Genomic DNA, 1,153,433 nt, shown 5'->3' with positions numbered 1-1,153,433 from the left:
ATTTCAATATGCATAATAATAGTATTAGTTTATTTTGTTATTATCATGCGAATGTAGCATATTAGGAATAAACAAGGCACCTCTTGCGTACAACGACCGGCTGAAGCTTAATTATCGTTTGGGAAATGAGTGTAACACGGGATTTATAATATAGAAGTACACTCGGGTAGAAAAGTGGATTAATAAATTAATAACAAAAAAAATTGTGGTTGAAACTTCGTATCAATGATTCATTTTGTTTTATCTTCTGCCAATGTTACACTCTAAGATTAAAAAGGACGTGCATTTCTTTGTGAATCTTAGGCTACTGCTACAGGCTAGCACTGGGGTACTTATTCCTATCTGTTTCTGCTGGGTATGATGATGACATGTGTCTTCGATGGATTGGACACTCCTTGGGACGGTTATTTATTTTATAGGCCAGAACGTGGGTAAACTTTTTTACTGTCTCAGAGTCACTACCTGTGTGTATCATAGATGGATCTCGAAACTTTTTCAAATTGATTGAGGCATATAAAATCCACACTTGTCTTAAATTTCAATTAACAGTAGGCAGCGGCTCGGCTCTGCCCCTGGCATCGCTGATGTCCATGAGCGGCAGTAACCACTCACCATCAGGTGGGCCGTAAGTTCGTCAGCCTAAAAGGAAAATATTTTATTTTATTAAATTAGCTGTGTGCTAAAATTAATTTGTTTTAAATTTGGAAGATATAAGATAATAATCACTGCACTATTTAAATACGAACTCGGTAATAAAATATTAACTAATTAATATTGGTCTATTTCTTTCGGAATCGTAGCTAGTCGAATACATATGGTAAGAAAGTATTTATTATTTTATTATGCTAGTCAATTTGAAACGTTATAGTTTTATACAGTTGGTTTTATTTATCCGGTTGAATATAAGTTCACGAAGCTCGAATTATATTTCTAGATTCAGATTTAACGAAAAATTAAACGGTTGTCTGGAAGAGATAGCTTTTAGCGATAAGACCGCCTATTGTACAAATGTATCTGCTTTTTGACTGTTTTTCGAGTGTAAATTGTGTTTTGGTGTGCAATAAAGTGTATTCTCTTTCTCTCTAAATGTGCTGTGAACTAATTGCCTATCCAAGCTAATAGAAATATTTCAAAAGCACATTTATATCAATATGACTGAAAAAAAATTCAAGTTCAATTATAAACTTTTTTTCAAAATGTTTGTGGAACGAATTGTACTTACAATTATTCCGACATCCCTAATGAGGAGTTCTGGTATTACGTACGACGTAGCGTTGCTGCTTTCTAACAACAATGGTATTTTTAAATTCACTTTTGGAATAAGAACTGTTTCATAATTTTTTTGTTAGAAATTATTCGTTCTAATAAAATAAAAGTGTGTAAAGTCGTCAGTATTTTGTCGGTTGATATTCTTTTTATTTTTGAAGCTAGACAACTCTACGGTTACGCTGACGGCGAGTAGCTATCAGTGGCCATGGACATCAGCCATGTCTGGCATACGATTAAGATACTATCGACTGGCGGGAGTGCTTTATAATTTTTCAGTTTAATTAATCAATATTATAGTTAATTGAAATCAGTTGCCTCTTCGACATTTAATTAAAATCTATTACATTGTAATGCAGCTGATATTTCGATGCTTCAATTGTGGTGAGCGAGGGCGTTCACCTTGAACTGTCCAGGGGCTCCAGCTAGAGGTAAAATCTTACGTTGAAATCGACTACATTTATCTACAAGTAAACTCTATAGGTAAATACATAAGACTTATATTCCCCGAACCTACGATACGTCGTTTATACGATCGTTTGGAACCTTTGGGTCTGCGGAGGGACTTCGGTTCCCTCTGTATATTGTACCGAATGTTCCATGGGGAGTGCTCTGAGGAATTGTTCGAGATGATACCGGCATCTCGTTTTTACCATCGCACCGCCCGCCACCGGAGTAGAGTTCATCCATACTACCTGGAGCCAATGCGGTCATCCACAGTGCGTTTCCAGAGGTCTTTTTTGCCACGTACTATCCGGCTATGGAACGAGCTCCCCTCCACGGTATTTCCCGAGCGCTATGACATGTCCTTCTTTAAAAGAGGCTTGTGGAGAGTATTAAGCGATAGGCAGCGGCTTGGCTCTGCCCCTGGCATTGCTGAAGTCCATTGGCGACGGTAACCACTCACCATCAGGTGGGCCGTATGCTCGTCTGCCTACAAGGGCAATAAAAAAAAAATTTTAAAAATTCACTAATTTTTTTTTTTATTGCTTAGATGGGTGGGCTGTGCCCACCTGGTGTTAAGTGGTTACGAGGGCCCATGGACATCTACAACGTAAATGCGCCACCCACCTTGAGATATAAGTTCTAAGATTACAGTATAGTTACAACGGCTGCCCCACCCTTCAAACCGAAACGCATTACTGCTTCACGGCAGAAATAGGCAGGGCGGTGGTACCTACCCGCGCGGACTCACAAGAGGTCCTACCACCAGAAAAAACTACTAACTAAAGAACTTCCAATACACAAGCGAAGCTCTACTCTATTCGTGCCGTAATCTTATTATTTATCGTCATAATGGAAGCGTCCGTGGCAATTAAACGCATCCAGCGCCTCTCCATGCATCACGCCGCGTAATCCGGGGGACAGAATCATAATAACAAAAAACAATAAAAATAACGAATTACCCTGTGAACTCCACTCGAATCGGAGCAGAGGACTTCGAATAAGGAAAACCGAGGAGACTTCATTGAAATATAATTTTAATACGTTTTTATTAGGTTCAGACGTATGTGTGTTAGTATGTAACAGAATCTTTGAACATGATTTTGACTCCCTTCAAAACGTCGGATTAACTCAAAATTTGGTATACTTATTAAGGACCGATGACGATTCAACATTAAAAAAAATTGAAAAAAGTTATTGAAAAAAATGAAATTAAACTAAAAAATGAAAAATAAATAATAGTTTAAAAGCTTTTCAGGATATTATCAAATGCACCCCACGCTTTTTTTACAATAAAATCATTTTTTCTTACACTATTTTTAATTCAAATTTATTAAAATTTATTTGCTATTTTTTAGTGGGATTTTCTATAAAAGCGTATTTTGTTAGTTTTTTGAAACTATTATTTATTTTCGAGGTCAATTACTTTTCTTTCAGGTGATCTCATAGAGTAGTTAGTTACATAATTTATGAGAATTACTCCAATATTCTTTTGGTTCTCTTACAGATACTCGTTCAACCTATCTTCAAATACAATAAAATATTGCATTAACTTTATACCATTTTATTATTAGGTAATTTTATCATCCCTATATTCCTGCTAGTTAAGCTCGAACGACGCCCAAAATTACTCTTAAGCAGAGTTAGGGTTGGATTAGCGATGAAAACAAAGGTTCTGCAAAGGTTCTGCAGTAAGCAGCGACTTGGCTCTGCCCCTGGTATTGCTGAAGTCCATGGGCGACGGTAACTACTCACAATTAAGTGGGCGGTATGCTCCTCTGCTTACAAGGGCAATAAAAAAAAATCAAAAGGAATGTTTGATCTATTGCCTAACAAAACTGATAAAGAATTGCTTATTAAAATAACTCACCCATAAATTTCTCATACATCATGAGGCTGCCTAGCCGAGACTTAGGAAAGCTCATATAAAAAAAAAAAACTAAATAGGAACAATAGCGACTCATCGTTAAAGCCGTAACCCTATTCCGAATCCACATTCTGTTTGTGCTCGTTCTTAATATGGGCCAAAACTGTTGGAAGAACAACAGTTTTTGTTGTATATTTTATGTTCTGTGACGCCATATTTCAGGCGGTGTGACAAGCCACCCCAAGCTTGATATACAGTCTATGTATCCCAAGTATTTGGACATTATTTAGTATAAGGCAGTTATTTTTATTTATATACATGTTTTATTGGTTTATAGCGTCACGGACTGTTGGCCCTCCTTTGTTTAAGTGGCTTCGTTACTTCGTTAAGTTTTTATTTGTTACATGATCTGAAAAAGTTGCTTTGTAAATCATGTTGTGCTATATTTTTCGGTTGAAGAGGTTCAGGGTTTTTAACAAGCTTCTCATCGGTAATGCGGATCTAATATGATGTATACATGCATATTTACTGGACTACTCTGACAAGAGTGCAAACAACTATGAATAAGAGTGACGACGTCTGGTAGGCAGCGGCTTGGCTTTGCCCCTAGCATTGCTGACGTCCATGAGCGACGGTGACCACTTACCATCAGGTGGGCCGTATGCTCGTCTGCCTACAAGGGCAATAAAAAAAAACCCTTATGAAGCGCAATACCATCCGAAATGATGACCACGACCACTATGCCAAGAGTGCAAACATCTGAGAATGAGTACTATTTGAGGCTTGAGTTTTAACGCGATCTTACGAATGATTAAATAGCATATAGAACACGAACAAACAAATATTGATTTTTTCAGTTAGATTAAAATCTTTGGGGTTTAAATAGAATTTCTATATTATTTAAAGTAAATTTAAGAATATGAGAATATTAAGTCATCGTCTATTATATAATTGAATAATTAAAACCACTTTTACAGTAATAGGTAACTCTCTTATATCTTCTTACATATATCTCACTCATTTTTTTATTATCACGCTATTATTTCCGAAGTTTCGAATAGTTTACACTTTTAAAGTTCAAGATTTACCCGTAAAAACATGATTCAACGATTCACAAAATCGTAACAAAATCATAATTGTAGTTTAAATTACAAATAATTAAAATTTCCGAATACTGCCCAAATATCAGAATAATATATTTCACGAACCAATGATCTGGTTCTTCGGTTCAAAAAACCGCTGAACCTTTAATTTAAAAAAAAATGTATCAAAGGCATCATTCAAATCATAATTACATTTTAATAATTCGAAATACGGCTAATTATAGAGATTTATTGTACCGAATCCTTTATCGGGACATTATCATAAATTAATTAGTACAAAATAATGCGCCTCCATTACCTCAATGCGGCGGTGTCATCGCTCCCTATGTATAGGATGATTTTAAATCGTCTAACATATTTTAGTGACGTTATTATTTTTCCGTTTCTTATCATAGCTAATTTTTATTTCTCAGGATTGTTAATTATAATTATAGTTTGTTAATTATAATTATAGGATGGTTAACAATAATTATAGGTATAATTCTAATTTGCTAAATGACTAATGTATTTAGTGAGTCTATGGTATTGAATTCGGTCGGTTTCCGATCCGGTGGTAGATTCTGTGAATCACTGCTCTTGCTAGGGTCAGTGTTAGCAACTGTCCGGTTTGAGCCCCGTGAGCTCAGCTACAAACGTTAGGGTGAAGCTGAAATAGCCTCTCAAGACTATCAGCATAGGTAGAAAAAAAAAGAAAAAAGGCAGGACTGTGAGCGTCTTTACCAGATCAGACCAGTGGTAAGGTGAGCGTCCGCGTGATCTTCTCCCGTCAACCTGACCAACTACCGTCAGCTTCTCTAAGTTATCGGGGCCTTTACAAGCGATGTGGCTGAAGTACGTGAGAATACGTTGGAAGCAGATAGCGGGCAACCTAGTGGCAATACCGAACTCTTTCAGAATGGATAGGCTGGTCCGACGTACTGTCCATGGAATTCGAAACATCCGTCTATTATCTTTATCCTCCTCCTTGCGTCGTTTTCCTCATTACTGAGGGTCGTGACTCTCCCGCTGCATCAGTTTCTTACGTACGATTTCCCTCCATCTTCTACGATCCTTAGCTTTGTGGAAGGCATTGTGGAAGTTGATGTCCAGAGAAGATCGTATTTGGTTCGACCATCTCGTAGGACTGCGTCCTCTGGGACGTTTGCCTACCTACCTTTCCTGTCACCATCAGCTGTCCGAAGAATTCCAGCTATTATCTTTATAGTCTTTATCTATCAGGTTTATTGTTATTAACATCAACAACTTACGTCGGTATTGTGAGCGGTTTTTTTCGTTTAATATAATATACTACTTATTGTAAAAGCATCATCCTGTGAACGTTCCCGGTGCGGTGATAGCATTGACTGCTATTATTTCGAGTCATTAAATCAAAGCAGCGACAATCGCGTACTCATTATGCCGGCACTACCATTTTCCAAACGAGTTTTGATCGGTAAAGTTATATGTACGAGTATTATGTGAAAGGCAACGGTTGCCGGATACATGACACGTTTTGTTAGCTTGTTGTCTGATTTTTATCATTTGTGTCACCGAGATATTTTACCTAAGATATAGAGTTTAGCAGAAAAAGTAAGAAAAAAAATAAAACATTGATATTGAAATGAGCAGATTTCATTTTTTTTATTAGAATATAGACGAGTCTCGCGGCCTACCTGTTGTTAAGTGGAGTCCATAGATATAACAACATAGATACCTAAGTCTAAGTCAGCTATATAGGAACACATTATTGCTTCGCGCCCAAAATAACCAAAATATTAAGTAATACTCACCCATAAGGGCTTACAAGATTCGTTACAATCAATATATTCCCAAAAATTATATTATTATTATTTTTTCCTATTGTTTACCTAAACACGTTTATTCATAGACATCCAAAGCGATTCATCTAATTATTCCAACTGCATTCAAATGTAAAATTTTACAGCTTTATAATATTAGAATACCAATACTCGATACTGATAAGCAACTAGCTCGGTGCCGTAGCGTATTGTTTGATGCATAATAACCCTTGAAATCAAATGTTAAGGTTCGAATTTAATCAGTAAGCCCGTAACGTAATATCTGATTTATGTCATTTACATGCTAGATTTTGAACTGATTCTGTTATTATGTATTTAGTTTTGCCAACAAAATCGTGTAATGGCGTGAATAGTTCAATTTAAAATTTCTAAAGCATTCCATGTTATAAAGCGACGTTCGAAAAATGTAATTCTTTTATTTCTTCCCGAAATGATACCTTAATAAAAATATATACTTATACTTATACTTATATATTACGAGTATATAATAGTTTTTTTTTTTTTTAGTTTTTCCATAAGTAGGATGAATAGTGATCATATTTTATGATATTCTTAATTGGAAGCACTTTTAAAGATGTTTCGAACACAATTTTTGCGACTGCAAGGAGGTCATTTGTGGCAATCGGTCGGGAATATATACTAATATATAATCTACAGTGGTTTTTACGGATGTTCCGTTATAACTACTGAACCATGCATCCGATTGACTTGAAACTTGGTATCCATGTAGAAAATACAATGTAAAAAGTACTTTAATGGATAGGCTAATATTTATATGAGTGTTGGACTCCCTAAACCAGTTGCGGGGGCGTTAATTATGAGAACTAGATGATGATCGTTTTTTTTTTATAACGCCATCTTGTTGTCTTTAAAGCAGTTAGTTGCCCTCAATTAAGAAAAATAGTATTATTATTCGCCAATAGATGTTGGGAAGAGTTGATTATTGAAAACCCGAATAAAACAATATTTTCTGAAAATAAATCGTAGCTAGATCGATTTACCGCCCCCGAAATCTCCTGTATACTAAATTTTATGAAAATCGTTGGAGCCGTTTCCGAGATTCAGATTATATATATTAATATACAAGAATTGCTCGTTTAAAGGTATAAGATCTTTGTGGGGGTGACAAATAATAAAGTTAATTTTAAATGCCCAGCGAAGCGGACGGGTACAGCTAGTACGTTTATAAATCTGAATTTACAATACGTATTAAGCAGTAAACAACATTGCGACATTCATATAGCAGCAGTATTCGATGCGTCGCGGGCGCGCCTCTATCGCAACACGTTGACGCCGCTGACGGTTTTACGAGCGTATTAGTGTTAATTTCGAAGCGATATCGATGTCGAACCGATCGTAACGTCGTCGCTTCGTGTAGCTCAGTTGGCTCATTTTTTAGTGAATGGACTGTAGAATGTTTTAAGCGATTTTTTGTATTTCGTATATTATTTTGCATTCTGTAACTTTTTTTTATCTTAATTTTGACGGAAGTACAAAAATTTTGGACGGTCACATTACACATTGTCACTCACATTACCTTCAATGTACCTTGTCGTTAAGTTATCAACTAATGGCGTTCGTTACTGTTGTCTAGTTACGAACAAACGATCTTTTATTTTAGAAATAAACGTATCTTTTACGAAAAAAAAATCCAACCAATTAGCTGTTTGTTAGAATTAAGTCATCCATCGTGTGACTGAACCACAAGTAAATTTTAATAGCACTTCAATGATTGTTTTTCTGTTTCAGTGTACATTGTTACAAATCTCAGGCAGTAGTTGAAAACAGTCATATTAAAATCTATTTGGAATGATTTTTTGTCAAGGACCGAATTATCGGTGACAATAATAACATTGAAATCATGATAATAGTCTCAAGACAAAATTCTATGACCAGTGTTTGTTGTCTATATCAGTGAGACGTGGTCGCTGAATAAGGGGTTTATCAGAAGGCTCAAAGTCACTAGAAAAGCAGTGCAAAGGGCTATGCCCGGTGTTTTCCTGCGAAATGTAATCAGGAATGAGGAGATTCGCAAAAGAACCAAGGTAATTGACATAGCCCGAAGGATTGCAAGATTGAAGTGGCAGTGGACAGCCAATTTACAGTATAGTCTTTTTAAATTTGTATTTTTAATCCTTATTGCTTAATGAATCATATTTTTCATTAAAATGTTATATATAATAAGAATTTTCAAACTGGGATTCCAGACGGTTATATATTCTCATATTTATTTAATACATTTAAAAATATTAAACGCTTACAATATAACTCTCAAGCAAATCTTTTGTAGAATCGAATTTACGACCCTCGATCTAGCGACCTAGTCAAGGGCGCTAATTACCGCGCCACCGATGTAATCAGATTCCCAGAACTGTTTAACAATTTACATTAAAGATTCCTAAGTAAACAAATAAATAAAACATTTCATATGTAACCAGAGATGGGTAATCACATTTTCTGTGTATTTTTAATTAGTTTACAATGAAATTACTTAAATGAGGATAGTGGAAGTGATTTATAAAGGTAAATTGGCTATACCAAATTCCACAAACATGACTTTCGTCACATCTCAGACATCGCACCAGCATATAACAAAAAACGGGTGCTTAAAAAAGTTTTAATTTCTCTAATTATGAAAAAAAAAAAATTATTGCTCACATCACTCACAGACCTCTGTTATAAAGAATAATAATAAATGAGAACAAATTACGCACGATCATTCGATCGCCATTTAGGATACCCTGTATTATGGAGACCAGAGATTGGTAAAAATGATTTTAATATTAATCATATATTTTATCGTTACAACTCTTATAGGTACAACAAGGTAAGATGATTTAAATTAAATAAAATTAAAAATTTTGTGCAGCGACCGGCGCGTGCGCCTTATTCAATTTTTCTTTATCGACCCTCCGTATTTTTTTTTACGAATCTTGCGCAGGCATCGCCTCTGTCGCACGGCGTTGTTCGACACTTTAGGGTTCCGCTTAACGTGCGAGGATTAATTATTTTACTTCGGTTCCGCACGTTACATGCTTATTTAAATACTTAGTCTGGCCATAAATACTGTTACAATTAAAAATAAACAAAATATTACATTTGAATTTGGAATCTGTCATTTTTATATGATTGCTCATTGAGTTTTCTCATTTTGGCGCCAATACATTGTACAATATTTTGCGATATTAAAATGGAGTGGGGTGATAAAGAGAACCGAATCGCTGTGATTGCACTACACCACGGTCGAACCCACGATCCTCGGCCCAACAGTCAGGGCCGTTAACTAATGCGCCACCGAGTCAGTCTTATACTGACATGATGCTTGTAGCTAGCTACTGAAACCTAAAGACATGGATACCCACTGAAAGACAACATTGTTTAATTTTTTTTAAAAAAAATCTCTATAGTCATGATTTATTTGTAGCAGATATATAATTGTATAACAGTACCAACCTGCGCTGGTCTCATGGGAGAACAAAAAGCTTTACTATCGATCTGCTTTCGCTGGTACTCTTCCAATTAAGCAGCCACACAAGAAGGAAATGTTTGAATGATGACGATTCTTACCTAATAGACCATGAGCGTTTCATTGAAACATTTCTACCATATCGAAATTACACTAATACCACATCTCGAAAAGTATTTTTCGGTTCGTATGCCTCAATACAAAAGATCATGACACCATTTTGCAAATACTTTGCTGAAGTTATTTTCTTTCCTTCATATTGGAGGAGGCATAGGGTCTACGGGGAGTGGCCTATGCACTTCATCAATACCAGAGGCATAGCCGTAGTCCAACGCTTAGAGTTCATTTCAAACCTTAAAGAACCAAATATCGCATGCAGATTTGAGTTACCATGAGACTGATCTGATGTTTGGATTAATTAGTTGGAGAAATATATGGAAATCTATGCTCTTATGCTAGGTCTTTTCTTTATTGGTAGTTGGTATTTTTCAAAGTACCCTCTGTGCGTTTGAAATATTAAGAAAAATCCACAAACTTTTGAGAATCATGCTCAGTGATAGCCTCAGTATAACCAATGATACGCGAAGCAACCTTCTCCCGCACCATATTTCAAAAGCCCCAATACGCGAGTGGTCGGCCATAAACACACTAAAATGTTTATGAAATCTCACCGGCACAGCTATCATTTACCGGACGCACTCAATAATAACGAGCAAAGCCGATAATGACTGTACTAAACATGATTTAGTGATTATAATCAAAGGATGCAATGCTGCGGTAAAATAGCGTGATTAATAATCGCATCATTATTTAGAGCGTCGAAAATTTTGGCTTTGTTGGTTAGCGCATTGATTTAAGCGCTTTTTTGTTTATGATCGATATCAGTTGAGCTTAGAGCAACTGCTTGCTACCGAGCTTGTCTTCAAAGATGTCTCAAAGTGAATTGTCTTTATATGACGTAATTGAAGCCTTTGCAGTATTGACTTTCGGTTGTTCTACCCCGGGAACAGAACGTAGGAGTTTATCGCGGTTGAAAAAAATTTGATAGTGGTATCAGCCTTTGTGGGTTTTGAAAGGAAGAGGCGATTAAGGAAAGGATGAGTTCAGGGAATGCAATATTAATAACTGAGGTTGGCCAGAGTCGCGTATCTGGCGGAGAGGAAAATTTTTACAAAAACACACCCCAGCCCATATCGAAAAGAAGGCGTAGTCGTAAAGATTCAGTCTAAAGGCAAATTCAAACATCCCGACCGTTGTAAATTGGCCGAGGGCTGTGCAATACCCGTTCAGTTATTGCCGATGCACGGTTGCACAGATTTAAGATGGCCGACCTAGACTTGCCTTGTTTTAATTGGCTGGATTGTTCCGGAATTGTATAGAGCTGTTTATAGAATTTATCAAAAAAAAAGTACTTTGAAGTTGTTGGGTTTAAACGCTGGTGTGTAGTCGCGTAAGGTGATGGGACTATCTTCTTCTTCTTCGTCGCTTTCTTCATTGCTGAAGGTCGTGTCTCTGAAGCTTGAGCGTTGCCTGTCTCGTGAGCTGTTTCCATCTCGTCCGGTCCTCAGCTGCTCGAATGGCGGTTGCGACTGGCAACCCAGTTAGAGCGGTTACTTGATCACACCAACGGCTAGGTAATCGGCCGCGGGGTCTCTTTCCTTCTACTTTGCCCGTCCCAATCACTTTGTCCAAGCTATCAGACTGTCGGCGGGCAATATGACCGAAGTAGCTGTAGATCCTTTGGTAACAGATTGTTGATGGGACTATACTGATTTTCAAATCACGCAGGCAGGCTCTAATTTTTACAAAGAAATATTTACATAGCATATTTATCCTACCTATTCATTAATAGCCTAAGAGGCTATTCCAGCTACGCCCGAACGAGTAGGTGAGCTCTAGAGTTCAATCTGAGAGAATTTGCAAACAATAGCTCTAGCAAGAGCAGTGCTTCGCAGATTCTACCACCGAATAGAAATCGCAACCCACTGAGAAAATCCGGCGTGAAACTCAGTATACGAATAAATTCCGTGATTAAGGAATAAACATTATTCAATAAGCAGAACTCGTATCAATTTTTACGTAATTGCTAATTAGTGGTACAAGTGTTAGGGTGATTTCTAAGACCGCATTGATAGGTACCGCCTCCCTTTTTTTTTGTACCTGCTTATTATTGATGCGAAGCAGTCATACATTCCGATAAGGGCTGAGACAGACTTAGATCGGGCTTCTTCTTCTTCACTGGTGGTAGGACCTCTTGTGAGTCCGCACGGATAGGCACCACCACACCGCCTATTTCTGCCGTGAAGCAGTAATGCGTTTCGTTTTAAAGGGTAGCCGTTGTAACTATACTGAGACCTTAGAACTTATATCTCAAGGTGGGTGGCGCATTTACATTGTAGATGTCTATGGGCTCCAGTAACCACTTAACACCAGGTAGGCTGTGAGATCATCCACCCACCTAAGCAATAAAAAAAAAGTTAAGATATCCAGTAAGATAGTCGTATTTCTAATATAACTCAGATTTCGCTTTACACAGTCATGATAAATAAGTAATAACAAAACCTCACAAAACAAATAATAACAAAAAAGTCAAATCTGTTACATCGAAGATCTTGAAGTAATGTGAGCGTTTTTTTTTTATTGCCTTTGTAGGCAGACGGGCATACGGCCCACCTGATGGTGAGTGGTTACCGTCGCCCATGGACTTCAGCAATGCCAGGGGCAGAGCCAAGCCGCTGCCTACCGAAAAGCGTCACAAATAAGTGCCTTTGCGCAACATCACAGTCTCACCATATATCAAGTTCTTAAATACTTCTTCTTCCTAGCCTTTTCTCGGTCTAATCCCGGGGTCCGCTTTCCTACTTAAGCTTCTCCATTTTGCTTTAATTTCGTAAAGAAAAAAAAAGTTTAAAAAATTGCTATCATCATCTCTATATAAATACGTAGGTTTCGTTTGTGACCGCACCACGTCGGACTTACGTTGCGGCGCGTGCACGGCTCCGCATTGCAACGCACTTTATTGCATCGATACTGTTTGACAATGCAGCCGAGTCCCGACTGTATTGTATGGGACGTGTGACATAACATAGACAATACAAATATTATATATGTACTATACTAATATATAAATCTACAGTGCTTTTATGGATGTTCCGTTATAACTACTAAACCATGCATCCGATTGAAACTTGGTATCCATGTAGAAAATACATGTACTTAATGGATAGGCTAATATTTATATAAGTATTGGACTCCCAACACCAGCTACGGGCGTTAATGATGAGAATCTTTGTGGGGGTGAGAAATAATAATGTTAATTTTAAATGCCCAGCGAAGCGGACGGGTATAGCTAGTACTATATATTAGCAATTACCTATTGAGTAGGGGGATGCGTCTATGCCCCGGTTTTAATTCTGTAATAGGTACCATTTTTATCTAAGCAAATATGTATGATGTTTTGAAGAGTAGGGCAGTCGTTGTACCGTAAAAACTGAGACCTTAGAACTTACTTCTCGAGGTAGGTGGCGGTATTTACGTCGTAGATTTCTATGGGCTCCGGTAACCACTTAACACCAGGTGGCCGTGAGATCGTTCAATCCACTAAGCAATAAAAAAAAGACTTAGGGACCCTGATTACTGTACTCGTCGAACTCGGCAAAGAGTTCGACATGCAACTTAACCCATATATCAGCCCGCTGAGTTTCTCGCTGGATCTTCTCAGCGGCTTGCGATTCCGATCCGGTAGTAGATTCATTCGCGAAGCAGTTGCCCTTGAGTTGGTAGGTCTCCTCCGGAGTCGCTCGGGCAGCTGAAAGCAAATCCCACCTCTCCTGGCTGAACCTGTGCTCGACCACCTGTCCTGGTCAAACTCGAAAGGCCCCCGGGACTGCAGTAACATTTCCGACAAAAAAATATGAATTTCACACACAACCAAATGAGTGCTGTCGCCCAGTCTCACGAGGTTACATGTTAATTGCATTTAAGAACATTCAGCACTCAATATCAGCATAGTTTCATTACGTTATTAGAATTTGCGTAATACAAGATACAAGACTTCACAACGAATAAGAATTAATTATAATTCAATTGTTTTAATTGGATCGTCACCGTTTCAACTGTTTGCCAATCTTGCGGGATTGAGTGCATTTGGTCTGTCAGTCAAAACTGAAATAGTCGTAGTTCAATTAAAGGTATAATACTTTTATGATTTAATCTGTGGCGGGTAGCCATCACAGAACACTGGATATTTGACAGATGCCCGAATCTCGCTTACGACATTTTCAAGATAAGCTTGCATATATACAAGTTCTGAACAATAACATTCAGACTGTCAGACTGAGTGAGACCTTAGAACTCATATCTCAAGGTGGGTGGCGGCATTTATGTTGTAGATGTCTATGGTCTCCAGTAACCACTTAACACCAGGTGGGCTGTGAGCTCGTCCGCCTATGTAAGCAATAAAAATAAAAGATTCTTCCCTTTGTCGTATATCCTACAAATCTCGCATTTTTTTATGTCATTGTATGTTGTGCTGATATTTATGCTTAATAGTCGATGAATAACACCTTAGTCATCCGCCGCTACGAAGGGTAAAGTATTCGAAAAGACGGAAAAAACGAGATTAAACCGGTACAAAATAATTTTAACTATATACAGAATAAGGACTGTCATGTTTTTTCAGTGTTCTCATAAATTTGTGCGGTTGAAGGGTTGATAAATGATTACATTAGATCAATTGATTAATTTTAAATTAAATAGCATAGCAATAATAATGGAAACAGTAAAAAATTCTTTTGACATAACTTTTCCTAAAAATTGGCATTATTGCAAAGAAAGACACAAGAAAAAAAGTCGGTTTAAACAAAAACAAAGGACGTTGGTTGATTGTAGAGTTTCTCCAATATCTGGATCTTTTTAATATCTTTCTCCTATGACTACGATTCGCGAAAACCGAAGAAAATACTATAGCATTAGATGATGGGTGCGGTGCTGGCGTTTTCGGCATCCAAAAACCAGCGCGGCATTGCTGACCTGGTAAAGGATTCCGAGCAGTAACTATACTTAGAACTCATATCTCAAGGTGAGTGGCGCATTTACGTTGTAGATGTCTATGGGCTCCAGTAACCACTTAACACCAGGTAGGCTGTGAGTTCGTCCACCCATTTAAGCAAAAAAAAAAACTCTCTTTGCTGTTTTTTTTTTTTATAATTAATATTAAGTTTATATTGTGCTTCAAGTAAATATTATAAGTAATTATTATTGCCAAATCATTCAAGATTTCTTTTTTTTTTTTTAAAACCTATAAATAACACTCACAGCCAACAGCTCTTTGAAAAAAAACGTTTTGAATGAATATCTTCGAGGCTTATATATTATTATAGAGTATTTAGTTCACAGTATACCTTGAGTACTCGGTCCAAGTACGATTTACGATTTACGTCGAATATTTAAAATAATAATAAAAAGGTTCGTTCACACTGACCGAACTCGTTCTAATTGTACACTCGTATAATGACGGGCGGCGCCGGATGCAGTTTTAATTCCGTCGTAAAGTGCAGTAACGTGAACCAATGACCATTAATGATCGTTTTTTGATAATGTTCATTGAAATGTATCGTGTTTACTGTTTGCGTGAGCTTTGAACTAATTCGCTATGATTAATGTGGAGCAGGGCTGCAACATTAGTATCACACGGGATTAAGATCGTTTTTAATAACCACTAATACTTATCAAGTGTACAGAGCCACCAGATCTTCTCTTGCCACGCGGTTACCACTCAAAAGCGATCGATGTGGATCTGTGGAGAGCGAGATGAGGACCGACAGCCTGACCTGAAGCAATGTTAAGAAGCAAGCGCAAGACAGGGTGAAGTGGAGACAATGTATGAGGACCCTATGTACCAGCGGGCTACCCTAGGACTACTGCTACTGCTAATACTCATCAATAATGCGTTTCGAGACAATAAAGGGGATGGCCCACTCTCCATAGTGTGCTAGGCCCAAGATGGACATCAAATATTACTATAAAAATGTACTGATTCAAATTCTTAAATGTATTGGATATCTAAAAAAAATATTGAAATTGACGCCACTATTATAAAAAATATAATAAAAATAAAAACTCGTTTTGAGGTTAATTTTCTACATAAATAAGTGTCGGATTGTGAGATACTTCAAGAACTATTCTTTTCTTAATGTTTAAGATGTTCCTAATGTATTTTTATCCAATAGGGTATAAAAACACACTTAATTCTTTAAATATCTATATTTTCTTCATCTTCATACACAATTAGTATCATCTAAAAATAGCAAAGGAGAGCATATACACGGTTTTAAATCTCGGTCAGGGTAAAACCACAATTCACACAATGTTTTTTAGTCGTAGTATGAAACGTTATTGATAAAAGTAAAATAAATCGAAGAAAAATCAAAACACATCCATTTTGTACGCAAGCACAACACCACAAGCAGCAAGCGAAGTATCAGTCAGTCAGATTAAATTCAGTGTTGTCAGTATAAAGAAAAATAATTACATGAAATTCATATATCGATTTTTTTTTTAAATAACCGATAATTGATTTATATCTTAATCTTTTTTTTACGAGTACACATTATTTTTTATGTTTTTGTTTTAGTTGTACATATTTAAATAACAATACTAGTAAAGTTTTTTTTATTGCTTAGATGGGTGGGCGAGCTCACAGCCACCCTGGTGTTGCTAAGTGGTTACTCGAGCCCACATACATCTACAACGTAAATGCTCCACCCACCTTGAGATATAAGTTCTAAGGTCTCAAGTATAGTTACAAGTTAAAGTCCAATGGGTATGTCTTCGATGTTATTTTATGTGCATAAAATCCATTAAAATCGCTTGATTAATGATAATACTTAAAATGATTTATTTATATGTTTTATTTATATACTCAAAATATTTACTTCATACGTAAAAGGATTTGAAGCTGGCAATATTTTTCCCGCAAAAATAAAAATCCTTGTTTTTTCAATAGAGTTACTTTTTTTAAACTACTTATTGTAAACTATAGTGGCGCTTATTTGCAAGAAAGTAAATGCATATTTATTTATGACAAAATTAATGAACTAAGTATTTTTTCTATAATCTATTGTCCGCTTTGGGCCTAAAATGGGCCATCCCCTTTGATGGCACATCTTAAACGTGTAGAGATAATAATTATCTTAGTTCGCAGTGTCAGAGATACCAAACATGCTATTGGCTAATCTTTATTTTAGACGTTCTAAAAATTTTCAAAGTTTTTCGAAATCATTTGTTTGTAATATGTCATGTAACACATCATGAATGTCCTAAAAGTTTGTAATAGTGCTGGTCCAAAAATTCCCGAACTCAGTAGTAGAATTAAATTTTGAAGTCGTCCGGTGCATTTGTGTTGAGCGATGCACCGGTGTTCGAATTTCAGGCGGGTACCAATTTTTCTAATGAAATACGTACTCAACAAATGTTCACGATTGACTTTCACGGTGAAGCAATAACATCGTCTAATAAAAATTAAGCCCGCAAAATTATAATTTGCGTAATACTGGTAGTAGGACCTCTTGTCAGTCCCCGCGGGTGGCTACGACCACTGTCTACTGTCTATTTCTGCCGTGAAGCAGTAATGCGTTTCGGTTGAAGGATGGGGCAGCCGTTGTGGATGTCTATGGGCTCCAGTAACCACTTAACACCAGGTAGGCTCTGAGCTCATCCACCCACCTAAGCCATAAAAATAATAAATAGAAAAACGATATATTTTTTTAAATCGAGCATCGTTGTGTTGTTGCTCTTTAAAATGTTCATAAAATTGAGTGGCGTATAATCAAATATACCGTGCGATATTATAAACAATAGCCGCCGTCGGAATCACAACATTAAAGCAAGTTTATTGTCGGCCGGCCAGTGGTTCACTCAGTCTAGGTACGTTCATATTGTACGGAGATTAAAGGGAAACTTCAAACTTGATTCTGAATTAAATTGATTCAGCTAATTGTTTAATAGTGTCGAAGCAGAAGTTGGTTAAGTTGGTATTTACGCTAGTTCCATTTCAAAGGTAATATAGAAAAATTTAGAATCCATTTTAATTTATATATTCGTCATTGTACTTTAAGGTAGGTGCTCGATATTTCTTCTTCACTCATATTAATTGAGTCGACTATTATCAAAGCCGGCAATGTGACTTTTGGACAATTATTGGTAAATCAGAAAAAACGAATTATTGACTTGGTATTCCATTGGCAGTCACAAAACTCTTCTGAACGACATCTTAGATAAATAACAGGTTAAGTATTAACCTTTATTTAATGCAGGTTTTGAACCGCATTCTTTGAAGGAGACAATTATATTCAAATCAATCTGTATTGACATATCAATAACATTTTTTTGTCCAAATGCACAGATTGCCACCTTTAATAGACGACTCAATTACTAGATCCTAGTTACTTCAGTGTAATTTGTATTATATTTGTGATATTAAAATATAAAGAAAAATCATAAGCGACACGTTGGTTGGGTACATTTTTAAATTCGCCCTACTGCATGTTTTTTTTTTATTGCTTAGATGGGTGGACGAGCTCACAGCCCACTTGGTGTTAAGAGGTTACTGGAACCCATAGACATCTACAACGTAAACGCGCCACCCACCTTGAGATATAAGTTCTAAGGTCTCAAGTATAGTTACAACGGCTGCTCCACCCTTCAAACCGAAACGCATTACTGCTCGACGGAAGAAATAAGCAGGGCGGTGGTACCTACCCGCGCGGATTTATAAGAGGTCCTACCACCAGTAACAATGGAGTAACAACAAATTTGAATGGAGCTCGATCAAGATCACGATCAAAAGCCAAATTTTTCAAATTTTACTTTTTATTTTCCAAATTTGTTAACACAGAAAGAGTCTACGTCCAATGTGAACGCACCTTAATATCGTTCCGATCGACGATATACGGTGGAATTAAAAATACATAAACATGTAACATTTTACGATAATTACGCTACCAACTATACGTTGCAGGGTTATAATGGCTGAAATAAATACGTTTCTGATTTTAAACATCGAACGTTCGACTTTAAAACGCTCCGCTGTTTTGATTGCATTATTATGTTTTGTTTTAATTGAGTTTTACGAATTTGTTTATATTTTATTTGTTTATTTAAGGTGCATGCAGTTTTGGGATTGGACTGTTGCATATTTTCCCATGAGCTTCATAAAAGAGAATAAGGAACTTTTACTAGTTACAGTTACTTCTATCTTTTACCAACGTTAGCATTCCCAAGTAGGATGGACGTCACTGGTGGTAGGACGTCTTGTGAGTCCGCACGGGTAATTACTACCAAATTCAAATTCAAATTCAAAATCATTTATTTCAACTTAGATGTCAGTTTATCACACTTGTTGAATGTCAAAATATAAATAACCAGGTTAACTCTACCACCATCCTGTCAGTTTCTTCCGTGACGCAGAAATGCCTTTCGGTTTGAAGGGTGGGGCAGCCGTTGTACTGTTAAAACTAATTCCTTAAAACTCACATCTCATGGTTGGTGGCGTAATTTACCTTATAGATATCTATGGACTCCGGTTACCATTTAACAACAGGTGGGCTGTGAGCTGGTCTACCTATCCATACACAAAAAGCAAAACAAATAAATTCAAAACACATACTGTGACAGCCCTAAATAAGTCTAACAATCAAATAAACATGAAGAACTGTACAGTACATCAGCCCATGGCTGCGACGGACCGATACCGGTCAATCCGACCGCCGGCCCGTCAATTGACGACATCTCGTAAACTAGGGTTAGGTGTAGTGGAAACCGATACTTGAATTGGAATCGATTTTCAATGAAATGTTATTCAACCGGTATTGAAATCGATTTTTTGATGGCGTTAAGATATATGAACTGTATTATTATTATTTCATAAAGTAATATGTAAAGTTTATGAGTGTTGGACTCCCTACACCAGTTGCGGGGGAGTTAATGATGAGAATCTTTGTGGAGGTGAGAAATAATAATGTTAATTTTAAATGTCCAGCGAAGCGGACGGGTACAGTTAGTGATAATATAAAGTCTAATATTGCTTTTAAAACTCGAAATGTTTCATGTTAAAAAATCGATTATTTGTTTCAACCCTATTAAAGTGGTCGGATTTGTTCCCATTCGATCGATCGAGTTGTTTAGGATGGGTCGCGGTATCGATTTGATGGTTTCATGCCAAAATCGTTGGATGCGTCGAGTCTGTTTCTGAGTGACTATTATAATTTATTATTATAGTTTTCAATGGAATTTTCAATTGGGGCATCGAACTTCCGATTAGATTTTCCAGATTCTTTTTGCCACATTCCAATCGGCTCTGGTATGAACTCCCTTTCACCGTGTTTCCCGAGCGCTAACAAATCCCTTGGTATTGTTGTCCACCAGCAACACCACTCACCATCAGATGGGTCGTACACTCAACTTTATAGACAGTTAAAATTTGTCTATCGAATGAAGTCTCCATACATTTCCTAAACTTTCTTCAATTAGCAAAAACCTTACAAAATCAGTTCAGCCACTTATGAGATTCGCTATGACGAAAGTATATACTATTATTTACTAAATTGGATATCGGGCGCGTCGACAATTCAATCCCGCAGCGAGTTAAAAGTTTGATAACCGTTCGCTAAGTATTATTTAAGTATATTTCTGTTATTACGCAGTTAACAAGCGCGGCGGTATCGCGGCGGCCTGCGCGCAGTTGCTCAGAATTTATTCTTTCGATTACGCCGGGCGGTGGATGAATAAAAAACAAATGAGCCGAGAATTTGTTGGTAAGGCTTCTGTTGCCGCTGCGGGTAGAGCTAACGTGGATAGTCTCTCTCATCTAACACCCGTATTGTAAACAGATGAAACAGACTAGTTGAATTAAGCGATTTTTCCAAAAACTAAGCCTTAATGTAGCTGTGTCGCAAGTACCCATCAAAGTTGCCCTTTTTAGATTTCGCAACTATTTTCATCTTATCATTATTTATTTTTTATGTAAATTTTTTTAACTGCCAAACTATTCCTAATCACGACAATCGTACTGTCCAATACATAAGCCTTAATGTAGCTATGCCATAAGTATCCATCAAAGTTGCCCTTTTAATTTTCGTAACTATTTTCAACTTATCATTGTAATTTTTTTCTTGTGAAATTTTTTTAACTGCCAAAGTGTTCCTAATCACTACAATTATACTATACAATATAACTATTTTAGCCGATTTCGTCTATTGTAATTTTACACACAGCGATAGCATCGTAACCTCTGAAAATTAATTAAAGGAACCAAACTCGCTTGTTTTGTACTAAGACTATGGCTTCAGTTTGCGCGTGAACATACTTCTTTAATTTAGGTACTATAATGTAGTCTGACTTCACTATTTCCCAACTGTTCTACAGAAAAAAAAGAAGTCTTATCCGCAATAATCTTTCGTCGTCATCTCAAGGCGCAGAGCTCAGCTATTATATTTAATGTGTATGCTAGCTTCATTTGAACGTAGTATCAAACTCAGCGCATTCTTTGTCTCTTATTATTACTAATTTGTCCGGTTTTCTCCGTTTTATCAACAAAAATTACATTTTACGATTTTGATTCTAACCGTAGATTGTGAGCTACGGCGCTACGTTGCTACGCTGTAGGGCGCTACAAGGCTACGAGAGCCCTACGAAGTATTTATTTGGGTTTTCCCTACAGACAGCTTTTATATTTCTTATTTGTGATTTGTTTGGTATTTAGGTCAATAATTAAATTTAACTTTGCAATTCTGTTTATATCAGCGTATTTGAATCATCAGGCATATTTTTATTATAATAAGATTTATGAAATACTTCACTAAAATAAATTTAATTGTATTAATATTACATAACATAAATACATATCAATGCTGTAGTAAATCACAAATACAACACAATTATTTATCTGAAATAACAACACAAAACTAACGTAAATATGCAAAATCTAATTTAATGCTAATTTTGAAAGTATGTAATGGCAATTAATTACACTAATTACTTTGTAATCAACGTTAATGTGTTACCAACGTAAGCTGTATAATCATATTGCAAATAACTTCCGGCATTGAATAATAGATGGCGCTACCACTAGTGTTTGATAAGTTTATTTTTTTATTAGAATAATGTAAATGAGTATTTTCTTGTGAAAAACACAAGTGCGATAAGTTTGAAAAGAAAAACAATGTCACCTCAATTTGTTTTAGAAAAAATACAGAGTATCTTAAATGCGAAAGTATGTTTGTTTTTCTTGTATTAATTATTTTAATGCAATTTGAATTATTAGATCACAAATACTTCGCCAAAATTAATTTTAAGATAAACAAAAAATTGAAACATTATTAGTATCCCTAATTGTTACAAAAAAATGCTAACAATGATTAAAAATGAACACTTTAAACAACTAGTATTAGTCTTCAATGACCACGAAAATTATGAAGTATTCAAAATAATTTAAAAAATTAAAAAGTTTTTTTATCTCACAAGATAAATCGTTAAAAATGTTTTTAATTATATTTACGACCCGCAGAAAATAGAAAAAATATACCAAATATATAATTTACTATACATATTATTATGTATAAATATATTTGCCAATTTTTTTACAAAACTCAGTAAATAAACTTACTTCTTGCAAAACAATAAAATTGGAGTCCTTAATACGAAAAAACAATAAAACATCGAGCCGCTAAGCTCGGAAATCCTCTAAAAACTAATTAAAATCAAATTAATCGTTAAAAAAAGGCATCACATCAAATTGACCGTAAAATTTCAAGAAAGAAAAACAATGGGGTTCCGGCGATAACGGCGCTGGACTTAAATTAAATCGGAGTCGTTTCGACGAACCCTTCACTTCTGTAAACATACAGTACCGAACTATGTCTATGACCGCGCTGTAGACGCTCAAAGCCATGAATAATAAACAGTATATTTTTTGGTATTAAACACGAATTTATATTTACTGTTCTAGATACGCACTTCTTTGCTATATTATTTATAAGCTATTTATTACAGAGAACCATAATTTTTATTGTCTTTTGTTTATTTCACTTTTACACTAAACACAATATTGCAAATTACCCGAGCACAACAATTTCGGAGAATTTTAGATGCGCGAGAGCAGACGTAGACACTAACGCGCATGCGCACTTGTCAGTACCCAGGGAGGAAAATTTACACTTTCTTCCCTGTACAGCGGGAGAAAAACTGAACTTTCGGCGTAGGTAGGACAAAAAATTTATTAAGAAAACTTTCATTCAATCAAAAAAAATTATTCAACATAAATGAAAGTACACACTTGTTGAACGTCAAAAAGAACTACCGCCTAATTTAATATGTTAATTAAGATTTATTGAGACGAAATACCCTTTATCCTTATGTCATCTTACAAATTTATCGTGTGGGTAATCGCGGAAAACACACATTTACAAACGCAGCTTTTTATTACGTCAAAAAAGGCTGCGTGTTTTTCACAGTAGCCGAGTTAACTCCAAACTCCGCCAAGGTATGAATATTTACGAAAGCATTAATTATTTTTTAACTTTCTTCCGGCCTTAAGAGGCTTTCCTTAGCTAGCAAGCCCGGAGAAAGAACACTAAACGACTCACTTTATTTATAGTTTGCGGGAATCTCTTGTTTTTCTTCTTAGAATACATTACTGGTTAGAGTTTTAATTATATTTGAATTTATTTTTGATTATTGGAACCATATTTGAAATTTAGGTGAAGGAGTTATTAAGGAGATAACGAGGCGAGATAATTAAACTAAAAAAGAATACAATATTACTGTAGGTAGTGTATTGTATAATATTGTAATACCTTAAGGAATAAAGCCATAAAACTCCCTGTCATTTGTAGTCAATGTCATTACACCTCATTCTATGAATCTAGTTTTACTCTTTGAGGTTACTATACTCCTAGGTACGTAGTCCCTTTTGACACTTCTTAGAACATAACTCTTCACGCTTCGCATTATTTGAAATAATAACCATTTTTTGTTCATGGTCATAAATCATCATTTAATAATACACAATCAATCTAAATCATTATACAATTAATTCACACACACAATAACATAATAACAACATCTGTCAATAGGACTTCGTAATTGGAATAGAGTATAGAATAGGTAGGGAAAAAAGTCATTAAATGCGCCGGAAAGTTACTGCCCTGCCACATAATCTTTTAGCCATATCTTGAAACAAATACCTACACTACTTCATGTCTAAGCTGTTTTAGAATTTACAATCTTTGAAAGAGGTAATGCAGACGAAGGTTCTACTTTCCAACGTCGTCGCTGGGCGCTTCGGAATGTGAGTGTTATTTATGACATTTGCATTAAGACTTGTTTATCTGTTATCATAAAACAATCCTTTCGCCGTCTTAACCGCCTTTTGTCCTATTTCCTATTCCTATTAATTTATTTAATTGGTTTGCAAAACCGGGTATTAATTGTTACTTGTATAAGCTGTAACACTTTTCTATTCGTTCAAACACAAAATGGGTTTGTTTGTTTGTTTGTTACGCTATGAACTGATCATCATGACATTTGCACGTTGTCAAGGGCACAAAAAAGACCACAAACCTTTTATCCAGAAAAAATATTATTCCCGAAGGACATCATTCTATTTCTACATGAATGTGAGTATAAAAGTTAATAGTTTACATTTGAGAAAATTTTATTGTAAGTTTTAATTTTATTTATAATGTAATACAGGTCCCATGGATGCAGACAGCGGATGACTAGTCGTTGTGGTGCGGCTTGAGGGGCTTTCAGCACTAATCCCGAAAGTATCGAAATTTAATTCGACGTTGATCTGAAAGAAAAAAAAAAACGTAAATCCCCAAATGAAATATTACGTGAAACAGAAAGCAATCGCGCGGAGCGACATTAAGAATAAGACGTGTAGACGACGAGCAGGAGCAGTGCAAGTTCGAAAAAAGGCCCCGAGGCCGCGATATTGGCGCTCGTTGACATATTTACGGCCTCCTCGACTATTAAGTGGTGATTTACTATACGCATATCTGGATGGATACGTTTTTATCGGCGGCTATATATCCAGTTGGCTTCTCGGTCTATTATGGGTTTTGTGCTCAGCTCGGGGCGCGCGTGATACGTTTGTCTGCTTTATGTACTGACTTTAGGAAGTTGATTTTTTTTAAATCTTGTATTATTGCTTATTATTACGCTTTCAGTCGGTTTTATGGAGAAAAAACAAATTAAAAAAAAATACCTGGTGTTAAGCGGTTACTGGAGTCGTAAACATCTACAACCCACCTTGAGACATAAGTTTTAAGGTCTCAAGTATAGTTACAACGGCTGCCCCACCCTTCAAACCGAAACGCATTACTGCTTCACGGCAGAAATAGGCAGGGTGGTGGTACCTACCCGCGCGGACTCACAAGAGGTCCTACCATCAATAAAACTATGCAAATTCGCTTTGAAAGGTGTTTCGAAAGTCGATTAACGGAGAACATAACCACAGTTCTTCCATAATGCACCAACATTAGTCAGTTCATTTAATTCAAGACCTCCTTATAAATTGCATACAATAAAATTGTGTTGAAAATTGTATGGTAGATCGGTAGCAAGTTTTTAGCTCTTTACGTTATTGTGAACGCTTGGACCAGCCGGGCACGACTTTTTTGGATGAGGGGCGAATCTTCTCTCAGTGGGCTGTGTCTACGGATTAAGTTACTCGTCGAGCCCTTCGTCGCAAGGACGGTGACCGGTGCTTGTGGTACCTAAAAGCACCGTTAATGGATCGAGAGGATCCGTAATGACGTGTTTAGGGTAAAGCAATCCCGGAGTCATTACGATTTCACCGCGTGCCTACCGGTCTCCGCAATCTGATAGAAGATTATCTCTCAGGGCTGGCTGTAATCTTCCCCGAGCGGAGTGGGTGGGGACGGAAAACAGTGTCGCAGGGGGTTCCACAGGGGTCGGTACTGGGTCCGCTCCTGTGGGATATAGGCTTCGACTGGGTCCTCCGTGGGGCTAACCTGCGTGGCGTCGAAGTGGTTTGCTACGCTGACGACACGATGGTGACGGCCCGCGGAGACGACTACCGGTCAGCGGCCATCCTGGCTGTAGCAGGTGTAGCGACTGTGGTGAGTCGAATAAAGAGACTCGGCCTCGAGGTGGCCCTTCATAAATCCGAAGCAGTGTGCTTCCACTCGGCTCGGGAGGGGCCGCCTCAAGGCGCGAATCTCGTAGTCGGGGGTGTCATCATTGCTGTCCAGCCGAAGCTCAAGTATTTGGGCCTTGTGTTGGACAGCAAATGGAGATTCGACCACTATTTCAAAATGGTGGTTCCAAGGCTGATGGGGACGGCGGTTGCGCTGACCAGTCTTCTCCCCAACACCGGCGGATGCAGCGCCGGTATCCGGCGACTGTAACTGGGGGTGGTGCGTAGTATGGCCCTGTACGGTGCTCCCGTGTGGTCGCCCTCACTTACCGCGCGAAACGCGGCTCTGTGCTCAGAGCTCAGCGGGCGCTCGCGGTGAGGGTCATCCGGGGGTACAGCATCATCTCTCAGGATGTGGCCTGTGCCTTCACCGGATCCTTACCGTGGGACCTCTAGGCTGAAATCTTGGCCGCGACATACCGACGAAAAACACAGTCCTCGACTCGGGAACGGACACCCGGCCCGTCGGTTGTCGATCGGTGGAGGCGTGTTGCGCGTAGTCTGGCGTATACCAAATGAAGAGAGCGCTTACTGGAGGAGCTCGGCCGAACTTCGGCCACTCGTCAGCGCACGCTCGAGGCACTGGTGCCTGTGCTGGAGGCATGGTCGGACCGGCGACACGGTGAGCTCTCCTTTCGTCTCACCCAGGTCCTTTCGGGGGATGGATGCTTCGGGAGGTATCTGTGGAGAGTCTGTGGAAGGGAGCCACATCCGGGCTGCCACCAGTGCGGGCACCCGAACGATGATGCTCAGCACGCGCTAGAAGCGTGCCCACGGTGGGAGCACCCGCGGCGAAACCTCGTCGCGGTGTTGGGGCAGGACCTCTCTTTGCGGGCTGTCGTCGCCCGTATGGTAGAGGACCGGAGTTCGTGGGAGGCCATGGCTGGGTTCTGTGACTTGGTCATGGCGCTTCGTGAGGCTGAGGAGCGCGAAAGGGAATGGGATCCCTCTTCGGCTCCTCAGCGCAGAAGGCGGGCTGGACGGCGCGTGCGAGAGGCCGCCGCTCAGCCCTCGTAGGGACTATCAAGTACCAGGTGCGGGGGCGCCCGGCACTTGACTGTTGGTCCGGTGGTGAAGCGGTGCAAGGTGGCTCCTGTGCGCCGCTCACGGTGTGTCTCCCGAGACGAGGTTCTACGGGATTTTCCCGGGGATGAGATCCCGTCTTAACATTAGTACGGGTGCCGCCTAAGGCGAGACTTTCGGCGCGCACCGCGGTACCGTAAGTTTCGTGTAGTCGGTGTGGTGGAGCTCGATGGGGTTTAGTCGGTAGTCGTTCTGCGGGGCAAGTGCTTCGCGCGCCTTTTTCAAGGCGTAGTCTCCTGTGAGAAATTGGGGGAGGTGAAGGACCTCGGCCCTTCTCTTCTCCCCTTCTTTCTCTCAGGAGGCACCGGAATCCGACCCGGTTCGTTACCCCCCTCGACCGGGTATCCGTAAATAGATTCCCCAGCGTTAAAAGAAAAAAAAGGGTAAAGCCATCCTGGACAAGTTTTATAGTAGCCGTAGTTGATAATTGTATTGAATGTTTATTTCACAAACATTCCTATAGTATGGTAAACTTAGTTTCATCGCATAGCGTGAAGTTCTAGTTTTCATCGCGTCGTCCTCAAGTTTGAAGAACATAGCTAATGATAATATGTTTCAACGTGGACGGCCCTCGTCACCTTTTGTTTTAAGTGCGCTGAGCCGCTTAAGATCGTAAACTATACGTGAGCAATTGTAACAATGAAGTATAAAATAGCAGAAAATTTCTGACTATTCTGATCCTTATAATAATAATCCCAAATCATTTACTAACGATTTATGTATGACGCAGAATGGTGTTTGAGCCCATTAACACGTTGACTGCAGGATCATTTTTGAGGGACTTTCAGCCAGTGCGCATGAGGTCTTTTCGAGGAAAGACTGGACTTCTTCACAGTGCGTATAAGAGCTGATAGGTCTCACGAAGGGTCGATATTGATAGAAATGTGGCACATACTGATAGAAATGTGGATATAGTAGCCTCTTGCATGCGATTTTTGACTGCAACACTAGTAGATAGTCGCGCATGGGGCTTTTTAGACAGCATAACGCAGTCATCGTGTTATGTGAACAAAGAAACTGTGACCAGTAAAATAGTTAAAAAATATCACTTTTTCAAACATTTACATAAAAATTTACGGGACACCAATTCTTACCTTCTGACGCAACTAAATCCACAGTCAAAGGTAGTGTAAACCGACAAAGGGAGCGTCTGCGAAGGGTTAATTCTTCAGCTCCTAATCTTAGGATATTTGCTGGTCGTGACGAGGTAATCACGGGTATCAATTTAATGCCGGGGCGAATTTTGGGTTAAGGGCGTCTCTAGAAACGTGTAGTTTTGAATTTATATTTTAGTAAAATTCATTGACTTTTCATTCGATTTTCTAAGAACGACTATGATAAGATTAAATATATTTCACTCGCACGATCGGTAAATCTAAACACCTTTAAAATTTGAATCTCCGACTTACAGTTAAATACAATAACGAGGTTGACACTCATAACATTTTTCAAAATGGCGTATTACAATTAGACTTCTTTTGGTAAACATGTCTAGTGCTATAAGGATTTACCAGCTAGTTACATGTGAATATTACCGTCAGAAGTAATATATTGCTATTATTATTATTGCGATACCCAAATTTTCACGTCACACTCAGTCGGCAATTTTAAACACTTTAAAACGTGAAGATTTTCGCAATCTACTAATTCAATGGCATTACTGTTTTATTCTAATTAATACGCTAAATCTTCCTGATCCTTTTTCTGTAAGGACAGGTTAAAAATTGTCAAATTGTAAAGCCTTCTACCTATTTAAAACAAATTGACTAGGTAACTAACTCATTTAACAAAATTTAAAAAGTAAAGCTAATTTGATTATTTCTCAAAGCGTTATCGTGTCTACCGCGTGCAAAATATAAAGGTAGCAAAGATTGGCTGTATGAAATCAGAAGCAAGGCATAACAACAATATTGAAGGCCCGTTCCATTGTCGAGAACACAAGCCATGTAACGGTTAATGCCTTAATCTTTTGATGGTGGACGACAAATAAATGATAGCATAACGTGGATAAGACGATTATTAGAATTTAATCAACAGTATTTATATTGACAGACGAATATACGGCCGACCTGATGGTCAGTGCACACTATTGCTAACAAACACCGCCAATGATAGATATACAGCATACTGACTGCCACTGCTGAGGACTATTTCAAATCTCGTTTGAAGATGAACATTTCATAGTGTTTTATTTGTTTCATGTCCGCCAAACATCTGTTTCAGTTTCATTTGACTCACAGCTCAATTGTTGCCTTGATGTCCCCTGTTTAATGATTATTGCAATGTAATTGACATTTGGAACTCATGTCGCATTCACGATGTGTCTTGGGCTAAGGTAAGCGTGCTTAGAATTGAATAGGCCGTTAGATACCGTACCGAAGTACACCGTTTTAATCTATGATCGTGTTAAATCTTAAAAATTAGGTCGGAGAAATTTAAGCATCTTTCGAAACTTGCAATTTCATTATTATTTGAGGAATATATCATTTTTTGTAATTCTTTACCTAATAAAAATTTGAGTTAATTTTATTGTCAAACTCTGCCGCAGCCTTAATATAATAATTTTATTTATATAGAATTGGTTCCAGTCTTTTAGATGCATGGTCACATATATTTTTCGTGGAATAAAGTTAGGCAAGCTTGTCTTATGGCAATCCAAAAAGTTGAATCGCAGAATAAAACTCAATATCTTCGGATCAAATGTGAAATCTGTCTTGCTGTATGAGTGCGAAGTAAGGAAGGTAACCAAAATGATTATACAGATGATCTAAGTTTTCATGAACATCCGCTTGCGACAAACACTTGGTATTTTCTGGCATGAGAAGATCTTCACGGGCGTCTGTAGGAGATGTGTCGGCAAATGACAATTGCCAAGCGGATCATGCCTCGCAAATAAATACAGATAAGGCATGCTCTCAGGAGAGAGCTCACGCATATCCCGAGGACAGCCCCAGAGTGCTCCCTCCACAAGAAAGCAGAACGTAGGCGCTGCTAAGCAAATCTGGCGACGCACTGTGACAGAGGAGATTTTTTTAATTTTTTTTATTGCTTCGATGGGTGGACGAGCTGACAGCCCACCTGGCGTTAAGTGGTTACTGGAGCCCATAGACATCTACAACGTAAATGCGCCACCCACCTTGAGATATAAGTTCTAAGGTCTCAGTATAGTCACAACGGCTGTCCCATCCTTCAAACCGAAACGCATTACTGCTTCACGGCAGAAATAGGCAGAGATAAAGACAGAATATGAAGACAGCCCGGTTCGAATTAAAGCGCGTAGCCCAGCAATGATCATGATTTTCAAGCACTTTGAAGACCTTAAACTAACAAACCTTGTCTTATCCACATTAACCCGACGTTCGGAGACATCACCTTGAAGGTGTCTCCCCGAGCTATAACTCTTAACGACGAAGGCGCCCCCGACGACGCGTTGAGGAATTATTATTATGCGAATAAATACTCCAAATGCCAGGACTAAATGTCTCCTGGGTGTCCGTGTAATCCTCCCGGGGAGGCAGGGGGGGCAAATGTTGTTCAATGCCGTGGAATGTCTCCTTAATAGTTTTAAACTGGAATAATTTTGATAGATTTTCAATCTGGTCCACTTTATTTTTATAATTTTAAACTTTACCATGTATTTTGAGGCTTTTCATGGTCTTTTTTGCTGTATTGATAGCATTATAATACGATACCTTTATTTAGATCAATGTTTGTTTAACTTCATGAAATGAATGAATGAAATTATAGCAGTTTTAAATTTTATTTATTTTGACAGATTTTATAATAATAATGAATTTTATTTTCAAAACATTACTTTTGACTAAAATTCACGTAGGTATTTTAAGTTCATTTGAAAAAAATATACACAGAAATATGTTAGCTTAATGTTCTTATTTGAAATATAAGGTATGTTTGTTTCGTCTAACAAATTTTAAGCGCAAGATTAAGCCGTAAAGCTAGTTTCAATTTTCTTTCAAAATGTCTGCGCACGTCACGTCATATGAAAGAAAGCAAGCGAGATAAGAATTACTTTTTCATGGAATACAATGAAATCCTTTCCATGCATCTCGACATAGTATCTTGATAAAGGGCAGCGCGAGTTATCGCTTATCAAGCCTTCACGCCTCGAAAGCTGTAACGTCTTGTTTAAATCAAGCGCAGAATGATGGTAATAACAGTTAGCAGCGAGTTACGACCGTCGAGATAACGCTGGTGGTGGAACGCGACTAAGTAATTGCTAATTTCGACCTCGGCGGGAACTCTTAATTGTTTGTTTCTATGTTCGACGGCTTGTGATCGTTTGGAATGTTGTATGAGTGATATAGTTTGTTAAATATAGCCTGATACGGGAGAAAAAATCGAAATCAATTTTTAATCTTTTTTTTTCCAAAATAATCCTACTTTAGAACTGTTATCACACTGAAATAATCTATAAACAGTCTCATGCGTTATGCTTTGTTTAACAAACTATATACGAATATGGGTTTTAGTGACTTTATAAATAAAGTTCAGCTTTGGTATGTATGCTGATGTGAATGCATGATAGTAACCTTTGCACTCTGAGACTGGATGAGTTCACAGTTCGCTAGCTGCGTTGTTACTGGAGTCCACAAACAACAAGGAATGAAGTTGGAGTTTCAATAGTTTTGTATTACTTAATGCTCCATACAACAAAAAATTCGGACGAGAACTAGTGACCTCTATTGAATAAATCACAAAACTGCAAGTTCCTCTAAATTTACATAGATGGCGTAAATACATTGAAAATAGTCTTTTTTCATCATCCATCACAGTTATTTTACTGGACAAAATTAAACTTGTAGTAATAGCGTAGCTAGGCAGCAATCAATATACATAATACGAAAGCATCCCTTCATTCTTGGGAAGCATTCCTTGAAAAATATAATAGAAATCTAAAAGCTAGGGTGCTTACCTGCATCTATTGTGTAATTGTGTAAATACTTGTATGTAATCTTTGAGCCATTGTGTAGCCTATTATTCCATATTTGTGTGCTTTTATAACGATTACACTCAATCGTTTTAAAACATAAAAACGCAAACACGTCTTCTTCTTAATCTTGCCTTTATCCTTATCCCACTATGTGCAGTCGCCGCAGTTAGTACGTCCACTTTTTCCATTTAGATCTATCTTTTTTTATTGCTAAAATGAATGGACAAGGTTATGGCCCATCTAGTATTGAATAGTCACCGGACCTCATAGGTATCTGCCATGTTATTAATGCCGCCGCCCATCTTGAGCCATGAGTTTAGAACTCTCCATTTTTACACTACCAACGGATACTCCACCATTTAAACTGAAACTCATTACTGTTTAAGGCTGAAATAGGCAGAGTCGTGGTACCTACACGTGTGGGCTCACAAGATGTCTTGTCACCAATAATGATGCAAATTATAATTTTGGCGGGTTTGATTTTTATTACACGATGTTATTCCTTCACCGTGGAAGTCATTCATGAATTAAATACGTACTTCATTAGAAAAATTTCAGCGAGATTTGAACATCGGTACAGTTGCATCACAATTTTTTTTTTTTGATTGAGGGATTACTGGTAGCCCGTCGGCCTTTCCAGTTTCACCAGGACAGATGGGCGAGCAGAGGCTCAGCCAGGACGGGTGGGATTGGCTAATAGCTGCCCGAGCGCCTCCGAAGGAGACCTAACAACTCAAGAGCAACTGCTTCGCGAATGAATCTACTACCAGATCCAAAAAGCGAGTCGCTAAGAAATTCTGGCGAGAAACTCAGCGAGCTGGCTTAGGTTGCACGTTGACCTCTTTGTCAAGTTTGACGAGTACGGTTACCGGGGCTCCTAAGCCTGCTCCTAGTATTAGAGTTGAAGGTGTCTAATGCAAAGGTTACTGGATCTGATGAATCCGTAAGGACGTAAACATCACTAGTACGAATGTACCGTCTTCTCTTTTAGGCCACGATGACTTCCATCATACGTTATCTCTGGACTCAAACCCTTCTCTCGTATATCCTCTTTCATACAGCATTTTATATCCATCCATCCAAGTATTTTCAGGACGCCTCCTCTTCATATCACCGTTTACTTTCAGCTACTTTGTTTTCTTTCATAACGATAATACGTCATCAAGCAAAAATATGCACTAAAGTTGTGTGATTTATGTTCTTCAAAACAGCCTGTTTTATTACCTTTGAATACAACCTACACTGACGGTGTGTGGTCAGATTTAGGACTATATTTCATTCGGTGCCTACAGCCTCACTACTGCTGTTCACGTCTGACTCATTTCTAACCTTTTCTTGAAAAAGGATATGCACATAATGGAGGAAAACTATTCCAGAGCCAGATAGCACGTGCATATAGAAAAGTGCAATGAAAATCGATATGTACTTTTACAATCATTGCGATTCACCCTCATAAAGCCGTGTCTCAAAAACAAACAGGGTTTTTTTCAAACATTGGGCACTTAAAAAAACTACTATCGAGTTCACACGTCGGGTGCATAAAAGGCTGACACAGCTGAAACTTATCCGGGGCACTTTTCGTCCCAGACACCTTGAGGCCATTAAGGCCCCTAATGACTGCCTGTAAATTGGCCATAACTCAAGCCTGCCCGTAAATAACCGGCCGCCTTGATAAGGGCCCGCTGAGTTGTCGCAAAATGTCCCGGCGTGTCTGTCTTAGTTTAGCATGTGCGATTTATAGTCGACAGAGCGTTTATATAGAAGGATTTCGGGTGCGGGCCCGATGGCGTATCGGGCGACGCGAAAATTAATTGTCTTCTGACTGTATTACTGTTTGTCTTTTGTCGGATTCTTTCGAAGTGTTGCCTTGTTTTGTTTTCCGTCTTTTTTCGACTACAATTTATTATTGTAGCGCAATTTTGTCGTAGGATTGTTTGGCATAGCACGCAATATATAAATAAACACGAACGCTAAATTAGAGAAGCGTATGCAAAAAAATATATTGATGTACCGGCTGCCTTCATAAAAACAAATGAATGCAAATAAAATTGACTTCCATTACGTGAAACATTCGTTTACACGTGGTTCGAACGTAATACGGCCGCGACCATAGCCCGGACGGACAATTGCGAAATTCATTACAAAAGGCTCTGCAAATGATAACCTCATTTGGCGAGTATGAATCAAACGTGCAGCATTGTCATACGGGAGAATTATTGTGACATCTCTCGTTGCTAGCACACTTCGACGCGGCTGCCGTCCGCGAATACATGTTCGTAGAGTGGTTAATGTTTGTCAATGATGTGGCTCTGATCCCAAACGATTGGTAGAGCTCAACGGTTGCTCAACTTTTTACGGTAGACAGCGGCTTGGCTCTGCCCCTGGCATTGCTGGAGTCCTTGGGCGACGGTAACCACTCACTATCAGGGCCCTATGCTAACAAGTTTGCCTACAAGGGCAATAAAAAAAAGCTTGACTGAAACTACAATAAACCCTTATAGTTGTTTTTTTTTTGATCCTACCTAAGCTGGTAGCCTAGAGAGGCTATTCCAGCGTAACCGTAACTAGTAGGTGAGCTCACGGGGCTCAAACCTCACGACGATGCTAACAGGAACCCTAGCAAGAGTAGTGCTTCGCAGAATCTACCACCGGATCGGAATCGCGACCCACTGAGAAGATCCGGCAAGAAACTCAGTGGGCTGTGTCTGAGAGTTAATTTACTTGTCGAGCCCTTCGTCGCAAGCGACGGGTTCGACGAGAACGGTGACCGGTGCTTGAAGTACCTAGAAGCGCCGTTAGTGGATCGGGAGGATCCGAGATGACGTGTTTTGGGCGACGTCGACTGCTTTCCATTCTGTCCGCAGGATCGGGAATGTTATAGTTGGAGTTTTTTCTCTTTAAACCGGAACACATGCTTGCTTCGTGATAGAAACGAGTTGATTTTTGGACTTAAAATATGTCCCATAAACAATAATTAACGTATAAAGTCGGAAATTGGGAATTAGAAAATGATGAAGGTGAATCAGGGTTTAGTATTTGGAAATTTTTTCAGTGAAGTCGATCTTAGATGGGCAGGTTTTTATTTACTTTTCTGTTTTATAACAGCAATTTTAAGTAAAATTTCTCATATTCATTATATTAAATGTCCTATTTGGTTAAATGTCCTTCAGGCCAGTAGACAATCATCAACGAATCAATAAAGACTGTGACATTTTGTTTTTCTCCAAGTATAACCGGCTTAAGTCAGATTATGTTAAAAACCCCGAAATCAACATAAAGGCAAAGACAGATACATTAAGAGAAAAATTTGAGCTTAACTAAGCGCTTAATTTTTTTTTAAATATTTAAAGTAGGTAGCGACTCTAGTATTTTTTGTTCCGAAAATTTTGCATTATCGCCCGGCGCGACAAGCCTGTGATATATATCGGGACGTATTATAAAAGCAATAAATAAATGAATTTGTTTTAGAATACCAACGATTTTATTGTGCGCGATAATAATTATAATGAACGGTGTGTCAGGGTGCTGTTTGTTCAATGCCTATTTACGATCGGTAAGGGTATTTCAGCTGTTTTTGCTATGGATTATTGCGGGAAAAGTATGTTAGGTTTTTTGTAAATTAGTAGTACCTAGTAAAAGAAAACTAATTATTATTTTTTATTTTATGTCTTTCGATTTTTGATAATAAGATTATTTGAGGTTTGCATGGGAATCGTATGCAGGTGAGGTTTGAGGCTTATACGACAAAAAACTTTCCCAACTTTTCCAATCATAAAATCAACTTATATATGCACCAGTTCGATATAACAGTTCTCTTAAAATAATAATAGTTATTTACCTATGAAGTTGACGTTTTACAATACTGGCCATTTGGAACGTAATTGTAGCGTATGCAGACGTATGATTAGCAGTAAATTATAAATACAAATGAATTTTGAAAATGAGAAATAAAAAAACACTTCATTCTATTTTCGAATTCAGTAATTCGTTTATTGATTAGTGTTTTATTTTCGTTAACATCTCAATCTTTTTTATCAATATGGACATAATAAAAATAAGGTAAGAGATCTTTGAGTGCATTGTCACTTGTGATAGACAATTAATACTTTTTGATAATTCTAAACGATCATCGTGTTTGTTAGACAAACATTTTAATAATCATAAGCAATCATCATGTTATTTAGACACTGGTTCAGGCCTAGACAATGCCCCAAATGAAAACTTATCCCTAAAATGTCCTGGTTACTGTTTGGTGGTCTGATGCTGGTATAATTCACCATAGCTTCTTACCAAATGACACCAGGTGTCATGATGTGTAGAGACTGGACACAATGATGGGGAGGATCGCGAATCTTCGGCCAGCCTTAGTTGGTTTAATTGCTCCTCCCCACTGCCCCTACACAACAACGCTCGACCTCATGCGACACAACAGACGATCTTTAAGTTAGGCTTGGAAGTCTTGAGTCATCCACCGTACTCATTAGATATTGCACCGACTGAGTTCTACTTCTTGGCATGGAAAAAATTTAATAGCGCAGAGGCAATACAAAATGTCTTTGAAGAGCTTGTTGTCTCTCGATTACTCGACTTCTTCAAGGAGATCATTAAAAATGATCCATTGGTGCATATTTTGAATGATATAAATAAAAAATATTGTTAAAAACTGCTTTGAATTTTTGTGTAATTAACGGCAACATCATAAGCAAAAACCCAATAGGTAAATATTTCTCCCGGTCGTGGACGGGCTTGCGGTGCGCACTCTGCGTGCTGTGGGTCTCGTCTGCGGGGGAGTTGCTGGACTTCGACCGGGCGCGTCCGTAGGTGGCGGATCACGGGCCTCTGGGCAATAGTCACAGGGGCATCGCTCCTTCTCTCCCGTTGTGTTACGGCGGGAGAGATTGAGCGACGCGGACCAAAACCAGCACCGGGGGCTACACGCTCTCCTCCCCCTTCACCTGCTGAAGGGTGGTTCTTCTGGAGATGCGTGGGCCTCCACTTTTTTCCCTTTTCTTTGTTACTTTATTGTTTTGTTTTTACTGTCCCTTGGTTATTTTTATTTATCTTAAGTTTTACCCTGTCTCTTTCTCTTCTTTTGTTTCCGTTCATTGTTTTATTTTACACGCCTTTCTATTCTTCTTCGCCTGTGGTTTTATTTTGTTTTATTTGGTTTTATTTTCATCTTCTTTCCCTCTCATACCCAATTCTAAGCTCTGACACCCGGCGAGAGAATGAATGGCTGGTGGGGGACCAGTCGTTAGGGTGTCCCAGGGAACCGTACCCCGGGTTAAAAAAATAAATAAAAATTTATGTAATGGCCAGTTTAAAAAAGTTATTACCCCAGGAGGGTACCTCCCGCTCAGCGGGAGGAGAATCCCTCCGTGTGGCCGACTCGTCGGACGCACGCTGCCCCGCGTACTCTGGGGGGGGCAAAAACTGCCTAGACGTCAGGTCCGGGAAGGACGGAGTTCAAAAGAAGAAAATTATGTCCGAGAAGGACCCTGAAGTAAGCTCCTTAAGAGCCGATGTCGTGTCGGACAACGATATGGCCACAGTTGGTTCGGCCCAGTCGTCGACCCATTCGTCGCCGACACGACGACGGCGGAAAAGGGTGCTCAATATAAGCTCGGACGGGCTGAGTAGCAGCTCCGGCTCGGAGGCTCAGGATCCGACAGGTGTGAAGCCCAGAGCAGTCACGCCGTCAAAGCGTGGACGGGGACGCCCTGCGACCACAGGGCAGTACGTTGGCATGGCCGCTGCCAGGCAAGCGTACCTCAAGGCACAAAAAGAGGAGAAGGAGCTCACTGAGAGCGCGCGCACCACACGCCACAAGAGGAGAGCGGCTGAAGGGTCTGTCCCTAAGCCCGATGCCGAGCGTAGGCTCCATCAAAGTGCAGAGGTGGCCCTGATGGTCGCCGCCAAATCCAGCAGCCCGAAGGGCACGTACGTGCGTGCACTGAAGGAGTTGGCAGTCACTGTCAAGGAGGCCACGGAGGACCTTGTGGGCTACACCGCAGCCGAAGAGGCTAAGAGACTGCGAGCGGTCAACGTCAAGCAGGAGCAGGAGATCCTGCAACTGCGTAAGGAGCTCGATGAAGTTAGAAGGGAGTTGGCGAGGGTTTCGCAGGTGCTAGCGTTGCCCACATCGACTGCGACCCCGGCCCCGAACACTAAGGAGGAAGAGGAAGAGTTGCGCCTACAGCGCATTATGCGAGCTGTCGGCACTATGCTCGACGCTCGCTTTGAAGGGCTGGAGGCACGGCTTCTACCGGAGCCCCGAATGCGACCACCGCTAGCGGCGGACAAGCAGAGGAGCCGGGAAAAATCGTCTAATCCCCCTGTCGTCGTTGACGCTGCACCGGATGCGGCACCGTCATCAGTGCCACCGATGACATTGGCGAAAAAGAGGATGCGTGGCCCCAAGAGAAGTGTCACCGCGCAAGCGGCTTCATTCGAAACGCACACCTTCCTCCCGGCTCCAGCTTCCATGATCGAGAGCTGGTCAACGGTCACCCGTAGGGGTGCTCGACCGAGGGAGGAAGCAGTGAGGACGGTTCCAGCGGCAGCTATCGCTGAAGCGGAAAGGAAAGACCGGTCTTCTGTAAAGAGGAAAGAGAAGAAGCTGCGCCCTCCACGCACTCAGGCCGTTGTCCTCAAGCTGCAACCAGAGGCCGTGGAAAGAGGACTCACGTACCGCACTGTACTCGCCGAAGCGAGGGCCAAGGTAGATCCTGGGGCACTTGGAATACCCATCCAGCGCATCCGGTCTGCAGTGACTGGGTCTAAGGTGCTGGTAGTGGAAGGTGCAGACCAGAGCGCCAAGGCCGATCTCCTGGCCCAAAAGCTTCGTGAGGTTCTGCCCGCAGAAGGGGTCATAGTGACCAGGCCAGTAACGACTGCAGCCATCCGCATCAGCGGACTGGACGACTCCCTGATGCCGGAGGAACTTACCGCGGAGCTTGCCCGGATTGGCGAATGCGCTCCTGATGCGGTGAAGATCGGAGACATCAAGTATGGCCCAGGCGGGATGGGTCAAGTATTGGTCCGGTTGCCCGTCGTTGCCACGATGAAGGTTCTCGCCGTTCCAAAACTGAGGGTTGGTTGGAGCGTGCTCCGCGCTTGTTTGTTAGAGGCTAAGAAGCTACAGTGCTTCCGATGCCATGAGCTAGGGCACGTGAGCGCCCGATGTCCTTCGTCGGTCGACCGCAGCCGGGATTGTTATCGGTGCGGCCAGACCGGCCACGTAGCGGCCGGCTGCTCTCTTGCACCACACTGCGCTGTATGTACCGCTGCCGGCAGACCGGCGGACCATGTCTCCGGGAGCAAGGCTTGTGCCAAGTCCCCGAGACCGAGACTTAGAAGAGGAACTTCCGCTGCACTTGAAAATGCACGGAGGCAGCCCGATACGGCTATGGAGACATCGAATGGCGTCCTGCTATGACAGGCGTCCTTCGATTCCTGCAGGGGAATCTCAACCATTGCGCCAGAGCTCAGGACCTTTTGTTCCAGAGCATGGCGGAGGGGTTGACCCATCTTGCGGTGGTCGCCGAGCCGTATCGGGTCCCTTCGATTTGGAGGGCCGAGTGGCAATCATCCGGCGTTGTTGTGTGGGTGCTCCGCCTACGTTTGCTGTTGTTGAAAGAGGTCGCGGCTTCGTTGCCGTCCTCTGGGCCGAGATATTCGTGTTGGGAGTGTACTTTTCCCCAAACAGGACGCTCGCCGAGTTTGAGGTTTTCCTCAGCGAACTCAGCCGCGTCGTTGGAAGGTCGCACTTCCGACGGATTCTCGTTCTAGGTGACCTAAATGCCAAGTCATTGTCTTGGGGTTCCTCTAGGACGTGCCCCAGAGGTAGAGCGGTGGAGGAGTGGCTGGTCGGAAGCGGTCTCCTCATCCTCAATCGCGGTACGGAACTCACATGCGTGCGACGTTTGGGCGGGTCCGTGGTGGACGTTACATTCGCCACGCCTGACGTCGCATATCGCGTACGCGGTTGGGCGGTGATGGTTGGCGAGGAGACCCTCTCCGACCACCGTTACATCCGATTCAGTGTCGCCGCGACCCCGGTGGGTTCTGTTCGGGGCTTTTCCTTGCCCATCAGTGGCAGCGCTAGGGGTCCTCGTTGGGCCCAGAAGCGCCTCAACATCGAGCGGTTGCGTGAGGCGGCCATAGTGCAGGCGTGGCGTCTTGACTCGCTTGGCGAGCCAGCAGACGTGTGCGAGGGGGTGGAGCGTCTGCGCGAGGCAATGTCACGGGTGTGTGACGCTGCTATGCCTCGCGTGAGAGCTCTCGCTCCTAAGCGCCAAGTTCATTGGTGGACCGAGGAGATCGCCAGCCAGCGCCGGCTATGCGATATTAGTCGTCGCACATACCAGCGATATCGACGACGAAGAACGCGCCGGGACCCCGACGAGGAGGACCGCCTGTACGAAGTGTACAGGACGGCGATAAGAACCCTGCGCTTGGCTATCGGGGAGGCGAAGGAGGCCGCCTGGAACGACCTACTGGCCTCGCTGGACCGTGACCCGTGGGGGCGGCCCTACAGGCTGGCGCGTAATGCGCTTCGCCGTTGGGCTCCTCCCGCAACCAGCACCCTGCCGCCGGAAACATTGCAGCGGGTAGTCGGGGGTCTGTTTCCCGATTTATCCGGGACGGCCTTCGTCCCCCCTGTGATGACAATGGCGCGGATTGCTGATAGCGAAGAGCTTGAGGACGTCTCCCAGGTGGGGTTCGATTTGGCTGTGCAGAGGATGCGGGCTAAGCGCACGGCACCCGGTCCCGATGGGATCTCGTCCCAAGCGTGGGCGCTCGCCTTGACAGGTGACGGCTTGGGGCCTGCCCTCCAAGGGCTATTCAGCAGGTGCCTCCGTGAGGGCAGGTTCCCAGAGCCATGGAAGACTGGTCGGCTTGTCCTTATTCCTAAGGAAGGCCGGCCACGTGACGAGCCAAGCGGGTATCGCCCAATCGTCGTGCTGGACGAGGCTGGTAAGCTCCTCGAGCGCATCGTCGCCAGTCGCCTCGTCCAGCACCTCGAAAGCGTTGGGCCTGACCTGGCTCCTAACCAATATGGTTTCCGGAGAGGTCGCTCCACCATGGACGCGGTCTTGCGCGTCCGCCACCTCTCCGATCGTGCGTGCTCCGAGGGGGGCGTGTTGTTGGCTGTGTCGATTGATATCGCCAACGCCTTCAACACGATCCCTTGGAGCACGATCGTGGAATCGCTCCGGTTTCACCGCGTCCCCCCTAGTCTCCGCACCCTGATAGAGGATTACCTCTCAGGGCGAAATGTAGTCTTCCCCGAGAGGAGGGGGTGGGGACGGAAAGCGTTGTCGTGCGGGGTCCCGCAGGGGTCGGTACTGGGACCACTCCTGTGGGACATCGGTTTCGACTGGGTCCTGCGCGGTGCTAGCCTGCGTGGCGTCGACGTAGTGTGCTATGCCGACGACACGCTGGTGACGGCCCGCGGAGCTGACTACAGAGCCGCAGCGATCCTTGCGACGGCGGCGGTCTCCACCGTCGTTAGTCGCATTCGGAGATTAGGTCTTGAGGTGGCCCTCCGCAAGTCCGAAGCGGTGTGCTTTCACCCAGTCCGGAGGGGACCTCCTCCGGGAGCGAATCTCATAGTCGGCGGAGTATCGATCGCTGTCCAGCCTAAGCTCAAATATTTGGGCCTTGTGCTGGACAGTCGATGGCGCTTCGACCACCACTTTGGCGAGTTAGTCCCGAAGCTGCTGGGGATGGCGGGCGCACTAGCCCGTCTTCTCCCCAACGTCGGTGGTTGCAGCGCCGGCGTCCGGCGTCTGTACCTGGGGGTCGTGCGCAGTATGGCTTTGTACGGCGCTCCCGTGTGGTCGCCCGCACTCTCTGCGCGCAATGCAGCTTTGCTGCTACGAGCGCAGCGGGTGCTCGCGGTGAGAGTTATCAGGGGGTACCGTACGATCTCCCGGGAGGTCGCCTGCGCCCTCGCCGGTTCCCTTCCTTGGGATCTCGAGGCTGAGGTAGCAGCTGCGGTATACCGGCGCAGAACACAGTCCCTGAGTCGGGGACGGACGCCCGGCCCGTCGGCTGTCGGTCGGTGGAGGCGTGCTGCGCGTCATCTGGCGTACGCCAAGTGGAGGGAGCGGTTGCTGGAGGAGCTTGGCCAAACTTCAGTCACTCGCCGACGCACCCTCGAGGCCCTGGTGCCCGTGCTGGAGGCATGGTCAGATAGACGACACGGCGTGCTCTCCTTCCACTTAACGCAGGTCCTCTCGGGGCATGGTTGCTTCGGGAGGTACCTGTGGAAGGTCTGCAGGAGAGAGCCACATCCGGGTTGCCACCAGTGCGGGCATCCGGACGATGACGCTCAGCACGCACTCGAAGCGTGCCCGCGTTGGGAGCGCTCGCGGCGAGACCTCATCGCGGTGCTGGGGAGAGACCTCTCCTTGCGGGCTGTCATCGCCCGCATGCTAGAGGACCAGAATTCTTGGGAGGCCATGACCAGGTTTTGCGACCTGGTCATGGCGTTCCGTGAGGCTGAGGAGCGCGAAAGGGAGTGGGATCCCTCTTCGGCTTCACAGCGAAGAAGGCGGAGTGGGCGGCACGGGCGCGAAGCTCCCGTTCATCTCCCGTAGGGGCTGTCAGTGCACACTATTGCTAACAAACACCGCCAATGATAGATATACAGCATACTGACTGCCACTGCTGAGGACTATTTCAAATCTCGTTTGAAGATGAACATTTCATAGTGTTTTATTTGTTTCATGTCCGCCAAACATCTGTTTCAGTTTCATTTGACTCACAGCTCAATTGTTGCCTTGATGTCCCCTGTTTAATGATTATTGCAATGTAATTGACATTTGGAACTCATGTCGCATTCACGATGTGTCTTGGGCTAAGGTAAGCGTGCTTAGAATTGAATAGGCCGTTAGATACCGTACCGAAGTACACCGTTTTAATCTATGATCGTGTTAAATCTTAAAAATTAGGTCGGAGAAATTTAAGCATCTTTCGAAACTTGCAATTTCATTATTATTTGAGGAATATATCATTTTTTGTAATTCTTTACCTAATAAAAATTTGAGTTAATTTTATTGTCAAACTCTGCCGCAGCCTTAATATAATAATTTTATTTATATAGAATTGGTTCCAGTCTTTTAGATGCATGGTCACATATATTTTTCGTGGAATAAAGTTAGGCAAGCTTGTCTTATGGCAATCCAAAAAGTTGAATCGCAGAATAAAACTCAATATCTTCGGATCAAATGTGAAATCTGTCTTGCTGTATGAGTGCGAAGTAAGGAAGGTAACCAAAATGATTATACAGATGATCTAAGTTTTCATGAACATCCGCTTGCGACAAACACTTGGTATTTTCTGGCATGAGAAGATCTTCACGGGCGTCTGTAGGAGATGTGTCGGCAAATGACAATTGCCAAGCGGATCATGCCTCGCAAATAAATACAGATAAGGCATGCTCTCAGGAGAGAGCTCACGCATATCCCGAGGACAGCCCCAGAGTGCTCCCTCCACAAGAAAGCAGAACGTAGGCGCTGCTAAGCAAATCTGGCGACGCACTGTGACAGAGGAGATTTTTTTAATTTTTTTTATTGCTTCGATGGGTGGACGAGCTGACAGCCCACCTGGCGTTAAGTGGTTACTGGAGCCCATAGACATCTACAACGTAAATGCGCCACCCACCTTGAGATATAAGTTCTAAGGTCTCAGTATAGTCACAACGGCTGTCCCATCCTTCAAACCGAAACGCATTACTGCTTCACGGCAGAAATAGGCAGAGATAAAGACAGAATATGAAGACAGCCCGGTTCGAATTAAAGCGCGTAGCCCAGCAATGATCATGATTTTCAAGCACTTTGAAGACCTTAAACTAACAAACCTTGTCTTATCCACATTAACCCGACGTTCGGAGACATCACCTTGAAGGTGTCTCCCCGAGCTATAACTCTTAACGACGAAGGCGCCCCCGACGACGCGTTGAGGAATTATTATTATGCGAATAAATACTCCAAATGCCAGGACTAAATGTCTCCTGGGTGTCCGTGTAATCCTCCCGGGGAGGCAGGGGGGGCAAATGTTGTTCAATGCCGTGGAATGTCTCCTTAATAGTTTTAAACTGGAATAATTTTGATAGATTTTCAATCTGGTCCACTTTATTTTTATAATTTTAAACTTTACCATGTATTTTGAGGCTTTTCATGGTCTTTTTTGCTGTATTGATAGCATTATAATACGATACCTTTATTTAGATCAATGTTTGTTTAACTTCATGAAATGAATGAATGAAATTATAGCAGTTTTAAATTTTATTTATTTTGACAGATTTTATAATAATAATGAATTTTATTTTCAAAACATTACTTTTGACTAAAATTCACGTAGGTATTTTAAGTTCATTTGAAAAAAATATACACAGAAATATGTTAGCTTAATGTTCTTATTTGAAATATAAGGTATGTTTGTTTCGTCTAACAAATTTTAAGCGCAAGATTAAGCCGTAAAGCTAGTTTCAATTTTCTTTCAAAATGTCTGCGCACGTCACGTCATATGAAAGAAAGCAAGCGAGATAAGAATTACTTTTTCATGGAATACAATGAAATCCTTTCCATGCATCTCGACATAGTATCTTGATAAAGGGCAGCGCGAGTTATCGCTTATCAAGCCTTCACGCCTCGAAAGCTGTAACGTCTTGTTTAAATCAAGCGCAGAATGATGGTAATAACAGTTAGCAGCGAGTTACGACCGTCGAGATAACGCTGGTGGTGGAACGCGACTAAGTAATTGCTAATTTCGACCTCGGCGGGAACTCTTAATTGTTTGTTTCTATGTTCGACGGCTTGTGATCGTTTGGAATGTTGTATGAGTGATATAGTTTGTTAAATATAGCCTGATACGGGAGAAAAAATCGAAATCAATTTTTAATCTTTTTTTTTCCAAAATAATCCTACTTTAGAACTGTTATCACACTGAAATAATCTATAAACAGTCTCATGCGTTATGCTTTGTTTAACAAACTATATACGAATATGGGTTTTAGTGACTTTATAAATAAAGTTCAGCTTTGGTATGTATGCTGATGTGAATGCATGATAGTAACCTTTGCACTCTGAGACTGGATGAGTTCACAGTTCGCTAGCTGCGTTGTTACTGGAGTCCACAAACAACAAGGAATGAAGTTGGAGTTTCAATAGTTTTGTATTACTTAATGCTCCATACAACAAAAAATTCGGACGAGAACTAGTGACCTCTATTGAATAAATCACAAAACTGCAAGTTCCTCTAAATTTACATAGATGGCGTAAATACATTAAAAATAGTCTTTTTTCATCATCCATCACAGTTATTTTACTGGACAAAATTAAACTTGTAGTAATAGCGTAGCTAGGCAGCAATCAATATACATAATACGAAAGCATCCCTTCATTCTTGGGAAGCATTCCTTGAAAAATATAATAGAAATCTAAAAGCTAGGGTGCTTACCTGCATCTATTGTGTAATTGTGTAAATACTTGTATGTAATCTTTGAGCCATTGTGTAGCCTATTATTCCATATTTGTGTGCTTTTATAACGATTACACTCAATCGTTTTAAAACATAAAAACGCAAACACGTCTTCTTCTTAATCTTGCCTTTATCCTTATCCCACTATGTGCAGTCGCCGCAGTTAGTACGTCCACTTTTTCCATTTAGATCTATCTTTTTTTATTGCTAAAATGAATGGACAAGGTTATGGCCCATCTAGTATTGAATAGTCACCGGACCTCATAGGTATCTGCCATGTTATTAATGCCGCCGCCCATCTTGAGCCATGAGTTTAGAACTCTCCATTTTTACACTACCAACGGATACTCCACCATTTAAACTGAAACTCATTACTGTTTAAGGCTGAAATAGGCAGAGTCGTGGTACCTACACGTGTGGGCTCACAAGATGTCTTGTCACCAATAATGATGCAAATTATAATTTTGGCGGGTTTGATTTTTATTACACGATGTTATTCCTTCACCGTGGAAGTCATTCATGAATTAAATACGTACTTCATTAGAAAAATTTCAGCGAGATTTGAACATCGGTACAGTTGCATCACAATTATTTTTTTTTGATTGAGGGATTACTGGTAGCCCGTCGGCCTTTCCAGTTTCACCAGGACAGATGGGCGAGCAGAGGCTCAGCCAGGACGGGTGGGATTGGCTAATAGCTGCCCGAGCGCCTCCGAAGGAGACCTAACAACTCAAGAGCAACTGCTTCGCGAATGAATCTACTACCAGATCCAAAAAGCGAGTCGCTAAGAAATTCTGGCGAGAAACTCAGCGAGCTGGCTTAGGTTGCACGTTGACCTCTTTGTCAAGTTTGACGAGTACGGTTACCGGGGCTCCTAAGCCTGCTCCTAGTATTAGAGTTGAAGGTGTCTAATGCAAAGGTTACTGGATCTGATGAATCCGTAAGGACGTAAACATCACTAGTACGAATGTACCGTCTTCTCTTTTAGGCCACGATGACTTCCATCATACGTTATCTCTGGACTCAAACCCTTCTCTCGTATATCCTCTTTCATACAGCATTTTATATCCATCCATCCAAGTATTTTCAGGACGCCTCCTCTTCATATCACCGTTTACTTTCAGCTACTTTGTTTTCTTTCATAACGATAATACGTCATCAAGCAAAAATATGCACTAAAGTTGTGTGATTTATGTTCTTCAAAACAGCCTGTTTTATTACCTTTGAATACAACCTACACTGACGGTGTGTGGTCAGATTTAGGACTATATTTCATTCGGTGCCTACAGCCTCACTACTGCTGTTCACGTCTGACTCATTTCTAACCTTTTCTTGAAAAAGGATATGCACATAATGGAGGAAAACTATTCCAGAGCCAGATAGCACGTGCATATAGAAAAGTGCAATGAAAATCGATATGTACTTTTACAATCATTGCGATTCACCCTCATAAAGCCGTGTCTCAAAAACAAACAGGGTTTTTTTCAAACATTGGGCACTTAAAAAAACTACTATCGAGTTCACACGTCGGGTGCATAAAAGGCTGACACAGCTGAAACTTATCCGGGGCACTTTTCGTCCCAGACACCTTGAGGCCATTAAGGCCCCTAATGACTGCCTGTAAATTGGCCATAACTCAAGCCTGCCCGTAAATAACCGGCCGCCTTGATAAGGGCCCGCTGAGTTGTCGCAAAATGTCCCGGCGTGTCTGTCTTAGTTTAGCATGTGCGATTTATAGTCGACAGAGCGTTTATATAGAAGGATTTCGGGTGCGGGCCCGATGGCGTATCGGGCGACGCGAAAATTAATTGTCTTCTGACTGTATTACTGTTTGTCTTTTGTCGGATTCTTTCGAAGTGTTGCCTTGTTTTGTTTTCCGTCTTTTTTCGACTACAATTTATTATTGTAGCGCAATTTTGTCGTAGGATTGTTTGGCATAGCACGCAATATATAAATAAACACGAACGCTAAATTAGAGAAGCGTATGCAAAAAAATATATTGATGTACCGGCTGCCTTCATAAAAACAAATGAATGCAAATAAAATTGACTTCCATTACGTGAAACATTCGTTTACACGTGGTTCGAACGTAATACGGCCGCGACCATAGCCCGGACGGACAATTGCGAAATTCATTACAAAAGGCTCTGCAAATGATAACCTCATTTGGCGAGTATGAATCAAACGTGCAGCATTGTCATACGGGAGAATTATTGTGACATCTCTCGTTGCTAGCACACTTCGACGCGGCTGCCGTCCGCGAATACATGTTCGTAGAGTGGTTAATGTTTGTCAATGATGTGGCTCTGATCCCAAACGATTGGTAGAGCTCAACGGTTGCTCAACTTTTTACGGTAGACAGCGGCTTGGCTCTGCCCCTGGCATTGCTGGAGTCCTTGGGCGACGGTAACCACTCACTATCAGGGCCCTATGCTAACAAGTTTGCCTACAAGGGCAATAAAAAAAAGCTTGACTGAAACTACAATAAACCCTTATAGTTGTTTTTTTTTTGATCCTACCTAAGCTGGTAGCCTAGAGAGGCTATTCCAGCGTAACCGTAACTAGTAGGTGAGCTCACGGGGCTCAAACCTCACGACGATGCTAACAGGAACCCTAGCAAGAGTAGTGCTTCGCAGAATCTACCACCGGATCGGAATCGCGACCCACTGAGAAGATCCGGCAAGAAACTCAGTGGGCTGTGTCTGAGAGTTAATTTACTTGTCGAGCCCTTCGTCGCAAGCGACGGGTTCGACGAGAACGGTGACCGGTGCTTGAAGTACCTAGAAGCGCCGTTAGTGGATCGGGAGGATCCGAGATGACGTGTTTTGGGCGACGTCGACTGCTTTCCATTCTGTCCGCAGGATCGGGAATGTTATAGTTGGAGTTTTTTCTCTTTAAACCGGAACACATGCTTGCTTCGTGATAGAAACGAGTTGATTTTTGGACTTAAAATATGTCCCATAAACAATAATTAACGTATAAAGTCGGAAATTGGGAATTAGAAAATGATGAAGGTGAATCAGGGTTTAGTATTTGGAAATTTTTTCAGTGAAGTCGATCTTAGATGGGCAGGTTTTTATTTACTTTTCTGTTATAAAAGCAATTTTAAGTAAAATTTCTCATATTCATTATATTAAATGTCCTATTTGGTTAAATGTCCTTCAGGCCAGTAGACAATCATCAACGAATCAATAAAGACTGTGACATTTTGTTTTTCTCCAAGTATAACCGGCTTAAGTCAGATTATGTTAAAAACCCCGAAATCAACATAAAGGCAAAGACAGATACATTAAGAGAAAAATTTGAGCTTAACTAAGCGCTTAATTTTTTTTTAAATATTTAAAGTAGGTAGCGACTCTAGTATTTTTTGTTCCGAAAATTTTGCATTATCGCCCGGCGCGACAAGCCTGTGATATAATAATATATCGGGACGTATTATAAAAGCAATAAATAAATGAATTTGTTTTAGAATACCAACGATTTTATTGTGCGCGATAATAATTATAATGAACGGTGTGTCAGGGTGCTGTTTGTTCAATGCCTATTTACGATCGGTAAGGGTATTTCAGCTGTTTTTGCTATGGATTATTGCGGGAAAAGTATGTTAGGTTTTTTGTAAATTAGTAGTACCTAGTAAAAGAAAACTAATTATTATTTTTTATTTTATGTCTTTCGATTTTTGATAATAAGATTATTTGAGGTTTGCATGGGAATCGTATGCAGGTGAGGTTTGAGGCTTATACGACAAAAAACTTTCCCAACTTTTCCAATCATAAAATCAACTTATATATGCACCAGTTCGATATAACAGTTCTCTTAAAATAATAATAGTTATTTACCTATGAAGTTGACGTTTTACAATACTGGCCATTTGGAACGTAATTGTAGCGTATGCAGACGTATGATTAGCAGTAAATTATAAATACAAATGAATTTTGAAAATGAGAAATAAAAAAACACTTCATTCTATTTTCGAATTCAGTAATTCGTTTATTGATTAGTGTTTTATTTTCGTTAACATCTCAATCTTTTTTATCAATATGGACATAATAAAAATAAGGTAAGAGATCTTTGAGTGCATTGTCACTTGTGATAGACAATTAATACTTTTTGATAATTCTAAACGATCATCGTGTTTGTTAGACAAACATTTTAATAATCATAAGCAATCATCATGTTATTTAGACACTGGTTCAGGCCTAGACAATGCCCCAAATGAAAACTTATCCCTAAAATGTCCTGGTTACTGTTTGGTGGTCTGATGCTGGTATAATTCACCATAGAAGAAGGACCCTGAAGTAAGCTCCTTAAGAGCCGATGTCGTGTCGGACAACGATATGGCCACAGTTGGTTCGGCCCAGTCGTCGACCCATTCGTCGCCGACACGACGACGGCGGAAAAGGGTGCTCAATATAAGCTCGGACGGGCTGAGTAGCAGCTCCGGCTCGGAGGCTCAGGATCCGACAGGTGTGAAGCCCAGAGCAGTCACGCCGTCAAAGCGTGGACGGGGACGCCCTGCGACCACAGGGCAGTACGTTGGCATGGCCGCTGCCAGGCAAGCGTACCTCAAGGCACAAAAAGAGGAGAAGGAGCTCACTGAGAGCGCGCGCACCACACGCCACAAGAGGAGAGCGGCTGAAGGGTCTGTCCCTAAGCCCGATGCCGAGCGTAGGCTCCATCAAAGTGCAGAGGTGGCCCTGATGGTCGCCGCCAAATCCAGCAGCCCGAAGGGCACGTACGTGCGTGCACTGAAGGAGTTGGCAGTCACTGTCAAGGAGGCCACGGAGGACCTTGTGGGCTACACCGCAGCCGAAGAGGCTAAGAGACTGCGAGCGGTCAACGTCAAGCAGGAGCAGGAGATCCTGCAACTGCGTAAGGAGCTCGATGAAGTTAGAAGGGAGTTGGCGAGGGTTTCGCAGGTGCTAGCGTTGCCCACATCGACTGCGACCCCGGCCCCGAACACTAAGGAGGAAGAGGAAGAGTTGCGCCTACAGCGCATTATGCGAGCTGTCGGCACTATGCTCGACGCTCGCTTTGAAGGGCTGGAGGCACGGCTTCTACCGGAGCCCCGAATGCGACCACCGCTAGCGGCGGACAAGCAGAGGAGCCGGGAAAAATCGTCTAATCCCCCTGTCGTCGTTGACGCTGCACCGGATGCGGCACCGTCATCAGTGCCACCGATGACATTGGCGAAAAAGAGGATGCGTGGCCCCAAGAGAAGTGTCACCGCGCAAGCGGCTTCATTCGAAACGCACACCTTCCTCCCGGCTCCAGCTTCCATGATCGAGAGCTGGTCAACGGTCACCCGTAGGGGTGCTCGACCGAGGGAGGAAGCAGTGAGGACGGTTCCAGCGGCAGCTATCGCTGAAGCGGAAAGGAAAGACCGGTCTTCTGTAAAGAGGAAAGAGAAGAAGCTGCGCCCTCCACGCACTCAGGCCGTTGTCCTCAAGCTGCAACCAGAGGCCGTGGAAAGAGGACTCACGTACCGCACTGTACTCGCCGAAGCGAGGGCCAAGGTAGATCCTGGGGCACTTGGAATACCCATCCAGCGCATCCGGTCTGCAGTGACTGGGTCTAAGGTGCTGGTAGTGGAAGGTGCAGACCAGAGCGCCAAGGCCGATCTCCTGGCCCAAAAGCTTCGTGAGGTTCTGCCCGCAGAAGGGGTCATAGTGACCAGGCCAGTAACGACTGCAGCCATCCGCATCAGCGGACTGGACGACTCCCTGATGCCGGAGGAACTTACCGCGGAGCTTGCCCGGATTGGCGAATGCGCTCCTGATGCGGTGAAGATCGGAGACATCAAGTATGGCCCAGGCGGGATGGGTCAAGTATTGGTCCGGTTGCCCGTCGTTGCCACGATGAAGGTTCTCGCCGTTCCAAAACTGAGGGTTGGTTGGAGCGTGCTCCGCGCTTGTTTGTTAGAGGCTAAGAAGCTACAGTGCTTCCGATGCCATGAGCTAGGGCACGTGAGCGCCCGATGTCCTTCGTCGGTCGACCGCAGCCGGGATTGTTATCGGTGCGGCCAGACCGGCCACGTAGCGGCCGGCTGCTCTCTTGCACCACACTGCGCTGTATGTACCGCTGCCGGCAGACCGGCGGACCATGTCTCCGGGAGCAAGGCTTGTGCCAAGTCCCCGAGACCGAGACTTAGAAGAGGAACTTCCGCTGCACTTGAAAATGCACGGATGCAGCCCGATACGGCTATGGAGACATCGAATGGCGTCCTGCTATGACAGGCGTCCTTCGATTCCTGCAGGGGAATCTCAACCATTGCGCCAGAGCTCAGGACCTTTTGTTCCAGAGCATGGCGGAGGGGTTGACCCATCTTGCGGTGGTCGCCGAGCCGTATCGGGTCCCTTCGAGCCCCGATTGGGCGGCCGATTTGGAGGGCCGAGTGGCAATCATCCGGCGTTGTTGTGTGGGTGCTCCGCCTACGTTTGCTGTTGTTGAAAGAGGTCGCGGCTTCGTTGCCGTCCTCTGGGCCGAGATATTCGTGTTGGGAGTGTACTTTTCCCCAAACAGGACGCTCGCCGAGTTTGAGGTTTTCCTCAGCGAACTCAGCCGCGTCGTTGGAAGGTCGCACTTCCGACGGATTCTCGTTCTAGGTGACCTAAATGCCAAGTCATTGTCTTGGGGTTCCTCTAGGACGTGCCCCAGAGGTAGAGCGGTGGAGGAGTGGCTGGTCGGAAGCGGTCTCCTCATCCTCAATCGCGGTACGGAACTCACATGCGTGCGACGTTTGGGCGGGTCCGTGGTGGACGTTACATTCGCCACGCCTGACGTCGCATATCGCGTACGCGGTTGGGCGGTGATGGTTGGCGAGGAGACCCTCTCCGACCACCGTTACATCCGATTCAGTGTCGCCGCGACCCCGGTGGGTTCTGTTCGGGGCTTTTCCTTGCCCATCAGTGGCAGCGCTAGGGGTCCTCGTTGGGCCCAGAAGCGCCTCAACATCGAGCGGTTGCGTGAGGCGGCCATAGTGCAGGCGTGGCGTCTTGACTCGCTTGGCGAGCCAGCAGACGTGTGCGAGGGGGTGGAGCGTCTGCGCGAGGCAATGTCACGGGTGTGTGACGCTGCTATGCCTCGCGTGAGAGCTCTCGCTCCTAAGCGCCAAGTTCATTGGTGGACCGAGGAGATCGCCAGCCAGCGCCGGCTATGCGATATTAGTCGTCGCACATACCAGCGATATCGACGACGAAGAACGCGCCGGGACCCCGACGAGGAGGACCGCCTGTACGAAGTGTACAGGACGGCGATAAGAACCCTGCGCTTGGCTATCGGGGAGGCGAAGGAGGCCGCCTGGAACGACCTACTGGCCTCGCTGGACCGTGACCCGTGGGGGCGGCCCTACAGGCTGGCGCGTAATGCGCTTCGCCGTTGGGCTCCTCCCGCAACCAGCACCCTGCCGCCGGAAACATTGCAGCGGGTAGTCGGGGGTCTGTTTCCCGATTTATCCGGGACGGCCTTCGTCCCCCCTGTGATGACAATGGCGCGGATTGCTGATAGCGAAGAGCTTGAGGACGTCTCCCAGGTGGAGTTCGATTTGGCTGTGCAGAGGATGCGGGCTAAGCGCACGGCACCCGGTCCCGATGGGATCTCGTCCCAAGCGTGGGCGCTCGCCTTGACAGGTGACGGCTTGGGGCCTGCCCTCCAAGGGCTATTCAGCAGGTGCCTCCGTGAGGGCAGGTTCCCAGAGCCATGGAAGACTGGTCGGCTTGTCCTTATTCCTAAGGAAGGCCGGCCACGTGACGAGCCAAGCGGGTATCGCCCAATCGTCGTGCTGGACGAGGCTGGTAAGCTCCTCGAGCGCATCGTCGCCAGTCGCCTCGTCCAGCACCTCGAAAGCGTTGGGCCTGACCTGGCTCCTAACCAATATGGTTTCCGGAGAGGTCGCTCCACCATGGACGCGGTCTTGCGCGTCCGCCACCTCTCCGATCGTGCGTGCTCCGAGGGGGGCGTGTTGTTGGCTGTGTCGATTGATATCGCCAACGCCTTCAACACGATCCCTTGGAGCACGATCGTGGAATCGCTCCGGTTTCACCGCGTCCCCCCTAGTCTCCGCACCCTGATAGAGGATTACCTCTCAGGGCGAAATGTAGTCTTCCCCGAGAGGAGGGGGTGGGGACGGAAAGCGTTGTCGTGCGGGGTCCCGCAGGGGTCGGTACTGGGACCACTCCTGTGGGACATCGGTTTCGACTGGGTCCTGCGCGGTGCTAGCCTGCGTGGCGTCGACGTAGTGTGCTATGCCGACGACACGCTGGTGACGGCCCGCGGAGCTGACTACAGAGCCGCAGCGATCCTTGCGACGGCGGCGGTCTCCACCGTCGTTAGTCGCATTCGGAGATTAGGTCTTGAGGTGGCCCTCCGCAAGTCCGAAGCGGTGTGCTTTCACCCAGTCCGGAGGGGACCTCCTCCGGGAGCGAATCTCATAGTCGGCGGAGTATCGATCGCTGTCCAGCCTAAGCTCAAATATTAGGGCCTTGTGCTGGACAGTCGATGGCGCTTCGACCACCACTTTGGCGAGTTAGTCCCGAAGCTGCTGGGGATGGCGGGCGCACTAGCCCGTCTTCTCCCCAACGTCGGTGGTTGCAGCGCCGGCGTCCGGCGTCTGTACCTGGGGGTCGTGCGCAGTATGGCTTTGTACGGCGCTCCCGTGTGGTCGCCCGCACTCTCTGCGCGCAATGCAGCTTTGCTGCTACGAGCGCAGCGGGTGCTCGCGGTGAGAGTTATCAGGGGGTACCGTACGATCTCCCGGGAGGTCGCCTGCGCCCTCGCCGGTTCCCTTCCTTGGGATCTCGAGGCTGAGGTAGCAGCTGCGGTATACCGGCGCAGAACACAGTCCCTGAGTCGGGGACGGACGCCCGGCCCGTCGGCTGTCGGTCGGTGGAGGCGTGCTGCGCGTCATCTGGCGTACGCCAAGTGGAGGGAGCGGTTGCTGGAGGAGCTTGGCCAAACTTCAGTCACTCGCCGACGCACCCTCGAGGCCCTGGTGCCCGTGCTGGAGGCATGGTCAGATAGACGACACGGCGTGCTCTCCTTCCACTTAACGCAGGTCCTCTCGGGGCATGGTTGCTTCGGGAGGTACCTGTGGAAGGTCTGCAGGAGAGAGCCACATCCGGGTTGCCACCAGTGCGGGCATCCGGACGATGACGCTCAGCACGCACTCGAAGCGTGCCCGCGTTGGGAGCGCTCGCGGCGAGACCTCATCGCGGTGCTGGGGAGAGACCTCTCCTTGCGGGCTGTCATCGCCCGCATGCTAGAGGACCAGAATTCTTGGGAGGCCATGACCAGGTTTTGCGACCTGGTCATGGCGTTCCGTGAGGCTGAGGAGCGCGAAAGGGAGTGGGATCCCTCTTCGGCTTCACAGCGAAGAAGGCGGAGTGGGCGGCACGGGCGCGAAGCTCCCGTTCATCTCCCGTAGGGGCTGTCAGTGCACACTATTGCTAACAAACACCGCCAATGATAGATATACAGCATACTGACTGCCACTGCTGAGGACTATTTCAAATCTCGTTTGAAGATGAACATTTCATAGTGTTTTATTTGTTTCATGTCCGCCAAACATCTGTTTCAGTTTCATTTGACTCACAGCTCAATTGTTGCCTTGATGTCCCCTGTTTAATGATTATTGCAATGTAATTGACATTTGGAACTCATGTCGCATTCACGATGTGTCTTGGGCTAAGGTAAGCGTGCTTAGAATTGAATAGGCCGTTAGATACCGTACCGAAGTACACCGTTTTAATCTATGATCGTGTTAAATCTTAAAAATTAGGTCGGAGAAATTTAAGCATCTTTCGAAACTTGCAATTTCATTATTATTTGAGGAATATATCATTTTTTGTAATTCTTTACCTAATAAAAATTTGAGTTAATTTTATTGTCAAACTCTGCCGCAGCCTTAATATAATAATTTTATTTATATAGAATTGGTTCCAGTCTTTTAGATGCATGGTCACATATATTTTTCGTGGAATAAAGTTAGGCAAGCTTGTCTTATGGCAATCCAAAAAGTTGAATCGCAGAATAAAACTCAATATCTTCGGATCAAATGTGAAATCTGTCTTGCTGTATGAGTGCGAAGTAAGGAAGGTAACCAAAATGATTATACAGATGATCTAAGTTTTCATGAACATCCGCTTGCGACAAACACTTGGTATTTTCTGGCATGAGAAGATCTTCACGGGCGTCTGTAGGAGATGTGTCGGCAAATGACAATTGCCAAGCGGATCATGCCTCGCAAATAAATACAGATAAGGCATGCTCTCAGGAGAGAGCTCACGCATATCCCGAGGACAGCCCCAGAGTGCTCCCTCCACAAGAAAGCAGAACGTAGGCGCTGCTAAGCAAATCTGGCGACGCACTGTGACAGAGGAGATTTTTTTAATTTTTTTTATTGCTTCGATGGGTGGACGAGCTGACAGCCCACCTGGCGTTAAGTGGTTACTGGAGCCCATAGACATCTACAACGTAAATGCGCCACCCACCTTGAGATATAAGTTCTAAGGTCTCAGTATAGTCACAACGGCTGTCCCATCCTTCAAACCGAAACGCATTACTGCTTCACGGCAGAAATAGGCAGAGATAAAGACAGAATATGAAGACAGCCCGGTTCGAATTAAAGCGCGTAGCCCAGCAATGATCATGATTTTCAAGCACTTTGAAGACCTTAAACTAACAAACCTTGTCTTATCCACATTAACCCGACGTTCGGAGACATCACCTTGAAGGTGTCTCCCCGAGCTATAACTCTTAACGACGAAGGCGCCCCCGACGACGCGTTGAGGAATTATTATTATGCGAATAAATACTCCAAATGCCAGGACTAAATGTCTCCTGGGTGTCCGTGTAATCCTCCCGGGGAGGCAGGGGGGGCAAATGTTGTTCAATGCCGTGGAATGTCTCCTTAATAGTTTTAAACTGGAATAATTTTGATAGATTTTCAATCTGGTCCACTTTATTTTTATAATTTTAAACTTTACCATGTATTTTGAGGCTTTTCATGGTCTTTTTTGCTGTATTGATAGCATTATAATACGATACCTTTATTTAGATCAATGTTTGTTTAACTTCATGAAATGAATGAATGAAATTATAGCAGTTTTAAATTTTATTTATTTTGACAGATTTTATAATAATAATGAATTTTATTTTCAAAACATTACTTTTGACTAAAATTCACGTAGGTATTTTAAGTTCATTTGAAAAAAATATACACAGAAATATGTTAGCTTAATGTTCTTATTTGAAATATAAGGTATGTTTGTTTCGTCTAACAAATTTTAAGCGCAAGATTAAGCCGTAAAGCTAGTTTCAATTTTCTTTCAAAATGTCTGCGCACGTCACGTCATATGAAAGAAAGCAAGCGAGATAAGAATTACTTTTTCATGGAATACAATGAAATCCTTTCCATGCATCTCGACATAGTATCTTGATAAAGGGCAGCGCGAGTTATCGCTTATCAAGCCTTCACGCCTCGAAAGCTGTAACGTCTTGTTTAAATCAAGCGCAGAATGATGGTAATAACAGTTAGCAGCGAGTTACGACCGTCGAGATAACGCTGGTGGTGGAACGCGACTAAGTAATTGCTAATTTCGACCTCGGCGGGAACTCTTAATTGTTTGTTTCTATGTTCGACGGCTTGTGATCGTTTGGAATGTTGTATGAGTGATATAGTTTGTTAAATATAGCCTGATACGGGAGAAAAAATCGAAATCAATTTTTAATCTTTTTTTTTCCAAAATAATCCTACTTTAGAACTGTTATCACACTGAAATAATCTATAAACAGTCTCATGCGTTATGCTTTGTTTAACAAACTATATACGAATATGGGTTTTAGTGACTTTATAAATAAAGTTCAGCTTTGGTATGTATGCTGATGTGAATGCATGATAGTAACCTTTGCACTCTGAGACTGGATGAGTTCACAGTTCGCTAGCTGCGTTGTTACTGGAGTCCACAAACAACAAGGAATGAAGTTGGAGTTTCAATAGTTTTGTATTACTTAATGCTCCATACAACAAAAAATTCGGACGAGAACTAGTGACCTCTATTGAATAAATCACAAAACTGCAAGTTCCTCTAAATTTACATAGATGGCGTAAATACATTAAAAATAGTCTTTTTTCATCATCCATCACAGTTATTTTACTGGACAAAATTAAACTTGTAGTAATAGCGTAGCTAGGCAGCAATCAATATACATAATACGAAAGCATCCCTTCATTCTTGGGAAGCATTCCTTGAAAAATATAATAGAAATCTAAAAGCTAGGGTGCTTACCTGCATCTATTGTGTAATTGTGTAAATACTTGTATGTAATCTTTGAGCCATTGTGTAGCCTATTATTCCATATTTGTGTGCTTTTATAACGATTACACTCAATCGTTTTAAAACATAAAAACGCAAACACGTCTTCTTCTTAATCTTGCCTTTATCCTTATCCCACTATGTGCAGTCGCCGCAGTTAGTACGTCCACTTTTTCCATTTAGATCTATCTTTTTTTATTGCTAAAATGAATGGACAAGGTTATGGCCCATCTAGTATTGAATAGTCACCGGACCTCATAGGTATCTGCCATGTTATTAATGCCGCCGCCCATCTTGAGCCATGAGTTTAGAACTCTCCATTTTTACACTACCAACGGATACTCCACCATTTAAACTGAAACTCATTACTGTTTAAGGCTGAAATAGGCAGAGTCGTGGTACCTACACGTGTGGGCTCACAAGATGTCTTGTCACCAATAATGATGCAAATTATAATTTTGGCGGGTTTGATTTTTATTACACGATGTTATTCCTTCACCGTGGAAGTCATTCATGAATTAAATACGTACTTCATTAGAAAAATTTCAGCGAGATTTGAACATCGGTACAGTTGCATCACAATTTTTTTTTTTTGATTGAGGGATTACTGGTAGCCCGTCGGCCTTTCCAGTTTCACCAGGACAGATGGGCGAGCAGAGGCTCAGCCAGGACGGGTGGGATTGGCTAATAGCTGCCCGAGCGCCTCCGAAGGAGACCTAACAACTCAAGAGCAACTGCTTCGCGAATGAATCTACTACCAGATCCAAAAAGCGAGTCGCTAAGAAATTCTGGCGAGAAACTCAGCGAGCTGGCTTAGGTTGCACGTTGACCTCTTTGTCAAGTTTGACGAGTACGGTTACCGGGGCTCCTAAGCCTGCTCCTAGTATTAGAGTTGAAGGTGTCTAATGCAAAGGTTACTGGATCTGATGAATCCGTAAGGACGTAAACATCACTAGTACGAATGTACCGTCTTCTCTTTTAGGCCACGATGACTTCCATCATACGTTATCTCTGGACTCAAACCCTTCTCTCGTATATCCTCTTTCATACAGCATTTTATATCCATCCATCCAAGTATTTTCAGGACGCCTCCTCTTCATATCACCGTTTACTTTCAGCTACTTTGTTTTCTTTCATAACGATAATACGTCATCAAGCAAAAATATGCACTAAAGTTGTGTGATTTATGTTCTTCAAAACAGCCTGTTTTATTACCTTTGAATACAACCTACACTGACGGTGTGTGGTCAGATTTAGGACTATATTTCATTCGGTGCCTACAGCCTCACTACTGCTGTTCACGTCTGACTCATTTCTAACCTTTTCTTGAAAAAGGATATGCACATAATGGAGGAAAACTATTCCAGAGCCAGATAGCACGTGCATATAGAAAAGTGCAATGAAAATCGATATGTACTTTTACAATCATTGCGATTCACCCTCATAAAGCCGTGTCTCAAAAACAAACAGGGTTTTTTTCAAACATTGGGCACTTAAAAAAACTACTATCGAGTTCACACGTCGGGTGCATAAAAGGCTGACACAGCTGAAACTTATCCGGGGCACTTTTCGTCCCAGACACCTTGAGGCCATTAAGGCCCCTAATGACTGCCTGTAAATTGGCCATAACTCAAGCCTGCCCGTAAATAACCGGCCGCCTTGATAAGGGCCCGCTGAGTTGTCGCAAAATGTCCCGGCGTGTCTGTCTTAGTTTAGCATGTGCGATTTATAGTCGACAGAGCGTTTATATAGAAGGATTTCGGGTGCGGGCCCGATGGCGTATCGGGCGACGCGAAAATTAATTGTCTTCTGACTGTATTACTGTTTGTCTTTTGTCGGATTCTTTCGAAGTGTTGCCTTGTTTTGTTTTCCGTCTTTTTTCGACTACAATTTATTATTGTAGCGCAATTTTGTCGTAGGATTGTTTGGCATAGCACGCAATATATAAATAAACACGAACGCTAAATTAGAGAAGCGTATGCAAAAAAATATATTGATGTACCGGCTGCCTTCATAAAAACAAATGAATGCAAATAAAATTGACTTCCATTACGTGAAACATTCGTTTACACGTGGTTCGAACGTAATACGGCCGCGACCATAGCCCGGACGGACAATTGCGAAATTCATTACAAAAGGCTCTGCAAATGATAACCTCATTTGGCGAGTATGAATCAAACGTGCAGCATTGTCATACGGGAGAATTATTGTGACATCTCTCGTTGCTAGCACACTTCGACGCGGCTGCCGTCCGCGAATACATGTTCGTAGAGTGGTTAATGTTTGTCAATGATGTGGCTCTGATCCCAAACGATTGGTAGAGCTCAACGGTTGCTCAACTTTTTACGGTAGACAGCGGCTTGGCTCTGCCCCTGGCATTGCTGGAGTCCTTGGGCGACGGTAACCACTCACTATCAGGGCCCTATGCTAACAAGTTTGCCTACAAGGGCAATAAAAAAAAGCTTGACTGAAACTACAATAAACCCTTATAGTTGTTTTTTTTTTGATCCTACCTAAGCTGGTAGCCTAGAGAGGCTATTCCAGCGTAACCGTAACTAGTAGGTGAGCTCACGGGGCTCAAACCTCACGACGATGCTAACAGGAACCCTAGCAAGAGTAGTGCTTCGCAGAATCTACCACCGGATCGGAATCGCGACCCACTGAGAAGATCCGGCAAGAAACTCAGTGGGCTGTGTCTGAGAGTTAATTTACTTGTCGAGCCCTTCGTCGCAAGCGACGGGTTCGACGAGAACGGTGACCGGTGCTTGAAGTACCTAGAAGCGCCGTTAGTGGATCGGGAGGATCCGAGATGACGTGTTTTGGGCGACGTCGACTGCTTTCCATTCTGTCCGCAGGATCGGGAATGTTATAGTTGGAGTTTTTTCTCTTTAAACCGGAACACATGCTTGCTTCGTGATAGAAACGAGTTGATTTTTGGACTTAAAATATGTCCCATAAACAATAATTAACGTATAAAGTCGGAAATTGGGAATTAGAAAATGATGAAGGTGAATCAGGGTTTAGTATTTGGAAATTTTTTCAGTGAAGTCGATCTTAGATGGGCAGGTTTTTATTTACTTTTCTGTTTTATAACAGCAATTTTAAGTAAAATTTCTCATATTCATTATATTAAATGTCCTATTTGGTTAAATGTCCTTCAGGCCAGTAGACAATCATCAACGAATCAATAAAGACTGTGACATTTTGTTTTTCTCCAAGTATAACCGGCTTAAGTCAGATTATGTTAAAAACCCCGAAATCAACATAAAGGCAAAGACAGATACATTAAGAGAAAAATTTGAGCTTAACTAAGCGCTTAATTTTTTTTTAAATATTTAAAGTAGGTAGCGACTCTAGTATTTTTTGTTCCGAAAATTTTGCATTATCGCCCGGCGCGACAAGCCTGTGATATATATCGGGACGTATTATAAAAGCAATAAATAAATGAATTTGTTTTAGAATACCAACGATTTTATTGTGCGCGATAATAATTATAATGAACGGTGTGTCAGGGTGCTGTTTGTTCAATGCCTATTTACGATCGGTAAGGGTATTTCAGCTGTTTTTGCTATGGATTATTGCGGGAAAAGTATGTTAGGTTTTTTGTAAATTAGTAGTACCTAGTAAAAGAAAACTAATTATTATTTTTTATTTTATGTCTTTCGATTTTTGATAATAAGATTATTTGAGGTTTGCATGGGAATCGTATGCAGGTGAGGTTTGAGGCTTATACGACAAAAAACTTTCCCAACTTTTCCAATCATAAAATCAACTTATATATGCACCAGTTCGATATAACAGTTCTCTTAAAATAATAATAGTTATTTACCTATGAAGTTGACGTTTTACAATACTGGCCATTTGGAACGTAATTGTAGCGTATGCAGACGTATGATTAGCAGTAAATTATAAATACAAATGAATTTTGAAAATGAGAAATAAAAAAACACTTCATTCTATTTTCGAATTCAGTAATTCGTTTATTGATTAGTGTTTTATTTTCGTTAACATCTCAATCTTTTTTATCAATATGGACATAATAAAAATAAGGTAAGAGATCTTTGAGTGCATTGTCACTTGTGATAGACAATTAATACTTTTTGATAATTCTAAACGATCATCGTGTTTGTTAGACAAACATTTTAATAATCATAAGCAATCATCATGTTATTTAGACACTGGTTCAGGCCTAGACAATGCCCCAAATGAAAACTTATCCCTAAAATGTCCTGGTTACTGTTTGGTGGTCTGATGCTGGTATAATTCACCATAGCTTCTTACCAAATGACACCAGGTGTCATGATGTGTAGAGACTGGACACAATGATGGGGAGGATCGCGAATCTTCGGCCAGCCTTAGTTGGTTTAATTGCTCCTCCCCACTGCCCCTACACAACAACGCTCGACCTCATGCGACACAACAGACGATCTTTAAGTTAGGCTTGGAAGTCTTGAGTCATCCACCGTACTCATTAGATATTGCACCGACTGAGTTCTACTTCTTGGCATGGAAAAAATTTAATAGCGCAGAGGCAATACAAAATGTCTTTGAAGAGCTTGTTGTCTCTCGATTACTCGACTTCTTCAAGGAGATCATTAAAAATGATCCATTGGTGCATATTTTGAATGATATAAATAAAAAATATTGTTAAAAACTGCTTTGAATTTTTGTGTAATTAACGGCAACATCATAAGCAAAAACCCAATAGGTAAATATTTCTCCCGGTCGTGGACGGGCTTGCGGTGCGCACTCTGCGTGCTGTGGGTCTCGTCTGCGGGGGAGTTGCTGGACTTCGACCGGGCGCGTCCGTAGGTGGCGGATCACGGGCCTCTGGGCAATAGTCACAGGGGCATCGCTCCTTCTCTCCCGTTGTGTTACGGCGGGAGAGATTGAGCGACGCGGACCAAAACCAGCACCGGGGGCTACACGCTCTCCTCCCCCTTCACCTGCTGAAGGGTGGTTCTTCTGGAGATGCGTGGGCCTCCACTTTTTTCCCTTTTCTTTGTTACTTTATTGTTTTGTTTTTACTGTCCCTTGGTTATTTTTATTTATCTTAAGTTTTACCCTGTCTCTTTCTCTTCTTTTGTTTCCGTTCATTGTTTTATTTTACACGCCTTTCTATTCTTCTTCGCCTGTGGTTTTATTTTGTTTTATTTGGTTTTATTTTCATCTTCTTTCCCTCTCATACCCAATTCTAAGCTCTGACACCCGGCGAGAGAATGAATGGCTGGTGGGGGACCAGTCGTTAGGGTGTCCCAGGGAACCGTACCCCGGGTTAAAAAAATAAATAAAAATTTATGTAATGGCCAGTTTAAAAAAGTTATTACCCCAGGAGGGTACCTCCCGCTCAGCGGGAGGAGAATCCCTCCGTGTGGCCGACTCGTCGGACGCACGCTGCCCCGCGTACTCTGGGGGGGGCAAAAACTGCCTAGACGTCAGGTCCGGGAAGGACGGAGTTCAAAAGAAGAAAATTATGTCCGAGAAGGACCCTGAAGTAAGCTCCTTAAGAGCCGATGTCGTGTCGGACAACGATATGGCCACAGTTGGTTCGGCCCAGTCGTCGACCCATTCGTCGCCGACACGACGACGGCGGAAAAGGGTGCTCAATATAAGCTCGGACGGGCTGAGTAGCAGCTCCGGCTCGGAGGCTCAGGATCCGACAGGTGTGAAGCCCAGAGCAGTCACGCCGTCAAAGCGTGGACGGGGACGCCCTGCGACCACAGGGCAGTACGTTGGCATGGCCGCTGCCAGGCAAGCGTACCTCAAGGCACAAAAAGAGGAGAAGGAGCTCACTGAGAGCGCGCGCACCACACGCCACAAGAGGAGAGCGGCTGAAGGGTCTGTCCCTAAGCCCGATGCCGAGCGTAGGCTCCATCAAAGTGCAGAGGTGGCCCTGATGGTCGCCGCCAAATCCAGCAGCCCGAAGGGCACGTACGTGCGTGCACTGAAGGAGTTGGCAGTCACTGTCAAGGAGGCCACGGAGGACCTTGTGGGCTACACCGCAGCCGAAGAGGCTAAGAGACTGCGAGCGGTCAACGTCAAGCAGGAGCAGGAGATCCTGCAACTGCGTAAGGAGCTCGATGAAGTTAGAAGGGAGTTGGCGAGGGTTTCGCAGGTGCTAGCGTTGCCCACATCGACTGCGACCCCGGCCCCGAACACTAAGGAGGAAGAGGAAGAGTTGCGCCTACAGCGCATTATGCGAGCTGTCGGCACTATGCTCGACGCTCGCTTTGAAGGGCTGGAGGCACGGCTTCTACCGGAGCCCCGAATGCGACCACCGCTAGCGGCGGACAAGCAGAGGAGCCGGGAAAAATCGTCTAATCCCCCTGTCGTCGTTGACGCTGCACCGGATGCGGCACCGTCATCAGTGCCACCGATGACATTGGCGAAAAAGAGGATGCGTGGCCCCAAGAGAAGTGTCACCGCGCAAGCGGCTTCATTCGAAACGCACACCTTCCTCCCGGCTCCAGCTTCCATGATCGAGAGCTGGTCAACGGTCACCCGTAGGGGTGCTCGACCGAGGGAGGAAGCAGTGAGGACGGTTCCAGCGGCAGCTATCGCTGAAGCGGAAAGGAAAGACCGGTCTTCTGTAAAGAGGAAAGAGAAGAAGCTGCGCCCTCCACGCACTCAGGCCGTTGTCCTCAAGCTGCAACCAGAGGCCGTGGAAAGAGGACTCACGTACCGCACTGTACTCGCCGAAGCGAGGGCCAAGGTAGATCCTGGGGCACTTGGAATACCCATCCAGCGCATCCGGTCTGCAGTGACTGGGTCTAAGGTGCTGGTAGTGGAAGGTGCAGACCAGAGCGCCAAGGCCGATCTCCTGGCCCAAAAGCTTCGTGAGGTTCTGCCCGCAGAAGGGGTCATAGTGACCAGGCCAGTAACGACTGCAGCCATCCGCATCAGCGGACTGGACGACTCCCTGATGCCGGAGGAACTTACCGCGGAGCTTGCCCGGATTGGCGAATGCGCTCCTGATGCGGTGAAGATCGGAGACATCAAGTATGGCCCAGGCGGGATGGGTCAAGTATTGGTCCGGTTGCCCGTCGTTGCCACGATGAAGGTTCTCGCCGTTCCAAAACTGAGGGTTGGTTGGAGCGTGCTCCGCGCTTGTTTGTTAGAGGCTAAGAAGCTACAGTGCTTCCGATGCCATGAGCTAGGGCACGTGAGCGCCCGATGTCCTTCGTCGGTCGACCGCAGCCGGGATTGTTATCGGTGCGGCCAGACCGGCCACGTAGCGGCCGGCTGCTCTCTTGCACCACACTGCGCTGTATGTACCGCTGCCGGCAGACCGGCGGACCATGTCTCCGGGAGCAAGGCTTGTGCCAAGTCCCCGAGACCGAGACTTAGAAGAGGAACTTCCGCTGCACTTGAAAATGCACGGATGCAGCCCGATACGGCTATGGAGACATCGAATGGCGTCCTGCTATGACAGGCGTCCTTCGATTCCTGCAGGGGAATCTCAACCATTGCGCCAGAGCTCAGGACCTTTTGTTCCAGAGCATGGCGGAGGGGTTGACCCATCTTGCGGTGGTCGCCGAGCCGTATCGGGTCCCTTCGAGCCCCGATTGGGCGGCCGATTTGGAGGGCCGAGTGGCAATCATCCGGCGTTGTTGTGTGGGTGCTCCGCCTACGTTTGCTGTTGTTGAAAGAGGTCGCGGCTTCGTTGCCGTCCTCTGGGCCGAGATATTCGTGTTGGGAGTGTACTTTTCCCCAAACAGGACGCTCGCCGAGTTTGAGGTTTTCCTCAGCGAACTCAGCCGCGTCGTTGGAAGGTCGCACTTCCGACGGATTCTCGTTCTAGGTGACCTAAATGCCAAGTCATTGTCTTGGGGTTCCTCTAGGACGTGCCCCAGAGGTAGAGCGGTGGAGGAGTGGCTGGTCGGAAGCGGTCTCCTCATCCTCAATCGCGGTACGGAACTCACATGCGTGCGACGTTTGGGCGGGTCCGTGGTGGACGTTACATTCGCCACGCCTGACGTCGCATATCGCGTACGCGGTTGGGCGGTGATGGTTGGCGAGGAGACCCTCTCCGACCACCGTTACATCCGATTCAGTGTCGCCGCGACCCCGGTGGGTTCTGTTCGGGGCTTTTCCTTGCCCATCAGTGGCAGCGCTAGGGGTCCTCGTTGGGCCCAGAAGCGCCTCAACATCGAGCGGTTGCGTGAGGCGGCCATAGTGCAGGCGTGGCGTCTTGACTCGCTTGGCGAGCCAGCAGACGTGTGCGAGGGGGTGGAGCGTCTGCGCGAGGCAATGTCACGGGTGTGTGACGCTGCTATGCCTCGCGTGAGAGCTCTCGCTCCTAAGCGCCAAGTTCATTGGTGGACCGAGGAGATCGCCAGCCAGCGCCGGCTATGCGATATTAGTCGTCGCACATACCAGCGATATCGACGACGAAGAACGCGCCGGGACCCCGACGAGGAGGACCGCCTGTACGAAGTGTACAGGACGGCGATAAGAACCCTGCGCTTGGCTATCGGGGAGGCGAAGGAGGCCGCCTGGAACGACCTACTGGCCTCGCTGGACCGTGACCCGTGGGGGCGGCCCTACAGGCTGGCGCGTAATGCGCTTCGCCGTTGGGCTCCTCCCGCAACCAGCACCCTGCCGCCGGAAACATTGCAGCGGGTAGTCGGGGGTCTGTTTCCCGATTTATCCGGGACGGCCTTCGTCCCCCCTGTGATGACAATGGCGCGGATTGCTGATAGCGAAGAGCTTGAGGACGTCTCCCAGGTGGAGTTCGATTTGGCTGTGCAGAGGATGCGGGCTAAGCGCACGGCACCCGGTCCCGATGGGATCTCGTCCCAAGCGTGGGCGCTCGCCTTGACAGGTGACGGCTTGGGGCCTGCCCTCCAAGGGCTATTCAGCAGGTGCCTCCGTGAGGGCAGGTTCCCAGAGCCATGGAAGACTGGTCGGCTTGTCCTTATTCCTAAGGAAGGCCGGCCACGTGACGAGCCAAGCGGGTATCGCCCAATCGTCGTGCTGGACGAGGCTGGTAAGCTCCTCGAGCGCATCGTCGCCAGTCGCCTCGTCCAGCACCTCGAAAGCGTTGGGCCTGACCTGGCTCCTAACCAATATGGTTTCCGGAGAGGTCGCTCCACCATGGACGCGGTCTTGCGCGTCCGCCACCTCTCCGATCGTGCGTGCTCCGAGGGGGGCGTGTTGTTGGCTGTGTCGATTGATATCGCCAACGCCTTCAACACGATCCCTTGGAGCACGATCGTGGAATCGCTCCGGTTTCACCGCGTCCCCCCTAGTCTCCGCACCCTGATAGAGGATTACCTCTCAGGGCGAAATGTAGTCTTCCCCGAGAGGAGGGGGTGGGGACGGAAAGCGTTGTCGTGCGGGGTCCCGCAGGGGTCGGTACTGGGACCACTCCTGTGGGACATCGGTTTCGACTGGGTCCTGCGCGGTGCTAGCCTGCGTGGCGTCGACGTAGTGTGCTATGCCGACGACACGCTGGTGACGGCCCGCGGAGCTGACTACAGAGCCGCAGCGATCCTTGCGACGGCGGCGGTCTCCACCGTCGTTAGTCGCATTCGGAGATTAGGTCTTGAGGTGGCCCTCCGCAAGTCCGAAGCGGTGTGCTTTCACCCAGTCCGGAGGGGACCTCCTCCGGGAGCGAATCTCATAGTCGGCGGAGTATCGATCGCTGTCCAGCCTAAGCTCAAATATTTGGGCCTTGTGCTGGACAGTCGATGGCGCTTCGACCACCACTTTGGCGAGTTAGTCCCGAAGCTGCTGGGGATGGCGGGCGCACTAGCCCGTCTTCTCCCCAACGTCGGTGGTTGCAGCGCCGGCGTCCGGCGTCTGTACCTGGGGGTCGTGCGCAGTATGGCTTTGTACGGCGCTCCCGTGTGGTCGCCCGCACTCTCTGCGCGCAATGCAGCTTTGCTGCTACGAGCGCAGCGGGTGCTCGCGGTGAGAGTTATCAGGGGGTACCGTACGATCTCCCGGGAGGTCGCCTGCGCCCTCGCCGGTTCCCTTCCTTGGGATCTCGAGGCTGAGGTAGCAGCTGCGGTATACCGGCGCAGAACACAGTCCCTGAGTCGGGGACGGACGCCCGGCCCGTCGGCTGTCGGTCGGTGGAGGCGTGCTGCGCGTCATCTGGCGTACGCCAAGTGGAGGGAGCGGTTGCTGGAGGAGCTTGGCCAAACTTCAGTCACTCGCCGACGCACCCTCGAGGCCCTGGTGCCCGTGCTGGAGGCATGGTCAGATAGACGACACGGCGTGCTCTCCTTCCACTTAACGCAGGTCCTCTCGGGGCATGGTTGCTTCGGGAGGTACCTGTGGAAGGTCTGCAGGAGAGAGCCACATCCGGGTTGCCACCAGTGCGGGCATCCGGACGATGACGCTCAGCACGCACTCGAAGCGTGCCCGCGTTGGGAGCGCTCGCGGCGAGACCTCATCGCGGTGCTGGGGAGAGACCTCTCCTTGCGGGCTGTCATCGCCCGCATGCTAGAGGACCAGAATTCTTGGGAGGCCATGACCAGGTTTTGCGACCTGGTCATGGCGTTCCGTGAGGCTGAGGAGCGCGAAAGGGAGTGGGATCCCTCTTCGGCTTCACAGCGAAGAAGGCGGAGTGGGCGGCACGGGCGCGAAGCTCCCGTTCATCTCCCGTAGGGGCTGTCGGGTGCCGGGTGCGGGGGTGCCCGGTACTCGGCTGTTGGTCCGGTGGTGAGGCGGCGCAAGGTGGCTCCTGTGCACCGCTCACGGTGTGTCTCCGAGACGACGTCCTGCGGGATTTTCCCGGGGATGGAGTGCCGTCCTATTAACAGGATGGGTACCGGCGACGGCGAGCCTTCGGCGCGCACTGTGCGGTACCGTGGGTTTCGTGGAGTCGGAGTGGTGGGGCTCGATGGGGTTTAGTCGGTAGTCGTTCTGCGGGCAAGTGCTTCGCGCGCCTTTTTCAAGGCGTAGTCTCCTGTGAGAAATTGGGGGAGGTGAAGGACCTCGGCTCTTCTCTTCTCCCCTTCTTCCTCTCAGGAGGCGCCGGAGTCCGACATAACCCGGTCCGTTACCCCCCTCGACCGGGTATCCGTAAATCCGTAAATGGATTCCCCAGCGTTAAAAAAAAAAAAAAAAAAAAAGGTAAATATTTCTGATTACAAACATCTGAGTGCAGTTTCATGTAGCAATGCTTAATGCAGCTCTTAAGCTACAATCATACTTAACGATATTGTAACTTGAAGTAAATTAGTAGACTTTGAAGAAATACAAGAAGTTGTCATATTCCGACATGACATAAATACTTTTGTATTTCTAAACTCCTTTTAATATGCAATTTAATATGTTTACTGGTGGTAGGACCTCTTGTGAGTCCGCGCGGGTAGGTACCACCGCCTTGCCTATTTCTGCCGTGAAGCAGTAATGCGTTTCGGTTTGAAGGGTGGGGTAACCGTTGTAACTATAGTGAGACCTTACAACTTACATCTCAAGGTGGGTGGCGCATTTACGTTGTAGATGTCTATGGGCTCCAGTAACCGCTTAACACCAGGTGGGCTGTGAGCTCGTCCACACATCTAAGCAATAAAAAAAAATGCAATCATCGTTTATGTGAAGTTAAATTAAATTTATCCGCAGTAAACAAAACATTCAATTATTCCTCTTTGTAATTATTAACGGATGTAATGAAATGACGGGCCGCGGTCATATTGGAGGTTTTAATCTGTTTTATCTAGTTTTTGTGGTAAATGACAGCGCCGCGGACGGGAGCGCAGTCGTATTGTTTTGACGTTTGTGGCTGTATGCGCTCGGAGGTAGGGAAGATTTTGCATATTGTTTAAAAAAAAAAAAACTTGAAACATACTGCCAATCTGCTTTGCAGAATACAGAGCTTACTTTTGCTATTAACATCGGTTGTCTAGAAATTAAAAAAAAACACCAAACACACAAACTGCTGTTGATAAAATAATGTAATGTTGTTGTGTTGTTGTCCAAAATGATTTTAAATCCAATTTCTGGTTTCTTTTAGTGAGGACACAAAAAAAGCTTTTATTACCAAAACACTAAAGTTCAATATCGTGCTCATCCATTTCATAGTTCAGCTTTTGATGTATACAAAGTTTGGAAAATACCACCACCCTACTACCTATTTCTGCCGTGAAGCACTAATGCGTTTCGGTTTGAAGAGCCGAGCTATCGTACTGAAAAACTGAGACTTAGAATTCATGTCTCAAGGTGAGTAACGGTATTCACGTTGTAGATGTCTATGGGCTCCGGTGACCACTTAAGACCAGGTCCGCTGTGAACTCGTCCCATCTTAGCAAGAAAAAAATTATATCAAATTTATAGTATATCATTTCTGGCTCCTAAACAATACCCGTACCAAGTATAAAATAATAAAGTCATTTTTGTTGATAATGAATTGGGTTTAATTGTGTTTAATGTGCAATTGTGTTTCGTTGCGGCCGTTTTACGTTTTGCGATTATTATTTTCAATCGACCACGTTTGAAGGTAATGTTCACTTTGAATGATATTCTCTACTAACTATCTAACGGTAAATGTCTATGTTACAATAACCGGGAACTACAGTCAGTAATATGAGACTCAAAAATTAAATACAATTTCTCAGGGCGCCAATAAAAAAATCATAATTACCTATTTCTACCGTGAAGCAGTAATGCGTTTCGGTTTGAAGGGTAGGGCAGCCGTTGTACTGTTAAAACGGAGACTTAGAACTTATGCCTTGAGGTAGGTGGCGACATTTACGTCGTAGGTGTCCATGGGCTCCGGTAACCACCTAAAAACAAGTGGGCCGTGAGCACGTCCATCCACCTAAGCAATAAAAAAAGTGTATCAACTTTATTATACGACAAATTTATTATAGCACACACATAAATAAAAAGTTAAATTAAGATAAAAAAAAAAGTTTATAAAATTAACGTAACTAGCGTTTAGGGTGCTCGTGGTGCTGCCCCGCTTTTGTAGCGCATCAGGGATGTTTGCAGACGCGCACATAGATTGTTTTTACGCTACCATGCGTAAGAGGTGTGCATCTCTGGTAAACAGAGTGAGGGCCAGCTCCAACAGTATCCTGAGCATGAACGCAAGCAGGCTGGACTGTATATACATGGGTCGCTGTGGTGCCATCTCCCATGGGATGTTACCACAGTAATTCATTGTGATGTAAATATAACTACTAACATAGGTCTAAGTCTTATTAACAATTTATATGAGTCATGGTTACTTGAAATAAAAACATTATTATTATTATTATTATTATTATTATTATTATTACAGTTAGCTGAATTGAAAGTAGCAGTAAGATGTCAGTGAATATGTTACGTATTCAATAAGATAAAAATTATACATAACTTTAGGAATTGTGATTCTGAAGCACACTGCCTTTGAGTCCTGGGATCCAATGAGGATATTCCAGCTCCTTGGCGTGAAGTACCAAATACTAGGTACAAAGTCCACATAGTTTGATATTATAATTCCAATAAAATCTGTTACAAACCAATTTTGATTTACGGTTTGAAGGAAACAATGCTTAAACAATAGAAGATAAACTTCGATTTCCAATGACACCTTAATAGGCACGTGAGCAACAGCAAAAAAGTAGGTTTTTTTAGGAAAATTTGCCTTATTTAATGAGTACAATTTGTTTTTATACGAAGGGGTACATCATCACATAGATCGATCATCACACATTAATGTTTGGCATGTGAATGTGTTGAAAACCTCCTGGGGATGGCCGTTCCGAGTCATTGTATAGATCGCGTCATGTTGCCACCCGTCTTGGTTTGACGGGATAAAGTAGTAGACCTACTCATATTTAGACATGGCGCTTTTGTGGTTAGTTAATTGTTCTCCGTATTCGCGAAAAATTTTCACTCGGAATATACAAAACTCAAACACACTATTTCAATAATATTTATGATGTTCAGATATATTATGTGTACAATATTATAATGTAAACTAAAAAAAGATTAAGCGACGTTAGGCTCTAGACCAGGGGTGGGCAAATATTTTGATAGTCGGGCCACATTGCAGATGAAAATTTGACCTCGGGCCAAACAGTTTTTTCTATATATGCTTTTATTTCGTTTAATTTTCCGCGAATTTATTGTGGAAAGATATTTCTCCAAATTTAAAAGTAATATAAAATAACTTGCGCTCTACTATATCGCTGAAGAAAATGGCGGCCTTAGATTTAAGTTATTTTGTTTATTTATGCAATAATGTGATATAATAAGTATAATAATAACTACTGTGTGGGTTGAGTTATGTTAAATTATTTTGATTTGACTTTTTGTTAATAAACGAGATATAAAAAAAAAATTACATTGTTTTTTTAGGAAGAATAAATAGAATTTGAATTTTCTTATATTATTGTTGAAAAATAAACTAATAAAATTGTGCGACTATTATACATACTGTAATTGTTCAATTATCATAATTATGTTTTCGAATAGAAGGCGCTGAAAAGAGCGGTTGTCCGGGAGAAAATTTTGACTCCCGCCGGCCCTGATAATGTGTATAAGTATTGCTTAATATTTTATCTAAAAAAATTTATGCATCAATTTATGTTAGACAAAAACTAATATTTGTGTTTTTAATAATCTAAACAATGCTTCACGGGCCAGACAAAATTGTACCCAGGCCTGCTCTAGACGATACCAATAAAACTAAAATTTCGATTTCATATTGAATTTAAATCGGCGTGCGAATCTTGTTGTCATGGCGTCACCTGCGCGTTCGGGAATTCCGATCACGCCCGATGACTCCCGAGTGTGACCCGATATGCCAATGTTGCACGCTACAAGTTTTTATTTTAGGTGACTTCCTACGGGCCCTACGGCGCACGGTGGAAGTAGTTATCATTACTCGTACACATCGGTATTGCGAAGGGAATAGTAAGTTAAGGTATTATTTTTGTTATAATCATACCGTGCATTGGATCCGTATAAGAAACTTGGTACTGTAAGCTGTCGATCGTTAAATATTTATCGATTAATCAGACACTTAAAAGCAAAAAAAGTCTCATAAATAATAAATACTAAAGACATGTTTGTGAGTGATTTAATGCTTCTGTTGATTTCTTTTTTTTATCTGATATTGTAATGTGGGGTAGGGTGGTGCTGGGCAGGATCTGGAAGGTACCATGGCTGGCGAAAAGCCACTTATCCGATGAGCAGGTCTGGTTAATTACATGGTGAAGCCCCACTGTTTTAATCCACCAGAACTATTGCCGAGCCAAGGCATGGTGAGAATTCATTCATTCATCAGATCATTGGGTGTTATCATTTAAGTAGGTCATTATGCGTGTGCGTATACGTATGTGTGTGTGTGTGTGTGCGCACACGTGTTGTATTGTGTGTGTGTGTGGGTAAATGTATGTGTGTCATATATGTGTGTACATACATACTTGATATAGAAGAACATAGTACTAAATAGTAGAATATATGTATTGTCTCGTCATTTAAACATCATGTACTCCCATGAATCAGATATTAAATGCAGCGACAGTCACTTCTAAATCATTACAAGTGCTACAATTGTATCGGTGTTGATAGATTCATTCTCCCGATGACGAATTATCCGGAGATCTCTCGCGGTCGGAACGTAAACAGTGGAACAACTGCTTCGGGCGTACGTGTACCATGATTTTAGGATTTGCGAAGACTATCGGTATTCATTGTTTTTTTCAGGAAAGTCTTACCTATCGGATCACGCTTGTGTTGTCACGAGTTTGAAGCAGGCATGGTGCATGGAAGCTGATTCTTTAGAAGTGTTGTTGGCTGCGATTACAAAATACCTACATAAAAATTATAAAATTACCTATTTCAATTTTCACATAACCCACTTAAAGAAGTTTATGCGGAGGATCTTGTGTTCGCGGATTTAACTGTAGAGTATTTGGAATTGATTAAAAGTTTTAATTTATACAAAGTATTTTTATTTATTGCATAGATGGATGGATAAGCTCACAGCCCACCCGGTGTTTAGTGGTTACCAGAGCCCATAGATATCTACAACGTAAATGCCGCCACCCACCTTGAGTTCTACCGCCAGTAAAAAGTGACAGCATCGTGCATATGAAGGGACCTACACTCAGCATTTGGTGGATACATATTGAAGAAGAATGCAATTACGACTTCAACCTTTGGACCTTGTATCTCAAACGGGGAATTAACTTTGGGTTATACTATGTCTGTCTAATCTCTACTCTATTAACAGCAAATAAGTCGCAATTTAATCTGCAAATGAAAGCCAAAAAGCGTCTCAAAATCTACAAATTTGTAAACCTACTTAGTATACCTATCTAATTTGCGTCGATTTTTGTTGTCATTGCTGTGATGGATCTCGCATGCACCATCCCAGTTTCTTCAGGAAGTCAGTCAGTCACTTCATCTCGGAATGGATAGTATAGATTAAGAATCTGTTGCTCTAGTATCTGAGCCCCGATGGACCAGAGCATCAGTCTCGTCATTACATTTTGACCTTAATCCACTTATCGTTTTATCATACACACGCTAATGTAAAATTTTTTTTGGAACTACCTCCTAATAATGTGAATCGTTTTTCCGACTTCATGGTCACCCCAGAATCTCAGTTTCTTTATCTAAATCCATCCACGAAATATGTACTGTTTTTACGTTTAACCAACGATGGATTTATTTGTCTAAAACGGTCTGATTCACGGCATTGTTGGCCCGTAACTCTTGGACGTGTAAATATTTGTGTCGGTGTTATGCGCCGGCGCAACTAACGCTACGTGCGTACTATATGGGTAACTGAAGGAACAGTACTGCAACTTATTTACCTATAAATGGTTGAGTTCATTAACCGAATTCTGGAAAGGAACAATGAGTTACCATGTTTTATTTTTTCCAGGTTAACGCAGTTATAATATAGTTTTTGTTGTTCTAAAATTATTTTAAAAAGCGGCGAAAGACTGAAAATTAACGTAGGTAGCACTATCGAGCTTAATTTATTAGATGAGCAAAAAAAAGGGAATAAATTTTGTTCAATTAGAAAACCCTCGTTCGTAATACAAGCATGATACAACCGGTTGCAGAGTTCAAATATATTGTCATACTGTAGATTTACTACACTATGTAACATTTCTATATTGCTTTAGAATTTTGTGGGAATTTATGGAGCACTAGTTATTTTATGGACGAGTTGAAATGAAAATGAATTATAGAACTCGGCACCGTTGCTTACCGCCAATTTAATTCCATCTACATATTTTATCTATATATACGTGAAGTAAAAACTTTGTATCCCTTTTTACGAAAATTGCGCGGACGGAGGAGTATGAAATTTCCACACTTATAGAGAATATAGAGAAGAAGTGCACAATGCTAATATTTTTTTTAAATAATGCATAAAAGATACATTAAATCAATAAAGAAAACAGTACACACACTACATACCATGTATTTGACGCACACACGCATGCATACTATTTATTGTCAAACTTTTGTTCTTGACGTCTGTTGTCAAATTGAGAATAGATTAAATATTGTTTGTCTTTGTCAATATTTTTATAGTTTAGTCTTGGCGAAATTTGTGATTATAGAAGTATAAAATACAATCATAATAGTATACAAACTTACAATTACAATTAATTACAGTCGAATTTCGACTACTGCGGGACCTCTAGTATAATAATATGTTTATATGTGAGTCGTCTATTATCAAAGGTGGCAATCTGTCCATTTGGACCAAAAAAAATTATTGATATTTCAATACAGATTGATTTGAATATAATCGTCTCCTTCAAAGAATACGGTTCAAAACCTGCATTAAATAAAGGTTAATACTTAACCTGTTATTTATCTAAGATGTCGTTCAGAAGAGTTTTGTGACTGCCAATGGAATACAAATTCAATAATTCGTTTTTCTGATTTACCAATAATTATCCAAAAGTCACATTGCCGGCTTTGATAATAGTCGACTCATGTTGAGTACGAGAGAGCAATTGCCGAAAACGAAATAAAATGATAGCGATGGTGATGTAATGGTGACATGAGTTATCTTTACAAATGTGTTTGATTTGTGATGTTTGAGTACGCGCCGATAGGTGCCACTCTTCAAATCGGAACGCATTACTGCTTCGCGGCAGAAATAGGCAGGGTGGTGGTACCTGCCCGTGCGTACTCACAAGGCACCCTACCACGGGGATAGTGGTATTCTTATCGCGATGTCTATAGCAGCTCACCAGATCAGCCGGTTAAGTGCCATTACTGAACCCATTGAGTTTCTCGTCGGATCTTCTCAGTGAGTCGCGATTCCAATTCTGCCATTCCAGTAATCCAGTTCCAGATTCCAGTAAATTCTGCAAAGCACTGCTCTTGCTAGGGCTGGTTTTAGGAAATTATCTCAGGTTGAGCCTGTGAGCTTACCTACCCGTCCACACGTAGCTAAATAGCCCCTTAGGCTACCAGCGATAGGGAATATAAAAAATGAGGTTGACATTGACTTCCTTAAGCCAAATATTTATCAAGGGCAAGCCTGAACACTTCTTCGACTGCCTCGTTTGAGGATTCATGACACATGGACTGACTAAAACGATAAGTATTTGTGGTACTTACCAATACAGTTACTCCTGTCCATGACCTTCGTTTTTTTGAAGTGAAAACTTCTTTAGAATCGTTGTGATTTCAAACCGGATGCAACGGAAAAAACGACAGGTAAGAGACACAAATACAAAAACGTGTAGGATGAAGCCAGCAAAGAATGAGACAGAAATATACATACTATTTAATACAGCGCCATCTGTGAGATTTTTTAATACTAACGTGTGTATGAAAGCTCTAGTAGTGAATTTTAATTTAGGATTATACGTGAAATTAAAATATCAATTCACAGAGGGCGCTACCTTACAATTATTTACTAATGACAAAATTTTACATATACTTAAGACGTTTAGGATAATTGTATTTTAATTTTGGAGGGTTTCACTTCTACCACGTGTGAATTGCACACATGTATTTTTTTTTAATACGTAGTCTTTTAGTTCTCCCAATTATTAGTAAGCATCTAGCTTATCCACCAGTATGTGCGGGCAGGCCCTCGAAAATGAAAAACTTGTGCGAAATATGACCACCAATAATAAGCTGTTTAAAACAGAAAATTCAAATCAAGCGATTCCTAAACCCATTGAAAATGCCCTGCCTCGAGCCACATTGTGTGGACTCGCATAATATCATCGTAAAGATCGGGAGCCGCTCTCTTGTACATCTGCCTATAAATACTGAGCTAAATACCTCGCACCAGAGATTAAGGGGAAGGAAGATTCATTATGAATTTGTTTTTGTTGCCTAGAGTGAGGAAGATTCATTTTTCTAATGAAATATGTACTTATGAATTCTTCACGATTGGCTTCCACGGTGAAGGAATAACATCGTGTAATAAAAATCAAACCCGCAAAATTATAATTTGCGTAATTACTGGTGATAAGACCTCTTGTAGGTACCACCACCCTGCGTATTTCTGCCGTGAAGCAGTAATGCGTTTCGGTTTGAAGGATAGGGCAGCCGTTGTAACTATACTTGAGACCTTAGAACTTATATATCAAGGTTGGTGGCGCATTTACGGTCTATGGGCTCCAGTGACCACTTAACACCAGGTAGGCTTTGAGCTCGTCCACCCATCTAAGCAATAAAAAAAAGTCTAACGATTTATACGCAACAACGCCATTCTGTCCTTGGGGACAGAAAGGATATACCAATAATTTTATCACACCGCCAACATATCAAGCGCATAACTGCTTCGTGGCAGAGATAGGCGAATCCAGCAAACATGCTAGTCAATAGATTCTTCAAATGAATATGAATAGATGAAAAAACTTTCTTCATTGTGAAAGTAATTCGTGAATTTGTTAGGTTTAAAAGGATTTTTGTGAGCGCAGTGGTTTTAAAATGATTTTTTTCTACGGTAACGGGTATAATGGTAAAATGAAACGTAAGGATTGTCTTAAATAATAGCTCGGAGTACTGCGGAATAGCGTGGCAACAACAAAAGGATCCTTGTCGACGCCGATGCTGTTGAACAAGCGATGGTTTCATTGAAGAAGACGCTATGATTCAGGTCAACGCTGAGGATTTCGCCTTTTTTTCCTACCTAAGCTGATAGCCTTGAAAGGCTATTTCAGCGTAACCTTAGCTAGTAGGTGAGCTCACGGAGCGCAAGCCGGAGTGATGCTAACACTGACCCTAGCAAGAGCAGTGCTTCGCAGAATCTACGACCGGATCGGAAACGCGACCCACTGAGAAGATCCGGCGAGAAACTCAGTGGACGAATTACGCCTACTGACCGTCTTTACAAAAAGTTAGTGCATTTTTCCGAGGCTCCGAGTACCAAAAAGTAACAAAATCCGGCCGCCAGTCACTGGGAGGTTACGAGCCGTTAATTAGATCAGGATTATCGACAACCACGTCTCTAGGTGGGCGTTTTCGTTGCAATTGGTATGGACGAATACGTGTGCATATTCATTTATATGTTATTAAAATAAAAGATTTAAAAAGCCACCTTCCCCTTAACATTGCGGTGACCACGAGTCCTTTACACAAAAACTGCAAGTGTGCGGCCGTCCGGCTGAATTACAGTAGCTTTGCAACGCGCTAAACACATATTAAATTTTCCACCTGTAAAGACGCGGTATCCCTGTTTTGTGCTGAATAAGACTTAGATAATGAGGCTGCCCGTTGGTTATACAAAGTTAAAATGTTAATGAGGCGTTGGTCTGCTTTCAACTTTAATGTTTCCTCCGGGTTAGTAATGTAGAAAAATTTATCTTTCGGGTTTTCGACAGAGCTAAGTCGATTGTTCTGATTAATGAAATGTTGATTTATATCAGAGATTTGTTTGTTTGGCTAACTATCAATCTTTCTCAAAAGCTGTTCACAATTTTACTTATTTTAAACAAAAATTTCATCAACTATTTTAGCATCTAAAACAATGCACAACTGTAAACCCCGCTGTGACCTCGGTCTCTCCAACGACGAGAAGGCGCCAATTCACGAGACAAGGTATAATTACAAAACATCGAGCATTACATTGAAACTCCCCACTTTGGCCTCCACTTCGCCCCCCAGTGGAGGTATCCGCGAGCGCTGTCACAGAATGATAGACCGCTTCGCATAAAACTGACGAGACGAGTACACCCGCTCGGAATAGCTCTACGGAGCCCACTATATCACTTTTATTACATGCCATCTTCATTTTCATATTTCATATTTGCATTTCTGTGGCCCCCTGGCCCCCCCTACGGCACCCGACGCCCCCTTTCGGACGATTTTTTCCACATAATCGCCGCTTTGTGCCCGGGTCACTCGTCAAAGGAGTTTTTATGTTGCTATTAGCAAAACGGCCGATGTGCTGGTGAGGGTTTTAATTTTTGTGGGTTCTGTTGATTTAAATGAAAGAATTTAATTGAGGGATTTTTTCGTAAATAAAGAATTTCGTTGTGCAGAACTCCCAAGCATTATCAGTCTTCAAAAACTGTAGCGTTAAAAACGGTTTGTGCAAAATAATGTTTTTCAGATTTCCCGAATATTTAATACTGTATATTTCTTATGATTATATTCTAAAAGTAAATATACTAACTTAACCCTAAATGGTACAATATAATTGAGCGATTATTGGTTTTTTAAATGAAATACACAACTATGTATATATTTCATCTTTATAATCTAATATTACAAATATAAAGATTTTGACATTTTTCAGTTGAAAAACTGAAAGTCTATCAGTGCAGGCTCATTGAAATCTCTTTATAATCGTGTTTAAAACTCGTAAATACCTAATAAAACGCTTTAGAATGCTTGTCAAGAACATGCCTTTCAAAAGTTGCCCCCGGAACCCTGAAAAAGAAGTCAAAGAAGGCTATAAAGTTGCTACCTTGTTGTGACATGCTCGCAAGCCTTGCAACGCGAACGAAATCGCGTTCAACTTTTGTTTATAACATTTTTTACTGTACTTTATAAATGTTGAAAGGATTTTTACAATCAGCTCTTTATAAAGGGTATGTCTAGGGAGAACACTTTTTCAGTGCGAGAATTTTGTAAAGGGAAATTTTATATGCTTTAGATTATCTTATGGACAAGCTCCAACGGATCGGTTTCACTGTCCAATGTTAATGTTTTTTCCGAACGAATGACGCGTTTCAGTTTGATAGGATTCTGACTCAATTGAGTTTGTGTCATTACTTATTTAGATGACGGCGACATTCGTATAGTTATCTTTACCAAGTTTATAAACCGTTTAACGCTAGATGGCCCATAAGATCGTCTAGTTTTACCAATAAAAGATAGTGTAGGTGTTATATAGAAAAAAAATGGTAACTGAAAAATCCACCACGCAAGATCGGGATGCGATTGAAAAAGGTGTATTATACATTATTGTTGTTAATTACAAGAATTTCATATTAACTTATAATTGATTCAAGTAAAATGTTCGTCGATATTGCACAATCAATATATTAATACGTGAAGCAAAAACTTTGTATCCCTTTTTACGAAAATGCGTGAACGGAGGAGCATGAACATTCCCACACTTATAGAGAATGAGTGCCGAATGCTAATTTTATTTTTTTAATTTTGCATAAAAGATATATTAAATCAATAAAAAAAAGCATTACACACACTACCATGTATTTGACACAGCACACATATATAAATACCTACCCTTCGTTTATTGTCAAACTTCTGTTATTGTTTAAAGTCTGTGGTCAAATTGAGAAAAGATGAATATTGTTTGTCTATTATTATCTGTCTATAGTGTAGTCTTGGCGAAATCTGTGATTATAGCAGTAGAATATTCTTTGAAAATAGAACCATAATAATGTTCAAACCTATAATTTCAGTTAATTGTAGTCGAATTTTGACTACCGGGGGAACACTAGTTACAATAATTAAGCATTGCGCGACAATTCGGCAAAGTTACGTCCTAATATTCTTCATCACCATGGCAACGAATATAAACGCAATTAAAACGATACTCCGACTGTAAATCCTTCAAACCCTTGCTTGTTCTTCACACTCGTGTGTACGGGGAGCCAACGAAATTATAAAAGGGTAAATAAAACAGAAAGCTTACACAAGTCATAAATTTGATTTATAGAGATTAAAAAAGGCGCTTTAGAAACGGCTCGAACGAAAATTTTCGGTGGGACGAATCGGGAGACGAATGTAATGGTAACAGAAAAAGCATTAATTAAATTACATTTTAGTAAGTAACCAATTTTTTTACTGATTTAGATTACATACTACAAAAGCCTTTAACTGAATTAATTATGAACAATGAGAGTCGTCCCTTAAAATCTATCTTTACAAAAAGAGTTGTTGACACTAAAGATACGCGATCAAAGTAGTTTCTAAATAATCGCCTCGATTGTCATTATTGTGAAGAAATTTAGTACACCTACAAAGCATTTATATTATTTTATTGCTTACAAGACACCGTACAACAAGGATAAAGACAAAGACGAGTGATATTCGTAATTTTTTTATTATTTTTGGATGTTTTTGCAGTCCATACTCATGTCAGCACAGTGTCGATGTAGCGGGCGTCAGTGGGGGCGCGTAAGAAAATTTACAGGCACTGCCGTATTTCACCCCCGCTTTTTCTGTTAATCTACCCTCCTAATGCGACGCTTTGTTTACCTGCTGACCGTACGGTCATTCTCATCCTGGCTGTTTTGTTCGTAGTATTTTAAGGATACTTTTTATTTGAGCTTCTTAACTTGTGTTTTAGTTTAGAAAAGCTATGGTTTTTTTTTATTTGTTTAATTTTTCTTTATGAATATGTTGGTTATATCAATTTTATATGTATAAGGCAATTAATATAGTTATTTACTGTAAAACTCTTGGTAGATGACAATTTTTATTTACAAGACCTTTTTTTTATTTATTTTTATTGCCCGTGTAGGAAGTCGAGCATACGGCCCACATGATAGTGAGTGGTTACCGTCGCCCATGGACTTCAGCAATGCCTAGGGCAGCGTCAAGCCGCTTTATTAACGAAGACGATAAGGAAGTAGTCGATGAGTAACATTGTATTGTTTAAAAATACAAAGTTTTTTTTTGTATTTCAAATAAAGAAGCTTATGTCGCTTTCCCAGTTTTCGATTTGGCAAACATCCCAACTATGCTTTTGTAGATGCGTTCACGAACTCTTCTAATACAGACTCACTTACTGTCGATATTGGAGGTAAAACAGTCCAATAGAAAGATAGACAGAATTAAAGTATAATTTTCATTCTCAATTTTTTTATTGCTTAGATGGTTGAACGAGCTCACAGCCCGCCTGGTGTTAAGTGGTTACTGAAGCCCATAGCAATCTACAACGTAAATGCGCCCATCCACCTTGAGATATAAGTTCTCAAGGTCTCAGTATAGTTATAACGGCTGCCCCACTCTTCAAACTGAAAGGCATTATTGCTTCACGGCTGAAATAGGCAGGGTGGTGGTATCTACCCGCGCGGACTCACAAGTGGTCCTACCACCAGTAATAGTTATATATGTGCTGGTTCATTAGTCGATGTATGTAGTACCGGGTATCTGTTAAAGGGAAACATCTGATCCCTTCGCGGTTGTTTATAGTAGCAAGGAGGTACATTACCGTGCTGATTCATAATATGCTATAATACAAATTAGTAGGTATAAAGTTATCTAAGTATATATTAATACGTGAAGAAAAAAACTTTGTAACCCTTTTTACGAAAATTGCCCGGACGGAGGAGTATGAAACTTCCCACCCTCATAGAGAATATAGAGAAGGAGTGCAGAATGTTATTATCTATTTAAATTATGCATAAAAAATACATTAAATCAATAAATAAATAAATTACACACACTACCATGTATTTGACACACACACGGATGCATACTATTTGTTTATTGTCAAACTTTTCTTATTGCTCATAGTCTGTGGTCTAATTGAGAATACATTAAATAGGACTTTTTGGCGGGAACGCGAGGAGTGAAGTTGTGTGATTTGTTTTATTTTGTCTATTTAGTGTTTCTTCGGGTTTAAATGTGTAATAATGGTGGTTTATTAACTGTTTAATATCTGTGAAAGTGCACAAATGTGGGAAAATGAAACAAAGCCGCTGGAGTAACTTCTAAGGATCCTCCAAAAAGTCCATTGAAAAAATCTTAGTAAATGACCACCATTTTACTGAGATTATATTTCATCTCATATCATCTCATTTATTTCATCCCAGTTGATTAATGTCTCAAATTATTCATCTTCATTTCATTTCACTCCATAATATCATTTTTCATAAAAATATGAATATACATTAAAATAAGACATGACTTAAAGGTCTCAGTTACCAGGTCATAAAATCCCTTAAAAAAAATACATTAAATATTGTTTGTCTCTATTAATATTTTTCTAAAGCGTAGTCTTGGCGAAATCTGTGATTATAGAAGTATAATAGTCTTACTTATAATTTTAAATAAATTTACTCGAATTTCGACTACCGGGGGACCACTAGTTCAGTTTTGGTTTGTGTTTATGTATGTCTTTCGACAACGTTAGATTCGTTTACCCGTAGCGTCTTACTAAATTTATAGAGGTTATAAAAACCGGCAAACCCAAGTCAATCTTCTAGAAAAATATCGTGTCTCGACACAGTTACTACTTGCGAGTCGAAACTAATTTTCATATTTCCGAGTATCTGACCGTTTCGTAGCAAACAAATCCACAACTCAACCCCGGCAGTTACGTGCACTCCTATTGCATTAATGCTGAAACAGTGCTCCTAGAAGAATGGAAGAGACAACTGGAATTGTATGACTTTTTTTTTAAAGCTTAGGTATATGGTCTAGCTCACGGCCTACCTGGTGTTACGTGATAACCGGAGCTCATAGACATTTACAACGTAAATTCAGCCACCCACCTCGAGACATGAGTTGTAAGGTCTCAGTTTTAATAGTAGGTACAATGGCTGCCCCACCCTTCAAACCGAAACACATTACTGCTTCACGGCAGAAATAGGTGAGGTGGTGGTACCTACCCGTGTGGACTCACAAGACGTCCTACCTCCAGTAATTAAGCAAATTATAATTTTGCGGGTTTGATTTTTATTACACGATGTTATTCCTTCACCGTGGAAGTCAATCATAAATAGTTTTTCATTCATAAGTGGCTAAAAGAGCTCATGGCCAATTATAATTACTGGTTACCGGAACACACGGCATCACAACGTCAATGCTACTATCCACATTGTGACATAGGGTCTAATTCTCAATTGTATGGTATAACGGCTGTCCCACTCTTCAGAGTGGTACGATTACTGCTTCGAAGCAGTAATAGGCAGAGTCCGCGCGGGCCCCCATGATGGCCTCTCATCAATAAATTCCGGTTGGGGACGGCAGCTTATTATTATTGAAAAACAGAAATACCCCAAGATCATTAAATTGAAGAAAATGTAGCCTATCATTTCTCGTGAGTTTGTCTGTTTTACGGTGTGAACGGTGCTGTCACCATATATTTAAGATTATTGACATGCCAGTTTGGACTAGTGTTTGAATAATTTATGCATACTATACAAATCCTCTGACCTCTCACCAGGTTGCGTGGCACCAGCGAACAGCTACGTGATGTATAAAATTTACCTTTTTTAAAATGTGACTGTCGTTTCTAGCGCTTTATATCGGTGTGCGTATTTACGACCTCTGCTTACCGCTTCGAGTCGAGGTCTCGTAAAATTCTATCGCCGGGATTGTACAGTTGATCCGTCTGCAGTCGGCTACAGAGTTGTACTAGTGCAATCTATTGAGAGCTGCATCAGGACTTGCTTAGGGTCTAGACCCAGTTGCCTTAGGCAGAACTACAAAGAATTTGTTAGTCCAAATTTTATCATTAAGAAAAAAAAGAGAAATAATAATTCGGATATTCTTATTTCGATTTAGGCCTAATTTAGATTTTCTGGTAAAAACGTAACGGGTGAATGATAAGCAATATGGTAGTCGCCATCCAAAACTCAGTCATGTATCTGGAACAGCCATGAAATTCAAACAATAATGTTCTGAAAACGACAGTAAAATTACTACCCCAGCGCTGACGACAATCAATAATAATTTTACAAAGTAGATATTATTCGTCACGATCAGTTCGTACTTCTTGAACCCGTTTGATAGATGGGATGCAATACAGATGAGACTCTCAAAGTGCATCGCGACATTTATATTGTGATTTCAATGGAACCAGGTAGCTACTTAACACCTGGTGGACTGTAGCCCCATCTAAGCAATAAAAAAGAAGCTAAATGGACACTTAACAATTATTAAGTCGTCGTAGCCTAAAGGATAAGACATCCGGTGCAATCTTATCTAGCGATACAACGGTGTTCGAATCTCGCAGACGGGTACCAATTTTCCTAATGAAAAATGTACTTACTTAACAAATGTTCACGATTGACTTCCACGGTGAAGGAATTACATCTTGGAATAAAAGTCAAACCCGCAAAATTATAATTTGCGTAATTACTGGTAGTAGGAGGACATTCCACATTTCCCAAAATTTCGATTTGTCTACTTTCTATTTGTCTTCAAACGATAGTGTACAATCATAAAAATGAAAAGACAAAGTTTTGAAAGCGAATTAAATAACATAGGAGCCATGAAGGGAGGTAAGTCATGACAGAACAAGATGAAATATAAGAAGTATTGAGTGAGAAGCGGGAGGGTTACGTGAGACGGACAAAGGTGGCAGATTGCACTCACCACCCACTGGGTTAAGGGTAAGGCTAACGCATTTTTAAATATTACCTGAATTTTGATATCAGCTGTCTTTCCCATTTATTTAACGCTCTAATGCAATAAAATTGGGCCTATGATATTTGTGTGTATTCAATTTGGAATAAAATAGAGTTTGCTTTGTTGTATAAGAAAGTAATTTCGCTTAGATTTAAGTGTTCGTTAAGTTTAAGATTTATTATTTACATTGTATTCGTCTGTAGTTAGCGTAATTTCCTAATAAAAAAACTTTCTTCGTTGGTTATTAAATTCTTGAGATAGGTATATAATTTCGGAACTGCGATCTATTTAATAATTGTTAAGTATAAATATCCTTTTGGCGTTTAAGGCTTAGTGTATTAATCGCACGGCATGAAATTCATGTAATTCTTGCTCCAGTGAATGATGAATGATGACATGCTTGCTGTATGGTCTTGCGAGGATGCGGCTGTTATACAAATTGAATGAAGAATTCAATTATCTGCTTTAAGATGGGCGTTCAAATTTTTCTGTCATGGTCTACAGTGACTGATCAACACAGCGTGAGCAATAAGCTGACCTACTCTATGTATCTATCTATATTTTAGTCCACTGCGGGACATGGGCCTGCCCAAGCCTTTAAGAGCAATCTACCCTGCCCACGGCCACTTTAACCTCGCAATTCTTTGGGTTATGTTGGTGTAGGGACCACAAATGTCCCCATAGCAACTTATAATTATATGTATGTGTTAGCGGTTATTATATTGCAATGATGCTACGTCAGTCTCGGGATTGTCGGGCTGTCGATAGCACATTAGGTTGTAATCCCAATATACGTTAGTCACTTAACTGAACACGTGTCTTATTAATCCTTGCCCGATATAGAGACTCAACATTGGTTATCATGGCTTGAGCTCACGGACTTATCAAGGCCCAAAATATACAAGAAACCACATTGAATAGAACACTTCCCCTTAAGTGAGCTGCAGCGGATTTCAAGACGGACGGACGGACAGTGGGGGCAGGTATAGGGGTCAAACGTCATCGATCGACACCCGGCAGGGGGCGCGACCACTCGTCTCTAAGGCGTTCTGCACGTGGCGCGTTTAAAACGCTTTGATCATAAACAGTGCGATTGACAATGAATTAAGTGTTTTACGCCCTTAGCCAGTTCGTCGTAGACGCCAGTACGAGAATGCTACCGTTTTGAAAAAAGTCGTACTGTCATTTGTAACTATTACAACAGCTACATTTCAAAACTGAACGCGTTATAGCTTCGAGGCGGCTGTGTTGGCTAAGCAGGACCTTCCAGTGACGAATCAAGATAGGATCCAAGGGTGAAACAGACGGAAATAATGGAAGGTGGAGATTGCCAGGTTTGCATCTCTTCAGCTAATGGTTGTTTTTGTTGTTCGGAAAAACGGTGATTTACGATACAATTACCTATCTATTCAAATTTAGAACTCTATTAGTAGCACGCGAAGTAACATTGTTAGAACTGAATTGTAAATTAGATGGTGTCCGGGATTCACGCCACATTAAGAAGCTGAAAGCTGTCAATTAGAAATTGCAAAAAAGATATGTATTCATTAGTCTATTAAAGTTATTTTCCATTTACGTAAGACTGTTTCGATTTTGGTGACGGTTTTTTGATAGACACTGTACAGGAAATTTTCAAATCATCTTCTTTTCACTGATACTACTTATACAAGTAAATTACCGGCAGTGTAATTTATAAAAACAAAAACGCTTGGTCAGTGAGATCCTTATGTCCGTACAGTAATCGCAAGCTTGTTTATTTCATATTGGGAATGTCGACGGAGACAGCTCACGTGCCGATGTGAGCCTAGACTTCGGGAAAGCTGTGCATGTGTGTGTAAAATGAGTGACTGAAATCAGATTTTTCTATTGTCCTCACAGTATATCATTTTAGTACGGACTGCAATTTAATGAATTTCGTTTTTTGATAAGGTGAAGACTATGCACAAATTGGTAATTGGTGCCTACATTTTGCCTGTTTCTGCTCTGTAGCCGACTTGCGTTTCGATTTGTATGGTTATAGAAGTAATACATGGACCTCATTGGTCATTTGAAGAAGGGCATTCACGTTGTTACGTCTATGAGTTCTCAATAATCCTTTTTTAATGTTGAGAAATTACTGGTGGCCGGGAGGCCTTTCCAGTTTTACCAGGGCTGGTGGGCGAGCAAGGGCTCAGCCAGGAGAGGTGGTAATTGCTAACAGCTACCCGAGCGCCTCCAAAAGACACATAACAACTCAAGAGCAGCTGCTTCGCGAATGAATCTACTACCGCATTGGAATCGCGACCCGTTGAGAAGATCCGGCGAGACACTCCGCGGGCTGATGTTAAGGTTAGGCTCTCAATACTCATTTTCTCAACTGAACATAAATACTTGAAGTTTTTGTGAGTTAATCTGTCTGTTGACTAGCTTACGACTCACTGGACGGTAAAGGTTAGAGGCCTTAGACGCCACACTGTGAATATCGCTGTCTGAGCAGAGAGAGAGAAAATTAATATTAGTAGATTTCGATAGACTTAGTAGAGTAAGCACTTTTGATTAGAACTACTTACTGTTTGATTTTAATGAAAAATTATACTTACACTGTAGAGCCTCTTTATCTTTTGAACTGTTTCATAATACATTAGATTATTACTACATTCTCTATTTTACAGAAGCACGTAGTGTTTATCAAAGCCAGCTGGGGTTCAAGTTAATTTTGAGTGTAACGCGCAGTCAAAGAGAGCGTCGGCAACTTAACACCTAGCTTAAGCAGCAATGTATGTTTAATGGCGGTCACTTTGGCGCGACATTCCCGCAGGACGATGCTATCCTAGAGCCACTGGTGTTTGTTTCCAAATTCAATATCATTTATGTTTATTACATAGATGTAATTTCCATCAAATTGCTTTAGTGCTTTTTTAAATCAATGAAATTATGTTGATCTAAAATCAACCAGTCTAATAACTTTCTTAAAAGTAATTTGAGATAATATATCACTATATCCAAGTGGCTAAGAGCGGAAAACTTCGTTCTGATAGACTTTGAGCTTGGAGTGCACTATTGAACCATATTGTCACACAGTTATAGGAAAAAATAGCGGATTTAACCTACTAAAAGACTTTGGCTTGTCAAGGTCCTCAAATTCTGAATTAAAACGAACATCTAAAGCTGGACTAGATCCCTCTTAAATTTGGTTAGGAAGGGAGAGGAATGCGCCGAATCGAGGTGACCGTAATGCGCATTGAGACGGCATACGCCAAATTCCTCTCACAGCAATACGTCAGACCCGGAACCGGTACGGTGGATCCCTAGATTGTTAAAATATTCGTCTCAATCATGTAAATAAGGATAGAATAACAACTAGAAGCTGGCTATCAGATATGATATTAATCAAGTCTATCGGTTCACGGCAGTATCCTAATTCACGTACCGCATTAAGCCGTGTTAACGTTCACAAAACTAGCAGGCAGTGTCGCATCCACACGAACTGTCTTACCCCTTTATAGAGGTCTCCTCAATACCTCCTCTACATATTTCAAACGACAGACCACTGCTTTACTATCTACCAAATACCGTCCTAATACCGCTTAATAGCTCCACAAAAGTGAACCTTACAGCATTCGGTTTAAGTGCTCGGTAAACTTTGGCAGCGGTAGAATGAAATTGGTAAAGATGCAAAGGTTAGTCTGCGGTGTCATTTGAGATATAACCAGGTGTGGGTATCCAGATGTGTGCATTACGTGCTGGTCCTCGACTGAGATATTACAAGTTCGATGGTCTTTGAGATATTGGCCATCGAACGTGTTTTGATTTTCAGACTTATTTTCTGTATTTGGGTGCAATGTTTATACCGGTGTTAGCTATAGCATATTTAATCGTTGTCAATAGGTTGGCGTAGTATAATAACATATTGTCTCGCCGCCTGGCGGACCCCGCCTACGGGCGACGGACTGTCGAGGCGATCCGCCCGGTCCTCTCGGACTGGGTGAATCGCGACCGAGGACGTCTCACCTTCCGAGCGACGCAGGTGCTCACGGGACACGGCTGTTTCGGTCGCTACCTGCACCTCGTCGCCCGGAGGGAGCCGACGCCGAAGTGCCACCACTGCAGTGGCTGCAACGAGGACACGGCGGAGCACACGCTCGCGTACTGCACCGCTTTCGCGGAGCAGCGCCGCGTCCTCGTTGCAAAAATAGGACCGGACTTGTCGCTTCCGACCGTCGTGGCTACGATGCTCGGCAGCGACGAGTCCTGGCAGGCGATGCTCGACTTCTGCGAGTCCACCATCTCGCAGAAGGAGGCGGCGGAACGGGAGAGGGAGAGCTCTTCTTCCCTCTCGGCGCCGTGCCGCCGCCGTCGAGCCGGGGTTCGGAGGAGGGCGTTTGTCCAGCTCCAGCCCCTATGAGGAGGCAGTCTCCTCCCGGTGATGGTCACGGGGCGACCTAAGGGGGTTGAGGCTGCGCCGCACGCTACCGTCACTCTAGCGCGCTGGCACCAGGAGGACGGGACGGCGCGTCGGCGGCTGCGGACTGCGATGCGGTCCGCATTTTCGTCGTCGCTGTCGTCGCCGAACATACTGTTGAAGAGCAACCCGGTCGGCGGTGTATCGCGTTCCGACCCGGCAGGCTGGTTCTGGCCCAGCGGGGTATCCCGGAACACCAGCGGCACCGCCCGGGCGGCCTGGTAGGGCCGCCGTACCGCGGAGACCGACGTCGTTGGTCGTCGACTATCGCCTCGACGACCCGTCGGTCGGGCGTCCTCGGGGTGGCGCCGCGTGTCTGGTTGTAGTGTTGACCGCGGGAACCCCCCTACTCTGAACGGGTTCTGACCCCGGACGGAGATCGGACGTTGGGTGTAAGAGTGCAGGGGAGTCGTTTAGTGGGTGGGCCCTAAAATCCTTGGGCCCGCGATCTGCTCTCAACACCTGCAGATCGTTGAGTCTCACATACCCCGCGCGCCCCCTAGGCGCGGGGACCTCGTAGGAGGTTCGGCCCCCGGCCCGAAAAAAAAAAAAAAAAAAAAAGTATAATAACATATTATTATATGATCAGCTATTCGTATTCTTATAGTTCAAAGTTGACAGGCAAGCTTACGAACCTGATGCTTAGTGATAATCAAAACCTAAGTCTCACTATTTTATGCCAGAAATAAGCATGCTGGTTATTTCTTACTGGTGGTAGGACCTCTTGTGAGTCCGCGCGGGTAGGTACCACCACCCTGCCTATTTCTGCTGTGAAGCAGTAATGTGTTTCGGTTCGAAGGGTGGGGCAGCCGTTGTAACTATACTGAGACCTTAGAACTTATCTCAAGGTGGGTGGCGCATTTACGTTGTAGATGTCTATGGGTTCCAGTAACCACTTAACATCAAGTGGGCTGTGAGCTCATCCAGCCACCTAAGCAATAAAAAAATTTAAAATGCTGGTAATTTCCACTCAAATAGTTTCACAAATCACAATATGTCTTATGACCAATCACAAAATGTGAATTACGAAAACATTTTTCTTCAAATCTCTCTCGACAAAAGCTTCAGTTGGAAACTTCCACAAAACTACAAAATTACGACATACTGGTAACATGTGGAAGCCCATTGTTTTCGTGTGACACGTCTGATGAGCTTGCAGCCAGCAAGAGACGGGCTCTCCGTGCTCGTGACGTCACATTTTTGTCAACTACCCCTGAAAAATAAGCTCTCGTGAAAATTATGACGTGTTCTCACAGCATTTTAATTATCGGTCTATGCCGTTTTAATTTTACAGTTATCAGGTTAATTAATTAATAAATAGAAGGCTTTTAATTCATGTCCGATTTTGATGTCCACTCAGTTGAGATAGGGTAGCTGGCTTGATATTTTTATATGAAATTTAAAATACAGAGTTGGGTGCTAGGGTCGCATATTTATAAAGTAGTGACACTGGAAAGAACTGTAGGTTTCTTATAAGATGGGTCGACTGGTGATGGCCGTGTGGATCCATTGGATGCAAGCAAACTATAGTTGATGTGTGTGGTGAGTTTTGGGGGAGGCCTATGAGCATTTGTGAATGGATTTTACCTGAAATTATTGTAGTTTGTATATTGACGCCGATAATAGTTTAAGCTCTTACGAGCAATAGGACCATTTGCCTTTTGTTCAGTTGAAACTGATGTAAGCCGGAATGTATGGAGAAGCCGCAATTCATCAGTTATATATTTTAGGACTTATTTTATTAGGATCAATCATGTATTTTATATGTATTTAACAGAAGCCATAGTGTTAAACGGTAGTTCATGATTGTCAGCAACTTATTAATAACATTTTCAATTACATTAGCATCGGTTGTATTTAAGTCATTTCTTCCTTTACCAACTGAGGCTAAATAAAAGAAAGATATTTATCAAAGTTATTGAGTTTTCTGTTATAATTTAAACTAAGAAAACAACATACTGTAGATCTTTCTTAGTTTGAGAGTCAGTGTTGCTCCACGCGAAAAAATTAAAATAAACAATGGCAACACCCGTCCCACACCCCGAGGGCTGCTATAATAAAGCTTTTGTCCTAAGATTAGCTCTCAAGGAACCGTAATACGGGTTGTGTCTGCCTCTCTGACTATGACTGTTGCTAAATTAGTGCAGTTTTTGTATGAACGAGGCTTTGTTTTGAGGAGATATTTGTTTTTCGTTGCCTCCGACACTACGTTTAATAATTTAGTATGTAAAGAATATTAAGATGAAAAACGACTTTTTTGGATTGGATTAATTGGATTATTAATTGTAACAGAATTCATCGCTTCATTTTAATGATAAGTTAATGCTTAACTAAGTGCTCATGTAAACAATAGTAGGTGCATGATCGAAGTTCCAAAATTTTTATATTTCAATGGATAACCTCACGGCTGAACTAGTTTTATATAAATACTAAAGCCCATAAACAATAGTGCCACCCACCTTGAAACAGAAGATCGAAATATTAACTGTATTGTATAAAGTCATCGTCAGATCGAAGCGCAAGATCTCTTCTCGTCAGATATGGGCAGTTAAGCTTAATATGGTTAAAAAACTTTAAAATGCCGGCCAAAATCTGAAATGAAGAGTTTCTGTTCTTTCTTTGAGATGGGGGTACTATAATGAAAATAATATGGACAGAATTGGATGCGTAAAGCCCAAGATCCTAAGTTGTGAAAATTAACAAAAATGTCATTACAACCATCCTTTATTTAACATTAACTAGCTAAGAATTTAAATACTTGAAGAACAGGAAGAAAAAAATACCATAAAAAGGTTAGGTTTCAGTTTTATTAAAATCTACGAGGACTAAAAAACCTAAAAATATTCGACAGAGCTTTGTGCGAGAGAAAAAAAAGCGCCACATTTCCTCGGATACGGAAAGGAACAGCGAAAAGGAATTAATGCAAAACAAAAGTCCCGTTATCTGGATGGCTGGGGGGCGGAACGAAGGCACTAAATTACTGGATGGGCGTCAACCCACCGCCATGTATCAATCAGGGCCTCACAGATTTATGGGACAGTTCACTTCGCAATCGTTAGCCTTGCGACGAAAATGTGTTACACTTCTCGATTCTTTGCAGGCTTTTTTCCTTCATGTTGTCTGCCTGCTTTAGATTCATTATGCTAGTGGACTCGAGATTATGTCGGGGCTCTTTTTGAGGGATCTTTTGCGGTGCATTAAGCTAATTTCATTCTTTAGATTGTTTTATTTTGTAACCAGAGAAACTTGGAGTGATATCGTTAGGAAACTGCTATCAGTTTGACTGGCTACGGAAAATCCGACGAGACTGGTACGCACCACAACTTCACCAAAATTACATCGAGACACTATTTCTTTTTTTTAGTTTTTTCACTTATTCTCATTTGAGAATATTTAGAACGTAATGTGAGTCTGAATCGTTTATTTTGGGGGACCTTTGACTTGAACCGTGAGATTAAAAATGAATTCTTTAGTCATGTCCTTTGCTTTGCATACAATTTAAATTATTAAAAGAGTACGTACGAGATAAACAGCTTGAAGGGAAGGCGTCGTGAATGTTAGGAGGTTTTTCTATTTGGGAACTTACTTATGAACTTATGAACTTTATTATACATTTAGAATCGAATAGTATCTTTGAGATACGTGGTATTCTGTGACTTTGGAAACAATCATCTTTCTAGAGAAGTTAGTTTTAGTTCCTAATACACTAATAATAAGAGTACTAGTGTTAAATTAATGATTTAAGACAAATGAAAGTTACATGAAACGATAGACAATTACGACGCCCAATTCTAACGTGAAACCCAAACCGTGCTGTCGGAACTTTACATAATTCCACAGTCGATCACCGAAAACAGATATGTTTTTGCATAAAACGCGCGACAAAGACTTAAATGGCCATAGTAAATGTTTTCCAATTGCACGAGTAAATGATAGGATGCGTTGGCGCCAGGACTCTGTCCTTTGTGGCGTCTGCACGGTCGTGACGTTGACATAAATGGAAAAATGCGACTGAACAGAACAGTCAGGCTAATTTCCTTTTCAGTTTTCAGTGGCCGTCAGTCTGATTTGACGCGCGTCGTAACGCAACTGTTTTGTTGTTGATCGCATTAATTTAACATTTCGTTCATATCGTTAATGTTTTCTTTTGAACTCGATTTTGTTGTTGAACTCTTAAAGAAGTTTTGGTGTATGATGTTTTCATATTAAGATGTTTCTATTATTCATGTAGTTCAGTGCCCTTATCTACCGTAAGGTCTCAAAGTATTTATCGACTGTCTCATAAGATCGTAGAGTATTTTTTCAGGGATTGTTATGACCTGGTAACTAAGACCTTTAAGTCACGTCTTATTTTAATTTATATTCTTATTTTTATATGAAGATGATTAATTTGAGACATTAATCTAAACTGGGTTGAAATTAAATGAAATGAGATGAAATGATATAGGATGAAATATAATCTCAATGAAATGGTGGTCATTTACTGAGATTTTTTTCAGTGGACTTTTTGGAGGATCCCGAGAAGTACTCGAGTCCTCGCGTTCCCGCCAAAAAGTCAGATCGTAGAGTATCGTACAATGTAGAGTAGAAAGTGTAATTTAAACATGAGTTAAACTGGTGTCTGTTAGCGTAGCTTATTAAAATGCTAATATTCGTTCAACCAGTGATTGAGATTAGGCATCTTGACTACAGTTAAGCGGATAAGCGTGAGGTACAGTCGTCGAGATAAGCGTTCGCTACGGAGCGACGAGCGAAGACGAACGCGACGGGTTGAGTTATATACGTTCAGTGTTAATTATGTATATGTATTTTATGTAGTGAAGAATTAATTAGATAGACGACCCGGTTTGTATGAATAAAGTTATCCGTTTCCTGCGACATCGCCTCTAAATACTACCCCACCCATCTTGAAATATGGTTGTATAATGCTTCATCTCTAAACCTTTTTTTTATTCCTTAGAAGGGTGGACGAGATCACAGCCCACCTAGTGTTAAGTGGTTACTGGAACCCATAGACATCTACAGCGTAAATGCGCCTAACCCTAACCCACCTTGAGATATAAGTTCCAAAGTCTCGGTATAGTTTCAACGGCTGCGGCACCCTTCAAACCGAAACGCATTACTGCTTCACGGCAGAAATAAGCGGTGTTTTTTTTTTTTTTTTTATTGCTTAGATGAGTGGACGAGCTCACAGCCCACCTGGTGTTAAGTGGTTACTGGAGCCCATAGACATCTACAACGTAAATGCGCCACCCATCTTGAGATATAAGTTCTAAGGTCTCAATTATAGTTACAACGGCTGCCCCGCCCTTCAAACCGAAACGCATTACTGCTTCACGGCAGAAATAGGCAGGGTGGTGGTACCTACCCGTGCGGACTCACAAGAGGTCCTACCACCAGTAATTACGCAAATTATAATTTTGCGGGTTTCATTTTTATTACACGATGTTATTCCTTCACCGTGGAAATCAATCGTGAACATCTGTTGAGTACGTATTTCATTAGAAAAATTGGTACCCGCCTGCGGGATTCGAACACCGGTGCATCGCTAGATACGAATGCACCGGACGTCTTATCCGTTAGGCCACGACGACGTGGTGGTATTTACCCGTACGGACTCGCAAGAGCTCCTACCACCAGTAAAGTCTATATATACTATAAGTCCATAGGTTTCTTCATAACATTGGAATCTCTACTGAGCTGAACGTTTATGACCAAAGATAACAAAAAAAACAACTTTCGATTTTAATAAAAATAAAAAATTAAAGGCATTTGAGGATTTACTTCCGTGTCCAGATCACCCAGACCCCTATAACGAAATATATTTGTAAATTAACCGCAACTGGAGCCAGGCTCGCTAGCCACGACACCAAAAAACGCGATCAAAGTAAATTAATATTACCAAGAAATCACGTTAATGGCCGGCTCGAATAGCCATAAAATTGTTTTATGCGCTGAAACGTGCGTTCTGAGCGATGTATCGAAGCGTAAATGATGCTTTGAAAGCGGCCCGCCACTCGCAAGCTATAAGTAAACTAAGTCTGCATTTTATATCGCTTACTTTACGATACAGGTAACATAAACTATGTGGGTGCGGCCTTAGAACGTTTCCTGCCATGTTTCGAGTTTTAATGAATAAGTTTTTATGTAGTGGTATTTTGAAGTCGTCGCGGCCTAAAGACTAAGACGTCGTCCGGTGCATTCGTATCGAGCGATGCAACGGTGTTCGAATCCCGCAGGCGAGTACCAATTTTCTAATGAAATACGTACTTAACAAGTGTTCACGATTGAATTCCCCGCTGACTACTCCCCGAATCCTGATCACGCAGGAGCCAGTCACCGTCGACGCCCTAGACACGTCCTTACGGATCCATCAGATCCAATAACCTTTGCATTAGACGCCTTCAGCTCTAACACTAGGAGCAGGCTTAGGGACCTCGGTAACCGTACTCGTCGAACTCGACAAAGAGTTCGCCGTGCAACCTAACCCATGAATCAGCTCGCTGAGTTTCTCGCCGGATCTTCTCAGCGGGTCGCGATTCCGATCCAGTAGTAGATTCATTCGCGAAGCAGCTACTCTTGAGCTGTTAGGTCTCCTTCGGAGGCGCTCGGTTAGCTGTTAGCAAATCCCACTTCTCCTGGCTGAGCCTTTGCTCGCCCACGTGTCCTGGTGAAACTGGAAAGGCCTCCGGGCCACCAGTAATCTTTCAATCATAATAAAAAAAATAATTCAAAAAAAAAAAAAAGATTGAATTCCACGGTGAAGGAATAGCATCGTGTAATAAAAATCAAACCCGCAAAATTATAATTTGCGTAATTACTGTTGCTAGGGCCTCTTGTGAGTCCGCGCGGGTAGGTACCACCACCTAGCCTATTTCTGCCGTGAAGCAGTAATGCGTTTCGGTTTGAAGGGTAGGGCAGCCGTTGTAAATATAGTGAGACCTTAGAACTTATATCTCAAAGTGGGTGGCGTATTTACGTTGTAGATGTCCATGGACTCCAGTAACCACTTAACACCAGGTGGGCTGTGAGCTCGTCCACCCATGTAAGCAATAAAAAAAAAGTTTTTATATGGTATAGGGGTGTCTTTGTAGGGCAGCCTGACTGGGTACATGTGGCTACAAGAGCAGCAAGCACAGCGTCAATGTTGACATCTGCCTTGAAACAGAATGTTGAAGTATCAACTGGATTTCATAATACCTCTCTAACCCTTTATAGATTTAACGACGGAGGGGAAATCTTCCACCGAGCGGGTGATATTGCTCGGTAGACCGACGGTCCGAATGTTTTTTTTTTTTTTTTTTTTCCTACCTAAGCTGATAGCCCTAGCGGCTATGTCAGCGTAACCCTAACTTTAGTAGGTGAGCTCACGGGGCTCAAACCTGGTGACGTTGCTAACACGAACCCTAGCAAGAGCCGTGCTTCGCAGAATCTACCACCGGATCGGAAACGCGACCCACTGAGAAGATCCGGCGAGAAACTCAGTGGGCTGTGTCTGAGAGTTAATTTACTCGTCGAGCCCTTCGTCGCAAGCGACGGGTTCGACGAGAACGGTGACCGGTGCTTGAAGTACCTAAAAGCACCGTTAGTGGATCGGGAGGATCCGAGATGACGTGTTTTGGGCGACGTCGACTGCTTTCCATTATGTCCGCAGGATCGGGAATGTAGTTACCGGCGGCCACGATGAGAGGGTTCTCGTGTCGTGCCGCTTTATCGAAGTGGCACATGGACGCCGACTGAAGATACTTACTGATGGACTCTAAGTCCAGGTCGTCATGGAGGTCGACGTTCCTGACGAACCACGGGGCTCCGACGGCTATCCTGCAAAAACGGGATTGAATGATTTGGAATGATTTTAAGTGTATGCGGGCCGCGTGAGCGAACACTACACATGCATAGGTCATGACGGGGCGTATGCAAGTTTTGTAGAGTGTCACCTTATTTCTAAGGGACATTTTACTTCGCCTACATATCATCGGGTAGAGACGTCCTAGAATGAAGGCGGCACGGTCGCGTACCGTCTTAATGTCGGGGCGGAATGTCATCCTACTGTCGAGGGTGACGCCTAAATATTTGACCTTCAGGGCCCACGGTATGGGCTGGTCGAACATCGTGATTGGGCGAGTGACGGGGGCGGAGGTGTTGACGCGCCTAGTCGGGAGGGGGATGCTCAGCGTGGTGTTCGGAGGGCGACCCCTTTTGAAGAGCACCGCTGTGCTTTTCGTGGGGTTGATGTCGATGCGCCACTTCCGGAACCACTGTCCCATGGTGGTAGCTGCGGTCTGAAGTCGTCGATGAAGCAACGCCTTCTTCCTACACGAGTAGTAGATGGCGGTGTCATCGGCGAAGAGCGCCAGATGGGTCTCCGGAGACCGGGGTATATCATTGATATACAAACTAAATAGTAACGGGGAGAGGGCGGAGCCTTGCGGGACTCCGGCTGTGACGTGCCGGGGCCGGGAACGCGTTCCCTCGACTCGATATCGGAACGAACGGTTCGACAAGTAGTCTCGTATGATGAGCACGAGTCTGTCTGGCACGCCCATGTTATACAGTTTGTATATCAAACCGTTGTGCCAGACTTTGTCGAACGCCTTCGCTATATCGAAGAAGAGGGCTCCTGTCGGGATGGGTTTCCGCCTATTCAGCCCTAGTAAGATGTGCTCCGTGAGGCGGTGCACTTGGTGGACGCACGAGTGTCTGGCGCGGAATCCAAACTGCTCGTCTATAAGAATTTTGTTCGCGGATACGAAGTCCCAGAGGCGTTTACGAAGGAGCCGTTCGTATAGTTTGTCTATCGCCGGGAGGAGACTGATGGGGCGGTAACTCGCGGTTTCGTTCTTCGGTTTGCCCGGTCCGAATGTTGTTCGGAACTTGTATATATGCAAGCTTATCTTGAAAATGTCGGAAGCGAGATTCAGGCATCTGTCAAATATCTTGTGTTGTATGATAGCCACCACCACACCTTCAAACAGAATTGCAGGACTCCTACGTAACAGAAATGTACTGGATAGGCGCACATATCCGTAATCACAGCTCATGGACACATATTTCAGTGCTGCAATATTTACGGTTTTTCGAATGAGTGGAGGCATAGCTTCCTTGTCATACAATTCTACTTTGCGACTAAAGATAAAAGAAACGTAAATACTAGCCTTATATAATTTTTTTTATCAAATTTAATCATGAAACATTAAAACGGCTGTTTAGAATTCGAAATAAATATGTTATCAAGACTTAAAGTTCTATTCCTGAAACCAATTCCATAAAACAGATTATTAACTTTTCATAATTATCGTTTGTATTATTTATAGCAAACAGTACGGTACGGTAGGCAGCGGCTTGGCTCACGATAGAGTTGTCTAGCTAGTAGTCAAGCTGATGAGCTTTGTTTAAGCTATGCAGCGGCTTGGCTCTGCCCCTGGCATTGCTGACGTCCATGGGCGACGGTAACCACTCACCATCCGGTTGACCGTACACTCGATTGCCTTCAAGAGCAATAAAAAATACTGTATGTATGAAACTAATTCTGTATCTCTCACAAATTTACGTCCTAAATCTGAATCCGTGTTTATTTTGACAAAATAGCCGATACACAATTGGCGCCAAGTAAACGTACAACAATTTATTGTCGTTTAATCTATCAAATTGGTTAAAACCGAGACATTGTGTGATGATGAGGTCAATTAAATACGTGTTGTTAATAGTGCAAGGCTTGATTGAGCATAGAGACCGCATGGCAGATCAGTGTTACCGCGTAAAGACCGCGTGGGTAGGTACCACCTCCCTGCCTATTTAAGCCGTGAAGGAGTAATGCGTTTCGGTTTGAAGTGCGGGGCAGCCGTTGTAACTATACTGAGACCTTACAACTTATATCTCAAAGTAGGTGGCGGCATTTACGTTGTAGATGTCTATAGGCTCCAGTAACCACTTAACACCAGGTGGGCTGTGAACTCGTCCACATTGAGATATAAGTTCTATGGTCTCAGTATAGTTACAACAGCTACCCCACCCTTCAAACCGAAACGCATTATTGCTTCAAGGCAGAAATAGACGGAATCTGTTACCACTTAACACCGTATGGGCCGTGAGATCGTCTACCCCATGTTGTAATAAAAGATCACGAATTAAAAACTGTATAGCTTCACATCCACTGACCCAATTGCACGTCGGCATGTAACGTCAATAAAGAAACCTAATCCATTTTATTGAAATACGTAACAACGTAAAGTTTTTATTGCGATAACAATGGAACATTTTGATGGATATTTTCGTTTCGTTGATGGTATTATTACACGTGTTATTGTTCCCGCTTTGATTGATGTCCAATTATACTAGTTTTTTAATGGCCGATTTTGAAATTTAAACACATTGTTTTGTTTGTGAGAAAGTTTTTTTCATCGTTTCTGAACGCAGGTGATACTCTGACCGGAAGTCCATTCCATTCCATTGAAGTCATCGTGCCGTTTGTCTCAATATTTCATATATCCTGCTTATTTCTGCCATGAAGCAGTAATGCGTTTCGGTTTGAAGGGTGGGGCAGCCGTTGTAACTATACCTGAGACCTTAGAACTTATGTCTCAAGGTGGGTGGCGCATTTACGTTGTAGATGTCTATGGGCTCCAGTAACCACTTAACACCAGGTGAGCTGTGAGCTCGTCCACCCATCTAAGCAATAAAAAAATACGCAGTTTGGTGTGGAAGTTACCTTTAGAAATGTGGTCGAAACTTTAATTGTACGAACTGTCGAACCCTTCAAGCTAGAAAGTAAGCCTTCGTACAACAGAAGCAATACGAGGGAACCTCCTCATGCGACAGAAATAGTCAAGGTGATGTATGGACATGTGCGGACTCACAAAATGTTCTACCACCAGTAAAAACACTACATAAGAATGTACGATACTTGCAAAATATTTAAATGCACTTCATATTTTACCTCTTTGAGTCCTATTACTTTTTGGTAGAGGCTATTGCTACAATTTAAACAAAACTAGTCGTTGCTTTAGTTAAGTTTGTAATTGGTTAAGAATTACTCTATAAAAATACCTTGTTTAATAAAAGATATGATTTTATAACATCAGACATATTTTTAGGTTTCACATTTTTTTGATTTTCTGTGAATACACAAGTCAGTTCTTTAAAGCAATTCCAAAATAATTAGAATTCAAAGGGCTTTCGCGTTAATCGAATAACGATTCACAACCTAGAGGTCTGGCCACATGTGAGTATACGTGTATACACATATAAAAAAAAATAGGACATTGCTTTATAAAAATGTTATCTTACAACGAACCATAATCCTAGCAAGAGCCGTGCTTCGCAGAATCTACCATCGGATGGAAACGCGACCCACTGAGAAGATCCAGCGAGAAGCTCAGTGGGCTGTGTCTGCGGGTTAATTTACTCGTCGAGCCCTTCGTCGCAAGCGACGGGTTCGACGAGAAAGATGACCGGTGCTTGAGATACCTAAAAGCACCCTTAGTGGATCGGGAGGATCCGAAATGACGTGTAAAGTGACTAGTTTTTATATGGATAGTTCTCAAAGACAACCTTTATACCACAGTTCCTATTTAACCTATTCAATCGCTTTGAAGCAAACCGAATTATCTGGTCACATGAATAATTTCAATAATATAACTAACTAATTGACTCGATGGTAAAGAAGTTAGTGACCTTGACTATTGCGCCGAGGGTCGTGAGTCCGATTTCCACATCGGGCAAATATTCGTGTGCTGAACAGTTTTGTTTACTCTTTGTCTGGATGTTTATTATCTATATATGTATATTTAAACTTACATAAGTATGTATGTCAGCTCTGCTACCATTAATACAGGGAATCATAATTAATAAATCTGAAATAAATAAATCATTCAATCATCATTCATTCATTCATAATTCGGGGTCGGATGACCGTGCGCGATTTGTTCCCAGTTACTTATTTATTTATTTATTTAATAATAGGATCTTCTAGAGTACCTGTAAGACGAGAAAGAAAGAAACTTGAAGGTAAAGTATTTAATGCTCGGGCACTATATTATCCAACCTGCAAACGCTGCATCAAAATTACATTATCCCATGATTGACCCAACAACTTAGCTTGTACAGCTATATGATCCGGGCCCGACCCAGCTCATATTTATTACTGGCCACTCTCAGAAAACACGGCAAAGTGCAAGCTGGCAGAACGCCGGTCCCAGCTTAATTTAGTGACCGATAATTAAACCACCCCCTAAGGCTCTCCTCCGCACGCCGAGACGTGTTTCCGTCTGGCCAGTCTACGTCAATATGACCTAATCATTTTATTAAGTTTCGAAGCTGAAGCCGTTTAAAATTGCCCAGATACTTGTTTATTTCTCGAAATTTTATTTTCATTTATCAGCAAGGAAATGGAGCGACCATTTGATAGTTCGCCAGATGTTTTAAAATTACCAGACTTCATTGTGAATAATAATTACATACACTCTTTATGTTTTTATATTAAATCAGTGCTATAGCCTGAAGTCGTCGTGGCCTGGATAGAAGATATAAAAGCGATAGCAGAAAGCGATTGGAAAAAGAAAGCCATAGACAAAGTGGTTTGGAAGAAGCTGGAGGAAGCCTTTCCCCGAAAAGGGGTTCTGATCAATGGTATTGAAGAAAGTGACGATAGCGAGTAAAATAAAATAAAAGAAATTACTTTTTATATATTAAATCTCATTCAATAACGATTATTATTAGGTATGGATTGGAAATAAACGGGCTTTATTTATATTATTATTATTATAGTCTGTATATCGTGTCATGCTGAATGAAGTAGAGTATACTTTTGCAAAGCTGGTACCATCTGCATTTTGATATTCAGTCAGTTCCTACGACATTGAACAGAGATAAAACTTTCATCCGACATAAAATCCTTTTTGTTTTTCCTACCTATGCTGATAGCATGTGAGCTCACGGGGCTCAAACCTGAGGTGTTGCTAACACTGGTCCTAGCTAGAGCAGTGCTTCGCAGAATCTACCCCCGGATCGGAAACGCGACCCACTGAGAAGATCCGACGAGAAACTCAGTGGGCTGTGTCTATGGGTTAATTTACTCGCTGAGCCCTTCGTCGCAAGCCACGGGTTCGGCGAGGACTGTGACCGGTGCTTGAGGTACCTAAAAGCACCGTTAATGGATCCGTAATCATAATATTCGTTTACCTCTCTAAGCAAACAAAAACAATTTACCAACAAACCGAATGGTAACATTCAAAGATTTATTTATATTGTCGGAGCTATGTAGTAGGCATGGTATTTAGAGAATATAAAATACGTTTTGTTTCAGGTTGACGTACAGTGTTTTGGCATCGGAATGGCGTGAATTGTCACTTTTATTGCATCGGAATGTCACACCGTAGGCAGCGGAAGCAAAAAATATTCGCATTTCCGTTGTGTTTGTCTCAGCAATGGTAATGGTTCATTGTGACGTCAGCAGTGATAACGTCACGTCATTTTTAAACATCTAAGAGCATCTCCCGTCATTATGATTATTTGCTCTACTTTTTAAAGCTTTGAATTGTAGATCCAAGAAATTTCAAAAAACAACGGAATAAAAAAAATGTTTATTATTTCTCTAGGGGATAGTCTTCCAGTAGTTTTCTCTTGTCTACTTGTATTGTCGTTTTAGCTTCGACAATATTTTTTTCCAAGATTGAACAGATCTTCTAACAGCCCATCAAGTAACCCAAGGTTTTATTGTTCTTTAAATCAACAAATGGAGCCCATTGACATCAAATTGTGGCTTCCCCTAATACATTGACGTTTCATCATTATCATCAGCCCACAACTGTCCGATGCTGATGTGCAGCATCGCATAGTCCTCCCCTAGGTACAAGTCTCATCAGTATCAAAATGCCTTTTTTTTATTGCTTAGATGGGTGGACGAGCTCACAGCCCACCTGGTGTTAAGTGGTTACTGGAGCCCATAGACATCCACAACGTAAATGCGCCACCCACCTTGAGATATAAGTTCTAAGGTCTCAAGTAATTTACAACGGCTGCCCCACCCTTCAAACCGAAACGCATTACTGCTTCACGGCAGAAATAGGCAGGGCGGTGGTACCTACCCGCGCGGACTCACAAGTGGTCCTACCACCAGTAAATATATATATATCAATGCGCGAATTCCCAGCTGTAGAAATTGATGTCAGGAGATCGTATCACACTCTGTGTTCAGTAAAATAAGGCGTTGGAAAGTTTTCGGAGGGAGTAGGCATTTACGAAGAAAGGGATTTATCATAATCGGTGTGATGCAAGGAAATCGTTACCAGAAAAAGCTGCGGCTGTCCAGTTTTTAGAGTCGAAATAAATAAAAGCTCTCCCGTCAGTTAAAGCTTAACATGACACTTTTGATACTCGGATCGAAGAGTTTTTTTTAAAGTTTTATGAAATATTGACGGCAACGAAACGCGATTGGACACTGAAAGCACTTTGTATTAAAATAGTGAAGTTGCGATGCGTTATTAATTCCATTTTTAGGATTCCTTTTTTAGCTGATGAATTTTAAAATTCGTTCGGTGGGCTATCTGAAGTCTATTTAGACCCCTCCATAAATATATCGGAAGATACCGGCTCGATTAACGACAGGGCATTCTAGAAGTGCTGCCTCCACAAGCAATAACCAATTTTGAAAAAATGATAACGCGCCAAATACTAAGCACATGACTTGTTTTGTCTGAAGGCAAACCCTGGGCATTATGAATAGTTTTGCTTTATTCAACCCCAAAACTCACTCTGAGGGAATTTAGTCCGGCGCTGCTGGTAGATATTAGCAGCCTATACATATATATAGGATCTCTTGTGAGTCCGCACAGGTAGTTACTGTCCTGCCTATTTCTGCCGTAAAGCAGTAATGCGTTTCGGTTTGAAGGGTGGGGGAGCCGCTGCAACTATACTTGAGACCTTAGAACTTATATCTCAAGGTGGGTGGCGCATTTACGTTGTAGATGTCTCTGGGCTCCGGTAACCACTTAACACCAGGTGAGCTATGAGCTCGTCCAACCATCTAAGCATTAAATATTATGATAAATTCATTAGTATTTGGCATTCATATTAGTTTTATTTCATTTTAGAATCTGCACATTTGAAAGTAACTGTATTCTGTAAATAATATTTTACAATACAATCTCATATCCATAATGAGTTCGAACCCGAGGTTTGTCATTGACAGTCGCCCGCGGCAGCCAGCTCAATGCGAACCGAACGAGATGCTGCCTCAAGGGCGGGTCCGAGGTTTGAATGAAAAAGGGACAAAACGGTTTTGAGCAATTTAGAGTCAATATAATAAAACTATCGACTAAATAATCACGTTTGGTATAAAGTTTGAGAAGCAATGAACAAAACTATACTGACATCACCGTGCTCATTGAAGTCCGTAAAATTATCAGAGATTAATTTAAGATTTATATTATAAATTAGCTGTCCCGGCAGCCTTCGTAGTGCCTCAATCGATAAATAATAGACCTAAACTTTTGTATAAAATAAACTTAAAGCTTTATTTAATTCCAAGCATTTTCATATTTATCTACCTTTTATGCCGGCCACTCACATGCGCGCGAACATTTGTACATTGTACGAATGTTCGCGCGCATGTGAAGGGCCGTCAGACATTCATTCGCAAACTTAGCGGCTGTGCAAATGGGTTCGGTACTCAATTTGCGAACCCGTTTGCGCTTCCTCCTAAACTTGTTTACGAATATCTCACGAATTTCTCTTCTTTTTTAATTCGTTAATAGAACATTGAAGAGAAAAAGAGTTTTTAATTCTTTCCTAGGCGTCATTTACGGCCATTCTGTTGTTATGGGATTTCTTTTGAGGGTCCCATATGGTCGATTCATTTTGCAGGAGTTCAATGAACTCCATCACCTTGGTGTTATTCTAATCCATGATGAAGGTACTCTACACAGTAGACGTCACGGACTATGAAAATGGCGAAACGTCCGTCACCTTCGCAATCGTGGGCGCAACTGGTCACACGAATGTGTGGGAGACTAGGCGAAGGATCGTGGTTCGCGCGCTTTGATGTCCGTTAAAAAATCGACACAACTTGGAAAACCGCGACTGCAGCTAAAACTTTTCATTTGCAAACGTTGTCCTACACTTGTGGGTTTGCGTATTCGTGCGAATGTGAGTGACCGGTATTTAACCTTCTCTGGACTTCTACAAATAATTCAAGACCAAAATTTGCCAAATCAGTCCAGCCGTTCTCGAGTTTTAGCGAGACTAACGAACAGCAATTCATTTTTATTCATTTAATGCTTGGCGTTACAGTGCACAAGGTATTGAATGAATGAAAATGATTTATTTGAGACAACAAGTCCGTATGTGTACATAGCATCATTGAAATACATATATTTAAAATTACCAAAATAAATAAAAGATATGCGATTTAAAATGTTTATCAGTTGAAAACGTTTAAATATTCCATTCAACTGATACTCATTTAGAATCAATCATTATTATTATTATTATTTAGTCCGCTAGTAAGCCATGGTATTTCAAGTACTGAGAGTCAAAACGGTCTGGTAATGCCTTCAGGATGCTGTTAGGGCTGACCCGGACCCGGCGAATCAGGGATGTCACCATTTCCGCATGGTCGTATAGAAACAATCGACTCGTGCTTCCCATCCAGTGAACATCCCAGACGCCCGATCCCCAGTATTGAGGACATATTCTATCCCCTCCTGGCTGAGCAGTTGCTCGCCCACCTGTCCTGGTGTAACTGGAAAGGCCTCCGGGCCACCAGTAATCCTTCAATCATAAAAAAATTTATTCTTCAACATATCTGTTTAAATATAAATATTAATGATATTGAGAAGAATTATATCGTGTACTTAAGATTATATCACTTTAAACAATCATGAAAAAGCGGTTTTCGCAAAAAAAACCGGTATGATCTTCTTGTATTTTTATTTATTTAATTTACTTCAGATTTTACATCCATATTACACGTCTTAATTACATTGCATTAACATTTCATTTATACTAAAATTAAATAAAAATAATAACTAATCTCGGACTAAAACAAAAACAATAATAATAATAATAAAAAACAAAAAATCAAATAATAATAATAATAAAACAAAAACTCTAAATTAACATGAAAACTACCTTAACCTAAAGGCTGGTTTGGATCCAGAGTGCTCAACATGCACACGTGTCCAGTGTTGCATTATTGGGCAGTCCAGATCCATCCGTGAGGCGAACAGCCGTAGGTAGCGGTTGCGACTGACCCGCACACGGCGAATTAGGGAAGCAATTCGCTTACGAATGATTGCTGCGAAGCTATCTATTCGCGCATCCGCAAACATCCCCGACGCACCGCAGTGACGCGGCAGCCACATCAGCGCTCTGAAAGCGTTATTATACTGGACACGCAGGGTGCTGTAAGATTTCTTGGTATACTTAACCCATAGGCTGCACGTGTAGAAAGACTGGCAGTATGCTCTAAAAAGAGTAGCTTTCACCTCTGCAGTACACCGCGCGAACCTACGGGCCAGCATATTACCCCTGATTGACAACGCCCTGCGCTCCCTGTCCATGTCTACATCGTCTGCAAGCGTCTCAGTGACCCAGTGACCCAGATACTTGAATTGTGATACTTGTTTAAGGACACTGCCGTTGAGTATGACTGATGGGACAGTTTCGTAGGTTTTTCTGCCTGATTTAAATACCATCAGTTCGCTTTTAACGGCATTATATCTGAGCCCATGTTCCTCCGCATAACACTCGCATATCCTAATCAGCTTTCTGAGAGCCCTGATCGATGGGCTCAGCAACACCATGTCGTCTGCATAACTGATATTATTAACACACACACCATCAATGGAACATCCGACATTGGAATTGCTGAGCCCACGAATCAGGCGGTCAATGTATAGGTTAAAAAGGCTTGGCGATGACAAGCCACCCTGTCTTACCCCACAATCCAGCCTATACATATCCGACTGCGACCCCGACCACTTCACAAAGTTGCTCTGATTACCATACCAGTATCTCAAGAGAGAAACAAACTCATGCGGCAAGTCTGTATCATTCGACAACTTATGCCACAACCTGTCATACGCCACCAGATCGAACGCTTTGGATAAGTCTAAAAAACAGGCGTATACAGGAGTGCCTCTGTCTGTGTAGTACTGGACGGTATGCTTGAGATTCAGTATAGCCGTTTCAGTCGAGAGTCCAGGTCGAAAGCCGAACTGGGCATCATGCAGCTTTACGTGTCTTCGTAACTGAATATCAATTATACCATCCAGCACTTTAGCGATGACTGTTGCGAGTGATATAGGTCTGTAGTTACCTAAACTGGATACATCCCCGGTTTTATTCTTAACTATCGGAACAACTACGGTCTTCATCATCGCTTTAGGCAAATATGAATGGCCTACACAGAAAGTGAACAACATGGCAAGCACTCTGGGCAAGTGAACACCTGCGTATTGTAGATGCTCAATACTCAATGAGTCATGACCAGGCGATTTTCCTCGCTTCATGTCACTCACCACCCGTGCAACCTGTTTCGCCGTGATTCGCGTAATTGGTTCCCCAAGCCGAATATCACTCGCACCAGCATTCGCTGTTACCAATGGAGACTTAACTCTAAAATGTTCCCTAAATGCATTGGCAATCTGACCGGAGTCGCTTATACCCTCAACGCTCACTGGGACACTCGGCTTCGGATTCAACTTATTTGTTTCCTTCCAAAATTTCGAAAAATCTTTTGCTGAATGTTGTGTAGCAAGTATATCCATTTTAATTTGAGTCTGGTTCTTTTTGCACCACTTTACTTTGTCTTTAAAAGTTCTCCGTGCTTCCCGCATTTGCTGATACGCGTGACCAGATTTCGGTTTTCCAAGAGCGATCCAATTATGAAATCGAAGCCGAGCCTCCCTATGTGCATCTTTACAATGTTTGTTCCAACCCATAACATACATATTTCTCTTACGTCTGCGCTTCAAATTATAACTTGTGGAACATTCCGCAGCAGCACTACGAAGTGTGCTTACTATTTTATCGTACATTTTATCGATAATCAGTCTATGTTCTAAGTTATTACAAGCTATATCTCCACACTTTTGCATATCGTTTGGAAAATCTATATCTCGCAAATTAGCCGAACAAACTTCCCAATATTGATTAATCTGGGCCCTATCTCTGTCACCCCAAGTAGCACTATCAGGCACATAGCCTTGTTGTGCTAACTTGGGCACTAAAACTTGAAGATCACAGACCAATTCGACCGCGAAATGATCAGACCACGATACTTCGTATCTTATATTTACGCTGCTAACGCTTTTTGTAGCGACCTCAGTCGTGATTATGTGGTCTAACCATGACGTAGTTCCCCACGCGTCACTCAAATAAGTGTATGACTTTGAAAGTACACCCAAACGTTCCACGTCAACGCATGTCCATTTTTGTTCAACACAAAAGTCAAGAAGTTCCGTACCAAACAGTGAACCCGGGTGTGCGTTAAAATCACCCAGTATATACGCAGAATCTACACTACAAGTTTCTATAACAGCATTTATCTCTGCAAGGCAGTCTATGAACTCGTCTAGATTATTCGCGCTGTCCGTCGGCATATAAACAGAAAAAACAAGAAACTCACGTTCATCAAGAGCCACTTTAACTGCCGCAATACGTGAGTTTACACAGTCAATCACCGATACCGCGTGAAAAATATTTCTACGCCATAAAATTCCAAGTCCACCGTGGCTACGACCCTTCAGTGGTCCGGCTGTAACGTCCACTGAAGATTTTCCGATGTATGCGAAATCCTGATGAATATTTCCAAGATACGGGACTTCATCCGGAAGCAACCATGTCTCTTGCAGTGCTAAGAAGTCCGCCGTTTGACACAGTGTTCTCACGTAGTCAACGGCGCTTATTAGTGAGTGACAGTTAAAACTAACAAATTTAATTTTATTTATTTTTCTGTGTGTGTTCAGATTCATAATTGTGTTTAAAGTTAACAAATTTTCTCACAGCCACTTCTTCTGGCCATAAGGCGTTGTCTAGAAACAGCGTTAATTTCGCATTAGGTACAAGCATTTTATATGCGCTGTACTGCCTCGGTACTTTAGATTTTATTTTGTGTAACATGACACGAACTTGCGTTTTGTTATAAATATAATCTACAATGTCATTTTCTGATGTAGTCTTGTCCACATTATTGACAAACAAAGGCACGCGAATATCTGCCGCTTTAAATTTCTGATCTGCACTATTACGCGCCTTGCCCTCCACAGTACTAAATCGGTTTCTATATCTCTTTCGCTGTGCCAAAATCCACTGTTCGTTCGGTTCCTCAGCCTTCCATTCTCCTTCTGCAGTTACAACCTTCGCCAACAACTTATTTGTATTGTATTACAAATAATGTTGGTACTTGTGACATTTGTATTGATGTCTCTTCTTGCATTATAACTCTAACTCGCAATTATATGTGCTGTTGGTAGAGCATGTTGCAAAGCTAAATAAGTTCAACCATCTTGTCAATTCCTTCCGCGAAGTAAATGATCCTCTCGCATCGAAAAACCTCTGTATCTTGTTGTTTTCTTTGTATTTTGTGCTCTATGTTGTTGCATGAGGAGACGTCTGAGAAATTGTTCAGGTAATACGATTAAAAACATGATTATTTTTACAGATTCGCTAACTTTACTTTACAAAGTTTTTAACATTTAATATTTGGATTTCAAACCTGAACCTTTACAGACAGCCGTAGCGTCGGTCAAGTCTATTTCAGTCGAGTTTTAACTTTTTATATTTATTTATTATACCTAATCTAAATATTTGTACTTTTTAACAATTTTACATTTCTGCCAGCCCTAAATACAAAATGACGATTGAAAAACACTAAAAGACCATATCCCTAATTGGGATCAACAAAAGAAAGCGTAATATACCAAAACAAAGAGGGCAATTCAAAGTGAAACAATAATTAAGCCGACCGCCCTCGGGCAAAGCGAGATAACCTCAGAACGGACGGTATTACAAAGATAAAACGAAAAAAATATGAAATTCACATTTTATTCAATTAGTCATATAAAGAACTAAGATCTGTGATACGGACAGTTTCTTTTGAGATGTTAAAATGGATTTATATTATTTTAATTCGGTATCAGAAACAAATTTTCTGAAAGTGGCATTTCGGTTTGGTACGTTTTTGATATTTGTGTGATAAATTGTTTGGTATTTTTCAGGATTTTTGGTATATTAATACGTGAAGCAAAAACTTTGTACCCCTTTTTACGAAAATTGCGTGGACGGAGGAGTATGAAGTCGTCGCGGCCTAAAGGATAAGACGTCCGGTGCATTCGTATGTAGCGATGCAACGGTGTTCGAATCCCGCAGGCGGGTACGAATTTTTTTAATGAAATACGTACTCAAGAAATGTTCACGATTGACTTCCACGGTGAAGGAATAAAACATTGTGTATAAAAATCAAACCCGCAAAATTATAATTTGCGTAATTACTGGTGGTAGGACCTCTTGTGAGTCCGCACGGGTAGGTATCACCAACCTACCTATTTCTGCCGTGAAGCAGTAATGCGTTTCGGTTTGAAGGATGGGGCAGCCGTTGTAACTATACTGAGACCTTAGACCTTATATCTCAAGGTGGGTGGCGCACTTACGTTGTAGGTATCTATGGGCTCCAGTAACCACTTCACACCAGATGGGCTGTGAGTTCGTCCACGCATCTAACGTCATTCGACTACCAGGGCATCACTAGTTTCAATAGCAAGACCCACGTTCCACAGTGGCCATGGCTAGTAGCATTATCCGTCTACATCAGACTTGGAGGCATATCATAGCACTCAGAAAACAAAATATTTCTAAATACTAAACTCGAGTAAGTGTTTTCAGTGAAGTGAAGTAAGTGCTCTTACCCTGATTATATCGAATTAACTTGCTGATTTTGACGACAAGAAATCCTTGTGAAATGACGTGAAATCATTCCTAATTTTCTCGACTGAAGATGAAGATACTAGTTTCGTGTTATAAAAACATTGCGCTACATTCAACATTCACAAATTCAGATAAAGTTCGTTGTATTTAATTTAATTAGCAGCCTTGCATCATGACCCTTTAACATGAATTGCTGTTTATAATTTCACCATTGACGATATATGTACATACATAAATAAATTGTTTCAGTAATATATTTATTTATTTTAGTAACATATTTTTATTTATTAAATTAGGTTCTATTGTCAAGGAGACGCACATCTTTGTTTGTTATGTTGTCTTTGTCATTTTTCTAGGGAGTTTTTATTTGTTTAAGTTTGGTGCAGTGATATGACATTGTTATCAATTGCCGACAACATGTATGCGATTTAATTTACAAAAAATTTACTTATCTGTTTTTAATGCTACTATTATTGTAACTTTTATTGTGTAGGTATGCTAATGGATCGGCGAATGTACTGACTGTTCGATGTTGGGGATACTGTATTTAAATGAAATAGCACGTGAAGGATTCGCATTTATAGCTGAGTCGCAGATTTATTCGAGAGATTTTCCGTTTTGAGGACAGTTATTAGTGTGTGTAAGCTTAAATTTTTTTAAGCTTTCGCGGCTGCCAAAGTTCATAAGCAACTGATTGAATGTGAAGATATTGTAGGAACCGTTAAATAACTGTGTTAACAATGTGCATATGAGATTTGAGTGTTTTATGGTAGGTAGTGGTGTAGTGTAGTACATATAAGTCATGTAATCTATATATATAAAAATGAAACCCGTTTGCCGTTGTCACGACATAACATGAAAACGGCTTGACCGATTTGGCAAATTTTGGTCTTGAATTATTTGTTGAAGTCCAGAGAAGGTTTAAAAGGTTAGATAAATATAAAAATATTCGGAATTAAATAAAAATAACAATTTTCTTTTTCCTTTGATGTGTCCCCGTCGGACGGATTCCTTTTGTTTGTTTTAAGTTTATCTTAAACAAAAGTTTAGGTCTTTTATTTATCGATTGAGGCACTACGAAGTCTGCCGGGTCAGCTAGTTTGTAATAATAAGGTATTGGTAATAGTAATAAGTAATAGGTAATAGTAATAAGGTAGTAGTGTAGTATATGACTATTATTGGCCCTATATAGTGTAGGGCCACTCAATTGTATTGCATTTTTCCGGCGATGGCCACTATCGTCTATAAAAGCAATTAATAGTGGACGCCAACTTGCCGGTTAATCATGTACAATGGTGCTGTGAGCGAGGCTTACGTTAAAATTGAATGTTTGTGTCGGGAAGCGTGTTCAATTAAATCTGTAGTCGCCAGCGCATTATAACGTCCATAGCCCGATCAGTCACCGCACGTAACCTTGCTTTACCTTCACTTAACAGTTGATTTCCACCGAACCGGCCTTAAAATATGTCACTTTTCATTCTCCATTTTACTTCGGTACAAGTATATTGTAATTTCAACTTGAAATGATATAAAGAGAGCAAACCTGTTTTGTTTTATTTGGTGTCAAAGTCGATTGGAGTTGGATTTTAAATTAAACAATAAAATATAATGTTTTTATTCTATTTACTGTTTTGAAATAGAGTTTGTGAAATATTATACAAAATTAATTTAATTGATTTAATCTTTGGTGCCATTGTATTTATTCTTGTGCCGTAAATCGAATACAACTGCGATTTCAATCTTTTGTCTCAAGGTGCGTTCGTTCTATTCGTTAAAATTTTTGCAATTGCATCAGACTGGACTTTGCAATTGGATCAGATTTTAATGTTATCAGAAATATAAAATCAGTCTCCTGGACTATGAGCAAAACATGGAAATAGTTTTTTATTTATTTGGTTGATACATAATTATAAAGAAGTGACATTTCATTTTGATAATTAAAATTAATTTAATTTAATTCGGTAATGTCAGAATGTTCACTACGCTTTCACATTTATTTAAGTATTACGTACTATACAAAAAAAAAATCATAAAAATTGTGAAATATAAACGGAGAGCCATCATAATTACAAGCAATTTCATTTAAACACATAAACAATTTTCACTTCTTGAGAATTTAAACAAAACGGACATAACTGTTGGGGACTACCAATAATTACGCCAAAAGAATGAATGTTGTTGAAACCTTGTGCTAATTTAATTCAGTATTAAATATTTCGCGATTTCGTTCTCACAGGCGTTCGTCTTGAATTAATTAATAGCTGTATTAAAAGACGGGCGAAATGAAAGGCCAAAAACCTCATCCGTGTAAGGTTAAAGCACAAATGATTGTACTGACATCTCATTAGCTTAGCGGGAGCAATACGCCGCGGGCACTATTCATGGATGCTCCAAGTGAAAAGCGATCGGAAATACTCAGATTAGAGCCCCGTGAACTCACTTACTATTTCTGCGAATCTAGTATAGCCCTTCGAGGTTACTAAAATATGTAGGAAAAAAAAAGATCGGAAATTTCGTAAATTTTGTTTTGCAAATATATTAATACTTGTAGAAATTTGTTACTGTGCACTGACTTTTTTAAGCATTAAATCATCATACTATACTACGAGCAATTTTTTTTTTATTTACCTAAATTTCTTTACAATTATTTTCAAAATGTATCTTAGAAAGATTTAAAGAAATGATAATATTGACTGGATGTGTTTCTTTTGATATAATCCAGCGCTTCCCAAAGTGGCCGATAACGCCCCCTTGTGGGCGCTGCAAGCCTAAAGAGGGGCGGTAAGAGACCCAGGAAAAAAATGGGGGTATTGTGTAGAGGCCTGAGAGATGATTTGTAATTTCATCTCGGAGGACTCTTAGACACCGACTGAGCTCTCGCTATACCGAGTTGTTTTTAAGCTGGTGAAAACATGGGGACGCTAAAAAATAACTTATTCTCAAAGTGGGCAGTAGACAAAATAAGTTTGGTAGCCCCTGATGTAATCAAACCGCCGTAAATTGTGAATTTTACCACAACCTAACTCAGAGCACACCACACATCTGTATTTTTGCCGGATCAAAGGAGAGTTGCGTATGACGGCCGTTTGAACCGGTAATCAAATTAGCAATGCTTCCTTTTTGTTAGAAAAACGTGTCTATCAGTTGCTCTGTGGTTTGTTTTGCGAATAGAAAAATTAAATTTGATTTTAAAAATTAGAAGAGTGTATGAACGAGTACATTACCAGATGCTTTTTTTGTAGAACTAAGGCGATTTTCGAAAGATTGGTAATGATTTTCCACGGATATTATTACACGAAATCGCTAAGATTATATCCACATTCCAAAAAACATTTATTATGTACATAATATTGTTTTTTCATTAAAGCATGACAGACGAATCCAAATTTTTCATTTGTTTAGGGTTTTATTTATTTATTTGCAACGCCTACTAGTAAAACTAAGCTTTTTGCGGTTAGATTATTGATTTGAGTTAGTTAATGAGCTGTTAGTCTCTTATTCCAGACCTCAAAGTGTGCGTGCCCAACTAACAACAAATAAAGTTATATATGTACGACGTAGGTAACAAAAGAAAATAATGAAGATCTGCTGAGTAAATTACACGACCCTCCTAATATACCCTTAAATACAAAATACATGTACACGTTGCACAACTGCGCCCGATCGTAAGCCCTTTAAGCGCTAAATTTTGTTGCTTCGCTGATTTAATGACGTCACATGACGCCCTCTATCGAATGTCAACTCAGTAGGTTTAGAAAACTGAGAGGAACAGCATCGTAACCACACTAAGCTTCATAGAGAAGTCGTATTTCGGAACAGAGGATTAAGTCCTAAAGTCGCGTGAGCAGAATTTTGAGGTTGCGTCTTCCAGTTGCGAAGTACATTTCATAGGTTAGATATTTGAGTCACGAATCCATTTTATGACTAATTCCATAACTTTGTATGTGAATTTCGGGGATCAGGTACGGCGGGCCGTGTTTACATTGGAGTATCTGAGATGGGTGTGCGACTATCTCGCATAGAACGGCCCTCGGGTCTGATTTAATGGCCCGATCCTAGGGTTTTGATGTGTGAGCGAAATATTATTTTAGATTGTATCGCGTTAATATATAGCTTTCGTTTTAGATATACATATTTTTAAAAGCTGCACTGTCGATACGCATGTCCAGTACATATCACCGACGTATCTTTTTTCGTTTGATTTTAGGTGAGTCATGATAAATGTAGACTTTTTTTTCGGTCCGAGGGCCGAACGAACCTCCTTCAATATCTGTTGTGGATGTGGAACTGTTCCGCGACTGCGAACCGCGGGGCCAAAGATATTTTTAGGGACCGTGCTAAACAACTTCCTTGCACTCTTACACCCGACGTCCGATCTCCCCACGGGGTCAGAATCCAGTCCGAGTGGGGGGTTCCCGCGGTCACAACTGGACTCGCAGTGACGCCCCTAGGACGCCCGACCGACGAGTCGTCGAGGCGATGGTCAACGATCAACGACGCCGGTCTCCGCAGTACGATGGCCCTATCAGCCCGCCCGGGCGATGCCGCTGGTGTTCTGTAATACCCGGCTGGGCCAGAACCAGCCTGCCGGGTTGGAACGCGATACACCGTCGACCGGGTTACTCTTCCACAATATACTTGGTAACGACGGCAATCCGGACCATAGCGACGACGCTCCGTCCCATCCTCCTGGTGCCAGCGCGCTAGAGAAACGGTAGCTTGTGGGGCAGCCTCGACCCCCTCAAGTCACCCCGTGACCGTCACCAGGAAGAAACTGCCTCCTCACAGAGGGCGGAGCTGGACGAACGCCCTCCTCTGACTCCCAATGACAGATTTAGACTGACTTAAGCCCGTTATCTATTTATGTTTAAGCCTCGGATGTGCTAGAACTTACCCGAAGTAGGCTGAGACCAAGGTAAGATTTACCGCGGAGAGCATGTCTCCTTGCTCCCACTGGACGCCGAATTGGCAGTCGCTGTCGCCACAATCAAATGGCTTCTCCATTTCATATCATATATCCAAATCATAGTCGGCTGTTGTTTTGAAAGTTTTTTTTTTATTGCTTAGATGGGTGGACGAGCTCACATCCCACCTAATGTTAGGTGGTTACTGGAGCCCATAGACATCTACGACGTAAATGTGCCACCTACCTTGAGATATAAGTTCTAAGGTCTCAAGTATAGTTACAACGACTGCTCCACCCTTCAAACCGAAACGCAGTACTGCTTCACGGCAGAAATAGGCATGGTGGTACCTACCCGCGCGGATTCACAAGAGGTCCTATCAGCAGTAATACTCGCATAAGTCAAAACGGTTCCGATTTTTGCGACGAGGACACGGCGCCCTCCGTCCCATGCTAGACACTCCACGTCCGTGTATACCGCCGTGCCCATATCCACAATGACGGCAATCCGACGGCTCGAAACCTCACCAGAGACGTCAGACGCCAGACGCCCAATCTACTTATCATATGTTGACACAAATAGCAATTATAACTTTTCAGCAAATAGCAATGACACAATATGCTTAACATCAGCCATAAAGTCGAAACAATTGAGATTTTAAAAATTAAATTCGATTCTTTCGTTCTCTCCGATTATGATTAAATAACTTTCTAGAGTTTCTAGGTACATCCATATTTTGTTTTATTTTTATTATAGAATCTAAACTTTTCACTAATTTATAATTAATTCACTTAATTCCTTCGGCTACTGGTGGGTATTTTTACGTCAAGCCGTTAAAAATACATTAAAGAAATTTGTGTGTGTGAACTCAGATTGTGCTTAACATCAGATAAGCTGTGACTTCGTATGCTACTCATGAAGTGTGAATGACCGAACCGTAGGTATGTATCTGTCCACTTCAGTATATAGAAAATAGTGTATATGAAAGTTAAAGAAACACAGTTATGTTGTTAAATTAAATATTGGCAGGGAAAGTTACATAACAATATTCTCAGCATCCAGTTATTTTGATAGTAAATTCTCATAGTTGTTACATTTTATTAAAATAATATTTTATTTTACTTTCACTATGTTTACGACGCGTGAGATTTATAAGGAGCTGATACAACGTTATTTGACAAAAAAAAATGTGTTTTACATTCCTAACTCTTTTTTTCAACTGTCCTTGTAGGCAAACGGGCATACAACCCACCTGATGGTGAGTGGTTATCGTTGCCCATGGACGTCAGCAATGCCAGGGGCAGAGCCAACCTTCTGCCTATAGCTCTTAAGGCTCTCTTATAATTTATTTTAAATACTGTAATAATAGGTATATCTCCATAACATTTTACAACACTAAGAGGGTGAGGCATGTACTTCTTTTTAAATACTTTAATACAAGAAGACTATTATGATGAGATTGTTTACACTTACAGTGTTTTTAATGTTTATATTTATCGCATTGATCGAAGAATAAGCTCAGGATCGACCTGATGCTAAAGGTTTTCTGGCGGATGTGACAATGTCCGTGTCGCCCCTGACCTTCAGACGTGAGGTCAAAAACTCGATTATCGGTCTGTTTGTATGATGGCTGCCCCATGCTTCAATTCCAAAGTTGACGGTAGGTATTCATGCGGACACACAAGGTGGCCTCTTACGCAAAAATACGATGTTTTTCGGTGATGATTTTTATTACACGATTATATTCTTTCATCGTGGAAGTCATTCGTGAAATTGTAAAAGAAATACTTCATTTGAAAAAAATAGTAGTTTTGAATACTAGCATAATTGCATTGATTAATACGAGTACTCTAAATGTCTTACTTATCCTTTAAATCAAGACAACTATGGAAATTTACGGTAGACAGCGGCTTGGCTCTGCCCTTGGCATTGCTCGTTTGCCTAAAAGGGCAATAAAAAAAAAATAAAAAAAAAACATAATTAACCTTTTTACTATTATTAAGCATAACTCTACTACATTTTTTGTTGGAATATTAAAGAAAAAAATCACCGCTGCTATTTAATAAAAAACGTACCAACAAAATTACCAAGTCGCAAACAAAATATGCACTCGACAATTGTAAATTAGGCAAGGGTATCCTCGTATAGAAAATATCAATGATAACTAAGCCTCAAAGATGTATTATTTAATTTTTCAAATTAAAATGACGGAAGTGTACGTAACATCTCCATACCAGATTTACAGCACAGACCCGTCACTCAAACTTGCGCAGGCGCAAACTAGTTTGAACGTATTCCGTCCTTACCTTCTAAGTGCTCACCTATGACATATGACGTCACACTCCACTTTCTACGATCACCTGCGCTGTCGATCAGCTGCGTAATCCAATGTCGATGGATTAAAATTTTCAGCAGGTACTTTTACTGTTCAAAAAAGTATATTGATTGGTATAAGAATACCTAGTGTTATATATTGACAACAAAAAAAGAAAAAAATCACCGCTGCACTAAAATTACTTATAATTACAATTTACATAAATATATCACATCGTTACACTCATTATCATTACTCATCTAGATCTAAAGTTAGACTTTTTTATTTATTGCTTAGATGGGTGGACGAGCTCACAGCCCACCTGGTGCTAAGTGGTTACTGGAGCCCATAGACATCTACAACTACAGCAGAAATAGGCAAGGTGGTGGTGGTACCTACCCGTGCGGACTCACAAGAGGTCCTACCACCAGTACCTCAAAGCAATAATAAAACAAGATACAAGTGGTGAATTTGTAAAAAAAAGTAAAAAAATAAATAAAACAGTTACCGCTTACAACAACATCATTCCAAATTGTACCTCTCTAATTCAGAAAGATTGCATAAAATATGTATCTGTATATAATTATAATAATATGTCGCTAACGAACGGTATTTAATTAGAATATTATGCAAAAACATATCCGTGATATCCTAATGTGAACGACAAATTATTTTCTAACACAATTCACTAATGTGTTTATCGAGGATGTCTTTATTCCGACGGACTGAGGGAAACGCAGTATCACACGCCTCCTTCTCCGCAATTTGCGTCTGACTTCGAGACCTGAAGTTTTAGATTAGAGACAAATCTATATATATATAAACGAATTGCTGTTCGTTAGTCTCGCTAAAACTCGAGAACGGCTAGACCGATTTGGCTAATTTTGATTTTGAATTATTTATGGAAATTCAGAGAAGGTTTAAAAGGTAGATAAATATGAAAATGTTCGCAATTAAATAAAAATAACAATTTTTTCCTTTGATGTGTCCCCCGTCGCATGGATTCCTTTTGTTTGTTTTAAGTTTATTTTATACCAAAGTTTAGGTCTTTTATTTATCGATTGAGGCACTACAAAGTCTGCCGGGTCAGCTAGTCGATAATAAATTACAGTTCAATTAATAATACACTTAAGTAAGAAAAGAGTTCATTGCGTTTACCTGAACTGGCCTAAAGTAATAACTAAGGTGAAAACAAAATAAAAATTCAGAGATAAACAAAGTGAACATCAATCAGTCACAATTTCGACATAATAAAACCCCGCGTCCCTCGGAATTGTAGATCAGCTGATTTTAATTTGTCTTACATTGCTCGCTACTTTTTTTCTAATAGCAACTGGCAACATATCACGCACAGTCCCTATATTATAGGTACCAGAGATCGACAAACATACTTATATGTCGGAGACACGGTCATTAGTTTGATAGCTTTTTTTTTTATTGCTTAGATGTGTGGACGAGCTCACAGCCCACTTGGTGTTAAGTGGTTACTGGAGCCCATAGAAATCTACAACGTAAATGCGCCACACACCTTTAGATATATGTAGTTCTAAGGTCTCAGTATAGTCACAACGGCTGCCCCACCCTTCAAACCGAAACGCATTACTGCTTCACGGCAGAAATAGGCGGGGCGGTGGTACCTACCCGTGCGGACTCTCAAGAGGTCCTACCACCAGTAATAGCTAAACGAAATGCAGCACGATTCCCGAGAGATGGCAGCACGATCGCGGTATCGTCGGAACTCGGCTAACTTCGTGCTAGACAAAGCCTAGCCGATGGAGGCGCGTAGACGCCATCACACTCACTCACCAACCAGCCTTCATGAAGAGCGGTGCGTCCGTCCTAAGAAATGTCATTTGTTATCGTTTGCTAACGTCAAGAGAAGATTTCTAAATTGTTCTAAGACAACAAACGTGATTGGTGTACTCAATTATACATATATAATTTAGCTCGATCACCCTGTTCGCCCCTAGGATGTCTGACGATGGTGTTAATAATTGTGGTTTCTCCAACACATCTATGTTTAAATAAATACACATATCGTCTTTTCGCATTAAAAGTGTACAATTTCCAAAAATATTCGAAACTGAGTTAATATGCGGAATCATTTGGTATCACCGGTATTTTTCTCATAAATACTGTCAAAAGAGTGTAGTTTGATTTTAGTATTTTTTTTAGTTTACCTATGTTTTGAAAACTATTAACAAAATTAATACATACTTTTATCTTACTTTAAAAGACAGATAATGTAACTGGTAAAAAATACAAAATCAATGATGCAAAGATGGTTAATATTAAAAATATCACATGTTCAACCTTTAAAACACTCTCCTGAAGAACATATATAGACAATGAGCAAAGAAATCTGTTCATCACACAATGTTTGCCCGATGTGGGAATCGAACACACGACCCACGGCGCAATAGTCAAAGCCGCTAATTACTGCACCATCGAGTCAGTTCAAAATAATACTTTCATTTTCCTTTATACGAAAAGTGTAGGTATCACAACACATATGTATCTTTTATTTAGCTATAAAAGGCTAAAACCATGTTTGTTTTATGAGAAGCGAAATGATCCGGGAAGAAATGAAGTTGATAAATCTGAAATCGGTTATGCATAGGATAAAACGAAATGAGATGAAATGAAATGCACTAACTAACGATCCCGAAGCGGAAATCTCACTCAAACGTTACTGCAAATAAGTACTGGATTTAAACAAATTGCCGTAATCACAAACATCATTATGATCTAACTCTATGTTGTTACGCGAATGGGTATCATACATAGTTTCACAGCAATCTGTGATGTTAATATAATCTTGACAACATCATAGTAATTTTCGTCTTTAAATAATTCATACCAGCTTGATTTACATTAACCTTTGTTAATGAATAAATTTGATGATGTTAAAATTTGTTACAACACACCCATTACCTTTTAGATAAGTAAACGAGCTCAGGGCCCATCTTGTATAAAGTGGTCATTATTGACATGAGGTCGAAATCTCAAATTTTTTTATTGGCTTTTTAGGCAGACGAGCATACGGTCCACCTGATGGAAAGTGGTCACCGTCGCTCATAGACGTCAGCAATAACAGAGCCATGTCGCTGCCTACCATTAAGTACTTTAGTATTATTATTATTAAGTAATAAGAAGTTTGAAGTATTGTATGGTATAATAACTGTGCCACACTTCAAAGATGACAATTTCGAACCTGGAAAGGATTAGCAGGCTGTACCTACCCGTACGGTCTGGGGATTACCTTGCCGTTAGTGAATTAGGACTGCCGATCGCAGTATGCCGTGATACTGAGATACTGCTGCCTATTTTGAGCTCATCAGTGGTCTTTCAAATGCACGAGAAGAGCGCGAGAAAAATGGCGAGTTGGCCAGACGAAATCAGACAAGTGCAAGATATTGTCTTGTGTTGACAGTACCGTAGAGTAGTTAAGAGAAGCACACATCTGAGAACTTCTTACTGGTGGTAGGACCTCTTGTGAGTCCGCGCTGGTAGGTACCACCGCCCTGCCTGTTTCTGCCGTGAAGCAGTAATGCGTTTCGGTCTGAAAGGTAGGGCTCGTCCACCCATCTAAGCAATAAAAAAATAAAAAAAGAACCTGGTGCTTGTGCATAGTAGGGACAGAGCTTTGTTACTGCCTATCGCAAAAGAGGATTTGTTCATAATTGACTTCGACGGTGAAGGAATAACCTCGTGTAATAAAAATTAAACTCGCAAAATTATTATTTGCGTAATTACTGATGGCAGGATCTCTTGTGAGTACGCACGGGTACGTACCACCGCCCTGCCTATTTCTCCCGTGAAACAGTAACGCGTTTCGGTTTGAAGGGTGGGGCAGCCGTTGTAACGATACTGAGACCTTACAACTTATATTTCAAGGTAAGTTGCGTATTTACGGCCTATGGGCTCCGGTAACCACTTAACACCAGGTGGGCTGTGAGCTCGTCCAACCATCTAAGCAATAAAAAAAAACGAGTTTAAGTGACAGTTTCTAACCGTCGTTTGAAAAAAAAAACTTGTTGAAGCGCTCAGTAAATGATGCTAGTGATTCATAGCACAATAGGAAAATGAAGATATTATATACATAAAAAAATAATGCATTTCAGTATGTACACGTAAGGATTTATTCTCTCTCAGAATCTACCGAACACCCTATTTTGTAAGTGACCGCCGCATTTGCTTTCGCAATAAACCAATATTTATCTGAATGTCGTATCAATTTTAGTGAAGTGTTTTGCGTAACTTTTAATAAAGCTGTTGTCTTAGGATATTTTACATTAAGTACATTTATATCTAGTTCATTGAAAGTGATTTGGCTTAAGTAATCTATATAGACGAATTAGATTTAACTTGGAAGCATGGGTTGAGTGTATAGGTCGATCAATGTTATCAATGAACACCGATAATTGACCGATAATAACAGCCATAACTAAAGCACAAAATAATAATACAAAAAAAATAAAATAATTGGTATATTGGGGTATTATGAGCCCACACGCGTGTGTTTCACCATCCTGTCTATATCTATGTCTGCCTGTATACGAAGCAATCATGCGTTTTGATTTGAAGGGAGAGACCATTTTTTTCTCAACACCATTACAACTAGGGCCACAGTTCTCAAGGTTGGTGATGTCATTAATGTTGTGATGACCACAGGCTCTGCTGATCGCTTAAGACCTTAAGGTGGGCTGTGGTCAATAGTTCATCTATCTAAAACGTTGAAAATAAATTGATTAAACTGTATAATCGACCATTATCTGATCACTTAACGGACGGTTTCATCATTCAAGTTACATTCCTCTGATTTCAAACTGCATGGACGCCTAAATTCTTGGTACAATCACATATTTGTCAATCGTAAACATGTTTAGAACGGAATACAATTTGTACATTTACCGACTGATGACCTAAAGACAGATACAGATTTATGGTAGGCAGCGGCTTGGCTCTGCCCCTGGCTTTGCTGAAGTCCATGGGCGACGGTAACCACTCACCATCCGGGGGGCCGTATGCTCGTCTGCCTACAAGGGCAATAAAAAAAAGAAGATAGGTGGTTATTTTGACTTATATAAGTTAGTGTCGATTTTATCTGACCGTGGAAAAACTATCTCTTCATCACTTCTGCAGTACATAAATTGAAAATATGTTCCTTCCCTTTTTTTATTGTATAAATTGGTGGACAAGCGCACATCTACACGTAAATGCCACCACCCACCTTGAGATATGAGATATGTCTCAGTATAGTTACAACGGCTGTCCCACCCTTCAAACCGAAACGCATTACTGCTTCACGGCTGAAACTGGCAGGGTGGTGGTACTTACCCGTGGCGACTCACAAGAGGTCCTACCACCAGTCCCTAGAGGTAGCTTAGAGAAAATTTTGCTTAAACTGCTTTCTGACCTAAAGAACCTTATATTACTAGTAGTGTCGGCAGATTAATTGCGCGGGGATCAATATTACACTGTGTATCTCCGGCGTAGCAGCCGCGGAATCACAACTGATGCAAGTACCAATAAGCAACAGATTCTAATCGTATGTTTCAAGATGATAAACTTCACATTCGCAAAACCGCTTAATATTAAATCAAATGTGAACTCGTGTGGGTGTTTTAGCTAATCTAATTAATATTTGATAATGCATTCTGGCTTTAAAATTTCAAAACAATTGTCCTTGAATATCTATTGGGTAATCTATGTACACAAACGAAATTGTCGTAACTTTCTGTAACATCCATTACTCTAGATTATCATAAAAGTACTATAAAGAATTCCGTGAACCAATGTTTATCGACCTACAATAGGTAAGGGGGCCAATGGCACTAGTCGCCATGCGTACATACGACACACTCGCTCTTCGTGTATGGTACAAGTGAAATCGATAGGGCGGGTTTTGATTTTGAAAGTCTACTGAAAGATACTATTATACATACATACAGCTTAGGTACATTTAGACTACGCTAAATCTATTCGCCTTTGAAATTGTGAATGACAAATTCAAATTTAAATTTGCCGTCTTGCGTGTTTTTCCCTGTAACATGTTAATATATCAACAAAGAAATATGAAGATATTATATAATCTGTAACTAACAAACCAATGGAAGTGTGCAAGTGTTTATTTATTTCCATCATGATGTGCTTAAAAGGTTAACCTAAGTCTCTGCTGTGATGTAAAGGAGAGCACGTCTATGCTTTGTAGATTTATTCTCTTCAATTGTAGCTGTTAAGATCTGGCAAAACATATTGTATAAATTAAAACAACTTCAAACTTATAGCGACAGTGTATCCGTCATACGAAGATGTTTTTATAACCAATTAAATATGGAGTTAATATGAAAATCAATTCAATAAACTTACAAAATTCTAGTACAATTTCCATTTGAACCACTTTCACAAATGAAATACGATTTTGGTAAAAACTACTCGCGCGCATTTCGGTAGTCCAGTATAACAAAAAGCATCCTCAAAGGATAAACATAACAACAACTAACAAACAAGCAGACAGATATTCGACAAAATGTTAGATTCGTGCATTCAAACCGCTAACGCTTGTCTGTCCGCTCTCCGCTCGTCACTCACGCTAGTTCCAAATGTTTTATGATAAATTTTAAATTACATAATTAAGCATTCCGGTTAACAGTACACGTATCTACCTAACACATGTTGTATGTCACCTAACATCTGATTGTTGCGTCGAACTAAATATTACGAAAATCTCTTGCAATATCTTAAAATAAGGCTTCATTTGAATATTTTGTATGCAAATTAAAAGAATTTAGTATAATATGATTTTTTTATTTCACAATCATTAAGAATATTAGTTGTATCAATAATTATTATAGTGAATGTGTTAATTGTGTGATGTAAAAACATTTTTTTTTATTTTATAGATAACGTTTTAGAAGTTTTGTTAGCTCTTTAGGTGTTCTACAATTGATTTTATTATTAACAAAGCAGTGTTTGTTGTAATCACAAATAAGCACTATCGTAGTAAGGTTGATAAGGAGAAATCAGTTTTGTTAATTCGGCTAGCCGGTAAAGCCGGTAGCCTTATGGTAGGTAACGGCTTGGCTTGACCCCTGGCATTAATTAAATCCATGAACGACCGTAACAGCTTACCATCAGGTGGGCTGTATGGTCGTCTGCCAGTAAAGGCAACAAAAAAATAGCTCGCAAAGACCCGCTTACTTTTGCCGCCGCGAAGCAATCATGCTTATCGAAAAAGATAACAAGTTATTTCCATGGATGGCGCGAGATGCCATTGAAATAACAAAACTAACCCAACTTTAATAGAGAAGATGGTTGGCGCATAACACCTGGCCTCCTCTGATTATGATTACGAAAACCGAAATCAAACGAAGTTAGTAAATAAGAGATTAAACTTAAGATTAGGAAAACTGATAATTTCGATATCCATATCCACCGACCTACTCTCTGTATGTTGTTAGTAGTTCAGATAACTCATTCATGTTCAAGACCTCATACATAATTAGTACGTATCATTACACGTACACATTGATTAGATTCCAACTAGCTATTAAAAGGTGCACGCAACGACCGTAATAAACTCTGCACCATTGGCAGTCCGTGAACTCAGCGCGCTCAGCTAATCTCCGAGTGCTGCTTGTCGCAAGTCAATTACAGGATTTCGAAAGGCATAATACGTTTTGCAGCAGAACACACGAGTCCGCGGACATGCACTGAATATTTTTGGTTGCAACATTAAATATAATACACAGTATTGCTTAATTAGTATATAATCGTGTTAAGAGCCGGACAGTGAAGAATTTTATGATTTCTTTTTGAAGTGAAACTTCTTTAGGCGCGTTGAGGGTAAAATTGAACTCGTGACAGATTCGTTACGGATAGAGAGAAAAGATACAGTTTAAGAAGAGCCAGAATGAGAAAATAGACTGAGTTTCTCGCAAACCACTCGACCATGGAGTGAGGGAAAGCATAAAGCGAGCTAGGTCGTTTCTCTTTTATATAATAATAATATGATAATAATATAATAATAGTATTCTCTATTACAAGAGAAATTTAATTTAAGGATGAAAAATAAAGCAAACCTTAATACTACACCGCAAAAGAAGTCTCACTTCTTTCACGTGTACCAAGTTGGACGCGCCCTAATTTTTTTGGGATTTTGAACCAATTTCGTGGTGTCTGTGTTCGTAAGTGTTCAAACTTATGTGGCCGCAGCATGGTACAACTATATAGAAAAAAAGGTTCATCAGTACAAAATCAAAATGTAATTTTAGTATGAATAATGTTTACGTGGTCAGCTGCACTCAAATTTAAAAGAATTGCATTTTTGATGCCTCCAATGAACACTACTCTAACTCAAAATTTTGAAATTTTCGTTTTTCACGCAAATCGCTTCACTATTTTAAAAGTATTACAAATTATTATTGATGGGGTTCGAAGCAAGAGTAAATCAGCTAGTTAGATTACAAGAAAAAACCATAAATATATCTGCAATAACAAAGATTTTTTCAACTTTTTTCATTTAAACGCTCCTCCTGTAAACCTACGAATTTGGAGTTAGCGCAGTGTTCATTGGAGGCATCATTTTGAGATTTACAATTAGACTACACTATTGATATTTATGAGAAATTGAATATTACCAAAACTGCAGCCTTACGTAGTGCATAATGGATCGATCCTTCTATGTATAGGCGTCCAGTACGTTAAATTAATTGAGTAAGGTATTTATTTATTAAAATTGTTCGTTTGCTGTATGACTATATTCATATGTATCATTTGGGGTAAGTCGTATGGCCACATCGATAAGTACCACAATCCTACCTATTTAGCAACTAAGCCATTGAAATCGTGTTGAGCTTGTAATTTCTACGGCCTATAGTAAGTATTTAAAGAATGAATGTATTAATGAATGATTTCTTTTATTTCAGACAAAACAACAACAAGCCCATGTGTGTGCATAGTATCATTGAAAGTTAAAACATACTTAAAGTTACCAAAACAAATCAAATAAAAATGCATTATTAAGAATAATTATCAGTTGAATACATTTAAAATATTCCATTCAATTGATACTTATTTCGAACCAGCCATTAATATTATTATTATTTTTTATTTATTATTAAAGCCACTCGGCTAACTTTCAAAGTCGCGGCCTGACGAATAATACAGTTGAAACGATAGACCTCAAGTATCATGGCGTGTAGTGGCATTCAAGTGGTGATGTCCATGGACTATAAGCACTCCGGCGGTCCGTGAGCTTGTTAATTCCTCTACGCAATAAACAATATCTATCTATATATATAAAAATGAATTGCTGTTCGTTAGTCTCGCTAAAACTCGAGAACGGCTGGACCGATTTGGATAACTTTGGTCTTGAATTATTTGTGGAAGTCCAGAGAAGGTTTAAAAGGTAAATAAATATGAAAATGCTCGGAATTAAATAAAAATAACAATTTTGTTTTCCCTTTGATGTGTCCCCCGTCGGACGGATTCCTTTTGTTTATTTTATACAAAAGTTTAGGTATTTTATTTGTCGATTGAGGCACTGCGAAGTCTGCCGGGTCAGCTAGTAACCAATAATAATCGATTCGAGCCACCTTCACTACGTTGCTAACAGAGAAGGATAATAATATCGAGAAGCGAGTATTGCAATAATCTATTCTGATGTGGCTTCCGATGACAATAAAATTATTTTATTACATCACAATATTACGTAAGCTTTTATCGCAAAAGTCTCGTAAGGAAATTTCTAAATTAAAACACAATCTTTTAAGCTTTATTTATTACTAAAACTTTTAATTTGCATAATGAATTTTAGAGAGATCTTTATAAACTAAATTACAAGGATACATTAAAAATTGGTATATAGTTTTTGTTTTATTTACTTTGTAGCTAACACGCAGTAAGCTTCGAAGGGTAGGTCTGATTGTGTGATAAAATATCCTCCATTTTGTTTTTTCCCTACGCTGTGACTTAGCTTTTCTCAAGCCAGGTTTGAAAAGAATTTTCCCAAAAAAAGCCGTCGAGCCTATTAGCAATGTGGTATATTAACCATTGCCTATATTTATTCTGTTCCCAAGCGTGATTAGTCATCATTTCGACATGGAGTCAAAAGTCAATCAGTATGTGAACCCACGCGATATTATGAATTAGAAGGTGCGGCTAAGTAATTTTCGAAAAAAAAATTACAAAATGATTTCGAAATCAATATGAGAGCCGAGAGGTACTATTGAACTTTAAAGGCAACCTTTCTGACATGCCAGTTAGGTCACTTATGAAATAAACACTGAAAAATATTAGCTTCAATAAGCCGATACCGAGTGAATGTTGTTATAGCAATTTCATAAAAGACACACACCTTTTATTCAGCTGCAGTATTTTTGACCTTGGCTAGTCAATGGAAATTTTGCTGTCTATTATTTCTGGTGACCATTTATTGTTGTCTTTTCTGCAGACTTCAATGACCAGGAAACACGAATTGGTGAGGATATGATGCTCACTTTATTAATTGTTAAGTCAAGTTTGCGCGGGATGTATGTAATAATAATATGATCTGCGTCAACCCTGTCCCGCCGTCTCAATAGCCCCGACTGGGCTCCGGCCCGGTCTGAGGTAGGGCGCCGGTTGTGAGCTGGAGGAGTTTTAGTGAAGTTCAATTCCCACATACCCCAACTGCCGCGCGGGTGGGGAACCGGCGATTTTCTCCGGTGGAAAAAAGTCAAATTTGCGACCAATCTGATGGTTTAGTCTAACATGTCTAAGTCTGTCTTGCCTACTTCTGAAGCCTCATTTCTGTTTACCAAAGCATGTAATGAATTTAATAAAATCGACACTTGACAGTTGTCACAGAAAATATCCCATATCTGAATATCGCTCAATATCATCAGTCTGTTGACATCCACAACTGGAAACCTCCCCCGCCAAGTTTCACCACAATATGCGGTCTTGGACTACGTTTTATGTTCTGTTATTTCAAACGTCTTTACAATATAACTCATCTAATAATTTAAAAGATACAGAGTATTAACACGACGAGATGTTTACATTCCTTGACATCTCGCAAGTATTGAGCGCATATATTTTTCATATTTTGCTTCACCACTTTCTAGCCAATTACATAATATCGTCATCATCATCAGCCCACAGTCGTCTGCTGCTGGACACAGGCCTCTCCCAATGCACACCACTGAGCCCGGTCTTTGGCTTTCCTCATCCATTTCTTGCTGGCCACTTTTACGTAATATACCAGAGCATAAAGACAAGAAGGAACCCGTGAATTTATTGGTACCGTCATATACCTTCATTTATTGTACTTTAAAGAGATTCTTTGGCGAAGACTGTGTTTGGGAGCTTTTAGTTTTTACAATCTGTTCTTGCTTTGTTTTTTTCCCTACCTATGCTGATAGCCTTGAGAGGCTATTTCAGCTTCTCCTTGACGTGTAGGTAAACTCACGGGGCTCAAACCGGGAGGGTTGCTTACACTGGCCCTAGCAAGAGCAGTGCTTTACCGAATTTACCATCGGATCGGAAACGCGACCCACGGATTCGAATTCGGCAAGGACGGTGACCGGGGCACCTGTAATGGGTATATGGTGATTACAACAAAGAAATAAAAATAAAAATTTCCCGATTCGTATTTTTACGGCGGGAGAATTCGGCTATTAATGAGAAAATTACAATAACGCCGCTTCATGTCTTGCTATGCGTGTCATGAGATATTCATCAGGGAATGTGCAACGATGTTAATTGATTCGAACCGTAAGTAGTATTAGACGCTAGGCTCTTAAGGTCTATTACTTGTTTAAGCTACATTAAACTGAAAGTAGGTAATGTAACTAAAACCAAGATGACTGGAACAAACGGTTTCATAATCTGCATGCATACAGTATAAGTTAAGGAAGTGGTCAGTGCAGTAGCTCTGGTTGCGTAAATCGTTTCAACACAACGATTCGAAAGGGCATCGCGACGAAACTGGATCGGTACTGTTTTTCTTATTGTTTGAATGATATTTAAAGGATTATTGCAGGTCGCGTGTTCCTCCAGCGTGCCTACTCTTAATAAAAAAAAGATGCTTGGTGTCGTGGGACACCGGATAGGAACGAAGTTCCTTATTATAAAAACATTAATTTTAAGTTCTATTCGAGGTAGATCCCGGGATAAGGAACTTCGTTCCAATAATAAAGACAACTTCTTTCAAACCACTTTGTTCATGGCTTTCTTTTTCCAATCGCTTCTTGGTATCGATTTTATATCTTCTGTCCACCTTTTTCTAGAGCGCCCTCTCCTTCTTTTACCTCTTGTTCCTTTCCACATAGTTATCTGTAATATACATCTTTTGTCTGTGCGTATTGCTTTAAATATGTTCTGCCCACTGCCACTTCTGTTTTAAGGCATCTACAACTTTAGTTTTTTGTCTAATTTTTTCTCTTTTAACTTTTTGTATTTTTCTTATTTTTAGCGTGCCTACTCTTAGTGCGAACCAATCATTCGTTTTGACTAAAGTAGTGAATCCCAAAGGGGTCGATATCGACTAAATACACACACACGATAACTTAACCAGTAGCAAATTTTTACAAATGGGTAAGTATTTCGCATCAATAGGAAAAAACTAAATATATGTTTAAAGTAGTTTAGTTTTAGGAGTCTGAGGTATCATTGAATTTTGGAAAAAGGGTCTGTTGCACAAAATATTTTGGGAATATCTATTCTAAAGGGTAGTACGATTTTGATTACCACTTATCACGAAGAAAACCTTTCGTCCTCCCGTCAAATATATAGTGAAGACGTTGAGGAATGTTTCGTATTTTTGATACGAAGATAAAAACAAATATTATATATACATACATAATACAACCTAAAGCGTTGTAAATGTATATTTTTCGAGATGATACCATCATCTCGTTTTTACCATCGCACCGCCCGCCACCGGAGTAGAGTTCATCCATACTACCTGGAGCCACTGCGGTAATCCGCAGTGCGTTTCCAGAGAGCTTTTTTGCCACGTACCATCCGGCTATGGAATGAGGTCCCCTCCACGTTGTTCCCGAGCGCTATGACATGCCCTTCTTCAACGAGGCTTGTGGAGATTATTAAGCGGTAGACAGCGGCTTGGCTCTGCCCTTGGCATTGCTGAAGTCCATGGGCGACGGTAACTACTCACCATCAGGTGGGCCGTATACTCGTTTGCTTACAAGGGCAATAAAAAAAACCTTATTTGCAGATATGAAGTGAAAGTGAAAAAGATAAGTAAAATAATTTAGTTAATAAATATTCAAATAAAGTCCACTATTATTAAAAATATATACGATAATTAAACTTGATAATTTCTATTTTGGATGCTGTTCCTTTGAGCAGTGTATACTCATTCAATTTTAGATCTCAACTGCTATACTGCTTAAACCAAGTTTGCTATATTTATCTTGTAAGCCCCTCTTAGGAATCATTAACACATCAGACTATCACTTCAGATGCAATGATGATTTTAATCCAATTTTTTTCCTTAACGCATTACGACATGTGAACAGGAATCAAACCGCGAAGGCTTGATATTATCCAACGAAATTGGACAAAAGCAAAATCTGTTTCGAAAGATTTTTGTGACGATATCGGGGTTTCTATAACCGTCATGCACGCGGCTTTGGCTGTCTGATTTGGTATCGAATATTTTTGTATATATGAGGCAAACAAGCAGACCAAGGGCTCCCAAATATTACTTACACGTACAAGCAACACATTTGGTGTGCTTCTTACTGTTATGCAAAGGGTCGAGATTTTGTCTCTAAAATATTTTGGGGTAATCTTATTAGGAAATATTCTTCTAACCCCGATCCGACACTAGGCTGTGTAAGCACAGTATTCCCTCTTATTATTCTCTCTGTGTAAGCACAGTATTCCTGCTGCACGGAAATTTGCCATGACTTTTACGAACTGCCTGTCGGACGTCAACCCATCACGAATAAGAAGTCCCTAAGACATGCACTTTAAGATTTGAATCGGTCCAATTCTAAGCCAAAATAGTGTTTTAGTGAAGATACAAAAAACTTAGTATATAATAAAGAACGCATTGTACTTAAACCTCATGGTGAGGCGTATTGGGAACCCATTCGATTGGTACCATTAATCGACCCATATCTACTGTTAAGCTATCATGGATTTTAGTTTAAAAATTGTACTAATGTTTTAAGATGGATGGCAGCATAGACGTTTAATATTCTTATCAATGTGATATTCTCAATTAATTTTCTTCTATCCGTCGCTTATTGCCACCACATAAATTTATTACAGTATCTTGGTAGGTAGTGGTGGTAGGATCTCATGTGAGTCCGCACGGGTAGGTACCACCACCCGCCTATTTCTGCCGTGAAGCAGTAATGCGTTTCGGCTTGAAGGGTGGGGCAGCCGCTATAACTTTACTGAGACTTTAGAACTTATATCTCAAGATGGGTGGCGCATTTACGTTGTAAACGTCTATGGGCTCCAGTAACCACTTAACACCGGCTCGTCCACCCATCTAAGCAATAAAAAAAGGAGGTAGTTGAAAATAATTCTTGAAATATAAATTCGAAAATTTTATTCAAACAGAAATAAATCTATATATGATTTTCTGTGTTAGTGATCCAAGGTAGAACGTTTGAAAGGTGAATTAGTTAATGATTAACTTTAACAATCGCCCGATCACATGATTTTACGATATGACGTAATGTTGCCGTATTCATAAGTAGCTACTTAGATTCTTAACGTAATTATGATATTTTATTGTATGTACTGTGTGCACTATTTAATTGTCAAGGACATTTTTATTTATTACAATTAATTGTTGAACATCAGATCTGTAAATGTTAACAAATGATCTATGGCAATCGTTATAAGTCAAAGTGAAAGTATAATTCTAGTATTTTAATACCATAATTTCTTTACTGCACTAATTTCGAATTGAGCCATAAATTAAAATTGATATTCTAGGTATTTCTGATTAAGTTTAAGACTTAATTTACCTTGTTTCTTAGTTTTTCATTTCATTTCGAGATGGCATAATTAATGATGCAGAGTCCTTGAATGCGAATCACATGTACCCTCACTGACGTAGCACTGACTACGGCTTGCAAATTAACAATATTTAAAATTCAAAATTTGTTATTATGTTTCGGCTCAGAATACGCCCTTCAACTAGTAAAATTCTAGGGATGCTTAAAGAAGTAAAAGTAGGATTCAAATTAACCTAAAAGATGCTCTGGATTGCGACTATTTCACAAACTCTGCCTGTGTCAGCCCTGGCCAATCATTCGAATCATCTTGAAATACCTCACCTCGGTTTGCACTAGCACACATTACCTTAATTAGCGATGTGACCCTGAGACTTCTTGCCATCCGTAGACTTGTCTGCTAACAGGATCGGCAACATTTGAAACTGCATATTTGTAATGAGAGCGTAATGCAGCTATTCAACGCAATTCAACAAAATGAATCGGTTGTATTTTCTTAAGTTTTGTCAAGTCTTCAAAGAAACAATATGTTACTGTTTTGAAACATCCGTGTTCACGAAATCTGTAAAATTTTCGAAATGTCATATTGAGTATTAAATATATATTAGTACTGATTATATTTATTTCTGGTGCCTATATCTATCGTAACGCATTCATACGATCCGATGTGAAGGGTTCTATATTATCAAAATAATCCTAAAGACTCCATTTATAGATTCTGCTTACGTCCTAATAACGTTTGCTTATCATCCTAATAATACTAAACATACAGTGAACAGAGCTTTTTTCTAGATTTGCGGTCGAGCCCACGGGCCACTTGGTATTGAGGACCTGGAGGTCATGGACATGACAACTTGAATGCCACCTTCAACTTTTAAACATAAGGTCGATGTTTCAATTGCTCAGTACAACTGTACCTCCACCGTTGAAACCCTTAAAAAAATTGCTTCGCACCACGTACTTTTCGTCGGGGGGCTCCAGTAATCGCTTTGTATCAGGTGGGCAGTTAAGTCGTCCTCCCATACAAATTAATAAATAAAAAATATATAAAAAAATGGTGCGCGTGCAAATTAAATTGGTGCACGTGAAAGAAGTGAAACTTCTTTTGCGGTATGTAGTATTGCGGTTTTCCTCATTTTTCATCCTTAAATTGCTGAATGCTGTATATAAGAGAAACGACCTAGATCGCTTTGTCCTTTCCCTCTCTCCACGGTCGAGCGGTCCGCGAGACGCTCTATCTATTTTCTCACTCTCGCTCTTCTTGAATTCTATCTTTCCTCTCTACCCGTAACGAATCTGTCGCGAGTTAAATTTTACTTCCAACGCGCCTAAACAAGTTTAACTTCAATAATATTATACCCAAAACAATTAATTCCATCATAAATAAAGTAAAACAATTCATACAGCCAAAGTGCAGTGTTATAATAGCAATGAGTACCGCCTCATACATTAATACATCATATGTTACGAGATGACCGTATAAAGATAAAAAACACAAACGTTTTACATAATGAGAGGTGATCGGTGAACGGCGCGAGCGCAGATCTTGTACGAACATTCGTTAATCTTGGGTCTGTTTCCAATGTCAAATTTCAATTCCGACGTTTTTTTTTGCTGCCGTTGTAGGCAGTCGAGCATACGGCCCACCTGATGGTGAGTGGTTACCGTCGCCCATGAACTTCAGCAATGCCAGGGGTAGAGCCAAGTCGCTGCCTACCGAAATCTTAATTAAAAAAAACACATTTAATTAAAAAAACACATTTTCTTTTATCTATATAAAAACGCCTATTTTAAATAAAGAACGTTCGGTCTTTGGGTGTTTGTTACGCGAATACTACGCTGAATCAAACAATTTGTGAGTCTCACATCAATTTCAATTTAGGTCGCATTTTTATTTAGCTAATATAAGCTGTTTCGTTTCCATATTTTGTCACTTAATTTGTTTTCAAGTACTTTATTAACAACGTCTTAATCATTAGAAACGATAAAACGAAATCATTTGATTTACTTATCTCGAATGAATGAAGATTGGCTATTCGATTGGCTTGGATTGGATGGATCGATTGGATTGGAAGATTGGTTCGTGTTTGGTGTTTATAGGGTTCATATTCACTGTAACCTGAATACCGCTCTTTCGCTGTTTACCTTGAGACAGACGTAAGGTCGAAATTAAGTCGCAGAAGTAGTTTTAATATATTATTTAAATTTTATTTGCACTTCACAACTCTAACGATCTCACGACATACCATAATAACCTTTAAAATTAAATAACGAAATTAAACTTTTTTAATTTTTATTGGTTAGATGGGTGGACGAGCTCACAGCCCACCTGGTGTTAAGTGGTTACTGGAGCCCATAGATATCTACAACGTAAATGCGCCACCCACCTTGAGATAAAATTTCTAAGATCTCAGTATAGTTACAACGGCTACCCTACGCTTCAAACCGAAAAGCATTACTGCTTCTACTAAATAATATTTAATTACAAACTAAATATTTTTTTTGTGTTTTAAATGTAATAAAACAAAAAACCTACATATTAGAGTTTAAAACAAACAACTTTTATATTTTCAACAACGATTTTATAAACGTGTCGTACAAAACAACGTGATCATACATTTAAAGCATGCATCCATTCTGTAATGCTGATTCCTTTCGCTATCGATGAACGATGAGCTTACATCCAGCATGTGCATGGTACGTAAGGCGGTACATTCACTTGCGAATTATTTACGAGAGACAAATCTATAAATGCATCAGCGATCGCGTCGCAAAAAATTATCTCATTTTTTAAAATGAACCTTTTTAATTGTATGCCAGTACCAGCTGCAGAAAACTTGGATTACACGGATATTACTTAATTATATTATATTACATATCTTGCAATACGAATTCCGATCTTATCTATTATTATCGTTGAATATCCGACAATTCTTTACTACCTGATGGTTGTTTTTTTTTTGTATTTAATGTTTCGCATTGTTTCTTTTGTTGGTGTACAATAAAGAATACTCTCTCTCTCTCTCTCTCTCTTTCTCTCTCTCTCTCTCTCTCTCTCAAATGAAAACCCCTATTTGATAGTTCTTCACCGTGTTATAATAACGCCTAATAAAGCTGATCGTATTTTACATAGAAGGCTTTATTTAATATTTTTGAATGGTCAAAATAATGGCTGGGTGTGTAGGTTACATGATAGATATTCGTAATTATTACAACATAAAAAATTCAAATTATTTCGGTTTGTCCATCCTTCGTTTTTTCGTATCATAAATGTTGCGCAATTGTTTTAATCGCAAAATTTTCTGACCAAAACTAAACTATTGCATTTAGTTGTGATGAGTTTGATAATAAATTTTGTTATGAAACATATAAAAGGTTCATCATCATTGACCTGCCCATCTCCCAGTCACCTAGGGTCGGCGCACATATTCTCTCCTTCCATACTCCTCTATCATATACCATTTATTCGCTCACTCCCCTCTTACACATATCGTCTTTTATACAATCCATCCATTTTTTCTTAGGTCTACCTTTTCCTCTAAACACATAACAGGTTAAGGGTTGGTAATTCATTTCCGTGACCTTAATTAGGAAAAGCGTTTTTTTTATTTCCCTTCTAGGCAGACGAGCATACGGCCCACTTGATGGTGAGTGGTTACCGTCGCCCATGGACTTCAGCAATGCCAGGGGCAGAGCCAAGCCGCTGCCTACCGTCTTTGTCAATGTGCTTTTGAAGCCATGACATCCGGCATTTTCATTTTTCAGAAGCATTACTGCACAACTCCGTAACGTGCTAAGCGCCCAAGCTATAATTAAGCCGTACCTTAATCTACATCGTCCCGATTAGCATGTGATGTCGTAGGCTTCACTTAATCTGCTACCTTGGTAAAGGTGTTGATTATCAACTGTGTAACATCTCGTCACTGCGATTCAGGAATTGTTCAATTTACGTGCACCGACATCTGTGGATAAAAAACTAAATAGAAAAAATCTTACGTTACGGACGTTTTTTCCCGGTTAGGGTACCCCTCCGCAACGTCCCGTAAGGAACTTCGTTCCAAAAACAAAAACTCATTTTTTTTATAATATTTTAAAACTTAGTTTGCTTTTAAAACAGTGCCTATTATCCTTACCATCCTTTTACCGAATAACTCTTCAAATGCTGTTTTAGTAAGCGGAAAGATCGAACAGAACTGATTGAATTTGAATTGTATGTTCCAATGATATTTGCACTACCGTAAGACGCGTGTCAATGACCTTTTGACATTGATGTACAGTGGATTACATCACACATGCAGTGCTCATTGTATGGCTTATACGGATGTGACAAGGTCTCTGTCAACTGTCATTAGTCTAATGACATTATGTCATAGGTCGCGAAATTTACTAGGCGTGTTTTATTTGTATTGAGCGTCAGGTGAGCTTCGTTCTATTTGATGATAAACATCATTAATCATGCTCACTATAATAAACTAGCGGCCCGCCCCGACTTCGCTTGGGAAGTAAGTAGCGCACGCGATGTAAAGAATATTAGGTAATTTTTTTACACATTGGGTTGTATTATTAGAGTTTCAGTGAGGATCCCTAATTTTTTTTTAAATATATTAAATATAGCCTATGTCACCCGGAGATAGCGTAGCTTCCCAACAGTGAAAGAATTTTTTAAATCGGTTCAGTAGTTTCGGAGCCTATTCAATACAAACAAACAAACAAATTTTTGCTCTTTATAATATTAGTATAGATACAGATTAGAGTTGAGACGAATGAATGTCATGACGAAGAAACGATTAAGGCAACTTATTTTTCGTCTTGAATTACAGTCTAGTACTAATTAAAAGGAAAAGTTAGAGAATTAAACAAAAGTCATTGCTCCTAATTAACGTTATGAAATAGTGAGAAACACAAGGTTTAATCGTGATTATTATAACGCAAACTGTAATGAGTTGTCAGTCCATTTAGTAGCAAAATTCCGTGAGCTATAAACACAAAGAACTTCGTAATGTGCTTAGAGTTTGAATCAAGCTCGAACCAATATAATGAATCGAAAAAAGTCAACTATTCAATAGTTTTCGGTAATCTCATATAAACAAATTTCGATCGATTTCAAATTTCAATTATGATAAATATTATTTAGTATTATTTTTTTCTATAAAGAGACTTTAATATCGAAGAAAACAAAAATCAGAATATCCAAAAAAATTGATACGACAATAATATAAATTCATTTGGCAATTCCTACATCCCTATCGATTCCACTTGACCAACGAGGTATGTAATGTCAAAGTGAAAAGTATTTTTTTTAATTGCTCTGGGCAGAGGAGTTCACGGCCAATCTGACATCTAATAATAGAAGTCACAACATTAGCCCCGCGATCCACTTCGAAACATGAGTGCGAAGTTTGCCCTGTATTATGTTTAGCTATCCGAAACTTCAGACCGTATCGCTTAATTGCGGCAGATATGGGCAGAATGGTAGTAACCAATAAAGCTAATCGAGCAATTTCAAATTTGTAACTCTATGTGACACGTAGATTTTATTTTTTATTTATTGCATAGATGGGTGGACGGGCTTACAGCCCACCTGGTGTTAAGTGGTTACCGGAGCCCATAGACATCTACAAAGTAAATCCCGCCACCCACCTTGAGATGTGAGTTCTAAGGTTTCACTTTTAACAGTGAAACGGCTGCCCCGCCCTTCAAACCGAATGGCATTACTGCTTCACGGCAGAAATAGGCAGGGTGGTGGGTACCTACTATTGCGGACTTACAAGACGTCCTACCACCAGTAAAAAAATCAGTAAAAAATCAAAATCAGTAGACTCAGTCTATTTCTGCCATGAAGCTGTAATGCGTGCCGGTTTGACAATAGTTGTCCCTTAGTCTCAAAATTATTAGTGTCATTCACGTTGTAATGTCTATGACTCCGGGTGATCACTTATTATAACAACAGGTTGACCGTGAGCTCGTTCAACCCTCTACCATAAAAAAGCCTGTCATTTCAAATAAAAGTTATGAAGTACTTATTCTTCCATTCAAACAATCTGTTTTCTGGTCTAGTCTATGCTATTGATTCTGTCAACACTTTGTCCTCTAAAAACTCACTGTGCTGTTTGCTAAGATTTGTTTTCAAAAGTTTTGAGGAATTTCGATCTGAGAATATCATTAAATAAATTTAAACATTAATACTAAATATACATACTTAATGCCTGTTATGTATTTAATGTTTATCATGCATACATGTAAATTCGTAAAAATCTGAAAGTCGAATCGGAATTATTTTACAAAACATTTAATAAATGGCTTTCAAAAAATGTGATGTCATGCAGTCGGTTTTTTTTTTGACAATTTGAGTTGAAAATTTTTGTTACATCAAAACATATATAATAAAAATAAACATATAATATCACTGTATTAAATCTTCTCAGTGGGTCGCGTTTCCGATCCGGTGGTAGATTCTGCAAAGCACTGCTCTTGCTAGGGCCAGTATTAGCAACACCTCCGGTTGAGCCCTGAGAGCTCTATTAGAGGTCAAGGCGAAGCTGAAATAGCCTTTCAAGGCTTTGAGCATAGGAAAAAAAAGCCGCGAAATTTATTATTGATGTTTTCATCATGAGCTCAATATATATAATTATATTTTATTACAGGCCGGCGAGCATACGGCCCACCTGATGGTGAGTGGTTACCGTCGCTGATGAACGTCAGCAATGCCAGGGGCAGAACTAATCCGCTGCATACCATGTATATAATGTCACATAATCTACTAATGCTAGCTAATGGTACACATTATTTAAAATCGGCATAGGGTCCTTCCGGCATAGCCAAGGGTCAGACTGTCAAATCCATCCGAATTGTATATGTATATCGTTTCCTAAAAAATGAAAACGGTAAGATATAACGAAAGTTTCGTGATAGACATAGGCCTATCGGTAATTGCATACCGCCCTACAAGGACTTAGGTATAAATCAAAAGAATAAGTAAATACGAAACTACAATAAAGTTATTGTGCTTAATGGATTGAGAATGGGAATCTGAATTGAAGATTAGACAGACAAACCTGTTAATGACGTTTAAGTTTCAAATTGAAATTATCATCACAAACAGAACAGAAACTGACAGACACGCAAACAAATTACCAAAGTAATTACGTAACTCTGTTACCAAAAAAAAAAAAAAAATGTACGACATACGTGCTTGTCTTTTTTTTTACCAAATAAAGTTTGAAGTCTAAACAAAATAAATCACCCGACCTCTTGCAGTCTTCAAAAAAAAACGCGACTATTTGTACGCCAAGCTCGTCCTCGGTACTCGCCCGGATGGACCGAGCCCCGAAGTAAAAGTCGCTCGGCAGAATCCCCATGTATAAAAGCGGCCGGCACCACTCACAGCATCATACCTCCTCGAACCATCCAACGGTTAACAACAGCAATGGCCAAGTTGATAGTAAGTTCATATGTGCTATTGGAGTGCAGTGATACGTGTAGTGTTGTGTTACATACGGAGCCCGAGTGAAAATCGATATCGAATTTTAACGTGATCTCCAGACGAATTATCTCACAAATATATCCTTCGAAAATTTTGTATTTGGAAATCGATGCGAAATCGTTTAGGATTGTGACCGGTCGATTAGCATATGATTATTCTAATATGCTCGATTGGATGTTACGACACTAATTTGAATGTTTGTTGTGCAGGTCGCCCTCGCTTTGATCGGCTGCGTGGCCGCCGAGCCTCCGGTCGGGTACAGCTACTCCGCTCCTTCGTCCATCGTCATCGGAGGACACTCTTCCCTCAGCAGCGGGGGACACTACACCCCGGTGCCTGTCGGACACCAGGAAACCGAGGGCTACAGTGTAGACCCCCATCTGCTCGAGAAGATCAAGACCATCATCCTTAAGGACGAGATCCAGAACCAGGCCTACCAATCCGTCTCTTCTTCCCATGGTCACGGACACGGCGTCTCTTCCCACTACGGGCCCCCCGCTCCTGTCTACGGCGTACCCCACGACAGAATCGTCGGCATCGAACTGGAGCATCTCCAGCAAGCTATCCAGGTCGCCCAGTATCACCAGGCTGAAGAAGGCTACGCTGGTGGCTATGCCGGTGGTTACTCTGGCTACTCTGGCATCTCTGGTTACTCCAGCGGCGGTCATGGTGGTTACTCCAGCGGCGGTCACTCCTACTCCGCTCCCTCCATCAGCTACAGCACCATCGGAGTCCCGTCAGGATCGTACGGAGTCCCTTCCCCATCATCGTCCTACGGCGCTCCCCATCATTAAACGAACTCAGTCATAGTCATATCTTATCATTACATAACAATTTATGTAATGAAACATCATGTGATCGCATCTTAGAGTAATATGTATTATATTAATATAAGTTTCTGTAAATAAAATCCTATTTTTGTATATGCTTCGTTAATTTCGTCGACTTTCTCGTGTGGCACTGGACGCACGATCTCCTTGGCCACCCAAGAACCCAAAAGCATATTAGCATAAGGTCACGTTTGAGCGTTCTCGAAAGTACAAGTCGTGGATGATGTCAGCGCTCGAGTTTTCGGCCCGTCAGCGGCTGAAGGCGAAATTATTCCACTAATATGAGATTTTGTTTGTCCAGTGAACCTGGCGTTCGCTTTGTTTCACTCGCTTGGCCACTTTTACTTTTAAACTGCCGGCATACGATAAATGAATCAGGTTTGTCGTTGCGAAATTGCCGGCCATCCAGCCGAGAGCTCGCCTAACCACAGACGTAATAAGATTGGCAGCATCAGATTACACACCCACGAATTAGCGTATTACGTTAATAGCCTCATATTTAATTATTCATATTTATCACACGTTTCGCGGTGAGTGGAGCATTGTGATGAAATCCTCGGACTAAATATTAGAAGGTTCTACCTCAGCATTTCGTAACGCCGGTCAATTAGCTGTTAGGTGAATCGGTGCGAGGAGGTAACACTATCACATTCTTTACATAACACTGCTCTGTATAACGTCTGACTTCACTAGTATTAAATTTAAGGAAAAACTGTTCTGTTCTGAATTATAGTTCTATTAGTGAATGCCAAATTTTAAGATTGCACAAGATTAAGAGATAATTGTAAGATAGAAATAAATAAACATAATTAAAAAAGAAGATCAGCGTCCTATTTTATGAAAAAATCGTAGTAGATACATCACTTTCAATAGCTACAAGTTTCACCTGTGCAAATTGAATGGACAACCCATTCTCTAAGTTAACAGCCGAAAGCTCATTTGTCAATAGAGTCTGAGGTCCAAGGCCCCGGCTATTTCTCAATTCGAATCCAAAATCAGTTTATTGCTCAGTAGTTAAGCCCACGTGTCCTGGCTTTATGTAATGTTTTGGAATTGATTTGAACTGGATTCGCGGATGTGAGCGCTTCACGGCGATAATAATGCGCTTTCTCCTTCAAGATTTGCTCCGATTTGCAGAAACATTTATATTTATGTATCACGCTTTAATTTAGTAGTAATTTTGTTACAATAATTAGGTTAATTTTTTTAAAAGTTTAATAAATGATTGATACATTATTATTGATTAATTTTTTATTACAAATAACAAATTAAAACAATTTAACATAAATCAAATTCCAATACGCTTGAGGGAGGCACAGTTCCCAAGATACTTACTGGTTATATTATAATGCAGTATTTGTTCCGACGTAGGAATTTCGCGGTATGCAAATAGGTATCACATAGTTAGTTAATACTTTTTGTTCTTGTATAATATTTACTAGTTCAAAGTGGTATTTAAAATCAAATCGTAACACTTACTCATAACTTGTTTCTCCTTACTCTCCTCATTATCATGTCACAAGTTCACATAGGTTCTTCCCACTGATGTATTTATTCTTGCGACGTCCAGTTTAATAGATATACATATTTTCAAGTACTTGTAACTTCAAACCCTCGTCTTAGGTACATGATGATATTGGCTCCAAAGACAACTAAACATCAGGTGGGTTAGTAGCTCGTTGACATATCTTCGGCAATAAAAAATACAATACTTTACAAACTTTGTGTGCTACATAGGTTTTTGCTAGCTTATGCCAAAGATTCATTACATTTTTTATTCTTAATATGAGATAAGGTTATTATTGGCCTACTAATTTACAGCTGTGCCTTAGACATTAAAATTAACCCGCACATTCACTGCTCCAATAACTATAGGATATCTGTCCAAGGAAAGTTAGTTCACACAGGACTTAGACCCGGAATGTACATTGGTATGGTCAAAACAGATCCGGGTGACTCTTCATATCAATAAAAATAAATGGAATAAGATAAGTATTTTGATCAGATGAATGATGAATGATATTGAAATATATGCTACGAAAATTAGTGCTAAATAAAGTGCTCTATCTGAGAGAATTATTATAAACAACGATCATTGCATTGTACTCATATATCAAGCGTTCTAATTACGAATATTATGTTTTTAGCTAAACAGCGACATTTACAACCAATCACTATGAACTTAGAAAAATAATAGATACTATTAATAATAGAAACTAATAATAGAAACTATTAATTTGTGAGTCGTTAAAACCAATCAGATGTAACGTAAGTATTACCTTTTAGATTACCGGCGATTAAATCGAAATATGATTGACTCATAAAATTGAATAGTTTCAAATTTTATGGGTTATTCATTAGCTTCGTATATGTTGTTGCAATGACAGACAAACTACCCTAGCAATCCCAATATCATAAAGACGTGCAAACTTAGACGAAGTCGAACATCATTTATCAATGTCAGTTGTAATAAATTTTTACAATTTGTTTGTTATCTCTGTATTAAGAGCAGTTTTTTTATAATTTTTGGATTATATTTATTCTGCATTTTATATATTATTTAATATTATTATTTTCTTGTATTCAATTCTTCTTATTTTTTCATTACAAGATGTTGTCAACTATTGCACTGTCGTACTTAATAATGTTTTTTTTCTTCCTTAGTTGGGTGGACAATCTCACAGCTCACCTGGAGTCAAGTGGTTATTGGAGCTCATAGACATCTACCACGTAAATGCGCCACCACCTTGAGATATAATTTCTAAGGTCTCAAGTATAGTTACAACGGCTACCCCACCCTTCAAACCGAAACGCGTTACTGCTTCACGGCAGAAATAGACAGGGTGGTGGTACCTACCCGCGCGGATTCACAAGAAGTCCTACCACCAGTTTGTCTTGTACTTCTTGTCAATTCATCGATGCTTTGCATTGATTGTTGATACACCTAATTAAATAAATAAACAATTAACTATTAGCACGTGGAATCAATATAAAAAAGATGTGTGGTGTCGTGGGACATCGGATAGGAACGAAGTTCCTTATTATAAAAATATCAATTTTAAGTTCTATTCGAGGTATAAAGATAATAATAATTCGGGTATACATTTTTTATTACATTTTTTTTATTGATAAAAATAAAATAAAACTACTATACAAAGTTATCAACTTTATTTTATTCACAATGATTTATAAAAAATATATAATAAAAATATGTTATTTTTTGTGCGTTACTACAAAGTTAAGTCGTACACTATGTGCATTACTAATAAAAGTCTTACGTTACAGACGTTTTTTTCCGGTCAGGGTACCCCTCCGCATCATCCCATAAGGAACTTCGTTCCAATAATATGACCCGCTATTACGCTAAGCTGCAGCCCCACGCTCTATAAAATGCAATCTCAACATTTTGGGTCAATTCGTGCACGCTTATCATAGCGATTCCAACGATTTGGCATACAGGTGATCTTCCTGTTGCTTCCACCACGATCCATACTTAGGGATTAGAGTCGTTACCAGACATTGAGTACAAGTAGATTGAGCGGCTCACCTGAAAACGTTGGTACAACGAGTCCGGACTGTCCACGAGGTCTCCTCTTTGGACCTTGGACGACAAGTTTCTCCAGGTACTTCTCATGTTTTCTGCCGGCTTTTTAATAACCTCGATCAGTTTAAGCTGTGTACTTGATTCTAAACGAACTTCTTGATAAGGTTAGAGCCTTGATATTTTGAACACAGCTTAAATTCTCAAAGAAAAAGTTAGGTTTAACATTGTCTACATTCGGCAGCTAGTACCTATTAATTTACATAGGTTTTAAAATTATATTTCCTTGTTCACTTTAGAATTAGCTAGACACTATTTGTATTGGGATATTGGATTGTGGTGTGCGATTTTTTAGTGTCCAATGAGAGCTACTCTAAAAAGGCTACCTATTTCTATCATATGAGAAATATTCGAGTCATCTAATTGTACGAATATTTCGCCTCCAAATATTAGTTCAAGTTTGTTTGATTTTTTGTTTAAACCGATTTTCGGTTGTTAAGTGACCGCAAAGTTACATTAACTTAGTTGCGAAAAACACTTAAGCCTTCGAACGTAAAAACACAAGTGTTAATGCGATGTGCTAATTCACTTACATTCGTTTTTTCTTTTGGAAAACCGAAGGTATTCACTCAGTCATCGTCCAGTAGTCAAAGACAACTTCTAGAAATGTGAACGTCGACAAAAAGTTTACGAATGCTCACAGTAACTCATTATAATTCGTGATATCTAATATCTAAGCCTCTAAGTGTCTATACTCGAAATATCGCATTTCTATTGTGATTCTACCAGTGAAATTAGGATGATAACACGTGTTTTTTTTAAAATATTAATAGACCTAATTAGTTTTTGGCCCGTACACACCACGACGTTGCTACCTTCTTGAAGTCGTTTTTCTGTCCACATAAATTACTAACATCAGCTTTTCGATGTTGTCAGGATTTTTACGAACAATGTATCCAAAGTGGCGTATCAAATACGTTGATAATAGCCACAATGCCAAAACAATGTCGGCCGTCTGGTGGTAAGTGACATGGTCACTACACAAGGGGGTCGCGGGTTCGAATCCCGCCAAGGGAAGATATTTGTATGATAAATATAAATGTCTTTTCCAGGGTTATGGATGTCTATTAAATATATGTATGTGTATAATTAAAATATTACATTTATTTCCGTTATCTGGTACCTGTAACACAAGTTCTTTACGAACTTACCACGTGAGCTGTTAACGTGGCGTGATTGTTAGTAAATATTTATTTATTTATAAAAAAAAAAAGAAAAAAAAAGAAAAAAAAAATGCTAAATTCACAGCAAAATAATTTTGAATTGTTATATAAATATTTTTTTATTATTCAAAACGTTACACATGTGCCCGCCATGATACGTTCGTATAGATCAATACATAATACCTATAATTAAACTGCGCAATAGTCGGTATTCCGACGCTCCGCACTTTATACATATTAACAGAGAGTCAATCAATCGACGTTTCGCGCTCAATGGGTTAACTACAGTATTCTCTTAGGTTTTCGTGAGCTGTAATCATAACACAGATATATGATATTTTTTTTTTTTTTTTGAAAGTTTACTGGTGGCCCGAAGGCCTTTCCAGTTTCACCAGGACAGATGGGCGAGCAAAGGCTCAGCCAAGAGGGGTGGGATTTGCTAACAACTGCCCGAGCGCCTCCGAAGGAGACCTAACAACTCAAGAGCAATTGTTTCGCGAATGAATCTACTACCGGATCGGAATCGCGACCCGCTGAGAAGATCCGGCGAGAAACTCAGCGGGCTGATGCATGGGTTAGGTTGCACGTCGACCTCTTTGTCGAGTTCGACGAGTACGGTTACCGGGGTCCCTAAGCCTGCCCCTAGTATTAGAGCTGAAGGCATCTAATGCAAAGGTTATTGGATCTGATGGATCCGTAAGGACGTGTCTAGGGCGTCGACGGTGACTGGCTCCTGCATGATCAGGATTCGGGGAGTAGTCAGCGGCGGCAACGATAAGGCGATTATCATGACGCATAGCCTTATCGAAGTATCGTTCCGACGCTGACTTCATGTATTTCCGAATTGATTCGAGGCCCAGGTCGTCGTGTAGGTCAACGTTCCTCACGAACCACGGAGCCCCGACAGCTAACCTGCAAAAGCGGGATTGTAGGGATTGGAGGGTGTCTATGTGTGTGCGGGCCGCGTGAGCGAACACCACACTCGCGTAAGTCATGACGGGCCTTATGCAAGTTTTGTAAAGTGTGACCTTGTTCCGAAGGGACATTTTACTCCGCTTACAGATCATGGGGTAGAGTCTACCGAGAATAAACGCGGCACGGTCACGGACTGATTTTATATGCGGGCGGAATGTCATCGATGCATCCAGGGTAACGCCCAGGTACTTGACCTTCCTGGCCCAGGGTATGGGTTGTCTAAAGAGAGTAATCGGGGGTGTGAGATTCCTCCTCCTAATCCGGGAGGAAATCCGTGTGGAGCTTCCCCTCTGAAATAGCACCGCAGTACTTTTCGCTGGGTTGATGTCTATGCGCCATTTTCGGAACCACTGTCCTAGGGCTAGGGCTGCGCTCTGAAGCTTCTTCGCGATTAGGGACTTATTTCTACTAGAATAGTAAACAGTCGTGTCGTCGGCGAATAAAGCTAAATGGGTCGGCGGCGACCGGGGAATATCGTTGACGAATAAGCTAAATAGGAGGGGTGAGAGGACAGAGCCTTGCGGGACTCCAGCTGTGAGAGTTCGTGGGGAGGAGCGGCTTCCCTCGACTCGATATCGAAAAGAGCGGTTCGACAAGAAGTCCCGTATGATGAGCACGAGACTATCCGGCACGCCCATGTTGAATAGTTTGAAAATCAAACCATTGTGCCAGACTTTGTCGAACGCTTTTGCGACGTCGAAGAAGAGAGCTCCCGTGTATAACGGTTTTGGTCGATTAAGCCCCACAAGAATGTGCTCCGTGAGGCGGTGCACCTGTTGAACGCATGAGTGATTTGTACGGAATCCGAATTGTTCATCGATGAGAATGCCCTTGGATGAGACGAAGTCTCTGAGGCGTTTGTAGAGCAGACGCTCATACAGTTTGCCTAGAGACATGAGGAGGCTAATCGGGCGGTAGCTCGTTGGATGATTTTTTGGTTTACCGGGTTTATGTATGCCGATAACGTCCGCTTCTTTCCACACCGCGGGAAAGATACAGTTCGCCATAGCGGCATTGAAAATAGATGCCAACATCACGATGAGTTGGACGGGTAGAAGTTTAATAACGCGGTTAGATATACCGTCGGAACCGGGAGCCTTGCGAGGACGTAGGTCTTTGATCAAGTCTTTAACTTCTATCGGGGTGACGGGTGGTAACGCATCCGATGGTGGCAAGGAGGCTCTGCGTTCTATCTCACTGTCTACTAATTCTACATGAACAGGGTCCACGGATTGAGTGCTGGGCGTGCACTGGGTTTGCAATGTATCGGCCAGCAGCTCTGCTTTTTCGTCATCATCGAACGCCGCGAGTCGGCCTGAGGGGCCTACGAGGGGGGGCATAGTTACTACCGTATCCGATTTGAGAGTACGAGTTAAGCGGTAGTAGGACCTTTGGGAGGGCGCGAGTCCTTCTAAGAAATCAGACCATCTGGCATCTCGGACTTCGGCGATGCGAGACTTTACGTCGCGTTGTAGGGCACGCATTCGAATACGATTTTCCGCGGTAGGATACCTGTCGTAGGCGCGTATCGAGGCGTTCTTAGCTCTAAGGAGTTCCCTAATATCGTCGGACAATTTGAAGCGGTGAAGGAAGTCCTCCGCTACAACTTGTTTCGATGACCTATCTAATGTCAAGGTGATGTGTGACGTTAAGATGCCTATGGCTTCAGCGGTATCCTGAGGAGACGGGATAGAGTCCGGGTTAAACGGGAGCGATGGTGGATCAGATTCAGCCAGGCTGATGCCCAGCGTGCGCCAATCCACCACAGTCCTCGTGACGGGAACGGAATCGGGAGCGCGACCGAGCTTCATAACGACGGGACGGTGGTCTGAATCTAACTCTGAAACTACTTCGATCGAGTGTAAGCGCAGAGTTACGTTTTTTAATAACGCTATGTCGAGTATATCCGGGCGATGCGCGATATTTAGCGGGTAGTGAGTCGGGGTTAGCGGAGCGACGATATCGAAGGCGAGATCATCGACTAACGCGTCAAGTCGCCTGCCATTCGGGGTTGTGGTGTGTGAGTTCCACCTGATGTGTTTACAATTTAGGTCGCCCGCCAGAATGACAGAGCTTCCCATACCGAGCAGCGCCTCGATATCACTGCTTAGAACGATCTTATCCGGTGGAAGATAAACGGACGCGATAACGATCGGCGCGTGTCCCGTCAGTGAGATTCGGCACACTGATGCTTCGATATTGGCGAGCGCGGGAGGATCGAGCGGGACGCAATGCAGGGCTCTTCTATAGTAAATGACGGTACCACCACCACGGGCAGAGAGCCTGTCGTTCCTGACCATGTTATAGTTCGCGATTTTAGGGTCACGGCGCGCGGGCTTAAGTAGAGTCTCCTGCACTAAAAAGATATCAATTTGATGGTCACGCAAAAAGTCAGAAACCTGATCACGTTGATTTGCGAGACCGTAAGCGTTAAAAAAACCTATCGTTACGGATAGGGGCTTTATTCTACTTATATACGCCATTGATTACCGGCGGAGTGAGGGGAGGACGTACGTATTTAATGACGCGTATACGTCGGCGTATTCCTGCACAACGGCGATAAAGTGTTGTGCAGTGGAGGCAGCGCGAATGGCGTCGCCCAAAGCGTTAACGCGCTCAAAGTTGATCGACTGAAAGAAGTCGATCGCTAAAGCGAGATTTTCGGACGCGGTCGGAGGGCAAGTCGCGGGAGAGGGACGAGTCGCGGGGGCCGGACGAATCGCGGAGGAGGGAGTTGTAGCCGTGTTCGTGTACGGCAGCGGTTTTGCCCAGGCCGAGACACTGGGCACCGCCGCCGGAACGAACGCTGGCTTAGCCTGCGACGCAGAGGGTGCCGAGGCTTTGATGACTGGACCGGAAGCTCGGAGGCGGTTTTGGCGGGCGTTGCGACGATTTATTTTAGGGGCTCGGGGGCAACCACGGTAATTCGCGGGGTGTCCCTGTGTTCGACACAGGACGCAGCTAGGCGGTTCCGTCGCGGTTTTTTGGTCGCGAGCGCAGAGGGCCGTGGCGTGATCGCCCAAACACTTAACACATCGGGGGCGCGCGTGACAGTTACGTGAAGAGTGCCCGTACAATTGACAGTTATGGCACTGGCTAGGAGTGCCTTTTTTATGGGGGGCTTCGATGGCGATACCGGAGAGCCTACAGACGGTCTGTGTGTTGAAGATTTTCTTACCCTCGGGGGTAGGCTGGAGGGTGACTAGAACCATATTATATGGCTCCCTACCGCGACCGGTGTGCATACGGTGCACAGAATTCACTGGAAATCCCTGTTCTAACAGATCGGCCTTGACGAGCTCTACATCTAACTCTTTAGGGATTCCGCGTATTACAACGCGGAGTTCGCGCTCCTCCTGGAGCGTATAAGTATGGAAACTTATACGTTCCTTACGGAGGTAAGAAGAGAGGGCCCTATGGTCGTCGGGTGTTTGAACCTTAATTTGAATGCCGTTCGCGAGGTTACGGGCATTCGTGAAATTTATATTTTTGGCCTTAAGGGCCAGGCAAACTCGATCCCAAGCTGCCTTCTCCTGAAGGATAACCGGGGGAGGGGTCTGGGTTTTATTTTGTGCCACCGGACGCGGCGACGGAGTGGCACGGGCTGGGGGCGCAACGGGAGTCTGAGGGCGGGGGCGCGACGCGTTCACGGCTTTGCTAATTTTAGCGGCCGCGGGAGCTCGGGACTCCGCGGCACGCTTCTTACCCTTCTGTACCAGGGTGAATCCATCCGTCGATGAGGCGGGGGCGAGGTCGACCTCCATGTCCGAGTCAGAGTCGGAGCACGAGGAGGCGGGTGCAGGCGACCTACGAGTAAGTGTAGGTGTTTTAGAGGGCGCGACGGAGGCCGCGGATGATCGCTCAGCTGAAACGATGGTCACGGCGGACGACGCAGCAGCTTTTCTCGCCAGTATAGGCGACACGGGAGCGGCAGGCACGACAGAGGCTGCGGTGCTCAATGCAGAAGCTCTGCACGCAGGTACAGGCGACGCAGGAGCAGCGAGCGCGGCGGAGTCCTCGAGAGGGCTCGCAGTGTGATTGGCCTTGAAGGCCAGAAACTCTGAGGCGAGCTGTGGGTGGCGAAGTCGGAGGAATTCCGCGAATACAGCGTCCATGATCGCTGAGTACCCAGGTGGGGCGGCCCCGGGTCTTGAAGACACTCGCCTTGCGGCGAGGCCCCAACTTCTCGGACCTGAGCGGTTCTATTGAACACAGGTGGCAATGCGGCGCGATTACTACAGGACAAAGAAAAAGCACAACAAAACAGAAATTACAAAAAGAAACGAAACAAATAAATACTTGCAGGAAAACACTTTGTCGGCAAATGTTCCACGAACACAAAAATAACTAAAACAAAACAAATAAAAGCTTCCAGGAAACACACTTGGTCGGCAGATGTATCACGAACACAGGCCGCGCGAACAATGAGATATATGATATACAGCGTGTCAAATGTATACTTTAAAGTTTACGTGGATGCGGACAGCACTCATAAATAATGAAATAAAAAAACCCGAAATGAAATCGTATAAGTAATTTTAATTATGTTATTTTTTTTATTGCTTAGATGGGTGGGCGATCTCACAGTCCACCTGGCGTTAAGTGGTTACTGGAGCCCATAGAAATCTACAACGTAAATGCGCCACCCAACTAGAGACATAAGTTCTAAAGTCTCAAATATAGTTACAACGGTTGCCCCACCCTTCAAACCGAAACGCATTACTGCTTCACGGCAGAAATAAGCGGGGCGGTGGTACCAACCCGTGCAGCCTCACAAGAGGTCCTACCACCAGTAAAAGTTTATAGCCTATTCATTAAGTTATGTAAATAGTCTATTTATTACGTGAAGCCTTTGAGAACGGACTAGTTTGTTGTGCTAGCGGTCCATGGGATACGTAACATACGTCTCCAAACACCACATCTCAAATGCTTCTAGGATCTATCTCTCTTTAGTATCGTCCAGAATTCAACCCCATAGAGGAAGATTTAAAAAACCAGTGTGCATACTAGCCTCGCCAGCCTTTTGTGTTACAAGATATTTTATGATCTTCCTAAAGTTCCGTGGGCTTAGTAAATTAAGAACCACTAAATACATACATCTAATTACATATTGCCCGTTTGAGCTATTCAATAATTAGCAATATTCTTTGTGGTCTTTCTATGAAAATTAAGTTTTAATTGTCTCTATCAATCTAGATAATGGTGCAATCCATTTATTTTTGAATACGAATAAAATTTTAGTAGCAATAACATGAGGTATTATGTGGCGGACTAAGCTGATCAATGTTATTTTCAGGTTCGTTAAAACTTTTATGACTACTACGGATAATCAGTAGTTGTTAGTAGAAGTAGTTAGTAGTTATATATAGAAATAAAATAAACGACTTAGAAATATGGAAATAATGGATCAATTTAAAAAAAAAAACACTTAAACACATGGGCTATCTTTACTACCATCAAATTCTATTCTAGTTTTAAAGTAATGATTTCATATTTAAAGTGTCATACTGTTTATACATACAGGAAAGAACCAAATGAGTTTTATTAGAAAATACTCCTATCTAATCACAAAGATCTATATATTCAGGGCATCCGTAAATCAAGTAAAATTCAAATCCAAGAGCATTTTATTAAAATAGATCTTTCAGGAAATATTCTCGTGGTAATCTAGAGTATCAGCAGCAGTAGTAGTCGTAGTATTAGTAATAGTTGTAGTATTTATTGTTGTTGTACTAGCGGTAGTCTTGGTAAGTTAGTAGTCTTTACAACTGATTTTAAATCCAGTACTACTACTCAGAAGGATAGACAAAAATACAGGACTCTTTTCCAATTGAATGTAATATGCTGCAGCAGTTAATTTTTATATTCTTAAACAATTTGAAATCGGTTATTAAATTAATAAGATTTAATGTTAAGAAATAATAATCAAGTTAAGGTGGGTTTTGCAATAAAGCCTTAAAAAGTGGCTAAATTAACATACGATGCCAACCCGTGAGCTCTTACATCAGTTATTAATTTAACTTCGCAAAAACATACACAAAACGTTCTTCAAATTGGATTACCATATGAACAGTTCAAATATTTAAAAAACATGTGATTCGTAACGTAACCAAACAGCAATAAAAAAATCCAATTAAATCATCAATTTGTGGTTTTCCTTTGCTAAATTGAAACTAATTTAATGTTTCTTTACCGCCTAACATCACCCGGAAGTGTTTTTACCAATGCAAAAAAGAGCACATTATAATACCTACGGTTGTTTCCAATAAGTACATATTATTGTCGTCATGCCTAGCGACGGTACACCAGTGTGAGTTTTTAAACGTTCTCGATAGCGTAAAAGTTAACTCAAATTTGTATGCAGTTCAAACAGCGCTGCTCCTAGCGGCAAACGTAGGCAAACGTTCTAACTGCATACATATTTGAGTTAACTTTTACGCTATGGAGACGTTAAAAAACTCGCACTAAGCACACTGATGTCAATCCGTCAGCGCTGACATAGAACATAATAATTATATACCAGGGACGGGACGGCCACCATAGGACATAAATATGTACCAGGAACGGGACGGGACGGCGTTATCCAACAGGAGAACAGGAAAACATTCTGCATTACTCTCGTTAAATGGTTGTCATTTGAAATTACCGCTAGAATACAAAAGTGAGATGGTAAATGTATGTATATATTTTGGCTAAGCCCGTGTCCGCCCGTATGTCATGGGAAACGCCTTTGAGTCACCAGTAATCCATTCTTCACAAAAAAGTATATATTTCAATTTATTAATATTTAAGTCTTAAATAGATATTCATGAGGTATATTAACACTGTTTAGGGATTTTGATAATCGCTTAACACTGAGTGGGCCGTGAGCTCGTCTGCTTACTGTAAAATAATAGACATAAAATGTAATCGGTGATGACAAAAAAAATATGACAATGACCTAAATAATATAACTGCCACAAAAATTGAGTTTAATCTTAAATCATGTACTCGAAGTATTTGGTAATAATTAATTATAAGGCAACTTTAGATAGTAGAGATACGGGTTCGTGATCGAAATTGTACGAGATGCGATCTCCGTTCACGTCTATATAAAAACGTGGCGCTCGCGATTAGCTTGTCATTTTGCTCTGTGACGCGTCTCTGATCCAAGAAATCGTCCGTGCTTATATCTCGATATATGCATAAAGACGATCCTTAATTTGAACTATTCGAATCGAGCATTCTTAATTTAAATCGATTCTAATGTACTATCATAATTTTTTTTATTTTTTTTGATGTGTGGACGAGCTCACAGCCCACCTGGTGTTAAGTGGTTACTGGAGCCCATAGACATCTACAACGTAAATGCGCCACACACCTTGAGATATAGTTCTAAGGTCTCAGTATAGTCACAACGGCTGCCCCACCCTTCAAACCGAAACGCATTACTGCTTCACGGCAGAAATAGGCGGGGCGGTGGTACCTACCCGTGCGGACTCACAAGAGGTCCTACCACCAGTAATATCGGCACGTGTAAGGAATAACATTATAGATCATATTTAGCTAAAACTGAGTAACAAACAGTGTCGCAGGAGGACGCAGTCCCAGGAGATGGTCAGACCAAATTCGGTCTTGTCTGGACATTAAGCTCCTCCACGAGGCCCAGGATCGCAGCAGATATAAGACGATCGTACAAGAAAGGTTGATGCTACGGGGGAGTCACGACCCTCACTAATGAGGAGAACGACGCAAGGAGGAGAAGGAGTAACAATGTTATTCCTTGCACCTGTCCATTTATCTATGCAACTATTTTAGATGAAGCTAAATAAAATAACAATAACAACACAAAGTCATCTAAAAATTTTTTTTATGCAAAATTGGACGTTGTGTTTTCGAACTTAAAGGTGTTCGCGAAACAGATTAGGAATGCATAAACTTTGTATGTATATAATACATAAACTGTAGCAGTGGATAATATTGTACGCGGGTGTATAGGCACTAAACCTATTCATGCTACTACAGCTGTTAAACTAAGCTAAACAAAAAAATAAAGCACAGGCGAGCAATACCCCTAAAATTCATTCTCCTTTACGAGCTTAAAATAGCTTAAAAAACAATCTAATAAATACATCAGAATAAATTATCCAATTTATTATCCAACTTGAATTTAAATTTCAAATATAATTCGGTATTAGTTATCGAAATTGTCTTTCAACTTTATTCTTTATTAACGATTACTCAACGAATCGACTTATGAGCTTACCCGTGTGTTTCAGTTTTCGTTTCATTTATCAGTATAATAATTATTTAAGTAGAGACAATTAATTCACCAATTAATTTTATCATCACGTAATTCAGTCAACTTGACTAATGTTTCTAAAATCGTACAGAATTAGATATTTTTTCATTTCATTGGTTTATTTAGTGAATCACATCTATCTCGCTATCCCATTGCTGGTCACAAGATATAGATTTGTGAAAGCTTTGTGAAAGCGTAAAGGTTTTAAAGCTTTATATTTGCGATGTGAACTTTATCTCTGGGTTTAATAGTGTTTACATATGTAATGTAACTATACTTGAGACCTTAGAACTTATATCTGTGTGGCGCATTTACGTTGTAAATGTCTATGTGCTCCAGTAATCACTTAATACCAGGTGGGCTGTGAGCTCGTCCACCCATCTAAGCAATAAAAACAAATTTAAATCCATGGAACTCTGATTGTCCTTTTTACCATCAACCCACCCGCTACAGGAGTAGAGAGTGTTCTTAACACATCAAACTCCTACGTTAATTACCTTTCCTTATTTGAAGTGAACTAGCTCCTCCGCTCAGTGCTCTTGGTATGGAGGCTCGATAGTTCAAATTTTTATTAAATATGATTCCTTTTTTGCTAAAAATATCTTTCGTAATCTGGTATTACCAAAATAATAAAATTAGACATTAAGTCAACATTGTCTTGGGACGACTTCCTTTTTCCGTTTCATATTAATTACCATTGTTATGTAATTGAGTATAGAATGTTGTAAGTGGTTACCGTCGGCTACTGTCGTCACTCAAATTCGCCTTTCTTTAAAAAAAAATGAGGCTTACCTTGGCAGACGAGCTTTTAACCCACTTTTTAACATTGGAACCCAGTAAACCAAATACTCCGTCTTTAATGGCTATTATGTAAAATCCCGGGTGAATTATGACATTTAGAAACTGCTTTAGCCGATATATATGCCATATATGCCGTAGGACTGACCGCGCAGTGGAAGACGTAACGTGGGACGCCCCTTGGCTAGGTGGTGCGATGATCTCCGCACGTTGACCGGCAAGAAGTGGATGAGGAGAGCCGCAGACCGGGCTCAGTGGTGTGGATTGGGAGAAGCCTATGTCCAGCAGTGGACGACTGTGTGCTGTTGATGATGATGATGATGATGTAGCCAATATATATCACAATGTGAATTCCATTAGGTTAAAATCTCATTTTTATCATTCAACTGCTCCAATCTCTGCAGGAACGAATGAGAATTTCAGGCCGCTGGTAGCTAGTGCATACAAGAACGCCCCGCCTTTTTCTGTCTTAAGACGGCATCATTTACGTTGCCCATGGGCTCCAAATCGATAATGATCAAGCCGTCACCTTTATCGTTTAGGCTAATAAAGAAAATAGTACACAGAAGAGTATCTTCCATCATACCTTTGATTGAAAATGATATGTATCTTTATTTTTTAAGGTTATGGTTATTTTAGTAAGTGCATATGAGTTATTTAGAAATACTTATTTAAGACGTTTGTTTGAGTTAAGAATGTTTCTATTTAATCTTACACAATAGTCAGCAAAATAAACTAGTGAATATTAAATAAAATAACTGAATTGATTCATTACAAACAGAATAACGTCACGTATTAACATTTATAATCCATTAACTTAAGCGCGACGTATAAATATACGATCGGCGTCAAAGCGTTTCCACATTTTTAATTAAAAAAGTTTAGTGATTTTTAATGAAAGGAACAACTTACAATCGCGCACGCCTAATTATAATTTTAAAGTAGCACATGAGTTGTTTTAATAAACATTTAACATATTTTAATTATTCATTTAAATTATAATTTTTAACATTATTATGGTTCTATTGTCAAAGATTTTACTTCTATAATCACAGATTTCGCTAAGGCTACATACACTATAGACAAATAATATTAAAGAAAAACAATATTAATCTATTCTCAACTTGACCAGAGACTTTAACAATAAACAAAATTGTATTTATGCGTGTGTGTCAAATACAACATGTGTTTGACACACAGTTTGTGTAGTGTTTTCTTTATTGGTTTAATGTATTTTTTAGGTATTATTTTAAAAAAAAAATAGTATTGTCTATGTTCTCTATAAGTCATTTTTTTATAATTAGCAACCGTGTAATCTTAGTTTTCGTGAGCAGTATACATAATTCGGTTCCAATACTTCACAGTTTTCGTGCTCACATTTGACTAAGGTATTATGCATCGACATTTGAACATTGCAACTACCGTCTTATATTTTAATTTTTTTTTTATCAGTGGCCATCTGTAATGGCTTGGATTACTTATAACGTAATTGTAGTGAAGAGAAAGCTTAGAACAGTGGCAGAATTCACGATGGCCGCTTCCCACAGTTAAATGACTTGAATCAAGAGAGTTTTGAAGTTTGATTGTTTTTGAAGAATTCAAATAAACACAACACATCGGAGCCTTTAGATGAGGACTGACACGGCACACGCAAACACTCTAATTTTGATCGTCACGCTAGTTTATGAAACTGTACTTATAATCTACCACCAACCGGTGGTGATATCTTTTAATGATATCGGAAACTAAAGTCTGATAGTACTGACTCATTGTTTTGGGTGTGTCTGGTTCCAACGTCCACAACACTAATTTTGAAGTTTTTGATGGAAGCAACTATTGTGGAGGTGCCGATACAAATCACTTAATCACTCAATTCTTCATTATTAGTAACAAGTGTACGAGAGCTGTAAAGTCTAGGCTAATATATATATATATATATATAATATTCTAAAAGGTAAATGTTTTAAAGAAGTTTTATTATTATTATTATATCCACCTGATAGTGAGTCGTTACCGTCGCCCATGGACTCCAGCAATCCCAGGGCCAGAGCCAAGCCGCTGCCTACCGTTAAGTGCTCTCCACAAGCCTCGTTTGAAGAAGGACATGTCATAGCGCTCGGAAAATACCGTGGAGGGGAGCTCATTCCAAAGCCGAATGGTACGTGGCAAAAAAGATCTCTGGAAACGCACTGTGGATAGACGCAGTGGCTCCAGGTAGTATGGATGAACTTTACTCCGGTGGGAGGCGGTGCGATGGTAAAATCGAGATGATGGTGTCATCTCAAACAATTCCTCAGAGGAACTGAAGTCCCTCCAAAGACCCAGATTAATTATTAATAAATAAATAAAAACATTTGATTCTTTCGCTCGATAAAAGTTTGAAATCAGACAAGCGTCGCAGTATACATAACATAATTAGATGGTGCTCACGTAATGACATTTTATAATTAGACATCAAGAATATTTCCTAAGCAGACACAGTAGATAGAGTAAAAAAATTTTCACGTATACTTTCAGATCATGTGATCTTGTGTTGTGATATTTAATATGTTTCTATCCCCAGTGGAGGGCGGGAGTCCGGCGATTTCCTCCTGACAAAAAAAAAGGCACAAATATAATACGATCTAGATTATAGTATAATAATATGTAGAATATTACATATATATAAAAAACATAACAGTGATCATTTTATCCGCTATTTTACATTATTTTTTTGTTTTAGTTTTATTTTTATTGCTTAATTTGACGGACGAGCTCACGGCCCATCTGATGTTGGGTGGTTATTAGAGTCCATAGACATCTACGACGTAAATGTGCCACCAACCTTGAGATATAAATTCTAAGGTCTCAAGTATAATTACAACAGCTGCCCCACCCTTCAAACCGAAACGCATTACTGCTTCACGGCAGAAATAGGCAGGGCGGTGGTACCTACTCGCGCGGACTCACAAGAGGTCCTACCACCAGTAAAAGCTATAGTACTTATTAGTAAAGACTATTACTATTCTCATACCCTACAACATTCCGTTACACCCCACGACCTAAATATACTAAAATTAATAAAAGCGAATTTATTAAATTATTATTACCTATTATATTATTTACTTTACATAATTATTTCAAAGAAGTTTCACGGGGCAAATTTAAAAGAGACTAACTTCAAGGTGTATTTATTGGTTTCCATATTTAATATAACAGATAATATCGCTTGGAAAGTGAATTGACTTGCGTATGTATGTAAAGTGATTTCTCGAATGCATCTAGATCTCCGACGCGTGGGACGCATTAGTCGAAGCAATCTCTTGTGTAATAGGACGATTGCTTTCAAGACGAAATTAGTTTGAAACAATGTAATAAAATAACTTAAAACTTATTTCCGCAACTAAGCGTAGACGCGCAATGGATTTTGCAAATGAATATAATCTTAATAAAAAAATGTAATGAACACAAAAACTGAGTTTCTTGCCGGATCTTCTCGGTGGGTCACGTTTCGGATCTGATGGTAGATTCTGCGAAGCACTGTAGGGCTAGTGCTAGCATCGTTCCAGGCTTGAACCCGTGAGCTCATCTATTCGTTAGGTGAACATAGGATGACCCCTCGAGGTCACTAGAATATGTAGGAGGAAAAAAACAAAAAAAATTTTTTTTATTGCTTACATGGGTGGACGAGCTCACAGCCCACCTGGTGCTAAGTGGTTACTGGAGCCCATAGACATCTACAACGTAAATGCGCCACCCACCTCGAAATATAAGTTCTAAGGTCTCAGTATAGTTACAACGGCTGCCCCACCCTTCAAACCGAAACGCATTACAGCTTCACGGCAGAAATAGGCAGGGCGGTGGTACCTACCCGTGCGGACTCACAAGAGGTCCTACCACCAGTAAGAATAAGCAAATTTGTAGCTGAATGTTAATGTTCGCCGAAACTAAGAAGTCACATGTCTTCCGTACATATACTTTAATCCGATGCGTTGCGTGAATAAAATACAATCGTTGGATTCGCAACGCGTCCAGTGTTTACGTGTCAGCGTTATAAACCCAGTTTCGCACGGACGTGACGGCCGGCTGTACTAAGGCGATTCACACGGTACGGTATTGTGCATACCACATTACTATGCTATGCAGCTATATATGCGATAATTATGTGTAATATAAAAATACCTACCTTTTGCTACCAGAAGATTCTTGGATTCTTGGACAACCTTGAAAAATTGACTGTGGTGGGCAATGTAGAAGGGAAAAAACCCGCCGGCCGGCCGCCAAACCGTTGGTCAGATCAGGTAACTGCGCTCACCGGACTCTCGGTTGCGACCGCCCTGAGAGAAGCCGAAAACCGAAGGAAGTGGTGGTACAAAGAACCACGAACGGCTTTCAGGGACACGACCTTCAGCAATGAAGTATACGACTAAGAAAAAGAAGAAAAATCCATACATCAGCCCGCTGAGTTTCTCGTCGGATCTTCTCAGCGGGTCGCGATTCCGATCCGATAGTAAAAGCATTCGCAAAACAGCTGCCCTTGTGCTGTTAGGTGCCTTTCGGAGGTGCTTCGACAGCTGTTAGCAATTCCCAATCTCCTGGCTGAGCATTTGCTCGCCTACCTGTCCTGGTGAAACTGGAAAGGCATCCGGGCCGCGACTAATCCTTTCTTCATAAAAGAAAAGATTTTTATTTATTTATTTATTGCGTAAATGGATGAACGAGCTGACAGCCCGCTTGTTGTTAACATTTACAGACAGTTTGAAAAATACATATAACGTAATCTGTCTAGTAATGAAACAGCCTACAAACCATTCGATATTAAGCCAATAGAACTACAGAAATATAAAATAATAAAAATATATATAAATATAAAATAGAGGGAAAAAGGCCTAGGATAGAGGTCCCAAACGATGGTCGGACCAAATAGCGGAGGAACTGGGGATACCTATCAGCGACGCACTCCACCGGGCTGCAGGGCGGGATCGATGGAGACAGTTGGTTGACGAAATCGGACGGAGTCACGATCCTCAGCAGTGAGGAACCGATCGAAGAGAGAGAGAGAACTATAGGGTATCTTGAGCATTGTGGTTGAAATCTTAATTATTAATTTTATTGTATTTTTTTTTTATATTATTGTCACTGCTGAGAGCTTCGTAATTATTTTCCAACACCGATGTAGATAGGCTAAGCTAGTCAAATTAAATGTGCAATTTTTTAGGAGATCAAAAATGTTTGTAAATATATCTTAGCTTTCACTGTGGACAATCACGACTCCCTTACGCAACGATGACTCAATAAGGAAACTGGACGGTGGACATAATATCCTTCTATGCATTGAGGACGCGTGGTAGACGGTAGGTGACGGTGAAAATGTTTAGGTCATTCTAAATTAATTCTAAAAATGTTGAGGGCAAACCTCGATAAGCCATTATTTGATTAAATTAATAAGTAGTTAATTAAGTAATATTTGAATATTAATATTAAAGTGTTGCCTTGCTTACTGCTGTTTTCATTTTACGAATTGGTGATCAGCCAATTTACAACAAAAGGACACTTCGATTTTAAATCCTCAGTAACTCTTATCAGCAAGTGGACGGTAAGTTTGTCGACCGTTCTATTTACTCAATTTTCTATGCATCTAAACCATCCTTAAAAAGAAGCTTGTCATTTATATCGACTTTTAATAAAATTATCGTTAAGAGTTAAAGAGTACTTTTGATACAAAATTTTGCTTTTTTTTTTATTGCTCCTGTAGTCATACGAGCATACGGCCTACCTGATAGTGAATGGTTAGCGTCGGTCATGGACGTCAGCAATGCCAGAGGCAGAGCCAAGCCACTGCCTACCGTTGAATACTCTCCACAAGCCTCATTTGAAGAAGGACATTTCATAGCGCTCGGGAAACAACGTGGAATGAAGCTCATTCCAAAGCCGGATAGTACGTGGCAAAAAAGATCTCTGGAAACACACTGTGGATAAACGCAGCGGTTCCAGATAGTATGAACGAACTCTACTCCGGTGGTTGGATGTGCGATGGTAAAAACGAGGTGATGGTATCGTCTCAAACAATTCCTCAGAGCACTTGGACATGACTTTGTACATGAAAATAGCTAAAACAAGTTATCTATCTAGTTATCAAGTTGTTGTTATTACGAGTATAAAACTTAACGATTGGAAAAGTCAATGAATCGCACATTTGTACTGTAGACCTTTGACATTCGGACATAACACAGTGTTGTGCACTATTTCGTTTTCGTCACTAATCTATATATATATAAATGAATTGCTGTTCGTTAGTCTCGCTAAAACTCGAGAACGGCTGGACCGATTTGGCTAATTTTGGTCTTGAATTATTTGTGAAAGTCTAGAGAAGGTTTAAAAGGTGAAAAAATATGAAAATGCTCGGAATTAAATAAAAATAACAATTTTGTTTTTCCTTTGATGTCCCCCCCGTTGGACGGATTCCTTTTGTTTGTTTTAAGTTTATTTTATACAAAAGTTTAGGTCTTTTATTTGTCACTACGAAGTCTGCCGGGTCAGCTAGTTTTGGATAATATTCACATCACACATATCAGACGATATTACTGTTGTATTTTTTAAAAGGCAGCGTTCATTCCACATCTGATTGCATAACGAGAGCTCTGTAGAGAGGATTGTAGTCCAAGAATAAATTTATCCAACACGATCATGCGTTTTGTTAATGTCTCTAATCGCAATATCGATAACAAATCATCGTTTTGAAATCAGTTGAATATCAAAGCCCGAATAGGGATTGACTATTTTCAACAACAGTGAGTGAGTTACGATTAGGAGAATAAATGCAAATTGTTTTGTTTGTATACATTTTTTAACATACAATTCTACTAAGATAAGTCGTTGTGGCTGTCGCACTCTTCATACCAGATCGCATGACTGGTTCGCGGCAGAAATAGAAGAGATAGTGACATCCACCCTTGCGATCACACAAATATTCCCTACCACCATTAAGTGTCAGTTATCGTAATTAATACGCTAAAATGATACTTAGAGAATGCTACTGCGATGTAACGATGGAAAGATGGAGCGATGCAGCCTTTGCGAGTCCGCAAGGGTAGGTATCACCGCCCTGCCTGTTTCTGCCGTGAAGCAGTAATGCGTTTCGGTTTGAAGGGTGGGGTAGCCGTTGTAATTATACTGAGATCTTTGAACTCATATCTCAAGGTCGGTTTACGTTATAGATGTCTATGGGCTTAACATAACCACTTAAAACCAGGCGGACTGTGATCTTGTCCACCCATTTATGCAATAAAAAAGAAAAACCTACTCTACGTAGTTGTTGTAAAGTGTCATATTTTTAAAATCAGTACACCTCAGCACTAGTTCAGTATTTTATTATAAAATTCGGCTTCATCCACCGACCGAATTCGCATTCGCCTAGCACATCACTACAGACAAGTTTATGCATAGTGCGTTCATACTATCACTGTTAACATCGTAGGCGTTACGTATCTGCGTGTGTTATGTAAAGATTGCTGACACGATCACTGAGCTGATTATCTGTGTACATTGCTCGGTGAGGTTGGGGTCAGGTACCTTGAGGTCATAATAATAAGGTCAGGAGTAAGGTCTTCTCGAATTCGATTGCAATACGATTAAAACAATTTTGCGTTTACTTAACAGATTTCGCAATTGTAAAACAAAAATTATCAATTCGAAAAACGAATAGTTTTCCTATACACATTTCGACTTTTCTAGAAATATAACTATACTAGCGACCCGCCCTCGCTTCGCTTCGGAAACATTAAAATACACATGAAACAAAAAAAAATAAAAAAAAAAATAAAAAAAGTAGCCTATGTTCATCAGGGACAATGTCGGCTTCTAATAGAAAATGAATTTTTCAAATCGGTCCAGTAGTTTCGGAGCCTATTCGAAACAAACAAACAAACAAATCTTTCCTCTTTATAATATTAGTATAGACAAATGTAACTATACGTGAGACCTTAGAACTTATATCTCAAGGTGGGTGGCTGGTTTACGTTGTAGGTAGGTAGGTAGGTACCACCGCCGTTCCTATTTCTGCCGCGAAGCAGTAATGCGTTTCGGTTTGAAGGGTGGGGCAGCCCTTGTAACTATACTTGAAACCTTAGAACTGGGTGACGCATTCACGTTCAACACGAATGCACCGGACGTCTTATCCTTTAGGCCACGACGACTATGACACTTTCTGCTTAGATGTTACACACTATAGACTTACATAAAATGTTAATTTATACTTCAACTTAAAAGTTTCTTTCTTTGGATGATGTTTCACCATCTTCCTCTGATCTCGGCGGCGTGTATATCGTCGTAGACAGTGGTATCCTACGAACCGAATAATCACGCGATACGCTAACCAGTACTTAAGCGATGCAGGATTGAGTCAATATACAAAAAAACATAATATTCAAACACGTATTTTTTCTCATTTTTGCACCAAATTTATAGAGGTGAACACCTTGTAACATGCCCGCGAGTGAGGTTTTAGAAAGTAGTCACAGACGCAATCAGTCGCTCACTGGCCCTACGCATTATTGCAACATACTCCAGCTTAATGCTGTGATAAAATGTTTATTTATTGATCTAAGGTACCAAGTACTTGATGCAAGGCATCATGGCATCATCCAAAAATAAAATCGACAGACGCCTGATAAATTTTCCGTCTCGGGTAGATTTTTATGCACTATGCCCTAAACGCGTTGCATTGTTGAGCTCTGCCTCTTGCGAAGATCAAATTTGGGTTGTTAAACGACAAGGGGCTTTAGTCGTTAGCACCCAACGGATTTGCGTAAAAGCCCCGAATTCATTCCACCTGAATAAAAAACTGGCGCTCGTGATATGGTAGTCAGTCTCATTAACGAGTGATTGGGTACTACTGGAATATTAAATTATCTCAAGGAATTCTAAAAAACTATTTTCGTCAATAAAAGACTCAGATCTATTATCATACCCATTGAGGTTCTTCTAGTATTACATTAACGTTACATTTCCTAGCGCAATTAAAATATCATTAACTAAGCGTGCAGTAAATTTGTAATTCAAAAAGAACGAAACAAGTTGCTTGCGTCATCTTATCTGGTCGATAAAATCGATTTGCAGATCCACTTGTATGTAAAAATACAAATCAGCGAACACTTTGTAGTATTTATGTTAGGAGACATATTAGGCAGTATCCTATGTGTTAATTCAGGTCATAACTAATTGAGCATGAGCAATATTCACCTTTTTACTTTGTAATAAGTATTAAATTACCATACATAATTCCAAATAATGGTAATCAACACTCTGAAAACATAGATCTTAATAAAGCAATATTTAAATGTGCTTAAAGCTTAAATGAAATCTTCACAATTTCTTTCAACGAAGGCGCAGCTCAGTTTATAAATGCGGTATCGAATTTTCATATTGAAAATATTAGCAGTAATCAGATCAGAGCAGTAATCAATATAAACGAACCAAAAACATTGAATTACAATAATATTTAAATGTTGGTAAGCATTTTCACGAAGACAATATTAGCGGAGAATGTAATAACAATAAATAGCAATAAATAAAAGGATTCAGACGCTGCTTGTATTGTATGATACTAATCCCATTGCTAGAAAAGCCGTGGCGTTGTCATTGGTTCTACAATAAATTAAAGACGCTTAAGAATGTGGTGTGGGAGGTAAAAAAGGTAAAAAGCTAAACCATATATGTAATTGGAGCATGGCGTAAATGTTGCGAAGTGACACGTTAGGGAATACTTTTGGGAGCACAATGAACACAGCCCAAATACAAACTCGTGACTGGACTGGACTCTTAGCCCTCTTTTTCTCTAATCAAGATGTCCTGAATAGAATTTCGACTTCACAATATATATTTTTTTACATTGCCATGTTTCTTTAAGAATATTTGTAAGTTACCGTTACTGATTGCAAAGGAGATACAAAGGTGCGTGTGCGCTAATGTGTATAATCAATGGTTCTAAGTGTAACAGTATTTATTTATAATAAAAGACGTATGTTTTTCTTTCAAGTTAGAAAAAGTATCTTTTTAAAACGTGAAAAGTAAACTTGGAGTCTTTAATTCCAAAAGCTCAATGTATGTATTCCTTAGGTAGAAGACCTAAGAAAATTGATTGCGTGAAAGACGATAAGTGTAAGATGGAGTGAGCGAAGAAATGGTATATGATAGAGGAGTATCGAAGGAGATGACATGTTGTGCCAACCCTAGGTGACTGAGAGAAGAGCAGGAGAAGGTATGTACAGAATTACGTTAACAGTATAGGTGTGTACTTTCAAATCATCTCTTAAAATTTTCTCAACACAATTTCGACTCCATTCACCGCAATTCCCGCAGAACTAATCCAAGGCAACGCCGACTGCTACGACGATTACTTTAATTGGCTCAATCTCCATTCAAAACCACCTCGTGGGGCGAGGGGGTCAGCACTAGATTTATAGCGGAAGGGTTACCCGCTAGAGCCCTGTTTATGAAGGAACAGGGAAAAATACTTGAGTTTTGGGACTTCGCGTTTAGTTGCCTTGCGATTGTGCATACGACATTTTTCTCTTTTGGATGATCCTGTGGAAAATTCCTCCCATCACGTAAATATGATTTAATTATATCACATATTAGAATATAAGATATACCTTATTATGCATCCAGCTTATTTATGCCGCGAGACAGTTATGTAGACATCAGACCTCACTGTAATATTTTAATATAGAATTCTAGGCAATTCTCGAAACTCAGTTGTTATTTTTTGGTTCGTGCCTCGTAATGTAAATCTTATTAGCCGGTCTTTGAAAAGGCATTTGGTGTGTTTGTTCACTATGGTTTATTATAAACGATTACCAATTAAATTGTATTGATGATGATTACAGCAATGGTGTTTAAGTTGTTCGATGCTCAGAAGCCTTAAGAGGCCTCAAAGAGAACAAGCCTAGATTCGACAGCATAGTATACAACCTGCAGGTCAGTTTAGACTCAATAATAAATGCTTACTTGAAGTATCGTCCGGGTTATTCCCAGCGGTGGAGGCGAGACAAGTTGTCGGGCCCGAGATCTCTTCATCAACATGTTTTCATTAGGTCTCGGTAACGTATGACGCGACGTGGGACTAAATCTTCATTTTTGATGTCCCACGGGTGTTTTACGTGATCAAGAACGAATAGATGTAATATTTGGACGTTTTTTAGTAATTTTTTTTTTGTTTCATTAAACATGTACCTATGATACGATATAGCTTTCTTTTTGAAGAAATGCATTAATTTTCCTTAAACTATAAAATCTAATTGAATATGCAATTTCGAAAAGGGCACATCTCTGAAAATGTAAAATGTTCAGAAAATGAAAAAAACTGAATATTTTCTAAAGCAGCGTAAAATTTAAAATATTAACTTTTGAGATATATTTTAGTGTTAGTTAGCAATTGAAAATTACTGGAATTATTATAAAATGGGTGTAGGTAAGCCTCAAAACTACATGTATATGAAAAAACGTATTTGACAAAATATGCGACTTGAATGCTTTTCGAAATTGCATATTCAATTGAAATGTTTCACACATGTCACGCAGTGGACGCTAACCACCTTGGCACAAGGCTTCGCACCTTCAAACCTAACCGCACGGATACTTCGTGATTATAATAAATAAATAAAACACTGGTATCCGTGTGTGTGGGTTTAATAGTCATTATTATTAATAAGAAAAAATGAGATGGAAATTCTGAAAAAAAACAACAATGACAATATTACCTATAACCTCTTAATTTTTAAAAATCTAAAAACACCCCAAGTCATTTTAATATTTACTGTGTTTCTTCATTTTATATTGAAAATAATATAATAATAATAAAAACTTAACAAAAATAGTTACCACGTATGTTAGACGTTTAGCGTAGAATTAATTAAATGAACATAAAAAATAAAAAACCACTCATTTGTATGTGCCAATTTGAAGAGGTTACGATGATCAAATAAAAAGTGGCTATTAGTGACCTCGCGTACCCAAGACACTAATATCAAAATTAAAGAGTCTTATTATCTTTTATGTCTCTTCTAGTCAAGTCATAGTTCACTGTAATTCGTCGAGTCGGCCGTCGGAGGGCCGCTAATGTTGATATATCGGCCGAGTTCGGACGGACATACTTCGCGACATGTTCTCTCTCTGTACATATTCATTTGTTTTAAGAGGATGTATTTTTTAGTGTACGTTGTCGTATTACTAATGCAATGTACACTAAAATACTAGAAAATATGAAAATACTAGAAGAATGTACGCTAAAATACTAACGTAGAAGATGGTAAATGTTAGCAAGCGAAAGCAGCTCCAATATGTTTCTAGTAATGTGCTTTAGTAACGAATAAACTAGAGAAATAGGAATTTTGAAATGAAATCTCATCGAAAATAACTACATTTCCTTAAAAAAAATTATAATAATAATATTAATAAATAATAGTTTAAAAAAACTAACACAATACGCTTTTATAGAAAATCCAACTAAAAAAAGAGGTGCTTTTCAGGATATTATCAAAATAACCCTTCTTCTCATATCTGTTCATAAAATTTAACTACTGATACCACCATGCACCCCACGCTTTTTTACAATAAAATGATTTTTTCTTACATTATTTTTAAATCAAGTTTATTGGAGTTTATTGGAGTTTACTCCTTTAGAATCGATTTACATATATAGGCCCGGGGTATGAAAATTATGGGGACCAAAATCGTACTAGCATGTCACACGAAATGCGTTATGCGCCTGATTGCGCATGTCACACGAAATGCGTTATCGCAGGTGACGCCGGGCTGCTGCGCCGGCAGTCCGCCACAAAGCCTCGTACTGATCGCGCGTTTCTCTCATTATTGTATTTTCATATATTTGTTAGTCGTTTGTTTTGTGTCTCGTTAATTTGTTAATAATCTGTAGTGTATCGTGTTGTCGTAATATAGAACTATTTCTCGTATTGTTTCGTTTAATTTTTTATATCCAGTAAACTCCAGTCGTGCGTCGGAGCGGACACACACACTTTTTTTAAAATTTATTTTCAATTTTTTAGTTGGTTTTCAATTTTTTCAACTTTTTTTTAATAATTTTTTTTAATCTTGAATTGTCATCGGTCCTTAATAAGTATACCAAATTTCGAGTTAATCCGACGTTTTGAAAGGGGTGAAATTCAAAGATTCTGTTACAAACATAGATACGTCTGAAGCTAATAAAAGCATATTAAAAAGGAATGATTATAAATCGAGAAATCTCTTATTAAATAAAATAACTATTTCATATCAAAGGTCCCTGAATATTGATGTGGGATCCCCCCTACTGCTGGGCAATTACTAGAGTCACGAAATACCACAGACATGAAGGCCATTGCATTGTAATATCAGATATCGAACCTGAAATCATTTCTTTTGCAGCCGAAAAAACTTAAATGGGGTCAAACAAATGCGAACTCTCAAAATGCCCTTTTCTTAAGGCCAGGGGCCCGAACCTCACACAAATTGCCCGCGCCTAGAGAGCGTGCGGCGTTATTGGACCGCGGACTCAAGGTGAGAACCCTATCCACCAAACGACTGCTCTTGTAGCCACGTCCGATCTCTACCCGAGGTCAGAACTCGAGCAGAGTAGGAGATTCCCGCGGTCAATACTATAACCAGACTTGCATCGCCACCCCTTCGACGCCCAACCAAAAGGACGTCGAGGATCACCTGACGATCAACGACGCTGATCTCTATGGTACGGTTGCCAGTCAGTCCGCCCTGTCGAATTCCAAGGACACCAGCAAAGCCACCCAGCCCCGGTCGACAGCTAGGCTAAAGAGAGACTAACGCTACGATGGCAGAGCGGCCCTTTCTAAAGCCGTGCTGCTCTGCCGAAAGATTGAGACCAGCATCAGTCAGGACCGGACGATGCCGGTAACGACAACTCACTCGAGGATCTTATCTACCGCAAAAAAAAGCTCTACCTCTACTAATCCAACTGCTCTTGTTTATCTATTTCGATGTTCGTCTTGTTTCAATGCTACGAGCTTCCAGAGGCTGGACTGAAAGACCCTACTGAAAGACCCTACCCCTTTGGTTTCAACCAAAAATACGGCATCCTATGTATGTGTTTACGTACGTTTCGCAGAACCGAAAGATCACATCGGTATCGTTCAAGAACTCGGATACCCCTCGAAAATTATCGAGAGCTTAACTTCGGTAATGGTTACGATTTGATAATTACTCTACTTAACAAAATAAACAACATTTTATTGGTATTGCATTTGGCGCAATGTGTTCTAGTGCTTTCTAAAAAACAGTGATGCAAATCGGAGGTATTTTCCGCTTTTTATTTACTTGTGTAATAAACTAAACTAGAGGTCCCGCAGTAGTCGAAATTCGACTATAATTAATTGGAATTGTAAGCTTGTACACTATTATGATTGTATTTGATACTTCTATAATCACAAATCTCGCCAAGACTACACTATAAAAAATAACAAAGACAAACCATATTCTATTCTCAATTTGACAACAGACGTCAAGAACAAAAGTTTGACAATAAATAGTATGCATGCGTGTGTGCGTCAAATACATGGTATGTAGTTGTGTAATGTTTTCTTTATTGATTTAATCTATCTTATATGCATTATTTTAAAAAAATATTAGCATTGTGCACTCCTTCTCTATATTCTCTATAAGTGTGGAAAATTTCATACTCCTCCGTTCGCGCAATTTTCTTAAAAAGGGATACAAAGTTTTTGCTTCACGTATTAATATATAGATATCAAAAGTGCGCCACTATAAACTGTCCGTTTTTACTTCATTGATATTGCATTCATTTACCTCATTTTTACTTCACTGGTAAACAGCGGCTTGGCTCTGCCCCTACCAATGCTGAAATTCATGGGCGACGGTAACCACTCAGAGTGCTCGTTTGCCTACGGGATCAAACAAAAAAGAAACTTCATATTATGAAATTCAAATGAGCCAAATAATGTATTTCACTTATTATATAAGTAAAGAGTGATTAGTTAATGCGATTCTTAAAATTGGGATTCGGTCCTTTGTCATTGCAGTAACTGCAATAATTATCTCTTAAATTAAACTCCAATACCGTAACCCAATGTCTCTTAAAATATCTGTAACGTGCCAACTCGTACTAGGTGCCAAAGATATAACATTCCTATACACATACAATGTAACGTCTGAATAAATATAAATAATCAAACTAAAGTAGAGCAACTTTCAATTTATAACAGATCCAATGAACCAATCTCACAGAAGACGTAATTTATATCCCAAAATCACGATAGATCCCGCTACACGTCCCTATTAGTTCATATTTTCCTTCGTCGGACGGGTTGCCCAATTTTTTATTTTACCTAAAGCATACCGATAGCTGTAATATCATCTGATATTTAAAATAGTTGGGTGGACGAGCTCACAGCCCACCTGGTGTTAAGTGGTTACTGGAGCCCATAGACATCTGCAACGTAAAATGGGCCACCCGCCTTGAGATATAAGTTTTAAGGTCTCAGTATAGTTACAACGGCTGCTCCACCCTTCAAACCGAAACGCATTACTGCTTCACGACAGAAATAGGCGGGGTGGTGGTACCTACCCGTACGAACTCACAAGAGGTCCTACCACCAGTAATTCTCGCGCGTAAAAGTCGCGTTTCTGTTTATGAAACTTTTTACAGTTTTTCTTGGCGCTTCAGGGGATTTTTGTCATACCGTCATCAAGCTTCACGGGTAGTGTTAATCTATCTATATTTCACGCATTCAGCACTAGCCTAATCTTAATATGACCAGATGCAATAGTAACTTATGAAATTACAACCCACAGACCACTGAATTTCTCGCCGGATTTTCTCAGTGGGTCGCGTTTCCGATCCGGCGGTGGATTCAGCGAAGCACTGCTCTTGCTAGGGCTAGTGTTAGCAACGTCATCAGGTTAGAGCCCCGTGAGCTTAGGTAGGAACAAACAAGAAGCCGTTAATTGTATTGTCTCTTTTCAATTGTCGCCAGCAGCATCTGCCGTGTCTCGATAGCGCGTTTAACTGCTTCTGTATAATGGACATCAAGAAATTTAAGATATCTCTTTTTCGATCGTACACCATTCAATACAGGTACCTATATAAAAGATCTTGGCATTTATATCGAATAATACGTTTTGTAAACGCAATCACAATAAATGTAATTAACTTAAAAATACCTTGTACAAACGGCTTGCGGAGGGTTCGTCAGTGAATTCTCGTGTCGGCGGCGGCGTGAGTGATTAGGGAAAGCCCTCGGGACCCTTTCGTCACGACCTCGTCTGGATCACGGCACCACTGAATCGCGGAAAATCTGTTCTTAAAAAATAACTAAAGCATTTTTTTTTGTACTAATATTTTTTATTGAAATATCTGATTAACTTGCGACAAAAAAAATTTTCGTGTTTTAAGTATTGTTAAATAGAATTGGGGGTGGGTTTTGATCTCAAAAAAAAAGGTTCAAAAGGTCATGAAAAGGCTCAACGGTTTGTCTGTTCCCCCTGTTTCGATTTCCCCCCGAATGTGAACAAGTGACTGCAACCAACTTACGATCGCGTGAGTCAAGTGACCTTATGCTAATGAAATCAGTTAAAATGATGCAATTAACAATTATTATTTTTACAAATTAAATTTTGTTGGTCGGACAGTTCTTCATTACCAACGTCCTGGCAATTCGTCAATAGTCACATACGTCTTATAACAGATAAAGTCATTCAATTTAATGCCTTTACTTCAAATCAATACCGATACCTTTATTATACAACACAAACAAAAAGGTAAATCAAAATCGAAACATTGCGCACGCGCTTCTCTGCACACTAACGCCATCTGTCAATCAACACAGCGCATTATACCTTTGCGCGTTTCCCACTGGTATTGATAGATGGCAGCACATGTTGATAGATTTATCGATTCGACGACGGTTTTATACTCCGTTTGATCTGTTGTAATAACATTTTGGGCTTTTCACGGGTAATGTGTTGTTTTTTATTTATTCGTTAGTACGAGGGCAGGTGAAAATGTTCTCGAAATCCGGCCTTGATTGATTGATTTGTACGTTATTTGAACGGCTTGAGAACGCGTCCGTGATCTTTGATTGATTAGGATCGGGTTGAGATAAACGATAAAATTTGTTACGGAAATATAAATACAAAGAGATTTAAGTGGAGTTCAACGAATTTAATACGAATTATATTCAGTATTTGTCGGAGCTATATTCAAATGTGATTTTGGAAACGAAGAGAGATATCAACATCACTGGAGATAACTGATTAAGCATAGTCAGATATACATAAAGTAATCTAATGAAAAAATGGTCAGAAAATTATATAGATTCACAAATCTTACATAAATTCACTACACATATTTAAATACATACAGTACAGACGCTAAATAATCGCGATTTCCACCTGGAAAAAAGCAAAGGCAATGTTTCAATAATTTGCTACTGATATTATTAATAATGAACTAATCATCATTCTCCTGCCCTTCTCCTAGTCACTTGGGGTCGGCGCAACATGTTTTCTCTTTCGATACTTTTCTATCATATACCATTTCTTTGCTCACTCCCCTCTTACACATATCGTCATTCACGCAATCCATCAATTTCTTCTTAGGTCTACCTCTTCTTCTATATCCTTCCACATTCATAGCTAACACTCTCTTACCAATTCGTCTCATCACATGTCCATACCATCCCAAACGCGCACTTCTCAGCTTCTCTATCACAGGTGCCACTTTCAGACTTCTTCTAACATATTCATTGCAATGACTTAATTAAAATTAGTTTCAGAGTTAGATCTTGCGTTTATTATTTTCCTCGTATCGATTCAAATTTTCGTGATCGCACAGGACTAAAAAGTTATCGACATTAAAATTTTAAAATTGTGCCGCCTTTTGTTATTGAATGTCATACCAAAGACACAATTTGTATTCACAATCGGGTGTTTGACTTATCCAAAAGTAACAATTGCGAAAATCGGAAAATCCGTCGTGAATCGAACGAATAGAATCAATCACTAATCAAACTAGCTTCTGTAGAGAGAGACGTAGCATCATTCAAAAATCAATACAGCGAGCATAGAAAGCAGCGAAGTTGGAGGCGGTACAACAAAATTGCTCCCTTATTAGATTTATCGGCGGAGGACGTAACATCGCAACAAAGGCAGTGCCTCATCTGATGACAGCTTTATTATCCCAACAGTTTTTGCTAACAGCCACCTCCATCCACCCTGGCCTTATTTATAGCTCAAGTTTTATTAATTAGCAGTTTTCGAACGATACGGTCGTGTGTCAAAGGACAATAGATGATTCTTAACTGGTTGATCGTTTGTTTTAAGCATTTTTGTCGGAAAATTTATTGGAAAATTAAAATTACAGCAATAAAGTTTATTAAAAGTCGTTGGCTTATATCTGATGTTATCTGAGAGCAATCAAACCTTAATTTTTCGACTGCTTTCTGTCCATAAGGTATAATCTTGTTTATTAATCACATAAAGTCAACTTATATAATAAATTGCTTTTTAAGGGTGTCAAATGTGGATATAAATATATAATTCTTTGTTAATTGTAAATGAAACTATACGTACCTAGTTTAAAGCAAAACAAAAAACATAAAAACAAATATACGTAGACCAAGAATTCTAATAAGTACTGTTAAATAAAAATTGGTCAAAGTCAAAACAAAATAGTCGCGAAGTAACACACAGGACGAAAAAAATAAAGTTCATAAATACACAGCCGATACGAAATGGAATGACAATACGCTACCATAAATGACAATCGACAATCTTTTTGCCAAAAACACATCTTGCTCAGGCCCGGCACACACCATGGGGAAAAAACGCCCCGGGGAGCACCGATCCGGGCAATAAATAATAAACACGGGCACACCGCGTCTACAGATAATGGTAATTTACGATTCGGTACAGTCCGCGTCAAATCTTTGGCAGCCGCTCGGCAAGATCGACATTCAAACGGTTTCGGATACGTTCGCGCGCGTTCGGGAGAGTTCGACTTCTAAAATATGACGTACTAATTAAACGTGAAAATATTATTAGACGGCTGTGATCCTGAAAAATGCATAGATTTGTTTTTTTTTTGTTTAGTAAACAGACCGACAAATGTATTATTAATACTTAACAAACAAACAAAATGTGTGTGTCATGAATTTCTTCCTGAACACGTAAATATTAGGTAGGCAATAATTCGAGAAAAATCTGAATGGCCATCCATTGTACCATGGTTCACTTGCAGACTAAATAATAATAATGATGGTTGGTTCGAAGTAAGTATCCGTTGAATGGAATATTTTAAATGTATTCAACCATCGAGATATAATGTACTACTATAATCTCGATGCATTCAACTGATAATTAATTTTAATAAATGTATCTTTTTTATTTGATTGGTTTTGTTAATTTTGAGTATGTTTCAATGATACTATGTACACATATGGACTTGTTGTTATTGTCTGAAATAAAATAAATCATTCATCATTCATCATTATAAAAAAAGCTCCGGTTCTCTTCGTAATCGTAAATGAAGTGTCATATTTTTCCCCCCACCTATTCGCTGGTACTATAGTCTAAGAGGTTATTCCAGCTGAACTGTCATAACGCAACTTCTCGTCATCTGTTCCAGCATTAAATGAGCAATTCAACAAAATTTGTACAAATACTTATTATATAGGTACGTAACGCGCAGAGTGCGCAGCACAATCGACGTCTCTCCACGTAGAATCAAATAAATTACAAAGATATATTATTATTAAAATTTGGGCGCGAACTTTGGGACATTAACTTCGGGCTGTTATCGGGATTGTGGTACAACGAGACGAAATATTATTATTATCTGCTTTTTATTCGCACTGTATCATTCTGTAACCCTGAATTGATGTGTTTGTTGATCTTGTAGTTTGATTTCATTAACGTAATATCTTTGTATTTGCATATTCTCCCCGCCTATTAGATTTAGTGGAAGAAGACAAAATATAATAGTTACGGAATTTAATACTTCGGGTGGAAGATGAATGAGTGCTCTCTGAATACATTAAATGCTATAAATGAGGCCGTCAGCGCAAAAGTGGCCTAAGTTTACCATAGTTATTATAGAGATAATGAAGTTTAAGTTTTCATGAATTTGAATAGGCATAAAAACAATACGCGCAAAAATAATGTTTACAAAGTCATCTATCTATTATCTATCATTTATCTATGGGTGAAACTATGGATAGGCCGGCCGGTTTTGCATCAAAATTTAATATATTTTAAATAAATTGCAATATACATAATTATAAGCATGACTATGAAAAATTGTGGGCTAGGCCACTTTTGCGCTGACAGCTTAAAATAAAACTGGCCAAATGATTGGAACATTTTAAACAGTGCTAATAATTTTTAATCGCTAAGTTTATTTTTTCATTCTCGGTGTGCCTTCAGCCGTTTCCTCCGAATCGTGGTTTGTGACATCCAGCGAAATTAACGAGTTAGCAGAGACGTGCGATCGGTACGATAAAGGCCCTTCCGCGCCCGGCACGGATCCGATCCGGGACGATACCGGGCGACGGATGCGGCGCGCCGTAAATCAGCGCCTTAAGTTGTTTACTGATCAATTTTAATCATCGCGATCTGATTAGGCCGTATTTACGTCGTGAATGTGTTATTGTTAAGGCGTATTTAGCACATAAAGCTGTAGACATGGATTTAAATAAATAATTACATATATTATTCTAACATGAAACATTGTTTATTAATAAGCTTTTATTAGCTATGTTAGTATGTAACGGAATCTTTGAACATGATTTTGACCCCCTTCAGAATGTCGGATTAACTCGAAATTTGGTATACTTATTATGGACTGATAATAATTCAACATTGAAAAAAATATTGATAAAATTTAAATTCAACTAAAAAATCAAAAATAAATAATAGTTTGAAAAACTAACAAAATACGCTTTTATAGAAAATCCAACTAAAACATAGAAAATAAATTTTAATAAATTTGAATTGAAAATAGTGTAAGAAAAAATAATTATATTGTGAAAAAACGTGGGGTGCTTTTCAGGATATTAACAATATAACCCTTCTACTCATATCTGTTCATAAAATATTTATAACTACTTCTTCTATTTTTTAGTTGGATTTTCTATAAAAGCGTCTTTTGTTAGTTTTTTTAAACTTTTTTTTTTAATAGATGTGATTACGTTTGAAACAAATATTGAATGAACTCACGGTTTATGAGCTCATAGATATCGATCGATCTGTATGAACGTATTCTAATAAGTAGAAGTACTATTAGAATACGTTCATACAGAGAGATACGTTGAAGCGTTTCTAATAAATTAATAAAATTTATAAAAAACCATTTAAAATTATTTTACTGTTAATTTAGCATAGATATTTGTAAGTCAAAGTTTCTATAAGGTGCTTTTTTTCTCAAAAATACTTAAGTAATTTTTGCTAAATATGTTAAAATAAGCTCAGCACTAAAAGGGTTAGGACCATCAAATCTTTTGTAGCCGTAAAATAATCGCGTAGTACAGTGTATAGAGTAGTCAACATAATGTAAAAGCGACTTTTTTTTTCTTTCTACCTATTCTAGTAACCTTGAGGGGTTTTATAGATTCACCGAGCTAGTAGGTGAGCTCACGGCACTCAAACCGGGAGTGTTGCTAACACTAGCCCTAGCAAGAGCAGTGCTTCGCAGAATCTACCACTAGATCAGAAACGCGACCCACTGAGAAGATCCGGCGAGGACGGTGACTGGGATATTTGCATCGATGAGTGCGGGATATTAAATTACTAATAATGAGTGCGTCATTGGAAATTACTGCTATCTAACGGATAAAGGACGAATCACGCAGCCACACAACACGTGTATGGTCATTGACCATAAACAGCGCCATCTTTGATGTTGTATTAGAACTATTTTTAAAAATCAATAAACTTGTTTCATTTCACGCAATTAGTTTGTGGATTCGTTTTCGTTTCAATAATATCGAAATTAAAAAAAAACTGTTAAGCTATTACAATTTACAACTGAATAAATACAGTAGAAACTACTGTCATTAATAATCTAGGATGATAATTGATCAATGACCTTGCTATTATTGCCATCTATAGTTTAAATAATACACTAATACAAACAGCTGTTAAACATTACTTGATTAACGTAAATTTCATTAACAAACAGTTGTTTTAAACATTAATTCCTTTATCCGTTAGATAAATTATCACACATTCATTCGTAAAATTCAAAAATCCTAAAAAGGAAAAAATACATTGTTTCTGTTCTAAAACAAAATTCTATCGAGTTTCCTGATGAAAAAAAGCTTTATACTGAAAATAAAAATATATTTCGACAGGTTAAAGTATGAGCTCTGTAGTACCGTGTCATAGTAAAATAATGAATGATGTTTTATTATTAAGATTTATTGTTGTTTTATTTGCCCGCCCGTCGCTAGATGGCAGTGGTCGGCTAAGTGCCACCATTTTATAGTTTGGCGATGTTAGTGTTACATGTGTTGCTAATGTTGTCAGCAAATTAATAGTTCTGAGTTTTTCGGACTCAGACAAGATAATTATGTTAGGAAGTTCAAATAAATCTTTTTATGTTAATTAAAAAGGAATTTGAATAGTACATATAATTAAGATAACAGAATATTGTGTTATAATTCTTATTCACTTTTTTGCACTAATTCTTTTTAATATTATTTTTATTTTATAACAATTTATCAAACTGATATCTCTTTGCATTTTTATTTCTACAAAAATCCACTGAACTAGAAATGAAGACAGGTCACTGTTTTATTGGATAATAACAAAAACAAAACATTAATTAGAGATATTTCAAAAGAATGATTTTGTTTATTTTCAGATAATGATGAGACAAAAACCTCAAGCATGATACCAAAAACATGAAACGCAAAAAAACCCGCAAATTTAAAAACAATGACATTTTCCTGGGAAACTTACGAACATGTCTGGTAGCACTGGATATGACCGCGTTATTTATCGCGCCATTACTGCACGAAGCCTTAAATCATCACGTGACGTCTTAGGAGTACGGGCGCTTAATGAATGGTGGGACGGTACCCAAAACTTTTTTTTTTCTTATGAAATTGTTGAGAGCACTTAGTACAAGATCTATATGACAGCTCTATAAGAATGAATATGATGTATTTTCCCATAGACACAGCCCACTGAGTTTCTCGACGGATTATTTCAGTGGGTCGCGATTCCGATCTGGTGGTAGATTCAGCGAAGTACTGCTCTTGCTAGCTAGATTTAAATTCTCTCAGGTTGAGCCCGTGAGCTCATCTACCGTTCCGCGTGAAGTTGGAATAACCCCTTAGGCCACTGGCGAATAGCTAGGAAAAATTTTTTTCTCTGATTTAAAACCAACTCAACTTTTTAGTTGGGAACAAATCACACACGGTCGTTTGGCTCCAAGCTAGCATTACCTGAAATATGAGAACCAAAAATTGAGGTACATAATTTTTATGCTTCAATATATACATACATATTGTACACACAGACAAGAGCAAACAAGCCTGTTCGTCAAACGAATGTGTGTGTGCCCGATGTGAGAATGAGATGTGAGAATGTGAGAACCCACGAAATAAGCAAAACATATTGTTAAAATTGTTTCCAAACAAGAATATTTGGTAACTAAAACATAATTAAAACTATCTACCGTTCCGAGCCCTACACTGATAGGCGAGAAGTTATCAAGAAGAGAGGCCATCAAATTATAAGTTGCCCAATAAATACGTAAAGGTCTCAGCGCTAAAACTAACAGGAAACGGATATCGAACGTCCCATCTCTGACTTTGAGAATGTTTTGTCGAAACCCGATAAAATTTGTGGTGTTTGTGATTTCAGGTACAGCTTATTGTGAGCCAATGGGAGTCATCTGGTGGCGACTAGCTACTACACCCGCGCTGACAAGTACAGGAATAGTATTAGGACGTTTGCGTCTAAATTCCACGTCTAAACGTCTGAACCCTCGGTCCATTTTGTGTTAAGTGATTACAACATAACTCAACGTCACTGACCTTGAGACCTGGTCCGAAGTTTCCGTTGTATTGTGCTAATGAAGGCAGAAACAGGCTGGATTCTGGTACATACCCTACCTAAAACTGGTGGCAGGACCTCTTGTGAGTCCGCGCGGGTAGGTATCACCGCACTACCTATTTCTGCCGTGAAGCAGTAATGCGTTTCGACCTGAAGGGTAGGGCAGCCGTTGTAACTACGTATACTGAGATCTTAGAAATATCTCAGGGTGGGTGGCGCATTTACGTTGTGGATGTCTATGGGCTCCAGTAACCACTTAACACCAGGTGGGCTGTGAGCTCGTCCATTCATCTAAGCAATAAAAATTTTAAAAAAAAACCTACCCACATCGTACTAAAATTCCTTTCACCTACTGAGTTTCTCGCCGGATCTTCTCAGCGGGTCACGACTCCGATCCGGTAGTAGATTCATTCGCGAAGCAGCTGCTCTTGAGCTGTTAGGTCTCCTTCGGAGGCGTTCGGGCGGCTATTAGCAAATCCTACCCCTCCTGGCTGACCACTTACTCGCCCATCTGTCCTGGTGAAACTGGAAAGGCCTCCGGGCTACCAGTAATACTTCAATCATAAAAAAAACCCAAAATTCCTTCTGGAGGTGGGTAAGATAATCAGCTTGGGCCGATATTTAAGTTCCAGCAGTTTATCTAAAAATTGAAATTTATGAGCCGCTGTTTCCCATAGTACAGGAATCTTAGTTAATACTAATCATACCAACACTTACTGGTGCCTATTTCTACAATAGCAGGTAGATAACGGTTTAAGATAAGTCTTACTCAAAATAAACAAAACAAAATAAAAAAAGCTAAGCTGTAGATTAATTGTTAAGAAAAAGTCATGAAGTCAAATGTGCAAAAGATACGTTCATTTTCAATGCAAAAGTTCAAATTGGCTGATTTGACCCCTTATGGTAAGTTTATTGTTAAGATTCATATGACCGTGTGATTTATTCCCGATTATTAATATATAAAGCAGTTTTAGTTTAAAGAATTACCGATAGCCTGTTAACACTTGTAGCGGTTTTTTCCAGGAGCAGTTTGAATTAAGTCGCTACCAGAGCCATTACGAATTTTACCGTTTGGACTATAAAAACTAAACCTTTTATATCAAAAATAATCAAGCCAACACTTCGGAAGGAATTATTAAGTTGCGATACTAAGAATCTGACCAATATTAGATACTATTGTAGTAAGCACACACCACTACCACACGGCCTGTCACTAGTAATCCCATTTATTCGGGTGAAAGAATCGCGGATGGTCCAAAGACCTTGCCACTTAAGGACGGTAGGCCCACTCAAGGGCTCAGCTAGGAGGAGAAGGTTTAATTATTGTCCGAGCTCCCCCAGAGGAGGCCTACATCTCAAAAACAGCTATTTCGCGAGTGCATTTACCACCGGATTGGAATCGCAATCCACTGAGAAGATCCGACGAGATACTTAGCGGACTGATACTATTGGCTAAGGTCGATATCGAGATCTTCGACGACACGACGCGTACAAGTAATTGCGCATTGTCTTCGACATATTTGATTTTTAATGTAGAAATAAGTACTTAATGTGGTAACATTTACGGTTTAAATGGCTTTACAAAATCCAACGACAATTCTTTATACAAGATATAACAAAATTCCAGTCACGAAATTCAAAAATCAATTCTCGTGTACTAGTTAAGTAATTTTCTAAATGTTACAATAAAATTAACAAACATTTTAACAAAAGATAACATTTAACAATATGGGCACAACAATACTGCCTTGGAAATGTGACAAACGCAAAAATACGCCAACATAGGGAATGCATTATCGCGTCTTGCCCAACAAAAGGGCTGAAAAGTCGCGGTACGTATACATAACGCTATCATATCGTTTGGTCTCTTCAAACCCTTACGTTCAAGGGAAAGTTGTGTGTGGTCCAAAGAGCAAGAGAATGGAAACTGAATGCGTGAAAGATTCAATTTTGAAATTTTCGGGCCTTGCATTAATTTAAATCTAAGGTAGACACCAAAATGTCATCGCTTTATTATTATGTCACTACTGACCGAAATGTGGTTTTTCTAAAGATATATTTATCAGAACAAATACTCTGATGCTGGTTAATGAGAATACCTTAAAATATAGTTTTTTTTTGTGATGTCATTCAAGAGTTGAAGGCAATGCCTAGACTTAGGATTGTTGGCTGTGGAGTATGAGTTTCGGTTTAAAGTTAGCCATTGTTGTTTATTAAACTGATAAATAACAACAAGTATTAACAACAAGTGAGATTAAATCTATTTATATAAATATGAATTGCTGTTCGTAAGTCTCGTTAATACTCGAGAACGGCTGGACCGATTTGGCTAACTTTGGTCTTGAATTATTTGTGAAAGTCCAGAGAAGGTTTAAAAGGCAGAAAGGTAGAAGTAAATATGAATTTTAAAAATTAAATATGAAAAAAATATGAAATCGGAATTAAATAAAAATAACAATTTGTTTTTCCTTTGATGTGTCCCCCGTCGGACGGATTTCTTTTGTTTGTTTTAAGTTTATTTTATACAATAGTTTAGGTCTTTTATTTATCGATTGAGGCACTACGAAGTCTGCCGGGTCAGCTAGTAGAGAATAAAAACAAACGATCGTCACAAATTTGTCCTCAGCCATTCGATTGAGTAAGAGATTTATATTCGATTGAGAGTAAAGTATGAAGTATGAAGTTTGAACTTACGATTGTCTTCAGTCTTGCAATCGTAATCCAATAAAAGCCCCATTGACCCAACGCTTGTAACTTACACCGACAATTCGAATCGCAAAGCGAATTATCAGAAGTCGTTCAAATGATTTATGTACACAATTATTGGGTTATTCAGGTACGATGTTTTGCGCCGATCGGATAGAACTTTCGAGACAATGATACTCAATTTAATGGTGTTTTGAAAGATGTGACGTGTGCGCCAATTTAACTAGGCTCTTAAAATATAAGTTTGCGGTATCTTGATCGTACGCACTGTCGTTAAGGGTACATTGGTTGAGTTGTGTTTCAAAGCCGCTTGTGATTCAATGGTATCATCTCTGCTTTGCTTGCTGATTGTGTGTTTGAAGCTCAAAATGTCAATAAATATTACTTCGATTTTCTGTATTCGTTAATCCATGCAGTGGCTGCAACACAAATATCCAACAGGTAACATCAAGTTAATTCCGAACATTAATAGTATATGCGAGACGCGATGATTTCTAACCAAATTTTTTCAGTGGACTACAGTCTGAATGAGCTTAGGGTCATAGCGAAGGTCCTAATCATCAGAACAGTGCCGCCAACGAATGAACGAAGTCAAGGTTACAATTGTGTTGTATAAAGTCGGTCCTACCCTCAAAATCAGAACGCATGATGCCTTTTAGTGCAGCAAGATGGCGGCGATTTTTTTTTATAAGGGATTTTTTGACCTGGTAACTAAGACCTTTAGGTCAAGTCTTATTTTAATTTATATTCTTATTTTTATAAAAAATGATAATATGAAGTGAAATGAAATGAGATGAGATGATATGGTATGAAATTGAATTTAAATCAAAATACCCCCTACTAACAGTTAAAAATAAATTGTCATTTTATTATGTAACAGCTTTATTTGCATATGAAAACTGCACAAAATCGAAACGATTTAATCTGTATTGGAGTCACATGGGATGATGTTTGATTCCAATCCGGTTAGATCACGGGCCGCATCGCTCTGAACTAGTCAGAACGAATCCCACAAGTAAAACGCTATTCTGACATATCATTGATCTATCCCAGCCGAAGATCCCGTCAACAGCTCCTTGTCTCAGGGGAGACGTCAAAAGCGAATGGAACTCGCAAACTCGTTTTGTTGTATCAAATACATAGCGCGATAGACTTTTGATATGAACGAAATTTTTGAAAGAAAACTAGCAATGGAAATTATCCGAATATTAAGCGTCAAACGAACAAATATTTGCCTACATCTAAGCAAAGTTCCTTCCGAAAGCAAAATAACTTATGTAAAAATTCGATTGTAAACGATAGTCACACTTCACCACTACACACTAGGAAGAAATTTGAGGGAACACTGAATGTCGTGGACGTTATTCTGGCCACATCACACTGTAGATAGTTTGAGAGACAAGTCCTATCAACGTGTGACAACTACATATTGTTACTTGTGTTTTATTATTCGGTAGGTGAGATCTCTGGTACGGCGATACTCTGTATTGACGACATTATTCAAATGTCAAAAACAAAATGGCGTCCTTTTCTTTTACAACTGTCACCTCGGTTTCATAAGTTTTATTTCTTTTTATGGATTTCGCGTACATACGCAATACGATTAAATTTGAATACTGTTCACGAGAAATTATAAATTAACAGGATTTTAAAGCAGTTGTAGTCTAATGGGTAAGACTTCCGGTGTATTTATGTCGAATGTGGCGACTATATCGGAACTAAAATTCTTCAGGCAGTTCAACTTGTTTTTATCTCGCTCACGGCTGGCTCTTTCTGTGTGGGGTATTGTTGGCTTGAGATGTGTACATAAAGGTACAAATTAGTAGGAAAAAAAAAAGAAAAAAAATAATAGTAGGACAGATAAATTAACTTCATAGACCGAAAATGAGCAAGCAAGAGTCCTAATTTAGCCAGCTCCGCAAACTATTACCACGCTCCACCACGCTTTTCTCAATGACAGACTATCACATCCAAATCTTAATTCAGCGTGAACATTTATATTTATGTTTCAACCATTACAAGCATTATATATATTACAAGCATATTTCAATCAAAATACAGTGATAAAAAGTCTCTGGCATTCAAAGCATAATGAAGGTTTCCAGATCGAAGCCTTGTATTTAACGTAAAAAATATATCCCTTGGAAACCGATAAATAAATTTTATCAAGATTTGGGCGGGAATTCGTATATAAATAATCCTTTGGTTCCATCATTTTGTGTTTTTTTTTTCAAATATTAATAATAATAAATAAATCAATAAATGAATCGAACCGCTGGCTTCGGGTGAATGATTTGTAGTAATGTGTGCGCGGTCCCGTCTGTACGTCGAGACTTAGTGCGATGAATCGATTTTGATGCTTTTATCGTTTTGTAGAAATGTAATATATTTTTATTTGTTTTTATTGCCATAGCAGCCAAACGAGCACACGGCCCAACTGATGGTGAGTGGTTACCGTCGCTCATGGACATCAGCAATGCCAGAAGCAGAGCCAAGCCGCTGCCTACCGCTATTACAATTATTTAATGTTTGTTAATATGAGGTATTTTTTTATTTTTATTATTAAATTAAGTGATTACAACACTTCCCCTTTTCGGGAGACCTTCAACCTGGTGATCGAACTAGATATACATATGTGTATTTTTTGTAAAAAAATCGATCGCATGACAGCTTTCCTTTCGAATGAAATCTTTTGTCTGTAAGTCATTATTTTTATTCTAGATTTTTTTATATGTGAAAAATTTATCCGTTTAACTCAGTTTGGGCAATGTCGTTTGGATTTAGAAGATCTCAATGGACTTCAGTTTTCGTACAAGACAAGTAAGACCCATTCAAAGCCCGTTTGGTGTAATAGTAACAGCAGCAATATAATAACATTTAGAAAAAGGATACAAGCGCATCCTGACCACGCTTCCCTGTCACTCTAGATTATGTGATATCAAGCCTTCTTCCGCTGTCGTTTGTCGATGGCATCAAACGTGAATCCTTTCAATTTTCTTTATGGCCAATGTACGCAGGCGAGCTTACGGCCTATTTGATGATCAGTTGTCACCGTGGCACATAGACGTCCTCAATACCAGAGGCAAAGCCAAGCCGCTGGTTACTAAGTAATTATTATTTTTTCCTAACTATTCTAGTAAACTTGAGGGGTTATTCTAGATTGGCCGAATTGGTAGGCGAGCTTTGCAGAATCTACCACCGGATCGGAAACGCGACCCACTGAGAAGATCCAGCATGAAACTCAGAGGGATACTGAGTTAAAGATTGCATTAATACAACGAATGTCTTACTGCACAAACCAGAACATGTAATTGTTTAATTGTGATTGTCTAATGATAAGGACATCATCATCAAGATACATTTCTACTTAATCTAGCCCTTATTAAGTTTATAATCAGCTTTCAACTTTATTTATCAGTAAAGAAAACCTAATCTCAATTTTACGACTACAAAATTGTAAATTCCAAACGTATCAAGACTGTTCGATCCTCGTAAACCAAAGGCTAGTCCTCCGTCAGTGGATATCGTAACTCTATAGATCTGTGCTCCTCCTTCCAATAACTGCGGCCATCGGTTCTATAGCAAAAACAAATCACAAACCTTATACTTAATTAACTATTACGATTCTTATGATTGATTGGGTTTGTATACGTTTTATGGTTCGGAACGGTTCGATACTGACGTAAGGTCGAGTATCCATTATATCTATTTTTCAAATGGAACAATTCGAATTTTAATTGATAGTAAATTATTTAAAGACGTCTACACGACGATGTTGATAGGGTTTTTATGTTTATAACTAATCAAAGTCGAAGCAGCTGAGTACAAAAATTATTATTTGTTTGACGAGCTTCATGAAAAAATTTAATTAAGCCGTTTTTTGTACAAGGTCAAAACAAAAGAGAAAATTAACTTCAATCCTAATGTATCAGTCATTCAATTTCAATCATTGGGCGATCACGAGCTTATTTCGATAATCGATCTTAAATTAATGTACCTATGAAGGTCGTAATGCTGGTTACGACCTTTTTTTTTGTTAACAGTGGAAGTATGAAATTTTCCACAATTATAGAGAATATAGAGAAGGAATGAAGGAAGGAGTGCAGTGATAATATTTTTTAAATTATGAATAAAAAATATATTAAATTAATTTTAAAAAAACATTACACACCATGTATTTGACACGCCCTCGCATGCTCACTAATATATTTGCTTATTGTCAAACTTTTCTTATTGCTTTTAGTCTGTGGTCTAATTGAGAATAGATTAAATATTGTTTGTCTTTATTAATATTTGTCTAAAGTGTAGTCTTGGCGAAATCTGTGATTATAGTAGTATAATAGACCTTGACAATAGAATCATAATATTGTACAAACTTATAATTTCAATTAATTATAGTCGAATTTCGATTACCGGGGAACAACTAGTTATAATTATTACGAAAAAAAGAGTAATCATACAGTTTGACATAAGTAAGTTTAATTTGAAAAACTGAATCCTTTGAAATTTAAAACCCTCATTTAATTTAAAAATCGCGTGTCATCATCTCGACGCGCTCAGAATACTTTCAGAAATATGTCCTTTTATTAAAATAAAACTAATTTTACAGATTCCGTGGTATCGTTACAGTCGTGCGTGATAAGGTAAGCTGTAAAGTAATGTCGGAATAAATGTAATGACAAAAAAAATATCGTAAAAGTATCTTTAATTATGCCTACGACTCGCATAATCGGAAGAAAATAGAGAGAGAGAGAGAGAGAGAATACACTTACTTTATTCCATACTAAAACACAATTTACATTCAAAAACAATCAAAAAGCTGATAGATAGATAGATATATAGATACGGTAGGCAGCGGCTTGGCTCTGGCCCCTGGCATTGCTGAAGTCCATGGGCGACGGTAACCACTCACCATCAGGTGGGCCGTATGCTCGTCTGCATACACGGACAATAAAAAAGGTAGAAAATATCCTTCTATTTCCAAATATTGCGAAACATATCTCGTACTTAATTACAAAAAAAAAACCAGCCTAATTGCAATAAATTTTGGAACTCGAATACCTCAGCCGCTTTCCGTCATAAGGGCAGGCACGTTTGCTTATTCTAAAAAAACAAAAAAGAAACTCAAAATGTAATAGCATCAGCCAGGAATCCGCATAGTGTCAGAATAGAATTAACATAAATCACTTGAGATGTAGACGTCACTGCAACCTGTACACTGATCAAAATTCAAACATCCCCACCGGATGCTCCCGAGTGCCCCTATGTCATCGCAACCCAATGACTACAACTTAGAACAGAAGACAGTTACACGATACGATTTGTCGTTACGGTTTTAATTAAATTTACACAAATTTTGTACAGTAAAATCGTCTTAAGTAAAAGGTCAAATGCTGTGGCACGAGTTTATGTCTGTACGTTGGCACTTACATAGTGGCGTCTATGGGGTCCAGTATCCGGTATCCGCGGTAACCTTCCTCCTATCATTACCGTCCGTTCACTTGATACTGACTGTACACTTTAGCGGGATCGATTTGAAAGTTTACGACCCACCACACAATTACCAACTTACTAATTTACTGGTGAGAAAGTGTATTCAGAGGCCGCACGGGTGGGTACCAAAATCCTGCTCGCTTATTTTACGTTTGTGTGTACGCGTGCTCAAGGCTCACCTGGTGTAATGGTCATCGAATGGTTAGACATCACAATTTAAATACCACAATCCATCTTTAGATATATTTTTATTTTTTATTGCCCTTGTAGGCAGACGAGCATACGGCCCACCTTATGGTGAGTGGTTACCGTCGCTCATGGACTTCAGCAATGCCAGGGGCAGAGCCAAGCCGCTGCCTACCGCTTAATACTCTCCATAAGCCTCGTTTGAAGAAGGACATGTCATAGCGCTCGGGAAACACCGTGGAGGGGAAGCTCATTCCATAGCCGGATGGTGCGTGGCAAAAAAGATCTTTGGAAGCGCACTGTGGATGACCGCAGTAGCTCCAGGTAGTATGGATGAACTCTACTCCGGTGGCGGGCGGTGCGGTGGTAAAAACGAGATGCCGGTATCATCTCGATATGAGGTCGAAAATTCAATAGACTGGTATAATACGCAGAGAACGCTGCCACGCATTCTCCGATATTCTTCTTAGTCGCCCTTTGAGACAATCACAAGAAGAGATGGGTGGGTGTTGAGATATGAGGGTGTTATTCTAAGCCGAGGCCCACAGACAAGGTTGTAGGTCGATTGTAACATTTATGTGTATATCTGTATAAGTGGATAATATTTTTATAATTTCAATATATATCAAAACTTTTACAAGTATATTTTTTCCTCTAATTGATCCATTACCAGGGGAAAAGTTCACGAAAAATAAATTCGCTCTAAGTAAGTATAGCTTAATTTAACAAGTCGCGTTTCAACAAAAACAACACAGTATTTAGAGTATTTTTCCGTAGTTTGTTAATTAATTTTAATTTTAACTGTAAAAAACTACGGAACTACGAATATAGTCTGATGAAGGTAAGCCCAAAAGAACTTAATTTTATTTAACCTGTATCAGAGAACTTACATCTTATTTATAACTAACACTGATAGCTGAATGTCCTGTATGCTGTAATTCAAGTATAAATAATTTGTGTTATATCACCACTTCAAACATGATGATATTGAAAAATGAAATTCCACTAAAAAATGAAATTTAAAAAAACTAACAAAATACGCTTTTATAGAAAATCCAATTAAAAAATAGAAAATAAATTTTAATAAATTTGAATTAAAATAAGTGTAAGAAAAAATGATTTTATTGTAAAAAAAGCGTGGGGTGCATGGTATCAGCAGTTATAAATATTTTATGAACAGATATGAGTAAAATTTTGATAATATCCTGAAAAGCACCTCACGCTTTTTTACAATAAAGGCTGTTAGCTGTGATTTACCTATAATTAAGTGAGCACATGTCATGTTTTGATAATTTTGTACCCTATGTTTAAGCCAGTGTTTCATTTGTTGGTGATCCATTAAATAAATAAATAAATAGATAAAATCATTTTTTCTTACACTATTTTTAATTCAAATTTATTAAAATTTATTTAGTATACCCCAAAATATATTCGGATTACAATAAATTTTGAAATAACGTAATAATAAATAACAGATCGATGGCCACAATAATACCGCTCGTTTATAATCAGACACAAACACGAGCATTGACCATTTAGAATTTATAATAACAAGATAATATCTCCTAAGGGAATATGAAACGAACGGAGCGCACGAAGAATTATAAGGAAGCGTTGCACTAATGCAGATTGTTATATGAGGCCATCAAAAGTGGGCTAACCCACAGTTTTTTATATTCAAGCTTATATGACGTATATTGGAATTTATTTAAAATGTAGTAAATTTTGATGCAAAACCGGCCTATCCATAGTTTCACCCGTAGATAACAGATAGCTTTGTAAACATTATTTTTACGCGTATTGTTTTTTTACCTACTCAAATTCAAATTCATGAAAATTCAAACCTAATTGCCTTCATACGAACTATGGTAAGCTTATGCCATGTCCTTCTTTAAAAGAGGCTTGAAGAGAGTATTAAGCGGTAGGCAGCGGCTTGGCTCTGCCCCTGGCATTGCTGAAGTCCATGGGCGACGGTAACCACTCACCATCAGGTGGGCCGTATGCTCGTCTGCCTACAAGGGCAATAGAAAAAAAATGCCACTTTTGCGCTGACGGCCTCATATGGTTGGTTTTCTGTAATGTATTATGGATTTTTTCTTCGCAATTCATGGTAGCCACTAGCCTATTCAATGCCACATGAAACTCTAATTCAAGACACCCATAACATAGTCACGTCAGTCACATCAGTCACGTTCTTAACTATAGATGATGATATCAAATACTGTCGATGTCTTATACTACAGCAGTAGATGAACTGGTTTTCTTTTTTCCTACTAAGGGGCTATTCCAACTTCGTGCTGACCGGTATGTGAACTCACGGACTCAGAATTGCTAACAATAGCCCTAGCAAGAGCGGTGCTTCGCTAAATCTACTACCGGATCGAAGTGCGACCCACTTAGAAGATCCGGTGAGAAACTCGGTGAGTGAGATGAACTGTTTATGTGACGTGACACATTCTTTATGCATGCAAAAACATTTTTTTTTTAATTCATTTGAAACTGTTGAATAGAAAAGAAAGCATTATTAGAAGTGGTTCAATGATGATAATTCAGTGGATTGTCTGTCGTGCGTTCAAAATTAAAACCATAAATCAAGGAAATTAGATTTACGATTAGTCGGATTAGTGGAAAAGTGCATTGCGGTGCAGCCCGGCCAACAGCTAACTCTCATTCAGAACTGGGCAGTGCCATGTCAGAATTGATTTGTGATTGATACTGCTTTATATCAAAGCGATTGTTTCTGATCTTTTGTTTGAAAATACGTTACGCGATGTTTTATAATATAAGTTTTTATTTATTTATTTTTATTGCATAGATGGGCGAACGAGCTGACAGCCTACCTGATGTTAAGTGGTACCATATACATATACCATATACATATATAACGTAAATGCCTGAGAAATGTAAATGAAACGTAAATGAGTTTAAACCGAAACGTATTACTGCTTCATGGCAGTAATAGGCGGGGTGGTGGTACCTACCTGTGCGGATCCACAAGACGTCGTACCAGCAGTAAAAAGAAGAAGAATTAGTATTACGTTTTGTGTTAATAGAACGGAGAGTCTGGCATGATTTTTAAGTATAAGCGAATGTGAATTAATAAATCTTCCTTTAATTAACATAACTCTCCCGACTATCACAGATCCAAATTTTTGCAGTGTCACGGTTGGCGTATAAGGACGTATAGCCCGATCGCTTAACGTCATTGGAAATGTCATCAGCAAAATTACCTTTTTTATTATTGCTTAGAGGGGTGGACGAGCTCACAGCCCACCTGGTGTTAAGTAGTTACTGGAGCCCATAGACATCTACAACGTAAATGCACCACCCACCTTGAGATGTAAGCTCTAAGGTCTCAAGTATAGATACAACGGCTGCCCCGCCCTTCAAACCGAAACGCATTACTGCTTCACGACAGAAATAGGCAGGGCGGTGGTGGTACCTACCCGTACGGACTCACTAGAGGTCCTACCACTAGTAATTACCTATGCCTGCCTAATCCTACGTACTCCTACATATCTTTCTAATAACAATATATGGTATCTATAAAGATAGAACGTCTATTTTTGTAATATACCCGAAAATGCTCAATGTAATGCCCCAAACTTATTGGTAGCGATGCCCGACAAACATAACTTAAAAATGTTTTTCATGTTGAGCGACAAAATACGAATTTATATTTTAGTAATCGCCAAGGAATCGAAGTATTGAAATACTTTTATGAAACACTTTCAAATAACTAGTTGAGTATAGTAAATATATACCTAGCTTCAGTTACTCTTATGCATCACTCCCACCGCAACGATTCACATAATATTAAACCTCATTAAAAGTCAACTTTTTTGGCAATCAATACTAATTCTTAACCGCTTACGATAAAGTTTAAATACCTACGCTAGTTCTATAGGTATATTTCACACAATGCCTTAAGCGATATAACAGTTTTTTTGTTCACAAGTAAAGATGGATTGGTGGCTGTAATTGTGGGTTCAGACGACGTATGGATGATTAGAACCGAAAATTATTGTTTGTAGGCGTTATGATAATAAATAGACGATTTAGATAACATTATTTATGGTTAATTATCGTTATGTTCCGTTTTGTACAATATTACAAGCACACACATTGTTATGTAGTTTAGTGGAATCGCACCTTTGTAGTTGACCTTTTCAACAAGCAGAACAGATAATTGTTTACTGCAGAATATGCCTCGAATTAAAAATCTTTCGTACAAGCTTTTTATTCAACTGTCGCACAAAGAGGGAGAGGAAAGAGGGAGGTTTTTATAGTACTACGTGTATATAAATTAAGGTCATTCCGAGGAATAGGCTACCTGACCACAGAAAAGCATTTTAATTTATTTAAAAATCTTTAATTTAAATTTAATTTTAATTTGTGAGTCGTTATGGCCTAAAGGATAAGACGTCCGATGCATTCGTGATGAGCGATGCACCGGTGTTCGAATCCCAGGCGGGTAAAAATTTTCTAATGAAACACGTACTCAACAAATGACTTTCACAGTGAAGGAATAACATCGTGTAATAAAAATCAAACCCGCAAAATTATAATTTGCGTAATTACACCTCTTGTGAGTCCGCGCGGGTAGGTACCACCACCCTACCTATTTCTGCCCTGAAGCAGGAATGCGTTTCGGTTTGAAAGGTGGGGCAGTCGCTTCGTCGCAAGCGACGGGTTCGGCGAGGACGGTGACCGGTGCTTAAGGTACCTAAAAGCACCGTTAGTAGATCGGGAGGATCCGCAATGACGTGTTTAGGGCTATTTTTAATAAACACCCATTCTATATTGCCAGTTTGACTAAGTCAATAGGAAGATTTTTGTTTGTTTCATCACAATTACACATCAACGGTAATTTGTCATGGTCATTGTGAGTCTACACGGCTTGCATCATCCTGTTAGACTTTCAATGGGCTCCTGCGTCTGCAGTCATAAAAAACGATTTAACGCTTTCAAAATTCAAACCCTACAATCACAATAACTCATTTCACAACACTATTTCTGTATTCTGAATGAACTATAAATATCTCTTATCTATCAAAATTATAGATAAGTCAAGACAATAGAATTTCGAACGTAGGTATTTCATTGAAAAATGAAATAGTGAAACCTCTGACGAGCTGATTAGTTTTTACTTTATCTAAAACATTTTTATACATGTTTCTTTATATTAGTAGATACTTTAATGGTATTGTTTTTGTAGAGAATTCGATACGTCGGAAATAATTTAATGACAGTATAAATAATAAAAATAACTGGGTAAAAATCACGCACGATCATCCTGGTCCCAATTAAGGATTCTCCGTGTTATGGGTACCAGAGAATGACATACATACTAATATACGTTTAAATATATACATATATAAATAATAAACACTCCGAGAAAGAGCAAACAAATCTGTTCATCACATAATGTTTGCCCGATGTGGGAATCGAACCCACAACCCTCGGCGCAATAGTCAGACTCGCTAACTACTGCACCAGCGGATCAGTCATTAATTACGATATTAATGATTTTTGTGGTTTTGATGCTCTAAAATAACTTGTCTCACTGGGGTCTAAATAGACCGTATTACCTTTGCGACTTTGCTCACTCTACCATGGGTGAAGTCAATAGAGATTGCCCGGTCACTGTCCTCGTCGAACCCGTCCCTTGCGACGAAGGGCTCGACCAGTGAATTAACCCATAGACACAGCCCACTGAGTTACTCGCCGGATCTTCTCAGTGGGTCGCGTTTCCGATCCGGTTGTAGATTCTGCGAAGCACTGCTCCTGCTACGGCCAGTATTAGCAACACTTCCGGTTTGAGCCCCATGATCTCATCTACATGTGAAGCTGAAATTACCTCTCAAGGCTATCAGCATAGGTAGGAAAGAGAAAAAAAAAAAAAGAGATTGATTTCAATAGAGTTCAAAGATATTTGGTGGCCGGTGTAAATTCTAATTTTGGGTCGGTGAATGTTGATATTTTTTATTGTCAATTGCGTAATTCCTCCAATACTACATTCCCTTTGTGTGAGAAACGGCACGTTTTGCAACTGTCACAGTTCGAAACACTTTCAGAAATGTAAACACTTATTTTTTTTACGACGAACACAACTGACTATAATGTTCGCAAATGAACGTTTTTAATTAACAATTTCGAATATTTCTCAGCTCCGATGTCGTTACGACTAACCTATATTGCATCGATTGGCTTTATCGAATCGAGAATCGATTTTAAAATCATTCGATTAAGCTCATTACATTCCGATATCGTTTCGCGTTCATACGTTTTGTTGTATTTGGATGTTTTTCGCGAATAATAAATTTTTTATGATTTCGAAATCGTTATTCTGAGGTGACGGGATCCATCCTTTCGAACTTTTGACACGTTTCGCCCCGATGATTGCGCGTTTCCGTTTTACGACGATTTTTCAATGGTCAATTTTTTGAGGTGACTATTCACTTTACGCCTGTATTTACTAAAAACCACTAGAATATTTTCATTATATCGCACATGGGGCGGTGGCCATCATACAACGCAAGATAATTGACAGATGCCTGAATCTCGCTTACGACATTTTCAAGATAAAGCGCATATATACAAGTTCCGAACAACAACATTCGGACCGTCGGTCTACCGAGCAAATATCATCCGCTCGGTGGAAGATTTTCCCTTTGTCGTATACGACACATACGATGCTATAAAGTCACTTATGCAATTTTTTTTAAGTTACTAGTTATAGTGAGATGAGAGAGATGTTTGCTTTTACTGATGAAGCTTGTGGTTCAAATATTATCATTTTATTTCTATAGCCTAGTAGAACTCTATATCAGAAGTATATAGTAAGATGTTGAAATTTCCAACGTTTCTCCTGAAAAATTACATAATTTGCATAAGTGACGTTATCGCACCGTATGTGCGATATGTTTCTCTATAAGTACGGTCGATCTTATACTAACAATGTTCGCATAGTTATCTAGGTTTAACAGTGTTTAAACACTACCAAAAGTTCTAATGCAAAGCTTATTTTCTGCCACTGTAACCTATTAAATATGAATTATTGCTAAACAAAAAAAATATTCAACATCATTCTAAAATGGAGCCTCTGGGTCTGCGGAGGGACTTCGGTTCCCTCTGTATTTTGTACCGTATGTTCCATGGGGAGTGCTCTGAGGAATTGTTCGAGATGATACCAGCATCTCGTTTTTACCATCGCACCGCCCGCCATCGGAGTAGAGTTCATCCATACTACCTGGAGCCACTGCGTTCATCCACAGTGCGTTTCCAGAGATATTTTTTGCCACGTACCATCCGGCTATGGAATGAGCTCCCCTCCACGGTGTTTCCCGAGCGCTATGACATGTCCTTCTTCAAACGAGGCTTGTGGAGAGTATTAATGCGGTAGGCAGCGGCTTGGCTCTGCCCCTGGCATTGCTGAAGTCCATGGGCGACGGTAACCACTCACCATCAGGTGGGCCGTATGCCCGTCTGCCTACAAAGGCAATAAAAAAATTATGGAATTTTCTAGACAAAATCTCAACCTATAAATATTATTGGCGACTGCCTCTCGTATCTATCCGTACATAACAAATGGTGATTGATTTTTCCAAAATTAATTAATGCAGAACCTCTCTTCCTTTTTTTAAGAACTTAAAAATCCAAAATATTAAACCTCAAACAATAATCTAAATGGAAACAGTGAAGTCGTCACATAAAATACAGGTTAATTAACGTATTACGGAAACAAAAAACCTACGGCGATATAATCGGTGTAAAATGAAGGACATTTTGTAAATTACTTAGCGATTCTTGAATGGCGCCCAATGAGAGTTGAAAATAAATGTTTATTTGGACAATTTATTGGAAGGGCGTCTTGTGAGTTTGGACTTGTGGGTGCCACCACTCAGCCTATTTTTGTCGCGAAGTTTCGCTTCGAAGGGCGGTGTAGCTGTTATACAGAAGATAGACCGTGGGCCCATTCATGCTTCTCAAAAATATTGAAAAATAACTTAAATTGCTGCTGATTTTTACTGATACAGTGCCGCAATGTTTTACAAAGACCCTCACTCCGAAGTTGAATTGAACCTGGTACCCCTTGTAACTGTATCAAGTTTGACTACCGAGTCAGTATCGGTAGCACTAGCTCAACCAAACCATGGATAGTGACTAGAAGAAGCTTGTAGTTGTCGATGTTAACAAGACAATTTATTAAGACAATGTGACATCAATGCTGCTATCCGACTTGAATATAAAATTGAACTACCATTTCATTGCAACTACCACTATTTCCTCTGCACTATCTTTGGTTGACTGGTAGAGAATGCCTTAGGCGTTAAGTCCACTCACTCTAACCGGGGCCATCTAGGCGGGCTTCGGATAGCCTGCCGACCGAGAAGGCTGGTGGTCGTGGCACCGACGATCGCCGATCCGGGGTCTCGAGGGGGAGGGTGATGGCAGAGATGTGCTCCGCACTAAACGCTTCACCCTTTGCCTTTTCATGAGTTCTGTCTCATGCGAGGTTCGGACGTGGGTTGTTGAGCGACAGGAGGTTTTAGTTAGTTTGACTCCGACATGTCCTGTCCTCCATCCCCAGCAGAAGGCGGAAGTCCGGCGATTTCCTGCTGATCAAGAAAAAAAAAGGCGTTAAGTCCGCCAATGTAAAATTTACATTAAGTGTAATAAATAAAGAAATAAACTACTAATAAATAAATAAGTCCAACGACTGACCGACTCTGAAATTGTTAAGCTCGGTTATTAAATAAATAAAATAATAATTGTTGTTGCAACATAGCTGCTATATCTTTTGACTGCTGGCCGAGGGTTCGATTCTTACACCAGACAAATTGTCGCATGACGACCAGTTTGATTGCTAATTATCTAAAGGACATTTGAAATGAAATTTTGCATATTTTAATGTCATCAGTAACAATAGTAGTACACGTGACACTAGTTTAGGGCCAGTTGACTGAGTGTGATTTATCCCGATTATAAATTATTTATTTTTGTTGTTTATTTACAACTGCGGATTCGCAATACGCTTTAATTATTGAACATGCCAAACATGCGAGCAATGGAATGTCAAAAATAATTTACATATTTTACTCGTCCTAAAATTTGGACCCAGGATTAGGTAGGGGTCATTATAATTAAGCAGTCGACATCTTTTTTTTTAAATGCCCTTGTAGGCAGACGAGCGTACGTACGGCCCACCTGATGGTGAGTGGTTACCGTCGCCCATGGACTTCAGCAGTGCCAGGGGCAGAGCCAAGCCGCTGCCTACCGTTAAGTACTCTCCACAAGACTCGTTTGAAGAAGGACATGTCATAGCGCTCGGGAAACACCGTGGAGGGGAGCTCATTCCAAAGCCGGATTGTACGTGGCAAAAAATATCTCTGGAAACGCAGTGTGAACATCTACGGCTTTCATACGAAAAGCTGAATGTATTTTATCGCATCGTCACGATAATAATATGCATATATATATCACACTCTGCAACAAAAGTAGGTTACATGTTAATCACAAGAAATCACCACTTTTACTTATACCGTTTTAAAATTTACGAGGATAACTGATTTAATTCTGATACGATTTATAACGTAACTGATCGTAATTCTGATTCTGGTTACTTGTATTAGGGTTGTCACTTTCAAATATTGTCAGGAAAAATGAAAAATTATCTGCCCGTTCATCTGTCTTATATAATGACGTTTTTTATTTTTATTGCTTAGATGGATGGACGAGCTCACAGCCCACCTGGTGTTAAGTGGTTACTGGAGCCCATAGACATCTACAACGTAAATGCGCCACCCACCTCGAGATATAAGTTCTAAGGTCTCAGTATAGTTACAACGGCTACCCCACCCTTCGAACCGAAACGCATTATTATTGCGAAACTATCTACTTGTGTCAGCTTCCACACAATTTTAGTCAAATGCTTGGCTATATCTAGCTTTGTCCAACCATGTCCCCATGATTGTTTGAGATGGCTCTTCTACTTGAAGTCGTCGTGGCCTAACGGATAAGACGACGAAGAAGGAATAACATCGTGTAATAAAAATCAAACCCGCAAAATTATAATTTGCATAATTACTGGTGGTAGGACCGTCTGTGAGTCCGCACGGGCAGGTACCATCACCCTACCTATTTCTGCCGTGATGCAGTAATGTGTTTGTGTTTGAAGGGTGGGGCAGCCGTTGTAACTATACTTGAGACCTTAGAACTTATATATCAAGGTGGGTAGCGCATTTATGTTGTAGGTGTCTATGGGCTCCAGTAACCACTTAACACCAGGTGGGCTGTGAGCACGTCCACCCATCTAAGCAATAAAGAAAAAGATTAGCAAAATAACAGCGAGTTGTTATCGGAGATAAAGGACATCACAAAGTAGATACCGCAGCCCCAATGGCACCTTAAGCAAAAAAAACGTGGCAAAAGTAAACATAACACTACTATAGTATATTTATCTAGAACAGGTAAGTAGTAGTTGAGATTAGATAAATATATAAACGAGAAAGATCGATTGTAAAAAAAAGTGATTGCTACTACTACGGGTGATAGAGGGTAAATAATGTGTATTTTTGCAGAATATATCTTATTCTTGATTATATCCTTAAGAGTCCGTTTTAACACACCGAGTTTCTCATCGGATCTTCTCAGTGGGTCGCGATTCTGATCCTGCGAAAATTCCTAGCCTATATTCTTCGAACCACTGCTCTTGCTAGGACTAGTGTTCTTTCTAGCTAGCACGTTCTGTCTATAGCTGGAACAGCCTTAGGCTATCAGCGATAAGGCAGCGTCTAAATGATCTGATCGCGTTTTTTTTTCCTACCTAAGCTGATAGCCTTGAGAGACTATATCAGCGTCGCCTTAACTAGTAGGTGAGCTCACGGGGCTCAAACCTGATGACGTTGCTAACACGAACCCTAGCAAGATCCGTGCTTTGCAGAATCTACCACCGGATCAGAAACGTGACCCACTGAGATGATCCGGCGAGAAACTCAGTGGGCTAAGGCAGCGTCTAAATGATCGGCTCGCGTTTTTTTCCCCACCTAAGCTGATAGCCTTGAGAGACTATATCAGCGTCGCCTTAACTAGTAGCTGAGCTCACGGGGCTCAAACCTGATGACGTTGCTAACACGAACCCTAGCAAGAACCATGCTTCGCAGAATCTACCATCGGATCGGAAACGCGACCCATTGAGATGATCCGGCGAGAAACTCAGCGGGCTAAGGCAGCGTCTGCCTTAATCGAATATTTAATGCAAATTCTCACAAAATACCTAACAACCCTCATTACTGATTAATATGAAGTGATATTTCTTTCAAATAAAAACCAATCCGCGTCTTTACGGCGCCACGTACAGTGAGGTTTATGTTAACAATATAAGCATGTTAAGTTTCAGATTATTCTCATCGGGGTAGAGTGACAGTTTCGTTTACGATCGCAGAATTAACAACAATAAAAGGCTCTCGGCGCATCGCAATTTAGGAATAACGATATCGACCGGTCGTACGATCATACGTGGACGTCCGAACCTAAAGACACTTGTTTACGATTCATAAAAAATGAATGTAATGACACAAACTCGCCCGTCTGATAAGTGGTTCTGATAAAACACCGTTCATTTATATGGAAAAATCGACTCGCAAATTATAGTACCTATTTCGGTCTTAATAAATATTTGAAGTGGTCGTTGTCCAAAAATTCAAATGCCCGATTTACTCGTACGGAATGGTGGGACGATGCCGTGGCCTGAATCCTGGGGCTGCTGCCAATTGTTTAAGCATGAAAAATTTCAATGTGCTCACTGCCACTATAAAAAGATTCGAACTGGAAAAAATGATCATTTTCCCTATGTAGCTCTACTTGATAAGACTTTTTTTCCCTACCTGTGCTGATAGCCTTAAGAGGCTATTTTAGCTTCACCTTGACATGTAGGTGAGCTCACGGGGCTCAAACCGGAGTGTTGCTAACACTGGCCCTAGCAAGAGCAGTGCTTCGCAGAATCTACCATCGGATCGGAAACGCGACCCACTGAGAAGATCCGGCGAGAAACTCAGTGGGCTATGGGTTAATTCGCTCGACGAGGACGGTGACCGGTGCTTGTGGTACCTAAAAGCACCTTGATAAGACAAAGCTATAACAAATCCGTTATTTGAAGTCACTCCTGAACCTGATGTCTTAAAATGGAGGTATGCACTCACAATATCGTGTTACAGATTTCAGTAACTTTAGACCTCTGTGATCTATTAATTTTCGCTTACAAATGAATTTTCAATGAAAAATGATTGTACAGTATAAGTCGTTTTTAATTATTTCTTTCAACTTTATTCATATTTTGGTACAGCTATGTATATTTAGGTATGTTAATGATCGACTATAATGACTCGGAAAATAAGTGGTTTTAATAATTTCGAAAGTTTTGATGTTAGCAACTTTTAATAAAGTCTATGCTTGCTACTAAAAAAAAGGTGTTACGTTTTGATTACAGGGAAATATTTTTATTATTTAAAACGTTGCCCTACTTGTAAAATTTCAAATATTTTAACTCTTTGGCCTGATATATTAAATAAGCTTTAATAACAAACAGACGCCCAAAAACCCCTATTTTAAAATTAATGCTATAAATTTTTCAACATACGAAACCACACACATTAAGTTCTATAAAGCATGATAACGTCTCGGGCCCGTATCAACAACCTGTCGCACGTCACGAGTTCAGATCAAAATTAGTGCCGCGTCATAGAATATATTAAATGTAGAAAGTGCATTTTTATACCGCACTATACTATACTGAGACCTTAGAACTTATATTTCAAAGTGGGTGGCGCATTTACGTGGTAGATGTCTATGGGCTCCAGTAACTACTTAACATCAGGTGGGCTGTGAGCTCGTCCAGCCACCTAAGCAATAAAAAAAAAACTTGGGTATCTAGTGACAAGTCGTGAAAGTGAGAATTATCGAACATCTATTAATATGTTTTTAAGCATCCTGCCAATTTCTACCATGCAGCAATCTTGCGGTCTGGCTTAAAGGGTCGGAAAGCCGTTATACTAACTTCAACCTCATGTCTTAATGTGGGTGGCTGTGTTTCTTCCATTGTCATGTCTATGGGTTATGATAACCACTAAATAATAGCTAGGTTGTGAGCTTGCTCATACATATGTGCAATATTGGAAGCGTTCAGTGGTAATTAAAATCGTCTTGTTTTTTATTCTTTAGGTTTTTATGTCCCCTATATAATACATATATGTACAACTATCAGTATATATTTTTTTATTATTGAAGGATTACTGGTGGCCCGGAGGCCTTTCCAGTTTCACCACGACAGATGGGCGAGCAAAGGCTCAGCCAGGAAGGGAATCAGTATTGTATGTAATTGAGTTGAAAATGTATAGCGGTTCCTATTAATTGAAAGAAAACTTTTGAACTTACCTTCAACTTACGAAAGTTCGCTCAAGAATAGCTTCCACGCATCTCACGATTATGAAAGAGAAGCATGTCTGGCACTCAATAAACTACACATTATTTTTTTACTGGTTATTTAACTGATCTTACGTATTGTATTAATCGGTCAGAATTCTACATCGTAATTCATATGCAATGCCTTCTTAGAAACAAAACAATATTGGGCATTAAATCATAACGCTAAATACATGACCGTTCACGCTTATCGATTCTATAGTTTATCTCGGCTTATCACTTCAGTATTTCTATCGCACGACACTAAACTTGTTTGCGTTGGACTTAGAACGCGATACGGGGGAACGTTTACCGTCTTCTGAGCTTTTGTTATTCAACTGTTTACCTTGTCAATCATGAATATTTACGATCTCGAGTCGTGGCTCAGTACACGTCTTGTAACAAATTGTTATCGGTGTTAGTTCATAATTCAGACAAAAATATCGTAAGATCGCGAGTATCCGCTAACGATAATTTCATATAACTCGATTATTATTGACTAAAAGAAATTTGATATTCAATCGGGTATCTCAACAGGCGGCAATGTTCATATGTGATGTAAAGGACACGTAACCATGTGCCTTAGAGCTGGTGGCTCACAGCTCATTTCCCCTTTAAGAGCTTTAAAGCACAACCCTATCTCATCCCGCGGGTGTCGTAAAATGCGACTAAAGGATTCCCTTAAGAATGGTCGGCAGTATTAAGCAAGAGTTACTTACACGAATAAAATCACCATACCACACCATAAATCACTTACTAATGGTAGGGCGTCTTGTGAAGAACTGTCTAGAACTGATACCTCGAGGTGGGGAGTGTCATTCAGTTTTTGTAGGATTCTAGGGACCACTTAATACCAGATTAACCGTGAGCTTGACCGAACTTATGGATAAAGTGAATACTGGATCCCGCAAAAATTACCAGGCGCCCCCCACCTTGAATTGTACTGATTTAAAACAAACAAAAAAGTTTAGGCAGTTTTTCTTTTATCTACATATAGGTACTTCATCATTAAAAAAATATTAGAAACTTGGCGCTTTATGCTGAATCCCATCCAACAGGATGCAACGCACTCACGGATCAAATTGGCATTGAATACGGTCATTACAACACTTTTTAATTGAAGCATAATTAAAACAATTATCAAGTATACAGGTCCGGTAATTTTGTTTTACAAATTCAACATTAAAAAATTCAGTTCATTATATGCGTGGTGCAAAACATTAAAACTCTACAATCTTCATTACAATTAACATTTCGTATTTATTTTGTTGATAAAATTGATCATTATACCAGCTATTATTTTTTATTTTATTTTTATTGCTTAGATGGTTGGACTAGCTCACAGCCCACCTGGTGTTAAGTGGTTACTGGAGCCCGTAGACATCCACAACGCAAATGCGCCACCCACCTCGACATATAAGTTCTAAGGTCTCAAGTTTTAGTTACAACAGCTGCCCCACCCTTCAAACCGAAACGCATTACTGCTTCACGGCAGAAATAGGCAGAGTGGTGGTACCTACCCGTGCGGACTCACAAGAGGTCCTACCACCAGTAATTACGCAAATTATAATTTTGCGGGTTTCATTTCATATTACACGTGTTATTCCTTCACCGTGGAAGACAATCGTGAACGGACGTCTTATCCGTTAGGCCACGACGACTTCAAAAGTCTTTAGTTTGTTAACATCTGCCCTAACAAGAGCAGTGCTTCGCTGAATCTACCACCGGATCGGAATAGCGACCCATTGAGAAGAACAGGCGAGAAACTGAGTAGGTTATGTCTATGGATGATAGGTGCAGTCAGGCAACCACGCAACCGATCTAATTAGTTGATTATTTTTTACTAATGTATTTCTATTTAGATGCTTACAGCCTCCTGTACACACCGTATCTACATAGGTACTATAGGCATCACTGCATTAGTTTTGCAACTCACTTTTTATTTATTTATTAAATAGATGGTTGGACGAGCTCACAGCCCACCTGGTGTTAAATGGTCACTGGAGCCCATAGACATCTACAAAGTAAATGTTGCCACCTGCCTTGAAATACGAGTTCTAAGGTCTCAATATAGTTACAAGGCTGCCCCACCCTTCTAAGCGAAACGCATTACTGATTCACGGCAGAAATAGGCAGGGTGGTGGTACCCACCCACGCGGACTCACATGATGTCCTACCGCTACCTCACTTTGACATATGACTTCAAAAATTGAATTGTATTGCTTAACATCTGTTTTCACCTTTCAAACCTGAATTCGTGATTGCTTCCCTGAAGAAATAAGCCGGACGTCGGTAACTCCCCTTGTAGCCCTAAAAACGCATATAAAATATATTATAGTCGATCATCATGTTACATCATTTCCACTGTTGAAAAGCTATTTGGTTCAAGCGAAATTTTTCCAAGCTTGGCAAAAATATCATAACAAAAGAATTTCATTAGCTATTTCAATGGAGAAAATCTAATTAAAGAGCAATTAAAAACAACGAACCATTGATGCTAATATCAAAAAAATGTGTGCGTGTACTAGTGTACACACGTAAGAAGTGAAACTTCTTTATGGCCTTATTTTTCGAAAAATGATCTACATGCAACTTTCTAGAAATTGGTTAAATAAAGTTAAATTAGATAAAGTTTAAACAAAAGGATTTTATTATCATAGACATGAATACAAAAAAGATGGCGCGTAACGGAAAAATGTGACGCGTAACCGAAAAATGTGACGGTAAATTTTTTTCCAACGCCGATAAAGAAGTTTCACTTCAAAAATATCAGACCTTTATTTACAAGTATAGATGTTGCGTATCAACCAAAATGTCGCTTAAAACAAATAGCCTGTGGCCCCTCGATTTGAATCATTGACATACAAATACTTGTAATAATAATTGTAAATAGACATGCTTTAACAAAAACCGACTTCAAATAGAAAAAAAAGATATTCCAAAACAAATTAATATACCTATATTAAAAATAATAATCATCGAAATCTGTTGACGTGATATTAAGTTATTGAGTCATCTATTTGTCGCGCACGTACTTAACGCAAATTTAAGACTTATATGGTTTTCTCATGGATACCATTATTAGAACTGGACTAAACCGAAATGGGACCACACGGGAAGCGTTAGCTTTCTAATAAAAAAAGAATCATCAAAATCGATTCACCCAGTCAAAAGTTATGAGGTAACAAACATAAAAAAAATATACAGTCGAACTGAGGTACCTTTTTTGAAGCTGGTTAAAAAGTAAGATTCTTTGTCCAACTACATTTCCTACATGGAAAATTCCTGCAAATACTAAAAAAAAACTGTTTTGGCGATAAAACGGCGATTGTCCGAATCTCGTAGTGTTTTTTATCGCGTTATTACGTATTTTTATTACAATAAATATATGCTTTTATTATAATAATGTATAATTTTATTATTCGGATGTATGTTTTTATTGGGGCTGGAGCGGTCATCACTGCGTCAGGGGTGGCCGAAAGAAAGCTCTGGCGATACGATCAAAATATTTTTGTGGATGAACAAAATTTATGATGTGGTAGTTTTAGAATTTTCTCTGCAACGAATTTTATGGTAGGCAGCGGCTTGGCTCTGCCCCTGGCATTGCTGACGTCCATGAGCGACGGTAACCACTCACCATCAGGTGGGCCGTATGCTCGTCTACCCACAAAGGCAATAAAAAAAAAGAACTCCCATCCACATAGCCCGGCGGATAGACTCGCGATTTGATTCAGTTACATTCATTTACGATTCAGTTACTTCCAAATCAGTTTCTGCAATTGTAGAAGTCATTGGTGAACCTAAATTTTTTTTTTATTGTTTTTTATTGCTTAGATGGGTGGACTAGCTCACAGGTGTTAAGTGGTTACTGGAGCCCATAGACATCCACAACGTAAATGCGCCACCCATCTTGAGATATAAGTTCTAAGGTCTCAAGTATAGTTACAACGGCGGCCCCACCCTTCAAACCGAAACACATTACTGCTTGGTACTTGCTGTGGTACCCACCCGCGCGTACTCACAAGAGGTTCTACCACCAGTAATTACGCTAATTATTTTTATTACATGATGTTACTCCTTCACCGTGGAAGTCAATCGTGAACATTTGTCGAATACGTATTTCATTAGAAAAATTGGTATCCGCCTGCGATTCGAACACCGGAGCATCGCTCAACACGAATACACCGGACGTCTTATCCGTTAGGCCACGACGACTTCAAATGTTGTTGAGTACTACCATGTTGTTGTTGTTGAGTACCATGTTCAGTAGTACAGCTATTTATGTGTACAATAACCTATAAGACTTAGATTTCGTTCATACTTTCAAAAACACCTTACCCTGTTTTAAATTTGTAACATCGAACCCGATGATATAAACAGGAACTACGCCGTATCCAAACATTCACAATTCAATGTATTTACACAACAAATAGGAAATAGCGACATTGTGCGCTCGAAAGGATGCTCTACAATAAGACGAATATGACATCAAAGATTGTCTTCGTTATATTCTTATGGGAGACTAAATCGTATTTACAAATATGAATGCCGACCGACATGTTCACATTGCCTCATCAAATCTAATCTTAAATAATACTACTGGTGGTAGGACCTCTTGTGAGTCCGCACGGATAGGTACCACCACCCTGTCTATTTCTGCCGTAAAGCAGTAATGCGTTTCGGCTTGAAGGGTGGAACAGCCGTTGTAACTATACTGTGACCTTAGAACTTATATCTCAAGGTGGGTGGCGGCATTTACGTTGTAGATGTCTATGGGCTGCGGTAACCGCTTAACACCAGGTAGGCCATGGGCTCCATCAACCTAAGCAACACAAAAAAATAACAACTAAAACGGAAATATAATTCTATCTAGAAATAAGGAGGCTGTTATCGTTTCTAGTTTATGCTCAACGAAGAGCACGCTACGTTGTATAGAAATTTCACATTCAAGACAATTTTTCAAATTGAAACTCGGTTTGTGGAAAAAGGACAGAGCATCTCCTGTCAATCCCCACCAATGAATCTTAAACGTTTATAGCATTCTTTCTATTATGATTCCATCCACTCGTAAGACTTTGTAACATGTTATTCCACCTACATTAAGTCTTAGAACTTGGGACTCTCTCTCTCACTCTTCCTACATTGTATCTTTTCTCTCTTGCCGTAACGAATCTGTCGCGTGTTAAATTTTACTCTCAACGCGCTTAAAAAAGTTTCACTTCAAAAATGAAGAAGTTGAATAGACTATTATGGCAATCTAAATCTCAGGGAGTTTACCAATCATTAAGCAATATAACTGACACCGGAAGTTGCGATGAAAACTTCTGAAGAAATGGCAATGTCCAATGCGTTACGTCTTTAGAACAATGAACCATAAGAAAGGCTTAAGGATGGGTGGACGCCACAAATCACTGAAAGTGCGCCCTCAAACAAATACTTGATATATGAACAGCCGTGGTTTATCGCGGACGCCCGAAATATATACATTTTTCTTATGGTACAAGTCACTATGAGCATATAAAAGGAATTTTGTTTTAAACGATAACAGTCCTGGATTTAACAGTACGCCTTAACAGTGGTCAATTGTGTCATTACTTCACTTAGTGCAGCGGTGTTACTCACTCACTACTACAGCTAATCATCGAACGCTAATAATTAAACTAGTGGTCCCGCAGTAGTCGAAATTCGACTATAATTAATTGTAATTATAAGTATGAACAATATTATGGTTATATTGTCAAAGACTATTATTTCTATAATCACAGATTTCGCCAAGACAAGATATACAAATAATATTAAAGATAAACAATATTAACCTATTCTCAATTTGCCCAAAGACTTTAAATAATAACAAAAGTTTGACAATAAACAAAGAATACATTATATATGTGTGTGTTTATGATGTTTACAAAGATCCTAACATCATAACAACTATAAAGATTGGACGCCTACGATGGGCAGGACATGTGGTTCGAATGGAGAGTACCAGAATGCCAAGACAATTGCTCTATGGCAAACCAGAGGGCCGCAGAAGTCGTGGCAGACCCAAACTTCGATGGTTGGATGGCGTGGAGCGCGACCTCAAAAATATCGGCGTCAAGAACTGGAAGGAGAAAGCCCTGAACAGAGCAGTCTGGAGAGACATACTGGACCAGGCTAAGGCCCACCCTGGGCTGTAAGGCCTAAGATGATGATGATGATGATGTGTCTAATACATGGTAGTGTGTGCAATGTTTTTATTATTAATGTAACGTATTTTTAATGCACTATTTAGAAAAAAAAATAGCATTCTGCACTCCTTCTCTATGACTGTGGGAAATTTCATATACCTCCATCCGCGCGCAATTTTCTTAAAAAGGGGTACAAAGTTTTTGCTTCACGTATTAATATATAGATAATGAAAAACATTATGACGATGATCATTGTTTGTAGACTTCACAAATCAGTCAGATCGGAATCGCTTTAATGTTATGTTTGGCGCCGCAGTCACGGGTTCACGTAAGACGTTATTTATAGGCAAGAGGCGGCCGTGTCCAAAAAGCTTAGTTGTGTCAAAAGTTGAGCGTTAAATCATCGGACACTATCTGGACAACGCAGGCCGGCCAGTGGCCACTAGTGTTGGGTACGAGTCCATTGTCGTACGAGATCGTAGCACAGGCAGATACAGTCATTATTGGTAATAGACTCCATGGTCAGAGGAACTTCATAATGGTAGCTTATTCAGCTGTGAATAAGCAGAAATGCGTATAAGAACACAGCGCAATTCTTAGAACCACATTTCTATCACATATACCAGTGGTAGCTTATATCACCGGCCCGCAAGGATGGGACCACAGTTTTATGCCCATGATTGTATAATTTGAAGGTCAAATAGCAATGCAGCATAAGGCCTCAATCTTACGTCATAGGTGGGTAATGGTATTCACACTGTTGCATCGATTGGTGACCTGGCGATCATATAACATCAGATTCAGCCATTTTTATTTTTTATTACTACCTATTCTAGTAACTTCGAGGCGTTATTCTAGATTCACCGAACTAGTAGATGAGATCACGGGCTTAAACCTGTCGTTGCTAACACTAACTCTAGCAACAGCAGTGTTTCGCAGAATCTACTATTGGATCGGAAACGCGACCCACTCAGAAGCGTAAAACTTAGTGGGCTGTGTCTTTGGGTTAATTTACTCGCCGAGCCCTTCATCGCAAGTGATGGGTTCGATGAGGACGATGACCGGTGCTTGGAGTACCTAAAAGCACCGTTAGTGGATCGGAAGGGAAATGACGTGATTCAGTCATGAGCTTTCGATGCCTATTAAAATAATAATAGGGAGAATTCACTTTGAAGCGTATATTTAATAGATAAATATAAATGTAATAGGTTTATAAATAAATAAATTTATCGGACATATAAGTTGAAACTTTGACCACGATATTACACCGTGGAACATTGGAAACAGCGCTGAGCTAAGTGATCCGGCACAAAATGAAATACGATGACACTTTCACGCATTACAATACAAAAAAAATGTGTAAATGAAAAAAGCAAAGGCCCTTCATGTGTTTGCTGAAGATATTTTGAGAATCGAGGATCTTTCTCGATTACGGGTAGATGCAAAATCCGTATAAAACTATATTAGGAACTATTTATTTAATTGAGCTATAATCAAATAGACAATTGCTATTCAAGCGACTATTATTGATGGTAGGACGTCTTGTGAGTCCGTACGGGTAGGAACCACCGCCCTGCCTATTTTTACCGTGAAGCAGTAATGCGTTTCGATTTGAAGAGCAGGGCAGCCGCTGTACTGTTAAAACTGAGACCTTACAACTCATATTTCGAGGTGGGTGGCGGGATTTACGTAGATTTCTATGGGCTGCGGTAATCACATAACACCAGGTGAGCCGTAAGCTCGTCAATACATCTAAGGATTAAAAACAATTTAAATTTTTTTACGGAAATATTAAAGCGTGCTGCTGCTACTTTCATTGATGTTTGAATCTTTCACGAATTAAAATAAAAAATAAATAATCGTTTAAAAAAAATACGCTTTTATAGAAAATCCAACTAAAAAATAGAAAATAAATTTTAATAAATTGAAATTAAAAATACTGTAAGAAATAATGATTTTATTTAAAAAATGCGTGGGGTGCTTTTCAGGATATTATCAAAATATTTATAACTATTGATACACCCCATGCTTTCAATTCAAATTTATTAAAATTAATTTTTTATTTTTTAGTTGGATTTTCTATAAAAGCGTATTTTTTTAGTTTTTTAAAACTATTATTTGTTTTTCATTTTTTAGTTGAATTTAATTATTTTTTTTCAATTTTTCAATTTTTGAATCATCTGAATCAGGCGGTAAATTATCCGAGAAATAGGTAATCGACGCGCCTGGTAGTTTCCCTTCTTGGTCTTGACGCAGACACTTCGAGTCTAAAGAAAACAAAAAATCGTTAATCTTGATTATCCTAGTAAGGATAACGGATCAAACTGCTTAAAATATTGAATTGTTATCAGTCCTTAATAAGTATGCCAAATTTTGAGTTAATCCGACGTTTTGAAAGGGGTCAAAATCATGTTCAAAGATTCCGTTACATACTAACATACATACGTATGAAGATAATAAAAGCTTATTAATAACGTACTTTTATCATTATAATTTTTTCAAATTCGGATGTTTAATTTCTTTTATGTTTCTAAGAAACCTGTTATATTTTTTAAAAAGTATTTTCAATTAACTAGGTACTGGATGCTTTGGCTCGTAGCTCTGATAGGTAGATTGGCTAAGCGAGAGGTAATTAAAATAGTCGTTGATGTTTCAGAGCAGGACTGTTTAAGCCACCGCCCGCAGATAAGTGCGGAAGTCATTCGTGAACATATAGTCTATTAAGTATATACGCTTTTATTAGTTAAAATTCATACCTGGCTACGTAATTAAAACATGGTCATTGTCTCCTCGTTTATTACAAGTACACCGGTCGTCTTATCCATAAGACTTTGACTTATATGCGTGCGGTCAGAACCATCTTCTAACTGCTGATTCCTGAACCATTTAGTTGATGTAAAGCCGGTAATAATAATTTGGGCAACGCTGTCACTGTCGGAATAATTATGGCATGGTGCGATGGCGATGCATGCAGCAGGGATGCGAATGTTGCGATGGATGTGTGGAGTAACGAGAATGGATAGAATACGGAATGAATATGTTAGAGGAAGTCTGAAAATGGCACCTGTGACAGAGAAGCTGAGAAGTGCGCGTTTGGGATGATATGGACATGTGATGAGACGAAATGAAAATGAGGTTGGTAAAAGAATGTTAACTATGAATGTGGAAGGATATAGAGGAAGAGGTAGACCTAAGAAGAAATGGATGGATTGCGTGAAAGATGATACGTGTAAGAGGGGAGTGAGCTAAGAAATGGTATATGATAGAAGAGTATGGAAGGAGAAAACATGTTGCCTGCCAGATGACTGGGAGAAGGGCAGGAATAAATTATTTGAACTATATTTTGCGTATAATTTACATTTCAATTTCTTCAATTAGTACTATTATTGTACATTTTATTAGACTTCACGAGCGTGTGAACTCTAAATACAAAACTCCGTTGAAGATAAAGGAAGCGCTTATCCAACTACCCAGACTATTTGTAGAGAGAAAACAATCAAACTTCGCGGTTTTCATTTTTAATCAATGAACCTGTTACAAATTCGACATTTAACCCATTTTAAATAAGCTATGCCAATATTAATTAACTACGAACAATTATGAATAGCTCAAAATATCTCAAAAGTAATTACGTCCGTGTTCTCATAACACATCAGATCATAAATAATACAATCTCATTAACCCATGCTTGTACTCTCTAGTTAATGGATTGTTAATTGAAAGTACCCAGCCACAAGGCGGATCCGCGACCCGGTGAAGGCTTAGGAGTCCTGTCGTTTCGTCATGGTGTATTATGGCGAGAAGTAACCATATTTTTTTACGTGCATACTACACGTACAATACTTTTTCTGAAAAATTCGGCAGTAAAAACTTTCAGCTAGAAATGATGAGCCACAAGTTGAATCGAACATTTTCCTAAGATTAGAAAATAACAGCTCATACTCGCATAGTAGTTGATCACCATTCAGACATTCACAGTCCTAACATGCGCGCTGATATGTATGAACTCTTGGAACAGACTGAAAATATATCAACAATTAAATTGTCTCAAATTAGTCAACAAATATGTATGTATATTGTTTACAAAAGTTAATCAAATGAAATGGCAATTTTTTGTGAATTCTATTATATTTGAAATTATTTTTAACAGATTTTTTTTTTTATTTAAGTTGATGATGTTGCCAACTTTTTCGTTGTTATTCCTGCTACATTTAACACACATCTTAGTGTTTTTTCTCGATGAATTAGTGATAATTTTATTGTCAAAACTAATCAAATAACTAAGTAAACGCTCAACACATTTGTACAGTCATATAAACAACAAAAATATTATTATTATTATAATATATTTATTTTTAACAGATTTTTTTTTTTTATTTAAGTTGATGATGTTGCCAACTTTTTCGTTGTTATTCCTGCTACATTTAACACACATCTTAGTGTTTTTTCTCGATGAATTAGTGATAATTTTAATATAGTGTTGTACATTTATTATTATTATTATTATATTATTAAAACGAAAACTGTCTTCCGTTCTAATTAATAAAAGAGGAACACTAATATTACCTTTGAATACGAATAAAAAATACGTCACATCTACGCCAATTATAATATTATCTACGGCATCTATACATCATCTATTCCTGTAGGCGTTGTAAATAAATCAGTTTAGTCTCGTCGAATGTGGCACTTCTGACATCAAAGAGCTATCCCTTGACTCTACGTGCCGTTACATATGAATAATTGTTTGCGATATAACAAAGATGGATTAGGTTTGTTTTAAACTGACAGGACTCTAGCATAGGCTATCTTCCATTAAAAGATATTAAGAGTGCCTTATTAAAAACTACTAATGAATAACACAAGGAACTGAGCCGGTTAGATCTGTCAAGTAAAACAGCTCTGTAGGATCTTCGCGACTATTCTAACCAAAAGACACGTTGCGAGACATCATCAGATGATGCTGCGACACTAGAATTCAAGTCCTGACGGCATGTACCAGTTATTATATGAATATCTTTCGTCTTGAATATCCGTGAATGTTCTAAATCTAAAGGTATTGTGTGAATTGTAGTCGATTACAACTGCGGTTACTATGTAATATGTCAAGGCTTCCGACAGCATTCACTGTACGTTGCCGTGAGCTGCGGGAACTGATTAACATCAGGTGAGCTGAGCGCTTGTCGGACGTTTTTTAATGATGTAATAAAACGATTCTTACTGGTGGTAGGACCTCTTGTGAGTCCGCACGGGTAGGTACCACCAGCCTGCCTATTTCTGCCGTGAAGCAGTAATGCGTTTCGGTTTGAAGGGTGGGGCAGCCGTTGTAACTATACCTGAGACCTTACAACTTATATCTCAAGGTGGGTGGCGCATTTACGTTATAGATGTCTATGGGCACCAGTAACCACTTAACACCAGGTGGGCTGTGAGCTCGTCCACTCATCTAAGCAATAAAAAATAAATAAAAAAATATTCGTCGGGAATTGAAGACAGTTTATAAAAAAATCGACGTTTTGTTTGTTTTGTTTGCTGACCGTACCTTTTTTTTTTCAAATGGTTACTGTGGCGGTAGCCGTTACAAAACACAAGATATTTGATAGATGCCTGAATCTCGTTTACGAAATTTTCAAGATAAGCTTGCATATATATGACGGCGTTAACAATATTTCTAATAAACATCACGTGCAACAGGCGTGACTCACACAAGCCGGGTGCGCCGGCCGTGTCGTTCCACTCGTGCAACAGAAGTGACTCATAAGCCAGCTGCGCCGGCTAGTATAAAAAGGCGGTGCGTGCCTTGCGAGAAAAAAAAACCCCGGAGGCCAAGAAAAAGATCGCATGTCTCGCGACAGTATGTGGCCTATCCGGGGTTACCATTGAAGCCCCCCATAGACGTGGCACTCCCGGACAGTGCCACAGATGCCAACTATATGGCCACTCGGCTCGGAATTGCCACGCGCGCCCCCGCTGCGTGAAGTGTCTCGGCGATCACGCCACGGTAGATTGCTCGCGAGTTAGGGAAACCGCGACCGAACCCCCAAGCTGTGTCCTATGCCTTAAGCAAGGGCACCCCGCGAATTACCGTGGATGTCCTAGGGCTCCGCGAAAACGTCCGACCCACCCAGCCCCCCGTACCGTCGGCCCAAAGACTTCGGTGCCTTCAGCACCGAAACCCGCCTTCGTACCGGCTGCGGTTCCCACCGTCTCGGCGTGGAATAAACCGCTGCCGTATACGAGGTCGGGAACACAAACCGCACCCCAGCCCCCGCTCGCGACACGTCCCGCGCCGCAGCCCCTGCTCGCACCTCCCCCCGCGCCCGCGTACCGTCCCCCGCAACCCTCAGCCGTCAACGACTTCACGCTCGTGCGCGACTTCGTCACGGCGGTCAACTTCGACCGTCTGCGATCGTTCGCAGACGCGTTGCGAAGGGCGGTAAACCCCGAACAACGGCTCGCGGCCGCGTTCGATTACATGGACGTTTACGAGTCCGTGGCCCGTACTTTCTAAAATCACCGGTAATCAATGGCGCAAAACGCTAGAGAGAAACCATATTCCCTTACGTTAGCATTCTACAATGCTAACGGACTCGCGCGACAACGCGATCAAATTTACGAATTCCTCCGCGACAATCTTGTAGATATTCTGCTAGTGCAGGAGACCTGCCTGAAGCCCTCGCGTCGTGACCCGAAAGTCGCGAATTACGTCATGGTTAGGAATGACAGACTCACCGCCTCCAAAGGCGGGACTGCCATTTACTATAGGCGGGCCCTGCACGTTGTCCCTCTCGATACCCCCTCGCTCTCACATATCGAGGCGTCAGTGTGCCGTATCTCGCTGACGGGACACCAGCCGATCGTCATCGCATCCGTCTATCTCCCCCCGGACAAGCCCCTTCTGAGCAGTGACATCGAGTCACTGTTCGGCATGGGAGACTCCGTCATCCTGGCAGGCGATTTAAATTGCCACCACACTAGGTGGAACTGCCACAGTTCAAACATAAATGGTAGGCGTCTCGACGCGTTTATAGACGACCTTACCTTTGAAGTAGTCGGTCCCCCAACTCCAACATGTTATCCGTATAACATCGCGCTCCGTCCGAGCACTATAGACCTGGCACTGCTGAGGAACGTAACTCTGCGCTTGCGTTCCATCGAAGCAATGTCAGAGCTCGACTCAGACCACCGACCTGTCGTTATGCAGCTCGGTCGCCCCCACAACCCAGTCACAGCTACGAGGACCATGGTGGACTGGAAGAAGCTGGGCAAATGCTTAGCCGATGCCGCTCCACCAATCCTCCCCTGCGGCCCGGATTCAACTCCCTCCCCCGAGGACACAGTCGAATCCATAAACATCATCACGGATCACATCTCTTCCGCGATCATAAGATCCTCAAAAGAAGTCGATGTGGAGGATAGCTTCCACCGCATCAGACTGTCCCCCGAACTTAGGAACCTCCTAAGAGTTAGAAACGCGGCAATCCGGGCCTACGATCAACTTCCCACGCACTCAAACCGGATTCGGATGCGTCGTCTACAGCGGGATGTAAAATCTCGCCTAAGCGACGCCCGAAATGAGAATTGGGATAGTTACTTAGAAGGACTCGCGCCCTCTCATCAAGCATACTGGCGACTAGCAAGGACTCTCAAGTCCGAAACTACCGCTACTATGCCTCCTCTCGTACGCCCTTCAGGCCAACCACCGGCTTTCGATGACGATGACAAGGCAGAGTTGCTGGCCGATGCACTGCAAGAGCAGTGCACCACCAGCACTCAATACGCGGACCCCGAACACACCGAGGCAGTCGACAGGGAGGTCGAGCGCAGAGCTTCCCTGCCACCCTCGGACGCGTTACCCCCCATTACCTCTGACGAAGTTAGAGAAGTAATAGACAACCTTCAACCTAAGAAGGCACCCGGCTCCGACGGCATCCGCAACCGCGCGTTAAAACTCTTACCAGTCCAACTGATAACAATGTTGGCTACCATCTTAAATGCTGCTATGACGCACTGCATCTTTCCGGCGGTATGGAAAGAAGCAGACGTTATCGGTATACACAAGCCGGGCAAACCGAATAATGAAACCGCTAGTTACCGACCGATTAGTCTCCTCCCAGCGATAGGCAAAATTTACGAACGGCTCCTTCGGAAACGCCTCTGGGACTTCGTTACCGCGAATAAAATTCTAATAGACGAGCAGTTTGGATTCCGCGCCAAACACTCGTGCGTACAACAAGTGCACCGCCTCACGGAGCACATCTTAATAGGGCTAAATAGGCGTAAACAAATCCCGACCGGCGCCCTCTTCTTCGATGTAGCGAAGGCGTTCGACAAAGTCTGGCACAACGGTTTGATCTACAAACTGTACAACATGGGAGTGCCAGACAGACTCGTGCTCATCATACGAGACTTCTTGTCGAACCGTTCGTTTCGATATCGAGTAGAGGGAACTCGTTCTCGTCCCCGTCATCTGACTGCCGGAGTCCCGCAAGGCTCCGCACTCTCCCCGTTACTATTTAGTTTGTATATCAACGATATACCCCGGTCTCCGGAGACCCATCTAGCGCTCTTCGCCGATGACACGGCTATCTACTACTCGTGTAGGAAGATGTCGTTGCTTCATCGGCGACTCCAGACCGCAGTAACCACCATGGGACAGTGGTTCCGGAAGTGGCGAATAGACATTAACCCCACGAAAAGCACAGCGGTGCTATTCAAAAGGGGTCGCCCTCCGAATACCACTTCGAGCACCCCACTCCCCAGTAGGCGCGTAAACACCTCCGCCGTTAGCCCCATCACTCTCTTTGACCAGCCCATACCGTGGGCCCCGAAGGTCAAATACCTAGGCGTCACCCTCGACAGAGGGATGACATTCCGCCCCCACGTAAAAACGGTACGCGATCGCGCCGCGTTTATACTAGGACGACTCTACCCAATGCTTTGTAGACGAAGCAAACTGTCCCTCCGTAACAAGGTAACCCTCTACAAAACTTGCATACGCCCCGTCATGACGTATGCAAGCGTAGTGTTCGCTCACGCGGCCCGCACCAACTTGAAACCCCTTCAGGTAATACAATCCCGATTCTGCAGGATAGCCGTCGGAGCACCATGGTTCCAGAGGAACGTGGACCTCCACGATGACCTGGAGCTCGACCCCGTCAGTAAGTATCTACAGTCGGCATCGCTGCGCCACTTTGAGAAGGCGGCACGACATGAGAACCCTCTTGTCGTGGCCGCCGGAAACTACATACCCGATCCTGTAGACCGTTTGGTAAACCGTCGACGTCGCCCAAAGCACGTCATCACGGATCCTCCTGATCCACTAACGGTGCTTTTAGGCAATACAAGCACCGGTCACCGTCCTCGCCGAACCCGTCGCTTGCGACGAAGGGCTCGACGAGCGAATTAACCCACAGACACAGCCCACTGAGTTTCTCGCCGGATCTTCTCAGTGGGTCGCGCTTCCGATCCGGTGGTAGATTCTGCGAAGCACTGCTCTTGCTAGGGCGGTGTTAGCAATTCTCCGGTTTGAGCCCCGCGAGCTCACCTACACAAGCTAGGGTAAGCTGAAATAGCCTCTCAAGGCTATCAGCATAGGTAGGAAAAAAAATGCGAGAAAAACATTCGTTGGACTGCGTTTGCCTGGTGCACTTACTATATTCTTGTTACGTTGTGTGATTCAGTGACTGTTGTACGTACTGGTTAAAGTTGGACAAGTGTTAAAGTGAATTGTTAAGATAACATATTGTTGATTAAATCAGAAATCAAAGGTGACTTCGTTTAACTTGGTGTTCAACAAAATAATGTCTACCCTCAAGCTTACATCAGAAGTGAGATCAGGACTCTACTCTCACTGGCGTGACGTGTTTGAACATGTTCGAAGTACAGCAAAGAAAAACATGATGCAGATCAGAATACTAGTAGTGGTACGCCACAAGAGCGTGAATGCAGCATACGTAAGTCGTGTAATAACGTCTCTGTTACCTCGATGGAAGATCTGAGCCACGAAGAAATTGTCACATCTTACGTTCTGGCTCATGTTGCCCAGTTTGACTGTCGACTTCATCACATGGCATTTACTAACGGAAATACAACACGTAACAAGCTATTGCAAGAAATTAAGGCAAGTGCAAATCTCAAGTGAAACTTCGATCGCAATAATGGATCTGTCATGACGAGTGGGTAGTTCCGACACGAATCGTTTTTAAGCCAATGACTACTGCTAGAGTTACATGGCACTAGTACAGTAAACCAGGACATGAGACTGTGAATTGTCGCTGAAATTTTAGAATCTACTCGATTCCATACCAATAACACTACACGTTCGATGACTTCGGGCTCCAGCAAGCAAGCAAACAAGAAAGCAAGCAAGTTTCCGTGGGAAAGAAAAATTTACACATCTGAAGTCGTCGTGACCTGTAAGATAAGACGTCCGGTGCGTTCGTGCCTGGCGATGCGGCGGTGTTCGGGTTCCGCTGGCGGATGCAGGTTTTTCCGGTGAAGTGCGTGCTTGTGCGTGCTTGACAAGTGTTCGCGGTTGGCTTCCTCAGTGTGGGAGTAACATCGTGTAAGAGAGGTGGAACCCGTAAAATTGTAGTTTGCGTGGTGGCTGGTAAGATTTGTTGCGGTAAGAAGTTTGCATGGTGGTAAAATGTCTTGTGAGTCTGCACAGGTAGCCGGAGGTGAGACTTCCGCGGTCGCGGCCCACCCAGTCCGCGAGAACCGGGCAGATCGCCTCGACGGTACGGAGGCCGGCCGACAGGTCCGCCAAACGACGAGATCACGCCTCCAGCACGGACTGCCGATATTGGAGCCCCCGCGCTCCAGCTGCACTTGCGCTAGGGCGCGCCGCCTCGTAAGAGACTGTGAGGTATCATTGAATAACTCTGACTGCGATCGCGCGCTGCCGGCGTCGCAGCGCGGCGACGTTCTCGTGGGTAAGGACGTGACACCAGACGGGTGCTCCGTATAGTGCCATCGACCGCACAGGTACCATCACCCTGCCTATTTCTGCCGTGAAGCAGTGGTGTATTTCGGTTTGAAGGGTGGGGCAGCGGTTGTAACTATACTGAGACCTTAGAACTTCTATCTCAAGGTGTGTGGTGCGTTTACGCTGTGGATGTCTATGGGTTCCAGTAACCACTTAACACAAGGTGGGCTGTGAGCTCGTCCACACATTAATACGAAGAGCCATAATCAAACGAAATTAGATACGAAGTTTAAAGGGCCGTTTAAAGTAGTTGAAGTATTGGATGGTGTCGATTTAATTTTGACTCTCACACATTCGCTTAAGGCTCGAGCTACTACTTGCCTCACAAAAATACAGCCTGCAAAACCTGAACAACCTCCTCATCCGTGGGCGCCCGGCTCTCGCCTGCAAGTCGGCTGTTACGTGTGCGGTGATGCGAGCCATGTAGCTTCTGGGTGTTCCATGCGCTACAAGAAGAAAAACGACACAGCTCCAGGTGCTGTGGCAGGTCCAACCAGAGACGTCAACGTGTGTTCCAGAGCTTCAGTGTGTTACAGATAAGTGGTTTTGGCTTCCCCTTTATGTTCCATTCAGGGTCAGAATGTAGTCTTATAAAACAAAGTCATAGTAATTTATTCAATGGTAAGCGGTTTCATGAACAAGTCACTCTTTGATCTGAAAGTAACCTAGACCAATCATGATGGCAAGAGCACTTAGGGGATATTCAACTCGCCCTTAATAGTGCACGTTGTCGAGTAACAGGGTTTACTCCAATAGAATAGACGTTTGCCGTTCAGGGTAGTTCACTTGAAATATCTTAAAGTTTCAACAGAGTGATAATCCCTCTAGATTAGATCTTGATTTAGCACGGTCGAAGACCGGCGAAAACATAAAAAAGGGCACAAACAGAAGCTTGGTTTAGTCGAGGCAAAGCTAAAGTCAAACTCTTTTCCGCTGGGGATTTTGTTTTCGTAAGTTGACCGAAAATGTAAAGGTCCCTTCAACATTACTGCAGTTTTGGAAAACGATAGGTATAAATTGAGACATGTAAATAGTTCTAATAGAGTGTACAAATTTCCCCATGAAAACTTACGTGAAATACCTCGAGGCCCGTCAGGCCTACTAGAAATTTCTAAAAATTATAGTGACGATGACGTGACGGCGTACACAGATGGGTTAATTAATCTTGTTCATGAAACTGATCTTAATGATGACGACTCTATCACTGACAATAGAAGCGACATTTTTGTCCGCAAATAGCGATACAGCAAACATAGTCTGTGGGTAGTGATACAATGTCTGTAAGCTCAGGCACCTCAGGTGCAGGTGTTGGAAATGTAGAAAACGATGGTCGGTCTCGCACTATTTCTGAAGAAATTCCGTATAAATGTTCTGGTTTAAGAGATGTTTTAACAAACGCTACCGTACACGCAGATTAAAAAAAAAAAAAAGAGAGAATTGTATGTGGCTAGAGAGATGTTAATCCGGACTAGCAAAAAAAAAAAAAAAAAAGAGAAAAAAAAAAAGAAAAAAAAAAGTGTGAAGTCATTGAAGGGTCTGTCCGGTCCAATGGCTTGGCTATAGGGATTTTCATCCGGACTAGCCACAACAATTAGCTACAGGGATTGCGATCCGGTCTAGCATTATCCGGTCCAGTTCGAAAAACTGAAGGGATAACAATTCCGATTTAAGTTAAAAGGGACATACTTACATACCTGAAGAGATTTAAATGAACTGGCCCAGGTATGTAAGCAGTCAGTATTTATAGCCAGTATAGGATTTTCTGAAGAATTATGCGAACCGAACCGTATTAGATTGTTAATATCATAGACCACGTTTTAAGTTGCATCCGTTAATGTCAGGATGAACGAATACGCTTATTGTCTACAGAACAACCATAAAAAGGCGCACGAGGACGAGCGCATGTCAGTATGGCCGTGACGGCGTTAACAATATTTCTAATAAACATCACGTGCAACAGGCGTGACTCACACAAGCCGGGTGCGCCGGCCGTGTCGTTCCACTCGTGCAACAGAAGTGACTCATAAGCCAGCTGCGCCGGCTAGTATAAAAAGGCGGTGCGTGCCTTGCGAGAAAAACATTCGTTGGACTGCGTTTGCCTGGTGCACTTACTATATTCTTGTTACGTTGTGTGATTCAGTGACTGTTGTACGTACTGGTTAAAGTTGGACAAGTGTTAAAGTGAATTGTTAAGATAACATATTGTTGATTAAATCAGAAATCAAAGGTGACTTCGTTTAACTTGGTGTTCAACAAAATAATGTCTACCCTCAAGCTTACATATACAAGATCCGAACAACAGCATTCGGACCGTCGGTCTGCCGAGCAATATCAGCCGCACGGTGGAAGATCTTCCCTTTGTCGTAAACCTACAGTGACTAATCAAAACACATTTAAGATTTACAAACAGTATTCTAAGACTGTCGCAGTTTTATTCGATTACTGCCACGCCGACCATGATTCTGTAGACGTAATAGTTGTAAAATAAACAATTTGGAATATAGCTAAATGTATGGAATACGCGCATATATAAAATCTCCTCTCGCGTCATCTGTTCACTTCGATAAAGGGGCAAGACATGAGAATCCTCACATCGTGGCCGCCGGAAACTATATAGTCGATCCTGCGAACCAAACGGTAAACAGTCGATGTCGCCCAAAACACGTCATTTCGGATCCTCCCGATCCACTAACGGTGCTTTTAGGTATTCCAAGCCCCGGTCATCGTTCTCGTCGAACCTGTCGCTTGCGACGAAGGGCTCTGCGAGTAAATTAACCCGCATACATAGCCCACCAAGTTTCTCGCCGGATCTTCTCAGTAGGTTGAAGTCGTTGTGGCCTAAAGGATAAGACTTCCGGTGCATTCATATATAGCGATCGACCGGTGTTCGAATCCCGCAGGCGGGTACCAATTTTTCTAATAAAATAATTAACATCGGAAGTCAATCGTGAACAATTGTTAATTGTTCATGATTTACTTCCACGGTGAAGGAATAACATCGTGTAATAAAAATCAAACCCGCAAAATTATAATTTGCGTAATTACTGGTGGTAGGACCTCTTGTGAGTCCGCATGGGTAGGTACCACCGCCCCGCCTATTTCTGCCGTGAAGCAGTAATGCGTTTCGGTTAGAAGGGTGGAGCAGCCGTTGTAACTATACTGAGACCTTAGAACTTATATCTCAAGGTGTGTGGCGCATTTACGTCGTAGATGTCTATGGGTTCCAGTAACCACTTAACACCAGGTGGGCTGTGAGCTCGTCAAGACATCTAGGCAATATAAAAAAAAGGTCGCGTTTCCGATCCGGTGGTAGATTCTGCGAAGCACGGCTCTTGCTAGGGTTCGCGTTAGCAACATCGTCAGGTTTGAGCTCCGTGAGCTGACCTACTAGTTAAGGTTACGCTGATATGGTCTCCCTAGACCATCAGCATAGGTAGGAAAAAAAAGAAAAAAGTCATCAATCCCAAACGGATGCTACTGTCGCAAAAACCTTCCCTAAAGCCACAACGACGGCTGTGTAACAAGTTCTAGCTTAATCGACTAGATTTTTTAATGCTTGGCGGACAAACGGACCAACCGATGTTCCGTTTTTCTCTTCTGTTACTGCACTTACTCTATGAGGTCTGATCTGCTATTTATAATACTATAAAAAATTTAAGATTCATTCATTTCAGCAGATAGATGGCTTAAATAGGTATGACGTTAAAAATAATCTGAAGTCTTGGCTCTTAAACTTAGACTATTTTGAAACAGAACAAGTCGTGTTGTAAAAATGTATAATGATGTATAATATACAAAATATATATTATATAGTATGATATACTGTTGATTTATTGTAGCTAATTTTAACTTAATATTTTATTATACTTTATTGTATGACACACACACACACACACACACACACACGCACGCACGCACACGCGCACGCACACGCACACGCACGCACGCACGCACACGCACACGCACGCACGCACACGCACACGCACACGCACACGCACACGCACACGCACACGCACGCACGCACACGCACACGCACACGCACACGCACACGCACACGCACACGCACACGCGCGCACACACACGCACACACACGCACACACACGCACACACACGCACGCACACACACGCACACACACGCACACACACACACACACACACACACACACACACGTACGTACTATATTCTTACAGATCGTTCTTCCTGGTTAACTTTCTTTACCTGGTGACCTAGCACTGAACCACTGACTTTTGTAACACAGGTTTTCCTAGCATAAAAGTCAGGGAATATTGTTATTGTATACCTCATAAAACATTATTATACTAGTGTTAAGAATTTTTGTACGTGTTTGTATTTTAAGAGGCTTGAATAAATATTATTATTATTATTATTATTTGTCTTCAAACAACTTCTAGACCTCAAACTAGTTTATCACGCTAATAACGAAACACTTTTGTAAACGCATAATAAGAACTTCGAGTGGATTGTTAAAGATATTGAAATTCGCAATAATTTTGTTGATTTTACGTTTAATTCCTGTGTTTATATATACGAGAGCAGTAAATATTATAAAGGGTGTGTCAATGTAAGATATGGTATTTTTGTGTATCAAAATGATTCAGGGAGTTCGGTTATTGGTAATCAAAGAGCATGTTTCCAAGTATGGAATACACTATTGTATTTTCATATGCATTTAGAAGCATAAATGGAATTGACTACGATTTTTCTTATGCATTTACAAGCACATATTAGTTAAAGGAGATGATATCCGAAAAATTACATTATCAAATTATTGTATTTTTATTTTATTTTTATAGGTACTATCAATTTAGGATTAACAAAGAGGCCTTTAGACGATTACGTATGTAGTTTCATTATTTAATTTTTTATTTCTAAGTGGGTCGACGAGCTTACGGCCCACCTGGTGTTAAGTGGTTACCGGAGCTCATAGACATCTAGAGCGTAAATGCCGCTACCCACCTGGGGATATGAATTCTAAGGTCTCGGTATAGTTACAACGGCTGCCCTACCCTTCAAACAGAAACGCATTACTGCTTCACGGCAGCAATAGCCAGAGTGGTGGTGAGGACTCACAAGAGGTTCTACCACCAGGAATTACGCAAATTATAATTTTTCGGGTTTGATTTTATTACACGATGCTATTCCTTCACCGCAGAAGTCAATCGTGAGCATTTGTTAAGTATGTCGTATTTCATTAGAAAAATTGGTACCCGCCTGTGCATCGCTAGATATGAATGCACTGGACGTCTTATCCTTTAGGCCACGACAACTTTTTAATTTACTCCGTCATAGCTCCTAAATTATATATTATAGTACTCTTATCATTTTTTTTTTATTGCTTAACTCTAAGCCCACCTGGTGTTAGATGATTACTAAGCCGATAGACATCAAGAACGGCAAATATCGCCTCCCAACTTGAAGCATGAAATCTACATCTCAATTACATAATGCAAACCCCCCCCCTCTTTCAAACCGGAAGTGTGGTAGTATTTACTGGTGTGAGCTTACATGCCCTTAATTTTATTTATATATATGATTTAGGGGCGACGCAGTCGATACACGAATTCATAGTTTAAGAATGCATGTTGTGATATCCGTGGGCTTTGATAACCACTTATAGCCAGTTGGTTTGTCAGCCCGTATTCTAGTTCAGTGAAAATATAAAAGGACCAAATTAAAAATTTTAAGAAAGCCTTTTCCGCACTCATCTCGCATCGTATAAAACTTTATAAAGCTCCTAAATAGTGATGTTTATTTGATACTAAACGTCAAATCTTTAAAAAACCAACCAATAAATATATCAAAATTTAAAATGTTCTAATGACACTAGTTTACTTTGTGGATACGCTTGCTTTATATAAAAATATATTTTTTGTCATTAGCAACTGTTTCATATAGTGTATAGTAATCGGCTTACTGATTTAGTGTTAGACTTTTTAGCGGGAACGCGAGACATAAAGTTTTATGAATTATTTAATGAATATAGATTTTCATATACTCGACACTGGCAACAATAGTGTCACAAAAAGTCCTACTTAAAATTAATTCGTGTTTTCAAAACGAACAGTTTAAGGGATTTCATTTGACACAAATGTACAAATAATAATTTAGTATCCGTGAAAGAATTACTCTCCGGTAGGAATTGCAATCCAGTAAGTCCACACCAAAATATTAAATACCACGTAATATATAGAGAAGAGACTAGAGGTGAAAAATACGGAGAACGTCTGGAAAAGAAAGAGATTGAGAAAAAACGAAGAATAATTTAATTACTTAAAGTTCAATAAATTTTATATTTCAATAAACAGACAAGGCACAAAACATTTCATAAGTGTTAATATAGATGGTTTATTCAAAATTCAATCACTATGCGGTGAGACCGATCACGAACGCTCATGAGAACTCATTTCATTTTTATGAGTCGTAAATATCGTCCGCCCTGTCACGTGGGTGATCCCAAGTTGAACGCTCAATGAGATAAATATATTATGTTTCCTGTTTTATTCGCTTACAAAACTATCGGAAATGATGGTCACCGTCAAGAGCTGTATTTTTTTAAACAAAATAATTTTACTGGTTAGGACCTCTTGTGAGTCCGCACAGGTAGGTACCACCGCCCTCCTTATTTCTGCCGTGAAGCAGTAATGCGTTTCTTGCGACAGCCTTGAGAGGCTATTTCAGCTTCTCCTTGAAGTGTCTTAAACCAGAGTGTTGCAAACACTGGCCTTAGCAAGGGCAATGCTTCGTAGAATCTACCACCGGATCGGAAACGCGACCCATTGAGAAGATCCGACGGGTTCGACGAGGACGGTGACCAGTGCTTATGGTACCTAAAAGCACCGTTAATGGTTTGGGAATTTTATTTAATTGATCTTAATAGGTAGATAGACGCACAGTCCATCTGATGCTAAGTGGTTAACGAAGCGCATAGACATAAAGTCGAAATCACAAATAGTATAGCATATTACCTAATTCGTTATTAAAATTGTGTAAAAATAAAAAAATATATACAGTGTTACGAATTTAAATATAATAAATAACTAGCTGTCCAAATAAAGTAACCTCTTGAAATCAGATAAAAATACAAATCGAAAGGGTACTTATCCACGTGCCACGGCTTGGAATACCTACTCAAAATGCCAATCCCGATAGACCTTATACTTAAAATATTTCAAGACTATTATCATAACTTTTATAGCTCTTACAACCGCTAGATGTCACTACTAACCATGTTAAAAGACTATTCAATCAAACTTTATTTAAGTTTCGGAGCTTTTTTGAATGTTAACAATATAAATTAGAATGAAAGCTGAATATTTAAGTGACTTGTATACGACAGAACATCTCTCTAAATGTATAGCATAAATTCCGGCAAGTAAAAAGTTGTCAACTCCCACCGCGTTAGCTTAGCGTGGATATGGTTTTTCCAGTATGATATTCTGGATCTATTGAAATAAATTATTGTAAATATTTTTAGTTTATTTACAAAAAAAAAGACCTAGTTTGTACGATTCGTTATTATTTTCTCTCTGATAATAACCATTACGATTTACTTGAGATTGTTTAGCGGTCGAACAAGGATGGCGTCACTCACCTATGTAGGCCTGAAAAATACCCAAGCATAATAAATAACTTTTGCTCCATACGGTACATCAAAGAGTAGATTTAGAGGAAGAGATAGACCGAAGAAAAAATAGATAGAAATAGATTGCGTGAAAGACAATATGTGTAAGATGAAGTTAGCGAAGAAATGGTATATGATAGAGGAGTATCAAAGAAGAAAACATGCTCCGCCGACCCCAAGTGACTGGGAGAAGGACAGGAGAATGATTATGGTTCATCAAAGAGTAATCCTTTGCTAAGGCTGTATTTTGGCTCCAAGGATAGAATACCGGTGATCATAGCGCAAGTATTTCTTAATATCGTCAACTTGTGGGGTCCAAATCACATATTTTAGTTGTTTACTCTTTTGCTATACAAAAGAACATCACCGTCTACACAATAACAACAAAAAAACAGTAACCGAATATCCACACAAAGCCAACGTAAACGTTGCCATTAAACGCAATAGTTACGGGTACGAAATTTATTGTTTTTCATCTTTGAAATCTTAGCGGAGTCAAGTTGTATAAATCATGCGTTAATGCTTCGAGCATTATACAAATTCAAATTTATAACTCGATAAAATTACGGGCAGGTCGCTATGGGGTGTCCAACCCCTCGCAGGGGGATGATAGTCCAACTAAATGATTTAATTCATTAGCTGTTTACGACCTTTCTTGTTGAAAACTTGTAAAGTAAGAATGCCGGTCTTTTTTTGGTTTGAGTAGTCTATTCAAATGCTGTGCTATATATGTATGAAGGTATATGTTACGTTAATATTTCGTAACAATAAAAATCCTATTAACTTCCAACCAATCCAACCAATACATTTCTCTTTATTGCTTCTTCTAAGAAAGTATGTTATAATCATATTGTCATGCGTTATCTTAATACTACGTAATTATTTAAAAAAAAATATGTAAATACACATAAATTTAAATTTAGACACGATAAAGAATATTTCCACACACGTGCACAGCGTAAAAACTTAATAAATTCATTTCTCTCGAGCCAGCCATCAATAATCGAATAATCATTCGATTCTAAAATCGATGACGATCTCGATCAAAAAAGGCCGCCGAGCAATTATTATCAGTATGATTTATAAGGATTGGATGGTTCTAAACCTCTTTTCTCTATTCACGTTTAATTGAATGATCAAATCGTGGAACGATTTTTGGTATTGTCTTCGCTTTGCCTTGAAACAATGGGCGTGAAATGCTCGATCCTATGATGCATGCGGCTCTGTTAATCGATTCGAAGATCGTTTGAGGGTGGAGGTTTTTTTTAAAATGATTTCACTTTTTTCTTGGGATAAGCAAAGGGTTTTCACTCAATAAAATCAGTCGTTGCCCAAGACATTTAGGTTCCCACTAACCCACATTAGATACAAAGGCTCTCACATGACGAGCGTTTTGCAATACATTGTTTTTAAATGGACAGATGAATCGCGAAAGCCATCGAGAGTGTGGGTATACGACAAAGAGAATATCTTCCACCGAGCGGGTGATATTGCTCAGTAGACCGACGATCCAAACGCTGTTGTTCGAAACTTGTTTAAATGCGAGCTTATCTTGAAAATTTCTTAAGCGAGATTCAGGCATCTGTCAAAGATCTTGTGTTCTGTGATGGCTACCGCCATAAGAGAATTACTTGAATAAGCAAATGAGAGTTCACTAGGAATCTGGTAATTATATCGACGGATTACAAAGAAATAAACAATTCACGTAGTTCAAAAATAAGTGCTTACTGATTCATTATGGGACAGACTTACTTACTTGGAGCAGAAAGAAATCGAAACGTCATACTAGACTCATTTAAAAATATAGTAACTTTAAAATAGGAATAAAATATTACTTGTAAGTAAAACAAATCAGTAGTACCAACTTGTGCGACTAATGCGTAAGCCAAATTGAAAATATTTACCAGCTCATTCACGCATTTCGTAAGAGTTAGCGCGAAGATAACACTTACTTTTGCACCAACGGAGATAACGCCGAACCGAGACCATACAAACTCCGCATAAGTAGTGCTTTTTGATTACCCGCCACTGTACAGTCGGACGGAAAAGCGTTATTTAAATATACCGAATTAACGTGTAGTGGTCACACGAATACATACCGCCATCGCATCCATGTCTAACATAAACTGTTACTTCGTGTTGCGAATAATAAATCTCTTTCACGATGACCGAAAAACATATTTTTTTCCCTTTTTCGCTAGCATAAGCTACTAAAAGGCTATTCCAGGAACACCCGGACGGGTAAGTGTGCTCACGAGATCAACCTGAGAGAATTTGCTACCACTAGCCCCAGCAAGAGCAATGCTTGACGGAATCTACAACCGGTACGGAATTGCGACCCACTGAGAAGATCCGGCGAGAAACTTAATTGACTTTGTCTATGGGTTACTTCACTCGTCGAACTCTTCGTCGTAATCGACGAGTTTGACGAAGACGGTAACCGGTGCTTAGGGATCCTAAAAGCACCGAGAGTAAAGTCGAGGGATCCAACAAGACATATTCCGGGCGACGGCGGCCTTGCGTTGCCCCGTCGCGGTCGGATGATGCGAAAAACATCGTAAAATAAGAATCCTACTAGATAATTTTATACGCCATGCGACCGAACGAGTATGTACTGTGTCTTCACCATCATGCTTTTTTCTGCTGTGGATCAGTTATTCATTGCAATGCGAAGGACGGGGCCGTTGTTGTACAATGTAACGGAGACTCGATGCTATATCCCAAGGTTAATGGCATCATTCACTTTGTGCTATCCATGCAAATAACCATTTGAGATTTACTAGGTTACCTAGTAAAGTCATGCAAAGAGCCATGGAACGGGCTATGTTATATTAGGCATATCTCTACGGGATAGAGTGCGCAATACCGAAATCCGCAGAAGAACTGGTTTGAGTGACATAGTGAAAGTAATTGCTCGGAAAAAGTGGAAATGGGCCGGTCATATATGTCGTCGCACTGACAATCGGTGGGGCACAAAAATACTGGAGTGGAAACCTCATACTGGACGTCGTAACGTGGGCAGACAGACAACGAGGTGGACCGATGACCTGGTCAAAATGGTTGGTAGGGATTAGATGCCAAAGACAAGAGACCGAAGAGAATGTGGTGCATTCGAAGAGACCTAAACTCAGCTTTGGCGGACACGGGTTGAATAAAAGGCTACCTAAAAGCTCGATTGCCTTTCCACATCAAATAAACGCATTAGATTACTTATATCCAATAAACCATTTCCAGCTCGCAATTTCCAGCATTTCGTTAGGAAGCGGCTTGGCTCTGCCCCTGCTATTGCTGAAGTCCATGGAGGACGGTAACCACTCACCATCAGGTGGGACGTATGCCTACAAGAGCAATAAAAAAAAAGCTCTGCGTCGTATAAATAAATAAACAGTAATTCTGTTTATAAACAACAGAGCACTTTTCTACGCGTCTGTCACTTTAACCCGCCGACTCCCAGTATCGGTCTTTGATTAAGTCAATAGGTACACTGTTTCAAACGTGGCCCATTATTTACACACTTCTTCTGTATGTTTATTTTAGCACATACTCGACTTGATAATACATGAATCGTATTGTTTCAAACAGTACATATTATGAGGATCAAATAAATACATTTATCGACATTTTAAAGGATGTTAATCGTCTAGTATTTGTGTTTACCGTAGTCCTTAGTATCAAAGCAGTCCCAATTGAAACAGCGCAACGGCTGTCGCAACCTTGAAATCGTAAATATATAATTGATTCGTAGTAAAAGCTCAAACGATGGTGGTATTCACTTGTACGAGCTTGCTATGAGCCCTACTACAAGCACTATTATTTCAAAATATTATGCTGTGCTGAATCAAAATTGCATGTTGCATTTAGATATTATTATATAGTTTATTAGCGACCCGCCCTCGCTTCGCTTCGGAAACTGTAATTTATTATTGATTTCTCCACTATTTAATGGATGTTATTATACATATATTATAAACCTTCTTCTTCAATCACTCTATCTATTAAAAAAAAACCGCATCAAAATCCGTTGCGTAGTTTTAAAGATTTAAGCATACATAGGGGACAGACAGATATAGGGACAAGAAAGCGACTTTATTTTATACTATGTCGGGATTAGATTAGGTTGTGTGGCAGTACGCAAAATGTGCGCAAAGGACACTGCACCTGGCCCGGACGGCGTCCATGGCCGGGTTTGGGCCTTGGCTCTTGGTGCCCTAGGGGACCGACTCTTGAGGCTTTATAACTCCTGCCTCGAGTCGGGACGGTTTCCTTCATCGTGGAGGACGGGCAGACTTGTGCTATTGAGAAAGGAGGGGCGCCCGGCGGATACTGCCGCCGGGTACCGTCCCATCGTGTTGTTGGATGAGGTGGGCAAACTGCTGGAACGCATTCTGGCAGCCCGCATCATCCAGCATCTGATCGGGGTGGGACCCGATCTGTCGGCGGAGCAGTATGGCTTCCGAGAGGGTCGCTCAACAGTGGACGCGATCCTTCGCGTGCGGGCCCTCTCGGAGGAGGCCGTCTGTGGGGGTGGGGTGGCCTTGGCGGTGTCGCTCGACATCGCCAATGCGTTTAACACCCTGCCCTGGTCCGTGATAGGGGGGGCGCTGGAAAGACACGGAGTGCCCCTCTACCTTCGCCGGCTGGTCGGCTCCTACTTGGAGGACAGATCGGTCACGTGTACCGGACACGATGGGGTCGTACATCGGTTCCCGGTCGTGCGCGGTGTTCCACAGGGGTCGGTACTCGGCCCTCTTTTGTGGAATATCGGGTATGACTGGGTGCTGAGGGGTGCCCTCCTCCCGGGCCTAAGCGTAATATGTTACGCAGACGACACGCTGGTCGTGGCCCGGGGAGGGAGCTTTGCTGAGTCTGCTCGTCTTGCCACCGCTGGGGTAGCGCATGTCGTCGGCAAAATCAGGAGATTGGGCCTCGACGTGGCGCTCAGTAAATCCGAGGCCATGTGGTTCCACAGGCCCCGGAGAGTGCCACCTGTCGATGCCCATATCGTGGTTGGAGGCGTCCGGATCGGGGTCGGGGTGCAGTTAAAGTACCTCGGCCTCATTCTGGACAGTCGTTGGACCTTCCGTGCTCACTTTCAGCACCTGGTCCCTCGTTTGTTGGGGGTGGCCGGCGCGTTAAGCCGGCTTCTGCCCAACGTCGGGGGGCCTGACCAGGTGACGCGCCGTCTCTATACGGGGGTGGTGCGATCAATGGCCCTATACGGGGCACCCGTGTGGGGCCAGTCCCTGGCCGTGGGGGTAGCGAAGTTGCTGCAACGGCCGCAACGCACCATCGCGGTCAGGGTCATCCGTGGTTATCGCACCATCTCTTTTGAGGCGGCGTGTGTACTGGCTGGGACGCCGCCTTGGGTCCTGGAGGCGGAGGCGCTCGCCGCTGACTATCAGTGGCGAGCTAACCTTCGTGCCCGGGGCGTGGCGCGTCCCAGCCCCAGTGTGGTCAGAGCGCGGAGGGCCCAATCTCGGCGGTCCGTGCTGGAGGCATGGTCCAGGCGGCTGGCCGATCCTTCGGCTGGTCGTAGGACCGTCGAGGCGATTCGCCCTATTCTTGTGGATTGGGTGAATCGTGACAGAGGACGCCTCACTTTCCGGCTCACGCAGGTGCTCACTGGGCATGGTTGCTTCGGTGAGTTCCTGCACCGGATCGGAGCCGAGCCGACGGCAGAGTGCTACCATTGTGGTTGCGACTTGGACACGGCGGAGCACACGCTCGTTGCCTGCCCCGCATGGGAGGGGTGGCGCCGTGTCCTCGTCGCAAAAATAGGAAACGACTTGTCGTTGCCGAGTGTTGTGGCATCGATGCTCGGCAGCGACGAGTCGTGGAAGGCGATGCTCGACTTCTGCGAGTGCACCATCTCGCAGAAGGAGGCGGCGGGGCGCGTGAGAGACGCACAAGCCCGCCGCCGTCGAGCGGGGGCCAGGGAGGCGGATCTCGCCCTAGCCCTGGCCCTCTAAGTGTTTCGGGTCCCCCTCATATGTCGGTCTGGGGCCCGGCGAAGGGGGCCTAAGAAGACGACGTGCAAGCTGCTCTGCACGCGTTTTACGCAAGAGCATCCGGGTGATGGAAGGCCGGCTATCCTCAACCCACGCTGGTTCTGACCCAGCGGGGTATTCCGTAGGATAGACCATTCTAACCGGCGCCATGTAGGCGGGCTTCGGATAGCCTGCCGACCGAGAGGGCTGGTGGTCGTGGCGCCGACGACCGCCAGTCCGGCGTCCCGAGGGGGAGGGTGATGGGAGAGATGTGCTCCGCACTAAACGCTTCACTCTCCTCCCCTTGCCTTTCATGAGTTCTGTCTCATGCGAGGGTTGGACGTTGGTTGTTGAGCGACAGGAGGTTTTAGTCGGTTCGACTCCGACATGCCCCACCCTCCATCCCCAGTGGAGGGTGGGAGTCCGGCGATTTCCTCCTGACAAAAAAAAAAAAAAAAAAAAAAAAAAAAAAAAAAAAAAAAAAAAAAAAAAAAAAAAAAAAAAAAAAAAAAAAAAAAAAAAAAAAGGTTGTACATTGATCGATAAAAAAGTATGCATGATTTTTTTTTCATCATCATCCATTCCATACTCCTCTATCATATACCATTTCTTCGCTCACTCCCCTCTTACACATATCGTCTTTCACGCAATCCATACATTTTTTCTTCGGTCTACCTCTTCCTCTAAAGCCTTCCACATTCATATTTAAACCTCACTTACCAATCCCATTGTCATTTCGTCTCATCACATATCCATACCACCCCAAACGCGCACTTCTCAACTTCTCTGTCACAGGTGTAATGTGTAAATAAAATTATTTATTCATGCTTACGTAATAACTAGTCTTTGTCATTACCTCGTATTTTGTCTGCACGGGAGGTATAACCAACCTGCCTATTTCTATAGCCTAGTCATGCATTTCTCCTCAGCCATAGTTGGGGTTAGAATTTAAGTTTTGACCTTGGATGCATAGTAGCTATGGGATGGACAGTGGCTGGGGGTTGACAGTAGTTGCGAATTCATTCGTCTACCTAAGAAGGCCAAAAAATAATCTTAATTCACCCAACACTAATGCAACGTGAGAGGTGGTAATAAGAGAAAATACCCAACTTCTACACTGTTACATTTTTATATCAACCCTAACAGGGAAATTAGAAAATATACCCAAAACAGTTTCTTTAAAAAATTCACATGTCATAAAGAATCAAACATCTTTTCGGGGCAATTACTCACATTCTCCAACGAGCCGGCTCGCACGCCAATTATAAAGCCGCATGCACACTCGCACGCACGACGCTCGCATTTGGCCCGTATTATTGCATTGCGTTAATCCCGCGTGGAGGAAGACATAAATCACGGTGTTAAGGCGAAAAAACGTCTCGCGGGTGACGCGGCGATGGCGCTTGTCTGAGCGCTTCTTAACGCTTTTCACTCTTTTATAATATAAAATAATTTATAGGCTAATTTTCCCAGATTGTTTAAATAAAGTAGGTAACAACTAAACTGGTGTTGGCAAATTGGAACTATGATATATGCCGAAATGTGAATGTTAAATTGTCTTGTAATATGATAAATTCTCTTAAAATAACGAAAATCAAAAAGAACACGTTCGAAATTGATATTCAACTTTTTTAATTGTTTCGATGGGTGAACAAGCTCACTGTACACACGGTGATAAGCGGTTAACGGAGCCTTTACATTATCACGTAAATGCGTCCATAAGATATAAGATCGAAATCTCGTTTGTATTATATAAGGACTGTCCCACCCCTCGAGTCTGAGTACATAGCTCATTCTCTTCCAATTTTGACCCAAATTTTATGACCTTTACAAAATAGAGATACTTCACACGAAAACATAACTCAGTCTCGAACCTGTAACCTAACGTTAGGCACGTACCTTTAAGATACCATAGGGCCAACATCTTGATGGTAACTACAAGACACGGCCTTGAAACTCCGACTTCCTTGAGTAAGCTACTGCTTTGACTGCATCGGCGAGTGCAATAATCAACTGTAACGTAAATAGGCCAGAGGTAATCACGTAGTCTACAGGCTGGTTCATACCAATTGATGTCCCTTGAGATTTTGTCGAGCCACTATCGTGCGTTTATGCTCTCCAAGCACATGCACCATTCTCGTCGAATTCGTCGAATGCGACGAAAAGTTCGATATGCAACTGAATTCAAAGACACAATTCAATTTCTTGCTTGTTTTCAGTGGGTTACGATTCCGATTTGGTAGTAGATTCCGCGAAGCACTGCTCTTCGTTCTTTTTCCCTTCATCAAGTCACCTGGTGTGGGCGCAACTTGTTTTCTCCTTCGATATTCCTCTATCATATACCGTTTCTTCGCTCACTCCCCTCTTACACATATCGTCTTTCACACAATCCATCAATTTCTTCTTAGATCTACGTCTTCCTCTCTATTCGTCCACATTGATAGTTAACACTCTCTTACCAACCTCATTTTCATTTCGTCTCAACACAAGTCCATACCATCCCAAACGCGCACTTCTCAACTTCTCTGTCACAGGTACCACTTTCAGACTTCCTCTAACATATTCATTCCGTATTCTATCCATTCTCGTTACTCCACACATCCATCGTAACATTCGCATCTCTGCTGCATACAATCTTCTTTCATCCGCCAATTATTAGGACTTATTAGGTCAAATATTAGCTAACTTTTTCGGGTTGGATTCCGCTAGCTCGGTCACCAGTCATAGTTCAATTAGAATAGCCCGTCAACATTACTGACAGATAAATAGCCAAAAAAATATGTCAAAATTCATAATCAATTCAACACTCTTTAACTGTAACAACGGAGGAACCTCAACGTTTTTTTTTGTTTCGTTTCTTCAATGCCGTAACAACATTAACGTGTTTACGTTATGTAGTTAATAAATCGAGCGGCGCCATTAGTCTCGAGTTCGAGTCCGGCCCGGAAAGCATGCGTCTTGTTGATTTGTGACGCGACCAGATGGATTGCCCCTCGCTCGGGGAATGTTTTTGATATGCGGTTCTCGATAGCGTGTGGAAAGGTTTATTTGATGCTTTTTCGAGATGTTTTTATTTTTATTTTAGGTTTTAGTGTTGTTATACTTACAGCGATTCGCATATTGGGATCCGTGAGGGGGGACGTGATCTCTTGTGAGTCCGCACGGGTAGGTACCACCACCCCGCCTATTTCTGCTGTGAAGCAGTAATGCGTTGTAACTATACTTGAGACCTAAGAACTTATATCTCAAGGTGAGTGGCGCATTTACGTTGTAGATGTCTATGAGCTCCAGTAACCACTTAACACCAGGTGGGCTGTAACCTCGTCCACCCATCAAAGCAATAAAAAAATAGACGGGGAAAACTTTTCGGGAGACGTCACCTTCAGACAATGATCGTGCCCCTCTTAATACTAGAACGTATTACTGATTCGCGGGAGTATTTGTTGAAAGGCATGTTGTGGATCTTACCACCTCACTAACCACAAGTAAAGCGGTAGTATTTAGCTCGAACCTCACGTAGCCCCTACTGCAGTATTTATTAATTAGTAGTAGTAGTATTTACAATCGGATGGGATCGGAAACCACATCAGAATAGATTATTGCAATACTCGCTTCTCGATATCCTTCTCTGTTAGCAATATAATGAAGGTGGCTCGAACGGATTATTAAATATGTTATTCTGTTTATTGCGTATACGGCTTAACTATAACAAGACCGTGGAAATATGTCCATGGACATCACTATTAGAATAGTGGTATTCTACGTGAGTCACGAGGCCGATTATCTCAACTGTATAGACAAAGAGAGTTCTGGTGGATTTTATTTTTATTACACGATGTTGTTTCTTCATAGTGGAAGCCATATGTGAATTAAATACTAATTTCATTGTAAAATTCGATACCAGCGTGCGGGATTTGTACATCAGCATAACCGCTGGATATGAGTACACCGGGCGTCCTATGCTTTAGGTTTTAATACGACTTCCGTATACCGATGAAGACTGTACCAGTATTGCAATTCCTCGGTCATCCTTAAAAAAAAACATAGAGCACAACACGCGAGAGATATTATTTAAAAAAAAATGATTTAGATAAGTGTTTATGACAGCTTCGCTCGTGTATACGTATGTTTGTACATAAGGCGACGTGTCTGGTCTGTTAAATAGTGCACTTGTCATGTGCGCGGATCATTATCGTGATTTAGTGGTTATTCAGCATCTGCGGTCCACATTAAAACTAGCTAACGTACTTAACGGCTTATTGTTTTTGATATAATACGTGTTATAAACGCGACTTTACTCTATAAAAATACTGGTGGGCAGAATGTTTTGTAAATTCGTACGGGTGGTTACGAACTTGCCTAGGAGATGTATGGAAATGGTAGTGCAAGGTAGAGGGGGAAGAGGACGACCGAAGAAGACATGGATGGAGTGTGTGAATGACGATATGAGAGAGAGAGGAGTGAGTGTTGAGATGACGGCTGATAGAAGAGAATGGAAGAGAAAAATTAGCTGTGCCGACCCCACCTAGTGGGATAAGGTGGAGAAAAAGAAGAAGGTTACAAACTTGCCGTTTCTACCGCGCGACAAGAAGGAGCTCGATTTCTGGTCTCGAGATGGGTGTCAGAATTCATTTTGTCTTCAGCTAAAGGACGCGGTCGTACACAAACCTAGTACGGTGTAAAAAAATAATTCGCATAGACGAATTGATGGCTGTGATGGGATATGGCACTGAGGCATGGTCGCTCACAATGGGCGTTATCAGAAGCCTCAAGGTCACCCAAAGAGCAATGGCCATATGCTCGGAGTTTCCTGCAAAATAAAATCAGTAATCAGGAGATTTGCAGGAAACCATGGTAAACGAAATAGTCCAAAGGATTGCGACAATCTGCTTTTAGAACACATGGCCGCTGGAGTGGAAAAGTCCTCGAGTGGCGTTCGCGTACCGGGAGACGTAGCTTGGGTAGGCTTTCCACAAGGTGGACCTATGACCTATTGAGATTCGCAGGAATCAACTGGATTTTCTTTATTGCCCTTGTAGGCAGACGAGCATACGGCCCACCTGAAGGTGAGTGGTTACCGTCACTCATGGACTTCAATAATGCCAGGGGCAGAGCCAAGCCGCTGCCTACCGCTTAATACTCTCCACAAGCCTCGTTTGAAGAAGGACATATCATAGCGCTCGGGAAACACCGTGGAGGGGAGCTCATTCCTTAGCCGGACGGTACGTGGCAAAAAAGACCTCTGGAAACGTACTGTCGATGAACGCAGCGGTTCCAGATAATGATAAGATAAGGATGCAGGCAACACAGGACTGGTCGCCGTGGCGATGTTTGGAAAATGCCTTTGTTCACCAGTTTGCGTCTGTGGGCTGAAGATAGATAGACGAATTAGATTTTGGTTCAGCTGGTGTTCCTCATTTCGTCCGCGTGATATTTTTAGTGGGTTTAATATAAAATTATGTGATATAATCGTAGCGCGATTGCTTATAAACTTTACATTAAAGGAATATATCCTGATAACTGCTTAGTGAAGGATAACGTGTCATAAAAGTAAAACAAAAAAAAAACACAACATGATCAAAATCTATCCAATACTTTTTATAACTACGTTCAAAATAAATACGAAAATCAGTAGGTACAATGGTTTCGCCAAAAATAAACCGAATTAAATTTTTGTCTGTTAATTTTGTTAACTGTAGTTAGTATGATTCTGTTGACAGATTTGTTATCTTGAACAATATAATTTATGCATTCTGTTTTTAGTAGAGTGTATACAATAATGGGCGGGTGGTATTTATCAGACTTCGACATTTTATAGTTAAATTTAAAGTCCTTTTTTTTTAAAGTGCTAATTATAGTTCTAATATTCACGGTGTTATGTTATGCCCCTCACACTAGCCCCGCACACCTAAGTCATATATCAATTCTCATAAACTCTCTTAGTTCTTAAGTTCTAAATCATTGTTGCTATATAACATACTTATTTCCTCATGTTACTAAATCATATGTATATTGTTTACTTTACATCAAATCTTCATTTGTAATTACAACATTAGTTAATATTGTATTACTTTCACATTAGTAATATCCTGTCATTTAATAATTATTATTGTGTCGTTATGGATTCTAAATGATGCATTTACTAATTGTTTAGTAAATACTATTCATGTATAAATTCTCTTTCTCCTTGTAACTTAAGAGTTCGATATCAAACATCAATCAAATCTAACTCTGTCAGGTCTGCCAGGTTCACACGAAGATACGAAGATAGTATAAAAAATAAATGAACTTATAAAATTTTCATTCCATTGCGTGATGCTTTCGTTATGAAGTGCTACAACACCGCATTATTTTACCATAGTTGCACCTATTTCTAGCACGAAGAAATAATGCAATTTGGACTCTGATCTTACTTTGACTGTTCCATTTGCTTCGGAAAGATGAAAGGATTTTTTCATGAAAGCGACCTCATGAAAGTGCCTCCACAAATCTTGTGACAATAACCGAGCAGACACCGCCACTTCAGAGTAAACAAGACTGTTTAAAAGCGCCGCTGCGCAATATGTTGGTCGTATTTGAAACGCAGTAACTGATTCAAAGCTTTAAAGTATTGAATATTTTGTAGCATTTTCTATACTAGTATAGAATAATAATAGTATAATAGTATACATACATAATTTCTATAGTATAGTATAGTATATAGTATAATAATACATACTAGAGTATAATTATAAATGTGGTATCGTGGGACACCAGGTAGGAACGAAGTTCCTTCGGCTAATGTAGAATCGACACAATTTGCAAAAAAAATCGTGTTCAATTTTATGTAGGTTTTCTTGATTTTTCTCCTAAATTTTGCTGATTAGTTTTTATTTAAGTATAGGAAAGTATTTTAGGAAATCATAAATTACGTAAAATAGAAAGAGAATTGATGAGAGAACGAAAAAAAGAGGGAGAAAGAGAAAGGTATTATACACTACTCGCTTGTGTATGTGACTGTCGCGCCTGCGCACGTCTTATTTCTGGAACGTTGACCTACACGGCGACCTGGGCCTCGAATCAATTCGGAAATACATGAAGTCAGCGTCGGAACGATACTTCGATAAGGCTATGCGTCATGATAATCGCCTTATCGTTGCCGCCGCTGACTACTCCCCGAATCCTGATCATGCAGGAGCCAGTCACCGTCGACGCCCTAGACACGTCCTTACGGATCCATCAGATCCAATAACCTTTGCATTAGATGCCTTCAGCTCTAATACTAGGGGCAGGCTTAGGGACCCCGGTAACCGTACTCGTCGAACTCGACAAAGAGGTCGACGTGCAACCTAACCCATGCATCAGCCCGCTGAGTTTCTCGCCGGATCTTCTCAGCGGGTCGCGATTCCGATCCGGTAGTAGATTCATTCGCGAAACAATTGCTCTTGAGTTGTTAGGTCTCCTTCGGAGGCGCTCGGGCAGTTGTTAGCAAATCCCACCCCTCTTGGCTGAGCCTTTGCTCGCCCACCTGTCCTGGTGAAACTGGAAAGGCCTTCGGGCCACCAGTAAACTTTCAATCATAAAAAAAAAAAAAACGTCTTATTTAACGGTTTTAATCCACGCACTTTTTTCCACGGATTTTTTCCACGGATTCAAAATCCCTATCCCCTCCAAGCCTGCCGTAAGGAACTTCGTTCCAATAATATACATAATTTCTTTATTTTTAACTGTCTGAATTATTTCAAGTCATACGAGTGTTACAACGAGGAATTATGTAACAGTAATTTAAAGTTTGAGCCGGTTTTTCTTTATTGCTTACATGGGTGGACGAGCTCACAGCCCATCTGTTGTTAAGTGGTTATCGGAGCCCATAGACATCTAAGACGTAAATGCGCCACGCACCTTGAGATATAAGCTCTGAGTCTCAAGTATAGTCACAACGGCTGTCCCGCCCTTCGAACTGAAACGCATTGCTGCTTCACGGCAGAAATAGGCAGGGCGGTGGTACCTACCCGTGCGGACTCACAAGAGGCTCTACCACCAGTAAAAAGGTTTCAATGTTTCCAATTACGGACTGAAAGGGATGCTAAGTAAATTGATTTACGTCCAGTGCTGCAAAGTTCCTTCCCCGCTGATCGCGTCCACCAGATTCCTAACTATAACCAATCTTGGATAGTAAGTATCCGCATTAAAATTTTAATAGCAAATAAATGGTTGTTGAGTGGTTTTTATTTATTTCATGGTTGCGCGCCCGTTAGCATACAACGTTGTAATGCTTGTCAGTGCCGTTTGAAGATTGCAGCGAGCGGCGTTTTTGAAGAGTGTCTGTCAACTTGAGCGTCCCTTTTTTTAGATCCTAATGCAAACATCTTAAAGCGAAGACTTAATTAAACCTCAATCGTTTTTTGTTTATTTAAAAAACAGGAATCTTAGACCTATTATAACATAAGAGTGGTTTGTAGATATCTAAACTCAGAAAGATATTTAATAATGTCGCGAAACAAAGCATAATTTCAAAACTAAACTAGCTGACCCGGCAGACTTCGTAGTGCCTCAATGGTTAAATAAAGAAAATAAAAGGAAAAACAAAATTCCTATTTTTATTTAATTCCGAGCATTTTCATATTTATCTACCTTTTAAACCCTCTCTACAGTAGTACAGTGTACAGCGCGCTGCATGACGCCGTGGACATGGGAAAGTGGAAAAAGATCCTAAAATTGAAGCTCATGGGTGATGGTGGTCACGACCCTCAGACATGAGGAACGCGACTCGAGGAGGAGGAAACCCTCTCTGGACTTCGACAAATAATTCAAGACCAAAATTAGCCAAATCTGTCCAGCCGTTCTCGAGTTTTAGCGAGACTAACGAACAGCAATTCATTTATATATGTATAGATTTCCTTATCGCATTAAGATTCACTGTGAAGGTTATCCATAAAAACAGTTTTTCTTTTCAGAGTTACAGACAATATCGCGGTCCGTCTAGTGTTGGATGGCTATCGAAGTATATCAGAGTCTCAATTGGCAAACAAACACCAGAGGGACCCAAAAATGTAGTGACAAGCCTCGAATGCCTATTTCATAATTACATCGATCCACATTTTGCAATTCTTCTTCTACCAGAGGTTGCATTAGAGCACTATCGACACGGGAGGCGTTATTTCCCAAAATAATTGAGGAATAACCCAATTCGTTTGACAACATCTCTGTAGTAAAATGAATGAGGAACACCTCGCAATCAGACAAATTAACTAAGCCTTTTTCTTAATTTAAAGGCAAATCTCAGATGGTGGTTACTCATTTGCATTCAGGGACCAATTAATCTTTTTAGAGGACATGAAAATCTTCTTAGGCGTATAGCTTTTTTTTTTTTTAACATTCGGTTGAACCAAACGTTAGAAAAAGGCAAAATTTTGCGTAGGACGTCAAACTTTGGGGCGGCCACCTGTACCGAATTGGAGCCTGAGGTAGCAGATAGAATAGGCGCGTGAGCCTTAATCTGACTAGTCATATCGACTAGTAAAACTTATCGTTATAGTTTCTAGTTTCTCGAACCTCAAGTGGCTACCGTTTTCTACCACTCTCACTTGTGTCTCATTGATTATCTTTAACAAAAAGTACGATTATAATGAATAGCATCGCATCGAACCCGTGTCAACCTACGATATGCGCATCACTCATTTAGCCCAAATTGAGTTTCAACCCTCAAAAACCCAACTTGTCCCAGGTTCGTCGTTGTGTCCGCGCCTGAAGAAGTAACTGGAAAACGCCTTAACCCCACTCTCATATTCGTCAATGGGTCATTCATAAATATGTAGGAACTCAAAAACCGGGCCGCACTCGGGACCCCGCGTGAAGTTTTCTACACATGGTAGTGGTGGATGGAACTGGTGGTAGGACCTCTTGTGAGTCCACACGTGTAGGTACCACCACCCTGTCTATTTCTGCCGTGAATCAGTAAAGCGTTTCGGTTTGAAGGGTGGGTGGCGGCATTTACTTTGTAGATGTCTATGGGTTCCAGTAACCACTTAACACCAGGTGGGCTGTGAGCTGGTCCACCAACCTATGCAATAAAAAAATTAAAAAATCAATTTGATTCTAGCACATAGTTTTCAAAAATTTTAACACTACTGGAATAATTAAAAATGGTCCTTTTACGACTTAATCTCGTCTTTTCGGCATTTCTACGTTGACATTTGAACTTTGTACTCACTGACCGCGTTAATACCTTAGTCGTCCGTGACTACGAAAATCGTAAAATATTCCAGAAATAGGAACTAATATTATTTAAAGACAATAAAAATTATCGCTATATATCCAATGATAAGCTTTTTGAAAACAGCGTTTCCTGAAATTTTCGGAAGCGAAAACGTATTTAGATGGAATCTTAGTTCAGTTTTAAGGCATTTTTGTGGGAGAAATCACCCCCAAACTATATCCCTAAATACATACCGAAAAACTGAGAGTAACGTGGACACAACTCCGTCCCGCCCCTTGATTGTACTTAAATAATAAATTCAATTTGCTCTGGGCCCCATCAAATATTTTGCTCGTGATAACGTTTCTGTATTTGCCGAGGATCTTCGGAATAATGGTGTTATTTATAGAGTTGCAATATGCTAAGACAGGAGCCTGCCGGCATTAAGAAGTCAGGAGATGTCTGCGCCCGGCCACGGACAAAGACGACTGTTGAGACGGTATGCAGTTAAAAATATTATAATGATTAAGAAAGGAACTTAATAAAATAAGATTTACTTATATTATCCTTATTAAATATATAATAATATAATATATTATCCTTATTAAAATTAATGTATTTCGCGCTTGATCCTTATCGCTTTATATTAAAAACATGTAATTTAATTATCGATAACTTGTCTACTCTCATGCGCCAGGTATTCGATGTTGTGTATAGCGTGATACAACATTGTGATATATACCACCTGCTTCGATACCACTGGGCATAGATAATACACATAAATTAGTTATAGATAAGTAGCTCAAGCACTCAACAAAAATGTTTACGGGCGTCGACCACTAGATGGCTTCGCTTCGTTTAGTTTCTCATTGCTTCTGTAACATATTACTTATTCTATATTTTATTTTTAATGAAGGATTTTGTAAATTTTCCGAAACCACAAATTGATAAAATTTAATCAAGTTGCCTTATAACAAATAAAGACTTTTATAAATATATATTTTTTATTTTCTATGTTTAGTCATACAATAATTAAATGCCTTAACTTTAACAACATACATATAAGTTTAGGGGCATCCGCTACAAGATGTCGATAGTTTCCATACAAAAAAATATTTGTCTTAAAGTATGGCAGTTTCAAGGCCCTAATCATAGGAGCTATAAGCCCGTCTGTTCTTCTGCAACCAAAACAAAAATCGGTTGTCTGTAAAGTCGGTTTACTGACGATATTTGAACGTGACAATGTCATAAGAAAACACTGATGGAATGGTTTCATTTTTCAAAAGAAAATTTTAATATTATTTGTTTGATAGATATTTCCGAGCGCTGTACTTTCACTTTTCAGTGAACTTCATACTTGACGAAAACATGTAAATGCATTATTGTATAGCAGCTGTCCACGCGGATGCATCGCTCACTTAAGTAGGAGAGAGACAGATGTCGAACGCTGCAGAACGCGGAGGCCGATTGTGCCTCTTTGTCGCTCGTTGCGCGCTCTCGCTTGCACTTCAAGCCTTAAATGGAACACCTCAGAGCGAGGTAACGCCGCATGAGTCATGTTTTTTCGTGCTTGCAGCCGGCTCAATCGAGTTATAAGACGTTGTCACGTCAAAATCTTTGTTATTAGAACGGTACCGATTTTCTTTTGTAGAATCTACGAGCTCTAATACTAAGTAACATGAAGGACGGTGTGCATGTGTGGTAAGCGACGCTAATTAAAAAGTTCAACCTTCAACACTACTCCACTGAAGTTTTCAGAACAAATTTTTACGACATCTCATAGTCGGTGCGCTTGGCTTCAATTGCGTGAGGCTCGGCCTGTTAAAAACACAATGAATAATTATGGGGATGGTTTGTTTTCAATGTCCTTTCATACTCTTAATGTTTGAGCGTCCTTAAGTTTTTGACTCTTTATAAAAGAATTTATCATGCTCGTGGCTAGATCGTTGAAAGGACATAGCAGTTAAATTTATCGTATCTAATGTTCTGACGGTAGACTGTTTCCCAGTGATGAGCCGTGGGCCTGAAATGAGACGCGTAATTTTACAAGTTTAATTTATATATTCAAGGCCTAAAGGCTAAAGGATAAGACGTCCAGTCCATTCGTAACGATGCACCGGTGTTCGAATCCCGCAGGCGGGTATCAATTTTTCTAATGAAATACGTACTTGTCAAATGTTCACGATTGACTTCCACGATGAAGGAATAACATCGTGTAATAAAAATCAAATGCGCAAAATTATAATTTGCGTAATTACTGGTGGTAGGACCTCTTGAGAGTCCGCACGGGTATGTACCACAACCCTGCCTATTTCTGCCGTAAAGCAATAGTGCGTTTCGGTTTGAAGGGTGGGGGAACCGTTGTAACTATACTGAGACCATAGAACTTATATCTCAAGGTGGGTGGCACATTTACGTTGTAGATGTCTAAGAGCTCCGGTAACCACTTAACACCAGGTGGGCTGTGGGATCGTCCACCCATCTAAGCAATAAAAAAATAAAAAAGGTGCATTTGATTTTCTATTTTCCGATTCAAATCCGATTTTCTATCCTAAAATAGTTATGTGACTCTTGTTTAATTTACGACACACCAGATGACATTTTAGTGAGTCACTCGTGGACACAGCATTGTCAGGGATACAGTCAAGCCACTGTCCACTATTGGGGAGTCTTCTCATTTAAAATGAACATGCGTAACGCCACGGAAAACCCATGAAAGCCTCATGGTACATGGCAAAAGTTAGGCAACGCATTATCCATGAACTCTACTCCAATGTTGGGTGTTGGAATCTTAAAAGGAAATTACGGAACTCAAATAATTCGCGATACTCTTGTCTGAAGCTTTTGAGACAAGAGTATCGCGAAATGTAATTAAATTAATTTAATGTGCTTTGACCGGACGAATTAAGGTCAGTAACTGCATTTTCAGTCAAATATTTAATTCCTTAGCTAACCACCTCCGGATATACCGTAAGCTCTTCTACCCGTCTTTTATCTTCTATCTTCTATATAATATATAAAAATGAATTGCTGTTCGTTAGTCTCGCTAAAACTCGAGAATGGCTGGACCGATTTGGCTAATGTTGGTCTTGAATTATTTGTGAAAGTCCAGAGAAGGCTTAAAAGGAAGATAAATATGAAAATGCTCGGAATTAAATAAAAATAAACAATTTTGTTTTTTCTTTGATGTCCCCCCCCGTTGGACAGATTCCTTTTGTTTGTTTTGAGTTTTATTATACAAACGTTTTTATCGATTGAGGCACTAGGAAGTCTGCCGGGTCAGCTAGTCATCAATAAAATAAACTTTACAAACTAAGCTTAACTCTTATAATAGCTTTATTTAATACTAACAACGCGAAAAGTTCACAAAGGATCGCTAATCAGCACATATTTTTTTAATTCTCTCCCTCCGTCACATCAACTTGATTTACTATAGGAGTAAGTTTTAGATTTATAGACCATTACGGGGACTCAGTACTGAACGACGTTACAATTTGGTATTTTAGCCGACGTTCGGAAAGCTTTCCATTTGTATTTGTATATTATGTTGATTTCATGAAACATCAGTTATGTAATGTTCTAATGAAACAAACTTAAATTCTTATAGAAAGGAGTTTGTGGGATCGCTCTTGAAGAGAAATATATCATTCGGTCCGAACTACGATGCAAGTGCAAATTTCCTAGACTCCTTCCTAGATGGACTTTTTGTTTGGTCAGTTGGAAATCGCCGGACTCCCACCCCTACACTGGAGATGGCGGGCGGGGTATGTCGGAGTCGAACTGACTAAAACCTCCTATCGCTCAACAACCCACGTCCGAGCCTCGTATGAGATAGAACTCATGAAAAGGCAAAGGGGGGAGAGCGAAGCGTTTAGTGCCGAGCACCTCTCTCCCATCACCCTCCCCCCTTCCTAGATGGACTCGCCATCAGTACTGCGACACCTTAGTAGTTAGACCACTACGCCCAAATAGTTCCACATCTATATAAATGAATTGCTGTTCGTTAGTCTCGCTAAAACTCGAGAACGGCTGGACCGATTTGGCTAATTTTGGTCTTGAATTATTTGTAGAAGTCCAGAGAAGGTCTAAAAGGTAGATAAATATGAAAATGCTCGGAATTAAATAAAAATAACAATTTTGTTTTTCCTTTGATGTGTCCCCCGTCGGACGGATTCCTTTTGTTTGTTTTAAGTTTATTTTATAGAAAACTTTAGGTCTTTTATTTATCGATTGAGGCACTACGATGTCTGCCGGGTCAGCTAATAATATTATAAATATTATTTTTACGGATTATTTTATGCAACGTATTAAATCCAACATATTATTTTTTTAAATCAATTCATATCTCCGTTTCACCAGTCACATCCCTCTGTGTCTCTCTCTCTCTGTGTAGCTCGGACATCTTCTATTAAAGTGATAGCTGCGTTTTGTCTAGATGGGCACTTCGTAAATCCTTTTTGAAAAACACATTTTATCTCGTCTGTTAAACTTTAATAAGAACGATACATATAAGAACAATTGGATTTAACTTACTCAGTGAGTATTGATCTACTTGACTAATGATTTGTTTAGTTTTTATGTAAGCTTCAAAGCGTTGGGCTTTAAAACTTGTGCTGAATTTTGCCAATACTTTGGTCTCATGAGACCTCATGAGCAGACCAAGCCTGGCACCTCATTTGAGACGCTTGAGCGTACGCATGCACTGTTTATGAACAGAAATACAAGGCATTAAATGCGAAATTCAAACTTTCAATTACCCATAAGTCAATGCAATTTTTATGATTTCTATTGAAATGACTTTGGCCGCTGGTGAACTTAACAACAAAAGAGCCATTTTCTCATCGTGGTAATTAATTACCTAGTCTTTGGGCCTCTTCTGTAGAACATCAGATATGACTGAATGCTAAGAAGTCCCTCACTTCCGGATTTCCGCGTTATATGTCGCGAAGACGATACGCTGGTCGTAGCTTGAGTTGATAACTTTTACAAGTAGCTTGTCTTGCTATTGCTGGATTGGCACTCCGTCAGCAGGATTAGAATATTGAATATCGATTACCAGTTGCCAGCCAGCCGCGTGTAGCCGCCACCTTCGAGTAGAGGGCCGGCATAGGAATTTCGCTCGTAACCTAGCCATCTAAGTGTTTTGAGTCCCCTCCATATGTCATTTTGCAGACTGACGAAGATGGCCAAAAAAACGAAGTGTAAGATGCTCTACACGCGTCTTTCGAAAGAGCAACACTATTTCTTAACCCAGCGAGGAATCCTGGGAGTAAGGTCGCGGGTTGATGAACGACTGAGGATTTTAATACCTAATTCTAATACCTACAGCCTCCAGCGCATAGGCGGAAGTTAGGGGATTTCCTCGGAACCAAAAAAAAAAAAGAAAATTACATTAGATGCTATAAAGATCTTACAGCTTAAGATAATTCTACCAAATTTTATGACTGAAACACACTTTATGCTGCTGTCACTTGCTTAATATGTTTTCATAATCAATTGATGGATTATTTAGCGAAAATAAAAATTGTCGTAATCGCCGCCATATTTTTCGAAGAAAATTGCTATTTTTAGGTCTAATCATTCATTCATAAAGATAATACACCGGACTTTAGTATTTAAAAGCGATAACACTGCTATTTCTATTCACATTAAATATTATTGTGCATGTTGTATTCTACATTCATCGGAAAATTCCCTTAATTCGATAATGAATAGAGCGATAAGTCGTTTGATAAAATAACATACGTTAAAAAAAATCGTTTCGCCCAATTAATAAGCTTTGTAACAATGACGCTGTAAATCAACACTAGAAATTCTCGCGTTACAGTCAAACCCTCTTAACCGGCATAACAGGAAACGGCCGGCATAAATCAGACAACTGTCAACTGACGAATAGAGCGACTGACGAAACAAACAAAAAAACGTTGTATCTTGCACAAAATTTTCGCAAAAAGAATTACAAGCAATAACATGCAGTAGTGTGATGTGTACAAAATTAAAGGATTCATTGATGAGCTATTTTGATGCTTATGTAGTTGTTACACGGGCGTTGTTGAAGGATCGAGTTTGTGTGGCAGTGATTTAGTCCCTATCGGCCGTCAACCTGATTAATGTCGCTAGTAAATCAGCGGATTACGACAATGCGAGAAATGACGAGTCGTAGCCGGATCGCAAGCGATGCTCGGCGTGACTCAAGTCACGACAAGCACGCGTTTTGTTGGCGTCGACAAAGTACCTACTACTTTTTATTGTTTGTACAATCAAAGCAGTACGTAATCAGATGCATGTATTTTTTTTATTGCTTAGACCGGCGGACGAGCTCACAGCCCACCTGGTGTTAAGTGGTTACTGGAGCTCAAAGACATCTACAACGTAAATGTGCCACCCACCTTGAGATATAAGTTCTAAGGTCTCAGTATAGTTACAACGGCTGCCCCCCCCTTCAAAACGAAACACATTACTGCTTCATGGCAGAAATAGGCAGGGTACTTACCCGTGCGGACTCACAAGAGGTACTACTACCAGTAATTATAATTTTGTATACGCAAATTATAATTTTGTGGATTTGATTTTTATTACACGATGTTATTCCTTCACCGTGGAAATCAACTGTGAATATTTGTTAAGTATTTCAGTAGAAAAATTGGTACCCGCCTGCGGGATTCGGACACCGTTGCATCGCTAGATACGAATGCACCGGACGTCTTATCCTTTAGGCCACGACGACCTCAACTTCTGGTGTTGGTGTCACCACTCCTTAACACATGATATCGTAACCTAAATTTTTTTGTATCATAACGACTCCAGAACCCAGAAGGTTGTACATTTTTGAATTTCTGATTTCAAACCGAAAGCCAAAAGTCATTCGACCTTACAAAGCCCGCTGCCACTTATGATATTGCACCAAGAAGCACGTCGTATCGAATTATTGAGTAAACACGTACAGTAATCGGACGATCGTTTCATTTACAATCCCGTTGTAAGGGTATCGAAGAATTATTGCCACAAATATTTCTAATAAACGGCGTTATGTACGGACAGAATTTTTCACGGTTTCGTGTTTGTACAGATGTATCAGCGTATTGTGTTAGATGAGATTTTTTGCCAAAGTAACAAATTATTACCACTAACTGCTACAGGCTAGCGGTCCTGGATTTACCCTCACTTGTGAGATTCGGAAATGTATAGGTATCACTCAACGACGCCTTGCAAACAATTTAATCAAACACAACGAGATATTACAACCAAGCGGTCTAACAGAATTACTGGTGATAAAGCGTCTCGTGAGTCCGCACGGGTAGGTACCACCGCCTTGCCATCTGTCGCGAAGCCGTAATGAGTTTCGATTTAAAAAGTGGGGCCACTGGGATGAGCTACTATAAAAACGGAGACTTAGACCTCACGTCTTAAAGTGAGTGGCGGCATTCACGTTGCTAACAAAAATCTACAGTCGATATTTTTAAGATTCGAACACAAAATTGGATACTCAATGGAAGATCCTAAGAGAAAAGTTACATACGAATAAGTACGTGCATTAGCCACGCTTAATCTATCGAAATCTATATAACATTCATAATGTTTTATAGCATCAAATGCGATCGTTAACTATGTCACGTTCTTTGAAATGCTACTTTTTTGCATAAAAAAAAACAAGAAAGATCAAGATATTTTCCATTACCTTTATTGGCAAGTAAATGACAGGTAGCACTAAAAATTAATGAGTTTTTAAAAATAGTGGTATTGGATAATGAATAATCATTCACCCTCCAATTCGGGAGACAAGTTTCCTTCGCATTAGAATTAGGCAAGACGCAAAAGGAAACATGTAAAGCACCATTATCGGCTATCAAAACAAAATCTATCAAAGATTTAGCTCCGACGAAATGGTCAATAACGCACTGTTCTGTTGTGTGTTACACAATTTCCAACTGTCGTCGCTCATAATATTTATTACGAGCATTAATCAATAGTCTGATAATACCGAAAACAAAATAAATTATGTGTTTCGTCATTACGTTGTTTTTTTTTTTTTTTTGATAATTTATTTGGACAGCACGAATTTATTTGACGGCTAGTCGTTGATGGAAATATTTTACTATTCGTTGATTTGCGTTTCTGTAGGCGATTGTATTTCTTGTCCACTTTTAGATTTAGCCTCTTCTATAAACTCGCTATTCTTTGACACGTCAATGCTACGTTGTACTCCATTTACTTCAAGTTCTTCAAGTACTGCGGCATATGACTCAATCGTTTGTCGTTCTAATCAACACAGATAAAGAATGGTTTTATTTCTTGATTTAGATTGAGGTCTACTTAAAATTAAATGAGTGTGTGTCTGATTGTTATTATAAGATACTAGTACTTGTAATACTACTGAAACTTTTGAAGTCGTCATGGCCTAAAGGATAAGACGTCCGGTGCATTCGTGTGTAATGATGCACCGGTGTTCGAATCCCGCAGGCGGGTACCAATTTTTCTAATGAAATACGTACTCAACAAATGTTCACGATTGACTTCCACGGTGAAGGAATAACATCGTGTAATAAAAATCAAACCCGCAAAATTGTCATTTGCGTAATTACTGGTGGTAGGACCTCTTGTGAGTCCGCACGGGTACTTACCACCACCCCACCTATTTCTCCCGTGAAGCAGTAATGCGTTTCGGTTTGAAGGGTGAGGCAGCCGTTGTAACTAGACTGAGACCTTAGAACTTATCTCTCGGTTGGTGGCGCATTTACGTTATAGATGTCTATGGGTTCCAGTAACCACTTAACACCAGGTGGGCTGTGAGCTCGTCAACTCAACTAAGCAAGAACAAAAAAAATGGAAAATAACAGAAAACTATTTCATTTTACTAAAACAATTGAGACCTAATGCTAGATCTTCACGTTATGGTCTTCACTGTCTGCTTGTACCAGCTAACAGCGGACGGAGCTACTCTAGTAAAGTAGCATTTTTCGCAAACGACTACATTAGCCGAAGTAGTCCAACGTACCAACTCAGGCAACTAAGTTTTTAAAATTAACTAAGATAGATGTGTATTTTTCATTACCAATAAAATACGAATCAATTCCAGCCATACAAATGCCATTAACAAACGCCATTAAATCTACATAAAGGAACCATTGAAGAATGATACAGTCTGAATGATTAAGCGTAAGTTTTGCATTTGCATGCGTGATATTTCATATATACATACCTACGTTGAATGATTTTTTTGACTATTATTACAAAATCGTCAATACAACTAGATGTACTTTTATTTAATTTTTACAGCTCCTTACATCTATACTACTATTATAAAGAGGAAAGATTTGTTTGTTTGTTTGTATTGAATAGGCTCCGAAACTACTGAACTGATTTGAAAAATTCTTTCACTGTTTGGAAGCTACACTATTCCCGAGTGACATAGGCTATAATCTATTTTGAAAAAAATTATGACTGAAAATTATACTAAGACTCCAATAATGTACTCCAAGGTGTAAAAAAAATACCTAAAATATTCTTTACATCGCGCGCCTTGCGAAAACTATTGATGATAGAATAAAATAATGTACTGCGACTTTGTAAAACATATTATTATTTACAAAAAATGTCGCAACAGCATATGACTGACTATTATAGTTCTGCCGCAAAACAACGTGAAATATCGTTGAAGCTTTTGTTAGACCCGAGCGAAGCCGGAGCGGGCCGCTAGTAGAAAAATAAAAACCAACCCACAACCATATTTTTATACATATTTTCACCCATGTCCAAAGAGTTTCGAGTAAAAATCACAAACTTTCAATCACTTCATGAGTTGGTGTCATCTAATGGTAAAGTCGCCGAGATATTTTTTTTATTGCTTAGGTTTGTGGACGAGCTCGCGGCCCACCTGGTGTTAAGTGGTTATCGGAGCCCATAGACATCTGCAGCGTAAGTGCGCTACCCACCTTGAGATATAAGTTCTAAGGTATCAGTATAGTTACCAAACAAAAAACTAGTCTCAAGAGTCAATGGAATAGGACTATCATTATCCTTTTACAGGACGTGCATCAACCGCGCCAAGTCAAGAAAAACTTAAAAATTAAATTTAGAAACACATATACTTTTAAATTTACATTAACACACACACAAACACAAATACAACATCACATTACACGTGCTATAAGACATATAAACACAGAAACGCATATTGTGCACGTGTGCAAGTCTCACGTCACGTCATTGACAAATTGATTTATGTAGGTGAGGGGACGCCTTGCTCCCCGGGAACTTTGCGAAACGAACAACTTCGCATGTTGTACGCAGCATTCTTGTGTTTTAATGTTTCGTTCTGTTGTGTAATAAGAAAGATGCGAAATCAAGCTAAGCAGTTCTCGGTGCCTCTATGCATCTATTCCATGTTAAGTCAAGCACCATTAGACATCATTTTGAAATATATACACCGTTATGTAAACTACAGGTGTTTTCACGTACTCCCGATTGGCAGCATGGTGGCAGCTGGCATTGCTAATGTCCTTAATTTTGTTTGAATTAAATCCGCCAGTTTATTTATCAGATTTAATAAAAAACCACTTTAGTTGAAATTCTTTCGAATCTCGTTTTTATAAGAGTTCACCGCACCGGCCTTGACTTAAAGTTGAAATTCGCACATCAAATTTGATGGTGTAGCATGAAAAGTTATTAATTTGAGGTTTTTATTGAATCAATCGAAATATAAATGTCAATTGAATAATTAACTGGTTCAAATCGTAAAAGTTGAGTGCCAAATTATTCTTTAAAATACAAATTAAATTTTAATATAAATGATATTTTTAAATTGCATCGACTGAAATGATTGAATCTTTTTTTTTTAAATAAAGAGCTAAATACTTTTCGAAAATCATTTCGATTTAAAATATATTTGCACTTAGCAATCGACACAAATAACAACTAGTTTTTATTAATTTTATTATAAGGCAGCGTCCTAACAATTTATATTACTGGCTTTGACCATCCGAACGATTGACACCTCTATGTTTTACTACCGGAGTACGTCGTAAAATGGACAGACAATAATATAAAAGGTTTAATGCAAGTCGTCCAATCGTGAGACCGTCGCTTTATGACGCTACAGACGAAATATCGTGTCACCAATCGTAGTCAATCGTAAAATGGTATAAAATACTTTCAAGCTACAGCGGTGCGTCTGATTTATTCGTTACAAGCGTTTTTTTTCGGGATCACTCTACGATTAAAAGCTACAAGCGTGACACGCCCATGTTTATAAGTTTATATGCTTTTTGTTTACGAGAACCGAGCAGCACACGGACAAACTTGTATCATAAACACTAAATAGACTATTTAAGGATAATACTGAGACTCAATTTTACTACAAAGTAATGCAAATTTAGTTTGTGAATTGTTTGAGGGAGGCAGTATTGTCGCTGTGGTTTTTTTTTTACTGTTTATATAGTTAGACGAACTCACAGCCCACCTGGTGTTAATTGGTTACTGGAGCCCATAGACATCTACAACGTAAATGCGCCACCCACCTTGAGATATCAGTTCTAAGGTCTCAGTACAGTTACAACGGCTGCCCCACCCTTCAAACCGAAACGCATTACTGCTTCACGGCAGAAATAGGCAGGATGGTGGTACCTACCCGTGCGGATTCACAAGAGGTCCTACCACTAGTAAATATTTTTTGATTTAAATTGATTGATTTGAATTTGCGATTTAAAACCAGCGCGGTACAATTTTCGCTGTTTAAATTACCTTGACTGCAAGCTCATCAGCCTACAGCTCTAACCTTGAATCAATCAAATGAAGACTATGAATGATCACCCTGCAGTTCCTAACCATAGGATGGCGATGAATAGAAAGGGCGGAATTACAAATCGACACCTACTGAATTAAAGAAATACATTTTGTAATTGTGTTTCTGTACAGAATCACAACTTGGAAGCTACAGTAAAATTATAGAACACCAATATTCAAAAACAATGGTTTGACCAACAACAACACACGAGCATTCAACTTTCGACTCTGTCCACGCTAACGTAAAGTCTAAATCGATCATTTTTCTAAACTTGCAACTGTATAATTTTTTTCCATAGGAAACGTTATAAGTTCAACCTACTTATGCAGGATTGTTTAAGTTCTAAGTGGTTTTATTTAAAGTCGTTTATTGCGTGACTTAATTTGCAGTTACGTATCTGCGTAGCCGGGTAAGTTATCCACGAAAATGTTAATATAATAGTTCTGTAGGGGGTTTTGTTGGCGTGAAAACATAAATCAATTTTATGGAGGATTCTAAATCAAAAGCGTTTTAATGGGAGGCCCGCGTCATATCATGGCGTAGTATGATAATTTAGTGGCACTATGTGACGAATGTTAAGGGTTCTTGTCCCTTCTATCCTCACGCAGGGATTAAGTTAAAGTCTTGAATTGTCGTAAATATGTCAGTCGTATCTCGTTCGAGATAATTTTAGGATTTACGTCCATGTTTTGTTTGCTTTTTTTTTAAAGAGTTTGTTTTGTTTTCCCGTTGATGGGACATCGTGAAAATAGATGGCTCGGTTGCGACGTGCACGTAGTGTAAATAAGATTACTTTGGAGATGAAGACAAAAAAAAAAGTTGAAGACTTCCCTGCATCCTGAATGGCTTCAGAAATATTATTTTATGGTATAGCCCAAAATTAAAGACCAATTGCACATTGTGAACTAGCAAAGAGGTGGTACGGTCTACATAACAACAAAAAAAATAATCTGATGAAATTAACTAAAAAATGCTTATCTTTTCATTATTTTCAAATAATAGTTTGTCTCTTTATTGCCTTCGTAGCCGCAGGAGCTTTAGGCTCACGTGTTACTGATGCCCATACAGATCGACAACGCACAACAACACATTTTCTTTTTATACTTGAAGACGAACTTAATAATATCATCTATCACTGACAGCATCTATATATTAATACGTGAAGCAAAAACTTTGTATCCCTTTTTACGAAAATTGCGCGGACGGAGGAGAATGAAATTTTCCACACTTATAGAGAATATAGAGAAGAAGTGCACAATGCTAATATTTTTTTAGAATAATGCATAAAAGATACATTAAATCAATAAAGAAAACATTACGCACACTACATACCATGTATTTGACGCACACACGCATGCATACTATTTATTGACAAACTTTTGTTCTTGACGTCTGTGGTTAAATTGAGAATAGATTAAATATTGTTTGTCTTTATTAATATATTTTTATAGGGTAGCCTTGGCGAAATTTGTGATTATAGAAGTATAAAATACAATCATAATAGTGTACAAACTTACAATACCAATTAATTATAGTCGAATTTCGACTAATGCGGGACCTCTAGTAATTATTTATTGTTCTACCGTCAGCAAATCAAAACAGGAAACTGTATACACGCATAGTGTAACATAAAATGTGTGTTTTTTTTTGTCGATGCGGTACCCAAAAAGGCGACCTCATTCGTTCAGTTTTCGTACATCACATAATATTATGGCACACAAATAAAATTTATGTGGGCACATAAATTTCATTAATTACGTTCTGACTCATGATTTATGGGCACACTACAGCACAACAATCACACGCTGCTACTCTGTTTTAATAAAAACTATATCAATAATAAACAAGCTATTTAATAATAATTGGTGGCTGGACATTTTGTATCTTATTACTACATATATGTACTTAATATAGAACGGTGTTTAAACAAAGATCCTTGTATTTAAACAGCAGGGCCAACATCTGTAGAAAAAACGGCTTGGCTCTGCCCCTGGCATTGCTGAAGTCCATGGGCGACGGTAACCACTCAACATCAGGTGGGCCGTATGCTCGTCTACCTACAAGGGCAATAAAAAAAATCGATGAGAATAGTTTTGAAAAATGTAGCATTTGACCTCAAAAAATCCTCAAGGTTACGTGAATAAGGGTAGCTATTCCTGTAACGACAGCCTTAAGAAAATTTTAAGCGGACCATTCAATCGCTTCTTAGCGTATAAGTAGACTTTCAGGATTCGACTTTTCACCATCGGTAGATGACGAACAACAAAATATTTTGATCCAAAAAACAATCGTATTGCTTACATCCTACATAACCTATATTTAGTAATTAATTAATTTATTATACCACTTTTTTATTGCTTTTATTTATTCAAGCGGATGATGATGTCATGTCCTGGTTAACTTGGTGTTAAGTATTTACCGGGGCTCACAGACGTTAGCAACGTTAATACCATCAGACAACTTGAGACACGAGTTTTGTTGTCTCAGTTCAATAGTACAAGGACTGCCCCACCCTTGGAACGCAAACGCATTACTGCTTCACGGTAGAAACAGGGGGGGGGGGTATCTACCTGTGCGGGCTTATAAGACGCCCTACCACCAAATCCAAAGTCTGTGAATATATTGAGCATTGTTATCATCGCATTATTAGGTACACGAAGTTGAATCGAACCGACGGTGACCAGTGGCGTGTGAAATCTACGTAGCGAAATTAACACGCGCATAGATTTGAGCCTTTTTAAGGTATATACTTTATTGCAATACTTTTCAGGTGTAATTCAAACTAAATAGTTTTGCGTGTTAATCTTGCCTATATTATTTTGGACGTTTCTAATAATTTACGGTTTTCCTAGTTAGGGACGACCACGATGTTTTTCGTCGACATTTCAATATTGTGTTAACTAACTTTTAATTTTATTTAATAAAACCATAAGAGCAATATTAAACCGTCAATATAGTTTTAATTAAGTCTACGTAACGACTTGTTCAAACTAAAGGAAGCAATTGGAAGCAACGTCGTCCTTTTTTGACAGCTATTGTGCAACCTACAGACATAATTTTTATTTTTATTGCTTAGATCTGTGGACGAGCTTACAGCGCACTTGGTGCTAAGTGGTTAAAGGAGCCCATAGACCGTTAATGCTCACCCACCTTGAAATATAAGTTATAAGGTCTCAGTATAGTTACAACGGCTGCCCCAGCCTTCAAACCGAAACGCATTATTGCTTCACGGCAGAAATAGGCGGGGCGGTGGTATCTACCCGTGCGGACTCACAAGAGGTCCTACCACCAGTAAATACGCAAATTATAATTTTGCGGGTTTTTCATATAATTCATAATCCACTGAATTCGCAGGATCTTCTCAGGGGTCGCGATTCCGATCCCGTGGTAGATTTAACGAAGCACTGCCCTTGCTTTGCTGCTTAGCAGTCTTTCGGACTGAGCCCTATGAGCTCACTTAGCAATTTGGCAAAACCAGACTAAACGAGGCTACCGGATATTAGGTAGGAGAAAAAAGTAAACCTGAGTACCACTACTACAAGATGACGGACTCTCCGAATCTTTCCATCCTTTATTTTTTTTTTTTCCTACCTATGCTGATAGCCTTGAGAGGCTATTTCAGATACGCCCTAACATGTAGGTGAGCTCACGGGGCTCAAACCGGAGTGTTGCTCACTGGCCCTAGCAAGAGCAGTGCTTCGAATCGGAAACGCGACCCACTGAGAAGATCCGGCGAGAAACTCAGTGGGCTGTGTCTGTGGTTAATACAACTACTACTAATACTCTTTAATAATCCATCTTTCAATGTGGGGCATGTGATAGCTTACCAAGCAGCACGTAGAGCATTCGCGAACGCATCCATAGATCATGGTTACATGACGTTGTGTCGCACTGTTTTAAAATGAATAATTTTCGAATGTCGATTGTTGGACGGTTTTATGCAGCGATAAAAAACGCAACTGCCATAAATTGGTGTTCGTATTATCGATTTACTAGTTTCCAAAGGTAGCCCCGATATTTATTTCTTCCCTACCTAATCGCTGGGAGCTTAAGAGGCTATTCTAGCTACGCCTGGAGGGGTAGATGAGCTCACGGACTCAAGGTGAGAGAATTTGCTAACGCTAGCCCTAGTAAGAGCAGTGCGGAATCTACCACCAGATCGGAATCGCGAACCACTGAGAAGATCCGGTGAGTAACTCAGTGGACAACTCCGATAAATATTTCATCGACAAACAAAATGTAAACAGTATGTGTATATTATTACGCTAATTATGTTAAAACTTATTTGATTAGATTGAACATTTTAAAAGGTCGACAGTAAATGGAGTGACTTAAAAAACAAAATAACCATTAATAATATATTTTTCAGAATACTTAAACAAATAATCAGTTTGCGATATCTAAATCTATCAGAAGACGGTAGGCGCGTTATTAGCCACAAACGCGTATGACGTAACAAGCCAATCAAATTCAATCTCAACTGCATAAAACGATCCCAGCAGGTACAAAATAAATCATGACTTCGTTTCATTTCATTTTATTATGGTGTACGCCAGTCAGCCTCGGCTCTGTATGCTGCGGGGACCATAAAAATGCTATTTTATAGCTTTAATAACTTTACAACATCGCTGCTCTAAATATTTAGGTTTAGGACGCTTGTATGCATTACTGGGAGTGATCATATGAATGGAGATATGATATATTATGATTTATATCAACTTATTGGTTTTTTTCTCCCTTACTAATCATTGCTAGCCTCCAAGGACTGGTCCAGCTACGCATGGCTTGGTAAGTGATCTCACGGAGCTCAACTTGGGAGAAGCTGTTAACACTAGCCCTAGCAAGAGCAGTGCTTCGCTGAATCTACCACCAGATCGGGATCGCGACCCACCGAGAAGACCCGGAGAGAAAGTCAGTGAATTTTACCAATTTGGGGGCTATTGGCGTAGAAGGCCAAACCGACGACTTACAGCTAGCCTACTATTTATTGGTGGTAGGTCTTATGAGCCCGCATGGCTAAGTACCATCATCTTGTCAATTTCTGCTATGAAACAGTAAAAGCTTGAAGGGTGGGGCAAACGTGTACTATAAAATTAAGACTTAGAATTCATGTCTGAAGGTGAGTGGCGGCTTTTACGTTTTTTATTTCTATAGGCTTTGGTTACTACTGTACTGTACTGTACCAAGTGGACTGTAAGCCGGGCTGTCTATCCAGGTCTAAAAAAACGGATTACCGAAGCTCACGTACACCACGCTACCACATTGAGGCATGGTCAAAAAATAATTCCAAGTTTTTATTATTTGTTACATTACGGTTTTCGTTTATTTTGCAAATCACCTTCGCCGGGCAATATGGGACAATGGTACGAGTTCCAACTACGTCCACACTTGTCATTTGAATGCGTTCTTAATTCTACAGCAGCAATGAAATCAAAGGCCAGACCAGCCGGAGAGGACAGACACTCCACGTGTTGCCTCGATACCATAGAACCTGGAACTGAACCCTATATTTCAAACGTGAAATCTGGATGTTATCGTGTTATAAATTTAAAACGCTAGTCATTACACCTGTATAACCAGCCAGCCTGTATTAAGTGATTACAGGAGTCGATTGTATATATCATCCCTTACTTTGAGACATGAGTTCTAAGTTAGTAAAATTGATTAAAATAATCCATAATAATGGAAGAGGATGGATGGTTGTGCCCACATTATATGCAAGCTAACAATACAATACTACCAAGGAAAAAAAAACTGTATAAAATAGTACCTATAAAAAAACTCTTTTGAACGATTCCATCGCATCGCTTCGTCTACTTAAGACACTGGCCACGTTCGGATGCTCAACTTTTCTATACTGAATTAATTGCTTTATTCCAAAATTTAGATTGGCCCTTTCTATTTTTATTGTATTTTTATGTCATAATTTGAATACGGCATTAACAGTTCTGCCTACACGCATTGAAAAGTAAATATGTTTTATTAGATACGAAACCATTTATTATTGAAAGCTTGTGTAGGCATAAGAGCGCCGTGTGTGACGGCCTATATTAGCAAGATGGTATTGCTTATTGCTGGTATGCCTTCGTCTGTATCATAATGAGGGCAGCTGGTTTATGGATCTCTGTGCTTTATTCTCATAAGAAAAGAAAAGCTGACATTTTCTAGGTTCTAAATATCTTTTTTTTATGATTGAAGGATTACTGGTGGCCCTGAGACATTTCTAGCTTCACCAAGACAGGTGGGCGAGCAAAGGCTCAGTCAGGAGGGGTAATATTAGCTAACAGCTGCCCGAGCGCCTCCGAAGGAGACCTAACATCTCGAGAGAAGCTTCTTCGAGGATGAATCTACTACAGGATCGGAATCGCGACCCGCTGAAAATATCCGGCGAGAAACTGAGCGGGCTGATGTATGGGTTAGGTTTCACGACGAACCCCTTGCCAAGTTCAACGAATATAATTACCGGGGTCTCTAAGCCGGCTCATAGTCTTAGAGCTGAAGGCGAATGTACGGGTTATTGGATCTGACGGATCCGTAAGGACGTGCTCTTATGCATCCTTGTTAACAGTGCACATAGTCAACTGAGAGAAGATTGCCATTAATATTGGTATAATGAGTTAAGCGAATTATATATAAATTTTAATGTGGCTTTGGTTCCCGTGTGGATCCCGGCATGCATCAACAGACTTTCTCAGCTATAAAAACAGGGTAAAAATGTTTTTGAAATTATTGTCATATGTTATTTTCTATGTTTTTAAAATTTTTAATTACTTTTCCATTAATTTTGCAGTGTGATGTCTTAACTTAGAAAATAGGCAATGAAATTTAGACCATACTCTGTTCAAAAAAAAATATGTTTAACAAAAATTGTTTATTACAAATTTTACATTACAAAATTTTTAATTACATGTACATAGTAAATAGGTGACATAATTTCACTACGGTAAGAAGAAACAGGTCTGGATTAGTGAGAAATGTTAAGTACTGTTACTGCGTAAAGCACAATTTCCAACCCACGTACGTGTCTTGGATATCCCCATAGTCGTTGCCTAGATAACAAGCTCTTGCTACAAGAGTGCTTTTAGTTGTGTTTTTAAAACCGTTAAAGCTCAGATTCAAAATTCGTCAAGCGCTGTATAAATTAGTAAATATGTTTATGGATAGGTACCTACCTATTACTAAACACGGTTAGTGGCGTGGTCACAGAAATATTGATATTATGTCTGTGGGCGTGGTAGTGTAAAACTAAGACAAGAGGCTCTTGGTACGGTAGGCAATAAAATTGCACAAAATTCAAGAGCAAAGAATGTGAACCACTTATTTTTTACTTTTTTAGTAGCACTCCTTGTCTATCTGTGATTAGTTTTATAAATATAGGTAAATTATCCGGGAAAGTTTTAATACAATTTAATTATTTTGTTAAGGTTTTATGGCTTGGTTATGGGACCTTCAATATAATTCCAATAGCTGCGTAATTCTCTCAAGCTTCTTTTTCGTCGCTTCCTCCTTACTAAAGGTCGTGACCACCTTGATCTAGTTTCTACACCAGCTTCCTCCAATGTTGCCTGCATTCGGCCTGCTTAATGGCGCCCGGGACGCTGGTGTTTGTGGCCTCCCTTACAATGTTCGTTCACCTGGTTGGCGATCTTCCTCGGCCTCTCTTTCCTTACACGTGACCTACAACTATTCGTTTTTCCAAGTTGTCAGGATTTCGTCGCGCCACGTGTCCGAGGTACTTGAGGAGACGCTGCATACAGATTGTTGGTAGACGGGTCTTGACGTTTAGCTCCGAGAGAATTGATACATTTGTACGAAGCTCCGTCCATGATATGCCCAACATTTTGCGCCAACACCACATTCCAAATGCGTCAATTCTCGATCGGGCACGGGCCTTGAGGGTCCACGTCTCAGAAGCGTACAAGAATATGGAGAAGATAAGGGTTCGCATGAGCTTTATCTTAGTTTTTTTTCTTTATGCTGCGATTTCTCCAAATCTTCTCCAATCGCTTCACGGCTGATTTTGACATCTGGGCCCTCCTGATTAACTCTCTTTCCCAATCACCGTCACTGGATATTAATGACCCCAATTACACAAATTCCTGCACCACGTCCAAATCACGCAGTTCGTGAGTGCGTGTCGTTGTACCAGCTCTATCTCTCAAACACAAGATGGTTCTTGAACTTTACTGTCTTTCGTCGTCCACCGTCTTTAACCGAAAACAAGTAAACAATATAATAACAAGTCTTAATAATAACATCAAATAAAATAAGTTTAAAAATTAACCAGCCGTAAATGAAATCAATGAGATAAATTATTGAGAATTGAAACAAAATCGTATCTCTGGAAGCGTCTATCAAGCGCCAAAACCCGGTATCAGCGATTGTCGATCGGTGATCCTTCGTCAATTGTCAGTCGTGACGTTATCACTGACAGCTGTCACTCAAACGACGGCAGCCTATTCAATGAAATGTCAATTTCGTACGCCTTTATTATTGAAAAATCGTTTTTGTTGTCTTCATTATTTGTTAATGGAAGTTTTTTTTAATATACTTTAAGTCTTGTTAATAGTCTTTTTTACGGGTTCTCAAGTATTGACAGCTACTTTTTGGCTTCATCTCAGTAATGTGTGTGTAACATAACGTTATCAGATACCGGTGTCAGAGCGTACTTGTGCGTAGGAACGGGCCGGCAACACGGTTCCGTGTGTTTGATGATCACAATCCGCCGCGCGGTCCGTACTTTCGAAGAAGAACAGAGAAGATGAACAATATTAGTTTACTTTAAATATGCTTTTAACCAAGATTAACTTATTGAAGTGAAACTTCTAATGTGGCTTCCAACAAGGTTGCGTTAGAAGTTTAACGCTACCATGGAATAGACAGAGACAGGGCGAGAGTATGCGCTTAGTATACCTATTACAGGTCAGCGCGAACGTTAGCAACGAGTAGCGTCCAATATTTTAATGAAATACTTAAAAAGATTTTTTTTTCTGTCTATAATTTAAAATATAGGTATATAATATAAATGTTGAAGATGTCGCATATCTTATACACAGCATTCCCTATTACAAAAGCAATCTGATGTAAGGATGAAAAATGAAGAAAACCACAATACTAGACATCGAAAAAGAAGTTTTATTTCATTCACGTGCAGCCAGTTGCACGCGCACCGTTTTTTTATTTTTGTAACTTTTTTTTTATTGCTTGGGTGGGTGGATGAGCTCACAGCTCACCTGGTGTTAAGTGGTTACTGGAACCCATGGACATCTATAACGTAAATGCACCACCCACCTTGAGATATAAGTTCTAAGGTCTCAAGTATAGTTACAACGGCTGCCCCACCCTTCAAACCGAAACGTATTACTGTTTCACGGCAGAAATAGGCAGGGTGGTGGTACCTACCCGCGCGGATTCATAAGAATGTAAGGACGAGGTAACCCAACATATAGATCCTGACTGAGTCATTGAGATCACCTATCTGACCTAACCAACAGATAGTTTTCCATCTCAAATAAAAATAATGCACCGTATAAAATTAGATATCTGAAATCAGTGTTACGAGAATACCGTTATCCGCCTGGAGATATTATGCTGAAGACGCACCAATCAGCGGTTTTACTATCACGAAATGAAATAAGAACATTTGTGCTGTTTCGCAGCAGGGTTATGTCCCGTGTTGGATCGCATCTACTGTATAAGACGGGCTCACGCGGTTTACGTGGTGATGAGATGCTAGACATGTCTTACTGGTGGTAGAACATCTTGTGAGTCCGCACGGATAGGTACCACCACCCCGCCTATTTCTGCCGTGAAGCAGTAATGCGTTTCGGTTTGAAGGGTTGCCGTTGTAACTATACTGAGACCTTAGAACTTATATCTCAAGAGGGTGGCGCATTTACGTTGTAGATGTCTATGGACCCCAGTAACCGCTGAACACCAGGTGGGCTGTGAGCTCGTCCAGCCATATAAGCAATAAATTAAAAAAAACTCTACAGTATTGTAGGTGGTTGTCTTATCGCTCTAAGTGGAACGCACGAATAGCTCGTCACAGAAATTGATAGGATTGAGGTAACCAGCCACGTGGGTCTGCAACACGCTCTCAGTCCTATTTGAGTTATGATCAACTTCTTTTAAATTCATTCATCAATTAAATTTTAAATTAATCGCAAACACTACACAATTTAGCGCAAACGTATTCTTCATGATGATCGAAAAAACTTTAGTCTATTAAAAACCACGCGTACATACAATATTTGGCCTATTACTACATCCAAGGTCCATTGATTTATTGGTAATGAATCACCCCCCAAAGCCATTACCCTGCCATGATATATCGAGCTGATAATGAAAGAAAGGCAGTTGTATTTTGCTGGTAACGTGTGATGGAAATATGAAGGTTGGGGGATGAGGGTGAATTATAGGCTCTTGCCCGTGGCGGATGTTATTTACTGTTACGCTGAGGGTAGGTCGATAATTTTGTTTTTAATTTTTTTGGATGTTTTATTTTTACTCGAGTAACGGAGCCATAGTTGCTTATTGAAGATAAATAGAATCAAGCTGCAATTTTGTATGATTTAACTGCTAAAATTTGTACATTATAATAATGGTAATCTACTTAATTCTAAAGGGTCTGAAGTTAGAATTAAAATATATACAAGAAATTCCAGTTATTACGGCTAATATTTTCCAAAAAATGACAAGTCGATAAAAGGTGCTAAAGCTATTTATTAAAACCACATCTTGTATTTGTAACTAAAAAATATTTGCGTGGGACCAAGTACCTAAATATTAAAGAAAAACTTAACTGAAAACAATGGAACGTCTTAACTTCGATTTTTCACACTTCATTATTTAACCTCAGATCATTTATAGTCGTCATAATACACATTTTAAATTAATCAAATATTTGCTGAAAAATACTGTAAGTTAAAAGAATAATCATGAATAATTTGTTTTCTTGTAAGAAGTATTTTTCAAGAAATAGATATGGCTTGTCTATTGAAAACAAACCGTCGAGTTAGTCTCGTCACCTCTGTTAAGGACTGGGTGTCTATGAGGATGGTACAAGTAACTTTAACATTTATAAAGTTGAAATAAACGTTTTTATTTAAATAATATGTCCTTTGAAAGCAAAATAAATGGTTTAATGACAGTGAACCAATACAGATTATGAGTTACTGAAGTCGGTGACCAACTTCTAATGTTGTGCATAATAGAACCCAAAGATTCGCTAAATAAAAAAACTTTAACGCCCATAGTCGCTCAAAATCACAGAGCTCACTACAAAAGTAACGATAAATCACTACATACAATAAAAACGACCGTACGTCCGTGTTCGTAACGTGAAGATTTGCATTAGTGATTGCATTAATCATGTCCACACAATCCCGTGGCAATAAAACTTTCTATGAGACGTCATTAATTGTCATTGACAGCTGACAGCCGGGGGTTGATTGACAAATGTCATTTCGCCCGTGAAAGCGCGCCATTTGTGTCGTTGTTTTTTTTTTTAATGCGTTAACGTGACTGGCGCGTTTCGAGATATGAATTGCAGTTTTATTTTTGAATTCAATGTTAATTGCTTGCACTTTTTTGTAGCTATCGAGCAGTGGTGATGCACTATAGTGTAATAAGTATGATAACGTATGCTTGTAAACGAATACAATGCTTAAACGATACTTAGACTATGTAGTAACAAATTAAATAAGATGGCAATGTAGGAAATAATGAAACGTGGCGCCTTCTATCGTTCCTTCCTATTGAGTAAAATTTCTAGTATACCCGGATATTACGATTAAGCTGGGTTCTAATTATGTTTCAAATTCCAATTTGGCAGTTTTTAGCTATGTTCGAAGATGTTTTCAAACGACTTCCAAAATTAAGGCTTACATTATATAATAAAAAATAAAACCCGGTAGAATATTTTGGGAGCCAACACGGTTACTATCCTGTATATTCTCTACAGCGAAGCATTTTTGCGTTGTTTGAAGAGTGTTAAACAATACAATCTCCGATATTCGCGTAACCGTCTAACACCAGATGAGCCGTGACATGGTGCACTCATTGAGAGCAAAAAAACAATCTGTCAACAATGAGCAATAATAAGCACACTTACGAACGTACCACTTTGATTCAAGACGATCATAAGCAGAATGATCAAAATAAACTATGCGTTATGCGCCCTATCACCAGCAATGGGTTTTTTTACCGAGTGGACAGTTGGCATAAATATATTTTCACTTTTTTACTGCCTTATTATGATGTCCTTTATTATTTATTTACGGGATCGAGCACAAATATTCGAGACAATAACAAGTCAAAAAAAAAATATCTATATCTATACTTCTATACTAAACTATATCTATACTAATATTATAAAGAGGCAAGATTTGTTTGTTTGTTTGTATTGAATAGGCTCCGAAACTACTGAACCGATTTGAAAAATTCTTTCAGTGTTTCAAAGCTACACTATTCCCGAGTGACACAGGCTATAATCTTTTAAAAAAAAATTAAGAATCCTTACTAAAACTCCAATAATGTAACTCAAGGTGTAAAAAAATTACCTAAAATATTCTTTACTTCGCATGCCCTGCGAAAACTATTGATGGTAGAATAAAATAATGAGTTACGACTATGTAGAACACATTATTATTTACAAAGTGTGCCGCGACAGCATATGTCTAACTATTACAGTTATGCCGCAATAAGTGTTCTTTAATTTAAATAATAAAAAACGTCATATATCGTTGAAAATTTTGTTAAAGACCCGAGCGGAGCCGGAGCGAGCTGCTTGTCACAAATAAATTGCCCTCGACCGGACTCTACACCTGAAGTCTAGCGTAGACTACCACACATTACTAACAATTACCAAGCACTTGACCAAAGAAACGGTTAATCTTAAAAACAAAACAAAAAAAAACTACCAAAATCATAATTTCCGAACCGCAGAAATTAGTAACCGCGTGTCAATTTTGTCTGACGTTTCGCGACTGACAGATGACAGTTGTCGGCGGGCAGCAGCCGGACTGACAGCCGACAAATGCCCGCAAAGCTGCAGGGCTCAACTGAAAAATTGCGCAATTAATTAAGCTTTCGCCTGTAAATTAACGTAGGATTGGTTCCCGGGAGGTTTTTATTTAATTTTCAAGGTGTTCTGAATCACGTGAAAATGGATTCACTCGCTGCTTTTGCTAATAAATCAGGACTTTTGATTTGTTGTGTTATCCCTAATTCAACCTCAACATAGGTAAGATTGAGTTTTTAAATAATTAGAATATTAAGCCCTGGTAATAATTTATTATTATTTACATTAGTCACTAAATCATTAGTCATATTTATAAATTTTAATATTTAAAAATATATACATATGAGCATGTCTGGATTCATTAAAATAAGATGTGCAATAAAAACTGTCTCTTGATAATAATAAGCTTTGGGTGCTTTGAATTACCATAAGTATTGCCGATACTATTACCATAGTACCGGCAGGTGAGTCCGGTTGGTCGTGAAGATTACCATATGACGTGAAGAGTAAAAGGTCTTAGTTGCATTCAACGAACTATTAAGTTGTGAATGATGGTACTTAAATTCCATCATAACGATCCCTCAAATTTATGATATGTCTTTTTCCAAATAAAGTTTTATGGAAAGCTCTATACGACAACAGCACCCTCGCTGTATTCTAGAACTGCTCAAGCTTTTGGGTAGTGGTGTTTTTTTTTGACGGACTTACCCTCGAAGCTGCATTCGTATCTAGCGATGCATTGGTGTTCGAATCCCGCAGGCAAGTACCAATTGTTCTAATGAAATACGTACTTAACAAATTTTCAAGATTGACTTTGACGGTGAAGTAATAACGTCGTGTAATAAAAATAAAACCTGCAAAATTATAATTTGCGTAATTAGGTACTGGTGGTAGGACCTCTTGTGAGTCCGCATGGGTGGGTACCACCGCCCTGCCTATTTCTGCCGTGAAGCAGTAATGCGTTTCGGTTTGAAGGGTGGGGCAGCCGTTGTAGATGTCTATGGGCTCCAGTAAACATTAACACCAGGTGGGCTGTGAGCTAAACCACCCATCTAAGCAATAAAAAAAAATTATACCAAGTGGGCTCATTCTCCTGTCTGCACAATGAAACAATTCTTCAATTACCGCTTCGGTCTTGCTTATACTAATATTATATGGAGTAGTTTACGATTCGCATTCAGTACTTTTACTCCATCATCGATTTTTTTGTGAATCATAAGACTGCCAATTGTTTTTTTTTTCCCTGCCTATTCTCTGGTAGCCTATTACAGCTATGCCCGGACGGGTAGGTGAGCTCACGGGCTCAACTTGAGAGAATTTGCTAACACTAGACCTAGCAAGAAATTTTTGTCTTTTTGGCGAGGCTTGGGGGAGACCTTTGTCCAGCAGTGGACGTCTATGGGCTGATAAGAAGAAGAAGAAGACCTAGCAAGAGCAGTGCTTCGCAGAATCTACTCGCTGAGAAGATCCAGCGAGAAACGCAGTGGGCAGTGCCATTTGTACTTACAGCGTCTCAATCATCCTTTTACATAGCTGGTTTATCGCGACTTGTGTGCTATGAAGTATAATTGAATAAATAAATACTCTTGTATACGCATCACTCAATACCGACACATTGAGTAGGTGCATATCTTGTGTGGATTTCTATATCAATATGGGAAATGGTCCCATAGCACAGAAAATCCTTGTTACGGACCAGATGACCACTTTTTATTTTAATCAGCTGATTTTTGTAAAACAGTCGTCTTCGAGTGGGTGTCTCTGGGTATTCCAACTTCGAGAAAAAAATACTATCACTAAATTTCATAAAACCTTACTAACGAATATATTGACGATACTCATCGCACATCAGTGTCACAGACCGTTAGAAATGTCTTATTAGAAACCCAATACACAATGAGCTGAGAAATCTAGCAGACAAATTTCGCCTTAGGACCACACTGCTAAAGCCCGAAATAACATAAACTTAGAAATGGAGTTACGTTCTTATTCTTTTGTACAGGAGCACTATTCAATTACGACAAAGATCATCTTGTCAAGTGTTCCGTCACTGTCAGTCAGGTATCACTGTTGTTGGATTATTAATGATATTGTGAAATAATACGCTCACATTTTGTTGGTGGCCCGGTGGTAGCGAATTTTCTTTTTGATATTGAAGATTCGGAGGTTTGCTTAGAACAGAACTATCCCACTTGTTTGGTTGTAGGGGTATTAGAAAAAAAATAGAAGAGAAGAATAGATAGTAATCCTTTAGACTGTTGAGAAGAACACACTTGTTTGAATATCATATTCGGCTTTATAATAAAACTAATGCACCAGCTTATCTGTTTGGTTACTGGTGGCCACTGGTGTCCATAAATTTTATGAGTTCCGCAACCCATCACGAGAGATGAGGTCTCGGCTGAACCTAGCGTTGGAACCATGCGAATGATTTTTTTTATGATTGAGGGATTACTTGTGGCCTGGAGGCTTTTCCAGTTTCACCAGGACAGGTGGGCGAGCAAAGGCTCAGCCAGGAAGGGTGGGATTTGCTAACAGCTACCCGTGTGCCTTCAAAGGACACCTAACAACTCAAGAGTAGCTGCTTCGTGAATGAATCTACTGCCGGATCGAAATCACGACCCGCTGAAAAGATCCGGCGAGAAACTCAATGGGCAGATGTGTAGGTTAGGTTGCACGTGGAATTCTTTGCCACGGTTACCGGGGTCCCTAAGCCTGCTCCTAGTGTTAAGGCTAAAGACGTTTAATGCAAGGGTAACTGGATCTGATGAATCCGTAAGGACGTGCGAATGTATAACAGCCTTAAAGACAGACGGTGGTACTTACCAGCAGTATTCGCTCGCTCACAGCACTATTACCAATACCTAATATAGGTAATGGCGCCTGTTCCTCTCTACAAACCAGAACACATGAATGCTTAACGGTATAATTAGCCAAGTCGGCAGTACGTACCCTTGACACGCGCCGATAAGCATGAATCACGAGTCATGAAAAAAAAAAACAAAAAAAAACTATAAATCGCTGTAAGCTTATGCTACGTGGGCTGAAAAACTAATAAATATTAAATTCCATGTCAGTTGAATTGGTATTTCAGGAAACCACCACCCGACGCAATTTAGATAATTATTTGTACCCTATGCTTTAAATGATGTACCCACTGTTTGAAAGATAGAAGGACATAAGTCGAACTATTGCTTCAATCTTATGACTCTTGTCGGGCAGAAGCAACCGAGCCGTAGTGTCTATCGGGACATTATCGCTAAATAACTCAAAAACGCTCATGATTAGTATCAGCAACAAAATTTCTACAATGTGGGTGGATGTTTGGTACTTCTGTCGAATACTCTACACAGTCGTATAGGTTCACAATATGTTAAACCACCACTAATTGTGAAAATTAATAAATGTTGCGAATTTAATTTTTAATATACGATGTCCTTCGCGGAATCCGTTCGTCGACACATACGTTAAGTAGAAACATACGGTACCTGCCTCTGGAATTTGTGCCCCGGAATCTACGGGGCCCGCTTATCTCATTCTTTTGACCTAATTTCACTGTACTCTACTAGAAACCCTCGATCAGGAAGTAACAAAGTACACAAAACACATGCGTACGAATTAAAATTAAGTTAATTCGGAAAAAAATCGTCATAAATCGCTCAAACACCGTGCCTTGTACGCCAAGAACTCGTCAGCGTCACAATATCATTACGCGCGCGAACGTCGCGTCACTGTCACGTCTCGTCACGTCATCTGTCACCTGTCAACTGTCAACCCGTCGAGTGACAGTCCGTTAATTATATTGTAACGTGTATTTTTAGGTGTTTTGTTTACATTCTCGCTTTGTTCATAATCATTAACTGTTAATTCGTAATGTAAAATTGATGTTTCAATGATTGAAATGTTTTATGAAGCTTAAATTGTTTTTGATAATATTTTTACAGATATGAGTACATAATATGGTCACATGACTGTTATAAACTGAAACCTGCATGGATATGACAACGCATTTCACCGTTAGGCATAAATTAAGTAGTAAGTAAGTAAAATTACATCTATCTTAAGGAAATAAAAAATGTCTTTGCGGCGGATTAAGTAGGAGCATAGTGCCAAAATATGCGGAAACACCTTTCTTAACCACCATCTGCCTTCAAGACAAGGTTATATCTACTATCTGAAACCACAGAGCCCATCCACAGTGCGCGCCTAGAAAAATTTTTGCGCGTCGCTCGGTTAATAAATGAAATAAGTATTGAATGTAGTCCTCGGTGGTAAGCGCAACATGGATGTAGCACTGCTATTGTCAATGTCCACTCGGACAGCGGACCATTCACTATCAGGTACTGATTATAAAGTTGAAGGCCACTGTTCGCCGTAAAAGTCGCAATTATTTCGCAGTTGGGGAGGGTGAACACGAGACCTTAACCAGAGGGGGAAGGCTTGCTGGTAATTACTGTCCGAACGCTCCTGAAGGAGGCCTAACATCTCGAGGGCAGTTAGTTGAATCAATCTACCAGCAGATCGAAAACACGACCAGCAGAGAAGATCCAGTAAAAAACTCGGCGGAATGATGCTCTGGGCGGTATCTATCTATTTGTGCGGTCATCAAACACATTAGATTTACATATCAACTAATGGTTTAACTCGAGAAAATAGTTACATTTATTTCGAATGAGCCTTTTTAGTTAGTCGCCTCTTAACAAACTTTTATACAGCATCATAATACGTCAACAATTAAGATCTATTTACAAGGATCATGTCAAAGTTAAAGTAAACGACAGATGTTACCAATACTAATAATAATGAATATAAAATATCACGTATTTTCGCTGCATACGCTCCCGCGAACACGCCGCGTCTATTTACAGTTTGTAATGATTTATAATTTCGCTTCAAAAGCTTCAAGCTTAGTTGTCACAGAGTATCCGAACAGAACGGTCGTTGGGCAGTGGGAATCTGTGGAGAGGTACGTGCTAAAGACACGCAAAGAGGCACTACAATCTTGCCTATATAGAAGTATAGCAGAATACTCTCACCGGTAACCGCATGTTGCCGGGTGACTGTACATCTAATCTATTAAACACTTTCAAGGTAAAATACAAAGTAAAGAACGTACTTTACCATAACTTTGACAATTAATCATGAATATCGTGCAATTGATATAATATAAATACTAATATGTCAACAATATTTTGTAACGTTTAAATTTTTTTTTTTTTCTTTCTTTTGGCGTCTATAGAATTCAATATTGTTTTTAACGGCTCTGTATCCTTCAAACAGGAATGTAAGGCTGCTATATGCGAGAATGGATAGAATGAAAAGAAAATATAAGTAACGGGAGATCGTACTACCTATCGATGTGCTACCAGTGATGACTTACGGTTCCGAGCCGTGGTGCTTCACAAGGGATCTTTTTAGGAAGCTTAGTGTCGCGCAGCGAGCTATGGAGAGGGCTATGCTTGGTATTTCTCTACGAGACCAAATCAGAAATGAGGAGATCCGTAGAAGAACCAAAGTTGCTGACATAGCCCATAGGATTAGCACGCTGAAGTGGCAGTGGGCAGGCCACATAGCGCGAAGATCGGACGGCCGATGGGTCAGTTACTGGGTCACGTTGGATGCAAGTGACAACGGACCGGCCGCACTGGAAATCACTTGGAGAGGCCTATGTTCAGCAATGGACAGTGGACAGGCTGAGATGATGGGAGATCGTGCTCCTATTTTTTAATAAAAAACATACATTTATATTTATTTTAATAAAACGTCTAGTGGTACTCGCAGTCGCGATTAGATCCTGATGACTAACCGAGCAGAAATATTATATTTTGTCTATAAATCTACAATTTTTTGTTACATTATCTAACGACGTAATAGTATACTTTTGTCTACGAATCAAAAGATAAGAAAATTAGCGACATACGTAATTTATAATACAAGTTTTTGCGCGTGTGAAGCCGCGGCCACGAATTCATATCAATAATGAAACGAAATACCAACACCGACACGTACTATCAGTCATAGTGACATTCCATTACGTTGATAAGCGAATTATCATTGAAACATCCTTAGCAATTACACGAATCAATCACACAGCGAGGCCATTAATCTATCAAGCACAAAACGATACGTATTTATTAAACGTATTTAACTGATTACAATAATTACTGCACGCGATAAGAGGTGACGCAGTGCCAGTGTTTATTTTTTTAAAATTTTTATTATTTTGACAAGCTTCATTTAACTGGTCATATATGTTTCTTTGTTTTTGGGTGGACGAACTTACAGCCCACCGGGTGTTAAGTGGTCACTGGAGCTCATAGACATCTACAACGTAAATGCGCCACCCATCTTGAGATATAAGTTGTAAGGTCACAGTATAGTTACAACGGCTGCCCCACCCTTCAAACCGAAACGCATTACTGCTTCACGGCAGAAACAGGCGGGGTGGTGGTACCTATCCGCGCGGACTCACAAGCGGTCCTACCACCAGTAATTACGCAAATTATAATTTTGCGTGTTTGATTTTAAGCTATTGCATAGATTTTATCGCGGGCCTTGAGCGCGGCTTGAGAGCGGAACCATGAAATTCCGTAACGAAAAAAACCTTCCACCCCTCACTACGCCTACTATGTAGCTCGCGTTCAACACATTCACACGTTGCGCTTGTGTAGTGTTTAAAGTAAGAAGTCTATACACCAATTTATGTACAATCAAAATATGTGATATAATTTCATGGGTAACACAACGATAGCGCGATTCAGCTTTTGCGTCAAGCGCTATCTATCGGCGACAAACGGAATTGTAAAATAGAAAATGATATCACATTACAATGCGTTGGACAAGCCGTTTTCTATCGCTTAGTCGAAGAATTTTATTACTACTCCTACTACTCATTCAGTGATTGGAGTGGCATTAAAAATAAACTAGCTAAACCGTTGATTCTGGGCGAATGAGAGTTAGAACTAGCATCCAAAGGCGTGTCTCTATCCCATGTGCCACACGTCTTTTTTTATTACACGATGTTATTCCTTCGCCATGGAAATCAATCGTGAACATTTGTTGAGTACGTATATCATTAGAAAAGATTTCATTAGAAAAGTCGGTACCCACCTGGGATTCGAACACCGGTGCATCGCTCAACACGAATGCACTGGATGTCTTATCCTTTAGACCACGACGACTTAAATGATATGGTATAGAATGATATAGAAATAAAGGTCACCATGTTTACTTTAGTAAATAAACAATAACACGATATATAGTATGAAAACAATAATAATTCAAAGAAAGCTTATGTCATTTTATACAATAGGAACTTCTACTGTTTATAATCTTTGGCCGCGAGTAGTTGAGTCGCACAGATGCGCCCGCGCCGCCCTGACGAGACGTGACGGACATAAATCAATTGTCAAAGCACCGGCTCAGTAATCTCGCGAGAGTAATGCCTTAGAGTTGACTTAACATGGATCTCTTTTAACAATATATATATATATATTCTGTTAAAACTAAAAAGTTTCTATTCTGTTATATATTTTCTATTATATTTCTATTCTGTTATATTATGTTCTATATTATATTCTGTTAACACTAACAAGTTGTTAAAACTAAAAACTTCATTCATCCCAGAATCTTGTACATAACAATAGTAGTTAATACAAAACTTTTTGTAATAATTTGTGTTATGTAAATGTTTTTTAAAACTAAAATATACTGCTTATTATGTAAGGTGCTTAATACTCCTGTCAAACTAGAAATTGAATAATTGTCTCCATAATAGTTCAGGGATTCGAATCAAAATTACTAAGCCTCTGGCATGAAATTGAAAATTTTATCTCCGACTCCATCCATATTTTACCTCGCACAATGAATCTATTCAAACAATAGTTGAGTGCGTGTTTGGGATTCGTGGTGAAAGTGAAAGCTTCTACTTCAAGTACACTCTGTACTTTTGTTTTTCGTAAGCTATTTTCTATTAAACACAACTGATTTGTCGAATAAATCGTAGATGTGTTTCGGCTGTGACAAATAAGACATCGGAAGTTCGTTATTCATTGCTTACGTACGAGAATGTCGTTTAAATTACTGTAGTATAGTGAATACTACAATATCTATTATAGATATAGATACAGATATAGATTTTACGTGTCATTGCACTCAACATTATAATATATGTCCTCATTATGATACTATTTATCGTTTGGTATACATATAGCTATAGCTTTGATGTGACGTCTAGTTTTCTGGTGTTAATCTTTTTTTGAAATGCCGTTTGGTATTGGCATGTTGGAACGTAGTGGAATGTTTAAATTAGGAAATAACCTGAGAATATTATTAGTAATAGTGGTAGCTCGATTTGCATTGGGTCGACTTTACTCCTGATTAACCGTTAGATTAGACATGTTAAAGCATTCCACCTTGGGTAAGGGGATGACCTATAAAATGATAAGGGCATATCCATACTAACTCTGACTTAACTAGTGCGTAATCAAACAAACGCCGCTTAATAAGTCCAAGTGGCTGACGTCGCGACACTGTCGTGGGATCCTCCCGACTCTCATACACCACACGTGAAGGTTACCAAACTAATACGAACAGTAAATGATACGTTTAAGTGCTTGTTATCTTGGAAATGTGTTTTCGAGAGTTCGGGGTGCGTATTAATTTTAATTTCACTTTCAGCAATGGTCGACGAACAGTACTGAGAGACCATCAAGAATATTATTGGTTTTCATTGTTCCACATTATGGATGCCTCACTGAGTGAAAAACTAATCAACCATTTTCTATCCCTTTCTATCTTGAGCAATCTTTTACGTTGAATTGATGAATCTATCATTCGATTATGTTAATTGTTGCATTATTTTATTATATTTACGATACCTCTCTGACTGGTCACCGGTCTTGATATTATCTCATATTTTCTTGATAGCCCTAAGCTACATATGATAGAGGACAAGACTACTTTTATTCTAAGCCTACAAAATTGACGATTACCTTTCCTTTTTGAAAAACAAAACTTCTAGAATGAGTAGACGTAACGAATTTTGAATGAACATCAATATTTGCCCAGCGCTATGATGTCTTTGTTCAAGCGAAGTATAAACAGAGTCCTTAGCTGATAGCCAGTGGCCTTGCTACGTGCCTTTATGGACAACGGTAACCACTTACGAGGTCATTACACCTCGCAGGGCACTCAAAGAACATCGGGCAATGTCTTCTAGCCTTATTATCGAATTGTAGTTGTTTGTATGTTAATTGATAAGCCTAATATTGTAAGTAGAATTACAGGGCGACATCGTGACCATTAATTAAGCCCCCAAAGATTAAAACATTTAAATCATATATATGCTGGAAGAATCTGATGCATAACCACTTACCTAAAATGCCTTAAACGCACATCTAAAACTAAACATGGACATATCTGGACATCAGCATCATTGCAATGACCTCGCTTCTCTTTTCCGGGTCAATAAAGTTCGACGTAACACTAGAATGACCATTAACATTGTCACTGCTAAAAAATATTCAATTAAGCTTCGTTAAATGAAACTAAAGCCACGTCAAATAAAGGGAAATCGATACTGGTTCGAAAATTGAAACTAAAAGAGTCCAGGTCACCGCGGTAATGGCCGCGCTTACTTTCCTATAACTACCCTTAATGTATAAGAAACATTCACGAGAGGAAGCGATTTGAATATTTTTTTAATTAGCCTTTAACATTTCGTTTTGTAGTTCTTAACTGTATAAAATAATGTAAAAATACTTCTTATTAAAGCAAAACAAATTACCATCGAACGACGGACTTGTATTTACTATACCGGAAAACCTATAGTTCACATACCTAACCCATAACATTCTAGATAGTAAAAGATTATCTTATCGCAACCTATAACGAAGGCGATTCAATAAAACATACACCGACAATTTATTGTTAATTATATACAATAAACGCTGCCGCTTATGACTCAGCTCTGTGCCGATAACGCCGCACCCCACTTTCGTGCACACGTCAGTCAGCGGACATCAATCACTGTTGGCGGTGACTGTACCACTCATATTTCAGGGACAATGTACAGGGACGCACTCGAACTTATTTTAAAGGGGACAAGTTTTATTTTTGCACTTTCACTCCGAGTCCGTAGATAAATTTGAGAAGCTATATTTATTTGTATATTATTCGTCCAAACCTGTGACTGATAAATTTAAAACAACGGAGAAATTAGTTATGTTTTCGTGTACGGGGTACAACACATATATATGTGTCGTATATTTCATTCCTTTCTCATGTGGAAAATATGAAAGTAAATAATTATATATGGATTTTTCCTTTGTGTTTATTATACATTGGCGTATAATAAAGCGTACTTTATATAATTCTTTAACGCCAAAGCCAATCGATCAACGGTCATTTGAATAAGGCTATAAACATTTAATATTACATTAAAAAACTGAAATTGAAAGATTTCGGAATTGACTTATTGATAGATTTAGTTTGTAATTAAGCAGGCAAGTACGAAGCCAGCTTGATTGTATATAGTTGGCATCGGAAGGATAATAACAGCAATGGCAAGGACATAGCCGACCCGTCGCCTACCGCTTCAAACCTTGTTTAAAAACGACGTGTGACAACAAGGAACAATTTGGATTGCTACTCTGTGGAAAGATACTTGACAAAAGTTATACCTTAAATGCCACTGTCGAAAACCATAGTAATTGTGGGTGGTAGAAATAAACTTTTCTCCGTTGGATGGTGGTCTGGTGGTAGAAAAGAGAAACGACATTCTAAAAAACAGAGACCCTAAAAATTCCGTGAGTTAATTAAAAGTACCCAACTAATTATTTAAAGTTTTCACATAATTAATTTATTTATTATAAAAAAAGAACACAATATTCCTAACCTAAAAGTACATGTTATTATCCGCAACATGCTTCGTCAGATTACAGAAATAAAGTTATCAGCAACATGCTTCGTCAAAAAGTACAATACTTACTTTCAGCTGCAAGCGTCGTCATATTATTTAAAGTTGAATTGAACTTTTAACTCAGTCGATAGGAGAGGCAAGTACTGCCCTTGAACAACAAGCGCATTTGAATATGACAGGAAATACTAATCAAATATGCTCTTTTTAAATCGAATTGAACTTAATTGAATCGTCAATCACATTAGTAGTTAATAGTTTAATGTACTTAACATTAAAAGAAAAATAATGTTTTTATTAAAGCTCTTTCACTATTTTCTTGCATGCAATGTAGTCGTAACATAATTGTAAGAACAGATGACACGCGAAAGCGACTGAGACAGCTGACTTGTGATTACGGACTCACGGAATATAAACAATAGAGCGAATCTTGATGCTTATCTTATCTCAGATTAAAGGGTCCGACCAAACAATTGCCGGAAACTATGACCTTTGAAACCATTGATGTCATTCCTCATCTTTTTTGTTATTGCCCTTGTAGGCAGACGAGCATACGGCCCACCTGATGGTGAGTGGTTACAGTCACCCATGGACTTCAGCAACGCCAGAGGCAAAGCCAAACCGCTGCCTACCATTAAGTACTCTCCACAAGCCTCGTTTGAAAGACATGGCAAAGTGTCACCCTAAACACGTCATTACGGATCCTCCCGATCCATTAATAGTGCTTTTAGGTACCACAAGCACCGGTCACCGTCCTCACCGAACCCGTCGCTTGCGACGAAGGGCTCGACGAGCGAATTAACCCAAAGACACAGCCCACTGAGTTTCTCACCGGATCTTCTCAGTGGGTCGCGTTTCCGATGCGGTGGTATATTCTGCGAAGCACTGCTCTGGCTAGGGCCAGTGTTAGTAACACTCCCGGTTTGAGCCCCGTGAGCTCGCCTACACGTCAAGGAGAAGCTAAAATAGCCTCTCAAGGCTATCAGCATAGGCAGGAGAAAAAAATCTATACACTAGATTCGGTGTAGCATTGCACAAAATACTCACTCTCATCCTCACTAGATGATCACACCCACAAAGTATTTGATTTATAGCTTCGTTACTATTTATTATTTTCTAATTACATCCGGCTAGTTGTGTGTGCAGCCGCTGCGTCTTCCAGAACTATCCTCTTGCACGCTGTCTTACGTGACCATCTGTGATATAAAACAGATTTAAGACGAAAAATTAAATATGTACAAGATGAACAAAAACATATCATTTTGCTTCGAGTACATGTGTATGTGTAATAATCGTGGTGATGCGAATAGGAGTCGGCAGGTATCATAATCCTTCCTAATTCTTCTTCCTAGTTCCATTTTAAATAACCATTATGTAGTATTTTATAAGCTTCTGCTAGGTATATCTGTGGGATTTTATAATACTTATTTGAGTAAAAACGAGTGAACAAAGTTTAAAATGTTTTTTAATTCAATTCCAAGAGTATAAAAGCTTAAAAATATGTATTATGATGTGATTGGGAAGGTAAACTTTGTTTCAAATTATATAAATACAATAATTATTCGTAAATATTTTTTAAATGACAATCAATGCAGAGACTCTTAGGTTTTTTTTTTTATAAATATTTCTCAAAAATGGATGTAGTATATAACTGAGTCATTTAATTGTAATTGTTTCAAAAGCAGCCTTTCCTTTGTTTTCCTATATAATATTGTACACTAATACCAACTATTATCGCATTAGTTCAATAGCCTTAGATATTAGCGGTGCGTCCGTGAGCTAAATCAAAACCAATTGACCTTCACTTCTATTCTGGATAAAATTTTATTAACTCATAGAAAATTTTATGGCGAATTCGAAATGGTTGTCTACTTCTATCTTAAAATAAGATAACAAGTATCAAACATATTACGCTGCGCAGTTATTTACGCTCCTAAGAGGGTATCTTACATTAACCAGCAGTGCCATAGCATTCGAAGCAGCAATTAACAGGAGGATGGCGCCTATCCGGGCTCACAATACTACGAACAGAAACTAAGTACGACCAGTAAGTTTGGTGGCGTGAACCAATCAATATTCCCGAGCTTTTCATTTTGAATAAATAGCGGGAGGGTCGCGTTGTGTCAGCCATCAATCAACACTCAGACAGGCCTCAACCTGCCTCAATGCCTATTGACGTAAAATCAATATCGTGAAATTCGATGTAATATTTTATAAAACTATTAGACGTGCTATTTCACTGGTGTTTATTTGTTAATCAGAAAAAAAAGAGAACGTGGAGTTTACCCGAGATAAAGGATCGATTATGTCACTCTCTGTGTCCATAAAGTACCAATCGATTGGTTATTACTGGTGGTAGGACCTCTTGTGAGTCCGCACGGGTAGGTAGCACCGCCCCGCCTATTTCTGCCGTGAAGCAGTAATGCATTTCGGTTTGAAGGGTGGGGCAGCCGTTGTAACTATATTGAGACCTTAGAACTTATATCTCAAAGTGTGTGGTGCATTTACGTTGTAGATGTCTATGGGTTCCAGTAACCACTTAACACCAGGGTGGGCTGTGAGCTCGTCCATACGCCGAGGCAATAAAATAAAAAGATATATTAGTAAATGAAACCAAGAACCAAACTATCGTATTATAGCAGATATACTTGGCGTTTCCCGGGTCATGTTCCATAACAAAAAGTAACCTATGTGTCCATTCCCAATCACAAAATATCTTTGTGCAAAATTACCCAAAAATTCCCTTCAGACGTCTTTGCGTAATTGAGAAACAAAAATACGAGCGTTCACATTTACAATGTTACATTACATTCTGTTGTTTTGCTACTAAGTTCTATGACTATCTCTCTCTCTCTCTTCAATGGGTCCCTCATTGAGGATCGTGACTCCGTCAGATTCCGTCAACTAGCTGTCTCCATCGATCCCATTCTGTAGCTTAGTGGAGTGCGTCGCGGATAAGTATTTTCAGTTCCTCCGCTATTTGGTCCGACCATCGTTCGGGACCTCTACCCCTAGGTCTTTTCCCCGATTTTACCGGTCACTACAAGGCGTTCCAAAGTGCCGGTATCCCTGCGTGCAACATGACCAAAATACCGCAATATTCTTTATAGGCAGGTTGTGGACAGACGTTGAGTCTTTTCTATTTTTAACTGCTATGACTATCACTCATACGTTTTTATATGACTAAATGGGTATTTGAGCTCGTATATGTAATTCACATAAGCAATTACAGCTTCCCACGAGACATGACTGCCGGTCCCTAATGCATTCAAATACCCTCCCGCCTGTCAGTAATAAGCAGTATAGTGTGATACGTACGGCAGTAGTGGGCAGTAAAAACAAAACATTTGGATTTAGCTTAGGTTTAACCTAGAATTATTGTCATAATCTTAATTCTGGCCTGTCAGCTTAGACATTCAAACCTTGGCTTCAGACGTAAATGTCCTAAATCTGTATACATCAATTATTGTTATTTATTGACTCATTTGTATTTACAAGTGTTCGCGCGATAAACGTTAAGCCTTAAGAATTAATTAATAATTTGATTTTTTTTATGTATGACTAATGGACTACCGTCATTGTGTCACTTGTGTCTGTCATTGTTTTTACTTATTCCAATTATTACACTCTTTATGAAAAACGCAAGCGTATTTTAATTTACTCGATCTATTAAAGAAAATTAATAAGGAAATGAAACCCATTTGCCGAAACAATAAGATCAGATTTGTGATAAATTATTAAGTTTATAACTTTGTTTTGTTAACGACGGTATCGCTCACCGTCAGTTGTTATTTATGCTCATCAGCTTTGAAGGGCTAAAAAGAGATCCCTACTCACAAATTCTGAGTAAACAATGCTACGTTTTACTTAACGCAAGACGACATTGCACTGCAATAATATATTTCTAATAAGCCCTAACCCTTCAAAACAGAACTAAAACGATCGGTCGAAAATACCCAAGACGTTCTGTGCAACCCGTCACTGTCACTTCGGATTGATGGAGAGGAATATATTCGACGCACCTCCCCCCTCCCCCCACGGCCCGGCGCGCGTCCGACTGATCTGTCAACTGTCTTCCATCACCGTCAAGTGTTACGAGTTGAAGTCGAAGAGACGGAAAGTTTTTTTTGTGGGATTTTATTTAAATATCATGTTACGGACCGTCTTCCGCAAACGTCGAATGTTCCTAGAGAACATAGGATATTTTAAAGTAAGTAATGTCGCAGCCCGACTTGTGATGTGAGGTCGTATTATTCTTTTGGTCAATTATATAATTGGCATAATTGGGCGTTTGGAGCGTCAATGGGCCATTAGTCAAGACGCCCGTTGTGTTTATATAAGTGTAATGCGATTAGGGGACTATGCTGGCGTTGAAAAGACGGCAGAGCATTTTTTATCAGAAAAAAGCTATTTGCAATTAGTATTATTCTACGGCGAAGGAGTTTTTCTTCTATTGATGCGTTGGATGGACGAGCTCACGGCCCACCTGGTGTTATGTGGTCACCGGAGCCTATAGACATCAAAAATGTCAATGCCATCGCCCACCTTGAGACATGAGTTCTAAGTCTCGGTTCTTCAGTAAAATTGCTGCCCTACCCTTCAAACCGGAACACATTACGGCAGAAAAAGGCAATGGTGGGTGGTACCTACCCGTGCGGGCCTACAAGTCGCCCTACCAATTACGCAAAATAAGTTATTGACAGGTTTTGATTTTTATTATACAATTTTATTCCTTATTTTAAAATTAAAACTGCAAAATTGTAGTAATTAACGTAATTGGCGATGTTAGGGAGGATTTTGAGTCACTTCGCATCCTACTTCTGTCGGCCTACAAGCAGTCTACCATACAATTAAGACTTCGTCCTAACTCGATCTAATGAGGTGGACGGCGGTATTGACGTCATGATGCGTGATTGCACCAGGTTTGCCCACTTTTGGCAGGACAGTATTGTGCCACGACCCAAGCTAACAGTAACACTACCACAAAGTCGTCTTGACCTAAAGGATAAGACGTCCGATGCATTCGTATCTTACAATACACCGCTGTTCGAATCCCGCAGGTGGGTACCAATTTTTCTAATGAAATACTTAATAAAGTTCACGATTGACTTCTATGGTGAAGGAATAACATCGTGTAATAAAAATCAAACCCGCAAAATTATAATTTGCGTCATTACTGGTGGTAGGACGTCTTGTGAGTCCGCACGGATAGGTACCACCACCCTGCCTGCCTATTTTAGCTGTGAGGCAGATACCTTAGAACTCATGTCTCAAGGTGGGTGGCGGCATTTACGTTGTGGTTGGTGGTGGTTACCAGAGCCCATAGGCATGTAGATGTCTATGGACTCCGGTAGCAACTTAACACCAGGGGGGCCGTGAGCTCACCCAACCACTTAAGTAATAAAAAAAATTAAAAAGTAGGTATTCTTTCTTTGTATTGTAAAAAGTCTTCGAACACCTCTGAGACGAGTTTTTTGCGTGTAATAACTGATAAAGGGTTTTTAATTATACTAGTGGTCCCACGCTAGTCGAAATTCGACTGTAATTAATTGAAATTATAAGTTTGTACACTATCATTGTTCTATTGTCAAAGACTATTAAACTTCTATAATCACAGACTTTGCCAAGACTACACTACAGACAAATATTAATACAGACAAAACAATATTTAATCTATTCTCAATTTGACCACAGACTTTAGTCAATAAGAAAAGTTTGACAATAAACAAATATGTAGTATGCATGCGTGTGTGTGTCAAATACATGATAGTGTGTGTAATGATTGTTTTTTATTGATTTAATGTCTTTTTTATGCATAATTTAAAAAAATATTAAAATTCTTCTCTATATTGTCTATAAGTGTGGGAAATTTAATACTGCTCCGTCCGCGCGATTTTCGTAAAAGGGGTTCAAAGTTTTTGCTTCACGTATTAATATATAGATTAGATTAAACAATACAGATCAAAGTACTGAAATGCTTTGACCTGTCAACGTCACGTTGATTGACGGGTTTATATCTGTCGCTGTCCCGCGCAGAGCTCACTAGATGTCCGCTTGCGATCTGTCATCATCAGGTATGTCAAGCGGATTGTTTTTTTTTTTATAATTTTTAAGCTTATCAATCTTACCGACCGTTCTCCTTATTTATTTACTGCGAACTCAGCGAAAAAAAAACTATTTTTTAATAATAATTCTCCAACTTAGTCTAAAGCCACTCGCCAACCTGCCCTGGTGAAATCAGAAAGGCCCCCGGACCACTAGTGATCTTTCATTCTTAAAAAAGTGTGAATTATTAGTATATTTATATTCAATATCGATTGACATATCCTTCTTCAAACGAGGCTTGTGGAGAGTACTTAAGGGAAGGCAGCGTTAAAAAAAAAAAAAAAGGCAGCGGCTTGGCTCTGCCCCTGGCATTGCTGAAGTCCATAGGCGATGGTAACCACTAACCAGGTGCGCCGTATGCTCGTCTGCCTACAAATGCAATAAAAAAAATCGAAGCCCAGTACATAGTTGTCTTTAATTCCGTTCTCATTTCGGCTACCCGCAAACTAATGACATCCTAAGGTCTCTGATGACCGCGTACGATCAAGTGAGCCGCGGACGCGGACTCGCTCGTACATCTACGCTTTAACAAAAAAACTACCCCCAAAACTACGACACCATTAAGCCAAAAATCGCATAAAATTTGATTAATGATCCTATTAACAAGTTGGCGTTCTTTGTGTAGTGCACCCGGGCTTTGTAATGGACATATGCCCCGACATCCATCAGACTTCAGACACGACAGATGCCGAATGAACAGATTTATCGATCAGACTTCAATATATGAAAGTTGAAGATGTCTTTCATACGCTCCCTTTGGTATGTTAACTTTGAAAACATAATTTTATAAAAATAAAGACTGATTCATAAAGTGAGTTTTCTTTTTTATTGCTTAGATGGGTGGACGAGCTAAGCTGCGGCTGTCCCACCTTTCAAACGGAAACGCATTACTGCTTCACGGCAGAAATAGGTAGGGTGGTTGTACCTACCCGTGCGGACTCACAAGAGGTCCTACCACCAGTAATTACGCAAATTATAATTTTGCGTGTTTGATTTTTATTACACGATTCCTTCACCGTGGAAGTCAATCGTGAACATTTGTTAAGTACGTATTTCATTAGAAAAATTGGTACCCGCCTGCGAGATTCGAACACCGGTGCATCCTGAGTATGTTATGTAATGAAACTAAAATTTCAGTGATTATTACTAACTATGTATAACTTACTCGGATTATTTGTAACAGCCAAGGACAACAATGTGAAACTAATGTAAAAGTTAAAAAGGGGTCGAAAAATTTAGATTAGTAATATTGTGGTTTTTTTTATTGCCTCTACAGAATAACTTACGGCCAACTTGATGGGGTTCGTCGCCGATAGTTAAGTAAGTAAGTTGGTGATGGTATTCACGCAGTGACGTGTATCGGATTATTTATTTTTTAAACTACCTAACCCCCAGTAGCCTCAAGTGGCTATTCTGGCTTCATCCTGACTTGAGAGCGAGCACGGTGATCACCCTGAAAGAATTTACTAACTGCTTTAGCAAGAACAGTGCTTTGCTTAATCTACTACTACTACTGGATCGAAATCGCGAGTGACTTAGTGAGCATGAGCTCCAGTAACGGCTTAGAACCCGGTAAGCCATTAGCTCCTCTCTAAGTGTTCAGTGTATTCCGAATATCTGTTTTCAATCTATGTCATTTAATTACTAATTGTATTAACAAAAGTCTGAGTATTAATTATTGTTACCAAATTCAATTGAAATATTAACATATTACGACAATACTGAACTAAGTGTTTCTAGTACTAAAGCTATTGTAGCACACAACATTAAAATTACAAATTATTTAGTTGTAGTAAAATAAGAAGCTTGTTGGTTTGTCCTTATATCACTCAGCAACTGGGAAACGAATCGACGCGATTGAGAGGAGAGCTTACAAGACGAAGACTGATATACTTTTACTTTTATCGCGATAAAGCGACTCTTGTTACACATTAATCGTAAGTTTGAATACTAAGTTTCAATAAATTTTATAAAACTTACATTTTTAAGTATTGTTAATAATAATAAATGGATTACAGTGCTACGTATTAAACCTCATAGAAAGAGCACGATAATGTTTTTCTTTTAATCAAAATGAAGTTTTGATCTATCAAAGATACCTAATTTTCTAACGCAAAACAAAAATCTAACCAATTGTAACAATCTAAACATTAACCAAAGATTTCCGACCCCACTTGTTACGTTCGCGTTCCTGAAAGAAAAACGAAAAAACGAAAAAGAAAAAACATCTGTTCAACCCTCCACAGCCGAGTGGGAGACAAATGACCAGGCGTCGACTCGACATCACTCTACTTATTACAGCGACCTGAAAGTAAATCATTTATTGTGTGATCCGGATCTGGCTATTTACTCAACGGCGGGGTCGGTGGGGCCCATCACTCAGCCCGATAGCGGGACACTTTTGTTCAGTAATGCTGACGGCTCGACTCTTGAGTGCACCGTCAATTGTCGACTTAAAATCGCCGAGTTTATATTTATTCTCAATAGATGATACTACTGTTTATTTGCTTTCATAATTCAATTGTTTTTTGAAAGAAGCACGTGCCAATGCATTAAAATTCAGCCAATTCAAATCAAACGACCGTCTGGTGTAGTGGTAAGTGACATGGTCACTACACAAGGGTGTCGCGGATTCGAATCCCGCCAAGGGAAGATATTTGTATGATAAATATTAAATGATTTTTCCAGGGTTATGGATGTATATTAAATATATGTATGTGTATAATAAAAATCTTTCATTTATTTCCGTTATCTGGTACCTGTAACACAAGTTCTTTATGAACTTAGCACAGGACCAGTTAACGCGACGTGATTGTAGTTTTAAAAACCTTAAGAAATCTATTATACTCTACGAGTACATCTAATAGTGACTCCTTTAAAAAGGTCTGAAGCGAATTCAAACTTAAATAGACAAATATTCAGAGCGTAGACGAAGATATTATGTTTTCAGAACGTCAGAGAATCGATTGGCGTCGAGACAATAATTGTTCAGCTGCTCAAACTCGTTCTGACCAAGCAATAATTTAAGGGGCTGACTGTCAGCCATCACTGCGACGACACTCAGCCTTCGAACAATTGTATAATGTTTTATTATCCTCAGACGAATAAATTATAAAGTGATAATAATACAACACGTATAGGTAGTAATTAAATGTTCATATGTTTTAAAATGTAATTAAATGTCACGAATTTACTAATTAATTACATTATGTTAATATTGGTATTGAACAGCGTAATAAATATTTCATGTTAAGTCGCAGCGTTCTATCGTTAAGCGGCTCAAATAATTTACTTAAATGTATGTACCTGTTAAAAATACTTTTCAGTAAGACCCCATTGTAAAAGAGTTAACGGCAATTGAAATGTAAACTCATGCAAGAATACATAAAAAATGCTTAAATGTTTAAATCACATTTTTCATACGATTTTCTATTCACTTCATATGATAAACAGCCCAATGGCTCACTGATTTAGACGTGTGGTCAAGCATTCTTATCGTAAGTTAATATAGGTAGGCATTCATCAATCAATACCCTCTTACCTCATTCGCGAAGCAGTTGCTCTTGAGTTGTTAGGTCTCTTTCGGCTGAGCGTCCTTGGGGTGAGCCGCGCCGTCTGGTTGTAGTGTTGACCGCGGTAGCCCCCCTACCTCATCCGGGTTCTGCTCTCGAAGGGGATCGGACGTCGGGTGTAAGAGTGCAGGGGAGTCGTTTAGTGGGTGGGCCCTAAAATCCTTGGGCCCGCGGTCTGCTTACAACACCATGCAGATCGTTGAGTCTCACATACCCCGCGCGCCCCTTCAGCGCGGGGACCTCGTAGGAGGTTCGGACCCCGGCCCGAAAAAAAAAGGTCTCTTTCGGAGGTGCTCGGGCAGCTGTTAGCAAATCCCACCCCTACTGGCTGAGCCTTTGCTCGCCCACCTGTCCTGGTGAAACTGAAAAGGTCTCTGCACCTCCAGTAATGCCTATTAATAAAAAAACCCCTCTTACAACTATGTTGATATCTGAAACTTTTGTTTCGTCGATTACAATTACACGAATAAAAATTATTACATTTGAAGACATAAAATATGATAAACGGATTGTAAATCAAACTATCAATCTTGGGTCTGGTAAGGCCCGGTCGTAAATCGCGGGAACAGCCCCCTCCCCTAACAGGGGGTTGTGGTCCTCATTAATTTGATGATATAAAACAAAACGTCATTTTAATTAGTCGCCATTATTATAGGTGGAGTGACAGACAGCGTTGGGTGGGTTTGGATGTATAGCCTGTGGAGGCGCGACTGGAAAACATACGGGACAATTTTCATTTTATGTTTTCAAAGTAGAAAAATTACTGAATACCTGGTAGGACCTCTTGTGAGTTTGGTGGTAGGACCTCTTGTGGATCCGCACGGGTAGGTACCACCATCCTGCCTATTTCTGCCGTGAAGCAGTAATGCGTTTCGGTTTGAAGGGCGGGGCAGCCGTTGTAACTGTACTGAGACCTTAGAACTCATATCTCAAGGTGGATGGCGGCATTTAGTAGATGTCTATGGACTCCCGTAACCATTTAACACCAGGTGGGCTGTGAGCTCGTCCACCCATATAAGCAATAAAAAAAATTGTTACCGCTTTATATTTTCATACCCGTGTTAGATTCAATACACACATACGCAAAGATGTGAATGTGTTTGAAATACATTATGTTTAGTTGTATCGAATGATGCGTCATTGATGGAATTCCAACTTTGAGGTAAACTACCACTTTTTTTTTTTGTAAACAAGTTTATAGCAAGATATCAATCAATAAATAAATATAAACCTAAAATTCTATTTGTCAGTACGTGCCTAATTTGAAAATTTTGTATCTTAGTTTTAATTTAATTATAGTTTGCTTGTATTTTTTAGTATGTACGTTCTATCTTTAATAAAAATGGCATCCAACATGTCATTGTGACAAACAAATTTCACTTTTTTTATAAATATTTCCTACTGTTATATCTGACTTTTAATAACTAAATCGTGAGTATTGACAAACGCTGCTACGATGAAAGAATATTCTAAAGCCTGCATGAATAGATTCGGGTAACTGCTTAACGCGAAAACATTGTGCAATTTCTGATTAAGGGTATTTGTCTTATTGCGTTCAACGATAGATGGCGCTCGCGTCAGTGTTTTTTGCATTAAAACGCTCAATTGGTAACCAACTATGTCCACTTCAAAACATTCTTTTTAGAATACTCTGCAAGTTCTTACTAGAAGAAATACAGAAACTAGAGAGTGCGATAGACAGATAAAACTCTTCTTTCTCCTCGTCGACCTCTCACCGTCGAGCGAAGGGTAGAGTTTAAAATCAGTCGATTTCTAAGTATTTCAGATCTTCTTACATGCCGACTTGTAGGCTGCCTCCAAAAGACCACAATGCTCCACCATGTGCTAGAACAATGCAATTCAATGGCGGAGTGTTACGGGAACTGTTAGTAAAGTCCGTGATTTCATTTAAAGTATTTGTAATAACTCTTATTGCAAAATATACATATTCGACTTTATTACTAGATGACGACAAGCCAATGTTAAGGCTATCTTTTGTTCTTTGATTGAAGGGTCACTGGTAGACTGTATGCTTATCCAGTTTCACTAGGACAGGTGGACGAGCAAACACTCAGCCAGAAGCAGTGTGATTAGACACAGCTACCCGAAGGAGACCTAACAACTCGAGAGCAGCTACTTCGCGAATGAATCTGCTACCGGATCGGAGCTAAGACTATCACGAAAGCTAGTAAATTTCTATAAATAAATTCAAAAATAAAGTACACGACATTTTTCGTTCCCGTGTGTTCTCATACCTGGGAGCGACAATGGTTTAGGCTACTGACGGCCCGTCAGTCAAGATCAGTAGCTGTTTAATACTGCACGCTATACATTACTGGCTTTCAAATAAGTTCTTTAAGCACATAATTATAAAGTCGTTTTGTGTGATCGGATGATCTACCCTCCGATCTAGTTCTATCGCGTAACAGAAATCTCTTCTGGTTTGTAAAGAAAGACAGTCTTGTAAAACCGCAAGAGCATTATCCCAGCACTCTGTCTAGTTCTGTGAAGCAGTAACGCATTCTCATTTAAAAGGCGGGACTGCTGTTATACTATGCAGTTGGGTCTTAGACCTTATCTCTCAAGCTGGATGGCGGTATCCACGTTGTGATGTTATCACTCAGTTAACCTCTTACCACCAGACGCGCCTTGAGCTCATGGATCTACATCGTAGACGCAATAAAAAAAAAAAAAAACTGAAATTTCAATATCGTCTTCCAAAGTGGAATTTTTCACATGGAAATCACGCATTCATGCCTATGGACTTCGGTAGCCACCTTAATATCAAATAGGTCGTAAATAATCTGTGCACTTTTCATTAAAATCTGGTTGTATCTTCACTATTAATTAGTTTTAAATTGCTTATATGTTGACGCTTGCATCGCATCGGGTTTTTTAAATATAAGGCGGGCTAGAGTAAGAACAGCCTGAAGATCTATAAATTCGGCCATGGCTCGATTATTTCTCGAGCTCGAATGCTTCCGGGCAATTTAATAATTTGAGTTGTCAATTTGTGATTCCTGTTCAAATAAGTTTGCTCCAGATTCGATCACCTAATTCTAGGAGTCCTCATTAACGTTTGACCGCCACATAGGTAAGTTGTTGAGGTTTATCTCAATCGAACCCAGCTTTGAACTGGTTCGGCCATTATAGAGATCAACATATTTGTATTGCATAAGAGGGGAACGAGTGCACGGATCACACAACGTTAAGTAGTTACTGAATTTGTATTTCATGCATTAATAACATCAAGACGTGAATATCATCCATCTTAAGACATGAAGTAGAAATTCTAATTTAATCTTATATCCACCCTTAAAACCAGATAGCACGAGGTGACGCCTTAAAATTTGTACATAATATCACCGAGAATTTTATCCTTTAAGTCTGGTTTTATTGCACAATATTATTTCATTGTGGAGACATTTGTAATACACGTGCCAACGATCGCACCAATAAAATGACATAAATTATTTTAAATTATAAAATAACCAGCAATGTACAGCGTTCAACGCGACACTATCATGTCGTGAAGTAGGTAAATTGTAGGAAAAGTGTGCGAACGGCGATGAATGATGTCGTTATAATGATTAACGCGAGGTTGCGTAGAGTTGAGACGTTCCACTGACTGATGTGCGGGTCCATGTGATTGTAAGGGGGCCCTTCGCTTGTCTAGTTCACCTTTGTAAAGCTTATTAGTCCTCGACACGACCGGCCCTTACTAGGGCTTCTCGAATAATTTACCAATACCATAAATTTAAATCTGTTCCGACGTCGAATATGTTAATTAGATATGTAAATATAATCAAAATGTTTTTTATTCAAATAGGCCTTTACGGACTCTTTTAAATTCGTAGTAAATTTACTACATAGGTACGTTCCCTTTTTATAAATAGTATTATTTTTTTTAATTCAGGATCGTAAATTTCCATATTACAGTTACAAAAAAAAGAAGCACTTTGTTAACAACTTTTCTCCGCGACAAAGCTGTGTTCCCGCGGCTGTAGGCACCGCTTCTCGGAATATTTCTGACGCGAATCGTTGCAGCGCTTAGATTTGATGCCTGGGACGAACAGACGTTGTCGGCTACAATTCCGGTCACCGTGCTCGTCGAATCCGTCGCTTGCGACGAAGGGCTCGACGAGCGAATTAACCCATAGACACAGCCCACTGAGTTTCTCGCCGGATCTTCTCAGTGGGTCGGGTTTCCGGTGGTAGATTCGCGTTTCCGGTCGTAGATTCTGCGAAGTACTGCTCTTGCTAGGGCCAGTGTTAGCAACACTCCGGTTTGAGCCCCATGAGCTCACCTACACGTTAGGGTGAAGCTGAAATAGCCTCTCAAGGCTATCAGATAGGTAGGAAAAAAAAAGGCTACAATTGCTACTTCGATCGTACATCATAATATGTCTACGGTGGCAGCTATCAATGGGCCATTTAGAACAATTTCATAACAGCATTTGTACGATTCCGAACGACACCTGAATGTAGATGCTACGTTTTGACCGTGAAGTTGTTGTCTTAATTGCGTTAGTGTCTCTTCAAACCAGACTCCGTCAGGTGAATGATGCAGAAACACCCAGAACAACAGTACTAACCCTTGCGGACTCAAGTCGTCTAATGAAAACAAATTAATATCCTTCCATGCAAAAATGAACCCAGTGTCCCAATCGTTTGAGGTCACTTTTTGTCAGCCACAGATTTAACTATAGTCATTAAATGAATTAATCGGATCGTGACCAGTAAGTGTATACTATATTCTGAGTCAGTGTTTAATTTTGAAGTGAAACTTCTTTAGGCGCGTTGTGAGTAAAATTTAACACGCGCCAGATTCGTTACGGCTAGAGAGAAAAGATACAATTTAGGAAGAGCGAGAGTGAGAAAATAGACAGAGCGTCTCGCGAACCGCTCGACCGTGGAGAGAGGGAAAGGACAAAGGGAGTTAGGTCGTTTTTCTTATACACAGGATTCCTTTTATAAAAAGAGAATTTTCATTTAAGGATGAAAAATGAAGTAAACCACAATACTACAAACCTTAAAAGTAGTTTCACTTTTTCATGTGCACCATTTTTTTTTAGTTCTGAAATGTCCGCATAATATCTACTAAACCATTATTATGCGACATGTTTAATTTATTTAAGTTTAAACTGAATATTATGTTTAAAAAATTAATAAGGTGCTAACTTTCACTCGACAGTCGAAAATCTACCTTAAAGACAGACATTTAAGATTTAGATTAATTTCAATAAATTTCATTCATTCGTATGAGGTTTATTACGTTTTACTTTTATTGACATTTTGAAAAAAACATTGTCTAATAAAACTTAACATTATAAGATTACTTACTTACTTAATGTTATTACTGGTGGTAGGACCACTTGTGAGTCCGCGCGGATAGGTACCACCGCCCTGCCTATTTCTGCCGTGAAGCAGTAATGCGTTTCGGTTTGAAGGGTAAGACAGCCGTTGTAACTATACCGAGACTTTATAACTTGTATCTCAAGGTGGGTGGCGCGTCTACGTTGTAGATGTCTATGGGCTCCAGTAACCACTTAACACCAGGTGGGCTGTGAGCTCATCCACCCATCTAAGCAATAAAAAAATTAAAAAAAAAACTACTTGACAACAAAAAAAAGAAAATCGGTGTTTTACACACAGGGGAATATTGTATATCTGTTTTATTTTTGCCTATTGGATATATACCTATATATTTTTTACTTCTTTATAATTTTGTTGACATTTCGGCATCGAAGGCAAATTAATTTACAGGATATGTGGTGCTCGCTAGTGGTCCTCAACTGTGTCAGAGACTGAAGTCACAACCCACCGGTAGATCCTTTCAAACCTCGGCTATCAATGAGCTTGTATTTGCTCAAGACTAAGCTTGCAGAAAATAAACTGTGACTGGCCTTATTGTTAGACTACTGTGCCTTAGGGCTTGTACTCAGTATTTGTAAAAATGAAAACAGTAGTCGTGGTAGATATATTATTATATATATTATTATGTACATATATATTTGATCTTGTCTTGTGTCTGTCAGTTTCTCACACTCACGTGTTACACAGGAGTCAATCCTAGCTCACGGGCGTTTAACTTTCCTTTTTTTTCCTAATTAGATGAATAAACGGGCTTACGGTACACCAGATGTTACTGGTTATCGGAGACCATGGACAATCACTACGTAAATGCCGCCACTTGACAGTACATTTTTAGTGAACCACCATAAACGGCCGTCTGGTGTAGTGGTAAGTGACATGGTCACTACACAAGGGGGTCGCGGGTACGAATCCCGCCAAGGGAAGATATTTGTATGATAAATATAAATGCCTTTCCAGGGTTATGGGTGTATATTAAATATATGTATGTGTATAATAAAAATATTATATTTATTTCCGTTATCTGGTACTTGTAACACAAGTTCTTTACGAACTTAGCACGGGACCAGTTAACGTGGCGTGATTGTTAGTAAATATTTATATTTATTTATTATTTATTTATTTATTTCAAAGAGGTTCTGTATATTGTGTTTGTGTGTTAGTAGAGGTCCGTGCGTCGATTGAGGGTAATCGAGAAATAAAAAAATAATTTTAAAGTATTTAACATATATATTTCTTTGAGCTTTTAATTGCATTTTGAAATACAACATAAAATATTAAATAAGATTATTAAATTTGGTAAATCATTTTTTTTTATTTATTTATTTCAACACCATTTTTAAGAATGAGCAAAAAGTCTCTTCGTCAGAGCTAGCGTATACATATTTTTTCGTATGATTCCATTGTTAAGGTTAAAATGATTATCAGTTTTTTATTTCATTTTCATTCATTGCCATTAATTCAATTTTCGTAACGTCATTTAAAATTAAAATTAGACTTGGACAGGTGAAAATTTGTTCAGCAAGAAAACAAAATTTAAAATTCGAAATTCTGAATTAAAAATAAATAAATGTCTTTCGAACACAAAATAATTTTAAAAATAAATGATATTACAAAAATTGATTTAATTTTAATTAGTTCCAGTTACTGATATCTCTGAAACTTACATAATAGACAGTTTACATTATTTATTATTAATATTATTATTATTAAATATAAAAGAGTTTTGTTTCACTCAAAATTACCGTATATACATAATCGTATAGCTTTTCGTTATATTGGAAGATATTTCTCAGTACATCTGAACGTATACATGATTTGTAGTCGCTTCTTTACAAAGAAAAATGACTGTATAACGAATATTATCACCTTTTTTTTTAAATATACGGTTGGAAATACAACCGTGCGCTGATATAATGGTATACAAGTGTTCACAGACGAAGTCGCCTTATATTATACTTAACACTACGTAATAAATAGCATCTTCGCAGTGACAGCGAACTACAGCAAAATTTACACTAAGGAGATTTATAATGTATATTGCAACCTATATTGTATACTGTATATAGTATGTACATCGTAACTGAATGATGAGATTGGATCTCCGAGATTATAGGCAGCGCGGGAATCCCTTATTCACAATCAAACATTAGAAAATTACCAAAAAAAAAAACATATCAAAATATACATAAACTAAGAGACGCATTAAAACTATAATCAGATTTACATAAAACATAATTAAGTAACACGAAATAAAATTATATTGCAACGTTTTTTTTTTCTCCATTAAAATACTGAAATTCAATGCCGCCACGTCCTGTAGAGTCCTCGATCGATCACACGCAAGGCGATTCGCAATCAAAATTACAAAAGTAATTATTTTTACCACGTTTTTTGTTTAGAGTTATTAGCAAAAAATATACATTTACAAAGAGATCGAATCGAACATTTAATGACTTACCGTGACTTATATTTACAATTATCGAAATGGAATTACAAGTAGTGTGGAAGAGAAGCCGCGGGCGCTGGGGCCGGCGACCGATCACCTAAAGGCAATATTTTGAAAATATCATCTTAAAATCTAATACGAACGTAACACGTTTGGCGTATACTTAGTCGCTAGTCTTTAATTACACTAACCGAACGCTGCGGTGATCTAAAGATAATTACCTAAATAATTAAATTGGCAAAGAGTTTCGAAACACTCGGCGACCTAACCCTAGCAAGGTTTAACGTAGCAAGATATGGTACGAACGGGGGGAGGGACGCGGCGGCCTCACACGTACTTGCTGGAGAGCTGCTTGGCCAGTTCCGTGTACTTGAGGAACTTGGAGTGCGGGCTCTCGTCGAAGGTCTGCGCGGGGCTGCGGGGGTCCTGCGGGGAGCCAGCCGCCGAGCCAGGCTTGTGCGGCGCCGGCGACCCCGCCTTCAGAGGCACCGGCTCCGGCAAGGCACCGTCCTTCACAAAGTGCATTTTCGATAAGTGGTGGCGATATGCACCCTTCGAAATGAATGGAGTATCGCACAGCGCACACTTCATAACGGAATCTGTGACGACGGCATCGTTGCAGGCCCAGCTGAAGGTGAGGATGCTGGGCGGCCCGGCCGGAGATTGCGCCGGCGCAGATGCACGTGCCGGTGTGTTCTCGGTCTTGTCGCACAGCTTTTGTAGTGCGGCCAGAGGATGGCTGCCACCGCGCCGGGAAGAACTTGGCTCATTAGACGGTCCGCCTCCCGCAAGATTATCGAACATAGAGGAAAGAGCCCCTAAACTAGAAGCCGGTTTCCTATCAGCACCCGGAGTGTTGCCTGAGCGATCACTGGACGGACTGCGGGGGCTAGCGGCTGGGCTGGGACCCTCGCTCTCGCGTTTGGGTACGACTGGTTTGATATCTTCTTCCGTAGAGCTCCTTGGTCGTAGAGGTTCCTCTTCTTCTTCCATCTCAGTCTTCACCCGCACTGGTTGATTACTCAAATCTACGCCGTTTTCTCGTTGATCCTCTTCGTCTACTTCTTTTTTTATCCGTATTTCATGTCGATCTTCGGAAGCTGGAGTCTGTGAGCCGCGAGTATCAGGAGTGGTGCGTGGTGTCATGTGATATGAATCTAGCTTTCTATCGGGTGTGAGAGACTCAACCCTGCTGCCACCTCTTTCAGACATAGAACTAGATTCGCTACCGCTGCGCTCTCGCCGTCCATAACCGGACTGCTGGTGATAGTTTCTGAGCATGTTCATTGTTTGAGCATCAACCAAAGGTTTTGTATAATCAACGCTTTCGTCTATGCCCAAGCGCTTAAGGATACTTGATCCTATCGGAGCGTGAGATGCGCCTCCGGGCATTCCCGGTACTGAATGTCGTGATCGAGTGTCAAAACTCTTCTCAATCAGCTGTTCTATGGCGTTAAGTACCGATGGTGATGAGCTCTTGTCCATGTTCACATTGGGATCTTTGGAACAGGGAGATGAATCATTAACCGACGAAGGAGATCGGTGGTGTGCGGACCCAGGGGAAGGCAGTTCTTCGTTGATGCTTTTGCGTCCATCACGGCTGGTGGGGGTAATGTGTCCCGGCACGTCTGGAGGAATTATGTTGTTCGACATTAATGCGCTCTTCAGAAAATTCCTTTGACTGTTAGAAACCGGTGCTCCGATACACTGCCTAATGTGCTCCACAAATACTGCGGTCTCGATTTTGTCCCCACATTTCTCACACGTGATGCGGCTTCCGGTGCCATAATCACGAATTGGTTTACCCATAGGCACGCCGTTACCGTCTCCGTTTTTAAATTCATGCTGGGCTCTTTCTAATTCAAGGAGTTTCCTGACTGGCAATGATTTCTTTCGCTTCTCACGAGTCTGGCGTCGTCTACCTCCACTTTCGGTAATCGATCGCATTATGTGTTCCTTGTAATGAGAGTTCTTGACCATGTGATTACTTAGTTCTTTCAATGAACTGAATGCTTGATCGCAAACTTTACAAGTGAGAACGGCGCTGACGTGACTACTGGTGCCCGTAGTAGGTGGAACTGAATTATTAGTACCCGGACCGCTTGCGTTGGAGCCCTTTCCGTCTTCAGATGATTTCCATGAAATAATTTGCTCTTGAGAAATAATATTCGTATAATGCTGAGTGCGTTGCATGTGACTCGTCATCTCAGCTAAAGAACGAAAACTTTCTGCACACCACATACATTTCAATATTTGCCTAGTTTGCTCAGCGCCTTTACCTAACCAAACGTCCTGACCCCTAACTAGCTTTCTAGGAATCGGCATGTTTTCTTTAATTAACATATTTAAATCGCTTTGTGACGGTTTCGAAGAACCGCTAGAAGAAGATGAATTGTGCGATGGAGTCGATGGTGAACTAGTGGGAGTTTGTAAGGATGGTGGGATCGGTGCACCTGTAGATGGTGGCACTGGCACATTTACACCACAATGCTTGGCCTCTTTCATGTGAACTGTAAGATCTGCTAGAGAATTGAAGCTCTTCTTACACCACACACATTTAAGTACATCTTTCGTTTGATCCGCTCCTTTGTTGAGCCAATGAGATTGCCAAGCCGAATGTCTGGCGGCTGCGTTCGGAGCCAAGCCGGCACCTAAAGCAGCTGTTTGTACTGATCGGAAGAGTTCTTCCCCACCGAGTCTGCTAAGTTCACTCATTTTTTCTAATGCTTTAGTTGCGTCGTTCGGTGTAGGGCCGCCGTGCTTCAGTTTACCATTCCAGTCAGCAGGAACACCTCCTTTAGGCGACAGACTGGCAGCAGCAACTGCAGCGGCAAAATAAGGTAAATGAGGGGCGACAGGCGTAGACCACGGAGACGGGGTTGGTTTGTACTCTGCAGGTCTAGAACTTTTTCTAATGGGAACAGGTGAAGGCGAGTCTTCTGGTCCCCTTTTTCTCGTCCCAACCGAAAGGTCCAGAGGACCGTTTTCGTTTTTGCTGAGGTTGACGGCATCCTCTATATCCTCGTCGTCGTGGGGCGAGTCGCTACGTTTTGTGCTAAAGTCAAGTACGGCATCTGCACGTTCGGGGTCAGTGAGGTCCTCGTGGCAGGACATGAGCAAACGTTGCTGGGCGGCGGCTGCGGCTGCTGCGCCGAGGTACGCGGCGACCGCTGCTGAGTGAGGTGGAAGCAGTGCGGCTGGTAGAGCGGCGGTGAGCGCGGCGGGCAGAGGAAGGCCAGCCCCGCTACGTCCGGAGTACACCGAGTCATTGGAGGGACATCGCGGCGCACCCGACGACTCCCGCGAAAGACATCTCGGGCTCTCCCTGGCAACAAAAAAACATCAAACGTTAGTTTTAATTGACAAAACTCAACAGAAACCGGTTACATTACAAGCTAACCGAGACAGCACTAAAATGCTTTACGTTGTTTATTTAGAAGTAACGTGTCCTTCTTGAATAGTAGTGTACTCATAGTAGTACTTCTTGAATAATAGTTTAAATTTCGATGCAAAAACAATGTGTTATTTTTGTATGACAACGCGGTGGTCTGTATATTATTTTGGTGTCTAAAATAGAAGAGTAAAAAACGTTTTACGATAAAAATAAACACCCTGTAGGCACCTCAATGACTACTCAATGACGAGGCTAATAATCGGCAATAAATCTTAGGCGACTGTAGGTCCAAATGAAAATCAGAAACACGATGGAGTGAGTTCACAGAAATTACAACAATAATGGCAATAACATTCATCTGTAAACGATTTATGGCCGTAGTAAGGACAGCTTAAAACATTTAACAATTTATAATATGATACAGTAATATAGAGAAAGAATCATGATAATCCACTTCAGAGCATCAGCTGAACCATCTATATTCTTTTGCTTTTTCCTTTATAATTTTTTATTTGCCTATAAACATTTAAGTTTTTCTTGGTGAAAGGCAAAAAATAATATTGTTATTATTATTGCGATTATAATAGAAGATAATGACAAAGATAGAATGGCCGAAAAAGGATTGTTTATCAGTGATTTACAACAAAATAAAATGCACACAAAGTGTTTCAGAACTGGTTTGATTAGCACGAAAAAAGTGAAAGAGTAGGTTTAGCGTTTCTAAAACGATATATTTTGTTGAATTTCGGTTAGGTTCATAATCGGAAAACGATGAATTACCATTTAGGGATCTGTGTCAAAAGAACCATTAAGGTTGGTAAAGTAGACTTTTGAGCATTTAATTAGTTTATTTTTCGCATAATTTTCGTACAAACATTTTAATAAGGTGATTAGTATTCGTATTCAGCTCTGATGGTTGTTTGAAAAATACTAAATTACACTTTCTGTCTAACACCGCGTTATTTATTACACTGTCGACGTTTTCGAAACTGATACACACACTGGGGACATCACGTATTCGAATTGGAGACAGGATCCGAATCACGAACTCCGAATATCAAATTTCAAACTTTGACAACTTTAACATTTTATTTTTGAATTAAGACATGTCGATGTATCAATAAATAACAGATAATAGAAAATAATTAGTATTTACGGAAACAATGGCAAAGTTGATACGTTACGCGAAAATAACTAAACAACTGAACAAATAAAACGTACCTCACGTGGTCGGGCTCGACAATCATTCTAGACGAAATGTTTTCAATGTATCTTGAACGTAGAACGTCAAAAAACTATTGGATCCATCAAAACGAACACCAGAATCGACTTAACACTTCAACAAATATAACAAAACTGGCTTTCAGTAAAATATTGTAAACGTAAACACGTCGCGAAAGACGCACCGCGATCTCAGCGGTCGGAAAGGAAGTGCGCGGTGCCTGCGGCAGCAACGACGGTCCCGCGTGGAATGAGATGCCGCGTGATTTACGACCCGCCTGCAGCGCCCCCGCCCCGCACGCCCCTCGTTAGAGCGAGACAGGTGCTCCCGCGATCAACGAATCGACAGCGAAGACAGAGACGACTATCGGTACGATAGTTCGAGGGGTGGTGCTGCGTAATGCAAGCGTGCGTGCGATGCGCGAGGTGGACGTGCAGTGACGGGCGATCGTGCCGATGACAGCCGTCTGACACGACCAGCCGTTCAGCACGGCCGACTCAGACTCGTAACGCCAATGAAAAATGTACCGAGCATCCATGACGGCCAATGAGCGCGGCACCGCTCTAACGAGACGTTCACCTATTCGGTCTATATGTTCACTCCGCTAGAGCGAAGAAGTCCCGAGGCTTAGTGGAGATTAGCCTGACGTGGCTGACGGCGTTGACAAGGAAATGGCGCGTTAACAAAATGCCGAGACGAGTCCTTTTAACGTCTCCGGGACAGACAGGGGACGCGGACGGATTTACGCGTATCATGAACAGATTTCCTGCTTTGACAAAGGAAAATATTTCTTTCGGGTTTATTTAGTTTCACTGGAAATGCAGGACGATGTCTGTCGTTGACAATATGTTAGTCAGGCGAAACGAATTCTATTGTGCTCACGATACGCGGAAAACATGAAAATGTCATCAATGTAATCTACTTTTTTTTTTGATCTTCCGTTTCTAATTAATATTTCGTTCAAGTTATCCTTCAACTAATTTTATATATATCCTACATGTTAATTGAAATATACAAAAGAATATCAAACAAAATTATTAACACGTTTTGATCAGAACATCTGTGACCACGATTTGGCAATAAGCGTTCCAAAGATCCAATTCCGACCTTTGTGTTTGGGGCTCCAACTGTCGATGGTTTTTATCACCATTAGTGAAGTGCGGGTCCATCAATCACTCGTGTTTACGTGACAACTATGCTTGTCTCTTTCTACAGTTAAACAAAAACAAAAACTTTCAAGTTTGACGAATCTTTAATCTTAGTTCGAATTCGAAGTAATGTTCGCAACAACGGAATCTGACCACATGTCGAATTATTTCACACATTTTATTTAAGTCTAAGGCATATGATGAAAGTTTCAAAGCAATAGTTTCTGTGCTATAATCGTTTTGTGATGTGACAGCTCAGAATTGGAACGCCGTTGGCATTTGCACATCAACCGTCAGTTGTGCATCGTGCGGGCACTTTACGACCATTAACATGTGCTGTTATCAGAAAGGTTAAAAATTAATGTGCGTTTCAGCAAAATTTATTGCCGGGGAAATTTTTTATTAGTTTTTTTTTTTTATTAGCAGACAAACAAGCTACCCAACTTGTCCTTAATGCTAATAATATGCGGGATCACAAGTTTGAATACTTGCGACTGAAGTGGGTACATAAATTGCAAGTGACATTGTTATCGAAACTTTGAACTCATGATTTAGGTTACAACCTAACATCTGGTAGATTGTAGATTTATTTGTTTTGGTATAGATGGGTAGGGAAGCTGACGGTTCACCCAGTGTTAAGTAGTAACCCGAAACCAACAGCGTCACAAGGAAAAAAACTCGGTAGTGTCGATGGACGCACGCAAAAAATCATTGCAGACGAAGGTAGACAAGGTTTCTTACAAAGTGACCGTGCAAAGTTGAATTCTGTCCAATTGTGATATTTATAATAATCATCGACCTAAATTAATTAATCATAGCAACAGTATTGCAAATTGATTTATCGTTCAAAAACCGCCTTGGCGACACATATCAGCAACAATGATTTTGATTGCATTAATCTTTATCAAGTATTATATTTGCAGGCTCTATTGTCGAATTTTCAATAGTTGCTATAGTTTAATATTTTTTTTAAAATGTTTGGCGACTCTTTTTGGGATGTAGAATTGTGGCGGTTATGAAGCTTGTTGGTACCATTGTCTGTTTGTGTTATGTAAGGTAAATGTAAGCACACACTCTGATTTTCTTGGTTCCATATGATTCAAATCAATTAAGCTTCTAGTCTTAAGGCGGTGATGCCAATGGCCTTTGGTAATACTATTATATATCATATTTCTGAGTGAAGCAGTCATCGTACCTGTGACTCAGTAGACGGGACGCTAGTTACAAAATATCTACACCTTAAAAAGCTATTTTACCATTATCATCATCATTATCATACTATTGATAGTCCTCTCTAAATTCGCGTCAATAATCACGGTTTTCTCTTATTAAATATTTCCCAGAATTGAATTAAACCAATATTCAGGTAATTACAAGCTGATACAATATAATACCTAGTTGATAGATTGGTGCTGGGCTAAAGCTAAAAGATAAGCAACGGAATAAGACAATGTTGCACGTGTTTTCAATTTGTGTGTAATCGCCGTAACCACTGCTATAAGGACGGACCCTTTTCTGATAATTCAGGGAATATCATTGTTACCAGGCACGATAGAAAGATTGAAGATTATTACTATCCTAGTTGCGAATATTGGTTTATGTTAACCTTGCATTAAGTCGCAATCCAATTGATAATGAGTTGGTCATGCATCGTAAAAACGTATCGTAGCCTTTCAACCTCTGTACTGTTACTTTCTGTGATAACTTCCTCCTAAACCTTACCACTTTAAGCTCTGTGCAAATGTAATGTTAACGAAAAGAAAACGAAAATAATAATTTTAAATGCGAATTTCGAATCTCAAAAACACAAAAGATTGTTGAAACGAAGCTCTCGGAGTCGGTTTTATGATTGATCGCGTCTCAACGTTGTAGCTAATTGACACTGATGGAATATTCTGGGCTGCTGAGCAAGTTATCGCTGAAAACATTTGGGAACCGTATAACTGTGGCCATAAAGTCGGGAATGCAATGAAAAATGCATTCAGAGACGATATTAATGTTAGAAAGGCACCTGATGCACCGGACCTTAGATAAGAATTAGGAACATATATTTTGAAAGTAACATTATACATAAAAAATATTGTGGCTTTAATTTTAAATTCTTATATTATCTCAAAAATCTCGTCAAATTGTAAAATAAAATAAATTAATCAATATTTTTTAATTTAGTGTAATACCGGTAATTATATATATGTAATGTATACTAGCAACTACACTCATTGATTCTATAACGTCCTCTTCCTTTATTTTATGTCCGTATTAACGAATCAAATGAAGCTGACCTTCTTGTATGACCTCTTCATCTTATTTACCTAATTAACACTCTCTCTCCCTTTAATTTTCCCCCTCACCAGCAGACGACCCATCATAACCCATCATAACTAGCAGTGTACGGTACGATCAGTGTGTGTGCGTGTGTGTATGTTTTCTCTCTGGAGTTATCAATAGCTTCCCTATGTACTTTTGATTAAAATACTTTAATTATTTTATATAGCGTTTATTATTTTCGTTGTTTCACAGTTTTCGTGGTCAGCTACGACTTTATTGTTTTAACTGTGTTAGTATCACCAGATAATTTATTCGTTCACGAACATAATTTAATGATCATTAATTTATCATTCCGTATAACGGCTCGGCTTCTGTTTGCTTATGTAAAACACAATCAAACAATTCTTGCTAATGTTGACACAATTTGCGAGAAATGATTATAAATATGTATATTTTTTTTGTTGTCATAAATTAACTAAAATTTCCAAGTTATTGCGTGTTACATACATAATTAAATATTAACGGAGTACATTATTAAATTTTCAAAATCCATTTATAAATTAAATAGGTTTTAAATTTTTTTTCTAATCTACTCCTAAACAGGTACTACGTGTACATTTTTGGGCAAACACTAGACTAAAACTAAAACAGGCATTGCAACGCAAATTGCGCTTTCCATCTTGAGAGATATGGTTGAAGTCTGTTTAACGACTATTACACCCTTCAAACCCAGACGCATGGCGACAGAGATAGGCAAACTTATCGACATTATAAATAAGGTGTAAAATACTTTAAACAAATAACAAATCCGAAAAAATCGCAACCCGGAACCGCCAACCGGCAACAGTTCAATCACTAAAACATCAATCATAGTGCTGATATCATAACACAGTGATTAATTAAGTAAAGATTCGTATCATATTATCAATAAATGAATTCGATCTGGTTTTTCCAGAATCGATTGCAAGTATCTACCTATCTAACTCCGACGTAGTCGTGGTCTAAAGGTTAAGACGTCCGGTGCATCCGTATCTAGCGATGCAACGGTGTTCGAATCCCGCACGCGCTAACCAATTTTTCTATTGAAATACCACATAACAAATGTTTACGATTGACTTCCACGATAATGCGAATAATAGCATCGTGTAATGAAAATCAAACCCGCAAAATTATAATTTGCGTAATTACTGGTGGTAGGACCTCTTGTGAGTCCGCGCGGGTGGGCACCACCACCCTACCTATTTCTGCCGTGAAGCATGCGTTTCGGTTTGAAGAGTGGGGCAGCCATTGTACTGTAAAAACTGAGACCTTACAACCATTATCTCAAGGTAGGTGCCGGCATTTACGTTGTAGATGTCTATGAGCTCCAGTAACCACTTAACATCAGGTGGGCCGTGATCTCGTCCACCTATCTAAGCAATAAAAAAAATGAAAAACATAACTGTGGCGGGTAGCCATCATACAACGCAAGATATTTGACAGATGCCTGAATCTCGCTTACGACATTTTCAAGATAAGCTCGCATATATACAAGTTCCCAACAACAACATTTGGACCGCGTCATGATAATCGCCTTATCGTTGCCGCCGCTGACTACTCCCCGAATCCTGATCACGCAGGAGCCAGTCACCGTCGACGCCCTAGACACGTCCTTACGGATCCATCAGATCCAATAACCTTTGCATTAGACGCCTTCAGCTCTAACACTAGGAGCAGGCTTAGGGACCTCGATAACCGTACCCGTCGAACTCGACAAAGAGTTCGCCCTGCAACCTAACCCATGAATCAGCTCGCTGAGTTTCTCGCCGGATCTTCTCAGCGGGTCGCGATTCCGATCCGGTAGTAGATTCATTTGCGAAGCAATTGCTCTTGAGTTGTTAGGTCTCCTTCGGAGGCGCTCGGGCAGTTGTTAGCAAATCCCACCCCTCCTGGCTGAGCCTTTGCTCGCCCACCTGTCCTGGTGAAACTGGAAAGGCCTCCGGGCCACCAGTAATCCTTCAATCATTTGGACCGTCGGTCTACCGAGCAATATGTTAGGGCGGAGTCCTATACAGTAGTTATTCGGCAGGGTTTTTGCCGCGCGAACAAAAATATAAAACGCAACGTTTTGGTGGTTTTGGCCAGTAGTTATTCAGATACCGCACAAGTGGGTACGGCCGTCTTGCCTATTTCTGGCACGAAGTAGTAGTGGCCTGGTTATACTCTGATATTTCGACAGGAACTTAACCGTGCCTTGTCTGTTATTGATGACCAGGAGAAACGGTAGCTACTGAGATCGGGTGAATCGCAATCGCATCAGCCTTGCATTGCGATACTTTAGAAATTATCTAAGAAAATACTCACTCACAAGATGCACAGACGACGTAGAAATCTCTAGAATTTGTTCCAATTTGTTTCAAATTTCAATGATATAAGGAGAGGTGAAAGGCTATTTCGTTTAAGCGACATTTCGCTATATTTATCTATATATTAATACGTGAAGCAAAAACTTGGTATCCCTTTTTACGAAAATTGCGTGGACGGAGGAGTATGAAATTTTCTAGACTTATACAGAATATAGAAAAGAAGTGCACAATGCTAAATTTTTTTTTAAATAATGCATAAAGGATACATTAAATCAATAAAGAAAACATTACACACACTACACACGTATTTGACGCACACACGCATGCATACTATTTATTGTCAAACTTTTGTTCTTGACGTCTGTGGTCAACTTGAGAATAGATTAAATATTGTTTGTCTTTATTAATATTTTTTTATAGTGTATCCTTGGTGAAATTTGTGATTATAGAAGTATAAAATACAATCATAATAGTGTACAAACTTACAATTCCAATTATAGTCGAATTTCCACTACTGTGGGACCTCTAGTCTTTGTAATTAAAGGTGCGTTTTATTTGGTATTAGCATCAACAGTTCGATGTTTCTAATTGAACTTCAATTAAGTTTACTCCATTTAAATAGCTGAAGAAGTTTCTTGGTTTTGATATTATTTCCAAATTTTAAGCTTTAAATGGCTCTCCTGTAATGTTGCAAAAATGTCGCTTAATCCAAATAGCCTTTCTTTCAATAAAATAATTAACACACATATTATGAAAACAATGTGTGAAACGCATGGCAATATTTTTTTCCCTACCTAAGCTTGATGGTCTTGAGAGACAATTTCAGCGTAGCCTTAACTAGTAGGTGAGCTCACGGGGCTCAAATCCGACGTCGTTGCTAACACCAACCCTAGCAAGAGCTGTGCTTCGCAGAATCTACCACCGGATCGGAAATACGACCCACTGAGAAGATCCGGCGAGAAACTCAGCGGGCTGCGTCTGTTGGTCGCAAGCGACTGGTCGACGAGAACGATGACCGGGCATGGCGATCGTTGTAAACATGTTTGATTGTGTGTAACGAAATAATTGAACATCGTTTTTACTGACTTTAAGACACCCGCTTAGGTTCATAATTTGCAAACGCATCAAGTTCCGAACACAATACAATATAACTTCAAAGTATTAAAAGGATAAAAAACATGAAATCAATAGTTAGTTCAGTTTGTTATTAAAGCACGTATTTTAATTCTTAAAATTTATATTTTCAGTCATCTTCTTATCTTGAAAATTTAGGCACATATCAAGTATGGAAGACAACCCAACAATTTTACTTCTTATTCTTAAAAGCCTGACAATCATCACCAGGGGAAAGAAAACTAGGAACGCAAGGCACAATAATGATTTGATTGTTAGTACAGCTTCAATTTAAGTGAGATTTTTTTTTGTTTTTAAACTACATAATAATATATTTATTTCACTTTCATTGTATTGTCAATGTTTAATCTCTCTACACCCATGACTTATATGGTATACTATAAGTAATGACATGTAAAACACAGTATACAGTCCATCATTAAGGCCTAAAAGTCACACAAAACCAGCTGTCGTAACTGAAGATAAATTCATTTTTCTTTTACATCTTAAAATTAAAGTACACATTACAAAATAAGCCTTAAGACTTGCTGCAAAAGCACAGTTTGACTTGCACCACTGTAAAGGTTTATGCCAGTTGACAATCGTGTAGGGTAAACAATGGTATCGTTAAGTTGACGGTATAAAGCACAGACCACCGTCAAAGCCTTTGACAGTACTGCATCAGTCTTAGACGGTTGTTATGTCAAAGATTTTTCTACTATATATTGATCATATTTTTTTTCTTTCATCTTATCACCATGTTTCTGATAGTTTATAATCAATGGTCGGATCGGATATGACAATTAGCACATTATATTTTTTTAATTACACACGTATAAAAATATAATTTAAATATCTATCATGAACTATACTGAGACCTTACAACTCATATCTCAGGGTGGGTGGCGGCGTTTACGTTGTAGATGTCTATGGGCTCCGGTAACCACTTAACACCAGGTGGGCTGTGAGCTCATCCATTCATATATGCAAAAAAAATGCTCCGTGATACACAAACGGATAGATAGAAATATCAGCGACTTAGTTTACGTGTTCTCTGTGTGCCTTGATTTATTTTTAAATGTTTGTCTATATGTTTATAGACAATTAATTTAGTTTTTAATTAAATTAGGTAAATAATCTGTAAATACCAACCTCTCAACATTGGGATCCTGTATCAGGGTTGCCGGGATGCTGTGCTCAATGTCGTCTCTGTCGTCCGGCGCGGGAGAGGCCCTGGATTCCGGCGACGCTGACCTGGATGCGTCACCTTCACGGTCGGGCCCCTCCCCGCCCTCGCTACGATCCTTCACACCGCCTTCTGCACTGTTCTCCTCCTCTGTAGACAAAGAGACACTAAAATCAGATGGAGAATCATAAATTAGCTAAGGGTGATTTGATTTGAGGGTCCTTTGATTAGTTGTAGCTTGCAGATATTTTTTGGAACGAAGTTCCTTATGGGACGATGCGGAGGGGTATCCTAACCGGGAAAAAACGTCCGTAACGTAAGATTTTTATTAGTAATGCACACAGTGTACGACTTAACTTTGTAATTACGTACAAATCAGTAATGCACACAGTCTACGACTTAACTTTGTAATAACGTACAAAAAATAACATATTTTTTTATCATTCATTGACCATGATCTCAGAGCGTTCGATTCTCAGGGCTATACTAGATTCACCGAGCCAGTAGGTGAACTCACGGGGCTCTAAGCTGTGGACGGATGAGATCTCAACGCCCTGACGAGCCCATAGAGATCATTGTGAATGTCACTCCGCACTTTGACATCAAAGTCCCGACTGATACAAATGGCGGTTAATACTAATCATACCAACACTTACTGGTGCCTATTTCTACCATAGCATGTAGATAAGTAGACAAGTATTACTCAAAATAAACAAATCCAAAAAAAGTATAATAACTGTAGATTTATTGTTAAGAAAAACTCATGAGGTCAAATATGCAAGAACAATAAGATGATACGTGCATTTTCAATGCAATAATTCAAAATGGTTCATTTGACCCGTTATGATATGTTTGGTGTTAATACAAAGGCTATCGTAAGCTTCCAATCAGAAACACGATCACATCCCGACAAAACCTGGTGGTTTACTGGTGGTAGGACCTCTTGTGAGTCCGCGCGGGTAGGTACCACCACCCTGCCTATTTCTGCCGTGAAGCAGTAATGCGTTTCGGTTTAAAGGGTGGAGCAGCCGATGTAACTATACTTGAGACCTTAGAACTTACATCTCAACGTGGGTGGCGCATTTACGTTGTAGATGTCTATGGGCTCCAGTAACCACTTAACACAGGTGGGCTGTGAGCTCGTCCACCCATCAAAGCAATAAAAAAACAGTCTGTGTCCTACAGATCTACTTGTTCTAAGATCTGGTACAGCGTTCACCTTCTTTTAGCATTTAGAATGTCTTCTCTACTTCTACTACTGGCTAAATCAGTAAAGTATTTTCTTCGCTTTTCGCGATTCGTAGATATTTATCTACCTTTACTATTATCAATGTTTATCTCGCCTTTAATGTTTTCATTTCATTATTTAATATTATCATTATTTTATTGTTTTATATTACTAATTATCACCGCCGTAATGTGCTAAATTATGATTTTTCATTGTTTTGTTTATTATCAGTGGTCAGATATAAATAGTATACTATTATTCTTAGCAATCAGTCAACTACAACAATAGATCTGAATAAACTTGTAAAATATAACATCTCAAAAACACACCTAGCCCGGTGACGTTGATATGGTCTGTCTAGACAATCAGCTTAGGTAGGAAAATAATACTCTTAATGACACAAATTCTCATGTTACCAAATTATTTATTAAATTAGTACAAGTTTTTAGTTTCGATTCAATATCATTGAAAAATAAGTGCAGAAAAAATGCTATGCAAATGATCTTCTGTACTCATGTTTTTATTACTGGACCTCATGTGAGTCCGCACGGGTAGGTACCACCACCCCGCCTATTTCTGCCGTGAAGCAGTAATGCGTTTCGTCTTGAAGGGGCAGTCGTTGTAACTATACTGAGACCTTAGAACTTATATCTCAAGGTGGGTGGCGCATTCACGTTGTAGATGTCTATGGGCTCCAGTAACCACTTAACACCAGGTGGGCTGCGAGCTCGTCCACCCATCTAAGTAATAAAAAAAATTATAATATTGTATCTTTTGCTGATAATAATTTTCTTGTCTTTTAAGTTGAGAGAACGGAATAGATTACGAGGACATGTAAACAAAAAAATTAACACAATAAGTATACTGCAGAGATAGCTTCTTACGCCAAATGTGTCACGTGGAAAATGTGTTTTCACACGGCAACACTATCCACCATCAGGCGCCCACAAGTGCCATCATAAGTACCCGTTACTAATATTTTTGTAAATTTCTACTAATAAACATTTTTAGAAGAATAAGCCGCGATTAACCGACAAATGTTTGTTTGTCAACGATGAAGGTTACAGTTAAGATTGGGTGAAAATGTATTTAAAAATTTTTATAACTAAAACCAATTTTAGGGTTGTTTTTTTGCCATCATATTACTTTCGCTATTTCGAATATCACAGTCTTCGTGTCACGGGCGACAAAGGCGTTATTCGTTGTCATTTCAAAAATTATGAAGAACTAGTGGTCCCGCAGTAGTCGAAATTCGACTATAATTAATTGGAATTGTAAGTTTGTACACTATTATGATTGTTTAATCACAAATTTCGCCAAAACTACACTATAAAAAATATTAACAAAGACAAACAATATTTAATCTCAATTTGACAACAGACGTCAAGAACAAAAGTTTGACAATAAATAGAATGCATGCCTGTGTGCGTCAAATACATGGTATTTAGTGTGTGTAATGTTTTATTTATTGATTTAAAGTATCTTTTATGCTTTATTTTAAAAAAATATTGGCATTGTGCACTTCTTTTCTATATTCTCTATAAGTGTGGAAAATTTCATACTCCTCCGTCCGCGCAATTTTCGTAAAAAGGGATACAAAGTTTTTGCTTCACATATTAATATATAGATTTTATTACATTTAAATTAATAAAAGAAGTTGATAATACTTTTCTAATTTTAAGTTATGTAGAAAGCGTATAAAAAATATAAATAGCGAAAACGAAATCTTTAGAAAACAACAAAATAATACGCAACACGATTAAAATATTTAGATTGTCCGTGCATTCATTTAAATATGTAAAAAACGCGTCTGTCAACTCAATAATGAAACTAGGCTAGGTCGGTCTAATCTACCGCTAAATGAAATCTATGGGCCCTAATTTATTTATCGATTAAACGCTGTCTGAGAATGATAAAATTATCAATAAAAATACAATATCTAATAAATGATTGACAATAATTAATGGATCGATACACATCTACAAAAAACATGTTCTTATAAATAATAATGGAAAATTTCCAGTAGATTTTTAATGAAACAGACGTAAGCTGCAATTATTGTTGGCGTCGTATCGCTTGGTGCTAAGCGGTAGTTAACAGCACTGTAGCGTTTTCTTTTTTTTATTGCTTAGATGGGTGGACGAGCTCACAGCCCACCTGGTGTTAAGTGGTTACTGGAGCCCATAGACGTCTACGATGTAAATGCGCCACCCACCTTGAGATATAAGTTCTAAAGTCTCAGTATAGTTATAACGGCTGCCCCACCCTTAGAAACCGAAACCCATTACTGCTTCACGGCAGAAATAGGCGGGGCGGTGGTACCTACCCGTGCGGACTTACAAGAGGTCCTACCACCAGGAAAATTCATATGATAGAGCGAGTGATTGGCAGGGTATCTTGTCCGATCTAGTAGACTGGTCTTGGTCCAGCGGGGTATCCCGGAACACCAGCGGACCTTTCTATTTCAGTAGTGGATAAGTCATGCGCCCCGGTTTGGCAAGAGGGATCATCATAGTGGTCATGTGAAATTCTTGCTTATGAAAACCTTGACAGATGATTTCCATAGTTTGCGAACCGAGGCCCGGCGCCCGCACTCGTTAAGTGGGGTTTCAGTAAGGTCTTTCACCTGATCAGTCCAGCGCGTGGGGATTCGTCCACGAGATCTCTTACCATTGACCCTACCCTGAACAACAAGTTTCTCGATAGAATCTGCTGGCCGTCGCGATACGTGTACAAAATAGACTGGATTGCACTGTTGACAACAGCCTTTGAGAGATATTTAGTTCTTTTAGGATCGAGGCGTTTTTGCGATGCTCAGTCCAAGATATAAGGAGCATCCTTCTCCAGCACCACATTTCTAATGCATCGATCCTTCTTCTCTCTCTCAGGAGAAATAAGAAGTAGGAGGGATAGTCATTGTAACAATACAAGTGAGACTTCAATATTTCAAGATTAACATTGTAAGCATCTCGTTCGATTCATGTCCCGGCGCTCATAATGTGATATCTATGGGCTCCAAGAATTACTTCACATCATGTCGACTGTAAACTTCTGTGTATATGCACGTGTATGCGTTATATATTAAATTCGCACTAGATTTCTTTGTAAGATATCTAAAGAAATCATTTAATTATCAATAATATGGATGTCGTTCGAGTTATAAAGCAATTCATCATGATAGTGAGGATTGTACTTTGTATTGAGGTTGGTACGAAGGAAATTACGGATTATCAAACATAACAACTATTATCATTTTATTGCGATTCTCGGTACTATTTGTTTCTATAGAACTGATAATACCTGTACAAATTCCGACTAATCATTATATATTTTTTTTGAAATGGCGCCATGCTAACTCGGCAATCCCATATTACGATTACGGTCCTAATCATTTATGTTTTTATTGTGTAGACTCCGCCTCCACCGGGACATAAATAGGTCTAGCGGTGTTTTGTAATGTTCGTGGCCTAAAGAAGAAGGCGCCTGATGTAGGCTGTTATCATTTCTCCAAAAAAATGCATAATTAACGCGTGTTCAGCGACTTCTATGAAGGAGAATCAAATCTGCAAAATTCTTGTGAAAAATGTACATTGGCTCTGACTAGGAAAGGTTCTAGGGCCTTTTGCCAACGATAACAATAAAACAACGTAACATTATTATATACGTCCTTAATTAAAAAGCAGCAGGAAAATTTTCGTTGCCGATAATAGTTACAACAATAAATAAATAGGGAGCATGAATTTTATAATTAAATAGCGAAAGAACGCCACGGAAAAATACAGATAATAAGTCCAATATAATGTACACACATGCTCCACTAGTGTGTCGTGCAAATAAAGCGATTGATTGATTTGAAACCCACCAACCGCAGCAGATCAATTATTCAAAGTTTAGCTATCGACTGACATAATTCCTGGCGATAAATCGAACTAACACCGGCCAACTTATCGCCTTATCGGAGATCACCTAATTAGATGATAGTCAAAGTTGTGTCATTGTTTGTTTTTGTACTTTGCTCTTTAGGAATTGTTTTTTAAATGTTATTTCATCACTTGGTTGCTAACCCTACTGTCCTGCGTGCTCAAGAGATTCTCCGTGGAAGTTGGTATGATATTTGGGGAATCCCTGGATATAATTCTAGAGGTAATTGCAGATTGGGAGTGTTGAACATGAAATAATTATTTATACATTTTCTTTATTCGGGATAAACGATTCTGGTAATCTTCTTATTTAGTAACACAGCCAGTCATAAAATATACTTGTAAACACTAATACAGCTTTCGCGTCTTGAAAACTGTAAATTCTGGTGTTAATCGTCCTATTATCAATTGATTTAATTTTTATTTGATGATGATATGGTTGCTATATATATTTTATCAGATAGTAAATATAGTTTGTTTTATGATAGATTTTTTACGTAGAAGACATCCCCGTTGATATTATTATAATTATCATCTTTTATCGAATTATATAATTTGAAATATGTACAATCGACATCGTATGTACCTACATTTGTTGATAACCACTTTACTAATACCTATGAAGTAAAACTCCAAGGTCCCTCGGGAGAATTTGAGTAAAAAATTCTATACGTTTTCTGTACTATTATATTTTACTATGATAACTTGAATGATGGTTTTAATCTTATTTTATTTATTTCAAATTACACTGAAAGCTTTTAGCCAAAATATCTGCAAATGAAAGGTAAAATATGAAGAGAATTAAAGATAGAGTGAATTTCCAAATCTACCCAACTTAAATGTGAATATAATTCACACGAACATATAAAGTTGGTGACAGTATCCACGTTTTATTACTAAATAGAATTAGCTATAAATTGGACGCTCAATGGACTTTTATAACAAAGTTTTTTTTTTTACACAATACATATTAGAAGCTGCTAAAATCACCCTTCACTAAGGTCTCTAAAACAAAAAGTTCTCTCGCAAAAAGACGAGCAACTTTCGTCTCGATTATAAAGTTATCGAGCGAAAACCGAAAAAAAAAAAAGGTTTTGAAATCGGATATTGCCGAAAACCGCGCCGCGGTGGGCCGGCTTATCCACTGTCACTGTCCACTGGTCTGTGAACCGGTGAACCGAGCGCTGTTCACTAATTGATTAATACCCCGTTTCCACTGACGGCGAATTGCCCCGCGAACCCCGCGACCATTCGGCTCTAATCTAAGCCTTTAGATGGCGTTGTTTTACTGAAAATCTACTTACACTGTCGAACTCCTGGTCATTACACCTCCTAGATCTAAGAACGGATATTGCGTAATAACTGGTGAGACCTCTTGTGAGTCCGCACGGGTAAGTACCACCATCCTGTATATTTCTGTCGTGAAGCAAAAATGCGTTTCGGTTTGAAGGGTGGGGTAGCCGTTGTAACTATACTGCGACCTTAGAACTCATATCTCAAGGTGGGTGGCGGCATTTACATTGTAGATGTCTATGGGCTCCGGTAACCATTTAACATTAGGTAGGCCGTGAGCTCGTCAACCCATCTAAGCAATAACAAAAAAAAATAATGAAAACTTGTATAAAGAAACATATTATACAACAAACGGAAAGAGTTTATAAAAATAAATCGCCACTAACTGGCCCAATGTAATCCTAAAAGAAAAATTTATTCATACAAATTTTCAAACTTTTTTTTGTTGTGAAGCTAGTGTTTGTCCCTACACGTTAGATAAAAATGTAATTCGCTCGGCATTTTGAACTTTTCTTTGAATATTCTTAAAGCTCGAATTAACAATAATTTCGGTTAGTAACTACATTTAGATTATTTGCACTGCAACGTCGCCAGCTCATCGCGTCGTGATATCAGAATGATATTTTATTGATTATGATGAATTAATTGATCGATGGAGGCGGTTACTCTGCCACGTGGACTGCACTTATCGACGATTTTTCGATTTAAATACTTTAAACAGATAAACGTAAATTTAAATGATTTTGTTTATTGCTTAGCTCACACCACCTGGTGTTAAGTGGTCACTGGAGCCCATAGACATCTACAACGTAAATGCCGCCACCCACCTTGATATACTAGTTCTAAGGTCTCAGTATAGTTACAACGGCTGCCCTACCCTTCAAACCGAAACGCTGCTTCACGGCAGAAATAGGCAGGGCGGTGGTACATACCCGTGCGGACTCACAAGAGATCCTATCACTAGTAATTACGCAAATTTAATTTTTATTACACGATGTTATTCCTTCACTGTGGAAGTCAGTCCTGAACATTTGGTACGTATTTCATTAGAAAAATTGCTACCCGCATGCGGGATTCGAACACCGGTGCATCGCTCGATACGAATGCACCGGACGTCTGATCCTTTCGGCCACGACGACTTCAAAAGAAGAAGACGAAGAAATGTCGACTTCACTCGACATTGAGAAGCGACTAATTGTTGATAGTGAAATCGTTCCCTGAAAATGCAATACATCAATCGGTTTGTGTATGGAAAGACGCAGTCTGGATGCGGCCCCGGGCGTCGCAGTAACGTTCTTTGTGCTACCCCTTTGTTGTTGCCCCTTGCCACTGACGTTTCATAACGCTTGCACATAGATCGTAATTGGGACGAGTAGAAACATATCGTACATCTAGTCATCGTGGCCTAAAGGACAAGACCCGTCCGGTGCAATCGTTTTTTTTTTTTATGATTGAAGGATTACTGGTGGCCTTAAGACCTTTCCAGTTTCACCAAGACAGGTGGGCGAGGAAAGGCTCAGCCAGGAGCGGTGTGATTAGCTAACAGCTGCCCGAGCACCTCCGAAGGAGACCTAAGGTGCATTCGTAGCTAGCGATGCACCGGTGTTCGAATCCCGCAGGCGGGTACCAATTTTTCTAATGAAATACGCACTTGACAATTGTTCACGAGTGACTTCCACGGTGAAGGAATAACATCGTGTAATAAAAAACAAACCCGCACAATTATTATTTGCGTAATTACTGGTGGTAGGACATCTTCTGAGTCCGCACGAGTAGATACCACCAACCTGCCTATTTCGGCCGTGAAGCAGTAATGCGTTTCGGTTTGAAGGGTGGGGCGGCCGTTGTACTGTAGAAACTGAGGCCTAAGAACTCATGTCTCGAGGTGGGTGGCCGCATTTACGTCGTAGAGGTCTATGGGCTCCTTAACCACTTAACACCAGATGGGCCGACAACTCGTCAAACCATGAGAAAAATAAAAAAAATAAAAACACTAAAAATATGTTATGAAACAAGCCAAGGGCATCCAACACCATAGATACATTGGTGTTCAAATAACAAGGTAACACTTTAGATAAAACTCTGTAGGTACATATTTGTTAGTGTGGAAGGTACCGAGAGAATTTTGGTGTATGTGAAATTATGCATTTTAACGATAATCTTATGAGCACTGCGAGAAAATTTTGAATTCTAAGTTAATTTGCTAACTCCCGTACCTGTTTTCGTCTTCTATACTAATATTATAAAGAAGAAAGATTTGTTTGTTTGTTTGTATTGAATAGGCTCCGAAACTACTGAACCGATTTGAAAAATTCTTTCACTGTTTGTAAGTTACACTATTCCCGAGTGACATAGGCTATAATCTGTTTTGAAAAAAATTAGGTATCCTTACTAAAACTCCAATAATGTAACCCAAGGTGTAAAAAATTACCTAAAATATTCTTTATATCGCGTGCCCTGCGAAAACTATTGATGATAGAATAAAATAATGTACTACGACTTTGTAGAACACATTATTATTTACAAAAAGTGTCGCACAGTATATGTCTATCTATTATAGTTATGCCGCAATAAGTGTTCTTTTATTTTTTTAAATAAAACAATGTCAAATATCGTTGATTTTTTTTAAAGGCCCGTGCGAAGCCTGCCGCTAGTAGGGAATATAGTAACCACATCTGAATATCTGCATTATATGTATAAATAGTTGAAGTATTAATCCACCATTTTGATACTTATAGAATAGCAGGTTGAGTAGATGTTAGTATTGTACATGTGCCCTTTGATATTAGGATGCATTTTCCTGTCCCACATGACGTCTGTCTACTTCACACATACTGTTGTCGGTCTTTAAGTAATTACGTCATCTCTCAGTACTGTGGCGTAATAAATAAAATTTACATCACTAGTTAATCCATATTTATTAATTTTGTCTTTTATTAAGTAATAAAATGGACAATATACTTTTTTTTTGTAAATAATCATAATTCGTTTCAATATAATAAATAAATAAATAAATATTTACTAACAATCACGCCACGTTAACTGGTCCCGTGATAAGTTCGTAAAGAACTTGTGTTACAGGTACCAGATAACGGATATAAATGTAAGATTTTTATTATACACATACATACATTTAATATACATCCATAACCCTGGAAAAGACATTTGTATTTATCATACAAATATCTTCCCTTGGCGGGATTCGAACCCGCGACACCCTTGTGTAGTGACCATGTCACTTACCACTACTCCAGACGGCCGTTGATATGAATATGAAGTCACATATGTTATGACTCATCCCACTTATGACACTACGTTCGGTGGTTGTAATCAGGTAAAATATACAAGTGCAATAAAGGCGCCGTCAAAATTCCCCGATAAATAAAGAGCTTTCGAAAAATCAAATTCTTAATTTTTATCAAAAATTAATCAAAGTTAAAATTATCGAACAATCCACGAATGAATGGTCAATGATTTTACCGAAAAATCGCCGTGACATCGACATTAAATCGATTTATCGATTACAGAACTATTGTTAGAGTTGACAAGTCAAATCGATTCGACTCGTTTCGTCCGTTATCGATGTTATTGTATCGAAGCTTAGATTGTGAATTTGATTATTTTGTTTCGATTAATGAAAGTGGATTTTGAGTGCAAATCACAAAATTACAGATCTAAATTTACTTTTTTTATGAAATTATCGGCAACATAAAATGTAATTTTTTATTTTCATAATCTTATATACTTTTTAATTGAAATTGAATATGCCATTTCGAAAAGGGCACATGTAGCATATTTTGTCAAATACGTTTTTTCATATACATTAATTTTGAGGCTTACCTACACCCATTTTATAATAATTCCAGTAATTTTCAATTGTTAATTAACACTAAAATATATCTCAAAAGTTAATATTTTAAATTTTACACTGCTTTAGAAAATAAGCAGTTTTTTTTTATTTCCTGAAAATTGTACATTTTCAGAGATGTGCCCTTTTCGAAATTGCATATTCAATTAGATTTTTTAGTTAAGATTGGAAACCGAGTCTTGGCCCTTGGGTACAATAGTTAGGATCACCAAATATTTCGCCAATAGAATATATGCTTCGATTTTGAGCTATACTATGTTATGAATGGCTTGAACGATTTTGTGTTAAGCTTAATTGATATGAACGCATATAACTACAAATGGCTTATCAGCCCTTATCAGGATTAGAGCTACCATCTGCCCGGTGATGGATGACTTGATAATGTTACTGTTATTGAACCGATAACGATACCTGTCGAATACTAACGTTTTGTTAGTTATATTTAACTGCGGCTCATTTCGAGGGCCGTTAGTTCTGGTGGGATTAATATTTTTTCAAGTCGTTATGATTAGGATTTCTCAATTTATTTATTTTCGTTAGAGATAAGTTTGAGATATAAAGTTATTAGGTTTCCATTGAACGCACTCTATCCAATAAACCATAGGGTTGCTTTGTTTTTTTAATTTGTTTTTATTGCTTAGATGGGTGGACGAGCTCACAGCCCACCTGGTGTTAAATGGTTACTGGAGCTAATAGACATCTACAACTTAAAATTCGCCACCCACCTTGAGATATAAGTTCTAAGGTCTCAAATATAGTTAACCAAAGTGTAACCAAAATAGATGAGTTGTTAAAGGTTATCTCATCATAGTGTCACTAGATGATTACTGCTGAAATCCAGTTTTTTTTGCCTACCTATGCTGCTAATCTCGAGGGCCTATGCCATCTTCATCGAGCAACTAGACGAACTCACAGATCTCAACCTGGCGAATTTGCTAACACTAACAAGCCTAGCAAGAGCAGTGCTTCTCAGAATCTACCACCAGATCGAAATCGCGACCCACCGACACTCCATTAGAAACTCAGCCCTACCTGATTGACAATTATTTTATTGATTTATCTACAATCCACAAATCCTGTTCGTAAATAAAGCGTGGGCTACCATCGAATTACGCAGCATTTAGGGTTTATTTAAACGTCATTGCGTGTGACCATTCATGCCTCTCCATTCTACAAACATTAGATCAACTGAACGTCAAGCCCGCGACGAGCGTTCGGGAGAAACTTGTTGCACGTTAACAGGGTGGCTGCATATTGAAAATTGAAATCGCTTTAGGGAAATAAAAAAAAAAGTGCTCGATCTTTGGTAATTTAATTTAGTAAAGCAGACAATAAAACACAAAAATCAGATTAATGTTTGTAAGCTGTTGCATAGCTTTTATCGCGGGCTTTGAGCGCGGCGACCGAATCAAGAAATTCCGTAACAAAAATAAAACCTAACACCCCCTACTCCGCCTACCATGTAGCTCGCGTTGAACACATTTACACGTTGCGCTTGTGTAGTGTTTTTGTGTAGTCTTTTGTTAATGTTTATAAATATAGCGTGGTATTATTGTTTTAATATTAAATTATTATTGTCTAATTATAATTGCATAAGTTGATAAAAATGCTATGCAATAGCTTTACCGCGGCAGTCCCCGCGTGCCACACGTGTTTTTTTTTACAGCGATACAAAGTACTCTGTGTCCGTGATAAGTGTCAAGAGCAGTCCCGATGACAATCAATAATATGATAATAGTCAAAAAGTGTAACAACCGTAAGTCGATTTTATATTTTCAGAAGCAACTTTTCAAACCTGGCAGCCCAGTGCGCGTCGACCTCTCTTCGCTGACAAGTCACAAGATAATGAACAAGCTCGTTAAATCTATTCGAATGAAGTACGATCGCGTAGCTCTCAATAATAACTAGTAATGTCTATACCTAGTATTGGACTTGACGGAGTATTTTCAAAGCACTATTATGTTTTATTTTTCAAAATCGTCAAATTCAGTTTAGATCTGTTTTAATAACATTATGTAAGCATCTAAGTACTTCTTTTTTTTTCTTTTTTTTATTGATTGATGGTTACAAGAGCCCGTAGACGTCTACGACGTAAATGCGCCACCCACCTTGAGATAAAGTTCTAAGGTCTCAAGTGGCTGCTCCACCCTTCAAACCGCAACGCATTACTGCTTCACGGCAGAAATAGGCAGGGTGGTGGTACTCACCCGCGCGGACTCACAAGAGGTCCTACTACCAGTAATTACACAAATTATAATTTTGCGGGTTTCATTTATAATACACGATGTTATTCCTTCACCATGGAAATCAATCGTGAACATTTGTGGAGTACGTATTTCATTAGAAAAATTGGTACCCGCCTGGGATTCGAACATCGATGCATCGCTCAACACGAATGCACCGGACGTCTTATCCGATAGGCCACGACGACTTCAAAAAAAATTACTAGCTAATATAAATATTTCTGTGATTATTTTCAAACAAAGCTTATTAACATTCACTTAACAAAATACGTGCTTAAATTAAATTCGTTATTCTCCTTCATCATGATAGATGCCGTCTACACTTGGAAGGTACTACATCAGCAATCTATCAAATTCTCGAGTTGATTGATCTGAAGCGACACGACTCATCGGAATATTAATTTAACTTCGCCCCGTGACGTTGATTGATATTTATGATATTAGAATCAATAATTATATATGACCTTTCGTTGTTTGGAAGTTTGGAAGGTCATATTTCGTACGTGGCGGTTGTGTTTTAAAAAAAATATCCTTACCGATAATTTTTCTTTGGCAGATATGGTCAAAAGAGTAATGCCAAATTATCAATTAGGTTATGTTTTTTTCCGAAATGACGCACTTTCCAACGAACTGCATTTCTTATTATGGTTATCACAAACATTTTTTTATAATTATACAATGATAATGAATTGTGTTCTATGTTAACTTTTTTTGGTATCAAACGCAATATTAAATTGAAATCACTTTTTATTTATTCCAAAAAACACCTCACTAGAAGTTTTAGGTAGGTATTATTGGTTCTAATCTTAGAGAATACACTTTATTGCACACCAAACACAATTAACATTAAAAACAGTCAACACGGAGATATATTTGTACAATAGGCTGTCTTATCGCTAAAAGCGATCTCTTCCAGACACCCGTTTAATTTACAGAAATTTTAGAAAAGATAAAGAAATAACAGGCATGTTGCGGGGTACTATTGGCAATATTATTGTTATATTTGCCAAAATATGCATCTATTAATGTTTATTACAAACATTCTAACATTCTCCAGTATCCTTTAGAACTTGTAGACGAATTTGAAGCGTATGGGTTCAATCACAGCTACAGTGTGCAACCGTCCTGCCTGTTCTGCTGAGACATAAGAGAGTAATACTTTGCAATAACTGTCTCGTATCGAATAAATCTACCAACGACATTATAGTAGCTAGCGCCATTACATCGTCACGCTCTGGGACATACAGAACGATTGCCGCGACGACTGCTCACGATTGATAGTCACAGCACACTGAGTTTCTCGCCGCAACTTCTCTGTGGGCCGCGTTTCCTATCCGGTGGTAGACTCTGCGAAGAAAAAGCAACATGCGTTTGCACGGGCAGCCGTTGTAACTATACTTGAGACCTTAGAACTTATATCTCAAGGTGGGTGGCGCATTTACGTTGTAGATATCTATGGGCTACAGTAACCAATTAACATCAGGTGGGCTGTGGGCTCGTCCACTCATCTAAGCAATAAAAAAAAAACACCAAGAAAAAAAAAGTCAAATTCAGAACTACCTCCTTTTTCTAAGAGGGTACAAATTATTACATGTAGTGACGTTTTATAGTAGTGCCAAAGATCTGATGTCGTATTCATCCACAGCAAAACCTTCAGTAAGTAACATGATTATGTTTCATAGACGCTTTAAAGAAATAATTGAAGTCGGCTACTAAAGGTATGAGATACGAGCTCTTAATATGGTTTGGTGGAAGTCGAGGGGAGATGCTATACTGCTTTTGCTATGGCCGATGCTAGCAACACTCCCGGCTTGAGCCCCGTGAGCTCACCTACACATCAAAGAGAAGCTGAAATAGCCTCTCAAGGCTATCAAGGCATAGGTAGGAAAAAAATATTTGATAGTTAATTATTGACATTTGTTAATAAGACGCGAGGTTTTTACGTCACATCATTTTATCTGTCCACAGAAAAACGGCCCTCATCAATAAACAAAATACAAACATACCTATGAATGACATTTGCGGTGTGCCGCAACTGATATTTTAGTTTATTTGTCAATGATTCACGGAATGTCAATCGAAGGTCCCCTCTTAAGACTTATTAAGTGGTTTTGGCTATTTATCAAACATTTTTTTAGTCTCATTGTTTTACAAATGATGTATTTGCATAAGTTATAGGCAAGGACGAAGTTGAAAGATTATTACATTTATATATTAACACTGCTTGTATTATTTAGATTTATGGATTAAGACGTAAAAGACGTATTCGTTTAATGAATAGATGATGCAAATTAATGGTAATAACATTGTTATGAACACCCTTCAGTTCCTTAAGGAGATATTCTTTCGGTTCCTATCGATTACCAAATAGAAGATAGTGGAATACCAACGGCAACTGACATAAATTACTTTGCTCCAATCATGTTCACTGAAGAACATGTTAAATATAGACCTTGAAAATATTCTTATTTTCAAAGAGAATAGACAGAAAAACAGAATACAGGAGCATTCTGTATCTTTTGGCAACGAAGCGTTCCTGAGTCCGGTTTGATGAGCAGATCAATCGTGATTACCGACCCCATTAATAGACCTCTTTTCTCAATGTAGGCGATGGCATTCACGTGTGCTCTCCACGACTTAACACAAGGTAAGCCGTGAGCTCGTCTCTACGGTAATGAAACTTACTATTAAGTATTTTAAACAATATTTTAAAGTTGGGAATTCGAGAAATAAACTGGTGAAATTTAAAAAATGAACAAGCGCTGCCAATCTTCATAAGGCTGAGCCCTTCGGACGCGCGAATCTATCGGGATGGGCCGATCCGACCCCGGTAATCCCTCGGAATGCGTGAAAAATCCCGGGACAGACCTCGTCGATCCGTATTTGTCGCAGCGTCGACGTACGGACATCATTTTCATTAACCACCGACGTATGTCGATTTGTACTAATGTCGACTAGAAGGTCTGAGCCTCGATTTTCAGGAGACTCTATTTAGTCAATTTAGTATCAACATTATATCGTCTTCTCGCATTAAAACTGTTTAATGTCGGAACTTACTAATTTTACAGGAGAGTGTTTTAAAGGTTTAACATGTGGTATTTTTAATATCTTCTATCTATCTTTGCAAATCTTTTTTTTTTATTTTGTACCAGTTAAATTATTTGTCTTTTAAAGTAAGATAAAAGTTATGTATTAATTTTGTTAATAGTAGTCAAAACATAGGTAAACTAAAAAAAAAAAAACTAAAACTAAACTACGCTCTTTTGACAGTATTTATTAGAAAAATGCTGATGACACCAAATGGTTCCGCATATTAACTCAATTTCGAATATTTTTGGAAATTGTACACTTTTAATGCGAAAAGACGATATATTGCAGAGAGAGTATAATGTTGCAGAGAAGCGGATGAACGATTAACTTTACAAAAATCCTAACCTACCCCAGGTTCCATATCGCTCGACAATAACATACCAAACGCCTCAACTATTGAACTGTGAGCTTGTTATTCAATTAAAAAAGAACATAATATTAACATAATCACTTTAAAAACAGTTAATCTTTTATTGACACCACATGAACCGGTTCCGTGAAACTGGAACAGAACGGCTTTGTATTTGTAATTTAATATCAAAAGTTATTGATTTAGCTAATTAATTAATATGAATATAAGCAACCTATATAATAGAATTATCATTTCTAATAAATAATAAGAACATTAAATAATCAACTGCCGATTGTAAATTATGATAATGTTTTCGTTAATCTTTAATAAATTCGTAATTTATTTTCATATTTTTTTACGTTGTTATTATATACATGTGTATAATCTTGGATACTGGAGGCTCGAACATATTCGATCTAACGATGTCTTGGTCAAAAGAAAAACAACTAAAGTTCCGTTGAGTTTAGCACTACCAATTTTAATTTTTATTTTATTACATCCTGATTTTTTTTTATAAAATCCTTTTATATATATTACAGAAAGTCTGAAAGTGGCACCTGTGACAGAGAATTTGAGAAGTGCGCGTTTGGGATGGTATGGACATGTGATGAGACGAAATGAAAATGAGGTTGGTAAGAGAGTGTTAACTATGAATGTGGAAGGATATAGAGGAAGAGGTAGACCTAAGGAGAAATGGATGAATTCCGTGAATGACGATATGTGTAAGAAGGGAGTGAGCTAAGAAATGTTATATGATAGAGAAGTATGGAAGGAGATGAAGAAGGGCAGGAGAATGATGAATGATGATTTTATTAAATCCTGTTTTAAATACATCTTTGAATGAGTAAATCGTTTAGGAGCAGTTACGTAACGTCTCTCTTGTTGTGATAGGTTCGTTATTAAGCGCTTATGACCTTATAAGGAAGTCGGTCGTTTTGGTTTTGAAATTAGGATATGGATCTTTTCGAGGACAATTCTTCACTCGTTAATCATACAACCTTGTTGGAATTGAAAAGAAAATTGTATTATTCAAAGTGTTTTGAGGAGCTCTGATCGAGTTAGGCTTTGACGGATAATTTACAGATGATGCTGCCTTACTCACAGACTAGAACGAAGCCTCAAGTGCATCTAAACCACAGTTGTACCGCCTTATATACCACGCTATGGTTTCGCGGCAGAAGTAGACGAATGACAATAGAGACATTACACAGCCAGCATCAACGAGTCGTAGGGTATGCTGAATGCTCCTAATCCCTGTCTCAAAAGCGCTCAACGGAAGAACAGATGAAGCCGAGTAAAATAAATTGAAGACACTACGTTAGTATACTCAGGGTTACGATTAATAACAAATTACTAAAATACTTCTCAACTCACCTACTTGTATATATTACTGGTGGTAGGACCTCTTGTGAGTCTTCACCTATTTCTGCCGTGAAGCAGTAATGCGTGTCGGTTTGAAAGGTGGGGCGGCCGTTGAGACCTTAAAACCCAAATCTCAAGGTGGGTGGCGGCATTTACGTTGTAGATGTCTATGGGCTCCGGTAACCACTTAACATCAAGTGGGCCGTGAGCTCGTCCACCCATCTAAGCAATAAAAAATAAAATAAATAAATAAACCTTTACTGTGTTTCTTGATCATTATCACATTTCGTTCTATAAATGAGGATTGAAAAGGAAGCTCACTGGTACAAGTTGTAGTAACTTAAAGTTTTGTCTATTTCTATATTTTGTTCTGTTACCATCTATATATTAATACGTGAAGCAAAAACTTTGTATCCCTTTTTACGAAAATTGCGCGGACGGAGGAGTATGAAATTTTCCACACTTATACAGAACATAGAGAAGAAGTGCACAATGCTATTTTTTTTTTTTTTTAATAATGCTTAGAAGATACATTAAATCAATAAAGAAAACATTACACACACAACATACCATGTATTTGATGCACACACGCATGCATACTATTTATTGTCAAACTTTTGTTCTTGACGTCTGTTGTCAAATTGAGAATAGATTAAAGATTGTTTGTCCTTATTAATATTTTTTATAGTGTAGCCTTGGCGAAATTTGTGAAATTTATAGAAGTATAAATTACAATCATAATAGTGTAAAAACTTAGAATTCCAATTAATTATAGTCGAATTTCGACTACTGCGGGACCTCTAATTTATATAGATTGTTAAGATTTAGTAGTAGCAGTTCGCAACTGGTCAGGATTCCAGTGTATTAACTGATAAATAACCGAAGACAGTATTACCGTGTTAGCCCCTATCATCTCTATCTATGACCTCTGAACTGACAACACAAACATAATTAAAGTAATCTTAAATAACGCAATAAATTTTAAAAACCATTATTTTGATATATACAAGATAAAAATCAATGTAATTCTCATTGCGGTAGTCGTGTTCGATACAATTCAACTCTAGCGCACGCATGGGCGGGACCAGCCGAACTGTTTTGACCAATGATTCAACTCCGTCTGAGCTAAACTAATTATACTGATTTATGCTTCCATTGTTCATTGTTTTATGTCTTTCTCTTACTCACAGTATTTTGCATACACGAGTGTAGATAAGAGGACCTTGCAGCAAGCTCTGTGCGTGAGCAGATTTTAGATTATTAGATTTTTATTGCGAGAGACTGCCTTTAAATATATATTATTTTTCATGTATCTGTCTTTAGATGTTTTACTGAAATTTTATCAATGCTTTGGTTTTTATAGTAAAAGTAACAGACAGCATGTCATATGTATTGGTGAAAAGCGAATTTAAAAATTAATTAGCGAATACAAAAATATATAATCTGTGACTGTGATTCAACAATACAAAAAATACACATCACTTTATGATATAATAAATGCCGTGTCAAACATACCATGTGTTGTCACGCCACTACGCGAAGACACATTAGAGAGTTGTGATTTATAACACCGTCATATTGTGGGCAACGTTTACTGTATGTGGGTATTTTTATTTAAAATATAAAATATACAAATATTCAATACATACAAGATAAATTGTCATTGATCTAATTGTCTAATTACACCGCTTTTGTGTTGTCCAGCGGTAAGCTCATATTGCACGAATTACCTGGACTTCGAATCTACCACAGCAAATCAATACACAGAAGTTACGCACTTTTAATCAAAATACATAATTATAAATTCAGTTATGAACGAAACAAACATTTAAAATAAAACAACAGACGTTCGAAACACGTTAAAGATATCGTGCACGCTTTGACATCTCGCCTATTGTATATCAATGCTGAATATATTTGTGGTATTGAAAAGAAAACAGCAAATCAGAGATGGCAGCTACCTCGATTCACCTGTCTTCTGCGCGTGCTCACGTGGGAGGGGCTAAGAGGACACCGTGTTTTCTTTTTCGAAACGTCAACAGCGGAATTCGGGTGCGATATTTTGTTGGCGTGGAATCCGAATGCCTTACCGGGACTAACGCATGCCAAATTCGTTGCTTTTTTTTTTTGCTTCGAAGTTCAGTGGAGTGATGTCATTTTGGATTTTTAAGGTATTGTTTAGGGATGACCTTAGGTTATTTATACTGTTGTTTGTTTTGTTTTATTAACCTAGAGCGGAAGATGAATTTATGTGTGTTTGAAACTGGAATTATTGTTGAATGTGGAAATCGTCTATGCGATTAATAATGTATGTAATAAGTTGCTAATAAATTGTCAGCTAACATTTTATGTAAGAAAATAATGTGGAAATACCATAGCTATTCCCTCATAGCTTGTAAAGTACTTACAGTATCTTGTCAAATGCATTGTTATTCGAAGCGTCTTCACATGTCGCAAGTATATAAGTATATAGTTGTACTATTATATAAGTGTATAACAACTATTCTGTTATTATATGTAAGGTTTCATCAATATATTATTTAACTGAATTAATTAATATTCTGGATCAATAATAATATTTTTTTATTCTTTACTTGCCGCTGATAATAACTAACAAGCTACATTTTACATGATATTTAACGGTAATTTATTGGCAGACAGACAACCATATGAAACTTTAAGATATCTATAAGTGATAATTATCACTTATGGATATCAGCAATGCCTATTATGTTAATATTTAGTGAAATATTCTTGATTCTTTGTTAAATGTTTCTTAATTTGCATTGAGATTGCATTGAGAGGTAGAGGACTTAATTGATCATTTGATGATAAGTTATTGTATGTAGAAATTGATATTCTGCTACACTTATGCTTCGGAGATTTCAGGAGGAATTAACAAAACCGGGATGTTACAAAAATCCGGGGTCGCCTATTAGTGTTTTCCAGAATATTCGGTATCAAGTGACGTCTACATTCTCAAGCCTATATGAAAGTGCTTTTCACTAGTAATCATCTTTTTTATTTTTATATTTCATATTTAACCGATCCAGGAACCAAAATGCAACGTCTGAAATCATCCTGTAAAATCAGATTAGAAAACTTTGCGAGTCAAACATTCGATGTAGTTAGTTACAGCCCTCCCAAATTCGTCCCCAATGTCTAAATAGGTTGGCCAAAAAAATAAAAGTAAGTTTGTGGAAACGTAGTGTTATCGAGCAACTCTTCCGGCCTCACATAATAAATTATTTACGAACTTAGGAAATATATAGAACTTATTATTCTTATAATATAATTAGTAATTTCATAATCAAGTAAATAGTTCATTCATATTTTCTTTATACTTATAATATTTTATTGGCGCCTTCCGCTTGACAGCTTCCGGCGCAATAAGCCTTAATGTTATTTGTTACATAATTCGATATTATTAAATAATAATTGTACGTAAATATTACCTACTCAGTTTGTATTAAAATAGGTCAAGATGATTGTATAAATACCGACGGTTAGCATATCTCTGTTGCATTCGTATTCTACCCACCATAACGTGTACTAAAGAGAATATATTATTTCGTGTGGATGTAAATTGTCTCAATTGTCGCCGCCACCCTGAGGATCCGTTTATACTTCAGAAGCGGGATTATGCCAGGCCCATGCATTGACGGATTTGAGACCGCTGAGAAACACAGGCGATACAAAATGCGACGTGTCACCCAAACCGATGCGGAGGTTATTCCAACGTTCCGGCCGGATGAAAAATCTAGCAACGTCAAGGGATGGCTGCACAAGATCGACCAGTTGGATCACGTATATGGATAGGACAACAAAGACTGCCAGTTCATCATGCAGATATGTCTTCGTGGGTCGGCTAGGGATTGTGCGATACACCACCGCAACTATACTACACATCCGCGAATGGCTACCACATGGAGAAGAGAAGGTGCTGATGCTCCATTTGCAAGAGGGACCATTTGCAAGAGGGGAGGGCATATGCTGATAAGTTAAAAAATTAAAGATTGTCTTCCGTGGTTACAATGAGAGGTTTTGGAGGCTCATACTCGTCGACCTCTTTAGGAACATCCCCGTGAATGTTCATATAGACAACATTATTGTGGCTTTGTGGAAATAACGAATTACGACATCGCTGATATAGATTTAATAATCGGAGAATCAATGATTAATATCAATATCACAAAATTCTGTTAAATTCGTGGGTAGTAGTGAAACTTTTAATAGTACTCTTAGTGAAATAAAATTACAGACAGACTTGTCCGATGTATTTAGGACACAGCTGTATAATATCACAGTAAAGTGCTGCTTTGGTACAAGTTTCTCAATATTAACACTAATGAAACATTTCTTATGAATTCTGTATATTTTGAGCTGGGCTGCATGTCCTATGTACTTTTGGGTGGACATGTAAGGTCGAAAGATTGCTTTTTAAAAATAATTAATATCTGAGACAAAATCATTGAATGGAAACATAATTGATTAATAAGCACGCGTGGAAATTATTACTAATAAAAATGAGTCTACAAAGTAGTATGAACGTTATGATACTTGACCAATCTACTGACTCAGAATTGCAAGTATCTGATAAAACAAAATCAAACTATTTCAGGATAGAGGCTGCATCAGTTAACAATAAAAGCTGTGTGATGTACAAAAAATAAAAGCTGTGTGATGTACAAAAAATAAAAGCTGTGTTATATACAAAAAATAAAAGCTGTGTTATATACAACAAATAAAAGCTGTGTTATATACAACAAATAAAAGCTGTGTTATATACAACAAATAAAAGCTGTGTTATATACAACAAATAAAAGCTGTGTGATATACAACAAATAAAATCTGTGTGATGTACAACAAATAAAATCTGTGTGATGTACAACAAATAAAATCTGTGTGATGTACAACAAATAAAAGCTGTGTGATGTACAACAAATAAAAGCTGTGTGATGTACAACAAATAAAAGCTGTGTGATGTACAACAAATAAAAGCTGTGTGATGTACAACAAATAAAAGCTGTGTGATGTACAACAAATAAAAGCTGTGTGATGTACAACAAATAAAAGCTGTGTGATGTACAACAAATAAAAGCTGTGTGATGTACAACAAATAAAAGCTGTGTGATGTACAACAAATAAAAGCTGTGTGATGTACAACAAATAAAAGCTGTGTGATGTACAACAAATAAAAGCTGTGTGATGTACAACAAATAAAAGCTGTGTGATGTACAACAAATAAAAGGTGTATGATGTACTACAAATAAAAGGTGTGTGATGTACTACAAATAAAAGGTGTATGATGTACTACAAATAAAAGGTGTATGATGTACTACAAATAAAAGGTGTATGATGTACAACAAATAAAAGGTGTATGATGTACAACAAATAAAAGGTGTATGATGTACAACAAATAAAAGGTGTATGATGTACAACAAATAAAAGGTGTATGATGTACAACAAATAAAAGGTGTATGATGTACAACAAATAAAAGGTGTATGATCTATGATAAATAAAAGGTGTGTCGTATGAATTAGATAATACAAGATATAATTACTGCTTAAACATGTCAATTTCAGGTGCCATACACCAGCGACAAACCAGGCTCCAATAGCAGCGCTGATCGCCGTGGGACACGGCATACACAGGATGGCCGAATGTTATCGAGCAACTCTTCCGGCCTCACATAATAAATTATTTACGAACTTAGGAAATATATAGAACTTATTATTCTTATAATATAATTAGTAATTTCATAATCAAGTAAATAGTTCATTCATATTTTCTTTATACTTATAATATTTTATTGGCGCCTTCCGCTTGACAGCTTCCGGCGCAATAAGCCTTAATGTTATTTGTTACATAATTCGATATTATTAAATAATAATTGTACGTAAATATTACCTACTCAGTTTGTATTAAAATAGGTCAAGATGATTGTATAAATACCGACGGTTAGCATATCTCTGTTGCATTCGTATTCTACCCACCATAACGTGTACTAAAGAGAATATATTATTTCGTGTGGATGTAAATTGTCTCAATTGTCGCCGCCACCCTGAGGATCCGTTTATAGTAGTCATTCACGACAAAACTTTTATATTATGAGGAGCTAATTATGTTTTTTTTTTGGTAATTAAAGCACCTATACCAAGCAAAAGCGAACTCTCATAACACCGGTGAATGTTTCAAAGTTGTACCACGGTAAATTACAATACATGAGTCCGTCTAATCGCGTGCCGTAGCGATATGGGTCAGGTGACTCGAATCTATGGTAGCTATCAGTCAAAAATAAACAACAATAATAGCCGAAACGTAAGGGGAACCGAGCTTGAGTGGCTTCCGACGAAGGAAGATTGATCGGCGCGTTGCAATTTAGAAAAATGATTCCGTGATCGCTTCGGGTTTATGTTGTAGGCAGCAGCGGAATCCTTAGACGTCGCCGTGCTCATTGCTACGGCGAAACAATATTGCGTTTCCTACTTGCAGTACATTCGGTAGTTCAACCTCACGGGTCAAGACGGGTGACGACACTCTTGATCTCCATGGACTCCGGTAGCTTTTTGGCTTTCCCACATTCACAGAAATAATTAAATACTACTTTTATGATTTAATCTTAGGTATTATCGTTATGTTATAACTGACGTTGAATATAGTATCCGGACGACGGTGGTCGTGTAAAAAAAACCTCAAGATTTAACCGTAAAAGTAATTTTAATTAAGAATTCAACTGATAAATCTATATATATATATATATAAAATGAATTGCTGTTCGCTAGTCTCGCTAAAACTCGAGAACGGCTGGACCGATTAGGCTAATTTTGGTCTTGAATGATTTATGGAAGTCCAGAGAAGGTTTAAAAGGTATATAAATATGAAAATGCTCGGAATTAAATAAAAATAACAATTTTGCTTTCCCTTTGATGTGTCCCCCGTCGGACGGATTCCTTTTGTTTGTTTTAAGTTTGTTTTATACAAAAGTTTAGGTCTTTTATTTGTCGATTGAGGCACTACGAAGTCTGCCGGGTCAGCTAGTACGATAATAAAGATCAAGTGGCGTTCATGTTTCGTCTAATCTCCAGAAACGACAATAAAAAGACCTTCAAAGTGCATTAAGCCCGTGACTTGGGCCACAGGGTAATCCGTGACTCGGTAGCGGATTGTTAAAGCTTTTGACGGCGACCTCCACCTTCCAATGTATGAGCTTCAGGCTCATTCAGCAGTGTTACATATAATATTCTCATAACTACTAGATATGCACAAACTGGACAGCTTTTCAGAATATTTCCGCTCTAAATAGCTTAAAAATTATTTTTCTTATAGTAAGCGTACAGTTTCACTGAAGTAATTTTAAGTTGATATCGGCAAATGAGCAAATTAACCTACTTTTGCCGTCATTCGATGGTATGAGAGGGTTGTTGTATATGTATGAGCCTTTTTTTAATGATAGGAACGGCCAGTTCCTAAAAATCGTTTGATATAAAAATACCCTCAAGATAACCGGACGATAAAGTGGCAACGGTGTTTCACCTGTTATACCCCGAACGCATCTAGCTCCTGACTATTTCATAATTAAAAAAATCTGTCAATAATCTAAAGTATACATAATGAATACAGACGATTGTAGAATGTAAATCAGATGGCGAGTGGACGTGTGGTCACACTGCGTCCAATTCGAATTCGATCTCATTACCATAACGCGAGTGCGCCTGCGAATGCTGCTATGCAATACGACGCTCGACACACACGGCTCGTTAGAAGGACGAGTACTGAAATGAAGTCTTTTTTTTTTTATTGCTTAGATGGGTAGACGAGCTCACAGCCTACTTGGTGTTAAGTGGTTACTGGAGCCCATAGACATCTACGACGTAAATGCGTCACCCACCTTGAGGTATAGGTTCTAAGGTCTCAAGTATAGTTACAACGGCTGCCCCACCTATCAAATCGAAACGCATTACTGCTTCACGGCAGAAATAAGTAGGGTGGTGGTAGTAATACATGAATCATCATCTTTTTTTTCCCTACCTATTCGACGGGACATTTAATTCTAGACAAAACAGAAAAATGGACCAAAAAAGAGACTGAATGGTGTCCAAGATATAAAAAGCTAAACAGACAAAGACAATGTAGACGGGAAAATGACATCAAAAAACTGTTAGGAACGACTTGGATGAGAAAAACGCGGGATAGAACATTATGGAGAACCCTTGGGGAGGCCTATGCTGTACAACGAGACGATCAAGAAACCGGTGTCGAATAATAAAACTAGATAATAAGTGTATGCTTACATATTGAAAATTTTAAATACATACTTTTATCGCTCTGGTGACCAAATTATTAAAATAAATAAAAATGTAACATAAATTAGATTGTTACAAAGGCTATTTAAAAAAATATCGCTGGAGGCTTAGAGGCTATTCCAAATACGCCTGTATGGGAGAATAATCATTAGCTTCTCGGCATAAACCTGGATTTCGAACATTCGATATTCTTTATTCAATTTTTGAAAACGAAAACTATTCGAATTAATTTCGTTATCTTTTTTAGTAGTACCTACCGTGAAAAATATATCAGTACCACAGTGTACATAATGATAACTCCGGAAGCCGAAACGGTATTAACGAGAAGTAATATTCATTTAATAAGCATAAGTACTTGTCATTTATCATTATCATTAAAATTTATGAGCGCTGCTCATTCAAAGTGAAGATCGCAGCACCTAGTGGACCACCTTTTGCATCACGCGAGACCATTTCCAGACAATGTCAACGCGCGGGGTATTTGGTAAATTCTTTTTTTTATAGCTTAGATGGGTGGACAAGCTCACGGCCCACCTGGTGTTAAGTGGTTACCGCAGCCCATAGACATCTACAATGTAAATGCCGCCACCCACCTTGAAATAAGAGTTCTAAGGTCTCAGTATAGTTACAACGGCTGCCCCACTCTTCAAACCGAAAAGCATTACTGCTTCACGGCAGAAACAGGCAGGGTGGTGGTACCCACCCATGCAGACTCACAAAAGGTCCAGTAACTGGTTACCACCAGTAAAAAAATTATTTTATTATGTAAATTTCATACAACAACTTCATGCAATTATCGTATTACGAATCACTAGCTAGTGCTTTTCTTTGTATTAATAGTTTTACATAATCTATAGCAATTTAATTGTTAGTAAAGTTTGATATTATATTATATTCGGAAGTATTATATTTTATCAAATATAATACTTATATTTGATAATGAATTGAAAAATTAATATCGAAACCCATCACTTTAGACAATACCAGCAAATCATCTAACATGTTTGCCGATTTTATCGCGCGTCCCATCTGATCGTATGTCCGAACCAGTTCACCAATACGTCGACTATTTTATATAGTATTTAGATGCACATTAAAAGTCATCTTTAAGCAGGGAATGTGGTGATCGGGTTTCATTACCATACCGCTTGTCGAGTGCACTTCGCTACAGACGCCCGGACTATACGTTTTATATAAATATTTGCATACGTTGGAGTGAATTTTCGTAGTACGTAAGTTATTTATCGGACGCTTCCCGCAACGTCTAGGAATATAGATTATTATAATTTCAGATTATCTACAAGTGATTTGAAGATAGCATCTTGCCTTCGTTTTCAATGCTGTTTTCAACAATTAGAGCGTTAAATGATTGTCAAAGTCAGTTTTATAACAAGTTACAAGGTAGCAGTTTGATTATGTATCAGTTTTAAGAGCATTATTAAATAGCGCGTTTACTGTCACTACCGCTAACTGTGACATCTTATCGTTTCTAAAACTTTAAAGCATTCGTAGTTTAAAGCCCATTCTCTCTTCACCTGTAATGAAGATTAAAAACAAAATTATTCATGCCTTCAAAATTAAAAGGGATCTTGAAATTCTAATTACACTTTTATCGAGAAAAATCTCCAAAAGGCTCCGAGACGAGATAGTCGCGTATAGAGCACATCAATTAGCATACACCGTTGATACTGCTGGGCTGGTCTTTGATCTTTACACGTAGGAATAATTTAACTAGGAGAAGACTTTTGAGTTTAGAAAGTCTTAGGAAAATGAAATCAGGAATTTTACTAGCGAAGACGGACAGATGATGTCACGGCTTGCCCAAAGTTACCAGTGCAGACGGCTATCGAAGCGCGTCTACACCGCGACCTTCTATTGATGCCGTTGACCACTCACTCATCGGTCGTCCAGCGTACCAGGACGGATAGGTACCACAACCCTAAATATTTCCGCCGCAAAGCAATCACGCGTTTCAGTTTGACAGCCGTTATACAGTACAATAGAGGTTTAAACCTCATGTCTCAAAAATATCTAGCGCAATTAACGCTCTGTTATCTATGGGCTTCATCACTTATCACCAGATGAACAGTAAGGTAATTCACCTACATATGAACCACATTTCACCACAAACATTTCAAGGTGAGCCATACGCTTGTCGAAAACCAAGAAAATCTCTTATAAATGTAATCCAATAACTTGAAAGGACAAACTAATGAGCAAATTCCTTCACAATGAAAGGATATTCACCACATTTTATCACCGACTAATGATCGGGGAGACGGTAATGAGTACGGCGGCCGGCCCTGTTCGCGACCAATAAAATATTTATGAAACCATCGCTGGCTTAATGGAAGGCGTCACTTGCCGTTAGAACGGTCGGCGGGCATTAGAGACGGAACAAACGAACATTGTCATTACCGCAAGGGGCGCTACGACATGAGTCTATTGAAGTGGTCATTCACTTCGTGTGTAGGAAATGAATTTAATAACGTGCGTTGGCATCTATGGAGTATGAAATTAAAGTAGTGTATTATCGTATAAGGTAATTGTTTGTTTGAAATAAGAGGAGCATAAATACTCTAATAACAAAAGGTTGCTGCGTATCATATAACTATAAATTTCACGATCACTTGATCGCCTAAATGGTAAAGGACAATGCCAATCGCCATACGCAGAGGACTCGTTAAGTCGCTCCGGTTGTAAGATGGCTTCTAAACGTCCAAGGGCAGAGTGCGCGTGCGTCCACAGATCTATATCGCACAATACAGGCCGTCACGACGACCCCAGAAATATGGACGCGGCCAACCTTGTTTTATGTTAATGTACCGCACGTAAGCGACCGGTAAAAATATCGGAGACGCACCTCGGCGCGACGTGATGGAATACCAGATACCACGTCTCCCAGAGTCCCCGGCCGCGGACACCATTGTCCCTGACACGAGGAAGCTCTAATTAAAACTCGACTCGTCCGTCGACGCATTTTGCGCCACTATCTCCCCTGTCGATCTGCGCCGAGCGAAATTCCGAAACCTAATAAGTCCGACCCGAGCCTCATTTGTGTAAGGAGTTTAAAAAAGGAGCAACACCGACTCCGATAAAGGAGACGCTCCAATAATTTAGGGTCATTGTTTCGCTTAATTTATGGGGTGCGGGAGCGCGATTGATTTGTAGGTTCGGCGGGGATTCCTCCGGGAAAAAGTGTCCGGTTTTAAATCGGCCGGATTAACCTCGGAGTCGTTCATGACGGCACGTCAAGAACTCAATTTATTCAGTCCCGTCCTCGATATACATACAATGAGCTGTGGCATTTAAAATTCGCGATAGGATTGGTCGTCGGCGGGCGGGCGGTTGCCGCGGACCATATATGCGCGGTCGTGATGCACATATTAAGGTAGGGCTGTACATGGCGGTGTGCGATAGCGCGCGGATGATGATCGTGCACCGGCCGGGGGCACAATGGGAACGGACCCGAGTTAGTTAACGCGCCCGCGGCCGAGTGTTACATTAAATTGCGGGTGGCGGCCGCTCACATTAAATTATTGGACGATACCAACGTACGGACCTGCGAACAGTAATTCACGTTCCTGGATAATTTTCATGTGTTCAGCGTCATTATTGCGAGATTTAATAACAAGATGCGCGCTGCTGTGCCGCCTGCGACCTTTGTTCTCTAGATTTATTTGAACAGCCCAATGTTTTATTAGATTGTAACAATCATTTTTATTTGAGTTTCAGTACAGTGTAACACAAATAGTTTATTTGCACGTGCGATTCACGAATTCAACTAAACAAAGTATACCGTGTATTAAACAACGAAGCTTCACGGCGGAACGTAGCTCACCCCCCTAGCTAGATCCATGAAGGTGCGTGTACACGAAATTTATAGAGAGACGTCGCGTCGCTTCGTATCAGATGTCCGGCGCACGCATTAATTGGTCCGGCCGATCAGAGGCTTGCAGATTTCACTTCTATAAATGGAACGAGGCTTTATGGTATCTCGCGGTGCGTTGTTGCCGTCAGGGCTGCGCGTGCGCCGCCTTGTAATTGGTCGGCCCTCGGTTGACGTGTACACAGTGCCGCGAAGCCCGCGCGACGCGATACGACGAGTAATTGACAAATAGTCGGTCGAGTTTCGGTCGAGTAATTGGATTTGCGTGAGACGTTTCGAGATCTCGAGCTCGTTAGTTTTGGTCGCAGCCAGGATGGCACATGACAAATTGATTTTAATTAAGATTTTAGTCGGCCATTGTTGACAACCTTAATGTCAACAGCAACTAAACGAAAAGTTTTAAAAATAGTTCGTGCTCTATGCGTAGTATCGTGGGACTAACTCTGCATTATCAGAACTAAATCAATCTCTATACAGTTATTCATGAAATCAGAAACTTATTTATGTTTGAGATCAGTGCACGCAAATTTCCATATTGCACAAACCAGTACAAATCTTGTCTCAGGTGGAGTATGGGCTTAGCGAAACAACATTAGACTAATTAAAATTGGTCAAAAATAAAAATCAATCTATACTAATATTATAAAGCTGAAGAGTTTGTTTGTTTGATCGCGCTAATCTCAGGAACTACTGATCCGATTTCAAAAATTATTTCAGTGTTAGATAGCCCATTTATTGAGGAAGGCTATATGCTATATATAACATTACGGTAAGGCCAATACAAGTGGAGCACCAATAAAGAATGTTTCAAAATAGGGGTTTAAATAGCTCCTTAACATTCTATAATTCAAAAATATTTTCACTTTCTACGTAAATGAAGTGGGGGTAAAATTTAGCGTTATGTCAAAGTAATTATTCTACGCGGACGGAGTCGCGGGCAAAAGCTAGTGTATAATCAAAATAATGAAATACACGATCACGTCCGTTAACTGGTAGGTATAAATTAATGAAGCAAAATAAAAATTAAAAATAAATCGATAACATTATCGAAGAGCTCGCAAAAAATCTAACATCACACGGCGCTTACAAAAAGCGTGACGTTCATAATGAATGACATCGAACATAATTTGTACGTTAAAAGGGCTGTGATCGATGGAGACGTGACGCGACTGTCCGGCGCGCGGTGACGGATGCGCCGAGCCGGACAATCGCGCGATCAATCACACGCGCGCCGGTGTGGTCTTGCCTTTAGATGCTCTATTGTCTTTTATTCGAAATTTGATTTTGATGTAGCGCTAATACGAGTGATATTAATCATATCTGGTGGAAGGACGTCTTGTGAGTCCGCACGGGTAGATACCACCGCCTATTTCCTGCCTATTTCTGCCGTGAAGCAGTAATGCGTTTCGGTTTGAAGGGCACGGCAGCCGTTGTAACTATACTGAGACCTTAGAACTTATATCTCAAGGTGGATGGCGCATTTACGTCGTAGATGTCTATGAGCTCCGGTAATCACTTAACACCAGGTGGGCCGTGAGGTCGTCCACCCATCTAAGCAATAAATAAAAAAAACTGCATTGGTATAACGGCTGTTCTAACCTTCATATCAGGAGGCATGTTTACGAACGTAATGAAAACATCATATTTATATGACTTCGTGCACATGAAAATTCAAACGAATCAACGATATATGATTGAAATGCTATTGTTAGGGTGACAACAATTTTTTTTATCCAAAAATATTAATTGGAATAAATACAAGCAACGTTGATGTATTTACCTACCATTGGATTTATATCGTTAACCTTTGTTGTCTATCTATCTATGTTTTAGCACAAAGAGGTTCACTGCTGGACATAGGTCTCCCCAAGCCTCGCTACAACGACCGGTCCTGCGCTGCTTGGATCCAGTGGATTCCCGTGAATCGCAATAAGTCGTCGGATCACCTGAGAGACCTTTCTTGTTATATTTTCCGATGCTGCTCGATTTACAAAATTCAATTTAAATATATTACGACCTAATGGTCAAATTTAACCAGCCCACTGAGTTTCTCGCCGGATCTTCTCAGCGGGTCGCGTTTCCGATCCGGTAGTAGATTCTAAAGCACTGCTTTTGCTAGGGTCAGTGTTAGCATCACTCCGGTTTGAGCCCCGTGAGCTCACCTACTAATTAAGGTTAGGTAGGAAAAAAAAAACAAAAAAAATTAACGACATCTCATACTATGTTAGAATTGAGTCGACTATTATCAAAGGCGGCAATCTGACTTTTGGACAATGATTGGTAAATCAGAAAAACGAATTATTGACTTTGTATTCCATTGGCAGTCACAAAACTCTTCGGAACGACATCTTAGATAAATAACAGGTTAACTATTAACCTTTATTTAATGCAGGTTTTGAACCGTATTCTTTGAAGGAGACGATTATATTCAAATAAATCTGTATTGACATATCAATAAAATTTTTTTGTCCAAATGTACAGATTGCCACCTTTGATAATAGACGACTCAATTATACTAGCCATTTAAGTTACAAGGGCGTGACAGAAACAGGTCTAACTGATACCTAAACCCAAAACACGGCAACCTCATTCTTAGGCTGTCGGGCAAAAATCAGGTGCGATACAAATCGGCGCGTAGGCCTATCGAGTAGAGTGACAAACAGTCGCATGTCATGAGACAATGTGGCCCTTACACACGGACACGCTGTTCACACGATCAGATTGCGTTGCTTTATGGCGCACCACGGACGCCATTAGCGCTCGTACGGATTGCCTAATTAGAATTACACGATGGAACCGTCTGGTCCTTTGCGTTGCTAAACACGAAAGTCGGACAGGGATGGCGACGCTAAACATTACTACGGATCCCGTCAATATGTACTGATTGGACGAATTTGTATATATGTACTTCAAATTAGGAACGTAGTAGGGTTGGTATGACCTCAATATTGCGGACGTCCTTGGCACTAGAAACAAAAGAATCATGCTGGTCGGAGGCTGCGTTCCATACAGTCTCACGATTAGCCCTACTCTCCTACTCCTTCTCGCGTCGTTTGCTCACTGCTGAAGGTCGTAACCATCATGTTTCAACAAGGTTTTATTCCTTGTAACGTCCCTCCAGCGCCTCCGATCATCGGCCGCATTAAGGGCTTGGTACAACGCATAACATTAAAAAAATATGAAAGCTATCACGCCGTTATTTTCTTTGAAATAAACACGGATTTCCCAGCCCTGTTCTAGGCACATTGAGCGAAGGAACGTAAACAGTACTTGTTGTGAGTGTAATCACTTTAAATGCTTGTTGCGATTTTGCGAAAGATATTGTAACTCAGTTTTGTGCGGTAAAGAGTTTGCTTATTTTATTTCAAGTGTAAAATAAATTAGTTATTGCTTAAAATCTGGATAAGCGTGTTTTGAATTTATCAAAGGTTCCTTGCGCCCCATGCGCTGGACTGATCAGGTGAAAGACCTTACTAAAAAACCCCACTTAACGAGTGCGTGCGCCAAGCCTCAGTTCACAAACTATGGAGAACATCTGTCAAGGCTTTGATAGACATGAATTCTACATGACCACGACTGCTCTGCCAAGAGCAACCGACTATGATGATGATGAAGGTTCCTCTACATGCGAATAACTTTCATATATATTTACGGTTAGTTTTTTTTCTTGAATAACGGAGCATATTCACCAAAATCAAGTCAGGATTTTTCTCCGATTACCAGAAAAGCATATACGACACACGTTCTACCAAAACCAGACTTCCAAGTAGGTACCTTCGAGAAAACCAAGAACACATCTGGTCACTAAGCAAACGTGGTGACGATCACATTTTTTGGGGTTATTTGCATTTGTCCAACAGTAAGTAAAAGCTGATTTAATATCAAATATTGTACGTAACCTAAACATCTGTGCTTTGATCAATTCGAACGTCCAATAAATTTAAGAATACGTCTTCGAAGCACAACAAAACAAACTTTTCCACTCGACCCAAGAAAGACGAAATTTACGATGACCGACCCATTTAATAACTTATCATGGAACATTTACGATAACACCTTCTCCAGAGTCTCCGACTTATCAAGGCCACATCGATAAGGTATCCATGATATATGTAATGTAAAGTGTCCGAGTCCTGTTTGCTGTATATTTATGCGTGTACGCAGCACTGGCCTGTCGTAAAGTTGAGGATGTTATGCCCGCAGATAGTCGCCGTCGTCCGGGAATGTCCGTTTTGACAGTTTTATCGTGGACGTCCCACAAACGACTGCGAAAAAGTATTAGGTGGCTTTCGTTTGGATTTTCATTATATTGTTATTTTCTATATGCAAATTCTGTGGTGAGTTGGATATCTGTGAGGTGGATATTTTAGTTTAAATTTTATTTCGAGCTCATAATTGCTTTGTGGTATGTATAAACAGTGATAAACTGAGTTTTTTTAACAAAACAATTATTCGAGACGAAAATATCACAAACATTATGATGACGACATTAAAACATTTTTAACTTGTTTGAATCTCAAAGCGAATAGTTGCGATTAATGATTATAAATGTACTATGAAACATTTATTAATTCGTACCTGAACTAAAGCCCGATCTAAACATAGTTCAGAGTTTGGTTTAGTGAAAAAAACGGCGTCGCCTCCATTAGTTTATCACGACCGTTGACATATCGGGTTTCGTATTGACAAGTCATCAATCAAACGGTACACGCACCAATCAATCATATGCCCTAATTAATTTACTCGATTTTATATTTACGAATATATGCTTTACGACGAGGAGGTTAGCGATGAAATTCGAGTATCAAAACTTTGCAAAGTGTAGTGTATAAAAAAAAAAGATTGTTATGAGGGCCAAGCTCGATTTTGGAATTCGGATTCTACTTTTGTTGCCATCGACTTTGAATGATCTGTGATGTGTTAAGCTAACACAGAATATTTTGAGTCAAAGCTGTTACGTCGGATAGTTCGATTCGTAGCACGAAAAAACAGTTTAAAAAAAACACAGTTAAATCGTTTTTCATTATATCTGTAAAATATACAATATGTCTAACAACTCCCTAATAACTCCCTACATTCCAACTAAGAATAAAAGATATTAGGCGAAAGGCTAAAAGATGAAATCGAGATAATTCATGTATTTATCTTTAATTTCCAACACCGACACACACACACACACACACACACACACACACAGACACAAATTCACACGAGCGAATGATACGTATACATTGACGTAAAAACATTGGATGCGGCATTGACGGACGGATATCAAATGTTTTAAAGATAAGCCATTGGCGTTGACGTATTATTATTGGACGTCGAAATGCCATATCCATTTGTTTATCGAGTCCTCGACGTCTGATCGTTGGGCTCGGTGAGTGTAGGTGTATACAAAATCATTTCAATCGTAAAGTTTTATTGTTTGCTGTTGATCTGATCGGTGATTTTAATGTTATGATGCCGTGTGTACACAACTGGGTACAGGAAAAACGACCTACGATATTCGTGCTTAAGGCTCTTAGGTGATACACATAACGAACAGATTGATTGCACTCAATTTACGTACACAATTCTTCATAGAATAACGTAAATTTATATAAATTACAAAATCGATTAAAGGGTTCAAATTGTTGTCACCGCCTATGAGTTCCGAGAACCACTTAATACACAATAGTCTGTGAACTGTCTGCTTATCTACTGCTATGTATTTCATGCTTCTACAGAACAAATATCATTAGTGTGACAAAAGTCATAAGGAAGCCATGGTTCGGCAAGAAGTAAATAATAATTTCTACGCAACATAATAATATACCAAGCACAGGTATTTATACAAAAAGAAAGCCCTCTGCTTTATTTATCGTTCGAAAGAAAAAGAAAGAAAAAAACGACAGAATCTGTCAAATAAACAAAAAAAAGTTTCGGACCAAGGATGTGATAAATTAGTTGGCAGTCGGACGCGGCAACGTGTACACGGGCGACGCATACTGATGGATGCGTTCGAAACGACGCAACGCGACGTACCGATAGCGATACGCCGACGACGTATTGTTATTGAGAACCGTGCCGATTCTATTCGCAAACGTGCTTAAGACAAAAATATACGCACGCGTGTTGCAGAGTGAGCGACAGACTTCACTTTGTAACAATAATGAGTTACAATTATTTCGAAATTACCTATGAGACAAATAATAAATCGATCTAAATTGTGAATTTAATTGATCAATTTATTGATGGTTATTGATGTTACAATTCATTTTTTTGGAGTTATACTTCTTTAAGCGCGTTATGAATAATTGATGAGAGTGAAATTTTACGATGCGCGCGCACCGTGACACAAAATTAACAGGATGAAGTTGCCCACTAAATCGCTCATTACAATACGACCGACGTAACTTGGCGAGCCTGAATATAGCCGCAGGTGAACTTTCGCGCATGTACATCGTAAAAAAAAAGTGTTATTAGCATTCATTTTTTAGTACTATAAATGACAAAATTATTATTTAATATAATTCATACTAAATATTATTAAATTATTAACGTTAAATATTTATTATTAATTATTTCATATTTAAAAAAAATTAATAAAAATAAAGTATAACTTCTTACTCGCGTACACGCACCCTTTTTTTAAACTGTTGAAACTGAAACATTATTAATGTCTGCGATATGGACTATTGATGTAATGCACACAGATAATTGTAATTTTCAAAATAAAACATTCAAAGTATTGAAAGAGTAGTTTGAGATTAAACGTTCAAAAAAAGTCACTGCCTAAAGTTAATAGTGGCCTGCAACTTGTTGCAATGAGGATAAGAAAATAGTTGGCTTCATTTAACATCGGTCCAGAGTCCACAGAATGAACCTGTGCGGACTCTACCACGAGACTAGTACATAAAAACACTACCATTCGTTACATTCTATACTTCGAAACTTGTATAATGGGAATGAAATACGAGATAGCGAAATACAAGGAATTTGTTACATGTCTAACTGAAAACTCCATATCAGCCAATCAAACCAAAAATCAACGCTTTAAATCAGTCCTTTTACATCCATAAAAAAATCTGTCAACAAACATTTAATATGTTATAAAAAAAATAAGGAATTTAACACTCGAAAACACGTTAAAAAGCATTTAACTTTAATTTCAATGAAAACTAATACAATCATAAAACTAAGACCTTTAAAATTCACTTCAAAGAACGTTAAAAAAGACGTACTATCGGATTACTGATCGTAAAAGAGGTAATGAAAAATATAATTTGAATTGTATACACAATCGAATTATAATCAGGGAAATCAATCTCTGAAGATGTTACTGTGGTCACTTAACTCATGACCGACCCGGTGGCCTAGTGATTAGCACCCTTGCCAAGCCGAGGTTCATGGGTTCGATTCCAACAAAGAGCAAATATTTTCTTGTGATGAACAGTTTTTTTTGCTCTGTCTCGATGTACACGTACGTAAATTTCTGAGCCCAAATTGTTATTTATTTATTAACACAAATTACTACAAATACTTTCAGTCGATATTATCTTTAAAATTTAGTAATTAATCAATCTGTTTAATTAATAGTCAATCATATGTTTATTTTATTTTTATATAATTATATACATAGTGTTTTAAAGTTTTTCGAATGGTGGTCTCTTTTTTAAATAAAGTTGTCCCCAACCCCGAAACCGCTTAGGAAATGTCGGAAATCGTAAAAAATAAACGTAAGACTAATCCATAAAAGTGTTATTAATCACTCCATTACGATTGATACATCGCGTATCGGACGCCACCGTCCGGTTTCGTTACGACACGATTTTTTGTCTTTACTTCAAAAGAAAGTTTTTTTTTCGTTGTGAACGGCGCCGGCCGAATATATAATATAATTTAGTTTGATTGAACGCTTGTATCGCGCTTCCGTTTAATTTGGGCTGATTTTTTGACGGCTCTATAAATTTATCTTCAGTCTTGAGTTATTTTGAAGGATCTATCTTCTCAGATGATTTAATAAAAAAGGTGATATTTTTTTTTGTTTTTAACTATTGCATCTAAAATTGTTTGAGGGCATTTTTAAATCTTAAATCTTGATATCTACAATTTAAATGTATTAAAAATAAGAAGATCACAAGGACATCAGACTTAGTGCAGATAATGCGAATTTACGAACCAAACTCTTGTCTGAAACGTATTCATTAACCCGAACCTAACACACACATGTCCAAGGAAAGACGATTCGACAAAAATCACCCGCCCCTCCCCCGAGCGGTCTAATTGATAATTAGTATGCCGCCGCCGAGGTCCGAGCCTCCCCTTAGTGGGGGCTGATGCAGCTATTGACGGCCAAGACACCGTCCGTTGGGATGAAAACGTGATTTGGGATCTTAGGCCGTGAGGGGACATGAAATCATTTCGGACTCGGACTGTCTCAGGAAAGGGAGAAGGGCGCGTTCTAATTATACAAGCCGATGACAGTTGTTTCTCGGATTGTGGCTAGAAATGTTTAAACACTTTTATGATTTGATATTATTATATCTAACTAGTGGTCCCAGTGTAGTCGAAATTCTACTATAATTAATTGAAATTATTAGTTTGTACACTACTATGATTCTCTTGTCAGAGACTATTTATTATACTTCTTTAATGACAGATTTCGCCAAGACTACACTTTAGACAAATATTAATAAAAAGATACACAATATTCAATATATTCTCAATTTGATCACAGACTTTAAACAATTAGAAAAGTTTGACAATAAACAAATAGTATGCATGCGTATGTGCGTTAAATACATGGTAGTGTGTGTAATGTTTTCTTTACTGATTTAATGATTTTTTTATGCATAATTTAAAAAAATACTATCATTCTGCACTCCTTCTCTATACGAGTATTCTCTATAAGTGTGAGAAATTTCATACTCGTCCGGTCGCGCAATTTTCGTAAAAAGGGGTACAAAGTTTTTGCTTCACGTATTAATATATAGATTTGTCAAGTGGTAGTCTAATGAGTAAGACGACCGGTTTATTTGTGTCGAGTGATGTTATTGAATCGGGCTCAGAACTTACAAACAAGTACTAAGTTTTTCGATATGTATCAACTATAAGCGAGTTATCAAATCACTGAAAAATAGACCCGCATTGTATCCAAGTTTGATTGAAAAAGTTTTTGTACAATTGGATTGAGACTTTCGACCTCATACCACAGAGGAGATATTTATTAGTAGTATAATAGGTAATCACATAACAGATGCACCGTTAACTTCGTCATTCAGTTCAATGAAAATACTTTTTTTGGTTTTTCTGTTTTTGGTGTTCAATTATGTATTTTTGTATTAAATTATTATTTCCGAAGTTGTCGGTACTTTCGTAGATACCAAAGTTGTGTAGTCTGAGAACAATGAGCCATACTTTAATTTCAGGAGTGTGTGTATTAGTAATGATTAAAATAAATGTATATAGCAGTCACTGCTTGCTACAGGACATCGAGCCCTATTAAGTTCGGGTGTAAAATTTTCCTGATTATTTATTAAAAATTGTCAATATTTTATCCTGGTTACCTTGGCTGGAATTTAAGGTCAGAGTAATGTCATTGTCATTACCCTTGGTGCGTATGTGTGCTTTTTATTTATTTAAACATACACCTTTTAATTGGTGGAGATTAAGTTGAAAAATTCTTACTACAGTCAAAAATACAATAAACACTTGTTTAAAATAATCTCTTGGCATCGAGCTATAAACGAACAGTTTGAATAATTTGAAAAAATGTAGCCGAAGCAAAGTCGTTCGAGTGCAGCTAAAGTCTGAAGTAATTGAATCGAGACGAAGCAATAAGCATATAGGAAGTTTTAACGCGGACTCGGCGATTTAATCAGACGATTCGTGACGTGAATATTAGAAACTCGTAGATGAAACTTCTACACGATAAAAGATACAGTCTATTGTGACTGAAATGAAGCATTTTGTTTAAATTAAGAGGTAGATTTTTAAAAAGGAGGTTTGTTTTCATTCCGTCGCATTTTTTTCCTACCTATGCTGATAGCCTTGAGAGGCTATTTCAGCTTCGCCCTAACATGTGTAAGTGAGCTCACGGGGCTCAAACCGGAGTGTTGCTAACACTGACCCTAGCAAGAGCAGTGCTTCGCAGAATCTACCACCGGATCGGAAACACGACCCACTGAGAAGATCCGGCGAGAAACTCAGTAGGCTATTATCTCAGTATGTTTTTGTGCATTGATGAGCAGATGTCCTTACAGACTGCTAAAGGCCTTCTTGATGTGAAACGAATACCGAAATCCATCGAAATCTCTTCGCCAATTTAAATTATTACTATGCTAACTGTACGCATGACTGCTACACGTCAATTATTGTTAGCCGAGCGATCAATTATTTTTTTCTAACGATACCAAATTATATTTTTTGTTTAAGCATCGGTATTTGGAACAATGTGTTGTATCTTTAAGTTCTAATCAATAATACTTGATTTCATTAAATAAATAAATAGTTTCTCACTTTCGTTAGCCGCGAACTTCGACAGAGAAAAATCAACGTAGCGAGGAGCATTTAACAAAAACAAACAACCGTCGTAACATCAACAAGCTAAATAAGGTCGGTCGCAAACCAGCTACCGGTCGCGCACGATCTACTAAATATCCCCGATACTTTCGTCGCACCCGATGCATGCAGCAGATAGCCGGTCGCCGTCCGACGGTGATCGTCCGACGCAGATATGGTAATCGGAAAAAGTCGCATCGCCAAACCGGTCGCCTCTATTGGCGTTGCGCTCAGGGCGTGGTGAGGTAGGTCAATATGTATGAATAATTTATTCCGAATTATGGTAATAAGGATTGTTGCAAGTCTCTTTGAAGTGCTGAATACTGATTCCTGCGGTTCAAATGTTTCCATTTTATTAGCGTTGTGCGTCCTGATTGGTTATCTAATCGGACGCGACTCGTTACATAAATTTCAGATTTAATGCAGAGTTAAATTACGCTTTATTCAATACAATTTTATTGAGTTTAATAAAATTAAAACTTTAAAGTAACCTGTAATAAACAATCTAAACGCTAGAAACAATCAAACCACGCTGTACAATCAAGGCACACTAGAATAACCCCCCTTCATTTGCAGTCGAGACTACGTTAAAATCAATTATGCTTGCGATTGTTTCGTTAGTGGAAGCAAATGTTTTTTGTACCCCCGAGCATTGGCTCCCGACTGCCCCCGCGGCCCCCACAATCTTTGTATTCAGGAGACGAGATGTCTCCTGTCGTTCTTTTGATGAAGTTCGGTTCGTTTGTAATGCATTTTCTTTATTCTTTTTTAAGTTTTTACATCGTTGTGACTATACTGAGACTGTCTGAGACCTTAGAAGGGGTGTGGCGCATTTTACATTGTAGATGTCTATGGGCTCCAGTAACCACTTAATACCAGGTGGGCTGTGAGCTCGTCCACGCAACTAAGCAATAAAAAAATAAAAATAAAACTCCTTTTATATAATTTGTACGGTTGCTGATGGGGTGTAAACTGCCCTTTATTAATAAAACAAGTTAGTTCCAATTTTACTCCGTATGTTGTCACAAGTGTCTGACGTGTCGGGTGAGCTATGTACGACTGGCTAATGCAAGCGATGTACAAACTGCACACGCTACTAAGCTGCGTCCATACATAATTCTTCTTCAAATAATTTTAAATTTAATAAGAAGATTAATTATGGAGTAATACGCCACAGTAATTACTCATTATGGTTATAATTTATTTTTGTTCAATAACAACTTAAATTCGCCATTGTTGCATACTTTTAAATGTTCTTCCGTTATATCTGTTACTCGTGGTAGGACATCTTGTGAGTCCACACGGGTACCACCACCCTGCCTATTTTTGCCGTGAAGCAGTAATGCTTTTCGGTTCGAAGGGCGGGGAAGCAATTAACTATTAAGTAAATATACTGAGACCTTAGAACTCATATCTCAAGGTGGGTGGCGACATTTACGTTGTAGACACCTATGAACTCCAGTAACCACTTAACACCAGGCGGAATGTGAGCTCTACACATCTAAGCAATAAAAATATTTAAAAAACGGTTACCTAAAGGCAATCTCATTTTAAGAAGTTAATAATGTACACACATTGTCAACAGGGGATACTTAGCACTCGTGAACATACTTCACGCTAGGGCTATCCACATACTGGTTTTCGAGACCCCAGTTTGAAGAGAACGATAGTCGTAAATACGGTGCAGTCGAGACTCTAATCTCATGCATCAAGATGGGAACGTGATGTCTACTGATCTACGGCAGTAGGAAATGTTTACTGCTGGAAGTTCTGATAAAGTTTCGGAACATCTATCTGCAAGACAAATTTTTACAAAAATAAAAGAGCAGTCTTCTTCAAAATAAAATGAGTGTATCTTCAAAACGTGTATCAATTAAATATGCACTATTAAGGTTAACTCGAAAACTGTATGGTCAGATTTTGAGAAAACTTAAATGGTATCACATGAGAAGCATTCAAATAAAATACAATAACTCATCAAAATCGTTCACCTAGAAAAAAGTTCTAATGTAACAAGGTAAAGAAAAAAAATAGACAAATTGAGAACTACCTCCTTTTTTTAAGTGGGTACAAATTATTACATGTAGTGACGTTTTATAGAAGTGCCAAAGATCTGATGTCGTATTCATCAACGCCAAAACCTTCAGTAAGTAACATGATTATGTTTCATAGACGCTATAAAGAAATAATTGAAGTCCGCTACTAAAGCTATGAGATACGAGCTCTTAATATAGTTTGGTGGAAGTCGAGGGGAGATGCTATGCTGCTCTTGCTAGGGCCGGTGTAAGCAACACTTCCGGCTTGAGCCCCGTGAGCTCACGTACACATCAAGGAGAAGTTGAAATAGCCTCTCAAGACTATCAGCATAGGTAGGAAAAAAAAAGACTCGTAATGACCCGTATCATTAAAAACGCGAATTACTAGCTAAGTCACCAAGATCGACGTGAAGCCAACATTATATTTAAAACATGGAACCCGTTTTCTCGATGACTCATTTTTTTTTTACCAACCTATCGAGGAAACTGTGTCCACCGTGTGAGCTGAGCTTACCTGAAAACAAATAAAAAACAAAATTAGAAGATGCATCGAGAAAATTCAATTATTAATAAGTACTAGAGGTCCCGCAGCAATCGAAATTCGACTATAATTAATTGAAATTGTAAATTTGTACACTATTATGATTGTATTTATACTTCTATAATCACAAATTTGGCCAAGGCTACTCTATAAAAAATATTAATAAAGACAAACAATATTTAATCTATTCTCAAGTTGACCACAGACGTCAAGAACAAAAGTTTGACAATAAATAGTATGCATGCGTGTGTGCGTCAAATACATGGTATGTAGTGTGTGTAATGTTTTCTTTATTGATTTAACGTATCTTTTACGCATTATTTAAAAAAAATATTAGCATTGTGCACTTCTTCTCTATATTCTCTATAAGTGTGGAAAATTTCATACTCCTTCGTCCGCGCAATTTTCGTAAAAAGGGATACAAAGTTTTTGTTCCACGTATCAATATATAGATTTAATATGCGTATTTCAAGTCTTTGACGCGGTGTAGGGTGATCTGCGTATATTTAAGACCAAGATACGGCCAGAGAATATGTAAGATCTTAAGATATTTCGTGTGCTCTTTTCAAAAGTCAAATACAACTTTGGGTCGCTCAACAAGAGTAGTACGGATAAATCTTTGGTTAATTAATTTGAGATAGTGAACTTCCTTTATAGGCGTATTATTTAAAAATATTTATATGTACTCCGAGAATATTTCTGTCTAGAAAGTTTGTGATTATTGTCGATGGGTTGTTCTCCAACTAAACGCATTTGTCCAGATTTTCTCAAAGATCAAAAATATCCGAAATACTATAAATAGCTTCGTGATTAGAAACGCAGACGCTCCTTAAAACAGCACTGTAATTTTAGTACACACATCTACAGTGCAATTTATTATAATGCAATTTCCAATAACAATGTCCAACCCTTCTTTTATGGGCAAAAGGTAGGCAAATTTACAAAGCGTGACGTCACCGATTCCAGAGTCCCACAACATTACAGGCCCTTCAACGGGAGAACGCCAAAGGGACAGTTCCCTAATCCATTTACGATATAAACATTATAAATCAAGCTTAATATTAGCTACATGTGTTGATAAGAGCTTCGTTTTGTACACGCACGCACACACGCGAAAGAATCAAGATGGCGGAGCTCGTTACTCGCTACACTCGTGAATGTGTGAGTTAACTTTTTTGTTGTTGCTGTAAATATTGGTAAACACGTGATTTGATCTAACCGGTTAGCGTTTGTCAATTAAACAAAGACGAGTGTTCTGTTGTCAGCTCGTGGCGAAGGTGGAGGCAAAGGTCGTTTTAATTATAATAGTTGTCGTGTTAAAGATGTTTCATTTATATGTAGACCCGAATTTGATAATAATCTGCATTATCTGACAGTTTTTTTTATCAGTTGCAAAAGCTATATAAGACCACAGGAATCGGTAGCAAGAACTATCGCTCCCAATATTAACGAAGATAATCTCATAATCCAAAATAAATCTTAGGTAATGCACCGCAAATAAAACAACGCATTACAATTTTACAATCATACAAAAACAAAAATAATCCAATAACACCCACACATCACAGATGAAGCGCAAATGTGTGCAAGGTGGCATGAAAATGGAATTAAAGGGGGGAAAGGAGGAGAATGCAAAGGAATCGAGTGGGGGAGGACTCGGGCGAAAATGTCCCAGACCGGACACTTTGAACGAATTATGACGGTCATTATTAGAACGTGGACAGAATTAAATTGCCTCCCCCTGCCTCCCCTGCCCCCCGTTGCCACCTTACCTTCCGGCTAAGTATGCCCGCATAATGATACCTGTCCGATACTAGCAACACTTATCCGAGTCGAGTGGATGTATATGAGATTCGAGTTGTGCTCTGCATCTGCGTGTCTTGTTAATTGAACTCCGTTGTGTCTATCGCTGATGTTTGATTTATTGTTATTGATGATGCGCGAGAACTTTAGGCATTTTTTGGACGAAAATAGGTATTATTTATTCGCTTTGAAATAATCAGCAAACACTTATTGGGTTGGTGAAATTATAATGTTAGCAAAAATATAAATAAATGTGTAAGTACCCCAGAGCGCACAATCAATAACATTAAATCTATTTCATTTTAATTTTTAATATTTTACTAGTCGTTCACCGCGGTTTCGCCTGCGTTAAATTTGTAATTTAGAAAGAATGAAACACATTGCATTTACCCGGGATAAAGAGTTAGATAAGTCATTGTCTTTTTTTTTATTGCTTAGATGGGTGGACGAGCTCACAGCCCACCTGGTGTTAAGTGGTTACTGGAGTCCATAGACATCTACAACGTAAATGCGCCACCCATCTTGAGATGTAAGTTCTAAGGTCTCAAGTATAGTTATATAAACTGTCTAATATATAAACTAACAGTTTTTTTAGTAGATTAACGAATACATGAAATCACGAATAAACGAACATCCAGTCGTGTTTATTATAGCAGATTCAAGGCGTTGCCCGGGTCATCTTATACATAAATAAACCTATTTGTAAATCCAATTCATAATACCTTATCTCTGTGAGAAATTTTAATCAAATCGCTTAGATAGAACCAAACATACAAAATTTCATATAAAATTTTCATGGTCTAAGTAAATATAACTAAAGAAAACGAAAACTACAAAATAAATCACTAAACATAAATACAATTAATATAATTATAACGAGTCTAAAATGCTTGAGGAATATTCTTTTGATGTTCAAAGCAAGCGATGTTAATTAAAACATGTAGACGACTTTTTTGTTCGGATTCAATTTTAGGTACATTTTTTTTATTAAAATTAGGTGCTTGTTGTAATTTTCTTATATTTTCTCGATATTCATTACTATTATCGTACCACCAGAGACGACCACAGCTACAATAGTTGCACCAGACCGTTTCCTCCGTCTTGCTCTTTGAGATATCATTTCCCAATTAAATATAAATTAATCTTAAACAATCAATCAAATGTAATCAAATCTTAGTTATATAATCTTTTTTATTTTTGTTGTTAATGCATTGTCGATTGCACCTATATTGAAGTGACATCTGCCATGAACTTTTGTCAGTTTGTCAATGTTTTGTATTGATGATCACTTTGTTGGTGCAACAACACTAACAACTAAAAAAATATTAGGTAGCAACTTGAATTGTGTTGCAAGAATATACCTAAAATCGAACCAGCTGTAACTGACTTGTATTGTATTTAGTTCTGAATCTTTTTATTAATTTTATAGTTTAACTAGATTAGATTGTGTTAGTATCTATCAACCGTGAATTGTTCTTAAGTAAAAGAAATTTATTTTATCTTACTAATATTATAAAGCTGAAGAGTTTGTTTGTTTGTTTGAACGCGCTAATCTCAGGAACTACTGGTCCAATTTGAAAAATTCTTTCAGTGTTAGATATCCCATTTATTGAGGAAGGCTATATAACATTACGGTAAGGCCAACCACAAGTGGAGCACCAATAAAGAATGTTTCAAAATAGGGGTTTAAATAGCTCCCTAACATTCTATAATTCAAAAATATTTTCACTTTCTTCGTAAATGAAGTGGAGGGGTAAAATTTAGTGTTATGCCAAAGTAACTATTCCACGTGGACGGAGTCGCGGGCAAAAGCTAGGATATTTTATGCCAAAAGACTCAGTATTTTTAACAAAAATGATGTTCACGAAAAGATTAATTTAGTTTTTTTTTTTAATATAAAAAAATCAGCAACACCTAACGTGCATGTAGTCTTCTGTGTGTCCATTTACGCTTTTTTTGTAAATTAACCTACCAATGCAAAGAGCATTAAGAGCGTGATCTAAAACAATAAAACAGCTGTAGCGGTGCGTAAATTCTTCAATAAACAATCTATGAAGAACTAGATAAACAGGACGGGCTCCGTAAACAGGAGATCGCACACTCGCAGCCGCGATAACAGTCGGCGGAGGTAAATTTACAAAAACAAAGGCAACGCGGCCGGCAGATTACAGGGCTAATGCCTGTATCAATGGTTTCAGGCCGCAATCAGTAGATTTGCAGCAATCTCTGTAAACGCACTGGAAGATAACGAGTGAGGTTGCGATGCGGTGCAAGCGGTGAGTAGTAGCGTTTTTTAAATCGAATCTAGAAACACACACAAAGTGAAACATCTAATAAATAATAGTTTAAAAAACTAACAAAATACGCTTAATATATAATATATAATAAAAATCATGTTCAAAGATTCCGTTACATACATACGTCTGAAGCTAATAAAAGCGTATTAAAAATAAAACAATAACATGACGTTTTTAGAAAAATATGATTTTATCTCATTATCTTAGGCTGAGTTCATACGGCATTGTCCTGCACGTTTATTTGCAGTATACGTCTTATCGAATGAATAGTGGCTCATATACATTGTTTATAGAAACATTCACGCGTCGTTTGTACTGCAAAAAATTGTACACGGCTTATGCTTTAAAACGAATACTCAACGGACTTGTCAAGCAAATCGAATGAACTTTAACGTTGCAGTGGCGCATGGTATAGCTCTTTCTCACTCACACGTTCGTTTTTACACGAATGAAAGTGTATCGTATAAACACCCGGGCGATTGTAAGTTAAAATAACGAATACAATGAAAACGTGTAGGACAATACCGTGTGAACTTGACCTTAGGGCTTCAATTTTAGCGGTATGCAGCGACTTGATTAGCTTTACTCACTGTCAGGTCTACGGAATTACGTATACAACACGTTATTCGTCATAAATAAAATCGATTCAGCGTTATCTAACTAAAACATAAATGCCATATACACGCATTCTATATGGCACTTCCTGTCTGCGTGTAGTTGGAATAGCCCCTTAGGCTACCAACGATTAGGCAGGAAAAACAAAAATATGACACTGCAACAAAAAAGACGCAAACAAAAAAAAAGTGCCTAATAAAAATATCAACATGAAATCGCCATCAGTTTCTCACTCAGTCCAACTCTGAAACCCTGCAATATTGATATAAGCGCCACATAAACCAGCCAAGTTAAGACTTCGCACACTCCGCGTCCCACGTGACCACTTCCAAGCTGAGATATGGTAAATATTAAAACACGTATGTACACTCAAACAATGGTCGGATTACAGCGCATATCGCTATATTTGATTACCCCTATTTGCTTTTTTATTGGATGGTTTAGTGCGACGAATAACGATTACCATCTACGATCCTTCTAGCCGTAAATCCTTTTGTGTGTTTATGTATGAAATGCGTGACTTTACCGTTTTTTTCTCGATACTGTTCGGATCATAACGCACCTTTAGAATTGAAGTGGCATAACTAAACTTTTTTAGGAAATGCGTTTTATACTGTGGCGGTAGCCAACATACAACGCAAGATATTTGACAGATGCCTGAATCTCGCTTACGACATTTTCAAGATAAGCTTGCATATATACAAGTTCCGAACAACAACATTCGGACCGTCGGTCTACCGAGCTATATCACTCGCTCGGTGGAAGATCTTCCCTTCGTCGTTTAAACATCCCAAAATACTTTGAACGACTTATTATAAACATATATTCTATTAGTTTATGTAATGTAAATGTATTTATTTATTTTATTATTAAAAATGAAATTTAAATTTTGTTTAGAAAAGGACAAAGTACACTTTCCGTCATTTTTAAAATCAATCGCTTTAAGGCTTAAAGTATTAAGATCAAAACTGAAAAATTACAATTCTTCAAATACATTTTTGGTGTTTACGAAAAAACAATAATTTTGGATTAAGCCACTTTAATTCTGAAGGTGCGATAAGTTTTATAGGAAATCTACGAATATGGAAAAGTTTTCTTAGAACAAATTGAGCTTTTGATTTGGCACAGAATTTAAGTGAAAATGTTACCCAAGTCCATACACTAATTCCAGCATAGTTCCAATAGAGAGAGTGAATAGTAAATGATGATTAAGTGATATATCGCAGTTTCAAGCTTGCGATTTGTTAAGTTCATTTTTTAAGTAAACAGTGAGAAGATGTCACTTAGCAAAACAAGTAACGGAAACAATCCATCCCTTTTTGTTATATTATTACTTGTACGCACGTAATACCACAACGTAATATTATAACGAAATATAACAGATTAATATACCTACCATAATAACGAACTGAATACCATATAAAATAGCAGAATAGCTGATTACCGGTGCTATACGGTGCTATTTCCCGGCATATTTTCGTGCCCACACAAATAATAACCATTAACAGTTATTAGCATACATAACGTTGTTTAGAGATGGAAAACGTTCGCAAGAATATATCGTTAAAGTGTAAACAGGGGTGAGAGTGTCGGAATTTTATTGACGCGCCGGCGAATACGGGTGCAGGGTTGCCGCGAAGGCCTCCGATGCAACGAGAAAACTAAAATTCCGTATTTTATAAAATTATACATACATATTTATATCTATATTATTGCATTGATAGGTGGACGAGCTCACGGCGATGTTAAGTGGTTACTGAAGCCCATAGACATCTACAACGTAAATGCCGACACCCACCTTGAGATATTAGTTCTAAGGTCTCAGTATAGTTACACTGGCTGCCCCACCCTTCAAACTGAAACGCATTAGTGCTTCAGGGCAGAAATAGGCGTATTCATTTTAGGCCCTATAATATACACAATATACACATAAAAGAAAAAACAAAATTGTTATTTTTATTTAACTCCGAGCATTTTCATATTTAGCTACCTTTTAAACCTTCTCTGGACGTCTTAAAAATAATTCAAGACCAAAATTAGCCAAATCGGTCCAGCCGTTCTCGAGTTTTAGCGAGACTAACGAACAGTAATTCATTTTTTTATATACAGAAGATTATTGTTACAACGATATCTTTTTTCTTATGTTATTTGTAACGCATATTACATTCTGTTAGGCCGGTACTGTCTTCGAACCGTTGATGGCGATTTAAATTCTGAACATTTGTAATTTCTGTAACAGAAGCGTAAACTGAGTGCAGAATTTAATTAAGGCAAACTGTTCGGTCCCTCGCCTCGGTCCGCGCGCGGTGCGTGCTCTGCAAAGGAACCTTATTAAAACAACGAACTAAACAGCGACAACGGGCTATTACAATATTTGCTACGCTACCGTTATTTTTAAGTATCTCACCGACGGTGCTCCTCAAATGTTCGGGAGAGATGCCTTTTATTATTGCCTTTGTAGGCAGACGGGCATACGGCCCACCTGATGATAAGTGGTCATCGTCGTTCACGGACGTCAGCAATGCCAGGGGCAGAGCCAAGCCGCTGCCTACTATTAGGTACTCTCCGCAAGCATCGTTTGAACAAAGACATGTAAATAATAAAATATAAAAAACGAATTTATATAAAAAACGAATTATTATTTTTGGATGCCTTTTCGTTATGTTTTTTAATATATTCGAATATAAACACGCCAAACCCTGTTTTGAAACGTTAATTGACATACGCTTTTCAAGTTTCGAAAATTTTCAAAAATTTAAATGATAAACTCCTTTTTTGAAATGTGGTTACAACAAAATAAATTAATTAAAATTAGTGAACCAAAATAATAAGAGCTATTAATAATTGCCATTGCCAATATACTTATTTTTAAAGTGATTAAAAGTCGTTTTAATATGTACGTTGTATGCACTAGTTTTTCAATACACGTAATTACAAAAATCTTCAAAAAATTCTATTATTCTCGCTATTATTATCTAAATTATCGGCGAACGTGTAATTTTAATATTTCTCAAATTCTAAACAAACTCTAAATTTATATGCACCTTTAAAATATTCGAAAATTGTAAATTATCGAGGCACCAAACTTTGGGAAACTCAGCCCTCCGAGCTGAGCATCATAGAAGAGCGACAGAGCGCTGTAAATTATAATGTTTTATGGTTTAATACTGCAGATAAGGCGGGCGAGGGTAAGGCGCCTATTATTAACCGTGTTAACCAGCCGCAGGGGGTGAGGGGTGACTGACTTGGGGATGCAGTCTTTTCACGCTACAATGTTGGCAGTACTGAATTTTTTAGGTTACATTGGCAGATCTGCGATTATTTTACTTCATCTTAAATACGTTCGCGGTCATTGTTAACATACAAACATTCTATTAAGGGTAAACCCAAATAAATATCTAATGTACATATTTTCGGGGCATTTGATATTCACCGATGTTCTTTGGAAAATGTTAATATTAAAGCAGCACGTTTGCCAATATATTGGCTGATAGCTCAAAATTTTAAACCGTTTGATGTACCTCATCATCTTGCTGAAGTCAATGGGTGACAGTAACCACTCACCACCAAGTGGGCCGTATGCTTGTCTGCCTACAAGGGCAATAAAAAAAAGATAAGCTAAGCAGCTAACCGTAGCCAGCCCACTGAGTTTCTCGCCGGATCTCATCATCATCTCATCTCAGTGGGTCGCGTTTCCGATCCGGTGGTAGATTCTGCGAAGTACTGCTCTTGCTAGGGCTAGTGTTAGCAACGCTGATAGCTCACCGACTCGCTCGGATACGCTGGCATAGCCTCTCAAGGCTACCAGCTTAGGTAGGAAAAAGCTGTAGCCTTATCGAAGTTGTTCTCCGAGTGGACGTCTGTTACTGATGCAACTAGTCAAGTTTGCTTCGAAATTAAATGACTTTTTAGTGTTAATAATAGCATACTACCGCTACGTCGATAGAAAATGTTAGTAGCTCAAGGTATTCGCATACTGCGATGTCGGGACCTAGATCAGCGCCACTCCATCTGCTCCTGTGAGTATCGTGAGATGCACTAAGGTATGCACCGGAGACAGCAGTAGCCTTCCCTCAGCTCATTGACCCGTATGGACAACAAATAAATAAAATGCAAATAAATTCTAATTCATGGCCCAAATAACCGACAGTGATATATCTGCATCCAAAACTAATCGATAAAATCACATAAATATTGGAATTATAAAATTCACGCGCACACTTAAGCTCGTAAAGCACGTTTATCTCGTGACCCAGGCAACGTTCACACCCGCCGAGTTAACGACATTGATAAAACAATAAAAATATAATACAGCGCCCTCCCTCGCAGTGCTGGTTTCCATAAACAATAATTATGTACATAGAAAAATACTGACAAGCTTGTGAACTTAGGATATGGTACCAATCATCCTGTTAACTCTTATACATATATATCTTCTTTTTTATTGCTTGTATGGGTGGACGAGCTCACAGCCCACCAGGTGCTAAGTGGTTACTGGAGTCTATAGACATCTACAACGTAAATGCGCCACCCACCCTGAGATAAAAGTTCTAAGGTCTCAAGTATAATTACAACGGCAGAAATAGGCAGGGTGGTGGTCCTACCACCGTTAATTACGCAAATTAAAATTTGCGAGTTTGATTTTTATTACACGATGTTATTCCTTCACCGTGGAAGTCAATCGTGAACATTTGTTCAGTACGTATTTCATTAGAATAATTGGTACCCGCCTGGGATTCGAGCACCGGTGCATCGCTCAACACGAATGCACCGGACGTCTTATCCTTTAGACCATGACAACTTCATATTGTCGTGAAAATCATAATTCTTTAGGACCAGAATATTTTACATTAGCATTTAGCATGTGACATCAAAACGTAGACAATTTACTTGAATTTGAAACTCTCAAAAACAGGTTTCGTTTGGGATAAAGAAATGTCGCAAACCGAAACTAATGACATATATCTTCGAAGCAAATACTTTTCAGTCAGCTCGCTTGGTGTTCAGAGCATCATTCAGCATAAGTACTCTCAAAGAATGATTTTCTAAATTAAATCAATTCGGAAATAGCAACGATTTATTTAAATAGCACAATTCGATATTCGAAAATCGCCACACAGACATAATGGAACTGTAAATCCGTTGTCTACGTGCAGTAGTGGGTTACAAATTAGCGGGCCGCGGTTTGGCGCCGCCGCTCGTTTCGTTGGCCGACATTTTTGCGGGCCGCTTCAATCATGCGTTTTGCAGCCGCTGTACTGAAACGTGCCGGTGTCATATTTATAATGTGGTTTACATATTATTATAAAATTTTAAATAGTTTAAAAAAAACATAAACATATATATACCTACTCTTGTGAAAATTGAGTTCTTAATAGTAAAAAACAAACTAGTATTTATACCGTGGTCACAAATTTTGATGAATTATGATTTTATACGTGAAGATTAACTTTTAAAATTTGATATTTGTTGTATGTATCTCAATCGACTTTAAATGTAATTAGAACAACCGATAAGTGTAGAAACGCAAAATGCCATGGACACGAAATATCAGAGAAGAAACGGGCATCAACAGGATCGATATAGCGCTCTAAGGATACATTTCAAAAAGTTGCAAATGACCAGTTACGTAATACCACGTAAGTGAAAAGAAGTAAATAATGTAAAGACATACAATAAATGTATCACCTACACTGCCTACCACTGTTAAAAGTTTGTGTGAAGACATCAGCAATGAACCAAACCCGTTCATGATATGAACACACGTTTAAAGAATAATCAGTAAACACCTAAAAACAATTATATTTCAAAATTATAATTCTACAAAATATAATTTTAATAGGAGCTCAATTTATAATAAATATTCCCAAAGCGTTACCAAAGTAACCGTACAATAATATTCAATATAAAATCCAAGATACTTCAACGACACAATACCTTCGAAAACCAATAACGCTACGCCCAAAAACACCGCAGTAAATTGAAACGCCAAAAACGTTTAAAAATAAAACCCCACGGTAGATTTATTAACTGACCACTAACACACTTCACCGTGTCGATGGTTTCGAGTAAAAGCTGGAAAAAAAAAGAAAAAATAATGTCTATGCTTGCTACATGCATCTTTTTCGCTCGGCTGACAAATGGTTAAAAAATAGCCGATGAGGCGCGGTGTTACAAGCGCCGAAAAAATCATTCACGAATTCTGACGGCCGCTTAGCCGGTCAGATAGCGAGCCCAGGGTTGCCACACTGAAAGCCTTTTTTTTCTTTACTGTCTCACTTGAAGTTATTGAAAATGTCGATATTGTTGACAAACAAAAAAAGGTTTTAACGAAATTTGGATTTCGTAAATAATTTTCATTTATCATTCGTCATGGCATTATATTATCAAATTGGTGACTTACAACAAAGATTAAGTAAATATTACTGTATTATGTTTTGGTAATTCATGTGATTATTGTGACAATCTATACTAATATTATAAAGAGGAAAGATTTGTTTGTTTGTTTGTTTCGAATAGGCTCCGAAACTACTGGACCGATTTGAAAAATTATTTTTCCATTAGAAGCCGACATTGTCCCTGATGAACATAGGCTACTTTTTTTTATTATTTTTTTTTGGTTTCATGTGTGTTTTAATGTTTCCGAAGCGAAGCGAGGGCGGGTCGCTAGTTGATTATAAATAAACAAACTAGCGAGATTTTAAAATGCTAAAATATCAAGTTGCTTTCAAAAAATTTCTGAGCCGATTATTTATTGTGAATGGTCACCACTGCTCACGGATGGCAGCTATGCGACCGAATTTGCGTAGTATTGTGTATACACAACATATTCAAAATTAATACTACGGTAGGGTTCTTATAACAAAAACTGGTTAATTTAAAAAAAATGTAATAACATCATTTTGAGTAGGCATGAGTAATGAGTATTAAGCGGTAGGCAGCGGCTTGGCTCTGCCCCTGGCATTGCTGAAGTCCATGGGCGACGGCAACCACTCACCATCAGGTGGGCCGTGTGCTCGTCTGCCTACAAGGGCAATAAAAAAAAAAACAGTCTTCAACTTTTTCTTGTTTTTTTATACTTGTTAAAACTACACTTTTATCCCAAAACTTTATTAAAAAGAAAAAACAGCGAACGAACAAATTTTCTTAATCGCTAACTTCAAATCTGATTGATTTTAATTTTTATCCATCCTCCTTTTACGGTTATTACTAAAAAAAGAGTTGTAAGTCCATATTACTAGTTGATTGAATGTTTTTTTTTTTTTTTTTTTTTTTTTTTTATTGCCTTTGTAGGCAGACGGGCATACGGCCCACCTGATGGTGAGTGGTTACCGTCGCCCATGGACTTCAGCAATGCCAGGGGCAGAGCCAAGCCGCTGCCTAAAAATGTATGTAATGTAACCAGATTTGAAGATTTTTACATTAAACAATACTAAATAACAATGCGTTGTATTGTTACAGTGTAAAACTTACATAAAGATAATATCGGGCATATGTTTAGGTACTTTATTTACGAAAAAAGAAATGATCTACAAAAATGCACATTTTCTTAATGTAAGAACATTTTCTATGGTATGCGGATGTCCAATATGGAATTCTGGCTCGTAAATCTAATCAGGGAAATCTAAACTGGAAAAGATACATAATATTCTCAAATTATCAATGAATCAAAAGTGACAAAAAGTGCAAAAGAACTGACATTTACTATGACAATGACACTCGTCTAACGGTAGTGTCGAAAATATTCATAACCCAGTAACCCTATCCGGTTCAGTTTTATCGGAGCACCATCAATAAAAAAGCCATTAAAAACACAAAAACCCGTGACGTCACGAGGTACGTTCTCGCCGACAACGAAGCGAAATAAATCAACGGCTCTGCTAGCATGGAGAGAGCTTTTGAAAACTCTGTATGCAAGTGATTTACAACTATTAATGTTTTTTTTTATTGCTCAAAAATGTAAATGAATTGTTGTTACAATAAAATCAAGGTGCCCTCTTGTTATATCTAAAAAACAAGATAAGCAATCTCTATAATAATCATAACGATCAACAAGATCGTAAGAAAATTACTTTTCTCATGTGTCATTTTATTTCGAAGATGTTTAAATGGTGTAATGCCTTACCTTCTAAATAATTTTATATAATCCAAACGACATGTGAAGCGTTAAGACTCGTCGAATAGTATCTTTTTTTATTAATTACGAGAAAATACGATGAAATTAATGAACATAAACACAAACTATAGGTATTCTTCTTTGTCTCCACCTTATCCCACTAGGCGGAGTCGGCACAACAAATTTTTTCATTCTCTTCTATCAGCCGTCATCTCAACACTCTCTCCTCTCCCTCTAATATCGTCATTCACACACTCCATCCTTCATTCTTCGGTCGACCTCTTCCTTCTTTACCTTGCACTACCGTTTCCATACAACTCCTAGTCACACGCATCTCGTCTCTACGCATCACATGTCCATACCACGCTAACCGACCGCTCTTTAATAAACACAAACTATAAGTAAAATAAAATTCTAACCCTCTTTGCCTTAAAGCTGACTCCATATTAACAAGCCCCATAGCTTTGAAGGATGCGTCGCATCAAAACGATGCCGCTGTCCCGCGCCGACCACTCATTCATTCGCTCGTTCCATTCACTTCGTCCGTCTCGAGTGATCGGTGATCACCTTACGCCTTTTCGTGTCCAAAAATGAAAACCACTTTTGTTTGTTCGGTTTTGAGCCTGTCAGGTGACATTGTTTTCGGTTGATTTATATTTCGTACTTGCGTTTACTCAACGATCAGAGACACAATCGATCATCATCATTGCATGTCATTATCACTGCGATTTCACATCAATGCTGGACTTACAATGGTCCCAGTGTGTGCCATTAAACTATATAAATTTTCTTAACCTATAAAATATAATTATTGTATTACGTATTTAGACTAAGATTTGGCAAAATAAACATTACGTTAAGCTCTAACTAAAATAAATTCAATAACTATTTCACAAAACATTAAAATCTCAAAGTTCACAATGATCCGCTACAGCTTTTGTAAGTCCGAACACCCTTTCGTCGGTACGTCACATAGAGCTCTCGAAGCTCGTCAACACCCGCCGTCCGGTTTGACAGTTCGGGTGACAGACGTCAAAGTGACAGCTATTGTCGTTACCACTCGAGAGCGTATTGTGAAATTGTAACGTTTTGAAAGACGTTTCTTTTTTAACTCGCTTTTCTTACCTCTCTACCTGTGACTATCTGTTGTTTATATCAACCGAATTTTCAGTAATTTCAAAACGCCCGATTAACATGACAATTTGCACCCGTATTAAGGTCTCACAGCAATACAATTTTTGGAGTTTACTCCTTTAGAATCGATTTACATATATAGGCCCGGGGTATGAAAATTATGGGGACCAAAATCGTACTAGCATGTCACACGAAATGCGTTATGCGCCTGATTGGCTCCTGATTGCGTGATGCGTGCGCGCGCCAATCAAAATCGTACTAGCATGTCACACGAAATGCGTTATGCGCCTGATTGGCTCCTGATTGCGTGATGCGTGCGCGCGCCAATCAGGAGCCAACGCGCGGCCGCGTTATTGCAGGTGACGCCGGGCTGCTGCGCCGGCAGTCCGCCACAAAGCCTCGTACTGATCGCGCGTTTCTCTCATTATTGTATTTTCATATATTTGTTAGTCGTTTGTTTTGTGTCTCGTTAATTTGTTAATAATCTGTAGTGTATCGTGTTGTCGTAATATAGAACTATTTCTCGTATTGTTTCGTTTAATTTTTTATATCCAGTAAACTCCAGTCGTGCGTCGGAGCGGACACACACACTTTTTTTTATTATAATTTTTGGCTTATTACACTTGACTCCACTGACTGACTCGGTGGTCTACTCGGTGGTAGTTATTTGAAGTCGTCATGGCCTAAGGGATAAGACGTCCGGCAGACGGGTACTAATTTTTTGGAGTTTACTCCTTAAGAATCGATTTACATATATAGGCCCGGGGTATGAAAATTATGGGGACCAAAATCGTACTAGAGAGTATAGCATGTCACACGAAATGCGTTATGCGCCTGATTGGCTCCTGATTGCGTGATGCGTGCGCGCGCCAATCAGGAGCCAACGCGCGGCCGCGTTATCGCAGGTGACGCCGGGCTGCTGCGCCGGCAGTCCGCCACAAAGCCTCGTACTGATCGCGCGTTTCTCTCATTATTGTATTTTCATATATTTGTTAGTCGTTTGTTTTGTGTCTCGTTAATTTGTTAATAATCTGTAGTGTATCGTGTTGTCGTAATATAGAACTATTTCTCGTATTGTTTCGTTTAATTTACCGACATCGTTTTGCTTGTGGCCGGACGCCGTTCGGGTTCGATTCCTGAACGTATCAACTGTTAGTGGGTTGATACCCGAATATAACCCGCTACAAATCATTTATTAATAAAGCTTATTAAATATAAACAATTCCTTCTATCAGTGAATGGACAACTTATATATTAATTGTAAAAGTGAATTATATAGACTTACTTAATTACCGCATCCACGTGTTCCGCAACTCCCGGATCATTCTCACTAGAATACGTAACTTCCATATTTTACTGTATTCAACTGACACAAATTTATATTTATATCCAGTAAACTCCAGTCGTGCGCCGGAGCGGACACACACACTTTTTTTTTTAATGAATAATTTACTTAACAAATGTTCACGATTGACGGAGAAGGAATAACATCGTGTAATAAAAATCAAACCCGCGAAATTATAATTTGCGTAATTACTGGTGGTAGGAACTCTTGTGAGTCCGCACGGGTAGGTACCACCGCCCTGCCTATTTCTGCCGTGAAGCAGTAATGCGTTTCGGTTTGAAGGACGGGGCAGCCGTTGCACTGTTATAAGTGAGACCTCAGAAGTCATGTCTCAACGTGGGTGGCGGCATTTATGTTGTAGATGTCTATGGGCTCCGGTAACCATGACTATTGCGCCGAGGGCGTTTCGATTCTTACATCGGGCAAACATTCGTGTCATAAACAGTTTTGTTTGCTTTTTGTCTGGGTGTTTACTATCCATATACATAGGTATATAATTACACGTATATAAACATGTATGTCAAGTACCCATAACACAGGGAATCCTAACTTGAGGCCGAATGACCGTGTGTGTTTTGTTCAGTTATTTATTATTATTTACCCTGATCAGGATTAGCACTATAAAAAAAGTTATTTTAGTTTTTTTGTCGAGATTGCTGTTTTTTATTTGTTAAGTTTTTAAATATATTTTATTTATACTATGTATAATTAATTTTGATGATCTGTCGACAATGGTAAGATTTACTTCTGAAGGCTTAGTTTGAAATGTTTTTATGTACCATTAAATCAAACAGCCTTATTTTTTACGATACCATTAAAAAAAAATATTGTTATTGTTAGCGCCACCAGTAGTAGCATAACATTAAAACAGGCGTTACAATCTGCGATGCGTGCATTCAAATGACGAGACCATGAATATTTCTAAAATATTCCAAAGACGATATTGGAACTGGTGCTCTCTCAACCGGGCCACTTCGATCCCTAATTACGGACCAGCTTACGTTTTTCAACGACGCCGGGAAGGACGCGTCATTCCATCTCCACCTCGCTCGTCAACCCGACATGTCAGTACTCACGACAGACCGATGACATATGCTGATAATTGATCTTGTCAGTCAAGATTTAGTGTGAAGTTTTGTTGATAAGACGAATACCACATTTTTTTGTTCTTCACATTATTTGGATATAGAGACAAGAAAAAAACGAAAATCCTTTTTTAGCAGGCATACTAAAGTACACATGTTTATTGTTTAACGAAATGTCTGCAATTTTAGAAATTAGTTGAAGCATGTAAATGTATTTCTTGTAATTTTTTTTAAATGTATGTATTTAAAAAAGGGGGGGCTTATGTAGGGACACATTTAGCAGCGTATGCAGTTTTGTGCATCGCCTGCATTTGGTCAGTCGTACATAGCCCACCCGACACGGCAGACACTGGTGAATATACGGAGTTAAAATTGCAATCAACTTGTTTCATTAGTAAAGGGCAGTTTACTCTTTACCCTTGCTAAAGCAACTGTACACTGTGGGTCTCAAACGAAATCACAGTATATAGATATGGCACTGGCTGAATCTTTAATGGCTAATAAAAATTTAGCTCATTTCTATAACAGACTAATAAGAAATAACTATCTTAATATGTCCTTCGCTTCAGAGACAGCGACCGAACCGCTCAATATCTCGATCCTCAGGGATATCTTTTATCAGGGTCAAGTTGTCTGATGGTCTGAATAGAAATATTTTAAAAGTTAAATTATCTTCAAAAATAAACCTGGCATATGCAAAGTAGGTATGCGAATAACCGGATATAGTATTAGAAAAAAAACGTCAGAAAAGTTGTATTGAAACCTATGTTTTTTTTTATTGCTTAGATGGGTGGACGAGCTCACAGCCCACCTGGTGTTAAGTGGTTACTGGAGCCCATGGATATCTACAACGTAAATGCGCCACCCACCTTGAGATATAAGTTCTAAGATCTCAGTATAGTTACAACGGTTGCCCCACCCTTCAAACCGAAACTCATTACTGCTTAACAGCAGAAATATGCAGGGCGGTGGTACCTACCCGCGCGGACTCAAAAGAGGTCCTACCTCTAGTATATATCTACGACATGCGACAAATACAATGGAAACGCAAAAATAATACATCCCAACACAAAGCAGTTGTGTACATAATGTTTCCTGAACGTAACTGGACATTCGCGTCACGTCTAGCGAACTGATTGACGGGACGTCCGCGCCTTCAAGTCAACCCCCGGGGGTGGAAACTGTCTTCAGGGCTGGGAGGCATAACATTATTTTGTATTGAATTAAAAATATTGGATGTGTGGCGGTAGCCATCACAGAACACAAGATATTTAACTATACTTGAGACCTTAGAACTTATATCTCAAGGAGGATGGCGCATTGACGTCGTAGATGTCTATGGGCTCCGGTAACCACTTAACACCAGGTGGGCTGTGAGCTCGTCCCATCTAAGCAAAAAAAAAATAAAAAAAAATTGACAGATGCCTGAATCTGGCTTCCGACATTTTCGAGATACGCTAGCATATACACAAGTTCCGAACAACATTCGGACCGTCGGTCTACCGAGCTATATCACTCGCTCGGTGGAAGATCTTCCCTTCTTCGTATATCTACAGATGATTTTATTCTGTTTCATATATGAATCTAATTTGCTTGAGGTTCAAACCAATAAACCACAGCGTATAACAAGATCGGCTAAATAGGGACTTCCCGTTTTGGAAGTTCGAGAAGTTTTATGGAAAAATTGAGTATTTCTTTGAAACCCAAAGCATCTAAAATGTCAATTGGATTGGAACAATGGCTCTCTGTTCTTCAGATCAAAACATACGGATAGTTCGTGGTAGGAATAGGTAGGACGACGGTAGAGATGCGTTCAGTCTCTCTCGATGATTGTATCTTAATATTGCGACTTGTACCACACTGGACTTGTTGACTTAGGTGATCATCAAAATAAATAAAAATTATAAAGAAAACATATGAAAATTGGTTCAGCCCTAGGCTTTCCGTCACCCCGAGCTACACCGTCTTGACCTGCGACCCGGGAAACATGTGAAAAATGTCATTAATGCACTGCCCGGGACCGTTATGGAGTCCAGGGATAAACGTACTCAATTACTGATGCCTTTGTTGTTGCCTTATGCTTTTCGAAAACTGTCCTTGAGGTGTTATTGTATGGATTGTTTTTTTTTTTAATAAATAAAGCAAGGGGTACAGGATAGTTTTTATAATAGTGCTTTTCTATACTTTAATTTTTTTTGTTAGTGCCTTTGTAGGCAGACAAGCATACGGCCCACCTGATGGTGAGTGGTTACCGTCGCTCATGGACTTCACCAATTCTAGGGGTAGAACCAAGCCGCTGCCTACCAATAAGTGCTCTCAACAAGCCTGTTTGAAAAAGGACAAGAAAGACATCACACCCTACCTGCAGAGGTCAATAAAAAACCGGGTGTTTGATTTTGAATAACGATTTACTTCTTCTATGGCTAAAGCTTCCCGTGATGACACGAAAACAGCTGAACTAAACTTAGTGCTAAGACAATTTTTTATATTGCTGTGCCTTGCGCCTGTAGTATTTTTACCAATAATAACAATTCAATCGAGAAATCGATGTATTTTCTCAAAATGAATGTACCTATTATCTCCTTTATAATTTGTATGTATATTGAAGCCGTATTGGTGTAAACGAACATTAATATTAATATTCTGTCGTGGTTGCGGTAACACTAATTATCAGTTTTGGAGTGAGTTCCTTCCTTCCTTCCTATATCACGTAATAAATAAATAAAACATAATCAAAGAAACAAAACTCTACTGTAAGAACTAATAACAGAGCAAAAAAAATCCCAGAAATAGCGCAATAACGCAAAAACTAACAATAGACATTAATAAGTCGCGCCGCTGCCGGTGCCGTGCCGGATACGTAACGGCCTCGTCCCGGGGATGCGCTTATTAAAACATTTCGCCGTTCGGACCAATATGAGACGTGCGCAATGTGTGCCGCTAACTCTGTACATGTGACGACCTGTGGGAATCGCGCCGAGAGAGAAAACTTCATTAACCCCCAACGATCGGTATCTGTAGGGCTGATGCTTTACAGACGCATGGAAAAATCTAGAATTTTCGAATTTTTGTTGACTTAAGCTCCGCGGTTTTCATTGAGGTTGAAGATTTGATTTTACTGAGGCAACGGCAATCCTATAGCATGACTTAGATATGTATGTGCGTGAAGAATTCGTAGGACAATGGTGCCCTATATATGTGGCAGCTCATAGCAGGTCCTTCCATCTATAATTATAATATCAAGCGTTAAGACTCACAAGCAATTTCAGCGAGATTTATACGTCATCCGAACCGTGAACAGATTATTACAAACTACAATACTGATTCAAAATTATTGTAACGATTCTATATTTTCGATAGAACATGGCAAAACTTTTAGTATTTATGCATTCTGATTCTTTATTTACATATTTGGTTTTTTCTATTTAACTAAACAAATGCGTTAGCAACCCACCTGCTGTTCAATGGAATTGGAGCCGATTCTGATACATCTCACTTTGAGAGATTCGAGTGAAGTAAGTCTGTCTACCTTGCATTGAAACAATATCTAGTCCAATGGCGGTAATTTTACAACACAACGAATTCAAATTTTTCAATCATCACCTACCAATCATAATGACCGTGTTAAATTTAGAACTTAACTAACTTAGATAAATTTACGTGGATATTATTTAATGTCCTAAGCCCTAAGCGGAGAACATACAAAGACGTAGCCGAGTACATTAACCCCGCACCCCCGACGGGTGACAGACAAGCCGGACCCGCTTATTGCGTCCACGACGTGCCGCGAAAACCGAACAAACTCTTTAATACGCTGGTAAAACTATCGTTACGGCTGATCGAATCTTGCCTTTGTGATCACCGCGCCGTTACTTTCGATCTGTATCGTATTATTTCGTTTTTAAAACGCGTATTATATCGATGATACGATGATGGGCCGGCACGAAACGCGATTCGATGCTCCGATAATGCGAGTGTTGATGATTTGGTTCTGGCCTATTTTCGTTTTATCTTGATTTCGGTGTTTTACGCTAAATCATATATTTTTTCGTTTCGGAATGTTGAGCTCAATCTTTTCTACGGCGCGTCTTAAAAATTTTGGACCTTTAGCGCGCCTATCGTGTTGCTCAGCTGTTGAGGTCAGCCTTCGCATTGGACCAGCTTCTTCCCATCACGCGGATGAAGGGTAAAAGGGGTGCTGAACTGATAAAGCAAATCTTATTTATACAGGGGGTAATGCGCTGGGTCTCGTTGGATGCAGGTGGCAATGGACCGGTCGCACAGAAAATCTATTGGAGAGGCCTATGTTCAGCAGTGGACGGCGATAGGCTGAAATGATGATGAATGTGATCGCCACCCAAGCCATGCCGATCCACATGTTGATCTGCAATTCATTGAAATAAAAATTACTAATCAATCCTCAAACTCACGCCAGTGTACACAAGTGACAATTCCGTGACGTTTTTCTAAGAAATCTCATAGTTCTAGGAAGACCACACGTCGTTGTTGACACACAAGCGACCGCCAGCGTGTTTGAGTGACAATCGATATATTTGAATAGTAATTAACTCACTACAAATAGAACTTCTTACAACGTCAGTGTTTCATTTCGCATCTACGTAAGTTCTTAGTGCATATATTTATTTTTGTAATGTAATTGTAAAGCCAAGCGTGCCTATTTCTCTGACGTTAGAATTAAAATTTTTGTTTTATTGGAGATGTCATAACAGAGATCTTTTTTGCCACGTACCATCCGGCTATGGAATGAGCTCCCCTCCACGGTGTTTCCCGAGCGCTATGACATGTCCTTCTTCAAACGAGGCTTGTGGAGAGTATTAAGCGGTAGGCAGCGGCTTGGCTCTGCCCCTGGCATTGCTGAAGTCCATGGGCAACGGTAACCACTCACCATCAGGTGGGCCGTATGCTCGTCTGCCTACAAGGGCAATAAAAAAATAAAAAAAAAGTTAAAAAAATGTTGTTTCATACGTTTCGCCTTTAATTCCTCTAGAGTATTTGGTGTAGCTGTGTCACCGTTTTAGTGTTTTTTGTAGGCCAGATATTCAACACCGTTTTAGTGTTTTATCTATGTTAGCTAGATATTTAATCGTAGGAGTGTCAACCCTCACTTCGGACCGTTGTATGATATGTCCTTTTTGTTTAAATCAGACGTACACACTCGCGGACATCAGCACCGCCAAAGGTAAATCGAAGTCGCTGCTTAACAATAAAATAAACATCTCAGTTTATTATATTTTATTTATTTTTTTCTAAATCGAGCACTATAGATTAAGCCGTCAACTCGGCCTCGCGAAGGCGACAGCGACCCATCTGTCAATCAAACGTCACCGGATTTCTGTCAGGGCGACAGCACAGATAACTTTGGGAATTTTAATCTGTATTGACTTTTTTACGTCCGTAAAAACGTTAATATGGGTAGGATGTTTGTTTTTAATACATATTTATAGTTTATTATAACTACATCAAGATTTCGTTTGATAATTGAATTCGGTCGGAGGTATCGTGCGGATTTGGGTTCCGTGGGTGGGCTAAGGAGCTTGAGACCCAAGCAGCATCAATCGACTACCGCTGCAAGAGACATTGATTTGGCTGCCTCGTTGGTATAGTAAGTAATTCGCGATGTGAGTAATGGTGCACATCGAGACATTAGGAAATTTGTCTGTGCATACTTATTTAAGCCTTTCACGTAGAAGAAAATCCTGGTTACTTAAATATTATTTAAAGAAACAATGACCCTTGAGGGGACCGCGTGATTGCGTACTGCAAGACAACCGACCTAATTCATAGAGATTTTTAGTTAAATTTTACATATAAAACGACAAATTACCTACTTCTAATAATTCACGTACAATTGTACTTAGTGTGGTTATCTAGATAGATATAATCTGTGATTTTCACAAACAACTATGTTCCACATGACGAGCCGACGATATCGTTTCACAGTGGAGTGATGACGGAGGAGAGGGCGCGGGAATGCTACACACTTTGTGTTTTGATAGTCGAACATTTCAACGGCTTGCTGTATGACCAGGGCTTTTGCTTTAAGCTGTATTCGATAGACTTATGTGGATAATACTTTTGTCTCATACCAGTAATTTTTTGTGGAATCAACGTATCGTAGTTTTAATTCTTTTATTATTTCTTTATGTTATATTATGAACATAATTAATAAAATGTAAAATTAAGAAAACAATTTCGATCAAGTATTAAATTCTATTATAGAAATCATTTAATTTCAGGTTGTTATTTTTACGTTTTGCGAATATGTCATGAGGTTGGTATAGCTTTTCTTAAAATCGACATCGGGAATTATTCTCTGAAACTCGGTAGTTTAAAATGTTTTTACGCCTACATATTTTGTTACATAATAATAACTTTCCTGTACCCTTTTAACTTTACGACACATAATCAATAAGTGTTTCAATACTTAATTTGTGATTTTAGTTTCAGCAAATGTAATAACTTAATAATGAATAAACATAATAAAGGACTATCCACATATACTCTGTCTCGGCATCACACTTTTTTGCCTTGACTCTAAACACATCTTCACAATTGATTGATAGGTGTTTATACAAGCGGTCTACCTTACGCTTATTTGTGCCTTTATTTACATTTGAATACGCCTCTACCTGTAATATTGGTTTGTCTGTGCGGTTGCTGTATGAAGTTAAAATTTAAGAATTTTCTTGTTACCGTAAATATATTTTAATCAAATTTCCCGGTATTTTCGTGTCTGACATAATATTGATATAACATATTAAACAATAATTATTTGCCATTTTAGTTTGTTCCAGATGTCAAATGCATGGGCACATAGAAAAAACTTTTTCTTTAGAAACCGATTTAATCGAAGCAAACTTACTTAACCACCGTGAAGATATACAGGATAACATAACATTAACATTATTAATGTTGCAACAATGATCCCAATTCAATTAAAAAAAACATAAAAACACAATTAATATTTTTAAACAATATTATCCAAGCGGATCCACGTTAAAAAGATTAGTTCGTCCGTCTCATTCGTAATTACGATATTATTCATCCTAACGCGATGGAATTATTGAATATGAACACACGTCAATCAACCCATGAGATCTCTCAACTGTTTTGTATGTAGATATGTGTGCGTGTTTGATATTGTTACGTAAAGGTTAATAGGTAGCCGGAAACTAACATCTTAACAAACCATTTATACGGGATACTAAATAGAGTAATAAATACGTTAAATGTAATTCAAATCATGTTAATTTATTTAGATAATAATATTTATAAACAAATTATTAATTCTGTCATCCCATCTAACGTGAAGTTAAACAGGACAATGGTTAAGGTCATATGTGGCGAGTCTTTGCATATTAAATGTCTGCGCAGTGGTTAACTTGTGGTATATTTTAGCACTAATACAATATGAAGCTTCGATTAGCAATTTTTTTAAATGTAGTTTGCGAATTTGGTCAAACTATCTGGTTCTAACCAAAGCTTTATAATTTTCTTATTAATATAAAGTCTACTTTTACAAACGGTCACTTTTTGGTCTGGGGGTCTGGTAATGTGAAGCCGCCTTCCTGACAACAAGCCCAGACAGATGACGAGATCGCTAGAATGCCGGTAAGGAATGTTATGTATGCTACTTGTTAATTATCCATTCTAGGTATACGACAAAGGGAAGATCTTCCACCGAGCGGCTGATATTGCTCGGTAGACCGACGGTCCGAATGTTGTTTTTAGGAACTTGTGTATATGCAAGCTTATCTTGAAAATATAGTAAGCGAGATTCAGACATCTGTCAAATATCTTGTGTTATGTGATGCCACATCCATAGATGCTATAGTTGTTGCAAAGTACGAGCGCACGTGGCCTTTATTTGTAGTTGTAATCGTAAATACACATTATTGTTAGTGTGTGTACCCAACGGAGCGATCAGTAGCTACATTATTTAGCTACATATAGTCTACATTGACGCTTATACAGATTGGCCACTCACACATTTAAGAGCAGCGCGCAGTCGTTCTTTACAACAACTACAATAAGCAGTGATTATTGCCGAAGTCCAGCTATGGCGCTGACTACATATAGTCATATACGGCCTTTGGTCGACCACCTATTTAGTTTGTGGAAAAATTAAAAGCATGGTGGTGTGTGTCACGACAATAATCGACATTGCGAATACCACTGAAATATGAACGCTATTTTTGTCTCCATACAAAAATCACCAACAGAACATCAATAAGACGTACTGATGAATTTATATCTGCATTTATAGACTACCTAGACTGGACTACGATTCTATTACCTAGGGAGCAATAACCATTGTCTGAAGAGCCTCATTTGCATTTCCACTCCATCCTGACTAAGATCTAGATTGCTTTGTCTACTCTGAGTTTTGCCTTTGTGTTGGATTTTAAGTTTAAAAGATAGTATAAAGAAGATTTACTCAAGACTAAAAAACTCCTGGTTGTATGAAGCAGTAACAAAATTAGATTTACATTAATTTTGAAGTTGGTGATAATCAGAGTAGTGTTCGAATAGTGAACTGGACGATGTTGCTGACACTTAAATGGTCAGTTTTCTTGGATAACTTCTTCGCTGTAACTAAAAGCTTTGGATGAATAAATGGGACAAGTGACTGGCAGGCTTAGGTCGATCGCATAACTTCTGATCAAGTTCTTTTTTTTCCTACCTAAGCTGATACCCTTGAGAGGCTATTTTAGCGTAACCCTATCTAGTAGGTGAGCTCACGGGGCTCAAAACTGACGGCGTTGCTAACACGAACCCTTTTTTTTTTTTTTTCGGGCCGGGGCCCAACCTCCTACGAGGTCCCCGCGCATACGGTGCGCGCGGGGTATGTGAGACTCAACAATCTGCAGGTGTTGAGCGCAGATCGCGGGCCCAAGGATTTTAGGGCCCACCCACTAAACGACTCCCCTGCACTCTTACACCCGACGTCCGATCCTCTCCGAGGTCAGAACCCGGATGAGGTAGGGGGGTTACCGCGGTCATGCTAACACGAACCCTAGCAAGAGGCGTGCTTCGCAGAATCTACTGATCACAAGCACTCGACACGCGCGAAGACAATCCGCGCATACCATTCGTACTAGATCCCACGAATTATCTGGAATTAGACGGGCGGTGTACCCACTCTAATTCTATCGTTAATAGAGGACCTTGCGAAACCCTGTCAGCAGCCACCGCATCGATGTAAATATCTCGATCATTACTTTGACCAACACTAATAAATGGCAAAGAAACTACAACTATATTTATGTCGTTTAAAATTCAAATCAAATCACACAAAGTTTTAATTAAGAAATCTGTAGGCGTCCTTGTCCAAGCTTTAAGACCCAGTGTTACTTGTCAATCACTACTAATGATTAGTATACACGGCCTTTACTATTGACTGACGTTTCTGAGATAATAAGTACATGAAGTGGCAGGTTTTATTTTTAAATCAAGATTTAATTGAGTCGCTCTTGAAGTTTAAATGTTTAAAACGCAATTTAAAAAAAATATTGACGTACACTGCGTTGATTATACGTCTGTATTTTAACTAAGCTGATCAACTTTTAGCAGTCGCAGTTATTACGAGAACTATGAATTGATTTTTATACAAAATTGACTTTTAGTAAAAATCAAGCAAAATTTACTGGTGACAGCAGTTTTTTTAATTGCTATAGTTGGGTGGACGAGCTCACGGCCCACCTGGCGTTAAGTGGTTATAGGAGCCCATGGACATCTACAACGTAAGGTCTTACTTTTAACAGTGCAAGGGCTCCCCCTCCTTCAAACCGAAACGCATTACTGCTTCTCGGCAGAAATAGGCAGGGTGGTGGTACCTATCCGTGCTAACTCACAAAACGTCCTACCACCAGCATACTGAAACGTGGATCATGGACTGGGACATCCAACGAGAGTTTGACCTCAAATTTCAAGATGAGTGGCGACATTCCCTTTATAATGAATATGAGCTCCAGTACCAAGTTAACGCAAAGTAAACTGTCAACTTGATAACCTATCTGGGTAACAAAGGTAATGTGAAGCAATTATGCATTCACGTGCGAAGAATACTGCAGTCGATATTCTCAAAGAACTGAAACCTCGGCCGATCAGAAAAAGTCAGAATTCCTGTTGAAAAAACCCTGAATTCTAATATTTACAGAAGTCTCATAGGAGCTCAAGAGCCACTGATAAACTCAATAATTATTCGCATCAAGTGCATCAACGGACATCACAAATCCTTCATGAGCCAGTGTACGTATGACTAAACTCACACAGATGCCGTCAAGTGACAGACTTATCGACCCGTCAGCTCGTGATAGGAGCAAAACGACGCTAGCGAGACGTCTGTTGAGAAAGTCTGCGATTTCGGAAACAAACGGAAGCGTGTTTGGTACGTAAACGCGACGATTAGATTTCAAATGCACATTATATTTAATTTTGTATTTGAGTGTTACGACATTACATAATTTTTGGCCTAGAACGAAATAAGTGATCACACTTTTTCTGATGTGAAGCTATATTCTCTTTATTTAAATTTTATAATTCCTTCAAATACAGACAAAATATCTAAGCACCGTCTTCTTTTCCATTTTTCGTTTTTATGCCAGGATTACGTGGCGGGTAGCCATCATACAACGCAAGATATTTGACAGATGCCTGAATCTCGCTTACGACATTTTCAAGATAAGCTTGCATATTAAAGTTCCGAACATTTGGACCGTCGGTCTACCGAGCAATATCACCCGCTCGGTGGAAGATCTTCCCTTTGTCGTATATCTCTCCAAAATTATAACATGCATCCCTTTTAATGTTTACAATTCAATTGGCATTTTATTTATAATTTATTAATATTGTTAAATTTGTTGGAACTATTAGTCAATTTTTTTTGGTGCAACCGAACAGAGTTCCGTAATGGCATACATAAGTGACAAACAAATTAACCTATACTTAAACTGCCATTCAAGTCCTATTTTTATTCACGAATTAAATTGTTACATACCAAACCTTTTTTCACATAAATTTAAATATTTGTCGCATCAAAGTCTCAATTATAAATCCGTATATTTCATTCAATTTTTTTTTCTTTTCCAAAGCCCGTCGAGTTTCCTGTTTCGAATTTGTAATTGATTGAATGACGTAATCAATTACGTCACTTTGACGAAATCAATTAAACAGAATTATCGCTTGATTGATTGGAGCGTGACGCGGGCGACGTGAACGTTCTTATGGGTTGTTCGAATGTTTTTATGATTGTGATTGTATTCGTAATAAAGATATCGATCGTTCTAGATTAGCGTGTTGGTAAATTGTGAGACTTTCAGAAAATCGTGGGTCCTATTTTACTTTACGCTCTCATGACTCAGCGCTACCGGTCGCAGGTTCGAGACTGTTCACGGATGAGCATGTTTACACATTTATTAGTCTTTTTTTATTCCTTAGGCGGGTGGATGAGCTCACGGACCACCTGGTGTTAAGTGGTTACCGGTGCCCATGCCCCGGACATCGACAACGTAAATGCCGCTACGTACCTTGAGATATGATTTCAAAGGTCTCAATTTTTACAGTATAACGGGAGAAATAAGAAGGGTGATGGTACCCACCCGTGCGGACACATCATACATTCTACTATCCTTCACCGTAGAAGTCAATCGTGAACATTTGTATGTAGGTACGTATTTCATGAGAAAAATTGGTATCCGCATGCGGGATTCGAGCACTGGTGCATCGCAAGATACGATTGCACCGGACGTTTTATCCTTTAGGCCATGACGACTTCAAAAGTCTATATTAATCATTTCTATTGAAACATTTAGAAGGAAAATGCCGATCTATCTTATGTCCCTTCAATGCGATCCTAAAGGTATGTTATTAACATTGTTCTTGCCTTATCCTCATTCGCAACGCACATTCAAGCGTCAAACGGGACACGGCATAAAGCGAGACATTCAACGCCTAGCAAAATGTTGAACAAGTCCGAACGCAATCACAGGCTTTCCCTTCAAAAGATACACGGGATGTATTTCCTAAGATCTCTAACACAAATTGTACCTACGCGTTATTCGTACGTTATTCTCAATAAATATACGTGAATAGAATGCGTACAAGTGGTGAAAGAGATGCAACATATATTTCCATTGTTTACCCTTTTGTTCTCTGTTTCTCAACTGTTTTTTTTCTTTTTGTTTAGTAGCTATTGACATATGTACTTCAATATTATTATTATTACTATTTATTCTCAAATCATCAAAAATAAAAGAAAAAATCGGATGTAAATCTTGAAGCTTATGGTCGAACATGAATCATTAGGTGGAGGAATTATATTAACGTAAAATTAAGTTACCATCTTATTTGTTAGTTGAGCAGAACTATTTTTAGTTAACAAGAAGGTGTACATTGAAGTTTTTAGATAGGGTCAGTCAGTAATCAGTTTTAGAATCTCATCAAAGACCGAACCGGTGCCATCAATCAGCGCGGTGCTCGCGGGCTCGCTGAGATTCAATGGATAATACTAAACATTTTCGAATCGATTATTCGCGCCAACATTACAAAGCGCACATACGTATTCCCTGAGTGTTCATTTAATGAGATTACAATTTAAAAGTTGGGGTTATAAAAACATAGCATCAACTATATCAACCTGTGAAGCATTTGATGTAATTTGGACTGTTTTTTGGTTGCTTTCTAGTCAATTATGTATGAATGAAATCTATCAATAAGAAACGCGAGGAAGTGAGGAGTAATATTAGCTATCCCTAGTTGGATTTTGTCCTGGTCAAACTATTAAATTATTTCATAGCATAATACAGACAACAAAACAAATTTGTTTTGTAATCAATAATAACGTAAATTAAAAGATTTTGGAACATAATATTTTAAGTCAGTCCGTGAACAGCTAGCTTTAAGAAGGAGTGCAGTCGGCGGAGTTTAAACCATCAATCTGGATACCTCAGGGCATCCAACACCACCATATTGCGAGGAACTGATCTTAAGATTATCTTGATTCTAATAATATTTTATGCTCATGGTACATTGATCATTTTGCAGCCAATAAAATATATTTTATGGTGTTTTAAAGCCTCTTTTGGAAAACCTGTTTCGCTCATTACAAAGGTTTCTCTTTTTTGTACATTTTTATTAAGTTAATAGATATGTGTTTTAAACCTAATTACATTTCTTTTTGCCCAAAAATTATGTATAAAAATTACAACAGTATCAAATCGTGAAAATAAAGAAAAAATATGAACTTCCCTTTTCATAATCATGAACACTCGTCTTGCGCCATGTACTTTTTTACTGGTGGTAAGACCTCTTGTGAGTCCGCACGAGTAGGTACCACCATCCTGTCTATTTCTGCCGTGAAGCAGTAATGCGTTTCGGTTTGAAGGGTGGGGCAGCCGTTGTAGCTATACTGAGACCTTAGAACGTATATCTCAAGGTGGGTGGCGGCGTTTACGTTGTAGATGTCTATGGGCTCCAGTAACCACTTAACATCAGGTGGGCTGTGACCTCATCCACACATGTAAGCAATAAAAAAAATCTACTGATCTACTGAATTAAACGTAAGATTAATTAAAAACCGTACTTTGTAAACACTTTTATAATTACTTTTTCGGCTTGGTCGCGTTTTCAATGGCCAGCTTTATTACGCTGCATCCGGTAAGTCGGAATAAAAGCCATCCATCAGCTTAGAGCTCAGGGCACCCAACATCACTAAATAATATTATTTATTTAATGTTGCATGCACTGATCCTATCTAAGATCCCATAGAATATAATAAATAGAAACTACATGCTTAGTTTAAGGGTTTTTTTCATATTGGTTGTAACGAATGAGGCCTTACTAACAAAACTGCAAAAAGCATGTACGTATATTAATTTTTATCAAAAATTCTTCATTTATTTATAATTATCTATACTAATACTAATAATAATAATATTATAAAGAGGAAACATTTGTTTGCTTGTTTGTATTGAATAGGCTACGAAACTACTGAACCGATTTGAAAAATTCTTTCAATGTTTGGAAGCTACACTATTCCCAAGTGACATAGGCTATAATCTTTTTTGAAAAAATTAGGGATCCTTACTACAACTCCAATAATGTAACCCAAGGTGTAAAAAAATTACCTAAAACATTCTTTACATCGCGTGTCCTGCGAAAATTATCCATGATAGAATAAAATAATGTACTACGACTTTGTAGAACACATTATTATTTACAAAAAGTGTCGCGACAGCATATGTCGTAATATTATAGTTATGCCGCAATAAATGTTCTTTTATTTAAAAAAATAAAACAACGTCAAATATCGTTGAAATTTTTGTTAAAGACCCGAGCGGAGCCGGAGCGGGCCGCTAGTTCTCAATATTCTTGTTTTGTTATTCTCGAGGACCAGAAAATGTTTATTCTTTTAAAATACCACGCGAAAATAAGTCGTCAATTCGTTAATCGTATAAATATGACGTGATATAACTGAGTGACATCCCGGTTGATGTTAATCGCGTGTCTCAATAAGAACTCGGGTTGTCTCCACTCAATGAGACGCCCCTCGCCCCTATCCCGCCGGCTGTCATTCCTTTGAACAGATAAACGTCAGTCGGACTTAGTTTTGCTAGACTTAAAAATAAATGTTCATCGTTGAGTTTTAAATTTTTTTCTATAAAACTCTGAGGCTTGATTGTGATTCTTATTTTTTAATTAATTCATAATTAAACTTGCATGAGAATATATATCTGAAACGTAAATTGTGTGTGTCTTGGATAGCATTTTTAAAATGGCGCAATTAATAATATGGTGGGATATTTGAATCAAAATGTTTTATTGTTTATTAATAATTTGTAGGAGTGTTTCACTAATTGCTCTCGCTTCCCAAAAACGATGTTGTATTGGTGAATCATTATATCATACAGTCAAACTGTTCTATCGAAAAATACTCTAAGGAGACGGAAGAAAACTAGGATGGTGGTATCAAGCCATAGAGGCTTAAAATACGATCTACCACCAATAATGCTGGTTAAAGATGGCAGTACGCTGATTGCACTCACGGAATGATGCTGTCCATTTTCCGGTGAATTCCTTCGTATCCTTTACGACGCCCACCGGAAAAGCTGGTGCTTTAGTTCGATCCCCCAGTTAGAGTTGTGTAAAATATAGTCCGATCATACTTTATTAATCCATAATGATTAATAGCATGATCGTTCTTACCTGAAACAAAAAAAAATAGCATAAGAATTCAAAGTCAGTTTTGTTGTTTTTATTTTTAATAGAACCAATACAAAAATCTCCCCGTAAAAGTCATTTGGAATCCTTTTGAACAGCGTATTTGTCGAGATACCCACGCTTACTCATTACCGCCTGGCTGTTTGTCATTTGCGTACTGCGAGTCAGAGTAAAATCCTCGGTCAGCTACATGGCGTGACTTTTCAAATAGGCCATGACTTAAAAATATTTATAAGGCAAGTTCCTTTTATACAGTTCATCAATTCATTTAGTTCTATTGTAGTTTCTCTGTATGCTGCTGAAGAATGAAATTACTGGCGAACTATCAACCGAAAGGTGTTTGTTATATGGAGGTCATGCTTTTCGTCACTAAGGACAACACTACAAGGAAGAATAGGATATTTTGAAACACTACTGTTTTAGTAGCATGGCTTTGGTAGACGATGAACTCTGAGAGACATGAAAATAATTAGAGCAGGCGGAAACTTAACTTCTCAGGTAGTTTTCTTCCATATATGGAAGGTTGCAAATAATAGTTTAATTACCGTTGGTCAACGCCCGCCTGCCGCTCCGCTTATGACCTTAGACGCGGTTCGCTAAGTGCAACGCCCACCTGTCTCTACAAATCAAACCTGTCACACACAACTGTAGAGCTACGTTAACTTCTTTGTTAGATATACATTGTAGAGCCACAAAGTTCACGAAATCACCAATTAGCTTTAAGCCCAGTAGTGTTGAGCTTGACAAGTGAGCATATAGCAGTGGGTCAGTGATTTTATTTGAGTTGTTTCAGTCTTAATCGTACTTATTTGTATAAACCTTATATATATATATATATAAGTCTACTTAAATATGGTTGTATTAATCGTGGTTAAATAGACACTTAATTTATAAGAAAAGCATTTATAAGAAAAAAATCTAAGCCTTCTAACACAGAGACGACTGCGAAATTTTAAGATATTCTATAACTTTTTAATAATTATAAACAAACATTCGATTTACAATAGTTGATATTATTACTAATCTAATTTATTAATGAGTCCCATATTTATTAGGTTTCATTAAAAAAATTGTAGCAGTCTAACGCTAGTGGATGACGTCACGATCACCTACATCCAATTATTCTATCCAATGGAATTGTGACGTGTGCAGATATGACGTCAGACAACAGCTATGCGAGTTTTGAGGCATTTTTTTATCTACCTATTTTCTAATACATTTCTTTAATTTTAAAATATATAGAGGCAAATTTAGATTAATCTTGAAGTACAGTAATTTGCAATGGTTTTTTTGTGGTGAGTATGAAGGGTAGAGCATCCATTAGTATGTACCATTTAAGTGTTGGGATATCTTCAGCCAATCATTTTATTAGCAGGAAGCAACACAAAACATCGTACATATAATTTTATCATTCTCCAACTAAGTACTGAATTATTGGACATTCGATACGTTTTATTACTTACCACACATGAAGTGAGAGGAACACGTAAGACTCGAACCCGCATCCACCTACTCATGTTTACAATCGCACAGAACTATATATTCAGAATCAAATTGTCCCAACGAATCATCGTGTAACACACCTACGCCAAACAATGTTATTAACAAAATTGGAAACGATCATTTTAAATCTTATGCATATTGAAATAAGAGCGTCATTCAATGAACGATTTATGTTGGCGTTAGTCGAATAATTTGCGACCTTTTAGTGCTCATGTGTTCCTGGTACTTTAATACGATGTCGTTTGAATAAATTTATTGTAAAATTATTGTTTTATTGTCGTAATTCAAATCTATTTATTAAATTCATTTTGCGATATTTCGAGTAAATAATATTGGAGTATTGTCGAATTCTCTCAGTTGCCATAGGAGACGGAAACGGCTCTTTTAAAATTAAACACTTGGCTCATACAACTGTGACCATGAATACTATAAATTATAGGGAATTTAAGGAATTGTGAAAAGAACATTAATCGCCAGATTAAATCACAAATTCGTCGTCAGGTATTTTGCAAGTCGACCATAAATGATTAGCCTGGTTAAGATTTTAAGGCATTAATAACACCATAGTGAAAACACTATAATTATATCAAAGGGAAATATAAGAATTACATGAGGGCTGATGCTCTTGTCGCTTACGATTGCCTGTCCGTCTGCCTGTCAGTCTCGACTGACGTATGTATTAACGTTGCGTGTGGGCGAGGCATTTGTTTTGCGACTAGATGAATGCCGCGATTTTTCCTTACAAAATGGGACTGGGTCATTTTTATTGTTAAAACAATATTGATCGTGTTGAAATATAGGAACATTATATTGTTTATTTAAAAAGTAAAGCAATCGTCTATAAACAATATATCCATTTAATACACTTTACTAATTTATTAAACACATTATTATCACAAGATTAAAATTATTATGCCGTCTGTATGTACGTATGAAAACACGTACATCGTTGATTATACCGTTGATTTCACAGACATTTCATGAGCGCTTTGTTAAATCATTCCCGAGGCCGTTCACCCGGTCTGCATAAATTAATTCCCGACGATCCGGGCGTCCCATCCATCACAGATCAACATCGCAACGCTAATTATGAATACACCTCGCACATCAAAACGATGCAACGTATATTTTAATTTATAATATTAAATGCATGCGAAATTATCAGACATCACGTAGTTATAACAGATTATTTCAACGCAAACGAATTTCAGACTTAACGAGTTTACCATAGAGCGAATTATGAGGGAACGCGGCACGGCGATTGTGACATTTTGCCGCTTTGTATTACCTCGCCTGCGCGCATTAAGTCTCCAGTCACTCTCAATCACTCAAACTGTCCAGCCGTCACTCATAAGCAAGACGAACGGGGGAGAGTGGCCTCCTTTGAACAGAAAACCTCCAACCCCACCTCCCCCCCGTGTAGGTGAAAGGGGGGATTGGTCAGCTCTTGAAGACAATTTACTGAACAAGTCGAGTCCGCCGTCCGGCTGGGATTCGTGCGCTGATGAAATTTATTTCAAGCGAGTTGCATTCTGCTTGTTTTATGAGATTTTCATGGATGTTGCTCGTATTTTAAGGAGTTTTGTGTACGAATTGGAATACGACTATGTATTTTATTGTATCTTGTAATGCTCCGATTTTGTGTCGCTTCATGTGAAGTTTGTATTATTCTTGTTTTGTAACTTACTTTGGTGTCGGAGAGCAAGCTTTGTTGGGTAAGACAAAGTAGCTTATCTATAAAGAGAGTTGTTATTAATAGTAGGATTAGCCCAAATGACCATCGAACCAACCCTAACTAAAAATCCACAAAGACTGTCCTTTATCAAAGGCGTTTACAGTCTCCACATTTTAATCCAGTATACGCGTTCATAATATTAAAAGAACAAAATCACACGACAAAAAAGTAAGTCTTCACGCCCAGGCTCTCAGCAGCACACACGACACGAGACAAAACGACCACACGGTCTCGAACTCTCAAAAAACGCAACAAAGCGGGCCGGTCTCAAACGGTGAGTTAACATCATTATCGGCGGCGGACCACCCCCTCCCCGGCTCTCTGGGTGGGGCCGAGGGGGGCGAAGGGGCGACACACGTCGCTCAGATGTCGCGCGCAGACGGACGTCTTTGTCGACCGTCGCTTTATTTACTCGTCGACTTGGCGAGCGCTAGAAGTGACAGCAGCAAAATACTTTTTTCTACGACCCGCTAATTAGATGTTGGGGCGTGATGTTTTCTTCTATGAAAGTGAAATTAATTTTGAATGAGTCTACGCCGAATTATTTTTGCGGTCTTAAGATTGCTTTCATAGAAAAAGTTTCATGAATTTAATGGAACTTTTATTGGAGGACTACTAGGGTTAGGATATAACAATAAAATTGAATTGTCTTATATTTGATAAGGCAGGTTGCTACGTTTTTAAGCTAGGTGTGGTCGTTATGTTTCTTGATCAACAGAGTCCAATAATTAATACAAATGACTGTGTGAGTAGGATAATTGAAGTTTAGTTTTTGATCATATGACGGAATTTATTCACACAATAAAAACAGCGATGAAAATATGTCATTTAAGATTAATGCCAGTTCTGTAAACAATTTAGTCTACATTCGGTTGATTCAATCAAACCTGACAGCTCAAAGTCGATGTGGGTCGGACAGTGTACTGACGATCGATTTTTTGCTCCCCCTGTATAGTATTATGATTAAACAATCTTTGTATCGTGCAAGTTGCTTTATGGAGATTTCACCAAGATCCAACTATCACAGTGATTCAGACCTCATGTCTCGGAGCAGAGTGTGCTCAATATTTTCCGTAAATAAATTGCCTAGTGATGAACAATTATAACAAGCATAAGCATATCACTTGCATGTTACAATGTCTACGCGTGGTTACCAATTGCCATGCGATCTATAGTAGGGGCAGCAACAATAATAAATGCCGGAGCTGAGATTGTTTTCCAAAGTATTTCATATTAAGTTTGTTTACATACTAATTATGAGGGTTCCGTAATAAAATTGCAAAGAAAAACGATCTTATTCTTCCGATCTGCCTGGGTGGTATACAATCATTTTAGGAATACATAATTATTGACACTGCCTCCATGAAATTTCATAGATAAGCATACACTATGGTTTGGTGGATAGAAAGTACAATAGATCATTTAATGCGCTGTCGAGAATCCAATTTGGAATTTTAGGATACATCATTACTATGATACTATTGAATTTTTTATTGCTCTGCATGAACTAACGAGCTCGCAGGCTACGTAGTATTAAGTGAAATTCGTAGCTCATGGACGTGATTGCTGCCACTCACTTGTAAAACACGAGTTAAAATCTCAGTTGCATTGTGTAATGACCACCCCACCCTACTAACCGTTTCGCCGGATTGCTTCGCGGCAGAAGTCACTAGTCTATTGAACGTGTTCAGGGCGCAGTGTAACAACTTTTTTTTTGTTTTTTCTACCTAATCTGATTGCCTTGAGAGGCTATATCAGCGGAACCTTAACAAGTAGGTGAGCGCACGGGGCTCAAACCTGACGACGTTGCTAACACGAACCCTAGCAAGAGCCGTGCTTCGCAGAATCTATCACCGGATCGGAAACGCGACCCACTGAGAAGATCCGGCGAGAAGCTCAGTGGGCTATGTCTGAAGGTTAATTTACGGTGACCGGTAAAATGTAACAACAACAGCGGATCAATGTTAGAGCGCACTAAAGATTAAGTTATGAATCTGGCGGATCGAAGTGTAATCGCGCAACAGTCTCGCAACTTAGCGACAGACCTCCCACTCCTCCGACATCTGTTAGCTATTTGTCAAACATCGTTTACTATTTTCGTCGGCGCCGCGGAACACTCGTTTTGTCAGCCGGTGCAGTGGGTTAGGCTTTGATTGTAGTAGCGAAGTTATAGCGATTTTATTAAAAGAAATGTTCATTGAAGTTAGTTAGGTTAGATGCACGATGGAACGAAGCGTGGGTATGCCCCTCACAATGTTGACCAACAAGCTGATGAAGATCGCAGGAATACGATAACATAGGGCCGGTCATGGTGTCCAACTTTGGAGAAGGCTTGTTTCCAATGGACAGCTATATGAGGATAATAAAGTAAAACATGTGAGAAAAGTGTATAGGAACTATTCATGGAAAAAAATCTCTCAACTACTTCATTTGTTGCGGTGAACTGTAAACTACTTGTAACTAACTATACCTGAGACCTTAGAACTTATGTCTATGGGCTCCAGTAGCCACTTGGCACTAGATGGGCTGTGAGCTCGTCCACACATTTAAGAAAAAAAAAAGCTATTAAAATGATATCATTCACTGCTTTCCCAAGTGATGCCATACCAACCGTCGTTATTACAGATTTTTTTTCTTAATTTGCAGGAAAGGTGCTTATTGCATGAAATGATTAGGATTTTTTCAGGATTCAAATGAATCGCACATAAAAAAAAAATGTGTGCGTGTACTAGTGTACACACGTAAGAAGTGAAACTTGTTTATGGCCTTATTTTTCGAAAAATGATCTACATGCAACTTTCTAGAAATTGGTTAAATAAAGTTAAATTAGATAAAGTTTAAACAAAAGGATTTTATTATCATAGACATGAATACAAAAAAGTTAAATTAGATAAAGTTTAAACAAAAGGATTTTATTATCATAGACATGAATACAAAACAGATGGCGCGTAACGGAAAAAAGTGACGCGTAACCGAAAAATGTGACGGTAAATTTTTTTCCAACGCCGATAAGGAAGTTTCACTTCAATAATGTTTTAAAAAAATAAGAAATTAAAGTCCCTTTTTCTGTTACTTAAAAGTGCGTTGTAAGCTTAAAATGTTAACAAAAATATTTACAATATTTTGATCGCTCTTTATCCTACTAAGTAACAACCTTGAATATTTTTCTTCTATAAACGCACACAACAAGATATAAGAACGTCTTTCCTTTGACACGTTCACGGCGACATGTGACGTTCGTTGACAGCCAACACGGTACGCAGACCGGTAAACTATCAGCACCTTATTCGATCCGAATAAAGATCAAATTTACGTGACAAATTCGCAGAGTCCTAACACAAACTTGCAAACTTAATTTACGTTCTTTATAATGCTTCTGCTTGTTAGTTTAAGGTTGAGCTTCGGTTGTTTTAAAGTTATTTTGTTTTGTAGTTCTGTTTAAGGTTCTTTTGATGGAGCGGTCTGTCAATTAAATGAAGCAGGGTTCAGTAGGTAGTGCTCGATGTGATTGAGTGCATTCATGCAAATTTAAAGGTGGAAATAAATGTTTTTAATTCAAGTGGGTCTCTAAATAAACTATATGTGTAATATAATATATATGTCCAACAATCGTTCAGTAGTTCGAACAATCTGACCAGAAAAATAACTGAATGGTAATGCGTACAAAAAAATAGGTCAATGAAGTCAAAAGGAACACTGATTATGAGCTGAGCATTTACTAGATCAAATGTGGTGATAGGACCTTTTGTTACTGGTGGTAGGACCTCTTTCACTGGTGGTAGGACCTCTTGTGAGTCTGCGCGGGTGGCTACCACCACCCTGTCCATTTCTGCCGTGACACACTAATGCGTTTCGGTTTGAAGGGTGGGATAGCCGCTGTAATTATACTTGAGACCTTAGAACTTATATCTCAAGGTGGGTGGCGCATTTACGTTGTAGATGTCTATGGGCTCCAGTAACCACTTAGCACTAGGGCTGTGAGCTCATCCATCCATCTAAGCAATAAATAAAAAAAGGCTCATATCTCATGTTTTACATATTGTAGTATTTGTACTGAATTATAAACACAGTATACCAAGTGAGTAATAGATTATATGATTCTCTAATCTTTAATAAGTACTAACTAATTAGTACATAATTATTCACAGATCTTAAATTATTCATAGTAGTCTTAATTATGTTTTTTTTTTAATTGACGATATTCGATCTATTTCCACGCAACGTAATCTACATATTATAGTCAAAATAGGGTGACCGTACCACGAAAAACTTCACAATGTAAAATGAATGTATAAATGCAAGATGAATCCTTAGATTTTAAACTATGTTTACCATACTGAAACTACGAGATTAAATATATGATTATAAAATATAAATAGACAAGAAGATAACGAAAACAAAAATACCGCAAGTCCTTAGTAGTATCGTCTGGGGTGCGCCTTCAATCCGTCAATCAATAGATCGCGCTAAAGATTGAGATATTCCGTAGGGGTGGGGGGGTGACGAGGGAGGCTGGCCGTGACGGATATATCCCTCGTAGACACCCGTCAATCACTCGAGATATGATGAGAATTATTTCACGACGACCATAATGGGACCGCATAGTCTTGATCCTTATTTTTACTACCAAGAATCGGACCAGTTGTTGAGATCGCGTATGTACTTTAGTAAGTCCCGCAGTCAAGCTACTCCTGTCCACTAATAATTATTTGCAACTCAATTCGAGTAAGAAATTATATAGGCAACTTCAATAATATGTTTAAAAAGTTTTTTTTTATTCCTTAGCTGGATGGACGAGCTCACAGATCACCTGGTGTTATTTAATTACTGGAGCCCAAAGACATCTATAACGTAAAGTTGCCACCCACCTTGAGATATAAGTTCTAAGGTCTCAAGTATAGTTACAACAGCTGCCCCACCCTTCAAACCGAAACGCATTACTGCTTCATAAGTTCATAAGTCGTTCATAAGTTACTTTGTTGGTGACAGAAAGAAGATTAGTGATTCAGCACTCTTAATGCACAAACAATCGACCGGTAAACACGTTCAAACAAATACACAAAATATATTTTTTTATATTAGATTATATCATTGTGCTATAATAGAATGGATTACGCCATTAACAGTTTACAATACTTTAAGTTTAAGTAAATTAAAATTTCAAGTATCAAAAACGCAAGTCCACTCTCTCAACAAATACGTGCAGACGCGAATACGAAATCAATCAAGTCCAGGCCCCCTCCCCCTACCCCTCCGAGCAGGCGGGACGCCTTGACCTGTCACGTGTTTACCGAAGTCACTGACGACTGATTGATGTCAATATAGACCGACCGTGTTACATAACGGTTAGGTACTCTTATAAAATGAAGATGCCTGCTTTTATTCCAGTAGTAGGATTACGTTAAATATTACGCAGTGGTACTGAATTGATTTAATCTGTTAACCTACTAATTTTATTTTTATTATTATTTGTGGCCATAGGTTAACAAAGTCTAACCTATAATACATAAAAACATTAATCTTAAATTATAATTGTTTAACTCTATTCTACTTTATCATCTAAATTATCTAATGTTATTGTTTAAATATTCTGACATAGTACAATAGGCCTTATCTAATAAAAATACTTGCAATTTTTTCTTAAAATCTTGTAAATCTACTTACTGTCTTCAAAAATTTTATAGGTAGTTAAATTCTTGTTGACATACTAAAAAAAATCTTGTCAAAAAGGGCAGTTCTATGAGGTAGCGAAGAAATCTTTAAAGCATTCCTAACAGACTAAATTGAAGACTTAGACCTCAACTAATTTATAAGCTAAGTCACGCTTATCCGACTCGTCCTGCTCGTTCAAGAGTAAAGGGTGGTCCTCAAGGTATCCCGAGTTGTTAACCAGTATTGCCATATTATTCAATTTTGTATTTTTAGTCCAACACTAATTACTGTAGTGTTTAGTCTAAATATGATACTGTGATAATACGGTACTATATTATAATCCTCCTCCTTGCTTCGTTATCCTCATTACTGAGGGTCGTGACTCCCCGCTGCATAATTTTTTTCTTTTTTTTTGCGTTAGATGGGTCGACTAGCCCATACAGCCCACCTGGTGTTAAGTGGTTACTGGCCCATAGACATCTGCAACGTAAATGCGCCACCCACCTTGAGATATAAGTTCTAAGGTCTCAGTATAGTTACAACGGCTGCCCCACCGAAACGCATTACTGCTTCACGGCAGAAATAGGCAAGGCGGTGTTACCTACCGGTGCCGACTCACAAGAGGTCCTTACCACCAGTCAAATTGTACGATCTCTTGTACGATTGTTCTCCATCTGCTGCGATGCTTGGCCTCGTGGAGTACATCGTGGAGGTTGATGTCCAGACAAGACCGAATTATATCCTTTGCGTCCTCTGGGTCGTTTGCCCTCTATCCTGCCCGTCACCATCAGGTGCTCAAGATTGTGCTCTTTCGAGAAATGTGTCCAAAGAACTCCAATGCTCTACGAAGGCATATTGTGGAGAGTCTAGTCCTTTAGCATTGACACATTGGTGCGAATTATAACACCCATGGTGATTTACCGCTCACGAGCTCACATCCCACCTGTGTGGTGTTACTGTGGTCACTGGAGCCCATGGACATCGACAACGTAAATGCCGCCACAAACGCCTTGAGACAGGAGTTCTAAGTCTCAGTTTTACAGTACAACTGCTACCCTACCCTTAAACCGAAACCCATTACTACTTCACGGCAGAAACAGGCGGGGTGGTGGTACCTACCCGTGCGGACTCACAAGACGCCCTACCACCATTAATTACGCAAGCTATAATTTTTCCGGATTTGATTTTTATAACACGATATTAATCCTTCAGCGTGGAAGTCAATCGTGAACATTTGTTAGGTACGCATTTCATTAGAAAAATTTGTACCGGCCTGCGGGATTCGAACACCGAGACAGTCGCATCGCTATGTAAAAAGGCACCCGGCGTCTTATCCCGTAGGCCACGACGACTTTAAATAGGTAGGTCGCTAGTGCTAGCTTTTTTAGTCCTAGGTTAACAAATAATATTATAGCAATAATCTTTCAAAACATACAAACGAGAAGAAACACACTCAGACCTCAAATGCCATATACGTTTTATAAGAATATTGCTTCCTATTAGGAATCTGACCTGAACCACTATGATAAAGTTCACTACACACTAGACGAGATTTTTTTGTTGTATAGACGGGTGGACGAGCTCACGGACCACCTGGTTTTAAGTGATTAAATTAGTGAGTAAATATCTACTTACTATGAAACCATGTATTGTCGCTTCGACATTAGTAATGAATAATTAATAAGGCTATCTCACTGTTCTTATTATTGCGAAATATTTTCGTATTAATCTCATTTAAATCACTAATGATTCTTACGTCAGAAATACAAATTAAGAAATAGTCTATAAAAATATTATTACGGTAATTAAATATTATTTACAACATTGGAACTCATGTTAAGATTGTAATATTGCAAAACTATAATGAGTTCGGTGAAGTATTCCATATAGAGGCTCGTCACCTTGATCGGCTCGTAAACGTTCAATCATTGTTGATTAACGATGTTATTGGTACTGTCGTGAGGAAAACGGTTTACGACAAAGATGAACTATAACACAGATCGTCTTAAAACGACTGGGACCAGTGATATTGTGTTTCTGTAATGATTTGTCCTAAGCTTTTGTCCTAACTTCTCTACTGAGTTCAGACTGGAGGACAGTATATCGTTCTTTAGTGACTATCTACATGCAATAAAGGTCAAAGTTCACCTGATTACCTGACATTCATCGACGCAACATTCGCTTCAAAGACCTCTTCTCATCGGTTCCAGAAGCAAAATTTAGGAACTAAGCGAACTGACACTTCTACATTTGTACTTAATCTGTACAGGTCTCAATCACGTTCGTATTGACTGACCGACTGCACTTGACATTATTAAGGGGTGATGTATAGCGCGACCGGTTCGATTTCAACGCTTACTTTTATAAATAATCTGTAATTTTTAAGCGCCTTCCCTAACAGCTTTTTTTTTTTTTCTCCTACCTATGCTGATAGCCTTGAGAGGCTATTTCAGCTTCGCCCTAACGTGTAGGTGAACTCACGGGACTCAAACCGGAGTGTTGCTAACACTGGCCCTAGCAAGAGCAGTGCTTCGCAGAATCTACCACCGGATCGGAAACGCGACCCACTGAGAAGATCCGGCGAGAAACTCAGTGGGCTGTGTCTATGGGTTAATTCGCTCGTCGAGCCCTTCGTCGCAAGCGACGGGTTCGACAAGAACGATGACCGGACTAACAGCTGTCAATTGGTTGGCAAAAGAAAAGTTCTTAAAAAACCTTAAAACACTTACAGAGTATTAATCACGAATTTTCTTCATTATCTTTTCCTGACTGGCATTTTTTACATAGCTCATCCGATATTACAATTAAATTGTAATTTGATGATAGAAACATGTCAATTACTAGCATAATTAAATGAACCTTTTAAAATCAAAGAACAAACCTTCTGTAGTGAACTTGAATCAAGTTGTCAATCTATAATTTGAATAGATCGAGTGTCAATCACTCAATTAAAATACGGTTGTCAATTATAAAGCGAATGCGTCAGTCAAACTAAAGGCAAACGTGAGTCAACGGGTTTATCTCGAGTAACAATCGGGTCTAGATCATGCGGGAACAAAAACAATCTTAGATGTTGTTATGAGTTGTAAGGAACAGTTTCTAAGGTTGTTTGTTAATTGATTGTTAGTGAAAACTCCAAGTTTTTAACTCGGTAAAACAGACCACGCCGTGGCCTCCGAAGTGAGCGCTCTTAGTTTCTCCTCATCTATGAGTAGAGTCGTATCTAACCATTGGCATAAAAGTTCCGCAGATCTAACGGGCATTGGAAGATTGTGGGCTCCAAAGTATAATGGTAGAATTTCCATCAAAATTTCGAGGGAAACGATGCTTCTCGAGTGATTTGTGAGTACGTTTTCTATCAACACCGACAATAATATTTTCATTTATTTGCCGTTGCCATCTAGAGGGAATTAGTTCATTTGCCTTAGTATGCTAACTAAACGGTTAGTCTATGTAGACACACAGCCTAGCTAGCAGCTTAATATCAGGTGGGCTGTGAGCTCGTCCACCCATCTAAGCAATAAAAAAAAAAAGTGTGTGTGTCCGCTCCGACGCACGACTGGAGTTTACTGGATATAAATATAAATTTGTGTCAGTTGAATACAGTAAAATATGGAAGTTACGTATTCTAGTGAGAATGATCCGGGAGTTGCGGAACACGTGGATGCGGTAATTAAGTAAGTCTATATAATTCACTTTTACAATTAATATATAAGTTGTCCATTCACTGATAGAAGGAATTGTTTATATTTAATAAGCTTTATTAATAAATGATTTGTAGCGGGTTATATTCGGGTATCAACCCACTAACAGTTGATACGTTCAGGAATCGAACCCGAACGGCGTCCGGCCACAAGCAAAACGATGTCGGTATATTAAACGAAACAATACGAGAAATAGTTCTATATTACGACAACACGATACACTACAGATTATTAACAAATTAACGAGACACAAAACAAACGACTAACAAATATATGAAAATACAATAATGAGAGAAACGCGCGATCAGTACGAGGCTTTGTGACGGACTGCCGGCGCAGCAGCCCGGCGTCACCTGCGATAACGCGGCCGCGCGTTGGCTCCTGATTGGCGCGCGCACGCATCACCTGGCCAATCAGGCGCATAACGCATTTCGTGTGACATGCTATACTCTCTAGTACGATTTTGGTCCCCATAATTTTCATACCCCGGGCCTATATATGTAAATCGATTCTGAAGGAGTAAACTCCAAAAAAAAAAAGCTCGACTGTAACTCGATCAACGTGACTATGTATGCTTCTATTTTTGGAGTGATTCCTTAAGAATGATTGTTAAAGCCCCCAGTACAACCTCTTGATGAGCAGTAAAGTCAAGCGTTTCCAAAATACCCTTAAGTTTTACATTAAAGTAGGATAATAGAAATTATATAGTGTTCAATCGTCTAGTTTAGTAAAATCTTTACTTGACATTTCTTTATTTTCGTACATATTGTGTTAGTGTATCATAATGTGGCTTAGATAGCAGCGATTTAAAGTACGTAATGTTAATTTTAACACAATCAATTTATTCTCTTAGAGCTTTAACTTATGGTGCCTACCTTAATAGCTATTTAGAAATAAAAACTTTGAGAATGAAACAATATATTTGTCCGACAATAAATGGCAACACTATTTTCATATATTTTATATAATCAATTTAATAAACATAAATATGAATTACAGGAGATGCGTTTGTTTAACCCCTTTTGCCTATCGTGTATTCAATGACAACCACACAGTCGGCTTCTTCTTTTTTTTAACTATGGTGACGCGATTTTTTCCCAGTTTCGAATTATACTCTAGTCGTACATTTGAGCTCACTTTTTTTTTTTTTCTCGAAAATAACTTTGGCACTTTTCAAAAACGATCAAAATAACAAGTTTACTATTCACGAAGCCGCACATTAGATTGATCATGACAATTGTACCTGAACAAAAACAAGTTCCTTTAATGAGACACATCTTTGTATCTCTCCTTATAATAAACTATCGACAGCATAGGTACCTACTTACTCTTAATTTACCTATGTCTTCTAGTCTGTGAAAATTGTTATCAATAAAATAAAACGTCGTAATTGTATTCAAACTCATTCTATATTCTGTTTTATGTTACAACGTTAAGATCGAATATCGCTCGAAATAGGATTAGGTCGAAAAGTTTGAATTTGGAAATCGAACGCGCCAGCCACCGCGACGTTTAAATTGTAATCGGAGACTGCGAGAAATTACAGCAAGTTTGGAGGGAAAAATATCGAGTAGCGTTTGAATAAATATGGAAGATATTCGTTTTAGTAGCTTGACTGCATTATGCAGGCCGATCCTGCCATGTGTGCCTACAATAAAATTTTAGTGCCCTCGCATTGTTCTAGGCGTGTGTCGGTACGAGTGCGAAAGGGATGGAATACGCCATTTTGTGAGGCCAATAAAGGCGCGGCGCAAAATACTGTAAGTTGAAGCTGTTTCGGTATTGTGTTTTTTTTATACGACGCCGTAGATTCTGTTAGGAATATTCTTGAGTTTTAGATTCTCGTTTCGCGTCTATTTTAAATTTACTACAAAATCCTTATAAATGCACTGTGAATTTCGTAGATCCAAACTTAAGATTTCGGTATACCAAAATATGCGACAAAATTCACAAGTCATTTTTTTTTTCGGAATGCGAATCCTATTTATATTTTCACAAAAAAAACATTGGTCTTGACTCTTGGATATATTTAAGAATCTGGGTTTATCGACCCATTAAACGCGAGTTTTAAATTATTATAACGTCCAGACAAAAAATGATGAAATTATAAAAAAATTCGTTAAAATATTATGCATTAGAATACAGAAAGGAATAACAAAACTATAAATTAATGACATGATAACTGTCGTCGACCGATGACATATTGTAGAAAAACACGTAAACTGTGACAGAATGTCAGAAGATCGAACAGGGTCGGACTCGGACTACCGGCCGAGGGTGTGGTGCCCGCTATTGACGTCAAAATTATTTAATTGCACAAAATAGTTTAATCTTCAATAATATATAGTAGATTATTAACGTTTTTAATTTCGAGTGTATATTTCATTACGTCTCTTAAGCCTTTGATAGTGTTTTAATCAGTGTTCACAAACGCTTTAGATAAACAATAAATCATCTCATAAAATGTACACGGCAATTTACAGTATAACAGAACCTAACCCCGATCTTCAAGCACCACCTCGGGACGAACATTTTAGTTACAAAGTTACATCATTGATTAACTTTTAGTTGACTCATAACTATGTTGGATATCCCATAATAACGTAATAATGTGGTAATGAGGTCCGGCGACAGATTAAATACAATATATGGACATGAAATAAAAACGAATGAGTTTTATGGGTCCGAGTAATAAATCATTTAAATGAAATTGGTCATTATGATTCGAATATTAAAATTTTTAAAAGGTTTTTGATCCGCGCTCGAATATTTTAAACACGTCTTGGAATGATGCTATAGTTGGAATTTTAAAAAAAATTGTTCCATATGTATTAACTAAATCCTCAAAACAATATTATGCACTAGATCTGTTATCATGTTCATCGCTAATAGGATCAAAAGAATAAATAAATAAATTAAGAAAACTCAACAGATATTGGTAACGTTACCAATCGAATATAAATTTATCGCATTTTAATGAACACGTAATAATTACGATAGATATTCGTTCGGCAAATACGAAGCACGCCTACCGTACCGAAGTTTGATTTAAACAGACCACTAATAAAAAATGATCGTAAATATATATAAAAATCATTAACGTTCACATAAAACGTTACCGAATAAAAATTCAAAACTTGTATTAAATTAGCTTTATCAATATTTAAAATGCATAAAATTCATAAAGTTAAATGGCATGACAAATAGCCAAGCGCGTGTTTTTATTTATCCGGTTTATAAAAACGGAATATACAAATGATTCACATACATTCAGGTTAATTAATGTTTTAATAACCAACCGAATTTATTTGGATCATAAAATTTGGAAAGATCGAAAGTGATTCAAATCAGTGATTCACAGTAGCACCATTGAATAGTTTTATAGTTTTCTGATTCGATAATAGCATAGCAGTCGAGATTTAAAAAAAACCCAGAAAAATCTACATCTGAAGCTCAGTCACAGTCGAGCTCTGAAATTGCCCATTTCTTCTCATGGATAAAACGTAGTCTGCCCGCAGTCATTGACTTGAACCTTTCGTCCAAATTCAGAGTGACCAACCAAATACATCCAAAAAAGTTCTTCTATAGATAAGCAGCATTAATGAAGGAAATTAGTGAATCTTTCTACAGTAACACTGATCGGACGTGACCTTTAATAAATTACTATGATCACTTTTCGATTAGGTCATCTCCTTGGCAAAATGTAGTATGTAAAAATAGCACGAATAGTACGAATCAAATCGAAAAGGAAAACATAATGGCCTTAGAAAGATAAGGGTAAGTGAAACAAGAGGATTGAATTGAGGACACTCAAACAATGATTCGGTTCAGTTACCAAACAACTATGTAATTTGGACATGGTTGACCGGCCCAACGATATATTGATAAATGACAACTTTTCAACAACAGCTGCCCTTCAAACCGAAACGGATTAGTGATTCCCGGCAGAAATAGGTAGGGCGGTGGTACCTAACCGTGCAGGCTCATAATACGCCCTACTACCAGTAATTACGCAAAGTATATTTTTTTGAGATAAAATAAAAGCAACCCTTTCCATTATACGTTACTTTGATACTCAAATAACAATGGGTAGAATTCAGCAGAATCAAATTTGATGCTAACATTATACATACATATTTCAATACAAATTGATAAGAGAGTGTTAAGTATGAATGTGGAAGGATATAGAGGAAGAGGTAGACCTAAAAAGAAATGGATGGATTGCGTGAAAGACGATATGTGTAAGAGGGGAGTGAGCGAAGAAATAGTATATGATAGAGGAGTATGGAAGGAGAAAATATGATGCGTCGACCTCAGGTAACTGGGAGAAGGGCAGGAGAATGACGATGACTTCAATACAAAATACCACCAAATCTGAGTACACGAACTAATGACAATCTGACCTTTCGAGCATCACAGAGTGAAGTTTTGTACTGAAAATGTCAGAAAGGAAAATACCAAAATTTTATGATCAAACGTCGGGAACGTGGCATCACTAAGTAGCCATTATCCCATCTCTATCGTTACACGTCATTAGAGTGTTTGATTTGGCAGGTCCACTGTTGCGAACTTCTGAAGCGACACGTTTTTATTAACGTAATTTATATGACATCTACGGAACACGTGAATGATCGGTGCAATGTTTCACTGTCACACTGTAAAACGTTACTTCGTTCAAGAATTTTTATCGTTAGGAAATATTTGTATTACGTTAGCCGATGTTTTTTTTCTTGTATTATTTTGTCTGATTCTCGTTGTTTTATTGGTGTTTTATTATGAGATTCACACTTTTGTTACATTAGTAGCGTAATCACTGTGTTTTTCAAATTGTGATTTTGTTCTCAGAATTCAAATACTTGTCAACAGAAATAGATAAGGCGTATCGACGAATTAAAAAGACAAATTAATAAAACAAGTATATTATGTTCGATGTTCCGTTTATATTATACATATTTATTTTAAAGTTTAGACGTCTAAAGTAAAAACTGTCCAGTATTTGGGGTCGCTGAACTGACCGTATAGTATTTGTAATTAGGTCTACGACTCGCGGAGACCGTGATGAACATTGAAATATATAACTTGTATTGTAATGTAATTTATTAATACAATAAAATAAAGAATGTGACAAATTCAGTGCCTGAATTTTTTAGTCCTGACACTTATTTAGTGATACTTTTCTTCTACAATTTACAATACAGAGTTAAGATCATCAAGAAATCGAACAAGTTTTAAGACCGCAAAACAAGAAAACGTAGGCGTCCGTCCGAGAACGAACCAACATAATAATTATTTATGAACATAAATGTGATTCTGTCATAAAACAGGAAAAATACCGAGTTATTCATAATATTTTACGATTTTCTAGTTGTGGGCGGAGGACAATGTATGCCACCGTGCTGACACGGCATATTATGAGTCTGAATTATATGTTTAATTGCTTCGCATTATTATTATGTAAGACGCAAGCTTCCAAATGACATCGGCTCAAGATCAATAGCATCATTAGCGACCAGTGCAAAATTTTAAATGAACCATTTATAATCAATCAGCGAAATACCTATCTAATGTGCGATATAAATAGAAAAGTACTACGAAAACGAGTCTTATTTATTAAGATATAAAACCGAGAACCGAGAAATTAATTTTAATAGATCTATTACGCTTTCGAGAAACTAGGAGCGATACGAAAATACATCTTGTCTCAGCAAGTTTTTTTATTTTATTTTCTAAGAGGCCAAAGTAATATTTTACGATATTTAATGTCACAACTTGACTATTAACATCCAAATTAATATGAATATCAAATAAAAGATATCGTTTGATTGATGTACGTGTGAAACTGAGAGCAGTGCCCTGTTTAGATGGTAATAAATCCAAAACAAATCGCGTGGGAGATGTAATAGAATTGAAACTGTGTTCACGAGTGTTTCTATAATTTGAACGAATAGATTATGTTCATTATTATGATCGATTATGACGCGTTTGCGTTGTGAATGTAGTATCAGAGACTTTACATTTTTTCCAATAAGAAAAATCACATATTTAGTCTTGCATCTGCTACGAACTACTTAAATAAATTAGCAGTCCGTTAAATCATTGACTTCCATAAAACCACAAAAACCGTTTAAACTTAAGGATCAAAGTGCAAAAAAAAATCTCATACACACCATAATAATAATATGGTAAACTTATAAACATCCCTGCTGACCTCGATAAAGCTCGCGGATTGACGTGGAAGCTTTCTCGCGGCCCACGGCTCGGTCCGGTGCAGCTTGCATATCATCGCAGGGAAGGACTAAGTCTTGATGCGATTATTTAAGATTATCTGAGTTTCTGTAATTTTTGTCGGAAGTTCTGTAAAGACTAATATCGACAGTGGCACTTTCTAACTGTAATTCTTGGAGGGTAATTGATTTGTTTCCGCTGCATTGAACAAATACACAGGAGCATCGTTTTGCTTGTGATAATTTTATTTATTCCGAATATAGACTGTTCTTTGGATTTTTCTCATCCCTAATTCCTTGTAAGTGCTATTTGAAGTTTCAAAGTCTCCTGTTTCGTGGGGAGGGAAGTCGGGATCTAAATTCCTGCGCCTCATATTATCGTTATGTACGCTGCGGGTTTCAAGAGAAATTACTTTTCTCTCAGGTAGTATGAACCCTTGCAGTGGATTATAGAGGATTTTCAGTGCTGGAAGAAGGGATACCGGTATACGACTTTGATTACCACGTGCTACCTTTACTAATAGTAGTATCTACAGTTTTGTCCCTCTGACTTTCACGACACCTCCCCCAAATTTCTATTCTGCACTGCACTCGTTATATGATACAAAGACAATAACGAGGTGATGGATGCCGTGGAGAACTTTTTGCAGGACCAAGACAAAAATTTTTTTTGAAAGGGATTGAAGCCTTGGAAAAGCTTTGGACTCGGTGTGTAGAGAGACTCGGAGACTATGTAGAAAAATAAATTATTAAGTTAACAATAGTCATTATATTCTATGTCATTCTCACTACTTTTTGATTCTCCTAGTACCAAGTCCGCGAGTGAACCATTGTGGCATGTTTCACTTGCGGACTAACAAAAACAATGATAAGCTGTTAGGTAAATAAATATAAGGTAGAATTTGTATGTAACACTTCGAAATAATATCTTAGTTGAGAAGGCATACTTGTCTGTTATTATTCTTTATCTATTTTACTTTCATTTCATCCATGGATTATTATTATTATTATTATCTGATAAATAAATGGATTATTTTTATTAATAATATTTTAAAAATGATCAGTAATTTTTGTGCAACATTATGCTCTAAAAGTTTTTTTTGGCCCCCAAATTCATAAACGAGTACGTCCCTGTTCGACACACGCGAATGAAACTAAGCAGGTGGCATAAAATTATAGCTCCGCTGATATATGCATGGTGCAGTGAAAATCTGCAGTATTTACGTTTGTGAGTACGCGAAATGCTCCGTCAATCAACACTGTGCGAGCGCCTGGCCACTGTTGTACATGAATTATTATAAATAATACACAAAACGTGTGGACGTTTGAGTTATGGCCGATGTTCTTGTTGTTACTTGTTTACGTCCATAATGTTAGGCCTTTAATATGAAGGGACTTTGTTGCTAACTATAAAGCATGAATCATCATCATCATCATTATCCTGCCCTTCTCCCAGTCACCTGGGGTCGGCGCAACATGTTTTCTCCTTCCATACTCTTCTATACAATTTCTTCGCTCACTCCCCTCTTACCCATATCGTATTTTACGCAATCCATCCATTTCTTCTTAGGTGTACCTCTTCCTCTATATCCTTCCACATTCATAGTTAACATTCTCTTATCAACCTCACTTTCATTTCGTCTCATCACATGTCCATACCATCCCAAACGCGCACTTCTCAGCTTCTCTGTCACAGGTTCCACTTTCACACTTCCTCTAACATATTTATTCCGTATTCTATCCATTCTCGTAAGAGAGACACACATCCATTGCAACATCTCTGCTGCATGCAATCGCCTTTCATCACTGTAAAGCATGAATCGTCGTCAGAAAAAACCTCTGCCGCCATATACTATAACTATTCAATTTCTTCTGGTCGTAAAGATCATACCCCCCACTGCCGACACCAAAGTTCCACAAAACTGTAATAACAAGTAATTACTATTTTAGATTTATCAAACTTAAATATCAAATCACGCTGTCAACTAAACGGCTAACATACGATATTTCCTGCTGAAGACTTGAATCTTGGACCGATGCCAATCACCTCTGACATTACGAGCCGATTGCGAACTGATAGATTTAAGTGGCGCCCCGTTTGATTGTATGTTAAGAAAATATTTAGGTCTTGGAACGTCGAACGGAAGGTTAGAAGCTTCAACTATGTTTTCAGGATAGTTTTATTTGTAACTAGCTTTTGCCCGCGACTCCGTCCGCGTGGGATAGTTACTTTGGCGTAACGCAAAATATTACCACCCCCCACTTCATTTACGTAGAAAATGAAAATATTTTTGAATTATAGAATGTTAAGGAGTCATTTAAACCCCTATTTGGAAACATTCTTTATTGGTGCTCCACTTGTATTGGTCTTACCGTGATGTTATAGCCTATAGCTTTCCTCAATAAATGGGCTGGCTACCAGACACTGAAAGAATTTTTCAAATCGGACCGGTTCCTGAGATTAGCGCGTTCAAACAAAGAAACTCTTTAGCTTTATGATATTATAAAGTATAGATAGAAGATAATCCCGCAGTCTCCATAAATTAATTTTATAATTATTTATTCCGTAGATAAATGAACGCCTTCACGACCCACGTAATGTTGAGTGGTCAGTCTCTAGCATGAATGTTTCAGTGAAGTTTAATGGCTGTCTCACTTTTCAGACTAGAACACATAGCTTATGTGCGGTAGAAATAGGTAGGATGGTGCTACTTTCCCGTGAGCTTACATTAAACACTATCTATAGTTACGCACATTTAATTTTTTGTGGATATGGTTCGTAAGCACTTGTTCAGTACGTAAAAACTGGTACCTGAATGCGACGTTTTAACAATGACAAAGTCGCATTACTTGATTTCTTTAGTCACAATTATGTTATCAATTACTTGAGAGGTTTTCGACCTGGAATTGTCGATGTCCATGAGAAAAGCAGCCATCTCTTTTACAGAACGTGATGTCATAATGATTTTAACGGACTAAGTTTCTCTTTTTTTTTATTGCTTAGATGGGTGGACGAGCTCACATCCCACCTGGTGTTAAGTGGTTACTGGAGCCCATAGACATCTAAAACGTAAATGCGCCACCCACCTTGAGATATAAGTTCTAAGGTCTCAAGTATAGTTACAACGGCTGCCCCACCCTTCAAACCGACACGCATTACTGCTTCACGGCAAGAATAGGCAGGGTGGTGGTATCTCACCGGATTTTCTCAGTGGCTTGCGATTGTAGATCCGGCGGTAGATTTTGCGAAGCACTGCTCTTGCAGTGTTAGAGCCAGTGTTAGTAAATTCTCTCAGGTTTGTGAGGTCACCCCCCGGTCCGGCCCGGTAGTTGGAATAACCGCTTAGGCTACCAACGATTGCCTAATCTAAAGGAGAAAAAATATGATTTGATTCTAGAGCAATAAAAATAAATAACGTAGCCGAGGTAGGCTCTGGCGGTCACGGCAGTAAAATTGACTTCAGTAGGAGAGGAGACTATTTTCTGAAACAATTCTAAAGAACTTTACATAATGAGCACAAAATAAACCCAAAATACATACGAACTAATACCGTTTGTTGTTGGCCAAAAGTGTCCATGTTCATGAGACCTTGTAGTTCGTTGTCTGCTGGGAATGTATTTACTTCCATCATTCCAAGGATAAGTGACTTCAATTCGCTATCTCCTCTACTAAAAGAGCTATTGGGTATAAGAATTTCACAAAAAGTTTCGGAATTTCACATATTTGGACCTAAAAAAAACATAACTGCCTTCAGGTTTTCATCCTGCATAGGACCACCGGACTGCTAATAGTGTTCCACTTAGCTATACATATTTGGTAGACATTATGCCAATGCAATCGAAACCTTAACCATATATCCTCTCAAAGAGACTGGCGATCTGAGGAGGTTTATTGAGGTTTCTATGAGCTCTGGTAGCCGGTTTGCACCAGGTGGTAGACAAGATTAACCTCCCTGCACGTTTAAACCAATAATTAGACTTCATTCTCTATAATAAGACTTACAGATAATCTAAGAAATTCAATTATAATACTAACACAATAACCCAGCGAAAGCTTACCTCAATATACGTTTTAAATTGTTGGCTGTTTATCTAGCACGCCGCGGTAATGCTTTCCAGTGTTATTTCGGCCTATTTAGCCCTCAGCAGATAAACCGATTCACGCACTCGCAATAAAGTACATAACAAGTTTCACAAACATGTCCGCGCCACTTCAAGACAAGCCTGTACACAGTTTGTGCAAGGTCAGTCGGTTCAGTCTGCAATGAGCGTGTATTAAAAATTATCACGTTTGTAATAATAATGCGTAACATTGTAATGCGACGTATTGACAATATGAAACGTCATTACATACTTCTAAAACATTTTTAATGGTTAGTGTTTCGTGTTGACAACTGCAATACACAAGTCTCATATTTCAGTTTATGCACAGTGGTCCATGCAACAAAACAATGTACAGTTAACGGTAGGCAGTGGCTTGGCTCTGCCCCTGGCATTGCTGACTTCCATGGGCGACGATAACAACTCACCATCAGGTGGGTCATATGCTCGTCTGCCTACAAGGGCAATAAATAAAATATTAAAAAAAAAATGTTTACAATTCTAGGTTCAATCGCGTAGGTCATTTTCTCGAATTTATCACTATTATTAGTATAGTAATAATATAACTAATTTAAGCCATTCACATAGGCACTTCTCTAGATTTCCATAGAGATCGCGGACTACACAACAATTACCTCTTAATTGACATCATCTCAAAAGATTGGTGTGCTTGTTACTCTAAGAACTGTGGTCATGATATCTACCTATGATCGAGGAGACGTCAGTGATTGCGCCGCCTACTTTTGTTCCGCGTATGTTCCGCCGATTGCTTTGAAATTTTACTATCCTGTCACTAACCGCGACAGTTCAAAAGGGATTTAAATTTAGTCAGAAATATATTCTGTTTGTATATTCGTGTTTATAGTAAAATAATTTATATAATGAAGCAGTGACATGATAAAGTGAGATTTTCGTATGTGTGCGTTTTGTTGTATTAGCGTATTACAAGTACGGATGTAGTTAGCTGTATGAGTTTGACAGTGTGCGTGCATGTTTACACATACGGTTTTACTGACAACTGATAATATTTCGTTATAATTTAACATAACAATGAAACATATTGCGAGCGATGTTCGGTCTCGTAGTGAAGTTGGCTTTTAAAACCTTGGGAGTTCTAACAGAGCGAAGATTTCAGTCCTGAATAAAGCCTTTGGTTTTCTCCCAAGCAACAGATTCTTTCGACTCCATCCATGTTTTTTTTATTTTTTTTTATTGCTTAGATGAGTAGACGAGCTCACAACTCACCTTTTATTAAGTGGTTACCGGAGCTCATAGACATCTACAACGTAAATGCGCCACCCACCTTGAGATATAAGTTCTAAGGTCTCAGTATAGTTACAACGGCTGCCCCACCCTTCAAACCGAAATGCATTACTGCTTCAGAAGAAGGCCATCCACATTATATGCGGATTTTTATTTTCTCCGTTTCATGCCGCGTGTTCTAGTTCTCTTGGTAATTGTATGAGATTATTCCGTATACTGTAAAGTCCGCGTCCACAGTAACTATTACGTGAAAATTCCGTGTTCCTTGTGGCCTACAACACAGCATGGTACTGGCATGGTGGTAAGACGTCTTGTAAGTCCGCACGGGTAGGTACTACCGCCCTGCTTATTTCTGCCGTGAAGCAGTAATGCGTTTCGGTTTAAAGGGTTGGGCAGCCGTTGTAACTATAATGAGGCCTTAGGATACCTCAAGGTGGGTGGCAGTATTTGCGTTGTAGATGGGCTGTGAGCTATTCCAAACTTCAAAGCAATAAAAAAAAAGTTATCAGGTGACCTGCTTCGGAGAACCAAACCTCGACCCTGTGATATAGTAACGTAGCCCACAACTAGAACACACTAAAGCAACGACGCGATTGATGCGTTTAACTCCTCTACTCTCCTAACTCACACAATATTTTCAAGAATCACATGAAATTTGAATAAAACATATCCAATCGAGAACCCTTAATAACTTTTGAAGTTGGTTAACATTTATCGTACCTTTTTTTAACTTAATCCTGGTCTATTTAAAAGGATTCAACGTGTCGAGATAAAGTTTAGATAAATTAAAAAAAAACAAAAAAAAAACAATCTAATCATGAGCAGGTTAGCATTAACAACGTAATGACTTCTATTTATCGTTAAAGTTAATACCGACCGTAAAGATGGTCGAAGATATATGGGAGGTACCCGCCACTGTATTTCTATTACAATTAGGTACTGATAGAATTTGCCAGAGTAATGGTCTATTAAATTATTCATATTTCAGCAGTAGGCAGCGTTTTCGCTTTGTTGACAATAGCAGCAGATGGTGCCATAATAATCGGCCTACAGTGACAATAACTAAAAAAGAAATATTTGAGAACTACTGGTAATAGAACGGTTTGGGAGCCAAGGTCTTCAACATTTCTCACGCATAGCCATCTGCATGATAGCTAGCTGCTGATTTAAAGGCAGGAGACCCATTAATCCGACCTCATATCTCGAGGTGGACGGTAGCCTTTTTTATTTTATTGCGTAGATGGGTGGATGAGCTCACAGCTCACCTGGTGTTAAGTGATTGCTGGAGCCCATAGACATCTATAACGTAAATGCCGTCACCCACTTCTGCTCCACGCTTCAAACTGAAATGCAATACTGCTTCACGGCAGAAACAGGCAGGGCGGTAGTACCTACCCGTGCGGACTCACAAGAGGACCGTTAGTTGTTGCTTCGCAGCTACAGGCTCCTCAACGCAGACCAGACCAACGTAGTAGACCACGAGCTTGTCTGCATGTACAAATATAGATACCAATAAAACTAAACGTAATTAAGTGAACAAGGCGGGTCGCAGGTAGTGTGCACATTAAAATTGGTAGTCGAATACATGAGAAGTCAATTAGTAAGGCGCGTGGGGCGAATGCCTCTTTAATTATTGTAAGCGACAACGACAGCTGCGCAAGCGCACCGCACACAGGGCTGCCACAGTCACTATTTACATTACATTGCTGACTGATCACACGTGCGAACCAATGATACCTCTCACATAACGAGGTTTTGCAAGTTCAAATCTGCGTCGCACTTATATAGATACGTCGCGTAATCAATTATACTACGATTTCCAGAATAAGTAAATAAAATAAGCGCATTTACTATAATATTCTTATACAACACATTTGTCAGTAAAAGAGGCATTGTTTAAAAGTAAAATTTAATGCGTTATGAATATTTAGCAAATCACGATTAACATCGATGTCAGTTAATCATAGACTTCTAAAATTAGACTTTTTAAATATATTTTTCTTCCGTGATGTGACGACCCTATCCCAAGAATCCTTAAGGTGGGTGTCCTTATAACAAAGGGTTGTCGTCGCTGTTTTAATTATGTTTTGATTGGGTGCGAGTGAGGCAACTGTATGTTTTGATGTTTCCATTCACATGTCTTTAGTTTTGTAGAGTTTATTCAAATATTGATTAGATTAAAGCAGAAAATGGGTTTTTTTCCATTTCCTAGAAGGCTAGAGAACCGTTATCCTTTTTTTTTTAACGCAGAGGGATCCATTTACGGATACCCGGAAGAGGGGGGCAGCGGACTGAGTTAAAAAAAAAAGTGCTCACTACAGAATACACCGCTTTTCTCCGCCGTTTTTCCAACTACCTCCTTCGTTAATAGGCCTCGTCCCCACTACTGCCATGACTCCCACCAACAGTGTTGCCATATTTAATGGTGGTAGGACCTCTTGTGAGTCCACACGAGTAGGTACCACCACCCTGACTATTTATGCCGTGAAGCAGTAATGCGTTTCGGTTTGAAGTGTGTGGCAGCCGTTGTAGCTATACTGAAACTTTAGGGCTTATATCTCAAGATGGGTGGCGGCATGTACGTCGTAATTTTTTTTAATTATTTTTTTTGCAGATGTCTGGCCTCCAGTACCCGCTTAACACCAAGTGGGCCTTGAGCTCGTCCACCGACCTAAGCAATAAAAAAATTATGGCAACACGATAATTATCGTAAACTAGCCGTACTTGCCCGCTTCACTGAGCATTTAAAATTAACATTATTATTTATTGTCATTACTATTAGGGAGTCCAAAACTCATTTTTATATTAGCCTATCCATTAAGTACATGTATTTTCTACATGGATACCAAGTTTCAAGTCAATCGGATGCATGATTCAATATTTATAACGGAACATCCGTAAAAACCACTGTAGATTTATATATTAGTATAGATTTAACATGATAATTTTTTATATTATAGTTGTAACAAGAAACCTTATACAATGAATACTTATCAAACACAAAACGTTTAAGGAAACTTGTGTTTCGTACTCAATGATTCCAGACACATCGAAAAACACGTCGTAATTCAGATCGGAACAATAGTGTGTAATTCGACATGTGTAGGTGCTCGGTTCAATCAGTCTTTTTGTGTCGTCAAAATTTATTATGTTTATTATGAATATTTGCTCATTAATATTGTAAAATTCGTAATTATTGTTGCGGAACACTTGCGTACTCGAAAAAGTTTGCCGTGTTCGTGGTAATGCATTTAAGATGTCTTTCATTATTATTTTTTATTAACTTTTCTGAATTGTCAAGTACTAAAAAACAATGTACTTAACAAATGTTCACGATTGATTTCCACGGTGAAGGAATAACATCGTATAATAAAAATCAAACCCGCAAAATTGCGTAATTACTGGTGGTAGGACCTCTTGCGAGTCCGCACGGGTATATACCACCACCCCGCCTATTTCTGCCGTGAAGCAGTAATGCGTTTCGGCTTGAAAGGTGAGGCGGCCGTTGTGACTATACTTAAGACCTTAGAACTTATTTATATCTTAAGATGGGAGGCGCATTTACGTTGTAGTTGTCTATGGGCTCCAGTAACCACTTAACACCAGAGGAGCTGTGAGCTCGTCCACCCATCTAAGCAATAAAAAAAATCTTCTCAATGACCTTCTCCTTCCTAAATCCTTTCCAGCGTCTCATTAGCTTTTCCCGGGAAACATTTGTGTTTGTGAAGGGTAGTATTGCCATATACTACCGTGATTTACCACACCCACGTCTAGGTATTGGCGTATTTCCTATCGTCTTTGGCAACTACTTCACACCAGGTGAACTGGCCAGTGATCTAATGCAATAACAAACACTAATATCGATAGAACTGTTTAGTGATCTAATGCAATAACAATGTGGATAGAAGCATCCGCGACATAATCCACCAGATAAGCACTTATTGGCCATGCAGTTTGGCGTCGCTCAAATTCTATATTATAATTATTTTATTATGTTCAAGTTCAAGACCTGTTCGACAGGTAGTGTGCGCGGCTAGATGTATCCCGCGATGTACAATAACAAATGTCTGAACTAACAGCTGCCTTCATGAAAAATTTCCCATAGACACAGCCCACTGGGTTTCTCGTCGGATTCTGTGAAGCACTGCTCTTACTTGGGCCATTGTTGGCAACACACCCGGTTTGAACCCCGTGAATTCACCTACACGTCAAGAAGCTGAAATAGCCTCTCAAGGCTATCAGCATAGCTAGGGAAAAAAATAGAAAATTAAAACTCAGCTATGAACTTGAGAAGCAGTGTCATCTATATTTACGTCAGACTTAGACCGGAATATGAAAATAAGGCAACAAGACTTGGTTGGCTATATGTTACGTTGCGCACGAGTTCAAAACAATCGGTTTGGTACCCCTAATTTGAATATTCCCCCCAGAGGCGGGAGATGCCCAAAGAAGACGTATCTCACCGCAAGCCATTGTCCATTGTTTTTGTCCGCTGTTATTTATGACGGCAGTCGATCACCCGTCCCTGTTTTACGCGCCGAAACTTGTATACGTTTCTCGCTCGTTCATGGCTTCCGTCCGGTAATACTGTAGCTAATAAATTACGATTCAAAAGATTATTTATGACATTATTCAAGGAAACCTCGTGGCGTATTGGTCTTGGAACGTGGAGTACTGTTGACAAGGCCTACTTTTGTTCTTCTAAAAATCTAAACGTGACCTGGTTGTACCGTGCGTGCTACCTAATTACAACTTTTACCGTTTCAATATTGAATATCTTTAAATTAATACGTAAAGCAAAAACTTTGTACCCCTTTTTCTGAAAATTGCGTGGACGGAAAACTATGAAATTTTCCAGACTTATAGATTATAGAGAAGGAGAACAGAATGTTAATATTTTTGTAAACTATGCATAAAAAATACATTAAATCAATAAATACAAACATTACACACACTACCATGTATTTGACACACACGCGGATGCATACTATTTGTTTATTGTCAAACTTTTCTTATTGCCTGAAGTCTGTGGTCAAATTGAGAATCGATTAAATATTGTTTGTCTTTATTAATATTTGTTTAAAGTGTAGTCTTGGCGAAATCTGTGATTATAGTAGTATATTCTATGACAATTGAATCATAATAGTGTACTAACTTATAATTTCAATTAATTATAGTCGTATTTCGACTACTGGGGGAATTAGTTAACATAACTCAACTTCATTTTTTTTTCCGCAACTTAATAACAAAAATATACGGATTTTAAATTTAGTTGATTTCCCGACCCGAAAAGACAGCGACGGGTATAGAAATATTTTGGAGGTCGTGTAGATTTTAGTCACCAGTGCCGGGCGGCACAATAAGGAGTCCGTAATAGGGTAGACAATTTATTCCCAATTCACGCACGGTATATTTAGCAGAAGGAGAAAGTATAGAGAACAGAAGGCACAGATAATGCCGTAGGAAGTCAAAGTACAATAGTAAAAAATAGGCGCAAGCAATAGATCGCGACAAAGCAAAAGAGTATGCGTAAGTCTAGGAATGACACAGGCTTATCAAACGGACCCTATTACGGTCTCCTTATTGTGTCGCCCGGCACTGATGACCCTACAACCAACGACCCCAAAATATCAAGTCGTCGGACGGTCCTACCTACCTATTGCTAGTAACCTCGAGGGGTTATGCTAGCTTCACCGTACGTGTAGGCGAGCTCACGGTGCTTAGCCTTGAAGACTTGCTAACATCTGCCCTAGCAAGAGCAGTGCTTCGCTGAACCTACCACGGGATCGGAATCGCGACCCACTGAGAAGATCCGACGAGATACTCACAGGATTGTGTCTGTGAGGTGAGTAAACTCTAGTAAAATGTATATTTATAGAAAACGATCGTTGTCCTTGGATGGTATAACAGTTACTCTGCCTACTTTTGAAATTAACAAAAATATGACCTTATTACAAAACAGTATAAGGTACAATTTAAAATTATACATCGAAATAACAGAACACAACTCAGAAGTACACCTTTATGGAATGTCTCATACGGGATATCCGATCTTAATTCATAGTTGAGTGATCGGGCGCTTAGAATCTGTGCTGACATGGTATAAAGTGGAGATAGAAGCATCAACATATCTTGCTCATTTATAAATCACATTTTATAGAGCTGCAGACATAGCGATAGATGAAAGCAAATAAGTTATGTTAATTATTGCGAAGGGTATGAATGACACAAATTTCATCTCCAAATTTTGAGAGGAAACCGAGAATAGGTCATCGTTTTGAGACTGAATATTTACTGACGTTTCTTATATTCGACAAAAAAACCAACAATGTCTACGTAACATCTGAGTAAATCGATTTAATTTTATAAATTAAATAAATAAAAATTATTTCAGTGTTCAAGAGTAAATTTTGTTCAGCATTTCCTGTCGTCATTTCGGTCGTCTTTCCATGAGAACATTTTAAAGTCAGTGACATCCAAGCCGTGGCGTTTTCAACCCCATAAATAATAGAAACAAAACCGTCTCCCCTCGCCCCCCACCCCACGCCCCACGCCGGGATAAGTGTCCGAAAATTTTCACAATCCGGTAATAAAAAGATAATTTATTAGATCACCTCTTATTGTTTTCGTTATTTATGTGTATGAAGTAATGTAATCTAGCCTGGTGGGCCCTAAATAAATAATTTTATGTTTAGGATAGCGTTACAACGCGCTTTAAAATACGAGAAATCTTAAGAAAATAAACAAGCTTTATTAAAAACTTTAATAATTGGATTTAAATTGTAAGTTATTTTCACAATGTTAATACGCAACGGACGTCTTATGAGTCCGCACGGATAGGTACCACCGCCCTGCCTATTTCTGCCGTAAAGCAGTAATGCGTTTTGGTCTGTGGAGCGGGACAGCCGTTATACTGTAAAAACTGAGACTTAGAATTCATGTCTCAAGGTGGGTGTGTATGCAATCGACGCAATAGTTGTGCATGCAATCGATACGACGGCCTCATATATGTATCACTTTGAGTTTCAACAAAACGTTAGGGCTAGTTAGGGTTAGTTCGCATACCTCAAGAACCACTTAGCATTGAGTGAGCCAGACTAGCCAGACAGCTACTTCATACTAAGAAAAATATTACTTCATCTAATCTAAGAAAAATATAATTAATTATAGATTCGGATATTATCTCTCGTTGTGACACGACCCTCGGTCGCTCCTTGCTTAATCTCCAGCGCGACCGAGTTCGGCGCGTTTTGTCCGCGGTAATGGCCGACTGAGGTATTTTTAGGTATAAATAAACATGATTTGTTGTTGCTACTGTGACAGAATTTAATTTCATACCGCTGAGGTCGCTCCCTCGGCGGATCTTTGAATTATTTTAATGAGCCCTTAATGTTAACGTCGATTTTGCTTCGTGTGCGTTTATTATTACTATTCCCTGTTTTTTTTTTGTATAATTTACTTTATTATAGCTTATAAACGTAAATTGAACGTGGTCTACTGAATCTATGGATCTAGAGTCTGGATGAAATAGTTAATTAATTTTCAGTATGAAATAAATGATACGTATAATGTATTTTTAATAAAGAATTTGAAGGCTTATAAAAATAGCACCTGCCTAGTTTAGAATTTGAGTTATATCAAGTATGTTAGAATACCAACAAAAATATGTAGTATATAAGATTCAATTTATTATTACATAACATCATTTTTAACTTATATTATCTGACCGAACGATCTAGCACTAAACAATTATATGGGTGCTAGATCATGAGTTCATGTGTCATCATGATCATTGAGTTCACGTGTTCGTGCTAAAAGGGTGAAAAAATGATTCGCACTAACCGACACATTGTTTTGAAGCCGACATCCACGCTCATTGAGAAGTGCATCTGTAAAACTTGCGCAAATTTTTGGTATACGTGATTACAATAAATTATTTAGGTATAGTTAGAATAAATAACTCCGCACCACACTGGATACCACAGTCTACGACGCCATACACATCGCTGAAAACAGAAGATGATGGCGAAACATCATCCAGAGAAGGATAATGGGAGGAGATGGTCACCACCATCAGATATGAGGAATGCGACTCAATAAGGAGGAGAATAAACTATAGACCATAATAGTTGTGGAGTATTTTCTTAGTCACTCAGTTTAACATGTATCCTTTATTGATGAGTGAAAACTGTTTATCTGTTATTATATAATATTTTTTTGCTATTGTTTTTTTTTTTCCTACCTAAGCTGAGAGCCTTGGGCTCTATTTATTTTCTTAATAAAAAAAAAATTAAGACTCGGCTTAGCAACTTCCATTATTATGTGCTGGGTTTCGGGTCATTCATAACATTAACCTAATGTTCACTTACTAAGTTAAGCAACTTATCATGATGCTAGTATTAATGTGTCGTGAACTCCCCAACATAAAGCAAAGATATCCGTTACAGCAGACAGTCCTGTCAGCTGATTAGCGAACAATTAGCTCAACAGTTTTTTTTTACTACCTATGCCGATAGCCTTGAGAGGCTATTGCAACGTTATTCTAGCGTAGGTGATCATTCGGAGCTCAAACAGGAGGTATGCTAACACTGGCCTTAGCAAGAGCCGTGCTTCGCAGAATCTACACCCGGATCGCAAACGCGACCCACTGAGAAAATCCGGCGAGAAACTCAGTGTGCTAACTCGACAGGACGGTGGACGCGCTCTTCCGCAAACAAGCTAAATTATTATTCTATTACCAATCTTAATTTATTTTTCCCAATGGATTTTTATGAACTGCGATCTCTTTTGAGGATACACACGATAAAAGCATAGTTTTCACTTCAAGTCGTGTATTATTACAGCTGATGATGAACCTATTGACCATGATAAAAATCGAGTTTATAAGACTAGTGTATATCAAACAAACCCGAACGTAACAAAAAAAAATCATCTCAAAAGCTGATCCAAATAACTCGTAGACGGTCTAAGCTTCAGTGGCCATTCCTGAAAATTAGTGGACGTGTGGAGGTACGGGCGCACAGGGCGGGTGTGGGGGCGGGGGTCGGCCCCCCTATGATTTACACCACTCCCGTATTATGTTTTGACTTTAATAAACACGACGTTTGTCACGAAAATGAAAACTTTACTCGTGAAAAAATAATAATTCGGCAAGCGAACGAACTGTAATCTATTCTTTAATAGTTTTTAAAAGATTACGTTTGAATTGCATTTCGAAATACACTGCGAATCTATAATATAATGATTTTTATTTTTAACGAATATGAGTTTTTTTTTTTAAATCCTCTTTGATAAAGATTATTGGAACGTTTATTTTACAATATTTGAAGGAAAATATAAATATAGGTTATTTTATTTTCTATAAAGCGAGAGAATATAACACTTCATAAATTTAAATCAATGTAGTGTTGAGGCTGTGGTTTAATTGTTTCTAAACTTGTGCATATATGTATGTTTATTTTATAGGCAACATCTCTACCTAATATCTACCTTTTTTTTATAACCTTTTGAACTTTGGCAAAAATTTTCGAATACATACAATAATTAGATTGTAATTTAACAATATTTGATGAGATCGATATGTATTCTTGTTCGGTCAAAACATTAAAAAAAAAACATCATACCAAAACCCAATGCGATGAAAACAATATAACAATGACTGGTAATAGCAGTATCTTTATCGACCAGTGTGACAAACAGGACTGTTCAAATTTAAATCAACTAACATTTGACTGAACGTGAGTATATTATACAAGTTTCATAAATTATTATACCAACCATATGAGTAAACCATAATTTCTTTATAAATTATTACAGTCGGCGCGAATCGAACTGGTATCCTTCAAAGGCGGCGCTAGGGTGGGGGGCGGCGACTAGGGACGTACGCCGTGATTTATTGAGCTATAAAGTATTATAATTAAAAGCTGGAAACGAGGGTTGAAACTACGAAACTATGGCTGGGATACGTACAGCATTGGTGCGGTCACGACCTTTTTGAAGACTGGTCTTTCTTTTATGTCTTTTTTTCTATTGCATAGATGGTTGGACGAGCTCACAGCCCACCTGGTGTTAAGTGGTTACCGGAGCCTATTAACATCTACGACGTAAATGCCGCCACCTATGAGATATGAGTTCTAAGGTCTCAGTATAGTTACAACGGCAGCCCCACCCTTCAAACCGAAACGCATTACTGCTTCACGGCAGAAATAGGCAGGGGAAATAGGTACCTACCCGTGCGGACTCACAAGAGGTCCTACCACCGGTCTGTAAATGTTCAGCCCACTAACAAACAGAGCTGTGTGATGAGAGGAGTGACGATTCAGACTCTGTTGATTGGCCAGCCGCGTAATATAAATATAAAATATTTATCTAAAAGTAATTCTAAGTACCATGTAGTAATCTGATAGTACAAATTAGTTACCCTACTAATCAGGGACACAGTCAAGTAGCTACAATGACTACTTTTGAAGAAGCATATCGACGCTTGAAAGGCAAACGTGACTAAGCAACAATGCGTGAACTTTACAGTAGACTAATTTAAAGTCGAAATACCTGAAACAAAAATCTATTTTAACGAATCTAGCTGTAGGATTGAAATGATTTTAATAGACCTAGAAATTTTATTTTTTTTGAACATCAAATTTGCTTATTGCCTATAATTAATGTACAAAGCAGTTATTGTCGCTTAGTCACGTTTGCCTTTCAAGCGTCGATATGTTTGTGATAAATATAATCCTTAACGCAGTGTAGATAAGCACCGCGAGTCCAGGCTGTAAGGATGAACTCTATTCCGGTGGCAAGTGGTGGGATGGTGGAAAGATAACGTACTTTACCTTCTTATCTTAAGACATTAAGCGGTAGAGACATCATGACCCTTTTGTGTCATAATCTCTATTCTTCTTCGTCACAATTGCCTAAGTTTAGAGGCTACGGTTGACAATAGAAGCCTGGATACGCCTTTGACTTATTCCAATGACTTACCTGTAACAGAAAAGAATGATTCATTTTAAAACGTTTCACTTAATACTAATGCTCAAATCTTTTTGAAGTAGTTTTTATTTGTTCTCTAAAACTCGGGACGTGAGGTGGCCTCGCGTGGAATTGTTGTTCATTTTTACCGTACTACGAGTAGGCCCGGGGAGGGTTCTGATTTCAGAAAGATATGTACATATGTTTGAAATGGACATAATTTTTAATGATTGAATATTTTCAATTTTATGCCACTTGGGCTGTGCTCCCTGACTAATGTATGGGAATGGTGTATTCCATGGTCGTAGCCACTTAAACAAAGTACTCGATTAAATCAAGAATATGCCAAAGAGTAATTTATTATCATTAAGTAACAAATTGTTATGTAGTAACATCAATAATAATAAACTCTAAGAGTTTGTGGAAAGAATCAAACGTTATAATTGGATTCATTCACGATAGCACTTGCTAGACGGCGTTCAATGAACTGAAAAGAAAAAATAAACTTCTAGAACTTTGTTAATACCAATCTTCATCTTTTAACTGTACGTATTTTTTTTTTATAATTTTAAGTCGATATTATGTTTTAAATTTTATTACACAATAACATTGCCGATTGTTGATCATGTAATTTCAGTCACAAATCAAAATGGAACCTACTTTCCATGCCAATAAATTCCCATTTATCTCCAAAATTTAGACTAACTATTGACACCATTTGTATCAAAGATTACGTCTAATTCACGAGAATCATGTCACATCTTAACGTAATTTGGTAATTTCGTATTAACAATCAAAGACATCTAAGATTCCTTCGCCGCGCACATCGGCATACGAATGCCCAGCGTCACAACCATCAACCCGTTTGCCGCGGCTTAAAACTTGGCACGCTCATCGCCAAAAAGGGTGGGGGGGTGCGTGCAAATATGACAAATTTATGTAAAACGGAGCCTCTTTGTGCGCGGGCAAGGCAGCCACCGGGAAATTAGTGCTCATTCCGTGCGATGTTTACGATTGTCGGAGCCGTGTGCTCGCTTCAAAAATATGGTAATGGCCGCGCGGTTACGTCTAGCGATGTCTATGGTATCGACTGCGGATGTTCGAACGAGTGCACGGCGTACGACGGTGAATGCGACGCTTTATGTCCTTTACAAGTTTGGCGTATTTATGGTTAATTTATTTTACAAGTCTATAAGGGTTTAGACTTTTTAAATTGAGGTTAGAAGTTTGAATGTATGCGAAAAATAGTGTGTTCTTATTTAGATACTTATTTTAACTCATGGCAATCTCTTCTGTCAATTATAAAGCGCGTCAAGAGAAGGATACACAGCCCACTGAGTTTCTCGCCGGATCTTCTCAGTGGGTCGCGTTTCCGATCCGGTGGTAGATTCCGCGAAGCATTGCTCTTGCTAGGGTCAGTGTTAGCAACACTCCGGTTTGAGCCCCGTGAGCTAGGGTGAACCTGAAATAGCCTCTCAAGGCTATAAGCATAGGTTAAAAAAAAGACGAAGGATACCAAAATACGGCTTAGTTCTTTTCTTCATTAAGTAGATGTCGACTTGGGGAGGTAAACATTTCATATATATTTTAATTTAGGTTTTCAAAATTAAGAAATAATTAAAAACATTTCTACGGTTTGTTCTTAAGTTTTTTTCATAATAACCTTGTGGAGCATTTCATGCGTTGCGAAGTTTATTGTACAATATTCTTTTCCTCAATTCAGTCGAAATAGGATAACTTCTTAACTCACACACCAACAAACAAACCAATAAATATCTGTTGTTGATAATGTACTTAAAAATTCGTATTTCTGTTTTCGTACCTATTTGCTGGTAGCCTGAGAGGTGGTACTAAGGTAGCCTATTCCAGTTACACCCGGACGGGTGTGTGCTTCAGTCAATGCAAAGCTAACTGATAATCTTAAATCATATCAAAACAGGCTCTGATGGTACCGGTGCCTGATGAGGCAGGGTATGGGTCCGCCCGCACATTCTACCGCGACATTGAACTCTAGTCTAAAGTTTTTTTTTATTGCTCTTGTAGGCATACGAGCATACGGCCCACCTAATGGTGAGTGTTTACCGTCGCCCATGGACTTCAGCAATGCCAGGGGCAGAGCCAAGCCGCTGCCTACCTTAAGTAGTGTGGCAGTAAGTATTGTGGCAGCATTCACATCAGGTGTGCTGTGAGTTTGTTTGGGCAAAAAACTTGTTTCAAACATAAACTGTAGCATTCGCTGTTCGCTCTGACAGATGGAAGTCAGATTTATGTGTTTACAGTATGAATCAAGGCGGGAACCTCAACGCCGATACGAAGACGTCTTTTTTCGTCTGCAACTTGTCCGCCATTTATCACAGAATACTGATCTTATGTCTTTAGCGGTTGTTTTTTTTTTATTTTTTTTAAATATCCACGATACTACATTTCATTGTAGGTTTGCAGCTTTTTTGTTACGTCAACAATCATCAGTGGCGAACGCATTCAAAGTCGAGCAATTCGTATGAAAATATCTATGCGATAATGTGTACATATATATTTCAAATTATAACATTTTATTTACGTTCTTTTAATTCGGGATGTAGGTACCACTTCGAATTGAATCGTTTCGAATAATCGATTAAATAATCGACAATCGAGACGATAGTTTTAGTTTAAGGAAAACAAAAGTTTCGATAAACAACAAATGTATACAACTGAAGTCACTTTCTAGTAGATGAGACATCCGCATGTCCATGAAAAACAATTCAAACCATATAATTTATTCTGCATGTTCTGAGTTTCTGAGTGTATTAATTCTGAAAATTAATTAGTTTTTATAAGGCAACACTAATATATTTGGTTACTATCATTTATTATTTTTCATTCATACATTTTATAGTAACATAGGTACTTCGTTTGTACATCTGGGTATTATTTCTTAAAAATATCTATCCATAGGGATTGCTTGCACGAGAGCTGAAACCGAGCATATACATAGTTATTAACACTAAATATTCGTTGCGCCTGAAGTGCATTTTGCGTGATAGTGATTTATATTTAATGATACACAATTGAGATAAATGGAAAGCCGGCCGGAAGGAACACATAAATAGTTATGATTTTATTATTTTCTGAACTAGCTGCCAAGCAGTGATTATAACTGTTACTACAGTTTTCTCTATAATTTATTCTAAGCTAGGCTTAGATCTTTTGAAGGTGATTAACTAAATTTTCTCATGATAGAATATCTGCTAACTGTTTCTATGTTACCCCGTCCGGTATTGACATTACGTGTAGTTATGTTATTATTATTCGACTTAAATGGGATAAAACAGGATGAATTGAGTCACTCAATAAAAGTATATTTTTCGTCACGAATTAATACGACACTGCTTGATTACCATAAACCTATTAATGACAATTTTAATTGATGTAACAGGCCGCAGCAGTGTTTTTTTTCATCTGCGCAATCCATTAAAATAACACAACATTTTTTCATTAATATTAAAAAAACATAGAAAAACAAATAACGAACCAAAGTGGAAAAACAAAACACACAAAATTTAGATCAAAGATTCCATCACATCATTTCGTAAGCTCAGAAGCGTCGCCCGCGATAATAAAACAGAAGCGAACACCTAAAAACCAAAAACATTCTTAAACTAAACGACTGCTCTTATTTAAATAGATTTAATGTTAGTGATGCGTGTCACATACGCAAAAATCCAACACTAAAAAAATATAATAATAGACTGTAATAAATAGTGTTAAATCTACACGGACACGTTGACACTTGTAGGGATGGGACCGAGCGACTCGTGATTTGATCATATGGAATCGTAGGGAGCAGTTCACTGAAACAAACTCAGGTAGTTCTTACTACGATACCATAAAAAAATATCTTTTTTTTATTCTCTTAGTTGGGTGGACGAGCTCACAGCCCACCTGGTGTTAAGTGGTTACCGGAGGCCATAGACATCTACAATGTAAATGCGCCACCCACCTTGAGATATAAGTTCTAAGGTCTCAGTATAGGTACAACGGCTGCCCCACCCTTCAAGCCGAAACGCATTACTGATTCAGGGCAGAAAATAGGCAGGGTGGTGGTACCTACCCGCGCGTACTTACAAGAGGTCCTACAACCAGTATAATTAAGTTCAATCGAATTGCATCAAAATTATCTTTGAATCAATTAGTCATTAATTCAGGTTTGACTTGACTTTATCATGAAAATGAACTCAACAATAATTTCACACCTCTTACGTGTAACGAGATAAAATCTAACTACAATCTCAATTTCATTTGTATTTTAACTACTGTAGAAACTTTACTTTGGAAACCAGCTCCTAGGATTTGAGCCCCGATATAGTGCCAGTATAAAGTCATTGGGCTCCTCGAATTTTTAATAATCCGAACCAGGAAATTGTTTTTTAACTATGCTGACGGCTTACGAGAACTTAAGAACGATCAAAAGATCTGAACAGAATAAAAACGTTCTCGAATGAACCCCAACACTATCACTCAGTTCGAGCATCGTCTGATCAATCATCGTCCCCTTAACGAGACTCCCAGCTGTTGTCCAAGCGATTGATAGACCTATAAACTATATTTATAGCTAGACGAAATATATTCTTGATGTGTGTCGTTCAAGACAGTAGGATTAGTACTACGAGTCGTGAATTTATGGATGCGGTATGCAAATGGCATACGTTAACGTTTATAATTGTTTGTTTTCAGTCATTATTATAATAATAGAATGATAATCACTTTGATGATGGTGTTGGGATTTAATGGTGATGGTAATGTAAGAGTTAGCTAGATACAGAGTTATGGGTTTTGCAGTTGTAACGTACTATTGATATTTCAGTATGTGATGTATTTTCGTAAAACTGAATTAGTTTCGGTTGTTTTGGTGTGTGCCTACTTATGTATTTCGATGTGTTTACATCTTGTGTCTAAAATACGCATATTATATATACATATTATTATTATTTGTATAATACTTATTGTATATCAATAAAGTGGCAACTTTTAATGACCAACGCTGACACACAGGTTAACAACTGGTATGTGATTTTGGTTGATTGATATAAGGCATTGGGCCGTTAATACTTATAGGCAAGTAAAGACTCAACCTCATAATCTATTTATAACTCGAAATCAATGCAAAAGTGCAAAAAAAAAAACACAGAACTGAGTGCCACATCCAAATGTTCCAAGCTCGTGTGACTTCATAAGCAGCGATAATGTCGCAAAGTGTGGCCGCCCACGACACTCGGCTCACGATAAAACAGCATATTGTCACAGAAGAAGTCGTACATCTGACGCTGGTCGCGATTCAGTCACATCTCTTTTACGTGAGATCGTAAAATGTTAAAATTGGATTCGCTTTGCAAGACTAGGTAGCGTTAATAGGTTCAGAATCCTAGGTGTATTTTCATCAGTGTATCGCGTCAGATTCCATAAGATTTACGTAATTTCAGATGGTGTATTTATTGGGAAATTGAACGGGTTACGCACACTTTGCACTTTACACAGACGTGAAAAGACTTAATTTTAATTAAACTATAATAAATAAACTTCAAAGCTGGATATCTACCACGGTTTCCTACTACGCTCTTGTTAGCCGCTTTGAGAGGGAATTAATTTTACTGCAATAACAGCCTATGGATAAAATACACGGTATGTTTGTTGGTCAAGCTAAAGCCCAGATATCACAAAAATATTATAACATCTACATAAGTTGAATTTAAAGTAGCAACTTCAGAAAACAAAATAATGTAATTGCTCAAAAGAACGAATTTACGTAGCGAGATTCTTTCAAAACACTGCAAGTTTCTACGTCTGATGCACTCCTTGACAATCGATTGACGGGCGCCGGGAGTCAGGCGGGCCTCCCAGCGTCTCCCTCAGCCACCACCACCCCCTCCTCTGACCCACATCGGGTTCATATTTATAATAATTGAACTAGCGACTGCAATTTTATAACTTCAATCTTCATATGTAGCTTAATGTATCTTTGTTTCGAAGTCATTGTTAGAGAAATTAATGTAATGCGATTTTTGCTACACGAGATATAGAACAAAAGTTATATACAGAGCTTGTGTAACTAGGTAAGTGGCAATTGACTGGATTGACGGACGAAACTCGGTCATCCGCCGGGTGGTGGCGCTTATGTGGCGGTTATGGTTGTGAACTCCAATAACCACCATGAATTCTGATCTCATCCACAGATACAATGCGAAAACAACTTATGTCTAAGAATCTCAAGGTTTTATAGTATTTAGATACATAGATGCATGTTTGCTTCGTCATAGAAATAGCCAGTAGTGTTTTCTAATGCAGGCTCACCTACCTCACATCAATAGTCATGGACTACCAAAATATGCCACAGTCTTATGATATAACATGCGACCGAATGGCTGCGAGGCATGCACATTAATAATGTAAGCAGTTAGATCTAAAATGATATCTCAAAAATATATAAACATTATGAATACGTTCCGCGGTCAAACTGCAATCCTTAGCATCAAAAACTTCCAACAGCACTAGGCCACAAGGGGTTTTATTTTTGGTTTGGAATACAGAATCGTTTTATATTAAGATCGCAATAATATGAAATGACGTCATACATCAGAAAGATTTCGTCGCCACGCTGACACTAATGCGACTGTATCAAGCACTGTCGTCTCGTTTGATGAATTCTGTCGAAAATAGTACCTGTTGGAGATCTCTAGGACGGCTTTGTATTTACAAAATTATTTATCTTTTACAATGTTTTAAATTTTTTTGTTTCTTATTGGGTGGACGAACTCACAACCCACCTGGTGTTCAATGGTTAGTGGAGCCCATAGACATCTACGACGTAAATGCGCCACCCACCTTAAGATATAAGTTCTAAGGTCTCAAGTATAGTTACAACCGCTGCCCCATCCTTCAAAACGAAACTCATTACTACTGCTTCACGGCAGAAATAACCAGGGTGGTGGTATCTGCCCGCACGAACTCACAAGAGTTCCTACCACCAGTTATTACGCAAATTATAATTTTGCGGGCTTGACTTTTATTACACGATGTTATTCCTTCGCCGTAGAAGTCAATCGTGAACATTTGTCGAGTACATATTTCATTAGAAAAATTGGTACCCGCCTGGGATTCGAAAACCGGTGCATCGCTCAACACGAATGCACCGGGCGTCTTATCCCTTAGGCCACGACGACTTCTTTGGTATTACGGTTCCAGATCATTTATACCAGCTAAACATTGAAATTACTTAATTTAGTTTGCTAATTTCCGTCCGATTAATTATTTACTTATATGCTATAAATTAAAAGTCTAATAGGAAATTTGCAGTTTCTCCACGCCTTCCTCTCTACCTTACCTCCATTATAGCCTAATAATTGAATGACTTAGCCCTATTATTCCTAGACGAGATGTTCAGTGTATTTTTCAGTTTAAACACGCCTTGTAAATAATTAGTTTGACATTCGTGTTTGATAGATGATATTTACAATTTCGCCAATTTTTTATTTTTAAGTCGTAGTACAGACTTGAAAATAGACTGTATGAGTACTATTCGATCTACACTATTATGCCAATGGCATCAGTCAGTGTTTTAAGATGGAAATGACTTCTTCCCATTCCGCCGCGGGCTCACAGTATTTTTATCAATCAATGCTATTAAATTTAGCACTGCGTAGAGAGCTCGTTTGATCAACGCACACAAACAGAATTTCGATTTTAATCACAATTACATCAACAAATAGAACGGCACTCAACGACAAGCACGCACACACATGCATTGCTCACATAGCGGCATGTAACTTACTCGCCCACCTACCCCCCCGGTTCCGAGTTCGTTATCACGTCCCGGACATAATTTAAGACGGGGTACGTCTGTGTTCCGGCTCCGATACGTCAAAGAAACGACACCGTGAAACGAATGCGGTACCTGAAAGTTGTGCGCCTGGAAATATTGGTGGACGGCGAAGATGTTTTTGAAGGACGGATTTTATCTAATATTATAGTTTAATAATCCTTTTTTTTTTGTTTCACGCTTCATTGTTTTTTTTTTTGTTAAAAGAAAGGTAATTTTATCAAACTTCGTAACGTGACAGACGAACGGACAGCTCGTAATTGTTGCAGATAACTTTTTTCGCGCCGGAACTCAACCCTTTCTGACGTTATCTGCGCGTCATGGGACGTCTTGTCCGGGAAATATTGTGAGAGTTAACAAAGATGGCTGACTTTTTTGCTATAATTTTTGAGTTTTTTTTTTTTCACTGTCGTACTGTTATGGTTATCTTTAATTCCTGAAAAGATTCAATTTCGTTTGCCTTTTGAATTACATTTCTTTTTGTTACTAAGAGCGCACGCATCAACTCAATTCAATTGAACGCTACAAAAAATACTAAATTTAGCCCACTGAGTTTCTCGCCGGATCTGCTCAGTGGGTCGCGATTCCGATATGGTGGTAGATTCAACGAAGCACTGCTCTTGTGTGATCGAGCTTGTGATCTTACCTATCCGTCCGCGTGAAACTGGAATATCCCCTATCTAATAGGTCATGAGAGACTAGGTAGAGAAAAATCTAAACCCCTCCTTAAATTTTATTTGAAGTCTACTAAAAATCTATGATTCTCAGCGGACGCACAAATCGCTTGCAGTCACGTGGAACTGCCACATTCAGGTACATAACTTTAGAAGTTCTATATAACCTCAAAACCCTTTTACCGCTCAACGTAACTCCTTAAACCAATCAGGGATTGTCAAAAAACTGTTTTCCCTGGACTTCGCACACGTCACAGTTGGTCAACTAGTTAAAACCCTTTCAATTTATCCGTCCCAGTAGTGAGAAGTGGTGTCGTGCAGAGAGAACAGTAAGGTAACAATTTATTTTCCGGCCAAAAGCAATTAACGCTATTTTTTTAAACACAGAAACGGTAAAGCTTAAAATATATAAATGGATAAGTTGTGGAAAATATACTTTTCATAAAAACAAATTGCTTACTTTTGATTCATATTTCGAATGACTTTAAACTATCCACCTCCACGCTATTGCTACGCTTCATTTGCTACGCTTCAGTCATAATGCGGCAATTTCGTTTCTATAATCTTATCTTTATCATCCTAACGTTCTTATTAATTCTGTTAAACTTTTACAAGTTGATGACTACTTCATCGTGTTAATTATTCTATTTGTATTTAATATTGTATTCATATATAAAAATACTGAGGGAGTTAAAAAAATTAGACAGAATAACCTAGCAATTCGTCAATTTATGCAATGTCGACCGCGTACCGGAAGACGTGGCGTAGGTAGGTCTCCCACAAGATGGACCGACGATCTATTGAGGTTCGTGGGGATCCGCTGGATGTAGACAGAGCAGGACTGACCTTTGTGGCGAGGCTTAGGGTACGCCTATGTCCAACAGTGGACATAGGCCTCCCACAAGCAAAGTCGGTCATAGGCAGAAGACGTCCACAGATATCCAATGCGGACTGTCTCACTACTGGCTTAAAAACAACTCATATAACTGACTTGGAAACTGATATTCATGCCTTGTTGAACCTTGTTGTTTAAGACTGTTGAGTAAATTAAGATTCGAAGGGTTATATTAAAATACGTACTGGATTCAGCTACTGTTGGTGACGTCACACTTGTCAACACGGCCGGAACAAAAGGAGCGGATTAGAGGGACGCAAAGTTGTAAGGTTTCCGTGATAAAGTCCGTAATTGATACCTTGAACGTTGCTTTGTTTGGGGACCAGTTGTTTGTCCGAAACTCTTTTGTTTTAACGATTTTAGGTGAATATTCAGGAAAAGAGATGGTTTTGAACAAAGTAAACTTTTAAAATTAAAATAAAGAATTAGAAATTTTAAGCGTAACTTGATATGTCGTTCAACCTGCGCCCCTAGAAGTTGTATGCGAAATGCAATACCCACAGATTTTTTTCCGTAGATTATTATTGCAAGAACCATTCGGGGCTGGTAGGTATTATTCTCTATTTTAGAGGCGAATCGATCACGTTTTAGAAATAATTGAAAAACACAAGCCCTCAATCATACATGCAACTCGTCAAACATCTTGAAAACAAAGGCGAGTGCACACAGGCGACCGACGAGCGTCCAATCTCTTGAATTAAAACTGCAGGTGGGGAAGTCCGGCATTGATCCGGACGCCCCCCTCCACAGAGACGAGTGGACATGTTTAGCGATGTCGGATTTATAATGTGAACGATGGCTCTGTTTTTATAACATAGCGTGGTGTAGAAACTATAAAATTTAAATTAATTTATTTAATTTTAACTAAATTTAAGCAAGTGATAAATACTCATGCTTGTATACTTGAAATTTTGAACGTTTATTTCCCAAAATACTGTTTTGTACTTATACAAGAGGAGATGTATGGAAATGGTAGTGCAAGGTAGAGGAGGAAAAGGTCGACCGAACAAGACAAGGATGGAGTGTGTGAATGACGATATGAGAGAGAGAGGAGTGAGTGTTGAGATGACGGCTGATAGAAGAGAATGGAAGAGACAAATTAGCTGTGCCGACCCCACCTAGTGGAATAAGGTGGAGAAAAAGAAGACAAGCACTATGTCATACTAAACGAATCGCCTAAAAAAACTAAATGAGAAACGGGAATTAACCAATGGACCAAAGTCATTTACATTTTGCAAACTAAATTAGATGAACGGAGCTTTCAAAACGGCGGAAGATAAGTTCGAAAGGCCCAGAGCGATATAATGAAACAATGTAACGTAATGAAGTTCAGAAAACGACTATCAACTGTGAATCAGTCGGTCCAACTATTCGCAAATTAGTCGCAGACTCAACTCGTTCACACTCGGACGTTGCCACATCCGCGACCGTCAGGGGCGCCACGGCTCATCAACCCCATAAATATGTAAATATATATTATTAGTATTGTTTTCTTAACTGATATCATACCGTTATAGTATTGTAATTATTATATTAAGACTAATCTATCTATCTATATATATAAAAATGAATTGCTGTTCGTTAGTCTCGCTAAAACTCGAGAACGGCTGGACCGATTTGGTTAATTTTGGTCTTGAATTATTTGTGAAAGTCCCTTTTCCCTTTGATGTGTCCCCCGTCGGACGGATTCCTTTTGTTTGTTTTAAGTTTATTTTAAACAAAAGGTTAGGTATTTTATTTATCGATTGAGGCACTACGAAGTCTGCCGGGTCATCTAGTTATAGGATAATAATTTCCTAAAAATACTACGAACAGACTAGTTAGCAATGCCGGGGGAGGACCAAGTCACTGTGTACCGCTTTTTTTTCTACCTAAGCTGCCTTGAGAGGCTATTTCAGCGTAACCCTTACTAGTAGGTGAGCTCACGGGGTTTAAGCCTGACGACGTTGCCAACACGAACCCTAGCAAGAGCCGTGCTTCGCAGAATCTACCACCGGATCGGAAACGCGACCCACTGAGAAGATCCGACGAGAAACTCAGTGGGCTGAGTACTTTCCGCTTCGTTTGAGCTTCAGCTTTCAGCTTTCAGCTTTCAGCTTCGTTTGAGAAGGTACGCGTCATATTTATCTACAATTATGTCACCTTATTAATTCTACCGAAAATTCACGAGTTTACTATGAAATTTGAAATAGGTAATGTTGTATTACGATCAATAACAGATAACGTCCAAATAATAAAACTAAAAGATTCTACGGAGCCCATTTTGTGAGCCTTAGTATCGGCAGCCCTGCGCCCGTACCTCGTCTTGCAGCGTTTGACTGAGCGAAATCACTCAAAAGTTTTAATGCCGCTTCCGTGGGGACGGACGTTCCGGTCCGGCGAGTCGGGGACTAGTGTGCGTAAGCCTTTATGTTGCATGCCGCATTACTTCCTATGTGTGCACACCTTTATATTAAGTTTCTAGCAGTGAAATGTTTTATTTATTTACTACTACATTTGTTATGTTGTTTACATGTGTGTATGTAAATATTATTCGGGTTGAAGAATATAGAAGGAATCAGTTATGTTCTGCTGTGGCTTAATTAGAAAATAATCCAAAAAACTACAAACTAACTAATAAAATAATTATGGTTGTTGATGTTTCGTTATCGATGTTAGACAAAGATTAGGGCTTGTCGGCCTATTTATACCGTCACAATTTAAAATAAAAATTATTACAGTGATATTGTTTTACATTGGAAACCATCGACGAACGCAAAAAAAATTAAAATACAGATTCACCGTCAAACACGATTCACCGTCAGCAGAACAATTCAAACAGCATCCGTTTCGCTCAACGCGAATTGGAGCCCGGCTCATCTCGTGTGAGGACTAATACGAAAAATTAATTGAAATCATTCAATTTTCTAACCGCGCGACTGTCCACTGACAGATTCTATCTGTTAATACCCAATTGTATCCCCCTTCACCACCTCCTCCCTTGACACCTGTCGGGAGTAGATAGGGTTGATACATTTTTTTAATAAAATAATGTTTTTTTTTAACTCTTATTTCTTTAACTTTAAATCGTGAGCTCACCTACTCATTATTTGAATTTAGTATAACCCCTCGAGCCTACTACAATAGGTAGAAAAATGCCCTAAATAAGTAAAATTTACGTTTTTCAATGTGATGTTATTCCTTTATCGTGGAACTTACCAGTGGGAATTGAACCCTAAGTTGACAGCATCGTGGCCGACTTTTATATTACAACGAATCATCACTCTCCCAGTCACCTGGGGCCGGCGCAACATTCTTTCCATACTCCTCTATCATCCTCCTCTGTCCACATATCTTCTTTCACGCAATCCATCAATTTTTTCTTAGGTCTACCTTTTCTCTTAAAGCTTTATTACAACAAATATATTGTTTAAATGTCGCGGTTCGTGACATCCTTGCTCCACCCTCGAAACGAGACACAACGTAGCCTTAAACCATATACATAATTGAATGTATAGAGCCTTCGGTCAGACGGTGACGAGACGTCTCTTCTGCAGTTTTTTTTACTTTAGTCGACGAACTCTTAGACATCACAACGTGAATGCTACAATCTACCTTGAGGCATGAGGACGAAATTTCAGTTATAAGGTAATTAGACTCTCTTATAAGCCGTCTCCCTTTCAAAACGTAAAAAGCCTTCATTGAAATGTATATAGACGCCGGAAAGTATTGACCGTCAGGTAGGCCGCTAGCTCTGTTTTTTTTTATTGAGGCACACGAGCATACGGCTCATCTGAGGGTGAGTTGTTACCGTCGCCCATGGACTTCCGCAATGCCAGGGGCAGAGCCAAGCCGCTGTCTACCTGCACTCCTACTGTAATAAAAACCAGAATTCATCAAGCACTCCTCAACTAATTGGTACTCGTAAATTCACGATACGGAAAATTTTCAATTACAATAAAAGTAATCGAACGGAATCCGAATATTCAATGCACTTATTACATTTCACCAGTAGGGCACAGTGTAAAAACAATGTAGTCAGTCAGATATTACAAATGCGAAAATGAAAAATAAATACTGTTATATTGCTTATTTGATATATCGTATCCAGGGGTGAAAGGCTATTTGGTTTAAACGACATTTCCTTTAATACGCGACATTTATCTTTGTAATTAAATGTCTGTTTTATTTGGTATTAGCATCAACAGTTCGATGTGTTTAATTGAACCTCAATTATGTGTACCATATTCAAATAGCTGAGGAAGTTTTATTGGAACGAAGTTCCTTACGGCAGGCTTGGAGGGGATAGGGATTTTGCTGCGCGAACGAACTGAAAAAAATGTGATAGTAAAACCGTAAGAAAAAATCCGTGGAAAAAAGTGCGTGGAATAAAACCGTTAAATGAGACGTGCGCAGGCGCGACAGTCGCATACACAAGCGAGTAGTGTATAATACCTTTCTCTTTCTCCCTCTTTCTTTTCGTTCTCTCATCCATTCTCTTTCTATTTTACGTAATTTATTATTTCCTAAAATACTGAGAATTTCCTAAATACTTTCCTATACTTAAATAAAAACTAATCAGCAAAATTTAAGAGAAAAATCAAGAAAACCTACATAAAATTGAGCACGATTTTTTTTTTGCAAATTGTGTCGATTCTACATTAGCCGAAGGAACTTCGTTCCTACCTGGTGTCCCACGACACCACATCTTTTTTATCATGATATTTCATTCCAAATTATAAACTTTAAATGGCTTCGATATCTTTAAATGGCGTCGATATCTAATTAATATATTTTTGGATGTTAATAAATCGATTATTCTTTCATTTAAACCAGAAAACAAGCCATCTTAACCTAATAGGTGTATGGCTCTAATAAAGAATAAAAAAAAAACGGAAAACAGCTGCTTCGCTGCAAAAGCCGACGTGTAGGTAAGATACTACTCGTGCGAGCCCATTCCATGCCCTACTGTCTATATTAGAGAATTGAGAACCGAGGATAAAATTCAAAGTTGTTGAAACGTAAAATAACGTTTTTGAATTGAATGTTCAATACTCTGTGGTGACGAAGATCAAGCCGGTATCCCGGTATGATTGCTGTGCCCGGGAAGGGATTTGGAAATTTTAATGGATTTCAATAAGATTACCAATAGCTCAATGCTAGAACGCGTGCTCCTAAAGTATGGGGTGTCTTAAAAATGGCATTTTTATTAGCTATATTACTATGTAAAGTGTCTTTTGATAGCCTTTACTTAGCTAGATTTTAACCCTTTTAAATGTCATTGATGGTCGCTAAAATCTCGCCGCGATGTTCTCAAATAATCCATTACAGGCGAGTCTAACATATTATTCGTTGCCTTTGACGCCAGGCAAGCGTGTCGCCTACAGTTAAGTGTAATTTTGCTCATGTCGATTAGCAATACCAGGGACAAAGACACTTAAAGAGCTCTTTTTCAACCTCCTTTAAAAAAGGGCATGGCAGCGAGGAAACACCAGGTTTTTTTTTATTGCCCTTGTAGGCAGACGGGCATATGGCCCAGCTGATGGTGAGTGGTTACCGTCACCCATGGACTACAGCAATGCCTGGGGCAGAGCCAAGCTGCTCTGCCTACCGCTAATAGGTAGATATTTAAGAGTTTGATGGAACGCTCCGAGAATGCATGAAAGGTCCTGTGAAACAATTATTTTATATAATAGCAATAAATGGTCTATGAAGGGTTATTTTTGCTCACTGAGAAGAAAGGGTGACATTTCATAGAACACTCGCAAACTGTTCAATTTGCTTCATAAATTTTACGGTTAATGAAATATAGAAGTTATTGAACTCCGTAATGCCATTGTCAAAGAAAATATACAAAGCTTTCAATCAACGCGATCGATAAATTTTAGTATCAGTATTTGCAATGAACTAAAATAAAGTTACAATAATAAGCCACGTACTACAGAGTTATGCACTTCAATTGCGAAAGGAAGAAAATATACAAACCTTTCAATCAACGCGATCAATAAATATTAGCATCAATATGTGCAATGAATATATATTAGGTAATACGTGAAGCAAAAACTTTGTACCGCTTTTTACGAAAATTGCGCGGACGGAGGAGTATAAAATTTCCCACAAATATAGAGAATGTAGAGAAGGAGCGCAGAATGTTAATATTTTATTAATTATGCATTAAAAATACATAAAATCCATTAAAAAAAGCATTACGCACACTACCATGTATTTGACACACACGCATATATACTTTTTGTTTATTGTCAAATTTTTCTTACTGCTTATACGAGGTGGTCAAATTGACAATAGACTAAAAGATTAAATATTGTTTGTCTCTATTAACATTTCTTTAAAGCGTAGTCTTAGCGGAATCTGTGATTATACTCGTAAAAGTATAACAGTCTTTGACAATAGAAACGGCCGTCTGGTGTAGTGGTAAGTGACATGGTCACTACACAAGGGGGTCGCGGGTTCGAATCCCGCCAAGGGAAGATATTTGTATGATAAATATAATGTCTTTTACAGGGTTATGGATGTAAATTAAATATATGTATGTGTATAATAAAAATCTTACATTTATTTCCGTTATCCGGTACCTGTAACAAAAGTTCTTTACGAACTTATCACGGGACCAGTTAACGTGGCGTGATTGTTAGTAAATATTAATTTATTTATTTATTAAAACATGATAGTGTACAAACTTATAATTTCATTTAATTATAGTCGAATTTCAATTACCGTGGGAGCACTAGTTAAAATAAATTCACAATAATAAGCCACTTAAAGAGTTAAGAACTTCAATTGCAAAAGGATACTTCACACCGTTACAGTTTGTCATCTGATTTTATTTCACCGATTCCTTTCGCAGTCCGGTCGCCGGGTACCACTATCGTTTCGTATTTATGTATTATTTAACGTCCGTACAGTGGATTTGCGTGGATTTGATAACCCTTTTACGTCCGCTAGTGGATTCGGGGACCCTTCCTCGTGATGTTTTATAACGTCGAAGCTTTAAATTTTTATTACGCCTTCGATGTATGAAGTGACCGAGGAAAAGGTCCGTTTGTAAAATTCGAATGTATTAAACGCACAGTTTATGAGACGCCGTTCTGATGAAATTTATTGAAAATTACAAAAATGTATATCTCGATTTTGATAACGATCAATTAAATAAATGTTTTAGATGTATGTATTACAAACTTTGGCATTAGTGTTGAATTTATATACACAAACTTATTTAGGACCTCTTGTGAGTCCGCGCGGGTGGGTACCACCACCCTGCCTATTTCTACCGTGAAGCAGTAATGCGGTTCGGTTTGAAGGGTGGGGCAACCGTTGTAACTATACTACCTTAGAACTTATATCTCAAGGTGGGTGGCGCATTTATGTTGTGGATATCTTTGGGCTAGTAAACCACTTAACACCAGGTGGGCTGTGAGCTCGTCCACCCATCTAAGCAATAAAAACGATCTAATTTTTTTTACCTGTGTATGCAAACGAGCATACGGCTCACCTGATGGTGAGTGGTTACCGTCGCTCATGGACATCAACAATAACAGGGGTAGACCCAAGCCGCTGTCTACCGTTTAATACTGTCCACAAGCCTCGTTTGAAGAAGGACATGTCATACCGCAATTTATATTATAAAGTCATAAATTTATTAATTCATATTTTATATGTATGTATTTCAAAATAGGCATGGTGAGTACATTATAACGAAGAATTTAAATCCATATCTGTTTATTCAAATTCAATGAACCGAAGGCGAAACCATTCCGACATTTGTAGCTTATTAAATCTATTGAAGAGCAGAAAAAAAAAAACAAAACAAATAGGCTATCCACATCACGGCTTGAGACAGACACTGCAATATCGTGTGACCCCACCGCAATCTCGTATCAACTGGCCAAATAGCTAGGATGCTTATGTAAATCCGGCCACTATCCCGCTTATTGTGTATCTAATTTGATTTCTTTTGCAATACCGTGATGGGATTCAACGAATATTGGTCCTACCTGCCCATCTAATATCGGCCCGGGCCGGGGAAATGTTCGCCGCATTTTTAGGGTTAAGGATCAACGATAGAGTCAGACTTTTTTTAAATATTTACGAGGGACTTCTCGTTCACGTTTGTATAGTAATCCAATTTCCTTTTATGCGTTCTGTAGGTTAGTTTTTTTTTTTTTCGGTAGCCCCGCAGAAGGGTCGCTCTGTTATAAGTGTTAATTAAAGTATATTATATTCATGGGGTTTCGTTGGTGCTGTCCGCAGATGGTTTTTATGGATGTTTCAAGAAAACTCAGCAACTTGACTTTTATTTAAATATTTATAGGTAAAGTTTCGTAATAATCAGTCTTTTAAACAAGATATAAAATACAGCAGCTAAATATGTGATTTTAATGACAATAAATCTGTTTTTTGAATATCTGTATGTCAATCAACATAACAAAATAAACTGACAAAAAAGAAACCTTAAATAATTCTTCATAAATTGGACATAGGTACATCGTAATAAAGTCTTGAAGTCTTCCAAATGAGATCGTTCAGAAATAACAAATCATCAGTTGTAGCTAGAACGTCGATTTAATTAAAACTACTGAAACTTACCGATTTAAAATCAGGGACATTGTATTCAGCTTCAATTTGAAAGTTTTAGCGTTTAATGGTTTAAATGTAATAAAATATAAGTATATTTCATTTTTTTATTTTTTTTTATTGCCCTTGTAGACAGACGAGCATACGGCCCACCTGATGGTGAGTGGTTACCGTCGCCCATGGACTTCAGCAATGCCAGGGGCACAGTCCGCCGCTGCCTACCGTTTAATACTCTCCACAAGCCACATTTGAAGAAGGACATGTCGTAGCGCTCGGGAAACACCGCGGAGGGGAGCTCATTCCATAGCCGGATGTTACGTGGCAAAAAGAACTCTGGAAACGCTGTGGATGACCGCAGTGGCTCCAGGTAGTATGGATGAACTCTACTTCGGTGGCGGGCGGTGCGTTGGTAAAAACGAGATGATTGTATCATCTCGAACATATTTATGAAGTGGAACAGTAAAACACAAGACAGAGCAGGGTGGTCTAAGATTAAGTCATTCAAAGAGTTCACTTTCAAAAAACGATTTCATTCCAGAAACTGAGTCAAACATAAAAATAAATTACGATAATGATTAAAAATAAAGACATAGCGTGATATTGTGATGAGCATGTTTTAGCCGGTCATAGTTAACATTAGACACGAACTATAAATTTCAATTAAGTTACAATTACTGACAACCCCGAATGCATATTGTTTGATGAAAGTTATTGCGACAATCATAGTGATATTAAATTAAACAGAATTCGTTCGGATTAAATAAATGTAAATCAAAATATTGTTAAAGTACATTTCGATAATTTTAGTATAGTATCAGTACCTATTAAGAAAATAAAAATCAACATTAGTTAGGTTATCAAGCCCATATCGGGCCTAGTCCATATCGGGCTCACTGCAGTGAGCGTTCATGATGTTTTTGAAAGTTGGACGAATGATCCACTGAGATCAAGAAAACGTAACCAAGTTAAAAAACAATTTTTAAAATATTTGATTCCGTGTGATTCCGCAAGTCGCTTGTACCTTGCACCGCGGCTCAACCACCGCCGCACGCCAAACTATCGAATCGAAAGAAACACAAGCGAAATATGGTAACTAACAGCTTATTAACTGTTCCAGCTGGAAAACGGAAATTCATTTATATTACCAAAAGTTTTAATGCAGTCTGCTAAATTGCTTTTACAAATCATTTGGGGTAATTCTGTATTGGTCTGCGAGCGATTCAGAAACCGAACTACGGGGTCACCTGAAGCCCTGAAGTCATAGGCATCAATGAAAATGCAATCACTCATCATGACACATGAGATCAAAGTGTAATCTATACTTAATATTACAAAGCTGAAGAGTTTGTTTGTTTGAACGCACTAATCTCACGAACTACTGATCCCATTTGAAAAATTCTTTCAGTGTCAGATAGCCCATTTATCGAGGAAGGCTATAGGCTATATAGCATCACATTAAGACCAATGCAAGCGGAGCACCAATAAAGAATGTTTCAAAATCGGAGCTTTAATCCCTTTTAAGAGCTTCCACTGCGTGCGCTGCGGAAACGGTTAAAGTTACGCTAAAGTAACGTATGACAGAATTGCTCCCCGTTAATATGTATATCTAAAAAAAAGTCCGCGACAGCATATGTCTATATGTTAAGGTTGGCTCACTATAACGTTTTTTATGCTAACCAAATTTGTTTTAAAATAAAGCATTATTTGTGAACTATTCCACGGGGACGAAATCGCGGGCAAAAGCTAGTGTTGAAAATAACGGTTACCTCATTCTTCAAATTGGAACTTATCGCAGCAGAAATATGCAGCAATAGATAAAATAATTGGTGTCTCTAAAACTATTTTAAAACAACAACAACATTGCGTGTCCTATCACCATATTTTCAAGTTTTGGATGAATATATTTCCTACGGAACCAGTTCGAAGCGTGTTTGTGTATGAATTCAGTAGAGTATTTTAAAAACTCTGGTCAAAGGAAACTAAAACAGCAATATGAAAAATGTAATGTTAATTACGACATTAACAAAATCAATTCCGCCTCCCCCCCCCCCCGGCATCGCAACCAAAAGCCAACTTTAATTTGAAAAGTTCGGTATTACGAGCGTTCGTTCGGTGACGTGCGACTGGTTTTCTTGTCGTCCGCCTGTCTCGGACGTAATAAGCTGCATTTCCGTTTATTTTTGTTCATGGTGCAGCGACAAATCGGAACTTGTCATTTTTACAGGGCTAACACAAAACATTCGTAACCATTTTTTTTTAATAATTATTCATCAATTATCATTTGCTGAATGATTAATGCAGTTTTACTTGCAACCTACAAAATTAATCTTGTGCATTATTAACAATTTTTTAATTTTCAGTTTTCAACCTCGTTCTTACCTCGAATTTCACACATAGCTGTCATTATATTATATTTAACATTTATATAGATGTAGGGATGTTTAAATTGAGAACTAAATTAATAATAATATCTTAAAGTGTGACAGTTTGCTTGTTTTAGGGATTCTGTTCTGTCTGACCTTCAAGATGATAAAAATAGTTCATATAGCAAGGCCGCCATTACAGCTGTATCGCGATATAACAATACGAAATCAATCAATCAATCAACCAATCAATGAGCCCTTTGTCCTAAATTTTTAAGACTGTTGACTAAATATTTGGATTTTATAGAATGTCAGTTCAGTGTGCCTATTGGCATAGGTCTCCCCTATCATTTTCCATTGTTCTCTATCTTTAGTAGCCCTCTATGCATCTTTAAAAGCACGTCTGTTACTCTAATTTTGATCTTATGAAGATGGTTCTTTTTCTGTCCACTAGTGATAGCTGGTCCCTCACTAAATGTCACAGAGACAGATTAGTACACTGCCAAAGAGCCATGGAGAGGAGCAATGGATGAACATGGAGGCAATACAAAATACTTTATGCATGTTATTTTCATTAGTTATGAATCCTGTCAGCCCTAAGTCAGTCTTGTCTCCTGCTAAAAACGCTTGTTAAGAGCGGAGTCCACATTTTTGTCCTCGAAACGACATGTTAATTAAGAAGCTTTCAAAGCTTTAATTCAAGTTGGCGTTTTGTTTAGGAAAGCGCAATCCGTTCGGTCACTTCGCAATGTAAACCTTAGAACTTTTGCAGTTTTAGTTAGTGCTTTTATTAAATGACGTCCAATTCCAGATACTTGTTAAATTTTTTTTGGCGATCGAAACGAGGTCCCGAAATTGTTTATGTATAAGTATGCTGTGTATAATGTGCTTAGTATTAAAAAACTCATGCTACAATAAGAATATGATGCCGTAGGATTCAAGTACTACTTTCGCGACTTCAAAATAATTGTTAACGTCTATTCTATTTATTTTAGAACTTCAGCGACGGGTAGGGGTCAACGTCCGGTGTAATTCTGTTGCGAAACATTCTTTTGTTTTGGGACGAAAACTGTCGCAATTTATTATTAAAGTATCTGTCTACCTAAGACTCGTCCTCTCATTGTAGTTTCTCAAAACAGTCAACAGTAAACAGGCGCTCTCAAAAGAAATCGTCTTTGACGAGCTCTTATCAATACGTGAAGGTGACGAAAAATAACCAGACTTGTATTACTGAACTCGCGTGCGCTTCGCCTATAACGGAGTACCGACTGACAAAACAATACAGTTGTTTTTTTTAAAAATCCGAATAGTTATTTTTAATAGTTATATTTATCTTATTGATTTTATATGCGTGGATAGTAACTGGATAAAAAAAAACCTTAAGCTTTAATAATAAATATCCATATCGTCTAATATTGTATTCATGGTTTAGCGCTGCAATGTTATCGTGAATGCATCATTTGAAGAGTCACAAGATCGGACTGTTGGGGTCCAAGGGGAAGCTTGTATAGTTCCAAAAGAGTATGTTTTTTGAGCACCTTTATTATGTTGGTTAAGTACAGATGGTAGCGTGTTAACGAGTACGTGTTATATATCCTTCACTAAAATTTACATACACACTGTAGTTGGTTTTCTTTAAATTTGTTCAAAATAGATAACTTAAATAAATTTTAGAATATCAATCAGGCAATCACGTCCTAAGCGCGTTTTAGTAGTAAACTTTGTATTCCTGTACCGATAGACTAAAAGTCTACATATTGAAATGTTAAATAAAATTTTAAAATATTTTCTCTGGTGACGGTACGAGCGCATGCAAGCACGATGGACGAGCGACCGGGGACGTATTGGCCTGTCCCAGAGACGCCGCCACCTCGCTCTGTTTAAACCTTTCTTCTCCCTCTCCCCCTTTCACACTTGATGGTCGTCATATAAGGAGATATAGTTCAGTTATAATTAAAATACATTCGTAACTATTTAATTGGATTTTAAAGAGACAAAAAAGTGAGGGTGTTTATTTTTAAATATTAAATATTATTGAATTTCAAAAGACTCAAATGTATATGGTATTCTTTTGAAAACCTACATAGCTATGAAGCGTAGAGTTTCGAACTACTTCGACACTTCGATGAAGGTATCGGCAGATAAACCGTACCTTGTTATAAAATAAATCTGTTGCTTAAATGAAAAATAACTGATAGTTATGTTGTGAAAAAATATATAAATTTCATTTTTCGGCTCTTTTGGGATTGTAGTCGGTTGAAATAGATTTGTATAGTTTGTCACAAGGCTCGCATGCTCAGAACAACACTACCTACGCCTGTTAACCATACACCTTATGGACGTGGAGGTCCGTCGTGGAGACTGTTTTTAAACCTTTCTTCCACCCGCCCCCTTTGTCTCCCTAATGCCCCCCACAATCGATGGGCATCACGTTAGCGCCGCCCGATCAAGTGCATACGTGAGGACTTTCTTTGATGCGTCCTTGTGGGGGCAACAGGCGGGGCGTTGGGGTAATTGTACAGTTCCCTTTTTTGATTCCGTTTGTAAGATTGCGCGAATACGTACGGGTTATGTTCGATACGATGAAGACTTGCAAACTTTAGAAACATTTATATTTTTACTTGTTATTTTGATAGATTTGCTTCTAATTTTTTTTTAACCTTATGTAATACGCTAGTGTTTTTTTCAGAGTAATTGAAAAATTTGTAACTTGCGTTATTAATACTAGAATTCCCGTGATTTATTTAATAGTTTGCAGCGGCTCCGGGCGCGCCGACAAACAACCCTGAACCCTCAGCATACGATTTAACGATCACGATTGAATACGCTTCAGTTGCCGAGGCGCGGAAGTCTTCCGCAGTGACTGGTTAAGTCTGTTTTGAAACAGTTCTCCGTGACGGGAGGAACAACTGAATTTCTTGTGCAGCGCGCTCCGTTTCGCGTTTATAGCGGAGTGACGTGACACCGTGTCAGGGACAGGCCGCGCCGCCGCCACACCGAGCCCGGCTTCGCATTTTACGTAATTCTCTTTATTATAATTGAAAATTGCATTGGTTTTGTTGATGAGAAAAGTATGTGGCAGTGAATATCAAACTAGATAAATTTTTTGGAACGAAGTTCCTTATGGGACGATGCGGAGGGGTACCCTAACCGGAAAAAACGTCCGTAACGTAAGATTTTTATTAGTAATGCACATGGTGTACGACTTAACTTTGTAATAACGTACAAATTAGTAATGCACACAGTGTACGACTTAACTTTGTAATAAAGTACAAAAAATAACATATTTTTTTATCATTCATTGACCACGATCTCAGAGCGTTCGTTTGCGCAATACACTATCTCTTATGCAAACAACCGTGAATGAAGTGTACCACAATAAGTTCGCACGTTACCGAATGACCGTGGGTTGTTGCGAAACCTCCAGTTTTATTTACTTTATACCTCGAATAGAACTTTAAATTAATATTTTTATAATAAGGAGCTTCGTTCCTATCCGGTGTCACACCACACATCTTTTTTTTTTTTTGTTTAATTATATGTATGTATAGACCAAATTCAAGATTCATTCGGTATTTATTACCTATAAACAGCGTGAATATCGTCACCCATTTCGAGATCTGAAGACTTGTATAGTAAGATAACTGTCGCAGTCTTCAAACTGGAATGTACACCTGCTTCACGGCAGAAATAAGTAGGATAGTGAGTCCGCGCGGAATTATAATGCACCCTATCAGTGAGTCGCGCGATATCTGTAAAATTAATGGATTAGACACTTTCTATTAAGTGTTTTATTATAATTATTGCACTTTCAGACGACTATTATACTATTTACCCAAAAATTATATAAACTCTATACTAGGTACGTATACACAAAATGCTTGTAGCATTTGCCTAACGTTGATGACGTCACCCTTTTTGTCAATTTATATGTTTCAAATAATATGAGAGTGAGGAAGAAAGTGAGAGGGTAAGAGGCAGAGAAGTGATCATTATTAAGTTAAAGTGGTCAACATAAGAAAAGCGCTTCACGTGTTGTGGCGGGCAATTCAAAAAACATTTTAAAACACCAAACCGACGCCGGGTGAAAGTGTAACATTATAAAAAATATTATAACAAAAAAAAACTCTTTCACCTATTTGAATAAAGTAAACTTAATTGAAGTTCAAATAAAACTATCGAATTGTTGATACTAATACCGAATAAACGGACCTTTAATTACAAAGATAAATGTCGCGTATTAGGCGTACCCCTCGAAATGTTTCTATGACCTTAAACTATAGTTCGCAATTCAAACTACATTATTTTCTTTTTGTTATTCAAAATTGAATATCTATAAATTAAGATGTTTAAACTGTCTCATTATTGCTATTAATATGATTTCTAGAAACGTCTACAATAAACGGTAACTCTAATCTAAGCATTATGATAAATATTGCCATTTACAAAAATCTTAATATTTTGTTCGAATCTAATCATATTTCACGTATTTTAAGTAGATTATTATGGATGTCTGGTATACTTACGAGATATTTTTGATTGAAAATAACAATTTTCTATGGGTATTTATTGCTAATGTATGAGAAGGTATGCAGACGGAATAACGTCTAATTTGACATATCACCTTTATGTCGATAGCCACATTAAGGCGTCGTTGAAAACACGGCGTGCCATTAGGAAAGGTCAATATTTAGATTTGCATTTTATTTCTGATTGATCTGAAAGCCGAAAGAAAACGTAATCATGAACTATGGCATGATTTTGAAATGAGGCTGTATGCATCTTAAGTCTTTGACATATTAGGTTCAGTTCTGAAATTGAGTAAGTGTGATATTTCAATTTCTAAACGGATTAAATTTACTTAAGTATTATGGAGTGCTACTTATTTTTAAAAAAAAATATAGCATAAGATAAATTTTAGTTCGCAATAACACAAGCGGGTATCTAAGTAGTGACGTCACAGGAGAGCCGCGGCACAATTCAGTCGCGGGCTGTCACCGCCGCCGGGACAGTTCGGCGGAATGACGTGACTGACTTCACTAGACTGTGCAAGCCATAAGCGGTTGGTTGATAAACGGATTTCTGGGATCTGGTTGTAGCATAATTTAATTGAAGTTTTATAAGGTTCTATCAAGTTATTTCTCTGTGATGTATATTGTTTGAAAATCTTAAATAAACTTATCATTAAACGAGCACAATTTTTAAGTTGGCGACTAGTATACTAACGTGACCATTGAAAGCGACATAAACTTAATTTTTAAAGTCTTCAACATTTTCATTGTATTATTAATAATCGCGTTCGTAAGTCAGCAGCCCTAATTATACTGGTTCTCGCCCGCAATTTCTAAATTCAGTTTTTCAATCTTATAACGAGAGATGATGATTATAATTAAATCATAACAATGAACTGCCTCTAGGCTTAGGAACAACTTAAGACCAGGACGGTGGTAAGCTCACCGCAAAAAAAAAAAATTAGGCACAAAATAACATTCGAAGTCGCCATGACTCACCTAACCTAATTAGTTTACCTATGACGACTGCTGTATTCATATCCAAATACCAATATCCGTTCTATAATGAAATACATACTTTAATATTTTTCACGATGAAGGAATATTACCGGGTATTTAAATGAACATAATACAAATGCACAAAGTTTATAAATGGGCGTAATTGCTAATTGTATGGCGTATTTGTTAATGTTTATATGGCGTCTTGCCGCATTTACAGGTACCCCCCCCCGCATACCGCCTATTTCTGCCGCGTAGTGTGCGTTCTGATTTGCAGGGTGAGACCGGCGTTACACAATATAATTCAGATTTATACCTCATGTTAGAAGATGGGTGGCGGTATTAATGATAACCTCCTAATACCGGATCGGCCGAGAGCTCATCTACACATCAAAGCAATACAAAATTATATAGTTAGTAGATAGTCTCTACCAGCGCAGGATAGACTTTGAAAATTGACTTCACCCGCGGCATCCCACATATTGTACCACACTAAAGCAAGTCTGGAGTGAAATTTCCAAGGGAGGCGAGTAAACTTGGGGACGTGGCACAGACAGCGCGTCATCTCGCTGCAAGTTAGAATGCAGCCGAGTGTTCCCGCGGACGTCTCGCCATTTTGACATGCTGTTCTATACAGTCACTTTTGAATTAACGAGTATTTTTTTCCGCGTCTTCGTTGATGAGGGAATTTGTTTGAGAGATGAGAGGTTGTATAGGTGCCTGTTTCAGTGCAACTGTTACAGAAAAAGACAAAGTGAGTGAGAGAGAGTGACAGAGAGAGAGAAGATATCACATATTAAAATGAAATACACAAAATTATGAAATGTAAAAAAAAAACTTAAAAGAAAGTTTTTCAAATACCTGAATCCGATTTCCACTCAATCAAATGATTTGCGCTGGTACCACAACTATTAATATATATCAATATCACTATTGCGATGCTAGAATTATTTCTTCATTGATTGCTTCTGACGCTAAGGATATAGGTCCACTCGAGAGGGATTGTAACATAACAGCCACCAGGACTTAAGATAGGGGTTGAGTAGGCTTTTGCCTAACAGGGGTTTACCAGAGGGCAATATTTATATAGAAATATCTATAACAGCATATTCTACAGCAACATTACTATTATACCCCACATGCACAAACAAAGATTCCAAACAAAATACACATAAAAGATAATAAGAAATAAAGACGTGATATCAAAACGGGAGTGGTATTGTGAGGAAGTCCGTCTGCGTTCTTCACGCCAGCTCTAGTGCTACCAGTGCACCCGTGACAGTCATTTAAGACATGACGCGGTCACCCCCCACCCCGGCGCATCACCCTCCCCACACCCCGCCCGTCAGATGGATTGATATTGCCGCACGGGGCGGACGTAAGACGAGCGAGATGCATACGGATAATAAAAAACAACTATAAAGCTTCAGATTAAAGGATATTGCATTTTAAAGTCAGCCTTTGTTCTGTTCTTTCTTTTAAATATAGTTAGATGAAATTGATGATATATTTTATATATCTGGAATACTTGGACATTATAGTATGTTGAAAAATACAAATGGGTTACTCTAACGTACTAACTCAGAATAAATAAGACAGCATCCTTTGTCGCAATACCAAGAAAGCATCTCACTAATTACATTAATAATAATCAACTATCTATACTTGATATTATAAGACTGAAGAGTTTGTTTGTTTTTTTGGGTTGAACGCGCTAATCTCAGGAACTACTGATAGCCCATTTATCGAAGAAGGTCATAGTCTATATAACATCACGCTAAGACTAAGACTAATAACCTCATCTTGTTAAATTTGTTAAAAAGCATGATTTTGGTATCTTAAATAGCTCCTTAACATTCTGTTATTCTAAAATATTTTCACCTTCTACGTAAATGAAGTCGTGGGTAAAATATAGCGTTATACCAAAGTAACTATTCCACACGGACGTAATCGCGGGCAAAACCTAGTATTAATAATGAACCCAAAAGTCGGAAAGCATCCAATTCGAAAGGATTCCAATTAAGCAGGTAAACCGCATTCTAAATACCACTCTGATGCATAAACTATTCAATGGTAGAAAACCATTTTCTATTTCACAAGACGTCAACTTGAAAACTGCCCGATGGACACAAACGAGATGCCGTAGTCGACAGTGACGTGACGCGATGCACCCCCTTCCCCCTAACCCCCAGCCAGCGGGGGGCTTGACCCCACCCCACCTCGGATAATAAGGAGGGTTATGGACCGAAGAGCAGGTCGTGGCTTCCTTGAAACTACGATTTTAAAACTTAATGCATGTTTTTGAAATGCGATTTTGTTTTGTGTTTGTATTTGAATTAATTTGATTAGGTTACGTGTTTAAGGCGAGGTTTTGTTTATCTCGTTGGAATTCAAAACGAGACAGGTCGATACAGAATGAAGTTTTTGGTTATCATCTGACAGCTGCACTGTTTTGGGGACTTCAAACATTGATTTGGCATTATTTTTCAACACCAGTAGCGACGTCAAAAGGTTGAAAATGTATGATTGTATGATGATGGTTGATTGCTGATGTTTTGATTGTCTTTTCCGGTGGTCAGACATTTTTTAATAAATTAATGACATTAATACATATAACGGAAGTATTATTATTTTTTTTTAAAAACAGTCTCAACGACATCAACATCAATAACACTGGTTTCTTAAGCCGGGGTGGTGAGCTCATGGGATCGAGCTAAGAGTATTTGCTAACACTAGGCCTAGCAAGAGCGGTGCTTCACTGGATCTACCGTTGGAATCGGAATCACGACCCACTGAGAAGATCCGGCGAGAAAATCAGTGGGTGGTGTCTATAGGCTAGGTTGCATGTCGAATTCTTCATCGTATTCGACGAGTTCGACGAGAACGGTGACCGAAATTGGGAAATTTTTCAAGTCCTTAATCTTAAAATTTTCAAAACCCTTCAGGGAGTGTACGTATAACAAAAAAAAAACCGTCAAACGTCAAACCGGTACCCGCGTCAGGGACGTCACGTCATTTGCACAAAATTAAATACCCTTCAAAGACCGAGATCGCCCCCTCGGCCTCGAACTGTTCCCTCACCACCCCCGGACACAGCAGATGGATTGATATTGCCTCACGACTGCAGGTGGACAAGACAATCTTGGAACAATGGTGATTGTGTTTCATATTCCTCAGTTGCGATGTTATAGATATGTTGATTGTGGATTAAGATAAACGTAAAGAGAACGAACCAGTGATTTTAATTTGTAAATATGTTTAAGGCAACTGCTTAATCCAATATTGTACACCAAAAAAGTTATTTTGTTTATAAATTCTTAAGTGTTTACAATATTTCCACCACCTTTCTTAAACGAATTGTCAAGTACTTTGGTCATATTGCCACGCAAGACGACAACCTTGAGGGATTAATGGTCCCTGTCAAGGTCGATGGTGGAAGGCCACGAGGTCACAAGCCGATAAGTTTGCCTATATTTTTACATACTCTGAACTCTCAAAGAATGAAGGTAGTCATAACTTAACACTTTTAAGAGTTATCTATCAGTGCGGTGTGTATAACAATCCGAACATGTTTGCAAAGATATTGTACTTAGATCGCAGTAAAAATAGAAACTATTTATTAAATGAACGGGCGACATTGATAGTAGGACAAAAGAAAGTACTATGTCATAGGTTTTATGGAGACAACGGCTCAAACCTTGAAAAGCGATGATAATTTCAGTTATTTATTAAAAAAATAGCTACAGTGAATATTAATATTTGGTAGGCAGCGGCTTGGCTCCACTCCTGACATTACTGAAGTCCATGGGCGACGGTAACCACTGACCACCAGGTGGGCCGTATGCTCGTCTGCCTACAAAGGCAATAAAAAATATATCTTAATTAGTGTCTTAAATTGGTTTACATTTGATAATGGTAAAATTTAATTACGACTAATTAGCGTTAAATCAATGGCAATTCGACTTGCGAAGGAGTAGTAAATCACACAACGTAAATAAGTCATAAGTGTATTCAGATAAGTATAAGCATTCATTCATCGACGCCTTAAAATCCATATACTCTAATCACAGCGTTTCGATGTGCTATCATGATTGATATGGACACGGCCAACATAAAATGACAAAATACGTAGTTAATCACTGAAAGGTTGCTCAATACTCATTAATAGAGTGGGGTAGACATTATCAATGATGCAGAGCAGATGCGAGAGCATCGGTATCGCAGGATCCGACTGATGCATGACCACGACCACTCTGTCAAGAGTGTACGAATAGGAAGACATTATCAAATGCATTGTGTTTGACCTACAATCATTTGCTTTACATTTTCAACTGTAGTGATTGTGCCCACGGTGTAATTCATCTAAATATCGTATACATATTTACATATATACCGGTATTTATAAACGTAATTAGAAATGATTTATAATTGCATTCGTAATACCAATTGATGTATGCGACACTGATCGATGTCGGTAATAAAGTACGATTTATTCGTTAAAAAATAACGTCTTAATTAATGTTATTTATTTGTTGTTTATCGCTAACGATAACGAACATTCGTTAGTTTTAAAGATGCTTGCTTGTATTTTATCATATATTTTCTATGCAGATAATATTTACAAAGAAAGAGAATTTATTGTACGTGCGTAAAAACATTGAAGAATTCCCCAGAGTCTGCGATTTGCACAATGTGAACACTAGGAACAAACATAGGCTTGCGTTGCCGGCGGCTCGAATTAAGAAAATAAGCAACTCTTTTAGGGGGCTGGGTGTACAGCTTTTCAACAAGATCCCACTAAACGTTCAACTACTACCTGTTCATAGATTTAAGAAAACTGTTAAGGAACGTTTGTGCAACAAGGCATATTATAAAGTTAAGGATTATTTACTAGATGGCACTACGTGGGAATGAGGCGCTCGCTCCTGGCCTTTTCATTTTTCATATTTTTTTTTTTTTTTTTTTAATTGTATTTTTTTGACTTGTTTTTTCTTTTATTGTGAATATTTCTATTTATTTAAAAAAAAGAAAATATTTGAGAAAAAACAAAAAAAAAAAGTGTGTGTGTCCGCTCCGACGCACGACTGGAGTTTACTGGATATAAAAAATTAAACGAAACAATACGAGAAATAGTTCTATATTACGACAACACGATACACTACAGATTATTAACAAATTAACGAGACACAAAACAAACGACTAACAAATATATGAAAATACAATAATGAGAGAAACGCGCGATCAGTACGAGGCTTTGTGGCGGACTGCCGGCGCAGCAGCCCGGCGTCACCTGCGATAACGCATTTCGTGTGACATGCGCAATCAGGCGCATAACGCATTTCGTGTGACATGCTAGTACGATTTTGGTCCCCATAATTTTCATACCCCGGGCCTATATATGTAAATCGATTCTAAAGGAGTAAACTCCAAAAAAAAGCCCGCTGAGTTTGTTTCGCCGGTTCTTCTCAGGACTGTGGCTTTTTTTTGGAACCGGTGGTAGAGTTAACATTGTTATTTGTATTTTGACATTCAACAAGTGTGTCATACTGACATCTAAGTTGAAATAAATGATTTTGAATTTGAATTTTGAATTTTGAAAGAGTTTACAGAGATGAAACAGCGTACGTTCTAGTAATTTTGTTTTATTTTAATTGAGATATAAACTGCTCGCTACGTGAAGTTGAGTGCCAAACTTGAATGAGTGCAAAATTTCACTATCAAAAAGTTATTGTAATAAACACATTTTTCATGATTATATTGCTCCAACTAGTTAAATTTCACATAACGTTTTTTTCTTCGTATCTAAAATAGTTTTGTTATGAACAATATTTATAGATTATAGAACAATAGTCAAAGCCGAATGTCCAAACTTTCAAACTGGACTTGAAAAGTACATCCCTCTCTTACACTCCATAAAAACACGACAAAGACACATGTCTCCCCTTATTATCTTCAATTAAGACACAGATAACGTACCGTGACATACGTTCGAAACAACCAAAGTGGCGACCTCTCATTTCTTTATTCCATCATCAAATCACAGATCAAGCCTGACTGGTGCTCTAAATTTGGTAGACATAGAGGCGCGATGGCTTCATGGAAACTTAAGCCGTATCGCGAAGCAGTTTAAGATTATTTTTGTTGGTTCAGTTTGCTGTACGTCACTTCGGTGAGCGATGCCAAAGTGACATTGACAGATGGGTGACAGTTACTCGTGATTAGTGGATATGATTCGTTTCCTTGATCCGAAAGAATAATGAGTCTTGATTGATATAATCTTTTCTGTTTGAGACGCGGAGTGGTGAGTGACACACATCATTTGTTCCACGAAATATATTTTCAGCGATTTTCATAGTTGTTTTTGGATGACAAAAAGAAAAATGACATGAAAATTCCGTGGTAATTTCATCACTGAGAGCTATTAATCTTGACCTGCAAGTCGCTCTAAAGTCACTGGTCTATTACTCAACGTAATAAGCAAACATCACAGTAAAAGACTGGTCTATTACTGTGTTGTTTTAGGCAATGAAACATTAAAATGAAAAATACATTTTTTGGTTACCATTTGGTTACCATATACGTTTTATTCCAATTGAGTTTTAGCTGTGTACATTTGCTTTGGACTTTGGTCCTGATATTACTGATATCCTTGAGCGTCGGTGGTCACAGCTGGGCCGTATGTTCGTTTGCCTATAATGGCAGTATGTTTACAGAATAAACGAATAACTATATCACTATTAAAGATTCTCAACTCGCTCCCGCTCCCGCTCCCGTTGTCTTACATCCCTAACATCACCCCGAACCACTATGTCCGCAGCTTAAGCGAATTAACCACACCTCAAAGTAAGTCTTCGTAAAGAAACGTTAGCACACACGTTAGCGTTTTATTTTGTACTATTAATAGGCAGGCTTTGTACCTTGCCCCTCACTAAAAGGAAAAAAGAGCTTAGAGCAGATATAAGGACTTGAAGACCGTGTTTTTTACTGGCTTGTGTGTTATGCGGGTCATTAATTTTGATGGCTTCGTTTTAAATAAAACGTTTGTAATTAACAATTATATCCGGTCTGAGCATCTTGATCATAACAATGTGTATATTAATTAGCACACCCTCCTTTTCTTAAGCATGACTGAAGATGGACAGTCATCACTGCGCGGTCACTAGTGTAGCTTATTGTGCAGATTCAGTTCTCGGTCGTGGCACAAGGGACAATATGGAACCATGCTGACGGTCATGAACTATACGCTATAAATACGATCTAATACGACCGAAGTCTTTAAGCTTAAATAGTATTGTTAAAATTCAATTCTCGATCTACTTAAGAGCAGCCTTCGGGCGATTCATTAGATTTGTCTCTTGCACTCTCGTCATATAATTAGGTTATATTCCTAATTCACGGCGACTGAAATTTAATTACGATCTCGACTTAATACACTAACTGCAAAATACCGTGCGACTATATTATTTTCATTGGAAATAATTGTGTTCGACGGGTCCTTACCGTCATTCGTACGCTAATTTATTGAATTATGTTTCGTGCGATTTGAACACGATGTTATAGTGGCGAAGATATCAGCTCAAACCTAACTTTCTTAAGCCGTTTACCGGTCACCGTTCTCGTCGAACCCGTCACTTGCGACGAAGGGCTCGACGAGTGAATTAACCCATAGACACAGCCCACTGAGTTTCTCGCCGGATCTTCTCAGTGGGTCGCGTTTCCGATCCGGTGGTAGATTCTGCAAAGCACTACTCTTGCTGAAGCCAGTGTTAGCAGCACTCCGGTTTGAGCCCCATGAGCTCACCTACACGTCAAGGAGAAGCTGAATAGACTTTCAAGGCATAAGTAGGAAAAAAAGCCGTTAGTGTTGAGTAGCCTTCGTTTATTCAGTAGTGAATTGTTACGTATCGCTAAGTAGGTGCAAGATGGTTGCAAGATGGTATGAACATGTGATGAGACGAAATGACAATGAGGTTGATAAGAGAGGGCTAACTGTGAATGTGGAATGTGGCTATAGAGGAAGAGGTAGACCTAAGAAGAAATGGATGTGTTGCGTGAAAGACGATATGTGTAAGAGGGGAGAATAAGCGAAGAATAGGTATATTATAAAGGAGTATGGAAGGAGAAAACATGTTGCGCAGACCCTAGAAGACTGGGAGAAGGGCCAGAGAATGATGAGTTTAGTTTATTGTAAGATGTTTTTGGAAGTCATTCGGGTACATGTTAAGTACGAATTTCATTCGAAAAATGGGTAAATGTCTGCAAGATTAGGAGTAGAAGTCGTATCACTCGATATGAGTAATCCGAGTGCCTTATCCTTTAGGCCACGACCAGTTCAATAGTAATTACGCAAATTCTGCGGGTTCGATATTTATTACAGGTTGTTCCAATCCACCGGGTACCTTACCGGTTCGACCAGGGACACTCTTTATATTAATTTACATATTCGCTGGTTTCTTCTGTTCTCTTATAAATTCACTATCAACTTTCATCAACTATAAAACGAATCCATTTCTAATTTATTAGAAAAAAAAAGGTCGGAAATAAACAAACCTAAAGACTCAACAGCCTACATCTGTGTGTCTCCCCCAGCCCTGAGCTCATGCTTACAAACTGTCCTATTACCGACTCATAACCACCAACTCCAATAACGTCAAGCGAAAACCGACCTTATTCAGAGCTTTTAAAGACTACAGAAACGCATAAATATTTCCTCAAGACAACTGTTGTGTTATCAAAGGAAATAAGTATTTACGTGTCATTGTTAAGGTGCAGTTTTGCTTGTTAATGAAAGAGCGGGGTAATGATAATTCTAAGCTAATGCCATACGGAAATGAAAACGATTCTCCCTTTTAGAATTGTTTACTATTTGTGATGAGAAAAATACGGCGTTCGGGAATTATTTATGAACACCTGTATAGTACATAAGCCTGGCCTATATGTAGATAATTTATTAAGTTACTAAATGTATAATGTGTAAACACGGCTTGCATTGGTACCTTAACTTGGAAAGGTCATTAAATGAAAATCCCCCAATTTTTAAACGTGAATATATAACTAAAACGTGTTCACGAACTGTTTCCCAATGGAGGAATGACATTGTGTTACAAAAATGAAACCTTCACAGCATGTTACTAATATGTTACTAATAATACATTGATGATTAAACGCTCTGTTGTGATTAAGAAATCTATTAAGGACAACTGGACCATTTAATGGTGGTAGGGCCTCTTGTAAGTCTGCGCGGGTAGGGACCACCACCCTGCCTATTTCTGCCGTGAAGCAGTAATGCGTTTCGGTTTGAAGGGTGGGGCAACCGTTGTAACTATACTTGAGACCTTAGAACTTATGACTTATGACATTTCCTTCTTCAAACGAGGCTTGTGGAGAGTTTTAAACGGTAGGCAGCGGCTTGGCTCTGCCCCTGGCATTGCTGAAGTCCATGGGCGACGGTAAGCACTCACCATCAGGTGGGCCGTATGCTCGTCTGCCTACAAGGGCAATAAAAAAAATATATATCTCAAGGTGGGTGGTGCATTTACGTTGTAGATGTCTATGGGCTCCATTAACCAATTAACACCAAGCGGGCTGTGAGCTCGTCCACCCATCTAAGAAAAAAAAACAACATTGTCCGAGCTACCTCCTTTTACCTTCTTATCGCATTTCTCCTTCTATTGTTTTTAAATATTATACTCGATAATAGATTCGCAGAGGGCAATAAACTTCTAATAATACTATTTATAATGTACAAATTTAATTTATCGTGCTGATAGTTTCGAAGATCTGGTCAGGATGGAGTGGTATTTCGCTTTTATAAACATAGATATGTATGATAAGCCTGGGTGCCAGTACTATATCCACTGCAGTTATCTGTAAGTACACGCACACAACGTCATAATACACTTTACGTTACGTAAAAATGCTCGGAGGAATTTCAAAGCACATCTGTGAGAGTGACAATAAGGAAATCAAAGTTTCTCGAGTACCTGACAGAGTAAATGGTTCAATTCCAAAGATTTAACGCTAAGTGCAATACTCCAGAGCTACTACAATACAAGACATTGCACTGCCATCAGGCGTTTCCTGTACGCCAATCGTGCTGAGTGAAAACTGCCATAAATGGCGGAGAATGACCATAGAGTTAGGTTTCACAGACATGCAGGTTTTTGTGGTTTAACGCTTACTTCTCAGAGACAATGTCTTTAAGTAAAGGAGTAAATTAAACAGCTGATTCCTAGAAACAATTGCTGTTTATTACACACATTAGTACATTTGTCTCGTTTTATTTATTTCTTGACAGGACGTTTCGAAATATTATTGTACATAGATTAAGCCGTGAATCTTTATTTAAGTCACGTTTCATAAAAACATTATAACAACTCTATTATGATATTTCATCTAATAAGGTTTCACTCGTGACTACAATGTATAAATATAGATATAATTAACCACACCCTAAAACGTATTTTATATTATTTGATTTAATGCTTGAACGTATTTGATTTCATTCTAATTGGATATATTTCATTGTGTAAAACTATTATAAGAAACTAACTTACCATTCAAGACGAAATTCCAATAAGAAATAACTATAATCGGATTCAGTTATTTCTTTTAAAAGCAATTCAAACAAATTCGTTGAGAAAACGGGACAAACATCAAAATTTAAAACCTGCTTTCGCTGAAATCGAGGGTTAAGACTACAATTCGAACATTAGCAGTAAATTATTATAGACAATTTCCTATTTCAGAACGCGACCAATCGCACTGAGTGAGAATCGCCATAAACGAACCGGTCTCGAGCGGTTAATTCTACGAACAGATTACGTAACGGGAAAAGCGAGCGAATTAAATGGCGAGGCACGTAGGCAAAATAGGGACGTAGACATATCTGCGTTTTTACTCTATGATCGTTAGAATTTACGGGCTATTGTTTGGCGTGTTTAGGTATTGTTTCCGAGGGGTCAATGACATCTTTATGATGCTATGTTGTTGATTAAGCGTTTTAGAACTTGCTGATTTTGTTATTGTACTTTATGTTCAGAAAAAGAAAAACACTAGCACTTATCGAATACCCCACAAAGCATTGCATTTGGCTGCAGTACTTTTTTATTGCCGGTGTAGGTGCAATCGATAGTGTGCCGTTACTGTTGTACCCCAGCTAAGGTGCCTATCGATGCACTAATCGCGCGATTATGGTTCCATTTAAAAAGCCGTGTGAATGAATAGGATCCATTAATTATCTGTAATAAGTTAAAGTGGCTAAAGCTCACAACAAACGCTACTGTACAAATTGTCAGAAAAGCAATAGAGTGAAGTCGTCATGGCTTAGATATAGATAAGACGCCCGGTGCACTTGTATCGAGCGATGCAACTATGCGGGGGCTCACATCCTGCAGGTGTTCACGGACGAACGCTCACGGTGAAGGAACAACGCCGTGCTATCGAAAATCAAACCTTCAGAAATATTCAGGAGAGGGCCTCTGGTGAGCCAGCATCCGTAGGTACCACCGTCCTATTTCTGCTGCGAAGCAATCATGGTCTCCGATTTGAAGGGTGGACAGCCGTCCCACAGTATAATGGAGAACCGACCTCAACTCTTAAGTGATTCATTCATGTTGATTTCTACGGTTTTCGGTAAGCTGTCAACCCTTTTTTTCCTCGGGCTGGAGGCCGAACCTCCTACGAGGTCCCCGCGCCTAGGGAGCGCGTGTGGTATGTGGGACTTGACGGTCTGCAGATGTTGAGAGCAGACCGCGGGCTCAACGATATTTTAGGGCCCTACCCACCAAACGAATCCCCTTGCAATATCTCACCCGACGTCCGATCTCCACCCGGGGACAGAACCCAGGCAGAGTAGGGGGTTCCGAGATCGACACTACAACCAGACTCAACCCTGTGTGAGCTTGTCTACCGATCTAAGACTACAAAAGTAAAAAGATTTTCTTCCTATTCAACATACATAATAATATGTAAATACTTAAGCACACAAATATTTACAAAGTGTATAAAAAATCCTTTTAAACATATTCCAGCGGCGGACGTTACAACACCAGTTCCACAGATTCAATATCAATAATGACAGTTTAAAAATTTCCGAGTATTCATTCAAGATACAAAAATGATTCTTGAAAAAACCCACCGAACGAGTAATACTGACGGAACAGCATTTTTAAATAAAATTTGTATTTATAAAACTTGAAATGAATCAAAAAATCAACTCTACGTCAAATATGTATAAAATGTTCAATGTATTGATATTAATATTCGAAGAAGGCAAGATAATAGCTATTAAGATATCAATCAACCACCTCGCGAGATCTCTGTTGTTATTCTAAATGTCCCTGTACTATTAAATTAGCATTGAAATGGTCGCGTCACATTCTCCGAAGATCACCGTGGCTGTCGTTAATGTGTGGTTTAAAGAAAAATAAATAAACGAATACATTTTTCTAGGTATTCACGTTTTTCCACAAACATGAATTCTGCTGGTCAGATGTGAGATCGAAGTGTCATTGGTATCGAAAGAACACAGTAAATAACTAACGTCATGCAAAAGGCTGCAAGGTTCAAGATTCGGCGCACTACCACTATAGTTTTAAGTCGTGTCATTGTACATAAAGTAAAATGCGTCCGGGGAAAAAAGAAGAGACCTTCCCCTTCACCTTACCCAAGTTTATCCCGGGCGAAAATTTTACGTGTGTGCAAAATTACTTTATACACCTGTGACGGGTAGCCATTATACAACGCAAGATATTTGACAGATGCCTGAATCTCGCTTACGACATTTTCAAGACAAGCTTGCATATACACAAGATCCGAACAACAATATTCGGACCGTCGGTCTACCGAGCAAATTCTCAATTTCACGCGTTTGGCTACATCTAGTACTATTGTCACTTGTATACTTATAGTACCTGATATTACACTCCGGAATCACGCTTGAGATGAATGGACGTATAATGACACAATGTGCGCCCTTAGTGAGACACATAATCCACTGAGTTTCTCGCCTGATCTGCTCAGTGGGTCGCGATTCTGATACGGTGGTAAAATTTTGGTAATCACTGCTCTTGCTAGGGGTGGTGCTAGTAAATTCTCTCAGTTTAAGCCCGTCAATTCACCTACCCGTCCGAGGCTGGAATAGCCCCTTAGGCTACTAACGAATAGCAAGGAAAAAAGGCACATTCACCCGACAGCATTAATATAAATAAAATATACAAATATTATAAATCGCTTCCGACCATAAATTGAGCCATACTATGTAACCGATTCGTCTGTGAACCACTCTAAGATAACTGCGTATAGTTAACTTTACAGTCACCATTCGGAATGCTACTGGTCATTATATAACGATCCCTGCAGTATACTGTCATAGTTACTGACATATTAGTGTTTAGTATTCCTTACAGGAACTCGGTTAGGTATTGCGTAGGGTGCACCTCGTGGTAGGGTAGCTTGTGAGTCCGCACGGGTAGGTATCACCACCCTGCCTATTTCTGCCGTAAAGCAGTAACGCGTTACGGTTTGAAGGGTTGGGCAGCCGTTGTAACCATAATGTACAATTGAAACTTAGAACTCACGTCTCAACGTGGATGGCGGCATTTATCGATGTCAATAGGCTCCGGTAACCACTTAACACCAGGAGGATTGTAAGCTCGTCAACCCAATTAGCAATTAAAAAAACCTGTTGAGTTTTGATGAGCTCATTATTTTTTACTGTAGTCATTAGATTTATTACCACATCTCGAGATGTTAAAACTTCATTTCTCATTACTGATCATCGTCGTCTCTTTTGTTCTCAAAATGGTATATCATCTGTAGTCATTAAGAGAGGATCGCAGACGATGGAATCGAGTTTGGTCTGGTCTGATTTGGTCTGATCTGATCTGGTCTGCTACAGTTAAAAAAGCTTCGTTTGTTTATGCGTCTATCCAGTGAATAAGTTAGCTATTTATTGATTTTTGATAAAGCTTCGCCGATGTGTCTTAACGTAAAGCTGTTCCCACGAAATCTCAGATTGTCCGTCTGCAGCTCAGACACTATCTAGATCTCCGTCTGGAACGATCGTAGATTGAAGATACCATAATCTAGGTCTTCAATAAATCTAGTGTCGAAGTCTGGATATTGTTACAGTGGCGTGCGTTCGTATATGGGTGAGTTGTTTGTTACCGAGATCATTGTCATTGCTTGATCCACAACGAAAATGGCCTTCCTATTTTTAGCAAGCATATCAGTGTTTTGTCAGGTTATTAACTAAAATCACATTTGTATGCAACGCGCACATTGCCAAAAATATTCCAACCTTGTATTTTATGGTGACGACCTACAAATGTTTATTTAGTGTTCATTTCATGAAACAGTCATTTAATTTATCGGTAGTTATTATCCAAAAATAAAAAGCGGTGAAAACAAAATTTAATGAAAATATTGCCAAGACGAAATAATGTAACCTCAGTATAAATAATATCAGTAGATACTAAATTATTGTCATTTCATCATCGTTTCATCATCATTTTGTTATTGCTTAGTTGGGTGGACGAGCTCACAGCCCAACTGGTGTTAAGTAGTTACCGGACCCCATAGACATGTACAACGTAAATGCTATCACCCACCTTAAGATGTAAGTTTTAAGGTCTCAGTATAGTTACAACGGCCCTACCCTTCAAACCGAAAAACATTACTGCTTCACGGCAGAAATAGGCAGGGTGGTGGTACCTACCTACCCGGGCGGACTCACGAGAGGTCCTACCACCAGTAAATTATTTATTTAATTTAATTAAATTATTCCATTAATTTACTATATTGATAATATAGAGTTAGATTTTTGTATTTAATTAGTTTTTCCAGTGGAAGTGAGCTCTTATAGTTCAAGGTGAGCACCGCCATTCTCGCTCTGGCCTCCAATAATCGCCTACGATAGACCTTTGCCCCATTCGCGTAACTCTGCCAATAAAAAACCGATCCCTCGTCTAACTTAAACAATAAAACGGTAATATACTAGGCCATTACAGCATCAACTTTCCAAATTTGAAATTATAATGCAAAACGTGTAAAACTGTAACAAAACACCACAGTGTAAATGACAAATAGAATTAAAAAAACTATTTTTAATCTCCATTTGCATTCTCGCCCACGCTGAATAGCCTAGACGATGTATTAGAAGCGATCACGTTTTAATCACGGAAACTCACAAACACTCAATAAAATGGATTTAATATAAATAAAAATTTAAAGTATTCTACCATTGAAGCAAAACGATACCGAACAGAATAGATTAGATGACTTATTTTCTAGCTAACTAGTTAGATGAGCAGACGAGTTTTACAGCTCAGTAGTTGGTGTTGCCAGTCATCGGAGTCTGTGGACATCATTGTTTTTTGTAGACCGTTGCCACATTCGCACAAGGTAAAACTATTAATTGCTTTGAAATAACGGTTCTCCAGCCTTTGCCGCAATGTATGATAGCTTTGCAGCAGAATCACTCACTATGTGTGAAGATAGATGAGTTTAAGATTCACTTTTCTTACTACGACCACTTGTAGATGGAATATTAATTTACAAAAAACTGCTCGCTTGCACATAGCGCATACCGTGTCTACGGATTAAGAGCCGGACTCACTGCCGTAATATCTCGTGAGTGACAATATAAACTTTAACAATCTTACAAAAATTCAAAGGCACCGTGTTTTATTTTAATTTATTCCGATAACTTTTTAATACGTAGCGATGTAATGAATGTAAACAACAGTGTGTGGATACAACTTAGTGGACGTTTCACTTGAGCGGTGTCTCAATCTTTGAATAAATTCTAAGCTCTGTTATCACAAATCATGGAGGTTTCCCGTTCGCTACACGCATAGGAAGGACAGTTGTCCGTAACATTTTTAACGCAACACAATTTATTCAATAATTTATGCTTAATGAAAGAATTTCACTGATGGCAGGAGGAGTGAGGGCTGTGAGCAAGTACGGATAGGTACACTGTCATCCTGCCTATTGCTGATAGCTGTTATTTCAAGTGAGACTACGGTCTCATGTCTCCAGGTATGGGTAGACTTTGTGCTGTCGATAAATCATCATTATCATAGCAGTCCACTGCTGAACATAAACCTCTCCAATTGCTCGCTCGATAAACTTACCACTAGATAAGCCGTGAATTCCACTTTACGTTTTATGAAATAATAAATAAATAATAAAAATAAAAAACTTTTATTTCAAGACAAAGGTCTCATATTGTGTTAGTATTACAAATAACTTACGAACTATGTTAGTATTTAAATAAATCAATCAACTCCATCCCTGGCAGCCCCATCAAGCAGCATGTAGAACATGCAACTTGATGAACCTACCCAGGGTCGGGGTCGAAATAGCCTGAAAACAAAATCTGCGCCCTATCGATAGGGCCCGCATTAATTACAAACTTGTCAGTCAATTCACTGCAGTGAAATTTCTTCTTTAGAGACATCAAATAATTTCATTCATTGTTTTTAATAAAGCTTGCTAGTTTCGAAAACTTCTTTCATTCCCAGCCAGAAGCCATTTCCATTTACTTGTTTGTTTTATTTTATGTATAACTAAAACATTAAAAACACGCGTACATAAACAGTTGACTTTTTAAATCTTAACGAGATAAACATAGAATTTAAAAAAAAGAACACAACCATCAATATCACTTCGAACTATATCCCCATAAATCGTTCGATTCGTTCTTAATTACGACAAAATATAAAAAAAAAGTTTCTAAAATGAAAATGTTGTCCGCCCCTGCTTTAAGATCGAGATGTGTGCGTTACCGTGCGCCCGCGCGTCCCGACGACAGATTTATGTGTGACCGACGCAATCACGCGCCGAGCCCATGGCCACAGGGAACCGATTTTTTCGGTATTGATACCAAGACGTATTAATGAAGAATAAAATAATAATAGGATTTTCTCAAGTATCTTCTTCGGATTAAACTTTAAATTAAATTGTAAGCTCATTTTATAACTCCTAGGAAAACTCGAAAAATGTAGATAAATAAAAAGAAAACGTATTATTTTATATATATTTGCGTTTGCCTTTGAATTCAAATAAAATTATAGAACACCTACATATTATATACACCTCGGCGTTCCCGCGTAGTAAGCAGGTATTTATCGAAAACTATATTTTCGGTATGCATACCACATTATTTTACTGACCAATACCTACATCTCTAGAAATAAGATTGCGTGCACGATTAGATAATTAGTTCTCCTTAATGTTTTGTGGTCCGGCCTTTAGTATTATTTTGATCTTTCGATCACATCATGAAATGTGTGATTAACTGGTATTTTAGAACAAAGCCAATGATGTCAGAGATTATAAATAAATAGCTGGTACATTAGTAGGACATTTTATTAAGTTCAGTGGCATTTTTATTGACTCATGCTTTTAAAGAACAATCGTTTTGCGACCTTGGGGCGATAAATAAATATTGGAATATCATTGAAATATCTATAATTATCCTACCTATTACCTGCTGTTTTGTGTACATGTCTTTAGTGATATATTATAACGGACTGATTTTTTGAAAGTCTGCGCGTGGCGAGCAACCGTACAATTGTACATGCTGTCACAATAGCTACTTCTTAAAGTTAGATTTTTATTAAACAAAATACACGAATATTAAATCTAGTAGTACATTTTCTCAGTAAACCTATTGTATTATAAACGTTAAAAAAGTTAGCACCTTCAGGTACTTTTTTTTTATGGTGATTGACATTTTGTTTGAGCAAACGTGCTCACATGAAATTTGTTATGTTTTGATAATCTTTGGAGAAAAGGTTTTGAGTGACGTCTATTAGTCAGAACAATGAAGAGAAACAGGATAAAGGTACCAATTATCAACACGTGAAGAATAAAAATTGGGCACCAATTATAGCTTAAATATAATAAAATACGATATTATACCATAGAGAATACAATATCGGTTGTAAAATTTTAAAAATACGTTATATAAAAAATTAGCTTATAGCGACCACAGTCAAAACGGAATGCAGCAACTCAGGTCCGTTCCCACAACGATCGCGAGACCTCATTGCATCGACACGACACATCAACGAACGAAACTACTTTACATATTTATCGAATTACACAGTAATAAAATATGGCCGTCATGTGTCATTGTAGAACGATTTCCAACATGCAATCGTATATCAAGCTTTACTGTGACAGCTCGGACTGAAGCAAAAGGGAGGCAGTGAATCACGAAAACATTTCAACTTCGACAAAAACTTACTTATGAATCACTTTTGGCACGAAAAGTAGTTTTTGATCAAATTCAACAGTCATTAATCCCCTTAAATCATTCCTAGAATGTTAATTTATTGGAAGTCGTCAAACCAACAATGTAATTAAAAAATATCATAATACAGATTAAAATGATTTATTTATGATACAAATGTTATTTACGTCCATACATCCGTTGGAAATATTATTCACAAATCTCATTATTAATATGAATCCGGAGTCATATTAATAGGAGAGCGATTCAACGACTAATAAATTCTTTAGTACTGACCGGCGACAGTTGGTAATGTACGCTGTTTCTTACTTACAAATCATTCAAAGTCGTTTCACAGTCGATCGTAAATATGTCCGTATGGCGCATTAATCATTCAGAATAGGGAATAAGAAGCGCCGCGAGCGCACGCTATTGGTCGTGGAACGTCGAACAATTATTCAAATGGTGCGCCGTGATTGGCGGACAGCGGATTCGTTTTTTAAGCGACGTTGGAATGATTGATTCAGCCCTTCGACTCTTGCGCAGGTTTCGCCGTTTCCATTGTGGTTTTAACTGTACATAGTTATTAAATGGTTGAGCTATCAAACTTGATCGACTGATGTGAGTTTTTGTGTTCGAAATTCGGAGTTACGGTACAGTGAAGTTATATTATTGAGGGGTAAAAAAGCTTCGTTTTAAGCGGCATTTCGCTTAATATCGACATTTATCTTTGTAATTAAAGGTGCGTTTAATTTGGTATTAGCATCAAGAGTTCGATGTTTTTAATTAAACTTCAATTAAGTTTACTCCATTCAAATAGCTGAAGAAGTTTTTTGTTATGATATTTTTTTAAAGTTTAAACATTAAATTGCCCTTTTATAAAGTTGCAAAATTTCGGTTATGCCAAATAGCTTTTCAACCCTCGATATGTGTCTCTCAGGTGATCCTCGTTACAATGATTTGTAATGTACTTTTGATAAACGTGAGCAGTACATTTTAGCATACTTTGTTTTTTGATTTCGCATTAAGAAATATATTTGCCTAAAATAGTATGGAAATATTTTACATTCGGAGTGGCTGCAGCTAACGTACCTATATTTCACACTGGAACATCGGATCGCTTAGCGGCAAAAACAAATTTTATACTAAACGTAATTTATTGAAATTCAATTCAATCTTTATCTACGATCTGACGAAATAAGCTAGTATAGACACTTGGACATTTACCGCTCCGTGTACCGGGCCTATTCAAAACGGTCGCTTTCAATCCAGTCCTAACTTAATAAGAGTCGAATGCGCGATAAGTTACAAGTTACACAGATTTATCGACATACAGTATCGATACTAAACAAGGAAGTCGACACCACTAGTTACTTGATACAGTGTAAGTGAATGCAGACACTTAACTTGGTCTAGTCACTAAATTATAGTTTTTTGAAGAGTATTAACACTATTTTCAACTGTTGAAATGAATATGATCTTAATATAGATGAGAGAGGTATATTTTATTGAAAAGACTGGTGAAAGAGCTCACGACCCATCTGGCGTTAAGTGTTCACCGGAGTCCATAGATAAAGCTTGAACGCCGCCCCCCTCCTTGAGACTTAAAAGGATGCGTCTCAATTGTCGGAATGTTATCCTTAAGACCACGACAACTAGAAATTGTGATCTTGGCCATCTCATGCGACGACTACCGTTACTGTTTCCCTAACATTCGCCCCTACCAGTAACCTCCTCCATATTTCCACATATTATTTTTAATACTTAAGTTAACTTTCATCGGATGACTATCATCATTTTGCTCATCGTTGCTACGAAGCGATCAGTCGATGTTTGGAAATGTCAATACTTTGTTATGCCGGTTTCACTCTTGTAGTGTGTGTGGCCCCAAGTTAGATAAAATGCCGAGTTACGTTTGATTTTATGACTAATTGATATGTATTTGATTGGTATCGCCGTTCCACTTATGCGTCGCGCAACAATTACCGTATTGGTCTGAAGTGATGACTATTGTTGGTGAGGAATTGTAATTTTCACGCAGCGAGCACACAGGGTTTTGTGTTTCCAATATGGGTCTTAAACCAAGTAATACCATGAGTCATTCTCCCTTGTTTGCAAGACAAAACAACGATCAATATTCGGTTGTTATATTCCACCTCACGTGATCTGACAATGAAAGATAAGTAAGCTTTAAGTTCGCTAGGTCATGATGGTACCAATCAACGAAATATAAAGAGTTTAAATTTAGTAAAGTTCCCGCGATTCTGGAAAATGGCGTATCCATTCCAAAGCCACGATTGGCCCACAGCACTGCGGCCGCGCACCTAACATCTGTCACCCACCTATTAACATTTTACGACCTACTTTATAACCTCACGACGCCCATAGACGAGCGGTGAAAATATTTAGATCCTATAACTTTTTATGGCACAAAAAATAAAATGATAATAGTTTAATGGGGACAGTGTGTGATGCTACTTTACATCTGTGACGTCAGACTTTTAACTCAAGCGGCGCCTTTTAAGTTTTAATGCAGTTTTAATTGACGGTAAAGCAGCGGGGACTTGGCATAAAAATTATGATAATATATTGCTTTACTTATAGATAATAAAGTTTGATGTTTATTTGCGTCAATAGGTTTATCTGATCCTGTTCAAGATCAGAATAACGAATTTTAATGTGGCTACATTGTTAAAGTACTTTCACATTGTATTATAAATTTAAAGAGTTTGATATTCATTTAAATGATGATTATTTAATCTTTATTTATATTTATTATACCTGACTATGGTATTTATCAGTCGAGAACGTGATATCTGTTTAACCGTGATAATAGTTGATGCCCATAAGCGATGGTTACTACTCACCTAAAGAGTTTAATCGAATATTATCAAAAACTTAGATACGCTTCTATCCGCCCACTTAAAAGTAGTGAATAACTTATAATAAAATTTTCATTTCATTAATAGCTCATACTTATTTTGTGTGTACCTTTGTTTCCTTACCGCTGCGTATTTGCACTGCTCTATTCGGTACAGTAATGGAGTTTAGAATACAGTATTTTCGAAAGACATACCTGAAACAAACAAAAACAATTGAATGTTAAACATCGGATTAGATTATTTTTTTATTGCTTAGATGGTTGGACGAGCTCACAGCCCACCTGGTGCGAAGTTGTTACCGGAGCCCATAGACATCTACAACGTAAATGCGCCACCCACCTTGAGATATAAGTTCTATGGTCTCAAGTATAGTTACAACGGCTGCCCTATCCTTCAAACCGAAAAGCATTACTGCTTCACGGCAGAAATAGGCAGGGTGGTGGTACCTACCCGCGCGGACTCACAAGAGGTCCTACCACTAGTAATTACGCAAATTATAATTTTGCGGGTTTCATTTTTATTACACGATGTTATTCCTTCACCGTGAAAGTCAATCGTGAACATTTGTTGAGTACGTATTTCATTAGAAAAATTGGTACCCGCCTGAGATTCGAACACCGGTGCATCGCTTCAACACGAATGCACCGGACGTCTTATCCTTTAGGCCACGACGACTAATCAAGGTACTAATTAAAGAGCAAAAATCCAGCTATGTTAGTAATCATGTTATTGCAGACTGGAACAAACAAAGAAATAAAATATATTTGTGTGTAACTTATACGATTCCATTTAAGAACCATCAAATGAACAAACAGTTTTCTCCATAACATTTTGACGACGATAAGTAAAAGGAAAACAGGTCAAAATCTACGATAATAATTAAAAAAAAAACAAGTATCAAAATATTCACACTCAATTACATAACGACCGACGCTATTAAAACCAGTGACCCCCGAAAAACAAAATGGCTGTCCAGAACACCGTAAACAATTAAATTTATGCTAATAACCATTAATGTGCACTAATACTAATTAATTAACGTTTTAAAACTCGTGGACAACATTGTAAAACGCCCACGTCTTTTATTTGAGATGAAATAAAAAGAATGTATTTTTAATAAGAACACGATTAATATACGGAACTTATCTTATATACCTGATACATGTTTTCGAATGACTACCATCATGATAGAACAGCATCTATTAACAAAATATATTGAATTAAAAAAATATCCAGTTTAAAATTTATTTCATCACTGTTGAGAGCACGTATGTGTGTACTGTAAGGCTGTAGGGAAGGTACCGTCGTCCATGTGTTCGGGTTTATACGCTGGAATGGCCTTTAAGAATAATTGTTTTTAGTATTTTGACTAAGTTTCGACAAATTCCTTTATTTATTGCACTGATGGATGGAGGATCAGAGAGCAAGCCGGATAGCTAGATTTATACTGGTGGTAGGATCTCTTGTGAGTCCGCGTGGGTGGGTACCACCACCCTGCCTATTTCTGCCGTGAAGCAGTAATGCGTTTCGGTTTGAAGGGTGGGGCAGCCGTTGTAACTGTACTTGAGACCTTAGAACTTATATCTCAAGATGGGTGGCGCATTTAGGTTGTGGATGTCTATGGGCTCCAGTAACCGCTTAACACCAAGTGGGCTGAGGGCTCGTCCACCCATCTAAGCAATAAAAAAAAATAGCCACAAGGATCCATCTGGAGGAAGATGCTACGAATCCCGTGGACAGCATATCGAACTAATGCATCCATATCAAGACAGCTCAATATCCAAACCAGGCTCTATACTATCTGCGTCAAAAGGATAGTTCTTCGGTCACATTGCCAGAAAGATCGGTGACAATCTTGAAAAATTGATAGTAACTGGCAAGATTGCAGGCAAAAGATCTCGTAGCCGTAATCCAATGCGATGGTCCGACTAAATCCGCAATACACTGGATGCCATAGTCAGCCATACACACCACCGAGAACAAAGGAAGATGGCGAAACATCATCCAGAGAAGGAGATGGCCACAACCTCAGACATGCAGACATGAGGAATGCGATTCAGGGAGGAGGAGGATGGAGAATCCCATGGAGGAGCCCATGGTCCATCTTAGTTTTCAGAGCATGAATTCGGCCGGCCGGTTGGAGAATATCGAAGACTAAATTGTATTATATAACAGCTGCGATACCATACCGGAGCGCGGAACGGATTCACGTAAACTAATTCTTACACAATATATCGTCTTTCACGCAATCCATCCATTTCTTCTTAGGTCTACCTCTTCCTCTATATCCTTCCACATTCATAGTTAACACTCTCTTACCATTTTTTTTTTTTTTTTTTTTTTTTTTTTCGGGCCGGGGGCCGAACCTCCTACGAGGTCCCCGCGCCTAGGGGGCGCGCGGGGTATGTGAGACTCAACGATCTGCAGGTGTTGAGAGCAGATCGCGGGCCCAAGGATTTTAGGGCCCACCCACTAAACGACTCCCCTGCACTCTTACACCCGACGTCCGATCTCCGTCCGGGGTCAGAACCCGTTCAGAGTAGGGGGGTTCCCGCGGTCAACACTACAACCAGACACGCGGCGCCACCCCGAGGACGCCCGACCGACGGGTCGTCGAGGCGATAGTCGACGACCAACGACGTCGGTCTCCGCGGTACGGCGGCCCTACCAGGCCGCCCGGGCGGTGCCGCTGGTGTTCCGGGATACCCCGCTGGGCCAGAACCAGCCTGCCGGGTCGGAACGCGATACACCGCCGACCGGGTTGCTCTTCAACAGTATGTTCGGCGACGACAGCGACGACGAAAATGCGGACCGCATCGCAGTCCGCAGCCGCCGACGCGCCGTCCCGTCCTCCTGGTGCCAGCGCGCTAGAGTGACGGTAGCGTGCGGCGCAGCCTCAACCCCCTTAGGTCGCCCCGTGACCATCACCGGGAGGAGACTGCCTCCTCATAGGGGCTGGAGCTGGACAAACGCCCTCCTCCGAACCCCGGCTCGACGGCGGCGGCACGGCGCCGAGAGGGAAGAAGAGCTCTCCCTCTCCCGTTCCGCCGCCTCCTTCTGCGAGATGGTGGACTCGCAGAAGTCGAGCATCGCCTGCCAGGACTCGTCGCTGCCGAGCATCGTAGCCACGACGGTCGGAAGCGACAAGTCCGGTCCTATTTTTGCAACGAGGACGCGGCGCTGCTCCGCGAAAGCGGTGCAGTACGCGAGCGTGTGCTCCGCCGTGTCCTCGTTGCAGCCACTGCAGTGGTGACACTTCGGCGTCGGCTCCCTCCGGGCGACGAGGTGCAGGTAGCGACCGAAACAGCCGTGTCCCGTGAGCACCTGCGTCGCTCGGAAGGTGAGACGTCCTCGGTCGCGATTCACCCAGTCCGAGAGGACCGGGCGGATCGCCTCGACAGTCCGTCGCCCGTAGGTGGGGTCCGCCAGGCGGCGAGACCACGCCTCGAGCACGGCACGCCGAGATTGAAGTTTCCGCGCTCGAACTTCCGCCGCGCCGGGACGCGGCTCCCCCCTGGAGCGGAGATCGCATCGCCACGCGTAATCCGCAGCGAGCGCCTCCGCTTCTAGGTCCCAGGGAGGCGTCCCAGCTAGCACGCACGCCGCCTCAAACGAGACGGTGCGGTATCCACGAACCGCCCTGACCGCAATCGCGCGCTGCGGACGTCGCAACGCCGCAACGTTGTCACGGGTCAGGGCGTGGCACCACACGGGAGCCCCGTACAGTGCCATCGACCGCACCACCCCCGTGTAGAGGCGACGCACTACCACGTCAGGCCCCCCGACGTTCGGCAACAGCCGACTCAGCGAGCCGGCAGCCGCCATCAGTCGGGGACCTAATCTTTCAAAGTGAGCGCGGAAGCTCCAACGACCGTCCAGTACGAGACCGAGGTACCGCAACCCGGTTGCCTCGATCTCGACGCGAACGCCTCCGATCACGAGGTGGGCCCCCTGAGGCGGCGCTCTCCGGGCCCCGTGAAACAACAGGGCCTGGGATTTATCAAGCGCCACCTCCAGACCCAACCGTCGGATCCTGCCGATGACGAAGGCCACCCCCGCGCAGGAAAGACGGGCAGACTCTCGCAAGTCCCTCCCCCGGGCCACGACCAAAGTGTCGTCCGCGTAGCAAACTACGCTCAGACCCGGGAGAGGAGTGCTTAGGGTGCCACGCAAGACCCAGTCGTAGCCGATGTTCCACAAGAGAGGGCCAAGGACCGACCCCTGTGGAACACCGCGCTGGACGGGGAAGCGGAGCACCGTCCCACCGTGCCCGGTGCACACGACCGACCTATCCTCGAGGTAGGACCCGATCAGCCGACGGAGATACGCAGGGACGCCGTGATACTGCAGCGCCCCCGCGATCACCGACCAGGGCAGGGTGTTGAACGCATTGGCGATGTCCAGGGACACCGCCAGTGCAACCCCGCCCCGGCTGACAGCCTCATCAGAGAGGGCGCGCACGCGCATCACCGCGTCAATGGTCGAGCGGCCCTCCCTGAATCCGAACTGCTCCGCTGACAGATCAGGACCCACTCCCGTCAGGTGCTGGACGATGCGGGCGGCCACCACTCGCTCGAGCAGTTTTCCCGCCTCGTCCAGCAACACGATGGGACGATACCCCGCAGGTGAGTCCGCAGGGCGTCCCTCCTTCCTTAGCAGAACAAGTCTGCCCGTCTTCCACTGCTTTGGAAACCGCCCCGACTCGAGGCAGGCTTCAAAGAGCCGCACGAGCCGGTCCCCAAGGGCACCGAAGGCCAAATCCCAAACCCGACCGTGAACACCGTCAGGGCCGGGGGCCGCGTCTTTCCTCCGCATCCTCGACACGGCCGCACGCATCTCCTGCTCCGATATGCTCGGAGGGACCACCTCAGCAGGGGCATCACCGCTCGCGTCAAGGCGTGGCGGCACGCCCATGAAGGGGGGCTCAAAGTCCCTCTCCATCCGCGGGAATAGCCCGGAGACAATATCCCGCAGCTGCTGAGGCTGGAGACGCTCCGTCACCGGGAGCGCCCACGGTCGCAATTTCTTGCGTACCGTCTGGTACGGGCGCCCCCAGGGATCCTGATCGAGCGTCTCCAGGAGCGTCTTCATGCTCTGAGACTTGGCCTCGCCGATGGCCCGCCGCAGAGCCTCCTGCTTCTCACGGCAGTCGGCATGTAAGCGGGCCGCCACCTCCGCGAAATCCATACCGCGAAGACGGCGACGGCGGTGGCGGGCGTTTCGGCGGCGTGCCCGCACGCACTCCTCTCTGAGGAGTGCGATCTCGGGCGTCCACCAATACGCACCGCCACGTGGGGCGCGGCCACTGACCCGGGGCATCGCAGCATCGCAGACGCGACGCATCGTACCCCGGAACCAATCGGCCTCCGACTCCACGTCCACTAGACGCGCGGGCATCGGCGCCCACGCGGCCACTGTGGCCGCCTCCACCGCGAGGACACTCTCTTACCAACCTCAACCTACCAAACGCGCACTTCTCAGCTTCTCTGTGACAGGTGCCACTTTCAGACTTCCTCTAACATATTAATTCCGTATTCTATCCATTCTCGGTACTCCACACATCCATCGCAACGTTCGCATCTCTGCTGCATGCGAATGTTGCGATCACTTTCATCACGTAAACTAATCCAAAAGTCTAAATTATTCGGACGAGTCTAAAAATACCTCATAAACCTGTTAAGTTCCATCAAGCTGTTCAACCTACTGAAAGATAACTTAATCAAAAGAATAACTATCCTAATCAGTTATTATCCTCTAAGTCAAGGGTGTGAATTTCTTACAATCACACAATAAATGTACATTATAAATAATAATATGTAAGCATACATACATTTCAATAGTGATATTATGTAAATCATAGAACAAGCGGGGGTGTACGGATGCATAGTTTTAGTATAACTATCAAAATATTAATTACCCGTACGTTGTTTATGGATACAAAAAGTCAAAGATCAGAATGTCAATGATAATTTAAAAGCATATTAAGAATATTTTTACATAATTATATTAAAAATCGTAAATATATATATTTTTTTTGTTTGTGGACATTAATTTCGTGAAATCGTCTTTTTGTTTAATTCCGATGTGAGTATAATGAACTAAATTCTATTAACTAAGCTACTTAGCTATGTCGTTTTGGACTGCAAAATTTTGAGGACATATGTTGCTTAATTAGGATCTCTGCATTTTTAAGCTATGTTCTTATCCATAGCGAAGTTTGAAAGGATTCCTCACTAATATGTTTGTGGGGGTCCCTAGCATAGCCCATATCTGTAAGCAGCCAGGATGAAATAGGCGATTACATTTGATAGTTGACAAAAATATTTATACTCATAGATTAGGATTCATAGGACTGAAATGCTCTCCGAGGAACCTAAATGATTGTCTTAGCTGAGTTCTACAAATATTTGTAGAATTTATCACTGAGATAATTAAAATTAAAAACGCATTAATAGTAATACTATAGTCAAAGATATAACTTTATTTCAAACGAGTAATTATTAAAAAAAAACCTTTGTCTCAAAGCAAACCTTAATGAATCTGTGAAGAATCTATGAAGAAATCGTCACTCAGCTTTACAATATTCATAAGCTAAAACAACAATCTAAACTACAAATAAATGTGACTATAATTTATTATGTTAAAATGTGACTTAAATAAAAAAGAAAAACGTAATATTTACTTTAAATTTTAAAATTAGAAACACGGACACAGCAGTAGTGCCAATAACGTTCCTTCCATTAATACCAACAGTAACAGTTACATCAACAAAGTCACAGAGTAAGATGAACACACATTAGCTTTCAGACTTGACCGTCCGCCATTATTTATTGACGGCGAAGACAAAAATATACCAACCAACACGATACATCCGCAAGAATCACCTAATATAGAGAGAATGTTACTTCGAAACGTGGAATGGATGATTATATATAGTTGTTTCATATAGTTTACAGGTTTGTTTTCGTATTTCGACTTTATATTGAAAATGCTGTGGATCATAATAAGTTGAGAAAACTAATAGTACCGTGTTTCTTCCAGACATTAGCCGAAATTTTAACTGAGCTCCAGTTAGACGTCCTGTATACTAAATTATTGTACATTAAAGTTCTTCAATGGGAACTGGGATATAGTTAATTGCCATCTGCTTTTATAAATTTAAACAAAAAAATGAATTTTCAAGACTACATCGATAATCGACATTGAGTAGTCGCGAAAATCGAAAATGTTATCTTTTTATTTAGGTAGATGAGCAGAGGAGATCACGCCTTAGTATTTCGTTTATTTTTCTTTAACGGGTAACATTGCCCCTACGGCCACGACTGAACATTAGACAGCGGCTTGGCTGTACTCCGGCCATTGCTGACGTCCACGAATTACGGTAATCAATCACCATCAGATGAGCTGTATGCTCAACCAATAAAGGCAACCAAAAAAAACCTACCTGGTGATCAGTGGTTACAGAAGTCCCGGTCACCGTCTTCGCCGAGCTTGCGACCAAGGGCTCGACAAGTAAAATAACCCATAGACACAGCCCACTGAGTTTCTCGACGGATCTTGTCAGTGGGTCGCGTTTCCGACCCGGTGGTAGATTCTGCGAGGCACTGCTCTTGCTAGGGCCAGCGTTAGCAACACACCCGGTTTGAGCCCCGTGAGCTCACCTACTAGCTCGGTGAATCTAAAATAACCCCTCGAGGTTACTAGAATAGGTAGGATAAAATAAAATAAATAAGGAGAAGTCACAACCAGAATGGCGTGGATCACCGTGAGTCTCCTCGTCGAAGTCCTAATACCATGGATTTATTTATTTATTTATTAAGTTGCACCAACAAAATGATCATCAATACAAAATATTGAACAATTGACAAAAGTTCATGGCAAATGTCACCTCAATTATAGGTGCAATCGACAGTGCATTAACTTCAAAAATAAAAAAAATATACAGCTAAGATTTGATTACATTTCATTCATTAACAGATACCCCCTTTTAAAAACACGAACGCATCACTTTATCGCAGCTAATAATATATGTACTGATAGGACAGTATTGTCGACCCGTGTGGGCTCACAAAAAAAAACACTAATGTTGCTTTAATAAAATTGCGCATACTTTAGTTGTTTTTTAAAATAAAAATAACTTCGAATTATAAGTACTGTCAGTACGAAAATTTTAAACAGTCTCAAGCGAGAATGGGACGAGTTGATAAATATAAATAGGCACAATTAGCGTTGATTTATAACCGGGCGGACGGATTAAAGTCGCCGATTAATACCGACATCTGCGGCGATCGATCCACGACGACCTTTAACTTCACTGCGTGACTGTACTTATTGGAGTGAGCGCTTGTAATACTGGACATTTGTAAACTCCTACTGACAGATTAAGGAAAATCTATTTTGGCAATAATACCTTGATATGGCAATTGATAAATAAGCTAGTTGGTGTTATTGGGCGCTTAACAATACTGAATGGCTTACCACTGTGGCTGACAAGCGAGCCTCGTAAACACACTACTTATAAGCGTTAATACGAATTAATAAATTAATAAAAATACACCATTATTATAATACTAATATTAAACACGATAATCAAAATGACAATGATCAGTTTTCGAAATAACAAACACTTTTGACTGAGTCTCGAATTCGAAATAATAAAGTTGCCATAAAAATATTGAGCTTACAAGACAACAAAATAACATAAAAAAAACATTTGATTAAAATCGTTACTTTTATTTGCTATTTTGAAAGAAGCTTTTTATTTTTAGCACTAATAAAATAAAAAGGATATCATTGTACTTAACGTTCAAAATCGAGTTAAATATCAGGTCAAAATAACAGTAGCGTAGGTAAGTCGATTTTATTATTGATATTAGTCAATTATTTTGGTTTTTATGAATTTTTAAACTGTATATTGATACGATAATCGTTGATTGAACATATCTTCAAGGTATTTAATGGCTGTGAAGAAGCGTATGACGTCACGAAATTACTAAAAACACTTAGTCAACAAATTTTGTGAACAAATTTGTATCAGTTGTGTAAATGGAATGAAATACACTTTCTCATTTAACTAACTTTCACATTTAATATAAGAATATTCAATCTTTAAATCGTTTTTTATTTGTTCGTTGATAAATTAACATTTATTGATTTCTGGCGTTTATACAAAATTATATGAGCACACATCATCTTTTTTTTCCCTACCTATGCTGATGATAGCCTTAAGAGGCTATTTCAGCTTCTCTTTGACGTGTAGATGAGCTCACGAGACTTAAACCGGGAGTGTCGCTAGCACTGGCCTTAGTAAGAGCAGTGCTTTGCAGAATCTACTACCGGATCGGAAACGCGACCGGTGGTAGATTCGCAAAATTTGTAGTAAAACATTCTAATCCAATAGTATCCAACCAATTTACAAGTAACTAAATTTGCTTATGAATAAAACCGTGCTTCTGTGACTTAATAATCAAGGTCCCCGGGATCCTTGAATGTAGTTCCTCTGTCGTTCCAAAAGTCAGGTACTCTGATGTGTCCTTTCACGTCAGGTGGGCCGGGGACTCGTCTTCCAATCGACGCCAATAAAACTAAGGATTCACAAGTGGTAGAAGGTTGGAACGACATTCTTAATATTCCATTATCAAAGTAAAATTAACTTCGAACATCAATCGTTGTTTAATACGCGATCCTCATTGTACCTACTCGTAATAAACTATATGTTATATTAATAAAAACTTGTTATATAAAGCTAAGTTATGATTATACAGGGACTTTTATGATCGTTTTTGACATATTTGTGACGGTCTCGGGACTGGGACGTGTAGAGTGACTGTCGTCGCACTACAAGCCAGGACAGTCCCGAGGACATTCAGAATTCTGCTGTTTTGTTGGTTGTTCTTATGAAATTGCTGTGTTTTCAGTTTTATCTGGTAATCATGGTATGTGGATTATGTTCACCAGTGCTCACGATTGGCAGCCTGACAATAATGTATTCGCATTATAGAAAGTAGTTATTAATAAATAGTCATCATTATCCTGCCCTTCTCCCAGTCACCTGGGGTCGGCGCAACATGTTTTCTCTTTCAATACTCTTCTATCATATACCATTTCTTCGCTCACTCCCTCTTACACATATCGTATTTCACGCAATCCATCCATTTCTTCTTAGGTCTACCTCTTCCTCTATGTCCTTCCACATTCATAGTCAATACTCTCTTACCAACCTCATTTTCATTTCGTCTCATCACATGTCCATACCATCCCAAACGCGCACTTCTCAGCTTCTCTGTCACAGGTGCCACTTAACTTAATATTTAATAAATAGTATGTCAAATAAATAATCGCTCTATTATAATTTAAAGTACAATCAGATTATATTTGTGTGTGACAAAGACCTCTTTAAGATTTGTCCTTATTATGATTAAAGGCAAGGGCACAGCACATTCGCTAGCGACCATGGATTTATAGATTCCTTACATTCTGTACGGAGTCGCGGTCACTCTTTGTCTCTTTTTTTGTTTTCTTTTCATATATTTATGATTTACTATTATGTTACGTAGCGCTTTTTGTTTATTAATGTTTATGAGCATGTGAGTTAGGGTGAGTTTCGTGATGTGAGATTATTGTACGCGGTCTTTGAATCGAAATCAGATATTTTTCCAATGTACGCATAATCACAGACAAAATGACGGAAAATCGCCTTAGATGGTATGGCCATATCATGACGGAACGGAGAATATCTAGTGTAAAACGCATTAAGCTTGCCAGAACAAAAGAAAGGTAGAGGCCGCCCATCATCGACCTGGTGGTCAAACATCGAAAGAGACCTAAGAAAGCCCAATTGCCAAAACCGACAACCCAGGATAGATCAGTCTGGCGCCGTAGAGTGAGGAGACCCGACCCCAGATAACGGGAACAGGGACGGATAGTAGTAGTACGCAACTGCGCATCGATGAATTCATCGACCTGATAGTATCTCAAGGCGGGGACGGAATTCACTTTTTTTTAATGTACATAGCCCGGAAACATCTTCAATAGTCACAATTTGAACCAGTTATAGGATGCCTTTGAACTCAAACAAATAACGTGTAATCGTAAAACTAAAATGAATGAAATGATATTAACTTAAATAAGGTTTTTTCACTCGAAAGGTAGACACCGGCATATTCATGAAAAATGTTGACTCCCTGAAAATGTTGGTTTGCGCATCGCTGAGTTTAATTCCAGTGGCGCGCATTTACGTTATTTATACGAATATCGTGATAATAACGTACTAAAGTAATTTGGTTTGCAAAGTAATGTTTGTCTTAATCTTTTAGGGTTCCGTTATGTAGAAAAATGTTTTAGGAACGTGGATTTTACTAACAAAATTAGGTTTATTTTGAGGAAAGATGAATAAAAACACATGGCCAAAAATTAAACTCAAAATATTAATTTCTCTGTATCAAAACTTTTAGTGCATGCCGGAATTATGTTTGTGATTGTCACAATTTAAGTAGAATGTCGTTATAGTCAAAATATACGTGATAGTGTGATAATCGTGTTCATCACAGAGTATTGGCGGCCTGACGAACAGACCGCCCACTCGCTTACATTAAATCGTCCGTTTTACCAAAGAATAAAAATAATAATATAGAAGGAATTCTGTTTTTATGACAACAATTTATTATTTTTGTCGTGATCGAAATATGGTGAATACATAAAATACAGATAAAATATTATTGTTTTCATATTGAGGTTTGAATAATTTAGTTTAATTTCGTATTATATTAAAAAAACAAGCGCATTTGAATAAACAATTAATTAAAATTCTTTGATGATGACTTGACAACACGCAAACAAGACACACGGCTTTCTATTAGCCTACACAGGGCTACTGTACGTCGGATTTATTGAAGGAAAAAATGGGGACAAACTGGTAAAACTAATCATTGCCGGGAAAGATCGTTGACAAAAGATCCAACGGCCGAATTCCGAAACATTGGCTAGACCTGGTGCCTCAATATAAATACCGATCAATGCCGTGTTCCACTAAACAAATGTTTTGTTATTAGATTCAATTCTTTTTCGTCCCGGCATGGGAGAAGAATAGAATATAAAGCCTTATGCAGACACGTTTAATATTGAATCATTAAGTTCAAAAAATTATCCAGGGTGCCAATGCAATTAAACTAAAGTGAGAACAACATTTTGGCAATCATAACCAGCGGTTTACGTCTACAACTTCCGAACACGTCTTCTGAGAAGACACCAAACGTATTACCTATCAACAGTCATACGTCAAATTAGTCTATGACACGTTTGAGGAACGGCGGGCTTCACACGCGGCGACAAGTCGCGACAGCTGCGACTAAAAATAGTCGCCGGACGCGCGCTTTGCGTTTTTCACTGTCCAATCTTACATCAATTCCTGTCCACGTTTGTTAACCAATGATCGATGTAATACGCCTCCGGATGCAGAACAAACTATTCATAGAACTGTAAACTCTATCGCTATAACCCTGAAGAATATAATCGTTTATAAGTTCAGAGTCAAAAGCGTGAGGACTTGGGATTGTCGCCTCAATGACAGCTGTGTTTAGTGGATTTATGTTGCCCTTTGAAGGGTTTTGATGTTACGTTTTATTTACTAAAATAGCCTTGCCTTAATGAAATGTAGAGTGGATTATTTAAAAGGCTAAATAAATAAGAGATAGTTAAGGATAGACCTCGGTCATGTCGTTAACTTGTGATTAGTCTAATTCGTCAACGAAGGCGGAGACCTGTCATTGATGGCGTACTAAATGTAGACAGGAGTTGGAAACAATTAGGCTTTGGAGTCGAACAATCAACGTCGTGAACAGTTTAGCGACAATGGAACTAAATTTAAGACTAAGGACATACAAATTACATATAATTCAGACGTACGGAAATTAACAAAAGCATGATGAAACAATTAGGTAGGTACTTCTTCTTAGTCGCATACTTCATTGGTGAAGGCCATGTCTTTGAAAGGCCTTCGTGGGTTTTTGTACCATCATCTTCCATTTCCTTCGTTTCCCGCTCCGGTCGTAATAGAATCCGGCGCAGTTACCAGATCTGACCATTGCATCGGCTTGGTGAACGGCCGAGGGGTCTTTTTCCTTCTACCTTGCTCACAACAACCATTTTTCAAGGTTGTTTGGTTGCCGTCGAGCTATGTGACCAAAGTAGCCAAGATTTTTTTGGTAACAGATCGTAGACAGTCTCATTTTTACGCGAAGTTTCTCGAGGATAGACCGGTTTGGTCTCTTGGCGCTCCTCGGTTAGGTATATATTCGATTGTAAACAAAAGATGGCACCCATCATTTTCTCCAAAGTGCAATCTGCCACTTGGTTAGTAGTTATCGCCACCTGAAGATAAGACTAGTAGCACAGCCAGACCTCATCCATCGCAAAGTACGAGTAGCTTCCTTAAGTCTCGTTCGAAGTCATGTCATAGTGCTCAGAGCCACACATGGGTCTTTATCCCAGATTCAAAAGTAAGGGGATAAAATGACCTTTAGAAACGAACAGTACTATATATAGTTGTTACTGTTAAGTAGTATGACTGTTTTTCTATTTTAATTATCTGTCTGGTCGCATGTCCCACTTGCCCTTTTTATCCGCTATGGTTCAGCTTTTTAACGTTACACGATGTTGTGTCAACGGTAGCCATCCACCAGCTGAACCGTTGTCCGAGTGAACAGGATGTCCACCTGACATCCTGGACAGGACTACCTGAATCACTAAACTCGGCAGGTGCTAAATTAAACGAACAAATTAATTAGCCAATATTTCCGCTTATCTTCAGTTTCTTGAATGACAAGCGCAACTGTTGACACGTCGAGTGGCAGGCTTGCCGGCGACGTTGACAGGAATGTGAAGATGACATTATTCGTCTGTCAACGGACAGCTGCATCTGTCAAACGTGCTCGTGCGACGGTGCTAATTTCGTAATTGACACAGGACCGCGGCCTGAAGATATATGTATTTAGTCTGAATCTCGCCTGTTACTTAGGAATGTGTATGCGATGTGACGTTGCACGGTTTGGAAACATCAGATCACTTACTTTGTATCTGGGCGGGTTGATATTTTGCACTATCAAAGAGTTCATGCGTTTCGGTATACGTGCTGCTAACAACCGCTATTCATGAATCCATCGTTTCTGTTTGTATTATTTGAAGAATTTTACCATAAGATTTTTACATATCTATAATAATAGCCTAACGTTTAAATATTTGCATGGTTATGAGAGAATATCGAAAAAAATCAAACCAAATATAGAATTTATCACCCGAAGGGCAAAATAACAATATAACAACACTATAAATAGGCTTTTACAGTATACTTCAAATATGGCAGCAGCATTCACTTTGTTGCGTGTGGACTGCGGCAAGCACATCACATCAGGAGGACTACGATCTCGTCTGTTTGTCAATCTTGTCCATCTAAAGGAATAAAACATAATAAATAAATGAAGTATATTAAAATTAAAATGTCAGATACAGGAAACAATAATTGCTCAGGCTAAATGGCTCCTAACTTCAACGTGTGGGGCAAAAAAGGGCTTATGTATCCAGCACCGAAATAACACAAGCCCGAGACTGACAATACATCACCTAAAACGCTTTCATCAAAACCGCCCATCCTAAACGTGTATATAAATTTAAAAAAAAACCATATCAATATCGAAGTAGATAAATAGACGCTATGTTACTTCGCTCCAAATATCTAATTTAATTTTATGTCTTTCTGACGTACCTGTCGTTGACCGTCATCCGTTTCGCTGTCGGGACGATAGAATTTATTACTTACTATATCATCTGAACTTATGTCCGGCAGGGGACGTATGGGGGAACGTTTCGGGGGGTCGTTTTGAGATATACTTCTTTGAGCAAAAGATCTTTTTTTTAATTTTTGTTATTTCAGATGGTCAAACGATTTCATGGTCCAACTGACGATAACTGATTACAAGCGTCCATAGACATCACAATATCAGTGCCAGGGCCCACTTTGAGATACTGGGCCGAAAGCTTTATTATAAATATTAAATCCATGACTGATTCGTGGCAGAAATAACCAGAATGACTCATCTCTGTATAGGCTTTACACCAGGAGGAGTAGTAAGGTCGACCACCCATATTAGCTGATCGTATAAATCTAAGTAAGTAGTTTTAATCATGTCTACAAATCGCATAAATGTGGTGTTAAAAAAATGTTTAACTTTTGCTTATAGTCTTCGTTTCACTGTCTAAATTCGGTTCTGCGCTGGACATAAGAAGGTTCTACGATGCTAAGTTGAATTTATTGTTTATAGGTAAGTCAGTGGGAGGATATGGACCGTGTCATTCTCATCTGAAAACACAGGATGCTCCAAACTGCAGAATTTAATAATATTTGTATTTATTTCAAGATTAGTTTTTATTAAATAAATTTAGAATGGACATATTGGTAGCGTCCGTGTCCCCACAGAACTATTTATTTACACTTTTAGAGACAAGATTAGAATCAATACGGAATGGATATGGAAGTCTGAAAGTGGCACCTGTGACAGAGAAGTTGAGAAGTGCGCGTTTGGGATGGTATGGACATGTGATGAGATGAAATGAAAATGAGGTTGGTAAGAGAGCGTTAACTGTGAATGTGGAAGGTAGGGCAGCAGAATGATGATTAGAGACAAGATTAGCTGTAGAAGTAAAGCTAAGTAGTTTATGTTCTAAAACTAATGTTGGATAGCTTTTTTTAAGCTACTGCATAGCTTTTATCGCGGGCCTTGAGCGCGGCGACCGAATCATGAAATTCCGTAACGAAAAAAACCTTACACCCCTCACTCCGCTACCATGTAGCTCTCAACACATTCACACGTTGCGCTTGTGTAGTGTTTGTGAATAAGCGCGTGGCGTGACGTCACACTGCATGCGCATCATGAAAAGTCTGCCCATCTCTCTCTCTCGCGGTCTAGTTTATGAGTGCGAAGGGGACAGTTAAGGTTTTGCTTTTATTAATGTTTGATATAGCGTGGTCTTGTTTTATTATTGTTTTAATATTAAATTATCATTATCTAATTATAATGCATAAGTTGATAAAAAATGCTATGCCATAGCTTTACCGCGGCAGTTCCCGAGTGCCACACGTTTTTTTCCCTACACATTTCTACATAAAGTCCTCCCAACTCCCACGTTTCACGTCTTAAACTAAATAACTATGATATTCGCTATTCAATAGTATGCATACGAAGTAATACGAACCATCGGAACCCTAATCATTCTAGCACGATTACAGGGCTCCTGTGTTGTGCTATCGAAATTCTTAATCAACTCGAATTACTCCAGCCTCATGATATGACCTACAAGCACACGAGGTTGGCAATTTACGGTGGATAGGGCTCTAATTGTTCACTTGGCATTTCCAGAGTTCATAGACAGCGATTAGTAGGTACGTGTAGTCATCTTGTCTAATTTCTACATAAAAACACTAATCAAATTATAGGGTTGCCTTAATACTTAATTATTAAAAAATTCGTATATGTAATGCATCATCCTGTACCTAAATCTATCAAGAATTAGTTAACACAAATCTTACTTAAGTTCCCACAACTCATTTTAGGTTCAAATTCGAATATCAGCAGTGAACGAATAAGCGGCGTAATACACACTTATGTTAAACTATGAAATGAGTTGAGGATTTGTTGGATATTTAACATTCTGACTGTCAATAAAGTCCCCAGGGGGCGGCTCGCATGAGCTGCAGCGTGATAAAGAGTACAAGGAGATGATGATAGGCTCGCATGTTAAGTTGGCTTATTAACTTTACTGAAAGTGAAATAGTCTTAATATGAAGTGTATTGACATTTTAAATGACACGCAGATAACTATTTCGTTAACGGCAGTTAGTCGTCGGCTGCCCTAACAAACCAAATCTGCGATAAACGGTAGCGAAAATCCCTAATTATACAAGATATAATGGCGCAAATAACGCGATATTCGAATGCACTTACTAAACGGTGACGTACATATGTATCCTCGGATCGTCCGCCAGAACCAAACAAAAGCATCTTGTGCTTTACCACGCTCGAGATTTATCCCATAGATATCATTGAATCCGGCCGCAGGTGTAGGGTTACCAGAAAAGGAAATATTTCAGTGAATCGCATAATTAAATTTTGGTTCCTTATGTTAAGTACCTTGCGGTATATTATAATACTTACAACTACATCAATTAGTTCATTTGTTTGACGAAACTATTGGTTTTTAAGGCAGAAACTTGACCAGTGACCTGCTAGCCCTATCCGCTAGTGCGACCACAAATCGCGACCGACAACCAACAGGTAGCAGGTCGCACGCATTGTTTCCCGGAACGAAACTAAGAGACGCTATCGAAGCGATTGATATACGATCAGGGGACTGGGAATGTTTTAGTAAAATGCACCAGCTTTCCATTTTAACCTCTGAATATCTAATGCGAACCCGATTTAGAATAATTTATGGGGACGGACCGAGACAAAAACAGAACATTATGGGATCCGCTGGTTCCGCAAGCCACCTCTCGGGCCCGTCAAGCTACACAGCTGTGACGTATCAAGGTTTCGAAAGGCGGAATCCAAACGCGGTTTTGTAAGTTTTAAGTCATAATGGCCGCAAGGAATTGGCTATTGAGGGCGACCGTTAATTACGTGCGCCTAACAAGCGGCGAGCTGGAGACGTTGCCGATTTATCCGCGCGATCGACTTGTTATTTAGATCGGGTGAGAGACGATAGATGGCGCGCGGCGGCCTGGCTCTCTATCTGATGCACGACCGCAGCCTCCTGTCACATGAGTTAGTATCACTTGTGGTGGAGCGAGCTTCATATATACGACACTTTGGGCTCGATAAGTACTAGAAAAACAATATTAAGCTCGGCGCATTGTTAGTAGCAAGTTTTCTAAAGATTTAACCTGAGGTATTCCCGAGATAAAATGAAACTGCCCCCCCCCCTATTATACAAACCAGTCATTTATCACTAGTCGTCGATATTTTAGAATTCAGCGATATTTATTCGTTTGAATGTTTTCGCTTTGGGTGTTGTAATTCCTAACAAATAAGTCGTCGTGGCCTAAAGGATAAGACGTCCGGTGCATTCGTGTTGAGCGATGTACCGGTGTTCGAATCCCGGAGGCGAGTACCAATTTTTCTAATGAAATACTTACTTAACACAGTTCACGATTGACACGGTGAAGGAATAACGTTTTGTAATAAAAATCAAAGGTCTAGTAGATAGGTGATAGGACCCCTTGTGAATCCGCAAGGGTAGGCACTACCACCTATTTTTGCCTATTTCTGCCGTGAAGCAGTAATGCGTTTCGGTTTGAAGGGTATGGCAGCCGTTGTAACTATATTGAGATCTTAGAACTCATATCTCAAGATGGGTGGCAGCATTTACGTCGTAGACGTGCTGTAAGCTCGTCCGCCCATCTAAGCAATTAAAAAAACTTAATAGAGTCTAAAGTAACTCATTAATCCGAATAGATGCACCATTAAATCTCAAACGAAATAAAGTATTTATCAGTTGACCAAATAAGGTGGCTCATTACTTAAAACAAAGGAACAAGCTGCTTAGCACCACGACGCGCGAATAAGGCCGGAGTCACACGCACTGCACGTCAGCGCGACCGCGAAACAAACGCCGCAACGCGCGTTATTTGTTTTAATTACACCAAAATTCCACAGATGGCGCTCATTAGCCGCAACACGATTAGAAGCGAAAGTGAGCGTAGGTGCACTAGCCCTGTTGATTAATTAAGAAAGGGTATATGCAGAATTTAAGTGCGCTTTAAGTAACGTTCGATCTAATTAAACGACAGCCGGAGTTGTTAATGTGAACAGCGCTTGCTGCGGTTGCGAAGTCGGTAAATGCCAGCGGCATTACAGATTTATGCCGCATTCAAATGCTTACTGATGAGAACGTGCTTAAATGGATTTGTATCGGTGATATACCTAGTTGCGACTTCATGTGTACAGTAAGAGTGATTCCTAAGTTTTAATGGTTTGACAAAATAGGAACAAATTTCAATTCAATTTGTTTCTTAAACGTAATCAGTCTTATTTATACTAATATATAAATCTACAGTGGTTTTTACGGATGTTCCGTTATAACTACTGAACCATGCATCCGATTGACTTGAAACTTGGTATCCATGTAGAAAATACATGTACTTAATGGATAGGTTAATATTTATACGAGTGTTGGACTCCTTACACCAGTTGCGGGAGCGTTAATGATGAGAATCTTTGTGGGGGTGAAAAACAAGAATGTTAATTTTAAATGCCCAGCGAAGCGGACGATAGAGATAGTTATTAATAAACATATAGTCAAATGTAATTTGTATTTTAAATAAGGTTTCAGTTGAATTTTAGCTATGCTATTATGTTAAAGCTTAACAGTGCAAAGGACAAATTAACCACGCCTCTCCTTTAGCTTAGAATTGATTTGGACAAATAAATAACATGAGCATACTATTATTGGGTAATAGTAGAGGAGTCCGAAATAGCATCCCCGTTTTCTGACTAACAACGGTCGGTATAGACTATAACAATGAACGATCCTCTGATCTAAGACTACGCGCCTATATTTACCGCTCGATTGCTATTGAGAACCGTTCGCTACACATCAATCTAGATGATTGATAGCGAGCTTGGTAGATAGACGTACTGTACGAACCCAGAGATGAAAGCAAATTGCATCGCCACTTACTTGCAGCGAACATTGAAGAATAACGACCATTACTCCCGAGATAATATGAAAGTTGTTCCATGTAACTTTCATTTTGTAAATTCATCTTTGGCGAATAGGGCTTAGAAATTTCTACGTAACTGCACATTCATTTGAACGGTTATCTGGGGTTTCTAATTGAAAAATGGCGATCAAAATTGTTCAATTTTTTTTTCTCTTTTTCATCAATTAATAATTATCATATGCACTACAATAAGCACCGTCTTAGTTTTCAGCAATGATGAAGCCCAGTATAGCTATTAGTATATTTTCGTGTTTATTTAAGATTCTAAACTTATTTGATGGACACTGACGTAAATATTTCAGTACTAAGGAGCTAACTTTCTTTGCTTACAAGAAGAGTTCCCGTTTTAACTATATCTGTATCATTTATTTATAAAGGTGAGTACAGTTACAGACTTATGTATTTTATTTCTAAATGTCAAGTTACTTTGTCAATTTTTCTTAATTATGAACCTTAAATACCGTATTTCATTCTTTCATTAATATCTATTTAAAATCAGAATGAACATAATTTAGAAACAAATCGAGTAATGAAATATTTAACGTACATACCATTCGTTGTATATGATAGGTTGGGGAAAAAGTATTTTCGCATTCTTTCGTTGCATTTTTACCTTATTTGTAGTAAAATTTTAAAATAAACAAAAATCACACATTTTCCTAATTTGAATTTGGAATTATCTTTTTTTAAAATTCAAACTTTTAATGATTCCAAAACCAGCCAGATACAAATAGTATATCGACGCTTGAAAGGCAAACGTGACTAAGCGACAATGCGTGAACTTTACAGTAGACTAATTTAAAGTTGAAATACCTGAAAACAATTTTTATTTTAAAGAATCTAGCTGTAGTAGAATCTAGCTAGTAGCTGTAGGATTGAAATGATTTTAGTAGACCTAGAACTATATTGTTTTTGCGCATCGAATATGGTCATTGCCTATAATTTATGTACAAAGCAGTTATTGTCGCTTAGTCATGTTTGCCTTTCAAGCGTCGATATATAGCCAAAGAGATTTTATTACAAGCTCATACATACTATAATGCGAAAAGACTTTTTCCTCAACCTATTATAAATTTTAAAATATTAAGATAATTACAATTACATACAACTTTCTCTTATGAATAACTGAGCTGTACTCCGTCACGTGACAGTAGCGACGTGACGCGCGAGTGACGCGACTCGGACGTGACACGACGCGCGATCGTGTGCGACGGCCCTTATTACGTCCACATCCACCATTTTAATCACGGTAGTGGACTAATATTACAGTGAGTTAGAGCGTTGGTGACACGACAACAATATGCCGGCACGGATATAGAATTCGAGAAGCTATTAGACACTAACCGGTTAAGTGTCTATACATTCTGTCAATTGAATAGTGAAGTCAAACCGGCGGAGGTGTCATACAATATTTGAGGGTCTAGTATAGGCCGGTACTTATTTTCATTCATCCTTAAAAAACCGCGTGCACATGAGCGCACGTAAGAAGTTTGGCGTAACTGCTTTAGAACAGACAATGTATGTCAAATTTAATTTTACTCATAAATACATATATTTACAGGTGGTAGGACCTCTTGTGAGTCCGCGCGGGTAGGTACCACCGCCCCGCTTATTTCTGCCGTGAAGCAGTAATGCGTTTCGGTTTGAAGGGTGGGGCAGCCGTTGTAACTATAATTGAGACCTTAGAACTTATATCTCAAGATGGGTGGCGCATTTACGTTGTAGATGTCTATGGGCTCCGGTAACCACTTAACACCAGGTGGCCTGTGAGCTCGTCCACCCATCTAAGCAATAAAAAAGTGTGTGTGTCCGCTCCGACGCACGACTGGAGTTTACTGGATATAAAAAATTAAACGAAACAATACGAGAAATAGTTCTATATTACGACAACACGATACACTACAGATTATTAACAAATTAACGAGACACAAAACAAACGACTAACAAATATATGAAAATACAATAATGAGAGAAACGCGCGATCAGTACGAGGCTTTGTGGCGGACTGCCGGCGCAGCAGCCCGGCGTCACCTGCGATAACGCATTTCGTGTGACATGCGCAATCAGGCGCATAACGCATTTCGTGTGACATGCTAGTACGATTTTGGTCCCCATAATTTTCATACCCCGGGCCTATATATGTAAATCGATTCTAAAGGAGTAAACTCCAAAAAACATGCAGTCGAATTGAGAACTTCCTCCTTTTTTGAAGTCGGTAAAAATATACGTATCAGCATACTGTTATTAATATAGACTTTGATCCATACAAATCTAACAGTCTATGAACCTCTACAGATACAGAATCCTCCACATTATCGCCCCAACGTAAATATGAAGCCAGCACCCAGCCCAGCTTTTATCTTTATTATTAGTCTGCCACTAGAAATTATGACGACTGCAAAACGTCTTTTGTTTTATCTCTCTCTATCTGCATGTCGTTAGTATAGCTCCATCCTATTCTGGCCCGATGCAAGGATTGCAGTGATTCTACGTGACGGCCGCCCCGGGACTGACTGTTTACGACGGTAAGAAGTAACTTTTGTATTTAGCCCGGCTTCATCCCGGTTTATTCGTCCGGAAGGGGGTGAAAGTTTAGAATCAAGGAATCTTGTGTTGAAAATGAAATAGTTTTGAATAAATTACTAAGGGTGCCGTTGGAAGAAAAGCTGTATTATTTTCTTTGGCGTCTGTTTTTTTGGCATTCGTGTTCATTTGGACGCTTAAATTTGTTAATGCTGTTGATATTTCGTTATGAAACAATACAGTTAAGAGTTCAACCTCATGTCTCAAAGATGAGTTAGCCTTTAGTCCAGTCCCACATACCCAGCGTGTCCCCTAGGCGCGGGGACCTTATAGGAGGTTCGGCCAGAGAGAAAAAAAATCCTTTATTCCTATGCAGTTAAAAATACAATTCATGACTAATTCTGAGTTCCAGTCGGAGATTACATGGAACGAATTTCATTAGGACCAGACTAGGTTCTGTGTAGCTTTCATATCGGTAAGTAGTTCATAAGTCACCGGTGCGGAGAGATTTTAAATCAAGTCTGATTAAACGTCCAAGTGTGGAATGCGATCGTTATTCGATAACATGAATGACAAAGAACGACCATAGATTTCAGCAGCGTAGGTCTTGTGCATGATCACCATAGTCATCTGCTTAGTGCTGTTTGTTTGCATCATCATTTATTATTTCCATACTGTTGATGTATTACTTATGTGTATTTAAGTATATTAGTATGTATTATATGTAAGTATGTATTTTTTTTTTATTGCTTAGATGTGTGGACGAGCTCACAGCCCACCTGGTGTTAAGTGGTTACTGGAGCCCATAGACATCTACAACGTAAATGCGCCACACACCTTGAGATATAGTTCTAAGGTCTCAGTATAGTCACAACGGCTGCCCCACCCTTCAAACCGAAACGCATTACTGCTTCACGGCAGAAATAGGCGGGGCGGTGGCACCTACCCGTGCGGACTCACAAGAGGTCCTACCACCAGTGATTACGCAAATTATAATTTTGCGGGTTTGACTTTTATTACACGATGTTATTCCTTCACCGTGGAAGTCAACCGTGAACATTTGTTGAGTACGTATTTCATTAGAAAAATTGGTACCCGCCTGCGGGATTCGAACACCGGTGCATCGCAACAACGAATGCACCGGACGTCTTATCCTTTAGGCCACGACGACTTCAATTGTACAAATGTATCGTGATTGTTTTTTGAATGTAAATTGTGTTTTGGTGTGCAAAAAGTGTATTCTCTCTCTCTCTCATATTTAGCTCATAATCTCTAGTTATTATATTTTGGTAAATGTTAATATTCATTATGATTTTGTAGTTTACGAAGACACTAGTTTAACACTGATCTAACCGATTACGTACAGCATACAAAATAGCTATTCGTCGATCTTGAAGCCGATAAGGAACAAGAAACTTAAATAGGCGACAACAGCATTTATTTGCAACGCGAAAGCACTAATACCGGTCGTTGTAGTTTTATGAACTCGCGATCGAGAGGCAGCTGACACACATCCCCGCATCGCACGTCCATTGACCCTTTTGAGTTTTAGTTACATTGCGTGCAATGCTTTGGTAATAAAACAAAATAATTCCTTTTTTTACCGATGTTAAATCCGAAGTCACTCAACTTTTTATATATTTTTGTTTTCAAAGGCGATTCCCGATACACACACTGCATATTTATTCATAACCGTAAGGACGTAAGTTATATCGCTATAAAGTTATTTGTAGATATTATGGAACATAGCAGCGGCTCAGTTTGACCGGCGGGCGAGGCTCGTGATTTGTGGTTACTTGCGAAAGCGACCTCTGCCGGTGACGTGCCAATTGTCTCCGACTTAAACCACAGTCGAAGGAGTAAGCGCTAGCGTTTTCATTTTGCAATATCGCATATCTTTAATTATTTTAAAGCCGTTTTTTTTCTATTACTGCATTAGAATTTCTCTATGAAAAGTAATGAGTACTTTTTCAAACACGTCATTTCGGATCCTCCCGATCCACTAACGGTGCTTTTAGGTATCCCAAACACCGGTCATCGTTATCGTCGAACCTGTCGCTTGCGACGAAGGGCTCGGCCAGTAAATTAACCCACAGACACAGACAACTGAGTTTCTCGCCGGATCTTCTCAGTGGTTCGCGTTTCCGATCCGGTGGTACATTCTGCGAAGCACGGCTCTTGCTAGAGTTCCTGTTAGCAATATCGTCAGGTTTGAGCCCCATGAGCTCACCTACTAGTTAAGGTTACGCTGATATGGTCTCTCTAGACCATAAGCTTAGGTAGAAAAAAAAACTTTTTTAGTAGAAAATCGCTTGGGCTTTTGGCTACGCGTTAGTGAAGGTAGGTTGTGTTAGTCGGAGTTCAAACAAGTAAAACCCTCCTTGATCAACAACCTCCGAACTTCTCGGTCAACAGACTATCAGAAGGCCGCATAGACGGTCCCCGCCTGCTCTTACCTCTGAAATAGCTGTTTGGGTTAGAGCGTGCGGATATCCGTCATCCTGTTGTTCTTTTGCCAAACAGATCAGCTCAAGCGTGGTATTCTTGGCTATCATTTAGTCGCTTTACTCTTATGCTTTGTGCTATACAACCGCGAAGTCCTCTGTCACGGGCAGCGCTCTGCGAATGTTCCGAATGTTCCTTGACACCGTAGGCCTGCACGTCGTTATGTACGACGTCTCCTCTGGTGTACATTAGTCTGCTATCTTGGAAAGTTTAGGAGATAAGTTCACACAGTATGTTAATTGTTGATTATTAAAAATTAACAGGTTTCTACTCACTTGTCACATCTTATTTATGTAGTTTATATTTTCATTTAATAAACAAGTGGGTATCGTTCAGGGTCGCATTCTCACTTTCTTCGGGCATGTGTCGCGGCGAGGTGACGACTCAGTTGAGCGCCTTGTGGTGCAGGGCATGATAGAGGGTACAAGACCGCGCGGCAGATCACCGTTACGATGGACCGACCAAATAAAGGCAGCTCTAAACGGTCCCGTTAACGAGTGCACAAGAAGGGCCGCGGTACGCGAGGAATGGCGACGTCTGGTGAAGCGCACCACCAACCGAAGTGATGACCACGACCACTCTGCCAAGAGTGCATACGACTGAGAAGAAAAACAAGTGGACCGAGGGACCGTTTTTGAGTTTTTTAAAAGGGCCTCAAAAAGTGACAAGTGTATATTGGGTGAAGGGAACATTGACACATGGTAACAAAAGCTTTGTTGCATAGAAGCCGTCCCTTTAAACTAGAACGCACCATTGCTTCGCGGCTGACATAGATAATATTACGGTGCAGGTCTGAGCGAACTGTCGCTATAGCTTTATATATTTATGTTGTAAAAATAACCATTTCCTTCAAACCGGAACGCGTGATTGCCTCTCGCTGCCTGCCAAGTTTATTACATGGCCTAGAATGTCCTAATCCCATCTGGGTATCTCCGAGAGCTGTCAACATCCTGTAATAACCAAGATGGCGGCTTAATGAGATTTAGCGTGCTGTAATTAGACGGTATCCATTGCCGTCCGCAGAGAACGTTTGACGGCCGCATTAACTTGTCAACCGGTAATCGATAGCTGTGCCAGTGATACTGTCGCTTGAGTGTTGATGAGTATTGTTGTGGATAAGTGGTTTTTATTTAATTTAGCACTGAGATGCTTTTGTGTGCGCCGTAGAATTTGTTCGTCTATTTGAGCATAATATTTCGCTTATAAAAAACCCTAAGGATATATGACATTATATATTTCTTTAGTTCAATTTAATTTCTACTGAACGTTTTCGTCATAATTTCAATTTAGTGTTTAACATATTTGATTTTTTTATTTTTTTTATTACATAGATGAGTGTGCAAACTCACGGCCCACCTAGTGTTAAGTGGTTACCAAAGACCATAGACATCTACTAAGACATCTCAGTATAGTACGTACTGTACGTACGACGGCTGCCCCACCTTTCAAACCGAAACACATTACTGCTTCACGGCAGAAATAGGCTGGGTGGTGGTACCTACCCTTGTGGTCTCACAAGACATCCTATCACTAGTAAATACACTGGCTAACATCACAAGCCCAGGTTTATTTCGGAAGTATTAGACAACCATAATCACTTTCTTGTTAAAATTTAGATTCAATTTATCTACTTTTTCTCTCTTTTGTTGTGCTATTGACAATTTTCTTGAAAATAGAAAATGGGAAAAACCTGTCTCCTAATTTCTGAATTAAAATGATCGATTGAACGATTTGAAAACTTATAAAACGGAAAGCCACACTAATAAACAAACAAATATATGTATTTAGGCTGCAAACAAAATACATAGTAATTAAGACTAGTCCAATGGTTTTCCAACTAAAACCGGGGTTATAAAGTAACATGTAAGTCAATAATTAAAACGCATCAATCAACGTTTATCTCAATCCATTTACTATAATAATACGTCACGATACAAAACTGACAGATGACAGCTATTGGTTTATGTCAATGTCACATGAAGCTTATCTGCGTCTGCTGAATGACATATACATACACGGTCACAAATAAGGATACTGTATTTGGTCGTGTTATATCGAATGTAATATTTAAAACTGAGCTTTTTCCCGTGTTTTCGTGCGCGTTAGTATCTAATAATGTCATCCATAAATGTAGTAACAATCGTTTTTTATTTGTCAATCGATTTAAATTCAACAACCATGATTTCCGTTACTTTTTAATGGTTTGTCTTGTGTTAATTGTGTCTAAAACATATCGCTAAGACTTAATAAATTTTTAGGGATCGTAGGGTTTAAACATATATGCTTATCATAGAGTAGAAGCTATTTCACAGATGCTTAAATCACGCTAATGACATTTTCAAGGTTAGTTTGTGTTATTTTTTTTTTATTGCTTAGATGGTTGGACGAGCTCACAGCCCACCTGGTGTTAAGTGGTTACTGGTACAACGTAAATGCGCCACCCACCTTGAGATATAAGTTCTAAGGTCTCAAATATAGTTACAACGGCTGCCCCACCCTTCAAACCGAAACGCATTACTGCTTCACGGCAGAAATAGGCAGGGTGGTGGTACCCACCCGCGCGGACTCACAAGAGGTCCTACCACCAGTAATCAAATTAATACACCAAATTAATACAAGTTCTTAACAATAACATTGTCACTGTCGATGTACCGAATGTTGAAATCTATTTAGTGAAAGATCTTCCTTTGTCGATTCTTTCAAACTGTGTTACCTTTACGAACGTAGCCGCTTATCACCTGGTGGACCGCCTGCACACATAGAGTAACAAAAATTTTGATAAACCTCGATAACCGTATATGTTATTTCTGACTTGATGGTTACTTAGTGCAGGTGCTATAAGCCACAAGAGTAGTACTAACACCGTTCGTCCATGTTTAATGCATAGAAAATGCGTTCTGATCTGACAGACGTATTTGTATCTATAAATACTATATATGTTATATATGTTTAAGTACCTAATATCACTATAACACTACACCTACCAAGGTTCATCTCTGCACTCCCCCAAGGTAGACTGTCAGAGAATGCCTATAGCATTTAGTCCGCCTTTATACTGTCAACTATAGAAAATTGTAAATAAATAAATAAAATAACCTTACATTCCTATAAATCGGAGTCTTGGACTTAATTATAACGGCATTCACGATGTTGTCTACAGATGGTAATTGTTAACCATGCAGAGGCAGATCCTTCTAAGATCCCAGATTATCCCATAATCACAAAACATTAACTGTTTGAACTCATTTTAATGTTTATTACTTGAAACTTTAACATTGTTAATGTCAAGTCCAATACTTTTACGTTTCAAAATTAAATGGTCATACTGAGATTCAATAATAACTAACTACACAGTCAAAATACAAATTCTAAGTTTTCATTTTACACACTTTCATTTCAATGACATGTAGATTACAGTCAAAAATTTAATATCAAATATATTATACATGAAAACGTGACATACACAAACATAATGCGTAATAAAAATACAAATTTGTAATTGAGTTTCTTCTTGAATGAAAAATGTTTTAAATTATCTCTTATGTCAACATATTTCGTTCATAGCACGTTATTATAAAATTGGTCTCTAAATTAAAAGCTTAAAGCATTTTTGTATACGAAAGCAGACGAGCACACAGCCCACCGGATGGTAAATGGTCATCGATGCTTTCTACAACCGAAGACTCGCATCAGACATCTCTTGAAGGACTGAGTATCTAAGGCCTATGAGCCAGCTACTCACACGAGTTCGGGCTCAGGGCTCACCTGATGTGAAGTGGTTAGTAAATTTGAAGTTTACGGATAATATTTTTTTTATTGCCCTTGTAGGCAGACGAGCATACGGCCCACCTGATGGTGAGTGTTTACCGTCGCCCATGGACTTCATCAATGCCAGGGGCAGAGCCAAGCCGCTGCCTACCGCAAAATCCCTTGTTATTAATATTAATCCCTTGTTATTACTAAATAATTATTATTATATAAAATATGATTCACGACAGTATGCTTTACGTTGTAGTTCATTAATCGTTCGTACTGATTATATTAAATACGGATCCGTAAGAATGATTATTTAAATAAAAACTTATTAAACCATGATGTTTTTGTAATGAGACAATCATTACCTTAACTGTCATAATACACCATCAATTCAATACTATATTACACATTGAATTAACATCGAACACAAACTAGTTCCAGGAATCGGCTCCGTGGAATAGACATCGCTCTGTAATGAACCCTATAAAAATATATTGAGGTTGTGTGGTCCCAGATATCGCGGTGCTTTACGATTATTATTACTCTGTTTACATTCCCAATAGTTTTCGATGTGTTAATGAATTAAAGTATATAACTTCAAATGACGTAGTTTATAATCTACTTCAGATTGGTCAGAATGACATGAGGTTTTTTTTCCAATCCCTTTGCGCATTTCGTGCAATATCTTAAATTAATTCGTACAATGACTAGGGATCTAAATTAAAATATCCTTCAAATTGATGAATCTTATTTGGTTTTGAATAAATATAACAATTCTGAAGGTATGTGCTACGGTATTTGCAGCCTTATTTTTAACTTAATTTCCCAATCTCTAGCTTACTATTTCAAATCAGGTTTGACGTCAGTCAGGCGGACGATCATAAAAAATTGAAAGAAAAAATTATCTTCATAGTGTGTGAATTTCACCCAGAAAAATAAGAAGAGAAGTAAGCGACACGCGCTTGCGATTTGTAGCTAAATAAATAAATAAGTGCTCACAGTCAATATCGTCAATGCTAGAAGCACAAATAAGTTTCTGGGATTGTGTTGACTAATATTCGAAATAGGTGTACTGGCGAAGAGAGAGAAGAATCTCGGAATATCTCTCTCGTCAAAGGTTGAGGTCTCTGGGTTGAGATCTTTGTGGGTTGCCAAGTTGTAAGTAAGTAAAAGTTTGCGTAAAGGCTGTGTAACGAACAATACATTTTCTCAGAAATCTAGGTTAGTTAACGATAAGTCCGTTTTTTTCTGTTTACTGTATTTAACTATCTAACATAACCATAGCGATGGCCTGTATGCAATGCCTATAGATATATTTACTGCTAAATGGATTTAAATGCAAATTCAGAATGTATATTTACAATAAAATCTAAGTCGAAGAAGTGAGTTACTTCCTTAGAACATAAAGTTGAATTAAAAAAATTACAATATTTCGTAAAACGCTAACACTCGCACCCCGACCGGTCCGAATAGGCGCTGACTACACGATACTATCCCGATACAGCGATCGTTAAGCGACCGTACACTGCTTCCGACGATTCTAAGCGCGCGCCCACGCAGCTCGCAATGTACAAATTCCTTCTGAAACAATCTACACAGAACCAAGACGGCGGTCTAACTCAGGTACATAATGTCGTCAGTGACTACACTTCATTCATGACGAAAGGTGCTTTGAAACATGCTAACGAGCTACTAGTAAATTATAGGGATTTATTTTCAGATTGAAGCTTGTGTAATAAAAATCAAACCCACAAAAATTTCATATCATTATTTGCATAATTACTGGTGGTAGGTATTTTGTGAGCATAAACTACTACAAATATGTATTTTTCTGCCGCGAAACAGTAAGTAATGCGTTCTGGTTTAAAGAGTGAGACATTTAATGTCAGGTGGACTGTCAGCTCGTTCACCTGTCTACCCAATACAAAAAAAAACAGAACATACAACTTTCTTCTTCTTGGTTAGTGTTGGTCGTTTACGACCTTTCAAAAGTACACTGATCGTTTCGTTGGACGATGTAATAATAATAATAATAGAGAGTTGTCGTAAAATGGATTTCAACAGTATGCTTATTTTTATTGTTGTGTCGCGTTGTATGGGTTAACAAACAAATTTGATGATCAGATCATTGCGTCTGATGATTTTATTAAGTTTCTAAATAGCCTTGAGCGGTCCCTGGTGTTGGATTTCAGTGTTTCTTGATGTGCTGTAGACGCACAGTGCGGTTGTACTTTGTTTTGAATGGTTTCATGTTATTTTGGAACGATGTGGCTTTGAAATGGTTCTTCTTGGATAGTTTAGGTGTTTATTGCCTCAATAGGAAAACTGGTATATAGAATGGCCGACATTGAAAGCATCGGATACTTTCCTCGAATTGAAGAAAAATATATTAGAATTGTGAAGAAATACCACATATTTTATCTCAAAGGGGTTCACACTGGAGATTCGTTGTATGGAGGTATGATACTGGTCCCATATTAAACAGATAGCTTCTGCGACGCTCCAAAATGTTCCAAAACGAGTATACATACATATTTTATTTATATACCTCGCTCCTATTACGAACATGACGTATCCATGTGATAAAACATGAACACCCGCAGTTTGTTTTTAAATTGAGATGTTCATTTTTATGCAATCTGTTTCTGCCATAAAGTAATCATTTGTTGAGATCACTCCTTGGTACAGTAATTATATCACCGACCTCTTGTGCCAAGATGAATGGCGGACCGGTATAAGGGTTATGCTGTATTCTCCGGTAATCAGTGATAATTACTTTGACTTACTTCTTAGTTTCTGTCCCTATAAATTGTGACCTTACCTGAAACAAACGAAAAGACATATATATTCAGTTTTGTTTTGAACAATTAAGTACACTAGATGATGATGATTTTTTTTTGATAACGCCATCTTCTTGTGTCTTTAAGGCGGTTAGTTGCTCTCAATTAAGAAAAATAGTATCATTATTCGCCAATAGATGTCGGGAAGAGTTGATTATTGAAAACACGAATAAAACAACATTTGCTGAAAATAAATCGTAGCTAGATCGATTTATCGCTCCCGAAATCCCCTGTATACTAAATTTTATGAAAATCGTTGGAGCCGTTTTCGAGATTCAGATTATAGACATATTAATATACAAGAATTGCTCGTTTAAAGGTATAAGATTTTATAATCGATATCGATAAAGTACATCCTGTATATCTCGCCACGAAAACACCACTTTAAGCCCCCAAGCACTCTTAATTATTTCCAATTCGATTTAGTAATTCAAAAGGCGCGTTCAAAGGGCACATCAATACCCATCTAGACAGAAAAACAGGAACGTCTCAAACGAAAAAAAAACATATCCCTTTTAGCCCTTAATCACTTCAACCCTTCTGAAAAATCAATAGCACCTTCCGAAGGTGGATAACTTACACGAGCTTTTAATTAAAGCTCTCAGCCGGCGGCCATTTTTGTCCACTTCCGGAGTGAGTAGAATGACAGAGTGAAAAAGGAAGACTTGGTGGAGACATGTCTGGACAGAGGAGGGAAAGGAGTAAAGTTAGTACTAATACTTTTGGTACCGATATTCTAATACGTACGACAAATAAGTACTTGGAGAGATAATTATTGGAAGTAGTTGTTGACCAGCAATGTTTGTTTTATTCTCAATTAAAAAAAAAAGGTGGTATGATAGAAATGTAATTAAAGTCCAGTATTTATGCATTTCGCTTTGGAGAATTTTTTCTATATTCGACGAGTCGTATGATCTGGAATATAAGTTCACCAAAATACGAATACCTTTAAACTAAAGCTCTAATTTAAAGTCGTCACACATAATTAACATTAAATCAGGATTAGACGATAAATGAAATACCTACCTCTGATTCAGTTCTGATTAATGACGGCGAGCCGCTACCGGACTTTATTTAATTATCATCTCTTTGCGCTTTACTTGAAGCTAATCATTAGGTTTGGGACTCACTTGCGATCATACTACGATTTTTTCACAGTCGCAATTGTTAGATACTTATGTATGAATCGCAATTTGACATTATTATGAAAATACAGAATAACGAACAAAATGTGATCATTTTATCTTCCTGGGATTGGAAAATTTTATTTTTAGTATTACCATGTACACATATAAGAGAATCAAAAACTGATGAAGTAAAAGATAAATATGAAAAGAAGAAATCAGAAGAAGTTCGGTAGGCAGCGGCTTGGCTCTGCCCTTGGCATTGCTGAAGTCCATGGGCGACGGTAACCACTCACCATCAGGTGGGCCGTATGCTCGTCTGCCTAAAAAGGCAATAAAAAAAAAAGAGTTCCTCCCACTGGCACGTTGCAATGGATGTTACTACTCGATATATAAGCCAAGGAGGATTGAAGACGTAGGCCTCTTCCAATTCACTCCACTGAGTTCGATCTTCGGCTGCCCTCATTAATTTCGTGTAAACCATTAAAAAAAAGAGTTGTATCTATGCGATCTCCTAAAAGGGTAGGAAGATGAAGAATTGTTTTATACCATTCCTAGGCGATTTAGGAAACATTTTTACGTTGTAGATGTCTATGGGCTCCAGTAACCACTTAACACCAGGTGGGCTGTGAGCTCGTCCACACATCTAAGCAATAAAAGATTATGGTTTATTTACTTAGATTATTTGTCTTTTCGGCAGTTGCATATTTTGCAATTAATTTAAGATAAAATCCTTATAATAGCTACCAGTTGAGATTTGGAACGTAATCAAAGCTATGAAAATTTAACCTTATTTCCCAAAAGGTTTTTCAATTGACTATGAACTATTTACTAAGTATTATTAAGTTGATGCATTTATCATTTAAAATGCTGGCTGTCGGTGGGAACGGATTAATGTAATATAGTTGTATTAAAATTTATTTTAAAATATACAAGTTTTGGTTTGATTTTATAAGATTTTAATGAAGAGTTGCTTACGCCATGCTCTGGTCCATAAACTATGAGTCGACTTGTAGACATATAATTGGTTGTATCAGTGTTGTGAGTTTATACAAGCGGGTGTCATCTGTCATCACAATCTTGTACAGTTTTGCCAATTGGTAGCCTGGCGTTCGGAACGTAGATTGAACAATGCGATTATAATATTGTGATTTGAACAGATTCCCACCGCCAGATTTACCACCACTCATATACATCAATAACGGCAGTATCGCGGTAACGCGGATGCCTACGATTCGGCCTCTTTTCGAACTTTTATGAACACCTAATATTAAGCCTTTGAAAAATCTTTGATGAAGATAGCTTTTAATAATAAAATACCTTCTAATTTTTAATAATAAAATACTTATAACCAGTGAAAACGACCGACTACTCCGTATAGGTTCCACCCAGTCGCTCGTTTGCACGCGCCCGCTTGTCACCAAGACATGTAGGTGGTCTTTACGACTTTTTTTAAATCTTGAATTGTTAATTTGCAGGTGGGGACGTGAGATACCTTTTTTATTTTACCTTTAATTAATGGACTTTAAGCTCCGATAAAGAATGATTAGCTTTGTTTTATTTTAAAGGCTTTGAAACTTTCTCTAAGTACGTGCCGTATTTTGTTTTGTATGATAGCCGATCTTTTGGTTTATCGAATTGTAATTTATTAGAACTTCATCAACATAACAACATGAACGCCACTACAGATCATGACCCATGAGGTCTAATGATCACTTGTAGAACAGCTATTCCCGAGAAATGTCCGACTCTCAAGCTGGAACTCACGATTGCTATATACGAATCACTTCCAAGACGAAGGAATATCAACGAATAACAATGATGCAAGGCATATTGCAAATGTGAAGCCAGCAAGACAATGTCTGGAGTTTGAAGGGTGGATATCCGTTATTATAGATTTCAATCTTAAGTTGTTTCATTACATTAGATAGGTAAACGAGCTGGCGGCTCAGCTGGTATTAAACGGTTCCTAGAGTCCATAGACCTCACAACATGAACGCCGTGTTGCACCGTGAGACACGGGATCGACGTCAAATGTATTGTGCAATGGCAGCCCCTTCCTTCAAGGCGGAACGCTTGCGTGCTTCTTGATAAGAACAGGCAGGATAGCGGTGCTTCCATGCCATCAAAATTTATAAAGTACTATTCAATAAAGATTTATTATGTGTGCAGAAAAAAAATCAGTCAATTTCCACTGAAATTGGAACATTGATGGGTTCCTAACATCAGATGGAATGTCAGCTCATTTGCCATTGACGCGACAAAATGTTATACTTTGATATAAAACTTTTAACAAAATCTCTAACGAAATGCTGATGCATCTTATTGCGCATAGGTCAACGACCTCTTAACGTGAACTCGTAAAGTGGAAGTTAACATCACGATTGTTCAAGTGGTCGGTAAGAACCCATTTAAAAACTAACAGGAAAACGTAAAGAAATCCTAGCACGGCGATAAAGTGTGTTTTGTGGTACATTTGTTAAGAATACAGACACAAAAAAACATTAAGTTTGACTGTAGGTATGTGTGTATGTAGCTTTATTTTGGGTTTAGAACGAACGAACTGTTAGAAATTTGTTGTCTGTTTTTTTTTTGCTCTTGTACGAAGACGAGCTTACGGCCCACATGATGGTGAGCGGTTACCGCCGTTCATGGACCAAGCCAAGTTAATAATTTTATCTTATTTTATAAAGTTTTGTAATTCTGTTACTTATTCTCTTGGTTTTTATTATTCAATGATATTTTACGCATGAATATAGAATATTATTATATATTTCTTGGTAGTGTCCATATCTGGTGGTGGAAAAGTGACCACGTTAACTGTGTTATTATTGTCATTAAATGGTCAATGGAAATTACCACTAAGCCACTTTATCCTACTTCGTTAGAAAAAAGTATTTGTCTTCGCTGGAAAACCGCTGAGGAAGAAGAATAATTCGACTACATGAAGATGGGAAAAGCTTCCGGAAATTCAATGCGTGAGTGTGTGTGTGTGTGTGTGTGCGCGTGTGTGTGGACACCGCAAGGGGCAAGTGAGTTGCCATTAGTGCTTCGTTAGCGCACGGCGTGATAGTGGAATGGAAAAGCTTGCTGGGTCCTCGTGTCCCCTCACGGAGAACGGTTCCGGAATCGGGGAGATCCCCTCTAAATGGAGACGATCGGCACTAATTTCATTTATAGATGTGTCGTGGGTATCAGTGTTTCGTCACACACATCCGGTGTCGCCCACGTGACTACGAAAAAGGCGACTCGGACGCATATAACGGCTTAACTGCCATTCGGTTAGCTGACGTGATCCCTGGTGTAAATCTTTGTTCGTGGTCATCGACCTTAGACCTAAAGAGATTCACAACTAAAAATCACAGGAAATACATTTTTTTTTATTGCTTAGATTGGTGGATGAGCTCACAGCCCACCTGGTGTTAAGTGGTTACTGGAGCCCATAGACATGCACAACGTAAATGCGCCACCCACCTTGAGATATAAGTTTCTAAGGTCTCAAGTATAGTTGCAACGGCTGCCCCACCCTTCAAACCGAAACGCATTACTGCTTCACGGCAGAAATAGGCAGGGTACCACCACCCACCCGCGCGGACTCTCAAGAGGTCCTACCACCAGTAACATTCGGAGTTTAAGTCCATTCCCAGATTGGGTGGATTGGGTAAAATTAAGTAATTCGTTCCTTTGAGAATTAATAATCTGTTTTTATTTTATAACAAAAACTTTTGCGTGATCGTTGCTTGGCAAAAGTTTTGTTTCATTGTACAACTGAAGTGAATCACAGACGATAGTGTTATCTAAACAGTTAAATGGAAATCACATACTCTGCTAAAACCTTGAAAATCACATCATTCCTCCCAAAGCCACAGCCTCGACAAACAGAATACCTCGTTTGTACTATTTACGACGGAATACCGCAGAAAGAGACAGGCAATAAACATCGTTTAATCATTTACATTGTGTGTGAGAAGAAAAGAGACATGTCATGTTTATGAGTTACGCCCACATTGCGCACGCGCTGCCTGATAGATACTGACTTCAATGAATATGTCCACCCTTGTTATTTCGTATTCGTGTAGGCAGTGACAGGCGTTCGCTTTTGTGCATCAATATGTATGTTACAATGGTCCCTCACAGAAACTACTTTCTTTTAAGATCTGCGGGCGAACATTTCGTTCTCGCCTTATTAGGAAATTTTAGAATCTTGAATATATAAGATTCAAAACGAAAATTTTGCACAGCTCTCGAAAATGATAGATAACTAGCGACCCGCCCTCGCTTCGCTTCGGAAGCTGTAATTTATTATTGATTTATCCACTATTTAATGGATGTTATTATACATATAAACCTTCCTCTTCAATCACTCTATCTATTAAAATAACAGCATCAAAATCCGTTGCGTAGTTTTAAAGATTTAAGCATACATAGGGATATAGGGACAGAGAAAGCTACTTTGTTTTATACTATGTAGTGATGATTCATACGACCTTCAACCGGCAGATGTTAGTTTAGAATACTCTAGAATACTCTAGATGATAATTTGAAACAGGAACGATCTGAACTTAGAAAGTAAAATGATGGGTCGTCCGTCCCGTACCTCTGTTGTATCACTGTCACGTTGGTTCTGATTTTTAAGCATTGTAAACAACTAGCGTACTAAAATTTTGTGACTACTTTAATACTATCTTAGGGCTTTAGTAGAAATTCCATCCTTTGTGGATTAGCCAAGCCGTTGCCCAATTCCAGTTCATAAAAAAGCTATTTCGTAAAATTACAGAGAAAGAGATAGACCTAAGAAGAACTGAATGGATTTCGTGAAAGACGATATGTGTAAGAGGGGAAGAGATGGTATATGATAGAGGAGTAGGGAAGGAGAACACATGTTGCGCCGACCCCAGGTGAGTGGGAGAAGAACGATGATTTCATTTACGAAATTTTAACTACAATAACAATAGCTGTTGTTCATTATTCATTAGGAGTAATGTCTTGGTACTAGGTAGTCAGGAATTTCTTACCAGGTTTACTAACATAAGATCGAAGTGAGAAAATATAATAAATAGTTAGAAGTGTCTAAAGACGCGCAGAAAAAAACCACCGAACCCAAAATGAAGCACACTTCGATACCGACGCAGATCGACGATGATTACATTACTATTAATTAATTACAGTTTTGTGCGTAATATTTAAAGATATTGTTTGCCATAGATATGGTGACTTGCTCATTTCCTATTAAGTGGCCGGTTCAAACACCATTAATATGAAATGAAATTTTACCGCTGAAAAATACTGACCAAATAGTCAAAATATGTATGTGCATTGCGACACAGATATTTACGCTACATTTTAAATCAATAAGTATAACTCGTAAAACTATATGAAACAGGAGTTAACATTACTGGCTAAAGATCGGTACTGTTTCCTTATTACAAGAATTACAAGACTGAAGTTAGTTTGTGATGTTTGTACGTAATTATAATCGTAATTGTAAGCTAATCGATACCAACATTCTGCTTGTGGCTGCCACGAAATAATATTGAAAGTATAATAGAGTACTAGATATTACAGAGGGTGGCAACTCTTAATGGTGTCTTTTGGCTTAAGCTCAGTCGCCCATAAAAGTTAATAAATACATACAGAACATTTATCTATCAAAACTAAGTAGAACGGAGATAATTCGACAGTGCGGTCAAGCGTCTCCATTCATCAGACAATAGGGGCTTTATACTCGAATTTCGGCTTCTCATCAATAGAACTGAGTGGAAGACGATTGGCTTTAGATTGCTTTTGTTTGTAATCGCGGATGATTAAAATTTCTTTGATCGCGATAATAATGGCGGTCGGTTTGTGGATTGTTCGGGTTTGAGAAAAGGAATTCTTTTTTTTTTTTTCGTTAACTTTTCGAAAGACTTACAGACTGTCAATCGTTTTTGTTTTTATATTACTTTTGTCCTATAATTTTACAGATGTTTTTATAAAGTCTATCTAATCTAGTATTAAGCAGTAACTGGCCCGTGCGCACTAACAAGCAATTACCAATTTACGGATTTTATTTGGTTGCACTGTGTAGTGACGTAACTGAAATTAGTCTTTAAGAAATTTTGTAGTTGATAAATTCAAAACTTAATTCACTGGGCATATTAATTAGAATTTCGCAGAATTCCGCATAGAAACCACATTTTTTTGTAACGGACTGATGTCGTCACAAACTAATCAAACAACTTTATATTTTGCAATAGTATATATATGATACAAAATATTCGTACCGATAAATCAAGAAGGCTAATACCGTTACCGTTTACGTACTGGGCGGTAAATCAAAATATATAATCGTTAAGCCCGCAACACTAACCGATAATTAACGATACGACTCACGTAATGCAACATTACCGAGTGTCTGTAATAAGGGTGTGCTTAAAGCTGGGAGTACAATGAGAGAGACTTTTGTGCAGGATTCGGTCATATATTAAGCGAATGGCCAAGTAAGGTAAAAAAATCATGTAATTCACCATTGTCATTCACCGGATCGAAGCTATCTGTTTTTTCTAAAAATATAATATGAATATGAAATACTAATCCATAATCTGGCATACAATACCTATATTTATTTACATATTATAGATAATGACATCAGCAACAACTACTTTTATTTTTAAAATACTTGTTGTTCTGTAAAATTATAGTTTTCTTTTTTAATATGTTTTTGCGGTAGGCAGCGGCTTGGCTCTGCCCCTGGCATTGCTGAAGTCCATGGGCGACGGTAACCACTCACAATCAGTTGGGCCGTATGTTCGTCTGCGTACAGGTGCAATATTTTTTTTAATGAAATGTTAACTAATTGAAATTCTGTTGCCTCAAACTACATCTTCATCCACATCACATAACAATGTTCTTACATTGTTCCTTTCAAGATTCTGTAGACTTCAACTTTTCTCACTTTGGATAAACACATTTGTGTTGTCACGGCTAAAGTTGATTGAATCGACATCTTTGTTTGATTTTTCCTCGGAATTCGCAACGAATCCGTTCAGTTTTAATTCATTGCCTTTGCAGATACATAACAATCACTAAACGACGTCCCTATAAGAGAACATCTCATTGATGATCAGTTCAAAAATGCTTTTTGTGCCTAAATTAAAGTCGTATATGGATTCTTGATAGATTTATTTAGAGGCAAACAGCAGTATTGGTAGTCACGAACATCATTGAAATTATATTGAAATGAAAGCGCCTATACCAGCCACCAAATCTGAAACTCAATTAATAAATCAATGCTCTAACAGCATAGGTGTGCAACCAGCTCGTCTTGAGATAATAGCAAGTTTAATCTGCGCGTACGCGTCCATGCCTCGCGATAAATAACATCGAGAACCTTCGATAATCATCTACCTGTATTCAATTACGTTACCGTGTTCCTATTAAGCGTTACCCATCAGTGTGCAACGAACTTTACGAGAATACATCGTGTTAAAATCAGACTAATTAAATTAGAAACAAGTGTTAGAAATGATTTTATTGTGTTGTTTCTGTATGTGATAGCTACGCCTTAACAGACGAAGTCTCAATGGTATTGTAAATAATGGTCCCACCCTTGAAGCCGGAATGAATAACTGCTACCGCACAAATACGCAGTCATTACGGATCCTCCCGATCTATTAACAGTGCCGGATCTCTCACCGGATCTTCTCAGTGGATCACGACTGCGGTCCGGTGGTAGATTCTGCGAAGCACTGCTCTTGCTAGGATCAGTGTTAGCACCACTCCGGTTTGAGCCCCGTGAGCTCACCTCCTAGTTAAGGCTACGCTGAAATAGCCTCTCAAGGCTATCAGCTTGGGTAGGAAAAAAAAGCTACCTGACCATGCGGGCTACCAATGCGCCAAGCCACCAGCATTTTCCTAAATTAAACGGATTGAATTTTTGATTACACGATTTGATTATTTTCTATATACGTTATATCCTTACAGAAATGGTTCCCACCATCGGAATTTGAACACTTGATGCAGTGCCATTGATTATACTAATGACAATAGTTTAGAAAATCGAGATCAAGTAAAAACAACTACACAGGAATTCTCGTAAATACATTTTTTTGTAAAACAGATCTGATGTTATAATTTTGAAGTGCTATGAGCCCCGGGCCGTCTTGTGCGATTACCGCGGAGCGCGACTAATAAGACGAGGCGCCGAAGACACCTGTAGCGGACAACTTGTTGCGTTACTGATTGGACATCTGCACTGTGGATAATCTTAAATCATTATTCTGAAAATACTCATATTTTTGGGTTTTTTTAAGGTCTTCAGCATCCTACGAAGTATCTGCTGCTTTCACACATACTTACTTCTCGATTATTATTAAAATACATTTGAAACGTCAACCTCAATATAGTAAAAATTTAAATATTACAGTATAAATATGGCACTTTTGTAATTTTAGCTTCTCAAACGGCGCTGAAATATCGGGAATTCAATATAATTTAAAAACGTAGTAAAGATTCCGCCAAAGTTTTAAATTTAATTGACACAGTTGAAATTATTTTTATACTAAAACTAGATGAAGAAGCCGTGAAAAATAATAATTCAATGTTGATGTTGAACAAATTTTTTGAGTCTTTGTTTGCGCGATCATTATCAATATTATTTAAACGTTAATCAGTTTAGATATTAGTCTCTACTTCCAATATTACAGGCAATCCTGACTCAGTCAGGCTCAGGTCAGACTGATCTGATAGTGTCTGATTTATCTCGGATTATTTATTTATTCCACCGGTGCTCCCGGTCATCCATCCTTAGTAGTGGATTAATTTTACAGACTTGCCCCTAGCGACATTGCTACTATCAGACCTAATATTCCTTATTTGGTTGACGTATTAAATCAACTTTGACGAATCCTAAGGTAGACGATCACATAATACGCCCCGTGTCACTTATGGACATGGACAATACCAGGATTGTGTCGTTGCCAATTGCAATGACAACACATCGCAGAGTCGGGTCTGAGATATAACCCTGTATACACCAAGAAAGATCAATAAATAAATCGTCGCGGATCTTAAATAACTCTTCACTGTGCTGTTTTCAGTACTTAGATATTTCTACCAATAAATAATAGAGTGGAAGCAGTAAGTTACCGCGATATACGAGATGGTCGGTGTCTGTACAAGACGCATCTGACTCGGTCAAGCTAGGGCTGTCGAAAGCCTGATGTGGTAATACGGAAATCGATTCCAGATTTTTACTATTATGGACTATAATTTTATTGTAATGGGGCTCAATCCTACACCCCGTACCAAGTTATCCAAATGAAAAATGTACTTATCATAATATGTTTACTGGATACTTTAACGATCATGGAATAACATCTTACAATTAACCCGCTTGAATACGTAGCATCATGCTGACTATTTTTCGCGACAAGTTTTTTTTATTGCCTAGATGAGTGCGATCTCACAAGAGGTCCTACCACCAGTAATTACGCAAATTATAATTTTGCGGGTTTTGATTTTTATTACACGATGTTATTCCTTCACCGTGGAAGTCAATAGAGAACATTTGTTAAGTACGTATTTCATTAGAATAATTTCTTAGCAATGAGCAATCATACTTTCGTTGTTTATAGACAAACAGCCATTGAACAATTCAACTGAGATTTTGATCTCCTCTAGACTGAATGCGCCAATTAGTATATGCTCGTAGTGGTATCCGTAGACTCTGATAGCAGTTACAACACAAGCGGATCGTGAATCAGTCTGCCCGCAACTACATTCATAAAACCTTTGTTGTGTAACCAAGCATCCCTACAGCTAACCAAGTGCCGAGGTCGTGAGCGCTCCTACTCGCAGGTGTACTTACAAAGTTTCTGTGACGTCAACCGGTTGTTTATAATGATTGGTCTACAGGAGAACTGTACCAAGCAAAGCTGACAGTATATGGGGTCGAAACACTGACCTTGCGGCTGATTTTTTCGATTCAACCTCAGTAAACGGGTATTATATTAAATAAACGACCCAAGCAATTAATCAACGCATTATAAACATATTAATTCAAAACGCCTAATGTGAAAGTGTCGATTCTGGCCCTGATTCTTTAAAATTCGTCATCTGGTGTTTCATTGGATTGTGAAAGTTCGCGTTTAGCTAAAACCAGTTCTGAGGGCCCTTAGGTTCTGGTCAATACAAGAATTTGCCTTTAATCGTACTGTATGAAAACAAAGGTAAAGTGTTATTGACGATTCGTAATTAATTATACTGAATGACATGGAAGAATCAATATGTGAATTTAATTACTATAATAATATTTTGAAATGAAAAAAATCTTTTTTCCTACGTGTTCACGAATGATTGCCACCATCAAGGAAAACATTGTGTAATGAAAAATGTGGGATTGTGTATATTTATGCGTCCTTTCACGAAGCACTAGAACAACTGATCGTCATCTTTTGCAAATATATATATAGTTGATGGATCGAGGAGTGAATCATAGGTCTTATCCGCAGAAATCCGAAACGCATTTAATGATAGCAGAATTACAATCACAACGCAAGTGAATTGCGTTGTCCTTAAATGTTAGAAGGACGAGATCAAAAGCTGATACGCAATCACAAAAGACATGGCTTTTCATTTACAAATCAGCGACATCTGCGGCGGTAGCTTTCTGCCGATCCCTGTATCTGGTCGTTTATATTATTATAATTCGAATGTCAAAACAGGCACTCCTCATGAACCGCCATGTATTATATGAACTATCACGAACACTCTGTTAGTTATCGACAGTGAACGAGTGACATTTCGTTCGATTTCGAGATTCTGGCCGCGCCTGTCGACCCCTTGAGTGTAGTTCGAGTTAGGTCTCCTAAAACAACAGCTGAGTTTTGAACGACTTATTTGATTCATTAGTTGAATAGTGCCGGTAGTAAAAGCTGGAATCCTGTGTTGTAAATTACAAAATTCCTTTTTTGCCTATGTTTAAAATTGAAATATAATATTACTACCAAAACTACACATGGGTACTCTGCACCTGAGTTATGAAGTTAAGAGCGTGTGACGTCATTGTAAGTGTTAAACTGCAGTACTGGTAAACAGTATTGAAGGGAGCCGACGTCTGGCGTCGCTGTTATTGATAGAATTTATCAACTTCTCGACTCACGTGGACCAAACAACAGGCGTGAGCGTTTTCTTTGTTGCGATAGATAACGAGCCAGTGTTATAAACTGAATGATTATCAGCCATTAAAGTGTGTTCAGGGGTTTTCGCGGTACAAAATATTAAGATATAATAAGATATACATCACGTCATGTAGTAATACTTAGTTCCGAAATCAATTCAAATCCAAACTATGTCTTACATTAAAATTGCAGTAAAAGAGTTGACTAATTTATTACAAAATTTTGTACATATAATGACGTATAGTCAAATATTAGTATATTAAAGGTATTCCCTACAGTGGCTATACTCACTTTGCACACCAATAAGGTTAAAAACAGTTCTCCTGTAAGCTAATATAAGTTATTAAATTAATTATATAGTCAATCTTTAAGTTTGTGTTTTGTACCACAGATGAAGTTAGTCATCCCGGTACCATCACGGCGCGTTACGATCAGGGTGAACAGAGACACCTGCCGGCGAGAGTTGCGGCTCAGTTTAATATGTTAGCTAATCCGATAGTCGTGGCAAATTGGAAGCGAAACTTCAGCGATAGACTAAAATTAGAATTTAGTTAGTTTCGTTATTGTACGGATATTATGGTTAACTTTGTCAGGTTAATAAAACTATGGTTTATCAATCGATTTGTAGAAGAGACTACTTTGGCCACGTTGCCCGCAGAGGTGACAACTTGGAACGTCTGATGGTCACTGGAAAAGTAGAAGGAAAACATCGTAGAGGCCGGAGCCCCAAACGTTGGTCCGACCAGATCTCCGAGCAAACCAGCGGACCACTTAGCGCTGCACTACACCAGGCAACTGACCGGAACCGATGGCGGCTGGCAGTCGACAAGCTGAAACGGAGTCACGATCCTCAGCAATGAGGGAGCGATAGAGAAGAAGAAGAAGAAGAGAGGAACGCTCTCGTGTTATTTTATAAGCAGCAAATGTAACGAATTATTTTTGTGAAAAAAACAAATCGAAATCAGCTGTACAAAGATGTTTCATTATTATGAAGATACAAAGAAGCGTAGGTGCATAGTACTAACACATGCATCTTGTTATCTCTCTCACACCAGCATTTAAATACCAATGACTCTGTTCTATGTCGGCCGTTATTTCATTATAACGGCAAAGCTTTTTTTGGAAAAGAGAACTATATACAAAGCACCAATTAAAATAATCAGAAATTATGTTAATTTAAAATTGACGTGACAAAATCCGTTAAAATGACGAAACATTAAAAACAAAAGTCTAAAATTTCCCATTAATACTATTTTATTTCCTTTAAAATTGAATCTATTAGGATCTTCAGCTCGTAACTCATCAGATGTGGTCTGGAGATAAGCGACACGTCAATATTAATGTGCTTGCGTGTTTGTGTGCGTGAACCGACACGCACACACAGACGAACGAATTATATGAAAACGGTACTTTTTGTTCAGGGTTGACATGCTGTTGATTCTGATTTGGATTTTTGTTTTAGTTTTTTTTTTTTATTATTCTGAAACTATCGTTATTAGTATTCGTGGAACTGGGCGGGCCGAGGATGACAATTAACTAAAACCATTTCCGCCATTTAACCTGCTAAATTTTTAAGCTCCCCCGCTTTGGCAACCAATGAACAACAGAAGAGAAATTCTAAAAAGGTATGCACTCCACAAAGGTATATTCAATATTTGTTTTAAGGGTCATCAATGGTATTATGCCAGTGCTGACCATGCGGCGTCTATGGAGTCCTTAGCACCAAGTGAGCCGTTAGCTCAACCGCCCACTTTAAGACAAACCTCGTATACATATGATCTAGAACTTGCGACATCACGTTTGATATGAAAGCCCGATATACTGTGCTATAGTATATCACATTTAGAATACTCATTATGAATATTCAATGGTATTTTTGAAAACACACAAGTGGTTACCGAGCCAAACTAAAATATTAAATTATAACATAAATTTTGATTGTATTTACATAATTATATACCGAGAACTGGCCCTCATAATTATATACCGAATTCCATTACACTACTTAATAAGTTTAATTACCTAAGAACATAAATATAAATTCTACGATACGATAGCTTTATGAAGCATTTAAAAAAAAATTATTATTATTTTCTATTTAACAACCCTAATAAATCGATATATTTAAAAATGAATTTAAATATCACGCATACGATGGTTCTTATATCAATTGGAAATAGGTCGCTATTTAAATATTTTGTTATAAATCAAATATTTACATCGAATTTATATGATACATTAGTATAACTAATAAACATGTCGCCGTTGTGTGTCAACAATGCGAAACGATTGTAAATCTATTCGAATTATAATCATTTCAGTCAAATAATTAATCGATTCTCGTAATGAATGACGTTATCGTTATTTGGTTTAGTAAATGCGTTGTTAAAATTATCGTACCTGTATCAGTAGCGACAGATATCACGTAATAATACTTCTTCCTACTGATTTTCGTGATCTTTTCTTGATGTTTTTCCTTTCCACAATGAACTTACAAATGGACTAATTCTGCAGCTATTTCTGTGCATATATAGGATAGCAACACTTCATATAATTTAAAATAGTTGTGTGAAATAACACAGGCATATTACAGTTTATTTTTCAATGCTACTTTAATTTTTAACAATGTCATTTTAATCACGATGTTTTAACATTCTTAAAAGCCATGTATATTATTATACTAGTGTTAAGAATTCTTGTACGTCTGTATTGTAAGAGGCTTGAGTAAATAATATTATTATTGTTATATTATTCTTAGAATTCTCCAAATTTACTTCGTTCCGATTTATTACACAATTGGTATTTAGCTGACATCTTACGATAGCTACGCTTGGTTTTCGCTCGTGAAGATCAGCAAGGTCGGTGCTATAGCCAAACTGTTTCCAACCGATAAGTATTTTACTTTCATCTTTTTAAATGAAATTTGAGAAGAACACGTCATAGCTATCAAAAATCCCTCTGCAGGGGAGTTAGTTTTTGAGCCGGATGTTACGTAGCAAAAATAATCCCTGGAAATTACTGGAAATGCACAAGCAGTAAACATGAACTCTATCATCTAATCCTCAAAGTGCTACCCAAAAACATACGGCACGAGAGTGTATTTAGATTATTTGCTACCAATTTAGATTTACAAACGCCATTACTTAATATATTAGTCTATGCAAATGACAACAGTACCAAATTTAAAAAAACATCTAAAAATTAAGTATACTAACATTTTACAAATTGACACTTTCTCAAAGTTGGCTTCGAGAAAGTGTCAATGGTAGTAGTGATAATTAAAAAAAAACTACCAACTAATAAATATATCTTGAATGTATAATGATATTTCCCTCCCGTTATGCGCACGGTGTGTTCATCAGTATACATGCTACACATATGAATGTGTCTAAAATCCGGACACCAAACGTGTAATTTATAGATTAGTATATTAAATCAGTGATTTTACATTAAATTTTGTCGTATTATAAATCAATTTGTAACCGTCACTAATTTGCATACAGTAGACCGAAAGGAAGACAGGAATTATTTTTCTTTTACATATTCTTTAAAAATTATGTAATGGTTTAGTTGTCAAGTAACTACGCCATCATCCAAAACTTCTACGAAGCAGTCAACAAGTATACAAAGTTGCATGTCAAGAAGGATTTGGAACGCCCAGAAGACGAACTTCTTCTTCTAATATTATTTTTGATACCCTAAAACGAATCTCTTACAAAGATGCCCCTAGTCTTTACAGGATAATTTTAGTGTCAAAAATTCCTTGTTCGTAATCTAATGTGTTAAATAGATAAGTCACGGTCTGAGTCTTAGGCAACCTGGGCATAAACAAGCAAAATACCTGTTAGCAAGTGTTCCTAAATTTTTCCCTACATTTCCCTACACTTTTCATTCGCACAGTTTGCGTGATAACTATAAACATAAGAGTTCCTGTCATCGAATACGATGAAGACAACATTCTACGGGACCTAAATAGCTAAACTAAAACATTGCTGTCACCCTACTATTTATTATCATTGTTTTTGAGGTTATCCCGTTATTAACAGAACAAAAACAGCATTAGTTTGATGAATGAATTATTACTGAATTTTAAAGCTTTTTTTCGATCGATTTAGTGTGATTTTAATCTGGGTTTTTTGTTGTGTGAAATATTTTTTGCGAGATCTCTGAATTAAATAAACCTAATCATGGACGAAGTAGTTTTTGTTACCTACGGTCAAAGAAATCGGACATTTCCATAATTTTTTTTATTGCTTAAATGGGTGGACAAGCTCACAGCCCACTTGATGTAAAGTGGTTATCCGAGCCCCTAGACATCTGCAACGTAATCACAACGGCCGCCCTGCCCTTCAAACCGAAACGCATTACTGCTTCACGGCAGAAATAGGCAGGGTAATTACCATCAGTAATTACGCAAATTATAATTTTGCGGGTTTAATTTTTATTAGACGATGTTATTCCTTTACCGTGGAAGTCAATCGTAAGCATTTTTAAGTACGTATTTCATTGGAAACATTGGTACCTGCCGGCGAGATTCGAACCCCGACGCATCGCTACATACGAAATTCCCGGACGTCTTATCCTTTAGACCACGACGACTTCCGACATATTCATGAATGTTATTCGTTACCTTATTTTTGTTCATTAATTTATACTAATTGTGCTGGTAAAAAGTATAGTAGGGCACAAAGGTGACGGCATAGCCCAATATCATGAGAATTCGAAGAACATAAAATCTGATCTGAATGACTGAAGTACAAAATAATGGAACCCTAAGTTTGAAAAACTGGCAAATCTGAGCGTATATTTAAATTTCAAGGAGCAAATAAATGTAATATTAAAAAATAATTTAAAAAATACATCAACTGGTCCAATTATTAAATAAACATTTTTTTCTATAATTAACACGTATTATATTAGTATTCATAATGACTTTAACAAGTTGCAAAACGCGAGCAGGAAATACGAAGATTTTTTTTGTTACAAAACCATTTACATTTTAAAGTTTATTTTTCACAATCAAGTTTTATTTGGCATCACGCAATGGGTAGACTTATTTATTTAAGTAATATTAATAAACTAACAATTATGATCAGGCAACTCGTGGTCAGAAGGATCGATTGATTAGCAAGCGAGAAGAAATTAGTAAATCTGCATTAATTCTTTAAGAAGAAATTTTTAACAACTATGTAACCAAAGCGTATTCTGAACACAACCAAATTACAACATTCTTATCTTGCGTTCAGCTGATGGACAGATAACACATTTACGATCAATAAAACATAAGTGATTTACTGGCAGTTAAAATTTTGACTGCCTAATTAAGTTTGAAGGTATACATACGAGCTATCGACGTGGCACGGGCCAAAATGAAAGTGAATTTCTCAATTTTATGGTTCGAATATGTTATTATTGACGTGGATTGCAAATCGAGCTCTTGGCTTAGTTTTGACCACGGTTTTTAATCCACTAATGAATGACACTGACGGCATCGGCGCATCAATATTTACAAAAATTGACTTCGTTCGGGCCTATAACCAAATTCCTGGGGCTCCGAAAGACATCGCAAAGACCGCTATCACAACTCCATTTGGATTGATAGAATTCCCATTTAAGTCTTTTGGACTTAGGAACCCAGTTCAAACTTCCCAGAAGTTCCTTGATGAAGTTTTGCGAGGCCTGGACTGCCGTTTTTCGTATATTGACGACATTTTAGTCTTTTCTAGAAGCAGATCCGAACACACCTCGAGCAAGTTTCGAGCGCCTGCAAGACTATGGCCTCGTCATCGGCATCAACAAAGGGAAGATCTTCCACTGAGCAGGTGATACTGCTCGGTAGACCGACGGTCCGAATGATGTTGTTTGGAGCTTGTATATATGCAAGCTTATCTTGAAAATGTCGTACGCGAGATTCAGGCATTTTTCTAATATCTTGTGTTGTATGATGGCTACCGCTACAGTGTTAATCGGTTACCGGAGCCCATAGATGTGAATACTTTCACACGTCTTAAAACATAAGGTCTATGTGTCTATTATATGGAAAATTACGCAAATTATAATTAATATGGGTTTTATCTCTATTACACAGTGTTATTAATTCATCGTGGTGTCATTTATCATAAAGCAAGTACGGATATCTTAATAGCACCTACCTGTGGCGTTGAACACCAGCATAGTCGCATCACTCGAGTACACTAGTTAATTTGGCCTAACGACGATTTTACTATACAAGTTGATCTTGATATTATCGTTGGCAGTATTCAATTATTATTTTCTCCTACCTATCCGCTGGTAGCATATGGGACTATTTCAGCTACGTCCGGACGGGAGGTGAGCTCACGGGCTCAACCTGAGAGAATTTACTAGCACTAGCCCTAGCAAGAGCGGTGCTTCGCTGAATCTACCACCGGATCGAAGTCGCGACTCACTGAAAAAAGATCCGGCGAGAAACTGAGTGGGCTGTGTCTATGGGTCGGATTTCTCATAGTCTATGACAGGTACTGCTGCGTATTTCTTTTGAAGAAATAAGTACAGAAATGCCGGGGAGAGAAGAAATAAATTGATTATGTGGTTGGAAAAAGTACAGATATCCTGAAACGTGCACACTTCTGGGAGATGAATGGTCCCAAGTTAAAAGTGTAGACTCCGGTAGTGAAGTAATTAATCGATACAAATTAAAAACATATAATATATTATCATACGACTGGGAGCTCGTTAGAACTACGCACAGTATACGGCCACACACAAAGCGTTTTACGATCGTGGACCGACCGTTCAGTTCGTTCGCTCGTTTTTATTGACTAACGAATGCACTTTACGCCTCTAATGCGCTACTAAAATCTATTTGTTAATGATTTACATTTAATCGCCGGTTTTATGGCCCTTTACAGCGAAAATGACATTTAGAATATGCTGAAACTTCGTTTAAATTCGTTCGCAAGGTAATAATGCATTTTCTTTTGAGAAGCAGGTTAGCTGTCATTCCAATATACATGGTTTCGAATGATCGACCTCATGTCTCAAGTTAAGATGCCGAGAGGTCAAGTGCCATCTACGTTAAGCGTGTTATAATTTTAGGTAGGTATGTATCAAGAGTTTGCAGTTGCAACAAGATTACGTTTCGGACAATATTTCAATTGTAAAAATCTACGGATATTCAATAAAAGCACTGCATGTTAGAAATAATATCCATAGTAAAAGTTCTAAAAAAATTACATAAACAAAATGGAAATCGTATGGTTTAATTGTTTAATTAATTTTACAACTAATGTCGTTACAATCGTGATTGGCAACGGTGCGGTGTCCGGAAAGTCGGGAATGCGTTATTTAAGCACGCCCGCGGCTCGTGAAAACCTCACGACAATTCACGAATTAATGAACATCAATCGGGGGTTGTAAAATTTAACGACAAAAATAAAAATCAAGTTTGAATACCGTATAAAGTAGTAAATCGAGCGAACGTTTCCCCGAGACGTCGACCGTTACGTAGTTCATAAATTAGCGTTCGAGAATATTCGGGAGCAGATCGTAAAGGCCGACCGAATTGTGTTTGTAAACACCGCTATTATGCTGGATCGACACATTTTTTCACGTTTAATGTTACGTTTTATTGTTACAGTATGCTAGTTCGGATCGTAAAGTTCTTTCTCCGCGTAGTTTCGTGAGATTCCGCGACGATTCTCTGTTTGTGACGGCTTCCTTTATTATTTAGTGCGGGTTGACGACTCACCGAAAACCTTCAGCTGTGTGACGTCAACAATAAATTTGGTCATATAGTTATTGCGATTATTTTCTACAATCAATTCTACAACATGTTTACATTTATTTATTTGATTTGATATTATTTTATTTATTAGGTACTAACATGCTATACATCAGTACATTGATTTCACTAAATGCTAACACTATTACAGGTAACGACTGCATTGCATTGATAAAAAAAGTGGTTCGTTGTATAAAAAAAAAACTATATGTGACATTACATGAAAACCTTGCATTATTACAAATTTACTACCAAATACGCTATTACTTAATTGAAAAAGCTCATTGAGCAAGGTTGTTGCCTTCTCGTCTGAAACTGTCAAAAAAGCCAGCAAAAACGTCCAGAGAAAACTTGCTATGTAAATTGTTTAATTCCCCAACTAGTCTGCTGAGAGGCACGTTCTTACCGAGGTTGGTATGGTATCTGGGAACCCTGAACACCATCAACTTCGAAGCCCTTGTCGACGTCAGCGGCACATTAAAGCTCAGAAGAGATAAGAGATATTTATTTCCGGATACTCTTTTTGAGTTTGCGCGTATTGTTGTCATGAATTGAAATTGAATGTTTCAGAGCCTTCGATCTATGTTCAACAATACGTGTAATTCGATAGGCGTTCAATTGTGCACTAATGTCAGTCTCGCATTAGTCGGCACCTACCCTACATAACTAGTGATCCCAGTTAAGATAACTACACCGAAACTCCTGATTAGACGGTTAAACGGCAAAAAATAGTTGTTACCGTATCACGACGGGCCACTCAAACTCACAAGGGTTGCCAATAAATCTGACTGTGAGTCGGTAGTTTGTCGTAAAACGACAAAAGCCCTGCGATCGTCTTGTTTATTGTGCATCGACAGTTTGTGGCCTAACAATTGTTTTCTCACGTACATAAAACCGGTAATAAAAACCTGTGTCGGTCGTATTATAACCTGTGTGAAGAAAAGGACACAAAACAGTTCACTATATTTTACAGTTAATGTGAATTTTTGAAGATCTGTAAGCATTTAAAATGTTATACAAAGTTGCTTTAAATTGGAAATATATTGACTGTCTGCAACTGTGGAAATATTATCAGAATGGCTGCGAACAGGATCGAAAATATTAAATCCATGTATTAAGTTAAATTGTTGCAGATCACATTAAGCCGATTAAGTTTATTAACCGAAAGCCAACTTCTTGCCGTCAAAAGGAATGAGCCAAAACGCAAGATATTAAGCACACAATTGGAATGTAACCCAATCGTTGTGCGATAACATTGATTTCAAAGGTAGTTTATATTGTTAGCATAAAGTACAAAAAAGTAAAAAAGGCGCATGTCACCAAACCTTTATCACCATAAAAACGCAAATATTTAGATTTGGCCTTTGTGTAAAATTGTGTAAGCTTTTTATAAAATCTTTTCGGTACCTATTGCAAATGAAACTACTTCTCAGAATACACATTTTCTTTAAATATTTTATACAACATCCTAAAAAAACAACTTTAAAATTTTATATAAGATTTTTCGATTACAAGATGCTGATCTCCTAATTCACGATAGTGTTTCCGAATATAACAAAATCAATGGTGGTCAGTTACGCCAAAACAAAACCACCCAAAAGAAATCCATTATTATTGGCGAATTATTTAACTAACATGCACTCTAACTTGAGGGTTGTATCTTTTGAATGATTCAATGACAACACCACTTCTTAATCTTTTTGATTCACAAGCCACATTCAAAAACCAAATCATCAAGCAGTAAAAATCAGCGAACACTACATAAAGAGAGTGTTAATTTCCTAAAAAGACCGAAACCAAAATTTGTTGTAGCATCAGTCTTTTAGCGTCACAAAAGGCGGGAGAGAAAGGACCGGAGCCAGTAAATCAGGACTGGAATGGCCCATAAATTTACTTAAACTATGCGCAGTTTTTATTATTTTACATTGAGCCGGCTGTGGGACACGCTGATTTTGACGGAGTACGTTTCGCATCTCAGTATTGTCATCAATGCTGTGTGTGGTCACTTTAAGCTGAAATAGCCTCTGAATGCTATCAGCATATGTAGGACAAAAAAAAGTGGTCGCTTTATGAAATTTTTGGTTGCGCGTTGAAAACAGTTGTACTTAGCTATTAGTTTTTTATTTATTTATTGATTAGGAGGGTGAACCAGCTCGCGGCCCACCTGATGTTAAGTGGTTACCAGAGCACATCTACAAAATAAATTCCACCATACCTTGAGACATGAGTTCTAAGGTCTCAGTTCTTACCGTACAATGGCTGCAGGGCGGTGGTACCTTTTTTTTTTTTTTTTTTTTTTTTTTTTAACGCTGGGGAATCCATTTACGGATACCCGGTCCGGGGGGTAACGAACCGGGTTATGTCGGACTCCGGCGCCTCCTGAGAGGAAGAGGGGGACGAGAAGGTCCTCCACCTCCCCGAATCCCTCGCAAGAGACTACGCCTTGAAAAAGGCGCGCGAAGCACTTGCCCCGCAGAACGACTACCGACTAAACCCCATCGAGCTCCACCACACCGGCTACACCAGACCTACGGTACCGCAGTGCGCGCCGAAAGTCCGCCTTCGCCGGTACCCGTCCTGATGATAAGACGGGATTTCATCTCCGGGAAAATCCCGAAGGACGTCATTTCGGGAGATACACCGTGAGCGGCGCGCAGGAGCCACCTTGCACCGCCCCACCACCGGACCGACAGTCGAGTACCGGGCGCCCCCGCACCCGCCACCTGACAGTCCCTACGGGGGCTGAGCGGGAGCTTCACGCCCGCGCCGGCCATCCCGCCTTCTGCGCTGAGGTGCTGAAGAGGGATCCCACTCCCTTTCACGCTCCTCAGCCTCACGGGACGCCATTACCAGGTCACAAAACCTGGCCATGGCCTCCCACGAGCCCTGATCCTCTAACATGCGGGCGACGACAGCCCGCAGGGAGAGGTTTCTCCCCAGCACCGCGACGAGATCTCGCCGCGAGTGCTCCCAACGCGGGCACGTTTCGAGCGCGTGCTGCGCGTCATCGTCCGGGTGCCCGCACTGGTGGCAGCCCGGATGTGGCTCTCTCCTGCAGACCTTCCACAGGTACCTCCCGAAACAGCCATGTCCCGAGAGGACCTGCGCAAGGTGAAAGGAGAGTACGCCGTGACGCCGATCCGACCATGCCTCCAGCACGGGCACCAGGGCCTCGAGGGTGCGACGGCGGGTGGCTGAAGTTTGGCCAAGTTCCTTCAGCAATCGCTCTCTCCACTTAGCGTATGCTACATGACGCGCAGCACGCTTCCACCGACCGACAGCCGACGGGCCGGGCGACCGTCCCCGACTCAAGGCCTGCGCCTTACGCCGATATACCGCAGCCAAGATTTCGGCCTCGAGGTCCCAGGGTAGGGATCCGGCGAGAGCGCAGGCCACATCTTGAGAGATGGTGCGGTACCCCCTGATGACCCTCACCGCGAGCGCCCGCTGAGCTCTGAGCAGCAGAGACGCGTTTCTCGCGGAGAGTGCGGGCGACCACACGGGAGCACCGTACAGGGCCATACTGCGCACCACCCCAAGGTACAGTCGCCGAGTACCGGCGCTGCATCCTCCGACGTTGGGAAGAAGACGGGTCAGCGCACCTGCCGCCCCCATGAGCCTCGGAACCAGCGCTTTAAAATGGTGGTCGAATCTCCATTTGCTGTCCAGCACGAGGCCCAAATACTTGAGCTTCGGCTGGACAGCAATGGTGACACCCCCGACTACGAGATTCGCGCCTTGAGGTGGCCCTTTCCGAGCTGAGTGGAAGCACACTGCTTCGGATTTTTGGAGGGCCACCTCGAGGCCGAGTCTCTTTATTCGTCTTACCACAGTTGCCACTGCAGCCACAACCAGGACGGCTGCTGACCGGTAGTCGTCTCCGCAAGCCGTCACCAGCGTGTCGTCAGCGTAGCAAACCACTTCGACGCCAGGCAGGATAGCCCCGCGGAGGACCCAGTCAAAGCCTATATTCCAAAGGAGTGGACCCAGTACCGACCCTTGTGGAACCCCACGCGACACCGTTTTTCGTCCCCACCCACTCCGCTCGGGGAAGATCACCGCCCGCCCTGAGAGATAATCCTCAATCAGATTACGGAGACCGGTGGGGACGCGGTGAAACCGTAATGACTCCACAATCGCGCTCCAGGGGATCGTGTTGAAGGCGTTGGCAATATCAATCGACACAGCCAACAGTACACCTCCCCCAGAGCACGCCTGGTCGGAAAGATCGCGGACCCGTAAGACCGCGTCCACGGTCGACCGACCTCTCCGAGGGCGGTGGTACCTACGTGCGGACTCACAAGACGTCGGCGACCTCGTCAAAACATACATATTTAGAGATTTTTACAGCATAATGTGGTGATCGCTAATTTTTAACACGTCATTTCGGATCCTCCCGTTCCACTAACGGTGCTTCTAGATACCTCAAGCACCGGTCATCGTCTTCGTCGAACCCGTCGCTTGCGACGAAGGGCTCGACGAGTAAATTAACCGTCAGACACAGCCCACTGATTTTCTCAGTGGGTCGCGTTTCCGATCCGGTGGTAGATTCTGCGAAGCACGGCTGTTATCAACGTCATCAGGTTTGAGCCCTGTGAGCTCACCTACTAGTTAAGGCTAGTATAGCCTCCCAAGGCTAACAGCTTAGGTAGGAAAAAAAAAGATATTTTTTCACTTGCAGACTTCGATTTGATGGGCTGCTGTAATCACTTATCATTAGATAGTTCTCGAACTCGTTCACTAGTATACAGATACCTAAATTTCTGTATCTACCACCTACTATTTTATTATCATATCAGTATTTATAAACAATAGTAATGTGGTAAATTAAACGTGCGGCCCTATCTATATAATTTAATCAATCGGATAATATATTTTTAAATAACCTTAAAGTCGGACTGTTGAGATAGGCCGCGGTGTCTCTCCGAGCTGAATGACTTATAATAAAATGTATCTTATTATCAAACAGATAAACATATATTATTTACATATAGTAAACCTTCCCGATAGCCTTCAAGGAGTTGTATATACCGTGGCATAGTTATTTGTAGCGTGAAGCAAACATACATTTTAAAGAGTTGAAGCTCCAACCTCAGATTTTTTTTGCTTCAGGAGAAGAGTTCCCGACCCACTTAGCATTTAATTTAATTAAAATTACTTTTACGATTTATAGAAAAAAAAACGACGGTAGATCGTAAACGTTAACGAATAACACCTTAGTCGTCCACGACGCTGACAATTATAAAGTACTAGCTACTAGCTACTACTAAATTAACATTATTATTTATTGTCATTATTATTAGGGAGTCCAATACTCATATAAATATTAGCCTATCCATTAAGTACATGTATTTTCTACATGGATACCAAGTTTCCAGTAAATCGGATGCACGGTTCAGTAGTTATAACGGAACATCCGTAAAAACCACTGTAGATTTATATATTAGTATAGATTCGAAACGCCGGAAACAATTTAATGAAAATAATAAACTTAACTAAATTAAGCTGTAAAATTAGTTTTAATTATATCTGAGGCTCGCGAAATCCGAAGAAAATACTATGGCATTAAAAGGCTAACCGAGCCAGCATCAATATCGCGAAGCATGCAAAAGACGCTCCTATAAAAAGTTGAAGTCTCAGCTCTACAGCATTGAATGGTCACCTCCATACCCGATCCTGTTGACCGAATGGTAAACAGTCGACGTCGCCCAAAACACGTCATTACGGATCCTCCCGATCCATTAACGGTGCTTTTAGGTACCACAAGCACCGGTCACCGTCCTCGTCGAACCCGTCACTTACGACGAAGGGCTCGACGAGCGAATTAACCCACAGACACAGCCCACTGAGTTTCTGTCCGGATCTTCTCAGTGGGTCGTGTTTCCAATCCGGTGGTAGATTCTACGAAGCACTGCCAGTTTGAGCCTCGTGAGCTCACCTACACGCTAGGACGAAGCTGAAATAGTCCCTCAAGGCTATCAGCATAGGTATGAAAAAAACGGTCACCTACCCGCGCAGTTATTAGTTAGCCTTTTATACCAATATTATACACTTATATGTAGATTTTAGCTTGTACTGGCAGCAGAGTTAAGGTTTTTTCGCCGAAAACATTAGCCATCAGGTTGTCGACGTGATCAGAATACACACAATACGCAATAATTTAAATTATTCAAAATCCTCTAGTTTGAATATATAATGCCTTAAGCGAGTATAAAACTTGCTCATCTTATAGCCCCACAGGCCATAGCTTTACAATCATTATATCTGACAACGGACTGGTATAATAGAGAAAATAAATAATATTTATAGCTTCACGGTGGCTTAGTGCAATACAAAAAATTCGTGTATGAATTATTGTTGCGATTTGCGTGCACATCGGTTTTAGTGGCCCCCGATTTTTAGTGCGCCTGTGATTGGTCGTTACGATGCTTCAAAAAGAAATTGTGAAATTTTGTTTTTATGTATCCCTATAGTACAATTGGGCACTAAATCTATTAAAGACAAAGGTTTTTTATTATAAAATAGTCGTGCCCTAAACGATAAGACGTCCGGTGCATTGGTATCTAGCGATGCATCGGTGTTCGAATCCCGCTGGCAAGTACCAATTTTTCTAATGAAATACCTACTTAACAAATACTTCCACGGTAAAGGAATAACATCGTATAGTAAAAATCAAGCCCGCCAAATTATAATTTGCGTAATTACTGGTGGTATAAGGACGTCTTGTGAAACCGCACGGGTAGATAGCATCATCGTGCCTATTTCTGCTGTGAAGCAGTAATGCGTTTCGGTTTGAAGAATGGGGCAGCCGTTGTACTATTAAAAGTGAAACGTTACAACTCAACTCAGGTAGGTGGCGGCATTTACGTTGTAGATGTCTATGGACTTCGATAACCACTTAACATTAGGTGGGCTGTGAGCTCATCGAACCATCTAAGCAATAAAAAAAAAGAAAATATAGATTGATGTCACTTGCTTAAAAAAAATATTTTCATAACGTATCTTTAATTCTTAAAATATCTTTAAAATATTTTTTAAATATCCCGTAATAATGCGGTCGGGTTATTTTTTTCGTTGAACCTTTGCAACGAATGTAAATACTTAACAATGATGGCTGTGTTCATCCAAATGCAGATTTATGAGCGTAAAGATACCGATTATTTACAATTGAAACTCTTAACAAACCGGTTCTCCATAGAGAAAGATCCGTTGGGGTTAAATTCTACAAGCACATTGATAACCTGCTAAATAACATTAACGTTTCAATTAAAAGCGTAACGATATAAATAACGTTTATAATTACGTTATAGTGTTGCTGTATAGCAGTTTAGGAGAACCGGTTACGAATTTCCAATTCATAATTCTACATAACATTTTTGTTAGTTTATATTAGGTATAGTAATCGGCAAACTTCTTGAGCAAATGACCTTGACTGCGCAGAACCGAATTTTAGGTCACTTTGGTGGTGAGGGTGAGGCGCGACGGCAGGGGAAATCGTATCGAGCGCGTTATTGGTAGATCAGTCGAACCTTTCGTCCCGCACCGCGCCTTCATTCCGCTTGCTCCCAAAAGTACGCTTGCGTACAGTGGAAAGTCTATCGTTATTAATCATTAAGTTATTTGTTATAATTGCTTGTGGACTTTGTTGCCATTGCTATTTGTTGAGTGTTTGTTGATTTTTTATAAAACATACACTATGCCGTGACAAACTGGTGTAGTACTTAAAAGAAAGGGTAGAAAATTTGTGTACGACGTATATTGCTTCATTATAAAACAGGGGAAGAATGATATGGAAAAATTAAAACAGACTTCGGAAGCAACAAAAGCATCAGTGAGTACTGTTAGGTGCATTATTAACGAAGCTAAAGGCTCTGGCTTGCTCGCCGTGTTTCGGACTCCGGGTAAGAAAAGATCAGGGAAGAAGAAAGTTACCGGAATGGATAGTTTCGTTCAATCTGTAATAAAAATATGTAATCATAATAACTACATAACAAGCAGCGAAACTCCGTACCGTAGAAAGGCTTCGAAGAATTTAAAGAAGATATAAATTTTAATGGCTCGGAATGAAGCTTACGACGAATTATGAAAGAGCTAGGCTTCAGATGGAAAAAAAGAACAGAAAATAATCGGAAGCTGGTAAATGAAAAAAGTAACATTCGATTACTACGAATCGAATATCTTCAAAAAATAATTAATTATAGACAAAAAAGAAGACCGAATCGACCGAGTTGTAAACTACGCCGATGAGCCCTATGTCGACTCATCACGATGATAGCGACTCGGGTGATGAAAACAGTGATGATGATGATGGTCAAGATTATGATAACGAAAAAAAAATTACATATACCAGCTTCGCTTTAACTGAACCAAGACCTGGCAACAGCTCTAGTTTTGACTTAATAGAAGGAATATCTATTCTACCCCAAGATTAAATTATTACAATTATTAACCTATATGTTTTGTTGATGTTCTAATAAATATATAAATAAATACATATGTTGATTTTAATAATTTAATAGCATTATGACGCAGAGTAAGTAATGTTTTTGCACGTGAGTGTACCATGCGCAAACTTACCCCCACTACGTCAACAAATGCTCAAGAAGTTTGCCGGTTATTATATCACGTGGCTTGAAACTCGCCGGCGTCACACTATTAACATTGATAATGACAGCCCTAGTCTAATTCAAGATACATGTACTTGGTTTTTATTTTAGCATGGACGGGAAAACGAATTCCTGTCTCGTCTGATGTGAAGCGATCATCGGAACGTGTAGCATGAGATCTTAGTCTTATTGGTTTGCAATTGTAGTCAAGTGTACATATAAAATATTATTGACCATGATCTTGTAACGTCATCCGTCATGCATGTATTTACTATTATTGGGCAAACAAGTTCGTAGCTTCCCTAATGTGAAGTAGTTATTTGAGATCAGAGATATCAGACCATGAGTCCCGACACCCACTGGAATAATATACATGAGGTCGTAATTGTTACAACGGTTGTCCTTGCGTCGATTATCCTCAATGCTGAGGGTCGTGGCCTTTTCTAACAACTTTCTCCTGGATTATCCTCGGCTGTGTGGATAACAACGTGGACTGAAGTATTGAGAGTGGAGCGTCTCTGGTCCGACCAGCACATTGGACTTGTGCCTCTGGGCCTCTGGTTCTTCAATATATCATAGATTAACTTACCGTTCTCATTAGAGTTGAGCCAGCGGTAGGCGGGTCGCGGCTGCTGCTTGGAGCGCATCTCTATTCGCTCCACCCAACACCACTCTTACTCCCTCTCATCTGTAGACAACAAAAATAAATCAATTCAAATGGTGTGATTTTTAACAAACATAGGCTTGCAGGCACAGCACCCGTGTATTTAATTCAAAGCGGTTATTATACTGGGGATATGCGACACAATGAATACTCGGAATTGAATACAAGGAATACTACAAAAACTGTAATAATAACTCTTATTTTAAAACAAAACTTAGAAAACAAAAGAGTAAATAAAATAGAAAATGTTGTATTAACAAATAAAATAATAATTTAGTAGACAAACACACGAAGGCGGCGCCTAAACATATTTAAACTATCATATACAAATACCTGTGCCACTTCCAGATTGAGCCTCCGACAGGAGGTCACTAAAACTTATTTAATTGACACTTAAATTTATCTTGATCGAAACCAATCAGTTCAAGAAAACCAGTGACTAAGAAATCCTTAATACTAAAACATACTTTAGAATTTATTTATAAAAAAAAAAAATATCATTAATATGAGCCAAGACGCGGCGAGATATCCGTTGACTAAAACATTTCAAATCGATATCATTCAGTTTTCAACCCTAACGCAATGCAATAAGGCTGTATTGTAAGTAAAACTAAAAGATGCACGTAAAGAAAAATCTCAGAACTCGAACGATATGTCACAGAATTTATGAGAGCTGGCCGAAGTCGAATGACGTGTTCCGAGTGATTCGAATAAGTCCTCTGTAATAAATTCTATATCAGACAGGCGCGCAGTAATGCGATACATTGATGCTGCGATACAGAGACCGATTTATGACGAGCTCCCGATAACTATTGTTGTTTGTTTTTTGATTAATTCGAATTCAAGAAATGTGGGCCTGATGCGTTCAACTCAAATGGATGTAGGAGAACCCACACGGTGCTCCCAAAACATCAGATTCGAACAAAACAACTCATCATAACAGATAGATATATATGTGGATTCTCCCTTATTTCTTTTTTATGGCTTAGATGGGTGGACGAGCTTACAGCCCACCTGGTGTTAAGTTGTTACTGGATCCCATAGACATCTACGACGTAAATGCGCCACCCACCTTGAGATATAAGTTCTAAGGTCTCAAGTGTAGTTACAACGGCTGCCCCATCCTTCAAACCGAAACGGATTACTGCTTCACGGCAGAAATAGGCGGAAATGATAATATATATGTATAATCAAACATCAAGTATTCTGCTTAGCTTTCTTGCCACTAAGTTTTCGTTCTTAAGATTTAAAGCAAACAACGAACTCGCTCTGAACTATAAACCAATTTAAATTAAATAAATAATGTGGGGTATGTAAAGTATTAAAGAATTAACGCGTCTTGTCTTAACGATTATTGAGTCCACAGTGGTCGGACACATCAAACAGCCCTCGGCGATGTAACGCGGCGACTTGTAAATCAGTCGGGCTAATAGCCGCAACACACGGGCAGGTGTTGTGAGCGGTAACGTAGCGAACGATTCAATAATTGAATAAAAGCAATTTTATGTAAGATTTCTTCAATCCTTAGATTTCTTTTTGAACTTCCCAAAAATAATAATGTGGTCTCTGTTTGGTTGAAAGAACTTCGCATATTTATTGACTTAAAGGTTTTTTTTATACAATTAATATGAAGACTCTTTTATATTAATAAAACAAATAAACTAGTGATTTATTGTGACTTTCAAACATAATTTAAATTTCAACTAACATCTTTTCTAAATATTCACTGTACAGCAACTCCTTTAAAAAATATATTTTAAACGGTTTTCCAAGACAAATTGACCTTTGACTGAACTAGGCACTAGGCTATCTGTTGTCGTTTTGTGCTAAGTGCATAATGATTAATGGCGGTAATTTCCTCATTGTGAATAATCACTATTACTTTATCATGACGACGGTCCTATAGAACTTTTGATGTACCTGCATTCTTAAACTTATGTGCAACGTTAAAGGTGAGCTTAAACGTCTCATATGTGAACGATAATAAGTTTCCTCGCCCATAAATAAAACGGCATTCGATTTGTTACATTAAAATTATATTTTTATATGTAGGTTTGTTTAGCTCTGGTGCTAAAAATAACTTGTAAAATTCAACTGAATAGTATATAGCAGTGTGTAATCTAAGTGCATTTTTTTTTAATTTAGCTGTAGTAATGTTCAGATTATTTTAAAACTATGAGTTGTTTCAAACTTTCGCGATTACCAACATTGTAAATGCAATATATTATTTAACTGGTTAAATAACAGTTATTATATTGTTTTTAAAAGTAAACTGCAATGGACGCCCTCTTCGCTGATCGATCATTACCAGGCACACGTAAACAAATTATGTTTGTTTGATTTGTTCTTACGGCTGAACAATGCGTTGTTACAATTTAAAATAGGTACTTGACATTATGTTTGATCGATTGGATTTATAATATAAAACAGAGAGCTCGAACATAATAAATTATCTATCAACCTGTTATTGAAATTACGATCTTCGTGTTTTTGACGATCCCTTCCCTTTTTTTTTTTTTTTTTTTTTCGGGTAGAGGGCCGAACCTCCTACGAGGTCCCCGCGCAAAAAGGGCGCGCGGGGTATGTGAGACTCAACGATCTGCATGGTGTTGTGAGCAGACCGCGGGCCCAAGGATTTTAGGACCCACCCACTAAACGACTCCCCTGCACTCTTACACCCGACGTCCGATCCCCTCCGAGGTCAGAACCCGGATGAGGTAGGGGGGCTACCGCGGTCAACACTACAACCAGACGGCGCGGCTCACCCCAAGGACGCCCAGCCGACGGAGCCTTCGAGGCGAATCGAAGGCTCTGAAACGTCGGCCGTCTCGGTACGGCAGCCCGTCGGGCCGCCCAGACGGTGCCGCTGGTGTCCCGGAATACCCCGCTGGACCAGAACCAGCCTGCCGGGTCGGGACGCGATACACCGTCGACCGGTCGCTCTATTCACTCCACGGCAGCGCGCTAGAGTGCTGGTAGCGCGCCGCGCGGCCTCACCCCCTCAGGTCGCCCCTTGACCTTCACCGGGGGGAGGCCGCCACCTACAGGGGCCGGGACGTACGGGCGTATTCCCGCCTCCGACCCCCGACGATCCCTTCCCTCTCTTATGTCTTTTTTAATTTTTTTTATTGCTTAGATGTGTAGAGGAGCTCACAGCCCACCTGGTGTTAAGTGGTTACTGGAGCCCATAGACACCTACAACGTAAATGCGCCAGTTACAACGGCTGCCCCACCCCTCAAACCAAAACGCATTACTGCTTCACGGCAGAAATAGACAGAGCGGTGGTACCTACCCGTGCAGACTCACAAGAGGTCCTACCACCAGTAAAACTGTATTAGCACTTATTTCCTAGTCCTGCAAGCATTCATATCTAAGGGCAGAGCAGTCGTGGTATTAAAGCTGTTGAAAACGCAAGGCATTACAGTAAACTATGACCTACACAAGATCCAATTTTCTAGAGCTTCAATTTGCAGCGTCTTCTGCAATATTATGGGCATGAGACAATTTTTATGTAAAAATGATAATTGTTACTCATTGATCAACTCCAATAAATTATTTATAAATTAATAGGTAAAGACGTACATCATTACATTCTGGACAAGTTTGATGAGACCCGCGCGATATTATAAGAAAACTGATTAAAAACATCTAAATACGTTAAAACTCGTAAAGTGACTTTAGCAAACTAAAATTATTGAAGTCGTCCACAAAGAAGCTGTGACCGCGTCAACGACCGCGCGTCGGCGCTCACAAAACACGCCCGTGTGCCCCAGCATTTATAGTGTCAATAAAGAATCGTGGTCCCGATAACACTTCAAGGGCATCACCATAAACTCCGTACTATACTGTTATTGGTCGTTCATTTTTTTTTTTCGTTCCATACACGCCGCAGACAATTTATTAACTGGTCCAACGTAGGTCTTTACTTTTTACATTCGTTTTAGTTGATTCGACTCCGAGTAGGTATTAATTAGTATTATAAGTCGGTTGTGCTATTGCTTATTTTTCAGTGGTTATTGCGGCTTTTTTACTCGTGTGGACGCTCATATATTTTTATGGCGTCCGAATGACGCGCAATAAAATATTATTGAGCGTTACGGTTCGTGAAGTCGCAAATGGATCTCGACGTTAATAACGTCTTTGAATGTGATTATGTATAATTAAATATATATATATATATATATATATATATATATCTGTATTTTTTGCGTGGGATCAACGATTTAAGTTTACGGTTGACAATTTATTGTTATTTCCTAAATTCAGTTTATTTTTATCAAAATTTTCAAAAGTTAAATGCGTTTCGATCGTTGCTTAAGTAATATATGACTTTTTCTGATCAAATATCCGAATTTATAATGTAAATTTGCAAATTAATTAACATAGTTTAGGTACAAACAAATGTATCGTCAGTCGAGTTAGTAGAGAAGCGTTCGTAGTTTTCACTCAAAACCCAGTCAGTCCACCGGAGAAATGCGATTATGATACATCTCCTTCCATCTCCCAAGCAATCCTTTTAATTAACCAACGGCAGACAAGCTTGCGGCGCGCCGGATGTGAAGCGGTTACCGGGACCACAGCCGTAAACGACATAAACGCCACCAAGCAACTTGAGGCATAAATTAATATTTAATGATCAATTGTTTTGGTATAACATTAATAATTCGACAAAAAACTAAAGCAACTACGTGTATGAGACTAAGTAAACGCATAGTCTTGTTCGACTGCTTATCATAGACATAATTTACTGGTGGTAGGACCTCTTGTGAGTCCGCGCGGGTAGGTACCAACACCTCGCCTATTTCTGCCGTGAAGCAGTAATGCGTTTCGGCTTGAAGGGTGGAGCAGCCGTTGTAACTATACTTAAGACCTTACAACTTATATCTCAAGGTGGCTGGCGCATTTACGTTGTAGATGTCTATAGGCTCCATTAATCACTTAACACTAGGTGGGCTGTGAGCTCGTCCACCCATCTAAGCAATTAAAAACAAAATCGTAGTACATACATATGTGGTGTTTATACTGATCTTGGATCACGATAAACAAAATATGACACATATGTACGCAATAAATAATGTAACAAATAATAAGTCGAATTGAGAATCTCCCTCAATTTTTCGAAATCAGTTAAAGAAACGAAGGCAGAAGGGTGGGAAAACGTAATCTAGACGCGGGCCCGGCATCTGTCCGCATAAATCTAATATGAAAAGAATTAAAACGCACCCATTGTGGACGACTTGTATAAATCTTTGAGATATCTTTGTGAGACGCCCGCGGCTGCCACCACACCGACTATATTTTACAAGTTTTTGACAGCCGATATGGCTTCGTACGGCACCTGCCCACGGAGACTGATCGGCCGGATCGGGCGGGACTTGTGGGCGATGAATCTAATCTACCCTTTTAATGATTATATGTTTACATCTTTTTTATTTGTATATTGAAATTTTTATATTTATTTTTTATGAAAAAATAATCTTGGGCGTTTAGACAGTCGAAATATCATTCAGTCGATCCATATTTGATAAAAATCGATTTTTAGTTTTGAGTTCGCGATTATTGAGAAGTTATCGACGGCAAATATTTTAAAGGTTCTCTCCTATAGCGCTGGAAATACGACGTAATTCTAAATAATTATATGGGTATATATTTGTACAGTTCATAATTTCTAAATACTAAGCATAATTTCTACTTAACGTAATTTATAATAAAATTGAAATATAATTTTTTTTTTTTTAATTATTTTTTTTACTACCCACGTACTTAATGTTTGATTCTAGATCGCCGTTCATCATCGGTTGTTCGACCATAAAAAATAAAGTTTGTATCACGATTTATTTGATAAAATTCTGTTTCTCTTCTTTTTACAGTTCCACTTATAATAAATGTAGGTGTTGCATAGTACTAGCAGAAGGCACTTTGACTGTATCCCTGGCAATGCTGATGTCCACGAGTCCCGGTGACTACTTACCATTAAGTGGGTCGTTCGCTTATCTCAGCAAGTGATCATCAAATAATCGATACAAAAAATGATCGTGCGAATAAGTACCATAATTCTGCCGCGAACCACTCGCGGATTCCAATCTGAAGAACGATAGCTGGTATGTCGACGACACCTGAACTAATAAGTATGAATTCATTTCGACACATTATTCTCCCGCTATTATAACCAGAACTGTACCTATTCTTACTAAATATATAATAAAAAGATGTGTGGTGTCGTGGGACACCGGACACGAACGAAGTTCCATATTACGAAAATATTAATTTTAAGTTCTATTCGAGGTATAAAGAAAATAATTATTCGGGTATACATTTTTTATTAATGATTTTTTATTGGTAAAAATAATCGCAAGGGTCAACCACTCCGCAGTGCAATGGAGCAGCTTCGCCCCGGGGGAACCGCCTGCATGATTGCGGTATCCCTCTACGCCAGGTAAGTATGATTTAGCAAGAGAAATACGAGAACGTCTATCAACTGTGTAACATCTCGTCACCGCGATTGAGGATTTGTTGAATTTACGTGCAGCGACATCTGTTAATAACAAACTAAATAGAAAAAATCTTACGTTACGGACTTTTTTCCGGCTAGGGTACCCCTACGCATCGTCTCATAAGGAACTTCGATCCAATAAAATTGTCACAAGATTATTAGTTAAAAAATTATCTCAAATTCAGTAGTAAACAAAAGCCAAACTTTCACCACCGAAATGACACATCGATAACTTCGAATGGCGGGCATGACAAACTAGAAAAGAACTCTGTCGAAAAAAATATAAGCAATTCTTATGAAAATCACTAGAACATTTCGGGTACAGAAGTTGGCCAATAAATTGTATGAATGGGTCCTATTGTCCCTTTTAATACCATCCGGAACTCGTACTGAGCCAGCGGAATATATTTTATACGTGTTTTTGTTTCAATTTGTGCAAATTGCGAAGCGCATAAACAAAAAACTATTGTTGCACGTTCCGTAAGTGATTGTTGGACGGGATGCTTTATGTGAATTTTGACGGCTCTAGATTTATTTGTTTGAATTTTAATACATCTGTATTTTAAATGAATTTGGATTATTTTTCTGTGATGATGTTTGTTTTTTGGCGTAGGTGAAGGCGCCGCTCATTACAAATAAACGGGTATCCAGCTACTATCTCAGTTAATACACTCGAGGTAAATAACCTCTTCGTCAATTTAGACGTCCCCAGTGACTTGAATTGTAGAATCGCAATTATTAGTTTAGCTTCACCAGTGGCATCGACAGGCCTTTTGCGCATTCTAAGCTAAGACATTATTTATTACATCTAAGTATTTTAAGAAATTTAGCCCCAACAAAAAATGATAAATCCACATTATCATATTCACACATAACTTCCCGTAAGATCATGTGACGGTTTAGACAGCGCGACCGAGCGCAACATACGTCGCAGTGCGCGACATATTTTAAATACACCGGAATATGAAACGAATCCGCGGGGAATGCATAGTGTAGTTGAGTTGCAGTCGCCTAAGCAAAAAATTTCATGAGATAATAAACGCTCAAACTTTGTACCCTCTTTTGAATTTGATCTAATAGAACTATTTAATTGAATTGATGCAATAATCATGCAATGCCGCATCCTCACGTGTCCTGATAATCCTCAGCAATATCAAATTAAATAAGCCACCTAAATTACGCTTCACCAAAAAATGTTTTTGTACTAATTGTACTGTAAAAATACTAATGAAGGAGATCAATATTGCAAATGTATTGTGAGTATTCACCGTTTCCCTTAGTATACCTTATTTTGGTATCCCTATATTATTTTAATGTTGCACGATTTGATACTAAAACTGTATACCATAAGTCCAAAACAGCATGAGGATCAATTGTATAAGAATACTTTTTGTATGTACCTACACGTGACAACTAAAAATAAACTATAAGAAAGCGACTACAAGTACTTTAATAGTTACTTATCTAGTTACGTATGACCTTTTGCGTGGCGGCAGCAGATCACTAATGCTAAATGTCTTGCCGTACACTTACTTCAAATAGAAATTAAAGTTCAATGAACGCAAGTTGTTCAAAAAGTAAATCAGAAATCTAAGTCGATAATACGATACCCCTTTATTTTGAATAATAAAGATCGGTTTATTTCAAAACTTCGAGTTACCGTTCATAATGCAAACTGTTTTTTATATGATTACCCGGTCACCGTCCTCGCCGAGCCCGTCGCTTGCGACGAAGGGCTCGACGAGTAAATTAACCCATAGACACAGCCCACTGAGTTTCTCGCCGGATCTTCTCAGTGGGTCGCGTTTCCGATCCGGTGGTAGATTCTGCGAAGCACTGCTCTTGCTAGGGCCAGTGTTAGCAAAACTCCGGTTTGAGCCCCGTAAGCTCACCTACACTTCAAGGCCGAAGCGAAGCGAAGTTAGGTAAGAAAAAAAAATTGTTGAGTAAAGTTGTGTGACTGCGTTTTACCTGCTCTACGGCCGGTAAGGGCGGGTGCCACGCGAAAAGAGTCCCATGACTGACATATTTATTGGCCCATAAATCCACCTCGTCATACATTTAATTATTATCTACTATTTTTGTGTGATTTACGAGCGAAGGGAGAATTGTATCGGGGTTCATTGCTAATTAACATTTATGTGTACTTATTTTTATTTGTAATTAAAAATTCTACGAATGCTTTATGAAGGTTAGATAAAAGTTGATTACAGTACCTTTTGTCAGTGTGTTCGTTTCTTTCATTCGTGTGTTGTACAATTGTCGAATTCATTAGTAAATATTTTTTGTGTACATGTTTTTGCTCAAAATTGCTGCATTTATTATATCATACGAACGATAAATTTCCTAAATTAATAATATGTTAATAAATCTAGTCATACGATTTATTGATTTCTTAGAATATATTTTTATGTGATCGACAACCTTGTTTTTAACATAATAATATGCATTACGTATATACTAAATTACTGGTAGTAATAAATTATATGAAGTAGAGGCATCATGCCACAATCGAATCTTGGGTCTGATCCGATGCTCTTAAACTTGACTAAATAGCACACAGTTCGTTGTTAAGTTACGTTCGTAAGTATATAACTAGTTAGTTGCGAGACAGTTTTTGCAATTATCACGGTTAGCCTGCAGTGCCTAATCCACAATTAATTCTCATTGGGACACCAAGTCTGTTTAAATCTAACAAATCAGAATTTTAGAAGTGCAAAATACGCAAAACGTTTTACGTTTTATTACATATTTAGAACACGAATTAATTTGCAGTTGATATTTGAATTCTGGTCAATGTAGATAAAAACGTGCAGAAATCGTTTAGTCATGGGTACGTAATGGCCTGCCTATTTCCGTGGCATCCGTTCCGGTTTTGAGGATAGGCAGCTGCTACTCCAATCTAATCAAGACTGAAGGTCTGGTTACGGGCCCTTGTAGCGGCTTAACATCAAAAGGGATATGAGCTGCGTCTGCGACTTGCCGACATGTTGAGAATAAATCATATAATTTCAGCTAAGATTAGCCGTGTATAAGTACAAGAGAATACCGACTAAGCTTCGCGGCTTCTGAAGGCCGACCAACGTCAGCTCGCCTCCACGATGCTGGAATTGTGAAGAAATGTCATAAATCTGTCAAATTTGACGTTTTGCGCTTAAATTATGAACGTTACCCTGAGTGATTTGTGTAAAGGACGCCTTATTCACGGAGCAAAAAATAATGTCAGTGAAATAGAGAGAGGGGAACCCTGTAGGAGCGCTCAGATATTATTATAACGTTTTTATATTTATGTGACAGATGTGCTAGATGAGTGAATTCGTCGAATTGGCGCGTGGTTGAGAGAACCAGCTAACAGGGCACTAGGTGCGAATTGGTTATGTTGATATTGGAGGGTTTTTTTATTGCCTAGATGGTTGGACGAGCTCACAGCCCACCTAGTGTTAAGTGGTTGCCGGAGCCCATAGACATATATAACGTAAATGCCGCCACCCACCTTGAGGTATGAGTTCCAAGGTCTCAGTATAGTTACAACGGCTGCCCCATCCTTCAAACTGAAACGCATTACTGCTTCACGACAGAAATAGGCAGGGTGGTGGTACCTACCCGCGCAGACTCACAAGAGGTCCTACTACCGGTAAATATGTCTGCAATGTACTGGAAAATCGGACTCGTTGCTTAATGCTGAGTGTTTACAAATTATTTATTTGTTTATTTAACTTTATCTTAATGCCTGAGGCATTCTCTACCAGTCAGCCATGGGTGGTGTAGAGTCCTGTGCAGGTGCATTCCTTTTGCGAAAATAAGAAAATTAATAATAATATTATTATATATATACATATATAAACCCACACACTGTATACATATATACATAACAAAACATACAACAACGTAAACAATATTATATCATGATAATCTTTGAAATTATCAATGAAATTATATTTGTATTAAAATTAAAACTTCTTTAGTACCCTTGTGATTTTAAGCTTTATCAGGTTAAAAAAAGATAAAAACACATACTATTGATTTATATCTTACGGCTAAGACAGAAAGTATGATAGAATACTTACCTGTCTATCTTTACCGTGAAGCAGTAATGAACATCGGTTTGAAGGTGTGACAGCAGTTTTATTATACAATCGGGACTTAAGCTACCCCAAGGTAGGTAACGGCATTCATGATAAGATATCTATGGAATACTTTTTATTTATTTATTGCTCTTGTAGGCGAACGAGCGTCCGGCCCACTTGATGGTGAGTGGTTACCGTCGCCCATGGACTTCAGATTGCAGCTGCTGTATATCGATAATCACTTAACATCAGGTGAGCCGTGAGCTCGTTCATTCGCTTCTTCAACAAAAAATCAAGGTGTCACTCCCACCACATGTGCACTGCCACATAATGTGTTTGTGAAGGTATTATTTTGCTAAAAAAACAGCGCGTTAACACTACTAACATGAATCGTTTTGCTTTCAATATTTACGATAACAATAGATACGCGTATGGGAAATTAACACGACTTTAGCACGTGTGCCACAATACCCAGACAATATCAACACGCTCATTTGGAATAAAAGTGTCAAAAATAAATAATTCTAAAGTATTAATTACTAAACGGAATTATTAAAAACTGCACAAACATTTTCCTTTATAGAGTAAATTGTGTGATGACGTCATGGGCCGCCATTTTGAATATAATTTGACGCGGCGAAGGCTTTGACAGACGACATTTAATTACCGACCTCTCATTACCTGGATATTGGCGGATATTGATATCGTAAACTTTATAGTGTACGATACGATTTTTTATTTTAAATTATGCAATTTTATCGCAGGATCTGAGGATAAGTAGAGCGTGCTTTTTATAGTGCTTATTTATAAAAAGAACCATAATACAAAAAAAAATCCGATAGTTTCTAAACATGTAGGTTTTTTTGAATATTTATTCAATAGATTACATCTTATAATTTGAATTTAAAGTCGATTCAAATAAATACTATAGCATTGTATAGCCATTACAAATAGAGCTTAACAATCACAGGAAAAAGCTCACAATTTGAGCGGTGTTTTCTATACTTTTACTTTCACAGCTTCTATTGTCAATCAATAGTTCTTTGAGGTCGCTTGTGACTAACCTTAAACACCCTTTATTCTTTTGTCATCTAATTTTCTGCTTTCATATTTGATTTTGTTTTAAGTTTAAATTGGTATAAGTTATTTCAAAATGTCGTGTGCTGTAAACGCCCAAAAATTTAAACGTATCATTTAAAAACGTGCAGTACGTTCGCCGAACGAAGCTTATTAATAAAAACGTTAATTAAGATGTCGCGTGTCCTCTCTGATTAATTTGAATGATCGTCGGATAATTTGGTTCATTAAAAATGTAAGGTTCGGTAATTTTCTATGAAATTGATGTGATGACGCACGGACGACCGAACGGATCACTTTATGTTAAGTAGCTACCGGAGTTCAACCACATTCCATGGTGAAGCACTATGACATATTACAAACTCGTATACAATACTGAGTCGAAGGCCTTAACCCCAAAAGAAAATTGAGAAGTAGGATTAGTCCCGTTTCGCTAGGATTGCATAATATCTTTATTAGTGATGTTTGGTAATCGCGATATTGAGTTAGAATAGGGTAAATTTGTCATTTTATTGTACTAAGGGCATTTTTCTGAAACATTGATTGAATAAGGAGATCAGAACGCTGTGAAACGTCCTTAGAACATTATGTAGCAAAAATATTAGCTGGACCGTGCTTATATGTCTTTGAGAATACTTTTTTTTTATATTGCATAAATTGGTGGACTAGCTCACAGCCCATATAATAAGTTTACTTAAAATAGCTGAAGTATAATAGTTTTGTTGTTATGATATTTTTTCCATATTTTAAACTTTAAATGGCTCTCCTGTAAGGTTTTTATTTTGATTTTTTTGGTTGCATAGATGAATGGACGAGCTCACAGCCCACCTGATGTTAAGTGGTTACCGAAGCCCATAGACATCTACAACGTAAATGCCGCCACCCACCTTGAGATATGAGTTCTAAGGTCTCAGTATAGTTACAACAACCGAAACGCATTACTGCTTCACGGTAGAAATAGGCAGGGTGGTATCCAAACGTGCGGACTCATAAAGAGGTCCTACCTACTACTAAAGCATACTGTCTGTGTGAGACCACCGCTCCTCTCCATTCAGGACCCCAGTGCGAGGCTGGGGTGCCGGCCACGTCCCGAAATATTCGTCTGTCCACCGAAGCTCAATGGAATGTAATAAGTTAACAATGCACTAAAAACAAACTTCTTTTATCGACGATCACTCAACCGAAACGAAGAAGGGATATAAATCGTGTTTAGTGGCAGATTTTCTACGGCAAAGAAAAATGTGTTTGCCCCAGTTTTCGTTTCATAGATCGTTCGATCGTAAAACATAATGGTGTCCCGTAAATATAAGAGGCAATGGACTCGGAACATTGAGGGACGGTCGGTCAGAAAATAATAGGGAATTATGAACGCCCAGTGTCGGGACTCGAGATATTCTGAAACTTTCTGAATCATTTGTTTGCTTGAATTATCCTAGTAGCTTTGAAATAGATACAGATAGTAAGCTTCTGAAATATTTCAGTACCCAATTCCGTAATTGATCAAATATAGCTTTTTTTCATTTTTATGTTATTATGTTTTTTATACACGCACGGGTTTTTGGTCAAATGAAAATGGAGGTAAGTGTAACCAACAACAACAAAAAGCATGATTTGTTTTTGTCTTTTTCAATGTTCCGAGGTTTTTATTTCAGTTAATTATACGATAGTTTTATATGAGGCTTTTGTCATTTTAGAATTCAAATTACTTGATAAATTTAAATATGTCCAGCAGTGGACGTCTATGGGCTGATAAGAAGAAGAAGAAAAAAAAGATAAATTTTATGGTGTTTCACGTAAAACGTTTAACGGGTGCAAACTCTTTTTATTCTGTGGAATGCGTGCCATAAATTATATTTAAGACAAGAGCTGGTGGGAGCAACCCCGAGCTTCAACACCAAGTCGAACCTGGAATACGTGGTACAGTAACCAGTCACTAACCACCGCTGCACTAGTAAATGGTTCTGTACGATTTTCTCTTCCATTTGTCAAACAATTATCTTCTGTTTTATTTGTTTAGTAGCCATAAACAAATTGGAAACAATTTTTTTTATCTACACAAGAATAAATCTATACTTTAATGTTAAAAATCTGAAGAGTTTGTTTGTTTGAACGCGCTAATCTCAGGAACTTCTGGTCCGATTTGAAAAATTCTTTCAGTGTTAGATAGCTCATTTATTGAGGAAGGCTATAAGCTATAATTATAACATTGCGCTTAGACCAATACAAATGGAGCACCAATAAAGAATTTTTCAAAATCGGGTATTTTGTTTCTCTCTACGTAAATGAAGTCGCAAGTAAAATTTTGCGTTATGCTCAAGTAACTTTTCCACGCGGACGAAGTCGCGGGCAAGAACTAGTAATCAAATAAAACAGAACACATATTTCATAAAAGGAATCTTAATCACGAGGTTGAGTGATTGCGATCGATCACTGGGCGAACGTTTGTCAAGAGAAAACAAAGTTTATTAATTGCTGAGCTAAGCTTCGTACTTCGTGTCTTGTGTACTTACAGCATAAAACGGTGGCCATTGACCCACAAGCTTGATTTTTAAGGATGGGACATTACGAGCAGGGCTTAAGGCATTTGTAACCACGACTTGGTAAATATTATTACCGTTTAACCACAGGAGCGACCATTTGTCTTCGAATTCAGGTAAGAGGTCAGGTAAAGAATAATACGTCCTCTGTATTCGTGTTCAGACGGGTACCAATTTTCTTAATGAAATACGTACTCAACAAATGCTCACGATTGACTTCCACGGTGAAGGAATAACATCGTGTAATAAAAATCAAACCCGCAAAATTATAATTACTGGTGGTAGGACCTCTTGAGAGTCAGCGCGGGTAGGTACCACCACCCTGCCTATTTCTGCCGTGAAGCAGTAATGCGTTTCGGTTTCAAGAGTGGGGCAGCCGTTGTAACTATACTTGAGACCTTAGAACTTATATCTCATGGTGGGTGGCGCATTAAGTTGTAGATGTCTATGGGCTTCAGTAACCACTTAACACCAGGTCGGCTGTGAGCTCGTCCACACATCTAAGCAGTAAAATAAATAAAAACGAAGCCTACATCGTGCATAATATTTAGTGTAAATGATTGTATGCTTTGAAATACCAACTGCGATTTGAAATATAGTCCAATTCAACTACGATTTGGAAAACTAAAACTCGTTCCGCGATGGCCTCTCGAATTAACCTGCGGGTGACGGGTCATGAGCATGTTGTGTGATGAAGAACACTTCACAGGTATGAAATTTAGTTTTGTTCAAAAATTATGTCTCTTTTATTTTGTACTAGCTGACCCGGCAGACTTCGTAGTGCCTCAATCGATAAATAAAAGACCTAAACTTTTGTATAAAATAAACAAAAGGAATCCGTCCGACGGGGACACATCAAAGGAAAAACAAAATTGTTATTTTTATTTATTTCCGAGCATTTTCATATTTATCTACCTTTAAAACCTTCTCTGGACTTCCACAAATAATTCAAGTCCAACATTAGTCAAGTCGGTCCAGCTGTTCTCGAGTTTTAGTGAGACTAACGAACAGCAATTCTCTTTTATATATATAGATAGATGTAAGTATTTATTTGTATTTGTTTTGTGAGCCCGCACGTTGAGGTGCCACAACCTGCCCCCCTGTTTTTGTTGAAAGACTGCTTTCAAACGCAATAATAAATCAAACAAGACCTGACTATATGCACATTTGTTTGTTCGTGAGTTACAGAGAGTGGCGTCGTAGGAAAGGTCGACCCTGTCTAGGTGGAAGGACGCCTAGTGCAGTGCGAGTTGATCTGCCGAACAGGTCCATCCTATTGTACTCTTACGTAATTCTACTAAAGCTAAATATCGTTTCAATTTGAAAAGACACTCTTAAACTATAAATAATGTCATACGGCAGTTTGAGATGGTAGTTCGAAGTTGACTTAATAGACTATTTTTCTTACGTGCGCCGAAGCCGCCTGACAAACCTAACTTAGCCTGAGTTTATTTGAACGAAAATCATTTTGATTCAGTTTATAGAATACTAGCTTTTCCCCGCGACTCCGTCCACGTGGAATACTTTGGCATAACGCAAATTTTTTCCCCCACTTCATTTACGTAAACAGAAAATATTTTTGAATTTTAGAATGCTAAGGAGCTGCTTAAACCTGGATTTTGAAAAATTCTTTATTGGTGCTCTTATCTTAGCGTGATGTTGTATAGCCTATAGTCTTCCTCAATAAATGGGCTATCTAACACTGAAATAATTTTTCAAATCGAACCAGTAGTTCCTGAGATTAGCGCGTAACTCTTCAGCTTTATAATATTATTAGTATAGAAGTATAGATTAGCGCGTCATACCTTCATATTTTATCAAGTAATTTCGAAATTGTGCAGGTAATAAAACGAGTCAAACGATATAAAGATAAACGTAAACGTAAAAAGTTTTTTTTTTTTTTATTGCTTAGATGGGTGGACGAGCTCACAGCCCACCTGGTGTTAAGTGGTTACTGGAGCCCATAGACATCCACAACGTAAATACGCCACCCACCTTGAGATACAAGTTCTAAGGTCTCAAGTATAGTTACAACGGCTGCCCCACCCTTGAAACCGAAACGCATCACTGCTTCACGGCAGAAATAGGCAGGGTGGTGGTACCCACCCGCGCGGACTCACAAGAGGTCCTACCACCAGTAATTACGCAAATTATAATTTTGCGGGTTTCATTTTTATTACACGATGTTATTCCTTTACCGTGGAAGTCAATCGTGAACATTTGTTGAGTACGTATTTCATTAGAAAAATTGGTACCCGCCTGCGGGATTCGAACACCGGTGCATTGCTTCAACACGAATGCACCGGACGTCTTATCCGTTAGGTCACGACGACTAAAATTATTAAAAAAAATTAAATAAGAATTAAAAAAAGAATTAAAGAAATTAAAAGAAGAATTAAAAAAATCTGCATTCTCAACAGCCGCAATCACGACGTCTCACATTCGAAATAATTAATTCAATGAACTAAAACATTTGCATACAAACAAACATATTATAATATGTATTTGAAGCTACCGTTGAACTAAGAAATTAATTTCACACGGTGAAACTCAAACGGATTGCACGAGTGGTATTCCTGTGTGTCCCGGCATTAGCTTTCACGTCATTCAACAACCAGCGCGACCCGTACTGTGTGTTGTATAGAATAAATTCATATAGAACCGCTCACAGTTAGGTAACATCCAACGCTTTTTATCTTAATCAATTCTGTGATCTGCTTGAAAATCCCATACTGCTTTTTTTTTGAGGTCGTCCACCCATTTAAGCAACAAAAAAATAAAAATAAAATTATTACCATCGCTCATAGACATCAGCAATGCCAGAGGCACAGTCGAGCCGCTGCCACAAACTCCACGTTGCTACCAGCAAGGTTCAATAGGAATTACGTTGGAGGAAGAGCTAGGTTACGGATAGAGTTCGTAAATCATAAGTATAAAGTTATGAATTCCAGAGAGGGGAGAATGATGAGGGCATTAACTGAAACCTCTTGAAATGTATTGGCATGTCAATGATCGGTCGTGTTTAATATATTTGTTCATCTACCCTGCGCGGTTAAAAAATTAATCTGAACTCGCGCCGCTGGATTTTAAATTATTTATCTTTGCCACAAATTAAAAACTAGATAGCTATCAAACAGGACACTTCACTTCAGATTTCTTTACGATCATTTCATGACATGTCCCTTCTGCATGCTATTTGCGATGCCTACGCATTGGCCACACAATGCAAACTCACCGACCGGCACTCGCATTTGAACTTTATTTCTTTGCGACAAGTGTTATTGCGAGCGCAAATGTTTAAGTTGCAAATACCGCATCTCTGGTTGCATTACGGAATGAAGCGGAATTATGATGGATACTGATGCGCTGTTTCTCGGTTAATAAGACTTAATTTTATACATAGAAGTGATGGGAGAGAGTCGGTGTTGGTATCGATGCTCCAGGTATTTAAGTTTTTTTTTTAAATTTTTTTACTGCACGTGGATGAATGAGGTTGCTGCCCGTCTGGTGTTATGTGGTTGTCGCAGCCTACACATCCAATTGTATGGCAATTACGGATATTGTAGTTTTTGCGTTTTTGATGTCTATTACAAGATGTTATTCCTTTACCGTGAAATTCATTCGTGACCATGAGTTAATATATATTTCATTAAACAAATTGCTACATGCCTACAAAAAAAGAATGACCTAAGTTTAGTTACCTCGGAAAACTATTCTAACGAAGCCGGCTTCATTGTAAATGCAGAAAATACTGCGTTTATGCTCGGGTCATAAAATAGCAAAACACCATCGGAAAAACATTCAGGCTTGTTGATTTTTTTTATATCTGGGCTCTCTAATTACAAAAAAGTATGACATTTCCGCAGACATAAAGAGAAAATTTCCTACAGCCAGGTCATTATAGTCTAATTAGTGAAGTACATAGTTTATAGGATAAGAGTTTCTTATTTTAAGCAACACTTATTTACTTAATGGGTAATGCAACATATTTCTTTAAAAATTTCAAAGTATACCTAACGCAGGAAGCCACGGAGCACGCCTCTCTAATATTTAATAAGGCAAACGGGAAATTTCTCTTAGAACTCGTCAAACTATTACCTGAATATGTCATCATGGTGTAAGAAATACACAGAGCGATGTCGCGACCGAAATAACCAGAATAGTGGTCACCAGTGCGAGTTCAAAGTACGCACTACCGCGCCTTCAAAACTAACCGGCTCATGTAAACATGATTTGCATATTATTAAATTATAGATAGACTATTTCCACATGGAACAACTTTCCAAATCGGTCACCAATAAATGATTCAACTACTACACTATTAGTACTGCGTCATGAATGCACATCTCTATTTACGCTTACAGACCAAAATATCCTTCATGGCTCTCTGCTTAAAGATGATTTTCGTTTGAAATCGTGTAATCTGTGTGCAATTTGATTCCCCGCAGCGCAAGTAATGCTTTACTTCATTAGGATAAGAAAATTGAAAACATTCGGTGTACTCGGAACGGACTTACTGGTAAACACATAAACTGTGTAGTTGGCGGTCTGTGTCAAATCGTGACGATTCTATGAAGGCTTCGTATTGTCTATGTTCTGTAAATTCATTTTAATAACGTTGATGGGAAGACGGCGCTTCGACAAAGCGGTACGACACGAGAAACCCCTCATCGTGGCCGCCGGTAACTACATTCTAGATCCTGCGTTCAGAATGGAAAGCAGTCGACGCGGCGACGTCGCCCAAAACACGTCATTTCGGATCCTCCCGATCCACTAACGGTGCTTTTAGGTGCTCCAAGCACCGGTCATCGTTCTCGTCGAACCCGTCGCTTGCGACGAAGGGCTCGACGAGTAAATAAACCCACAGACACAGCCCACTAAGTTCTAAGTGGGTCACGTTTCCGATCCGGTGGTAGATTTTGCGAAGCACGACTCTTGCTAGGGTTCGTGTTAACAACGTCGTCAGGTTTGAGCCCCGTGAGCTCACCTACTAGTTAAGGTTACGATGAAATAGCCTCTCAAGGCTATCAGCTTAGGTGAGAAAAAAAAGGGAAGACGGGCACAGCGCTCACCTGTTGTTAAGCGCACGACCTTTGGTTTGGAACGATTGGAATACATAATCGCTTTATAGCTACATATACGTGCCGGTTTGATGCACAAAGACGCGAGGACTTTCGCTCTGCGACCACTACACAAAAATACAGCAATTACAAAAATATAGCGGAAGTCTGAGAAGGATTTGACTTCTATCCTCTGGGCTTAATCTCTGCCTCGTATGAACTGTAAAGCGAATGTCGTTAATTGACTTTAGTGCTCGACACGAGCCATAAATGCAAGATTTAAACAATGACTGTAAAATTGTGACTTGACTGACCTACTCCATAGATATATTTATTATTCGTATTTAATACACGCATAAATAAGACGGTAATCCTATCTGTTGATTAACTGTTCTTTGACAAGGGCTACCACAGTCGAATAATTAAGAAAATTCCACATTATTTTAGCTCAAGTCATTATACGACCTGTTTTGAATATTAACAATGTCAACTTTCCCGATTTCCAATCTGAGTTACATATTTCCATAAGATACCAAATAGTATTTGTGCAGTTCTTATCTATACATATCTGATACAAATTTCTACATAATTAGTGAGGAATTGAAGTGAATCTAATTTCAAGCACAGATTAGAGAAACTTGGTAACATGGTAAGAAAGCCTTCTATTGAATAAATTTACTTTTAATAATATTGTTGCACTGGTAAAAGAAACGCCATCTATAGCCGAATAGCCGAACGAATATTGAAGGATCTAGTAACATCTAGAGCACTCGAGAAGTACAACGCCATCTATTATCATACAGCGGAAACTCGACGAATACTCGACTTCTGTGGAATATTCTCGATAATTCTAGGGATGCGGTATCGGCTGTGAACGCGTTGCAGAGATGGCACGCAGTCAGTTAGTAATCGGAACTACTCGAAGCGAAACAGCCAACGGATCACCTGAAGCGAAGCGGTAGAAGCGAATTGAGAATTTTAAAGTGTTTGTGAGTGTTTTAAGTGTTCTAAGTGCTAATACAGTGTAAACTTATAATTCGGTAGAATTTTTATTTATCCCAAACCCCAGCGCGTAACCATATTTTGTTCCCGTGGACGTATTCACATATGTTTTCGATGTATGTATGTATGTGGGCATGAGATTCCCTACATTTTTTTGACCAATTTACCTATCTCGACTCTCTCCTTAACCGTGAAGCGAAAGGGAAATAAACAGAAGAATCTGGATGTGAAAATCGACTAAGACTAAACTCACGAAACTACACAAAGATCGCAACATATCCCGTAACGCCAAAGTGAGGCAGATGCGCACAATGGTTTTTTCAATCTTCCTCTAGAGAGTTGAATCTTGGACGATATAAAGAGACATAGAAACAGAATCGATGAATGTGAGATATAGCATTGGAAACGAACTATCTTATGCATGGGATGCATATGCAGACCGCTTCCCAAACAAACTTGTCCATTCTCGAAGAGCTCCACATAATAACTAGGCCGTCGTCTACAATATTTTATTAGCGCACACTAAACTACTTTGGACATATTGCTTGCAAGTTGCAGAAATCCATCACCTACCAATGTGTTAAAACTGATAGCATCACTTACCGGCATGCAAATATCTGAACCACTGCTGAAGATAAACATACGTGGAGAGGAATTGTGCAATGGGTGATTAGAGAACAATTATCAAACTAGACACGACCTTCGGAAATAAAGATGCCGACTGAGAAGAAAAAGTGATAGGCATCATTGAACACCCTTTTTATATGTTTATGAACTACGAGTAAACCTTTATATTGTTAGTAAAATTTTAAAGCTGGATACATATAATGCGGACTAATGTGCAGCATTATTTTTAGATTGAGAGGCATCAGTTTTGGGCAGCCCTATACCCGAGCGTGCCAATTACATACCTACGCTAGTTACAAATCATACAGGCAAACGGACAAATTGCCTGCGACGCTGACACTTGGCACCGCGTGACGACCAACTTATACGATATTTATGTTTGCCTGATTCATCGCACACACCAACACGCCGTGCTGTCGCCGTGGTTTAGCATCAACAGGCTGGACAGTAGTTTGCACAAATACATTCATGTTATCATGGTTTTTTTTATTGCTTAGATGGGTGGACGAACTCATAGGCCACCTGGTGTTACGTGGTTACGGGATAGACATCTACAACGTAAATGCGCCACCCACCTCGAGATATAAAGTTCTAAGGTCTCAGGTACAGTTACAACGGCTGCCCCACCCTTCAATCCGAAACGCATTACTGCTTCACGGCAGAAATAAGCAGGGTGATGGTACCTACCCGCGCGGACTCACAAGAGCACCACCAGTAAATCATGTTTTAGAATGTTACTTTCATTACCTTGCTATTTTTATCATTATGTTATTTTGTAGGCGCGATGAAGTATCTCACTGTTAACCTCAAGATAAATATGCACTGAAACCTATAAGCCCTAGAATTGAGATAGCTAGTCCCAATGAACAATATTTCAACTCAATTGACCTCGATATCTTAGGGCGGGCAAGAAAGTAAAAAAGTTATTAAATTCACTTTACACGATTATTGTATATTTGTGTTTATGTAATGTGAATGTAGAGTATTGGTATATTGAATAATTATCGATAGTTTGCAAGTAGACATAGGAACAAATTTCATACGATGCGTCTTATTTTCTTTGTATTGGTACGCCGGTAAGAGTAACGCCATTTATCGCCGAATAGTCGAACGAATGTCGAAGGATCTAGAAGCTCCTAGTACGCTCGAAAAGTACAACGCCATCTATTGACAGATAGCGGAAACTACTACTAGAGATGTGTGGAATATTCTCGATAATTCTAGGGATGAGGTATCGGCTATAAAAGCGTTGTAGGGATGGCACGCAGTCAGTCAGTAATCAACTACTCGAAGCGAAACAGCGAACGGATCATCTGAAGCGAAACGGAAGAAGCGAGTTGAGAGTTTTAAAGTTTTTGTTGAGTGTTTTAAAATGCTTGTAAAGTATTTAAGTGTTCTAAGTGTTGAATACAGTTTTTAGTTGTACTTTGGTGAAATTTTATTTATCTCGAACCCTCAGCGCTTAACAGTATTAAAAGTAAAAAAGGTATTGAGAAAACTGAAAAGATACAAAAAAATCGTGATCATCAGATATTCGTTCAGAAGTGCCACTTCCAATACTCTGAGTCGGATTGTATCTTAAATTTTAAATAGCTGAAAATTGTAATGCCTCAGTACGGTCATAGCCCTGCCGCCAATCTATCGGAGTCAAAAAGCCCATCAATACAAATATGACAAGCAAACGGCGCGAGCAACGTTTATTAGTAGGGACATGAATCAGTCGAGTTGTATGACAGTCATGAATCTCAATTGCGTTCAGTGGCCGATGACAGAAACCGCTCTTTTCGGTACCGTTTTGTATTGTTCGAGATTGCAAAATGTCGTGTAGTGTGAAATAGAAAGTGATTATGAACGTAGTATCCCAACTCGTTGACGTGATCAAGAATACATCGCACTAATGGTTAATCATTTACTTTGGATATCCAATTAGTTATTGCAGCAAGGGAATATGAGCAACGTGTCAATTAAATTTAAATATATTTTGTAAATCAATAAAATTTTTCGTGCTTTTGTTTATTGCCGAAGAAGACAGACGGGTGTGCGACCTCCTCGACTAGTCACTGTAGCTGATTGCCATCCGAAATACCAGGAACAGAGCTGAGACTCCTATCAGAATGGATCCTCGAAAAAGAGGCGATGGAATGAATCTGAAATCTTTGAGCCGGAATGTCGAAGTATGAAACTTGAACGTCAAATCTCATTTTGATTCAAGTTCAACTTCTTCAGGATCGTTGCGATTTGAAACTCGACGAAACAAAAAGCAATACATACCAATAAATAATAGATTAAAAAAACTAAAAAAAAACGCTTTTGTAGAAAATAGAAATCAGATATTAATAAATTTGAATAAAAAACAGTGTAAGAAAAAAATATTTTATTCTAAAAAAATAGCTAGTGGTACCTTCTCGGCTTTGCTCGCTTTCTCGTTTGTTTTCATCTATAAATTGTGCAAAGAAATCATTTTGTCATTTTTCATCGGCCACCGCAAACTATTACGAAGTTCACAAAAAAAAAAAACTCAAAGATCAAACAACAACAAAACATCTGCTTTACTAAAAACATTTTCCAATTCGCTGTAATTAAAAAAAAATGATAAAATTAATCGTTAAGCTTGTGACTCGCAAATGTCATTATATTGTAGCATTTCCAATGATGTTTTTTATCTATGTAACCATGTTGTTTACATGTTTATCGTTGTTTAACACATGCCGGTCGTGTACAAATGTTTTTGACCCCTGATTAAATGGAAGTGCTGGACTCAATTGTTTTTTTTTCTATTGAAACACCTTGTTACTGGTAATGAATTTATGTTGTTCAGTGGTTACTTGGATTGGAGTAATGGATTATATTTATAACGTTTTATCACCAGCAACCGCTCAGACACAGCGTGTCAGAACCATGCCGCTGATTAACGTTGTATAGAAGCCTTTTTTTTTTCTTTTTTTTTTTGCTTTGTTTCATGGACGAGCTCACGGCCCACCAATATGTTAAGTGTTTACCGGAGCCCGTAGACATAAAAACCAGTTAACAAACAGACGAGAAAAAGGTACTAAACTGACTTTGCCTATTTAGTATATTGTTAGCGGTATTTATTGCGGGTATTTGAGTTTATAGTTGGTAATTACCTACAGATTCCTATAAAAACAAGCTGAATGGATTGCTAAGTGATTGTCAGTCTTTGCTATGCCGTCCGGTGGTAAGGATCAGAGCCTGCATCACTATGACTACGTCACTCTGTACACACTTATCTATTTTAAGTTTTTGTTGTGGTTATTATTTTGATTATCACCTGTTGTCGTGACCTTTAATTTTGTCAAATTATTGTTGAAATCAAGTTTATTTTTAATAAAATTAAAATTAGTTGCTTTGAAGTTATTTTTTATTATTCACATCAGGTTAATACAAACATAGAAAGATATTCTTGCGGTCGTTGTTTTGTGATTAATTAGAAGCAATCCTCGTCATGTTCTAAAGAAAGTGTGCCACTGGTTTATATTGTCAAGGTGGGTCATCGAAATCCTGTGGTAGCACTTAAAAAGAGGGTAGACAGATTTATCTGCAACGAGTGTCCTATCCGCAGTCTTCAGTCTACCCCCCATCAATGCGCCTGTAACAGCGCACTCATCAAAACTAATAATCGCAGTAAGAAACAGTTAAAATATGATACTGTTTATAAGGTAGATAAACACGCAGGTTCAAAACAATTCATAATCCATAAACCAACATTACTGAACAACATCAGAGAATACGAAATAAAACGTATTATTTTAGTACCTAGTACAATAACTACATGCTAAACTTTAGTATTTTAAGAGCAGTTCAGTTTATAATATTGCTATGAGAGATTTTATCTTGTTCGATGCCTAAGGGCGGATTCGACCAAACTTAAATTTAAACTCGAGTAACTATACGAGGAATAACCTATTCCATGATTTTAATCTCGAGTAAATTCATAGTCGTTTTTCCACGTATACTTGCGCTAGGAATAACAATACGCGAATAGCAGAGTGAATGGTGAACAAAAATAAAATCCGGCAAATAAATGTTGTTGTTCAACGGCATAGTGTAAGAGCATACAATTCGTCAACTCGATTTTGCCGTATTTTAGTGTGAAAAAGTAGCTGTTGTGTAAGATATCCAGCTGTCAAACGTATTATTTTTATTTCTTGTTTGTTTGAGGGAATTGTCAAGTTTTGTCGTGTGGTTTTATCTTTTTTCGTTTAAACGTTGCATTCAGACTATTAATAATCATTTAGTGCATTGCGTTGACTTGAAATTAAAACAGAATAAATATTTATGAAATGACAGAAATCAGATGTTGGACTGACAGACGCCATTAATTTATTCTAGGAATAGCTCCGTTATTCCGTGCGAAACGGCGGTATAGTAACAATTCCCGAATAGGCCCACTATTCTTAGAATTGTAGTTGGTAAAACGTAAAATTGATTTACTCTCGATTAACTGACGAGTTATTCTAAGAATAAGATTTACTCTTGTTTGGTCGAATCGACCCTAAATGTGAGAATATTTAGTGCTTAATCTCAATCATAACTTGGCTTGGAATCACATGGACCTATTACAAGAAACAAAAATCGTTTTCCAAGACTAACATTGAGCCTTTAAGGATTAGTGTACTGTCGGGCCTATCGATTGTTTTCACACCATTTGGATAGATTCGTAGGTTTTGTTATAGCCTTCAGTAAATTGTAGATGAGCCAACGCTTCAGGTAGAATCTTGGACCTTGGTATTAATTGCGATCATGTTGTGAAACTCATATTTACAAACAACAAAATTCTGTAATAAAAATAATGTCCAATTCTAGATGGCGCTCTAGATGGCGCTCAATTGTAAACGTACAAACAAACTTCACATTACGCGCATAGAATACATGTACACAAAATATTATTATATGCGTAAGTAAGAAAAAGATTTGCAGTTTTAAGTCGTGCTTATTTATACGCACTTAATGTTCGCTCCGTAATCCAAATTCCAATAAGCACTGACGCCTCAATGCGGAATATTCACATTGTTCTCAAAAACAATTATTGATCTCACCAAACTCGTAAATAGCTTTTACCGAAAAACAATAACAAAAGGAAAAGGAGTTGAGATTGAAAGGAGAAAATGATACTGAACAGTTTTGCTTTGACCATATTTTTTTATATAAATATTACTACTGTTAGTATCGCGATATTCCCGCGTTAAAATTTAAATTATTATAGAACAAAATACGAGTTAATTATTCGTATTCGCGTTAGAGGAAATCGTATCGATTCGTTGTTCTGAATTTTTAGCTTGACAGCGGTACTCTTGCCGCTCAGTAGCATAAATCAATTACTGGACAACTAGCGTTAATCATTACTAATAAAAATATAAACCAGCTCATCTCAACGGTCCAAAGTTAATAAAAACGTATTTATATATGGTCCATGCGAACTGACAAGTCGGCTGATTGCCTCAACTCAAATTATGCGACAGTAAAATTTTTTATAGCGATTTCAGCAGATAATGTTCAAAGTTGACAAGTGTAGGATAAGTTTATTGTGATAAGGGGCTAAGCGAACTTGAGTAAGGCGTGTTATAAGCTCGCACGAATTAATCCAGCTTCTATCAGCTTCTATCGCAAAATAGGCAGGCTAATGAGACTCATGTCCCACGGCAAACCACGGCATGCACGTTACGGTCTCTATGAGTCGATGACTATATAAACAACAAGATTAGTTCGCTCATCTGAGCGAATGATTCCAAAACATTAGTTCAACGGGTGCGGTAGAATTAACAAGTCTATATGCATTGAGTTCAAAACTTTTTTAAAGCAGACATCCGTGCGGATCTGTGAGCATCGTCCTGTCAAGACTGCGCTGTCTTCAGATAAAGACAACAACAGAAATACGGACAGAGCCCGCATTACGTTAGACATTGTCTAAGAGCTTGGAATGTTTGATTGCAAGATATTTTGTTTGTGTATAAGGCGACATTTCTCTTTCTCTCTTTATTGTTGTTTTGTAATTTATACGCATTGAAGTTATTTTTTTTAATAATTCTTTTGGTGTTTATTTAACTCTATTTTTCAAAATCCTTCAAGTAAAATAACTTATAGGTATTTGTTATAAGTAATGGAAACAGCAGTAAGTATGTAAATGTACGAACCAGTTTTTCAGTGAACATTGTTGAAAAGTACAGTTTTACGCGAAATAACAAATAAAATTACACTTTTTCTTTGTACCTACGTTCGAATGGACATGGCAGACAAGAGGCTGAACCAGGAATGACTATTTCCTTAAATCAGAAATAAATGCGAGTACCAAATGATATAATGATCCAACAATTAGAACTACATTATTTTTTATTAGAAGATTTATGTTATATTCACATGTGTGTAGGTTTGACAAGTTTAAATTTTGAAGCCTTCAAAATTATTCACAATCAACTTCAATTTAAACCTGATCTTGAACCGTAACCAAATAACTGAAGTGAAAATCTCCGAGCTCTCGTCCTACACGAGCCAGACTCCGCGAGTTTTTCCACAGCCGGATATGAAGATAGCGTTCGGAAAAACGAGCAAGCCCTCTCTCACGTGTCGAGCCTGCGTTTTATTTGTCGCGAGCGTTTTTTTGCATCAGTAGAACGGCGCCTTATTGATTCGAACTCCAGATGTTTGTCGGAATCCCGATTCACGGTACATTTGTGAAATGTTGATGAAAACTGTTCAGGGTTTATAACAAAACGTACATATTCGTGAGATGGATGAGATCGATACTGTCTTCGACTTCAGATCTCATGGTGAACAAAATTCGTGATGAACTTTCTGTTGTTGAATGAATCAAGCGATCATATAGTGTAGACTGGTTTTTTTTTCCTACCTAAGCTGGTAGCCTTGAGAGGCTATTCCAGCGTAACCATAACTAGTAGGTGAGCTCACGGGGCTCAAACCTGACGACGTTTCTCGCCGGATCTTCTCAGCGGGTCGCGATTCAGATCCGGTAGTAAATTTATTCGCGAAGCAGCGGCTCTTGAGCTGTTAAGTCCCCCCTGGCTGAACCTTTGCTCGTCCACCTGTTTTGGAGAAAGCCCGGAGGGGGCTACAAGTAATGCTTCAATCATAAAAAAAACATTTATATAGTACAGCAGCTACTCCACTCTTCGTATCGAAATGCATTAGTGTTTTGTGAACAGAACTAAGCGAAGTCGTGGTACCTACCCTAGTCGGCTCAGAAGACGCCCTACGACCAGTAATTACACCAATTATAATTTTGCGGAATTGATTTTTATTAGACTCCGTTATTCCTTTCACGTGGAAGTCATTCGTGAACATTTGTTAAGTAAATATTTCATTACAAAAATTGATACCCCCCTGTAGGATTCGAATACCGGCACACTCGCATCGATCGATACGAGTATACTGAACGTCTTATCCTTTAGGCCACGACGAATTCATACGAAGGGATAGTGATGACTTTCTTCGTTCGACTGACTGACTATAAGGACATAATATTTTAAAAGGAAGCTTTGACAAATACCGTGATTATACATATGTTTCTCATTGATTCTATCCCCAATGAGTCTATAAAAATCTTCAGATAATACGTCTGGAGCACCGAAATAACGTTTTCCGAAGAGGCTTTTAGAGAATAACGCGAACTGTCGCTATTAATGTCCATACATTTTTCAGTTGTAAGCAACAGGTCGCGTCGGCCGGTCCGCGTTAGAAAAAACTCGTCATATATTTCTCTGGTTTCGTTTTATTAACTCACGCAATAGACGAACAAAATTAATCTCGACTTTAAAAAATGTACTTTTTTTGTTTATGTCGCTTGGTTGTTTCGATTTAAAGTGATACCATCGTATCCACCCTGTTTTTAATAGAGAGTAGAAAAATACCTACACAAATTATAGCTTTTTTAACCGACTTCAAAAAGAGGAGGTTCTCAATTGGACTGTATGTTTTTTTTTTATGTTTGTTACTTCATAACTTTTGACCGGGTGAATCGATTTTGATGATTCTTTTTTTATTAGAAAGTTTCATTTCAAATTTCAATTTAGTCCAGTTCTGATAACGGTATACATGAGAAAACCATATAAGTCTTGAATTTGCATTAAGTACGTGCGCGACAAATAGATAAATAACTCAATAACTCAATATCACGCCAACCGATTTCGATGATTATTATTTTTAGTGTACATTAATTTGTTTTTTTTCTCTTTGAAGTCAGTTTTTGTTAAAGAATGTCTATTTACAATTATTCTAATCTTCTTCTGAGTCGGTCTCTTCATTGCTGGTGGTCGTGTCTAGTTTGAAATGTTGACCACTCGATGCACAATGCTTCCCCACGTCTTCCTCTCTTTGGCGGTCTTTATAGCCTCGGTTATTGGCAGGTCGGTGAGCGTCTTTACCAGATCAGACCAGCGGGTAGGTGAGCGCGTGATCTTCTCCCGTCAACCTGACCAACTACCATCAGCTTCTCTAAGTTGTCGGGGCCTCTACGAGCGATGTGACCGGAGTACATGAGAATACGTTGGAAACAGATAGCGGACAGCCTTGTGGCAATACCGATCTCCTTCAGAATGGATAAGTTTTTTCTAATAAGCTTTACTAATTGTATGGACTCATATTAATGTGAAGACGACCATCTACTAACCAACATTCCATCAGAAATTAAGGTTGCGTGATATTTATCAGTATAAAACACATAGGGTAAAGCCGAGATAGATGCCCCACTTTTTGAAATAGTCATGTAATTTTGAAAATATTAATTTTATACGAATAATTTCTATTAATGTAGTTAGCTCAATCCTTTATGTTTAATTAGTATTAATTTTTTTAAATCTATAAAATACAGATTTTACAGAAATTCGTTTTTCGTAGAACCTTTTTTTGGAGGATAGATGCCTACCTGTATGGATACTTGCCCCACCAAGAAAATACTGAGTAGGATAGATGCCTGTAGATGCAGTGTAGGATAGATGCCCTTTATACCGTGTAAACGAAAAAACCAATCCAAATATTAAGAAGTTCTATTCCTAACAGAGCAATTGTCTCCAAGAAACATGGGTCATAATAATAAAAAATATTTTGTATTTTTTAGTCTTTGAATGTTTATAATTAAAAGATAATTCTCATATCACACAAATGATCATAATTAAATTTTTAAAGCGTTAAGTAAGCGTAAGCTAAACTACATTTTTTTAGTTTCAACATGCGTTATCCTATTTTTTTATTAAATTAAATTTTACAAATATTTATTCAACAAAACTATAAATTCTTAATTATTTATAAAATATTCACATTAAGTGTCAATGTGTACATTGCAAAATCATATTTTTTTATATTAAATTAACACAATAAAGATATCTTTATTATTTTGTCAAATTAAAGTTTTACTGGATAGTGCTTTCAATTTTCCACATCTTCTACATCATTTCTGAAAAACACGTTTCATGTAGCTAGTTCTGAAACATTAAACATTGAATCCAGTCGGATTGCGACTTCGTATTTTTATAGTTTTCAAAACATTCAATCCAGATATATTTACATGCGTTTTAGGTTTATCCCTTAGATTTCTTTAGGGGCAAATCTATTGTTTTATTTCCTTTCATTTTATAGTTAAGTGGATTGTCTTCATATTCGCTGCTTGAACTGTAATTCATTTATTTGTGTTTTATGTTTTCGTGCCATATTTCAGCTATATTCTGAAATGGCAGAGTATGGAGGGATAGATGCCCCTAAAGGCACCTATACCCCAAAAAATCAGGGCAACTATCCTTTGTGATAAGGATAGATACCCAATTTTTTTGTAAATAAATTATAAACTTAATAGCATTTATTTACACCTAGAAGTCGTCGTGGCCTAACGGATAAGACGTCCGGTGCATTCGTGTTGAGCGCGATGCACCGGTGTTCGAATCTCAGGCTGGTACCAATTTTTCTAATGAAATATGTACTAAACAAATGTTCACGATTGACTGCCACGGTGAAGGAATAACATCGTGTAATAAAAATGAAAACCCGCAAAATTATAATTTGCGTAATTACTGGTGGTAGGACCTCTTGTGAGTCCGCGCGGGTGGGTACCACCACCCTACCTATTTCTGCCGTGAAGCAGTAATGCGTTTCGGTTTGAAGGGTGGGGCAGCCGTTGTAACTAAACTTGAGACCTTAGAACTTATATCTCAAGGTGGGTGGCGCATTTACGTTGTGGATGTCTATGGGCTCCAGTAACCACTTAACATCAGGTGGGCTGTGAGCTCGTCCACCCACCTAAGCAATAAAAAAAAAAAAAAAAAAAAACCTAGATGCAGCCTCAATGAACCAATATATTCACGTAGTAAAAAATATAATGGAATTTTACACTAATTATAAAGTTATACCACGCTAAATATTAACCTTTAAATCTTTGACGTGTTCGTGAAATTCCGCGCGGAGAAAATTACATGCACGAGGAAAACACTTCGTCACCACGCGATTGTCAAATGGTACATAAGGTTTATGGTGACTGTGGTTCCTACTTATTCAATAATTTTTTTGTCATGAGTGCGGGAAGTTAGGTTTTTAGAACATGAGGCATCTATCCCGCTGCGTCATCTATCCAGGTTTTACCCTATACTGTTTAGCAGATCCACAGATGAATCAAAAACCTTCTTTTTTGAAGTCGGTTTAAACTTATCAAAACAAATACATTAAAAGTCCGATCACACACATAAAACAAACGTTCAAAAACATTTACAATCCAACTAAAGGGTTGGTCGTATCAGTCTCGGATCGCTGCGATTATTTCACGATGACAAGTGCAGAGACTGGCGAGTTATCGTATGTCGATACTCGATATGTCGAGATGTCGCTACATCGATACATCGATACAGGTATCGAGTTGTCGATATAAAACTTGCGATAACGTCCAAATGCAATTTTATACTTTTAGATTCGGATTGGGTTTTGTGTTTATTATTTTTGTAAATCTAGTGACGAGGTCGCTGATGTCTCTCTGGCTGGCCTGAAGTCCATGGGAACCATTTTCTATAAAGTTGTCCTGTGCAAAAGGCTTCGTATTTACGAACACAGTTACCGAGGTCGGAATTCAATGAACTCCGTAAACCACTTAACACCAAGGTTTATTTGGCCATCAATGTGTAGAAACTCGCAATTTGAATTGTTGCTATATTGCGATTACAGCTATATTCCGAATTCAACAATTTAGATGGCAACTCAGAGATATTCCCTTTAAACAGTTTTCTTCTCAGTGACTCAGGCCGGTCAGTTCGGTCGACTCTTAAAGTAAAGCCTAATCAATAAGCAATGAACGACACAAAAGCGCCGCGTGCGTAGGCGCAATTTGCATAGCTTCATTAAGGCGGTACACACTCGCTATCTGCCGCTGCGATACCACCGCCCGCGTTTTTATCGCTAATTAACCGCGTGTGAGGTCCGACGCCTTAATTATAATTGAGTTCGGATAACGAATTAGTGACATGAGGTCGTTTAATTGTGCACCGTTTATTGGCAAGGTGCATGCAAGGAAAAATGTAGGTAAATTAATTAGGTAATTGGTGGGGATGCTATCGTCCTATTTTTATCTCAAAGCCGTTGCGCTTTCTGGTTTGAAGGGTAAGATAATTATTATTGGCGACCTGGAGCAGACCAAAACACCGGAATTAAACGGACTATTTCTGGAGTATCTCATTCGAATAAGTATGTCTTCGACGTAAATAAATTTGAAGTCGTCGTGGCCTAAAGGATAAGAAGCACGGTGCATTCGTATCTACTAGCAATACACCGGTGTTCGAATCCCGCAGGCGGTTACCAATTTTTGTAATGAAATACGTACTGAAGAAATGCTCACAATTGACTTGCACAGTGAAAGAGTAGCATCGTGTAATAAAAATCAAACCCACAAAACTATAATTTGCATAATTATTGTTGGTAGGACGTCTCGTGGGTCCGCACGGGTAGATACCACTACCCTACCTATTTCAGCCGTGAAGCAGTACTGCGCTTTGGTTTGAAGGATGGGGCAGCCATTGTAATTTTACTGAGTACCTTAGAACTCATATCTCAAGGTGGGTGGCGGCACCTACGCAATAAAATAAAAAAAATATGGGACACTACAAGATGTTTCATTAGTGAGGTTTTTACGTGATCGAGGTTTTTACATGAAGTCTCCGCTTGATAGATAAGTGATATTGAGTGATGTGACTATGCCGAGGTCCACAGCTCCTAGCCTATACCAAAATCATGGAATCAAATACTAACTTCTTTTTTTTTTTATTGCCTTTGTAGGCAGACGGTCATACGGCCCACCTGATGGTGAGTGGTTACCGTCGCCCATGGACTTCAGCAATGCCAGGGGCAGAGCCAAGCCGCTGCCTACCACCTAATACTCTCCACAAGCCTCGTTTGAAGAAGGACAAAAAAAATTTCGTGAAATGCAAAATAATTTGCGTGATTAGTCTTGTTAGGTATTGTATTATTGTGCACATAATTTTGCCGCAAATCAGTCCTGTGATTGTCGTTTTGAAGACTGGAACATTCATTACAAAAGAATTATGCAATTCGGCAACTCAACTTACATTCACGATGACGATCATAAAATCTATGGGCTCCGGTAACACCAGGGGGTAATATATGCTAATTAGCTAAAATTAAAAAAAGCTTTTGATTTGCCGTTTTACAAACAAGTGCATGAAGAGATAAAGTTCGCGTGCATCGACATGCAAATGATGATCGACCTCCACCGAGATATCATTTAATTCAACATATCTTAAGGCGACACGGTATTTCCAAATGCGAGGTCGTGTGTATTCTATAATAAGATCGACTGTCTGTTTGATTTTGTTAGTGTCGAGTAGTCGAGCTACCTTCATAAGCCTCTGTTGGACTTAATTTCAAATCATGTGACGTCATTTGAGGCCAAAACGATTCTAACATCATTTCGTACCGAAGGCTGCCATCTACTACTGTGTTTGATTTTTTTCTTAATTGTTTATAATAATTATTAAATATACAGCCTAGTCATTTTTATTTAATTTTATTTATTATGAATCCGTCAATATATCTGAATATGTCTATTTCTATCTCTCTCTATAACAACATGAAAATTAAATAGAACTTTTTCATTATATTTCACCGTTCTCTTACACACAGGTGATAATTAAAAATTGTTTTTCTGTCATTTAATACGCATTACATAGCCATTGTTCCAACGATCTAGCATTATTATACGATACAAGTTAGTGGTGTTACGGTGTTACCTAGCAAAGGTCTTTTCTAAATTTGCTATGGTTCTTGACGACCAAAAGTTTGTTTATGTTTGAGAGAGATATTTAGATAATAGAGAATATTATTAGTAGAATTTAATTTATAAACACACGTACACGTACACGCGTTGGGAGGATGACATTAGAAAGGTTGCTGGACCACACTGGATTTATGTCGCCAGAGACAAAGCAGAGTGGAAATCTTTGGAGGAGGCCTTTACCTGAGAGGGGTCCATACATATATTATATAAACTAAATGTACAAAAAAAAATGTAATTGCATGGAATAAAAGGCTTAATAAATAAATAAATAAATTTATAAATAAACCATCTCCGTCGGCGCTAGGCAAACACCTAACTTTGTTCATAGAATAAAATGGTTGATAGAAGTGGCATACATCCATTATCTAATGGTAAATGGTTATGAAACTTTTTATTTATATTGTAGGTAGTTGTGAGTTGTTCACTGAATCAAGTGGCGGATGTAAGCTGTATCACCAAATTTCGTCCAATCTCAAAACATAATTTAGTAATGCATAAACCGACCTATGACACACTCCCAGCGGGGCTCACTATATATTCTACAAAATATAATCGTAAAACTAGAATGATGTTATTAAAACAGTAGGCTTAGTTGTTATTGTAAGGTTCGTAAAATAGCAATAAAATATTTTTATCAAACAATGTTTGAACGTAACGGGATGTTCCGAAGCGTTATTATGGTCATACGTTTTATTAGTATACAGGTTTTTGAATTTACGGTCGTTCGACTTGGCTTTCGGCTTTCGGCATTATCTTCGAGCAGTAACTAATAACAATACAACTGGTAATAATCAAGCTGGTCCGGAAATGTTAGAAATACGCAAAGAAGGCGATCTAGTGAAATTTGTATTATCTAAGAGGATCCATCTTCAGAAACCGTAACAACCTGAAACGCTAACCAAGACAGCGAGGAGAGGCAAATAATAGGAACATTCAAAAGGAGAATAACTAACAACAATGTACTGGCAGATAAAGTCCATAAGCAGTTTGTGAAACACAGGACTACGCATAGGTACGCATTTACGGTAGGCAGCGGCTTGGCTCTGACCCTGGCATTGCTGAAGTCCATCGGCAACGGTTATCATTCAGCTGGGCCGTATGCTCGTCTGCTTACACGGGCAATAAAAAAAGGTACTTGAATGAAACATTTTACGTGCACCCGATATGTTGATAGATCGAATCCAGAATATTTTAGAAGAGCTAGACGGTTTCGTGGCTGCACCTCTGGCATTGCTGACGTCCGTGAGCTACGGTGACCACTCACGATCAGGTGGGGTGTGTAAATAGATGTACGAGCGTACATCTTTTTTTTAATTATGATTGAACATTTAGTGGTGGCCCGGAGGCCTTTCCAGTTTCACCAGGACAGGTGGGCGAGCAAAGGCTCAGCCAGGAGTGGTGGAATTTGCTAGCAGCTGCCCGAGCGCCTCTGAAGGAGACCTAACATCTCAAGAGCAACTGCTTCGCAAATGAATCTACTACCGGATCGGAATCATGACCCGCTGAGAAGATCCGCCGAGAAACTCAGCTAGCTGATGCATGGCTTAGGTTTCACGTCGACCTCTTTGTCGAGTTCGACGAGTAGGGTTACCGGGGTTCCTCGTCGAACTCGTCGTACATCTACAGAGGCAATAAAAAATCGCAACTTGTACCTACTTACTTCAACTAACTTGAATCCACGGCAAGCAACGTGTGCTCCTTTTTTTTCGGGCCGGGGGCCGAACCTCCTACGAGGTCCCCGCGCCTAGGTGGCGCGCGGGGTATGTGGGACTCAACGATCTGCAAGGTGTTGGGAGCAGACCGCCGGCCCAAGGAATTTTAGGGCCCTACCCACTAAACGACCAACGTGTGTCCCTAAAGCCTTGTTCGGACTAGGCGAGTATTTTAGTCGAGTACCGAGTAATTTAGTGGCTAAACTACTCGCTACTCGCCCGATAAAATAGAACAAAATGGATTGACTTGACTAAATTATTTACTAACCTACTCGACTAAATTTTTGGTGCTCAGACACATTTAGCTACTAAATTACTCGGTACTCGCCTAGTCCGAACAAGGCTTAACTCAACCTATTAAGTTAATTATTATTATTGTATTTTGGGAAACACTCTGCGTGTTATCTCAATAATTGTTAATCTAGATAATTTTCTGTAAACTTTATCGTGATCAGCGATTAAGCAATCTCATATTTAAATAATAAACCTAATCTACCGAAGTTCGGTTCCGTCAAAGCCGAACGATCGTTTTCGACGCATCACTATCACATTTATTTCCATATTATATTATGTTTGTATTATAATTTCCAGATTATAATATTCCTAGACGACATTTTTTGAATATTAAAAAGGCGCCGTTTTCTATTTTAATGTTTTAGCATTTGTTAAATAAAAAAAAATTATAAGTATTTTATGTTAGATTGAGTTATAAAAGGTAGTGTTTAAAATAATAAATGTCAACAGTTCGATAGATTAGCTTTATCTCGTTTAATCTAGAATAAATTTGACTTTTTATAGTCATAGTGCTGTTTATTTTCAGAGCGAACACATGCAGAACTATATCAGCACTGGTTTCTCAGAAATACTGATATAGTTATATATGAAGAACAAAAACAGAACCTATTCAGCAACTGAAGATTGGCTCCACTGCAGTGCGTGAGTGGAAGTCCTGCAGGTTGCTCCAGTTCGAAAAGGCGTTCCTGCCATCGCCAATTTCTTGCAAAACTTTAAAAATATTGCAGACTAGCTGACCCGGCAGACTTCGTACTGCCTCAATCGATAAATAAAAACCTAAACTTTTGTATAAAATAAACTTAAAACAAAAAAACGAATCCGTCCGACGGGACACACATCAAAGGGAAAACAAAATTGTTATTTTTATTTAATTCAGAGCATTTTCATATTTATTTACCCTTTAAACCTCTCCGGACTTCCACAAATAATTCAAGACCAAAATTAGCCAAACCCGTCCAGCCGTTCTCGAGTTTTAGCGAGACTAACGAACAGCAATTCATTTTTATTTAAATAGAAGATAGAAGATTAATCTCGCTGTGGTGACAAAAGCTGTAGTTATCATATAAATTATTTTAATAATTAGAAAACTCAAAGGAAATAAATACCCTTCCTGGCACATTGATATTATTTATAACGAAGGCACAACCACGGGACACAAAATTTTGTACATTATCGATTCTCCATATTGTATAATATAGTAATACGAATCCCTGCTGGACCACCACAAACGCCCACTCACTCTATGAAGACGTTACGCTCGTGTCATGACTTAATATCGGCCGACCGCGTGCGCTTGTGTTGCAGGCTGACCGGCTTGCAAGGAGCGAATAATAAGCTGAAGCGGATTATAAAAGCTGTTTTAATTAGAGGTAATTGTCGTTCCAATATATTTCAACCGGTACTAGATCCCATTGATAAAAGGAAGCGATTTCATTGTATTGAAATAGCGCTATCCTTTCCTTGCAATCGGTACATTTCGTTGTTTCGCAGCAAAACCAAAGGACTGACATAGTCTCGGAACAGAATTCGTTATTGTTTTAATCGCACGTACACTCTGTATATAAATCGGTCAAACATATTAAATTCTCTGAGTGATGGATATTGCTTTAATTGCTTAACATTTTTAAATACATTTCAAATACTGGTGGTAGGAGCTCTTGTGAGTCCACACGGGTAGCTACCACCACCCCGCCTATTTCTGCCGTGAAGCAGTAATGCGTTTCAGTTTGAAGGGTGGGGCAGCCATTGTAACTATACTGAGACCTTAGAACTCTTATCTCAAGGTGGGTGGCGGCATTTACGTACGCATTACATAAGCAATAAAAAATAAATAAATAAAATGCTTAAGAAGACACCGTTTCGCAATCATTTTGTTTATGTGATGATTAAATAAGTAAGCTACAATCTCTTGTAGCTTGTACCACACCAGGCGCTCATAAGTGGCCTCCGTACAAACGGAGCAGTAATAAACTACGTGATATTACATGACAAGTGTACGTGTAATCCGTTGTATTGTTTATCATAACGATCGTACGGACAGAACATATTTTATTTATATATATTCATGACTTTTTATCTATTTCACTTAGATTTTTCTGTATTTATAACTCAAGTTGCAGATGAAAGTAAGACAAAAACATAGAGAAAAGCGACTTATTATTTACTGTAATGTGGTAGGGCTAGAAATAGAATAGTATAGTAGACAGAAAAGACCCATCCATTAAATTATGTTGCTTAGGTTATTATTATTCTTTTATAATATGAGAATGATTAATATCGGCCCTATGTTTCAAATAAAGTTCGAAGCGAATTTAAGTCTCTATCTCTTTTGCCAATTAAGTATCGTGCGGCGGGTTCATAGGCTAATTCAAGAATAACATTGTCAAGCTGACCTCAACTATGTGAGTGACGTATATTGGTCACGTAATGACCAATTTAGCTGTTCCAGATCACCGCTAATATAAAATTTTCTAAATCAAACCTGACATAAATAAACTGAATGATTTCAGCTTAATAATTCTGTAATTTCGATCGCCTCTTTTATCGATAGTAGTTTGTAATAGTTGAGTGTCAAATTCAATTCTTTTTTATGGGATACTAGCGACCCCCCTCGCTTCACTTCGGAAACATAAATTTTATTATTGATAGCTGAGTCCCGCGATGTTACCCGCGGTGATTGTCGTACCGCGAGTGACGCCGCGGGGCGAAGCTAGTCTAAAAAGCCTAAGTTACTCCTTATATCATCAGCTACCTATCAGTGAAAATCTCGTCGAAATCGGTCCAGCCGTTCCAGAGATAAGCCGGAACAAACAGACAGACAGACAAAAATTGTAAAAAATGTTATTTTGGTGTATGTATTATGTATCGTATATCTATTCATACGCTTGTAGTAAAAAGCGGTTATTTCAATATTACAAACAGACACTCCAATTTTATTTATATGAATAGATTAAAAGTATGTAGGAAAAATTTAAGCGTCTGTGGAGGGTAGGATACCCGGTGTATTCGTTTCAAGCAATGTGACAGTACCGAGATGTACTGTGTTATCCAATACATGTTTACCACGTGTTTACTAAGAACTTGCGGGATTTAACCCACAAAAAATACCCTACCCTACCTAATGTTTACTGGTGGTAGGACCTCTTGTGAGGTAGGACCTACCCGTACAGGTAGGTACCACCACCCTGCCTATTTCTGCCGTGAAGCAGTAATGCGTTTCGGTTTTAAGGGTGGGGCAGCCGTTGTAACTATACTGAGACTTTAGAACTTATACCTCAAGGTGGGTGGCGCATTTACGTTGTAGATGTCTATGGGCTCCAGTAACCAATTAACAACAAATGAATCATATGCTCAATCTAAGTGGCGCGAGAAAAATATTGAAGTGATGCATTTAATAATCATAAACATAATTGATAAAAAAGATAAAGTTAAAACAAGCGTTATGTAATGATGAACAGATTTCATTTCCGTGAACACGAAAAGCCTCAAAAACAAACAGTACGACGCCCGCAAATCTCTATTATCCTTCAAGAATTGCTCGAAAAAAAATTATTCATTTCCAATCAAACGAAAATCAATCAGAATGTTCAATAAACAAAATTGGAAAACCGATCTGACCTGTCCATTGTTGAGGGACAAAGAACGATAATAGTCTACGAGGGTTCTAAGAACCAGGACCATTGTCCCGGACGAAGTGGAACTCTGAACTCATTACCGGGATAACCGTTCGGTTTGTTTAAGAATCGATTATCAGTGAGCTGTCTTAGGTGCCAATGTTGATATCAAATTTCGAAGAATTTCATGAAATGCTTTAATTAAAATGACTATCTACATACTGGGTATATTTAGAGCCATTGCGATTGCTGCGGGTTGTTTAGTATTTGTTACTAGTTGTTTAATGTAAAAATCTTCAAATCTGGTTACATTTATTCAACTAGTAATATGGACTTAACAACTCGTTTTTAGTAATAACTGTAAAAGGAGGTTGGATAAAAATTTAAAAAAATCTATTAAATCTTTCAAGCAAAATTGTTCGCTCATTGTTTTTCTTTAATAATTTTTTGGGTTAAAAGTGTATTTTTAACACTAGTTCTATTCTAGGAATGGTAGAAAAAAAATGTGGCCAAAGAGGTGGTAGGCTGACTTATCCACGGGATGGCGAAACTCGTGCTCTGGAAGATCTTTGTATAAATCACGTAATTGCAAAAAAAACGCAGCGAATAAAGACTTTATTATTATACTCGTAAGTTCTACTCGATTTACAATAACGACTTCCTCCTGCTTTCGTCCTAATGTCAAATGTCAAAACTTAGCCATTGATTTACGGTCGGTTTTACTTGTATTGTAAAAGTCAGTACGCGAGTAATGGTTTTATTTTCGTATGACGTTTCTGTCTATGCTCAAATTATTGTTAGGGTTGTTGAACTCTTACTGTTTAGGTTAAATTTTACATGTCACATTAACTAATGTGTAGCTTGTATAATTATTGTATTTTTACCCGCCCGCTGAATAAGGGTAATGTTTTTGTACCATTTATATTAATATATTGTGTCTAATTCTTTAGCACGTTCTACAATCTGAACCTTTTCACGAATTTCAACTTAATATGAGGTGTCATTACATTTGTATCGGTTGTGGAAACAACACAGGAAACATTACCTATTTCAATTTGTTGTCCGCAAAAAAATATTGAAATAATACGATTTAATATCAGTTGTCCCGTGTTATTGCCGTTATTTATTATTGTTTGTTAAATAAATTAAATTATTAATTGGAACAAAAAAACTGAGTGCAATGAAATAAAATGTATGGGTGTGTGTGTGTGTGTTTTAATTGTCCCCGTCGGCAATACCTTTACTAATAATGAAGTTATAGTTATATTTTCATGTATAATAAAATCAACTGGTTTTTTTTATTTTTTTTTATTTCGTTTTTAAAATACAGTCTGGTTCTTGTGTCACTAATTCCTGAGTACATTTAGGTTAACATTAAATTAGTTTTACGTTTTTTTTTTATTGCGTTTTTTAAATATATTGTTTTTGAATATTTTTGAAAACTAAAATGTACATTTTGAAGTTTATACAATGCTTTCTTTTAACTGAGAAGCTGGTTAAACCATCATTATCGAAGGCAACAGATATATATTTTTGAAAATTACATCGATATTTAATTGCGAATTACAACCCTACTTTCATCATGAACATAACAGGCCCGAAACGACGTATCTCACATCATTTAACTGAGAAAACAACGTCGTAAGGCTCAGCAATAAAGCCCGAATTTCCGTATCAGGACTAATGATTGACATTCAAAAGTGCCAATTGTCTTAACGGCGAAGATTAAATTGATTTACAGCCCACGGAGCCGCTCCGTCGCCGAGACGGGATCGTAAAGTGTCCGGTTCGTGATCTAAATGCCTACCTTTTGATGTGCGATTACGTTTGACTATTTGCGAATTCGTATTGTTTTAGAAGGCAATAAAAATATTGATGTGTGATTCAAAATACTGATAGTGTTTTACTTGACTGCTTCAAAAGCAGGACCGGTCACTGTCTTCGTCGACCCCGCCGCTTGCGACGAAGGGCTAGACCAGTGAATTAACCCATAAACACATCCCACCGAGTTTCTCCCCGGATCTTTTCAATGGTTCGCGTTTCCGATCCGGTGGTAGATTCTGCGAAGCACTGCTCTTGTTAGGGCCACTGTTAGCAACACACTCCGGTTTGAGCCCCGTGAGCTCACCTACACGTAAAGGTGAAGCTGATATTATAAAATCTCAAGGCAATCAGCATAGGTAGGGTAAAAAAATCAAGTTTTGGAGTGTTTGTTTAATCTAATCTTAAAAATATGATGGAATTGAATGGAAATTTCTTTTTCTATCCTCTTACTTTTAACAACTAAACTAAAGTATTAGTCCACGCGTTTCACAACCGTTGGTACAGACACTAGTCTTAGTGAATATATTTAAAAATATTTAGTTCTGAATTATGACAGACGAGCTCTCGGCTAACTTAGTGTTATGTGGTCACTAGGGCCCGTGGAGTCCTTACATATTGGGGCTTTATAACAAAACAACTGCTGAACTGGTGGTAGGACCTCTTGTGAGTCCGCACGGGTAGGTACCACCACCCGGCCTATTTCTGCCGTGAAACAGTAATGCGTTTCGGTTTGAAGGGTGGAGCGGCCGTCGTAACTATACTGAGACCTTAGAACTTATATCTCAAAGTGGGTTTTTTTAATTTTTTTTATTGCCTTTGTAGGCAGACGAGCATACGGCCCGCCTGATGGTAAGTGGTTACCGTCGCCCATGGACTTCAGCAATGCCAGGGGCAGAGCCAAGCCGCTGCCTACCGCTTAATACTCTCCACAAGCCTCGTTTGAAGAAGGACATGTCACAGGGTGGCGCATTTACGTTGTAGATGTCTATGGGCTCCAGTAACCACTTAACACCAGATGGGCTGTGAGCTCGTCCGCTCATCTAAGCAATAAAAAAATTCATCCTTTAGCTAGAGCTACTATGGCGCGACATAAAATATCTGTGTGAGCTCAAAATATTCGCCGCCAACGTTCAACATGGAAATCCCGGAGAGGACGTTGGGTATTTAAACAAGGCAAGGATACTGCGAACGGATAGTGGGAATCAATGTAGTTCTGCTAAACAAAACCTATAATACAACATCGATAATAAATCTTGCTTTCAAACAATAAACATTATGATTTATCTGGCGGAGTCTCGTTGCGAACCTCGAGTGCCTTGTCGATGTCCCGTAACTAACAAATAAGCGAATTTGTTCGGTGCCATTATTGTCCGTAACGTATTTCAAAGGAACTATAGCTGAACTGTGTTGACGCAAACGAGATATCCGGAGCGACTGTCGTTCGGTCGTCGGGGACCTACGCTCGCTTCGGATCTCGAGCGGTATTCGGTTCAAGGGACGCTGGTTACAACCGATACTGATAATAACATGTTGAACATTCTGTCTTACAGTTTCGTGGATATTAGCGAAAGTTGAATTAGACCTCGTGAAATTTACGTATAAAATTACATATATACCAAATAGTGGCGTTACTAACTCTGCCAAAGCCGGTCCCAAGCCCGGAAGAGAAAAGAGGAGGGTTCAGTTGGAGTTCGACCTTTCGACCGTAAGCCAGTCAGCGCCAAATGTCTGGCGGCGGTTAATTCGCAGGAGCGAAGTAAGGCTTCAGTGGCCTCGAAGAACTAAATCTCTTCCAAAAGCACTGCCGTGGAAGGACACGCGACCCCACCATGTGTATTTCCAAAAACAGCCTAATGAGGCCATGATCCCAAGTGGATTATCGACGCAAGAAAAGATGTGTTTTCTAGATGTCTACGATAAACTCTTAACACACGTTGGAGTCCAACGCAATGGCGACCTGGACATCACGTCTCAAGGTACGCGGCGGTATACCCGTTGAGCATCCATGAGCCCTAATTACCACTAAAACTAACACCGGATACATCATGAGTTCGTCTGCCCAAATACAGAAAGAAAGCCGTGTATTATAATCATAACTTCTCAGTTCTCACTAAGCCTACCGCTTTTTTTTTTTTTTTTCCACAGGAGAAAATCGCCGGATCCCCACCCGCACAGCAGGTGGGGTATGTGGGAGTCGAACCTCACTAAAAACTCCTGCCGCTCACAGCCGGCGCCCTACCCCGGACCGGGTGGGAACCCAGTCGGAGCAATTGAGACGGCGGGACAGGGTTTACGCAGTGCACATTACATCCATCCCGCCGTCCCCCAGACGCCGGACCGGCGGCCGCCAGCAACACGACCGCCGGTTCCCTCGGTCGACGGGCCAAGAGCCCGATTGATAGCGCCGCGCTACACCTTCCCCCGGAGCGGTCGGGGGAACGCGACCTACCACGCCGCCCCACGCCTAGGTTGCTCCCCGCACAAAGCGGGTGGAGCTCGAAGCCCTTAGGGGGCCGGGTCACGGACGGGACCCCGGTCCCGACCCCCTGCTCGGCGGCGGCGGGTTTCTGCGTAGTGAGGAGAGCTTTGCCTCACTCGCCCCGCCGCCTCCTTCTGCGAGATGGTGCACTCGCAGAAGTCGAGCATAGCCTTCCAAGACTCGTCGCCGCCAAGCATCGACGCCACGACGCCAGGCAGCGACAAGTCTGGTCCTATCTTTGCGACAAGGACACGGCGCTGCACCTCCCATGCGGGGCAGACAGCGAGCGTATGCTCCGCCGTGTCCAGGTCGTGTCCACAATGGTGGCACCTCGTCGTCGGCTCAGCTCCTATCCGGTGCAGGTACTTTCCGAAGCATCCGTGCCCAGTCAGCACCTGCACCAGACGGAAGGTGAGGCGTCCTCGGCCACGATTCACCCAGTCATAAAAGACTGGGTAAACCGCCTCGACGGTCCGTAGACCCCACGTGGGGTTGGCCAACCGCCTCGAAAGCCTACCGCTAGATTTAATTCGGCTTATATTAGGCTCCAGTGTTTAAGCATAATTCTGTCTACCCATACAAGCCCTGAACAATCTCGCAGACAAGGTGACAGGAATAGCCTGGTATTGCTTGTACTCCTCAATACGTGATGAGGTCGTGTCGACCTACGAGCCGTCATGTCAACGGTCTATTACTGGATGCGTATACTGGTGAAAGCTTAATGTCCTAGGCTATGTATAGTAAGGATTTGAACATCCATTATTCTAGTGCTTTGTTGTTATAATATCTATCGAAGTTTTGTGCTGTATTTACTCCGGAAAGTTGTCCCTAGTTTGTCACAGAACAGTCAAAATAACGAAGATTTTTTGTAAAACGTAGAATGAAACAGGGAACAGTATCCGGACTTCAGGCTGCAACAGCCAGGTTCGATATAGAAAAGAAATACTTTCATACATCTATACTCTATACTAATATTATAAAGCTGAAGAGTTTGTTTGTTTGAACGCGCTAATCTAAGGAACTACTGGTCGGATTTGAAAAATTCTTTCAATGTTAGATAGCCCATTTATCGAGTAAGGCTATAAGCTATATACCATCACGCTAAGACCAATACAAGCGGAGCACCAATAAAGAATGTTTCAAAATCGGGTTTTTTTCCCCTTTTGAGAGTTTCCGCTGATTGCGCTACAGAAACGGTTAAAGTTTCGTTAAAATAATGTATGACAGAATTTTTCCCCTTTAAAAGATCTAAAAAAAAAGTCCGCGACAGTCTATACGTTAAGGTTGGCTCACTATAACGTATTTTATGCTAACCAAATTTGTTCTAAAATAAAGCATTATTTGTGAACTATTCCACGCGGAGGAAGTCGCGGCCAAAAGCTAGTAAATAATAATATATAATGTTGTTTTTTCCCTACCTATTCACTGGTAGCCTAAAGGGCTATTCCAACTATGACTATGGCTGGTAGGTGAGCTCAACCTGAGAAATATTGCTAACATTAGAATCTACCACCGGATCGAAATCGCGATTCACTAAGAAGATCCGGTGAGAAACTCAATGGGTTGTGTCTATGGGTTAGTTCGCTCGTGAACTCTTCAACGAAGACTGTGGCCAGCGCTTGGAGACCCTAAAAGCACCGTGTTTGTTGAGTAAGTAAGTACGTTCAGGCTTCGTAAAATAAATTAATTAAGCTACGTTTTGGTTCGTTTTAAATTAGTGTGATTACATCATTACACTTACGTTGCTCCAAATACTACGCCATAATTATCACAGAACCTGAAACAATAATTTTAAATTATTAATATATTCGTTCAATTCATAATATCACACATAAATGCGTCAGAGTTTGATTGGTACGCACGACTCAACCACACAACCGATCATACGTAAAACGAGCAAAGTCGCGTGTAAATGTTATTAAATAAATAAATCAACTTTTCAACGGTCCTAAGCTACGGTTTTATGCTGTTGAATGTAGCGCAGCAATATATGCGTGGCATGAACCTAATATGGTTCTAAGTGAAGTCGTGGTGACCTAAAAGATAAGACGTCCGGTGCATTCGTATGTAGCGACGTACCGGTGTTCGAATCCCGCAGACGGGTACCAATTTTTCTAATGAAAAACGTACTCAACAAATGTTCACGATTGACTTCCACGGTGAAGGAATGACATCGTGTAATCAAACCCGCAAAAAATATTTTTGGGATTTCTATGGGCTCCGGTAAGCGCTTAAAAAAAAGGCCAAATTGTTATTTGTGTTATTATGAATGTTTATTTATTTATTAACATATTTAATTAATTAACGATCATCAATTCAAAACTTCGACAAATTGACAAAAAGGCGCGTGATAAATTTCACCTCAGTTACAAGTCTATTGATTATATCTTGAAATGAAAAAAAATATATAATTTATAAAATCCATAATTACACATTTTCACTTACGAAGTTATAAATCGTACAGTTAAATAGAGGGAAAAGTTTAAATAAAACTTTATTACATTCGATTATATTAATTATGATTAGATTTCATAGAAATAGTGGGGAAATAATCCACGCTACATTTTTCCTATACATAATTATACAATCAAGAAAAACATCTATTTCTTGACTTATAATTACGTTTTAGGGTATATTATAAGTACGCACGGGCAGGTACCACTGCCCTGCCTATTTCTGCAGCGAAGCAATCATTAGTTCTAGTTCCAAGGGCAATGTTTCCATCACCCAATCGAGACTTGAACTTCATGGGTCACGGTGGTGTGCAGCATTCACGTGGGAGACGTCTATTTATATATAATTACTAGCTGACCGGGCAAACGTTGTTTTGCCATATATAAGATTTCTAGGAAATTTCTAGTATGGAAAAAAAAACTCACTTATTGTAAGTGTGTAAGGATGTGGTAAATGAGTGAAAGAGGTATGTAGCGCTGTGAATGATGAGGGAATATAAAAATAACAAAACCTCATTCAACCACATAATACCTCATACAACAAAAAAAATTTGTCCAAAAAATAAATGTTAAGGGTGGACAACCCTTATCACTTAGGGGTATAAAAAATACTTAGTAGCCGATTTTCAGACCTAGTGAACATGCATATAAACTTTCATAAAAATCGGTCAAACCGTTTCAGAGGAGTATGGTAACTAACATTGTGACTCGAGAATTTTATATATAAGATATCTATATATTAATACGTGAAGCAAAAACTTTGTATCCCTTTTTACGAAATTTGCGCGGACGGAGGAGTATTTTTTTTTTATTTTTTTTTTATTGCCTTTTTAGGCAGACGGGCATACGGCCCACCTGATGGTGAGTGGTTACCGTCGCCCATGGACTTCAGCAATGCCAGGGGCAGAGCCAAGCCGCTGCCTACCGCTTAATACTCTCCACAAGCCTCGTTTGAAGAAGGACATGTCATAGCGCTCGGGAAACACCGCGGAGGGGAGCTCATTCCATAGCCGGATGGTACGTGGCAAAAAAGATCTCTGGAAACGCACTGTGGATGACCGCAGTGGCTCCAGGTAGTATGGATGAACTCTACTCCGGTGGCGGGCGGTGCGATGGTAAAAACGAGATGCTGGTATCATCTCGAACAATTCCTCAGAGCACTCCCCATGGAACATACGGTATAAAATACAGAGGGAACCGAAGTCCCTCCGCAAACCCAGAGGCTCCAAACGATCCGAGAGAATGGGATTATCGACAATCCGAACGGCCCTCCTCTGTATGGAGTCAAATGGAAGAAGCTGGTATTTGGGAGCCCCGGCCCAGAGATGGGAGCAGTACTCCATGCGAGGCCGGACTTGTGCTTTATAAAGCAAAAGTCTTTGTCCAGGCGTGAAGTACCGCTTCGCTCTGTTGAGGACTCCCAGCATTTTGGACGCCAACTTGGCTTTGCCTTCCAAATGACTCCGAAACTGGACATCGCTCGAAATGTCGACCCCAAGTATTCCGATACTCTCGGAAGGTTGCAGGGATACTCCTTGGAATTGCGGCGCCATGACAAAGGGGTCCTTCTTCGCAGTGAACGCGCAAACTTGTGTCTTTATCGGGTTGAATTGAACCAAGTTCAATTCACCCCATTCGGAGACTCGCCCCAGAGAGTTCTCCACTTCAGACACAAGTTTTGATCGTCTCTCTTGCACCACGCTCCGAGAGAGACTCTGATGGCCGATATATCGCGCATCCCCCGTGCTATCATCTGCATAGCAATGCATGCCATCAATAGACAGCATGTCATTGATATACAGGATGAAAAGCGTGGGGGAGAGCACCGAACCTTGTGGAACGCCAGCGTTAATGGTCATGGTATCAGAACAGTCACCGTCTACAACGACCGTGATGCTCCGCCCATCCAAAAAGCTAGCGATCCACTTGCAGAGACCCTCGGGGATTCCGTAAGATGGTAACTTCGATAGAAGTGCCCTATGCCAGACCCTGTCGAAGGCCTTCGCGATATCAAGGCTCACAGCAAGAGCCTCGCTCTTGCTCTCCAAGGCTTCAGCCCACCTGTGAGTAAGGTATACAAGAAGATCGCCAGCTGAGCGACCGTGACGGAAACCGTACTGTCGGTCACTGATCAGCTGGCGATCTTCAAGATACTTCAGGAGTTGTGTATTTATAATTCGCTCCATCACCTTGGAAAGCAAGGGAGTTATCGCGATAGGCCTGTAGCTCGATGGGTCCGACCGGTCACCCTTCTTGGGGATAGGGTGGACATGAGCAGTCTTCCATGAAAACGGAACCTTGTTAGTGCAATAAGAGAGGCGATACAAACGCGTTAGCGCAGGTGTCAGCTCAGGGGCGCACGTTTTCAAAACCACTGCGGGGATGCCGTCTGGCCCACTCGACTTGTGAACGTCCAGGAGTCGGAGCTCCCGCCTGACTGCACACTGTGTGAAGCAGATATCCGGCAGGGAGCTATCACACCGGGGGATGTTCGGTGGTGTGGCACCCCCGTCGTCCACAGTCGAGTTCGAGGCGAAGAGTTTGACCAGAAGGTCAGCCTTCTCTTTCGCGCTGTGGGCCAGATTGTCATCGGATTTGCGCAGTGGTGGGAGACTAGACCTGCAAAAGTTTCCTTCTGCAGCTTTGGCGAGCGACCAAAAAGCACGGCTCCCGGAGGGATAGCTCTTCAATCGCTCGCCAACTCTAGCAACGTGCTCCGACTTCGCCTTGGCAATTACCTTCTTGTAGGACCTGGAAGCGGCGTTATATTTCCGCCTTTCCCCTGGGATGTTAGGATCCCGACGTCTCCTGGCATTATCCCATGCCACGTATGCGGACCGCTTGAGGTGTGCAGCATCCCTGCTGGCATTGTTATACCAGGGTCTGCTGCGACCCCCAACGGGCACTTCAGAAGAGGGAATAAACAATTCCATCCCCTGGAGCACCACGTCTTTAAGTCGATCCGCACAGACGTCAGGATCAGCAGAGGAAAAGCAGAACCGCCCCCATGGGTAGGATGCGTAAAATTCACGCAATCCATCCCAATCTGCTGACATATACTGCCAAACTCTTCGATACCCGGTCGTCGTTCGACGATCAGGACGAGAGAGTGGTACGGCAGCACGAATAAGGCAGTGATCAGACGATCCAAGCGGAGCGTCGACCACCACACTGTATCCGGCCGGATCTGTGGTCAGCAGAAGGTCCAACAAAGAAGGCTCGTGCCCCTCGATATCTGGGACACGGGTGGGCTATGTCACCAGCTGGGAGAAGCCGTAGGCCAAGGCGAAATCGTAGGCAGTCCGACCCGGGAGGTCAGTGGTTCTGGACCCCAACCACTCTTGGTGGTGAGCGTTAAAGTCTCCAAGAACCACCACCTCCGCAGATGGGTACTGCTCAAGCACGCGGTTAGTCCCCTCTTGCACATGCTCAAACAGAGCTGAACCTGCATCACTGCTGTGGGACCTGTACAGGCACGCGTAGATTCGGCTACGGCCCCCGTGATCTACGCGCAGCCACAAGAGGGACAGGTCCCGTTGTTCGAGGCCCCGAAGACGGCGACAACAGACATCAGCCCGGACGAATACGCATACCCCGGCTTTACGCAGGAAGTTGTGCTCCAATACGTAGCCGGGATACTCAAGGTATGAGGTATCATCCGGAGCAGATATCTGCGTCTCCGTTAAAAAAAGCAGGGCAGGCTGCGCCGTCTCAAGGTGGTGGTGTACGGCGTCAAGGTTGCTATGTAGGCCCCTGACATTGCTGAAATCCACATTAAATGTGGAATGGGGAACCGCCTGTGAAACCCTTTTCTTTTTTTTTGTCGACTTCATAGTTGTAAAATTTTCGGAGAGTAGGATTAGGAGAGGTAGGATGTTGGAGGTGAGATCGAGGCAACACCTGAATGAAGCGCGGAACATAGTACGTGCTCGACCACGGATTGCGTGAGAGATTGACGCAGGGCATGGAAGGGCCCCCAGTCCACTCTGCGTGCGATCGCCGGAATCCACTCCGGTCTCCGACTCCGGCACGACGACCGCACGACAGGATTTTACACCGGTTGGCGGGACAGCTTCCCGGGGCGGAGTTTAGTAGAGACACCCGGGTTCAGGTCCCCTACTGACCGGCGGGCGGCAGCGGGTACCGTTTCACTGGGTCTCCCTATACCCCCGTCAAACAATCACGCCCCGCGAGTTCGCACGCACGTCTGCTCCGCAAGTTCCAGGCGTCACCAAGACTCACCCCCAACAAGGAAGGGGAAAAGGAAGGGATAGAACTGGCTCTCCAACCCACACGCCGGAACACAGCTAGGCTATTTGGCGGCGGACTCTAGTTGGAGGGTGGTCGCCAGCCAGTCGGACTAGGTCCTACCACCGGTTATGTTTTCGGCTCCCGTTTAGCACCACCCAGGGGTCACTTGTAGGGAATCGCGGGTTAAACCTACGGAAGCGGGAAGCACCAACCCCCAAGAAAATGAAATGAAATTTTCCACACTTATAGAGAATATAGAGAAGAAGTGCACAATGCTAATATGTTTTTAAAATAATGCATAAAAGATACATTAAATCCATAAAGAAAACATTACACACACTACATACCATGTATTTGACGCACACACGCATGCATACTATTTATTGTCAAACTTTTGTTCTTGACGTCTGTTGTCAAATTGAGATTAAATATTGTTTGTCTTTGCTAATATTTTAATAGTGTAGTCTTGGCGAAATTTGTGATTATAGAAGTATATAATACAATCATAATAGTGTACAAACTTACAATTCCAATTAATTATAGTCGAATTTCGACTACTGCGGGACCTCTAGTAATTATAAATTTGACTATCAAACCCAGGACCACTTAGGAAAGTGGCTTTACTGTTCTTGATGTTTTCATTCCGTTTTTTTTTTCACTATATTAGTTCACAGTATAAGGAAATTAAAAATATAATTATATTCCTACTTTCAAAAGCTGCATAATGAATTGCAAGCTACCCAATAAACAATAAGTCATCTTTCGACGTGTACACGTGACTAATTAACCCGGGGCTTGATTGCATACTCGTTGGGTTTCATTAATACTTAGACGTTACCACGACACTGGTCGATCGTAAACCTTCGCATAAAACCGATCATTTAACTTGACCTATAATTCATCTTGCGTTTATAAATTAATGTTCGCTTGTCCCTTTGTTCGTTCTCGTATCCGCGAATAAAACTTTAGGCAGTTGTTGAAGCTTACATTAAATATTTTTACAAAGCGTCAGTGACGTAAAAGTGATATGCGAATTTATTGTTTTAAATGGGCGGACAAACGCACGTAAGAGTGAATCTATTTTAAAGAAAAAGACGCGATGCATATTAACCAAGATTATCAATATAAGAACTTTCACCAGTGAGGATAACATAGCATATGACGACAGTCTCCGAGCAGACTCACGCGCTTGAAGGAAAATCCTTATCTGCAGCAAAAAAAGGTTAACATAGAGTTAGAATCCTTTCAAACAAATGCTGATATTTTGGTTAGCAAAATTTAATTATAATTGAACTAATGTAACGTTTCCTAATCTAAAGAAAGTACAAACAATAATCTGCTCTTGATGAACATAAAATCAAACATAAAATCGTAATTAAAATTATCGTACACAAACGATCGCCGATACCGTGGCAACGTAAACGATTTATTGGAAACAAATCAGAATACGTTCCATTTGGTTCTATTTAATTAGTCTCGTTTTGAAATCGTGAAACAGACGGATCGGCTTTACAATGGATTTAAAAAAAAAAAGTTGTTTTGTCCATCGATTATTACTGATAGATAGAGATTTCACTGAGTCCGACAATGGTTTTCGTATCAAATCACACAATTAGAAGTGATCGGTCGTATTGGTTGCCGGCCGCTTTGTCGGCTAGCTTGTCATTGCACTCGCTTAGTTACACTTGGGGCTCGGGGATTTCGACCTAATTCGAATTTTAACAAACACGATTTAATATTTTTACTGTTTCGAATGATTTCAAACAAGTGAATGCGAATTATTGTTTTATTAGATAACTTCAACGATGTGTTAGGATTTTGAATTTAAAAATTCCTTAATAAACCAATTGTACCTAATCAATTGAAATCACATATTAGAAAAACGAAGCTGCACTGCTAAATAAATATGTTTTACATATGTATAAAGAATGAAGTAATAATAGCTGCAATTTTTGCAGAATATAATTCACAAATAGAAAACAAGCAAATGAATTATAAATATTATATAATTTTCAATATTAATATGATTTTCACCGTAAAAGTCTCCAAATGGAACCAAACAATTGTGTTTGCCGTCACATCGTACGGACAAGGGCTGTCATCTCAAAAGAATTAGAATGATGGACGCGTCATGACACAGCGTTTCTGCTCTCCCCGTCTGTCGATAGCGCAATGATACTCGCACACGATTAGTAATTAAACGATTAGCATAATCTTTGAATGTTTTATAGATAATCTCTGATTTCTGGCATTTGATAAGGAGGTCATGAGGTGTGATAGAGGCCGCAATTACAACTCTTATGTCCATGTTGTTTTTTTTTATTAGAACGTTTTAATAAGCATGGTATATAAAATGGAATATTGTCTCTAGGTCTATTATAAGTTCGTGTAAGTACGTAGCTAACTTGAATACAATTTGAAAATTGCTTCAAAATTTTCAAATTTTCCTTTTTTAAACACAAAAGAACGATTCTGGAATAAAGGGTAGCTCGGAGGTATTGCGCCATGCCACAATTACCGTCAACGATGTTAACTGTGAGTCTGAAGATCGCGTCCATTCTTTAGTTTGGAATATCGTTACATCCTCAAGACAATGCCACCATACCCTTTCTATTATTGCACCATCCGCCACCACCACACTGTAACTATTAATATGTTTTATCACAAACATTTTTAACAGCTTCCATAGATGCGTTGAAAATGTCACGACATATTCCAACTGCTGACACCCTTTCTGTACTATATGGTCTGATATTTCATGGGACCATTTAATTTTATATCAGGTTCAAACTAGATGAGTATTTTAGCATCGTAAATTAGTCTCTGATGAGTTAATTTCCGATCCAGCATTTAACGATTACTTCTAGAACTCAAATTAAATGCCGTTGACCATCTGAAGACTTGACCTATGTGTGTCAATTTAATTTCGAACCGAATCTACAGCTGTGATGTACCGAGAGGACGACAATATTAATCTTGAAGGATACATAAAAAACACGGTGGAGAGGAATTCATTAGAGCTCGTACAATCACCAACAAACCACACGCATCCGTCATCGATCCTTTCCGCTGTAATCGTATTCGTCAATCATTCGAATGATTCGTCTCGATTCCCCGTTGCTTTTAATTGCTATCATTCAATTTTTTTTCTTCAAATGTCAATTAATACTTTTGTATTTGAATGTACCGCGACCCTTGTGATGAGTTGCAAATACGAGAAGGTCTTCGTTGTTTCGAATATTTTACCAAACCAAAATAGGTTGCTTTTTTGTTTATTAAAATTTGATTTAGAATAGGTTGTCTTTAAAGATTACAAGACAAAGACGACTAGGTAAGACCTCTTGTGAGTCCGCACGGGTAACTACCACCGCCCTGCCTATTTCTACCGTGAAGCAATAATGCGTTTCGGTTTGAAGGGTGGGGCAGCCGTTGTAACTATACTGAGACCTTAGTACTTATATCTAAAGGTGAGTGGCGCATTTACGTTGTAGATGTTTATGGGCTCCAGTAACCACTTAACACCAGGTGGGCTGTGAGCTCGTCCACCCATCTAAGCAATAAAAAAAAGGTAGACTTGTATGTATTGCATCTTTTCATTAAAGGCCATCGACCCAATGACAGTCATAGTACAGAGTGCGAAACGACAGTCAGAGCAAAACTTTCTGCCTCAAATTTTAATATTCTAGAAGTTTCCAAACGAAATAAAATAAATCATTGAACATATATTTATAAAAAAATCTTAGAAACTGTTTAATATTATTTAAGCCGTTATATATAAGATTCGTAACCCGGCATATATGTATAGGTCTCTGTAATCCGGATAACAATACTATAATTTAGGTGATTAAGAAACCCTGACGTACAAAAGAGATCGCTCTGGGCCTGGAGCGCTTTCATTTGTTTTCACTATTCCGCATGACCAGAAGCTCTTGAAGGCATAAAAATATATACTGCTAAAAAATACACTTGGCCCACTAGACTACCTCTATCTGGCGTGTCAACAATCGTCATTGCGAATATCAGTTTATAGTTTGATGGCCAAAAACTTTGATCAACACCTAAGAAGTTCACCATCGAACCTCGTTAAGGACCAAGTACGGAAAGCAGTCATTGTTGACAGGGCGCGTACCGGAAGAGCATTTCTAACTCTGAAGTCCTAATTACTGGTTTATTGGGTCGTCGATATCGCCCAAACAGAACTCTGTTCAGTCCATTTTCAATTGTATTTTCATTCCTTATAAAACATATTATGTTATACTGAAAAAGTTGTCACATATGAACGGAAAGAATTATAATTTAATTTAAAATTTATTTTTTCATATAAATACACATATATAATATAGAAACAAGGCGTAAGTTTGTTTCTTGGTGCACAGTGACTTGCGGCGCGGACCCTGTTGAACGCTATTAACACCATTTTTTTCCTCGTTTAGGGGATATTTTTCTTTCTGTATTATTTCATAGACAATAATAGTCACGGGTATTCTTTTCTTGTTTCATTCATATTGACACCCGATTTTTTTAAAAACTTCTTTTTGTGGTTAGGCTATCGTGACGTAAAGAATAAGATGCTCCTATAAGGCAATGCGCCAATGTCGACATGCAAATTTCGGGGGACGGTACTAATTGTTCTAAGGAAATATCAAATCAATTGTGCATAATTACTAGTGTACGACATCATTGGTCCTAGTTGGAATGGTGGCATAGCCGTTATATAACCGACCTCATGTCTCAAAGTGGATGGCGACAATCACGTTGAGGTGTACAACTGATTAGCACCAGTTGACTTGTGACCTGGTCCAACCATCTTGTATAACAATAAAAAATAATTTGAACAAAGAATAAGACGAGGTTGTAACTTAAAACGAATGCTACTAAATATGTATTCATTTTGTTTTAAAATATAATGAAAACTGATAGTAAACTACTTTGTTACTCCGTAATGACGATACTCAAATGTCAAATTGTGGTAATCCTAAAGCTAAAGTAGTAAATATCAGTACCGACCGGACCTCGTGAGAAAATCACGGTCACCCGACAATCGTTAAGTGACGATGATCAACAAAAAGTATGAAGTGCGATTTTATTAACATGAACCTTTCATCGATTCAGCGAAAAAACACATTGAATGCCCTATAACAAATGATTTTGTTTGCCATCAAAAAGGTTCGCCAGTCTGGAAAATGGGTCTATAGATTTCAAGCGGTGATCTATCGATGGTGCACACCCATCTTATCCAGACCTTCGCCGTTCAATATTTACAAGGCGATGAGAGTTCTAGTGTAGTCGGACGTCAACCGATCTCGAGCTGTCATTTGTGAAAGATCCCCGGAACGTATCAGTCGTTTGGTAGGCAGAGAGGTCTTTCTAAAATTGGCGTTTTAATCTATTGACGTGACATGATGGTGCAGTTTTGTTTGATGTTATTTCGCGATGCGCCTTTCGGTTTGTTTGGGGGACAAATAGTACTTATTGTACTGTAGCTCGGAATAAGAACGTAATTAAACCTATATTTTTCTCAAAATATTTTCATAAGTAGCGTTGTTGTTTTTCAATTGTGCAATGCAACTTTATGGACCTTTTTATTAAATTGAAAATTATACTTTTTTTTCATATTTCATTACCTACAGTATATTCTGTGTGGGTAGACTCATACGCGGATCCCATAGAATGCGGTCACTGGACCAACAAAGCAACCAAGAGGTCATACATTCCGATTTATTGGGTATGTATTCATTATTTCATTGCAATGCGGTTTCCACGTTGTTTTTCCAGGAAGGCGAATTTTCGCTTTCTCGTTGTCAACAAGACATCGGGGCTATTACGAAAAACGCGACAAACATCTTTCAATGGAACCGGGTGTTGAAGCAGAGACGAGTACAGACGAAAGGAATGCGCTGAGTCACCGCACCGGTAACAACACCCTCCTGCAGACCGTTGCGTTAGGGTGGGAAGTAACTGATCTGAAGTGTAGAGGCTTATTGTTCATTATGAATGGAAATATTAGTGTTAACTTGTTTTTCGAGGTATTTTTTTTATTGCTTAGATGGGTGGACGAGCTCACGGCCCACCTGGTGTTAGGTGGTTACTGGAGCCCATAGACATCCACAACGTAAATGCGTCACTCATCTTGAGATATAAGTTCTAAGGTCTCAAGTATAGTTACAACGACTGCCCCACCTTTCAAACCGAAATGCATTACTGCTTCACGACAGAAATAGGCAGGGTGGTGGTACCCACCCGCGCGGACCCACAAGAAGTCCTACCACCAGTAATTACGCAAATTATAATTTTGCGGATTTCATTTTTATTACACGATGTTATTTCTTCACCGTGGAAGTCAATCGTGAACATTTGTTGAGTACGTATTTCATTAGGAAAATTGGTACCCGCCTGAGATTCGAACACCGGTGCATCGCTCAACACGAATGCACCGGACGTCTTATCCGTTAGGCCACGACGACGTCATAAAATAACGGTATAAATCGATTTTGAGATAATTTCCTTGTCAGATAGATTATCGAAATGTTTTCTTTTACCTGCGGGTAGGCACCGCTAACTTGCACGTTTTACGCTGATACCAGCTTTGATATTTTGCATTTGCATTAAGAATGGGATTGGTCATTTAATTATTCGAGACTTTACAGCATACGACTATATTAGGATATAATATTTTATTGAAAGTCGTATTGATTGGAAAGTTTAGATAGGAATTTTTAAAAGCTTTTTAATTTCTACTAACATATTTTGCGTAGATTTATGGTTAATCAGCTTTCCGCCTGCGATTTCTCCTTCTTTTTTTCGCGTAGGCGAAGTTCAGTGCTCAGCAGTACTTTAAAAGGTCATCTACATACATTATTTGCCAGGGCTCAAACTGTTTCCATACCGAATTTCGTCACAGTTTCATTCAGTAGCTTGGCGCTAAAAACGTACAAACATCAAGAGTTACTTTGGTGTTTTATTAATAATGTATATTTATTATATACCTACATGTCATTGGAAATAGCTGTGATATATTAGATTGGAAACGTCAGGTTAATTGCCTGGGTGGAATCGAAGATGGCGCTGCGATCATAATTGTTTATGGGTAGACTTGTTATTGACTCGTTCAATAGACAATGACGTATGGCAAGTGTCAGTGGATCTGTGGGTGGATGACGTGTAACATTTGAAGAGTTAGTCTATGACGATGGGATGACTAGACAGTCATTTTGAGAGAGAAGGATTCTGTTTGGAGGCACCATTGCAATCGCACGCAACTCTGAGATCACCGCATTTCTAGTCTGCTTTTATTTGTATTCTTATTTCGAGTCTAACCTACAAATGACTGACCACGAGGACACAGGTGATATAGGTATAACATTTGCTTTATGTATAAATTCAACAATATATTTTATACTTCAAATTAATCTATCTCCCTGTAAAAACTGCATGAAAATCAGTATGTAGTTCAGGAGATTTGCGCCAACAAAGTAACTGAAAGACAGACACGAATTTTAAAAATGGCTGGTTTATATCCTATTACTGTTCTTTGGTTACATCTTTTATATTTTATTATATTCCTTCAATGTGTTATTTTACTACCTTCGTCGATGTATAAATTATACTTCTATTTTATATTTATATTATAGTTTTTTTTCATCCATGAAGTTTATAGCTTTTTAACTTCTTAATCAAAGTTAAGATGGTGTCTTCGAAAGATAATAATAATTTTTCGTTTTCAAATAAAGTGCATCCCACTCTTTTACTGTGTTATCCACGTATAGCATAAGGGTAATTATTCAATTATTCCAGCTGCCCAGAAACATACACCTTTGATAAACCGTTTACTAAAATTAAAATAAATACGACATAACATTATATTATATTTAATTAAGTATACACTAATGTATAAAGAGTATCCACTAATATCCTAAATATTTTCAATGCAGATGTCCTATAAATTCTGCTTGTTTAACCGGTATACATAATATTAAGATTATTTTCGCCGTCAAGTTAAGGTATGTGCATACTTAATTTTGAATAAACTGTTACAGAACGAATAAATCTAAGTAAAACAAATCTTTAACATTCTAGTTTTACACAAAAATAGCCAGTTTGGTTCTGAATTATATTCGCCTCTAAAAACGCTTTTACGGTTGAATCCCGTATTTATCGCGTCCATTATAATCTCCGAAAACGAAATATTTTCATTTCGTACTGTATTTTATCTTATTATGTCTACGACCCGTGAAGACTAAAACCATTATAATAATATGTGAATATATATATATCGCTGCCTGAGGCTACTACTCCTAGATCCGTAAATGAATTAACATAGACTCGATACGATAATGTCGTTAGGACTAAATATACCTTCAAATCCAGATTATTGGTAATTGCTCAAGTAACACCGTTCAATAATATAATTTATTTGAACGTTTAACACCGTGTTAGACTGTGTTCAATAATGCTTAATATTTATTGGCAAATGTTATTTGCAATAATTTTATTAGTCCTCGCAGACATGAAAGGCCGTACTAAACACAGGCTTTATAGTGGGGTAGAGGCATTCATGTTGATGCCCGTGGACTTCATCGGAGGGACCGTGAGCTCGTCTGCCCATATTCGCCAGTAAAATTAGAGGTGTCTACTAAGCCTCTCAACATATTGTACTAGAACGTATGACTTTTACATATATGCAGATATAAGCAATATCTACTTCTAGTAAATGCCTGTTTGGAAGTAGGGGCAGTTAGTTAGTTTACATAGACATATGAACTTATGGACCACTTGTTGCATAGCTGTTACTAGAATCTACAGATATCCCGCCATAGCCACCAGGTAAGCAGTGAACTCACCTGCAAAAATTAATAACAATAATGGCTATTACACATTTTAAGCGGACATCGATGATTCCTTGCTGGAAGAATAGATATCGACTGGTAAAGTTCTCCAACAATCACCAGAAAACTCATTGTTAGAGAGGAGTTAGAAAGGAGAATAAGTTGAAGGTATATTGCCATTGCGCAGAAAAAACATAAATTGAAATTGGCATTTGGAAAAAATTTGCAGTCTGATGGGGTGAGGTCGCATTGCCATTGCTGTTTTCATAACCGAACGCGCTAATATTAATAATAATTAATTAATAAGATCAATTAACGAAAACGAACTGGTAATTGATCCTGTCTCAAACCTAGATCAACGACATCAAGATCTAGAGCATTGCTGAGTTGCCAATAACTAAAAACAAATTTAAGCCGCATTACATCATTGTTATGTCTACGATCGAAAAAATAATTATTATCAAATGAATATGACCCATTTTTTGCGTTCGATATCACACCGAGATCTATAGATTGGTATAGATCGAATTCCAGCCGTCTGTCTGGTTGTGATTGACGAACAGACAGACATTGATTGGACGTAATTACGATGCATGTTTTATTATTAGATATTTTTTTTTATTGTTTAGTCATTAAGATAATGTTTTGGGTTCAGGTTTCGCGTCTTCTGGTTCTTTGAATTCCGTATCAGCATGGCGATAAATAGGCTTTGTAATTCCGTCATGTCCGTCACTCTATGTCACTCATTTTACTTACTTGGACTCTATTGACCATACAAAAATTATGGTAGGCTATTTTTTTTTTTTGGTAGCCGATTCTTTCGACTTCGCTACGTATTAGGGGACTACCGCTTGAAGTTAACTCAATGTCTCAATCTTAAAGAACGCGTGGCCTGCAGAAGAAGTTTGCATCATGGTGGCACCGACCCCTAAGATAACGCTTTCGGCTAACGTATAATTAACCTCAATGAACACATACACGATTCACAGTTCTTGCCAAAAATAATTACGGTAGGAGTGTCGAAGGATAGTAATCAATATTTCGAAATATGTTTTTTCAAATAAATTTGGAAGAAATCTAGAAGACTATCATACATTTCAACTGTCATATGTACTACTAGCTTTTGCCCGCGACTCCGTCCGCGTGGGATAGTTACTTTGGCATAACGCTAAATTTTACCCCCCACTTCATTTACGTAGAAAGTGAAAATATTTTTGAATTATAAAATATTAAGGAGCTATTTAAACCCCTATTTTGAAACATTCTCTATTGGTGCTCCACTTGTATTGGCCTTACCGTGATTTTATATAGCCTATATATGAGCTATCTAACACTGAAAGAATTTTTCAAATCGGACCAGTAGTTCCTGAGATTAGCGCGTTCAAACAAACAAACTCTACAGCTTTATAATATTAGTATAGATGATAGCGTAAAAGTCTATAATTAGTATCAATATAGCTAAGTTCCAAAATTACTTTTTGCCAAACTTCTGCAACATCAAAACAGCCTAGTGCCGCACCATTCCTCCGAAACGAAATCATTCGTATAATTGATGGAATGATTGATTGACGCGTGACTCGAACACTCACCAACAGTAATTGTGTGTGAAATAACTCCGTGCGACGTGTAATTACGGTGGCTTCGGGACGAATCAATAATAATTAATTTCAAAACTTATTGAGAATAGCACGGGAAATTTAAAGAAATTTAGTATTCTTACAAAGTAACGTGACTTTAACATACAGTTGGATTTTTGGTAATAAAATATTGTAATTGGGAAAAATAAATACGAATAATTAGATGGAGCGCTATTGAGAATAAATAACTTAAAACAAAATTCTTCTAACTTTGTTTTCAGAACATTACGACGTTTTGTCCTAACGCGTAAGTTATCTATTGAATAAATAATTTATATTCTGACTGTGTGCTATAATCTCCACGTTTATCAATGTTTACTCGCGTAATGGCGCAGACCTCTTTCGAGTCTCGCCACTGAATGGTCGATTCCGTTTCAAAATCTTGTTTGCGAGCCTATAAAAGGAATGACATGTTTGCTACCTCATTTCACATTGGTCGCGGTTGACTGTGCCTATTCTGATAGGGGTCTCGCGCGCTCTATAGTGAACGATGGTCCTTTGCAAACTGTTGAATAAGCTCTTGGATGAAATCAAATGTGTTTAAAATGATCACTAAAGGCTCGCGGCTCGCAAAACGACCGATGGCAGTTTTTTTTCTACCTATGCTGATGGCCTTGAGAGGCTATATCAGCGTTACCGGATGACAAGAGCAGTGCTTCACAGAATCTACCACTGGATCGGAAACGTGACCCAATGAGAAGATCCGGCGAAAAGGTTGGCAACAGTGTTGACGCGAAGCTGTCCTCTGCAAATTACAAATACAATATACATTCTAAATGTCATTGAGCATTGACATAAAGCATGTATAACGACAATAGACGTACGTGCAGAAGGCAACTAGCAACATTCGCAACAGAATCTTTACAAGTCATTAGACGCGTCACCCCCACCCTCGGGAGCGGGACGCAGCGCCCGCTTGTAATTAACCAAGAGCCATAAATTGACCGTAACTGTCATATCATATTGATTTAGTCCCGTGACTCCGACGTGCGCCTTCGGAGTTTTGCGCCCCACGGACTACGAAGGGGGAAAAATTAAAATTGGATTCCATGTACATACTCTAAATGATTCTTGGGAAATGATTATCGATGTTACTTTTTAGAATATACGTTTTAAATTTATTATGTTGTAACAGCACTAATTTTACTTCAGGAAAGCAATGCAACTATCGAACGTAATTACATTCGAAGCGCTCGAATGATTAAACAATAAACCGATTGAATCGCTCTTTCGGTCGTTCATTCCTACAAATCTTTCGTCCACGTCGTTAATTCGAACGTGGAATTTTGACAGGATCAAACAAACAGCACAGAATTATCATTCACGTTAGGAACGATTTAAAAAAATTAATGAGTCACGCTTTAAGATCCGAATCATTTTCCCACCGACGTTCGTTCACATGTTTAAGTAGTTGCAATGATCGAATTCGGCCCACGCGTACGTACATACATGCTCCCATGAATGAAGTGAAGATAGAATTATTGCCGCCGTGCAACGATAGAGACTGTCAAAACAACGCTAACTAGCGAAATCGAACAACATTCGGCCGGCGGATGATAGAAAACAAACATTTACATGCCATTCTTGAACAGATGATCCGATCAAACAAACTTCAATGAACGAATTTACGATACAACGAGATCAAAGTTAACAAAAATATCTTTTGCAGCTTCAAGAATTATGGTGGCGGCTATTTGTATCACTGTAAGGATCAAATTAGCATGTCTGGTTGTGTGGTGCCGATGAGCGTATGTTGCGTTTGGCATCACGTTTTTTGGCGGCAAAATATGTATGTGTTGCCATATTGAAAACCTTTTCTGTTCTTCCGCCGATTTTGAAACGTAGGAACTAATTTTGATTGAGAATGAATGTTTGAATAGCGCAATATTTATAAAACTTGTCGATATAATTCGTTTGATTGTTAACAGCCGATCAAAGAATGGATATGATTTGAATGTTGGGGCCGATGTGCGATGGATTAATTGAATATTACTGAAATGTTTCTTTTGTTCCGTTTTATTTTTTAAATAACGCAATTTTAAGAATAGCAAACAAGTCATCTATTCGTGATGTTTATAAAATTGATTCATAAACAATGTTTTAATTTCATCATATTTTATTATTGCACTGGATAGCCGAGAGAGTTTATGGATCATCTGGTATAAAATTACAGACATCAAGTCCAGATTAGGACGTGAAGTCTCAATTGTATTGTCAAAAGGCTTCCCTATCCATATTTAACTTATACACGAACATAGTACATCTTCAAGGCTATATGTATATAGTTATATAGCGAGAGAACATACACATACAGAGAATATTCACTACGCCTTACAATTAGTAAATATTAATTTACTCAATATGAATAATATACGTTCAACAACCATCTCTACAAACCTTCAAAATGTTTATCAAACAACCAACTTACACGGTTAATTTAGACGCTCGACTGTCACACATGAGGTTTCGGTATTAGTTATCCGAAATCTTATATTTATCACCTTTCATGCATACCGGCATCGGTCAGAAATCGAAAAGGAAAACCTAATTCGGAAAGACACTCGAAAACAGAAAACACGACAGCCAACACTTTTCATAGTTGACAAGACATTTTAAAAAGCTATAACAGAGCCGCCACACATTAATTATATATAAAAGGATTTTATGAGGTTTCTGCGACTCGGAGAAACGTTGAAAAAAACAAATGTTAAGTATTCGAATTGAATCTCTTAACGATAATCGCCGACTGTAAAACCTAATGTGTTTTTAATTTTAATAAAAATTTTTAAAGTCGTAGAGCAGGCAAATCTAGCATCTAGACTTTAATATGATCTCTGACAGTGGATGAGGTAAATCCGTGAATCCTAGCGAAGGTATTTCACGTTGTGGTAGTACGAACCTGTCTAGTTTCAATATAAATCAATGTTCACTGAGATTAGGACTAAATGGCATTCCTTTTAAATGTTAAGGATCTAAAACTGATTCATATATTCTAACAATAATGTGTGACCGAGAAAGAAGTGAATCGTAACCGATCAACCAATAAATTTTGGAATAGACTAAACCTGTTTCGCTTTGTATATGATTTTTATACTATCCGATACGATATTGGATAATCGTATAGAGATCGTGAAACAGGATTTTAAAAAAACTTTCAGTCATATTTTGTCATTTCAAATAAAACATTCACAAATAACCAAAAGAGATTTACTTATTAGGTATTTAAAGGTTAATGAATGAAGCCTAATGTGGTTTTAAACAACTTACGATATAATTCATTCTACTTACTTTACAAGAAGACCCTGGATAGAGACCCAGATAAAAAACCTGGTTGCGATAGCGCGTATATCTTCAAATCTCACTTTGGAATCACAATCTGCAGGTCTCCTCAATTCCAGTTCAAAAAAAGTTCACACCGTGAGGATGGAGCGCATGCTAAAACGGTCCACGTCTACATAAATCATATGAAGAAAACGTTAATTTCGGATGGCATCATTATACATACGATATAAAGGATCTGACATAATGTATCTATTTATAAAGTAATAGATTCCCAGATATACTTACACGTAGATATTTGAATGTATCGTGATCGCGCAACCCTTTATGTAATCGGAGAACTTTCAACTTCTTTTTTACAAATAACATTATTCGATAAGTTCATGTTCAATATGCACTTGTTGAAATGCTTAAACCAAATAAAAAATACTCCTTCTGATCTATATGATGAACCACATTGAATTTATTAGGATTGTAACTACTGTAATATTGTTTGACAATGGTTACAAGTGTTTTAATTGTTACTACGTAAAACTTCTAGAATTTGCTCACTTCAAACTGAGTTTGAACCAGAAATGAGATATTCAGAAAGAGTGGCAATTTTGAAGACCCCAACATCAACGCATTACATATATAAAAAAAATGACCGAAAAATCAGTGCAGCGGGCCTTAGTTTGATCACCAATAGTGTTACCGTTTAAGAAAATACATAAAACAATTAAATGAATTTAAAAAAAGAAAGTACATTTAATGAGAATCGTGTCGTACAAACTAAGAACCATCTAACAGGCATCACGAAAACTCCCAATGACTTCACCTCTGCGTCGTTTTAAATAAATCTTCAAATCTGTCAATTAACTCAAACGTAATGTTGTATTTATGTAAATAAGAAATATACTGATGGACAATTCGTGTGACCGAAAATAGATAAGTGACAGTCCTGTCGTATCATTTATCGGACATTCTAAATGTCAAAATGTTTTTTAATTAACCTCTAAACAAAATAAAAGCTAAAACACTAAAACCCGACTGTGAACTGTATTTACTTTATTTTGGAATTTATTGAGACATATAATGGACCCAATGACAGTTGCTCAGGTGGAGTACGCGAGCCCCCGTTCGACAGATGATGTTACGGGGTTCGCGATAAAGTTTACGACATAATGTCTTCTATATTGCCTTCGTCGGTAGACGAACCCACAGCCCACCTGATCGTAGGTTTCATAAGTGATTGCCATACTCATGGACCTCTTTTTGACAATCAACTTGATGTTTTTCTATTACAGTCATTGGCGGTAAGCTTTCTTCTCACTACCGTGACTGTTCTTGACACGACGACTTCTGTGGAAGTACGTGGTATGCGCGTCATTACTGACCTTTGAAAAGAATATAGCATTTAGTACCCGTTGAAAATATTTACTAGCTTATTTCATTTTCACTTATGACATTAACTAGTCTCGTATAGATTCTCACAAAGTAATAGGGGATATAAATAGAACAGTTCTACTTTGATATCCTTTTAAGTTGAAACTTTGTACAGTCCTATTACATAATGTAGTTACTGGCTTCCGAGATAGTTTCCATCATAGTACAATCAGTCTGCGATAGGGAAGCGCGATCGTTTCAACAAATTGGGATTAAATATATTCATTTTGTAAATTCAGACAGGACCTTTGAACACATCTCACGTTGGGTGCTGAATACATTATAGTACGTGCCTGTCTCCAGCATTCCACCTCAGTATTGAGAGGTATGGTATCTCATGGTATCGCATGGTTGGCTGCGTGGTGGCGGCTTAGAATGGCACCAGGAGTTCATTCCAATTTGGGATGTTGAGTCACGGACATGATCTGTTGATTCAAACTGTCATCAGGTATATAATAATGTGTGTGTGTGATAAGCAGGTAGTCAAAGGCAGGGTCGTGTAGCAACACATATCCCCTAACTAAGAGTCGTTAAAATTATCTGTAAGGTAGTACTGTGAGACACCGTCTATTCTATGTATTTATAAAGCATATCATTTATTGCCTTCCGATAGTGATGACAAGATTCTGCTGATGAGTGGTCAACGTTATTGTTTGACTTTAGCAATGTTAACCCTGACGAAAACTGCTTGCTGAATCTATTGTACTTTAATGCCATTTGATTTTAAATTAGGTTGTCAATTTATAATACAAAATATATGCTTATAAGACATTTCAATTGAATTATTAGCTACTCAACAATCGCCAAGAGCGTGTTTTGACTCTAAACAATTTTAAGCCATTCATAATTCATAAATATAAACAGGAAATTCGAAACTATTAAATTGAGCATCACGGAGCCAATACGACTAATACGAACATGCCGGGACTGCATAGATGACACAAATGACAGGTCTCATAAAAATATTAATAACGTCATAGAAATGCGTTTTAACGTAAACACATCGTCTAGAACGTAACATTACCATAAACAAAATGTTTATTTTTATTACGTTTTATAGTTTTTACTATTTTTATTTGTAATTTTAGAATTTGGTAACTGCAATATTATTAAGGTGCTCTGATCACCTCGATAATGAGACGCTACTAGAGTGGAATTCACCGGTTTCGTTAATGAATCAGTTTTGAATGGAATGAGGATTGTGTAGATATTCAGCTTTTTAATTCTAGCTGATATTCATATTGCAGACCTTCGTAGCCCAAATAAAAAATATGGTGGTGGCTCTGAGAGACGTTGTGATATGATTTGTTCCCCTCTTTCCTTCCTTTAGCTACTGGAACTATTTCTTCATGATCTAATCACACTAGTCTTAGTAGTAGTATACTGACACTAACAATCGACCCCGACTTGGCATGAGTTTGTTAAAAGTATATTACAGTAATTGTGTATAAAACTTTATATAGCAAAATTATACCTGTTGCTTCCAAAGAAACTCTCAACCTCTAATTCACCTTCTTAGATCTCTTACAAAAATGTCAATGTCATTTATGTAAAAGCAACTATTTCAACTTGAAAATGACGGACTTCCATACAATGGTTCATGACTTATTTTATCCCTTCATTTCAAAAAATCCTTCCTGTGATGGATACATACATATATATCATCTATAAAAAACTTTCAAGTTTGTAGCCCCAGTGGTTTAGGCTTAGCATTGACAAATAGTCTAACTAAGTATGTACACTAAACTTCTAACTTTTTTACTGGGCCTAACCACTGCTGCTTATCCTGATCAACAATGTTAAACTGGACGCCGATCTAAGCCGTCGACTGAGCTGAATTAAATTACATCATAATGCGAGAAAACTACGGTGTGGCAGTGTAATTTTAAGTGGGCAGAAAATTACAATCATGACAAAAACATATATGTTTAATAAAACGCATTGTTTCATGGTCGAATTCAAACGAGCGTTACTGGTATTATTAATTACAATTATAAATAAACATGGCGGGTGATTTACGTCGTTGTATTGGCGGGTGCGTGCGCGTCCGCCATCTTGCCTCTAATCGCTTTTCTGTCATTACATCACTCACGACTCAACGTTTGCCGAAAATTGGAATATTTTATTGCTTTCAACAAAAACATTTACGAGTATATTTGTATTGCGCTAGACGCTACTGGTCCACTCCGTTGTGGCTTAATATCGCAAAGCAGTCATGTGTACCGGTTTGAAAGGTGGGACAGCCGCTATTTTAATACTATTGAGACTTTAACCTCATGTCTCAAGGTTCATGTTGTTACTGGGATAGCTGTTTACCCCGGTGGGCTGTGAGCTCGATCGTTCTAGCCCAATAAAACAATACTAACGGTTGGCAGCGGCTTGGCTCTGCCCCTGGCTTTGCTGAAGTCCAAAGGTGTCGGTAACCACTCACCATCAGGTGGGTCGTATGCTGGTCTGCCTACAAGGGGAAAAAAAATACCTGTTCGTCTGGGGGTCACAATACGGTCTACCGTAAGAAATTAAACAATTTTGCAAGTTTGATTTTTATGACCCAATGTTGTTTTTTCATCAGGGAAGTTGTTACTGGACACATAAGTTCTAAGGAAACACCTTCCTTCTTCCTGGCGTGCACGCCGTGCATCGTTTGATACGAATACATTAAACCTAGAGAGACCTAATCTCTTATGCTAGGCTTAAGCTAAGAAGAAAAATCATTACAATAGGGTACATTTGCAATAGATTTAAAACAATATATTTAAATATACATTTTATGAAAACGAAGACTAGTTTGCTAGCTGACCAAACGAGTAATTCATTGAACCTCGCGTTCTGGTCCACAGAAATTTACAAAAAAATAACCGAACCATTAAGAAAACCAGACATAAATCTGTCAAAATTCCAACAAAAATTTCCAGCACATTAAAAAAATTAATATCAAGAAAAAAAGCTATCTTAGAAACCCAAAAAGGATGATCAGAAAACAAGGTAACATAATAAATATGTCACAGAATTATTTAACAAACAACCACTGAGCAGATGTCGCGACATGTGGCGTCGATAAATTGTCGATCGTCGACATATCGTGTCGCATACGACGTTTTACTTTGTATTCTGTGTCATAAATAAAATATTATGGAGTAATATTTGTTAATTAATATACTGGACCACGAGTGAAATAAATATACTTAGGTACTATCATCTTCAGCCCACAGTTACTGCAGTTGTAATGTGCACCACAGAAGTCAATATTCTTTAGAAGAACTATTTTATGGTGGAGTGTACCCCTGTCGCCACCTATTTGTCAACGTTGTGATTGTCACATTCTCTCTCTTCTTTACACTATTCTTCATAATCCATCTCTCAAACTTCATGAACAGCTTAATTATCTGATCCCCTGAGGCACAGACAGCCGATTTGGCACTTGTGTCCTTCTTAAACTTCCCAAACATAGGTAGTACGTGTGGATTTTTTTTTTATTGCCCTTGTAGGCAGACGAGCATACGGCCCACCTGATGGTGAGTGGTTACCGTCGCCCATGGACTTCAGCAATGCCAGGGGCAGAGCCAAACCGCTGCCTACCGCTAAATAGTGGTACATATGTTATATGCGAGACAGACTGTGCGTCTATGAGATCCTCTTCTCCACTACACGCGCACAAGCTGCTCTTCTGATGCTTTTAAGAAGGCAACGAAGGATTATTTCCTTTCACTTAGCTGACATGTTGTGATTCTAAGACATACGTACGTGTATACTATGCTTTTAAAACATATTTTATTACATAAATATCTATTTTTGTCGAATTTTGTAATTGTTTGCGTTGTCACTTTTCCACCTTCTGTAATCTTTGTTCCGTCGATTTTTGTTTGTTTTGGAAATAATATCATATCTGAGTCCAACTCGCCTTACTTAATACCATTTATTTTGTGCCTTTTGTTATAATATTCCTGTGTATGATAAACGGAATGGTAACTTGTTTGATCTAACGATTATCTTAAACTGAGCTTAGTCGGAACTTTCGAATTTAACTTCGTTGACGAAACAAAGAACACAATCAGGATATGTGATTTTCAGAAGCCGATATAAAATGTCGTCTATAGAATGTAGTTAGATCCACAGTGTGGAATCTAGATGCGTTTATTTGAACTGGCTCGATCTCATCTCGGGAGCAATCTCTGGGGTTTCCCACGCCGCTGATGATAGTGATGCTTAGAAGTAGTTAGATCGGGATACATATTCGTCGCGCTCTTAGTATTGAGTTGGCTTTGTTTAACCTAACGCTTGAGCGATCTAGCGTTAGGTTTTGCATGAGTCAAACTAGTTTGAGTTGAGACAACACATTAAGGCAACAGTTTAAAAAGAATAAGAATAATTTTTAAGACTTTATAACCCATTACCGTCAACCCAATATAGTGTAGACTTCGCTTTCAACGGCCAGGAAATAAATACACAGATTGCAATAGTTCACTTAATTCTGTATTGCTTTATTTGTAACTCCACTTGTACAATATTTAGATATGTGCTTACTACAGAATACACTGCTTTTTCTCCCTTTTTTTGGACTACTGCCTTTTTATTATGTCACGTCTCCACTACTGCCATTGCTCCCACCAACGGTGTTGCTACTTGGCAATCCGAAAATTGTCTTAATTTTAACATGATAAATTTTATAATAACAAACCTTACAATAGTATGCTAGTAGCAGCTTAATTCTAGTATATCAATGGCTACATACAGAACATAGTTCTTGTTGGTTAAAGACAAAGTTCTTTTTCTCAGGAATATCAGTTCTCATGTATAGCGACTGATAGCGTTACTCTTAGAGACAGCTATCATTGACACTCTTCTAAATCTAAAAACTGGTATAAAAACTGCACTGAAATAAAGAAAATTTAAATAATCGGGGAAAAATGCTGGGCACGAACTCTGTGCATTATGGAACCAAAGGCTCTTCAAAAATATACACATAAAGATATTAAGCAGATTAAGAGCAAATCTGTTCGTCAGACGAAGTGAATCGAACCCGCGATTCTCGGCCCAGCTGTCAGGGGCGCTAATTATTGTTTTTTTTGCTTAGATGGGTGCACGAGCTCACAGGCCACCTGTTAAGTGGTTACTGGAGCCCATAGACATCTACAACGTAAATGCGCCACCAATCTTGAGATATAAGTTCTAAGGTCTCAAGTATAGTTGCAACGGCTGCCCTACCCTTCAAACCGAAACGCATTACTGCTTCACGGCAGAAATAGGCAGGGCGGTGGTACCTACCCGCGCGGACTCACAAGAGGTCCTACCACCAGTAAAGTATTGTGCCACCAATTCAAGTCAACTAATGTGCCACTTTGTAAGTAAGTGGCACATTTTAAGGCCGATTCGATGGATCTCAAAGTTCAGTTTGAATTTCATTAAGTAACTGAACCGGCACGACGGTGAATTCAAAGTATTTTATGAATCGTAATATTAAATATAATAAACGCGAGGAACATTCTAAAGCGTTTTAGTAAAGACAAACGACACACCATCAGCAACAACCATCAATAACAAACAATGCCATCTCTGAACAAAGCAAACAAGACCAAGCCTTTTAGTTATTTCATGAAATTATGAATTTCAGAAGAGACCACTACAATCTTTACATTTCTCTCTACGAATTCGTAGTCGTATATTATTTACTATACAAAAAATTAGGTATTTTTGATAATAACACTTCTAACGCTCGTTAAGCTTCTGTATCTGTGAGCACCAATATGAGCGCATTTTGTGTTATTTTTTTTATCTTCAAAAAAAATTTAAGTTAACGATAAACAGTTGCTTGCGTCATTTTGTAACTCTGTAAAATTAAGTGACAAACGTACATACTGCCTTTTTTTCCAGTCGTTACGTTGACCGTGATGAGTTGCGTTAATCCAGGTTTATTATAAACTATATTTATGCAAAACTGTATCCAAAACCGCTCAGCCATATTTGTGTAATTGTGCAGCCAATGCAAACTTACAGACTCAGAACATCAGAGTTAGTTAAAATTCAACTAGCATGACATAAGTCTATTCATATGATGCAATTTTGAAACACAGTTCAGATAGTTCAAATATTTTCTTGACATTGCAACGAATGGCGGCCGGGCTCACATCCCACTTGATGTTAAGCGTTAACGACACCGTTTGATTTTTAGAAATTCAAATAATTATAATAATCAAGAAATTCGACTATGGCGGCGTTTAAACCCCACTGGCAGGTACCAATTATTATTTTTGGATTGATAGCGTCCTTCACGTTAACCACTTAACACTGGCTGGGCCTCGAGCTCGTTAACCAATAATACAAATAATTATTAAAGAATTCTAAGTTTAACACAAAAGTACAGAGGTGTCATTATAGTAAGTACATATGTAAAGATTGCTAAGACAAATAATTATTGTTTGTATAATTATTGTTAACTATTATTACGTTCCATTACATTACCTAACCTTTTAACCTACACATATGATTGAATCTAATTTAGTCTCTCAATAAAATTGGCGGCGTACTTACCAATGGATCTGAAGTCTCAAGAAGATTTTTGATTATTTTCTCTAATCATAAATAATAATAATAAATATTAAATAATTTCATTTTCATTTTCATCAAAAATCATTAATTCACACTTTTAGTTCGCGACCTAATTAATCTAAAACACTGATATTATTATTATTATATTATTATTATAACAAATATGTGCACTATTAATTGTGAGCACTCGTAAACAAATTTTTAACAAGTTTGTAGTGTCTTACTTCCTTGTGTTCGGCCATCGATCGATTTAAGACCATATTTACAAAAGATTCGGTTTTTGTATTACCTACATTTTCGCTTTGGTTTGTTTTAAATATTTACAAAACGCTAAATAAATTTACACTATGATAACAAACACGAAATCTCATCCATGACAGAAAATCTATTGATAAACAAAATGGTACTTAGTTAGATAAATAGGCAAAACAAGCTGTGTCTTTGTGTATTTATATAACTAGATAAATAGATTTAGCTTGTCTACAGGCTGAGATAGTAATTTAATCAATTTTATATTTATGAAAATTTATTAAGTGACCGGTGGCAGGACCTCTTGTAAGTCCGCACGGGTAGGTATCACCACCCTGCTTAATTTTGCCGTGAAGCAGTAATGCGTTTCGGTTTGAAGGGTAGAGCAACCGTTGTAATTATACTGAGACCTTAGAACTCATATCTCAAGGTGGGTGTCGGTATCTACGTTGTAGATGTCTATGGGCTCCGGTAACCACTTAACACCAGGTGGGCTGTGAGCTAGTCCACACACCTAAGCAATAAATACTATTATACTATTTAAATACTATTTACCTCGGTACACATTTATTTTAATTTGACATACTCTTAAAAGCAATTTGAAAATTTATCCACACATTAGGCAATAATTAAGCCATAGCCTTAGAAATGCATGTCTCAGAGAAAAAATCTACGTAATCATTTATTAATGGAATTATCGTTTTACCAAACAGCACTACAATTTATGAAACTAATTGTTACGTTCTAACAGACACTACACTGCTTGAAAGAAAACTTTTATTTTTTTGGCGATTCAAATAAAAACAGATTATTATTTTTCAAAATGTCTCCTGTATTTATTAGTGTGTCCTTCTCTATTGTCGCCCCGCCCCGTGCCTCCCCACCCCCGGCGGCATAGACCCGCTGCAGACGGGGGCCCGCGACATGAGGCCGTTCGAATGACAACTGTGTGTGCAACGCTTTACAAAAATAAAGATGGCGGGACGAAACTGAAAACCGGCACGCTCATGGCGAAAAAAGAGTTTTTTTTTGATTCGTAATATTTTATTTAATACATTAATTAGTTAGGTTATTAATTATTAAAAATTTTTATGCTTTAACGTTTATACGGGCAATGGTATCTTGGATGAAGTGTTTATTTAAATTCATTCACTTATTGCCTATCTCTCTCTAGTTCCTTGAAAACTATATCTATGTTTACTATGCGTAATTGATTTGATCATTTCTTATGTTAAAGAAAAAAAAAAAGGAAAAATCAACAGAACAAAGACTAATAAAATATAATGCTCACTCAGTATTCCATTCATGTTGATATGACGATAATTAGCACCTACAATGCAGCATACTTAGTATTCCTAATTTTTCGTTTAAGTTTGTATGTAATAAAGATAATAATTTAATGACTTTCCGCGTAACGTCCCGCAATTTCTGGTACATTCCGATAACTTCTTTTGTTTTTGCTATTTCGTACTGAATAAAGTAAATTACAGTTATCGTGTGACGTTAATACGATTTCGTGCGTAAAATGAGCACAGGACCGTCACCGGCCGCCGCCGCATCGCTACTGCCTGAAATTTACCATCCCCGAACTTTTCAGAGCACAACACGCAATGCGAAACTTAACTCAAAACATCCCGAACTCACTTCGAGTCACGGTCGAACTTCATAAAAATGGTACGATTTGAGCATTATACTAATATGAGTATTAAATTGTTTAAAAGTGACATAAAAATTCAGTTGACACAGCATCGGAGGCATGGTTTTGTCACGTAGCTTGATAAAATATGCTCACCGTCTTTTCCTATGAATATTCTAATACGTTGACAGACAATGTCCACCTGCCACGGGCGGCACCTGAGCAAGCAGTGGGTGCCACTCGAGCGCTTCTCGTATGGCCTTTGTTTTCTGACTTCTATTTGTTTTCTGCATACGTGAAACGAATTCTTTTACACATCAAACACAGGACTAGAAGTCGTTGAACCTTTTTCCAATCCATCAATAGGAAACTTAAACAAATCAACCGTATTTGAACAGATGGGCCGCGACGGTGTCGGACGTTTGGGCAAATAAGTCGTACGTGCGCGGGTCGTGTTCACTTCACTCATAAACTGGCACTAAGTTGACTGGACACTGAATTTTGGCACTTGTCGTGATCGTGCGCGGCCGGGAAGGGTTTCGACGCGTGTTTCGTGGTTTGTTTACGCGAGATAAAAACGCGGGGCGCATGCGGTCGCGTCGCGGGCCGCGGCCGGAGTGACGCGCCGACTGCCGCTTGCCGACACTAGCGCCGCGCGGACCCGACACGTACTAATGCAGTCAATCAAACGTCCCGCAACTTGATAACGAACTTTTACACGATGCAACTAAATACTTCTCATAATTAGACCCGCACTTCAGGAATCTTCCTCTGACGCTGGGCTTAAACTAAAAATAATACAAAATTTAAATTATTAAATTAATTAAACATTGAAATTAAAACAATACGTATAAATCTAAAAGTGTTTTTAACGTACGTAAAGCACCCAGCTGACTGTGCTGTAAGTTGAAGTTCCAGCAGATCTGATGGAAATGTTGAGGCATACGTCGTGTGTCCCAAAGCGATTGTCATGTAGTTGTCAGTTGTCAAAACATTGCAAGTGCGGCGAGGTGACCTTGCAGCCGCGCGCCGTCTCGGTCGCACGCAGGGCGGCGTCACGCGGCACGCCCCCCGCCCACACCCGCCTTCCGCCCGCGCCCTATGTACGAGCGCGCTTCGCCTTACGATTATCGTTTCTTACCTATCTCGTGTTTTGTTTGTAAATCATTTTCATTAAATTGAATGTGTATCTATATATTTTTAAATATACATTTATTATGTATGATTGAGTATTTTTTATTTTATAACCAAAACTTTTTGAAGCTTGGCCACCATTTTTTTTATAGGTAATTAAAGTCATAGAATAAATTTTAATAAAATTAATTTTCAAATATTGAATTATTTTCTTTTAGAATTTCAATCAGGCACGGTACGTTCAAAATGTGTACACCAAACACACAATGATTCACCATGACAATTTGTGTTTGGAAATAATTATATGGTAATATTAAATTAAGTATCTATTATTGTGTTTGTAGAGTTAGCTATTTCTCTAAGCAGATGTTTCTACTTTCATTATTTCTTTTTTTTTATGATTGAAGGATTACTGGTGGCCCGGAGGCCTTTCCAGTTTCACCAGGACAGGTGGGAATTGCTAACAGCTGCCTGAGCGCCGCCGAAGGAGACCTATCAACTCAAGAGCAACTGCTTCGCAAATGTGTCTACTACTGGATCGGAATCGCGACCCGCTGAGAAGATCCGGCGAGAAACTCAGCGAGCCGATGCATGGGTTAGGTTGCACTTCGACCTCTTTGTCGAGTTCGACGAGTTCATTATTTCTACCAAGGCAATTGATTAATACCTTTCTTTGTAATACCATGAGATGAGATGATGAGAGTACCCGGTAGTTATCCAACGCAAGTTATTTTTTTTTTATTGCTTAGATAGGTGGACGATCTCACAGCCCACCTGGTGTTAAGTGGTTACTGGAACCCATAAACATTTACAACGTAAATGCACCACCCTCCTTGAGATATGAGTTCTAAGGTCTCAGTATAGTTACAACGGCCGCCCTACCCTTCAAGCCGAAACGCATTACTGCTTCACGGCAAAAATAGACAGGGAGGTTGTACCTACCTACCCGTGCGGACTCACAAGAAGTCCTACCACCAGTAAATCTGGGATCCTATGCGCCCTGCGCGTCTACATCCAGCTGTAAGCACCACCACTTTTCGATCGTGACAGCCACTGATCCTGTGCCTCAAAACTCACATCAAATCACAATACCTAAAAATAAAAACCGGACCGTTCTTTAAAAAGGAAAAACGAAACTACAGATCCGCAATAATGTCAAGCCAATAACAGTTTACAGGTCTTCAACCTTAGAGCTTTTACGACGTTCCCACAAAACCTCCGGCAGTGCAACATATTATTAGTGAGCTTCTGATCGCTCGATGACGTGACAAATTTGTGCTTTCAGTTTAGACAGAAGCTTTTATAAACTTGCCAATAATGTGAGCCTTTATAAGTTGGTCTTTCATTAAAAAGTGAGCACTCGGGTGACGTTCAGGGAAATCTTTAAAAGTTCAGCGTCTCGTGTCGAATCTGCAACTTCGTGCACCGAAGTAACACGAAATACTGCTGTGCTACGAGAGATAACACAGTATTAATTTTTCGTTAAAAAAAAATGGTTTTCTCATTAACTGACAAAAACTGGTTCATTCACCCTAAAGCGAGGTCAAACTTGCATACCCTCCGTGATAATAGTTCATCAACAAAATTATAATTGAACTTACTGCTTTATTAAATAATGAGAAAATTCAAAACGTAGTTATTGCAAGCTAAAATTTCATTTCATACAAAAAAAAAATTATTGTGTACGCGTGTGATCGTGCTCACAGCCCACCTGGTGTTGAGTGGTTACCGGAGCCCATGGACATCTACAACGTAAATGCCGCCACCCACCTTGCTACCCTACCCTTCAAACCGAAACGCATTACTGCTTCACGGCAGAAATAGACGGGGTGGTGGTACCTACCCGTGCGGACTCACGCGTTGTAAAGTGGAGTTGAATGTATATAATCGCTCTGTTTATTCATGCTTGTGTCATCGTATACGTCATGTACCCGTCGTCATACAAGCACAGTTCTTATCTTTTGATGTGTAAATCGTACGGATTTTCGAAGGATCAGTCCAGCTGTTGATCAGCTGCTTATAACGGGGCACTTATCCCTTTTATTCTCAGTCTGATTCCTTTTCTCGATTCTCTCAATTCTCCCTGATTGCTCGTGGAAGGGCGCGATTCGGTCGTATGGGTTTTAAGCAGGGCTCTATTGTCTGCCTTGAAACAAAACTTCGTACAAGGTCAGGCCGCCTAGATGGCAAGCGCGCCGTGGGCAAAACACTAGCCAGATAGTCAGATCTAGTAAAAGAAGACTTGGTGGTAGTCTGTACCATGCGGTCCTTGAACCACTATGATCGAACACAGTGGAAGAACGTCACATGTGGTCGCGACCCTCAGCAGTGAGGAAACCATATAGAAAAAATAAGGTATTCCCTATTTAAATGAAATAGAGATTTCAAGTTCATGGGCGCCGCTGACATTCAATCTAACGTGTCAGGGATCTGCTTAGAGGAGCTCATCTTGTCTCACTCAGAGGCCGACGCTAAAGCAAACAAAAATCCCTCAAGAACTTATTTAATTCAATGAAAAAAATTTACATTATTTACCCCGAATCTACCTGCTAGACGTCTTAAGCGTAAAGAAGGATATTTATGCTCCACCCCCGCTCCGGCGCACTCTCGTCTAAATTTATCCGCTTATTACGATCGTAAATTTAAATACGTATTATAAGGGTATTTTTCAAATCCGCGTCGCTCTGTTATAACGATTCTACTCGATGAGCTATTTCTGGGATTTGTTTGTGTCGATCATTGTTAGTGCGGTTGAGACCGGGTAATCCACCTGTGGTATTTCCTTTTGAGTAAACGGCCTTGAATCGTGGACCTCAGACGCACAGGCACGAACAAATCTATGGGAGTGAATTGTGGAACCTAGGGGCTATAAAGCACCAAAATATTATCATCAAAAGCTCAGCATGACAGCAGATTTAGTTGCTTTGCCCCACCAGACCTAAACATTCACTGGAAAGCTTCTTTAGCGGTCGATTACCGAAAGGATAATATACGAGTATGTAATATATATCTATTATATATCTAATATTAGACAATGAAGCATATGTTTTTTGTCTGAGGCAATCCACCTTGAGGCTGTGATGCCTATTTTATTCAAAGGCAAATACTATCGATTTGGACTCTATTGTTTCGCTAAGTATTAATTGCATTAAAGTTGATGGCTCTTTAAGCTTCAAGCACTACCTTATGTTATTATCGGCCTAGTTTCAATCAATGTTAACATCAAAATACCTACACAAAATAACAATACACTAGTTTTATTGGAACTTAACAAGATCAAGTTAAAGCTACACGAGTCGCAGCCGCACGATTTATTATTATTTAAGAATCCGCAACTCTCGACACGATCCATCAACGATCACTCACGATCAACACATCACAAATTTTAATCAGCATTATCTAAAACGAGCGTGCACCTTAACTGATTGGAATACGACACAATATACCGTATCACCCAAATCTGAAATGCATCATAAGCTAAAAACTTAACAAAATTTTCTGATGCACTGATTTCGCATATATTTAGGTCTTAACACAATGCTATAAAGTCGATTTTTTTCTCGAAAAAAACTTTTTAAGTGATTCGTTCTCTTAATGTTTCATCTGTAATTTGAGGTCATAAAAATGGGTAATTTTCGCAAAACGTAAAAGGGATATGTCATCATCATATGATTTCTCTTTATGATCGTAAATTATATGGTGGAATTAAAGGATTGCAGAGCGCACGAGAACCTATTGTATTGCAGTCGACGAGAGATCAAATAATTACTTCGGAAAGCGGATGGACATCTGCTCTCACGTAGATAGGGTGTATTGGATGTTTGTAATGACGGCGCAAAGGCAGATATGTATATTTTTTTGGGCATGCATGAGGTCGCCCCGCCTAGAGGGCGCGCAGTGTATGTAGGTCTTGACGGTCCGCAGATGTTGTGAACTCCCCTTGCACTCTCACACCCAACGTGCGATCTCCGGAGTGGGGTGATTCCTGCGGTTAACCAAAAACCAGACTAGCGCCGCCAACCCGAAGACGCCCGACGGGTCGACGACCAATGACGCCGGTCTCTGTGGAGGTCATGGTACACAGCCGAGGCCTTTTTTCCTAAAATCGTTGTAGGTACAACATCTCAAAATGTTAGTTAACCCACTGAGTTTCCCGCCGGATTTTCTCATTCTGATCCGGTGATAGATTTTTTACTTTTTTTTATTGCTTAGATGGGTGGACGAGCTCACAGCCCATCTGATGTTAAGTAGTTACTGGAGCCCATAAACATCTAAAATGTAAATGCGCCACCCACCTTGAGATATAAGTTCTAAGGTCTCAAGTATAGTTACAAAGGCTGCCCCACCCTTCAAACTGAAACGCATTACTGCTTCACGGCAGAAATAGTCGGAGTGGTGGTACCTACTCGTGCGGACTCACAAGAGGTCCTTCCACCAGTAAAAAGGGTCGGATAAGTAATTAGCAGCGGCCACGATAAGATAAAAGAAAAGATTTGAATGAATCTTCCAAAACTGCTGTATATGGAATAAAAAAAATTACAAAAAACAATTACATAAGTCGCTTTCGGAAGATAATGTGACCATATTACTTATTACTATTATTACTTCGACGGTGATGGGATTTAATAATATTCATCGTTCTTGAAGTCGTCGTGGCCTAAGGGATAAGACGTCCGGTGCATTCGTGTTGAGCGATGCGCCGGTGTTCGAATCTCAGGCGGGTACCAATTTTTCTAATGAAATATGTACTCGGCAAATGTTCACGATTGACTTCCACGGTGAAGGAATAACATCGTGTAATAAAATTGAAACCCGCAAAATTATAATTTGCGTAATTACTGGTGGTAGGACCTCTTGTGAGTCCGCACGGGTAGGTACCACCGCCCTGCCTATTTCTGCCGTGAAGCAGTAATGCGTTTCGGTTTGAAGGGTGGGGCAGCCGTTGTAACTATACTGAGACCTTACAACTTATATCTCAAGATGGGTGGCGCATTTACGTTGTAGATGTCTATGGGCTCCAGTAACCACTTAACAACGGTGGGCTGTGAGCTCGTCCACCCATCTAAGCAATAAAAAAAATAAAAAAAATCATCTGTATATTTAATAATTCTGTTTTTTGTACCATATGTTCCATGGAGAGTACTCTGAGGAATTGTTTGAGATGATTCCATCATCTCACTTTTACCATCGCAAGGCCAACCATCAGAGTAGAGTTTATCCATATTATCTGGAACCGTTCCATTCATCCACAGTGCGTATCCAGAGATTTTTTCTGCCACGTACATACTATCCAGCTCTGAAATGAACTCCCCTTCACGTTTTCCTAGCTCCATGATATGTCTTTCTCCAAACGAGATTTGTGGAGAGTAACCACTCACTATCGCGTGGGCCATATGCTTGTACGCTTAGAAGGGCAATGAACAAAAAAAAATACCAACGGGGAATTTCACAAGATATAAAACCTGTATGATCGTTAGGGCGTTACATTTGGGAGAGTACACTCTGGTTTTTAGAAATACATTAGTGAAAACCGTGATTTTGTTTTCATTATATACAAACTTCATTTCGCCTTAAACCAACACCAAAAGATCTAATCGAACATAAACATTTGCAATTCAAAAAAACCATCGCTTCCCAAACTTCTCAAGTAAAGCACCGCAGTCGCACTCGCTTGTCCCCCGTTTCCTCTCGCCCCTATAAATAATAAATAAAACGTTTGTACACGGCCGAGCTGTCAGATTGCCTCAACTTCCCCATAAAAGGAAGCGATGTCGGAAGGGTGACCGCAAAGTTGCATGCAACCCGGTTTTAATTACCCCAGCTCACCCCCGCCCCTCGACTGTAATGTAAAATATAATAAATACACTCCAGACACGCACTCGTGCAGCGAACGTTCGTAAATGATCGTTTAGTTGAGTGATGCTCAAAGTTACGTTGAATATGGTCATAATGATTAATTATAATTTAAAAGAAGCGCAGGTTTTTTTCACATAAAAAGTAGTAGAACGCTAGCGTTACTAGCGATAACCTGTAAGTTTTCTATGATTTCATATGGTGCTAAAATCTTGAAATCTTGAGTAATTTTGGCAAATCAATGGCTCTGATGGCATTGCTGACGTCAATTAGCGACGGTAACCACTCACCATCAGGTGGTCATATGCTCGTCTGCCTACGGGACAATAAAAAAGAAAATTACAACAACCATTTCTAAATAATTCATAAGGCATTTTGAAAGCGATCATTTATATTCAATAGTTCTATTCTTTTCATTTTCATACGGTGTAGTTAAATGCGGAGAACATCAATCTATCTATCAGAAAGTAAAAATAATATCGAAAACCTTGCAAACAAGAGCTAATTAAAATTTTAAACCCATACAATTACTGATAAACGCAATTACTGTATTAACGACGAAAAAAAAACCGAAACAAACATAATTATTTGAAATACAACATATTCAAACGACAAAAACAATTAAACTGCTCGTATTTTATTTAAATTATTATCGAAGCATCACGTATTTATGATTCTCAGCATTATATTACATTATTGGCGCTATACTAGCAATGATAGTCGGTCGAGACTCCGCCTTGGCGTGAAGAAAGTAGCCCCCGCATCGCATAAAACAGCTGGGTATTATTGTGTTTAAAAATTTTAATGGACTTCAGTATAGATTTACTATAGAATTCCTCTTAATTAGGGGATACAATTTGAATAAATTACAATAAACAAAGCACAAGAAAGTCATTAATTAATGATTTTAGTGGTTTTCCGTGATACTGTAAGATAAACAATAGGATTTCTTTTCGTTTTTTTTTGTGCCGGAACATTAAGCAGAGTCTTGAGAAATACCGTGTCACGTTTCGTGCGGTTAAAAGTATTTTAATATGTACAAAATAGCCGTTGTATTCAAATTAGGAAGATCTATTGTGTAATCTACAGACCGGTGGCTGTGATCATATCGCATATTTACACATGTTATAGCCACGATAAAAATAGTAAATTAAATTTTAATACCTATATGGAATCCAATTAACTGTTTATATCTAAAACAATATTAAAATTAAAAAGAAAAGTTGCTACAAACCTATTTAAAATATTTGTATTTTAAGAACTAAAAAGTACGCGCTTAAATAGTAAACCGAACTAATAATTAATTTCATTTTATCCTGTTGGTACTGGTCACGTAGAGTCTGGTAGAGTGAGGTAATAAAAATATTTTTTTGTTATTGGACCTTGATGTGTGTGCAAATTTTCAATTTAATCAATAAATGAAGTTGAAAGATTCCGTCACATTAAATGTATGTTCATACATATTTACATACATAAACACTTACATATACAAGCTAGTACAATCACAATCGTGTTAAAAAGCTGTTACACGCGTTTTGAGACAACCATTTTACCAACACTATGGGAACCTCAGCTTTATATCTCGACTCTAGTCACCATTTAATATCAGTGAGCACGTCTACCCAGATTGGCTAGTAAAAACGAATAAGAAATATCTATAATTCAATATTTTAAATAATCTATTAAGTTTGAGAACAACCAGAAGTCGAATTATGATGGACGAGGTAGAGTGTTGAGTGTACACTGCATCTTGTACATACATTACAAGTTAATTACATGCTAATGAAGAATTTTACTGTGTGTAGCCGTTCGTATTCTCGGCGAGATAAAATTATTATTTGTTCCTTTTCTATCTATAGTACTTTACTAACTACTTTCTGCCCAGTTCCAATTTTTCATAATGCGTCTTATTAGCCGAAATTACTTTCTGTAATATGCACATATTATAATACACATATGTCTTATTTTATTGCTTAGATGGGTGGACGAGCTCACAGCCCACCTGGTGTTAAGTGGTTACTGGAGCCCATAGACATCTACATTATAAATGCGCCACCCACCTTGAGATATAAGTTCTAAGGTCTCAGTATAGTTACAACGGCTGCCCCACCCTTCAAACCGAAACGCATTACTGCTTCACGGCAGATATAGGCAGGGCGGTGGTATCTACCCATGCGGACTCACAAGAGGTCCTGCGACCAGTAATTACGCAAATTATAATTTTGCGGGTTTGGTTTTTATTGTACGATATTATTCCTTCACCGTGAATGTCAATCGTGAACATTTGTTAAGTACCTACGTATTTCATTAGAAAACTTGGTGCTTGCCAGCGGGATTCGATCACCGGTGCATCGCTAGATACGAATGCACCGGACGTCTTATCCTTTGGGCCACGACGACTGTAAAAATTTACGAAATTTACGGTAGAACGATTTTTTTAAAGGAAATACTTACCCTAAGTTTACGATTGACTATAACGGTGAAGAAACATCGTGTAATAAGAACCAAATCTGCACAATTAATGTATTTGCGTAATTAAAGAAATAGCCATTGTCCTACATATTATTAAACGAACCATTCACGTGTTCCGGCTTGAAGAGTGGTATAGCAACTGCTTAACAATACAATTGAGACTTCGATCTGAGGTGGCTGACTGTGTTCAAGTTCCGTCCAAGGCTTCCGGTAATCATTTAAAACCCGTTGGACCGTGAGCTTTTTCACTCATCTAGGGTTAAGACGATTTTTTTTTTCGGGCCGGGGACCGAACCTCCTACGAGGTCCCCGCGCCTAGGGGGCGCGCGGGGTATGTGGGACTCCACGATCTGCGGGCCCTAAAATTCCTTGGGTCCGCGGTCTGCTCCCAACACCTTGCAGGGTTAAGACGCTACCATAACCCAAAAGCATACATAGCGGCATGTTGTGACAAAAGATCTACTCTTCTATGCTACTCTAAAATCAGAATGCAAGATCCTTACTGCAAGAGCGGAGTGGATTCAAGGTACGCTGTACATTGCACTTTAAGAGCCCAATGTATGCAGTAAACCAAAGTTAAAATCTGCTAAAACATCAACAGGAATTAAGATAAACACCCTTCGAGACTGATAATTGGACCCTTTCAATCTAATCCTAGCGTCTAATGGAAGTCATAAGTTGATTCGAGTTAGCACCTAAGCTTTGCACCAGCCTTTATCGGGACCGGTGCAATAATGTAGATAATGTCTTAGACCTTGGAGTGCTTTACTGTATGGTTGCAGTCGGTATCGACCGAGTTACGATTAATCTGTTTTTATGTAAACCCGCCATCTTTGTTTCGCTTCTTGTCGCTTGGTGCTTTAGATAAGCGAGGGCGGTTAGTGATTTTTTTTCCCTACCTATTCTAGTAACCTCGAGGGGTTATTTTAGATTCACCGAGCTAGTAGGTGAGCGCACGGGGCTCAAACCGGGTGTGTTGCTAACACTAGCCCTAGTAAGAGCAGTGCTTCGCAGAATCTACCATCGGATCGGAAACGCGACCTAATGAGAAGATCCGGCGAGAAACTCTGTGGCCTGTGCCTATGGATTAATTCACTCGTAGAGCCCTTCGTCGCAAGTGACGGCTTCGGCGAGGACGGTGAATGGTGCTTGTGGTACCTAAAAGCACCGTTAATGGATCGGGAGAATCTGTAATGACGCGTTTAGGGCGACGTCGACTGTTTACCATTCGGTCCACCGGATCGGGTATATAATTACTGGCTGACAAGAGGGTTTTCATGTCGTACCGCCTTCTCAAAGTGAGCAGTTAGTGATGTCTTTGCTTGCAAGCACGTGAAGTTACGAGTATCACAAGTGAATTTACCATGCCATGTAAATACATATTTTGAATCGGCCGTAAGTGGACTGAACATTTGTTGTATTTCTTCTGGAAGCTACCTTCTGAGCATATATTTAAATATATATTTAGAAAGTTAGTTTGTTTGGTTTTTTGTTACTCTATTACACAAAAATTGATAAACGTATTTGGATACAGCTATGTACAAAGATATTTGATTAACTTGGAAGTTTATACGGACTAGAGAGTGACAAAAATTAAAACATGTTTCACTTTATCCGAATTAGAGTTCCCTCGTAAGTCATAGCAGTAAGTGGTCTAGTGAACAAAAATATATTTATTTTATTTTTTATTGCTTAGATGGGTGGTCGAGCTCACAGCTGTTAAGTGCTGCTAAGTGCTGTTAAGTGGTTACCGGAGCCCATAGACATCTCCAACGTAAATGCCACCACCCACCTTGAGATAGTTCTAAGCTCTCAGTATAGTTACAACGGCTGCCCCACTCTTCAAACCGAAACACATTACTGCTTCACGGCTGAGATAGGCAGGGTGGTGGTACCTACCCGTGGGGACTCACAAGACATCCTACCACCAGTAAGTAAATATGCATCTGGTGGCTAGTGGATTTTAATTTCCTTTGACTTCATACAAAGTATGATAGTTAACACAAAAAATCAATTCGCTATTTCTTATAAAATAACACACACATTGCTAATCACACAACAGGACGTACCAATGATTTTACGAGTTGGATTTTACGAACTTATGCTAACATTTTATAAAAGTCATTAATAAATTAACGTGAATTAACCAATGCGGAATACGCGTCCAAGAACGTAATGTAAAAACTATAAATATTCGTGATACATCCACGGTAGGCGGTAAGCGATCATTAAAATAATTTAATCGATTGGTTTTTTAACTGTGTTCATCGATTTGAATAGTTCGGACGCCATTATTCGGTTTTAATACTATTTTACGATTTTAATACTACTATTTAAATACATTTTAGGGTAATGGTTTTTAGTAGGCCAGTTAGTATCGATTTGCCTTAGTGGATAATTGAGAAAACGATTTAAGGCGTAATCTCGTGGCTTTGTCAACAAATATCGCAGGCAGATACATTTTTTTTAGGAAACACGTGTTCAGGAATGACTTCCACGCTGAAGCAATAGCACTCTCAATAATCTAATTTTTTTTGTAATTAATGTTTGTAGAGAACTCTGTGCGCCCGTAAGAATACGTACCAACAGCGTCCTGACTATATGTTCTGGCGCAAACTGCATTCTGGTTCGGAGTGCGAGAGCGTATCATGGCTTTGATATTTTGCTCTCCATATCTCAAAGTGGCTAAGTCTAGGTCTAGCAGCTATGTCTCAAATCTACATCTAGGTCTATAGACCCCTCTGTAACCGACTACAGTTCTTCATTTTATCTACATTGGCTAATCAAATAATTTACAAGCTTTGCATCAACAGCGATTAAAGGTGCAAGACTAGGTCGTACTCGTGTGTTATTTTATTTTTATCAGCTCTCAGTGCGTTTCGATTTTCAAAGTAAATGAAAACGGACCAATGAAGACGAACTGAACTTTTAATCCATTCTGAACCCTAAAAAAATTTACATAAAGATTATTTCCAAAAGCCAACATAAAATTTTCTATTTATAAAGGAAAGATATTCTTAAGCCGTTTACTTATTCAAAATATCGTACGTTATACGAATCTGCATATCGCTGTAAAATACAAGACGGATGTGTGTCTCGTACGAGTAAATATCACTCGTTATTGGAAGGATGCAAACCTATAAATACATTCTTGGCCCGGCGATAAACAGAAAATGTTTCGCTACACTTTCGGACACTAAATTCGGTTAATTTATTTGAATTACAATTGAGTAGCGTGTTCTGGGCGTACTAACACTCTGTCGCGAAGCAGTCGTGCATTTCAGTTTAAATGATGGCCATTATTACCAGTGTCATTACGATCTTGGTTCTCAAGGCGGGTGGCAGTTTGTGCTATATGAGCTACGGTAGCTGAACACAAAGTAGCCACTGAGATCATCTGTCAGCTAACAACAAAAATAATACGAGTAAATGAGCGTTAATAAAACACTATTTTTAACCCAGTTACGTAGGTCTGGTCCGTAAGTTCAAAGTCGCTCAGCGTGCTATGGAAAGGTGTATGCTCGGAGTTTATTTGATGGATCAAGTCAGAAATGAGGAAATCCGTCAAAGTACCAAAGTAACCGACATAGCCCTTTAGGGTTTCATTTCAGCTTGCTAATCTTTAGATTATGGTACGCTAGGCAATGGGCCGGACATGCGGGTCGCAGAACTGATGGCCGTTGGAGCAGACGTGTTCTGGACTGGAGACCACGGACTGGTAAGCGCAGCGTTGGGCGTCCCCTTGTCTGTTGGACCGATGACTTGCGGCGATATGCTGGGAGAGATTGGATGCGGAAGGCGGAGGATCGTTCATTGTGGCGGACTATGGGAGAGGCCTACTACCAGCAGTGGAGAGTTACAGGCTGAGGATGATGATGATACGCTCGTTGCTGCCGTGGAAATTTTCAGAAAGACTTCATTAAATTTTAATGTCAAAACAATAATAAGTGCACAATAAAATTTAAAAGTAATCATTAAAAAGCATTGTGTAGCCTTAATACATAAAACATTTAATTTTTTTTTATTGCCCTTGTAGGCAGACGACCATACGGCTCACCTGATGGTGAGTGGTTACCGTGGCCCATGGACTTCAGTAATGCCAGGGGCAGAGCCAAGTCGCAGTCGCTACAGATTTTAAACATTTATCTGGATTTTTTTATGACTACATACTACATTCTATAGTCTCGTCGTCTAGTCGTTATTGCCATGCTTGAGTCACGTACACATAAGCCCAACCACCAACCAGCTCGAGAATGACGGGTTTGTACTAAAAGAAAAGAGCACTCGCCTCTAACTAGCTCTGCTAATTGTCTTACGATAATTGTAGTAATCACACTGCTTGGTAGTGCCTATGGTTTTTTACAGTTTAACAGAAACGATGAGAGATGGTCTGCCCAGTCCGTGAACACGATCCTTATCGATCGCCATCGAGTATTGTGTTAATTCAGTAGAATATAACAAATAAAATATATTATATTAAAAAAATATACGCCCAGTTTTTTTTAATCTTATCTAAAAATCTACTGAAACTAACCCAACACATTTCCATACCAAAAAAACCTTTCAGCGAACAATTTGATGAGAACCAACAATTCTTCCCACACCCTTCTGCGAGAGAGCATTGAGCTATTTACTTCGATGAAAAAGAAAAAAAATTAAACAGCGCCCCCAATTCTTCGGTCCCGCACTGTATTCCAGACAGGGCTCACTCAATATCGGATATTGTTCTTGCAAATGATTATTTACGTCATCGTTCCAGTACAACGCGCTACGGAGGCAGCCGCCATTGTTTTCGGGTGTTGGACGCTTTTCTCTCGGATATTTTCTGCACGTCTTCCTCTTGGAAATATTATTTTGTATCAGTTACTGTTTTTTACTAATATAGATAGGCCTAGGGACTAATGCCGACTGCTTTTAAGCTGCGCTCTGTGGACGTCATGATCTGATCATCGTTGTCTAGTTTGAAACATAACTTGGAGGTCTCATAGACGAGGGCGGCACTGAAAATTTCGGGAATTAACGAAGTGACACAACATTACTATTTAAAAATGTATTTATTGCTTTTCGAAGTATTCTCCGCGAAATTTGACACATTTTTCCATACGATGACACCAATCATTGAAGCAACCATTCCATTCGGAAATTGGGGTCTCCAAAATGGCCGTTTTGTAGGCGTCCACAGCTTCTTCAGGTGATGAAAATCTCTGTCCACGCAATTTATTCTTTATTTTAGGGAAAGTATAGAAATCATTAGGGCTTAGGTCGGGGCTGTACGGCGGATGGTCTAATAATTCTATGTTTTCTTGCTCTAAAAACTCTTTTGTTCTGTGCGCGGTGTGAGAACTCGCATTGTCGTGATGGAGGATGATGCGGCGGTTGCAGTTCTCTTTACGGAGTTCAGAAACGACCTGTGGCAAACAAATGCTAGCATACCATTCTGCATTAACCGTTCTTTGTCCCTCAAGAGGAATAGTCGTAACATGGCCGGTTTTGAAGACAAACGTGGCCACCATTTTTTTTGCAACACTCTGTGAACGAACAATTTTTGTTGGCTTTTAACTCATTTTCAAACACCCAAACTCGTGACTGGTTTTTTGTTTCGGGTTCGTACGCGTATATCCAGGATTCGTCACCTGATGCAATGTTGTATACAGCATTTGAGGATCCTGCGTGGAATCTTTCGAGAGTTCTGACGCCCCAAGTAACGCGAGCCGCTTTTTGCTCTTCACAGAGCGAATGCGGTATCCATCGGGAAAACAACTTTTTTACACCTAATTGTTCATGCAAGATTATTTGTATTTGACTCATGCCAATGTCTAAAGTTGCCTGAATTTCGCGGTATGTCACATGTCGATCTTCCTCAATCAGCTTACGCACAGCATCAACGTTTTCTTGGGTGACTGCAGTTTTTGGACGACCTTGACGGGGATCATCATTAAGCTTGACACGACCACGTTGAAACTCAGCAAACCAGCGATAAATTGTGGTTTTGGATGGGGCTTCATCACCAAATGCAGAAATCATCCGGTCAACACACTGTTTTTGTGTTAAACCACTTCGAAAGTCATAATAAATCATCGCTCTTGAATTTTCTCGAGTCAATTCCATTTTCTCAACGACTAAACAAGTTTGACAAAACCTCGTGACAAGACCGAGAATCTTTTTTTAAAGAAATAAATGGTATTCGATTTTTGAAACCAAGGAGTTTTCAATTAAAAAGTTTTTAATATGACAGCCTAGTAGAACTGACAACACACTTTTCCCAATACTCGGGGCTAAAATTCGAATGAGAGTTAAGTAGGAGAATATACATACTTAAGATACTAGAACCTCACTTGAGTGGGTGAGTAGTACAAAATATTACTACCGCTTACTGGAGCCCATAGTCATCAAAATCTGTATGTACAAGTCACAATAGTATTTATAATACCCCAGAGACCGGAAAACATGAATGCTACATAGTAGATATAGACTGTAGTGCAAGTATATAATACATCTATAGTGATATATTTTACATCCGCAATGTAATTAAAATAAGAACCCGATGCGGAAGGTCAACATTCTCGTGCGACTCTGGAAGACTGCGTTTGCTGTAGATTGCTCTTTCCCTTAATATAATATAAAATTATGTTTTTTTGGCATAGATCGGTGAGCAAACCAATCCAGCTACCGGAAACCATTACCAAAACCAAACCGGCATTACGTGCAAATACCGACGGTAGGCAGCGGCTTGGCTCTGCCCCTAGCATTGCTGACGTCCATGAGCGACTGTAGCCACTCACCATCAGGTGGGCCGTATACTCGTCTGCCTATAAGGCAATAAAAAAAAAGATAAGAGGTCTAAGCCTCAATTGCGGAGTACAAGTAGTCCAAACCGTGAAACTAGAATGCGTGATTGGTTTACAGCAGAAATTTATTACTGTTTTATTACTAGTGGTAGGACATCTTGTGAGTCCGCACGGGTAGGTACCACCACCCCGCTTATTTCTGCCGTGAAGCAGTAATGTGTTTCGGTTTGAAGGGTGGGGTAGCCGTTGTAACTATACTGAGACCTTAGAACTTATATCTCAAGGTGGGTGGCACATTTACATTGTAGATGTCTATGGGCTCCAGTAACCACTTAACACCAGGTGGGCTGTAAGCTCGTCTACCCATCTAAGCAATAAATAAATAAAAATGTAACGTGGTGGTACTTACCGGTTTGAGCTTATGATGTACACTACCATTTGCGAAAGCGCTCTACGACCAGTAGTAGGCTTATGATTAGCGTAGCAAAGCAATATTGTATTCCGCTCATGATGAAATATACATATTCACTTTTCATTTTTAAAAACGATTACTTTTTAGTTTACATAGTAATGCATTTCTTAAAAAACCTAAGGTCATTAAGAAGAAATTCCTTGCCTAAGCAAATGCAATATCTTAAGAAGTTTATCAGCGGAGTGAGTCCGTTACGCGACCGGTCAAACGATCGAATTATCATCAATCGAGACGCTAACAGACTATTAATTACAACGCGAAGACACATGCCACAGATGCACACAAAGTTAGGAGTTTGGATGCGGTATCGTGGAGTATGAATCATTAGCCCTCACCTCATTGGAAATACTGGAAAGCTATATTTTACTTAAAAAGTCCCGTTCATAGAAAATTAAAATGTAATGAGTTCACTGTGAATCGGTGTATCGGAGATGTAGAATTAATGAAATTTTAACATTAAGCGAGTTTGCTCGCGGTCACCGTTCAAGATATTAATTATTAAAATAATTGTTAAGTAGGGTAATCCCTAAAGAGCTGGTTCAATATACCACAAATGTATTTTGTATGTATTGTATTGTATGTTGACGTTTACATAAATTTTTTTTAGGTATTCTACATTAAAATCCGGATTCAGTTAAATAATGACGTAACTTTTATGTCGTCTTTCAAGATGAGCTACTATATCTATAACTAAATACCACATCCAAAGTAATTTCTACATAAGTATGCCGATGCCAAGCTGACGAGCTGCTTGGATGATCCGGGTGTACAAATACGCGCTTCCGTAATGTGTCTCATTAGTGAATAGCTACGTGTGTGGTCGCGTACTCACCGAACTTTTGTGATGTATACACATATATATATATATAGCTGATGGAAAATGCTTTTTTATGATTGAGGGTTTACTGGTGGCTCGGAGGCCTTTTCAGTTTCACAAGGACAGATGGGCGAGCAAGGGCTCAGCCAGAAGGGGCGGGATTTGCTAATAGCTACCGGAGCGCCTTCAAGGGAGTCCTAAAAACTCAAGAGTAGCAGCTTCGCGAATGAATCTGCTACCGGATCGGAATCGCGACCCGCTGAGAAGATCCGGCGAGAATATAAAATGCTTCAGCAAGTGTATGTCATAACTAAGTCGTTTGTGGATAAGCATGAAAAACAATATTAAACACACATTTGTGGTGATTGGGCGTTTTGATATCTTGCCTATTTCAGCCACAAGTTTTTATTCGTTTTAGCTTAAAAGGTTGGCAACAGATCTGAGCTACCTGGCCCGGAGTAATTATCAAACTCCATGGACAGCCAAACATGATTTCCGTTGCCTATTCACGATTTTTAATCGAAGTCTTAATTGCTTCGAATAAAAACTGCCCTACGGCTCTGACCCTATGGCCCGTTGGACTCAGGGCTCGCTCTGCCCCAGTAAACCTGATAAGTTTTATGAAATCCTTACGAGATTAAACCGCGAAATGAGTTTTTAATCTTGAAGATAATGATACATCCAAATTTGATTTCAAAAAAAAAAGTGGCTATTCTTCAGACAGCGCCATTGGAGTCGATACGTCGCGGCGTCGGTAGCGATCGGGTCTGACCTACATCTCGGTTTAAACAGTGCAACTTGTTACATTACCCGAGTATCGGAAAACAATACGAGAAGCGCCGTATCTTTAGTTATTGCCGCCCGGAGCACAGACAGCGGATGACGGTACGGTGACTTGAACAAAATATATATTTATTACCAATTTTTCTATACATAACTATAAATTTAACTATCGTCAATATTAACGTTGTTACTGACGTTTAACACTCTTTCTAGCTCTATCAATACAGATAACTACACTCATTGATTTCTAGTAACACTAAAAACGTTTAGTGGGTTCGTCTAGCCCTGCAGTATTTGATATAAAAATATAGCCTACCGCTGGCCAAAAGCCCATCTGATTTCAGATACAGCATGTAAGAGTAAAGGTTAACAGTCCAACCGTCAAGTGCAAAAGTTGTCATATTATATTTCTTATACTGCGGACGGCGCTATTCGTCTGAAGGGAAGTACTATTTCCGCGAGATTTACCGTCAGAGTTCGGAACAATCGTGCACGCTCGGACCGATCCCTCTGGCCTGACAATTATATCACTCAGCTTAGTCGCAGCTGTTGTAATTCTTTGATAAGGAAGCTTAGAAATGAAAATGTCGGTAGTGCTTTCATTGTTTAGCCTGTATTTGAGCTGGCTTGACACCGCATCGATCTACTTTGGTCTCTTGTATCTTGAACCTAAGAAATAAACATCCCAATGAACGTGAACAAAGAAAATAAGACCAATAAAATTATAATTTCGGATTTTCGAACTACAGTCTGTTTTTTTATTGTTTAGATCGATGGAAGAGCTCACGGCCGACCTGATGTTAAGTGGTCACCGGAGCTCATAGACATCAACAACGTATAAGCTGCCACCCACTTTGACACTTAAGTTCTATCTTTGTCTCCGTTTTAAAGTATAACGGTTACCCCTCAAAAGCGTTACTGCTTCACGGCGGAAATAGTTGGAGGTAGTTTTTTTATTGCCTTTATATGCAGATGAGCGTACGGACCACCTGATAGTAATTGGTTACCGATGGTCATGGATATCAGCAATGCCAGGGGCACAGCCAAGTCGCTGCCTACCATTGAATACTCTCATTGAAGATACATACGTTTGAAGAAGGGTATCCCATACCTACCTATGTTTTACTGGTAAGAAATTACTCAAATTATACTTTTTACCGGTTATACATATTTTATTACACGATGTTATTTCTCCATCATGGCAGTCATTCGCGAAAGTTTGTTACGTACGTAATCATTAGAAAAATTGGTACTTGTCTTGATTTGCAAGCTCACATACTAGTTGCATCGGCCATGACGACTTCTGCTCCGGTTTTTTTGCTGAAAATTCTTAATAATAAATTCGATTACAGCATTATACAGCAACGCTACTGTCGCTACGATTGGTATAAGCATGAATACATTTGAAATGAGAGCTCACATTATTTGACACCTCTCTGGTTTTAATCATTACCAGTACTACGAGTATACTCATCATCATCATCATGGTTCCAAGCCGGTTTCGACAACGGCGACCAAAATTTTCTGTTCAATGACTTAAAAGCTAATGTCCGCGCCTCTCATGCGCTCTAATATAGCTATGGTAGCCTATCTTGTTCTTAAACGTGCGCAAACAGAAGCTACACGTAAGAACACCACCCACGAAGTTGTAAAAAATGGTGGAAGGCGGTCTATTTTTCAGTTTATTTCGTCTGTCGTCCAGTTCGCGCCTCCTGTCGTTTTCAAAGACATGCACGCCCTGCTGCACCAAGCGTCTCCACTCCAAACGACTCTGTGCTTGAGCCTCCCAACGAGAGGGGTCAATGTTGCATTTCTTCATATGCCTCTTCTGAACATCCTTATATCATAAGAATTGGCCGCCACTTTTTCGCTTGCCAGTCTGGAGTTCGGAGTAGAAGATGCGTTTTGTTATCCTCTCGTCAGACATTCTCATCACATGGCCGCACCAGCGCAACTATACTATAATAATTGAATTAGTTGAAGTACATTTTACTAGGTGATAGAACTACCTGTTATTATTTTGTAAATTATTTTATGTGTTGAAAATTCTGTTATGATTTTCTGAAAGTAATAAAGGCAGAAGATAATAATATATATTAGAAAACAGATTTTAAAAGATTTCCCAGTTCACAGGACTGTTCAAAATAAAGACTAATAATTCATTATCGATCAACGTCAAGTGTTCACTGCACTACGGTGTTGCCGTATTATTTACTAATAACGTTTGTACTCACGTTATTGTATATTGTACAAGAGCGATAATATTTATGTATGACGCCTTCCCAAAACCAATAGATCTTTACCGTTTAACTGACAATCCTTAAAAAGGGTAACTGTTGTTTTCAATATATCAGTACTTTATATTCATAAACAATACCCATGATGAATGTCATATTTCTGTAGAAGAGTTGATATAAAGCATGGGTTCTAAAACTTTAAACTAATTCATCTAGTACTATAAAATACAAAAAAAAACCATTAAATTACTTATTTTCTAGAATTTACAAGAAATTGCTAAATCTGGTAACCCAACGGTAAGGAAATGCACGTTAAGATAGCGTCCGGGCCCGGCTGCGCTCGACTTTGACGGACGCGCCCGCTGATGTGGAACACGCTAGACTTTGCCATCATTTACCTGTCACTCCGGACCTAGTCGCTCACTGTTATTTATGATAATATATTGAATAGAACTAGGTAGCAAATATTTTATAATTTTCTATATTATGTTATAAAGTTTTTTTTATTGCGTTATTCCAATCCAAATTAGCAAGGTTTACTCTTCTGATGAACAATGGTTGTAGGGTAAGCTGGTCTTACTGGTGGTAGGACCTCTTGTGAGTCCGCGCGGGTAGGTACCACCACCCCGCCTATTTCTGCCGTGAAGCAATAATGTGTTTCGGTTTGAAGGGTGGGGCAGCCGTTGTAACTATACTTGAGACCTTAGAACTTACATCTCAAGGTGGGTGGCGCATTTACGTCGTAGATGTCTATGGGCTCCAGTAACCACTTAACACCAGGTGAGTTGTGAGCTCGTCCACCCATCTAAGCAATAAATAAAAAAAGTTCTTTAATTGATAAGTCGATTTAGGTTTACGAACCAGTTTACAAATATGAGGAAGGCGACAGGGACCTATCACGCCATCGCAATATCGGAATGCAAAACACATTTAGTAAGAATTCATTAGTGTGAATTCTTGAACTATACAATGTAAGATGAAATGTTACGGCGGATGTCGATTTGTGTTTTTACGCACCGAGGGAAGGTTCATTTCAGAGCTCAATGGAACGTGGTAAAAACTGTGTGTTCCAATGTGCGCCTTGTGTCCTGCTAATAGGGATGACTGAATGGTGACGACACATGGCGCACAGTCGGCATCTTGGTCGCTCTTTTTAAAATGTTAGTGGCCAATAAAAGTGATTATCTGAACGACAGTTTTTTAGGAACGTTCGTATGACAAATGCCAAACAATAACACGAAGTTCTGCTCAGTGGGCCTTCAAAGAAGTTAATTTTAATATGAACCCGTTGATGTTTATCGAAGCGCGTAAAAAACTTTACATACTGTCTGTGCTATCCATTGTTTTTAGCGGTGTGAATACGCACAGTGATACTAATGATTAATTGATGTTAGCCTATAAATGAGAAAGCCGCAACCACAGTCCCAACGATAACATGCGCGTACCATTCAAGGTCTCATAGGTCTTTCTTAGATTGGCATCAAAAGCAGGCTGCACCTGGTGTTTAGAAATAGACTCAATTAATGCCACTGCCTTGGGGTCACGAAAGCTCTCGGTTATTTTTCAGCAGCATAGCTTTTGAACCCGTTTAGCGAGGTTCTGATAACTTCGTTCATTTTTCTGTCTTCTCATATCGGAACTATTTGTTTCGTTTTGAATGTCTTTCTCTCTCTTAACTAAGTAGGAATTTCACCATGACCCGAATAGTTCAAATTAACTGCAATATTGTAATGCTTCGTTGTTGTATGCCGCGAGCCTAGGTACAATCTATCCAGAGTACCTAATCAGAGTCAAAAACAACTAAAAAGATGCTCAATTCGCTTAACAGACGGAGTTTCCCTCCTCGACCCATGGGATTGAAAATACGAGTCAAAGGGCATTTTCGTCATAAAATTCTGTATTGTTAATATGAGCAACGATATTCACGGCCTGATGTTAAGGGTTGATTGAAGTCCATGAGTGTACCGTGGCTAACAATGGTAGGATTATGGGATTGGGGGCATTTCTGTGATTATTTAAAAGGTTAGGAATTACGACGTAGGGTAAGAACTGAATACTTCTACTACTGCTACTGCGGAAGTTGAGTCTTTGTTCATGTCCAAATATCGTGCATTTACAAACCGAACGGAATGTTTATAATAATATCCGCAGCCTATTGTCTTGACCCAAGATATATTAGCATCCCTTGGAGTTGTTTGTTACCTGAACGTAATCATTCGGTCTTACGTAGTCACCGCCGACAACTCTAACTACACAGGCCACTGGTGAACTCTATAAGCAGACTCATTTAAAATAACTAGTAGTCCACCGGTAGTCGAAATTCGACTATAATTAATTGAAATTATAAGTTTGTACGCGTACACTATTATGGTTCTATTGTCAAAGACTATTATAAATCTATAATCACAGATTTCGCCAAGACTGCTCTTCAGACAAATATTAATAAAGACAAACTATATTAATTTAATCTATTCTCACATGTATTTGACTGCAGCAACAAGAAAAGTACTACAGCAAAAAGAAACAATAAACAAATAGTATGCATGCATGTGTGTGTCAAATACATGGTAGGCTGTGTATTGTTTTTATTTATGGATTTAACGTATTTCTTGTGCATAATTTAAAAAAAAATTAACTTCTGCACTCCTTCTCTATATTCTCTGTAAGTGTGGGAAATTTCATATTTCTCCGTCCGCGCAATCTTGGTAAAAAGGGGTACAAAGTTTTTGCTTCACGTATTAATATATAGATATTGTTTATTTTAAAAATAAAATTTTCTCTTAACCGACTTAGGATTGTTGGCCTGCCAGTGAAGCTAAATAAAAACTATTGAACCATCGTTATTACATTTGATTTATGTGTCTCTTAATATGCATGCATATGCATTAAGTTGCATGCAAGCTTATGCTAACTCGAACTTAGAATTGTTAACGCTTTTTCTAACTTATTAACTGTGAGGAATCCATAATTGTTGAAACGGAAAATACTTTTTTTTGTTTGTTTTTAGAATTACCGTTTTAACGGTTATAAAGTTATTGTACATACAATGCAATACAACGAGTGAATTTAGTAAGAATTCATAAATGAAAGAAGATCTCGATAAAGTTATTTAAATGAATCATTTTAAATTGAATTTTATTACCATAAGAATACAGTTTATACACAAGTTAATAAGTGCTAGTTACTCTCTGTGTCATCGTCACTCTTTTTTTTATTCTCTTTCGTCAATTTTTCTCAAATATGTTGATAACGTTGTTTTGTAGTAAATTTAGTTCATTCTTACTCCATACATTAACCAAAACAGCCGACAAATAAAATAGAGTAGGAATTGAATTGCTAAAAAATACAATTTCAGTATACAATAACAATACAAAACACAAACTCAGTGGACCTAGAATAATTAAAGAAAAAAAATTACGTCTAGAATTCGGACACATTCCTTCAGTATAGGTGTCATCAACCCAAAATAGCTCAGCCTAATGTGCTATGATCACGCTAATAGCTCACCAGCACATCACTAGCGACAGCTCTTTGTCCTTATTATAAACATCACTTTTGCTAGCCCGGATCACACTCTGAAGAGAGCTAGAGATACTACGAGAATATATATGATATTAAATGAAATGAAATGAATTGATGAACTGCCAATATAATTAAGAATAGATTATAAAATACAAGGTAATAAGAATCTATGTCAATTTACTGTCTAAGAACAGTTATAGTAAAGGACACGAGTGTTATAGTAAAGAGTACTTGAAAATGATAATATTAGTTTTAGATTTGACAATTTAAAACTTTTGATTAAAATTTTTGAACTAACAGACTACATTGAACAAAGCACTCATGAAATTTAATTTTCCATATATTCCTCAATGCACTATTGACCGCTGTTCTCACCTATAAATACTACTAAACAAAAAAAAACCCCTAGAAACAAAGCCTGTCGGCAGCTGGCTAAGTACCGAGTATCTGTGCAGCGTCTAATAAATTAGATTGTGGTCATAAACATGCGCCGTCGAAACCGCCCTCGTCATCTGATACCGTGGACTTGGTCGAACCATTTCCATAATCACATGGGAAAAGATTACGATTATCTACTCTGTCAGATTATTGTTATCTGTTTTTTTTTTTGCTTTAACCTCATGTCTTGAAGTGAGCAACTGTGTTCGTGTCTGCGAGCACCACTAACTTCTTTTCGCCGAGAGTGTTTACCTCTAGACCAGAGATTCCCAAACTATTTTAAGCAAGAGACCTCTTTTCTAAAATTAGCTGATACCTCAGTCCCCCCATAGCCAAACTACTACAATTTTTTTTCTTATTGATAGAAAATACTAATTTAAAAACTTTGCGGTTTGATTACGTTATCATGTTTGTGTGTTGATATCGATTTCTTTGGGAATCGCAGCTATAGACTATTAAAAGAATAAAAATACTGTCAATAGTTGGTAGATAAACAAAATGTAGCTAGGTTTTGAATAATTGTCATCGTTCCGAATTTGTTTAGGGGTTCATAAACATTGTTTTGTGATTTTTGACAAACCTTGAATACTTTTAAATACCTTTAATACGTTTAAAAATACTTTATTAGTTTTAGTAATTCCTGTAGCAGTTATTACTAATCTGTTAGTTGTAATAAGAGTAGTTATGTAGGTATTCCTTGTTCTACTGATTTTCCAAATACGGATTTCCGAAGGCACGTTGATTTTAGGTAGGTAGCTGGTTGAAAACTTAATACCAAATAAAACAACAACAAGCAATTTCTAGAAAAAACAAGATGGAAATATGTCGTGTTGTCTAAAACATTGGGAAAGCGCCCGATTTAGTATCCGTCGGCGGCTCTCAGTAGCGGTGCGGTGGCAGGTACAACCGCTGACGGGCAACTCTGATCTGGATTAGTCTTACCCACGGGGTCGGTGAACCTTCGAGTACTAGATAAGTACGGTAAACGAAAATCGAAACGTAACTATGTGACGTGCAAAATAACTGTCAATTCGTTTTCTAATAATCACTTCTGTGAGGGAAAATGTTCACTTTCCGATTCATTGATTCAGATTGGTAAAATTATAAATGTTCCTTTATCTTTCCCACTATCAAATAAAAAGTACTCAGAAAATTTCTACGGTAGGCAGCGGCTTGGCTCTGCCCTTGGCATTGCTGAATTCCACGGGCGATGGTAACCACTCACCATCATGTGGGCCGTATGCTCGTCTGCCTACAAGTGTAATAAAAAAAAATACTATTTCATATTATTTTTAAATAAACTATTTCAATGTTATTTCCACCACAACAGAGCCCTATTCTTTTCTAGTTCAGTCATAGTTTTCTACCCACAATCTAAGATATAGTAGTACTATGAATTTATCAGAAACCTTTTTAATCGGGAGATTGATATTTTTCAAATTAAGGGTGCACGCGTAATGTTTCATCATGTCTTCATCAATATGATGTAGAGATGCGAGAGAGACAGACGCAACTCTTACACCGATACATTATTTTACATCCGTATTCAGTGAAGTTCATAGCATTCATTCATCATATAAGTTGCGTTTATATTTTGTTGCTATGTCATAAAACAGGCACGTATTTTGTTACTGTCGTTACACACAGCCGCTTTCAACTACTTACATTTGGATTTAGGAATAATAAATATAGGAAAAATAAGTATTTCTTAATAGTTACATTATAATCTCTGCTTAATCTCAAATATATTATAATTTTGACGTTTTGTATAAATTACTTTTCATGGTCACGAACTATCATAGAAAGTTCTGTGTGACAATGTTTCACGATATAGATTTGGCTATTAAAATATGGTACTCCCTCTGAGTGAATCTGACCCTAAAACTACAATGTTTCTCAATAAATATATAAGGCACTGGAATGAAGCCCATGTTGGCTCAAGACTAGCCATGGTCAATGTAAAATAAATAAAATGTACTGCTTATTTAAGATTTTGTATTACTAACCCTTGATATGGAATTTAATTTTGAAATAAAATATATTATTATTATTATTATTATAAACAAGGTCGGACCCTGAATGTCAGTCAATGACCCTTTAATCGTTTCACTAGATTATTCACGCATCAACTAAATTTTGACAAAAAATTAAATTTAACATCAAAACATGAATACAGAGTTTCATTAAATTCATAACTTTACAATCCTGTCTCTTCGGCTGAGTGGTTTCGATGAGTCCATCACCCGTCGCCGGGCTGGTCGTCAATTATATTTGAGTTTTTGTTGCGATTCCTGTGCGCACGCAAATCAGACAGGTCATAGAGTAGATATATGTAATTGGTTCAGTTGTCTAAAGTTACAGAAAAGCACTTTTTGAGAAGCGAATTTCTTCGTAACATACCAGTCGGCTATAGGTATCAAAAAAAATATGATTGAAAGCACGAATGGAAGGAAACGTTTTAATTGGATTATTTAATTTATTAGAACTTTTACGCTGCGAAACAATAATGTTTTCTGTGTCGTAAAAGTGAACCATCCCTATCTATGCATTCAACAATTGAAAAGTTCAGAATTCGACCACACTTCTCAAGGCGACTGGAAGTTACTGACTTTGAGTACTGAGGATAGCCTTTCTCAGCTGTAGTCTGAATTAAGGCCACATTTTTTTAATTAAAAAAATTGTGTTTTGATATCAAGCTTACCATAACTAGCAACAGTAACATTTATTAAATTTAACAACAACTTTTAAACACCATTTAATCTATGGTAAGATTCACAAAACATGACCTTGTTAGAAAAAATACGTCACGGAGTCAAGCTTATTCTAGTACTTTGCATTTGGCGAGTCTATTTTAAAGCACATCTTCTATGTGGTGGAGCGTTATGCTTCTCACGTACGCGAGGGTGGGCAAAGCCGAACTATTAGCATATTAATTATCGAATCCCGCGGTAGATAGTCATGCTGTACAGGCTCGCGTGACTACGACGTTACTGGAATGGACTTGGAGCTAACGCTAGGGGCTCTTGAGCCTTGGAGTAAAAACGGAGACTTAGAGCTCAGGTGTCAATGTGGGTGGCAGTATTTACGTTGTTGATGTCTATGAGCTCCGGTAACCATTTAACACAAGGTGGGCCGTGAACTAATCCATTCATATAAGCGAAAAAAATATATATATTCAGTAGAATTTGTAAAACCTCAGAACATTCTATCAGGTTATTACTTAAAATAAACCGGTGTTTGGTCGTGTTGATGCGACATTCTAGCTTCATTTTTTTACCTGGTTCCCTCCTTAATTCTTGATAAAAAAAATTAATTATCCACGATTATCAGTATAGTACAAACTATTAGTTATTAGTAAATTTATTTATTTATTCCATTCAATATAAACCCCCCTCGAAAATCATATTATCAGTTTGGCCACATTTGTTTTATCATCATAATTATGGATCTCCAACAATCTCCTAGTTCAGCCCTGGCTCAAGGCGGCATGTCTACATTTTGTAACTGTTTGGGCCCAGGTCTTCAATATAATTATGTTTCCAGTTTACGATGTTTTACATGCGCTAGTAATCCAGTTGCCTCAACCGTACCTAATGGTCTCTGGTTCTCTCTATTTTACAAAACGACTTCATTGCCGGTGTGGTCCTTTACCGAAATTTGTTGATAGTGGTTCACTTTGTTTCTGTTTTTTTGTAATAGGAGTCTGTTTGTCTCATTTTTCTACCCAACTTCTGCTGGTCCTCACTACTTTACCTTTTGTATTATTCGCAGAGTATCGCAGAGGGTTTTGTACATCTGTCCTCATGGCTTAATATCGCCTTGTCTTTTTCAACATTCGACTTTGTATTGAAGAAATGACACTAATCAAGTATAGAGACAAATAAAACCACCAACACCAGAGTCCTGAACTCGTTCACCCATTATTCGAATAAAAACACGTAACTTAGTAATTTAAAAATGCCAATTTCTAAATCATAAGGTTGTGACCGTATTTTTTTGACTGTTTTTAGTCTGTAGACTGTAATCTTTCGAACAATTTTTAAAGTTATCCGTCCTAACGTAATAATGAATAGGCTCCGAAACTACTGGACCGATTTGAAAAAATATTTTTCCATTAGAAGCCGACATTGTCCCTGATGAACATAGGCTACTTTTTTAATTTTTTATTTATTTTATTTTTTTGGGTTCATGTGTGTTTTAATGTTTCCGAAGCGAAGCGAGGGCGGGTCGCTAGTCTTAAATATTATTAAAAATATTAAATTTATTATTAATTATTGAAAATTAATTAATAATCTTGAATCGCTCGAACCCTGGCAATATTGCATAATCTTTGCTAGCTGACAACACTTCACACCTGTCAACATTAGAACCGCTTCTATTTATAAATGGCGTTCGAACACCTTTAATAAAATGAATGAGAAATATGATATTTAGAATTTGTAACGGACATCTTAATGAGTTATGGTTTTAATATGTAGAAAAATTCATTATTAGATATATTAATAATGTGATAGGCTGTTTATATTTAATATTATGGGGTATTTAGAACTGCTGTATTTGTGTAAAGCAATAAGGCTTTGGACTTCGCAAGGTGCGGAGCTCTAGACTTATACCAATTTATTAATAATATACGTAATGTTTAGCGTATACAAAAATATTTAAATGTAGTAAAACTTTTGATCTAGCACTGTCATGCCATGTTGTGTGATAACGTGTGATATTACAAGACAATATCAATATACAAGACTTGCCCTAAATCAATCTTTAGAGTTAAAGGGAGAGGATCGATCAAAACGCGATACGCAGGTGAAAGGCACAGTAATATCCTCTTTAGCAATGAAAATTTTTCACAATTGAAGAACACTACAATAAGCAAAATGATAAAGTGTACGCTCACAGATCTAAAGAAGCTGCTCAAGTGGTCGGGAAGGTACAACGTGGTCATCATCCTGCGTCAGTGATGGTTTGGTGGGGCGTGTCTTACCAAGGAGTGAAAAGTGTATCAAGATATACTCTTGAATCATGTTGTGAAACCTCTCAGCAATACGCTTTTTAAAAATATACTGTGGACTTTCCAGCAGGACTCTGCATCTGGTCACAAGGCACGAACTATCCAAGCCTGGCTTAAAACCAACGTTCCGGACTTTATAAGAGCTGAAGACTGGTCCTCATCTAGCCCTGACCTCAACCCTTCAAGACTTCAAATTATGGTCAGTTTCAGAAGACATCGCCTGCTCTAAACGACACGGCGACGTTGAGTCTCTTAAAAAATCTTTGGAGCAAGCAGTGGCGAAATTCGCCTTGGAAAGAGTGCGCAAATCCATAGATTCGTGACCAAACAGATTAAAGGCCTGTATAAAAGCCAAAGGTGGCCTTTCGAATAGAATTTTTTTAAATTTTTTGATGCGACTCTAAGACTTTTTTTTAGTTAATTATTTTAATAATATTACATTACTTCATTTAAGAAAAATGCATTTTCATTTGTAACAGACCTTATGACTGAACTAGGTATATAGATTCAGAGAAGGTTGCTCTTAATTACGCCTTAATCTTGCAATGGCTTTCGATGTTTTCTTGAAGGTACTCAACATACATCTAGGCCATTTGCTATCATTTCTACTTAAAGGAATCAGTGGATCTTGTCGCGAAAAACTTTAAGCCATAAAATACCGTACTATCCTAGTAGACGAAATATTTTCTAAGCTGACTCATGAAAGAACAATATTAAATTTGAATATTAACGTTCGATAATTACAATACGAGAAAGAGAAAACGCGAAAATTCTAATTTCGAAATTCAAAACATTCGAGCTGACGTTATCGACAACTGTCAATACGCGTGTCAGCGATGACGGCTGCTTCAAAGTCAGCTGACGTGCGCCAGTCAAACGCCGGAGCGATCTAAATATAACGGATTGACAGTGACGCGATATGGAGCTGTCGCGGAATTTCCAGCGGCCATTTCGAGTGTTGCTGTTTATTTTATTTTTTAATAAACACGATTTTAATTTTGTGAACAATAATTCAGGTTTTTTTTTATTGCTTAGATGTGTAGACGAGCTCACAGCCCACCTGGTGTTTAGTGGTTACTGGAGCCCATAGACATCTACAACGTAAATGCGCCACACACCTTGACATATAGTTCTAGGGTCTCAGTATAGTCACAACGGTTGCCCCACCCTTCAAACCGAAACGCTTTACTGCTTCACGGCAGAAATAGGCGGGGCGGTGGTACATACCCGTGCGGACTCACAAGAGGTCCTACCACCAGTAAAAAGCAGTTTCGGTAAATATTTTCCAATTTGTTTTCCGATAACCGCTAATTAGCAGATTAGGTTTTGCTCATAGTTCCGAAACGTTCTAGAGTATTCGCTGTATCAACTTTGCTTTAAAACCCGATACTCTCATAATCCTCTTTAAAATCGTCGTGGCCTAAAGGATAGGATGTCCGGTGCATTCGTTTCGAACGATGCAACGGTGTTCGAATCCCGCAGGCAGGTATACGAATTTTCTAATGAATTAAGTACCTAACAAATGTCCACGATTGACTTCCACGGAGAAGGAATAACATCGCGTAATAAAAATCAAACTCGCAAAATTATAATTTGCGAAGGTAATTACTGGTGCTAGGACCACTTGCGAGTCCGCACGGGTAAGTACAACCACCACCCTGCCTATTTCAGCCGTGAAGCGGTAATGCGTTTCAGTTTGAAGGGTGGGGCAGCCGTTGTAATAATACTGAGACCTTAGAATTTATATCTCAAGATGGATGGCGGCATTTACGTTGTAGATGACTATGGGCTCCAGTAACCACTTAACAACAGGTACGCTGTGAGCTCGCCCACTCATCTATGAAATAAAAAATAAAATAAAAAACCGTTCATCTTCTTATGTTCATATCAGAAAGCGAAAGAGAGACTAGCCGAATCAGCAAATTTCAGTTATGACCAACGCTTTGCAAACTTTTTTTTAAACAAAATCTAATATTAAAAAAAAAAATCTAATATATAAAAAAAAAAGCCGTGCCCGCTGAGTTTCTTGCCAATTCTTCTCAGGACGGAGGCTCGTTCTTGTGAATTGGCGGTAGTTCTTTTGACGTTCAACAAGTATGTACTTTCATTTATGTTGAATAAAACTTTTTTGATTTGATTTGATTTGAAACACTCGTGTCCCACACAGACGTATTCGGTTAATTTTTTTTAGAATAAAAATCACTAAGATAATTCGCTTTATATAGTAGATAGCTCATCGGTCTTATCGCTCGCAGCCGTACATTCTAGACAATGAGGTAGGTGAAGATTCGTGTATTACACATGGAAAAAAATAACATACACGATATGCTCCGCTATTTCCATTTACTACTGATACCGTATACAATTAGAACAGACATGGCTGCAAGCTGAGCCTTTCACTGAAAAGTTGTACCTGCCCAATATCGTACAAAATGCTTTCGAAATTATCCATACGAATCGTTCACAGAACGTATTCAATTGATTTCCTCGTACGCTCGTGAAAGGAATGTGGAAAGTGTCGCGAGGCGAGTAGAGGTCTACCTGAGTCCGGTAATGAAAGCAAAACAAGCTGAGACAGCTAGCTGATTTAGATTTACGCGGCTGCAGACGCACTGTGCTCTACTGGACCCTACTCAGCAATGGGAAGGGCGTGGAGTCGATTGCATTTTCATTGATCAATTCAGTAGCCCGAAACCGCAGTAGTTGTGGAGCCCCTCTGGATAACAATCGTTCACTGGATTTAAGAGGTAGCAGTTTACACAACTTATAAATGAGTCCATGAACTCACGGCCCACCTCATGATAAGTGATTACTGGAACTCATAGACTCCGCACTGTGAACGCTTTAACCAAACTTAAGAAAGGCCGTTTGGTGTCAGAAATCATCAAAGTGGTAAATGATCGTGCAGACGTATTATATACCCTACACCTGTTTCATATTCTTTCCTGAATTAAATTAATGAATATTGTGTTAAGAAAATCAATTACCACAATATTCAATTGGCGACGGATAACACCTTAGTCGTCCGTGACCACAATAACTGTAAGGTATTGGAAAAGCGAAATTATATAATGACAATAAAAATCGAGAGGTTCATAAAATACTGTTCAATCTATACTAATAATTACAAAGCTGAAGAGTTTGTTTGTTTTTTTGGTTGAACGCGCTGATCTCAGGAACTACAGGTCCGATTTGAAAAATTCTATCAGTGTTATTGCTATATATAGGCTGTATAACATCACGCTAAGACCAACAGGAGCGATGTTTTTGCCTTTTGACAGCTTCAGCTGCGTGCACTGCGGAAACTATTAAAGTTTCGCTAAAATAATTTATGACAAAAAAAATCCGCGACAGCATATGTCTGTATATTTTAAGGTTGGCCCACTTATGACCTTTTTTACGCTAAAATAAGCATTATTTATGAACGTGTTTTATAAAGATGATATTAATTCTTTACCAAATAAATATGTTATTTCATTACAAGTATTTTATTTAAAAGAAATTTGCCCTTTACATTATTTGACTTCAATGAGTATTTAGAGAATATCGCAGTTTTAAAATAATATCGCAGCAAAATAATGATCAAGCGCGTAATATTGATGTACAAGGCGTTGGACGGCCTGTGCGGGGCGGAACAGGATAAGAAGATTATCAAGAAACACCCAAATCACTTCAAGATAGAGTTGAAAAATGTAGATTTTTCTTGATTTCTCCAGGATCCTAACATCAGATCTAGATTCTGATAATTACAGGACCATTTGGGAAGTCTAAAGGGTAGACTTCCCAAATGGTTCTTACGAAGTCACGGGCAAAACCTAGTAATGTATACGAGACGCGAAAAACGCAGAGAATACAAATTATTGATTAGGTACTAGTTTTAGACATGATTGGCATAATTGAGTGATGTATTTTATGTAGTCTTCGGGGTACCAAAAATTTTATTGGGACGGCCGGCTAACTTTCTATATCCATCTTCACACATCCATCTTCACGCGGTTGCATAATAATAGCTTACTAAATTACTTCCTTCTGATAGACACTCTAAAAGTTTGTATTAATAATATTTATTCGGATCCCATGTCCCATCATAGTTTTCATGATTATTTCAAACCATAAAATATATTGAAGTAAGGCAACTCCACGGTGTAGGCTGTCCAAGCTCGGAGACAGCGGACTGCAGATATCGTAGCGGCAGACATTTTTTGCAAACTTTTTGTTGGTTTTGTTCACATACGCTAATGTTGAGACAACGGAGTGGACACAATGGGACCTGCACCTTACCCGAGGATTTCATGTCTGTCCTTAAATTTATACAAAAGTAAGCCTAAGTGCCATTCAAATAAAGCGTATGTTTGTTCGTATAATCTTCGGTGTATTAGTAATAGATTTTTTTGTACTATAAAGATTTGATCTTGAAAATGTAAATCAGGGCGATTTAAATGGTGATGCTGACCAATAATGCTTGCTGCGACTAGTTTATGTAGGGAGTTATTGAGATTTTACCTTTTCCATTGCTATTTAGTAGGCTTTTTTCCCTACCTAATCATTGGTAGGCTAAGAAACTATTCCAACTTCGCGCGAACCGTTAGGTGAGCTCACGGGCTTAACTTGAGTGAATTCCGAACACTAGCCTTAGCAAGAGCAGTGCTTCGCTCAATCTACTCCCGGATTGGAATCGCGACCCACTGACAAGATCCCGTGAAAAACTCAGTGGGTTATTTAGTAGGCGTATAACCCAGCGCTACAGTTTCTGACTAATTATACTTTCTCAGATAAACTATTATTTCTGTTCTGTCTTTCCTATTACCCTCTGCTGGGGTGTAGGGCTCGAATCAAATCCTTCCATTTACATCGGTCTTGGGCAGTTTATTCTATCTCCTCCCACGTCATGCCCAAGACGCCCAGCTCCTACTCCACCGAGCGACGTCAAGTTGTTCTATTAATTATTAGATATATAGGTATGTTGTCTTCTTCTTCTTGCCTCCATCCTACAATACAGGGTAGGCGCTGCATGTCCTCTTTTTCAATTCAAGCCTATCATACGTCATCTCTGTATTCACACCCTTCTCCCGCATATCCTTTTTACACAGTCCATTGAGGTCCTTTTAGATACATTTGTATGTAAATGTAATGTTCATGTATTCTACGTAAATGAAGTACGCTTTACAGACAGAATTGTAAATGGTGACGCATTTTACAACTTATTGTGTTTGCTGTAGGTTTTAGCAAACTTTTCTGTATATTAAGAGTCTTATCGTTGGTCTATAGGACACAACAACTATCAGCATCGTAGCTTGCACTGACGTCGCCGTGTACAGCTGTATCCCCACCGCATCCTACGTTTGTATTGTCGGGCTTTTTTGTAGCCAGGTCGCCTATAAAAAATTTAAAAGGTATTACAATTGTTTTCTTGCAATCAGCGGCACCAGGTGTCTCACGCTACACATTAATTAATGTATAAATGAACGAAATTGAATGTAATTATCGCGATTAAGCTTGTAACTGAGCATGATACCCGATACATCTCAGCTGCTCATTACTTGGGTAGCGGTATTATCATCGAGTGCGCACGCGTCGACGCTCCATTTTCAACATTTTTAAATTCGCTCCGACGGTATCTTTCATCGGGCGCAGCATGGTCCCAATATTTGTTTCACTTAAAAAATATCCACAAATAAAATATGTCTTGTGCTTAACACAATCTTCCTGTTTGCCAAGGAATTGCATGCGGAGTTTTAGAGGTAAGAGAGATGTTGAGCCTGACACCATTTCTGATGTGTTGTCTACAGACAGGCTATTTTTGCGACCAACACTTGTTCCAGGAGAAACAGTTGGAGAATCACATTACCTATTATAGCAGAAAAAACAAATGGAATTGAATATGCTTCTAAATAGTACAGTGTGTTTTCAGACCGAAGCCGTCGTGGCCTAAAAGATAAAACGTTCGGTGCATTCGTGTTGAAGCGATGCACCGGTGTTCGAATCCCGCAGGCGGGTACCAATTTTTCTAATGAAATACGTACTCAACAAATGTTCACGATTGACTTCCACGGTGAAGGAATAACATCGTGTAATAAAAATCAAACCCGCAAAATTATAATTTGCGTAATTACTGGTGGTAGGACCTCTTGTGAGCCCGCGCGGGTAGGTACCACCACCTTGCCTATTTCTGCCGAGAAGCAGTAATGCATTTCGGCTTGAAGGGTGGGGCAGCCGTTGTAACTATATTGAGACCTTAGAACTTATATCTCAAGGTGGGTGGCGCATTTACGTTGTAGATGTCTATGGGCTCCAGTAACCACTTAACACCAGGTGGGCTGTGAGCTCGTCCGCCCATCTAAGCAATAAAAAAAAAAGACAAGTTTCTTGTTATTGGGTGGAGCTAGACCAACTTTGTGCCCATCTAAACCAATAAAATAATATTTACATTTAATATCTGAATATAGCATATAATCTTTACAATTCGCAATCTTTATAAATATATTAATTAAAAAGAATTTTGTACAGTTTCCTAATTTACACATTTACTCTGTATTTATTTTCTCAAGTAATTTTTTTTCATCAGTCGCATAGAAATATCGACTTCATCAACGCTGTCAGTGATTAAGAAGGCAATACTTCCACTTCTGAACACCAATGAAACTATAATCAATTATTAAAAATGCATTGTTTTGGACTTTGAAACATTATTTATGATAAATGCAATTGCGATTAAAATACCATTCTCAAGTTTAATTCAAATAAAAATACCAATAAAAATTCTACGATTCCTGTGTACGGTAACATTGCCGTTCGTATCTGTCATCGCGGCCGGACGTGCCTTGGTCAGCCATCGATTAAATCTGCCACAATGCTGAGCCCATTAAAACTAAATAGCCCTTATTAGCGTCTGATAATCGGTTTAAATGTTCTGTGAAACACCAATACAAATAAAGTATTTTTCTAAAATGTATTATAACCCTCGGCTTTAGCTGTGATGGACAACTTTTTTTATTGCTTAGATGGGTGGACGAGCTCACAGTCCACCTGGTGTTAAGTGGTTACTGGAGCAAATAGACATCTACAACGTAAATGCGCCACCCACCTTGAGATATAAGTTCTAAGGTCTCAAGTATAGTTACAACGGCTGCCCCACCCTTCAAACCGAAATACGTTGCTGCGTCACGGCGGAAATAGGCAGGGCAGTGGTACTTACCCGCGCGGACTTACTAGAGGTCCTACCACCAGTGCACCTATATACTATTGCTGTTTTGAAGTGACATTCACAAGATGCTATTATCAACAAAAAAAAGACGTCAGAAACATGTAAATCCTTTCATACCAGAAACCACCAATACTTCTTCAGATAAATTGTACATTACTACACTTTTTGTTAAATTGTTGAAATTGTTCTATACATATTATACGACCTAAATGGTTTGCTTGAACTTTTTGTGTACAGCCTAATAATCGTTAAGCTATAAACTTAAAAAGTATATATATTAGAATATTAGTGCCGCAGTTTTAGGATGAAATCAGGGGAGCTTTAAAGGAGAGCAACATGGCAAATCCGACGACAACGCGCTTTTAAGCTGCTAAAGAGCTTAAGCAGAGCACCTAATTAGATGTTACGCGACCCTCACTGGCATTTCTGAGTTCAGTGTTGGCGTGACCTGGGCCAGTGGCTCACTGGAGTATTGGAAAATATTAACCTCCGTTGCCATATATGTTCCTCTGCGTTATTGACTAAATTAAAAATGAAGTAGGGCACAGTATATTATCTGTGGCCTAACAACTGTGAAGTATTCGAAATCGTGAAAAGTGAAAGAAGTAAACTGCGAAGATTTTTGTACTGTTACTGCTTACTACTTCTTCTCACTTCGGTTTCCTCAATACTGAGAATCGTGATCACATACTCGCAACAAGAGCCTATCCTGGATCATTCTACGGCGTTTGCTCCTGATTCATTCCTTGCATCATAGGGTGGTTTTCTTGAGATATAATCATGGTGGGTTCGCACGTCCTTTCATGTCAGTCTTTTAGAAGGGATTTAGTCATGGCCACTGAAAGCCGCTGCGAGCTCGCCATGTGGACTCGGGGGTTATTTATTTAACGGCCAACCACAGCTCGGCGTTATTTTTACAGTTGGCATTGTCTTCTACCAAACCTCCTCTTTTAGTATCCGGGCTAGGGACCGGCAACGGCTTACTACTCAAGGACAATTTGACAAAAGGAGGAAGGAGTCGCTCGCGTCCGCAGGAAATACCTTCAATACCCTGCACGTGTCCTCTGGATGGTGCAACACGAGCTTGACAACGCTGAGTTTCGAGAGGCGGATTCTGATAATCCGACCCTAACACTGGGAAAACTCACTTTGGAGAGGATACAGGAGCCTAGAAGAACTAAGAGGCTTCAAAAAAACCTGGCTTAGAAAGCAAGGGGAAACCACTAAGACTATCTCTATAAAACGTCCCGACCTTAAATGATGAGTACAGTGAATGGATATGTGAGGTCGGATGATCCGTCTGACAATTAACGCTCGGTGATACCCGGGTCATTACGCGTGAAATTGGCTGCCGAAAGTACCGTACGGGCACGGCATCAGGCCTGGACGGCTGCAAATGCTACTGATGAACAAAAGAGAAAGCTTCCGACCCGACATCCACACCGAATTGGAGCATGGAATGTAAGAGGTCTTCTACAGGAGGAAAAACTGGAAATCATTGAAAAGGAGATGTGTACTCATCGGTTGACTGTACTTGGACTGTCAGAAACAAATACCAAGGGCTTCACAATAGCGGAAGGAAATACATTATATTTTAATAACAGTTTGTTTCAAAAACTGATATTTCTTTTTACACACTCAGTTTCATAACTCGTATTAAATTGTTTTAAATATATAAAATGAAAGGTTTCTCATGCCAAAACATAAGAAGGGATATCCAATTCGAATTGTTGACAGGAAAACGGAGGAAACGGATAAAGTAATTTTAGTTTGTCTGTAGTATTTGCAGATTGGTCACTTTACTTCTGACACATGAGTTTTCGAGAATTATCAGGTGCACGACGACCTTCTGTTGTATCTTCGCGTTCGTATCTCGTCATCGTCGCGATGATAGGGCCCGTCAATCAACGAATCAATCAATGTGAATAGAGATAGGGAACGAAACGTCTCTTCAGATTTATCAGATGAAAATATTTGTTTAATCTGACACAGTGCGCGTGTTTGATAGCGTTCTGATGTTGTGGGTTTAGTCAAGAGAGTTTCGTCTGATAGTTTTTTCACACACCACAACGGCACTCATTTTAAATGCGCAAAATAAATTGGAAAAATATATAAGTTTGTTATTTCAGTCAAATATTGTAATTTTAATTTTTATTTATTGTTTGGATGGGTGGACGAGCTCACGGCACCGAAACGCATAACTGCTTCACGACAGAAATATACAGGGTGGTGGTACCTACCCTTGCGGACTCACCATACCACCAGTAGAGCATGTGTGTAAATGTAAAATAATTACAATTGCAATAGACAGTTGGGCGGGCTCGCGTTCCGTATAAATTGACATAATAACGTGATCAACGCCACATCTTCAGACACGCGGTTGACATATCGATTACCTTGCCCGTAGTACGCAAATTCTATTGCCACACAGTAATATTCATTTAGTGTCCCGTACCACGGCTATTTTGAGGGTGTTCAGACCTACCGCTGCTGTACTTACATAGGTAGGATCTTAGGAGCGTGTGGTTCGCAACACGCTCTATCATAAGTTTTCTGAATAACTCGGTTTGTCAGATAAGCTTGCGGCATTGTTGGTGTTAAGCGACCGCGTACAGACGCTTTAAAGTGAACTCGATCACCCGCCCAGAGACACGAGTTCCAGGTAACCAGCGACATTAACAGAACAGCTGTCCTTTTAACTGGAAAACATTTTTTTCCGTTCAGAAATATGCTGAATAGTGCGCGGATATATGCAGGATATCAGCTGTTACTGTCCCAGAGAGTTCCTCACTTACTTCAACCATTATCTTCCTTACGCTTTAGCATCGATACTCGGTCTCAATAAACGGCTTGAATTATAGTTTCCAGACAGATCTGAGCCTAGAATGGTACCGCGGCACGAAGGTCGCCGGTAATCCAATATGTCTTTGGGACATACGACGGCATCGAGTACTCAGACGAAGCAAATAAATTCATTAAGTTATTGACACGACGACAAGTTGAACGAATTTGCGTAAATTCGATAAAAATGTACGATTATCGTTCACCAAGCAACCTTGATCAAGCGGCATGGATATTTTGTTCCTTATTTATTGTGTTTTATTGCGTACATAAAAAAAAAGAAATTGCGTAGATAGGTGAACGAGTTCACGGTTCACCTTGTTTTAAGCGGTTACCTTTTTTTATTGCTTAGGTTGGCGGACGAGCTCACAGCTCACCTGGTGTTAAGTGGTTACTGGTGCCCATAGATATCTACAACGTAAGTGCGCCACCCACCTTACGATGGCTGCCCCACCCTTCCAACCGAAACGCATTATTATGTCCACTGAGCTTCACGGCAGAAATAGGCAGGGTGGGTGGTACCTACCCGCGCGGATTTACAAGAGGTCCTACCACCAGTAAAAATCTTACAACGTGAGCGTCAACTACCTTGAGACATGAGGTTGAATCCTCGATTGTATGGTGTAACGGGCTGCCCATTGAGTTTCTCATCGGGTCTTCTCAGTGGGGCGCGGTTCCATTGTTCTCGCTTGGGCTAGTGTTAGCAAATTCGCCAGGCTGTGACCCGCGGGCTCGCTTACACGTCCGGTGTATTTAGTAATCTCGAGGGGTTATACCAGCTTCAGTATTATTATTTTTTACAATTACAATTTAAAAATAATACTAGTGTAACGGCTGCTCCACTTTTCTATAACACAAGTATAATAATTAATAATAATAATAATTTATTTATTTCTCTCTTAAAGGTACAAGGTACATACAAATTCAAATGGAAATAAATTAACCTTATAATTTATTTTGTAAGCCTTTGAAAGAGCTGAAGTCTGTACTAGGTTCAAAGACCTGTATTACTGATCTCCAGGCTCCCTCCTTCTTAAGATAGATTAGGTTAGGTTAAGTCGTGAACAGATGCTGCGGACTAGTGTTGAGAGATCATTAGGTGTTATATTTTAAGAAGGTCATTTTACGTGTGTGTGCGTGTGTGAATGTGTGTGTATTTGGGTTGGGTGTGTATTATACAAGTATAGTACGTTTTCATCAGAAATTACCCCGAAGTATATATATTTTTTGGTTTATTAGCTATATACGGGCGATCAGCTCACTCACGACACATCTGAAGTTAAGTGGCTACCGGAGCCCCCAGCACAAAGTGAATAGTGCCGTTAAGACACAAGACCGAAACCTAGAATGCATTAGTGCAAAAGCTGATCTATCCTATAAATGGGAACGTATGATTACTTCCAGCCATTAACAGGCAGAATGCTGAAATTTCCACCACTAACAAACGAAAATTCAGAAATTAATTTCTGAATCTTCAGTTTTCCATGTTTCTAGAATGTCTTTTTTTTGTTTTTTATTGTCCTTGTAGGCAGACGAGCATACGGCCCACCTGATGGTGAGTGGTTACCGTCGCCCATTGACTTCAGCAATGCCAGGGGCAGAGCCAATCCGCTGCCTACTGCTTCTCTTTTTTTTATTTTTATTGCTTCGATGGATGGACGAGCTCTCAGCCCACCTGGTGTTAAGTGGTTACTGGAGCCCATAGACATCTACAACGTAAATGCGCCATCCACCTCGAGATATAAGTTCTAAGGTCTCAGTATAGTTACAACGGCTACCCCACCCTTCGAACCGAAACGCATTACTGCTTCACGGCGGAAATAGGCGGGGTGGTGGTACCTACCCGTGCGGACTCCCAAGAGGTCCTACCACCAGTGATTACGCAAATTATATTTTTGCGGGTTTGGTTTTTATTACACGATGTTATTCCTTCACCGTGGAAGTCAATCGTGAATATTTGTTGAGTACGTATTTCATTAGAAAAATTGGTACCCGCCTGCGGGATTCGAACACCGGTGCATCGCTACATACGAATGCACCGGACATCTAATCCTTTACGCCACGACGACTTAGACGACTTCTAGACTTTGTGGATTTGTAAACAAATTTGTCACATAAATTTGAGAGTAGATATTTTCATAGCATCGACCTACAATTTCTCAGTTATCAAATTAGTGTAAACGATCAACTCATAGACGATAAAGCAGAACCTTTTCAAAGGCACCGCAAAATATCATTCAATATTAAAATCAAGTCACCTAAAAAGCCATCGACAAGAAAACTTGTAAAATACAGAACTTGCTGAAATTCTCCCGAAAAAAAAAACAAAAACAACGTTACACCACCGCCAATTCATTAAAACTTTCCCCCTGAGATGACCCTAACAACTGCCTGTGTTTGTACCGTGATGGTAGGAATTCTCCGAGCTGGTTCCACTGACGCGACAACGAGCCAACTTAGATTGGGCCATAACAGCACCCTCAATCTAAAGACTAAGAGATGAGGCGTGCTCGAAATGAGAATTTTCTTTTTTGACGAAAATAATCTAATCTCGGATGATTTTGTTAATAAATAAAAAGCAAGATAGCTTAATTTTTTCGCTTCGTTGTACGCTACGCTGGCGAGGCCGGGCCGTACGTGTATGTCGGTGATGAGGGAATACTTTGAGAACGGATATTTGGGACACGAGCTCATCCACTGCTTCCTTTATCCCCAGACTTACAACCGCTGGTTATTTCGATTGCTCAATCAGTACTGTAAAAATCTATGAATTCGAAATTATGACGTTGGAATCATATTGGAATATTATTAATAAATTTCATCTTCATTATAGATGATAGATCATAGATGATAGATGATAGATAGTCATTATAGATTTACCGACAGAATGGTACATTGCTAATTAGTGTTAGACATCAATAATTAGATTTTTTGTTCATAATTTATATAAACAGGCAAATGTGTTTACAGCCTGCCTAATGCTTAGGCCATATCGTATGCCGCTCATTTGGAGATACGAGGGGATAATCGCTTGATTGTTTTTCGGTAGGAATAGGTAAGACGGTGACAGACATACAACACGCCCGACCACCTTTTATTGTAGATGGCGATTAATATACAATGTACGTATGCCCCGTGGAACATGACTTCGAAGTTCGCATCTCTTAATAAACTGAGTTTATCTCGTGTAAAGTATACCTAATGAAGATGAGAATTTATTTGGAGAATTAAGTACGAAAATTTAATTATTATCCACTACTACGGAGGTACTTGAAGCGGATTTTAAATACCTGTACCTTCATTTAATATTCTGATATATTATCAACCCTTTGAAGTGAATTATAAAATGGACCTGGAGACAAGGAAAAAAAAAATTACAATCCAAGGTGTTTCAACTCACGGCATTCCGGATCCTCCCGATCAACTCTCGGTGTTTTTAGGCATTTCATGCAGCCGTCATCGTTCTCGTCGAACTCGTCGGAGAATTCAACATGCAATTTAACTCACAAACAACAACCCAATGAGTTGCTCACCGGATCTTCTTAGTGGGTCGCGATTCCGACCCGGTTGTCAGCTTCAGCAAAGCACTGCTCCTACTGGTGCAGATTTTACCAACATTATCTCGGGCCGAGTACCATGAGCTCGCCTATCAGATGAAACCTGAATAGCCCTTCGAATAATGTGCTTAAATACGACCCATACCAATCGAAAGTGGTCACTTGTCGAGTCTATACAAGTCGCGCCACTGGCGACAGTAAGATACTATGTATGGTTCCTTTCTGAAGAAATTAACACTCAGACATATCAAAGCCAGCTTACCCCACTTCCGTCAAAACGGCTGAAAACTCAAAATCTTGGAAAGGGCTCTTCTCTCATGTCTATTGATACGATAGTAGCTATGGGATGTCACAGATGTAAGTGGCGCCATCTACAGTGCTAGTTTGACCCAAATGCAGGGTAGTCAGAAATAATACTGACAGTGCTAAATATCAGTAATCTAATAAAAATTATAATGAAATATATTTAATTTTATTACATGGTAAGTAAATATCATTGACGATCGCAAAATGAAACCTAAAAAGAGACAACATCAAAAGGTAAGTAAGTACATTACTGTTTTATAATATTGATAAAGATTTGTAGTACGTACATAGAAATTAATTTCTGTCGTGTTTATTATTTACCCAAGTTACTAGTGTTAGTAGTACTAATAGCAGTAGTCTGTCCTTAGGTTAATCGAAAAAATCGCTCTTAGCAATTGCGCATTGGTGCTCATTGTATTTGAAATTTAAATGCTGTTCTCGATTTCAACAATAATTTTATTTATTCGCTCGGATTGGTTTAAATTCATCTAATGCTATGATACGTACTTGATTTTTAAATAATGGATTAGTATATTTTTTAAATTTTGTTTTGATTAATCTGTAAAAGTATTAAGATTGAGGACCATTTTTACTTTGTGACTAGTATCGCCATCTATTATTGCGTAGACGAACCGCCGTTCTGAACTGAGCTGCTGAGTAACTTTATAACATCTTATTTTAATATGTATTTACATTTCTAATCAAATACATTATGTGCTTCTAATTTCGTTTTCAAAATCTAATGTAGCACGTGAAAATTTCATTACCAGATTCATAATTTAAAAGAAAATATATAATAGAAAAAAGAACTAATGCTTAAATTAAAATATAATTACAAGTGATGTCTTTATCTACTTTAAGCACATAGCATGGATAATGGAAGTATTTGGTAATCGATGGTTACAGTTAGTTTTCAACATCAAGAAATAGACACGGGCCAATTTCCACGTAGACAGACTTGTTGAGATTTTTCAAGAATAAGCATTCTCCCTTTTTTTTATAATTTTGTGCATAGAGTTACTGCTTTGCTTTCTATATTTTTAGTTTTTAATATTATTTGTACTTATTTACGTTTTATTTGTGTTGTCAAGTCATTTATTTGTGTCGTCAAGTTCGATCAAGTTTTTATTGGGCATTGAAAAAGAAAATAAAACTTGAACCATTCAGGATGCCGTGAATCGGCATACGTTTCGCGATTTTTATTCTTATTTTTACAATGCTTAATTAAACGAGTGGCTCGCTCGATGCCCATTGTCCGTCTTACCTGAACGATTTGAATCTTGTTCGACGACCGGTTTCTTGCCCCTTATACTCTTTTATTTCCGACTATTTTCATTCCCAATCCACATACATCACACATTTTTTTAAATTACAATTTACCAAAAAGTTAAACACACCGAAAATATATTTCTAAAAATTGATCTAACGACATTAGTCAGCTATTTTATTACTTCTCAAATTAACTTAGTGTATGTAGTATTGTTTATGGATTTTGTGTAAAAAAAGTTGATGTTCGAATTCATTCCGTTTCGTTAGCACGCGATAGTGCGCGCGTTTGAATTTCGCGCCACGCGTACTCGACTTTCGGCGCGTATCGCGTTTCTGCTGCACGGAGCTGTCATTGTGGTGTCCGTCAAACGACGGGGGCGGGCCGGCGAGCGACGCCGAACGCTCGAGCGCCGTCCTCGGCCATCTTCGGCATTCACCTCTCGCTCTAGACTGTACTTACAAAGTGAACTGAGTCACAATCATGTCGCCGTTGATAATACATACCTTAGTGAATTTTGTAAGCTCGTAATATTGAAAGGTGAGTTTAGTTATAGGTTTTATCGCTTTTGTTTGTTTGTTTTCTATTATTTCAATGTGCAAGCATCTGAATGCAACAATGATTTTAAGGTTTTGTTGCACGAACGTCTGTACCTGTTTGAGTCTTAATCAATTATATTTCTTATAATCTTTAATCTTATAATCACAAAGCAGAGATATAAATAAATTCTATAAATTATTTGGAACCTAACAGAGACTTGTATTGTACAACTAAAGTAAAATTTGATAGATTCAAAACATAACCTCACTTTCACGTCACAAGTCCGGTCTTACATTGACTTAAGTTTTCATAAAATGTATAACAGATGGCGCTGCTAAATAACGCAAAAGATGTTTTTAATCTTTTTACGAACTAAACTGGAGTACTCGGCTGATTACTGTATATTACGATTATTATACTACCTAATTACTAGGATGAACCTTTTTTAATGTTATACTGGTGATTGAAGGAACGGTTAATTTGCACCTGTCACGAAGCATTCATGCGTTACGAATTCAAGTATAGGACACTCGTTTTTCCAGATGTGTACACCGACCGAGTGAGCAGACTTTTCTAGCCATCTGCGACAAAATTGTTTCGTTTTCCGTTTTCAATATCCCGTAATAACAATTTTTCACCTTAAACTCATAAACAATCAAATATAATATTTAAGCAACAACGTCGACTCAATATTTATTTACTTATAATCAAGTAGATATAAATAAAATCATATCTTAAAATAAAAAAATACGAAGTTTGAAACTTTTTAAATCAGACAATTTTTTAATTATACAGAAGAAACACATTAAGATATTTGCTAATAACTTTGACGTCATTGGAACGAGCGTTCCTCAGAGACGTGAAGAGGTCTCACTGCACTTGTAAATCATTTAAGTATCATTTTACTAATACTATATTATTAACAACTTCATTACCTAATTTAATAATAAAATAATCGAAATGACATCTTAACAAATGCTGTTTCTTTTTGTGTATAAAATATAATGCAGGACAAGCGTGAGATACGTCTCTATTCTACCTGATACTCCCAAAAAAACGGGTTTGTAACAAAGTTAAAAAGAAACACCTTATCTGTTTTAAGTGACACATCTTGCTTTTTATATACCTCGATTGATAGAATTGTACAATCTTTATCTACTTTATAAATTTTGTTTGAGATAGTTAACAAAAAATGGCCGTCGCTTGCAAACGCAAACGCGACGGCTGAGATGTCGCGCGGGGCCGCTTGTGACAGATTTACGGCGCGACTGTTCCCCCCGCGCGGGCCTTCGCGCCAAAAATTAAAAACTTCCCATTCTTGATATTTTTTCACACGAATGTGTCTTATTGATTTACGCTTTATTGTTCGTCGATGTTGCTAGAACGTACTGTTACAGACTTTATTGTTTTTATTGGCTGAACTTTGCAAGTTTTACGGAAATTAATATTTAGGTTATAATAAAAAATTTAAATAAATATGCAGGTATCGAATGTTAAGAAATCGATATAAATTAAGAAAGAACGATTTTGTATAAGATATAAATTAAGAATTTTGGTTGTTCTAGAAAAAAGGGTACAGCGTGGTTTTTTTTGACTACTCGTGAACATCGGGGCTAGGGACACCGTAGAAATGTTGGTTATGTCTGATAACTCTTTCTAAATTTTGTTTAAAGATCCCTGACAATGCCGTGGAACATGTGAGGAGAAGGGAATTAATTTTCGACCTTGATAGAACACCGTAAAGAAGAATTTTGAATAGGTAGAGGAAAGTAGTACTTCAAACGTATGTAAAAAAAAACTGCTTCATAAGTGATATTATGTTAAAATAGGACATAACAGGTTCATCTTAAACAAATAAATCAACTAGTTAAAATACTAAGCTTAAAATACAAATTCAAAATAAAAAAACACAATCAACCATCGCACCAACATAAAGTATCATTACCCCAATATATGACAAAACGACTCATTATCATTCAAATTATAATACCTAAGCAATATCATAAAAAAATAATAGAAATAAATTAAAAAAAAATCGAACATAAAACTATCTACTCGCATCCATCCAGACAGCATTTGAAACAAGAAAAAAAAACTAAAATTTACGAGCGCCGCCGAACAATGACAGTAATGCATCACTCGTCATAATAGAAAGATTACGTTTGTTCAATGCTAACTGACAGATTTATGTACGTTGCATAATGTGGACTAGTCTGTACTTGCGTGACTATTGTTCGTACCGTGACCGTGAGCTGATGCAAACAACAAAACGCTAAATCCGAAACTTCCAACGAAAGTTTCGAAAGTATCCGAACCTTTTACTGTTAATGTATTTTATTGTTTAACTCTTTGTTTTTCAATAGGATTTAATTTGAGAATGTAAAGCAAATCTAGTTCCAGAGTTGAAATGTGACGAATTATAAAATCCCGATTCAGTAACGGTGCTTTTAGGTGCCTCCACTTCGATAAAGCGGCACGACACGAGAACCCTCTCATCGTGGCCGCCGGTAACTACATTCCCGATCCTGCGGACAGAATGGAAAGCAGTCGACGTCGCCCAAAACACGTCATCTCGGATCCTCCCGATCCACTAACGGTGCTTTTAGGTACTTCAAGCACCGGTCACCGTTCTCGTCGAACCCGTCGCTTGCGACGAAGGGCTCGACGAGTAAATTAACTTTCAGACACAGCCCACTGAGTTTCTCGCCGGATCTTCTCTGTGGGTCGCGATTGCGATCCGGTGGCAGATTCTGCGAAGCACTGCTCTTGCAAAGGGTTAGTGTTAGCAACACCTCCAGGTTAAAGCCCCATGAGCTCAGTTTCGCTGGCATAGCTTCTTAAAGATACCAACTTAGGTAGAAAAAAAAAACATTATCTTTCTGGACAAGTAAAATCCGGGTCTAAGCGACCCAATAGTTCCTTAACCTGCTGGCGTTTTGATTCTTTATTTCCATCATTGGGCTCAAGCACCGATTACTTTCACTTTGTTGGATACAGAAGAGGGCCGTTGGAAAAAAGCAGATAGGTATACAACAAAAATATCCGCAGTTTACTATGGACGAATTAAAAACTGCTAAAACAGGCTTACTTAAAAATAGCATTTCGTCTGTGATGCAGTATACAGAACAGTATTGTAAAAAAACTTTTATATACACAAATGTTACAATGGTTTTCGAATTGTGATGACGCAAAAATCTTGAGTATTTCCAGGCGAGTACCCAAACAGGTAATTTCATTTAATTCAACACTTGATTTAATGATTAGAGACCAAAATTAATTGTATGTTGGCGCCACTGCAAGATACCTTTAACGGATGTAATGTTTCAAGGCAAACATTAACTACAATATCTTGATACCCAGTATTGCTTAGAAAAATTGATGATTGTGACTGGTTTTTGTCCCAGTCCCACCCAGTTTTCCTTAAATGACTAAACCGTGCTTACTCAGTAGGTCTTACCCTCACACGTTTCAAGTCACCTCACAACATTATGTCTAAAGCCTTGTTCGGACTAGGCGAGTATTTTAGTCGAGTACCGAGTAATTTAGTGGCTAAACTACTCGCTACTGCACAAAAATCGTTCGCATTACGGTCCAATAGAGTACACAAGTGAGTGGTGTTTTGCAAGATGAACAGGCTGCAACGCAATAGAGTGAATAAACTGATTAAGCTTATCGTAATGGCTATTTTAGAAGAGGTGGATGAGGAAATTTCTGTGATTAAGAAAAATAAGTTATGGGTACGAAAATGGATCGATAGAAGAGATAAACTAGGAGCTACTAAATGTCTTCTGAAGGAATTAGCATTGGAAGAGATCCCAAAGAATACTTCGATAGCTTGAAAATGTGAGCATTTGAGAAGTGCCACTAATGAACTCGACTAATCATCAGGTTCGGACTTGTTTAGTCAGTGAGCCAGTGAGCAAGGACACGTGGAAAATGGATTGACTTGACTAAATTATTTACTAACCTACTCGACTAAATTTTTGATGTTCAGACACATTTAGCTACTAAATTACTCGGTACTCAACTAAAATACTCGCCTAGTCCGAACAAGGCTTAACAGTCAATAAACTATCGAACGACAGCCGGTAATAATAATATGCTTAATGTCGTTGTGTTTGCGGTAGGTCAGTCACGGACGACCTCTAACAAATGTGAGTTTATAGTCAGTCATTTTTATAACACAAGACTGGTAGCAGTAAGGGCGTTTTATGAGCCAACTCGGGTTGTTTGCACCTTACTTTTGCCACGCTGCATCGAATTGAACATTCGGCTTAGTCTTTCAAGGGCGCTTCCCGTTTGTACTTTACGGGCGGCTACTGCTGAAAAGCTCACCGCGGGATTATAGGTTGTCCATATTTATAATAATTATTGTTAGAAATGGAAACATTATGCTATCCCCCTCGCACGACGGCTCTGTAGAGTGACCTCACCATTATCTTCATTCTCGTACCCTTCTCCCAGACACCTGGGGTCGGCGCAACATATTCTCTCCTTCCATACTCCTCTATCATATACCATTTCTTAGCTCACTCCCCTCTTATACATATCGTCTTTCACGCAGTCCATCCATATTTTCTTAGGTCTAACCTACCTCTTCTTTTGTAGGGTGACCTCATGTATCTCTATTTAGATTTTTTTGTTATTTTGTTGATACTCTTAACGAAACTCATTAGGGTCCGTTCTGCCATGGCTCTTGCTGAAATAGCTATTTTTTTATTTATTGTAGTATCGAATTTTAGAGAATATATTTTTCAATAAAAAAAACACAAAAAATTGCCAATACTCATTTTGAGATCATCGCGAAACGTTAAAGAGTTTTAGAAATCATTGATAATTGATTTTGTTTTTGTCGACGACATATTTTGTAAGCTTTGTTCCGTTCTCGCTGCGGTGGGTGGAAAGGTGCTTTAAAAAACAATCATAAATAACGGGCCCATTAAACCACGTCAAGCTGCCGCAAAACGCGATTGTTTGGTAACTCGAAATCCAGTATTAAACAATACGTTGAGACAAAAAAAAACATTTATTAATTAATAATAAATCATAATATAGACCCCCGGATTATCCGCGACGCAGGGGACAAATGTTTCCGCAGGACAACGCTAAATGGCTTTTATTTATTTTTATAAAATATATATTTTACTGAATGCGAAATTTATGATGCGATGTTACCGCCTTCGGTCAGTCCGCGAGTGCGTCACGGAGTGGACTGTGCAGGGGCCGCTGAATTATGGCATTAATGGTTTGGCGGTCCAAAAAGGTCTCGGAATTGGGATGTTTTGTTTTTTACGGAGGAATTAAAACGGAAACAGCGAAGTTGTAACGTCTGTCTGAAGGTAGCAGCTGTTAATAGACTTTTCTATAATTTTTTTTTCTTTGAAAATAAATATATGAATATTAAAATAGACAAATGCTTCTAGCCCGACAGATAGAAACAAGTTAATAATCTATTAATAATCCCTAAATCAAGAAATTTGATGTCTTTATTTGTTTTTTTTTTCGTTTCTATTTTCTTTTCTTTTTAGAATATAATCTAGTATTTTGACGTATAGGGAAAATAATTCAATTTTCTGTACGATTATGTCCTTGAGGATCCCATTTTTTTTTCTTAGTTATTCCTAAGATTCCAGATACGCTAGTTTTTTGGAAGCAGTAATACGTTCTGGCTTTAAGACAGCCGTTATAGAACCGTTGAAGGTGGGTGTCGATCGGGTACGACAACCAATTAATTCCAACCAGGTGGATCTTTGGTCCATCTACAATAATAATAAAAAAGCCGGAATTACCCGTTGACTCGTAGGCGATAATGCGCTCGATAAAACTATCACAGCGGATGTATCAACATATAAAAACTACTTTATTTTCGTGGTATTTGCGTGACAATTACATTTTGTAATTACAAACGTTTACCCATAACAATATTTTATTGATAATATAAATAAAACGCAACATTTAATTGTAAAAATCTACTTGCGTTTGACACTAATAATATATACAAATAACATCTAGTGCATTTTAATTTATCTGATGAATACAGATATGAGGGAAGACCTTATGGTCTAGCACACAAGTAACTTTGTAGGTTGATTTGAATCTAACCTACTACTGATCTAGGCGGGTGACGGGAAGCGATAATGTGCGAAGCGATGCGATCATTACGTGGTAATTTTTTACTTGATCAGTTTGCGACGAAACGCGACACGATGTGAGGTATTTTTAGGCGACGAGAGACTTTCACAAAATGATCTTTTAAAAATGAATTCAAGTTATAAAACCCATCTTCTTTAACCCACCTGTTCGCTGGTCACCTAAAGGGCTATACCAGCTACGCGCGGACGGATAGGTGAGCTCACCTGAGAGAACTTGCAAACACCAGTCCTAGCAAGAGCAATGCAGTCTAGTACCTGATCGGAATCGCGACCCACCGAGAAGACCTGGCGATAAACTCATTGGGTTGTGCCTATGGCTTAGTTCGCTCGTGGCAATTAACGAGTTCAGCGCGAACAGTGACTAGTACGCAAAGAGCCTAAAAGCACCGAGAGTAGACCGACAAGATATGTTTCGGGCGACGGCGGCCGTTGCCCCGTCATTATTCAATTAAAAATTGTTACTGGTGGTAGGACCTCTTGTGAGTCCGCGCGGGTAGGTACCACCACCCTGCCTATTTCTGACGTGAAGCAGTAATGCGTTTCGGTTTGAAGGATGGAGCAGCCGTTGTAATTATACTGAGACCTAAGAACTCATATCTTAAGGTGGGTGGCGGCATTTACGTTATAGATGTCTATGGGCTCCAGTAACCACTTAACGCCAGTTGGGCTGTGAGCTCGTCCACCCATCTAAGCAATAAAAATAAAAAAATACTTAAAATGTTTCTAATAACTTCGGTTCGTAGACAAAGGAAATGAACAGACACATTCTGTTCCAGTTTTAGTTCATAATATAGCTTCATAATATAGCATAGTGTAGCTTCGCGACGCACGCGGCTGCCTAGGACAGTTGAGGGAAGAAGGCCTTATTGGCGACGAGGCTGTACTGGTAAGGACCACGATCCGGCCTATTTGTGTCACGAAGTAGTCATGTTTGCCAGTTTGAAGGATCATACCATATAAGGTGTCATATAGCCAGCCCCCTATTAATCCAAAATCAATCTTGGGTCGGATTAGCAGAGCGTTTCCGGCACTTCTTCCTTGTAATTGCTTTGCTCATCCACTTCGGCACTAAGGACTATGACATGCAAATACGCCAATAAAAGTGTGGTGTTTCCATTTATCTGATAACTTGTACTACACGACTTGGTACAAATTCAGTTGTACGCCCACTTCTGATGCATTTATTCATAATAAAGAGCCCTTCCTTTTCGTATTATTTTTGTTTCGATTCAACAATAAATAAGATATGTTATTTAAAGTCGATAATTCACATGACAGGTGGTAGGCAGCGTGCGTTATTTTGATATAGTAATTACTACTTTATTCCATTATGTTCATAAAGATAGTTTTCGAATGTCGTTTGCAGCCAGTCCTGAGCTCCTCGTAAGATTCGTACATATATCAAAGTGAGTCTTTGTTGTAATATTGAAGATTTTAATCAACGTCCGAACGAAAGATATTTTAAATGCTTATTTCTGCGTGACAGAGTTGATTGGAGTAATTAACTTAATGAAAACGACTAATCAAAATCAATGGTTACCTTTACCTCATACAATTCTTGGATTCTTTTGTCTTTTCCTTTTTTGTTAAATTTATATATAGCACCACAGAAAAGAAACGATGATATCGTAAACAGAAGTCTTTGTAATATTGGCTTACTACAATAAATTTCGAATCAGGAATATTTTGTAGCCAACAAAAAGCAGTATTAAACTTTTTTACAAAAAGCTTTTAGGCCAAATCTTTTGAATCTTCTCGAAACGAATAGAGAACCAAATATATATTTGAAATAACTAAGTCTCCAGCCACGTTTCACGTGTCAATGACCAAACTAGTCAGAGGTCGACATTCTTCAAAATATGAAATAAACCACAGGAGATCTGACACTGGTTCGATTTGGATTAAATCGCACCAAATAAAATACCTTCAAATATGTAAACTAATCTAAAATGTAAACCTGTCCTACTGCTATTGTACTATAAATATTAAAAAAAAATTATATTTCTGAAGATGGACGGATACATATTATAACTCTTTCACGCAAACACCACTAGATGAATTTTGATGAAACTTCAAAATGTAATAGCTCGTACATGGGAATGCCACATTGGCAATAAAATAGTACAATCGACATACGACAGATGCGGGCGATTGACTTCCACGGTGAAGGAATAACATCGAATAACATCGGAAAAACTATAATTTGTAATTGTAATTTTTGGTGGTAGGACGTTTTCTGAGTCCGTACGGGTAGGTAAAACCACCGTGCCTATTTTTGCCGTGAAGCAGTAATGCGTTTCGGTTTGAAGGGTGGGGCAGCCGTTGTGACTATACTTTTTTTTATGATTGAACGATTACTGGTGGCCCGAAGGCCTTTCCAGTTTCACCAGGACAGGTGGGTGCGCAAAGGCTCAGCCAGGAGGGATGGGATTTGCTAGCAGCTGCCCGAGCGCCTTCGAAGGAGATTTAACAACTCAAGAGCAACTGCTTCGCGAATGAATCTACTACCGGATCGGAATCGCGACCCGCTGAGAAGATCCGGCGAGAAACTCAGCGAGCTGATGCATAGGTTAGGTTGCACTTCGACCTCTTTGTCGAGTTCGACGAGTACGGTTACCGGGTAACTATACTGAGTCTTTAAAACTCATATATCAAGGTGGGTGGCGGCATTTACATTGTAGATGTCTATGCCATTAGCGATAGTCACAACGAGATGCGACCGGGTTTTACCAAGACGAATATGTATAATAAAGACTGTTCCAGTTCATGAAATTACTATTCGTGTACTCAAGTTTTTGGTTACAAATATTTTCATTGCAACTCTACTACACAAGTAACAAAAGATTTTCACTTTTTAGTAAGAAAAAGATTCACGAAAGTGAACTTAATTCATTCATTTGCTTCGACTGCAGCAAACAGCAACCAGAATAAACTAATATTGTAAGCGGGGTAAAGTGTAGGACAGAACGAATATAAAAATTACTTAAGATACACACAATATCAAAACACATTGCTTTTTGATAATTCTGATAAAAACTGAAACGAATGAAACCAGGCTAATCTCAGCTGTATAATTATATTTACATATATAAATACAGGTATATCCATATATTGACGGTACTATAACAGATACCTTCCCGGAAATTCCAACACCAACGATACCAAGTTTTAGAACCATCCGATAAAAAAATTTGTAACACGTTACAGAGGAGAAGCACACAAAGAAACATTCATTTAAACAAATGCAAATAGTTGCTCTTGAAAGAGATTGCAAAACATCCCGCGCCGGCACGAGCGTACAGTATGCGCCCGGTCTTATTATGTCGAAGTGTATGTTGCTAGCCGTCCACGATGAAGTTTTATTTCAATACGTCAAATTGAATATCTACGTCATTAAGATAGAAGAACTGAAGATGGGGAAAGATTTTGATTTAAATTATTTCAAGACAGTATAAAGGTACAGTGTAGGATTTTTTATTTAGTAAATTCTCTGGAAAGACGAAATGAAAAGAAAAAGCTTTTTCCAATTCGATTTTAATTGTAACGTTTTTACTCATTTAAACCAGCCTTGTCAAGGAGGCTTTATTACGTAATTTCAATTAAATGAAAAAGGAGTACCTACGCACTAATTAAGTATTTTTGTTAACTGTACCTTACCGAATCGTCAATTTAAAAAGTGGGTTCATAACTAAATTATTTCCTTAAAGGAAGCATTTTTTTAATAATTACCGAAAAACGACAAATTTTATATTATAATTAAAACTACTTTTACGGTTTCTCTCAGGGTTTTTTTACCATTACATTATTTCCGACGTTTCAAAAACTTTACAATTTTCGAGTACTAAGGTAAAAAGTAAAAAGTTGTATTAATAACGTCTACCATTCGCGAAGACTGAAGAAAATACCAAGTTGATTTTACTTTAACGATAAACATCTAAATCTATTAATTAAAAACTTTTATATTTAGAAATATGATATTTTTGACGTAAAAAATTAATGAAAATGTCATATTATTTTGCATTAGAAACTGCTATACGTTTATAATTTAAGATATAATAAAGAAAAAATATTATAAAATGAATATCCAGCATACATAACAGTAAATAATCATAAAGTATTTTGACTCGTTATGTTAATTTAAATGACATATTTTCTGAAAGTGCAGTTATTATTAAAAACAACGTACTACTAACGCCATCTAGAAAAGTTAAAGAAAAATACAAATGTAATTTTAAAAGTAACCGGTCCTTGGTGGTTCTCTGATGATGCGATCGCGTCAACAGTCAATGGCTGGACCATTATTGCTCTTCAAATAAGTAAGCTGTATGGTGGTTGAAGAGTGATAGGATCAGTGGTAGGTGAGTGGGTTGTGAGCGGTGTCGTTGCGTCGGCGGCTGACGCGGCGGCGAGCGAGCGCTAATCGATGCGCGCCACTGCGCTGTCTTCCGACGGCGGCCATTACGCACCTTTATGGCCACCCGGCTCCCGTCCCCCGCGCCGCTCTAAGGCGGCACATGACGAATCAATATGCCGCCAACCGACTCAACACTTATTTATTTGACACGATTTATTAGCCGAATGCCTGTAAAGTTTTATGCGCCCCTCTGCTCTTGGCCCCCGCCGCACGCAGAGGGATGCTTTATGATGGACGCAGCGCTGATAAAATTCCATGTTTCTACTGCCGAGTCTACTTTTATTGGCGATCGGAACAGATGTTTGAGGTTCGAGGGATAGAATTATTTTTATTACGAATGGAACGAACGTGTCTATGGGCGGGTTTGAAAGAGGTGGCCGACCCGAACGGCTATTACACTTTATTTTTATAATTTACCTTCATTAATTATAATTTCATTTTGCGAGGCGGTACAATTAACGTTTGTTGCGTTTTTACCGTCGCAAGCGCTTTGCGGAGACAAAATGCCGGCAGGAAGTGTGTAATTTTTTTCCACAAATATCCCGGAAGGAAGACCGCGGCTTCCCTTGGCCTGTTGAGGTGCTTTTTATGCTAATCTAAGGATATTTGTCGGTCTCTCTCTTAGTGACACGATTATTCACACCGCGCGGATTAACGTTTTAAAAAATAATAAGAACAGAAACTATATCTCTGCTGTGAGACGATAATCTTAACATTGTTAACCATCAATTCTAGTGACTTTTATGTTTTGATAATACTGAGCTGAGCTTACTTAGTCCAGTAATTTCAGAGTTTCTAGTGACACGATTTTACTAAATGTTTATCCAGTAACCGGTTGTGTTCACGAGTGACTTGCACGTAATGAAATTAAACAGGAAAATTAACATTCATTATGTTGTGACAGAGCGCGCTGTTAGCCAAGTGAATCCGTGAACAAGAAGAGATAGTCCAACAGACAACACTCACAATGCTACAACTAAATTTATACTCCATCTTTATATGCTGTAGTAGGTATGGCTAAAAGCAGGCTGCTAAGAACTGACCTAACCCAAACCTCTAATGTCCTAGCAAATCACACAGTAGCACATATAAAACTTACACACTTAAACGTTAATGCCCTGTGACTTTATAGCTGGGATGTCGTTTCGCCACACCAGTGAAATTCAAAGTACTGCATACAGCATGTAAAAAATAAGATTCTAATTATTTTAGTGTATCTATGTATATATTTAGTTTGGACGTGTATTAGTCGCTATGTACTTGAGTCTCAAGTAATGGAACATTTTGATTATTTTGGTTTTTTAGAGCAGAATTAATGAGAGCCCGTATTACAAAGCGAATAGCACCCACCCACTTTGAGACCTGAAATCAAACTGTCAATTAACTTTGAAATAGCGACTTTAGACCTGGTTAACTCTAGCTTCGACTGGATCACAATACGCCTTATCTGAAGATAGAAATTAGGGAGGAGATGCTGGGATAATTTGAGGGTATTAGTATTGAGGCTGGATGATGGAGAAGTAGTAGTAATTAGTCGAGGATGACTACCTATATTACCTGATTATTAACTCCAGGGGGCACATCTGAGTAGCTCTCTACCAGTTATAACGTTGACAGGGCATGTCACAGTGCTCAGAAAGTATCATGGAGGGAGTTCATTCTAGAGCCTGGGTATCTATAAAAATAGATCACTAAAGGTAGGTTGTAGATGAGGACCAGTTTTATTAAGGGTAAGACGTATTGTAGGCTTGAACGGGTAGGTACCACCACTTTGCCCATTTCTGCCGTGAAACAGTAACGTGTTCCGGTTTTAAAGGTAGGCCAGCCGTTATATTACATGCACAATCGAGACGTTCATCTTAAATTTCGCGGTCTCAACTGTTAATGTACAACATAAACGTGAAAAGAAACTGCAAAAAATATGAAAAGAAACGTAGCTCTGAATGATGAAACAGATATAAAGTTGAATATATCAAAGATTGAAAACCATTCGGTTCCAATGTTCATAACATATTTCGGGATGGAATAGCTATTCACGAAACGGTCCTATCAACTGAAATAGTAAACGGATCTCCAGGTATTGAATTATTTGGGAATGCTAAAGCAGCGCGTAGTGGAGGAATGAAACGTGCAAATGTAAAACAATATCACGTGGAGGGCTCCGTCGACTCCGTAGCTCGGCACTCGAATGCATAACCGACAAACAGGCTAATCCCGGCGTTATCGTAAATTGTCAGTTTATGACGTGCGGAACGGTCGCGGGGCGCGGGCCACTCGGGGGGAGAGTTTTCTAATTTCGCCCCTGCGCCCGTTTTGATGCGCTAATTCGTGTAAGCAGTTTCTGAACGCGCTTGTTTCGAGTTCGCTCCAATTTGCAAACGATCGCTTGCGTCTACATCGTCCCTAGCCCCGAGCAGCAAGGTCGCATTCCACAGCGTTGTCGTGCCGAGCTAGCTTGTAAGTTTATCGCCGGCTTTTACATACAGTTGCGCAATTTACATACATTTGTTTGCTCGGTTTTTAAATTGGGGTATTAGCTGTGTTAATCGCGTTGTTGTTTCGTTGCGAGTGGCTGCGAGTGAGGCTAACGAGTTATGTGTGTAATGCCTATCGGAACCCATAAAAACCTGACAATCGGCTCAAGTTCGTGCGTCGAAGAGGGCAGGCATCAAAGGGGCGCGCTCGTAACCTGCGCCGGCGCATCAACAATTAATACTCTTCATTTAATCGATTCCTTCAATTATTCCGAGTTGATATATGTTAATCCTTTTCGGTCGGAGCCTCCCCGGGATATAGTTGGCTATAATTACGTGGGAGGCGACCTCTATTGACAAGTATTGATGTTTTTAATCTGATGTTAGGATAAGACATTAGTATGCGCTCGTCCGTCCGACTCGGTCCGTCCACCGGTTGATTTGTGGCCGGTCGGCTCATTGCCTCGTAATTATTGGATTTCGGCGAGATATTTATTGGCATTTCTTCTCACAGTCGCCTTGATTTATCATTGGGCTGTCATGCGAGCGAGAATTATTGCGATGCGTGCCCGTCCGGGGAACGTTCGATAATCCCGTGTTTTTTTCTCGTTCGTTTATTAAGGTTGAATCCCCGAAGGTACATCCAATACGTCATATTTCAATACGTTACGCGTTAGGACACATGATCACCTCCATTAAGGCGCGTCTTCTCCCGACGGATTAGCGCCGTCGTCGTCAGGACGCGTTCGGTAATGAGATGGCGAAAAATATTGGAAATAACACGAGACAAATAATAAACGTGGCTATAATAAGGGGAGCGTTGAACGCAGCTGTGCCTCGGCCGCCGCTAGGGGCGCTGGCGTCACTCCGTCAAAGCGCCGCCTGAGCGATTGACACTAAATTAAAATCGACTAATTCCATCATCGGAGACGATAATCCACATTTAATAACGTTAATTTACATTTCAAACTTTAGAATACGACTGTATTATTGAAATGAGCAAAAAAATATTAGTTTTGTAAAGCACGCAATGTCGTATTCGTTATTAGTCTTTTAAAATCGGACAGCTGCCTTGGCTGTATGAGTCTTTATGTGTCGGACATTGAGATGTACTTAGATAAAAATACATTTGGCTTTTTACGGGCATTGTAGTTTTATTAATTTTACAATTTTAATGTTTAATAACCTACTACAATTTTACATGGTACTAACAGAAAACTATAAAATTACAAAGTAAAATGACAGAATTGGCTAAAGGTGTATTTTTGAAATAAAACTGATGGCGCCATCTATTGGAATGGGAATTAACATTTAATCGCTACTACCTAATGTCTAACGTTAAAAAGATAATTAAAAGGATTCAAATTACATATTGGATACAGGTTGTCTAATGTCGTTTTTCAATATTCAATTTTACCAATTAATCTACACATCAGTATTATAACAATAATTATTGCGTATTTTGCATGGAAATTGTTTGTTGGCTTTCCAATCTCTCTTTCTGGAGGTGCTCCAGAAATAGATGGGCTTTAGATTTGAAAAGAGAAGTAACTAGTAATATGATAGAAACCTATTCTGTAACTAGGGATATGTTTTTGTTTTGTCACTCGCCCTTCGATTGACACGGTGTCACTTGTCACGTTAGGTTAATGATGGACTTTTTGGCGGGTGTGAACGGTGAACGCGAGGTGTGAAGTTCTGTTATTTGTTTTATTTTGTCTATTTAATGTTTCTTCAGGTTTAAATGTGTAATAAAGTTGGTTTATTACCTGTTTAGTATCAGTGAAAGTGCACAAATGTGGGAAAATGAAACAAAGCCGCTGGACGTAGCTTCTCGGGATTCTCCAAAAAGCCTACTGGAAAAGTCTCAGTAGTAAATAACCACCATTTTACTGAGATTATATTTCATCCTTCGCAACCTTCCACGAGTATTGGGTTTCTTGGGGTCGACGTTTTGAGCGATGTTCAGTATGGGAGTCATTTGGAAGACAAAACTAAGTTGGCATCAAAAATGCTGGAAGTCTTCAACAGAGAGAAGAGGTGCTTCATACCTGGGCAAAAAAAATTGTTATACAAAGCCCAAGACCGGCGGCTCCACGCGGAATACTGCACTTACCTCTAGGTCGGGGCTCCCAAATATCGGCTACATCCATCTAATTTTGACTAAATACCAAAATGGGCCGTTCAGATTAGCGATAGTCCCATATGAAGTACGGCCTGTGACCACTGCGAAGTATTTTAAACATCACAAATAATAAAATAAAAATCATAATAGCGAAATGAAACTAAAAGGACTATTAAATGTGTTAAAACATCTGAAAACTGAAGATAAAGCAGAGTAGATTGTATAATTTTACAAGCAAAGATCAGAGCAGAGTGGCGCAGTGGAAGCGTGCTGGGCCCATAACCCAGAGGTCCGTGGATCGAAACCACGCTCTGCTATTAATATTTTGCTGAAGTTTCATTAAATATTTTTTTATTCATAGAATTTTATTAAACAAAAAAAACTTGCGTACCTACATTAAAATGTTATAAAAAATTGTTGTTTTTTCTTCTCAAAATAGCCTGAATCTAACTAAAGCCATAGGGGTATTGATGATGTTCTTTATTTTCTTTGACTGAAAAACCTGTTCGAAGAATAGGCTAAGTGATTACAGAAAATCAATTTTGATTGAAAAACAAATTATTAATTACCAATATTCTGTCGTTTCGGTCTGAAGGGTAGGGCAGCCGTTGTAACTATGCTGAGATCTTAAAACTTATATTTCAAGGTGGGTGGCGCATTTACGTTGTAGATGTCTATGGGCTCCAGTAACCACTTAACACTAGGTGGGCTGTGAGCTCGTTCACAAATCTAAGCAATAAAAAAAAAATCTTAATCAAATATGTTTGACCTCTGTTTTTCCTCTAATGACATCTTCACAAGGGCGGATCCAGCTTTGGTGCCAGGAGGGGGTCACATAGTCATAGTCAAATCAAGAACTTATAATTTAATTTTGATAACAATAGATACAAGTAAAAAGTAGGTATTTTATTAATGTACGTAAGTACTGTACTTAAAAATATTTATTCTTTATTGTACACTTGAAAAACTTAACACATAATAACTTGTACACATTTAAAAGCTTTTATTTTTAAAAGCATTAAAATCAATGTGGTCACGACGATACACTTGATTTCATTGTGTGAATTTATCTAAGATTTTATTAGGTTGGGTCAGTAACCTTATGCTCTTCAATCTCTCTCGTCCAAAAAATATATATAAGTAGGTACATAAGTCACGCAGGACTCTTTCAGTTAGTAGGTACCTACATATCTACCTATGGGGTACTTTATGAGCATTAACAACAATAACATTTAACTTAAAACATACACACTGGGATAATGACAAACTGATTACTTACCATTTCTTGTAATTAATGAATTTACAGTAACAATTTTTAAGAATACTTATAAAGGTACACTTATAAGCACATTAAAGCTAGAAAGAAATTTTAGTTTTTTAACTTAGAACTATGTTATGATATGTTGAAGTTTATTCGTTCCGATTCCGATTGAGGTTAGGCCTAGTTAGACTTTACGTAGTCGACAAGCGCGCGCGAGTGTGGCGCGGTAAAATTCAAATTTTCAATGCGTTCGTTCCCAAACATTTGCTATCATACAAAGTTATTTTAATATATTAAATTAATTAAGGAGCAACAATATATTGTGTCCTAAAATCATTATGTTCAATATGTGGTCCATCTAGGTCCTGGAACCAGCTCAGGGGGGGGGTCATGACCCCATGCCCCCCCCCCCTGGATCCGCCCTTGCATCTTCATTGGCTTTATTCAAACAAATACTTTAGCCTATATTTTTATATAAGTGCTCTCTGTGCGCCCCAAATGTCAGTTTTGTTATAATCTTATTTATCAATAATAAGGGCAAAGTGTTTTGAAGTTATCACTTCAAAACACTTTTCAACTCAAACCATGCAGCTAGTATGACTTGAACATTTTTAAGACTTGCTTATCAATGAGGTGTACCTATAACAATTCTGCACATTTTACCAGAAATAATTTACTTAGTTCTTAGAAAAAAAGAAACTATTTATCAGATGAACGGGCGACATCGATATAAAGATTGAAGGAAGTACCATGTTACAGGTAAACTTTATTTATTTATTTTTATCTGCTTTATTTCATCTCTGATGTCAGAATCTTGAAAAGCGATAGCATTTTTAATTAATTAATTATAACAAAAAATAACAGTGAATATTTTAATCTTAAAGAAATTAATTTCTTATATTAATCTACTTATCTTAAAAAATAAAATTAAATTGCAACTTATTTTATACCTATTTTTGTAATCAATACCCAATTCCAAGCTCGAAGGTATAATGTAATCCTCTTATCGTGGGCTTCGATAACTACATATCGACCCAGGCGACGGGGCAAAGCAAAGCCGCCGTCGCCCAAAGCATGTCTGGTCGGATCTCCCGGATCAACTCTCGGTGCTTTTAGGCTCTTCCAGCACCGATCACCGTCCTCGTCAAACTCGTCGACTCCGACGAAGAGTTCGACGTGCAAACTAGCCCTTAAACACAACCCAATGAGTTTCTTGCCGGATCTTCTTAGAGGGTCGCGATTCTGATCCGATAACAGATTCAGGTTGAGCCCGTGGGCTTACCTACCGATCCGCGCGAAGTTGGAATAGTCTCTTAATTTTTTGTTTTTTTTCCTACCTATGCTGATAGCCTTGAGAGGCTATTTCAGCTTCTCCTTGACGTGTGGGTGAGCTCACGGGGCTCAAACCGGAGTGTTGCTAACACTGGCTCTAGCAAGAGCAGTGCTTCGCTGAATCTACCACCGGATCGGAAACGCAACCCACTGAGAAGATCCGGGGTGAACCTCAGTGGGCTGTGTCTGTGGGTTAATTTACTCGTCGAGCACTTCGTCGCAAGCGACGGGTTCGGCAAGGACAGTGACCGGTGCTTTTGGTACCTAAAAGCACCGTTAATGGATCGGGAGTATTCGTAATGACGTGCTTAGGGCGACGTCGACTGTTTACCATTCAGTCTACAGGATTCCGGCGGACACGACAATTGGGCTTTCGTGTCGTTTCGCCTTCTCAAAGTGGCGCAATGGTGCTGACTGTAAATACTTACTGACTGAGTCAAGCTCCAGGTCATCATGGAGATCCACATTCCTTAGGAACCATGGTGCTCTGAGGGCTATCCTGTAAAAACGGGATTGAATGACTTGAAGGGGTTTGAAGGGGTCATGACGGGGCATATGTAAGTTTTGTAGAGTATCACCTTATTACGAAGGGACAATTTACTTCGCTTAGTCTCTTAAGCTACCAACGATTGGTTAGGGAAATAAAAATACCATGTCATAAAAGTGAAATACAAGAAAAACATTAACTTTAGTAATTAACTACTGGTAGTCAGAGGTATTGTGAGCCCACACGAATAGGGACTTTAATCGTGTCTGTCCATTGATCTGATTTGGCACACAAATCAATACAACCGAGTCTTCGACCTTACGGCTGTGGGGTTCGAGAACTTTCACCTTCAGATGGGCTGAGAGCGCTGTGCAAATAAAATCATCATGATCAAGAAAGAAACACCGAAAACCGCCTATTCTAAATCCACGCGAATCTGGGGAGCGAGCGATATCTACTAAAATATAATCATTAAATTGTACCATAACTTTCGCAATATACCTACTTAAAAATTACTTCAGAGTGAGGAAGTGTGCACAAGGACACAGTACACTCCGCAGTAGGTCACGCCTGTCTCGCGGAAAACAAAACGGTTTTCGATTTAAATGTAAATCGTTTGTTTAGTGGCGCGAAATCGTGCTCAAACACAAACCGACCGATAGAAGTACGTAGTCGATTAGCGTTACGTCAACGGAGATTTATGTTTAATTGAAATCTTCGAGTTTATTGTGCCACCATGATTTATAAGGACGTCGGGCGGGATAGCTGCACTTGCGATCGCTCAGGGCGACGCGACGCGACGCTACGACACCCAACACCGTACACCGTACGTAGCGTCTCGCTGGTGTTGCCAACTCAATAATTGTTGACTTTGGCTTTCCATGTTTTGCGTTAGCGCTAGGTTTGTATGTTGAACTTGTGGGATGCCTGATTTTAAACGATTTTGCATTATCAATACATTTAAGATCTTATTGATAATCGTGGCTCAACCTAGAAATGGTATAAATTAAGGAGAATGCTTACAGACTTTTCTACATGATCCCTAGGCGTGGGGCCAGAAAACAAAGCTTTTCTTCATGTTACCACATTCACGGTACTTACACCAAGCATACTAAGGTTATCCGCGCCATGGTAATCAACTGCAAACTCAGTGTGGGCCAGGGACCTTTATATTGCGGTTACTTGACATTAAGGCATTGAGGAATTCCTTTTTAGATACTTCTATGAAATGCGTCTTAAACTTCGCAGCTGTTTCTCAACGCCGTGACGTTATTAAGCCTCTCATATCAAATTCCAACAGTCAATGAGTTCTTGAGAAAATAGCATTAATTTCTCTCTCGACTCGCAAGACAACGTTGGCATTTGACAAATATCTAACCTGTAGGTAGGCATACAGACACATAAAATACAATAAAAGAGAATCTCTTTACAAGGCCCTGTATGAATAATATTATTATGAATCTTGAAATATTCATTCCGAGAAAAAATAAAAGGAACATCTCAATAAAAATGACATCTGATCCTCTCCGCACACGGTTGGAAACGTATGAGCCACTCAACGGGCCGGCTCACCGCACGAAGGAACGCATCCATTTCCACAAATCCGTGTCAAGTATCGAACGCATCTTTAAAAATAACGTAAAAAAGGCCAACATACTGACACGAAGCTTTAATAAATAATGTTTTTTCACATATTATTTATTGGACGGCACGCAAGCCAGCCTCCGACGGCTCCGTAACGATGACGAATACAAGATACGTTTGTAAAAAACCCTTTTTGAGTCTTGACGTGTGATATATTCGTGCGCACGCGAGGTATAAAGCACTCGGCGGGGTGCGCCCGCGCCGGCCGCCGATTGGTCGGGGCAATGAGTGCGCGCGCGGACCGGGGCCCGCGACGTGAACTAATGATTGCTGTACCGTAAACCAATGACGGATAGGCACCTCTGATCCTATTGTGTATGAGATATATACGAGATGTACTGAGATATTGCATCGCTTTGCTATCCCTCTGCGAGGATTGCTAGCTCCGGGGTTATTCATTGTTGACAATTTATATCCTCGTGACATGAACATTGAACAATGTACCGTGAAATTTAATAACTAATTTTCTTCTTCTCTGCTGACATCTTCATCGCGAAATCCTCTAATTATAATAGAACATGTCCAACAAGTTAAAACAGATGCATTAACAGCGTGAATGTTACAAACCAAATAATTTTGTTGTTGACCGTCCATTCCAAACCGAGACAGCACCAATTTCCTGACGATGAATCGAAGAGATAAATCATTCAAATTGTGGATCGAAGTTCTGTAAATGAAATGAACTCACAATTTCTTTTAAATTCTATAGATGAACGGCCTTCACACCTTCAAAAGATTCCCGTACACGCCTCATCGTCTTGAAACAACGAGATACCGTCTCTGTTTTGTTAAACGATTTTGATAAGTTAATATGAACTATCAAATTCAAATGAAACCCCCTAAAGATGTGCCAAAGACAAAGGCACGGCAATGTGACGCGTTAACGAATGGATGAGTCGGATCATCCGATCCCGCGGGACGCATACATTGTCCGGCGGATGGCGGATGTGTGACCAACTTATCAAGATTGATACTCCAGCATATTAATTGATTAATTTAATCTCATGTGTATTTTAAACTCGAGCGGGCTCTTCAAAAATGGTTATATAAATTTAGAAACAACTTTTTAAATATGTTATGAGCTTTTGTTTTTGCAATGATAACCAGTTCGGCGAAACAGCTGTATTGATCTAAGTCCCAATTAAATATTGATTTGAGTATCCCTCGCTCAATAACATTTCTTGACGATTATGATATATGTACGCCTGAATGAAGAACTTTATAAAATTACAAGAAGGGCAGCTTGGTCTTAGAAGGGGCTTAGCAACTGATAGCGATGTTCTGGTGCTCAACCAGACAGTTGAGTGTACTTACGGATCCGTACGAGTATGTATAGGAAGACCCCAGTGTATGCAGCTTTTCTCGATCTCTGCGAAGCTTTTGGCCTCGTTCGTTTGCCACGAGCAAGTGTGGTCAAAGTGGATTAATCAACACGTCCCTGGGGAGATAGTAAACATTCTAAGGTTTTGGTGCAGCTCTCAAAAAAACTGTGTGAGGTGGGCGAACGTGTATTCTGATTCTTACCAGCTTCAAATTCAAATTCAAATTCAAAATCATTTATTTCAACTTGGATGTCATCAAAAACACACTTGTTGAATGTCAAAATGTAAAAGAAAACGTTAACTCTACCACCGGTTCCAAAAAAAGCCACAGTCCTGAGAAGAACCGGCGAAACAAACTCAGCGGGCTTTTTTTTTTTTTGTATTTTCTCAACTATTTTCTTTTTTTTTTTAAACAAGAAAACATATTTACAGTATACAAAAAAACAAGTCAAAAAAATACAATTCAAATAAATAATAATAATAATGAAAAATGAAAAGGCCAGGAGCGAACGCCTCATTCCCACGTAGTGCCATCTAGTAAAAAATCCTTAACTTTATAATATGCCTTGTTGCACAAACGTTCCTTGACAGTTTTCTTAAATCTATGAACAGGTAGTAGTTGAACGTTTTGTGGGATCTTGTTGAAAAGCTGTACACCCAGCCCCCTGAAAGAGTTGCTTATTTTCTTAATTCGAGCCGCCGGCAACGCAAGCCTATGTTTGTTCCTAGTGTTCACATTATGCAAATCGCAGACTCTGGGGAATTCTACAATGTTTTTACGCACGTACAATAAATTTTCAAAAATGTATTGGGACGCAAAAGTTAGAATTTTGATTTCCTTAAACTTGTCCCTCAAGGATTCCCTCGGGTGCATATTATAAATAGCACGAATAGCCCTCTTCTGCAAGATGAAAATCGTTTCGATATCGGCAGCATTGCCCCATAGCAAAATGCCATAGGACATAACACTATGAAAATAACTGAAATAAACTAGACGTGCCGTATCTTCATCAGTATACGTTCGTATTTTTTTTACCGCAAACGCTGCAGAACTAAGTCTATTCGCTAACTTGCATATGTGAGGACCCCACTGCAGCCTGGAATCAACTGTTATACCAAGAAAAACTGTCGAATCAACAAGCTCCAGTGTCTCTCCACTTACAATGATATTAGTGTCTACTTGTCTAACATTAGGTGTGGTAAATTTTATACATTTTGTTTTTTTGTTATTTAATAACAGATTATTAACACTAAACCAATGTAACACGCGCGAGATAGCATCATTCACATCGTCATAATCTTCCAATTGTCGTTTAATTTTAAACAATAAGGATGTATCATCAGCGAATAATACGACCTCGTGACGGGTTTCAATAAACTTTGGTAAATCATTGATATACACAAGAAATAAGAAGGGACCCAATATGGAACCCTGAGGAACACCCATATTAAGTAAGACACCGGAAGATCTCTTTCCTTTAACGTCTACCTTTTGGATTCTTCCGGATAAATAAGATTTAATAAGTTCTAATGAAACGCCCCTAATACCATAATGGTGTAATTTCCTCAACAATGTATTATGCTCAACACAATCAAAAGCTTTAGATAAGTCGCAGAATACCCCAAGGGCATTATGCGATTCCTCCCAAGCCTGAAAAATATTTTTAATAAGATCTACACCTGCATCAATAGTCGAACGGCCTCTAGTGAATCCATATTGTTTGTTATGAAGCAGATTATTGGAATAGAAATGGTTCAAAAGCTGTTCCAAAATAATTTTTTCAAAGATTTTACTCAATGTTGGTAGTACTGAAATGGGTCTAAAGTTAGTGGGGTCAAAAGTACTACCAGATTTAAACAGAGGTATTATTTTACTATATTTCATTAGATCAGGAAACACACCACTATCAATACAGTCATTAAATATTGTAGCAAGGTAAGGTGCGATTATATCAATAATGGATTTTATAACCTTAATTGATATTCCCCATAAATCACCAGTTTTTTTAATATTAATGAGCTTGAAATTATCAATTATGTCCTTTATAGCAATATTTGTGAACTTAAAGTTAACACTGCATTTATCAACATGATCTTGCAGTAATGATTCGGCGACGGTAGGAGATGAAATTAAAGATTTTGTAGTAGAAGCTGGGATATCAGCAAAGTAGCGCTCAAAAGCACTGGCCACTTCTTGATGAGAAGTTATTATTTTATCATTGATTTTCAAAATTGATTCAGCATTGCTGTTTCTGACATTCCCAGTCTCCCTATTAATGATATTCCAAGTCATTTTAATTTTGTCAGGTTTATTTTTTTTTAAGATTGCCTAAGTGCAATGACTTGGCCAATGTACAGACTTTTTTAAACAGCTTGGAATATTTACAGACATACTCATGAAATGACTTATTATGATTATATGATTTTTCATGATAAAGGTCATATAATCTCTGCCTACTTTTGTGAATTCCAACAGTCGCCCATTCATTGAATGATCTTTTATTATGTAAGATCAGAGTTTTAGAAGTAAAGATGGCACTAAATTCATCATTAATGCAATTAAATAAATCCATGTAGTGAACATTAGGATCTTCACTATAACAAACATTCGCAATTTTTGCCAAAACTTTACCTCTAAACTTCTCCATACGTCTAATATTAATAGGAACAAAGTGTAGGTTTCTTGAACTATTAACATCTGTAACAGATTTAATTTTAAAAGATATGAATTGTCCACTGTGGTCTGAACTTAAATGATTAATAATATATTTATGCAAAGCTTTTACGTTTGTGAAAATATTATCTATACAGGTTGCCGATGTGCTAGTTTTTCTTGTGGGCTCTGAAAATAAATTGCTAAGGTTATATGATTTTAACAATGTTCTGAATCTAATAGTGGCATTTGTATTTTCTAATAAATTTATATTAAAATCACCACAGATAAAAATATGTTTATTAGAAACAGAAAGCTTTAATAAAACATGTTCCAATATATTTTCAAAAGAATCATATAACGAATTCGGGGGCCTGTACACACTTACAACAATGAATCGCTCAAGCTCTACACATGCCATTTCAATAATCCGTTCCACAGAGAGGCTCACAATGTCTCTACGTTCCTTACATTTATAATTTTTATTAACAATGATAAGAGAGCCTCCTCGTATAGCATTCTCTCTGCAGAAGGAACTCATAACCTGGTGATTTTTAAAATTACAACAGCTGGAGTGTGAAGTTAGGCAACGGGACTTAGCATCTCCCTCTTGTTTAATCTTTACATGGATCAGATGGTTGATGAACTCAGCAAGGGTAAGATCGAGTCTTCAATAGATAGTTCCTCGATTAATAATTTGAGCTTTGCTATATGGTCTAGCTGAATCCCTCAATAAGTACTACCAAAGTTGCTAGAGATGCCAAACTCAAGTGTGATGTGAAAAAGAGTGAGTTGCAGGTTTTTAAAGCCATATGTATATTGTTGGATAATGTTACTCCTGTGACATCAAACGGAACTCTGTTAGTAAGGGTTGCTGAAATAAAATAAAATTAAACATGGTCACGGCGGACTTATCCGACAATAGGGGCCTTGAGAGGGAGTGTAGAGTGTTGACTGCCCGCTGCCAATGTGCTGGCCCGCAGGTGTCCACGTTGTAAGAAACAAGTTGAGGTGACGCTGTTGAAACCATACTCTAAAGCTTGCCATCAAATGCCATTTGTGGGTTAGATATGGGCGGCGGGCCTGCAATATCTACGTTTACGATGATAGGGAGGATGATGATGCTATAGTCAATTTGCGAAGGTTCATGCTGACGACATTTATCACATCACGCATCACGATGAAAACGGTGGTTTTTAGTAGCTCCAGTAACCACTTAACCTCATCTAAAACCTACTTATTTTTGCTGCGAATTTATGGCTTGAAGCATGATTGTCCAGTGCTCCGATAGGATGGTTATGGTAGTCGTAGCTCTAACTCCAGCTGGTTGGAGGTTGACAGCGATATTTAGTGGCAATGGTATTTAGAGTCCAGTAACTCATACTGAGTGGGGCGGGATTTGTTAAAGCTATTTATATTCACAAGAAAACATAAAATTTGACACAGATTCATTCGCAAAGCGGCTGCCCTTGAGTTGTTAGGTCTCCTCCGGAGGCGCTTGGGCAGCTGTTAGCAAACCCCACTCCTCCTGGCTGAGCCTTTGCTCGCCCACCTGTCCTGCTGAAACTGGAAAGACTTCCGGAAGTAATGCTTAAGAACTTAAAATCATAAAGTATGCTTTAAGCCTAATTTTATGCGTGGGCACCTGAAGGTACATTATTTAGCAGGAACCTAAAAAAATTCAGTGCCTTTCCATTCCTCGCTATCAAATTGGTTACAAGAAGCGAATAATGTAACTGTATATCGAACACAAGTCTTACGTTTATTAAATCTCGCATAATAACCAACTAGTCAGGGTGGGAATCAATTATATTTCTCATTAGATGAAGGCGTGCTCCCAGGATTTATGGACATCGGGCAATCAGGGGGGTGGGCAATGCAACAACATGCAAGTTAAGAAATAGTCTATCAATTTTTTTGTTGTGCATATGGTCAAAGCAGACTTTGAATATTTAGCTTTAAATATCGAAGACCACATAAATGCAGTACATTTTTTCTATTCCTTTGCAAAATTATAGACAGTATTGTTAAAGCTTATGAATAGTATTCCTCCGAGATTCGCTAAGAATTACAGTTGCAAAGGTTATCTATTCATCGCACCACTCGCCTTTGGAACAGAGATCTGCCTTTTTAACTGGTGGTAGGACCTCTTATGAGTCCTCGCGGGTAGGTACCACCGCCCTGCTTATTTCTGCTGTGAAGCAGTAATGCGTTTCGGTTTGGAGGGTGGGACAGCCGTTGTAACTATACTGAGATCTTAGAACTTATATCTCAAGGTGGGTGGCGCATTTACGTTGGAGATGTCCATGGGCTCCAGTAACCACTTAACACCAGGTGAGCTGTGAGCTGATCCACACATCTAAGCAATAAAAAAAAAAGATAGCCTGTGTTTGAAAACAAAAAATAATAGAACAGTAGTATACCACAAATAAATAGAAACAAATAAGAATGAGTGAGTATAGTCCCAACTCCTCTCAATGACACAATTTTTGTAAAACCACATACATATCACCAAAAAGTAATTAATTCATAAAGTTGGTTAAGAGCTTGTCTCGACGGGGTCATTGGTCACATTTGGTGATGCTGTATATGCATATAGCGATCTGTCCACAAATAAACATAAGTCACTTTGTATCAAAACATGTTATTAGTGCGACAGAACAATGTGTTTCGCAAATTTCGTTGGGGGATTGATAATCAGTTCTTGATTTTCTTACTTTTATACAATAAATATAGATATTTTTTATTGCTTAGATGTGTGGACGAGCTCACAGCCCACCTGGTGTTAAGTGGTTACTGGAGCCCATAGACATCTACAACGTAAATGCGCCACACACCTTGAGATACAGTTCTAAGTTCTCAGTATAGTCACAACGGCTGCCCCACCCTTCAAACCGAAACGCATTACTGCTTCACGGCAGAAATAGGCGGGGCGGTGGTACCTACCCATGCGGACTCACAAGAGGTCCTACCACCAGTAATTACGTAAATTATAATTTTGCGGGTTTGATTTTTATTGCGCGATGTTATTCCTTCACCGTGGAAGTCAATCGTGAACATTTGTTGAGTACCTACGTATTTTATTAAAAAAATTGGTACCCGCCAGCGGGATTCGAACACCGGTGCATCGCTCGATACGAATGCACCGGACGTCTTATCCTTTAGGCCACGACGACTTCAATAGATCACTGAATATCTGATTTCTTGATAATGGCATTCATTTCAAAAATACGAAAGCAGTTAGTTTGATCAGGTTCAAAATTACCAGTCCTGGTGAATTTGGATAAGCCCTACATGGTACCGGCAATCCCTCGACTCTAAAAAAGTTCCAAAATTGTGTAAAGTTCGATAGACTATTATATTGGAAAAAGAATAGATATCACTTAATGTTATAACAATATTCTTCATTCGTGTTTGTAATAAAATTTCATTTAATTTTAAATCAACGATAAATTTGATTCAATAAAAACGCAACATAATCATATTTCATCATATATCTGTTGCTTGGGTATGTAAGGTTTGTTGTAAAATAATTAAAATAAAATTGGTCATGTTAAAGTTAAGGCAATTTTTGTATTGCCAAATAGCAACACTGTTGGTGGTAGCAATGCCAGTGGTGGGGTTGTGAGATAATAAAAAAGGCGGTAGTCTGAGAAACGAGGGAAGAAATCAGTGTATTCGGTAGTGAGCAGATGTCTAAAGATTGTAAAAGTGGAGTTTCAAATAAAGCAATACAGAATTAAGTAAACTACTGCAATCTGTGTATTATTTCCTGACTGTTGGAATTGGAGTCTTACATCTCAGAAGTGCGGTCGCCTCACGTAAGTACATTTTTGAGTTTCTTGTTAATTTGACGTAATTATTTGATTCGAAAAAAAAAATGAATTAGAACCGCGCTGAGTACGGAGGTAGCTTCAAAGCTTAGCACGGGATAGCATCTTCTGCTGTATCTAGCCACTATTTTAATTCAGAATAACTGAGAACTAAAATGTATCTAATGTTATGGTTATGTCACGTGTTTCAATTTAACTTAACGTTCAAATGTTTGTTGAGCTTCAACCACGAATTTAATAACTGGTTACGAACTTTATATAGTTATCATTCCACTAATTTTTGCTCGCTGTTCCACTCGCATGGTGGATCCGTCGATAAAACGCTGCCTATGCTTTTCATTGATATTTTCGTTTGGGGTAGGTGAAATTATTTTGATATGGGTGCGATGACTAAGAATTTATAGACAAACAATTGATCTCTCATATTATATTATTATAGGTTCAATTCACGTTCAATTTAGAATAACATTTTGCAACGTCTGCAAGTTCCAGAACATGAATAGAGAAGGCACACATCATTTGATGACACCCTCGCGCAGCCGTAAAGGAAGCCGAGGCGAAGCGGGTCCCAACCGATCTCGTACTCGCAGCCGTAGCTCTCGCACGTGCAGCCGGGCCCGGGAGCTGGAACTGTACCAAGAACGTATCCAGCGACTAGAACAGGAACTGCAGCAAGAGCGGGAGATGGTACGGCGACGCGAGAGAAGTACACGGCGCCCTTCAGCCGAGAGGCCACTTGCGACCTCTCTTCGTGCAGCTACAGAGGTGCGCCGGAGTGACGATGCGCGGCATGCAAAAGTCAACCATGAACGTCGTGCCACACATATCAGGTCACGTAGTCCTTCCTTTTCTACTAATGATGTTGTCAAAATAATACAGTCTATTAAGCACGGTCCCGAATCTCAACCGTTACCGCAGAACACACCGATGATTAATAAAAATATAGATCACAAGAATATTCTTCCAAATTTTGACCCTTCTGTTAAAAATCAGCGAATAGACGTGTGGCTGAAAAAGGTTAATGAATGCGCGTCGGTTTATGGTTGGGACGATAGGACTACTATACACTTTTTACTACAAAAACTTCAAGGATTGGCCAAGTTGTGGTTCGAGAGTCTAGATACGATCTTGTATACGTGGCAAGAGTGGCAAGATAAATTAATAAACGCGTTTCCTCACGAACTAAATTATGGCCAGTGCTTAGAAGACATGTTGAGACGAAAAAGCAAGCTTAATGAACCTATAGAGCAATACTATTATGAAAAACTGTCTCTGTTAAACCTATGTGGTATTTCTGGTAAGCGCGCTGTCGACTGCATAATTCACGGAATTAGTGACAGGACTATGAAGTCTAGTGCCTTAGCTTTGCGCTGTTCTCTTCCAGAAAGTCTTTTACAGTTTTTAATGAGTTGGGACACAGATCAATTGATTAATGATCAATCGCATTTGAGAAATAAAAATGCCTCTGACACTGAATCAAATTCTAAAAAGAATTCCGGTCAAGGTATTTATTGTTTTAACTGCAAACAGCAGGGGCATCCGTATTTACAGTGCCCAAAGCCGCTAGATAAATGTAACAAATGTGGTAAGATAGGACATAAAACGGAAACCTGTTTTAATCAGGAAGAGGGTTCCTCAATCGGTTTGGTGGTCTCTAAAAATAACTAGCTCTAGTGCAAAATTAACCGAAAACTTATCTTAACGACATTTTCTTCGAGTCGTATCACACATAAAATAGAGAACATTCAAGACAATATTCCCCATGAAAGGCTCTGGTTATAAGTTAATATAGTCCTCGGAGAGTATACCTTTTCATCTCGAAATTTGATGACGTACGTGCTAGTGTTCTGTAGGCTAGGTGACAATCTGATGTAATTCTTCGTTAATCAATCAAACATTACAGAACAATCGCATATCATTATTATGAAAAATTCAACTACTTAACGGTTTTTAAGCATGAATTCTGAACTGTCCCACTCAGATTTATATAAGGAATATGATAAATCCCTTGAGAGAAAATATGTAGCAAGTCTTGAGCAGCTGACATAGTTAAGATCTTAAGTAGATTATCTAAAGAATATTTTGAGTTATCTAATTATAAATCAGGTTCGTTCAGTCAGTCAGTCCGTCTCCCTAGGTTTGAGGGAATGGGAATGAAGCATAAAATGCTATATTCGATTTAATAAAGCCCTGGATACATGTCGCGTCACTTAAACTTGGTGGATCAGTGGGAAGTAAATCTTTACTACTGACCGTGAATAATTCTAAGTGTTTAATAATTTTTGTCAATTACATTATTTAATGTCAATTATGTAATATTATTGTCAATTAATTTGTCAATTTAATAACAATAAATGGATGATTAAATGATACACATATATAACTGAATTGATGAAGCACTTACGCTACCGAATTATTCTTTCTTTGTTTACAGGTCAGGAGCGAGAATTGATCGGTTCGCACCTCGACCAGAAAGTCCTTGAGAATTGATTGGTTCAAGGCAAGACAGAAAATACTATAGCTGAGAATTGATGTTCAGGGCGAGACAGGAAATACTACAGCTGAGAATTGATTGGTTCAGCTTGTGTATTTCATAAAGTCCTTGAGAATTGATTGGTTCAAGGCACACATTAACTGAGAATTGACTTGTCATGGCAGTTTCATAACTGAGAATTGACTTGGCATGGCAGTTTCATAATTGAGAATTGACTTGTCATGGCATTTTCATAACTGAGAATTGACTTGTCATGGCATTTTCATAACTGAGAATTGACTTGTCATGGCATTTTCATAATTGAGAATTGACTTGTCATGGCAGTTTCATAATTGAGAATTGACTTGTCATGGCAGTTTCATAATTGAGAATTGACTTGTCATGGCATTTTCATAACTGAGAATTGACTTGTCATGGCAGTTTCATAATTGAGAATTGACTTGTCATGGCAGTTTCATAATTGAGAATTGACTTGTCATGGCAGTAACACAACTAAAAATTGGCTTGTTATGGCAGTTTACAACTGAGAATTTACTGTCTGTTTCGAAGAAATTTTGATATGTATAACTTTTAAGGAGTATTTTGTTTCACTTAAATGAAAAAATGTTAAGTGCCTCTTTTTTTTTGTAATTTACTGTTAACGCTGTTACGCTGACGACTAATATTGGCCTAATGTAAGGTTACCACCTGGGTCATGTATGGGGACATACATGGTGTCAGGACGGTCGAATGTAAGGTTTGTTGTAAAATAATTAAAATAAAATTGGTCATGTTAAAGTTAAGGCAATTTTTGTATTGCCAAATAGCAACACTGTTGGTGGTAGCAATGCCAGTGGTGGGGTTGTGAGATAATAAAAAAGGCGGTAGTCTGAGAAACGAGGGAAGAAATCAGTGTATTCGGTAGTGAGCAGATGTCTAAAGATTGTAAAAGTGGAGTTTCAAATAAAGCAATACAGAATTAAGTAAACTACTGCAATCTGTGTATTATTTCCTGACTGTTGGAATTGGAGTCTTACAGGTAGGAAACCAAAATGTCACTGTATGTTAAAGTTAGGATTAAGCTTGATTTCTTAGGAAATTGATTTTTTCAATCGAAACTTTTGAAGGCTTAAAAAAAGCAGCCTTTGTCTTCACCAATTGTAGGATTCCGAACGTTGAAAATTTTAAATTTAAATAAATTACGCGATTAAACCACGAATTACTTTTAATTATATCAAGAATGTCACCATATTTTAATACAAACACTCAATCGTGTGTGTACCATAATACCTACATATTTCCAGATTAATGTGATCTGGTCTACCTGACTACTAGACCCCGTGAGATATGTTAGTGCAAAAACATTGCTTTGTATGTGAATATGTCTGGTCAGTTATATTTGGCGAGCTTTCAATCGTGTCGAGGTGACAGCGAGGGGTGCGGGGTGCGGGGGACGCCGATCGATGCCGACGTCGTTATTCGGACGACAGCCTTTGACGACGTCGCGGGTGTATGCCGATTGTGACTTTAGGTGTTTGTTGCGTTTTATTTTTAATTTAAAAAAAAAAAATCACAACTTTTATTAACGACGTGTTTGTTCTACTTGTTATTAACTGTTGGCACAGGATTCAAACATTACTAAAACATAACAACTGGAGGAGGATACGATACATAAAGTCACAAACAAATTATCTGTCATTATTCTTTAATAAAATCATTACTACCCGCCCCTGACTCACCAGATGTCTTACCACTAGTAATTACGCAAAATAATATTTTTGTCGGTTTTATTTTTATCACACTGATTCACGCTATGTTATACCTTCGCTATTAAAGTCGTTTAGGAACATTTGTAAATAAGTATTTAATTAGAAAAATTGGTACTTGCTTGCGGGATTTGAACACCGACACCATCGCATCACTCGATACGAACGGACCGGGCGTCTTATCCTTTAGGCTACAACGACTTCAGACTACTTATCTTTTTACTTATATTGATTAAAAACGAAATTTGAAGACGCCAATAATTTTATCATCAATACGAATATTTCTGGTAAAGCAGACGTACAAAGCATTGAAACTACAATCAGTTATAAAATTAACCTTGATTAATTTGATTTTTAATTTCATAAGCTTAGAGTGTTTTTTGAACATAATGCATTAACAGTACTAAGAGATAAATGTGATGTGTGATTTTCTCAAATAAATTTTAAATTCACAATAAATACAAGGAATAAATTGAAACAAACTTCGGGTGAGGTCCGGAGCTGAGCTGACGCTTGACTGACGGACGTCCGCACACAAGTACAGTTCCACACAAACACAATATCTGCACCTAATTATAGTGTTTGAAATGTGACTTAGTGCTACCTGTGAGACAAGTCAGTTTCTACGTCAAATCTATTATGTTTTAAAACTTAATCTGCTTGGATAGAATACGGACACGTATATTCATTTATTCTTTCATTAAAGACAACGACGAGTATTGACTTAAGTATATTACCATAAAAGTGATGGGTAAACTTTATCACATATTTTTAAATTCATATAGTTATATTTCATACAGGTAGATTAGCATACAGAACGAGTGAGTATAAGCCAGTCTAAATAGTCCCTTAACATTAGTACACAAGAGCAATGTCAGGATTATTTACTTATAATGCTATTCACTTTTAGAAAAACTTAAAGCAATAACCGTGTCTGAAAACTTCTTACGCGTTTGCACAATGTTAACTCACACAAGCGCATATCACAGTACCGAATGTCTACACTATACCGTCTGCGTGTGTGTGTAGCGCTGAAGATTGACAAGTCAGTGCCACAGTCGCGTTAGTGTGAAGGGTGTTGTGTCAAGATAATAATGAGGTGAAGTTGTGAGAAGTTCGCTAGTTGTCAGCTAGCTAATATATTGGTAAATACGTGAACAGAGAAATGATAATTGACAGTAATAAAATAATAGTTGTAATAATAATGTATCAAAGTATATTTATGTAGTAGCCCAACGCAAAATAATTTTCATTTACTGAGAATTCTACATGCCTAATAATATTAGGTAAATAGATATTGAAATATAAATATTCAAAGATTTTTCACTACCTTTTTTTTTATTGCCCTTGTAGGCAGACGAGCATAGGGCCCACCTGATGGTGAGTGGTTACCGTCGCCCATGGACTTCAGCAATGCCAGGAGCAGAGCCGAGCCGCTGCCTACCGTTAAGTAGGTACTCTCCACAATCTTCGTTTGAAGAAGGAAATGTCATAGCGCTCGAGAAACATCGTGGAGGGGAGCTCATTCCAGAGCTGGGGCGTAGCAAAAAAGATTTCTGGAAACTCACTGTGGATGACCGCAGTGGCTCCAGGAAGTATGGATGATCTCTCCTCCGGTGGCGGGTGGCGCGATGACAAAAACGAGATGATGGAGTCATCTCGAACAATTCCTCACCTGTTCGCTAGTAATGTGGAGAGGCTAATGTAGCTTCTTAGGTTGATGGGCGAGCTCACAGGCTCAGCCTGAGAGAATTTGCTAACACCTAGTCCTTTTCGCGGGCAGAAGGGTTCACCCCGAATACTGTACCGTGCTCTTAAGGGGGCACGACGACCCTGATGATGAACACTAGCCCTAGAAAGAGCTTCAATGAAAATGTTACCGGATTGGAATCGTGACCCACTGAAAAGATCCGGTGAGAAACTCAGAGGGCTGTATATATGGGTTGTATGTGGAACTCTTCATCGCATATGTCGAGGTGAACGAAAACGGTTACCGGTGCATGGTATATGGTATATGCCTAAAAGTACCGAAAAAGAAAAGACTAAACAGTGGTTATATCCTCAGTTTATTATTTTTTGTTTAGTTGCTATTGACCATGTTTAGTTTTAGGATATAAATAAAAGCATTATATAAAATATATATAAACAAATAAAACAGGCATACAATATATGCACTGTAATAAAATTGGAAAGCAGGGATAAATGCAATACAAAAAGAAAATAAACAATGATAATGTAATGACTGCTTGGAGTTTGCAAACTTGTACACACTGGAAGGCATATTTTCTTGCACAGCCCAGTACAGATAATATTACTGAGATGATGAGAGTAAAGGTCCAAGTCACCCCTGTCCTGGTGAAATTGGAAAGGCCTTTGGACCACCAGTAATCCTACCATCCTAAAAAAAAATAAGCATTTTGCCAGCTGGGATGGTAGTTTCAGTTTATTTGATTATGTTAATCGTGTTTTGATTGATGAACCATACATTGCTATTTCTCCAAGAATATTTGCCTTATTTTCGTCATAATTATTTAGAATAAATTTGCTGTCCAATAGCTGGTATTTCAACCCGCCATAACAATAAATATTAAATTAAGTGTCAAACAGATACTGTGACTATATGAGTCAATGAACCTAATTTTCTTTAATTATGGTAATCTTGACGCTTGATCATTTTGTTCGTGATACGGCAACATGTTCCCGATCTTGGGTATAATTTTAAAGGTGTTATAAAATGAACAAGAATGAACAATGAACAAGAATCATGATTGTATGATTCCATCATGCAAAATCTGAATGTAGGTAAAATACAATAGCTTTTTTCCGTACAAATCTGTTTTACAGGAGAATTTCGTCTACAAAATACCTATTTGATCAACACATGATCCGTGCTCACGAACGATTTACACGTGAAACCCGCAAAATTTATAAATAATGTGATTACTTTTTGTAGGCCGGGTCCATATTGTCAACCCGCTTGTGTAGATACTGCCTTTCTGCCTGTTTCTGTTGTGAAGCAGTCATGCATTTCGGTTTGAAGGGTGGGACATTGCATCAAGCATTGCAAAATCGAATCTTGTAACTGGTCGTTGAATTTCGGTGATGGTCGTTACTAGATGGCAATTTAAACATTATCTTTCTTTTTTTTATTGCTTAGATGGGTGGACGAGCTCACAGCCCACCTGGTGTCAAGTGGTTACTGGAGCCCATAGACATCTACAACGTAAATGCGCCACCCACCTTCAGATATAAGTTCTAAGGTCTCAAGTATAGTTACAACGGCTGCTCCACCCTTCAAACCAAAACACATTACTGCTTCACGGCAGAAATAGGCGGGGTGGTGGTTGCTACCCGTGCGGACTCACAAGAGATACTACCACCAATAATTACGCAAATTATAATCAAATTATAAGCAAATTATATCTAAAATTATTTTGACAATTTAAACAGCTTACTAATTTGTACATTCGAAACAATAGAAAATATCGCATAGGAATTGTTTAAAATTTTCCACGAAGTGTACTGTCAATAATGACGTTAACGACTAGGCGGTGACAGCGCGGCCATTTGTCAGCTGTCATTTGTCAGCTGTTTGTCAACCACAATGGTGTCAGGCGGCGCGAGGACGATTGACGCGTGTCACTCTAGAGTTGTACCACGGGAATACGATTGCTTTTGTGTTTTGAAGGATACTGTAGCGAAATGGTAAAAACTGGAACCCTTGAAATTTCCTCGTGTTAATCGACAACAGCGGTGTTATTAAAGATTACCTGTTAACTATAGAAGATAGTACCTACTTAAAAATAAAATAGTTCGCCCCGAGTCGTCAGTTGAAGCCAGTGCACTATTGACATCCATCAGTCTTCAAGGTCACTCTTCTAATTCAGAAAAACAAACAACTCTGCCAGTGCTTCAAATATCGAGCGGGCATTTAAATTATATAAAAAAAAAAAAAACTCAGATAAATTGCCTGTTTAGTTTTAAATTAAGGCCGTACGACCCTAAAACTACATGTAAAATTTATATTAATATCTTTACATTATATACTAGAGTGTTACTGCCTGATTTAGACTTACTATAGGTAGTCGTCAAACTCGGCAAAGAGTTCGACGTGCAACCGAACCTGAATATCAGCCCGCTGAGTTTCTCGCCGGATCTTCTCAGGATCGATTACGATCCAGTAGATTCATTCGCAAAGCAGCTACTCTTGAGTTGTTAGGTCTCCTTTGGAGGCGCTCGGGTGGCTGTTAGCGCAATCCCACCCCTCCTGGCTGAGCACTTGTTCGCCCACCTGTCCTGGTGAAACTGGAAAGGCCTTCGAGTCACCAGTAATCCCTCAATAATAATAATATCGAGTTTAGCACCCGTAGTAGTTAGCCACATTTAATGATTATTCGTTTCGCACCTCGGAGCGTGTCCTTCGCCCTGCGCCAGTACAGCGACCTTCGAGCACGTCGTCAGCCAACCTCTATTGCAGCAATTAGGCCCCTTAGGAAAAATGATTTATTGTCTGTGTTCTGATTTCCTAAAACCTTTTCATGACATTATTAGTTTTGTTGTAAACATGGCACCAACCATACGCACTCACACTTTATGTTTTAAACGGTAGACTGTCAGACATGACGGTCATGACCCACTTGGCCCGTAGCAACAGAACGTGTATTTCGCTACCCCACATTAAGCAATGAAGTTGAATTCCCAACTACGTTGCAATAACAACTGTCCCAACCTTCATACGAAAACAGGCGACTGTCGCGAGCCTGAAATGGCAGTATGGTGGTAACTCAACTCCTGCGGCCTCGTAATATGCTCTAAGTCTTTTACGTCGTCGTGGCCTAAAGGATAAGACGTCCGGTGCATTCGTATGTAGCAATGCACCGGTGTTCGAATCCGTCAGGCGGTTACTGGTCAATTACTGGGGTAATTACGGGTCAATTACTGGAGGTAGGACCTCTTGTGAGTCCGCACGGGTAGGGACCACCACCCTGCCTATTTCAGCCGTGAAGCAGTAATGCGTTTCGGTTTGAAAGGTGAGGCAGCCGTTGTATCTATACTGAGATCTTAGAACTCATATCTCAAGGTGTGTGGCTGCATTTACGTAATAAATGTCTATGCGCCCCGTTACCACTTAACACCAGGTGAGCTACGAGCTCGTCTCCCCATCTAAGAAAAAAAAGACTAGTGATTACGCAAAATTACCGGTGGTACGACGTTTTGTAAACCCGCATGGTTATGTAGCGCCACCATACCTATTACTCCTGTGAAGCAGTAATGCGTTCCGGTTAGAAGGGTGGAACAGTTATCAACTGAGACTTGGCGCCTAATGTGTAATTCATGTAGTGATGTCTATGGTCTCCAGTAACCAGTTTACCTGTCTAAGCACTACATTTATAGTTGTGAGAGTTCAGTGTTATTACACGATATTATTATTCGTTCATAGATAAAATCGTTTGTTTATATGTTTGTTTTTACATTAGCGCCTGTTTAGGGATTAAGCTCTCATTATTCAATTGGGTTTTACCTCATTAAAACTATGGATTAAATCGCGACCGCTTCTAAAGTCCGTATACACTTATAAATGAAAACATATAAAAAAAAGAAATAATATTTTTGCCACAGCGTTGCAACAGTGACTAACGACTGCACCAGCTACAGGAACAATGCAAATAATTCAACAACTCAATCGCTTTATGCAAAACAGGAGGAAACTTCAGCGGTTATAATTCGTTAAGATTCGTTCACAAATACACTAAAAAATGCGGCATTAAAACGCTGCGGGCTTTGCTTACGTGCCGTGACTTGGGTTGGTGATGCGACGATAATTTTATTGTTGACTTTTTAATTTAAATGTTTGTTTATATTAACCTCTTAAAATAGAAAGCATCAATGATTTGTATATGTAAATATGATTTTCGGCTCTTCGAAAAATTACATAACAAGCAGTTATGTAACATGAGAACCAATGTTATTGCTGTTGAATTCAGAGGAGCCTATCCGACTCAGTTGCGGTCCTCGATACCAAGCTCCTGTCTAACAGTAGACGGAGTGTTTCTATTTACTCCCTCCCTATTAACGACCTGGCCCGGTTTCGCCACGGTTAATCAGGGTATTATCCTTAAAGTATTATATAATAAAATATAAAACAAAAATTCATAAAAAAATCATAAACTTTAAATAAGAATATTTAGTGTTGAACTTTCAACCCTCAATTCACATACTTAAGAATGCGTCGGTACCAGAAATGGGTGGGTAATAGAAAATTTTGTAATACTTACTTCGGAAATGAGGAACTTTCTTGCAATGGTTTTTTATCCCCCTTAGAGATTAAATTTCTAAATAATCCTTTCTTGGTGGATTCTTACCATATTAAAGGCATTAACTACCCAAATTTTAAAGTTTCTAGCCCCAGTGGTTCAGGCTCTGCGTTGATGATTCAGGCAAGACAAGTAATTGGACGGATATTCGTCCGGGACATTAAATATTAGGAACACAGCTGGGCATTTTTAGAGTCAAGTTTAAACCGGAAAGGGCATCAAAACGATGCACTTCAGTTGCACAATTTAAAGTTACAATTTAGGCGGCACTATGCAATTGTAGTGCAACGTTTAAGGCCCCTTTGTAGACTAATCCTGACATTGTTGACGATCACCAAATATCCCATTAAATAGTCCACAATAAACGTGTATTTTTGGACGAGGTTCCGTGACGGAGTCTTCGGTTAATGTAGACGCCCCACGAGACCGCCGCATTGCTGTGCGATGCCCCGGTTTTAAATGATACGAATTTTAAGTAACTTGTAAATTTTAAGGATAAATGTCTCTAATTGTGTTCAAACATTCCAGATGTTATCTCTCCGCGATGATGATGATGACGACAAACATCTCTGCATCAAATGTAACGCCACAATCGTAGGCCTGGACAGCTACATTAAGCACAGAAAAGACAAGTGCGGCAAGGCCAAAGTCAACAAGAGACCTGATCTACCGCCAATCGACACTCTCGACCCAAGCTGCAGTTTGGGTGCTGACATCTTCTTCCAATCTCTAGAACTCCAAAGCAGTGTGAAAAAGACAAGTCTCACCCCACCCGTTCCTACAACGAAACCTTCTGATAGTAAGAATGCACCGTCCACATCCAGTCAAAGAGTAAGCCCACTGGATAGCCGAGGTGAACACTGGATCGGAGGCCACAGTTTGACCACAGATACCAGTGTAGACAATCATACTAAACTAATCAATGCCGTTGCAAGTATAAGCGGTTCTGTAAAGAAAGATGTTTCTTTTGATCTATACGACGAAAGTGATGATTCGGAAGGCTCTGAGGACGATGACGACGATGAACACGCTAGCGGTCAAAAATGGAAACCGCCACCGAATTATACAGGAGGTAAATGGAGACCAACTTCACCCGACCAAGCTTGGAATCCAAACGATGGCGAGCAGACCGGTAAATGGAAATCAGATTTACCAGATCGCGATGAAGATGATGAAACTCCACCTCCAGGGCATACTAAAGGCAAATGGGTACCTGGAGCCAATGAGAAAACCCAGATTATGCAACCAATCATTCAGAGTAAGGGCTCCATACAGTACTGGTGTGGTCCTTGCAACAGACGACTTGGTTCCCGAGCGGTTTACGACAAACATTTAAAATCCAGCTTACATATAAAGAAAGTTCTTCCCGAACGTGAATTGGAATATTCTGGTCATTTAAAACCAATCAAACCGAAGCGCACCATTCGTCCGTCTCGGTTTGTTAACGATGGTATATACACTCGCACTCAGAGGAAAAAAACAAAATCCACGAAAGTAAGCGTCAAAATACAATTGAAGAAGCGTAAAAGGAAAACTACTTTCATCCGTTGTATCGGTTGTGACTCCAGGGTGAGACGACACTTGATGGGCAAGCACTTGATTTCCCACTACCACTTTAGAAAAACAACCGCCGTAGATAGCGAAGTTTATCAAAAGCTCATACTCGACAACATTGTGGCTATAGTACACCAATCACCCTTCCAATGCAATCCATGCAAGTTTTACACTAATTGGCTATCGAATTTTATGCAGCATTGGTTCACAGAAGAACATCAAGAGAAAACAAATTTAATTGAGGGTAGATTCTGGTGTTCTTTTTGTAAATTCGAATGCGAGACTTCTCAAGAGATGCTTGACCATTTATCGAGTCCAACTCATAGTGAAGCTGTGGCCGTCGTCAACAGATCCATGCCGATCATCATAAGGAAGAAGACAATCTTCAAATGTGAGACTTGTTCAATGGAGTTTAAATATAATATTGAGATGAAGAAGCACAGCATCAAAACAAGTCATCCATTGGCTTATACTGGAACGGATGACTACCAAGAATTCCATCGTTGTCAGCATTGCAAAGTGAAGTTCAAATCTTCATTAACGTTGGCTGCCCATCTGAAAAGAAAGCACAAACAGAAAGCTTATTTCTGTCTCGTTTGTATGAAAACTTTTAATACTTCTTTGGAAGCCAAGATACATCGGCAGACTTCTGAACACAGGATTAAAAGCAGAGAAAACCGCATCAGGCTAAAAGGAGGATCCACAAAGGACTTGAACAAGAAATGCCCTTACTGTACTGAGAAAGTCGTTTTGAGAAACATCTTGATGTTAAAGGAACATATTCGCATAGTACATCCCGATATAAGAAAAAAGTAAGGCTTTATTGGTGTATTTTGGTAAACGAGCTCTTTGAGTACCGTGTGACACGCCACCACCACGTCGAGGTGTAAGTGTCGTATGCGTTGAGGGGTTGTGTGTATATATGAAACAACATTTCTATGCACACAACCTTAAACCGCCCGATGCGGTGACTCTTTGATAAAGACGAGCAGTAATTCCGAACTACCATCACTGATGCTAATTAAAAAATGATTTAATAAAAAAGGCCTAAAAACTTTTCATGAATTTTCAGATGCCCCAAATGCGGAATGACCTTCATATTCTCCCAAGAAGTGACCAGGCATATCAGATCCGAAGCTTGTAAATTCCAGCCTTCCGCTTCCAACGCTTCCATTTTTTGGAACTGCAGCAAATGTCTCTTTACGACAGACTCGCAAGCAGAATGCTTCTTTCACGAAGTTCTACACACCGAGCCGGTTAAAGAAACAAAAATAATTAAAGGAGTTGAAAAGATCTTCCAAAAATATACGTGCCCGCTTTGCCCTAAGAGCTTTAAAAAGGCGTCCCTGCGTCAGCACTTGCGGCAGCATACCTTTGAAAGACCATTTGTTTGCGGGACGTGCGGAGCGAACTTCACCAGGCAGACGACTTTGGTAAACCATCAAAAAAACGAGCACGGCACCACCGGCAAGATGCCCAGAGTGCCGATAGTTGAAAGAATCGAGGATCCGGATATTGATTGGGAATGCGAGAAATGTGGAAACAATTTTAATAGTAGGTGAGTGAGTCTCGTTGCTTGATTCTTCCAGGTTTAAAGTATTTCAAACAAGTCGGCTGCTCGTCGATGTTTTGAAACGGAATAGGTATGCTAATTTAAGGTTGACCACTATTCTGCAACACAGCAGTAAAGCGGCAGATGTATCGTCCAAACCATTCAACAAACCTCCCCTCCCACCGAACATCCAAACCTCAACACATGAATACACAGAAATAAACCGCGAATCACACTCTGTCGGCTCCAACAACGACTAAACAGAAGTCCGCGTCGCGGCGGATGCGCTCCTTGTCAAGTGTCACTACAATTCCTTCGCGCCGTCGTGACGCGATCATAACTTGACATGTACCACTTTGATAATGCGCCGGGAGCCCGTCATCTCGCCCGTCATCCCGCCCGTCATCTCGCCCGCGGTGTTGCCAACGCTGACATTTTTATGCCCTGCAGTAATAAATTCTTGCCCGGATGCACGCGATATTTTCAGCCGTTCGAAATATACGAGATAGGTACAGTTTATTGTACGCACGTGTTTGTTATTCGAGCTCTGATGTTGCGGACGGCTCATCGGTGTAATCGTGCGCTCAATTACTTTGGGCCGCGGTTGTTTATTTGTGTCTATCTTATTTTATGATTAACTGATATAAACATGTAAAGAATGAAGTTGTTATATTGCACTCTATATTTATTCATAATTATTTAGTGTTTCGAATTTCAACAATGAATTCAATCAATCTATTAGACCTCTTCTAAAGTAATTTACTTAATGGCCAACAACGAAGTCAAACAACTTTAATTAAAAAATAACATAAAAATCGTTGACACTATTTATCTGCAGAAGCGTTATACGTAAGTAAGTCTATGTTTGTAGTTAGGAAATTTCATCCTAAAGTCATTTGAAGGCTAAGTTCAATTCAAAGTAACCACCGCTCGTATGAATCAAGTCAACGCGTCCATTACAAAAGTTTAATCGTTCGCGAGCTGCAGTCCGCGCACACTGCATGCAGCGCCGCTGATGAGCCCAACTTGTGCAATATCTCCGCGTTATTGCCACTTGCATTAATGCAATTCTAAGTCAACCGGCGCGGGGTTGCCAGTTTGAGGTCTAGGAAATCTGCTAAGTCCTCCTAAAGGATGTTATTTGAATTTAGAACAGTTGGTTAAAAATGAAACTTGTTTTGTCGCAAATAGATAATTGAGAAATCATTTATTATAGAAAATAGTAACGTACCTGTAATAACATTGTTATATCTGTTTAGTTTTCAAAGCCTAAATTAAATAAGCCCGTATTTATCATATGAATATTACGAAATAACGAGTTTTCCATAAAGTATTATTTTCTCACGCATTCCAGATACATGGAGACTTCCGCCTCATGTCGTGACTCTTGTGCTATCTGTGGCTTCCGGTTATCACTTATTACCAATAAGCTTAGTGCGAGTTTTTTAACTTCTCGATCGCGTTAAAGTTAACTCAAATTTGTATGGAGTTGGAATAGCTCCCCTACGTTTGTTGCCAGGGGCACACTGGTGGGACCGGCATTCGTCTGCTCATCTGCAACAAATTAACATACGCAATTATAAAAAGAAACTTGGTGTCAGAATTTTCAGTACTAAACATAGAAGTGAAGATTCTGAACGTCATTACGGATCCTCCCGGTCCATTAACGGTGCTTTTAGGCACCACAGGCACCGATCACCGTCCTCGTCGAACCCGTCGCTTGCGACGAAGGGCTCGACGAGCGAATTTAACCACAGACACAGCCCACTGAGTTTCTCGCCGGATCTTCTCAGTGTCGCGTTTCCGATCCGCTGGTAGATTCTGCGAAGCACTGTTCTTGCTAGGGCCAGTGTTAGCATCACTCCGGTTTGAGCCCCGTGAGCTCACCTACTAGCTAAGGTTACGCTGAACTAGCCTCTCAAGGCTATCAGCTATCAGGCAGAAAAAAAAATCTGATAAGAAATCTCAAAAATATTTTTACTATCATCGGTATCCACCACTGTGCTTTTTACTATTTTTACTTTTTACGTTTTTTTTCTACTTCAGATCTGCTTTAACCCGTCACGTAGCTGTGGACTGTACTGAGCTTTCGAGGTCCGGTGCTATGCTGCAATGTCCACATGAAGAATGTACTTATGTGGCAAACACTATTAGTAAATTAGCCAGGTAAATACTGCATTTAGTAATCTTTACCGAGATTAAAGACATGTATATAGTGACATCTAGTATCTAGTGGCTGAACCATTAAAATGCAGCTACAGTTCAACTATTAGTAAGCAATAGTTACGATAGATGGCGCTAACATTTTTAAACTATTTCTTTAATTATACAACAGATAGATGTCGCCAGCATGCACTTAATTTTATTTATTATAAACAATTGCAGACACCGACGAACACATGGCGAACGAATAAAACACCACGAATGTCCCTTATGTTCTTTCAAGACGGACCAAGCTAGTCATTTCAAAAGGCACATGCTTTGTCACAGAGGAATCAAACCCTATGGCTGTCCATATTGCCAGTTTACATGTGGAAGTTTGGTAATTAATAAGAATACTCATTATTATTAGAATTAGAAAAATTCATAAATTAAGAAACGAATTAGAACAACATTTAAAAAGAATCAGATACATAGATCAATAGATATTTTTTAATCGTTTTTTTTTTATATTTGGTATAAAATATATCGAATAACGTCTTTAATTTTGAATAAAAGCAAATATGTTTTTCAGGAAAATCTACGAAAACATGTCCTTCGAAGCGGCCGTCATAAAGGTCTTTGTTTGTATAAGTGTCATATATGCAATTATCCTACTAATATGGCAACTAATCTCCGAGAACATTTGAGAACAGTACATAGTGATAAGTATGACTCTAAAACCGCTACTGAAAGTGTAAGAACACATTTAATGGTGAACAAGTCAATCGAATGAACCACGAATACTGTGAATTTAAATGGATCTTATTCCTGCACGAAAACATTAAGTCAGTTGATACAAAAACAGATGGCAGCACTACTTTCAGAAATGTAATAATACAATTGGATTGACTACAACTTTTTTAAACGACAATAGCTTTTTTATATTATTGTGTAATAAATTGAAATATTAAAATTAAAGTTATTAGGTTGTTATTAGGTTTTAGGTTATTAGGTCTTACCATAGACCTATATTCAGTGGTCTTACGCCTACCTACTAAAACTAAACGTCAAATAAGCCTTTCATTAATGTCAAAACTGTCAAAATGAGACATGTAACTAGATATATTTTTTAGGAATTTTAAAATGGCTTGATGCTTATAAAGTTACAGTAATCTTTACTGTGTGCATATTCATTGCTTAATTCTTATTAAGCAATTTACCAGTAAATAACTTACTAAAAATGCGTTAAACTAAACATTCAGATGTAACGAATTAGAAAATGTAAAAATTAAATTACAGACGACATAGTACTAGTAAATAGCTCGTGGAGGGTAGGTTTTTAAGTATGTACTATTATGGCTTGCATCAATGAAATTGTTACGATGGATTTTTAAAAATTATAAAATAAGATCACGACATATATCAGTAAATGACCACCATTTTACTGAGATTATATTTCATCCCATATTATTTCATGTCATTTCATTTCATTTCAACCCAGTTGATTGATGTCTCAAATTAATCATCTTCATTTCATTTCATTTCACTCCATATGATCATTTTTCATAAAAATAAGAATTAATTTAAAATGAGACAAGGCTTAAAAGTCTTAGTTACTAGGTCGGGAAAAAAATACAATTTTGAAGTTTTTAAACAGAAAAACAGACGAAACGTCATTGTGGTTGTTGTTGGACGTCTTCTAAGTAAGATACTTTTAAATTTTGGCGCAAAGAATACCGCGTTGTCGTACACTTACAATAAATCCATTTTTACTAAGTTATTTGATGTTATAATTCAGTAAACATTGTAAAATTAATTCTTTCTGGTGTAAAACAGTGGTGTGATTATATTTTGATCTTTTAAAAATAATGACTACAACCCTCGTAGCTGAATGCTGAAAATCGATTAATAAACAATATGTCTTTGAAGGTACGTACATTGGTTATACACATAAGATAATATGTATCTTAGATAGTTAGTTAGTTACTGTATTTTACGTAGATAAGTTTTTAAAATCACCCATCTGATTACATAAAATAAAGCTTAAAATATAAAAAAGATTTTTTATCTAAAAAATTAATGAATTTTAATTGGTCATATAATATATTCTACTAATTAAACGGTTTACGTTTTAATGATGTAAGCATGTAAAGGAAATATATAAATTACATTAAAATATAATAATACTCAAAAATATTGATAAATTATTATTGTCTTCAATGGTAGATGACCTAGTAGTGCTTTATGCTAACGTGAGCTGTATACTTATAGCTTACTCTTACGGCTCACTGTAGTGGTCATCATTGGTCACAGAAATCGGTAATACGAGGAGCAAAAAAGTTATAACCTACTGCTTTGAACTATTTCAAATATAGTTTGAAGGATGCCACAAAGTATTACATGAAACACTGTGTAGGAGAGATCATTCTATCTGGATACACACTGTGGTTTGAGGAAGTGGAATGAACTCTGCTCCGGGGTTGTAACAGCTCAGTAAATAATGTAACATGTTTTATTTATTTACTTTCGTCAATATTCAAAGTGCTCATGAATTGTTACAATATTTTAACACATTTAATGACACCGATGACAATGATCCCAAAATGTTAGTATTTCAGAACAAATAATTAAATTATTAAGAAATGACTTCACATTTAGAATGTCCATGAATACTTGCTGATACTTTGAATGTTTTACAGTTCTTGTGGTCATCAATAGTAACTGACTAATTGTATTTTTGTTCCATCCACCGCTAAAATATCCCTCAAATCCCTCATCGATTTTAATAGGATGGTTGATGTTATTTTACAATTGTAATCTATAAATTTTATGACATATTGTATAGTTATTCTATTCATCTATCATGATGCTTTATTAGATTAAACGTTGTAATAACTTCTAGGACTTCAAATTGTAATAAAATTGGCTCCTGAAAATGTTTTGTAACTATATTTATTTCTGCTCCCAATCATTAATAAAATTTGAAAAATTTCTCATAATTTTATCAATATTTAACTGCTGATAAGAAAAGAGCTTTTAAAGTTTCTATAAAATGCTTCAGCTCTTTGATTGATCTTGCTTATGTACAAGGAAATTCTCAATAATGATATTGCCAGAAAAGAACCATCTCATACACCGAAAAAAGCAAAATTGATCCCTTTGTGAAATTACTGGTGACAACGAAAACCGGTAATATACCAAACGATCGGTTTCCATATATAGATCGCGAAGTGAAACCGGTTACGCACCGGTTTTGCTGACGGTAGTTACCGTTAAATATTCGCACAAGTCTTTTATGTTAATCTAGATACATAGATAAATTAATAAATCGGAATATTATTGTGTTGTTGACGGATTTTGAGTTGACGCAAAAGAGGTTTAACTAGTCTCAATTTTATTGGCTCTTCAAATGTTTTAACCGGACTGTATAGTTGTTATAGGCTGGACGGAGTGGAAAAAGAGCGAGCCCATGCGGAATTAAAACCGTCTTCGAAAGCTCGAAACATTAAAGTCGCCTTAAAAAAATAAACAAAAAAATAATAAATTAAGTAGCCCCAACATTAGTTCATTCACATTTAAAAAATAGAAACTTTCAACAAAATCCCGGTTTTTACAAACGAGTTTTTCAAAGATCACAAAAAAACCCTATCAAGGAAACACGAGATCATCTCTACGATTATAAAATTATACAGACAATGACAGCGCATAGCCGAAACTCGTGCAACTAGATTGGAAGTTGAATAGTTGTTTGAAATACTTAAAGGTCCATCACTAAAACAGTTGTAAAGCATATATTAAAAAAAACAGGTTTCGCTACACAGACTAAGAAGTTGTTAACAACATCTTACATTAAGAATGCTTAAAAAAAACAAGTGTTTTATTTTTAATTCAAAATTTAAATCGAGCCACATCGGACTGTCATGTCGGTGTAAGAAATCTTAAAATATTACGTCTAGCCATTCTAAGGATCTTTGGAGGTCATCTCTTTCAGCGGAAGATGGCAGATCTATGTGGTCTACCACTAAGAAGGCTAACAATGCGCCCCCATATTCGCAGCAACGTTATTGTTATCTTGTGGATTGGTTAACCCGTAGACACAGCCCACTGAGTTTCTCGCCGTATCTTCTTGTGGGTCACGTTTCCGATCCGGTGGTAGATTCTGCGAAGTACTGCTCTTGCTAGGGCCAGTATTAGCAACACTCCGGTTTGAGCCCTGTGAGCACACCTACATGTTAGGATGAAGCTGAAATAGCCTCTCAAAGCTATCAGCATAGGTAGGAAAAAAAAAGTGGATTGATTTATATCGGCAGGAAAAGTGAAATAATTCTGATAATCTTTTGTACGTAAGTGTACACAAAATAGTTCAGCGGCGCCAGTGAGTGAATCAATTTGAATCAGTTATATGGGCCGAACGTTAAAGAAGTGCAAATCACACCACCTACACTCCCGAGTTTAACTATTTTATTCATCATGTACCTACGACGCTTATTGCATAATGTATACTAAGAAATGTTTATCTTTTTACTGCTTTAGATAAATACCTATTCTAAACTATTTAATACTAGTGAATACACCGCGCGAGACGTTAATAGCAACTTAGCTACCGTAGGAAGTTGGAGTAACAATTCCAGTAGAAGAAATCTGATAATAATATTTAATACTTATTTAAAAGTTTCCGTATAAAGGTATACAGAGTAAAGGTAAATATAGAAGTAAATTTCATTATCAATCTTTAATTTCTCTTCTCTTCAATCTTTAATCTAATAAGTGTATTGTGTGATTCGCTCCAGTCGGTCGACTCAGATGCTGCGTCACGAAATCCACTATATCTCTGAAAATAATTCTACTTTTTTTTATGATTGAGAGTTTACTGGTGGCCCTGAGGTCTTTCCAGTTTTACAAGGACAGGTGGGCGAGCACGGGCTCAGCCAGAATAGGTTTGAATTTTGAAAAATCCGTGTAATGATTTCTTTTTATTTCTAGACCAGAATATTGCTTTAAGTACGAACAATTACAACGGTGCTTACAACATTTCAACTCATTTGGATAAATGAACAAATCTGCAAATATTATTGTTAGTATCTTAAATTAACATAAATTACGTCTTAAAAAGAAAATCGCAATAACGACACCCTGTTCATATTCAGGGAAGTATTTTATCACTTATTCTTTTGCCACTGATATATTTATGTAATGTGTTTTGTAATGAAACAAAGAACCAAGTTGTTGCTCTGCAAAGAGTTTTTTTATTATTATTATTTTATTAACTTATTTCTACACTTACAATTATTATAATTATTTTCGAACCTGCAAAGAGAAACAACATTGAAAGATATTGCTTCACCCTTTTTTAAGTCTGCAAGTTTTTTTTAATCTATTAAGAAAGCACGTTATATTTTTGAATGTCCGAAGCCAGAGAGCAAATCCAATTATGGAATGAACATAGCTTCCACCACAGATAATATTATTATGATAGTGGTGGAAGCTAATGCGCGGGAAATTTAAATGTAATTAATGAAGGGCCAAGAGAGCTTCATTTACATCTCCCCCTCTAGCTTTTCAAAATTCTACAGGTACTGGTATAAGTTTGGTAATATGAAATAAGTTTGATTCTAATTTTTTGTAGCCTGTGTTTATCTTATAGATTGAGTTTGATATTTTCTCTGTTCGATTCGAACCCAGCGACCTCGTGGCAGCCTAGGGCTACGGAAACCAGCACGAGGTGCGCGTCGAACATGTGCCGCGATTCGCGGCGCCGGATGTACTATTTTAACAAAATATCATGCAATCACTCACCGGAACCGATGCCTTCGTCTTCTCACGCCGTATCACTTAGGGAGAAGGGTATAGGGCAGGAATGGATAAGGATTAGCGATGATACACAACTTTAGCGTAGACCGTCAATGTACAGGTACCGTCCCGTTCGAGAAGCAAGACAAAGTGACAGATGTCAAATCGCGACGGCACCGTCAAATCGCGACCCGTGTTGCCGTGGTAAGAATTCAAAAACTAACGGATTGGTTTCGAACAGTCACCCGCCCGGACAGGTCCCCTACCTGTCCCTAATCAACTGGCAGCCGGGACAACGTTGTGACCGCTCGTTTGAGAACCGAGTCCCCGACCAGAACCTCTGCAGACCGAGGGGTCCCATCCTTACCGGGAAACAGATTAACAATGCGCCCCCTACGCCAACGCAGTGGCGGCAGGTTAGCATCCTTAACCAACACAAGGTCACCGACGTGAGGGGGACTGGTTCTATCCGTCCACTTAAAGCGCTGCTGGAGCAGATGTAAATACTCAAGGGACCAACGTTTCCAAAAATCTTGGGACATCTGCTGCAACATCTGGTATCGCCTCAACCGTCCAGGCTTGATATCCGAGAGGGGATACTCCGGCAACGCATTGAGTGGCTGTCCTATCAAGAAATGGCCTGGAGTTAACGACTCCAAGTCATTCGGGTCTGAACTGAGCGGGCACAACGGCCGTGAATTAAGTACCGCTTCAATTTTACAAAATACCGTAGTTAACTCCTCAAAGGTGAGCGAGGTTTGCCCTATCACGCGCATCAAGTGAGTCTTAGCCGATTTTACTACTGCCTCGAAAATTCCACCCCAGTGGGGGCATCCTGGAGGACTGAAGGTCCACCGAATACCGCGACGAGAGAGGGCCGTTTCAATATCCACCTGGTTATTGTTCAAGAAATTTACTACATCCCGCAAGTAACGGTCCGCACCTACAAAATTCGTTCCGTTATCGGAGCGTATCAATTCGGGTAAACCTCGACGGGACACAAATCTATCCAAGCTCGCAATAAAGGCTTCAGTTGTAAGGTCGGCAACAACTTCAAGATGTACAGCTTTGGTTGAAAGACAGACAAAGACGCACAGATAAGCCTTAATTAACCTAACATTCCGCAAACGTGAAGCCTTGATCATGAAGGGCCCAGCGAAGTCCGTACCAACTCCAGAAAACGGCCTGATCTTCTTCACTCTGTCTGGGGGCAGATCTCCCATCTGAGGCTGCATCGTAGACGCCTTAAGCCGATAACAGGGTAAACACCGGAAAAGGACGCTCCGAACCGTACGACGCCCTGACAGAATCCAAAATTCCCTCTGGAGGGATGCCAACAACGCATTGCAACCGGAATGCGAATTTGCGATGTGGCGATCCATCACCAACAGGTCAACTAACTGGCTCTTCTTGGGAAGTAAAAGAGGATGGCGCGCCGAATAAGGTAAATTGGAGTTACTTAATCTACCTCCCACTCGAATCAGCCCCTGGCCGTCTACAAAGGGGCTAAGACGAGCGATAGCTCCACGAAGCTTAGGGCGCTTAGTCCTTAGCGCCTTCAATTCTGAATGAAAGCTGGTGGCTTGCACAACTTCAATTAATTTCAGCAGCGCCTTCTTCCGCTCGATGGGACACACAACAGGTGTCATATTGCGTTGAGACACCGACAAACGACAATTCCGAATAAACCTCAAAATCCAGGCGGTAACCTTAACCAGCTTGTCCAAGGAGCTATAACGGTTGATGAGCAGATCCAAATCCAACCCCTGAATCACTCCTCGATCCTCGAACTGCGCCGGTGCAGCCACGAGACCTGGAGGAACTTCTATGCGAGAGGGAGGCCACTGAGAAGCTTTCTTGGTGAGCCACTGGGGACCCCACCATAACTGATGATCAACTATTTCCGATGCTAAGCATCCCCGAGAAGCGCAGTCCGCCGGATTGAGCTCACCAGGCACGTGTCTCCATGTTAGAGGGACCTCAGAACCTTGAATCTGGGAGACACGGTTGGCCACGAAAACTTCAAGTGTATGAACCGAAGCCTTCAACCAGCACAACACTATCTGGCTGTCTGTCCAAGCATAGACAGTGTTTTCTAAATCAATAACCGACCGTAAACTAGTAGCTGTATGGTTTAACAACCTAGTCAACAGAGCGGCACCAGACAACTCGAGCTTCGGAATCGTCATGCGTGTCCGAAGCGGAGCGACCTTACTCTTAGCTAACACCAACCGTATATCAACCCTTCCAGTTGAAGAAACCGTTCGCAAGTATACCGCAGCTGCGAATCCGCGTTCCGAGGCATCCGAAAACCCGTGGAGAGACGCCTTGTATTTGCCCGCAGGAACCAGCTTCCGAGGTATTGACACGTGGTTAATATCAGGAAGAGACGAGAAAAAGTTCAACCAATCCTTCAATAGGTCACCAGCAATCCCCTCGTCCCATGACAGGTTAGCAGACCACAGTCGCTGCATGAAGCACTTTAAGAGAAAAGTGACAGGAGCGATCCAACCGTTTGGATCGAAGGTTCGAGCAATTGTGGAAAGCACCGTTCGCTTAGACCATACCTTTGGATTTTCCAACTCCACCCGATAGGTAAATTCGTCTTGAATCGGACGATATTGAATCCCTAGGACCGACAGCATGTTAGGGTTATCGACATTCTCGAAAAGATGGGGATCCTGTTGATACTCCGTTGGCAAACCAGTCAACAACTCAGGACAGTTAGACAGCCATTTTCTCAACTCGTACCCGCCCCTGCTCAAAAGGCGGATCAGTTCATCCTTGCGTGATAAGGCCTCTTCGACACTGTCGGCGCCCGTACATACGTCATCGACATATAGGTCCCGTTCCAAAATGTCCGCAGCACGAGGGTAGTGCAACCGTTCCCTCACTGCCAACTCCCGCAAAGAACGAACCGCTAAATATGGACTCGACCGCAACCCGTAAGTGTTCGTGTTCAGTTCATAAATTTTTATGGGCTCATCTGAGCTTTCACGCCAGAGAATGAGTTGATACCGCCTATCCTCCGGATGAATCACCGTTTGCCTGAACATCATACGGATGTCTGCCACGAAAACGATCTGGTGCCTGCGGAAGCTCGTCAGTATGTCTGAAATGTCCCGGTTCAGCTTTGGACCCGAATGGAGACACTGATTTAAGGAGACGCCGGAGGAGGTCGTGACCGAACCGTCAAACACGACCCTAATTTTACCGTTAGGAGTTTTCAAAACCGCATGATGAGGCAGGAAACAGTGCTCCGTAGCACTCCAATCTACCTTGGAAACCGACATGTGACCTAAAGATTCATACTCCCGCATAAACTCTACATATTTCTGCCGGAACACCGCGTCGCGCCTCATGCGTCTCTCCATTGACAAAAGTCTGGTCTCTGCTGCCTTCCTCGAACTGCCTAGCAGTGGGCGATTCGCCCGAAAAGGAAGTCTTAACAAGAACCGGCCCGAATAGAGACGACCCGTATTATTCTGGTAAAACAGCTCACATTCCTCCTCATCCGGGTTAACTCGATAAGCTGTAGGAGGTTCTTCTAGTTCCCAAAACCGTTGGACTACTTCCGAAAGCGTAGACCCGACCAGAAAATTGTCCGATTTCCTCGCAGCGACCGGCCGGAACGCAGGACCCAACAATACATGCCCTAATTTTGTGTCCATTGCAACCAAACCCTCCGCATGAAGAACGCGCTTCCCAGTCAGGAGCAGCTTCCCTAGTACATCCGCCCCAAGTAGTACGTCTACTGGCCCCGGGGTGTCAAACTTGGGGTCCGCTAGCCGTAAGTCTGAAGTCAATGACCGTATGTAACTGTTTACCTTCACCGGAGGGTGACGACCTATCACCTCAGGCATCACCAAAGCTGAGACTCTAAACTGTAAGCGAGGGTTGGGATTCGATGAGAAAATAAATGAAGTGTGACCGATCACGTCCGAAATTCTAACATTGCCCACTCCACGAATAGAATAAGAAGACTTGTAAATAGGATTGCCCAACCGTACTGCAAGGTTGCTCGACATAATAGTGCCCTGTGCGCCGGAATCCAACAGAGCTCGAGCAAACACAGTGTTGCCATCCGAATCCAACACCCGAACAGAAGCGGTAGGAAGTAAAACAGCTTCTGGGGCTGGGGCAACACTGCAGTGAGCGGCAATTTCCTAGCGGGGGCCCGGGTCCCCGCTATCCCGGTCGGCGCGCGACGGAAGGTCGTAGCGTGCCAGCGGATCCCACGCTCCCACATAAGGCCCTCGTTTCCCGTCCCGCCTCATATACCTCCGCGTACGATGGCCAAACGGTCCAAACACTGGAGGGAGTCGCTCCAGCGTCGGCCGCTCCCTCAGCGGAGGAGAAAACCGTACTTCTGAGGGAGGGGGAGACGAGTGAGCAGGGCTACTCGATCCAGCAGGCGAACACGGCCCCGCACGGGGGGACAACGTGGCCACCCCGGCGTAGCTAATGGGCATCCGCTGGCACCCGCCCGCAGTACCTAACCCGGCGCCTCCCTGCGAAGCCTCTTTCCGAGGGTCCACGCCGCCGAATTGGCGAGGGCTACGACCGGTGCGCTCACCGGTCGGCGAGGCTGGATGACTGCGTCCGGATGACCTCGGAGTGGCGGCAGACTCCAGACACAGGAGGGCATGGTGCCGACCGTCGCAATTAGGGCACAATTGTGGCTGTGGACAGACGCTCGCCGTGTGCGGCCCAAAACAAAAAAAGCACCATCGCCGCTGGGCAACGATGTTGCGTCTACCCCTGATGCGCGTCGACCGGAACCTCGGACAGGCGGCTACGTCGTGCCCGCTCTCATGACAGAAGGCACACCGTGGGCCTCCCACCGCTGCCATGAGCGCAGTCAGTCGTTGAGACGGCCCCCTCTTATCCCCTCCCCCTCCCCTCTGAGCAACCGAAACGGCGTGGCCGGAAACCGGCACACGCGACCCAGAGGAGGAGGGCGGTGGCATAATCTCGTGTCGGCGACTTTCAGCTTCTAAAAATGCCAGCAGACTGGCCAGGGTAGGCAGTTCGTCCCTACCTGCGTTGTCCTGCTGCTCGAATCGAGTGAGCACCTCAACCGGCAGCCTACCTGCAACAATATAAAAGAGCAGATATGACCATTGGTCTACTGGTAGACCCAAATTTCCCAAGGCCTTAGTGGCCACCGTAACTGGATTCAGTACCTCGGCTCTGATATCGGAAGCCCGAGAAAGTTTGGGTATCGCAAACAGCCTGGCCAGCTGAGTGTCTACCAACCGTCGTTGATTTTGATATCGGTCGAACAGGATCTGGCGTGCGACCGCATAATTGTCGTTGGTGATAGGCAAGTGTGCCACCAATTCACCAGGTTCACCTCGCAGAGCACCCCGAAGCTGAGCCATCTTATAAGAGGCAGTCAAGTCCGACCGACCATGGACCAGGCTGTCAAACAAATTTATAAAGCCGACCCACTCGTTCAGATCACCGTGGAAGATCGGCAGGTCGATGGAGGGGAGGCGTGATATGACGCCTGACGAAGTTCCCGAACCTCCATTACCACCGGATGACGACTGCTTCTTAATATCGGCCACCCGTTGCAGAATGGCATCAGCGTACTCCTGACACTGGTCCACGTCAAGACCGATGGCATGGATCACCTCCTTCTCCACTTCGGACCCCAAAGCAACGAGGTCAGACAACCGATCGTACACTACCTCCAACCGTTCGTGCACCTGAGACGCCCTATCGAGCAATGCCGCATCCCTATCTGTTCTGTCAACCAAAGCATGAGCTGATGCGAACCATCGGAGCTCACTAGTCACCTTCCCGCGAATGTAGGACACCGACATGTTACTTGCAGTTTACAACCAGAACAAAAAAAAATCAAAAAAAAATTCAAAAAAAAATTCAAAAAAAAATTCAAAAAAATAAAAAAAAAAACAAAAAAAAATTCAAAATAAAAATTGAAAAAAAAATCAAAGGAATTATTTAAAGGAGTGTACGAGTGAGCCCACCAAAATATTCCTACTCCTAAGTATTTAGGTAACCTAGACCTCACCACTGTACCAAGGACACCTCAACAAATAAGAACAAACTTAAAATTTAAAGTTATAAGATAGAAAATTGCTGATACCAGGTTTTGAGTTGCAACTAAACTCAAGCGCACCTGGCCTCTAGACTATAACTAGAAGCTAGTCACCAAGCAGGACCCAATCAACAATTTACTATCACAAAGTATTCACACCGTTCAACGGGTAAGTCAAATAACAAAATTAAAATTAAAAATTAATTATATGATAGCAAATTGCTGATAAAAATTTGTGAATTAATTTTCAAACACTGATGGCCTCAGGACTATACCAAAGCCAGTCACCAAGCAGGGCCCACAGTCAGCAGTCCACTACCACAAATTCAAACAAGTAATTTAAATTTAGAACAAATTAAAACAAATAACAAAAAATATATATAATAGTAAATTGCTGGTATAAGTTTTGAAATGACACTCATACACCGTTGGCCTCTGGACTATAACTAAGCTAGTCTCCAAACAGGGCCCAACCAGCAATCTACTACTACAAGTTCAACAAGTAATCCAGTTATATTCAATTACAAATGTGTTGCAGCTCAATTATACTAAAATATAAGTAGGAAGTGAGCTACAATCATACACAAATTAATAATAAATTATAAACCCCAACTGTAATAACATTCAGATTGTTACACACAACTATGCTTAAATAGATGTGGTAATCTACTGCTATGATGAGCAGAATTAACATAAATCTGTAGTAATAGTATGAAAATAGCTGACCACTGTAGCAGCTGTGTGCTAGGTCATAAACTCAGCCAGCACAGCTGTCCAACTCACGTACAATTAGTCAGCTATGCGCAGTGGAAGCTAATAAATCAGTCTTACTATTACTAACTATTACTACTCACTAATTTTCTTAACCAGGTGGATAGAAACACACTAAACGACCTGACCTAGGTCAGCAGAATGATAGTTTAAACAGAACCGAACCCTATGCCTACACTACTTCTGCTGACTAGTAACAAAATTAAGTGAGGTTAGACGTAAAAAATTTTACATTCGTGGTAATTACTATAGATTTCAGAAATCTAACCACGCTCTGCTACCAGAAATTGTTCGATTCGAACCCAGCGACCTCGTGGCAGCCTAGGGCTACGGAAACCAGCACGAGGTGCGCGTCGAACATGTGCCGCGATTCGCGGCGCCGGATGTACTATTTTAACAAAATATCATGCAATCACTCACCGGAACCGATGCCTTCGTCTTCTCACGCCGTATCACTTAGGGAGAAGGGTATAGGGCAGGAATGGATAAGGATTAGCGATGATACACAACTTTAGCGTAGACCGTCAATGTACAGGTACCGTCCCGTTCGAGAAGCAAGACAAAGTGACAGATGTCAAATCGCGACGGCACCGTCAAATCGCGACCCGTGTTGCCGTGGTAAGAATTCAAAAACTAACGGATTGGTTTCGAACATTCTCTAAAATTTTATAAGGTCCAATTTTTAATTCTTCTAACTTTTTTCTATTTAGTCGGTTACCATTTTCCACATATACAGAATCTCCTACTTTTAATTGGATATATAGTTTTTTTTTGTCGAATTGTTGTTTATTATAATTGTGTGATTTTATAGTTCTTTCGACAGCAATTTTTCTATCTTGTAATAAATCATTTTGTGTTTTATGTTCTTTCAATTCATCTGGCAAGATATTAATAACTTTTCCTTCCATTAAATATGTTGGTGAAAATCCTGTCACAGTGTGTTCAGTTTCATTATATTTTTGAGTACATTCATGAGCGATAGTTGTCCATGCTATTTTACCATTTTTTTCATTAATTCTACATCTTATTTTGTTAACTAATGTTTGATTTAAGCGTTCATTAATTCCATTTGAAAAAGGTGCATTTACAGCAGTGAATATAATAGGTATGTTCTCTTTTTCCAAAAAAGTTTTGAATTCTTTCGAATTTATTCCTGGGTATTGATCGGATAGGATCATTCCAATTTTATTTTCAGGAACAACTTTCTTTATAAGCTTTATAAAATCATCTGCATTTTGAGTTTTTGACGTCAATATGTAGGCATACCTGGTGAAGTGGTCTACCAGAAGATGTAGATATGTTTTTGTAGAGCGAGAGCCACCAAATCCACCAATGGTATCTACCGAGACAATTTCAAAAGGGTAAGTTGCTGGACCTAAATGAGACATCAATCCATATTTAAATTTAGTTCTAGATTTATTTTTTATGCATATTTCACAGGTATCACAGATTTTTTTAATATTACTTGTTAAATTCGTTGCTGCATAGAATGGTTTGATTATATTTTCGGTTTGTCTTATTCCTATATGGCAGTATGTATAATGAATATTTTTTATTAGTTTTTTACTAAATTCCTCAGTGAGTATAATTTTTTCTTTGTTTCTTATTATTTTAAAGTAAATGTTGTCTTTTAATATTAGTTTATTTTTATATAGTTTTATTTCTTCGTTTTTTTCTTGATCGTTTTGTATGTCTTTTAATTTAATAAAATTTACAATTTTTAAAACTTCTTCCTGATTGACATGTGATTCCAATACAGGGTTTCTACTTAAACTGTCTGCTTCTGAGTTATACTTTCCCGGTGAATATATCACTTCAAAATTAAATTGTGATAAGTAATATGTTAGGTCCCCTAGTTCTTCATCTGTTCTCGCCTTAATATTTAGTTTTTCTAGAGGCTTATGGTCTGAAAATACTTTAAATTTTTTCCCTATGAGCCAATGCTGCCAATACTTTATTGCTTCTTTTATGGCTAAGCATTCCAGATAAATGGCTTTTTTTCGTTTTTGACTATCATTTAATTTCCTTGAAAAATATGCACATGGCTTTTCTACTCCATTCACTTGGGGTTGTTTCAAAATAGCCCCTACACCCTGAATACTGGCATCTGTATAAATATGTATAGGTAAATCGGGATCAAATATTTCCAAAATAGGTTTTAAGCAAAGCATTCTTTTTATTTTATCAAAAGATTCTTGACATTTTTCTGTCCAAATGAATTTTTGATCTTTTCTTAACAAATTGTGTAAAGGATCCAATATGATTGATATATTTGGTATATATTTCCCATAGAAATTTATTTTACCTAAAAATTGTCGAATATTCTTCTTTGTTTTTGGAACAGGGAATTTTTTTATAGCTATAACATTATCTTTTAGTGGAGTAACTGTATTATTTTTAATTATATGGCCTAAGTATTTCACGGAGTCCTGTGCAAAAACGCATTTAGAGAATTTTAATCTAAAGCCTTCTTTTGATATTGCTTCCAATAATAGAGATAAATGTTGTATGTGTTCAGTGAATGTCTGGGAAAATACTAAAATGTCATCAATGAAATTTACTGTAAAATTTGACAATTTGTGTTTCCTAATAATGCTCGTAAGTATTCTTTGAAAAATTGCCGGTGAGGTTTTTAAGCCAAATGGCAAACAAGTCCATTGGAAATGATTTTCTTGAGTAACAAATGCTGTTTTCTTCCTATCTTCTACTTTCAAAGGTATAGACCAGAATGCGGAATTTATGTCTAGTGTGGAGAAAAATTTACAATTTCTTGTTTTTAACATTAAATCTTCCATCAGTGGAAATGGTTGCGACTGAGGAACCACTATTTTATTTAAATCACGAAAATCTATGCATAGTCTAGATTTTCTACCTTCCTCTTTTTTATAGGCTAATGTTACAGGGGCTGCAAAAGGACTATACGATTCTTCAATTAAATTTCTTTGTAATAATTTTGAAACTTGTTGTTCTATTTCTTTTTTATCTTCAAAATTACACCTATATGGTCTTTTGCTACAATATGTATCTACTAGTAAATCTATATGTGCTTCATAGCCTTTCACTGAACCTACATCATACCTATCTTTTGCAAATAGTGATTTATATTTGCTTATTAATTCATCTATTTTTGATTGTTGCTGAGCGTCTAAGTGATTTACTGAAATTTTGAAGTTTGTAACCTCTATGTGCTCATTGAAGTTTATTTTACACTTATCAGTCATATTAAAAATATTTTTCACTGTTAAGTCTCTATCATTACCTTCATCAATTAAATATTGTTTGTTTTCAATTTTGTTACCTGTGAAGCCAGGAATATTTTCATTATTTTGTTTTTTTTCTCTTTTGTTTAGATTTTGTGTGATTTTCAAGTTTTCATTTTGAATAAGTTGAAAAGATTTTATACAATCTAATCCAATCAGAAAATCATAATCAAAGTTTTGATCATCAATTACAAACACATTCATATTTTTTTCTATTTCAAAAATCTTTATCTTTAATGTTACTATTCCTGTTGACTTTTTTACACCATTAATCGTTTTTAAATTTGCTTGATTATTGATATTATTGTTTTTTTTTTTTAAGGATAATAGTCTTGAATTAATTAAACTTACATTTGATCCTGAATCATAAACACCTAATATTTCTAAGGAATCATTTATTATAAGCTTAACTTTGATTAATGGTGGAATAATTAGTTTTTTGGATCTATTTCATTTAAACTTATTTCTAATTCAGAATTATTAACATTCCTAATTGACTCTTTTTTAGAGCAATCATTATCTCTATTTTTGAACCAACATACAGATTCTGAATGATACCTAATTCCCTTCTTTTCTTTTTCACAGATTTTGCATGGTCGGGCTCTGAAATTTTTTTCTTTTATTTTATAATCCGAATCTATTCCCTTTTTTTCCACAGTCCTTTTATTCATTAAGTGTTCCAAGCCCCGAATAATACTAAATAAATCTTCAGTCTCTCTTAATTTATTTCTATCAATTTCATCCGCTATAAAATTAGGCAGCCCTGTTACAATTAAATCAATCAAGGTAGGTCTATCTATTAATTTGTTAACCTCTAATAAAAGCCTCTCTTTCTTGAGAGCATATTCCAATAATGAGCCCTGCCTATATTTGAACAAAATAGCATACCTTATTGGTGTCCAGCCTTTGTTCACATATGTTTCACAAAAGCTTTTTTTTCAAATACCCCATTCTGAATTAATTGTATATTTTATAAGCATAGAATTATACCAATCTTGACAAGAATCATCCAGAAATAGCCTAAGCACTTGAATCTTTTGAATATCTACATCTATACCTATACGAGTACATTCAGCTTCAAAGATGATCATCCACTGTGTTACACTTGAGGTTTTTTTTGTGAATTTTTCTATTACAAACATTTCAGATATTTGTTTTAAATTAAACTGTTTAGATTCCTTCTTCAATTCAGCAAAGTTTTCCAGGATTCTTGTAAGAGTTTCCGTCGAAGTTTCATTAGTAAAAATCTGTTGTTGTGTTTTTGATGTAATCTCCTCCAGTAAATATCCTTGGAACTGCATATTTCCGTCTTGGTCCATGTAAGTGTCACGTAATTCTGCTGTTGCTGAAATCCATACTTGCCTTTTTTCGTGTCTTCTTTGCAACGTAGCTTTTACTTTTTGAAAAGTTTGGGTTTTTATTACCGCATCGTGTAGTTTCACCGGTTGTAATTTTTCCGGCATTAAGAACACATTTTTTTCGGTATCTGTTATTGAGGTTATACAAATAACATTTGTTTTTGGATCTTCACCTGGTTTCACAATAAATTCAAACTTCAACTTATCCATTGTTTCTAAAAGCTTTAATCAATGTTGTTTTGTAATGTGTTTTGTAATGAAACAAAGAACCAAGTTGTTGCTCTGCAAAGAGTTTTTTTATTATTATTATTTTATTAACTTATTTCTACACTTACAATTATTATAATTATTTTCGAACCTGCAAAGAGAAACAACATTGAAAGATATTGCTTCACCCTTTTTTAAGTCTGCAAGTTTTTTTTAATCTATTAAGAAAGCACGTTATATTTTTGAATGTCCGAAGCCAGAGAGCAAATCCAATTATGGAATGAACATAGCTTCCACCACAGATAATATTATTATGATAGTGGTGGAAGCTAATGCGCGGGAAATTTAAATGTAATTAATGAAGGGCCAAGAGAGCTTCATTTACATTTATTTAATCTCAGTAGAAAAGCAAACAAAAAGCAGTAAAAATAACTCGTAAATCCGCACGTTAAATCCACGTCATTACTTAATAGAAGTTAGTGGAAAATTCTTTATGAGTGTGTATTGAATAAGTAAAACATTTGATAAGGTTTGCAAATAGTTTTACTTTTACTCTATTAAAAAAAAACATAATCAAAAAAGCCTACAGAGCAAAGAAGTGACAAATTCAATCCGCCTGCCATATCAAATTTAAATCTACATCCATTTCATCGGTTATATTGACGTGGCTGCTTCGCGAAAATTTAGAACATCTGATAACAAAAACACACGCGTCCCGCATGTCGACGGCATTTCGTACTCGACCTTTTGAAAATGTACATCCACCAGATTTTTGGGTTATAAATATTATGATATATTCCATAAGTATCTTAAATTGTGGTGTGATCTTAAAGTATCTTAAATGGATCGTTTTCTGCAGATTCCTTTGGAAAGCAATTTCGTTTAGATAGCTATACCAGTATTGAGCTTATAATTTCGAATACCTTGACGCAAACAAATTCAGTGCTACCAGTGTAGTCATAACATAATTAACTGTTGTTAAAGACAGGCTGGCTAAGAAATGTAGCATGTGTACCTACATTTACTGGTGGTAGAACGTCTTATGAGTCCGCACGGGTAGGTACCACCATCCCGCCCATTTCTGCCGACAAGTAGTAATGCTTTGAAGGGTAGGGCAGCTGTTGTACTGTTAAAACTGAGACTTTACAACTCATGTCTCGAGATGAGTGGCGGCATTTATGTTGTAGTTGTCTATGGGCTCCGGTTAAGAGTTAACCGGTGTGAGCTAATAAGTATACTATGCGTTTTTAATTATGGTATTATCGTATTCATAAAACTTGCCATGGCCTTGAGACGGATGCATAATGCGGACCGGACCGGTTCTACGTAAATAGCATCATGCCCTCGCTACTATGCACATCGATCTCACTGGAAAGGTCAGAGCTGTATTTTATTACAAACTCTTCTATTATAAGTGTACGCCCTTCGAAATGACTATATAGGGTGTTTTAGTTCGTAAAATATATTGTTACAGTGTGTAGTATCGAAAGCCGCTATTACCCAGCCATCAAGAAATCGCTGTATTGAACACTAAACCATACGGGACTCCTGTATAGAGACACGGGCCACGAAACAACTTGCGGCTTTATGTAACTTAACTTAGAAACAGCTATTATGATGGGTGCTCAAAGTACATTACAAACAAAAACGGAGACAATGTATGGTGTAAATCTTAGTTGTTTTTTTTCCTAAACTTACTAATGAAATCGTAACTGTTCACAAAACACCTATCTTACAAATTTCCCCTGGATATCTAATGTAATAAATAATAAAGTAGCGGAACAAAATAGCCGTGACCCATAAACAATAAAAGCAGATTAATAAATAAAAAAATAGGACATTTTTACCGTCATCTCACCAAGACAAACATCAATGTTATTGACAATTATTCGCTGTGCATATTACTATTTAATACAATCAATAGAGTCACGCGATCCCAAGTCACGGTTGCCTTGCGGTAACTATATAATTATGCTGTAAAGCTGACACTGTTTTTATAGATATTTATAGTCTGTAGTAGTAGTAGGTACATATATATGTACAAGTATATGATGTTATATAAGTAAAATATGATAATATCAGAGACCTGGTATCGCAATGCGTGTACTTCACTAATATTTAAACAGGCAAATCGATTTATAGTAAGTAATACACAGATGAGCGCCGGTGTAGCTTACACCGGCGCTCATCTGTAGCTGTCATGTAGCTTACTTTTGAAAGATAGGTGTGAATTTTATTTATTTAGAATGGGAGGACGTCTGATGAAGAAGGGCCAATTCAGGCAGTCGGTCGGTCGTAAAAACAGGTGTCTAATAACAGTGTTCGTAAATCGGGCGGATCCGTAAGGACGTGTCCAACGCGTCGGCAGAGACCGGTTTTTGCATGAGCCGATTCCAAGGAGTAGTCAGTTGCGGCCACCACGAAAAGCGACTTTAGAGAAGTTGGCTATTCACTGCCTTATCCCGATACTACAGCCCTGAGAAAAAAGGTTACTTTTAAATTTATATAATAGAATAACCAGTGTCTCACTATTCAAATCGGAGCTAATAATTACTTCGCGCTAGAAATATGCTGGACGGTGGTTCAAGCGTCTGTGGGCTTACAATACAGTGTACCGGTAAAAAAATGTACCCTATAATTGATGCCTTGAATCTTAAATGAACTTTAAGTTACTGTCTTGGCAATTTCAACATGTAGGGCAAAGCGATCGTATAGCTTCAAGGTCTTTTCTATAACTTGTAAACTGCGCCAAAAGCGGATGTTTTTACAAATTATATTATGGGGTTAATATGTTTGATATATTGTATTTTCATATTCCTCTTTTCCCTTTTACTAGGTTACTTTGTTCTTTTTTGTTCTGATTGTTTGACCCTTATTTTAGTTTTTAATAAATCAGTTGTTGTGACTTTATCTTAAATAAATAGGGTTTGAATATTTAGCTGTCGATAAAACCCTAAACATAGTTGAGTGAAAAAAAAAACAAACACACGAGTATGCTATCGAAAATGCCCATATATGTATTATACCTAGCAGGCGACTGTGACGAACAGACTTGTATATAAATTTATGTATGTCTCAGAAATAAATGTATTTCAATTCCAATTCCGAAATCAGTTTTTTTTTATTGCTTAGATGTGTGGACGAGCTCACAGCCCACCTGGTGTTAAGTGGTTATTGGAGCCCATAGACATCCACAACGTAAACGCGCCACACACCTTGAGATATAAGTTCTAAGGTCTTAAGTATAGTTACAACGGCTGCCCTACCCTTCAAACCGAAACGCATTACTGCTTCACGGCAGAAATAGGTGGGCGGTGGTACCTACCCGTGCGGACTCACTAGAGGTCCTACTACCAGTAATTACGCAAATTATAATTTTGCGGGTTTGGTTTTTATTGCACGATGTTATTCCTTCACCGTGGAAGTCAATCGTGAACATTTGTTAAGTACGTATTTCATTAGAAAAAATCATTTTATAGTATCTTCAAATGTTTTTATTGGCATTGCCAAAGTGACGTTTAATGTCATTAAATTGATAATTGTCAAGAGATAAAGATAACGCGGAATCTATTTTCATCTCATTAGTCATCGTAAAAGTCAAACGAAGGAGACGCTCGTAACAGGATGTTTTGAAATAGAATGGACTACCACGAAAAATAAATTAGGACATTAACTGAATACTTCCTGTTCGCAAGCTTAGACACTTTATTCTCTGCAGAAAGTAGGTGGAAAGAAAGTGTTTTGTTTTCGAACATATCGTGATGAAATTATGTTCGTAACATAGAGTAATAATGTCCAACATAATTGTAAAATATTGTAAATAGACATGGTTTAACAAAAACCGACTTCAAATGGAAAAATATTATTCCAAATCAAATTAGTATACACTAAAAACAATAATCATCGAAGTCTGTTGGCAAGATATTGAGTTATTCATCTATTTGTCGCGCACGTACTTAATGCAAATTTAAGACTTATATGGTTTTCTCATAGATACCATTATCAGAACTGGACTAAATAAATGGGACCACAGGGAAAGCGTCAGCTTTCCAATAAAAAAAAAATCATCAAAATCGATTCACCCAGTCAAAAGTTATGAGATAACAAACATAAAAAAACATATAGGCGAAATGAAAACCTCCTCCTTTTTTGAAGTCGGTTAAAAATCACTCAGTCGCAAGTAGCTTCGAATGTCTGGATGTATTTGCACTAGTCCGAAATGTATGCGATAGGGGAGCGCGGGATAGTCGAAACTTTAAAGCAGATCTTCTCTGAACTCTATTTTTCCATTATCAAATATATCCAATAACTACAACTGCAGGACATTGGTTTTAATCTTTATCTACTACGAATAAATAACTTATATGTTTCTTTATGGGGATCGTCTCATTTTGGATGGTAAAACGTACAAGAAGTCATGCGAACTCGTAACGCAAAGGGTGGGCAGACAATCGCCAGTACTGCAACGTTTGATTAAGCCTTATTTGTGTTGCCCTTCACTTTACTCTATGCTGTCATTTGTCGGGGTAAGACGATCTGTGAAATCGTGTAACCGTACCTAGAGGTGAACAAGATAGTCCTAGTTAAATTACTCATTCGCAATTTAATTACGTGTTTTTTAACAATATCATCAATACATGGTGTTGTAGGGCGGCGTTCTTGTTGATAATAATGTTTTGCGTTCGTTCATTGCTCAATCATCAATTTGGTTTCCTACTTACCCAATTTCCATCGCGAAGCAGTAATATCTCCCGGTTTGAAGGGTGGAACATTCACAATGGAAACTTAGACTTCCTGTGATATCTATGGGTTGTTATTAACCACTTAACATCGGGTGAGCAGTAAGCTCCTATAGAGGTATTTAAAATAAAAACTTTAAAAAAATATATTATTTTACAGATAGTCATAGCAGATTTGTATTTGTAAGATACACCAATTGCAAAAATGTTCACTCAGTAATAAAAAAGCAAACATCTGAGATCAGCAAATAAAAACTCGTCCACTGCGAAAGTCGAAATGACCTTACTTTTTTTTCTTTTAAGACACTACTGTGTCCAAACATGCAAAAAAAATCAAGGTCTTACAAACAGACAGAAAGATAGTCTTTCAATAACTTTGCTTCCGTCTTCAGTGTGTACTTTATATTTCTAGAGTCTAAAATCTAGGCTGATAAACGAAGTAAGTAATTTGCTTCTTTACTAAAAATGTTAGGTCGTATACACATTTTTTTACACTGAAGTAGTTTATGATTTGGTGAATGACACGAACAAACCTTTATTGTAATCCATGTGAGTGCAAGATTATTTTATGAATTTAACAGGGTTGTAACCCATGGCGAGACCTACTGAAAAACTAAAATCTAACATTACAAAATGCCAATTTAAAACATTACAAACTATAATAAAAAACTACACTGAGACCTTAGAACTCATATCTCAAGGTGGGTGGCGGCAATTACGTTGTAAATGTGTATGGGCTCCGGTAACCACTTAACACCCGGTGGGCCGTGAGCTCGTCCACCCATCTATGCAATAAATAAATGAAAAATCATCTTAAGGGAATTCGTGGAAGGCACAGACTTTCTTTCCAATTCATTGAAATTATGTAGCCTTATGCGACTAGACGCTAGTCTGGGGTGCACTGTGGATCGATACAATGTGTCTGGATAGTAGTTCCATTCATACCTTATCGAACGCAGGGCACTCAACCGTAAAAGGGTATGTCAGCGTTTCGAAAACGAGAAAGGAAGAGAATTTACAAGAACAACTTTTTGCAGGAACACGCGATGGGGAATTTTTCTTGCACTTGGAACTTGAATCATGTTCGGTTCTTTTTGTTCGTTTGTCTCTCCTGATATTGAGAAATTTATGGTTGCAATGAATGCTGCGTGATGTTATAGTATACAGTAAGACTTCAGTTAAGAAACCAGACCGACAAACGTAGTCAGTTTTTATTAGACGGATTCAAAGTAGATTATTTATATTTTTATAGTTTATCATGAAACACATTTCGATCTCTCGATCGAATTTTATCAATTAAAAATATAGCAGCACACTTCATTTTGTCAGTTGCAGTTTCTATAGGATCACAAAGTTGACTATGTTTTATGGTCAATTTACGATGTCAACAGATTCCTGTGAGTACTTAACACCTGGTGGGATACGCTCACGTCTTCCGTAATAATGAAGAATAATTATTAGGCTGTGGCTATTTGTTAAAGCACTTTCTTGTAATTGTAATTTTACGTTTACAAGCCTTGGTGCTTCGATTTAAACAACAAATAAATTAAAACATCTATATGCTTTACAGAATCACTAACACAACAGATAAGACGTTAACTGGCTTTTTTTTATTGCTTAGTTGAGTGGACGAGCTCACGGCCCACCTGGTGTTATGTAGTTACCGGAGCCCATAGACATCTACGACGTAAATGCCGCCACCCACTTTGAGATATAAGTTCTAAGGTTCTCAGTATAGTTACAACGGCTGCCCCACCCTTCAAACCGAAACGCATTACTGCTTCACGGCAGAAGTAGGCAGGGTAGTGTTACCTACCCGTGCGGACTCAAAAGACCAGTAAAAAGTTGTTTGATGAAACTGTCTCCGTCCAAGTTACTTTGAACTTTATTCAGAACTGTCTTTCTTTAATATGTAAGGTTAGGGCGTACTAAGCAGAATTAGGTAGATAAACTCGTTAGCATTTGACAAAGGACGTAGCCTGGTCAGGGTCGACGGTAACACGACCGCCGCCGCGCTGGCGGCCTCTCAACGCACAACAACTACAGGAATATACAGAATCTCATTATATAATAGTTGCCAATTAATTTAATGTAATTTTTCAAGTCATAGCTTGTTGATAATCATCTTCCAGTTGGTCGTCTATCATCTACAGAAGAATGAAAGTTTAAAGTTAAATGTTGATTTGAAGTTATACGAGGCAATAAGGTAACGTTTCGAGGCCCTTAAATAACAATATTAGAGTAGATATGATATAAGAGTCAAATAAGACTTCAACAATAATAAACCGCTTTAAAACAGCATTTTTTTTATTTTTTATTGCTTAGATGGGTGGACGAGCTCACAGCCTACCTGGTGTTAAGTGGTTACTGGAGCCCATAGACATCCACAACGTAAATGCGCCACCCACCTTGAGATATAAGTTCTAAGGTCTCAAGAAAGTTACAAAGATTCCGATATTTGTATGAAACGGTATCTTACAGAATATATTCCTTACGTTAAAATATCGTGGAACAGATTGCTCTGAGCGGTAAGCCCGCCAGCTTTAATTCATTCATATTTAGTATGTTTCAAAACACAAATCACCGTACCGGTTTCATATGGAGTCAATTTATAAAACCGTGGTCAATGTCGTAAAAATTATTCACAATTACTAGTACGTACATCTACTTCATATGACTTCATAGCTAAAAATATCTAGCAAAACATCCGTAGTAAAATTTTCTTATTAAAGTTTGTTTAAGTGAGCATTTTGGGTAATACGTTGTTTACGAGTTTGTTTTTGGATGGCGTAGATTGCTGTAGATTGACCAACGAACTCGCAGTTGCCGTAACTCATAGTAGTGTCATAAGCGCCACGCGACCCCATCTGGACTGCAGGCTTGTGATCAGCGTAATAGTTATGCCAAGACAACTGGTAGGTACTCCGCGCTGTATGATTTGGTCATTAAAATTTAAGAATCCTTTTTTCAATAGGATATCGTTAAATCTATTAAATGTTTCATATTTGATTTGATCATTATTAATTTAGGCTAAGCGTCGCTAGAACACCTTAGATACAGGCCACTGAGGAAATTTAGTTTATATAAAAAAATCGCAATTTCAATTGTCGAAAGTCTGCTTTAAAATCAAGCGATGAAACCATTTTTACTGCGATTTGCGGTTAAATTAAGCAAGATAACAAACGGATATGTCGTTAGTTCCAACGTCCAATACACACAAGAATATGACATTTTTCTCATCTCCCTCATTAGGGATAGTACCTAATTCATGTTTACTACACAATGTCGTTCTTATATTAAAATCACTTTGCCACGCTTCCGATCCTCTTTGGTTTTATGAGATATTATTACTACGAGGACCGTTATTATTCATGAAGACATGGTTACTCCTTTTACAATTAGATTAAAATTAAATCTTAATTTATAACTTTTATGCACTACAAATAATGCACAATTTAACTCAGAAATCAGTTGATGCCCATAGTCAAAGCTCATACAAAGATACTAGAAGGTGGCTTGTCCGCCAACTGTTATGCTTTACATTTTTAAATCAAATGTCATCATAGCGTACTAATTGAACATCAAAATGTACATATAACTATTATTTATTTTTCATTTTTTAATTGAATTTAATTATTATTTTTTTAATATAGAATTGCCGTCGTTCCTTAATAAGTATAACTAAATTTCGAGTTAATCCGAAGTTTTGAAGGGGGTCAAAATCATGTTCAAAGATTCCGTTACCAACATACATACATATTTCTGAAGCTAATCAAAGCGTATTAAAATAGGCGAAACACGACTCAGTTATCACGATATCTGCGAATCTATTCGTCTCATAGAATTTATGAAGTAAGTATAAAAAATCCTTTTGCGATATAGGCGATCCCCAACAACGGGTTTGCCAATGGACTCAACAGGAGCACACTTCAATTCAAGCAGGAAACAGTTCGAATTACTTAAACTGGTTAATTAGTTGACATTACAGAACGTATTGCATGGCTACTTCCCTCCTCCCATGCGCTTGTTACTTCAAATAGGCAAGAGCCATAAACATTGCGACACATCTTTTAGGTCAACCACAAGCAAATGTTTCTTCAATGTTTTAATGATCTTAATTAAAGTTTAAGCCAGTTTAATTAATGGAACGTGGTACGCATGTACGTATGCTTTCATTTTAAAATAATTATACATAATTATTTAAAACGTCGTGAATAGTATGGTATGTATTTGTAAAATAGGAATGAGATTAGAGCAAGATAAAATTGTAAAACTTTTTTTGAGCATAACCTGACTTTTGTATTGCCTCGTTGATTTTGGCGGTTTCCGGAACATCGGACATTAGGATGTCGCTTGAGAAATGTCGAAGTTTTAAATTGATTACAAACAATGAATCTTGAATCAATCAATGAATATCTTTTTGTAACCAAAATGCATGACAGCTAAACTGCAAAGACAAGCACAATGTGGTACTGTCGGAATCACTCACAACTAACGCACGTCCTTACGGATCCATCAGATCCAATAACCTTTGCATTAGATGCCTTCAGCTCTAATACTAGGGGCAGGCTTAGGGACCCCGGTAACCGTACTCGTCGAACTCGACAAAGAGGTCGACGTGCAACCTAACCCATGCATCAGCCCGCTGAGTTTCTCGCCGGATCTTCTCAGTGGGTCGCGATTCCGATCCGGTAGTAGATTCATTCGCGAAACAATTGCTCTTGAGTTGTTAGGTCTCCTTCGGAGGCGCTCGGGCAGTTGTTAGCAAATCCCACCCCTCTTGGCTGAGCCTTTGCTCGCCCACCTGTCCTGGTGAAACTGGAAAGGCCTTCGGGCCACCAGTAAACGTTCAATCATAAAAAAAAAAAAAAAAAACAACTAACGATGAGAAATGCTATTTAATATAATAATTGGATAGAAAATTATCTTGATTATACCAAGAGATGTGGAAGGATCTTGAGTATAATGATAGCCGACGTGACATACTGTCGTTATCATAATAAAAGCATTCAACTATTGTATTATCAATTATCCAGATTCCTCTTGAATTTTCTTCTGGATTACATGTGCTGAGGGGCACATCCGAAAAAACAAGCAATTATCTACAGACAAACGCTGAAAACAACTATATCTGTCACAAATTCATGGTCACTAATCATCGAACAAGAAGGCGCTTGTCTTAATACAATCTTACACAGAAAACTCTACTCAGATGTTTGTCGGATTTTTACTGCCCATATTTTTTTTTAAGTATACATAAACGTTTGTGACTAGCTTCGTGGTGTGTGCGTCCAAAAGTCGCTTATACGTTTGTGTTAAAACTTGTTACCGTTATTATTGACACTTCAAGGAAGGTTTTAGCGCTATTCACGCAAGACTGGGGGAACGTGGCATGTAATATTCTCGATAGTCAAAACCTAGCCAAATATACGTGCATTGCACGTTTTATATCTGAAAATAAGACTGAAATAAGGCGAATTTTATGTTTATACTAGCTAACTCGTGGAACTTCGTACCACTTAACAGTCAATGAACGTCGTGTTACGTTTTAACGGAACTAAATGTCACTCCTCTATTAATTAATTTTTAAAATATAAAATATATTATATAAGATATAACTCGTCGATTCGAAAAAAATATTTCAATACGTTCTTTAACGGCCGTCTGGTGTAGTGGTAAGTGACATGGTCACTACACAAGGGGGTCGCGGGTTCGAATCCCGCCAAGGGAAGGTATTTGTATGATAAATATAAATGTCTTTTCCAGGGTTATGGATGTATATTAAATATATGTATGTGTATAATAAAAATCTTACATTTATATCCGCTATATGGTACCTGTAACACAAGTTCTTTACGAACTTATCACGGGACCAGTTAACGTGGCGTGATTGTTAGTAAATATTTATTATTTATTTATTGGAGTTTACTCCTTTAGAATCGATTTACATATATAGGCCCGGGGTATGAAAATTATGGGGACCAAAATCGTACTAGCATGTCACACGAAATGCGTTATGCGCCTGATTGGCTCCTGATTGCGTGATGCGTGCGCGCGCCAATCAAAATCGTACTAGCATGTCACACGAAATGCGTTATGCGCCTGATTGGCTCCTGATTGCGTGATGCGTGCGCGCGCCAATCAAAATCGTACTAGCATGTCACACGAAATGCGTTATGCGCCTGATTGGCTCCTGATTGCGTGATGCGTGCGCGCGCCAATCAGGAGCCAACGCGCGGCCGCGTTATTGCAGGTGACGCCGGGCTGCTGCGCCGGCAGTCCGCCACAAAGCCTCGTACTGATCGCGCGTTTCTCTCATTATTGTATTTTCATATATTTGTTAGTCGTTTGTTTTGTGTCTCGTTAATTTGTTAATAATCTGTAGTGTATCGTGTTGTCGTAATATAGAACTATTTCTCGTATTGTTTCGTTTAATTTTTTATATCCAGTAAACTCCAGTCGTGCGTCGGAGCGGACACACACACTTTTTTTTTATTTATTTAATTTGAGGAGAGAGTTTACTCTAATTACGGGACAGAATTATTTCCATTTAACAAATAATTATATCGAAACGTTCAAAATGTAACTTAAATCTGAATAATTATGTATTCGTGCTCGCGTCGCAACAGCTAATAATAAATTATTTAAAACAAATATTTTTATTGCTTCTCTTCTATGTACAAAAACAGACATCACAATATGGATGAATGACAGAGAAAGGGAAATATAGAATATAAACTACTCCGTCTAGACAGCAGGCTGGAGACTGGTTTTTATTGGTACAGATGAGCCGATTGACAACAAAGGAAATTTATCTGTATCTAGTGGCAGAGAATGACGCCCGGGATATATGTAGTTTTAGAAATAAATCATAGTTTACGACGAGAAATTATCGACTGATATCGGTGATCAGGAAAACTCAAGAAAATGTTACAATTTTATAATTTTTCTAGATTATTGGTTTGGATTTAAGATGTTTCCAATAATGCGGTATCATTTTTGAGCCCCTGGTCATAGAAAAAGTGTGTCACACAACGCATAATGCTGAATAAAACATTGTTGTGGCTAACTTTACCTCAAGCTCCTAACACAAGAATATACAATATTAAAACGGGCATTTTATGATTATAAACAAATCCAAAGTATCCAATCATGTACAATACGACCTTTATATACCAAGTCATAATGTATCTTTATTTAACTTACATAACTTGTGTAGATTCTTTATAATGCCATTGTAACATTTTGATTGGTTTTCGTAACAATACTTTAAAAATTTCTAATTTTAACGAGATCGTGTTCGGTATTGTTCATAAATAGAGTTTTTTTTGTCATAAATAAATAAAAGTGCTTTTCAAATCTTTATATAGCTTAGTATCGGGCTAGAATTTGCAATGGCTCTGGTAATACCCACTTTCTTTCTCTTCTCCCTAGAACCTTACGATGCCGCAAGACGGCTATGATCTGACTGCGTAGGAATAAAATGAAACAATATAACAATGGCATTCCATTCGAACGGCTCAACTTCATGAAAGTGGTCCATTGAATCCCCATCAAGATCTCGATTGCACCTCATGAGTCATAGTTCTGATTACTGCGATTACGATACTCTGTATAATATATATGTCGGAACTTCGGAGCATCAGTGGAAATAACTGTGATATATTAGATTGGAAACGTCAGGTTAATTACCTGGGTGGAATCGGAGATGGCGCTGCGATCGTAATTGTTTATGGGTAGACTTGTTATTGACTCGTTCAATAGACAATGACGTATGGCAAGTGTCAGTGATGGGAGGGTCAGTGGATGACGTGTGACATTTGAAGAGTTAGTCTATGACGGGAGTGACTAGACAGTCATTTGAGAGAAGAGGCATTCTCTTTGGAGGCACCGTTGCGATCTCACGCGTCTCTGAGATCACCGCATTTCTAGTCTGCTATTATTTGTATTCTTATTTCGAGTCTAACCTACAAATGACTGACCACGAGGACACAGATGATGATCGGGAAGAGCTCAACCCACATATACATAAATATTTAAGATGGTCTCTCGTGTTCGATTTCTATCCGTTACGATATAGCATTTGAGTTTTGAGCGAAAGAGAGTCTTTCTTGGTATTTAACTACCACACATAAGAATATGTCGATTTCCCCTAGATCCAAAGAGAATACCTGAAAGTTGTATGTATAAGAATGTGAAAGTTTCACTATGACTTTTGTGGTTCTGAATATCTATCACAAGTGAAGAGGAAATTGCTTGGCACCTAATAAAGTAGAGCTTCCATTCTTTTCTATATTTCTATTTCTACAAAGCTGCGTTAGGCAATAACACTGTTGCTTATTGTATTGTTTGGAACTCTTTTGTTACTCTGCGCTGTGGGGTTCGGCCCTGACGGTTCAACGAACTTTGATCGTATCTGCATCACTGCATCACTGCCATTGCAATGTTAACCCACGTCGATTTCTCGTCGTACATTTTGTTACAGCTAAATGCGGAAGAGCGTCCGGCGCTAATGATCGGAGATATTACTACTGGATTTCCTTCTAGAAAATAATAATATCGAATCCTCAACTACACGTCCTTCGTCGCCCCTTATAACCTGTTTGATATGGAGGGCCATAAATAGAAATGAAAATGACAGTGAAAGCAACATTACCAAATACAAAATCATTAGCGCTTATTAGTGTAGGGAAACAACGCCTACAGAGTTTGAATTATAATTTTTATGTAGTTTTTGGTATCAGGTTAAAAAAAAACTTACTTAAATATTGTTTAAGCTGGTAATTTTTCAAGTGATCGCAAAACACGATTTGGTTCGAGTCAAAAAGTTTGAGAACCTCTGGTCTAACAAGTTAGGCTTAGAATGGATAGCTCGAGTAATCGTTATGTTTAGATAGTATAATAATATTTTGTATTTTGTCCGAATCACCAGTAAATCCTCGATTTGCAAGCGCATTCGCTTTCTCCTCTGACTCATGAATTTGCACTAACGCATGCCCCACTTGACCCCGACCCGACATCAATATGTCACACACGACGCACGATGCATGTAAAACGATCTGTCGCACGCAATGAACAACACAGACCTTACGAAATTCTATACTGTGAAGTTGACTGTCAAACTATTGCAAATAGTAATTATGAGGATGTCTTGTCGTGCGTTATTCCTCTCTAGTTCTGCCGCAAAGCAGTCATGGGTCTGCTTTCCGAGTGGGGTATTCGACAAGAAGGGTTTGTGTCTACTTGCTTCAAAAATCACTTATAACAGGTGGCCAGTCAGCTTTTCTATCGTAATTAAACTGACAGTAACTTGCAACGTAGAAGTTAGCGTAGATGGGTGAACAAGCGCTCGGACCACCTGGTATTTAGTGTTTACCAGAGCCATCAGAAGGGGAATACCGCCGCCGACCTTGACGCACGAAGCTACAATTGTATTGTAAAACGGCTGACAGATCCTTTAAATCGGAGCACATTACTGCTTCGAAGCAGAGATACGCAACCCCTTGGTAATTATCCGTAAAATACCAAAAAAAAAAACTTAAAATACCATTAAACTTTTAGAATGAAATTCACAGTCTGTAGCGGACGGTTTCTTGTTTAGATTTTGGGTTTTGATGAGGAAGATTTTTCAATAAAAAAGATAGGATGCACATCTTGTAGCTGACAGTTTATTATTATTAACAATCTTAGATAAAACAAAGTTAAAAATTATAAAAATATACATGACAATTGTTGCTTTGCAATTAAACTTTTTACTGGCGTTCCGAATACAGTCTGACCTCCTTGGCAATGCAAACAAACGATTTACATGAATATACATAAATGGTTTAACGAGACACTTTCTATCGTATCCTTAAAGTCGAGATAAAGTTGGAAAGTGCATTCGATCAATAGTATGTATGTAGGTTGTTTACTCAAAAATTTTATGCTTTTTTTTTATTTATTCGAAAAATAATGTTGAGGAGTAAACTCACAGGCTTATGTACTTCGTTTAAGTACAACGGGTGTTGTGGGTAGGCAGGGGTCGACCGCACATTGAACCAATAACTCAGTTGCTCATCTACATCCTGTAAAAATGTCTTCTGCTTTCTCCGTGTTTTAGTTCCAAGATAACACGCGCGGAAAGTATTATATCTACATTCTGTAGATAAAAAGATAGCGTGAGTGTGCAGATCGCGGAAACTGCAGCATCTGATAGACGCTTCTGTGTTTAGATCGCTTATCTTAAACAAAGATTGCTGATTTTGTGAAGTAAAATGAATGTGTAAATTTTCTTTTTTTTATACTTTTATAAATAAAGTTTAACAACCATCAGTCAGTGTCAGGATTTTCATAAACAGATACCTAGACAATTTACAATTTTTAGGTTCCAGATCTTGTAGTTTCATCACACCTGGCGCTCATGTAAAATTATATAATTAACTTAATATAATAATATATCTCACATTATTATTTAAATCACTTGTAAAATTACCAGTATGAGCTTACTACAAATAGCTTGCTATAATAATAATTATCTCTACATTTAATTAAATGACATGACAATGACAAATTGATTAAATAAATATCCTAAAGTGATGTTAAAATGCCAGATGTAATTCCAATGACAAAAACTTTTTGCCGTCATCATTACAAAGCATCTCAATTCTAGAACAATCGTTTCATTAAAGAAAATATGTGTTAAATTAAATAGATATATTTTTAGCATACAACGGAAACAAAAAAATCGACCAACGATTGAGATGATTTACGGTTGTCGTAACATTCCTAGTTTACCACCATATTCAGTGGTAGAATGATAAGCCATCGGGAAAGTGTCGCGAATCATTGCTGTAATTACCGACGTCACGCGATCAGGTAATGAACAAAGCATGTACTTTTGGCCGGAGTTTAACTGTCACTAATCGTTAATTGTATTTTAGTTGCGTGTTTTGTACAACGCGATCTCCTCGACCATTAGATGCGGTTATTTAGGAAGTATTTACTTTTTCCTGAAAACTAAAGGGACTTGTGTAGTGTATGTATGGAGTCATCTGTCTATAGCGCCTAAACAACACACCGCGTTGTCGAAAATAATTTATTATTCGATAGATTTTGTGTGAACTAGGACATTATTGCAACTCAATAAATCTAATAGATATTATATAGTAAGGAATACCCTACAAAAAGGGTATAAAACCGGCGCGCAGCTCCGTCACTGGCGCATTTGTCGGTTGACATTCGTCGAGAGAACATCGTTCAAAGACTTTAAGTGTTAATTTAGGAAACACGAATTTTATAATAATGTTGAGGGTACAGTGCCTATAAATAGCAACGCCTTTGCTCGAAACATGCTCACCAAGCATACTGGCGACTAGCTAGGACCCTCAAGTCCGAAACTATAGCCACTATGCCGCCTCTCGTACGCCCCTCAGGCCAATCACCGGCTTACGATGACGATGACAAGGCAGAGTTGCTGGCCGATGCACTGCAAGAGCAGTGCACCACCAGCACTCAACACGCGGACCCCGAACACACCGAGTTCGTCGACAGGGAGGTCGAGCGCAGAGCTTCCCTGCCGCCCTCGGACGCGTTACCCCCCATTACCACTTCCGAGGTTAAGGAGGCGATCGATAGCCTACAACCACGGAAAGCTCCCGGCTCCGACGGCATCCGCAACCGCGTGCTTAAATTGTTACCAACCCAACTGATAACGATGTTGGCCACCATATTAAATGCTGCTATGACGAACTGCATCTTTCCCGCGGCGTGGAAAGAAGCGGACGTTATCGGCATACACAAGCCGGGCAAACCGAAGAACGAAACCGCGAGTTACCGCCCCATCAGTCTCCTCCCGGCGATAGGCAAACTATACGAACGGCTCCTTCGTAAACGCCTCTGGGACTTCGTATCCGCGAACAAAATTCTTATAGACGAGCAGTTTGGATTCCGCGCCAGACACTCGTGCGTCCATCAAGTGCACCGCCTCACGGAGCACATCTTATTAGGGCTGAATAGGCGGAAACCCATCCCGACAGGAGCCCTCTTCTTCGATATAGCGAAGGCGTTCGACAAAGTCTGGCACAACGGTTTGATATACAAACTGTATAACATGGGAGTGCCAGACAGACTCGTGCTCATCATACGAGACTACTTGTCGAACCGTTCCTTCCGATATCGAGTCGAGGGAACGCGTTCCCGGCCCCGTCACGTCACAGCCGGAGTCCCGCAAGGCTCCGCCCTCTCCCCGTTACTATTTAGTTTGTATATCAATGATATACCCCGGTCTCCGGAGACCCATCTGGCGCTCTTCGCCGATGACACCGCCATCTACTACTCGTGTAGGAAGAAGGCGTTGCTTCATCGACGACTTCAGACCGCAGCTACCACCATGGGACAGTGGTTCCGGAAGTGGCGCATCGACATCAACCCCACGAAAAGCACAGCGGTGCTCTTCAAAAGGGGTCGCCCTCCGAACACCACGCTGAGCACCCCCCTCCCGACTAGGCGCGTCAACACCGCCCCCGCCGTTCGCCCAATCACGATGTTCGACCAGCCCATACCGTGGGCCCCGAAGGTCAAATATTTAGGCGTCACCCTCGACAGTAGGATGACATTCCGCCCCCACATCAAGACGGTACGCGACCGTGCCGCCTTCATTCTAGGACGTCTCTACCCGATGATATGTAGGAGAAGTAAAATGTCCCTTAGAAATAAGGTGACACTCTACAAAACTTGCATACGCCCCGTCATGACCTATGCAAGTGTAGTGTTCGCTCACGCGGCCCGCATACACTTAAAATCATTTCAAATTATTCAATCCCGTTTTTGCAGGATAGCCGTCGGAGCCCCGTGGTTCGTCAGGAACGTCGACCTCCATGACGACCTGGACTTAGAGTCCATCAGTAAGTATCTTCAGTCGGCGTCCATGCGCCACTTCGATAAAGCGGCACGACACGAGAACCCTCTCATCGTGGCCGCCGGTAACTACATTCCCGATCCTGCGGACAGAATGGAAAGCAGTCGACGTCGCCCTAAACACGTCATCTCGGATCCTCCCGATCCACTAACGGTGCTTTTAGGTACTTCAAGCACCGGTCACCGTTCTCGTCGAACCCGTCGCTTGCGACGAAGGGCTCGACGAGTAAATTAACTCTCAGACACAGCCCACTGAGTTTCTCGGCGGATCTTCTCAGTGGGTCGCGTTTCCGATCCGGTGGTAGATTCTGCGAAGCACGGCTCTTGCTAGGGTTCGTGTTAGCAACATCGTCAGGTTTGAGCCCCGTGAGCTCACCTACTAAAGTTAGGGTTACGCTGACATAGCCGCTAGGGCTATCAGCATAGGTAGAAAAAAAAAAAAAAAACGAAACATGCATTCGATCGGCGGTGTTCGTGAGTCATTGTTTTAAGTCTCTGTAAACGTGTGCTAATCATTGTTATTTTTTTTAAATGGTTTTTCTTCTGATTCCTAATAATATCTATTTTTCCTTAATCAGGTTGAGTTTTTTGCCATAAAATCTCAGTATTACATACATATATGGGTTTCCGAGCGGTTTTTGCCTTCCGTAGGGAACGCTTAGACGTAGTAGCCACGCTACGATCAACATTACATAAAAGGTCATAAAGTACTGTTTTTTTATTTTCAGTTCTGTAGTTTATTTTCCAGATAACAATAATATTCTTAAAGATATTGGGCGTTTAATGGTGTGCAGTATTCAGTAGTAGGGTTCCACAAAAACCCGAAAAAATTTTGTTCTACGGGTTCTGAGTATTTATATGTTTTGGAGTATGCGGGAACGCTTGGTGCCTCTGCAGCAAAATACTCGAGCAAAGCAAAAGACGCAGCAAAGATCAACCCCCAACACTAAATAGCAGTTGGCTCACTGAATACTCCAATAACAGTTCATAGTTTTGACAGTAGCGAATAACGAAATAGAGAGTTGTTTACATCCGGCAGTCACGTCTCGTGGTAACAAAAAATATATTTTGTCGGTCATTGGTAGTAGTGGCGAGGTCAAGTGTTGTAGGTTCAGAGCTATGCAATGCGATGCTGTATCCGATACGAGTTTTGAACTTGTAATACAATGTTATTTAATATTGTAATATTTTCAACATGAATTTCTCAATTTGAAGGTAATGTAGTTATTTTGAGCATTAACTAGTAAATCCAAATGTGACAAATAAACAAATATTTGTAATACACAAACTAGGCGAATATAGCAGCGGTGTCATTTGAACGATCGCAGGCGAGAGGCTGGGTAGTTACTAACTTCTCTGTAAGTCTTATGTATACAGTGTGCGTTTTTTAAAGTTCTCGATAGCGTAAAAGTTAACTCAAATTTGTATGGAGTTGGAACGTTTGCCAATGTTAACTTTTTCGCTATCGAGAACGTTGTAAAATTCGCACTGTGCACACTGTAATAAATAACGTTAGTCCGTGCTTCAATACTAACAAAAGGTGCTTGCGGTTAGCTGCCTTTTGACGATGTGTTTGGTTAGGACACAAGCTACCACGCTAATTATGTAAATTAGCTTACCGAAGTTCACTATCGGAAGGCTTGGGTTTCCAAAATAATTCGTAAACTTTTTAGCGTTTAATCTAATTACGAATATCTTTAATATAGCACAACATCAGCTTATAAGACAGCAAGCATTAGTAGTAACTGGTCTGAAGCCGACATTACCGTACCGACTGACGGTTTTTGTTCAATTGCGCAACCGCTTGTTATTAGAAGGGCTTTGTGACCGTAATGCGAATAAGAAAATAATAACTAAATAAGTTGGATTTTTTTTTGCAGTTGATTGATTTAAAATTATTATAATTAAATATTAAGCTTTAAAGAAATTTATGTATATACTAACAGGAAATAGGTTAACTTAAATTGAACATTGTAATTCTTCTCTTATTAATATATGTACTACAATCAGAGTAATATAATTGTTACTAGATTTCTATATAACTATACTCGTATCTAAATAAACTTGATTCTACAAATATTACTACGCATTGAAACACTTGAATTACGTTCTAAGCTACTTGAATTTTTGCCTTTTTATTTTTATTGGGCAAGTTATTGTACTTTAATTTTTGTTAAATAAACCTTCGATTTTGGTTTATTTATTATCAGCTTTTCCTCCGTGGTGGTAGTCGGCTATGAATACGTGGTATCATTACATTATTTGTTAGCAATTAAAGTAGGTATATATTGAATAATATTGATCGTGGTATCATTACATTATTTGTTAGCAATTAAAGTAGGTATATATTGAATAATATTGATACGAGTGATGATACTTTTCATTTAAGTATGGCGTCCCTTCTGCCTGTTTAATGTAAAGAAGAACAAAACATACAATGAACAATTTTAACGACACAAAAAGTGAGCTTAACCTTACATGATCACTCAATTAATGACTTCTCCTCAAAATCAGAGTAATCTAGTTTATAGTAGGTGGAATAGTGTACAATAAAATTTAATAAATTTAAAATATCAAAATATTAATGTCTGAATAAAATATACAAATATTTATGTATATATTATTTATTTTAAATGCTTTAAAGAGTAGTTAGATTTCATTTCTAATTAAGCATCTACACTGAGGCTATTGACCTTTTCATTCTTAAATATTTTGTTTGTTTCAAAGCAATTAACGTACTCAATTATATTGAGGTTGAATTAGTATAGCTTACATTTCTTTTGGAGAATAGCGTTTGATACAGACACGGTATTAAATTATAATTTGATGATACATTTCTGTATGAGGATTACTCCATTGAAATTTTGTAGAAGGGCGTGTCCCGCACGAGTGTCCCGCCTATTTCCGCCGTGAAGCAGTAATGCGTTTCGGCTCGAAGGGTGGGGTAGCCGTCGTAACTATACTGAGACCTTAGAACTTATATCTCGAGGTGGGTGGCGCATTTACGTTGTAGATGTCTATGGGCTCCAGTAACCACTTAACATCAGGTGGACTGTGAGCTCGTCCATCCATCTAAGCAATAAAAAAAAATGGAAAAAAAAAGAGTTGGTACCGCTGTCTTGTCTATTTCAAGTTCAAAGCACTCGTCACGTTTTTCTCAAAGAAAACATCTACAAAATATCATTATAACTTTACGTAAACTTACGTCACTCAAATTGTTTTAAAACAAAAACAAGCCGCCGGCTACAAAGAATTGAAATTTTCGCAACGAATCGAAGGAACAATGATTCATTTGAAAACGAAAAACATTCCAGAAGTTTCCGTGGCGAATGAATATTTGAACAGATGTGTGGTTTTGCGTGTTAAATTACTGAATGAATGTTTTCAAAATAGTACCTAATATTGGTAACACACAATGTTTACAACAAATATATTTAATAATTATATTTTTTAATGGTGGAAACTCCTTTCGATTTTTTTTATTGCTTATGACCCATCTATGCAAAATCTTACAGCCCACCTGGTGTTAAGTGGTCACCGAAGCCCATAGACATCAACAACAAAATTCTGCCACACATCTTGAAACATGAGTCCTCAAATCTCAGTTTGACAGTAACAACGGCTGCGCGACACTTGAAACTGAAACTCAATAATGCTTCACGGCAGAAATAGGCAAGGTGGTGGTACTAAGGTAACAATAATGCCAGTAGTAACAAAATTTATATTTTTAGAGGATTTGATTATTATCACACGATGTTATTCCTTCACCGTGGAAGTCGTTCGTGAATAAGTACGTGTTTCATTAGAAAAATTGATACCCGCCTGCGGGATTCGAACACCGACACTGTCGCATCGCTAGATAATCATCGAGCGTCTTATCCTTTTGGGCCACGACGACTTCAAAACTCTGTTTATATTGCTCCGTTCTTGTAAAACTAATTGTCATTAACCATTCTTTTAACGTTATATTTATGGCATTTACATACATATGTCCATAGTCTTTGAAAATAAAAAAATAATGGTATCATATATATATATATCACGTTGCTTGAGTTTTTATTCTCGAACGTAACCTAGTTAAAAAATATCTTTACAAATCTATAATTTACAACAATTGCAATATCATCATCATCAAAATAATGATACAGAAGACCATTGGTTGAGAAGCAACTTTCGTCTCATCGTACAAGTTCTGAGGCCATTAAAGCGCTCAAGCGACCGTGTTGTGATTACCGCTATCATTTGCAGCTCCGTAATGATGTTAATAATTGGACGGAGGCTCGTTTGTTGTATAAGAAGCACACATGTACAGTCTTTATATATAGCACTAAGGGATCTATACATAATGTGAAAAGTGTTGTCATTTTTAAATGACAGAATCGAAATCTCAAAGAAGATAATCGACTATCCTTCTTTGATTTTCGACAGGTCAGTACGTCCGATTAGTGTACATGAAATAGGAAAATAAATGGGACCCAATAATAATGCCCTGTCGCTTTCGCTAATTCCTCTTTATTCAGGCTATGTAGTTCCTTTACTCTACAAATCTGGCGGCTATCCTGAGCATCGAATCACAATAGTAAGGATTACAGACGGACGATCTGTAATGACCAATTTATCTTGCACTGAATTCGCTGTCTGGAACACGTGGGACTTAACTGCCTAACGCTGCAAGTTACAGAAGTTAACTCAAAATGTACAATGGTTTTTATAAGTTTTGCAATCAATAAATAAATATTTACTAACAGTCACGCCACGTTAAATAGTCCCGTGATAAGTTCGTAAAGAACTTGTGTTACAGGTACCAGATAACGGAAATAAATGTAAATAAATAAATGTACATCCATAACCCTGGAATTCTATTTTTTATATTGCAGCGGCTTGGCTCTGCCCCTGGCATTGCTGAAGTCCATGGGCGACAGTAACCACTCACCATCAGGTGGGCCGTATGCTCGTCTATCTACAAGGGCAATAAAAAAAAAATCATACAGATATCTTCCATTGGCGGGATTCGAACCCGCGACCCCTTCGTGTAGTGACCCTGTCACTTACCACTGCACCAGACGGCCGTCAAATGGCAGTGAATAGACAATAATTTGACTTTTGTATTACGTACATATATCCTTCTTAATCCAAAGCCTACAGGAATCAATTAACGAAAATTAATTACCGTGAAGATATATATCACAAAATAGTTTGAAATAGTAAACATAATTAGCGCGTAACTAATACAATGTGAGTTACGGCCTTGAATTCCGAGATAAGTGGAAATTTATACAAGAATTATTATTGAATGTGAATTTTGAGGTGGGTTCGTGTATTTTTTGTTGAAATTTGAAGCTAATAATGTGTTGATTGCAAGCACCAGTCAGCGCACTCCTCCGTGCGATGCCACTTATCAGTCACGATGGTCGTGATGTTTTCGTGGGCCTATAATAAAGAGGCATAAAGTTCAATTTTCATCCAACAAATCCAGAGCACAGAAGCTGGATAAAGCAGACCATTAACGCGTCCAAATCCAAAAACGGGTTTGTTCCGAAATAATAATATAATAATTATAAATCAGAATGAATTAGGAACCATTCTTATTAGTATAGTTTTAACACGTACAGCGCTTTATGAGGAGAGATAACTTCAGATTTAGATATCAAATACAAACAAGGTATGTTAAAATCTGTACTATCTGATAAAACAGTAGTAAAACGAGTGAAACGTCTGCTAGTTATTCATTATGTCAATTTTAGAAGATGTAATGTCATACAGCAATATTCAATGTGAGCACTGCTTTTGTTAATAATCTATTCACTAGCAGTTCAAGCTTTTTTAATTCACGGTGACTGATCCGATGTTCCATGCGCATGTAAGTAACGTGTTAAACTCAGTGAAGCTTAAAGCTGTACCGTAATCCGAAACGAGCGGGCGCAGGGTTGATAGGTATTTCATGAAATGCGCACAAATATGAAACTGCGTAAGATGATCGTAGGCGTAGTCTGATAGTATCATGAATATCTAAGATGTCGCCAATTTTAGAAAAATATGTTTTTGTTACGTCGCGTAAAATATCAGTTCAGTCCAAGCATGTATCATTTATGTCACATTTCTTTCTATTTTGATTCTAATTATAAGCAAATGACCGACCTCACTTATTGCCCCCTCTTCCTTCCTCTGAGACTAGGTTTGTGTTGGTAAATCAGTCTGCTCATGCCTGAGCAGTCCACAGCACAGCTTATGGCAGACGGGAAAAATCAAATAGAAATGCCTTAGTCAAGGGAGTGGCTCAACTATGGTAGACCCAACGCTTTGGTGCTGTCAGTCCTAAGATTCTATATATATTTTTTTATCCTACCTAAGCTGATAGCCTTGAGAGGCTATTTCAGTGTAACCTTAACTAGTAGGTGAGCTCGCGGGGCTCAAACCTGACGACGTTGCTAACCCGAATCCTAGCAAGAGCCGTGCTTTGTAGAATCTGTCACCGGATCGGAAACGCGACCCACTGAGAAGATCCGGCGAGAAACTCGGTGGGTTGTGTCTGTGGGTTAATTTACTCGTCAAGCTCTCGTCGCGGGTTCGACGAGAACGATGACTGGATATTTCAATAGGAAGCGGTTATGAGTACCATATACATATATTCTTCACGTATAGTCTCCAATCGAAAATAGACTATTTCTATGCCAACAGCTTTAGTACTAACCAAGTTAACTTACCAACCCTAAGAGAACATCCAATATCTATCCACGGATGTATCAGTTCGGTTCGTTCAACCTACAAATATCGCGTGCTTGTGAATGTTATTAAATCCGTCTTGCGAACCGATTACCGATTCAGACTCATTACGTTTGTGTACAACAACTAGATTGTTCTAAATTTTGTTAAAAAATTAATCTTGCGTGTAAAAAAATATAAATTAATTTGGGTGTTAATTTATGGCGTTTTCTTGAATATGACTATGAATATAAAATAATAGTAAGTAAAAGTAATAGTAAGTAAACCATGAAGTTGTCGTTTTACAATACTGGCTATTCGAAACGTAATATATGTATGGCTGTCAGTAATTTCTAAATTCAAATGATTCTTTTTTTAAAATATATGGAATTCTATTTTCAATTTCAGTTATTTTTTATTCATTAGTGGTTTGTTTTTACTATATTCGTATCTTTTTCATCAATATGGACAAGGACATGATAAAAATAAGAGTAAATATTGGAATACGAGTTCCGTCGCGGTAGTAATGTCGCACAAACATCTCGCAACATTAATGACATGCATGGAGTGAACACTACAAACGAACACACAATTCTTTATTTGTTTGAACGCTTCCGACATGGAAATGTTGACCTAAAAAATGAACCCCGTGGTCGCCCGCAAACTAAAGTCAACAACGATGAATTAAAGGAGATAGTGGAAGTTCACGATACTCAAACTATCTCTGAGCTAGCAGCAGTTCATAAAGCAAACTTCAAAACAATATTGGCACATTTACATCAAATTGGCAAGGTAAAAAAAGCTTGATAAGTTGGTGCGCATGCACAGAACGATCGCCAGCGCGACGAACGCTTTAAGGTGTCTTGCTTTGTGTAACAGACACAGAACGGAAGAGATTTTGAACCCCATTGTCACTTGCGATGAAAAGTGGATTATTTTTGATAATTGTAAGTGATCATCATGTTGGTTAAACCCTGGTTCAGTATTTAGACAATCCTCCAAACGAAAAAGAGCCCCTAGAAAAGTTAAAGTCTCTGTTTGGTGGTCTAGAGCCGGTACAATTCATCGCAGCTTCTTACCAATTTTCATCAGCCTTGCTGCGGATGTGTACTGTGAGGAACTGGACATAATGTTCGAGAGGCTCGCAATCTTCGGCTAGCCTTGGTTAATCCCTCGTCCTCGCTGCTCCTACACGACATTGCTCGACCTTAACACGGAAAACAGACAGTCTTCTAAGTTACAACTGCCGGTATTCTGAATTACAACCAAGCTACAAGAGCTGTGATGTAGTAATGATTGTAAACTTGACCTTGATTCAATAAATTATACTGACCATTCAACTACGATGACAATAACGCGTGCAGTGATTGATGTATGCGATAATTAATGTCACATGCAACCTCCTATCCTAATCTAGCAATTTATTTTGTACGTTACCGTTATGTGATATTAATACAAAATGACTAGTTTTTTGTTCATACCAAATTATTTGAGCGAATGGTGTTCGTTCACAGACTTCGTTCTTACTTACATAATACTATTGTTTAACGAAAGCACCAGACGACCTAGCGATTATACGAGCATTATAATCGCTAGGTCGTATAATTAGATCAGAGATAAATAACACTAAAATTTTTTTTGCGTTGTTACATTTTCGGCCTAGTTCACAGTGTGGGAGCATAATTTTTGCAACTAAGAAGTTATTAACTTATTAATTAACAACAAAAAATATATTAGTTTTTTTTTAATTATAATTTCCCGTTCTGTGTGATGTTGTAGTGTATAGAGGAATAGAAGAAGAAATCATTAATAAATCACATAAAAACAAATAACCTAAAATGTGCTACTGACAATTTCATATAAACTTGCATAAACACAAGCTCCAAAGAATATTCGCACTGTTGCTCTGATGAGCAACAGCTTTTCTTTTTGATGGGAAACACTAATGAATACATTATTATACTCCATTTCAATAACAGTCTTTAGGTTGACAATTTTGTTTAATAATATTATTTCTAGCAATGTCCTTCTGGGACATGGAAACAAAAAAGATCTCTGGATCTATGCAAAAGTAAATAGTAAACTGAAGTCGTCGTGGCCTAAAGGATAAGACATCCGGTGCATTCGTGTTGAAGCGATGCACCGGTGTTCGAATCCCAGGCGGGTGGTACCAATGTTTCTAATGAAATACGTACTCACCAAATGTTCACGATGGACTTCCACGGTGAAGGAATAACATCGGGTAATAAAAACTGCTATTGTAACTGTACTTGAGACCTTGGAACTTACCTATATCTCAAGGTGTGTGGCGCATTTACATTGTAGATGTCTATCGGCTCTAGTAACCACTTAACACCAGGTGAGCTGTGAACTCGTCCACCCATCTAAGCAATAAATAAATAAAATCCTTGAATGATAAAGTTATTTTTGCTTTTGCAGAAGGAATCCCGCACCGACGTGCAGTTCCACCTCGCAGCGCTGAGGGGGGACTGCGACCGACTGCGACAACTCCTGGATACAGGGAAAGTTCACATTGACTCCAGAGATAGGGTGGGTATATTTTTCGTATTAGCGTTAAATAAGAAGCAGCTAAGAAAATATTAGACTTTATCCTTATCTCTTGTTAGTGATGTCGCCTAACGAAACCTGGGAATTTTATTGATTGTATTTTAATTGAGGCTTTGGCACTGCCGGTTTTTGACAATGATGGTGATCACTCAAGATGAAGGATCGATGCTTTTAGGCACTCCAAGCACCGGTCACTGTTCTCGTCGGACCCGTGGAATGCGATGAAAGCTCATTGTGAACAATTAACTTACAGACAACAGCCCACTGAATTTCTCGTCGAATCTCTCAGCGAGTCGCGATTTTGGTCTTGCAAGGGTTAGTGTTAGCAAAGTCAAAGTCACCAGGCTGAGCTTTGTTGTTCGGTGAAGCTAAAATTACTAAGTTACTATCTGGGTTAGGAAAAAAATTTGATTAAAAGCGATCTACCTTCGTATGAAATAATAATGTATAATGTGTAGTTTTCATAAAAACTAAAAATAAGGCGCTCCCAATGACTTTTTGATCGAAAAACATGCATGATAAACTTGGCTAAAATTTGTTGAAATATCTCTAGGTCGCAGATTTTCTCGCGCATCGATAATATTGTTGTTATATTGATAAATACGATTATGTACGTATATGTCGTGTTATTATGCGCTATGTGCCGTTGAGCCGACCTTGAGTTAACCTTGAGTTGCTTATTGCCTGGTTCATAAAATGCCACCACTCTTCCTATTTCTGCTGCGACAGCCCTTATAAAATACAAGACTAAGTAGCTTGAGACTAAAACCTCACATCTCAAGGAGATTGGCGGCGATCGCTTTGTGATGTCTATAGGCTTTGGTAACCACTTTACACCTGGCGGGCCGTGAGCTTGACCACTGATTTACTAAATAGATAAGAAAGTCCATAATCCCTCCGTGCAGAAACGAAAGCCAAAGGAAATATTCGAAAATGTATTGCGACCAAAATAAATCGCGTGGCCTGAATTTCTTGTATTATTTATACTTTACTCCTACGTGCATTAAAGCTTAGGCGCAATATAAAAGTGGTTGCGTTTAAAATCTTCACACTCAACTGTTGATTTGGACGATCCTTTAATGTAGGTATTACTTTAATAGTTGTCCATGGCTTGGTTAAATTAAATTATTAGTTCTTAACTTGTTCCGATTGCTATCCAGACAGTATAAGCTATTATACTACGAGTATAATAGTTATTGCTATAAATTGTACACGTAATGAAACCCCAGTTGTGGATCGAATTAATAAATGTTCAACAAAAGAAGATAAAAACGCAACTTATTATATAATATTTTTAGTTTTGCTGTAGTTCAATATACTGCCAGCGTTATGATTCAAATAGATACTGAAAAGAGATAAATGTCACCAGTGCCATGCACGTTATGATTTCGTGTGACGACAATGGGAAATCATGTCCACTCGTTATCGCTTATGCTTTAAGCCATCGAAGATCATGAATCCAAACTGCGGTTACTCTATGATTTATCGTTTGATGCGGCACTCGTTATGTTATGTAACGAATTAATGGCGAGGTGTTATCCGGTTGTTGTAACTGTGTAATATGTGCTAATGCAGTTTGTTAAGTGCTACAGAATTATCGTTGCGCCGTGAGAGGGCTCTGCTGGAGATGTTGCGTTTCTATGTAGGTATACCGTCACACGATAATGCCTCCCCGCTGAGTTTCTCGCCGGATCTTCTCAGCGGGTTGCGATTCCGATCCCGTAGTAAATTCATTCGCAAAGTAGTTGCTCTTGAGCTCTAAGGTCTCCTTCGGAGGCGCTCGGGCAGCTGCTAGCAAATCCCACCCCTCCTGGCTGAGCCTTTGCTCGCCCACCTGTCCTGATGAAACTGGAAAGGCCTCCGGGCCACCAGTAATCCTTCAATCACAAAAAAAAACGATAATGTCTTGTTCAGAATGACAGCTTTAAAAAAAGTTAGATTCCTTCTTCACTTGGTCGGAATCTGGATTTGTTTCGATTTTTTGTTAAGTACTGTTTGAGTAAGCGATACGGTTAACATTCTCATACGTTTTCTCAGAAATGTGTTTTAGTTTACCAAACACACTAAAACACGCCGTTTCTTTAAGGTAGATGTATTCATTAAAAATAAGTCGTGATGAATTAACGAAACTATTGTTGTTTTTTTTATAATTCAAATTTTCCTCTCTGGCAATAAAATGAAAGTTATATTTATTACGAATTATTTTATAGTATATATGTTGAAGAATAAGTTTTCTACAAAACCAAAATTTTCAATTACCAATAAAATCTTCAGATATTTAGAAATATCCAAAATGTAAATGAAAACCAATCCCGATAAATCCGATAGACAGTAAGTTATATTCCACGGGATTATTCGCTGCAGCGAGCCCATTTTCCCGGAAACGTGTCATCCCCAGTAAGGGCGCGTCCTTGTCCTACATCGGGTCGATCGATGATTGAACAGGATTTGTTGAATACGTCACAATGTCAAGTGTAATTAGTAAGTTCTGCGAATTTCTCAAATTTCCTGAATTAACACTAGCTACGAAGTTTTTTTTTGTTATTGCTTAGGTGGTTGGACGAGCTCACAGCCCACCTGGTGCTAAGTGCTTACTGAAGCCCATAGACATCGCAACGTAAATGCCGCCGACCACCGTGAGATATAAGTTCTAAGGTCTCAGTATAGTCACACGGCTGCCCCACCCTTCAAACCAAAACGCATTACTGCTTCACGGCAGAAATAGACAGGGTGGTGGTACCTACCCGTGCGGACTTACAAGAGGTCCTACCACCAGTAAAAACCACCAGTTTTTAAATGGTCGTCCTAACGTTTAGCTTTTATTTTACACTCAATGATACTCATCAGAATAAGGGGTCTCATTCGTCACTATTCTAAGATTATCTAGAATAGAAAGATGCCCAATTGAGTTTGACTGTAGAAACGGACAGAGAATCTGTGGAATTTATTTAAGTTAAGTAAATATTGTTGTAACCAGAATTAACTGTGTATACCTTTCTCTGGACGCTTTTAGATATGTTTATTTTATTAGTGAAGATTCGTTGTTTCGCTTCGTTTTCCGACGATTTAATGGACTGATGAGCGACTCCGGTGCTTCACTCTGTGTGCTTCCCTTCGTTTGCCACTAGAGATGCTGTTCCAACTCCATACAAATTTGAGTTAACTTTTACGCGATCGAGAAGTTAAAAAGCTCGCGATAAGCACGCTCGTGTCTCTAATGTAGGGAAATATATTTTATTGATTACGTTTTGAGAGTAGTTATTGATTATTTTAAACAATGAAAGCTTATGGAATTATATTGTTGTTTTTTCCTCCCGTAGATGTAAAGGTCAAGTGCTTGACGGATAAAGGTACTATAAACTGATCTTACAAACAGCTCTACAAGGCCGACAGTACGGAAGTACTCGAGATAAAAATTAGAGAGAGGAGTAGGAAAGTTGGTTAGGAAATAAGATAAGAATACTGCTGCTACGGACAGATGGAGAAGTTCTAATAGATAATGGAGGCTGGGTTCACATTTGTTCCAGGTTAATAACTAGATAAAGTTGTTATCTGATATCTACTGACGTGCTACATGTTTGCACTGCTAGGCAACCAGTCTTGAATCGTCACCCGTTCCTTTATGTGGTATTATGTGACTAACAATTAAGTGAATAAGGTACCAACCGCGCGGAATGAACATTCATGTTAGATTAGACTGGTTTATGGGCTAGATATCTACAACTTGTTTTTCATATTATGTCAAATTTTAGATCGTAGTGTTCACAAATGCTCAAGGCTGCCTTTGTTTAGTGCCACTGAACTTAAATTAATTGCCCCTTTTCGAGCGTAAGCCAATGAAATCTTGCATCACCAACACAACCCACTTCAATTCAACTTGATGAAAAGAGACAGCACGATTGTAATTATTTTCGATAAACATCATTCGTCAATGTTTAGTGTAAAAGCGTCAAAAATATACTTTGTAAACTGTAAATGAACATTGAATCGTGGCGTTGTAGTGTGTTCCTTGTGTGTGTGCTTAATACATCTCTGAACTGATTGTAAGTAGCTATCGACGTGGACAGCAGAAATCCAGGAGTACAGCCAGACGTCGGGGCGTTGGTGGCAGGCCGAATGGTAAACAAGGGTTCGTCACGTTTCCTTTGAAGAAAGAGGAGTTCATTCCGGAACCAGAGGGCTCGAGACATAAACGATGTCCAGAGAGGCACGTAACTGATTTCAGTGGGTCATTACTGTGAAGTGGACGGTGGAAGTGAGTGACCAGCGCGACCGACAGCAATTCGACAGGCGTTTTTTTTTCTTTTCAATCCATTGCTTAATAAGTCTGAAAAGTGCCCAAACGCTATTTTAATATTAATACGCGAATTAAAATAGTATAAAGCCTCGGGTTCTTTTTGCGCCGAAAACCTTTTGATGTTATTCACGTTGTGCAAACGTTTTTGCATCAAAAGCGTACTTCAAACTCCGTACAGGAATAGTCTTCATAAACTCCTTTGAGCCCGGGGCGCTCCAGTTTCGGAGGGAAACAAATTTTAATGACGCCCTGGTCAACTTTGCGCTATTAACGTGCAAAAGATGGACTTGAAATAAAAAAATAATTGTATAGGTTTCGTAAAATTTTTCTTCTATTTAAAAAGGAATCGATAAATAATAACTTAAAAATACGCTAACGTCATAAAGACGCTTATTAAAAATGAAAATATTAAATGTTAATGTTAATGTTATGTTATTAAAATTAAATGGTTCCAAGAAAAGACGTAGTTCTGATAAGAACCAGCGAAGCAAACTTAACGGGTTTTTTGTGTTATAGTTTTAAATTTAATATTTATTAAATAACTAACTTTTATTTATGAAATTAAGTAGTAAAATAAATAATATGGCGTCCCCAACATGTGCTATCATTGACTCTGTGGTTGACGTCTGTCATGTGGGATTTCGTTCAGCTGGTCCCTCACAGCTAGTTATCGTAATAAACACCTTATTTGTATGTAAAGAAAAACCTTTTTTTATGTAATTTTTATATAATACCATTTTAGTTTTTAAAAAAAAGTTTTTTTATTATATAGATTGACTGAGCTTTCTGTCATTGAAAAAAAAAAAACGAGTTCAGTTTTATTTAATTCAAGAATACTAGACTTTTTGGCTGGAACGCGAGGAGTGAAGTTGTGTGATTTGTTTAATTTTGTCTATTCAGTGTTTCTTTAGGCTTAAATGTGTCATAACGGTGGTTTATTAACTGTTTAGTATCTGTGAAAGAGCACAGATGTGGGAAAATGAAACTAAGCCGCTGAACGTAACTTCTCGGAATCCTCCAAAAACTCCACGGAAACAGTCTCGGTATAACCATTTTACTGAGATTATATTTCATCTCATATCATCTTATCTCATTTCATTTCATACCATGTTTCATATTAATAAACTTCATTTCATTTCATAATATCATTTTTTATATAAAAAAGGTCATATAAAAGATTAGGCTGTATGGAAGATACTTTCGCCTTTCCAGTTGGAAAAATAAAACAACTACATACTACTCAAGAATTCTATGTAAAATAATTTGTGGAAAATAAAGGCTTTAAATGTTGTTTTCTTAATATTGTACAGAAAACGCAATTAAGTCTTTTATTAAGTTTGTTTAACCACTTTTAGAATATTCCATGTCATTATATTATGTATAATTACGAAATTTTTAGGATTAAACGTCAAGCTGAGCGGGAAAATTAAACCACGTGTGCGTTACTATACTAATAATAAATTGATGATTAAAATTCCAGGACGGTACCACGCCCCTCATACTGGCCGCAGCCATGGGGCACACGGACTGCGTCAGGGAGCTGTTGGCACAGGGAGCCGACCCAGCCTGCTGCAGGACGGTAACACCAAAATCTTAAATGCACAGTTACAATTTCGAAAAAAAAAACAACAATGAAGGTTGTAATTTATGTTATAAGCAACATATCATTGCTAAATACGTTTCACGCTAGATACATTTTCGGGCAAGTCTACAACTTATTTTTTGCGTAAATTGACTAGCACACACACAACGCAGAGATGGCATCCGTTCTACCCTATGATCTGCAAGCGAAGTAAATTGTTCCTTCGTAACAAGATGACAGTTGTTTGGTGGAAACGCGAGGAGTGAAGTTGTGTGATTTGTGTTATTTTGTCTATTTAGTGTTTCTTCGGGTTTAAATGTGTAATAACGGTGGTTTTAACTGTTTAATATCTGTGAAAGTGCACAAATGTGGGATAATTAAACAAAACCGCTGGACGTAGCTTCTCGGGATCCTCCAAGAAGTCCACTGAAAACGTTTCAGTATATGACCACCATTTTGCTGAGACAATATTTCATTCCATATCATTTCGTCTCATTTCATTTAGTTTCATCGCGGTTGATTTATGTCTCAAATTAATCATCTTCATTTCATTTCATTTCACTCCATATTATTATTTTAATAATAATAAGAATATAAATTAAAATAAGACTTGACCTAAAGGTCTTAGTTACCAGGCCATAATCCCTTAAAATAAAAATAAAAATGTGACACTACAAAACTTGTGTAGTAGTAGTGTAGTGTTCGCTCATGCGGCCCGCATGCATACCCTCTCCAGGTCATCCAACCCCGCTTCTGCAGAATAGCCGTCGGGGCACCGTGGCTCGCGAGGAATGTCGACCGTCACGACGATTTAAATTTAGAAACGATACGTAGAGACTTTAAGGTAGGCAGCGACTTGGCTGTGCCTCTGACGCTACTGACGTGTATGAGCAATGGTGGGCAATGGCGGGCGCCAGAGCTATAGCCCCGCCGGGAGTACATTATACAATGCGACAGTAACACCGCGCTGTGGCTGTCAGACAGGAACGAGCGCCCTGTTCTTCGCGGCGCAGGGAGGCTTCCTCGACATCGCGCGTCTGCTGCTGGACGCCGGCGCCGCCATCGACGCGCCCAGCTCGGTGCGTGACCCCCCCTCCACCTCAGTGTATAGTATAAACGCTATCCCATCCTTGAAATCGAAACGCATGACTCTTTGTGGCAAAAACGGGCAGCGCGGCGGTATCTACCCGCGCCGGCTTTAAATACAGCCTGCCACTAGGTTTCATTATTAACTCTTCTAGACTTTTCAGTGTATGATTGTAAACAGTTTTGTGTTTTCTAATTTTGTGTCTAGTTGTTTTTTTTATTCGTTGTTGGAAAAAAATTATTAATGATTTTCGACTCCTGTCTATGCGTCTTGTACAGCTTCTTCGCTCAAATAAACTCATTGAACTGTAATGAAACCATAAATGATGTTCTAACCGAGATATAATAGTGTCCTTAGTGCGAGTTTTTTAACGTTCTCGATAACGTAAGAGTTAGCCCAATTTTGTAAGCAGTTGGAACAGCGCCTCTAACGGCAAACGTAGGCAAACGATCCCATTCCATACAAATATGAGCTAACTTTTACGCTATCGAGAACGTTAAAAAACTCGCACTAAGCACACTGTACACGCAGCGAGTTACTGAAATCAACGCGACGGCACGCGCGTCATATCTCTACATCAACGAACCCAACTCTTAAGAACCTCTGAACAAAGCCACAGAAACCGTTCCCTGTAAACGTAACTAGGAACTCAAACAAAATAAGAGAGTGTGTTGTGTGTCGCAGGACGGCGGCACCCCGCTGTTCGTGGCGTGCCAGTGCGGACACCTGCCCGTCGTCGACGAGCTCATCAGCCGCGGGGCCAACGTCAACTCCTGCATGAAGGTACGCGCCGGCACGAGGCGCTCTCTGTAACTGTTGTGTAGAATACACGGTTGAGTCACCTACTGACCAACCGACTGCTAGCGTTTAAAGGAGATCCTACTTTCATCTCCTTTAAAGGATAAAGCTAAACCGACATCTGGTCTTAAAAAATCTAATCAAATAAGCTGCTACCAGCTGTTGAGACTCGGGTCGTCTAAATGTATTTATTTCTATAGCAACAGTAGTTTTTAAGCTATTGCATAGATTTTATCGCGGGCTTTGAGCGCGGCGACTGAATCAAGAAATTTCGTAACGAAAATAACCTGACACCCCACTACGCCTACCATGTAGCTCGCGTTCAACACAATCACACGTTGCGCATGTGTAGTGTATGTGAATAAGCGCGTGGTGTGACGTCACACTGCATGCGTATCATGAAAAGTCTGTACAACTCTCTCTCGCGCGGTCTAGCTTATGAGTGTGAAGGGGACAGTTAATGTTTTGCTTTTATTAATGTTTAATATAGCGTGGTCTTGTGTTATTATTGTTTTAATATTAAATTATCATTGTATAATTATAATTGCATAAGTTGATAAAAAATGCTATGCAATAGCTTTACCGCGCCAGTTCCCGAGTGCCACACGTTTTTTTTTATTTGTGGCTGTGCGCAGGACAAAGCGACGCCGCTGTTCATCGCCGCGCAGAACGGACACGACAACGTGTGCGCCGCACTCGTGCGCGGCGGCGCCGACCTCACCGCCGCGCGCTGCGACCGCGCCTCGCCGCTGTGGATCGCCGCGCAGTGCGGGCACCACCGCGTCGCGCGCACGCTGCTGCGGGCCGGCGCGCACGTGGACCAGCTCAGGCAGGTACGTCGCGTAGGTCGTGGTTTCACCGAACTGGTAGGTGAGCACAATTTGCTAACACTGGTCCTAGCAACAGCAGTATTTCGCTGAATCTGAATCGCGGTGAAATTGTACGTAAATTAGGTAAAATAAATTTATATACTTTATACACTTCCAAAGTAATTTACTCAAAAACTTAATCCAATCGTTTATCGAATGAATTTTTTGAATTGACCGCCCCGCTCGACTCCTCAGTACACTGATCTGGCCCTGTGCTCGCAGGACGGCGCGACGCCGCTGTTCAAGGCTGCGCACAAGGGTCACGCCGCCGTGGTCGCCGAGCTGCTCAAGTACAACCCCGAGCTGGGCCTGCTACCCGTGAGTATCTATACATTGCTGCTTGTGTGGCGCCGCCGACCCCCCGCTCATGTCCCCGCGTGCGACAGAACGGGCAGTCAGCGCTGCACGGCGCGGCCATGTTCGGCGCGCTGTCGTGCGTGCGTGTGCTGGCGCCGGCGGCGGACCGCTCGCTGCGCAACGCGGCGGGGCACACGGCGCTGCAGGCGGCGGCGGCGGCGCGGCGCCCGCGCGTGGTGGCCTACCTGCGCGCGCTCGACCAGCGGGACGACACGACCTACTCCACAGAACAATAGTCGACGCCGAATTACTTTACGTCCTAATGTCACTTGGCGCTCGGCGCGCTATCTTACACTTGCTCGTGCCAGTACTGGACCCAGCCGCGCGACTTGCCGCTAACGAAGGGTAAATCTCCGTCGATTCCAACAGAGTGGCCAACCGTATGAGATTCTCGTACAAACAGAATATAGTGTTTGATAACGCAATTATGTACGAAAATCTGACCTGGAATTTTTTGTACATATTTTTGATGCAGGTATATTACAGATTATACAAGTTTTTACCGTATAAGCACATCAGGCGTACTAACTAGACTTGCGCATTCTCGTGTCGTAAACTCGAATTCACTTTGCCCCCACACTTTCTTAGAACTGAAAATGATAATTAAAGTGACGAAGTAATTTAACTATCAAACGTATTTATAGTAAATCTTATTTTAATGATTATTTTTACCCCTATGTCAAGCCATTGCGTAGCCTTTCGGGTTCTTTCAAAAAAGCCACTGGAAATGTCACTGTAAATAGCCCCCATTTTACTAAGACAGACTATATTTCGTATTATAAGATTTGGCTTAAAGGTCTCACTACTAAGCTAATATTAAAAAAATAAGAGTAAACTTTACGGTTGGCCACCCTGGTTCAAACTTCAAATTATGGCGATCTTATATCCAATTGTCAGAATCTAAATTTGAATTAAGAATGATACTACATATTATGTTACTTTATAGAAATCAAACTATTTTTATGCAACTTGTTTAGTAACCAGCAATTGCTTAAATAGCAGAAGTGAATAATTAAAATTGCCCAGCGTTTACGAAATCAGTGTCCCATGGAATATAAATGGTGTAACTCTTGTTTTACCGTTTTTGAGTTACGTTGTAAGAATAATTAAATAATTACAAGGTAGTTAAGTTTTAACCGTGAAATCTCATATTAGATCTATGTTTTTACTTCGGTTTTAGTAGGCGTTTTTATCATTTTACATTTATTTATTATTAAGAAAACTCATTAGAACATGCTTTCAAAACTTGGTGCTGTGTAGTTTTAAGGTTCTTTTATTTTTTGTTTGTTTTTGAATGTATTGATACATCAACACTCATTATTGATTTATCTCGCCAGTGTACATATTGTTTCCAATGTAAAAAAATATTTGTGCTTGATACTTAACAAATCTTGCTTATTTATAGACATTGTATTAATACACGCAAAAATAAAAAGTAATTTATGAAATTTAAACTAGTCAACTCTATTTACGATTAAATTGTGTTTTTACATTATATTAACAACATCAATAATTTACTTAACATATAAACACTGGTTAAATCACCATGTTAACTTAGGTATATTGATATTAAGTAGATTTCCAAGTACAATTTTCAAATGAGTATGAAATGAAACTTAAACAATAGTAAAGCAACTGAAAAAGGGCTGACTTATTTACAATTGAAAAAAATGTTAAAATTTCCAAATTTTGTAATTAAAATTAGCTTGTTTGTCTTTTAGACATTATTATCATGATGTTTTTTAATTAGAATACTTCATTTAATGTTTATTGTAAAACATTTAAATGATGTTTGTTCAAGATTTATATCGTGGATAAGAAATCTCCAAAGTGAACCATCCCTTCATCATTCATCATTATTGAACCTGCACTATTGATAATGTTGGTGTAATGATAATAAAATATTAGCCTAGTTTTTATTAATGCTCAAAATGAAAGATCAAATGCTACTGAGCTTGAAGCAAGGCACTGTTTTATACGTACGTACGTACACAAATAATTTTATTCAATTGAATTCTAAATGAATTAAGAATTCCTAACCATTTTAGCCTGTAGATGTATATTTTCATACAATCACAAGAATCATAAAGTGTAAAGTAAAAAACTATTTTCATGAGGACTTTATGTGGTAAAATTATTTAATGGAAAGGAAATAATAAATTGTGTTCTGAGAGGAGTGTTAGGCGTCGACAATTAGATATATTCAGTATTTTGTAAACGCTCTTTACTGTAACGGCATCTACTTCAATGTATTTATTTACTTTGTCAGAGGCTGCTTTCTAGTTGAAAGGTCAGTCTAAATTTATTTGATTAGTACAACACTGAACATAAACTAATAGATTTTCCACATTTTTTTTATAAAAGACACTAATTTGAGGTTACTATATTCTGTTTAATTCAAAGAATTGTGAAAGTGGTTATATTTATTGAAGGTTAAATATACGAGGGATACTGTTCGGTAATTAAGTATTTGTTAATTGTTGTTATTGACGAATAAAATACTTTTCGAACATAAAATAGTTTTATTGTATCTTAAAATAACATTTATTTTACAAATAATACAAGCAGGCTGTGCGGGCGCCTCCGTCGGCCGGGAGCCCACCGGAGCACCGATGTAACTCTAGCGACGTTAAATTTACGTTTGAAATAAACTTTATTGGTCCCATCAGATACTTATTAAAAAATAAATCATTGTCAATTTTAAGTAAATGCTCTCGAACATAATATTAATTGAAGTTAATAAAAATATGTATTTACCCAGGCGGACGACAGGGGGGCACTTGAAAACCAAACGACAAATGCCAAGTAACATATTATGTGAAACACGATTTGGCTGGCAATTATATACGTCCACACTGTCCAATTGATGAGCGTTCAGAGAGCACACAATATACACAAAATATACGCAGTCACTGGGAAGAGTTTTTGATATTCGTTCTCGTAAGGGGTGAAAGGTGTAAAACATTTGTATTCCATAGTTGTAATGAAATGTTATTTTCTATTTTTGGATGAATTATCCCTGGTCTGTCAGTATGGAGTGGTTCCGTCTTCACATTGGAAGACTATGTGGAGATATCATGCCTATTGCATGCATATATATTGGTATATAATAATAAGTATATATTTCATATTATATGTAAACGGTATATATTTTGTTATTATATGTATATATTTTCTATAATGTATTAACTATAGTACACCGCAACATACCTGCTATATTTTTTTATATTTTCCAGAATTTCTATAAATTATACGGTTGTCTGGAAGAGATCGCTTTTAGCGATAAGACCGCCTATTGTACAAATTTATCTGTTTTTTGATTGTTTTTTTGAATGTAAATTGTGTTTTGGTGTGCAATAAAGTGTATTCTCTCTCTCTCTCTCTCTATTGTCTTTAGGCCGCGATGAGTTCAAATACACAAAATTTCTAAATTACATGTTAGATGTAGCAGGTAAGATAATGTGAATTCCTTATAGAAACCTATTGACATGATGTGTTATGAAGTAATGCCGCTGCCATGGCCCGGGCGGCCGCCGCGAGCTGCGCGGCCTGGGGGCGGTCGGCCGGCCGGCTCTCAGTACAGCTGCAGAACAGGGTTAACGGCTGTGCGTATTCTACTTCCGATATGTTGGCGGGGACGTCTGGACGACTGCCTGTAATTCAAATTTATTATCAAAATAGTAAACATTATGATTTTCTTCTTTTAGAAGTCTTTATATTATCTTTAATTGGGAAATTATTTCTGTAGAGAATGGTATACAAATAATAAGAAAAAAATTGTGTTCAAATCAATTTAAAATAAGTAGAAGAAAAGAAAAGAATTTGAAAATAAAATAGATTTTCCAAAAATTGATTCAGTATTTATTCTAATTTATATTTTAAAATATTGGCCATTGTATTGGTCGAATTATTTCTATATATCATCCAACTAACTTATTATCATTATGAGAAACAAAAACTGAAATAAATATTTTTAGGACAACCTTACATCCAACTCAGAGCAATCTAACTTTAGCACATTCATTTGTATGCTTACCATATCGATCGGAGAAATCATAACCACTCTCGTCAAGATCATCCAGGCTCATATCAAAGGTGTCCTCATCAATTTGTGAGTGAGGTGGCATTAGTGACATCATCTCCCACAGAGTGAGACCAAATGGCCAGATGTCAGTTTTGTCACTGATCTGCCCTCCGTGAATTACTTCAGGTGCGCTCCATGCTTCTGTACCTGAGTTTTATAGTGTTTTGTTAGTCACACATTTATTTGTTATCAAACATTGTATTACTTCTGTATTCAAAATCAAGTAGATTTTCAATTACGCTAATTTATTTTAATAATTTGTAGAATCTTTACTGAACTGAAAAAATGTTTGTCTTGTAGACAAAACTTATATAGGTACCTACATAATTTAGTCAAAGAAATTACCATAATAAACAGTTCCACCAGCATTTTCCTTATCAAATATTCCATTTTCGTCGAGAGGAAGTGTCACTCCAAAGTCACAAAGTTTACATATCACAAAATCACCGTTGACTAATATGTTGTAAGATTTCATGTCTCCATGTAAAATTTGCATCTTCGTATGAAGATATTCAAGTGCACTGGAGATGTCTACAGCCACCTAAAATTAAGGTCCAATGAGACTAAACATAATTAAAAGTAAAAACAAGGTAACTGGTCATCTTACAATCTACAGAAGTATACTGTAGACCATTTTTGGAAGCTGAGAGTCAATAAGTTGTATAAAGGGATTGGAACATAATTTTTTTAATTGCTTATTTGGGTGGACGAGCTCACAGCCCACCTGGTGTTAAGTGGTTACCAGAGCCCATATATGTCTACAACATAAATGCCACCTTAAGATATGAGTCCAAGGTCTTAGTATAGTTACAATGGCTGCCCCACCTTTCAAACTGAAATGCATTACTTAGTGCTTTATGGCAGAAATAGGCGGGGTGGTGGTACCTACCCGTGCACTCACTTGTGGTCCTACCATCAGTAATTACACAAATTATAATTTTGCTCATTATAATATATAATTTTAATTTAATTTTTGTTCAGTTTCTGGTCTGAAAAATAGTTCTGAAATATAAATCATTCTATTGCAGCATTGCTAATACCTTTTTAGCTCATGGATAATGAAATTACTGTGAACTTTTAAAGAATACAATAACATTCTTAATATCAAAATAGACAACTTTGACTGTAGATTAAATAATTTTAAATGTTTACCTGCAACATTTGTCTTGGTGAAAAGGGCGTACAATCATCATCTACTCTTTTTTCGATCAAGTCCCCCAAGGATAAATCACAAGCTTCCATGCCCAAGTATAGAATCTTGCCTTTACTAAATGCCCTAAAACCCACTATGTTAAGGTGGGACATTTTTTGTAACAGTTCCGCCTCAGTTTTCAGTCGATCTGTGTATACTTTATTTGGTTTAACTCGTTTGTTCAACATTTTGAGAGCCCACGGTGATCGGATAAGTCCTGCCCTCGGGGACCTCACTAATTGCAGAACGGACACCCCTAAAACACAAAATGAAGTTTACAGTATTCTAGGTAAATCTATTATTAATTATTGAAGTTTTATTGTTTACGTACCAGTACCATAACCAAGTTTATTTAAAAACGGTGATGGTGGTATAGTTATTTTATCGTTGTCGAAAGATTTGATAGACTTTTGTGGCGTTTGGAATTCGGTCATGATTGATTTCAATTTGGTTAAGTTTTAAAATGTTTACTTCACCAATTTGAAAAAGACACCACAGTACAACAACGGTTTAATTTTTAAATTTGAAATTGTAGGTAAAATTATGACATTCTGACAGCTTGACATTTACAAATTTTGACAGCAACAGTATGACAAAACGAGCAGAAGGATGACTTACACAAATAGCCTAGAAAAAAGGAAGGAACAACAATTTATTTTACGATTCAACAGCTATTCTTTCTGACCTAGCTGGCTTCTCCTTATTTTATTTATGGACTATGTCACTTAAAAATTTCAAGCCATAGTTAAAAAAATGTTCTGTTAGAAATGCCTCTACCGGCTACTTATTAATCTTACAAGAACGAGATGCAATTTTGACACCAAAGAGGTATTTTATCCAAGCTTCTCGAATGATTTAAATTTGCTTCTACGTTAAACAAACGATTGTAAGCTTATTCTTCAATTTCGATTTTTTTTATTGTTCTAAAAAAAAGTATCGCCGGTAAATCTTGCGATTAAAATATTTGATTACAGTTTTATACATTAGATGGATAAGACAGGCAGGTGTAAGTAGATGCGGCGCTGGGCTAGAATGAGAAGCACGGTCACTCTAAGCCCCAAGTTGCATCAAACTGTCGAACAAGAAAAAAAATCAAGCGAAAGCTTATGTTGCTTTTTAGGAGGTGCGTTGCTGCTTAGAAATGAATTTTAATTAAAGAAAATGAAGTTAATAGTCTTACTGTGCTTGCACCTCTTGCTCACAGTACGGCCCATCGTAACTGTAGGACAAAATACAAAACTATTTTGAAGATCAGACAGGATCAATGAAACGTTTTTTTACTTATTCCTACATTTAAAAAGTACTACATTTATATAAGGTCAAAGCATTTATGTGTATTATCTATGGGTCAAAGTTCGAATTTTAAAGGAATGACAATTATTGTATACTGTGCTGTTAAGCCGTATCGTAGATATGATTTAAAATTTAAATGAAAATTAATTTAAAAATTGTTCAACCGCAATCAACTTAAATCGATCAATTATTCGATGAAATCGAACTTAAATTTTTAATTTATACAAATATTAATGAAAAGCTCACATGAGGTGAACGTTAAAATATGATTTATGGCGTATGATGATTTTCTTCTAAAATCTTATAATTATTATTAAATTAAACTCTCAGCTACCAAAATGTTATTTTTTCAGAGCTGCCAACAAATTTACTGCATCTTCAATGGCGGCAAATTCAAGTCTTGCGCTATTTTTGGGGCACCATATAATATAATTTAATAGGATACCAAGGGTAGCCTAGTTTTTGACATATGCGGTCTTTTACTAAGTCTTTGGGGGATTATTCAACATAAGTTTGTTTTTTTGACTTCTCGAAAGCATTTTACTGGATGAAATTGTCTGTTTTGTGGAACACCTTGTTAGATATGGGGACACGAAAACATCTAGTACACCTATTGAGACGCTTATACGAGGAAGATACAATCTCGGTGCGCGCGGGTGATGTTTGCTCTGGTAACTTCCATCCAAGTGCTAGAGTACGTCAAGGTTGCATTGTATCGCCGCTCTTATTCAATGCGTACATCGAGTTACTAATGCGCATGACTTTGGAGAGTTGGGCAGATGATGTAACAATTGGGGGTATAGAACTGCAAACTTGCGATACCCGGATGATACTAATTTATTTGCAATCAATGTGCAACATTTGGAGGAGCTACTGTTGAGGATGGAACCCATGAGCCTTGAGTTTGGATTGAGGACTAACCGCAGTAAGATCAAGATGATGATTGTTGATCGTGCTAAGAATAACTCACCGAACGTGACTCAAATATCAGGCTGCGACGTGGTGCAATCTTACGTATACATATTATTATGTTGAGACTTTAATCTCAAATAATGGTGGATGCTTAGACTAAACAAAAAGGCGTATAGCTGTTACGAGAAATAGAAATAAACATAATTAAAACCATTAATATTAGGTCCGTTAGAACACTAATATTCTCCATATGGACTGTGCGAGAAGTGGAAAGAAAGAAAATAGACGTTCTTGAGATGTGGTGCTGGAAAAGAATGCTTGGAGTTTCATGGACCGAGTTTCGTACCAACATTTCGATTCTTCAAGAACTCGGCATCAAGCAGCGTCTGTTTTCTATAGTACAGTCTCGAATGGTGAATTTTTCGGACACGTTTCGCAATTAGACGGCCGATCAATAAAACGACTCGTCGTACAGGGAAGGATGGACGGTATAAGAACGCGCGGGAGGACGCCATTACGGGGGACCGAGGATATTAAGACTAGAGTGGGAGGGTTCTTAAATGAGTCCAGTAGAATCGTTTCGAGCAGGGAGATGGGACATCGCGAGACACGTCAAGTCTGTCCCCTGCAAAACTACATGACAAGAGTGACAAGATTGAGATGGAAAATGGGCGGAGTGCAAAGAGGCACATGTTTACCGGTCTGCATGAATCTAAAATACGCGGCCGAGCTGAAAAGCGTTCAATGATTACAAAAACAAACGAAATGTATCTATTTATTAAGCGGTTCATACCTATCGTTCGATCACACGGAAATCGTTCGTATTATTTTAGTGCGTTTTGTAACAATAACGGAAGATAACAATACGGTGAATTATTCACAATGAATATTACGATGTAATTATGTGAAACTAACGGAGGCCGCGCATCGGAACAGGTGGAAGCCTCGTATTACGGAGACGCGTCCTGCGCTGCGGTTTCACAATCAAAGGAAATGCTGTTTACTGCCAGGGTTGTATTGTGAAGACGAAAAAGCAATAACTTTAAATTTACATTATTCAAAAATCGCTTTTATATCTAAATATTTTGTGTCGTGAAAGACTAATTTCGTTTAAGTACCTATCTTATTAAGAATGGAATACTACTTATATTTTTATAAATTTCAGCCGCGAAACAAACTGATTTTGGATTAAAGAGGAGAGCAGCCGTTATTTTAACACCATTATCTTAAATTTTATGTCTCAAAGCGAGCAGTGGTATTCACGAAGTGGACCCTGGGGTCTCTGGCTAGTGTCGAAGACCTGAATCTCGTGTGTTAAACATAGCTTAATAGAATACAAAGTGCAGCAGCTACTTTTTTATGAAAGTATTGATCTGTAAATTAAAATAGCAGACACCCTATCGTCGATGCTGGGACGCGTGATTGACTTGAATCAGCAGAATCATAACGAACCTTGTTGTCTAATAAAGATATATTATTTCCTTTTCACTTAAAATACGTGACAGCAAAACTACAAAAATGTCAACACGCTAACTAACTACAATGAAATTATGATTAAAACGGTAGCACAACTCAATAAAGTGAAAATAACATTCTGCGAGTTACGGACTCTTTCACCGGCGCTTGGATTATCGTTTGTTTATGCTTTTATAGCATTCAGTTAACAATTCGCTGGCGTCTTAATAAGACGTGCGTAAGTCGCGTATTATAGTCGCAGAGTGGCGCAACAGTAGCGATAATGTCGCCTCCTGATATTGAAAGGTGGGTTGTGAAGTATGCGCAAGTGTGTGTTGCTACCATAATTGTATATAACTACACCTCTAATAGGTCAGGATGTTACACGGATTTCATAAATGTACGTATCGGTGAGTGCAAATAACTTGGGACTTACAAGAAGAAGATAATACGTACGATTTGGGTGAACACTTGAATTTTTAAATGAATTATGAAAGTTAATATTTTAACGTTAATAATGAGTTCATTATAAGGGAAAATATACGTGTGTATAATTAAAAATAACGATCAACTTTACTTATTATAATAAATTAAATTATAATAAATGACGTTAATGGAAAATACTTTTACTGTTGATTATAAATACGTGTTGGTTTGTTGATACTACTGTTTCTGCCGCCAAGTAATTAGCATTCTGATGTGAATACGGATAGGCATAATCTTAATACAGTTCAATTCCGACTTTATGACCCCAGGGGAATATCGCCAGTCAAACTTATAGTGACTATAGCCTCTGTTAGTTGCCTAAGCATTGGCCGTTATATTTAGTAACATGTTTGAGCAGAAGGTATTACTACTACATTAGAGTGACCAATGAAATAATTGAAGACATGAGTGGATGAAGGGGTTAAGTACCGTTTTTAAGATTTTAGAGTTTTTACTTTGAATAAAGGTGAACGTGCCTATAAGCCATATTTGACCTTAAAACTCCGGGTTTAAAGGCTACTTTTAGAAATTGCATGTGATGAAAGAGTTATGTTCGAAGAAAAAGTAAAAGTAACAAAAGTTTGTTGCCCGTTTTCTCAAAATGAACAAATTGTATCATATCCCCTTTATCCACTCATGTCTTCAATCGGTATGGTTGTTTACTATTATCAATCAGAATTACTTCCACAACATTACTATTCTAATTACTACTACATGAAATCTATTAATGATCATGATGCTTTCTTACGTGTGGTTGACAATGCCAATGACGGTGCCTACGAATTCAAATAAATTAAAAAAAGTAAAGTTCGCGAAGTTTCAGACGAATTAAGATCGGTACCTTAATCTGAAATTGATAAAAACATAAATAAAACACGTTTTAATTAATTTGACGTTGTATTTGAGTGACTCGGCGGTGCAGTAGTTAGACTGTTGCGCCAAGGGTCGCGGGTTCGATGCCCACATCGGTCAAAGATTCGTGTGATGAACTGGGTTCGTTTGATCTTTGTTTGGGTGTCTAATATCTCTATCTATACTAATATATAAATCTACAGTGGTTTTTACGGATGTTCCGTTATAACTACTGAACCATGCATCCGATTGACTTGAAGCTTGGTATCCATGTAGAAAATACATGTACTTAATGGATAGGCTAATATTTAGGTATATGAGCGTTGGACTCCCTAATAATAATGACAATAAATGATAATGTTAATTTTAAATGTGCAGCGAACTGGGCGAGTACGGCTAGTTGTGTATATATTTAAACGTATATAAGTATGTTCAGTATCTGGTACCATAACACGGGGAATCATACTTTGGGGTCGAATGACCGTGCATGATTTGTTCCCAGTTATTATTATTATTACTTACCGGACCCGTCCATATCGATCCTGCGCCACCCATGCCTTCACCGAAAGCTTAGATATTATATAACTTATACTTATCCACATTCCTTATCATGGCAACTGTTTACATTTCCAAAATGTTTTATTTTTATTACTTAGATGGATGGACGAGCTCACATCCCACCTGGTGTTAAGTGATTACTGGATCCCATGGACATCTACAACGTAGTAAATGCGCCACCCACCTTGAGATATAAGTTCTAAGATCTCAGTATAGTTACAATGGCTACCCCACCCTTCAAACCGAAACGCATTACTGCTTCACGGCAGAAATAGGCAGTGTGGTGGTACCTACCCGCGCGGACTCACAAGAGGTCCTACCACCAGTAAAATGTTTACTTCATATATTATTATTTTTGCGAAACTGTCTGATACTCAAGTCATATTGGTCTAGAATTTTCTGTCGAAGGTCGTTTCTTTGGCCGTGGCTCCATCCGCTAGCGAGAAGCTAATCAGTACTACCAACTACGTAAATATACCTTATGATCTTCATGGGCTCCAGTAATCGCTTAACGCCTTCAAATTTTCTAGAATAATCGCGTTTTACATAATTCGGAACTATAATGGACATATACCAAGAGGTAACTAACGAATACGCATGATCACGTTAATAGGTTAAAAACATAATTTACATACACAACACACATAATACGCAATAATGATTAAAACCGCTTTCTCATCACATCGAATACATAAACATATAATCAGAAAGCGTCATCTATCAATGAAATCTGTATAATTATCAAAGAAGTTATGTGAAACGTACATATTAGGCAGGACTTCCTATCAATTTATTAGGTTGACCCGTATCTAACTAGGCCAAGTTTTTTTTTTATAATGGAGACATTGTTCCGGAATTCGGCCTACTACTTTCCTCTTGAAAGCATTGTTGATATTAAAGTTCAAAGGTTGCGGTCCACTCGGCGGGTGGGTTGTTGTAACTGTGGTCAATGCTCCGCAGTTCGGTCTTTTACGATTTACCTTCGATCCACGTTCAAGGCTTTAAGCGCCCCATCCTAAGAAGTATTTGCTCTAGATATGCTCTCAAAACTGCTATTACGGGTGGTAGGACCTCTTGTGAGTCCGCATGGATAGGTACCGCCACCCCGCCTATTTCTGCCGTGAAGCAGTAATGCGTTTCGGTTTGGGGGGTGGGGTAGCCGTAGTAACCATACTAAGACCTTAGAAATTATATCTCAAGGTGGGTGGCGCATTTACGTTATAGATGTCTATGGGCTCCAGTAACCACTTAACACCAGATAGGCTGTGAGCTCGTACATCCATCTAAGCAATAAAAAAAAATACTACAATTTTCTGTATTATGGGAACACGAGACTAATATAAATACTTATACAACTTTGAATATATACATATATAGTCACTGAACACCCAAACAAAGAACAAATCAACCTGTTCGTCACATGAATGTTTGTCTGAATCTAACAACTGCCCCTGGCTTGGAGTCTGGGGCGCTCAAAATTCAATTCAAATTCAAATTCAAAATCATTTATTTCAACTTAGATGTCAGTATGACACACTTGTTGAATGTCAAAATACAAATAACAATGTTAACTCTACCACCGGTTCCAAAAAAAGCCACAGTCCTGAGAAGAACCGGCGAAACAAACTCAGCGGGCTTTTTTTTTTTGTTTTTTCTCAAATATTTTCTTTTTTTTAAATAAATAGAAATATTCACAATAAAAGAAAAAACAAGTCAAAAAAATACAATTAAAAATAATAATAATAATAATGAAAAATGAAAAGGCCAGGAGCGAGCGCCTCATTCCCACGTAGTGCCATCTAGTAAATAATCCTTAACTTTATAATATGCCTTGTTGCACAAACGTTCCTTAACAGTTTTCTTAAATCTATGAACAGGTAGTAGTTGAACGTTTAGTGGGATCTTGTTGAAAAGCTGTACACCCAGCCCCCTAAAAAAGTTGCTTATTTTCTTAATTCGAGCCGCCGGCAACGCAAGCCTATGTTTGTTCCTAGTGTTCACATTATGCAAATCGCAGACTCTGGGGAATTCTTCAATGTTTTTACGCACGTACAATAAATTTTCAAAAATGTATTGGGACGCTAAAGTTAGAATTTTGATTTCCTTAAACTTGTCCCTCAAGGATTCCCTCGGGTGCATATTATAAATAGCACGAATAGCCCTCTTCTGCAGGATGAAAATCGTTTCGACATCGGCAGCATTGCCCCATAGCAAAATGCCATAGGACATAACACTATGAAAATAACTAAAATAAACCAGGCGTGCCGTATCTTCATTAATATACATTCGTATTTTTTTTACCGCAAACGCTGCAGAAATAAGCCTACTCGCTAACTTGCATATGTGAGGACCCCACTGCAGCTTGGAATCAACTGTTATAAATTATGCTAATTAGGTTATTACGCTATTGCACCGCCGAGTCAGTATATAGCTTTGACCATTGACTAGTTGCGGATAAGGTGGTGTAAGCTATACACTTCAAGTTTGTGGTTCTTTACCCACTAATTGTAACTCCATCTGTTAGAGTTACTTGCATTATAAATATTGTGTAGACATTGAACAAGGGCGGCGGTACTATGCACCATCACATGAAGGTCTGTCGAGATTGAGGGTTTAGAAGACGGGACGAGCAACCCGGAATGTTCAGGTTACCTACTGTAACGTAAATTCTGTCCGCGACCACGCCGCGCTTGGTCTCGCCAGTTGTACAAGCGAAGTAAACAGTCTCAACCATGACCTAAGCGAGTGTGGTTACGCGACGCACATGCACAGACTCACTCCAAATAATAAGAGTATTTGTAGGATAGCTCTCAGAGCACCGGGATGTAGGAGGAATGTTGATTTTCACGACGATCTGGTTCTTGAGCCCATCCGTATGTCAAGACCGCGTCGAAATACTGTTTCGCATTAGTGGCGCGACATGATAAACCCGAATTCGGCTTGCATCGTGGTCAACCATCATCGAGGATCTAGGCTCTGGATAGTTGGAGGCATGCTACGTCCAGGACACGGTGGTTGGAGGCGGAGACTCACCCGCCAACATTAATGGCGACTCAACGTGGAGATAACCTCTGATCGTGATGGGACGTTGGAACGCGCCCCTGACGCCATACTAGGCTTCGTACAGGGCCGTCTTATGCTGAGCTTATTGAAGGAATACTATGTTCCGTATATGTTGTGGTAGGACGTGCCGCAGTAGCACATGTTACCCAATAGGTATTGTAACTGTTTCAACTTCGACAATGATAACTCTCTACCCTGTCTTCAGTTCAAAATAAAGATTTTATATTGCTCTAGATTGGCAGTGGAGTACGAGTTCCGGACTCATCTGGTGTTTAGTTGTTACCGGGGCCCATGGACATCGCAGCGTGACTGCCGTCAACCACTTTGATGTCTCAAAGTGGTTGACGGCCGTCACGCTGCATAAAATTTTATGGCATTGTTTAACAGCGTGATGTAATTGATTTATTTGACGCTCAATAAAAGTAAAATAGTTTATTTAAGGCAACGTAATATCCGTTGGCTCGTTAAATTAATGCTATTAGATCTTTTCCGGTTAATTATAATGCGGGGACGTCGTTTTCGAAATCTCTTCTACGAACGAAGACATAATTTTACGTCATACCTTTGATTTACGTTTTACAACTTTAAAACTCAGTATTCTGTGTGTAAACTTAAAACAATTACAAAATTACTTACCTTAACTTAAGTACTCACCTTACATTTCATTCGTACAGTAATGTGTATTCCAACAAGTTGAATAAAGCTAATACTAAAATTTTAGGCGAATATTATGGTCGTAGAGTTCTGAATTTTAAATTTAAGTTTTCAATGTTTCAAACATTATTGAACTAACAATAGAAACCTATGTATTCAAGTAAACAGATATTTTATAGGTTCGCTACATTTATGTTCTATATTCGTTTAAAATCTAAGCGTTCAATATGAAAATGTAAAACAGAGAGAGTTGATGCATATTTGTGTGTATTGTCGATAGATTTTATATAATTCGTGTAGCAACAAACCGGTCCCATTACATGCTGTTATGAACCATAACGTGCACATTCAGGTGTCCTGTCTGTGCGCGTTATGTCATCTGACATTATGGACAGCTGTCAAAAAGTATATGAACGATTTCGGGTGAGACACATATGGCATTATTTCCGGTATCTTGTAATCTTGGTATATTCTGTGTCATATTTACTGTAAATCGTACATTTCGGTGCACGTGCTACAAAGAGTCATAATCGTGGTCGCAAGTTTGAAGTCGTCGTGGCCTAAAGGATAAGACGTCCGGTGCATTCGTTTGGAGCAATGCGACTGTATCGGTGTTCGAATCCCAATGACCAATGTTTCTAATGAAATACGTACAACAATTGTTCACGATTGACTTTCACGGTGTAGGAATAACATCGTGTAATAAAAATCAAACCCGCAACATTATTATTTGCGTAATTACTAGTGGTAGGACGTCTTGTGAGTAACGAATAGATATTAAATATTGAACGTGTTTAAATTTTAGTCACATTCTAGATTTTGCTGCAAATATTATTATGTAAGGGTTTCTATTCACGGCTCCTTGGTGTATTCAGTCTGTTGTCAATGCAATCGTTGCAGCAGTGTATACTTTGTCATTTGACACGTATGTGATAAGTTGGGAGACAGGACTTTTGATGGGTTTGTGTAGTCGCTCAAACTATCTATCTTTTTGATAGTTTAAAATAAAAGTAGCCTCTTCTACTACCTTTCTGCTAGCAGTTTTGTGTCAGATCGCTTGACCACTCTGTTGACGAGTCTCTCACATGTATCTGTTGTGATGATGTCCTCAAACGCAGCGAAATATATAAACTATAAAGTTTACTCAGCGACCAGTTGGTGGTCGATCATAAGCCACTAGAACAAGAGAGCGCAATACATAACATGCTACTAGAATGTTCTTGCTGCACTTAATTAATTTTAATAAACCTAAAAAATGAGTTTATTGGATTCATTATTTACAATAGATAATATGTAACTGCGACTAGTTAATCCAGTTTCCATACCAAACGGTTATATACTGATCGCGTGACGATGCGTGCTAAATAATCGATTCTGAACCCGAATCGATACATCGTCCCGAGTAAGTATCGCGATGACTATACGTGTTACATGACCATTACGTACGTTGCGACACTAGAATTTGGTATCACGATACCGGGTGTAAATGAAACGTTCTAAGGCGAGTGGCGAGGACGTGCAGGGCATTCACACCCTTATTGTCATGGCAACAAATAAAAAAAAACAAGCAACAACATTTTAAAATTGCAAAAATAAAATTAATAAATGCTAAAATGGCGAAGAATAGCACCGCTCCATGTTTCCCCGTGGGTGTCGAAAAATCGACTAAAGAATTAATCGGAGAATAAGCAGCTGCGTCCTCCAAGTATTATACCGGTGTACTACGTTCGTCCATCGGTGTTTACTGGTAGTAGGCCGTATTGCAAGCCCGCACACTCGCAGCATTATCCAGCACATTGCCGCCGCGACACGGCTGTACGTTCCGGTTTGAAGGATGGGACAGCCGCAAATTGAACAATACATTTAAAATGTCGTCCTCGTGCCTCAAGGTGTTGGCGGCATTCACGTTATGATATCTAAAGGCTGTGGTAAGCCAAGTGGGCCGTGAGCTTGGCTGCTCTGTATATAACAATAAAACTATTTGTAAATTTACGTAAAACTTTATATAATTTTCATTCATCTCTGTTAATATAAATTAGTACTTATTGATTCCGCAAGTACTTCAAGAATTGAAACCCAAATACAAAAGATATAGTTAGTTTATCTACTTACTCATTATTACAATGACTTAGCTGGTTCAATATAATGGTGCCTACAATAGCCCAATTCGATGTTATGGCTAGCCGTATTATCAAATACGTAAATTTTCCGTATATCTTCGCAACAATGATATTTACTTCTGAAATGAACTAGTAATTGTTCACTAAGGTTCTTCCGCGTTTATATTTGTAATTGAATGAAAAGTAAGACATGATAATAAATGCGAACAAAATGTCATAAATTCGAAAGTTTGATGTCTACTTTCTCATTTATGATCATTTTATAGATTATCTCTTGTATTTTCTGCAACAAAACATAAATGATAGAAAATTTACAACACAACGGTTCGGCCAAGATCTATATCGACATTTTAGAAATTCACAGTAGGAACAAAAAAGTTGTGATATCGGTAACGCAAATAAAGATAGGTTCACGATTGGTTCGCAGGACGACAAAATAAGCAGGAGGCCGATGCTAATTCACAACCACTGCTAAAAATCAGGAAACGTAGGTACCCACTGATTTCAAGAAAAATGTGTCAAAGTTCACTGTCAAAATACAATTCACTACATCACTGCTCATTAATTTTACATAACTGAAATTACTCGTAACTTTGAACATTCACTTTCTAAATACGTAAAATGAGGTTAAAAATAGTAGTAGATATGTAATAATATACAATCATAACACGTTTCTTACAATAGACATGTGTTTGTTTAAAACATCCATTGTCCTAACGAATATTGTAATTATTATGATAATTTTGAAGATATGAATGAATGGTCCCATTGTCCAAGATCATTACCTTGGTATTTATAAACTTTAAAATTGTAGTTTGATTTAGATCTAGCCAATCATAGATTGCGATGATGAGCTGCTTTTTTTATTGTTTTCATTCAGAGTCTTGAGTGGGTACCTACGTATAATTTTTGGCTTTGTATTGATATGGAAATATTTTACACATACATCTTTGTGTGAAAAATAGGTGGGTTAAGGTGTTAGTGTTAATGTTAGTAGTAGGTAGGGCTAGTGCTATTGAGAAACTAGCTCAGCAATGATTAGAGTCCATACAAAGCATATGATTTTGTAATAGATTTAGTAATATTAAATTAGATTGTTAATAAGATTTTGTAATATTGCTTAGTATCTTTAGCACTTTTCTGGTCATTCAAAATAATTCTTGAAAGTTTAATTTAAATGCGTATTTTTTCAATTTCCAGGGTATTTGCAGTAACATTGACATTATTGATGATCTTAGACTCGACTGTCTACGGGTTTTCATTACATCGGCCCAGAGACAAAAGCGAACAATTACCGGCCGTAGACCTCATAGCTGACGAAAGTACTTTACTGGAAGTAAAAAATGAACTGAAAAGACCCAACGATATTAAATCATTTGAACGAAATAAAGAAGGTGGAAACTCAGAGAAAAACATAGCTGTTGAAAAAGTTAAAGGTAATTTCGAAAAATTACCTACTTCAGATCACCTAAGAGAAATATTTAATGCATCAAAAGAAAATACTACGACTACGCTTGTGCATGATGAATTATTAACTAGATACAATGAACAGTATCCACCTTTATCTCCAACAACGAATAGCAGTACGACACCGGTACAATTTACAGAGGTGCGTCATAACCATAACATGGTTACATTAAAATCAACTGAACACGCCTTAACAGCGCCGATCAACGAAAGTCGCAGTGCATCCGAAATAATTTCTACCACTAATAGCTCGGACTTTTATGATGTAACAACAGCGGTCCAGGAAAGTCACGATACAACAACATTAACTAGTCTCACTAATGCATTTACTGTATCAAAAGATTTGATCCAGGATATCAATGAATTAAGCTCAACTGTTGATATGCAACCGTTCACGAGTGACTACGTGTTAACCAATGACGCTCGCAATGTAGAAGATACAACTTTTTTTTTAAATAAAGCCGATGAGCATGTTACTTTTAATGATGAAACAAAATTGCAAAGCACTGCGCGACCAGCGGAAGATTATGTGACAATCGTTACGCATAAGGTGCCATCCAGCGCATTGACTACTGATGGAAGTATATCAATTTCTAAACAAAATAGAGAAGGAAACAATATAAAATCGGAAGCCGTTCTGACTGAAATACCTACAGTTTCAACGGAACGATCAAAAGAATTAGTTTTAAGTACTAATGAAAAATCGAAAAATGAATCTCATAGTAGCTATGAAATAATTACGGAAATAAGTTCGATAAAGCCTGAAACGAGGGTGGGCATGGTGTCGTCGATGCGAGCCGGATATTTAGACTACTCTGGAAAGACTGTTCCTCAGTCCACTACAACCGAACACTTACATGATAAATTAGAGTTTGTTGAAGACCAACCCAAAGAGACGGAAAACAAAAATATTAGTTTAACAGAGTCGGTAGGTCAAATGGTAAGTTACAGTTCTGTTTTTATTTATTTATGAAGTGTCTATGGCTTCACAATGCAAGGTTATACATTACCCATTAGTAATGGAACTTAATGTACCGGTATCGGATGATACGACTGTGCTAGAATTAATTCTCCAAATACTGGGGCTGATGTCCTTTTTAAGGAAATATATAATTGGAAATGTATAATATTACATGTTTTCATGTACAGCATCCACGACGAAGGAGTAACGTCTTGTAATATATTGAAACCAATAATAGATAGACTTACAAACTGCCTATGAATTTGCGTAATTAACGTAAAACATTTTGTGTTTTAATTTCATCTTTTTCAACCCCGAAATAGTTAGTTGTATTGTCAATGGACACTTGTAACCATTTATTCGCGTATCAACTAAACCAAAAAAGTAGTTCTTCCGGAGTTGTACAATTAATAACATTCATCTATTTTTGCAGTCAGAAGATCTTATCAATGAGCAACTATTGAAAGAAGAAGTAATAAAAGACAACGCGGAAAATGCTGATAGAAATCACGATATCCCATCGCCGCATGAAGGAGTCAAGCCACTTGCTGCGCAGGCAAGTACTACAATGGACACTCCAAGAAATGAAACAAACAAAGAACAAGCAAACGAAGACTTAAACATTCAACCAATCATACACGAGCCCATTAAGAACGCTGACTTATATACAGTAAGTCCAAATTATAAACCAATGAAGAGGTTGGAAGTGCAACCAGCTAAGCCGTTCGTTCGAGATCCAGATGACAATAGCTGGAGAAATGAGAGTATAAGTTCACTGGGAATCGTATTCAAACCAAAAAACGCGTCTAAATCGTTTACGCAAGTTTTGAGAAACAAAACCGAAACCATACTTAACAGTCTTGGAGAAAGAGACAGTAAAGGTGGCATACCAGATTTGAGAGAGAGATTAGAAAAAATTGCTGAAGTGAGAAAATCTAAGAAGAAGAGAATCAATAAATTCGGGGATACAGTCTACAGTGATTACGAAGAAAAAGACAACTCTAATGAAGCTGGCAATAAGTCGAAAATTCAAATCTCAAATGGACCAACTTCCACTCCAAGCACAGTTATGCAAAAGCCCGATGAGAAAAGAAATTTTAATGTAGATGTTAATCCACAGCAAGGTACCGTTGATTCTAACACAGACAAGCCAAAAATCTACAATGTTGCTGAATACTACGACACAACAGATGAGTACGACGCAGAGTACCTTACGTTGACAAAAATAGACATCAAGAAACATCCTCATCCAGTTAAAGAGACATACACTTCCACACCCGTCACATTTACATCAGGCTACTACTTTCCGGATCGAAGGCCGACCATTCATTTCTTCCCACCTCGTGTTGCACCGACATCTAATGATCACAACGTAATCCATAGCAAAGTAAATTCCTTGACGGTTAAAGACACAGAGAGCGATGGCCTCTCAGGCACACTGCTCGCGACACCCGAAGCCAAAAAAGAGAGTGTAATCAAACCAACCGGTTTCCCAAGATATAAAGCAGAGAACTTTAACACAAATCTATATCTCACCGAATCGGGACCGGTACCGCAACAGCATGCCGAATTTGACGGTAGCGACGGTCATTTCAACAGAGCGTCCTATGTTGTCAAGCATTACGGCGATTTTATCAACGAAGCGGCCAGAGGCGATGACGACAGGCAAGATTACGCCATGTTCACCGAAGCGCCGGTCCGCGGGGTCACTGCTCACGAGTTGGCGAAATTGACGACCGACAAACGACAACCGCCGAGCCTGGATGACGACTACGACTCGCAGTTCCGCAGAGACGTGCTGAACAGGTTCGTTGCTAACTTCAACCAGAACAGCGAGAGATTTAAGGTTGATTTCCCTGTTATCTACAATAATAGCGTCGTTCACAAGAAGATAGAGGATAATAGCAAAGTATTGGCGTCGTCGACTGCTTTTATGAAAAGATTGTACAATGACATAGCGGCTACCAAACCGGGTTCCATTTTGGAGAACAAGCCCTGCGATCCGCACTGTGAGAACGTCACCGTGGAACTGTCGCCGGCTTACGAACTGCATTATTATGTTCCTGACGAAGAAGAGAAACAGCCAGTAGAGGCCAAACCTTCTGCAGTCCCTTACAGATTTAGGATATGAAATTATGCTGAAAAGTTGAGCGCAATAGGTGGTAAAGGCAAGTTTACGCAATCTGTTAACGAACAAGCGTACAGCGAACCGCACGTTAATATTCATGCAAAATCAACGACACGGAAAGGCATAAGTTATTTATTTTCTAATAAAATGTCGTTTACATTTCTAACTTTTACTTATCTCGTACTATGCCTGCATGTATCTGTACCGATCAGTATGTCGCGTGTTAATCTAAAATCATTCAAATTAATCAAGCATTATTAATTAGAAATAATTGACCTTAATACTAACGGGTCGTAAAATACCGAATGATATTTTAATATAAATGATTTGAATACATACTTTATTCTACATGAATATTAATGTTTTCGACACAAAGTAACATAGGTCGTTATTTATTGAATAATACTAGTGTCACGTCATAGTATCCTAGATATTTTTAACCTAATAATCTTCCGATATTGTGTAATGGCACGCCATTTGTAATATGGGCGAAACATGCAATCGAAAGCGTCAATACTACTGTACAATGAGAGGAACCAGACAAACGATATTATTGTGTAACACTTATTTTAATTGTGATTATACTTTTGTCATTATTAAAATTAGGTTGTGTAATGTTTAAAAAAAGTGGACCGTTTTCTTTTTAACGCATAGATTCCATCTTTGATTACACATTTATTTGATGTTCGTTTTATAAGTTGTATTGAGATGGAATAATCTTCATATTTACATGCTAATTGTTTTCATTGATACATGTGGATTTAGTCCCTTATACTTTTTTCATGTAAATAGAAAGTTTTTTTTTGGGTTCAAGATTGAAACATCTGCGTATTGATATAAAACATGTGAACACAATGTTAAACGAACTGGAGCTATCCACATGAGTTTATATGAGAAACAGCTCCTAAAATAATCTTGAATTGTAATAATTTTTAAAAGCTTTGTATTTCATTCACAGCAGTGACACAAATATACTGTGGACATAGTGATTTAGTAAGTCCCTGGGTTTAAGGGGAAAATCAAAAAAGTATTTTAGATATACATATATGTGTAAAGAAACATCTTTTTTTGTAACTTTTATATAAAATCTTTGGAACTTATAAGTTTTGAAAAAAGTATTTTTCTTATATAGATTTACTGAACTCTGTCGTTGAGAAAAAAGAGGATTTCAGTTTTAGTTAATTTATAAATGATGTGAAATAATTCTAAAAATGATTGAACAATAATAAAATACTTAATTGCGTTTTCTGTACACTATTAAGAAAATAACATTTAATGCCTTTATTTTCCACAATTTATTAATTTACACAGTACTACGGAATTAAGTAAAACTGAACTCCTCTTTTTTCTCAATGACAGAAAGTTCAATAAATCTAAAAAAGAAAAAACATTATTTTTAAACAAAAAAATTTCAAAGGTTAACATACAGAGGTAAACATTACATGAAAAGGTTTTTGTTTACATATGTCGTAAAGAAAATAGACACACCGTGAAACCATATTCAAAATTCAAATACATAACATAAATCAGTCAATGTTTATGTATCTAGTTGTTTAATTTATCAGTAAAATACTGATTGTTAATTTTCGGAATATCGGCAGGATTCACTTCTTAATTTTTTATATTTACTTTGTTTATCTTTAAATTAATGTTATCTTTAAAATATTGCCAAAGACATGTACAGTTTAGGAACCAAAAACTATTCAAAAATGTGTGCCTTTAACTTTGAAATAAATTTACTCTGTTTTAGGAACATTGTACCGTGTAAACACTGTACTTCCAAAATATTGTACTTAAGAAATAATGTGAGCGCATGTGAAAAGTTTGTATGAAATGTTCTGTCATAGTTTTTGGTAAAATAAAAGGCTAGTATAGGATGAAAGTGCAGAGTAGCGTAGTTAATAACACTTCGGGTAGCAAATGTTAGACTTAAATTTCGTATTGTAAAACTTATTACATTAATATAATCTCAATGAGTAATCTGATATTATGTAGAAGTGTGATGTAACTAAATAAAATTGTTTTTGTGAAGAAAAATCGTTTCATTGGGCACCATTCATAATAGTAAACAGGACCCCAATTGTAAATAACGGGCGGGCCCAGTGGCCCCGGCAGAAACAGACATCGACACATGGGACTCGTACGTGCTGATAACTTGGAATCATTTCGTGACGAAAACACACCAGAATCATATAAACACGCAACTACATATATCACGTAGGAACAAAAACAGCAATATTTATGTTTTCAAAATACAATTTTATTGACATTTTCTCATTTTAGAATAGTATGCACACATCGGCCGATCATATTACGATCTTGAAAATAAAAAGGTTAAAAGTCATTTTGAGCATAATAACATACTTTACTATACCTAAATTATACTCCGGTTACATCCTATCTATGGTAGACGAGAAAATAAATAAAAAACAAAAAAAATGCAATTCTGGATCAATTAAATAACATTAAAGTTACAATCTCATAAGAAAACAAAAAAGAAAAACCAACTCATGAACACATCACTCTTTGGACACACGACGCGGGAACACCCTGGGTACAATTTCACTTTAAAAACAAGATTCACTAAATTTCATCATTAATGTGTTCATTTTAAAATTAAATAATATAAATAAAAAAGTAATACGCAGTACATAAAGATATATTTTAATAACAGAACGATATTGTGGGGTTATTAATAATAAAGCAGATTGAATAACAACAAAAATAATAATAAAAACATTATAATATATTGAATCAAAATCTCAAAACTTCAGGTTTGTGCAAAATATATATAGTTTAAAATCATAAGCAAGATTCAAGATAATTTCATAATAAAATAAAAAAAGCAAGTCGGTACACAGGCACAGACACAGCGGCGGCCGCGCGGGAGATCTTGTTTTATATGAAATGGAAGACCGCTTCTAGTTCATATAAACGCGCTCTCCGTGCTCCTGCGGAGTCACCGCCGTGCCGCTACACCGGCCGACGGCATGACGCGGCCCGTCACTACCGGCCGACAGCATGACGCGGCCCGTCACTACCGGCCGACGGCGTGACGCGGCCCGTCACTAGCGGCCGACGGCGTGACGCGAGCTGTCTGTGTGAGGGCCGTGCGTCGGCCGGTCAGCAACGTACTTAAAAATATATATTCAATGCAATTTTCATAAATTTCAGTAACGACTCCTGATCTACGCGACGGGCAGGAAGTGCTGGAAGTTGGCAGGTTTAGAAACTAGTAAATGAAGTATAAGAATCAGTTCGCAGGTCGCCGGACGACGTACGTATTTGTGTCCACGACTTCAAACGTGAAAAGCTTACAATTTGAAATTATGAAGAGAACGCGAACGTTTTGTTACTTCCCTAACTATACATCGCTCGTTTTAAGTAGGTACCAAAAATAAATGAGCAGAAAATGAGGAAAAGTAATTGTACATATTTTTAGATGCAGTTCGAGTCTATACGCAACGAATAAGAACAAATAACAAAATGTTTGCCAACAATTCTGTTTTTTCGGATAATATTCAGCTTTATTGTTGCTGCGGTGTAGAGATGGAAGGGACAAGAAACAATTTATTATTTTTGGTACTAAAATACAGTGTACAGTTGATATCGTGAAGCGTGTAATGTGATAGAATTCCGTAACATTTTATTGGCACCTTGTAAGTTTGGCACCACTAGCATTCAACGAAACACACGAACATTGGATAAAGATCTGCGTTATTTTTTGTTACTGTTTTTTGCAAGAGATTTATTTTAAAACGTGTAATTGCAACTATCAAAGAAAAAACAAAAAAAAGATATTTCACAATCAGCACCGAAATAAAAAATAGGAACAAGGTGCCTTCCTTAAGAAAACAAAAGCACAAAATGTCGTCGCGAGTGGTGTCCGCCTGACCGCTGTCCGTGGGCCACTGGGGGCGCTGCCCGATCCACTTCTTGCACTTTACCACAGAACCACACCATAACCTGTTTTTGTTGAAAATAAACAGGGTGATGGGGTCCACCCTCTGCTGCGAGGGTCGCAGAAGCCACTCACCAACGAGGTCCGGTCGGGCTACACTTCGCAGTGACGTCAAGTTTGACAGCTGTCATTAAACCTCAAGTTTGATAACTGTCATTAAACGTGTCCGCGTGCGAGCAACGCACGACGATCGGAATCGCGACAATTAAATCGTTTAAATGCAGTTGTAAATAAGTATTTTATTTAAAAAAGGCATTATTCTATTGAAATTGACTTGTTCATAAACTAATTCTGCGTCGGCGCAGCCTACGTGCCCTACTGCACTCACATTGACCGACTTGTAAAATGTACAAAAATTTACAAAAAAATAATTTTGAATCTTAAAAGTACAATAGATTTCAAACTCGAGACGATCGTTCCACACACACTCTAATGCTTCCTTCAAGAGAATACGTATTCAAGTAGTTTTCGCGATCACAGAATTGACCACGACTCTAGGCGTATCCAACAAGTGCGTGAGCGCCGATTTAAAGAGGAAGTTTGAGAACTATTGCACATTTAAAAAACCAACGCTAAACAAATAAATTTCGACCTTAAACACTTAGTGAGTATGTTCATTTTCCCGTATACCACGTCCATAAAGCTCTAAAAGGAAGCCTCACTATACAGATTACGATTAATGTTTTTTTTTAAAGTTTCACATTTATTTATATATTATTATATTAATTAAATATCATTTTTGTAACATTTACACATTCATACAAAAGTTTCTATACTAAAGCATTCTCGATGTACACACTAACAACTATAAACCTTCGCCGAATCATTGTCGATTAAATAATTTTCAATATTCAACTATTTTTTTCCTTAACGATTCGGTCAGTCCGGTTTTTAGATTCACACTCGACTAGCAATTTGATTATTCCGGCGGAGGGGGCCGACGAGGGGACCGGCGCGGGGGCCTGAGCAAACCACGAGAGGTCCATCAATTTGAAATAAGGAAAGGTTCTTTACAACACATAACGTTTTAGTTTTCATTTCATAAAATTTATTAATCAGTGCAGGCTTATTTTCATGTACATCGGTATTCACATGAATCTAAACAAAAATCGGACAAATACTCGTCTAATACCGAACCTCCGCCGGTCGAGTCCCCGACCCGAGGCTGACTTGATTACTTTGCTAACATTTTAAAATACATTTTTGATAATAGCGCTCAATTTATTTAATTGATTTGTTTCTAATCCGGCTGCTAGACCCGCTGGTTCGATCGCGAGGCCGAGCTGTGCCTCGCGCAGTCCGCAGTGCGCGCAGGACCGCGCCGGCTCACCGCAGCCGTAGCCGTCTATCATTACACATAACGACATAAACAACTAGATGTTCTAAAATCGATAAGACGTTTGGATATCGAGTAGAGCACGCATCATACTTGCGCCTGTTTGTTCAAGTATGCTCACGAATGGTCACGGATGATCACGGATGTTCACGCGTGATGCGGCCAAGTGGGCTCTTTGCAAGTGGTAATTTTGCTGAAATTTTCTTAATTCTTTATTTTGCTCGTTACACACAACCTTGTTGCAGCGTTTTGTTTTCATTGCTTGTAGATGGAAAACCGTGAGCGCTCGTGAGCACACACGCGTTACATATTTATGTTACATAATTCAACTTAAAAAGGACAATATTGGAAAATATTCAGCGCACACATATAAAGTAATAAAACGAAACTGAAAATTTTAGTGGACGGGTAATTTAGGGTATAGTTTGAGTTGGAGGTGCTGCACTGAGCCGAGAGACAACAGCAGCTGTCCACGGGCGCGGCTCGCTCGCTGATAGCTCAACATCACATTATTTATCGAATTTGGTTTCATACACTAATTTACAAACCGTGTTTGATACAAAAATTTACATACGATTTTAGATACATACATAAAGTACACTACAGATACCCGAGGCTACGCTGCGAACTCTAGATTTACATTACAAAGAGCCAGTAAAAATCGTAAGAGATTTTTGCAATAAACAAAACACACCTCCGACGACCGACCGCCGCGCGGAGCTGCGCGCGAGGCGAGGGGGGGACGCGCGGGCGGGGGGGCGCCGCACTAGCTGGCCACGTGCTGAGGCGCGCGGGCCGCCGCCGCCGGGGGGGCCGCCACGGGGGGCTCCGCCGCCGGGGGGAAACTGGCGCGGAGGGACTCCTCCATGATCCGGCAGATCTTGTCGCGGTCCGCCTGTGCAGAGTTCAACAGTGAGTCACCGAGCGCATGTGCCTACCGACTGGCGCCGAGGGAGGCGGGCTGACCTCGTGGATGAAGCCGAGCTGCACCAGCTCGCGCGCGAGGTGCGACGCGGAGTCCCGGCGCGACACGGCGCACGTCAGCTGCCGGTTCATCTTGTCGTCCATGCGCAGGATGATGGTCATCTGCAACGGACGGGCCGCGTACTGTGCGTTTAGTGAAGTCGCATACTGAGCGGCGGTGATTACAAAGCAAGTGGCTCATGTGTAGACTGGACAGTCCCGACGCTGCGTACGTACCAGCAGGTCGTGGTCGGGCGCGTCGCTGTGTCGCGGCGGCGGCGCCACGTTGCACATCATGTGCACGACGCGGCGGGACTCGGTGTCGCGCGGGGGGGGCGAGGCGGCGGGGGCGGGGGCGCGCTCGGGGGACGAGGCGCGGCCCCCCGCCCCCGACCCGTACGCCGTCAGCGGGTAGATGCCGTACCTGGGGACCGGACGATCGACTCATGCTCTGTTTTACTAGTGCCATTTCTGTTAGTCTACTTTAGAAACATTCATGTTCTAACTAAAGCAATTATTTTACTTGCACTGAGAGTCAAACAAAACAAATTAAAAAAATCACACAGCTAAAGAAACGCAAAAATATCGTTTGAGTTGAAAAAAGAAAGTTTGAGTTCACAAATTGAAAGTATAAATACGGGCGCGGAGGTGGCGGTTGGCGTCCGTCCGAACCTCGCACAATCATTTTTCTAAAGTCACTTACTTGACGTCTTCGACAAATTTCTCTAGTTTTTCAGCGTGCGGCTGGAGGTCCTTGGCCGCGATCTCGACGCGCTCCCCGCCGCGCACGCACCACGCCAGCGCCTCGCCGCTGCTGCCGCCGGTCACTTCGTCAGTTATAGTTTCGGAGATATTAGCTGAAATGAAAAAAAAAAAAACATTGAAATATCTCGATTCTGATTTTGCTACGCCAGTCAGAGCAGAAATCCTTACCGGTTGTATTAACCAGCGTGTGGGCCGCCAGCAGTTTTAAGGAATGGACTTCAAACAGCAGTGGATGGAAGAGCAGCTCTCTCGCCGTCGGCCTCTTCTCGGGATGCTGGTTTATACACCTGCGAACACAAGACCCAGACATATCAACACCAGAACACGCCATCAGTTCACCGAAGAGCAGAGAGAATCCTGACTTACCGTTTACACGGAACCTGCGAACAAGAACACAGAGAAGCTAATATACCTGTATATAAAGTCCTTCTGTCTGGGATCCTCCAACGATTCGACCGTCCGTATGATGTGTTCCTCCGTGACGTGGCTGCCAGAGTCTCCATTTCCTTGGATTTCGAGGGCTGCGGTTTCCAGAGCGCACATTCCGAACGAGTAGATATCCATTGCTGGCGTCACCATTTGAGATGCTAATTCAAGGGGAAATAAACGTGAAATGAATATCTGACCACAGAGTTTCCGTTGCTGTGGTGTTTGCGTTTTGCCTCGTTTGATTAAATCCGCAGAGTTGAAAGAAGCAAAAAGCTCAAAACCAAAGCAAAGGAAACTTTGTAGTCTCGGTGCTAGAATGGCAGCTTATCGCTGTACTTACATCCATATTCTGGGGCGATAAAGTGCATGTTCTTCATATTTTCGCGGCAGGTCTTGACGTGGTGGTGAATTGCGTCGGGCGCTACAGAGCCGATCTTCACCAGGCCGTTATGCTGGATGAAAATGGTGTCGCAGGTCAGGTTTCCGTGGACGATCGGCGGAACACAGCCGTGGAGATAACTGAAAATCGAATTTCAACGAATGAAATACGTGAGTTATGAAAACGAGATATTTCAAGTAAGCCCAAACGAACTTGTACCTTAATGCAGATAGTATCTGTGTGCACCATCGCTTCCACGCCTGGAGGGGCAGCCTCTTCACGTTGCGCTTCGTTCTCTTCAGAAACTGCTTCAATGAGCCGCACGACATGTACTCAGTAATGAAAATTACCTGAAATAATCAATGGATATCAATTAGTCGACTTTTCCGATTTTTGCCTATATGTTATTTCTTCCCTTAATATTTTCATACTGCTACAGCTGTTTGGCATTGGCCTAGGATATTGGCCTTTGGGGTGGTTGTGGTGGTAGCTTACCGTGGGTATCGTAAAAGGCGATGTAGAGATACACAAACCCTAAAATTGTTAATTGACTGCTAGAGCTCGCTAAATCCGAAAGGTTTCGACTGTTCGTGTATTTCATACGGTCCCTTCATATCTTTTAAGAAATGTGTGTTAAGCTGCATTCTGTCGTTGGGGGCATTACCTTATAATTATATCACAATGTAGCATAAATATATAATTGAGAAACGGTCCATTAAGAATAGCGAGTAAAATTGAAATGCATACCCTGGGTTTGTCGTTATGCGTGTCAGTCCAGTATCGATGGAACTTGACGATGTTAGGGTGTTCAAGCCTGGTCAGGTTGTCGAACACCGTCTGTATCTTATCTTCCTGAGCTTTGAAGTTCTTCCGCTCGGAGAACTGGACTTCATTCCACACGACTTCCACGCCCTCTTCGGTGTCCATCGCAAGGTTGGCGCAGTCAATACCGGGCACATCGCGTTGTTCAACCTGAAATAGTAATAAATTTATATTAAGATACTGTAAAAATGGCAGCAAGCTCGATTTCATTATTAATTGATATTGAAGTCCCTTATGATCGCTCTAATTAATGGTATATCTGAATCACAGAAGCGATAATAAAAGGTACTTTTTTCTGAAGATGTTATTACATTACACAAACATGTAATCACTAGGGCATGTCTGTAGACGGCGGCATCCGCTTTCTCGTGTCTATGGGCAGCTATGTCAACATGCCACACACAAAAGTGTATGGGGTAGATTTACAAAAAAAATTGAATGTATGTGAAAAAATTATTAGGGTTCTAAATCTAAATGTATGGAGATGGATAGATATCCTGATCTGACTTCGGCTAAAGATACCATCCTTACATTGTAATACAACATTGAATGAAACGAAATCATTGCGTCGTTGAAAGCGAACAATCACGTTACATTATGTACATACATGGTCAAATTACCGGTCATCCTTTCTGTATGACCAATCATCCAATTGAAACTCCTGCGCAATGTATGAGAATATTCCACGCCGCGCCGTCCGCAATTGATAACGCATTGAAAACTTGACTTGTTAACGTGATTTGTGATATTATGATCTGCGGTTATTGCGAATCGTAGACATATTCTTATTGAATTTTGTAAACTGACGAGCATACGGCCCACTTGATAGAGAGTGGGTACCGTGGCACATGGACGTCAACAATGTTTGGGACACAACCAATGCGTTGCCTACCCATTCAGGAAGGCTCAGGAAAAACCGAGGAGAGAAGTTCATTCCAAAGCAGGAGGATAAGAAGGGGCAGAAAAGTTCTCTGAAAACACACCGTGGATGAAGGCACTGTTTTTAGGCAAGGTAGTATGGATGAACTAGGTACGAATGCACCGGACGTCTTATTCTTTAGGACACGACTACTACTGACGACCATCGTTTTGGTATTTGAAAATCTAAATTTTAGTGTAACAATTTATAATAATAAGATGCAAGTTATAGAACCATAAACGGATGAAGTAAAAGAAACACCAGAAGAAGAAACAGAAAAGGTCCCTCTAGGACCTTGCAAAGACACGTTGCATTGAAGGCAGCCGGTCGTAAGGTGTCAGGTGCCTATGCAGCATGATAACAGGACATGCGGCGCCGACCCCATATAATGTGGTATAAAGGCAAGAAGAAGATAATTAAAGAAACTTGATCTTAGACTAAGCGTTCGTTACTACATCATTGGCTGCTTTACCAGCGTGTGCTACTTAGTTAGATAAACGTAAGAAAATAGTGTGTGGAAAGCTGTAAAATAGTACAGCTACGGTGTGAAGTAGTGAGCTGTGAAAGACGTTCTTTGAATAAAAATCTTATTGGATTTAGAGTAAGTCGGGTAGGGTAGTTCCATTCGAAGTATACAATAGCTATTATTCGAATGTAACCAAAACAATCGTTTGTATAATTGAAACGTATTATTATAATTGTTCGAATTGATAGAGAAACGTTTATAATGCAGAGCCGAGTGCAACGGACGATAAGTGCCGGTTGCAAGGTCCAATAATAATTGTGTTGCATTGTTTGCGTAGTGCATGTTGATATTAAATCGTTAATGTTGTTTGAAATTTTCTTGTAACTAATCATTATATTTCATAGGTGTTGATAGGTATAGGGTTTGTCCATTCTGGCAGGTTAGGTGTGTAGTTTATATTAATCTACCATCTATTTCATCATCGTTGGTTTCTTGAAATTCTTCGAAAGAGGGACTGTAAAGCCAGAAGGCAAACAGTTATTCTGTGCTGGATGTTTGTTCGGGCAGTGAAATACAAGGTTCGATCCCATTCCGTGCTTTTTACATTTTGTGCTTTCTTATTTTACCTAAGATAATAGATTAGATACCGAAAGTCGTGAGCTTGGTCGATAGCTTTCAGAGTAATTAGGTAGACCAGTTAACAACCGACTTCATAGGACCGAACGTATGATTCAGTCGGCAATAAACGGAAAAACTACAAGTATATTATTGTTACGATGTTTTGGTTTAAAAGCAACAGGTGCTGTCGAACAATTGAAATTAATGTTTACAAAGCGAATATTATTAAGTGCAATGACTTTCAACGAACGTAATGGAGAAGTGTTAGAGATTAGCAATCGAAATAGCGAATGCGGAAAGGAAAATATGATTGCTTCGTTCCCATAAATGAATAAAGGGTTGTTCATTTATTTATTTAAAAAGGTACTGCCACATCACAAACGTTTAACATTGAAAATAACTTAAACTATTTAATTTATGGCCTGTTGCATGTGACAATAATGGCGTACATAACATTGGCAATTCATCGGCTCGAAGATGGAATACAATAATAATAATAAAAAAAAGAGATTACCCAATGAAAACATACTCTGAGATTCAAATTTAACAAGTAGAATAGTAATAATTGTTGAAATATTAATATGAACAAGTAATAATTGTTGAAATATTTATTTGTTCCGCGACAAATTAACTCGCTTTTTGAACAGCGAAAAAAAACCTGCAGTAAAAACCTTTCATAAACTGTAATATTAGTTTGTGTTGGACTCCTCAAAGCGAATTGTTTTGTATCTAAATGTATGTTTACAGTTAAAATTCAAATAAATAATACATTTAAAATAATGCTTTGTAGCTTAAATACGTACTATTTAAAAGATACTAATCGGTTTACCGCAAACAATGCATTCATCGAATTCTACCGAACTGTATTGTTCTCCTCATTTATTGTCGCTCTTTTAGAAGCTCATAATATTTCTTAAAATTTCACCCGATACCTTTAGAAGACTTTACAAATGTATTATTTATTTGAAACTTATTTGTATTCTATTGTTTTTCTTCCATAAATGATATGATGTAAGAACACCAGTCAAATTGACCAAATTCAATTGTGTTACTAATAAAAATGTTTACTTATACAATAAAGAACACTAAATTTATTGCATTTATACTATCCGATAAGTTAAACTAGGGTATAATATACTTCGTTGACTCATGTGGTAAAGATTATTGGCACAAATAGATAGAGCAGAGGTCGAGGTATTAGGGGAGGTTATTTGATATTAAAATAATAAGGATAATAGGGGATTAGAAGAAGTTAGAAGCAGTCGATAGAGATCGGGGTTGCGTTTTTGTATTTAATTACATGATTAAAGTATACGTTGACAATATTTAATGAGTTATGACGACATTAAGAACTCACAATTGCAGGAACGAAATCAAGGTCATGATAATACGTTTAAAGAATGCCCTTATTGTCTAAACCAATATTCCGAGTTTCATGAGAGACGAGAATAATAATAATAGACAACAACCATGTCTCATGTCATGAAATCGTCGACCCCTCGCTAATGAACATCAAGACGAGACACGCCAAACCTACGAAATTTACGGCAGCTAATAAAGCAACGAGCGACGGGAAACGGTCAGTCGTCACGAGTCGAACCAGCGCTGCTAGTGGATTCGCAACAGGGCCACTCGGACGATGGAAACTCTAATTGGATTGCCGCATCCTACCCTAATAAATTTCTTAGTTCTGATTTCAACACCCTAATATTTTGCCAAGTTTATTAACTTGTGTTACGAGCCAGTGAGTTTGATTTAAATTATTTACATTAATCTTCAAATAGTTATAAATGGTGTTATTTATTAGCCTAACAACCAACATATCTTAATAACAGACATAAGGGACCATATTTACTGGTGGTAGGACCTCTTGTAAGTCCGCACGGGTAGGTGCCACCACACAACCCTCCCTATTTCCGCCGTGAAGCAGTAATGCGTTTCGGTTTGAAGGGTGGGGCAGCGGTTTTAACTATACTGAGACCTTAGAACTTATATCTCAAGGTGGGTGGCGCATTTACGTTGTAGATGTCTATGGGCTCCAGTAATCACTTAACACCAGGTGGGCTGTGAGCTCAACCGCCCATCTAGGCAATAAAAAAAAGGCGCAAACCAGAGAAATCATTATTAAGAAATGAAAAAGTGAAAATTTCGCAAATAACGACAAATATAATAACTATATAATACGAATATAGCTTTTGCGGCGGTAGTTATTATAGAACACAAGATATTTGAAAGACGACTGAATCTCGCAAACGACATTTTCAAAAAAGTTTGCATATATGTTTAAACAAGTTCTGAACAATAACATTGGGACCGTCGGAATACCGAGCAATTTCACCCGCTCGGTGGAAGATTTTCCCATTGTCGTTATCCTACAAACATTATCCAAGTGTTCAAATGATTACACCATAAATAAAAATTTAATTTGCAATTAAAAAACATTATAATCTAAACTGAATTTCGATTGCAGGCAAAACATTTTACTGGTACATTATTATAACTATATTCCTGGCATCTTTATGAAGCGGTCATAAAACAAAGCGATAAAACCGCGAAAGACCAGATTGCTTTTCACTATCCTACACGGGAATAGACATTTAGAACTTCGAGTCGGTGTAACCACAAGGACCCAGTTTTATACAAAACTCTGAAGTCCGTTTCTAAGTTTAACGCAATCTAGACTGTTAGATACTATCGTTGGAAGACAAACTTACACACAGTGATGTAAGTATGTTTATTTTTTTCCTCGCATCGAGAGCACTCAAGAGATAATATTATTACGACAAGCCAGAATTCTTTGGATCTAAAGTAAACCATTATACCTAATGGAAACGATAAATACATCGCCTTGTTTGGTACACGTGCTAAACCTGAGATCTATCTAACGCTTAACGATTTCAGTTGAACTCGTAAACGCTGATGTAGTCCGGCGATAGAGACGGAAGAGAAAGGCCGGTTACAGATATATAAATGATACGTAACGAGAAACGATCATAAATGATTACTGCAATAAAACTGACTTCAGTTAATTTACGGATCATTTATGTAGAAGGAATATAATATAATATAAGTAATCTATAACTAATGACATTTTTTAGGCAGACTCACGGATTGTAATTAGTTGTAAGTCGTCGTGGCTTCAAGGATAAGACGTCCGGTGCATTCGTATGCGCGAAACGATGCAGCGGTGTTCGAATCCCGCTGGCGGATACCGATTTTTCTAATGTAATACGTACAATAAGAAATCTTCACGATTGACTTCCACGGTGAAGGAATAACATCATGTAATAAAATTCAAACCAGCAAAATTATAATTTGCGTAATTACTGGTGGTAGGACCTCTTGTAAATCCACAGAGGTAGGTACCCCGCCTATTTCTGCCGTGAAGCAGTAATGCGCTTGGTTTGAAGGGTAGGGCAGCCATTGTGACTAAATTGAGACCTTAGAACTCATATCTCAAGGATGTTCATACATTAAATAAATCGTGCTTTTCAAAAGCTTATTATTTTACTAAATTGTTTTTCTTAGATTGACCTGTAGATTGTCTATCTTTCTGTGTATGTTTAGGAATGCTAATCTGGACTCATAATCTGCACAGTTATTGTTGGTTCTACAAGCGATGGTTTTGAACGCGCGAGTCCGACATGAAATATGAATTTGCTAAAATAATAAGTATGTATGCACTTTGAGCAAATTAATATTCCTTCTGTCTCGGCTCCGAGAGGTTACTTCACGATGTGTACAGCGATAGTCACAGAGATCCGCGGCCGGGTTTCGCTAGCCTCTAATAAACTAAATCAAACACACAAGGCAATCATAAAAGTGTTAACATCAGACGTGTAAACAAAGCCCGCGAAGACACACGAGATGTGAGGTAGACACAACGTGCGACGGAACGACGATAAATTTAGCACTTATGCAAGCGTGAAATCGTAAATTAGCGAATCATGTGAAACAAATCAGTCAATACACCTAAGACGTAAAAAACGAGACGTAGAAACAATAGCTTTATTATTATTAGACTTTTTGTTTGATTCGTGTTTCGAGTTGTCGTTTGGTCGCAGACTCAAGAACAGGCACTCCGATAGTTTTAAGATATTCTAGAGATTTAAATGAGCAATGTGTTTTGGCGATTTATGGAGAAACTTAACTTATCATTACTATGTACATAATAATATATGTTATTGGGTTATTGGTTTCTTCTTGAAAAACAAATTCAATTTAAAGTAGTACAGATTTATTTAATCTCTTCAGTTACACAAATACACACACAGCAAGAACACTCAATTTACAATAGCGTTTTCTGAAGTGCTGCCACCTAATGTCAATATAGTTTTAATTTTCATTTTCATTTTATATTTCGAATATATGTCTACCTCAAAGCAGTGATACATACCAGTTTGTTGGATGAGATCGTCATTATACAATTTAATTTAAGATTTTCACATCTATGTCTTTGACGGGGACGTCTAAACACCTCTTGTGTTGCTTCCGGCAACCCTTAACATCGGGTGATCCGACTGGCCCCTGCAGCACTAAAAATCTACTTTGTTATCCTACTTAAAACTTCCCTATTCTTATCCTGAGCAGTGATGGTACCGTGAATGCATTCTTCCATCTTGCGATACGAGGTTCCAATAGCTTCTGAATAGTTGCAATGTAGACATAAATACATACCATATGAAATAAAGACGCTCCTTTAGTCACTAATAATAATAATAAAAAACTGTTTGCATCTCCGTGTTCTTCACACTTTCACTTTTATTGTTAAACACACATACGTACTGATTTAGCGCTTTAGAATAAACTACACTCGCTTTTTGGAATTATTAGATATCCGAACTTTCCAACTGGAACACGTGAATAGATAGATAGTGATCTATAGAAATAGGTATATGACGGTGACAGATACCGTCTCATATTGGTTTGCAACGGTTCCACTGACACAGTGTTAACAACAAAAAACAATTAGATACACGAGTAATCCAAAACCGTTATTTCCCACCCTTGGCTACTTACTTTATTATACCATTCTCATCCTCAAAACCTATTTATTCTATCTAATTCTGAAATTAAAAACAAGTACTTCTATAAACTAATAGAAGACAGCTATAAAATTTTAAGACATACAAAATGTATATTTCAAATAACTCGAACGTTTTCAATGCCATTACGTTTTGCGAGGGCACATTTAAAATTTAATTTTGGCCAAGAGTCTAATCAATCGGGAACGGAATGAAAATTTCGATATGAATTTTGGCAACATTTGTTGTACTCTTAATAATAATTTATTGGATGAAAGCATATATTTTTGTATTTAAGATTAAACCTAATGCGGTCATCAGGGTTATTATAGTGTAGATATTTCTTATACACCATCCCACTGCAAACGCTCGCAATATAATATCATATATCTTTATGATAAAATCTTACCCTACACGCAATCGGTCTATATGGATATAAATTTCATATTTATCATTATACAGGTTGAGTTCATCGTGTATTTAAGTATTTAAATTACGGTCCGAATTAATTGTAAGTTATTTATTTATTTATTTGGGAAACCAACAGTACAAAACAAACATAATATTTTTTTTAATAAAATCAAGCTCGTACAGACCCCGATAACGTAGATAAGCTGATGGTAGTTGATCATGTTGATGAGAGAAGATCACGCGGACGCTCACCTATCTATCCGCTGGTCTGATCTAGTAAAGATGCTCGCTAGCCTCCCAATAACCGAGGCTATAAAGATCGCCGAGACAGGAAGACGTGGGGAAGCATTGTGCATCGAGTGGTCAATATTTTAAACTAGACACGACCTTCAGCAATGAAGAGAACGACTCAGAAAAAGAAGAAGAATAAAATTTAAATTTGGTTCATTATCGAGACAAAAAATTCAAAGTGGATACAAGACTGACCCAGTGTTTTTGCACCGATTTTCAGATATAAGGCATGTATACATGTTATACAGTTACAACACCATATTGGTGGAGGTCACGACATTGAACTCCATGGAGAGATTGATTAGCCCCGCGAGAGGCGCGGAGGCACCGTTCAATGTCAAGCGCGAATCTATTCTCATCTGCGTTCCATCGAGAGCGTTGCGTCAGTAACGCCGTCACTGGTCACGGACGGCCCTCTAAAAATCCGCGATAAGTCCGTGTTGTCCACGTTCGAATTCGATTGTGGATATTCTATTTCAGATTAAATATTAACTAGGTCTTATTTTACTGATTCTAGACGATTGACTGTTATACAGGCATTATGTATCAGTTTATGTTACTTCTCTTCAATAAACAACAGAAGTGTGTATCTTATATTAAATTAATAAGGTATTTAAACAATTTGTGTGTAACATAAAATGAAAGCAAAATTTCATATTAATTGGCAAATGGCCAATGGGCATTTTATGGTGGCAGGGCTTATTGTAAGGTCGCAAGGGTGGGTACTACCGTGGGTCTTGCTTATTTCTGCCCCGAAGCAGTCCAGTGTATCAGTTTGAAAGGTGGAACAGCCGTTATACAATAGGATTGGGTTTCCAATCTCATGTCTCAAGGTAGATGGCGGCATTCGCGGGCTCCGTTAAGCAATTACTTAACAACAGACAGACCGTGAGCTCTTCCACCCATCAACTCAACCAAATTACAGTAAAAACTTACCCATACTAACCTTATTATAGATATATCACGCCAATAGCTAGAGAACCACTTGTTTCAGAATCAACGGAGTTTTGTTATCCCAATTAATGAAAAACTGTGTACCTTCATGAAGGTATAAGGTATAGTTAAGGAACATAAGGGTCATGTTTTGTGTTTAAAGGATCATGCATAGTACGAGTAATAGTCAGTCAGACATCTTGTGTGTCTGTACTGAATATGTAAGTTAATTATTACAAAAAAGGAAATTGCGATGCCCGATTTTAAATTGATCACATATCCTAAAATCTATTTCATACATGGCAACTCAACAGCACACGCCCACCACGCATACGGCGATGATTAGAAAACACATTTATTAGTAAATGCGTAAATGTGACGTGCCAAGATCGTCACTCGTACTTACTGCGAACGAACAGTGTTCCAGCGGTACGGTGAGGCGGTTCTTAATTATAGAAACAACGTACGCCTACGTACTTAGTGTACAATGATCAATCGTGTACTTCCGTCTATGACGATCTGGAAGTGGCACCAACCGTAAGGTGTTTACTTTCAAATCTATTCTAGTTTTAACGATGATGCTGAACAGTATGGTGGAGTGTATCGGGGAATAGTTCCGAAAGTCATCAGTGTAGAGAATTTAAAAGCTATATTACACGAGACGGTCTTTGGTAGCAAATGTGTAGTAGTTAGTCGCCCTGACTACTACACTCCAAAGGTCAGGCTAGATTCTCGGTCGGCGTCAGTACCTTTATGAAAGATATTTGGTATGGCAGTTTTGGATGTAGTCGTTCTTCGATTTATTTATAATATCCATAGCAAAAGGGAAAGTCCTAGCACGTGAACATTCAATGTTTAAAATAGTAATAACGGTCATAATAAAGTGTCCTTTGGAAAATTCCGGAAAGCCAATTTGCTGGTTCATCTGTTCGGATGAGGTGTCGTCGACCCTGGTTCCTGGCGCACTGTTCACGTCCTGGCACTCAGCCAAGCGCCGGACGACGTCGATACATCCAGAACCAAGCGATTCTTGCACCTTTTTAGATTTACCCGCGACAGTGCACCCAATTTTAGATGCACTTTGAGCATAAAATTGCGAGCCTAGAATTTCTGAAGTGTAAAACTCAATTTGTCGTTTGGTATATTAGCGAAAACAACGGAACATCCCTTTGAGTTGGGAATGCAATACAGTAACGATTTTATAACATTACTGCAGAATTTTACGTGTCCTCCGGCGACACCATTTCAACACGAATTTACACTTTCACATTAATAATACATTTTTTTATAATATAACTTTAAGAAGCTCTTATTAGTTTGACCTATAAATATTAGGTCTTTAATTATGAAATTGCCATTTGGTATTGTCATTTGCCAGAAAGATAGTTTTTTTTTATTATAAATATATCGTATTTCTATCAATCAAAATAATTAGCCATGGTATCGATACAAATTGCCAGCCTTAGCCCATGTAGCTCAGAGGCCGTCTATTGTGCGTATGAAATCTATCGTTATCGTGCAGAAGCAGCCGAAACGAGCGATTAACGAAGGCTGGCCGGAGAATCGCGAGCTTCTCCATCATTGTATCCAGTTCCTCACAGTACAAAGCCTCAGTAAAACTGATGCCATTTGATAATTTGGTCGTGGCCTAAAGGATAAGATGTCCGGTGTGTTCGTTTCAAGCGATGCATCGGTGGTCGAATCCCGCTGGCAAGTACCAATTTGTCTAATGAAATACGTACTGAACAAATATTTGCGATTGACTTCCACGGTGATGGAATAACATCGTGTAATAAAAATCAAACCACAAAATTATAATTTGCGTAATTAATGTTGGTAGGGCGTCTTGTGAGGCCGCACGGGCAGGTACCACCATCCTGCCTATTTCTGTCGTAAAGCAGTAATGCGTTTCAGTTTAAAGGGTGGGGCAGCCGTTGTACTGTAAAAAACTGAGACCTTAGAACTCATATCTCAAGGTAGGTGGCGGAATTTAAATTGTAGATGACTATGTGCTCTTGACACCAGGTGGGCCGTCAGCTAGTCCATCCACCTAACCAATAAAAAAACGAAGCTGTCAGTTAAGCAACGCAAATCGTTTTTTTCGGACAGGAGACCGAATCTCGTTTGAGGTTCGCGTTCCGCGCCTCAAACAAATATCGGTATAGCCAGGATAAGTGAATGATTAATTTAGTTTTAAATCGGCTTAATATATATTATAGCGCTTTTTTTAATTAGTTAAATTTATATATTGTTAAGTCAAAACGTTAACTCCCATTAAGCACTCAGTTATCTTGAGACTCTGCACGCAGTTTTTCTGGTTTTTTGTACATATATTATGGCGTCTTGTTAAAAATGTCGTTGATAATGACATTGGCGATCTAATCAAACAACAAACAAAAACCTGGTTGAATATTTTCGCACGTACAACTTATCTATACGTCATCATTACTCTTGGAAATATTTTAGATACGAGAAAACTGCCGATGACGTACCTGTTATTATTGGTGATATGAAGATATGAAACTACATCATGATTAATTTATGGCTAACGTCTTATAATTTACAAACAGAAGCTATTTATTATTTGTAGTTTACTAATCATCGAATCCGAAAATGAAAATAAACAATACGAAACTGACCGTGAACATTTTATTACACAATATTCAGAAGACATTAGATTAAAGCCATAGATGGCAGTTTGTAAAATTTAAACATATAGCTAGATATCTACCGCGCACCTAGCTAGGGCGGTGGTAAAAAGTATGAGTAACGTACGACTACGTCATAATACTATTAGATACGTTAAGATGACAAATCAGGTTTTCACTAATCTATACTATGGAAAAACATCACACCACATTCCAATGTTGATTATTTTATATTTTATCTACATCATTGATTAGCATAGTCATCATAATTACAGATAACATAGTTTAGGATACACAATGGCAAAGATATCATTTGACTAAGGTACAATTAGGCCCGCAATAGAAACAACTGGACATTTCTAAGTATAACAGATTCAATGGCTTAATATTGTTTCACGTTGTTGATGTGGTTTTTCATTCTTCAAAAGGAAAATCGATTCGTTTTCCTTCTAAAACTAATTGGTTTTTCAACAATTTATTATAATTGCTATAAATATTTCTATAGAAATCCAAATAGGAGTTCCGCCACCGCCCCTTAGACTTGAAAGTCGAAGTTATTAAAACGGTTGTCAAATAGATTTATTTTGAATTCAATAAAATTTCTTAAATGTATAAAAAATCAAATAAATGATTGTTGTTCTGAATTTATCCTTCCGTATCGGAGATTTTGATTGCTTCGTTATTGAAATACGCAAGAGTTCCTTCCTACATCCACAATGTCAGGGGCTCAGGCAAGCCGCTACATACCGCCCATAATTATTAAGCCTTGTTTCAAGACGCGCATGTCATAGCACAGGAATACCGTGAAGCTTATAATGTCTATTAAAAACAAACATCGCTTTTTACTAATGCCGACATTCCCATACATTTATAAATTTAAAAAAAATGACTAGCCATTTTATTCCGAAATATTTCTTTCACCTCGTCATATTTCGCCGACGCAGGTCAAGGCGTTGCAAGCCAAGTGTGTCGAACGCCAGATGGACGGTGACGTCACTCGACACACGTTAGGTAATCTTGTACTAGAATAAATTTGCGATTTTTTTTCGCTTATTTCTACTATTTTAGTTTAATACTGTCAGTTTTTAACATAAAATATTTCTAGCAGGGTCAATCATACACATGTTATAATACCACGTGTGTGTATGTACACATTCTTACTCGTGCGTATTGTTAACAGGCTGTAAGTCATGACTACTTTTGCGAACACATTTCACTTGAGTTACGTGATACAGGTAAGTAAATTTACTTGGTAGGACCTCTTGTGAGTCCGCGCGGGTAGGTACCGCCACCCTACTTATTTCATCCGTAAGTCAGTAATGCGTTTCGGTTTGTAGGACGGGGCAGCAGTGTTGTGACTAAACTTGAGGCCTTAGGAGTTATATCTCAAGGTGGGTGGCGCATTTACGTTATAGATGTCTATGGGCTTCCTCCAGTAACCACTAAAGAAGTACTACACAGAATACCGTTCGGTAGAGATCCTCCAAAGCTTCCGATGGCTTTATGATTAAGTTCTAAAACAAAAGTGCGCCATCGAGTTGCTATTAAAATACAAACATGAAGACTCGAGTGGCGCCGCTCTCGCATTGTCACGGTCCAGTGCCTCGACTGATGTACGACAGAAAGATACATCAAATGATGTGTGTCATACGAGAATAGATATTTGCTGGCTTCTGTCAAATCTCAGTAGTTTCAATTTTTTATTTTTACTAGTGGTCGCCCGGTAGTCGAAATTCGACTATAATTAATTGAAATTATAAGTTTGTACACTATTATGATTCTATTTTCAAATACTATTACACTTCTATAATCACAAATTTCGCCAAGACTACACTATAGAAAAATATTAATAAAGACAAACAATATTTAATCTATTCTCAATTTGACCACAGACGTCAAGAATAAAAGTTTGACAATAAATAAATAGTATGCATGCGTGTGTGCGTCAAATACATGGCAGTGTGTGTAATGTTTTCTTTATTGTTTGTTGTATCTTTTATGCATTATTTAAAAAAAATATTAGCATTGTGCACTTCTTCTCTATATTCGCTATAAGTGTGGAAAATTTCATACTCCTCCGTCCGCGCAATTTTCGTAAAAAGGGATACAAAGTTTTTGCTTCACGTATTAATATATAGATTTAATTCCTCTCTAATACTTTTCATTCTTTGCGAATAAGTTTAGAACTTCTTACATAGCAACCTCTTAATTACGCCGATACACTGCATTACATATAGGTTTAGATTCTGGAATTAGTCGCAGTTTTTAGAAATAAAACTGCACTGCCATCCTACTATACCTGCTTATGTTTCCTGAAAATATTTCTTAGAAGTCAATGAGCTTATAACCAATGAATGACACAGTATCATCTTCCAATAACATTTATATTTACGTGACAAATACGGCGGAATGAACTCATTTCTTGGATGAGAGCTTTACTCATCGGGGAGAGCAAATAAAACGATGAGTTAGAAGTGTGTGTGTGATCGGAGATCTGAATCACTTTAAGAGTATCATTTTTATTTGGTTTACTCCGGCACCGGCGGTAGTAGACGTCATTAACATTGTCAATAAGCTGATAACTTGGTCAACGTTTGTACTAGTAAGTACTCATTAATGTAAGCTGTTATTTAATGAGTATGAGTTATTAGTAATACTCGTAGTTGCACCATGTTTTGTTCTTTGCATTCACAACTAAAGAAAACAATCGAAAAGATGCAAAGCATAATACAAGTATTTATGGGTTACATTTTCTAAATCAATAATAACTAGCCTAATCTGGAATTGCAAAGATTTTATTAGGATTGAATTTGATCTGATTAGTATATGGCTCTACCCAGAAAAGGCTTCATAGTGCAGGGGGCCCTGACATTATATGTCTGTGTCTGCCATACCCTCTAAACTACCAGTAATACGTTCGTAAATATCTTAGTATTCAACGTTTTTCGAACGATATCTAGGATGTTAATGTAATGAGAGAATTTTAGGATTTCTAGCTGCTATAGTTAAACGCAGGAGAGCCCCTGCGATCAAAAATGTTAATGCGTCATAAATTGCGTAATAATACTAATGCGATCATAAATAATATGTTCCTAACGCGCTACATGCTTCCTATGTACGCGACCTCCAGAAAAATCCCTTAAGATCGGAAAACACAGTGAGAGGCGTACAGGACAATGGCGTCGCGTTGAGCCTCGGGCGTGTTGTCAAGGAGGCAGGGATCTGTTTATACTCCGGTTATTATGAGCTGGCTGTTAAGGTGCGTAGGCGATGATTTGTTGCCAGGCAAATATAATCCCGGTTGCTTAGAAAATCCAGTAACTTCACAGGCCAAAAGATATAACATTATAATAGCTCTAAAGTATTCGAATCAGAATAATTTATTTTCCATTTCCTTTAAATTAAGTAGATCACACGTGGAAGTTATTCTGTTCGATAGTTCAACTTTTGTTCACTCTTACCTTCAAAATCTCAAAAATATCGGGTAAACAATAATCGCTTTATTTGGGAATGATGGTGACAGAAACATCGCCAAGTATGCACTAACCATCAGGTGGGCCGTATGCTCGTCTGCCGACATGGGCAATACCAAAAAACAAAAAAAAGGGAACCCGCGTAATGCGTGCGGTTTTATTCACTCATATCAGTCATAGCTTAATTTAGCAGAGCGCGTACCTCACTAGTGATAGAACACGTCTTTTAATTAGCTTTCGTTGACAAATCATGGACGTACACTAACAATTTACGGATAGTAAGCATTCCATGTGCATATGCTCAACAGAATACTTCACGTGATTTCACTTCTGAAGAGTGAGAATCAACGTGACGTGTCGAGATTCGAACTTGAGACACCAATTGAAATATCCGCAGTCGTTAGTACTATTGTTTTTGTGTATAGGCGTTCGTGTATATAAACACACATACATGTCTTTAGATCTCAGTTCAAGCTCTAGATCAGGTTTGCCATAAGCTCCAGTATATATTTCCGGCCTACGCCAATAAAGTTCTGTCTCAAGGAACCGTATACATATTTTGGTTCTGCGTCAGGCTTGTGCTGTTCAGATCGCGTGCCGGTTCAAGGTCGCTAAGTTGCCAATATTTCGTGTCGTTTAATACATTATACTGTGCTTTCGGTGAATTTGAATAATAAATCAATTGTGAATGTTGAATGCTCTGAAACTGCGCAGTATTGCTTCTTTTAGTTATGTTGTTGTGAACATCAAGAATAGAACGCTTTATAGACGATTTTATTAGCCTGACCTGCATCTATCTATCCACGCAATTTTTAACTCGTATTCACTTTGGACACATAAAGCATTGATAACAATATAATTATTTTATTTTATTAACAATATTTTGGGTCACTAGGATAAACAAAGTGATTTAATTCGGTGTGTTATTCGAACATATTTTTTTAAGGTTTTAATTGCTATAACTACATTAAAAACAAAATGCGTAATTAGGGACGTATTAGAAGTTTCATTGAAAATTGAGTTAGTCCTCAGCGATATGCAGTGGTTTGGCTATGCTCCTGGCATTGCAGTAGGTAGAAAAAAAAACCTTTATCTCACGAACAAACAACGTCTTATTTTCTAAATTGGCGTGGAAGAAAAATTAGGAGCTTCACGTACGACAGTAGTTAATTAAGATATGAGCTAACTACATAAGAGTACCGCTGAAATTATAACACTCTTCTGAATTTAACGTGGTCGGACTTACATATTATGTACATTTTCCGGCTACATAACTACAAGATACATTCTCGTAACAATAAAAATCTAAGATAACGGTATCGTCAACAGGATAAATGATTAGAACAATCTCGCATCAAATCGTAATGTATGGAAAAATAAAAATTATACAATCCTAGGTTCTGTTTTGAAACAAAAATTAAAAAAACTCAAGAGAAAAAAATGAAATATTTAGAAAAGTGTGTCAGTATCAGAAAACTCATTCAAATCCGCTAAGCCATTTTTGCGTGTTTAACCAACATATAAACATATTATTTATAAATACACATACAAATTTTCGCATTTATAATATTTGTCTAGCTTAAAATCACAAGGATTTTTCATTAATATCTTGTGTACTAGATTATTAATCAGCAACCTATTTGACTCCCATAGTTAAGTAAGCTATACTATTTCTATCATCAGAAGTACTGGTAAGCACTAAGCAAGTATATATCCACTATCTAGATTACGAATAACAGAAGGCATAATAATATTCGATTCGATAATGAATTCCGAGTATGTCAAAACAAATGCACTGGAGTGAGAAGTGAGTTTTGTTTAGGTCCGGCTCGATTTAGGCACCACGTTCCCATGCGAGTACACAGGTCGCCCTGCCAACAGTATCTTTAATTAAAATGGAAATCACCTGGTTTTCCATCATCATCAAGCATACAACGAAGATATTTTGCATCGAATAAAGAAATCTAAATATCAAAATAGAGTCTATAACATTGAGAGTTTTCTTAAAATTGAAACTTTTAAACATGATAAGCTGTGGCATGATTAGGACCACTCGATATTTCTAACCTAAAATTTAAAACCGCCGCAGAGTTTTGCAAAAAACCCAACATTACCCTGTAACACACATTGTAACGAAGCGCTTTGTTTTATTACACTTTAAATAATTAATTGAGAAAGATTTAATGTTAGGGAAAATGAGAGAGGTTACGGTTCGAGTTACGGCGGGACGGCGGTTAACGCAAAATTTTAATTTTATTTACCTTTTTATGGTTCCTTAGCCAAATGGGAGAAACGAAATCATTACAGTTTTATTCCAGTCCATATGTTTATGTATCACATTTGTCTTACTCGAAGGCAATATTTATATGAAATTTGGAAATGTTTATTTTCTAAAAGTATTTAGAAATTACAGATAGTTAGATAGTTGTAAAAATTGTTTTGTTTCTTTAAGTTTACGTGACACGCTTTACTGTCTTTAAGTCACAAGGACAAATTATTTGCTGTTTTAGAATTTTCAATAGGGTTTCAATTAAATTATTTTTATTTTATGTTATTTTAAGTGCGTAAACGGACACACACTAGTTGTCGACACTTGTAGTCGTAGTGTATTCAAAAACGCTCACATAAACACAATACCGACCATGTTCATCAAAATAAGGTAATTTATTAACTAAAGTATACATATTAACAATATAGCATAAGTATATATTCTTAAAGATCAATTACGAAGTTATACTCGTACAATAAAATTAAAAACATGATTTAGATAACAGCGACCCCTTTTAAGTTTTACATAATTATTTTTGCCGTTACAATCGTACTCATCTCCGGGGCTGAGCTTTCGCCGTGGTGGAAGTTCGTCAGCAGGTAGTTTTAGTATTCAAATGAAGTATGCCAAGTTGAAATATGAAATTATTCAAACTTTAATAATGTAGAAGAAGTCTGTCAGAGCAAGGTCTGGTAAGAAATTGGATGACGAAAAACTCCAAAACCTAGTTTTTTTTGTTACCTTGTCAATTTGACGGAAATGGACCAATATTCTTTTGACGCTAACATTGAAAGCTGCTGCTAATTCAGCGGTAAGTGCAATATCGTCAGTATCCAATATCGCCTTTAATTAAACGAATTTGTCGTTTTGACTTTAGTAGGTGTTCCGGCGAACACGAGGTTCATTTTTTAGATTTAAATTTTCATGTCGGAAGCTCTCTAAACAATAAGGAGTCATGGGTTCGTTAGTAGTGTTCCCTCCTTGCTGTCATTAATGTTACGAGCCGTTTGTGCGGCATCGCTACTACAACTAAACTCGTATCCCATATTTACTTTTAATTTTACCTTGTCCATATAGATGAAAAAGATACAAATGTGGCGAAAACAAAACTCTAATCATTAATTAAATAATTAAATTTGAAAATAAATTTTCATATTTTTAAAATAGATTTAATTTTTATTTTATTTTATTGCCAGTTTTGCATGAATTATATTTGAAATGGCCAATATGGTAACGGCACACTTCGTACAAATCTATTATTTATTACATTTATTATTTAATGGCTAACGCTTATCGCTGTGATTGGCACCCGACCTCACCGCGGCGCCGTCATGCGCGTCAGCACTGTCTCCGATAGCACGAATAGATAACGGTAATTATTGAATGTGCTAATTGATTGGTTCATTACCGAAAGGCGTACTAATTTACGTAATATACACATTATATAGTATCACGATCCAAAAGAAATAGCAGTATATTCATTGTCACCAACTGACGTTTTTAAACTTTGGGTTTATTACGGAGCAATATTTGTTTTATTTATTTATTTGGAGTATTGTTTCTTTTATTTATTCTATAATGCATGTATGGATGAACGAGTTCATGATCCACATGATATTAAGTGGTTACTGGGGCATATTATAACGTAAATACCACCATCCGCTTTGAGAAATGTGATCGAAGTCCCAATTGTATAGTGTAATGGCTGTTCCACCTTTCAAACCGGAACGCATTCCTTCTTCGCCGCAAAAATAGGCAGGATGGTGGTACTTACCCGGGCGGGCTTACAATACGCCATATGATCAGTAAAAGGCAGTTGATGATCACTGTACTCCAGTCCGCTGAATTCGTGTTTCATGGGGAATACTTTGAGACTGTCAGATGGTTCTGTCATCTCCTTTTTATTACCGCACCACCGGCGCCGCATCATAGTGCGCTTTTGTAGATTTTCTCCTCCCCGTCTATTCTTCAGTCGAGTTTTAGAAGAATTCATTTCGGTAGGAAAGATTTGGATCGTTCCTCGTATTTTTACCACTTAATTTCATGCGACTTCATGTTGGTATGTCTTTATTTCCAAGTTTTTCTTTTTTATTGCTTATTTGGGTGGACGAGCTCACAACCCACCTGGTGTTAAGTAGTTACTGGAGCCCATAGACATCTACAACGTAAATGCGCCACCCACCTTTATAGTAACAACGGCTGCCCCACCCTTCAAACCGAAACGCATTACTGCTTCACGGCAGAAATAGGCAGGGTGGTTGTACCTCTACCCGCGCGGACTCACAAGAGGTCCTACCACCAGTAAAAGTAAGAAAAATACTTTCAGCGATTTTAACTAAATTTTAAACCTATAAGTCTAGCTTCTACCTTACTCGAATACCTAGTTATTAAAAAAACAATACTTTTCATTTTAAGTAACCTTATTCTCATTTTATAAGGTTAAAAATATCGTATATGTACGTAAAACCTAAATTCAATATCTAAATCTCCAGAAACAATCGCACAATTTAATCTTAAGCCTTATGTCCAGAAACACAATGAATAATTTATATTAAACGTAACGCTTAGATGATTTTACACAGGAAAGTTTACGTTAGCGCGCAAGGATACGATCGTGTCAGATAATTTCCAGAATAGAATACGTAACGCTGTACAAAAGACAGGTATTTTAGTGGTGTTGCAGTACATGGAAGGTAATAACGAGTAGATTCAAGATTTGATCTTATAAACTGAATCTTAGAAGCTCTAGCTATTCCTGGCGCGGAGCAATCATGCGTTCCGGTTTGAATGGTGGGTCAGTTATTATTCCAATGGAATGCCAGTCGTTGTATCTGTGAGCTAATGAGTCTCTCTAGCTTGGTCCGGTTACTGGTGATGTAGGGAAATTTCAGACCACACGGGTGATACTACCACCTGGCCAGTTTTTCTACAACAAAGGGCTTGTAAATTTAAAATTATGATCTTTCTCTTCGATGAGTTTTACTCAAAACATTGTACTTAAGATTTGTTTTCAAAGTCAAGTTTTCAAAGTTTTAGAAGTCGTCGTGGCCTAAAGGATAAGACGTCCGGTGCATTCGTATCGAGCGATGCACCGGTGTTCGAATCCCGCTGGCGGGTACCAATTTTTCTAATGAAATACGTACTCAGCAAATGTTCACGATTGACTTCCACGGTGAAGGAATAACATCGTGCAATAAAAATCAAACCCGCAAAATTATAATTTGCGTAATTACTGGTGGTAGGACCTCTTGTGAGTCCGCACGGGTAGATACCACCGCCCCGCCTATTTCTGCCGTGAAGCAGTAATGAGTAATGCGTTTCGGTTTGAAGGGTGGGGCAGCCGTTGTGACTATACTGAGACCTTATAACTATATCTCAAGGTGTGTGGCGCATTTACGTTGTAGATGTCTATGGGCTCCAGTAACCGCTTAACACCAGGTGGGCTGTGAGCTCGTCCACACATCTAAGCAACAAAAAAAAAAAAAAAGTACAACAATTCTTATTTATCTTTCAGAAATTAGTGATATTTAAATTATAGTGGTTTTTAATAGATATGAAATTCTAGGAATTAAACTTATGCAAATCCCCAAGCACGCAAATGGTCCCGTATATATTTACCTGCGATTGCGCACAGCCTGCAATAACTGATGAAGGCTCGTATTATACTGTGCATTAATGGTAATATATTTACATTTTTGTTATAATATAGTGACATTATGGATCACGAGTATAAATGATCCCAAAATTTTACCATCGATATCGATATTAGGACCTTAAACTGAGAATAGAAAAAATAGCGTTTGGAGTAAGTTCGGGTTGCCATTAGTCGAACGAACCATCTTAGGGGCGTTTCGGAGTCCAGAGATACGGCCACTGACCACTTTTTCACTGGTGGTAGGACCTCTTGGGAGTCCGCACGGGTAGGTACCACCACCCCGCCTGTTTCCACCGTGAAGCAGTAATGCGTTTCGGTTCGAAGGGTGGGGTACCCGTTGTAACTATGCTGAGACCTTAGAACTTATATCTCGAGGTGTGTGGCGCATTTACGTTGTAGATGTCTATGGGCTCCAGTAACCACTTAACACCAGGTAGGCTGTGAGCTCGTCCATCCATCTAAGCAATAAATAAATAAAATAAATAATCTTAAAACATGAGGTCTCAGTAAGCAATAATTGTTTCAATTATCAATTAATGCTCTGCTGTCATCATTAATGCTATACACGCTTAATACCTCAACCTTGAATGAATCAATCTCAAAAAACCGCAATCAAACCATTAAAGACGCAATTAAGAAAAAACATTTATGAAACTAGCAACACGAACATTTTTATGTAACATCAGGTAACCTAACGGAGGTCAACGACAGTGGTATTGTACTGCTAATAGGGTTGCTAGTCGAGCTATATTAGTTATGGACATCTAGAGACACACCCTACGATCGGAATATTGAGAGGAGCTTTTATCTCTTTAAACAAATCTAAATTTTGGTTGTTATACATACATATATCTTCCAATGGTGCTTTTCTTCGGTCGTTACTTGGAAGTTCATAATATTTTTTATTTTACCTTAGTTTGAATATTTGGTAATTTAGCTGCATTAGTTCTTACCTGAAAAAAATATTAAGGTTATATTAAAATACAATTACAGGTAACAAAACTGAAACCAATTTATTTTTTCTCCCAGAGGTCAGACACAGCCAAGTTGACTTTGACAATGCTGATATTCCATGAGTGACGGTAAACATTTTTCATCAGATTTACTTACGACGGCAATGGGAAATAGTTAAAAAGTTAATACGGTTTACGGTAGAACACCGTTTTGAACAGTATTCGGGAAGTTTGGATCAGACGATTATTACTAGCTTGGCAGATTCACCATCAGGTCAGTTTGGCTGTAATGTATCATTGCATTTGTGGCGCGGTATGCAGCTGTAGTTCCAAATTGATATATTACGATTAATTAGTTATTATACACACTTGTGCGATTGTACATTTATCACTACATAGTATAAAACAAAGTCGCTTTCTCTGTCCCTATATCCCTATGTATGCTTAAATCTTTAAAACTACGCAACGGATTATGATGCAGTTTTTTTAACAGATAGAGTGATTGAAGAGGAAGGATTATATGTATAATAACATCCATTAAATAGTGGAGAAATCAATAATAAATTATAGTTTCCGAAGCGAAGCGAGGGCGGGTCGCTAGTGTCAAATAAAATCAACTAAGTAATCTCATGGGATCTGTTTGCGTATCTCTTGAAATTAGAAACAGAAGGTCGAATCTGATTATTATTCGAAAAAAAAAATCGTTTGTAAGTATTCGTTTTTAGTTTTATTGTGTCGTTCTTGATGTCTCGACACGACCACTAGATACAATATCGTTGTAGGATAACTTTAAAAAAAATCTTATCCAAACAGTGGTGCTTTAGTTTATCTGCTATGCCATACAAGAAATCAAAGTCGAATAATGCTGTTTGTTGAAGTTGAATTCATAGATATTCTTATATCTTATGTCACTAACGTTGAGTCAATTATAAAGTGTTAGTTAGTATACGTAACGGAGTAGATAGTCATAATACATACAATAACATAGAGGGTAATATTTTTACTATTGTTTCTCAACAGCGCGAAGCGGTACTTCACGCCAGGACAAAGACTTTTGCTTTACAAAATCAAAATCTTTGGTCAGCCCATAATTTGGGCCTCAAAAGCCAAGTGCCTAGGCGTCACCTTCGACAGAAGGACGACATTCGGTCTTCAAATTAAGACAGTATGCGACCGAGCCGCATTCTTACTCGGTCGACTCTACCCCATGATTTGCAAGCGAAGTAAATTGTCCCTTCGTAATAAGGGGAAACTCTACAAAACTTGCATACATTCCGTCATGACCTATATAAGTGTAGTGATCACTCACAGGGCCCGCATGCACATAAACTCTGTCCAGGTCAACCAATCCCGTTTTCGCAGGATAGCCGTCGGAGTACCGAAGTACGTGAGGAATGTCGACCTTCACGAAAATTTAAATTTAGATCCGATACGTATGTAACTTCAGGTAGGGTCAGAAGGCTATTTTGACAAACCGGCGCGACACGATAACCTTTTATCGTGGCCGCTAATTGCGACCCACGCGACGGGGCGAAGATCGGCAAAGCATTTCATATCTATTACTGGAAACTACCCCAATTTAGATTATTATATTAATCGCTAACTGCATTAACAAAACGGTTTCAGGTAATAAAAATAAAAAAAACGATGTTTTCCGTGTAATCATTAGCTATCATTCATCATAATCATAACATTTATAGGTAATATATAAAATACTTTTTTTGCTTACTTTACTTAGGATTTTGTATGTGACCTGTAACGACATTACTTATGAACACATACGCCCACCAAAATTTCCCTCGCTCGTTATTAAGGTGTCTGAACCCCGTCAGGACAGAACCAGAAGGGACTGACGCGGTACCGTTTCGAAATCCTAAGTTTCTTTTCAACTTATTACCGTTTTAAAATCTCACTGATAGCTTTTCATTTCAAAGCAGCTGAGATATCAGCATTTTGCTTCCAAGTGAGCGCAATTTAGGCTGTTAGGTTAGGTATCTTCAGTAGCTGACGCCAGGTCAATTGGAAAATGTACTGGACCTTCAAAGAAAAGGGTCCATTAGGCGGCCTAATCACAATTTATGATCTATTCCAAATAAGTTTTGAAAGAAGTGGGGGAATCGATATTAATTCACTTGATATAAATTGTAGGTCACGAAACTGTATTTGTTCTGATACAGTCTATTGTACTAAGTAGCTCGGTGCGCTTCATCGAACACCTGTAGGAGGATAATCCGGGGACAAGTTCCGAATTTAGGAGGATTAAACATCGATCGAATACTTTTAAGGCAGCGTTGTACGTATTACGAGAGAAATATTATACTATTAGTACTGTGTTATAGTTCATCGGTGTGATTCAGAAAATGTAACTTTCCACTAAGCTTGAACTTCACTAGTTCTGTCCAGTATTCTATATTGTATTATATTTGTACATACATATTATATTATGTATGTGTCGGAGACGGTCATTAGTTTAGTAGCTAAACGAAACGCAGCACGATTCCCGAGAGATGGCAGCACGATTGCGGTATCGTCGTGCTACGACAGAGCCTAGCCGATGGAGGCGCCACAGTTGCCAAATGGGGGGGGGGGGATTCCCTGCAAATTCGGGGGGTTGTTCGACCTTGGGGGGAAATTCGGGGAAAAGATTCTTTGGGGGGACATTCGGGGGAGAAAAGTAGCTGGGAGAAATTTCGGAGGTTTTTTGAGTATCAATAATTTATCCACAAACACAATTCGCAATTACTAATAGAATAATTATAGTCTACTATACTATTCACAAGTCAATATTATAAAGGACAAATTATGCAACTAAATGGCAATAGAAACTGCCGAAGCGGTTCTCAGGATTCGATTTTCACTGCCAAATAGGTGCATAAATTTTGATCCCATATCGGACATGTTAAATAATTTTAACTTCGAAAACGTGTATGCTTAAAATAATAATAACGAAAGTGAATATGATTGTAATAATTGTTTAGAGATGGTTGAAGTTATAGGGACAGCTTGATTAAAAAATAAAAGAATCCTTTTGGTTTTTTATTTCTTTTTTAAAATAAGTAAAAACTGTTTTGGGGTTTTTTTTCTTCAAAAAGTCTATTTTCGGGGGGTTTTCGACAAATTTTCGGGGTGTCGGAAAAAAGTTGGGAGCAAATACACACGGTCATCTGGCAACACTGGGAGGCGCGTAGACGACATCATACTTACCAACCAGCCTTCTTGAAGAGCGGTGCCTCCGTCCTAAGAACTGTCATACGTTTCATCTGTTAAGCTCGATCAGCCTATTCGCCCCTATGATGTCTGACGATGGTGTTAATAATTGTGGCTTCTCCGACATATGTATTCCTAAACATTTTTGGTCAGCAGACTCGTAGTTCAGAATGTTTTTTCTTTCGCTGTCTCTTTACACATCCTCGGACAGAAGTGTGTATTGTGAACTCACGCGGCCCGCACAAACATTTCTGTCACGAAGCAGTCTTTTGAAAATTAGGACGTCGTTCGACAATAAGATTCATTTTAGACTTCATTTTTGAAGGTGGCTTTTAGGTACTAGTGTCTAGAGCCTAAGGTAGACATTCAATATCAGGTGGTTCATAATAAATTTCAAATTTAAAGCATAACGAGTCGTTGACTAAAACATTTCGATCTTCGTGAGAATGTACTTTATAAAAATACGTAGCTATAATTGAATACAAGCATAGCCCGTTGCCTTGTCCGCAACGTGCGTATTGATCGTTCACTTGAGCTTAAGATAATTTACTAAAGTGGAAAATCTAAGTCCGCAACAAATTTCATTTTGGGCCTAAGTTTATAAAGTTGGATGTCGGTAAGATATTGATTTCCTACGACGTCGATTCGTATGCATGAGAAATTCCAGTAGGAGGCACGTCAACTATGTGCGATATTAATTTTACGAAAGTTGTTTCAAAATACATATTGTATTACTTAGCAGAATAAACGAGGCGCTTATAATATACTACATACACGAGACATCTAATTTCTGCTTACACCTATGGTTAGGATCGTTTCAATTCAATTCTAGGAATTTCATTATTGACTTTGGAACAAGAGAATTGGTGAGATGTTGTCTTAGTTCAGGAATGCCATGTCATAGATACGCTTATATTTTCATTAAAAACAAATTGTGATCTAATTGCTGAGGAAAAAAACAACTTTTGTAATCGCAACCCTTGTTTGTCTTTACCGTACTATTAGATCCAAATAAATTAGACAAGCTACTGGCGTTACATCAAAAAGCATCTAGTTGCTGTACCGTTTTAAAACTCACAGCGTCAGTCCAAAGACGCAATACAAACCAGTTACCTCAAATGGCTTTTGTATTTGCATTATTTTTGATTGGCAAAACTGTTTATTCTTAACGACTTCACGTTAATGTTCAATCTCGTACGTTATTTATTTAAAGTAAAGCTGTATATATTTATGGTTAATAGAGTCGGAGACCGTTGAATTAACGCCATTCTGTACAGTACCGGCTACTAATCGATAATCTCAACATTGAATAGTAATCTCAATTTTCGGAAAACCTTTTCATTACCTGATTTCATTATTGATAGCGGGTAAGGATAGAGTTCAAACGCTATTTCCTTACGTACCATACCTACTAATTATTTTAATATAAAATAACATGCCATCCACTCTAACGTATCTAAGCGTGCGTAGTTAGAAATATAATCGTATTTTATCTTTTGTAGATGTAGAAACAAACAATGCAGACATAAGAGTATTTGAAGGTAACTAACAGAGAAAAAAAAACAATACCATATCTCACATACAACTTAATAAAACTCATGAAAAAAATAATGAATTAAACAATATAACGGAGAGTTGTGAATTTCAATATTAATGATTTGTTTTTAATTATTAAATTGCCGATTACAATTTGCACACGTCAAAAAAAATTCAAATAATACATGCTAAACAAATAGAACTAATACATTAACGGAAATTATACCTTTTTGCGTTAAATGTTTTATAAATGTTCAGTGGAGACTAGACTAGAACTAGGACTATATTTAGTATTATGTGTTGCTTAGAGCTAGACCTCTTCGAACTGTTTCTAGTCTCCACAGTAGAGTCCTAACACTACAACAACTATCTTGTTAGTAATGTTTCAATTAATAGTTTATTGGGTGTACTTCTAAATATTGTCTAGGTGTATTTAATTTGTGTCTTTCAATAACATGCGTTCATTAGTTTCCTGAAAATTTTATGCAAATCATAAAAAAGTTGTTGGTTTTAAAAAACAGAACGAAAAAGGTGTCATCTTTTGAAATTGACATAAAATGATTTTTATGTGGACACGTAGTTTCTACATTGGGAGTAACACACTTAACACGACAAACAAGAGACATCACGACAAAAATTTAAAATGAAATTAAAATTTGGCAAAATTTTTCGAAGCATGAACAAACGTTATGTTACGCATTAATTAATGAAAACAACTGGAATTCTAAAACAAAAAACGTTCCAAAACTAAAATATTTTATAATATTCAGTATAATGTATGCGACCACCACGCGCGATCATTACAGCGAGATAAATTAAAACTTTCTGTCGCTTTATTCTAAATTTGTTTGTGTTTGTGATTTTATATTAAATGATTATTCTCCGTTCGTAATGGTTGTTTGGCCTTTATCAAAATTGAAACTATCGGGTTTTTCACTTGCCTCTTTGTTTGTCCGGCCTAATCTCCGTAGCGGCTGAATCGATCCCAACGAAACTTTGGTTGCCAGGTATTTTTGCGTGAATAATATGTATAGACATCACATTACACTTTTATTCCAGAAAAGAATAGTTTTTTGCAACTTTGGAGATGAACCATAAGAACCACGTTTATCGGTCACAACAAATACATAGCAGTTCTCAATTTTTTTCCTGCCTAATCTTTGGTAGCCTAATCATCATTCATCATCATCATTATCCTGCCCTTCTCCCAGTTACTTGGGGTCGGCGCAACATGTTTTCTCCTTCCATACTCTTCTATCATATACCATTTCTTCGCTCACTCCCCTCTTACCCATATCGTCTTTTACGCAATCTATCCATTTCTTCTTAGGTCCTCTATATCCTTTCACATTTATAGTTAACATTTTCATTTCGTCTCATCACATATCCATACCATCCCAAACGCGCACTTCTCAGCTTCTCTGTCACAAGTGTCACTTTCAGACTTCCTCTAACATATTCATTCCGTATTCTATCCATTCTCATTACTCCACACATCCATCGCAACATTCGCATCTCTGCTGCATGCAATCGCCTTTCATCTTTGGTAGCCTAATGTGTTATTAGAATTACTCATGGACTGGTTGGTGAGCTTAAGGGCTCAAACTGAGAGAATTGTTAACATCTGTCCTAACAAGAGCAGTGCTTCGCTGAATCTACCACTCAGTGGCAGAACTCAGTGGGTTGTGTTTATAGGGATTTTTTTGGTATTACACAGATGAGCATACGGTCCACCTGATGGTGTGTAGTTACTGTTGCTTATGGACGTCAACAATGCCAGGGGCAGAGCCAAGTCGGTGCCTACCGTATTATTGATCGCATGAATGTACCACGCGATTTACTTTCTTTTCATGATTGTACTGGTGATTTATCAAGTTAATGATATCTAATAATGAGTGTCGATGTGAAGATGTACAGCTAAAGTGCGATTTTACTTTCGCTTATCTCAAGGTATGAGAAAGCCTACAGTCAAAGAAACAAAATGTTAAGAAATCATATCAGCTTAACATTTTTTAATGCGGTATCGCGCTTTTATATATGATAAATATACATACTCATATAATGCTTATATGTATATGAGTTAAAGTATATTATTCGGTTTTGCTTTTGCTTTAAAATTACTTTTAATTATACGTTTTACGAAAACTGAAATTCGAAACGTCCGTAATAATTGACAATAAAAAAGTCGAGATTGAGAAGTAGTTATAATTATAGATATGAGGTCTCAAGATCGAGCAAAAAACGATGACAGGGCGTTCTAGACAACACATCGTCTCCTCAGAGGCGGTGCGCGTTTTAGCTGGAATATCGCCTGGATTCTGGAGGCGGAGGCGCTGGCCGCCGAGTGTGAGCGGGGACGCGACCTCAGCGCTCGAGACGAACCCTGTTCTGGCCTAGATATCGTTCCAGCGCTGAAAGTTCAAGCGGCGGTCCGTATTCAAATTCTAATCTCTCCGTCGAACCCCACTGCCGGTCGAGGTCCATAGTCCAGTCTTCGACGATTGGGTAAACCAGGCGATTGGCGGACAGACCACGTTATTGTTTCTAAGGGCTCCAATAACCACTTAGCATTTGGTGGGTTGTGAATTGGTTCTCTATCTGTTTTGTCGATGTATCCAATAAATAAATAAATGTACGTATCAGCTTCAACGCACGACTGGATATATTACACTTTAAGTGAGATTGTCGTTGAATATACAATGGAAAAAGTAAACAAATGCATCTCATAATACTGAAAGCACGTATATGCTTATATTCATATCTACTTACATTGATACCACAAATTATTGTACATAAATCACGTGCTATAAATAATACATGTGTTGCATAAATTTTTAGGTACGCACGTTGTTACGAAATGTTACACCTAAAACACACTTTATTTGTTGACATAAAATATTAAATGACTACCATGCTAAAATTTTATACACTAACTCAACATGTAATAAAATAGAACTGTGAAGTAGACATTTTACTAAATTAAATACGTATTGTGGAATACAGTACAACTGATGTTTCTGTTTGGTGTGATAAAGCATGAACTACGTGAATGAAAAATTAAACCTTTTTTGCTATCGCTCGATCTTAGTGGCCATCAAGTTCTCATGCCGGATCTTTATTAATTATGGCATCAAATAGCAAGGAGTAAACTCCAGAAACTTGGAAAAGATATTTCTCTTACGGCCCTAATTATATATTACTAATGTAGCGCAAGTTTACGGACGTGTCAACAGAGTTCAACTAATACATTAAAACCAATTATAAATCAACACTAACATAGCACACACATATGATTATCGCTTTTAAAAATAAACACAAAAAAATGTTTTTTGCGTTACGCTACGCAGTGCACAAAAACTGGAAGGCGCACGGCGCCGTCGCGCAATCTTGTTTCGTAATGGCAGGGATGTCTAATCTGACAGATAATGTAGGTTCTATTACACGTTACATTCTTCTCCGAAGAATAGATTAGTATAAATTTCTTCACGTTGCAAAGCGAAAAGTTTATTTAATTTAGCTAGAAGGCAGAATGAAAACGCGAACTTGGTTAATAAAGGTCATTGCTGCCAATGATATTCAGATCAAAATGCTATCAATAGTAGCTGAGATTTCTTTTTGTAGTGCTCGCATAGCTAATACTACTACTACTACAAGTCGTCACTGATATCTACTATTCTCATCTTGTTTTTCAATAGAACTTCAAATTATCTATTTATCATTCCTTTTCAAAGTTTGTAATAATCAAATAGGGTTGACATCAGAATTGCAATAAAAACTTTGCGATGGCAATTTGTAGTAGAAACTATATAGAACATCGGAGAAAGAATAAACGTTGCATCGACTTTTGTATTGAAGTATAAATTTCGATTTAATTTCATTCGCATTACGGTTCAAATTCCACATAAGAATATTACACATAAACATAGTCGTAACAATAACCGACAGCCCTAGTATACAAACATTAATCACAATCACTGATCGAGCTTACCATAATGTTGATGTTGAGATAGCCGCTGCTCTGTACCGGGTTATTTATAGTTTAAGAAAGTCTGTACCGTTATTACTTTAATATCGACATCAATACACGCGTGGGAGTGTACGAGAGAGATCGAATGCGCTTTCACTTCGAGTACAAGGGGACCCTTTTGATAAGGTTTGTGTTTGAAAAACGAAAACCGTAGTAAATCGAATCGATAGGGAAGAAACGTAGTCAAATTCGCCTTACTCAATTTTTACATGTCTGCTTTATAATCCGCCGCATATTATGACGACTCTTAAGTATATCTAAGTTGGCATCTAAGTAACCAAAGTATTGTGAGAAGAGAAATTAAGAACAAGCTTCGTGTTGAAAACCAAGCATGCTTTTGGCTCTGGTGGAAATCAGATAAAAACCAGTTAAACAAATTAATTTGAAAAAATATTAGCATGTCATTAAGCATCGAACAGTGTTTGTCGTAACGAATACATAGTTACAAATTCTCCGATAAATGTTCTGTTTGTAAGTTTCCTCAAATCTCTGACAACCAAGAGAGAGCTAACCAACAGAGAGCCAAGGGACCCTGGCATTGCTGAAGTCCATGGGCGACGGCAACCACTCACCATCAGGTGGGCCGTATGCTCGTATGCCTAAAAGGGCAATAAAAAAAAAACCAACCAACAGAACACCCCACGAGAATCTAAAATGTTTAAAATGCTAATGCGGTTGGGTTTTGTATACAAATTGCAGTTGAACTGCAATGGTTGCATGACCGCATAACGTGACTCTGGATTCTACAACAGAGCAGCAATACTAGTCATGATAATAATTTCTCGTTCACTAATAACATGTAACTATAAGAAACAGTTGAAGCTTACCACTAAAATTAGATTATCGTTAGCTATATATTGTTTGAATACAAGCATCAGAAATGTTAATCAAATTAGTTCAAACCAGTTCAAAGGTATATTAGTTTTAAAGTTCACATTTCGATGTTTGGCTGGAGCATAAATTGCTCAGTCACGTATACCTACTAGCTAGTTGTCGTCCGAAGTAGCGGGAAGGGCCGATTGTGACAAATGACGTCGGACGTATCCCGTCTCCCGGGTTACGTGACTAAGGACACGTCACGCAGACTGTTCCGTAGTTGTCAAGGCCCGAATCGTTGTTCGAATATTCTTCTACGGTTTTTATGATCAGCAAAGTTGATTTTGGAATCCAAACACCGTTTTGTTTTTTTTATCGAGATCTGGTAAAGCGGAGTGACCAGCGATATATATCAGGGTCGTATGTCACTCTGATTGAATATTGAACAGCTTAATCTTAAGTTAATAATAACGATTTTTAATTTCAAATTTAAAACAGATAATATTGTATAATTAGAGTTATTCGCATGTATGTATATCGGTTCATTTGAAACTGTATACCATTTAATTTTACACTGCCAGCATAGAGTGGTAATAATATAACACTTTTTTATTTAAAAACAAGTGACTTGATTATACCAGTATTAATGTACGTAATGTTTATTGATTACATTAATTTTTCGAAATAATTTCCCCACATGTGACTAACTCGAATTATGAAACTATGTATAATGATAAACAAATACTTAACAACATAATTTATTTCCTAAGTTTACAAAATGAGTATGGGACTAGACTTCAGTTTCACATCTCTGACGTGTTACCAACACAATGTTTCCTCATTTCTGCCGCTAAGCAAACATAGATCGAGAATTTAAAAGTTAGCCTGTAATTTCAAGGTAATTCAGACTGTGACTGCATCTCTCAAGATAAATTGCGCTGCTTACCTTGTATTGTCTACGGGCTTCGATAACCTTATCTACTATAAATTTCTAAAAAGTTCGACAGTCTCCCAAGAGATGTACATATATATAAAAGCTTGTTTGCATGCTAGCATTTGTTTCTGGGTTGTACTTAAGACTTGACGACACCTCATAGGCAAAATTTGAACAGCATATTCCGATCTTATTTGCGAAATCACCAGTCGAATATGACGTCAAACGTGCTTAGTAACCCGTATACACAGTAAGTGTATAATGAATCACCGTTGCACAGGCCAACGCGCCCTGTGCCTCATACTTAGAGGCGGGTGAATCATCTATACCGATGATGGAAAAGGTGCTTGCTATACGTATTTTTATGGTATTGTTCCATTGACTTATTGAGCTACTACGATTTCGTTTCTTAAGTTCAGCGTATTTATTTGAAGTCGATACGGATTAAAATGTGTTTATTTGTTAAAAATGTATAAATGTGTTTATGTGTTATAATTGTAAATTGCTTATGTGTTATAATTGTATAAATGTGTTATTGTAATGCAGAAAAGTTAAAAAGATTCTCATATTTCATTTGGGTCACATTGTTTATTATATCACGAAGGATGGTTCTCTGTGAGTGAGCTGGGCAACTCGTTCTAAGAATGCTGTTTATACAGCTTTTTTACAAATACTCGTATTTTTAATGAAAGTTATTCTGTGAATTGAAAAGAAGAATACCAAATCTGTATTGAAATTAAAACTTTTTTATTTTTTATTAATGCTGGAGCTTCAGAAAATTATGTACCTTTTTTTTTTTTTTATTGCCCTTGTAGGCAGACGAGCATACGGCCCACCTGATGGTGAGTGGTTACCGTCGCCCATGGACTTCTGCAATGCCAGGGGCAGAGCCAAGCCGCTGCCTACCGCTTAATACTCTCCACAAGCCTCGTTTGAAGAAGGACATGTCATAGCGCTCGGGAAACACCGTGGAGGGGAGCTCATTCCATAGCCGGATGGTACGTGGCAAAAAAGACCTCTGGAAACGCACTGTGGATGACCGCAGTGGCTCCAGGTAGTATGGATGAACTCTACTCCGGTGGCGGGCGGTGCGATGGTAAAAACGAGATGCCGGTATCATCTCGAACAATTCCTCAGAGCACTCAGCATGGAACATACGGTACAAAATACAGAGGGAACCGAAGTCCCTCCGCAGACCCAGAGGTTCCAAACGATCCGTGAGACCGGGATTATCGACAATCCGAACGGCCCTTCTCTGTATGGAGTCAAATGGAAGAAGCTGGTATTTGGGAGCCCCGGCCCAGAGATGGGAGCAGTACTCCACGCGAGGCCGGACTTGTGCTTTATAAAGCAAAAGCCTTTGTCCAGGCGTGAAGTACCGCTTCGCTCTGTTGAGGACTCCCAGCATTTTGGACGCCAATTTGGTTTGCCTTCCAAATGACTCCGAAACTGGACATCGCTCGAAATGTCGACCCCAAGTATCCCAATACTCTCGGAAGGTTGCAGGGATACTCCTTGGAATTGCGGCGCCATGACAAAGGGGTCCTTCTTCGCAGTGAACGCGCAAACTTGTGTCTTTAACGGGTTTTGTCTTTAACTAAACAATAAACAAATAAAAATTCAGTGTCTTGTACAGTATTGTATTGTACTTATAAAAATAATCCTTACCAGAGGACTGTGGACTGTCCGGTTACAGCAGAACTTCCACGGAAGAACGTTCCTGCAGCACTAAATAAAGTGGCGTTCAAGCGGCAATGGCAGTAACAGTTTCTTTTCCTACCTAAGCTGATAGCCTTGAGAGGCTATTTCAGCGTAACCTTAACTAGTAGGTGAGCTCACGGGGCTCAAACCGGAGTGATGCTAACACTGACCCTAGCAAGAGCAATGCTTCGCAGAATCTACCATCGGAAACGCGATCCACTGAGAAGATCCGGCGAGAAACTCAGTGCAAACTTCAGATTGTTTGCGTTCCGTCACACTCAAAAATGCTGTTGTTTAATTTTGACTAAGTGGTATGTAATTTTAAACTTATACAGGAGGAATGTTCACAATACGGAGACAAACTTTGTCTTTTACAGTATTAAAAAATATTAGGTACTTATGAAATATAAAAAGGTCTCATCAATAATGAAACAATATTGTTTAAATAAATAAAATAAAAACAAATAAAATAAAATAATAAAACCAATGTTATAGATTCCAATAGTTACTGCCTTAATTAAATTAATTTGAATTGACTATACCGCTTTGGCGACATGCCATGGAACTAGTTTTTATAAGGACTATAAAGACAATTTTACAATAAAGCTTATTTTAATACGTATTGAAAGTTGAGCAAAGTATATCAGGTATCGACAACGCATTTATGATATACCTATATTTTCGAATATTGAGGAAACAATGAGTTGCCCAGTTTACAGATAAACACCCGATTTTTGCTTTTTTATGATACCTAGCTTTTACTTATGTTAGACCTCATTGCGTAAAATTTATACTTTTATTTCGATTGAGCCAAAAAGTCGTAGTTCGGAGCCAAAGAGACAAAGAAAACGTTTATGGCGTAATTAATTAAAATTAATAAATTATTATGTACCTAACGTACATAATTACGAATCGTAGTAATAAACTAAACTAAAACTGCAATAGTGAAATATTTATAGTTCAAACTAGTTCGAACACGTTTTATCTGGTTATATCATTAAGACTGAGTAGGTAAAAGATTCGCAGAAACCTTCGATCAACAATTCACCGGTAGATGGATACAATGAAACCGATGATTTTACCACCAAATGACAAATTGTAAATTAAATAGATGTCAAAGATAAAAAAAAAAATTCTTTGTGGGAAATGTCGTCATACCAGTCGCTAGATGGACCCCGTTGGACATTAGCAACCATTATGGCGGGTTGATGTTAACAAATTCGTTAGACCGAAGTCGCTTAGAAAGTGGATTAGGATATGTATTGTTGGACCAAGGTTAATACAGTCAAGATCTAGGTGTAAAGTCGAAAATGTTGGGAACGGTCTAATTCCAATTACTCAGCGGGATATTGCTTAATACAATTAGTTAGTAAGGGCTTCAGATATAAAGTAAATTAATGTCACAGACATGTCACACTCTGTTCCAAATCGAGGTTTCATTTGACAGTCCTCAGATTATAAATGGTTTTTAAAACACATCCATACGTTTGAATGTTTGTATTATTTTAGAATTTATCAGTCCATACACGACATAAAATGTAACTATGATTAAAATCGAGCGACAGAACATTTCATATCGTTAGGTTCTAGAACATAAACTTCAGTTAAGATCTTTTCCTCAAGCCTAGACCTAATGATAATGCGCACAAAGTCAGAGAAGGTAAGCGATACAATAATACAGGTTCTATAAATAGAAAAGCCGTGCACCACAAACCTTCTCTATTACCTGTTGATGATGAATCATGCTGTGACGCCACATCATACGTGACCATCGTTAGCATTTAGATCGTGTCTGACCTCATGGACGACCGCTTAATGCTCGAAGCACTTAACTAGCAATTAAATGAATATAAACATTGTGAGACTCAAACGTAAAAAGGAAGTATGGATTGAGGTGTGGCAACGGAAACGTTTGAGAAGTCTGATTGGACTGACGTGTTTTGCAAGGATAAAATCTGAGCTAAGCTTTTGAGACTAGAGTATTTAGTATATAATTTATATTAGTAGATAGTGTGATAAACTCATCTCGAACTGTCAATGGTTGCGAAGGGGTATAGAATAGAACCGCCCCATCTCTTTCTGTATTTGTCGTACAAGCCGTTTTGAAGTTGTCGTGGCCTAAAGGATAACACGTCCAGTGCATTCGTATCTAGCGATGCACCGGTGTTCGAATTCCAGGCAGGTATCAATTTTTCTAATGAAATACGTACTCAATAAATGTTCTCGATTGACTTCCACGGTGAAGGAATAACATCGTATAATAAAAATCAAACCCGCAAAATTATAATTTGCGTAATTACACTATTACTGATGGTAGGACCTCTTGTGAGTCCGCACGGGTAGGTAGGTACTACCGCCCTGTCTATTTCTGCCGTGAAGCAGTAATGCGCTTCGGTTTGGAGGGCTGGGGCAGCCGTTGTAACTATACTGAGACCTTAGAACTCATATCTCAAGGTGGGTGGCGGCATTTACGCTGTAGATGTCTATGGGCTCCGGTAACCACTTAACACCAGGTGGGCCGTGAGGTCGTCCACTCACACAAGCAATAAAAAAAAGCCGACTAGGGAATTTACGGAGAAATGGATCACCATCTGTCACTTACTGATGGTAACAGAGTTTAACATTGACGGTCTGGAACTCCGACAATAAAAAAAAACACATATATATTGTCACTATAAAGTTTCAACATGGGATATTATGTTTAAAATAACCACTATGCAATAAAAGCGCTATCGTTTTTTTTTTATTGTGGTTTAATTGAGTTATCACCTTTTTATTTCATTGGTTAACCTGCAGGCACTAGCACGTGCATGCCGTTGTTGCAACTGGAGTTAATAGAACTTCGAGATTTGGGCTCGTCTATCCGTGTATAAAACATTAGAAAGGAAAAAATAGTCATTTTATTTATTTATTTTTATTATTAGGTGGGTGGACGAGCTCGCAGCCCACCTGGTGTTAAGTGGTTACTGGAATCCATAGACATCTACAACGTACCACCCCACCCACCTTGAGATATAAGTTCTAAGGTCTCAAGTATAGTTACAACGGCTGCCCTGCCCTTCAAGCCAAAACGCATTACTGCTTCACGGCATAAATAGGCAGGGTGGTGGTACCTACCCGCGCGGACTCACAAGAGGTCCTACCACCAGTGAAAAGTAAGTCGTCTATCCGTGTATAATATTAGAAAGGAAAAAATAAGACATTATATTGAAGTTTCGTTAGCAGCGGAACACCCCAACCCTCCGACAGGAGCGCGTGATTATTTCGGGGCTGAAATAGGGAGAACGGTGGCACCAACTCTTTCGGGCTCAGTAAGCACACTACCTTCTATTTTAAGCCGCATACATTTAAAAACAATGATCGTCGTATTACCATCATGATGATGGCGACGGGTGACGGTTTTTCACCCTGAGCTCATGCTGCCAATGAAAAATTACTAAAAAAGGAATTTTATCACAACTGGTTGTTGCGGTTAGCTTTAGTGACTAATTAGTTATGTAAAGTGATATTTTTAAACATTTTGAGCTCTAACTAATTTAAAACTATTTTCGTTGTGAAAGAAAACTGACGCTTCATTTTATCTAGGTCAAATATGATGACTCAAGTTTGAAAGTGCAAGGTTAAAGAAAATAATAATGTTGATGATCTTTTATTAATTATAATATTAAAGTGATTAAAAATATTGATGAACGTTTAACTAAACAGATGCAATTACATTTATTATGGTCTCAAGCACAGAGAAAGATTAGATATTTCATTATTAACTGTTCAATTTTAGAATTTTTGATTACATTAGTTTTCGTGTGCAACGAAAGACTTCTTGAAATCTTGTCTAGAATGTCAATATTGTGCTTAATATTGTCTAATAAGTTATAGTGTTCTATTATCATTTCTACTGCTGAAGCTTTACTGCTTTTACTGCTTTACTGCTTTACTGCTTTTAGTACTGGTGGTAGGACCTCTTGTGAGTCCGCGCGGGTAGGTACCACCACCCTGCCTATTTCTGCCGTGAAGCAGTAATGCGTTTCGGTTTGAAGGGTGGGGCAGCCGTTGTAACTATACTTGAGACCTTAGAACTTATATCTCAAGGCGGATGGCGCATTTACGTTGTGGATGTCTATGGGCTCCAATAACCACTTGACACCAGGTGGGCTGTGAGCTCGTCCACCCATCTAAGCAATAAAAAAAAAAAGCTATCAAATACACAATCATAGTTTGGAAAAAATACACATAAAAGTTTAATTTATTAAAAAGAAAATTCAAAGTTAATAGTATAAATGTGAAAGCGTGTTTGATTGTCCTTGTTTCACATCAAAACGAAGCAACGGATTGAAATGATTTTTTTGTAAAAGTGATAATATTAGACGAGGAGAGAGATATAGGCATTTTATTCCGAAAAAACTTCTCATTCCCATCGGAAACTACATTTCGCCTTGACCACGCCGGCGAAACCGCAGTTGACAGCTAGTGATGTAATAATTTAGAATGCAATTAAGGAAATGACAAGTTGATTATTTTTCTAGACTTTTCCCCCTTTAATTTGATTGCGTGTTCAATCAACCGGAAACGACGCAGGTCGTTCTAGCGTATATAATAAGGTCGTCTGGATACCTTATTCATAGTGAATATGCTGACCAGGATGTGGTTTAAGCAATCGGAAGGCAAGACTTATGTAACTGGAAAATACACGTGTTACCAGACCCTATGGAAACCATAGTACACACATGTTATTAGCAGTATTAATATACATTTATATTTTGTAGATAACATTAAAATATAGTAAGGGGTTTTTATCTTTATATATGCTATATCTTAAGCGAGTGTTGCGTATAATGATACTGGGATAAATACTAAAGCAGCTTTTATAAATACTCTCAAATTCAATGCCAGACTAAAACTAGCCAAAATATACCGCAGAAATTAGATCAACCGTGAAGATTAAGTTTTTTCAGGCCAAATAAAAACCGTCTCGGAGATTTTTTTCTTAAAAAGGCTGTAAACATGTCGAGACGGAATCGAGAGCCACTGAGGTCGGCGGCTGAGCTATAAATAACTCTCTTTATGTAAAGTGTACTAACAAATCATAGAAGTAACTTTATTGGAATTCCGTTTTTTCCTGCACAGTTAGCCTTATTATTTAGTTTATCTGCGCTTATTGTAACTCATATACAGTTTGACGTAAATGTCGCTGCCGAATGTCATTTAAGCTAAAGACTGAATTGTATGGAATTTACGACTATGCTTAAAACCTTAGGCACGATTACTTTGTGGCAGGAGTAGATAGGACATCACTGATTCCTACTCGTGTACACGATACCTATAATGAAGCTAGTTGATGAGTTTTGTTGATTTTGCTTATTACACGTGCATGCGTGTTGCCATAGTACATAAGAAATTAAGAAAGCAGCGCAATAATCTATACATAAATGCATATAATGGTTCATAGCTTGATTATGGTAACGATGTAGATGTGTGTGTAAGAGAGAGAGAGAGAGAGCAAGTATCTTCTATGCAATTATTCTTTCATGAACTCATTAAAAATATTAATTGCTACACCATTTGACAAATGGTTACTTTATAACCAAACGTTTTTTACTAGTAGAAAAATATGCACAACACAATCTTCTACTAAGAAAGTTTAAGAGCAACGTTTTGCGATCGTAGCCTAACCATTGGCGGTCGACATAAACTAATATCAATAAATGAAAGCTATAGTTGAGCTTGGAAACGAAGCCGAACGTGGGAAGAGTTCTATACATAGAGATAACGAAACGGGAACTTTGACCAACAATCTCTGTCCTGCGTTCTCAAATGTTAACAGACGAACTTATCTGAACACAAACAGGACCCAAACAAAAGGAACTGTTAACAAAAAATACGAATCGACGAATGATATTTGTTGAAGTCTTTTTATCCCTCGACGAATATAATACACAATAGTTGTCTGTGACCACAAAAACGCTACTGTACCTATTCGAAATATCGGAAAATGTAGGCGCGAGATTAAACTGTAAAAGGAATTTTAATTTGGTAGTTACTCTTATTTTCTGAAGTAAAATGGTTGTGACTGCGAACAGAAGAAAAATGAAAATCATATAAATCTAACAGAATTTTTAGAGTTTGGTAATGAAACATTAAATCGCAATACGCAATATTAGTTGATTAGAAGGTTATGTTTATTACAATTGATACTTAGAATTTAAATAAGTTTATTTTTTAAGTGATACTCGCGTACTATCGAATTTCATTAGGTATACAGAGGCATCCTACGCGTTTAACTGCCGCTGTATCAGCAAAAATATTTATAGCCAAGTATTTATGTATGAGTACAACAAAATTGATTGGAGACACGTATTATGGAAGATATAATACAAAAGATATATTATGAGTATCTAGGGAATATATCCAGGCGAACGAACGCAATCGTAATAGGCTCAGCTCCCGCGTACCAAGTAACAGAAGTTATTTTATCTAATAATTTTTCATATTACAAAATATTAAATTTTTGTTATTCTTCAGTGAACCTGAAAAAAGCGAAAAGATAAATAAATACATTTGTATCTTTTTATTATGACCTTTACAAATTATTATGTTTAACGACATTTTCAGGATCAGGAAAATATTTTTTTTTAGCTTAGATGGGTGGACTATCTCACAGCCTACCTGGTGTTAAGTGTTTACTGGAGCCCATAGACATCTACAGCGTAAATGCGCCACCTTGAGATATCAGTTCTGAGGTCTCAAGTATAGTTACAACGGCTGCCCCGCCCTTCAAGCCGAAACGCATTACTGCTTCAAGGCAGAAATAGGCGGGGTGGTGGTACCTACCCGTGCGGACTCACAAGAGGTCCTACCACCAGTAGACCTACCACCAAATCGCTTTCAACTTTTTGTTTGAGCCATCGTCAGTCCGCATAGCAAGACGATGTTTCTCTGCCCACACCGTAATTTGCACCGGGCAACTCGAGCTCGTCGATTTATCGCCATATTAAACTTGAACTGCAATGCAGTTTTCGTCTCTCGCCTTTTACACAAGGTGAGCATGACACTTTCGCCGAGTGATACATACGCATTATACCCGAAAATTCTTGGACATCCGAATTTTGGTGGAAAAATTTACGAGTCGCGGGCATTAAAATAAACGCCTTTAACGTGTTATATAAAAATAGGATCTTGAAATCACATTTAATTTCTTGAATTTTTATAAAAACAATTTTAAGATTTGCCTTCGTCAGTAGATACCGTTTCTACGGAAAGGGAATTTCTTTAACTGCATGCCTTTCGTGTCTAATTCGAGAAATAGACTGAATGGAAGTGAACGAACTTGCGAACATTTAAAATGGCGGTGTCACAATAAAACGAAAGCAAGGTTCAAAATTAGATCTATTATAGTTTGTTCGGAATGTCGCAGCTTCAAGATCCGGCAAATGGCTGCGTCGCGGGCCATTGCCTACATTCAATGCCGCAGACACGCGTCCGGTAACTGGAGTTAAGGTCTTTATAGCGGCTAAGTAAATTTGTGTAAGACTTTTATTTATAACATGTCTCACTGCTTGCCTTATGTAAACATATATTATTTCGTTATCAGATGTTTTATTTTCAGTAAAACAAATTACGACCTGTTAAAGTTTATTGCCTAATTTCTTCAGCGCATAATTTCTTCATCTCATTCCAGTAGGTAAACATGAAGTAGCAACTAAATATAGGTAGGTAATTATTTTTGGTCAATACATCAAAAGTTTTCATTTCAAAAGTACAACAAACTTTCTAGCTAAAGCTAATTACGTTCAAGCTACAGTACAAGTACGAGATAATAGACAGCATAAATTTCGAACAAAGATCAACGCACCCGATCGCTGACTCAAGGCCTTTCTCTCGTCTGGCAATCGTCTGGCCTACAGCACGGCTCGCGGAGGCGATAATAAGGCTCATTGCAGACAATACTGCCTACAGGGTCCAATGAGAAAAACAAACGCAAGTCTCGGTTATACGTCCCGGTACGGTGAAGGCCACTGCGTCATTACGAAACATGGAATTTAGCATTGCGGCTCCTTCATGATTTATAGCCGCTTCGTGTCTTTTTACTTCAAGTCTTTCAGCAAACATTACATGGGTAACGTACATCAGTGGTTGAGCACAAGTATGTGTTTACAATACTGACCATTATGTTTACACCAACTTTGTAAATGTTACTGTGAGCAAGAGCTTTTTGTGTTTACGTAATTGTCGTCTTAAATACCAAGCGTTACGTTACTTTGTTTGACGTTTCGCTTTATCTCTTGCAATAATGTGGGCGGTGTGCAATGATGTCGGTCAGTCAAAATTGCAATTGCCAATTTTGGATATGTTTACATTTGGCCAGTCAGTATTTAGTAGTCTGAATTTTATGATTCTGTTTAAAGAACTTAAATGTAAATAGATAGATTCACGCCTGTAAAATGACATTATTTAGCAAAATTATCAGTTTATATCATCCCTACATACCCACATACACATCTACCTTGGCGCAGTCTTAAACTATAAAAAAAATAGTATAGGTTAGTAACGGTAGCTAATATAGAACAGAATTATGATATATGACAAATACCTTACTAGCGTTGTTTTTATAAGACTAGGGTGTAACTGAAGGAAGCAGTCATGCGTTATAATTTAAGCGAGGTTCGAAGAGTACTACGTTAGGCAGCTGATTGGCCCTTGGTATTGTTCATGTCCATAAGCAACGCCACTACGACCTTAAGCCCCAAGGTACCGGCAGTAAGTTTATGAAGGATATGCGCTTCAATAACTACTTAACGCAAGATGTTCCGTGAGCACGATTAGTGTAATAAAAAATATTTCATAACTTTCTTTTTTGTCAAATAAAGCACTAACTTACACAAAGATTATGTGTAGTTTTATCCTTCAATAGTACTTACTTATGTAGCAGCGGCTACTCCTTTTAACAACGAAAGTCGGCCAGTGATTCCAGTGATCGTCACACATTTGGGTATGAGTAATTGGCGAGTCACATATGAAAACGAATTCCATTTCAATCATCAGGCCACCCTACTACAGATATAATGTTACTTTCTCAGAATCGGTTTAGCTTTCGAAGTAACATGACACATAACGTTTATAATCTTAATTTGCAATTAGATCTGATAATGAAATTTAAATGCTTGTTACATATTATTATTATTATAAGAGTACATATTAAGAGTTGATATTTGAATTTTTAGTTCCCGATAATTTATTATTTACCACAATGAAGGAATAGTGTAAGTGAACTACCGCCATCTACGGACATACTTCCCTTTTGTATGTACTTAATAGGGATTAAAGTATGAAATTGCCGAATTGTACTGAAAAAATGAAATTTGTTTTTTTTCATTTAATATATTTATTTAATCAAAATACCATTTTTATCTATAAATTGCTGCCATCTAATAGGAAGGTCATTTGTGGCTTTGCGATAGAACTCTAGTAATCTAGATTCTACAAACTGTGTGAAAGCATTTTGTATATCTGCGTATATCTACTCTGTTTCGGTCAGTTTTGGCCTCTGGAAGAAAAAAAAAACTCTTTTTGGCGACACTATTTTGTGTTCTAATTACGATCACGAAAACTGTAAATTATTTGTTAGTATACGTCGAGAATAACATTATTTATAAAGACAGTAACAAGCGTGAGATTAATCCATAAAAGTGATTTTAAATATGTTAGCAGTCCATGGCATTAGTGTTTTGTCTGCCATTAATTAGGCTCTTTTCTTATGCAGAGGCAGAGATGAACGACCTCATCCCTAATTTTGTTACTCTTTTAATTAAAGCACGAATTTCAGTGCCATAGGCCACCTTCATTTCGAAAATTGAATTTCATTAATAATTGCTGACCTACCATCTAAATAATATTTCACGCCAGAAATAAACAATACGATGGCATTTACATATTTCAGCGGTTCATAATACGCTCTGCCACTTGCTACCATGTGTTCATTTGAACTCGGTGTAGTATGTAGCCGGTTTCATGCTAACGTTCCTTAATTGTAAGTACGCAAGGGGAGAACTGGTATGTCGTGAATACTAAATATGAATTCATATATAAAAGTTACTAGTAAATAAAATGCGAACTTTTTTCATTTTGAAGTCATCGTGGCCTAACGGATAAGACGCGCCGCGCATTCGTGTTGAGTGTTGCACCGGTGTTCGAATCTCAGGCGGGTACCAATTTTTCTAATGAAATACGTACTCGACAAATGTTCACGATTGACTTCCACGTTGAAGGAATAACATCGTGTAATAAAAATGAAACCCGCAAAATTATAATTTGCGTAATTACTGGTGGTAGGATCTCTTGTGAGTCCGCACGGGTGGGTGGGTACCACCACCCTGCCTATTTCTACCGTGAAGCAGTAATGCGTTTCGGTTTGAAGGGTGGGGCAACCGTTAACTATACTTGAGACCTTAGAACTTATATCTCAAGGTGGGTGGCGCATTTACGTTGTGGATGTCTATGGGCTCCAGTAACCACTTAACACCAGGCGGGCTGTGAGCTCGTCCACCCATCTAAGCAATAAAAATAAAAAACATACCTATTAATTCTTAACGTTTTCCAAAGAGAAGCATTCTAATGAAGATGTTTGCCACATTATTTCTCAGAATGAAGAAAGAATGCGCGCGATTTACGTAGGATAGAACATACTCAACACACTCAATTGTCCTGACACGAAATGTGGTATTTTTATTGTACAATATATGCATTATCTTCACTTATTTAGACTTTGATATTTCAGGTTACATTGAGAAGGGAAAGCATTATATAAACGAACATGGCGATTATATTGTTACGTGAACCATGAGTGCATTTTAAGGCACAATTTTTTTTATATTCAAATAATACAATAAGTTTACCAATTAGGTCTCCGTTATTATTATTAGCAAGTCTCATGACACGAACGGCGGCACACTGTCCGACACGGACGTCAAATCCTCTAAGCTCCAGTAGGTACGGTCGGTATGCGGTGGGGTCGTGAGTCCGGTGTTTGCTCGACTAATGGTCGAGTCTCAGATTACCTTGTTGTGTATCACACGACGCATCACAACGTTAAATTGTTAGCGGTTGATAATATTTGTGTTTATACATACGTATCGCGTAACTTTCGCTCGCTTTGATTTTATTGAAAAAATTAACATTGATACGATGAGTGGTTATCTCCAGATACATATGAAAACTCTATTTTCCTTGTAACTAATTATTCAAACAATTATTAATTATGATTTAATAATAGTATTAGCATTTCCAACATCGCTTGAATTATTTTACTTAAAATTTCCCGTGAAGGATAAACGCGTTCATGCCTCCCTTATAAAGCAAAACTGATGGATACCGCAGTGAATACTCACGGGGCTCAAACCTGATGACGTTGCTAACACTAACCCTAGCAAGAGCCCTTCTTCGCAGAATCTACCACCGGATCGGAAACGGGACCCACTGAGAAGATCCGGCAAGAAACTCAGTGGGCTGTGTCTGAGGGTTAATTTACTCGACGAGCCCTTCGTCGCAAGCGACGTGTTCGACGAGAACGATGACCGGGGCTTGAGGTACCTAAAAGCACCGTTAGTGGAGGATCCGAAATGACGTGTTTGGGGCGACGTCGACTTCGCTTTCCATTCTGTCCGCAGAATCGGGAATGTATTTACCGGCAGCCGCGATGAGAGGGTTCTCGTGTCGCGCCGCTTTGTCGAAGTGGAGGGGGGGGGGGGGGTAACGTTGAAGAAACACTATCGCAATACATAACACACAATCAGAGCATATGAGTCAAGGTTGCTATTGGGAAGAGCTCTTAGGACACACTTTTTTAGCATTTTATTTTTACAGTGACATAAAGCGCATAATGGCGAGTTTTGATGCCAAAGATCATGCGAGCCACAATTCCAAATTAGTACTTGCTTTGGGGGAAAAGGAAAAAATGTGCCCTTACATGTTAATCCCTGCCAAAAATTATTACTCTTACGACATCATTATGAAACTGAAATTATATCTTCAATCTACGTTTCATATTATATTTCAATCTTTAAGAGTCCTATAGTCTTATCAAAAGCAGACTATGTTACCTAAAAGGTGGTAATTAATGTTAAGCGACTTGTGCTGTTGTTTGAATTTCAGTGATTATTTTTGTCATAATACCACACACTAGGTGGCACGCGAATAGTTCAACAAATAGGTGTATTTCATACATTTAACAACAATCTCTGAAGTTGTCGTGGCCACGAATAAAACGCCAGGGGTGCTCGTATCAAACAGATACAAAATTTTCTATTGTAATACGCACATACATACTTACTGGTGGTAGGACCTCTTGTGAGCCCGCGCGGGTAGGTACCACCGCCCTGCCTATTTCTGCCGTAAAGCAGTAATGCGTTTCTGTTTGAAGGGTAGGGCAGCCGTTGTAACTATACTGAGATCTTAGAACATATGTCAAGGTCGGTGGCGCATTTCCGTTGTAAATGTCTATGGGCTCCGGTAACCACTTAACACCAGGTAGGCTGTAAGCTCGTTCACCCATCTAAGCAATAAATAAAAAAATATAACACATTTTCTGGAGGAATTTCGTAATGAAGGATTAATTTAAAATACAATCAGCAAACGATATTAGTTTCGTGGTTAATAGTGGTAGGACGTAATAATGGCTGACAGTAAAGCACGATCATCGTGCCTATTTATGCCGTCAAGTAATCATAAGTTCCAGTTTAAAGGGTGGAGTAGCCGTTGTACTATTACTGTAATGCTACAAAACATTATACAATTGAGATTTCGATGTCATCTGTCAAGGTGAGTGACATTCGAGTTGTGATATCAATGGGTTTCTGTAACCACTTAATATCGTGTGGGCCGTGTGCTCTTTCACCCATATCTAAGCATTAAACAAGTCGCAGCGAAGCGTGGTCAAACATCATTAATAACTGCTTATGAGTATTTTGTGTTGATTTAATTTGTTGTTCGTTGGGCGAGCTCACTATCCACCTTGCGTTAAGTGATTACCGGAGCTCAGATGTGTACGTCGTGTGCGACGACGACAATACCAATAGCAAGTAGTAATAGCTCGCCTCTTGTTTAATCATACTTTTTTTTTCTTTTTTTCCTACCTATGCTATATAGCCATTGAGAGGCTATATCAGCTTCTCCTTGACGTGTAGGTGAGCTTACGGGGCTCAAGCCGGGTGTGTTGCTCACATTGGCCCTAGCAAGAGCAGTGTTTCGCAGAATTTACCGCCGGATCCGAAACGCCACCCACTGAGAAGATCCGGCGAGAAACTCAGTGGGCTTAATCAGACTGAAGACGTTATAGACGTTGTATATGAAACGTATTAGTAATTTACGCGAAGCCACCCACGCCAGTACACTACACGTGTAAATTCAAAGCGCTTTCAAATACACTAAAGAAAAAACCCATCAAGCGGCTTAAAACGTGTCGACGACCCACTAACGAAAGCACGTTAGAACAAAATACAATAATTATTATTAACTGAAATGTAAAACTGTGTTATTTTTTGCGTCTGTTGTTGAATGAGGGCGCCGATCGCAAAGTACGTACAAAAAATAGAAGCAAAAAAAAACGGACGATTCATGATGAATGATTCAAGCTTTGGAGGATCTTCGCGTCTCAAATACGTAATTGTAAAATTAGAAGCCTTATTGTCATAACCTTATAGTGCATTTTTGTGAAATAACATGAAGACACCACACAGGATGAAGTAGACAGTGTGAGCATGTGATAGTAAATGCTATTCTTAAACGGAAACATTATTAGTTATTGTATTCTGTGTCCATTGTAATATCGTAACGTCAAACACACTCACAAATGTATTTCAAGTAAATCAGTCTCGTTGCGTTGATGAAAACACAGTGAAATAGATAGAAATTTTGTAAATTTACGACCATTGTCTCTAACCATACGAAATAGAAATGGGTCAAGTCAAGGTTAGACAAATATCTGTGTGGATTTGATGAATACATTTTTAGTTCGTAGCAGTATTCTTACTTTTTAGAAGAAAAAAAAAGGCCCTAAAGAAGTGCTTTTTTTTTTTTTTTTGGTCAGGAGGAAATCGCCGGACTTCCGGCCTCCCCTGGGGATGAAGGGCGGGGCATGTCGGAGTCGAACTGACTAAAACCTCCTGTCGCTCAACAACCAACGTCCAAACCTCGCATGAGACAGAACTCATGAAAAGGCAGAGGGGGGAAAGTGAAGCGTTTAGTGCGGAGCACATCTCTCCCATCACCCTCCCCCTCGGGACGCCGGACTGGCGGTCGTCGGCGCCACGACCACCAGCCCTCTCGGTCGGCAGGCTATCCGGAGCCCGCCTAGATGGCGCCGGTTAGAATGGGTTATCCTACGGAATACCCCGCTGGGTCAGAACCAGCGTGGGTCGAGGATAGTCGGCCTTCCATCACCCGGATGCTCTTGCGTAAAACGCGTGCAGAGCAGCTTGCACGTCGTCTTCTTAGGCCCCCTTCGCCGGTCCCCAGACCGACATGTGAAGGGGACCCGAAACCCTTAGAGGGCCAGGGCTTGGGCGAGATCCGCCTCCCTGGCCCCCGCCCGACGGCGGCGGGCTTGCGCGTCTCTCACGCGCCCCGCCGCCTCCTTCTGCGAGATGGTGCACTCGCAGAAGTCGAGCATCGCCTTCCACGACTCGTCGTCGCCGAGCATCGATGCCACAACACTCGGCAACGACAAGTCGTTTCCTATTTTTGCGACGAGGACACGGCGCCACCCCTCCCATGCGGGGCAGGCGACGAGCGTATGCTCTGCCGTGTCCAAGTCGCAACCACAATGGTGGCACTCTGCCGTCGGCTCGGCTGTGATCCGGTGCAGGAACTCACCGAAGCAACCATGCCCAGTGAGCACCTGCGTGAGCCGGAAAGTGAGGCGTCCTCTGTCACGATTCACCCAATCCACAAGGACCGGGCGAATCGCCTCGACGGTCCTACGACCAGCCGAAGGATCAGCCAGCCGTCTGGACCATGACTCCAGCACGGACCGCCGAGATTGGGCCCTCCGCGCTCTGACCACACTGGGGCTGGGACGCGCCACGTCCCGGGCACGAAGGTCAGCCCGCCACTGATAGTCAGCGGCGAGCGCCTCCGCTTCCAGAACCCAAGGCGGCGTCCCAGCCAGTACACACGCCGCCTCAAAGGAGATGGTGCGATAACCACGGATGACCCTGACCGCGATGGTGCGTTGCGGCCGTTGCAGCAGCTTCGCCACCCCCGCGGCCAGGGACTGGCCCCACACAGGTGCCCCGTATAGGGCCATTGATCGCACCACCCCCGTATAGAGACGGCGCGTCACCTGGTCAGGCCCCCCGACGTTGGGCAGAAGCCGGCTTAACGCGCCGGCCACCCCCAACAAACGAGGGACCAGGCTCTGAAAGTGAGCACGAAAGGTCCAACGACTGTCCAGAATGAGGCCGAGGTACTTCAACTGCACCCCGACCCCGATACGGACGCCTCCAACCACGATATGGGCATCGACAGGTGGCACTCTCCGGGGCCTGTGGAACCACATGGCCTCGGATTTACTGAGCGCCACGTCGAGGCCCAATCTCCTGATTTTGCCGACGACATGCGCCACCCCAGCGGTAGCAAGACGGGCAGACTCGGCAAAACTACCCCCCCGGGCCACGACCAACGTGTCGTCTGCGTAACAGATTACGCTCAGGCCCGGGAGGAGGGCACCTCTCAGCACCCAGTCATACCCGATATTCCACAAAAGGGGGCCGAGCACCGACCCCTGTGGAACACCGCGCACGACCGGGAACCGGTGCAGGATCCCACCGTGTCCGGTACACGTGACCGATCTGTCCTCCAAGTAGGAACCCACCAGCCGGCGAAGGTAGGGAGGCACTCCATGTCGTTCCAGCGCCCCCCTTATCACGGACCAGGGCAGGGTGTTAAACGCATTGGCGATGTCGAGCGACACCGCCAAAGCCACCCCACCCCTGGAGACGGCCTCCTCCGAGAGGGCCCGCACGCGAAGGATCGCGTCTACCGTTGAGCGGCCCTCTCGGAAGCCATACTGCTCCGCCGACAGATCGGGTCCCACCCTGACCAGATGCTGGATGATGCGGACCGCCAGAATGCGTTCCAGCAGCTTGCCCACCTCATCCAGCAACACGATGGGACGGTACCCGGCGGCAGTATCCGCCGGGCGCCCTTCCTTTCTCAACAGCACGAGTCTACCCGTCCTCCACGATGAAGGAAACCGTCCCGACTCGAGGCAGGAGTTGTAAAGCCTCAAGAGTCGGTCCCCTAGGGCACCAAGAGCCAAGGCCCAAACCCGGCCATGGACGCCGTCCGGGCCGGGTGCAGTGTCCTTCGCACACATTTTGCGCACGGCCACACGGAGCTCCGCCCCCGTTATATGGGGCACCTCAGCAGGGACTTCACCGTCGTATTCCGGCGGCGCGTCCATAGCGGGAGCGATAAATCCCTCCCGCTCCTGCGGGAACAGCGCCGAGACGATGTCCCGCAGCTGCTGAGGCTGGAGACGCTCCGTGATCGGGGGGGCCCATGGGCGCATTTTATTGCGCACCATATGATAGGGCCGCCCCCACGGATCCTCATCCAGTGTCTCCAAGAGACCCTCCATGTGTTGGTTCTTGGCTCTTCTGATGGCCAGCTGCAATGCCCTCTGCGCGACGCGAAATGCGCCGTGCAGCCGGACCTCTTCCGCCGCGAATGCAACCGGATCATTGCGTCGCGGCAGGCGGCGGCGGCGATGCCTGGCGCACTCGCGCCTCGCCCGAACGCACTCCACGCGGAGTTGCGCAATTTCGGGCGACCACCAGTACGCCTGGCGATTAGGAAGTCGAGGGCCGATCCGGGGCATCGACGCATCACAGATGCGACGCATCGTGTCCCGGAACCATCCCGCCTCTCCCTCGACCTCGACCGGGTGTGGACGCATGGGCGCCCACGCCGCCACCGTAGAGGCTTCCATCAGGAGCTCCTTATTCAGGCGCTTCAGTGCCCATTTGGGGAATGACCGGGACGCACCACGGGGGTAGTCCCCGTGGACGTCCGCGACTGCGGAACGGGCGGAGAGATCAAACCGAATATATCGGTGATCTGACAGCGTCTCCGCCCCCTCCAAAACTCTCCAGTCGCGGATACGGCGTGCGATGGCCGGGCTTGCGAACGTAACGTCCACAATAGACTCGCCCTGCCACCGCACGCACGTCGCAACCGAACCTCTATTTAACAAACAGAGGCCGGCCGCGTGCGCCCACCTCTCCAGTAGCCTACCACGAGCGTCCGAGCGGGGGGAGCCCCATGCGACAGACTTCGCATTGAGGTCCCCCGCGAGAATCACTGGACGAGGAGCGAGGCGGCGAGCAATCGCCCCGATCCCGCCCAGGAAATGCCCGAACTCGACGGTAGGCCTGTTCGGAGAGAAGTACGCCCCGATCACGACGGTCCCTTCCAGTTGCACCGCGACGAACCCTTGACCCCTGGTCACCATCGCCAGGGGGGGGATCGCCGCGTCTCTTCTTATGACTATGGCTGCCAGGCCGCCGTCGTCCCCAAACCAGCAATCATTTGCTGGGGGAACGAAGTACGGCTCGGCGACCACAGCCACATCTATGGACCACTCCGCCATGCTCTGAGACAGCATGTCCTGAGCTCTGGCGGAGTGGTTCAGGTTTCCTTGCAGGAAGCGATAGGTGTGGTCCATTACTGTTGGACCACATCCATCGCCCCCTCCCCTTCACCGCTGCCCCCGCCCACCGGCGCCGGCGCCGCATCGGGGATTACAGCGTTGGCCAGTGCTCTTCTGGCCAACCTTCTCTTTTGTCGGCGCTTTGATTTTCGGCGCCGGTTGCGTTCGGTATTATCACCGGACGGGAAGCACGCCTTGCCTCCCGCCCGGTGGTTTGCCCTGCGCCCGGCCGCAGCGCACAGAGCGCAGTGCGGGGCGGCTGTGCAGGACGCCGCTTTATGGCCCGGTTGGCCGCAGCGGAAACACAGACCGCTACGGTCAACCGAGCTAGAAAGAAGTGCTATAGTATTTTCTCGGAGTATATTTAAAAAAATATTTCTTTAACGATTCCGACTATAAAACAAAAGGACATGTAATGATTTTGTGTCTAGACTGTCTTACTTTTTAAACCATTCAATGTAATCTTCTCATCCTCAAATTATAACGACATTGAGCGTCTGCAAATTCTTACAATTAATGTCTGCTGAACATCATTAGACCTGGCGACCTTGTCGCGAGGCCGCTACAGGAATAATTTCGTAAAATAACTGTGTAAATACGAATTCCGTAAGTCCTTAGGGTTATGGGTATGCTAGGTGAGCTCGTATCCAAGTATGCTAGGGTTCATATTCTGTTCCCAGTGCAATTTCTATGTAAATAAATACATATATGTACTCCTAATGTGCGGTAAGAATAAGTTGGCTCAAATCAAGATTTGCCACTAGTTTTGCAAATTTATTTATTAAGCCTAATACCAAATGAATTTACTTTTACACTGCTCTCGTTTGATACGATCGTAAAGTAGACGAAAATTCGTGAAATATTCATAGGCTTAGAGACAAAAGAAAATACCAAGGTTGGACCGAGGTATTTGCAAATTAAGATTCCTAGCGATCCAATACGATCCGAATAAAGAAAGATCGGCCATTTCTAACACGCATTTATCACGATGCCACCTATTCCATCTTCATCTGTTATTTTAATGCTCGGGCTAACACAACACTTTCTATTTCGCCAGGGTTGGCAGAATTGTAAGTTTTAGGAGTTGTAGACATATTTTTTTAATACCTTACAAGGAAGACGTCAATGCAGCCCAGCTGCTGAATGGTTGTCAACCAGTCGCATCAGCAAAAGCGTCTCTTTATTAATTAAAAATAACAATGTATTTTTCTTAAAAGATTTCAGTGGCTATTCGTGTCGAAAGAAATAATCAAATACTGACGACCTATTCGAGGATACGTACAAGTTTCACTTTCGTTCGATGTCTGTTCAATCAGTACAGTATACAATGTACTTACTACACACAGTCAAAAACTATGGGACCCCGGGCGTAGAAAGTGACAGTGATCGAGTTACGAAAGAGCCGAATGCTCGACGGTCGTTGACCGGCGCCCGCGCGGGGAAAGTGCTGTGCCTAAGTAATGCTTTTAATTAGACAGCCCGCCCGGGCTTCATGCTGCGGAAGTGACGTCACTTGACTTTTTGTCACATAAAGATTTTAGTGGTCATACAAAGATTTCGTTCCTGAACTACGCGTGATCTATTTATGTTTATTTTATTTACGCTGACAGAGGAAGTTTCTTAAATTGACATTTACTGCCCCTTTCGTGCAGTAAATCTTTGTAAGGTTATATATAATCTTGCACAAATACTCTATGCGTAATCAGTGAGTTATGTAGATGCAGACACTGCGTTTTTGCAAATGTTCTAAACACAATTATTCAGTTTATCTGATTTTTTAGTTTTCGGAGCGTTGCCCCCACCCGCAAATTTAGCTGTACATTGTGAATGATTTATTTAAATTTTTGAAATATAAACGATCGTGAACACGTAAACGAAAATACGAGTAAACGCAACATCGGAAATAATAAGCGCGATATTAAACTGTGAAAATAGTTTTAATTATGTCACGAAAACAGAAGAATACACTAGATATGAACTTACATTATTAACAACATGTCAGTTGCTTTAATTGTCACAAAATTTATTTGCCTCCCAAATATATAGATGAACTGAAAAATGTACAATGAGTAGCTTGACAATGATGCAGACAAGTTAATTATTATTTTTTATTGTGAGTCAAACTGAAAACTATAAAAGACAGCATTGATTCTATTCATTTAAAATCAACATCAACACCATCATATCTCTGGCATAGGACTTGAAAATAGCAGATAAGTTGGACTATTGAGCTGTAGTAATCATTTAAACTACATGTTATGCTATTCCAGGTACAATGTGACACATATGACACAGGCTCCAATATACACTTTACAATGGAGGGGCAGAGATTTTGTTCACCTATCTATTAAAATGTACATGTGATAGATAAAAGAGCATACTAATGTTGCGAAAACATGTACAAAAATTCATCATTCCGGAAACAGCAGGCTCAGCATTACTGCACAAACCGACATGGACATCTACTAAACTTCATAAACAGTGAATAAATAAGACCTATCTTTCAGGATATTTAAAAAATTTTTTTTAGTATTATTGTGTTCATGGTAAATATTATCAACTTTATTTTCATCAGATTTACTGCTAGTCTAATCTAATGAAAAATGTCAGAGATCATTATTTTTTTTTTCAATAAAAACTCTCGATATGACTACCGATGGCTAGAGTTTACCCTGAGTATTGATTTTTAAAAAGAAAAGGTAGTTTAGTATTATTAAAGGCTACAAATACTCAAGTTGGTGACTTCACTTAACAATTGTATGGAAATAACATGTATCATAACTCTTCAATCCCAAGTACATGAATACTTCCGTACTTTCGAACCACACTATGCTATGTAACAGAAAGTAGGAGGATTAGCTTGAGTTGTACAGGGTTCTATTTAGGAATGAGCACAATAGTATGCAAATTTATTTGCATTATTTATACCAATTTATATCATAAGTAACTTATAAGAAAATCTGTTTCAAAAATGTTGAATTAATGAATAGATCAAGATTTTAATAATTTAAATTCTATTAATTTAACTTGTTAAAACTTTTAATTATTTACTAATTAAATTAAATCTTTTCTTTCAGCAGTGAAAAATAAGTATAAGTTATAATTTTTAGTATTGTTCATTCAGTTTTACAATATTAAAATTTAAAAGTAAATTTCAAAGTACATTGCTAAGATGAAGTTTGTAGAATTTAAGTTTTGCTCTGAACTAGCTACAATTGATTTTTTACTACTACATGATCTAAGTTAAATATTAAATAGCCTGTGACATGCAATAAGCCTAGGCATCTTAATATCCATTATTACCATTAAGTCACTATAGTTTGCTTATTTATTTTTAACACCAATAAAAGCATCTTCCCATTTATTGCTATTAATAAAATTAAATATTCAATACTTACAGACATTAAGCACATTTCAAAATATCGTAAACAATTGTGTATTCATAAAAACATACAAACAATTGCGTCTTATTTGTGTTTTACCAGACAACCTTGTAAATCAGCTGACAGAATGTAATGGTGAAACAGTATTAAAATTACTATCGGTTAGAACTCCTTACCTCTTCCCGGCGTTTTAGCCACCGACCGCAGGGACTCTCTTCTAAAATTTCACTCTCATCCTCGGAGTCTTCACCACTCTCGCGTGGAGACTTGCGCTCCTTCTCGATGCTCCTACCGCCCGACATAACACCTGCCTAGTGTCGAAACAGCCGTGAACAATACCACTACACCGTCAATTAATATCTCACAGACGTTTTCAACACGAAAACACTTGATATATTTTCAAAATACACTTTTTCTCGTAATCATAACGTCCAAGGCTGAGTAGCTAGACGTCACTGTCGTTTCTTCACAATCCATTATTCGCATGCACAACACTTGTTACGGACTTGTTCTATTTCGATTATTAAAGTTCGATTATTGGTTTACAACGTGCGATAACACACAGCCTCTGATACGTTTATTCATATTAATTGAAATAAAATGACTACCCGGCGCACTATTCGTATTACTATTCGACACAAATATTGAATCATAGATAATTTTTTAACTGAAGACGTCTACTTTGACATGCAAAAGTTGAAAGCCCATACAGCCAAAGTAAAGAACTTCTCCTTTGACATTTTTAGCTTTGTACCACAGACAATAAACAGCTAATTTTGTGAAAGCAAAAGTGTTTTTTTTCTTTTTTAAATACTAGGTACTGCTTTTCTAATATATTTAGTAAGATGGCATAAACATTACAATTAAAGGTTGTAAAATTTAACAAGGTAGTCAGTCGGTTCTCGGAAGTTAGTTCGTGATCTTGAATCACACTGTTCCTAAAATAGACGGATCACAGGTTTATTTTAGATTAGCGCCATCTATTGAAAAAAGTCAAACAACCTGTTCGGTAGATTTTCAATAATTTATTTCGTATTCTATATTTAAAATGCTATTTAAAATAATGTACCTTGCCTAGGTACGTTTCAATGAATACTATGATGAAATTGTAGAAAGCATTTTCATTCATCGACTCCTTTATCACTGCAAACTGTAATTTAAAAACATTAGCTCCATCTATGAGTAAATGCCAAAGTTCATAAATCATATTTTCATGAGAATTTCACGATTAGAAACAATTAATATGCTTTTTAGTTTTATTCTGGAATACTTTATAGAAATTTAAATACAAAGAATACAAAAAAATACTGGTTGCCAAATGAAAATTAATTGAAAGTCAAAGGTGTGGAAATAGACGACGTTGAATTTTGAAACTCGCTAGCAGTAGTTCATATAGTTTATCATAGGTGGTGCTATCGTTATATTTATTGTTCTGTGAACAAAATGTAAATTGTGTAAAAACTTAAGGTACATGAACCCTCATAAACTATTTAAATAGCACAAGAAAGTAATAGTATTATTTTATATTAGGCAATAAAAAAATAGATTTATTATTTACCATGATAAAGGCAAACCCAAATTAAGAGTGAAAATTTTAGCTTGTGTTCAAGTTTTATTGTGAGATGAATCATTTTAATTAACTTAATTTAACGTTACAATTTAGTGTGTCTACACAGTACCTAGTAGTGATTACTATTCAAATTTTATTGTTGTTGTTTACTGAGGAAGACGTTTTGTTACCAAGGTAGCGCGGCGCGGCGTAATGAAAATTTTATGTTTACTTAACTAAATTAAATAAGTAGGTACCTAGCTATAAAACTGAACGTATAATTTGTCTGGCTTCGTTAAACAAACAATGTTTACTACTGATTGAAATAACTATTACTAGATAAGTTAATTTGGAAGATTTTTTATTATACGCTTTTTTACATGACCGCAAACGTGTATTGAATCCGGAGAATGTGGTATGTGGAACTTCCCCTGCCGAATTCGCCAGGAATCGCCAATTGAAGGCCTTGGTTTCAAGGACCCACAAAGGAACCCTTGTACTCTTCACCTGGGAGAGGTTGGAGGGGCGACCATCACGCGAGACACTCCTTTATCCCAAAGGCGTCTGATCGATGCAGTCATGACCGAAAATTATTTTATGTTGGGCAACGAAGTTGGTGTTCCAGAATACCCCGCTGCACCATAATAATATCAAGTCGGAACGCGATACAGCGTCAGCCAGTAGCCTCTTTTTAATATCTACTCTATGACGCACTAGATTGTACCTACTTATCCGATCGTCCAGAACCGGATCACCAAATAAAGTTCTTCTTACCTCTCGAGGAGGGTTTTACTTCTCTCTGCCTCCTACTCGACAGTGGGCGGTGCGGGGAGATAAGACCTCTCTTACGCGATTGTTTTTTTTTCCTACCTAAGCTGATTGTCTTGAGAGACCATATCAGCGTCACCGGGCGATTCGCGCTTGATCGTTTTCATGAGCGTGGCGAATACAGCGCTACACTGACGGGGCGGCGCTGATGGCCAGTCGGCACTAACAATATTGGCTTTATTTGAGCGACCATGGTAGCACTTTATCTATCTTCTCTCTCGGGGACTCAGTGTAGGTAACGGCTAAGCAGCCGTGACCTTTCAGCACTTGCATTTGCCGCTAAATGCAACGCCCTCGGTCACTGTTCATCCAGAGTTTTATTTTAATTACATTTAATTATATAAGAAAATGGCATGAATTTTACTTTTTCAATCGATCACGATTTTCAGCTACGGTTCACGTTTTCATCGTTCTTGCGACCCGGATAAAATTAGCTAAATGAAGCCAAACTGAATTATTATTATATAATTGGCTTTTTTTTGTTGACTGTCAGTACTTTTAAAATTTTATGATGCGATTTCTTATAGAGTCAAATTGTGCTGTTGTCTCAATCGGATTTATTCCGTAATATCTACAAAAGCACAATCCTTGGGTCGAAAGGAAACATGAAAAGGGCCATGCGAAGGGTTTTAGGTCCGTACTTGTATCTGGGTTCTTGGTTACGACTTTCCGCACTCTAAACACCCTTTTCCACAGTTCGTTGATCTTAACGATTTTGTGTTTGAAAAAACTTCGATTTAGGCAACGATCTGCTAACACTTAGGTATTGTCTCCGCTGGCGTGTTTAAGGGCAATTGCGTTGCATCGACTGAAATGAGAGTGTAATGACTTTACAAGAAATCGTATACTTAGTTTATAAGATTATAACGTAATTGTGTCTGTTAAATTAAATATTTACAAAATTTACTTATATTTTGTTATTTGGAGATAATTTCAAATCATTCATTTTATTATTTTAACATATCCGTTTATTTCTTTATCTGCTCCTTCGAGGACAATCTACGAAATTCAAAAAGTTGATACTTTATCTCAGTTCCAAGATGAAATCCGGATATAGTGATTTTTTTTGCCAACAAAAGAAACTTCATAAGCTTAGCTTCTATAGAAGACATTGCGGGTAATAAGTACGGTATACGATACTGAGATGCGATCTCGAAGCTCATCAAGCTACTGCAACCGTTTCTCGTCTACTATTTCATGCAATCACGGAAGATACACAAGCCGATCCAGAACCAAAGTAATAACTAGTCTCTTGGTGGAAGAGTAACTCCATAGAACGGCTTGTGATACAAGGTAAGATAAAGAAAGGAACAGTGCGGAGGCGTCAACCCTTACGACTGATCAGGTTTGCTTCGAGAGGCCTAGGTCGTGATATTTGTCCTTCAAATTATACCATGCTAACGACGAGTGTTCTCAATGTTCTCAATGACCAAAATGATGGAGAAAAAAGTCGATGCCGACTAAGTCTTCAATCAGCTTGCGGTAGGCAGCGGCTTGGCTTTGCCCCTGGCATTGCTGAAGTCCATGGGCGACAGTAACCACTCACCATCAGGTGGGCCGTATGCTCGTCTGCCTACAAAGGCAGTAAAAAATAAAATAAAATAAAAAATCTCATGTCTCAAGTGGTCTCCCTGAGTGCAGTACCACGCGATCCAGGTTCGGTTCTCGGTCGGAGTCTACACACTAGGTCTTGAAGCAGACAGCGTGATTTACTTCGTGATGTCTGTGGACCACACTTAACCCAGATTGATTTGGGCCGTAACTCCGAGCTGATCTATACATTAACTACATTTGTAAAGTTAAAACAAATAGAACAAGCTAGCATTTAGTTAATAGCAGTGTTTAGGCTATAAAGATATCTAGACCGCTCGCGTGTCCGGTCCCCCGCCCTGTCGGATGTCGTGCTAATGTTTCCGACAATCAACAGCAGACGTGGACTATTTTTACGAGAGAACATGTTGTGTTCTTAACACACATGCCCGCTTATGGGCAGTACAACAAACAAAGAGAGCCTCCTTGTCACGTGTTCGAAGGGTTCGGGATAAATAAAAATTGTACGGAAGTACAAATTAATTAAGACTGTATAATATAAGACTTAGAACACTTAAAACACTTAACGAACACTTTAAAAATCTTAATTCACTTCTTCCGCTTCGCCTCAGGTGATTCGTTCGCTGTTTCGCTTCGAGTAGATCGGAGTACTGACTTACTTCGTGCCATCTCTGCAACGTTTTTATAGTCGATACAACATCCCTAGATTTATCGGGAACATTTTGGACAAGCTGAATAGCTCCGAAGTGTGTTTTCGCTATCTGAAAATAGATGGCGTTGTACTTCTCGAGTGTTCTCGATGTTACTAGTTCCTTTGATATACGTTTCTGCCATTCGGCGATAGAAGGAGTTACTCTTACCGGCGTAACAGTACCTACTTTAACAAGATAACATTAATCAATGTTCTCCAAAAACAGGTATGTGATTTTATATATTTATTTAAGCGACGTAATCGATTTTGAAGACGCCGCCTAATTATTCTAGCTATACTTCATTTTAACAATATTTCTTTAAGCAGTGGAACGCAAGCACATAACTAGTAGATAGTATCTATAGTAATGGGATCTATTGATTCGTACTGTGTCTATCAGATTTTTGTAAATTGCTTAGTAGCAGATAGTCAGATAGGATAGGCTTGAGTAGGTCGATCGATCTAAGGTAATAAAAATATACTGTGTAACTTATGAGCGCGATCGGACGGGATCTCAGAAAGTACCCAATGCGACCGAAGAATATAGTTAAAACTGCAGTTAAACACAGAACTAGTTAACAACATCTCTCATTAGGAAGGACATTAATACGAGATGTCATCTTAAAAGTTTAGTTTTATTGTCCGTTGTTATCTGGCCCCTGTTATAACAATTTAATGGCTCAATAATTTTAGAAAAACAAGTTGTGTATTTAATGGTTGCTCGTTGTTGGTGAAATTCGAAACTCGAATGGTTAATACTGGTATATTTCAAGTAAAATGAAATTGAATCCATTAATTTATTGTTTTATTTTATTTTATTTTATTAATTGACGTGGAGCTCAAAACTCGGTATTCTTTTTTTTTATTGCTTAGATGGGTGGACGAGCTCACAGGCCGCCTGGTGTTAAGTGGTTACTGGAGCCCATAGACGTTCACAACGTAAATGCGCCACCCACCTTGAGATATAAGTTCTAAGGTCTCGGTATAGTTACAACGGCTGCCCCACCCTTCAAACCGAAACGCATTACTGCTTCACGGCCGAAATAGGCAGGGTGGTGGTACCTACCCGCGCGGACTCACAAGAGGTCCTACCACCAGTAGTATTCGTGTATTATATGCCTATTTAAACCCGCCAAGGTTTGAGCAGTTGAGTTTACTCGATATTACAAATTTTATGGTTTAAATAAAACGATAATGATAGTAGCCTGGAGCTCTGCCCTATCGATAGAAAAAAAGAAAGCAACACAAGGATAATCATAAACGATAAAAATAAATTTGCTAGCATTTAAAAATATTCCTTTTCTTTGTGTCGGTATAATAAGGTTTGTATATTCAGTACTTAACTATTATGTACCGTATCATATCAATAAAAAAATTTCAATAAATTTAACTTAAACCATTATTTTATTCAAAAATTAAATTTACGAGTATATCACAATGTTACAAATATTGGTGGCAATGATAATTATTGAAGTTCACGTACGATTACTACAGTGAAGGAATAAAATTATGTCATAGACTGCGACACTTTCAAATTTTGTATAATTAATGATCATCGTTAGGATGAAACGTGTTCGAGTCCGTACAGTTTAATAGCACGGTTTTACAAATGTTACTGTAAATAACGCGTTCTGATTTGGAGCTGTAATTTATAAATAAAAGTTGTAGAATACAACTGAAACAGCGACCTTCTTTTTTAAAAGGGACGGACGCATTTACTTTTACTATACTAAATCCAAATATGCTAAATCCTATACTAAATTCATTCCATATGCTTGCCCAGCCACCTACGTCAGTGAAAAATAATCGGTCATCGTTCTCGTCGAACCCGTCGCTTGCGACGAAGGGCTCGACGAGTAAATTAACCCGCAGACACAGCCCACTGAGCTTCTCGCCGGATCTTCTCAGTGGGTCGCGTTTCCGATCCGGTGTGTTCGTGTTAGCAACGTCGTCAGGTTTGAGCCCCGTGAGCTCACCTACTAGTTAAGGCTACGCTGAAATAGACTCTCAAGGCTCTCAGCTAGATAGGAAAAGAAAAAAAAGAAAAATAATGACAACGTTATGTTTCAGTTCTTTGTCAGTCATAAATCATACGTTTTCATCACATTTTATGGTTGAATCAAATAAATCTATAATAAAATAATACTTTTTCATTCATATTAATGTGTGTTACAATCAGATGTTTTTACAAGCGTGGGAGACTCGGTTTCTTGGTTACAATAACTCACAATGTCTTAAAATGTCACATATCATGATAACATCACCAGAAAATTATTCACATTTCTTTTTACATTTTCTGTGTTTTTTTTCCAAATATTCGTCTGTGGGACTGTGAGTCGGCGTAGCTACGTAGCTGGGGAATAAGTGATCTGAAAAATTTACATTAATCGTGCTCATAATAATCAGATAATTAGAAAAATTAATTTTGTTTCGTTTGTGCGTGCGCCATTTTTTTCTGTATCAAAATAAGCTAAAGTGAACATTGTGAAAAAAAACGAATGGAAATATTATTTCGTATAACAATCATTACAAATTATTCCGTGTTTTGTAAAACAAAAGGGAAAAAATAATGTACCCAGCTCCTCGTGCCCGGTGGAACGGAAAAGGAAACGCTGCCGATGTTATGCAACCAACGAACGAATAAGTAACGGTCGGACAAGCTCGTCGAACCGTCCTCATCAATATCTCAAACAAAACGAAACATCCCAATCTAAGAAAGAAAAAAATAGGTTTCCAAAGATAATAACTGTGATTACTTGTACAATGCTCTGTTTGTAAATGTATATACATACGCTAACATACGTTGGAAAATATTAAATTCATTTTGGAATGTTTGGTAGACTTGACAAATTTGAAAATTTGTTCTATCATATAGGGATTTTTTTAATTTTAGGCACTATGGAGAAAATTGTTAACGCTGGGGACTCTTTTGGAGATAATTTTCAAGATTTTGCTGTAGACGACTGGTGCTCTGATATCATGACCATTAACGCTGGAGTTCCACAAGATAAGGTGCTCTCCCCCGTGCTTTTCATCCTGTATATCAATGACGTGCTATCTGTTGATGGTATGCATTGCTATGCGGATGACAGCACGGGGTATGCGAAATTTATTGGCAATCAGAGTCTTTCGCGGAGTGTGGTTCAGGAGAAGTGATCAAAACTTGTATCTGCAGTGGAATTTTCTCTGGAGCGAGTCTCCGAGTGAGGTGAATTGAACTTAGTTCAATGCGTACCACGCACCATCTGGCTTTGGAATGAGCTCGTTTCTTCGGTGCTTTCCGAGCGCTATGACATGTCCTTCTTCAAACGAATCTTGTGGAGACTACTCATCATTAGGTGGGAGTTATGCTCATCTGCCTATCAGAGTAATAAAATAATAGCTTCCTACTGATATCCAAATATTGCCAGAGCCCAGATACAAGACAACGCTTGACGTAAAAGCCGCCACCCACCTTTTTTTTTTATTGCTTAGGTGGGTGGACGAGCTCACAGCCCATCTGGTGTTAAGTGGTTACTGGAGCCCATAGACATCTACAACGTAAATGCGCCACCCACCTTGAGATATAAGTTCTAAGGTCTCAGTATAGTTACAACGGCTACCCCACCCTTCGAACCGAAACGCATTACTGCTTCACGGCGGAAATAGACGGGGTGGTGGTACCTACCCGTGCGGTCTCCCAAGAGGTCCTACCACCAGTGATTACGCAAATTATAATTTTGCGGGTTTGATTTTTATTACACGATGTTATTCCTTCACCGTGGAAGTCAATCGTGAACATTTGTTGAGTACGTATTTCATTAGAAAAATTGGTACCCGCCTGCGGGATTCGAACACCGGTGCATCGCTACACACGAATGCACCGGACGTCTTATCCTTTAGGCCACGACGACTTACGACCTCTAGAGGTGAGTCGAACTGAAACTTTGAAATGAGGGTGACTACTCACTACCAGTGGGTCCGTATGTTTGTCTGCCTTCATAGACAACAAAACAGGTCACTGAGTATATACTGGTTGGCAAAAACATAATAAAATGACATGAGGTCGAGGACTCTTTTCGGAATCTTTGCTTCGTTGCATTGAATTTTAAATTTGAAATTGAAAATTCTATTCGCCATTTATAATAATGGTTGTATTTAAAGGAACACTTAGGCAGGTTATTTAATTTGAAACAATTTCTTGGAATCATCCACGGCTTCGGGCTAGCAATCAAGTACAAGGAAAGAAATTTATTTCGGCGAAACCTCACAAGCAAAATTGAGATAGAGCATAATCATCCATTATAATAATATATTCTGTGAGAATATGGAGCATATATAATTAGCTTCTAAGATCAAATTCTTCGAAAAACAACACTGTAATAGCATATCAAGTTTTCTTAGCTGTTGCAAAGACACATGTACGGTTCACATAAATGTTTTTATAATCTTGGCAGTTGTTAGTGAGCATGATCCCAGCGAAGTAAATAGTCCCTTCATAACTAGCTTCAAAACTTGCGAGTACTTTCGACATACATTCAAGTGTGGTGTTCGGTCAGGCGGTCCGTACACACATAAATCACTCCAAGTCATTGAAACTCGTTTTTGCAGGGAGTCGTCGGAGCACCGTGGTATTTAGATCGCTACGACAATCTCGACTTGGAACTACACGTTAGTTCCTGAAAAAGCGTTAAAGCGCGGCGCGACAGCATAACCCGGCGACGGGCAACGTAAAGTCACCAGAAATTTGTCTTATTGGATCTCTCGGATTTGTTCTTCGTGCTTATAGGCTCTTCAAGCACTGGTCACTGTTCTCGTCGAACTTGTCGATTACGACGAAGAGTTTGAAGAGCAAACTGAACCAAAGATAACCTACTAAGTTTTTCACCGGATTTTCTCAGTAGGTGGCGATTCCGATCCCGTGGTAGTTTCTGCGAAGCAGTGCTTTTGCTATGGCTAGTGTTAGCAAATTCTGTCAGGTTGAGCCCGTCAGCTCACTTACCCGTCCGCGCGTACCTGAAATAGCTCCTTAGATACTAGCGATTAAGTAGGAAAACAAAAGTGAATATGCGTAGATATGCGGAAGTAGGACTGTGTGACCTCAGCCGCTTTCCGCAATTGTTACTGCTTCTTAAGCATTCCACATTTGACGGTCATATGCTAGTTTACGTTTTGAATGTTTTATCTGCTTGTAGTAGGGTGAAGATGACATAGACGAGTTAAGGGGTGAGTTTTGTTATTGCATATGCGGGCAGGGAACATACAGCTATCTTGACGGAGTTTTTTTTTTTTTTTTTTTTTTTATTGCCTTTGTAGGCAGACGGGCATACGGCCCACCTGATGGTGAGTGGTTACCGTCGCCCATGGACTTCAGCAATGCCAGGAGCAGAGCCAAGCCGCTGCCTACCGCTTAATACTCTCCACAAGCCTCGTTTGAAGAAGGACATGTCATAGCGCTCGGGAAACACCGTGGAGGGGAGCTCATTCCATAGCCGGATGGTACGTGGCAAAAAAGATCTCTGGAAACGCACTGTGGATGACCGCAGTGGCTCCAGGTAGTATGGATGAACTCTACTCCGGTGGCGGGCGGTGCGATGGTAAAAACGAGATGCTGGTATCATCTCGAACAATTCCTCAGAGCACTCCCCATGGAACATACGGTACAAAATACAGAGGGAACCGAAGTCCCTCCGCAGACCCAGAGGCTCCAAACGATCCGAGAGAATGGGATTATCGACAATCCGAACGGCCCTCCTCTGTATGGAGTTATCAAGGTATCTTTTTAACATCAGAATAAACACACACCTGATCTGCTGAGCAATCTTTCAAGATTCGTTTAAGCAACGATAAATCATAGCGTGTCAGAAACAATGGGGGGAGCTTATTCCAGAGTCGGATCGTCGCCTAAATATTTTTTAGTTATGCACTGTAGATCTGGCACTCATTAGTTTCAGCAGAGATAAACTGCTACAACATGTGGTGCAATTGTTTAAATGGTCATCATAGACAATACTACAGATCACTCATACTCGGATAGTCAAATTTCATATCTTTAAGAAAGACAAGTTGAGAAAAGTATGCAGGAATCGCAAAATATTTAGAGCCACAAAAATCTGGCTAGTTCGGGCATTCGTTGTATTCTCCTGCTCTGTGAAGAGTAACTGCTGTTAAAGTAACTAGGGTAACGAATCACTAAAACCAACTAAGTCTAATCCTGTATCCAAGTGATTTCCATATTATTTGCGTCAAAAAACCTAATGGATTCTTTCGACAAGTCTGGGAATGCTGATTTAACGTTCTGACCTTCACTCACGAAATTCAGCAGACTGTAAAGGGTGTACATTTTTGTTCTCCAAGCGGTTGAAATCAAAATGGAACATTTATTGAATATGTTGCTTCGAAGATACGTACTAGCATTATTAATCAATCAAATACAGTAATTGAGGCCGTCAGCCCAAAGTGGCCTAAGCTTACCATAATTGTTATGAAACAATGAGGTTTAAGTTTGTATGAATTTGAATTTGAGTAGGCAAAAAACAATACGCGCAAAAATAATGTTTACAAAGCCATCTGCTATGTATGGGTGAAACTATGGATAGGCCGGTTTCCCATCACAATTTATTATATTTTAAATAGATTGCAACACACATAATTATAAGCCTGATTATGAAAAAATGTGGGTTAGGCCACTTTTGCGCTGACGGCCTCAATTATATATCAGATCGATCTTATTGCATGGATGCGAAGCATGGACGCTTACACAGAAAGAAGAGGCAAAACTCGTGACGGAGCGAATGGTACTGAGAAAAATACTAGGACCAGTTCAGAAAGAAGACGAATCTTGGCACGTCCGGAAAAACAAGGATGTGGAGAGGCTTTTTGGTGAGCCAAATATTCTGTGGGAGATGAAGGCACGGAGGCTCGTATGGCTCGGGCATGTAGTGCGTATGGAGCAGGATCGGGCTGTGAAACGGGTGTACGCGGGTGTACCGGAGAGACGCCGCCCCGTAGGGAAGCCCAAGTACCGCTGGTCTGACGCCGTGGAAGGAAATTTACGTGAGCTCCGAGTGTCGGGCTGGCAAGGTATTGCGCAGCGCCGGGATCAATGGCAAAGTTTATTGTCGGAGGCCAAGAGCCACTTCGGAGTCATAGCGCCAGCTCAGTAGTAGTAGTAGAAAAATCTTAGAAAGCACATACCTGATTTTGTTCTAAATCGACCTTGAAATTCGAAGCATAACGTGCCCATTGGATCAGGGATTAGGATTAAGTGCGATCTTAGCAATATAATCAACGTCTGCACTCGTCGATTTTTTGCCACTCTTGTTAGCATTCCATTTTGTTATCTTATGCACATATGTTCGTACATACAGAATCATAAATAAATGAGATCGTATATACAGAACTAAAACGATTCCCGTTTCTGGGAATCCGAAAAGGAAATTTCTTTGACGTCACGCCTTCCTGATCTGGCGTAGAAACTCCTCATCGAATAGGATAACCTCGCGTAAATTATATCAATAATAATAAAATGCCCAAAGGATGTTTGTGTGAAGCTAATATTTGATTTCACGGATTACTCTGTAAGAGGAAGTCACCTATACTCGATGAAGCAACAACGAAAAAGCTATATGTAATCTTAACAAAATTTTGGTTATAGAAAAATGAGCCTTATTTTTTCTGCACGAATGATTGTTTTATTGTTATTAGGTTACTGTAGCATACAATCTTATAGTTTTAAGGTCACGACGAAGGCCTACACGGGAAATTGATGCGGATTGATTAAAGTATGAAATGGACTTAGTGTTGGCTTTGATACAGAACGTGATATTATATACTTATTACAACGATGAAATAATGTTTGTTACAAATAAAGTATGTATCATATGTAATAATAATAAAAAAAAACACGTGTGGCACTCGAGGACTGTTGCGGTCAAGCTAACCTCATGCATTTTCCATATTCGAATACATATTTTATTTACATACATATTTTTGGAGTAACGTCTCATAGAGTCCGTTAAATATTGTAAGTTTCAAGAATGTAGTAATCGTGACAGACTGCTTCGGTGACGGCTTGTAGGTAAAATGGAAAAAATGTGATGGTGGTATAAAATTCTACATTTTCCCAGAATAAATTATCGAGTATAAATTATAAATTATCGATAAATTTCGAGGGAAAACTTCACAACGACACCCCGTCTTTGTTACTAATATTACACAGTCAGGTCGCAGTTTAATGTTTTTTCCATTCTAATGTACATATATTCTAATTTGTAACGTGTGATAGGTTCCACTTGGCTGTGTGGTTCGATCGAGCGGGTGGTCCTGTCTAGACGCAGCGCGCTGTTGATCTGAGGTGGAACCGTCTGATGGAAACTTCCGTATGAATTCATCCAATTACGGTTACGATCGTCGCACGGAACGCTGCTGTAAACAAAAAACTGAAGCCAGATAAATGTTTTCATCAGAATTTTAATTTTAAATTTACAACGTCTCTCTTCAAATTTTTTTCGAATTTATGACGATGATCACAAGGAATACAAATCCGGAAACAATGAGGCCCTCAAAGACGAGGGTGATTTAATTTCCTGAAACGTCAAGTTTTGTCCTTTGTTGATCGAAATTTAATATTATTTTATTGAGAAAAATGTTTTTTATTGGGTAAAATTAATGTTAATGTTAATGTAATCGTCATTTTTTGAATTCTGATGATATCTCCTCAGTAACTAGTACCTCCAACTGCTATTTTACTACAGACACAAGAAACAAGTAATCAATTTTTTGATTCCAGTTTCTATTTTACATATTCTCTTCGCTTTGAGATGTGTGAACAAATTTCACGTTCGTGCTTCCTATTAAAAACTGACGACACATTTATGACTTCACGTACACAAAAGCTCTTTCTGCAAGCGTTCCTACTTTATTCTTATTTATTTGGACTTCCTTTGATTTAGGACAGTTGATGTTCGCACAGTGAGGACTTGTCAACAATGAAATATTAAAAAGTGAGTATTATTTTTTTCAATGCCCCGATACGAACAAAGCCCAGCATCATCATCGTGACATCGCCATGTCGTTGAGCGACAACAGCTCATAGAACGGGCTATTTTCGAAGGCCATCAGTGTTTTTTGTTTGAAAATGTTATAAAATGTCTGCTCAAAGATTGAACCTCCGCTGTATTTTAAGGATAAAAATTAGCATTGTAATGTTGAAATTTGTCTGGTCTGAAGTGATTTATGTCTTAGTTGTGATGGAGAGACGGGCTGAACTAGAATCATGACGAATAACGTTTTCTATTTGAATTTGAAGACTGATTTTCGCTAAAATTTCTTGCAGGGTCTCTGGTAATAACATTAGAATTATGTTGAAGATAATATTTTGCTTTTTATATTGAACGCATTATGCCAATTAAATTAAATAAGAAGTACCCATTTCGTACATGAATTACATACTTTATTTTAACAACGTACATTGCTTCAACTGTAAAAAGATTTTCATAGTTTAGTCATTATTCATTAGTCACAGGAATTCGATCGGTAAGCCGCATTGTACCGTAAATTTTAATTTCATTCGCTCATTGGTGCCGGGTCAAATGATGCCCAAGTTTTAAGGTATTCTAGCATAGTAATTTATTTGACTATAAAGTATTGTCAAAAGAGATCATGGGAAGAGTTATGGGTGGGACAAGAACAGCCAGATTTTGAATAACAAATATCGTTCACTTCTCCTTCCGAGGGATCAAACCGACCGGATGATTCATTCACTACTACACCAACGATGCGATCTTCTAGGGTTATGTCAGTTTATGTTATAAAAATTCTGATTATTGTGTCTGCAGAAAATATTTTACTTTGCCAGGAAATTCATTAATCCACAATAACTTATTTGTTAGAAATAAAATACTCGCAGCATTATCGTAGGATATTCGAATGACTATGCAAGTTCACCCGGCACCACATCTACCAGGCCATCAGTTATAAAAATCTAAGTAACCACACAATTTATTGCAAAAAAAAAACACCTACGGTTTATTTTAAGCATTTTTCTCCAAAAGAGACAAGCAATAACAGTGCGGAAACAATTAAAGATCCTTTCATTTCATTGACTTCAAGCTGGGATTCAATTAATTTACGATCGGTTTGATAACATAGTTGTGCGTGCACAAAGGGGTGCGGAAATCCGCACAGCGCGGCACTGGGGTCAACGAACTCGAGCGGGCTCAACCTGGGATTAAAGATTTATTGGATTGTAGAAACAACCAACACAGTAATATAACCCATATTACTGAACTGTATCAATTCAACTGCGGTATGCACATGATCGATTAGACTGTGGCTTACACACGCATCGCTTGATACAAATACACCGGGCCTCCGGAATCACGTGATGATTACTTTCTTCTAATTAAAACTGTACGATAGTCGTTATCCGAATGTAATGGAAAATTTTATTTCGTAAGTCTCTACGGGCTGATAAAGCTTCGCATCAAATATCCCGTAATCTCGCTATCTACACGATAATAATAAAAGTAAAAATAACAGGAGAGTAAAAAATAACTCTGGGTTTCTTTAACAGAGTAGGAATATGCATTGCGGTGAATTCGCGACGTACTGTCGCAAACTTTATTTCCGGATATCGTGCCGCTGAAGTAGCCTGCTTCGAGCCCTGATATTGACATCTCTGTAGTGCTTAACGATACATTTCTAAAGCGATTTTATACAGAGAAAAACGTTTTTAGATACGTGGTAAATAGACTTTTCCCTATAGGATATTATCCGAAAAAACTGAGCTTTCCAAATATCACAAATTGTAAGCTCAGCAGAGCAAACTCTAAATTATAATAACATTGTTATTAATACTGTCCAAAATGAAAATGGAAGGTAAATTCAAAAATCAACGGTCCGAGGATTTCGGTCTTTCAAAGCCGCATAAAACTATTCTTAAATTATAGATAATAATCATAACAATAATTCTCTTTTTTTTGTACGACATTGAAATAAAGCTGAAAACTATATGATCAGTTTTGAAGCAACATTGCGTCTACTCAATTAATGACTTTGATATAAAATATATGTAGTTATTCGTAGCTAATGGCAGCTTATATTCCATTGAAAAATTATAAGCCAACTCACGATCCTGAGGCCATAACTCACCGTGGTAAGCTTTTTTTCTCTTACTAAAATTGTGGGGTTGATACACACGGGGGCGAAAAAAAGGCATTTTTCTGTTAAGAAGATTAGGATTGAGATTTATCAAGATTTTTGCCAAGGGTCGTCATTCAATGCTAAAACTACCAGCTATAGATATTTTCGTACTACTCTGAGTATACGGAGGAACTACGGTTCTGTCAGTGATTTGTATAGGATTTCTCATAGGCAGTACATTTAGATAATTGTTTGAGATGGCGTCATCCCCTTTTATTACACTGCACGCCCCCAAAACATAGAAAAACGTCAGCCAACGAAGATAATAAAAACGTGCACGGAAAAGAAAGTATTGAAAATTTGGAAATTGATATAAATGACCGTAAAAGGCGTTTTAATTACGCCGGTTTATACGACGCAAAAAATGAAATATATTCAACGCGTTTGTCTCCGGTCCTATAATATGACGGCGACCCCTACACCTGGCGATGATTTGGCAATTAAACTCTCTTTATCATACGTGTATGGAATTCGCAATGATCACCGTTAAATTACGCCAACACAGCTAAATCACTAGTGGTAATTATTCCTCTTCAAAAACGAAGTCAGACACTGGAACGTTTCCTGGGTAAAACTTTTTTCAGTCCTAAAACTATAATTACAACTATACGACTTAATGAAGATACAATCATCGAGTTTGAGTGATAGGGAATTAAGCAAATTCACAAATTGTCTTAAATTATTTGTGGAAGTCCAGAGAAGGTTTAAAAGGTGAAAATGAAAATGCTCTGAATTAAATAAAAATAAACAATTTTGTTTTTCTTTTGATGTGTCCCCCGTCGGACATATTCATTTTGTTTGTTTTAAGTTTATTTTATATAAAGGCTTAGGTCTTTTATTTATCGATTGACGCACTACGAAGTCTGCCGAGTCAGTTACTTATCTTTTTTTTAATTTTTTTTTTATTGCCCTTTTAGGCCGACGAGCATACGGCCCATCTGATGGTGAGTGGTTACCGTCGCTCATGGACTTCAGCAATGCCAGGGGCAGAGCCAAGCCGCTGCCTAGCGCTTATCTATACTCTATACTAATATTATAAAGAGGAAAGATTTGTTTGTTTGTTTGTTTCGAATAGGCTCCGAAACTACTGGATCGATTTGAAAAATTCTTTTTCCATTAGAAGCCGACATTGTCCCTGATGAACATAGGCTACTTTTTTTAAATTTTATTTTATTTTATTTTTTTGGTTTCATGTGTGTTTTAATGTTTCCGAAGCGAAGCGAGGGCGGGTCGCTAGTTAATAAATATATTGACCAATCTTCGTACCGGTATGTATTTGCGCCCTAAAGAATTGATTGATGTCATTTCGGGCGGTGGCTTCGTTGCGGTCGCGCTCCACTGAACAGCTAAACAGAATCTTAACAATATATTCTCGTGACTGGAAAAAATAAGTACCTAACCTTTCCCGTATTTTCAACCAAATACTATAAAGTGAAACTAGGAATTATGAGCTTTTGCAGAGATAGACAAACGACCCAGCCCCCTTGCTATGTAGATTGGCAGAGGTCGAAGTCCCAGTTGTATTGTATGAGGGCTGTTCTATTCTTCTAGCCGGAACGCATGAAAGTTCTGTGAAAGTCCATCCATATTTTCTGCGGTGTCAGTATATACATACTGACTACAGTTAGACTGTTCATTTGGTTCATAATAGGTCCTCTAACTTTTGGTCAGAGCTACGTTTTTTGATGATTCGTAGCGGCGGTTTCAGAATAGTTCTTCACATGTCGTAATAGAATTTCGAAGTTACGAATTTAATGAAGGCCGCTGTCGAATTCTTTTTTTTTCAAAATGTCCTAAAGACGTCCAAAAGACTTTTCGGTCAGAATGGCTATTTAGTGCCACGTTATAAAGCATTCGTCGTTTAGTACTAAGAAACAGAACAAAAATACAGTTTGTTCGTAAAGATTTACTGTAGGATAGTTACTGTTAATTTAATTGAAATTTAGTGACTTTCTTTGAAATCATTGCTATGATAAGTATGATGAATAAATATGAATTTAAAGACCTGCCAGCTCTTCCCACGAGAACACAGTTATACCAGTGATACAGCTGACACAGATTCGACTACGATTGAGTCCATTTCTTATCACGGAGCTTAATCATAGTAATTAATCTAGTGATCCCAGGGGTGGAGGTAATATTGGAAGCCCTCGTGCGATTACCCGACGATTAATCCGTGCTGACTCTCTAATTGGTAGGAGTGGAATGTTTCTGAGAACTTAAGGTAAAGTGAATGTTTCAAATAATTTTCTCTGTTGTAATGCTATGTGTTCCATTTCCAAATATTAATATCTAATAATCTGACCGTCTGACGCCCTCCTGCTAGATGGAGCGACGACCTGCGCAAGGCAGCTGGCAGTAACTGGATGCGTAGAACCGAAGATCGGGTTCAGTGGCGAGCTTTAGGGGAGGCCTATGTCCAGCAGTGGACTGCCGCAGGCTGATTATGATGATGATGATGATGAATCTGACCGTCTAATAATCAGAGCATATGGACTTGAGATTTGACCCAGCATCGATTGTCTACAAATATTTAGGCAAAAAATTACGATGACCATTCTACATTTCATATAATAAAATTATTTTGTAACATTCATAGGTTGTAGCTATGCTCATAGGTTGTAAGCTCTGCTTTCTTGAGGGGAGAAAAAACTGTAATCTTTCCGATTTAAATCTCACTTGGAAATTGTGAAACAGACCCTTAACAAAGCTATCTTTTTTGCTCTCGTTGCAGAATTGAATGGGGGAGTAAGACGGAAAATGAAGTTGAAGTACAGCGAATAGATGACGGCTTAAGATAATGGTTTTAGTTACCATTAAGCCCTTTAATGGTTGCTTTTAAAATTAATTAATTCATATTATTTTGATGATTGCTTTTTGTTTTTCGTTCATACTGATTATAAACTTATATGTGTATTTATGTAAAGACTATATAGTATGGTTGACGATTAATAGCTCAAGGGTTGTTCCAAGTTGAACGGGTAATTAATTTTGTAAATTTATTCAAAGATATAATATGTTATAATCAAACGCTTACTTTACTTAATAACAGTATCAATATTACGGTGTGTACGAGTGATTACAAAAACTCAGTGATTGACATAGGGCATACGTGATTCAAATAGCATTTGCGTCACAATAAATATAAGATCCCTACATATCCGAATGTATTGTATTGTAACAATAATGCATCTGTACAAGAAAAATATTTATAGTGACGCTCTTGGTACTAATGAAAGTGTTCAGCTATAATTTTTGTGTTGTGGTGGGAGATTAAATGGGGCTTTATGGGGTGATTTGTGGTGGGTATGTGGAGGAGGGCTGAATCAACTTAACAATCATTTGCTTAGTTGGGTAGTGGTAGCGTATGGTAATTTTACAATCATCAATGTTACGAGGCGTAGTACAGCCTGTAGCCCTTTGTAGCCTGTAGGCGGGTCCAGCGCTTACTGGCTACAAAGCGAGATTAGAGATGGCGGCGCTCCGTCCCACGGTTGTTTTCTGTCATTGGTCAATGACAAGGAACAGAGCGAGAGCGTAATCTTCAAACCGACATTAAGAACGTCAGGAAGGTTTACGAGGACTTTACGTCCTAGAAGGTGATAAACTAAAGAAGTTGACTACCGTCTTCTACGACCCGTTCATTTATCCATGAGATCTAATCCAATCGAAGCAATTATCGACTTACAACTTGTCCCTCGCAGTGATTGTTCGATCGCGCCAAAATTACGATGCGGATTTTTTTCCTGATAAGTACATAATGATGTTGCATAATTGGTTTAGAGATGTAACAACAAAACTTAAGCTCCTGAAAACCATTTAAGGACTTCAGGATTGAGAACTGGCTTGCCTCTAAACACATAATCACGAATTGTTTAAAAAAACAAACGTGACTGTCTCCGCCTCCTGCTGTGCTACAAGCTATTAAGTTGATTAATGCTGTTTGTTGTTTCTTATATGTTCTCGTTAAAATAGCTTGGAGATCGAACTAGTTAGCGGAGTTTCTTTTATATCTAGAGAATTCTACCTCTGGTCTTATTTTCTTCATCTAACGTGTGTTTATGGTGTGTATGGTGCCAAATTTACGAATTATTGCTGTTGTAACTATACTGAGACCTTAGAACTTATATCTCAAGGTGGGTGGCGCATTTACGTTGTAGATGTCTATGGGCTCCAGCAACCACTTAACACCAGGTGGGCTGTGAGCTCGTCCACCCATTTAAGCAATAAAATTTTTTTTTATTAAGAATAACCTCTGTATGTTTACGTAAATGTATCTGTATATTTAAAAAGCTCGTATGCCTTCATAATTGATTTATTTAATTGATTGATTTATTGTCGCCCAGACAAAATTTGGGCACAGCTGAAATTTTGACACGTTCTTTATTATTGTGTGCCTAAAAATAATTTAAATTTATGGATTCGGCTAACATTCAGCACACATATTTCTTCGTTCAAATAATGAAACTATAAAAATAGTAGATATCATCCTTTGGATTGAGGCAATAGCGTCGTAAGATTTGTTTGAAGAAATTGCATTATTCTATCCTGTTTTGCTGAAAGTTTTTATAAGTATGCTTTGAAACAATGAACTATATGTGAACATGTGTAACATAATACCAAATTATGCTCTTCTATGTAAAGAATATGGTTTACGACACTAAAAAAGTAAAATTTACATCAGTTTACTGAAAAATAGTAATGTCCGTCGACAGTAAACGTCGTCGAAGTCGTCGTGGCCTAAAAGATAAGACGTCCGGTGCATTCGTATCGAGCGATGCACCGGTGTTTGAATTTCAGGCAGTTACCGGTTTTTCTAATGAAGTACGTACTCCACAAATGTTCACGATTGACTTCCACGGTGAAGGAATAACATCGTGTAATAAAAATCAAATCCGAAAAATTATAATTTGCGTAATTGCTGGTGGTAGGACCTCTTGTGAGTCCGCGCGAATAGGTACCACCACCCTGCCTATTTCTGCCGTGAAGCAGTAATGCGTTTCGGCTTGAAGGGTGGAGCAGCCGTTGTAACTATACTGAGACCTTATAACTTATATCTCAAGGTGGGTGGCGCATTTACTTTGTAGATATCTATGGGCTCCAGTAACCACTTAACACCAGGTGGGCTGTGAGCTCGTCCACCCATCTAAGCAATATAAAAAAAGTATATTTTACTGATCGATATATTCTGATGGTTTACTGTCCCTGACATTGTACTGCGGCGCCAGGGCTCTATTCAATATCATTATTAAATTCAGAGTCGAAGCGTATTTTTATTTCACACTCCACATACCTAGCTTTTTTTTATGATTGAAGGATTACTGGTGGCCCTGAGGCCTTCCCAGTTTCAACAGGATAGGAGGGCGAGCAAAGGCTCAGCCAGGAGGGGTGGGATTTTGCTAACAGCTGCCCGAGCGCCTCCGAAGGAGACCTAGCAACTCAAGAGCAGTTGCTTCGCGAATGAATCAACTACCGGATCGGAATCGCGACCCGCTGAGAAGATCCGGCGAGAAACTCAGCGGGCTGATGCATGGGTTAGGTTGCACGTCCGAACTCTTTGTTGAGTTCGACGAGTACGGTTACCAGAGTCCCTAAGCCTGCTTCTAGTATTAGAGCTGAGAGAACATATACCTAGTGTGTTTCTGGTCACACAACGCTGTATAAAATCTTTGTGTGAGGCCGTGAATTTTTAAAGTTTTAATTCTATCTTACTGGTATGCATAATGAATAAGACCGCTGGCAACAGCCAGATATGGCTTAATCTCTTGTTTGTTTTTAATTAGGCTACACAGGCAAGGGAGTGCGGTCGGTCAAGGTGAGCGCTGACCTCTCTCAAGGACGGCTCTTCATTCTCTACAGCGTGATGGAACTGTCATTATTGATTATAAGGTCTTATTACCTTTTAATACAAACGGGCTTCGTGGCTCAGGGTGACCGTCTTTCGAACAAAATAAATACCAAATAAACTGCAACAGTGATGGTAAACTTTCCTGCGACTTGTAACTTAGGGACATTGAATATCATTGGTGTGGCAACATGTGGTGGGTCACGTGGTTACCATATTGTCACTTTGCAACTTCATTACTTGAACCTCCAATTTCTTGGGAAGTAACTATAATTCCGCTTGATCATATACTATATCATCGTATCAATTCCATACTCAAATTTAATTATCTTTATCAATCTTATTTCAGTTGACTGTAAAGTCTATATTTCTTCAACACCTGCCGAGTTTGCAGCTGTGCCTCCAGTAATGACGGGAATTTATCAGCGGGACCCTTTATTTGTAAACGTCACAGACGACCACTCGGTTTTCTTATTGGATTTACCCGAATATGTCTTTCGCTAATATTTCACGCCATCATAATATTTAAGCCCACAGGGATTTTGTTAAAGTAAATTAAAGTAGGTACTTGGAAATCTGAATATCATTTATGTGTATTATCTATGCTGAATGTTACGTTAAATAAATGAAGTTGTCACGAGGAGCGGTATTAGCGCCAAGCTAGGGCTCAAATTCAAAACTAAAACTGAAACACTCAAACTATATCCAATAGCTTCATGATTAATTATAAATGTGAGGTAGTTGTAGAAAGCTATTCGTTCCGAGACTCCGTTTTTGATATAAATACACCCGCAGGCTGATGTAGCATAAGTTCCCCGGAAAAACCTCAAGTTCGCCCACCGCCACTGCTGAAGCTAAAAAGGTCTCCGCGCCAGCAGTGATCCGGCATTCTTCATTCAACTAATATCAAACTTTATTCAGTTCGCATTGGTTCGTGAAAGTTTCCACCAACGCACCGACAATGGCAACATGTAAGAGGAAAGTTACATGATGAACACATTGAAACAGGAGGAATGAAAGGCTATTTGGTTTAAGCAATATTTCGCTTAACACGCAACACTTATCTTTGTAATGAAAGGTCCGTTTTATTCGGTATTAGTTTCAACAATTCGATGTTTTTAATTGAACTTCAATTAGGTTTATCCTATTCAAATAGCCAAACAAGTTTTTTGTTATGATTTTTTTCCAAATGTCAAACTTCAAATGACTCTTCTGTAGGTAAAGTTGCAAGATGTCGTTCAAACCAAATAGCATTTCACTCTTTGAAATAATGTTATTGATTTGTTAGCTAATGTATTACATATTTGTAATGTATAGTAGTGTTATTAACTAACCTATAAATATACATTAACATAGACATTGTTTATATGTATATGTTCCCGATAAACACCGAAAAGGCTTGATTTTGATTTGATTTCAGGTTAGGCGAGCGGGTGATCCGGTGCAATTTAGAAGCGATCGGTTAACAAAGCCGGTTTGATTAGTTTACGAGAGATTTGCCGAAGATTGCCTGCTCTAGCACAGTCAAACTTTCGTATTTTAAGAACACTAGTCGAGGAGGCCAAATCTGCTGCCAAATATAACTTTTTTGTCAAGAAAGAACCATGAGTCTAAAATCGAAATGCTACCGAACTGCCGTGTATACATTGCTCCACTGAAGCGTCGGCATCAATGAGCGCGTCCCATCCCCACAGTGCACCATTAAACATTTAACAACGCAAACAGTAAAATCAGAATATCTTAAAAAAAGTCTTTCTTTATTCTTCTACACATAAAAATGATCTTTGTTTTACTGTCCTCCGACATAAAATACCTCGACTCACGAAATTAGATGAGCACTAAAATCCGCTTATGAGTCTTTTTGCATCGCCACGTTTATGATCTCATAAAAAAGTCATTTAAAACGAAATGAATAATTTACTTGCTTTTATTCTAAACAATATATTTTAATTTATTTTTTAGTTAATTGGCTAGGATTACTAATGATAACGTCTGAACCTACGCTTTGTATTTACGTTTGACTCCATTTTCACCTTGGCACGGTTAAGCTTATTTAATATTTAACTCAGTTTGTTGTTAGACGAATGTCGAGCAATTAAAAAAAAAGAGGTCTTCGTTGTAATACCAGTCGTACTCTCCAGACCTGAAAGCAAGATTACTTCGCTGCATAAGTACTATTGCATGGTGATGCACTCATGCTAGTTTCCAATATCTCTTTATAACAGTACTTGACAGAAACTAGGGGATTAGGAACAGTAGGATTAGGCAGGACGAGGATATATTAATGGAAATTCTGCTTAACGATGTAGTAGTGTCATATCTACATCTACTAAACTACATATAAAAATGTTCAGTATATGTTCAGTAAATATACAAACCAGAATAAGCACAAGGCTTAGTAAAGTTGATTCAATTCGCATACCTGTCACTAGACTCAAATATCGGGAATACAACCTTGAGTCATGGATACAGTTTTAATATGTTATTAATTTGATTTGAAGAAGTTGAATATGCCTTAATGTATTTACTTTAAAATTTAGTGACCGGAAACTTGATTTAGATTAAGAATACGTTCACTGTAATATTCTACACGCATGATCTTGAAAAGGGTGACCATGTATTGAACGTCGACGACTGTACACTCATAGGTGAGATGTTTTTTTTTTCTTTTTCTCCTACCTAACTAGTTGATGGTCTAGAGAGACCATATCAGCGTAACCTTAAGTAGTAGGTGAGCTCACGGAGCTCAAACCTGACGATTTTGCTAGCACAAGCCCTAGCAAAGAGCCGTGCTTCGTAGAATCTACCACCGGATCGGAAACGCGACCCACTGAGAAGATCCGGCGAGAAACTCAGTGGGCTGTATGTGTGGGTTAATTTACTCGCCGAGTTCTTCGTCGCAGGCGACGGGTTCGACGAGAACGATGACCGGTGCTTGAGGTACCTAAAAGCACCTTCAGTGGATCGGGAGGATCCGAAATGACGTGTTGTGAGAGGGTTCTCGTGTCGTGCCGCTTTATCGAAGTGGCGCATTGATGCCGACTGTAGATACTTACTGATGGACTCTAGGTCCAGGTCGTCGCGTAGATCGATGTTCCTGACAAACCACGGGTCTCCGACGGCTATCCTGCAAAAACGGGATTTAATAATTTGAAGGGGTTTTAAGTTAGTGCGGGCCGCGTGAGCGAACACTACACTTGCATAGGTCATGAAAGTGAGATGAATGCAGTCATCGGCTATGAGAAGTCTTTGTTGTTTTGAACTAGATATGCCCCGCGGTTTCAACCGCGTTAATATTGTTATGCAGAAAGAACTGAATCTGAAGTTATCATGGCTGTAACGGTCAGAGAGCCCGAGCGCTGGTGCCGAATGATGTGGCTGTGCCGGTGTCAAATTCTGCAACCAGGTACCAATTTTTCAAATAAAATGCTTATTTGTCTCATTTTCACGAATGACTTAAATGATGAAGAAATTACATTCAGTAATTAAAAAAAAAAACCATGTTATTAATTCCTGGTAAGCCGTTTTGTAAGCCCTTATCACTCTACCTATTTCTAACGCGAAGTGATGATAAACTCTGGTTCGAAGAGTCTTTTCCCATATAATGGATACATATACTTTGTGTTTCAAGGTGGGTGACAGTAGGGGGTGTTTACACCATAATTGGGACTTCGACCTCATATTTCAGGGTAGGTGGTACCATTCACGTTATCATGCTTATGAGCTGCGGTAAGCACATCAGGTGGGCCGTGAGCTAGTCCATCCGTCTATTTAAAAATAAAATCCAGGACAAAGAATTGTTTGTATCATGTAGCAACGGCTACCAGAATCGAGACCTACTTATTCTTTCAGTCAAGTGGCCGAACATGAGGTTTCCAAGCTAGAAGATGCACGAGGTGTGTGAGTCTTGATCGTCCGCGGGCGAAAGATTTTTTAGGGCTTTATCCATCAAATGACTCCCCTTGAACACTCTCGACCCGGTATCCGATCTCCGTCCGGGATCAAAAGCCAGGCAGAGTAGGGATTTCCCGCGGTAAAGACTACAACCAGATTCGCGACGCCACCCCGAGGACTCGCGACCGATGGGTCGTGGAAGAAATCGTTGACGACCAACGACGCAGATGTTTGTGTACAGGGCTGCTGTTTCATAGTACATCCGGAATGACGGCAATGACGACAACGGACCGCAGCCACCGCCACGTCACCCCATCCACCTGGTCCCAGCGTGCTGGAATGACGGTAGTGAGCGGTACAGCCTCAACCCCCTCAAGTCGCCTGTGACCAACATCAGGAGGAGACTGCTTTCTCACAGGGATCGGAGTTGGATGAACTCCTCTCCTCTAGCCCTCGGTTTGGCAGCAGCGGCACGATGCTGAGAGGGAAGAAGAGCTCTCCCTCTTCCGTTTCGCCGCCTCCTTCTATGAGATGGTTGACTTGCAGAGGTCGAACATCGCCTGCCAGGACACGTCGCTGTTGAGCATCCTAGCCCTAATACAGCTGATGCAGGGGGCTGTCACCGTCAACCCCCTGGACACTTACTCACGGATTCTTTCGATCCACTCACACTTTTCTAGACTATTGTAGCTATAAATGTTTCCTTTTTGTTTAAAAGTCATGGTCGCCCTACTGTGTAGGCGAATGAAAGTTACTCGAGTAGCACGTGTTCGTTAGGTTACTGTTAAACCAACCCTGATTGAATGTAATTAAACTTTGAAGTTAGCTGATACTAAATTATTCACTGAATTATTGAGCTGTGAATAAAAAAAACAATTGAATTGTACAAGATATAGCTATTAAAATTAGTGGTAAATTAATTATGAAGTTTAGGTCAATTTAGGTAGTTGAATGAAATATAACACAAATCACCATACGCTGTACGTTTGATTGTTTTATGATATGCTGATGGTCATCGCCGCGGCATCATCCCGCGTATATAAATGAAGCCAGCAGCGTTTGTTTGTTGCTATGTAAATAGTCAAGCCAATTGGATAAATATAAAGTGAATTTCATCTTATCCATTAATAATACTAAAAACAAACTTTTAAAAACTTGAACGTGCGCAGAGATGTATTTTGAAAGTTGGGTGGCGGATTTCTTATAGCTTTCCTAGACAGGATCTTTACAAAACTTACAAAGTCCCCTCGGTCCGTAAATAATTTATTCTTAACTTTATTATAAGCGCATACTCAAAGCCCCACACGATCCGACATTGCTCGTAAGTCAGCAGCGCGGGCGTGGTGTTGCTCGACAATTCTTGTTTCCACATCGTTAGCTCAACGGCGTTGCGGCTTCCTAAATAGCTTTATGTACAAAAAAATAATGAAACTAATCAATATATGTTGAGTCTTTGCTTATATATAGAGCGTGTGTGATATTATGTAGGGTGATAATTATTAACAAGACACGACAGTTTGCAACCTGTTTTGTGCGACGACTCGACACTGCGACACGACTTGAACTAAGCTTGCTACATATACATCTATATAATAATATATACTTCGCACAATACTTATATAGCCCGTGACATCGCCCATCCAGTGCAAAGTGCACTCCTACTCCTCAACGTAAAGTGCATTGCATTTTGATTTGCGAGCTCAATTCACTCACAACTATGTATACACACACACACACACACACAGACGAAGCTAAAAACGGACTCGTCTACACACACCATACACACACACATACACATACTTTCTATCAAAGGCTAAACAAGTAAATTTTTATTTTGAACTGTGTTTTTGCTATGCATTTAATAGAGAAAATAATTAAAATATTAGATTATTATTATATAAATAAATACCTACATAGATTCAAATGTAAGTCTTCACACAGGGATTTGTCTAATCCCTGTGTGATACTAGTAAAATCGAGAAGTACAACGCCGTCTATTGTCAGATATCAGAAACACACATCGAAGTTACTCGATTTGCCCAGAATGTTCTCGATAAACCTAGGGATGTCGTCTCGACTATAAAAGCATTGCAGAGATGGCACGAGTCAGTTAGTAATTGGAACTACTCGAAGCGAAACAGCGAACGGATCACCTAAAGCAAAGCGGAAGAAGTGAATTAAGAATTTTAAAGTGTTCTAAGTGCCAATATAGTTTTAATTTGTACTTATATGGAACTTTTTATTTATCCCGAACTCCAGCGCGTAACAATATTGATTTCAATATACTAGATCACGTTTTATAGACGTTAACGAGTTAGTATGACGAAAAGGTGGAGATGACAAGAGAGATCGTTTGCTCGTATCGTTGCTTCAATACTTATACCCCGCCTCTACTGTCTCAATTCTCAATTTTTCTTTTGGTAATTTTTCTTTTCTGTCCCGCTAGGATATATTTTTTCATATTTCCTATTTAAGTCAAAACACGTATAATAAATCTAGGCTTTATATCTTTATTATTATTTCGTTAAGTTTGTTACGGAGACCCGCTCCGTTTCCCGTTGCCTACGAAACGATAAATCATGCGATACCTCTCTTTTGTTTTCTGGTAAAAAATACTTTTGTTTTTATAATCGTCATCTCACTTTAGTAGGGTTGTGTATTTTAACAAAGTTAAAAATGTTCACCTTCAGCCTCGTTTACATAAGTCGTCGTGGCCTAAAGGATAAGACGTCCGGTGCATTCGTATCTAGCGGTGCAACGGTGTTCGAATCCCGCAGGCGGGTACCAATTTTTTTAATGAAATACGACGTACTTATCAAATGTTAACGATTGACTTCCACGGTGAAGGAATAATATCGTGTAATAAAAATCAAACCCGCAAAATTATAATTTGCGTAATCACTGGTGGTAGGATCTCTTGTGAGTCCGCGCGGGTAGGTACTACCTCCCTGTCTATTTCTGCCGTGAAGCAGTATTGCGTTTCGGTTTGAAGGGTGGGGTAGCCGTTGTAACTATACTGAGACCTTAAAACTTATCTCAAGGTGGGTGGCGCAGTTACGTTGTAGATGTCTATGGGCTCCAGTAACCACTTAACACCAGGTGGGCTGTGAGCTCGTCCACCCATCTAAGCAATAAAAAAAATGTGTGCGTGTACTAGTGTACACACGTAAGAAGTGAAACTTCTTTATGGCCTTATTTTTCGAAAAATGATCTACATGCAACTTTCTAGAAATTGGTTAAATAAAGTTAAATTAGATAAAGTTTAAACAAAAGGATTTTATTATCATAGACATGAATACAAAAAAGATGGCGCGTAACGGAAAAATGTGACGCGTAACCGAAAAATGTGACGGTAAATTTTTTTCCAACGCCGATAAAGAAGTTTCACTTCAAAAAAAAACTTTTTTTGTTTTTTTTTTTATATTAGTAATAAAATATATTATTTTAGCAATAAAAAAAAAATGTTTTTTTTTATTGCCTTTTAGGCAGACGAGCATACAGCCCATCTAATGGTAAGTGATTATCGTCGCTCATGGGCATCAGCAATGCCAGGAGCAGAGCCAAGCCGCTGCCTACCAACTCTAGAAAAGTAGTGTAAAACAGGGACGAAGTCGTCGTGGCTTAATGGATAAGACGTCCGGTGTTTTTGTGGCTATATTATACATGAGCTTATCTGTGTGAACTCTTAATGTGCCTTCAAATCACAATCTTTATTCAAGGAAGTCGTTCATAAATACTGATAAAACTCATGAAATACTTCTTTAAGTAAACCAAGCAAATCGTAGATTGGTACTTTGATGGTAGTTATATATCATTTAATAGCAACGACCCAAGCGCTGACTTGAAAGCACTAAATCCCACTGAACTTGACAGAACTTAGTTGAATTTACATTATTGATGTATCTTGTATCATCTTTTCGAGGCCCCATTAGTAGAACGACCTTATATTTGTGGAATATCTTTCATCTCAGTTCGTTTGAATGATAAAAAGAGCGAAGAAAGGTAAAAGGTAAATGATTGAATGTGATTTCCTTCCTGGATTCTATTTTAACTGTCCATACAAGTAACCAGTACATGAGGGCTGCCTAATCATTGGTTAATAGCAAGTTATCTATTCGAAAACTATGTATGTAACACTTGTCCCGATTTCTATCTTCTTGAAGGAATTGTAGCCAAAGTAACTTGCCATTTTCCGGTATCGCAAATCTGATTCATCGAGTGAAAATCTTATTTATCGTGTGTAATGAACCAATAATATTTTGTGAATATTGTGTTTCATATAAAAGAGCAACCGCTCAGTTTATTTTTGATTCTTCTCAGAGTTGAAACAGCACTCCGGGTCGGTGATCGAGTCATGACGATTATAAAATGGCATCGAAGCGACAAGATTAAAATATGGTGGTATGTTCTGTGTGCTTAGAGCGGGTTTTTTAACGTTCTCTATAGCGTAAAAATTAACTCAAATTTGTGTCCTAATGGCAAACGTAGGCAAACATTCCACCTCCATTTGAGTTAACTTTCACGCTATCGAGAACGTTAAAAAACTCGCACTAAGCACACTGTTGTGATCGCACGTTGGAGATCGCCATCCTTGTCACGGTCGTCTGTACGTTTGGTTACCTCTATGCATTATACGGTCCGCTTTATCGAAGATAAGATATCTTCATGCCAGTGAAATTGAGACTGAGAACCCCCTAATTTTAAGTTACCCGTTGGGTAGGCAGTAATGCGTTTCGGTCTGAAGGGTAGGGCAGCCGTTGTAACTATACTGAGATCTTAGAACTTATATCTCAAGGTGGGTGGAGCATTTTCGTTGTAGATGTCTATTGGCTCCAGTAACCACTTAACATCAGGTGGGCTGTGAGCTCGTCCCCCCATCTAAGCAATAAAAAAAAAGGGTTAGCAACCACATACAAATTTTAATACTAAACGGTATTTGGTTTTTATTTCTTACGACTAGGATAGGAATTCTGAGCTTGTAAAAGGTCTTAATCACTATCTTAGAAGAGTGTCAGCCCTACAAGAATAAAAAAAGGCTTGGACCCATTAGAGGGCAAACGATCTACTCGCTAATACTGTCCTTTGAATTAAATTTGGGGCACTGAGAATAACCGGACGTTGCGGACGAGAGTAGGATATGTCTATTAACGAAACAGCTGAAAAGAAGCGATCAACCACAAAAACAATTTTATAATGAAACGAGAATTTTATATATTAGATGATCATCGTGACGTAGTAGTAAAGTTACTAAACTACGTTACTTATTACTGGTGGTAGGACCACTTGTGAGTCCGCGCGGGTAGGTACCACCACCCTGTCTATTTCTGCCGTGAAGCAGTAATGCGTTTCGGTTTGAAGGGTGGAGCAGCCGTTGTAACTATACTGAGACCTTAGAACTTATCTCAAGGTGGGTGGCGCATTTACGTTGTAGATGTCTATGGGCTCCAGTGACCACTTAACACCAGGTGACTTGTGAGCCCGTCCACCCATCTAAGCAAAAAAAAAAAGATTGGCAAGTTCTTTACATAGCTCAGTGCCAAACTATTTTTATCATGATATCTTTGAATTTCTGCCAACTAAGGCAGCAAGACCCCGCCCTTGCTGATGGAATTTCTTAGTCCTCGCATGAGTGAAGATTGCGAAGTCGCTACCACCGTACTGAACTACTTTTAAACGAATTGAAACGTATAACATGTCCTTCTTCAAACGGGGCTTGTGGAGAGTATTAAACGATAGGCAGCGGCTTGGCTCTGCCCCTGGCATTGCTCAGGTCCTTAGGCGACGGTAACCACTCACCATCAGGTGGGCCGTATGCTCGTCTGCCTACAAGGGCAATAAAAAAAAAGATTGTACACATTCAAATCATATTTGGATCGCACACATTCTTGAAGATACGTTTCGATAGCAGTGAATAAATAATACAAGGATTTTGCTAACTTACTGATCTGACAATAATTTACACGATTCACTTGTACGAACAACTTAGTAATATTAGGGCTCCGAAAATATTAATTAGGCAGTTGTGAACACATCCGTATGCTAAAGTTGTTTAAAAACAAGACAGTGGAGTGAGGAAGGTTCCCGTAAGCCGTGTGTGCCACCGCCGTGGTCTAGCTGCGATAGGTTATAATACAATAAGTCGCCTTTGCTTTTGTGATACTAGAAAAATAGCTTTTCCACAATTTTCTTTCCTCTATATCATTTATCACTATTTTTTTATCACCTTGAGAGGAACGATGGACAATGATGGAATACTGGTCACATGCTCGCAGTCCATTTAAAAAGAATGAAATTAAAACAAGAACCATGCGTGATTTTGTCATTAAAACCAATTGGTCTAAGTAGCATTCGAACTTGAAGCAAACAGACTTTTTGAATTCTACCTGTTTCAATAGTTGCACTACATCAAAAGGGAAGAGTTTTTGGCGCCTTTGTCGAAATGTCGGTCAGCGGGGAAACACACAAACTTATCCACTTTTCCGCGGAAACTGTCGTTACATACGCAACGAAACGGAAAAGTACAACATAAAAATAATATATGAATCACTTTTGTTTTACTGCAAGAAACGCATTTTAACTCGATTTTCTTGGATATCTGATTTGATTTCGAGTGTTTTTTGGGGCGCGTAAAGTCGAGTTGGTGTTTTGGGTAAGACGAAATTGCTCTCGAGTTAACAAAATTAATTTATCCAAGTATCTTTAAAAGTTTCACCTCATTTCAATTCCGATCGAATATTAACATCTAAATCAAAAGCGTAGTTAACTTTTCTGAATGAAATGAACAATAGTTAGTTCGAATAAATTATACCATCCAATTAAACTTATAAAATAAAATGGAATAAATTTAAATTCAAATCGAACGATTGATACAGACTATATATAGTTTCATAGACAAAGTTTTAATTCTAAATTCCATTCTTGTTTTTTGCTCTCGTTGGTTAAACGAGGCTCGGCCTGAATAGTCAGGCCTGACCTGGTATTGAGTGATTACCGGAATATTGACTTTAAAATGTGAATGTCACCTCATCATAAAAGCGTTTGAGAATACTAGCGTTTGTCCAATGATTGAAACACATTACAGCTCAAGACTTTTGGATATACATATAGTGTTATTGTAGTTCTAGGGTCCTTCGCTGGTACATAGGGCCCTTACAAGTTTTCTCCACTTCACTCTGTGTTGCGCTTACTCTTTAACCCTTTAGGTCACAGGACCTCCAACAGGACCACACAAACACTTTCCGCATCCTCATAGAACAAAGTGTCAAATGGCGGACTGAATGGATGTATAGTGATATCATATAATTAAGCAAAATAAAAATTTTCTAGTTACTAGTTTCTAGAATATTCCCACAGTGAATTTACCCTAGCCCGAACGTTACATACCACAATCGAATTTTCAACTTAATGCTAATCTCGAAAACTAGTCTTAATTCCACAAGTGAATCTCATTTCGTACAATGTTCTGAAACATTCGAGCCCAGCGAATGATATTAGAAATGAGAAGAGAGTCAGATTCAATTTACATACGAATTTAACATTATAATAGAAAAGAGTAAAGGTCATTAGAATGTTAATTCGAATACAACTATACCAAATGAACATCACCAAGAATGACGCAGCGGGACCAGTAACAGAATAAACCGATCGAGCAACACCACGGAGAAATTAACTTAGAGCCTGATATTTCCTCTTTTTATTATTGATGTTTTTTTTTATACCGTTAGAGATTGTTAGAAGTTAACCTTTTTCAAATAGGTTACGTCTAATTATTTATAAAATATGGAATATTTGATTGTCTTTGTAAGCAGACGCGTCTACGGCCTGACGTCTCCTGCAATAGTTTTTACAATTTCAGCTTGAGGACATCAAACTGAAATTGATAATTGTTTTGTGGCAGTTGCGATTTCACTCAAAATATTTATTTTTATTGCATAGATGAGTGAGCATGACCTGCGAACGTCGCCCGCGCCAGTCCGCTGGCGAGACGGGGCCAAATTTTCCTTTGTATTGTATAACGGATTTCCCACTTATGCCAAGCTTCCAAGGATGGCAGTTTTTTTTTAAATCTCTGTACGAAAGTTTTCATTTCTAGGAATCCATGCAAGGCTGTGTAAGCTTTGGCATGAAGTGTATGCCTACCCCGGGCGGAGATCGGAGGTTAGGTGAGTAAGTGCAAGGGGGGTGTATGCCAATATATAATAATAGTCATTTATTATTAAATCAGTAGACCGACCTTAATTTTGTAGTGAGTACTGCGTAAATGGTAAAATATTGCGTTCTGCAGTGGACCAGCAACTCCTGAGCGGTTTTTATAGCCTTGCATAGCAACAATTATATACTTGAATTTCAGATGCCTTTAATTTTCAAAAAGGAATCTCATTTCTAATGTAGACTATTAGAGAAAATTCGAGGGCGAATAGAACGAAATGGTCGTGGAATCGAGTTCAACGTGTTCACGTCGAGCGCTCGTCCGAAGTACTTGCACTACGAGTAGCTCGGCTGTGAGCCAACCGTATTGTGTCTATGCGTTGCACAGATTTGTACCGACACTTGGCTTTTTAACAAAGATTATGTTGTAAGAGAGGGACCATCATACTTATTGCAATTGTACACTTTGTGCTTGTACTGCAGTTTCGTGTGTATGAAGTATATAATGTGTTTTTGGTTAGCAGATATGAATGTTCATTGTTTTAAAGTAAATTAATTTCCCTACCTGATCGCTAGGTAAATGGGGCTATTTCAGCTACGCTATGTCTGCCGGGTGAGCTAATGGGGCTCAATCTGAGAGCATGTGCTAACACTGGTCCCTAGCAGGGGCAGTGTTTCGCGGAATCTAGCATCGGATCGGAATTGCGACCTACCGAGAAGGTCCGACGAGAAACTCAGTGGGTTGTATCACTTTGGTTAGTCCGTTCGTCGAAGGACGGTGAGCATAGAGTCAGGCTGGTAGCATTGTAACTATACCAATGTTTTCAGGTTTAAATAATCATCGTGAAATGTGTTGGTTAGTGCTCACAGTTAAGAGCCAACAAATAAGTATCGCCATCATGGCGATATGTTTGTGTGGAAGCTTGTAATTTAATTAAAGAAAATCATAATGATTATTTATTCATTTAGTTGGAATTAAATCCACTATTGGTGGTAGATGTTTTATAAGCACGAACGTTCCGGCTTGAAGGGTTAAAAGACTGGTATACATTTAACAATGTGGGTTACAATGTCTATTGTCTATGGTTTTGGCTGCTCCATTAATAGCATTATATTAGCCCGCCAAGAGCCCGCCTACTCTTCTACAGCCAAAAAGCCATCTACATTGCCCATTCTTTGGTAAAACGAAGTTGGCAAACAATTTCGATACACAATACCTGGCCATATTGGATTCTCGCAAACCGAATATGAAATCATTAGACGGTTTCCTCGATACAACCCATTGATGTGACATTCGCAGTGCTTGAATTCTTAGGAGATTTACATGGAATTGAAAAAGTGATTGGCGAGGGGTTCGATTGTTCGTTGGAATGTGATATGTGCGAAATGTCGCCAAACAGCGAACGCTTTAAAGTTCCTAGTTTCGGAACAGCTACAGATTCAAATTTACTATTTGCGTGGGTTTTAGTTATATTTTTGGTTTAAGATAATAAATAAATTGGTAATAATTAAAATAATTTAAAATATTGCAATTTTGCAGAATTCCATTCCATCCATTCCCGTAAATTCTAACAAAGATTTAAGTAGTGTGAGACTTCATTTTTACGTATAATTAATTCGTCAATACAGGTTGATCGAAAAAAAAAAAGATTCATATTACAAAGTCTGTTTAATATCCTGTTGCGACATCCAGGCATAAAAGTAATTAGAAAGTCATCCATATATAGAGGTATGTTATTTTATTAACGGGGATAAAGACAGATTGGTTTTCATCCGACATTCCTAGAATATTCTGAATAAGAAAACATCTTAGAATTTACCTGCTTAGGGTATGAATCGGCTTGTGCACCCTGATCGGCGAACAGCATGGCGATTGCGGTCAGGGCGATTCGTGGATATCGTACCGTCTCTTTCACACAGACGGTGCTCGCCGGGGGGCACCCTGAGACCTGGAGCCGAAAGCGCTCGCCCCGGACTATGCATGAGATAGGGGCTGTCCACCTTAGGGGGGAACTGTGCTCTGGCGAAGGAGTAGTGAGAGCGCGGAATCTCCATTCTTGTCGAACCCGTCGATAACGAGCGAACTAACCCATAGTCAAAGCCCATTGAGTTTCTCGGTAAAATCTTCTCAGTGGGTCGTGATTCCGATCCGGCGGCAGATTCAATGAAGCATGGCTCTTGCTAGGGCAAATATTAGTAATGTTACGCGCTGGAGTTCGGGATAAATAAAAATTCTACCGGAGTACAACTTAAAACTTTATTCAACACTTTTTTTTTTTGGTCAGGAGGAAATCGCCGGACTTCCGCCCTCCACTGGGGATAGAGGGCGGAGCATGTCAGAGTCGAACTGACTAAAACCTCCTGTCGCTCAACAACCAACGTCCAAACCTCGCATGAGACAGAACTCATGAAGAGGCAAAGGGGGGAAAGTGAAGCGTTTAGTGCGGAGCACATCTCTCCCATCACCCTCCCCCTCGGGACGCCGGACCGGCGGTCGTCGGCGCCACGACCACCAGCCCTCTCGGTCGGCAGGCTATCCGAAGCCCGCCTAGATGGCGCCGGTTAGAGTGAGCTATCCTACGGAATACCCCGCTGGACCAGAACCAGCGTGGGTCGAGGATAGCCGGCCTTCCATCACCCGGATGCTCTTGCGTAAAACGCGTGCAGAGCAGCTTGCACGTCGTCTTCTTAGGCCCCCCTCGCCGGTCCCCAGACCGACATGTGAGGGGGGACCCGAAACACTTAGAGGGCCAGGGCTTGGGCGAGATCCGCCTCCCTGGCCCCCGCTCGACGGCGGCGGGATTGTGCGTCTCTCACGCGCCCCGCCGCCTCCTTCTGCGCGATGGTGCACTCGCAGAAGTCGAGCATCGCCTTCCACGATTCGTCGTCGCCGAGCATCGATGCCACAACACTCGGCAACGACAAGTCGTTTCCTACTTTTGCGACGAGGACACGGCGCCATCCCTCCCATGCGGGGCAGGCGACGAGCGTATGCTCTGCCGTGTCCAAGTCGTAATCACAATGGTGGCACTCTGCCGTCGGCTCGGCTCTTATCCGGTGCAGGAACTCACCGAAGCAACCATGCCCAGTGAGCACCTGCGTGAGCCGGAAAGTGAGGCGTCCTCTGTCACGATTCACCCAATCCACAAGGACCGGGCGAATCGCCTCGACGGTCCTACGACCGGCCGAAGGATCAGCCAGCCGCCTGGACCATGACTCCAGCACGGACCGCCGAGATTGGGCCCTCCGCGCTCTGACCACACTGTGGCTGGGACGCGCCACGCCCCGGGCGCGAAGGTCAGCCCGCCACTGATAGTCAGCGGCGAGCGCCTCCGCTTCCAGAGCCCAAGGCGGCGTCCAAGCCAGTACACACGCCGCCTCAAAGGAGATGGTGCGATAACCACGGATGACCCTGACCGCGATGGTGCGTTGCGGCCGTTGCAGCAGCTTCGCCACCCCCGCGGCCAGGGACTGGCCCCACACAGGCGCCCCGTATAGGGCCATTGATCGCACCACCCCCGTATAGAGACGGCGCGTCACCTGGTCAGGCCCCCCGACGTTGGGCAGAAGCCGGCTTAACGCGCCGGCCACCCCCAACAAACGAGGGACCAGGTGCTGAAAGTGAGCACGGAAGGTCCAACGACTGTCCAGAATGAGGCCGAGGTACTTCAACTGCACCCCGACCCCAATCCGGACGCCTCCAACCACGATATGGGCATCGACAGGTGGTACTTTCCGGGGCCTGTGGAACCACATGGCCTCGGATTTACTGAGTGCCACGTCGAGGCCCAATCTCCTGATTTTGCCGACGACATGCGCCACCCCAGCGGTAGCAAGACGGGCAGACTCAGCAAAACTCCCCCCCCGGGCCACGATCAACGTGTCGTCTGCGTAACAGATTACGCTTAGGCCCGGGAGGAGGGCACCCCTCAGTACCCAGTCATACCCGATATTCCACAAAAGGGGGCCGAGCACCGACCCCTGTGGAACACCGCGCACGACCGGGAACCGGTGCACGATCCCACCGTGTCCGGTACACGTGACCGATCTGTCCTCCAAGTAGGAACCCACCAGCCGGCGAAGGTAGGGGGGCACTCCGTGCCGTTCCAGCGCCCCCCCTATCACGGACCAGGGCAGGGTGTTAATCGCATTGGCGATGTCGAGAGACACCGCCAAAGCCACCCCACCCCTGGAGACGGCCTCCTCCGAGAGGGCCCGCACGCGAAGGATCGCGTCTACCGTTGAGCGGCCCTCTCGGAAGCCATACTGCTCCGCCGACAGATCGGGTCCCACCCTGACCAGATGCTGGATGATGCGGGCCGCCAGAATGCGTTCCAGCAGCTTGCCCACCTCATCCAGCAACACGATGGGACGGTACCCGGCGGCAGTATCCGCCGGGCGCCCCCCCTTTCTCAACAGCACGAGTCTGCCCGTCCTCCACGATGAAGGAAACCGTCCCGACTCGAGGCAGGAGTTGTAAAGCCTCAAGAGTCGGTCCCCTAGGGCACCAAGAGCCAAGGCCCAAACCCGGCCATGCACGCCGTCCGGGCCGGGTGCGGTGTCTTTCGCGCACATTTTGCGCACGGCCACACGGAGCTCCGCCCCCGTTATGCGGGGCACCTCAGCAGGGACTTCGCCGTCGTATTCCGGCGGCGCGTCCATAGCGGGAGCGAAAAATCCCTCCCGCTCCTGCGGGAACAGCGCCGAGACGATGTCCCGCAGCTGCTGAGGCTGGAGACGCTCCGTGATCGGGGGGGCCCATGGGCGCATTTTATTGCGCACCATATGATAGGGCCGCCCCCACGGATCCTCATCCAGCGTCTCCAAGAGACCCTCCATGTGTTGGTTCTTGGCTCTTCTGATGGCCAGCTGCAATGCCCTCTGCGCGACGCGAAATGCGCCGTGCAGCCGGGCCTCTGCCGCCGCGAACGCAACCGGATCGTTGCGCCGCGGCAGGCGGCGGCGGCGATGCTTGGCGCACTCGCGCCTCGCCCGAACGCACTCCACGCGGAGTTGCGCAATTTCGGGCGACCACCAGTACGCCTGGCGATTAGGGAGTCTAGGGCCGATCCGGGGCATCGACGCATCACAGATGCGACGCATCGTGTCCCGGAACCACCCCGCCTCTCCCTCGACCTCGACCGGGTGTGGACGCATGGGCGCCCACGCTGCCACCGTAGAGGCTTCCATCAGGAGCGCCTTATTCAGGCGCTTCAGTGCCCACTTGGGGAATGACCGGGATGCACCACGGGGGTGGTCCCCGTGGACGTCCGCGACTGCGGAGCGGGCGGAGAGATCAAACCGAATATATCGGTGATCTGACAGCGTCTCCGCTCCCTCCAAAACTCTCCAGTCGCGGATACGGCGTGCGATGGCCGGGCTTGCGAACGTAACGTCCACAATAGACTCGCCCTGCCACCGCACGCACGTCGCAACCGAACCTCTATTCAACAAACAGAGGCCGGCCGCGTGCGCCCACAGTAGCCTACCACGAGCGTCCGAGCGGGGGGAGCCCCATGCGACAGACTTCGCATTGAGGTCCCCCGCGAGAATCACTGGACGAGGAGCGAGGCGGCGAGCAATCGCCCCGATCCCGCCCAGGAAATGCCCGAACTCGACGGTAGGCCTATTCGGAGAGAAGTACGCCCCGATCACGACGGTCCCTTCCAGCTGCACCGCGACGAACCCTTGACCCCTGGTCACCATCGCCAGGGGGGGGATCGCCGCGTCTCTTCTTATGACTATGGCCGCCAGGCCGCCGTCGTCCCCAAACCAGCAATCATTTGCTGGGGGAACGAAGTACGGCTCGGCGACCACAGCCATATCTATGGACCACTCCGCCATGCTCTGAGACAGCATGTCCTGAGCTCTGGCGGAGTGGTTTAGATTTCCTTGGAGGAAGCGATAGGTGCGGTCCATTACTGTTGGACCACATCCATCGCCCCCTCCCCTTCACCGCTGCCCCCGCCCTCCGGCACCGGCGCCGCATCGGGGATTACAGCGTTGGCCAGTGCTCCTCTGGCCAACCTTCTCTTTTGTCGGCGCTTTGATTTTCGGCGCCGGTTGCGTTCGGTATTATCACCGGACGGGAAGCACGCCTTGCCTCCCGCCCGGTGGTTTGCCCTGCGCCCGGCCGCAGCGCACAGAGCGCAGTGCGGGGCGGCTGTGCAGGACGCCGCTTTATGGCCCGGCTGGCCGCAGCGGAAACACAGACCGCTGCGGTCAACCGAGCTAGTGCACCTAGCGAGGCCGTGCCCGGTGCTAAAACATCGGAGACATCGCCAGGCACGTGGTTCTTGGAGACGCACGTGGGCCGCTATCCAGCCCACGCGCAGTCTCCCCGGATCCCCCGTCGATCTTCCCGGCGGAGGAGTGGCCAAGGAAGTGGCTGCCTCCACAGGGCAGCGCGCCCACACCGACCTGGCTCCAGAGTACCCTGAGCGAAGTTCGCCCACGGTCACGCTCTCCAGGGCACATCCACCTTGGGCGGCTATCGCGGCTGCCACCTCCTCCTTGGTAGCACAGTCGTCCAGGCCGGTGATTCTAATCTCGGCCATCCTCACCGGCCTGTGCACGCGCACCTCATCCTCCGGCAGTGCCACGCGGAGCGTCGCCACTAGTTTGTCCGCGATGCCAGAACTATCGGCACCGGGACACTCCAGCAGCTTCGCTCCATTGGCTGTGTGCCGGAAGCGGAAGTCGTCGTGGCCTAAGGGATAAGACGTCCGGTGCATTCGTATCGAGCGATGCACTGGTGTTCGAATCTCGCTGGCGGGTACCAATTTTTCTAATGAAATATGTACTCAACAAATGTTCACGATTGACTTCCACGGTGAAGGAATAACATCGTGCAATAAAAATCAAACCCGCAAAATTATAATTTGCGTAATTACTGGTGGTAGGACCTCTTGTGAGTCCGCACGGGTAGGTACCACCGCCCCGCCTATTTCTGCCGTGAAGCAGTAATGCGTTTCGGTTTGAAGGGTGGGGCAGCCGTTGTGACTATACTGAGACCTTAGAACTATATCTCAAGGTGTGTGGCGCATTTACGTTGTAGATGTCTATGGGCTCCAGTAACCACTTAACACCAGGTGGGCTGTGAGCTCGTCCACACATCTAAGCAATAAAAAAAAAAAAAAAAAAAAAAAGCGGAGGCCCTCCTCTGCCCCGATTTCATCCAAACTTACGGCCGCGCGCGCCCGGGCCATCACCTCATTATAGGTGAGGCCTTTTTCGGCGGCGGCCGGCAGCAACGTCACTACGACGGCAGCCGACCGCGCTGCGCGCGGCCTCTTCTTTTTGCCATTCTTCTTCCTGGCTGCCAGTGCTCGATTCTCACGAGGAGCAGCTACGGCCGCCAGCTCTGTGCTTCGTGCTGCAGCGGTCGGCGCTCGACCCCCTCTGGGAGCTGCCAGAGCCGCTGTCTGCTGCCTTGCTTTCTTGCCCCGCTTCACCACTTCCGTCCAGCCCTCGTCCATGCTTGACGGGGGAGCAGGAAGGGGACGGGGTTGGGATTTTGGGGCAGGATTCTGGGCACCCGTACCCTTGTTGTTTTGGTCCCGGCCTCTACGCCGTGCCAACCTCGCGGATGGAGTGGGGATAGAGGTCGGCCGGGCGGCCTGGCTCCGCGGGGTTATTCAACACTTAGAACACTTAAACAAACACTTTAAAATTCTCAATTCACTTCTTCCGCTTCGCTTCAGGTGATCCGTTCGCTGTTTCGCTTTGAATAGTTCCGATTACTAACTGACTGCGTGCCATCTCTGCAACGCTGTTATAGTCGAGACGAAAGTCCTAGAATCGTCGAGAATATTCTACAAAAATCTAGCATTGTGTTTCCGCTGTCTGAAAATAGATGGCGTTGTACTTCTCGAGCGTTCTAGGTGATACTGGATCCTTCGATATTCGTTCGACTATTCGGCGATAGATAGCGTTACTCTTACTAACAGTAATGTCTCTCAGACTGGGACCCGTGAGCTCAATTACGCATCCGGTGAAGCCAGGGCAGACCCTCGAGGTTATTGGCAGTAGGTAAGCAAACAAAAAAACCATTTTAATAGAAGGTTTATATGAATCAAATAAAAAAACAAAACTGGAATGAAATAATTACGATCAATACAAATTACAAACCAATCACCTCAACTATATGTTCCTATTGCTTACTGTATAAATATAAGAAACTCTACTGCCAATACTGTTGAGTTATACATTGTTGAGTTAAACCCTAAGCTTTCGGTCCAGTGTTTATTCTCCACGACTATATTAAAATCTCGCTCTGGCCTAAAAACTGGAGATATTAAGTTGAACAATAAAGCTCGTCATGAGTTCGTTTCCCCGGCGCGGCCCAGTCTAAGTTTAAGGGCTCGTAAACACCGCCGGTCATGTATCATGCCACTTTCGGTTTTAATGTGCTGTAAATGTAATTTTCTCCTGTTTTGTGTGACTGTGTACATATATTGTTTTGTAGAGGTTCATTGAACTTAATGTTTTTGTAGATATTTGATGCATTTTTGACAAATTGCGAGGAGAGGCTGTATTCAAACATCGATGAGTAAGTAACGTTTTAAATTATTAAAAAAACTAGCGACCCGCCCTCGTTTCGCTTCGGGAACTGTAATTTATTATTGATCTCATTGAATATTCTTTTATACAAGTCTTGTCCTATTAGTAACATACAGAATAAAAAAAGAACGTAACAAACAAAAAATCAATAAAAATATTACTGCTTCACTATTTTGGGGATAATGGCTTACAAATAAAAGATATATGCTGTCACGGGCTTTTATGTAGGACTATTTGAGATAAAAATTTCCATTTTACATTATATAAGTGTGGCTCCAGTGGTTTTTGCGGCGCACGTATAAACAGCTATCAGATGGCAGATTTTTTTCCTACTTACTTGACATTTATTGTTATATTTTGGGTAATTCACACTATATTTTTATAAATTATATGTGGTATTGTGATGTGTAAGCTAAGTGTCATATTTATTTATATCGAATCTACAGCCTAAAAAATAAGTTTCAAGCCTTTAGCTCTAAAATGATGATACTTCCACACAACTTTCCATCCCCCCTTTCAACCCTTTAAAACCCTTTTTTCACATTAATAAGTAGTCTGTGTACCAAATTTCATTTAAATCGGCTTAGTAGTTTTGGTGTGAAAGGGCGACAGACAGACAGAGCTACTTTGGCATTTATAATATTAGTATGGATGTTGAAAATGGTAAAATTAAAACGATAAGTATGTAACTAGAGCTAACTATGAATACGACACGTGCAAACCCGGTAAAATATTGGTTGTACGAAAGGTGGTCGTGGTGGTGGTACGAAATTGCCGCTGGGTCTACAAAAATACAAAGTTTTTTTTTGCAGCGCAGTGGTAATTTTTCAACGCCTTTTTGAGGGAGTCAGCTATGTGGGAGCCAACAAACTACTGAACTTTACTTTTTGGGGGTAAGTTTTCATTTGGGACATTACCTAGATGCTGAATCAGGATTTTACAAACATGATGGTCCCAAAAAATTTACAAAAAGAATAAATTTTTCATCGCAAATGACAATGCAGTTCAAAATGTTTTCGTCTATGTTTCGTGTCTTACACGTCAATTAACAAATGTACAATTAAGCAAAGCATACCTTAACGCGTTCGTCGCGCTGACGATCTTTCAGTTCGTGCGGCACCCACAAATCAAGGTTTTTATTTTGCTTTGTCGCAAATGGATCAGTCATACTCATATTTTTACCGTGTGCAAAACAAAACAAAAGACTATTGTTCAACTTTGGCGGTTATTTTAGTAGTGGTGACTAATGGTTCAGGGTGTTATCGGAAGTAAGATAATAATAATAAAATAACTCAACTGGTTAATCTTAGCGTTTATTCGCGACTGAACTTAAAAGTGAAACAAACAAATGACTGAAAATTAAACTCCATATCTTTATACATATAAACTTCCATATTTCAACTTATTTTTTTATTTTTTTTATTGCTTAGGTGGATAGACGAGCTCACAGCCCACCTGGTGTTAAGTGGTTATTGGAGCCCATAGACATCCACAACGTAAATCCGCCACCCACCTTGAGATATAAGTTCTAAGCTCTCGGTAACTTCCATATTCCATATTACAACTTCATAGATTCAGTCGAGTTTGCTAACTAATTCGTATGAAAGAGTGAATTCGTAGATTCCTATTGAAAAGCCCACTTTAAAATCAACCATATCGTACCTTTAATTACCTTGAAAGATTTAATTAATTTCTTTGATACGTGTATGTGACACTAAATGTTCGAGTTATATTATATAGATCCCATTGCCCTCGGTATCAAAAGAACCCTCATCAGTGCGAAAAATATTATATTATATTGGATGTTTGTAACATCATGGAAATAAGATTCATTTCTTAATGTAAATAACATTACTTAGGCAACGCCAGGTACATAATATAACATGGTTATTTAGATATATACAACAAGTATCTATGCTAGGATTTGCGTAACAACAGATCTATTACTCGACTAATAGTGCATAGACCACATAGTGACTCTTTTTCATGGGAAAATGATGATAAGACTATGAATCCGCACGAGTTGGTGCTTTTCTTATTTTATTTTTTTATTAGTATTTTTTTTTATTGCCCTTATAGGCACACGAACATACGGCCCACCTGATGGTGAGTGGTTACCGTCGCCCATGGACTTCAGCAATGCCAGGGGCAGAGCCAAGCCGCTGCCTATTTGTGCAGTGAGGCAGTTATGCGTTCCGGCTCGAAGCAATGGAACTAATACTTTCCGGGGCTCACCTTGTGAGGCTCGTCCGTTTTGGCAGCGTCTTAACACCAGATAGAATTATGAGCTTGTTTATCCATTTACGCAATAAATTAGCACTATTCGTTAAACGTCTAATAATAACTTTGCCTATATTGCTTAAGTTTCTACTTTGGAATTTGACTAGCACCCACGCCGCTGCGTAATGAAATCTGAAATCATCGAAAATATGTTTTATTATGTTCAAGGCACTTGATCGACTTAGTCTAGGAATTTTCAGTAAACTAGAATACTCTTTATTGCCAAATGTTTCGAACGCCAATTTTCGCTCGTGTTCCAGTAATATTTTTGTGAAAATTATCGAAACTAAAATTATAAGAATTGGACGCATATTCGTTTATAAAATACTAATATATTTTCCAGTTGTTTGTATGTACCTATTTATTTGTACTTCTCAGTTTATGTTTTTTTAATCAGATAAAATCCACTTCATTACAGAAATACCTCTCTACTAATGTTAAGCGGTCACGCGAGGTCTGAGATTGAAGCTGCAATTGAATTGTCCCAATCGCTGAAAAATTGAGCTCATGATTAATTACACAGAAGCAGAAATAGGATGTCAGTAACCATCACCACTTAGTAAGTATGTAATAATCCTAAAACCATTACTTGAAATAGGAATTAAGAGGTTAAGGATTATGCTTAATTAGTGGTAGTGGCTCGAATTACTGGAGGTTGGTTCCCGTATTTAGTGATTAAATACATTCATACCCTTACAATTAATTACCTAAACATACTGTTATTAAGATCCTGTAGTTTTGAACCTTAAACTAGGATATAGTTTTGATTTAATTTACCATTCTTACTAGAACTTTCAGCCTCGTGTATCAGGGTGGGTTTACGCCAGTGTTGATTGCGGGAAACCCCTTACTGGAACGGAGATTGGACGTAGGGTGAAAGAGTGCAAGGGGAGTCTTTTGGGTAGGTTGGACTTTAAAACCATCCTTTGGTCCGAAGTCCGCTCCCAACATCCGCAGACCGTTAAGTCCCACATATCCCACATGCTCCCTAGACACAGTTACCTTGTATGAGGTTGGTCGCCCTGCCCGAAAAAAGGGGTGGGTTCACGCTATCTGCGAGTGTTAGTATCTTTTGAACTACATCATGTGAGCTCTTCTGCCCATTCAGACCAACAAAATTAATTACTGTACACATAAAATAAATACTAATTAATACGAATTTGTCGAATCACTTTCGTTGCTTAGTTTACTTTACAAGTTGGATTTCGAGACGAGATTCTTTAGCTATTAATAACTGCTTTACGACTCTGAAACTGAATTCATACCTTTAAACAATGTTGAACGAATATTATATTTACAATTGATTCATATCACACTTGTAGTTGTTTGTCCTTTCAGACAAACATACATACATATGTAGATAGTTTGCAAATGCTTTGTAATTATGTTAGAGGGTCAAAGCTATCTATCTCAATGACAACAAATTGCGTGACTTTTAATCTAGATGTGTGGATTTATAATTTTAACCTATTTTCTGTCCGGACGACATTACTTAATAAAGTACCCCATTTTTTATGATTTGTTGAGCTATACCTAGAAATGATTGTATTTTTTGTTTTGATTCATTAGAGAGTAGTTCATTTATTGCATTTGACTTCTAATAACTCTATAGCTCTGCCACCGTTTGTTACCACACGTATTGTGGATGCTTAGTGCTAGAGATTCACTGGGAAATGGACAGCAGCGTTCTCTGAGTGCTAAATCGACGCATCGCGATTGCAAACTGGAATTTACTGATAGTTGGGCGTTCTGTAGACATGCACGGGTTGGAACTACAATCCGGTCTATTTCTGTCGCGAAGCAGTCCGTGTTCCGGTTTGAACGACGGGCCAGTCGTTATACCACACAATTTACAACAACAAAACAAACAATTTACAACAACTAAATTTCATGTCTTAAGGTGATTGTCGGCATTCAAGTTGCGACGTATATAGGTTCGGTTAACTAATTAACATAAGGTGGGTCGTCAACTCGTTCACTCATGTACACAATAAACAATAAATAATTAGATTCAGCTACATTTAAGCCAATCGTTTTAAATGAGCAAACAAACTTAACAAGACCTGACTTGCGTGACATTCGTATTGAAGCCAACAGTCGTAGCTATTTGTCATTTATCAAGAAAATTATGGAATTTCGTAATATCGTACTCCGCTAGAATATCGTTCTGAGAAATATTACAGATAAACGTTATGTGTTCAACCTCCAACTTGCAAAATGTCGCCTGAAACCACACTAGTTCCTTTTTAGACAATTAGTAAATATTAAATTATTAGCTCGTTTATGTCGTGGAAGTATGTACGTCAAACGGAGACGGTTGATGGTGATTGTGGTTGTAATGGCTACTATGGCTCTATAAGACGGTTAATGATTTTGTAGTAGGCTCACGTCAAACTCGCTTCTGTCCGCTGGAATAGCCCCTTAGGCCTAGCGAATAAGTAGGGAAATGAAATGAAACTCGCCGCTACAAAGGCTAAACGAGGTTTTGAGGGCGATCGGCTTGTCTGTCCATCAGTACCTTCTCGGAATTCAATTTTGCTAATCCAGACAGTTCACAATTTTCAGATAAATTGAATTTGCAAAACTAATTCGGCACTCGTTCGCTGTTGAGATTATATTAAACTTGAAAATATTTCCTCGAATTATTTTGTGGATTGGAGTAATCCTCAGTGGCAACATGTTTTGCACAGACTCTCGTGCCCCTGTACCATCAAGTCGACAGCCTCCTCATTTTAAACAATAAACTGCGCCTTGAATCTTCTTCCTGTAATAAAAAAATCAAGGTTTCCGGTTATTACCGTCAGGAAATTCTTCGAAAACCACTTAACACATCTGCCATAAAGCTGTCATAATATCAAGATACGAACAATCGGGAGTCAAAAGGGATTTAATAGCACTTGGCCCAGTTTTTATAACTCAAAATCGTATCCACCCTGATTCCACTCCCGTTTATTCCCATACGGGGGCGTCATATTTTATTGGCAATTTGACTGATTTTACGATGGTCATTATGCTCAGATTTCAGTGTAGGATTTCGGGGGAAATTTAGCTACTGTCCTATGCTCGGTATGGTAATGATAGAGCGGGGTCAATTGGTCGCGTTTGGATTGTACAGGGTGGTTTTTATGATGATTCCAAATACAATTCCAGAGCGACTGTTGTCGAATACAAAATTTGAAGTTTTTTAGAAGAAAAATTTTACACCTTAAGTTTTATGCGTTTTTTCAATATTTGCAGGTGTTCACGGCTTTTACCTAACAGTGTGCTCTTTTTCATAGGCTTCTGATCCTTTTTAACTGGGCCACGCAAAAAATAAATAGGTGCCTACTCTTTCGTGCAGTATCCCATTATACCAAATTATAATTTGCGTAATTACTGGTGGTAGGACCTCTTGTGAGTCCGCGCGGGTGGGTACCACCGCCCTGCCTATTTCTGTCGCGAAGCAGTAATGCGTTTCGGTTTGAAGGGTTGGGCAGCCGTTGTAACTATACTGAGACCTTAGAACTTATATCTCAAGGTGGGTGGCGCATTTACGTTGTGGATGTCTATGGGCTCCAGTAATCACTTAACACCAGGTGGGCTGTGAGCTCGTCCACACATCATAGCAATAAAAAAAAATACCACTCTGCAGTAGCGTCAACTGGTAAACCATTACGTAGGATGCTAGATGTTGCTCGACAAATCCAATAATCATAAACATGAAAACTGGTCTAACGTAGCAGTATTTTGTACCAACATTGTTACGGCACCATTGTGTTGTGAAAGCCTAACGGCTAGCCCAAGCGGGTCTACATCATAAATTTGAGATAATTTAAAGTATCATAGTTGAACTAGATTTATAATGTAATATAAATGTAAGGTTTATTAGAGAAGAATGAAAGTGATGTTGAAAGTCCGCTAGTTTTATTAACTATGAAGATAAGAACGAAAATGACCGATAAATACAAGTTCATTGTTAGTATTCCGTTGCAGTACATATCACAAGTTTTTATATACCGTATTTAATTCAATTAATTATATTTAAAACTGTACATTGGCTCGTTGATTTCATATCTCTTATTTAAATAGTCAGCTTAGACGCTCATTTGCATCTTGTCAGCAAAATAGACTGTAATACATATCGAATTTAGAAGCATAAAGTTTGGTTTACTTTTTGCAAAATTGCTTATACGCGGATACATGTGCAGTATTTCTTCTTTTATCGGGATCTTTTATTCGAAACCATAATTATTAAAACAGCTTGGTACATTATTACAGAGCCCGCGACAGACCTAAGGGGCACTTTGCGCCTGGACAAAGACTTGCTCTACAAAGCAAGCAGTCCCACCTCGCATTGAGTACTGTTCTGACCTCTAGACCCGTGGTCCCAAATTCTTCCGTTTGAACTCCGTACAGAAGAGGGCTATTCGGATTGTCGATAATCTCATTCTCACGGAATGTTTTGAACCTCTGGGACTACGATAGGTCTTTGGTTCTCTCTGTGTTCTGTACCGTATGCTTCATGAGGAGTGCTGTGAGGAATTGTATGAGATGATCACATTATCTCCTTTTTACCATCGCACTGCGCACCACCAGAGCATAGCTTAACCATACTACGTACAGCCTCTGCGTTCATCGACAGTGTGTTTTCAAAGACCTTTGCTGCCACGTAACATCCAGCTCTACAATGAACTTCCGTCCGCGGAGTTTTCCAAGCATTATGATATTTCCTTCTTCAAACGAGGTTTGCGGATACTACTTAGCGGTAAGCAGCGGCTTGGCTCTACCCCTGGCATTGCTGACTATAAGGCTATAAGGTCAGTAAAAAAGTTTTTAGAAGAATTCGAATTACACTGCACATTTCCTTATGTATAAAATAGTACCCATCATTAAAAGCACTTTTACGGCTTTCGCAGCTACGGACATTAACCCACAGACACAGCCTACTGAATTTCTTGCCGGATCTTCTCAGTGGGTCGCGTTTCTGATCCGGTGGTAGATTCTGCGAAGCACTGCTCTTGTTTGGGACAGTGTTAGCAACACTCCCGGTTTGAGCCCCGTGAGCTCACCTACATGTTAGGGCGAAGCTGAAATAGCCTCTCAAGGCTATTAACATAGGTTGGTAAGAAAAAAAACCTATGGACGGCTGACCGTGTCCACATTCGCAACCGCGAAACACGAGCTGTGTTCGAAATATTGAAAGCAATGAAAAAGCTCGAGATTGAACCGTAAAAAAGTTTTAATTATGTTTACAACCTACAAAAACCGAAGAGTAAGCTAAACAATAACCAACTGTCAGTTAAAGTATCAAATTATGGATATTCGATATTGAGATGTGAAGCCGTTTTTAGTTTTAACAGTGTTAATTAATTAGCAACGAATGTTATCGGCATTAGTTTTGTTTTTATCGTCTTTGTGATTGCAACTATTAGGTATGTTAAACTAAATTACATAATGTATAATACTAATATTATACTAAAAAATTACGCTTGTTTAAAGCACCTACGAACTTATGAAACAGACAGGCGTATGTGACAGAGTTAGTTCAAGAGTGATTTACCTTTCGAGTTTAATTATATACTATCAGTTCCGTATTTAAGGAGAACACCTTTTGTTTCCAAGCGACTAGTGAATTTTGCACCAAAATCGAAGTTATCAAATACAAGAAAAACACAAAGTGAAGCCATGGCCTAAACTTGTAGTTAATTACTACTGTGAAGCCTCACAACTTTGATGGAGCTTTCAATAAAACTAGTTTTAATTACTTGCCTACATCGTAACATTGTAATGGAGCTACTCTGTTTGATTTTCATTTCGTTAAAACTAATTAGGCATGCGTGAACTATTTAAATAGAAAACTGTTATTTCTTGTTTATTTAAAACTAGCGGCCCGATCCGGCTCCGCTCGGGTCTTTCACAAAAATTTCAACTATATGTGACATTGTTTTATTTTTTAAAATAAAAGAACACTCATTGCGGCATAACTATAATAGTTAGACATATGCTGTCACGACATTTTTTGTAAATAATAATGTGTTCTACAAAGTCGCAGTACATTATTTTATTCTATCATCAATAGTTTTTGTAGGGCACGCGATGTAAAGAATATTTTAGAGAATTTTTTACACCTTGGGTATTAAGATTATAGCCTATGTCACTCGGGAATAGTGTAGCTTCCAAACAGTAAAAGAATTTTTCAAATCAGTTCAGTAGTTCCGGAGCCTATTCAATACAAAAAAAAACAAATCTTTCTTCTTTATAATTATAATATTAGTATAGATGATTCATGAAATGAATCCAAGCAGTGCACTACCCCCTTTACAGGTCTGTTGTACGTGGTCTCTAAATGTTAGTTCGGAATTAAAAATTAGTTCTAGGTCACTTATAGTTTTAAAACGATTCCAAAGGACAGCCGAATAAAGATTTAATTACCAAAAGTAGCAGCCTCACAATCTTAGAAGGAAGTTGGGAGGCAGAAACATTTTGGTGGCAAAATGGTAATTAAGAGGAAAATACAGCAGTATTTTCCTGGAGGAAAGACTAAGGGTGAGTGGTAGAAATAGCGGGATCAAATATATAGATCGGGCATCAAATATACAGTTGCAGGATCTTCTGACTTAAAATGTATTCTAATTGTATTTTGACATCGAGCCCATTCGTAGTGGTGACGACGGCATGTACAGTGCAAGACTCCACAGTCTTTAGACATCTAGAGTATGATCGCTAAACGAGACATGGAACATAAAGTCGTCTCCCATTCTGAAAAAAATCTAGGACGACGAAATATTAATGTCTTCGTTACATTTAAGTCTGGTTTTCATACAACCACCCGGTCATCGAACCGAGACACGAGCTAGAGACTAAATAAAATGATAACGCAAACCGCCCAAAGCGATGTGACAATATAATTAAAAATACAATAATCTTGTGCGCTAGCCCTTGTTCAACAGGAGAACAACGCAATTTGTTTTAAACAAAAATAACTAACTGAACAATTTTACAGTAACAAACGAGGTTCTCCCTCCTCACTCGAAGGTAAAGTTTAAAAATGAAAAAACTTCCACGAGAATGCACTCTTTCATTGTTTTTAATCAACCACAAAGCTTCTGTTTGTCCATGCAGCATGTACGCTAGCTTTGACATTATTTAATAAGCAACGAACTGTGAATTTAATTTTTTATTCATTCAGTAATTTTTTTATTGTTTTCACAACATGATCTTATTCATCAGTATGGACGCTATCAGTAAAAGAACATCTGAGAAGGAATACTATCAGTCGCAGGCGGTAATACATTTTACAATCGTATCGTCTTAATGGTGAATAAACGGTCATAGAATATGATTTTTTTTATTGCCGTATAGGCAGCCGTACAGACGAGCATACGGCCCACCTGATGGTGAGTAGTTACCGTCGCTTATGGACGTCAGCAATGCCGAGGGCAGAGCCAAGCCGCTGCCTACCGTTTAATACTCTCCACAAGCCTCGTTTGAAGAAGGACATGACAAAGCGCTCGGGAAACACCGTGGAGGGGAGCTCATTCCATAGCCGGATGGTACGTGGCAAAAAAGATCTCTGGAAATGCACTGTGGATGCACGTAGTGGCTCCAGTTAGTATGGATAAACTCTACTCCGGTGGCGGGCGGTGCGATGGTAAAAGCGAGATGTCGGTATCATCTCGGACAATTCCTCAGAGCACTCCCCATAGAACATACGGTACAGAATACAGAGGGAACCGAAGTCCCTCGAGTTCCAAACGATGGAACGCGCAGGCATTTTCAGTCTCATTTATCCGATTATTTCAGAGAAAAATTATGCGTAACACAAAGGAACTCGAAAAGTTCTTTGAGATAAGTGGTGTTTGGGGATTAAAATAATGCAATATAGAAAGGAAATGAGTATTATCACGAAGGCGAATCGGCAATCGCTTGAGCTTAGCGCGGAATTAAGATACATGACCAAATTAAGGTCGTTACCTATGAAGTTGCCGCTTAGTATACAGAAAGTTATGTTAATTTTTAATAATTTTTTTATTTTTATAGATCAAAATATGTACCTACCTCTGCCAGTCCAGTGAGAATTTTCCATGGCCTTCTTGATGAAGTTAAGTGTACTGAACTCTGAATGATTTTTACCTTGCGAAGAAGTTGTCTAAGCTTTGGAGAAAGTAAAGGTTTGTCGGGTCTGGGTGCGGTGGGTGAGGTAAAACTACCAATCCTATCTCTTGTAGCTTAGAGACGCTTGTTGTGCGATATCGTCTAGAAGCAGCGGGGACGAGCGATCACCCAAGGCTGGCTGGAGATTCACGAGCTTCTCCATCATTGCGACCTCACAGCACACATGCACAGTGATGCTGGTGCCGTTGTTAAGAAGCTGTGACAAATTATAGCGGCACTAGATACCCAAACAGTGACTATGACTTGTTTAAGGGTAAGTATTCGTTTGGGGCATTGCCTTTTTGTATTTTTTTTCCTTTTTCTAATTTAGTAATTAAGAATCGATTAGTAATTTTTACATTACAGTATTGTTACGCCGGTTAGCGGAACGCCATATATCGCTGAATAGCCGAACGAATATCGAAGGATCTAGTAACATCTAGAACGCTCGAGAAGTACAACGCCATCTATCAGGTAGCGGAAACACACATCAAAGACTCGACCTGTGTCGTATCGACTATAAAAGCGTTGCAGAGATGGCACGCAGTCAGCTTGCGACGAAGGGCTCGACGAATAAATTAACTCTCAGACACAGCCCACTGAGTTTCTCGCCGGATCTTCTCAGTGGGTCGCGTTTCCGATCCGGTGGTAGATTCTGCGAAACACGGCTCTTGCTAGGGTTTGTGTTAGCAACGTCGTCAGGTTTGAGCTCCGTGAGCTCACCTACTAGTTACGGTTACACTGGAATAGCCTCTCAAGGCTACCAACTTAGGTAGAAAAAAAAAAAAACGCAGTCAGTTAGTAATCGAAACTACTCAAAGCGAAACAGCGAACGGATCACCTGAAGCGAAGCGGAAGAAGTGAATTAAGAATTGTGAGTATTCTAAGTGATAAATACAGTTTTAAGTTGTACTTTGGTGGAACATTTGATAACGATACAGGAATGCATATCCCGAGCCCCAGCGCGTAACAATATTATAAGTTGACCCAAAAAAAAGCCGTATAAAATGGTTATTTAATAAAAATGTATACGTGTATTTTTTCATATCATATACGTAAAGTATTTTGAGAGTGATAAAAAACACAATAAAACAGTATCTACACAGCATATGTCATTAAAATTCGATACGCATATTCAGAATGCCTATAAAATAGGCATCGCTGGATGTGCCCATAAAATTGGCATGTAAAATTTCACTTATCGACCACAGAGGTACAGTTATCGGGAACGATATAGCTTTTATGTATTGAGCTGATAAAAACATATTTTAACAGGGCTCATAAATTTTATGACAAAATATAAAAGAGGTTTTCTTATTAGACGTTTGAGATTTTGATAGGTTGCTGGAGGCGGCATTTAACGAATTTTCGAGTTATTCCGTAGATTGGGTGCCGCGTGTGCTAATGCTGCAAGTCTTCGAGCTTCCCTTTATGTATCCTGGCTAGTAATCCTTAGTATCCACTATGGTCCCTTAGTCATTTTTTTATTTAAATACTCACGTATGTTCGCTGAGTTTATGCTCCCTGTGGTAAGAATGCACCGGAGCTTGTAGACGTCCTAATGTGAATACCAGCAATCAAAATCAGCAATAAAAAAAGTCGTCGTGGCCTAAAGGATAAGACGTCCGGTGCATTCGTGTGTAGCGATGCACCGGTGTTCGAATCCCGCAGGCGGGTACCAATTTTTCTAATGAAATACGTACTCAACAAATGTTCACGATTGACTTCCACGGTGAAGGAATAACATCGTGTAATAAAAATCAAACCCGCAAAATTATAATTTGCGTAATCACTGGTGGTAGGACCTCTTGGGAGTCCGCACGGGTAGGTACCACCACCCCGCCTATTTCCGCCGTGAAGCAGTAATGCGTTTCGGTTCGAAGGGTGGGGTAGCCGTTGTCACTATACTGAGACCTTAGAACTTATATCTCAAGGTGGGTGGCGCATTTACGTTGTAGATGTCTATGGGTTTCAGTAACCACTTAACACCAGGTGGGCTGTGAGCTCGTCCACCCATCTAAGCAATAAAAAAAAAAAAAAAAAAAATCACCTTGAACTGTCAGGCTGTGTTGTAAAACGGCTGCTTTGACCTTCAAACTGGAATGCATGATTGCTTCGGGGCAGAAATGGACAAGACGATAGGTGGGCCCATGGTATCACGAGTTAATGATTCACGTAGCGATTTCCGTGAGATCCGGTAACCATTTAAGGTCGGCCTTGAGTTTATTGAAAGAACCTAAGTAAGAAAGGGATCATTGAGCATATTTTCATATGCATTACAGAGGATTTGGGTTACATTTCCATGGTGACAGAGGAGTAAACGGGAGTGGCCGTTATTACCATGCCATTGAGTGAGCGATTTCCAAACGCTTCATGTTCTTCTTCAAATGAGGCTTGTGGAGTACTTAATGGTAGGCAGCGGCTTGGCTCTGCCCCTGGCACTGCTGAAGTCCATGGACAACAGTAACCACCCACCATCAGGTAGGCCGTATGCTTGTTTGTCGACAAGGGCAATAATAAAATAAAAAAATAAAAATCATATAAGCTGCGTCTGCTACTCTACGCAAGAAAAACGGTGATAGAAATACAAGTTTCATCTGTCCTATTTTACGCTACGCACGTGCACTTTTAAAAATAATGTAAAAACAATCTAATATGTGACGAGTCTTGGATTTATGATTTTTTTCTCTTTTTTTTTATAGCCATGATGGGTGGACTAGTTCACGGCTCACCTGATGATAAAAGGTAACCACAGCCCATAGACATCTACAGAGTAAATGCCGCCACGCACCTCGATACATGAGTTGTAAGGTCTCAGTTGGTTGAGAAAAGTGTTTTTGCACAATTTATAAATTATCTGTTAGTTTAATATATAGGAAAATGTCTTTGGCCCAGGGTTTCTACAGCACCATGGTCACGTTAAGAGTATATCAAGCATGGTCCCTAATAGGGCTCCGAAGCTCTTAAAATAATCCACAAATTAAACTGGAATGGTACGAATTCATTATTTGTATTTTGTATATTCCAAGAAGCCTCTTGTCGACTGTTCGAGTGTTAAATTCAAATTGAAAACAAACTGAAGCAGTTAAGTGTCTTAACCAGCTTATTATGAATTATGCACTCTTGTGGAAAGACCGCCATCATTAATTTATTGGGCCGGTGCGGTCTGCTGCCGCAAAGGCTTTGGTTCATTGAAGCTCACAGCTTATTTATTGTTCTTGCTCGTTGTGATGGATGGATTATTAATGTTGTTGTTTTTGACTTGCAGTTAAATGTTAGAAAATGCTCATAATTTCTATTCATATTATTGTATCTAATATCAATGAGAAGGGTCTCGAGGTTGAATACTTACAAAAAAGTGGTAGTTCGTTAGTCAGTACCATGGTTATCATATAAGATCCCCTGGTTTAAAACTAAGAACGTAATATCTGTCTTTTACGGTATACCTTTGAAAAAATAAATAAATCTAAGCCCTCCACGATCTCATGACATATTTGAAAGGTTGAGATTTGCGAAAGAAATAAATAAAAACATGCCATTGAATCGTAAAAAAAATTAAACAGAAAATCGCTCCAGAAACCGTAAATAAAACACAAGCTTCCAGAATAAAATCAAAGTAACAAGCCAAGGCCCTAAAAACAATAAAGGTTAGACAAACAGTTAAAACAAAGTTAGAATGTTGTTGTTAAATTATTCGAAGAAGAAGAACTCATATCATAATGTGTATCTTCCACAGTTCGACACATAAACAGCGTTAGAAAAACACTCCAAAATAGCGCTAATTATATAAGATTATACAACACAATCATCAAAATCTAGAACAAACCAAATGAAAACTTAATCTCTTCTTAATGAAAAATAACAAATATTAGGCTCTTTGGTGAAACAAAATATAATTTTTAATGATTAATTTGATAGAATGTTTTTATAGTTGTAGATTCGTTTGTATTCTTGCGTATGTTCTAAGTACTGACTCCACCATAAACGCACTATCGAATATGACACATTACAGAAAAGACGCCTGGAGTACTTGTATCGAGCAATACGACTGTGTATGTGTGTTCACGGTCACCGTCCTCGCCGAACCCGTCGCTTGCGACGAAGGGCTCGGCGAGTAAATTAACCCATAAACACGGGCTCACTGAGTTTCTCGCCGGATCTTCTCAGTGGGTGGCGTTTCCGATCCGGTGGTAGATTCTACGAAGCACTGCTCTTGCAAGGGCCAGTGTTAGGAACACCTCCGGTTGGAGCCCCGAGAGCTCACCTACACGCTAAGGGAACGCTGATATAGCTTCTCAAAACTATCAGCATAGGTAGAAAAAAATCGCTATCTCGTAGGTGGGTTTATTTGTATATATATGTACCCTTTTATTTAATGAAATACGCGCTCAACACATGATCGAGGATGAAATGCATGATCAAAGAATGACATCGTGTAATAGAAACGAAGCCCGCAAAATTAATCAATCTGCATTATTACTGGTGGTAGGGCGTAATAGGCTATCGCGGGTTGATACCACTAACACGCCTAATTGAAGTGAAGCAGTCACGCGTTCCCGTTTGACGATTAGCTGTTAAACAATAACAAACTGAAGCTTTGATCTCATGTCTCGACGGATTCCGGTAACCACTTAACAGCAAACGGCTCGTTCACCTATCTTAGCAATGAATAGTTACAGTGCTCATAGCCATTTGTAAAATTTCAGTTTAAGCTACAGTTACTAGTTGGGATCAGATGAAACTCTAACTGTCATATTCAGTAACGACTTTATTCTATTCTATTCATTGAAAACTCTATATCAAATTATCTTAAATAGTTTAATTAATTAAAACAAAACCACGTTATTTAGCCATAACTTCACTTTTGATTCTTAATTGTTTGAGATTTAACAATGCAGTGGACAAAGCTACCAAAGGTAATTTGGTAAAATTTAATGCAAAGCGCACAACTCACTTAAATAGATTTAACAAAAGAAAATGTGTTCCAAAAATAAGGGTGTCCATAAACTGCCTACCTTTTATCGCTGCAATCATTTTTATCGTCAGCGACACGTGAATCTGGCTCGTGTGCTCTACACGCTTTATGGTTTCTGTGGGATAATTTTGTAATACATAAATTGTCCAATAAATGAAATCCAATTATTAAACAAAACAGAAAACCGACTGACGTATTTAAATTACACACACATACACACACATGTATTTCCCTCCTTTTCTCTTCATAATACCTTTATTAGCAATTGGATTTATATTATAATATGTTAGTTTTTATTCTAGATATTCGTATAGTTATTAGATTATGTATTTTAATCCTAGGTACTTTAAAATTTATCTGGTCTGAGTTTCAAGCTTTAAGTATATCAAATACATCAAATTATTGAAACAACTATTAGAAGAATTTGGAATGTCTCCAAAACGAAAGAAGCCATGCTCATCTTAGGCAATGAGATTTGTCAAATTCCTCTTTACAAAACGATACAAGACGGAACGGCGCCATCCTGTGTCACCTGATCTAAGGGATTACACCCGCTTTACGCGTAACGGTAAATTTTCATTAAGCGCTTCAACGATTTATTTACAGCGATACCTATAATACACGTAAACGGCAAACGAGTGTAAATTGAGCGATTAAAGCGCTGTTTTGCGTAGCGTCCTACTTTCGTTGACGTCATTATTTCGGATTAAAGGGTTTATGACCTCACTTCTAACATTTATTTGTTACTTGAACGTTGCTACAAATTTTAATGAAAGTTCTGTATTAAATATCTCTTATATTAAAAAACCACAGCGCGTTCTCGGGGATCCTTTTTTCACATTTATACTTTCGAACGAACTTCCTTTCGTGAATTTATCAGCTTAAAATATTTAGAAGCTCATTAGAGGTCAGGGCTTGGTCGAGCTTTTGGATTGTTGGAGTCTATGATTATTGGCTATTGAACAGAGTATAAATAAATAATCGTAGATAAGCTCCACACAGTCACCTGGCTTTAAACTAGCAATTCTATTCAATTGTACTATGGGATTCAGAGAAATATACGCTTAAAAACTTACATAATATAAAATAAACCCTATTCGTCTCATGCATCTTTGTCCGAAATCTTGATAGATGGAACGCGCTGTACCTACTCGTATTTCTTTAGTATACTGTGGCGTGATTGAATTCTAGGGCTAATTTTTTTTTTATTTCATAATATACCTTACGTGTATTCAAAAAACAACTTATAAGAAATTTTTTTAAGTAAAAAATGTTTATTCGCTTGGTACGGCAATTAAGGTGCTCGCACAAGTCAGCAACATCGGTAACAACTCATGATCAGGTGGGCCGTATGACCCTCAATATCATTGAGGCTTGAGTCTTCTGATAAACACGACGACAGCTGCACGTCACGTACTTGCTAATTGTCAACAAAGCATTTCGAACGAGGAAAAAAAAAGATGTTATTCAATAAATTACTTTATCTTATATTTCGATTACCGATAACAATAAAAGAACAAAAGCTTTTTTTATGTACAAATGTAAATTCATAAAACAAATTTGATTATATAACCCTCCGACAGACAGTACCTTCACATATCAAAGGATCGACTAAATTACACTAAAGCTGGATTCCCATTTTGTTATGCTCTGTTTCTATCTTTTGACAGGGGATGAATCCATCGCTCTTTGTTTCGCTGCGCTGTGTGGTGGTTACATAATAAAAAAACTAACGTATAACAATATGTTAAATTATTATAATACAAGTCATTCATAACGGCGGTGGCGGTTTGTACTAAAGTTAAATTAATACTAACGGATTCACCGCGAACATCTAACTAGTCAGGTCATAAGTATTGTCACACAGTAAAAACTTTTCTTTTAGAATGCTGGCCACAAAAAAGTTTATTGAATTCGAATTTCGAATTGTTCATGAAAATAAAAATGTATACTTTTAGAATTTTACTCATTTTTAAATATGGAGTGGACGCTTAAAGAAGCCCGTGTTGCAGTTATTGCGTTGCATCGTTGCGGTTTTTTTTTTTTTTTTTTTTTTTGTCAGGAGGAAATCGCCGGACTCCCACCTTCCACTGGGGATGGAGGGTGGGGCATGTCGGAGTCGAACCGACTAAAACCTCCTGTCGCTCAACAACCAACGTCCAACCCTCGCATGAGACAGAACTCATGAAAAGGCAAGGGGAGGAGAGTGAAGCGTTTAGTGCGGAGCACATCTCTCCCATCACCCTCCCCCTCGGGACGCCGGGCCAGCGATCGTCGGCGCCACGACCACCAGCCCTCTCGGTCGGCAGGCTGTCCGAAGCCCGCCTAGATGGCGCCGGTTTGAATAGTTTATCCTACGAAATACCCCGCTGGGTCAGAACCAGCGTGGGTCGAGGATAGCCGGCCTTCCATCACCCGGATGCTCTTGCGTAAAACGCGTGCAGAGCAGCTTGCACGTCGTCTTCTTAGGCCCCCTTCGCCGGGCCCCAGACCGACATATGAGGGGGACCCGAAACACTTAGAGGGCCAGGGCTAGGGCGAGATCCGCCTCCCTGGCCCCCGCTCGACGGCGGCGGGCTTGTGCGTCTCTCACGCGCCCTGCCGCCTCCTTCTGCGAGATGGTGCACTCGCAGAAGTCGAGCATCGCCTTCCACGACTCGTCGTTGCCGAGCATCGATGCCACAACACTCGGCAACGACAAGTCGTTTCCTATTTTTGCGACAAGGACACGGCGCCACCCCTCCCATGCGGGGCAGGCAACGAGCGTGTGCTCCGCCGTGTCCAAGTCGCAACCACAATGGTAACACTCTGCCGTCGGCTCGGCTCCGATCCGGTGCAGGAACTCACCGAAGCAACCATGCCCAGTGAGCACCTGCGTGAGCCGGAAAGTGAGGCGTCCTCTGTCACGATTCACCCAATCCACAAGAATCGGGCGAATCGCCTCGACGGTCCTACGACCAGCCGAAGGATCGGCCAGCCGCCTGGACCATGACTCCAGCACGGACCGCCGAGATTGGGCCCTCCGCGCTCTGACCACACTGGGGCTGGGACGCGCCACGCCCCGGGCACGAAGGTTAGCCCGCCACTGATAGTCAGCGGCGAGCGCCTCCGCCTCCAGGACCCAAGGTGGCGTCCCAGCCAGTACACACGCCGCCTCAAAAGAGATGGTGCGATAACCACGGATGACCCTGACCGCGATGGTGCGTTGCGGCCGTTGCAGCAACTTCGCTACCCCCACGGCCAGGGACTGGCCCCACACGGGACATCGTTGCGGTTACGCGCCAATTCAAATTTTTAACATACTGAAAATTTTGAATATAACCAAAAGATTCGTTTATCGTACCATCAAACGATATAATGAAGACTCTAGTGTAGATGACAGGTCAAGAAGTGGTCGCCTTCGGTCTGTTAGGACTCCAGCAGTGATAAAAGCTGTAAAGGCGCGAATTCAAAGAAATCCCAAACGTAAGCAGAAACTGTTGGCCCTTCAGATGGGGTTAAGCAGAACCACGGTGAAAAGGGTGTTAAATGAAGACTTAGGGCTTCGGGCATATCGAAAAAAAACAGGACATCGTTTGAATGCTCGTCTAATGGACCTGAGACTGAAGAGATGCCGCGCTTTGTTGAAGCGGTACGCGGGAAAAAAATATCGGGAAATTCTTTTTTCGGATGAAAATTTTTTACCGTAGATGAGAGCTATAACAAACAAAATGATAAGGTGTACGCACACAGTAGTGAAAAAGCGAGCAACCGTATTCCGCGTGTCCAACTAGGTCATCTTCCATCCTCGCTCATGGTATGGTTGGGAGTTTCTTATTGGGGCTTAACAGAGGTACATTTTTGTGAGAAAGGTGTAAAAACGAATGCAGTTGTGTATCAAAATACAGTCCTGACGAACCTTGTGGAACCTGTTTCTCATACCATATTCAATAACAGGCCCTGGGTATTCCAACAAGATTCGGCGCCAGCTCATAGAGCGAAGAGCACACAAGACTGGCTGGCGGCGCGTGAAATCGACTTCATCCGGCACAAAGACTGGCCCTCCTCCAGTCCAGATTTGAATCCGTTAGATTACAAGATATGGCAACACTTGGAGGAAAAGGCGTGCTCAAAGCCTCATCCCAATTTGGAGTCACTCAAGACATCCTTGATTAAGGCAGCCGCCGATATTGACATGGACCTCGTTCGTGCTGCGATAGACAACTGGCCGCGCAGATTGAAGGCCTGTATTCAAAATCACGGAGGTCATTTTGAATAAACTTTAGTGTCATAAGAATCTATGTTTTGTTAAGTTCATTTTGGTATATGAATGGTTACATAATGAATAAACTTGTTTCAATTATTTTACATTAAACATGTAACAGAATTTATGACCTGACTAGGTATATATATAAAAATGAATTGCTGTTCGTTAGTCTCGCTAAAACTCGAGAACGGCTGGACCAATTTGGCTAATTTTGGTCTTGAATTATTAGTGGAAGTTCAGAGAAGGTTCAAAAGGTAGATAAATATGAAAATGCTTGGAATTAAATAAAAATAATAATTTTGTGTTTCCTTTGATGTGTCCACCGTCGATCGGATTCGGATTCCTTTTGTTTGTTTTAAGTTTATTTTATACAAAAATTCAGTTATTTTATTTATCGATTGAGGCACTGCGAAGTCTGCCGGGTCAGTTAGTCTGAAATAAATTTGAATGAACATGTTTCGATTACTTGTCGGGAAACGACAAGTTCTTCGACTGAGTGGATCAATTTGCTCCATAGACCGACGATCTGAATGTTGTAGTTTGATACTTCTTTACATACAAGCGTATCTCCAAAATGTTGTGAGCAAAATTCAGGTTTGTTCGGATTTCCTTTATTTTATAAAAACAAATGCTACATTTCAGAGTTCTGAAATCCCCTGTGACCTGTCATCTAGCACGCCCACAAACTCCTAATTTTCTTTATATTATTCCTCTGACTTTCATCCTACACAGCTACCCACAATTACTATATACATATACATAACTGACCTTAACCGCACGGAATTTTTGTAAACTACATACTTACATACCTGGTGTCTAACTACAGACTTTAGGCCTCGTTCAGACCGGTATTCCAAAGGCTTATGTTTTGTGTAATCTCTTATTTTATGAACTATATTTTTTGTGATTTATGTTGACAAAACTATCTATTAATATTAATAAAAAAAACTATTTATCCTCAAAATGAAGGCATACTCTACCCATATATATGAAAACTAGTGTAACGAATTTTTCTACGTACTCATCGTCAGCGCATCCACACCACTCTGACAAGAGTGTCCCACTAAAAAGAAGTAACCTAATTCTTCCGTGTCGCTTTGGTAAATTGGAACCGTTGCGGTTCCGAAGAGAAGTCTCTCTCTCTCTCTGTTTACTCTATCGTGTGTCCCATGGGGAGTGCTCTGAGGTACTTTGGGTACTTTAGGAACGAGATGGTACCATCTTCTCTCTATTACCGTCGTACCACTTGGTGCCATTGTGGAGTTCCCCTATACTAGCGGGATATATGTAGTACGTTTCCAGATATCATTATCCCTGTTTATCCCTGTACTAATAAGCACCGTGTTCTCTAAACACTACGCTTGTTCCTCTGCAAACGCATTAAGCTTTCTTACATTTAAACGCCATGATCTTTGTGAAGTCGATATATGGCACATTTAAAACTGAATGTCTTATCTAATAAGATCATGTAGGTACTACTCGTTTGTATGTAAATAATGAAAAGTTTTGAGTGAACAAATAAGCTGTCGATACGAGCCGTCGTACTGTATGTAGTGCACGTGCACGTGCACGTGCTCGAGTAATTGTTTAAAACGATAAAGAGGTGATGTTGTGTTGTAGGATTTAAAAAAAAAACATGGAGTCTCGTATTTTTTTTTTTTTTATTGCTTTTTTTATTGCTTAGGTTGGTGGACGAGCTCACAGCCAACCTGGTGTTAAGTGGTTACTGGAGCCCATAGACATCTACAACGTTAGTGCGCCACCGACCTTAAGATATAAGTTCTAAGATTTACAACGGCTGTCTTACCCTTCAGACCGAAACGCATTACTGCTTTACGGCAGAAATAGGTAAGGCGGTGGTACCTACCCACGCGGACTCACAAGAGGTCCTACCACCAGTGGCTTATAATTATATTAAAAATACAAATCCAAATAATCGCTTAAGATAATAAGTTAATTTCACGAATGTCACAGAAGGCCATTGAAATAACAAATACAATTACAATAATAAAATATCTTGTACTGTGGCAACCAGAGATATACGTGTATATAAATACTTACGTATATCGAAGAACAAACAAACTTGATCATCACGAATGCTTGTCCGATGTAGAGATCGAACCCACGATCCTTGGCCCAGACATTTAATAAAACAAAACAACTGAGATAACTTCCTTCCTTGCGTTCTCGCCAAAAAGCCCTAAGATCTCTTATCGTGAAGATGAAAATCCAAGTCAAACAAGAGCCTCTGCCAGACCTCAAGACGCCGTTAATTCTGTTTTTGTGTGCTAAGAAATGTAAATGCAAAAAAAAAATTTGATAGTAGCTTAGATTGTCGGTAGTTAGCAAAATATTTAAATTTCTAGGAATAGCATCTTAGTCGTCCGTGATTATGAAATCTATAAGCTATTCGAAATAATGAAATGAAAATAATGAAGGCGAAGGAGAATAAGCCGTGAAATTCACTTAAATTTTGTCTGAGACTCACGAAAACCGAAAAAAGCACAACAATCATTAATTAATGTAAGTTAAATAGTGGGAGACGAATCTCTAAAGGAATTTTTAATTATTTTAGCAAGCATCAAGAGCCTCAGCTATGTGTAATGTGGTCGAAAGAAATGCAGCCGTTTCCGAATTGGATATAACTGCACCTTAAGCTAAAAAAATATTAGTTTTCGCACGTTAATTTATTTACTTAAGTATATTTTTACTGGTAGTAGGAGCTCTTGTGAGTCCGCACGGGTAGGTATCACCGCCCTGCCTATTTCTGCCGTGAAGCAGTAATGCGTTTCGGTTTGAAGGATGGGGCAGCCGTTGTAACTATACTGAGACCTTAGGATTCATATTTCAAGGTGGGTGGCGCATTTACGTTGTAGATGTCTATGGGCTCCAGTAACTACTTAAAACCAGGTGTGTTGTGAGCTCGTCCATCCAACTAAGCAATAAAAAATATATATTTACTTATCCTTTTGTTTTTTGATTACTAACAATGTGGACAAATAAGATTATTATAACAATTTTATTCTTGTCATAATCAGAAAGACTTTCATTCATACCTGCCTTTATTTTCGGGAATTGTTCGATTGTGTCAGCCTTTGATCTAAGTTATTTTAGATTGGATTACTAGTAACACTGTTTATCCGTATTGCGCAGTATCCAGCAGCTTGCTGCACGCTGCACCAACATGCAGGTGTTATCGCTAGTCTGGCCTTCGCTCGTAGGGATGCGGGAATGCAAGTATCGAGAAATATTATTATTATTATTATTTTATTGCTTTGATGGGTGGAAGAGCTCACAGCCCACCTGGTGTTAAGTGGTTACTGGAGCCCACAGACATCTACTACGTAAATGCGCCACCCACCTTGAGATATAAGTTCTAAGGTCTCAGTATAGTTATTATACAACGGCTGCCCCACCCTTCAAACCGAAACGCATTACTGCTTCACGGCAGAAATAGGCAGGGCGGTGGTACCTACCCGTGCGGACTCACAAAAGGTCCTACCACCAGTAAAACCTAAAACAGCTAAAACATATTTTAAATAATTGGGTTAAAGAAATTTGTTTTTATTTATAGTTTACGCCTTTATTCATTTCAGAATCGAAAATATTTTGAATAACACTGTTCATTCTGATCTTGAGGAAATATTAATTAAGCAAAATGAATATACGAAAGTACAGGTTAAAGTATTGTCAGTAAAATTGGTCAGAGAATCTTAATTATCTATCGATCGGCTTCTCTAGGTACACGAATACTTGTCTATCATCAGTCCCCAGGAGCAGCATCTTTGTCTATTTCTGTGAATTTCTACGTTAGATACATAAATGATGGACAACGTGTCATGCCATGTCTACATGCCATCGATATAAGTGTATTCCACCTACGAAGCAATAATACATTCTCGTTTGAAACATAATGCGATCGTTGATCAACAAAGTTAAAAATTCAATCTGTCTGTATGTGATCGATGTAGTGAGGTTGAGCTCTAATAATCGCTACATTACGAAGACGAAAAGCCCGTCTGAAAATCGTAGCTCAAAAAAGCCCAAAAGATATTAGGAGCGCCCAAATCTTATTATAGGGAAAAAAGTGAATAATGTCTTAAATCGCTAAATTATTCTTACTGTCAGCTTTAGTGAAAACTTATGAAATCAGTTTTCAGAAAGTCTATTTTTCACTAGCATAGTTCATACATATCTTTGAATAAAAAATGTAGAAAAAATTTAAACTAGTGAATATTTTAATCAAAAATTTCTCCATAGAGATTCAGATCGAGTGTTTGGCATCACTATTAAGTGCACAGCTAAACGAAATAAGATTAAATTTGAATAGTTCATGATGCGTTTCACAGCACTGTCTATGTTATCGCGATCGCATTCAAAGCTCAACGTGTGTTAGTTCAGAACACTCTAGTTTACTTTAGATTAGATTAAAACAGTTGCTGTATGATGTTATATGCGCGTATGTACGTCTCATACTAATGTTAGCACAGTTATAACACATGCTAGTTTTATTTAAAAATTAAACATCAGACTTAATCACATGTCGTAGTGAAGATGATAGTGTTGCACACTCGCTCTGTACGCTGCAGGAGGAGGCTTGTGCCTTTATTATTGGGACCTTACTGTTAACCTATAAATAATAATTTACTTATGTACAGGCAAGCCTAAATACATTACGAACAGAATATATTCAGATAAACTTTTGGTAAGCAACGTGACTGAATATTGGAAAATTGACTATTGTGTTCACTGGCATTGCTTACGTTCATGAGCGACAGTAACCACTCACCATCAGGTGAGCCGCACGCTCCTCTGTTTACAAAGCCAATAAAAAAATTGAACGTTTTCTCAGCAAACCCTGCAATATTTTCTATGAGATGTGAAACGTGCGAGGAAGTATTGTCCAATCATGATGTGAATATAACGAGACACGCAATTTACTGTAGTACATTGTGTCGATGGAATCGATTTCGTCCCTTCGATCACGGGTGACGGCGGGTTGCGCGGGCTTTCATTACCGAGCAGGTCATCGTCGAAAGCGATATTGCCATTATTCCAATGACTCCGACCTCATGTCTCACTAGTCCCCGGCCCGGCGACCTGTCTGTGCCAGTAATAACTGCACCTTTTTCGGATCCCAATGACAACGAACATTGTCATACGAATTTAAAACTAATCTTTATGTAGATTAAATGTATCCCACAGCACAATTGCATCGAAATAGCATTAGCGCTCACTCCAGGGATGTACTTGGGTTAGGATTTAATTATAAAATAAGCTCGCTTTCTAGGTTAAAAAGGCAGTAGAAAACTTAATAATATAGTTGTGATAGGTCGCGATATATAAGACAGCTAGACAGTCCGTGTATTTCAAAACATGTGCTCCGATTATAACTCTAAGATAGACACACAATCGGAGCGGTTGGCCAGTATTCATTTTGTTCGCGAGAATACAGACGATGACAGCAGACATCGTGGTCAAATCGATGGCAACCTTGTTGCAAGAAGCCCGCTAATTAAAAATAATAATAAACATAACTCTTAAAGAATTACACGTCAAATATTTACTTTAATTATGAAAGTTTTAATTGAATAGCCAAAAGAACAATGGAAAAGCAAAATAAACTAATTTGTTTAGTCTGAGGTTAGGATTAGAGGCTCGGGAACGGTTCGGTTCATGTGTTTGATTTCAGAGGTAAACCAGTGATAGATTTTCAGTAATCGATTTGCATAAATTATGTATCCTGTTCCTTTTTAGAAGATTCTTTATTATATCATCTTCCATCAAATCACGGAATTGAATATAATATTTTCTTTAACAGGTTTTTGCGTGTCCAAAGTCAGCGACTGCTTTCCCCCTAGCAGGACCGGAAACTCATCTATTTATGTTGGCAATCGAACGGAAGTTTGTTATATTTGGGACCAGAACTAGTATAACCCAAATCCAGGCCTGGCATTAAGTTGACTCAGCAGCCGTAAAATAGAAAATAAATGAGCGTGTCAGTGCTTTGACACCTGCTGTCACCTGGATCGTGTTTGCGTAGCATAATGAAGTGGAAATTACTTGGAGCGAGGCTAGTGGCTGCCATTCTAATATAAATTTTGATATTTTATGGAAAATTGCGGTTAATTAATGTAAACAAGTTTAAAGACGCGTTATATGGTTATAGCGTTTACGAGATCTTTACAGTACTTAAACAAGGTAAACTTTAAACAAGGAGAAAGTTTGTGCACGACAGAGATACAGTTCTTGATTGCTACGAAATGAAAGGCACAGGTTTTTCGTGTGACAATGGTGAATTATTCCTGAATATGACATTAAAGTTATTAAATTAAAAAATATATTTTCATGTTCTCAGCCTGGTTTGTATTGTATTGTGTTGGTCCGATATCGTTGTAGTGGTCACCGGGTCCCACAGTCATAATCACAAAATGTTTATTTACCCGCTCTAAGAAGTTAAATAGGTGTACAGCCTTTGAAACCGATATGTATTGTGTGTGTTGTATATTAAATAAGAAAATTTAAACAATCCTGATTTGAAGCTTGAAACCACCTACCAAATAAACAGAAATAACAGAAATACAGTTTCGAATATTGAAATCAACGGAATTGAAAGGATTCTATTAGAAAAATTTTGATTGAAATCGGATATCATCCTATAACCGGTCTATAAACCTTTCAATCATAATGTACTAGTTTGTCTACGTTGTCTCCGGGGCTGTATTTTTTTTAAAAACACGCATTATTGTATTTGAGTTGAAGGTGAAGGCCGTTCCGATTGTCGTTAATCCCATTTTGACGATTTGCTTGGAACCTCTGGGTCTAGAGAGAGCCTTCGGTTCTCTTTGTGTTTTGCCTCGTTTGTTCCACGGGGAGTGCTGAGGAACTAATTGAGATGATCCCGATGATGAGATGAGTATGCTCGTTTGCCTAGATTTGCGTAAAGACAGTAAAAATCACAAAGACTCAGTCTAGAATAATACAAACGACACAGAGTATGTTTTTTAATAATTTACTTTTTCACATTGATGATGTAAAAAAATCTTTAAAATTTCTATACCTACTTTTCCCCTTTTTATTTCGCAAAGATCTTGGTTTTAAGCTGTTATTCTTATATAATGGACACTTCAATTTCATGACCCAAAGGAGATTTGTGATATTAACATTCCGATGTAAGAGATGAGATCAGATGGTAGCTGTATCACACAGTCAGAAGATGTCATAGTTTGCTCTCCGGCTATTTATTGAGATATGTAAACAGAACAAAATAAATATTTTTTAGCTCAGAGCAAACGAATCTAACGACACAATAACTATTGGCAAAATTTCAAGTTGCCAATGCGTGTAAATAGCTTTGTGATTATTTCATTATTAGCAGAGTAGAGTACACAATTTCAGGTTAATTAAAGAAATTTGAGACTTAAGAAGCTTACTAATAAGACTTCCATTGAATAACGAAAAATTGAGTAACATTAAAAGTTGTGTATTTTTATTTACTGCAATGTCACAGGGTCACGTGATACGCGAAGTGACCTTTGAGTGACACCCCAAAGCATTATAAGTAAAATGAGTTTATGATGTATATAACTATATGTAAAAATCGCTAGTCCTATTACTTCAGGGACTAAAGATGTGTTATAGTTGGAAAAAACTGCCGGGATGTGTGACGAGATTTTGTTATATATATGGAGATATTCAGCTGTCGCAGCTTTAACAATTCATTCTGGCTCGAGTCGCCGGCGGCTCGGGTGTATCTTAAAACTTTGGATGTATTAACTCACTATAATCGAAGGGATATTTTATTTCCTTGTATCAAAGAAGGCGATAGTAACATCACGCTTATTATTATTTTAACCAACCGTTATTTTAACAAACCATTGTAACCAATTTGCGAACCCAAATGAAAACTGAGTTATCCTATCTTCCTTGAACCCTGTATTAAATTGTCTTTAATTAAAACTTGTTGATAGCTGAAACCGATTTTCCTTGAAAGTATATTCAGATTTTCAAGGCTTTCCATCCCACATGTGGAATGTGCTAATTTTTCCGCTTCGATTAACTTTGAATACTCATTTTGCTATAGTTCGCAAACTCTTGTTCAGGAAAATTTTATTGGAAAATTATAAAGATAATCCGTTGTTTTTAGTATTCATATTTATTTCAGACGCTCATTTGATCTGTTTGAAGTTGATTGCAAACGAGCAAGCTACTCCAACTCGATGATAGCTATTAACAATGTCAATGTGACAACGTGTTCCTTGAAACTATTTTTGATTGATGTATGATCGAATTTAGGGCCAACCTGGTGTGAATTCGTTATCGGGTGCTATAGTAATCCCAACACGGATATCGCTGTGAAACCCGGCCATTACCACCCAAACTGTTGACTAACGTGAACCTACGCTTGTGTATATACATATGTACATAATTGTGTGTATTTATGAATATATGTATGTGTATGTGTATTTATAAATTATGTATATAATATATGTGTTTGGTGTGGATAGGTACACCGCGAGTAATTTGTTTCCAAATCAGTCTTGTCCACCTGATGGTTGTCTGGAAGAGATCGTTTTTAGCGATTAGACCGTCAATAATTGTACATTTTTGTATTTAATGTTTCACTTTACTTATTTATTTTGTGTACAATAAAGCATACTCTCTCTCTCTCTCTCTCTCTCTCTCTACACTTGAAGAGAGCTTACGTTGATAGTGTCCAATTGTCCATAGCTTACCGTCATAAGTCGAGGGACGTTCACTAAAACCCTATAAGAGACAATTAAGATAAATGGCTAAATTAATTCTAGATTTATATGTCTTAGTATTATCAATGAAATTAAATTGATACTTGTCATATTCCTTCTAGAATGTGGTGTGAGCTTGGATGTGTTGCTACCAACACAACAATATGCAGATCCCTCTAATGCTAGTAGGCGGTGTCTTGAGCTTCGAACGTTGTGCCAAGTTACTTAATACTATCTATTTATGAGTTCCAGTTTAAGTTAAATTAGCGTTCCAGTTCAGGGGAGAGGCACAGCTACACTCTGATTGTCTTGGCACCAGCTATTTGGCAACAATTGCTGTTATTTATTAACACATAAATCATTCAGGGGCTTTGGAGCTTTTTGTGTCCATTTTATAGTTTATTGTACCTTTTAAGTTAAATTGTTTGAAGTGTGATTATTGTTCAGTTATTTTTTTAGTACGTATGTATGCAATTATGTATGTAGATGTAAATTGTACATATTTAGGGAATGCATTTGCTGGAAGAGCTTTGGGTAACGAATTCGCGCCGGGATTTGAGCACTCACTGTCTAATCGGTAAATATACAATATGCCAAGTAAGAAGGGTGGAACAGATGTTATACTATGCAATTTAGACTTAGACCTTGCCCACTTGGTGATGTAAAGTTGTTACCGGAGCCCATACACACCTACGACGTAAATACCGCCTCCTACCTCGAGACATAAGTACTAAGTCTAAGCTTTAACAGTACAACGGCTGCCCTACCCTTCAACGCATGACTGCTTCACGGTAGAAATGGACAGGGTGGTGGTACCTACCCGTGCGGACTCAACACTTTCTACCACCAGTAATTATAACAAACAAAGCAAATATAACTAATATTTGCACGATGTCTTTGGCTTCCGCAACTATTTAATACTAATTGTGTCGTGATCATTTAATATTAATATATCCAAAAATTGCTGTGATATCTGTAAAAGTACTTCATAAGATTGAGAAGAAAAATGTCTCTGAATGATATTTAAAGTACTCGTTCTCACTTGAAAAACTTTTACGGGATCCATTAGCGGGCGCCATTACACTTTTTTTCTTCTATTAAAATATATTATCTTGTAACAACTTTAAAATTTTATGCAACAAAATATCTTAATGGTTTTAGTAAGACGCTAACGTAAGTTGATAATAATACTGTGGATTGACTGAAGAAAGAGCTAATTGGGTAGGGGCGGAATAGGGGAAAGGTAGAGAATAATATAAGGAAACATTATATTGAAATCCTAAAAGTGGTTGTACTTAATATATAGTTATAGTTATTAATGGTTACAGATTAAATTTTAGTTTTAAAACTTGGTTGAGACTTCAAAGTCATGTTACTTATTACTGGTGGTAGGACCTCTTGTGAGTCCGCATGGGTAGGTACCATCACCGTGCCTATTTCTGCTGTGAAGCAGTAACGCGTTTCGGTTTGGAGGGCGGGGCAGCCGTTGTAACTATACTGAGACCTTAGGATTCATATCTCAAGGTGGGTGGTGCATTTACGTTGTAGATGTCTATGGGCTCCAGTAACCACTTAACACCAGGTGGGCTGTGTATTCGTCCATCCATCTAAGCAATAAAAATTTTTTTCAAAGTAGGAGGCAAGAATTGTGATGAAATGTTTTTGTTTTCTTTCTTTTTCCTACCTATGGTGATGAAGGGGTATCAAATTAGAAATACCTGATTTTTTTCCCCTACTTATGCTGATAGCCTTGAGAGGCTATTTTAGCTTCGCTTTGAAATGTACGTGAGTTCATGGGGCTTAAACCAGAGTGTCTTTAACACTGGCCCTAGCAAGGGCAGTGCTTCGCAGAATCTGCCACAGGATCGGAAACGTGACCCACTGAGAAAATCCGGTGAGAAACTCAGTGGCCACTGTCTCTATGGTTTAATTTACTCGTCGAGCCCTCCGTCGCAAGCGACGGGCTCTGCGAGGACGGTGACCGGTGCTTGAGGTACCTAAAAGCACCAGAAATGTGTGTGAGATTTTATGAGCCACTTAACGTCAAGAAGACAGTGAGTTCATCTGCCTGCCTGTTTACAGTAACAGGCGACTTTAATCGGCAAGATCCTCTAGACTCGATCTCTTGTCGAGGTTTGATCTATTTTTTACGATAGAAGTAGACAATACCTACTTACCTTGCGTCAGTAACGTAATGAGCGAAAATTGCTACGTTGTAGCACTCTACGCCGTAGCACGAAAATAGTCATTGACCTGTCAAAGGCAAACAACCAAAGAGAACGCTTTTAACTGCGAAAGTATGCAGTAATAGACTAGACTGCTTTTTGTAAGGCAATCGTAATTATCTCTAGCACTGAGCATTTATAAAACTTTATGTTGCATTGTTCACTGCAGTGAGTTAAAGTGTTATTTCATCGTAAAATGTCAAAATAAAATTCACAATATGTTTTCACGATCTATAACTAAAGACTGTTTGCTGTTACAACGAGCATGAATGTTCTTAATGTGTAAATAAATAAGGATAAGTAGAGTCAATAAAACGGATGCATTTGGTTCAGTGCCAGAAACACTGACTGAAATATAACTAGTGCGGCTGGGCTGGCATTACAAAAAGTAAAACAAATTAGTTAACAGTTTTAGGTCCTGTTTCATAGTTCCATTATTATATATATATATTATTGCTTAGATGGGTGGACGAGCTCACAGCCCACCTGGTGTTAAGTGGTTACTGGAGCCCATAGATATCTACAACGTAGACGCACCACTCACCTTGAGATACAAGTTCTAAGGTCTCAATATAGTTACAACGGCTGCCCTACCCTTCAAATCGAAACGCATTACTGCTTCACGGCAGAAATAGGCAGGGCGGTGGTACCTATCCGCGCGGACTCACAAGTGTACCACCAGTAATTACGCAAATATAATTTTGCGGGCTATAACTAGCGGGTTTATAATTAGCAGTAACAGCAGTAAAACTATGTGCATACTTGATTTTAATCAGCTTAAAAATGTATTGAAAGTTTTGTTAATGATTAAATAATTATTCGATCTACCCAAATTGTACGCAGTGATCACGCGTGTCATTTGTTTCTTGCCTTCATTTTGTCTATATGTTACATAATAGTATGTATATAGATTCATGCATACATACTTGGGACACGTAGGTATACGCGAATGTTGACGTTTGAAGTTTTCATTTCATTTTCATTTTAAATTGATTACATCTGTGTTCTTCAACTGTAACCTATGTAGTGGGAAAAACTATAAATTTTCAACACGGCGGTGCGCTGGTGCTATATTTTTGGAAGGAAGTTTTTGCGGGGGCAAGTATCGCTAAAAGATGAATAAAAAGAGGGGCAGGCCGAGGCTAGGTTATGAGAAGTAGACGTACCTGCCAACCCGTCGCTAACTTCTTACAGGCTGCAGAATTGAACGGACGTGACTGCTGGACGACTCATTAAAAAAGAACCACTATGTGTCCTTATTTATTTAATATTTGAATATGTTATAGGCTTAATATCGCTTTTATTCGTAATTTATTGTAGTTTTTTTTTTTTTAATATTGTACTACGACTTGTGGTTTATTTATATGTAGTTTATTTAACAAACTTGAGTAAATAAATGAGGCGTGTGTGTTAATTTTATGTAAAACTTGCGAAAATCAAACAAAACAATCGACGTTACATTTTTCCAAATAATACTCGTGATTTTCAGGATTAAGCTAAGTTGGCATTGCTATTGCTTTTGTCTATGGTTTGGTTATTTAAATGATTTCTTTCGTTTAAAGTTGGAAATATTGAAACCCTTAAAGATTTGTGAGTTATAATTCTGTCCGTAAAATAGTTTGTTTCATGATCATTAGTTGCACTCAAAAAATGTTGAATTAAAATAAAGTCTTGACGAGATAAAAGCTTTCTTAGAAGAATCGTAAACCGCTCGTTACTAACTTGTAATCATATCCTCAAATGCATTAAAAAGTATGTAATAAAATGTCCATTACTGAGACTCGTAAAATGTTTTATTTGTATAGTTTTATAACAATGCAACAATGACTGCGCGATATTATGTTTGGATGCTATAATATATTAAAGTTTGTTAAAAGTATCTTCTCGGCAGTAGATGAGAAGTCGAGCCTACAGACCGTTTCGTGTCCAGAGACCACTTGAGTCCACAGACAGGGACGTGGCACAGTAAATACTAGGACGTCGATTCACACGAGGTGGAAGCCTCAACAGTATTGTTATAAGGCTACTTTCTACAGTTAAGATCAGAGCATTCGAATACTTTGCAACAGAAATGGATACCCCACAGGCGGACTTACAATGAGTATGTCCTGAGAACAGAACACACTATTATTTGTTGCACAGTCCTTTTTCTACTGCCCGTTTATCGAGATCAGCACGGAAACAAGTGGCGTCAGTGCTAATGTCCCTCTCAGTGATCCCATCATTATATGAGTAACGGTGCCCAGTCTGACCACAAGAATGCTGGAAAGCTAAAAAATAAACGATTCAATCATATAAAGTAAAGTCGTTAAAGATTACTTTAATTTTTTGAGGTAGTGCAGGCATTATCAAGGAGGCCACAAACACCAGCGTAAGTAGGCCGAGTGCAGGCAACATTGGAGGAAGCTGTTGCAAAAACTAGACCAAGGTGGTCACGACCCTCTGTAATAAGAAAGCGACGAAGAAGAAGAAGGCAGAGGAGCTCACCGTTCACTTGTTGCTATTGTTGAGCAGGTACTGGACGCTACTTTGAGTTATGAGATCGAAGGACGTTTCTTCTTAATTTTTTTTGCTACAGAAATGCGTATTTTTAATACGCTTTTATTAGCTACAGACGTATGTATGTTAGTATGTAACGGAATCTTTGAACATGATTTTGACCCCCTTCAAAACGTCGGATTAACTCAAAATTTTGTATACTTATTAAGGATCGATGACAGCTAAATATTAAAAAGAAATTGAAAAAAAATATAGAAAAAATTGATTTTCAACAAAAAAATGAAAAATAAATAATAATTTAAAAAAACTAACAAAATACGCTTTTATAGAAAAAAATATTTTATTGTAAAAAAAGCGTGGGCTGCATGGTATCAGTACTTATAAATATTTTTTGAACAGATATGAGTAGAAGGGTTATTTTAATAATATCCTGAAAAGCAACCCACGCTTTTTTTACAATATAATCATTTTTTCTTACACTATTTTTAATTCAAATTTATTAAAATTTATTTTCAATTTTTTGGTTGGATTTTTTATAAAAGTGTATTTTGTTAGTTTTTTTAAACAATTATTTATTTTCTTATTTTAAACGTATTAATGTCCAATACAGCGCACAACATGAACACGATCAAACATCAGTAGGACAGATAATACAATGTGACTAGACGAGATAAAACCGAAGAAAGTTAGTAAGTTTCAATATCGTGAAGCAAGTCTCCGATCCGAGTCCGCGATATCTATTTAACAAGATTTAATAAACAATAACCATATTATCGATGTAATCTACAAGTCCTTTACACTTGCGGACAAAAATAACGTAAGCTGAAAGTAAAAAAAAAAAACTTTAATTCGGCAGTAGCACGTTGTTATAAAGTCTAGCAATGGTAGTATGAGCTACAAGCCGGGTAGGTACCATCGTTCTGCCTATTGATATATGAACGAACGAGCTGATAGCACACCTGGTGTTGTTACATGAGGTGGAAAACTCAGTTGTATTGTTTAAGGGCTGATTCAGTCTTTAAAGTGGACACGCATGACTACATGGCCACAGGAAAAGGCAGGAGGACGGTACTACTAACCATGCAGGTCTACAATATGACCTACTACCATGAGCAAATGCCAGTCCGTGATCGCAGGTCATCGGTGTAATACTTAAAGAAAGCTGCTACCCTTTCTCCGATGAATCCTTCAAACACCTTTGACAACATCCATGAAAAGAAATGGGGCGGGAGTACTCTAAGCCGAGACTATACAGGTAAACGGATAACGCAACTTTAGTTCAGTTTTCATATTTTATGATGGCCTAACGCTAAGCGGGATGCTAGTTAGTCTGCTCATCAACATGATGCCTCCCTAAGGCTCCTACAATGTGTCCTGCCTTTTAAAAGGTTGAAGTAGCATTGATTTCATCCTCATAACACTTTGGAGCCATGTTGGTTATCTTGGTTCTGCTACGAATCTCTTCTTTCCTGGATCATTCTCGCAGGAAAAATTCGAGCATAGCCCTCTCCTTTGAGTGACTTTGATAAGGCCATTTGTAAGCGAACATGTCTTACCGAACTTGTCATTATTGAAAACAGAAACGGATCAAAGAATTTCGTCTTTACACACTGCGGTATTTGGAATGAAAATGCAGTAGTTTTTGGGAGAAACAAAAGCTATCTGTCTCAAGCTATTTTGCAGAAGGGTAGATTTCGAAGCCTGGTCCTGTAATTGGACTGACATAGATACGTTGTCAAACAAACTTTTCAACACGTTAATGAACCAACTTGGGACAGTTGGAGTGACAGCAATACAGTCCAGTTCTCGTTTTTGAAGGGCTAGAAGGACCGGTTCTCCACCCATCTTCGAATTCTCAGCAGTGATTCCATTACCACCTGATGCCCTGTTGATGTATTATTATTGTGAAATCGAGTCGCAATTTTTTTAAATTTTTACTAGTTAGTAATGCATTTGGGTCCACCGTATTGTAAAGAAAAAGAGACATTTTCGATAAGACCGTCTTCCGCCCTCACATACCTATGTTAACTTCTCATATACAGTCGGACAACTTGGTAAGAACAAACATTAGCATTATACTTACTGGTGGTAGGACCTCTTGTGAGTCCGCGCGGATAGGTACCACCACCCTGCCTATTTCTGCCGTGAAGCAGTAATGCGTTTCGGTTTGAAGGGTGGGGCAGCCGTTGTAGCTATACTGAGACCTTCGAACTTATATCTCAAGGTGGGTGGCGCATTTACGTTGTAGATGTATATGGGCTCCAGTAACCACTTAACACCAGATGGGCTGTGAGCTCGTCCACCCATTTAAGCAATAAATAAAAAACACTGTAACGCGCTGGGATTCGGGATAAATAAAATTCCACCAAAGTACAACTAAAAACTGTACTCAACACATAGAACGTACTTAAAAACTTCACAAACACTATAAAATTCTCAATTCGCTTCTTTTGCTTCGCTTCAGGTGATCCGTTCGCTGTTTCGCTTCGAGTAGTTCCGATTACTGACTGACTGCGTGCCATCTCTACAACGCTTTTATAGCCGATACCTCATCCCTAGAATTATCGAGAATATTCCACACATCTCTAGTATTGTGTTTCCGCTATCTGAAAATAGATGGAGTTGTACTTCTCGAGCGTTCTAGGTGCTACTAGATCCTTCGATATTCGTTCGACTATTCGGCGATAGATGGCATTACTCTTACCGGCGTAACAATACTATATTTGATGCTATGAGATGTTCAATGGGGACCTACATTTAACTGGAAAGCTAATAATACATATATTTGTTTATATATTTTGTCAGCATCGCGTTATTTACATTTGATGTTTTAATAATACATTTTTACAGTGAGAATAACAATGCGTTTTCGTGCTTTGTTTGAATTTACTTATAACAGTTCGTAACGACATTAGTTTATGTTTTCAACGAATTGTAAGAAACTGAACGAGTGGAGCTTTAGGTATTTAGTTAGTTAAAGTTATAAAGTTCTTACAGTATGCTGTGAAATATTAGTATTGCGAAAACCAATGGAAAAAGTTAAGAAAAAAACGCGACATTATATAATAAAAGTAATTGCAATTACGTATACCCTCGTGAAAATCGTAGTGAGCCTGTTCATATGCCGCTTGACACATCGCGAATACGTGAAGTTTTACAAAAGCTTTCCTTTTGCATGTCTTCAAGTGTACAATTCCCTGTAGAACCTGATGTCTGGGTTTGATAACTAACCTATAATAATATAATAACGTCGTCTCAGCAGCAGTCGCTCTTTTAGATTAGAGTTCTATAAATAGTTTAATAGTTTCTTTGAAATCTATAATTGAATTGCTTAATGTAAAGGTTCACATTTATATACTTTCTGTTCAGGTCAGTCTATATAGCTCAGAAATACCTAGCTAGATCTTTTTCCCCTGGTCGGGAAAACTTGCTTGGAGATCGAGGAGTGGATTTCACTGCCATACTGGTGGTAGGGCCTCTTGTGAGTACGCGCGGGTAGGTACCACCGCCCTGCCTAATTTCTGCCGTGAAGCAGTAATGTGTTTCGGTTTGAAGGGTGGGGTAGCCGTTGTAACTATACTGAGATCTTAGAACTTATATCTCAAGGTGGGTGGCGCATTTACGTTGTAGATGCCTATGGGCTCCAGTAACCACACCAGGTCGGCTGAGCTCGTCCAACCATCTACGCAACAAAAATAAAATAAATAAATACGACTGCCGCATTATCACTCAAACGTCTTCAGCTTACGGTCTCTTTCGGCGGTTTTCAACTAATATTATAACATTTCGGGTTAAAGCATAACATGAAATTTAAGTACTTAGTAAGTACTAATAATTTAAGTACTCCGGGACTTGTCCGCTTGTGAGAATTCTTGGAATTTAGTTGTAGGATTGAGATCTTAGTGAGGTTTATTTTGTACGCCGACAATTATTTTTAACCAGTCCTTTTTTTTTGATTTGACAAACAGTTACCATTGCTGCTTATAGATTACACCTACGACAAATTATGGAGGAGCGCGTGTATATTCGTCTGCCTCATGGAGCAAAAGAAAAATTTCAATCAGATATGAATAATATTTATTTTAATGGCATCTGATCTAATTTGACAAAACAGCTTTCTTTTATGATTCGTTACACGTTTATTCTTTGATATTTTCATATTCACTTAATGTAAGGGTTGATACGATAAAGAGCTTCCTCGAGAGCTTTTGCACTCGCGATGTATGTCTATAGTAATTTGCGAAGCTTTATCTCAGACGAGCATCGAGTTGTAGGTCACGTTTCGTATACCACGTTAATGCAGATAGAGCTTTTTGATGATTCTTCATGCGCTAAGCTTTGTATTAATTTTATTTGTGGGCGTATTTTTCTTGCCTATTCTGTGAGATATTATTCTGATAAAGAAGTTTTTTTTTTTTTTTTTTTGTCAGGAGGAAATCACCGGACTTCCGCCCTCCACTGGGGATGGAGGGCGGGGCATGTCGGAGTTGAACCGACTAAAACCTCCTGTCGCTCAACAACCAGCATCCAAACCTCGCATGAGACAGAACTCATGAAAAGGCAAAGGGGGGAAAGTGAAGCGTTTAGTGCGGAGCACATCTCTCCCATCACCCTCCCCCTCGGGACGCCGGACTGGCGGTCGTCGGCGCCACGACCACCAGTCCTCTCGGTCGGCAGGCTATCCGAAGCCCGCCTAGATGGCGCCGGTTAGAATGGTCTACCCTCGGAATACCCCGCTGGGTCAGAACCAGCGTGTGTTGAGGATAGCCGGCCTTCCATCACCCGGACGCTCTTGCATAAAACGCGTGCAGAGCAGCTTGCACGTCATCTTCTTAGGTCCCCTTCGCCGGTCCCCAGGCCGACATGTGAGAGAGACCCGAAACACTTAGAGGGCCAGGGCTTGGGCGAAATCCGCCTCCCTGGCCCCCGCTCGACGGCGGCGGGCCTGCGCGTCTCGCACGCGCCCCGCCGCCTCCTTCTGCGAGATGGTGCACTCGCAGAAGTCGAGCATCGCCTTCCACGACTCGTCGTCACCGAGCATTGATGCCACAACACTCGGCAACGACAAGTCGTTTCCTATTTTTGCGACAAGGACACGGCGCCACCCCTCCCATGCGGGGCAGGCGACGAGCGTGTGCTCCGCCGTGTCCAAGTCGCAACCACAATGGTGGCACTCTGCCGTCAGCTCGGCTCCGATCCGGTGCAGGAACTCACCGAAGCAACCATGCCCAGTGAGCACCTGCGTGAGCCGGAAAGTGAGGCGTCCTCTGTCACGATTCACCCAATTCACAAGAACCAGGCGAATTGCCTCGACGGTCCTACGACCAGCCGAAGGATCGGCCAGCCGTCTGGACCATGACTCCAGCTGATATAGAAGTTAATTTATTCTTATCTCGAATAATTTAGGTCAATCTAACTTACGAATAAGTCAGTTTTTTACTTTATCTAGTTCATAACTTTATATTATGTACATACTTAATTATAACAGTTTCTGAGAGCGATGTTATTCTATCTATTATGCCGAATTCTTAAGTTATAGTAAGTCTTTGACAAGAAAAATAGACGTATTTTTTTGTTTTAGGAATGTGTTTTATTTTATTTTATATCTCATCAAGTTTTTGCGATACACATATTTATATACATTGTATATATTACTGTTTATTGCACACAAATAAGTCTAGTTCAAAAAACGGAACTTATTCTAAATAAGCTGAATATACATTTTTTGTTGGTTCATTCAGGTAGGAATCCAGATCATGACAATTCGTGCAATTCACACAAAAAGTAGTACATGCTATTATTACATGACCTCTGATTCAACATCAAAATTTGAACGGCGTTTGTTGTTGATGTCTCAATATTCAATTTAGTTCTCAGATTAAACTGATCATAGTTGATTTTCACCAAATATCAGTTACTAGCGGCCCGCTCCGGCTTCGCTCGGGTCTTTAGCAAAAATGTCAACGATATTTGTCGTTGTTTTATTTTTTTTTAAATAAAAGAACACTTATTGCGGCATAACTATAATAGTTAGGCATATGCTGGCGCGACACTTTTTGTAAATAATAATATGTTCTACAAAGTCAATAGTACATTATCTTTCTCTATCATCAATAGTTTTCGCAGGGCACGCGATGTAAAGAATATTTTAGGTAATTCGTTTACACGTTCGGTTTCATTATTAGAGTTTTAGTAAAGATACCTAATTTTTTTCAAAAAAGATTATAGCCTATGTTACTCGGGAATAGTGTAGCTTCCAAACAGTGAAAGAATTTTCCAAATCCATTTTATGTATTAAACTAACACACTGTAAAAGTAATAAAAGTTATTTGCAATAGAATTTTTTTTTCCTTTGTCTCAGTATTTATGGCAAGACTAGGTAGATGTAAATTAGCAAACCTGTAGAAACGCAGTCTCATGTTAGAGTCAGTCAATATTACTATGAAAACCCGAACAGCTTCCACACGTTTCCAACTATAATTGGATCGGGAAGAGAGATGTATTATCTAACGAGTTAAACAGAGTCCAGTAGTCCTGTAAATCATTTTAATGTGAAAAACAGAGTATCAATTATGGGAATAAATCAGTCCGTGAAACTATATTCGTATTGATTTATTAAGAGCGGGGCTGAAGTCGGAGAGATTGCAAACGCGTTTTAATTAGCTTTAGGTTTCTTTTGTTTAGGTTTCGGTGCTTTGTGTGTTCTGACAGACGAATGGACATGACGGAACGCACGACTGCTTTGTGGCGATGTTAGATTACTCGTCTTTACGATTCGCCCTTTTTATTTATTTATTACTTAGATGGGTGGACGAGCTCACAGCCCACCTGGTTAAGTGGTTACTGGAGCCCATAGACATGTACAACGTAAATGCACCACCCACCTTGAGATATAAGTTCTAAGGTCTCAGTATACTTACAACGGCTGCCCCACCCTTCAAACCGAAACGCATTACTGCTTCACGGCAGAAATAGGGAGGGCGGTGGCACCTACCCGTGCGTACTCACAAGATGTCCTACCACCAGTACACCCTACCACTAATTCAGCGGGGTATTCCGTAGGGTAACCCACTCTAACCGGCGCCATCTAGGCGGGCTTCGGACAGTCTGCCGACCGAGAGGGCTGGTGGTCGTGGCGCCGACGACCGCCAGTCCGGCGTCCCGAGGGGGAGGGTCATGGGAGAGATGTGCTCCGCACTAAACACTTCACTTTCCCCCCTTTGCCTTTTCATGAGTTCTGTCTCATGCGAGGTTTGGACGTTGGTTGTTGAGCGACAGGAGGTTTTAGTCAGTTCGACTCTGACATACCCCGCCCAGTATCCCCAGAAAAGGGCGGAAGTCCGGCGATTTCCTCCAGACCAAAAAAAAAAAAAAAAACCACTAATGACTCTTTACAATAGGCATTGACCCTTTTTTATTTGATTGTTAAATCATTTTGAGAAACAAGCTAGCCGATTACAAGTTTTAATTAAAAGTAATATGTAATTACAAAAATATTTTAAATAAAACGATACCTTTGTCTGTTGTCAAATGAAGTCATAACTGGATTTACTCAAATACTCGTAGATAGTTTATCGTAACTATATAACATCGTCGGTGTACGAATTTAATGTCAGTTTGATTTAGTCGTTATTGTAAGCTAGATTTCTACAATCCCATTCAGTAGAAAATTATGAGTTAGTGATGGCACTATATATGTACATAATATAGTAATTTCCTTCGTTCTATTTCTAATTTTATTTTGGCAATTCTACATTTTCGCATCAGATAAATCTAGTGATGTTAATTACTGAACGAACGTGTACTCGAAATATCGATCGTAATTCTAAGGCAAAGTTTTATTAATTTGATCCAGTACCTCTATCTGTTCGTAATGAAGTGAAAACTTTTAATTGGTTTAATTCCTCAGTCGGGGTTATGGAAACGATCTGTGGTCAGAATCGCAAGGGGGGCTATTTGCATTGTATATCGAGTTGGAATGTCCCCAGTATTAATATCGCATGATACAGGATACAAATTAGTCAAATTATGTTAAGCCTTATTAGCGTAGATATAGTAAACAAGCTGTACCCGTCATTTAAAATTAACATTATTATTTCTTACCCCCACAAAGATTCTCATCATTAACGCCCCCGCAACTGGTGTAGGAAGTCCAACACTCATATAAATATTAGCTTATCCATTAAGTACATGTATTTTCTACATGAATATCAAGTTTCAAATCAATCGGATGCACGGTTCAGTAGTTGTAACGGACCATCCGTAAAAACCACTGTAGATTTATATATTAGTATAGATAATAATAAATAAATAACTAATCCGGCCACAATTTAGGATTCCCTCTGTTATGAGTACTACATACTTCTATATGTGTAAATATGTACATATATAGATAATAAGCATTCAGCCAAAGAGCAATCAAGCCTGTTCATCACATAATGTTTGCCCGATGTGGGAATCGAACTCACGACCCTCGGCGCAGCAGTCAAGACCATTAACTATTCACCATGTCAGAGTCAGTTAGTCAGATATGTAGAAGAGTTTCTACGGAGCTCACAAAAATTGAGAATGGGACACCGCAACACAAGTGCAAGAAAAACAGCGACTATACTCGTTGCTTTTAAAATATTGAAATGAGATAGATTAGCTTACTAAGTAGAAGAGGGTAGGCAAGGATCCTGAAAGAACTAGAATTAGAGAAGAAATTGTGTAAGAGGCCAACAGTCTGAACTTATTAGAAATATAGTGATGATGTATTCACACATAATGCCTAAAACATTAGTTTAGAGCACAAGGACCCCTCTCTATCTCTGACTACAAATTCGACTTTGGGACCTAGCCTCCAAATGCGCGTCGGTTATGTGACTATATCGTTACAGTTACAATTATTTTATCGTAAATTCTGTACAAACGCTCCGCTGTTAAGTATAGTTGTGTAAATTAAAAATAAAGGACGTAATTCCATTTTTGGTGGTAGCGTTTAAGTTTTTTAATTCAAGTGATGAACAAATAGCAGATTATATTTTGGAAATAGAAATCTCCTGATTTACGTCTTTCTTATTGCACTATATGAGTAGACAAGCTCATGGCCTCCCTAAAGTTAAATGTTTAACGAAGCTTATAGACATGAATATCGCCATCCACTTTGAGATATGAAGTCTCAAATTTTTATATTGCCCAACGATAGATCAACAATTCAAACTGAAATGCATACCAGCATCACGGCATGCATACCAGTAATATACCAGTTCAGTGACCATACTACAACATATACGAGTATACATACCAGTAATCATTCGAATTTCATTCAAACGACGTTATCGATTGCCACAATAATAGACCCTGTGTTTTCATACCCTGATCACGATCTCGATCCTCTTGGACGATTAAAACGACTCTTCAACTCGGCACAATCAGATCGAATCCGATTTATGATTTATAATTGACTATATTTAGATTTATTCTGCAAAACTTACAGCAAATTATAATGCGAATCCAAATTCACTTTGGGCGAGGCCTTGAGTTCCTCTTTCCACATCATATTCCAAAATCGTTATTTCGACCATAGTATCTCATGGTACACAAGTATTATCTTGTGAAGAAAAGTTAAGAATTTTACTTTTCAACAGTCCCTGGAAATGATTTTATTCTGTGCTATGATATTTGGGTATAGAGAATATATGTGAAGTCGTCGTGGCTGCGAAGATTAAGACGTTCGGTGCATTCGTGTTGAGCGATGCACCGGTGTTCGAATCTCAGACGGGTATTAATTTTTCTAATTAGTTATAATTTTGCGGGTTTGCTTTTTATTACACGATGTTATTCCTTCGTCGTGGAAGTCAATCGTGAACATTTGTTAAACTGTACGTATTTCATTAGAAAAATTGGTACTCGCCTGCGAGATTCGAACACCGTTGCATCGCTAGATACGAATGCACCGGACGTCTTATCCTTTACGCCACGACGTCTTATGAATTAGTATCTCTTAGGCCCATATCGTGTATTAACTTTCTTTGTACCATTTGGTTTTATTCGATTCGTAATTGAAAAGTTCTTAGCAACGTTTTTTTTTTTACTTAACCGCCGATAATAGGCTAAAATATGTATATTGTCTATTGATTGTGCATGTATCGTAGTCAAAGCGAAAACTACAAAGCGTAGTGCTGGTTCGTTTCCTGTTCGAAGTCGAAAGATATTCCTGATTCAGGCGCTGATTATAGTGCTTAGTTTTATCTTGCATGTCTATGTTTTCGGTATTCATAATGTAGGATACTGTCGAGATATTAAATATTATGCTTTCAATAACAAACATTACGACTAAAAAAATAAAAAAATACATATTCGTGCTGTACATGATATTAAATAGATTTCAAATGAATGCATACACGCCGTACGTATGTAGATGGTTTGCGCAAAAAAAGGCATAACGACGGTAGTATACAATAAAGTACCAACAAAGCTCAGCAAACTAATGGTAGTGTTTGTTATCAGACAAGGGTCTGCGCACCTGAGCGCAGACGACACAGATTAATCACTCGGATACAATTCGTGAGAGGGATAAGTTTTTTCAACCTTAAATCGTTATTAGTGGGATTTATACGCAATGGAATCATTTATCTTCTTTAGTGTCTGTTCAAAGTGTAAGGTTTGTTGTAAAATAATTAAAATAAAACTTATTATGTTAAAATTTAGGCAATTTTCGGATTGTCAAATAGCAACACTATTGATGGGAGCAATGGCAGTAGTGGGGACGTGACATAATAAAAAGGCGGTAGTCCGAAAAAGGGGAGAAAAAGCAGTGTATTCTGTAGTAAGCACATATCTAAATATTGTACAAGTGGAGTTACAAATAAAGCAATACAGAATTAAGTGAACTATTGCAATCTGTGTATTTATTTCTTGGCTTTGGAGGCCAAGTCTACAAAACATCATTTTGGATATTTTTCTGGCGTATTTTTTATAATCACAAATCGTAGATCTAGTCGCAATGAAGGCATGCAACAAAAAATAGTGAAAATGTTTCAGAAATTGGACAGTGTCTTCTTTATTTGCTTAATCGTTTTTATACTTTCCAGTTAGCGTTTACAGTTCACGTTTACCAAAGCGTTTTGACTTTTTGGCGGAAACGCGAGGAGTGAAGTTGTGTGATTTTTTTTATTTTGTATATTTAGTGTTTCTTCGGGTTTAAATGTGTAATAATGGTGGTTTATTAACTGTTTAATATCTGTGAAAGTGCACAAATGTGGAAAAATGAAACAAAGCCGCTGGACGTAACTTCTCGGGATCCTCCAAAAAGTCCACTGAAAAAATCTTAGTCAATGACCACCATTTTACTGAGATTATATTTCATCCCATATCATATCATTTCATTTCATTTCATTTCATCCCAGTTGATTAATATCTCAAATTAATCATCTTCATTTCATTTCACTCCATAATATCATTTTTCATAAAAATATGAATATAAATTAAAATAAGACATGACTTAAAGGTCTCAGTTAACAGGTCATAAAATCCCTTAAAAAAAAAGCCAAAGCGTTTATATCAGCTGAACGCCACAGCTGGCGACGACATATACATATGCGTGTTGTCGAGCTTCCGCCCACCTGGAGTTAAGTGGTTAGCGGAACTAATAGACGTCAATTACGTTAATGACGCGACCCATCTTGACACGTGCGTTCTGAGTCTCAGTTCTCGGAGTAAGAATAGAACGTGGCTACTAATTTCAATGCTCTAACTATTTTATATGAAAAAAAAAAAAAAACAATTATCCAAACAGTTCAGAGTTAAACTAAAATTTCGGATTCCTCTTTAATAACATAGCAGTGTTTTTAATCAAAAGAAAGCAATAAATCTAATTTAAGTTTCCACGTGACGAAGCACTCGCCTTCATTACCGTCAACTTATTGTATACATTATACGGGCAATGCGAAAATAATTTCAGGATTTACATTTGCAAAGTTACTATTGTCTTTATTTTTAGGAGCAGATGAAAAATATCGCCACGACTGCCACTAAATACTAGCGGGTTCTGTTGACCATTCTGTTGTTTCACTCGAAGAGAGAGCTAGAGAAGTTGGACTTTTGGATGCCTGGTCAATTAATTAGTTAATTCAATCAGGTCATCATTGCGTTGTCTAGAATTAATATCTTTCTAATTGTCCTTTTCCATGCAAACAATATATTCTATTCAACTGAACGTGCGACGGGGCTTAGAATCACGTTTGTGGACTAATAGTACCTCTTCATAATTAAAAATATTTTATAGTTTAATGTCGTGCTATTAGTTATTAAATTATTTCTGACGTTTAGCAGTTACACTTTACAGTTTCCATGGTTACGGACGAACGGTCTTCAGCTGATGTCAATAGCTGACGAATCAGTACACTACCGTTTGTACACGACTACGCACAGCTGACACATGAGCATGTTGCAGGGCGACGAATACCGAAGTTATTTCGTTCTCCGGATGAGAAATCAAAAATGCAGCCCAATCGTTGTTAGAGAGAAGTGGTAAAACATCATCAATGTTGCCATCTCAACTATGTAGTATCGAAATTACCAAACGATAGATATTACTTTTTGAGTTGGAATATAATATCTACTTAATACTAAGAGCGACCGAGGATACGACTTATTTTGAAACTCATTAGTGTAAATACCAGGCTTGCGTAAACACATCGGTCGTGTTTATACAAACGATCTCGAACCTTCTGCGGAGTCTTTCAACAGTTATTAATATTAGACTCCGTTTATTGTTCAACCACAAATTCAGTAGGCGAACTTTTAGAATAACTCCATTCAAGTACTTCCACAGATGTTGTATCCAATGAGAATTGTATGAATTATGAATGTGAAACCCTTATGAGGTACATACATTTATACGAGGATAGGTTTTGATTTAAATATGCTTAAATCATCGACAACTGTAAGTTCGCGATTCTAAACTGAGTTTATTAAAGACAGCACATAATCATTATCACTTTATTTATTTGTTTTTATTACGTTCGAAACGAAGAAGTGATTTGAACATATCAATCCCCATGGATAAGATTGATGTTGTGCTGTCATGGGACTTGGCTTCTAATTTCAAGTTAACCTCAATTACAAGTTGATGAAAAATATCAAGGGCCAGACCACCGCGAGTCTGTCTTCGTTTTGCCGTTGCCACGGTGGCGCAGGTTGCCGGCGAGATCCAAAGATTACTCTTTGGTGTGACGTTAGAGAATTCCCAGGGCCTAGAAGAGCACAGCCTGTGTTTCACTAAGTGTCAAAAAAATCAACAGTCAGAAACTATATTCTGTCCGGGACACGGCGGTTTTAGCCGCAACCTGTACTTCGTCGTCCAGAGGAAGTCCAAGCTGGAATGCCCCCTTTAAGAGCTTCCGAGGACAACAGGGAAGAGCACACACACGCGAACTTGCCCGCTTTCGCGGAGCAGCACCGCGTTCTTGTCGCAAAGATAGGACCGAACTCGTCACTGCCGACGATTGCAACTGCGACTGCAAGGTATTGTATAAATGCAAAATTTTATTAGCCTTTCAAAGAGCTGAAGTCTGTAATAGATTCTATTATAAGGATTCTAGGATTAGAACTCTTAGAACCATTAGAACTGTTCTAGGATTAGAATTCCAGGGTTACAAGATTAGACGAAATAGAAACAATACTTAGAATCTACATAATATAAGGATACAGAAGGCTAACTCTGAGAATTTCAAAGGCGCGTTTGTTAAGGATGTGTGCACGACCAGGAGGTGAAATCTATAGACTTGACTATAGAGTTTAAACTGAAAACTAGAATCAACTAAATGGAATTATAATAAAATATAGACTGTAGATAAGAAATGGATAATCAAAACTGAATTAGTTTTTTTTTTTTTTTATTGCTTAGATGGGTGGACGAGCTCACAGCCCACCTGGTGTTAAGTGGTTACTGGATCCCATAGACATCTACAACGTAAATGCGCCACCCACCTTGAGATATAAGTTGTAAGGTCTCAGTATAGTTACAACGGCGGCCCCACCCTTCAAAACGAACCGCATTACTGCTTCACGGCAGAAATAGGCAGGGCGGTGGTACCGACCCGCGCGGACTCACAACAGATCCTACCACCAGTTTAACATTAAAACAATCCTGACTATGTTCGCATCAAAATAATATTGGTCTGTTTGCGTCAAAATGGCGAGGTAAAAAAGGTTGATAAGTGGGTACCGCACAAACTGAACGATCGTCAGCTTATGAGCGACGTGCTACACTTGTCTAGTGGCCAGACCTTTGTTACAGACTTTCACTGGAGCTACAGGATGTTAGAGAGGTATCGGAGCTCCAGCCAAGAAGCTGAATGTCCGGTGAATGACACACTGAGACAGACGCTCTTAAAAATAAAATTATGTCATTTCGATAGTACAAGTCCTTGTCCTACATTTCTTGTAAAATTGCTCTATTGTGGGTTCGTCTAGACAGTCGCTACAATTGAAATATTAGAATTTAATTCGCATCTTCTTTGTCTGGTTAGCTCCTTGAAGACATTACGTTTGTTAATATATTAACTACATTTTAAAGAATCCAAGGAGACAAAAGTTTCTTAATTAATTCTATTTGTACTTATGTTTAAGATTTTCTTAACAATGAAACCTTGCCAAATTATTATAAACATAGCGTACACTAAGCGCTGAGCTATAGATAGCGAAAAGTTTCGACATTGATTTATGTGTGTGCAGACCTAGGACTTATTGTTAGTGAGAGCATTAACACTCAGCGGTAATGGAGGAGTGACTCGACTGGATTCTAAAATTTCATTAGTCTGTTCATGAATATTAGCTAGGTTTAATAAATTAGCAGGGCATGGGCTCTGGCCCTAACTGAAGATGGTTTGGGACCTGCACTTCGAAGACTTTTTAGCAAGTGCCTCCGAGAGGGCAGGTTCCCGGAGCCGTGGCGTACGGGCCGGCTGGTGCTCATCCCAAAGGACGGTCGCCCTAGAGATGAGCCCTCCGGGTATCGCCCGATAGTCGTGTTGGACGAGGCCGGTAAGCTCCTTGAGCGTATCGTTGCCGAGCGTCTTGTTCAGCACCTGGAGAATATTGGGCCGAATCTAGCGTCCAACCAATTTGGCTTCCGGAGAGGTCGGTCGACCGTGGACGCGGTCTTGCGCGTCCGTGACCTTACCGACCAGGCGTGCTCTGGGGGGGGCGTGCTATTGGCTGTGTCAATCGATATAGCCAACGCCTTCAACACGATCCCCTGGAGTACGATCATGGAGTCATTACGATTTCACCGCGTGCCCACCGGTCTCCGCAATCTGATCGAAGATTATCTCTCAGGGCGGGCTGTAATCTTCCCCGAGCGGAGTGGGTGGGGACGGAAAACAGTGTCGCGGGGAGTTCCACAGGGGTCGGTACTGGGTCCGCTCCTGTGGGATATAGGCTTCGACTGGGTCCTCCGTGGGGCTAACCTGCGTGGCGTCGAAGTGGTTTGCTACGCTGACGACACGCTGGTGACGGCCCGCGGAGACGACTACCGGTCAGCAGCCATCCTGGCTGTAGCAGGTGTAGCGACTGTGGTGAGTCGAATAAAGAGACTCGGCCTCGAGGTGGCCCTTCATAAATCCGAAGCAGTATGCTTCCACTCGGCTCGGGAGGGGCCGCCTCAAGGCGCGAATCTCGTAGTCGGGGGTGTCACCATTGCTGTCCAGCCGAAGCTCAAGTATTTGGGCCTTGTGTTGGACAGCAAATGGAGATTCGACCACCATTTCAAAATGCTGGTTCCAAGGCTGTTGGGGACGGCGGGTGCGCTGACCCGTCTTCTTCCCAACACCGGTGGATGCAGCGCCGGTATACGGCGACTGTACCTGGGGGTGGTGCGCAGTATGGCCCTGTACGGTGCTCCCGTGTGGTCGCCCACACTTACGGCGCGAAACGCGGCTCTGCTGCTCAGAGCTCAGCGGGCGCTCGCGGTGAGGGTCATCAGGGGGTACCGTACCATCTCTCAGGATGTGGCCTGTGCCCTCGCCGGATCCTTACCGTGGGACCTCGAGGCCGAAATCTTGGCCACGACATACCGACGGAGAACACAGTCCTCGACTCGGGAACGGACACCCGGCCCGTCGGTTGTCGATCGATGGAGGCGTGCTGCGCGTGGTCTGGCGTATGCCAAATGGAGAGAGCGCTTGCTGGAGGAGCTCGGCCGAACTTCGGCCACTCGTCAGCGCACGCTCGAGGCACTGGTGCCTGTGCTGGAGGCATGGTCGGACCGGCGACACGGTGAGCTCTCCTTTCGCCTCACCCAGGTCCTTTCGGGGCATGGATGCTTCGGGAGGTATCTGTGGAGAGTCTGCGGAAGGGAGCCACATCCGGGCTGCCACCAGTGCGGGCACCCGAACGATGACGCCCAGCACGCGCTAGAAGCGTGCCCACGGTGGGAGCACCCGCGGCGAAACCTCGTCGCGGTGTTGGGGCAGGACCTCTCTTTGAGGGCTATCGTCGCCCGTATGGTAGAGGACCGGAGTTCGTGGGAGGCCATGGCTGGGTTCTGTGACTTGGTCATGGCGCTTCGTGAGGCTGAGGAGCGCGAAAGGGAATGGGATCCCTCTTCGGCTCCTCAGCGCAGAAGGCGGGGTGGACGGCGCGTGCGAGAGGCCGCCGCTCAGCCCTCGTAGGGACTATCGAGTGCCGGGTGCGGGGGCGCCCGGCACTCGACTGTTGGTCCGGTGGTGAAGCGGTGCAAGGTGGCTCCTGTGCGCCGCTCACGGTGTGTCTCCCGAGACGAGGTTCTACGGGATTTTCCCGGGGATGAAATCCCGTCTTAACATCAGTACGGGTACCGCCTAAGGCGAGACTTTCGGCGCGCATCGCGGTACCGTAAGTTTCGTGTAGTCGGTGTGGTGGAGCTCGATGGGGTTTAGTCGGTAGTCGTTCTGCGGGGCAAGTGCTTCGCGCGCCTTTTTCAAGGCGTAGTCTCCTGTGAGAAATTGGGGGAGGTGAAGGACCTCGGTCCTTCTCTTCTCCCCTTCTTCCTCTCAGGAGGCGCCGGAGTCCGACATAACCCGGTCCGTTACCCCCTCGACCGGGTATCCGTAAATGGATTCCCCAGCGTTAAAAAAAAAAAAAAAAAAAAAAAAAAAAAAAAAAAAAAAAAAAAAAAAAAAAAAAAAAAAAAAAAAAAAAAAAAAAAAAAAAGGTTTAATAAATTAGCTGAGGTGAATGAAGTGAAGTGTAGGTGTTTGTTTAACTTTTTTAATAACCATAAGTAGTATAATAGCAGTAATATGTAGCTGGTAACTATTTGTGCGGTCTCTTTTTTTATTTATTGATTGCTTAGATGGGTGGACGAGCTCACAGCCCACCTGATGTTAAGTGGTTACTGGAGCCCATAGAGATCTACGACTTAAATGCGCCATCCACCTTGAGATATCAGTTTTAAGGTCTCAAGTATATTTACAACGGGTGCTCCAACCATCAAACCGAAACGCGTTACTGCTTCACAGCAGAAATAGGCGAGGTTGTGGTACCTACCCGCGCGGACTCACCAGCAGCCTGCCTATGTCTGCCGTGAAGCAGAAATGTGTTTCGGTTTGATGGTTGGAGCACCCGTTGTAACTATACTGAGACCTTAAAACTCATATCTCAAGGTGGCGGCATTTACGCTATAGATGTCTATCGGTTCCAGTAACCACTTAACACGAGGTGGGCTGTGAGCTCGTCCACCCATCTAAGTTATAAAAAATGGCTGCTTAAGCACTAGGTATATTTAAAATAAGTAGTAGTTCAATATCCATTATTCGTCGCTGGTAGGTATATCAGCGGCAGAGCGATCACATACCGTCGACAGTCGACACACAATCCATCAATGCGTCGCTCCGGTGCCGCGGTGCCGCGGTGTGATCGACGATCTTAAAACTGAAACACTCTATGAGTGCGCGGCGTCGCGTCACTGTGAGATTATGTTTCTTTTCTTTTCAAAATAATTTGTTACGTGTTTGATAAAAGGTTTTGCTGGTTCAGTAGGCACGAGGGGAAGGCTTTGTGCTGCTCATGAAAATAACTTTGTTTCATTAAATGATTCACTAAATTTATGCTTATATAAGAGCGCACGGTATTTTTTTTTGTTTTACTTTTATTGGTAAAAAGAATAAATTCCAACTCCATGTCCATATTTGCATCCAGTCGTACGGTGAAATTATTCATTTGATTTGGAAACGGGCTTTTTACTTGCTTATAGTGGGTGGACAAACGCACCTGGTATTAATAGGTCGATAGTCCTCAATAGCGGAAATACTGCCACCTGGTAAACCACTACCTCATTGGACCTTTAAATTAAAATACTAAAAATGTAAAAAATATTGAGAGAGATCATAGAATTTGATTCATCAATAAAATTTGCTTCAAAACTTTAAATTTCCTTTTAAATTAAGTAATTATTAATTAATAAGCATTAAGTAATTCTTATCTGACTTTTTGGAAATAAATCTACTAATTTTTGAAACTAAAATAGCATTATCAAATAATTCAAAAAGTCTTGCAAAATCGATTTTGAAGCTTGAAGAGGTAAGGGGTAAATTAAAAAGCCATAAGCTTAAAAAAATTATCATAGCTTGTATTTTTTTATATTGCACCCTAAAATTGATGTGCTCAGCTATGATGTATGTCATATCGATGATAAATGATATGTGATATCGATGAAATGTGGATAAAAATATATCTGCCGGGAATAACAAATCGCTCTGAGTTAAAATGTTCTTTCGAGCTCGGCGGTTAAAATGTTCTTTCGGGCTCGGCGGGTAAATTAACCCACAGACACAGCCCATTGAGTTTCTCGCCGGATCATCTCAGTGGGTCGCGTTTCCGATCCGGTGGTAGATTCTGCGAAACACGGCTCTTGCTAGGGCTCGTTTTAGCAACAACGTCAATTTTGAGCCCCGTGAGTTCACCTATTGCTCAGTAACGCTGAAATGGTCTCTCAAGACCATCAGCTTAGGAAGGAAAAAAAAGAAAGTATTTTTCTATTTCCCTATTATTGTGCAAAATTTCATGATGATCGATCGCGTAGTTGAGATGTGAATTTACTTTTAGGTGTTATCTACTACAGCAAATCAATTGTCTAGTCGACGCCTACATGCACGCTTAGTATGTTCTTCGGTTTATGCCACTCACAAACATAAATATTGAAAATACATACATACATTAATGGTTTAATGAGGATTGTTCGTCCGTGACTACCAAAATTGCCAACTAATCGATGCGCTGATGATGATGATGATTAGGTATTCTAAATGTGGGATATAAAAAACTACGTAAATGAAAAAATTGAAATGTAATAGTAATTTTAATTTAGATGTTCAAACAAATATATGATTATTTTATAAACCGGTAGCTATTGAATGGTTTCGTTATTCGCCATCGAGGTTTGTCTACAAACTTCTTAAGGAAACCATCGCAATTATTTGTTGTCAGAAACAAATGCAATTATTTTTCTGTACAATTTTTCAAAGGCACTGAGTTGTGAATTAAACGAAATTCACAGAGATTTCGTTTAAAAAAGAGAATGAGAGAAAAAAAAAATTAGTTTTCTAAAAGATCGGCCGCATACTCTATTTTTAGAGCATTCTTTAAAAACAATCGATTAATATAGAATTCTCCGAGAACAAACAGGGAAAACTTTTCAAATTATTTGTTGCACCAACTTGTTGAACGAAACAATTACTTAGTTTCAAGATTATTTATTTTGGTAAAACAAAGAGTAAATAATAAATAATTGGGGTAATATTTTATTTATTACATAATAAAGACGACGCCAGCCTCAAAGCTACGTTCATTTGCAGATCCCGGAAATCATAAGCTATAACGCAACGAATTGTGAATAGTATTTAATTTTAATAAATACATCCTATACTTGATGTTAGGTGGTAACCAGAGATGATAGAGAAACAAATAACATCTCAGTTGCAAATGAGAACTGCCTTATTTTCAGCAGAAACAGCAGTGTCAAGAGCTCGAGCAGGGTTGCGACTTTTCCACCTGATTGACCGTTTTGAGGCTTTAGTCGTTTTTCTTTTTTTTTATGATTGAAGGATTACTGTTGGCCCGGAGGCCTTTCCAGTTTCACCAGGACAGGTGGGCGAGCAAAGGCTCAGCCAGGAGGGGTGGGATTTGCTAACAGATATCCGAGCGCCTCCGAAGGAGACCTAACAGCTCAAGAGCAGCTGCTTCGCGAATGAATCTCGCGAGAAACTCAGCGAGCTGATTCATGGGTTAGGTTGCACGGCGAACTCTTTGTCGAGTTCGACGAGTACGGTTACCGGGGTCCCTAAGCCTGCTCCTAGTGTTAGAGCTGAAGGCGTCTAGTGCAAAGGTTATTGGATCTGATGGATCCGTAAGGACGTGTCTAGGGCGCTTTAGTCGTCTATGACCATGAAAACTCTTTATCGTTTCACATGTAAAGAATCAACAAATGAGAATCACAGCTGTATTGTGAAAGTGTTGAAACATTGCTACGACTCGCAAAACTTGGCTATAAGAATCTTGCTTAATATATTTTATTTAAGAGCATAGGGCTGTATATTGATCCACATTCTATATTCCATTTCTAACATCATAACTCTGCTCTAGCTTAATTCGGATAAAAATACAAATATCTCCTCGTCGTTTCATGTTTTACGAAAAGAGGATTACCGCGTAAGTTCTGATTAGTTCCACTCCTGGAATCGAAGTAGGATTACTGAATTCATTCTGAACTTTTGCGTTCAGTTGCCGGGAAACTAACGAGTTTATTGATGTTGTATTAACGGAAATTTAATTTGCAATTTTCTTTTTTCCTTTGATTGCAGATAAGAATACAGCCCAATGAGTGGACAGGGTTGTTTTCTAACCGTTGTCTACTTCTACGGACTTTTTTCACACCTTGGATGATGAGAAATTTGTCGTACAAAACACCGGGTACCAGAGCTCATTCCAGGTTGGGAAGGGATGTGGTAAAATTGATCTATTGAAACGCACTAGTGGTATGGATTTATTCTGATCTGATCCGATGCGGTGCGGTGATAAAATGGAGATGACTGTGATCATTGACGATTTACAAAAATAAGTCGTCATGGCGCAAAAGGATAAGATGTCCATTGCATTTGTATCAAGCGATGCGACTGTACCGATGTTCGAATCCCACAGACAGGTACTAATTACTCTGAAGAAAACGCTCAACAAAAGTTAATGCTTTCGACGGTGAAGGAATAAGATTTTATCCAAATAAACCCAACTCCGAACAATTATAATTTACGTAAATATTGTTGCTATGGCGTTTTATGAAGGTTAGGTACTGCCACCCTGCATAGTTATCACGTTAAGTAGTAATATGTTTAGATTTGAAGAGTGAGGTAGCTGTTGTACTATAAGACTGAGACGTAGAACTCATCTCTCAAGGTGGGTGGTGCCATTTACGTTGTCGTGTATGGGCTCCGGTAACCACTTAACACCAAATGTGTCGTGAGCTCATCCACTTATATAAGCAATTTGAAAAAAAATGCTGCTATGTATTAAACTCGATTGGAAGATAGGAGAGCAGTTGCAATAAGTAATCCCACGAGAAACAAGGCTTAACTTCTACATTCCATAGATCAAGCAGAAATACTTTGACCAGATTTCAAGTCCTGGTTTGTCCAGTCCCCAATATTATCCAAGATAACTCAATTTTGCCTTCTATTTGATTCCAATTTTAAATATGTTCTAACGATGTTATAACGCGGGTTCCTGAGACGAAGGGACCGTGTGTCATAAGAGGTATAGACAACAGCCATTAAAACAATTGAGATTTTGGTATCATATTTTAGATCTACGAAAAGGATTACCATATCTGATGAATGAATATAATCGATTAAACAGCTTAGTACGTTAATCTCTTTAGGACTTGTTGAAATCTGGAATTCACTGGTAGTTTCTTAAAAGAGGAAGGGAGTTTAATCGGCTTAAAGCTTAACCTAGCAAAGGTGAGTCTCGGAATTGAACAGGATTACTGTGTTGATTGCTCTCTGGTACAAATAATACTGTATTTGAGTAAATTTTATCATAATTTTATTCATTAATTAGCTATCACAGATTTCACTAAGCACTAAATTTAGTGCTCGTAGGGTCAACCAAAACAATGTGTTTCCATGCTAATTTACAAAAACAATACATCATATTATAATCCAATTACCTGAATGTGTCGCACCTATAACGAACTGGCAAAGTCGTTAACTAAGCTGGATATTATTACTTGTAGGTTAGTGACGTTTATAAAAATGTTCAAGGGCGAATCCTCCATGTTAATAATAGGTTAAGTAGTGTAATTGTTTAATGTATATTGTGAGTAAAATTATTTCCTTAGATTATAAGTTAGATTAGTTTTCGCTATCGTGTTGTTTTGTCGTATAGTTGTAAGGACCATTGTGTACAAATTCAGTACTTTGTCTTGCTTAGTCGTGCGCACATGGCTTACGTTGCAAGTCAGATTTTTGGAGTTTACTCCTTAAGAATCGATTTACATATATAGGCCCGGGGTATGAAAATTATGGGGACCAAAATCGTACTAGAGAGTATAGCATGTCACACGAAATGCGTTATGCGCCTGATTGGCTCCTGATTGCGTGATGCGTGCGCGCGCCAATCAGGAGCCAACGCGCGGCCGCGTTATCGCAGGTGACGCCGGGCTGCTGCGCCGGCAGTCCGCCACAAAGCCTCGTACTGATCGCGCGTTTCTCTCATTATTGTATTTTCATATATTTGTTAGTCGTTTGTTTTGTGTCTCGTTAATTTGTTAATAATCTGTAGTGTATCGTGTTGTCGTAATATAGAACTATTTCTCGTATTGTTTCGTTTAATTTACCGACATCGTTTTGCTTGTGGCCGGACGCCGTTCGGGTTCGATTCCTGAACGTATCAACTGTTAGTGGGTTGATACCCGAATATAACCCGCTACAAATCATTTATTAATAAAGCTTATTAAATATAAACAATTCCTTCTATCAGTGAATGGACAACTTATATATTAATTGTAAAAGTGAATTATATAGACTTACTTAATTACCGCATCCACGTGTTCCGCAACTCCCGGATCATTCTCACTAGAATACGTAACTTCCATATTTTACTGTATTCAACTGACACAAATTTATATTTATATCCAGTAAACTCCAGTCGTGCGTCGGAGCGGACACACACACTTTTTTTTTTTCTTTTTACTTGTTGATTTTTATATATCTTTCTAGCTTGTGATGTGTATTGTGAGCAAAATAATAATAATAACAATCTGTCAAAATAGCTATTGTAGTTTCTAGTTCTTCTTTTGTATTCATGTCGATGTGCAAACCAGTTCACGGCTTACCTTGTATTTTTTTCCCTACCCTTTCTCTGGTAGTCTAAGAGGCTATTTCAGCTATGCGCCAACGTTTTGTATTAATTAATGGTGACCAAAGTTCATGGACATCATATGGTAAATTTCGATACGCATATTATGACATCAGGTTGCACAGAGGCTATCTGCTTAAACTATATATGCAAGTTGAAATAGACAAAATCGTACCTTACAAGATAAGTTACTACTATTAACTACAAAATTTTTGTACTTAAATTCGATTTATCTTCGGATCACATCGACCAAATTATTACCGCCACTTATGAACGCTATTCACGTAAGGAATATAGTCCAGCCGCGTCCTTCCATTTATGTACCTAATTAAACTTCTTCAAAAATGATACAGTCACGAATTTACTACACTTGGCGGTTTAATCTCTAATATGTACGTTGGTTTGTCTGTGTGCCTGTCACGGCCATTTTCAAAGGATCGATACCATTATTTAATTAATACAGTAAAAATGTAGTGTAAGAGCTGTCTTTATTATAAAGCCGGTATTGAATTAGACGTCATTCCTAGCGCTATGGAATACAGTTTCATTACTGAGGCGAATTGGCAAGGAACTAAGGGGACTAAGGCCTCTTTTTTATGAAATAAACGTAACTTTAAATCTTAATAAAAATAAAATAAATTGTAAAAACGGTAAATCATGTCAAAATAAATTCCACCACTTATTCCAACATGAAGAATTACAGTCCTGAGGGTAACAGGTGAGCTCTATAATCCATATATTCCATTTAAGAGCTAGAGAGGTCTCTCGGTGAGACTATTATCATGACTTATCGTCATCACACTATGTGCTAAATATACCCATAATATCCGCCTGATGAAAAAATCTGCTACGGGCATCCCTCAAATGAGCACAAAATTTATTTACTGCAATTTAAACTCACAATAACCATTAGTTTAAATCAATCCTGGAAATATTTTTGAACTCGTTCGTCCATTAATTTTACAGTCGAAACTAACAAATAAATTTATCGTTTCGAACTTTAGTTAAGTCACAGAGACCACATAAAGCACATTATCTGCTTCCTAATAGCCTATAAAATGATAGTAAATACGCCGAGACACTCGCAGCTAAAGTATGTACAGTTCAATATGATTTTTGGTTTTGTGTGTGTGTGTGTGTGCGTGTGTGAAGCTTGTTTAAACGATTAGTGTCGTCTCATTCGTTCTCGAGTAATGCTGAAAGAATATAACAGAGACAGCAGTCAGTCAGTGAAAGCCAGGATAGTCATTATATACAATTGAAGTTTCGACCTTATGTGTCAAGGTAGGCTACGGCATTCACGCTGTGACCATGTTTGTGGAGTTCGGAAACCTCCATAAACGAGGTGGGTCGTAAACCCGAATACATAACTAGGGAATAAAAAATATATAATTGTTATCTCCATGTATCATAGAAGGTCGTTAAATGTTTAATTAAAACTTAAGGAACAAAAGTACAAATAAGTTAGTAGTAAACTAATTATAAATCTAGAATCGAACAAGGCACAGTTTGGGTACGCACACTAACGCAAACTTCATCGCCCGTCTCCTGTACCGATGTAATTGTACACATTCGCAATGAGAGCCCGTACTGCTGTTCAATAACAACATTCGCTTCCATTAGCAATGAATTAGAAAATGACTTCCCGAACTATATTTAAATGCAAATGGCGACCTTTTTAATGTATTTTGATATCGTCCATACACCATTACAGTGCTGTCGTGCGTAACAGCTTGTAGTTCGATAGACGGTATTCCAATACGCCAAACTCGACCTCACATCTCAGGGCTGGCGGCTGCGTGGATCTTCTTGAACGTGTAGTCACGAACGCATGTGCCACGGACGCAAATGTATCTCATAAATCACACGCGGTGTACTGTAAGCCTCCGTCTACGTTTTATCAAATATGTATACAGTCCATCATTTGGTAGATTGTATACAACACGAACGAAACGATCGTTTTATCTGTCGTCACGGTTCGTTCACTTGAATGAATGATTTGTTTTCGTTCGTTCAGTAATGGCGTGTATCCATGGATGAAATATATTAAATAATACGCAATTACGAGTAATATCTATGACTCTTAGGATTCAGTGCCTTGACTTGGGTTACATAATTATCTCATCTAGGTCATTTATATTGACTCGTAGGTCAAAACAAAAATAAATTATGAAGAGAAACTAATAATTGATATTTATTCTTGCACTAGATAGACAGACAAGTTCTCGACCTATCTGACGTTAAGTGTTTACCGGATCCCATATATGAGTTCGAAATTTTAATTATATGCTGTCTGATTTATTATGTTTTTAAACAGGCAAATGGTAGTACACACCCGGCGCCGCGCCGTGCGGGCTCATAATACGTATTGTAATTCAAAATATCAAGATCGAAAATATAATTATGTAATTACTGAATATCAAATTATGTTATCCATCGTATGTAAAAATAACCACAATATTAAGAATTAATTTTAAATTTTTGAAATTTTAATATTTAAAAATGTTCTATTTTCTTAATGTATTAAAACTGCCCTAACAATTTTAATTTTGCATAATAAAAAAAAGGTTTGCAAAAGAATGATAAAAATGAAAGTTCTTGGTACGAGCGCCTAATCCTCACACAGTGGGCTTTTTCTTATACATAATAATTGTTGGTTTGCACAAAAAATGCCTTGATTGTTTTCTTATGTATCTGGTAATGATTGAAAGCTTTGTCGGATCTTGTATCCAAAAGCGCACACAAAGCCCTCTGAAAGATTTAATCATTGTTCGTATTATTTATATTGTGTAAATGCTTGACTTGGGAACACGTAAAAATACTTCGCTCGCGAATATTTGTTGGGAACCATTACTTTTTTACCGAGCGATACCTCCCTGCGGACTTTGAACGTCATTTTGCTCAAGTTCACATTACATGGACCCCTAATAAAATGTTGTCTAGAAAATGTTATAATTTTCTATTCAATTATATTATAATGCATATAACGTCCATGTGACGCATCTAAGCTTTAAGTAAACAATGTGAGTACCATTTGTACTTGTCGGAGACACTCAACTGCAGGAAATTAATTACGAATTATACTTTTATTTTACATATTTTCAATACTTCATTATTGTCAACGTGTTTTATTTTTGAGTGCCCTCGAAGACGGTCGAGATATTGGGTTCACTAGATTTTTCGAGCATGCGGCTGCCTGTACACGTCGATTGACCAGTTACAGCTGACCTGATGTTAGCCGATAAGAACTGTTTCTAAACTTTGTTTGAAAAAGTATATTATTTAAGGAATAGTGCTGCAGAAACATTGCCGTAAGCGCCAGCGGTCGGCTTGGAGTTTTTGAAAGTTAACAGGGGGCATAGGGGGCAGTTAATTTGAAAATTAAGATGGTTGCCTAATCCCGTAACTATCTACATATGTACATGTATGTACGTATAGTTCCATAATATATATTACGAGTATAAACAATATGACATAATACGCTCATTGTCATCCGTCACACATTACCATCAGCGGCGTCGCTGTAATGTAATTAAAACAGAGCAATTAAGGCCCCATTGACCTGAATTGCTACAGCAGCACTAATGACTGACTTAAATAAAAAGTGTAGGATGTAATAATATTTTATTTTCAGAAAGATCGCTGTTACGTACATAAACCCTGACAGCAGATGATCTTTTGCCTATCGGTAAGTAGTCATCGTCATTATTTTCTGTCTCAAATCAAGAATATATGTATATAGAGGCAAAAAAATAGCACCAACACTAATATGAAAGCTACTCTTTTTAGAGCATACTGCCAGTCTTTCTACACGTGCAGCCTATGGGTTAAGTATACCAAGAAATACTACAACACCCTGCGTGTCCAGTATAATAACGCTTTCAGAGCGCTGATGTGGCTGCCGCGTCACTGCGGTGCGTCGGGGATGTTTGCGGATGCGCGAATAGATAGCTTCGCAGCAATCATTCGTAAGCGAATTGCTTCCCTAATTCGCCGTGTGCGGGTCAGTCGCAACCGCTACCTACGGCTGTTCGCCTCACGGATGGATCTGGACTGCCCAATAATGCAACACTGGACACGTGTGCATTTTGAGCACTCTGGATCCAAACCAGCCTTTAGGTTAAGGTAGTTTTCATGTTAATTTAGAGTTTTTGTTTTATTATTATTATTATTTGATTTTTTGTTTTTATTATTATTGTTTTTGTTTTAGTCCGAGATTAGTTATTATTATTATTTAATTTTAGTATAAATGAAATGTTAATGCAATGTAATTAAGACGTGTAATATGGATGTAAAATCTGAATTAAATTAAATAAATAAAAAAAATATATTATTTTACAGATCCAGTCGGTATATTATATACATATTTATATTATCTATCAAACACAATTTTATTTTTACTGTAGTTTATTTATTTATCCCCGTCAGGTCGTTTGAACGCACAAATTATCGAGAACATACATACATACATACAATATACCTATAGTATTTTGTACCAGCGTTCAATGGAGATTGCTTTGTTTGCTACCACTAGGCTGGGAAGCTGAAAGTATGTCTGACCTAAACAACTGTTGTAGTATATGGATAATAGTTAATATCAGCAGTAGATCCAGGCCACTATAGATACCACTAAAGAGAGGTAATACTGAGTGGAGATGCTTCCGTCATATTCCAATGACCCGGGCAGAGCTCCCAATTCATTGTTCATCTTTAACGTGTTTTTAATTATCTTTTTTATTGTTGTTTATTATTTTTGGCATGATATCCTCCGTGTTTTCAAGTTCTGCAATTGAGATTTTCTTAGAGATTTGAGATTGAGATTTTCTTAGATAAAGCGTTCTTACACCATGAGTGCATATTTAAATTGACAAAAGTAATAAATATTTATAAATAAAATACTAACTTTATGTAAACTAAGCGGCAGTTTTGAAGGTAAAGACCTAATGATTCCTATTATGTTCCTGAGTTTGATTGTATCTTTGTTATCGTTCCATAATTAAATGAATAATAATGCACACTACGTAAAACATTTCATTAAGAAATATGAGATTGAGATTTAACTATGAGTATGTGTTTGACCTGGATATAAATATGAAGCATGCACATTAACCGGATTTAATTTGATTTATTTTGAAACGATTCTAAACAAAAACAAACAGAAATTACAGTTAACACCACTGGACTACGTACAAATCTACTTAAGAATAATTGATAACAATGCAAAATACGAATTCTGAAGCTTCATAAAGTACCGGTGGCTGTCCAGGGTCCACAGTATAGTCATGCGACAATATTTACGGCAACAAGTCACGAATACCAGCTTCTTGATAAAAGTTCAGAATGTTGTTGAAATGTTTCGTTAGCTGAACAGATATTGTTATATTTGTACAAGTATACACAAAGAGAGTTTCATTTGGACTCAAGTAGATTAGGTTACCATGGATTGTGGTCGATCTGCAGACAAGTGTCTGTGAGATCCAATAAACAGATACTGGATCCCACAGAGACAAAACGAGTGCCACACCCAAGCCATGAAAGCCATTGTTCTGGGATAATGGATATTCAATACCTCTACTGGTAAAGATATTGGTACCAATCTGTGCAGGCTCAAGATAAGCATTAGCGGGAGATTTAGGTCGTGAGTAATTTTGAAGTAGTAGTGGTTTACAGGATAAGAGTACGCTAGTGTTCAAATCCGTTAGTGTTCAAATTCAAGCCTTCCAAGGAAATACGTACTGGAGACGTGTTCATGAACGACTTCCAGGATAAAAGATAACGCATCTTATATTAAAAGTGATTCTTTTACGTTGTGAGCAGCTGGTGGGTCATAAGCTCGTTCACCCGGACAGGGATTAAAAATAAAAAGGTAGTAAAATAAAGTGAGGATATTACTACTTCAGGACGTTGGGAATCCCTAGTCGAGACTGTTTATCCGTACCAGATAGAGCATTGTTACGCCGGTAAGAGTAACGCCATCTATCGCCGAATAGTCGAACGAATATAGAAGGATCTAGTAGCCCCTAGAACGCCCCTAGAATGTCCTAGGGTATCCCGCTGGTACATAGGGCCCTCACAAGTGGTCTCCATTTGACCCTGTCTTGCAGTTGCTCCTTGACGTCACTCCAGGTCACGTTGGCAGTCCTCATTTCGCACTCCACGGTGCGTCGCCAAGTATGTACAGAGCGACCAGGTCTTCTCCTGACTACTTCCAAACTTTCCACATTTTTGTGCTGGCCCGGCTTTATCACTTCAACTCTCTTGGCTGGGGAATGAAAGCAAAATACGTAATTCACTTTTATCTATTCACCTTTTAGACCAGCGAATTGGAAATAGTAGTCTCTAAGTACTTACTTTAATTTAGTAAACCTTCTTATCTAACATTGTAACATGTACCATGTTTTACACCAGTGTAAAACCTGCAGAACCGTTACGAAACTCTCTTGCTCTAATTGAAATGAAAAAATATCGCGTGGCTCATTCCGCACATGTTCGTCTTTTACGGACCCAATTTACATGATAATCTGATGCATGCAAGCACAGTATGTGGATTAAATTAATGCAGACTCTTCAAAAATAATAGCGGAGCTTCATTTATTGTAAACATACGAAGATAGCGCCGTATAGTGACCACATCATAAGCTTTTAAGTCAATGCTAGTGCCCGAATTGAAATTTTTTGCGAGACAAATAAATTTCATAAATCGGTGTCAATGAAGCAGTTACAAGAACTAGTTAGTATTCAGTGCCAACACTGAGGGAACCAAGTCTAAATGGCACAATGGTTATTGTACTTTAAGTACTTGGAATATGTCGCTTCGGGTAAAAGTAGGTACGACGATGAAACCAATTAGATAGGATTCTCGAGTTTCTTTATAGTTTGGTCGTTTAAATTCTCGTGAACAATTACTATAACGAAGTAAATTTTTATCGAGGGGAACACTTTGCATACTAAATTTGAGAATATCTGTGGGTATGTAAATTCAGAGGTAAAAAATTGCTGTATAATTTTTGAAGCGCCTTTGCAAAGTGTTTACAGAGTTCTTATATGTACATACATAATACATCGTAGCAACGGAACGTTTTGTTTTTTCATAAAACACACTTTTTTTGCACAGACATGTTTGGTTAAATGTCTGTGGATGGGTGTGCGATTCTGAATAAAAATATTATCCTCACTTACGTAATTAATGTTGTTTGTAAGTTTTACCGAAACAGCTGTATAGATTGTTTTGTTAATTACGAAATAATCCAAAGATGACAACGACACTGGATATCTATTTGGTGACGAACGTTTTCTGTTTTACTGAGATGCTTGATTCTACAACGAATAAAGTATACAACAGCTTTTTATTTCCTACCTATGCTGATAGCCTTGAGAGGCTATTTCAGCTTCGCCCTAACGTGCGTAGGTGAGCTCACGGGGCTCAAACCGGAGTGTTGGTAACACTGACCCTAGCAGTGCTTCGCAGAATCTACCACCGGATCGGAAACGCGACCCATTGAGAAGATCCGGCGAAAACTCAGTGGGCTGTGTCTATGGGTTAATTCGCTCGTCGAGCCCTTCGTCACAAGCGACGGGTTCGGCGAGGACGGTGACCGGTGCTTGTGGTGCCTAAAAGCACCGTTAATAGATCAGGAGGATCCGTTATGACGGGCTTTGGGCGACGTCGACGGTTTACCATTCGGTCTACAGGACCGGGTATGTAGTTTCCAGCGGCCACGACAAGAGGGTTCTCATGTCATACCACCTTCTCAAAGTGGCGCAGCGATGCCGACTGTAGATATTTGCTGACAGAGTCGAGCTCCAGGTCATCGTGGAGATCCACGTTCCTCAGGAACCATGGTGCTCCGACGGCTATCCTGCAGAATCGGGACTGAATAACCTGAATGGGTTTCTAGTTGGTGCGGGCCACGTGAGCGAACACTACGCTTGCATACGTCATGACGGGGCGTATGCAAGTTTTGTAGAAAGTTACCTTATCTGCCGAGGGACAGTTTGCTTCGTCTACAAAGCATAGGGTAGAGTCGTCCTAGTATAAAGGCGGCACGATCGCGTACCGTTTTAATGTGGGGACGGCATGTCATCCCTCTGTCGAGGGTGAAGCCTAGGTTTTTTACCTTCGAGGCCCACGATATGGGCTGGCCAAAGAGAGTGATGGGGCTAACGGCGGAGTGTTTGCGCGCCTATTAGGGAGTGGGATGCTCGAAGTGGTATTCGGAGGGCGACCCCGGAGATATATTATAATTTTACTAACTAAATTTACTAGGATACTAAATAAAATTAATATCGATTGATAGAACAGAGCCTGTACAAATATCCTCACAAAACGAGACGAAGGATTAAGGTTAACAATAGGACGCACGACAACTAAGCAAATATTATTTTCCAAAGAATATTTGTAGTAGAATGGTGTTTTAAGAGGAAGTTCATCATCATCATATCACGCAAGGAAGCGTCGGATGAGAAGGTAGGGGAATCTATCTTAGTTTTTACGGCTCTACGGAAAAGAAAACGGACATCTACCGCTTTGTGCACCTGATTCATTTCAGATCTTACCTTTCTGTGTGTTTGCTGACCAAAATAGAACCAAATCCTTATTAAGAAGAATGCGGACATTAGCTCTAAGCCAAAGCAATATTGAATTAGGATTGAACTTTGTAGTAGTTACAAAAGAGGAACAGGATCTATTACAAACGGTTGAGTATTACTTGTAGTTGCAAAAAGTCACACACTCCTCTAAGTTCATCTTGTAGTTGAAATTTTCATTTAAATCTTCTGTTTTCACTACAAATTGTAAAGTTTCGGTATGTTACTCGCTTACCATAGTTATTGCCGACCGTTAAAATAATAAATTGATTCATTACCGTTTCCAAATATTTGTAAGGTCTAGTCCCCTCGATACTTTACAAAACAAGTACAAGAGATAAACATTGTTCAGATAATTCAATAGAAATGGTAAATACGAACGGAAACAACTTGTGTTTCATGATATCAGATTAACGGTAGCGAAAATATAATTACAAGCCGGTCTTTTGTTTTTGTTACAAAGTTTGCTCTATCTGAATAAAGATTTTGATTAATTACGGAATGTAATTAGAATGAGGTGCTTAAGAGTAAGTGTAACTAAGCTGCATTTACGAAGAGGTAACAAATTTTGGTCATGTTGCACGCAGGGACACCAGCAATTTGGAACGCCTTGTGGTGACCGATAAAATAGACATAAATAGGTAGTACTTTGATAGCAACCTGTCAGTACACAAATTCGTTATTTTTATAAGTTTAATTACAGCCACATTGAATGTTTTTTTTTTTTTTTTTTTATTGACATGTAGGCAAACGAGCATACGGCCCACCTGATGGTAAGTGGTCACCGTCGCTCATGGACGTCAGCAATGCCAGGGGCAGAGCCAAGCCGCTGCCTACCATAGAATAGATGATAGAAACATGAGCAGGGCCAGCACCAAAATGTGGAAAATTTGGAAGTAGAAGACCTGGTCGCCCTGTACATACTTGGCAACGCACCGTGGAGAGCGAGATGAGGACTGCCAGCGTGACCTGGAGTGATGTCAAGGAGCAAGTCCAAGACAGGGTCAAGTGGAAACAACTTTTGAGGGCCCTATCTATGTACCAGCGGGATACCCTAGGACTACAACAATAACATGTTATTTATCGTAGGCCGTGTCCTCGTCGCAGTCACAGTGTGGAGTGGCACACTTTACATCAAGGTTTTGTGCACTTTCCTCGACGTCGAGAACAGACATAGAGAAAAGAGCATCATTAAAGATTATTTAATTTCTCATCGGAGAAGCCATGAACCATCAACCAATTTAAATCTAACAACTTTCACGAAGAAAGCACTATCAAAGAATAATTATTTGTAAAGTCTTTGTAAAGATATTGTTAGAAATTTTTTCGAATAAATTATTATGTTGTTTTAAAAACATCAATTCTGGCAAGTAATTGCTTTCAAGCGGAGACGGCAGACGCTCAAATTGTTTTTTGCTTCTTTACGAAATTGTTTCCAATTTTCCTTCCTTACACGCATTTGATAATGTTGGTACCATATACTCTACCTCTTACTTGGTTACCTAAACAACATTTTTTGAGACTTAAACTGAACGCACGTAGGCATAGAGATTACGCCAAGCATTAAGTACTTGTGTACAAAACTTATGTATTTATGTACAAAAAAATCTAAGCTTTTCTTTTTTAAGTTGATGCAAAGGTTTTTGCTTCTATGCTCATCAATAATGAAGGTATAAGTCAGATGTCTTTCTTATCGTGACCTCTAGAAAGGTGAATGACCTGCGTCTTATTGCCATCAAGGGGCCAATAAAAGCCTTTAATGGCCCATATCCGATGCGAAAGAGCAACCCTTGGCATTTTAGAAACCATTGTATTTTTAATAGTATCTTGAGTTATTTCCTCACATGTTTTTTCAAATATTATCGATGTGCTATAGGATGTAGGATGTCTACTAATTAAAACGGACCATTTTTATCTGGATATGTCGAGTAAAATGTGAACAACGGTCTCTAATACAGATTTTAGGGCCTACTAAAGAATCAGACTTGCTCAAATTACTTTTATTTCAAATCAAATCACTTACCATTGTACTTACTATTATTATTCTAATGTAGTTGCAACTATTTTTAATAGCTATAAGTAATGTTGTGTGCCTGTATTTTGTGTCCTGTTTGTTTTTTGTCTTGAAGTTTTCGTGCCCTTCGGCTTCAGGAGCGACTGTCAATGGAATTCAACTGTAACTTTGGTTTTGCCTTTTAATGTGAAGGACTCCTTCTTTGTGTTATTTTGACAATGGGCTCAATAAGAGCAGATTATCAGGTTAGCAATACACCTAAAATTTTATGATTTTGTGTTTACTTTATAAGTAGACAACAATGACTTTATGCTTAAACAACAAGTTTAAAACCAATATTTTGCTCAAGATAATTCTCTAAAAGAAAATGGGTAAAGCTCTACTTTGTAAATTATAAGTAACGTATTCTGTTAACAAAACCCTCATGATGTCCCATCCGTAACAATTTCCATGACTTCGTCCTTACGAGGGTCAAATTACGTTACAAAGCAATATCTAAAAAGGACTCTTGTGGAAAGTAAAAGTGCCGCAAAAGGCTGATGCTTAAAAAATTCGATTAGAATTTTGCACTTTTGTGCAGGATAGCCTGCAGGAGGTCTGCTGCACGCGAACCAACTTGATTCAGCTGCTGATGTCTCCGAGCTCAATCATAGTAGTAGGTATTTATAGTCATCATCCAGTAGATATTACTACTAGATATTTATAACTACTTAACTAAATATATATTACTACTAATAGATAGATAAATATAACTACTTAAATAGAATAAGTAACTAACTATCGTTTTAGTATTAAAAAAATACAAAATTAATCAAGACTTAACGAGAATTGCCAATGTTTTACCTATTTCTGCCAAAAAGCGTGCAAATGTGTGTGAGAAAGCCGTTATAAAATACGATTGAGGTTTTGTCCTTTTAAAGTAGGTAACGGCATTTTGGATTTTATTATAAATGGGTTCTAATGAATATTTTAAACTGTAGGTCCTGAGCTTGTCCACAGATCTATGGTTATCGTAAAAAGTTGTAGGCTGTATATCGCTTCGAACATTTGTATGCCATAGCGGTAAAACGATTCTCGTTATTACACTTATTCAGATTTCCTTGATCAAAATTAATTAAAATTTAGTTAAAATAAAAGTTAAAATAAAATTTGATATTTTTAGTAAAGTGTCATCATAATCATGATCGAACGCGCTGATTCGAATCCAAAGTGGATTTTTTTCCGTCAACGTCACTGAAGTTTTAATAAATTTTGCGAACTCAATTTAAGGAAGTGTATCGTGCTAATGGAATCCGGAAATTTGTATTTCGATTTCAGAGATTTTTTTTTTGTTATTTCTTATTGGAAGTTAATGAAAGTAAGATATTGACAGACAACAAGTCAATATGCCGATAATTGATTTATTTGTGGCTCAGCGCGTGTTATGAAATAGAATTTATCGTTATCGGTAATATACGACTAATATGACAAATATTTTTATGTCTTTATCCACTGGCCAAACCAAGAAGCCCAAAAATAACGTCTAATATATTTCTAACGAAGCTGTGACCACGTGCTAACTGGAAAACTCCCCATGCAATGTGGTAACTATATTCACTGTTCAGTAAACTAAGCAGGCAGATACTATTTTACTAATAAAATTTTAGATTTTAGATGGATTGCAATGGATCGTTTGTGTACAGCGGACGGACGACACAACAGTCGGAAATTAACTCTTGTGGAGCACGAAAAAACATCAAGGAAACCGTGGTCCTTAAGACAAATCCGTTCGATGATGCAAAAATTAAACTTCAAATACATTCATGACTAGTGGCCTAAGCCAGGATTTTATTTTATGTTATGTGTTCCATTGAAACATATGAAGCAAGGACAAGTATAACCAGATCCTGGTACTAGTGAAGAGGGGCCTTAGATTTCGCGCGGTTTCCTTAAAAGGCTTTTTTTGTAGTACAATAAGTCTATTACAAATCTCTGGTTTCACAATCGCATGAAATTTTTTGCATTTGTATGCATATGCAATAAGATACATATCAATTGTTCAAAATTGACTTCCACGGTGAAGGAACAACATCGTGTAATAAAAATCAAACCCGCAAAATTATAATTTGCGTAATTACTGGTGGTAGGACCTCTTGTGAGTCCGCGCGGGTAGGTACCACCGCCTTGCCTATTTCTGCCGTGAAGCAGTAATGCGTTTTGGTTTGAAGGATGGGACAGCCGTTTTAACTATCTCAGTATAGTTAGACCTTAGAACTTATATCTCAAGGTGTGTGGCGCATTGACGTTGTAGATGTCTATAGGCTCCAGTAACCCCTTAACATCAGGTGGGCTGTAAGCTTGTCCACCCACCTAAGCAATATAAAAAAAAAAGGTTCTTCATCAATATTTATGCAACACGATATATCCGAAAAAATTAACATTTATAGATAAACTTAAGCGGAAAAATAATAAAGCAATCGCAGAACCTGGCCGTTGCAGGCCGAAGCAACATTATTTGTTCAATTCGAAACTAAGTTGTGTATGATATTTGACCAGTTTGTTATAAATTGGAGTATGTTTGAAGTAGCACTGAAAGCCACATTGGCTCCGACACATTTCCGCGACGCACAATAAACTCACGGATGAGTTATGAAGTGACCCTACCCCGGGCGGGGGCGTACAGCGTATTTGTTAATCCGGCAACTTGGATTGAGAATTTGGTGATGGTTCTGAAATTTTAGTGATTACCAGATGAACTTTAAAGATACTATACTAGATAGAAAGAACTTTAAGAACTTTAAATGGAATAAATTCAACTTATTACGGTAGAGAAATTCGAATGACAAAATTAAAAACGTCAAATGTGTTTTTTTATCACTCCGATGGGTAGACGAGCTCACAGCCCACCTGGTGTTAAGTGGTTACTGGAGCCCATAGACATCTACAACGTAAATGCGCCATCTACCTTGAGATATAAGCCCTAAGGTCTCAGTATAGTTACAGAGGCTGCCGCACGCATTACTGCTTCACGGCAGAAATAGGCAGGGCGGTGGTACCTACCCGCACGGACTCACAAGAGGTACTACTAGCAAAAGAGGTGGTACTACCTACTATATTTCCAATGTTTCTCCGAAATGTAAATTGCTTACCAGCTTAACCCTTTCATAAACGGGCACCAGTAGCGCTGCCTAACTGGTCTGCTATTCTGAAGCTTGCTTTATGTTTGACAACCGACTGTCAAGCCGTATTGAATCAAAGTATAAACCGAATAAGTGTTCCCGATTAAAAATGCTACCCAAACTATAAAGCAGTATGTAGGATCATAAACTCATTTTGTTGAACCAGTGGCCACCACACTCGAGGTCGTTCAACTCTCTAGTTTTATGAAGAACATACTTCGTAGTTTGCACATAAATAATAGACACGTATTTTTCTTCGGTTTATTTATTGATAATCTAGATCGAGGATATATTACTATTGACAAGTTTTACTTATGATTTATGGGAACTGGGCCACATGAATAGCCATAACACGAAACTCAAGTTCCCTAATACATTATACATACTTTGATGATTTTTTTACTTTAGGTAGTAGATCTTATCGCTATCATGGTGTTAAGCTGTAATCCAAGTCACTATGAGTATCAAAATAGTATATTATCAGGTGAAAACAACCAGTTCCAAGCGGCATGCCCTACCGCTAGTAATCAAATTAAGCTGGGGAGAATTGTTTACTCTTTGTATTAAGATTTATTAAGTACATATATTCCGAAATATTTCATGAATGTAGAGGCAGTAGACAGGGCACATTGCTCGTAGAGAATATGTCCGCGCACTGGAAATCGCAGCGAGTGTAAACTACCTGTTAAAAGTCTCGTGATTCCGCTGCATACGGGCTGCGCATGACCGGTCATTGTGGCGAGCCTCGGGGGAGGCCCATGACTAGCAATGGACGTCTGTGAACCGATGATGATGATTAAGTAATTGCTGATGCCTTTAGACATCATTAAGTGAATGCATAATAATACCCATCTTGCCAGTATGAGATTGCATTTTGAATCGCATAGCGGCTATCAAAACAGAAACGCATTGCTGTCTTGCCGCAGATACCATGGATATATTCCAGGATCATAGATCTCACATTTGCGGGCATACCTGTGGCTGACATTCTAGCATACTTACTTATAAATTCAAGATGTAACGGAGAGTAAGTAAGTAAGCAGATAGGTATGGAAGAAGATATCAATAACCGCTGCCTACAATAAATAAACAGCCAATGAAACCTTCTGATCAATAGTTAGATAGAACAACAGCATTAAGATTCTCTGTCCACATGGCAGTATCTATATGAAGTTTTTATTCCATGATTAGGCGTTTGGTAATTTCCATTAATCACTTAATCTATCCATCCATTGGGGCACCGATTTTTGTATATACGTAAATATAAAATAACTCCAGACCCCAAGTAAAACTACCGGTACTTATGTTAATCAAAGGAAATTACTTCGCATCCAAAGGCTTACTCTGTAAAGAGATCTGAGAAGCTCCCAAAGTACCCATTCTCTAAAAGGAAATGTTAAGGCTGTTTTTAATCAGCGACTCTACAGAAAAGCTCTCCGTAAACAAAGCAGTAGAAGTAATGAGAACCGACACCTTACTGTTTGGAGAGCTCTTCAACAATGACGCTCCAGGCAAACGACTCTGAACTTGAGGGTTGCTTTTATTGAATTGTGACCAAGACTGCATTCCGTTTTCCGACTTTATGTTACTTTATGACTTACGTATTTTATTCTTATTTCATTGATTTTAGTTTTTGCGTGTCCAACCTAATCCTCACCTCAAAGCATAGAAGATGATATATATTTTTTTATTTTGCGTATACTACAGCCTGAATTAAAGGGTGGAAAGGCCACTAATATAGCCTGACGTCACACCTCATGGTAAGTGGCTACCAAAAGCCAAAGCAAAACTAATAAAAACATTGTAGTGACACCTGGGCCAATTTCATACGCAATTACAAACGACCAGACTAAATAATGAATTTTGCAATTGAAATTATAAATAATTAATTAGACTTTAAGCGTCCCTGATCCCGTTATCATCCTTTCTGAATCATGTTTCCCGACACGCAGAGTGGTTATGTACATGAAAATACATATAACATATAGTGGTTTGCTTCAATAGAATAAATAGTATAATAAGAGTAATGAGAAAATTCGTCATCATACGGATGCGTACATAAGTAGTTACATCCAATGTTGTAGTCGGTGGGTGAAATTTAAAAAGTATAAAAATTACTATTTTTACGTAAGTTAGTGTGAGTGAGTGTTTCTACCTTTGAGTGTTCTGCAATTAACACACGCACGCTAGATCTGATTGTTCAAAAATTCGTTCACCTTACTTTATACTTATTAGCGATAAATCTGTACTATTTATAAAACAATAGCCAATTGATTAATGTCTTCTAATTTACGAAGCCTTCTCGTAACGGGAACATTTAGATTTAATTATCTAGTTTTCTTCAGAGAAAAAAATCCTATTTCTGTTTCACAATAACAGGTTTTTGTGAAAGAATGAGGTAAACGGTTTGTTTACCTATTGTGTTCTCGTGTTTAGCAAATTGTTACAAGATACTTTCGATATTAAATAACGAAAGAAAATAATATATACCATGTATATACAGAATTTCAATAACAAAACTAATTTGAAGTACAGTAAAATCTTGAGAAAAACGTAAACGGCTCAAACTAGAAATAATTACCAGTAACTAGTGATAAGGCTCTAACTGGTGATAGGGGATCTTGTGAGGCCGCACCGCTAGGTACCACCAACCTGCCTATTTCTGCCACGAAGCATTGTGCGTTCTGGTTTGAAGGGTGGGGCAGCTGTTAAAACGAGAGTATATATATTGAGACTTAGAACTCAGGTCTCAAAATGCGTGGCCCCATTTCCATTGTCTATTTATTAAAACCGGGTGAGACGTGATTCACTCGTCAAAGAAAGCAACAAATAGCCATTGAGGGGCTTCGTTACTCACTTTCTAGTCATTAGAATTGCCAGAAATGCCAGTCGCACAGTCCAACGCTAGTTTACCCACAAGGAATTCTTAACAAATCCGATTTGAACAAGGTCATATCATAATGTTTAAAACAATCTAGAGGGAAATTTGTTCCAAAGTTGGACCCAGCGGCTTCATCTAACCACGCTTATGACCATCTAATGAATTACTTGAGGGTGGCACAATAACTGAAAGAATCCACTACTTAACGCAAACATTGAGCGCTCCACAAAGAATGGCCTTCAAGTTGCATTTTCTTCTACTGTGCTTGCGAAGAATATATTATACAGTAGGTAAAATGTAACATAATGTATATACATATATGTAGGACCGGAACATGTGAAAAGAGTGTGAAACGGAGTATGGTTAAGGTGTGCGTTAGAAAAAATAGTAAGAAAGAGAAAAAGGAGAAAAGCAAGACGGTGAGAACGATTGCATAAGTGAGAAGTAAAAGGTCTCAATTTTTTTGAAGTTATATTATAATATAAGGGAAGAAAACAATAAAACTACAATAGTGAATCAGTTTTATTTTATAAGCCACGTTCCCAATTCTAGTTATACATAATATTACAGTTACAAGATCAGAACAGGTATATGGGCGCGAACGCCACTATTGGCAATAATTAACATAATAATATATAGTTTAGTTTATTCTATGTTAATATTCATTTATTATTAGCAAGATGAAACTGTTATTCTAGCATATTTAATAGTTAGCAGACACTGTTTTGATGTGAAAATGTTCAGAATATGATTATTGTTAATGTTATTGTTTAAAAACACAAATGACTGTATAAATAATTAAATATTAATAAAGCATCAATATTAATAATAATTGAATTATAATTAACAGAGTATTGTAATTGTTCTGCAAATGATGTTGGCGCCATCTATTATTAGGCTGGATAATAACAATGTTAGTTTATATTAGTTAAAAGTAATTTATGTAAAATAAATTAATGTCAGTCATGTAAAAATCAATAAAATGTGTATTGTGAATATTAAGCTATATTTTGTAAATTGTTTCGCAGTGATTACATTTGTTTGTATAAAAAAAGTTGTAGATACTATAACCAGCACAAAATGGCTAATTGTGTAAGAACTAAGACTATATATTTTCTATAATGTATTATCTATAGTACACCGCAACATACCTGCTATATTTTTTTATATTTTCCAGAATTTCTATAAATTAAACGGTTGTCTGGAAGAGATCGCTTTTAGCGATAAGACCGCCTATTGTACAAAATTTATCTGTTTTTTGATTGTTTTTTTTTGAATGTAAATTGTGTTTTGGTGTGCAATAAAGTGTATTTTCTCTCTCTCTCTCTAAGACGTAGCTTTTTGTAATAAAATAGTAATGTTAAAGTTTTATAGAATTGTATTGTATTTTGATTGTAAAAGACCTTATGTGTGTAAACCCTGGCGTAACGCCGACAGGTACATATACCCTAGGGTGGAGTTTTGGAGTTTGTTTTGGATTTTTTTGGACTTTTTTTAACTTTTTTATGGACTCGAAAGATCCGTTTCATGTTAAATGTTTACTAGAGCCCGTAGACTGTACGTCGCATCACGAATGTCACTGTCCAACTTGAGATATAAATTTGAAAATTGCATTAAACAATGGCGGCACCGCCATCAAAATCGGAGCGCACCTGCGCATCTTGCATCTCAGCAATCTATGGAAAGTTCTCTGAGGAATTGTTTGAGATGATCCCATCATCTCGTTTTTACCATCGCACCGCCCACCGCAGGAGTAGAGTTCATCCATACTACCTGGAGCCACTACATTCATCCACAGTACGTTTCCAGATATCTTTTTTGCCACGTACCATCCGGCTTTGGAATGAGCTCCCCTCCACGGTGCTTCCCGAGCGCTATGACATGTACTTCAAACGAGGCCTGTGGAGAGTAATTAACGGTAGGCAGCGGTTTGGCTCTGCCCCTGCCTGGCATTGTTGAAGCTGATGGGCGACGGTAACCATTCACCATCAGGTGGGCCGTAAGTTTATCTGCCTACAAGGACAATAAAAAAAGTCTACGAGATTGACCGTTTGTAAACGTAAATAAATAAAACGCACAATATATAATGACAATGATCACATTATTGTAAATCTATGGTATTTGGCGATAACTATTCATCAAACCGTATTTACCTATGTTCCCATGACTATTAACATGGGAGCACAGGTCCTGCTTCTAGTTACGGAAACACGCGAACAGTATTCCCGGTCGGCAGGAAATCTAGTCACGCGCCGTGTTTTAGTTTAAGTGGTTATTAAGTAATGAATTTTGACTAGTTTCAAGCGCCTGTGACTTAACAGTTAAGACGCCCATTATATTGTTACACTCGTGTCAAATGATACAACTACCGGTGCTTATAAGAGATAGGAATTTATATATTAATACGTGAAGCAAAAACTTTGTATCCCTTTTACGTAAATTGCGCGGACGGAGGAGTATGAAATTTTCCACACTTATAGAGAATATAGAGAACAAGTGCATAATGCTAATATTTTTTTTAAATAATGCATAAAAGATACATTAAATCAATAAAGAAAACATTACACACACTACATACCATGTATTTGACGCACACACGCATGCATACTAGCTATTTATTGTCAAACTTTTGTACTTGACGTTTGTGGTCAAATTGAGAATAGATTAAATATTGTTTGTCTTTATTCATATTTTTTTATAGTGTAGTCTTGGCGAAATTTGTGATTATAGAAGTATAAAATACAATCATAATAGTGTACAAACTTACAATTACAATTAATTATAGTCGAATTTCGACTACTGCGGGACCTCTAGTTAAATTAAAAATGTAATACAAATTTAATAACTATTTCCTATTCGTAGGAGTGGCATCGAGTAATTTAATTTCAATAAAGATAAAATAATTATGACTACTCTATTAATAATAATAAATGTTTGGCAAAAGTGCTTATATCTTTAAGTTGATGGCGAAAGTAAAAGATAACTTGGACAATACCGCCAACTTATTTTTAGTTCTGATGTGGATGTGTCAGAATGTGATTTTCTGTTGCAGTCTGATGGAGACTGTAGCTGGTCCTAGTGTTGCCGATCCTCTCTGCGACTCTAGTAGCCGTTTGACCGTTAACTAGACCGTAATCCTTGCCCTGGTGCCTCGTTGCCATCGTTGGAATCTGGCGCGTACTGCATACCTACCACCACTACAACTACATTTTTCTGTCAAGTGTTATTTTTCTGTTTACTGGTTTTCTTGTGTTGACGTCTGTGGACATATTTTTTTGTTTTGCTTGGATGGGTAGACGAGCTCACAGTAATTACGCAAATGACAATTTTGCGGGTTTGATTTTTATTACACGATGTTATTCCTTCACCGTGCAAGTCAATCGTGAACAATTGTTAACTACGTATTGATAATGATACGAATGCTACCTTTTCCTGTAATTGAGGGAGTGCACACGCTAAGAGAAAAGGTTCTTTAGGTTCTTTAAGGTTCTAGTATTTTATCAATACTGGTTTTGCATATGTTGTTGGAAATTTTTGGAAAATATTGTTGGAAGACATAAATAAATAAATAAATAAAAGCTTTCTTTCTTGAGATATTCCATGATGGGCAAAAAGGAATGAGCCGTCAAGGATATGAACATAAAGATTCTCTCCGTTACAAAAGAATTTATAATCTCATTGGACCCTTATGTTTTGTGTTTTCAAGAAGTAATGTAAATTTGTTTTTATGAAATAACCGAGAAAAATACATTTGTATAAAATTCCTTTTATGTATTTTCTAAAGGAGAAAGTTGAGTGTTCAGGCTTGTAAACGAGAATCATGTGTAATGGGTATTCTTTATTAAATGTATGCTAAAAGATTTGTTCACGAATAACAAAATCTTGCGGGCGGGCACTGATCTTTCCCATATTCCTCTACGGGGCGGAGACATGGTGCATAAAAAGCCGGGACATCAAAAAGATCGATGCCTTTGAAATGTGGGTGTGGCGGAGGATGCTGTGAATACCGTTGACTGCCATGAGAACAAATGAGTCCATTCTAAGGCAGCTAGACATCCGAAAAAGGCTCTCTTCCATCTGCCGGGAACGTGTTATGAGCTTCTTCGGACACATCATGCGGTCTCCCAGACATGAATTAGAGAAGCTCATAATTACGGGTCGAATAGAAGGCAAGCGCGCCGTGGGCAGAACACCAGCCAGATGGTCAGATCTGGCAAGAGAAGCACTCGGTGGTAGTCTGTACAATGCAGTCCATGCCACCCATGATCGAGCACATTGGAACTACGTCGCATGTGGTCGAGATCCTCAGTAGTGAGGGAACGATATAGAAGAAAATAGATTTGTAAAATGTTGTAATTTACATTAAATTGCTTTTTGGGACTCTGTAGGCTAATCGCAAAGGATGAAATCGTAATAATTTCTTTATCTTCTGCAATCAGTGTCTAGTATTTGGTAACGCCGGAGCGCGGCAGGTCATCGTTGCGATGGACCGACCAAATAAAGGCAACTCTAAATGGTCCTGTCAACGAGTGCACATGAAGGGCCGCGGTACGCGAGAGATGACGAGTTCTTGTGAAGCCCACCGCCACCTGAGCTGATGACCAAGACCACTCTGCCAAAAGCTCAAACGACTGAGATTATGAGGAGCTGATCTTTATTCATGAAGTAAAGTTATTAGTAAGCAACCAGGGATCATACTTGAAAAAAGAGGTGTTACAGATAAGTGTAAAAAAAAATGTTTTCAATGATTTTACTGGTGGTAGGACCTCTGGTGGGTACCGCTACCCTGCCTATTTCTGCCGTGAAGCAGTAATGCGTTTCGGTTTGAAAGGTGGGGCAGCCGTTGTAACTATACTTGAGACCTTAGAACTTATATCTCAAAGTGGGTGGCGCATTTACGTTGTAAATGTCTATGGGTTCCAGTAACCACTTAACACCAGGTGGGCTGTGAGCTCGTCCACCCATCTAAGCAAGAAAAAGAAAAAAAAATCAGTGTTTAAAGAGAGTGTTAAAAAAATGTTTAATAGTTCTCGAGGTTATTCCTCCAGTCTTCCGAAGCACGTGTCGCAATTCGTTTATCATTTTGCGCCATCTGTCAGAAATTTATAAAAAAGCTGCTCATTTAAGTCAAAGCAAGGAACGTAAGCCTTCCTGAATCACGTAGTCCCTATCACCTGATAGCTGATATAGGTACTCGCAGCCATAAACGAAGCGCAGGTACATAATTATATACATACATACATACCATACATTGGAAAACAGATTATAGAAGCAAACTCACCGCCCTAAACTTTCTTTTTCTTACTGTATTGAATTCCATCGATACTTCTGATCTAGTTGGTCGACAATCGACTTCACTCGTTCGCAACGCAACTTTGGTTCTAGCAATTAATAAAATGTCTTTGTTTTATATTGAATTTTATTTCCTAGTTCATAGATGTGATTTCTGTTGGGTTGATTTTAGGAATGTTAAAATAGGAGGCATATATTGAGATTAGGAATATCACAAAAATATCCCGAAACATGGGCTTTTCTGGTATACCCTCCAAGATAACTAACTCTATCTACTTTAATCTAGATATCTAACTCTTGGCGGAAGAGAAATCTTACATGCTAAGGGTATGTCTGACGGTTAATCAGAAAATTGTATGCGACCAGATATAACTGGTTTCTCTTTCTTGGAAATTATTTATTCAGTAAGATTGGTAGAACGTGTACTGAGCCTGCACAAACTGCGACTGCCATCCTGCGTTATTCTGCAACAAAGCAATCATGAATTTCAGATGGATGTTTCAGTCTAGTTTATGCGGGGTAGTAATAATTATCAAAATGGGTCTGTTATTTGCAGAATAATTCAATGATTATAAAATTTAAAAATGTACATGGAGATTCAAAAATTCCTTTCATCAAACAGCTATAAATTAAAATATATTTTTTAGATCGAATGTCAGTATTTGAATAATGCAAATCTAAAATACGAACACAATGTTATTCTTGAATGTTTGAATAGCATATTTTTTGTGAAAAGATGTTATAAATTATGCTGTAGATGAGACTGGTGGTAAGACCTCTTGTGAGTCCGCGCGGGTGGGTACCACCGCCCTGCCTATTTCTGTCGTGAAGCAGTGATGCGTTTCCGTTTGAAGGGTGGGGCAGCCGTTATAACTATACTGAGACCTTAGAACTTATATCTCAAGGTGGGTGGCGCATTTACGTTGTGGATGTCTATGCCACTTAACACCAGGTGGGCTGTGAGCTCGTCCACACATCTAAGCAATAAAAATAAAAGAAGTGATTTAAAAAGGAATATTTGCACATTTTTGATCCAGCTCGCTCAATAAAGAACCCGTTCTTCGCTAAACAGTTTTAAATAGTGTGTTTATGGGGGAAGCAGTACAATATAATTAATTGGTAAAAAGGATTCAACCGAGTAACAGGATTCTAGCTGGCACATATTTTGTAGGATTTGCTTTTCTTCATTGTTTTTGTTAGCAGGAAACTTCCACATACGAATGGCTCTCACCATGATGGCCTGTACGCCGAGACCGTTACAACAGCTTCATCAATCTTACATTCTTGGTTTGGTCTCGTACAGGAACTCCGTACAGGGCCATCGATGGCGCCATAGCGCTTCACCTGATGGGCCTGTATTGTGAATAAGTCGAACGTGCCGGCAAGCTTCAACAGCCAAGGAACCTGTTCAAAGAAGTGAGTGCTAAAGATCTAGAATGTGACCGAGATACTTCGATTGTACTCGGAACTCATTGTGAGATGTCAGAAAAAATATCTGGTTAATATTTAGTCTCGAATCTGTAACCGAATGGTAGATAAGATAACATCGGGCTACAAGCGCTATTGTTGCACACGCGTATAGTTCTTTTTATTATTTATATCGCCTACGTAACGCCACTGAGCCTACACTGCAAAGCGCTCTACAGAACAATAGGCTCCCGACTCCCATTCATGGATATATTTGTATGGCATCAAACGTATTATTTCGTTCAGGTGTACGTTGTTGCAGGCGAAACCCGACTGTTTGACAAATATACATATTTTATTTTCCCCTTATATTCAATCTTTCTATATTATTTTTATATTTCCTGTTGAAAGCACTTAGCTGTGTTCCGGAACAGATTTCATTGAAATGAATGTGTGTGGTCGTGTTTGTATCGACGCAAATCAAATTTTCGTTCCTTTGTTCAACGAACACTAATTTATGTTGCTTGTTATGTATCATTAAAACTAAGCGTGTACCTTGACCAGTAGGGCTTTTTGCTAAACGGTCATATTATACAGATATAAAAATCACTATCGTGTGATTTTCATGGTGTTAACGTAACGTAAATGATGTTCCTCATGAAGCACGATGCTCTAATGGCTATTGAATGATTTGAAGGGGTATCAAATTAGGAATTCCTGATTTTTTCCCCTACCTATGCTGATAGCATTGAGAGGCTATTTTAGTTTCTCCTTGACGTGTACGTGAGCTCACGGCGCTCAAACCGGGAGTGTTGCTAACACTGGACCCAGCAAGAGCAGTGCTTCGCAGAATCTACCACCGGATCTGAAACTCAGCACACTGAGAAGATCCGGCGAGAAACTCAGTGGGCAGAGTCTATGGATTAATTTACTCGTCGAGTTCTTCGTCACAAGCGATGCACGGCTTCGGCGAGGACGGATCGGGAGAATCCCTAATAACGAGCTTGGGGCAGGAATACCTGATTCAGCAGAAATCACATTCAGATATATTTTAAAACCTAATACGGCCGTTATACGTTACTGGTGCTAACAAAATATAAACCAATCAGAATGGTTAATGTGTCGTGTAGTACCTTTTGTTAAATATCAACACGAGTGGGTAAAGCTTTAAGGCGACAGGCACATTACTTAGCCCTTAAGCCGGAATACAAAAACTGATGTTTCTGCACTGGGACTGGACGTCTAAAATAAGATATTGTTGTATGTACGGAGTTGCGTATAGCTGAATACATACATACATGTTTCTTAAAACTGTCTAGAGTCCCCTGTAACCACTTGGCTGGTGTTGGCCCCGGTGGGCCGTATGCTCGTTCACACATCTTATCAAAAAATAAAAAAAGTTTTTTTATATTTACTAATGCCCCATTTTATGCGTATAAAACCCAAAGTTGGAACGGCTGCAGGAGTAATATTTTGACTGGGCCAAAGTTATACATAGTGGACGGGACATTCAAATGGTTTCTACGGATTCCAATTACCTTTAGACGCTAGCTTCAGATGAGTTGTTTGTTCACTCTATCTGATTTGATTTTTACAGCTGTGAAGAGAAACGAGCCGGAAGGTCGTTATAAATGTATTCTTGTTAAACAAGGACTAATGTGAATTCCTTAACTGCCAGTAACAAGTAGTTTGTAGATAGCGACTAAGCTGTGCCCCTGTCATTGCTGACGGTAACCACTCGCCACCAGGCGGGCCCAGCGTAGCCTTGTTTCCTTGCTTTCCGTCACAAATAGGTTGTTAATACTCAGTGTGCAGATTCGTAACATATCCTTCTGTGAAAACAGATTCAGAAATATAATGGGTAGTAATTGTCGCCTGAATGGGAAGACTTTGATCGTAAGATCTTGTGACTAAGTCGTGTGTCAAGTAACATAGTGTGCGCACGAGTGCTTATAATTAATAGCCTGCCAACAGTATTGAGTTTGTTAATAACATGGATGACAGAGCCGCTTAAGTCGGTCGCACCACACACACCAGCGTGGGCTTATGAAAATCGTGTGAATTCAAAAGTGTGAAATATTATGCAAATATTACCTGGAGTTGTGAAATATTATTTATGTCACGTGATAATCCAGGACACAGTGCTGATGTCACGCGTGCTTTGTTTGCCAATATCATATTTTAACATTCATTATTCGTCTCTCCATACATTTTACCATGAAATTTATGATTGATGTTGTTTAATGTACAAACTACCTCGCGGCTATCTATTGTTCAATGGTTTGTGGAATTCGAATAAGCGAACACCACATCCTAAGCAGCTAGGTCGAAATTTTCATTTTATTCCCAAGAATTTTCACCACAACGCGGAAGATATAAGTAAGACGGTAGCTACCCGAGTGGGCGATTATTTGACTTAGCATCTTTAAATGCTTGACGATCGCAGTATGCTTGTGCAATACTCAGAGAGCAGTTTACATTGCAACTTCATCAGTTATAAGCGAGAGATGATCTTGTTTCGGCACACGCACGACTCATTACGGATCCTGCCGACCCATTAACGGTACTTTTAGGTACCTCAAGCATCGGTTACCGTCCCCGCCGAAGCCGTGCGTCGCTTGTGAGGAAGGACTCGACGAGTAAATTAACCCAACGCACTCAGCCCACTGAGTTTCTGGCCGGATCTTCTCAATGTGTCGCGTTTCAGATCCGGTGGTAGATTCTGCGAAGCACTGCTCTTGCTAGGGCCAGTGTTAGCAACACTCCCAGTTTGAGCCCCGTAAACTCACTTACACGTTAGGACGAAGCTGAAATAGCCTCTCAAGGCTATAGGCATAAGTAGGAAAAAAAAAACACACACACACACACATACACGGCCCACTGCTCTGCTCGAGGCTGTTTTAAACATTAAAGCACTACATAGCTTCTAGATTACGAATATAATTACGGATATAATTTCACTGTAAAAATTCAAACGAATTGAAACTTAGCCCCTGGCTTTCCCATTCTCAATTAAATTTTCCCATTAAAATATTTACCGACTACGATTAGAGGAACACTGCTACTGACAGAATCATTAAGTGAAGCCTACAGCAAACGAAATACTCCAAGGAAATACAAGGAAATTGGCTTAAGATTACATTCAGTTTTTAAATGCCAACATTCAACAGGAAACTGGGTGATTGGCTCGATGAGTTTAGTTGAAAGATGAATTAACGTGGTCAACGAACTCCAACGTACTCCCACCGTACTCCAACCCTTAGTTCCTAAGAATGAATTAATGATTAAATTGATACTTTGCTTTAAGATCATCAATATTGCTCTTTAAAACATACATATGTATCATGTATCTATCGTATAGCCCGCATCGTGTTCTTTATGAATGTACAGATTTATTCTTCTTCTTCTTTTCGCTTCGGTTACCTCAATACTGAGGATCGTGACCACCAAAATGTTCACGATTGACTTCCACGGTGAAGGAATAACATCGTGCAATAAAAATCAAACCCGCAAAATTATAATTTGCGTAATTACTGGTGGTAGGACCTCTCGTGAGCCTGCACGGGTAGGTACTACCGCCCCGCCTATTTCTGTCGTGAAACAGTAATGCGTTTCGGTTTGAAGGGTGGGGCAGCCGTTGTGACTATACTGAGACCTTAGAACTATATCTCAAGGTGTGTGGCGCATTTTACGTTGTAGATGTCTATGGACTTCAGTAGCCACTTAACACCAGGTGGGCTGTGAGCTCGTCCATACATCTAAGCAATAAAAATAAAAAAAATACTGCCCGCAACAAAAGTTTATTCTCGATCATTCCACGCCATTTGCTCCTATCTGCCGCCGAGTGTGGAGCATTGTGAGCTGTGGTATCGAGAGTAGTGCGAATTTTGTCAGTCAGTTTTGTTAAAGTTATAAAAATATCTAATTAAAAAAATGACATTAAGAGACGAGGAGTGTTTCGAGCAACAAAACTTGAAAGTTCGCATATAATTACGTTGGCTCTACGGTGAAACTTCTATTCCCTCTGCGATTTGTACCAAACGTTTCACGGGGAGTGCATCAAATAATTGTTGGACGTGATCCCATCATTTTATTTTAACGTCGCACCGTCCACCACCGGACCAAAGTTTAAACCATTTAGAAGCACTGCATTCATTTAGATTGTCGTTCCAGAGACTTTTTTGCCACTTACCGTCCAACTGTGAAATGATTTTTTCTCTATAATGTTTCCTGAGCGCTATGATGTTCTTGGCCACAATAACATAATACTAAACAGTAAAAATATTTAGTGTTGTTTTTCCCTTTAAGTGTTCTGACCTCTGTATTAACTAGCATTAAACATAACTTTGTTATGTGTGAATATTTCAGCTCGATCGTGTGATATCTGACTGACTTTAACTGGCTTTTCTCCCTAGATTGGTGTCAATTTTGCATATTCATCGTTATGTCAACAACATGTCGCAGCCTCGCCCGCTGCCTGATTGATCACCGGTTTTGTGGACGGTTTAATATACAGCATGATGCCTACACTTTTAATTTATTTAATTGACTTTATTTATTGTTCTTTTTAAGTTGCAATAACTAAATACAATAAAAACAATAAACGAGACCCTAACATGAAATTTAAGCCCTAAATATATTTATTTTTCGCTATAATAATATTACTGTCATTTTCCTCGAAAACTACATATTATTATTCCTCTATTCAAATGAAATTTGGAAGATGAGTATGTGTAAGTACAGTGACATACCGAAATATAAAATTGTGGCTCCAACATGACGGATCTTTTGCTTTAAGGTAACTTTTGATGTTTAAAATATAAAAAAAAAAAACTAAGTCAACTGACAGCTTATGTTGATATTTTTTATAGCTAAGCATTTCAACATGTAACACTGAACTACCTTTACGAGTGCTTACCGAAAATAATATGTTGTAATGTTTTCAATTTAATAAATCGATGAAAAGAGTGGGCCAATTACTACTACTTAGAGTAAATAGTCATTGAAAGTTAATGATGCTGTACGCCCAGGTCTGGCCGAATATCAACAGGCCGGGGAGCTTAAGGTCCACTTGCCAATGTTCAGTTATTATCACAATTATCCACGTCATATTGTTAAAAAAGCTAACCTGTCATTTTTAAATCTACTTGATATCTCTTAATGTAATCTCTCAAAGCTTCTCCAATGGATTCTACGGATTAATCCAAAATTGATTCCTAAAATACATATGTCTGGGCGTACAAATATAATATGCAAAGCAAATATTTGCATCACCCTATAGATGCTAGTCATATTTCCGATACACTAGCTTCGGAAATATTTCAAAGATTTCTGTGTATACCTACATAACAGTACTTTATAGATGTGCTTTATATTGTGTGCCTCGTTGTGAATATAACGTCAGGACACATAATAAAACCGTTCGTCTGTGAATTATGTTTGCATGTGAGTGGTTCAGAATGGCCAGTGCATGAAAATTATGTAGAAAATCGATGATTTCGGTTGAACGCCATCAAAGTTTTCGTGAAACGCTTTTCCTCGCAATAATATCATATAGGGGTCATGATTTTTATTTTTCTTTATTTATCGCTTAGATGAGGTCATGAGCTCACGGTGTTCCTGGTGTAAAGTGGTAACCGGAACCCACTGACATCAGCGGCTTAATTGCTGCCAGCTTCCCTTGATGCATGAGTTCCAAATATCACTTTTACAAACACCGGCTACCCCACCCTTCACACCGCAGCACATTACTGCTGCACTGGTGGTGGGACCTCTTGTGCGTGCGCGCGGGTAGGTGCTACCACCCTGCCTATTTCTGCCGTGAAGAAGTAATTATGCGTTTCATTAGAACTCATATCTCAAGGTGGGTGGCGATATTTACGTTGTAGATGTCTGTGGGCTCCAGTAACCACTTAATACCAGGTGGGCTGTGAGCTCGTCTACCCATCAAAGCAATAAAAGAAAACGGCAGAAGTAGGCAAAGTGGTGGTACCTACCCCTGCGGACTCATAAGATGTCCTAACACCAGTAACTACGCAAATCATCATTTAATTTTATGCGGTTTTGATTTTAATTACACAATTCCTTCACTGTGGAAGTCATTCGTGAACATTTGTAATCATAGACAAGCCAGCTTTATTGTTCTGTTGTATCGTTCCGTTTTTGGGAGTCGACGTAATCCGTCTCATTAGTATGATTGTTTTCAGTCGCGAGGGATCACGTCTAGTATATGCGTATTAGAATAATAAATTTTAGCAGTTAACACTTAACCATCAAAATGTATCCAATTGCGACGGATCCACAAAGTAGTTGTATATAAATCGTGATTATTAAGATTTATTTTGATATCAAGGTGTCATTACAAGTTTCTTTTTATAAAATAAATATTTGTCAAGATTCGTGCGTCGGTAATAGTAAAATGTTATCACTAAATCCCAGTTTTTATGAACAATGATTCCAGCGGCGTAAAATCAGACGCAAGTCTGGTAGAGTTGACGTTTCATATTTTGACGCTCATATTTTGACGCTTTGAGGTGATACAAAAGGGTGGTCACGACCTCCAGCAGTGAGGAATACGATGCAAGGAGGATTTTGACGCTTAATAAGTATGACGTGATGACGGCCACTTAAGTTGAAACTTACTTAACTCTTAGTCCGCGCTTAGTCATATCAACGCCCGACAGATTTCCGCAGCTAAACGGCTATTCCGTTTTTAAATGGTTAGAGGTATGTTCCAAAATAAGAAAAACTTTGGCCTCTCAAAGTGGACGATAAAGCTAGTTTTCTGTAGTGTTCAAGAGATTGGTTATCTGTTAGCGCCTAACACGAGACCTGTAGTCTTGTTTAATGAACCATCAAAGCGCTGATAATGACTTTGTTACCTCAAGATGAGCGGCGGAATATGCTTAGCACTATAGGCATTTTACAAGAGGTTGACCGTCGTCTCTTTTTCTAATACTTTTTTGATAATTTACAACTCACTAAATGAGCAGCTAACTGTTAAATGTTACGATTTTAGATCCAAAAATAAAATCAGTAATTATTTTTCTGAGTCTCCTGCAATTCTAATTCCATTTCAGTCCACATAAAAAGTAAATTTCCGAAAGTTAAATATTAGCACTGATCCCTGGGAATAAGGTTTGTTTTTCAATATCAGTGATAATTTGTTTTTCTTCAAACAAAATTGTACGTTTTTCATAAGTTTTGAGGATCATGTTCTCGCTTTGACGCTCTTCGTTCAAAACAAAACCACTTTTCTTTTTAATTAATAAAATTAAACACTAGACTTCAATTTAAGCTTTTTGGTTTAAATTAAAATGTTTTACAAGATTCATGTTCCCTGAGGTTATTCACTTTACATTAAACATTTAATTCAAGGATAGCGGCCACATTACCCATAAAAAAAAATAAAAAAAAACATGAGACGATCTCCATCAAATTTCAATCTATGCAGCGCATTCTTTTTAATTCCTCCATGTGGTCTTCGTAGAGGAAGCACGTAAGTCAGGACTGGAACGCTGCTTCCGGATAGCCACTCGACATGGAAACCCCTTTTGCTGCTAACTTTTATTTATTTATTTTTTATTGCTTAGATGGGTGGGCGAGCTCACAGCCCACCTGGTGTTAAGTGGTTACTGGAGCCCATAGACATCTACAACGTAAATGCGCCACCCACCTTGAGATATAAGTTCTCAGTATAGTTACAACGGCTACCCCACCCTTCAAACCGAAACGCATTACTGCTTCACGGCAGAAATAGGCGGGGTGGTAAAACCTCAATCCAGCTGACGTGGCAGCCAAATACCATAAACCTCCTAAACGCGTCCTTATTGTTCCAACGGAGCTACTCTCAGTGTTATTGGGCACTTCTAGTTTAAATACTAGGAGCAGGCAGACATAGGTCACGGCATAGATAGGTCTTTGTTTTTATTGCCCTTGTAGGCAGACGAGCATACGGCCCACCTGATGGTGAGTGGTTACCGTCGCCCATGGACTTCAGCAATGTCAGGGGCAGAGCCAGGCCGCTGCCTACTGCTAAAAGGTCACAGCTACTATAAAATCCCGCCCTTCTTGGCAGAGCTTGTGATCGCTTACCCGTCTTGGCGAAGATGGCCAGACCTTCGGGCCGCCATCTATTCTTCGATCCCAAAAAATGTTCAACTGAAATAAATATATCGCATATTTCTTTGTAGTACGACACGGGTGTTTGGTTCGGTACGTATGAGTACTTACTATTTACTTTATTTCAAATATGCCATTTCATTTCCTTAGAGTAGATGACTCAATCCCAATAGTAAGTAGCACAGAATAGTTTTGTGACGTCTATTTTGAAACTTCGTTCCACAATAAAACTCTGGCGCATTTGGACCGTTTAAAACAGCTGCAAACAAAAATACAACACACGTCCCGCCTAAACATTTTGCGTTTGAAATATTTTTATTTTAAGAGATACAATTTCTATGATTAACATCGCTATCGGAAGTTGAGAGCGTGTGGGATGTTTTAACCGCATGTTACGAGTTATATGGCAAGATACGTTATTAACTACTGTCTATTACTGTTTATAAAGTAGAAAGTGTTCATTAAAGCTCGCAGAATATTAGTTTTCATTTACTATATGTTCGTCGTTTTCATAGTCCAATTTCATAATGAAATGCAATAAGGCTGATGAGCTAGATTTTAATTTTGTTATCAGTTATTCCAGTCAAACTGTCGCAGCTGAAAACTCAACCTTCAACTCAACTCAACTTTCAAGCCTTTAAAGAAGGAATCTCAGAGAGCTCGAGAAATACTATTCATACTAGAGCCAGCCTGATGTTACTCGAGAAAAAGAATATTTGGAAATGAACTGTAGATGAACGCAGATTCGAGGTAACGGGAATGAAAGAATCATCTTAAGTAATTCTTCAGTAGCCAGGATTCCCCATGGAACATGTTATATACTAAACATAAGACCTTCCGTAGATGCAGTGGTTCCAAGTGACTGTTATCCGGTTTTATCCATACTTGCTTTTACACGCGGTTTCGCTCATGTCAATGTCGAAAAAATATTTTATCCCTTTGAGATGACCTTTTTTGGACTTCAACATATGGTTGGGCAGTAGCACCCTCGTGCTGGTGTTTGTGGACCGCGGCAATAATCCAATCACGAGTTGTGAGTTCCCTAATTAAGTTGAGAGATTGAATTTTATCGGTTAATCAAATTTATTGTGAGATAAATAAAACCACCGACTACATTGAAACGAACGTAATTTTATTACAATTTTAACACAACGACAATCACGAATATTTACACGATATGTACATTTGTATTATTATAATTTACAATTCTAATTAGACAAAGGTGTACAAATATTAAAACTATATTCGCTTAGCGATAGTCATAATAAATTACCTTAATAAATTCTTCACAAATAATCCTAGATCGAATATTAATGACGAATTATTTTAATACACACGTATCGCACTATTACTTAATTAATTAGTCTAAACTCAAAAACGTGCTAGTCCATTCTTATTTCATACACTTACAACGTAAAGGACGCAAATAACGACAGCCCGAAAGACGGGGCTCAAGTCTTTCAAGGCTGTCGACCAATCAGCATCCGTCTACTTCAATCAATAGATACTAAGATAGTGTCATCTTCGACGAGTGCGCACGGCTCGCGGTGGCGGCGCGAGACCCGCACTCAGAGTCGCGAGTGCGAGAGGCCGTTGTGCGCTATCAGGGGGGTCAAGGTCGGGGGACGCGCTTCCAGTGGCAGCACCTCGCTGGCGGCCATCGAGCGAGACGTCATCGCTGTAGACGCTTCAGATCGCGAGCCCCCGACAGCCGCAGCAAATCCACCCCTCGCCTCCGCCGCCCTGGCCTGCGCTCGTGCCCTTCTTCGCGGGATAACGCTGTTCTCAACGTGCAGAGTGGCGTTCACGTCCTTTCCGGCGGCACAAGTGCACGCTTTCAAAAAACTCTTCTTGAAATTATCAGACAGAAACGCGTAGAGGATCGGATTCATTGCGGAATTGCTGTAGCTGAAGCAGGCGGCGACAAGAAAAACAGTGATCGTTATGTGGTTCACACATTGCGATGGAGGGGAGTAGATAAGTGCCATCTGGAAGGCCCAGTACGGTAGCCAGCACAAGACGTATACAGCAATCACAGTTAATACCAACTTCGTCACTTTCCTATGAGAACGCTTCTTTTCCTTCGATTTGTTCTTTGGGCCAACTGTCTTCAATTTCCGAATGACGAGGCAGTAGAAAATGAATATAAGAGTCAGGGGCGCAGCAAAACCGAGAGCGAACGAATACAACGTGAATGTAATCTGGCCTTGGCTGAAGTCTTGTTCTGGCCATACGATATTGCAAGATAGTTTGTTTCCAATCCGAACCAATTTCGCGTACATGAATATAGGCGTCATGATTGCTGCGGACGCTGTCCAGGCGGCTGCCGATACGATTCGTGACACGCACGGTGTTCTAAGCCGAGGGGCCGCAATTGGATGACATACAGCAATGTATCTATCAGCACTCATTATACACAGGAATATACTACTGGTAAACTGATTGATCCCGGTCGAAATCATGTAAGTCTTGCACATGTAATCTCCAAAGGGCCACTTATTAAGGGACATGGTCGTAATAAGGAACGGTATCCCGATGAGGAAGCACTCGTCCGCGATGGCCAAGTTTACTATGTACATGTTGGTGACGGTCTGCATCTTGGAGTAGCGCAGGACAACGTATATGACGAGGGTGTTTCCGAGCAGGCCTACAATGCAGACCAGGGCGTACAGTACCTGCGTCACGATGGATACGTACGGAAGATTGACGATGGGACAAGTGCCCATGGTCCCGTTGAAGGTCCCGTTAAAGTCGTAGCTGTAGTTCATTTGTCTGTACAGCTCAATTTCTTCTATCTCCATTTTTACCGAAAGTGATTCTTCAAGAAGAGTAATTTACCTGCAAATAATAACACTGAATTAATTTCCTGTTTGGACCGACACCAGGATGTGACTGAAGCGTGCTTAAATATTGGCTATCGGACAGTCAGTGTGCCTGGACACATTACAGCGCCATGTGTTCAGATAAGTGCGAAATACATACATACAAATCTCGATTAACAGTTTTATCTGCTTTTATTAGTAGTTTCGAGTGAGTGTTGCGAGTTTATGACCGTCTATGATTACAGACACACCCATTTTGGTGGCGAGCCAAAACAAATTCTCATTTGAAAGTATTTTTACTGAAGATAAATTAACTTCTTGATTTAAGTGAAATGTTTGGATTAATTTTGTATACTATTGGATTGTTTACATTTTGGAACATCAAATAGTGCCTCATTGAATTTTTGAACGTCATGCTTCTAAATTAGGTGCTGATTTGAATATATTTATAATTAATTTGATCGACGTAGTATACTATCCTACACACTCTAGTTTCTAATTTCGCTACACAGTATCTAAGCTCCTTTTAGAATTTCTTAGTATTTTAGATGAATACAGCTGCTGACGGTGTAATTTGTATTGGAGAGTAAATTAACCCCAAAGACGCGGAAATATATTAATAGTTCGGCTCGTAGCGGCATATCTGCGCCCTCATGATCGTTAGCTTTCTTAGGCATCTAACAATTATGGTTGCTAAGTGTCTTCGATTGTAGAGAGGCTAATTTTATACGTTTTTTCTCATTAACAGGTATTCACGACGGACTAGTTGTTACAATAATAACAAGTACCTAGTTTCAGTGAGAAAATATATTACATCGCCTGTCTCTATGAAGGGTGCTCATGTACTTAGTCTGGCCATAAATACTGTTACAATTAAAAATAAAAATAAAAACTATTGCAAATAACGTTTATTACTTTTACAGTGTGTTGGTTTAATAGATAAATATAAAACAATTTAAAGTATAAAAAGCTTATTCGAAGTGGTCCCCATTGGCTGCAATACAGTCCTTTAAACGTTGAGGCCAGTTATCAATAGAAGCACGCACTCTTTCCATGGGAAAATTTTTCACTGCCAATCGTACGGATTGTTTTAGGGACTCCAAATTATCATGGCGTTTAGAATAAGCCGTACTCTCTAAAACTGACCATAAATAATAATCCAGCGAATTAAGATCGGGACTAGACGACGGCCAGTCTTCAGCTTTGATGAAGTCCGAAACGTTCGTTTCCAACAAAGACTGCGTAGACCGAGCTTTATGACCTGGCGCCGAGTCTTGCTGGAAGGACCATCCTTGATTATTGAACATGGTGTTGTTAAGGGGCTTCACTACTTTCTCAAGAATAGTATCTTGATACACTTGTACGGCCCACCTGATGGTGAGTGGTTACCGTCGCCCATGGACTTCAGCAATGCCAGGGGCAGAGCCAAGCCGCTGCCTACCGCTTAATACTCTCCACAAGCCTCGTTTGAAGAAGGACATGTCATAGCGCTCGGGAAACACCGAGGAGGGGAGCTCATTCCATAGCCGGATGGTACGTGGCAAAAGAGATCTCTGGAAACGCACTGTGGATGACCGCAGTGGCTCCAGGTAGTATGGATGAACTCTACTCCGGTGGCGGGCGGTGCGATGGTAAAAACGAGATGCTGGTATCATCTCGAACAATTCCTCAGAGCACTCCCCATGGAACATACGGTATAAAATACAGAGGGAACCGAAGTCCTTCCGCAGACCCAGAGGCTCCAAACGATCCGAGAGAATGGGATTATCGACAATCCGAACGGCCCTCCTCTGTATGGAGTCAAATGGAAGAAGCTGGTATTTGGGAGCCCCGGCCCAGAGATGGGAGCAGTACTCCATGCGAGGCCGGACTTGTTCTTTATAAAGCAAAAGTCTTTGTCCAGGCGTGAAGTACCGCTTCGCTCTGTTGAGGACTCCCAGCATTTTGGACGCCAACTTGGCTTTGCCTTCCAAATGACTCCGAAACTGGACATCGCTCGAAACGTCGACCCCAAGTATCCCGATACTCTTGGAAGGTTGCAGGGATACTCCTTGGAATTGCGGCGCCATGACAAAGGGGTCCTTCTTCGCAGTGAACGCGCAAACTTGTGTCTTTATCGGGTTGAATTGAACCAAGTTCAATTCACCCCATTCGGAGACTCGCCCCAGAGAGTTCTCCACTTCAGACACAAGTTTTGATCGTCTCTCTTGCACCACGCTCCGAGAGAGACTCTGATGGCCGATATATCGCGCATCCCCCGTGCTGTCATCCGCATAGCAATGCATGCCATCAATAGACAGCATGTCATTGATATACAGGATGAAAAGCGTGGGGGAGAGCACCGAACCTTGTGGAACGCCAGCGTTGATGGTCATGGTATCAGAACAGTCACCGTCTACAACGACCGTGATGCTCCGCCCATCCAAAAAGCTAGCGATCCACTTGCAGAGACCCTCGGGGATTCCGTAAGATGGTAACTTCGATAGAAGTGCCCTATGCCAGACCCTGTCGAAGGCCTTCGCGATATCAAGGCTCACAGCAAGAGCCTCGCCCTTGCTCTCCAAGGCTTCAGCCCACCTGTGAGTAAGGTATACAAGAAGATCGCCAGCTGAGCGACCGTGACGGAAACCGTACTGTCGGTCACTGATCAGCTGGCGATCTTCAAGATACTTCAGGAGTTGTGTATTTATAATTCGCTCCATCACCTTGGAAAGCAAGGAAGTTATCGCGATAGGCCTGTAGCTCGATGGGTTCGACCGGTCACCCTTCTTGGGGATAGGGTGGACGTGGGCGGTCTTCCATGAAGACGGAACCCTGTTAGTGCAATAAGAGAGGCGATACAAACGCGTTAGCGCAGGTGTCAGCTCAGGGGCGCACGTTTTCAAAACCACTGCGGGGATGCCTTCTGGCCCACTCGACTTATGGACGTCCAGGAGTCGGAGCTCCCGCCTGACTGCACACTGTGTGAAGCAGATATCCGGCAGGGAGCTATCACACCGGGGGATGTTCGGTGGTGTGGCACCCCCGTCGTCCACAGTCGAGTTCGAGGCGAAGAGTTTGACCAGAAGGTCAGCCTTCTCTTTCGCGCTGTGGGCCAGATTGTCATCGGACTTGCGCAGTGGTGGGAGACTAGACCTGCAAAAGTTTCCTTCTGCAGCTTTGGCGAGCGACCAAAAAGCACGGCTCCCGGAGGGATAGCTCTTCAATCGCTCGCCAACTCTAGCAACGTGCTCCGACTTCGCCTTGGCAATTACCTTCTTGTAGGACCTGGAAGCGGCGTTATATTTCCGCCTTTCCCCTGAGATGTTAGGATCCCGACGTCTCCTGGCATTATCCCATGCCACGTATGCGGACCGCTTGAGGCGTGCAGCATCCCTGCTGGCATTGTTATACCAGGGTCTGCTGCGACCCCCAACGGGCACTTCAGAGGAGGGAATAAACAATTCCATCCCCTGGAGCACCACGTCTTTAAGACGGTCCGCACAGACGTCAGGATCAGCAGAGGAAAAGCAGAACCGCCCCCATGGGTAGGATGCGTAAAATTCACGCAATCCATCCCAATCTGCTGACATATACCGCCAAACTCTTCGATACCCGGTCGTCGTTCGACGATCAGGACGAGAGAGTGGTACGGCAGCACGAATAAGGCAGTGATCAGACGATCCAAGCGGAGCGTCGACCACCACACTGTATCCGGCCGGATCTGTGGTCAGCAGAAGGTCCAACAAAGAAGGCTCGTGCCCCTCGATATCTGGGACACGGGTGGGCTGTGTCACCAGCTGGGAGAAGCCGTAGGCCAAGGCGAAATCGTAGGCAGTCCGACCCGGGAGGTCAGTGGTTCTGGACCCCAACCACTCTTGGTGGTGAGCGTTAAAGTCTCCAAGAACCACCACCTCCGCAGATGGGTACTGCTCAAGCACGCGGTTAGTCCCCTCTTGCACATGCTCAAACAGAGCTGAACCTGCATCACTGCTGTGGGACCTGTACAGGCACGCGTAGATTCGGCTACGGCCCCCGTGGTCTACGCGCAGCCACAAGAGGGACAGGTCCCGTTGTTCGAGGCCCCGAAGACGGCGACAACAGACATCAGCCCGGACGAATACGCACACCCCGGCTTTACGCAGGAAGTTGTGCTCCAATACGTAGCCGGGGTACTCAAGGTATGAGGTATCATCCGGAGCAGATATCTGCGTCTCCGTTAAAAAAAGCAGGGCAGGCTGCGCCGTCTCAAGGTGGTGGTGTACGGCGTCAAGGTTGCTATGTAGGCCCCTGACATTGCTGAAATCCACATTAAATGTGGAATGGGGAACCGCCTGTGAAACCCTTTTCTTTTTTTTTGTCGACTTCATAGTTGTTCAATTTACGGAGAGTAGGATTAGGAGAGGTAGGATGTTGGAGGTGAGACCGAGGCAACACCTGAATGAAGCGCGGAACATAGTACGTGCTCGACCACGGATTGCGTGAGAGACCGACGCAGGGCATGGAAGGGCCCCCAGTCCACTCTGCATGCGATCGCCGGGATCCACTCCGGTCTCCGACTCCGGCACGACGACCGCACGACAGGATTTTACACCGGTTGGCGGGACAGCTTCCCGGGGCGGAGTTTAGTAGAGACACCCGGGTTCAGGTCCCCTACTGACCGGCGGGCGGCAGCGGGTACCGTTTCACTGGGTCTCCCTATACCCCCGTCAAACAATCACGCCCCGTGAGTTCGCACGCACGTCTGCTCCGCAAGTTCCAGGCGTCACCAAGACTCACCCCCAACAAGGAAGGGGAAAGGGAAGGGATAGAACTGGCTCTCCAACCCACACGCCGGAACACAGCTAGGCTATTTGGCGGCGGACTCTAGTTGGAGGGTGGTCGCCAGCCAGTCGGACTAGGTCCTACCACCGGTTTTGTTTTCGGCTCCCGTTTAGCACCACCCAGGGGTCACTTGTAGGGAATCGCGGGTTAAACCTACGGAAGCGGGAAGCACCAACCCCCAAAACCTTTTGATACCTTTTTCACAAAAGTATGGCTCAGTCACTCCTTTATAGCTAATACCCCACCAAGCCATCACTGAAGTCGGATAGTGCCCACGTTGCACTCTGTCGACTAATTGGGAAGCTTCCTTAGAGCTTTGAGCATAAATACGGTCATTTTGTTTGTTAAAATTGTTGCTCAATTGTAAAAATTTTCTCATCCGTAAACAAAATTTTTCTGACCTCCCTTTGCGTACCGCTTCAGTAGTTGTTTCGATTTTACCACCCTATTCTCTTTTAAATTATCAGTTAAGAAATGACCAGTACGTCTCTTATAGGCTGCAAGTTTTAAGTCATCTTTTAAAATACGCGACATGGTTCTAGGTACTACGAGGGCTGCACTAAAAGTATCGGGAATGGAATATTTCCACTGTTCCTGTCATATTAAAATCTTTTTAATTGAAATCTCCTTGGTTTTAAAAATCGAATACCATTTATTTATTTAAAAAAAGATTCTCGGTCTTGTCACGAGGTTTTGTCAAACTTGTTTAGTCATTGAGAAAATGGAATTGACTCGAGAAAATTCAAGAGCGATGATTTATTATGACTTTCGAAGTGGTTTAACACAAAAACAGTGTGTTGACCGGGTAATTTCTGCATTTGGTGATGAAGCCCCATCCAAAACCACAATTTATCGCTGGTTTGCTGAGTTTCAACGTGGACGTGTTAAGCTCAGTGATGATCCCCGTCAAGGTCGTCCAAAAACTGCAGTCACCCAAGAAAACGTTGATGCTGTGCGTAAGCTGATTGAGGAAGATCGACATGTGACATACCGCGAAATTCAGGCAACTTTAGACATTGGCATGAGTCAAATACAAATAATCTTGCATGAACAATTAGGTGTAAAAAAGTTGTTTTCCCGATGGATACCGCATTCGCTCTGTGAAGAGCAAAAAGCGGCTCGTGTTACTTGGTGCGTCAGAACTTTCCAAAGATTCCACGCAGGATCCTCAAATGCTGTATACAACGTTGTATCAGGTGACGAATCCTGGATATACGCGTACGAACCCGAAACAAAAAACCAGTCACGAGTTTGGGTGTTCGAAAATGAGTTAAAGCCAACAAAAATTGTTCGTTCACGGAGTGTTGCAAAAAAAATGGTGGCCACGTTTGTCTCCAAAACCGGCCATGTTACGACTATTCCTCTTGAGTGACAAAGAACGGTTAATGCAGAATGGTATGCTAGCATTTGTTTGCCACAGGTCGTTTCTGAACTCCGTAAAGAGAACTGCAACCGCCGCATCATCCTCCATCACGACAATGCGAGTTCTCACACCGCGCACAGAACAAAAGAGTTTTTAGAGCAAGAAAACATAGAATTATTAAACCATCCGCCGTACAGCCCCGACCTAAGCCCTAATGATTTCTATACTTTCCCTAAAATAAAGAATAAATTGCGTGGACAGAGATTTTCATCACCTGAAGAAGCTGTGGATGCCTACAAAACGGCCATTTTGGAGACCCCAACTTCCGAATGGAATGGTTGCCTCAATGATTGGTTCCATCGTATGGAAAAATGTGTCAAATTTCGCGGAGAATACTTCGAAAAGCAATAAATACATTTTTAAATAGTAATGTTGTGTCACTTCGTTACTTCCCGAAATTTTCAGTGCTGCCTATGTATCTTCATCTCCCGAGATAACATCTTTTGCTTTCGGACAGGATTTCTTCGAATTCTTTCCCTTACTGCTTTGACCACCTTTTTCGTACGAACACTACGTGGACGGCCAGATCTCTTTCTGTCACAAACAGAGGAGGTCTCATTGCACCTATTAATAGACCGCTACACAAACATTTTACTAATACCAAGCATATGGAGAGTTTTAAAAATTGCATTTGGCTCCATATCTCTTTTGTGTAATGCAATCACAGCGATTCGGTTCTCTTTATCACCCCACTCCATTTTAATATCGCAAAATATTGTACAATTTATTGCCGCCAAAATGAGAAAACTCAATGAGAAATCATATAAAAATGACAGATTCCAAATTCTAATGTAATATTTTGTTTAATTTTAATTGTAACAGTATTTATGGCCAGACTAAGTAATTAGAGTACTTTGTAGTTTTACATTACGTTAATATGTTAGATTTAATGTTTTTTTGTGATGTCACCAATTTTTTTATTAATATTTATTTATTTAATTTACTTCAGATTTTGCATTCATATTACATTCATTAACAATTATTTCTTATTTTGTCATTGTCATTATTTCTTCGATAGAAGAAATATCATCAATGAACCTTAAAAACTTTATGATTTTGAGCAATATATTTTAATTCGTTACACTTTTAATTCATTCTTGCTGATCTATGATTTTAATGACGGACCAAGCGGGGACACAGACTCGAATATGGTAGGTCGTTCGGTCTTATCAAAACGATCCACATATGTAGGTGCTTAGGGAGGGTTATTTTTTAAACATACTGATCCGCCACCATTGTCTTAAATATAGGAAGATCCTACTCTTGCTGATTACGGATGACTACTACGGATTTGGTGGTCCAAAGTTAAGAACGTGGGAATATTTAAAACGTGTCACGATTCCGGTTGGGGATCTTGATATTGTAAGATTGAAATCATTGTCATTCATTGTCTTGTAGCGGACAGAATCACACAGCGTCACTAATTGGCTGGCCTTGATCTGTCGAAAGTGACGTGGAAGAATTATCTAAATATCATTAGCGGCTAATGGTAGATCGGAAAGACGTAATGAAGCGAACTAAATCGTAAATATCTCGTGATTGATTGTACTGTACTGTGCTGAGTGATTTTATTGGAAGAGCGTCCGGAGTCATTAGTTATAGGAATCGCTTTATTTTAGGCCAATAGCTGGGAAAGGAGACAGGCTGGTAGAGACATGTTTTTGTTTCATCGAAATACATTATAGTAAATGACAAAATTTTGAGGTTTTTTTAACAATTGGCCTTCCAAATCGAACCGCATAATTACATTGCAACGTTAATTCAGAGCCTCTTAATACTAAGCCATAGTTTGCATTTAGGATATAGCATTTGCATTTGACAGCTTGCAGTAATGGTGGTTTTATTGTGGTTGATGTGTGCCCGTACAGATTGGTAGGATTTTACGCATGCCCACCCGGCGTTCGAGTTATATAATTATTACACATATTACGTATTTGGTATACGATTCGGACTCTGGCCTTATCACTAAATGAGCGTCAGCTTTCACATTGACAAATACCAGATCAGACCAAATTTATGTCAATAAATAAGAACAGGAATGTTTGAACTTACATATTTTAGTTCCTCTTTAGTCTTGAAGTCTTGACTGATCTGAAAAGAATAAAATAATATTATAGCTTAACTATAAAATACTATAGATCTTTATAATTAATCGTTTTATTGCTACAGTACCTACAAATGGTAAAAAACAATCACAAATATTTATATAAAGTGGATATTATGATCTAGTATGGATCTGGTTTGGAGGGTCAATTAAGTGTGCGCTGAAAAACTGAGTGAGGTAGTGTGGGGGCGCGTATGGTTTTGTACCCCGGCCTACCTATTTGTGCTGCCAACAAACCACATAATATGTTTTCCAATATTGCATTAAAACACAAACTATTATTAATGTTCAATTTATTCTGCATGTGACCACTGCTGTTGTTAGTCACGATCAATTGACAATCTCATATTACCAAAATATTCACAGCGCTAATAAACCTAAAAGCCGTAAATGCGAACTCGTAAAAGACAAATTTTATTTGTTATGTCACTGACGTGACTAGATATGTGGTGCTATCAAAGTGTTTCTGAGTTAAGTATTGCGACTAGATTGGTAATTAATATTTCGATGGCCAGTACGGTTGCGCAGATGGCTGGACGAGATCACGGCCTAAGTGGTTTTAAGTGATTACCGACTCTATAGAAATCAACAACGTAAAGGCTGCAACCCATATCAAGACATGAGTTCTTAGTCTCAGTTCTATAGTACAATGTACAACGGTTGCCCCACCCTTCAAACCGAAACGCATTACTGCTTCATGGCATAAGCAGAACGCAAGACGCTCTATCAACAATAATTACGCATTTTTTTTTGCACGTTTGATTTTTGTTGTACGCTATTATTCGTTCACCGTGGAAGTAATTCTTAAGCATTTGTTAGGTACGAATTTCATTAGAACAATTTTATTGGTACCTGTCTTCGGGATTCGAACACCGCCATACCGGGCGTCTTGACATTTAGGCGACGACGACTTCTTACTTTTGTGACGTTCATAAATTATTGTTTTTTTGTTTTACACTTAACGAAGTTATCTATCTATTAGTCAACACGGGTATTTCGGAATTAAGAAGAGCAAAATTTCCATCTGTCCTAAATTATTAAACTATTAATTCATTTCATGTCAACTATTAATTCAAACTATTAATTCGTTTTCATGATTTGGAACACTAATGGTAGATCATACTGTATCCGTGCAAGTGGTTTAAATTGCTTGTTTTTAATGTAAGAAGCAAAACGCAGGCTGTTTGAATTTTGAAGGGCAAGATGGTTAGTTCTCCTCCAATTCAATTAACTCTTCGACATTATCATGTCTTGAAGCAACGACAATTAACCTCACGTTTCCCATCACCACGAAATGTCATTCAAGTATACGCCTTACTGTGGGCACGGGAGTTTCAAAGTACGTTAAAAATCTTGAAATCGACCCGCATTTAGTGTTAGCGTAAATACGAGCACCTCGCCGTGATTAGAACAAACCACAACAGAGCGTTGCGCCGTCGCCGCGTCGGTCGCACTCCACGCGTTTGCCTAAACATTATTAATGCGCCTGAAATAGTACACACCAGCATCCGTAGAGCTCTCTGTCGTATAAAGCCAATCGTATCCAAGAGTTAAACTGAAACTGGTTATTTGTATTAGACTATTCGGAAATTCCGATCAAAATCGGAAGGCTGCTTGAACGTACATTAGCAGATGTTTAGGATTTAACTGTTTAATTGGGGCAAACAGGGAATTGTTTTCTAACAAACGTTGGTCTATGATTAGCCATTGAACGGTGCTTATTGTTGCGACAATAACAAATAACTATATAATTTCAAAACAACTGTTCTATTCAGGCTCCTGGTTTCCGAGAAATGCGTTTCCGTCACACAGTAGATATGCTGTGGGTGAGATAATAAAGTGACCGCTTTGACGATGAAGACTGGTAAAATAACGACTCCAATTGGATAGTTTTTAACTAAAAGAACACTAAAGGGATAGACACCAATTTATTCCTAAGCATCTGTTCATGAACGACTTTCACGATGAAGGACAAGTGTGAAATAAGGAAACCACATTTAAAGTCCCCAATATATTATTAAATTAATATTTAAAACAGAATAATGTTCAAATGATTACTCTCTTCACTGAATGACAGACAGGTGAGCGATTCCGTCTGAGAAAAATATTTTTTTAAAACTAAAAGACTTTTAAAGGTTTTAAATACTAAAGATTTTTCGTTACATATAGCTAAACCTATAGCTATACCTTGTAAAACAAGCTTGTTGTACTGGTATACACTATCAATACATAATATGATAGAATAGTATAATCTGTCTTTCTGTTATGAAGTTTTTAGTTTCTGTTACATTTTCAGGCTCAACCACTTAATGAATTTGGTGAAATTTGGGTATAGAATTAGTGTGAACCCTGAGAAAAATCATTCTACTGACTGCTGAGCATCGGTCTCGCCCACGCGATTTATGTGCAGTTCACGAATGCAAAGCTGTGGTCACAACTCTACTATATCTTTTATATCTTTACACTCGTATATATAATTCTACTGTACGCGTGTACATAGCTGGACTCCTCCTATGCGGCTGGACGGATTTGAATGATTTTTTTGTATGTGTTTGGGTGGCGCCCTCGATGGTTTCTTTCCCTGGATGGTATGCATTCGTTCATTCATTTCATTTATTTTGTGTATGTAGAACAACTTCTCTCGAATCCGCTAGTATTATATATATTTTCTTCGACTTGTGTCCCCCCAATGCTGAGTGTAGGTGTTCATATGTAGGTACGCTATTCTTTTCGGTCTCTTGGCTATCGCATCCAAACCCTACCAGCTATTTTGAGCAGGTCGTTGGTCCACCTCACTGTCTTCTCACGCCACGACACCCAGTACGAGGTCTCCACTCCTGTACTTTTGTGCTCCACCGATTGTCAGTGCGACGGCATATGTGGCCAGCCCACTTCCACTTTCCCCGAGCCTACACGACGACTTAGGCCTCGAATCTATCCAGAAATACATGAAGTCAGCGTCGGAACGGTACTTCGATAAGTCTCTGCGTCATGATAATCGCCTTATCGTAGCCGCCGCTGACTACTCCCCGAATCCTGATCACGCAGGAGCCAGTCACCGTCGACGCCCTAGACACGTCCTTACAGATCCATCAGATCCAATAACCTTTGCATTAGACGCCTTCAGCTCTAACACTAGGAGCAGGTTTAGGGACCCCGGTAACCGTACTCGTCGAACTCGACAAAGAGTTCGCCGTGCAACCTAACCCATGAATCAGCTCGCTGAGTTTCTCGCCGGATCTTCTCAGCGGGTCGCGATTCCGATCCGGTAGTAGATTCATTCGCGAAGCAGCTGGCGCTCGGGTAGCTGTTAGCAAATCCCACCCCACCTGGCTGAGCCTTTGCTCGCCCACCTGTCCTGGTGAAACTGGAAAGGCCTCCGGGCCACCAGTAATCATTCAATCATAAAAAAAAAACTTTCCCCGAGCAATCAACTCTGACTCTGCCACTCAAACCAGTTCCTCTGCGGATTTTGGTATTGCGCATCCTCTTTGCGTGTCTGCATTTTGATCATAATTTGCTTTATGAGTGGCCATGTCTCGGCTCCATATACCATCACAGAGAAAACACATTGCTCGAATGTCAGTGCACAACTCTAGTGCATAATATCAACATATCGACGCGATCAATAACTATCGCCCAGCCTTGTTGTTTTTATGAATTTCATACAAAATGAGCCCTGTACCTGATCTTGTACCACAGGTAGGCCTCAACCGCGGCATCGCTCGTGTCGAATCTAGTAACTAAACAAGTATAGTTAAAGAAAGGCATGTCAGGTTTAAATTATTAATAGGGCTATTTTAACAAATATAACACGAGATCCTCGGGGAATTAGGACATTTTTGCCTCAGGGTAAATTCTTAGAGAGCTTGGCAAGGATATTGTTAAATTGAGAACGCGATTACGCATTATTAAATCCGAACCGGTTTATTTGAGTAAAATAATGTGTTATGTTGACAAGCTCTTAAGTTTGCGTACACAGTTGGTGTGCTTTGAGCTTCTGAAAGGGACCAGTAGCCTTTAATTTAAATAAATAATACGCTTGATTCTCTGTTTACGCTGAGACTGTGCGCTGACGTGATTCGACCGTCCGAATTTCGACATCATGTAATTTTAAATAGGACGTTTGGCTAGTTTACGTACCGAGTGTGCTAATACAAGCCGAAGTATTGTTATTCTGAGTGATGTTCGTAAGACAAGTTGTGAACTCCTGGGTATTAAAGTTCTACCGATTTGTGGGGCGATGTAATAATGGATTCTTGCTTCTTTAAGCTTATAAGACTTCCAGCTGTCTCAATGTGGACGATGATATTCATTTGTTCATATCAATAGGCTCCGGCAACGCCTTAACACAAGCTGGGCCATCACGTCTCTTCTGCTTATCGATGGTGATAGACACGAGAACCCTCTCATCGTGGCCGCGGGTAACTACATTCCCGATCCTGCGGAAAGAATGGAAAGCAGTCGATGTCGCCCCAAACACGTCATCTTGGATCCTCCCGATCCACTAACGGTGCTTTTAGATACCTCAAGCACCGGTCACCGTTCTCGTCGAACCCGTCGCTTGTGACGAAGGGCTCGACGAGTAAATTAACCCTCAGACACAGCCCACTGAGTTTCTCGCCGGATCTTCTCAGTGGGTCGCTTTTCCGATCCGGTGGTAGATTCTGCGAAGCACGGCTCGTCAGGTTTGAGCCCCGTGAGCTCACCTACTAGTTAAAGTTACGGTGGAATAGCCTCTCAAGGCTACCAGCTTAGGAAGGAAAAAAAATCGATGGTGATAAAAAAATATTGATGAAAATTAAATTTCAATAACACTCCGTCAATAGCTCTTGATCATTTCAAATACCGCCATATTCCCGGACACGGAAACGAAATAAATCACGAGCAAAATATGCTTAGTGTTAAAAAAAGGCGTTGATTTATGAACTCATAATTCTAGAGTGTAAAGAGAAACATTATTGTAATTTATAAGTGTTTTATTTTTAATATTTCGTTGGCTGTATTGTTTTTTTTTTCATTATTTATTGCATCAATACTGACTGTAGATATTTTTAATTTTGTATAAACTGGTTGTGGCGAATATTTTATCCTACTAAATATATGAGCGACTAGATGATCACACGGAGCAGTCTTGCATTCTGACTAGAAGAACGGGGCAGCTGCTATTCAATGCAATCAAGACTACGACCTCCTTTTTTAAGCTTTGAGGGGATATACTGAAGTGGGTATACTTATATATTATAGGATAGCATAGCATAGTATTAGCATAGCATTTAGTATATAACATAATTAATAGGTGTAATTTAAGATGATAATTAAACATGGAATACACGCAAGAAGACGTTTTCCTTTAACATCTCTCAAAGTACAACATTACAATACGCGTTGTGTCCTCTATGGACTCTGGTAAGGATTTAAAATTAGGTAGACTGCAAATCCGTGTACCTAACTAGAAAAATAAAAATGCAATTGAAACAATAGTTCCTGTCAGAAGGTGGGGGCGGTACTCTGGTGGAATGGCAGTAGTGCTGCACAAAATTTTTATTTGCATTTTTTCGGTTTTCAATAAAGAGTCGTTTGTGTACCACAGTTGCTCTGCATTGTTAGCACTCGCCTCAAAGGAGACAGATTCTGCATTGCAGTCGACTGCGCTGCAATTTGAACGTTTGTGCTTTATTTTTACTATGGTTTTATCGGTCATTCTTTGATACTTCATACAAAAATATTTTTAGAACAGTGCACGGCTTTATCCTCTCAAAAAATTATTTTGCAATTTTTAATGGGAAAAGGGAACACTCGAGAACATTAATTGACCATAGCCAATTCTGAATCTATTTCTTTCATTAAGAGCTGTTTTGAAAATTGAAAAGATAAATTTTAATTGAAGAAGTGTTTTGACCCAGCATTTACAAGAATGAAGAAGAAGTCTCAAGACTAACAACGCATACCTGTACGTATTATTTTAATATCATTCTTTCAGTTACCTTACTATGGGCCAAAGTCACGCTTAGTAACCCACTTAGATCTATGCCCAGGAGCAAGCTGATACAATCCTTATTTATTTGTGCGAAAAATATTGTTAAACGCCGATGCCTGCATATTTTAAATAACACTTCAAGGGCTTTTCTTCATGCGCCACAGTTAGGTCGGAGCTACTTCACGGTTCGATATATTTGTACCGAAGTATTGAAGATTATCATTATTGTTTATACTAAACTCTCGCCAAACACGGCGGCAATCATCTTTATGTCTGGTTGCAGCATCATCCATCACAGTTATTAGGACTGTCCATGTGCTTTATCGCCGTTAGAATTAAGTAATCGCTTCGAAGTTAATTAGGGGATAACTCTTATTTCAAAATGGTTAAAAAGTTTCCAAGTGATTGGCGACATTAGCGTTGTAGTGTGTATGAGGCCAGGTTGAGTGGTGAGCCTTATTTCCCTTCCAGGCACGCCTCTAACAAAAGAACCTACACAAATACTTCTAACAACACAATTATTCTTTGATCTTACCTTGAGTTAGTGTACAGTTGACAGTTATATGTAGTATCCTTATCACCATTACTGCAGAACAGTTTAACTGTAACAAGGAATAAATAAATAAGTTGTGAGTCTTTTTTGCCTGCGCGGAGAATAATTACTAAGAAGTAATAATCAAATAAGCTTAATCTAAAATTGTAATAACATTATATAATGTATATCGACGCAGTGTTCGCACTCCGTGTAATTACGAACTCAACATTTGTTGTTAATTAAGGATCCTGCAATATATTCGGTTTCAAGTTTCGTAATGTTCAATAATTAATTAAACTAATGATTGAAATTTCATTTTGTTGAACTGAACAACGTTCTTCTGATATTTAGTTGGGTTTATTGAGAATAAGATTATCGCAATTATAATGGAAATATACCTTCGAAATCAGAACCCATTATTGTTTGATCGAAAAAAAAAACGACATGTATTCACCACTAAAACAGATTCAATACGATTATACTTATACAACCTCTACTGCAGCCGTGGCGACTGAAATAAACATAGCGTTACTACCGACCGAATGAAAATCAGTATATCATTTTAAAACCAGTAATACGTCGCATTTAATTTAAAATTGATCCAACGAGATTGACGAGGCACGTCACGTTGAGTCCTAATAACATCATTTATCATGTTCTGGTATACCACTGTTTTGGTTTTCATGGCGTAGTCTAGTATAGTTTAAGAGATTTTAGTGGCGCTTTTGGCTAAGGAAGCTACTTGTTAACAGCAATTATATGTAATTTCTTTAAGGCGATCATTCTAGTACATTTGCTAGGTATGTAGACGTTATAGGCATTATAGTAATTGTAATCAAATATTAGTTTGAACGTTTATCGTCACATGGGTGTCGCGCAGTCACGTAACTACCCCGGGCGTCTTGTCGATGATACCCCAGATGATTTTGCTCTAATTCTGACAGTATTGAAATTAAAAGCAACACTTGATTGTGAAGGTTAAGACTATCTAGTGTACAGTACTCAATAAATTTAAATTATAATCACCTCAAAAGAATTCAAAAAATTCTTGAAATATATTAGTTTACCGCAACCGATTGCCCCCACGCGACTGCAGTGAATCCGTTTATACTAGGTAAGAATGAATCATGCCTTTTTTTTTTGTACTCAGAAAATCTATGTGTTCTTTAACCGTAGGGAAGTTTTTTTGACGAGTGAACGAGATCTTGGCCCACTTCTTAATAAGTGCTAGCTAGAGCTAGAGACATCTTGCCAAATCTGAATTGTATAGTAATCTTACAATCTAAATTTTTACTGGTTTGATTTTTATTATATAATGTTGTCTTTCATCGTGGAAGTAATTCGGGAACAATATGCTAAGTGAGTATTTCTTTAGAAAAATTTAATCCTGTCCCGTGGGATTTGAACAGTCAAAGAGCTCGATACGAGCAGAACTTTTTTTTTTTACCGCTGGGGAATCCATTTACGGATACCCGGTCGAGGGGGGTAGCAGACCGGGTTATGTCGGACTCCGGCTCCTCCAGAAAAGAAGAGGGAGAAGAGGAGGACCGGGGTCCTCTTCTTCTTCCAATTCCTGCCGGGAGACTACGCCTTGAGAAAGGCGCGCGAGGCGCTGCGCAGCGTCTACCACGCAGGACCCGCCTCGCAAAACCGACTACCGACTAAACCCCATCGAGCTCCATCACTCCGACTCCACGAAACCCACGGTACCGCACAGTGCGCGCCGAAGGTTCGTCGTCGCCCGTACCCGTCCTATATTATTTTGGCCACGATGACTTACTTATTAATGAGGATAAACAGAAAATATCTACGTTTGGAAACCTATTTTATTTATTTATTTATGTACACACAAAAAAGAAGACATAGTACAGAGTAATAGGAAAATTATGTACAAAGGCACTGCTTATTTCTTTAAAAAATCTATTCCAGCAGACCTGCGAGAGGATTATGAGAATAATAATGTTCCAGACCTACACCTACCTGTTCCAGAGTTAAATGGAACTGACAGTGAGTAATAATAATAATTATTACCGTTATGAGCAGTTAGAACTGACAAACATGGAGAAATACATTTAAAAGTACCGCATGTGCTATTTTTCCGAGTACCTCAGATCATTATTTATAAAAAAGACGACAGAATACGCATATGAACCAAAAGTTTATCGGTGTGCTCAAATGTCTGATGTCTTTTGTGCTATGTAGAATGTCTTCCCGTTGGAAGTCGTCGTTAAATGAACGATAAATAAACGATCCGTGACAGCAGTTGTCGGCGGCCACCGACGCGCTGTACACGTCTCATTTTTACACATACATAATATATAAACATATGTTTCCCAATGTTTTGATTCACGTTTGTAGGCACGTAAACTATTTTTTAGTATTTTTAATTTTAAGATATTTCATCCAAAAAACCCTATCTCATAATTTATTTTGAAGAACAGCCCGGCTAAACAGTATTTTGATTATATATTATTGTGCCAAGTGCAGTTATTTGTCATAACTGGCGGTGGGTTCTATCAGCACCTAGCTTTGTACCCCACGAAGCTATAATGTATTTCGGCATATGTTGAATTATACCCTTGAAACAGACGCCATATCTCAAGTTGGCATTCAGCGATAGCCTGTTGAATGCTTACGGAAATTTTCTAAATGCTGAATTATCCTACACTTTTATTATTGTAAACGGGCAGACGAGCTCAGAGGCTCATCTTGTTCTCTTCAAGGAATACCGGAGCCCTTCGGTAAAATATAATAAGCACAAAGGTAAAATACAGCATTTCCTAAGAATTACAGACCCTCAATATTTTCTAATTTCGAGAATCGTAAACGTAATTAAAGTGGTATAATATTTCGAATTTACAATTTAAGATATTTTAAATGCCGTTTTGTCGGTTCCGACGGCTACGATGTTTGATGTTGAATTTGAATGCACAGCCGTAAATTTTAATATCGTCTTGAAAGTTGTAATTTTTTTGGAATTTGAAAATCGTGAACTGAATATTAAAATTAAACCAATGCCATGCTTAATTTCAATTAGAAACAGGTCTACGATCGATGAATAAGCGAATATTCTGTGGATTCGCCATACTGAGCACAAGTAAAATATTCGTTGGAAAAGTTCAACGACCGAAACATATTCAGAACCAAGAATCCGTTGCCGACGATAAATCGTGAAGGAGTGGACCGCACGATATTTACCAACAAAGCGTTTAGACAGCTATTTATTTACCTTCTACCCTCATATATCATGTTGAGGGCCTAGCCATGCACTAGTCCAAGAACTCAGCCGTCATTTTATTCCATTCACAGAGAAATGGCATTTTAGCGGATGATGATGATGATGGGTTCTATAATTTAAAGGTTTTCTATCCGGGACGTATTCGCGGTAAGACTTTACTAGAATAGTAATTTATTATCATTATCTTACTTTCCTTATTTCTCTTCCATACTTATTTCAATTTTATCAGTGTCCAATCATCATGTCCTATGCGTTTGCTCTTCCCCAGAGCATTTGTGCTTTGTATATTTCGTGTTGATGTTTTTACAGCTTCCTGTTTTTTTATCTTATATCATCAACATACAGCACGTATTACATGAGGAGTTTTAACAATTTGGTGAACATGAACATGTTTAATGGACCAATTGGTTGGGCAATATTTGAGTGTTGATTCGAGATCTTTGCGTTCAAACATCACTACTATTTTCAAGCCCTTACGGATCCATCAGATCCAATTACCTTTACATTAGACGCCTTCAGCTCTAACACTAGGGACCACTAGCTTAGGGACCCCGGTAACCGTACTCGTCGAACTCGACAAAGAGTTCGACGTGCAACCTAACCCATGCATCAGACCGCTGAGTTTCTCGCCGGATCTTCTCAGCGGGTCGCGATTCCGATCTGGTAGTAGATTCATTCGCGAAACAGTTGTTGTTAGGTCTCCTTCGGAAGCGCTCGGGCAGCTGTTAGCAAATCCCACCCCTCCTGGCTGAGCCTTTGCTCGCCCACCTGTCCTGGTGAAACTGGAAAGGCCTCCGAGAGTAATCTTTAAATAATAATAGAAAAAACATTATTACTAATCTGATCGATTTGAAATCTCCCACAAATGTTGTCGGTACTTCAGCAAAATATTTTATTACGCATCGTCAACGGACAATAGGGAGTACTAGAGTATTTTAAGGAATCGAAATTGAATAATTTTTCTTATCCCAAAAAGAACTTGAGCTGTCCTGAAGAGTTGGTATACAGACCGCAATTGCTTTTATAAATTAATTACAAGCTCCTTATAGTCAGAGTTTCTTCAAGTGGCTCCCGAAGATATATGTGAACCACGAAGCGTCACATTTTCGATCCTAAACGCGGAATGTCGACTTGCCAGCATCGACGAAGGTTATTAATGTTGTCAGCGTTCTGAATAATCAAAAAAATACAAACGAAATCCTTAAACGAACAAAGGGAGTACAAAATGAAATTACAGTTGCATGACTGTTCCTAATTTATACTATTCAGGTGGATGGAAATATCGTCTTCCATGTTCCATATTTTGTCATTAATTTATAAGCCTGTTCTAGATTTGATTGTTCCTTGTTTTATTGCGATAGATGAGAAACGGTAATACTATTTACGTAGGAATTAGGAATGATTTTTATTTTTTTATTTTACTGATGAAGGATAGGAGGCTGGTCTTTGTAAGGAAAATGTAAAAAATAGGGTATTCTTCGTTCGCAACTGGGCTCATATCCTAATGACACCAAGTACTATGCCAATGCTAGAATTTCGTAGGCAATTCTTGTTGTTTTATTTCTGATACAGTACGGAGCGGTCACTATGCTCGATGTGCTTGCTCTATATTGCGAAAGTCCCCAAATCAAACGGGTCTTTTTTTATTGTTTAGATGGGTGGACGAGCTCACAGCCCACCTGGTGTTAAGTGGTTAATGGAGCCCATAGACATCTACAACGCAAATGCGCCACCCGCCTTGAGATATAAGTTCTAAGATCTCAGTATAGTTACAACGGCTGCCTTACCCTTCAAACCGAAACGCATTACTGCTTCACGGCAGAAATAGGCAGGGCTGTGGTACCTACCCGCGCGGACTCACAAGAGGTCCTACCACCAGTAATTGCGCAAATTATATTTTATTTGGGTTTTGATTTTTATTACACGATGTTATTCCTTCACCGTGGAAGTCAATCGTGAACATTTGCTAAGTACGTATTTCATTAGAAAAATTGGCATTGGAAAGTGTTGAAACTTATCTACTGGTCATACCTATTTGTGTACCTAAGCAAACTTGCTTTCCATTACTAAAATATCCAGTTTATTTAAGAATTCATCGTGATTTACAAAGGCTTCATAGAAAAATTCAATTTCGATTTTTACTCCTAAAAGCTTTGTACAAGCGAATAATGCTTTCAGGACTAAACCTCAGACCGTTATACCACATCATCCAAAGCATTTTAAAGTATACTATATTCCGTCTAGTTTCCCAACAGTAGCTAATTTAATAAAACTTCTCCTATCGTCTGCTCCCTGGCTGCAACTACCAATATTTATAGCCCTTTGTCCTAACTTTTAATCCCTTTCAAAACGATAAGGGCGACTGCAAAGTTCGTATGTTTTCGCTTTAACAAAGACACTTAGCTGTATTTATAACTTTAGTCTTTTGATTGTATTTTGAATACAAGATTGTTTGTTAAATGTATGTACATCTAATTATCCATATACGTCTTCTAATTATTTTGGATTTTGTTTTTGATTTCAAGGCTGCTCATGCTGAAGGCATTGTATAAGGAAAATAATTACGTAAGACAGTAGCTATTACAGAACACAATATATGTAGCAGCTGCCTGAATCTTGATAACGACATTCTCAAGATAATTTTTCATATACCGGGGTTCCGAACAATAACATTGGAAACGCCGGTCTGCCGAGCAATGTCACTCGCTCGGAAGAACATTTGACGAATACCCTCAAACACTTGTTCACAGACGAGTCATAGTCAACTCACAAATTTATAAATGTGCGCATCTACTGTATTGCTATCACCGTAACGAATTATAAAACTATTATTAGTGTAGTTTGAGCCGGCACGGGTATCACTACCGTTCTGCGTACTTCTGCCGCGAAGTCATATTTTCCGGTTTGAACGGAGACAGTCAAGACAAAATGCAATTGTAATTTGATCTGATGTCTGTAAACGAGTGGAGATATGTACGTTATGACGACTGTGAACTCCGGTAATCATTTAATATCAGATGGACCGTGATTGTCTTTACCCTAGTGGGTATAAAAAAATGGGCACACTTGAGTGTATAAACGATGATTCTATTGAATGATCAATAATTTCTATCTTAGCTCTCTTTCAAGCAGAGAGCAAACCATACAAACAAGCAGTATCTAAATCAGTCAATGCAACATTATAAATGCACGACAAATAACATTAAGGTTTAAAATTACTGATCCGATTACTTCAATTATCCAATCATGAAGCAAAGTGTAATTTTCAAAATTTACTCTGTTACTTGATTGTTCTTTTCTGATTTTAGAAAACTCCACCGTAAAAGATTCTATTCACAAAAATATTAGGAATTATTTCAATATCCTTCTCTAGCCAATAAAAAAGTGATTTTTCCAGTAAAAAGTATAATATAAAATGGAGGTTTCAATTTTATAAGTTCGAGTAGTGTCGATAAGTATCGACATTTGTCTCAAGAGTGTTATCGATAGTCAACGTCGAGTCAATGACTCAGCGCATTTATTACAACGTATTTTGCAATGTTTCACAAGGTACCGTTTTGATGCACGTATTTTTCGGTTAGTGTGTATTTCTATGTTAAGCCAGTATTTAAAATGAGATTTAAGCATTAGTTTTTCTGAACTATACGAATAATACGACGTGTGACATCAGTTCACACCCCACCAGATCCGGCAGAACTAGAGCTTTTACTTATTTTACAGTTAAAGAAATTTTCTTGCCTAATTTTTTTTTATATTCAAGATTTTGTTAGGAATATTTCAAATTTTCATTAATTTTATAGTGTTGACAAATTCAATCTATCGGTTATTTTTTTATTCTAACTCAACACCTAAATGAGTTAAGGGAGAGGGAGCTGGAGAGAGAGAGAGGGAGGGGAAAATACCGAGAGAGAGAACAGTTTGCAGTGCGCATACGCAACAGTTGAGTTGAGCGCAGTTAGAACACGTCCTAGCGAAACGGTGTGCGAAAAAAAGTGGCAGAATTGTCGGCAGACTCTTCTATTCGACGAACAACATTATAAGAATCTATGGTCTAAATACACTGAAAAAGGCTTAAAGGAAAAGTAAAATATCCCAAATTATAGTGCATGACCTCAGGCACAGTTATTAATTTCGAGTGATTACCGGAGCCCATAGATTCACGACCTGAATACGTGCATGCATCTTGCGATAGCGAGTTTTAATTGTTTTATTTTATTGTGTACACCCTACCATCAGTAAATATTGGTTGGCGATAGCAAGATGCTGTTATTATAATGTGAGAACGCTGCTCTTATGCTCCGCTGAATCCCTTAGTCGCCTTTTACGTAACCCACGCGAACAGACGTGGTGGTGCTGTTTTAGGTCATTACACAGCCACTATGTTACGACACTATACAGTCCATTTCGAGTTTCAGTTCTATTATTTAAGGACCCTTCAAAGTAGGACGCGTGAGAACATTGTTGCACGAAAAGCAGAGTGGAACCCTACTGTTTTAGATTCATAATCCGCCCCAACCAACCACTCTATATCCAAATTCTATAACGGATGGTACCGGTGTTACGCGTGTGATTGCGTTTGACATTCCCTTTCTCTGTCGATTTGGAAATTGACGCACGTCGTTGCTTGAGCTATGTGTGATATCTATATCTATACTAATATTATAAAGAGGAAAGATTTGTTTGTTTGTTTGTTTCGAATAGGCTCCGAAACTACTGGACCGATTTGAAAAATTCTTTTTCCATTAGAAGCCGACATTGTCCCAGATGAACATAGGCTACTTTTTAAAAAAAAAAAAAAAAAATTTTTTTGGTTTCATGTGTGTTTTAATGTTTCCGAAGCGAAGCGAGGGCGGGTCGCTAGTCGTTTCATAAGTATAATCAATTCGTTATTAGAATTCCGCTATCACAATAAGTTGACGCCCATTAGTCTTGTCTCGATGGATGCGAATACCTATCTTATAAGCGGTACTTTAAAGCCGAGAAGATAAGAAACTGTATCGTACATATATCCAGCACGGATCTCCAGCTATTTTTATATATTCAAAGGACACATGTCTTAACTTCTAGAATACATTATCTAAATGGAATAACTGACTGCTTTCTTGAAAATATCTCTCTTTCACGCCACGTACTCTTCATATAGTCGTAAAATAGCTTATACTGCTGAAGACACGATTTGATAATATAAAGCTTAACTAATATTATTATGAGCTTAAATAAAAGTGTGATGCTCAGAGTCTGCATGTCTGCTGTTAAGAGTCGCATATTTGTAGATAAAAGAAACATTGCAGAAGCCCTCACAAATAGACTTTTCTTTGTTTTTATCTAGTGCTATCGTTTATTCAAATTTAATTTTTAGTTCGTATTTTTTTAAGCTATTGCATAGCTTCTATCGCGGGCCTTGCGGCGACCGAATCATGAAATTCCGTAACGAAAAAAACCTACACTCCTCACTCCGCCTACCATGTAGCTCGTGTTCAACACATTCACACGTTGCGCTTGTGTAGTGTTTGTGAATAAGCGCGTGGCGTGACGTCACACTGCATGCGCATCATGAAAAGTCTGTCCATTTCTCTCTCGCGCGGTCTAGCTTATGAGTGTGAAAGGGAACAATTAATGTTTAATATAGCGTGGTCTCGTTTTATTTTTTTTATTTTTTATTTCTTAGGTGGGTGGACGAGCTCACAGCCCACCTGGTGTTAAGTGGTTACTGGAACCCATAGACATCTACAACGTAAATGTGCCACACACCTTGAGATATAAGTTCTAAGTTCTCAGTATAGTGTATAGTTACAACGGCTGTCCCACCCTTCAAACCGAAACGCATTACTGCTTCACGGCAGAAATAGGCGGGGCGGTGGTACCTACCCGTGCGGACTCACAAGAGGTCCTACGACCAGTAATTACGGAAATTATAATTTTGCGGGTTTGATTTTTATTACACGATGTTATTCCTTCACCGTGGAAGTCAATCGTGAACATTTGTTATGTACGATTTCATTAAAAAAATTGGTACCCGCCTGCGGGATTCGAACACCGTTGCATCGCTATATACGAATGCACCGGACATCTTATCCTTTAGGCCACGACGACTTCATTTTAATATTAAATTATCATTGTCTAATTATAATTGCATAAGTTGATAAAAAATGCTATGCAATAGCTTTACCGCGGCAGTTCATGGGTGCCACACGTTTTTTTTTAAATACACTTTCAATACGACCAGTGTGAATGATTGTTTGGCTTTTATATAAAAAGAAACATTAGTGACTAGTAAGTCAACAAAAATAATATCTATAGAAACAACACCGGCACAGAGTGTCATACTGTCTTCTTGTATTACTAAACATCACTGGCGCAAATGCATCGAAAATAAGATCACGAAAAGCTCTGACTGCAGAACCGTCACATTTGAACGTAGAAACTGTATAACACAAAGAAAGAAAATGCGCTATAAAAGATTTTAAAATGCACGCGACCTTATTGACGCGGATTTTGATGTGAACAGGAGTAGACAAAATGAAGATTAATATTTTTCTTTTATTTTTATGGCCGTATAGGCAGACGGCTCACCTGATGGTGAAGGGTTACCGTCGCTCATGGACAAGCCCCTGCCTACCGTTAAACGTAACATTAATATGAACAGACATAGACAAAATAAATATTAATCTCCTGAAACTAGCGTTTAATTAGTAGTAGTAGTAAAGTAGCGTTCGTTTTATTGTCTTTTTTGGCAGACGGGCAACCGGACGGTAAGTACTCACTTGCTTACATCAGCCATGCCACCTGGCATAGGCAATGCTCAAAAGGCAGACAGACTCCTTTTTTTTGTTAGTGCGATTGCTGTTAGCCCTAAAGCCATCATAGCTTCACTAAGATAGGTGGGCAACATCAAATTGCCCGAGCGCCTCCGTTAAATGCCGGAAGGAAGGAAGGAAGTGCCATAAGTCAGTGTCAAGTCGAGCTATTCGATGAGTGCGGTGATCCCTACAAGTGACCCCTGGGTGGTGCTAAACGGGAGCCGAAAACATAACCGGTGGTAGGACCTAGTCCGACTGGCTGGCGACCACCCTCCAACTAGAGTCCGCCGCCAAATAGCCTAGCTGTGTTCCGGCGTGTGGGTTGGAGAGCCAGTTCTATCCCTTCCCTTTCCCCTTCCTTGTTGGGGTTGAGTCTTGGTGACGACTGGAACTTGCGGAGCAGACGTGCGTGCGAACTCACGGGGCGTGATTGTTTGACGGGGGTATAGGGAGACCCAGTGAAACGGTACCCGCTGCCGCCCGCCGGTCAGTAGGGGACCTGAACCCGGGTGTCTCTACTAAACTCCGCCCCGGGAAGCTGTCCCGCCAACCGGTGTAAAATCCTGTCGTGCGGTCGTCGTGCCGGAGTCGGAGACCGGAGTGGATCCCGGCGATCGCACGCAGAGTGGACTGGGGGCCCTTCCATGCCCTGCGTCAGTCTCTTACGCAACCCGTGGTCGAGCACGTACTATGTTCCGCGCTTCATTCAGGTGTTGCCTCGATCTCACCTCCAACATCCTACCTCTCCTTATCCTACTCTCCGAAAACTAAAGAATCATGAAGACGACAAAAAAAAAGAAAAGGGTTTCACAGGCGGTCCCCCATTCCACATTTAATGTGGATTTCAGCAATGTCAGGGGCCTACATAGCAACCTTGACGCCGTACACCACCACCTTGAGACGGCGCAGCCTGCCCTGCTTTTTTTAACGGAGACGCAGATATCTGCTCCGGATGATACCTCATACCTTGAATACCCCGGCTACGTATTGGAGCACAACTTCCTGCGTAAAGCCGGGGTCTGCGTATTCGTCCGGGCTGATGTCTGTTGTCGCCGTCTTCGGGGCCTCGAACAACGGGACCTGTCCCTCTTGTGGCTGCGCGTAGATCATGGGGGCCGTAGCCGAATCTACGCGTGCCTGTACAGGTCCCACAGCAGTGATGCAGGTTCAGCTCTGTTTGAGCATGTGCAAGAGGGGACTAACCGCGTGCTTGAGCAGTACCCATCTGCGGAGGTGGTGGTTCTTGGAGACTTTAACGCTCACCACCAAGAGTGGTTGGGATCCAGAACCACTGACCTCCCGGGTCGGACTGCCTACGATTTCGCCTTGGCCTACGGCTTCTCCCAGCTGGTAACACAGCCCACCCGTGTCCCAGATATCGAGGGGCACGAGCCTTCTTTGTTGGACCTTCTGCTGACCACAGATCCGGCCGGATACAGTGTGGTGGTCGACGCTCCGCTTGGATCGTCTGATCACTGCCTTATTCGTGCTGCCGTACCACTCTCTCGTCCTGATCGTCGAACGACGACCAGGTATCGAAGAGTTTGGCGGTATATGTCAGCAGATTGGGATGGATTGCGTGAATTTTACGCATCCTACCCATGGGGGCGGTTCTGCTTTTCCTCTGCTGATCCTGACGTCTGTACGGACCGTCTTAAAGACGTGGTGCTCCAGGGGATGGAATTGTTTATTCCCTCCTCTGAAGTGCCCGTTGGGGGTCGCAGCAGACCCTGGTATAACAATGCCAGCAGGGATGCTGCACGCCTCAAGCGGTCCGCATACGTGGCATGGGATAATGCCAGGAGACGTCGGGATCCTAACATCTCAGGGGAAAGGCGGAAATATAACGCCGCTTCCAGGTCCTACAAGAAGGTAATTGCCAAGGCGAAGTCGGAGCACGTCGCTAGAGTTGGCGAGCGATTGAAGAGCTATCCCTCCGGGAGCCGTGCTTTTTGGTCGCTCGCCAAAGCTGCAGAAGGAAACTTCTGCAGGTCTAGTCTCCCACCACTGCGCAAGTCCGATGACAATCTGGCCCACAGCGCGAAAGAGAAGGCTGACCTTCTGGTCAAACTCTTCGCCTCGAACTCGACTGTGGACGACGGGGGTGCCACACCACCGAACATCCCCCGGTGTGATAGCTCCCTGCCAGATATCTGCTTCACACAGTGTGCAGTCAGGCGGGAGCTCCGACTCCTGGACGTCCATAAGTCGAGTGGGCCAGACGGCATCCCCGCAGTGGTTTTGAAAACGTGCGCCCCTGAGCTGACACCTGCGCTAACGCGTTTGTATCGCCTCTCTTATTGCACTAACAGGGTTCCGTCTTCATGGAAGACCGCCCACGTCCACCCTATCCCCAAGAAGGGTGACCGGTCGGACCCATCGAGCTACAGGCCTATCGCGATAACTTCCTTGCTTTCCAAGGTGATGGAGCGAATTATAAATACACAACTCCTGAAGTATCTTGAAGATCGCCAGCTGATCAGTGACCGACAGTACGGTTTCCGTCACGGTCGCTCAGCTGGCGATCTTCTTGTATACCTTACTCACAGGTGGGCTGAAGCCTTGGAGAGCAAGGGCGAGGCTCTTGCTGTGAGCCTTGATATCGCGAAGGCCTTCGACAGGGTCTGGCATAGGGCACTTCTATCGAAGTTACCATCTTACGGAATCCCCGAGGGTCTCTGCAAGTGGATCGCTAGCTTTTTGGATGGGCGGAGCATCACGGTCGTTGTAGACGGTGACTGTTCTGATACCATGACCATTAACGCTGGCGTTCCACAAGGTTCGGTGCTCTCCCCCACGCTTTTCATCCTGTATATCAATGACATGCTGTCTATTGATGGCATGCATTGCTATGCAGATGATAGCACGGGGGATGCGCGATATATCGGCCATCAGAGTCTCTCTCGGAGCGTGGTGCAAGAGAGACGATCAAAACTTGTGTCTGAAGTGGAGAACTCTCTGGGGCGAGTCTCCGAATGGGGTGAATTGAACTTGGTTCAATTCAACCCGATAAAGACACAAGTTTGCGCGTTCACTGCGAAGAAGGACCCCTTTGTCATGGCGCCGCAATTCCAAGGAGTATCCCTGCAACCTTCCGAGAGTATCGGGATACTTGGGGTCGACATTTCGAGCGATGTCCAGTTTCGGAGTCATTTGGAAGGCAAAGCCAAGTTGGCGTCCAAAATGCTGGGAGTCCTCAACAGAGCGAAGCGGTACTTCACGCCCGGACAAAGACTTTTGCTTTATAAAGCACAAGTCCGGCCTCGCGTGGAGTACTGCTCCCATCTCTGGGCCGGGGCTCCCAAATACCAGCTTCTTCCATTTGACTCCATACAGAGGAGGGCCGTTCGGATTGTCGATAATCCCATTCTCTCGGATCGTTTGGAGCCTCTGGGTCTGCGGAGGGACTTCGGTTCCCTCTGTATTTTGTACCGTATGTTCCATGGGGAGTGCTCTGAGGAATTGTTCGAGATGATACCAGCATCTCGTTTTTACCATCGCACCGCCCGCCACCGGAGTAGAGTTCATCCATACTACCTGGAGCCACTGCGGTCATCCACAGTGCGTTTCCAGAGATCTTTTTTGCCACGTACCATCCGGCTATGGAATGAGCTCCCCTCCACGGTGTTTCCCGAGCGCTATGACATGTCCTTCTTCAAACGAGGCTTATGGAGAGTATTAAGCGGTAGGCAGCGGCTTGGCTCTGCCCCTGGCATTGCTGAAGTCCATGGGCGACGGTAACCACTCACCATCAGGTGGGCCGTATGCCCGTCTGCCTACAAAGGCAATAAAAAAAAAAAAAAAAAAAAAAAAAAAAAAAAAAGATCAGTGATTTGGTTGCAGCTAGCGCTAGAACTAGTCTCATCAAAAATCACCCAAGATGGATGAGGAGAAATGAATCTTCATTAGAAATGTATAGCTATATTTCCGGTATTTACTTCTATAGTAGATAGGATGACGGTGCTTGTCCGTGTGGTCTCGCATTATTATGCCTTTCAACTATTATTTGAACAATTATGAAAATTTATAAATTTTACGGCTATGACTTTTATTTTATTACACGATATTAATCCAGGAAGCTATAAATGCGTGACTAAAGTGGGGATTTTATTATTGCGGAGAACTTTTAAAAGTAAATACTTCAAAGACCATCTCTTAAACGGGGTACTTAACACTTAGGTAATAATGTTACATGGACGTTCTTAAACTAAATTACTGAAGTGCATTATTTTTTATCACATTAAATCTTTCGCCATCATTTGATTACCAACAAAGCATTTTAGAGTGGTCCGCAGATACTATGTTCGATTAGTGCCGTTTATTTATTTATTTATTAAGTTGCACCACCTAAGTGATAACCAATACAAAACATTGAAAAATTTGCAAAAGTTCATGGCAGATGTCACTTCAATTATAGGTTTTTTTTTTTTTTTTTTATTCCTACCTATGCTGATAGCCTTGAGAGGCTATTTCAGCGTACCCTAGCTTGTGTAGGTGAGCTCGCGGGGCTCAAACCGGAGAATTGCTAACACCGCCCTAGCAAGAGCAGTGCATCGCAGAATCTACCACCGGATCGGAAGCGCGACCCACTGAGAAGATCCGGCGAGAAACTCAGTGGGCTATGTCTGTGGGTTAATTCGCTCGTCGAGCCCTTCGTCGCAAGCGACGGGTTCGACGAGGACGGTGACCGGTGCTTGTATTGCCTAAAAGCACCGTTAATGGATCAGGTGGATCCGTGATGACGTGCTTTGGGCGACGTCGACGGTTTACCAAACGGTCTACACGATCGGGTATGTAGTTTCCGGCGGCCACGACAAGAGGGTTCTCATGTCGTGCCGTCTTCTCAAAGTGGCGCAGCGATGCCGACTGTAGATACTTACTGACGGGGTCGAAATTATAGGTGAAATCGACAGGTCATTATCAAAAAAATATATAACTAAAAAAAACCGTTCGCACTATAATAGGCTTTGTGCAACTCGACGTGTAATCTACAAGCTGGACTAAATAATATATCTGGATGGACATGAATGCAGGCAACTGGTTGAGCATGCGGTAGTCGAAATTACGACATTAATTGGACGCAAGTGAGGCGTTGTACCGTTTGAGATGGAAATTTGCGTTCTCTGTGCGGTGCCGATATTCAATGTACAATTTTGTACGTGTGGATGCTGAATTTGATCTCGTTTTCGAAACATCTGAATTAAGTTTTATACCGTAGATAAGTCGATAAAATCTGTCAAGTCATTTGCCCTTAACCTTTATAGCTTATAGAATCTGCAATGCCGCCGTGCTTCAGGTATGAGCGTGAAGATAAGCTAGGCGGTAATACCTATCGGTACAATCATGTTTAATTGGTAAGTAATTCAAAATTATTTTGATTGCGATCCATTTTATACCACCACCGACGTGTGAATCAATAAGTCAGTCACCAATAATAATGAAAGACAAAACCGGATCAGAACATTATCAGACAATATGTGTAAAGAGTTTTGTCTAAATGATGTTGGCATCAAAACGAAAATTTGTTCGAATCCAATTAAGCATTTGGTTCCATTATAACAGAGCATTCGCAGAACCAGCCTTTGTATTTAAAGTTTTATTCAAACCTCATAGCAAATGCACTTAAGCTACAAAATTAAGCTCCATACCAACTCGCACGTTCATTTCCTTTATGTTGGATGAGCGCTTTGTTGGAGCACGTCACACGCGCTAAGCGAGCCAACTCAACAGACTGGTTTCGTTGTTTGTTGTATGATTCTCTATTGTTATTTATTTGTTAAATTGTCTGTAATTAATATATTTATTAACACCTTTCAAATTTATGTGTTTATTTTCACAGTATTTCATATCTTGTTGGGATTTGGACTAGATGGAGTAATTGTGAGTGGTTTTACATTTGTAAGCGAGCATACGGCCCAACTGATGGTGGGTAGTCACCATCGCTGATGGATATCAGTAATGTCAAGGCCTCAACCAAGCCACTGCTTACTCTAGATCACAATGCGAATGTAACTGTCTACCTTGAGACATGGGGCCAGTCTGGTCCCGCCGCCTGGCGGACCCTGTTAACTCTTATCCAACCCTGCGAAATGAAACATAGATTGGTCTGGAGTAAGAAGTGGCAGATGGCAGGTTGATTAAATATTTCTGCATAAGTTATTGAGAGATAAGAGTAAATTTAGCATTTTACTTATTACGTTATGAACGTTCAGATTTAAGTAATATAGAGTTTTATTATTAGGCGACAAAATTTCCAAGTTTTCCACAGTCGCACCAAACTTATTAATTAACTTCCGTAGAAACTTCCCGAAAGCGTTTGCAGTGGAGCTTTAAAAATCAGGAGGCAGTAAAATTTACTTATTAAAACTTTTTGCTCTCGTCGCATTGAGGGTAATTAAAAGCGGATAACTGCATTGCCGCGGCACAGAACAACCGGCACGCGGCTCTCCCTACCACGCGTCGCGGCGCGCACGTGTACGGAAATAGGGATCGAATGCATTGACGTAATTTATAGAAAAATCACTTTATATTCGATTAACTGCTGATATAGATATACGAACGTAACTCTCCCTGTAGAGGTCGTATAAGGCGACTAAGAGTTTCACCGGAGAATGGGCATAGGTGCTCTTTTTTAATTTATTGCTTAGATTGGTTGCCCACTCACGGCCCACCCGGTGTTAAGTGGTTACCGGAGCCCATAGACATTTACAACGTAAACGCCGTCACTTACCTTGAGATCGGAGACCTAAGGTCTCAGTTTTGACAGTACAACGACTGACCCATCCTTCGAATCGAAACGCATTACTGCTTCAGGGTAGAAATAGGCAGAGTGGTGGTACCTTCCCGTGCGGACTTACAAGACGTCCTACCACCAGTAAGAAACTGACACTAAATACCAACACACTAACGAGAGGGGTTGTCGGCACGGCCTCGGCGAAACCTTCACTGCCCGGGCAGAAGCTCCCTGATAGCAGGGAGCTTCTGCCCGGGCAGTGAAGGTTTCATAGGAAAGGCAGGGGTAAAGCTGATGCTGGGAGGAATCATCAACACATTGCGATTGCCTGCCACTTTTATATAATACTAGCTGTACCCGTCCGCTTCGCTGGGTATTTCAAACTAACATTATTATTTCTCACCCCCACAAAGATTCTCATCATTAACGCCCCCGCAACCGGTGTAGGGAGTCCAACACTCATATAAATATTAGCCTATCCATTAAGTATAGTAATATGTATTTTCTACATGGATACTAAGTTTCAAATCAATCGGATGCACGGTTCAGTAGTTATAACGGAACATCCGTAAAAACCTCTGTAGATATATATATATTAGTATAGATGTGCCGCGGGCTTGATTACACGATGACTGTCACAGAACGTGTATTTAAACCACATGTCAAATAAGCAATCCATTTTGTATCCCTAGCATTGGATTACCGTGTAGAATCTATTATTTAGTAAATAGATATAACAAGAGTTTCATGCGATGAAAGCCCCGTACTGTACGAAACAAAGCCTCGAATATTTGTGGTTCAGACCGGGGATATAGAATAATGTGTGATAGAATGTCCTTAGTGTGTTGTTTTGTCTGTATGCAACATTACGATTGTATCTTCGTAGAAGCTGTTATGAGGGAACTAGCAATTTTTATTTTTCAGACCCCATTCTTAATAAATACTTCTATTTTTTAAATCGTTCCAAATTGCGAATATCTGAGAGCATCTCAGAATAAAAACGAAACTAAAATACCTCTATGAAGTTGAATGTACCGCACCGTCGTATCATTGTATATTCTATGGTCGGAAACTGAGTTCTTGTGGTTTTCGACACAGGCTTGCCGCTACCCGCTGCTCCGGAGAAATAGGAACGTCGTCAACCCAACGTAGATTGAATAATAAGTAATAACCATTGGATTGGTTATTTGAGTTTGATGGTTCGACACTTATCAACTTATCAATTTGTCTAGTTTTCACAATGTTGAATTTTAAACGTCATCGGGTGGAAGTACTCGTCGTTGAGCAGATTTGAATGGAAATTAATTGCGCTAAAGAGTTACCAGATATCATGTATTAATTAAGTGCCGGACGAAAACTCGCACAGATTGAAGTTTTTGGAGTTTACTCCTTTAGAATCGATTTACATATATAGGCCCGGGGTATGAAAATTATGGGGACCAAAATCGTACTAGCATGTCACACGAAATGCGTTATGCGCCTGATTGGCTCCTGATTGCGTGATGCGTGCGCGCACCAATCAGGAGCCAACGCGCGGCCGCGTTATCGCAGGTGACGCCGGGCTGCTGCGCCGGCAGTCCGCCACAAAGCCTCGTACTGATCGCGCGTTTCTCTCATTATTGTATTTTCATATATTTGTTAGTCGTTTGTTTTGTGTCTCGTTAATTTGTTAATAATCTGTAGTGTATCGTGTTGTCGTAATATAGAACTATTTCTCGTATTGTTTCATTTAATTTTTTATATCCAGTAAACTCCAGTCGTGCGTCGGAGCGGACACACACACTTTTTGGAGTTTACTCCTTAAGAATCGATTTACATATATAGGCCCGGGGTATGAAAATTATGGGGACCAAAATCGTACTAGAGAGTATAGCATGTCACACGAAATGCGTTATGCGCCTGATTGGCCATGGTGATGCGTGCGCGCGCCAATCAGGAGCCAACGCGCGGCCGCGTTATCGCAGGTGACGCCGGGCTGCTGCGCCGGCAGTCCGCCACAAAGCCTCGTACTGATCGCGCGTTTCTCTTATTATTGTATTTTCATATATTTGTTAGTCGTTTGTTTTGTGTCTCGTTAATTTGTTAATAATCTGTAGTGTATCGTGTTGTCGTAATATAGAACTATTTCTCGTATTGTTTCGTTTAATTTACCGACATCGTTTTGCTTGTGGCCGGACGCCGTTCGGGTTCGATTCCTGAACGTATCAACTGTTAGTGGGTTGATACCCGAATATAACCCGCTACAAATCATTTATTAATAAAGCTTATTAAATATAAACAATTCCTTCTATCAGTGAATGGACAACTTATATATTAATTGTAAAAGTGAATTATATAGACTTACTTAATTACCGCATCCACGTGTTCCGCAACTCCCGGATCATTCTCACTAGAATACGTAACTTCCATATTTTACTGTATTCAACTGACACAAATTTATATTTATATCCAGTAAACTCCAGTCGTGCGTCGGAGCGGACACACACACTTTTTTGGAGTTTACTCCTTTAGAATCGATTTACATATATAGGCCCGGGGTATGAAAATTATGGGGACCAAAATCGTACTAGTATGTCACACGAAATGCGTTATGCGCCTGATTGGCTCCTGATTGCGTGATGCGTGCGCGCGCCAATCAGGAGCCAACGCGCGGCCGCGTTATCGCAGGTGACGCCGGGCTGCTGCGCCGGCAGTCCGCCACAAAGCCTCGTACTGATCGCGCGTTTCTCTCATTATTGTATTTTCATATATTTGTTAGTCGTTTGTTTTGTGTCTCGTTAATTTGTTAATAATCTGTAGTGTATCGTGTTGTCGTAATATAGAACTATTTCTCGTATTGTTTCGTTTAATTTTTTATATCCAGTAAACTCCAGTCGTGCGTCGGAGCGGACACACACACTTTTTGGAGTTTACTCCTTAAGAATCGATTTACATATATAGGCCCGGGGTATGAAAATTATGGGGACCAAAATCGTACTAGAGAGTATAGCATGTCACACGAAATGCGTTATGCGCCTGATTGGCCATGGTGATGCGTGCGCGCGCCAATCAGGAGCCAACGCGCGGCCGCGTTATCGCAGGTGACGCCGGGCTACTGCGCCGGCAGTCCGCCACAAAGCCTCGTACTGATCGCGCGTTTCTCTCATTATTGTATTTTCATATATTTGTTAGTCGTTTGTTTTGTGTCTCTTTGTTAATAATCTGTAGTGTATCGTGTTGTCGTAATATAGAACTATTTCTCGTATTGTTTCGTTTAATTTACCGACATCGTTTTGCTTGTGGCCGGACGCCGTTCGGGTTCGATTCCTGAACGTATCAACTGTTAGTGGGTTGATACCCGAATATAACCCGCTACAAATCATTTATTAATAAAGCTTATTAAATATAAACAATTCCTTCTATCAGTGAATGGACAACTTATATATTAATTGTAAAAGTGAATTATATAGACTTACTTAATTACCGCATCCACGTGTTCCGCAACTCCCGGATCATTCTCACTAGAATACGTAACTTCCATATTTTACTGTATTCAACTGACACAAATTTATATTTATATCCAGTAAACTCCAGTCGTGCGTCGGAGCGGACACACACACTTTTTTGGAGTTTACTCCTTTAGAATCGATTTACATATATAGGCCCGGGGTATGAAAATTATGGGGACCAAAATCGTACTAGTATGTCACACGAAATGCGTTATGCGCCTGATTGGCTCCTGATTGCGTGATGCGTGCGCGCGCCAATCAGGAGCCAACGCGCGGCCGCGTTATCGCAGGTGACGCCGGGCTGCTGCGCCGGCAGTCCGCCACAAAGCCTCGTACTGATCGCGCGTTTCTCTCATTATTGTATTTTCATATATTTGTTAGTCGTTTGTTTTGTGTCTCGTTAATTTGTTAATAATCTGTAGTGTATCGTGTTGTCGTAATATAGAACTATTTCTCGTATTGTTTCGTTTAATTTTTTATATCCAGTAAACTCCAGTCGTGCGTCGGAGCGGACACACACACTTTTTGGAGTTTACTCCTTAAGAATCGATTTACATATATAGGCCCGGGGTATGAAAATTATGGGGACCAAAATCGTACTAGAGAGTATAGCATGTCACACGAAATGCGTTATGCGCCTGATTGGCCATGGTGATGCGTGCGCGCGCCAATCAGGAGCCAACGCGCGGCCGCGTTATCGCAGGTGACGCCGGGCTACTGCGCCGGCAGTCCGCCACAAAGCCTCGTACTGATCGCGCGTTTCTCTCATTATTGTATTTTCATATATTTGTTAGTCGTTTGTTTTGTGTCTCTTTGTTAATAATCTGTAGTGTATCGTGTTGTCGTAATATAGAACTATTTCTCGTATTGTTTCGTTTAATTTACCGACATCGTTTTGCTTGTGGCCGGACGCCGTTCGGGTTCGATTCCTGAACGTATCAACTGTTAGTGGGTTGATACCCGAATATAACCCGCTACAAATCATTTATTAATAAAGCTTATTAAATATAAACAATTCCTTCTATCAGTGAATGGACAACTTATATATTAATTGTAAAAGTGAATTATATAGACTTACTTAATTACCGCATCCACGTGTTCCGCAACTCCCGGATCATTCTCACTAGAATACGTAACTTCCATATTTTACTGTATTCAACTGACACAAATTTATATTTTTATCCAGTAAACTCCAGTCGTGCGTCGGAGCGGACACACACACTTTTTTTTACTTTGAGTTGGATGATATTAACTGCGAGTTATAACAATAATTAAATTTATCCTTTTACTTGAAACTGCTAGTTTCTTCTACGGACCATTTTTAAGACTCATTATTAATAATTGTCTCAAGTTAAATTGTGCAAATTCCTTATTTATGTAACAACCAATATTTGCTCTATTTAGGTTGTACACTATCGACAATAACAATGTCAAATATCTACAATGTCTAGTTGGTACGTAGATGGGCACAAAGCTTATAGCCATCAGTACGAAAATATCGATTGAACAGTCTCACCAAGGTCCATAGACATCATATCGATGATTAAGACATAGGACTGAATAGTGAACAAAATGAAAATGAAATAAAGCCTTGTCTTCAACCTGTCTACATAAAACAAGCACCAGATTAAACAGCAAATATTTCTGCTAATCGCATCTACAGCATAGACAAAAATATTAGTCAAAGGCCCTGCAGCGATTTGACTACGCAAAATTTAATTCTATAATGGAAATCTATTTTTTTAAACCATCAACATAATCGGTCAGAATATTTCTTGATCCATTTTATGTTATCCCGAAATCCCATCAAAATATCAAAGCTGAAATCAGTAATACATTAGGTAAACATGAGGGTCGCCATCGATTGGGGTATTTCGGGTCTTGTTAAATTCTACCTTGTACATTTAGGGTAAAAAATATAAATAATCTTCGAAGGGATTTCGATCAAAAGACAGCAATCCTTTGAGGAACCAGAAAAAAACCGTTACTTATAATAAATCCATTCCACCTTGGTCGTTTCTGACCGAATGAGGAAAACGCCTACAATAATATTTCCCTGTCGGGGGCTTCAGGAACCTTGGCGCGCACCAATTCACACTCACTCGGGGCGGTTGCACACTGGTGTGGTTGATAATTGAAGCTAAGGCGGAGAGATATGCTTGAATCATTTCAGACACGATTAGCTAAATACTATTCATAAAGTTACTGACTGAACACGAAGTAAGCCTGTAGAACAATAATTGATAGTTAATTAATATAACAATGTTTGAATTGATAGCTAGTTTCATGTTCTTCAGTCTTACGTGGTTAAATCGCTAGTCTGGTTGGCACTCACAAGATTTGTGGTAGAAAGATTCTAGATAGATAGACTCAACAAATGTTCACGATTGACTTCCACGGTGAAGGAATCACATCGTGTAATAAAAATCAAACCCGCAAAATTGTAATTAATTACTGGTGGTAAGATCTCTTGTGAGTCCGCACGGGTAGGTACCACCACCCTGCCTATTTCTGCCGTGAAGCAGTAGTGCGTTTCGATTGGAAGGGCGGGGCAGCCGTTGTAACTATACTGATACCTTAGAGCTCATATATAAAGGTGGGTGGCGCCTTTACGTTGTAGATGTCTATGAGCTCCAGTAACCACTTAACATCTAAGGTTTCAGTATAGTTACAACAGGTGCCACACCCTTATAACCGAAACGCATTACTGATTCACGGCAGAAATACCAACCCGTGCGGACTTGCGGAATTGCGGTAGGCAGCGGCTTGGCTTTGCCTTTGGCATTGCTGAAGTCCATGGGCGACGGTAACCACTCACCATCAGGTGGGCCGTATGCTCGTCTGCCTACAAAGGAAATAAAAAGAAGTCCTTACAACCAGTAATTACGTGAATTATAATTTTATGGGTTTGATTTTTACTACACGATGGAATATATATCCTTCCTTCCTTCAATATTCCTTCACCGTGGAAGTCAATCGTGAACTTTTGTCAAGTACGTATTTCGTTAGAAAAATTGGTACCCGCCTGCGGGATTCAAACACCGTTGCATCGCTAGATACGAATGCAACGGACGTCTTATACTTTAGGCCACGACGCCTAAATTCAAAACTCTTTAGCGCCGATTGCACATGACCCGCTGGTCTCCTACAACTAATGACAACATTAAGTGTCCATCGCTCCCAGCCTCAAGTATGCACGACCTCCAGACAGTCGGCAAACGTTTCGAGTGGATTAGCTCGGCCTTCAATCATCCGGTCGGCTGTCCGCGGCTCCAGATACCCATTTATCTAGGACCTTCGGTTCGTTCCTCATTCACACTCCTTTGAGGGGTTGTTTGTTTTCCTGCTAACGTGACATATATGAACTTTATTTGTATTTTATTGCTCTTTAAGCAGTAATAATCTGTAGTAGGTTCATTTAAGCTTTAAAAAGGTTTTTTTTGTCAAGATGAACTCACACACGATTGACTTAGCCAATCTGAAATCAAACGCTTGTATTTATATACATAGGGTTGAGTCTTTTACATTTAACTGTTACATAAAAAATCTAATCATATACATATATCGGCGCAACATTGCTATTTAGTTAACTAAGATCAGTTACAGTTAACTTTTTCCCTAATTTTAACACTGTTGGTTAACTATTACAACTATTGGTTAAGTCTTGCGCATGCAAACAATTGTTTAAGACATAAGAAGTATCAAAAGAATTCATGAACAAACTACCCCCACTTTTCTACTATAAATATGAGTGACCATTGTTGCAGCTGTCGCATCCGATACGTGGACCACTACGACGATATGGACCTAGATCCTATCAGTAAGTATCTACAGTCGGCATCAGTGCGCTATTTCGAGAAAGCGGCACGACACGAGAACCCTCTCATCGTGGTCGCCGGTAATTACATTTCCGATCCTGCGGACCGAATGGTAAACAGTCGACGTGTCCCAAAACACGTTATTTTGGATTCTGCCGATTCACTAACGGTGCTTTGGTACCCCAAGCACCGGTCATCATTCTCGTCGAACCCGTCGCTTGCGACGAAGGGCTCGGCGAGTAAATCAACCCATAGCCCACGGAGTTTCTCGCCGGATCTTCTCAGTGGGTTGTATTTTCGATCCGGCGGTAGATACTGTGAAGCACTGCTCCTTGCTAGGGTTAGTGTTAGCAACGTCGTCAGGTTTGATCCCCGTGAGCTCACCTACTTGTAAAGGTTACGCTGAAATGGTCTCTCAAAACTATCAGCCTAAGTAGGAAAAAAAACGCAGCTGACATTTCGGTATGACCAGCCGAACAGGGTGGACCTTTCTGTAGTTATTGTTGTACACTTGAAATTCAATAAAAGGAATTGTTTGGAAAAGTAGATTTAATTACTGTCACTATAATTATGCAGAGATTGATGTTGGCAACGCTGACTTCATCATTTTTAAAAATAATATGTGTGTCAATCTCACCTTCATATATTTGACGGCTGTATGAAAAAAATTAAAATGAACAAACGTTGCAGGAAAGAACTTTGGTGGAACTTCGAAGTTCGCTTCGGCCACAAGCATCGAACCTAAGAAGAATATGGATTTCAAAACGAGCTTTAATATTTGCTATATACAAGTCAACGTACGCTTCGTTTGCACTAATAAGCTCCATTTACTTTACTCGTACCCTCGGGGATATTATTTTATTCAAATCGTTGTTAATTAACATTCTATTTGCCTAACTGATTAACTATGTAAATAATTTAAGTCAATTTCCACTTGTTTTCTAATAAATCTGTCGAAACGATTTGGATTGTTTTTTTATTTCCTGTTTGTGCGAGTTCACGGCCCACTTGATGCTACGTGTTGACTGAGGTCCATAGGCATCACAGTGTGAGCGTCGCCACCCACCGTGAGATTCGAAGCTGTGTGTAACAGCTGCCCCGCCCTTGTGACGGCTTCCCAGTAGAAACCACTAAAATACTTGTAATAGTAATTACCTCCTAGTATTTACTAGTAATATCAGTAATTACGAAAATGTCTAAAGTTTAATAGGTTTGGTTTCTATTACACGATGCTATTTTTTACCCTGGAAGTTGTTCGCTAACACGTGCAAAATATGAATTCTCATAGAAAAATAGGTAGCTGTCGGGATTTGAATGTCGGCACAGACGCATCGCTAAGACGCGACAAGAGTAGAAAATCCATCTTATATTTTAGTCAACGAAGATTATACGTGAAATAAATGGTAAATAACAATTATATTCATTATACGATAGTAAAACAGTACAGTTAGTTAAACAATAACTGAAATTACTGAAGATAATTGAATATAGCGCAATTAACTAATGTTATAATATCTACTCGCATCACATTTTTCAGCTTACGGACCATCTTGTGTATACCAAAGCCCGTTGAGCCATCTTAGGACATGAGATGCAAGACTCATTGTATGAGCTCAGAATACGCCATCCAACTAGAAAATTCCGGTTTGTGATGTGTACTTGCTGCTCATTCCGGTGTATAAATTAGTCGCGTAAGGGTAGTGCCATTGCACGCTAATACCGCACGATGGTAAGTTACTTTACAGTCGTTTTTTAGGTCTCTTTGGTTGTCAAGCGGGACGCGGGGAATGACGTAGCACCGTTCCGAGCGCGCGATTGGTCGACCCTTGTCTCCCGCACCGCGTCTATGCTCCCGATTACACTTGCATGTACTAAAGTTGTGCCCTTTGTTTATGTTGAGTATTTGTTACGAGTTGTTAATGTTTTAAATTTGATTGCAATGCCAGGACCAAATACCATTTTACGCAGACGTGCCAGAAAAAAAATGATTTGAGTCGTCTATTATCAAAGGTGGCAATCTGTGCATTTGGACAAAAAAAATTTATTGATATGTCAATACAGATTTATTTGAATATAATCGTCTCCTTCAAAGAATACGGTTCAAAACCTGCATTAAATAAAGGTTAATAGTTAACCTGTTATTTATCTAAGATGTCGTTCCGAAGAGTTTTGTGACTGCCAATGGAATACAAAGTCAATAATTCGTTTTTCTGATTTACCAATCATTGTCCAAAAGTCAGATTGCCGCCTTTGATAATAGTCGACTCATTTGTGATGTGTATTGTTTCATGGAGAAAGAAGTTCAAACTGAGAAAGAGACAGTAAAACGGATTGCAGAAGCTACGAAAACGTCAGAAAGGACAGTATAGTCAAAGAAGGTAGAAATTCCGAATTCCTCACTGTCTTTAGGACACCAAGAAAAAAAGGAATAAAACAAAGCCGAACACAGAGATCGTTACTTTTGACCAGCAAGCCAGCATGAACATTACATAGAATGCAACCAGTGTGGTAGACTTAGGAAAGGAGAACGTCTCATTGATGGGCGCCGATGAATGGTCGCAATTATGCGGGAAGGTAAGAAAAATGGAGGCTGACTACATCCAAAGTGGAACATTTTATTATTTACGCTAGTGACAGCGATTCTTCCAGCGACGTGAATCATGTCGAGGATGAGGAGCCAACTCCTTCCACCAGCTCAGGTGCTACTATAAATTTAATGCAAGGGGTAACACTATTAGAACATGATAGTGACGACGGCCACACATTATTTTTAATGTTAAGTATATTTTTTTAAATAAATTTCTTAACTTTTAATTGTGATTTTATGATAACACCTACTTAATACACTTCACGAAGTCCTCTCTTTTTTTTAACTTTCTTCTAAACAGACATGATTAAAAATAAATTATGGCTATTCTTCTTCTCAGTCGCATGCACTCTTGACAGAGTGGTCGTGGTCATCACTTCGGTTGGTGGTGCGCTTCACCAGACGTCGCCATTCCTCGCGTACCGCGGCCCTTCTTGTGCACTCAATCATAATAATAATAATCATAGGATAATGCGGGCAATAAAATTGACCATTTTTTGTTGCATTAAGTGCACTATGCCCGACTTTACCTCTACTACGCCAAAATCTTTTCCAACTTACGTGCTGGCTTCGATAAGGCTATGCGTCATGATAATCGCCTTATCGTTTCCAACGCTAACTACTTCACTCAATAACCCTCGCATTAGCTCTAACACTAGGAGTAGGGATCCCGGTAACCGTACTCGTCGTAATCGGCAAAGAGTTAACCTAGACATCAGCCCGCTGAGTTTCTCGTCGGATTTTCTTAGCGGGTCGCGAATACGATCCGGTAATAGATTCATTCTCGAAACAGCTACTCTTGAGTTGTTAGATCTCCTTTGAAGGCGCTCGTGTAGCTGTTAGCAAATCCCACCCCTCCTGGCTGAGCCCTTGCTCGCGGGTCAGCAGTAATCTCTCAAAAACAAAAACAAAAAAAACAATCCACGCTGAATACACAGGGCAATGTATCCATTATCGAACCCTACCACTGCACCAGCCTATGACGATATCACTTTTTTTTTTTTTTTTTTTTTTTTTTTTTTTTTTTCCTACCTAAGCTGATAGCCCTAGCGGCTATTTCAGCGTAGCCTTAACTTTAGTAGGTGAGCTCACGGGGCTCAAACCTGACGATGTTGCTAACACGAACCCTAGCAAGAGTCGTGCTTCGCAGAATCTACCACCGGATCGGAAACGCGACCCACTGAGAAGATCCGGCGAGAAACTCAGTGGGCTGTGTCTGAGAGTTAATTTACTCGTCGAGCCCTTCGTCGCAAGCGACGGGTTCGACGAGAACGGTGACCGGTGCTTGAAGTACCTAAAAGCACCGTTAGTGGATCAGGAGGATCCGAGATGACGTGTTTAGGGCGACGTCGACTGCTTTCCATTCTGTCCGCAGGATCGGGAATGTAGTTACCGGCGGCCACGATGAGAGGGTTCTCGTGTCGTGCCGCTTTATCGAAGTGGCGCATGGACGCCGACTGCAGATACTTACTGATGGACTCTAAGTCCAGGTCGTCATGGAGGTCGACGTTCCTGACGAACCACGGGGCTCCGACGGCTATCCTGCAAAAACGGGATTGAATAATTTGAAAGGATTTTAAGTGTATGCGGGCCGCGTGAGCGAACACTACACTTGCATAGGTCATGACGGGGCGTATGCAAGTTTTGTAGAGTGTCACCTTATTTCTAAGGGACATTTTACTTCGCCTACATATCATCGGGTAGAGACGTCCTAGGATGAAGGCGGCACGATCGCGTACCGTCTTGATGTGGGGGCGGAATGTCATCCTACTGTCGAGGGTGACGCCTAAATATTTGACCTTCGGGGCCCACGGTATGGGCTGGTCGTACATCGTGATTGGGCGAACGGCGGGGGCGGGGGTGTTGACGCGCCTAGTCGGGAGAGGGATGCTCAGCGTGGTGTTCGGAGGGCGACCCCTTTTGAAGAGCACCGCTGTGCTTTTCGTGGGGTTAATGTCGATGCGCCACTTCCGGAACCACTGTCCCATGGTGGTAGCTGCGGTCTGAAGTCGTCAATGAAGCAACGCCTTCTTCCTACACGAGTAGTAGATGGCGGTGTCATCGGCGAAGAGCGCCAGATGGGTCTCCGGAGACCGGGGTATATCGTTGATATACAAACTGAATAGTAACGGGGAGAGGGCGGAGCCTTGCGGGACTCCGGCTGTGACGTGACGGGGCCGGGAACGCGTTCCCTCGACTCGATATCGGAACGAACGGTTCGACAAGTAGTCTCGTATGATGAGCACGAGTCTGTCTGGCACTCCCATGTTATACAGTTTGTATATCAAACCGTTGTGCCAGACTTTGTCGAACGCCTTCGCTATATCGAAGAAGAGGGCTCCTGTCGGAATGGGTTTGATATCACTAAGTCACCGGGTCAATCAATGTCAAAACATCACGTGATCTTTATACTATTTGATGACTACTTGTAATCTCCTCGTTACATCGTCGTGTACAAAGGCATGTTAATATTGAAATGTTTACATCCAGCGAATTCTTTCTACTTGCTCGTTTCAACTACAAAGCCAAGAATTTGCTGTGGACCAGTCGCCTCGTAAATATTACGTCGCGTATTTTTAGAGCCACTCGTACATACATATCATGTACATACGTGTCATGTGAGTTGTAACGGTTCTGCCCTATGGAAATTATCTTTTTTTATTATGAATAAAAAAAACTGTGAATCGTCGTTCAAGGATCAAGGTTTTGATGTTTTTTACTTGGTCATAGAGCAAACCCCCTTGGGCGTATCTCACTAATGTGTATCAAGGGATTGGATGGCCGCTGCTTCAATCTCATTAAAACTTCGGTATTAGATAATATCATGGAGGGGGAGGTTGCAGTTAGAAGCATAATGATTCGTGCTTCTTGTCGGACCTAGTATATATATATTGGTTTTTATAGTATTAGATAAGTGAAAAAGCTGGGTGCTCATCTATTATCTGAATATCAGAACCAGCAAACACCTGGAGACCTAACCACTAGACTAATCAACTGAGTCATACCACCTGGAGTACCACCAGTCCATTAGCACGATTCCAGCTGTACTACTGGAGCTCTGTTCTGGTAAGGATTTATCGCACGAGCTACAGCCGATGGTACAACGCCCTTAAATATTTTTAGCAATGTAATTGTCTAGATCCGTTCTCGTACAGCACACCGGCGCGGTATTTAAACAATGAGTTAGTATCGCGTCCGTGCTTACGATCGACTGAATTACTCGTAATTCTTTCACACAAACAAACAGCTTAAACGTACGGCTTAAAAATTATTACGAGTTTTATGTTGGTAATATCTGTCTATTCGATATTTATTACTAGTTATTCGTATTCATAGTATGGAACTCGACATTGAGTTTGACAGGAGAATATATTTTTCGTAACAGCTTACGATACGTGACGTTAGCTCTGAAGGTTGGTAAAGGACGATGATACGAATACGTGCGGTCTTACAGCCCTCTTTACCCGTACTTAAGGGATAAGTTAATATTATAGTAGCCACTACTACACACAGACGACAAGGAAGTGGTAATAGTAGATTTTCCTCGATCGCATACCCGAATACTGTTAAAATTGCATGTAGTCTGGTAATTTTTTTAACACGAAGCATTAGGTACTATTATTCGCGTTGTATAATGGTAATTTGCCTTGTAACTTAATATGCATAAATTAAGCCTGATCTAAAACTCTCAGTGATGCATTTACTTTTTAAACCTATAGCGAAAGCGGTTGTTTTGTATGAAACGCGCTTGAAATGTTTTTTCGGAGTTTATCCATTTGCAGTGCGAGGCGAGGTGACAAATAGTTCGTTTCACAAGATATAGAAAACAGTAAATGAGATTTTAAATCTTGATCTTGTTTATTTTAAAATAATTCTACGCAAAACACTTAATAACAATGTCCCAACTCACTATTAAATGCTACAATAATACTATTCGGTGATAATAAAATAAGATTGAAAAACAAATTGGCTGAATATATTTTAGACTGTGCTCGTAGACCTAGAAGATACAAATAATGTAGATAGGTAATAAGTTTTGATATGAACATGAAACAAGTTAGAGAAGTTTTATGAATCATAAATATGCTTACTTTTTCATATTCTTATTATGTTAGTGCTATTTGTTTTTTGAACACAAACATAGTGTGCGGACACAATCATATTATTATATTGAAGTCAGGTTTGAAGCTCTTGTTCAGGTTTGTTTCTTGGCTAGACCAAAATATGATAGTATTTGATTTGTTCTTGATTATTTAGTTATTTTTAGAGATCTGAGATTGGGTGAGTTATATTTCTCTGAGTCTTTTAGCCTCTGAGTTCTTCTCATTTCGCGCTCAAAGAAGATTCACTTCAGTAAAATGAACAAAAGTTCCATTATTGTTCTCCATCCTCTGTGATGTTGACGCAACAGTGTTTAGTTACCACTCCGGGATTGGCGAAGCTAAAAACTCAAGTACTCCGACAGATAAAGTTGTATTATTCCCAAGTCTGTTTGCTACTTTTAGATTTTGTTGTTATGGTAGATTTAGAAGTCGTGTCTGAGCTGAGTAAAGCTGTCTACCACTTCTGGTCCGTTTTCACGCGTATTTTATTCCGTGATGGTAATTCTTGAGTACGACATAAAGTTGTTCTTCGCGACATTTAAAAAATTATTTTACAGATGATATGGTATTAACTATTATCGTAACAAGAATTTCAATTTGTTTTATTTATACGTTTATGTTTTGATAAGAATTGTAACATAGTTGATAGCATAATTAAAAAAAAAATACAAATTGTGAAATTGATAATAGTCTAACTACACGTGAGCTTACTTTACGCTTTGTACATTTCAATTCAAATAAACTGTAAAAAAAACAGCGCTTATGTCAAGTGGAGACTTCGAACTCATAAACTAGAGGCTCTCTGACACCACTCCACTGCGCACTCAGATAATATATAGGTAGTTTGTTAAAGAGACATCGATACGCGGGGCGCGCGGTGGGGACTGCGAAAGATGTTTTTTTACATCATTTGTTAATGATACTTTTCAAACAGGACCTGAGAGGTAGTGTGGAAATCTCTGCAACTACAGTACGTATTAAACTATATATTACAAACTATAATCGCGTCGTTAATGATAAATTGATTGAAAGACACAGGAGACTTATTAGACTCATGTATTGTTTTCACTGTCACAATCTCTTACCTCTCTTCACAGAACAACATTTTAAGTGTAGAAGGTCACAGTAGTTTATTCATTTTACAATTCCTAATTTTAAAATCGTCAGTACTACTTACTAAATGAGCATTGTTTTCCGTTCGTGTAGATGTACGTACTCTCACGTCGTCTATCAATAATAAAGTGTTTATCTCATGTCTGGGACTCGCGAGGACCTCTCTCTGAGTTGCTAGACGCATAACACCGAGATCATATTTTATTACGTTCGAATGTGTTTGCAAGTAACCGAACAAACAACGTTTATTATGACCATGCGTTTTGCGGCGCGGAGACCGTCCCGACTGGATGTCGCCTCCGACATTGTGTCGTTGATATTAAAATAATTATTACTGTCACTAGCAGTCGAAATGTACAGTAGCGGAATGACATTGTTTGTTATGATAAGACTATAATAAACTTAAGAATGTTTATCTTATAAAATGTGAAAACATGATTTTGTAACTAATTTTTCGTCTTCAGCTTGGACTGCGTTAACTACACTTTATATCGCGCAGTCTGCTCGGAACCGGAGTGAATAACGTGTTCAGTTTTTAATATTTCTAAGCCCTTAAGATTATCTAGGCCTCAAAATATTTCTTAACCCCATTTCGTCAAAATCGCTTTATTCCTTTTGTTTCGTTTCGTAAGGTTGAGTTTAGGGTTAGTGGTTAGGGCTAAACGTAACAGTTAGTAGTAAAGAGTATCGATGGTTGACCCAGGATGACGTCGCACACCCGTTTTATAATAACTACACCGACAGGTAAGCTATCTAATGAAAACTCTCTAACTAACAGCTAAACTTATTACAGTAGTTTTAATTCATTAATACTTCCATTAAAGCTCAACAACCAAGAATATCATGTATTGTTGAACATTTCGAAACGCACTGGTTTCAATATGTTTCCGGTAGCTGCTCCTCCCGTTCAAGGTCATTGACGTTCGTTTAAGGCAGTTTTCACTAAAGCGACCCGCGACTGCGAACCGATGCTCACTCGACGCACGTCTGCGACATAAACCGACCGAACTGCGGAATGTTCCCCGCGATCGTTAACGTAAGCTCGCCTTACTTTAGAGCTGTTGAGTCAGTTTTCAGTATAGTGCTTTATTTATGACTTTATCGGGATCTTTCTGGAGTTTGAAAGTATTTGTTTCTATCATTATAATTTTTTTCTGAAATTTAATTGTTATAATTGGGACTGGTTGAGAATTGGCACGGCGTTCGCGAGCTTACATCTGTCACTTCTGCTTGCTTCTCGAACGGTGCGATACCCACATGTGAGACGGTCTTCGCTACGGTTTTCCATTATCACTATTCCTTATCCATCCCCCCCCTAAAGCCTTCGCCCTATGTGATACGGCGTGATTCGACGAGGTCATCGGTTCCGGTGAGTGATTAGGCGATATTTTGTTAAAATAGTACATACGGCGCCGCGGATCGCGGCACGTGTTCGACGGGCACCTTGTGCTGGTTTCCGGAGCCCTAGGCTGCCACGCGGGCACTGGGTTCGGATCGAATAATAATACTACTGAAATATTTACTTAAGACTAGTAAAATTTTTCAATTGGCATTTCTATTGTCTTTATTTTGACACGGAAAATGGAAAGGAACGAAAAGGAAATTGAAATTAGAAAAATTTAAACAAAATGATATCGTCATATTTTAAAGGACGCGACAAAGCCTGAAGTACTCGTATTGAGTGAGGTGACAAGCAGTAACAATTTTTCAAATATCGAAGTAGTTATGTGCTTTGGTTTGAAGGATGCGACTGTTGCTCCATAACACTATGGAGATTTCAACTTCAGCCGCATTCGGCATTTGTGCAGCCGCACAAATGGGACTACGGAATTTCGCATTTCTGCCCTGAAATATGCATGCCTTGCAATTTGAAGAGTGAAACAATCGTTAAAGTAATGTAATTTATATTTAGATTGTCTCAAGATGAGCATCGGCATACATCTTGTTCTGGCTTCGGACTGTTAGCATCAGGCAGATTGTGAGCTCTCAGGCTTATCGGCAACATCAGCGTGAACACTGAGTCTGTCTACGAACACTTTCTTTTAGCAATATCCAATGGCATAAGTGAGGCTTGGATGTCAAACCCCTGACAACCTACCACAGCATAGGGCTAATAAAAATAAATAATATTCTACTGGTGGAGCTGAACCTTAACCATTGTAGTAATATTTCCGCGTCAAGATTACATACAGTACAAGATACAGTAAGATAATTCACAATTTTGAGGTTACATGCATATTCAAGTAGTGCTCTTTAGAGTTTAAGTACTTCCACGTGATTTCAGATTATTAATAAACGTTTCTTTAAATTTAGTAAGTACTTTATGTAACGTATGATTTCTGTATTATATAGCTTTTTTGGCGGCTCTATATGTAGAGACTAACTTGATTATTATTTCCTATGTTTATTGCAACGGCTTACGACTCACCTAAGCATCTATCATCACCTATCGTTGCTTGGGTGTCGCTGATGCTATGTGCACTAGACCACTGCTATACCGCGAACAACCTGGAAGCAAACGATTAACTATACATAGATTTTATCTCAGAAATTTAGAGTTTTGTCGTAGTCTTGAAAGTCGCGAGCTCCATGTTAAGACTAGACGCAGGTCAAACTAAGTTCTCTCAAAACTTTAATAAGCACAAATAGTCAAATTAGGTTTAGATCACATACGGATTGAGACAGTTGGTAGCTATTTTGAAACGCGTGTGGCTTTACGCCGCTTGGTTGTACATTAATGCGCTTACGCCCCCATTCAGATCCCGCGGACAGACACCAATTTCTCTAAACAAAACATATAAGACGGCGGTACAGTACGGAAAGGAACCGTACCAAAATGATTATGAGAATAGCTAGTTTCTCGTCTCGTCTAACATTTAGTACATGTCAGTATTAATAACAGTTACGAAAACCGTGATTCCATTTATATGTGGCTGAGTCTGCAGCCACGAAAAAATATTAAATAAGCAAATAATGTCAGAGAATGAAACAGAATCTGTTCACTACAAGCCAATGTCAGCTACCTGCACCATCTCGCCGAACATCAAACCAAGCTGGTGAGCGCCTGGTATCGGTATGGTAAAACCTAAACTTAACACAACTGAAACATTAAGCCATTGATAGACTGCAGTGTCGGTGTCGGTCGGCACAGTACGACTAGTTTGTCAGCTCAAGACTATTCACTGAGTTATAGAAATAACTTTGTTCAGAGATTCTTTGACGGATTAAATTAGGAATAAGGTAATTTGACAAAAACTAACTACATTGACATAGCGCAGAAACTTCTGGGCTGATGTTCTACCGGGCTGAGTATGTATATCGTAGAATCGACGATCATGGGAGCAAACAGGCTCTTGACTGGAGAACACGCACCGGCAAACGTATCGTGGGACGCCTCCCAACTAGGTGGAACGATGACTTGCGAAGAGTGGCCGGCAAGAAATGGATAAGGAAAACCGAATATCGGTCCTGGTAGTGTAAATCGGGAGAGGCCTACGTCCAGCAGTAGACGACTGTGGACTGATAATGTTGATTACCACAGTAAATACTGAAAAACAGTTTATCAGCTTGCGCCGTTGGTAGAATTTTGCGAAATCCTTTCGTTACATAGTGAAGAATACATTGAAGAATCCATTAGTGATGGCGGCCGCTCTCAATCAGGTGAGTAGTGTCTTACAAACGAAATAATAACAATCCTAATTTTTATTTCCAGTTATTGAACTTGGAATAATTCTCAAAAACAAATATTCAACAAACAACATTTTAAAATGGAAATAATATTGTTATTATCATTGCTTAACCTTTATGAAAGATGAGCTTTGAGTACAGAGGGAGGCTGTCAACAAACCGTCGGATAAATTTTCATTAGCGCTCTGTACCGTAATGTTAAGGCTTTAATTATTTATTAAATGAAGGGTCGGAATGACAGTCATTGTCCCTAAATATAAGACACTTTGAACCGCATTTCAATCTATTACTCTTGTACTGGCATGTCTTAATAGACGTTTATAAATGATTAGTCTATTTGGGCAAACTTTCCAAAATTGTGATATTGAGATTTTCAAACGAAATACTGAATTATTTACGATTTGATTGTTGTTTTTTTTCTTTTTAAATGTACGTGCGAATGTGTTGATGTATCTCTAAGTACATATCTGGATTTCTAAGTAATTTCATTTCTAAATACCTTGCTTCGCTGAAGATATTTCAACTTTTCTCTTAAAAAATTTTTGGCAACTGAGCAAGTGGATTCCTTATTGAAACAAATACGTCAAGTTTATTTTTTTTTTATTTTTTTTTTATTGCCCTTGTAGGCAGACGAGCATACGGCCCACCTGATGGTGAGTGGTTACCGTCGCCCATGGACTTCAGCAATGCCAGGGGCAGAGCCAAGCCGCTGCCTACCGCTTAATACTCTCCACAAGCCTCGTTTGAAGAAGGACATGTCATAGCGCTCGGGAAACACCGTGGAGGGGAGCTCATTCCATAGCCGGATGGTACGTGGCAAAAAAGACCTCTGGAAACGCACTGTGGATGACCGCAGTGGCTCCAGGTAGTATGGATGAACTCTACTCCGGTGGCGGGCGGTGCGATGGTAAAAACGAGATGCCGGTATCATCTCGAACAATTCCTCAGAGCACTCCTCAAGTGGCCAAACCCGACACTTGACATTTCCTTCAAAAAACTAAAACAAATTACTGAAGTTTAGTCTCGAACTAGTTCCACTTACTACTCTAAACAATACAATAAAATCTTCTTCAAAAAACGTGTACAAGTCACGCATCATGAAAGGTTAAACATACGCCACTGACAAACACAATAGGAGCCATTATTGTGTTTCACAGTACTTCGTCAAGATATAGCGCGATGATATGAATGTGTGGGAAATTGAGTTAAGCGATTTCTATTTAAATGTCAGGTATTTTTAGGGAGTTTTTTTATTCTTTATTGCGTAGGTGGGTAGACGAGCTCACGGCCAATCTGTTGTTATATGGTTACCGGACCCCATAGACATCTAAATGCCGCCACCTATCTAGAAATATGAGTTCTTAGGTCTTAATTTTATAGTACAACGGCTGCCCCACCCTTCTAACCGAAACGCATTACTGCTTCACGACAGAAATAGGCGGGGTGGTGCTACCTATCTCATAAGACTCATAAGACGTTCGACCACCAGTAATTACGGAAATTATAATTTCGCGGGTTTGATTTTTATTACACGATGTTATACCTACACCGTGAAAGTCAATCGTGAACATGTTAAGCACATATTTCATTAGAAAAAATTTTACTTGCCAGCGGGATTCGAACACCGTTGCATCGCTAGATACGAATGCACCACGTCTTATCCTTCAAGACAAGACTACGACAAGTGACATTGTTATGTCATATTTGTATGTATAAACTGTTGTTCCGCTACTTTTCTTCTTTATTCAAAATACAGATTTGAATTCAAAGCTTAAATTATATGATATAGTCTCGACATTATCACTCATAAAATATTAAAACAACACCTTTTACTCGCCCTATTGAAGAACACTAAAATACTTGAGGCCGATTTGACTCTTTCCTGAGAATGACGTCCGAACTGAACCACGCTCGCCCGACTCTGAGGGAAGATGCAGTGGCTGGTATATCGCACATTCCGGATGCCCTCATCCGCAGACGGAATGTCATTAATATGGAGGAGAAAAAGCATTGGAGAGAATCCAACCGTGTAGGTTCCAGATACCAGCCTCTAGGTTAATCACGGTTTCGCAGGAAGCATCGTCGAAGAAGAAAATATAAGGCTGTACAATTTTTATGTCAAACAGTCGGCTATGTATCTTTAGTTGTACCTATCCACAGATTCGGTAGAATCTGGCGCCAAGTTCCGTTCAAAAATCCCGTTGTAAACGGAGCGCCAGACTACCGATTCCAAAATACAGATACCGGCTCTTTATTTACATATGTAATCCGCGGTTTTATTATCTGGCTTAGAACTCACGGTATGGCGGTACACACCTATCTAATTCTTCAATAAACATTATCTGACTGCAGTGACCTTCAGTATGTTGACTTCAGTATATAGTATGGTTATCGGTCGCAGTTCTCTTTATGCTTTACATCACTGCTTCCTTGGTCATAAAGAGTGTATGAGCTCATGCGATTAAGTGGAACCACGCCTGTTTCTGTGGTGAAACAGTCATCCATTTCGGTATGAAACATTGAGACTTTGAAAAAAAATATATATATATATCTATACTTAATAATAATAAAGCTGAAAAGTTTGTTTGTTTGAACGCGCTCAGGAACTACTGGTCCGATTTGAAAAAATCTTTCAGTGTTAGATAGTCCATTTATTGAGGAAGACTATAGGGTATATAACATCGCGCTAAGAACAATATAAGCGGAGCATCAATAAATAATTTTTCAAAATCGGGTTTTGAGAGCTTCCGCTGCGTGCGCTGTAGGAACGGTTAAAGCTTCGCTAAAATAATGTATAACAGAATTGTTCCCCTTTAAAAGATCTAAAAAAAAGTCCGCGACAGCATATTATGTCTATATGTTAAGGTTGGCTCACTATAACGTTTTTTATGCTAACCAAATTTGTTCTAAAATAAAGCATTATTTGTATAAATAATTGCACGTAATTGTTCGGACATGTTAAAATCAACATTTCTGCCGTGAAGCAGTAATGCGTTTCGGTTTGATGGGTGGGGCAACCGTTGTAACTATACTTGAGACCTTAGAACTTATATCTCAAGGTGGGTGGCGCATTTACGTTGTAGATGTCTATGGCTCCAGTAACCACTTAACACCAGGTAGACTGTGAGCTCCCATCTCAGCAATAAAAAAAATTTGCTTTGCAATTTGAAAAACGTGTGTTTCAGTTTCTGATGACAGTACACAAAATAGAATCACCGATCTGATCTGAGGAGCTGGACCTGGAAAGCGACGGAGGTGCCTTTGCTGATTACTAATCTCATCGATTTAATTTATACAACTACGTCTTTAATCTCCGACACTAAGCAAGTGTGTTTCGACAAGGCAAGACAAGTGTTTTGTCAAAACATCTGTTTGATATTTTGCAATCTGGAAGCTATCATCTGATTGAAAAATATTCCTACACGGACCAGCAGGGTTTTTTATTGCGTGCACAATCTACTTATTTATAAAAGTTATCACTGAGAAGCTGTGAGTTTTATATCGGGAATAATAATTGACTTTAAAACTTTATGTCCTATTCTCCACGTGCAGCTCAGTGCAGAGACGCATGGCTATTTATACTCGTAAATACAAACAGAAGCAAAATATTTATATCTTAAAGAAGGAATGGCTCATAAAAGTCTCCTGTAGTGTGTAGTTTTTCATTTTTGTTGATATTTCCTTGTAGATTCTGTTTATAGACTCATTGTTAAACGGCAAAGTATGTGATATAAACCTGTTTGTTGACCTGTATTCTTGTTAGGTCATAAAATGGTCTTTGAGGTCGATGCACGTTTCTAACAGATGATAGTAATATAATAATAATGTGGCTTCGGTCATTGATTAGGTACTTTTTTTTAAAATTCACATTGTCTGTGCTGTATTTTCTACGGGGAGGGCTTTGAGGAATTGCTTGAGATGATTCCATCATCTCGTTTTTACCATCGCACCGCTCGCCACCGGAGTAGAGTTCATCCAAACTACGTATAACGACTGTGTTCATCCACAGTGCGTTTCCAGATATCTTTTTTGCTTCGTACCATCCGGATTTGGAATGAGCTTCCCTCTATAGTGTTTCCCAAGCGCCATCACATGTCCTTCTTCAAACGAGGCTTGTGGAGAGTATTAACCGGTTTGTGGTGAGTACCATCACGCTGTTTATTTCTGCCGTGAACCAATAATGCCTTTCGGTTTGAAGGGAGCTACTGCCTGATGTCTGTGGGCTCCAGCCATTTAACACTAGATGAGTCATGAGCTCGCCCAACCATCTAATCCATAACAAAGTTTCCAATGAACACCAATTTTTCTCGTTTCAGTTACAGAATTTCACAAACTCTAATAATCTACCAATATCTGGACGTTTAAAAATCTGTATCGAAGTTTAAAAAATGGTTGCAATAAATAAACGGATACGTTTGGACCGATAACGAAGCTTTGGCCGGGAAAATGAAACAAAATGTTCGCTATTTTTAAAATTCCAGTTTGATGCCTGCGACACATAATACTTAGACGTGAATCGATAAAACGTCGGCTGGCTTGGTGTACCTGGATTCATTGTTAAGGTGTACTGACTATATAAGTATATAAGATATTTGGCTAGTAATAATTATTATAGATATTTATCTATGAAGTTGTTATTTTACATTAGGGGCCATTTGAAGCGCAATTATGTATGGTATTATGTAAATTGCAAAGTGAAATTAATTTAATATAAAAAAGGAATCTATTTTCATATTCAGTCATTTGTTTATTGATTAGTGTTTTGTTTTCACTACTTATATTTGCATCTAATTCATCAATATAATAATAATGCCTTTATTTCCGGAACATTTTATATTTTAAACAAACAATTTGAAGTAGACAAAAAAAATTAGTTTACATATAAATAAAATATGAGAGTAAAATCTACACTTCTACTACGAAATGTCTCTCGTCTCGGTGTGCCTTTCGGCAAAGGCCTCTTTCACAACCACATGTGATGCAGGATATGATACAGGTATCAAAATATGTCTTCTACTTGATCTTAATGTCCAATTCCAGGGCCTATCACATAAAAAGTTACCAAAAATAATTCTGGATAGTAAACGACAATTTCGTAGGTTAAAATCTAATATAATGCATATGATCTAGGATCTAGGATATCTAAATCACTAGTGGTAGGATCTCTTGTGAGTACTGGTGGTAGGACCTCTTGTGAGTCCGCGCGGGTAGGTACCACCACCCTGCCTATTTCTGTCGTGAAGCAGTAATGCGTTTTGTTTGAAGGGCGGGGCAACCGTTGTAACTATACTGAGACCTTAGAACTTATATCTCAAGGTGGGTGGCGGCATTTACGTTGTAGATGGGCTCCGGTAACCACTTAATACCAGGTGGGCTATGATCTCATCCACTCAGGTGTGCAATAAAAAAAACCTAGACAATAGAGTGTACAAATATTATACATTAATGTTAATCGTACAAAGGGTGCACAAGCTCAGCACCATGGCGTTTATTGGTAACTGAAACTCAAAGACATCATAACGTGAATATTACTAACATGCCTTGCCAAATGGGGTCGAATTCTCAATTTCATTATACATCGTCATTCCCATTCTCTAAATTGACATGCATTTCTGCTTTACGGCAGAAGTAGACGAGTCGGCGGCGCCGCTGCGTATGGGCTCACAATGAGCCCCTCTACTACTCATTACGCAATAAGCGTACAATCAACTTATACTGACTGAAATGTTGTTTTTTTTATCAATAACAAGCCGTACTCGCCCGTATTTATTGTCATTATTATTAGGGAGTCCAACACTCATATAAATATTAGCCTATCCATTAAATACATGTATTTTCTACCTGGATACCAAGTTTCAAGTCCATCGGATGCATAGGTCAGTAGTTATAACGGGACATCCGTAAAAACCACTGTAGATTTATATATTAGTATATATTTATCTTCCTTCCTATAACCATTCAACCCAAACTAATGCGAACGTAAATACGTGAAAACCGCCACAGATCGCAGTCCAGCCGCCAAACAATATAGAACAATATGATTTCACACAGAATAGCACTTTGCCACATTTTGTGCACTTTATTGAGTAAACTCAAGACCGGAGGGAGGTTTAAATATACATTGTAGTCAAAGGCGGGTGCACATTTTAGTCACTTTACTATAGTTACAGTTGACACGACAATTTTATTTAACTAAATTCGGCATCATACCACAATGTTAAACTCAAAGTTTGACGGTTTTGAAATTGTATTCTTGAAACAGCTCTCCGACTAGTCAATGTGGTATGGCGGTACTCCTGGGTGAATGTATCTAAAATATGTGATATGCGTGAAATAATAATTTTATCATTTTGAAAAATTATTAATTAATAGTTCCAGAATTTTAACCATATTCGCGTGATCGCATCACTCGATACGACTTAGTGGAGAATCTTACGCGAACTTTTCTTTTAGTGGTCTGCGTTTGAACGCACTGATGTATGTAGTTGTTACAAAAGACACGATGCAGAAAATTAACATGAAAAAACTGCGATTGATGTGTGTAGATTAAGTTACACTTGTTTTGTGCTCAAAGAAGATTTCCGTACGCACTTGCGCTCCGTGCGTAACACACGCAATAAGATACCTTATTTTTTTACTATCAGATGTTCTGCTTTCATTGCTTAATGCAAGAAATACGTGATAAGCAACACTCTAATGTATGCAATGTAGCTTAGATAGACCAACAGCACATTTGTGAACTGAACTGTCACCCTAAGACAAAAGATATAGGGAAGCGATCTGAATAAATTGCAGGTTTAACTGATGCTTCTTGCTTTTAAATGTTCTGTATTATTACAAAGAGTAGTTTTACATTAATCAACTATTTGGGTTTATGAGCATTTGGTACAAGTCTTTTTGGATTGTATACATTTACAGTCACTTGATAATTTAGATTAACTACTTTTTTTTTTTTTTTTGTGATTGAAAGATTACTGGTGGCCCGGAGGCCTTTCCAGCTTCACCAGGACAGGTGGGCGAGCAAAGGCTCAGCCAGGAGGGGTGGGATTTGCTAACAACTGCCCGAGCGCCTCCGAAGGAGACCTAACAACTCAAGAGCAATTGCTTCGCGATTGAATCTACTACCGGATCGGAATCGCGACCCACTGAGAAGATCCGGCGAGAAACTCAGCGGGCTGATGCATGGGTTAGGTTGCACGTCGACCTCTTTGTCGAGTTCGACGAGTACGGTTACCGGGGTTCCTTAGCCTGCTCCTAGTGTTAGAGCTGAAGGTATCTAATGCAAGAGTTATTGGATCTGATGGATCCGTAAGGACGTGTCTAGGGCGACGACGGTGACTTGCTCCTGCGTGATCAGGATTCGGGGAGTAATCAGCGGCGGCAACGATAAGGCGATTATCATGACGCATAGCCTTATCGAAGTAACGTTCCGACACTGACTTCATATGTTTACGGATCGATTCGAGGCCCAGGTCGTCGTGTAGGTCGACGTTCCTCACGAACCACGGAGCCCCGACGGCTAACCTGCAAAAGCGGGATTGTAGGGATTGGAGGGTGTCTATGTGTGTGCGGGCCGCGTGAGCGAACACCACACTTGCGTAAGTCATGACGGGCCTTATGCAAGTTTTGTAAAGTGTCACCTTGTTCCGAAGGGACATTTTACTCCGCTTACAGATCATGGGATAGAGTCTACCGAGAATAAATGCGGCACGGTCGCGGACTGTTTTTATATGCGGGCGGAATGTCATGGATGCATCCAGGGTGACTCCCAGGTACTTGACCTTCCTGGTCCAGGGTATAGGTTGGCCAAAGAGGGTGATCGGGGGTGTGATATTTCTCCTCCTAATGCGGGAGGAAATAAGCGGAGAGTTTCCCCTTTGAAATAACACTGCTGTGCTTTTCGCTGGGTTGATGTCTATGCGCCATTTTCGGAACCACTGTCCGAGGGCTAACGCTGCACTCTGGAGCTTAATCGCGATTAGGGACTTGTTTCTACTTGAGTAGTAAACGGTTGTGTCGTCAGCGAATAAGGCTAGCTGGGTCGGCGGCGACCGGGGAATATCATTGACAAATAAACTAAATAGGAGCGGAGAAAGAACAGAGCCTTGCGGGACTCCAGCCGTGAGTGGTCGCGGGGAGGAGCGGGTTCCCTCTACTCGATATCGAAAAGAGCGGTTAGACAAGAAGTCCCGTATGATGAGCACGAGACTGTCCGGTACGCCCATGTTAAAAAGTTTGAAAATCAAACCATTGTGCCAGACTTTGTCGAACGCTTTTGCGACGTCGAAGAAGAGGGCTCCCGTGTAGATCGGTTTTGGTCGGTTAAGTCCCACGAGAATGTGCTCCGTGAGGCGGTGTACCTGTTGTACGCATGAGTGATTTGCACGGAATCCGAATTGTTCATCGATGAGAATGCCCTTTGATGAGACGAAGTCTCTGAGGCGTTTGTAGAGCAGACGCTCATACAGTTTGCCCAGAGACATGAGGAGGCTAATCGGGCGGTAACTCGTCGGATTATTTTTTGGTTTACCGGGTTTGTGTATGCCGATAACGTTCGCTTCTTTCCACACCGCGGGAAAGATACAGTTAGCCATAGCGGCATTGAAGATAGATGCTAACATCACGATGAGTTGGATGGGTAGAAGTTTAATAACGCGGTTAGATATACCGTCGGAACCGGGAGCTTTGCGAGGACGTAGGTCTTTGATCAAATCTTTAACTTCCATCGGGGTGACGGGTGGTAACGCATCCAAAGGTGGCAAGGAGGCTCTGCGTTCTACCTCACTGTCTACTAATTCTACATGAACAGGGTCCACGGATTGAGTGCTGGGCGTGCACTGGGTTTGCAACGTATCGGCCAGCAGCTCTGCTTTTTCATCATCATCGAACGCCGCGAGTCGGCCTGAGGGGCCTACGAGGGGGGGCATAGCTACTACCGTATCCGATTTGAGAGTACGAGCTAAGCGGTAGTAAGATCTTTGAGAGGGCGCGAGTCCTTCTAAGAAATCAGACCATCTGGCATCTCGGACTTCGGTGATGCGAGACTTTACGTCGCGTTGTAGGGCACGCATTCGAGTGCGATTTTCCACGGTAGGATACCTATCGTATGCGCGGATTGAGGCGTTCTTAGCTCTAAGGAGTTCCCTAATATCGTCGGGCAATTTGAAGCGGTGAAGGAAGTCCTCCGCCAGAACTTGCTTCGATGACCTATCTAATGTCGAGGTGATGTGTGACGTTAGGATGTCTATGGCTTCAGCGGTATCCTGAGGAGACGGGGTAGAGTCCGGGCTAAACGGGAGCGATGGTGGATCAGATTCAGCCAGGCTAATGCCCAGCGTGTGCCAATCCACCACAGTCCTCATGACGGGAACGGAATCGGGAGCGCGACCGAGCTTCATAACGACGGGACGGTGGTCTGAATCTAACTCTGAAACTACTTCGATCGAGTGTAAGCGCAGAGTTACGTTTTTTAATAACGCTATATCGAGTATATCCGGGCGATGCGCGATATTTAGCGGGTAGTGAGTCGGGGTTAGCGGAGCCACGATATCGAAGGCGAGATCATCGACTAACGCGTCGAGCCGCCTGCCATTCGGGGTTGTGGTATGAGAGTTCCACCTGATGTGTTTACAATTTAGGTCGCCCGCTAGGATGACAGAGCTGCCCATGCCGAGCAGCGCCTCGATATCACTGCTTAGAACGATCTTATCCGGTGGAAGATAAACGGACGCGATAACGATCGGCGCGTGTCCCGTCAGTGAGATTCGGCACACTGATGCTTCGATATTAGCGAGCGCGGGAGGATCGAGCGGGACGCAATGCAGGACTCTTCTATAGTAAATGACGGTACCACCACCACGAGCAGAGAGCCTGTCGTTCCTGACCATATTATAGTTCGCGATTTTAGGGTCACGGCGCGCGGGCTTAAGTAGGGTCTCCTGCACTAAGAAAATGTCAATTTGATGGTCACGCAAAAAATCACAAACCTGATCACGTTGATTTGCGAGACCGTAAGCGTTAAAAAATCCTATCGTTACGGATAAGGGCTTTATTCTACTAATGTACGCCATTGATTACCGGCGGAGTGAGGGGAGGACGTACGTATTTAACGACGCGTATACGTCAGCGTATTCCTGCACAACGGCGATGAAGTGTTGTGCAGTGGAGGCGGCGCGAATGGCGTCACCCAAGGCGTTAACACGCTCAAAGTTGATCGACTGAAAAAAGTCGATCGCTAGAGCGAGATTATCGGACGCGGTCGGACTGTTGGTCGCGGGGGAGGAACGAATCGCGGGGAAGGGACGTATCGCGGGGGCGGGACGAATCGCGGAGGGAGGAGCTGCAGCCGTGTTCGTGTACGGCAACGGTTTAGCCCAGGCCGAGCCGCTGGGCACCGGCGCCGGCACGAAGGCAGGCTTAGCCTTCGGCACAGAGGGTGCTGAGGCTTTGATGTCTGGGCGGGAAGCTCGGAGGCGGTTTTGGCGGGCGACGCGGCGATTTATTTTTGGAGCTCGGGGGCATCCACGGTAGTTCGCGGGGTGACCCTGTGTTCGGCACAGGACGCAGCTAGGTGGTTCGGTGGCGGTTTTCTGGTCGCGAGTACAAAGGGCCGTGGCGTGATCGCCCAAACACTTAACACATCGGGGGCGCGCGTGACAGTTACGGGAAGAGTGCCCGTACAGTTGGCAGTTATGGCACTGACTAGGAGTGCCTTTTTTATGGGGGACTTCGACGGCGATACCGGAGAGTTTACAGACGGTCCGTATGTTAAAAATATGCTTACCCTCGGGGGTAGGCTGGAGGGCGACTAGAACCATATTGTATGGCTCCCTACCGCGGCCGGTGTGCATGCGGTGCACGGAATTTACTGGTAGGCCTTGTTCTATCAGATCAGCCTTGACGAGATCGGCATCTAGCTCCTTCGGGATTCCACGTATGACAACGCGGAGTTCGCGCTCCTCCTGGAGCGTATAAGTGTGGAAGCTTATACGCTCCTTTCGGAGGTAACTTGAGAGAGCCCTATGTTCGTCGGGTGTCGTTACTTTTATTTGAATCCCGTTGGCGAGATTACGGGCGCTGACAAAATTAATATTTTTGGCCTTAAGGGCCAGGGAAACTCGGTCCCAAGCTGCCTTCTCTTGAAGGATTACCGGGGGAGGGATCTGAGTTTTAGATTGTGCCACTGGATGCGGCGACGGTGTGGCACGGACAGCGGGAGCGACGGGGGTTGGAGGGCGGGGACGCGACGCGTTTGCGGCTTTGCTTACTTTAGCGGCCGCGGGAGCTCGGGCCTCCGCAGCGCGCTTTTTACCTTTTTGGACTACTGTGAATCCATCAGTCGCGGCGGCGGAGGAAGGGTCGACCTCCATGTCCGACTCTGAATCGGATGAAGAGGGCGCGGGCGACCTGTGGGTGGGTGTTTTAGCGGGAGCAGTGGACGACGCAGGCACGACGGAGGCTGTGGACGAACGCACGGATGCAACGTAGGTCGCCGACGAACGCACGGTTGGGGCGGAAGCTGCAACGGTCGACGCAGAAGTTTTGGGCGCGAGTATCGGCGACACGGGATCGGCGGGCACGACGGAGGCCGCGATGGACGACGCAGGAGCGACGGGGGCGACGGAGACCGCCGGCGAGTTCGCTGCATGATGGGCCTTGAATTCTAAAAATTCTGCCGATAGCGTTGGGTACCTAAGGCGAAGAAATTCCGCAAACAGGTCGACCGTGGACTCCATTATATTAGACGAGTGCCCAGGGGGGGCTGCCCCGGGACTTTAAAAACACACTCGCCTTACGGCGAGGCCCCAAAAATTGTAATAATCGCAATTAATTACGGCACACAGCCGTCCGCTTGCAAACGGGCCACTAAGTTACCGAACGAATTCCTGGAATTTAGGGGTCCGCCCGCTCACAGATGGCGATGCGACGCAATTAACACAGGTAGTCACTTCCGAGAAAAAACACTTGGACGCCAGATGTGCCCCGAACCGAGGTCGGGCAATCGAACGGTCGATGAGCACGTCAGCACGCGACGGGTGCCTGAATCGGAATGAGATTAACTACTTTAGTTGTCTTTAAATTTTAGAACGAAGTTCCTTATGGGACGATGCGAAGGGGTACCCTGCCGGGAAAAAACGTCCGTAACATAAGATTTTTATTATTTATGTATAGTCTTATTATAATGGCTATACAGTGTCTAATGTATAGTCTACGTGATGACGGTTATTATTATTATTCATATAAATAGCTGTTTTTTTGTATATTATTATTACATATATATTTTTTTAAATTATTGTGAATAAAACAAAATTGATAACTTTGTAAAGAAGTTTTTTTGTTTTTTATCAATAAAAAAAATCATAATAAAAATGTATACCCGAATAATTATTTTCTTTATACCTCGTATAGAACTTAAAATTAATATTTTTATAATAAGGAACTTCGTTCCTATCTGGTGTCCCATGACACCAAACATCTTTTTTAATAATAATCACTTAACGGACTATGTGTACGGAGGAGGAACTACCCTTTTTCTTGACTTGTAATGAAACGATTTCGCGAGAAATTAATACTGAATTTAAAATTAATGTCTCAAGGAATTGTTTCATTAGATCTGTGGACGAGCTCACAGCCCACCTGGTGTTAAGTGGCTACTGGAGCCCATAGACATCTACAACGTAAATTTGCCACCCACCTTGAGATATGAGTTCTAAGGTCTCAGTATAGTTACAACGGCTGCCCCGCCCTATAAACTGAAACGCATTACTGCTTTACGGCAGAAATAGGCAGGGAGGTAGTACCTACCCATGCGGACTCACAAGAGGTCCTACCACCAGTAAGTTCACTTTCAACCTTATTTTGAATATATTTTGATTATTCAAATTTTGAGTTTTCTGTTGTTTTAAATTGAAAAGATTTTAAAACTATTTAAATTAGTAGTTGAGCCCATGATAAGAGAATATAACATATTGGAGTGAGAGAGCAAAATTATTTTTAACCTTTAAACGAGCAATTCTTGTATATATATAATCTGAATCTCGGAAACGGCTCCAACGATTTTCATAAAATTTAGTATACAGGGGATTTCGGGGGCGACAAATCGATCTAGCTATGATTTATTTTCAGAAAATGTTGTTTTATTCATGTTTTCAATAATCAACTCTTCCCGACATCTATTAGCGAATAATAATACTGTCTTAATTGAGAGCAACCAATTGCTTTAAAGATACAACAAGATGGCGTTATAAAAAAATCTTATCATCATCATCTAGTGAAATTTACAAAGGACAAAGATGATTTACATCACCTGTTACAAGTTACATTACGTATTATTAAGGTTATTGCGTAAAAATACATGTTTGTCCTCTGAAAAAACAGTATCATTAAAACATCAAAAAGAAAAACGTACCTCAGTTTTTTACAGAGTTCTTTTAATTAGGAGATGTCTTTACAATTTCTAAAATAATATATATTTTTTAACTTAATTTGGTACCATGTCGCCCTGTGTTGATATCCGTTATTGAATTCTTTTCTTACAATCAAAGAAAATATTATCTACAAAGTACATGTTTCAAATCCGAAACATTTTTATATGCTGTTATTAGCTTTATCTGTGTTTATCTATCTATGAGTGATTATCTACGAGTGTATAGTTATGATGGAATCTTTTAGCATAATTTGAGCCGACTTCAAGACATCCGATATTCTTGAAAATATTCACTCGATGTCAAGGATACATTTTTTTTATTGCTTAGTTTGGTGGATGAGCTCACGGCCCGCCTGGTGTTAAGCGGTTACCGGAGCACATAGACATCCACAACGTAAATGTCGCCTACCTTGAGATATAATTTTTAAGGTCTCAGTATAGTCTCTGTTACTCCCCATTATTGATTATGCCGACGCCAGCTATCTTGATCTAACCGAGGCCCAGCTAAATAAACTTGAGCGGCTTCAAAATTTCATCATAAGGTTTATATTTGGTTTACGCAAATATGATCACGTCTCTGAGCATCGAGTTAGCTCAAGTGGCTTCCTATTCGTTATCGTCGGAATGTTCATATTTTATATTGTCTCTTCTTTACAGTGTCCTGTTTAATTCCTCGGCCCCGCGCTACCTTCAGGAACGTTTTGATTTTCTACATACTGCAAGCTCTCATTCACTCAGTTCATCGGAGAATTTAATGCTGAAGTTTCCGGCTCACATTTTATGACCATTCCTTTGCGGTTGAAGCAGTCCGTTTATGGAATGCTTTACCTTTAAGCGTCAAACAATCGTCATCGACGGAAATTTTCAAGTCCAGATTAAAATCGCACTACCTTGCACAATAATATGGCTCCTATGATATAACTGTATAAGTTCCTACTTCTTTTGTATTTTATCTTGTATATTTTTAGTATTTATTTGTATTTAATCGTATGTAAGTTTATCTTATATTGTATTTATTTTTCACATGTGTATATAAGTATATATTTTTATGTAAGTTTATTAAGATATAGCACCGTCCAGTTCACTTATTCCTCTCCCTGCAAGGTTGCCTGAAAGAGATCGCTTTCAGCGATAAGGCCGCCAATTTATATCACCGACTTTTATTTGTTTTATTAGTTTACTCTGTACATATTATGGTGTTAAATAAAGAGTTATATTATTATTATTATAGTTACAACCGCTGCCCCACCCTTCAAATCGAAACGCATTACTGCTTCACGGCAGAAATAGGTAGGGTGGTGGCACCCACCCGCGTGGATTCACAAGAGGTCCTACCATCAGTAATTACGCAAATTATAATTTTGCGGGTTTGATTTCTATTACAAGGTGTTATTCCTTCACCGTGGAAGTAAATCGTGAACTTTTGTTGAGTATGTATTTCATTAGAAAAATTGGTACCCGCCTGGGATTCGAACACCGGTGCATCGCTCAACACGAATGCACCGGACGTCTTATCCTTTAGGCCACGACGACTTCAATTAATTAGTAGTAATTAATAGTTTTCTTAGACTATCAACTATGCGTATCTGTGATCCCACTTCTGACCAGGTCAACATGGTTTTGCCAGAAATCTCAAAAGATCAGTGCGCGAATCAGATTTGTGAACAAGTCCACTGGAGATAAATATATCAATTACAACACCATCTTGAACGTTATCTTTCCAAAAGAAAACCAATTAATGTTTTAATTTAGTTCTCGATACAATAATAATAATAACTTTTCAAGTAAACGTACTCGGGTCCTGGTACTACACAGCAATTACGCACGAGTAGGTGTTAAGTATCAGGAAGTGGGAGGCAAGTACAATTAAACAAGAGACAAAACTTGCCTTAGGGCGGGATAAGGCGGTGGGTACACTGTGAACAAATTATGAGTGAGTTTTGGGTATTTATATTCTAATCGTGAGGCAGTAACGAATTTTGTTTATTTTTCTTGTTATTTTGTTGCCTACAAAGGGAGATCAAACTCACAACGGTAGGATGTATTTACCGTTATCAATGGACATCCGAAATATCAATTAGTGGGCGCTTTCTCAAATCATATCATCGCAAAAAAATATCATTATTTATCCTTGATACGAGTGAATATTTTCAAGAATATCGGATGTCTTGAAGTTGGCTCAAATTATGCTAAAATATCATAATTCGTAGATCATCACTCATAGATGCGCTACAGCAGAGGTGCCCATGAGCGTGCTGAACGCGTCGTTGAATTGCATACGGAGGCCGTCGCACGACATCTGTCTGTAGTTAGTCCACAGTATGCATGTATATAACGAATTATACTAAGTTCTAAAGAACGCCAATACCATATCCATACCAAGTAGCTTTCACCTCACGATATTAATTTAAAGAAAGTTGAGCACTCTGTGAGCCTTCGTAATTTAAGTAAGCATTTGAAGATAGCAAGCAGTGTATCAAAACGTTTCTTTGAGAAAGCGCTGCAGCTCGGTAGCTTTCTTATTGTTGTCACCTCTAATTACAATCCCTGTCCAGGAGATAGGGCAATGCATACCAACTGTCGCTCTAAGCATGTCGGATCCTCCCGATCCACTCACGGTGGTCACAAGCACCCCAATCACCGGTCACCGTTCTCATATAACCCACTGCATTTCTTACCGGATCTTCTCAGTAGGTCGCGATTCCAATCCGGTAGTAGATTCAGCGGAGCACTGCTCTTACTTATGCAAGTGTTAGCAAACTCTCTCAGGCTGAGCCTCGTGAGTTTATCCATTAGTCCGGTGAAGCTGGAAGAGCTCTTCGAGGCTACTAGCAATTAGGTAAGGGTAAAAAAACTAAAAAAAACGGCGTATCACCATGTCGACGTTAAGTGACAACGCCTTCCTCGCACGCTTGCGTTAAATGCTATCCCTCAGAAAAAGCGTAATACAATGGCTGAGATATTGAAGCTCTCCTAATTGTTTCGTGGTAGGTCGTGAAGTCGTCGTGGCCTAAAGGATAAGACGTCCGGTGCATTCGTGTTGAAGCGATGCACCGGTGTTCGAATCCCGCAGGCGGGTACCAATTTTTCTAATGAAATATGTACTCAACAAATGTTCACGATTGACTTCCACGGTGAAGGAATAACATCGTGTAATAAAAATCAAACCCGCAAAATTATAATTTGCGTAATTACTGGTGGTAGGACCACTTGTGAGTCCGCGCGGATAGGTACCACCGCCCTGCTTATTTCTGCCGTGAAGCAGTAATGCGTTTCGGTTTGAAGGGTGGGGCAGCCGTTGTAACTATACTGAGACTTTAGAACTTGTATCTCAAGGTGGGTGGCGCGTCCACGTTGTAGATGTCTATGGGCTCCAGTAACCACTTAACATCAGGTGGGCTGTGAGCTCGTCCACACATCTAAGCAATAAAAATAAAAAAATAAAATAAAAAATAAGGTACTACTATAATACATTAGTCTTTGGGAAGTGCTTTGAGGAATTGTTTGAGATGATCCCCTCATCTCCTTTTTATCATCGTTTCTCCCGCTATCGAAGCAAAGCTCATCCATATTATCTGGAACCGCTGCGTCCATCGACAGTGCATTTCCAGAGGTTTTTTTGCCACGTACCATGCGACTATGGAATGAGCTCCCCTCTACAGTGTTTCCCGAGCGCTATGACATGTCCTTCTTCAAAAGAGGCTTGTGGAGAGTATTAAGCGGTAGGCAGCGGCTTGGCTCTACCCCTGGCATTGCTGAAGTCCATAGGCGACGGTAACCACTCACCATCAGGTGGGCCGTATGCAATAAAAAAAATAGTATACATCATATCAGCCAGGAGATACGAACAAAGAAAAAGTAGAGGAAAACATTTTTTCAGTAATTTTCAGGACCTCTAAAAATATTCTTTAATAAAATCCGGATACAAAATGTGAGGTCTGCTTCATAGGCAGTTGGTGCACCGCATCGGTAGAAAGGAGAAGATAGGATCTCCATGGAAAGTTAAGGCCCGACAACGTCAACAACCCACCGTTATGCACCTAACTTTATGCTCAGAAGCCATTTGAAATTATCCCCTTCAACATTTAATTGTCACGTTATAAAATACTGTCTTCAATGAACATTTCCTAGGAGACAAAATAATTAACTTACAATTACGTTATCGTCGACACGTCCTCATTACAACACTTGAGATTACTAAATATGTATTTGCTGGTGTACCTACGTTTTATGATTCAACTTTCTCTTTATTTAGTTATCAGTGATATTTTACAAGAACAGATTTTCTCTGATATTATTAAATTCGTGCTTTAGCTTTAATTAGTTAATCACTTTAGGTTTTTACATGAGGTCCGTGGAAATTATAGATATGGAAAAAAATAGTCGTAAAGTAGATAGTTTTTTACTTGTACTTTAAACAGAGCTAGGATACCGACGTCTACTGGATCGATCATTTCTAACGCTATTGTAATTGTATTATGTATGTATCTGTGAAAGTTATGTATTTGGGTAGTGATAAATCAAATATTTACAAAAACCGGGCCTATAACAGTGAATATTATTATTGTTTTCTGATCAGCAAAACCGCTGCATATTATGTGCAGAGTAACACTCAAAATTATTTTACATTCAGCTCTGCAATTTATCAATGGCTTGAAATAATCTTATTGCTTCAATGCCATTAATATAGAAATTACTTTATTTATCTTTGTGTCTATTGAACCTTTTAAAGTAAAACAAAAAATGCTCAAGCTACGTAATTTTTTCAGGCATTAGAAGCCACATTAGTCACTTCTCATTTTGCAACTTCAACCATTAAAAATTCCAAATTACCGGGCAATCCTTTTAGGCTGCGGAGCAACGCAAAACCGGGACAACAACACAATTTAACTGAACGAACTTTAGTGAACCGGCCACTTCGCAGATTGTCGAGCGTTGGCTGCGGGCCCGACTCGCAGATGTTCACTCATAGGGCTGCCAATTTTATAAATTCAACTAGTTTTTTAAAACCTATTATTAGTATGAAATTTAAATGTTTTAAGCAGATCTTTAAAAGTACATCTTCATAGATGACTTTTGAAAAACAGTGTGTTGAAGCTTTTGCTTTAGCCCACTGAGTTTCTCGCCGGATCTTCTCAGGTCGCGTTTCTGATCCGGTGGTAGATTCTGCGAAGCACTGCTCTTGCTAGGGTCAGTGCTAGCACCACTCTGGCTTGAGCCCCGTAGGAAAAAAAAAACTTGAATCTGGTAATAAAAAAATAAGGAATGATTTCGAATTATATTGTGTTATGCAGATTAAATATTCAAAAATGGAAGCCCGTGGGATAGAAATATTTTATCGTAGCTTTAAATAACGAAGGTGACCAGTTTTTTTCCTGTGTGTTTCCCTTTCACCATTTATTGTACCAACCTTATTCTTCACCTTGGAACTAAGTTAACGTTCATTTCAGACAATACGAAAATACGATCACAGATTATATCAGAAATGTGCCTCTTTATCTTTCCTATGTATCGAAGCATCTGACTACGCTTAACTTTATTTGTATAGCTTAAAAGAAGTTAGAGATAATACGTTATTTTTGTTGTGAATGTCGACGGGATCTGTTTAGGAGCTCGTTGGGACTTCTAGAGTAATAAATTATTATATTTAAAGGACATTCTTGATTTTAACATTTTAGTATTATTGTAGAAAATGTCCAAATTGTGATTTATTTTTGTTTTATCATTTTGTTTTGATTTCCACACCGAAGATGTTACTTGATAAAAGTCTATATTCATTATGACTAGTTTCAAGAAAATGTATAATTCTGAGAAGAAGAAGCGGATGGAAATTCACTACGAGCAACTTGTTTTGCAATATCCTCGTATTAACTGACCTATTTAAAAAGCACACAAAAAATATAATGTCCTGATTTTTTTCTGAATGTTTTAGCCTGGCCCTTATTTGGAGAGTACTCTGCGAATCTCGCTAATGAAAGTCTAAAACTGCTGATTGGAGTCGCACGCCCTCGATCCCGTTCATTTATACCTATAAATCTAACCTAAGCTTATTATTATCTTCCCCTTAACTGAACTTGAAGCGAACATACCCTAATGGGTAAGTCGCGCGATGTATTATTCATTTCGAGAAATGCGACTTTGCTAAATTTCAAGTCCTATGGCAGATATTTTGAAATTTCTTAGTGTTATAATTAGTTACTGAGCTGCTATTCGCGAATCAATATAGCGATATCGTGTATTATCAATCTTATCTTACCTGCAACAAAAGGGGCCGCGAAGCAGTCAAGCGTGGGCCAGCCGTTGCACAATTTTATGGCCATTAAGCTAGCATACGGCTCTCCTGATGGTGAGTGGTTACCGTCGCTCATGGACGTTACCAATCCCAGGGGCAGAGCCAAGCCGCTGTCTAACGTTAAATTAACATGATTGACACTTCGATGTCGGGTGGCGGATAGCAGCATCTTATCTCTAGAGACTCTGGTAAGCACTTGGTACTAGGCGGGCCGATACGATGAGTGCAATAGTTTCTTTCTACTGCAAAGTAATATTGCGTTTCATAAGCGATAGCTGCGAGTTACAGGCCCAGCGCGATAACTACCTTTCTTTACTTTGCAAGGTTATTGAGTGACTCATATAACCCCTTAAGTATCTTAGGGATCGCCAGCAGATCAATGAGAAATAGTGCGGATTCCATCACGGTCGTCGTTCAGCAGGCAATCTTCTCGTATACCTTACTCATTAAGCCTTCGAGAATAAGGGTGACGCTTTCGCTGTGAGCCTTGATATCGCGAGGCCTTCGATATTGTCAAAAGTAGTATCTTAAGTGGAGAGATCTCTGAGGCGAGTCTCTGAGTGGGGTAAATTGAATTTAATTCATTTCAACCCGATAAAGACGCAGGTTTGCACGTTCACTGCATAAAAAGACCCTTTTTGATGGTGGCATAATTCCTTGCAAACTTTTGAGAGTATTCCGGTTCTTGGGATTAGCGTTTCCATTTCACTCCATAAGGAAGAGAGCCGATCGGATTATCGACAATACCGTTCTTACGGATCTCTTGGAACTTCTGGGTTTACGGAAGGACTTCGGTGTGACATTATCTCGTCACTTACTTTTTACCATCGGGCTACTCGCCACCGAAGTAGGTTTCATCAATACTATCTAGAACTAGAACATAGAAACGCAGTGGTTTCCAGAGACCTTTTTTGCGACGTGCCATCCGACTATGCTATGTACATTCCTTCATAATGTTTCCTAAGTGTTATACCATTTTCTTATTGAAATGAAGTTAGAAAAGAATTCTCAGTGGTAGGCAGCAGCTCAGCTATATACCCAGCATGCGGACATACATGACCGACGGTGACCACTCGCTAGAATAGGCCGTAACTTCGTCTGATCCAATCGATGATTCCGTAACATTGATACAGGTCAAGCTGTTAGCCACAAAGCCGAAAACCATTGTTAAAAGGCCGATAAAAATAGGTTAGATAGGAAAAGTTGTAAGGGTTAATTTTACCGTTTATATTAAATTTATTATAATGATTACTTATTATATACATATATGTGTGTGTGTGTGTATGTATGCGTCGCCGTCGGCGAACGAACAAGCGGTTCAATCCGAACTGTCGTTTATCCCATAATTAATGTAAATTGTGAGAGGCCGCCCAACAACACACAAATCAAAGGCCATCCGCACAAAATCGTATTTACTTCCTTATTCATTAGATTCGCCCTCAAAACGCGAGAGATTATGAGTTCTTCTACCGGATTATTGGATATCATCGGACTTTTATCGAAAACTCACCGCACCCTATTATAGACTCTATGGCAAGGACTGTAAGGATGTTTATATTGTAAGGCAAAAGTTGTAGAACAAGGAATTTTCGCCTTTATATCTTACTTTTTAAGAACGATATTTGTAGAATCGAATGAATATGTTGATACACAGATTTTGATACGATGGGCGGCAGTTAGGCTTATTGATTTAATAGACTGTTTCCTGGGCTTGTATTGTGATTTTCAGGCGGCAAAATCCTTAGAACCTCTATTTATAACTAAGAAGATATATAATATTATTATTTAATGTCTTATTTTATTGGTTTAGATAGTCAAATGAGCGCACAATCCAGCTAATGCTACTCGTCTACCGGAGCATGTACCGAAAACACGGAGCCACGTGGAACAGCAGCCGGAAATATCAGCCGTAGGTACTGGAACACCGGTGGTCTCGCCTATTTTTCCCCCTTGCTTATATTGGTGGACGAGCTCAAATTAGACAGCTATTATCGGAGAAGTCTTTCATGTGGCAATCGACACAAAACTCTGGGTCGTAATCAGTACAAACTTAATAATTTAATATTTATCTTCCGGTTACTATACCCGGTTGTAACTATACCTGAGAACTTAGAACTTATGTCTCAAGGTGGGTGGCGCATTTACGTTGTAGATGTCTATGGGCTCCAGTAACCACTTAACATCATTAACATCAGGTGGGCTATGACCTCGTCCACCCATCTAAGCAAAAAAAAATACATACAACAGCACCACACCAACGAAATGAAATCTTTTCATGTACTAATGACGTGCGGCCTCATTGTTTGGGCTCTATGACGTGTTTATGAAGTCTTGGAGCTGTGGATTGAACGTTACTCGTTCTTAACTGTTTTTCAGGACATGTGAACGAATAAGGTGACAAGAATGCCACTTTCATCTATCAACACCAGTAATTTCGTTAGTATTTATTTATTTATTGCTTAAGTGGATGGACGGCCCACCTGGTGTTAAATGGTTACCGGAGACCATAGACATCTACAACGTATTATAAATGTTTATCTTAAGATATGAATTCTAAGGTCTCAGTTTTTACAGTACACCGGCTGCTTTACAAGCTGACTCACAAGAGGTCCTACCACCAGTAATTACGCAAATTATAATTTTGTAGATTTCACGATGTTATTCCTTCCCGTGGAAATCAATCGCAAACAGTTGTTAAGTACGTATTTCATTATTAAAATTTGTACCTAGCTGCGGGATTCTAACACCCGCACATTCGCATAAAAATCTTTATTTGTTACATAAAGACAAAGTGATAATATAGTATATCAGTTAAAAGAGATAATTATATTATTGTAATAAATACCTAAAAGATAAATCATACGATGAAATATTATTATGTAACATGTTTGAAATGTCACAAATTACAAAGGTACATAAAGGAAAAAGGTCGTAATAAATTTAATTATGTACTTTAAACACAAAACAAATTAGTAAACGATTCTATTTTCCTGCCACTGTTATCCACAGCCATTAATTGAATGAATAAAGTTATAAAAAACCAGTAGAGGTAAAGAGACAGAAGACAAGACGATTCTAGAGGCAAACTTAAAACGTGTTGATGCGGCAGTTCAACTTGGATATTTCACGTTTTATGTAACGGCTAACTGCCTACGGGCGCACGTGACACGCCTGGGAATTCAACTGAATGAAGTTGGTGATAATTAAGGCTGAGCGCTAAATGGGCGAACATAGCGTTACGGACTTCTGATGGTCCTTAACTTTCTTTCGTTACATTAAATAATGTTGTATTTATACGAATTTTGCGTGAAACAATGCGATCTTATGGTGGGCTGGCGGGCACTCGTAATGGAGTGTCTTGGCGCCTTCTAGTTGTTATTTTCTTTGAAATAGCATTATATTAGTAAAATATTAGAATTGCAAGTTAAAGAAACTGGTCAATTAATGCATAAGTCGTACGTTCGTAGTACTGGTAGTATTGAAAACTGGGATTTCAAATCTGCCTATTTCTGTCTGAAATAGTTCTACGTTCCGGTCTGAAAGTAATGAGATGCTATTTAAAGGCAATGTGGATGGTGACATTCAAGTTCAGCATAATCAACTTTGAAGTCGTCGTGGCCTAAAGGATAAGACGTCCGGTGCATTCGTATGTAGCGATGCACCGGTGTTCGAATCCCGCAGGCGGGTACCAATTGTCCTAATGAAATACCTATATAAATGTTCACGATTAACTTCCACGGTGAAGGAATAACATCGAGTGATAATATCGAACCCGCAAAATTATAATTTGCGTAATTACTGGTGGTAGGACCTCTTGTGAGTCCGCGCGAGTAGCTACCACCGCCCTGCCTATTTCTGCCGTGAAGTAGTAATGCTTTTCGGTTTGAAGGGTGGGGCAGCCGTTGTAACTATACTGAGACCTTAGAACTTATATCTCAAGGTAGGTGGCGGCATTTACGTCGTGATGTCTTTGGACTTCAGTAACCACTTAACACCAGGTGGGCTGTGAGCTCGTCCACCCATCTAAGCAATAAAAAAAATAAAAAATTATGTCCACCTTTACTAGGATTAATTAATTATAATGAGAGTTAGGAACTTAATCTTTTTCTGTGAAGGAAGGATTACTGATGGCCCGGTGGCCCGGTGGACTCTCCAGTTTCACCAGAACAGAGAGAATGTACCACCGGATTGGAATCGCGACCCATTGAGAAGAATGGCGAACGGTCAGTTCATGCGGCAGTTCTTATCCTCGTTCAGCTCTCAAATTCATTCTCATCTGGTCAAGGACCAATAACCTTTTTTATGCCAACGTTGAAAGCTGCTGGTAACTCAGAGGTAGAGTGAGTATTGTCAGCTTCCACTATCGCCTTTAATTTCTCATTGTAGACTTTCGTTTAGGAAGGGAAAAAACTTAAATCTTTTTTTTATGAAGGTTGCATTACTATTGGGCCATTCCAGTTACACCAGGACAGGTGGGCGAGCAAAAGTGCAGCCAGGAGGAATGGTAGGAATGGTATTGGTTAAAAGCTGCCCTAGCGCCTACGGAGGAGATCTAACAACTCAAGCGAAGCTACTTCGCGAATTAATCTCGTACCGGATCGAAATCGCGACCCGCTTAGAAGATCCGGCGAGAAAGTCAGCGGGCTTATGTATGAGTTAGGTTGCACGTCAAACTCTCTGCCAAGTTCAACGAGTACGATACGGAACTTAACCTAAAATCACGAAAAAATTTCCTCATTCTGCAATTAATTTCCCTTTCGTGTTGCTTTTGTACTCCAGGTAATTGGGTGTCCTCACCTAACTTCTGTTGCTATTAGACTTGTAGAATTTCTGGAATATTTAATTACTCTAGACAGACAGACATCAAAGCAAACGTCGATAGCTGCTGGACGCATTCCGGTGTAGTAATTATGGGGTGTGGTTCATTGCGCCACGTACTATACACAAGCACTGTGCCGCGATGCCGTGCCGAATTTAATTAATTACCAAAATGCCAATAAAACGTTTCGGAATTTTTATAATGTAATCTCATGGTATTAAAATAGTCAAAAAAACTAAAGACAATGCGAGAATTCACGAAGCAAATAGCGCCGCTTAAAATGCACTCAGCAAATTTGAACTGAATTAATCGGTTTTAAAGTTTATCTCTTTTACAACTCTCAGTATATTTTATACATCACAGAATATAACATCTAACGTGCATGAACAAAGCATACTCACTTTTTATTACCACATCAAAATCTAGTTAATCGTCAGTTAGAATTTATGAACCGAATAAAACTATAAGTCGCTTTAGAATTTTCAATTATCAACAGACGATTTACTTGTGAATGTGTGTCAAGCTTTTGAGATGTGTGGAACGTTGGAAACGATGGAAAATTTCATGCCTTGTCCGAATATTGCCTCATTCGGTCGTTAATGTAGGTGTAATGTACAAGTTTTATATAAAAAAATATTATTTAAAGTTCAATCTATATATATATATATCATATGTAAATGAATTACTCTTCATTATTCTCGCTGAAATTCGAGAACGGCTGGACCGATTTGGCTAATTTTGGTCTTGAATTATTTGTGGCAGTCCAGAGAAGGTTTAAAAGGTAGATAAATATGAAAATACTCGGAATTAAATAAAAATAACAATTTTGTTTTTCCTTTGATGTGTCCCCCGTCGGACGGATTCCTTCTGTTTGTTTTAAGTTTATTTTATACAAAAGCTTTGGCCTTTTATTTATCGATTGAGGCACTACGAAGTCTGCCGGGTCAGCTAGTTTTAAATAAAAGTTAAAAGGACAATAAAGTCAAACCACTATCAAAAGCATAATAATATGTATTTCATTACAAAGGATTTTTATTGTTTCTAGTTTCTTTTCCACCAAACTCAAACATAGGACACGACGTCAGTTCTCAGCAATCAGTACCACCGTCCTATTTCTAGCGCGAATGAGTCGTGATTTAACGAAAAATGTAACTAAATATGATTTTGATGAAATTTGAACTGTTAATTAGTGCAGGCTAGCCGCAAATACTAGACTCCCAACACTTAGTAACAATTAAAGAAAAAAATCAAAACTTCGAGCAAGTCTTTTTTTCAGTAAACAAATATTCTCCAACTTAACTAGAGTTCAACATTAGTTATTTTAGTGGCAGTGAAATGTTTCAGATAACAACTTTACTGCTTCCAAGTTATCTTGACGGAGGTCATTAAAAATGAATGCCTTTTTGGCTTTATTTCGTAATACTCTACGCTCGACTTAATTCACTAATATAAAGTTTTGTTCCACACATTATTGTTTAAGCAAATGTTAGTTATGTTGTTTACTCAATAATACTCAACAGAACATGCTTTGCATGCTTCCAGGGTTACTCTCCTGACTTCTGTTTTCCGATATTATATTTCTAATAATGTAGTTTTAAGCTATTGCATAGATTTTATCGCGGTCCTTGACCGCGGCGACCGAATGATGAAATTCCGTAACGAAAAAAACCTTACACCCGTCATTCCGCCTACCATGTAGCTCGCGTTCAACACATTCACACGTTGCGCTTGTGTAGTGTCTGTGAATAAGCGCGTGGCGTGACATCACACTGCATTTTGTTTGTTTTATTGCATAGATGGGTGGACGAGCTCAGGGCCCACCTGATGTTAAGTGGTTACTGGAGCCCAGATATATTTACAACTTTTTGAAGCTATTGCATAGCTTTTATCGCGGGCCTTGAGCGCGGCGACCGAATTCATGAAATTCCGTTACGAAAAAAACCTTACACCCCTCACTCCGCCTACCATGTAGCTCGCGTTCAACACATTCACACGTTGCGCTTGTGTAGTATTTGTGAATAAGCGCGTGGCGTGACGTCACACTGCATGCGCATCATGAAAAGTCTGCCCATCTCTCTCTCGCGCGGTTTAGCTTATGAGTGTGAAAGAGACAGTTAAGGTTTTGCTTTTATTAATGTTTAATATAGCGTGGTCTTGTTTTATTATTGTTTTAATATTAAATTATCATTGTCTCATTATAATTGCATAAGTTGATAAAAAATGCTATGCAATAGCTTTAGCGCGGCAGTTCCCGAGTGCCACACTTTTTTTTTTCAACCTATTATGATAGCCTTGAGAGGCTATTTCAGCTTCGCCCTAACATGTAGGTGAGCTCAGTGGACTCAAACCGGAGTGTTGCTAACACTGGCCCTAGCAAGAGCAATGCTTCGCAGATTCTACCACCGGAGCAAAAACGCGACCCACTGAGAAGATCCGGAGAGAAACTCAGCGGGCTAGATGAAGTACTTGTTAATATCTCTCTTATATGACCCACACTAGATTCTTCAGCAAGACTTACAGTCACATTAACAGAATACAATTTCTTTTAAGGAGTATTTGCGGTCGTATTACGTATTATCATCAAGTGCAGATGAGCCGTCGCCAAGGAACACCAGCGTCGTCAAGGGAATTGTCAACTCGCTGTCAACCCCCTGCTTAGAAACCTTTTCAGAAAACGTTTGAAATTGTGAGTACGTTTGGAAATGTGACAGCTGAATTTTAACAAATGAAATATACTAAAAAGAAACTTGAACATAATTTTTTTTGTACGTAGGGCTTATTTTATTTCTAAAAATAGAATAAGCCGCTAAGGGAGTTCTAAGCCGTTTTAAGGGCTTATTTTATTTCTAAAAATAAAATTAGCCCTTACAACTTATATCTCAAGGTGGGTGGCGCGACACATACTTTTATAATTGTGTGAAGTGGTTACTAAAGCTCATCGACATCCACAACGTAACTGCCGCCACCCAACCTGAGGCATGAGTTCTCAGTTTTTACAGTACAACGGCTGCCCCACCCTTCTAACCGAAATACATTACTGCTTCACGGCAAAAATAGGCGGGGCGGTAGTACCTACCCGTGCGAACAAATAAGACGCCCTATCACCAGTAATTATGCAAGTTATTATTAATTTTTGCAGGTTTGATTTTTATTATAAGATGGTATTCATCGCGAAACTCAATCGTGAACATTTGTTAAGTATGTATTTCATCAGAAAAAAATGGTACCTGCCTGCGGGATTCGATCACCGGCACAGCTGCACTGCAAATACCTACTGATTAATCGAGTCATAATGACAAAAACAATCTATTATTAAGTTATTTTCGTTCTTCGCAAACTAACTTCATCAATAAAAGGACCCAATAAAGAGATCGGATAAACAAGCATCAGAGCGCTCGTAAATCGTCGGATTGCAACATAAACGTTACATCCTATCAGTTTCTCATTATCGGGGCCAATCATGGAAACAACACAACACATCTTGTTTGTCAACAGCTACAGAAGGTCCTGAGGGCTCGGAATCATCGTAGTCAACCATCAGTATCCACGCGCGTTTTATCTTGTGGAAGAATCCACGTACGCCACATTCCTGCACCGACTTAAGGAAATACATAACCATATTCCACTTGCTCGCGAACAAAATGAAAAAATAAATCAACGCCCGTCAAGTTAACAAATTTGCATTAACTGGTGTAGGGCTTATTGCAAGTCAAATACTATACAACGTGCGTTTCGAGCTCATATCTCAGAGTGAGTGCCGAAATTTCCTTTCTGATGTCTATGGGTTCCAGTAACCACTTAACACCAGACAGACCGTAAAATCATTCACCCAACTATGAAATAAAAAAGAGCATAGAACGAGAACAAACAGATTTATGGTTTGTGGTTTATCGGCAAGTAGCTTAGGAAGGGTGGTGTCGACAAAATGTTTTTAAAGAAAATTCCGCGACATCCAGTGAAACGTCGCGTTTCAGTACTTGTTTTAGCCAAACTTCAAAAGTTTCATAAATAACGCTCTGAACGTTTTTTTTTTTTTATTTGCTTAGATGATTGGAAGAGCTCATAGCTCACCTGGACTTAAGTGGTTACTGGAGCCCATAAACATCTACAACGTACATACACCACCCACCTTGAGATATAAATTGAAACTGAACCTTGAGAAATTTTAGTTATTGCTGGTGGAAAAGCGAATGGTAAGCACACAGACGTAGCGCGGAACAGCAGTCTGGAATAATTAGTATGTTATAACATTAGAGTGAGGACTTAGCTTTAGGAGACCTTAACCAGTGTACTATGAGTAATGTCTGCCTAATGATTTAGAATATAAAACTACATTCTTTACAAATTTCTTTTTCTCAGTCGTTTGGCACTCTTGGCAGAGTGGTCGTGCTCATCAGTTCAGGTGGTGGTGCGATTCACCAGATGTCGCTATTCCTCCTTTATAGACCATCGTCTAATAATTTCACCCCCTCTTGTGGAATCGGGTACGACTGGGTACTGAGGGGCACCCTCTTCCCGGGCCTCCGTGTTATTTGTTACGCGGACAACACGTTGGTCGTGGCCCGGGGGGATGATTATAGAGAGTATGCCCGTCTCGCCACAGCGGGAGTGGCCCTGGTCGTCGAAAGGATAAAAAGACTGGGCCTCGACGTGGCGCTCAGTAAATCGCTCAGTAGATATCGCACCATCTTCTTTGAGGCGGCTGGTGTGTTGGCGGGGACGCCGCCATGGGAGCTGGAAGCGGAGTCGCTCGCTGCCGATTATCGGTGGCGCAGCGAGCTTCGTGCTCTGGGCATGGTGCGTCTCTGAGCTGTGGGCACGGAAGGCCCATTCTTGGCGGTCCGTGCTGGAATCGTGGTCGAGGCGGTGGACAACTCCACGTGGGGCTTACGGACTGCTGAGGCGGTTTACCGGCCTTTGATGACTGGGTGAATCGTGACCCAGGACGCCTCACCTTTCGTCGGGTGCAGGTGCTGACCGGGCACGGATGCTTCGAGAAGTACCTGCACCGGATAGGAGCTGAGCCGACGACGAGGTGCCACCATTGTGCATACGGCATGCGCTCGCTGTCTGCCCTGCTTGGGAGGTGCAGCGCCGTGTCCTGGTCGCAAAGATAGGACCGGACTTGTCACTGCCTAGCGTCGTGGCGTCGATGCTTGGCGGCGACGAGTCCTGGAAAGCTATGCTCGACTTCTGCGAGTGCACCATCTCGCAGAAGGAGGCGGCGGCGCGGGTGAGGCAAAGCTCTCCTCACTACGCAGAAACCCGCCGCCACCGAGCAGGGGGTCGGGACCGGGGTCCCGTCCGTGACCCGGCCCCCTAAGAGCTTCGGGCTCCATCCGCTTTATGCGGGGACCTTACCCAGCCGTGGGGCGGGGTGATTTACACCACGCCTGTGATAGGAAACCGTGTGATGGTAGACCGCGTTCCCCCGACCACTCTGGGGGAAGGTGCAGCGTCGCGCTATCAAGGTGGGCTCCCGGCCCGTCGACCGTGGGAACCGGTGGTTTTGTTGCCGGCGGCCGCCGGTCAGGCGTCTGGGGGACGGCGGGATGGATGTAATATGCTCTGCGTAAACCCTGTCCCGCCATCTCAATAGCTCCTATTGGGCTCCGGCTCGGTCCGAGGTAGGGCGCCGCCTGTGAGCGGCAGGAGTTTTTAGTGAGATTCAACTCCCACATACCCCATCTGCCGCGCGGGAAAAAAACCGTGTATTTTAGCCGCGAAATGCCCTTTGTCGCTTTTGGATTGCCTTTATACAATTGAGACTTCGGATTCAGATTTCAGGCTGGGTGGCGGCATGCGCGTTGTGTGTTCCAATAATGAAATGCTAATAAAAGTGCTCTAAAGCAAACTTCCATAATTTGTGTTCTCGAGATAGATGCCACGTTGCAGGTGTCGGTTCTCCGTAATACTGTGAATACATAAAAACGTTTTACAACGCTGCTCAGGTCGTCATGGAAACCACTGCGATCCCAATAACAAACCGAGGGGGGTTCCCAACCGTAGGCACCTCAAGCCCACACAAAAGACTCACTAAGGGCGAGCTCCTCGTTAAATAAAATAAAAAATTCAACTTATCAAATAATACTCACCCGAACTCGATTATGAAATCCCTTTACGTAAACAATCGGGCGCGTGGGTGTTTTCATTCATAAATTAATTCAAAATACTACGGCCCAAGTGAGGTCAAATACAAATGTCATAGTATCGTAGAACATGTCTACTGAAACAATGACAAGAATTCCAAGAGTGCCACGTGGGCGTCTAGTTCCAAAATTAATGTAAAGATGGGTAGATAGATGTTCCTAAAATGTCATAGTCCAACTGAAAAAGACAAGGGTCAAAATAAAGGTGAAGTTAGAAGATTCACATACAGAAAGTAAGGCGTGGGATGAATTCTAAATTACACAAAAAATAATAGAGCCAGAGAATTTGTTTATTGCGCTGAGTCGGCCGCGCATACCGGAGATTTCTTTGATCCGGAAATATTCAGATAAAAGAAATATTATTATAATAAGGTTGATATTATCTTCCAACATATACCTTTCAAATCTGAGGCCCTCTTTGCATCTGTGCATACCTCACTAGTTGAAGTTCGTGCTTTATTTTGATGATTTTAGGAACACAATTGTAATGAAAGAAACAGTTTATTATCTGTTATGAGTGAAATTCTCACTCATGGAAATAATAGAAAATATTCTCGTAGAGCAAACAACAGGGAATATTATTGAAATAGTGAATAACTTTAGACAGCCTTATAAAAATAAATAATATTTTTTTATTTATTGCTTAGATGGGTGGACGAGCTTATTCCCCACCTGGTGTTAATTGGTTACTGGAGCCCGTAAACATCTACAACGTAAATGTCGCCACCTTGAGATATAAATTCTAAGGTCTCACTATAGTTATAATGGCTGCCCCACCCTTCAAACCGAAACGCATTACTGCTTCACGGCAGAAATAGGCAGGGTGGTGGCACCTACGCGCGCGGACTCACAAGATGTCCTATCACCAGTAATTACGCAAATTATAATTTTGTGTATGAAATTCATTCATTCGAAATGTGCCACCAACATTTGTTGAGTAAGTATTTCATTAGAAAAATTGGTACCCGCCTGAGATTCGAACACCGATGCATCGCTCAACACGAATGCATCAGATGTCTTATCCTTTAGGTTACGACGACTTCAAAACTTAAAACTTAAAAATATTTGCGCTTCGTGATTGACTGAATATTTATATCTTTTTAGTTTCTTAATAGAACCAGTTTAACTACGAACCAATCGATGAGAAAACAGTGATTTTTTAGTCAGCGGGTGAAGTCGACTTTAGCGATTAGATGCCTCTCTACTCCCGGACATTAGCAAAGCCAAGAAAATAGCCAAAACGTTAAACTATTGGCTGGGATATGCCACTACTGCTATTGATGTCCACAGGCGACAGTGACCACCTACCAAGTGGCAATAAATGAAATATAAAAAAATAATAAACAGTAGCGTTACTTACTTTCTCAAAAATAGGATATAACTTAACCTAAAGAATGAAAGGAAATACTTCAACTTCTTTGAACTTTTGTAACTTGGCTGCGAAAATCCTAAACAATACTCAACCATAAAGAGTTAAAGTAAAATAACTCCGTAGCAGTCCAGGTGAACGATCTGTTTCTCCGCCTGTTCCCAAAGGTCGTGAAACAGCGTTACAACCGAATATTTGATGACTGATTCTTATTTTCAATATTAATTCGGCCCTTTTGAAAACGCGTCAAAACAGTTCTGCTCATCTGACTAAAGCATATATAACTGGGCCGCAACGAAGTGAGAAATATATTTGAACAATCACACTTATTTTGCGTGCAGTGTCTTTAATTCCCGATATGTTCACTAATACTGGGCCGGAAACAATTCAAATACACCTAATGTAATATAATTATATATAATATAATATCTGCTGCGTATATAATTCTTTTACTTCAAGGATACGGAGAACATTATGCTTTACGGTCTATTAAGATTTATTTTAACTACGAAAAATACAAAGCAGGATAAGTGGTTTGTATGAAAATTATGAACCGTACATTGCAAGCTAGTAGCTTTTTTAAGCTGCAAAGGAGCTTACCGTCCGAAACTAGAAATGAAACTATCTTTTAGTTTGAAAGGTAGCATTCACTATTTATAGTAGAGTGGTCACAAATTGTTTAGCAAAGGTTTGAAGATCAAGTGAAGGTTCAGTGACCTGCCCCAGTCCCCGTCGTATCTTTCCGGCGAGTTTATTCCGCAAGTCGAGGCAAAACCGAAATAAACTGTCCCACGAGCATCGGCGAACGATTTATGTGTTTCCGCTGCTGGTCGCTCCTTAAGGTGCTTGGAATAATAATTGTACAAATAATGACAAGTAAAAAATAAAACACACAGTATTTAATTGGTAGACACCAATGGGATGTTTGTTAGAAAGTAGTTTAAGTAGCAGTTATGTTGAAGGTTTTTTTTATTGCTTAGATGGGTGGATGAGCTCACAGCCCACCTGCTATTAAGTGGTTACTGGAGCCCATAGACATCTACAACGGAAATGCGCCACTCACCTTGAAATATAAGTTCTAAAGTCTCAGTATAGTTACAACGGCTGCCCCGCCCTTCAAACCGAAACGCATTACTGCTTCACCGCAGAAATAGGCGGGGTGGCGGTACCTACCCGCGCGGACTCACAAGAAGTCCTACCACCAGTACTGTGGTAACCACCAGTTTAAGTGAATGGGCTTAGTATAGGTAACGTTGCTGAGGTGTCCCTCAGCGGATCTCATAGTATATTCAAGAGAATGAGGCACTACGTACTGGGAATGACCGATACTTGTGAGATGAGGAAGAAGGATATATGTATGCGCGATATGGGATACGGAAAGGAAGAAGAAAAATATACACTGCTTGAGAGTAATGGTGGTGGTGGAATAAGTGTCTCAACTAGTGTGTGTACTGCTGTGAGTGGACATACTGCGAGCTTAGTTTCCATTTATTGCATTGATGAGTGAACGAGCTCACGGCCAGTCTGATGTTGAATGGTTATCGGAGCCCGTACCCAGACAAACTGAATGTTGCAGAGTGAACCTTCAAAGGTGGGGTCAAAGTCTCCGTTGTGTTGTATAATCGCTTCCCTATCGTCGAACCGGCACACGTGACTGCCTCATGACAGAAATAGGCAGGACCGACTCGCGCAATATCACCGTGCGCCTTCCTCATGTAAAAACTTATGGTATTAACATTAATACATAACATATATCGTATATAACAAAAACAAATTTAAAAACGATTTCCTGGAGAGTAAGTTAAATGTTAAACAACTCATCGTTTCTTTAAAGCTAGCCTAGTATCTTACAAGTGTGTTTACAGAGCGATTCCTTTCCAGTCTCGGGGAGATCGGGGCGACAAAGTGGTTCCGTATAAAACGTTTTCTAACATTAATATTTGCTGTTCTTTTAAGCAGTGGAGCTGGGTTTGTAACCCCTTTAAATAAAAAACTAAATTTCTGCCTCAACAAAAGATTTTTCGACGATACTTTTTATGTCATGTACATTTTATGATCGTGCGCCTATTCGTCAATCTAGTGCAATATGAAAAAAATACGATTCGAAAAGTTAATAAGTACGACGCAATAAACCAATATACGCAATACTTTGATTTTACTGGAAAAAACATTTTGTGATTTTGTGATTTATAGCTTTTCAACAAATCATTATCATGGCGTGTTAATTGTATAAATGACACTTTTTAAAATAGAATTAGTATATTATATTATCAGTGTTTCATTATATATTCCGAGTATATGTAATAAATAAAAATATATATTACTGCTAATACTGATACTGATTAGCGAAGAGAACCAATGTGTCTATCATAAGTCAACTGCAGATCAAGAGAAGACTGTCTAGACTCTGCCTTCGCCGCGCACTCGAGTACTTCGGTCATATTGCTCGGAAAACACCCGATAGCCTAGAGAGGCTATTCGTGACAGAGAAGATCGCAGAAAGTGACCGCGCGGGCGCACTTCGACAAGGTGGTTCGATCAAATCCGCAGCACACTAGAGATCCCATTCTACAATGCCCTTAAAGCGGCTAATGATCAAAGGCGCTGGAGGGACATTACAAGAAGTAAGATCCTGTCGAAATATGATGGTCACGACCCTCAACAGTGAGGAAACAACGCGGCGAGGAGACTGATACGAATATTATAAAATAAATATCACAAACAAAAACTAAAAACTACAAAAAATATGGAGCTTATTCTAAAAAAAAAAAACACGTGTAGCACACGGGGACTGCCACGGTAAAGCTATTGAATAACTTTTTTTTATCAACTTATGCAATTATAATCCTAATATATAAAAATGAATTGCTGTTCGTTAGTCTCGCTAAAACTCGAGAACGGCTGGACCGATTTGGCTAATTTTGGTCTTGAATTATTTGTGGAAGTCCAGAGAAGGTTCAAAAGGTAGATAAACATGAAAATGCTCGGAATTAAATAAAAATAACAATTTTGTTTTTTCTTTGATGTGTCCCCCGTCAGACGGATTCTTTTTGTTTGTTTTAAGTTTATTTTATACAAAAGTTTAGGTATTTTATTTATCGACTGAGACACTACGAAGTCTGCCGGGTCAGCTAGTTAGACAATAATAATTTAATATTAAAACAATAATGAAATAAGACCACGGTATACTTACAAACATTAACAAAAGCAAAACATTAACTGTCCCTTCACACTCATAAGCTAGACCGCGAGAGAGAGAGATGACCAGACTTTTCATGCATCGCATACAGTGTGACGTCACGCCGCGCGCTTATTCACAAACACTACACAAGCACAACGTGTGAATGTGTTGAACGCGAGCTACATGGTAAGTGGAGTGGGGGTGTTAGATTTTATTTTCGTTACGGAATTTCTTGATTTGATAAAAGCTATGCAATAGCTTAAAAATACACATTAAAATATAATAATCTAAATAAGTCTTCCGAGTGACTCCTGTGTCATTAAAATCAAATAAAAACGTCACTGTTGCAATTATTATTCAAGTTAAACAGAGTCATCGTATCGGAGATACCTGCTTTGATCAAGTCATTACTACTGTCTCCATGAATATTTCATTTAATAAAAATAATGATACTGTCGTGGATTTACTCCACAGTTAGACAAATATAATAAATTTGTGTAGAGCGCACTATTGTTTAGAATAGTTTGATGATAAGCCGTTTCTAGGGCGATATTTTCCATATAATATTATTGGTGAAGGCTTAGATTTGTACAGTTTAATTATATCAACCACTCAGTATCATACTGCTGCAAAAACTCCAACAGCTTGGTATACACGGGGATCTATACAGGTGGGTAAAGTCATATATTTTAAATCGTAAACAAGCTGTGGTTATTGGTGGCAATCGTTCGGATTTTGTATCAATCCCTTCTGGTGTGCCGCAGGGTTCCCTTCTCGGACCTTTATTTTATATAGCTTACATAAGTGACATCGGATTATGCTTTAGACATGCTCAGCTTTTATTATATGCCGATGACTAAAATCTATATGAAGGTTAATACAATTGAGGATTGCATTAAACTGCAGGAAGATCTAGACAGACTATCACTATATTACATAACTAACCGTATCACAGTCAATGTTGGAAAATGTGCACATATTCAATTCACTAGACGTAAGAATCCCATTGATTACAATTTTAAATTAAATAACGTAAGTCTGAATAAAGTTTATTCTGTAAAAGATTTGGGGGTTTATCTTGATTCAAAACTTACATTTAATAGTCACTTCTACTAGTCACACACACGAATATATAGTTAATAAGGCTTACAAAAACTTAGGTTTCATAATAAGAGTAACGCGCGATTTCACTGACATTTCTTGCATAAAAGTGCTTTACTATGCTTATATCAGAAGTATTCTCGAATACTGCAGTACTGTTTGGAATCCACAATACGTGACGCACGAGCATTCCCTTGAGCGTCTCGAAATTAAATTTGTCAAATATTTGAATTTCAAAAGCAAATTAAAAATTGATGGCTACACTGAGTCATGCCAAAAACACAGCCTCATAACTCTGGCTGAGAGACGTGAGATGCAAGACATGGCTGTATTTCATGATATATGTTCTGGAAAGCTAGATTGTTTTGAACTGTCAAATAGAATACTCAACTTGAATGCCCCTGGTAAAAGAACTCGTCACACGCATCTTTTTCATATACCGTTAGAGCGCACTAACTACGCGGCTAATGATATGTCTATTAGATTACCTAAGACCTACAATAAGTTTTATTCAGATATTGATATCTTTACAACATCCAAAACTTTGTTCAAAGCTGCAGTTCATGAGCTTAAGTTAAGTTAAGCTAAAGGTTTGTTATTGTTTGAATCTTTAAAATACATATTTACAAATTTAAAAATAATAATCTTTAAAGTATTTTGGGTGTTCTGCAATTAACAATCAACGTTCATAATCAATTCGAGCGTCCATGTAAACCAACCACTACATTACACTCACACGCACTTACACATTCCGATTTGAGCAACCGACGCGCGTGGACGTGCTCATTGTTCGTTCGATTGCCCGACCTCGGTTCGTGGCACATCTGGCGTCCAAGTGTTTTGTCGGAAGTGACTACCGGTGATAATAGATCATTGTTCGTGGCACATCTGTGGCCCAAGTGTTTCTCGGAATTTGTACCTGCGCCTAATTACAAGGCATTGCCGCCCGGAAACTGTGCAGTGGTTCTATTCACTCTAATTCTATTCTTTTTATTCTATTCACTAAAATTTCTAAAATTCCTAGAATCGCTTCGGCCAATTTAGTGTTACCGACGCAGGGGCCTCGCCGCAAGGCGAGCGCGTGTTTAAGTCCCGGGGCAGCCCCCCCTGGGCAGTCCGAAGAAATGGAGTTTTCTCCAACCAACACACTGCTCGCGGAATTCTTAAGCGAGAAATACCCGGCCCTCGAATCAGAATTTTTAGCTTACAAAGCTAAACGCGCCGTGAACTGTTCTGCCGTGCCCGCCGCGCCCGCCGTTTCCGCCACGCCTGCCGTTCCCGCGTCCCCTGCAAGCGCGCGCAAAACTCCCGCGCCGTACACCGCAGCCTCCGTCGCGCCCAGCACACCCGTGTCCCCCATACTGTCGCGAAAAACTCCCGCGTCTACCGCGGCAGCTTCCGTTCTACCTCAGCGATCGTCTGCGGCCTCCGTCGCGTCCGCCGCTCCCGCGCCTTCCTCCTCGTCCTCCGACTCTGACTCGAATATGGAGGTTGACCTCGTTCCCGCCTCATTAACAGATGGATTCACTCTCGTGCAAAAGGGTAAGAAGCGCGCCGCGGAGTCCCGAGCTTCCGCGGCCACTAAAATAAGCAAAGCCGCGAACGCGTCGCGCCCCCGCCCTCCGACCCCCGTCGCTCCCTGTCCCCGTGCCACGCCGTCGCCGCGCCCGGTGGCACAAACGAGAAATCAGGCCCCTCCTCCGTTGATTCTTCAAGAGAAGGCTGCTTGGGACCGTATCTCCCTGGCCCTTAAGGCCAACAACATAAATTTTGTCAGTGCCCGTAACCTCGCGAACGGGATACAGATAAAAGTAGCAACACCCGACGACCATAGGGCCCTCTCAAGCTACCTCCGAAAGGAGCGTATAAGTTATCATACGTATACGCTCCAGGAGGAGCGTGAGCTCCGTGCAGTCATACGTGGCATCCCCAAGGAGTTAGATGCCGAGCTCGTAAAGGCCGACCTACTCGAACAAGGCCTACCCGTAAACTCCGTGCACCGCATGCACACAGGACGCGGGAGGGAGCCATACAATATGGTTCTCGTCGCCCTCCAGTCTACCCCCGAGGGTAAGAAAATCTTTAACGTCCGAACTGTCTGTAGGCTTTCCGGAATCACCGTGGAAACCCCTCATAAAAAAGGCACTCCGAGCCAGTGCCACAATTGTCAGTTGTACGGGCATTCTTCCCGTAATTGTCACGCGCGCCCTCGATGCGTCAAGTGTTTGGACGATCACGCCACGACTCTTTGCACTCGCGATCAAAAAACCGCGACGGAACCACCTAGCTGCGTCCTGTGCCGAACACAGGGTCACCCCGCGAATTACCGTGGATGCCCCCGAGCCCCTAAAATAAATCGCCGCGTCGCGCGTCAAAACCGCCTCCGAGCTTCCGGCCCTGACATCAAAGCCACGGCACCCTCTGTGCCGAAGGCTAAGCCTGCCTTCGTGCCGGCGCCGGTGCCCAGCGGCTCGGCCTGGGCTAAACCGTTGCCGTACACGAACACGGCTGTAGCTCCCTCCCCCGCGATTCGTCCCGTCCCCGCGATACGTCCCTCCCCCGTGATTCGTTCCTCCCCCGCGACCAGCACTCCGACCGCGTCCGACAATCTCGCTCTAGCGATCGACTTTTTTCAGTCGATCAACTTTGAGCGTGTTAATGCTTTGGGTGACGCCATTCGCGCCGCCTCCACTGCACAACACTTCATCGCCGTTGTGCAAGAATACGCTGACGTATACGCGTCGTTAAATACGTACGTCCTCCCCTCGCTCCGCCGGTAATCAATGGCGTACATAAGTAGAATAAAGCCCCTATCCGTAACGATAGGATTTTTTAACGCTTACGGTCTCGCAAATCAACATGATCAGGTTTGTAATTTTTTGCGTGACCATCAAATTGACATCTTTTTGGTGCAGGAGACCCTGCTTAAGCCCGCGCGCCGCGACCCTAAAATCGCGAACTATAACATGGTTAGGAACGACAGGCTCACTGCTCGTGGTGGTGGTACCGTCATTTACTATAGACGAGCCCTGCACTGCGTCCCACTCGACCCCCCCGCGCTTTCTAACATCGAAGCATCAGTATGCCGAATCTCACTGACTGGACACGCGCCGATCGTTATCGCGTCCGTTTATCTTCCACCGGATAAGATCGTTCTAAGCAGTGATATCGAGGCGCTGCTCGGCATGGGAAGCTCTGTCATTCTGGCGGGCGACCTAAATTGTAAACACGTCAGGTGGAACTCACACACCACAACACCGAATGGCAGGCGGCTTGACGCGTTAGTCGATGATCTCGCCTTCGATATCGTCGCTCCGCTAACCCCGACTCACTACCCGCTAAATATCGCGCATCGCCCGGATATACTCGACATAGCGTTATTAAAAAACGTAACTCTGCGCTTACACTCGATCGAAGTAGTTTCAGAGTTAGATTCAGACCATCGTCCCGTCGTTATGAAGCTCGGTCGCGCTCCCGATTCCGTTCCCGTCACGAGGACTGTGGTGGATTGGCACACGCTGGGCATCAGCTTGGCTGAATCTGATCCACCATCGCTCCCGTTGAGCCTGGACTCTACCCCGTCTCCTCAGGATACCGCTGAAGCCATAGACATCTTAACGTCACACATCACCTCGACATTAGATAGGTCATCGAAGCAAGTTGTAGCGGAGGACTTCCTTCACCGCTTCAAATTGCCCGACGATATTAGGGAACTCCTTAGAGCTAAGAACACCTCGATCCGCGCCTACGATAGGTATCCTACCGTGGATAATCGTATTCGAATGCGTGCCCTACAACGCGACGTAAAGTCTCGCATCGCCGAAGTCCGAGATGCCAGATGGTCTGATTTCTTAGAAAGACTCGCGCCCTCCCAAAGGTCTTACTACCGCTTAGCTCGTACTCTCAAATCGGATACGGTAGTAACTATGCCCCCCCTCGTAGGCCCCTCAGGCCGACTCGCGGCGTTCGATGATGATGAAAAAGCAGAGCTGCTGGCCGATACATTGCAAACCCAGTGCACGCCCAGCACTCAATCCGTGGACCCTGTTCATGTAGAATTAGTAGACAGTGAGGTAGAACGCAGAGTCTCCTTGCCACCCTCGGATGCGTTACCACCCGTCACCCCGATGGAAGTTAAAGACTTGATCAAAGACCTACGTCCTCGCAAGGCTCCCGGTTCCGACGGTATATCCAACCGCGTTATTAAACTTCTACCCGTCCAACTCATCGTGATGTTGGCATCTATTTTCAATGCCGCTATGGCGAACTGTATCTTTCCCGCGGTGTGGAAAGAAGCAGACGTTATCGGCATACATAAACCCGGTAAACCAAAAAATCATCCGACGAGCTATCGCCCGATTAGCCTCCTCATGTCTCTAGGCAAACTGTATGAGCGTCTGCTCTACAAACGCCTCAGAGACTTCGTCTCATCCAAGGGCATTCTCATCGATGAACAATTCGGATTCCGTACAAATCACTCATGCGTTCAACAGGTGCACTGCCTCACGGAGCACATTCTTGTGGGGCTTAATCGACCAAAACCGTTATACACGGGAGCTCTCTTCTTCGACGTCGCAAAAGCGTTCGACAAAGTCTGGCACAACGGTTTGATTTTCAAACTATTCAACATGGGCGTGCCGGATAGTCTCGTGCTCATCATACGGGACTTCTTGTCGAACCGCTCTTTTCGATATCGAGTCGAGGGAACCCGCTCCTCCCCACGACCTCTCACAGCTGGAGTCCCGCAAGGCTCTGTCCTCTCACCCCTCCTATTTAGCTTATTCGTTAACGATATTCCCCGGTCGCCGCCGACCCATTTAGCTTTATTCGCCGACGACACGACTGTTTACTATTCTAGTAGAAATAAGTCCCTAATCGCGAAGAAGCTTCAGAGCGCAGCCCTAGCCCTAGGACAGTGGTTCCGAAAATGGCGCATAGACATCAACCCAGCGAAAAGTACTGCGGTGCTATTTCAGAGGGGAAGCTCCACACGGATTTCCTCATGGATTAGGAGGAGGAATCTCACACCCCCGATTACTCTCTTTAGACAACCCATACCCTGGGCTAGGAAAATCAAGTACCTGGGCGTTACCCTGGATGCATCGATGACATTCCGCCCGCATATAAAATCAGTCCGTGACCGTGCCGCGTTTATTCTCGGTAGACTCTACCCCATGATCTGTAAGCGGAGTAAAATGTCCCTTCGGAACAAGGTGACACTTTACAAAACTTGCATAAGGCCCGTCATGACTTACGCGAGTGTGGTGTTCGCTCACGCGGCCCGCACACACATAGACACCCTCCAATCCCTACAATCCCGCTTTTGCAGGTTAGCTGTCGGGGCTCCGTGGTTCGTGAGGAACGTTGACCTACACGACGACCTGGGCCTCGAATCAATTCGGAAATACATGAAGTCAGCGTCGGAACGATACTTCGATAAGGCTATGCGTCATAATAATCGCCTTATCGTTGCCGCCGCTGACTACTCCCCGAATCCTGATCATGCAGGAGCCAGTCACCGTCGACGCCCTAGACACGTCCTTACGGATCCATCAGATCCAATAACCTTTGCATTAGATGCCTTCAGCTCTAATACTAGGGGCAGGCTTAGGGACCCCGGTAACCGTGCTCGTCGAACTCGACAAAGAGGTCGACGTGCAACCTAACCCATGCATCAGCCCGCTGAGTTTCTCGCCGGATCTTCTCAGCGGGTCGCGATTCCGATCCGGTAGTAGATTCATTCGCGAAACAATTGCTCTTGAGTTGTTAGGTCTCCTTCGGAGGCGCTCGGGCAGTTGTTAGCAAATCCCACCCCTCTTGGCTGAGCCTTTGCTCGCCCACCTGTCCTGGTGAAACTGGAAAGGCCTTCGGGCCACCAGTAAACTTTCAATCATAAAAAAAAAAAAAAAAAAAAACGCACTTACACACATCGACACAACACAATCAGATTCAAACTTATTCTGCAAGTTATCATTCGACAAAATTAATCTACCTATTTAACTGCCTTACCTTAGTTGGACTACCTGTGTTCATAAATTATGTTAACATTTTTTGGAAACATAATGTGTTTCTTTAATTGGCTCATGTTTGGGAAAACATCCTCTGTACCCTGTGTCTAGTTAAATGCTGTTGAAACATTGTTTATTAAATAAATAAATAAATAAGTATATAAACGATCTAATTTTCTGAAAGATTGCTGACGGCTACAGTTTATTCCAGTATAATGTGTAAAGCTTTAGAAAATAGTGCGATATGTGTTACTTACGATCACTGCTCATTTCACGAGTTCTACGAGTATTTGCATGTTTTCATTTTTTATCTTCCAAACATTCATTTAATTCAGAATTTTCTATAGTCGTTTAAATCATTGCTTCCCCAATATTTAAAGTTTTGCATTTTTTTATTATTACAGACAGCAACTTCAATACCCTCCAAAGGAAAAAAAAAATTGATTGCTTGTGTACGATTTTTTAACATATTATGTTTTAACGTGTCTTGTAACCACTTAACACCAAGTTTATTACCAACCACCCACATTACCAAACACCAACATTATTCGTAAAAGGATGTAATATCTACCAAAAAAAGTTACCAAATACATATCAAGTTGCGCTGTTATTGTTCAAAACAAGAACTGTCGGTGTGGCACGGTCGGCATCAACTTTAACACAACGTTCAAAGGCTCATCTCTTAACTCTACAAATCAACTTTAGGGCTTCAACTTCTCACAGCACCACCGAGCATCCGCACTTTGTGTAACAATTTGGACAAATGTTATTTATTTATTCAGTGTTTTAAAGTTCCGTAATCTTGTTATCTGAATCGAGAGCTACATATTTACTTCCATACTGATGCGAGTTGGGGCGATTGCTGTACAAACGGATAAATGATCATAAAATTTCGATCTGTATATTTTAATAGAATTTATGTTGATACTGACTGCAGAATAAACAAACAATATTCCGAGTTTTGGTTGAATCGCGCCGATGATAATTTCCATGAATATATTATGTATTTTACACAATAATAGCTATTCTGTACTTAAATAATCAACAAAATCAATAAGAGGTGGGTGAAGGAGCTCGCTGCGCACCTGTTGTTGTGTGGTTAATTAATTTCATAGACGACACGACGTGAATGTCGACATCCGCGCCGAGACAAAGTGATCTTACTCTAATTGCAATGGATATTTCCAAATTCAGTTTTTTATTTTCGTTTGATCGGTATACATTTTATCCGGAGCCTGTTTTATTTAAGAACCTACTGAGAGGGTTTAAGGCTACGCAGCATCAAAGTGCACTAAGCTAATCAGGTGAATCGAGCATTGAAAAAAAACACGAGCTTATTATGGGTATACTGAATTATTATTTTAGATATCTATTAAATATTTATATAATAATATACAACCTTTATCTCAAAAGGTTTAAAATACAAAAAAAAGGGTGCGTGTACTTATGTACGCGCGTAAGAAGTTATACTTTATTTTTATTAAATTTATTTCTTTTTTTTTATTCAGATTTTAATCAATTTGAAAAAAAATCGATTAAACAACATCCTCAAACACGCATATTGGACATCCCTTTTCTTGACATCGTATAAATTCGGTAATTCTCGGTACATTTCGGAAAGTTTACCTGCGGCTATATTCAGACTCGCCGAGTTACGTCGGTCGTATTGTAATGAGCGATTTAGTGGGCAACTTCATTCTGTTAATTTTGTGTCATGGTGCGCGCGCATCGTAAAATTTCACTCTCATTAATTTTTCATAACGCGCCTAAAGAAGTTATAAATTAATAAAAAATAGGCTGCCTTCAGTGGTTGACGCTTCAGATTGAGAAACAATACGCGTCGCATAAATAGTGCTTTTCTACCAAGCTCCTAACCAAGCCGCATAGTGAAAGTTTCTTAAGGTTTTGGTCGAAACATTTCGCTATCAAACCGTGTACCGACACAAGTAACGGAACGGTTGAAACAACATGCAACGTCTCGGTAGTTTGGGCCACGTTTAAATAGTTTATTAATATGTCCTTTTCTGCCTTCACGAGCTTCTCGTCATGAGGAATGGTGATATCAGTAAAACTTAATGGCAACAATAAACATCCTTGACAACTTATTAGTATTAGTAACAATATACGATATATATCCGTAACAATAGATCGGTTCCAGTAGAGCGTAACGTGATCATTTTCAAAAACCGTTTGAGATTGGTATTTATCATAAGGTATATCAAAATCGACGAAACTTTATTTAAGGGCAAGTTGTTGATGAATAGCCCTGACCACTTCGTTGTGTCGCAAGTACTCGCGAGACGCAAGCAAAGCGAAAGCAAAACGAAAACACCCAGAAACCATGTATCTAATAGACACTTCCGGACGGGGGCGTGCCTAACAACTGTCGACCGTCCTCTCATTTAGGATATATGTATGTATCTCCGGTAGTTATTCGTCATGATAGTTTTGTCCATGATTGCAAAAACGAAACCTTCAGTTTTCCCAAAGAGGCTATTGAAGCGTAACCAGCTAATTGGTCTACATCAGGCCCAGTGAGAGCCCGGTAGTACCTAATTACTTGCTCTACCATACGGCTATGCGATCCGAAAAAGTCAACGCCTTCAGATTCTGCCAGTTCCATTCAATGAAGGATAATGGAACGAGTCCCTTATCGATTGCAACGACATCCTGATGCTTATTCACGTTTACCTTAATGAAATGTTCCCTAAGGCTGTCTGTCGGTTGTGTAAATCCTTGGCGCTAACACACCATTACTCGTACATTTCCGAGCAATATACAACCTCATTATAAGTGAACGTGGATGATGATTCTGTATGCCATTTATCGTCGAACATTTCTGTCCGGTGCGTCCAACTCTAATTGTGTCGACCTTAGTATGCTGAAAGAATATGTTAACATTATGCATGACCCAACCATTTCCAATAGCTCGGATCTTGTTTCCGCCTGATAAATGTACTTTTAAGACCTTTATAAAACCGAAAAACTGATTTGTAAATGAATCCTTCATTTCAGAATCTAAAATATTCAGCGCTTCGAACATACCAAGGTCTTCGATTTACAAAGAACACTATGTTTAACATGTAAGCAATCTTAGTTTACAACTTTACCTCTCTGTACTTACATCTATGAATGCACCAACATCAAATTCCATCAAGCCTGTTTTTTTGGGAGTTAAATAATTTGAGGTCATCAATCAACATGAGTAATTATTAATATTATTAACACAATTAAATATTATTATTAAATACAGAATGCATATTTATCATTGCGACAGTTGCCTTAAAATCGTCCATTGTATTTGTTTCACCCATGCAATCTACCAAACAACTAATGAGTATACCATCGTGATGCCAGGATTAGAGAATTCGCTTAATGGGCTTCGGAGATTACGCAGAGAGCGCCAGAGGCAGTAATACGTCCTTCGAGAAGACTTGTTACGTGAAACAGGACATTTAATATCTTACTTTGGAAGAATTGTTCCACGATTAACTACTTCGAGGATTTTTTTTTACAGGGACGAAAGAGCGAGGTCACGGGCCGATATTGACGCTGGACGATGATGGCTCCACGGCCCTTTTAGAATTAAAACATTTACATACGTACCTTGAAACTTGATTTCCTTTAAAAGTTGGGAATGAAATTCCTGCTGGGCTATTACTTACGCGCTTACAATAATATGATGTCTCTCGTTGGTAGTCGGCCCGCCCTTACCACTTCGTTATTGCAACGCAACGTCGCTGATAGATAATAAAAGAAACACTCAACATTATCATAGGCAGAATACTAATAGACTCTTAGAATTAATTCATATCTAGTATGTCAACAATGAGCATGACTATCAAGAAGTCGGTTTACTTCATAAGAACTTCATCACAAGTTGAGATCGGCAAATCGAGATCTGTGCCTGCTAAATATTGATAAGGCAGTACTGGTAGGTCGTAGTAATGTGATATTATCATTCGTTTATTCCACTAAAAGATGCAACGTCTGTTTCCAGATATTGAAACTTCGATCCCATGGCTGTAATTCCCATTTTTTAACCACAACACTGAGTAGACTGAGGGCTCGTTAGGCCTGTAGCTTATAACTAGGATAATATCTTCACGGATACTGTTTCTGTAAAATCTATAGTCACGTTATTACGTCACCACCAAAATATCACAACAAAAAACTTTCTATTTTATTTCCGGATTTAATTATAAATTGAAGTGCGCAGACGACCAGCCAGCCGTTAACTAATTCAGTGGAGATTCGAATCGAAATCCACTTAAAGAAACTGAAATACGGCTCGCAGGCGCGTCTGGCCGACTGGAAAAAAGTATTGTGAAATTATGACTTGTTTCCTGGAAACTTTTAACAGGACCGACCCTTATAAACGAAGAATTTAGAAACGCGTCCTTGGAACGATACGTTTTTTGTGAGGATCGAGGCCGGCCTATTTAGATAGATATTTTATAACAACTTCATCAATTATTTATGAAACTGTACTTCTTTTTGTATAAACAAGGGGAAGTTAGTGGAAGCAATTGCTCAAGGAGGCCAGCACCGTCCTCCACTCACGTGGCTGTCGATTCTTAGCCACACGACAGACATACCACGATCAGGTAAGGTTCTTTGACTCGAACAATACACGAATTTGTAAGAGCCTACGATATGTAAATAAAACTGGGCTTTCTGGTACAATTGACAAAATGTATGTAAATTGACAAATTGCAGGTAAATGTATGTAATTGACAAAATTGTAGAACAATCCTTCTATCTTCGGAATAATTCGAATCGTTGAATTGAAAAAAAACCTTGTTCAACAATCACAGCGCGTTGGATTTTTACAGTGTTATTGTTGTCTGAAAGCTTTTGATGATAAAACCTCTTAGTGTTGTGAATGTTTATTTTTAATTATACTTTTCCTAAACTTCCATACGTATTCTGTTATGATATTATATTGATAGCCTGGATCAAAGCGAGCCATTTTATAAAAAAAAGCAAGCTCAATAGGTGCCAGCAAATTTTATACAAACTACGGTGTAAAATAATTTTTATAGGAATGAAAGGATTGCTAGTAGTATTAATTCGTCGTGGCCTAAAGGATAAGACGCCTGGTGCATTCGTATCGAGCGATGCACTGGTGTTCGAATCTCGCTGGCGGGTACCAATTTTTCTAATGAAATACGTACTCAACAAATGTTCACGATTGACTTCCACGGTGAAGGAATAACATCGTGCAATAAAAATCAAACCCGCAAAATTATAATTTGCGTAATTACTGGTGGTAGGACCTCTTGTGAGTCCGCACGGGTAGGTACCACCGCTCCGCTTATTTCTGCCGTGAAGCAGTAATGCGTTTCGGTTTGAAGGGTGGGGCAGCCGTTGTGACTATACTGAGACCTTAGAACTATATATCTCAAGGTGTGTGGCGCATTTACGTTGTAGATGTCTATGGGCTCCAGTAGCCACTTAACACCAGGTGGGCTGTGAGCTCGTCCACACATCAAGGCAATAAAAAAAAAAAAAAAAAAATAGTATTATGGCTTTCCCAGCGTCACCAGAACGCTCGAAGGTTCAGCCCAGAGAACAGCTTAGCCCTCCTGGAGAGACTAGGAGACAAAATACATTGCCTAGTTATTTTGATAATATTAATAAATTAAAAAAATTACGGATTTTGAAGTCGAGGTCTCAATAGCATTGAACCAACGGCTCCTACCTTTGCTGATAGCCTTGAAAGACTATTTCAGCTTCTCCTTAACGTGTAGGTGAGCTCACGGTGCTCCAACCGGAAGTGTTGCTAATACTGGCCCTAACAAGAACAGCTTCGCAGAATCTACCATCGGATCGGAAACGCGACCCACTGAGAAGATCCGGCGTCGAACTCAGTGGGCTGTATCTATGGGTTAATTCACTCATCGTGCCCTTCGTCGCAAGCGCCGGGTTCGACGAGGACGGTGACCGGAGTCGCATCCAGACACGACAAACGAAGCAAAAGCGAATGCTACCTAGTGAATGTGAGCCACAACTACTCGTCAAATATGTCAATCGTTCAAACGGCTTTTTTTTTTGTCAGAAGGAAATCGCCGGACTTCCGCCCTCCCCTGGGGATGGAGGGCGGGGCATGTCGGAGTCGAACTGACTAAAACCTCCTGTCGCTCAACAACCCGCGTCCGAACCTCGCATGAGACAGAACCCATGAAAAGGCAAAGGGGGGAAAGTGAAACGTTTAGTGCGGAGCACATCTCTCCCATCACCCTCCCCCTCGGGACGCCGGACCAGCGGTCGTCGGCGCCACGACCACCAGCCCTTTCGGTCGGCAGGCTATCCGGAGCCCGCCTAGATGGCGCCGGTTTGAATGATCTATCCTACGGAATACCCCGCTGGGTGAGAACCAGCGTGAGTCGAGGATAGCCGGCCTTCCATCACCCGGATGATCTTGCGTAAAACGCGTGCAGAGCAGCTTGCACGTCGTCTTCTTAGGCCCCCTTCGCCGGGCCCCAGACCGACATCTGAAGGGGACCCGAAACACTTAGAGGGCCAGGGCTTGGGCGAGATCCGCCTCCCTGGCCCCCGCTCGACGGCGGCGGGCTTGCGCATCTCTCACGCGCCCCGCCGCCTCCTTCTGCGAGATGGTGCACTCGCAGAAGTCGAGCATCGCCTTCCACGACTCGTCGTCGCCGAGCATCGATGCCACAACACTCGGCAACGACAAGTCGTTTCCTATTTTTGCGACGAGGACACGGCGCCACCCCTCCCATGCGGGGCAGGTAACGAGCGTGTGCTCCGCCGTGTCCAAGTCGCAACCACAATGGTAACACTCTGCCGTCGGCTCGGCTCCGATCCGGTGCAGGAACTCACCGAAGCAACCATGCCCAGTGAGCACCTGCGTGAGCCGGAAAGTGAGGCGTCCTCTGTCACGATTCACCCAATTCACAAGAACCGGGCAAATCGCCTCGACGGTCCTACGACCAGCCGAAGGATCGGCCAGCCGTCTGGACCATGACTCCAGCACGGACCGCCGAGATTGGGCCCTCCGCGCTCTGACCACACTGAGGCTGGGACGCGCCACGCCCCGGACACGAAGGTCAGCCCGCCACTGATAGTCAGCAGCGAGCACCTCCGCCTCCAGGACCCAAGGCGACGTCCCAGCCAGTACACACGCCGCCTCGAAAGAGATGGTGCGATAACCACGGATGACCCTGACCGCGATGGTGCGTTGCAGCCGTTGCAGCAGCTTCGCTACCCCCACGGCCAGGGACTGGCCCCACACGGGCGCCCCGTATAGGGCCATTGATCGCACCACCCCTGTATAGAGACGGCGCGTCACCTGGTCAGGCCCCCCGACATTGGGAAGGAGCCGGCTTAACGCGCCGGCCACCCCCAACAAACGAGGGACCAGATTCTGAAAGTGAGCACGGAAGGTCCAACGACTGTCCAGAATGAGGCCGAGGTACTTCAACTGCACCCCGACCCCGATACGGACGCCTCCAACCACGGTTCAAACGGCTGCCTTAGTTTTAGGCTATTCATATTTTATTCGTTTGTTATTATTAAGGTTATTCGTTATTTGTTTGATATCGTTTCCCTTTGATCACGAAAAAGCTTATTTATTTAAAAGCTCTCACAGAATTTCACGAACACATCCCTTCCCGTGGGTGTCTTAAAAGACGACTAAAAGATTCCTCGGAGAATAGGTATCAATCAATCAACGTTCTGTGCGCAATGTTACTCCGCGCAATGTTATTGAGGTCGCATTTACTGGTAGCGAGACGTTGTGTGGGCCGGCACAGACATTCAGAAGGACCAGGTATCTGACTCGAGGTGAATATCTCTGAACTCCAGTGACTACTTACCACCAGCTAGTTAACGAGCTCGTTTACCTAAAATAAACAGTATGTTCAAGAACAATTTTCTGATGCAACATTCGATCACTTTTAAAGTAAAAAGGAAGTTTAGAATGTACTCATAATAATACTAATATAAAATCCCTATAGACAAAAACTAGCTTTCTTATTTTTTCTGTATTGAAACTGTTTCAAAATATCGACTTGTTTATTTAACACCTAACATGCCGGCTTACTGAGTGTGCGTACCGCTATATCAACGCACTGGAGACCCGTACTGTATTCACGCTGTAGTTTTTAGAGGCGTCTGTTACCGCTTAACATCAGGTAGCCCGTGAGACCAACTACGCGGTACTAAAAAGATAAAATAATGTAACTGTACTTCTCAACTGGAACTCCGATCGATTTTGAATTTCCAAAACAAGTTTCCAACACGATCCATCTTCATAATGAGACCCGACAAAGTTATCAATTATAGTCTACTAACAGGATTACACTATAAAAAGCACTGTCGCAGAAGCTTCTCTAACAAAAAGCTTATTGTGAAAAACCGATCGTCTTCGAGAACAACGCTTTCAAGCGAATAATGAATTTTCAGAGAAGTGAAGACAAGTGTCAGTTTTTGTGAAACTTGATATACGATGGAAACGAACCAGATAAAACGAACATTCTTTGTCTAATTTTTATGCTTTCAAAAAAATATTTTGTTTTATATTTATGTTGTTAATGAATTGAGTTCTAGTTATTTGTACCAGAAATAATTGGGGGTGATACAAACGCGTGCGGGCCCACAGCATAGCCCAACTAATTAGTTACGCAATTACGCATAGTACTTAACGGTAGGCAGCGGCTTGGCTCTGTCCCTGGCATTGCTGAAGTCCATGGGAGACGGTAACCACTCACCATCAGGTGGGACGTATGCTCGTCTGCCTACAAGGGCAATAAAAAAAAATAAAAATAATAATATTTGGATCATCCTTCATCGTGAAATCCAAAAAAAAAGCAATCAATACTGTGGACAGACCCACGAACAGTCGAGCAGCTCCTGGTGACCACGCGTCATACCCCACGCACCCTCTAGGCGCGGGGAACTCATAGGAGGTTCGGCCCCGGCCCGAAAAAAAAATGTGACTACGCGTGACCTAATAGTCTCGGTAGAACATCGTAATTCACGAATGAAAAAAATATCCTAAAAGTAGCTTGCCAATAAAAAAACAAAAATCTGTCAGCATTCCATCTTTTTCACGAGCGTACAAAACGTTTGCCTAATGAAACGTATATCCCAAAAAGTAACGAGATCTATTCAAAGGAATCCATTGTTCGGCGCGACAGATAAATGCAATAAATTATTATAAGGAGACCCCACGGGTCCTTTTCTATTGGCGGGTAAGTTTTAAGGTTTCTCGGGAACGTGTAGGGTGAACGCGACGAATGTTGCAAATACCTTTGTTCAATGGAAATCTTGTCGGTGTGTGTAAATCTGAATAGTTAAGGCGCCATTTCGAATGCTTGCAGCTTGAATTGATTGGTAACACAAGTTTAAACCACGCTGTACGGTTCAACGGGTATTGTCCACTGGAGTTGACCGACAGATGTACCTGTGCCTGTAACCAATGTGGAATATGTGTGGGCGTCCACATAGCGATTTCTCACTTACACTATCCTCTAACTCAATATCACAGTTGGTTAATAACTCATAACCAGATTGTTTCATGAAGTGATTCTTGGATATTTTATGGTCACTGTGTCCTAGATTCTAAATATTTCTAATATAGCTGGTATACAACAGCGACCTTCTAAGTTACTGCTTCGATTTCCGAAAACCCGTCTATATAATTAGCATTTTCAGAGTAACAGATAGTAAAGGCGCAAAAAAAAGATTTTTCGTAAATTTTAAGGTGCGCTTTTACCCTGAGATTGCGACAGCCATAGACACAACAGATTATATTATGCTACCACTCATTTTTTTTTAATGATTCAACGATTACTTAAGGTACTACAAAGATTAATTAAGGCCCGGAGACCTTTCTAGTTTCAGCAGGGCAGGGCCGCTCATATTGCGACATGAGCTAGAACTCAAAATAGTTTTCGTAAATTGAGACACCATTCATATCGAAAAGCACAAATGCTGCTTTCAATGTAGGAAATAACAATATTTACTCACAATATGTCCTGCCAATAGAAAATAATAGTAGCATTTAGTAGACTGAATGTACACGCCTTTTGAAACAAAAAATAAAGCAACGAGAAGTAAAAAAAAGCATATAAGACCGTCATACACATTTTTATTCGCACTTGCAATAATCAGAACGATACATTAAGGAAACAAACATTTAGGTCACCCACGAAAATAACTACAATTACAGAAGTAGGAAGTACATTGTGCCTTCAAATAAAACTTGTTAGGGAAAAAGTAAAAAATGTACTACGAATGTTAATTTTTAGTTTAGAAATGTGGTTTAAATACCTTTATTCTGCAATTTAGTGTATTAAATAGTTGGCGCGGCCGCAGACAGACTGGAAGCCCGGTCCCTCGATATATTGCGAAATCCGGAAGTGGTGCGAATAGACAGGCCCGTCAAGATGGCGGACGATCAAAGTGACGGGTTTGGAGGAGTGCGCCACTAAAGTGGAAGTCGCCCTATTGCGTCGCAGGGCCACTCACAGCGCCCTCACATTACAACGTACTGGTAACCTGTTTATACGTTTGTACAATAAATTCTGTTTTTTTTAATTAATTGTAAACAAAATTAAGTAGCATACTTAATCTATACATATAAATAAAATTGGAGTGTCTGTTTGTAATATTGTAATAACCGCTTTTTACTACAAGCATATGAATATACCTATATATACGGTACATACATCAAAATAACATTTTTTACAATTTTTGTCTGTCTGTCTGTCTGTTTGTTCCGGCTAATCTCTGGATTTTTTTGATTTTTGACGGGACTTTCACTGATAGGTAGTTGATGATATAACTGACTATCAGTGGCGGGCTGACCTTCGTGCCCGGGGCGTGGCGCGTCCCAGCCCCTGTGTGGTCAGAGCGCGGAGGGCCCAATCTCGGCGGTCCGTGCTGGAGTCATGGTCCAGACGGCTGGCTGATCCTTCGGCCGGTCGTAGGACCGTCGAGGCGATTCGCCCGGTCCTTGTGGATTGGGTGAATCGTGACAGAGGACGCCTCACTTTCCGGCTCACGCAGGTGCTCACTGGGCATGGTTGCTACGGTGAGTTCCTGCACCGGATCGGAGCCGAGCCGACGGCAGAGTGCCACCATTGTGGTTGCGACTTGGACAAGGCGGAGCACACGCTCGTTACCTGCCCCGCATGGGAGGGGTGGCGCCGTGTCCTCGTCGCAAAAACAGGAAACGACTTGTCGTTGCCGAGTGTTGTGGCATCGATGCTCGGCGACGACGAGTCGTGGAAGGCGATGCTCGACTTCTGCGAGTGCACCATCTCGCAGAAGGAGGCGGCGGGGCGCGTGAGAGACGCACAATCCCGCCGCCGTCGAGCGGGGGCCAGGGAGGCGGATCTCGCCCAAGCCCTGGCCCTCTAAGTGTTTCGGGTCCCCCTCACATGTCGGTCTGGGGACCGGCGAAGGGGGCCTAAGAAGACGACGTGCAAGCTGCTCTGCACGCGTTTTACGCAAGAGCATCCGGGTGATGGAAGGCCGGCTATCCTCGACTCACGCTGGTTCTGGTCCAGCGGGGTATTCCGTAGGATAGCTCACTCTAACCGGCGCCATCTAGGCGGGCTTCGGATAGCCTGCCGACGACCGCCGGTCCGACGTCCCGAGGGGGAGGGTGATAAGAGAGATGTGCTCCGCACTAAACGCTTCACTTTCCCCCCTCTGCCTCTTCATGAGTTCTGTCTCATGCGAGGCTTGGACGTTGGTTGTTGAGCGACAGGAGGTTTTAGTCAGTTCGACTCTGACATGCCCCACCCTCCATCCCCAGTGGAGGGCGGAAGTCCGGCGATTTCCTCCTGACAAAAAAAAAAAAAAAAAAACTGATGATATAAGGAGTAACTTAGGCTTTACTTTTTCATATTAGCTTCGCCCCGCGGCATCACCCGCGGTACGACGGGACCTAACATCGCGGGACTCAGCTATCTCTATATATAAAAATGAATTTCTGTTCGTTACTCTCGCTAGAACTCTGGAACGGCTGGACCGATTTGGCTAATTTTGGTTTTGAATTATTGGTGGAAATCCAGAGAAGGTTTAAAAGTTAGATAAATATGAAAATGCTCGGAATTAAATAAAAATAACAATTTTGTTTTCCCTTTGATGTGTCCCCCGTCCTTTTGTTTGTTTTAAGTTTATTTTATACAAAAGTTTAGGTCTTTTAGGCTTAGTTTATTTATCGATTGAGGTACTACGAAGTCTGCCGGGTCAGCTAGTCAATAATAAAATTTAATGTTTCCCAAGCGAAGCGAGGGCGGGTCGCTAGTTTGTATAATATAAATGAATATATAATTATATACTCGTATGTCTTAGAACACGGGGTCTAATAAAAAGTGCCTTTGTTCGTATCATTACGTATTTACAGTCGAGGGGAACATACAACACTTTAGGAATTACTCCTTATTCTATTTTTATTTTTCGTGAACGTGCACAGCTTTTACTGAGTATTATTTATTTTTTAAATATTTAGCTGAAAATGTTTTTGTCAAACTCACGGCTCAACCGGCATTGAGTAATTACCGTTGTTTTTAGATATCACAATTTTGTGTGATGTATGGAATGCCATATTAATTAATTTACCTTAACATTTTTGATACTATTATAATCCTGACAACGGGAGACTAATATGAAAACATCAACCGACAATATTGGGAGATATAAAATATTCTTTTACATACGTATAAACACGTTACTGCAAGTTTGGTAGCGCTTCCATCTTCTATATATTATTACGTGAAGCAAAAACTTTGTATCCCTTTTTACAAAAATTGCGCGGACGGAGGAGAATGAAATTTTCCACACATAGAGAATACAGAGAAGAAGTGCACAATGCTAATATTTTTTTAAATAAATCAATAAAGAAAACATTACACACACTACATACCGTGTATTTGACGCACACACGCATGCATACTATTTATTTGTTGTCAAACTTTTGTTTTTGACGTATGTTGTCAAATTGAGAATAGATTAAATATTGTTTGTCTTTATTAATATTTTTTTATAGTGTAGCCTTGGCGAAATTTGTGATCATAGAAGTATAAAATACAATCATAATAGTGCACAAACTTACAATTCCAATTAATTATAGTCGCATTTCGACTACTGCGGGACCACTAGTACTTATAACTACTGCGAAGCAACTCGCTTCTCTGTGTTTCCCGAGCGCTATTCAAACGAGGCTTGTGGAGAGTATTAAGCGGTAGGCAGCGGTTTGGCTCTGCTGACGTCCTTGAGCGACTGTAACCACTCACCATCAGGTGGGCCGTATGCTCGTCTGCCTACAAGGGCAATAAAAATAAATAGGCCGGTGTACTTATACTGGTATATCGAGAGATGGAACCTGCTGGTGGTCTAATGCCGGGACGCGATAATACTTTAGGATTTAAAGGGTAAGTAGTCCGACCCATTTTGTAGACAACAGGTTAGCTTTGCATCTGTGTTGCTAAAGTGCGTGTGCGGCGGCAGCCACTAACCATCGGTGGAGCCACATACGCACCCGCCTAGCTTTGTAATAAACGAGTAGGATTTATCCGTTTGCTAATTATCTGCTTCAAGTGATTGCTAATCACTTGACAACTATTATGACACTATCACTATCATTTGTCACATCTATTGAATAAATCACGAAGTAGTAGACGGAAATACAATTGAGAACAATTGTTATTTCACAATTATCATTGTAATCGTCATGTCATTATCATGACGGAAGTTAGGACAAAAACCTTGTAATATTTTATACTGGCAGCCGAGTCAACTGGCGCTAGTTAAATGAAAAATATTGATTTCTTGAACCTTGACCGTCGAGGCGATTCGCCCGGTTCTTGTGAATTGCGTGAATCGTGACAGAGGACGCCTCATTTTCCGGCTCACGCAGGTGCTCACTGGGCATGGTTGCTTCGGTGAGTTCCTGCACCGGATCGGAGCCGAACCGACGGTAGAGTGCCACCATTGTGGTTGCGACTTGGACACGGCGGAGCACACGCTTAACTATCCTCAACCCACGCTGGTTCTGACCTAGCGGGGTATTCCGTAGGATAGACCATTCTAACCGGCACCATCTAGGCGGGCTTCGGATAGCCTGTCGACCGAGAGGGCTAGTGGTCGTGGCACCGAGAACTTTCGGTCCGGCGTCCCGAGGGGGAGGGTGACGGGAGAGATGTGCTCCACACTAAACGCTTCACTTTCCCCCCTTCGCCTTTTCATGAGTTCTGTCTCATGCGAGGTTTGGATGCTGGTTGTTGAGCGACATGAGGCTTTAGTCGGTTCAACTCCGACATGCCCCGCCCTCCATCCCCAGTGGAAGGAGGAAGTCCGGTGATTTCCTCCTAACAAAAAAAAATCATATTTCTTTTCATGAAAACCAGTTCGAATTCTTGCCATAAATGGTGAATTTGTTAGTTATGTCTATTTCTAAAATCATAAAAAAAACTCATAATGTTCTCGATTCCACCACAAAAACGTAAATATTCTAAGTTTTCCTGTCAACTAGAAATCAGTGACTCCAACCTAAGCTCAAACAATAACGAGTATACGCAATCACATTGATCCGCGTTTAATCCACAGATACATTATCGTGATAGTGGGCAATATCGGGGGTCCGGTGTCGATACGGAGAAACAGTACAACAACTTACAACATTAGCGTAATGTTGCTAATGTCACTGTTACTAGATTGTTTATATCTATTGCAGACGTGGTACTTCTGTGAGCACATCATAATAAATGACAGTTACGACTGTACTGTACTAGCGACTATGTATTTACTCTGTACTCTACTGTTTACTTTATGCATACTTGCGCTGCACAATTTGCGAAGACTGTTGTATCAACCCGTGATGGTTCATGTGATGTAATTACATACCAACACCACATCTACAGTGTTATGTTTATTTATTATTTTTAAACAGATTAGCTAACTTATAAACTTATCGAAATTGATGTCTAAGGGCTGCGGTAACTATTTACAACCAGGTTAGTTGGAAGATTCGTTTACTCATCTGTTAGTTAATCGGTCCTCCAGACCTTACATGGTACAACCGATGGTCTCTAAACTATAAGTGGGTTGCAAGCTTTGCTTAATCCACTGTACTTACCAGACTTTGCGCTGACAGATTTCTACTTTTTTTTAAATTTGGACAATCTTTTGGCAGGGAAAAATTAAATACCTGAACAGCAGTACAAAATACCTTTGAAGATTTCGTTGGCTCGCTTACACCTGACTTCTTCAAGAAGAGCATTGAAAACTTACCGTTGCGCGGGCAGATATATATGCATCGATACCATTGGTGCATAGTTGGGTGTATTTGATTGATAGAAATTAAAAATATAAAAAAAAAAACACTTTCTGTATAAAAGACTATTTCGTACGTGCACCCTAACATTTCGTCACGCAGTATACGTAATGGACAATTGGTGGCAGCATATAGCAAATTGTTCTTATTAAATGTCACTCTACTATTTCTCTTATACCTGTGTAACATAAATCTGCGGTAACCGCTGTCTTTGTCGGGTGTGAAAAAACTCTGAACCATTAGAACCGGAACGAGTCTCAGAACTGTTGCACGTATTACAATAACGTCGAACCAACTATGCGCAGAATATTACTCGAGGGTTCTTATGAAACAATACTTTAAAACTACTTTTGACTTTTAGACTGGTCTTGCTTCCAACTTTGTCTCTTTTTATTACAAAATTATTTAATACAAGACTTTTCTTAGAGCATAGAAGTTACCTAGAAATATAGAATGATTTTATGTATATTTTAAAGACTATTAATATTAAAAACTGTAGAAAAAGTCTGCCCGTACATTGAATATTTATCAAATTGCCGCTTTGTATAAATTTCTTATTTAATTCAAAGTGTGCTTGCTTATGCATTCGAGTATTATGAATATCAAATAAAATATTGTTATTTATTTTTATAAGATAAAATAAATTGAGAAATGGCATTTACAGCATGTAGGTACACATCGGGGATCGAAGGTTTAACCACTAACTATACTGCGAGACGTTTAGCCTCTAAGGAAGCTCTCATTTCAAGTTTGAATAATTTATTTTAAGTTGATTGGTACTGCGGGAAACAAACTAGGTTGTGAATATCTCAACTCACCTGATGTTATTCTGAAATAAATAATACAGCAAATTCTGCGGTGGAGCAAACAAACCTAATTGAACGTTTCGCTGCATAAATAAATACATATTATTATTATTTAGCGCATGTTTGTCGAGTTGCCCGTGTTTAACACGTTGTTTTGAAACGAAACAATTCCACGCTGAAACACTTCTCGAATCATCTAAGTGCATTATGCATTAAACGAAATACATTTAAGTTGCGAAGGATATTCTCTGATATTACTGGTTGTACAATATCGTATTGTGCCGTATCTACTAGACCGTATCAACTGTAGAGGAATTGATCGCGAGTTATAAGCTTGATTAAATTTAATTACTAGTCATTGAGATGTAAATAATAACGTACCGTGAGCGGCGACAATTATCGCACATCGATCTTAGGAAGAGACAATCGGGTAATTTCGGCTCCGCAGAGCGTTATCTCTGTTGATCGATGTATTATTCATATTTTATCTTCAAATAAGATTTTGCTTTAGCGCACTAACTACGTAAATATAAATTGAAAAATTTCTAGTCTGTAATGTATACAGTTGGCTGACTAATTGAGCCCGTTGATGCGTTCACTCAGTGTTGGTGTAAACAGGACGCCAATCAGCCGCGTCTAGCGCGCACGATACAACGCAAGCCCGTACAACACATGTACGATAACGTTTGTGTTCATCATTATCAAAAATGTGCGAATTTACTGGTGGTAGGACCTCTTGTGAGTCCGCGCGGGTAGGTACCACCACCCCGCCTATTTCTGCCGTGAAGCAGTAATGCGTTTCGGTTTGAAGGGCGTGGCAGCCGTTGTAACTATACTGAGACCTTAGAACTTATATCTCAAGGTGGGTGGCGCATTTACGTTGTGGATGTCTATGGGCTCCAGTAACCACTTAAAATCAGGTGGGCTGTGCGCTCGTCCACCCATCTAAGCAAAGTATTCAGCGGTTACTGGATCGGTTCATACCCGTACAGTGAGAGCACGAGGCCGACGTCTTGCCGTAAGTACCTACGTCATCAGTCCAACCATATCGGGCGACTGGTTGGCGGTAGAAATAGACGGTGATATTCACACGCGCAGGCTCGCCACCACCACTAATGAAGGGAATGCCGATCCCGGTACCAGAGCGTACAATACTATGTCCTAAAGATGTAAACAAGTAAACATACATAAACGCATATACCCACAGCTAAAACCTTTACCATCCGTTCCAGTTTTATTAACCCACTGTCACGTACGTTCGTTCAGGATATTAGTTTTTGCGAAAAAGGTATTTTTCATTGTTTTTTTACTATTTGTTTAGCATTGCTAAAACACAAAGTTATTTTCCTTAGTCTCTGTTAGTGACGAGCTCGTTATGAAATGTGAATTTTCCGGAACATTCTAACACGCGAACGTTTGCTATTGATATGTAGTATAAAGATTTCGAGCGGAAAACATTTTTCGCGTGGGGAAGTTTCTGTGATCGTATTTTTATAGTTTTGTTAAAGTGAATTTTGATTTCTTTCAAACTTTATTAAGTAAGATATGATATACCGAGCAAGCCATGAGCTGATCATGCTAATGTTGTAAAGAATAACATCCGGGCTTAGGAGTTTTAATTCCAGGGAAATAACAAAGCCATTGTCTAGAGAGGTCATTTGCTTCAGATTAAGTGTGCAGTCCAGTTTTTAAAGTATCGTATGTTACGAGTAAATAGGCGAATAGAAGAAATCTAGCAAAATCCAGAATCCATTATCGCTCTTATGAGGGAACATCGTGCTGATCCTTTGCTGTCGTTTCATTAACCGGTAGATGTACAGAGAGTTGTTAAGTGGGTGGGCCTTACCATCTTCGGCTACTGACTCCCAAATATCTAGCACGCCCCTTGGCGCAGGAATTATTTGGGAGCCTTGGCCCGAAAAAAAGGATGGTGCCACTCCCTCAGCACTCCCCATACTCAATCTCTAAGCCTTCTCCTGTGTACTCACTACCTGTGTGTAGTGTGCTTACAATAATATGCTATACCAAGTGTAAAATAAACAAAATTATTTCAGAAAATAAGTTAAGAATACGTGTGGTAGACGTGAGCTGTCATCGGACAACTTTATAGTTTTAAATGTTTCATTTTATACACTAAAGCCTTCGCGTTATTGTCAAAAATAAAGTATACCCGATCGTAAATGAGACTAAACAAAATCATAACTTTATTAATATTCAATTCAGTAAGAACCATCTTTCGTTAACCTACCAATTTTATTCATCAAACAAACTTAAAAAATCAATAAGAATAATTAATAATTGTCTTGTCACATAAATCCTACATAATACGATGAATTCGGAAAGAGCATCCGTTCTTCTGTCAAACACATTCAGCGCTGACTAACAAAAGTCGCCGTCGACCCGAGACCCGAACCCTTACAGATTCATAACCTCACGCTAACGACGTACAAAAGCTTCGTAAAGAACAGGCCACCTGTTTTTGACAATAGAAAACGTAAACAAATCTTAATTTGAATGAATTCATGAGATTATACAGTTGGCTGCCATCCAGCTCCATGAAAATTCGCTCGGACCACTTTTGTCCTTGTATTACGAGGTTTCCATTTATTTATTACATTATATGAATCCACTAGCGTTATTGCGACATGAAAATGCATTTGATTCGAATTCCGAATGAGCTCCCCTCCACGGTTTTTCCCGAGCGCTATGACATGTCCTTCTTTAAACGAGGCTTGTGGAGAGTATTAAGCGGTAGGCAGCGGCTTGGCTCTGCCCCCGGCATTGCTGAAGTCCATGGGCGACGGTAACCACTCACCATTAGGTGGGCCGTATGCTCGTCTGCCTACAAGGGCAATAAAAAAAAATAAAAAAAAACGAGCGCGATAGAGAGCGCTATGCTCGGAGTAACTATACTGAGATCTTGTATCTCAAGGTGGGTGGCGCATTTAGATGTCCGTGGGCTCCAGTAACCACTTAACACCAGGTGGGCTGTGAGCTCGTCCACCCATCTAAGCAATAAATAAATAAAAAGTTTCCCTGCGCAATCGAATCGGGCATGAGGAGATTCGCGGAAGAACCCAGATAACTGAAATCGCCTGAAGGATTGCACGATTGTAGTGGCGCTGGGGTCGAAATGTCGAGTGGCGACCGCGCATCGGTTAGCGCAGCGAGTGCAGGCCTGCCGCTAAGTGAACAGACGACCCGCTTAAATACGCTGGAATGTGCAGGATGCAGGCTGCGTAGGACCGGTTATTGTGGCGATCCTTGGGAGGTATATCGCATCGCATCAGATATATGGCATATATTCAGCAGTGCACGTACGAGCGATTAAAAATATGTTTGAACTCCACGAACTCAGACCAGATTCAGACACCGTGCGTGCAGAGTTTCTCTTGCGTCTTGTAACTCAGCGCACTATAATTGGGTCTGTTAGCGCTATTATCTCAAAAACCGATTCTTTTTAAATAAAATCGCCCATATTTATTGTATTTTTTCTCGTATCTCATCCCACTCAACTCTATGGCCCACTAGTTATCCCATCCTACCCTCATACTTAACCCAATAAAATGGCGTATGTTTTGTTGTTTATGACCGGCTCTGCATTGTGTGGGTAGCGTGAGGTGCTTACTGCTGCGTGCCAATTTAACGAGATTCAATTCGACCGCGTCCGGCCGTCGTCGGGAGGGAAGTGCGTGCTTCTTTGTTCAATGGGTATGGGAGCCAGATGATTTTTTTATGAGGAAGATAGAGTAACTACATATTAACCTAAACCACGATAATAACTAACTAGTCTAGCTATAAATACTATTACAATAAAAACTTTTCCTTGTTTTCAACTTTTTAATTATATTGAATTTGGAACACGTATATTATTTTAAAAACTTCTTTCGAGTTTGCGCCATTTCACATATTTTTTCGTATTCATTATGAAATTATAATATCTAATGCAGAAAACATGGCCTGCTCTAAACGACACGGCGACATTGAGATTCTGAACAAGCTGGCGCGCGTTTAATAACAGCAGCCCGAGCACCTTCAAAGGTGGACTGACGACTTAGTGCGCACGGCGGGAAGTCGTTGGATGCGGAAGGCGGAGGACCGCATTATGTGAAAGGCATTGGGGAAGGCCTATGTCCAGCAGTGGGCAGATAAAGGCTGATGATGATGATGATGATGAGCACCTTCAAAGGAGACCTAGCAGCCCAAGGGCAGCTGTTTCGTGAATGCATCTACTACCGAACCGGAATCGTGACCCGCTGAGAAGATCCGGCGAGAAACTCAGCGGGCTGATGTATGGGTTAGGTTACACGTTGAACTCTTTTCCGAGTTCGAAGAGTACGGTTACCGGGGTCCCTAAGCCTGCCCCTAGGTCTAGAGCTGCAGGCGTCTAATAAAAGAGTTAGTGAATCGTATGCAATAATGCTGGTCCGCTTGTGTGTTACCATTTATGTATATCTATCTCCGGAACTACTAGTGTCTCCAGAATAATCTACCGAACGTTATATACTCATATAGTAATAAATTCTAAATTCAAATGAATTTTATATATAATAGAGTTATTTGTTTTCCCCAGATTCGTATTTTTTCTTCAATATGGACACTATTGGATAATGGTATTTTATCACGAGTAATTATGGAATACGTGCTCCGTCGTGGTAGCAATGCTGTATATACAAACGTCTCACGCCATGACGTGCGCGGAGTGAACACTACACTGCACTGAAATAGTTGGCAGTGATTTGGCTATACCCCTGGCATAGCTGACGTCCATGAGCGCCGTTAGGCGAGCAATGGTATGAAAGTTACCGGTATGGAAATTTTGATCTAAAAAATGAATCGCACGGTCGCTCGAAAACTAAAATAAATAAAGACGAATTAAAGGTAATAGTGGAAACTGAAAATACTCAACCGCTGAGTTAGCATCAAAACATTGCTGGTCCGCTGACGTCAAATTAGCAAGGTAAAAAAACTTAATATACAAATAAAAAGTATGCCAGATACGGAGGTTTGAATAACCTCCCCTTATGGGGCTACCCAAGAGTCCGGTGAGAGCGCCGAAGTGTTCTGCCAAGTCGCATCCACCGTGAAGACGGTTGAACCTTCTTCATAATACATTACAATTTACGGTAGATAGCGGCTTGGCACGGTAAGAAGCGACTTGGATGGTAGGGAGCGGCTTGGCTCTATCCCTGGCATTGCCGAAGTACATGGGTGACGGTAAAAACTCACCATCAGGTGGGTCCATGAGCATTCATCTGCCTACACAGGCAATAAAAAAAACTTATAAGAACATTTAGTATATCTTAATCGTAAAGAAGTGCTATAAAATTAAACTAAAAGACTAAACACTCTTACGCAATCTCATTTACAAAAAGTAAACAAAATATATAGAAATTGCCAAACGTGTCTCTGCCCACCCCGCGGATAAACGAGCGAGAAGACGTCAGCAGCCAGCTATGTGTTACAGCACCCGAGACGGTAATAAATGGTGACATGCAAATGTTTCGTGTCCGAAGTGAAATGCATTCTACATTCTGTTTCACTGAGAGACAGCTAAAATATTCTCAAAAACTTTGGATTTTAAATAGAACAAGATCAAACATGTCTCGTACGTTATACCGAAAACCGTTATGGTAGGCTTACACCGAGCCGGTGACGGACGACAGCGTCGTTCCCACATCCCACATGTTCAAGGTAGTAGATCATTATGAACATACATAAACATTAATTATATTATCAGGACTAAATAAAACAATATACACACAATCACTCAGCGGCCGCATGCCAGGCCCTCCTCCTGTATAAAGTGTATCGGACTTCTTCTTCTTCTGGATATCGGAAGTTTTTTTTTAATTGCTTAGATGGGTGGACGAGCTCACAGCCCACCTGGTGTTAAATGGTTACTGGAGCCCATAGACATCTACGACTTAAATGCGCCACCCACCTTGACATATAAGTTCTAAGGTCTCAAGTATAGTTACGACAGCTGCCCCACCCTTCAAACCGAACGCACTACTGCTTCACGGCAGAAATAGGCAGGGTGGTGGTACCTGTCCGTGCGGACTCACAAGAGGTCCTACCACCAGTAAAAAAGTTACTAAAGGTACGTAAAGTGGTAGGACGAATCGTGAGCCCGCACGGCTAAATAAGACGTTTTCGTTTTGAACGGAACTTAGAACTCATGGGTGGGTGGGTGGCGACATTTATGTTGTTGACGTTTGTGGGCTTCAGTAACCACTTAACATCAGGTGAAACATGAACTCATCCACCTATCTTCAAATCCCATCTAGACGTAGACATACAAACAAGCACAAACAAACTCTCTCTCTCTCTCTCTGTCGTGTCCTGCCATTAGTCGAATCTCAGTTTAATTCTTCTCTTCTTCTCTTCTTCTCAGGACTGTGGATTTTTTTGGAACCGGTGGTAGAGTTAACGTTGTTATTTATATTTTGACGTTCAACAAGTTTGTTATACTGACATCTAAGTTGAAATAAATGATTTTGAATTTTGTACTGGAGTAATAGCTATCAATATTGCTTTACAAAAATCTGTACAAGAGTGGTGAAAGCCCACCTTAATCTGAGTGTTTCTTTTGCAACGTTGAACGATCTCATGGACTGATCTGTTGCAAATGTTTGTACACCTACTTGTTGAACGGAATGAAATCACATCACAGTCGACCGAAGTTTTAATAGCTTCTTGTTTTTATTTTGGATCGCGTGTATAAAAAAAAATTCCCTGGCGATATCAACCTCAAAACTTACGGGGAAAACCATTTGACAAGAATGATTTATTCAAATAGACGAAAATAAAAAGAGACCTTTTTGTCACGTTTATCGACCGATTTTTTGTAACAATTACTCACGAACTTTGTTATTAATAAGATTTTAAAACATTTTCCCCTGTTTCTACTAGAAGAAAAATGTATAAATCAACAAAGTAAACAAAAGAGAAAACGTAATACATATATTGAGCCCGTTTTTTGTTTTCTACAAAATGTAAATATTGGAGTATTATAATTAGATGCAGATTTCGACCAGTGGACTCACCATGGTTTAACGATAAAGTGCAGTTTCTTGAACTTGAAAATTACATCAGGGTAGCCTGACCCCACACGTCAACTCATTTCCAATAGCTCGGCTGCGCCACACAAACGTTAGTTATGCTGTTCTGAATCCAGATCTATCTACATTTTTGTAAAAGTATCACCACTATCAGTCCAATCCTTCATTTAATCCTTCAACCCGAACACATATGTTACATAACATTTTTTCTTTTATTTTTCAAAGTCTGCTCCTATTATAACAAAAAAAAAAAAAACTTTTTACTTATTTTTCGTTATCCACCAATATTTGAGATATTATTTAAACCCTTTATACTAAGCAAATAACAATAAACCAAAATAATAGTGATGCTGGTAAATCACACCTCATTGAAAAAAACCTACTCATTATCATGATAAAATTAAGTTCTTGTAAAGTAAACTTTATTAAAACTAGTAAACTACGATTGAATTAAAATAAAGGACAGAGTGAAACAATACACACTAAAATATCATCTAAAGAGAAAACTTAATAAATCACTGCAATCCGCGATGCCAAGCGCTCTGAAGAACCAATCACTCAGGCCGAGGAGAAAAAAAGCACTTTGCCTAATTTCTATTTCAAATATTGATCTGAAAGATCAAAGTTCGAATGTGAATCCGAAAAATATGCGTAAATTTGAAATAAATTTAATATCATCAGCGACAGATGGTTGGAAGAAATATATTATCTGCTGTCTGTGTCTGAGACTGCTGCCATTTTAATACATTATTTGGTAAAATTTCGATTTGTAAAATGTTTTATAGAATTTTGTGAATTTGTTTGTTGTGTTTTCTTGTGTTCTAGCATCGCACCGGACTTTATTCTAAAACATTAAAGATAGAATCCACTGAAAATTGAACCATGAAACTACGTCACCGTCCGCACAATCAAAATATAGTTATCGGTACAATCATTAAAACTATTCACAATTTACAAGTTATCGATGACTGATCAAAAGATGTCAATAAGAATTTACTTTGAAATCAAGAAAATTCTTTAAGTAATTTTGTCCCGACGCGACGTCGCGTACACCCCGACAGACTTGTAATCCACACGGACCACAATGTGTGTTAGATACATACTAATGTACTTAGTAAGGAGAGTTTTTGCAGACTGACGTTCTCAGCTCTGTTCGCTGCTCTACCTACTCGTAGTTTGATTAATGATGGTGTCTGGTAATTGATTATACGAGATGTTTTTCTATTTAAATAACGCCGAGCCTACTCCCTCTACGATCAAGTTCTTCTGGACGTTTATAAACAAAACTAACAATTTTCTGCTCATTATTCAACATTACACTGAACTAGTATGGTGAGTACGGTTACAAAGGTTGTGACGTTTGGCTGACATTATGTTATTACAAGCAAAAATATAAATTTTTAATACAACTTCTATCGTCTTTCAACTTCTACATAGAATTATCCGCAGAAGTACCAGTACACTGAGGCCGCATTCATACATCCGTATAGTCTTGTCAATAGCCCAAGAGTCTATTGTCATATCAAATCTTCTCGAATAAATGATAAATCCTCTTGGTGCAAATAACATTCATCTTAATTATAAACATTTATAAAGAAAGTTTCGTCAAGGTATAATAATATTATGTGTCCGGCCTGGAACATTTGACATCACAGACGACGGTGAAGCTTAGTACTTCCCTCAATACAAGATCTGATCTGCATTAATAAACTAACAAGCAATTTTCGAAAGGCAGAAGAAAGTTCCAGTAACGAGTTTCATGTTTTCCATTTACACAAAGGCTCTTTATGAATCTCTGAAGTTCGGTGTAATAAGAACGGAATAGAATCGGTATCCGTGACGAGCTCGTAACGAGACCGCATCCGCTGACCGTACTAACCCACATATTATGTAGGTATGTTTCCTTTACAGGCGGGCGCTCTCTGTTCGAAACTGATAAAAGTCGTGCTCTTGACCCGGTGGTCTCTCGTAGGATATTGCAGGTTTATGACCGACTCTCTATAGGTGGCGAAATGCTACATAAGTCCTTACATACTAGGATGTCAACCCCTTCACCCAGATACATACATAATAATATATATATATGTCGTGGATAACGACTTTTAGTAATATTAAGACGGTGGTTTTGATTATTATATTAAATGATGAAATGTTGTTTTGATAAATATCACAAAATGAAGGGTAGACTCCGTAACGCCACAGTATAAAATGGCGGTACGTGGACAGAGTCGTGGCATTCCGTGTCAGACAGTCATTCCGTCCGTCTCAGTCAGTGAGTTTCTGACAGTCAGTCAGTCGGTCTGTCGGTATGTGGAACGAAACTGTCGGTTTATCCTGTCATTGTGAAAGTTGTGTGTGTTGAGTTTCGATAATTATTATTCAAAAGGTTTTATTGACTTTTTATAAACTGAGTTCAATCAAATACGAGTGATGACGGAACCTACCGCTCAGCCATCCCTGACGTGTGCCAACATATATATATGTGTATATGTGATATTATAATCTCAATTTAATTCTAACTCGTCCTACTTTCAATGTAGGCTTTACTAACGCAACCTGTGGCTACTTTATAGCAAAAATGGCTACGATTGTGGTAAGTTGACAAATACCTAGTCAGGTCATAAATTCTGTCACATGTTTAATGTAAAATAATTGAAACAAGTTTATTCATTATGTAACCATTCATATACCAAAATGAACTTAACAAAACATAGATTCTTATGACACTAAAGTTTATTCAAAATGACCTCCGTGATTTTGAATACAGGCCTTCAATCTGCGCGGCCAGGCGTCTATCGCAGCACGAACGAGGTCCATGTCAATATCGGCGGCTGCCTTAATCAAGGATGTCTTGAGTGACTCCAAATTGGGATGAGGCTTTGAGCACGCCTTTTCCTCCAAGTGTTGCCATATCTTGTAATCTAACGGATTCAAATCTGGACTGGAGGAGGGCCAGTCTTCGTGCCGGATGAAGTCGATTTCACGCGCCGCCAGCCAGTCTTGTGTGCTCTTCGCTCTATGAGCTGGCGCCGAATCTTGTTGGAATACCCAGTGCCTGTTATTGAACATGGTATGAGAAACAGGTTCCACAAGGTTCATCAGGACTGTATTTTGATACACAACTGCATTCGTTTTTACACCTTTCTCACAAAAATGTACCTCTGTTAAGCCCCAATAAGAAACTCCCAACCATACCATGAGCGAGGATGGAAAATGACCTCGTTGGACACGCGGAATACGGTTGCTCGCTTCTTCACTACTGTGTGCGCACCTTATCATTTTGTTTGTTGTAGCTCTCTTTTACGGTAAAAATTTTTTCATCCGATAAAAGAATTTCCCGATATTTTTTTCCCGCGTACCGCTTCAACAAAGCGCGGCATCTCTTCAGTCTCAGGTCCATTAGACGAGCATTCAAACGATGTCCTGTTTTTCTTCGATATGCCCGAAGCCCTAAGTCTTCATTTAACACCCTTTTCACCGTGGTTCTGCTTAACCCCATCTGAAGGGCCAGCAGTTTCTGCTTACGTTTGGGATTTCTTTGAATTCGCGCCTTCACAGCTTTTATCACTACTGGAGTCCTAACAGACCGAGGGCGACCACTTCTTGACCTGTCATCTACACTAGAGTCTTCATTGTATCGTTTGATGGTACGATAAACGAATCTTTTGGTTATATTCAAATTTTTCAGTATGTTAAAAATTTGAATTGGCGCGTAACCGCAACGATGCAACGCAATAACTGCAACACGGTCTTCTTTAAGCGTCCACTCCATGTTTAAAAATGAGTAAAATTCTAAAAGCAATACATTTTTATTTTCATGAACAATTCGAAATTCGAATTCAATAAGCTTTTTTGTGGCCAGCATTCTAAAAGAAAAGTTTTTACTGTGTGACAATACTTATGACCTGACTAGGTACATAAACAAACTACTGCATTGAACGACATCAGACGACCAATAGAACCGCATTAAAAATGGTTGAAGAAGACCCGGGACCCAGACCCTTAGTTATGTTCCAATTAGTTACCGAGAGGCGGTCATCATTAAGCTTCTTTAATATCTTACAATGTGAAACCTTTTTGTGCAGCTAAATTCACCATCAACAAGCAACAAAAACTAAGCAGTCTACGGTTCTACATTTGTAGAAATCGACATAAGTTTAGCATTAATTTTACCCGATAATCATGTTTACCTGTGAATATTCCATATGCCGATTCTGAAACCCAATGGCTTCAATCATGACGCAGGACTGCGTCATGATTGAAGCCTCTGCGTAATTATGATCTGTGACGTGACTTTCGATAACTGAACATAGAGCATATAAGTTATAGAATGCTTGAGGATTGATTCTTATATATTTAAAAGTCTCCGGGTATTTTAAAATTATATGTATAACTTTGCAATGATTTTACAAAGTCAATAGTTGGTAAGATAAGTATGTTCTCCTTAAATTGTAAAGCATATTTAATTTTTGAATAATCAGCTAAACTTTTTTGTTAAATATGCATTACGAGTATACGAAATGTCTATTTTGTTAAATTACGAGTTGGTAGACTTCGATCTTGGGGCCCTTTTCAGTATGACTTTAAAACAAAAATCTATTAGGTTTATTTTTAACGAATTTTCGCTCCTACCGTAACAAAAAACGGAAGCGGGACATCTTAACACGCGGAGTGCTCGCGTGTCGGGAAGTCTTCCTTGCATCGTGTCACTATCGCATACTATGGAGTAGTTATGAGATTACTGGTAGATACCACCACCTATTTCTGCCGTGGAGGAGTAATGCGTTCGGGCGGGGGAGCCGTTGTACTATAAATCTGAGTTTTAAAACTCAAATCTCAAGATAGATGTTTGATACCGGTGGGCTCCGATAACCACCTAACACTAGTTTGTTCGTGAGCTCGTCCTCCCATCTCAACAGAAAAATGTGATATTTAATAATGTGATTTTTCTGATTATGATTTTTTTTATTTAAATTTAAATGCTCCTGTCCCATCTGTTTATTTCATACTCTGTGGTACTGTTTGGTAGTTTGATTGGAGTCGGCCAACTATCATAATTGTGTATTCCTGGATAATAATCCAAAGTAAATTCATGTGAGGTAATTAATTGGGGCATATTATTTTGAATCTGACACGTAGAGTGATAATTTGTGAAACAAGAGGCTTGAGCAATGTTTTGGCATTCGGGTCCAATGAGCTCATTGTCCGCGTGAATGTTGCCCGCGTACAAACATCACCATGTCCTTGGCCCTGTTACTGGCCTGTTACACCCGTTTCGAGGCGCGAGGCTGAAGTCTCATTTGCATTGAATTAACTATGCCACTCTTCAAACTGAAGTGGCAGTGGGCAGGCCACATAGTGCGAAAGTCGGATGGCCCATGGGACAGAAAGATCATTGAGTGGAGACCACGTAGTGGCAAGCGCAGTGTGGGACGGCCACCTACGTCACGTTGGATGCAGGTGACAACGGATCGGCCGCACTGGACATCAGTTGGAGAGGCTTATGTCCAGCAGTAAATAGGCTAAGATGATGATGATGATGACAATATTTTTTTAAACCGGAACAAACAATTGCTTTTATAACAGTTTTACAAAATAGTTCTTAATTGAGTAACGGCTGTACCAGCCTTCAGGGCGGTGGGACACTCTCCCTCGACACCCCGACACTGGCCAAACGACGGCTAAACACTTTCCAAGAATTAATTAGACATAACGACATGAGGGGACTCGGGACAGCGTGCCCCGTCGAGCCCGCGCAACGAAACGTACTTATTTATACACTGACGACATTACGCACACAACATTCACTGAAAAACATTAACCAAAACTCAAAGTCAACCGAAAAAACATTTATTTTCCCCAACATGTTTACACATGTCCTATTATGATACAAAGTCTAATAATGATTATCCTGTAAACACAAAAAGGTCCTTTCAATTTTCTTGTTCAAACACAATTATAATTTTTATGAGGAATGAAATCAAGTAATATGTTTGTTATTGGTTACTGCTCCGCGCCCGGCGGCAGAATTTCAAAACGTATTACGCTGCTTGACAGAAGTCTATTAACACCCGTCAAAATTCATCTAAAAAGTACCTCTTTCATATCGACGTTGGCGTACGTACCCGCCTCCTCCCCGGGGACCCTCCATCGTTTTTATAGATGTGATTAAACTGCGTACACAATGTTTGTTTGTTTGGCGACTGTAGTCAATTTACGTCAGTGATTTCATTTGGGTTTGATTTAAATTGAATAAAAATCTGTCGTTTGAAATCACACTTCTTCTTTGAGTTACGTACTCTGACGTATTAAAACAGTAGGCCTATCCTGCTATACACGAGCTATTGTTGAAATATTTATTTAATAAATTCAAGGTCTATCGTTCTAAAAAAAAGTTGAAGTTAACAGACAGTTGACAGTAGAAACTGTAAATTAAATGAAACATCTTTATGTCAAGCCGGCTTCGTCTAGTAGTAATAAAAAGCATAAGCATTATGGAGTACAGATCTACTATGAGGATTCACAACCACATTGGTAATAAACTTTGACTCCAACGGTAGGCACGGAAGCCGCGTGATGTGCGCTACACGCCGGAAAGTAACAAAAACGTTGGTCGGACGAATGGAGTACGAGTCGAATGGAATAAGGTACTAAATTATGAAAACACACCGATATATATTCATTTGCAAAATATACTCGACACTCTCACTGTGCTCATTCCAAAGAGCCACTGATTATGCGAGTATTTGTGAGTATTAGAGGACAGTCATTTTCTTGTAAATTCGTCGCCTTATATTCTACAATAAAACCATCGTTATCATTTTTCACTCACAAGGTTTTTTAACTAAAACGATAATTTTATACGCACATACAATATGTTCAATGAAACAAAATAAAGCTTCTTTGGTTCCAACAATCTTCCGCGGTGATCACGCCGGCGTTCGAAATCCGTAGGAAGGCGCCGAGGTTGCTAAAGACTAATGTAGTTATTCTTTATATTTGAATCATAACTTGCAATCGATTATTCAAAAAAGTATCTAATGATGTTCTAAAACAGTCGTAAATCGTCTGACAGAGCAGTATCGTGCCGTCCTCCATTCACATGAATCCAGAACAGTCGCACGCCCTATGTAATTATGTTCGTTTCAATTTCAGAAGCTACGTAACAATATCGGATATCAGGAACGTGTTACGAACATTTTTTCGAATTCCAAGATATTTTTATTCACGTTTTTATTAATAAATTGTCTTGAATGAAATCCGATTACTGAATTTTGCTCGTTATTTCTTTACGTAAAAAGTAAATTAGCTTTTCAAATAACAGTGACAGGCGCTTCAGGTAGCACCGCCTGTAGTACTTTTCCATTAAATATATTGAGCGCTTTCAAATCTGAGAGTTATTTAATGAGCACGGGTTCATTGCTGAAGGCGAATGCCAATACATTTATATGTTGATCAGCACCGAATTAATCTTTTTAAAATATTATTATCAATAAAACTATTGAATTAGATATTCGACACTACTTTTTATAACATAATTTAGATGTTCATTTCTGTAGTGTTACAAATTTCAACTCAATAAAGAGCAAATCGAAAGATAAAGGTGTATAAACAAAAGTACAAACATGCTTTCATTATTATAAAAGTTGCGATGTCGCACCCTCTTTACTAATAAACGATAATTACGAGCAAAGGCTCAGCCAAGAGGGGTGGAATTTGCTAACAGCTGCCCAAGCGCCTCCGAAAGAGACCTAGCAACTCACGCCCACGCTACCAGGCCCAGGTGGTGCGGGTGGACTCCGGCCTTTGGCTTTTTTGAGACCCCACTCACCAAATGGCGTTGCCACTGGTGCTCCGAGATACCCTGCTGCGTATCCTTGCAAGAAACTCACGCATGAGTTGAGTGAGCCGCGAACTATATAAACTGACACATGAGCAAGCGTGCCATTAATATTGCTAATATCAATAATAAGAAGCATCTGTCAGGCTAGGAACAAATATATGTAAAGGAATACTCACACCGTAATGTTAGAATGAGAAGGAAAGTCGGTATGTTTTTACGACGCCTCACAATAAACCTTTACGGCCACTTCAACCGAAGCGGAGTTTTCATCGCGTGGAGTGAGCCGCCTCAAGAATTAGAAAATAAAGAACGCATTCCCCAGATTATATTGTGTTATTGCCGTGAACTGTCTACTCCGCCTCGACAACATATATTAATTATTGTTATTTAACATCATTCTAATTCTGTCTCTTTCTGTTATGAAAACATATTTCTGTCAGCAGTTAAGTAGTGTATACTTGTTCTCAATATTAATACATATTTATCTAATGTTTGTGTTTGGATAACGTTTAAGAGTAAGACGTGGCGGCGGTACGGATATTCGTCTAACTATTTCAATCACAGTTCAGAGTACACATAAAAAAAACTATACAAAATGAAGTTTGCTTTTGAAAGTTTTATCTGATTTAATCATAGCCTACGGCCAGTCTAGTTGGTACCAGGGTGCCGGCGTCTACGATGAAGAAATGAAGTCAATCTCAAGTCAATCTCATTAGTTGGAAAAAATGAAGTCAATCTCAAGATTGACTTCATTTCTTACATTAAAATAAGCACTATCTTCCCTTGATCAAGGAATGAGGCACAAGTTGATATCGATCACGGCATCATGATAATTCAGCATACGGCCCACTACCACTCACATATATTTATTTATTCTTCAAGAAAAATAAACCACTTAGAAAGTTATAATTAGTCGACGTCGCCTTAAATCTACAAAAAAATTGAGTGTGTTGTGTTCCCTTCAGCATTCGTAAGTCGCAGATATTCAGACACAGACACAAAGGATTCGAAACATCTGGAACTGTAAAATGAAAACGTTCAATTGTTAGTTCGACTACTAAGTATGCGCGTGTCAACATCTTTATTCGAGTTAACCTCATCAATTAAATCTTATGAAGTCGTTGTTATTGCAAAGAGAAGGTTTCTGGTGTAGGACCTAGTTGAACTCAAGAGTCATTTAATTGAACAAGTTTAAATTTAAATGGGTTTATGTAGAGTCAGTTTGAGATCCAAAGGGTGTGTTTTATTTATTTACTCAGTTATCAAGACAGGATTTTACAAATGGCATATATTTGTAAAACCAAATAAACATTATTGTCGCTATCGTGAAAACTTGGATCGACAGTAAAAGATAAATTATAACAGTTTACGATCATAAACCGATAGACTCAATTGACCAATATAAAATCCTAGTCTGCCGCTGAACGCTCGTGGAAGGCCATTTTATTACCATAATAAATTAATTGTTTGTTTTTTTTGCTTCCTTATACGAGTGAACGAGTTCACACGCTACATAGTGTTAAGTTGTTCTCGGAGCCCAAAGACATCAACAAACTAAATGCCGCCGCCGACCTTGAGACATGAGTTTTAAGTCTAATTTCTACTATAGTACAACATCTACACCACCTTTCAAACTGGAACGCATCACTGGAAATAGGGACCTTGCCCAAATCCTGGACCTTTAAGGTTTTCGGATGCAATTCCTAGAACAGTTTAAGGGACACTGATGGAGAGATTGAGGTGTAGAAGAGAATGAGGAGGGATGATGGAAGGCTATCATACTCTTTGACCCACGCACGTTTTATCCAGTGAGGATGTTTGAATGCATGTGGCCCAAAATGGGCTGACTTCGGATAGCCTGCCCATCGAGGAGAGCAGTGGCGTTGCCACCAACCTTCGGACCAGCATTTCGCCCTAATGAAGCCGCCCGCTCTATCTCGGTAGAGTTCTATTTTATAATAGGTTCGGTTGCGGCTTATTAAACGACAAATGATTTTAGTCGGTCCGATTCTAGCAACGTGTCCTGTGACCGCCTCCCCCTCCTCTTTAGGCGGAGACCCCACCTTTCTTCCTGACCCAAAATGATATTTTAAATATGATATTTCAAAATGATATTATGATGATTCCTTTTATTTCACACTAGCGACCCGCCCTCGCTTCGCTTCGGAAACATTAAATTTTATTATTGATAGCTGAGTCCCACGATGTTACCCGTGGTTATTGTCGTGTCGCGGGTGAAGGCGCGGGGCGAAGCTAGTCTAAAAAAAGTAGCCTAAGTTACTTCTTATATCATCAGCTACCTATCAGTGAAAATCCCGTCAAAATCGGTCCAGCCGTTTCAGAGATTAGCCGGAACAAACAGACAGACAGACAAAAATTGTAAAAAATGTTATTTTGGTGTATGTGCCGTATATATCTTATAGTCATATTCATAGTAAAAAGAGGCTATTTTAAAATTACAAACAGACACTCCAATTTTATTTATATGTATAGATGAAAAGTTGTAACCACCAAGTAACCCTCGTAATGCTGCAAAAGAGTCATGGAGTTGTTTCCATAATCTGATGGTACGTCGCGAGTTGTATCCCCGGAACCGCGAGCTATTCATAGTGATTCCCGTTATGGTGGACAGATTACTTCCAGAGACCGGTGCTGCGTAATTACTGCTAATAAAATTAATTCTTCAATGCGTTCTTCCTACAACATTTGGTCAGTATATATTGTTATCTAAAAAGCTCAAATTACAAAGCAACGTAGAGGCAGCATATAATTTTTGAGAGACGATTCCTAGTTCCAGACAAAAGGATGCTAATCAAACAGCACATTGGTATGTGGCGACTGGCGCCGGGCATTTGTTCATTAAGGTACTTTACAGACATAGGTACTTATATATGTATATATTATTGTTTTACGATCATTTGATGCGGTTTTTCGTTAAGATTGTGGTATAACAAGCGACTACAATAAAGAATAAAATGTGAAGCCGCCACATTTTAATTTTAATATGTGCATAAACTAGTGGCCACTAGATCCAGCAGCTGTCACAACATGCCTCGCACCTTGAGGTCTGATGATGTCTCATTCTGATGAGGTCTAATTCTCCATTGTATTGCGTAAGGGTTGGCCAGCCCTTAAAACCGAACCAAATAACTGTTTTGTGGCAGAAACAAGCTGGATGGTGGTGCAGTAGCCTGCTGTGCGGGCCTACTATATACCCTATCATCAATAAATGGTTCTCGGTAATTACAGTACGTTAATACTGCAAAGGATTGCGACATTGAAGTAGCAGTAGGCAGCAGGACACATTGCTCGCAGAACGGATGGCCATTGGGGCCAGAAAGTTCTTGAGTGGCGACCGCGTACTGGAAGACGTAGCGTGGGTAGGCCTCCCACAAGGTGGGCCGACGATCTGTTGGGGTTCGTGGGGATTCGCTGGTTGCAGGCAGCGCAGGACCGGTCTTTGTGGCGAGGCTTGGGGGAGGCCTATGTCCAGCAGTGGACGTCTATGGGCTGACAAGAAGAATACTGCACGACTCCCACAGGAAGAGATCGCCTGGCGCTACTCGGGGACTTTTTTTATTTATTTTTTATTGCTTAAATGTGTGGACGAGCTCACAACCCACCTGGTGTTAAGTGGTCACTGGAGCCCATAGACATCAACAACGTAAATGCGCCACACACCTTGAGATATAAGTTCTAAGGTCTCAGTATAGTCACAACGGCTGCCCCACCCTTCAAAGCGAAACGCATTACTGCTTCACGGCAGAAATAGGCGGGGCGGTGGTACCTACCCGTGCGGACTCACAAGAGGTCCTACCACCAGTATTACGTAAATTATAATTTTGCGGGTTTTTGATTTTTATTACACGATGTTATTCCTTCACCGTGGAAGTCAATCGTGAACATTTGTTAAGTACATATTTCATTAGAAAAATTGGTACCCGCCCGCGGGATTCGAACACCGTTGCATCGCTAGATTAGATATGAATGCACCGGACGTCTTATCCTTTAGGCCACGACGACTTCAAAACTTCTAGACTAATATAGTGGAAGTACTGGACTGATAGTGGTTAACTTTAAAGTTAACTAGCTTTCGTTGAGTGTGCAAAAGTGTTCCATTCTGTTCAAAAGCTTTGATTGATCCATGACATAAATTAATTATTTAATTTACAAATTACAAAATGCCTAATTAATTTAAGACACAATGCTAAAATCCTTGATCTTTTTAGCGAGCTCTTACGGAATCAGTGATTTTATCTATTTCTTCAAAGCTTTAGAACTTTAGTAATTCTTTGATCACGGAACGCTTCTAAGAAACGGCTGTAAAGAAGCTCTCTTAGTGATTTCTTTTTGTTTTTAACTTAATTAAGTTTACTTTGCAAGTTCTTCAATCAAGGTCAAAATATTTACTTAAATCGTATCATACGGATATAATTTTCCTCTTAATTATGTTCTATATTATTTTGCGACAGGAGACATCGCTGCTCATTACTTGGAAAAAACTGCAAGTGCACGGTAGTAATGTTACTAAAAGTTCTTAAGGCCTTTTTTAAAATAAGTTCGAAGTTTGAAGTATTGCAAAGCTACAAATTAATTTCTTTTTGGCAATAATATCTAGTACATAATCAGCCCCTGCCAACTCTCTACAGACCAAGATTATCTTTTATTATACATAGTAGCCGCGCACACAGCCCACAGTACTTCTCACATCATGTCTCTGTAGATTCCCGTTAGCAACAGAAACGTTGCCAGCATTTCTACTTGCTTAAGCTAATATAAAAGTATTTGAAACATGAGAAGTGAGAAAATATTTGAGGTATACTGATGAGGTATACTACATATAATTTCATGAAATAATTGATATAGCCCGCAGCGATTGATACAGCTTCAGATTTAGCAATTTATTTAAGCTATAAATAAACAAATAAAAAAAAAATGCATTCAAAGTATCTCCACTTAACCATTCTGTCGTTTGAAGACGACTCTAAAAAGTCATCCGAGAGTCGGACGGTGTGTGGCAACAACGATCACTGGAAACTCACTGTGCACGACCGCACTGGTTCCACGTGGTTACGTAAAATATCAGATTAACTTCAAACAATTCTTTACAGTATTCAATTAACAACTTATAAAAAATATAGCAATATAATAATAATATATAAAAATAATAAGATAAAAAGCATCTTATAAAAGAAAAGTTAAATATTTATTCCGAAAAGGATTAACAAAAATATTGAAGATAAATTGTTTAAAAGATATAACAGTAGTCTAGACGTTGTTAAAAACAAAGAGGATTGTGAATTTAGCAATGTGGGTATAGACTTCTGTACATAAACGGAAAAAATGAGACTCCTACATGCGAAAGCTCTTATAATACCCGTTTGTCACAACTATTCCCCTAAAAAGTAAGGTAGGTAAGTCGGTATTTATTTATTAAGTTACATTCAAAGTGTATTGAAATTGTTGATAAGAATTAGAAATTGGCATATTGGCACTTCATGTAACTGTGAGCATAATAATAAAAGTAATAATAACTATATACTAGAATACTCAACAAGGGTGAAATGCTATTTGGATTAAGCAACATTTTTGCAACTTTATATGTGACTCATTAAAAAGTTTAAATTTGGAAAAAAGGTCACAACAAAAAAATTCTTCAGATAGTTCAATAGAGACTAGACTTAATTGAAGTTCGATTAAAAACATCGGACTGTTGATGCTAATAAATAAAACACGCCTTTAATTATTACAAAGATAAATATAGCGAAATATCGGCTAAACTAAATAAAGTGCCAAGTGTAGCATTTCACTAGGGGCAGCCGTTGTACTGTAAAAACTGAGATTTTAAAACTCATGTCTCAATGTGAGTGGCGGCATTTACGTTATAGATGTACTATGTATATGGGCTCCGGTAGCCACTTAGCACCGGGTGTGCCGTGAGCTCGTCCACCCAACTAAGCAATAAATAAATAAATCCTTAAGCATTGACGCTGACTTCGATAACCGATCTAATAAAACGAGGTAACAACTAAGGACGCTCAGTTTTTAATTATACGTGTACTGATAACCGCTTATCACTCGATAACAACCTGCTGATATCAAACAATTCCGCAAATGAATAAGCGCTACTTACTTTGGTTGAATACAGGAAAAGTCTTGATTGCAATACATGCATTCACTTTCAGAACGTACACACAAAAAATACTTTGATGAACACACTCGCGACTTTGACCACGATGTTTGGACGAAAGTTTCGATGTTACAGGGCTAAGTAAGCACATGCGTCTCACTCGAGCGCCGAACGACGACTGAAAGGTACTGAGCGAGCGTCTTGCTGCTCAGCCTCAGCACTCAGCACGCCCTCGTAGCGGGTGAGGGCGTAACGCCAATCTACGACGATCTACGAGCCTGCCAACGTAGCACATTCGTAGATTCAAAAGATTTTCTTTTTGTTTCCCCTCTAACTGTAACTGAAATGTGGGTTTGCTTTCAATAAACTATGAATGTGGTTTGAATAAGGAAGATTTGGATTTTTTTATCATTTGAGTAGGGTCGGTAGTGTCTTTGTGTTCAATTATAGAACGTTTTTACCATCGCACCGCCCGCCATCGAAGTAGAGTTCATCCATACTACCTGGAGTCACTGCGTTCATCCACAGTGCGTTTCCAGAGATCTTTTTTGACAGGTACCATCCGGTTTTGGAATGTGCTCCCCCCCACGGTGTTTCCCGAGCGCTATGACTTGTCCTTTTCCTTCTTCAGACGAGGCCTGCGGAGAGTATTAAACAGTAGGCAGCGGATAGGCTCTGCCTCTGACATTGCTGAAGTCCATGAGCGACGGTAACCACTCATCATCAGGTGGGCCGTATGCTTGTCTGCCTATACGGCAATAAATAAAAAAACTTTCCTGTTAAAGTGGCTCTACGTGGTGTTCAAAGTTCTCGTCTCGTTGCAGCCTGTTATCACTTTAGGATTAGTCGGAGTCGACACAATTTACTTTCTATAAGGACCTGTCCACCCAACAGGTTATGGGGTTCACGAACAACTGTCACGACGGTGAAATATCTTCGCGTAATGATTATTTTTATACAAGTGTCGCGAACCTCTACCGTTTCGTACCATAGGCCAGCTTACTTCTCCTTGCTTCCACGGTTTCAGCTCATTCCGGGCCAGGAGAGTCAAGAAGCATTATTTTTGATGATGCAGTTGTCGCCCATTTTCAGCGCAGGCTCTAACTAACATCAAATTATACGTTGAAGAGTAATACTTCGTGTCAGTGTGAGGTGTAATTTGACCAAGTGTCAAATTACATCATTATTTTAAGAGCCATGGCGAAATAGCTGATTTGACAAACATTAGCAATAAGGTCGTATTTTAATTTCTTGTTTTTAAGCTCAATCGTCTTGATGTTAATTACACGATTAACTAATAACAGCCCCGCTTTCTCTTTCTGTTTATATGTACGTAAATGATTTCTTAGAAAAACCCACATCTAAATGTCTATTATTTATTTATTTTATTTTTATGTACACACAAAAAAGAAGACATAGTACAGAGTAATAGGAAAATTATGTACAAAGGCACATTTGATATCCTTTGGGAAATTCTGTCTAGAACTATAAGTAATAAGTAGTTCAGAGATCATGTGACACGTTCATCACCTTCAATCAAATTAGGACGTTAATTATTGTGAGAATTAGACCAGGGATCTTCAGTAATGAAAATATTCTCCTTAATGAATCCATCCATAATTTTCAAAGGTAACATCTGCTTATAATACTTTAATTACTAACATAGACATCCACAATGTAAATGCGCCACCCACCTTGAGATACAAGTTCTAAGGTCTCAAGTATAGTTATAACGGCTGCCCCACCCTTCAAACCGAAACGCATTACTGCTTCACACGGCAGAAATAGGCAGGGTGGTGGTACCCACCCGCGCGGACTCACAAGTGGTCCTACCACCAGTAAATTTATATTTTTTTTATATTATATTTTTTTTATACCAGTAAATTTATATTTATTTATATTTTACCTAAGCTGATAGCCTTGAGACTTGAGAGGCTATGTCAGCGTAACCTAACAAGTAGCTGTGTAGTGAGCTCACGGGGCTCAAACCTGACGACATTGCTAACACTAACCCTAGCAAGAACAGTGCTTCGCAGAATCTATCACTGGATTTGAAACGCGACTCACTGAGAAGATCCGGCGAGAAATGTCTATAGGTTAGTTTACTCGCTGCTTCGGGAGGTACCTGTGGAGGGTTTGCAGGAGAGAGCCACATCCGGGTTGTCACCAGTGCGGGCATCCGGATGATGACGCTCAGCACGCACTCGAAGCGTGCCCGCGTTGGGAGCACCCGCGGCGAGATCTCATCGCGGTGCTGGGGAGGGACCTCTCCTTGCGGGCTGTCATTGCCCGCATGCTAGAGGACGAGAGTTCGTGGGAGGCCATGGCCAGATTTTGCGACCTGGTCATGGCGTTCCGCGAGGCTGAGGAGAGCGAAAGGGAGTGGAATCGCTCTTCGGCTCCTCAGCGAAGAAGGCGGGGTGGGCGACGCGGGCACGATGCCCCCGTTAATCTCCCGTAGGGACTGTTGGGTACTGGGTGCGGGGGCGCCCGGTGCTCTGCTGTCGGTTCCGTGGTGAGGCGGCGCAAGGTGGCTCCTATGCGCCACTCACGGTGTCTCCCGAGACGACGTCCTGTGGGATCTTCCCGGGGATTGGATCCCGTCCTATTGTCAGGACGGGTACCGGCGACGGCGAGCCTGCGGCGCGCATTGTGCGGTACCGTAGGTTTCGTGGAGTCGGAGTGGTGGAGCTCGATGGGGTTTAGTCGGTAGTCGGTTTTGCGGGGCGGGTCCTGCGTGGTAGACGCCGCGCAGCGCCTCGCGCGCCTTTCTCAAGGCGTAGTCTCCCGGTAGGAGTTGGAAGAAGAGGAGTACTTTGGTCTTCCTCTTCTCCCTCTTCTTCTCTGGAGGCGCCGGAGTCCGACATAACCTGGTCTATTACCCCTCTCGACCGGGTATCCGTAAATGGATTCCCCAGCGGTAAAAAAAAAAAAAAAAAGGTTAGTTTACTCGCCGAACCTTTCGTCGCAAGCGATGGTTATGGTGAGGACGGTGACCGGTGCTTGAGGTACCTAAAAGGAAGAGGAATCGAGACACATTCGTTACCTGACTCAGGAAGAGTGAAGACGTCTCGGAGTTGTCATCATTTCGTGTTGCCCAATCTCTCTGCACGACTACTCATCATACGTCCACTATTTCAATAAATAATAAAGATATCGGCCCAATTCTACGACATATACATATGTCTCAGATAGCAGAAGTTAAGTTAAACTAAAGTAAAGTAAAGTACGGTTAAAGTTTTCATAACGCTTCAGGAGCCACTTTAATTTAGATTCATTTCATTCAACTAGTAAGGTTAGTAAATAAATAAAGTTACTCTTAGTAATACAACACGTCGAGTACTCGCGGAGGACTGTGAAAGCAATCTACTCCTATCTTCTGTAGTAATACGCAGTGGCTGGACAAACTGTTACCCGTAAGATCCTTTGTCGTAGGTACAGGTGGAAGTAATACGAATTGCGTAAACACAGATACCGGCTGCAGGGCTGTCTGCATGACGCGTCGGGTGCCGACCTATTAATTAGACCACGCACTTCTCAAGTTTCTAAATGAGTATTCTTTTGCGTTTTCAATAGTTTTATACATTAGGTAGTTTAATATACAATAAAAATAATTCGCAATTTCAATAAAATATTTCTTTTATAAGTATTTCTAATGAAACCATTCAAAATGTTTAGCTTTAGTTATTTATATTCATTATCCGAGCGTCATTGCACGAAACTCCGACAAAACTTTCCAACGAACAAATAACGATTTCATTACCAAAATTCAATAAAATGTTTTCAAGCTATCATCGTGGAGTCCAAACTTTTGATTTAATTAACATTAATAACAAACGTAACATGGTTGAGTGTTTTTGAAAGTTTCTTACTTAAGAAAAAAAAAGAGGAATGTTGAAAAATATCTTTATGTATAATATTTAGAGGCATAATTGATTTTGTTAATAGAGATGGATAAAATAGTTGAACCGGTGCACCAAATAGAATGAAATAGGATTAAAGTAGTCACAGCGGCCCGTAGACGACACAAAGTTACATAACTCCCCCCGCCGCCCTCCTTCAGGTACTAAAGTTTGATTATTTTAACGTAGATATAAACAAGGCAATGTTACAATCTCGCGTGGACCGTCAGAATGTCCTATCCCCGGAAAATATGTCGAGTTCTAAATATAGGCTAAATACGTGAGTAATGAGAACCATTAAGACTGTTTGGTTATATCAGTTCGTTTCTCAGATATTGCTGTGACGAAAACAAATAAGCGAAAAAGTCGATAGCGACACGCGCGCCCCCTGGCGCTTATAATCGGTTTATTTTGGATTGAAGCGACCGATTGAAGTGGCTCTTTGAATTTTGTTGGGATACAACAATCTAGCGGCATATCCGCACGCTGGAGCTCACACAATGTCGTCGCGTAGCATGTGGTCGCACTAGCTACATTATGTAGAATTAAGCATTAAAAAAATCTAGTGCAAATTTAAATGGTTATTCGTAGGTGCGTGCGTGCCAATTAATATCTAATGGAAATGCGAATAATTAACTGTACTTGGCGGTTTCTATATGTAATTAAATACATGTATAATTATTTCAGGATTAAAAGTAACCTTTGCAACAACTTTACCTTAACTATGATATTTTTATGTAAAAACTAGACCGATCCAATAGTGCACAGCTATGTAATAATACTGAGAACCGACAAACACATTTTTGCGTACACTATGATATTAATAGATGGAGAGTTTCACTCGCGTTAAATTTTGTAATAGGTACATAAAGAATGAAACGTTGTATTTTCACGATATAAATAGCTGCTGTCTCACTCTCCAGGTCATCAACTGCCAGTCGTATAGAAACGGTTTTCATGGCATTTTTTCCTATGCGTGCGTATTATTTGTTACAGTTATTGCCATGGTAAATTTGCTTAAAATACGATTTGCTTATAAAAAAAAGTATATTTTCCTATTATGTACTACATCAATGAATATTTATCTATTTTACTGTGAGCTGCGGTTACATCTCAGGCGCTTTTGCGTCCACTGGTGTAATATAAATATGTCGTTTCAATGCCATAATTCAGCTTGGCACACTCCATCGGTATAATATTTTATCAAACACGTAAACTATATAGAATGTGCAATAAATAGAAAGATAATGAATTACACAAGGTAAGCTATTACAGTGATTCACGAGATATGTGCGGACAGCCGGGAAGACAGGAATACGCGAATATTTCGTGTTCATAAACATTTTTACACCTCTTAATTATATTTGAATACAGAGTATAAACACTACAAATAATCAATAGGCAAAATTAAGTAGGGCGTCTACTTAGAATAAAATTATCGGCAAAAACTTAAAGTTAGTCACAATTTAAAAATAAAATGATTTATCGCTAAACTTCAAACAACATAATTCCAGAAAATGTTCCATAGATACCTCCATAAGTCGTGGTCTGATAAGATAGACGGGTCAAAGTACTGACGGACGCAATAAAAATATACAATGTACATTTTTTTTGTGATCATGCATGATGTATCTCATTTTGTGACAACGAAGCCCCAATATCAAAACTCTGGCTACGTAAACAAGTAGAAGAGTCCAGGGTAAGCATGCTGTTGCATTTTAACTGTGTCGGAGGTATGAGTCCATGTAATGAAATTTCCATCATTCTCAACAAGCACAATACGTATGTGAGCATACTTGTTTGTGACGGAATGAAGATGTTGTTGTGTTACATCCTTATTCTATTAAACATACAATTCTGTTGATGACGAGCATGAGCCCGATAAGTCATAAGTGACAACATGTAAACAGTATCGACACAGCTGGACTCAGCTGTTTTAATTATGGGCTGAGGCAGGACTGTGCCCCGGATATTGCCGGTAAGACGAAGGGAGACGAAAACTGTAAGCGGTAGCTTCACTCAACATTCAAGAATTCTAAGAATTATAATAATATGGACAATCGCCACCGATGAAGTCACCGTGTGTTGGCTTTGTCGTCCGACTTTGGCAATCAAGCTTATCATTTTTTCACCTTATTATCTATTATCAACTAATTTTTCAGACAATTTAAATAAAACAACCAATTTAGAAGCATTTTGTATGGCTTGACCAGATGGGCTCGCTCGCTACAGACAAGTGTATGAAAAGACGGGTGTAGTTAAGTACATGATGATGTTGTCCACCATCAAATTACTGCTGCTCTTGAATATATTTTTTTATTGCTTAGATGGGTGGACGAGCTCACAGCCCACCTGGTGTTACGTGGTTACTGGAGCCCACATATAACTACAACGTAAATGCGCCACTTACCTTGAGATATAAGTTCTAAGGTCTCAGTATAGTTACAACGGCTACCCTACCCTTCAAACCGAAACGCATTACTGCTTCACGACAGAAATAGGTGGGGTGGTGGTACCTACCCGTGCGGACTCACAAGAGTTCCTACCACTAGTAATTACGCAAATTATAATTTTGCGGGTTTGATTTTTATTACACGATGTTATTCCTTCACCGTGGAAATCAATCGTGAACATTTATCAAGTACGCATTTCATTAGAAAAATTGGTACCCGCCTGCGGGATACGAACACCGGTGCATCGCTAGATACGAATGTACCGGACGTATTATGCTTTAGCCCATGACCACTTGAATGCGGATAGAAATTTCTAGGAATAATCATAATCAATACCCCTAGAGATAGAGAGAGATAGCAGTGCGGTCAAGTGTCGTACGCACACGCTTCTAAAGATTGAGCCAGTACATAACTAATTAAAGATCTCAAGAACAAGCGCTAATCAAGTTTGCGCGACGTTTGTTAATAATTAATGAAGAGAGTTCATGAATACTAACGAAGCTCTCTGCTCCTCCACACAGACTCTTTATTTATTCTGAATAAAGAATAGTTCATATTTCTCATTATCAAATATGAACACGGCCCTGAATAAAATAATAATAAATAATTGATATAGGTAATTCAAGCTTAGGCACTAAGTTACTTTGTGCGGCTATTTAATTAAAAATAGCCAACAATTCCAAACAGTTTGAGAAATAAAAAATACACACTGGTCGAATTTGGTTCTGAATGTTTTAGTTCTATTGATACATGTATTACAATAATATATTCTTACAATTTCAAACACGATTTCATTTCAGAAAACAATAAATTTAAAATATCTTCAGTATACAAAACGATTGTCCAAGTACATCACTTATGGTAACATAATTAAGTACGCGTCAATGAACTGATAAGTGGTGTCACCACGTCCGAGTCGGGTGGGCGCCGCGCAACAAATCGTCCAATGCTTCCTCGGGAATGGAAGGATCCTGACACCTTGGCACTTGGCTAGGGAGCATGTACTAACTCAAGGCCTCAGGATAAGGTTTACCTGTGATAACCCCCAGACGAGGCATAAAATCTCAAGAGTAGCAGTACTTTGATGGTGGACATCAACAATGCCAAGAGCACACCCAAGCCACATAGTACCCTCCTCAAGCCTCGTTCGAACGAGGACACCAATGGATCGAGGATAATTCCAAGATACTTGAACTTCCTGGCCCAGATTATTGATTGACCGCTGAGGGTGATCGGAATTTTAGATTTCTTCGCTTAATGTGGGAGGATATTCTAGTCGTGGTCTCCTTTCCGAGCTCTGAAACAGCACGACTATGCTTTTCGCTGGGTATACTTCGAAGCGCCACTTCCAGACTCACTGACCAAAATAAAGTTCATGTAAACGATCTAAGTAGTATTTGCGTGATCCTTGAACGGAAAACCAAACAATCAGACAGACGGAATATTTCTATACTAATCTATACTATCTATACTAATATTATAAAGAGGAAAGATTTGTTTGTTTGTTTGTTTCGAATAGGCCTCGAAACTACTGGACCGATTTGAAAAATTATTTTTCCATTAGAAGCCGACATTGTCCCTGATGAACATAGGCTACTTTTTTTTTTTATTTTTTTTTTTTGTTTCATGTGTGTTTTAATATTTCCGAAGCGAAGCGAGGGCGGGTCGCTAGTAATTAATAAACCAACTTGTGTAAAAATTTCCGGTACCTATTAATAGCTTCACAGTTCAGCAGTAGACGGCGCTAATACTGTTACCCATTAACAACGGCTTACTATCAGAGGGATCGTATGCTCCCTGTCTGTAATCACATTAAAAAAGTAAGAAACAAGATTAGACCGTGTTTAACTTTAAAACATTACGAAAATTTTGAAATCATAATAGTATTTGAAGCGGCGAATATTTGTTGAAATCGTCGGACTGATGCCTGACATTAAAATGGTGTGTTCTGAATTCACACCAGTTGGATTCACGTTGCGCTATCTATGGAAGTTCTTCCTCGCTTGAACTCGGCTCACCAACGCGCAAAACATGGAGGAGCATGAACCCCTGATGTTGCTCTCAAGTCTTGATTTACAGATATTATATTACCGTGCGAACTTCAATGTTATCCATTTTTAAGGATATGTTCCATATCGACGCCGGCGCAAGCAAATGACTTCTATTTTTTAAAAACAAAACAGAATTGATTGTTTTTTTTATTATTATTTTATCTAATACTAGCGACCCGCCCTCGCTTCGCTTCGGAAACATTAAAACACACATGAAACCAAAAAAAAAAATTAAAAAAAAATTAAAAAAAGTAGCCTATGTTCATCAGGGACAACGTCGGCTTCTAATGGAAAAAGAATTTTTCAAATCGGTCCAGTAGTTTCGGAGCCTATTCGAAACAAACAAACAAACAAATCTTTCCTCTTTATAATATTAGTATAGATAATATCTGGGCTATGCCTGCCAGTATTTTTTTCTTTGCAAGGAAAATGTATTGCATCGCTATTTATTAAGCATCCCTCATATACCGCAAACGTAGTTTTACTCATTCAGTAAATACACATTTTTGTAGCACTAACGTAGGGCAGGGAGGCAGAGACACCGCCAGCTACAGACGCGACCCTTCTCAATCTTACGGCGACTGTCTAATGATGTGTATGACGACAGAGATTGGAAATATTTGATAAATTATGTAGATAAAAATACATTTTATTTAACTAAATGTTTGAACGCCCTTACGTCCAAACTCGATCGAAAACTAAAGTAAACAACGAAAAATTAAAGACGATAGTGGAAGCTGACGATACTCCATCTGCCATGCGTGCAGGTTTTGATTGATATAAATAAAACGTATTTAAAAAAATGACTAACTTTGTATGTACTAAACGCAACTTCAAAGTCCTAATATTAACGCTTAATATAAAGGGTCCATACCATTATAATCAATTCATTTGAATAATAATGAAATAATAATACTTTATGTATTTTTTTCTCAGAGAAAAATCTCTTGGTTAATGTTTTCTGAATAATTCGTAACCTCATATGCTAATTCAATGTGTATCTAAAATTTCCTGAGAACATTTTATAGAGCCCAGCTTGATGTAGGTTGATTCATTACAGGAGATGTAGGTACTGACGAGGCTACATAGTGTTGACCGGTTCTCGGAAGCAGTGTGACAAATAGGTAACTTGCCGTGCCGACCATCAATAAATAAAGTACCGTGACTTCTCTGTGACGTCAACATATACATATCGACCGAACTTGACTGCTAATTTACACATAAAACATTTCAACCATCTTAGAGCCTCTCTACTAAAATATACTGGATTCAACGGCCGTTTGGTATAGTGTTAAGTGACATGGTCACTACATCAGGGGGTCGCGGGTTCGAATCCCGCCAAGGGAGGATATTTGTATGATAAATATAAAATGCCTTTTCTAGGGTTATGGATGTATCTCCCCTTCTTCATGTCAGAAGGCGCCGGACGAGCTCACAGCCCAGCTGATGTTAAGTGGTTACTGGAGCCTACAGACATCTACAACGTAAATGCGCCACCTACCTTGAGATATAAGTTCTAAGGTCTCAGTATAGTTACAACGGCTGCCCCACCCTTCAAACCGAAACGCATTACTGCTTCACGCCAGAAATAGGCAGGGTGGTGGTACCTACCAGTGCGGACTCACAAGAGGTCCTACCACCAATAATTACGCAAATTATAATTTTGCGGGTTTGATTTTTACGCTAGATACGAATGTACCGGACGTCCCATCCTTTAGGCCACGACGACTTCTTACATTTATTTCCGTTATCTGGTACTTGTAACACAAGCTCTTTACGAACTTAGCACGGGACCAGTTACCGTGGCGTGATTGTTAGTAACTATTTATTTATTTATTTATTTTTATACTGAGGAATTCGTAACAGGTTCATTAATGAAATATCTCACAAAGATCGCCGTTGCTAACTGAATAGCTACAGGGTAAGGTACAGGGCTTAATTATACGACAGGTACTATATTTTCTAAGCAAATAATACCTACATTATATTCACGAACTTTTTCCGTAATGTTTGGCTTGTCTCATGTGTAGAACAAAACCACCAATATTTGTGTGACATAGTATCCCGCCACGTCATAGGCTCGCACGAGATGTTTTTAGTAATTTAACTTCGTCGAAGAATCTTCCATTTTTTTTATTGCTAAATGGTTGGACGAGCTCACAACCAACCTGGTGTTAAGTGGTTACTGGAGCCCATACACATCTACAACGTAAATGCGCCACCCACCTTGAGATATAAGTGCTAAGTTCTCAGTATAGTTACAACGGCTACCCCACTTTTCAAACCAAAACGCATTACTGCTTCACGGTAGAAATAGGCAGAGTGGTGGTACCTACCCGTGCGGACTCACAAGAGGTTCTACCACCAGTAAAATTCCATTCAGTTATATCCATTTTCCGGAGTTACTCGAAGCAATACTTTAAAACCAAGTCCATACTAGTAACAGGATACACGAGCAAATGGAAATGGCAGTGCTTCCGTCCGAGGCAATACGCCTCAATGCAGCTACACGGTACGCTACACCAGAATGAGCTCTCTAAAAACATGAAAATTACTTAATCTTAAGAGGATAAGGTAGGTTTTCCTATGATAATTTATACTGAGCGGGGCTTATTAGATTGGAGCTTCTGCACCAACCTCAAACGTGTCGAATTAACTTCACTTTAGTCAGTAAAGTCGGCAATGTACATATACATATATTTAATAATATGGAATATTCTAGAATGATTGAACAATAAAATAAGTAATTTCGATTTCTGTTATATATGTGATAAGAAAACAACATTTAAAGCCTTTAATCTCTTTTTTTTAATTAATATTTGAAACAGTATTACTAAACAATGCAAAACTGAACTACTCTCTTCACTGAATGACAGACAGGTGAGTGATTCCGTCTGAGAAAAATCTTTTTTTTAAACTAAAAAGTTTTAAAGGTTTTAATTACTAAAGGTTTTTCTTTACATATATTATTACACACAGCAACAGATCAAGAATGTAGAATGTTTTGCGTAAAATTAGTTTCGGAAATATTTGTTTTAAGCCTTGGTTGAGCACTGGTAGCCACGTCATTTCAGGCAGGCCCTGAGACGGAATACCCGACCAGTGAGAGACACGCACAGCTTACGAAACCGGAAGATTATAGATACCTCCTCAAGTTTATTGAAATAAATTAAATTTCGCCAGTCAGTCAGTCACTTGTAACCACAACCTATTTACCCGTTCCGGGTGGCACAATCACGTACAACGTGCTGCTTCTATCGGATCGGACCGAACTTTTAGTATTGAGCTGAGGAGAAGATCTAGTGAGGCTGAACTCCCACATATGCTCCCACGCTGCTCGTTGATATTTGAATATTGTCCTGACTGATAAAAGCACACATCAAACAATAAAGAATTGCGAGATTAAACCATAAAAGTTGTTTAAATATGTCTAGCTCGCGAAAGCCGTGACAAATACTACAACCTAATGAAGGTGGCATTATGTGTGAATGGCGACAGCTCCTACGAAAAGTTACGCATAGTTGACGGCTTCGCTTGAGATATGGATTCATAGTCTCTAATTTAAATAAATTGACCTAAAGATGGGCCACACGACTTGATGGCGAAAGTCGCCACAAGCAGCTACCCGCCCAACTATCAAAGTTACAAGCGCTTTAGTTCTTTTCCTCTAAGACTGTTCTTTAATTATGTATCACCAAAGACCTCTCGGCCGCTGTTAAATTATTTTTAACCGATATTTCCTTTGAGAATGTACTAAATATAAATTTATTATAAAATGTCAAAAGAACTGACAGGAAAGCGGCGAGGTGTAAATAGAAGCAAATTATAAGGACAACGTCTCTGTTTGTTAAAACGATTTTCCTTTATCATGTCTTAATAACTTCGAGCAACAAATTATAATACAGAAAAAAAATTACACAGTAATCGATGTAATGAATGACGACGTAATGAATATATGCAACCGGATGGACGCATTCGTCAGACCAAGGCAACGAGTAACAACCCTCGCGGCGGCCTCTATACGGATCGAGATACAAACGTATAAATTGAACTGACTTCTATTGCGTCCTAGCTGTGCTAGCGGCCAGAGCCACCGCTTTTTTTTCGCTATAGCCATTGGTAGCCTAAGGGGCTATTCCAACTTCGCGCGAACCGGTAGATGAGCTCACGGGCTCAACCTGAGAGAATAGCTAACACTAGCCCTAGCTAGAGCAGTGCTTCGCTGAATCTACCACCGGTTCGGAATGGCGACCCACTGAAAGATCCGGCGAGAAACTCAGTGGGTTATGTCTATGAGCTAGTTCGCACGTCGAACTCTTCGCCGGAGTCGACGAGTTCAATGAAGACGGTGACCGGTGCTTGAAGAGTGTAAAAGCACCGAGATTAATTCCGGGGGATCCGACAAGACAAGTTTTGTACGACGACGGCTTGGCCCCGTCGCCTGGGTCGGATATCGGAGCCACCGCGCCGCGATCCTCGTCACTACTGCAACAGTTGTTGTTGTTGTTGTAGTCCTAGTCAGCGTACGGAGCGCCTTATCCTTTAGACCACGCCTTCATTGCACGCCAACGCAAAACAACGCACGGCAACGCAATATTAGAGAAGGAATTTCACTACAATATCGATTCTCAGAGATGATTTAGTATCCAGATTATAAAATAATAAATAGAATCATTAAGTCGACAATAGTTTTATACAAGCTGATAGCTCCTTGTACTTTTTAATATATTCACCACAAGCGAGTTATATCAATCGTCGAGCGCATTCCGTCTGGACTGTAATTTATGGCAGAGGCCACTTCGAGGCGGCTGACAGATGAGGTGGAGAATAGATTTACTGTATTTACCTACCTACATGTACACCGACCGGCACATGCCTGCCTATTCTTGACATTACTGCCGACCCTCTACCTGGGGTGACATCACATGGCTCAAACTAGCAACATTAATAAAATTTATAAAATAAATAAAATCAAAATTAATAAAAATCTATAAAATTTATGACAACAATTTAAAAATTAAACACATTTTGCTCATAACGAACCTTAATGCGCAAAATATTTTTTGATTCCTTCACTTTTCCGCGCTACTTTTAGCTTCTCACTGTCAATTCAAGCATAAATAGCAATTATGTATTATTTTTTATACAACGTGAAGCTGTTGAAGTATATAATGATCAATTTCATATAAAACAAACTTGAACAGACCTGCGGTATGCTGCTCTATACAAACGTAGAAGTCTGCTCAGGGTGTACTTAAATATGCTCGGTTCTTCCGCATTAACTTCCCGAATTCTTCAGAATTACGAACTTCACAAATAACATGGCAGTTTCCATCATCAAAAACACAAACTTTATATTTATTTGATTTATACAGGCTATTTGTGGTCGTGCACGTGGCATATAATTGCTCCAATCGATCTGCCGCTACGGATGTCGTAGAAGACAATTAAACAATCACCGGAGAATGGGCAGCCGCCATTATACAATACCATATTGTTGAGTTATCGTGCCGCGAACCCGTGAGTGCGTGCTGTATCATAGAATATAACCGGAGTCAAACAGAGAGAGTATAGGAACAAACAGTGCGGCGCGTGGCTGCCCGGTGATTAGTGAGACGTCATAACACGCGGAGTTTGATCGATAACTGGATCGTGCACCACACCTAATATAAACTTACTATATTTAAACATCCTCTCTGATTAAATATCAACTATTTTCGCTTTATAGTATATTCAGTTTTTGCATTCATTATTTGTGAGTCAATGGCAGACAATTTTACTAATGAATTTCACTTTACGCTGGTGGTTTCTGTCACGAAGCAATACGGTCGTGTTTCCAATCGAAAGCTTGATCCCTTGCGTTAAAGTGGACGTCAACGACCATGTTGATTGCTCAGTATCAAGCAGATGGGTGGTTCGTCTTCCCACAACCCAAGATGCAAACTTGAGCACCCTAGAACTGTTAAACATCTATCTACGAGTACAACTCGGGACAAACAACAAAGAAACTCAAAAGGTAAGCCCTTTGTTTCGAATTATTATAGTGATCTGGTCAGAGCAAATTTTTTTATTATTGTTTAGATAGATTGCCGAGTTCACCGCTCACCTGATGAAAAGTGGTTAGGCGCCCATAGACTTCACGACACTTAGCTCCTTAAGTGTGCCCTCGTCCGTAGCAAGCCTGAACAGTTATTTGTACAATATGTATTATATGTATGTACTACTAATCATTAAAGAAGTCCATTTTTACCATAGCCACAGACCATAGCCGCAGCCAACTGTAATATTTAGTGTACTTCGATTTCGCATCATCTCCTCTCTAATAACATTATAACGCGTGCTATAAAAATAAACAGACTATGTAGTCATGTCCTAGTGTTCTTATTTCGCTTCCAGCTTCTATCTAAGTAGAACATAAATTATAGCCCGCAGACAGCACGTAATCCATTATGATTTTTGAGTTTATTGATTTTTTATTTTTGCATCACGTTTTTTTGCATGGAAGCATGAAAGAGGAGTGCATGCGGTAGAGATGCGAATGTTGTGATGGATGTGTGGAGTGACAAGAATGGACAAGATCAAGAATGAGTATATCAGAGGAAGTGTGAAAGTAGCCCCGGTAATCAACAAATTAATGAGCGGACGATTAACATGGTATGGACATGTGATACGTAGAGAGAAGATGCATGTGACTAGGAGATGTATGGAAATATTAGTGCATGGTTGAGGGGGAAGACCAAAGAAAACATGGATGGAGTGAGTGTTAAGATGACGGCTGATAGAAGAGAATGGAAGAGAAAAATTAACTGTGCCGACTCCACCTAGTGGGATAAGGTGGAAAAAAGAAGAAGATTTTTTGCGTCCAATATTTTTAACATTTTTCAATTTAAATATTCTAAAGCTGTTCATGTTTGTTAATGCAAAATAAACTTCGATTCGATATTTGACAACAATGAAACTGAGCGAGGGCTTTCCACTTGAAAGTTTATGACAGTTTGATAAGCAAGTTGTCGGAGTTTGCCGGGATGCTAAAGCTCGGACTAATGATATCTAAACTCAAACATATGAACTCCTTCAAAGTTAGCCCGAACGTAACTTCAAGCGCTCAACTTTGCGAAGTGATTTTTTTTATTGCTTAGATGGGTGGACGAGCTCACGGCCCACCTGGTGTTAAGTGGTTACTGGAACCCATAGACATCTACCACGTAAACGCGCCACCCACCTTAAGACATAAGTTCAAAGGTCTCAAGTATAGTTACAACGGCTGTCCCACATTTCAAACCGAAATGCATTACTGCTTCACGGCAGAAATAGGCGGGGTGGTGGTACCTATCCTTGCGGACTCACAAGAGGTCCTACCACCAGTAAATACGCAAATTATAATTTTGCGGGTTTGATTTTTATACACAATGTTATTCCTTCACCGTGGAAGTCAATCTTGAACATTTGTTGAATACGTATTTCATTAAAAAAATTGGTACCCGCCTGCAGGATACGTGCACCGTTGCATCGCTACATACGAATGCACCGGACGTCTTATCCTTTAGGCTACGACGACTTCAAAGTCTTCGACTTCGACTTCTTCATTGAAATATACCCCAGGCGACCGGCCATACACACTGACGGAGTAAAGCCGTGCACCCGCCTTCTATATCTCACTATGCATTTTAACGAAGGCCTCCAAAACGTATTGGGAACTAATGGAAGTAGGGAGTACCTGGCAGGTGCGATCAGCCTTTCCGAGCTCTGCCGCGAAACAATCAAATATTCCGGACCGAAGGGTGAGAAGCCGATATACAAATCAATTGTGACTTCGACTTCATGTCTCAAACTAGAACTTCAGGGGCGATGTTTATAGACTCTGGTGGCCATATATCACCATAAAACCGTCACACGATTATGAAGTGGAAGAAAATATTTTTCTAAAGTTATGAAAAAAGTGCTGTTGATAAAAATCCAAGAACTCTACACACAGGCACTCAAATAGATGTCTCAACTTTTAGACTTTGCTCGATCTCAACTGTCACTCATAATGTCACGCAGTATTCACTACCGTTTCAGCCGATACACCAGACTAATACACCAGTTGCCGAATAATACAATGAATAAGTATCACTTACATCAAAGCTTACTCTGAACTGTGTATCTTTGCGTAACTGTCATAATGTGTATTTGTGTTATCGTCTAGTTAACTCGTTGAGTGTACGTCAGATAGCCTTCTTAGTTACCTAGCCTCTTTACTTTTGGCCTTTGCCATAATTTTACACAGTGTACACTTGAACAGTAATAAATAGTACATGCATGAGCCATGACTACGCGATAACTAGCATGAGTCATCATATCCGTGAAAAATCGCTTAAATAATAGCTTGTATAATGCTATTGTAATTTTTTATAAACTATGATTAGTTGACAATATTACATTGACCATACTCTTTGTTTGTAATTGATTACCGTGGCCCACGCGGTAAGCATCACAGCGTAAATGCCACTTCCCACCTTGAGACATAAATTTTTCTTAATGGAGTGGGACAAGGACCTGGAGGACCTGGACCGAGCAAACGAAGTGAGCGCGAAGGCCCGCGACTACAGCTGCACACTGAGGCTGACTTATCCGAGGTACTTCAAATGAGAATTTAATGAGAGGATACTGCTATGGCAGTAGCTACACCCGGAGGCAGCTGGGCAAGCGCCCTCCCCTCTATCAACTAGCCGGTTCAGCGGCTATCAAACAGCAAACCGACGACACCATAAGTCAAAATTTCCCTTCTGTATCTACGAAACTTGTCAACATATAACTGTTATTTCCAACTAGTACATATAACCGTATCATATATCTTACAAGTATATTACACATACATATACAAGTATATATCGTGATTTGTACGAAGTGTACCGACTGAGCGCATGTGGTATGTGTGTATACTAAAAGTGAAAGTCATTGATCCAAAGCGACGGTAGACGAACAGATAAACCCGATCGAGACGACGACTTCATCTTCTCGGCATTATTCTAAGTTTATTTGATAGACTCGACTCGATACGTCTCGTTACATAGTCTACATCAGACATCTTATAATAAAATCATAAATGAACACTATTAATTAGTCCATTTACGTTGACTGCATCTACTGGGATGCTGTAAGCAATGAGAGAGCAACTTAAATTATTAAATTATTTTTAAATACTGGTACGTTCCCTTGTCTACAACAAGACCAAAAACCCCCCGAGTTTCCTCGAGGCGAGTCTTTCTCGGGTGAGGAGCGAACATTGGACGGGAGTGCAGGGGAGTTGTTTACTGGGCTGGCCTTTACCATCTTCGGCCGCCGGGTCCCACACATACCGCGCGCCCTCGCAGGCGCGGTACCTCGTAGGAGGTTCGCCCTGGAACAAAAAAAGATGAATTTATTCTTAGTTATGGTGGCATTGAAATATCAGCTACATTAAATGCTTAATTTATTTTATTGAATTTTTGGTTATCTCATTCTAAATAAGAATATCTCGTAACCCTTAAATATCCCAAATTCAAAAATGCAACTCGACATTACTTTAATAGAGACCTGTTTTGTTGATTTGAAATACCGCGGGTTTATCAGTAAACAAAGGACAGCCTTCAAACAGATTGCTCTCAATTTCATTATTTCGTATTCCAGATATTAAATTGAATGTAATAAAATTGGGGTAAATATTTGCCGACCTCACTTAGATTTTTTATTTATTTTATTAGCATAGCCGAGCCGCCACCTTACATTACTCGTATAGTGCAGCGGAGTATAGTGCAGCGGAGTACAGTAGAGAGGAGTACAGTGCAGCGGAGTACAGTGCAGCGGAGTACAGTGCAGCGGAGTACAGTGCAACGGAGTATAGTGCAGCGGAGTACAGTGCAGCGGAGTGCAGTGCAGCGTGTTACAAACCCGCAAAATTATAATTTGCGTAATTACTGGTGATAGGACACTCTTGTGAGTCCGCACGGGTAGGTACCACCATCGCGCCTATTTCTGCCGTGAAGCAGTAATGCGTTTCGGTTTGAAGGGTGGGGCAGCCGTTGTAACTATATTGAGGCGTATTTACGTTGTAGATATTTATGGGCTCCACTAACCACTTAACATCAGGTGGGCTTTGAGCTCGTCCACCCGTCTAAGCAAAAAAAAACCTGGTGTTAAGTGGTTACCGAAGCCCATAGAGATCTATAAAGTAAATGACGCCACCCACCTTGAGATATGAGTTCTAAGGTCTCAGTTTTTACAGTACAACAGCTGCCCCACCCTTCAAACCGAAACGCGTTACTGGTTCACAGTAGAAATAGCCAAGGCGATGGTACCTACCCGTGCGGACTCACAAAACGTCTTACCACCAGTAATAGTGGTTCACTCATCAAGGCCATAAGCAAAAAACATAAGAAAACGCAATACATTTTTTCGTGTTTGATTTTCGTTGCGTGCACGTGCTCGAAGTTATTCTGCTACCATAGAGTCGTTCAACACTAAAATATCGGTACAAACTCCAGAAGCAAATTATGCGCACATTTACGACACATGCGCCGGGCATCTCCAAATTTACTGTTAACCTCACCGTTTCCGGACAATGAAAAATAAGGATCCAGCTTATAAAATACATCAGGACGTTGACTTTGAGGCCACGTCACAAAAACCCATTTTATAAATTTGAGACAATCTTTGACCGGAGGCCTGATTTAAATCATTTCAGTCTCGTTGTCGTATTGAATCTGTGTTGAATTTCTATTATCAAATATGTTTGAATATTGTAGTAGGCCATCACAATATTGGCGTCTTTTGAATATAAATGCTTTTAATATATTTACACCACAGTCTATTTCAATTCAATGGGTCAGTTTACTTTGAACACTTGTAATAAAATTATGTAAACTAAAAAAAATTGTTGTATTTTTATTGCATACACGGAGGACCCGAACCCGACTCGAATAAACACTCAACACTGAGAATTTAATCGCGATAACCGGGGGACCACAACCAAAATTATTCTTGAACGGACACTAAGCAATTTCATAGACAGCGGCTTAGCTATGCCACTAGCATTAATAAAGGTCATGAGCAACGGTGACCACTCTCCATCAGGCGGGCCGTATGTTTGTCTACATACGAGGACAATAATAAAAAATCTGTGTCTCTCAAATGACTTCAGAGCGAACCAACAGTAACGAAATCTAAGCGTTACGACTAAGGACAGACTCGGTCAAGCAACAACGTTTTGATCCTAGAGCAGGCAAATCAAGGAGAGACTGCTATCTATACCACAATCCAGGATCCTCAGATATTTTGCACATTTGGACACTGCCCACCGGTCGCTTTTCCGCAGATTCCTGACAGAGGTCCTGACTAATTCAATTTGTTATAACGATCTCATTCTCAGGCATACCTTTGAAGGTTACAGAAAGAAGCTCTCCACCTTCGCAAGAAAAAATTAAAGAACAAAACAAATTGATAGTATAATTTTAAAATCAGATTTTAACATCAGAGTGAATATGGTCGACTTTCGACCACTGGACGAACACCAAGTGCTTTCTCTCTGTGTTCACACTCCTGTGAAAAGGATAGCTAAGCATTCCGTATGATTTCGAACTAACTGCAGCTCCATCAATATTGACGCCGCACAATCCATAGCCATTGTAGTAGTAGACGTTAATACAACGATGTCTCGTGAAAGAAATCACTATTTGAATGCAAGGAATAATTTGTTATTACTCCAGAGCGCACGAAGATGTTTACGGATTTCAGTTATAGATTTTCTTGAATGTTTTTAAGTTATCTCTCTCGCTTTACAAATGATGTTTATGGTACTAGGTTCGTTGGTACTGCAAGGGTTTCGACAATCCCATCAGCCGGTGAGTGATGTATGCGGCGCTCCCACCCGGTGTCGCGGCTCTACTGACGTCATTCGCGCCGCTTCCTTCAAAGAGACTACGGTGAGAGTTATTGCTGACCTTCGCTGAGTATACCGAACGCCAATATTGCTCACTTTTATATGTGCGTCCTTCCTACATATTCCTAAAAATATACAGATTGCCAGAATACCCATGTTACTCGGCGATTGTTAAAAAAAATTAAATATAAAACTAAGATCATTATAAGACGGGTACTGTGTCTACAGATTTTACAGCTTCACAATAAAATAATACAACTATAAAACAAGGACAGACAGTAGCATTTGGCTATAGTGATGTATGAATAGAAATGTCATGAATAGAAATTAGCGATGAACAATCCTGTTTACTATGAATTATGAACAATTCAACGTGATCTCAATTTTTCGTATACAGACTTCACTATGCCTCTGAGTAATTGTGTGGCACATAGAAATTTACCCAGTAGACTAAAACTGAATGTTGTCAGTAGGATCCAGCAATCACTTCACATCAAATTGGTCATGAGCTCCTAAGCTATCTAAGTTCCTACGTGTACTTTATAAAAACATTATTTTAACAGGACGCAGGCGTATCGGGAATCCCCTCATTTGAATTCGGAAAACGAAATTGATTTCTGAGGACAATTTCTCTGGTTTGTGATTATTGTCGCGTATTATATCATTATGAACAACTACACTGAATACTAAATGTAGACATTCGAGCTGCAGACACATCTACTTCTAGAACCTGTTTGCGTAAACTTGTACTATCAACACGGAACAGAAAAGTAGGAGTATAGTGTTTGACATACGAGTATGTACACATGTATGGACGTGCTTCTATAACTTGCACTGCAATTACGCTGTAGGTACAACGCATCCCACAGTTATAATAATTGAATAGTGGTTAAGAGATTAGGAAAATACAACATTTCATTACTCATAAAGACAATAATTATGCGGTTCCAATAGTTAAAATTCACCTCGCCCATGGAAGATAACGCTCGGGACTGAAGTCTCTCCGAAAAACTTTGTGTCGTCTCTCAATGTTTGTTAGGAAAGCGACAAATTTTCTAAGAATTAATCACAGATGAATGCTCGGTCTTCCGTATGGAAACATGGTCAGGCCGGCGGTTGGTCTGGCAGTCCTGTTGGGTTATCCCGCGTCGCCGCCGAGCCGGAGCCGGAAAACTACTTTCACCCAGCTCCGACCCCTGACGAGGAAGCCCCGGCCACCGGGCGACCTAAAACGTACTACCAGCGCCCTAGCGCGACGGCCGTGGCGACCGCGGGAACCCCCCATCTACCCTGACTCGGGTCGCATCTTGACCGGGGATCGGAAGTCGGGAGAGAGTATTGGTGCTTAGTCCGGCATAACCCGACCTGTTCCCCATGGGCCGGGTATCCTTAAAATCAATTCGAAACTTAAAAAAAGGAAAGAAAAAGATGGCGATAGAAGTGACAACTTATAACTTATTATAGAATTTTAATAGAAAAATTTTAAATTACTAATACATAAATTAAAATTTCAACATCAATCTGGTTTTCACGGCTATTGACACTCCGAGCAACAATTATAAACATATTTATATGGTTTCTTTATTGTCCAAATATATTACGAGCTTTAAAATCATGACAAAATATAAGTACGAATTAATTGAAATAACAATTAATACACAATCACTTTTATGCATACACATACATATTTTTTTTTATTGCTTAGATGCGTGGACGAGCTCACAGCCCACCTGGTGTTAAGTGGTTACTGGAGCCCATAGACATCTACGACGTAAATGCGCCACCCACCTTGAGATATAAGTTCTAAGGTCTCAGTATAGTTACAACGGCTACCCCACCCTTCAAACCGAAACGCATTACTGTTTCACGGCAGAAATAGGCAGGGTGGTGGTACCTACCCGTGCGGACTCTCAAGAGGTCCTACCATCAGTAAAGATCAAATGCGTAAAATGAAAAATATAAATGAATATTATATAATATTATCAATAAATGAGTGATTGACTTGATTGTGATGAAGCATTTTTTATTCTGAACATGCCTAAATACAAAAAAAAATGGAAAATTAAAGAAAGTTTAAATTCATGAAATCTTTTCTTTTTTGGCCGCAAAACTGAAAACGACCCAGGCTATGAGTGAAGGCAGACCACACGTCCCCGTCCTACCTAGCATAGTCGCGGTCATAAAAGCCGAACTCGTCTTAATAATGAGATATTCCACATACTTCCGCGCCCCGATTTTTCTTTCAAATTTTTAACATGAAATCTTTATAATTGAATAATAAAATATGTTTACGAAATTTCCTCGGTCGTAAAATATTCATTAGAGCTCCATTAACAGATGTCTTCTGTCTGTTACTCTGTTCATTTCAGAAACATTTTTTCATCAAATGTTTTAAAGAAAGAATCCTTACTGTGTGTACTCTGCGTTACGTGTAATTTTCTCTTCATTTGTATACATTTATTTAATTATTTATTTAGGAAATGAACAGTACAAAACATCCATATAATATATTAAAAATAGTTAAAAAAAACACGTGTGGCACTCGGAGACTGCCGCGGTAAAGCTATTGCATAGCATTTTTATCAACTTATGCAATTATAATTAGACAATAATAGTTTAATATTAAAACAATAATAAAATAAGATAACGCTATATTTATAAACATTAACAAAAGCAAAACATTAACTGTCCCCTTCACACTCTTAAGCTAGACCGCGCGAGAGAGAGATGGGCAGACTTTTCATGATGCGCATCCAGTGCAACGTCATGCCTCGCGCTTATTTACAAACACTACACAAACGCAATGTGTGAATGTGTTAAATGCGAGCTACATGGTAGGCGGAGTGGAGGGTGTTAGGTTTTATTTTCGTTATGGAATTTCATGATTCGGTCGCCGCGCTCAAAGCCCACGATAAAAGCTATGCAATAGCTTAATAAAAACCAAACAAGTTTCCACCATTAATTTTACACATGAGTAGAAAGTGATTAGAGAAAAAACAGACATTAAATTTAAATTACAAAAAGACAATAACACAACTTTATTTTATGTTTAAGTCTTCTCTTGACGACAGCAAACGAAAATGAATAATAATTCTTAGGATGGAGGCACCGCCTTTCAAGAAGGCTGGTTGGCAAGCGTGATGGCGTCTATGCGCCTCCATCGGCTAGGGTCTGTCGTAGCCAGATGCTTACCGGCCATGGGTGTTTTGGCCGGTACCTGCATCGCATCGCCCGGAGGGAACCGACGATGGAGTGTCACCACTGTGAATGCGACGAGGACACGGTCGAGCATACGCTCGCACATTGCCCTGCATGGCTGAAGCAACGCCGTGTCCTTGTCTCGCAAATACGACCGGACTTGTCGCTGCCGACCGTCGTTGAGTTGCCGACCGTTGAGTCTCACATACCCCGCGCGCCCCTTATGCGCGGGGACCTCGTAGGAGGGTCGGCCCCCGGGCCCGGAAAAAAAAAAGTGTTTGTCGTAGCACGAAGCTAGCCGAGTTCCAACGATACTGCAATCGTGCTGCCATCTCTCGGGAATCGTGCTGCGTTTCGTTTAGCTACCAAACTAATGACCGTCTCCGACATATATTGTTTAATACTTTAATACTTACAACACGTCCGGCCGTTGAAGCTACAAATGATAGATGATACAGATGAAAGAAGATCACGGAAATCAATCTTTTGATTTATTATCTTACATAAAAACATTTTATCTCTCAGTAGCCTACGATCGGCCAGAGAGATAAATGCTGTCGGTTCTGGTAAGTTGAGGCGACGATAGCGGTGTAGAAGATCTATAAAAAAATTATTTGGACTCTTTCTAGTCACTCACTATAAATATTATATTAGGGATTTCAAAAGACGGAGAGATATTCCAGTATACCTAGTCAGTACAAAACTGTTGTACCAAAGAATAAGACTAGACGGCCCTTCAAACTCTTTACTGACTCAAAGTATGCAACCTAACATTCTCTAAGCCTTATTTATGATTTCATTAATTTGAGCATCAAAAATAAATCCTGAAAACACATAAATATCCAAATCACGTACATCTGTAGTGCGTTCCAAAATTTGACCATTAATATTGTTACGCCGGTAAGAGTAACGTCATCTATCGCCAAATAGCCGAAACGAATATCAAAGAAACTCGTAACATCGAGAAAGATCGAGAAGTACCACGCCATCTATAGTCAGATAGCGGAAACACACAATACTCGACTTGTGTGGAATATTCTCGATAATTCTAGGGATGTCGTATCGACCAGGGGGGTGCAACTCCCATACAAAGGAAAAGAACATTCAACTAGCGTCATCTTTAGGAACCGGCGAGGTCATTTTTGAAACGTTTTGGCCTTAATGAACTAATAAACTCACTAGATGGCAGATACGAGTTCTGACTCAATAAAAAAGGTTAGCGTACTTTGAAGCAGTGCTTCCACTTTTAGGGAATTCTCCCTTTTTTAGGGAAAAATAGCTGATATTTTGGATGATAAAGACAATTTAAAAAATACCAGGATTTAGGATATTTCGGGGTAAAAAGCAAAGCCTATACTAGTAACTGTTGTGAATTTTAAAATAAACGGTTTTTAAAGTAAAACAATGAACATTTTATTTTATGGAGAGAGAATGACATTAAGTCGAGTTGACAAGTAAAAGAATAAAACAGAGTTGTGTATAAAAACTATTAAGAAGGTTTGATTCAACAGTAACCCTCTAGTAAAGTAAATCATAGATTAAGCCACTGCTTTTTTCTTAGGGATTCCCCAGAATCCCAATAAGTATAATCCGCCAAATTTTTATTTACCTATTTTCGTTGATGTCACCAGAACTTACTTGTATTGTAATATACAGGTACTTCATGTACCATGAATGATTATCATGGTAATTTCATTTACGAAAACCTTGTAATTGTCATTTCACTTTTGCTAGCAGTTCCTTCTTCAAAGACTGAGGTGGAAAGATTATTCAGTGTTCTCAAATGAAAAAACTGACAAAAGAAACAGGCTTTCTAATGAAACCCTGAACGGCTTGCTTCATAGAAAGTTCCCAACTTTGCCAGCAAACAATTGCTCAATTTTAGAACCGAACAGTGTTAGGTTGCGTGCAGCAAAAGAATATAAAAGCAATGCGTCGACTTCCTTGAAAATTCTAATCCTATAGATCTATGATCTTCTGGGGGCGTTTATATTATATATACCTTCATTAAATAATATGCTGTGGTTTATTTTCTGTATTTTATTTATGCTTTCTATATAAAGGATTTATGAAAGTTGTCTAGGAAATTTTAGGGATAAATTCAAAAGAAACTAGGGTAAAATGTGTTAAAAAAAACTTAAGTGGAAACACTGCTTTGAAGTTTTCAAAATTCCAGGGCCGTAAAACAATCTCAAAAAAAAAAAAAAAAGTTTTCAAAATGTCGTAACGATTTAATTTTTTAAATCGTTTTTTTTTGGTCTTGGTGTGAGTTATTTTACGTTGTAGTATTAATTTAGAGCATCTTTTAGCTTTATGAGAATATTAGACGATTAGACATTGAGAAACTCTGTTTTGAATTCTCTTTAGACATAACTTGGTTCCAATACTTTTTTCTTCGTTAGCGTTTCGTAAGCTTGTGTAACTATTTTCGTTTCTTACAGAAAGTTTATTATTAAAAATCAGCATGCCTCGAAGATCGAAAATGAAATGCTATTTCGGATGCCTTGATAACGGTGAGTTTACACTATTTTCCCGGTATATTATTTGCTAACAGAATTATTATTCATAATATAATTAAATGAATTAGCACCAACTAATGGTCCTTCCTATTTCTGCTGCCTAGCTATCATATATGTTAAGTTTGATTAAAACAGTCGGTGTTAAGTCTCGTACTATCACACACACACCTCAGATAATAAAATTGTCTCGAGTGGGTGGAAGTATTTATGTTTTGCAACTCAGCGTATTATATGCTTATTGTCAAGTGGGCCCGAACTAGTTTTTTGGAGTGATCAATCAGTCATGCTTTCCTGTTTAAATAAAATACAGCACAATTGATCTCACATCCAAAGTTAGATGATGGCATTCACATTTTGTTTCCTGGTGTTTGATAACCAAGTTACACCAAGTGGCCTGTGACCACGTTCATCCTTCTACCCAATATAAAATAATGTTTTTATTTTTGTAGACAAAGGTTTGATAATGACAAAATTTTATGGAAAAATTATAAGGAGCACTAAAATGTCTGAAACATGAAAAGATTGATGCACTATATTTGAACCAGAACGTGTTATGTAATATATTAATTTGTAAGTATGATTACATTAACACTAAATTTATGTTATGAACATGATTGTGGGTTAATCGTTTCTTAAATTTCTAAATGTTTATAAGAATGCTAAGAATAATTTAGTATTCACTTTAGTGTGTGTATTATCTCTACAATGCTAGTTTAAATGACAATTATTGTATGACGAAGCATAGGTAGTGTTTATAGATGTAATATTTTCATACAAGGTCATGATCTGTCACGATCAACTTTAAGCAAGAACTGCTATCATTAAGAAACAAATTTATTAAATTTAATTCAAATTGTCTACTATGTTTATAATGGAAAGCTGACATGTTTATATTTCGCACAAATGACTTAATTGACATTGAATGATTTGATTATCTAGACTTAATTAACTTTTAGATAACCTTCGATTTAATGTTAATAAGTACGCTAGTAGGATTAATCTAGAGGAGTTATTGTTATTCGAAGTTTTATACAATTGTACGTTCATACTATCTTTTAACCGAAAATTGTTTGTAATATAGGGAAATTAAATAGCTTACAGAGAATTACAGCTTTTTATTTTAAAAAACTGTTTTCTCTCTGTATGAAAAGATCTTATCGATTAGAATGCTGAACACAATCAAACATTCCTTAATATCTCATAAGTACTACCGGGAATTCCAGCGATTCTAAACGATAAGATTTTTTCATAAAGAGAGTTATTAAAAATATTAAAATTACTAAAAAAGCCACCTGGTGGGGGGTAGGGAGACTAATAATCGACCGTAGCGACGCCTGCTGGACCGGGCTTTAACTAAAGCAAAAATAAAAATGAGAGTTGCGCATCTATCTCTAATATATTAAGTGTATAATCTATGGTATCGACTATAAAGCGTTGCAAAGACGGCACGTAGTCAGTTAGTAATCGGAACTACTCGAAGCGAAATAGCGAACGGATCACCTGAAGCGAAGCGGAAGAAGTGAATTAAGAATTTTAAAGTGTGTGTTCTATGTGATAAATACAGTTTTAAGTTGTACTTTGGTGGAATATTTATTTATCCCGAACCCCAGCGCGTAACAATATAATAGCCATACAAAATATTAGATCTTCCACGTGGGAAAGTTATAATAGTACCTACACTTGTTTATAATAGTGAGTAAGTTATTCTGACAGTAAATAAATAAATTGTTGAAAGAATCCTGCAGCTCCAAACATTCATCAAAAGACTTCACGGCTTGAAATAATTATTTTCATCGGCGTACTCTATTTCGGTTTCTTGAATAAATTAGAAACGTTATTGACATATACTATATTAAATAACGTAGGACTGAGATGAGAAGCCTGTGGAACTCCTGAGGGGACAGGTGCAAATTATGAATAAATAAATTTAAATGTAACAGCTTAACATCGATCTCTCCTGTACGACTCAAGCTGTCGCAGCAAATCACCGTGGACTCCAAGTCCATGCAATTCCTCAATCAAAGTGTCAAAATATATTCAAACTTTGGAATAATCAGTGTAGAGTACATCAACCTGATGACTGCCCTCCATTGCGCTTAATACATAATACAAACATTGATAGAGGTTTGTCTCAGTAGATCTATCGCTTATAAAATCATGTTGTTGCTCTTTAATATGAGGCTTTATCCACGGACAAAAAAATGCTATTATCTACCGTTCAACGGTTTATTAGAAAATTGTTTTTAAATTTATTTACTTTGTTCGATATGTTTTATTTCAGTGTATACACATTTTTTGTAGGTTTTTTTAAGTCAGAATTGCTGTCTGCTATATTTGACTAATTGCAATGGCATACAGGCAACGAGTGTGCGGTGTGTGAGGCACGAGCACTGTGGGCTGTGATATGATACGACCGGCTGTTAGTCAGGAGATATTCGTACATAATAATGTATGTGTATGCAATATTCCACCAAGTTTCCGACAACATGTAGGGTCTAGTACAAAAATTTATGGGCCGATCTTAAAAATTATGACTAAATGGGTTAGACCTTATCTGTTATTGATCAAAGTGTACTCCAATCTACTTTTTATTTGTCACTGGATTTTTTTTTTAAAGGAGTCAGCTTCATGCCTACCTTTTACGTACTAATTGTGTTAGAAATGCTTTTTTGAACTCTACTACCTGTGCCGTGCCCTTCCAGATGTTCATCTTTGTCGAGCTTGGTGGTATGTGGGAGAACGACGCACTCACTGAAATAACCGATAGTGAGTCTCGCTGATCATAGCCACGCCGCAACGCCCAGGTTAACAGCTAGAATATTAATGTTTGTAAAAGTGAGCCCTTGGCTAGTTGACGGCGGCCCTCTCCACTCGACTCCGAGGGCCGGCGCTTGTGGACCCTCCCGACTCGAGCCTTTTACAAATATTATCACAAAACTAACACAAAAACCTTCTTGATCATTTTAAGCATTCACTATATTTAGTTTGTTATTCAGTTTGTGAAGTTAAATTTGCTTTGCTTTTGATCAATAAAGGTATTAAAGGAGGGTTACTATTATGAATTACGTTAGCAAAAAATTAACTTTCAATGGGATTGAATATTTTTTACTAATATAAAATATTGTAATTATTAACATGTTACACAAGTACATTGGTGGATGAGCAGCACAGCCCACGGCACGACTACCGGCCTTCAGCAGTTACTCTAAGAGAAAAAAAAGTAAGTGTACTTATTTAAAAATAAGTTCTAGCTTGTTTTTTTCTCAGGTGCTACGTGTGTTATTGGAAACACGCACACGAGACAAACAACAACAACATACATCCAAACCCCAAATACAAATATTTTAAACCAATTGTATTATCGCCGTCCAGAACCCGGGCTGTGTAATACGGCATTATTCATTATCCTACCCTCCATACCATCAGAGCGCGCAGGGCCACGGGACGCGCTATGTGTCATTATGAACAATCAGTAAATATACCCATAGACACCGCCCGCTGAGTTTCTCGGATCTTCTCAGTGGGTCGCGTTTCCGATCCGGTGGTAGATTCTGCGAAGCACGACTCTTGCTAGGGTCAGTGTTAGCATCACCTCCGGTTTGAGCGCCGAGAGCTCACCTACACGCTAGGGTGAAGCTGAAACAGTCTCTCAAGGCTATCACCATAAATAGGAAAAAAAGTAAATATTGAAACACTTGAGTTGTATGTAAAACTCGATTTTCAACTTAAAATAAAAAGTAAAGAAAACAAACACAAAGCCGCAAGTAGTCTTGAGCTACAACTCGTTGTATTCTTGTTATTACTTTATAACTTTAATTTATAAATTAATCAAACTTACACTTCATGTTTGTTAAGAGCTTCTTACATCTTATTTGTGTTCTTTTATGTTTATGCTACAGTCAAAGTGATAAAAGGGATTCTTTATTCTTAATTGCTGATGATTTATTTACAATAACTACAATTTCTAAATGTTAAAAATATAAACAGAAAAAACAAAAAATTCCTTTTGCTTAGTTCCCAAAGATGCGGAAACAAGCTTCATCTTACATTAACATCACAACGTATTTTGTACTAGCTCTGTAGACAGACGAGTAGACGGCTGATGACTCATCAAACGTGCATCCTCTCACTTGCCGAGAGGTAACACGCGCGACAAGCCTGTCACGACTTTAAAAGCTGTAGCAAAACGATCATCTCCCCATGCGTTCTATTCTTAAGTTATCATAATACAACAAATAGCATAAAATAAATTTCAGGAGACGATCAAAGAAAATGGTGAGATCTTACCTATATATAGGGTTTTTCATTAAGAGCGCTCGAACTTAAAAATAAAATAATAAAAATACGGTTTAAATGGTATTTGCCACAAATTTTCGCGCCTCGACGCTCCCTTCCCCTCCAGGATCGCAGCAAGGACTGACTCCATGCCGTAGTTTCGTATATAACCATGAAATAAGTAATCATTTGATTAAAAAACAAACATAGCCTTGCGGTCGAAAAGCACACATTTCCTAAGTACGGTCGGCAATTTACCTACAAGCGTAGTTTTGTAATTTTGTAACCACAAAAATGTATTTTTTATTTAATATATTTAAGTATTACACTTCTGTAGAATTTGATACTAATTTTAACTTAAAAGCCTAATTAAAAAGCGAGGTGTCCGGCAAACAGACTGGGGTTCATATTATGTTTCTTCGATTCCCTAGATGGGACTAATACAAATATTACTAATATAACTTACGTTGCGAAGTCTTGGAAATCTCGGGTGTTTTATCTATTCCCAATCCTCTATTTATAGGTACAGCAGCCATGTAGATGTGACGGCGTGTTCGGCGGACATTCTCGACCTGGTGGACGGCTGGCGCGTCGAGGAGGGCCTCACTGGTTCGGACCACAACGGCATTACATTTGGAATAAATTTAATAAAATCAAAAGGTATACACATACACAGAACCACCAGAATTTACAATACAAAAAAAGCTAATTGGAGGCAATTTCATGAGAAACTGTCTCAAATTATGCAAGAAACACAACTCACCATAGAAGAATTATTAAAAGCTCAAAACACAGAACAAATAGACAAAATAATTAAATCATACACACAAGCTATCACTGATACATGCACACATACAATACCTTTTAAAAAGAATACGAAAACACTTACCGTGCCGTGGTGGTCCGAGGAGCTTGCAAGGATGAAGAGGCTGGTCGCCACCAGGAAGCGTAGAATCAGGAACGCGGCGCCGACTCGGAGAGCGATGGTTGTTGGCCTATACCTGGAAGAAAAAGAAAAATATGAACTAGCAGTAAAAGAAGCGCAAACCACTAGCTGGAAAGAGTTTTGCGGAAAGCAGGATAGGGAAGGTGTCTGGGAAGGGATATATCGGGTGTTGGGGAGAACTGCCAAACGAGAGGAGGACCTGCCTCTTCAAAATGAGGGTATTACTCTGGACGCCGAGGGCTCTGTGAAGCTGTTGGCCGATACCTTTTACCCTGAGGACCGAGAGGAGGAAGACAATGTGGACCACCGCCATATCAGAGAACTGGCAAAAATGGTAAACGAGTGGAGTCATGGTGAGCGGCATGAACCACCGTTTACCCAAAGTGAACTTGATCGGTCCATAAAGTCGTTCAACCCGAAAAAGGCCCCGGGAGCCGACGGCCTCACGGCAGACATATGCACCCACGCAGTGAACTGTGACCCCTTTTTCTTCCTGGCACTCTTAAACAAATGCCTGGCACACCACTATTTTCCGAGGACCTGGAAAGAGGCGACAGTAGTGGTGCTCAGGAAGCCCGGCAAGGACTCGTACACCGTCCCTAAGTCTTACAGGCCGATTGGGCTATTGCCTGTCCTGGGGAAGATGTACGAAAAGATGCTGGTTGCTCGCCTCAAATTCTACCTATTACCCAGGATAAGTACTCGCCAATACGGCTTTATGCCCCAAAAAAGCACAGAAGACTCCCTCTACAATCTAATACAGCACATCCGTGCAAAGCTCTTTTTAGCTAGTCGTACTGGTGTCGCTGGATATCGAGGGAGCTTTTGACAGTGCATGGTGGCCGGCTATCAAGGTACGATTGGCTGAGGAAAAGTGTCCTGTGGATTTGAGGCGGGTAATGGGCAGCTACCTGAGTGATAGGGTGGTCAGGGTGAGATACGGAGGGGAGGAGTGCAGAAGAGCCACCAACAAGGGATGCGTCCAGGGATCGATAGGGGGTCCGATACTATGGAACTTGTTGCTGGACCCGCTTCTTAAAGAGCAGGAAAGTCGCGGTGAATACATCCAGGCGTTCGCCGACGATGTTGTGATGGTATTCGATGGGGAAACAGCTCTAGAAATCGAGGGACGGATCAATGCCGCACTCGGACATGTTCTGGCGTGGGGAGTCAGAAATCGCTTAAAATTTGCGCCGCACAAAACTTGTGCGATGGTGCTGACGCGAAAATTAAAATACGACAACCCGCGCCTGAGCATGGGTGGGATCGGGATTGAGCTGTCCCAAGAAATTAAGATCCTCGGGCTTACGGTGGATGCCAAACTCACCTTCAACACACACGTGACTGAGGTATGCAATAAGGCAATTACGATATATAAACATCTTGCCAGGGCAGCACGTGTGAGTTGGGGGCTGCACCCGGAGGTGATTAGAATTATATACACCGCAGCCGTCGAACCCATCATAATGTACGCGGCGAGCGCATGGGCACCAGCCGCGACTAAGCTTGGAGTCCGGAAGCAATTAAATGTGGTCCAGAGGGGCTTTGCCCAAAAATTGTGTAGGGCCTACCGCACAGTTTCACTAAACTCTGCACTGGTGCTGGCTGGGATCCTACCGCTCGACCTCCGCATCCGGGAAGTGGCCACACTCTATGAAGCCAAGCGAGGTGTGCCACAGCCAATATTGGGAGACAGGGAAGTGGAACGCATGGCCCCGGTGATAAAAGCGCCACACCCCGCAGAGCAAGTAAACCTGGAATTCAAAAGCCTGATAGACGAGGAACAATATCAACACCACAACAACTTTGAGGTTCGTATTTTCACGGACGGAAGCAAGCTCGAGGGTAAGGTGGGGGCAGCGCTGTCCTTATGGGATAGAGTATCCGAAACCAAAGCCCTTAAGCTCACGCTTCCGCCGTTCTGCACCGTCTATCAGGCAGAACTCCTTGCTCTACAAAGAGCAGTGAGGGAGGCGCTGAATCACTCTGGGACTGCGTTCGGCATCTTTAGTGACTCGATGTCGGCTCTTCAAACGATCACCAACGTCAGTTCCCCCCATCCCTTAGCAGTGGAAACAAGAGACACCATCAGACGCTGCATGCTCCAGAACAAGAGTGTCTCCTTGTTCTGGATAAAGGCCCACGTAGGATTGGAGGGGAACGAAAGAGCCGACCAACTGGCCAAGGAAGCTGCTCTGCGGTCAAAACGAAAACCGGACTACGACCTGTGTCCGATATCATTCGTCAGGCGACAAATTCGATTGGAGACGCTTGACGAGTGGGATCGGAGATACAGGTCGGGGGAGACCGCATCAGGAACAAAATTGTTTTTCCCGAGTGCGTTGGGGGCATATGCGGTCGTGAGGGGGATGGAGCACTCCAGCATTACTACCCAGATACTAACAGGGCACGGTGGGTTCTCTGCATACCTGAAAAGATTCGGGTGTAAGGAGAGCTCATCGTGCACCTGCGATCCAGACGCGGAGGAAACGGTTCCGCACGTACTGCTGGAGTGCCCTATTTTTGCCCGGGAGCGCTATGACCTGGAACAGGAGCTGGGCGTCGAACTCAACAGGGCAGTTTTACCTGAACTAATGAAAGACAAAGAGTTAAAAAAGAAATTTATAGAATTCACTATTAAAGTAGCTCAAAAAGTAATAAATAAAAATAAGACCTAAGAAAACTGGGATGTCAATATATAATCAGTATATATTTGTAACACCCCAGAACCCCCCTAAGGATAGTAAAAAATTTTTTTGGAAATAGGAACACTTTTATAACATTTGATAATTCATATTAAATTAACATTAAATTCATATTAATTGATTATTTGGAAACATTTCGTAAAATAAAACAATAAATATAAGAAAAACAAAAATAAATATAAATGAAAAGTAAGGGCTCTGACTACGTTAGAGGACAATTATGTATTGAAAAAAAAAAAAAAAAAAAAAAAAAAAAAAAAAAAAAAAAAAAAAAAAAAAAAAAATCCTCTATTTAGAGTCAAGAGACCACGATAAGCGAAGCAGTAATGCGTTTCGGTTTGAAGGGCTGAGCAGCCGTTGTAACTATACTGAGAACTTAAAACTTATATCTCAAGGTGGGTGGCGCATGTACGTTGTAGATGTGTATGGGCTCCAGTAATCCCTTAACACCAGGTGGGCTGTGAGCTCGTTCAACCATCTAAGTAATAAAATAAAATAAAATATTACTTTCCACCCATTTCTTATGCGAAGCAAACATGCGCTCCGGTTCATAAGCTGCTAAGCTGATGTCTCAAGGTGACTGATGGTAACGGTCGGTGACGGTGATTGTTGATAAACGTATTCACGTTGTGATCTCTAAACTTGCACATACGCATTGTTATTAGTTATATACGCATTTAACTTAAAGTTGCCATGTAGGTAATGTCTTTCTTACGTATTAACTACGGATCAGATGAATAATAAATAATAATTGACATGTCTAAGCACGCTCAAACGGAAGTAAATAAAGAGACCACACAGGTGACAGCAGCAGATCGGTTCAGAAGGAAGAGATCGTCTCTCCTCTACATGATGACGTCACCACAGAACCAGAAGCGCACCGACAGCGCCGGATCGTATGCTGTACCGAGAGCAGTCGTTGGCGTGGTGACGTGCCACTCTCTCGTCTACCACGATACAATACGACATCATCAGCATCGTAATCTTAGGCCATACAGCCCAAGGTGGGCCTTAGCCTAGTCCAGTATTTCTCTCCAAGCTGCTCTGTTTAGAGCTTTCTCCTTCCAGTTCTTGACACCGATAACTTTGGGGTCGTGCTCTACGCTACCTAACCATCGGAGTTTGGCCTGCCATGACTTCTGCAGCCCTCAGGTTTGCCATATAGTAGTTGTCTTGTCATTCTGGTCTCCACCATTCGAACTACATGTCCTGCCCATCGTAGGTGTCAAATTTTTATAGTTTACTGATATTATGATCCTTGTAAATACGATACAATACGATAAAGGAATATTACTTAGCACATCTTGTCCGTACACGCGACGGCGTGGTGTAGCGCTCCACTCATGTATGTTGTAATTTAATTTTGATCATAAATTTAGACAGTCTCCCTTACTTCAATTTTTCATGGGAATTCCAGTTCTGGGATGGGAGAATCAAATAACGGTACATGTAAGTACGCGCTAATATTAAATATGAGTCTCTGATCTTGTGTTGCTCAGCATATATTTCTCTGACAACTTATTACGAGACAAACCGAGAAGGAAAGATCAAAGGCAGCTTATCTTACATTTTTTCAAATAACAACCTTGCAATTATTAATATAAAATGATAAAGGAATATCATTTTTCTTTTTGATGCGAGAAAAAACAGGGAAGTAAGGGATAACAGTTGACATTGCACGAGTTTTAAGGTAGTCTTTTTAAAACTATTTATAAGATAATAAGTCTATTTGTTGTCTAGTCATCTAAATGACGACAAATTAAACTATATGTTGCTCTGTAAAACAAAGTTTCATTCTCATTTTTACATTCAGAAATAAAACACATTGTCATAAAGTTATTATATAAATTACCTGTAAAACCAAGAAACGGCACTTAAAGTTTATTTGTCTTTCTTTAATAAGAAAACTAAATTATTTTTCTATTTTTTTGACCAGTTGAATGAAAATTTCGTCAAAAAATATAATGCTGTTTTTCCAATTTTCTACAGCTGGCACCACCTATGACTTAGCCAAGTCAACACACAATGTCATTTGAAAAGCGCTCCATAATTCAAATATCTGATTCATATTCAAATAACTGACATTACGTAGTACACAAGCAACTGTTTATTACACAAGCAACTCTTTGTCCCGGGAAGTGTTTCATTCTTTCTAAATTGAGTGAAGCACGGAGCACGTCTATTATCATATGAACATAGTGTGCGAAGTCAAAGCGCGCCACACGACGGAGAGCGGCCTGACAGCTGACTGCAGACCTGACGTTGGATATCCTTAAGATATTTTAAACGAATTCTTATAGCTACAGTCGCATTTCAAGGTGTTGGGCTTCTGAAACGGAGCTTCCAATGATCGGACTTGCATTCAGTAACGATTACGATCTTTTTTTTTTATTGCTTAGATGTGTGGACGAGCTCGCAGCCCACCGAGTGTTAAGTAGTTACTGGAGCCCATAGACATCTACAACGTACAAAATGCGTCAGCCACCTTGAGATATAAGATCTGAGGTCTCAAGTATAGTTACAACGGCTGCCCCACCCTTCAAACCGAAACGCATTACTGCTTCACGGCAGAAATAGGCGGGGCGGTGGTACCTACCCGTGCGGACTCACAAGAGGTCCTACCACCAGTAATTACGCAAATTATAATTTTGCGGGTTTGATTTTTATTACACGATGTTATTCCTCACCGTGGAAGTCAATCGTGAACAATTGTTAAGTACGTATTCCATTAGAAAAATTGGTACCCGCCTGCGGAATTCAAACACCGTTGCATCGCTAGATACGAATGCACCGGACGTCTTGTCCTTTAGGCCACGACGACTTCAGCTTACGCTACATATTATATTTTACCATAAACTCACACATAAGGGTGATATCAGTAGTTATAAACTTAACTAATGAACCTCTTCGAAGACAGACCGGCGCGGAAAATAAACCTGTGAAATACCATTATCGGTTTCATATAAATTTGAAATCCTTTTGACGGGAATAAGGGAATAAGGAAGTCGGTCAATACAGCAAGCACTCCGCTCGGACGCCGGCGCCGGGCTCTTGGTGAACGAATCACCAACTGTACGGACTCGCGGCTCAGGGTAAAAATTTTAGTCTGCGGAAATACAAAAAAAAGTGGGCTAAAGACTCATGGGGTAAAAAGTAAGAAATGTATAATATAATAGCAATTAATATCTTAGCGTTAAATGTACGTTTAGTGAATATCATTCAGAGTAGGAGACAGCAAGCTTCACTTTGAACAAACATCAGCGCTGACTTGTGACCTTCCAGGTTGCCAACTAAATCGTTGGCCCTGACTGATTTGTATTATTTCCTTTATTTAGGAGTTATTGAGCTTGCCCCTGTAGAGTTTAATTCTTAATTTGTAGAAGTCGAGTGTAAGTTACGTTTCCACCGTCAGGATAACGCTGGCGTTGCCTAGCAACGGCCCGGGACTTTCCTCGAGGGACGCCTCGTTCTATATTTACTCACGCACCCAACCAACATACATAGCTCACAGAAGTCACGCGAAATGTATTAAATCATTGTTGTAACTATTGGAAACCAACACGAGAAGTGAGTACAGCTGCATCACCCAACGCGCTGTTTAAATGTGATTTGAACAGGGAGACAGCCGTCAGTTAGTTCGCAACCTAAAAATGATCAACAAACTTAGCAAACTTACTCAGACAAACCCTAATCCGAGGCCCTTGATCACACATTGTGCTCCATAGAACAATTTATGAATTTTCGGGACATATATTAACAGTTTACGTTTTAAATTATTATTTATTGCTCTAGATTTAAATACAATTATATTATTCTAATTATTATCGCTTTGATCAAAGAACAGAAGATATTTAAGATAGAACTAAATCCCGCTAACGACCATTTCAATACGAGTCTACACACGAGTATGTCCTTACAACTCCAATTTCACCGGTCTACCGAGCTGGTAGAGCACAGCTGCTCGGTTCGGAAGTGTGTGAGGCTCGCGCACTCGTGAGGCGGTGGCGCCGTCCGGTGGTTATAGCTTCCCACTTCATTGTATTTATGCGCATTTAGTTCCGCTCTTGGCTCCGGCCACTAAGGGACAACATTGCAATTTATGTTTTAATATGAAAGTGATATAAAATTTTATGACGATCCGTCCACCGACATCAAATCTTCTCGAGGTCGGCGAGGGTTCGAAAATCAGCATAGGAATTAGTGAGAGGATTTAGTTAGTAATTGGGGAAGGATGCGGACGAGGCCGCGAGGGAGGACGCACATAACAATTACGTCTCTCCGACCCTAATAGTGGCCCTCCCTTTTTGACGGATAATTTATTTTGTAATTCATAACGTTTTGTGCAGCAACCGAGTGAGAGTGACGCCGCGCCGTGCGGACCACCGACTCCTCTGAATATTATAATTATAATTGATTTTTTACACCCAATAACATACACATCAGAAAGTCCTTCACATTAACAGCTACGAATTTTTTTACACGCTGTCGTATTTGGCTACACCAGTTTTTTTTTTAGTATTGTTAGGAACGAACAGGAAAAATGATAAATTTTCTTATCTAATATGTCAGTATTACAAAAATAGATTTTTTTTTTTTTTTTTTCTCCACCTTATCCCACTATGTGGGGTCGGCACAGCTAATTTTTCTCTTCCATTCTCTTCTATCAGCCGTCATCTCAACACTCACTCATCTCTCTCTCATATCGTCATTCACACACTCCATCCATGTCTTCTTCGGTCGACCTCTTTCCCCCTCTACCTTGCACTACCATTTCCATACATCTCCTAGTCACATGCATCTTCTCTCTACGCATCACATGTCCATACCATAGTATATTAGTGAAGAAAGTATTTGATATCATATATTGATGATACACGTACTGTAAGCTTTAAGCCGACAGTACTGCGGTTCGGTTCGAAGGGCGGAACAGCCGTCAATTGAGACGTGCACTTCATGTCTCGGTGTGGCGGCATACACGTGGTGATGTCTATGGGCCCCGGCGCCGCTACACAGCAGGTGCACCGTGGGCTTTATGCTATCTAACTTTAAAAAATATAACAAAATACGCTCTTCATCACCAATACATTTACTATATTTGGTTTATATATACCGGGTGTATAAATAATGTATAGTAAATGTATATTATATATTAATATTATATTATTTATACAGTGGACAGACTGAGATGATGATGGTGATGATTTAAGCCGGATGTCCCATTAACAGTAGGTATTACATGCCGAAAACTGTAGATAGTGTTCTATTAGAATTATCGATGAAACGAAAAAGAAAAGTTGTCAAGTAAACAGTTTTGGAATAAAGAGTACTTGAACACAACGAATAAACAATTCATCTGGCAACCCTTGCATTATTACGTTTTACGTAAGGTAACGTAATATGATTCGTAATAAAAATAAGGCCGTCCACATACGAAACAAAAAAATGCAAATTTGTGTTTTTTTATATTATATATTTTTTATTGCTTAGATACCGGGATGATCTCACGGCCCACCTGGTGTTAAGTGATTGCCGAAGCCCTTGAATATATAAACAGCGAGAATCACCTAGAGACATAAATTCTACATGTCAATTTTTACAACAGCTACCCCACTCTTCACACCGAAACGCATTACTGCATCACGGCAGAAATAGGCAGGGTACCTATCCGTGCAAGCACATAACACGCACTATCACCAGGAAGAACCACCAGGAAGTAAGCGTACTAATACCGATCGTACGAATATAGTGCGCCCCCTGAATACGTTTTTCTCCGCTAAATAGGCAGTGTCCCAGTGAAATTGTTTTCATTACGCCCTCTTTGGCACGTGATCAAAAATCCGCTTCTACTAGGTCGAGGTTGGGTAAATGATATTTGAATCACTTTTATCTCATAAAATTTATGTCCGTAAACAAAGTTCAGCGAACGAAAGAGTAAACATTTTTGTACAAAATGTAATTAATGAAAATAATCTTATAAAAATTGTAACATTCTTATTGCTCTCGGAACGCAGCAAACGCGATAGTGCGGTCGGTGTAATCGAGCAGGTTTTCCCAACGAAAAAAATGCACGCGATGTCAGCTAGTTGGAACACACACAGACATAACTTCGCACTAGTTATGTTTCGTTATTTCGAAGATAGGATAGGGGCCAAGATCATAACGGAAACTTCGTGTCTCGAGTTAGGTGGTCGTATTCAAGTTAATCTATGAGTTTCGCTGCGATAATCACTTAACAACAGGCGAGCAGCATCCTGCTATTAGTAAAATATCAAGGAATAAAATATTAACAATAGTTCTAATTCCGTTACACAAATGTAGTCAAAAGTGTTGGGATTTTGAGAGAATCCGCCGGCGCCACTACTCCGCTACGACAAATCAAACAGCTGCTCTTGTTTTTGCAATAAAAGTGAAATTTAGTAATACTCGCCGTAATAAGATTGCAATTTACAAAAGTTTTTTTTTGAAATGTTTGTATTTTTGTAGCATTCATTATTAGAAATGAGTTGAACGAATTGTTTTTGTTTCGAATTGATATTCGATCCGTCTGGTTTTGACTCTTTTCACTGAATGAACAACCTAAAAGTGACTTTTGTTGTATAAATTCAAGGCTGTCATCGAACACTTAATTGAATTAATTGACAGTACGTTTTTTATGAAACAACAAATTACGACTTTTTGACGACTAGAATTGTTTTCAGATTTTTAACGCGGTTTACATGTTGATACTACAGCCACGTTTCGGCGTGATGTTCCCATAGTGGTACCTACGTCCCGTATTTTACAGCATGTAGACAGAAAGACCTTAATATTTTACGGTATTTCAATCATAACCAATACTATTTAAAATAATGTTCCAGTACTACACTTCATTGGACACGATTCGCCAAAACAAATTCGATTAGGAAAAGAGATCCGATCGGGTTTTAATTAAAATAACTTAAACAAGACCGAGTTAAATTAACTGAGAAGTTCAGTGACGAGTGTCAGAATGGAGTCGACTCCGCCCGCTGCCTCGGACCACGGAAACCAATTACATCTGCCATAGATCTGCTGGGATCCACCAATATTAATATCTAAAAAGGTTACGGTATATGTTTACGTATTTGTCTGTTTGTCAGGGCTATTCACTTCCAAATCTGCAAAAAAACATGTTAACGCATATCAATTAACCACCATAACAGCGAGTGGCTACCGCTTTTACCGCATCAGTGGTTATGACAATCTTTGGAAATTTCATTATTCCAATGAGATAAAAAACATATATTGAATTAAACCTATACTCACTAAACTTATAGTAAAAATCTAATAATTTTGGTGCTATGTGCTATGGGTTCAACGAGGAGTGCTCCTGCACTGCAGACCACTGGAGTTTCACATCGTGTGCGAATGTGGTGTTCGCTCACGCGGTCCACACGCGGATGAAACCCATGCAATCACCACAGCCCCGTTTTTGAAGGGTAGGCGTCGGAGCTCTGCTCTCTCCAACCCCACACGTTGCTGTTGAGTTGGGGATCAAAGAAAGACAGTACGTGCGTACTTCTCGGTCCCTGTAGTCGACAGCCTCCGTAATGTGAAGGCCCGGGATGACCTGAGGGAATCGAGGTCCCGCGTCGCGCTACCAACCTAGCGCGCCACCACGGAGTAACATCATAAGAACGACTGGCGGTGTATCACGTCCCGACCCGGCAGTTTGTTTCTGATCCAGTGGAGTATTTCGGGACACCAGCGGCACTGCCCGGGCGGCCTGGTGCGTCGCGGTACCGATGAGACTGAGTCTACGACGGGTAAGACGACAAAGCCTTGTAGGCTTTACTGCAGTACCCGAGCGGGGTAAAGCCGCTCGGGTACTCACCTTGGGGGTAATCGGACGCTTGAGCGATAGTGCAGGGGAGCAACTTAGTGGAAGAGTCCTAAATACCAGCCTTGGACGCACGGTCCGCTTCCAACTTCTGCCGACCGTCCAGTCCCACAAACCTCATGCGCCACCTAGGCGCAGGGACCTCGTAGAAGGTTCGAAAACTGGCTAAAAAAAAGGCTCAGTTGCATTCTTGTCTTTTACGCTACAAAAACTTAATTAAAAAAGTTACTGGATACTTCAAGTTAGCTAGGAGCTGGGTTTCCCGTCGGGTATTCTCAGCGGCTTGAGATTCTGATCCGGTAGATGCACTCGCAAATCAGTCTGTAAGTTATTAGTTACCCTTCAGGCAGCCGCTAGCAATTCTTACTTCTCTTGTCAGGGCCCGTGCTCGCTCATCTGTTCTGGAGAAGCTGGAAGTCCACCACCCAAAAAAACCTTAATAAAAAACACAGAACACATTCGAATAATTGATAAATTCGGGTTGAAAACATGATATTGTCCACCAGTGCGTGTTCGCAAAACACTCTACCGCCTCTAGCTGAAGGCATACTATTAAATGGAAACATCTTATAGCTTTATAAACGAACATCTCGCTGAGAGTGTGGCTCTTGTTCCGGATTAAGCGTCGTACTGTCCGTCCTGAGGCTGCTGGGTGCGAACACAATCTTCAAGTTGTTGGTTTTGGCAAAATTCACCTGAGCGCCCGCGGTGCGGATAAAACCCAGCTTTATATCCCTGCTCTGTTTTGGTCACAACAGTCTGAATAGATATTACAAACAGATCGTAGGCAATGGTTACTAAGCAGAATACTGCTTTCTGAAACGAAGTATGGAAAGGCTCCGTGCTGTGCGGGTATGTCCAACCAGGCTATGTTTCAACTCCTAATCACGTTTTGTATTTCACAAAAAGGTCTCTAAGCATTAATTCTCGTTTTAGGTTCTATAGTTAGGTTATGCCGTACGAACCTATTCCAAATTTACCTTTTAGCTACGCAGCCCTACAAAGCGCGAATTGCAACATGTTTTTCCAAGAACAGACAAAGAACTTTCATTTGTTGATTTAAGTTCCAATACCTCCTCCAATACTTCTACTTTAATAACAAAGGGCTGAAAGTGACATAAAATTAATTAATTTTAGTAGTCGTGTGGATATCAGACGGGTAGGTACTTGCACGCATCGAAATTATACATAATATGTATATTGAAACGCTTTACTGTTTGTCTTCGGAATCAGTTTCACAATGTGAGTAAAATTAGCAATATCTTTATCTGATGAGATAATAGGGAGGTAGAATAGGTTTATTGCCACTTTGACACCACGGCGGTGTGGTGCACACAGCACACAGCACACAGCATACTGCACACGTGCACACAGCATCGCTCAATGACCAGCGACAGCATTTTAGTGTCTTTTGCATTCTGTTTGTGTTTCGTTTAGGTAACAATAAGTTACACCCGTCAAAAAAATGTAAATAAACAAATATGTAAAACAAAAAAAAATTGTATTTATTTACTTATGTATGTAGGTATGTATGTATGGGTTGAGAAATGAGAACTAATAATGAGATTAGTCAAAGTTAACAATTTACAATTTCCCAAAAATGTCAAGAAGGGCCTCCGACAAGCCAAGTAATCCGAATTAGCGCTGTCGACGGGCGCCCAGCGTATAAATGCTTACAAGACGTGCGCGCGGCAAATTGTTACTACGAGTATAGGAGGGCAGTTGATGTTACAGCCCATCTTGTACTCAAATGTGGCTGTAGTCCACAGACACCACAGCATCATTGTCATCTTGAGGTCGCAATCTCAATTGCATTGTGACCGTCCCGAAACCCATCGTACATGTATCCGCAGTCATATGTCCTCACATTAAATTTATGTGAAACAAACACTAAGAGAATACACACGGCGTTCATAATACATCCTTTGTAGTACACAGCATGGAGACTGTAAGGGCCTGGCCACAGCTACTGGCGGTACGTTTTGCGGTGCGTTGCGAGGCGCGGCGGGCGGTGTGACTTGCGGGGGTATGCCACAGCTAGACTAGTTGAGACGGCGGCGGCGTCAGAGGTGCACGTATTTAGAAAGCCCTATCAAATTTCCCTTTCAAAAGTGGCACGATATTACCTTGAAATAAGTGCGTTCTTAGCTGAAGATATTATTCAATTAAGAAGAGGCACCCAGTTAGAAAAAGAGAGGACTTGGCGAATTTCACCCTATTTATTAGGTATTCTATTAGGAATATTAGGAATATAAGAACTATCCCGATAAATAGATTATTAATAGATTCAACCTTCAAATCTCAATTTACCATACGTGTTAATTGTTGATAAAGCCTATTCTCTTAAAAATTATTTGATGCGCCCATATCCACCGGGTAGTTTAGATGCGGAACAAATAATTTTCGACAAAATATTATCCCGGGCAAGTGTCACAATTCAGTACGCGTTTGGTATTCTAACTAATAAATTTCGTATTTTTACGAAAAGTGTAAAGGCAAACAAAAAGCACGCGATATTGATTATAAAGGTTTCGTGCCTTAAAAGAAAGAGATGGAGACAGAGATGCAGATTTTCAGCAGTTTGTTTCCCAGTTTGGAGACTCCAATATTCACAATAGCGTACGCAGATCAAGACGGAAAATCGAGCAACGGTTCAAGCATCTAGAATACGAAATCAATTCAAATTTCAAATTTTATTTCAATAATCCTATCCAAGAGTATCTAGGAAACCATTAGTACCAGAAAATTGTTGTTTTATTTCGTCCCACATTTTTTTATAACATGCCTATATTTATGATGTGGATGTATTAACATCCATATTTCTGGTCTACTCAGTATTTCACTAATGAATTGTTCCACATCCATTATATTTTATTAGCTCAACGCGCGGTAAAAACAAAATGATTTGTTTCGGTCGCGCGATGCCTCAATGCGTCCACCGACACCGCCGCGCGCGCCGCTCTGAACTGTGGCCGCCTCCATATTGTCTAGTACATTTGTTTCACTCGCACATCGTGCAGCTCGTCACCGCCAGATGTCACGCGCCTCTCACCGCTCCTCGCAACGCACCGCAAAACGCACCGCCAGTAGCTGTGGCATACTTCATAGGTTGTCTACCATTTGTTTTCGCCGCTCCCGCTTGCCGCGCCTCACGACGCACCGCAATTCGCACCGCTCTCGGCTGTGGCCAAGGGGTAAGTGTAAGTAAGCGTTCCGGCCACCGACTTTACGTCATCGTGGCATTCCGTCGAGGCGTTACAGCTAACACACCAGTATCAATTATATGAGGAATCTGAGCTATTAGGGTTAATTGGTAATTAGGCGGGGCGGGGGCTGGTAACATTGTCAGCGGGTGTCTGTGCGTAGTCGGTGCGGTAGATGGATGGGGCGCCGAAATGCCCGAACGAGATGTGCTGGAGTTTAATACTTACTTCCTCTTTTATTTAATTTTTATAAAAAAAAGCTCATATTAATGTTGACCTACGTGAGGAGTGACATATACCACCCCTAATTATTAATACAGACGATTGCTGTGTGTATCTATTAAATTAAAATACAACATTAGAGGCCTAAAAGGCATTTAATGTTGAGAGTAAATGAAGCATAGCAACCAACGTAGCGAGTCGCACTGATCGACCGTAAAAGGAACGAGCAGTTAAGATAAAATACTACTGGCATATTGATACTGGAGGATTGTTAGTTCTTCGGGTTGTCACTATTCCCATTCTCTCAACTCAACTCAGGTCAGTCACAGTTACTCTCTTTTAAAAGAGCTCCTGGAACCACCCCGTAACAAAGCCTCTTTCTTACCAGGTTCCCGTAGTATTGACTTCGTAGGTTAACTGTTCGTTCAGTTGTTCTATTCAGTTCAGTTGTTCGTTCAACGGTTCGTTTCGGTATCGAATAGAAGGAACTCTCTCTCACCCGCGACAAATCTCAGCCGGAGTCACGCAAAACGTGAAGAAAAAGAATAAAAGAACGCTTTAAATAAAAAGCAAATGCTATCTGCAAAACAGAGAGATTGGCATTGTATTTACTGCTCTGAAAAATTCATTCAACCATCATCAGAGGATTGGATTCAGTGTCATGCATGCGAAGTATGCTGCCACGAAAAATGTACTGATATGGGAGTAAAAAAAGCCCATATATACTTATCTGTTAGTAATTAATATATGCTCTCATTATTTATTATTAAAAAGAGTATGATCCAAAGATAGATGTTAAAAAAAATTGGTTATTTGTTATGTACGATCCTATTCGCCCCGAGAATTGAAGCGATCCGGATATTTCTGGGTTTCAAGTTTTTAGTCTATAATTCAAAAAAATTATGATCAATTTAAGTTTTAAAAACTTTATTGCGTATCTGGATTGTTCCTGATTTTAATTTTGTCAATAAAAGTTAGATAAATGACATTTTTGTATGATCTCCATATTCTCAAAAAAAATTGATCGAATTCGCCTCGGGCTAGGTATATATGGTGTCTCAGAAGGTAACGATATTCTAAACTAACCTAAAATAATACACTAAGCCGAGCAGGCAAGTTTAATCAAAATATTTTCGATTTCATCAAGATTTGAAATTGCTATCACATATCCATCTGCAATAATTTTTACGTTCCTATTTCATTATTGTGTCGTCCTAATAAAAGTGAAATAAATATGCAGTTGTTTGAGTAATATTTAAATGATGCTTTGACCGTCAGAAAGGGATAGTACTAGGTAATGGTACTTAATGAATTTAAAAGTGAGAGATTGTGACGCGCATGATGCCGACATTTTGTTATTAACAATGATTCACTTTATGTACTTATTATTTGTCAGTATGCCCCTTTGTATACCTATTCATATTCTGTGATTTACAGACTAACAACTTTGTTAAAAAAAATATTATTTTGAGCTGTTTAAGTTGGTGGGCTCTATGCCTAATACTTACTCTGCAGACGAGGGAGTATGCGAACATGCATCCCATTTACGGAGGGTATGTATTTAAGGTATTATGCCAATGTTACGTTATTACGTGAAAGATACCGAAACTCCGTGCGTCATCCGGGCTAATATTTTTAAAGTTAAATGTTGGTTAGTTAAATTAAATGTTTGGTGCTAGGACGTCTTGTGAGTCTGCACTGGTAACTAACCCTGCCTATTTCTGCCGTGAAGTAGTAATGCGTTTCGGTTTGAGGTGGGTGGCGGCATTTACATCGTAGATTGTTAGGGGCTCCGGTGACCACTTAACACCAGGTGGGCCGTGAGTTCGTCCACCCATCTGAGCAATAAAAAAATTAAAAAAGGACGTGTGAGCAGTCTGGTTTGCAGGGTTGTACCTACTATAAAAACTTACATCGATAAGGCAATGGGTCATGAGATTTCCCTCATTGTTGTCGCCGCTGCCTGCTCTCTGTCATTAGACGCAAGCAGCTCTAGCACTAACGTCAGGCTCAGGGACCCTCGTAACCGTGCAACCCACACATCAGTCCGCTAAATTTCTCGCCAGATCTTCTTAGCAGGTCGCGATTCCGATCCGGTAGTAAATGTTTTTTTTTTTTTTTTTTTTTTTATGATTGAAAGATTACTGGTGGCCCGGAGGCCTTTCCAGCTTCACCAGGACAGGTGGGCGAGCAAAGGCTCAGCCAGGAGGGGGGGATTTGCTAACAACTGCCCGAGCGCCTCCGAAGGAGACCTAACAACTCAAGAGCAATTGCTTCGCGTATGAATCTACTACCGGATCGGAATCGCGACCCACTGAGAAGATCCGGCGAGAAACTCAGCGGGCTGATGCATGGGTTAGGTTGCACGTCGACCTCTTTGTCGAGTTCGACGAGTACGGTTACCGAGGTTCCTCAGCCTGCTCCTAGTGTTAGAGCTGAAGGTATCTAATGCAAGAGTTATTGGATCTGATGGATCCGTAAGGACGTGTCTAGGGCGACGACGGTGACTTGCTCCTGCGTGATCAGGATTCGGGGAGTAATCAGCGGCGGCAACGATAAGGCGATTATCATGACGCATAGCCTTATCGAAGTAACGTTCCGACACTAACTTCATGTGTTTGCGGATCGATTCGAGGCCCAGGTCGTCGTGAAGGTCGACGTTCCTCACGAACCACGGAGCCCCGACGGCTAACCTGCAAAAGCGGGATTGCAGGGATTGGAGGGTGTCTATGTGTGTGCGGGCCGCGTGAGCGAACACCACACTCGCGTAAGTCATGACGGGCCTTATGCAAGTTTTGTAAAGTGTCACCTTGTTCCGAAGGGACATTTTACTCCGCTTACAGATCATGGGATAGAGTCTACCGAGAATAAATGCGGCACGGTCACGGACTGTTTTTATATGCGGACGGAATGTCATGGATGCATCCAGGGTTACTCCCAGGTACTTGACCTTCCTGGTCCAGGGTATAGGTTGGCCGAAGAGGGTGATCGGGGGTGTGATATTTCTCCTCCTAATGCGGGAGGAAATAAGCGGAGAGTTTCCCCTTTGAAATAACACTGCTGTGCTTTTCGCTGGGTTGATGTCTATGCGCCATTTTCGGAACCACTGTCCGAGGGTTAACGCTGCACTCTGGAGCTTACTCGCGATTAGGGACTTGTTTCTACTTGAGTAGTAAACGGTTGTGTCGTCAGCGAATAAGGCTAGCTGGGTCGGCGGCGACCGGGGAATATCATTGACAAATAAACTAAATAGGAGCGGAGAAAGAACGGAGCCTTGCGGGACTCCAGCCGTGAGTGGTCGCGGGGAGGAGCGGGTTCCCTCTACTCGATATCGAAAAGAGCGGTTAGACAAGAAGTCCCGTATGATGAGCACGAGACTATCCGGTACGCCCATGTTGAAAAGTTTGAAAATCAAACCGTTGTGCCAGACTTTGTCGAACGCATTTGCGACGTCGAAGAAGAGGGCTCCCGTGTAGATCGGTTTTGGTCGGTTAAGTCCCACGAGAATGTGCTCCGTGAGGCGGTGCACCTGTTGTACGCATGAGTGATTTGCACGGAATCCGAATTGTTCATCGATGAGAATGCCCTTTGATGAGACGAAGTCTCTGAGGCGTTTGTAGAGCAGACGCTCATACAGTTTGCCTAGAGACATGAGGAGGCTAATCGGGCGGTAGCTCGTCGGATGATTTTTTGGTTTACCGGGTTTATGTATGCCGATAACGTCCGCTTCTTTCCACACCGCGGGAAAGATACAGTTAGCCATAGCGGCATTAAAAATAGATGCCAACATCACGATGAGTTGGACGGGTAAAAGTTTAATAACACGGTTAGATATACCGTCGGAACCGGGAGCTTTGCGAGGACGTAGGTCTTTGATCAAATCTTTAACTTCCATCGGGGTGACGGGTGGTAACGCATCCAAGGGTGGCAAGGAGGCTCTACGTTCTACCTCACTGTCTACTAATTCTACATGAACAGGGTCCACGGATTGAGTGCTGGGCGTGCACTGGGTTTGCAATGTATCGGCCAGCAGCTCTGCTTTTTCGTCATCATCGAATGCCGCGAGTCGGCCCGAGGGGCCTACGAGGCGGGGCATAGCTACTACCGTATCCGATTTGAGAGTACGAGCTAAGCGGTAGTAAGACCTTTGAGAGGGCGCGAGTCCTTCTAAGAAATCAGACCATCTGGCATCTCGGACTTCGGCGATGCGAGACTTTACGTCGCGTTGTAGGGCACGCATTCGAGTACGATTTTCCACGGTAGGATACCTATCGTAAGCGCGGATCGAGGCGTTCTTAGCTCTAAGGAGTTCCCTAATATCGTCAGGCAATTTGAAGCGGTGAAGGAAGTCCTCCGCTACAACTTGCTTCGATGACCTATCTAATGTCGAGGTGATGTGTGACGTTAAGATGTCTATGGCTTCAGCGGTATCCTGAGGAGACGGGGTAGAGTCCGGGCTAAACGGGAGCGATGGTGGATCAGATTCAGCCAGGCTAATGCCCAGCGTGTGCCAATCCACCACTGTCCTCGTGACGGGAACGGAATCAGGAGCGCGACCGAGTTTCAAAATGACGGGACGGTGGTCTGAATCTAACTCTGAAACTACTTCGATCGAGTGTAAGCGCAGAGTAACGTTTTTTAATAACGCTATGTCGAGTATATCCGGGCGATGCGCGATATTTAGCGGGTAGTGAGTCGGGGTTAGCGGAGCGATGATATCGAAGGCGAGATCATCGACTAACGCGTCGAGCCGCCTGCCATTAGGGTGTATTGGAGTGTTGTAGGTGAAATAAAAGAGAACTGTTCAAGTCGACAATTCGTGTAATACTGTTATAATTTAGTGTGTGCAGTTACAAATATAAGGTTAGGCGAGCTGCACACTACACCTCCCCCCTTTTTAAAAAAAATATATTATTACATAATTACTTTTTTTTTTTACTTAAACTAAATTACACATATTATTATTAAATTTCATACTTTACTAACAAAAATCCAATAAAACAATATTTTAAGTTACAAACTTCTTTGTATTATTTTTATGAATTATGTATGCTTTATTATTCTTTAAGATTTTAACATTTGGTGAGACATCTTCTATGACTTCGTATGGTCCTAAATAAATCTTATCTAACTTATCTCCTACTTGATTTTTAATTAATACTAAATCTCCTTTCTTATATTTTATTGAATTAATAGTTTTGTCAAAATTTATTTTTCTTAATTTTTTATTAAATAACAAATTGTTTCTTGCTTCAGCTTGTGCTCTTTGAAGTCTGTACTTTAGTTCTAAAGGGTAAGAATCAGGATTATATAAGGGATCAATATATGAATTTTGTTCTATGTTAGATGGTAGATTACAATGTTTACCAAATACTAATTCAAATGGCGTGTATTTTGTCTCAGAGTGAACTGTAGTATTAAATGAAAAGCACCAGAATGGAAGCCAACTGCTCCAATCTGTTTTATTATTATCACACTGAATCCTAAGATAAGCACCTAGAACCTTATGAGTGTTTTCCAAACCTCCAAGAGTCTCATGATGATAAGCTGTTGAATGCAGTTTTTTTATATGCAATAAATTGCAAATTTCAGTAAATACTGATGACATAAACTCTGTTCCCTGGTCTGTTATTATTTCTGTAGGTATACCATACCTCAGAATAAAATTATTTACAAATGATCGCGCTACTGAAACTGTATCCTTATTTTCTAAAGGATAAGCTTCAACATATTTAGTTAGATCACATTGTAACGTCAGAATATACTTATAATTAAAATTATCTACATCTAATGACCCCATTAAATCTAAACTAACTCTCTCAAAAGCAGTGGATGCCGTGGATGTGATAACCATTGGTTCCTTTGTATGTCTATTGGAATGCTTTTGAATCTGACAACTTTTACATTTCTTTACGTATTCTGATACGTCATTGGTCATTCCTGGCCAATAATAATACTTCCTAATATTATTTAACATTCTGTTTACCCCCGCGTGGCCACTCGTGGGTAACAGGTGGAAGTCATTTAGGATCACAGTCCTTGTGTCTTTGTCAGTAATACTTGTCACATCTTTAATGACAAGTAACTTGGGAAAATCTTTCAAATGGCTTATTTCCTTTACAAAATTGTTTACAAGTCGTTCATAGCGCTTGCTTTTAATTATTACGAGCTCGTTTATTTTGATTTGCTTGCAAAAACGTTGTAATTCTCTCGTTAACACACTTACGGTAGACAACGATTGAGAAATTATAAAAATTGCTGATTTTTCAGGCACGAATTTGCAGTTACCATTATCACTAGTAAAATGTTTGAATTTTTCTATCTGTTTTAATGTATTTTTATTACAAAATAGAATCAATTCAACGCTGTCAATTGGTCGTTTGAGGATTTCCACTACTTTAGGTTGATCAGGCCTTGGAGTAGAGGATACCTCCGTAGTCATGTTATTATTGTCACAGTCAATACGTAACCTACGAGCCTGTGCTCTTGTCATGACCGATACTACATGCTGTTGCATTTCCTTTAAACTGTTGGATGTAATAGGTATCCGGCTCAATGCATCTGCAGCTGCGTTGTGCCGTCCTGGGACATAGCTGATTTCAAAATCGTACTCCTCAAGATATAATCTAAACTTAGTTAAACGGCTTGAAGGATCGGTCATATTAAATAAGTAAATCAATGGCTTATGGTCAGTTTTTATATAAAACTTTTTCCCGTATAAATAAGGTCTAAAATGTCGAACTGCCCAAACAATAGCGAGTAATTCTAACTCAATCACAGGGTACCGCATCTCAGCTGGTTTCAAGTTACGGCTGGCATACGCGACTACCTTGCCATTGCTATTAGACAGCACGGCGCCTAATCCAAGTTTTGATGCGTCAGTTTGTAGCGTAAAAGTATTTTTGTCACTAAAGTCTGGATAGTCAAGTACAATCGGACTAATGAGTATCTCTTTTAACTTATAAAATGATCTCTCGCATTCGTCACTCCACACAAACGGTACGTTTTTCTTACATAACGCATTCAAAGGATAAGCTATTTCTGCGAATTTTGGAATAAAGCGCCTATAATAGTTAGCGAATGCAACAAATCTCTTGACTTCGTCTACATTCTGTGGTACAGGGTATTTTTGCAGGCATGTCACCTTTGATGGTTCGGGAAATATACCTTCTGAAGTAATTTTGTGACCTAAATAAACTATTTCCTTACGCAAAAATTCACATTTTAATGGATTTAATTTCAAATTTACTTTTCGTAAACATTCCAAAATGTTTACGAGATTCTTGTTGTGCGTTTCAAGACAATTACCTACCACAATACAGTCGTCTTGGTAGAGGAAACATGATTTATAATTTAACCCTGACATTGCTATAGTCATAAGACGTGCAAAGGCACTTGGGGATGTCTTTAATCCCATTGGACATCGTTTCATTTGATACTGCTTGTCTGTTGTGAATGCAGTATATTTTCTAGATTTTTCGTCTAATGACAGTTGATAATAACCTTGACTGAGATCTAATTTTGAAAAGTAGATGTTATTTGATAGCGAATCTAGGATCTCAGTGATGTTAGGTAACGGAAACTTATCATCCTGTATCCTATTATTAAGTTGACGATAATCTACTACAAGTCTCCATTTCCTTTCTCCTGTCCTATCTGTCTTTTTAGGTACTAATAAAATAGGACTTGACCACTCTGAAATAGATTCCTCTATAATATCATTTTTAATCATCTCATCTATTTGTTTTTGTACCTCGCCTTTCAATGCTTTTGGCAATCGATAAGGCTTGACATATGATGGAGACGCGTTTTCCTTAAGTTGGATTGAATGCTCTATTAAATTAGTTGTTGTGAGCGTATCGCCTGGTAAGTGAAAAACATCTGCATACTTGGCACATATGTTCTCAATGCTTCTTTGCTCCTCTTTATTCAGATATGTTTGTAGTTGCAAAGTAGTGAGCAAAGTTCTAACTCTATCAACCGACAAACAATCGTCATCAAACTTACAAACATAAAATTTATCTAGACAACTAATAGTTAATTCTGAAGTGTTTACATTAACCGAACTATCCGTTGTATTCAATATTCTAACAGGAATAAGTCCATTATGTGGCTTCGATATTACACCTGCTGTGTACACGCCTTTATAAATTTCCTTTGACAAAATGACGCAATCACAGTTTTGTGACGTCGGGATGTGTTTGATGACTTCGCAACGGGGTGGAATTGTAAACGTACTTTTATTAACATTAACACTAACAGACTCGTTTTGGGATTCTAAAGTCACTGTACCATCTTTGTAATTTAATACCGCGTTATATCGCTCGAAAAAATCCTGACCTAGTATACCTTCTGCGGCGCAAGATAAATGCTCAAAAATGTAGAATTTCTGATGAAAATTTACTGATCAATTACAATATTTAAATAAATATATCCCATAGACTCTAAATTACCACTAATTCCTTTTATAATTATCTTATCATGTTTTACTAAATTCAATAAATTCTTATGTCGCGACAACCATTCATACTTAAGTACACATAAACTAGCTCCACTATCGATTAAGAAATTAAGATCGATATTACTATTTTTAAGTTGACACTTAATTACACAAAAATTACTATAACTAAAAATAGAATGAGTGCACTGTTTAGGTGCGAAAAACTCTAACTCGTTATAATTATTTGCGTCATCGTTGCGCAAGTTGTCTTGGACATTGGACTCTTGCGTGTTATGCTGTACACGCTGATAATTCATCGGCCGTCCGCGAAAATGCTGACGCTGGCGTTGATCGCCTGAGTGTTTACCTCGATTTACGATATGTGAAGTTCGTTGACCTGTACTATTTTCATAACAATTATAGTTACGATTATAATTTGTCTTATTGTTATAAAAATGGCTATCTCCTCGGCCTCGGAAACCTCTGTAGTTTCCGCGTTTAACATTTTGGTTAGCTCTAAATTGCATAACCTGCTCTTGTGGGTGGAAAGACATAGATTGCTCGTCTACAGCAGCTGTAATAGCTTCAGATAAGGACGCAAATTGTCGCGCGGCAATGATAGTGCTGAGCCGTCTGTCGGCCAAACCATCGCTAAACCTTTTAATTGCAGTCTTCTCATTGAGAGGACGCAATACCTCATATGCATCGCGCTTCTCGTTAGCCTGAGCAATCGTGAGATTTACGAACAACTCCTCAATCTCAGAACCAAATTTTTCTATAGTCCTACGACCTTGAGTAACTCTAAATAATTGGGTTTGTAATGCTACAGCCGATTTTTTCGGTAACAAATAAACGCGAATATCTCCTACCAAACTTTCGATGTCAGCATACTTAGCTTTAAGGCGCAGTTTTGCACTAGGTGAGAGACGTGTTTTTAATACGAAATCTATTAATTTAATTTTACTGTCATCATTGATGAGCGAACTATAAAAAAGAATACCGTCGACAAGTTGATTTGTCACCTGCTCCTGGCCATTCATTACCGGCAACAGGGAAATTGCAGTCTTAATATCAAATGAGTCTGACATTTTTGTAGCACAATTAGAATATTCTATCATTCTGACATAATTTCCTTAAACTAAATATAAAGAAATTCCGCATGAACTAAATAATAACAACATATACTCGTAATAGAGACCATTAAAATAACGAAAAAAAAAATTACAATATCAAAGCATAAACTTACATTGCAGTAAGCACGTATTTACTGTCAACGTATATGTAGGTCATGACGTCTTACGTAGCATGGGTGAATGAACTCCTCAGCATTGGACTCGAGCTGACTCCTAGCTGCTCCACCTCGGACCCGTACAATTTATCTCTCGGCGCCCTGCATATCCTCTCATCATAAGGCTTGAGCATTCTCCCGGCTCCCGGCAGCAACACCCTTTTCTGTCTTCTTCTATTGTTCTCATCGCTTCATCCAAATAAATCTTCTGTGACGGTTTATTTTTTTCTTCTTTTTTTTCATTTTCTGTAATTTTAAAATCTTCTTTCCTCTTATTTCTCGTCTTCACAAACTTCTATTCTTCATAATTGTAATTGTTCATAATTTATACAGCTACTCTCGTAATTTATGTATGTTGCAAAATTTTAACTGCTGGCTAAGGGTCGCCATGTATTGGAGTGTTGTAGGTGAAATAAAAGAGAACTGTTCAAGTCGACAATTCGTGTAATACTGTTATAATTTAGTGTGTGCAGTTACAAATATAAGGTTAGGCGAGCTGCACACTACAAGGGGTTGTGGTATGTGAGTTCCACCTGATGTGTTTACAATTTAGGTCGCCCGCCAGAATGACAGAGCTTCCCATGCCAAGTAGCGCCTCGATATCACTGCTTAGAACGATCTTATCCGGAGGAAGATAAACGGACGCGATAACGATCGGCGCGTGACCCGTCAGTGAGATTCGGCACACTGATGCTTCGATGTTAGCGAGCGCGGGAGGATCGAGCGGGACGCAATGCAGGGCTCTTCTATAGTAAATGACGGTACCACCACCACGAGCAGTGAGCCTGTCGTTCCTAACCATGTTATAGTTCGCGATTTTAGGGTCGCGACGCGCGGGCTTGAGTAGGGTCTCCTGCACTAAAAAAATGTCAATTTGATGGTCACGCAAAAAATCACAAACCTGATCACGTTGATTTGCGAGACCGTAAGCGTTAAAAAATCCTATCGTTACGGATAAGGGCTTTATTCTACTAATGTACGCCATTGATTACCGGCGGAGTGAGGGGAGGACGTACGTATTTAACGACGCGTATACGTCAGCGTATTCCTGCACAACAGCGATGAAGTGTTGTGCAGTAGAGGCGGCGCGAATGGCGTCACCCAAGGCGTTAACACGCTCAAAGTTGATCGACTGAAAAAAGTCGATCGCTAGAGCGAGATTATCGGACGCGGTCGGAGTGCTGATCGCGGGGGAGGGACGAATCGCGGGGGCGGGACGAATCGCGGAGGGAGGAGCTGCAGCCGTGTTCGTGTACGGCAACGGTTTAGCCCAGGCCGAGCCGCTGGGCACCGGCGCCGGCACGAAGGCAGGCTTAGCCTTCGGCACAGAGGGTACTGAGACTTTGATGTCTGGGCGGGAAGCTCGGAGGCGGTTTTGGCGGGCGACGCGGCGATTTATTTTTGGAGCTCGGGGGCATCCACGGTAGTTCGCGGGGTGACCCTGTGTTCGGCACAGGACGCAGCTAGGTGGTTCGGTGGCGGTTTTCTGGTCGCGAGTACAGAGGGCCGTGGCGTGATCGCCCAAACACTTAACACATCGGGGGCGCGCGTGACAGTTACGGGAAGAGTGCCCGTACAGTTGGCAGTTATGGCACTGACTAGGAGTGCCTTTTTTATGGGGGACTTCGACGGCGATACCGGAGAGCTTACAGACGGTCCGTATGTTAAAAATGTGCTTACCCTCGGGGGTAGGCTGGAGGGCGACTAGAACCATATTGTATGGCTCCCTACCGCGGCCGGTGTGCATGCGGTGCACGGAATTTACTGGTAGGCCTTGTTCTATCAGATCAGCCTTGACGAGATCAGCATCTAGCTCCTTCGGGATTCCACGTATGACAACGCGAAGTTCGCGCTCCTCCTGGAGCGTATAAGTGTGGAAGCTTATACGCTCCTTTCGGAGGTAACTTGAGAGGGCCCTATGGTCGTCGGGTGACGTTACTTTTATTTGAATCCCGTTAGCGAGATTACGGGCGCTGACAAAATTAATATTTTTGGCCTTAAGGGCCAGGGAAACTCGGTCCCAAGCTGCCTTCTCTTGAAGGATTACCGGGGGAGGGGTCTGAGTTTTAGATTGTGCCACTGGACGCGGCGACGGTGTTGCACGGACAGCGGGAGCGACGGGGGTTGGAGGGCGGGGACGCGACGCGTTCGCGGCTTTGCTTACTTTAGCGGCCGCGGAAGCTCGGGCCTCCGCAGCGCGCTTTTTACCTTTTTGGACTACTGTGAATCCATCAGTCGTGGCGGCGGGGGAATGGTCGACCTCCATGTCCGACTCTGAATCGGATGAGGAGGGCGCGGGCGACCTGCGGGTGGGTGTTTTAGCGGGCGCAGTGGACGACGCAGGCACGACGGAGGCTGTGGACGAACGCACGGAAGCAACGTAGGTCGCCGACGAACGCACGGTTGAGGCGGAAGCTGCAACGGTCGACGCAGAAGTTTTGGGCGCGAGTATCGGGGACACGGGATAGGCGGGCGTGATGGAGGCCGCGATGGACGACGCAGGAGCGACGGGAGCGACAGAGACCGCCGGCGAGTTCGCTGCGTGATGGGTCTTGAATTCTAAAAATTCTGCCGATAGCGTTGGGTACCTAAGGCGAAGAAATTCTGTAAACAGATCGACCGTGGACTCCATTATAATAGACGAGTGCCCAGGGGGGGCTGCCCCGGGACTTTAAAAACACACTCGCCTTACGGCGAGGCCCCAAAAATTGTAATAATCGCAATTAATTACGGCACACAGCCGTCCGCTTGCAAACGGGCCACTAAGTTACCGAACGAATTCCTGGAATTTAGGGGTCCGCCCGCTCACAGATGGCGATGCGACGCAATTAGCACAGGTAGTCACTTCCGAGAAAAACACTTGGACGCCAGATGTGCCCCGAACCGAGGTCGGGCAATCGAACGGTCGATGAGCACGTCAGCACGCGACGGGTGCCTGAATCGGAATGGTAGTAAATGTATTCACGAAGTAGCTGCCCTTGAACTGTTCGGTCTCCTTCGGAGGCGCTCGGGTACCTGTTATCAGATCCCACCACCGCCGGCTGAGCCCATGCTCGCTACATTATCGATGTCTATGGGCTACGTTAATCACTCGACACCAGGTGAGCGGTCGTCCACCCACATAAGCTATAAAAAAAGGGAGAATGAAAATTTGCAAGGAGGCTTAAGATCGAAGATGAACAAAAAATGCTGATATACTTTTCGAGAAACGTTATAGAATTCAGCTAATTAATCATGATTCGATGAGTGAAGTCCAGAATTCTTCGATACTTTGGGCTCGTATCGAGAGACTTGTTGTTCGGGGCAGGGTCAACGGTAAAAAACCTCATGGACGAAGCCCCATGCGCTGAACTGAGCAGGTGAAAACTCCACTTAACGAGTGCGTGCGCCAAGCCCCTGTTCTCAAATTATGGAGAACAACTGCCAAGGTTCCACATGATCACGACTGCTCTGCCAAGAGTAACCGACCATGGTAAAACGTTTGTATGCCTTTGAAGTCACATGATTTTGGATATCAGCGCCACCTATGAATTATGGACTGAAATACGACAAACGTGGTTTTTAACATGGTTGATTTCAAAATTGAACTTAAATATGTCACGAAACAAATATTTTTCAAATAATTTTAAAAAGTAATTAATAGATGGCGCTGTTTGATAAAAGATTTCATAGTATGGTATCTAATTGAAAAAGAGCATCTTTCGATTATTATTTCGTATCATTCGAGTATGTGTTGGTGGTGGAAACTGTTTTTTTAGGTAATTGAACTTTCAAGATTTTTCAAAATTATTTGCATTTAATTAATTAACAGAGAAGGCTATCCTGCAGCCGTTATTATAGACGTTATTTTAAATTTACTGGCATTGAGCCGTTAATTTCAAATACTTTTTGAAAATAGAGGCATCTCGTCAATCAACATTATTAAAATAATTAAATTTCAATTCAAATGGTAGGTACCTACATTTTAGTAAAAGTCGAGATTGAAGTTTGTTTGTAGGACATTTCTTTCAATACATTATCTAAAGTCAAATGTCATTAGTTCAGGGGGCGCTGTTATCAGCTTATCGACACTCAACGAATGATTCTCAGAACACTGATTTATAAAAACACTATTTTTGCTTAACGACACCTACGTGATTTAATTACGACAGTTGCAATTAACTAATTAAACGATTTAGTTTAGTTCAGTTAGTCTAAACACAAAAATAGACGGGCTAAGAAAGTCCGCTCCTCCATTAGCTGTAACACAATTACTTGTGAGTTCTTACCACAGACTCTGAGCCTGAGTGAGTTCCCGATGTACTCCTGCACCCTGCCCGTCACTCGTCCGTAGTTTCGTTGGTCTCTGTCTCAAGGTCATCTTCTACGTAATTAGCGTCTCGACCAGCTAATTTATCATTTATGAACTTACACCCTTCGTCGTGTCCAGTACGTCTCTCTCCCCGTAGCCTCCGGGCCAGCCGCTACATTGAACAGGCGTAGGGCTTATAACCAATTATTACTTTAATTACAAATAAGTTAACATTCACTTTTTAACCTCAAACCACTGTGTTTTGGTAAAACAAATCAATGGTAAGAGCTATTCAGATAGTTTAGATAATTTGGGGCTATGCTTTATAAATAGGTTGGCTAAGTTTTTACTTTGAAAAATTACACCACACTTCGTAAATTTGATAATATCAGTTTCAAGCTGTCATTGGCAATGACACCGACACCAAATTTAGTACAGCTTAAAGCATTTCGTATTCCATACAACTACCTCTTTTGTCGAGGAAAATGTCTTACTCACGGAATATACCTAATATGGGCATGGATCATTTCTATACAATAAATTGGAACACGATAATGATAATGTTGTTCATGGTGGTAATGTCGATATTGACCATGCAGTGCACGTGGGCTTCCGTCGCCACTTGGATCACCACGCAGCATGAGGCCCTGAGCTGAGCACATCTGCCAACGTGCGACAATAAGACTAGGATATTGTCGCAACACATGGTGACGACAGACGCGCACGATACATGTTGTTCACATTCGACCGCTTTTTTGAAATGTTGTCACCATATTGTTTGAAGGAAGTGAACAAACGAATTACTTGATATGATCTGATGATAATGATCACCAACTCAACCTCCGCCACATAAGCAGGAATTTTTCATCGACAGTATGTTTAAGAAATCATTTTTGGCACCACCACTCAATTATACATATTTCGCAACATTGTTAATATTCTGTATTATGGATACGGCTTTTTTTCCTGGTCTCGTATTGTCAGTTGTGAATCGAAAACTAGTTTTGGATTAATGTAAAATATTCAGAACACTACGTCGCAACAAACAGAGCTGAACAGAATTAACGTAAAATATTATGTTGAAGCAGACACAAAACGTATAATAATATAATAAACTTTAGATAAAAACAGTTAAACTTGTTTGTGTCGTAGTAAAAATAGAATATAACAAAAGTGTCAATGTTAACTGTCCCACGTTCGGCCGCGGCCCTCAGTGACGGCTTGAGGACATTCTCTAGTCTCTGCTCTCCAGCTACGGGAAATAACATAAGAGACAAGAGCAACAATCTTCAATCCAATAGAATCCAACCCAAACTCTGTGAGTACCCACAGTCACTTACCACAAGACCAATTAAGTGATGGAATTTATGCTGATTAAATATGAAATAAGACCTTGAACCGCTTAGTTTACATATGAGATCTACATTCAGGGCGTATTGGGTCTGCGTCCTATGATCAAACGGGTCCCTTATAATACTAGACCCTGGACAAGCGGTCAGCAGCTCGCTGCTCTTTGGACTCCTAGACTACGGCTCTTTGTAAGAGACAAGTAAACATTTTTCAAACACAGGGCTATAAAAATATATATAGTATGTTAACAAAAATGGCTCTTTGAATAAATTTCAAATCTATATTTATATTGGGCTCTTTTGGTTGACAAGGTTGCCGATCACTGCTCTAGACCACAGTAAACTCGAAAAGTGCGTTCCCCGTGACAATTTTAATGGTACGTCTCGTGTTAAGAGTCGTCAACTCTATCACCAGTCTTCGCTTTCAGGAACAGTCTCATGATTGCCCGGGTTACTATTGACCGACGAGCAAGTGGCATTCATAACAGACAGCACAAGTTTCTATGAGAGTTAAGAAGTGGACGCGACTAGTGTCGAACTCACCTCTCGTATGAAAATTATACATTACAACGTAGTTTTAAATTAGCCAGAGATGAATGCTTTCTTCCCCTTGATCCCGGTTCGCAATGTGACAATAAACAGACCATTCGGAGGTCCAAGAAAGCTTATAAACTATCTTGGCTACAGTTTACACACGGTAGAATGGTAGGTATATTTGGCAGTTGTCTCCGCAAACTACTTTCTTCTTTTTCGTTCTCGTACGCTTGTGGAGAAACGACCCCTACATGGCTATAGCTGCATGACAAGTGGCCGAGCTTACTTTTAGTGAGGAGGTGTGGACTGCCTGACCACTGATTTTTGTGAAAGCTAAAAAAAATGTTTCTTTTTAAATTTATTTCTAACAATAGTATTCATAGAAGATTGATTTTTTTCAGTTTTTTTATTTTATTTTATTTTTTATTGCTTAGATGGGTGGACGAGCTCACGCCTAATATCCTGCTAAATTTACATTGATCCAAGCACAATGAAGGCTTCCCTGATCAACATAAGAGTAAGAGCTGTGAGCTCCGCGGCTCATCGACCAACTATATCCTTAGACTGGTCGTGAGCTCGTCTCTCCGATTGAGGCAATAAAAAAACCATCAACATTTCTGCAGGATTTAATTATAATATCATCAATTATCCGCAGACAGAAGCTGATAGCGTGTGCGCGCGTTTAA

The 1,153,433-nt window shown here is 39.5% G+C and overlaps 10 protein-coding genes, 3 long non-coding RNA genes and 1 other non-coding gene across 22 annotated transcripts; 9 read left to right on the top strand and 5 right to left on the bottom strand.

Annotated features, from left to right (window-relative positions):
- Positions 1-24,365: 24,365 nt before the first annotated feature.
- On the top strand, positions 24,366-25,158 carry LOC134199446 (uncharacterized). The gene is made up of 2 exons (XR_009973936.1): positions 24,366-24,620; positions 24,697-25,158. It is a non-coding gene; the product is annotated as an uncharacterized LOC134199446 (long non-coding RNA).
- Positions 25,159-141,677: 116,519 nt separating this feature from the next.
- CPG14 (cuticular protein glycine-rich 14) lies at positions 141,678-142,696 on the top strand. The gene is made up of 2 exons (NM_001173318.1): positions 141,678-141,731; positions 141,983-142,696. The coding sequence occupies exons 1-2, from the start codon at positions 141,717-141,719 to the stop codon at positions 142,565-142,567; spliced, it is 600 nt and encodes a 199-aa protein (NP_001166789.1). The 5' UTR covers positions 141,678-141,716; the 3' UTR covers positions 142,568-142,696.
- Positions 142,697-296,299: 153,603 nt separating this feature from the next.
- LOC101737217 (protein tiptop) lies at positions 296,300-646,666 on the bottom strand. Of its 4 annotated transcripts, XM_012694048.4 has the most exons (6): positions 602,634-602,721; positions 601,913-602,544; positions 573,197-573,232; positions 527,300-527,398; positions 310,181-310,364; positions 296,300-300,863 (listed from the first exon to the last, which is right to left on the bottom strand). In XM_012694048.4, exons 4-6 carry the CDS (start codon positions 527,355-527,357, stop codon positions 297,866-297,868), a joined length of 3,240 nt encoding a protein of 1,079 aa, XP_012549502.3. In that variant the 5' UTR covers positions 527,358-527,398; positions 573,197-573,232; positions 601,913-602,544; positions 602,634-602,721; the 3' UTR covers positions 296,300-297,865. The 4 variants fall into 4 exon arrangements, with proteins under 4 accessions (XP_012549502.3, XP_037869318.2, XP_037869317.2 ...); XM_038013390.2 differs by lacking the exons at positions 601,913-602,544; positions 602,634-602,721 and adding an exon at positions 646,456-646,666; XM_038013389.2 differs by lacking the exons at positions 601,913-602,544; positions 602,634-602,721 and adding an exon at positions 601,412-601,681.
- On the top strand, positions 645,339-693,432 carry LOC101746208 (zinc finger protein 433). 2 transcript variants are annotated; one of them, XM_021350757.3, is made up of 6 exons: positions 645,339-645,425; positions 685,777-687,614; positions 687,875-688,360; positions 690,401-690,520; positions 690,740-690,896; positions 691,089-693,432. In XM_021350757.3, the coding sequence occupies exons 1-6, from the start codon at positions 645,396-645,398 to the stop codon at positions 691,287-691,289; spliced, it is 2,832 nt and encodes a 943-aa protein (XP_021206432.2). In that variant the 5' UTR covers positions 645,339-645,395; the 3' UTR covers positions 691,290-693,432. The 2 variants fall into 2 exon arrangements, with proteins under 2 accessions (XP_021206432.2, XP_012549382.2); XM_012693928.4 differs by lacking the exon at positions 645,339-645,425 and adding an exon at positions 646,847-646,998.
- Positions 662,409-662,480, top strand: TRNAM-CAU (transfer RNA methionine (anticodon CAU)). Its single transcript has one exon. It is a non-coding gene; the product is annotated as a tRNA-Met (tRNA).
- Positions 674,351-678,165, top strand: LOC119629018 (uncharacterized). The gene is made up of 2 exons (XM_038013400.2): positions 674,351-674,683; positions 675,182-678,165. The coding sequence occupies exon 2, from the start codon at positions 675,191-675,193 to the stop codon at positions 676,361-676,363; it is 1,173 nt and encodes a 390-aa protein (XP_037869328.1). The 5' UTR covers positions 674,351-674,683; positions 675,182-675,190; the 3' UTR covers positions 676,364-678,165.
- On the top strand, positions 692,280-746,362 carry LOC101737076 (ankyrin repeat domain-containing protein 29). Of its 2 annotated transcripts, XM_004930280.5 has the most exons (8): positions 692,280-692,425; positions 734,727-734,837; positions 740,633-740,731; positions 741,715-741,813; positions 742,506-742,604; positions 743,255-743,452; positions 743,711-743,806; positions 743,875-746,362. In XM_004930280.5, exons 1-8 carry the CDS (start codon positions 692,414-692,416, stop codon positions 744,079-744,081), a joined length of 921 nt encoding a protein of 306 aa, XP_004930337.1. In that variant the 5' UTR covers positions 692,280-692,413; the 3' UTR covers positions 744,082-746,362. The 2 variants fall into 2 exon arrangements, with proteins under 2 accessions (XP_004930337.1, XP_062526355.1); XM_062670371.1 differs by having other exon boundaries at positions 743,711-746,362.
- Positions 694,269-703,692, bottom strand: LOC110385919 (uncharacterized). Of its 3 annotated transcripts, none has more exons than XR_009973949.1 (2): positions 696,293-702,833; positions 694,269-694,709 (listed from the first exon to the last, which is right to left on the bottom strand). XR_009973949.1 is itself a non-coding variant. In XM_062670370.1 (2 exons), the coding sequence occupies exon 2, from the start codon at positions 700,312-700,314 to the stop codon at positions 696,559-696,561; it is 3,756 nt and encodes a 1,251-aa protein (XP_062526354.1). In that variant the 5' UTR covers positions 700,315-701,378; positions 703,545-703,692; the 3' UTR covers positions 695,720-696,558. The 3 variants fall into 3 exon arrangements, 1 of the variants encoding a protein (XP_062526354.1); XR_009973948.1 differs by lacking the exon at positions 694,269-694,709 and adding an exon at positions 695,720-695,803; XM_062670370.1 differs by lacking the exon at positions 694,269-694,709 and adding an exon at positions 703,545-703,692 and having other exon boundaries at positions 695,720-701,378.
- On the top strand, positions 695,478-711,059 carry LOC119629019 (uncharacterized). Its single transcript, XR_009973951.1, has 2 exons — positions 695,478-695,570; positions 709,424-711,059. It is a non-coding gene; the product is annotated as an uncharacterized LOC119629019 (long non-coding RNA).
- Positions 746,348-749,671, bottom strand: LOC101736944 (lymphokine-activated killer T-cell-originated protein kinase). The gene is made up of 5 exons (XM_062670372.1): positions 749,453-749,671; positions 749,082-749,377; positions 748,275-748,470; positions 747,882-748,076; positions 746,348-747,498 (listed from the first exon to the last, which is right to left on the bottom strand). Exons 1-5 carry the CDS (start codon positions 749,553-749,555, stop codon positions 747,326-747,328), a joined length of 963 nt encoding a protein of 320 aa, XP_062526356.1. The 5' UTR covers positions 749,556-749,671; the 3' UTR covers positions 746,348-747,325.
- A 2,980-nt stretch (positions 749,672-752,651) lies between these two features.
- On the top strand, positions 752,652-767,107 carry LOC105842214 (uncharacterized). The gene is made up of 3 exons (XM_038013395.2): positions 752,652-753,087; positions 761,715-762,921; positions 763,376-767,107. The coding sequence occupies exons 1-3, from the start codon at positions 753,065-753,067 to the stop codon at positions 765,071-765,073; spliced, it is 2,928 nt and encodes a 975-aa protein (XP_037869323.1). The 5' UTR covers positions 752,652-753,064; the 3' UTR covers positions 765,074-767,107.
- Positions 767,108-767,308: 201 nt separating this feature from the next.
- Positions 767,309-829,350, bottom strand: LOC101746065 (nuclear receptor-binding protein homolog). Of its 2 annotated transcripts, XR_005245116.2 has the most exons (11): positions 828,867-829,350; positions 773,651-773,875; positions 773,123-773,253; positions 772,865-773,043; positions 772,508-772,682; positions 772,264-772,382; positions 772,034-772,187; positions 771,568-771,754; positions 771,334-771,453; positions 771,062-771,262; positions 767,309-770,376 (listed from the first exon to the last, which is right to left on the bottom strand). XR_005245116.2 is itself a non-coding variant. In XM_038013399.2 (10 exons), exons 1-10 carry the CDS (start codon positions 828,990-828,992, stop codon positions 771,134-771,136), a joined length of 1,545 nt encoding a protein of 514 aa, XP_037869327.1. In that variant the 5' UTR covers positions 828,993-829,350; the 3' UTR covers positions 767,309-771,133. The 2 variants fall into 2 exon arrangements, 1 of the variants encoding a protein (XP_037869327.1); XM_038013399.2 differs by having other exon boundaries at positions 767,309-771,262.
- A 130,642-nt stretch (positions 829,351-959,992) lies between these two features.
- On the bottom strand, positions 959,993-976,615 carry NGR-A1 (neuropeptide receptor A1; the record flags this gene model as incomplete). Its single annotated transcript, NM_001134264.1, is given in 3 exon segments — positions 959,993-961,717; positions 969,980-970,018; positions 976,547-976,615. A coding segment is annotated over 1 exon segment (1,233 nt). The 3' UTR covers positions 959,993-960,447.
- Positions 976,616-1,116,885: 140,270 nt separating this feature from the next.
- LOC134199449 (uncharacterized) lies at positions 1,116,886-1,118,923 on the top strand. The gene is made up of 3 exons (XR_009973939.1): positions 1,116,886-1,117,382; positions 1,117,559-1,117,630; positions 1,118,086-1,118,923. It is a non-coding gene; the product is annotated as an uncharacterized LOC134199449 (long non-coding RNA).
- Positions 1,118,924-1,153,433: the final 34,510 nt, after the last annotated feature.

The sequence above is a fragment of the Bombyx mori genome, chromosome 10 (genome assembly GCF_030269925.1).
Source record: "Bombyx mori chromosome 10, ASM3026992v2".
Classification (NCBI taxonomy): domain Eukaryota; kingdom Metazoa; phylum Arthropoda; class Insecta; order Lepidoptera; family Bombycidae; genus Bombyx; species Bombyx mori.
The sequence above is the reverse complement of the archived record's forward strand: the minus strand, read 5'-3'. Positions and strand labels throughout refer to the sequence as shown.

Coding starts and splice junctions, on each gene's coding strand:
- LOC101737076 (XM_062670371.1), top strand. Junction 740,732..741,714: donor ACCCAGCCTGCTGCAGGACG/GTAACACCAAAA, acceptor TGTGGCTGTCAG/ACAGGAACGAGCGCCCTGTT. Junction 743,453..743,710: donor ACGTGGACCAGCTCAGGCAG/GTACGTCGCGTA, acceptor CTGTGCTCGCAG/GACGGCGCGACGCCGCTGTT.
- LOC101746065 (XM_038013399.2), bottom strand. CDS start 828,992: ATGTCGGGCGGTAGGAGCATCGAGAAGGAGCGCAAGTCTCCACGCGAG. Junction 772,683..772,864: donor TATCGCCCCAGAATATGGAT/GTAAGTACAGCG, acceptor CCCTTGAATTAG/CATCTCAAATGGTGACGCCA. Junction 772,188..772,263: donor CACGCTGGTTAATACAACCG/GTAAGGATTTCT, acceptor TTTTCATTTCAG/CTAATATCTCCGAAACTATA.
- LOC105842214 (XM_038013395.2), top strand. CDS start 753,065: ATGTCGCCTCCTGATATTGAAAG. Junction 753,088..761,714: donor TCGCCTCCTGATATTGAAAG/GTGGGTTGTGAA, acceptor TTCAATTTCCAG/GGTATTTGCAGTAACATTGA. Junction 762,922..763,375: donor CAGAGTCGGTAGGTCAAATG/GTAAGTTACAGT, acceptor CTATTTTTGCAG/TCAGAAGATCTTATCAATGA.
- LOC101746208 (XM_021350757.3), top strand. CDS start 645,396: ATGAAACCTAAAAAGAGACAACATCAAAAG. Junction 687,615..687,874: donor CATCCCGATATAAGAAAAAA/GTAAGGCTTTAT, acceptor ATGAATTTTCAG/ATGCCCCAAATGCGGAATGA. Junction 690,521..690,739: donor ACTATTAGTAAATTAGCCAG/GTAAATACTGCA, acceptor AAACAATTGCAG/ACACCGACGAACACATGGCG.
- LOC101737217 (XM_038013390.2), bottom strand. CDS start 527,357: ATGCGCTCCAAGCAGCAGCCGCGACCCGCCTACCGCTGGCTCAACTCT. Junction 310,365..527,299: donor GCTCAACTCTAATGAGAACG/GTAAGTTAATCT, acceptor CTTTGTCTACAG/AGGAGGAGAACAGTGCAGAA. Junction 300,864..310,180: donor CAGGATCCCAATGTTGAGAG/GTTGGTATTTAC, acceptor TTTTGTTGCCAG/GGAGAGCCCGAGATGTCTTT.
- LOC101736944 (XM_062670372.1), bottom strand. CDS start 749,555: ATGACCGAATTCCAAACGCCACAAAAGTCTATCAAATCTTTCGACAAC. Junction 749,378..749,452: donor TAAACTTGGTTATGGTACTG/GTACGTAAACAA, acceptor TTTGTGTTTTAG/GGGTGTCCGTTCTGCAATTA. Junction 747,499..747,881: donor TGATTTCTCCGATCGATATG/GTAAGCATACAA, acceptor TTTGAATTACAG/GCAGTCGTCCAGACGTCCCC.
- LOC110385919 (XM_062670370.1), bottom strand. CDS start 700,314: ATGTCGAGCAACCTTGCAGTACGGTTGGGCAATCCTATTTACAAGTCT.
- LOC119629018 (XM_038013400.2), top strand. CDS start 675,191: ATGAATAGAGAAGGCACACATCATTTGATGACACCCTCGCGCAGCCGT.